The sequence below is a fragment of the Amblyraja radiata genome, chromosome 10 (genome assembly GCF_010909765.2).
Source record: "Amblyraja radiata isolate CabotCenter1 chromosome 10, sAmbRad1.1.pri, whole genome shotgun sequence".
Classification (NCBI taxonomy): domain Eukaryota; kingdom Metazoa; phylum Chordata; class Chondrichthyes; order Rajiformes; family Rajidae; genus Amblyraja; species Amblyraja radiata.
Genome location: NC_045965.1, coordinates 37,345,869 through 38,499,301, shown reverse-complemented (window position 1 = coordinate 38,499,301; position 1,153,433 = coordinate 37,345,869). Strand labels below are relative to the sequence as shown.

Genomic DNA, 1,153,433 nt, shown 5'->3' with positions numbered 1-1,153,433 from the left:
AATTATTCATGTGTGTATATATTTATGCAATGGTATATGGACACACTGATCTCTTCGGTATTCGTGCCTACTATGTTCTGGTGTGGTAAAGCAAAGCAAGAATTTCATTGTCCTATCAGGGACACATGACAATAAAACTCTCTTGAACTCTTGAACTCTCTTGTATTTATTAATATAAAACCTGCTTTGGCAGTATCACACGTAACCAAAGAACAACATAAAGAAGTAGGCTTGCAAATAATAGGTGATTGAATACTGCAGAAAAATTGTAGGGTAAAGTTGGAATTTTAAGAAATTAGCATTTCAGATGTTTGAAAAAGAGAAATATTTATCCTCTTGTTTAATCTACTTAGCACAACAGATGCAATTGGTTCATTGAATTGTGCCATTATTAAACCACCATATCTGTGAGGCGAACCATTGATGACATGGTGGAAATATCACTTTCCACATATGTACAGTTTTAGGGGGAAAAAGAATCGGAGTACAATTGTACAGTGTTTTAATAGGGTGATTTCACGAAAGGTCACTGGAGCGTAAATCCCCACTCACGTGACCGAAAATTTTAACTGGGGGACAAGCGTCACTTCCGGTACATGTTAGTGGATGGGAAAACACGCACTTTCACACCCGTTAAAAACATCGAAAACGGCCAGGTTTTGAGCTGCAATTAAGTGAGCCAGTCGGGGTGACCGTGAGGAACAGCTACCTAAATTTACAGTTAAAAAAAATGATGGAAACTAAGGTAATTACAAGAGGGAGCTGAAGGTGTAAAAACGGCGGAAGTTGATTGCCGACATTTTTCGTGGAGATTTAAAGATCCAAAATATCGGGAATTATCGCGTTTGCTCGCTGCATTTCATCAAAAGTGGCATTATTGACTTTGTTATCTTTATTCATTTGTTAGATGAAAAGTATTAAAAGTTAGAAACCCGTCAGTAAAATTGCAAAATCGCCCATGGTTCTCGGGTGGGTTTTATCATGCAAAATGAAAACGCTTCTGAAGCTCCATTTACCATTTAAATCATCGTAAGCTTGCATCTCAGTAAAATTGATTTCCAAATGCATTGAGAGTTTACGATGATTTAAATGGTAAATGGAGCTTCAGAAGCGTTTTCATTTTGCATGTTAAAACCCACCCGAGATCCATGGGCGATTTTGCAATTTTACTGACGGGTTTCTAACTTTTAATACTTTTCATCTAACAAATGAATAAAGATAACAAAGTCAATAATGCCACTTTTGATGAAATGCAGCGAGCAAACGCGATAATTCCCGATAGTTTGGATCTTTAAATCTCCACGAAAAATGTCGGCAATCAACTTCCGCCGTTTTTACACCTTCAGCTCCCTCTTGTATTTACCTTAGTTTCCATCATTTTTTTGGACTGTAAATTTAGGTAGCTGTTCCTCACGGTCACCCCGACTGGCTCACTTAATTGCAGATCAGAAACTGGCCGTTTTCGATGTTTTTAACGGGTGTGAAAGTGCGTGTTTTCCCATCCACTAACAGTGACGCTTGTCCCCCAGTTAAAATTTTCGGTCACGTGAGTGGGGATTTACGCTCCAGTGACCTTTCGTGAAATCACCCTATACTTAGTGGCATAATTTGCAACTGAGGGAGATGTCAACTCGAATTGCAGAACCGTATTAAATAAATTTACTAAATTCCCAATTTAGATCCCTGATGCTTTCAAAAATAATGTTTATCTCAAAGTATCGTTCTGTAGTTATCAAAAGTGAAGTGTTTTCCACAAGTGGTAATGTTCGTATGAATGTTCAGAAATTTTAATGCAAACGTGTGTTTACATTGTTGGGTACATTCGAGTCCTCTCCTGACGTAATATTCTATACATATACTTTTCAGCAGGTTTTTCCTGAGGTACATAGAAATGGTCATCTTCACTTTTTTTCTAACTTGCTTTTGTAGTTCCATTGGAGTGTGCTTATTGGCTGCAGTTTGTGCATAGAAAACTTCTGGAAACAGTAGTGATGTTTTCTGAGTGATTTTTGTCTGGGGAATAAACATTGGCCAGGACACTGGGGATAATTCCCCTTGTCTTATTTTTTTAATTGTGCCATGAGATCTTTTATATTTACCCAAGAGAGTTGATGTGTAATCAGACGATAGCATTAGAACAGTGTAGTGGAATTGCACTGTACTGTCTGCCTAGTCTCTGGAGTAGCACTTCATCTCACAACCTTTAAGTCAGAGAGAAAATGTTATCCACTTAATCACTGTAGGCATTCCAAGAATAAATATCCCAAAAATATATATTTAAAACAATGTTAAATGGAACTATCAAGAGTAATTGAAAAGGACTATATTGAAAATAAGCTGGAATTAATGTTTCCAACCCCAAATATTCTAAAATGGCACGTGAAGCTTGATTTTGGAGTACATATTTTAAGACCAATAAATTATATATTTTTAGTTTATTATGTGTCAAAGTTTTATCTCGATGTTTATATAAGAATGCAGGAGTAACATTCACATTATTTAAGCACAGTATTGCCTATTGGGTATAGCTTGCAGTCTGTGTGCTATTTGCACAAGGTTATCCAAGATAATTGCTCTGGACCAGCTTGCCTGTTTTTGACATCCACTTTGTACGAGAATATAACAATCTAGCTTCCTGTTTAATTGTAGGCAAACTTTTCAAAATTGCATTGATCACAGTATTTTAACCTTGCAGTAAATGTTGCAACATGTCAGTCTAGTCCTGTTGGTGTTTTGCTGTGTTTTCTGTGTCTCTAATCTTTTCACAATATAAATTAGAGTATATGACGGGTAACAACTCTCAAAACACACAAGGCACATGAGGAAATTGATCATGATAAATGATGACACAAACATTTGTAAAAGTTAAACTAGAGTTTATTTTCTAAATTAACAGTCTATATAAACTGTAATTAACCTGTTTTCATTTTAGGAATACACAGCTTTATGTCAAATTGTGTTTAATTATTTTCTCGTGATGAGCCTTGAGGTCCCTTACAATGTTAACTTAGCAAATTAAATGCAGTTTGTTCCCAAATGATACTTGCACAAAATAAACACAGTTTGTTCCCAAATGAAACTTGCACAGTAAATTTGGAACATAAATAAGTTGCTGCCAATATGTAAAAATAAACGTTGAATATAATGCACATCCCTTTTTCAATTTGTCACAGTCTTCACACTGGTGTACACCCAAATCATGAGTATAATTATATCACCTGTCAATATTTTATGGAAAAAATACTGTTTTTATATGACTGCAATAAATCTTATATAATTAGCATATTTGCCATTGTTTAGTTATGTTAGCTAGGACTTTGGTGCCTGTAGGAATCACAAATTTCTGCAGAGTCAGGGTTTAATTTATTGAATTAGCATTGCAGCCATAATTAACCATCTTGTTTATTAACCTGTAAACTTAATATGTTTGTCTTGGCTTGGCCACATAGGATTTACTTTGCCTTGTGGGTTTCATAAAGGCAATTAAAGTAAAACAAGCTATTATTTTTTAACTTTATTAGTGGCTGTCTCCAAGATAAATCACTTTGGCAACTGAAATCTAGAAACACAGAAATAAACAATTCCCCGTTCAATTACTGAACTGACATTCTCACGGCTTCATAATATCCACTAAAATATTCTATGTAAGCAATTATAAATCATTTTTGTATGTATTCTATTTGTCAGTTAGACTACCTTCAATATTACAACCATGTGTTGGAATAATGTATTGACAGTGTGGTGTCTTTATTTTAATTAATCCCATAGTATCTTAACTGTTTTGTTTAAATAATACTGATTACTGACTATCTGTTAATTAGTGCAACAAATGAAAATTGATAGCTCAACATGTATGTTACGTCTTGACTCAATGGAACTCCAAATAAATAGTTTTGTTCTATTTGTAGCCATGAGAAAGAGCACTGGGGGAAGGGAGGCATTATGTGAAAATATGATGAACAGATTGTTTAAGAGCCGAATTTCTCTGAGGTTTACAAATGTGGAAAAAAGGCTGATGATGGCTATAGGTATCAATCCACATTTGTGATGTTAATGGTGACCATTTATGGTTTTTCAGTTGCCAGTTATTTATTTAGACATTTGTTTGTTTTTTTAAATCTCCCAAATATCTACAGGATAGTGCCTTATGCATCTATTTACTGTGAATTTCCAACTGAGGGTCTTTTTTTCCTACTTTTAGAACTTCAACAAATCTAAAGAATACGGTCTGCTCCTGAGGACTTGTCCTTCAATCTCCCTTTGGCTTCAAATTTTTGTCAGTCATGAACAGGGGTGAGCTGGGCTGCATAGTTTGCTGGGACATGGAATCGAGTGTATTCATGGAGAGGAAAGAGTCACAGTTGAAGAATTCTAAGAAATGCCCTTTTGTCCCTGATAAATTCACCTCCATTCTTGGGTTTCATTGTTATGTGACCTTGAAAGTCATTGAAGAAATAGTGCATATTGTGGATATCAGAGTATGTTGTGCCCATTTCCAACTGCACCTGTTCTTTAGGTAGAGGGTTTTTTTTTTTGCTGAACCCCTGCCTCTGTAGATGTGTGCTTTATTCTTTGAGGCCTGGCGGAACTTCCAATTAAGGAATGTCTAGCATCTGTTGTTAATTAGCTCATCAAACCAGTTGGTGTTTTTAGGCAGCAAAACACCTCTACACACAGTTCTACTTGCAGACAAATTACATTGGAACTTAGGACAGTTGAGATGATGTGGGCAATGCGGCTCTTGTTAGTTGCGACTCTTGGTAGTTGCGACTTATTGTGTTATCTTTGAGGCACTGTCCTTGAGATTAACTATTTTTGCTCAGTCTTTGAGACTTCAATTTGGACTTTCTTGCAGCATTGTTTCTATTAGTTCCATTGTTTTGGAGCAAGGCCGATGGGGATTACCACAGATTAGACAGTAATTGGTCTAATCGTCATCGGTACCTCTCATGATACAGGAGGTCCTTACATCTTTCAGCATAGACAATGCCCGATTCAGGTGAGTTGCCATAAAATCTAGTAATTTCCATTGAAATGTACTATTGGTTGTAACAAAGACCATGGTCCAAGTATTTTGTCACAATTTCACAGCTTCATTTCCTTATCTGGGAAGAACAGTGAATGTTAAGGAACTTCAATGACATAATTATAAACATGGAGAACGGAGACAAATCCAACAGGGAATATCCTGCTGAATGCCATTGAAAATATATTTTTCAGGACAGTCTTTGATCACCTCCTCAAATTTAGAGGCAGAATGGATACATAGAAACATAGAAACATAGAAAATAGGTGCCGGAGTAGGCCATTCGGCCCTTCGAGCCTGCACTGCCATTCAATATGATCATGGCTGATCATCCAACTCAGTATCCTGTACCTGCCTTCTCTCCATACCCCCTGATCCCTTTAGCTACAAGGGCCACATCTAACTCCCTCTTAAATATAGCCAATCAACTGGCCTCAACTACCTTCTGTGGCAGAGAATTCCAGAGATTCACCACTCTCTGTGTGAAAAATGTTTTCCTCATCTCGGTCCTAAAAGATTTCCCCCTTATCCTTAAACTGTGACCCCTTGTTCTGGACTTCCCCAACATCGGGAACAATCTTCTTGCATTTAGCCTGTCCAACCCCTTAAGAATTTTGTACGTTTCTATAAGATCCCCCCTCAATCTTCTAAATTCTAGCGAGTACAAACCGAGTCTATCCAGTCTTTCTTCATATGAAAGTCCTGACATCCCACGAATCAGTCTGGTGAACCTTCTCTGTACTCCCTCTATGGCAAGAATGTATTTCCTCAGATTAGGAGACCAAAACTGTACGCAATACTCCAGGTGTGGTCTCACCAAGACCCTGTACAACTGCAGTAGAACCTCCCTGCTCCTATACTCAAATCCTTTTGCTATGAATGCTAACATACCATTCGCCTTCTTCACTGCCTGCTGCACCTGCATGCCTACTTTTAATGACTGGTGTACCATGACACCTAGGTCTCGTTGCATCTCCCCTTTTCCTAATTGGCCACCATTCAGATAATAGTCTACTTTCCTGTTTTTGCCACCAAAGTGGATAACCTCACATTTATCCACATTATACTGCATTTGCCCACTCACCCAGCCTATCCAAGTCACCTTGCAGCCTCCTAGCATCCTCCTCACAGCTAACACTGCCCCCCAGCTTCGTGTCATCCGCAAACTTGGAGATGTTGCATTCAATTCCCTCGTCCAAATCATTAATATATATCGTAAATAGCTGGGGTCCCAGCACTGAGCCTTGCGGTACCCCACTAGTCACTGCCTGCCATTGTGAAAAGGACCCATTTACTCCTACTCTTTGCTTCCTGTCTGCCAGCCAGTTCTCTATCCACATCAATACTGAACCCCCAATACCGTGTGCTTTAAGTTTGTATACTAATCTCTTATGCGCTACCTTGTCGAAAGCCTTCTGAAAGTCCAGATATAACACATCCACTGGTTCTCCCTTATCCGCTCTACTAGTTACATCCTCGAAAAATTCTATAAGATTCATCAGACATGATTTACCTTTCATAAATCCATGCTGACTTTGTCCAATGATTTCACCACTTTCCAAATGTGCTGCTATCCCATCTTTAATAACTGATTCTAGCAGTTTCCCCACTACTGACGTTAGACTAACTGGTCTGTAATTCCCCGTTTTCTCTCTCCCTCCCTTTTTAAAAAGTGGGGTTACATTAGCTACCCTCCAATCCTCAGGAACTACTCCAGAATCTAAAGAGTTTTGAAAAATTATCACTAATGCATCCACTATTTCTAGGGCTACTTCCTTAAGTACTCTGGGATGCAGCCTATCTGGCCCTGGGGATTTATCGGCCTTTAATCCATTCAATTTACCTAACACCACTTCCCGGCTAACCTGGATTTCACTTAGTTCCTCCATCTCATTTGACCCCCGGTCCCCTCCTATTTCTGGCAGATTATTTATGTCTTCCTTAGTGAAGACAGAACCAAAGTAATTATTCAATTGGTCTGCCATGTCCTTGTTCCCCATGATCAATTCACCTGTTTCTGACTGCAAGGGACCTACATTTGTTTTAACTAATCTTTTTCTCTTCACATATCTATAAAAGCTTTTGCAGTCAGTTTTTATGTTCCCTGCCAGTTTTCTTTCATAATCTATTTTCCCTTTCCTAATTAAGCCCTTTGTCCTCCTCTGTCCTTCATCTTCAGCTAACTCCAAAGCAAAAACAGTACAAACACCTTTTCTGACTTTTCAAAACCGTCTGACTCTCTGTGGAATATCTTTCTCATGCAGAAATTCTTCCAAACCTTATGACAGCCATACAATGAAGTGCAAGCAAGCCATAATCTTAAGTAATAGATCCACAGCAGACCAGTCTCTCTGGACACAATTGTCAATCAAGATGTATAGTTACAAAATTCTGGAGTAACTCAGTGGGTCAGGCAGCATCTCCAGTGGATGTAATAATTGGGTTAGGACCCTTCTACAATGGATGTAATAATTGGGTTAGGACCCTTCTTCAGACTGATTGTAGGTGGGGGGGTGGGGGATTTTTCCTGTTTTTTTGCTTCCAGTCCCTCCCCACCTCTGAGTGGGGAGGGACTGAGGATTAAATGTGATTGAGGATTAAATGTGACTGAGGATTAAATTTACTGCAGGATTGCTAAAATCCTGGGTAACAAAAGCAAACTAAACAACAGGAATGGATTGCTGGAGATGGTTGAATAAAAATGTTAGCAAATAACTGAATTTTGGTCCTGCAATAACATGTACAATGAGCATATGATAGCATGTTAAGTGCCACACTATCAGCAACCAAGCTGACATTTTATGCACAAATGGTCATCAACTCCAGCATACAAAATTCATCAGTCTAGTCTGCCGTCTCTGATTTTACCTGCTACAAAATTTGTATTTGTATGATGAAAGTGTTCTTCAAATAGATTTGAGAGATTTACTCATCTAAAATAAGCGAAGACTTATGCACCCCAAAGAGACAAGAAAAATAAAGAAAATAGGACATTCTTTGTGGCAGCTTGTGTATCATAAATCCTAGTTTTTTTTCTCCTCTATCCTTGGTTGTTTAATATTTATTGTTGTGGTGTTTTTACCCAAGCAATTTCTGCTGCACTGAAACTGGCACATTTAGGTTACCTGTGCATACATGTACTCCTTCGATTTTGGTTGTAATAATGAATTAACCTTGCACATTTTATACTGTTTTATATAATTTAAAACATGTACCTAATGTTTCTATAGTTTTGAATTCATGTAGTTATTTTTCATGCAGCTTGTACTAAAATTAAACTAGAATCTGGAATAAACAATAATAACCTGTATCTTTAAGATTCAGTGTGTAATTTTACTGCTGTATAATTACATCAAATGAACTTCATGTTGGCCAAATGTCATCCCAGTAAATCACTAATATGTAGCATCCTAAAATGAGACTGAACCTATGATTTATAAAAGTGAAAACAAAAATACTGAACATTTGGAGCTGTTTACATGAATGATTTTTGATCAAAGCCAGAAAACAATGTTATGACCATCTGTAAGATAGCTGCACAGCATATTGATTTATTTAATGTTGCTCTTGGTCTTTTTACAGATTACTTTAGCTGCTGCTGGACTCAGTTATCCCTGCCATCGACTAATAGTTAGTAAAAGGCCGTCACCTACACAAACCCGAGAACAGTCTGAAGAGGTAACACATCTTTTGCTTTTTCATTAACCTTAAATTTAATGTATTTTACCAGATTGCACACAGCACTCGAGATGATGTTGCAACCAAGTAGCAATGTCACAAAATTTTGAGATTTAATATATCAAGTCTGCAATTTATACCATCAGATACAGCATAAAAAGAAGTTTAATTTGACACCTAATTCACTTTCATATCTTCAGTATTAAAAAGGTTATGGCCATTTTCATACTCGGAAATTAGCATCTTGTTCCCTATTGCTTTTCCATTGACTTAACACAAAAGCTGTGATCGAGGACAGTCAAAAGCCCATAACTTTCTTAAAAATTAAGAGAACTGAAAGACATTTTCAGTTATTATAGATTGAAGCATTCTGAAACAAATATGAAACAATCTTATTTGGATGACCTGAAATTAAAGCATATAATTAGTTAGTTACCCAATTGTAGCTAATTACATAATTCAATTACTAGATATAAACATCTATCCATTTCTTAAGAATAGATTAACATTTTTAAATAGCCTAAGTGTCCAAATAACATACACACAAGAATTCACAATATAACGATTTTTAAATCTCATTGTCATGGATTTATAGGCCAAATGGAAGGAATTTAGTGTTTAATACCTGCAAATTAATGGCCATTTAAATCATCTTGCGAGTGGGTTTTTCTGGAACGCGATCATTTGGAACGTTGCGGTGAATTTAAACCCCATATCGGCAGGAAAAATACTGCCGGTTCGTATGGGGGAAAAAATCACCGTTTCGCAACGTTAAATGTGAATTCAAGGTATCTTAAGGAGCACTTTTATACATAAAATAAACGGCTTTCCTTTACCTGTCCCGTACGTGAAATTCGTCCCCGTTGTCGGCGTTGATGGCTTTAGAAGCTGATTTTTAAATTACTCCAGTGCTGAACTTGTCGGGCGATTTAAAAAGAAAAAAAAAAAAAAATCACAGAACGCCCATCGGAACAATTCTTCAGCAAAAGCTTGCACTCCGAGAAAATATAATCCAGGACAGGTAGGTGAAAACCGCATTTTAACCCCCCCCCCCCTCCTCAAAGGCGCCAAAATCACGCACACGGCCAGTGGCAGAACTGCAGCGCCGCTGAAGGTAAGTTTTGTAACATACCTAAACCAAGGCCCAAAATAATTTAAATAAAATAATCTCTCTTGTACTCACAGAAATAAAAGTGAATCTACCTTTGGCTTCCTAATTGCCTGCTTTACTTACACTTTAGCTTTCTGTGAGTCGTAAACAATGACACCCAGATAAGTTTGAATGTGAACTTTTCTGAATTGCGTACCATTTAACTAAAGATTCAGCATTTTCTTCTACCTAGATAACATCTAGTGCTGAGATGCCATCTTCTGGGTTACATTGCTTCCCAAAATCACAGATTGGAAGGAGGCCATTCAACTCATTGGTCATTGGCAATTCAGACGGTCCCACTGTCTGCCTTCTTCCCATAGCCCTGCAAATCTATACTCTTGGCCTTGCAAATTCCCTGTTCTTGCCTATTTAGCTAGCTTCCCCTTGAATACCACAATTGAACCTGTCTCCACTACACTTGGCCGGTGGATTTCACACCCTATTCACCTGTTGAATTTCCTCAGAAATTCCTTGTTTCATTTTTTCCTCAATCTTTTGCCAATCTCCATTATTCTATGTCCTATAGTTATTGACCATGACACCAGTCCTCTTAAGTTGTTCTTCACTGAAATAACTTTGGAAAAGGTGCACAAGAGATTCACCAAAGTTGCCGTATCTTTTTTGATGTGCCACCCAGAATTGGACACTGTACTCCAGTTGGGGTCACAGCAGTCTTTTATAAACATTCATCATGATTTTCTTGTACATCATGTCTTTGTTTATGTAGCCAGGAACCTGTATCCTGTTTTTAAAACCACTTTTGTAATCAATGCATATATACAAAAATGTAAGTTTTAACTTTTTTCATCATTATATTTCACCTGCCACATCCACCCTTTCTACCAGCCTGTCTGAATCTCTTTGAAGCTTATTACTGTACTGCTTATGACAGTTTGCTCTGTCAGCTACAGATTTATGCCCTGTACACTGAAGTCCAAATCATTAATATAAAGAAGAGTGTTGGCTCTACTCCTAATAAGGTGGTGCCATCGAGTGTGGCTGCCTCGCCTGCAGCTGTCTGTCCCCTCATCTTTTTGTTATTTTTAGTCTGTTTTAGTCTGTTTGTTTTTGGGAGGTCTTTAGTCTTTTTTATGTGGGGGGCGAGGAGGAAACCGTTTTTCTTAGTCACTTCCTGGTCGAGGATGCGTCTACCCTCCGAGCTGCATCTTCGCCCCCTCCTCGCGGTCTACCATATGGATTGGCGTGACCTTTCCTACCGGAGACCGGCCAGAGCGTCAGCTTCAGCTGTGGCACAGCACTGGATTCCATCGCGGAGCGAGCGATGCCTTACTGGGAATCGCCGTGTTGGAGCTCCGGAGTGCTGCAACTGCCGACTTCAACACCGTGGAGCTGTGGTCTGTGGAGCTTCCAGCCGCGGGCAGCGCTGACTTTGGCATCGCGGAGCCTGGGATCTCTCGCCGAGGTCCTCTGTCCTTTGTCCTTAATTCTGGCTATCTCTACCATAGTCAAAGTACAACCAGTCACAAGCAATCTGTATCTTTTCACCTATCTTCCATCCATGCTTCTGCGACCCCTTTTATTCCATGACTTTTGGGGTAAATGATAAATTTATTGTAGGACAAATTCCTGTTCGAAGTCCACTAATATTCCTTCAACCATATTTCCCTCTGTTATTTCATCTAAAAACTGTATAGTTGTTAAATGTGATTTACTTTGAGCAAATCCATGCTGACTCTCCAATCAACCCACCCTATCCAAGTGCTAATTCGGTCCCAGATTGTTTCTAGAATCATCCCCATTTCAGATGTTAACCTGATTGGTCTGAGGTTGCTTGGATAAGGGGCTGTCCCACCACGGCAACTTAATCTGCGAGTTTAGACGAGTTTGCCCTCGACTCTTAACTCGCAACATGGTCGACACGTGGTCCTAGGAGGCCCTATGAGGTCACTGGAACTCTCCTTCATGGCCGAGGGAAGTTCCCGAATACTCACGGGCTCAGCTAGGTTGCGAAAAAAATTTCAGCATGTTGAAAGATTTTCTGCGAGTAAAATTTGGTCGGCATGGTTCTTTTTAACTCGTAGTGCAGTGGAGTGGGGTCGCTATTTAGTTACAGGCAGTCAAGGGCAACCGTAGGCAATTTCCTTCGCTGACCGGGCATTTTGATTGGCTCATTGGAGTTTTCAGGACACAAGGAAAACCGCTCCCCCGCTTTCCCTAGCCCCCGCCTTTGCGTTGTGTTTGCGTGTGTGTGTGCGGTCGGTCGATCCAGCTCGCGTTTTGAACCCTGACGGTCGATCCAGCTCTAAGTTTTTCAGGCGAGTGCCCTCGAGCTTGAAGATCGAAGACACTCTTCTTAACTCGCGGATTAGGTCGCCGCAGTGGGACAGCCCCTTTAATCCCTATGTACTTTTTGAACAAAGGTTTAATATTTGCAATCCCTGGTCTCCACACCATCTATAGATGTTTGGAAGATTATGGCCAAGTTTTCTGCAATTTTGCCTTAACAGCAACCTAGGATGCAAACCACCTTGACCCAGTGATTTATCCATTTGAAATGCAGTTGGTCTTTACCGTACAATTTTATGATATCAATTTAATAATGAGAATCGGGTATTGACTATTTTCAAGAAACAATGCTCCAACTGACTTTCCAGCACCACGAAACCTACTACTATTATCTCCCTTGATTTTTCATTATGCAGAGGGCGAATTGAACCAGTCATGTGAATAAAGTGGCAATAAAAGTTATGCACAGGCTGGGAATGCTGCAGTAAATGGATTATCTCTTGATCCTTCAAATCCCTGTTACTATCTACAATGCAGCACATGATATGCTTACCACTTATTTGAATTGATCCCACAATCCACACACCTTGAGATGATGTCGTAAGCACATCTGACACTGATATAATGCTATATATCCATGCTCTGAAGTGTTGGTGTATTGCATTACAATCATCGTATCTGCTGCTAACGGGGTAAGAATATTATGTTGTGCCTAGCTGGCACATAAAGCCATGAATTTACCGTTAGCTTCAAACAGTTATCGGCGGAGTTCAATCTTGTGAGGTCCCACAGCAATTTGTTCGATGGAATCATTTAATGAATCCTATGCCAGTTTAACCTGCGGAATTGGGGAATTCGTTGCGGATTGTACAGCACTGAAAGGACAAAAGGAATTGTAGCCCGTTTTAAAATTTATTTCGGTTTTGGTTAATGTTTCTGGGGTAATTTTAATGTATTTTCCGTTTTTTTAAGTTTTACTTTTGTACTTCATTTAAAAATATTTTTAAATGTCACTGAATGCGAAAGATGTTCAGAAACATTTCTGATACTTGGTGATCTAATGGCCATTAACGTTGTTTGGGGGCTTTGTGGCTGTCAAAGTTGTGGTTAGTGTTTTGAGAAGGGTATCTTTACTGCTCTGTTGGAGGCCTTGCTGTTACTCAGGCCATGCTGCTGAGATCCAGAATGCTTTTGGCCGTGAAGGTAAGCTTTTTGCATCTGGTCCAGGTAGTTTTGTGTATCAGGCTTGAGGATACTCAGATTCTGTGGTGTGCTTTTGATAACTTCCCCATTAAGTCAGGTAAAAGCTGATTCTTTGCTTCTTTATGGTTCCATAATAAATTTGAATGCCTGGGAAATGGTTTCCGAGAGTCGCAATGTCTCCCGTTCTCCTGCGAGATCTAGCAAGGAGAGAAACAAAATACATAAAATATGAGAAGTAAAATTGTTTCCTGTCTAAATGTTACCATTAGTCATCTTCAATGAAATATGTGTTCCATAAAGCTTTAAAGTAATGATTGCTATTCTAGCTAATCATATTTTATAGACCAATGAGAAATGTGCAGTATTTTGTAGTATTACTTTCAGTTCACGTTTTCTAAATAAACCACTTCAGGTTTATTGCTGTGGTTGCTTATAATTAATTTGAACAGCATGATTGTAGATGACTCTATGAATAATTCATGAATAGATTTTATGTCTCCACTTCATCAGCTTGGCTAGAGTTCTGTCAGTTGTTGTTTGAATGTGAAAACTGTTCAAGTTGAAAGAAATGCTAGAATTTATATGGTGCAGGTCACAATGTTAGGACATCCAGTTTACTTTTGAAATGCAATAAATGTCATAAAATATAAAATAAACTCAACAATTCAATTTTCCTCGCACAAACTCCCACAAATGTAACTATACTAGTTAACATGTTTAAGTGATGGTAATTTTTACTCTATACTGGCAATGACACAAGGTGAATTCACCAGCATTTCTTCAAAGCATTGCTATGGAATCATTTATGTCCATCCAGAAGGGCCATTTAATTGTGGTTTAATGCACTTTTCGACAGTTTTCACCAATATAATTAAAAGTAATCATAAATGTGGGCCGCAGTGATTCAAAATTTTAAGTGGGAAATGAAACATGCTGAGATATTTGAACAACAGCACAGAAAACATTGAGTATAAAATGAGAGCTCTAATTTGGAGGATAACTTTATTACCAAAACATTGTTTGAAAACAGAAATCATGATAAAAATAAGTGGTTTGTCATCAGGTTGGCAGTTACTCATGAGTTGTCACATTATTTACGGATTACTAACAAAAGATGGAAAAGGTGCTATTGTATTGTCTATGATACAAAGTTTGGTTACAAAATGAGCTATAACAAGGAAAAAGCATATTTGCAAAAGCATATAGAAAAGTGAGTGGCCAAGAAGAATGAAAAGGGCTGTTATTTGAAAAGGTGAGAAACTCACAGATATTGGCTGTGGAGGGATCTTACTCGATGCAGCATAGATACACTAGATTGATGACTGGGATGACTGGGTTGTCCTGTGAATGGAAATTGAGTAAGATTAGCCTACACTAATTTGGATTTAGGAGAATGTGAAGTAATATGTTGAGACTGGCAAGATTCTAAAAGGAACTGAAGTTTAGATACTGTTTGAGGAGGTGCATATGAATCTCTGCCTCATGTGGAAGGGATGTTTAGTTCCATGGATAGAAAGTGGGAGAGGAGGTGCATATTGTTATTGCATCCCGTATGGTTGCAGGGGAAAGTACCTGGGGAAGGGAAGGAATGAACCAGGGAATGTGAAGAGAGTGGTCCCTGGCAAAAGTGGAAAGGAGTGGGGAAAGGAAGATCTGACTAGTGGTGGGATCAGTTGTGACACTTTCACCTACCTCCCAAACCCCCTCGTGGCTGAGCCCACACCCGCATCTCCTCTATAGCCTGCACTTCTGAAAGTGGAATATCGCTCCTTTTGCCTGTTCCCTTCCTGTCTGGGGAGCCAAACACTTCTTCCAGTTGCTGCAGTGATCTGTTGTGGACTTTCCAGTGCACCATTCAGCGCTCACAATGTGGTTGTTTCTTTATTGGGGAAATCAAATAAACATTGGTTGAAAGTTTTGTAAAATATTCCCATGATCCTAAGCTTTCAGCGTCTGTCATTTAAATCTGTTATTCTGGCCCTTCTTACATTGTTCCAATGAAACTCAATGTAACTTGAGGAAAAGCACCTCGTCCACCAGCTTGACTTTGTAGCCTTTAGGGCTCAACAATTTCAGATTATCAGCCATTCCAGGCTTGTATCTCTCATTTCCAGCATTGTTCTCGTTTGGATGTAATTTGTTCCCTATTTACAGCTGCCCCAAATATACTTAACTCCCCTCTTTACCTCCACTTATGTTGTTCAATCTCCCTGGCCTTCAATCTTCATGGACCTTCACTTTTGTTCCCTCCCCCTTCTCTACCTTTGGCTCCGTTAAAAGTTCTTTCTTTCAGTTTTGATAAAGGTAATTGGCCTGAAACACCACCTCTATTTCACTCTCCACAGATATTGCCTGGCCTTCTGAGTATTTCCTACATATTACTATTATTTCAGAATTTTAGGATCAGTAGCATTTTGCTTCAGATATTTGTTTCCAGTGTTCTTTTGAATAAAAACATTAATATGTTAAATTCATAATTTCAAATGGACAAGTCACCCTTATTACTTTTTTGCTGTAAAATTAATTTTGATTGCATTGGCCACTGGAGGAATTTATTAACTTGATCATTTTTTAATCCTTAGTGCACTGATGTTCACATGGTCAGTGACAGCGAAGGAGATGATTTTGAAGATGCGACTGAGTTTGGGGTTGATGATGGTGAACTTTTTGGCATGATTTCTTCTGGATCAAAAAAATCTCCAATGAGTAAGTTGGTATTACTGTTAATATCAAACATTTTTCATTGCTCTTCTACAATTTATTGTTGCTGTTTTAATTTGTTTAGTTACTTCAGAGAAAATAAATATGCATAATTAAAATAGATTTTGCTAATGTAATATCTCCAATAAATGAGGTTTATCATTTTTTGCTTCAAGTAGTTTTGGCATTTATTTTAGCCGATGATGCAAAACTATCAAGCAACAAGGAGAGGAATTTAAGGAAGCTGTTTATAGAGGAGGAGTGGTCTGAATTATCTTCTTTTCAGCGATCATAAAAACATGATTATTTTGACAGTGGAGATCAAATCTCAATTGCAGCCAACAAGTGTTATAAACAATTAAACAAAAGAAAAGAAAACTTGTATAAATGTGTGCACTATTTGGATATTAAGAGGAAAAGTTGAGTTTATATCAAAGTGAATGTGAAGCTAATGAGGATTTTGCTGCAGGATGGAAATCAAAGGTGAAGTAATGGGATGGATCATTTAATTGCAGCTCCAGCAATGTAGTGATATATGGACTGTTAGAAAGTCGTGTACTTTCAGCTTTTAGATGTTGAAGTACTTTTTCCAGGGATAGGTGTGGGAAGAAGTGGGTTGTGGGTGAATTGGGGTACGAAAGAAAATGAATAATTGGACAGATTGCTTTATCAGCAGATTGCAGAAGATTACAAATTTACATTGGTGGCCATTGATTACAGAAAGGGAAGATTATGCAATTTAAGCATGACCCAGAAACTGAAGAGAAGGAAGGGGTCGTGATGAAGGGCAGGGACAGGTTTCCTGAGAAATTTGAAGATGAAGCAAATTGTTGAGTGGTGGTGAAAGTTGTCCAGTGCCTTGAGGAAGCTCTGAAGGAATTGTGAGTTGATTAAGAATCTAAAAGATAGACCCTAGAATTCAGAAGTCACCCATCTAAGTATGTCGTAAAGGTCCACAAGTGGAAATACCAGCAGAGAGTGATGGAACAATGGAAGTGAATTCGAACAATTAAAATGTAACGGAAATTGTGAAGCCACCTACAGTGACAAGTAAATTCGGGCTACATGGCTCAAGAGTAAAACTATATAAACCATGCAATAAAAGGCAAGATAAAAGAGCTGATCAAGCCTACCCAGTCATGAATTAATATATGCATGTTAATAAACATCCCCTTCCCTCTATGCTATATAGCTACACAATCTCTCCAAAAAACCTAATGTATGAAACTTTGGAGAGATTTGTCTCCGTTCTCCATAAACAATCAAGCACAGCTCTACATAGCTGTCATTATCATCACTGATGCTTTTAGCTTGCCTAATTTTTGTAATATAAAAAATTAAACATCAGCTCTCAATTGCTTATACTTAACATGCAAAGGATTAACTTTTGTGCATCCTTTCAGAAATTTGCTTTCAAACCTAGGCGCCTTAAATACATAATGTGAATGCATATATTGGGAGGATATTTTGGAATACATTGCCTTTGGAAGAATGTGCTTGCTAGAATAAAACTTAAATCTGTGGTTTAATAACCTGGAGTAATGATAATTTCAACTAAACTGTACTGTTTTGCTCCCCCCCCTTTACCCAGCTGAATAACCTAACTACATGGACAAAATCTAGTTCCTTAATTTATTTTAAATACCTTAATCATATCCTCTTGAAATATGTTACTTCTCCAAAGTATAAAAGACCATATAAACTATCCCCAGAACATTTTAATGATGTTGATGTCTTCTAACATGTAAGGTTGTAAAATTTGCATAGTACTTTAGATTCAAACTAAGCCCTTGCACATACAAAGGATTTTAATTTAGATTGGCGTAGACTTAAATATAACAAAGGAATTTTGTAACATCAACTTTTTTGTGGATATTATTAAATAGCAGATTAGTTCAGTGAACAATGGTGATAAATTAATGTCACAGATAGTGATAAATTTACTGGCATTAAAACCAGATATATTTTGGGTATTTTTTATTTTAGCAGATTTGGACTAAAAGTGCACTTGTAATGGAAGAAATGTTTGCCTGCAAATGTGTATAATAAGGCTTTGTTGATTCAAGGTATTAATAACCCAAACCACAGTACCTATTTCAATGTTCTACCCCAAATTCTTCATCCTTATTGCAAAATTACAATAGACAATAGGTGCAGTAGTAGGCCATTCGGCCCTTTGAACCAGCATACACTAGGAAACAAATTATCAATGTGCTGCCACATAGAAAGACATTCAGAACTAAACATTGCATCATGAAACAACAATTTTAAACATTAAATAGATGGGAAAAAATGTTTTATTCCTCCTTCGGGCATAACTGAATGTGTGTTTTTCCTGAATATTTTTGACATGATGGTTTGTAATCATAATTAAGAATGTTTTACTTATATTTATTTGTGACCGTAATTTATTTTAAATCTTAGATCTGTTATTCCATTATTAGTTTTAATAGAAATTGTCAAATTGATATAAACTGTGTTGTAACTTTAATTACCATGTAACTAAATGCCAGTAAGTTTTGTATCAACTGATCTCTAAATGAATAAAGTCTTAGAAGTGGGCAATAGTTATTTTGTTTCTATTTGACTTGCCTACTGTACTATTGGATAAATAAAATATCAACTTGAGATGTACAATGCCGTAACTTTGCTGCATGCAATACAATTCACCATTCCACAACTCAAAATTGTGTTTCAATATATTTTTAGGTTGAAATTATTTTTTTTTACCAATTACAGAAAATTAATTTGATTCCAATTAATAAAATAAAATTTTGAGGACTCAGTGAACATTTTCAAATCTCTGTAATCCAGAAAACAGACTTTTAACTTTATACTTCTTTGCTAGTGCCTGATGATGCTGAAAATGAAGGAGATGCCTTATTACAATTTACTGCAGAATTTTCTTCAAGGTACAGTTATATTCTCATTTAAAGATGTCTTGGCTATTTAAAACACTCTTTTAAGAAAAATCTCCTCTAATGCTGGGTAATGAAGAACAATGTTCCAAGTTGTCAATCATGTCAGAAATAAGTAGAGAATAAGACATAGAGAACAAAATGATAAATTTTAATAGAATGTTTCTAAACTGAATGTTAAACTTTAAAATAATTTAATGAAATGAAAATCTATTCACTTTCATATTTTGTGAATATTAATACTATAAGGAATTTGTATTTTGTGGATATTACAAAGATTGGATTCGGCAGTCTGAACCCAGTAATTAGTCATAGCACAACACTAAATGCAGATGGTAGTGGACTTTTTATGCACGTTGAATATATTGGTGTGTCTAAGCAAGGTTAGAAAATGTCATCCCACTCTAATGTGTTTCTGGATATATTTGAATCAAAACTTTTGTCATCAGTTGTAATTTATTTTAATTTATTCCATCAAACATTTATATTTATTGTTGCATGGAAATGTTATTATCTGTGTGGATGGGGTGCAATAAGTATAGTAAATTGTGGGAATGACCTGAGACTATCTGACCACACACATATTGAAGAGTAAATTGGACTAAATTCTATAGATGGTTTCAGTAAAATAATTTATTGTGAAAATGTTATCGAGTACATAACAACCAGTTTAATCAGGCATTGGTGTTTGTGCCCTCCCTTTTCAAATGTGATTAACTGGACCACATTTTCTGGAAATTTGACTACTACCGGGTGGCGCCCGTAATGGCCGCCTCGCCAGCAGCCTGTTGTGTCCCTTCTCTGTTTTCGTTATTTAAATGTGTTTTAGTGTTTCTTGATATGTTTTATGTGGGGGGTGGGGTGGGGAATCGGGGGAAACATTTTTCAGCCACTTACCTCGACAGAGAAGCGATTTATTTTCCATGTCGCATCTCTGACCCGACCTGCGGCCTAACAACTTGTATTGGTGCGGCCTTTACTGGAGACCGGCCCGGAGCTTCAAGCCATGGGCGCGGGGCGGACTTACCATCGCAGCGCGGGCGATCTTTTGCCGAGGATTTCCAGCAAAAGCGCTCTGACCGAGGGGCCTGTGAAGCTGCAACCTCCGCTAAGAAGAGACCGACTTGGGAGCTCCATGCCACGGAGTGTTCCGATCCGTCCAGACGCCGGAGTTTCCATCATCCCAACGCGAGGGCTTCGGACATCGGACCAACGGCGACTAATAATAATAATAATAATAATGCTTTTTATTTATGGGCGCCTTTCAGAACACTCAAGGCCACCTTACAATTAAAATAAGCAAATTACAAATATATAAATATAATGAAACAAAAACAACATATCCATGAATTTGATAGAAAGTGAAGTTACGTGGGATAGGCCAGTCTGAATAGGTGAGTTTTGAGGGAGGTTTTAAAGGTGGGAAGAGGTTCTATGGTACGGATGGATAATGGGAGAGGGTTCCAGAGGCGAGGGGCAGAACGGCTGAAGGCTCTGAACCCTATCGTGGACAGGCGGGCAGATGTAGTGGAGAGCAGGGAGGAAGAAGAGGATCGGAGAGTTCGGGATGGAATGTAACGCTGGAGGAGTTCAGAGAGGTATGGAAGAGTGAGATTGTGGAGGGCTTTGAAAGTGAGGAGGAGAATCTTAAAATCAATGCGGTATTGGACAGGGAGCCAGTGCAGTTGTTTGAGGATGGGAGAGATGTGTTCGGTGGAAGGGGTTCTGGTGATAATGCGGGCAGCTGAGTTCTGGACCAATTGGAGTTTATGGATGGACTTGTGGGGTAAACCAAAGAGGAGAGAGTTACAATAATCAATACGGGAGGTGACGAGGGCATGGATGAGAGTAGCAGAGCTGTTAGGTGTGAGTGATGGTCGAAGACGGTGGATAGCAAAGATCCTATAGCGAGCAAGATAGTCCACTCGACGAAAAAGACGTAGTACGGTCATGGGCAGATTCATGGGTAATTTTCGGCCCCATTTCCGCAACCGACTTCCGTCTCCGCACCAAAGATCCCATCTCTCCCTCTCCCTCTCCCCCTTGTCCTCCCCCTCCCCCTCCATGGGGGAACAGACTCAACGGGTCTGCACTTAGTCTAGTATACTTTTAAAACTGTGTGTGTGTGTGTCTGTCATTTTGCCTTTGAAACGTATCTCCTCGAAAACCAGACGCAAAAACGCAGAGATTTTTACATATTTCGGTAGGGATATAACCCATTCCTTTGCCTCATGTATAAAGTTACATAATTTCTGGAAAGGAATTTTTGAATTCCCGCACCCGCCCCCTCCACCCGCAAACACGCGTTGGTGGAACAGACCCAACGGGTCTTCACTTGGTCTAGTTATATATAAACATCTGGAGAAATACACATTGTGTATGATTATATACATCTATATCACATTCATATATGTGTGTGTATGTGTGTTCTTTCCTACACAATCTTTTTATTTTTTTCTTTTTATTTATTAGAAGCAAATGTTCAAGAGTAGGACAAACGGCATATAAAATTATACAGTTAATGTACAGCTTCAATTTTAACTTTTAACTTTAAAATAGAGGAAAAGGAAAGAGAAAAAACAAGAGAGAGAAAAAGTGAGAGGTGGAAAGATAGGACCCCTAGACTACCAAAGTAGTGTAGCCAAAGAGTGGGTAAAAGAAAGAAAGAAAAGGAAAAAAGAAAAGAACAAAAAGAAAAAGAGAGAGAAAAGTCGTAATATACCTGCCTCACGTCACTCCCCACCCACCTCACCCAACCCATAGTTGGATTTAAATCCAAAGTTGTATTGCACCGTACTATCCTTGTAAGAATTCGGTGAAGGGTGTCCATGTCTTGGAAAAATGGTCTGGTTTTTCTGCCAAGACAAGTCTAATATTTTCAAGATGTAGTGTCTCGGACATGTTTGTAATCCACATCTTAACAGTAGGGACTGATGTGTGTTTCCAAAATTTAAATATTCGTTTTTTCGCCGTTATCAGGCCATAATTAAGGTAACGTCTTTTGTGTATGTCTAGAAGGCTTTCTTCCCATCTGTCTTTTAAAATTGTTAGGCCGAGTTCATCTTCCCACGCTATTCTAATTACTTCTGACGATGGGGTTTGTATATTTAAAAGGGTATTATAAAGTTATGATATTAACTTGTTTGAATCCTAGTTTCTATTCATACATTCGTCTAGTGTGTCTGGAACCATATATTGATAGTCTTGGGTATATGATTTCAGATAGTCTCGTATTTGAAGATATCTAAAGTATTCGCTACCTTTCAGATGATATTTCGACTGTAATTCTTGAAATGAGGGAAGGGTTCCCATCTCATAAAGATCTCCCATTTTTTAAATTCCTAATCTTTCCCAGTGTGTGAACGTCTTGACTAAGATAGATGGCTTGAACGCGGGGTTGTTGGCAATTGGTGAGAGAAGAGATAAATTTCTCAGTTTAAGGGTTGACTTCACTTGTTTTCAGATTCGTAGGGTACTATGGATAATCAGATTTTTCTCATATCCTTCAATGTGTGTAATGAGATGCTGCACATGTTTTACAACACAGTGGTTGCAAGCATTATTTCCTACGCTGCTGTCTGCTGGGGCAACAGCATTAGTGCAAAAAACAATAAGAAGCTGGTCAAACTGGTTAAACGAGCTAGCTCAGTGCTGGAGGGGAGAGTAGACTCTGGGATGGAGGTGCTTGAGAGGCGTATGAGGCACAAGGTGCAGGTCATCCTGAAAAACCCCGGGCATCCCCTCCATGTAATTCTGGAGAGTCAAAAGAGCACTCGGAACAACAACCGGCTCCTCTCCCTGCCCTGTAGGATGGAGCGGTTCAGGAGATCCTTCACCCCTGCAGCCATTAGATTTTATAATTCAGACCGCTAGGCTGTAGGGGGATGCATTTTGCAATTTTTAATTTTTAACTGTTAATTATTGGTCTTTTTAGAGAGTATTTATTGCTCTCAGGTAGTGTCCACATTGTATTCTATGTATTTTCTGTCTGCGTTCGTTTTGAATCTGTGGGTTTGTTGGTTGGGGACTTCTGGACATCTGAATTTCCCTGAGGGGATCAATAAAGTATTTATTATTATTATTATTATTATATTGTCTTTTCTTCAAATTTAATGGAGAGAGAAGAATCGCGCCTATATTAAAAGGCGAACGATCTTCTCTCTCCATTATTAACCATTGGGACATTTAGATCAGATGGATTTGGAGCCAACAAGGAGAATTTCAGTTTTGTCACTTGAGTTTGAGGAAGTTGTGAGCAAACCAGGTTTTAATTTCCACTAAGCAGTCAGACAAGGAAGAGGGAGGAAGCATGGAAGTGGGTTTGGAAGTGGATGAGGGATCAAAGGCCCTGACCACCACGGGTGAACAAAGGGGGAAGATGACTGAACTTTATTGCCTTCCATCACAGTGAGAAATATGGGTTCCACTGTGGTGGGTGTCTATATTAAATTGTGTTAAACGGTATTGTTGCTTTTCACTTAGTATGGCTATATGGTAACTCAAATTTCACTGTACCTTAATTGGTTAAGTGACAATAAACATGAACTTGAACTTGAATCCATTGCGATGCACAAAAACCTTAGAGGGGTTAATATTGGAGACATTAGAAATTGTTTTCCCTGCTGTGAATCTAGAATTAGTGATCTAAGTATATTGGATAGGGCTGAGTCGGAAGAAATTTCTTCACTCAGAGTTTTTAGTTTAGAGATGCAGTGCAAAAAGAGGCCCTTCGGCCCACTGAGTCCGCACCGACCAGCGATCCCCGTACACTAGCACTATCCTACACCCTAGGGACAATTTATCAAAGCCAATTATGCTACAAATCTGTATATCTTTGCAATATGGGAAGAAACTGTGTCAAGGGGAGAACGTACAAACAGTACCTTTACTACCACTGTGCCACCGTGCCGCCTGGCATTTGTTAACCACATTTATGACTGAGAGTGATTTTTTTGTGCTTGGACAAATGACAATCAAGAGAGAGGGGAGAAATGTGCTTTGTAAAATATATCATAATTATTTTTGAATGGTAGAATGTGCTCCAGGGGCTGGTTGACCTATTTTTGTTTCGATTTTCATATCCTTATGGGAAATATGACTATTCATTCATCGTGCTTTTTTCCCCATGAATCAAACTTAATTATCTTTGTCAAATAATAGGTATGGTGATTGTCATCCTGTATTCTTTATTGGATCACTTGAGGCTGCCTTTCAAGAAGCATTCTACGGAAAAGCCAGAGATGTAAGTGACCTTTCATGATATTAGCTCAATATCTATTAATTTTTCAGTCTCATCTTATGAACAGGTGGTGTCTTTGGACAAAATACATATAAAAATGGGCATCATTTCTTTCTTCCTTTCTCCACCTCCCCCCACCCCAACCTTTGACTAAACTGGTTCTGGCATAGTTAAGTGTTCATTTGGCTGAACAATTAGTCATTGTTAATTTCTGGTAAGATAGTTTTGGAGTGGAATACAACATATTTATCATGCAATAACAAAACGGTGAATAAAAATATAACATAGTACAATTAGCTAACTCAATTTCACAAGAGTAACACGCATGTGCTTCCAAATATAAAGTGTTTAAATTAGTTTATGTTTAAAACGTGTAATAATACCGATACTGAATAGTATAGAAAGTTTCATCAGAGGGAAAGGAAGGGGGAGATAAACAGATTTTGAAGTACTTTATCATCTGTCTAATGTTTTGATTAAAATAAAGAAATTAACCTTAAATGACCTTTCTCTCATTTTAATCCAAAAGTTGTCAAGTATTCAGTTGATTCATTTAAAATGAATTTATTATTGGCTATGTTCCACAGAAATCTTTTTAACAAACTGTAGGAAGGACTTTTGTTTAAGCTTTGGATGGTTTAATTTTTATCAACAATGAAAATGACACCTAAACCTTTACAAACATACTGTAGACCGTTTGTATAGAATGTCATTGGTCTCACACTATTTGAAACGCAGAAATGCTTTTTCTTTGCAAGTTAGATTTAAATTCTGTAATTTTTCCATTAAAAGAAAATATTTTAAAGTCAAAATCACACAAAAGGAAGGAAATGTATGGTGCTTGAATGTGTTTTAACCAAATCCACTGCCAGGTTTTTTGAACCTAAACTCATTAAATGTTTATTTGAGTGGCAGGATTACTAAGGATTTTGGAATACCATCAATTGATATATACTTAATCGCTAAGTAAAACACTACACTTGATTAAGTTTTTCTCACGATGCCGCTCACAGTTCATCTAATCAGGATGCTTTAGACTGATTATGTACAGATTAGAGTGATGGCCCAGTTGACTGCCTTTTTATCTTTTCTTTTTTCATTAGATTATCCGTTTTTTTTAAATAAAAATATCTTATATCCTTGAAACCCAACAAATACCACAAAATATAATGCTTTGATTGAATTTTTTATTGTGTTTATTAAAAAATTACAATATATAATATTCCATTGTCTCCATATGAATGCATCTAAATGTTTTATATTGCAATGAGATGCTATTTTGTAATCTAAATTTGAAATTAAATGGTTGAGGTTTCTCAGACAAGATAGTGCTTTGAACAGGTTCAAACACATATACTTATGTGAGGATACAGAAAACAGCTTTTATCTGTATCTCAAGATGAAAATTTAAATTATTTTCTTTGCCATTGTGTGGGATAACAGGATCCTTCAACATTTGACAGAGAATTCTGTACATTCATTGGCCAGGGTAAGGTACCAGAAGACTGGACGGTGGCTAATTTACCTTTAGATAAGAAGGGCTACAAGTCAGGGACTACAGACCAGTGATCCTAACATCGGTGGTGGGACTATTGCTGGAAGGTATTCTGAGGGACAAAATGTATTTATATTTGGAATGGCAAAGACTGATTATAGATAGTCAGCAAGGCTTTGTTCATTGGAGATACTGTCTCACAAATTTGATTCAGTATTTTGAGATGACCACGACGGTTAACTAAGGCATTCATTAATTGGCGAGCGTTGTCTACGTGGATTTCAACATGGTGTTTGACAAGGTTTGTCCAGAAGGTGAGAATAAGTGGCATTCAGGGTGAGATAGCAAATTGTATATAAAATTGGCTTGGTAGAAGGAAACTGAGGGTGGTAGTGGAGGTTTGCTTTTTAGATTGGAGACCTATGAATAGTGATGTGCTGCAGGGATCATTGTTGAGTTATCTTTTGCTTGTTATATATAATAACAATTTAGATGAATTTGCAGATGACCCAAAAATAGATGATACATTGGACAGTGAAGAAGGTTTATCTACGGTTGCAGCAGAATATTCATCACCTGGAAATTCGAGCAGGGGTATGTCAGATGGAATTTAAGTTTGACAAGTGGCAACTGATGCACTTTGGGAAATTGGCATGCACAGTGAATGGTAGGTCCCTGCAGAGTGTTATTGAATAGTGAGATCTTGGGTTAGAAATGCATAGTTTCCTGAAAGTGTTAACACAAGTAGACAGTGGTGAATGTATATAATTTGCCTGCTGCCTTCGCCAAGGCATTGCGGAGTTGGGATCTCATATTACCGTTGTACCAATTGTTTGTTAGGCTGCACGGGGTATTGGGTGCAGTTCTGGCCACCACACATTTAGAAGAATGTGATTAATCTAGGGAGCATTCAGAAAAGATTCAGTAGGATATTGCTGGGACTGAAGGACTTGAGACATAATGACCCATTGGATAGGCTGAGATTGTTTTCTCTCGGGAGATGCAGGCTGAGGGGATATCTCAGAGGTTTACAAAATTATGAGCCCCATAGATAGGATATATAGTCACAGTTTTTCCCCAGGGTAGGGGAATTTAAAACATGAGGCTATCCATTTATAGTGAGAGGTGAAAGTTAAAAAGGCGATGAAAAGTGAACGTTTTTCCACACGTATATTTGGAACAAACCGCTAGAGGAGGTGGTAGAGGTACAATTATAACATTTTAAACACATTTGGACAGGTACGTGGATAGAAAGGGTTTAGAAATATATGGAGCAAATGCAGAAAAATTATATTGGTGTGGAAAAACAACCTGTTCACTATAGTGATGTTGGGCTGAAGGACCTGTTCCATGCTGTAGTACCATGAGCATAAATATTTGATACAGCTAACAGTATAAGAAATTAAAACATTATTCATTGTAGATCAAGCTTGACTTTCACTTGACATTATTCATATAGATATTGGGAAACATGGCAGTGTATTTTGAGGAATGGAAAACAAATCTTTTCACATTGCCTTGAAGCATTGTCTATGATTTGGGAGATGGAAAGAATTTACTTCTTTAAGGATAATGTATTGCACAGCTATATCCCTTTTTAGTAGTGGATGTGCATGTTGAATTGACAAGCAGATTTGAAGCCCTGGAATGTTGAGATTCTAGCATGAGAGTTGTTTTATTTTTTTTTATAAGGTGAAACTTCTGGGTGTTACTAGTAATGACGTAACACCAGAGGAACAATTGATATCTATTGCTGATAATTTAGCTTGTTCTTTGATTGTTTATATTCATAATTGAGTATGTTATTGTAGATGATCAAATAATATTACCAGTGTAATCTTGGATAAGGAGTTGTGTGAACATCTTAAAAGAGGCAAAGATAAAAAAAGGAGTTTGATTGAATGTAAAAAAGTGTAAACTGGGAGAAGAACGTCATTTATGACCTTGTCACAATACTTTTATTTCCTAGTTTTTGTACATGAAAAGTATCAAATCCTACTGCTGTGGGCAAAGGGAAGTGCGGAAAATGTCACTAGCTCGGCTAGGCTTTCTGTATAAGAAAATTATTTGCAATTCTTTGTCTTTTTGACTGAGCACAATTGACTTGTCCAACTGCAAGTAAGCTTGGCATTTCGTCTAATTTTTGAGCAGTACAAGAGATAACTCAAAGACATCCTCCAGGGAATGTTCAAGTTAATCTGAGATTTGTAAAACTGCCAGTTTATAGACCATCCTTTACTATTTGTAAGACATTTATAGATAATCTGGTTTTTTTTTGCAGAGAGAGATTGGATTAGGTAATTTTTGAATAAGGATTCCTTCAGAAATTAAATCTCTCATTTTTTAAAATGTTGCATTAGATGTACATTGCCATAAGAATAAGAGCTTGATACATCACAGTGCCAAGAGAAAGTGAGAAGATAGATTCATAAATCAATTTAGAGAAGAAAATTTGAAAATAAGCCTGATAATATGTTATCTTTAGATTTCTGCTCGGGGTAGTGTTTTTATTGCTACGCTGGTAAGATTATGATTGGAGTTTTATTGCTTTTATTGCTTATAAGTGTCAAAGGACTCTTTGGTTCATATTGGTCTAATTTTAAAGGTTGGACTATTTCACAATGGTTTATTTGGTTGAAGAGTAAATGAAGCAATGGTAAGTGGGAATACAACAGAAATGGATACCTCTATTTCCATGATTTATAGGCCCAAAATGTCTTGGACAACGTAAATAATTTTATTGATTTCTCCTGTCACTATACTGAATATTTACGTTCTCCAACTCCAGAGCAGGTTGACAGCAGCGTATGACAGTTGTCCCACAAGCTTTTTTTCACTCATAGAAAAAACCATGGGATTATCACTATTTCCAGATTCTACGTCCATCAACACTTAGCATTGCTTCATTTATCCATCATCATAGTAGGATCCAAATCATGGAGAGGTTGAAGAAATGAATGGGGAAATATTCATTATATTAACAATATTGAAAATTAAAGATTTTTGATAGAACTAAAAACGACTACCTGTTATGAATCAACTCCAAAGCTTCCAAAAACCACCTACAATCGGGGCAACCAAAACTGCACACAAAACTCCAATTGCAACCAAACCAAAGTTTTATGAAGCTACAACATGACCTCCTGATTCTTGTACATAATACTCCATCAAGCGTGTCATATACCTTCTTTCCCACTCAATCAACTTATTTTGCTACTTTCAGGGAGCTATGGGCTTGGACCCTAAGATCCCTCTGAACATCAATGCTGTTAAGTGTCCTGTCTGTAACTGTAACATATAACATATAACAATTACAGCACGGAAACAGGTCATCTTGGCCCTTCTAGTCCGTGCCGAACACTTACTCTCACCTAGTCCCATCTACCTGCACTCAGATCATAAACCTCCATTCCTATCCCGTCCATATACTTATCCAATTTATTTTTAAATGATAAAATCGAACCTGCCTCCACCACTTCCACTGGAAGCTCATTCCACACAGCTACTACTCTCTGAGTAAAGAAGTTCCCCCCTCATGTTACCCCTAAACTGTCCCTTAACTCTCAAATCAACTTTACTTCATACTTTACCTTACATCTGACCTCCCAATGTGCAACACCTCATACTGCTCTGAATAAACGCCATTTGCCATATACTGTCCATATCTGTAACTGATTCTGCAATACCCTTTGACCGTCATCTTCACTCCACAAATCCAGCAATTTTTGTTTTGTCAATAAACCTGTCAACCAACCCATTTATAATTTCATCCAAGTTATATTCCTATATCACATATAACAGAGGCCCCAGCAATGATCCCTGTGGAACATCACTGGTCACAGATCCCTAGCCAGAAATACATCATTGCACCACTACCCTCTTGTCTTCCATGAGTAAACCAGTTCTGAAATCAAATTGCCATGCCACCATGTATCCTATGCATCTTAATCTTCTGGAGTAGGTTACCATGTCAAATACTTCACTTAAGTTTATGTCAAATACTTGTCAAATACTTGACTTAAGTTTATGTCACATCTTCAAAAAAATCTAGAAGTGTCCTGCCCGAGACAAAGCAATGTTGATTTGTCCCTAATTAGCCCATTCTTTACTAAATGCAAGTGATTTCTCGTCCCTAAGAATAGTCTTCAGTAGCTTCCCAACTATTGGTGTGGGGCTCACTGACCTACCATCTCTTTTTGACTAAATTTACCACCTCTGTTATATTTTGATATTCTTTTGCACCACTTGGATTTTGGACTACAATCTTGTATCATTCTACTGTTTTGATCGTGTCATATTTATTGTTGTATTTATCATTGTGTGTTGATTGTTTACTCTGAGAGCTTGACATGATCAATGAATTCCATTGCACCCTGTGAATATTACAATAAAGTAAATCTTCTAATATAACTGAACCCAGGCTACTCTATTCAAAGGAAAAAGATCTTGAACCAGATCTTTTAAGTTTATCCATAACTGGTAATAAAAATGCAATGGGATTGTCCGAAGTGTGGCATCAGTAAGCACTGTGTTTTCTCTTTCTTGAGAAGTGCTTGATGGGTGGGAAGCTGAAATGAGAATATATCTTTAAGTTGTGTGACAGTTTCACAAGACCTTTTCTAATAGCTTATGGTGAAAGGAGAAAAAGAAAACCATCCGCTTGCCACAAAGCAACGGTGCTACAAAGAACAGATTAAAGGTTTAGACGAGGTCAATGTGGGTTTTTCACTAACTAAACACTGTCTTAAAGTTTCGTATGCGGAGAATAATGAAGTCATCTAAGAGTTTTTAAAGAATTTTATTTCTTTTTCTCTGCCTGTATTTGGTTGCCTGCTCAGTGTGGCTGTTTAATCTCTCAAGGCTTTTGAATTGGCCCAATGAATGAGTGGGTAGCTGTCTCTCTAGGAGCTAGAAGCTTATTCTGAAGCCTAATCATTGAGTAAACATAGCCTTGCCCTCCTTCTCTAACAACATTCATACAATAGCAGGGATTCTAGTGGAGTAACCTGGATATTGCAGACTGGGCATTGAAATGTAGAATGGATAAAGTACAGAACAGACTGTGGCTCATCTTCTCCCCCTTTTAATTAAAGATCACAAGGCCATCAATGTGGTGGTTATATCCTAATTAGATATTGTTTCAGCAGTAAAAAAGATTCCAAATTTTTATTTCGTCAAAAGGGTTTGTATTTACACTGGAAGATTTAATGGACAAAAATTTGCATTACAGTGCCTTTCTTCACATTTATGTAGTTACTTACAAGTGGATATTTGTGTTATTGCTGACAACAACAAAAGACAGATTTGCAATATGGTTTTATACAATAAAAATTACGGTGTTTAATTTATGTTCCATTTTATATAAATTATTACTCTGTAGTAAATTCATGATTGTTCTTAACCCTGGCTCACTGGTTGTCTTGCAATCCTGGGTCAAAAGGTGTGGGTTCAACCCATATTTCAAATGTTGAGCCCTTAACACTGTCTAGCACTACATTAGAAGTGTAGAAGTAGAAACTGGAGAAGCGTTACAGTGATGAAGGTTGTCTTTTGGGTGAGACATCAATTTGAGCCTCAGTCTACCCAGAAAACATTCTTTGACACAATTTGATGAAAACCAGGAGAGATTTGATATTTTAACAACCAACTCAACTTCCTTTACGAAAATTGATTGCTGTGTGTTAACTACCTTACTCCCCCCGCCCGACCCCACCCTCCTTTACTCCCCCACACCACCATCCGCTCTCTTTCTCATCCCGCACCTGTACTCCACCTGGACGCCTACCAATTTCTCTCCCCCAACCCCCACCTGACCCCAGCTATGTTCCTCCCGCTGGCTTCTCAATCCACAACTCTTCAAACCTGTCTCACACCTATTGTTTATATACCTGGCATTTATTCCAACCATTTCTCTGTCAAGAAATCCCCCTCGCCAGTGGTAAAACCTGCCATCCTTTGTCCTGCCCTTTTCCAGCATTCTACCCCCTGCCCCCCCCCCCCCCCTTACAATCAGTCTGTAGAAAAGGTCTTGACACAAAATGTCACCTATCCATCCATGCTCTCCGGAGATACTGCCTGACCTGCTGCATTACTTCAGCACTTTGTGTCCTTTTGTGTATTAACCACTATCTGCATTTCTTTGTTTCCACATTCTTACTTTTGGATATTCCTTATAAAGATCAATTTTTCATCAGATAATGCAGAAAACTATTATAACACTTGTATTCACAATAATCATAGTCAATTGTTATTGTTAAATATAATCTTATTCAGTAAATTTTCTTGATATATTTTAAATGCATCAGAAACCCTTATTTAGAAATTGAATCACTATTTTTGTTGACATTAAACTGATCAATGATTGACTTAAACAGGTTATGATATAAAGATTTGCTAATTAGCAAAATTAGTCTGCAGTTTAAAAAAATCTTGATCCAAGTATAATCCTGGTTCAGGCATAATATTTCTCAGCAAACTAATTACACATTTCTCAATATTCCATCATAAAATTAAATATTAATATCCAATTTTCAAGAGAAAACTGAACAAATTGCTGCATAAAATAAGACAAATATCTATTTCCTACATCTCAGTTTGAGGGCTATCCTTACCTTTTAAAATTAAGGAAATTACGATGTTGCCAGCTGTATGAGGATTTCCCCATAATATATGAAATAAGATGCTGAATTTATGAACCATTTAAACTATCAGAATTAAGTGGACAAACTTTAATTTGGAAAGAAACTGCACTGGAAATGATATTACTCAAAGGTTGCTTTTGATAGTCTGTGTTGTAATTTTTTTTGTTAAACTTCATCTCTTTATATATTTTTTGAAAGATGATATACACAAACACTCTTATATAATGTATCTGGAAGCTTTATAATATTCTTTGTTACAGTTGGGATATTCTGTATCATGTCCATTAATGAAGGAGCCATAAACCGTCTGTTGTATGATGTCACAACAGATATTGCAGTGCAATGGTAAAATAGTGTGGGTGCTGGAATTGAAAAAAAGAAAAATACTAGAAAATGTCTATTTGATTTTCAAATCAGTCTTGTGAATCTTTGCTATGCTACCTTTAAGGAGACCAACAGTGTACACTATATTCCAGTTGCAGTCCTGCCAGGGCCCTTCATAATGAACTTTCGAAAAGTTGTGTACGCATGCACCTGAAACCCTTTGAACATCAATACTACCCCAATTTCTCTAATTTAAAATAAAATCCGCTATTTGTATTGTGTATCCAGAACAAGGGGTCACAGTTTAAGGATAAGGGGGAAATCTTTTAGGACCGAGATGAGGGAAACATTTTTCACACAGAGAGTGGTGAATCTCTGGAATTCTCTGCCGCAGAAGGTAGTTGAGGCCAGTTCATTGGCTATATTTAAGAGGGAGTTAGATGTGGCCCTTGTGGCTAAAGGGATCAGGGGGTATGGAGAGAAGGCAGGTACAGGATACTGAGTTGGATGATCAGCCATGATCATATCGAAGGGCCGAATGGCCTACTCCTGCACCTATTTTCTATGTTTCTATGTATCGAATGAATGAACTCACATTTTTACCTTTTATATTTCATCTGTCATGTCTTCACTCACTCGTGCAGCTCATGCATATTACTTTGAATCTCCTTGCACCCACCTCTGTAGTCACCATCCCTACGAGTTTGGAAAAGTCAGAAAAGTTGGCGATATGACATTTGGTTCCCAGATTCTTCTGATTTCTCTATTTCGTGATGTGGCAGTACCGACTATCATAAAATTGTTTCTCAAAAGTGTTCCCCTCCATCATAGTCACTGGACGCTTTGACTATTCCATTTCCTGCACACCCCTTTACTCCCCCATTTCTCTCACAGAACCAGGGTTAGATCTCCGTTATTCTTGCCTACTTTTCATTCCATTAGCTTTCACATTAGGATACTATAGATCCCACCACCTTAACACATAATCCTCCCTCTTTACTTTCACTATTAAAAGGGCTGTTAACTTTGGGATGAGATGGTGCATTTTTCTGTTAACACCAGCAGCCAAGCCATGACAATTTCTTATGCTACCAACGGAATGCGAACATCTCCTGCCACATCATCCATAGCCGCAAAGCATTTCCACATACAACAGCAACTTGCTTATATCTTTCTTTTTGGTATATTGTATTTGCTGGTCATAATGTGATCCATGTGTCCTTCTATAAGCTAGGTTTCTGTTCGATTAGCCTCTTCCGCATTGAGCATTTGACTTTGTCTAAGGAACTCACGCACTATAATGCTGGGAATTGTATTCTGTACTCAGTATATTCCCCTTTGGTCTCTCTATTGAACTTGAGTTTGAACTGAGTATCTATAAATGGTATATCTGATCTAATTGGATAGCATGCAATACAAAGCTTTCCACTGTACCTTGGTACATGTGATAATAATAAATCTAAACCTAATCTCTAAATTGCGATTATTTAATTTTAGTTTAGTTTAGAGATACAGCGTAGAAACGGACCCTTCGGCCTACCGAATCCGTGCCAATCAGCGATCGCTTATCCATTAGTTTTATCTTAGACACTGGGGACAATTTACAGCAGCCAACTAACCTATAAACCTGCATGTATTTGAGATGTGAGAGGAAACCGGAGCACCCAGAGGAATCCCAAGCGGTCATAGGGAGAACGTACAAACTCCATATAGACAGCACTTTGATTACTTTGGGAAGGATGTTCCGTCTGTTCTCAGCCCCCATAATGCTCCAGTGAAGTTCAATATAACACTGAGGAGTAGTGCCACCCACTGAACTTATAACCTTTGTTCGCTGTGTCTTTGTTCCCTTTGTTTGTGCTATTATTTGTTTTCTGCCTGCAGTTTCATCCCTTTTGCAGTTTAGAATCTCCCGCATTCCACCTCATCATGTAACTTCTTGTTCTCTTTTCCCCATCCCTGAAATTAAAACTTCTTTGAAAGTTATCAACTTGAAATGTTTACTGCTTCTCGTTCCATCAATGCTGCCTGACATGTTAAATATTTCTGCAATCTCCTGTTATTTACAGTGGAGAGTAAGTTTTCATTACAGTTATAAGATTAATAATCTATACCTTCTTTTATCAGAGAAAGCTGCTCGCCATCTACCTCCATCATGATGACAGTGTTCTTACAAACGTATTCTGTTCCCAACTACTGTGTGCTGAATCTATTGTCTCCTACCTCAGTCAAAATTTTATCACTTGGGCATGGGATGTGACACGAGAAGCTAACAGAGCAAGGTACTCAATTTTATTTTATAGTTTAATTGTTCCTCATTTGGAGTTTATTGATCTTGAATAAACAATTAGCAATAAGGCAGTGTTCACTGCTTCAAAACAAAGGTAATGATCTCAAAAGCATGACATTGAGTGTTTTCTGATATCTAAAGAACCATCGATGGGGCATTTTGAGGAAATCTGGGGATATGCAAAGACTGAGCTAAAACAAAAAAAAATAGTCTTGTGCTAACTTTAAAAATATTTAAAAATATGAATGACAGTCAAAACATACACCAACAATTAATGTAGAGAGTGAAACATTAATCAAGCATTTAATCAATTAAAAAAAATTAAGATTTATATTTTCTCTGGAATACTTATGAGGGAATTGAAATACACACATATAACAATATAATTATGTAAGTTATTGTGTTGTTTTCTCATTTGAATGCAGCTGGTAGATAATTATCCTTAAAATTATAACGATTTTTAAATCAAAATGTCTCCTTTCGGAAAGAAATAGATCAGAATATTCCATCCATATTTGACTGAATTCTCGTATTATCAGAGATTAAATGGGTAGAGCTAGTTTGCTGCTTCAAATTTAGCCATTTGACATGTAGCATGGTTTCCAAAGATTTGTTTCTTCCTAATAAGGAGCTTGAGTCGAGTGAGAGAACATTCCTACTAGGATGTTGTCTAAAACAGTGAAAACCAAAGAAACACATGTATGTTCTTGGCAAATACATTTTCTAGTTAGTTGAATAATCTCTGCTGATACCATTTCAGTCCTGAAGTTATTCTTCGAAATGAAACAACTTTAAGTATGGCATGATTGATGGAGTTACCAGAATAACATAACATTGAAACATTTTAAGTGAAGTAATTTTATATTTAAGATGTATGACGTGGAGTGTTCTTGAGGATGTTGGCAATTTCACATGCAACTGTGCACACTTCTCTCCGCAAGACAGAAATCTAGAGAAACCAACACGAATATTAACAAACACAGAAATGACGATTAACTACCAGAAAGCTGTTCATTTTCAATTTCTCAGTGGTTTCTCACGTTGGATTCTAAATGCAATGCAATGATTGGGTGTGAACCCTGCACCCTGAACAATTAGTATATATAAGAAAGATTTAACAGAATTGAATATCAGATATCAAAGATTTATTAAGCATAAATTGACCGTATTTTCACCCGAGAATTCAAACCAGCTGAAGTCTTTAGCTTAGTACACAGATTGAACAAATTCTATACGTCCCAACACCAAGTCTTCATATCTTTTATTAATTACGTACATGTGTTTCTTGTTTGCATTGCCTAGCTAAAATTGAACACATTGCCATATATCCTTGCCATTAATAAATGACATTGGCCCAAGAAATTTGCCTTGTTAACTCGCTTTCCTTGCCTCTCAGTCCCAATCCTTACAAGCCACAGGTTATAGCTTTCCTTAGTCAGGCACTTAAATAAGTAAGCCCTCCTTCCTATGAATGAACAAAGGGGGCTTCCCTGGGCGGCTGTGAAGTCTTTCTAACCCATGTCCTATGTTAAATGTAATTTTTAAACAAGAGGTTAAGATGGAAATCTTTCTCTGAACATCTCCCTTTTTAAAAGATATTGCTGTTTAAGAATTACACTACCTTTTTAAAAATCTGAATGCGTGGCACTGTTACATTAATGTCCATCAAACAAATCTTTTTAACTCTTATCTTTACACCAGAAATTAGATACAAAAAGGGGAATGGATTTTGTGGTTTATAGTACAGGGTATTGCCTGATTATATTGGTTGAACTTTCCCAGGCAAAATCCTGAACTTATCAGCATGAGTGAAAGCTGGCTTCAATTGTAGGATACCATATAGGCAATATTATGCTGCAATTATTGAATGAATATTTTTAATAGATTTGCTTTTCACATAATCCCTCAAAAATAGTTATACTTTGAAGTATTTCGTTGCTGTGAAAATTAATGTGTGAAAATGATTTGGTTGTCAGTGGGATATTACACATAAAGAACAATTGTGTTTTTACTTCATTCTGTAATTAACCTTTTCAGCTACTGGTGGATATTATTGAATGTCAAAATTTGGTCAGGTGTGAATGTCTGCTCCAACTATCTTATTTCAAGTTGATTTATATATCATAATTTACTTTTTGCATAATTAATTTCCGAGTTCAAGATTTTTTTAAAGTATTTGGATTACATTTACTATTGTAAATTGAATTTGAAATTTGTTCAATTTAATGTAGCAGTTGTATGTAAGTTTATTTATTCTATTTTGTTCACTGCTCCCTGCCTTTTTAAATAGGATGCACTTTTCTGTTTTTCACAAGAATTTGTTGATGACAGGAGAAAAGCCACTTAATTATTTGCTGAAATATGATTAACAGGCATTTAGCAAAGAGGGTCTGGAAAAAATTCACGTTATTTGTGACATTTTTTGTTATCAGTCTATTAGCATGTTATATCGCTATTTTGATGCATTGATTATCGGGTAGACATACAAAATAATATTTGTATGTTGAGATTTGCACCCCTCCAACTCCAGCATCTGCCGTTGCAAATGTTAAGTTGTCTGAGCACTTTGCAGCAGCAGGTTTTCCTCACCTGTCATTCCTAATCATCAAGTAATTAACCATATTCACAGCTGCTGACCCCTGACACAAACAAGGCTTTGAATGATGCACGCCTGGATGGAGAGCAGTTGACCGCGCTGGTCTTGTTTGACCCACTTGCAAATCCACTACAGGTGTGGGCCTCTGTGTGGGATGCAGCTTCCAGAGTTATAAGTTGTTCTGCTTCTTAGTACTGAATAGGGATTTTGCTATAGGTAGTTAAGAAACAGATGGAGTTTAATTGTTGTTCTGTGGAGAGAGATGGAGGGGCGCATGATCTGAACTGTTTTCCATAGAGTAGTCATCTAAATTTTCTCTCTGTGCATATTGTGTTTAGAAAGAGGTAGTTAAAGTATCAGCTTTATTTAAGGCTCCCCCAGTAGAGTCCTTACAAACTATTTTACAAAAGATTAAGATTCCAAAACATCTGGAGCCATTGTCTGTTTCCCACTGTTTCTTCCTGGTTTTCTAGGGCTCCTATTACTGTTGGATTATGTTGGACACTCTCATTTTCTCCTTTTCCCCGCTGCTTTTGATATCAGCTCAGCTTTAAAAGAATGTCTGGATCAATTTGCAGCATGGTTAACACCAGATCTACATTCTGCCAACAGCATTTATTCTTTTGCGATATCCTCACAAACGAGCTAGTGTATTCCTGTAACTTCAGAAGTTCTAAAGAACCATTGACAGGGCAACATCTAATGACTTTATTAGTATAAGGTTTCAGATGGGCTTATTTGTTGTTCACTGCTCCTAGAAAATTATTCATAATTACTAGGTTATATTGTGTGTAGTGTAGGTGATTTCCTGCTAACATAAATTAGGATAAAAGGTAGCATGCCACAGGATCTTACATAGGTCAGTGTTAGGGGTTGGGGGTTGACAAATATATTTCCATGATTTTTCATGTTTCATGTATATGCCTATTAAAACATTGAAAATAAATGTGTAGTCCACACATTAATAAACCATTATTTATATCTGATGGGTAATCAATACCACGTATAAAATGAAATATTATCGTAATCCTGCAACACACTTCATATTTACAACAGAAATATATATGAGATAAACTGGCTTTTGCAGTTATCTGCTACCTTTATTGATTATAATTACATAGTGGATTGTAACAGTCATGGTGGCACAGCGGTAGAGTTGCTGCCTTACAGCAAAATGCAGCGCCAGAAACCTGGGTTCTATCCCGACTACGGGTGCTGTCCGTATGGAGTTTGTACGTTCTCCCCGTGATTTGTATGGGTTTTCTCCGAGATCTTCGGTTTCCTCCCACACTCCAGAAACGTACAGGTTTGTAGGTTAATTGGCATGATTAATTGGCTTGAAAAAAATGTTAAATTGTCCAAGTTGGCGATATGCAGAGTACTACTCTGCCGACTACAAAATTCAGAAGGTTCAGAAGGTTCAGAAGGTAAATCAAGACTAATAAAGTATATATCCATAAGCTACAAATAGAGATCACATTATCCTTTTATTATAGGGGGAGGTGAGGAGTGGAGGAGGCGGGGGGTAGAGGGATAGGAGGGGGGTCAGGAGGTAGTGACTGAGGGTAGGGGAAAGGAGAGGGAGTGAGAGGTGAGGGAGGAATTGGGGGAGAGGAGGAGAAGAGGGGAAAGAAGAGGGAGGGTGAATAGGAGGGGAGAGAGTGTTGGGATGAGGGGATGCCTGCGCAGTTGGGGGCTATGGGTGAGTGGTGTAATATTGCGTTGGAGGAACGAATTGCGTTGGGGACCAGGCCTCCCCTGTGACAGGGACCCAACGGATCCCACTTAGTCTAGTATATTACTAAAATCACTGCCCTCCTCTCCCTCTATTTCCCACTCCCTACTCTCATCTTGTTTGTTTGTGATCCTGAAATTACGCCAAATGGTACAGGCTAGAGCTACGTATTTTTCACCACCTTACTCACAATTGCCATGTGGCGTGTTTTCAACAAGTTTCATTCAGATTGATGTTATATTTTACAAGTTATTAACATTTTTAGCTTTATAAAATCCAGTTTGTGAAAAATTCAGCAGGGGCAGTTAGAGCTATAACAATGGGATCTCATTTACATAACCTGCCCGTGAACAGTCTTCCAGCCCACAATGACATCACAATGGGGTCAGCAGCTTCCACCTCAAGTGGGTTAGGGAGGGAGTGAGATTTAAAAAAAAATCCGTTTTAATCAGATTCTTGGGGAGAGGTTTAATTTACAAAAAGAAATTCGAGATTTTCATTGTGGAAGTTGCGATGGGGGGAGGTGACGTCCCCCCTCTCCCCCCACGTGGGGACAATTGATTGGCTCCGTGGAATGCTGACTGAGGTTAGGGGAAAGGAGATGGAGGGCGAGGTGAGGGAGGGAGTGGGTAAGGGGAGGAGGGGCAATGTTATTTATGTAGAGAGGGAGGGAGTGACTGAGGATAGGTGAAAGGAAAGGGAGGGAAATGTGAGGGAGTGGAGGAGGAGAGGGGAGCGGGGAGAGAAGAGGGAGGATGAAGAGGAGGGGGAGGGAGTATTTGGGGATGAGGGGCAATGAGCCGCGCCTGCGCAGTTCGCGGCTATGGGTGAGTGGTGGAATATTGCGTTGGGCGAACTGGTGGGATAGAGGAGAGATTACATTTTTTTAAATTGCAATTTTCATGGGGGGGGGTGGGTTAGAGGGGAGTTTTCATTTTTTTAAATCGAGATTTTCATTGTGGGGGTGGTGGGATAGGGGGAAGGTGAGGAGTGGGGGAGCAGGGGGATAGAGGGAGAGTAGAGGAGTGAGGGAGGTAGGAGGTGGAGGATAGAGGGAGAGAAAGGCAGTGAGGGGGGAGTGGGATGGGGAGGTGAGGAGTGGGGGAGCAGGGAGATAAAGGGAGAGGGTGTGGGGTAGGGAGGGGAGAGGGGTTATGGTGGGAGGGAGGGATTGACTCAGGATTGACGTCAGGACCAATTGGACACCGACCCCCAGGCCCACTGCAAGCACGGAGATCCCAGAGACCCACAGCCAACAGCAACCCAGCCCAGCCCCACTCCAACTACAGAGGAACCTGGGTTGCGGATGACGGGGCGCAGTTCGGGGCGTCGTAGGGGCCCATCGGGGAGCGGGTTCCTGTTGGTCCTGACGTCTCCGGCCACCTGCCATCCTCCGGGAACTGTACCGCCCTTGCAGGAGAGTGGGGTTGTTTGCAGTTGCAGAGGGAGGGGGCAATTCACATAAACATCCATCACAGTGAGTCTCCTCCTCACTGTGATGGAAGGCAAAGACTTGTCTCTCCCCTGCTCTCCATTCCTCTCCCGAAGTCGAGGTCAAAGCCCCCGGCGGGCGCTAGCAAGTCCGCGGCCAATCAAAGTCACGCCGGGCGATGTAGGGCCCTGCCCCGGGTCTTGATGTTGGAGCCCCCGGCGGGCGCTAGCAAGTCCGCGGCAATTTACAGCCGCGCCGGGCGTTGTAAGGCCCCCCTCCAGGTCATTCTCAACCCCGTAATTCGGGCGGGAGAAGTCGCCGCTGCCGGTGCCCCGCAAAGCAGTCTCCCACCGGGGACCTGCGAGTTCCCGGTGTCACCATCCACCGGAGTCGGGTCGCAGCAGCTCGCCCCCGCAGCTCTCCACGCTCCGAAGCTGGCTAGCTCCATGGAGGTAGGTCCGTAGGTCCACAGCTCCACAGCTCCCACCGCCGCCCACCGACCCCCAGGCCCACTGCAAGCACGGAGATCCCAGAGACCCACAGCCAGCAGCAAATCCAGCCCAGCCCCGCTCCAACTCCAGAGGAACACGTAGGGGCAGAAGCTGATGGTGTGCAATGTACGTCTTGTTCTTGGGGTGGCGGATGAGGGGGCGCAGCTCGGGCTGTGGGCAAACTGCCACTTGTCGCCGTAGCGGCCCATCGGGGAGCGGATTCCTCTGGAGTTGGAGGGGGAGGGGGTATTGTGCTGTTTGATCGCCCCCTGCTATCCCAGGGACAGGGAGACACAGCGGCTTTTTAGACTGGTGGGCAATCACTTCCAAAGTTCTGCCCACACAGTCAGTACACCTCTCCTACACTGCATTTCATACAAACATTTATTCTGCAAGAAAAAACGACATTGAAGACTCAAACTCGCGATCGAGTAACTGCCAGGATCAAGGCGCAAACTCGCGACCTTGCGGATATGAGCCGAGCACTCTACCACTGAGCCAGCCATTAAAATCTACGCTAAAAAATTTCCATTCCGAAGACCGACAAATTCTGAATTACGAAAAGTGTCTGGTCCCAAGGCTTTCGGATAAAAGGTTGTGCACCTGTAGTTGTAATTAGCAGAGACTTAAATTAGATGTAACTTTCAAGTTGTTTCTAAACACTGAAAATACATGCTTTAACCAAATGCCAGGATAAACTGAGAAAACAATCCAAACTATTCCATAGTGAGTGGATTAGTTTGGAAATTTCTAACCTGGGATCAGGTAAAAACATTTAAATTGAATTATTTTATATTTATGTTTAGTTTAATGACTAATTATTTAATATGATATTTTAATCATGTTTTTAAATGATGAAAATTACTTTAATATATCTGTTTATCAAATACATTTAGAGACGGTTACAAAGCTTTAATAATTCTTTGAATTATTAAATTAATAGCGAGAAACAAGGCTTCATCTCAAGTCTTGCCTTCTGTCAAAAGTAGTGAGAATGTCCTGAAGCAGGAACCCAGTGGAGATTCCCTATCTCAGAGTCAATCTAGTTAAGGGCCTATCACACTTGAGCGACATTTGCGCATCATTTACATGACATCATTTACGCGTCACAACGCGCGTCGTGATGCGTGCATTACACGCGCATAGCGCGTGGTGGTGTAGGCAGTGACGCGCAGTCACGCGCGGCGCCCCAAGATTTTGTGATTCACAAAATCTTTGTGCGCCGCCTGCGTGACGCGCAAATGACACCCAATTGTAGCAATGTTACAAAATTTTGAGATTTAAAAAATCAAGTCTGCAATTTGTCCCATCAGATAAAGCATAAAAATAAGTTTAATTTGACACCTAATTCACTTTCATATTTTCAGTATTAAAAAAGTTATGGCCATTTTCATACTCTGAAATTAGCATCTTGTTCCCTATTGCTTTTCCATTGACTTAACTCAAAAGCTGTGATCGAGGACAGTCAAAAGCCCATAATTTTCTTAAAAATTAAGAGAACCGAATGAAATGTCCAGTTATTATAGATTGAAGCATTCTGAAACAAATATGAAACAATCTTACTTGGATGAACTGAAATTAAAGCATATAATTAGTTAGTTACCTAATTGTAGTTAATTACAAAATTTAATTACTAGATCTAAACATCTATCCATTTCTTAAGAAAAGGATAACATTTTTAAATAGCCTAAGTGTCCAAATGACATTCACACAAGAATTCACAATATAACATGATTTTTAAATCTCATTGTCATGAATTGATAGGCCAATTGGAAGGAATTTAGTGTTTAATTCCCGTAAATTAATGGCCATTTTAATCATCTTGCGAGTGGGTTTTTGTGGAACGTTGTCGATTGGAACGTTGCAGTTTGCGGTGAATTTAAACCCCATATCGGCAGGAAAAACACTGCCGGTTCGTATGGGGCCCAAATCACATTTTCGCAACGTGAAATTTTGATTAAAGTAATCCTAAGAAGCAAGTTTATATGTAAAATATACGACTTACCTTATGTTTTGGCCCGTACGTGAGATCCGTTCTGTTGACTGCGTTGACGGCTTTAGAAGTCGCTTTTTATTTTATTCCAGTGCTGAAATTGTCCCGCGGTTTAAAAAAAAAATTCAGAGAACGGCAGTCGGAACGAATTTTTAGTATCAGGTAGAAGCCCGAGAAAATATATCTCGGCCAGGCAGGAGAAAACGGCATTTTAATCCCGCCCTTCCCCTCAAAGGTGCCAAAGTCGTGCACACGGCCAGTGACAGAACTGCAGCGCCGCTGAAGGTAAGTTTTGTAACATACCTACCAAGTGGGACAGACCCTTTAGTTCATGTAGTCCAGATTATTAATGCAGAAGGTCAGGGATTGTAGGACTGAGTTGATCTTGATGAATCTGAAAAGAAAATGTAGTACAGGAGACTGGCGTGATGGGTGAAAGATTTGGCAAATGATATTGGAAAATATCAAATTATCCATTATCCTTCTCGCTGCCTGTCCCGCTCCAGGTTTAAGCAGAGCGCTGTCAGTTGAACGCGTGGGAATTTAAACGAAGAGCTGTCGGCTACAGCGCTATGGGTTCTAAAAATAACGCTACCAGCTGGAGCGCTATGGCCACAGCGCTATGGGGCACAGACTGTTCAGGAAAATTCTCATATAACAATGAGTCTTTGGAATTCTCTTTCTCAGTGGTAGTTGATCCTTTGATTATTTTTCAGGCATTGGTAGAATTCTGGATAAGCCTAGTGGTGAAAGGATACCAGTGGGATTGCAGTTACATTGGGATTGGCCGTTTTTACCGAACGGTGGGTGGGCTCAAGGGGGAGACATGGAGGGGTGGAGAGAGGGAGAGAGGAAGGGGTGGTGAGAGGGAGAGGATGGAGAGTGGAAGAAGGAGGGAGGGGGAGATGGAGAGGAAGGGAGGAAGGGAATAAGAGAGGGAGGGAGGGAGGAAGAGAGAGAGAGAGAGAGAGCGATGGAGGGCAAGAGGGATGGAGAAAGGGAGGGAGAGAGTAAGGAGGGAGGGAGGGAGAGGGAGGCTTCCAAAATGGCTTCTACATCATTATCTGGTGCTAAAAGCAGAAAGCAGCCATTCAAACAGCAATATACAAAGAGATGGCAATGAATGCACTGTCAAGTGAGGTGCGTAAAAGAAATGTCAATTGGTAGCAAAGTTATGCATTCTTGTACTATTACATGGGTATGACTGCACATAAAAAAACATTTTTTTTCAGCAAAATGTCACCGCGTAAAAATACTGAAAACTTGGCAGCTCTGCATACAGTGCCCTCCATAATGTTTGGGACAAAGACCCATCATTTATTTATTTGCCTCTTTTCGCCACAATGTGAGATTTGTAAAAGAAAAAAAATCACATGTGGTTAAAGTGAACATTGTTAGATTTTATTAAAGCCCATTTTTATACATTTTGGTTTCACCATGTAGAAATTACAGCTGTGTTTATACGTTGTTGTCCCCCCCCCCCCCCCCCCCCATTTCAGGGCAGCATAATGTTTGGGACACAGCAATGTCAGGTAGATGATTATAGTCATGTTTAGTATTTTGTTGCATATCCTTTGCATGCAATGACTACTTGAAGTCTGCGACTCACAGACATCACCAGTTGCTAGGTGTCTTCTCTGGTAATGCTCTGCCAGGCCTGTGTTGCAGCCATCTTTAGCTTATGCTTGTTTTGGTGGCTAACCCCCTTCAATTTTCTCTTCAGCATATAAAAGACATGCTCAATTGGGTTCAGATCGGGTGATTGACTGGCCTCTCAAGAATTTACCATTTTTTAGGTTTCAAAAACACCTTTGTTGCTTTAGCAGTATGTTTGGGATCATTGTCTTGCTGTAGAATGATTTGAGGCATTTGTTTGAACTTGAGCCGATAGAATGTGTCTATACACTTCAGAATTCATTATGCTACTACCATTAGTAGTTGTATCATCAATGAAGATAAGTGAGCCAGTACCTTCAGCAGCCATACTTGCCCAGGCCATAACACACCCACCGCCGTGTTTCACAGATAAGGTGGTATGCTTTGGATGGTGGGGAGTTCCTTCTCCCCTCCATACTTTGCTCTTGCCATCACTCTGATATAACTTCATCTTCATCTCATCTGTCCACAAGTCCTTTTTCCAGAACTGTGGTTGCTCTTTAAAGTACTTCTTGGCAAACTGTCACCTGTCCATCCTATTTATGCGGCTAACCAGTGGTTTGCATCTTGCAGTTAAGCCTCGGTATTTCTGTTCATGAAATCTTCAGTGGACAGTGGTCATTGACAAATCCACACCCGACTCCTGAAGAGTGTTTCTGATTTGTCAGACAGGTGTTTGGGGATTTTTCTTTATTATAGAGAGAATTCTTCTGTCATCAGCTGTGGAGGTCTTCCTTGGCCTGCCAGTCCCTTTGCGATTAGTAAGCTCACCAGTGCTCTCTTTCTTCTTAAAGATGTTCCAAACAGTTGATTTTGGTAAGCCTAAGGTTTGGCTGATGTCTCTAACAGTTTTATTCTTGTTTCTCAGTCTCATAGTGGCTTCTTTAACATTCATTAGCACAACTTTGGTCCTCATGTTGATAAACAGCAATAATAGTTTCCAAAGGTGATTGGAAAGACAGGAGGAAAGACTAGGTGCTGAGAGCTCTCTTGTACATGCATTAAGGAGGCAATTAAACACACCTGAGCAATTACAAATGCCTGTGAATCCAATGTGCACCACTTGTGACAATGTGCACCACATGTGTTTTTTTCTATTACAAATCTCAAATTGTGGAATACAGAGGCAAATAAATAAATGATGGGTCTTTGTCCCAAACATTATGGAGGGCACTGTAGGTTATTATAATAAGTACAATTATTTTAATAATCACAATAAATTAAATTAAATCTCTTGCACAAAATGTTGTTTTCAAAAAGATCATACTGATAATCTAACTTGGATTATTTATTTTATATCATTGTAATTACCTTAACTATGTGATTAAAATTTTCATTTTTGAAAATAATCTTTTTGATTATTTTGTAATCACCATGATAAATTGATGGTTTTAACAGAACTGTTGAATGATTAACATGATTTATTGTTTGTTTTTGAAAATATAGTGAGATACATTTTCATATGTCTCAGAGCATCAGGAACTTTAGTGAGCTTCATGCAGGAAGACTTCTGGACCTGATTTTCCTTTCTACACCAAGAACGTGTTTTACGCGTGCTTGGTTTACATTTTTTTAGAATAATGCGCTTGTCTAATTACTACCGAAGTTTAATTTATTTGCTCCTATTTTCTGAAAAACATGCTCAAATTTATGCGTGGCAAACTTGCACATCAGCTTTCATAAGTTATCTTGTAAATTCAGCTTTGCTTAACAGAAAGAAAACTCAAATGATTGATGCAGCTATTAGGTTATATGTTTAAATGTATCTGCATTTGGGATATCAGGGCTCTCACTTAACGTTTTTTCCCTGTTGCCAGCCGGGCAACCTCGGCAGCTTTTTAGGTTGCCAAATGTTTCACGTGTTCACAATTTAATTAATCCATCTTTATGGATTAAAACATATAATAACATTGGGAATTAAAACACGTTTGATTGCATTCCGTTATCAAACAAAGTCAATGTTCGCTCTGAAGGCATTTCCAGCACAATAGGGTCGGGGGGGGGGGGGGGGGGTGGTGGGAGAGGGTGAATCAGTGCGGGATGGATAGATGGCGGGGGGGGTTGAGAAGGCAATCGGTGCGGAATTGATGGATTGAGGCAGGGGAATTAGTGCGTGTTGGTTGGAGTTGATAAAATTGTGAGGGGAGAGCGCGGAGGATGTCAGTGTGTTTGAACGGGGGGATCACTAAGGGGAGGATCTGTGCAGGATGGATGGGGGGATCAGTACAGGATGAATGGAATGCATCAGTACAGGATGAATGGGATGATCAGTACAGGATGAATGGAGGTAGACAAAAATGCTGGAGAAACAGCGGGTGAGGCAGCATCTATGGTGCGAAGGAAATAGGCAACGTTCGGGTCGAGACCCTTCTTCAGACTGATCCCCCCATTCTTCTTGAATGGGGGGATCAGTACAGGATGGATGGGGGGGATCAGTACAGGATGAATGGGGGAATCATTAAAAGATGAATGGGGGGGTCAGTACAGGATGAATGAGGGGTACAGTAAAAGGTGAATGAGGAGATCATTACAGGATGGATGGGGGGGATTGGTGCAGGATAAATGGTGGGGGGTCAATACGGAATGAATGGGGGGGATCAGTACAGGATGAATGGTGAGTGGCAGGTGAATCAATGCGAGGTAGATAGGGTGAGCAGTGTAGGATGAATAGATGGGGGGGGAGGTGATGGGTATGTGAGCACAGGGGGTGTCAGTGAGGACTGAATAGAGGCAGGAATGGGGATCAGTAAGGGATGGAGAGGAGGGGTCTCAGGATAAGGGGGTGGAGGGGGACGTACAAGAGAGAGAGAGAGAGAGAGGCGGGAGGTGGGGAGGAAGGAAGGTCAGCGCTCATCGGACAGGGACGGCATCATCGCCCCGCTGCCTTGGCCGTCCCTGTCCACCGCCAAGTGCCGCCGCCAAAGGGGGAGGTAATTGGGATCTCCTCGCCACCGCCTCCCCTCCTCCGCCATCCAACAGGAAGGTGCGGGGCCGAGCGATGCAGCTGCTTCAGACGGCAGAAGGAGGCCTCCCCCTTCCCCTCCCTCCTCCCGGCCTCGGCGTACGGGAGGGTTTGTTTTGAAAGCAGCGGCTGGTATCAGGGCAGGCGGGGTGCGGTAGGAGGAGGAGCAGGTGGAGCCGCTGTCGCCGCTGTGCGGAGCCGTCATTCGCTCCGGCCCTCTGTCACAGCACACCTAATATCTTTGCCCGCACTACAGTCGTCGCCGACACGAAAAGTCACGTTCCTTCTCTCCAGAGGTGCTGCCTGACCCACTGAGTTACTCCAGTTTTTTGTATCTATTTTCGGTATAAACCAGTATCTGCAGTGGCAAGCCGGGCAAAATTAATCGGCATTTAGGTTGCCCGGCGGCACTTTGGGTGGTCAATGGCACCCGGGCAACCGCTAATTTCGAGCCCTGCAAAGTAATAATACCACAGTCAGCATTTTACCTGAACATTTACACATCCAGTTTGAAAAGATCGCATTGTCAAAATCGTAAAAAACTGAAATATTTATTTAAGGATCACTGTTGTCTAATATGGTTTATTAATAGGAATATTTATCTGAACAACTCAAAAGTATATGAACATTTTGAACAATTCACTGTCAGTCAATTTTGCAATAAGTAATGTTGCTTCAGCTACAGGTATTTCCTATTACTGGTACAAAGCATAACTGTGAGGTAACCAATTGTGACAGTTTCAAGCAAAGGCAGGAGAAGGAACTCTAGAGGCTACTTAGGAAAAATAATACTGAGAGTAACTTTAATTCATAGCAAAGTGAATTTTCAGCCTTATTTACAGGTTTAAATCACAGATTCTAAATCTTAGTATACATTACTTGGCCTAACTGTTTTTCTTCTTTCTACAGATTTTTGAGCATGTGTACAAGACATTTTGGCAGTGTTGTGGCTCAAACAATTCGAACACACAAAACTGATCAGTTTCCACTGCTTCTTATTATAATGGGAAAAAGATCATCAAATGAAGTTTTGAATGTGATTCAAGGTAATTTCTAGTGCCCAATTGATATATCGGGACATAATTGTGTTAAAAAAATAATGTTTAAAACATATATAAATAATATGTAAATATATATACACACACACACACACACACACCCACACACACACACACATATACACACACACATATACACACACACACACACATACACACACACACACACACACACACACACACACACACACATATATGTATACTAGACCAAGTGCAGAACCGTTGGGCCTGCTCCCCCAACGCAGCCATTCCCTACCCGTAGCTCCCACGGGAGATGTGGTCCTCCAACTCAAGCCGTTCAGGACTCAGTAGTGCGGCTGTTTTTAAATGGCGTCTTTGAGGCGAGATGCGGGCGCCAGCAGCCGTTATGGTCGCTGGCCAGCAGGAGGCGACAAAGTGAGTGTGGGGGGGGGGGGGGGGGAGAAGGATTTTATTAAAAATGTGTACATAAACACGACGAAATTTAATCAGGAGTGGATACTTGCAATGAAAAGTGAAATCTCTACCGAAATGGAAATATTCTGGGCGTTTGTGGGGCTGGTGTTGGCGTAGCAATGAATCAAAGGCTGGCACCCACAGGCTGGCAACCATAAGTCAGGCAGAAACACTGCCAGCCAGCAGCCAGCTAGCCAGCAGCCACAGAGTTTTAATATTATATAGATAGATAGATAGATATACCTCAGGTGCAGTTGACTGGCACGGCAAGTGGAAAAGGGATTTATTAAAGCTTAAAATGTGAATAACTCTTAAAATATGACAACAATTTAAACGTTAAAGATGATATTTATTGTCCATTCTTTCTTGTTGCGTCTCTTGTTGCATTCTGCAGACGGGGAGGGGGACGGCTTCAGGCGGGGACTGTCGGGGGCTGGTGGGGGGAACGCCTGTAGCCGGGGTAGGGGCACGGCTTTAGGCGGGGGCCGGTAGGGGAGGGGAGAAGCGTCATACAGCAGGGGGAGGGGGACGGCTTCAGGCGGGGCCTGTTGGGGACCGGTGGAAAGGGGGGAGCGCTGCCAAGGCCTACCGCCTACGCTCTCCCCCCGGCACCCGACAGCCCACTCCTGAAGCCGTTCTCCTCCCCGCTGCAGGACGCTTCCCCCCACTGGCCCCGCCTGAAGCCGTCCCAGCTGCAGGGGGTGCAGAAGAACGTCCTGCAGCCTGGGGAGGGGGACGTCTTCAGGTGGGGGCTGTCGGGGGCCGGTGGGGAGCGTCCTGCAGCTAGCCGGAGGGGGACGGCTTCAGGCGGGGACTGTCGAGGGCTGGAGGGAGGGGGGTGAGTGTACTGCAGCCGGGGGAGGGGGACGGCTTCAGGCGAGGGCTGTCGACGGCCAGTGGGGATGGGGGGGGAACGTCCTGCACTCACTCCATCCCCCCTCAACTCCCCCAAACCCCTCCCAATCCCCCCTCCCCCCCGGTCCTGCAGCCGGGGGAGGGGGATGGCTTCAGGTGGGGGCAGGTGTGTTGGGGGGAAATGTCCTACAGCTGGGGACGGCTTTAGGCAGGGACCGGCAGGAGCATCCTGTAGACGGGGACTGTCGAGGGCTGGTGTGGGTGGGAGCGTCCTACAGCCGGGGGAGGGAGACGGCTTCAGACGGGGGCCGGAGGGGGGGGGGGGGGTGAGCGTACTGCAGCCGGGGGAGGGGGGCGGCTTCAGGCGAAGGCTGTCGGGGGTCAGTGGGGATGGGGGGCGTCCTGCACTCACTCCATCCCCCCCCTCAACTCTCCCCAACCCCGGACCTGCAGCCGGAGGTGGGGTACGGCTTCAGGTGGGGGCTACCTTGGCCTATAGCTGTCGTGGCCTTCCGCTACCTATCGTTGTCGTTGCCTTCTGGTGCCGTGGACTACTGCTGGCGCTCTCCACCGGCTTCAGGCGGGGACCGGTGGGGGGCATCCTGCAGCTGGGCACGGGGACGGTTTCAGGCAGGGACTGGTGGGGGTGGGAGAGCGTCCTGAAGCTGGGGGCGGGACGGCATCTGGTGGGGGAAGGTGTGTGGGGGGGGGTGGGGGGGAGTGTGTGGGCGGGAGTGTCCTGCAGCTAGGGACGGCTTCAGGCGGGGTCCGGCAGGAGCATCCTGTTGCGGGGGGAGGGGGACGGCTTCAGGCGGGGGCCAGCGGGAGCGTTCTATAGCCGGGGGGCGGGGGCTGGGACAGTTTCAGGCAAGGGCTGGCGGGGAGCGTCCTGCAGCGGGGGCGGGGCCGGCTTTAGGCGTGGGCTTTTGGGGGCCAGTGGGGGGTCCTGCAGCCGGTGGAGGGGGGTTGTGGGGGGAGGGGGGTGTGTGAGCAGGGGGGGAAAGAGCTCGGAGAAAAGACGTGGGTTGTGGGGAGAGGGTGGTATCACGGGGAAGGGGGACCAGAGGGGAAGGGGCTAGTTGACTATGCGATGGGATCTCACAGCGGTCGATGGTCGCTGAACGTTCTCTGCCGGGATCAGATTCTCCGCTTTCCGTTTGGCTACATCCCGGGCTGGGTTGAAGCGGGCTGCTTCCAGTCCCTCCGAAAATGTTGTCTGGTTGGAAACTTCCGCCGGCCGAAAACCTCCACGGGCCAGAAACCTCCGCCAGCCAGAAACCTCCTCTGGCCATCCAGAGCCTCCCTCGGCTCCATTAAAGACACGATGGCGCAGGCGGACCATCCCGCAGAGTGACTGGAGAAAAGACCAATCCATGCGGCGCTGAACGGCAGGAGAGGAGATTGATCTGCGCACGCGTGGTTTTTAAGATTTTTAAACCTCGCTAACTTTTAAATTAGAGCACTGATCGGAACGAAACTTGGTTTTAAATAAAGTTGTTCACAAAACTCACTTTTTAAAATATAATCGCCGCTTGCCAGCTGCTGACGTCACAATGCCCACATGCCCACCAATCCAGGCCCACCTGGCCCCGCCCCTCTCCCCCCCGCCGCTGTGGATTAAAGGTGCAGAAAGATCGAGAAAGTTGAACCTTCTCATAAGTTCTGCAGAACAAAGATTCTACAGCTCCATTCCGCTATAGGATCTTTGTTCTACAGATCTCGGAGCAGCGGCGCCTTACACGCTGAACCTTCTCCTCACTGTTGGCGCAGCTCGTGAAGCCCCGCCTGCCTGCGCGCTCATTCCAGCTGTGGGTTTCCAGAGTCAGAAGCCACTTCTCTCTCTCTCCTTATTTGGCAACCCGGCTCGCCTCCACCCCCCGACTCCTCTACTCACCTCCTCCCCTCTCCTTCCTCTCTCCCCTCTCTCCCCTCTCCTTCCTCTCTCCCCTCTCCTCTACCAAAGATCGTATACCGAGGATCTTTGCTCTCTACCCGTCACAGGGGACGATCGTCTGTCCCCCCCCGGCCCGGTCTGGCTCTGTCACGCTGGCGGAAGCCACGATCGGCGTCCTCAGATCGCTCCGTGCCTCGCCGCTCCGCCCCTCTCCTCTCTCTATCCCCCCCCCCCTCTCTCTCTCTCTCTCTCCCCCAACTCTCTCTCTCCCCCAAATTTGGTTATTAATTTCCTCGCTCTTTTAGTAAAAAACATCAAAAAAGATTTCAATCAAACTGCTGCATGTCACAGTGTCATCTCACAGATGTCCAATCACCATGGATCTTATTTCCATATGATATGACATCACAATGGGACAGGGGTGGGAGATTGGAACCTTCACGTGGTCCCACTAAAATCAAACTGCCGCATGAGTCACAGTGCCATCTCATGGATGTCTAATCACAATGGATCTCATTTACATATGACATCACAATGGGACAGGTGTGGGAGATTGCAACCTTCACTTGGTCTGGCGTGCACAATCAAATAAGATCAAATAGAGCAAGTTGTCCTGCACCTCTGTCTACCCCCCTCCCTATCTACCTCTCCCTCTCTACCATACTCCCTCTCTACCATACTCCCTCTCTACCATACTCCCTCTCTACCATCCCTCCTCTCTACTATCCTCCCTCTCTTTCCGCCCCTCCCCTCCCCCCCTCTCTCCCTTCCGCCTTCCCCTTCCCCCTCTCCCTTCCCCTTCCCTCCTCCTTCCCTCCTCTCCCTCCCCCCTTTCCCCTACCCACTGTCTCTCTCTCCCCTCTCCTCACTCTCCCCCTCTCACTCTCCCTTCTCTCTCTCCCTCCCCTCTCTCCCTCGCCCTCTCTCTCTCCCCTCTCTCTCTCCCTCCCCCTCTCTCCCCCTCCCCCCTCCCCTCTCTCCCTCCCCCTCCCCTCTCTCCCCCTGCCCTCTCTCTCGCCCTGCCCTCTCTCTCGCCCTGCCCTCTCTCTCCCCCTACCCTCTTTCTCCCCCTGCCCTCTCTCTCCCCCTGCCCTCTCTCTCCCCCTGCCCTCTCTCTCCCCCTACCCTCTTTCTCCCCCTGCCCTCTCTCTCCCCCTCCCTCTTCTCCTCCTCCCCTCCCTCTTTCTCCCCCTTCTCCTCCCTCTCCCTCTTCCTCCCCCTCCCCTCTCCCTCCCCCCCCCCTCTCTCTCCCCCTCCCCTCTCTCTCCATCTCCCCTCCCCCACTACCCCCTCCCTCACCCCTCCCTCTCCTTCCCCTACCCCTCTCCCCACTCCCTCCACACTCTTCCCCCTCCACCCCTTCCCTCTCCCTCCTCCTCTCCCTCCTCCCCTCCCCCTCCCTCCTCTCCTCCCCTCTCTATCCTCCTCACCTCCCCCTCCCCACTCTCCCCCCCCCTCTCCTCTCCCCTCCCCTCTCCATTTCCCCTACATTTCCCCTTCTCCTTCCTCTCTCCCCCCTGCCCATCACCTCTCCCCTCTATTCACCCTCTCCCCACCCCCTCCCCTCTCCCTCCTCCCCTCTCCCTCCCCCCCCTCCCTCCTCCCCGCTCCCCTCTCCCTCCTCCCCTCTCCCTCCTCCCCTTCCCCTCCTCCCTTCCCCTCCTCCCTTCCCCTCCTCTCTCCCCACTCTTCCTCACTCCACCCTCCCCCTCCCTGCTCTCCTCCCCCTTCCCATCCCCCCTCTCTCCCTTCCCCCTCTCCCATCTCTTCCCCCCATCTCCCCCTCCTCTCCCTGCCTCTCCACCCCCTTTCCCCTTCCATCCCATCTCCCCCCTCCTTCCACCCCTTCTCTCTCCCCTCATCTCCCTCCTCCTTCTCTCCCCTCATGGTGGTTAGTGGTGTGTGTTTGGGGGTGGGGGTGGTTAGTGTGTGTGTGTTTTGGGGGGTGGGGTGGTTAGTGTGTGTGTTTGGGGGAAGTGGTTAGTGTGTGTGCGTGCCCCATCCCCCTCTCCCCTCCTCCCCCTCTCCTCCCTCCTGTCCATCTCCCCCTCTCCACTCCCCCTCTCCATTTCCCTCTCTCCATCTCCCCCTCTCCATCCCATCACCCCCCTCAACGTGCATTGGGGGAACAGACCCAGCGGGTCTGCACTTGCTCTAGTTATCATATAAAACTCTGATATTGGATGTTTACTTGTGGAGATGTTTGCTTGCTTGAACTTTATCTTTGATTCACATCTCCTCGAAAACCCGACGCAGTAATGGTGAAAATGTTACATATTCCAGTAGAGATTTACCTCATGATTTCAAAAATCCCCTCATCTTTAAATTTGATTCATTATTTCCCAAGTTTTTTAATCAAAATTATTCACCAACCTGACATATTTTTTAAATCTAATGTGCTGAAGCGAGCTGGATAACGTCACAATGCCTTTGCTCCTCACAGCAAGCGGCGCAGAATTTTCAACGCCTGCTAGTTTACAAAAAAGACACAAGATGCTAAAGTAACTCAGCGATTCATCTCATCTCTGGAGATGTTTCGGTGACATTTCAGGTCATGACCCTTCTTCAGACTAATCATGGTGTGGGGGGGGGGGGGGGGGGTAAGCTGTAAGAAAAGAGGGGCAGGACAAAGCATAGCAAGTGATAAATTGAAAAAGATGAATGGGGTTTTTGATAGACCGATGGTTGGACAAAGACCAGAGATGAAAAGACAGAAGGTGTGAGATAAGGATTGAAGAGTTGCAAATTGGGAAGCTGGAGAAGGAATATAGGTGGAAGGGGAAAAATAAGTGGGGCACAGGAGAGAGAGGAGAAAAAGAAAGGGAGGGAAGAAGGAGGGGGAGAGGGTTGGTTAGTTACCTAAAATTGAACTGTAGAATTCAATGTTCATACCTTTGGGTTATAAGCTAACCAAGTGGAATATGAGGAGCTGTTCCTCAAATATACATGTGATCTCACTCTGGCAATGGGAAAAACTGGGATAGTTGAAACATTGACTGGAAAATTGATTTATAACCAAGTTCTAGAAGCCTAATCATATCTCATCAAAGGACAGTAGAGCAAAGAAAGATATGGATGATGATTAATAATTATGATAAATATTACCCTCCATCTATGAATAACAGTTCATATTTTTAATAAGGAAGACACAAACAATCTCCCAGAAGTACTGGAGGACAGAAGATCTAAGGGAGTCGAGGAACTGAAAGAAATTTTCATTAGGCGAGAAATAGTATTGGGTAGGCTAATGGGACTGAAGGATGATAAATTTCCGGGGCCTGATGGTCTGCATCCTAGGGTCCTCAGGGTGGTGGCTCTAGAAATAGTGGACGCATTGGTGATCATTTTCCAATGTTCAATAGATTCAGGATCAGTTCCTGTAGATTGGAGGATAGCTAATAGAGTTATACCACTTATCAAGAAAAGAGCGAGAGAGAAAACGGGGAATTACAGACCAGTTAGCCTGACCGGTGGTGGGAAAGATGCTGGAGTCAATTATTAAAAGGTAATAATGGGGCATTTGGATAGCAGTAAAAGGATTAGTCCAAGTCAGCCTGGATTTATGAACGGAAAATCTTCTGGAATTTTTTGAGGATGTGGCAAGTAAAATGGATGAAGGGGAGCCAGTGGATGTAGTGTATCTAGACTTTCAGAAAGCCTTTGAGAAGGTCCTGCACGGGAGACTGGTGACAAAAATTAGAGCACATGGTATTGGGGGAAGGGTGTTGACGTGGATAGAAAATTGGTTGGCAGACAGGAAGCAAAGCCCTGTGGCCCAGCCCCCCCCCCCCCCCCCCCCCGGGCTCTGGATTTAAGCCGTTGAACACATGATCAAGTCGTGCTACACACTCCGCTGGGCTCCTTCAAGTTCTACAACATGGCGGCGGTGGTATTTATCGCAGCGCGGGCGCGGACAAGCGCAGTGGAAAAGTGGCCCTGGCGGCCGTCACAGTCTCCCCACCCGACTGTCTGTCACGCTGGTGGGTGGGCTTCCCCTCGTGGAAGCCACGATCGGCCGGCCCTCCACTGCTTTTCACAGTCCTCAAATCGTTCCAGGCCTCGCTCTGGTCCACGCCGGCCGCATCCTAGCTCGGGCCCAGCGCCTGATGGGGAGGCTTGTGCTCTACGGCCAGGGGCAGAGAAAGAGAGAGAGGAGGGGCGGGATGGAGAGGGGGTGGATGGAGAGGGGGGGTGGGGGGGGCCTTCCTCTCTGCCCCCCCCCTCTCTCTGCCCCCACTCTCTCTGCCCCCCCTCTCTCTGCCCCCTCCATCTCTGCCCCCTCTTCCTCTCTGCCTCCTCTTCTCTGCCCCTCCCTTCCTCTCTGGACACCCTCCCTCTCTGCCCCCCCCCTCCCTCTCTGCCCCCCCCCCTCCCTCTCTGCCCCCCCCCTCCCTCTCTGCCCCCCCCCTCTGCCCCCTTCCTCTCTGGCCTACGGGTGAGTGGTGGACTATTGCGTTCGGGAACCTGCCCTCCCCTATGACGCCGCCCCCACACCCCTCAATTTCTACCCCCCTCCCTCTCTACCCCTCTCCACCCCTCCCTCTCTAGCCGCGCCTGCGCAGTTGGGGGTTATGCGTGTGGATAGGGCGGGGGATGGGATAAAAGGAGCGAATGAATAATATTAATATAATATCAAAGTGGTCTATTCCCTTGGTCTAGTAGATAACTAAAACTCTGATCTTGTGCTCTTCTGGTTTTGCATTTTTTTCTATTTGCGCAAAAACGGTACACGATAGCGCTACGAATTTTTGCCACCTTACTCACCATCCTCTTGGACTACAAGGGCAAGACGATTTGTTCCGATCGTTGGCTTAAAAATCGTAAAAAACGCATTTGTGCAGACTAGTCTCCTCTCCTGTCAGTCGCCGCCACACTGATTGGTCTCCTCTCCTGTTAGTCACCGGGACGCCCTTCCTGCACCATCGGTCGCACTGATTGGCCGGGTCCACTATCAGTCACGGGTGGTGCCTGCCTCGCCCGGCAAGGAGAATATAAAGCTGAAGGAGCGGAGTGAGCATCACTTATGCTCCGCCGGCTGGAGCTGCGTCTGCGGGCGCCTTCGTTGTGCCGAGCCCACTTTAAGGCCTCCATGGTGCCCAGCCGCGGGCGCCGTCAGCCGCTTCGTACGACCTGGGCTTCTACCCGCGAGAACCTGGCCGGGGTTCTACGCGGCGATCCAGGAGGCATCGAGACGATGGGGCGGTGGTGGGGCCTCGCCGAATTTCAAAATCCGCGGAGAAATCTATCTCTTCCTCTTTTTTCAGAATTTTCCTGTCTTATGTCTGGTGGAGGAGTGGGGGAGTTAGGGAGTGGGGAATAGAGGGATAGGAGGGCAGTGGGGTAGGGAGGGGAGTGGAGTTATGGAGGGAGGGAGGGAAGGAGTGACTGAGGGTAGGGGAAAGGTAAGGGAGGAATTGGGGAGGGGAAGAGGAGAGGGGAAAGATCCTGCGGAGGTGAGTGGGGGGGATTGAGGGAGAGGAGGGGGTATGGATGGAGAGGGGGGAAAGGGGTGGTGAGGAAGGAGAGTGGGGAGGAGGGGGAATAGAGGGAGAGGAATGGGGGAGGTAGGGAGTGGGGAATAGAGAGGAGGGTAGTGGGGGAGGTGAGAAGTGATAGTGGGGGGGGGGGGGATAGGGGGAGGTGAGGAGTGGGGAGGTGAGGGATAGGAGTGGAGAGAATTATTGGAGGGAGGGAGGGTAGGGGAAAGGAGACGGTGGGGGAGGGATTGGGGATGGGGCGGAGCAGAGGGGAAAGAAGAGGGAGGGTTAAGAGGAGGGGAGGGAGAGTCCTGAGGGATGAGGGGAAATGAGCTGCGCCTGCGCAGTTGGGGGCTATGTGTGTGGTGGAATATTGCGTTGGGGAACGGGTTGCGTTGGGGGAACGGGTGAGGCGGAATATTGCATTGGGGAACAGACCCAAGTGGTCTGTACTTAGTCTAATATATATATATAATATATATATATATATGTATGTGTGTGTGTGTTCATTCTAATATGGATGCCATGATATTTGAATGAGGTACCTTTTTATGTACTCCAATGTCTTAAAAATTAATTGCCAGTCAAAGTGCATTATGCTATATTCATCTTCTTAAGATTTTTATTGTACTATCAAGTCTAATTCATCCAAATAGATCTTTCTTTATCTGGAAGATGCAAGTTAGTTAAAGAATATGAATTAAGAATAACTGCTGGCACTCAAAAGAAAACCTTTCAATCTAATCTTGAATTCATACCCTTTTTTAACAGTGCCACTTCTTAATGCCCTTCTAATGAAAGCTGGAATTGCTTCCCTATATTAAACATTCAGTAATCTTAATAACTTAAAGCTCAATTGTGTTCCTTTGTTGCTAGGTAACACAACAGTAGATGATTTAATGATGCGGCTGATGAATGCCATGGAGATCTTTGCAGCTCAACAACAAGAGGATATAAGGGATGAGGTAAAACTTGCTGTAATCTATAAGAATATCTTGTGAATATAACTTTCCAAAAATCAGAGAAGCATGCAAAAATAATAGCCAAGTATTTCAACAAGCATAAAAGATATGAAGAGACAAAAGCCATATTTAAATCAATTATTTATATTATAGGGATCTTTATTATTGTCAAACATTACAAGTTGCTTCACTGGAGCATTGACCAACAACATTTGAAACGGACCTGTATCACAAGATAACAGGGCAGCTGACAGTGCTGCTTGGTGAAAGTGTTGGAACTTAAACAGCTTCTTCAAGGAGAAACGGTCAAGAATTCTAGTGAGAAAATTGCAGAGTTCAGGATCCTGGCAACTGCAGCATGGCCTCCAATGTTGAAGCAATTAAATTCATCAATGAGGCCAGACCTGCAACGCAGATGTTGCAGACATATTGCAGGGAAATTACAGAAAGTTGTGGATGTAGCCGAGTCCATTGCATAGACAACCCTCCTCACCATCGTTTCCATCTCTACTTCATACTGCCTTGGGAAAGTAGCCAACATAGTCAACGACCTTTCTCACCTCAGTCATTCCCTCTTCTCCCCTCTCCTATGGGGCAGAAGAGTTATAATAGCTTAAAAGCACATACCAGGGATCCAGTTTCTTCCCTCTATTATAAGACTGCCAAACATTCTTACCATAAATTAGGGTGCAGTTCCAATCTACCTTATTGCAGACCTTGGTTTATTTTCTCTGTAACTATGACTCTATAATGCTGATTATCTTGACAGCAGGTAAGCTGAAGCATGGCAGAGTGGAGTAATGTCACAGTGGAGAAAAAAAACATTCTTATTTGAGGCACTGACATATGACCTGAAGCTGAAAATTGACACAAGGCTGTACAGAATCTGGCTAAAAATCAAAACTGCCAGAGATGAGCATGGAGTCAGTGGCAGAGAACAGACTTTGACGGGGTGACCAAAGTAAATATCTTTCCATTCTTCCCAAGAAATATCTTCCCATCCTTGTTTCATAAAAGGAACAGGATGCAGGTTCCGGTTTCAGAGCTTTTCAAAGGAGGAACTAACTGAAAATTACAACAGGTTATGGTGGAGGTTACATTTGTAAAAAGAGACAATATATGTTTAGTGTCAATTAAGGAGTTTCTGAAATATGTGAATGTGCCTTGAATGAAAGCCTAAGTAAATCAAGGAGCGTACAATTGCCTTTTAACCTTTCATGTAAAAGTTAAGTCAACAAACTGATTTATACATTATGGAATGTAACAAAGCTATTTTTAGTCTTGTCCATTTTGATTTATTGACCTAAAACGATTTACTTTTTTGCCAGTATTCAGTTTTTCTTCAATTATGATAAGGGTGGCAATATAACAACCTGGTCGTGTAAATTATGAACAGTTATGTTATGGAACACGTTGCTAAGAGAATTTGAGTTTGAAATGGAGGTTTTGTATGCAGTGCAAATGTAGCCAAATAAAAATATAGTCTCAATTTTAATCTTTAAGATTTTTTTTTTAACTTGGGTTTGTATTCCCTCAATCATGATAAACCATGTTAGTAGTCAGATCAAGTAAATGCAAATTTTTCAGACGTTTTTACATATAGGTACACTACACTAGAAAGCTTTGTTCCAAGATGTTGGCTGTTAACTTACCAGATGATTAATACCTTTTTGTTGCATGACAGACCACAAGATGTTTAAGTTAGTCATATACAAGTCTAATAAGTAGATACACAGAATAAACCACAAGTATTAGAATTTAGCACACCTGCCTTTTGCTGTCTGACTGTTGCCTGAGGATTAGGCTATTTTGTGGATTACAGTAACTCTTTCTGACAAGTTTGCTAGGTGGGGTTCATTTTAAAGACAGCAGTATTTGATAATATCTCCACAATGCATTCTTTTATTTCAGCTGTCAAAGGTTATTACTGTAAAAATAGTCACAGTTGCACAACTGACAAAACTTGTTGAAATTGCATTTCAGCACAAGTACATTGTGCAAAGCTGAACATGTTTGTATGCCAGAAATGTTAAATTACCAAGCAAATAAAAGTATGGACATTTATTTAAGCAATCCATTCATTGAAAAAACAAATCCATCAGATGGTGACATACACCACCTTTCAACCTTCAAACTATGCAGGGCTGAAAAACAGTTTTCTATTGAATTTATGAGATCAAAATTTACACGGTAAAATGGATATTTGTTGGTCAATAAAACCTTAAAGTGTAGTTGGCCATATTATTGTTTTCAGCTTAATGATAGCCCATTGAATTGTCTCAAAGCAAACCACTGATCAGCCAAACTAGCTGTGTGGAAAGGAAGTCCGACTCTTTTCCATGATTGTCAAGGTCTCGGTGACTGCGTTAGACCCCAAATATTAATTTTAGGGGTCAGATGGATGGAGAGTGACACATGCACACACTTAACCCAAGTTTACTGGAATTCTGTTAAGGAAGATTTAATTCAATTCTGATTTTTTTTTAAATTGTTAATTAATGGACAAAAATGAATTGAACAACCCCATCGAATACTGCTGATCCTAATCATAACCGTGACTCTATGGCCTTTAGAGGCATCCATTTGACTAACAGTTTAGAGGCTGAAGTGGTGAACTGCATCAGTATGTCTATTTGGTATTCACACCTCAGCTGACAAATTGAAATATAGCCAGAAGGCAAAATTGCAGCTGTCTTCACTCCCGGAATGCTTACAGTTTGATGCACTCATGTGGTCAGCCACCCAAAAAGTCAAAATTGGCTGCAAAATTTCCATAACTATGAATCTCACTTATCTCATTTTGAATTCTTCATGTTACCTTGAGTGTGTGGATATGTAACTTTTGAACTCAAAAGTCCACACATCTGCATTTAGTCAAATCTGAAATCAGTTTCAAATAGCCATGCTTCGGAGAGATATATCTTTCTCTCACACATAAAGCAATGCCTGTTGTTGGAATATTTGGCTTTGTGCGATGAACACCACCAGGATTGTACATCAGTCATGGCTGGCAGACTTTTCAATATTACCTTCAGTCACAACCTGCACAGAATTGCATTGGTGCTATCATTGTACAGCAAGCAATTCACCCAACTCTCTACAAGTGTCTAATCGCCTTTATCCTCTATCTTATCTTATATCTCCCATCGAAGATATATATATATCTTTATTTGATCTTCCAAAAAGTGTCACCTCACACTCATTCCATCTGCCTTGCTCTGACCAACTGACCACCTGATCAATATCACTCTGTGGACTGTGATTATCTCATAATAAAACATAACACCAATTTTCTTGTATCATCCCTCAATCTTCAATACTTGTTGTGATTTTTTTTAGTTACAATATCTTGCTGATGAACCTATTGAATGACCCATCCTTATGTGCAGTGTCTAGAACTAATCACAGTGCTGTTGGTGGGGTCCAATCAAATCATTCTACAGTTGAAGCATAACATTTTGTCTTTTGTCTCCTACATTGTTTGAGGAAAGGGCCAAAATTCTGTCTAATTGGTGTTATTTTTAACAGAGCGATCATGGTTTAGGGATTTGCAATTTTTAATCCGCTTCAAAGTTCCAGGCAACTATTTAGAAATTGCAAAAAAGAGGAGAAGCAATATTACATCTGCCCCCCCCAACTCCCCTCCCTCTCTCCTGCCTCACGGTTCAATATGTCCTTGGCAGATCTGCCTATACCATGACTCCTCTTCCGGGTGAGTTCTCAATTCCGCAATCTTTCAAATATGTGTCCACCACCTCCTTTAATATCTCCCAACGATCCAGCCTCAAAAACCTCCCAGATAAAATTCTAGCGACTCTCCACAAGCTATGAGAAGAAATTCCCTTGCATTTCACTGTCGCTAGGGAAAACAATGTGGAGGCTGTTGAACTAAGTGGGTGACATGCAGATATTCTGGAACATCTTTGTTTCAGGAACATTTCTGTTAGAAATATAGGTGCACAATATGATAAATCCCCAAAGCTATCTAAGGATGCTAAGGGAAGAAAGGGTGGAGATTGCTGGTACTTTGACAGATTTTTGCATCTTCATTAGGCACACATGAGGTACCAGAAGACTGAGGGATAGGTAGTGTACCTGTACCTTTTCATACCTCTAGTTTCCCTCTCCCCTGGCTCTCAGTCTGAAGAATGGTCTCAAACCAAAACATCACCTATTCCTTTTCTCCAGAGATGCTGCTTGACCCGCTGTTACTCCATTTTTGTGTCTATCTTCGTGGTAAACCAGCATCTGCAGTTCCCTCCTACACATTCGAAAATGAAATAGCATTGTTTTGTGCAGGGGAGTTTTGGCTCATAAATCTGATTGGGTTTTTTGAAAATTGGGCAAAGGGACGGAAGTTAAATGTAATTAAGACAGGTAACGTGATTGTGTGCTACAAGGATTGGTGCTGGGACCCCTGTTGTTTACAAATCCAATCCTGTTCTCACTCTGTGCCAAAACTCACACCTTGGCACAAACATTGTTATCTTAAATTTGCAAAACTAAAACAAATCATTTTAAGGCTGGCTATTTTAACATCAACAAATGATTAGAGTATAGGTAAATTCATTTGTAATTTTTTCTGTTTATGTATTTTGTGGCTCTCTATATTCTTATAGTCCTGTCCCACGGTACGAGTTCATTCCAAGAGCTCTCCCGAGTTTGATTCTAACTCGGAGATTTACAGTAATGGCCACTCGTCGGTACTCGGGTCTCTCGTGGATATTTTTCAACATGTTGAAAAATATTCACGTGTCTTCCCGTGCTTACCTGCCGTTAGCGAGTCTTCCCGAGTACCTGCCGTTAACGTTACGAGCCGCTGAGAGACGTCTCCGAGCTCCGTCGTACCCGCTACGTTCATTCTCCGTGCTTACCACGAGTTTGAGTTTTTTAAAACTCGGGAGAGCTCTTGGAATGAACTCGTACCTTGGGACAGGGCTTTAACTGGGACTATCGTTGCATAAATTTAAATTGATATAACATTTTTCAAATGTTGCAAAACCAAAAACAAAACAGTATATGCTGGAAAACTGAAGCAAAACAATACAATGCTAAAAACACTCAGTAGGTCAGACAGCATCTGGAAAGAGAAACAGTTATTTTTCTAACACCCTTCATGAATTGGGAAGGAGAGAAAAAAAGTTAGTTTTAACTTGCAGAAGGATGGTTCAGGCAAAGGGAATACCTCTAATAAGGGGAGGCTAGATTTGCTGTGACGATGAACTGTTTATGAAACTGGCTGGTTGATAGATGGAAAACAAAGAAGCGTGTAAAAGCATGTGAAAGGCAGATCAATATTGTAGGAAAGAGCAAGCAAATTAAGTAGTTTGAATGAAGAGAGCAAAACTGGGGGTGACCTACAGCAGAGCCAGCCAGTCCAGATGGAACCAAGGAAAGCAAAATAGATGCAATTGTTGAATTCACTATCGTATGGAAAGTGGCGAGGTGCCCAGATGAAAGGTACTATGCTGTTCTTTAATTTACTTTATGAATTCTCAGGTAATTGGACACCTTAAAAAATAGATCAGTTAGGCTCTCACTCTTTTACAGAAAAGATGGATTACAATTTAATTAAAGCACCCAGAACTTAATTAAAACATTAAGATAAAATTTAAAAGTTAATTAACTCTTTTTACCTTTACCGTTGGCATGTTTATTCAAATGAATGTGATTGTAAAATGTATCTGCTCCATGCTCTGATGCTGGAATTCAGCAATGGACTAGGTGGAGATGTACCAATATCTATTCTTCATCTCATCTTTGCAATTTGGAATAGCTGGCATGTAGTAGATATAATCTGGCCCATTGCTGTAGCTGAAGCATATAAGGATCCCAATATCTTCAGCATATGATGTTAAAAATGTACTTTTAACAACTTGTCAAAAACATCAGCTCCATGTTTTGGCTGGATATTGTAGACACATTACCGATGTGTCTACAACTGTGTCTCTCCTTATTTAAAGCCCCTTGTAGCTTTTGTTATATGCTAGCTTTTACAATGTTCATACATCTAGTCTTCACCTGTCATATTTATGTTTTCTTGCCTCTCTCCAGAGATCACAAAATAATATGAATAGACCACCAAGTACTTTAAACCTGCAACTCAATTAAATATGATCATGACTGTTCTCTTCTGACCTCATTTCTGACCTCAATAAGATCACCCCCCATTCCTTAACTCCAAGGAATCTAGACTCAAACTGTGTGGCCTCTCTTGATAGGACAACCCTTTTTTCCTGGTGATTGGCCTAGTGGATCTCCATCGTACTGCCTCCAATGTCACCACAACTTATTTTACGAGAAGGACCAAAACTGTATGCAATATTCCAGGTGGGCCCTCAGCATCATCCTATGTCCCTCTGTATTTCATTTACTTGCGGTCTCTCCCCATTTCGATAATGACGTTTTGATTTCTCTTACCACATATCACAAAAAGCTGTAGTAACTCAGTGTGTCAGACAGCATTACTCCAGAGATGCTGTCTGACCTGCTGACTTACTCCAGATTTTTGTGTCTATCTTCGGTTTGAACCAGCATGTACAGATCCTTCCTGCACATTTCATGACCTCACACTTTTCCCATATTAAACTCCATTTGCCAGTCTTTTGTCCGCACACTCGATCTGTTTATATCCTATTGCGTAATCACTGTATCCCTATCACCGTATGTTCTTCCACATGTTGTTTCATTGGCAAATTTGGAAATCTTACATATTGTTCCTTCCTCCAGGTCATTAATGTGAACTGTGAACATTTGGGGGCCAAGAATGGATCCTTGCAGTACTCTATTAGTTATCTGCTTCCAGTCTGAAGTGAACCCATTTATTCCAACTCTTTATTTTCTATGTGATAGCCAGTTTTCAATCTATTCTAAAACACGTCTACTAATATGAATCTTTGGATTCATAATTGTGCATGTAGCCTCTTATGTGGCAAATGGTTTTTGAAGATCTAAATACATCTACAGATTCTTCTCTATCAACTCTCTCTGTACATCATCTCCTTTCTTGGTAAATTAAACATTGTTCCTTTTCTGACATTTTACAGTTCTGATCATTAATCATCACCATGAAACATTAATTTTTTTCTCTCTCCATTGATGTTGCCTGACCTTGCGTCATATTTCCAACATTTTTTATTTTTTTATTTGTCGTCAATGTATTGTATCTTAATTTCCACTGATAATCACATACAGAGAATCATATTGAATTACTTCGTAAAGTGTATTCAGTTAACACCTATAGACATTAATTTATCCATTCTTTTAGTAACTTGTTTGTAAAAGGCCCATCTTATTAGTCAGATATGAATTTTAACCAAACTAATCCTGAACCTTTCTGATTATCATAACCTTGTCCAACCAGTCGGTGAATCTTCCTTGATGCCAAATTCCAGTAGCTTCCTCACAATTAATGTTGATTTGACAATTTTGTCATTATCCACCTTGACCTTCCACCCTTCTTAAATCATAGAGTGTCATTTTACAGTTCAATGGCATAATTCTAAAATCAAGAGCTTTGGAAGTTTATGACATGCGTCATGTGTAATTTCCTCAGCACCACTTTTCAGTTCACTGGAGCAGAAACCTTCCAGTCCTGGAGATTTGTTTACTTTAAGTCTCATTACATTTTCCATTAACTTTTTTCTATTTGTATGAAATCTATTAAGTCCCTCCCCTTGATTTTTTTCGCCTTTGCATTGCAATTACTTTGTCCTCTTTCCGTACCACAAAGGCAGATGCAAAGTTTAAATTTGACGTTTTCCATTTTATTAACATTCCTGCTTTTTATTGTCAACATACAATGTAAGATAAAATTTACAATCAAATTACCAGTTATGGATTGTGGGGGATTTTCGATAGCTTTACTTGAGGCTCACGTTTGTTTTTTGTTTTACTGTGGATAAGAATTTTTGGTAATGGAAAGAGAGAGTTAGATTTAGCTCTTACAGCTAAAGGAATCAAGGGATATGGGGATAAGCAGGAATGGGGTACTGATCATATTGAATGGCGATGCTGGCTCAAAGGGCCAAATGGCCTACTCCAACTATTTTTCTATGTTTCTAAATATAATATTTTGAATTCTCAGATAGGACATTGTTATTGTCAGGATCATAGGAAGAATGAGTAGTGTGTGTATCCATGTTTCTGCCCTTGGGTATATCTCATAAGTGAACTAAATCAAGTGAAAGTGAAAACGTTGCTAATTGTTCAAGTTAAATAAATGTTTTAAAACTGCAAATAACAATTACAAAGTATAGAACATTTGGAAAGATTATACATATCTATGAATCCACTATTGCTCTTCCTGCAATTGTCTTTTAAAGCTCTGCTAAGTTGAAACAAAACTGTCTTTCATGTAAGTCATAGTGTTAGACTTTTGTCAGTGCCTCCATTGGGATTATTAGCAATTCATCTCTAGGAAAGACATTTGACAATTGAGCTTATAACATTTTATTGAGTTTGTCGTACTGTGCAGAAGTTCCTATACTAGGAAATATGAAAACCTCATGCTGGATTGATTTTATATCATTTTGAATGGCTGTTTATTCTATTTTGTTAAAATGCAGAGTTAATCTAATGATATTTCATTTTCGCTATTCATTGAAATCAAAACAAAACAATGCAATACTGGAATAGTAGATGCCTATTCAGACATCCCACATTTCAATCCTGCCCTGCTGCTTACTACATATGGAATGTTCCTAGTTTTCCCCATCACATTAGCTAACTGTAATTGCATTCTTAACAAGAAATGTATCTAATCCAATTGTAATGATATTCATTACCCTTGCTTTAACTGTCTAAATCTGTGAAAATTACCTTTGATGTTTGTAGTTTATAATTCAAAAGTAAGATGAGAAAATAAAATTCATTGACCTTTTCTTCATTTGGGTTAAAAGTATAATTATGGCATGGTTTAAAATGAAGGTTAGCGCAGATTTTAATATTCTCATAAATAGAACTGGAGCTTTAGATGCTTGAATGACTGCCTAGTTCAATGTAATTACTGTGATTCATGGCTTGTTTATTTTGCAAGAGATGAATGGAATTGATCATGAATTGTTTCGACTTGCCACTGCACCTGATTTGAAATATCTGGGTTGCATACTGTCAGATAGGATAAGCTATCAAGATTAAATGTGTCACTTGCTCGGGTGAAACATTTTTGAAATTAATGTGTATAGTTTACACTTGACGTGCAATTTTAATCAGCCGTTTACGTATTGAAATGTTTTCATAATCACTGTTTGTAAACCTGTTATTGTTGTCTGATGTCTTCTGGGGAATAGGTTCTCATAAGGAATTTTCTCTCTTCATATAATTAACAGAAAACATTTGCGACAAATTACATTACTTTTCTCACAAAATGCACTTTTGGTTCTTTCTCTTATCAAGTCTGTAAACTAGGTGCCATTTAATCAATAAAATAAATTGTAAAATCAGATGTAAATCTCCCTAGATTTTGATTTTATGGTCATATTCCACTGATAGCTTGCAGCCCAATGGCATGAACATTGAATTCTCTAATTTTAGGTAACTAACCTGCAAAACAAGCCCCACCCCTTCTTTACCTTCTTAACCCCCTTCCCTCTTCCCTGAGCCCCACATGACTCACACCTGAAACATTTGATAGCAAACAGATTAAACTGCTCACAAATGATAGTACACAACAGGAAGACAAAAAAGCTGGTGAAACTCAGCGGGTGAGGATGCATCTATGGAGCGAAGGAATAGGTGACGTTTCAGGTCGAGACCCTTCTTCTTTCATAAACAAATAGTACACAACAGGGTCATTTTATGAAACCAATAAATGCTTTAAACTTAAATGCTTTGGGTTATCAACTTTTTAATATGTTTTTTTAATAAGGATGAACGTGAAGCAAGAGAAAGGGTGAAACGAGAACAAGATGAAGCATACAGAGTTTCTCTGGAAGCCGATCGAGCTAAGGTATAAATTAGTTGTATAATGGATATGAAGAAGGTTGTTTTATGGTTACAACAGAATAGAAATGAACAAGCAACATGGGCAAGTGAATGGTAGATTAATTTAACTAGTTAAACTGCAAAGTGATGCAGGATCTTTAAGCCAGGGCAGAACTTACACTGTGAATGGCAGGGCCCTGAGGAGTGTTGTTGACCAGAAAGACCTTGAGTGTGCAAGTACATAATTCCTTGAAAATGGGATCACAGATGGACAGAGTGGTGAGGAAGACAATGCCATTCTTACTTGCATCAACTAAGGCTCTGAGTTTGGGACATCATGTTGAAGTTGTACAAGAATTTGGTTAAACAGCACTTGAAGTATTATGTGCAGTTCTGGTCATCATATTATAGGATGGACATGATTAAGCTGGCAGTGCAGAAAGGATTTACAATCATTCACAAGTATGTTACCCGGATTGGAGTTATCAGTCAGCTAGGCTAGTTTCCCCTGGAGTGAAGGAGGCTGAGATGCACCTGTTCTTACACTAATTGTACTCCAACCTATTTTGCTTTAATCCTCCCCCCCCCCTCATCAACTCCCCACCCATAAATTCTACCTCTCATCCACATACCAGGGACAATTTACAATGGCCAATCTTAGGGATGTGGGAGGAAATCAGAACACCCAGGAGAAATCCAGGGCCAACGTTCAAACCCCACAGGGTAGTGAATGTGGAATTCTTTGCCACAGAAGGCTGTAGAGGCAGAGATAGATAGATTTTTGATTAGTACAGGTGTCAGAGGTTATGGGGAGAAGACAGGAGAATGGGGTTAGGAGGGAGAGATGGATCAGCCATGATTGAATGGCGGAGTAGACTTGATGTGCCGAATGGCCTAATCTACTCCTATCCCTTATGACCGAGAAAGCACCAGAGATTAGACTCAAACTCAGTCGCTGGGATTGTTGCAACAACTATTTCAGGTGCCTTTGGAATTTCCCCCTTGAAATTCTCTGCATCTGAACTATTCTCATCTCTGATGCTCATTAAAACACAGTTCTTTGGTTGAGCATTTCTGCATTTTTCCCTATATCTGGATTTTTGTCAACTTTAGTTCGACCTTCAACATGTGAAAAATTGTGGGATATTTTCTAACAACTTAAGCACACCAGAAATTCAAATTGTTCTTGCTGTCTCACATTAGCAGAAACTGTTTGTGATATCTGAGAAAAAAGGATGAAATTGAGAGGCACAACAGTTGGAATGTTGTGAAGAATTGCCATTAGTTTTCCAGTAATAACCAGTTAGATTCTCACATAAACCTGTGTGGAAGGTGAAGTCCTGTATTTCTTGGTAACTGTCCTCTAGCAATCTTACAACCACACGCTGCCATTAGGCACCTCATGAAATCCCGAGATGGAGTCCCACACAGTGACAAGAGTCCCAGAATTTATCACCAGATTAGGGGGTTGTTGTAGATTTAAAGCCAGAGAGTGGATATAAGGTAAGTGTTTGTATTTTGAATGTCTTAATAATTGGAGTTTATTTAAATGTTTATATGGTTATATGTTCTAGTTTTTGTTTAATATTGAGGGTTGAATTTATGTCCTGAACATGGTCTTACACTGGGGTTAGCACCAACTTCACCCAACTTGTTCATCAACTGGAATGTGAATAAAGGTAATTGGGAACTTAGCACCTAACAAAGACTCACTACTTTCCACAAAACCCAGCTTTGATCTTTTTGCATAGGAAACATTTTCATATTAAGTAGATCAACATTAAGGATTTTCTGTACTTTTTAAACTTTATATTAAATTGGGAATATAACATGTTAAGATTAAATGCTCCAACTTTTATTTTTCAAATAGTTTGAAATTACTCCTAATAAGTTTAAACTCTAAATTCATTTTATTCTTCAGAGAGAAGCACAAGAAAGAGAAATAGCAGAACAGGTGCGTCAAGAACAGATTCGAAAAGAACAAGAGGAAGAACGAGAGGTTAGAGTATATTAGCTGAACTTTTTTTTGTATATATGTTCTCAACATGTTGCACATGTAAATTTCATTTCCAAACAACAACCAGCCACTCAGTAGTAAAGCTGTGGAATCTGCTCACACCACTGTTTTAACCTGCATGCTGGTACTTCTGGTGCCAACCATGGTCGAGTGGCAGCACTTTGAGCCAAGCAGTTGAAGTTTTAAGTTTCATCCCATTGTCTTGATTACATTATCCAGTAGTGAGTTGCAACTCCATTGTATTCCATTTGACATTTCTTTGCCCACTCTCCAACCTGTAGGAGTCCTTCTGCAGACTCCCTGCTTTGTCAACACTACCTGCCCCTGCGTGTATCTTCATATCATCAGCAAACCTGGCCACAAAGCTCTAGCCCTTTGTATCTTTTGCTCAAGATTCCAGCATCTTCAGTTCCTTGTGTCTAATAAAAAGCATTTACTAGTTGCAGAACACGTTGGACAAGAATATTCTGGCAATGCACTCATTTTTCTGTGAATATCCATTCATTTACTCTTTAGCTTAAAGATCTTGACAGGAGGAAGATATACAAACTCATAAGGCAGGATTATTCTGGATCTGGCTCACTGTCTAGACTTGTAAACTGTGGTCTACCCACATTTTTTTCAAGTTACCGAAGGTTACACAAGCAAAGTCATCACATCTGGTATCCAGCGAGGCACGAAGGACTTTAAGCAGTGTGTAGGAATCACCATCAAATCTTGAGACCTCCCTCCCAATGGGAGCCTTTGTAGCATGCCAAACAATTTATTTTGATTTAGAGATACAGTGCGGAAACAGGCCCTTTGACGCACCGAGTCCGCACCGATCAACGATCCCTGCACATTAACATTATCCTACACACACTAGGGAAAATCTACTTTTATGCCAAGCCGATTAACCTACATACCCGTACACCAGGTCTCGGAGAAAACCCATGTGATCACGGGGAGAATGTACAAACTCCGTACAGACAGCACCCGTCGTCGGGATCGAACCCGGGTCTCTGGCTCTGTAAGACAGCAACTCTACCGCTGCAATTAGAAAGAAAACTTTTAAAGCAAAATAAAGCACTTCTCTGCTTTTGCTTTTACTTTTTACCAATATATTCAGGTCAGTGAGCTCACTTCCTATACCTGTACTTTTTCGTATAAAGTTGGGGTCAGATGTAAAAATCATTTTGACTTTCCTGAATTAGTCATTGCTGTCCCACGGGGCTCAAAGTTGAGATTGCAGCAGGATCTTGATTGATTGACCAGGTGGGCTGAGGAATGGTTGATGGAATTTAATACAGAGAAATGTGAGGTGTTGCATTTTGGGACGTCTAACAAGGGCAGGACCTACACAGTGAATGGTAGGCCTCTGGGGAGTGTTGCAGAGCTGAGAGATATATGAGTGCAGGTGTATGGTTCCTTGAGGTTGAGTCGCAGGTAGATAAGGTGGTTCAATGGGTTTGGCACATTATCCTTCATCAGTCAGAGTATTGAGTATAGACATTGGAAGGTCATGTTGTTTAAGACATTGGTGAGACTGCATTTAGAGTATTGTGCTCAGTTTGGGTGGAAAGATATTGTCAAGCTTGAAAGGGTTCAGAGAAGATTTATGTTGCCAGGACTAGAGGGTCTGAGCTATAGAAAGAGGATGAATAAGCTGGGTCTCTATTCGGAGCGCAGGAGGATGAGGGGTGAACATATAGTGGTGTATAAAATCATGAGAGGAATAAATTGGGTAGATGCACAGAATCTCTTGCCCAGAGTAGAGGAATCGAGGACCAGAGGACATAGGTTCAAGGTGAAAGGGAAAAGTTTTAATAGGAATCTGAGGGGTAACCTTTTCACACAAAGTGTGTATGGAACAAGCTGCCATAGGAGGTATTCAAAAGGGAACTGCAGATGCTGGAATATCGAAGGTACACAAAATTGCTGGGGAAACTCAGCGGGTGCAGCAGCATCTATGGAGCGAAGGAAATAGGCGACGTTTCGGGCCGAAACCCTTCTTCAGACTGATGGGGGGTGGGGGGGGGGAAAGAAAGAAGGAAAAGGGGAGGAGGAGGAGGAGCCCGAGGGCGGGCGGATGGGAGGGTGGGAGGAGACAGCTAGAGGGTTACGGAAGGGGAGGAGACAGCAAGGGCTAGCCAAATTGGTGGGTGTCTTCTCTGGTGATGCTCTGCCAGGCCTATTTTGCAGCCATCTTTAGCTTATGCTAGCTTTCGGGGCTAGTCCCCTTCAGTTTTCTCTTCAGCATATAAAAGGCATGCTCAATTGGGTTCAGATCGGGTGGTTGACTTGGCCACTCAAGAATTGACTATTTTTTAGCTTTGAAAAACTCCTTTGTTGCTTTCACAGTATGTTTGGGATCATTGTCTTGCTGAAGAATGAACCGCCGGCCAATGTGTTTTGAGGCATTTGTTTGAACTTGAGCAGATAGGATGTGTCAAAACACATCCAAATTCATTATGCTACTACCATCAGCAGTTGTATCATTAATGAAGGTAAGTAAGTCAGTACCTTCAGCAGCCATACATGCCCAGGTCATAACACCCCACCACCGTGTTTCACAGATGAGGTGGTATGCTTTGGATCTTTGGCAGTTCTTTCTCTCCTCCATCCTTTGCTCTTGCCATCACTCTGATATAAGTTAACCTTCATCTCATCTGTCCACAAGACCTTTTTCCAGAACTGTGGTTGCTCTTTTAAGTACATCTTGGCAAACTGTAACCTGGCCATCCTATTTTTGCGGCTAACCAGTGGTTTTCATCTTGCAGTGTAGCCTCTGTACTTCTGCTCATGAAGTCTTCAGCGGACAGTGGTCATTGACAAATCCACACCTGACTTCTGAAGAGTGTTTCTGATCTGTCGGACAGGTGTTTGTGGATTTTTCTTTATTATAGAGAGAATTCTTCTGTCATCAGCTGTTGGAGGTCTTCCTTGGCCTGCCAGTCCCTTTGTGATTAGTAAGCTCACCAGTGCTCTCTTTCTTCTTAATGATGTTCCAAACAGTTGATTTTGCTAAGCCTAATGTTTGGCCTATGTCTCGAACAGTTTTATTCTTGTTTCTCAGTCTCATAATGGTTTCTTTGACTTTCATTGGCACAACTTTGGTCCTCATTTTGATAAACAGCAATATAAATTTCCAAAGGTGATTGAAAGACTGGAGGACAGACTAGGTGCTGAAAGCTCTCTTATACTTGCATTATGGAGGCAATTAAACACACCTGAGCAATTAAAAACACCTGTGAAGCCATAAGTCCCAAACATTATAGCCCTGAAATGGGGTGACTATGTATAAACACTGCTGTAATCTCTACATGGTGTAACCAAAATGTATAAAAATGGCCTTTAATAAAATCTGACTATGTGCACTTTAACCACATGTGATTTTTTCTATTACAAATCTCAAATTGTGGAGTGCAGAAGCAAATAAATAAATTATGTGTCTTTTTCCCAAACATTATGGGGGGCCTTGTAGTTATTGCAACTGCAACTCACCAACCTTATTTATCTGAAGTTTTTCACTGATATAATGTGAAACGTGTACTAACGTGCAGCTAATAAACTCATTTTCTTGATGGGCTGAAGAAGGTTGAAGTAATTGTATTGTTTTCTAAACTTCATCTCCAATGAGATACTTACATTGAATCCTTTAGTGTGAACTTTAGGTGAAATAATTTGCATGTTCTCCCCATGTAAATTATCCATTAATAGCAATATAAAGAAATAAAGGGAGGTTGAAAAGCATGTGTGAAGAGGATGAGTTGCAAGGGCACATGGAAATATGGGAGAATGGGAATAATGAGATAGCTCCCATATTACCAAAGATCCTGACTGCTATATAAATCATTCTTTTTTTTATTAATTTTGGAATTAGAATTGTTCAACAACAAATGATCTAGCACAAGTGGTTGTGGTATGCCTCAAGAGTTCAACATGCAAAATTATATTATCCAAATATTATTGATATTAAAAAGAAGCATATTAAAGATTTATTATAAGCAGTGGGAATCAATGCACTGTTTTATTCCCAAGACTGACAACAGATTACATCATTGTGTTTAATCAATTATTTGGTTCAGGAATTACTGTAACCAGAAAGCAAATAATTTCATTACATGTGAACAAACTATCACGTGACTGATCTATTGCAGTAACCTGTTTGAACCTGTCTCAATTTCTATTAGTTACATACATCACTTCTAATAAATAGACCATATGGTGTAAGCATACCTCTGCTTTATAAACTTCATGGCGTAATGCCATTATTGTGAAGAACATTAAGAATTTAAATCCAATCCTTTGCAATAGTTCACGAGAATAGTTGGAAAACATTCCTGGAGCCGTTAATCTCTTGAAAACGACAGTACCATTGGTTTGTTTTTCTTTAAAAAAATATATATTTTTACTTTGTCAATTCTTGAATTAAATCCCAGACTATTTATTCATTTAAATTATAATTAACAAGGCCAAATATTGCTTATGTTAGAAATCTGAAATAAAAGCAAATCATGCTGGGGGTAGAGAGAGCTGAAACATTATTGGTTGTTAAATTTTAATTGGAACTGGAAAAAGTTAGCGATTTAATGGTTTTAATGCAAGTACAGAAGCAGTGAAGGGGAAAAAACAAAAACTGGTCTGCAATAGGAAGTCTTAATAAGGGCAGGACCTACACAGTAAATGGTACGGTTCTGGAGAGTGTTTAAGAGCAGAAGGATCTAGGTGTGCAGGTACATGGTTCATTGAAAGTGATGTCACAGGTAGATTGTTTAAGAAAGAACTGCAGATGCTGGATCATCAAAAAGGTTTTCGACACATTGGGCTTCATCAATCAGAGTATTGAGTATCTAAGTTGGGAGGTCAGGTTACAGTTATATAAGACAATGGTGAGGCCGCATTTAGAGTATTGTATTCAGTTTTGGTCACCATGTCGTAGGAAAGGTGTTATCAAGCTGGAAAGGGTGCAGAGTAGATTTACGAGAATGTTGCAGAACTCGAGGACCTGACCTATAGGGAGAGGTTGAGCAGGCTAGGACTTTATTCCTTGCAGCGCAGGTGAATGAGGGGTAATGTTATAAAGATGTACAAATTCATGAGAGGAATTGATTGGGCAAATTAGTCTTTTGCCCAGAGTCGGGGAAATCGAGAACCAGAGTACATGGGTTTAAGGTGAGTGGGAAAAGAATTAATAGAAACCTGAGGGGTACCATTTTTACACAAAGGATGTTGGATGCATGGAATGAGCTGCCGGAGGAGGTAGTTGAGACAGGTACTCATTTAAGAAAGATTTAGACAGGTACATGGATAGGATAGGTTTAGAGGTAACTGGGCCAATCGCATGCAGGCGGGACTAGTGTAGATGAGACATGTTGTTTGGTTAGGCAAGTTGGGCCGAAGGGCCTGTTTCCACGTTGCATGACTCTATGACTCAATAAGGTGGGAGTTAGAATCTTACAGATTTTAATAGTGTAAGATAAAAGAAGATAGAAGGGAAAATATTTAACAAAAAATGGGCTCAACAATGGTAAAAATGGGAGTGACGATTATTACTGAGTGGATGTTGAAGATATTTGAATACATCGGGTACTCTTGGGGTGGGGCGATTTCCTCGCAATGCTAAAAGAGGATATTGAAGAAATGCTTGGTGGTAGACATGCTATGGTGGAAGCTGATTTTATTTGTACGTGACTCCTGCTCTCTATAGAAGCCTCTTATTGTCCTGGATGAGAACAAATAGGTCAAGAAATGAAGTAAGACTTGGAGAAGCCCTAACTTCAGAATGCCCTGATAGTTCTTTTAAGGTCACTGCTGAAAAAAAGCCTTTTTTAATAACTACTTTTCAGGTTAGGCAGAGCTTCACTTGCACCTTCTCTAACCTCATAGTTTTATTGTATTCTTATAATGCCATTCTCTCATTACCCAGCTGTCTTCCATGTACTCAACATTTGTATTATGGAAAGACAATTTTTTTATATTATTTACATTTCGGCCTAGTTCAACAATCCCTACCAATTATTTTCTTTTGTCATATTTTGTTTTCTTTAGCATCACTTTAAATTCATTTTTGTTCACCCGTTTCATTGACCTTGTTCCCATGGTCCCTTGTGTGGTAAAACCGATTACACCTGTGTTTCAATAGCTCTCCTTACTATGTTTGAGATTTGAAGCCATTAAGCTTAATTTATTGCATTTTAGAACCAGAAAAATGTGGAAAATGTTTTATCGAGTTGTGGGAAAGCAATTTTGATTTTTTACATTGGCTCATTTCATTGCTCTATAAGACTAGCCCCCTATTCCCTATGCCACGTCTGTGTCCAAGATGAGGTGTTCCATACCAGGACATTTGAGATGTTCTCATTCATTAAGGAACGGGGGTTCCCTCTTCCATCATAGATGAGGCCCTCATACGTGCCTCCTCGGTACCCCGCAGCTCCACTCTTTCTCCCCGTCCCCTTGTCAGAACAGGGACAGAGTCCCCCTAGTCTTTACCTTTTAACCCATCAGCCGTCGCATACAACACATGATCCACTGACATTTTCGCCATCTCCAAAGGGATCCCACCACTAGTCACATATTCCCATCTCCAACCCTTTCTGCCTTCCTCAGAGTCCGTTTCCTCCGAAGCTCCCTGGTTAACTCATCCCTTTCCAGTCAAACCATCGCTCCCCAGGTACCTTCCCCTGCAACTGCAGGATATGCAACACCTGTTCCTGTACCTTCTCCCTCGACTCTGTCCAAGGACCCCGACAGTCCTTTCAGGTTAGGCAGAGCTTCACTTGCACCTTCACTTGCACTGCACATCTGCTGTATCCATTTTTCAATGTGTGGACTCTTATACAGTACATCGACGATACCAAATGTAGACTGGGCGATCATATTGCTGAACACCTTTGCTCAGTCCGGCTGGACCTACCTGATCTTCCAGTTGCCAAACACTTTAATTCCCCTTCCCATTCCCACACTGACCTTTCTGTTCTGGGCCACCTCCATTGTCAGAGTGAGGCCAAACACAAATTGGAGGAATAATGTCTTATATTTCATTTGGGCTGCTTACAACCCAGCAGTATGAATTTGATTTCTCTACCTTCAAGTAACCTTTGCATCCCCCCTTCCGACACCCAAGTTGTATTAACGTCTCATTGTAACTCATTTTCACCGTTATAATCTGAGTTTTTTGCTGAGTTACTCCAGCTTTTTTGTGTCTATTTTCGGTTTAAACCAGCATCGGCAGTTCCTTCCTACATATTCCCAATTAACTATCCCGAGTGTTTTAGCTGGAATTGCTGTTCTAATGTGGACTTTGAGCGGATATAGTGTACACTGTCAATTATAATTACACATAATTATAAACCCACAATGACTACTGCTGCTGAAAATTTATTTAAGATTTAACAATAAATTTGGCATTTCCATGTTTAACATTTAGTGTTTAATTTTGTGTTGAACACTTTATTTCCGATTGTGGCTTGCCAAAATAATCCATTGATTTTCTACATGAAAATTTAACTTGCCCATGATTTCAGACTGTCACAAAGTATTCAGAATGAAGACCAAATGACATAGGTACAGAATCCAGTCAGAAAACTGAATTTATTATAATTTAAAATTTCCCTTGGTGGCTCGGGTATATTATCCACATTGCATGATTTAGGACAAGATATTGTATTCAGTTCACAGATCCTTCAGAGTTACCTGACCTTCACACAGTAGAAACACAATTTATCTTGGTCTCTCATGTAATGAGAGCAAACAGATCATGAATCAGTTGCTGTTTCCCATTCAACTCTATACTGGCAGGTGACTTCAGAAACAATGCTGATCCCAACTGCAATGGTCCCAATTTAGGTAAGAATCTGCATCTTATGTCTTAAGTACATAGCTCTCCTGCTGGAGTTCAAATGTTGAGGGGATTTTAATTTTTACAAAAAGCTTGCTGTCAGTTTTTACAAGCCAATTGTTCTGTGGAACATCAAAGTTGACTTTATTTTGCAGCTGCTAAGAGTACAACTGCCTCTTCAGTATTGTTTGATACTGAACAACAAATATTGAAATAACATCAGTTCATCCATGATGTTACGTTCTGTGTTGATGCTTGATTACAAAATAGTAGTTAGCTTGCATTGCCTTTTGTTAGATGGATCATTGAAAACACTTTTTTTTATGAACCAATGATTTTTTAAATCAGTACATTTAAATGCAACCATGCTTAGAAGTACGATCAAAGGTTTTTTTGTAACTTGAACCCTCAGTTGTAGATATGCATGCTTTCTGTAATTAAGCATTTAGGCCAAAATTTAAATACAGCTAGATGAATTTACTTGTTTAAAAGCAAGTGCAATACGAGATGTTTACCTTCAGAAATGGACGTTAAAAGGCTTTGACTACCTGGTATCATCAATGAGTGTGCTGATTTTTTTTTTTAGATGTTTGGATCTTGCCAACAGTTTGTTGCTTCTCGTACAATAGTGTCCATTTATTCACAGCCTTTATTTAATTACTAATTTTCAGATACAGCTGGAGATGTTCTATGTAGGAATAAAGCATTTGCCTTTATTTATTTTTCTATTGGCCAAATGGATGTTTGTTCAGCTTGATATTTGTTTTACCTTAATATTATTAACATTATCAATCTAATTGTTTTGTTGAACAAAGTTGTACCCTCGTTGGGCCTTTGTTAACTTCTGTGGTACTGAGAGGCCTTAGAGAATGGTAACATTGGGAGCCAATAATATGTAACTGGAAAGAAACTGCTGATATTTTTGTTCTTCATAACCCTCTATGCTCCATATTCTGTATTATTGATCATTTTGTTGGATATTTGAGGAATTATACAAGAGATTGGAAGCTTAACTGGGGGTGAGGAGCAGCATTGGGCAGTAAGAGAAGAAGGGGAATGAAATGGACAGGCAATGCAGAAGGGTCGTGTGATGCAACGCATTATACTTAATCTAGTTTAGTTTGTTATTGTCATGTGTTCTGAGCTGCAGTAAAAAAAGCTTTTGTTTGCTTGCTACAGTCAAAGAAACATGAAATCTAGTAGTTTTGACTGCAAATATTTGGTTTTATAATTTGAGACCACGGAAACAAGGTATCAGTCATTGCAAGCTTCACAATGGACAAAGCATCTATACTTAACAACTTATACTTAACAACAAAGATAGACACAAAATGCTGAAGTAACTCAGCAGGCCAGGCAGCATCTCTGGAGAAAAGTAATAGGTGACATTTCGAGTTGAGACCCTTCTTCAGCACCAAAACATCACCTATTCCTTTTTTCCAGAGATGCTGCCTGACCCGCTGAGTTACTCGAGTGTTTTGTGTCTATTTTCAGTGTAAACCAGCATCTGCAGTTTCTTCATACACATTTATACAACAATCCAGTCAGTGGCAGATGGATCTGTCCACAGCTCAGCTCCCTTGGTACCGGTCACGACCCAGTCCAAGGTCGAAGTCCCAACCAGCGAGCCTCCCCCTAAGCTTTGTTATATCCTTGCATGCGTGTAGAGTAGCACATCGTATCTTACACTTAAATTAGACTCCTTCTTTCTTGCTCTCACCTGCACCCTTATTAGCAACAGATTACGACAGAATGTGTGCATTAATTTAGAGGAGAGGTGATGTTCTAGTTTATGTTCTCAGTATTTGCAATAGATCCAAGTCCTGGTTAAATAGTGGCTGCAAAGATTGTTAACCTTAATTTATTGTACATTTTAGTACAATATACAACACTACAGAACCTTCCAAGTTATTGACGTTTGCAGTCAAGGATGTTGATGAAGTACACAGGAGTCTGCTGAAATCTCATCTTTGTAATGTGGCCAGGACACAACAGTGTGGAAACATGGCATGACAAATGAAGCCTGTGCAACTTTTCTAAGAAACAAAAAAAGGACAAGAAAGGGAATGGATGTGAAAGGTTTGATAACACAGAACTAGTGTGACGGTACCCGGACGTGGCGTCGAAGGACGAGAAGCCGAAGCAAAGAAGTGGAAGCCAAATAACCGAATGGAAACAAAGCCAAAACGCCAAATAACCGAAAGCGTACAAAGCCAAAACACCAACTAACCGAAAGGGTCGTACACCTAAATGCAAACTAACCGACAGGGCGGGACACCTAAAAGCCAACTAATCGAAAGGCTTCTTCGCCTAAAAGCACTCACCGAATGGCTGCTCTGCCGAAACGCCAACTAACCGAAATGCTGCGTCGCCTACAAGCCAACTAACTGAATGGCCGCTCAACCGAAAAGTCAAATAACGGACATGACATCGCCAGGGAGCGGGACTTGTCAGCGATTGGTCCAGACCCCCGCCCCGCGTCCATTACATCACTGGCGTGTGAAGACGGGATGGTGGGGGCCATTTTCCCACACAAGCCATAGGTGACTGGGCACTCTGAACCCGAGCACCAAGTTGTAAGCGGCCGAAGGGGTGCGTCCCTCGGGACAGCCCCCACTCTCCCACAGCCACTGCCGCCCTCTACCTCGTTTCCCCCGTGCGGCCGCACTGTGACGGGCTGTGTGTCGGCAGCGCCGGGTGGAGCAGAGGTGTGGGACAGGTTATTTGGCGTTTCGGCTTTGTTTCCATTTGGTTATTTGGCTTCAACTTCTTTGCTTCGGCTTCTCGTCCTTCGACGCCACGTCCGCACACGAGTGTGACAGCCCAGGTTTAGGGGTTTTTTTGTTACCTGAAGCTAAGGTAGATGTCAGAAGAAAAGGGGCATGGTAGAATAAAGTATCTGTAAGTGGCCAAACTGAAATTGAGGCGGGAAAGCAGAGCTAGAGTTGAAATGTCCCTGAGCAGCAGATTAATTCTATTTGTAAACCGGTGCTGAACTTCATGTGCTTAGTAGAATTCAGGAAGTTGTCAGAAGCTGACTCTGGCAACAATTGAAAATATGGTGTGGAAAGATTGAAAGCTCTAGGAAAGTAAATAAATTATAAAATACTAATTATATATCGTATTTAATAGGAATAAACTTGGAATGGAGGAGAAACCAGGGCTCGAAATTAGCGGTTGCCCGGTTGCCAATGGCAACCCAAAAGCCATGCCATTTTGCCCGACTTGACAAGCTGAGCGGGCCCCCTCTTTATCTTTCTCTCTCTCTCTCTCTCCGTCTCCACCCGCTATCCATGTCTCGGGTCTCTGCCCGCTCCTCGTCCGCCGGCACGGCCGGCCGCCTTACACATGCGCACAACCACGGCCAGCACCAAAGATCCTATAGCGAGGATCTTTGCCCAGCACATCATCGGCCGTGGTTGTGCGCATGTGCCGCCCTGTACATGTGCACTGCCACTGCAACTGGTCAGCGTCGGCCACTTTCTCCCTCCCTTTGCATGGTGGGAGATCTGGCCACCATTGCTGTCCACTCGCCGCGACCGCTGAAAACCAACGCAGAATCACTCGTTCGAACTGGAGTAACTCCCTGGAGTAACTCTTGCTTCTTGGTTTCCAGGTCCTCCAAAAATATTCGAAATGGAATTTAAACAGAATTTAAACACCACCACCAAATTCTGAAAAATAACAGCCTATTGCATTTTATCTGTTTATTTATTGTGTATATATATATGGTTTATGGTATATAGACACAGTGAACTTTTATCTCCTGTTCTGTATTATGCTTACATATTCTGTTGTGCTGCAGCAAGCAAGAATTTCATTGTCCTATCTGGGACACATGACAATAACACTCTCTTGACTCTTGACTTGGACTTAAACAAAAAAGGGTTCTTGGGGAAAAAAAGAGCTACCTTAAATTTAATTGCTTCTGGTTGGGTACCTATAGTAGGGTGAAGACTATTCCATGCTTTAATTGTGCGGCGGAACTCCATGGAGCAGTCAACATCTCTGGATAGAAGAAATTGGGTGACGTTGCGGGTAGAGACCCTTTTTTAGATTCCCTCTAGTTTTAGTGTTTTAGTTTAATTTAAAGATGCAGCGTGGAAACACCGGGTCCACGCCGACCACCGATCACCCGTACACTAGTTCTATCCCACACATTAGCGACGTAAATCAAGAATCAAGAGTGTTTTATTCTCTCATGTCCCATTGAAATCCTTACTTGCAGCAGCACAACAGAATATGTAAACATAGTACTCTAAACAATGTTATAAACGAGAAAACAAAACAGTGTATATTTATATATGAATATATAACTATATATACACACACACACACACACAATTTCCCTCCTGGGATTAATAAAGTTCTATCATATAGTATTGTGTGTGTAGGAAAGAACTGCAGATGCTGGTTTAAACTGAAGATAGACAAAAAACTGGAGTAACTCAACAGGTCAGACAGAATAATAATAATAATAATAATAAGTTTTATTTAATGGGCGCCTTTCAGACATCTCAAGGATACCTTACATAGATTAATAGGAATAAAAACATATAATCAGAATAAAATAAGTAATAAAGACATCACAGACACAAATTAAAAACAAAATTCAATCCAAAAACAGAAAATCAAAAACACAATGTGAAGAGAGAGCAGCGGCAGCCAAAGCGCGCCAACGTCCACTCTCTCTTCACGGCAGCCATCTTGGACACATACTTACAGGATTACATTAGACAAAAAAATCATCCCCCCACAGTTGATACCACTGTGGGGGAAGGCACAATGTCCAGTCCCCACCCCAAGTTCACCCCAAAGTCAGGCCTATTGAGGCCATCGCAATTGCCTCTACGGAGGCCCGATGTTCCTGGCCGTTCTCACCGGGTGGTCTTGCCCCGGCGTCGGGAGAGTCCTCTCGGCGGCTGGGCCACCTGGAACGGCCGCTTCCTGGTTGGAGACCGCGGCTGCCGAAGTCGACAAGGCCACGCCGGTTTGAAGCTCCCAGGCTCCCGATGTTAAAGTCGGCGCCGCCTCTCCGCACTGCCGCCTCTCCGCTCCGCAGACCCGCAGCCCGGAGATGTTGCTCTCGGCGGTCCAGCTCACCAGAGCTCCAGCGCGTCGATCCAGCGCGGCGACCCAGGCAAGGCATCGCCCGCTCCGCGATAGCGCTCCAGCGCTGTGCCGCCACTGAGGCCGAGGTGCTGGGCGGTCCCCGCCAGGAAACGGCGCTCCAAGCCCGCTGGTAGGCCACGAGGACGGGTCGACGGGCAGCCCGGAGAAAAAGCTGCCACACCGACCAGGTAGGGACCTAGAAATAAAGTTCACACCTACCCTCCCACATTAAAAAGTCCATATCCCCTACAAACAAAAAACAGGACTCACTAAAAACTATAAAAAAACGAATTAAAACGGACGGCTGCTGGCTAGCAGCCGTTCACCAAGATGGCTCCTCCTTAAAAAATTGGAGTAACTCAACAGGTCAGACAGAATCTCTGGTCAAAAGGAAAATATTACATTTTGGGTTGGGTCTGAAAAAAGTTCCTGCACACAGGAACTTTGGAATGTGGAAGGAAACAAGAGCACGTGGAGAAAACCCCATGCGATCAAAGGGAAAAGGAGCAAACTCCATACAGACAGCACCCATATTCAGGATCAATTCCGGGTCTCTGGCAATTTTAGACAGCGATTTTATGGCCAATGTACTGTCCCATAGTCTTGGACTGAATTAAAACATACAGTAGCTGTAAAGGGGTACATAGCATCACTTAGAGATTTAAGACTGAAAATTGATAATTTTTTGTTTTTTTTAGTAACCAAAGTTATCAACGTATAATTTTGCCTCACACGCCAGGGATCTGTGTTCGATCCTGTCCTCGGGCACTGTCTGTGTTGAATTTGCACATTCTCCCTGCAAGCATGTAGGTTTCCTCCCACATCCCAAAGATGCATTGGCTTTGTAGGTTAACTTGTCACTGTAAAATTGCCCCTAATGTGTAGGGAATGTGAGGAAAGTGGGTTAACTGAACTTGTGTGAATGGGGAGACAAAAATGCTGGAGAAACTCAGCGGGTGAGGCAGCATCTATGGAGCGAAGGAAATAGACGACGTTTTGGGTCGAGACCTTTCTTCAAACTGATGTGAGGGTGCAGAGGGTGGGAAGAAGAAAGGAAGAGGTGGAGACAGTGGGCTGAGGGAAAGTTGGGAAGCGGAGGAGAAAGCAGGGACTACCTGAAATTGGAGGTCAATTTTCATACCGCTGGGGTGTAAACTGCCCAAGCAAACTATGCGGTGCTGCTCCTCCAATTTACGGTGGGCCTCACTCTGGCCTTGGAGGAAGCCCAGGACAGAAAAGTCGGATTCGGAATGGGAGGGGGAGTTGAAGTGCTGAGCCACCGGGATGTCAGGTTGGTTATTGCGAACCGAGGAGGTATTGGGCAAAGCGATCACCAAGCCAATGCTAGGTCTCACCGATGTAGAGCAGCTGACACGTAGAGCAGCGGATGCAATAGATGAGGTTGGAGCAGGTGCACGTGAACCTCTGCCGCACCTGGAAAGACGTCTTGGGTCTTTGAATGGAGTCAAGGGGGGAGGTAAAGCGATAAGTGTAGCATTTCTTGCGGTTGCAAGGGAAAGTGCGAGGAGAGGGGGTGGTTTGGGTGGGAAGGGACGAAATGACCAGGGAGTTTCAGAAGGAGCGGTCTCTGCGGAAAGCCGACAGGGGAGGAGATGGGAAGATGTGCCAGTGGTGGGATCCCGTTGGTAGACAAAGCTGGAGAAAATCTGCGGGTGAGGCAGCATCTATGGAGCGAAGAAATAGGCGACGTTTCAGTTCGAGACCCTTCTTCAGACTGATGTCGGGGGGGGGGGGGGGGGTCGGGGTCGGGAAAAAGAAAGGAAGAGGCGGAGATAGTAGGCTGTGGGAGAGCTGGGAATGGGAGGGGAAGGAGGGAGAAAGCAAGGACTACCTGAAATTGGAGAAGCCAATGTTCATACCGCCGGGGTGTAAACTACCAAGCAAAATATGAGGTGTTGCTGCTCCAATTTGCGGTGGGCCTCACTTTGGCCATGGAGGACGCCCAGGACAGAAAGGTCGGATTTGGAATGGGAGGGGGTTGAAGTGCTGAGCCACCGGGCGATCAGGTTGGTTATTGCAAACAGTGTAGGTGCTGTGCAAAGCGATCGCCAAGCCTGCACTAGGTCTCACTGAGGTTGATCATACGCTGAATAATCCAACCAGAATTTTGTTTGGAAGTGGAAAGAAATAATAGAAATTGCATTCATTGCAATGTGTAAAAGGAGATAAGATACTGTATTGTAATTTTGCTGCATGTCATTGTGGTATATATCATGTCTTGATTGGTGAATATGTTTAGTTTGTGACTTTATTTGAAGCAGAAATAATATGTGAATGCTTCATTGACCATAATTCTGACTGGTAACTACGCACTTCGTCCGAGCACATTATCGCACGTGTCATGCCAGCCGTCTTAAATGACCACCTAAACTGTCATTTGGCAACCTACAAAGCTGCCTAGGTTGCCCGGCTGGCAACAGGGAAAAAAAGTTAAGCGAGAGCCCTAGAAACTAATCAGCCACACAAAATGTAGTGCTAAAAAATACACCTCCACAAGTGATTATAACATTACTTTTAACAATTTTAAACATAAGACTATTTATAAACATGAACATATTTAAAACCAAAAGTTTTACACAAAAAAAGGAAGATAATGTAAGATCAGAAATTAAGGAAGGACATGAACCTCTGCATAATTTGCAGGTAGGATTTGGTAAAGAAAGATCTGTTTGAGTGACCTTTAATGGAAGGAACAAATTACATTTAGCTTAATGGATACAGAATTTGGAAGTGCTTGACAAAAAACGTTGATTAGATTTTTTGAAATATTCTGTAATCTTGTAATTTAATTCATAACCACATTATTTAATTATTATTACAAAATCTTCTTTATAAATGGAGTAAGCAAAAATAGATTGAAGCTCCCTTCAGATTTCAACTCTTTCTAGTAAAAACAATGGTGAAAATCTGAAAATTGTTACAATTCATAGTATTTTCCATATTTATTGCAAATTTGTTCTGCATATTGTTGTATTGACTACAGGTGTATTATGTCTCATAAATGAAAAGGGCAAAGGCAGGCCTCTGACCTGATAACTATTTTTCTGAAGATCGGTGGAAAACCGATCTCTGTGCTTGCATTTATTTGAGGACTTGCTCAGGTTTTTTTTTTTTAATTTGTCTAGGCTATTCGATTGTCTCTTGAGCAGTCATTACCTCCAGAGCCAAGGGAGGAGAGCTCTGAACTTGTCAGTAAGCTGCGTATCAGAACACCACGTGGGGAATTCTTTGAACGACGTTTCTTAGCAGCCAACAGACTCCAAGTTGTCTTTGATTTTGTGGCTTCCAAAGGCTTCCCAAAAGATGAATATAAACTACTAAGCACCTTCCCCAGAAGAGATGTAAGTGTATCGTATTATCTTTTCATGAGTATTCTACACTTTAACTTAATGTACATTCAGTTTGGAAAGGTTAAAACCAATGCTGCAGGAGTATGGGCAGGGCTTTGCAGAAACATTCAAGTCGTAAACTTGCTGGTCATTCTGTGCCAGTCTTTTTCTGACTGCTCAGATGTTGAACTCATCGTGCAGGAACAACAGCTTAATTCATGCAATTGGAAAATGACTGTGATGGACAAATGTATCAGGTAGATAACAATTTTCATATTAATCAAGTTTACCTGAGTTTCTTGGTATTCTTTTGAATGTATAAATGTATTAATATTTGTTTAAAATGTTTTAAAGCTTATTTGTTTGAGTTCAAGTCAAGACACTTTTGGAAACTCCAATTCAAAATGCACCTGAATGCTTTGTTAATGAGCAAAGCCCCTACCTGAGATGCGACAAATATATTTTCGGTGGCACAGTGACGCAGCTGGTAGAGCTGTTGCCTCACAGCACCAGAGACCAGGGTTTGATCCTGACCTTTTGTGCTGTCTGTGTGGAGTTTGTACATTCTCCCTGTGACTGCGTCAGTTCCGTGCTTCGGTTTTCTCCCTCATCCCAAAGACTTGCAGGTTTGTAGGTTAATTGGCCTCTGTAAATTGCCCAAAATATGTAGGGAATGGATGTGAAAGGTTTGATAACATAGAACTAGTGTGAATGGGAGAACTGTAGTCAGCGTGGATTTGCTGGGCTGACATACTTATTTCCATGCTGTGTCATATCATTAATTTTCAAAACAAAACTTGTTTTCTTTTCTGAAATTTGTAGCTGAACTATCAATGTGAAGAGAAGGATGGAGTAACACTTTTGTTGTGAATGCTCAGGTTTGATATTAATGTTTAATGGAGATGTGACCAGCCAGAACTTCGGTTGAGAAAATAGTAATGATTGATTACTGTCAAATGTATCAAGATACATTGAAAAAATGTTTTATGTGCTCCCCTGTCAAATCATACCATATATGATTACAATCAAACAATATGCAAATGTAACAGATAATGCAAACAGAAAACTAAACAGACTGCAAAATATAATGTTGCAGCTAAAGATAAAGTGAGATTTTAAAAAGTGCAAGGGCCACAATGGGAGATCAGGAACACATCCATAAGCTTTTGAAAGCACCATTCAAGAGTCTGATAACAGCGAGAAAGAAACTGTTCCTGAATCTCGTGGTATGTTCTTTCAATTTTTTGTATCTACTAACAGATGGGAGAAACGAGAAGAAAGAATGACCAGGTGTGAGTGGTCCTTGATTATGTTAGCTGCTATCCCGAGGCAGTGTGAAGTGTAGGTGCGGGAGGTGGCTAGTTTGCGCGATAGACTGGGCTACATCCGCAACTCTGCAACAATTTACCTTAGAAAGGTCCTGGATATAGCCATGTCCATCCGTGTGAGACGGGTAGATCTAGATAATTCCATAAAGCCATAAAGTGTTGGCAGCTGGCCTAGCCAACAGTCAAAGCTAAAAAACATTTTATATTATTGAATGCTTGACAAAATAATGAAAACAACATTAAAAATCAAGGAAAAATAAATATAAAACAAAAAGCATATGAACACTTAAAATGACTTAAAAGTACTAGTCAGTAGTATCCCCAGGATGAGCACTAAGAAATTAAATTTACTTTCGAAATGGAATTATTGTTCCTAACACACAGGCCAATAGAAGGCATCATCATGATGAGTATAATAGGATGGATCAGGGTAGATTTAGCTTGCCACTCGTGGTGCCTTCCTCCATGCACTTACCTGGGCTGAGAGTGAAGACCAAATGTGTTGAGCTGCTATACCCAGGATTAATGTGATGAATGTAGTGCAGCCTCAAGAACATTAACAACCGAGGCCTTGCATCTGTGACACCCTGACACCATGTGGCACGAGACAAGTTTGAGATAGAGTGTATGTCCTTCGAAGATTTGAAGCTGTTTTTTAAAATTATTTTACAAATGATATTTAGAGGCATTTAAAAGTTTGTACTAAATTTAAATGTCAAAATTATTTTTTAAATTAACTAAAAACACCAATAAATAATTAAAATGTAAATAATGTACCTCTTCATCTATAGGTATGGAATTCCCAATCATGTGCGTGGGAACTCCAATCCTACACTAAGTCTGGCTGGTTTAGGAAGAATAAGGCACATTGCCCAACATGAATCTCTTTGAGATTAGCTGTTTGTCCATCCTAAGTCAGGGAGAAGCTAAATAATTTGGCACAATAAATATTTTTTGTTTGCCAAGAGGTAACATTTCATTCTTAACTTGTTATTTAGAGAGCTTGGTCACAATTGGCTTACAGGGGATTCCTTCATAAAGGCTGTTTTTAAAAGAATGATTTTGAACTGATTTCTCAACAGCTTCTAGATTTGGAAGTGAGCAATGAAAAGAAAGGAAGCCCCATTCCGTGAAGCTAACCGATTCCCAATCACAGCAGGGCAACCTTCATGGCCATATACATTTATTCAGTGTTATTCAGTTGAACTGTTGTTGATTGTTCTTTTGAATGCAAATTATTTGTGTTTGTGGCATATGTTTTTCCTGAAATCTACAATTCAGTACATCTACAATGTAGCCTCTTTTTCATTCACTTGTTCCAATAATCATTTACTTCTACTTTACTGTTGTAAGTCATCATAAACTAGAAAAATAACTCCATGCATTCATACTCTGCCTGATCAGCATCAAATAATCATTTTCACTGATGTCTCAGTGGTTCTTTTGGTCATTCTTCCTTCTCCCCAGTCCCCTTGGGCAGAAGATACAGAAGCTTGAAAGTGCGCAACTCCATACTTGGGAACAGCTTATTTTCGGCTGCTATCAGGTTTCACCATAAGCTAGGGTACTATTTAATTCACCTTTACTTCATTGCAAACATTGGACCTTGTCTATGAAACTGGTGCACTACAATGCTGAGAATAATATCCTGCACACTGAATCTTCCCTATTGCTCTACCATCTATCATATCTATATACTTTTAAAACTCTGTGTGTGTGTGTGTGGGTGTATGTCAGATTCGATTTTCAGATTAGATTTTTAGCCTTTGATTCGGTCCGCCAAAACCACACGCAAAAACTCTGAGATTTTTTTCATTTCGCTAGCGATTTCACTTTTACATTCGCAAATCCACTCCTCATTACATTTAGACATTTTTATGTACACCTTTTTTAATAAAATCCCCCACCCCCCCCCACGCACTCAATTTTTAAGATCTAAACGGCTCTTACCAGCTGCGACGTCACAATGCCCACATGCCGACCAATCCAGGCCCACCTGCCTCCAGTATGCCTCCAAGTACGCTCGCGCCACGCCTCCCGCTGCTGGACTCCAACGCGCGCCCGACTGCCCCCCCCCACTTCACCTCTCTCCCCCATGCCCCCCCCCCCCCCCGTACTCGGGGTCTGAAGCACCGAGGATGCGAGGCCATGGAGCTGAGGCTGCTGGGCGGCCGTACCCCTCTCCTTCCCTTCTCACACCCCCCGTTCTTCTCACATCCCCCCTTCTTCCCCTTCTCCCCCCCCTTCTCTCGATCGGCCAGCCCTCTGCTGCTTTTGACCGTCCGCCCGCTCGCAGCAGCAGGGTCGCCCGCTCAAAACACGCCGCAAATCGGAAACCCCAGCTCCAAAAGGCAGCGGATACCCGGAAACCCCAGCTCCAAAAGGCAGGAAACTCCCCTGCCTCTGTCCCTCTCTGTGTGTCCCTCTCTGTGTGTGCCTCCGTGTCCCTCTCTGTGTGCCTCCGTGTCCATCTCTGCGTGCCTCCGTGTCCCTCTCTGTGTGCCTCCGTGTCCCTCTCTGTGCCTCCATGTCCTTCTCTGTGTCTCCGTGTCCTTCTCTGTGCCTGCGAATTGGGGGCTATGTGTGAGTGGATAGGGCAGGGCATGGGGTAAAAGGAGTGAATTAATAATATTCATATAATATCAATGGGGGTGGTTAGTGTGTGTGAGGGTGGCTAGTGTGTGTGTGTGAGAGGTTGGTTAGTGCGTGTGTGACGCCTCAGGCCGCCCCCTCCCCTCGCAACCGCGCGTTGGGGGAACAGACCCAACGGGTCTGCACTTGGTCTAGTATCTATTAAAACTGTGTGTGTGCGTGGGTTATTTCTCACTTAACATCACTAATTCTTAACATTAACTTTTAATTTCAAAGAGTTAAAAAAAAAAAATATTTGCTGTCTTCATTGACACCTTAGTGTGTGTGTGTGTGGGGGGGGGGGGTGAGGGGGGGTGGTGGTTAATGTGTGTGTGACGCGCAGGCTTCTCCCCTAAATTCCATAGAGCTGCCGACAGCTTTCGAGCATGAGACACACACGCTTCATTTCCAGAACATCCCCTCCCCTCCGTCCCCCTCCCTCCCCCCCCACCTCTCCCCCTCCACCCTCAGCCCCCTCTCTCCTTCTCTCTCCTCCCCTCTCTCTCTCCTCCCATCTCTCTCACCCCTCCTCCCCCTCAGCCACCCTCCCCTCCACCCCCTCTCCCTCTGTCTCTTGCCCTTCTGTCTCTTGCCCTTCTGTCTCTGCCCCTTTCTCTCTGTCTCTCCCCATTCTCTCTCTGCCCTCACTCTCTACCCCCCCCCCCCCCCTCCCTCTAGACGCGCCTGCGAGTTGGGGGCTATGCTTCAGTGGATCGGGCGGTTATGGGGTAAAAGGAGCAAATTAATAATATGAATATAATATCAAGGGGGATAGTTAGCGTGTGTGCGGGGGGGGTAGTTAGTGTGTGTGAGATGCCGCATGCAGCCCTCCCCGCAACCACACGTTGGAACAGACCCAATGGGTCTGCACTTGGTCTAGTACATAATTAAAACTCAGATCTTGTTATCTTCCGGTTTGTGCCGTCTTTCTAATTGCGCAAAAACAGTACGCGACAGCTTACTCACCGTTTCCCCTTGCTGCGAGTGCACCAATTTTCGTTTCGATCGGTGGTCTAATGTAAAAGTTAGCGAGGTTTAAAAATCTTAAAAACCGCGCGTGCGCAGATCGATCTCCTCTCCTGCCAGTCAGCGCCGCGTGGATTTTCTCCTGTCACTCCACGGAACGGTCCGCCCCTTCCTGCGCCATCGCGCCTGTTCTGGAGCTGAGGAACGCTCTGGATGGCCGGCGAACGTCTCCAACCGGACACAATTTTCAGAGGGACCAGAAGCGACCTAGCCCGGCGCTGCCCTGCGCGGAGTCGGAGATGTCGACAATATCACCAAACCGAAAGCAGAGACTCTGATCCCGGCGGAGGAGAACGTCCAGGGACCAGCGCCCGCTGTGAGTCCCCATCACACCGTCAGCTCCAGCCCCCCTTCTTCATCTATAGATATGGAATTCCCAATCATGTGCGTGGGAACTCCAAACCTCCCCCCCCACAATTCCCTGCATGACCCCACATACCCCTCCCCTCACAACCACCCCGCCCCCTCAACCCCCCCACCCCTCCCTCTCCGGCTCTACAACGTTCACTGTCCCCCTCCCCTTCCCCCCCCACACACAATCCGCCCACACACACCCCCCTCACCCATACACACCCCTCCCCTCCACACCTCCCCAGCCCACACACATCCCTTCCCCACACCCCTCCTCTCCCCCTCCCACATCCTCCCTCCCCCCACACACACACCCCCTCCCCCACACACACCCCTCCCCCACACACCTCCCTCCCCTACACACCCCCATTCACCCCTCCCACACACTCTTCCCGCCCACACACCCCTCCCACCCAACACCCCCCCCCACCATAATAATAATAATAATAATAATAAATTGTATTTAATGGGCGCCTTTCAGACATCTCAAGGACACCTTACATAGATTAATCGGAATAAAAACAGATAATCGGAATAAAATAAGTAATAAAGACATCACAGACACAAATTAAAAACAGAATTCAATCCAAAAACAGAAAATCAAAAACACAATGTGAAGAGAGAGCTGCGGCAGCGGCAGCCAAAGCGCGCCAGCGTCCACTCTCTCTTCACGGCAGCCATCTAGGACACAGACTTACAGGAATACAATTAGACAAAAAAATACTACCACCCCGCCATACACCCACCCCGCCACACACCCACCCCAACACACACCCACCCCGACACACAGCGGTAGGCCATGGCAGCGGCAGGGATAGGCCACGGCAGCGCTCCCCGCCCTCCCACCGGCCCCTGACAGGCCCCACCGTAAGCCGTCCCCGTCCCCCGGCTACAGAACGCCCCTGCCAGCCCCCGCCTGAAGCCGTCCCCAGCTGCAGGGGACGGGGACGTGCCATGCCCGTCAGCTGTGCCTGCGCAGAAATACCTGGGAATGGGAATACCTGGGAATGTCACAATGGGAACCCAATGGGCGGGAAAGGCTGCGCCACCGGAGAGCCGCTATGAGTGGAATGGGGGGGGGGGGTTAAGGGGGGATGGAGTGAGTGCGTGGGGGGGGAGGGAAAGGCGGGAGTGGGGGGGTGGTGAGGGGAGAAGGGGGGATCAGGGGCGTCACAACGGAAACCCGTTAGCCGCGCCTGTGTAGTTGGGTGCTCTGCATGAGTGGTAGGGGGGACGAGACCTGCCGTGTGACAATGGGACCCAACGGGTCCCACTTATTCTAGTTAGACTTAAGATTGACAATTGTATTTATGTGTGGTATCTGATCTGATTGGATAACATGCAAAACAAAGGTTTGCACTGTACCTCAGTATACATGACAATAATAAACCTAAACCTAACTGTCTAAGTAAATTAGCCTTACAATATTGATCCTTTTGCATCATTGTTGCTTATTTCCCAATGCACTCTTATTTAACTGTTGGCACTGAACCAATTTATTTTTACTGGCACGTTCATGTTTTTAGTTGTTAAGCTTGATCTATTTAATGTCACCTACTTAAAGCTCTAATTGGAAGCAAACATCTAAACTATCAGACTTGGAAAAATACTGGAGACACCAGAGATACTGGCAAAATAGCAAACTGCTGCTGGAAGAACTGTACACTATTGACGGCTTGATTGTAATCATGTATATTTCTGCTGACTGGTTAGCAAGCAACAAAAAAGCTTTTCATTGTACCTCGGTATACATGACACTAAACTAAACTAAACGCCAGTGGAGGCAAAGGGAAGATTGACGTTTTGGATTAAGAACCCGCACCAATGTAGGGTCTCAACACAAAACATCAACCTTGAAAAATACTGATAGTTCTGTATATTTTCTGTATATTTGACCTTGAAGCCAGTTACAAGGCTGTAACAATGTTTTTATTACTAATCTTTATTATTTTTACACATGAAGGAACTGTAAAAATGCAAGAATTCTGCATGGTAGTCAGCTTTATGATAACACTGCATTCTGCAAGGTTTTATTAGCTAAAAATAATATATTATTTATACAATAATACCTGAATCACTTTTAAAATGACACACATCTGTCTCTTCAGTATGGAGCTCAGGGTCTTATTTGGTGTTTTCAAGCAACGTCTGCTTGGATTGCTTGAAGAATCAGCAGCTGGCAGGAAGATTACCTACAGGGATAGTTAGCTAGGCACCAAACCACTTCGCTTTGGACCGGTTTCAAAAAAGTGCCTTTGGACATTAACTACAAGGCTGGCATATGGAAAAAATCCTCATACCTTTACCAAGTATTATATAGATTTATCAACAAATGATTTAATAAATATTTGCACATAAATTTCAGATGCAAACCATCTGTTTCAAAAATAGTTTTACATGCCATTTGTGACATTGTGAGGAAAATTATTCTCTGCAGTTTCTAAATCCCTTGACTTTCCATTATTCCTGTACATTTGCCACTTTGATGATGCCCTATGATCAGTCCAAAATCTGTTTTGAATTAATTTACAGGTCTACATAAGAACATAGTTTATTTTGTAGTTGTTACAGGATACTTGTTAATTGAAGAAAAACTCAACAGATTTCACAAAATGGATCAATAGGAATTTTTTTCCTGTAACAAACAAATAATACCATATATTTCAGAATGCACCATACTTGTTTGTAAACTAAATTACATTTAAATTTTGTCGTACAAAGGGAATAGAGCAAATAATTTAACTTGTATTTCATGAGGAATTTTTAATACACATGTACTAGATTTATTAATGTTCTATTTAAACCATGTAAATCTATCTTTAACACGTAAATTAAAATGTTCAAAAATATGCATTAAATTAAATTATTCTCATTTAGTTAGTTATAAGCCTCAATTATATGGATATAATTGTATATTTTTCACAATTGGTTTAGTGTGCTAATTTTGAAAAAGTATAATTTCACTGAATAATGGATTTGACTTTGGTAGTACACTAATGTAAGTTCATAAATATGTTGTGTAGGTGCTCCTAACTCTGTTCAATATTTCTTCCCAATTGAAATCTAGTCTCTTTGTAGCTCAGAAAATGGACCTGATTAGTCAGTTATTTAAAGGATTGACCACCTCAACGAGTAAATTTTTCCCATCGATGAAAAATCAGAGAGATATTAATGTTTTTTTTTTAATTGCCATTCTCTCTGCTGCCCCTGCTGGTGGGAGGAGGGAGGGACTATAAAACCCGGAAGTGGTGTGCCTCACTCAGTCTCTGCAAGATGGAGGAAGCGAGAGGTTCACGTCTCTCTGAGCTCTGAATAACACTGAACACATGTCTACTCAACTGTGAGTGCCCTTAATGAGGGTTGAAAATGAAAATAGGTTGGTTTGAAGTAAAAAGGCACTGCAGATGGTTGTTTTGGGATTGAAAAAGGCACTGCAGATGGTTGTTTGGGTTGAAGTAAAAAGGCAGTGCAAATGGTTGTGGGGGGTGTTTGGGTTGAAGTAAAAAGGCAATGCAAATGGATGTTTGGCTAAACTTGACAACTTCCTGTTTGCACTACTTTGATTTTAGATAAACCTGTATTCGGTGGCCTTGCACCCTGCTTAAAATGGATTTGAATTTGGTGGCCTTGCACTCTGCTTGAAATGGAATTTCAAGGAATAGCCGTGAGTCAACTGCCAGCCCACCAGCCGTGAGTGAGCTGCCAGCACATCAGGCTTGAGGGACTGAGCTGCCACCCCAAGAATCCATTTGGCCCACAATGTCCATACTAGCCCTCTGGAGACCAGTAGTCCCTTCAGCGCACAACACCCATACCAGCGCTCCAGAAAGCGCCCCCCCACTGGCCACCAATATTGGAATTGGTGGAGAGGTGGAATATTGCGTTGGGGGACCAGCCCTCCCGTGTGAACATGGGACCCAACGGGTCCCACTTAGTCTAGTATTATACTAAAACTCTCTTTGTGGCAATCTGGTTAGTTTTCCTATTTCCTTCCAAATGCTGAGCCTTCCCATTTTCACACATTCTACTTACATTTTTCCCGTCAAGGTGATAATCATCTTCCCGTCGCATTCCTACCAACATTTCCCAAGTTTTTAATCATTTAAAGTTTTATAAACAGCCCCAAATCTCACCCATTATCCGACCGACACTGCACTCTCCATCTGGCACATTCCAGATTTTCAAAAAACTCCAGGAGGGAGAGGCACTCCAGCGCTCAAACGACAACTTGCAAAGCAGGACGGGACACTCTGGGAGGGAGAGGCACTCAAGCACTCGAGAGGAGTGGTGGCGGCTGACGGTGCCCGAGGCCAGACGCCTGAGGTCTGGCGCCCGAGGCCCGACGCCCGGTGGGGAGGGTGGTGCTGGAGTAAGGGCAAAGCCCGCAGCTTGGGATGGGGCCATGATCGGGGCCGATAAAGAAGGCTCCACTGGAGCCAAGGACAAGTCTGGGTCCGGGGTCAGGGACGAACCCGGAGATGAAGTCAGGGCCTGGACTGGAGCCCAGGTAGCGGCCGAACTGACGGCTGGAGTCTACAGTCAGGGCCGGCCGAGTACAAGAACCAGGCTGAGTTCCAAGCCCTGGCGCTGCTCTACGACCAGGATAGGTCCCGAGACAGGGAATGGGAGTGAGGGGATGAGGATGAGGGAAATGAGGAGGAGGGAGATGGGGTGGGGAGTGGGGTGGTAGAGGGAGATGGGGGGGGTGTGGTGTGTGGAGGAGGGAGATGGGGAGGGGTGGAGGATGGAGATGCCCCCTCCATATCTACCCCCGCTCCCATCCTCTCTACCCCCCTCCCTCCTCCCTCTCCCTCCCCCGGTCTCTCCCTCCCTGCCCCCCACGCTACCATCCCTCCTCCTCCCTCTTTCTCTCTCGACCCCATCCTTCTCTGCCCCTCTCCCTCTCTACCCCCTCCCCCCCCCCCTCCCCTGTCTCTACTCCCCTTCATCTCTACCCCCTCCATCTCCCTCTCTACCCCCCTCCCTCTCCCTCTCTAACCTCCTCCCCCTCCCTCTCTGCCCCCTCCCTCTCCCTCTCTAACCTCCTCCCCCTCCCTCTCTGCCCCCCTCCCTCTCTCCTCCCCTCCCTCTCTGCCCCATCCTCTCTATCATCCCTCCCTCTCTACCCCCCCCCTCCCTCTCTAGGGATTGAAGAGGAGGAGGAGGGAGTGCTGGGGGATGGGGAGAAATGAACCGCGCCTACGCAGTTGGGGGCTATGCGTGAATGGTGCAATATTGCATTGGGGGAACGGGTGAGTGGTGGAATCTTGCGTTGGGGGAGCAGACCTAACGGGTCTGCACTTGGTCTAGTAACATTTAAAAGCCATTTGGACAGGTACATGGGCAGAAAAGGTTTAGAGGGATATGGGCCACACACGGACAGGTGGGACTAGTGTAGATGGAGAATCTTGGTTAGCATGGCGTTGGGCTGAAGGGCCTGTTTCCATGCTGTATGACTATAAACATTTTAAAACATTTATATTTACTAAACTAAATCAAAAAATGAATACAGTTCTGCTCGTCATTCTGAGATTTCAATAGGCTTGCTGGTTGTGTGCCAAGGGAAATCATGTTTTTAACTTGGGTTTGGGGAAATATATGTAATCTTCTGCCCCACTAGATATCATGGGAAGTCCATCGATGCAGTGCAGATGTATCAGAAAGAAATATTGGACTTCAGCCGGTGTTTGGGAGTCTCAAGCTTCAATCCATGTGCAAGTGAAATCTGGCAATTTGGTTATTGTGACTTAATTATAACAAAAGTTCCAATTGCAAAGGAATTGAGATTGTTTAATATATATCATATATGATTTATAATAAGCATCTAAAGTTCTCTGCATGCTCTAATTCAAGTATCTTTGGTCAAAATGTCATCTCGCTCCAAACTGTACGTGACAATGCAACAACACAAAATATTGTTTTTGATTTCAAGGAATCTTGAACAAATCATTTACTCAAATTTGATGCATTTTTCCACAAGAAATTTATGTTGGATCTTACAGTTATGGGATACAACATTTTTGGTTTTAATACATTGTAAAATTGACACAATACTGGAAGTTTGAGCAAAAAGAAAGTGCTGGAGGAAGTCAGAAGGTCAGGCAGCATTTGTGGAGGGATATGGACAATGTTTCCGGTCGGGACCCTTTAATTAGTTCCTACTATATTTTGCTTTTTGACATCTTATTTAGAGTGTTTTGAATAAAAATAAACATTGCAACATGGTTTATACAGTATCTCAAAGCTGAACGTGCAATGATGAGTCCGTTAGAGAAGAATATTACGAATTTAAATTAAAAAATGGTGCAATAATGTCATAGAGAAGAATATTATAATTTGAAAGAAAAAAAATAACTTTTTTTCCAGGTTGCTAAGTAAGTGTACCTCAGTACGAACAAGTTGTATCTGTTACATCGGTGCCTTTCAGTGTAATGGAACACTGTTATGTTTACTCTTCATTTGTTAATGTGCATTTTTTTAAATTTGTCTATTTCTTCTTCCACTGTGGATTACTGCCAAAACCCATGCTTTGCAAAATAGTTAAGCCGTATCCATTATATGTTCTTCTGGCCACACCACATTATTTACCATCTCCCTATAATTATTTTAACTTTCAAATGAAATTTTGCCTGTATATCACTGTGTTCTTCAACTTCCTTATTTAGGAATGGTATAGAAATTTAATTTACTGGAAGCCTTGAAAGTATAATAGGTCACCCATGGCCAAAAGAGCAAAATATGCTGACAAAAGGAGATTATCGAGACCTATGTAAAATAAGATCATGGAAAGTTATTTACAATAGACTAGTGCGGTGTGCTAATTAAGCACACATACAAGCCAGATGAACAGAAATGCCTTGGAGCGAAGCAAAACAACAGCTTTGTTTGTTGACAGATGCTGGAGTGTTATTGTCTGTTAATTGGATAATGGTGTAAACATTTGCAAACTCAGATGTCCTTAGTGAATTCAATGTTTGAAGGGCAACAAGAGGCATGATCTCTATGTATGACTATATTTGTGTGTTCTTATGCAAGCTTTCAGGTGAATACTTCAGGCCACCGTGATCATTTACTTGGAACAACTAAACTGAATATTAGAACATATACAGTAAAATAAATCTGATCTTGAATACAGTCTAGCTTATTTCTTAAAGTCTACTGAATACTGTCAAATAGAACAGCCTTGTGTTTATTCCATTATCAGATATAGCTGCAGCTCTTTGCAACTGGCTGCTACCATTCTTGCTCAAGTCTTCTCATTGGAGTTATCTGTAAGGATTTTAAAAGTGCCATCTCATTAGATATAAGCCTGCAAAACAAAAGCAAAGCTGCCAAGTTAAAACTGAAAATCACCTTCTTTCCGATTCGTGAATGTGCTGATATATAAATATTTGCAATATTAATTGACATGATAGATAGAAAGAAAATATAAACATGTGATTCTGTCACATTAGAATGAATGTCTTGAAATAAACATACAATCAATTAATTTAAGTTACTTAATTTAATTATCATATTCATTTAAAAATAATCAAAATTTGATAATTAAAGTTCCTTTATATTTTCATTTGTCCACAATTCAGTTTTGGCCTTTGTATTTGAATTCTCAATTTAACAGCTCGCCCTCAGCTAAATGATTCCATTAATATGAATTCAGTCACTGATCAATATTGGTTATTGATACCATTCATTTAACCACCTACTCCATTGACATGAATGCAGTGAACTATTTATAACAATAGCTTGCTAAATCTATAAGACCTTCATCTCTGGGGAAAAGTACAAGATGGTTAACTATATGCAGGAACTCTCTAGGGAAATGGGAAAAAGAGATTTAACATCCCTCCAAACTTCATCGCTGCTTGCTTGGAAAGGAATCACAATACTGTGTCGTCTACAGTATTTGTGCCAAACAGGATTCACAATAAATTCATAAAAGAAAATGAATCCTGCATAATGGGTCAGCTGTTTTAAAAACCACCAATCCAATTGAGACCACACATATGGAAACAACCTTGCCAATTGAGACCACACATATGGAAACAACCTTGCCATCAGAAGTGCTGCCTGAATGTTAAGATACCCTCTAATTTGTACATGGCTTTATGCTGGTGAAATTTATTTCATTTTTAAACTAGAAACCAAGTTGCTTGTTTAATCTCATCCGATCATGAAGAGACGATTGACAATAGATTTGTCAAAAGACAACCAACTTGGTCTGGAAATCAAGAATGAAAACAGAAATTGCTGGGAATACTTACCAAGTTAGGCAGCATGTATAGAGAGAAGCAAAATTAATGTTTCAGATTGATGACCTGTCATCAGAACTCAGGAAATTTAGAAATCAAACAATTTCCAACTTTTCCAAAGATGCATCATTGCCTCAACGATTTTTATTTCAGTCTTTCTTGGCACAATGTTACATCTCATCTCCAACAAACCTCCTGTGGGATTTGAGCTAATTATAAGAACTAATGGGAAACTATTCAACTGTGCAAGCTAAGGCAATTACACTCCAAAACCAAGTTCTCCAGTACTTTAGTAACTGAGCTGTTAAATGCAAACACCAATTTCATAAGTATATGCTCAGTGATCAAGCTCCAAGACGTCATCAGTTCATTTCCTGAAGCATGAGATTTATTATTGTCACATGCACCAGGATACAATAAAAAAAAAATTTGCGTGCTTTCCAGGGAAATCATATCAAATGTTCTTCAGATTGATGTCAGGGGAGTGGGCGGCACTGGGATAAAATGTAGTCAGAGACGGTAATACTGGTCGGAGAACTGGGAAGGGGAGGGGATGGAGAGAGAGAGAGAAAGCAAGGGCTGCTTGAAGTTAAGAATAAACCGATGGGTCTGCAATTAGCTGAAATGGAATATGTGTTTTGTAGATATTTGGGCAGCCTTTCACGTTGTCTTGCTACTGTGGTAGAACAGTTATGCACAATAAAATGTTAAATTTTGTGACTTAACCCGATGGGAATAATCTCTGGTTATAAAGGATTTCTGAAATAGAAAGTTTTTATTTCTCAAGGATGTACCTGGTATGGTGGATGGTTGGCATGCAATTGCCTCCATTGGATTAGTTTTAATGTTGTAATGCATATATTAGTTCAAGAGCAGTGCAGAATAGATTTTATTTGTGCTAATTGTTACAAAGATTCTCTTTGTGGTGAAGTGTTTGGTCAAATCTTTATTTTAAATTATATTTTATAATATGCCTGCATGTAAAATCTTATTCAAAACTTCCAAATTCCAATATAGTCAGCTGGCGTTTCTTCGTATTTGAATTATTTTGTGCATTCCTTGCTTCATGGAAGGGAACAAGGAGGAGGGAGAGTGGAGAATGGGCCCAGAATACTTTAAGAATCTTCACAGAGTTAATCAAATTGCAGAATGTCATATAACTTATTTACAAGATAATGCTCCCTTAAACAGGAAATAAAATTAATGATTTAGCACATAATTATATTTTAAGTCTCAACATCTTTTGTGAGTATTTTGACAAAATCTCTACAAAGCTGAGGCCACGCGCCAACTCTCGGACACCTCCTCCTACTTACCCTTGGACCATGACCCCACTGACGAGCACCAGGCCATCATTTCTAGCACCATCACCGACTTCATCAATTCCCACGCCCTGCCCGACCAAGCTTCCAACCTCATCGTTCCCCAGCCCCGCACGGCCCGTTTTTACCTTCTCCCCAAAATCCACAAACCCGGCTCTCCCGGCAGACCCATTGTCTCTGCGTGTTCGTGCCCCACCAAACTCATCTCCACATACCTTGACTCCATCCTATCCCCCCTGGTCAAATCCCTTCCCACCTATGTTCTAGACACCTCAGGCACTCTCCGCCGCCTCCACGCATTCCACTCTCTGGGCCCTCACCCCCTCATCTTCACCATGGATGTCCGGTCACTCTACACCTCCATCCCCCACCAGGATGGCCTCGGAGCCCTCCGGTTCTTCCTCGACCAGAGGAGCAACCTATACCCAGCCACTGACACTCTCCTCCGCTTAGCGGAGTTGGTCCTCACCCTCAACAACTTTACATTTGACTCCTCCCATTTCCTCCAAACACAAGGCGTAGCTATGGGCACACGCATGGACCCCAGCTACGCCTGCCTCTTTGTCGGGTACGTTGAACAATCCTTGTTCAATACGTACCAGGGCCCCATCCCCGACCTCTATCTCCGTTACATTGACGACTGCTTTGGGGCCACCTCCTGCACCTACACACAACTGACTGACTTCATCCACTTCACCACCAACTTCCAACCGGCACTCCAATACACCTGGACCATTTCCGACACTTCCCTACCATTCCTTGACCTCACCATCTCCATCGCAGGGGACAGACTCCTGACCGACATACATTACAAACCCACTGACTCACATGGCTATCTGGACTACACGTCTTCCCACCCTGCCCCCTGTAAAGACTCCATCCCCTACTCCCAATTCCTCCGCCTACGCCGCATCTGTTCCCAGGATGAGACATTCCATACCAGGGCATCGGAAATGTCTTCGTTCTTCAGGGAACGGGGATTCCCCTCCGCCACCATAGATGAGGCTCACACCAGGGTCTCATCCATACCCCGTAACACTGCTCTCTCTCCCCATCCCCGCACTCGCAACAAGGGCAGAGTCCCTCTGGTCCTCACCTTTCACCCCACCAGCCGGCAAATACAACACATAATCCTCCGCCATTTCCACCACCTCCAACGTGACACCACCACTCGCCACATCTTCCCATCTCCCCCCATGTCTGCCTTCCGCAAAGACCGCTCCCTCCGCAACTCCCTCGTCAATTCTTCCCTTCCCTCCCGCACCACCCCCTCCCCGGGCACTTTCCGTTGCAACCGCAAGAAATGCAACACCTGTCCCTTCACCTCCCCCCTCGACTCCATTCAAGGACCCAAGCAGTTCGTTCCAGGTGCGACAAAGGTTCACCTGTATCTCCTCCAACCTCATCTACTGCATCCGCTGCTCTAGATGTCAGCTGATTTACATCGGGGAGACTAAGCGTAGGTTGGGCGATCGTTTCGCCGAACACCTCCGCTCAGTCCGCAATAACCTACCTGAACTCCCTTGGCTCAGCACTTCAACTCCCCCTCCCATTCCCAATCCGACCTCTCTGTCCTGGGTCTCCTCCATTGCCAGAGTGAGCAACAGCGGAAATTGGAGGAACAGCACCTCATATTCCGTCTGGGGACCTTGCGTCCGGATGGCATTAACATTGAATTCTCCCAATTTTGCTAGCCCTTGCTGTCTCCTCCCCTTCCTTAACCCTCCAGCTGTCTCCTCCCACCCTCCCATCCGCCCGCCCGCGGGCGGCTCCTCCTCCTCCTCCCCTTTTCCTTCCTTCTCCCCCCCACCCCCCATCAGTCTGAAGAAGGGTTTCGGCCCGAAACGTCACCTATTTCCTTCGCTCCATAGATGCTGCTGCACCCGCTGAGTTTCTCCAGCAATTTTGTGTACCTTGTATCTTATGAAGTATGTTTTGTGATTTACTACATTTATTTGTCATATCTTGATTTTACATACTTTTAAGTTAGATTCAAGTGAAATCAAGCCATATAAGCCATTGCATATTCTAGTAATTATAAACATTGAATGTTGGCTTTTCGATATGTATATCTACCAGAAATTTACATTTTATTTGTGGTATAACATTTCAATATGATGAATGCACACAATACATGTTACAGAATTTAAAAATATTAAAATGGAAGATTAAGGAGTACAGGTGCATAGTTCCTTGAAGGTCGAGACGCAGGTAAATAAGATGGTCAAAAAGGCTTTTGGCACTTGGGCCTTCATCAGTCAGAGTATTGAGTATAGAAGTTGGGAGGTCATGTTGTAGTTGTATAAGACGTTGGTGAGACCGTATTTAGAATATTGTGTTTAGTTCTGGGCACCATGTTATAGGAAAGATATTGTCAAGCATGAAAGGGTTCAGAAAGGATTTACAAGGATGTTGCCAGGACTAGAGGGTGTGAACTATAGGGAGAGGTTGAGTAGGCTGGGTCTCTATTCCATGGAGCGCAGGAGGATGAGGGGAGATCTTATAGAGGTATACAAAATCATGAGAGGAATAGATTGGGTACATGCACAGAGTCTTTTGCCCAGTGTAGGGGAATCGATGACCAGAAGAAATAGGTTCAAGGTGAAGGGGAAAAGATTTAATAGGAATTCGAGTGGTCAATTTTTCACACAAAGTGTGGTGGGTGTATGGAACAAGCTGCCAGAGGAGGTAGTTGAGGCTGGGACTATCCCATAGTTTAAGAAACAGTTAGACAGGTACATGGATAGGACAGATTTGGAGGGATATGGACCAAGCGCAGGCAAGTGGGACTAGTGTAGCTGGAACATTGTTTTTTTTTTTTTTTTTTTTTTTTATTTAATCAAAAATATTTATTCAAATATTAAAATAGTATTTACAATACAATAAAACAAAACACCACCATAATACAAGACGAACAAATATGCTAAGCAACTGCTAAACAACTATATTGCAATCCTTGTCCACGATACATTCAACCCCCCTCGGTGCCCAGCGGTCGCGGAACTCCATTGTTGGCGGTGTGGGCGAGTTGGGCCAAAGGGCCTGTTTCCACACTGTATCACTCTATGACGCTAATTAAATCTAAGTTCAACAGATCCAGAATGTGGACATAAAAAGCTGGATTAACTCAGCGGGACAGGCCACATCTCTGGAGAGAAGGAATGGGTGACGTTTTGGGTCGAGACCCTCTTCTGAAGAAGGGTCTCGACCCGAAACGTCACCCATTCCTTCTTCTGAAGAAGGGTCTCAACCCGAAACATCACCCATTCCTTCTCTCCAGAGATGCTGCCTGTCCCGCTGGATTTCTCCAGTTTTTTTTGTCCATCTTCAGTTTAAACCAGCATCTGCAGTTCCTTCTTTTACAGATCCAGAATGTAAATGTTTCAGAAGAATTACTTACAGAAACACTTAACAATTCTACTTATCAAGCTTTCAAAATAATTCACCATGTCAGATTATTTTTCCTTGATCAATGAGTTAGATGGTTCTGCGAGCCAGCTAGAAGTTTCACACTAAACCACACGCGAGCTGCAGTATGCTCAGCATTGTGCTCCATTTCTCTGTGCGTACAGGTGCATCTGACCTCCTTCTGTATGAGCCAGGTCCATGTTCATAAAGTGAAAACCTAGATTAGAATAGATGGTTAGGTAGGTAATGTGTTATAGTTGCATTATAAGGGAAGTGGTCGACCCCATTGTGGTAAACAGTGAGCATATCTGCGGCAAACGTGGGCTACTTAAGGAACTTTAACGTAGGATAGCTGAGGCGAGTACCAAGCTCCAAACACTGCAATACATAAGGGAGGGGGAGAATTACCTGGACATGATGTGGAAGCAAAGAGCAGGTTGGTTAATACAGAAACGTGTTGGGGTAACTCAGCAGATCAGGCAGCATGTCTGGAGAACATGAATAGGTGACGTTTCGGATTGAGACCTTTCTTCAGACTGATTGTAGGGTGGAGAACTTGGAATGGGATGGGGTGGGATCCAGTGGTTTTGATCCATATAACTATTAATGAAGCTTCAGAGATAGGGCCATGAAGGAGGTTCCGCTGAGGGATTATGAGGATCTTGGGGCAAAATTGAAAAGCAGAATCACAAAGGTGATAAACTCCGGATTATTACTTGAGCTACATGCAGATTGGGAAGAGAGGATAGGATTAGAGAGGTAAACGTGCAGCTCAAAGCTTGGTATGAGTGAATGGGTTATGTTTCATGAGATGCCAGGACCAGAAGTGTGGTGTTCTATTGGGATGGGTTCCATGTGAATCATGCTGAGGTCAATGATGTGGTGAATCACATAACTAGGATTGTAAATACTGTTTTAAACTCGCCAGAAGTGGAAGGTTTAATGAATGAGGCGGAAATGAAAGAGCAGTGGTACGAAGGATGTGGTCAGAGAGAAACTGACAGTTGTAGTGTGATAAGCTATGGCGGAAGGATCAAATCCACAGTTGCAATTAAATGAAGATAAATCAAAGCTTAATGTTCTTTATGATGCCTCCAGCATTTGTTGATAGTTGATAGCGCAAATAAGTATGATGCTATAATTATTACAGGTTCGTGGTTACAATATGACCGAGAATAGGTATTCAATATTCCAGTTTAGACATTATAGTTGCCCCTCAACCCACGATGGGGTTACGTTCCGATAAACCCATCGTAAATCGAAAATATCGGAAGTCGAAAATGCATTTAATACAATGCGACCACGTGACCGGAAGTGACGTGCGGCATCGCTGTCGTTGCCGAGCATTTGCCGATCGTAAAGTCAAAATACCGTAAGTCAAAGCATCATCCAGGAAAGCATCTGTATATTAATGGAACAGGCCCAAGGGGAAAGAAGGTGCGCTGTTAATCAGGGAAGGTACAGATTCAGATTAGTTTATTGTCATAATGAAATCCCTGTTCACATGAAGCTCATAAAATAAACAGTATACATATGGCAAAGGTAAAGACAACAATAAATACAATGGCAAGTGCAAAACAGCCAAAAGGTGCGAAAATTGTAGTGCAGCCCAAAGCAGTCAAAAAATAAATACCGAAGTACAATAACAGGGTAACTGTAGAATATGTGCCAGGAAAGTAGTGATTGGTTCAGGAATGAAGAATAAGCTGTTCTTAAGTCTGGACATCTGTACTTTCAAGCTGCTAGAAGGTAAAAGAGAGAAAAAGGAATGGCCACAGTGAAAGATATCCATGATGATATTTGCAGCCTTACTGATGCAGTACAACATGAAGATGGACTGAATGTAAGGAAGTGAAAAGCCTGTGATGGATTGGGCTATGCTCACCACTCTGCAAGTTTAGCCAGTGAAGAGCAGAGAAATTACCATAGCAGGCTAGGGTGCATCCCGTCAGAATACATTCCATAGCACATCTGTAGAAGTTTGAGAGAATCTTCATTGACATCTCAGCTGGTGTGAATTGAAGCTTACTTCCTCGCGTGACCACTCCAAAGCCCTGCTGACAACATGTGATGTCAAAGGCCTTCCAACTGTTTCCAAATGTCTTTGGATATGGTTTGAACATATGATGTTCCATCTCGAACTGTATTTGGGATTCTATCATATTGTGCTCATCTCAGGGATTTTTTAACCACAAGATCCCTGGATTGTAAACTGTCTCTTAGAACAGAGCATTGGAATAAATGGGTCCTTTTCGGACTTGAAGGAGGTAACTAGAAGCATCAGTTCTGCGGGAATCAATTCTTGCTCACAATTGTTCCACTGTTTACATTAATGACCTGGGGGAAGAAACAGTGTCTAAGATTTCCAACGTTACCAATGATACAGAAATGGGTGGAAGAGCATGTAGTAATAATGTTGTAGTAGCCATTTAGCTCAGTACTTAACTCGGAACTCAATCCTTGAAACGTTCTAAAAAAACTGTAACTACAAATGTTATTGTGATTCTGCAATGGGATGTAATTAGATTGGGTGAATGGGCAAAAAACTGCAAATGGAGTTTAGTGTTGGGATGTGTGAGATCATACAGTTCGGTTAGAAAAATCAAACGACAGATTATTATTGAACAGCAAAGTGTTCCAGATGTTGCAGTGCATGAATCACCAAACGCTTGCAAATAAGTCTAACATGTAGTTAAGAAGGAAATAGCACATTGACCTTCATTGCAAAGAAAGGTTTTATTGCATTATTCAGAGTGTTAGGGAGCCCTCACCTGGAATATTGCATGGAATTTTGGTTTCTTTACCTAAGAAAAAAATGTAACTTTGGAGGCAGTATAGAGGAGCTTCACTGGGCAAATTATTGAGATGAGATGGTTGTCCTACTTAGAGAGACCTAATATTTTGAGACTGCATTCCTTGTAGCATAGAAGAATGAAGGGTAACCTTATTCAAACATATAAAATCCTATGTGGTAGGAAAGAACTGCAGATGCCTATTTAAATCGAAGGTAGACACAAAATGCTGGAGTAACTTAGCAGGACAGGCAGCATCTCTGGAGAGAAGGAATGGGTGATGTTTCAGGTCGAGACCCATCATATGGGGCCTCGACAGGATAGATGTTAGGAGCAATCATACACGGGAGAGTCTTGAACAAGAGGACATAATTACAAGAAAAGGGGCCGAGCATTTAAAACTGAGGTACAAATATATTTATTATTGCATAAGGTGGTGAATCTCTGGAATTCTCTGTCCCGAAGGGTGTGGCAAGCTGGATCATTAGAATTATTTAAATGGAGGTGGATAATTATTTGATAGATTGAGGAATAGAGGGTTATGGAAAATTAGCACAGAAGAATTGAGCCAAGCAATTGGCATGATCATGTTAAATGGTGAGGTAGGCTTGGGGGACCTGATGGCACACTCCTGTTCCTATTGTGTTTTTGTGTGTTCTCTACCCCTCTTGAGTCGCCGTTGAATATCAGGGGACTCTAGTTTTCTGAGCTGAGGAGATGGATACACGTCGTATCTGACCCCTCGGCTTTACTCCAGCTAGTGTTAGCACACCTGGATAACCAAGGTAGGGTACCTTGCTTTCTAATTTAAGTGATATTGTTTAATAATCTCTGTATAAAGTGTGTATAAAACCACAGTCCACAGACATTTGGAAAGCCTTTGACAGCACATGCTGTCAGAAGGCAATTTGAGTGGTCAGGGGAGAAGAGTGGGCTTCATTTCACACCAGATGAGGCTTCATCATCACTTGCAGCTTTCTGCAGCTTGGCTGTGGCAACAAAGCCTCTAGGACAATGGGAGACCCAGTTACGATCAGTCAGTGTCACCGCCAGATCCAGCAGGAGGCGGCTGCTAGCCTTAGACCAGGATAAAAGATCCAGCAAAATTGGTATAAAGTTTAATTTGAGCTATTGGTATATCTAAATTGGGGCTTTTATTTCTTATTAACTATTGCAGTAAAAATTGTGAACACATTAAGCTTTATTTACACTACCTAATTAAAATCTACGGTGCTAGTATTTTCATAAAGTTTGGGTGCAGCTATAGACTTTAAAGATAAGTCTTTTGAATATAGCTCAATAGCATTCCAATAATCAAACAGTTCTGTTCCAAAGAATGATGATAGTTCATTCTGTAAAGCGAATATGAATTGTTTTATCATCCCACCTGTTTGAGTGCTCAGCTACAGGAATTTTTCGTATAATAAACCAGAATGACCTTTGCACCAGGTGAGTGCACTTGTACAATAGTTTGGGCGTTATGCTCGGATTATTATGAAGCAGTGTTTAAATGTTACTTTCGTTTGTTACTTAACTCGCAATTTTTTACAACTTTGGGAAAACCTCCCTAAGTATGAATGTGAATTCAAAATGTGGCTTTTTGCCTGGCAGTTTTCATATCTACAGAAATCCCACTAAGATTTTTTAATTTTTTATTTTTACTAATCATTGTCATGTGATTTATTAGCTTTCTTTCCTATGTGTACCATTTCCTTCACTCATTTTCAGCAATTATTTCTGGAAGGAACTTTCCTCCCGTGCCTACAGTTTTTCTGATAAAACAAACATATGCAGAAGTGGATGAAATAACAGCAACTAATCTGGCAGCTCTTAAGAATTGTGTGTGCGAGTGTGTATGTTTGTATATTTGGAATAACTTACAAATAAGGGACTTGCATCATTTAATATAATTCCAGCATTTGTGACAGGTTATCCATTATTCCCCGCAGTTTATATTTTCACTTGATTGTGGGGCAATGATTTCTATAAACTTTTATGTTGGATGTCTGTACTGACAGCATTGATATTCCTGGCAGGTACAGGTATCCAAATCTCTTGTGGCTAATTGGTAAATTCCTTATCATATATACTTGTATTTCATGAAAAAGGCCAAAATGCTGCATCAGATCACCAAACATAGTTTCAATTGATTTTCCTATTTTTGAAACCGGCAGAAGTCCTGTTGCATACTGCTGCATTCTAATTCAGTACAGTGGAAAACCATAGCTCCTGTGCCCGTTTCTATCTAGATTGATAACGCCATTGATTAACATTTATCCATATGTGTAAGATATGTACAAATTTCAGGCCATTTCATGACTCACCAGTTCAGATAAAAACAGTGTGCCACAACTGAAGGTGTTACTGCTAACGGTGTAGAGTGATCATGCACTGACATCCAATACAGAGCCATTAATACCCCATTATTAAAGCTGTACAACTTTCAGCCCACTTTGTCCATGCCTACCAAGTTAGCGTATTGGGCTAGTCCCATTTGCCTGCATTTGGCCTATAGCCCTCTAAATCCTACCTGTCCACATATATATGTCAAAGTGTCTTTTAAAAGTCTTAATTGTATCAGCTTCTTTTGCTTCCTCTGGCAGCTAATTTCAGATACAGATTACCCTCTGTGTGGAAAAAGTTGCCCCAGAGGTTTCTCTTAAATACAGTGCCCTCCATAATGTCTGGGACATAGACCCATCATATATTTATTTGCCTCTGTACTCCACAATTTGAGATCTGTAATAGAAAAAAAAAATCACATGTGGTTAAAGTGCACATTGTCAGATTTTATTAAATGTTTTTTTATACATTTTGGTTTCACCATGTGGACAATGCCCATTCATACAGTTCATTTCTTTGCTTCAGATAGAGGTTGAATAAGATTCAAAGAATATCCATTGAGGGAGGAATTGATATATCGACTTCCCTGCTCTCCCCACGTGTACTGTAAAATCATTCAGGCAGGGAAGTAGGGGAACAACAAACTTGTCTTCAAGACTAGATATTGGTCTATGAGTTCTGTATTCTGACATATTTCTGTATGGCAGTGAAATACGGATTATGTACTGCTATTTAGAACGATGCTGAGCAACTTCCTGACAGAGAAAGCAAAAACTTGAATAATTATATTGCAATGGTGCAGAAAAGAGTAAGTTGTAAATAATGCTTACTTCTGTTTGGAAAATGAGACCGTTCTTGTTAATCATACAAATAAAACTGAATTAGTAAATGCCCATACCTTGTTTAAAGATATGTTTTTATGTCAGAAATAATTAACTGGTTTAACATTTTGCCTGAAAATAATATTTATTCTCTTTTTTAATAGGTATCTCAGTTTGATCCAACTGAAACATTGCTGGAGGTGAAACTCTATCCTCAGGAAACTCTCTTCCTGGAAGCAAAGGAATGAATTCATCCTTGGGACTCTGGCTTCCCAGATAGTTGATATAAGCTCAGCTTACGTCTGAAAGTTGCAAGATCCACTTTTATTTGTCCAGCTACATGCCACAACTATCTGCCTCTTTCAAAAGCTCAAAATCAACATCATCATTGTAAAACGCCTGTATGCTGCCAACCTCAGAAGAAATGTAGATGTTTACAAAGATATATAGGAGGAAAGCAATCTGTGATGAACACTGACTTACAACCTTCACACTATTCTGGCCTATGTTTATTCATCAATGCACTATTCAAAGGTGAAGTGAATTATATTAGTTAGAATTGGTTTCCCTGTACCCATTCAACCACAAAATCTGTAATACAGCCAGTTTTTGGAGCAAGTGCTTTGATTTGAAATTCTGTATTTGTTTTAATTCAATACATACTTGAGACAATGCTCATAAATGTGCACAATTCCATGTCTGGATTTCTACTTAAAGCCTAATTTATAATGTCACAGTAGGCATGGGATATTTCTTGGTCATTGAGATTTAATGCGATAATTTGGACGGTGTATGATTTTCATACAGTACGATTTTCTTATTTGGTTTACAACTTCAGTAAAATGTAAGTGGAGTATAATTTTCCATTTGTAGCCATCTTTCATATTAAACCCGTCTTTTCCTTTCAGGTGGTTACAGAAATAAATTGTTGTTGGTTTATATTACTTCCATCAGAAAAGGTCAGGAATAAACTGGTGTGGAAAAAAGACTAGTCAAAATTTTTATATGCTCAAAACATATTATGAGATCAAGTGTGTAGGATAGAACTGCAGATCAAGTCAAGTATCCTTTATTGTCATTCAGACTTTTCAGTCTGAACGAAATTTCGTGCCTTGCAGTCATAACATAGAATAAAATAACAAATCCCACAATAAACACAAATTTAACATCCATCACAGTGAGTCTACCAGGCACCTCCTCATTGTGATGGAAGGCAAAAATCTTAAAGTCCTTGTCTCTTCCCTCCTTGTTCTCCCTCTGCGTTGAGACGATCCAGGCTTCCGATGTTGTGACCCCGCCGGGTGATGGTAAGTAAGTCCCGCGGCTGAATCCGAGCTCCGCGAACGGGCCGGTTCAAACTCCGCGGCCCGGGGCGGTCGAAGCTACCGAAGTTACCACCCTCCAGTCCAGCGGACGAAGCTGTTGTTGTGGGAGCTCCAGAGAAACAGGGTTCAGTTCCAGAGAAACAGGGTTCAGCTCCAGAGAAACAGGGCCGAGTTCACTGGTACCGCGGCCGAGGCTCCGAAGTCGGGTCGCCACCGCTGCCACAGCCCCGAAGTCGGGTCGCCGCCGCCGCAACGCCACCACAGCCCCGAAGTCGGGACGCCACCGCTGCCACAACCCCGAAGTCAGGTCGCCGCCGCCGCAACGCCACCACAGCCCCGAAGTCGGGTCGCCGCCGCCGCCGCAACGCCACCACAGCCCCGAAGTCGGTCAGCCTCGCGTTGGTAAGTCCTGGCTGGCTCTGCCTCCGGAGCCTCATGGTCGGTCCCAGTTGGAGGCCGCCAGCTCCGCGATTAGGCCTCAGCGCAGACGGAGACGGGGGATACGACAAGAAAAGGTCGCATCTCCCCGAAGGAAGAGACTAAAACAAGTTACTCCCACCCCCCCCTCACACATACACAACTAAATAAACTGAAATAAACTGTAGCAACAGGACAAAAAGAAAACAAAAAAAAAAAGACAAGTGGACTGCAGGCGAGCCGCAGCTGCTGGGGCAGCGCCGCCACTTAGATGCTGGATTAAATCGAAGGTAGACACAAAATGCTGGAGAAACTCAGCGGGACAGGCAGCATCTCTGGAGAGAAGGAATGGGCAACGTTTTGGTTCAAGATCTTTCTTCAGACTGATTACGTTATCTTTTGCTAAGGACCCCATCATCATATGCCTAAAGGTGCAATGAAATGAATTTACCATGCAGCATTACAATTAAAAAAGGACATAATACACAACATAATTCAACACAGACATCCACCGCAGCATTCTTCAATACAGTTCAGACAGTCCTCCTCCTCCCTTGTTCACCCGTGGTCGGGGCCCTGACCCTCCGTTGTCGCCGCTTCGGACGGCCCGATGTCAAGCCTTCTGGTCGGGATGGTCAGAATGCCGACGTCGGCACAGGTCGACCACTTCCTTACCGGAGACCGCGGCTTCAAGATGTAGGCCGCAGGCTGGCAGTCGGAGCTCCTCCTGCGACCCCCAGCGAGGGATTGCCTGCTCCACGGTGGAAGGACTACTCCACGCCTGCCGCCAGAAGCTCCACAGACCGAGGCTCCAAGATGTAGGCCGCAGGACAGCGGTCGGAGCGCTTCTCCGGCGACCCCCGGCAAGGCTCCGTGATGTTAACGTCCCCGCTGCACCGCCGCTGAAGCTCTGGGCCTGACTCCAGGAAAGGCCACACCAAACCAGCTGTAAGGCCGCGAGGAGGGATCGAAGAAGCGACAAGGAAGAAAGTCGCATCTCCATCGAGGTAGGTGCCTGAAAAACGGTTTCCCCCTATTCCCCCCTCACCACCCCCCATACAAGACAGACAGAGAAACACTAAAACATACTTTTGGACATGCTAAAAAAACAAAAAAAGACGAAACAACGAACCTGCTGCAGGCGAGGCAGCCGACTCACAGCGCCACCGGAACGGATAGTGGCTATCCATTCGTCCCAATAGCACATTCCATTCTGAGTAGTCAAATTATTGTTGATGTAAATATAGTAGCTTTTGTTTCTTTCTACAAAGCAATTTCCTAACATGCTAATTGCATTGTAAAATGTCAATGGCTATAAGTTGCTTTAGAGCAGTGGTTCCCAACCTTTTTTAGCTCATGGCCCCCTTGGGATCTTTTAATTTTTCTGTGGCCCCCCCTGACATTATTAACAGAAAAAAAGTACTTCAATATTATAATACCTTCCATAAAAATACCAGTGTCTATTAATCGCACATATATTCTCTTTTATTCTATTCCACAAACATCAAAAATATTTCAACTACATAGATTTAAATTTATTAGAACTGAAATTTAGGAGGCAACAGGGTGGTAGTTCTGCGGCCCCCTTCATTGAACCTGTGGCCCCCTAAATCCCAAAATCTTTCTGTGGCCCCCCTGAAATTTGCCATGGCCCCAGGTTGGCAATCACTTTAGAGTATCCCAACATGGTGAAATACTTTTTCTAGTATTAGGGAAAATGCTATAAACTATTATTAAGGACACTGGGCAAAGTCAGCATGAATTTATAAAAGAAAAATCACATTTGATAAATCTGTTTGAATTATTTCAGTACAACAGGCATTAGTATATTTGTACACCCAATGATGATTAAACAAAATTAGAGCTCAGGGTATTGGGTGTAAAATACTGGTCTGGATTGCCAATTGATTCATGAGCAGAAAACATTGTATCTCAATTAATTATTTATGGGCTAGGAGATATGGCAAATTGAATGCTACAGGAATTGGCATTGAATTGATTTGAATGAAGAGATCAGATGTACCATACATGGGTTCGGTGATTCAAAACTGGATGAGATTGTAGGCTGTAGGAAGGATGCTGAAAAGCTTCAGTGATACGGGCAGCTCAATGAAATGGGCATGACAGATGAAGTATAATGTGGAAAAATATAAGGTTGTACTCTTTGATAGGAAACATTGTAAAAAGTGTTCATTTTTAAATGGGATTGAAATGGATTTCAAGGTTCTTGAAGGGCCTTGTACATGAACAATTGAAAGATCATGTAGATACAGCAAGAAATTTTGGCTTTAATTGCAAGTAAATTTGAGGGTATGAGAAGAAACGTCTTGCTCCAATTATATAGGGCCATGGTGGTACAGCATTTGGAAAATTGGTTCTGAGTGTGGCCTCTATGTGTAAGGAAGGATATATTTGCAATTGAGGAAATACAGTGAATGTTCATCAGATTGATTGCTGTGACGATGGGTTTGTCATATGTGGAAAGGGAAGCAGACTGGGCCTTTACACCAGTACCTTACATATCTCTCCCACAAGACCACTGAAGAAATCAGTATTAAAAGACGTCATCAATGCTGCAGTGCCAGGAACCTGTTTTGAATCCTTGCGCTTCCCCATTGCTGTGCTCGTAAGAGGTCAGAGCAGGAGTTGTTCACTTGGCTCTGAGTCTGCACCATCAGTCATTAAAATAATGGCTGATAACTGCATGCTGCTGGGCTGGGAATCTGTGCGCCAGAGACCTTATGATGCACCACTGCTCTCCCTGTGGCCAAAACCCAGATTGTTAACATGGAAACAGCAGCTTCCATCACATCCCCATATCTCAACACTGAGCATCCTGGCACAGCAGCAGGGATGGCAGGGCAACTGCCAACTTCCTGACATTGAGGATGCCAGCACAGAGCGACAATAGGTGCAGGAGTAGGCCATTCGGCCCTTCGAGGAAGGGCATGGAGGACAGAGACAACTCAGTTTCCCAAGTGCATAAGGAGGCCAAGGTTCAGGCTGTGGATGTCTGTCTTAAAGTGCAGCTGGGCGTGTACCTGTGTGTTCAGACGAGTGGGCCAAGAAAACTATTATGAATCAACATTCTGCATGGTCGGGCTAACCTTGTATTCTCTTGGAATCAGAAGAATGAGAGGTGAAAACTTCAAAATCCTTGCAGGACTTGACAAGGTAGATGCCTAGACTATATTTCCCATGGCTGGGTTCACAGTTTCAAAATAAGGAGTCAGCCATTCAGAACAGAAATAAGAAAAACATTCTTCACACAGGCTAGGGAATCTTTGGAATTCTTTACACAATGAGGTGGTGGAAGCTCTGTCACTGCATACATTGAAGGCAGAGAGAAAGAAATATATACAGATGTAAAAAAAACAGGGGTTGTGGGGTTAGTACAGAAAAGAGGCACTGAAATTAAAGATTAACCATGAATTTAGTGAATGGAGGGGAGGAGGGAGTAAAAACACAGTTAAATCCCTCCTGGTTCTATTTCATGTTTTCGTGAAATAAATAGAAAAAATCATGGCCACAAACTTTCAACATTGCATAGATAAATATGATATCTACTAGATATAATCTGGTGTCCTGATTTGAATGTTTGCTAATAATACGGGCAGGTAAGTGACACTTGTATACTTAGCAAATAATATGTGGTGATACATTTTGGGAACAGGATAAAATCAGGAATAAAAATCTTAATTGGTGAATTAGCAAAGGAATGCGACTATAAAATGTGTTGGGAGTGCAGATGCTGGCAAGGGTGAAATTTTATTTTATAATTCTCTAACTTTTGCCGAATGTTTGTTTGGTTAGTTTAGTTTAATCTGGAATATCATATACTATTTTTGGCATGTCACTAATAAGGATATTGCAAGATAAAATTCAACATGTAGCCGAGAAGTGTACACCAAGAGGCAAAAGGAGAACCTGTGGGATGAAGAAAATTAAAGAGGAGAGAACAGGCTCTCTTGTTAACATTATAAGAAGATTATCATAGAATAATGAAGAATACAAACAGAAATAAATGATGCCCTAAATTATACGTGTGGATTAGACACGAATATCAAATATATTCTCAATTAAACAGAAATGTTTAACCAGATGGTGATCATTTCCAAATTAATCAAAGTTTTAAAAACAGTTAATGATTGCCTAAGTAGTTTGACAGAAAACAGGAAGATGAAACTGGTAAATCAATGTCTCAGTGGCCTGCATTCAGTTCAAACAAGTACATCAGATGGCCTGTTGCTCTACCAAAATTCCAATGATTTTGAGCGATTCTCAGCAAAAGGCTCAGCAGTGTTTCATAACATGCAAAGGTTATGTCAAATTTACCCATTGGAGACAACGAATGTAGGTAACTGAAAAGCAAAAATCTGCAGGCACTGGAAATATGAAAACACTGGAAATATATAAATCAGTTCGGACAATATCATTGGAAGGAGAAATGGAGTCAAATCGATGATGTAACTCTGATGCCTGATCATGAGATTGAAACATGGCTGTTATCTAGGTCACTGGTGTATACATGAAAACAATGGAATATATTGCTACTTGAGTGAATGATTGATATGATATGTCCAAAAAAAAAGTCAGAAATGCTCACAACCCATTGCCTTCAATTTGGTTAAAAAGTTCCAATCAATCTATGAAATTATTCATTTCCGGAGAAACAATTATCTACTTTGTAGGAAGTTGTGATTTTTATTTTCGATCATTATCTTGTATTATCCCAGCGTTCTTGTGCATATTCAGTTAAACATGGCATACCTCTGAATAACGAAGGTTCATAAACCTTTAGAGACTGCCAATTAATTTTCAACAGCCATGGTATTCATCAAGGTCTTGTAATGCATATAAGCCAATCGGCGGCGGCGGCGTGACTCACCCGTTTTTTTGTCTAGCTAAATGTAGTGTTGGTGTTTTTTAATACTGGTTTTAAATGTGTATATGTGGAGGGCGGGGGAAACTGTTTAAAATCTCTTCCCTGTCCGGGAGACCCGACCTTTTCCCTGTCGGGTCTCCGTTGTCGTTGGGGCCTAACACCGTGGAGTGGCCTCCAACCTGAACGACCTGGGGGCTCGGGAGACTGCGGAGCTGCGGACTACTCACCATCTTGGGGCTGGCCGGCCTCGGAGCGTGGGGAGCGGTGGTGACTCGCTGCTGCGACTCGACTCCTGGGGCTCGGAGGCTCCAGCAACGCAGCCGCAGGTCCGGTGGACTGGGACATCGGGAGCTCGCGGGTCCGGGTGGAGAGAGAGACCGCTTCCCGGAGCTCCCGCAACGCGACTTCTCCAGCCCGTGTCGCGGGGTTGGAACGACCCGGAGCGGGGCCGTACATCGCCCGGCGCGGCTTCATGGCCATGGGACATTCCAGCGCCCGCCGGGGGCTCCAACATTGTGACTTTTAGACCGGGGGCGGGGCCGTAAATCGCCCGGCACGGCATAAAATGGCCGTGGGACTTATCATCGCCCGCCTGGGGCTTGGACATCGGGAGAGAAATGGAGAACGGGAGAGAAAAGACTTTGCCTTCCATCACAGTGGGTTCACTGTGATGGATGTTTGTGTGAATTAAATTGTGTGTATGTCTGTAGGAAATTGTCTTTGTATGGCTGTGGAAACGGAATTTCGTTTGAGCCTCACTGAGGCTCAAATGACAATAAATATTGTATTGTAAACAAAGACATGTGCATAGGCAGGTATTGGTTTATTATCTTTACACGTACCAAGATGCAGTGAAAAACTGTTTTCATGCTATCTAGTCAAATCATACTATACATGAGTACAATCAAGCCATACACAATACAACAGATAGTACAAAGAGGAAAATATCAAAATGCAGAATGTAGTCAGAGAGCCCGGAAATAAGCCTTTCGGCCTAACTTGTCCTTGCCGATCAACATGCTAGACCCATTTGCCCATGTACTTGTCCAAATATATTTCAACAGTTGTTATTGTACCTTCCTTAACTACTTCTCCAGGCAGCTTATTCTGTGTACATACCACCCTCTATGAGAAAAAGTTGCTCCTTGGGCAACTTTCCCATTTCACCTTAACCCTATGCCCTCTAGTTCTTGGTTCCCCTATCCTGGGAAAATACAATGTGCATTCACCCTAGCCTGATGATTTTATGCACCTCTATAAGATAATTCCCCATCCTCCTGCACTCCAAGGAACAAAGTTCTAGCCTATTCAACCTCTCACTGTTCTCATACCCTTGAGTCCTGGCAACATCCTTGTAAATCTTCTCTGCATATTTTCCAGCCTAATGAAATGTTTCTTAAACCAGGGTGAGCAAAACTGGATAGAATACACCAAGTGCAGCCTCACCACCATCTTGTATGACTGCAACATAACATCCCAACTTCTATGTGTAGGAAAGAACTGTAGATGTTTGTTTAAACCAAAGATAGACACAAAATGTCCGTGGGATGCTGCCTGTCCCGCTGAGTAACTCCAGCATTTTGTGATTAGCCCAACTTCTATATTCAGTTTCTTGACAGATATAGCACCAGTGTACCAAAAGCCTCTTCCCCCTGTGAAGCAACCTCCGGGGAACTATGTACTTGTACTCCTAGATCCCTCTGCTCTACAGCAATCCGCCGGGTCCTACCGTTCTCTGTGAAGGTCTTGCCCGGATTTGACTTCCCAAATGCAACACCTCACACTTGTTTGAATTAAATCCCATTAGTAATTCTTTGGCCCACTTTCCCGGCTGATCAAGATAACCATCTTTATTATGTATGATACCTATTTTAGTGTCGTGCTAATCATGTTACCTTAGTGTAAATAGTCTGGTGTTGCAGCATTACATTACATAAAGCCTCAGGGTACTTATTTCAAGGCTGTTGGTAGCTGTGTGAAGTTCATCTCATGTAAGCTTAGCATTAGCATGGGATGGGATGTAGACTGCTGTCAGGATAGCCAAAGGGACAACTTTTCACCATTTGCAGGAGCTCCCCCAAAGTGCAAGGAATATATCACAAACAGAAATGTAACCAGTCTATTCCTTGTTTAGGATCACTGGATAATTTGGGAAAACAATTATCAATCAGGGAGATATGAATCTCTGGAGTGCTTCTTTGGAAACAATTGTAACTACAGAAGTAAAGGAAAGCAGTGTTCTATTTTGTCAGACACAGATAGGAAGAAGCAATTGTTGGATTGGGACCACAGTGCAATGGAATAACGAATTAGTAAGGAGAATTGAGCAGTGGATGTCAAGGGGAGCCAATGGATGGAAAGTTAGCTTTAATGATAGCTCTGAAACAAATGAAATGATATTAAGAAATTCTACTTAAGGTATAGTAGGTAAACTGAAAAACAAAATGATGTGATGCAATCAAATCAGAAAATATCTAATCCAGGAAAAAAATTATATAAAAATGTGAAGATTTCAAGAATGAATTTAGGTAAGGCTTGTACATGCCAATAGCGATAGAAATTTGAACTTAAATTTCAAATCTGATTGTTTTTTATTAACATGGGCTGTGGGCCAAAAGCCTTTGTATGCCACAGTGTCAGATCTTTGAACATGAAAATAGGTTCATGTTCATGACCCAAAGGCCTCATGTTCTTTTGTTTCTGTATTCTTTTTACAATTTAACAATATTGTTGACCCAAAAGGTTTTCTTTTTTACCACGTGGAATATCACAAAGAAGGTAAAAATATATTTGTACTTAAGCTATCTTAATGCTTGCCATGTTGACTGGGCAAGATGTAGGGGATTGGAAATTAAATTTAAAGACATTAAATTACCTAAGTAATATAATTTATATTGCTAACACAGCTAATTCTATAGGAAATAGGTAAAAAATTATTTATTTCCAGATGATTTTACAACCTAAGCGTAAGTAAGCAATTTATTTTGAATCCATTTCTTCAATAATATGTTATTATGGAAATATTTTTGCATGTCATTGCTTACATTTTCCGGGTCAGAGGTTCAGGGTAACATAATATGGACCTGGCTGAAAATCAGAACTTCTACAAATAATTGGTATTCTGAGCAGTGGAATTGAAAACTTCCAGGATTTGATAAGGAGAATGATTTTCACCCACACTTTAAAGAGACACACATCATTAATCATCAAACTATAAGCTAACTGTCTATGGCCAGTATCCAATATTGACACATTGCCAGGTCTGCTGAGTGTTAAACTGCATTTAGTTTTTATTTCAGATTACCAAGCAGATGATTTTATTTTATTTTTATCCTCAATTGGTTTTATCTCATATTGCTCCTAACAAAAACCATTGTAAACAATCATATGCAGATATATTTCCAATATTATTGTACAATGTAAAGAAAACAGATGATAACAATTTGCATCCTTTCGCTGCTCACATTGATGCCCCTGCTGTTAGGTTAGTTAATGATGGACATACAGTTTGGATCGTAGGTTTCCTACACTTTGAAAGACATTTTAGCATCTTAAGAAACATCTGAAGGTGCCCAACATGTTTTTTACAATAAATATACTTTCATAAATTTGTCTTAAGGCTTCATCTGCCTTGTCCAAAAAATCAGGCTTATGCACTTGTGTATATTGTTTTTATTTACCCTCTACTGCCCATATTTTAGTTTTTCTCATATTTCATTGTCCATTTCTCATTTGCTTGAATATTTAAAAAAAATCAAAAGTACAATATTAAAAGAAAATGAAGTGCTTTTCTAAACAAATTACTTTTTAAAGATGGCCCTTACAAAACAATATAGTACCATTTTAGTAAACAATTTCAAATCTTTCGAGCCAAAGAAGTTGAAAGCTGATTGGGGGACATTCTCGTCAGAGGTTTTTATGTAGCCACAATTTTACCTAGTATGAAGGTGTTCTCCTTTTGAGCTTACTTACTTACTCTCTGCCTATTATGCCTCCTGGCATGTAGGGCAGCAACGAAGGTCCTCCACTCCTGTCTGTTCTGGACTAGCTTCTGGACACTATCCCAGGTCAGGTCCATTGTTTTCATTTCCTCCTCTACAGTTCGACACCAGGTGGTTTTTGCGTGTCCCTCTTTTCTTTCTCCCTTCCATGCAGGACTATTCTTGGGATGCTGTCTGGTATTCATCCTAGCATCTGTCGATAGCCCTGGATGTCCATCACACCCAGTAGTGTTGATTCCTTCAGTTGCTGTTTCCGTAACATATTTGTTTTACGAGACAGGGTTGTTAGCCCTGTGATCAACCTCCAATCTGGAGGACCAGTGGATCGCTCTTCATCTCGCCTCTACCCTTCGACCTGTCCAGCATGGGAGACCCAAACAGGAGACGAATCTCCCGCTGGCATAGCTCTAGGGGTCACTGAGACACACAAGCTCCCCGACCACGACAAGGTTGCAATCCAATGGGGAGCTTTTGAGCATTGGCATTTAAATTGATTAGTTATTTTCCTCCTCTGCACTGCACACACTCACAGCTAGTTTTTTCCACTGTAGATTTGTACTTTGCTTTGAGACATTGATCTTTCTTTTCTGGGTGCAGATACAATTAAAATTATGATATGATTCAGCAGATATGATTCTGGGTGCAAGCAAAAAATACGGAGAACCAAATTTAGAAATTGTCTGGTTCTTTCAAGAGTCAAATCAGACAGCTGTGATGGGCATCTCTGCCCATGTCAGTGACAAATAATGAAAATTTGCAATTGCAGCACCTTGTCCTGGTGATAGAATGAGATCAAATTGCTTTTTTTGGAGTTGCTGAATTTGCTGGAATGTACCACAGCTGAGCCTGAATGTTGGACCTTTGACTTTAGGTGCGTAGCCTTGTGATATTCCAACAAATAAAATATTTCTAAATTGGCACCCTGCCATTTAACGAGGCAAAATGTCTGAGAATGGTTCTGGGGTCTATCCAACTTGTCAGTGACAAATTACATTTTACGGTCACTTAGGTACAAGCAAAGGGAAAACACTTCATGTAAGCCACCCAAGATCAGTTAACCTCATGCTTCACATTTTGCTATGGTGCAAAATTGATTTGTGCTGCTAAACTGGCTCACTTAGCTAAATTTATGGTGTGGTTAGAATTGCCATTTATGTTTTTTTTTTAAATCTGTACAAAGGGACACAGGTGCACAAATAAACTGCCCATGTAGTGGTGTACGAACAACGGGTCATAAATTTTAAACTGCATGAGCAGATTGTTATTTATTGTTTAACAATGTAATTTATCTGTATTTATTTCTTCATAAGTTCACTATTATATTTTACTTTGATCAAAAACAGTTGCAAGTGTAAAATTATTTTCAGCTTTTGTAAGAAAGTTATTACTGTAGAACTAAACAGGATTGAATTAAAGTAGGCATGGCTTTTAATTTGCACAGGTGAATAATACAAAATAATTTTACTTTAAGATTTTGCTTATTGAATATTTAAGACATAAAAGGTATTGAATCCAATTAAGTATTTTTCATATGGTCCAGGAAAAAATTGTTGTGATATTTATTCCTGGGGAACATGAAGCTTTCAACCATCTCTACGTTTACGCCATCAATGTATGCTGGGGTGTGTGTACCGCTTTGCTTCCTGAAGTTGATCACTATCTCCTTTGTCTTGCCGACATTGAGGGAGAGGTTGTTGTCTTGGCACCAGGTTACGAGGTTCTCATTATCATGCATCATCTCGCTATTATTTGATATCCAGCGCACTACGGTGGTGTCGTCTGTGAATTCCTGACCAGTTAGGTGTGAAGCACTCACTGAAAATGGGCAATTGCATTGTATGATACTGGATTACCAGTCTTAAACGCCATAGACTTATCCTTTAGCAGGTTGGTGAGATTAGGGTTATTTTATATGCAATGGCCAAGAAATCACACCACCGGCTCTACTTCCTTAGAAGGCTTAGGAAGTTCCACATATCCTCATCAACCCTCACCAACTTTTATAGATGTGCCAAAGAAACCATTTATCGGAATGCATCACAGCATCGTTTATGAACAGCTCCATCCAAGGCCGCAAGAAATTGCAGAGTTGTGGACGTTGCCCAGACCATCACGCAAAGCAATCTTCCTTTCATTTAATCCACCTACACTTCACTCTGCCTTGGCACAGCCGCCAGCATAATTATCCAGACACACCCCGGTCATTCCTGCTTCTTCCCTCTCCATTCAGGCAAGAAGTACAGAACTTTAAAAAAGCATACTTCCAGATTCAGGGACAGTTTCATCCCAGCTGGGAACTGAACTATCCTCTCACCAGCTAGAGACCATCCCCTACCTCTTTGGAGACCTTCGAACTATCTTTATTGGACTTTATCTTGCATTAAATGTCATACCTCTTATTCTGTATCTGTACACTGTGAATGGTTTGATTGGAATCATTAGTTTTTAGTTTTAGGGATTCAGTGTGGAAGCAGGTCCTTCGGCCCATCGAGTCCGCACCGACCAGCGATCCCTGCACATTAACACCATTCTACACACACCAGGCACAATTTTACATTTATACCAAGCCAATTAACCTACAAACCTGTACATCTTTGGAGTGTGGAAGGAAACCGAAGATTTCGGAGAAAACCCACGCGGTCACAGGGAGAATGTACAAACTCCGTTCAGACAAGCACCCGTAGTCAGGATCGAACCCGGGTCTCTGGCGCTGTAAGGCGGCAACTCTATAGCACGCAACAACAAGCTTATCACTGTACCTTGGTGCGTGTGACAATAATAATAAACTAAATTAAAGTAAAAGGAAGGAACTCTGATGTAAATAACTCGGAGACAGCTTTAAGGAGTGTTTGGAAGCTAGAATTTGTGGTAAGAAATGGGAGTAATCTACATTAACAATTGTTAAATTAACAATTATTTCTACATTTGTATGGCTTTTCTCAGCAGATTCAACTCGTTCCTGTCCTAAAAATATATGGGGGGGGGTTTTAATTATATAATTTGTATATTTCTTCCATTCAGAAAATAATAGTAAATGAATGTTATTTTTTTTTAAATAGCATGGAGAACAAATTATAATAGCCATATATTTTATTTGCAGAAATAAATAATAAAAATATTTCTAGCAATATGCCATTCTTTGCAAAGTTGGTATTAATTATCACGACAGCAATAGGGGATCAAACACTCTTAAAAAAATGTTGGTCCCTTAACTAGACTTTTGCACATTATTGGGGACAAATCCTTCATAGGCTGTTGACGGGCCAGGCAGATAGTGGTGTATGCTGTTAGTTCTATGTTCTTTACTGAGCTGTTAATTCTCATAATAATAGCTCTTACTAAGTATTGAGTGGCAATAATTATATAGATAGAGAAATGTACTTAATTGTTAAGGAAGTCTGAAATATTTAATGGTACAAAGTACTGAATGCCCTCCTCCTGTGCTGTAGCATACTAATAAAGCCAAATGTGAAACCAGTACAAGTCAAAAGAGCATTACAATCAACAATAGTATTTCATTCAGACTTGCACTGTGATTACAACTGTGAGAATTTAGGTAGCAGTGGCATAAACAGACAGGCAACATTGAAAGGGTAATGAAGTTAGAAAATTGTGGGAGATCCTGGCCAAATCCAGATTGTCATGCACCCCTGAATTACCCTCCCCCTGCACCAGTTTACTTTGTTAATTATTCATTTCTGGGATGTGGATATTACTGGTAAGACTAACATTTATTTTCTTTTGGTGAACCACCTTCTTGAACAGCTGCATCCCAGACTTAATTAAATCAGAGGAATGTAGTAACAGGAGGAGCCTATTTTCTCCCTCATGTTTGATCCGACATTCAATGGTTGAGTTCAGACCTGACTCCACAACCCTTAATACCTTTGGCTACTAAAAATATATCAATCTCAGATTTAGAATTAACAATTACCGGTAATCTGGCATCAATCGCTGTTTGTAAAAGAGTTCCAAACTTTTATCATCCTTTACTTATGTTGGTATTTCACTCCTGAAAGACCTAGCTATAATGTTTATACTATAGCCCTTAGTCTTAGATGGCCCACCTTACGGAAGTTTGTTTTGCTTTTGATTCCTGTTAATAATCTTAAACTTAAGTTAATTCATACCTACTTTAAATTCTGGAATGTCATTCCAGGTTGTATCATCTGGTCATTTATAATAAAAGAGAATGAAAGAATGCATGACACCTAGATTTCCAGAAGACTTTTGAAAAGGGGTGCATCAAATATAATTCCAGAAGATTAAAAAAAACTTGCCATGGATAGAAGATTCAATGGCTTGCAGGAAACATGCATAAATCAAGATCTAACGTGCAGTGAGCCACAGGGATCAGTGCCACAGCATCATAAATTTACAATACCGGTATATGTAAATTATTTGGATAACAATTTGAAGGCACAGTTACTAAAATCATTGATAAAAGAAAGGTGGATAGAAAGCAATCGTGAGGAAAGTATTCACATTCTGCTAATAATTAGGAAAGCTAACAAGAGTGTTTGGCTCTGGAAAGAAAATGAAGGAGGTAATGCTTCAGTTATGTGATGTATTAATGTGACCAGATTTGGAGTACTGTGTTCAGTATTTGGTCTCTTTGTTTAATGGTTCAATTGTACTTTATTATCATATGTACCTAGATACAGTGACATTCTTTTTTTGCATTCAATTCAGTAAAATCATACTATGCAAAAGCACAATCATAAATAAGTACAAAGGTGCAATGATAAGTATAAAGGTGCAGAGATGCTGTGTGGAAACAGGCCCTTTGGCCCACCGAGTTCACACTGACCAGCGATCACTTGTACACTCGTTCTATCCTGCACACTAGGAGCAATTTTGGGAAGCCGATTAACCTACAAATCTGCATGTCTTTGGAGTGTGGGAGGAAACTGGAGCACCTGGAGAAATCCCATGCAGTCACAGGGAGAACATGTAAACTCCATAAAGACAGAATCCATAGTCCAGATCGAATCCAGGTCTCTGGCGTTGTAAGGCAGTAACCATGGTATTTACGGACTTGGATGTAGTCTGTCTTCTCATCATCAAAAGGGGATTGGACGTACAATGTTTTGGTTGGAGACCCTTCAGAAAGGTACAGACCCAAAACATCATCCTTCCATTCCCTCTACAAATGCTGCCTGACCCATTAAGCTCCTTCAGCACTTTGTTTTTTTCCTCAAGATTCCAGCATCTGAAGTCACATGTCTCCATTCTTATCAAATCTGGTTGTATGTGCAGCACATTTTATTTTTGCTTGACCTGACTAGACCCATCCTGCAAATCTGAGAGCTTGCCCATTATCTCTGTTTCCTGCCCCCTAAACCAAATTCCTAAATTGCCAGTTTGCCTTAATTTCCACAAACTTCAACTTTAACTAGCAATATCTTACAAAAAACTCTTTCAAATGCTTTTTGTTTGCAGATTAATTTTAACTAAATTTAGAATCTTTCCAGCTGTTTTGAGTTTTTCCACTGAACACTATCCCATTATGATTATCAAAGTTCATGTTGAATTATACCAGCTACCTCGTAAATGATAATGTAGCACATGGTTATCTGTGACCTGGCTCATTAAGTATATTGGCATAAAATGGAATACTTTAAAAATCCAGAAAAGGTAATTAAATCTCTGGAAAAACAAACAGATGTAACAATTTGGGTATAGATCTTTAAAGAGACAAAAGTGTTTAATTGTCAAATGCACTGGGACTAGACAATGAAATTCTTATTTCCTGCAGCTTTACAGCACATTAACCCAACACAACAGATAAATTTACAATAAATAATAATAAACTAAATTATCAGGTACGCTAGGTAACCAGACCATAATAATAGAAGAAAGACACAAAAATCAGGAATAACTCAGCGGGACAGGCAGCATCCTCTGGAGTGAAGGTAATAATAATAATAATGGATGGGATTTATATAGCGCCTTTCTAATACTCAAGGCGCTTTACATCGCATTATTCATTCACTCCTCAGTCACACTCGGTGGTGGTAAGCTACTTCTGTAGCCACAGCTGCCCTGGGGCAGACTGACGGAAGCGTGGCTGCCAATCTGCGCCTACGGCCCCTCCGACCACCACCAGTCACTCACACACATTCACACACAGGCAAAGGTGGGTGAAGTGTCTTGCCCAAGGACACAACGACAGTATGCACTCCAAGCGGGATTCGAACCGGCTACCTTCCGGTTGCCAGCCGAACACTTAGCCCATTGTGCCATCTGTCGTCCCGGGTATGGGTATGGGTGACGTTCCGGGTCAAGACCCTTCATCAGACATGGAACTTGAAATACGTAGTGCAACCTATCAGAAGTTCATTGTGCTGACGCAAGGTTGTGGTTCAAGAGCCTGATTGTTGCTGGCAAGAAGCAAGTTCCTGGAGGTCATGGTTCTTGGGCTCCTGGACCTGCTTCCTGATGGTAGTAGTGAGATGCGAGCACAGCCATTGTGGTGTGGGTTTTTGATGATATTAGCTGCCTTCCTGAGGCAGTGCTTCTCGTAGGTCCCTTTGATAGTGGAGAGGTCAATACCTGTGATGGACAGGTCACTGTCTATCACTTTCTGCAGCCTCCTTCATTTTTGGGTGTACGAGTTACTGAATTATCGATTTTTAAATCAGAATTTTGAGATGGACAACTGAAAAATCTACAGTCTTGTGTGCCAAGTTCTTTCACAAACATGGAGACAAAAGATACTGTAAATGCTGGAATCTTGAGCAAGAAACAAAGTATTGGAGGAACTCAGTGGGTCGGGCAGCATCTATGGAGGTCAGATGCTGCCTTATTCACTGAGTTCCTCTGGCAGGTTGTTTTTGTTATTTTTGCAAACAGTTTAGTGGCCTATAAAATGATATTTGAAGTATTTAAAGCATGTGATCGTATCTGAAGATGATAAGGATGAGATAGGAAAAGTAAGTTATATTATGGTGACATAGCAGAAGAAACACACACAACCAGGACTTTGCAAATAAATTGTGTTCCAACATAGCGATTTAAAAGGTGTTGGATAGTGATGTGGGAAGTGGAGAATCAATATATGTAGAATCTGCCGAAAATAGGAGAATAAGAACAGTCTAGATCAGGGAAGTTTTAAATGGGCATTTAAGAAAGAGTCAGTAAAACTAAGGAAACAAGCTCTTTGCAAGATTAGTTTAACGTTAATACCTAACCAATCTAATGTTTTGAGAACTGCTAGCCAGCTCAAATAACCCACTGATTTGGTGATAATCTAATCCTTCATTAGCCTTGGAGAATTATATTTATACATCAATTAGGGTGGTGCTGCAGTTAGAGCTGCTGCTTCTCATCTTCAGATATTCTGGTTCGACCTGGGTATTATCTGTATGAAGTTTACAAGTTCTCTCAGAGGCTGCCTGGGTTAATGCTAGGTACCATCCACATTCCAAAGATTTACTGATACATTAATTGGCAACTGTAAATATCCCTTAATGCTGGCAGGTGGCAAAAGAATCAAAGGGGAGCTGATGGGCATGAGATTGTGTCAGGAGCATGAGTATGGAGAAATGAGCCTAAGAATAGGATTAATATGATTCCCTTGCCAGGAGCCACCATAGACCTGATGTAGTCTCTGGAGCTGAGAAGCAGCAGGTCTAACTGCAGCACCACCCCATACTGATGTATAAATATAATTCTCCAAGGCTAATGAAGGGTTAGATTCTCTCCAAGCCTCTGAGTTATTTGAGCTGGCCAGCAGGCTAGAAGTAAACCAGGCCATGAATTATTTATTTTATTATGCTTCAGTCACCATGTGAGATGGTCAGAAATGAGTTCAGGCCAGACCCAATTCTTGTACAAAGGAATGAAGTATGTTAGATTTATATTTAGTTATCTGAGATATATATCCTAACATCTGATTTGCTTTTGTAATAACCTTGTAATACTTGATTCATGAAGTACAATCCACTCATCCTTGTTCCACTCAGAAAACTAAGCATAATAACCTGCATGGTGATGTCAGTGGAGGTTAAGGGACAATGACATCTGTCCATCATGCAGTGGCTGTCAGATCTGGATAATCTGCATCCATCCTTTGATTCCTTTACCATTCACTTTTGCCCTTCTCACCATTTATCATTTAATCTCGGCTTTTCCTTTTGTTCCTTCCCCTTCCCGTGCATTCTGAAAATTATAATAAATCTTTGAACTTTTCCAGTTCCCATGAAAGAACCATTGACCTAAGTGTTAACTGTTTCTTTCACTGTAAACACTGCCACATTTGCTAAGTATTTAAAGTTCTCTAGTTTTATTTTGTATTTCCAGCAGATTTAGCATTTCAGGCTTTGTAGTGATACAAGTTTGCCTGTGAATACTGCTGTCCCAGTCAAACATTACTGTATTCATATTTAAAGGTTTCTGCTAATCACAAGACCATTTCTTGATGTATTTTAAAACACCTAAAAGCCATTGTTTGCATCTAAGATCCTTGCATATGGATAAAACATTGCTTTATTCTGGCCACGATCAAAATGTCTGCACAGACACACACACACATAGAAGGACTTAGTCCAGTGTTATAAAAGGAAGGTACAGCATTACTGGTGGAATGGAAGGCAGGATTAATTAAAACCATCACAGCTACACAAAAGATGCACGTTTTCAAATATGTAAAAATATATTAAAGAATACAGCAAAATCAAAGAGATGACAACATTTTCAAAACTGATTACAAGATATTCCAGCAAACCAATGAAAGGAATGCAATTCTGTTTGCACAGTGGTCAGAAAAACCAAAAGCAAAATTCTGTGGGTCTGAACTAAAACAAAATATTATCTGATGGAAACGTTCATCAAAGTGAAACTTTTTTTGTTCGCTCCACAGTTGCCTGACCTATGGAATATTTGCAGCAGTCTCTGTTATCATTCTAAATTGTGGAGAAGCAAAATTTACTGAAATTAATGAGAATGGTTATATTGTATAACCTGGTCATTGGTGAAAGTATCTAACTTGACAAATTGGTAGAGCAGGATATGTTGGTTTAACCAGCCCACAACATTGATCATCAAATAGTGCACAGTTGTACTACCTACGAGTTTAGACCATTACCAATCAATGCTAATGCTGGGGGTGGGGGTTGACTTTGTTCTCAGATCATCAACTACCTACGGGAACACTCAGAATTAAATTTCTGGTAGAGAATTAAAACATTGGCAGGAACAAAATTCTTGGTTTCATTTATTATATGACCAGAATATAGTTATTGTGAATAACTCTGATATCTTTTAGGTAATGGTTCTGGGCCTGCAATGAAACCAACATACTGGTTTGTTCAGCAGAGAACTGGTTTGGTGAGATTCAGTATGGCCAAGTATTTGGTATGTGTTCCTGTGTATTCTTCACGTAGACGAGGATTGATCGTATTGCAGGTGGGAACTTTGTGCTGGCAAAGGGAAAGGTTTCTAAACCCCTGTATAAATGTTGTAAGCTTTGTCAAATGTTATGAAAGATGCAAATTGCCCACTACTATTATATAAAAGAGAATTGTTCCCTTTTAATACAGACATTTTGTCAGTATTATCTGGCTATGTTTTCCTGATCTACTTTGTCTTAAAGTTAAAAGTCTTGTACTTGTTTAGTACCTTAGGTGGTGTGTGGCTATTAACAGGCATTTTTAAATGTAGTCAATGTTATAATGTAGGGAATGTGTTAACCAACGTTTACAGGAAGCTCCCGTGAACAGCCACGTGATAATGATTAAATAGTTTGTTTTGTTGATCACGACTGAAGAATAAACTTTGATTATACACCAAACCTCCACTTTGAAAAATTACCAAAATATTTTACCTCCATTTGCATAAATACCTTCTGTAATGTACTTCCAATAGTACAGTGTAGTTCTCATGTGCAAGTCTAATGTCCTCATGTCACGGAACTGAGATTTCAGAGTTAGCCACAAATGACTATACTCTGGTCACACAATAAATTAACGCAATGATAATTGGTTTCTGCCATTGATTTAATTCTCAAGTAAAGTTTACTGAATGTACCCATGGACAGTTGATGATTTGAAAAGGAATCCAACCCCCAATCCCCACCAACCAATAATAGCAATATTTAGACGATCCTCCATTGGTGATCATCTAAACTTTTGGCTGATACAATTGTGTACCATTTGATGATGAATCAGTATTATGTAGTAATGTTAGGCAATTCTTATCTTTCATGGGAAGGTGGCAAATAAAGAGCTACTAAAACATAATTTTAATTTATATTACATTTTTTTGGAGATAATAAGTTTGGCATATGTCTTTTAAAGATTCTTCCTAATAGAAATTGCAATAATTATCGGCATAATGTTAATTTGATAGCAACTGGATTTTTCTGCTGATTAGATCTTGCTTTTAGACTGCTAATCTAAGGCATTTTTTTAAATCTAAAGAGGCGAGAACAATAAACTTAACCTGTGTAAAGTTTTCTAGTGATTGTGATATCTACCAACAACTTTGACATGTGGAAAGAATTCTACAAATACAGTATATCATACTTTAGCATTCATTGTTCACCCTGCCCAGTGTTGTATCTGTGGCAGGTAAGAATAAATTTTGAGTTGATAATGGTCTAAGTGGTTGTACAAGGCACTACAATTTTTTTTAAATTATTTCTTTTCTGGACATTGCAGATATAGCCAACATTTATTACCCATATTTAATTGCTCTTAATAGAGTGGGGATGAGCCTCATTCCTCAGCCCCTGCAGTCTTTCTCATGCATATTCTTCTAAGTCAGAATGGTGTGCAGCTTGGAAAGGAATTTGAGGTTGTATTAATCCCATGTACCTCCTCATTTTTCATCATTTGTAATGGAGGGCATGAAGTTTGGGAAGTGCTGCTGGGGTGACCTAATGAGTAACTGCGATGCATTTGCGGCCAATATATACCGCAGTCTCTGTGTGCCAGTGGTACCAAGAAGAGTAAGGTGACGTGCCTCAATGACTATCGACCAGTGGCACTAACGCCGGTGGTGATGAAGTGCTTTGAGAGGTTGATCATGGAGCAAATCAACTCCTACATCGACAAAAACCTGGACCCACTGCAGTTCGCATACCGCCACAACAGATCAACGGTGGATGCGATCTCGCTGGCCCTCCACTCCGCACTGGACCACTTGGACAACAAAAACTCATATGTCAGGCTGTTATTCATTGATTACAGCTCGGCATTTAACACAATCATCCCCTCCAAACTGGTTACCAAACTCGCAGAACTGGGTCTCTGCGCATCCCTCTGCAACTGGATCCTCGACTTCCTCGTCCACAGACCACAGTCTGTTCGTATTGGTGGAAATGTGTCGGCCTCAATAACAATCAGCACGGGAGCACCTCAAGGCTGCGTGCTCAGCCCCCTGCTGTACTCACTCTATACCCATGACTGCGTAGCGAACCACAGTGCGAACTCCATCATCAAGTTCGCTGATGACACCACTATTGTGGGGCGTATCACTGATGGGGATGAGTCAGAGTACAGAAGAGAGATCGAGCAACTGTCCATATGGTGCCAGCGCAATAACCTGGCCCTGAACACCAGCAAAACCAAGGAACTGATTGTGGACTTTGGAAGGAGTAGGAGGAGGACCCACAGCCCCATTTATATCAACGGGTCGATGGTTGAAAGGGTCAAGAACTTCAAATTCCTGGGGGTGCACATCTCTGAAGATCTTTCCTGGTCCGAGAACACGAACGCAATTATCAAAAAAGCTCATCAGCGCCTCTACTTCCTGAGAAGATTACGGAGAGTCGGATTGTCAAGGAAGACTCTCTCTAACTTCTACAGGTGCACAGTCGAGAGCATACTGACCGGTTGCATCGTGGCTTGGTTCTGAAATTTGAGCGCCCTGGAGAGGAAAAGATTACAAAAAGTAGTAAACACTGCCCAGTCCATCATCGGCTCTGACCTTCCTTCCATCGAGGGGATTTATCGTAGTCGCTGCCTCAAAAAGGCTGGCAGTATCATCAAAGACCCACACCATCCTGGACACACACTGATCTCCCTGCTACCTTCAGGTAGAAGGTACAGGAGCCTGAAGACTGCAACAACCAGGTTCAGGAATAGCTACTTCCCCTCAGCCATCAGGTTATTAAACCTGGCTCGGACAAAACTCTGATTATTAGCAACCACTTTCTGTTATTTGCACTACCAGTTTATTTATTCATGTGTGTATATATTTATATCATGGTATATGGACACATTTATCTGTTTTGTAGTAAATGCCTACTATTTTCTGTGTGCTTAAGCAAAGTAAGAATTTCATTGTCCTATACAGGGACACATGACAATAAACTCACTTGAACTTGAACTTGAACTTGAATGCATGTTTATGGTGGTAAATCAGATATTAAAATGGATGTTATATCCTGGATTATGTTAAGTTTCATGAGAGTTGCTGGAGCTGCATTCATCCAGGCAAGTGAAGAGAATTCCATCAACTCCTGCTTTATGTTTTATGGATGATAGATACTTTGTTGAGACACCACATGTCTATGAAAGATCAGAACTCCACGACAAATCCAATCTGTGAGGGGAAAGGCTCAAGAAATCTTGAGAATGACATATGTTGTATTTTTGGGGTTGCATGTAACAACTTAGTGCTCTCTTGAGTATTTTTATGCTGGACTGTGAGCGGTTTTACCAATGGCTATGCTGGATCACACTGTGTCCTGAGCAGCAGATTGATCAGCATAATCTACTGATGATCAAGTCCATTTCAATACATTGTTTTTTGCTGAACGTAAGTACTTCTGTTGTGCCCATTTATTTGTCACAGGGCAGTTGAAAGATTTTTGATGAGATTCGAAACAATTAAACATCAAAAAATATTTAAACCATGATGTATATGAAAACAATTGAAATCTGTTTACGTCTGAACAAAGAGGAACGTGTAGGATGTTTATCTGAATCTTCTGAAATGAGAAGTGTGCCATCTTCCCAAGACATGTGCTGTTTCTGCAGGAGTCTGGAAGTTAAAAGGGATGAGCTGAAATATTATAATATAAATTAGTTTATATTATAATTCCTCGTATGTTGAAAAACATACTTGGCAAATAAAGTACTATTCAGATTCAGATTCTGATAGTTGAGTTTCTAAAGCTATAGATAGGTAAGCGCAACGGTAAACAGAAATAAAAATGAATTGTTGAATTGTGTAGATGAATGGTGAAAGTTCTACCTCAGCATTAAAATGACTTGATCTCTGCTGAATATTTAAATACTGGATCCAAAATGGAATTCTAGTTAAAGTTGTAATCCACGTCAATATAATATAAACAATGAAAAATCTCTTTCATTTGAGAAGTGCCATGTGAAGGATATTGAAGGGTTGAATACTTTTGGTTAAAGGCCGTGAATCATTACTGATACTTGGAATTAAGATTCATTTTTGTATTGTCTTCAGGTATGCAGTTTTAATCAAAAGGTCGAAACCTATTGTTCTTTGTTTATTGTCTGCTTTACACAGCCACGATCTTTGCTCATCAAACTCTGCAACCCCTGCCATCTGCACACATGTTGTAACTAAAGGCTTGGGTATATGCTTTGATGACTGTCAGGCTTTTAACACTTTAAAGATCACAGTCTGGAATTTGGAATGGCATTGTGAACCGCACTCGTGAATTAATATTTCCAAGTGAATAAACGCAAGCAACAGATTTAACAAAAATAGTCATGGCATGGTTTTAACGAGTAGCTCCAGGCAATTTCTGGTCTGATGCTAGGTCTTTTCGGTTTAAGAAGAAATTATGGCTTTTTTCACGCACGCATGTTTTTTTTAAATCAGTAATTATGCGCTGCGCATTAAATCGCTGGTAAAGTATACGACATGAAGGAAATGAAAGCCTAATTGAGCTTCAGCTATCGCCTACAGTCACGCTCATGTCTCGCAAATAATATTAACTTGATATAACTATTTTTGTATGTTTAGGGTTAAATTAATTAATTCGTTAGGAAGGACAATTATTGACAGTGTTGCGTATTAATTTAACAAGTTCCTTTTTATAGAACGATGCTTCATAACAAATTTATACATAAATTTAATTTACTATGGTATTTATCTCTGTGCAAATGGATCTGTCTCTACGTTGCGTTAAGTTTGGTAACTCAAATTAACTCAGGTTTCATTACACGCCAGTAGGGCCTAATTGAGTTGTTCGAGGAGAAAATTGGAAATTTGTCCTACTTAGCTTTGGAAATCAAGCAGCTTGGCAATACAGTTACTTATTGAACGTGGCATCAAGCAAGGAAAGACCACGGGAGCAAATAAACATACATGCCAGAAACTATTGCGAAATTATCTACTTTTATTTTTAATTACAATATGTAACTTTTATATATCTTTATGTTCGAATATGTAACTTTAGTTGGTGTAATATTTGATTTTGTTAATAAAAATGAAATTCTATTTTGCATAAATTATAACTACGGGTAATGTTCTCATATTATTACCAAGACCTACTAAAAATATTGATCACTTTTAAATATTGTTTTAAAAGGCCTGCAAGACGAATGTGTTGGGCTGACTGAATTTTAAATCTCTTGTTAGTGTCACGGTTGATGCACTTCGTCAATTCGTTACATAATCACTCCACATTCCGCCTCTGTATTTTCGTAGATATAGTTTATATATTTGAGTAGTAAACCTTTTTTTTTAAAGTCTGCATAAATCTAGCTTTGATGGTCATATGATGAAAGCAATACGTTGTTAATTATCCAGCACGCTATTTTAAATCGACGTTAAATGGATACAATATTAATATTAGTTGAAGTTATAGAGATTAACAATTTCCATGTCGTATAGATTCTTGAATATTATTTTTCAATGAACTGACAATTTTATGAAATTAAAAGTTGTCCTCTTTAAAACAACAACACCTATGTACCCATCTACCACGTAGCAAATTGTTTCGCTGGTCTGTGCGCTCTGGACATTTTGACATTTTAATTTTCAACACAGGAAACCTTTCAGTCTTCCTGAACTAAAAGCTAGCACCTACAGTTAAACGTTTTGAAAATATTCATAACGGTTCACGAAAGGGCTGATAAACTAGAATTTACCATACCTTGGCGAATGGAAGCGAAGGGGCATTTTATTAAGTTTATATTTGCAACATGTCTGGCCTAAAGTGTGATAGTGATTGCACCTTGACGCTAATACTATAGTTAAAATAATAATATCTATACATTATTGTTCGCTTGTTTTTCTTCGGGAAACCGATTTGTCATTGTGTAAACCAGCTACGAATATCACATGCACATACAGAACGTCAGCTTGCTTATATTTGACAAGTTCTAACCAAAGTCTCAAATTATTGCAAATGAAACAATTTATTAGGACAGGAACGTTCATATTCTACAGCCTTTAACATAAACTATTTAATTGCCCCTGCTTTTCTAACGGTGGAGAAACGTTATATTTCTATTTGCAGTCTATTTTCAAATGTTAAATATTAACAGTAAAACTGTACCTCGTGTTTACCTTTGTTTGTACCTTATCTAATTAATTACCGAGAAATTGTTGGCATTTTAATTAAATACTGGACAAGTCGACACGCTAGAGTATCCGATCCCCATTTTTTCATTTTAAATTAACAATTACTAGGCTCCCCCGGAAGCCAACATCTTAATGGAGAGAAAGTTTATATTCTTATTTCTACGTTAATATTAGTAGAATTTAATACACACCGAATAAATAAAATGCACGAGCAATTATGGAGGAAAGTTGAAATACAACCATAATTGTCCAGCTCTGTGATAGAGTAAAAATACGGTAAATTGAATCTTTTAAATGGATTTATAGAATCCATATATCAATTTCAATCTTGAAATATCAAACACGTCTTGCAAACGCTCCGGCTAAATGTAGTTAATAGCATTGGGTACAAATCAGATCAAAGCGCGCAATCTTCTACCGAGTTATTAGATTGACAAACGTCTTGGGACATATACTTCTTTGAAATTCTGTGGTGATCCACACTTATGTTTTTATATGCCCTCGGTTATATGCCTAATTACCCCCCCCCCCCCCCCCAAAAAAAACCCCGCATTGTTTGAGTTAATAGCTACCTAAGTGTAATATGCTTTATTCCAGATAATGAATTTCGAGTTTGTTGTCTTATTTTGTCTTTACCATAACCTCTGACATTCCTACAGGAGCTGTAAAACTGTTAAGCTACTTGGCAACTACAACGAGACAACTAGCAGAACTACCCCCACCCTATATATGTGTATGTGTGTGTGTGTGTGTGTGTGTGTGTGTGTGTGTGTGTGTGTGTGTGTGTGTGTACACACACACATATAAATACACTCACACACGCACATATATATGTATATATATACACATACACACACACAAAATAACCTCTTTTTAAATATAGAAAGGTAGCAGGGATCGTGAATATCTGCGTTCCACAGAACGGCTTCCTTGGAAGCTCTGGCTTGCGAACTAAGTAGCATAATTATTGCTTCATAATTGTACTCTTTTTCTTTAGCTTTTATAACATTTAGAATCAGCCACGCTTGGAATCAGAATGGTTGTGACATTTAGGGCCCGCGTGATTGTGTGGAACACTTCAAGTTTAAAAAACAAGTCTAATACAACTCCGAAGGCTAAAGAATACTCCTTTGAGCGAACACATTGAGTTTTGATTTCGGACAATGGTGTTTCTCAGATTTCTTCCAAAACCTGCATCCATCTGTGATCTAAATGCAATCTTTTTTTTCCTCTTCAATTCATTTGGCAAAGACGAAGCAGATGCATGAGACGGGGCTTGAATTTTAATTACAATGAATACCTGGAGCACAAAAAAATGAAAATCGTTTTCATAAGGTCGAGAGAAAATCATTAATTTAACACGATATCATTTTAATCACCCGTTCCTAATGAGATTCGACGCGTATTGATTTTGACTACTTTAAATAATCGGATCGAGATTCTAAGAAATCTCGTTAGGATCCGTTTTGTTGCAGAGACTAACGCTATTTTAACATAGCCCTAAAATAATCTTATTTTTAGTTGCATAAAAAGACACGTGCTGGTGCTATTGGTAGTCTCCCCTTAAACCAACGCATCTCCTTTGTGAAGAGTTTTGAAGCCAGTGTGCGAGAGATGTGGTACTAGTGCGCCGTTTTAAGTGGTCAATTAGTACTTTGTAGATGTTTGTTCCTACAGTTGCCGTAGTTTCTTTCAGAATGATCAGTGGTGCAGTTATAACAACATGCAACTTTTTTTTCTCTTAAAGCCCCCTATTCACATTACCTCAAAGTGCCTTTAACCGGCGCAGAGGTGCGAAGATAAAATTGTCTGACGCTTTAATCCACGCCGGAGGGGTTGGAAAAGAAAGAGGCAGAAATGGTCCTAAAAGAACCGAAAATCCACACAATAGCTGTGGGAATCTGGTCAGAGTTACTCATTGCGGGCTCTTCCCTGGAAATCCGTCAATTAGAAATAAGAGCATTATTAAACGGAACTGGCGGATTTCTTTAAAGGTGAGGCTGTTTGCTTAAAAAGCAATTCACTTTCGAAGCTTGACTTGAAGAGCTCCGACATGCTGTCAGCAACGGTCCTTGAAGGCGATTAAACAGAATTGGACATTGACAACCTTCTGTCAGATGTCGTACTTAACCCAAGTACAATGTTGTGTGAGAAAGCGTACTTTAAGACATGTAAATAAAATAATTACAAAATTAAACTTGACAACCAATATAAGATACTAAAGCGTTGCACGTAGTATGCTCATATTCAGTTTAATGTATATTTGAGGGGTGCGGGTAAAATTCGCGTAAATCCATAACTATAGCCAGCCCTGATTTGTACGCTTGGTGTAACATTAAGAAAAATGAATAGGCACATATAACCGTACATGGGTAGAATATCGATGCATGTAGCAGCTAACAAAAAATAAACTTTAACTCATACAAGTCATTCTAGATCTATTTTAGACAGCACTTTCCCAACATGGCATCGTAGCATAAATGAGAACGAAACGGTGATCTTATATTACCATATAGAACCAACTAATTAACATTTGCGTTGTAATCCTGTTGGTTAACATAACATCGCATAAATGGAAATATAATGTTTAAATTAAACATTTCCTTCGTAGTTATGCAAGTAATGAAAGATAGAACTAAGCCCAATTCTCTATTCTGTAGTTATTTTTAGGTTTGGTGAACAGCCGTAAGGGAAAGATTGTATTTGTGAAGAGGACATTATCACATGCCCCTTGCTTCTCAAAGAGGTTAACAACCTAATGAACACTTAGTTAGGAGACGAAGCGTGCATAAGTGTTGGGTTTCCCAAAGCTTATCTGATGTTATATGTGCTACTCTAACCTTGTAGTAACCTAATTGTTTCAGCTCCCGCTCCGGGGAGCGGCTCAATGGCAGTGCGGGACTGGGCTGCCTTCAGGTGGGGCAGCAGTCGCCAGCGAGCCGTGAGAATACAGCTCTCGGGACTTAGGGTCAGCAACATGCTGCTACATATGTTGGGTCAATCTTTCCTTTGTGCTAATTTAAAAACCCGGAAAACACAATCGTCTCTAGGTTTTAAGAAAGTGTTGCTGGATTTGCTCCAGAACAGCTTGTTCAAAAATGAAAATACGGTTCAGCTACATTGACATTATAGTTCAATTTAAATCCAAACTATAATAAATGCACGTTGATCAAAAGATTAAATCACTTTTTTTCGACTTGGTTCTTTTAAAAACTAGCTAATTTAAGGGTTGGCAGTTAATACTGCCCGATTATTTACGTGGTTACATGATTCGTGTCTGCTCATCTTTTGTTTCCGCGCATACAATAAACACGCATCCTTCAACTGTTTATGTAACTCGTTTTCGCGACATATCTCCCTAATTCATGCTGAGATGAATCGTTTGTTTCCCAACTATGTATTTAAAAATAAACTGCGCTTAAACAAACTCAAGGAAGAATGCTGTATCTTTTGCGTAAATTGTTGCAATATATCTAGCCTGGGTCTTGCCTTAAAGTGAGCCTCCATACCGAAACAAAATGTAAAATTCCTAATGTTAATTTTTTTTATTTTTGTAGATTTGGCCGATGTTCTAATTCAACACGTATGAAACATTGTAATCAACACCATTGACATAAACTGCTTGGTGATATCCGGCTGTTAAAACTTAAATATTTTGTAAAGCTACTTGAGTGACGTCTGTGAAAGTGAGCTTGAAAATCGGATATCTTGAGGTAATTTTCATTCGTCTAAGATTCGTCCTGAGATAATTACTTTTAATGTCAAAAAGATTCAGTTTAATATCATCTCTATTAGACTCTTGGCTAGGTAATTAAAGGTGCAGATTAAACCAGCGGGAAACAGATGGCATTTACTTACACTGATTCATTCAGTAAACAATGAAAAAGTCAATGGAACAGCCCTGGAACAAATGAAACCTTAAAGACCACTTACATTAGCAGGTACATGAGGACTGTCATCTGTCAAAAGGAGAGAGAGAACAGATAATAAACACTTAAGGGTAGATCCAGATAAAAAGTACTCGGATAAGCAAGAATATTGGGCAAATTTGTTGCCCAATAAACAGCCTAAAGCGAGAATATTTGCTGGAATAGGAATACGTTTCAAAGGATAAGTACGTAATTTGACTAAAATCAAACAATGTACATGTGTCAGTGAGCTGTCAGTGCATTTGAAAGAGTACATTTAGTAGATGCTTTGTTGAACAGATACCAACACGCGAATTTACCGTTTATAATAGAAAGAGCAGAAAACAGGATACAATAAATACCGATAACGAAGTTTGAATGTTGTAAAGAAACCGACTTCCAACCTAACGTCTGACTCAATGTAGACGCTACTGCGCCTTTCTATGTTTCTGCTTTTTACAATTACAACTGCGGTCACCGGCACCACCAAAAGTGGTCAATACCGTTTCAGTTAAACTAGACGAACGTTAAACCTCTGAAATGAGTACACACACACACACACGTTTTATTTTTTCCGTAGCTTCCTACGGTTGGTATTGGTTTGAAAATAAGTTGTACATTTTGATGATTTTATATTTGGTTGCTTTTAGTTTTTACGAACGCGAACAACGAATTATCATATTTGAAGGAACATACAAAAAGGCATTTGTTGGAGATTTACAAATGAATCAATATTCAGCAGGTCGGGTCGCATCTGTGGGAGAGAAACAGAGTTTAACGTTTCAGGTCGACGACCCTTCAGGAGAAGGGTTACATGCTGATGAAGGGTCCTCGACCTGAAACCTTTCCAGCGCTTCCTGTGTTATTATCGTTTTTGTAAGGTTTGTCAATAAATCATTCTCTGTCTATTATATCTGTAATCAGTCTAATGCAGAACCGAAATAGATAACTACTGACAATTATATAGTTCACCGATAGCCACAGGTCGCCTAATGGTTGAAACGGATTCAATTGTATGCTTGAGATTCAGCCAATATTTGGTAACGTTGACTAGACTTCCCCGTTTGGTGAAATGATGATTACATTTTATAACAAGTACAATGTTCAGATAAATGCAGTTAAAAAATTTAACATGAAAACTTTGACAAAGCACTGCACTTACATTGTTACTGACTTCCGGTTAAAGATTATTTACATGGATACACTCGCATCTCTGAACTAATTGACTGTTTGATTTTCGCCAAAGTCAATGAGTATTGAACTGAAATGAAAGTCAAAACCGGGAGTTGTGTTACAACAATTATTTTCAACTGATCAATGAAAACCCTTTAATCGCTTCATTGTTTTAATAATTTCTTAAAACCCATTTAGTTCAATGGACGTAAGTGTTTAGTTTATGTAGTCCTGAGCCTGTTTGGTAAAGGGCTAAGTTCGGTGATAAGTTATTTGCAACCTTCCTTTTCTCTTCACAGGTGCTGACTGTCCGGTTGTGTATTTCCATAATTTTCTCTTCAATTAATATTTTAATGAATCCATTTATTCAAGCGTTACCAATTATTAAGGCCACTGTGTTTTTTTTTAAATGACGTACAGCACACAGATCATCTGTACAGTTCGAACACAAAACAGCCTTTCTGGGAACTGATATGTTTGGAATGTCACATTCTACCATAATTCAATGGAGTCCAACCATCATCAACATTATATTATTCCAGCCAAGGACTGCATGATTTCACATATCCCAATGGAAGTCAATATCTATTGAATTAAATAACAACACAAACATGTAATGCTATTCATTTTCTTAATTGAAACGGGGTATTCGTTATCAAGGCGCGAAATTTGCTCTAAATAAACCCGTCAATTCAGGCTAAACGATGCACCTTGCAGTGAATAAACGCGAACAGCGGATAAAATTACCAGTTAAATTACCCCGGCTGTTCTAACAAAGGAGGAGGTGTTTGACAGTTGATTGATTTATGTAGATTGAGGAATGGCATCCCAGCACGATCCGAATATTATCTATTTATTTTTTGATTCTTCTTCGTTTGTCCTGTAATTTAAATCTATTTCATAATTATATTAACATGAACTATGTGCCGTTGCGAACCCTAAATGTAGGTACAATTAATTAAATCAGATGGATAGCTTAGCTTGTTTGGTCAATTAATTTTAATTATCACCAATTATGGACAAAAAACACACCCGAATCTTTAATGTTAATATTCTGAGAGTAAATCTGTAGCTCTAACACTCAATGATCTGTCGAGGGATGGGGGTCGACCTTAAATATGTGGTCAAACAGAACATTTAAAACATTGTGCACAAATACAAGCTCTGCCAATTTTTTAATTTGGGCTATATTACAGATTTAGCCATTTCGAGTTTTAGGCCTTAACTAAACATGTTGACGATACCGTTCGCATAATGCATGATTTGAAGGTTCGATATCCCAGGGTCCATTTACATTTCTGTTAAGTCTTTCATTTAATTGACAAACAACAGTTTCTTTATGCTCCTCTGTGCCTTTAGATATGAAAGCAATAGTATACAATGTGGGCGGGACTGGCAAAATAGAGTTGCGCATTAATCACCATGTGATTATGTGAGAAGTTATGTATTAATGTCCGTCCGCCATTTCCGGGAACCTACTTCTGGGGCGATGTTGTTACCTCCGTTTTCAGACACACTCTGCTCTTCCAGACGGGACACTGTTGGAGCGTTTTCCACTAAAACGATTCTTTGACTTGTACTGGCAAAGGTCCAACTCTTCATTATCGTTTGGTTCATTATATTTGGTTGAAAAATGTGCTATATTAGATATAAAACAGCCAATTATGCATGGCACAACATTGTTTTTAAGTTTGATTAAAGTCATTTACAGCAGATAATATAGATCCATATATTTGATACCCAATATTGAACCTTGAATCAAGTTACCATTCGTGATTAAGGACGGTGCAGTTCGTGTTTATGGTGTGAAGCTGGTGAACTGAACATGTGATTACAAGGTCCCTTGTTTTAAACTATCATTATATAATATAGCAATATTTTTACATTTTACATAGCGCCTCTCGCGTTCACAGCCAAAGATTGACAATGGAAAAATACAAAAACGGGCTTGCCTAATACAGTGATCAAATGTTGCAAGTACATTAGTCCACCCAAATGCCGTATCTGATTATGACAGCCAACCGATTTCGACCCGTCTTGGAAAAGAGCAGAGGAAATAAAAAGTATGCTGTAACTTACCCAGAGTCCAAAGTCTGACTAACTCTGTGCATCGTGTTATTACAACGAGAGTCTGCAAAGTAAACAATTTTAATGGACATTGTGTTGTGAAAAAACTAACCCCTCCAAAAACACCAGTCACCAAAATAAGGCACAGTGGGTGTTTAGTTTAGTGAGAATAACATAGGTGCTGCTCGGATGCTGTTGTACATTCGCCTTGTTATTTTGGAGCTTTCAGGTGGACACTAGGTAACTAACCAGGGCCAATCAGAAGTGCGCTTTCAACCGCGTGCCACACGGCCAATCGCTGGAGCCACATGTTGTCAATTTCATTCTAATGAAAACGTAACGAGCAACAACAGAGAGAGCGCAGGACTGGGCTCATTCACCCCGCAACGACCAGCATTCATGCTAATGTCATACACTGATCCCACTCTTTCCCAAACCGCTCCTACACACCTTCCTTGTCCCGTCTGCGCATCAATACCTCGCAATCTCAACTATTTCCAAACGGAGCTTTCACGGGTAGTTTGAGGGTGAAATTGTCAGCCATCATTTTTCGAATTAGCAGCTTCGATCCCAGAGTAATGGAATTGCGTACGGACCTGTCCGGCGCCCAGGCCACTCAGACAACTATACCTGTGTCGGTGGCGGGGACGCTCCTCCGTGCTCCGCCTTTGCTACTGCGCGCCACCGAGAAGTACCCCAGGACTCCCAAGTGCGCCCGATGCAGGAACCATGGGGTCGTCTCAGCTTTGAAGGGCCACAAGCGTTACTGTCGCTGGAAGGATTGCATGTGTGCCAAGTGCACCCTGATCGCTGAGAGACAGAGGGTGATGGCGGCCCAGGTGGCCCTGAGGAGGCAGCAGGCACAGGAGGAGAACGAAGCTCGGGAACTGCAACTTCTGTACGGGACGGCGGAAGGATTGGCTCTGGCAGCTGCCAACGGCATGATGCCATCCCGATCTTACGACGTGTTCGGTTCTGTCTGCTCCGATGGTAACGCAGGTACAACCTTATTTCACAAATCTTTTAGAAACTTTTGATCTAAAAAAAATGACCGCAGTTACGATAATAATTCGTACGATAGTCTTCGCCAGCGATGTACGAGTTAAGTTTAAAGGCTATAAGGTAGCAGTTTAAAGTAAAAAGATCCGTGTTTGTAAAAAGTTATCCATCACAAAATCAGAGGCGTACTTATGTCAGAGTTTAACAGTAATATTTCAGAAATATTTTAGGTTTACATATCTTTAGATACTTTAATTTTTAATATAATTTATAGTATTAGTTTCTGAGGATAGACACAAAAGCTGGAATAACTCGGCGGGGTAGTTTCTGAGGATCTGATTTACAAGCCCGCAATGAAAACGTGTTAAAAACAAATTGCCGCTCGGGAAGTATTTACAAGAGAAGTTTATCGCTGGTATTGTCCAGCCTGCCTCATCTCTAATACTCAATGGAGTTACGTAGGCCTCAGATGTTATTAATTTGATGTAATAATTAATAAACAATTAATCTCTTCGGAATTTAAACTTTCAAACGAACATAATTAAAAGCGCGTTTCTCCTTCCGCCGAAAAGTGATACGACTTAAGAAAATGTATGTTTTCGGATTCCAAATGCAACTCATTCAATTCGAAGTGAGAATAAAATTATTTTGGAGATTATCACGATTATCAATGCACAAACATTGTGTAAAAGAAGATTTAAGAATATGAACTTGGTACATTCTCATATGAAAGGACCGAGACAGAAACGGCTGGTTTAATGTTTGCTTTGGTGATAGTGATAGCGACAGCCGTCCAAGTACATGAACGTAATCACATAAAGGGCAATTTAGTACTAATTTGTAATTATTTTACATAAAGTGGGAACGGATTTATTTAAAATATTTTCACTGCAATTGATACGTCTGAAGCTTCATTTTCCGCGTAACTTACATTGTTGCCATTGATCCATTTTCGCAGGTCGCCCCTGAAAAGGAAGAATTTATTTTTCACTAATGCCATTGTAGCTAATTAAAACAACAACCAAGCAACGTCGTTTCTACTGAATTATAAGCATTGCGCTTGGCAGACCCAATCTCAAATTTAAGAAGCGACTTCGAGTTTTGAAAATGAGATTATTTATTAGCGGGAATATTTAGTTTCGGGATTCTGACAAAACGGCATGTAAATGTAAAAATACATTTACCGGTGGTTAATTGTTACCTATCAAAACCACAACCTGTAAAATACATATTTTGAGCTTGGTCGCGAATGCGTTGATGGTTACTTTAGATGTAGCAAATCTTAAATAAAAAATAATCGCAGCATATAGCAACGGTTTAATACATTTCAAACTTGATTTGCAGAAACTAAACTCCAGAAGTATGAGTTATTTCAAAAAAGTTTAATGCCGAGAGCTGTTACTCCTCAACAGTCCTTGGTGAAGCCGATGGCCGGTGACAGCGAGTCAGGTACTGGCAGTGTACCCGGGACCTCGTCCCCTGATGTTCGTCACGGATCTGGGTCTGAGAACGGAGACGGAGAATCATTCCTTAATTCCCCAATCTGTAAAGTTCTGAAGGAAGGAGAAGATAGTCCAAGGACAATCACGCCGCTGGGCTCTGATTCTGGGTCAGAGGCGGACAAGGACGAGAGAGATGGGACCCCGTCCACAGCTGCCCGTCAAAGGACACCCATAGAAATTCTCACCAGGGTCTTCCCTTCACACAAAAGAAGCGTTCTAGAGCTCGTCCTCCAGGGTTGCGGAGGGGACGTTGTCCAGGCTATTGAACAGATCCTGAACAATAGAGAACAAGAAAAGATATCCGAAGAAACTTGGCAAAGAGATAGGACTCACCAGACTGTTCAAGGACCTACATCACATAGACCTCTGGTAGCTGGGACCGTGCCTCCTGCTATTGGGAATCTGGGCAACAGGTCTGCTTTCTCCCCTCTCCAGCCTAACGCGGCCCATTTTACTGCAGATCCCAGTACTTATGCCATTGGGCCACATCTAGGACTCAATCCTCTTCGCTTAGCATATTCAGCCCATAGTAGGGGACTTGCTTTCATGACGCCTTACTCTACAACGGGTCTTGTCCCAACATTGGGCTTTCGTCCACCCATGGATTACGCCTTCAGCGACCTCATGCGAGATAGGTCCAATTTACACAAAGATCAAGTGTATACTAATGGACTTTACGGATCAGTTGTAAATAATAATCCGGAAAAACAGTAAGTTGCAAAACTCAACGGCGTCTTCAAAGCGCCACAAAGCACAGGTGGAATGTTGGAAATTGTCTCATGCCTGTTTTGCTATTTTTAAAACATGTACGAGAGGAGTTAAATATTTAACAGCATTAATAAACATTGTACAATAAAGTGCTAACGTGCAATTTTGTTATAACAGTATATTTCGCTGGTATTGTAATTCATAGCCATAATCACGAAGTTCCTTTGATTATTATGTACTTAGATTCTTAAGTGTAATGTCTAAACACAATGGAATTAATCCTAAATTATTAATGTAAATGTAGAAAATACGATATTCTAATGGAGCGGCGGTCAACGTTCAAGGTGCGGAGTAAATATATTGTAGATTTAAGTCGGGGCTTATTTTGCGACTGCTTCAAGTAGAGGAAGGGAAATGTGTATATAACAAACGTACGGGAAGTTAGGTGCGTTTTAATTGTATTTAGGCAAAAGCTACAGCAAGTCAGTAGCGCAATGTTTGTACACTTGCACTGTATATAGAAGCTTGCCGCTGATCTGTGTTCGTTCTAGCTTTTTTTGTGTACGACAGTTAAAGTTATGTGTTTGAATTTGATAGAAATAAAGGTTATTTTGTAAACAAACTACTGGATACGTATCTTGAATTAACTCTCTAATCAAACAAAAACAGACACAGCACAATGGTTTATTATTGATATAAATAATTGCCTTGGAAATCTGTTCTCTCCAAGTGGTAATATCAGGAAGTGCAAATAACGCAGCCGCGGCTATCAAAACCATAGTTAATAACGAAATAAAAACAGGTTTCATTTCTGTGAATATACAAAATTGCTGAGATGTTGTAGGAAGCTCACTTTTAGTAATGAACGAAAATAAATTACAATAATTTATGAAATGCATAAATTTTGCAAGCTTTCATAAAAAAAGAACACTGGACTGACTTCATGACTATCTATATTTGATAAAGAGCGACCAAAGAGTAATAAAGAGTATTGATGAATTAAGATTGTACAACTCGCCAGACTGGTAGTTATGGCAACCTAATCCTACTAAACGGCTCTCTGGCAGAGTGATCTATTTACTTTCTTACTACTAGAACTGTGTAAACATCATGTCTAAAAGGACGGCGTTAAACCTATAAACTACTTCTGATTGCAGAAAAGGAAATATGAAATATAGTTGAATACAGCAAGGTTCATAAATTTTACCTCCGAGAACAAAAAAAGTTGAGTATTTTTTAGTTGTTGCGTTAACAGAATTATATCGGCATTGGTATCAAGTAAAGGCTAGATACCTGTGCTATTTGAAGGCCCTTGACAATAATTCCCAGTAAATCAGTCAAAACAAAACATTTTGCAAGTACTACGAACATACTAAAGTCTTCTCCTTAAATCTTCCAGACTGTGAAACACAATATGACTACAATACAACGAATTAATAAAGTGGGGCTTTAATAGTGAGCTAATTTGATTGGGTGGCCTAACACCACTTTAATTGAAAAACGGACCATGTGTTTAGGATGGCTGCAGATTGTCTACCATAAAACATGCCTAACATCTGAATAAACTTTCACAGCTGAACTAATTCGGGGTTTCTATATTTGGGATTACTACCGCGTGCATTAGCACACAGAATCGTCACAGTGGTTGTGTAAAATCACAATATTGTCTTTGATTTTGTCTCCGTCAGACCGCAGATTATTCCCATCATTACTGAAAAACGTGTCACATTTTGAACAAGAGCTTTGATAGCATTTGGATGTTTACAACATCCTGCTTTAACATTTATCATAAAAACCCCCATTACATTCTCTCGTCCTCTTTATCTAACCGGTTATAAACTAATTTTGCAACCCTAACTATACAAATTCTTTAAATATGACATCTGTTGTACATAGTGAAAAACTCACCAAATGCATATCGCCGAAACACTAATGTTTTGCAGTTATGTAGCCCTTGCTCTATTTAACCGGAATAATATTCGCTATTTCACCGTCATCTCAAAAGATTTGAAGCTTGCTTTACTCTTTGCAATAAGGAAAATAAGCTACAATAAACTAGTATATTAAAAAAATCCAAAGTGAAAACCGTAAGTTAAAAAAAAAAACAGGGATTAAATGCCGATTCCTGAAAACTTGGCAAGAAAATATTTACGTTAATTGAAGAGACTTATTCCTGCCGGTATATCTGACCTTCTGATGTTCCAAATAAGCATTCAGGAAGGCGGTTTATAAACAAAATTATAATTACAAATCAGTCGTCAAAGAAAATAAATGGAAATAATTCACTGACTATCCCGAAAACCATTTTGCAAAACTTTTAATAATCATTAAACATTGATAAGCATTTATATTTACGAAACCTGTTACAAGAAATACTTGAATTTATCACAAACAGCCGTGTTACAGAAGGAATCATTAATTTAGTAATCAGTGAGTTTGAATGAACGTGTGATTCCAACAATTACGGACCTCATTCACAAATGGTGAATTTGGGAACACAAATGGAAAGTTTCATAATTGTTGAATAGTATTAAGGATCATAGAAATTCAGTGATCATACGAACCTCACATTTAGGTTAATTGTACGCAAGCCTTGTTAGATGGACTTAGTCTGGGTTCGCACAGAAAAAAATAGAATCTGATCAGCACCGCTGGTTGGAACAAATGGAAATCACACTGCGGCTCACACGGACTCTCTTGGTAAGTAAGGGATTTGCAAAATTCAATATTGCCAATAAATGGCGTCTGGTTTAGTTAATTCATTCATATAGAGGATTGCTAAAATATATAATTCCCCATTATGCGATCATGTTTCAGGTCCCGGGCAGCAGAACTCGTGATGAAATGAGTTTCAAGTTAAGCTCCATATTCTTTATACAACGCACTTTAGAAAAACCCAGAGAAAATCACGATACGATCATATGCCCGACACCTTGGAATAATACGATTAATTTAATTGTTTAATTTCGAGGTGCATGTCTAGTATTTGATTATCTAAAATGGGCAACGTGCCACTACCGCGTAAAACAGGAAAAGGAACGCAACTAGCTCTATCTTTTGGCGCAATTCACAGTAAATTGTCAGGAGTTCAATGAAGATTTAAGTTTATGATTGTCTTAACGGCCACAAACTTATTTTACACACACATAATCTGCACCTTCCTTTTATTCATAATCTTGATATATTTCAAACTGCAAAATATCATCAAAGTTCTTCAGGTCGAGGTGAAGTCGGATCATGTGTTTTTGGTTACATTCTCAAAAAATGTTTTTTAAAAAGACCCTCGTCAAATATTTCATTGCTCGACGTGGATAAATGTGAATTATTAAACCGTGGCGTCAGGTGTGATATTTATTGCCACAAATGATAACTTGTAAAGCAAAAGTGAGCTCATGCAGCTGGTGCTGGTGTTAAATTAGCATCAAAACTGCAAATGCTGTATTGTCTTCCACCATGAAAATTGCAATCAAGTCACAGTTGGTCACTGCGGCATTTTAGTTTTAAACGTCGTCACGAATTATTGCAGAAAAGTTGTTTTGTGCCGAATGTTAAATGAAGACTTAAATCCAAGCCTCTTCCCTGTTCTTGCTCTGTGCTCCAGCGCCCTCTTACGCCGTAAGTCAGCAGTTGTTATTTCTGAAGCCAATGCAATGGAAACTTATCGCGTTTTACACATGGCAAGTCGATTTAATGCCAGACCATTAAATGGAATACTCCGACGGACCTTGGATACAACTTGAGCAAATTAGTGCAGTTATTCAGACCAACATTTATGTTAAAATATATGATGTTCAGTGCACATCAGTAGTAACATTACTTCCAAACGTTGAGCAATTGTTTCAACTATATTCAAGAAATATTCAAGGCTTACGACCCGGTGCAGAGAAAAATAAGTTGTGTTGATCTCTAATTTACAGCGGACGAATTACACGGAATTGCATGTAAAATGTGACTCTAAAAATGAAAACAGACCAGAAAGAATCTTAAGTATTCAGATAGAGCATGTACTGAAAACGAGACAGCATAAAAATAATTTAGATTAGAACTAATGAATATAAAATTAAAACTGAATATTTCTCAACTTAGAGATCGGAATTGTCTCTCAATAATTATAGTGAATCAGGGGTAGATGATGTTTTCTGATAGCATAAAATGGACTATGTGGTCTCTGTACTGTGTCCATTCTTCTAATCCTCCCTTTTAAATTTAGTGGAAAGTTGAATTTCATCAATGGGTGCTGAAGTGCCACTTGTGCACACAAGCCACTCGTTGTTAAAAGTTTATAGCAGCGTCTTTTTCTGCGCGAAGCTATACACAATGAATAATAGGTCCAAAAACATGTATAGCAATACAATTAAGGTACTCAAGCCCCATTTTAGCCAAAATGATGAATTTGAAGCTATTTTGGGGGGGGGGTTTATGATACTTTGCACTTCATTAATTATATTATCCCTTTAATATCCCTTTCTATTGTATCAATCATGTTTCTTGGTGCTTTTTCACATATCTTAAGGAAAACTGCACTGTGCAAACTTGGCACAGATTTTGGAGCCGTAATCTAAACCCAGCCAGAAAAGGGTGATCTTACGCCTTGATTTTATTATAATCAAGATTCATGCATTTTCTGCGGTAGTACAAAATAAAACATACGCGATAGCGATAATGAATACATCTATTTAGTTTAAAAGTGAGTTTCCCCATTTACTTTACAGATTAACTATTAGCCTATTCTATTTAATTGTATAGGTTTCATAGTTCAAAATGCAAAAAAAAAAATCATAATTTTATTTTTGTTGTAACATGAGGGTTATTTGGAATGTTGGCAATACCTGTGTAATTTTCACATTTTCATCTGTAGTGTTTGTAATTTTCTGCTTTCAACGTGACCTCTTATTCCAAAACTATTCTTGGAAATGTGCATCCATGACCTGTTCCCAGACCTCTGAAAAAAAAAGGTTCTTTGTTGACAGCTGGTTGGCATTCAAAATCGGCACTGTTTGTCTCATCCTCTGTTTTTGCCTTGTCCTTTGATTTTACCTTCACTTGGAAACTCCTTATGGAAGTTTAAATGTAATTGGGTTCAATTTTAATAGGGAAGACACAAAAATGACTTGTTTATTGTCAGTTTACTAAACTACCAAAATAATGCTCCACAAGTTCCTGTTGTACATTTGTTCATAAAGCACGAGTTACTGTAATATCTACGGAGATTGCTCCTGCTCTGGGTAATCAACATTTCAAACCCCCAGCCCTTAATCATTTTGTTTACATGTTATCCATTCAAATTGCAATAGACATCAGAATATTTTGTAAGAAATTGCATACATTTACTTTTAAAATGCAGTTGATTTCCACTGCATTTTGTTAACCTGTTAATAAAATTTAAGTTGTTCCTTTTGGTCATTGATTAATATTTTACACATCTTTGTCACCGATATTGAATATGTATTCAAACGATTTTAAATTTTCATCATTTTGATGAAGAAAAATAAACCATTAAGAAACTCTACACTTTAACATATACAAAACATTGTTAAGCTGTTAGTCCTTTTCATCAAACTGACAGAATAATCATATTAATAAAAGGATATCATGTATTATCAAATAATTTCAGTTTATTTATAATGGCCAGATGTTCTGGGGGAACAGAATTATAACCAATCTAATAACCAATCTGTTTGCAGATATTTTAATTAAAACCATAGTAATACAATGTGGGGCTTTGGCAATCACACTAGTGATTCCTTAAACACCTATAATGATGTCACCTGCATTGGAGGTTTTAATGATGTCAACATCTGTAAACTTCCAACTAAGTCTTTCACAAGAAGATAAACATTGATGAATTCCAACAATAATCTTCACCTCATTTATGACCCATAACAATGTGGCACATTTCATTCTGCAAGGTGGATACATGACTTGAGCCCAGGCTTTTATCTCCATTTCAGACAGCATCATATTCAGTACCTGCCCTCTGCAGTCAACACTGACCTTCTTCGATAGGCTTCAACCTCCACTACTTGGAAGTACTTCGCAGCTCAAATGGAACTTCTGAAAAACGGCACGGTACACTTTCATTGCGATGTTTATGTGGAGTGTTTGGGCTATTCATTTTAGCTCATTTCGCTTTGAGGAAATCTACAACAGTCTTTGTTTTGCATTGCTCAGTGCATCGCAAAGTTTTCATTACTACTGCATCCATTTCTTGAAGGATTTACCCAGCACCTGCCTTCAGAGGATTGTAATAATAAATTGCAGATGCTGATATACCAAAGAAAGACATGGAATTCTGGAGTAACTTAGCAGTTCAGGCAGCATCTGTGGAGAAAATGGATAGGTGACACAAAATGCTGGAGTAACTCAACAGACACAAAATGCTGGAGTAACTAAGCAGATACAAAGTTCCCATTCTCATACTAATCTTTCTGACCTGGGCATCCCCCATTGCCAGAGTGAGGCCACAAGCAAACTGGAGGACATCATATAGGTAGCTTACAACCCTATGGTATAAACATTGAATTCTCCAATTTTAGGTTACTTCTTCAAGCTCTTCCCCCTCTACAAACTCTTTCCCCTCATCTCTCTCACCCAAACCCTTCCTCCCCTTTCTTCCCTGCCCCAACTCCTCTTCCCTGAGCCCTGGCTGACTTTGCCTTAGTTTCCCCCCCACCCTCTCCATCTACATTTTTTTTCCTCCAGCTTCACAATTCCCAACTTTTCTATCATCAAGCTTCACAATGCATGATTCTTTATCCTTTTATGCCTATCAAAAATCCCCCTCACCTGTGATCACCTTTTACTGGCTCTGATTTTTCCTGTCCCTCCTCTCTTCCAGCTTTTTTTCTCACTTTTTCTCACTTTTTCTCATTTTTCTAGTAACGGACAACCTACTTTATATGGATTATGCTGGCTTTTGGCCAGGTCATTGCACAAAGGACTAGGTCACATGTTTGACCTGCTTCAATAAATAAGGCTTTCAAAAAAAATCAAAGACAAATTGGACTGACCGCTGCCTACTAGTTTAAGATCAATAATTACTGGTTAATCCAGCTGGAGATCTTCTTTACTGAGCTGTCAACAACGAAAAGTTTCTCCTCAGATAAAGTTATTTGGGAGTTAATGTTGAAGATACGGTGAAATTGTAGATGAATCAAATCAAAATTCTATACAGTCCACATTGCTGTTTAAACTTCCAAATCAACAAGAAGTAGTTAACCAGATCTTGGCAATTGGTTTACGCTGACAATATATGCTTTAGCTTTCAGGTGCAATCATTTTCCAAACTGGGAGAAAAGCTGAATGCTGATGTTTCTACCATGGTGACTCATGCCCAGTTGCATCATAACAGTGTCCAGTATTACACAAGTGCAATAAGTAGCCATTTGGAATAGTCAGAGATTGAACCATGATCCAAATCGTTTGCACTTAACATTCAGAGAACATTTGAAACAAAAAAAGCAGTTAGGTTTAATACTAGAAACAACACAAATGGCAAACTGGTAGGAAACAGTTAGAGAATAAATGCTCATAACTTTCAGTCATCCACTCTTGTTCTCTTTAGGCAGAATGTGGCCACAACATTGGTCTGGTCACATTACACAAAGCTGACATTCTGCTCAATTAAACTATGTGGCTCTTATTGGAATCCTTTTCTCATTTCCATGAACTCCTCATGCTAGTCATAATAACACCAGGTAGGGACCTGTAGAAGATTGCATCTAGAAAGTTGGTAGTTAGTGTTTGTGACAGCCCAGTCCTGCTCCTTCATTTGCACCACTTTAATTTCCCACCATTATGCTTAACATTCTGTGGTTCCATTAACCTCGCCTTTCCACCTCCAATACCAATTTCAGTAACGCCCTCATGAACAGTTTACTCAGCTTTCATTAGTCATGTTGCAACTAGGTGTTACTAAATTGTTATGCAGCCAATTGTGCATATGTGGATATAGAACATATGAGACAGTTTAGAGGATGTCTCACATCACTAACTTCAGTCCACATAAGGATGCATTGATGGAACAAGACACAATGCCATTTTGAGCTGGATCTAGGGCAATTGCCTGTGGTTCCTGCCCAACTGCATTTACCAGGCCAGAAATGGAGGGCTAATCCCTTTCCAACATGACAGTATGTTAATAACATTATCCACCATGCCATAAATAAATTATGGAGATAATTCACATTCTAACTGTTTGTATTTGGGGCAGTAATGAAGATACCTTGACCGTGATAAAATTGTAAAAGACAGAGAATTAAGAAAAGCCATGTCATTTCAGATGCTCATGTATGTAGGGTGCTGTTATCAGAAGGGATGTGACAGAAATGGAGGAACTGGTAGAATGTGATGGAATCATGACAACAGGTTATGTGGGAGGAGATATTGACAGGATAGCTGTGAGAGTCTCTGGGCTTCCAGTGGATGTTTGTTGCTAAGATGGAGGGAGAGAAATCCAGAAAGGGAAGGGTCAGAGAAGGACCAAGTGAACATAAGAGCAAGGTGGAAATTGGCAGCAAGTGTGGTGACATTTTACACTCTGTGCAAGAGCAGGAAACAACACGAGTAGTATTGGTCGACGTACGAGAGAAAGAATTGAGGCAGCAGGCCTCAGAAGTATTGAAACCGACTGTTCCACGAATCCCACTAAGAGGAAGAAGTTTCTTAGGCTGATGTGAGCTCTGATAGCTAAACATTGGACGGAGAAAGAGACTGAATTTAAAGGATAAATTGTTCAATGTAAGAATGATTTCAGGCAGGTAAATAAGGGTGAAAGTAACGGGGACTGATAAGGCCTATGTTCAAGTAAAATTAGAAGGGCCTCAGATTATCCACATGTGGGATGAAGAGATTATATGTCCACGATCAAAACGAGCTGGTCTGTATCACAATCTAATCTTAGTTGAGCCAGGATTTCAGATAAAAACAGCACAAAATCTGCATGTAAATCCTTCGGTGGACACTATTCCATTACTTCTTCCCCTGTAGGAATTTTATTCACCTAAGCCCAATATGGTTTTAAAAGTGTTGAGCATGTCAGGTATGTCTCCAGTGCAGAATTATTACAACTCTCACCTTAACAGCGATGAGCCGGGACTAGCACATCATCTTTCACAAATATAGGACATTCCAAAGTTCATCAGCCAATTATGTAAACCAGTAAAATGTGCTAATCAGTTTAAAGCAAGGAAATTAACTTTTATACAAGATATCTCATACTGCGATGAGATTAATCTGTTTTAGTAAGTTTGGTTCAGCTCGGACACAGGAAGAACTCTCCGATTCATTCTCTGTTAGTGCCATGTGATCTTTTATGTCCGTCAGGGTAATTGGATAAAGTCTTCATTTATTGCCACAGATGAAAGTTAACAGTCACTTCCCAGTATGGAACAATGAGATTACAGCAGGTAATGAGGGATTAAAAATAAAATCAATAGATAACTCACAGCAGCAACCAAATATATTTGCTTCTGTAAAGAAATTGGAAGCACAAGCTGAATTGGTGGTAAGATTCGTTTAGGCCATTGGCCTTTGTCATTACTGGGGCCACTCTTCTTAAATGGAACAAATGAACAGAGTTAGACACAAAATGCTGGAGTACCTCAGTGGGACAGGCAGCATCTCTGGAGAGAAGGAACGGGTGATGTTTTGGATCAAGATCCTCTTACAGATTGATTGGGGGGGGGGAGAAAGCTGGAAGAGAGAAGTGACAGGACAGAGTGTGGCAGGTAACAGGTGAATACAGTGTGTGATAGGCAGACGGTTGGACAAAGGACACATAGGAAAAAAACAGGTGTGAGGCAAAAGGGTTGAAGAGTTGTGAACTATAAAGCCAGAGGAAGGAATGTAAGTGGAGAAGGAGGGGGAGGGGAGAAATAGGGAGTTGAAGGGGGGGGGGGGGGGGGGAGAATTCAATTATCAAACCGCGGGGTTGTAAGCTACCCAAGCGGCCTTGGAAGAGCAAGCTGTGACTCTGCCACAGGTTGGGCAGAAGCTGTTTGATGGGACAGGGTGGGTAAGTGATGCTCCTCTTCTGGGCTTCTGTCCGACCTGTTACTGTTTTTTGTACCATATTACTACTGACAGATCTTGAGTTTAATCAACAGGGACATAAAACATAAGATTACACCTTCTAGCCCTCAGGCCACCTCAACTATTCAACTATAATCTGCTTCCTTTCTCCACTATTCCCATATTGTCAGTTCAATCAGTTGAACAATTTAATGGAAGTCTGCAGAACTCTCACGCTCAACACAACCCCCCAACACCAAGCTAATCACATGGCTGCCGTTATGGGTGGCTCTACCCATGGGACCCATTGCACAAGAGGTCTGCAAGCAGAGTGTGCTGTAAGTTGCATGCAGGCCTCAGGCAGTAGAACCCAGGCTTCATCTTCAAATACAACCCTGCCTCGTAGGCCTTAGGATTATATATTTCTAAAATTAATTTGCCGGATGTGTACATTGCTTGCATTTATGATCCATCACTCATTCCTCCAAACTGAAGCTATTAAGAGTCAACTGCATTGGTGCATCAAGTCATTCAAGCCAGAACTGAACGGAGTGGATTGCTCTACAAAGGACCAGAATTTCTTTCCATGTTTCCTTCCCTGAAGGAAGTTAATGAAACGGATGTTTTTTAATTAAGATAGTTTCAAGGTTACATTTTGAGGTTTTCATGAAATTCCAGATTTATCGAATGATTTGAATGAACATTCACCAGTGGCCCCTGCAGGGTTTTGGCTCATGTCTCCAGGATCAACAATCAACATCACCTCATTTTCTGTCTAAGCACGCTATAGCCCTCAGGGCTCAATGTTGAATTCATCATCTGCACACAACAAACCTTTCCTGTTGTTGTGAGAGATAGACACAAAATTCTGGAGTAACACAAAATGCTGGCAGCATCCCTGGAGAAAATGGACAGGTGATGCTTTGGGTTGGGACCCTGCTTTAGGCTGTTGTGAGAACTGGCCAGTTTTGAAGTCATATTAACTCAGTTTTCCTCACTCCACTGATGCTCGCTGTCTTGCTGATTACTCCCAGAACTTTGGCAGCATCTGAGGGTGACTAGTGTCTTCCTTTAGGCAGCATCAGCAGCATTTGTGATACCTGGACATGCTTGGTCCCCATCTTATCACATAGATTCCCTTTGTTTTTCAACATATTGCTCACTTGTGTTTTCACTTTGTTGATGAAAGGACATTATTGTGAAATATGTATCTTGTTTCTCTCTCACTGGATGGGGAAATGGAACTGAATGGATTGCTCTTCCGAGCTGCTGTGATTCTGTCATTCTTGGAGGCATGCAGCTCATCGCTCCAATTACTGCTCCACTTTGCCCATTTCATTATTGCCCTAGATGCAAACAGCCATTTACTCTGGGACCATTAATCTCAGGACCAATGTCACTAAAATCAGTAACATTCATAGCTGTGGTGCTGCCTCTAGGACCTGGTTGTGCTCTCAACGGCTGAGCAGAATTAACGGAGAACAACACAAAAGCGAAGGGTGTCAGGGTCAAATTGTAGACTGAGCCCACTACTCCAACCTTCCCATCCAAAGCACCAGCCTTACTCATTGTATCTCATATTGCCCTACTCTAACTCCCTCCCTCACCCACACTTCCACCCATTCTATCCCTTCCAATTCCCCTTACTCACCCCATCAGCTTTCCCATCTCCCCTTCATTCACCTCCCTTTGCCTCTCCCTTCCCTTTCCTTTGCCTCTGCTTACCTCCCCCACCTCATCCCATCCTAACTTTCCTACTCCACCTCCATCCAACACATTGGCTCTTCTCCTAAAGTAACCCTGAAAAGCACTGTTCAGGAAATCAATCTAGAATTAATAGTAGATATGAAGAACATACAATTGATCCATCTGTAGGTTTGTCACTGTTTTAGTTTTTTTTTAAATATCAGATCTCTTTCACATTGTTTCATCACCAAAATGTGGTTTTCTTGTTTTCAAATACACAGGACTAGATGTTAAAAGTCCAAAGTGCCAAATATCAATTTACTCCCGATGGTGATGGGAGCCTTCTGCACTCACCTATGGTCCTCCGATGTTGAGAAAGGCTAGGCAGACACGTCATTGGGGTTATCAAGTGGGCACCTACTTTCATCGACATTTCGCTAATTGAACCCACGACGTCTCCAGTAGGCTCAGTAGGTGCATTCTGGCGTCCCACAACCACCCCCCTCTGCATCTGTCTAGTCGGCTATTTAGGAGACCAAATGGGGTCTTTCCTCTTCAGCCAGAGCCACTGGCTACTCCGCCCTGCCACCCGTGATGTTTCTTTGATGGCCTGGCGTAGGGCTTGTCCGCTGATCCCCAGGTCCTTCATCAGTCTTAAGGTAGATGTTGCCACGGATCGTCGACATCCAACTTCTACCGGGCAGAACTTAGCTCTCCAGCCCCGCTGTTCTGCCTCCGCTGCAAGCTCTGTATATCGCAGTTTCTTTCTTTCGAAGGCTTCCTGCACAGCATCCTCCCAAGGGACTGTGAGCTCCACAAAATACACCATGCGCTGAGAGTTCGACCAGAGCACAAGATCAGGCCTCAAATCTTGAACTTATTTTTGGAAAGTTCTGCACAGATTTATTGGCAATCATTGTTGCACTTCAGTTGTGACAGTAGATGTCAAGACCTTGAGAAATCTGGAAGTAATGAGAAACACCAAGGAAAAACACCATGTCTTTCTTTTAATTAGGTGGTTTATGTACTCTTCTGTAGACATAAAATATGGTATAAATTCATTCAAACAAAGGCTTTGGCTTTTTTCATCAAAACTGGATTTTGTGTAGAGCTCCTATCTGCTTACAATTTGCAATTTTCAATTTTCGAGCAACTATACAGCTAATTGTAGTTGGAACATTGTGTGCAGTTTTGGTCTCCTAAATTGAGGAAGGACATTCTTGCTATTGAGAGAGTGCAGTTTAGTTTCACCAGGTTAATTCCTGGGATTGCGGGACTGACATATGATGAAAGAATTTAGAAGGATGAGAGGGAATCTTATAGAAACATATAAAATTCTTAAGGGATTGGAAAGGGCAGATGCAGGAAAAATGTTCCCCATGTTAGGAGAGTCCAGAATCAGGGGTCACAGTTTAAGAATACACTAATGTTCCATTGTGTAAGCCATTTAGGACTGAGATGAAGAAAAACATTTTCACCCAGAGAGTTGTAAATCTATGGAATTCTCTGCCACAGAGGGCAGTGGAGGCCAATTCACTGGATGTTTTAAAGAGAGTTGGATTTAGCTCTTAGGGCTAACGGAATCAGGGGACATGGGGGAAAAAGCAGGAATGGGATACTGATTTTGGATGATCAGCCATGATCATATTGAATGGCGGTGCTGGCTCGAAGGGCTGAATGGTCTACTCCTGCACCTATTTTCTAGGTTTCTATGTAATTGTAAAGTAACAGCCGATGTGTATAAGTATATTGGTGTATTGTAGAAGTACTGTAATGGTCAAATCCAATTGAATTATAAAATTGAATTAAATTTTGGAATGAGAGTACAATGGAATATTTGTGAATAATACAATTATTGTGGACATTACAAGGGATTGTGTTTTGTAGAACATGAGCCAAATCTGTAATTTAGAAAATTTCAGTTAAGTGGATGTTGTATCCATTTTGGATAATCCAGAAAGAATTTTCTATGAAAAAAAGATTCTGTTCAACTTTTGTCCATTTAATTTCTGATCATCATTAAATATAAGCATATTTACTTAAATTTGAGATAATTAACCTGAAACATAGTATTCTTTTTTCCCCATTCACTCTTAAATAGTATTTACTTCAAACTCTTGGACTTACTCCTGAGGGACTGCTTGACCTGTTGCTTATTTATGGCACCTTCCATTTCTGATATTCAGGATCCATAGTATTTACCTTCAGTAATTGTTGCATGCAGTTGAATCAATGCTAATACAAAGCAATAGTCTGGTCATGTGATAAAACAAGGGCCTGGTGTTTGGGTGTTAAGTTAAATCAAAATCTCACAAAGTATGAGAATTTGAATTATGTATATAAAGAAAACATAAAATTCAGAAATAAAAAAAAATAGTAATGGCAAAAGTGCGGCATTGCCTTGTTGTAAAATCAGTGGTTCACTAGTTTTTGTTTTGGGGAGGAAAACTGAAATGTGGTTACATTTTTAGAGCTTCAGGAAACATTCAGTTGCAGTGGGGCATCAATGAATATACAATTCATGCAGGGCTTTCAAGCACAAAGTTGATTATTTCTTAAGGTTCATTTGATCTATACTTTCAGAGGAAGTATGAATAAATTGAGTGCTGGTTCTTTATATTTGTGCCACTTGGTTTCAAGCAGTCCATTCTTGTGCTGTCCGTGGGGCCCTCTGTACATGCACACAAACTGCAGATTGTTCACTAAATATTACGGACACAATTAAACATATGTATTAATGTAACCACAAAGTAAATGGCTTAAATGAAGAGGGGTCTCTGTTAATTGTCAACAAAATAGAGAGAGTACAGAGGAGATTTACTAGAATGTTGCCTGGGTTTCAGCAACTAAGTTACAGAGAAAGGTTGAATAAGTTAGGTCTTTATTCTTTGGAGCGCAGAAGGTTAAGGGGGGACTTGATAGAGGTCTTTAAAATGATGAGAGGGATAGACAGAGTTGACGTGGATAAGCTTTTCCCATTAAGAGTAGGGAAGATTCAAACAAGAGGACATTACTTCAGAATTAAGGGACAGAAGTTTAGGGGTAACATGAGGGGGAACTTCTTTACTCAGAGAGTGGTAGCTGTGTGGAATGAGCTTCCAGTGGAAGTGGTGGAGGCAGGTTCGATTTTATCATTTAAAAATAAATTGGATAGGTATATGGATGGGAAAGGAATGGAGGGTTATGGTCTGAGTGCAGGTAGATGGGACTAGGGGAAAATAAGTGTTCGGCACAGACTTGTAGGGCCGAGATGGCTTGTTTCCGTGCTGTAATTGTTATATGGTTATATGGTTAAAACGAAGCACCTTCAGAATTCCGACTTGTGGCATTTACCAGATGACTTAGATTGTCACCAGTGAAGATATGAACAGATACAACATCAAGTAAAAATACAAAAAAAATGCAAGCAAATTTATGTTTAGACCATGTCATTGCTTCTTTGTGTTTGTTGGCACCTTGTCTATGAGTGAAAGAATGCTCATAAATTATTGCTCCTTCAGTTGAAAATTTGTTTAAAGTTTCTTTCCTAAGTTTCTTCCTTGAGCATTATTTATCACCTGATTAGCTTTCCATGCTGTGGAATTAAGTTTTAAAACAGTCAACTTTCTTCAAAGGTGATCAACTAGGCTAGAGTACAACTTACATGCTAGTTATCGCAACCTCTCTGTGATTTTGTTTTTGTTCCAAGGATTTTGAAAAATATGATTCAATGAACTTTGTTACACCTGAGTTAATTATGCAGTGGTGTGATGTTATATTTTTGGCACTTATCAATGCATGTCCTTCAGGCGTGCAGGTGTTTGAAAATGTCAGAACAAGTTGTGCAAGCCAAACACACATTCTTTTTGAAAGAGAAACTTAATTGCTGACGTTTCAGTTGTCACTACCATTTGAATGCAGTTTTTGATGTTCTCCTGTCAAACAAACAAAACCAAATAATATTCAAACTTTGCTACCAGTGGGAGTCTTTTGGGGCTTTTCAGGCTTGTGTTTTCTCTTTTGGATGCTATTGGACCTGCCAGCACATATGGAATTTTGTATTTTATTTTAATTAGGTGAAATAAAAAACAGTTTTTATGTGGATTATCTTCATTGTATAAAGCTCACATTTGTCAGATTAAGTGGGGTTTTGTTTGAAATAATGAAAAACAATATTTCATTTTGTGAAACATCATCACAATAGCATTCTCTTTCACAGACTGAGAGTTACGTGATGAGGCTAACCCTATCACTCAAAGAGATGTCAAGAACAATTAATCTTGTCAAAGTTAATTATGTAATTGCAATGATGGTTCAAATGGTATAAAAGTAAAAAACAACAACACTAATCCAGCAATCTCAGGATTTGACGTGCTAGACTAGTAGATTTTCCACATTACTGGATCTTATCCTATTTCTACTTCAACACACTTCCAATCTACTGTTTTCAGACATTACACAGCAACATAATACATTTTCCAGTGAACAATGTGAGTTGAAAGAAAACAAACCTCCAGAGAATTTTAAGGGAATGTGGGAGACAGCCTGGTGAGCCAGATGCCAAATCATCAGGATTTCTGAATAATCAGATATTGGATTGTTGAAGTTTTACTGTAACTGTAACGGTTCAGCTGCGGGCCAGTGGCTGCGTACGTTGGACTGGAGGGCGGCAGCTTCGACCACCCCGGGCCGCGGTGTTTGAGCCGGCCCGTTGCGGGGTTCGGTGAGCCGCGGGACTGTTTGTGCCATCGCCCGGTGGGGTATCGCCTCAGTGCAGAGGGAGAAGAGGAGGGAAGAGACTGCAGCCCTAAGATTTTTGCCTCCACCACAGTGAGGTGCTTGGAGGACTCACTGTGGTGGTGTTAATTTGTGTTTATTGTTGTTATTATTGTATGATTGTATGTATGACTGCTGGCACGAAATTTCGTTCAGACCGTAAGGTCTGAATGACAATAAAGGCATTCAATTCAATTCAATTCAACTAGAGTTGGTAGAGATCGAAAACATAAGAAAAATCAGGAAGTGCGGAAATTATCAAAGTCTGGCACACCTGTGAATGGAGAAAGTGACTAAAGATTTCAGGCAAAGGATTTTTCACTGAGCACGAATAAACTAGGATAGTGATTGATCATAAACATTGGAATTTTGTATTCACATTGTTCACTCCAAGTTTGACATTCACATGGCAATCGATCCCTCCAAGAAACTCCGACCAACCGTGGATAACCTGTCGCAGTCTCAACCAAAGATCATGGTCTCATAGACTGCGGACAGGCATGGGGAGGAGCAAATCAAACATGCTGAAGTGGGGATATACCGAAGAAGAAGCGGCAGACTGCGAGTGCGGGCGGGGCCTCCAGACTATGGAACATCTCTTGAGCTGTGACGTGCTGCATGACACATGTACTGTAAAGGACCGTGCAGAGCCTAACGACGTGCCACTAAAGTTTGCTTGCTATTGGCAAACAGTTGTGTGATGACACGAAAAAGAAGAAAACAAGTTTTAATTGCTTTGTCACTTATGACGGTCTTTAGCTGCAAAGACACAGTTTTGGAACTGCAACCCTAAACCTTGCAACCTTAGTCCCTCTCTCTCTTTCTTTAAGGCTTTCCTTAATACCCTAAACACAAAGACAGCAGATACTATAATCTGGTGCAAGCGCAGATCAGATCGTATCTGTGAAGGTAGAATGGTGGACAATTTTTGGGTCAGGGCGTGAGTGTGAGGGATTAACACTTTTTTAGTTTAGTTTAGAGATACAGTGTGTAAATAGGCCCTTCGACCCACCGAGTCCGCACAGACCGGCGATCCCCGCACATTAACAATATCCTACATACATTAGGGACAATTATACATTTATACCAACCAAATTAACCTACAAACCTGTACGTCTTTGGAGTGTGGGAGGGAACCAAAGATCTCGGAGAAAACCCACGCGGACACAGGGAGAACGTAAAACTCCATACAGACAGCACACGTAGCCGGGATCGAACCTGAGTCTTTGACGCTGTAAGCACTGTAGGGCAGCAACTCTACTGCTGCTGCCCTCTCAACAAAATACTGGCGAAGAATTTTGGAAAAATCTAATTGACAGAATGCTGTGAACATCTGCTGTGAACATCTGTCAACATCTGCCAGAAAATCTATGAATATGCACATATAATTAATAATAAGAATATACCATGATCTCTTTGCTTTTAAACAAATCTATTGAACATTCAGTTGCATTCCTCAAGAATGCAAGTCTGAAGAAGGGTCCCGACCTGAAACATTAGCGATCCATGAACTCCAGAGAAACTGCTTGATCTACTGAGTTATTCTAGCACTTTGTATTCCATGCAAGATTCCGGCATCTGCATTCCTTATAAATTGCTGGAGTTTGAGTATAGGATTACGTGCTAGTGGAGCATTTAATTGTCTTCTAATTGTATAGGTATTTGTCTCAACAGAAAGGCCCTTTATGAAAAAGTTGAATTTTGACAGCTTTTTGATGAAGTAATTTAAAGAATGTAATTATTTTTATTTTTATATGCAAACAATTTAAGACTTCTGTGTGTTAAGAATACAATGTTCCATAAATAATAAATGAAGTACTTTTTTGTGTTTGAATTTCCTGGATAACATGAAAAAACGAAAAAAAACCGGTGTGTAATGTCTCTAGATGGCAGCAGTTCCATTGGTAGGGTCTTTTGGTTGTAAATTATTTTTTCAATTGGCTCCCTAATTATTATCAACCAGCAATATTTCAAAGGCATCACAAAGATAAATAAACATTCAAATCTCAGAGAGATAACGGCTTAACTTTTAAAATGACAGAGCAGGTTCTCTGAGGAGATTTCCCCAGATCTGTCAGTGGATAAGGCCCCAACGGAGCTTTTCCCAAGTGTGAACCGATTCACAGGCCTCTGCTCGGTAATGCCAGGCCCAGATCTCCTCACAGAGTATAACAGAGCTGCATTAACATCTACAGAGTTCTCAGCTGCCAGCAAATTGCCGCCAAAAGAAAGGTGTGTAGGGCTTTTTGCTTAATTTAGTTACAATGTTTTAATTTTATTTTAGTTATTACCTCAGGATTTGCAGGCAAAATTGTTTGGTAGGTACAAATTGAAATAAAAATAAAATAAAATGTTGTTTAAAATGGGACAGAGGAGATAAGATGGGAAGGTCAATACATTCGATTAACTGCAGTGAATTGGGGAAAATAACTATGGAGCATTGGTGTTTAGGTCCCCAAACCATCATAGGAGATGAAAGGGGAAATATTTAATTACGTTTCCTGAAAAGTGCCAAAGCAATAGACCAGTAATGTCAGGTAATTTTCAACTATCAGACCATTTAATGGGAATAATTCATGTAATTTGTTTACAGAGCTCAGTAGTTAATCAGAAGTAAGACCAACAGAAGTGGGAGCTGTTCTGGATTTGGTTCCTGCTAATGACTGAATAAGAAGAATGGGATTGAGTTGGATAACACATTGGTGGTACATATTACAATTCAGGTAGATTTTACATGGAATTGTAAAAAGGACCAAAGAACAGGAACAAAACTTATCAATTTGGTTAGGTCAGTTTTACCAGGATGAGAAATAATTGAGTAAAAGCAGTCAGGAACTAAGTTCTCGAAGGAAAATCAAAGGCAGGTAAGTAGGAGAAACTAAGATGGTGGGACTCTCCAGTGTAGAATCTGGCTGGGTGTTAAGCAACACAGATTGGGATAATAGAAATAGAGCAGCTCATATAAGAGAATCCATCTTGCTGAGATCACAGAGAATGTGGCTTAAATACAAGTGAAGTTTAAACCAATGAGCTAATGAATGGTATAAAATGGGAAAGCAAAGCAGTGGGGTTTTTTCCCATTCATTTTGATGGTTCATATCAACTTTGGCCTGAAGTATTTAACTTTGGCCAGTGCGTAATGTGAGCTAGGATGCTTTATATAAGACATAGAAGAATGAAGGGGAAATAAAAGCAATCTGATCAATGGCATTATGGTATGTGATCATTCAGGAAGGTGTAGTGAAAAAGAAAGTGGCAGTGGTAAAAGACATGTAGTCAGATATTGTTCATTGCATCAATGGGTTGCAAAGACAGTTTCATGTCTGTTGCCAAGGTTCAGGACATCTCCTGGGGTGGGAGATTCCAACCTTCGCGTGGTCCACCCTGCTTTGACTAATGTAATCAACCCGACGTGCACAAAGAAATAGATGTAGTTTTTCATACAACATGATCTACAACTTTAGGCTGTTAGAAGAAGAAGGACATCTCCTTGGCTGGAGAAGGACCTGCAGTTGGTCAGGAGAATCCTGTTTCTATGGTCCAAATAGGAACTACCCTAGAAAATAATTCTCACACTCTTTCCAGCTTCTTCCCTTTTTTGTAACATAAGGCAATTAAAATTGGACTCACTGCTGCAAATACAGTTTGAATGTTTCATTAAAGATTTTGTACAATCAAGTTCAAATGTTTTTCATTTGAAATAAACCCTTGTGCTTGATTTTGATGTTTTAATCAATCTTGCCAACATTCACTTTTTATGTTTTGTGGATTTATACTATAGGATGCCTTTTAAAACCAAATTAAGATTCCTATTTATCAAGTAAAATATTCTTTGTTTTTTTCTTTCTTACCAAAATGTGATATCGACGTTGAAATTGCTCTGGCCTTAACCAGGCACTTTATTGAGATGAATCTCACAGAGCTTAGCTGCTGGTTCTATAGAGAGCCACTAGGTGGCTGCAGTGTTCACGTTGGTGAGTTTTGCGCTGGTGCATCTCAAGCCTGGAGACACTTGAAGCTAGATGTTGTCATGTGTCCAGATTTGGACCATTAAGTCCAGGGGCATCCATAACAACCTGAGGCAAGGGGTCAGATACATTTCATAATGACCCCCCCCCCTTAATGCCACGAATCTATTAAAAAGATAAATGGTTTATTTTTGCTTCAGTAGAGATGATAGATTACAACACAAAATATCGACTTCCCATTTCCCTCCATAGATGTCGCCTGACCTGCTGAGCTCCTTTAGCTTATTGCTTATTGTTTATTGCTCTAGTAGTATGCTGATTCATTAGTTTAGTGATGATTGTTTACATATTTATTAGTGTTTTATTATTTTTTATTGAACTGTTTCTAAATGTCTCTAATGATCAGGGACACAGGAAACAGTGAAGAGACTTTCTGAGCAAGAGTGGTGGTCTGGGCTTTGGCTTTCAATGTCTGAGGCCTAATTGTCTCCTTCAGTCCCATGCTAAGCAACAGAGCCTGGTAGTAAGATCTCAAGGTTAATGGAAGCCAAGTGGGAGCAGGATGGGAGCGCAGTCTCAAAGGCACCTTTGGGTATGTTGTGAGACATGTGTTGGGCTGAGTGCGATTAGTGTCATTGTCTTTTCATAGATTGCTGCATTCTCTTCACTGCTGACTATCCCCTCTCTCAACACGGCTTCCACCACTACCCCTGGCACCTGACACTGTGTGGAAAAAAAACTTGACCCGCACACCCTAACCTTAAAGCAAGCCCTCTAGTCTTTGACATTTCCACCCTGGAAAGAAGCTCTGACTGTCTACCCACTATGCCTCTCATGATTTTATATACTTTTATCAGTCTCCAATGCTCCGGAGAAAAAAAAACAAGTTTTTCCTACCTCTCGTAGCTAATATCCTCTCATCCAGGCAGCTTGCTGGTAAACTACCCATACCTTTCCAAATGTGAGTAAATACTAAATGTATCAATCCTATCCAATAATTTCCCTACCCTCGATGTGAGGCTCAATCATCTGTAATTTCCTGGATTATTCATATTTTTCTTCGTAAATAAAGGAACAATATTGGCTCAATTTTCTGAGATCTCATCAGTGGCTAAAGAGGATCTTCATTAAGGCCTCTATAATCTCTCTTCTCTTGCCATCAGGTCCTGGGGACCTATGATCCACATTTATGCTTTTTAGGAGTTCCAGCCATCTCCTTCTTGATCTCAAAATCTCAAAATGCCCCAGCATATTAGTATGATCGCAATGATTACAAAATCCTCCATTCCTTCAGCTTGGAGAATACTGATGCAAAGTACTCATTTAACACTTTGTCCACATCTGACTCAGAATAAATTCCCTGTTATCCTGTTTTCTCCCTACCCTCTTGTTCTTAATGTGTATATAAAATGCCTTGGTATTCTTTAATCTGCTTAATATGGATATTTTAAGGCACTGTCTGCCCTTCCTAATACCCTGCATGAGTTCTTTCCTGATCACTTTATTTTTCCACAAAGGCTCTGTCTGATTTCATTTTCTCAGCCTTACATATTGTTGTGAGGCAAATGAAACTTAACACTACTCGTAATTTACTTAACTTTATTTAAGCTTTAAGCAACTTATTTCTTTAATAAATAAACTCAGAAACATCTGACAAACATGGCTGATTCCGCAGGCCTTTCCCGCCCGAAATACTTCGCACATGCGCACACTCCGGAATAGTCCTACACATGCGCACACTCTAGAAGAGCCCCGCACATGCGCACATGCGCCCACTTCATTCTCCCCTCCTATTTATAAGTTGAGACGGTCAGGAGGTTTGATATGTCTTGATGACCGTCACAGCACTGGAGCATCAGGAGATAATGGTGTTTCAATAGCTGGTGGTAGATATATTGCTTGGTCATCAACTTCACTCATATTGTTATTTACATTTACAATTTTAGAATTTCTATAGAAGTTTCCATAGGGGATGATGGAAGTGTTGGAGGAAGTTCTCGATTCGTGTTATCAAGAAGTGACGGAGCTGACGGAGAAGACGGACATGATGCAAGGTCACGAAGTGAGGCAGTTGACTGACATCCATCATTTGATACTTGATAGTTGCATAAGAAGGGTTGACATCAGTCAGTTCAACTTCATCAACAAAGGGCTCATTCTTATTTAATCGGACATAACGACAAAGCAACACAGGCCCAGGACTAGTCAACCATGATGGCAAAGAAGTACCACTAGAAGAACGCCATTTGAAGTTAAAGAATCGCTCATGTGGAGTAGTATTGATAGCAGTTGACAGTAGAGATCTGATGTCGTGTAATGCATCTGGTAGCACACATTCCCACTGATGATCTGATATGCCATTTGACTTTAAAGCCAGTTTCACTGCTTTCCAAATGATTCCGTTATACCTCTCAACCTGACCATTTCCAATAGGATGATATGGTGTTGTTTTACTTGTTGCAATTCCTCTATTAGAAAGGTAGTCTTTTAAATTTTTTTGCATGAATGAGGTGCCCCTATCAGAATGTATGTAACTTGGAAATCCACAGAATGAAAACAGTTGATCTAAACATTTGATAACCATAGCAGCTGACATATTTGGACAAGGAAAGGCAACTGGAAACCTCGAATATTCATCAACTAAGGTAAGTATATAAAGATTTCGAGAAAGGATGGTAAAGGCCCTTTGAAGTCAATACTCAAACGTTCCATAGGTTGAGTAGCTTTGATCAATCTTCCTTCTTCAGGACAGAAGAACCTTGGTTTTAATTCAGCACAGATTCTACATGAAGCACACGTCATCTTCACATCTTCTGTAGAGAAAGGTAAGTTTTTGGAACGAACACAGTGTAACAAATGAGTGACTCCAGGATGACACAGCCCATTGTGAAGATCAGTGAGTGCAGAAGAATGAACTGCGGCACAAAATGCTCGAGTTAATGTATCCGGAGCAACATTATCCTTACCAGGGCGGTACTCAATTGAATAACTATATGCAGATAATTCAATCCTCCATTCATGAATTTTATTGTTTTTAATCTTCATTCGTTTCCGATTATCCAGCATAAAAGCTACTGAACGCTGTTATCTGTTATCAAAGTGAAGTGCTGGCGAGCAAGGAAATGACTCCATTTCCTCACTGCTTCAATAATTGCTGTAGCTTCCTTTTCGACGGGTGGGTAGTGCAATTCACTACCTTGGAGAGTACGAGACATGAACGCCACTGGTCGTCCTCCTTGATTTAATGTTGCTGATACTGCTAAATCAGAGGCATCACATTCAACAACAAAGGGGAGATCCTCATAGATGGCGTGTAATGTCGCAGATTCCAATTGTTTCTTTAAAGAAGTAAAGGCACCAATTGTTGTAGAGTCAAGGGGGAAGGATTTTTCAATCAAAGGTTGAATTTTGTCAGAAAAATTTGGTATCCATTCAGCATAATATGCAAACATCCCAAGAACTCTTCGTAGAGAGTTTAATGTAGCTGGAACAGGTATCTCTTTGAGTGGCTGGAATCTTTCTGGATCAGGCTTGATTATATCATTTCCATCCAAATAACCAAGAATATTAATTGATGACACTGATGTTATTGACAGCCTCATTTAATGTTAGATTTTTAGAATGCACAACATCTAGAAACCGTTATACATTTTCATCGTGTTCAGCTTGGTCTTTTCCTGCAATAGTTACATTATCAAGATAAGGGAAAGTATCTTTAAGGTTTTCTTGTTCAACAAGTTTGTCCATCTCTCTCTGAAAAACAGCCACGCCATTAGTTACACCAAAAGGAACTCTGCAGTAGTGGTATAATTTCCTATTTGCTTCAAACGCTGTGTATTTCTTCTCTGATTCCTTCAAAGGAATTTGGTAGTAAGCACTTTTTAAGTCAAAAGTAGAGAATATGTTATACTTAGCTAGTGTATTGATAATCTCTTCTATTCGAGGTAATGGATATGCATCAAGCTCCGTGAATTGGTTTATAGTTTAAGAGTAATCAATGCAGTCTCTTGCTATGTCTCTCCAAGGGGTCCTTAACCACAACAACTTGCGCCCTCCAAGGGGAAGAGCTGGGTTCTATAATACCTTCTTGTAAAAGATGAGTTATTTCTGTGTCGATAAAGTTCACCACGTCTCCCCGGGGAGAGAGAGGGGTGGAACCGGGGCTGTGTGCGTGAAGCAAGGCGACTGGAGGGACGGGAGGGCTGCCGTGATTGAACGACTCCACCTCCCCCTCTCCCCCTTCTCCATTCCCCCTCACACCCCCCTCCCTGTCTACCCCTTTCTTCCCCCTCCACCCCTCTACTCTCTCTCCGCCCCACTCTTCCCCCTCCACCCGGGGTAGATCTACCCGAGCCGAGAGTAGATTACTCCCTCTCCCCCATGGCTCTTCCCCCATCTTTTCTCCAAGCTCACTACCACCCGCCCACACAGCCCTCTCCCCCACAACTCCCTCCGCGCACACACCCTCCCCCACACACCCACTCCCACACACACCCCCCAGCCCAAACACCACCCCACTCACAACCCCCCTCCACCCACATACTCATCCCACCCACACACACACGCCCCACCGCCCACACGCCCCGCCCACCCCCCATCCCCCACAAACCCCCCTCCCCACAACCCCCCTACCCCATAAACCCCCCTCCCCACAAATCCCCCTCCCCAACAATCCCCCCCCCCCCCCCCCCCTGTTGATTGCGACAGCAGCTAGGGATGCGAGCTGATGAGTGAGTCTGGAGCCGGTGAGTGCGGTCGGGACCGGGAGCCGCTGAGCCCACACACCCCTCCCCCCTACCCCCACCCCCCCCCTACCACACACACCTCTCCCACACACCCCTCCCCCCCTCCCACACCCCCCTGCCACACTCTCCTCTCCCACATCCCACCCTCCCCCCACATGCCTCCCACCCACACACCCATCCCGTCCCCCTCCACACCACTCCTCCCACCCCCTTCCCTCACATCCCCCCACACCCACACACCCTCCCCCCACACCCCCCATCTCCACATCCCCCCACACCCCCTGCCTCCACACCACCCCCATCCACACACTCCCACCCCGCATCCCCCCAACACCCACACACCCACCACCCCTCCCCCCACACCCCCCATCCCTACATCCCCCCCACACCACCCCCATCCACACACCCCCACCCCCCACAACCCTCCCACCCCACAACCCCTGGCCACAACCCACCCATCCCACACACCCCCGCCACACACCCACACAGCAGTGGTCCACGCCAGCAGCAGCAGTAGGCCACGGCAGCGGCAGGGGTAGGCCATATTTTAAGAGTTATTCACATTTTAAGCTTTAATAGATCCCTCTTCAACTTGTCGTGCCCGTCAGCTGCGCCTGCGCAATCATACCTGCTTGTTCTACGTCACAATGGGAACCCAAGTGGCTGCACTGCTGGAGAGCCGCTAAGAGTGGTTGTGGGGGGGGGGGGGGGGGTTTGAGACGAGACGGAGTGAGTGCGTGGGGGGGAAGGGCAAGGGTCGGAGTGGGGGGTGAGGGGAGGAGGGGGGAATCGGGGTCACAACGGGAACCCGTCAGCCGTGCCTGCGCAGTTGGGGGCTATTCATGAGTGGGGGAATATAGCGTTGGGGGACCAGGCCTCTCGTGTGAGAATATGACAATAAAACACTCTTGGATCTCTTGACTCCCTTTGACGCAGCTGGAGTCAGAAAAGATAATCAAGTCCTTACCTACACATGAACCTTTAAACTGATCTGGTTCCTCCTATCTCCTGCTAAGGCTGTCAGGCCTGAAAATACAACTAGTTCATTCGCTTTACCTCCCCCCAAGACTCCATCCAAGGACCCAAGCCGTCTTTCCAGGTGTGGCAGAGTTTCACCTGCACCTTCTCCAACCTCATCTATTGCATCTGCTGTTCTAGGTGTCAACTGCTCTACATTGGTTCACCCAACACCTCCGCTCAGTTCGCAATAACCAACCTGATCTCCCGGTAGCTACGCACTTCAACTCCCCCTCCCATTCCGAATCCAACATTTCTGTCCTGGGCCTCCTCCATGGCCAGAGTGAGTCCCACCGCAGATTGGAGGAGCAACATCTCATATTTTTGCTTGGGTAGTTCACACCCCAGCGGTATGAACATTGACTTCTCCAATTTCAGGTAGTCCTTGCTTTCTCCCTCCTTCCCCTCCCCTTCCCAGCGCTCCCACAGCCTACTCTCCGCCTCTTCCTTTCTTCTTCCTGCCCCCCACCCCCACCCCCACATCAGTCTGAAGAAGGGTCTCGACACGAAACATCACCCATTCCTTTGCTCCATAGAAGCTGCCTCACCTTCTGACTTTCTCCAGCTTTTTGCCCACCTTCGATTTTTCCAGCATCTGCAGTTCTTTCTTAAACAGTTTATTCATTGAGATTGGTCAGGCAGGAATTTTGAAAGACGTGTTAACTGTGCATTATGATTAATTTTTTATTATTTTTTATAAAACTTTGTTGAACTGATTGGTTATATGCCCTTAGCATGTTTTATCTCCCAGCTCAATTTAGTTATTACGTTAGCACGCTGGAGGTTGTTTGAAGCTGTGTCATTTTGTTTTCAAATTATTAAACATGTAAAAGTTATATCGTTCTGTTTTCTGAAAGATTCTGCTATATTTTTTGTTTTAAAATGGATGGATGCAATCAGTCCAGACCTGTGGCCTTATCCTCTGCATTTGATTAGTTTATTAATACAATGAAATATTTTATTTACTCCTTTTTATTTTTAACTGCAATTACATTATTTGTAATCTCATCTTCTAATGTCATGGGTACTTGATCAATCTCTCATCCTGTTCATTCCCTAAAGGTCATATTCCTATTCCAACATTCTTAAAATCTTGCAAAATTATTAGCACTTTGGTGTAAGGTTCTTCGATAGCTTCACAGTTCATCTTTGCCTATGTAATAATTGATATTTTGATTTTCCTGTTCCCTCACCATGCCTACCCCCTACTGTCTAACTATGTCGTGCTTTATTTACCGTTGTGTTTTATCCTCTGGATATTTACTAATAACTCATATTCCACATCACATATATAATTGTCTCATTTGAATGTTTAATATGTCTCATAAATCACCACCTGTATATAATTCCACAATGGAGCAAGTGATCTTCTGATTGAAAAATTACGCTTATTTCATAGGTTAATAAGAAGCTATGTTTATTTTTTACCAGTACTAATTAATTGTTTAGCTTTAGCTTTTTTTAGAATCCGATAGCACATCAAAATGTTCAGATTTACACATAAAATTAGGATGGTTATTGTAATATTGCATACAGACTGTGATGAGCCAAGTGATCAATTAATCCTGTTTCTTTGATGATATTTGTAAAAAGGTGGCCAAGACGCAAAACAATATCCTTGCTTTTCATCAAGCAGATGTACAGAACTAAAATCTCATTATACTACCTCACTTGACACAAATAATTCTGACAAGTGAGGTGTGCTAGTTTACTAGATGAATTGAGTTGTGACCCATCTTTGAGCTCAAAAAGGCAGCCGGCATCATCAGGGACCCATACCACACTTACCACGCTCTCATTTCACTCCTGCCATCAGGAAGAAGGTATAGGAGCCTGAAAACTGTAATGTCCAGGTTCTTCCCAACAATCATCAAGCTGTTAAACAACATATCTTCCAAGTTTATGAAGATGAAATCCGAGAGTGTTTTTGAGGAATATCAAGGAAGCAGGGAATCGGAGGGGGCCAAAAGGGGCCACGAGATGTCATTGGCAAAAGATAGACACAACATGCTGGCGTAACAGCAGGACAGGCAGCATCTCTGGGGAGAAGGAATGGGTGATGTTTCGGGTCGAGACCCTTCTTCAGAATGTCATTGGCAGGCTGGATTATGAAACCCATGGCTTTTCATAAGTACATTACAAACAAGAGGATAACTAGGTAGAAAATTGGACCACTCAAGGATAAATAAGGGAATTTATCCTTTGTGTTAGAGAATGTAGATGAGATATTATGAGAGGCATAGATAGGGTGAGACAGAACCTTTTACCGGGGTGGAAATGTCAAAGATTTAGAGGTCATGGCTTTAAGGTCGGAGCGGAAAAGTTTAAAGAAGATGTGTGGGGCAAATCTTTTACACAAAGCATTGTGGGTCCCTGGAACATTTGCAGGGAGTGATGGTGGAAGCAGATACAATAGTGGCATTTAACAGACTTTTAGAAAGGCATATGGATATGTAGGGAATGGAGGGATACGGATCATGTGCAGGCAGAGAAGATTAGGTTAACTTTGTATCATATACATCATTTACCTTATTGGCTGAAGTGCCTGTTCATGTGCTGTGCTATTCTGTTTTATGAATATGTTGTTGAAAGACGATTTAAAGGAAATGACTGCTGCAATAGAAGCATTGATAAATTCAGGGATAAATTAAATTAACTTGGACTTAGTTAACATAATTAAAATAAAAACGTATTTATTGGCACAAATATCAAAAATCCATATTAATTGTAATTTACTCAATATCCACTTTTGTTCATTTTGATCTTGCTTTCAGTCCTTGATGGAGTGCGTGAAAATATCATTTAATCTATTTGTGTCACTTTCATCACCAGCAGAGATAAATACTAAGAGAAAGATACAAAATCTGACAATGGTGACAGGTAAAAGATGATTTGAAAAGCCAAGGATATAGCAGGTCTGAGTAGTTGTTCATGTGAGCAGGAAAATAAATTGAGTTTTTGCAGTGTTCTACACATAATACTAATTTACTTTTTTTTTCACTATTGGAGACCTTTTAAACGCAAGAATCTTTGTAAAATAGATTCAAATGGAAAAGACTGTGTTGGACAATGTTTCTGTTGCTGATCCGTGCTTGTAAAAGATCTTCCTCAGCCTGTAGAATTTATTCAGATTACATTCAAATTTATTACGTTATTTATTTTTGGTATTTCACAATATAGTTTTAAATGAAGAAACTATTTGTGTGATATTTCAAGCAAAATCCTAAAGCTGCCTCTAACTTTGCATTACAAAAATATCAAAAATATAAAAGAGTTAAATATACTTTCCTTACATGAAATATGTTGCTATTTTAAAGAATGCCAATGATGTAGAGAAATTATGTTCTTCATACAGTCAAAGATGAATGAAAAAATCAGATTGATGTGCTTTAATCATTAATAATAATTTCCATGTTGAGGGTCAATACATAGATGTGTGTTTGACATGGTATGGTTGTGTGCTTTTTGATTTACTCATGGAAAAAAATATCCTGAATGATTGGATCAAAATCTTGGGTATTCTTAGTAATCCTTCCTCTCCCTTGAGGTTCTAGGTGTGTAATTGGAAGAAGCTGACATATACTAAGTGGTTAAACCATAAAATAAGTTGTGTTTGCAAATAATTAATATTTTTATTCGCCAATAGAAACAATTCTATTCTGCAAAGAAAAACACTTGGACATATTTCAATCCAGCCCAAGGGTGAATGCCTGGAGATTTTTTATCGAATTTACATTTTTAATTATTTCATTTTTTTCAGTAAATCTATTAAAATAACCATATTATATTTTTTTAATGTAACTGTTCAAATAAATTAAAGATTGTTTTTATCATATTACTGTCAAGATTGTATTGTCATGATCATTTCACCATGAAACTGACAATCACTTCTGAAGTGCTTATTTGCATGTAAAAAATATGGAATAACTTGTCACCGACTCTCTGGTGCCCTACAGGGTGAGTTGTATTACAGACTTAGACAATAGACAATAGGTGCAGGAGTAGGTCATTCGGCCCTTTGAGCCAGCACTGCCATTCACTGTGATCATGGCTGATCATCCACAATCAGTTCCCCATTCCTGCCATCTCCCCATTTCCGTTGACTCTGCTATCTTTAAGAGTTCTATCTAACTCTCTCTTGAAAGCATCCAGATAATTGGCCTTCACTGCCTTCTGAGGCAGAGAATTCCACAGATTCACAGCTCTGTGAACACGTGCCCCTCCTGCTCCCCCCACCCCCGGGATTTCCGCCCCTGAGCTGTGACCCCTGGTTCTGGACTTCCCCAACATCGGGAACATCTTTCCTGCATCTACCCTGTCCAATCCTCTAAGAATTTTATATGTTTCTATAAGATCCCTCTCATCCTAAATTCCAGCAAATACAAGGCCGATCAACCCATTCTTTCATCATACGTCAGTCCCGCCATCCCGGGAATTAACCTGGTGAACCTACTCTGTACTTCCTCAATAGCAAAACTGTCCTTCACCTATAAATTCACCTGTCTCTGACTGTAAGGGACTTACATTCGTCTTCACTAAACTTTTCCTTTTTAAATACCTAAAGAAACTTTTACAGTCAGTTTTTCTATTCCCCGCAAACTTTCTTTCATGGTCTTCTTCCCCCCTCTTAATTAACCCCTTTGACTTCCTCTGTTGAGTTCTAAATTTCTCCCAGTCCTCTGGTTTGCTGCTTCTTCTGGCCAATTTATATGCCTCTTCCTTGGCTTTAACACTATCCTTGACTTCCCTCGTCAGCCACAGTTGAGCTGCCTTCCCAGTTTTATTTTTTCGCCAGACAGGGATGAGCAATTTCTGGAGTTTATCCATGCGGTCTTGTTATCTTCGCCATTGCATTTCCACTGTCAACCCTTTTAGTATAATTTGCCAGTCTATCATAGCCAATTCTCATCTCATACCTTCAAAGACTCCTTTAATCAAGTTCAGGACCCTAGTCTCTGAATTAACCGTGTCACTCTCCATCCTAATGCAGAATTCCACCATATTATGGTCACTGTTGCCCAAGGGGCCTTGCACAACTAGATCGCTAACTAATCCTTCCTCATTACACAATACCCAGTCTAGGATGGCTGCCCTCTAGTCGGTTCTGCTACATATTAGTTTAAAAACCCATCCCGTATACATTCCAGGAAATCCTCCTCCTCAGCACTGTTACCAATTTGGTTGGCCCAATCTATGTGTAGATTAAAGTCACCCATGATAACCGCTGCACCTTTGCTACATACATCCCTAATTTCCTGCTTGATGCTATCCCCAACCTCCCTACTGCTGTTTGGTGGTCTGTATACCACTCCAACAAGCGTTTTCTGCCCTTGTTATTTCGCAGTTCTACCTATACCAATTCTACAGCATCCAAGTTAGTCTCTCTTTGCTATTGCATTAATCTCCTCTTTTACCAGCAATGCCACGCCACCTCCTCTTCCTTTCTGTCTATCCTTCCTGAATATCGAATACTCCTGCATGTTTAGCTCCCAGCCTTGGTCACCCTGGAGCCATGTCTCCGTAATTCCAACTGTATCATATCCCTTAACAACTAACTATGCATTCAATTCATCCACCTTATTTCAAATGCGCCTCGCTTCAAGGCACAAAGCTTTCAGGTTAGTTTTTCTTATCTCCCTTCTACCTTTTGCTTCTGTCCTCCTTTTATGGCCCTCTGTCTCCTTGCATTGGGTCCCAATAAACAAATTTGTACCTTGCACCTTGAACCATCCCCCTATTCTGTTAGTTTAAACGTGACCTTTCCTACACTCTCTTTCCCGTTAGCTGCACGGATACGCATCCACATTGTTGACTCCACTCCCCCACTTGTTAGTTTAAACCCGTTAGAGCATTTGATGGCTCTAGGCCTGTACTTTGCTGGAGTCTAGAAGGATGAGTGGGAATCTCATTGAAACTTATTAAATAGTGAAAGGCCTGGATAGAGTGGACGTGGTTAGTTTAAACCCACTCGTGTAGCACTAGCAAACCTGCCTGCCAGAATGTCGGTCCCCTTCCAATTACGGTGCAACCCATCCCTTTTGTACAGGTCACCACTGCCCCAGAAGCGATTCCAGTGATCTAAAAATCTAAATCCTTGCCCCCTGCACTAACTCCTCAGCCACACATTCAGATCCCCTATCACCCTGTTCCTACCCTCACTAGCACGAGGTACTGGAACCAACTCAGAGATAACCACCCTAGAAGTCCTGCTTTTCAGGTTAGCGTATGATGAGCATTTGATGGCTCTAGGCTTGTACTTTGCTGGAGTCTAGCAGGATGAGTGGGGATCTCATTGAAACTTATTAAATAGTGAAAGGCCTGGATAGAGTGGACGTGGAAAAGATGCAACCACTATTGGGAGAGTCTAAGGCCAGAGGGCACAGCCTTAGAATAAAAGGACATACCTTTAGAAGAAATGAGGAGATGCGGAGGAATTTCTCTAACCAGAAGGTGGTAAATCTGTGGAATTCATTGCCACAGATGGCTGTGGTAGCCAAGTCTTTGGGTATTTTTACAGCGGACATTGACAGATTCTTGATTAGTAAGGGTGTCAAAGGTTACGGGAGAAGGCAGGAGAATTGGTTTGAGAGTGAAAGAGAGATCAGCCATGATTGAATGACGGCGTAGACTCAAAGGATCGAATCGCTTAGTTCTGCTCATGAATTAGGGACAAATTCATAAATGAGTTCATAATTTATGACTTATGAAGAACTAATTTATGTATGTGCATTATAACCCTTCAAGACTAATAATTAAAAATATTTTAGATTTAGAATTATTTTTAGATAGTTTTCAAACATTTTATCAAAGTTTCCATCTTAAATGCATGGGTGTATTCTAATATAAAAGCTAAGCTCCGAGGATGTTGAAAGTCTAAAAATGAAATTGAAAATAGAAACATAGAAACATAGAAAATAGGTGCAGGAGTAGGCCATTCGGCATGATCATGGCTGAGCATCCAACTCAGTATCCCGTACCTGCCTTCTCTCCATACCCCCTGACCCCCCTAGCCACAAGGGCCACATCTAACTCCCTCTTAAATATAGCCAATGAACTGGCCTCAACTACCCTCTGTGGCAGAGAGTTCCAGAGATTCACCACTCTCTGTGTGAAAAATGTTTTTCTCATCTCGGTCCTAAAGGATTTCCCCTCTATCCTTAAGCTGTGACCCCTTGTCCTGGACTTCCCCAACATCGGGAACAATCTTCCTGCATCTAGCCTGTCCAACCCCTTAAGAATTTTGTACGTTTCTATAAGATCCCCCCTCAATCTCCTAAATTCTAGCGAGTACAAGCCAAGTCTATCCAGTCTTTCTTCATATGAAAGTCCTGACATCCCAGGAATCAGTCTGGTGAACCTTCTCTGCCCTCCCTCTATGGTAATAATGTCCTTCCTCAGATTTGGAGACCAAAACTGTACGCAATACTCGAGGTGTGGTCTCACCAACACCCTGTACAACTGCAGTAGAACCTCCCTGCTCCTATACTCAAATCCTTTTGTTATGAATGCTAACATACCATTCGCTTTCTTCACTGCCTGCTGCACCTGCATGCTTACTTTCAATGACTGGTGTACCATGACACCCAGGTCTCGTTGCATCTCCCCTTTTCCTAATCGGCCACCATTTAGATAATAGTCTGCTTTCCTGTTTTTGCCACCAAAGTGGATAACCTCACATTTATCCACATTATACCGTGTGCTTTAAGTTTGCATCCTAATCTCTTATGTGGGACCTTGTCGAAAGCCTTCTGAAAGTCCAGATATAACACATCCACTGGTTCTCCCTTATCCACTCTACTAGTTACATCCTCAAAAAATTCTATAAGATTCGTCAGACATGATTAACCTTTCATAAATCCATGCTGACTTTGTCCAATAAATTCACCATTTTCCGAATGCTGGAATGACTTAGCAGGGCAGAGGGCATTTGTATTTTGATCTTCCAAACTATGTGTATTGGGTAGAACATTATAGGATGACATTGATCGGAGAATAGTTGGAGTGGTGATGCTGTCCAACATCTGATTAGATCTAATGGTATCTGGATCTATAGGCTGCACTTTAGAGTACTTTACAGCATTAGAAAGAAGCAGCTTTTGGCACACATGCCTATGTCAAGGCACAAATTCACAGATTTCAGCGACTTGAGTACAATGCTTTTATTTAATCTGATTCTATTTTAAAAATTGCGGTAGTTTGGCCAATGGTTATCCCTCAACAACTCTTCAATTGTAGCTTGAGCTGTAGATATTTCTGTAGAAACTGCTTCAATCGGCTTGGAAAGTATCTCTATGATAATCATGATCATTTTTCCTGGTAATAGACCAGCACAATCCACACCAATCCTTGACTATGGTTTGTTTAGATCGAGCTATTATGTTTGTGCTGAACATGATGCAAAGACCAAATCTTATCTACTTGAAGATAATCCAAATGCCCCTATTCCCTGCATATCCATATGCCCATCCACAAACGTCTTAAATGCCATTATCATATCTATCTCAATCACCACCCTCACCAGTGCGTTTTAAACATGTATCACCCTCAGTGTTAAAAAAAAATGACCCAGTACATCTCCTTTAAACTTTGCCCCTCTCATCTTAAAGCTATGTCCTTTAGTATTTGATTTTTCTATCCTTGGAAGGTTCTGACTGTCTACCCAATCTATGCCTCTCATAATTTTATAAACCTCTATCAGGTCTCCCTGCAAACGCCGATGCCCCAGATACTTCTATCAAATGTCCCCACTACTTCCGGCATATCCCAGTCATACAAACAAATAAAAAAGCTATGCTTAAGTTAGTTGTCGAAACTCCTTTATGTTTTTGCATGTTTTTGTTTCAAATATCAAATTATTGAAAATTGAGTTTTTCCTCAATTGTTGAGGTTATGGTGGGCATTTATAGATTTGGGTTGTTGATTCAGCTGTAAGTTTTGGCAATATTCAGTTATTAATTTATATGCTTTTTTAAAGTCAGAACACCAGCCAGCAGAGGGTGCAATGTGGAAATGTTCAAATTGCCAAGACTGATCCAATCTTTAGTCATTTAGCAGTTCCAAAAACAGCTCCAAAATCATTTGTGGATGCGCCAAATTATGTTTATCAAAGCTCTTTATAGTACATGAGCTTATGAAGAAAATTCCAAGGTACAAGCCCTTTGTGCTCATTTCAAGAAGTTGATTTTGTAACCTAGATTTATTATTATCCATTCATTTAATTCATCAGTTGTTGTAATAGGATTAGACTAAAAATAAGCAAGAACATGGTGAGCGTAATGGGCCTGTCCCAATTAGGCGACTGCAGGAGACTCTGTGGTTGCCACATGTTCGCAGGTGGTTGCGGGGGGGAGCGCCTTCATGATCATGAGGTGTTCCCGCATTCTGGGAACTAGTCGTGGCCTCATTGTGGTCACTGCAAATTTGTCAACATGTTGAAAAATTAGCGGCGACCAGAATGAAGCCGCCATGGACAGTAGCGAGAATTCTCGTGCCGTAGGTGGGTCGCCAGGAGGTCCTAGTGGGTTGCCAGGAGGTCGAAGGTTCTTGTAGGTTGTAGCTGGTGCTGACTGGTGAATTTCATTGGCTCATTAGGAAAAAAAAACGTAAGCAGTAGTTTTCAGAACCAAGGATAACCGACCGATAATGTTAATGTCTGCTGAGCTTCACAGCCGTGTATCTCTGGCTTCTTAAATGTTGTCTCCACTCCTTCTCCCCCCTTTCCCGCCCTCTCCCCCTTCTTTTAAAGGACTTATGTGACCCTTCCCGTACACTGTGCTTTCACCGTCTTTTAAATAAATATATTTTTATTTATTAGAAGTACAGTAAATTACAAGAGTACAATCCAGATCTTATTACATTTATTGTACCCCTTCATTTTTAAGCTTTAAGGAAAGATATAGATAAAGAAAGTAGAGAAAGTGAGAGAAAGAAAGATGTGTTTGTGTAAAAGAGTGATCAATGAGAAAAAAACCCAGAGACCCATTGGTTAGAGACAAGAATTAAGAAATAGACCCTAGAAAAGAAAGGAGGAAAAAGGAAACAAAAAAACCAAAAAACAAATCCAAAGCTCTATTATTAAAACCGCGCAAAAGAGATATACCAACTTCATATTTTTCCTCCCCCTTTACCAGATCCTGACATCATTTCTTTTTTGAAGTACTGATGCACCTTATTCTTGTAGGTAAATGCAGGCCACGTCTTTTGGAAGTGGTCTGATTTGCCTGCAAGGAGGAGTCTCATATCTTCCAGGTGTAATGTTTCAAACATATTTGAAATCCACATATTTAATGTTGGTATAGGAGCGTTCTTCCAGAATTTAAGTATAAGCTTTTTTCCCCATTATTAGCCCATAATTAAATAGATTCTGTAGATGGGTTATGCATGCAACCTATAATGTAGTTACCTCATCACCACTAACCACGCCCCATCATATTACGGATGCCGTTCGGCATCAACTCTGCCAGCGAGGTATTTCAGCGTTCTATGGAACAATTATTCGCAGGTCTGCCCTGCGCGATTATTGTGGATGACATTCTGGTCTATGGGAGGGATGTGGCCGAACATGACCACAACCTCCGGCGGATTTTGGACCGTGCTCGGCAGATTAATTTGAAGCTCAATCGGTCAAAGTGCAAGTTCCGGGTGCCTGAGGTCACATATGTCGGCCACGTTTTCACGGCCCAAGGGTTGAAGCCAGACCCGCAAAAGACCAGCGCAATCTCTGAGCTGCCCGCCCCGACAGACGCTGTCAGTCTGCAGCGCTTCCTGGGTATGGTGAATTACCTGGGGAAGTTTATCCCCGACCTCAGCGAGTTGAGCGCACCCCTGAGACAGCTCACAAAGAAGGACATTGCCTGGGCATGGTTTCCGCACCACCAGCAGGCATTTGATCTGCTAAAGACGAGGCTGGTCAGCACACCTACACTGAAGTTTTTTGATCTGCTGCGTCCGATCGTGGTCACTTGCGATGCCTCTCGATTTGGTCTGGGTGCTGCCTGCCTGCAACCCCACGCTGGTGACTCGCTGCTGCCCATCTCCTATGCCTCCAGGACCATGACGGACACAGAGCAGCGCTATGCCCAGATAGAGAAGGAGCTGCTGGCGGTGGTTTTCGCGTGTTCGAAGTTTAAGGACTTCTTATTTGGCACCAGGTTCACCGTTGAGACGGATCACCAGCCACTGGTAACGATACTTAACAAACCAATACACTGCGCTCCTGCCAGGCTACAGCGGATGATGCTGCAGCTACAGCGTTTTGACTTTAAAATCGTATATAAGAGGGGCACCGAGATGCATGTGGCTGATGCACTGTCCCGGGCCCCCCGTGCCTCCTGCGACCAGCACCCCTTCGAGCAGTCGGACTTACAGGTACTGAACGTCAACTTCGTCCCTTCTCACCAGCTGCAGTGCTTGGTTGAACACACCGCAAACGACCCCGACCTGCAGCAGCTTGCTGCTGTCATCAAGCGGGGGTGGCCCACCAAACGGAATTCGTTGCCTGCCAGCGTCCACCCCTATTTTTTGGTCCGCGATGAGTTAGTCCTCCGTGACGGTATTATTATCAAAGGACACAAAGTTGTCATCCCGGAATCGCTGCGTGGCTTGTATTTTGATGCCGCCCACATGGGTCATCCCGGGGCTGATGCCACCATCTCACATGCCCAGGAACAGTACTACTGGCCGGCCATGGCTAAATACATCCAGGCCAGGGTGGATTCCTGTCCGGACTGTCACTCGCTTGCCCCGCATCAGCAAAGACAGCCACTTTTGCAGCAGCCTGCCCCTGACATGCCCTGGTCTTCTCTGGCGGTCGATATCTTCGACTGGCGTGGGAGGCAATACCTTGTGCTAGTAGACTCTTACTCGAATTGGTTCGAGGTGGACCTCCTCCCTGCCATCACCTCCGAGATGGTGATCAGCAAGCTTCGCCGCCACTTTGCCACGTTTGGTTCCCCTGTCCGGCTGCAGACAGACAACGGTCGCCAGTTCACCAGCGCCGAGTTTCGAGCATTTGCCACAAAGTGGAACTTTAATCATTTCACTAGCAGCCCGGAGTACCCGCAGAGCAATGGTCTAGCTGAACGGGCGGTCCGCAGCGCTAAGCACCTGCTTGAACAAACCCGCCTCTCGAACGGGGATTTCTATCAGGGTCTCCTGAACCTTCGCAACATTTCCAGAGACAGTACCATGGGATCCCCTGCCCAGCGACTCATGTCCCGAGTTGTCCGCCCTCCGATGCCTATTGCCCAGCAGTCCCTGATGCCTAAAGTCCTGCAGCCTGCTGATGTCCAGAAACGTATTGCCCAGAAGCACGAGATCCAGCGACGATCGCATGATAAATCCTGCCGCCCTCTTTCTCCACTGATGCCTGGACAGGTCGTCCGTTTGCAGACGCCCACCGGCTATTCCCGACTTGCCACCGTCGTCGGGTTTGACAGCGCGCCACGGTCCTACCTCGTGGATTTCGAAGGGACTGTATACCGACGCAGCCGCCAGCACCTGCTGGCGGTTAACGAGCCCAAACCACCTCCTGCGGTTCCGTATACCCCTCCTTCGCGTGTCGAGCCTTCCTCCACTAACGTACCATCTGCTCCCTGCACGCCACGGTCGGTCCTTTTGCCTCGGATAGCCCCCCCTGCTCCTCCCGGGCTTGCTCCCCAGGCTCTGTTGTCTCCTGCAAGGTCTTCTCTCTCTCCAACTTCAGATCGTTCTACCCCTCCATTCTCACCTGGCTCTCCTGTGCCTCTCCGTTCCCCCTTCAAGCTGGGTTCCCCACCCATCTTCTCTCCCCCTCCTGTTTCTGCTCCTGTCCCTCCTCCTATTCTTTCGGGCGGGGAGGGTGAAGGTGCTGTGCGCACTCGCTCGGGTCGGATTGTAAAACCTCCGGCTCGCTACGGAGAATATGCTTAGCTTTGCAGGTACTGTATAATAAACCTGCTACTGTAGTAACTTGTTCGAATTGTAAGGGAAAGGATGTAGATGGGTTATGCATGCAACCTATAATGTAGTTACCTCATCACCACTAACCACGCCCCATCATATTAGTATAACTGTAGTATCCTCCCTTTGTTCCTCCCACTAGGTCCCAGTACGCCTGAAGGCTGGATGCAGTCAGTGCTGGGACGTGTGTGCCATGTGCTATAATAAACTACCAGTAAAGGTTACAGTGTGTCAGCAATCACTCCTTTACAGATTCTTTTGAAACACATTTAGTTCAGGGCTACCTTCCATTGTTCCAAAGATAATCCATTCAGGTTTTGGTATCAGTTTTATTTTGAATAATTTTGTAAAGATTTCAAAAATTTCAGTCCAAAATTTTTGTCTTTTTATACAAAAAACAAATCAGTACGCTATGGTAGCTTCTTGAGATCGGCATTTATCGCAAATAGGTGAAACGTTAGGAAAAGGTTTACTTATTTTGGTTTAGTATAATCCATGTAAGATTTTGAATTGTATTAGAGTGTGTCTAACGTTAATCGAGCATTTATGCACATATTGTAAATGTTTATCCCACCTCTCTTTTGAAAATTTTATAGCTAGTTTTTGTTCCCAGTCTCTTCTAATACCGTTGGTTGAAGGTATTTCTATATTTAAAATAATGTTATTTATCAAGAGCAGAGAGGCAGGGGGTGTAAAATGAGGGTAGAAGCAATAGGTAGCAAGGTGAAAAGTAAAAGTGGCAGGCAGACAAAACCAGGGCAAAAATCAAAAAGGGCCACTTTTCAACATAATTGTATAAGGGGTAAGAGCGTTGTAAAAACAAGCCTGAAGGCTTTGTGTCTCAATGCAAGGAGTATTCGTAATAAGGTGGATGAGTTGAACGTGCAGATAGCCATTAATGATTATGATATAGTTGGGATCACGGAGACATGGCTCCAGGGTGACCAAGGCTGGGAGCTAAACATCCAGGGATATTCAATATTCAGGAGGGATAGAGAGAAAGGAAAAGGAGGTGGGGTAGCGTTGCTGGTTAGAGAGGAGATTAACGCAATGGAAAGGAAGGACATTAGTTTGGAGGATGTGGAATCGGTATGGGTAGAGCTGCGAAACACTAAGGGGCAGATAACGCTGGTGGGTGTTGTGTACAGGCCACCTAACAGTAGTAGTGAAGTTGGAGATGGTATCAAACAGGAAATTAGAAATGCGTGCGACAAAGGCAAAACAGTTATAATGGGTGACTTCAATCTACATATAGATTGGGTGAATCAAATTGGCAGGGGTGCTGAGGAAGAGGATTTCTTGGAATGTATGCGGGATAGTTATCTAAATCAACATGTAGAGGAACCAACGAGAGAGCAGGCTATTTTAGACTGGGTATTGAGTAATGAGGAAGGGTTAGTTAGCAGTCTTGTTGTACGTGCCCCCTTGGGCAAGAGTGACCATAATATGGTTGAGTTCTTCATTAGGATGGAGAGTGACATTGTTAATTCAGAAACAATGGTTCTGAACTTAAAGAAAGGTAACTTTGAGGGTATGAGACGTGAATTGGCCAAGATTGACTGGCAATTAATTCTAAAAGGGTTGATGGTGGATATGCAATGGAAGACATTTAAAGACTGCATGGATGAACTACAAAAATTGTTCATCCCAGTTTGGCAAAAGAATAAATCAGGGAAGGTAGTGCATCCGTGGATAACAAGGGAAATCAGGGATAGTATCAAAGCGAAGGATGATGCGTACAAATTAGCCAGAAAAAACAGCATACCAGAGGAATGGGAGAAATTCAGAGACCAGCAGAGGAGGACAAAGGGCTTAATTAGGAAAGGAAAAATAGATTATGAAAGAAAACTGGCAGGGAACATAAAAACTGACTGCAAAAGTTTTTATAGATATGTGAAAAGAAAGAGATTAGTTAAAACAAATGTAGGTTCCTTACAGTCAGAAACAGGTGAGTTGATCATGGGGAACAAGGATATGGCGGACCAATTGAATAACTACTTTGGTTCCGTCTTCACTAAGGAAGACATAAATAATCTGCTGGAAATAGCAGGGGACCGCGGGTCAAAGGAGTTGGAGGAATTGAGTGAAATCCAGGTTAGTCGGGAAGAGGTGTTGGGTAAATTGAATGGATTAAAGGCCGATAAATCCCCAGGGCCAGATAGGCTGCATCCCAGAGTACTTAAGGAAGTAGCTCCAGAAATAGTGGATGCATTAGTAATAATCTTTCAAAACTCTTTAGATTCTGGAGTAGTTCCTGAGGATTGGCGGGTAGCAAACGTAACCCCACTTTTTAAGAAGGGAGGGAGAGAGAAAACGAGGAATTACAGACCAGTTAGTCTAACATCGGTAGTGGGGAAACTGCTAGAGTCAGCATGGAATTACGAAAGGTAAATCATGTCTGACGAATCTTATAGAATTTTTCGAGGATGTAACTAGTAGCGTGGATAGGGGAGAACCAGTGGATGTGGTGTATCTGGACTTCCAGAAGGCTTTCGACAAGGTCCCACATAAGAGATTAGTATACAAACTTAAAGCACACGGCATTGGGGGTTCAGTATTGATGTGGATAGAGAACTGGCTGGCAAACAGGAAGCAAAGAGTAGGAGTAAACGGGTCCTTTTCACAATGGCGGGCAGTGACTAGTGGGGTACCGCAAGGCTCAGTGCTGGGACACCAGCTATTTACAATATATATAAATGATCTGGATGAGGGAATTGAAGGCAATATCTCCAAGTTTGCGGATGACACTAAGCTGGGGGGCAGTGTTAGCTGTGAGGAGGATGCTAGGAGACTGCAAGGTGACTTGGATAGGCTGGGTGAGTGGGCAAATGTTTGGCAGATGCAGTATAATGTGGATAAATGTGAGGTTATCCATTTTGGTGGCAAAAACAGGAAAGCAGACTATTATCTAAATGGTGGCTGATTAGGAAAAGGGGAGATGCAGCGAGACCTGGGTGTCATGGTACACCAGTCATTGAAAGTAGGCATGCAGGTGCAGCAGGCAGTGAAGAAAGCGAATGATATGTTAGCTTTCATAGCAAAAGGATTTGAGTATAGGAGCAGGGCGGTTCTACTGCAGTTGTACAGGGTCTTGGTGAGACCACACCTGGAGTATTGCGTACAGTTTTGGTCTCCAAATCTGAGGAAGGACATTATTGCCATAGAGCGAGTGCAGAGAAGGTTCACCAGACTGATTCCTGGGATGCCAGGACTGTCTTATGAAGAAAGACTGGATAGACTTGGTTTATACTCTCTAGAATTTAGGAAATTGAGATGGGATCTTATAGAAACTTACAACATTCTTAAGGGCTTGGACAGGCTAGATGCAGGAAGATTGTTCCTGATGTTGGGGAAGTCCAGGACAAGGGGTCACAGCTTAAGGATAAGGGGGAAATCCTTTAAAACCGAGATGAGAAAAACTTTTTTCACACAGAGAGTGGTGAATCTCTGGAACTCTCTGCCACAGAGGGTAGTTGAGGCCAGTTCATTGGCTATATTTAAGAGGGAGTTAGATGTGGCCCTTGTGGCTAAGGGGATCAGAGGGTATGGAGAGAAGGCAGGTACGGGATACTGAGTTGGATGATCAGCCATGATCATATTGAATGGCGGTGCAGGCTCGAAGGGCCGAATGGCCTACTCCTGCACCTGATTTCTATGTTTCTATGTTATACAAGTATGATATTAAGTTTGCTGATTCAGCCTTTGTCTTCATTGCTTCGTCCAGTAAATCTGGTGGCATATTATGATAATCTTGTGTATATTTTTTCAGGTAGTCAGATATTTGAAGATATTTAAAGTAATGATTATTTCTCAGATTATATTTTATTTGTAATTATTGGAATGATAATAATTTTCCATTTTCGTACAAATCTCCGAGCGTTTTAATTCCTATTCTGTCCCATTGTGTAAATGATTTATCTATAATAGAGGGTTTAAACGTCGGATTATTGGCTATTGGAGATAACAGAGATAGATTTCTTAGTTTCAGGTTATGTTTTATTTGTTTCCAGGTTCTAATTGTACTATGTATAATTGGATTTTTATTGTATTTTGTGTTATTCAAGTTCATTGGTGAGAGGAGGATCGCTCCAATATTACACCGTCTTAATTACAGCGCCAACCTTCCTGTTCATCACGGTGTGTGTCTGTATCACATTGGCTTTGCACCGTGTGAATTTCACTCGGACAGCGCTCCCCCGCTTGCCCTGTCCCCGCCTGCATAACGGGCTGGTGAAGGAAGCGATGAGTGTGTTTGTGTTCCAGTCGGACAGTCACTTTTCCAGTCGCGGATTTTTAAGGGGACTACCGGCGACTTGACTGGCGCCTGAAAAATCGTCTAAGTGGGACAGGACCATAAGATTAATCGTATATCACATTTTAAAAAAAAAGGTTTTTAGTTTAGTTAAGTTTAGTTTAGAGATACAGCGCAGAAACAGGCCCATCCGCCCACCAGGTCCGCACCGACCAGCGATCCCCACACATTAACTATATCCTACACCCACTAGGGACAATTTTTACATTTACCAAGCCAATTAACTTAATATTGATTGATGTTGCCCAAACCGCAAGTATGTCAGACACATAGAGGACTTCAATTGTTTGGCATAACAACACAGCAGATAGTGCAGCTTCCCCAGACCTCCTGTGAGCAGGGTTTAATTCTGACCTCTGGATGCCGTGGAGTTTGCTCTGGATCACTGGTGTGTCTCTTGGTGTGTCTTGTGTGGAGGGTGGTAGGGAGGGGAAAAGAGGAAACCGTTTTTGGTCGCCTCCTCCACGGAGAGGCGACTTTTTCCATGTCACCTCCCTCGCAGCCTAACAGCTTGGATTGGAGCGGCCTTTCCCGGAGTCGGGCCCGGAACATCAGCAGCAGGTGCAGCGCAGACTTTTCCATCGCAGAGCCAGAGAGGAGTGCTCTGATCGCTGGCCTGGTGATTTTGACATCATGGGGCTGTGGTCTGCGTGGACTTCCATTCGGAGTCTGGGATCCCTTGCCGGGGATCGCCGGGGAAGTGCTCCGACCACCGGCCTGCGTCCTATAACATCCTGAAGCCACGGCCTCCGGTAGGAAAGTGTCGATTACGGACCTCCAAGCCGCAGAGTGCGTTTGACCGTACCGACGTCGGAGTTTTGATCATCCCGACGAGGGGGCCTGTACATCGGGCCATCCGTAGCGGCGACTGCAGAGGGTTTAATCGAATATAGGAGCAAAGAGGTCCTTCTACAGTTGTCCTGAGCCCTAGTGAGACCACAACTGGAGTATTGTGTGCAGTTTTGGTCCCCTAATTTGAGGAAGGACATTCTTGCTATTGAGGGAGTGCAGCGTAGGTTTGCAAGGTTAATTCCTGGGATGGCGGGACTGTCATATGCTGAGAGAATGGAGCAGCTGGGTTTGTACACTCTGGCGTTTAGAAGGATGAGAGGATATCTCATTGAAACATATAAGATTGTTAAGGGCTTGGACATGCTAGAGGCAGGAAACATGTTCCCGATATTAGGGGAGTCCAGAACCAGGGGCCACATTTTGAGAATAAGGAGTAAGCCATTTAGAACAGAGACGAGGAAACACTTTTTCTCACAGAGAGTGGTGAGTCTGTGGAATTCTCTGCCTCAGATGCTTTCAAGAGAGAGCTACATTGGGCTCTAAAAAATAGCGGAGTCAGGGGATATTGGGAGAAGGCAGGAACGGGGTACTGATTGGGAATGATCAGCCATGATCACATTGAATGGCTCAAAGGGCCGAATGGCCTGCTCCTGCACCTATTGTCTATTTATGGCTCCGACCACGGGTGAACAAAGGAGGAGGACTAGCTGGACTTTGTTGCCTTCCACCACAGTGAAGATTGCTGTGGTGGATGTTTGTGTTAAATTTTATTGTGTAGTGTATGTTCTTTTTAAGTGTGTTGCAGCTGGCAGATTCATTTCACTGCACCTTCGGGTGCATGTGACAAATAAAATTGACTTTGACTTTGCACGTTCTGCCTATGATTGTTTAAGTTTTCCGTGTTGATCTGTTTTCCTCCCACATCCTAAAGACATGCTAGTTGTTTGTTTATTGGTTGCTATAAATTAAGCTGAATGTAGCTGGTTGGTCGGAGAATCCAAAGGGTTTGTAACTGGGTAAATGTGAGGGAATAGGATACAGGGAAACAAGCGGGAGTATGGGATTTGGGAAAATGCTCTGTGAGTCAGCATACAGTCAATAGGCCACATGGTGTCTTATGGTCATATGGAAATATGGATTGAAATGCATATTATCCACATGGCATTTATAATCAACTAGCAGATGCTGATTTTAATTCTGTTTTTGCCTGGTCACCAAATAGGTGCTCCTGACATTTAATATGATGAATTAATTTATTTTTAAAACACAATGAAATGGGAAGTGGAGCCAGTTTAATTGTAAGCTATCCAAGATAGTAAAACTGTAAACTATCAATCAAAAGGTGCCAACACAAATCCTTAAACCTCTCATTGAAAAATCATCCAAAATGTCACATTACCCACAGCAAAGACCGTATAAAATATCATTAATAACTGATGAATTGTCTCATATAAACCTGTGCAGATTTCACTGGCTTTTTGCTAGTTATAAAATCTTAAATTTATGAATTAAGCCGTTCTTGCTAAATCCTCGAAGGGGGTCAACTCATGAAGTTTTAAACTAAGCTTTTATTAGTGGCTTATAAAACAATTTATAACATTTAAATGTTCAGGGCTAAAAATGTGAGATATAGAGATATTAATAACTCAGAATTTGTTTACAAGGAGGTATCAGATTTGAACTATATTAATTTTTCAATAACATTTACTGTAAACCACATTTAAGAAATTAAAACCAATTTGTAAAAAAAGCACATCTTTGCTTCAATTTTTAGTGAAGGTTTTGGGGGTGGGGTTAACTCAAATGAGTAGGGCTCCACTATATATACTGCCAATGTGGTTGTGAAAGTGAGGGTAGAGATGCCAAGTGTTTCCAACCTACGGCTCGTTGCATTACAGGACACTTTGGTGTAGTTTGTGTGGGGGTAGTTGATGGGTTTATGTCAACATGGGCACCTACACCACAATCTTCTGAGTGACGATAGATTGAGACAGGAGTGGGGTATTTGGGGATCGATGGCAATATCCAGGGCTTCACAGAAATTCAGGAATAAATACAAAATGTATTTTCAGTATCTTCACTGCTGGATGTCCCAGTAGAATGTATTTTAGTGTTATAGTGTTCATAGTGTTAACATAGTTCCCAGCAGAAAAAGCAAGAGAATGAAATCAATCATATGTCACATACTGATTATATCACTCACACAGGACCAGTCACTCGCCAAGCTGACTGCATCGTGCATATGAAGGGCTGCATTTGCATTTGCATTTCACAAAGCTCATTATGGCTGCCGGGGCTATTGGTGAAGCTCCGAATGAAACATATTTGTGTTTGATTATCTTACTTTAATATCAAAAATAAACCAAGGAATATTATGTTGGCAATTGGTTAATTGAAAACCAATTGCTGTAAAGTAGTAACTTTCATAGTGTAATCTTCATGTTTTTTTTAAATTTTCAACTGAATTTGTATGCTTTCTAGAACTATCATAAAAGCTCATAATGAACCTGGTATCTGGGACAAACATGCAAAACTGCACCAAAGATAGACACAAAATGCTGGAGTAACTCAGCAGCTCAGGCAGCATCTCTGGATAGAAGGAATGGTGATGTTTTGGTTTGAGACCCTTCTTCAGACTGGGTTACTTCAGTATTTTGTTTATCTTTGGTGTAAACCTGCATCTGCAGTTCCTTCCGACATAAAACTGCACCAGAATGGCTCGTGGCAAGTTGTTTTTACAGAATTTCCAGCGAAAATTGACATTCAGGGTATGTACAGTATACTGAAAGCATTGCATTTCTAATCATAAACTTGACACTTCTGTGTTATTACAGCATCACTGTCAGAGATTGGTGTCAAATGAGATAGACTCCTTTTTTCCTCTGAGATGGGCCGAGAATTGAAATTTCAGATATTGAGGGATATGCAAAGCAAGTAGATGGATACAAATAATCCTGTCCTGCTTTTACTTCTTAAATTATTTTTACTTACATTATTTTCCCATCCCTAACCAGGTGATTTTCTTGAACTATTTAAATAAATTTGGTGAAGTACTATCATTGTGTGAGGGCTTGGAGCTGCAGAATGTAGACCCAAATCTACAGAAGGAAAAGTAAAACATTTCCAGATCAAGAGAGTGCCTGACCTGGAAGGGAAATATGGGGGATGGTGTTCATGAGCACCTACTGCAGTGTGGGTGGCAAATTTAGTGGGCTGGTCCAGTATGATCAGACTTGTTCCAATGAGTTGGAAAATAATTTATATTACCGATTGCTATATACAAATTATGTGAAGAACTACTTACTTAGTGATACTGGCTGCAATGTATCTGTTGTCAGCACATTCTGAATAGTAGACACTAAAGCATGTGCACTTATTGCAGGCATACGGCTGGTAGTTTTGATTTTCGTACAGTTTTTTTATACAGTAATATTGCAGATGACATTTATAGCTAGTTGTTAATAGTCAGTTTGTTTCAACTTAAAATAGACTGTCTATTCGCAGTCATTAATTTCCTCTGCTTACAAAATCTATAACTATCTGAATTTATTTCTTGCATAGAACTGTATGCTGTGATAAATACAGAGAATTCATTACTTCTAATGTTCTCAAAACAGTAGAATATCAACAACTGGAAGCAAAGTTTAAATTATAACTTCTTATTCCTTACCCAGTAGGAAATCTGGTAACCATTTTGTGCGTTAATTGAACATTAAAGCCATTTTGCCCGTGTTTGAAATCATTTCCAAATGGATTAGCAACATTGATTAATTAGCCTAGGCATCTCCACGTCTAGTTCACCTCAGTTTGGTTAATGTTTGCTCAGTGTGAATTATAGAGTTAATGACATCATAGGTCAGGCGTGCACATGCCCACCACTGTCGATAGAAATTGGAGCTTCTGGGTATACCAGTGACCTTTGTCATTAACTCAGAAAAAAATGGAGTACATCAGACAGGGTTTGGAATTGAGACAGCAATTAAAAGGCCTGTATTGTCACATCAATTTCCTGCACAGCATCCCCCAGCTGTGTGGCCAACATGAATTATTCACTGGAACTTCCTTCAATGATTGAAGCTTTTATTGTACAGTCACTTGAGACCTGCTTGCAGAGATCAGTTGATCAGTCCACAGCTCACAGTGTGCTTTGCTGCAATGGATTCGATCGGACCAGTTCATCCTGTGAGAGTGGTTATGGCCTCAGACTCACAGAAGAGTGGTGTGTCCTCCCTCGCCTCCATGGCAGTCCATCTTCTAGTGTGCGGTGGAGAGAGTTCTTTAAGCACTGACCTCCCTATGCTCAGTGAGGCAAGGACAAAGCGGCTGCAAGCTTTGCTTATAGTCCCATTCCTATCCATGAATCTGAGTGATAAATGTAGTGTTGTTACTTCCCACACGTTTGTCCAATTTTGCAAATGCTTTTGAGAGATCGAGGTGGGTGTTAATACTATATATACATGTTTAGCATACCAAGAAAGAGAGCTACAACTTCTGGCCCTCTATTTTAATTTCCAACTAGTCCACTGAAAAAAAAAACTGAGAGCGAAATGTTAAAGATGGGATAAAGGACTGTGATCTGCCATCGTAAAAACAGAAAATATTGAAATTACACAGCAGGTCAGGCAGCATCGGACAGGAAAGAAACAGTTAATGATTCAAGCCGAAGACAGAGAACATTTCTGAAAGTGTGAGCTCAGGTCTTGTCACAGGGATAATTTGCTGAGGTATCATGTCAAAGATCTAATGAAAGTAATGAAATGAGGACAGTTAGAAGTAGACAGTTCCCCCAGCCTACTTTCCCTCCATGATGCGACTCGACATGCGGAGTTGCTCCAGCAGTTTATGCAATGCTTGCCCTGTCCAGGAGGACACGGGGTGAGAGCAGAGGTGAGAGAAATGGACGAGAAGTGGTCAAGGGCTTTGTCACGTATAAACAGAGAGGAAGCTATGGTTCAGGAAGTAGTCTGCTGTGTGTTTTGGGGTCTTCATTGACACCTTAGCTTGCTCCTGTGAGATCTCTAGCTCTATTTCCTTATCCATCTAGAACCAGCGCAGTGCCAATCCTTTAGATTAATTTTGTTAATCCAATAGGATCCTGTCATGCATAATAATAAGCCTCTCCCCCCACTAACAATGTTTGCAAATAATCAACTACTGAACTCCAATATCAATACATTTTAGAATAATTAATAATGAATACACCATCAATTATCAAAAAGTTATTTTTAGAACATGTATTTTAGTTTCCAATGTCTGGCGTTTAATACAATCTGTGTGGGAATTTTTACAGAATTAACCACCGTATGTTCCTACAGTATATTCTTGAATTTTGTTGTTAACATTTCTCGGAGGAAGACAGATTCCGATCTGTGCCATCAGCAAACGAGTGTACGTGACTCTCCCAGATTCTAAGTAATTTATGAGTGGGATTTCCAAATCACATTCTGCCAATTAGAGAAACATTTTTTTATTACCACTCTTTATCCTACCTCTCAGCCAGTTTCCTAACCAGCTTACACCAAGGTGGCTAACAAAGTAGATTGACTCAATTGTAGATCCTCTGCAGATACCAAACTAAATATAAACTGGAACTACTTGTTAAAACATAGATGTTGCAATTTTGTGTCAGTGGAGAAAACATTTATTCATCAGGACATGAGTGAGTAGATTGGGCAGATATATTTTTATAGCTGCTCTGAAGTGTTACATTATCAGAAGTCATTTCTTTTGCATGAGAAGCAAGCTTGCTCCAGTAACTACGATGGATACATTGCCTTTTTGTGTTGGACAGTAGCAATTTGTTCTCCCAGCATTTTGAGCAACCAGCATTCCAAAGCAGATTAAATACTTATTCATCTCATTTGTTTGACTGCGATATGTGGAAATTGGTTAGAAACATAGAAACATAGAAATTAGGTGCAGGAGTAGGCCATTCGGCCCTTCGAGCCTGCACCGCCATTCAATATGATCATGGCTGATCATCCAACTCAGTATCCCGTACCTGCCTTCTCGCCATACCCTCTGATCCCCTTAGCCACAAGGGCCACATCTAACTCCCTCTTAAATATAGCCAATGAACTGGCCTCGACTACCCTCTGTGGCAGAGAGTTCCAGAGATTCACCACTCTCTGTGTGAAAAAAGTTCTTCTCATCTCGGTTTTAAAGGATTTCCCCCTTATCCTTAAGCTGTGACCCCTTGTCCTGGACTTCCCCAACATCGGGAGCAATCTTCCTGCATCTAGCCTGTCCAACCCCTTAAGAATTTTGTAAGTTTCTATAAGATCCCCTCTCAATCTTCTAAATTCTAGAGAGTATAAACCAAGTCTATCCAGTCTTTCTTCATAAGACAGTCCTGACATCCCAGGAATCAGTCTGGTGAACCTTCTCTGCACTCCCTCTATGGCAATAATGTCCTTCCTCAGATTTGGAGACCAAAACTGTACGCAATACTCCAGGTGTGGTCTCACCAAGACCCTGTACAACTGCAGTAGAACCTCCCTGCTCCTATACTCAAATCCTTTTGCTATGAAAGCTAACATACCATTCGCTTTCTTCACTGTCTGCTGCACCTGCATGCCCACTTTCAATGACTGGTGTACCATGACACCCAGGTCTCGCTGCATCTCCCCTTTTCCTAGTCGGCCACCATTTAGATAATAGTCTGCTTTCCTGTTTTTGCCACCAAAATGGATAACCTCACATTTATCCACATTATACTGCATCTGCCAAACATTTGCCCACTCACCCAGCCTATCCAAGTCACCTTGCAGTCTCCTAGCATCCTCCTCACAGCTAACACTGCCCCCCAGCTTAGTGTCATCCGCAAACTTGCAGATATTGCCTTCAATTCCCTCATCCAGATCATTAATATATATTGTAAATAGCTGGGGTCCCAGCACTGAGCCTTGCGGTACCCCACTAGTCACTACCTGCCATTGTGAAAAGGACCCGTTTACTCCTACTCTTTGCTTCCTGTTTGCCAGCCAGTTCTCTATCCACATCAATACTGAACCCCCAATGCCGTGTGCTTTAAGTTTGTAAACTAATCTCTTATGTGGGACCTTGTCGAAAGCCTTCTGGAAGTCCAGATACACCACATCCACTGGTTCTCCCCTATCCACGCTACTAGTTACATCCTCGAAAAATTCTATAAGATTCGTCAGACATGATTTACCTTTTGTAAATCCATGCTGACTTTGTCCAATGATTTCACCACTTTCCAAATGTGCTGCTATCCCATCTTTAATAACTGACTCTAGCAGTTTCCCCACTACCGATGTTAGACTAACTGGTCTGTAATTCCCCGTTTTCTCTCTCCCTCCCTTCTTAAAAAGTGGGGTTACGTTTGCTACCCGCCAATCCTCAGGAACTACTCCAGAATCTAAAGAGTTTTGAAAGATTATTACTAATGCATCCACTATTTCTGGAGCTACTTCCTTAAGTACTCTGGGATGCAGCCTATCTGGCCCTGGGGATTTATCGGCCTTTAATCCATTTAATTTACCCAACACCACTTCCCGGCTAACCTGGATTTCACTCAATTCCTCCAACTCCTTTGACCCGCGGTCCCCTGCTATTTCCGGCAGATTATTTATGTCTTCCTTAGTGAAGACGGAACCAAAGTAGTTATTCAATTGGTCCGCCATATCCTTGTTCCCCATGATCAACTCACCCGTTTCTGACTGCAAGGGACCTACATTTGTTTTAACTAATCTCTTTCTTTTCACATATCTATAAAAACTTTTGCAGTCAGTTTTTATGTTCCCTGCCAGTTTTCTTTCATAATCTATTTTTCCTTTCCTAATTAAGCCCTTTGTCCTCCTCTGCTGGTCTCTGAATTTCTCCCAGTCCTCCGGTATGCTGCTTTTTCTGGCTAATTTGTACGCATCATCCTTCGCTTTGATACTATCCCTGATTTCCCTTGTTATCCACGGATGCACTACCTTCCCTGATTTATTCTTTTGCCAAACTGGGATGAACAATTTTTGTAGTTCATCCATGCAGTCTTTAAATGTCTTCCATTGCATATCCACCGTCAACCCTTTTAGAATTAATTGCCAGTCAATCTTGGCCAATTCACGTCTCATACCCTCAAAGTTACCTTTCTTTAAGTTCAGAACCATTGTTTCTGAATTAACAATGTCACTCTCCATCCTAATGAAGAACTCAACCATATTATGGTCACTCTTGCCCAAGGGGGCACGTACAACAAGACTGCTAACTAACCCTTCCTCATTACTCAATACCCAGTCTAAAATAGCCTGCTCTCTCGTTGGTTCCTCTACATGTTGATTTAGATAACTATCCCGCATACATTCCAAAAAATCCTCTTCCTCAGCACCCCTGCCAATTTGATTCACCCAATCTATATGTAGATTGAAGTCACCCATTATAACGGTTTTGCCTTTGTCGCACGCATTTCTAATTTCCTGTTTGATACCATCTCCAACTTCACTACTACTGTTAGGTGGCCTGTACACAACACCCACCAGCGTTTTCTGCCCCTTAGTGTTTCGCAGCTCTACCCATACCGATTCCACATCCTCCAAACTAATGTCCTTCCTTTCCATTGCGTTAATCTCCTCTCTAACCAGCAACGCTACCCCACCTCCTTTTCCTTTCTGTCTATCCCTCCTGAATATTGAATATCCCTGGATGTTCAGCTCCCAGCCTTGGTCACCCTGGAGCCATGTCTCCGTGATCCCAACTATATCATAGTCATTAATAGCTATCTGCACATTCAACTCATCCACCTTATTACGAATGCTCCTTGCGTTGAGACACAAAGCCTTCAGGCTTGTTTTTACAACACTCTTACCCCTTATACAATTATGTTGAAAAGTGGCCCTTTTTGATTTTTGCCCTGGTTTTGTCTGCCTGCCACTTTTACTTTTCACCTTGCTACCTATTGCTTCTACCTTCATTTTACACCCCTCTGTCTCTACGCTCACACATTTAAGAAACCCTTTCCCTTTAACTCCATCCTCCACTATCCCATTCGACACCCCACCCCCCTTATTCAGTTTAAAACCACCCGTGTAGCAGTGGCAAACCTGCCTGCCAGAATGCTGGTCCCACACCTGTTAAGATGCAATCCGTCCCTTTTGTACAGTTCCCCCTTACCCCAAAACAGATCCCAGTGATCTAAGAATCTAAATCCCTGCCCCGTGCACCAGTTCCTCAGCCACACGTTCAGGTCCCGTATCTCCCTGTTCCTGCTCTCGCCAGCACGAGGAACTGGAAGCAAACCGGAGATAACAACCCTGGACGTCCTGCTTTTCAGCATTTTTCCGAGCTCTCTAAAGTCACGTTGCAGAATATTCATCCCCTTCTTTCCGACATCGTTTGTGCCGACATGCACTACCACTTCCGGATGTTCACCTTCGCCCTTGAGGATTTTCTGCACTCTGTCCGTGACATCCTGGATCCTGGCACCAGGAAGGCAGCACACCATCCTCGCATCCCGTCTGTTGCCGCAGAAACCCCTGTCCGTACCTCTCACAATGGAGTCTCCTACTACAATGGCGTTGCCTGCCTTAGGCCTTTTTGGTTTTGGCTCAACAGCCCTATTCGCATCACAAGCCAGTCCGCCGCCCAGTGTAAACACCTCTTCTGTCCCGACAGCTTCTAAGTGGGTGAACCTGTTCACAAGAGGTACAACCCCCGGGGACGTTGGCATTCCATGCTTCCCTCCCGTTCTCACTGTCTCCCACCTTCTCTCTTCCAGTACCTTAGGTGTAACAATCGTACTGTAGGACTTGTCGAGGAACGACTCCGTTTCTCGGACGAACCGGAGGTCATCCACTTGCTTCTCCAGTTCCCCAACACGGCCCTTCAGGAGCTCTACCTGGATGCACTTTTCGCATTTGTAGCAGCCAGAGGCACCAGCGGTGTCCTTGACCTCCCACATACTGCAAGCATCACACTGAATCAGCTTGCCTGACATCTCCTTCTTTCGTCTTTCCCTCTGCAGTGTTTTGCGTAGTCTCCTCTCCTCAGCCTCCTCGCCGAAGACTCTCGTTACTATGTTTGCCCAGGAATAAAGATTATTTTTTCAGGAAAGTAGTTGCTATAAGTGATAAATGAGTCACACCTGTGTAACAGTCACTTCTCCCTTTTGAGGACTTCAATTTTCAGAAATATGTATTTGGAAAATTCCCATCGTATTTTTACAACTTGTTCTGTGCCAACATGATTAACATTGTAAAATATAGGAAAACATGCTGAACTCTCTAAACTTTGTTGCAGTCTGAGTAGTGGTGGCATGTATTTAGGCCTTCAATATTAGAGTAGTGGGAGAGGTACGTTCCTGGAAATTAAACATAGAAATTTGCAGGGAATGAGCTGTCAGGAGGCGAATAATCTGTAAACAATGTCGCCACAACTTTTGGTGCTGACAAAGTTACAAAAGTTCACCGGACATTCTTATCTACTGCCTGCCGCTGCACGTGTAACCAGGCTTCACCCTCCCCCCACCCCTGCTGGATCCCCCCTTGGTACTCGACGGCCCTCCCCCCCCCCCCCCCTCACTGTTCTCGCTCTCCGACGGCCTATCTCGGTCTGGACAGCCCTCCCCACTCTCCCATGGCCCTCCTCTCTCTCCATGGCCCTCTTCGCTCTCCGAGGGCCTTCATCACTCTCGAACGGCCTACCTAGCTCTTGATGGCCTACCTCTCCCTCCAACGGTCTCCTTGCTCTAGGCGCTTGCTTGCAGGTCTCTCCTCGAACTCGTGGTGTGGGTCTCGATGCTGGTGACCGTGGGGCCGACTTTGGAGTCGGCAGCAGGAGAGCGAGGCTTACTGGGAGGGTGTACCGGCGCCAGCGTGTGATCCACGGCCTGCTGGAGGGCTCGGCCCCACATACTAGAAACACTCCCGGCGTGCTGCTTATTAGCTGTATGAACTTGGATTGTTTTCTCTGGGGCGTTAGAGGTTGAGGGGAGATGTGGTAAAAGTATATAAAATTCTGAGATAGATAGGGTAGACAGTCGGGTGGAAATGTCGAAGACTAGAGGATGCAGCTTTACGGTCAGAGGGGACAAGTTTAAAGGAGAGGTCTCGGGCAAATCTATACACAGAGAGTGGTGGGTGCCTTGAACACATTGCCAGCAGTGGTGGTGGAAGCAGATATGACAGTGGTGTTTAAAAGGCTTTTAGATAGGCACATAGATATTTAAAAAATGGCAGAATATGGATCACATGCAGGGAGAGGAGATTAGTTTAACTTAGCATTATGTCTGCATGGACATTGTGGGCTGAAGTACTTTTCCTGAGTTGTGTTGTTCTATTTTCTATATCCAAACATCCAGTATATTGAGGCATGTTATCTCAAGGTTGTGCTGTATATGGTTATCAATGTGTTGGGCCCAGGACAGGTCATTAGAGATGTGTATGCTCAGGAACATGAAGCTACTGACTCTGTTCACTGCTGTCCCGCCAATGAAGATGGATGCATTGTCCTTCAGCTTTCCCTTCCTGAAGTCAACAATCAGCTCCTTAGTCTTGGTAATGTTGAGAGCAAGATTGTTATTCTGGTACCACTCAATCAGATAATTCATCTCCCTCCTGTACTCTGACTCATTGTTATATGTTATTCATCCAACACTGTCATGGATTGAAGGTGTGTAGAGCAAGGGACTGAGTACAGTGCTCTGGTGGCCTATAAGACCCTAAGACATAGGAGGAGAATTATGTATTTGGCACGGTACCCGGACGTGGCACCGACGGACGAGAAGCCGAAGCAAAGAAGTCGAAGCCAAAGAACCGAATGGAAACAAGGCAGAAATGCCAAAAAAACGAAAGAGTACGAAGACGAAATGCCAACTAACCGAAAGGATGGGACTCCTAAATGCAAACTAACCGAAAGGGCAGGACGCCTAAAAGCCAACTAACTGAAAAGCTGCGTCGCCTAAAAGCAAACTCACCGAATGGCTGCTCTGTCGAAACACCACCTACCCGAAAGGCGGCGTCGCCTACAAGCCAACGAACCGACTGCCACTCAACAGAAAAGTCCAATAATGGACATGACGTTGCCGGGTGGGCGGGACTTTTCAGCGATTGGTCCAGACCCCTGCGTCCATCACATCATTGTGGAGGGATGAACATTGTCCCACACCTCCGCTCCACCCAACCCGCAGCCCGCGGAGGGTGACCGTGGGAGAGTGGGGGCTGTCCCGAGGGATGCACACGTTTGGCCGCTTACAACTTGGTGCTTGGGCTCAGATTGCCCAGTCACCTGTGAAAAAATGACTCCCACGCTCCCGTCTCCCCCTTCTCTCTCCCCTCTTCTCTCTCTCCCCCTCTCTCTCCCTTCTCTCTCTCTCTCTCCCTTCTCTCTCTCTCCCCTTTCTATCTCCCCTCTCTCTCTTCTCTCTCTCTCCTCCTCTCTCCCCTCTCTCTCCTCCTCTCTCCCCTCTCTCTCCTCCTCTCTCCCCCTCCTCTCTCTCCCCCTCTCTCTCTTATCTCCCTCCCTTATCTCTCTCCCCTTCTTTCTTTCTCTCCCAACTTCTCTCGCTCCCCCTTCTCTCTCTCCCCCTTCTCTCTCTCCTCCTCCTCTCGCTCCCCCTCTCTCTCCCCCACTTATGCAGAGCGGCTATGGAAGTTGAGAAAACTGGCAGCGGTCCGTGTGAAAATACAGCACCTACCAACAATGAAGGCACAAAGCCCTTCCCACGGGATGGGGTTTTAACTCGGCATTAAAAATCAAAGCAGAGCTACATTAATTTTAAAACAAAAATGTTACATGTATAAATCGTTCTTACATTCGGGAACCTGGTTAATTAACTGGTGGCATTATTTCCCTACTTCCCGTTGGATTGCAACCTTGTCGTGGTCGGGGAACTTGTGTGTCTCAGTGACCCCTAGAGCTATGCCAGCGGGAGATTCGTCTCCTGTTAGGGTCTCCCGTGCTGGACAGGTCGAAGGGTAGAGGCGAGACGAAGAGTGATCCACTGGTCCTCCAGGTTGGAGGTTGAGCACACGGCTAACAACCCTGTCTCGTAAAACAAATATGTTATAGAAACAGCAACTGAAGGAATCTACACTACTGAGTGGAAGACCTTTGTTGCTGCCCTACAAGCCAGGAGGCATAGAAACATAGAAACATAGAAAGTAGGTGCGAGAGTAGACCACCAGGTCCGTCGAGCCCGCACCGCCATTCGCTCATGGCTGAACACTAAACAGACACACTTACCCACAAACAGTAGACACAAGACACAGAACACAAGACACTACCCTCCCCTTTATACCGCTATCACCCCTCTCCACCCCAAGAACCTCGTGATCTCCTGGGGGAGGCAAAAAACCGGATAAAAACCCAGGTCCAATTCGGGAAAAAAATCCGGGAAATTCCTCTCCGACCCCAATCCAGGCGATCGACACTTGTCCAGGAGATCACTCAGGTCTTACTATACTAACCATACCTAGGTCCATATCCCTGCCCTCTCCCCGTAGCCCCTTATCCCCTTGGCAGCTAAAAAACCATCTATTTTAGACTTAAATATATTTAACGTTTCTGCTTCCACTGCTCCCTGGGGCAGTGAATTCCATAAATTAACCACCCTCTGGGTGAAGAAGTTCTTCCTCATCTCAGTTTTAAAAGAGCCCCCCCTTATTCTGCAACTATGTCCCCGAGGCATAGAAGGCATGAAGACAAAGAAGATTATTTCCCTGTCCTAACTGCCTTTGCTTTAGCCGGTGGTCCATCCATTCCATCCCTCCCTTGCAAAGATGTGAGATTTCAATATGAGCGCACTTGGTTGAATAGATGCAAGCGGAATGTAAAGCGTCTTTTCTAGGCGCGCAATACACAAAGCCGATGAAATGAGACAACTGTCACACCAAAGATAGACACAAAATGCTGAACAGGCAGCATCTCTGGAGAGAAGGAATGGGTGGCGTTTCGGGGTCGAGACTCTTCAAACTCAGTCTTCAGATCTAAAGAATGGTCCCGACACGAAATGTCACCCACATTTGTAAGAATGATTTATACATGTAACATTTTTGTTTTAAAATCAATGTAGCACTGTTTTAATTTTTAATGCCGAGTTAAAACGTGGGAAGGGTTTGCGGCAGCTGGTTTCAGTGTGCCTTCATTGTTGGTAGGTGCTGTATTTTCACACGGACCGCTGCCAATTTTCTCAACTTCCATAGCCGCTCTGCATAAGAGGGGGAGAGAGAGAAGGGGAGAGAGAGAAGGGGAGAGAGAGAAGGGGAGAGAGAGAAGGGGGAGAGAGAAGTGGTGAGAGAAAGAGAGAAGGGAAGGGAGAGAGTGTGGGGAGAGAGAGGGAAGGAGAGGGAGAAAAAGAGAAGGGGAGAGGGAGAGAAGGGGGAGAGAGAGAGGGAAGGGGAGAGAGAGGGGGAGAGGGAGACGGGAGCGTGGGGGTCATTTTTCCACACAAGCCATAGGTGACTGGGCAATCAGAACCCTTGGGACAGCCCCCACTCTCCCACGGTCACCCTCCGCGGGCTGTGGGTCAGGTGGAGCGGAGATATGGGACAATATTCATCCCTTCACAGTGATGCAAAGGACGCAGGGGTCTGGACCAATCGCTGACAAATCCCGCCCCCCGGCAACGTCCGTTATTGGACTTTTCTGTTGAGCGGCAGTCGGTTCGTTGGCTTGTAGGCGACACCGCCTTTCGGGTAGGTGGCGTTTCGACAGAGCAGCCATTCGGTCAGTTTGCTTTTAGGTGACGTAGCTTTTCGGTTAGATGGCTTTTAGGCGTCCCGCCCTTTCGGTTAGTTTGCATTTAGGAGTCCCATCCCTTTGGTTAGTTGCCGTTTCGTCTTCGTACTCTTTCGTTTTTTTGGCGTTTCGGCCTAGTTTCCATTCGTTTCTTTGGCTTCGACTTCTTTGCATCAGCTTCTCGTCCGTCGACGCCACGTCCACACACGATTTGAGGATGTTGAGTCTACTCTGCCATTCGATCATGGCCAATCTATTTTTCCCTCTCAACCCCATTCTCCTGCCTTCCCCCTGGCTAGTTGGAAAGATCATGTGGCACGGAAATCGAGAATCAATGTGACCTTTACCTCCATGATGAGAGTAATCTAGGCACATTGACATGGCCGGAGATCTTCCTACAGAATGTCAAATGCCCAAGTGACGGCAGCATTGGAAAACCTAAGCCTGTGACCTTGTTCTTCAGCAAGCCCAAGTAGGATTTATGTACATCTGAACAGCCTGTGTGCGTAGGATCATCAGTGTTAGAAATGGGCATGCCTTGTATACTGACTTTTCCTGGAGCAGATTGATACCAGTAATGTAACCCAGGAAATTAGGTTCAGCATAGAACACAGAAACAGGTTCTTCGACTCAACCTTTCCATGCTGACCAAGATGTCTATCTGAACTAGTCCCATCTGCCAGAATTGGCCCATAATCCTTTAAACCTTTTCTATCCATGTACCCATCCAAATATCTTTAAAGTGGTCAAGGAAAGAGCGTTCACGTCGCAGCCCTGTTTTCACCAATCTTTCCAAGAAGCACAAGAAGCGCAAGACAGACACCAATGTATGCAGATGCCGAGAAATGTGTTCAGCTCTGGCTGAACAACTTCTAATCTTGTGTGTGGGCTCGATAAGAAGAAGAATATCTTTAAAGTGAACATGAACTTCGGAGGCCAAGTAATTGCAAAGTTGCCCAACTAGGTCTCCTGACAGCAGCAGGGTGCATAGAACATAAAACAGAGAGCAGTACAGAACAAGATTGGGCCCATCAGTCCATAATGTCCATGCAAAACTTGATATACTTGTATATACTTCTATCAGGGATCCCTGCAACCTCTGGCATTCCAGGGAAAATCCAATTCTGTCCAACTCTGTAGGTAACATTCTGGTAAACCTGCTCTGCACCCTTTCTAAAGCCTCCATATCCTTCCTGTAATGCGATGATCAGAACTGCACACAATTTTCCAAATGTGGCCTAACGTCCTGTAAAGCTTTATAATGATATCCCGACTCATATACTCATTGCACTGACCTGTGAAGGTCAGCATATCAAATGCTTTCTTTCCTACTGCATTGAATGGTATTTCCCCTGATTGAGTAGTCTAGAACTAGGGGTTATAATCTCAGAATAAGGGAAAGATTATTTAACACTGAGATGAGGAAGAAGTTATTTGCTGGGAAGTTGATGAACTTCGGGGCTGCAGAGAATAATCGGCATCGGTGTGGTTTTAACACTGGAGAAACACCTGGTCCAATATTGTGACAGAATCAATTTCACTATTTACATCAGAGATGTCGTCCAGTTACGGCATTTGTAGGGAGATGAGTCCCTACACTTTGATTTCAGGTCATTGTGTATAATAAATGTGCATTAATTGGTCTACACTCCAGACTCATGTACATTTCCGTGCTCTTTAATTTTTAATATTTCTGGACTACCCCATATTTTCTGCAATGAATTGCATTTGCCACAACTTAAGAACTCATTAAGATCAATAATTAAAGGGATGCAGGTGCAATGGTTGAATTGCTTATTTCACTCCGTTTATTAAATTGTTGTGTCCTCTGATCCTTTAATCCGTTAATAGGTCCTGGTAATAAGTTTGTCATGGTAGGAAATTTAACTTTCCCAATATAGACTGGGACTGCCAAAGTTTCAAGGGCTTAGATGAGCTGGGATTTGGCAAATATGTTTAGAAAAGTTTCCTTAGGCAGTATGCAGAGGGCCATAAAAGGGAGACGAGGCTTGACGTTCTCTAATGGAATTTGGCATGGCAAGTGACTGAAGTATCAGTGGGTGAGCCTTTTGGGACCAGAGACCACAGTTGGATTAGCTTTAAAATAATTATAGATAAGGACAAAGCTAGTCATGTTAAAGTTCTAAAATACGGCAAAGCTAACATTGATAGTATTGGAGAGGACCATGCAAACGTTGATTGGAGTAGGTTGTTTGTGGGCAAAGAAACACCTGGAAAGTCGGATGCTTTTAAAAGGGTCATAGTGAGAGTTCAAGGTATGCATGTTCCAGTTGGGGTGAAGGGCAAGGCAGGTAGGTGTACCAAACCCTGAATAATGAGGGAAATTGAAGCTCTGGCCATTGGTCTGTGGCTATTGGTGTGCCTCAGGGTTCATTGCTAAGCCCATTGCTGTTTGCCATCTATATCAATGAGGCAAGATTAGGACATTTGCAGATGACACTAAAATAGGTGGTATTGTAGACAATGAAGATGATTATAAACAATTACAGCGGGATCTTGATCACCTGGCTAAGTACGCTGAGGAATGGCAAATGGAGATTAATTCAGGTAAGTGTAAGGTATTGCATTGTGGGAAGTCAAACCAGGGAAGGACCTTCACAGCGAACGGCAGGGCCCTGGAGAGTGTTGTAGAGCAGAGGGATCCAGGAGTACAAGTAGATTATTCCCTTAATGTGGCATCACAGGTGGTTAGGGTGGTGAACACGGTCTTTTGGCATATTGGCTTTCATCAGTCAGGGAAGTTGTGATGTTATGTTACACTTGTACAAGAAGTTGGTGTGACTATACTTGGAGTCTAGTGTTCAATTTTGGTCACCCAGCTGTAGCAAAGATGCCATTAAGCAGGAACGATTGGAACCAGGATTTGAGGAGCCACAGGGAGAGGTTGGGCATCTAGAACTTTATACTTTGGAATGCAGCAGATTGAGGTGTGATCATATAGAAATGTGTAAAATCATGAGGGGAATCATGAGTCTTTTTCTCGGGGTAGGGAACTCAAGAACTTGATGGCATAGATATAAAGGTAAGATGGAAACAATTTAATAGGAACCTGAGTTTCCTATTAAATTGTGGGTTTATGGAACAAATCACCAGAGGAAGTAGTGGAGGCAGGTACAATAACAACATTTAAAAGACAATTTGACAAGTACATGGAGAGGAAAGATTCAGAGGGATGTGATCTAAACATGGACAAATGGAACCAGTTTAGAAGGGCTAAGTTGATCGGCATAGATGACTTTGGCTGAAGGGCCCATTTCTGTGCTATGACTTTATGACTCTATTACTTTGTTCCTGATCACTCTGTGCTGTAATGTGATGATTTTTTAATTGTTGATTTTGGTGTCCTCAGCAAGTTGCTGTTTGTATTCTCTTTCAGTAGACCTTTCGGGGGTCAAGGAAAAAGCGTTCACGTCGTGGCTCTGTTTCCACCAATCTTTCCACCACCACGCACAAGAAGCACAAGAAGCGACAAGACAGACACCATTGTATGCAGTTGCCGAGAAGTGTGTTCAGCTCTGGCTGAACAACTTCTAATCTTGTGTGTGGACTCGATAAGAAGAAGAAATAGACATTTTGATGTTTGTCTCAATTTTGATCAAATGCAACTTTTAATAAGCTTCTAACAAGCTAACCCAGTACTACCATGAAATCTCTGTAAATAAACAATGCCTAGAAATTGGACCTCTTTACATATTAGCATTAAATACAACATGCATTCAGATTGCACTAGTAAACATTTCTGCATGGGTTAGATATCATTGGGAATTTGGCCTGGGCACTTCTCTTCATCTGAGTCCACCTTGAGATTCCCAGCAGCAGCATGGTAGCCGCTTCCATGTCCTCTGATAGAAACAGCCTGTTAATGGTGCAAAACTACATACATGTATAACAAGGGCAAAACCCACATCACGTCAGCAAAGAGTCTGCATAGGGATTTTACTATTTTGCTCACAGCCTTTACTAAACATTTTTCTTCTGTGCTTTGCTTTTGTCCACAAGCATCACTGACAATTGCAGCATCTCTTTCTTATGCGTTTCAGTACAAGATTTTATGATCACTAATCCCTTGATAAATCTTTCGGCCACTGTGGCTTGGAGCCACTCACAGTGCAGGGGCTCCATGGGCCAGAACATCTGGAAATGCTCAGATGGGCAAGTTGCACTGTGCCACCTTCTCCCCACCAACCATCCCCCACTCCATGCTATGTTTTTCCCTCACTTCCAGGGCAGCCTTTTACAATATGGACACTGTGGAGAGTGTTCCCAGCACTCAAATTTGTGAGTGTTGGGAACATTCAGGTTGGGGGGGGGGGGGAGTTCACCACGGGTACCATGTAATCCCGTGCTACCTGCTCCATGGTCGGATAGTCGGCGACTAAACCGTCTCCCCCACCTGGTTTGCCAGGTGAGGTGGGGGCTGTGGACCTCCAGCAGGACCAAAAACAAGACCTGTCAAAGGGCGGATGAGCTCCTCGCGAGCCAACGACCATCCACACTTCAATAGAAGTTGCGATCACTGTCGTACATAGCATTGTAAGGCACCGTGCCCGTTGATGTTTTTAACGATGATGATAATGATGATGATGAGTACAACAATGGAAGGTAAATACCATCAGCAACCGGGTGCATAACATTTTAAAGCCTAATTCAGCATGAGAACTGCTCTAAATTATTTTTACTGGGTTTTCCTATATTTTCCCAACTTTCTTTATGGGTTACCATATTGGGCATAAATGCAATAGATCCTACCTGTCTAGTGCACCAAAAATTGCAAACACCAATCTCTGGGCATGAAATCGACAATTCAGATTTACTTGAAGGTACTTACTAATTACTTTTTTCAACACATTAATAAAAGAGGAGTTGAACTGCAATTTACTTTTTGTGTCAACTTAACTGTTTTCATAAAAAGGAATAAAAATTAATAATCGGAGTGTAGTTATTTCATCAGTTTTATTCTCATAATAATATCCATGTTCAACTCGTGGAAAGAAATAGATTAAATTTTCCACGGTTTAGGTTCCACATATCTATTAATTTCAGTTTGCCATCTGAAAAATCTCACAGATATCTACAATATATTTACATTTCCTATTGAGAATGGGCCATGGCTGATATAGCACAAAATTAAAAAATTGAGTAGCCTTGCTAAGAGGAATTACTTGCAAATGTTATTGATGATCAGCATTAATAATAACAATAATAATACTTTATTGTCATTGTAAATACATACAACAAAATTTCAGGTGCACTGCCCTTACAAGGAGTATATATTAGCCTGAATAAAGTAACTATGCAAGCATCACAAAACTGTACATATCCTGATTCTATAAAATGAATAGAATGGATTTACATAATAATATTGCGATTTCCCCATTTCATTCAATTGTAATACAATAAACATATTAGTCTTGTCCATAATTTGTTTCTATCTGATGCAGTAAAATATTGCAAACCACACCACATATCAAAGTACTGTACGTGTCTTTTCCGTGTGTACTAGCCAACACATATTTCAATCAAAACTGGAAATAATTATCTGACCATTTATCTCATTACCTGTATGTAAATTTTCTGATTTTTTTTCTCGGAATGAAAATATTGATCGCACATTTCAAGAGAATACTTAATTAGCTGCAAAGCGCTAAGTTATCCAATAAAAATGAAAGACAGTACACACATGCAAGATCTTTTTTTAAGCTTTGTGGCTTCTATTTAGGCAAGGTCACTGTAACAAGGTGATTCCAGTCTTTAATCAAATGATGTCCAACACTATATTTTAAAGCACTTGATTGGATCTTGATTCCTTTCACATTCCGGGCCAATTTAATAAATGGAGTACTGAACTCAATTATCCAATGTCTTCAGCTTGCTGTTTTCCTGATTCAACTCAATTACACTTGAGAGCCCTCTTTCATTCTTCCAGCAAATAGCAGAAGCCACCATCAAAAATAAATTATATGCACATGCAAAATAAATGTATTTCAAAATCATTTCTTCCAGGCAATACCGGCACTCATCTGACGTGTGCTCCATAAAAATAGTTATGTTCTGATAGTATTATAAACAAGCTTGCATTAAAGGCCAAACATTAGAACCATTTTATATAAAATGCTTACTATAAATAGTAATTTCCCTTTCTATATTTTGAACAACTAATTTTTGTATAAGCAAAATATGTTGCAACGGTCTGTTTTCAGATTTTTTTCACCTTTAGGCCACACAGTTACATTCATTCCATTTCTTTTTCACCATAATCCTCCCCCTCCCCCCCGTTCCTTTTCTTCACCACCCTTCCACTTCTATCTCTCCTCCACTCTCTCTTTTCTTCACCCTCCCACTTCCTATTCACTCTCCTTTCTATTCTCTCACCAAGGCAGATCCCAGATGTGCTTTGACAGATCTGCAAACAAAGCCATAATGAATATGCAATCCACATGTAGTCAGTAGACTGAATAAGAGAAAAAGAGAGATCTGCAGCCCCTCAAGCTTGCACTGCCATCCAACAAGATCATGGCTGATCGCATCTCTTCTGCCTGTTCCTCATAGATTCCTAATGATCTAAAATTCCCGTCATCCTTGTAGTCAGTAGGGAAACACAGTACTTGCTGTGCAGCTCATTAAAATAAATGCTCACAGATCAATAATGGCGCAACTTCCTTTCTTCCCACATTGATTTCTGTTAGGGTCAATTCAAGGAGAAGTCTGGCTTCCAGCAACTTGTTATTAATCTGGTTTACCAAAATATCACATTCAAAATTTTTCAAAACCAAAAGTAGGAAAGAGAAAGCAATACAAAAAAAAGATTTTGCAAAGTGGGAAATAAAGGTTGGAACATACAATGTATAGATTAAAAACTCAAACATCATAAACAAGTATAAAAAATCCAATATATTTTGCAATGCACGAAGGAACTACATTACTTTGGAATAATTACACAGAGTGAGGGTATTCTCCAAGGAGTGATTATGAGCATGGGAGCAGGAGTAGGGATGGAGTGACACGAGTGGTGCTGTAGTTTGTTGGGCTGTGAGTTACCTGCCTGCTGACAAATCCCTAACAACCCTTTGCTGAGGAAATGAGACTCAGCAGCAACACACTGGTATTTGTTCTCAAGGCTGGAGAGAAAGGGAATGTGTGGGAGAACTTGTGTAAGGGGAGAAGATACAGAGGCTGGAGAGTAATGTAGGGGGGCCCATTGCAGAGAAGAAAGAATGGGTCAAGTGACAGTATATGAGAATGAGTGAGGGAGTGAGAGTTGTAGGGAAGGTGGAAGATTAGGGGGTGAGGGGACAGTGAAAATAAACTATTCCGTTTCCTGGCAGTCGTGGGTCATTGCAAACAGGATCATGGCAGTAAGAGGACAAGGGGCAAGTGGCACGAAGACAATAGGTAGGGGCATCTGTGCCTGAGTGCACCCATGTGTGTGCAATAATGTGTAGGTGCTGGCAGGTGCCTGTGCCCCCCTGTGTGTGTGTTGGTGTCCATGCACTGAGCCTGATCTCCAGCATTTTGTAGCATATGCCACTGAATCATGATGTTGTTGTGTCAATGCAGCTCAATAGCTGCCAAATAAATGGGCAGCTCAAAGAACAAGGCAATGGGTACATCTCTTTTGGAAGAGGAGGAACAATATGAACTCTGATGTCAAGGATAAGCTAATCTGGCAACTCCCTCCATGAGCAAGTCACCCTGTGGCCCACTCTGATGCACAACTGCATGTACACCCTAATCATACTCTCTATGCATATGGATAATAGCAACTTCTATTCCAACCTTAAAAAAACGTACATGGGCTGTATCCCAGAGAGAGAATCGCTGACCTCAATACCAGTGTCAGAAGGGATATAACCCTCCAGCAAGGCATACATGGCAAAGAGGGTGTGGGAAAGCTAACTTCAACAGTCTTCCTCCTGACAACATGCTTGTTAGATGGTCTTGTCTCAACCAACATCCTTTGTTGTCTTGGGGCAAGTGATATCCCTGTTGATATTTTAAAACTTGGCAGAGTGGAACCTCAGTTATAAATTCACAGCCTCTTCACACAAGTTCACAAGTTCTAGGAGTAGAATTAGGCCATTTGGCCCATCAAGTCTACTCCGCCATTCAATCATGGCTGATCTCTACCTCCTAATCCCATTTTCCTGCCTTCGCCCATAACCCTTGACACCCGTTCTAATCAAGAATTTGTCTATCTCTGCCTTAAAAATATCCATTGACTTGGCCTCCACAGCCATCTGTGGCAATGAGTTCCACAGATTAACTACCCTCTGACTAAGAAAGTTCCTCCTCACCTCCTTTCTAAAAGAACACCCTTTAATTCTGAGGCAAAGACCTACATTGGGGAAGAGGTGAACACACCAGGGGCATGCTAGAGATACCAATCTTGACCATTCACATGAAAAGAGACCAATGCCAATTCACTGAGTAGGCTGTCATCCTCATCCTCATCCTCACCTTAATTGCCTCCTACTCACTGAATGAGTCCCTGCATCTCAAGATTGGGTCACTGCAGAACTATGTCCCCAATCCCAGTGCAGATTAATATCAAGTAAAAATTGTGTTGTTTCCCCAGAATTATTGCTGTAATACTGTACCCTTCCTCAAATACACACCCCACTAGAATGGAATAAAGCCAGAGGACAAATGGGGGATTGTTCAATTTATGTCCCCTCTATTCCAGGACCGAGTTCATATTAACTTCAGTATTGTGCACAGGCAAGACCAGCACATGAACATGCTTAAAGGTTGAACTCCTTTTCATCATTGACGTTCACTGAAGCATACAGAGAATAATATAAAAACGGGCGGCACGGTGACGCAGCAGTAGAGTTGCTGCCTTACAGCGCTTGCAGCACCAGAGACCCGGGTTCGATTCCGACTATGGATGCTGTCTATATGGAGTTTGTACGTTTTCCCCGTGACCGTGGGTTTACTCCGAGATCTTCGGTATTCTCCCACACTCCAAAGACGAACAGGCTTGTAGGTTAATTGGCTTGATATAAGTATAAATTGTCCCTAGTGCATGTAGGATAGTGTTAATTTGCGTGAATCACTAGTCAGTGCTGACTCGGTGGGCCACAGGGCGTGTTTCCACGCTATATCTCTAAATTAAATCTAAAAAAACAAAATAAGCGACACATTTAACATCTTCAAAACAAAGGTCATTGGGCAACCTGCAACACTTCTTTGATATTAACTCAGTTTTCAACTTTCCATTAACACTCTGCTCGGCATTTGCTACAAATCTGATCTTAATCTAACCTTTGTTTGTTTGTGTTCTCCCTTTGTAGCTGTCCGCATTCACGTATCAACCAGTTTACCACCATGACAATGCTGGCCAAATATGATCAGAGATATTTCCTTTGTCCTATCCATCTCCCCACCACCTCTGCAACGTCGGAGTAACTTATTTTTCTTACGCCGTTCTGGTGAAATGTATGTGACTTGAGACATGAACTATTCCTCCTTCCTGCTTATTGTTTTATACATTCTGTATTTTTTACATGTTAGAAGTAATATTGTTAATAGCCTATTACAGTTTATTTGCATTCAGCTGCTATAATTAATGAAAATAATTTGAGTGGATATTTTTATGTTGTATGTCGAATATAAAGAAAATTATCTACTTGAGAACTTTATCACAAATAAAACAAATACATTTTCTCTTCAGCATAAAATGATGAAGATACTGAGAATATTCATATCTCTTTTCCAAACCTGAAGGCTATTGCCTTTTAAAAAATAAAAACAAATCAGGCAGCCCTATCTGTGAAATAAGAAATCTGCAGTATGTAAAACTGCTGATGGGTTTCCAAATGTCACATACTGATTAGGCTATTCAGAAATTATATTTATTTTCTTTAAAAAAATCCCCTTTGTCACTGTCTATTTGTATTTTAAATTGCTTACTTGAGCTCTTATTTTCTGCAGTGTTACTGCAATGCACTTTCTTATTATCATGGTTACACTCTGATGCTCTGCATACTTCTCGAACTTTCCAAAAAATATTGCACTGCAGTCATTTTCGTTGCTGTTATGCTAATGGAATCAGGAAAATCAATTGTCCTTAAGGAACAGGGGAATGAGATATGCTGTAAATGCCATGCTATGAGTGATTGGTTGATTGCTGGATGGCAGTTCAAACGAGCTTCATCTCTACATTATCCTGATGAATTTTTATAGGCCTGCCTTTCTAATAAAGCAGTGGAGGAAGTTTATGGCTTGCAGCTTCTGGGTGATTTAATGCAGTGGTACTGTAGCTATGCAGAACAAAGATAGCTTTCTCCAGTTTTAAAATATAGGTTTACACTGTAGCCTACCTCATTTTGAATTTGTCAGAAATGAAAAATAAGATGGGTTACTTGTATGTATGAAAAAAGAGCAGATTGAATTTGACTAATTTTAATTATTTCTTTTCCATTTTTATTCATAACTAGAGTTTGTTTAGGGAGATTTACCCTACTTTATTGTTCCTGCAATTTGACCTGAACATGTTTAAGGAAAATGAGAAATTAAATTTAAAATAGTTTATTGAGAGGATTAATATCTTGAATTGCGGACACTGAACATAGTCTTTTAATTTCATGGCATTTCAGATTTGATTAAATTAGGCAAGTTATATCTGCAGAATTGTTTTTACATTTACAGCTCTACAGAACACAGAGTAACTGAAAATAGGCAGAGATTTTAAATCTTCATTGTCAGAAGAAAGATATGCAATAATGCATAGTGTGTTATGGGCTGACATATTCATCCTTTTGTTTCAACTATTTGTGCTTAAATAAACAAGACCTTCAGAAACGTCTTTGTTTTTCATTATTCTTATCTAAGGCCCTGCCTTCAGCTGTCTAGACCGTATTTTCTAAATTCCTTTCCACAACTTCTCCATCTTGCCTCATATTTAAGGTGCTGCTGAAAACTATCTCTTCAATCAACATTTGATTTCTCGCCCTAATATCTCCGCATGTGGCTAACTGTTTAAATGTCACCTATTTTTGCTTTGTTCTTTCATCATAACAAAGAATGTTATTGTTGAGGTAAAAATGAATTGATTATTTCTTAATGTCAAGTTCATGTCTGTTTGCTGTTCATACATTCATTCAAGGTATAGGGCTGCTTTTCCGTCCACATGTAGATTATTTGGTCAGCTCTTGGCTGAGATACAGTAATATAAGGTTGATGTTTGTTGAAAGTGATTTTTATGCCTTGTCCTTGATCTTCATCCTGCATAGGAGCAACATATCAAAGCCTGGGAATCTCTCTGACTTGTATCATCACCTAGTGCTCAATAATTGAAGGATCCCTTTACTTTGGTGAATGATCATGAGAAGATTCCTTTCTTTATCATCACAGCTTCACGTGGATTATTCTTTTCATTATTCACTGTCATTCCATAAATAGCTGATTCATACAATAATTTGGGTCACCTTTTGTGTTAATAAAGAAACACAAAATTGTGCTGCAACAGGACCTAGATAATTTCAGTGTAGGTGAAAGATTGGCAAATAAGATTTCATGTAGGAAAATGTGAGATTATACACTTTAGTAAAGGAATCAAAAGACAGACTTCTATCTAAATGGAGAGGGATTGCAAAGGGATCTTTAAGTTGTTTTAAATGAAACATAAAAAGTTAGCACATAGGTGCAGCAAGTAGTTTGGAAGGGGAATGACAAATTTGCCTTCATAGCAAGATGATTGGAGATTAGAAATTGAGAAGTACTGTTACTATTGGCTACATTACATAATGCAGGCTACGTTTGGAGTACTGAACACAGTTTTAATCCCCTTAGTTCAGAAAGGATATACTGTAATAGCATTGGAGGCAGTCCGGAAAATAACTACCAGGCTTATTCTTGGATGAGAGGGTTATCCTATTAATAGCAGCTAACAAGGTTGGATCTGTATTGTTTGGAGTTTAGGAGAATGAGAGGTGAAACATTAAGATCCTGAGCGGGCTTGATGGTGAAGCGTTTCCACCAGTGGATGAAGAGATCTTGTACAAGATAAGGGGATGTTCATTTGAAGATAAAGTGTGTAGAAATCTTTTTGCACAGAGGTTGGTGAATCTCTGGAATTTTCCACCACAGCGACTGGAAATTAGATCATTGGAGATGTTTTAAACGGAGGAAGATAAAATTCTGGAAGGTTAAGCTGTTTAGATATATGTGAAATCGTTGCAGGAAAGGAAATGGGCCCAGGGGCACATCAGCCATGATCGTATTGACTGGCAGGCTAAGCTTGAGTGACTAAGTGAACTACTCCAACTCTCATTTTCTTGGTTTCTTATTTACATCATAAAATGTTCCTCTGTTTTCTTTGCATTTTTGTATGTTGATTGCATTTAACAGACCATGATAAACTCCTGGGTGAAGTGCCACTTTAAGGATTACCATGACCATAAGAAACAATGTCACATGCTTGCATCATGCTTGCAGATCAGTTAAAGACCTACTGCCCCAAGTAAAAGCGCTAGGTCTAAGTGAGTAAGTGGGTTGCAGTGCTGCTTCGCTCCAGAGACTAGTTAAGAAGAATCCCTAAACCTCCTACATTTAATCTTGCTTCCAAGCTCCAGCTTTATAAATTCCTCAGTCCATAAAGTGGCCTGTTACAGTCTACTCTGGCCCATTCATAGTGAATTTTAAATTAAATAGCTCAACTTCCCCTAAAACTCACAGGTGCCATGCAAACAACTAAACATATTGTTCATTAATTTTTCCAAACCATTTTAGGTCTGAAGTTGAGTTCTAAGTATTCAGTCAATTGTGAATTTAATTATATTCATATATATATATTTATTAAAAACAAAAAATAATTAAATATTTAAACTTTGTCAGATTGTATATTCAAAGCGCTTCAAGAACACTCAGTTTTACTGCATACTGTATCATCGCAGCCATGCTGAAGAGAACCTTAGCTGAATAATAGGATACCCAAATTCTCCAGTGGGATTCTACATATGCCTCTTTATTTGTCTCAATGCTTAGAAAGTGTCTGTGTTGCAGTTCATGAACAAGAAGGGTAAAGCTTGTCTAAAGGAATTTTTTGATTCCTTGAAAGGTGGCAATATTGTCAATTTTTGAGAGCTACAATATCACCCCAGTTTTCTCATTCTAAAAATCTGCTGCAGGTAGACACTGGCTGATTTACCGTGCCTCTTTTACCAGCTCATTAACTAAAGCAACAGATCTGTTCATATTTCATTGCCCTATCTCCATATCCTTTCACATCATACTCCCTAATTCAATATTGTTCTTCACTCAAAACATTCAAGTAATCTAATGGTGTGATTTAAACAATATGAATAACAATTCTGAAAATACATTTCATAAAATATCAAAGCAAATATTCAAAAGTTTATGATCCAAGCAAGAGTTCAATATAAGCTGCTTGACACCCAGGTTACTATATTGAACAATATTTGAATTTTTGTTCATCTTTCTAATTAGGTTCAACACAATATTGACATTTCTGTTTAAAGAAAAGAGGTTCCATTGATTATTGGGATAATTGTCACTTAATTCATCTATGTTTTGCTCTCACTTTCACTGTTAGCAATAGTCTCATTAATGTCAACTATTTCCATGTCAGGAGCTCAAATGTCAGTCTTCCTGGTTATCACCAGAGTGGATTCAAAAGTCATAGTTGAAAGAGAAAACACAGGCCATCAGATATATTAGCTATTTGTGTCCAATGTACAATATTCCTCTGCTGGTGATTATGAAGTTACAGGGTTAAGAGTACTTGGCTAAGGACAAGCTTTCAGAATCCCCTTGATGGTTTTATTGATAGTGCATGAAGTACCTCAACTGAGTGCTTGCAAATGCCATGTGTAAAATTAACATTAATTTATTGCTAATATACGCAGTGCCTCGACACATCAAAGCTTTGCCTTTTAGTGTCTGCACTTCTGTTTTCATTTTTTAAAGATTTGTTTGCTTTTCCAGTGAGTTAAGAATGCTTTCTTTATTTTCTCTTTGGATTCGATGTAACAGATTACAGGGATCTTCACTGTCGACTGGTCACACCTACTAAGGAAATGATGCTTCCAAAAATATCATGCATCCTTATCATCCAATATCAAGTTCAAGCATTTGTTTAAGAAAGAACTGCAGATGTTGGAAAAATCAAATGTTTCTCCAGCATTTTTGTCTACCTTCCAGTTCAAGCATTAGTCTGATATGCAGATCAATACAATGAAGTCTATATTCCTACTAAAGACTATATTTTTGCACATACACACACAAGTACATATAATAATGAAGATAGAGGTTTAAAATGTAGATTTTCGTTGCTATAACCACAAATATTATCAGACAGTATAACAAATATGATCAAGAAAACAGACACATTCCAGAATGAAGAGCCATGCGATGAAACTAAATGCAGGAGATTTAGCAGAAAGGGCAGGAGAGAAAAAGGTAATGTAGTCAATTGTTAGACTGAGATGTTCCCAGTGTTATATTAAATAAATGAATGAAGAAAATGGGTTGAGGGGCTATTAAAAAAAATCGGTAAATACAGTATGATTAGAATCATTCATTGGTTTGGAGAGTAAATTAACCGATTGAGCAGAAATGGAATGTTTCCACGTTCAGACTTCACTGTATAAATCCTACCCTGTTTTTATGGAAGATGATTGGAAAAGCACTCCTGTGTGACAAGGTCAATTGTAAATCAACATACATTTTTAGATTAAATACATGAATAAATGGGATACAGTTTTCAAATTAGATGCACTCTACTAAAGCTTGTCCCATGTAAACACTATAAAATATGCAACTTTGGCACTTTCTAAACAGAATTCACAAACAAAATGAACTTTTTCTAGACTAGCTGACCTCAGATATTTTCCTCTTGCAGATTTTATGAATTAGTGCAGCAGCCTGGAGTCAGTCTGTCTCTGGCAGATTTAAGAGAGATTTCTCTGTGGCTCTGTATCTCAGACAGCCTCCTCTCTTCTCAGTTGAAAATGCGGTCGTCTTACTCCTCACTCACCCCTGGCTGCCAGCTCAGCATTTCCTGTTGCACAAAGCTATCATCTTGAATGAATTGAATAACAGAATCATTGGTACGGAAGTTGGTCATTCAACCCATCGAGCATAGTAGTTTGTTGCAAACACACTGAGTGTCCATCTGGGCAATTTATTTTTCAATTGAGAGGAAGCTAGTTTTTGTGCAGCAATGTGGTATTGCAAATTGTATAATGTTTTCTGCTGCACAGGCACATAGTACACTGCAGTATAGGTTACCCAAGGGGTGACAAAGCAGAATATTTTTCTAATGGTGACTAATGGTAGGTAACTTCAGGTAAGTAAATCACAAACAATGTTCAAAATGTCAAATAGGATGGGTATTTTGTTTTAAGCAGGTAGGTGTAAACAGGAGAGGTCATGCTTCATATGCAGAATCTTGCTTCAGTAATATCTGGAGCACTATGTTCAATTTTTGGTTCTGTAGCACAACGGATATTTTGCCTTGTCCAGTTTAATTAAAGTCATAATAGGCCTTGGAATTAAAATTTGAGTAGGCATTACATAAATGTGGCGTTTAGTCACTTTAGTTTATAAAGATGAAGAAATTGATGCCTTTTGAATTGTGGAATTATTACAACTCAGAAGTGATCATTCAACCCATCAACACTATACTGGCTTCATTAGGTTCATTCCCCATATTTGACATTAAATACTCACAGCTCCTGAAATCATTAAAGTATACTCAAGGCCAAATGTTTTAGGTAATAATATTGTAGAGATCTGGCTAGAATTTGGAGTTGGGACTAAGTTCAATACAGACATGATCATAGTGTGTGCAGGTCAAGATTCAAGGAATCTGGGCAAATTGGTCAATTTCATCTAAAGAAACAATTTCATTTGGTTGGGAAATTACAAAAAGGGAATATGCTCTTCCAATCTGCACTAGGATACCTTGGAATCAAATCAGTTATCAGTTGTACAAAGACTTGTGAATATCAAACATTCTCTCATCCAGATGTGTATGGTGGGTCAATTAAAATTGAAATGAGATTAATAGATGATTTTAGGTGAGGGTGCTAGCAAATGAATGGAGATAGGGAAATGGAATTGTGTAGATCAATCTTGTTAATTGATTAGCAGTAAATATCTATGGGACTGTGTGAGTTTCTCCTGTTCCTGTAAATCGTGATTTTTAGTGTTATTTTAATTGGAGTGTTGTCTTGTGATTTTAGAGTTACGTGGCCATGAGAAATGCAAGTCAGTTCCTTGTCAACAGTGATACTGAATGCGTTTGGGTACTTTCCTGTAGTTAATTGCTAATATTCTGGAGTGTAGATATGAAAATGCTGATGTGATAGAACTCAGTTCCAATAGTACCAACAGAGGCAATATTCAGAAAAGGTTGAAGAAAATCTAAGAACATTTAGTGAAAATTACACGCTATTTGCAATATTATTTCATTTAAACATTTTGGGATTTCATGATAATTTAATATTCCATCCAATTTAAAAAAGGATTCCTTGCCCTTTTTCTGTCCTCAGTTCCTGTTAGAGCTTTAATTTATTAGTGCTATGATACTGCAAACATGCATCTTTTAAGTCATCTTATTTTAATTGCCAAAGGCATTAAACCTATTTCAGATAAATAAAGTATGAAGTTAAGTAACTCAAGTAGTTGCGTATACCATATGATGACTGTTATCAGTAGGATTCCAGAGAACTGAGTACGTGATCTTTTGGTGCTTGCGGTCATAGACTCATAAAGTCATACATGGAAATAGGCCCTTCAACCCAACTCATCCATGCAACCAGGGTGTCCCATCTTACGTTACTGAGTCTCATTTGCCCACATTTGGCCCATCTCCCTCTAACTCTTTCCTATCCATTCTGAACCTCCCCCTTCCATAAATAGAGCTAAATATAGGGGGCATGATAAAGAAATGTGTAAATATATAGAAATGTGGGCATATGTCTGACAATGAGGAGGATATGTGGAATGGATGAGCAGAAAGTGGTCTCTCACAGAAACACGAGGAACAAAAGTAGGCCACCTGGCCTCTCAAACCTGAGCTGCCATTCAGTATGTAGAGTCATGGAGTCATACAGCGTGGAAACAGGCCCTTCGGCCCAATATGCCCAGACCAACCAACATGTCCCCTCTACACTAGCCCCACTTGCCTGCATTTGGCCCATACCACTCTAAAACTGTCCTATTCATGTGCCTGTCTAATTGTTTCTTAAACGTTGCAATAATCCCTGCCTCAACTACCTCATGCGACAGCACCTTCCATACACCCACCACCCTTTGCATGAAAAAGTTACCCCTCAGATTCCTATTAAATCTTTCCCCCTTACCCTTAAACCTATGTCGTCTTGTTCTCGATTCCCCTTCTCTGCGTCTACCCAATCGATTCCTCTCATGATTTTATACACTTTTATAAGATCACTTCTTAACCTCCTGCGCTCCAAGGAATAGAGTCCCAGCCTCCTCAACCTGTCTCTATAGCTCAGACCCTGAGTCCTGGCAACATCCTCATAAATCTTCTCTGTACCCTTTCGAACTTGACAACATATTTCCTATGACATGGTGTTCAGAACTGAACAAAATATTCTAAATACAGCCTCACCAATGTCTTATATAACTGCAACATGACTTCCCAACTTCTATACTCAATATGTTTAAGAAGGTACACAAAAAAGCTGGAGAAACTCAGCGGGTGCAGCAGCATCTATGGAGCGAACTGCAGATGCTGGAAAATTGAAGGTACACAAAAATGCTGGAGAAACTCAGCGGGTGCAGCAGCATCTATGGAGCGAAGGAAATAGGCAACGTTTCGGGTCGAAACCCTGAAAGCTGCTGCACCCGCTGAGTTTCTCCAGCATTTTTGTGTACCTTCTATACTCAATACTCTGACTGATGAAGGCCAATGTGCCAAAAATATTTTTGACCTCCATATTTACCTGTGACAAATTAGATCTTTAAGGAACTATGTTCCTTCACTCCTAGATTCCTCTGCTTTACAACATTCCCCAGAGCCCTACCATTCATCAATACAATTGTATAGTAGATGCTGCCTGCCCTGCTGAGTTACTCCAGCACTTTGTGTGCCTTTGAGCAGATATATGCATCGTTCTTCTCAATTTCACCATGGAGCATGTTTCTGTGCATTACAGAATACTGGCTGCTGGTTTGCTTCTCTTTTTAGTGACTGGTGCAATATTCAAAAGATCCTTGTTCTCCTGCCACCCGTTTCTGTGGATTGGATGCTGATTGATGGTGAAAACGGAGTTGTCTGTTGGCTCTGTACAGCTCTGTTCTAATACTCCTGCTGCCTTGTTCCCCTAATATTGCTGCCTCTGACTTTCTGCTGAGCTGCTGTCCGGGTTCAACAGTGACCGCCTCGCTGTCAGCTGCATTAGAACTGTTAATAATTTACGAACAAATTAAAAATAAATTATATAAATCTCACAGCTGTAGTGATGAATGCAATTCCTACATAACCCTGCTGGTAGCTAATCCCAAACAAACCCTGTCAATGGGCTATCGTGCCCTGAAATAGCTTAAAACTTAAAATATTCATTCCAGTTAATTTATCATTTTACTACGTGTTTACATCCATTTCTCGTGCCTGTAACCTTTGCAATATTTCTTTGTTGTATATCTTTTTAAACTGTTTGTGTCACTGGCATTTTGGGTCTTTCTCTGGCAGTGCCTCAGGGCTGTTACAATGCCAAACCAATTCTCTAAAGAATAACGCCAAGCAATGTCAAACAGGGCAATCATGCATAATTCATTTTTAGAGTGCTTGTAGAGCTTGGAATGCCAATTTCACATCACCGATGAACATCTTGCCATTTCGGGTGTGAACCATCGACCTTGATCCTATTTGAAAGACATACTGTAACTATTTTTACCAGTGAAAATGGGTTGTGTTTTAATGTGAAAGAACTGCCAGTAAATTATTATTAAAGGTGTGCATGAATAACAATATCATTTTGCTGTGCACATGAACAAATTCTGCATCATTTGATGCCGGATAAAATGATTACTGACAGAGCAAAGCCAATTGACCTAAGTACGCTCTCAGAAATTAAGCTTGCCTGTTTTCAAATTTATATCGTGTCAACTGTTTGAACCTGGTCAAATAAACCTAAACTTTGCCACATCATATCTTGTAGCCATTTGCTATGTTATTTTGTGATCAACAATGATCAGTAATCAACTCAGCGTTATAAACTTTGGTACATCTTTCAACAATGAAATCATCATGACCATTTGTGATATGTTTGAGATAATGATTGTTAATGCAGATTTGAAGCTGAAGATTGTCTTTGTTATCAATGGTGATCCAGGAGGTGAAATATTTGACAGTGCCGATGGAGGTCTAATTGCTATGTTCCTTGATATGCTCAAGTTTCCCCCCTTTAGGACTAATGCGGCTTTTTCACGGGGCGACTTGACGCAAGATGTAACCAGAGTGAAGTGGTCGTGGTCTAGCACGATATCACACGATATAACGGGGGGGTAGATAAAGAGTTCCCACGGTACTTGGCATTTCTGTTATTTGTGCGAGTGACTTGTCCGTCTCCCGAGCTTTCCCGTTAAATCTTGAATGAACATTGTGAAGTGTTGTTAAATCATCACGTGGCACAAATGATGTCACTTTTTTTTCACACACTATAAATATCCTCCCTTGGTTGAATTGGCTCATTTGGAGACATGTTTTACTGTGTATGTGGGAGACACAGATGGACTGAGCACAGTACCTCGGTCTTACTGTGTGTGGGAGAGGGGGAGAAAGAGACGTACACTCACAGAGGCAGAGTCTCTCAGCCTGTGTAAGAGGGAGGGAGGGAGAGAGAGAGAGAGGCACACACAAGGTGGATGTGAAATCTCACCTGCCTGTTTCAGTGACAGACACCCGCCGCCAGTAAATGAAGACACCCCCATCTGTCTCCCCCTCCTCTCCCTCGACTCCCCCACCTTTCCCTCCCAACTCCAGTCCCGTTCCGACCCCCTGGGAAACGGAATAGAGCAACAATCAACTGCTGCCTGTGCGCTGATATGACAATAAATACTGAGTTAAAGAGTTCCCACGGTAGACTGTAAAACTGGGACCCTGGTTCTGAACTCCCCCAACATCAGGAACATTCTTCCTGCATCTAGCCTGTCCAATCCCGTAGATACTGATTAGACCGGTATCTATTTATTTACTTTATTAATGATTTCAATTAAATATTGGGAACATCAGGCCGCAAACGTTATTTCTTGAGTGTTAGTGCTGGACTTTGACTCGACCTTCCTAGTTAGCCGGCGCCTGAGACTGAGCCAAGCAATGTCCAGACCTGACTTCAACTCAAAGTGATGGAGGAACTCAAAGGGTCAGGCTCGTCCAACGCTCTGTGTTTTGCTCGTGATTCCTGCGTCTGCAGTTCCTCGTGTCTTCAGACCAGAGTTGCCACTTGACTCCGAGATGACCATCACAGAGCATACGGAAGATAGACACGAAATGCTGGAGTAACACAGCGGGACGGGCAGCATCTCTGGAGAGAAGGAATGTGTGACGTTTCGGTTCGAGACCCTTCTTCAGAGTCTTGTCCCGAAACGTCACCCATTCCGAGGGTCTCAAATGAGGTAGGTAGTAGTTCAGGAATGCTCTGTGGTTGGTGTTAGGATGGTTCAGTTACATAAGTGCTCAAATGTAGGCACCGTTTTCGCAGTGGAAGCTCCGAGACTGTGCAGCGGGCGATTGTCGTGTTGGCTGGGACTCCTGTTATCCATGCAGGGGATTGACCTCAGTCTGAAGAAGGCTCTCGACCCGAAATGCCACCCGTTCCTTCTCTCCAGAGTTGCTGCCTGTCCGGCTGAGTTGCTCCAAGCAACTGGTGTCTATCTTCAAAGGACTGACCACCGGGCTGGATGTCGGGGCTGGTGTGTTGCGTTTCACACACCGAACTGTCCAATTAATGGTAACAGATGGGCACTGAGGGAAGTCCCCCCCCCCCTCCCTTCTCTGTTTATCTGCCCTTTCTTTAACTTTTGTGCCTCTATGCAAGTATCTCGCGAGCCATCCCAGACTGCCCATTTCTGCTCCCCCTCGTCTTTAATAACTACATTTCCCTAACAATTACTGTCTTTGTTAGTTATAGGAGCAAAATTAGGCCATTCGGTCCATTAAGTCCACTCCGCCATTCAATCGCGGCTGATCTATCTCTCCCTCTGAACCGCATTCTCTTGCCTTCTCCCCATAACCTCCTGACAGCCGCACTAATCAGGAATGTATCTATCTCTGCCCCTATTCTTCACCCTTTTGACAGTAGTTTTGTTTTATTGGAGACGCGGGAGACAGCGGATGCTGGAATACTGAGCAAAACACGAAATGCTGGAGGAACTCGGTGCATTTGTGTTTAAGAAGGAACTGCAGATGCTGGAAAATCGAAGGTACACAATAATGCTGGAGAAACTCAGCGGGTGCAGCAGCATCTATGGAGCGAAGGAAGTAGGCAACGTTTCGGGCCGAAACGTTGCCTATTTCCTTCGTTCCATAGATGCAGCTGCACCCGCTGAGTTTCTCCAGCATTTGTGTGTGTGGGTGGAAGTAGGGGGGAGGGGGGGGGGGGGGGAGAGAGATAAGGCAGCCTGAAAAAAGTGTCGCCTGTCCATTTCCCTCCGTAGTTGCTGCCTGGCCCGCGGAGTTCCTACAGTCTTAGAAACTGCTTTAGACAAAAAGAGACACAAACTGCTGGAGTAAAAAAACTCAGCAAGTGAGGTACCTGAACACTCAAAAATGAAAAAGAATGAAAATGTGATTATTTCACCTCCCTTCAACTATTTTGTGTTTCAGCATGAGAGGGATTATAACATTAGAGACATTCATCTTGTAGTGATGTGTTAATGAAGAATTGCAGACATCAATCTGATAGTAAAAAATATATTTATTTAACAATGAGGTAAAACAAGCACTGACAATCAAACTGCTCAGTTACTCACCGTTCGCAGGAGTTCCCACGGTACCCGCAAGAGTTATTACGGATATCGCACGGATATCGCACTGGCCACTATGTTCATACAATGTTGCAATGCTCAACCACAAGTGTACAAGTCACTCTTGGAGAAATTCAAACTTTCTTGAATTTTCTCCCGTGTGGCCAAGTTACACGATTACCTGCCGTTAGCGCTACGGTGGTCCACGGTGGTACACGAATGCCGTACTGTTATCGCACGAGGTTCCCACGATGTTAAACTCTGGTTAACTCTTGCGTCAAGTCGCCCCGTGAAAAAGCCGCTCAAAGATGGAAATTAGTCTTAGACAATAGACAATAGGTGCAGGAGTAGGCTATTCGGCCCTTCGAGCCAGCACCGCCATTCAATGTGATCATGGCTGATCATCCCCAATCAGTACCCCGTTCCTGCCTTCTCCCCATATCCCCTGACTCCGCTATTTTTAAGAGCCCTATCTAGCTCTCTCTTGAAAGCATCCAGAGAACCCGCCTCCACCGCCCTCTGAGGCAGTGAATTCCACAGACTCACCACTCTCTGTGAGAAAAAGTGTTTCCTCATCTCCGTTCTAAATGACTTACTTCATATGCTTAAACTGTGACCCCTGATTCTGGACTCCCCAAACATCGGGAACATGTTTCCTGCCTCCAGCGTGTTAATACCCTTAACAATCTTATATGTTTCAATGAGATCCCCTCTCACCCTTCTAAACTCCAGAGTGTACAAGCCCAGCTACTCCATTCTCTCAGCATATGACAGTCCCGCCATCCCAGGAATGATCCTTGTAAACCTACGCTGCACTCCCTCAATAGCAAGAATGTCCTTCCTCAAATTAGGGGACCAAAACTGTACACAATACTCCAGGTGTGGTCTCACTAGGGCTCTGTACAACTGCAGAAGGATCTCTTTGCTCCTATATTTGATTCCTCTTGTTATAAAGGCCAACATGCCATTCACTTTCTTCACTGCCTGCTGTACCTGCATGCTTCCTTTCATAGAGTGATGTACAAGGACCCCCAGATCCCGTTGTACTTCCCCTTTTCCCAACTTGACGCCATTTAGATACTAATGATGCTTGATGCTTAATGCTTGATGTATCATAGTCTTGATGCTTGATGTATCATAACTAGGCGAGCCTTTCACAAGACTAAGAATATCAATGTCCACACCAAGATGTACTTTATTAATTTAGCTGTAGCTAAGATAATGATGGAATTTTTCTTGTCTTATATGTCGTTACCAAACCCTGCATCATGATCATCTCCTGATACATTACCCGTGATATCTTCAGCTCCATTTTCTCATAGCCTCACCTGTGACATTAATATGACATTTTCATTTTTCTAATATTATGACCAATCATCTGCATCATACTAACTAACTTTCAGTTTAGTTTAGTTTAACGTTACAGCATGGAAACAGACCCTTTGGCCTACTGAGTCCACATCGACCATTGATTCCCTGTTTACACACTAATTCTATGTTATCCCACTTACACAGTTATTCCCTGCACATTTGGGGCAATTTACAGAGGCCATTTAACCTACAAACCCACATATCTTTGGGAAGAGGGAGGAAACTGGAATACCTGGAGGAAACGCATGCGCTCACAGGGAAAACATGTAAACTCCATGCAGACAGAACCCAAGGTCAGGATTGAACCAGAGTCTTGGCTGTGAGGTTGCAGCTCTATCAGCTGTGCCGTTGTGCTGCTCTTAGTAATAATGTGCTGGATTTACTGTTTTACACAAAGTGAATTGAGTGATCAAACTGAAAGTAAGCATGCAGATACTGCAGGCAGTGAAGAAAGCTAATGGCACGTTGACCTTCATAACGAGAGTATTTGAGTTTAGGAGCAAGGAGGTCCTACTGCAGTTGCACAGGGCCCTGATGAGACCACACCTGGTATTGTGTGCAGTTTTGGTCTCCTAATTTGTGGAAGGACATTCTTGCTATTGGGGGAGTGCAGCGAAGGTTCACCAGGCTAATTCCTGGGATGGTGGGATTGACATATGATGAAAGAATTGATTGACTGGGCTTATATTCACTGGAATTTATAAGGATGAGAGGGATTCTTAAAGAAACATATAAAATTCATTTGGAAACTTGTCCATCTCCTGCAGCTTCACACAGAGATGACCACTTTGGGTTTTGAATGGCGCTATTATCTTCAGGTATCATTTTTTATCTATCTATCTATCTATCTATCTATCTATCTATCTATCTATCTATCTATCTATCTATCTATCTATCTATCTATCTATCTATCTATCTATCTATCTATCTATCTATCTATCTATCTATCTATCTATCTATCTATCTATCTATCTATCTATCTATCTATCTATGCCAAAAAGGTACACGATAGCGCTAACATTTTTGCACCACCTTACTCACAATTGTCCTGTGGTGGCTTGTGTCAAGTTTCATTCAGATTGATGTTACATTTCACAAGTTATTTCACATTTTTAATTTAAAAAAATCCAAATTTGAGAAAAATATCTTCCCTCTGCAGCTATAACTTCACAATGGGATTGTAACCCTACCAGCGACAATGTTGCAATCCTGGCACATTCAGTCCTGCAATGTTGCAATCCTTTTTTTAATATTCCTGGCAGCAAGTATATTCCTGGCAGCATGGAGGGAGGATGCATTATTTTAAATTTTAAAGTCACAGTACAATGATTTTTTAAAAGTTTAAAATGAGGGAGGGTGAATAAGGTGAAATGAGCAGCCCCAGCGCAGTTGGGGCTATGGGTGAGTGGTGGAAAATTGCCTTGGGGAATGGGTTGCGTTGGGGGGGCCAGGCCTCCCATGGGGGTTATGGGTGAGTGATGGATGATTGTGTTGTGGGAACGGTTTACGTTCAGGGACCAGGCCTCCTGTGTGACAGTGACCCAACGGGTCCCACTTGGTCTAGTATATTACTAAAGCTCTCATCTTAACTGTGATAAGTTTGCGAGTTTGTTTGTGCACGTGCTTTTCATGCCCTGAATTATGCCAAAATGGTACACTATTGCGCTACAATGTTCGGACCACCTTACTCACAATTGTCTTGTGGTGTGTTTTTTTTAATCAAGTTTTGTTCAGATTGATGTTATTATATTTTAAAAGTTATTCCCGTATTAAAATTTACAAAACCCCAATTTGAGAAATTGTTCTTCCCTCTGTACTGGAACTAACAGCTATGACATCACAATGGGCTTGTAGCACTGCTCACTACAATGTTGCAATCCCAGGACATTGAGTTCTGGCAGCCGAAGCAAGTGCAATTGCATTAAAAAAAAAATTACATGAGGGAGGGTGAATAAGGGGAAATGAGCATCCGCTGCGCAGTTGGGGGCTATGGGTGAGTGGTGGAATATTGCATTGAGGGAATGGGTTGCATTGGGGAACGGGTGAGTGGTGGAATATTGCTTTGGGGAATGGGTTACGTTGGGGGACCAGGCCTCCCATGGGGGCTATGGGTGTGTAATGGAATATTGCGTTGGGGAACGGGTTGCATTGGAGGACCAGGACTTTTTGCACAAAAGTCCGCAAGCATTGCCACTTTCATTTCACTGCACATCTCGTATGTGTATGTGACAAATAAACTTGACTTGACTTGACTTGACTCCCGTGTTGGGGAACAGGTGAGTGATGGAATATTGCATTAAGGTATGGGGTTGCGTTGGGGGACCAGGCCTCCCATGGGGGCTATGGGTGAGTGGTCAAATATTGCGTTCGGGGAACGGGTTACGTTGGGGGACCAGGCGTCCCGTATGACAAGGACCCAACGGGTCCCACTTGGTCTAGTATTTATTAAATCTCTTTGGATACTCCTTAATCCTATCTGTCAGATCTATCCCCTGCTCCATTTTGTGGTCCTGATTTCCTTCTTGAGTATGCTCCTCAATCCCATTTGATCCCAGCTGCCTATACCTGATCCTTGCCTCCTTTTTCCTAACAAGAGCTTAATTTCTCTCATCATCCAGGTTTCATTACTTGCCTTGCTCTTCACTCTCACAGAAACATGCATACTTTGAACACTCATTATCACACTTTTAAGAACAACCCACTTTGGGAATTGGGAATTACCACTGTTTCTTGGTTTAGAAAAACATAACATTTTTGATTGTATGTGCAGGTTTACAGAATTAATGATCAAACTGGAAGAGCTAACATAGTGATTGTCAATCCAATTTCTTGAAGTTCATGGATTATTTTTAACAATAATCCAAAGTCTATATATTTTTCAAACAAAATCTGTGTGTAAATAAGGAGTTCAAATGATAGAATGATCTTCACATTGGCATCTTATGTAAATGAAAGTACATGGCAACGCAAGGGAAAACAAATTGCTGTCCAAACTTTGGTAATATCATTCTTTATCAACATAGCATGCAATCTCAGAACAAAGCTCTCCTTCCTATAAATCGTAAATAATCATCCCCCACACAGATGTCCCCCTGAGAGCAGATAACTTCACATCTCTGCTACTCTTATCTGCTGAATGGCACGTTTATCTCAACTGATAAATTCAGCTTATCATGTTCATTCATCATCTGCAAAGTTTCCAAGCACTTCCACATTTCATAAGACTTGACTGTAACTGTGCTTGAAATAACACAATGCATTTAGATCTTACAAACGCATAGTCTATCTCCAGGATATGATCACTCGACATGAATGCCCTTAATATGAATGAGTTCCCATTATATTACTGAGTTCAAAAGTCTGATGTAATACATATGTTTGTTTCCTATGAATAACAGAACTACCTTCTTCTCTCGCTCCTCTTTTAGTAACAGTTCTTTCTTCTTCACCTTATGTGCTTTTGAAGCCATTCATTACAATACCGTGGAGGTAAGGTTACCATGTTGAGTGCTGTTTGCGTATCTTCTGACTCATGGACAACAATTGTGTAAAAAGATGTAACCCTTTGGTTACCAAAGGACAGCCTGCTGATTATTTCATGTGTAAAAATTATGTTAAAGTGTTTTGCAGCCTCAGCACTTTGTGACATTTGATTTTTGCATACGTTGATTATATTTGCCAAGTCGGCCATCAGGACGAGGTGCTACATTTTCTTTGGAGGCATGTACATCTTGGATCCATGGTGCAGGACTGGGGTATGTGCTCCACCTGTTCCATGTACAACAACTTTGAGAGCACTATGCACCTAATGATCTGGTTCTTGCACTCCATTAAGAGGGAGCAGAGCTCAGACATTCACAATTGCTGTTTTATCTTGATTGTCTGCTCTCAACATTTTTTGTCATACAACACAAACAAGAACCCCAACATCTTCAGATAGGTAGACTTGATGGTGAATGGAACAAGGGAACAGTCTGGCCTGTTAACAATGACCTTACTCTTCCTGCAGTTGACTTTAGGCCCGGATCCCAGCCTACCCTGGTCCCAGAAGTTTAGTTTAGTTTAGTGATACAGTGCAGAAACAGGCCCTATATACCATCAAATCCTCACCAACCAGCGATCCACACACACTAGCGCTATCCTACACGCACAAGGAACCATTTACAATTTTTACCAAAGCCAATTAACCGACCAACCTGTACATCTTTGGAGTGTGGTAGGAAACCTGAGCCCCTGAAGAAAACCCTCACAGGTTATAGGGAGAACGTACAAACTCCGTTCACTCAGCACCCGTGGTCAGGATTGAACCCGGGTCTCTGGCGCTGTGTGGCAGCAACTCTACCTATAACCATATAACAATTACAGCACGGAAACAGGCCATGTCGACCCTTCTAGTCCGTGCCGAACACGTATTCTCCCCTAGTCCCATATACCTGCGCTCAGACCATAACCCTCCATTCCTTTCCCGTCCATATAACTATCCAATTTATTTTTAAATGATAAAAACGAACCTGCCTCCACCACCTTCACTGGAAGCTCATTCCACACAGCCACCACTCTTTGAGTAAAGAAGTTCCCCCTCATGTTACCCCTAAACTTCTGTCCCTTAATTCTCAAGTCATGTCCCCTTGTTTGAATCTTCCCTACTCTCAGTGGGAAAAGCTTATCCACGTCAACTCTGTCTATCCCTCTCATCATTTTAAAGACCTCTATCAAGTCCCCCCTTAACCTTCTGCGCTCCAAAGAATAAAGCCCTAACTTGTTCAACCTTTCTCTGTAACATAGTTGCTGAAACCCAAGCAACATTCTAGTAAATCTCCTCTGTACTCTCTCTATTTTGTTGACGTCCTTCCTATAATTAGGCAACCAAAATTGTACACCATACTCCAGAATTGGCCTCACCAATGCTTTGTACAATTTTAACATTACATCCCAACTTCTATACTCAATGCTCTGATTTATAAAGGCCAGCACACCAAAAGCTTTCTTTACCACCCTATCTACATGAGATTCCACTTTCAGGGAACTGTGCACAGTTATTCCCAGATCCCTCTGTTCACCTGCATTCTTCAATTCCCTACCATTTACCATGTACTTCCTATTTTGATTTGTCCTGCCAAGATGTAGCACCTCACACTTATCACCATTAAACTCCATCTGCCATCTTTCAGCCCACTCTTCCAACTGGCATAAATCTCTCTGTAGACTTTGAAAATCGATTTCATTATCCACAACCCCTCCTATCTTAGTATCATCGGCATACTTACTAATCCAATTTACCACACCATCATCCAGATCATTGATGTACATGACAAACAACAGTGGACCCAACACAGATCCCTGTGGCACCCCACTAGTCACTGGCTTCCAACCTGACAAACAACCATCCACCATTACTCTCTGGCATCTCCCATTCAGCCACTGTTGAATCCATCTTGCTACTCCACCATTAATACCCAACAATTGAACCTTCTTAACCAACCTTCCGTGAGGAACCTTGTCAAAGGCCTTACTGAAGTCCATATATACAACATCCACTGCTTTACCCTCATCAATTTCCCGAGTAACCTCTTCAAAAAATTCAAGATTAGTCAAACAAGACCTTCCAGGCACAAATCTATGTTGACTGTTCCTAATCAGACCCTGTTTATCCAGATGCTTATATATATTATCTCTAAGTATCCTTTCCATTAATTTGCCCACCACTGACGTCAAACTAACAGGTCTATAATTGCTAGGTTTACTCTTAGACCCCTTTTTAAACAATGGAACAACATGTGCAGTACGCCAATCAATCCTCCGGCACTATTCCCGTTTCTAATGACATTTGAAATATTTCTGTCATAGCCCCTGCTATTTCTACACTAACTTCCCTCAATGTCCTAGGGAATATCCTGTCCGGGCCTGGAGACTTATCCACTTTTATATTTCGCAAAAGTGTCAGTACTTCCTCTTCTTTGAATCTCATAGTTTCCATAGCTACTCTACTTGTTTCCCTTACCTCACATAATTCAATATCCTTCTCCTTGGTGAATACCGAAGAAAATAAATTGTTCAATATCTCCCCCATCTCTTTTGGCTCTGCAGATAGCTGTCCACTCTGACTCTCTAATGGACCAATTTTATCCCTCGTTATCCTTTTGCTATTAATATAGCTGTAGAAACCCTTTGGATTTACTTTCACCTTACTTGCCAAAGCAACCTCATATCTACTTTTAGCTTTTCTAATTTCTTTCTTAAGATTCTTTTTACATTCTTTATACTCCTCAAGCACCTCATTCACTCCATGCTGCCTATAATTATTGTAGATCTCTCTCTTTTTCCGAACCAAGTGTCCAATTTCCCTTGAAAACCATGGCTCTTTCCAATTTTTACTATTTCCTTTCAACCGAACAGGGACATAAAGATTCTGTACTCTTAAAATGTCACCTTTAAATGTCTTCCATTTCTCTTCCACATCTTTCGCATAAAACAAACTGTCCCAATTTACTTCTTTTATATCCTTTCGCATCTCCTCAAAGTTAGCCTTTCTCCAATCAAAAATCTCAACCCTAGGTCCAGTTCTGACCCTCTCCATAATTATATTGAAACTAATGGTATTGTGATCACTGGTCCCGAACTGTTCCCCAAAGCATACCTCTGCCACCTGACCTGTCTCATTTCCTAACAGCAGGTCCAGCACCGTCCCTTCTCAAGTAGGTACTTCTATGTATTGCTGCAAAAAACTATCCTGCACACATTTTACAAACTCCAACCCATCCAGCCCATTTACAGAATGTGTTTCCTAGTCTATGTGTGGAAAATTGAAATCTCCCACAATCACTACCTTGTGCTTACTACTAATATCTGCAATCTCCTTACAGATTTGCTCTTCCAATTCTCGCTCCCCATTTGGCGGTCTATAATACACCCCTATAAGTGTTGCTATCCCTTTCCCATTTCTCAGTTCCACCCAAATAGCCTCCCTAGACGAGCCCTCTAATCTATCCTGCCAAAGCACGGCTGTAATATCTTTCCTGATAAGCAATGCAACACCTCCACCTCTTGCCCCTCCAATTCTATCACACCTGAAGCAACGAAATCCTGGAATATTTAGTTTCCAATCACAGCCCTCCTGCAACCATGTTTCACTGATCGCCACAACAGCATACTTCCAGGTGTCAATCCAGGCTCTAAGTTCATCCACCTTTCTTACAATGCTCCTAGCATTAAAATATACACATTTAAGAAACCCACCCTCTCTTATTCTCTGTTTATTGTCTTTTTCCTCTCTCTCCCCTACATTTTGGGTCAGAGTGCTACCATTCTCTGCCTCCTGCCTCACACACTGACTGCTAGCTTTCCCAATTTGAGTCCCTCCCCCCAACCATACTAGTTTAAAGTCTCCCCAGTAGCCTTTGCAAATCTCCCCGCCAGGATATTGGTCCCCCTCGAGTTCAAGTGCAACCCATCCTTTCTGTACAGGTCGCACCTTCCCCAAAAGAGGTCCCAATGATCCAGAAACATGAATCCATACCCACTGCACCAGTCCCTCATCCACTTATTTATCCTCCACCTCGCTCCATTCCTACTCTCACTGTCGCGTGGCACAGGCAGTAATCCTGAGATTGTTACCTTTGCAGTTCTTCTCGTTAACTCTCTACCTAACTCCCTAAATTCTTCTTTCAGGACCTCTTCTCTTTTCTTACCTATGTCGTTGGTACCTATATGTACCACAACCTCAGGCTCCTCTCCCTCCCATTTCAGGATTTCTTGGACATGTTCAGACACTATGCGCCACTGTGCCACCATGCAGCACATACTGATTAATTTGCTAACTGACCCTGGATCCAAGCAGAAGATGGTGGCATCAAAAACTTACAGGGAAGCGTAGATCTGAGCAACCACACTGCCTGGCAACATCCATCCCATGTCCTTCCGGGCAGATTCAGCAGAAACTTATAGTCAACATGCAAACAAGAATGAGGAGAATGGGCAACTTTGCCTGGCTCCAGATTTGGTGAGAACCCTTATTTATTTGGACTGAAATACTGATGTTTGCGTAGAGCTCTACGTATCCAATTCTTGATTCCCTTCTCCCCCCATAACCTATGGTCTGAAACCTAAAGACACGTATTTTCAGTTATTTGAAACTGCAGGTTAGGATTGGGTGTATATATTCATTCTCATCCTTTCAAGATATAAGTTAATGGTGCTTACCTTTATATGAAATAACATTCAAGACTTTTTGCCATCCGATTTGGATGAATATATAGGTATTTCCAGATAACACAACATTTGGTGGAGTTGTGGACAATGAGGAAGGCTGTCAAAAGATAGCAGGATATAGATCAGTAGGAAATTTGGGCAGAAAATGGCAAATATATTTAATCTGGACATGTGTGAAGTAATGCTTATCGGGAGGTCAAAAGCAAGACAGTAATGGTAAGGTTCTTGGGTGCATTGACATACAAAGGAATCTCAGGGTGCAAGTCCATAACTTACAGCAAGTAGCAACACAAGTGAATAGGGTGGAAAAGAATGTGCGTGGCATGCTTGCCTTGAGTGGTTGGAGCGTTGAGTATACAATTTGGGAAGACATGTTGCAGTAGCATTAAACTTAGGACAAACCACATTTGCAGAATTGTGTGCGGTTCTGGTTGCTGCACATTTGGAAGGATGTGGAAACTTTGGAGAAGGAGCAAAATATATCTACCAATATATTGCTTGGTGTGGAGTGTATTAATGAGAGGTTGGGCAAATGTGGATTGCTTTCTTTGAAGCATTTGACACTAATATGCATTCTGATAGAAGAGTATAAAATTCTAAAAGCCATACTGTAGCTATTGTCTTTTATGGAGGGTGGAAATGTCAAATGCCAGAGCGCATACGTTTAAGGTTTAACGAAGAAAATTTAAAAGAGATTTTTAAGGCAAGTTGTGTTTTACTGAAAGAGTGGTAGATGTTTGGAAGATATTACCAGGAGAGGTAGTAGAAGCAGATACAATACCAACATTAAAAGGGGCATTTAGACTTATGAACAGGGAATTGAGGAATATGGATCATGTGCAGGTTGATGGGATTAGTTTAATTTGGCATCATGATCATTGCAGAGATGATGGGCTAAAGGGCCTGTTAGATAATGTGAATAATTACAAATCATTGCACATCTGAATTCTGTTACTACTATTTTCTAGATTTAGTGAATTGTTTATTACTAGATTTGGACAAAAGCAAATTATCATCTACATTAAAAATTAATTTGTAACTAGAATTTGCTGATAAACTGAGAGTACACTCTAAATGCAAGTAAAAATGTCCTTGAAGTTGCTGCATCTTTGATTCAGATTAATAGGCGATTAGAGTATATTTAAGAGGAATTTGATATTTGTATTGGAACAGATGGCTGACTTTCATTGCCAGTTGACAGATACTGCATTGTCAACACTTTAGGGGTTTACAAAGAGAAAACAGCAGTAGTAAACTTTAATTGGTATCCAGAGGATTTATATAATAAGATGAATCAAATAGGAAAGCAGATAGAAATAGTTGATTAGTTTAAAATGATAATATTTGGATGTCAGTGGTAGGTGAAGGGGTATTGCGAGAGCTGCATGGGATTCACATCAGAGATTATAACCTAAGAAAATATTTAAGGGAAATTTGTATGTAGTTGTAGATATTAATCTGCAAAGTCACAGATGCATTTAAAATTGCTTCAAGCAATGGTCCAGTTTTCCAAGCAAAACATAAAATACAGGAGTAACTCAGCAGGTCGGGCAGCATCTGTGGAAGAAATTGATAGGCAGACTTCTGAAAAAGAGGAAAGGTCCCAACCCAAAACATCACCCATCCATTTCAGATCGGGACCCTGTTCTTCAGGTCTGCCTATCCATTCCCTCCACAGATGCTGCCTGACCCATTGAGCTACTCCAGCACTTTGTGTTTTGCTCAATTTCAAGCATCTGCAGTTCCTTGTGCTTTCCCATTTCCAGTCCCAGCTCCACATAAGTATGTTAAGGATTCCTGCATATGCACATGTGAATGTGGAAGTTCTGAACGTCTGAGAGCTTGCTCTGCTGTGTGTTCCAGATCAGATCCACTGCTCGATTCCTCACAACAGAGTATGAAGCTGCAGTGGTTTCCCACTGTGTACAATACGTGAAGATTGTTTTAGGAGCTTGAATATTTAAAAATAGTTTTAAAATAGTTTTGAGTGTTTCCGTAAATAAGAAACATTCAAAATCAGTGTTTTGCCAGTATTGCTAGCCCACGAGAAAGGAGGCATGGTTTAATCACTTGGAATATTGCAGGTTCCCTATAGGAAGGAACGTATACAGACTAGAAGGCACACAAAAATGCTGGAGAAACTCAGTGGGTGCAGCATTTGCAGTTCCTTCTTAAAACGCTGAGTTTCTCCAGCATTTTTGTGTACCTTCGATTTTCCAGCATCTGCAGTTCCTTCTTAAACTCTTATACAGACTAGATTCTGCTGCAGAGTCGAGCCTGATCAGTGAAGGTGCACCTAAATCCATTCAGCATGCTACCCTCAAGAGATCCATACACTGTTTGGCACTGCAAGAAATAGTTGACAGGGTATGCAATCAAACTAAGTGTGAACTTATCTCATAGGAACCCTGAGCAGATTGCTATTGATCACACATTCTGGCTCAATATGTCTTCTATATCTTAAAATATTTCCACCTATTGACTGCAGAATTGAATGTTTGTATACAAATGTTATGATCAGCTGTTAGTAAGATATAATAAACCCTTCTATGCAATGAAAAATCCCCTTAAAAAAAAAGTAAACCCAGCACAATGATAAATCATGAAGCAAGCTCGCCAGCATCTCTGCTTTCTTAGAAATTTAAAGAGATTCGTCATGTTACCGAATACTCTTAACAACCTTCTATAGATGCACCATCGGAGTAACTTGATGGTTGCATCATGGCCTGGTATAGCCACTCCAACACACAGGCATGCAAGCTATTGCCGAGAATTGTCTACGCAGTCCATCATGGGCAGTCTTCCCTCCCCATCATTGAAAGGATCTGCATGAGGTGCTGCCTCTGAAAGGTGCCATCTTTTATCAAGTATCCCCACTATCCAGGCCATGCCATCTTGTCACTGCTACCATCGTGCAGGAGGTATAGAAGCTGATGTTCCACGCCACCAGGTGCTGGGAACAGCAACTTTCCTATAACCATCAGGTTTTTGAACTGACTGGTATGCACCTATTGCTGCCTTACCAACAGAATGGACCACCTCGCACTACCATTGACTTGTGTGCTTTGAACTAATGTCTTGTATTTTGCAGTCGTTTTCTTTTCACTGCTTTAGAGAATTTGTGTAATTTATGTAGAATCTATGTTTTTGTGTGCTTTGTGAGTCTGTGATGCTGCTGCATGCAACACTTTCATTGTACCTGTTCCTCATGCTAGTGCATATGACAATAAATGTGTCTTAGAGTCATAGAATGATACAGTGTGAAAACAGGCCATTCGGCCCAACTTGCCCACACTGACCAACATGTCCCACTAGTCCCACCTGCCTGTTTTCAAGAGAGTTAGATTTAGCTCTTAGGGCTAAGGGAATCAAGGGATATGGGGAAAAGGCCTGAACGGGATACTTAATATGGATGATCAGCCAGGATCATATTGAATGGCGGTGCTGGCTACTCCTGCACCAATTTTCTATGTTTCTATGCTTGGTCCATATCCCCCCAAATGTGTCCTATTCATGTATCTGTCTAACTGTTTCTTAAATGTTGGGATAGTCCCAGACTCAGCTACCTCTGGCAATTTGTTCCTTACACCCACCAGCCTTTGTGTGAAAAAGTTACCCCTCAGATTCCTATTAAATCTTTTCCCCTTCACCTTGAATCTATGTCCTCTGGTCCTCGATTCCCCAACTCTGGGCAAGAGATTCTGTGCATCTACCCTATCTATTCCTCTCATTATCTTACACACCTCTATAAGATCACCCCTCATCCTCCTGCGCTCCAAGGAATAGAGTCCCAGTCTACTCACCCATAGCTCAGACCCTTTAGTCCTGGCAACATGCTCGTAAATATTCTCTGAACCATTTCAAGCTTGACAATATCTTTCCTATAACATGGTGCGCAGAACTGAACACAATACTCTAAATATGCTCTCAGCAACGTCTTATACAACTGCAACATGATTTCCCAACTGCTATACAATACTCTGGCTGATGAAGGCCAATGGGCCAAAAGCCTTTTTGACCACCTTATTTACCTGCGACTCGACCTTCAAGGAACCATGCACCTGCACTCCTAGACCCCTCTGCTCTACAACATTACCCAGAGGCTTACCATTCATTGTGTAAGTCCTACCTTTGTTAGATATCCCAAAATACAACATCTCATATTTCTCTGTATTAAATTCCATCAACCAGTAACACTGACTGCTCTCAAGCCACTTCCATTGACTGCCCCAAGTTCCTCCGTCCTTCTGTCTTTCTCCTTGGTAAATAGAGAGGATAAATACTCATTGAGGACCTTGCCAATCTCCTGTGGCTCCACAGAGGTGACCGCTTTGATTCCTGACTTGTGTTGCATGGATATTTTCTTCTGAAACTAGTTCAGATGGTTAATTTTAGATGTGTTGTGATGAATCCTCCATTCAATTCAGCCTACAGTGGCATGCAGCTGAGATTATATTTTCCTTGTTGCAACTAACAACAAATTGTGCCCTAAATTCTACTTACAAGTTTGCAGAACACATCACTGTAGTGGGCTGTATATCGAATAATGACAAGACAGAGTACACGGTTGAGATAGAGAGCTTAGTAACAGGAAGTCAAGACAATATCTTTCTCAATATTAGCAAGACGATGGAGCTTCTGGAAATGAGGTGCATGACCCAGTCAGCATCAAAGGTGCCAAAGCGGAGATAGTTGAGAACTTCAAGAACTTACTGTAGGTGTAAATATCATTAACAATTTGTTCTGTACCAAACACATTGAATCTATGATCAAGAAAATACATTAACACCCTTACTTCCTGAGAATACTAAGGAAGTTCAGCATGTCTCCAATGAGTCTTACCAACGTCTACAGGTGCACTGTAGAAAGCATCCTACTGGGATGCATTGTGGCTTGGTTTAGCAATGGTTGCTCTCAAGACTGCAAGAATTTGCACAGATTGTGGATGTAGCCCAGTCCATCACACAAATCATTAGTAATGGAGAAGTGCTGCACATTATTTGTAAGGTGTGATTCTGTGAGAAGAACTATATCTACTACTGCTTAACTCATTTGTGAGACGGTTCTTCCAATGTATACACCAAGCCCCAAAGTTTGTGAGCAGGGCCTTGCAAGGTTGCCTGGACTAGGACTAAACATGCCCTGAATGAATTTGGTGCCCAGTTCAAATCCAGCTAGTGTATCATTTGGTTTTGTATTGATATGAATGTAATGGTGATTGTGCAACTCAGTGGTCAGCTGTGCCATTTCACTGGGCAATGAAGAGTCAACCAGATTGCATGAGACTAGAGTGACATATGTGGCAGACCAGGTAAGGATGGTGGAATTCCTCGCCTAAAGGGCATTGATGGGTTTTTATGACAAACTAGTCTTTTTTTTAATCAACTTTATGAAAGCCTGGTTGTGATTTTTAAACTATAGATTATTCCACAGCTGCTTTGGTGAGACTTCAACTCAGGTGTCAAGATTACTGAATCAGAACTTTGGGTTACTAATGAGGCAATTTACAGAAATGGATAAATAAGAGGGTGTAGCGGCACCTAGTGGTGGCCCTGGTAATGTCAAACCCTCGCTATTGGCTAGCGCGGTCACGTGAGCGGGGGAGCTTTTTCGCGGGTTTTCTGTAAAACCAATCATTCGAGCGTTGGAGTGAGCATCGTTTATTTAGGCTGACAATATCGACTCGGGGTATCACTTTATTTTCGTTTAAAAATAAAGAACTTTGTTATACCCGACTGTCTCGACTCGCCAAACTGGTGACCCGTTAGTCCGATCGGTACTTGGACTTTCATCATGCAAGCCGCCGCCATCCCCAATGCCCAGCCTCCCCAGTAAAACGCCGTGGGCCTGGAACTGCCCGTTTTCTGGGCAGAGCAGCCTCAAGTGTGGTTCGCCCACATAGAGGCCCAGTTCCATCTTCGAAATATCGTTGCGACGCCACCCGATATTTCTACGTGGTCGGGGCGCTCAGCCAAGAGACGGCCACGCTGTTGCTGCCCTACCTACAAGACCTGCCGGCCATCGGCAAGTACAAGGGCCTCAAGGCCCTACTGCTCTTTTGGGCTCAGCCGCCGAGATCGCGTCTGCTCCACATGGACGGCCTAGGCGATCGGAAACCATCCGCTTTGATGAGCGAGATGCTTGCGTTGATGGACGGCCATCGACCCCTTTGCTTTTCGAGCAGGCGTTTCTAGAGCGAATGCCCCGTGACATCTGCTTGCTGCTCGTCGGGTCGGACTTCACAGAACCTATGCAGTTCGCCAAGCGGGCCGACGAATTGTGGGTTGTGAAACAGCAGGACGGCGGGTCCATCCACCAGGTGTCCACGCCCATACGCCAGCAGCCCCGCAAAGATGCCCGACCCTCTGCTACTGTCGCCACGCCGCAGCTGCTCGCCGGAGACCGGGTTAAGCGCTAGTGGTTTCCGCCGCTGCCACCCCCCCTGCATGTTTGCGGGAAACGCCTCGGCCGATTGTCAGTAGGGGCTGTCACGATCGGCCAAAACAACTGCCTCTACGTGCGAGACCGCCATTCAGGACTTCGTTTCCTGGTCGACTCGGGGGCCATCGTCAGCATCCTCCCCCCGACTGGGTTGGACAACCGTGTTGGCAAGCGAGGCCCTGTCGACTGCCGCCAACCGTAGTACTATCCTCACCTATGGCACGCGGACCCTATCCCTCAACTTCGACTCCCGCCCATAAGACTGGACCTTTACCGTTGCAAACGTGGCCCAGCCGCTGCTGGGCTCCGACTTCCTTCGGGCTTTTTCACTCCTGGTGTACGTACGGGGCGGGTGCCTCGTTGCACCGGTGGGCCCCAGCCCTGTGACCCCGCTATCCATGGAACCCCCAGCACACAGCTGAACGTGGTGGCTCAGGTCGAGGGCTCGTATGCCTCCCTGCTCGCGGAGTTCCCAGAGCTATTCACCCCCCGTTTCCGCGCGGCGACCCTCAAGCACGGGGTAGTGCATCATATCCCCACCACGGGACCACCATTACACGCTCGGGTGCGGCGGCTCCCACCCGACAAGCTGCGCATCACCAAGGAAGAGTTCAAACTGATGGAGGACATGGGGATCGTACGGCGCTCTGGGGGTGGAGACCATGCAGGGATTATAGGTGCCCGAACGCCGTTACGACCGTGGACCGCTACCCTGTTCCTCACATCCAGGACTTCTCAGCTCATCTGGAAGGAAGTTAGGAGGTTGCAAGGTGACCTGGACAGGTTGAGTGAGTGGGCAGATGCGTGACAGATGCAGTATAATATAGATAAATGTGAGGTTATTGTATTGTATTGTATTCAAATTTATTGTCATTGTCTCAATTAGAGACAACGAAATGAATTTCCCTTTACAGTCAGTATCATAAAAATAAATAAATAATAAATAATAAAACATATTAAAAATAAAATAGAATTTAAAAAAAAGCACAAACACAGAAAGTTGGTGAGGAAGGCACCATAGTCCAGCCAGCCTCCCCTCGATCTTCCCAGATGTTCACCCGTGGTCGGGGCCTTCCGAGCACCCGCAGTCGCCACCCCGGGCGGCCCGATGCTCAGGCCCTCTCACCAGGCTGATGGAACGCCGACGCCGAACCCCGACGGTGAAAATCCTCCTCAGCGGCCCGGACCTCCCAATCAGCCGCCTCCCACCGGAGTCCGCAGCTCCCGAGTCCGCAGGCCGAGCCGGGTTATCCACATTGGCGGCAAAAACAAGGGGGCAGATTTTATCTCAATGGGGTTAGGTTAGGTAAGGGGGAGGTGCAGCGAGACCTGGGCGTCCTTGTACACCGGTCACTGAAAGTTGGCTTACAGGTACAGCAGGCAGTGAAGAAAGCTAATGGAATGTTGGCCTTCATAACAAGAGGATTTCAGTATAGGAGTAAAGAGGTTCTTCTGCAGTTGTATAGGGCTCTGGTGAGACCACTTCTGGGGTATTGTGTACAGTTTTGGTCTCCTAATTTGAGGAAGGACATCCTTGTGATTAAGGCAGTGCAGCGTAGGTTTATGAGATTGATCCCTGGGATGGCGGGACTGTCATATGAGGAAAGATTGAAAAGACTAGGCTTGTATTCACTGGAGTTTAGAAGGATGAGGGAGATTCTTATAGAAACATATATAAAACATTTTCACACAGAGTTGTGAATTTATGGAATTCCCTGCCACAGAGGGCAGTGGAGGCCAAATCACTGGATGGATTTAAGAGAGAGTTAGATAGAGCTCTAGGGGTTAATGGAGTCAAGGGATACGGGGAGAAGGCAGGCACGGGTTATTGATAGGGGACGATCAGCCATGATCACAATGAATGGCGGTGCTGGGGCCGAATGGCCTCCTCCTGCACTTATTTTCTATGTTTCTATGAGCTACCTTTTTTTTTGAAGGTGGACCTGGTCCACGGTTTTCATCAGATCCCTGTTCACCCAGACTATGTCCCAAAGACCGCCACCATCACCCCGTTTGGGCTGTTCGAGTGGCTCCATATGCCTTTCAGCTTAAAAAACGCCGTGCAGGCGTTCCAGAGACTGATGGACATGGTGGGTAGGGGATTGAACTTTGTTTTCCTCTACTTAGATGACATCCTGGTTGCGAGCCGCTCCCAACAGGAACACCTCACGCACATGCGGGCGCTGTTCCAGCTGCTCCAGGACCATGGGCCCGTGGTCAATCCCGCCAAATGCCAGTTTCGGCTTCCACATAATTTCATTCCTGGGGCATCGTGTTACCTCACAGGGCGCGACCCCATTACCCACTTAGGTAGAGGCCATCCGGCAGTTCCCCTGGCTGCTCACTGTCAAAGGGCTGCAGGAGTTTGTCGGCATGGTTAACTTCTACCATTGTTTTGTGCCGGCAGCTGCCAGGATCATGCGGCCCCTCTTTCAGTGCCTCGCTGGTAAGCCACGGGACCTTGTTTGGTCCACCGAGGCCGAGGCCGCGTTCGACGGCGTGAAAGAGGCGCTGGCCAAAGCCACCTTGCTAGTACACCCACGGGCCACAGCCTCGACTGCTCTCACGGTAGATGCCTCCGATACGTCCGCGGGTGGGGTGTTGGAGCAGCTCATTGACGGCCGCTAGCCTTTTTCAGCCATCAGCTGAGGCACCCCGGGAGCAAGTCCAGCGCGTTCGACCGGGAGCTCCTCGCCCTGTACTTGGCCATCCGTCACTTTAGATACTTCCTGGAGGGCAGACCATTCACGGCCTTTACTGACCACAAGCCCTTAACGTTCGCCTTGGCCAAGGAGTCAGACCCTTGGTCCGCTCGACAGCAACGACACCTGGCATTCGTATCAGAGTTCACGACGGACATACACCACGTGGCCGGGAAGTTCAATAGTCGCCGACGTCCTGTCCTGCCCGGCCCTCGCAGCTGTGGTGGCCGTGGACCATGGTGTTGATTACATGGAGTTTGCTAAAGCACAGCACTTGGACGAAGGGATGGATGGCTACAGGACAGCCGCTTCAGGGTTGCGGTTGGCCGACGTTCCGTTCGGTCCCACGGGAGCGTTGGTACTGTGCAATGTTTCCACCGGGCGCCCACGCCCCATTGATCCCGCGGGTTGGCGGCGCCGGATTTTCAACGCCATCCATGGTCTGGCCCACCCTTCAATTCGGGTTGCGGCTTGGGCTAGGTCCTGCATCCCCTGCCAGACATCCAAGGTTCAGCGTCATGTACGGGCCCCAGTGCAAGACTTTATGGTTCCCTTGGGCCGTTTCCAACACATCCATGTGGATTTAGTGGGTCCGTTACCCTTGGTGCCATGCATCTCCTCACGGTTGTGGATCGGTTTATGAGCTGGCCTGCGGCTATTCTGCTGTCGGACACCTCCGCCGCGTCTTGTTCCTGGGCTCTTGCCGCACACTGGATTGCTCGGTTCGGGGTTCCGGCAGACATTTCCACCGACCGGGGGGCTCAGTTTACGTCCTCATTGTGGGCTTCGCTGGTGACATTATACGGGGCGCAGCTGCACCACACCATCGCCTATCACCCCCAGGCCAACGGGCTAGTGGAACGATTGCACCGCCACCTGAAATCGGTGCTGAAGGCACGGCTCACGGGTCCGGACTGGACATTACTTATAAGGCCATCATTTATTGTGCACACACATTTGTTTCAAAGGAATATGGTGGTGAGCCTCTTTCTTCAACTGTTAAGGCAAAAACCCCTGATTACGCTATTATGGAGGAAATTGCAGGCTTTGGATCCAGCAAAGTTAACAGAACAGTGATGCTAGTCCATGTTAAGATGGTATGTAAGGATACAGGGTGGTAGTATTCCCATGTACCTGCCACCAAGGTCCTGGTCGGTGATCGAGATTGTGTGGTATAACAGTAAGGTGCTGTTGCGCATCTTTAACATTGCAGACATTGCAGTATGGTAGACACTGCAGTCACATTGTCTCAGTGGTGGAGGGTTTCAGTGTTTAAAGTGGAGGATGGGGTGCTAATCAAGTGTGCTGTTTTGTTCTAGCTGGTTGCTGTATACAATATACATTTTCTAAGACTCTCAATGTGCCTGCTGTCAGGATGACAACAATAATAAATGCTAGCACTAATACATTAATTCTCCATCCTCGCCTCTTGGCAGGTGAAGTTCTAGGTTGGTAGAAAAGCCTGTAAAATGTATTCTTGTAACATTTATTCTCCTTGTCATTCTGAACACAAGATAAATGCATCAACAAAAATGCAAATCTAATCAATTTCACATCCCAGCAACAAAATAGGACAACACAAAATGCAATGTTCTTCTCCTGAATAGCCATTGAGGATGTATATAAGTATTTGATTGTAATTAGCAAACCTACAGTTCTATTGGCATTCATGTGCCTGAGACACTCCTGCAGCTGAATCTTTAGACTATTCATACAACACCTTTATTTATGTGCACATTTAACATAAATAATGTTGTATTTTTCTCTCTGTTAAATAGTTTTGTCTTGTGTGCTGAACAGTGTTCATTGTCCCGAATCAGTTGGTGGGGAAATTGTTACGTTTTATTGCTAAAAAAATGTATTACACTTTCTAATATGTTTCCACCTTTACATATAATCTGAATTATTTACCTCATAAAATGGTGCTTAATTTATATTTATTTGAAGTAAAATAATGCTATGGTATCTGAATAAATTTAAACAATAGTACATTTCATCTGATTATTTGAAATAAATAGGCCAAATTCAAAAATAGATTAATCTTCCCTTTTAAGTGGGGAAGGGAAACGCTTGTACTACTTAAAGATGCATCCATTAAATTGTTCCAACAGTTTACTCTTACATGGGGATCTTATTTCAGTGATTTCCACCATACTCTTCTATTTTCAAAACTGCAATAGTTTTTGATTACAATGGGCAACTATGCTCACATTAGGTCCAATCTATCCTCGTTAATATCCACAACATCCCAACCACCTCCACCCCACACTTCAGCAGCTTTTCAATACATAATCTCAACTTTCCATTAAGCTTATTGTTTTTGTTCTTTTGTTCTTTTGATGAATATACTATAACTTTCTCCCATCAGTATAGAGACTTTAGCCTTTATCCTCCTGCAGCTTTCACTATCTCCTGGCAAATCTAGGTCAAAATTCTCCATGTCCATCTCATTGCACCAGCTGTACAGCTCCCATTATCTCTCTCATTTAAATAAGAATCACAACACAGTAACGTTCAGTTCATCATATCCATTTTGACCATCAAATCCTGTCTATACAAATTCCATAGACCATAACCTTGGCTTTTCATAGCAAATTGATATAGTCTGGTACCCATAGCAATTCTGGTACATGCCAGTAGCTGGCATGCACCATTCAGTGATTTAAAAAAAAGCCCAAGAGTTGTTTCATCAATAAAGAAAGTTGTTACAAATATTAGGAAAGGTTCATAGACATACCGAGAGTGTGGGAAGGAAAACCTTGCACAAATGAAAGGGCAATTAGTTAAGGAAAGGATTGATGACAAATAGCTATAGATGCTGCATTGAGAAGATAACAGGAACATTTCAGAACCTGCAAAATGAATTCAGTGTTTATAAGTTTGTGTAGAACACTGATACAAAATAATTAGAGCAGAATTTTGCAAATTAATTTTATTAATTAATTGCGATGTTAGGCCCCACTCCGAGTCATTTAAACCCCACGATTCTGGCGGGAGCAGTTGCTGTTGCGGGAGCTCCGAAAAGCGGTCTCCCACCAGGGACCTGCGAGCTCCCGATGTTCCTGTCCACCGGGCCTGCGGCCGGAGCCTCCGAAGCTCCAAAGTCGGGTTGCAGTTGCGCGCCACCACAGCTCTCCCTGCTCCGAAGTTGGCCAGCTCCGTGATGGCGAGTCCACGGGCTCCATGACTGGAGCCCTCAGGTTGGTTCCGGTTGGAGGCCGCCACCGGCTCCACAATGTTAGGCCCAATGACACCGGAGACCCGACAGGGTAAAAGTCGGGTCCCTGTACAGGAAAGAGATTAAACTGTCCCCCCCCCCCCCCCCCCAACCCCAACATATATACAGCTAAAAAATAATAAAAATTAGAACCAAAAACATACATCTAACGGGACAAAAATGAAAAAAGAACAGACAGACTGCAGTCGAGCCGCTGCCGTTAGGCACCGCCACTTCGCATCTGTCTTAATCTATCTTAAATATCTGTCTTAAATGTCAATTAAAAAGTTTATAATATATCTTCCCCTCAATGTAATGTACTAGTGGTATCAAAACAACCAAGTTTATATAGTATTTTATAGATCGTATGACCTTGATTTTTTTTTTAAACGACAAAACTGTAATTGGGATTAGTTGACTCAAAACTGATTTCATTCAATCGCAACATCAACAAAAGTAGGGATTTAGACTTAATACACTATCCTGTGTGACACTGAGCCCTTATAGAGGGCTGCTTAATGTTCGAGATAGTGCAATATCTGTCAGTAAAATTCCTTCTTGGTAGTGTAAGACCAGAGCCTTCTGTTCCTGGCAAAGTCTGAGTTTGTGATGTACAAGAAAGATGACTCACTTCCTTTAACTAAATAGCTTTATTTAGATTGTGCATTATACCATATTTACCACTATTACAAATCACTTAAAGTACTTTGAAATTACATGATCAATTGGACTTGCAGGTCTCCAACAATTGATAGCTGCTGTGTATGAATGTTCCTCAGATAGTCAGCCCGAGCCAGACATACTTGTTTGGATCAATTGACTAGATTGATTCCATCTCCAATTGTGATGGTAGTTTTCTATTCCTCTTGCTCTTCATCCTAATTATCTACAGCTGGAGTATGTGATTATCTACATCATTGATTCCTGATTGGCCACCAAAGCCCAATTCTTCTGATATTTTGATTACTGTATTTACCAACCACATTATTTATGTCTTCATTGTTAGCTTGTTACGTAGGCCTAGGTTATTAGTTGCTGTGAGAAGTTTTATCTTAGGTCAATCAGCAGTGGTATGTTTATTGGTTTTGCAGTACTTCCACAAGTTAGGATTTATTTAATGATTATTTAATGATGTAACACAAAAACATATAATTTAAGGTCCTTGCTTATTAATTGTCCACTGTTGTGCTTGTCCTATGAGAGTCTTATTTCTCCATTTAATTTAATCATCTGTGTCCAGAAGGATAATTCAACAGGGCTTTTAAATATGGATTAAAGTATTTGTAAAAGTTAAATAAGTGTCTCCTTCTTTGCCAGTGCTTTGGTATCTAGGATGACTTGCTTCCACTTGTAGTGATTGAAGATAAATTTTTGCATCAGAACATAGGCAAGATCTACATATTTTACTACAGGGGAGTAGGGTGTGTTTAAAGGCCATTGATGATAGTTTGAGTGGCTATATACCTCTACAACTGTGTTAACTGTGTATGCATAGGTTTCATGTGATCTCATTAGAAAGACTCAAAACAGTCACTTTCTGAAGGCTTATCTTTTAAAATGGTTCTGTGAAAGACATTTGTTATCTGGGTGTGCAGTATGAGACCCATACCCTTGTAGCAAAGAAATCCACAATGGTTTGGAACTTAGCCTCTAAGAACATGCACACTCTAACAAGTTTGTCCTTGGTTCTGGAGCGGAGGCAGAATCTACTAATTGTGGAAGAGTAAATCTCTGGATAAATACTTTCATATATCAAACTAAGAAGCAAAATTATGAATAAAGTTGTTCAGATGGACCAAGTGAAAGCCATTTGTTAGTCCAATTAAAATATATGAGGAAAGCAATGATAACTGGTCCAAAACATACAATGAAAAACCTTTTTGTTACAGCACCAGTGAGCAGTAAAAGTCAGAATTCTGGCTTGTGATTGTATTCTTTCGATGTTCATTTAGTGAAATCTGAAAGCTTCCATTTACTTGGGACATTTTCATATTGACAACCCCCTTAAAGTTAATACATAGATATAAATGAGCGTACATATGAATTCTTATTATTTATGATAGGAGTGAAAAATACAATGAATATACCCAGATAGAATAAGTATTTAGGGATGTTAATATGTCTGTTATTGTTTTAATGGGGAGGCAGCATTTTTAAAATTTATTGTTGGAGGTTGAAAAGGTTTGACTTTTTGTTACGTATTTTGCTAAATTTCCAAGAACAGGAATAAGCTACATTAAAATAGTGTTATTTGAGTAGGAAGTTTGTCAATGAAAAGCTTGCTCACTTTGATTATCTTGTACATCAATTTGTGATGTAGTTCGGTATCAATGGCGACCTTTAGTACCGGAAAGTAGCATTTACTATGACTGCTCTTCAATCTTTCAGCATCAAAAGTAACAGTGACAATAGTTCTGTTATATACTGCTACGAAGAAATGAACTATTAAATCTACATTACCGCCACATACTGTAAATTCAAATATACAATTTAAAATATTGTCTGGGAGAATATTTTGTGCAAGTGACCACTTTAAAATATTGAGAGTTCTTTTCATCAAGAGGCTTGGTGAGACCAATCCTCTGAGATGCTCGTTCTTTTAACCTACACGTGAATCAGCTCAACCCCATTGTTAATATTCTGTGAAAATTAGGCTTCTGTGTAATATATATATTCTAATTTAATACCGTATGTGGGCTGACATTGTTTTATAATGTTAGTCATCCCTGCGTTCTTTGTTCTGGATGCTCCCAGATGGCATTCCGTTTAAGAGTATGTCTTTTCCTTTGCCTGCCCTTTGGCAGTACAGAACACATCAAAATTTAAACCTTGCCAATTTTTCCTTTTTTGGAGAGGCATTGCATCTTTGCCAGTTCTTGCCTCTTAACAACCCAAATGAGATCATCAATTTGACATTTAGGAGAAGATTGAGTGCAATTAACAGCTGCAGCTGAGTTGTTCAAAATCTGATGCAGTGCTGTGATACTTTATACCATCTGGCCATTACTTACTTTTTTAACTTAAAACTAAAAGCTTCGTTTAAAAAAAATACATGCAAAATCCCAAATGATGCACCACATTCATTTTTATTCACTAGTTTTAAAGTATGAAATCTATTTAGAGATGACAATTAATTTTAATTAAAGATGATAGGGTGTTCAAGAAGACATTTTGGTGCACTTGCCATCAAAAACCAAAGCAATGAGATAAAAATTGGGACATCATGGTGCAGCTGTACAAAATATTGTTGTATGGATTAGAATTCTGGTTGTTCTACTGCGGGTAAGATGTGGTGTGTAGAGTGCAGTAGAGATTCATCAGGAAGGAGGGCTGTAGGTATAAAGAGAGGTTGGATAGGCTGGGTTTATTCTTATTGAATGTCGAAGGCTGGGGCATGACGTTATAGAGGATCTCGTAGAGAAGATACCATACATCTACAACCATTTTCTCGAACTTCTACAGAAAGTATTCTGTAAAAGGTATGCAGTCCTGGTTGCCGCATTTGTAGGAAGAATGCAGAGGCTTTGAAAAGGGTGCAGAGGAGATTTACCACCTGGATTAGCGGATATTTCCTACAGGAAGAGGTTGGACAGACGGAGTATTTTCTTTGGAATGTCGGAGGTTTCGGGGAGATCTGATAGAAGTATGTAGAATTATGAGAGACATGGATAGGGTAGACAGTCAGAACTTTTTCCTCCAAGATGAAAAAAATCATGTATTAGAGGGCATAGCTTTAAGATAAGAGGGGCAAAGTTTAAAAGAGCAACATTTTTACACAGAGGGAGGTGAGTGCCTGGAACGGCTGGTGGTGCAGAACTGCTGGGTGTGGTGGTTGAGGCAGAGTGCTGAGCTAACAAGCAAGTCAGTTTCAAACCCAGAGACGGAGCAGCAGCAGCAGGAAGTTTCAAATAAAGTTATTGGGGTCGTTGGGAACAAAGTGATACAGGATCACGTGATGTGCAGAGCTGCATGCTGTGGAAGCGGGTGCACCCTATTGTGGTTACTTGTGACCACATCTGCAGCAAGTGTTGGTCGCTCGATGAAGGCAGGCTCAAAGCTGATGATCTGTAATCTGAGTTTCAAACACTAAAACACATCATGTACAGGGAGAATTACCTGGACGCAGTGTTGCAGGAGATAGTCACACCTGATTCACTATGTCCAATTTGGTCTGTGGGCAGGAGTGTTTGACTGCGATTGAGGCAGGTAGGGGTATCCAAGAAGCAGTGTTGGATGAGCCTCAACCCTTGAGCTTGCCTAACAGATCTGAGATTCTTGTTCCCTGAGCAGTCGAGAGTGGGCGCCATATGATAAGCAATTTTACCATTGGCACAATAGATCAGGGAAGCATTCAAGAGGGGGGGAGAAAGAGACACATAATTGTAATTGGGGATTGTACAGAGGGGAATAGACACAAAGGATCAAGGGTCCTGAAGGCTGTGCTGAGTCCGGGACAGCCCATATGACTTAGAAACATGGAAAATAGGTGCAGTAGGCCATTCGAGCCTGCACCGCCATTCAATATGATCATCCAACTCAGTATCCTGTACCTGCCTTCTCTCCATACCCCCTGATCCCTTTAGCCACATCTAACTCCCTCTTAAATATAGCCCATGAACTGGCCTCAACTACCTTCTGTGGCAGAGAATTCCACAAATTCACCACTCTCTGTGTGAAAAATGTTTTCCTCATCTCAGTCCTAAAAGATTTCCCCCTTACCCTTAAACTGTGACCCCTTGTTCTGGACTTCCCCAACATCGGGATCAATCTTCCTGCATCTAGCCTGTCCAAATATGTTTCTATAAGATCCCCCCTCAATCTTCGAAATTCTAGCGAGTACAAGCCGAGTCTATCCAGTCTTTCTTCATATGAAAGTCCTGACATCCCAGGAATCAGTCTGGTGAACCTTCTCTGTAATCCCTCTATGGCAAGAATGTCTTTCCACAGATTAGGAGACCAAAACTGTACGCAATACTCCAGGTGTGGTCTCACCAAGACCCTGTACAACTGCAGTAGAACCTCCCTGCTCCTATACTCAAATCCTTTTGCTATGAGGAATTACAGAGGAATTTAGAGTGGGAGGGGAAAGATCCAGTTGTTGTAGCCCACGCTGAGGGAGTTTGAGCACTAAGGACTAAATTAAAAGCAGAACCAAACAGGTAATAATCTCTGGATTGCTACCTGAGCCACGAGCAAATTGGCATAAAGTCGATAAGATTAGAGAGTTAAACTCAAATATTGCTGTATGAAATTTGGGTTTGAATTTGTGGGACATTTGTGGCATCAGTGTTGGGAAAGGAGGGAGCTGTTCTGATGGGACAAACGCCACCTGAGCCCTGTTGGGACCAGGGTCCTGGCTAATCGCATACCTAGGGCTGTACATAATGCTTTAAGCTAAAAGGTGGGGGTGGGCTCAACAGACTGGAAAAGTATGAATAACATTAACGGGAAGGAAAGCACAGGAGAGGTTACTGAAGTCACTGGAATAAGATTATAGGACAGAAAGTTTAGAAATGGACAAGTCCCACGTCAGACAACATGGGGACCAATTTGAGAAGAGGGGTGGCGAATACAGAAAAAAAGGTGTTATATTTAAATGCATGCAGTATACAAAACAAGGTGGATGATCTTATAGTATGGTAGAAATTGGCCGGTACCATTTTATGGGCATCACAGAGTCGTGGCTGACAGAGGATCAGAGCTGGGAGCTGAATATCGAAGGATACACATCCTATTGGGGAGGCAAAGTGGGCAGAGGCAGTGGGGTAGCTCTATTGATAAGGAACAAAATCCAATCCTTAGCAAGAAACAACATAATAGAAGATGTACAATTGTTGTGGGTAGAGTTAAAAAAACTGCAAGGGTAAAAAGAACCTGATGGGAGTTACGGATGTAGGGCACAAATTACATCAGTAAATAGAAAAGGCATGTAAGAAAGGCAATTTTGCAATGGTCAGACACAAAATGCTGGATGTAACTCAGCAGGACAGTCTGAAGAAGGTTCTCGACCCGAAACGTCGCACATTCCTCCAGCATTTTGTGTTTATCTTTGGTTTAAACCAGCATCTACAGTTCCTTCCTACACATTACAGTGGTCATGGTGGATTTCAATGTACAGATACACTCGGAGAGTCAGGTTGGTACTGTATCCCAGGAGAAGGAATTTGTAGAATCCCAAGGAAATGGTTTTTAGAGGGTATTAGCTCTAAAGAGAAAATGTACAAACTTGGATTGTTTTCTCCTAAGCATAGGATGCTGGGGAGACCGGATAGACATCAGAGACATCGATACACCACCTGTCTGATTTACAAAGCTATATTTCCCTTATTGCATATAGGAATACATTGAACCACAGTGGGCATATCTTTAAAATGAGGGGAGCAAATTTTAAAGATGTGCAGGGCTGATATTTTATGCAGAGTGGTGGGTGCACTGATGGGTGGAGGAAATGAAGGAGTATGGATCACATGCAGGCAGAAGAGATTTGATTAACTTGGCATTGTGTTTGGATTGGACAATGAGCCTGTTCCTATGCTGTGCAGTTCTATTTTTATCTTCATTTCTTGGTATCTTATTTGGATACATTGAATGCCATACAGGAATGAACATAAATCACAAACGAAGGTAATTTAGAAAAATGTAGACTTTTTAGTTTTTTATTTGCTGACAAGTTTATAAACAATTTTAGAAAATAATTCAACGGTTAAAAAACTATAATGAAAAGCAATGGGAGAAAAGGGGCATTGTCTGTGGATTAATGACATCAATCATCAGTGAATTATTCATCTGTGGGTTAAATTTCAAGTTGAGACACTTGAGCGAAATTGTTTGGACCCTTACAACACTGAGGGAGTACTGTTGAGGATCCAGTCTCTTGTTTTAAAGAAGAGCAGTAGAGTTATTCTCCAGTGCCAATGTTTATCAATCAAGTGCACTAAAACAGATTATTCATTATTCTGTTTGCTAGAGCCCGATAAATAGAAATTGTATTACTGGTATATCATTAAACAGTATTATAGTGGGTGAAATGTACTTTTGAATAAATTGAAGCTATGAATGGTGCTTAGCATAATTCCCAAACTGTGAATGAAATCATGTTCTTTGATTAATTTAAGGCTTATTTCACTGGAAACAAATTGCTGGTTTTTAATTAAAAATGTCAGTTATTCCTGAACTAAAGTATGAGATTATATACCTAGATAACTTTTTTCTTCTGTGATGAACTGTAAATAAAAAGTCAATGCTGGAACCTCGCTGCAGATTCCAATGCTGGGAACCTCGCTACGTCCGTGAATAGGGGAATGAATCAAAATCTTAGGTTAAAAACTCATCAGAACTATGTCAATTTTTATTTCAGATTTCCAACATCTGCAGTTTTTCATTCACTTATGTGATGTGCCACTGTGCGATATAACAAATGTTGTGATTACTGTAATTCATTGTGTCAAGTATTTCTGGATATCATTGCTGCTGTAAATGTCAAATTTACTGTAGAATCATCAGTGAACAGTGTATGATCATATTAAACACTTCAATTGTTGATTTGTTCTGCAAAAAGATTTGTGTTTAATGCCAATACTGTATGCTACTGTCGTTATTAATTGGGAAAACTAAAAACAATGTTCAAATTACAGGAAAACTTTGAAAATCCATTGCCCGTAAAGCAATCCTAATGAATGGGCCTCTAGCTCACCGGGTGATGATTGCCACGTTCCCCATCGGTCTGCCAGGACTCAAGTTCCTGCACTCTTCTTCCACACACTGGTCCCTGGTACTCATCCTCCCTGTCCACTTGCCAGTGTACCAGCTTTGCAATTTGCTCCACTGTCCTGGGCCCAGGCTTCTGTGCTTCTTTTAAACTTGCAAGGTTCAATGAAATATTACTATCTAACAACGTTCATTGAAAAAAAAGTAAATGAAAATTTTAAACACAGTGGACCGCAGATGCTGAAATCCTGAGCAAACAATAAAGTGCTAAGGAACTTCAGCGGCATCTCAGGAGAGAATGGACAGGTGATGTTTTGGGTCGGAACCTGGATATCAAGAAGTCCCAGCAAAACGTCACCAGCTGCATTTCCCAGCAGAGGAGGGAGGCATGGACTGTAGCAGCTATCTGAGAAAGAAATGTTTTATTACATTCATCAATTCCCTGATTCTATCACTATCTTATTTACAGCAGTCAATCAATTTACAATTTACCTAGCACATTATTGGGTTCTGGAAGACACGAGCAGTTTGTGGAAATTCAGTCACAGGGAAAATGTGCAAATTGTACCCAGACAGCACCTTGGAACAACGAGCAGTAGCACTAAATACTGTGCCACATGGTACTTTTACAGTCTACTCAAAGTCTCCACACTTCAATCCATAATGCCCACAGTAATTAAGCCCCAGAAGTCACCTTTGCCACACCTCTGGGGCTTTGAATGAAGATGGAAGCTATCCCCTTCTCCCTTAAAACAGTAACTCTTCCACTTTTCTGATGTTTTGCTGCTAATGGAGGGTGCACTTCACAGGTATGTGCGCAGAAGCTGTGTTCAACTGAGTTTGTCCTGCTGGAAACTGCATAGATACAGTTTCACCATGTATTCCTGTTTGTCATCCATTCCAGAACTGTTTCTTTCGTCTTTTTGGAAATTTGGTGGGAGATCCTTTGGGTCTTACATTTGCACACAACTTTAACACGAAAATGGGTGGTCCAATTTCAAGACCTGTGAGTTTTTACATTTTCCATGGTGTGATTGATGGATCCTGGGTAACAATGTCAATTCTTCCTTCACTAGCTTCTCAGACCAATTTGCCGTCCTACACACGTGTTAGGAACCAGTACAATGAGAACCACACATATAACAAAACCATCATTGAAAAATACAATTAGGCTTCTGAAACACAATCCACCAGTGAAACAACTCGTAAGATCATAAAAATATAGCAATTGGAGCACGGTACTCTGCACACGTCAGTTTATTGTTTGACATTAAAAGTACAAATAATTCAACACAACAGTTTTATGAAAAAACATTTACAGCTGTATTCAGAAATAATCTAAATTAGCTATGCTAACAATAAGTCATTCATAATTTGTGAAATTTTACTGCCTGGTCCTAGAAATATTTTAATTAAACAAACACATTGTAGAGAAAATTTTACATGCCTTCCCCACTAATGCTTAGTAAATACTGCAAACTCTCCCAGCAATTCAACTCATTCACAGCAGATGGTAATATATAATCCCTGAAAACCGTTTGAGGGTTCTGTCAAAATTTTAGTTCAGCATTTTTAAAGTAATACATTATATGCTTGCACACTTGCTCTTTGTAAATCCATCTTCAATGTAAAAGTATTTCCTCTACATGCAATTAGTGGGTTTAGCATTGAAAAATGCACAAAATAAGCACATTAACCATAACAACGATACTAATAAGACAACTTTATTGAAAAGTTTATTAACAAGACAAAAGCAATAGCAAATTTAACTATCGACTATATTATGCATAGCGAGTTACTGTTCTAGTATACAGGGAAGAGCATGACCTTTTGACTCTTACAAGCACAACATACTAAAATTATCAGTGCACTGGACAAAGGAGCGGACTCCCTCAGCCATTTTGTTCCCTTAGCTCTCCGCATAATGGAAAATAAAAGCAATTTGTCCATCCCTAATATTAAGAAAAATATTCACAACCAACATGACAATATATTAAACAATATTTTGTATTTCTGCACTAGTAAATATTTAGATACTTCAGTTCACAGTATCATTTGGAACCATTTTGCCATTGTAACAAAACAATCAAATTCTTACAACTTAGAAATAAAATAAAATCAATCTTTAAGAAATAGACACAAATGTAAGAAGCATCTTTCTATTGGATAAAACAACTAACTAGCAAAATTTGGTTTGGCAATATGCATCAGATCAGCAACAAATTAAATAACCGATAAAGTGAAACAAATGCCAATGATATGCTGTTTGCCAAAATGGAATATTAAAGGCTGAAATGTAATCAAGTCATCAACAAATTCAACATAAACAATTAACATCAGTGTGAATAAAACAAGAAATGCTCGTATTTTTATTTGGAGTTAAGATATGTAATCTCATTAGCACCTAGCTACTGCTTCAAGGAAGTTTTGGCATTTATTTTAGGAAAAAAAAAAATCAGCAATTTTATGGCATTGCCTAACTGTTACTGATGACTTAAAAAAAACGTTTAGCGACTAATCTCCTTGCTTTTGGGTTTTGACTGTGGGGGAACTGTGTGCCTGGGGAGATCACTCCCTGCTATTTTGTTATGAAAGATATGAACATCATGTTTTTTTCCCCATCGTTCAGAAAAACAATCTACAGTCCAAATTTAAACATACATCTTGATCCTCAAAAGTATCAGCACAGAATGTGACAAAATTGTCCTTTTCCCCTGTATAAGTCAGTCAAAATATTCATTTTCAAATCCAGATCCTGTAAAAATCCCTTTTTTAAATATAAAAATAGATCTTTTGAAACCCATTTTCAGCAAAGAGACCAACTCTTTGGCAACATTGTTTAAATTATGTCATCAGGTATCCCCCTTTCCAACCAGGTAATATTTGATGTTTACATGATACAAAGAAAAGGGAATAACTAAAACATCTGCAAAAGCGCATCAGCAGATCCGTTTTTTTGAAATATGGGGTGGAAGGGGTGCTGTTATAGTTAATCAATTTTGATGTATTCTTTTTGAAATTTATTTTTTGTAAAAATGTCAATTTTTCTTCATCTTTTTAAATTGAGAATGGGTGACTTAAAAAGGTCCACCAAAGGCGGGAAAAGTAGCAGGCTGGGTAAAAATTCCTGCACACGTTATCTATGTATAATTTGAACAAGAGCTATGAAAGAACATTCAATGCATCAAAGTTTTCTAGCATTATAAAATCATTTCCTGCTTCATCACAGAATATTTTATGTTAATACTCAGGCAACAATGGCTTATGAAGTCCATCTTCAATATAAGCCTTTTAAAGTTCCATTTGTTCTTGAATTTAACACTAAATTGGTACTTCAAGATTTGTGGGTTTTGTTGGTTTTAAATGATACTTGCAGAACTCTATCACCCAAGCGATATCCATTCAAGCTTGCAATTGCCATGGCTGCCTCATCATAGTTTGTCATGGTGACAAACCCAAATCCCTTGCACTTGTTTGTGTTAAAATCACGAATGACCTTGACGTTGTTGACGGCTCCAAATGGTCCAAAAAGCTGCCAGAGAACACTTTCATCTGAATCAGGAGAGAGGTTGTAGACGAAGATACACCAACCTGTTCCAGTATGTCCAGGAATATTCATTCCAACGAGACTGGTCATGCCATCAATTGTGATGGGTGAGAATCTGTCAAAATTAATTGCTACTTTGAGATACAATCAACCTATAATTTGTCATATCAGATATATTTTAACAGAAAATTTGATTCAGTTATAACACATTATAGTTGACCATTAGCATAATTGCTATAATATATTTAACAACCCAATATTATATTGTTACTTTATTGTAACTAGTTAAACAGTTTATAATACAAAATTAATTTTAACATTTATTAGATATAATTTTTGAGAAAGCATTTAAAAATCAGCAATCATCATGAAAAATATTTTAGTCTGTTGAAGCTTCAAACTCAGTTTTTATGTATAAAATCATTTGATGTTTGTGGATGTCTATTTAACTTATTGTAAATATAAATAATATAATCCAAGTTTCTTTTTCATTGACCAAAGGTCGATTCATTTTGTTCTAACACCCGCTTCCCATTGTTGTATAAAAATGTTGCTTAAAAATTTAGGCCTCAATCTTGCCTTAAAACTCACAACTCTGTGTTTGAAGCTCTCGCAAACTATAATGTAATTTAATCTTGTTAACAAAATAGAGGAAACAAATTACTGGGAAGCACTGAACTGTGAAAACTCCAAATGTAGTGATAGAGGTGCATACAGCGGCCTTTATTCAACTGAAGAATTAATGAAAATTCAAAAACTTCCAATAAGTAATAATTTTTAAACAAGATGAATAAATGTTGGTAATTTTCTGCCTATTTGCACATTAACCATGAGACACAGGATCACTGTGGTTATTTTTCTCCATTAACCTCTAACCAGCAGCAGTGGCCAATCTGCTTGCGGAATAGTCTTTTTGATTCTATTTCATATGCAGCTGTTGCACCTGAATCAACTGAATCGAACAACCTGCAAATTAAAGAAGTGTGCAAACAAGAGTTATGGATCTTTTTAAAGAACCAAAAGAATTGAACTCTGAAACAAAAGTTTAACATGCTGGTGGAAAAAATAAAAATGTTAGTCAAAATAAATTAGCAACATCTGTGCCAACATGGACATCTGGCAGTCTGTGGAGTTCTAATTACCTCTTTACACCATAGGCCATATTAAGCAAATTGTCCAGCCTGAAAAGAGAAGGAGTCCTTGGGTTAATGTTTCACAGATGGCAGCTCATTCAATGGAACACCTGCTAAATGGTCCTGTTTGAGCAAGAGATCTAGAACTACTAAAACACATAATCTAGTAATCATTACTGCCCCACTTAGTTTTTCAAATCTGAGCAGTTGGATTTATTTTTAACATTTTATAAATGGCATTGGTTTAGTTTATTATTGTTATGTGTAACAAGGTACAGTGAAAAGCTTTTGTTTGCATTCTATCCAGTCAAAGAAACACATTGATTACAACCAAGCTGTCCACAGTGCGCAGATAAAAGATAGTCCAATAAAAGATAGTCTCCAATGAAGTAGATGGGAGATCAGGATTGCACCCCAGCTGTTGAAAGGATTGTTCAGTTGCCTGATAACAGCTGGGATGAAACTGAACCTGAATCTGGAGGTATGCATTTTCAACTTTCTGTACCTCGATGGGAGAGGGGAGAAGAGGGAGTGACTGGGATGAGACTGGTCCTTGGTTATGCTGGCAGCCTTGCCGAGAGAGCGTGAACTGTAGATCGAGTAAATGGAAGGAGGCTGGTTTGCGTGATGGTCTGCACTATGTCCACAATGTTCTGCCATTTCTTGTACTCTTGGATGAAGCTGTACCCAAACAAAGCCCTGAATACTAAATACATTTGGAATTCTACAATAAAAAAAATCAACAAAATTGGATTCGGTGTGTAACAGATATATGACTATCATGAAGTGGGATTGTACATTTGGTATGATTTTAATCATACCTTTACTTATAGAATTGTGAGTGGCAGGCAGACTGCTCAATTACCAAAGTAGGCTCAACATTTCATTCCTGTTGCCTGCTATTTTAACAGCTCAGCTTTTGTTTTAGGCATCTGCTAGACACGGATGATGTTCTCGTGATAACATTTAAGCACTGGTCGCACTATGTAATTAAAACCTCCAAACCATGCAACAGAAATTTCACCTTCCAATTTGAACTTAATTTTTATTATCCTTATTCTATATTATACAATGTTAATGGTTCTCTCTGGAAAGGTACAAGTACATTCCGCAAAAAAGCAACTCTGCAAATTCCCCACCCCATTTACAGCCACATGTTCCTCTTCAGATTATTAAAGCTGGTGTCATACCCAAATTCAAGTTCATTTTTCCAGCATTCACCCCCCCCCCTCCCCTTTAGTCAGTGTCATAGAGTGACAGTGTGGAAACAGGCGCTTCGGCCCAACTCGCCCACCAATGTCCCAGCTACCCTAGTCCCACTTGCCTGCGCTTGGCCCATAACCCTCCAAGCCTGTCCTGTTCATGTACCTGTCTAACTGTTTCCAAACGATGGGACAGTCCCAGCCTCTGGCAGCTTGTTCCATACACCCACCACAGTCGGTGTGAAAAAGTTACCCCTCAGATTCCTATTAAATCTTTTCCCCTTCACCTTGAACCCATGTCCTCTGGTCCTCGATTTCCCTACTCTGGGTAAAAGACTCTGTGCATCTACCCGATCTATTCCTCTCATGGTTTTGTATACCTCTATAAGATCTCCCCTAATCCTCCTACGCTCCATGGAATAGAGACCCAGCCTACTTAAGCTCACATCCTGTTGTCCTGGGAACATCCTTGGAAATCTTTTCTGAACCCTTTCGAGCTTGACAATATCTTTCCTATAACATGATGCCCAGAACTGAATACAATACTCTAAATGCAGCCTCACCAACGTCTTATACAACTGCAACATTACATCCCAACTTCTATACTCTGACTGATGAAGGTCAAAGTGCCAAAAGCCTTTTTGACCACCTTATCTACCTGCGACTCGACCTTCAAGGAACCATGCACGTACTCCTAGATCCCTCTGCTCTACAACACTATCCAGAGGCCTACCATTTACTGTGTAGGTCCATTAGTGCAGATAACCATTTGTTCTGGGAGATATTCCATGCTGCATAGCAGCTGAATGGAACTGAGCGATCGGAAAAACATCAGAAGAAAAAATGTCCTCTTTGCTGACACTCAAACGATTTTGGAACAGTGGAACCTCAGCCATTTATGTGGCATGTGATCCAAGGAATGACAATAAGGAGTTTCTGGTTAAAACAAATATTACAACGTAATACTTGTTTGGAATGAGAAGTGGGGCACAGAAGTTCGACGTAAGCAAAATAGGGAATTATTGAGAAAAGTGTTGCCTATGTTGTTGAAAAAAAGAATTAAGAATTCACGCAAGACCATTTGAAATAATTGTTGATGCTTTAGGTTATTAACAGATTTCTGCCATAAATTCCCGTTTTGGGGCAATTACTGTTCATGTTCACTGGATTGTCTGCTACGGGAAGTTCTTGCAGTTACCACCTGTGTTGTCTTGTGCAGGTTCAAAAAGAATACTACATGAAAACCTTCAGGTCATTACTGTTTTTTTCTTTCTTAACATTTGGCTACTAGCTCTCATTTTAAATAATCCTTAGCATGCTTGCACAAAACTGTTCTGTAATAAAGAATGGGCTGCTTATTTATTTATACAGTCAGGTAGTTATATTAAAATGAGGGCCTGAATCATGCTGGCAATATCATGGGTCTCTCGACCTCTCATTAACTTAAATTGCTGGAATCTTTCTTAACATTTCGCCACTTGCTCTCACTTTAAATAATCCTTGGCTTGCATAAAATTGTGCTACATAATGGGTGCTTATTTCTTATGCAGATGGGCAGACATATTAAAATGAGGGCCAGGTTCATGCTGGCAATATTGTGAATCTCTCTCCATCTGTCGTAAACTTAAAATGCTTGATGGCCAGATCTTAGGATCTAAAGTAATTGTGTAGTGTTGGTGATCCAGTACAGAGGAGTGAAAAAATAGATTAATTAGCTGACAAGTAGATCTTAAAATGAAATATTTTCTGCTAGAAGTCCCTGAATTGAAGGAAATACTTTTTTTCTATCAATATTTCTGGTGTGTTGGACATTTTATTCTATTTTCTTTTGCAAAGAGGGACCACAGTAAATCATTTTCATTGACACCTTGGAGACAGTCTTCAAATCAATATATAAATATATATTAGTTAAAATTTAAATTGTACTCTGATTTGCTGCCTCAGCACTGTCAAATCAAGAACATTTACCTCTGAAAGCAAGATGTTTGTGCAATATAAACGACACGCATTTATATATTTTCTTTTCCACAGAAAACTCCTTAAGTATAATTACGTAAAGTGACTGCCAAACGAAGCAAGGCGGGGTGAGCAAAATCTTCATCAAATGGTGTTTTTTTTAAAAGAAACAATCTAAAAGGAAGGGAGGGGGAACATTTAAAATCATGAGACCTAGAGATGTGTTAGAGCAGACACACAGATATAGAGGAACAAAAGTGGTAGCTGGTGATCGGAGGGAGAGAAAGAGGGTGGAGGGAATGGATGCAATTTTAACCACATCAAGCTGGAGAAGCTTCCCAACATGCAGACGTCTAGTCTAAAAAACAACCCTCTACCACAATCCTTTGCTTTCTACGGTTAAGCTAGTTCTGTATCCAGATAGCTAGCTCTCCCTGAATCCAATATTATCATGAAAAATATATATCCAGATTTTGTCTTTGCATCTTGCTTGTCTTGTGGTTAGATTAGTTTGATTCATCCCCTGGATGTAGACATTTGTCCATGGGGAATGATCAAGTAAGTTCAGCCTATACACACTGAGATTTTGAAGAATGATAGATGATCTCATTGAAGCATGAGCATTCTGAGAGAAACTGACTCATCCGCTTTTACTAAGGAGAAAATCATGGAAGCTAAGTAATTGAGTCATAGGAGTTGTGAAGTCTTGCATCATATATGAATGAAAAAAGAGATAGAGGTGGTTTTAAAGGGCATTACGATGGATAAATCCCCAGGGACTGACAAGGTGCATCCTTGGACCATGTCGGGACCCAAACAGGAAAATGCAGGGGCCCTTGCAGGGCCATTTTCATCATCTTTATCCACAGGTGATATTCTGGATGACTGGAGGATAGCTTATGTTGTACAGTAATTTAATAAGGATAGCAAGGATTACAGGCTGATGAGCCTGACATCATTGGTGAGAAAGTTGTTGGAGGAGATTCTCAGCAACAGGATCTATCGGCATTTGTATAGGTAAGTGCTGATTAGGGATGGTCAGCATGGATTTATGCTGAAATTGTGTCTCGCCAATCACAGAGGTTTTTGAAGAGGTCATCAAGAGGATTGATGAGGGCAGGGAAGTGGATGTTGAGTATATGGATTTTACTCTGGTAATGGGATTGGCCCAGGATGGAAAAGTCAGTATGGGAATAAGATAGGGAGTTAAAATAGTTAGCAACCGATAAAATGGTTAGCAACTGCAGCAGGGCTTAGCGTACTGAGCGCAAGTGTTCAGCGAGGCGGTTGTTGAGTCTACTCCTTGGTCTTGCCAATGTAAAGGAGGCCACTGATTTCTCCAATTTTAGGTAACAACCTACAAAAATCCCCTTCTTCCCTGTGCCCCACCTGGATGCACGCCACTTTCCATTTCCCCTTCCCCCTACATTCCTTCCCCTGGCCACATTTCATGCATCTTCTATCTCACACTTGTTGTCTTTTCATCTCTGATCTTTATCCACCCATCTGCCAATTAAAAACCTCCCACACCTGTATCCAGCTATCACTTGCCATGCTTTGTCCCGGCCCCACCTCTCTTCTGGCATTCACCCCTCTACTACTATCGGTGTGACGAAGGATGCCAACCTGAAAATTCACCTATCCATATTCTCCAGAGATGCTGCCTGACCCGTTGAGTTACTCCAGCACTTTGTGTCTTTTTTTGTAAATGTAGCATCTGCAGTTCATTTTGAACATACACCTATCCATTGTCGTGCTATGTTGTGCAGCAGGCTATCAGCACTCTTTACATCCTTGCAGGAGTATGCTGATGCTAGTGTTTCCAATTTGAAGGAAATTACCCGAAATTCGGGAAATTCTGGTTGTCCGGGTAATTTGAGGGAAATGAAATAATTTCGGGAAATTTCCGCATCTGGCCTGCGGAGGGGTGTAAAGGTAATACACACAGCACTGCCAGTTTGGCGTTCGAAGGTTTTAACAGAGCGCTGTCAGTTTAACGCGTGGGAATTTAAACGAAGAGCTGTCGGCTGCAGCGCTATGGGTTCTAAATATAGCGCTACCGGCTGCAGCGCTATGTCCACAGCGCTATGAGTCACAGACTGTTCGGGAAAATTCTTGTATAACAATGAGTCTTTGGAATTCTGTTTCTCAGGAAGTTGAGCCTTTGATTATTTTTCAGGCAGTGGTAGAATTCTGGATAAGCCTAGTGGTGAAAGGTTACCAGTGGGATTGCAGTTACATTGGGATTGGCCTTGATTTTACAGAACGGTAGGTGGGCTCAAGGGGCAGAGAGGGAGAGAGGGGTGGAGAGGGAGGGGATGGAGAGGGGAGGGTGGGAGGGAGGGAGAGAAAGTGAGGGAGGGAGGGAGGGAGAGACAGAGGGAGAGAGAGAGAGGGGAGGGAGGAAGAGAGAGAGAGGGGAGGGAGGGAGAGAGAGAGAGGGGAGGGAGGGAGAGAGAGGGAGGGAGAGGGAGCGAGAGACGAAGAGAGGGAGGCAAAGAGGGGGGAGAGAGCATAGTGAGACACATGAGAGCAGGTTGAAATAATGAAGACAACAAAAGCTGTTGGAGGCAACGAAAGCTGAATTGCATAACACTCTGCAAGTGAGTAACAGAAGCAGGCAGATACGGTGTAGTTACATAGATCTGTTTTGCCTTGTTCTTCTTTGTGTTGTTAACGTGTGCACGTGAAAAAACAACAAATAGCACGCAGGAAGCATCTTGAAAATTTCTGGAAATACCATCAAATTCCAGGAAATTTGGGATTCTATTTCAGGAAAAAAGAATTTGAGGTGTGGAAGTACTTGCTGAAGCAGTGTTCAAAGCACCTAAATCACATTTTCAGCATTCTAAGAGTTTGCTCAGCAATTTATTGAGTCATAAGAAGAGTTTGGAGTTTCCTGGCAGTTTTTTGGCTTATATCCATTTAAGTCAGCATTTTTAGCCTTTGGTTCAATACAGTCAGCACCATACACTATAATTGCCCTAGACTCCCACCCTGCTCCCTCAAATGCCAAATATGGAATAGCCCAGGGAAATATCAAAATAAAATAATCATGCTAGCCGCCTAGATATTTGGCACATACCTAGAGACATCGCCCTTTGTATGCAGATCTATGGCACATTAATAGAATGAAGTCCTTTCTAATTCATAAATGCCCTATGGAGTGCCTTTACTATTGTAATACTGCAATCTCATGGGACAATAATCAAACCAAAGCAGCTAATTCAAATGCCTTTTTGTTCTGGCTTATGTCACCTGTGGCAAAGTTGATGTTTCTTCGAGAAGACATTAGTTACTTGCCTTACACAACTGTGTGCTGACAGCTGATAAATCTTGATTTACGGTATCTTAGAATGACCTTGAATGGTACAAACGCATCACTTTGACAGCATCAGACAGAGCAGATATACAAGCTGACATCAGATTTTATTGCAGGTGTAGAGATCTGCTTCCACCTGGCATGACAGCCTTAGCCGTCTGAGATATAGCTGTTCCAGCATATTAAATAAACTGAGCCACATAGATATACTATCAATGCAAAGTAAAACCTCCCTTTAGCTGTGATTGTCTTTTCAGCCCTCACTAATTTGCAACAGCAGGTGTATCAGATGCTCTTATGGTTATTCAACCTAGCTATCCTCTGGGTCCCATGAAATTACTGCATAAGAAGAAACTGCATTTTTGTCTTAGTGAAGAACTGGTAACTGCAATAGAGAAGTAAGCTAAACGATAAGTATATGGAACAATCATGATACCACTTGGTCCAAAATAAGAAGGATAACAACTCCAGTGAAGAAAATCTTTCACGGAGTCACTCTATTGTGCAGTTGTGAGCTAGTGCTTATTGTGAAAAACACTGTCACATCCTTAGGACCCTTCCAGAACCCTCTACTCTTGCCAAGATTCAGAGCTTAAAAAGCCAATGCACCCTGGGTTAAAACTATAATTGCAGTTTTAGCTTGCCATATGGCAAGTATGGCAAGATGGCGCCTGCCTGTGACGACTTTTACGGAGCACCAGAACAGAAAAGGTTCACCTACAACTTCTATCAACTCACCCGGATCAGGGAAACGGCAGTAATCGGTGCCGTTTCGGTTAAGCTGCTTGGGCACCTGAAGGCGCTGGCAATTTCGCGATCTCCCGCAGCTGCGGGAGCCCCGGACTTTAAACGTTCCCATGCTGGCTGTAAAACTCCCGGCCCGACGGAGGAACGCAGGTACGGTACCTGGAAACTCCGGCATGACCTCCAGAGCCGAAGGGCTGGATCCTCCAGGAACAATGAAGCTGGAGCTGCCGACTTTGAAGGTACCCCCGTTCGTTACGGAGCTGGAGCTGCCGTCTGTGAAGGAATCTCCGTTCCAGCGCAGGTTTGCAGAAACAACAAGTACAGTAAACACAGTACCTGGAAACAAAGGGGAAGCCTCCATCGTGTCCGGAAACGTGGCCGACGGACAGGACTTCAGGTCAGACTGAAGCGCAGGGGACTTCGGCCCCCTCTCCCTACTATCCTACTGGCCAATGTACAGTCCCTTGAAAATAAAGTGGAGGACTTAAGGGCAACGCTGCTTTATCAAAGGGAGCTGAGGGAATGCTCTGTGTACTGTTTCACAGAGACATGGCTCATCCCCAGACTCAGCGGTCCAGCCTGAAGGGTTCTCCATCCACCGTATGGACCATACACTGGCATCTGGGAAAGGGAGAGGAGGAGGCGTCTGCCTCATGGTCAACTCTGCGTGGTGCTCGGATGTGGCAGTCCTTTCCAACTCCTGCTCTCCGCACCTGGAACATCTGGCGGTTAAGTGCCGTCCCTTCTACCTCCCAAGGGAATTCACCTCCATCATCCTGACCGCGGTCTACATCCCACCCCAGGCAGACCTCCGTCTGGCACTGGAGGAGCTGCACGCCGTGGTCAATAAACACCAGACGTCTTACCCCGAGGCATTTACCGCCATTGCTGGGGACTTCAATAAGGCAAACCTCAAGAAATCACTCCCGAACTTCCACCAACATGTCTCCTGCTGCACCAGAGGACCAAACACCCTCGACCACTGCTACATCACCATCAAGAATGCCTATCGCTCTATCCCTCGCCCTCACTTCGGTAAATCGGACCATACCGCAGTGCTGTTTCTTCCTGCCTACAGGCAGCAATTGAAAAGCGCACCCCCAGAGGTGAGGACAGTACAGAGCTGGTCGGGGGGGGGGGGGGGGTGGGGGCAGAGGAACAACTCCAGGACTGTTTGGAGTCTGTAGACTGGGCAATGTTCAAGGACTCGGCAACGGACTTGAACGAATACGCCACAGTCGTTACAGACTTCATAAGGAAATGTGTGGAGGACTGCATCCCTACAAAAACCTTCCGAGTGTTTCCCAATCAGAAACCTTGGATGAACTTTGAGATCTGCACTCTTCTGAAGACCAGACACCGGGCATTCATGTCTGATGATACAGTGGTCTACAAGAAGTCCAGATACGACCTTGGTAAGGCCATCAAAAAGGCCAAAGGGGACTTCTGCTCCAAACTGGAGGATGAGACAGATGTTCGGCAGCTGTGGCGGGGCTTGAATGCAATCACCTCCCACAAGGCAGCTCGAATGTCGGCGAAACATCACTCCCTGACGAGCTCAATGCGTTTTACGCAAGCTTTGATAGGGAGAATACTGATGTGCCTTCCCGAGCCCCCATTCGCTGTGATGGTATTTCAGTCTGTCTCAGAGGCCGACGTCAGGAAATCCTTCAGAGGGGTGAACTCTCGAAAAGCGCCTGGACCTGATGGTATACCCGGTCGTGTTCTGAAAACCTGTGCGGACCAACTGGCTGTTTTTTACGGACATTTTCAACCTCTCACTTCTGAGGTCCCCACCTGCTTTAAAAGGGCATCAATTATACTAGTGCCCAAGAAGAGCAAGGTGACGTGCATCAATGACTATCGACCAGTGGCACTAACGCCTGTGGTGATGAAATGCTTTGAGAGGTTGATCATGGCGCAAATGAACTCCTACCTCGACAAAAACCTGGACCCACTGCAGTTCGCTTACCGCCACAAAGATCAACGGTGGATGCGATCTCGCTGGCCCTCCACTCCGTTCTGGACCACTTGGACAACAAAAACTCATATGTCAGGCTGTTATTCTTTGGGTTAGGGTTAGACTTTGGGTTAGGGTTAGACTTTGGGGTGAACATGGGGTGGGGACTGGACATTGTGCCTTCCTCCACAGTGCTACCCACTGTGGGGGGATGATTTTTTTTGTCTAATTGTAGTCCTGTAGGTCTGTGTCCAAGATGGCTGCCGTGAAGAGAGAGTGGACGCTGGCGCGCTTTGGCTGCCGCTGCTCCCTCTTCACACTGTGTTTTTGATTTTCTGTTTTTGGATTGAATTCTGTTTTTAATTTGTGTCTCTGTGATGTCTTTTTTACTTGTTCTATTCCGATTATATGTTTTTATTCCGATTACTATGTAAGGTGTCCTTGAGATGTTTGAAAGGCGCCCATTAAATAAAATTTATTATTATTATTATTATTCATTGATTACAGCTCGGCATTTAACACAATCATCCCCTCCAAGCTGGTTACCAAACTCGCAGAACTGGGTTTCTGCGCATCCCTCTGCAATTGGATCCTCGACTTCCTCATCCACAGACCACAGTCTGTTCGTATTGGTGGAATGTGTCAGCCTCGATAATAATCAGCACGGGAGCACCTCAAGGCTGCGTGCTCAGCCCCCTGCTGTACTCACTCTATACTCATGACTGTGGAGCCGGTCATAGTGCGAACTCCATCATCAAGTTCGCTGATGACACCACTGTTGTGGGACGTATCACTGATGGGGATAAGTCAGAGTATAGAAGAGAGATCGAGCGACTGTCCATATGGTGCCAGCACAATAACCTGGCCCTCACCACCAGCAAAACCAAGGAACTGATTGTGGACTTTGGAAGGAGTAGGAAGGGGACCCACAGTCCCGTTTATATCATTTATATGGTTGAAAGGGTCAAGAGCTTCAAATTCTTGGGCGTGCACATCTCTGAAGATCTTTCTTGGTCCAAGAACATTGATGCTATTAAGAAAGCACATCAGCACCTCTACTTCATGAGAAGATTATGGAGAGTCGGTTTGTCAAGGAGGACTCTCTCTAACTTCTACAGGTGCACAGTAGAGAGCATGCTGACCGGTTGCATCGTGGCTTGGTTCGGCAACTTGAACGCCCTGGAGAGGAAAAGACTACAAAAAGTAGTAAACTGCCCAGTCCATCATCGGCTCTGTCCTCCCTTCCATCGAAGGGATCTATCGCAGTCGCTGCCTCAAAAAGGCTGGCAGCATCATCAAGGACCCACATCATCCTGGCCACACACTCATCTCACCACTACCTTCAGGTAGAAGGTACAGGAGCCTGAAGACTGCAACGACCAGGTTCAGGAATAGCTACTTCCCCACAGCCCTCAGGTTATTAAACTTGGCTCGGACAAAACTCTGAACATTAATAACCCATTATCTGTTATTTGCACTTATCAGTTTATTTATTCATGTGTGTATATATTTATACAATGGTATATGGACACACTGATCTGTTCTGTAGTCATGCCCACTATGTTCTGTTGTGCTGAAGCAAAGCAAGAATTTCATTGTCCTATCAGGCACAATGGGCTAAGTGTTCGGCTGGCAACCGGAAGGTAGCCGGTTCGAATCCCGCTTGGAGTGCATACTGTCGTTGTGTCCTTGGGCAAGACACTTCACCCACCTTTGCCTGTGTGTGAATGATTGGTGGTGGTCGGAGGGGCCGTAGGCGCAGATTGGCAGCCACGCTTCCGTCAGTCTGCCCCAGGGCAGCTGTGGCTACAGAAGTAGCTTACCACCACCGAGTGTGACTGAGGAGTGAATGAATAATGCGATGTAAAGCGCCTTGAGTATTAGAAAGGCGCTATATAAATCCCATCCATTATTATTATTATTAATAAACTCTCTTGAATCTTGAGCTTTTTTCAATAAGTAACGAACATATTTAAATGACCAAAACTGACTACCCTGTGGCTTTTCCCCCAATTATTGCCTGACATACTTGGTTAAATTCAAAAGTTGGCATGTTCACTGAATGTTTTTGCTGATTTAACCCTCTGCCTGGTTCAGATTTAACCTCGTGCTTTGTGCAACAATCTACTATTTCTCTTGGGGTTAAATCTTCCTCAGAGTTCATGGCATGGAAGTTGTGTGGAGGCCTGTTGGGAAAAATGCTTTAACTAAAGGATTGCAGTCTGCAGTTGAGCTTCCTGAGGAATGTGCGATTAAGTCTCTGAGAGAGAGAATTCCAAAGAGGCATTGCTTGGTTAGAAAGCAGGCTGAATGTTTAGAGGATGTTCCTGTACTGGAGGTATTTAGAGCTAAGAGGCATCATTTCAGAATAGGAGTTCGACATTTTTAGTTCTTTATCTAATTGTTAGCATGCTGTGCTCCCTGGTTCTTGACATTTCTATCAATGGAAATAGTTTATATTTATTCTATTCATGACTTTAAATATATTTATTAGATCTTCTCTCAGCTTTCTTCATTATCTATTCTCTATTATCGACCTCAGAAAGCATGGCAGAGTACATGACCCAATCAGAATCAATGTGGCAGATGTGGAAATGGTTGATAGCTTCATTTTCTTTGGTGTAAATATTGCCAATAATCTGTCATGGGACAACCACAGTACAGTGGCAGCCAAGAAGGCAAACCAATCCCCCTACTTCCTCAGGAGACTGAGGAAATCTGGCATGTCTCCAATTACTCTTACAAACTTCTACAGATGCTCCACAGAAAGCATTTGTGTCTTTTTACAATACTGGAGAGATTTTGAGGAACAAGATTATTATTCAGTTGTGTACACCAATACACTGTTCTTAACAATAATCTACACATCATGTGAAACCTTATAAATAACAGATATAAATTAGATAACTTCAAGACCGAAAGTCAAAAACTATTTTCATGACTGACAAATCTTCATTGTTTTACCACCAATTTGGACACCAAAAATGTGACATTAAAAACGCTGCCACATTTAGTCATGAATATTGAATTCATAAATAAACTTCATATGGCCCCTCATACATACACGTTTTGATAATGATCTAGGGAAATATCTTCATCAATACCAGGAGAAAACTACAGTAACATAAAAATAATACAGTACAGTAAAGATCCCGTAACGGTCGTTGTTCTTGGTGTCCATTGTCACAATGACCGTTATTGGGGGGGTCGGTACCTCCGTAAGTGAAATCACGGAGGCTCCAAATCTCTAATGCTTTTCACAAACCCAACGAGGTATCCTATGGTAGTAGCGATTTTTGAGCGAGTTAATTATTTTTTCTTATTTTCCAATTTAATATATCAAAAACATTGTGGTGTCAAAAACATGACGACTGTTTACGATATATTTTCCGACATTTTTAAATCAATAAAAAAAACTTTTTGGACATAAATTGGTCATCAAAACTAAGAAACTGAGCCAATCTTCAATTTGGCAACACACTGTCCCTTGTTTACCTTTCGTATGAACCAAGTCGCTAACTTCATTCCTTTGTGTCAACTTCCGGAAGCTCCACAACGATCGTTACGGAGACATTTTACTTACAAAAAAATCATCCCAAATCAAACGTTCTGATGAATCATTGGCCATCAATTTAGCTCAAATCCATAAGGTAATGTATTGTTTAGATCACATTGGTGAAAATGTTTGGTTTTCGCTAATAATGTAACGTTCGTTGCCGTGTCCACTCAGATGGATGCAGTATTCTACTAGATGAGCAGGTGAATGAAGTGGAAACGGTGTTTGCAATTTTATTGTTCCATGTGGTTTTCATAAACATAGAAAGGAATAAGAAATACGTGCACTTACTGTGCCAACCAGGTCACTGGTGGACACCACGCGACAACCGTTACACAAAATGTATTTGTGTATTCTGATGCCATTTTCGGAAACTTGCTATCAATATGCTATATTTTCTTATTTTTTGTTGATACTATGAACCTAATAAAGTGCTTGTCAACTTTTTTGAAGGAATTTGAAATTTGACCCCCTTTGTCACATTTTTGTGTGCAGACACATATTGTTGGGTTGTATTACAGCTTAGTTTGGGAACAGCTCTGTCCAAGACTTCAATAAATTGCAGATTTGTGGATGTAGCCCATTCCATCACACAGACCAGAATCCCCACCATTGACTCCATCTACACCACGTTCATTCCTTCTTTTCCCTGTTCTTAGGCAGAAGACACAGAAGCTTGAAACGCGCATCACTAGACTCATAGCTTCTTCCCTGTTATCAGACTTCTGAACAGTTCTTCCATGAGCTAGGGTACAGACCAATTCTCCTCTACCTCATTGAAGACTGTCTGAGCATCTTTCCCTTCGCTCTGCCTATTGTACTTGAGTTTGGTTTGATTGTATTTATGTATGGTATTATCTGATTTGATTAGATAGCATGCAAAACAAAGTTTTTCACTGTACCTCGGTATATGTGACAATAGTAAATCAAAATCTATACAGGGAAAACATTTTCATTTTTTTCAGTCAATGCACATAACTAAAGTTCCTGATCTGTGGAAATATTTTAGTAAATCTTTTCTCTATCCTCTCTGCAGTCTTTACATCTTTTCTGAATTGGGGCATCAAGAACTGCAGTGGCTGAACCAGTAATTTGTAAAGGATCATCTTCACTTCTTTCCTCTTGTTTATATTCCTATTTATAAATCCCAAGATTCTGTTTAATTTTTAAACACTTCTACAATCTGCCCTGCTATTTCAATGAACTGTGAACATATATCCTCAGAATAATCTGTTTTTGTACCCTTTTTAGAAATGTGCCTAGGTGACATTTCAGTTTTGTAGCAGGACTAGGAAAGCAATTGGTGATATTCAAACTTCAGTGTTGCAGGAAATTTTGGCATAGAATTTTACAGCAAAAGGAGACTGGAATTTACATGAACAGAACGGTTCAACGTTGTTTATTTGAGATAATGATGTTACTTTGAAGGATATTTTGAAAGGGGGTTATTTTTAGAATTGAAAGTTTAATTTTCAGAAGTTTAATGGGACAAATCTTGGGTAAAAACTAGTAGATCCAAATGACGAGGTGAACAGGGAAATACAGTGAAATCGGAAAAAAATGGATATTCATTTTAAGACATGAAACAACTGGAAATTGATTATAAAAAAAAGTCCACAAACTCTTTAAATATGCACAGCATTTTATTTCCCTGCAAACCAATTTCAATTTCTGTTTATCTTCATGCCCAATCTTTGGTCATCTATTTGTCATTTCAATTCTGCAGCCATCATTCTCTAGAGATGAGATTGGAAAATGAATGAGAGAGGTTTAAAGAGATCGGCAGTACGTACTAGAAAAAAGGTAGCTAAGTGTCATCAATGGTTTCTAAGATCATCCTGCTATATGGTCCAGCTAGATCGAGTTGCAGAAGGTTAATCCAGTTGATTTCATTTGCATTCACTGGAGTTAAGGAGGTAAAACTGGGGCCTGCAACTGGGGTTGGTTGACTAATATGAAAGAGTATTTATTATTTCTGAGGAAAAGTGGAAAAATAAGATAGATTGGAGTTGCAAAAGTATGTGGTGACAGAAAGTCAATGGTTGGGCAAGATTAAAATTAATTTGTAAGGAAATAAGCTGATTTGGATATTTAAGAATACAAGATATTGCTCTAAATAAGGTTCTCTGGTAGTTTCATGGAAATGCCATTGGATATGTTTATTTGGGAGTCTTATTAATTTACGTAGCTTTCAGGGTAGGGAACAGTACTGTTTATGTTCTCCTCAATTTGGAAAGAGTTACCACTTGAGGGCAGCAGTGCAGAAATTCTGGCATTACAGCCAGTTGAAGTGTGAAATCTATGCCTGCAATTACCACTATTTGCTGATCATGTAATTTTAGATAATCTTGATTCCCTACAAAATCCATGAGGTTTTATTGAAATTAACTGTGTGTCTTCCCACAGATGTCCATTTTTAATTCAGATGTTCATATCTGCTGGAAAGAACAATCAATACATGTACAGATTTACAATTAAGTCTTAATCAAGACTTCATCATAAATCTGAATTCTTGTCATAAAATAGGAGTCTACATTTCAAGCCTTTTGTATCCTGACCTTTATATTTCAATCACAATCTGCAGCATCCCTAATCAGCCAGACACCCAAGAAGGAATTTGATCTAAGAATTAGGAAACAGGTGAAGTTGGACTTGTTATAATAGAATCTCTTAAATACTTTCCCTTAAAACTTTGGGCCTTTTCCACTTTACTGCATGGCCCCTTCACTCCTCCTATCCGATCTGATGAAAAGGATTTTGAGGGTCACCAGCAATTTCTTTGTTTATAAACAATCATTTTTTGAGAATATTGAGGTAAGAAGGACAGAAGGGCTACCTCAATACCTGCAATGCATAGATTATACAAATTAAAATCAACAGACAGCTTGACTTCCTGGTGAAGCCAAAGGGATCCTGCAAATGATTTTGACCATTTGTCTTCAGGGTGTTACACCGAAGGAATAATGATTGGCTGAACACTGATCCTACAAAGGTCAGTCCCGTTACATGCATTGCATTTGTTCAAGTACTAAGGAAACAAATGCAATTTCTGTTAAATCTCTCCGTTTGAAAAATGAGATTATTTAGGATAATTAACACCATTGGTATTAATTTGTGATTCAGTAGATTTAATTTAAAAAAAAAAAAGTAATATAAAAACAAATTTAGGAAAATATTTGCCACATCTCCTGAAACCAAATTCATGTTCAATAGTCTGAATTTGATTCTCAAGTTTAAGCAGTGTATTATTTTCTTGATATTTTCTTTTGTTGTTTCCTATTTAAGTTAATGTGCACTTTGTCTCACACCTTTTCCCAAAGTACATATTAAATCAATTTTAACTGAAAACTGTTAAATACAACATAATCTTGCTATCAAACAGAAGTTTACACTGGAGACTAAGTTCCTAATATAAAGTACAAACTTAAATCATAAATAATTAAATTTTCTATAAAAATAAATTTCACCCAAAGGTAATGATTACAGAACAAAACTATTAATTCAGTTTCTCGATATTTTACTTTTTAAACAGCATTCACCCCAAAGTTGCTCATATTAAGGTATGTATTTTGTCATTACCTGAACCTCTGAGCTTGGTGATGAAGTGGCCCAGGATAACGTCTGCTGGGTGATTGATACAGCTGTGAAAGTAATGCTTGGCTTGTTTTCTGGCTGGGATTATTGGCAAATTTCACAGTAATTGGTTCTGTAGCACTGGAAGGTTTCTGCCCATTCAGTCCCTTGATTGCTTCCTCTGCTTCTATCCTTTTGTCAAAACGAATAAATCCAACTCCTCTTGAAACACCTGAATATAGTTCAGATGCACAGATCATTCCCAAGTTATATTTGTGAAGTAAAGCGCGGCATTCACATATTGTTTAAAATGCAAAAAAAAAAAATTATAAAGAACAACTACCGCTTCATGCTGGGTTCTTCTCATCAGAAACTAGCAACAACTGTTAATTGATTTTCGGAACTTAAAAGCCCCAGATGCCAAACTACTTCCATGTATGAACAATACAATTAAAAGAACAGGACAGGTTAAATACGGCATTCTTTTTAGAGAACATACCACAGAACAAGCCTTGAAATGTGATCCAAAATGTAAAGCTGTTAATTGGTGATTTATTACAGGCTCTTCTAATATTTCCAAACTCTAGAGTCACATCAGGCACAACCCACAGATCTAAAACTTAAACCAAGGGCATTTAGTGACATTCTATCACGTATAGGGCCCACATACATTGACAGCAATGGAACGTACTTTGTACAATGCATAAATACCTTTGATCAATGAGCACTGCAGATGGTGGAGCTTGTGGAAGAATCATGTTTGTGAAATGGTTGGTGATTTGGGAGAGAATCAGGAGAAATAATATAAAAATGCCAAAGCTGGCTTCAACCCTCCATTTTCTGTTTATTTCATACCATTTGACATCACTGAACACGATGTCTATGCACATTCACCTTATAAGAGGAGGTAAGTGAAACAAAAGGAACTGCAGATGCTGGGAAAATTGAAGGTAGACAAAAATGCTGGAGAAACTCAGCAGGTGAGGCAGCATCTATGGAGAGAAGGAATAGGCGACGTTTCGGGCCGAGACCCTTCTTCAGACTGGGGCGGGAAGAAGAAAGGAAGAGGTGGAGACAGTGGGCTATGGGAGAGTGGGAAGGGGAGGGGAAAGAAGGAGAAAGCAGGGACTACTTGAAATTGGAGAAGTCAATGTTCATACCGCTGGGGTGTAAACTACCTAAGCAAAATATGAGGTGCTGCTCCTCCAATTTACGGTGGGCCTCACTCTGGCCATGGAGGAGGTCCAGAACAGAAAGGTCGGATTTAGAATGGGAGGGGGAGTTGAAGTGCTGTGCCACTGGGAGATCAGGTTGGTTATTGCGAACCGAGCGGAGGTGTTGGGCGAAGCGATTGCGAAGCCTACGCTTGGTCTCACCGATGTAGAGCAGCTGACACCTAGAGCAGCGGGTGCAATAGATGAGGTTGGAGGAGGTGCAGGTGAACCTCTGCCGCACCTGGAAAGACTGCTTGGGTCAGATGGAGTTAATGGGGGAAGGTAAAACAACAAGTGTAGCATTTCCTGTGGTTGCAAGGGAAAGTGCCAGAAGAGTGGGTGGTCTGGGTGGGAAGGGACGACTTGACCAGGGAGTTACGGAGGGAGCGGTCTCTGCGGAAAGCCGAAAGGGGAGGAGATGGGAATATGCAGCCAGTGGTGGGATCCCGTTGGAGGTGGCGAAAATGGCAAAGGATTATTTGTTGTATGTGATGGCTGGTAGGGTGGAAGGTGTGGGGGATGGGGAGTGAGAGCCGAGTTACGGGGTATGGAAAAGACCCCGGTGAGAGCCTCATCTATATTAGAAGAGGGGAATCCCCGTTTCCTAAAGAATGAGGACATCTCCGATGCCCTGGTTTGGAACACCTCATCCTGGGTGCAGATGCGGCGTAGACGGAGGAATTGGGAGTAGGGGATGGAGTCCTTACAGGAGACAGGGTGGGAAGAAGTATAGTCCAGATAGCCATGGGAGTCAGTGGGTTTATAGTAGATGTCCGTCAGTAGTCTGCCACCTGTGATGGAGGTGGCAGACAGTTGAGTCTGTTTGCCATTCAATAAAATCATATTTTATCTAATTTTTGGCCATATCCTGCCAAATGTCTGTTCCCCTGTACTTTGCAGTGGTTTTAAAATCCATCTTTTCCACTCTTGAATATACTTAATAACTCTGCATCCACAACTCCCAGGTAGAGAGAAATTCAAAGATTTACAACTCTGAGAAAGGAAATTTCTCTAATTTTTTGTTTTAAGTTGTGATATCTGTATCTTCAGACTATGTATCTTAGTTTCAGAATCCCTGTCAGAGGAAACATATTTTCGGCATCTATTTTGTCAAGCCTCAGAATTTTATGTTTCAATGAGATTGTTCTGAGTCCAGACAACCTTTTGCTTAGTCTCTCCTGATCAGACACCTCTCACCATGAGTCAGTCTAATGAACCTTTGCTGTTCTACCTCCAAAGCAAGTACATCCTCCTTTAAATACTGTGCAGATTAGACCAGCTACCAGTACTTTAGCTGTGTCTCACCAAGCCTTAAATGGTTGTAAGAAGACTTTCTTGATCTTGTTCTCCACCCCCTCCTATAAAGACTCAGATTCTGTTTATCTTCAGAATTGTGTGCTTTACCTGCCAGCTAACTTTTTGTGTTCCTTGCTCAAGGATATCCAAATCACTCTGAACATCAATATTTAATGTTCTTACTTCATTCAGTGCTTCCCCTATGTTTTGTGCTATCTGTCAAAGTGGGTGGCAGTTATAAAAATTAGTAGAAAAGGTTTTGTTTTTTAAATCATTTTTACACTACATGGTGTTTGTTCTTTGTATCAGAAAGCATTTCCAGAATTTGATGTGTATGGAGTTCTTAGAAATACTTCATATCATTTAAAATCTCAATGGCTAAAAAAGCCAGAATCGACAATTGACTCCCATTCATTCTATCATTTCAACATCCTTGCAGTTAGAATTATCTGTAAGACTGCCTTGAGGCCATTGTAAATATACTTAAATAAAGTTATGGAATGTGATGCCTGAGGTCTATATTTTTTAAACATTGAACTAAATAAATCTATGTAAATTAATTGCAAATTACCTTCTTTCCTTGGTCAGAATTTTGAGCTAATGAATGACCAATGTTTACTATCATTTATAAATTCTTAGAAAATGTAACAACCCATGCTAGCATTCAACACGACCAGGATATAATTTAGGCTTCAATTGACTTGTGACCAGTAACATTTCACCCAAGTACCAAACTTCAACAGGAGTCTATTATTTTCATTCAACTGTGTTACCATCACCACCAACGACCCATCATCAACATTCTATGCATCACCAATGATGAGAAACCTAACTGGGCCATATACATAAATACTGTCTACATGAATATGGCAAAGAATGAATATCTTACAACAAGGGACTCACTTCCAGGTACCCAAACCTTTTCATTATCTACAAGACATCATTCAGGAGTGAGAAGGGGAACTTTCCTCTTGCTTGGATGAGTGCAAATAAAGCAGCACAAGAAGCTCAACACCATCCAGGTCATTGCAACTTTATGCATTTTCTCCCTCCACTCTCAGTGTACCATTTTTGCATCATGCCCCATTTACAAAGGGTGCTCCAATTACTTGCTGTGGCTACTCTGACACATCCCAAATCCACAACCTCGGCTGGAAAGATAAGGGCAACGGGGGACAGAACAGCAACACTTGAAGATATTCTTCTGAATTTCACACAATCTCAGGGGCTGGGTCTAAATACTGTAACTTCTTGCCATGTAGCACCATGTAAAAATCTTCACAAGGTGGTAGCAGTTCATGATGGTGCATCAGAACCACTATTCTGGCAATATATTCTGGACTTACAAATGACACCCATAATCGTGTATGTACATAAAAACAAGTCATAGAACATAAGGTAGCATTTAAAAGCCCTAGAGCAAAGTATATATGTGAGATCATTATCATGCAAGTTAGAGAAGACCCAAAGCAAATCATCTTGAAATACAGCTCAGTTATTGTAATGTGTTGTCTCCTGCAGCATTCATTCCAGCTGTAGGTTTTCTGTGAATTATTATTATTTCGATCAATAATTCCTTAAGCATATTATCATTCCATGTTCAGAAACAATAGCAATAAGCTTAATTCTCCTTGAGTACAAATCAACATCTTTCTTAACAGCTACCTCTCCCAATTGTGCTTCAGATACCAATGGAGATATAACGGTCAAAAACATATCCACTTTAATGGTGCATTATTAGTTAAGTATGAGTGTATTATTACTTGCTAATATTAAGTAAAACTACTTTTGATCATTACTGCCATACTATTTTGAGAAACAACACAATTTAATTAAAAATGGCAAATTCTTATATGTATTTTTTGTGTTATTCCAATAATTTGAACTAATATTAGTGACATTGCTTGTGGAAGAAATAATACTCATGGAATTTTATTAGGTATATCAGTTCTCACAAATCTCACCAACATGTCTGAATTATATTTCATTTTACCATTCGATTAAAAAAACTGATGTGCAAATTGGATATTCCAGAAATTTCTTAATTTTGGTTTGGTTGGAGTGGAATTCATCGCCCAGATCTTTGAGATAGGGACTGCACAATATAAACAGAAGCCTGTGCAACTTGAGGTTGATGGTTGATTTTGTTGTGTGGAAAGCTTTATGATATAATCTTGTCTCAAGACCAATTTGTTTTAATGATGTTTCTGAATGCTGCTTTCCTGAGGACTGATTGCAATTGCCTTTGGAAAGCTAGTTTTTAACAATTAAATCTATAAGAAAGCATTGAACCAAATGCTGCTGGGGCAAAAGCCATGACCGGAATCCCTTTTGTATTCAATCACAAAGTTTCCTCCCAGATCAGAGTGTGTACATTGTGTGAGGAAAACAATTCTGCAATACATTTTTGGGGATAAAAGGGGAGTGAGATCATATCTCAAATTCTTTCCCTTTCTACTCAGTGTACAATATTTCAAATCATGTTATTCCAGTAATTTCAGCCCACAAGTACCTATGATGGGTTCATCATTATTTTGGACTAAATATTGAAGTTTGGGGAAAAAGGCTTAATTTCTACTTTTACTCTTTGTCAAATACACAAAGCATTTATCTTAAGACAATGGTCTAGATTTTCAGCTTTTCCTTTTGTTGATAATTAACTAGATTTAGGATTTACAGAGGTACTGGCCCTTTGTGTGTGTCGGAATGTGACCGTACCTCACTGAAAGGCTGTCCCCCGGGTCAGATTATACTGTACCGGGTGTTCTAAGCATGAAAACATGAGTTCTAAGCACTTGAGGAATACTAAGGATTGAAGTGTAAAAGATTATCAATTTAAACATCTTATGCCAAGAAGAGCATTTCCAATACCATAATGATCCTAAGGCCAGAAGAATAGCCAGTCGGAAGCATGTCCCTTTGACGGGTACTCTTCAGGAAGTATTCCTCAATAAAGGCGGCAAGGAGGAAAGACTTAATATTAAAATTTATTGTTTTCATGACATTGAGCACACAGAATAGTCAGATGTGTTAATTAACAGGATTGACCCAAATACAGCTCTCACTGAGAAACTAAGAATGAATTCAAAGCAATCTGAAAATCAGAATGTATGATAAACTGAGCCAGTTCTAGGGAATCTTTCCAAAATACTGTAACATTTAAAGATTTATTGTTCTACTCAATGCACAGTAAATTTATAGTTGAAAAATTTTTTTTTTGAAAATGTTCTTACAGTTAATAGGATGGTGATTCTCATCTGAAAAAGTAGGATCAATGGCACCTACCAGTGACTTGGTCAACTAAAATTCTGGAAGTGATGATTCGGCCATATTGTGAAAACATCTGCTCTAATTCTTTTTGAGTCATAGATTTAGGAAGGCCACTAACATACAAATTAGCATCACGGATTGATGCAGAGCTTGGACGAGCATAAGAAACCTAGAGAAAAGATAAAAGGAAGAAATTTTGCTCAGCCATAAAAATTGGATGCAATGATCCACAAACAGTTTCTTTAGAATAATTGGTACTACTTTTGTGTTATCACATATCTATCCATTTATGAAATTAGTAAATTCATGCTGTCCATCTTATTTCCAAAGACTCCACGTATTTACTTTATAAATTAATGGATGATAATTTCACGAAGATAATTCAATTTTTGAAGGCAGAAATATTTTAGAATTGAGGTCGAGATCCACATGATGGTAAGTAAAAGAGTAAAACCGTTTGAATAGTGGCAGACATTTGTTAGGCCATAGTAAGCCCTTGAAAACATCTAGTCGAATGTGTCTAGCATATTCCCTGGTCATTGCAAATAGCCTCAGGTGTGCTTCAGCCTTTGATATATATGGCAGTACCAGTAACAATGCCACAAATTAAATGGTGAACTTTGCCCAAAGTTGGCCTCTGGTACATTTAACACGTGTAAAACAGTTATAATCATCTAGAAACTAGATTTTGCTCAATTTTGGTCCATTAAATGTTAGTTACATTTCGTCTTAACATCAATTGGGCATTATCCCAAATAAAAACGATCGTAAATTGGGACATACTTGCTTTATTCATCCAAGATGTAATAAAATCCCATCTCCGCAATTAAGCATGCAGCTGGCATGACATCCGGAAACTGACTCATGGGATATTATTCAGTGGTTTAAAGATATCTCTCCATGATAGCCATAGATGGGGGATCATGGAAAATGAAATGTAGCTGTTGCGGACATTGAGTATATAGATACACAGAACAGGACAGCACAGGATCAGGTCCTGTCAGCATGTCATCTGTGGACTTACCCAATAGCAACTGCTCCCAATGTACCCTCCATAGCTCCTACCTAATGACATTGTCATCTGCCTTGCCCCAATTAAGTACCTGCCACCAACATCCAGACCTATTCCTATTCAAAACTAGCTTAAAACTTGTGGTCACCATCTCCAAAATGCTCTTTCACCGTAACACCAGTCACCTGGAAAGGCTTGTTTTCCAATACATGGTCCAGTATGGTCTCTCCTTGAGTCGAACTATCCACAAACTGTTTAAGGAAACTTTCTTGGTTACTTAGATGGCCACTTTCCATTTGGATGATCGAGTGTCGTGCTTTGGCTGGTGACAGCTTCAGAGCCACAGATTCGGGTATTTGTGAGATTAAGGTATCAGTGAAAAGATACTTTGATTTGTGTTTTAGATTGCTGAAAATCAAATTTTAATACTTTTTCATATTTCAATAATATAAAAATGGGTCCCATTAAATCATGCACATTTCTCTATTTTCAGTCTGATGTTTTGAGTTATTGCTTCATTGAGATAAGAATGATCTGATCTAATTTTTGTTGTTAAGTAATTAATGGGCATATTAATGACAACATGTGTAAAAAAAACTATGACGTGCCAATTACACCTGCAGTAGGATGAATGACAATGGTAAATACCTGGTTTGACCTTGAATACAACAGGACAAGGGCATAAACACTTCAAAACGTGTGCAATGCATTACTTAAATCCGATAACATGGCTGAACATAAGCTTAAGTAACAGTACATTTTCCGTCTAGTTATGTTGTGATATAGCCTAATTACCTCTCCCTCCTAGCCTCATGCTTCCAGAGATATTCCTTTTGTATTATTCCTCTCTCTCCATCTCTGCAACTTAAATCTAGCTTGTTTTATCACCTTCCCAGTTCTGATGAAAGGGCTGAAATGTTAATTGGTTCTCTTTTCAGACACAGCCTAATCTTCTGAATACTTCCACTATTTTCTGTTTTTATAGGTTACCAACACATACCCACACACCACGTTCCTTGACATTCAATCTACTCCACCCCAAATAATAACAAATGCCTCCAATGAAAATCTGAATCTCCCATTCCTCAGGCTAACTGTCCACATCTTAGTTATGAACTGAAATCCCCAAAACTGACAGGCCATCATGTTCTTGTTCAATTCTATCACCCCCTTTCCTGAACACAGAATAGGCCTCACCGGGAAAAGTGAAGATAGTGGCCTATGGGTCTCGAGATGGAAATAACCTTAAATGGTGCACATTAATTCCTCAACATAAACTGAAGAAAATCACTGAACAATTTTTTTAAATTAAAAAGTGATGATTTTAATATCTAACCCGCTGTTCATTTCAAAAGATATAATTTTCACACTGGAAACTGCTCAAATCAATTGTATCCGCCAATAATGAAAACACTATCTGAGGTTAACAAAATCTGGGCAACAGCTACAAATGTATACCGCTTTCTGCAGGGGAGTTTCTGATCTTGCATAATGGCATAATGTGGGTGATATTGATTCAACTGCTTATTACACATTTCTTGCAATTTTTATTTCTACTGAGGTGTATAATGTGAACTGAATAAATATCAGCCATTTCATTTTTCAGAGCAAAGTTAAAATTACTTTGTATGATTTAAGATTTAGACAAAGCAATATTTTCATCTAATCAAACATTTGTTACACAATGTAAAAAGTAATGCTTAAAAAGAATTGCGTCTTACCTTTATGGTTTTGGTCTGAAGTCTAAGTCCATTTAAAGTATTAATTGCTTTTTCTGCATCCTTTGGATCGACATAATTCACGAAACCATATCCCAAACTTTGCCCTATTTAAGAGGAATTGTAGATGGCCAAGCTTTAGTTTCTGAAAAATGAAGTATTAAAACACTGCAACTCACCAAGAACAATTTTGGTTCCTGAAAGAAGTGAAACAATCTTTAGTTGTTTTAGTAATGTATCACCAACCACCAATCTGCACCCCACCTACCAACTTCATCTTAATATGATCAAAGGACCAACTTTATAATAAAACTAACGTAATAGACAAAGGTGCAAGAATTTATTTGTAGTTATGAATATTTCATGGATTCAAAATTAAACGTACCAAAATATTTGTTGCAATATCAACATTAAGATCATAGTATAATCAAAAAATCCCTTTTAAAGTCAAAACATAAAGCATACTTAGATTATCAATTAATATTTTGTTTCATTGATACCTTTTTAAAATTGCCATGCTTGCACCATAGGAGACAACATGAATAAAAATGGTAGGTAGACACAAAATGCTGGAGTAACTCAGCGGATGAGGCAGCATCTCTGAAGAGAAGGAATGGGCAACGTTTCCGGTTGAGACCCTTCTTCAGACAAATGTCAGGGGAGAAAGCGGGGCAAAAATAGAATGTAGGTGGAGACAGTAAGACTAGTGGGAGAATTGGGAAGGGGATAGAGAGAAAAGGCAAGGGCTATCTGAAGTTAGAGAAGTCAATGATCATACCGCTGGGGTGTAAACTACCCAAGCGAAATATGAGGTGCTGTTCCTACAATTTGCGCTGGGTCTCACTCTGAAATGAAGGAGGATCAGGACTGAAAGGTCAGATTGGGAATGGGAGGGGGAGTTGAAGTGCTGAGCCACCGGGAGATCAGGTAGGTTAAGACGGACTGAGCGGAGGTGTGCAGTGAAACGATCGCCGAGCCTGCACTTGGTCTCGCCGATGTAGAGAAGTTGACACCTGGAACAGCGGATACAGTAGATGAGGTTGGAGGAGGTGCAAGTGAACCTCTGCCTCACCTGGAAAGACTGTTTGGGTCCTTGGATGGAGTCAAGGGGGGAGGTAAAGGGACAGGTGTTGCATCTCCTGCAGTTGCAGGGGAGACTACATGGGAAGCGGGTAGTTTGGGTGGGAAGGGACGAGTTGACCAGGGAGTTTCGGAGGGAACGGTCTCTGCGGAAAACAGAAAGGGGTGGAGATGGGAAGATGTGGCCAGCGGTGGGATCCCATTGGAAGTGTCGAAAATGTCGGAGGATTATATGCTGTATGCGACGGCTGACGGGGTGGAAGGTGAGGACAAGAGAGACTCTGTCCTTGTTACGAATGGGGGGTGAGGGAGTAATAGCGGAGCTGCGGGATATCGAGGCGAGCCTCATCTATGATGGAAGAAGGGAACCCTCGTTTCCTAAAGAATGAGGACATCTCCGATGCCCTGGTATGGAACACCTCATCGCGGGGGCAGAAGCAGCGTAGTCCGTCTTAACCTATTCCCAATCTGACCTTTCTGTCCTGGGCCTCCTCCATTGTCAGAGTGAGGCCCAGCGCAAATTAGAGGAACAGCACCTCTTATTTTGCTTGGGTAGTTTACACCCCAGTGGTATGAACATTGACTTTTCTAACTTTAGATACCCCTTGCCTTCTCTATTCACTTCCTCATCCCAGTTCTCCCACTAGTCTTACTGTCTCCGCCTACATTCTATATTTGCCCCGTCCCCTCCCATGACATCAGTCTGAAGAAGGGTCTCGACCCAAAACATCGCCCATTGCTTTTCTCCAGAGATGCTGCCTCACCTGCTGAATTATTCCAGCATTTTGTGTCTACCTACGATTTAAACCATCAACTGCAGTTCTTTCTTACACATGAATAAAAATGGTAATAAATCCATTTTTAACTGGCCCTTAAATGGAAATTGGGTGGCATCAGTAGTAAAGTTCCTGAGTTTACTGCATCACTCAAATTCCTATTTGAACATCAGAAATCCAGAGCAGTATAATTTAATCCATGAATATATAGTTGCTACAGTATGAGTAGGACTAAGAGTCACCTGATTGGTGTGTTTGCTCCAATATCAGCACAAAGAACTGGCACAGCTTAATGCCTGACCTACTGTATATTGATCTGGCTTAGTGCCAGAGGGTAGTAGAATACCAAAGCATGCACCCCACTGACAATATGATGATATCTAAAAATAAAAACTCATGGTTTCATTTCATTGTTTTGCTTGCACATCTTGCAAATAAAATCATTAAATTATATTGCACAAAAGGAGACTTAGTGTCTAATCATGCCTGCAATGACTGTTATAGACCTGATCACTTGGACATGCTATTCTTCTCTTTCCCCCTGACAAGTATAAATTCAATACTTTTAAAAAATTCTACTGGATGTTCTTATACCATCTTCTTTCGGTTGAGCTTTTGAGATTACACCAACTCATTCCATTAAAAACATCTTATGTTCTTTGTTCTTGCGGTAGATACTTTAAATTGAGTTGACCTGTTATCACATTCAGCTCAGAAGTATATAATCCTGTATTTTTACGAACTGTACAGAAATCTTGTTTATCTTGTATTCGGATAAGGGGGAGAATGAGGGCCAGGGCAGTTTACTGTTCTGGATGTCAGATGTGGGGGGTCATGGAGTCTGAGTGCCCTCCAGACGTCCACATCTGCGCCAGGTGCGTCGAGATGGGGCTCCTAAGGGACCGTGTTAGGAACCTGGAGCAGCAACTCGATTACCTCTGTCTGCTCAGGGAGAGCGAGGAGGTCATAGAAAGGAGTTACAGGGAGGTGGTCACTCCAAGACCACGGGAGACAGAAAACTGGGTCAGTTAGGAAGGGCAATGGGCAGAGGCAGGGACTGGTGAGTACCCCGGTGGCTGTACACCTTGAAAATAAGTACTCATGTTTGAGGAAGGGTGGGGGAAGACAGCCTACCTGGGGGCAGCGACAGCGGCCGGGCCTCTGGCACAAAGACCGGTCCTGTTGCTCAGAAGGGTAAGGAAAAGAAGAGGAGGGCAATTGTAATAGGGGACTCTATAGTCAGGGGGTCGGATAGGCGATTCTGTGGACGCAGACAGGAGACCCGGATGGTGGTTTGCCTCCCTGGTGCCAGGGTCAGGGATGTGTCTGAACGTGTCCAAGAAATCCTGAAATGGGAGGGAGAGGAGCCTGAGGTTGTGGTACATATAGGTACCAACGACATAGGTGAAAAAAGAGAAGAGGTCCTGAAAGAGGAATTTAGGGAGTTAGGTAGAGAGTTAAGGAGAAGGACTGCAAAGGTAACAATCTCAGGATTACTGCCTGTGCCACGCGACAGTGAGAGTAGGAATGGAGCGAGGTGGAGGATAAATGAGTGGATGAGAGACTGGTGCAGTGGGTATGGATTCAAGTTTCTGGATCATTGGGACCTCTTTTGGGGAAGGTGCGACCTGTACAGAAAGGACGGGTTGCACTTGAACTCGAGGGGGACCAATATCCTGGCGGGGAGATTTGCAAAGGCTACTGGGGAGACTTTAAACTAGTATGGTTGGGGGGAGGGACTCAAATTGGGAAAGCTAGCAGTCAGTGCGTGAGCCAGGAGGCAGAGAATGGTAGCACTCTGACCCAAAATGTAGGGGAGAGAGAAGAAAAAGGCAATAAACAGAGAATAAGAGAGGGTGGGTTTCTTAAATGTGTATATTTTAATGCTAGGAGCATTGTAAGAAAGGTGGATGAACTTAGAGACTGGATTGACACCTGGAAGTATGATGTTGTGGCGATCAGTGAAACATGGTTGCAGGAGGGCTGTGATTGGAAACTAAATATTCCAGGATTTCGTTGCTTCAGGTGTGATAGAATTGGATGGGCAAGAGGTGGAGGTGTTGCATTGCTTATCAGGGAAGATATTACAGCAGTGCTTTGCCAGGATAGATTAGAGGGCTTGTCTAAGGAGGCTATTTGGGTGGAACTGAGAAATGGGAAAGGGGTAGCAACACTTATAGGGGTGTATTATAGACCGCCAAATGGGGAGCGAGAATTGGAAGAGCAAATATGTAAGGAGATTGCAGATATTAGTAGTAAGCACAAGGTAGTGATTGTGGGAGGTTTCAATTTTCCACACATAGACTGGGAAACACATTCTGTAAATGGGCTGGATGGGTTGGAGTTTGTAAAATGTGTGCAGGATAGTTTTTTGCAGCAATACATAGAAGTACCTACTAGAGAAGGGGCGGTGCTGGACCTCCTGTTAGGAAATGAGACGGGTCAGGTGGCAGAGGTATGCGTTGGGGAACAGTTCGGGACCAGTGATCACAATACCATTAGTTTCAATATAATTATGGGGAGGGTCAGAACTGGACCTAGGGTTGAGATTTTTGATTGGAGAAAGGCTAACTTTGAGGAGATGCGAAAGGATTTAAAAGGAGTAAATTGGGACAGTTTGTTTTATGGGAAAGATGTGGAAGAGAAATGGAGGACATTTAAAGGTGAAATTTTAAGAGTACAGAATCTTTATGTCCCTGTTCGGTTGAAAGGAAAGTAAAAATTGGAAAGAGCCATGGTTTTCAAGGGAAATTGGACACGGTTCGGAAAAAGAGAGAGATCTACAATAATTATAGGCAGCATGGAGTAAATGAGGTGCTTGAGGAGTATAAAGAATGTAAAAAGAATCTTAAGAAAGAAATTAGAAAAGCTAAAAGAAGATATGAGGTTGCTTTGGCAAGTACGGTGAAAGTAAATCCAAAGGGTTTCTACAGTTATATTAATAGCAAAAGGATAACGAGGGATCTAATTGGTCCATTAGAGAGTCAGAGTGGACAGCTATCTGTAGAGCCAAAAGAGATGGGGGAGATATTGAAGAATTTCTTTTCTTCAGTATTCACCGAGGAGAAGGATATTGAATTATGTGAGGTAAGGGAAACAAGTAGAGTAGCTATGGAAACTATGAGATTCAAAGAAGAGGAAGTTCTGACACTTTTGAGAAATATAAAAGTGGATAAGTCTCCGGGTCCTGACAGGATATTCCCTAGGACATTGAGGGAAGTTAGTGTAGAAATAGCAGGGGCTATGACAGAAATATTTCAAATGTCATTAGAAACGGGAATAGTGCCGGAGGATTGGCGTACTGCGCATGTTGTTCCATTGTTTAAAAAGGGGTCTAAGAGTAAACCTAGCAATTATAGACCTGTTAGTTTGATGTCAGTGGTGGGCAAATTAATGGAAAGGATACTTAGAGATAATATATATAAGCATCAGGATAAACAGGGTCTGAATAGGAACAGTCAACATGGATTTGTGCCTGGAAGGTCATGTTTGACTAATCTTCTTGAATTTTTTGAAGAGGTTACTCAGGAAATTGATGAGGGTAAAGCAGTGGATGTTGTATATATGGACTTCAGTAAGGCCTTTAACAAGGTTCCTCACGGAAGGTTGGTTAAGAAGGTTCAATTGTTGGGTATTAATGGTGGAGTAGCAAGATGGATTCAACAGTGGCTGAATGGGAGATGCCAGAGAGTAATGGTGGATGGTTGTTTGTCAGGTTGGAGGCCAGTGACTAGTGGGGTGCCACAGGGATCTGTGTTGGGTCCACTGTTGTTTGTCATGTACATCAATGATCTGGATGATGGTGTGGTAAATTGGATTAGTAAGTATGCAGATGTTACTAAGATAGGTGGGGTTGTGGATAATGAAGTAGATTTTCAAAGTCTACAGAGAGATTTATGCCAGTTGGAAGAGTGGGCTGAAAGATGGCGTTTAATGCTGATAAGTGTGAGGTGCTACATCTTGGCAGGACAAATCAAAATAGGACGTACATGGTAAATGGTAAGGAAATGAAGAATGCAGGTGAACAGAGGAATCTGGGAATAACTGTGCACAGTTCCCTGAAAGTGGAATCTCATGTAGATAGGGTGGTAAAGAAAGCTTTTGGTGTGCTGGCCTTTATAAATCAGAACATTGAGTATAGAAGTTGGGATGTAATGTTAAAATTGTACAAGGCATTGGTGAGGCCAATTCTGGAGTATGGTGTACAATTTTGGTCGCCTAATTATAGGAAGGATGTCAACAAAATAGAGAGAGTACAGAGGAGATTTACTAGAATGTTGCCTGGGTTTCAGCAACTAAGTTACAGAGAAAGGTTGAACAAGTTAGGACTTTATTCTTTGGAGCGCAGAAGGTTAAGGGGGGACTTGATAGAGGTCTTTAAAATGATGAGAGGGATAGACAGAGTTGACGTGGATAAGCTTTTCCCACTGAGAGTAGGGAAGATTCAAACAAGGGGACATGGCTTGAGAATTAAGGGACAGAAGTTTAGCGGTAACATGAGGGGGCACTTCTTTACTCAGAGAGTGGTGGCTGTGTGGAATGAGCTTCCAATGAAGGTGGTGGAGGCAGGTTCGTTTTTATCATTTAAAAATAAATTGGATAGTTATATGGACGGGAAAGGAATGGAGGGTTATGGTCTGAGCGCAGGTATATGGGACATGGGGAGATTACGTGTTCGGAACGGACTAGAAGGGTCGAGATGGCCTGTTTCCGTGCTGTAATTGTTATATGGTTATATGGTTATATCAAGCAATGCCTTGGCATTTGTTAAACCATTTTGCTTCCTATTCACAGTATAATTCAAGGGTCAACCAACTTTTAATGAGTTTTTATCGTTTTAAAGGTTCTATGGTAATATAAGCATTTGAATAACCAATTATATCATTTTCGGTGAATTATCTTGTATATCATGCTTGCAAAACAAAATTATGTATTAAAAATATTGAATAAGATATTAAAGAAATGTTTTGGATAGCTGTAAACTGGAAACTAGAAGTGAAGGTAAATTTAAAGTCTTCTAATTTGTCATCTAATATTCAATATGTAAAGTGTCATATTTTCAGTAAAATGTGTAGGAAGGAACTGTAGATGCCGGTTTATACTGAAGATAGGCACAAAATGCTGGAGTAACTCAGCGGGTCAAGCAGCATCTCTGGAGAAAAGAAATAGGTGACGTTTCAGGTCGGTGCCCCTCTTCACAGTCTGAAGAAGGGCTCCGACCTGAAACGTCATCTGTTCCTTTTCTCCAGAAATGCTGTCTGACTCACTGAGTTACTCCAGCATTCTATGTATATTTTCAGTAAAGTTTGCTATAAAATATAACAGGTTTAGCTGAGGCAGAAATCATATATAATTACTATTATTTTCAATAAAAATATTTTATGCACTTTATATTAAGGTTGTTTCACCACTTAACAGATAACTGATAAATCACCATATATGCATTGCAAGGAAATCGTGTGAAGAAACTAACCAAGCACTAGCCGTACTGTTAGATTTATTAATTCAGTACTGATTAATGAAAATAGTTGCGACACATTTCAATAAACCAATTTTACTTATTTATAATCAAATTGTTATATTACAAACATATTAATGTTTATTATAAATAGACCGTAATGCAACATATGAAATCAGTTTTTCAATTCCAACAACAGTTTAGAAATACATTTTTCTAAACCTACCAGTACTTTTTATATAAATTGTACCAATGAAACATATGGAGACAGGAAAAAGGCAGTAAAACAAGGCAGATTTATTCGTACCAACTGTCTGTATTTAAAAAAAATGATAAAATGGTATCTTATGTTGAGCCTTTTGACAATACTTTCACAATCACAATAATACTTTATTAGCCAAGTATGTTTTGCAACATACGAGGAATTTCATTTGCTAAGCCAGTCATACAAATAAAAAGCAACAGAACACACATAACACATTTTACATAAACATCCACCACATTCCTCACTGTGATGGAAGGCAAAAAAAAGGTCAATCTCTTCCCTTTGCGCTCCCGCGTTCGGGGGCCTCGAGCCCTCGTGTACGGGACGATCTTGACTCCTGTAGCCGGCGATGTTTGGGCCCTCCTCATCGGGGCGATCAGCTCCTGCATCGGGGGATGTAAGCTCCCCCGCGCCGGGGCTGGTCGAACCTTCCGCCATGTTGGAGCTTCCCGACTAGCCTCTCCCGATACTGCGAGCTCTCGATGTAAAGTCTGCAGGCCGCGGGTTGGAGCAATAGAGCAAGTGTAAGGGATCGATTCCGATGTTAAGTCTACGCCCCGCAGTGGGGCCCAAAGTCAGTCCGAGGAGGTCTCCAGCTCCATCGATGGTAGGCCGCAGAGCGACCGGAGACACGATCTGGAAAGTAATCGCATCTCCGGCAAGGTAAGAAACTGAAAAAAAAAGTTTCATCCGACCCCCACCCACTCCTCCCCACATAAAACAAACTGGAGAACATTTACACAAATTTTTAACCCACAGTAAAAATTAAAAAAAAGACGGAAAAAACAGACAGACTGTTGGCGGGGCTGCCAATCGTGCGGAGCCCCCGGTGGTATACTTTTAATGCATTAGAGAAATTCTTTCTGAATAAGTAATTTATCAAAATAATTACAGATATAAAACCCGAAGAAGGGTTTCGGCCCGAAACGTTGCCTATTTCCTTCGCTTCATAGATGTTGCTGCACCCGCTGAGTTTCTCCAGCTTTTTTGTGTACCTTCTAATTTTAACCTCTCTAATTTGAACAGCTCTCTGCTCAAGAAAAGTAAACTTGCAATTGAGGGAGCAGCAAACATTCACCTGATGGCTTTTTGGGATGGCAGCTTTATTGTACAAAGAAAAGTTAAGTGGAGGGTAGACACAAAATGCTGGAGTAACTCAGTGGGTGAGGCAGCATCTCTGGAGAGAAGGAATGGGCGACGTTTCGGGTCGAGACCCTTCTACGGTCTGATCTGGGCGACGTTTCGGGTCGAGACCCTTCTTCAGACTGACCTCAGACTTAAGTGGACCCGACCTGGCTTGAGCTTAAAAGAATCAGAGGTGATCACACAGAGATGTTCAAAATGTACATGGGGTTGACAGGGTAGATGCATGGATGAGGCTTCCATTGGCTGGAGTGTCTAGGAGGTTGTGGTCTCAACATAAAGAAAAGCCATTTAGTATTTTACATCTAAAGGAGAGTGAAACTTTATAATTTTCGATACCCAAGGGCTACAGAGGCTCCATCATGGTGTCCTTTCAAGACAGAAATCAAAGATTTTTAGATTCAAGTCATATATGGTGGAGGAAGGCGGCAATTATATTTATCATGACACAGACGGAAACCATTTTCCCCTTCAAAGCCGCTGCCAACTCCCAGTGGAGCAATCCCATTACTCCCATTTCCCCAACCTCCTTATTTCCCCGTATTCCTGTAGCATACAATACAATAGAACTGTATTTATCCCAGGAGAGAAATTGGTCTGCCAACAGTCATAAAACACAAGAAGATACCTGAAACATGAAATTAAAGTAACGAGTGGAAAGTCCAGGATTGGGGATGTGTAACAATTGGGGGTGGGGGGGGGGGGGGGGAGGCAGTCAACCCCACAACAGAAGAGGGAGGAGGAGTTGTACAGTTTGATAGCCACAGGGAAAAAATATCTCCTGAGGCGTTCTGTGCTGCATTTTGGTGGAAGGTGCTCCTCAGGTTGCTGAAGGTGCTCCTCAGGTTGACCATTGTTTCGTGGAGGGGGTGAGTTGTATTGTCCAAGATGCTCTGCAGTTTGAAGACTATTTCAAGAGTCAAGTCAATAGAGTTTAACTGTCATATGTTCCGAAATGGAACAATGAAATTCTTACTTGCAGCATGTTTGTAAACTCAGAACTCGATAACATAACAAACAAACCAAAAAAGTTCAATAAATAAAAAAAACGAATATAGTGCAAAACAAAAGCCCAAAGTCCCTAATGCAATCAGTTCATAGTTTGAAGTTTAGTTGGTGTTTAGTGTTCAATAGCCTGATGCTTGTTAGGATGGTGTTCCTGCACCAGGAGGTCACGTTTTTTAAACTTCTATACCTTCTATACCTTCTTCCCGGTGGCAGGAGTGAAATGGGAAAATGGCCAGGGTGGTGTGGGTCCTTGATAAGGCTGATTGCCTTTTTGAGGTAGCACCTTCTATAAATTGCATCAATGGTGGGGTGGTCCATATCCGTGATGGACAGGGCAGTATGCGATTAGTCGAACCAGGCCATGATGCAACCAACCAACATGTTCTCTACCATACACCTGTAGAAGTTCAAGAAAATATTTGTCGACTTACAGGATCTTCCCAATCCTCTAAAGAAGTAAGAGGCATTGATGGGCCTTCTTTATGACTGCATCAATATGCTGGGTCCTAGACAGATCTTCTGCGATATGCACGCCCAGGAATTTGAAGCTGGTGTCTCGCAGACATCCATCAATTCCCTTTTGAGTCTTTTTGTAATTACACCAATGTGCAATTTACTATAGACAAGTTCCAGTCAGTATGTCTTTGGCATGTGGGATGAGAGGGCAAGGTGGAAATAGAGCATGGGCGGGAGAAGAGGAAGATGTGGAAGAGGAGAGAGAGAAAATGTTCGAACTCCATACAAACCTCATGCCTGCAAATGAGATTCAGGATCAAACTCAATCCTGGGTCGTTAAGCGATGGTGCAGCAACACTGACTGTTGCAGAACCATACCTTCCTGTAATAGAATATCAGCCATGTTCTTATAGAATGGAGGTCAACTCCTGCTTTCATTTCTTATCTTTTTAAATGTAGCTGGAGTTGCAGTTAATTTCAGACCACTACCATGCGCCAAGTGGAAAGCATTTTCTTCTTATCTCCTCCAGTCCTACTATTTACTTTAAATCTGTGCTCACTGAATTTTGATCATTTGGCTAATTCATTTTGGTCCTTCCTGGCTAATTCATTTAGACCCCTCATTTGTCATATACCTCAATAAAGTTTCACCTCAGCTTCTTAAGTTAAAATAAAACAACTACAGCAGCAACAAACATGAGCGGCACGGTGGCGCAGCAGTAGAGTTGCTGCCTTACAGCACCGCAGACCCGGGTTCGATCCCGCCTATGGGTGCTGTCTGTACGAATTTGTACGTTCTCCCTGTGACCGCTTGAGTTTTCTCCGAGTTCTTCGGTTTCCTCCCACACTCCAAAGACGTGCAGGTTTGTAGGTAAATTGGCTTGGTAAATGTATAAATTGTCCCTAGTGTGTGTAGGATGATAGTGTTAATGTGCAGGGATCGCTGGTCGGTGCGGACTCGGTGGGGCCAAAGGGCCTGTGTCCGCGCTGTATCTTTAAACTAAACTATCCAATCTTTCTGCATGGCTGGAATGTTCCTTGTAAATCTTATGGAAATTAAGTAATTAAAATCAAAGCAGTTTCCCTAATTCTAAAGACCTCTGGGATCACAAAGTACATTTTTATTGATACCCAGATATTTGATAATTAAACTGTTATGTCTGTTTGTGTATAATATTAACATTTTATGACTATTAATGGGTTATAAAATATGTACACAAGAGACTGCAGATGCTGGAATCTTCAGCACAAATAAAATGCTGGAGGAACTCAGTGGGTCGGGCAGCATCTGTGGAGTTAATGGAAAGGTGATGGTTTGGATCCCTTATGCATAGTTATGTTCCTTGAACAATAAAGTGTCCTATTCTGCATGCAGTATGACACAAGTTACAATCAAGCTTTGGCTGATAATTGGCAGAATAACATTCATGCAACATTGCATCATTAAAATCTATTAATGAGCCCAATATCAACTAAGAATGATTTGAAAGTTATTTACATCAACCATTGGCTATATTTAAGAGGGAGTTAGATGTGGCCCTTGTGGCTAAGGGGATCAGAGGGTATGGAGAGAAGGCAGGTACGGGATACTGAGTTGGATGATCAGCCATGATCATATTGAATGGCGGTGCAGGCTCGAAGGGCCGAATGGCCTACTCCTGCACCTAATTTCTATGTTTCTATACGAATACTCCTGCAGGAAGCAGTTCAACCTGAATCCCATAACCTTCATCTCCCAGCAACTACAAAACATGCGTTAGTATGGAATTTGCCTACATGGACAATGAGGAAGGATAGCTACGTTTACAACTAGATCAAGATTGCTTGGGAATGTGGGCCAAGGAATAGCAAATGCAATTTAACTTTAAACAGTGGGAGATGTTGTACGTTAAACCAGGGCAGGACCTGCCCAGTAATTGGTAAATTCCTGACGAGCATGGTAGAACAGATAAAACTATAGTATAGATGCATATTCCCTTGAAAATAGTGATTCAGGTGGACAAAATGCCAAAAAGGGCATGTGCATACCTGTCCTCATTAGAAAAGGTATTGAGTACAAAAGTTAGGACATCGTGATGCAGATTTACAAGTTGTTAGGTAGACCACACTTGAAATACTGTGTGGAGTAGTGGAGGGTGGTAAATTGGAAAGGTTGCATAAACGATTCACCAAGATATTGTTGGGACATGTGGGCTTGAGTTATAGGGATAGGCTTGGATATTTTTTTTCCTTTGGTGTGTAGGAAGCTAAGGGATGACTTTATTGAAATCTACAAAATTGAGAGGGTCTTGGATAAAGTGAATGTACATGAAATTATTTCCAGGGTAGAAGATTCTAAAATTAGAGGTCAAAGGCTTAAAGTGAGGAGGGACCTCAGGGGCATCTATTTCAGTTAAAGAGTAATCCGAATCTGGAATGAGCTGTGGGAGAAAGCTCTAGAAGTGGATACAATTACAACTTTTAAGAGACATTTGGACAGTTATATGGATAGAAAAGATTTAGAAGGCTCTGAGCCAAATGTGACTTGCCCAAAATGCCAACTTGGTTAGCATAGACAAGTTAGGCCAAGTGCTTCCATGCTGTATAGCTTTATGACTCGGTGTAGATATAACATCCAGGATGCTCAACATGATCCGGCAGTTTATTCCTCACCTTCCCCTTATACATTCATGCTTAATAGGTAATGAGGGAGATTTTTTTCAGTGGGTCCTTATAGTCTGAAATGTTCTCTTTAGGAATGTTACAAGGTAGATTCAACTACAGGTTTCAAATGGGAACTGCACGTATAAAGTTAACATTGCAATGATATGTGGAAATAGTCAGCAGTGGGGATAATTGGATAGATCTCAAAATGCCATCATAGCCACATTGGACTGCTTGACCTCTTCTTGCTGTATGATTTTATGTTCACTAACATCCTGTGGTTGCAGTGTGTATCATCTAATAGCCACAGGATGTATTGTAGCACAATGCAAAATTTCCCCTTCAACATTCACTCACTGGAATGGAAATTTAAGGAATGGGGAATATAGTTGTATGTATTTCCATTATGCAAATATAAGCAGTACACCAGGGCAACGTATAAAATGTGTAGAAAAATATTGATCTACATACAATACTGCTAAGAAGTACACAAAAGAGAAAAAAGACACAAAGTGCAGGTGTAATTCAGTGGGTCAGGCAGCATCTCTGGAGAATATGGATATATGATGTTTTGGATTGGGACCCTTCTTCAGATTAAAATTGGAACCTGTGTTAAATGGTAGCACACATCATGATTTAAAGTAACACTTTACAAAAATTATTTAACAATTTCAGATAGCTCTATATTATGTTCTGTACTATATTCTGTGATGCAACAAAATTGTTACAATTAAAACACAACAAATTGGTGCAGATGATTGAATAAGTAAATAATAGGCAGCAATAACCTGTTTCTCATTTTTCATTTGTCATGCCAATAAATATTTTAATTTTTGTTCAATGTAATAATCGTACATCGAATGGTATTAAAAGTAAAAACAACAGGCTGTCGAACAGATACCCATTTGAATCAATTTCATTAAGCCTAGAGAATGAAATTATTAAAACAATAAACAGCGATCATCTTTAAAAAATAAATGCTCTCTTGGATCCCCTCATTTGACTTCAGTAGTCACCAATAAAAGGTAATATATCTCTTTTATTTGCTTTAATGCAATATTTTTGTTATCATTTAATTTCTTAATCACATCTAGCTAAATTTCAAATATCTGCACTGTTGAATCAGCAAACTACAAGTATTATTGTACATACAAATATGTTAAAGGTGATGCTGTGCAGTTTACCCACAAATGTTCTGGGGGCTTTATCATGGATTATACATATTTAACATCCAACTTTTAGATTTGCACATGTCGCCAAGCTCACCCACATGATGTCCTACCATGACTGGAGTTCTTAAAGTTCAGGTTTCAATTATTGTAAGAAGTAGTGGGTAGACCTGATCTGAAGGATGCTGGAACACACAGGTGCGGGCAACCTGCTTCATACGACACTGTAACGGCGGAGTTGGGAGAGGATCAGAGTAGTCAAGCCCCATCCCTGCCAAAAAAGGAGCCCAAATTCAAAATGCTGAAAAACCTGATGCCTTGTTGCATCAGGTCCAAATTCATTGTTCTTTTCTGAAATGGACAATCCAATAATGGAGCAGGGGGTTATCCTTTTAAAGGATGTTTGAATGACTGGCATTTAAAGACTGCAAGGATGAACTACAAATATTAAATCAGGGAAGGTAGTGCATCCGTGGATAACAAGGGAAATCAGGGATAGTATCAAAATAAAAGATGAAGCATACAAATTAGCCAGAAAAAGCAGCCTACCAGAGGACTGGGAGAAATTCAGAGTCCAGCAGAGGAGGACAAAGGGCTTCATTAGGAAAGGGAAAATAGATTATGAAAGAAAACTGGCAGGGAACATAAAAACTGACTGCAAAAGTTTTTATAGATATGTGAAGAGAAAAAGATTAGTTAAAACAAATGTAGGTCCCTTGCAGTCAGAAACAGGTGAATTGATCATGGGGAACAAGGACATGGCAGACCAATTGAATAATTTCTTTGGTTCTGTCTTCACTAAGGAAGACATAAATAATCTGCCGGAAATAGCAGGGAACCAGGGGTCAAATGAGATGGAGGAACTGAGTGAAATCTAGGTTAGTCGGGAAGTGGTGTTAGGTAAATTGAATGCATTAAAGGCCGATAAATCCCCAGGGCCAGATAGGCTGCATCCCAGAGTTCTTAAGGAAGTAGCCCCAGCAATAGTGGATGCATTAGTGATCATTTTTCAAAACTCTTTAGATTCTGGAGTAGTTCCTGAGGATTGGAGGGTAGCTAATGTAACCCCACTTTTTAAAAAGGGAGGGAGAGAGAAAACGGGGAATTACAGACCAGTTAGTCTAACATCGGGGAAAATGCTAGAGTCAGTTATTAAAGATGAGATAGCAGCACATTTAGAAAGTGGTGAAATCATTGGACAAAGTCAGCATGGATTTATGAAAGGTAAATCATGTCTGACGAATCTTATAGATTTTTTCGAGGATGTAACTAGTAGAGTGGATAGGGGAGAACCAGTGGAGGTGTTATATCTGGACTTTCAGAAGGCTTTCGACAAGGTCCCACATAAGAGATTAGTATGCAAACTTAAAGCACACGGTATTGGGGGTTCAGGATTGATGTGGATAGAGAACTGTGAGGTTATCCACTTTGGTGGCAAGAACAGGAAAGTAGACTATTATCTGAATGGTGACCGAGATGAGAAAAACATTTTTCACACAGAGAGTGGTGAATCTGTGGAATTCTTTGCCACATAAGGTAGTTGAGGCCAGTTCATTGGCTATATTTAAGAGGGAGTTAGATGTGGCCCTTGTGGCTAAAGGGATCAGGGGGTATGGAGAGAAGGCAGGTACAGGATACTGAGTTGGATGATCAGCCATGGTCATATTGAATGGCGGTGCAGGCTCGAAGGGCCGAATGGCCTACTCCTGCACCTATTTTCTATGTTTCTATGCTTCCTTCTGTTAAGGCAAGGTTTCTTGTTGAAGGATTGCACCCTTTCCCCATTGTGTGTCTGAGACACAGCAGCTGCAGTGACGTTAAATGTTTGTCATCTATGTGTAAATGTGTCACACGTATTTGCAGCATAAGATTCAGAATCACACTATGATCTAGTGCTGACAACATTAAATGACTGATTTCACAATTCAGTTCAATCACATTGTATGTATAAATTGCAAGACAATTGAATTTCTAGGTTGATTCTTAAAATAAAAATCTATCCAACATATTTCTTTGTCTTTCACACATTACAATTCAGACTGATGTTGCATCCTGACTGTTACACGTTGTGCTACTTATAGAAAATGGTACTGATCATCGGAGGGGTTAACATCTTTCACATGAAGCTATCTTTCATCCAAGGAGTAAAGCACATGAAAAATCCATCCAGTTGAACAATAACTGTTGGGAAATGGGCAGCGTGGCACAGCGGTAGAGTTGCTGCCATATAGTTAGTGCCAGAGACCCGGGTTTGATCCCGACTACGGGTGCTGTCTGTAAGGAGTTTGTACGTTCTCCCCGTGATCGCGTGGGTTTTCTCCGAGATCTTCGGTTTCCTCCCACGCTCCAAAGATGTACAGGTTTGTAGGTTGATTGGCTTTGAATAAAATGTAAAATTGTCTTGTGTGTGTGTGTAGGATAGTGTTAATATGCAGGGATCGCTTGTATCTCTAAAAATAAACCACTCCTACACGTGACATCTGCCTCTCACAATAATAGTTGTTGTCCAAACCATCTGATTTACCTTGAGCTCTTTTCAGAAGACCTCAAGGTAAATCAAATTGGTTACGTTTTATTGCTAAGGCTAATCGAGAGAGAGAGAAAAAAAATCAATTTCTTCAGAATTCGGGAAAAGAAAATCACTTGTTATTCTGAATATGTAACAAATCTTCAACCACTCTCAGGAACATTTATATATCCTGTTTGAGTTTCTGGCTGAACACATTGCAGATATGAATGTTTTTACACAAACCAAAATATTCTTAGAAGGCGAAAAGTGTATGGATTGTCTTTTTTTTTTTATAGTAACCAGTACAATAACACAACATAGAACAGAGACACAAGAAACTGCAGATGCTGGAATCTTGAGCAAAAAAAAAGTATTGGAGGATCGCAGTAGCATCTGTGGAGGGAATGGACATTCCCTCAATTTCCTCCATAGATACTCCCTGATCTCCTGCAGTTTTTGCACAACATAGAACAGTTTTCATGGATGAAACAGTTTTACAGTATTACAAAAGTATCATTACATATGAAGCATGACACATAACCTCATTTTGTCACAAATATGTACAGACCTTTCTCTTTTATAGCTTTAAAAATTTGTTTTAAATAAACTGTTGACACAACCCAGACCGTCACTCAAACCAACCTCCCTTCCATTGACTTAATTTACACCTTACGCAGCCTTGACAAGGCCACCAGCATAATCAAAGACGAGTCACGCCCTGGCCACTCCCTCTTCTCCCCTCTCCCATCAGGCAAGAGGTATAATCAGGCAACGTACATGTCCAGATTCAAGCAGTTTCTTCCCAGCTGTTGTCAGGCAACTGAACCAACCTACCAACAACTCTAGAAGGCCTGAGCTACTATCTATCTCATTGGAGACCCTCAGGCTACCTTTGATCGGACTTTACTGGACTTTATCTTACAATAAACATTATTCACGTTATTCCCTTTATCATGTATTTGTACAGTGTGAATGGCTCGATTATATCATGTATTGTTTTTCTGCTGACTGGTTAGGACGCAACAAAAGCTTTTCACTGTACTTCGGAACACATAACAATAAACTAACTCAACTCAAATAGGTGGATAACATAACTAAACAGAATCGGAACTTTTCAGTATTAAAATTTCAATAAGTAAGCAAGATTAGAGTTTGAAAGACCAGCGTGGCGCACATGTGGCTTAAAGGTTCAAGGCAAGTAGTTGATTTGAAATTAATGGGCACCTTTAAATTGGTATTCTAAAAGCTTTCCGCACTCTGGCAATGAGATGGTATTCAGGCCTAACCATCTGTAATTTCTCTTCGACACAGCAAATCCTTTGGAATTCAAAACTGGATTAATCTAGGCCTACTTGCTGTCAGCAGCAAGCTGGCTATGGCTTACCAGATGGTAAGTAGAAAGTTAGCATTTATAGATTTGTTGGTGTTAATTTGCTCATATGTGCCATCTTGATCCTAAATATCAAGGCTGTATATGGCAGTAGTGCCTTGTGCAAAGTGATACCAGTATGTAAGTGGTCGAGAAAAAGCAGAATAAGTCCTTCCCACACTACAGGTGGATAAAACTGACAGTGTCAACCTTATCAAGAACAATGCCCCCGAATCACTGAAAGTTGAAGTATAGATACGGTCAACAATTAGGAAAGCAAACGTACTGTTGGCCTTTATTGCAAAATGATTTAAGTAGTAAGAGTAGAAACTTCCTTTTCCAGGCACATAGGCCCTTATGTGAATGCACCAGGAATAATGGGCTCTTTACCCAAGGAAGAATATAATTGTGATAGAAGGAATGCAAAGAGACTTCACTGGATTGCTTCATGGAACAGTGGGTTTGTGATCGGAGGGGAGATAAAGCAAATTGGCCCTAGATAAAGGAATATGGTATTTGTGCAGGGAGGCGACATTAAGGTAAAAGATCAGCCACATCTCAGAGAACGGCTTCTCCTGCTTCTATTTCTTTTGTTCTATTGAAGCTAGTAATATAAATAAAGACCACATAATTCTATCTAACCTTCACCATTTTTTATGTTTCCAGTAAAATGTAATCCATTTAGGTAACCAAGCTAATCTTGACATAATTGCCAGTGCTTTGCTTACATTTTGCTTGCTTTGCACAGCATTCACTTACGACTTTGTTTTCTCTGATGCACCCATCAATTCTCCATATTCCTTTTTAAGTCTTCTGATTGTTGAAATTCGAATGGATTTTGGGTTTTAGTCAACATTATAAATGTATCAAGATACTGTCCTCTTGTTAAACTGAACTCAGAAAGCCCATTGCACGTTGACTGTGGATGCCTGAAGTGTACACTGCAGCTGCTGTTCTAATAGAGTGGTTACATTGATGGTTCCTATATTAATTATATACCTTCTGACCATTAATCTCAACCCTCTTAATGGTTTTTAACAAGTGTCTTAGTATTATCAAAATATAATGGTATAATAATTATACTCTAGTATTACATTCTAATACAGAAATTCCAGGTCTTGAAGAGTAATAAATTTAAAGTCAAAGAAACACATGTGGCTCATGACCTGAATATCATTGGTCTACATTCTCATTCCTTGTATGATTTCACACTTTTCTCCAGTAAATTGAATCTGCCACGTATTGTGATTCTTCCGACCCATTTATATTCTCATAGTGATCATCAGGAATTAATCACTATCCCATTCACGGTTTCCCACAAATCACAATTTGGTATAATCAACAAATTCTGAAACCTTACTCTGAATTCCTAATTCAATTAATCAAATAAAGCAATGACCCTTGCACTGACCATCGCTTTCCACCAAACTCTAAACTGAAAAATATTTACAGGCCATCCCTGTTTTACCACTGTTTCTGTTGTGGAAATTTGCTATTTTAGAATTCCCAAATCACTACGTAAAAATTTTAGATGTAGAATAAAACTCACTTTAATGGAGCTTGTGTGAAAAAGTAACTATATCAAAACGAAATTCATTATTTTTCAACAAGTGCTCCTTGTTGCATTTGCAGATGAAGCATTACGTAAAATTAAGATATGGCCTACTTTCTAGGGACGCAACCCTACACTCGTATATTGTGGGGATCACCTGTATTACTTTCCACAAGGAAAGTTACTTATTGGTTTTACTTTCTCACCCAAGGCTGTTTTATCCACACGTTACTCATGTTTATATTCTGCAATGTTCAGTTTTACCGAGCAGCCTTTTACTTGGAGTTTATCGCGGGCAATTATGAGACTGAGGTAATGGAGGAATATGCATCAAATCTAGGGAAAATAAATTAGTTTAAGTTGGCAACATGTTTGGCACAGACATCATGAACTGAAGGGTCTGTTCATGTGTTGAAATATTCTATGTTCATTTCAACACATGACATTTCATATACATGACATTTACTGTATTCCCTTATCAAACTTCACATATCTAATATCACAGAACTTAGTGACATGGTGTCAGGACAATAACCTCTCCCTGAATGTCCGCAAGATGCAGGAGATAGTTATTGACTTCAGGAAGCATGGTGGAGTACGACATCAATGCGACAGGCAAGGCGGCACACCAACGCCTCTACTTCCTAAGGAAATTCGACATCTCCAGGACTTTTAGGAACTTCTATAGATGCACCATAGAAAGCATACTGTCAGGTTGCATCACAGCTTAGTTGGGAATAGCGAAGACTGCAAGAATTGCTGAGAGTTGTGGTTGTACGCGAGTCCATAACACAGACCAAACTTCCCACCATAAACTCCATCTATATTTCATGCTGTCTTGGGAAAGCAGCCAACATAATCAAAGACTTGTTCCAATCTGGTCATTCCTTCTTCTTACTGCCCCCATCCGGACGAAGGTAGAGAAGCTTGAAAACGCATACCACCAGACACATGAAGGTTCCTTCCATAAGCTAGGGTTCAATTCACCTCTACCCTATTTAGGACATTGGGCTTTGTCTAAGGAACTAATGTGCTACAATACTGTGAACTGTATTCTACACACTGCCTCTTGGCTCTTTCTATTCTACTCGAGTTTGAACTGATTGTATTTATGTATGGTATATCTAAACTGGATGAAGATGATGCAAAACAAAGCATTTCATTGTACCTTGGTGCATGTGACAATAATAACCCTAAACCTCTACAGACACAAAGTTCTCCAGGTGTTTCTTATTTCTTTTTTTCCCCTTGTGGAAAGTATGTAAAGCATCCCCTTTTTAAAGATTATATTACAGTTTTACTTGCCAGTCTTTAGTTTCAATTTAACTTGATCAGATTCCCCATTAACCCATCAATGTCAGTTCTCCCCTATTTAAGAAGTCCTGCTTCAGACGAGAGTATGAATTAAAAATGCCGCAAATGTTCTGGCCAGGCAGTACGTATGGGAGAAAAAGGGTTAATGTTTAAGATCATTGTCACTTCATCAAAGGGTTTTAATGAATAATAAATTAACCTAAAACTCTGTTTTTCTTTGCACAGGCACTGCATGACCTGCTGAGTATTTTCGGCACTTTCAAGTTGCATTTCGTATTTCTAGCATTTTATATTTCTAGTATTTCTTGCTTGTCATCCTATTTTAGATTGCTTTTTTTGCCTTTCTCCATTACTAGTCTAAACATTATCATATGATGATTGTTCAAGAAGGAACTGCAGATGCTGGAAAATCGAAGGTATACAAAAATGCTGGAGAAACTCAGCGGGTGCGGCAGCATCTATGGAGCGAAGGAAATAGGCAACGTTTTGGCCCGAAACGTTGCCTATTTCCTTCGCTCCATAGTTGCTGCCGTACCTGCTGAGTTTCTCCAGCATTTTTGTCTATTATCATATGATGATTGCTGTTCTCCTGGTATTAAGTGCTGTCTAATTGAAAATAACCACTCTAATTCCATTTTTGCAATAATCTGCTTTATTGATATATTTGATTGGTATCTCTTATGAAGCCAGTCACGTCACTCTTCATACAAAATCAGCTCAAAAATTGGTTCAAGAGGATGGCTCCATCACCATCGAAGAACATTAGGATGAGCAATGAATACTGGCCTTACCAACAATACCCAGTTCCCCAGAAATCAATAAATATGTGAAAATACTTAATGGGTATTATGGCATGTACAATTTCTTACCCCCCCAGCAAATCTACTTTTCACCGTTCTGAAGTTACTGATCTGTCAGGGAATATATCGGTTTGCATGATTTCAAATGTATTTGTTTGGGTTGCATTTGATGCTCCCTAATGTCCACACTCATCCCTTTAGTCATTCCCAGTGCGGGCCAGCAATAACCTCAAAATCTTGCTTCTACAACCATTCCGTGAAGGGGTACAATGTGTACGTATCCAAGACTTTCTCGTGACGCACCCTGAAACCATGCTCACAGAACCACCCTGATTGTCTTTGACTGCTTGCATGAAAGAAAGCCCGTTTCACTGTTTTTAAAAGTCTCTTGTAAAAATGATCTAAAATCTCAAAATTACTAAAAGAAAAGAAAAACAATTGTGACCATATTAAAATCTACAATGCCATGAGAACACTACTAAGGAAACCTAGATGGTGTAGTGCTAGTAACATGTTTGTGGCTGTAGGAGTCAGTACTTTAGAAGCTATCCTAAGAAATCATATGTATAGATTCGTTGGCAGGATAAATGACTCTTAAAAATGTAATTATCGCAGCCTTGTTAACCATAGCATTACACACTACGAATCTAGATTTTAAATCATGTATTGTGTTTTTTGTATACAATTTATGATGCTTTTATAAGTGATATACTAAGATTGTATTTTATGGTGTTTTTATATGCAATGTATTTTATGTAATGTCGTCCCTTGTCTGGACCTTGAGTCCGAAATAAAGCTTAATAAAAATAAAAAATATATATAAATAAAAATAAATCAAATTTTAAAAATCCTATTAATTAAGTTTGGTAATTCCATTCTAATGAATAGGACAGCCAAAGTATATGGCCCCTCATCTCAGTAAGTTACTGCCTTGGGCTCTATGATCAATCCATGGATAGAGAACGAAACAAGATGTGTATTTTCCAGCTAACTAATAGTGGCATCCAGTCTTAGAAAGGCACCTGAACTAACTGGATAAACAATCATGTCAATAACTGGCTTTGCAGCCCTCAAACTCTTTGAACATTGCAAACTCAAATGGATAAATTTGTTGCTTCCTCCAACATAAATTGTATCTAATTACCTTAATGCATTGGATGTGAATTCTCATATAATACTGTGCTGTGAAACATTCCCCCCGCCCCCCTCCCCCATGTCATTCTCCATGGATGAGACGACTGTCATAGCAGATAAGTTAGACAGCAGTGAAAAAAGGTGCAGGGGTTAGCATGTGAGTTCCGTCTCATCCATAGGTCTGAGTAGAAGTTAGATTTTATTATTGTAACTCCAACAATGAGCACTTGCTCATTGTGCTCTTCTTTTCTTTCATAGAAACATAGAAACTAGGTGCAGGAGGAGGCCCTTCGGCCCTTCGAGCCAGCACCGCCATTCATTGTGATCATGGCTGATCGTCCCCTATTAATAACCCGTGCCTGTCTTCTCCCCATATCCCTTGACTCCACTAGCCCCTCGAGCTCTATCTAACTCTCTCTTAAATCCATCCAGTGACTTGGCCTCCACTGCCCTCTGTGGCATGGAATTCAATAAATTCACAACTCTCTGGGTGAAAACGTTTCACCCCAGTCTTAAATGACCTCCCCTTTATTCTAAGACTGTGGCCCCTGGTTCTGGACTCGCCCAACATTGGGAACATTTTTCCTGCATCTAGCTTGGCCAGTCCTTTTATAATTTTATATGTTTCTATAAGATACCCCCTCATCCTTCTAAACTCCAGTGAATACAAGACTAGTCTTTTCAATCTTTCCTCATATGACAGTCCCGCCATTCCAGGGGTCAATCTCATGAACCTACGCTGCACTGCTTCAATCACAAGGATGTCCTTCCTCAAATTAGGAGACCAAAACTGTACACAATACTCCAGATGTGGTCTCACCAGAGCCCTATACAACTGCAGAAGAACCTATACTGAAATCCTCTTGTTATGAAGGCCAACATTCCATTAGCTTTCTTCACTGCCTGCTGTACCTGTAAGCCAACTTTCAGTGACCAGTGTACAAGGACACACAGGTCTCGCTGCACCTCCCCCTTACCTAACCTAACCCAACCCCATGGAGATAATAATCTGCACCCTTGTATTTGCTGCAAAAATGGATAACCATTTTTTATCAGTTTATTTATTCATGTGTGTATATATTTATATCATGGTATATGGACACACTTATCTGTTTTGTAGTAAATGCCTACTATGTTCTGTGTGCTGAAGCAAAGCAAGAATTTCATTGTCCTATACAGGGACACATGACAATAAACTCACTTGAACTTGACCTCATATTTATCTATCTTATTATACTGCAACTGCCACGCATCTGCCCACTCACTCAGCCTGTCCAGGTCATCCTGCAACCTCCGAACATCCTCTTCACAGCTCACACTGCCACCCAGCTTTGTGTCATCCGCAAACTTGTTAGTGTTGCTCCTAATTCCCTCTTCCAAATCATTAATATAAGGTAAACAGTTGCGGCCCCAACACCGAGCCTTGCGGCACTCCACTCGCCACTGCCTGCCATTCTAAAAAGGACCCGTTCACTCCTACTCTTTGCTTCCGGTCTGCCAACCAATTTTCTATCCATGTCAACACCCTACCTCCAATACCATGTGCTCTAATTTTAGTCACCAGTCTCCCGTGCGGGACCTTAACAAAAGCTTTCTGAAATTCTAGATACACTACATCCACTGGCACCCCTTCAACCATTTTACTTGTCACATCCTCAAAAAATTCCAGAAGATTAGTCAAGCTTAATTTCCCTTTCATAAATCCATGTTGACTTGGACTAATCCTTTTACTGCTATCCAAATGCCCCATTATTACCTCTTTAATAATTGACCAGTATCTTTCCCACCACCGAAATCAGGCTAACTGGTCTGTAATTCCCCGTTTTCTCTCTCGCTCCTTTCTTGAAAGGTGGGATAATATTAGCTATCTTCCAATCCAGAGGAACTGATCCAGAATATATTGAACATTGGAAAATGATCACCAATGCGTCCACTATTTCTAGAGCCACCTCCCTGAGGACCCTGGGATGCAGACCATCAGGCCCAGGGGATTTATCATCCTTCAGTCCCATTAGCCTACCCAACACTATTTCTTGCCTAATGAAAATTTATTTCAGTTCCTCTACCCCCCTTAGATCCCCTGTCCTCCAGTACATATGGGAGATTGTTTGTGTCTTCCTTAGTGAAGACAGATCCGAAGTACCTATTCAACTCTTCTGCCATTTCCTTGTTGCCCATAAATAATTTCACCCGTGTCTGCCTTCAAGGGACCCACATTTGACTTTGCTACTCTTTTTCCCTTAACATATCTAAAGAAGCTTTTACTGTCCTTCTTTATATTCCTGGCCAGCTTCCCCTCGTACTTCATCTTTTCAGCCCGTATTGCCCGTTTTGTTTCCTTCTGGTGTCCTATGAAAGTTTCCCAATCCTCTGACTTCCAGCTACTCTTTGCTGTGTTATACATCTTTTCTTTTAGTTTTATTCTATCCCTAACTTCTCTTGTCAGCCACGGTTGCCTCCTACTCCCCTTAGAATCTTTCATCCTTTTTGGAATGAAATGATCCTGCGTCTTCCGGATTATGCCCAGAAATTCCTGCCATTGCTGTTCCACCATCATTCCTGCTAGGATCCCTTTCCAGTCTACCTTGGCCAGCTCCCCTCTCATGCCTTCATAGTCCCCTTTGTTCAACTGCATCACTGACACTTCCGATTTAACGTTATCCTTCTCAACTTGCAGGTTAAAACTAATCATATTATGATCACTATCTCCAAGCGGTTCCTTTACCTCGAGTTCTCTTATCATATCTGGTTCATTGGACAACACTAAATCCAGAATTGCCTTTTCTCTGGTCGGCTCCATTACAAGCTGCTCTAAGAATCCATCTTGGAGGCATTCTACAAACGCTCTTTCTTGGGGTCCTGAACCAACTTGATTTTTCCAGTCTACCTGCATATTGAAATGTAGATTCACATATAGAGTGACTGCCCTTAATATGAATGAGCCCTAAGAAGATTTCAGAAAACACAATACTCAGGATTTTGTTGGAAGATCAGCAAATTTTCTGGAATATTGAATGTTATGCCAATTAATTCTCCAACACATATATAACTGTTCACTTATGTTTACATTATAGAGTGGAATCATTCATTTTCCAGTGAATCTGGAAAATTTACAGAGAGAACCCGGCCCCAGTAAGTTTCGTAGCAAACGTATCCAGGTGAACTGAAAGGGATTGTGGGAACCAGGGCCCCATCGATGTTTTAGTGCATGAATCACAAAAAGTTAGCAATCAGATCAAACAAGTCGTAAAGAAGGGTAATGGCACATTTGCCTATATTGCAAAGGGGGTTGAGTTTGAGAATAGTGAGATTTCTCAGTGGTTTTATTGGTTAGACTTCACCTAGAATACTGTCTTCGCTGAGGATCGCCACCTCCTTGGAGTGGAGAAGCTTGCATGTGCCCAAGATTCTGAGAGCTAAACCATCTGGGGCTATGGTCCTGGCATGGTCACCCATGGCATGCAGGTCAAGGGGAAGTTCTCAACAAAGTGCCACTCAAGAAGACTTAAATGGTGAAAAAGGTGGATGATAGTGGCTGGCCAGCAAGTGATGCACCACAACACTGGAAGGACAGAAGAAGGCTGCATGGAGAGACTCCCAACCATCATGGAATCAATGGCATTGGACCTGGGTCTGTCAAGGACCGTGTGGTGATTGTCCATGCACCAATCTCCCCACGTTAAAAGAAGTCTCGCAGATGTCTACCAGGAGGGGCATTCCTGTTTCACACCTATGATGACCAACAAACTGTGAGGGTTACAGGATAATAATTCTCTTGCAGCTCCTAGGCATGATCTGGTTCACAGGCGGTCGGTGTTAGATTCAGTTGTTGCACTCTGGGACTAAGGCTGAAAGAGGGAAGCTGAGGGAGAAGAATGTGAGCTACAACTTCTTCTGGAAATGGAAACCTGCTGGTAAGCTCAGGATGTATGGTGTTGGGTATGCTATACACAGTAAATGGTTAAAATGCTTCCTGAATTCTCCATAGGCATCCATGAACATCTCATGATCATCTGCCTGAGGCTCAATAACAACCAGATGGGCACTGTGGTGAGTGCTTATAGCTCTACACCGGACTCACCGATCCTGCGAATCATCTGGGAAGACAGACGCACTAATCCCAGTGTACTTGAAGAGGCTAACATTGACTTTGTCACCACCACAATCAAATACCAACAGATGGATTGTCCATGTTATCAGGATGCCCGACTACCATCTCTCAAAACAAATCCTCTACTCCTAACTACTGGCAGGACAGCAGTTCCCTGGAGATCAGAGAAAGAGCTGTAAGGATAACATCGGCATCAACCTCAAAATGTGCCACATCTGCCCCACCAACTTGGAGGACATCACAGAGGACAGAGCAATGTGGAGAATCACTGTTTACAAAGCAGCTGCACTCTGTGATGGAGACGTCTAATGGCCTGCATAACGCGTGCCAGCAACAAAATGACTCGCAACCAAGGCAGCCTAACCATAGTCCACCACCAATACCAATCATCCATTCCCCCACTGCAAACAAACATGTGACTTCAGAGATGCAGCACAGAAAAATGTCCTTTGGTCCACGCTGACCAGCGATCACCTCGTACACTTACACTATCTTACAGGAATAATTTTACAACTTACCCAAAGGCACTTAACCTACAAACCAGTGTTGGAGGAAGCCAGAGAACCCGGAGAAAACCTACGCGATCATAGGGAGAACGTACAAACTCCGTACAGGCAGCACCCGTAATCAGGATCGAACCCGGGACTCAGGCTATGTGAGGCAGTAACTCTACCACTACACCACTCTGCCGCCACTGCGGCTCCAGAATTGGTCACAGAAAGCAAACAACAGGAGGATGTTCATTGTCGATGATGATGATGAGAATGCTATGTATAGTTTTCTCCCTTTACCTTAAAAGAAATGGTAACATTGAGTCAATTCACCAGGCTAATTCCTGGGATGAAAGAGTTGTTCTATCAGGAGAGGCTAGACACTTTGGGTCCCTATTCAATGGCGTTTAGAAACATACAAGATCCTAAGGTTCGAAATGTTTTCACAAGCTAGAGAGTCATGAGCAAGAGGACGTGGTAACTTAAAACCCGAGGTCATAGTCATTGAATGTGGAAAATGGCCCTTCGGCTCAACTTGCCACACCGAACAAAATGCCCCATCTACACTAGTCCCATCTGCCCGCACTTTGCCCATAACCCTCTAAACCAGGGGTAGGCAACCTTGTTCTGCATAAGGGCCAGGACGCATGTCCGTGAGCGGATGGCGGGCTACATCTATCACGTGTACTCATGGATCCCGCCCTGGATGGCAGGCATCAAATCATGTGTTCACATAGATCCCGCCCCTTCAAGGACGCCACCCGGAGTACTGGGCCCTAGTTATGGGCTCTCACGAACATGGCGTACCTACGGACCATTGCTTTGGCTCTGTCCTGAAGGCAGTGGCTCAAATACTCACACTCACTCATCCCCAGCCTATTGACAACCCCGATCCGGACAGTGAAGCCCAGACACAGAAGGTACGCGGCCATGCCGGCGGCTTTGCACAGGATGCGGTGCAGCCAGAGCTCGGCACTCCGCACTTGCGGCCACCTTGCGTCCTTGTGTCACCGTGCTTGGGCGCCGTGGTCTGTGGCCCGGGAGGTACCAGAGATGACGGAAGTCTGCAGGCTGGATAATTATGTGGGGAAAAAATACGCCTGCGGGCCGGATGATTTCGGGTTACGGGCCGCGTTTGGCCCAGGGACCGTAGGTTGCCGACCCGTTCTAAACCTATCCTATCCATGTACCTGTCCAAATGTCTCATAAACGTTATGATATTACATGCCCCAACTACCACCTCTGGCAGTTTGTTCCATATATCTACTACCCTTTGTGGGAAAAAGTTACCTCTAAAGTTCCTATTAAATATTTCCCCGTTCACCTTAAAGAATAGACATTTCTTTAATATAGATATTTATTTTTCTCGCAACAGGTAGTGAATCTCAAGGTTGGAAGAGGACAGTCCATTGGATATATTTAAGAATGGAAATAGAGAAACATTTGAAAGACTGAGGAATTAGGGAATCATAAGTGATAGGAACAGAATTAGGCCATTCAGCCCCACATGTCTACTCTGCCATTCAATCAAGGCTGATCTACCTTTCCTTCTTACCCCCATTCTACTGCCTTTTCCCCCCATAACCTTTGACACCTGTACTGATCATGAATTTATATCTGCCTTAAAAATATCCATTGACTGGGCTTCCACAGCCTGCTGTGGCAATGAATTCCACAGATTCACCACCCTCCGAGTAAAGAAATTCTCCCACATCTCCTTCCTAAAGGAATGTCCTTTAATTCTGAAGCTATGACCTCTGGTCCTAGACTCTCCCACTAGCGGAAAGATCCTCTCCACATCTACTCTATTCAGAATCTGTGGAAGTGTTACAGAAGGGGAGTTGAGAGCAGCATAGATCTATTGACTCGTGATGCAGCCATGATCTATTGACTCGTGATGCATGCTTGAGAGGCTGTACCAACTACAAAGTTCCTTTTATCTTGGTTAGCACTACTTAAGGGGGGGGTCCCAGGATACAGGGGGGGGGGGGGAAGAGAGATAGAGGGGGAGGGAGAGACAGGGGGAGGGAGAGAGACAGAGGAGTCTTACTCATGCTTGCACCAGTTCTACAAAACCGTGATTATTCACCCATAGCAGCAAATCAAACTGGTAACATTTGCTGGCACTTTCTCTGTTGCAGATTAAGGGAAGGGAGAAAGTGTATCTCAGGAACTCACTATACTGCAGGAAAGAGTGTTTAGTATAATTGCAAATCCGGTCATTCGTGCCAAGGCCACAGATAAAGCCAAGATAATTGAAGATGGCCATATGCTTATGATGAATCCTCCTGGCCACAATCCACTTCTCTCTGATTTCACAATCTCTCCTTCTGACTCACAAGAGATGTACAGTAAAAGCATAGATTTCCTACCTTCCTCAGCAAACATTCCCAACTACATTCCAAAACCAGTTTTACCATAAACAATGACCACCTAAAGTGCCGCCGGGCAACCTAAATGCCGAGTCATTTTGCCCAGCTTGGCACTGCAGATACTGGTTTCTACCGAAGATAGACACAAAAAACTGGAGTAACTCAGCGGGTCAGGCAGCATCTCTGGAGAAAAGGAACGTGACGTTTCGTGTCGACGGCGGCAACAGCTGTAGTGCGGGTCAAATATATTAGGTGCGGGGTGACGGAGAATCGGAGCGAATGACGGGCCCTGCACAGCAGCAGCGGCTCCTCCTCCTCCCGCACCTCCTGATAACGGACGTTGCTTGCCACTCTGCCAACGGCGCTTTCAAAACAAACCCTCCCGCACGCCGAGGCCGGGAGGGAGCGAGCGGGAGGCCTTGTTCCGCCATTTGAAGTGTCTGCACCGCTCGGCCCGGCACCTTCCTGGTGGCTGGCGGAGGAGAGGTGGCGGTGGTGAGGAGATCCCAACCGCCTCCCCCTTTGGCGGTGGACAGGGACGGCCAAGGCAGCGGGGCAATGATGCCGGTGTTGTCTGAGGAGCGCTGACCTTCTTTCCTCCCCACCTCGATCTCTCTCTCTCTCCCTCCCTTTCCCCGTCTGTCGCTCTCTCCCTCTCCCTCTCTCTGTCTGTCCCTCTCCCTCCCTCTGTCTGTGTCTCCCCCTCTGTGCCCCTCTGTGTCTCTCTCCCCCCCCCTTTATCCTGGGACCCCTCCTCTCAATCCCACTGATCCCCATTCCCACCTCTATTCAGTCCTCACTGTGCTCCCCTTCCCATGTACCCCCTCCCAACTATTCATCCTGCACTGATCTCCCTATCCACCTCACATTGATTCTCCTGCCACCCCCCATTCATCCTGCACTGCACCCCCCATTCATCCTGCACTGCACCCCCCATTCATCCTGCACTGCACCCCCCATTCATCCTGCACAGCACCCCCCATTCATCCTGCACTGCTCCCCCCCATTCATCCCGTACTGACCCCCCCTCCATTTATCCTGCACCGACCCCCCATCCATCCTGTAGTGAACCAACCATTCATCCTGTAGTGAACCCCGTCCCATTTATCCTGCACAGACCCTCCGATCCACACTGTACTGACACCCCCCATTCATCCTGTACTGATCCGCCGATTCAAGAAGAATGGGGATCAGTCTGAAGGATCTCGACCCGAAACGTTGCCTATTTCCTTCGCTCCATAGATGCTGCCTCACCCGCTGAGTTTCTCCAGCATTTTTGTCCACCTAATTCATCCTGTGCTGATCCCCCCCATTCACCCTGTACTGATCCCTCCCATCCACCCTGCACTGATTCCCCCCCCATCCATCCTGCACAGATCCCCCCATTCAACCCCAGACATCCCCCGCGCTCTCCCCTCACAATTTTACCTACTCCAACCAGCACGCACTAATTCCCCAGCCTCAATCCATCCATTCTGCACCGATTGCCTTCTCAAACCCCCCCCCCCCCAAAGTGTTTTAATTCCCAATGTTATTATTTGTTTTTAATCCATAAGGATGGACTAATAAAATTGTGAACACATGAAGCATTAAAACCGCAGTGTTCGATTGTCACTGCTACAGTTGACACGTTATTACAAATTCATTTTACTGGCAAATCGATGCTCTTAATATGGAGTATCAGTACAGTAGTTATTTAATGACAACATTCACAACTATACGTTGGATTTATCCAGATTTTACTTTTACAGTCGGTCATATACATTACAAATTTGGTCAGGAGCTATTTCAGTTAATATTTTATTGCAGCTATTCACAATATAACCATATAACAATTACAGCACGGAAACAGGCCATCTCGGCCCTTCTAGTCCATGCCGAACACTTACTCTCACCTAGTCCCATCTACCTGCACTCAGACCATAACCCTCCATTCCTTTCCCGTCCATATACCTATCCAATTTATTTTTAAATGATAAAATCATACCTGCCTCCACCACTTCCACTGGAAGCTCATTCCACACAGCTACCACTCTCTGAGTAAAGAAGTTCCCCCTCATGTTACCCCTAAACTTTTGTCCCTTAATTCTCAAATCATGTCCTCTTGTTTGAATCTTCCCTACTCTCAATGGAAAAAGCTTATCCACGTCAACTCTGTCTATCCCTCTCATAATTTTAAAGACCTCTTTCAAGTCCCCCCTTAACCTTCTGCACTCCAAAGAATAAAGACCTATCTTGTTCAACCTTTCTCTGTAACTTAGGTGCTGAAACCCAGGCAACATTCTAGTAAATCTCCTCTGTACTCGCTCTATTTTGTTGACATCTTTCCTATAATTTGGCGACCAGAATTGTACACCATATTCCAGAATTGACCTCACCAATGCCTTGTACAATTTTAACATTACATCCCAACTTCTATGCTCAATGCTCTGATTTATAAAGGCCAGCACACCAAAAGCTTTCTTTACCACCCTATCTACAAGAGATTCCACCTTCAGGGAACTATGCAGTTATTCCTGGATCGCTCTGTTCAACTGCATTCCTCAATTCGCTACCATTTACCATGTACGTCCTATTTTGATTTGTCCTGCCAAGATGTAGCACCTCACACTTATCAGCATTAAACTCCATCTGCCATCTTTCAGCCCACTCTTCCAAATGGCCTAAATCTCTCTGTAGACTTTGAAAATCTACTTCATTATCCACAACATCACCTATCTTAGTATCATCTGCATACTTACTAATCCAATTTACCACACCATCATCCAGATCATTGATGTAAATGACAAACAACAGTGGACCCAACACAGATCCCTGAGGCACCCCACTAGTCACCGGCCTCCAACCTGACAAACAGTTATCCACCATTACTCTCTGGTATCTCCCATTCAGCCACTGTTGAATCCATCTTGCTACTCCACTATTAATACCCAACAATTGAACCTTCTTAACCAACCTTCCATGTGGAACCTTGTCAAAGGCCTTACTGAAGTCCATATAGACAACTTCCACCGCTTTACCCTATCAATTTCCCTAGTAACCTCTTCAAAAAATTCAAGAAGATTAGTCAAACATGACCTTCCAGGCACAAATCCATGTTGACTGTTCCTAATCAGACCCTGTTTATCCAGATGATTATATATATTATCTCTAAGTATCCTTTCCATTGATTTGCCCACCACTGACGTCAAACTAACAGGTCTATAATTGCTAGGTTTACTCTTAAAACCCTTTTTAAACAATGGAACAACATGCGCAGTACGCCAATCCTCCGGCACCATTCCCGTGTCTAATGACATTTGAAATATTTCTGTCATAGCCCCTGCTATTTCTACACTAACTTCCCTCAATGTCCTAGGGAATATCCTGTCAGGACCCAGAGACTTATCCACTTTTATATTTTTCAAAAATGTCAGTACTTCCTCTTCTTTGATCCTCATAGTTTCCATAGCTACCCTACTTGTTACCCTTACCTCACATAATTCAATATCCTTCTCCTTGGTGAACACCGAAGAAAATAAATTGTTCAATATCTCCCCTATCTCTTTTGGCTCTGCAGATAGCTGTCCATTCCGACTCTCTAATGGACCAATTTTATCCCTCGTTATCCTTTTGCTATTAATATAGCTGTAGAAACCCTTTGGATTTACTTTCACCTTACTTGTCAAAGCAACCTCATATCTTCTTTTAGCTTTTCTAATTTATTTCTTAAGATTCTTTTTACATTCTTTATACTCAAGCACCTCATTTACTCCATGCTGCCTATAATTATTGTAGATCTCTCTCTTTTTCCGAACCAAGTGTCCAATTTCCATTGAAAACCATGGCTCTTTCCAATTATTACTCTTTCCTTTCAACCGAACAGGGACATAAAGATTCTATACTCTTAAAATTTCACCTTTAAATGTCCTCCATTTCTCTACTACATTCTTCCCATAAAACAAAATGTCCCAATTCACTCCTTTTAAATCCTTTCGCACCTCCTCAAAGTTAGCCTTTCTCCAATCAAAAATCTCAACCCTTGGTCCAGTTCTGACCTTCTCCATAATTATATTGAAACTAATGGCATTGTGATCACTGGACCCGAAGTACTCCCCACGTCATACCTCCGCCACCTGACCCGTCTCATTTCCTAACAGGAGGTCCAGCACTGCCCCTTCTCTAGTAGGTACCTCTATGTATTGCTGCAAAAACCTATCCTGCACACATTTTACAAATTCCAAACCATCCAGCCCTTTTACAGAATGTGTTTCCCAGTCTATGTGTGGAAAATTGAAATCTCCCACAATCACTACCTTGTGCTTACTACTAATATCTGCTATCTCCTTACATATTTGCTCTTCCAATTCTTGCTCCCCATTAGGCGGTCTATAATACACCCCTATAAGTGTTGCTACACCTTTCCCATTTCTCAGTTCCACCCAAATAGCCTCCCTAGACGAGCCCTCTAATCTATCCTGCCAAAGCACTGCTGTAATATCTTCCCTGACAAGCAATGCAACACCTCCACCTCTTGCCCCTCCAATTCTATCACACCAGAAGCAACAAAATCCTGGAATATACATCAATGATTTGGATGAAGTTTAATGTGGATAAATGTGAGGTTATCCACTTTGGTATCAAAAACAGGAAGGCAGAGTACTATCTAAATGGCGTCAAGTTGGGAAAAGAGGAAGTACAACGGGATCTGGGCATCCTTGTGCATCAGTTTATGAAAGTAAGCATGCAGGTACAGCAGGCAGTGAAGAAAGCGAATGGCATGTTGGCCTTTATAACAAGAGGAGTATAGGAGCAAAGAGGTCCCTCTGTAGTTGTACAGAGCCCTAGTGAGACCACACCTGGAGTATTGTGTGCAGTTTTGGTCCCCTAATTTGAGGAAGGACATTCTTGCTATTGAGGGAGAGCAGCGTACGTTTACAAGGTTAATTCCTGGGATGGCGGGACTGTCATATGCTCTCTTCCATGGTCCAGGATTTATTGACACAGGTTGATCATATGCTGAATAATCCAACCACATTTTTGTTTGAAAGTGGAAAGAAATAATAGAAATTGCATTAATTGCAATGTGTAAAAAGAGTTGAGATACTGTATTATAATTTTGCTGCATGTCATTGTGGTATATATATCATGTCTTGATTGGTGAATATGTTTAGTTTGTGACTTTATTTGAAGCAGAAATAATATGTGAATGCTTCATTGAGCATAATTCCGATTGGTAACTACGCACTTCGTCCGAGCACATTATCGCACGCGTCATGCAAGCCGTCTTAAATGACCACCTAAACTGTCATTTGGCAACCTAAAAAACCGGCTGGCAGCAGGGAAAAAAAGTTAAGTGAGAGCCGTGCTCTCTTCAGGCAAGATCTCCCACATGGCCAAGCAAGAAGGCATCCTGTTAGCTTTCTATCACATCCAAGATTCAAGAGAGTTTATTGTCATAATATGATCTGCTTAGACTGCTAACATACAACTTAGAAACATAGAAAATAGGCGCAACAGTTGGCCATTTAGCCCTTCGAGCCAGCACTGCCATTCAATATGATCATGACTGATCATCTAAAATCAGTACCCCGTTCCTGCTTTTTCCCCATGTCCCTTGAGTCCCTTAGCCCTAAGAGTTAAATCTAACTCTCTCTTGAAAACATCGAGTGAATTGGCCTCCACCTCCTTCTGTGGCAGAGATTTGCACAGAAACTCTCTGGGTGAAAAAGATTTCCCTCATCTCAGTCCTAAACGGCCTACCCCTTATTCTTAAACTGTGACCCCTGGTTCTGGACTCCTCCAACATCGGAAACATTTTTCCTGCATCTACCCTGTCAAATTCTCTAAGAATTTTATATGTTTTTATAAGATTCCCTCTCATCCTTCTAAATTCCAGCGAATACAAGCCCAGTCGACCCATTCGTTCATCATATGTCAGTCCCGCTATCCTGACCTGGTGAACCTATGCTGCACTCCCTCAATAGCAATAATGTCCTTCCTCAAATTAGGAGATTAAAAATTGCACACAATACACCAGGTGCGGTCTCACCAGGGCCCTGTACAACTGCAGTAGGACCTCCTTGCACCTAAACTCAAATCCTCTCGCAATGAAGACCAACATGCCATTAGCTTTCTTCACTGCCTGCTGTGGTGAAAACTGCCCAACGCATCACCGGTTCCTCACTCCCCTCCATTGAGTCTGTCCAAAGCAAGCGATGTTTGCGTAGGGCGCGCAGCATCGCCAAGGACTGCTCTCACCCCAGCCACAGACTGTTTACCCTCCTCCCACCCGGGAGGCGCTACAGGTCGCTCCGTGCCGGACCAGCAGGTTCAGGAACAGCTTCTTCCCTGCGGCTGTTATACTACTTAACTCTGCACCTTGGTAATTGCCAGTCACCTTTCCCCAGCACTACTACTACTGTATGTACGTATATATATTTATTGCTCATTATTCTATGTTCGCTCTTCTGGGTGAGATGCTAACTGCATTTCGTTGTCTCTGTACTGTACACTGCACAATGACAATAAAGATTGAATCTGAATCTACCTGCATGCTTACTTTCAGTGACTGATGTACAAGCACACCCAGGTTTTGTTGCACCTCCCCTTCTCCTAATCTGATACCATTCAGATAATAATCTGCCTTCCTGTTCTTGCCACCAGTGGATAACCTCACATTTTACTTCGGAGTCACGTGAGTGACTACATGAAGAAGCTCGCCAGGACGCATGCGTGTCATATCGCTTTCACGCTTGCGAAACGACAGGCGGGGTGGAACGTTCCCCCGCAGCGGTAAGTTTGAAACCGCGACCTACAGGTAAGTGATTTACTCTGCGGTAGTTTTTGTCCCCGCGCTGTTTTTATACAGGGGGGGAAGCTGGACAAAATAGTGTCCACAAGTGCCGCGAGTAAAGCTGGCTGGGGAGGACCGCGAAGTTGCGGGAGCCAGCAGCAGCTGAAGGCACAAGCCCCGTAAGGGATCAGCTGTGCCGACTTTTTGTCCCGCGCTGGCCAGAACACCACGGCCGGGCGGGAGACTATTCAGAATGGGGCCGTCGACTTTTGACAAGTCGAAAACGGAGGAGGCGGGGTGGAACGACGTTCCCCCGTAGCGACAATTTAAACCAGGACCTGCAGGTAAGAGCTGCGGTCTTTTTGTGTTTTCCCATGCTGATTACAGGTGGAGAAACCAACGGGCTGCGACAAAGCTGGTGAGGGAGGACCGCGGAGCAGCGGGCAGCCAGCAGCACTCGGATCACCGATAGTGGGATCAGCTGTGCCCGATGTCGCCTCCGCACCGGCCAGATCCACGCGGCCGGGCGGTAAGGTTAGACACAAAACAAACAAGGTCGTGGACTCAGAGGAGTCCGACTTTGAACAACCGCAGGCGGCCAGCGATCGAGAGCGCTGGAGCCGGATGGAGCGGTGTGTGGAGCATTTGCTCCAACGTGACAAGACTCCGGGAGATGGAGTCGGGTCACTGTGGGCCCTATGATAAACCCACAGCAGTACCTCTTGAAGGGCTGCACAGTGGTTCTACCTCATCAGAGGGGAGCACTGCGGGTCAGTTCTGGGCTGACCAGGAAGAGGGGTCCGCAGAAGGAAAGACAAGTGTGCAAGGGGTGCAGGGACTGTGCAAACCTGGGACCACAAAACCACCAATACTATTGTTTGGAGGCAACCTATCGAAGCAAGTCAAGGAGCTCGATGAGGAAGCAAAAACCCTGGGACTAATAAAAGGGACTCCAACAAAAACCCACTACAGCCAAAGACAGCACCCCTACACACCCACCAGCAGAACTGGTGAAAGCTCGAAGGCCCGGTACTCAAAACATGAGTCTTTTTAGGCCATGGCCCAGGCCGGCCTTCTTGGAAGATGCGGGGACCTCCAACGCCAACCAAACCGAAAATCCAGACACCAGCGCAACAACAGCAGCGAAGAACCTACAAAAAAGTAGTAAACCTGCCACTGGTAACTATGGAGGTAGGTGGGTCTGGTTCCCTACAAAATACAGGGAGCATGGAGGTTGGGGGAGATTACACTCTTTTCTGAATGCATGGAGCATGTTAACAACCAATACTTACATCTTAAACAGTATCCAGGGACATACAATAGAGTTTATCCACAAGTACAGCCCTCCAGTTCAACATATACCGAACCGAAAGTTCGTGCTTTCTGATAAAGAAAAAATCAAAAGCGCAAGCTGAACTGGAGCAGCTTTACGTAAAAGGTGTAATTGAGAAAACTCAACACGAACCATTAGAATTCGTGTCCAATATATTTACCAAAAACAAAAAAGATGGTGGTTGTCGCATCATCATAGATCTGACAAAATTGAATACATTTGTACAATATATTCACTTCGAAATGGAAACCTTTGTTACTGCTAAACAATTAATTTCCAAAGGTTACTTCATGGCCAGCATCGATTTAAAAGATGCTTACTATTCAGTGCCTATACGAGGTGACCACAGATGTTACTTAAAATTCAACTGGATGGGACAACTCTGACAGTATAAAGCACTGCCAAATGGTTTATCATCAGCCCCCAGGCTGTTCACAAAATTTTGAAACCAGCCCTAGCGTTTCTATGGAAATGTAAACACATGGTCATGGCATATTTAGATGACATACTCATTGTGGGCAAAACTTTGGAATTGGCCAAACAAACTGTAACAGCCACAAAACAGTTATTTGAAAAACTGGGATTTATTATCCATCCAGTTAAATCTAAACTAACGCCTTGCACTACTATGGACTATTTGGGGTTCACCATTGACTCAGTTCACATGTCGGTGACTCTGCCTAAGGGAAAGGCTAGAGATTTAATAGAGGCTTGTAATAACCTCATTGACATCAGCAAACCATCCATCAGATTGGTAGCAAAAGTAATTGGCAAAATGGTGGCTGCCTTTCCAGCCACACAATTTGGACCTCTACATTACCAAAACTTACAGAGAGCAAAAATACAAGCACTCAAAATTAATGCAGGTCACTTTGACAGACCTATGAAACTACCAATCAAAGCTAAAATGGAACTAAAATGGTGGATAGATCTGGCTTTGTTCCAATCCAATCATTGTCAGTAACCCTTCCATGGTACTATAAACTGATGCCAGTGCACTTGGGTGGGGAGCCACTAATACCATCACCAGCTGTGGAGGTAGATGGACTGCTCAGGAGGCATCATTATTACTCACACTGGGCATAAACTACCTGGAAATGTTGGGTGCATCCCATGGCCTAAAGTCATATTGTACTGGGTCATATCACCAGCATGTTAGACTACAGATAGACAATACCACCGTGGTAGCATACATTAACCACATCGGTGGAAACAAATCGACATCATGTGACAATCTGGCTAATACAATTTGGCAATGGTGTATCCAGAGAGATATTTGGATATCAGCCACTTACCTACCAGGAAGACTAAATTTAGTGGCAGATACCAGGTCACGCAAATTTAATGAAAACACCGAATGGATGTTGAATAAAAAAGTATTTGCTGATATTACAGCAAAATATGGAACACCAGATATCGATCTATTCGCATCCAGACTTAACCACCAGTTATCAAATTATGTTTCATGGGAACCAGACCCTGGGGCAGCGGCGACAGATGCATTTTCGCTGCATTGGGGGGAAATTGTTTATTTACGCATTCCCTCCTTTCTGCCTCATCAGTCGGGTATTAAGGAAAATACAACAAGACTCTGCATCTGGTATTTTGGTAGTACCCGATTGGCCTACTCAACCATGGTTCCCAGTGGTATTAAACATGGTATTAGAACCATGTATCACCATCCCACATAGACCAGATTTATTGCTACATCCCGTAACAAGGGATAGCCACCCATGCCATAAACATTTGAACTTATTAATTTGTAGAGTTTAAAAACACCTTTACTACAACTGGGACTGACGGACCGAACAGTGAACATGATCTCGGCGGCCCAAAGACAGTCAACCAAAAAACAGTATCTGGTCTATATCAGGAAGTGGGAGATGTACTGCCATAAAAACAACATCACCTACAGAGACATGAACATCCCGTCTGTTCTGGAATATCTGGCAGGCCTCCACTATGATGAGGGGCTCAGTTACAGTGCCATCAACTGCGCCAGAAGTGCCCTATCGACTTACCTATGGCAGGGGACAGAGCGTTACTCTGTTGGGACTCACCCACTGGTAACAAAACTTATGAGGGGAATTTTTAATACTAATCCCCCAAGAACCAGGTACTCCCAAATATGGGATGTAAGTATTGTCCTGAAGATGCTCAGGAATTGGTCTCCAGCAACAGCTCTGTCTCTATACAGACTGACATTAAAAACAGTCATGCTAATGGCATTGGTCACGGCACAGAGGGTACAGTCACTGCATAAACTAAGACTGGACAACATGACTTCCTCAACAGAAAATATTACGTTTCATATCTATGAGTTAGTAAAGCAGAACAGACAAGGATCAGCAGGCCTCAATATACAATTTAGGTCATACGCAACAGATGACCGTCTCTGTATAGTAAGACATCTGTCGTTATACATGGAGACAACGAAAATCCTAAGAGGCAATGAAAAGGCACTTTTGGTCAGCCACAAGCAACCACACAAAAGAGTGACGGTCCAGACCATCTCAAGATGGCTGAAACAGGTGCTAACACAGGCTGGGGTGGATACTAATATGTTTAAATCTCATTCCACCAGGGCTGCAGCTACATCGGCAGCGATACAGTTGGATGTACCAATGGACCAAATCCTCAAGGCAGCAGGATGGTCTGGGGGAAAAACATTCCAATTATTTTACAACAAACCAGTAATGAAACCTGGAACGTTTGCAGAAACAATTTTAAGTTCTGTAAATTAATTTAAACCCATAAAAAGGGGTTATAATTTTGTGTTAACAAATTTTATGATTTCAATGTCGAATTCATGTCCAAATTATGTTAACAGAATTCCTCCCAGTCATCAAGGCAGACGTGATGCATGGACTCGTTTCCACGGCATGAAATCACAGAGCTTTAAAATCTTCACGTAGTCACTCACGTGACTCCGAAGTAAAATAGTAAGATTAAACGTGAACTTACCAGTTTGAAGTTTGATCTGTATTTTATGAGGAGTTACGATGAGGGATTACGTGCCCTCCGCTCCCACCCTTGATCATATACTTAACTGGTATCTCTTCTCTAATCTTACTATGTTTAGTCATTACAGTTATCTGTGATTTCACACCGCTGCTTTGAAGAATGACACGCATGCGTCGTGGCGGGGTTCTTCACGTAATCTCTCATCGTAACTCCTCATAAAATACAGATCAAACTTCAAACTGGTAAGTTCTCGTTTAATCTTACTATTTATCCACATTATTCAGCATCTGCCACGCTTCTGCTCACTGACCCAACCTATCCAAGTCACCCTGCAGCGTCATAGCATCTACCTCGCAACTCACACTGCCACCAAGCCTTGTGTCATCCGCAACTTTAGAGATGTTGTATTAAATTCCCTCGACTATATCGTCAATATATATTGTAACCAACTGGGGTCCTTGCGGCACCCCGCTAGTCACTGCCTGCCATTCTGAAAAGGACCCTTAAATTCCTACTCTTTGCTTCCTGTCTGCCAACCAGTTCTCTATCCATGTCAATACCCTACCCCCAATACCATGTGCTCTAATTTTGCACACTAATTCGGTTGGCGGCGCGATACTGTTGCAGTCTGTCTTTAAAAATTATTTTTGTCTAGTTACATGTAGTTGTTGTGTTTTTTTATACTGTTTTTAACTGTGTTTATGTGGGGGGCGGTCGGGGGGGGGGGAAATCTCTTCCCTGCACAGGAGACCCGACCTTTTTCCTGTCGGGTCTCCGTTGTCGTTGGGGCCTAGCACCGTGGAGCGGCCTCCAGCCGGAACGACCTGGGGGCTCCAGTCACGGAGCCTACGGAGCTGCAGACCTACCATCGTGGGGCTGGCCGGCCTCGGAGCGTGGGGAGCGGTGGTGGCTCGCTACTGCGACCCGACTCCGGAGCTCGAGGCTCCAGCAACGCAACTTCTGTGGACTGGGACACCGGGAGCTCGCAGGTCCGGGTGAAGACCGCTTTCCGGAGCTCCCGCAACGCAACTTCTCCAGCCCGTGTCGCGGGGTTGGAACGACTCGGAGCGGGACCGTACATCGCCCGGCGCGGCTTTAATGGCCGCGGGACATTCCAGCGCCCGCCGGGGGTTCCAACTGTGACATTTAGACCTGGAGCGGGGCCGTACATTGCCCGGTGCAGTCTAAAATGTCCGTGGGACTTAACATCGCCCGCCTGGGGCTTCAACATCGGGAGAAAAATGGAGAGCAGGGGAGAGAAAAGACTTTGCCTTCCATCACAGTGAGGAGGAGGTTCACTGTGATGGATGTTTGTGTGAATTAAATTGGTTGTGTGTCTAGTAGGAATCGTTTTTGTTTGTATGGCTGTAAAAACAGAGTTTCGTTTGAGCCTCACTGAGGTTCAAATGACAATAAATATTGTATTGTATTGTAATCTCTTGTGTGGGACTTTGTCAAAGGGTTTTTGAAAGTCCAGATACACCACATCCACTGGCTCTTCCTTATCCATTCTACTTGTTACATCCTCAAAAAATTCCAAAAGATTAGTCAAGCATGACTTCCCCATTATAAATCCATGCTGACTTAGACCGATCCCGTCACTGCTTTCCAAATGCGCTGCTATAACATCTTTAATAATCGACTCCAGCATCTTCCCCAGTCCCGATGTAAAGGGCCTGTCCCACTTGGGCGACCTAAGCTGCAAGTTTAGAAGAGTTTGCCCTTGACTCAAACTCGCAGCATGTTCGACACGAGGGCCTAGGAGGTCGTATGAGGTGGCTGGAATTCTCCTTCATGCTCGAGGGAGGTTCCCGTCTACTCTCGGCCTCAGCTAGTTTGCGGAATCTTTTTCAGGATGTTGAAAAATTTTCCGCGAGTAAAATGTGGGTGGCAAGGATCTTTTTCACTCGTAGTGCAGTGGAGTGGGATCTCTATTTACTTACAGGCAGTCGAGGGCAGCCTTAGGCATTTTGATTGGTTCATTGGAGTTTCAGGACCAAGGAAGACCTACCGTTAGGTAAAATGGCCACTAAACTTTATTATACTTCTTAAAAGTGTCTCCACTCCTTCTGACTCCCTTCTCTCCTTCTCCCCCCTCCCCCCAACGCGCTCTCTAAAGGACTTACGGTACTCTGTGGCAGCCGTTTACCTTCATCTTCATCGCGCAGACAGCGCTCCTCCGCTTTCCCTGGCCCCCACCTTCGTGGTGTGTGTGTGTGTGCGGTCGGTAGATGCAGCTCGCGGTTCGGTCGATCCAGCTCGCGGTTTCAACGCGGCAGGTCGATCCAGCTCAAGGCTTTCCAGGAGAGTGCCCTTGAGCTTGAAGGTCGAAGGCACTCTTCTGGACTCGCAGATTAGGTCGCCCAAGTGGGACAGGCCCTTAAGGCTAACTGGTCTCTCTCCTTCCTTTCTTTAAAAGTGGAGTTACATTAGCTACCCTCCAGTTCACAGGAATCGATCCAGAGTCGAGAGAACGTTGGAAAATGGTCACCAATGCATCCACGATTTCTAAGGCCGCCTCCTTAAGTACTCTGGGATGCAGACCATCAGGCCCTGGGGATTTATCCGCCTTCAGTCCTAACAGTTTACCCAACACCATTTTCTGACTAATGTGGATTCCCTTCAGTTCTTCCCTCCCACTAGATCCTCGGTACCCATGTCTTTCAAGGAGATTGTTTGTGTCTTCCTAAATGAAGACAGAACCAAAGTACTCGTTGAACTGTTCTGCCATTTCCTTGTTTCCCATTATAAATTCACCTGTCTCTGACTGTAAGGGACCTACATTCATCTTCACTAATCATTTCCTTTTTACATACCTAAAGAAACTTTTACAGTCAGTTTTTATATTTCCCACAAGCTTACTTTCATGCACTTCCCCCCCCCCCCCTCTTAATTAACCCCTTTGTCCTCCTCTGTTGAGTTCTAAATTTCTCCCAGTCCTCTGGTTTGCCGCTTCTTCTGGCCAATTTATATGCCTCTTCCTTCGATTTAACACTATCCTTGACTTCCCTCGTCAGTCATGGTTGAGCCGCCTTCCCAGTTTTAATTTTTCGCCAGACAGGGATGAACAATTTTCAAGTAGCAACTAAGTAAATACGTGCTGCTGAAAAACCAGGACATTTCTATTTGGAATTACAGTACACAGAAAGCCATTTAATTCTCTAAAGTATTCAAATTAAACAAACAAAAAAACATTCCTTGGACCTCACACAATTGCCTGAGTCAGGTCCAAACTAACCTGTTATTTTATCTCGAACAAGTTTGCATGATTCAATTTCACCAATGCTCCCAAACAAACTTCTGAATTCTTCTTGTGTCATATTTTGTGGAAGATAGTTGACTATGAGGTTGGTTTTGCTGTCATCTGTTGGAGCCCCTGTCTGCATCGGTGATGAGCAGTTCCTACTGTTGCTTGATGGACCATTGGGAGTGTTGGATGTAGGGCCATTTGACACCTGAGGTTCCATGGTGCTGATTATCTAAAAAATAATACGAAGTACATATCTGTTAGTAAAGAATTCAAAATTTGCTTGAACTATTTTAAATATCACAATGAATAGTGAATATAAAAAGATTACTGCCACATTCTAGCATTGTATTCAATTACAGATTTTTATTCAGTCATTAGGTTCAGAAAAAATCCTTTGGATCCTTAATGCAGGACAAATGCACAGTGCCTTTAGAAATGTACTGGCTTATTAGAGAAATATGCATTTGTTAAATTAGATACATTTGATATATAACCTTGTGGCAAATACACCCTAATCCAGGCATAATTCTGATAATCTCCTGTGCACCCTTTCCAAAGCCTCCACATCTACCTGTAATGGGGCGACCAACTCTACACATAGTACTTCAAATGCAGCCTAACCAAAGTAATCTAAAACTGAATCATGACTTCCTTACTTTTAATGCCCTGACCTATGAAAGCAAGCATACTATATGCCTTTATTACTAGTGTAGGCCTGTAGTATGATTAAGTGTCAGATCATATACTTTAGGTGGAAAATGGAGCACAAAACAAGAGCTTATAGTCAACGAAAAGTCAATGAATGTGGAAATATTCAGATACGTATGCAGAGCCAGGGAATTTTCTCACGGTTTTCCCAATCAGCTATTGCAACTTTGGTGAAAATTGTATTCATGTTTACATAGGGTTTCTGTTGATATTCACTAAAGTTACAGCCATTGTACGAGAATGTTAAATTATTATAAATGATATTTCGTTGCATTAATAAACACGCACATAAAATAAATATCAACAGCAAAATTGTATATGTTGTACAAGAACATACAAATAAATGAACATTCCACAGAAAACTTTGGTTGAATCACAGATGGAATATTTTACATCATTTGGGTATACCATCATTGAAAATACATTGGGAGCATTGATTCAGTACAGATTAGATTTACCAGGATATTGTCAGAAAGGGAAATTCAAACTGATGAAGTGACTTGAGAAACAGCTGCTACTACACTGCTTGCATTGATTCAAATTAAGTGGGCATACACATCCTGAATCCTGGATGGTCTTCTTCTTGCATATGGTGTGCACAGCCTAAAGTTGTAAGACAACTTGTCTGTTTAATCTTCCATTTGTGCACGGCAGGTTGATTGCATTCGTCGAAACAGGATGGACCACGCGAAGGTTGCAATCTCCTGCAACACTGGATGGTGTTGAGCTGTTTGAGAGTTGTAGTTAGCTAAATGGCGAGCATTCCACCTCTACTGATTTGTACGTTACGTGCGATGTTCAGTCTTTAAGGGGTGAGGAGGCAGATCACATGACAAAGATGCTCAATTTCTGACCTACCCTGCTTAGATTCAGTACTTGCATGGCTGGTACAGTTGTTTCCAGTTAGTGGTTTTGATGACGAGATACTCTATGTGGTGATGCCATGAAATAGGACTAGCAAAGAACAAGTATGAATACAAAGGGCAGGTGTATTATAATTGTTGCATACCTTTAGTGATCTACAACATTTTATATATTTGCTTAGTAAATCATTGCGGATATTTTTAACATTGGGAAAAAATATGAAACGGGAAATTTAATATGCCATACACCACTGAAAGGAAAATCTGCAGGATGCACTGCAGATGATCAATCTGATATCTCAATTATAAATGACAAAGTATAAACGGCCAGTGTTGAGTTTCCTTTTGTAAATAACTTGTCAAAAATCACTGTAAAATTCAACAAACATCTCCAATGCTCAACGTTAAAATAATGAAACATGAAATTTACCCTGAACAGAATCACAGAAAGGTAATTAATAGTTCCCCGAGTCTGTGCCATCTTTAGCCATGAGCAATTCAGTTTGCCTTCTACCCTCTCCACATAACTGTGCAAAAATGTTTTAAACTCAAATACTTATCCAGTTCCCCTTTGAATGCTGCAACTGAATTTGCATAGCAGATTTTAACTACTCAGTATGCAAAAACAAGTATCCTTTGTATCACACTTGATTCTTTTGCTAATCACACTCATTCTACAATCTCTGGTATTTAACCCTTCCTCCTCAATGAGGGTATTTTCTCTTTCTGTACTGTGTCTTGACTCATTATGATCTTATATATTTTATCAGGCTCTTCTATTCTAAAAACAGCAATCTCAGCTTCTCCAGACCATTCACATCACGGAAGTCTCTCATCCTTGGAAACCATTAGGTAATCTTTTACTTTCTTATTCTTCAAGTAACTACACTTAAACATAACATTACAAATTGTCTTAAGTATCAATAACTGAACAGGAACTGTGTATTTAAATATGTATTAAATTGAGTCATGCAAAATAATGCACAATACAAATGCCAAAAATAACTTGCTACTTCAGTCCTTGATAACATGGTAAAATTTCACCAGAGTTACAAACCTCCCTTAATTATTTTTGCTTTATTATAAATTTCCATGAAACACAAGGCAGGCTGCATCAGCCATTACGCAGCAGCAGACACTGGTATCAGTAGCAAAAACAGCAAGGTTATCATTGTTTAATCACTAGCACAGCAAAAAAAAAGACATTTTTAATGTGATAACTGGAGAAACTGCATGGTTCAATGACTTGCCACATTTGTGAATCTTGCACTGAAAACTTGCATTTATACCAAAAAGTATTTAAATGTCTGAATAAAATGCATACAATCAGAGTCCAATATTGGAAATAAAATCTGCATTAGCATCTTTACTTTTTAAACTTTGCAGTATATATCCTAAAAGAACATATCCATTTCTATATACTCAATTGACTTCCTTCCTTTATCCAGTTATTTTGAGACACCATGAACACTAACACCACCACCCCTTCCCAAAAACAATAATCCAGCAATTCTTTGCCTTCAATTACATCCTTTTTAAAGGTTATTCTTTTAAAATCATGTAGTCTAAGCTACAGATACCACAAAAGTGGATTACAGTTTTTACAATTGTATTGCTGCAAATTGAGCCCTCGTTAAAGTTGCATTGCTACAAGTTGAGCCCTTTCAATTGCAAAATTGGGCACCCTTGTGCTTAATCTGTAATATTTATGTTTAACTGAAACTAAATTCCATTAGAGAAATGAATAAATCCAAATAATTTCAAGTTATGCGCAGGTGCAGCTAAGCAAAATTCCACAAAATGCAATTTACTGTTTCATAGCACCAGAAATGCAAACTTGTCAATACTTAATGATTATTAATCAAATCAGAATAATTTATTCCAAAATTATCACAATTTGCAAACTTCTTTATATTACACCACAAAGCCACTGATGTAAAGAAAAATATTATTGAAGTCTAAGAATCCAGTTGAATTCATGTGTATAAATATAATATTGTTGATAACCTGGAAATGCAGGCAGAAGGTTGATTTGAGTTGATGACAAAAGGCTATAATTGATTTAACTTTGAGATTGTGCACTGCTTATGATAAACACCTAATTATAATAACTATTTTTGCAAGACTATACTCATAATATGATTGTTAGACATACTTTTTCTGCAAGACAAATAGCAACAAGCAATTTCATCAGTTATTAATTGTAAATCATTGTAATTTCTTGGATCAATTATGGTCTGAATTAATTTCATCTAAAGAAACTTAAATTATTTCATTCAGAAAGGATTCTAGCTGCATTTTTAAATACATTAAAAAGATTTCTTTAGCTGTTACTGATTTTTTGTCATAAATGCAACAGGATTGAAATTCATGGAAGAATGTTAGAATAAAAACATAATAGGCACCTGTATAATAACTTTTCAAAAACAAAATCATTGCAAAATATTGATGTTTGCAGAATCGTTGAGATTTTCTGAATGTTCTTAATGACATTAAAAATGAATGTATTTAATACCATTTAAGTTATTTCATTTTAAAATCATTTTCATAAATTTCTCATGGAATATTTACATTAAATGAGAAAAATAACGTAATATTATAAAATTGGTTTATAGACACCAAAACTTCTAATTTAAGAATGATGTATTTTGTATCTTATCAGAAATGTATTAATATTAAAATATTTAAAGTGAAATTGATATATTTCAGATATTTCAAGAATACTTTACACAAAAAGAAACACCTAATTATATTACACAAGTAGAGAAATAAGTACCCTACAGTACACTGCATTGATATGTGACAAGCAACACGTATTTTCGTTAAACCTTTCATCTTCATGATCTGTACAATTAAAATTTGTTGTGCAATGTGTTTCTTAACTCACGGGCCTTACTAAATTCTTCGTGATCTAATATTATTTTACACTATGATATTCTCAGGTCATCAAAATAGTTTCCCAAAAATAACATGCAAATACCAAAAGGATAAACTTAACAGATTCCAGAAATATAATGCAAGGTAGCTCACATTAGGAACGCGACTACCTCAGGTTAATAGTCAGCATCTTTGTTTTCAAAACCTCAAACTGAATGCATCATTCTTATTGATATAAAGATTAATTCATTTATCTTTACTAAAACAAAACATTTTTACTGAATTGTTATAACTTTACAGCATTATGATCTATGTCATACATATTCAAATAATTGTATTGGTAGACCATACAGAATATCTGTTGGAAAATTCAAGCAATGATCGCAACCGCTACCATCAGTGTAGTCCCATCGGAGTGCAGATTCATTGGCAGTTTATATATCAAATTTTTAATTTACTCATTGGCTCATATAATTTTTACTCCTTTGACAAGTTGGTTTCTGCACTAAGACAATCCAATTAAATATATTATTTCCTTTTAAAGCACAAATGTCTAATAAAAGCCTAAACTGAGGTAGCCTCCAGTCGGGAACATAATTAACACCTTTTGAAACAATTAAAGTTGTGCCTCATTGAATGGAGAAGACAATCACAGTGCCTTTCTACTGTTTGCTTCATGTATTCCCATATGACTGCCACCTGCTCTCAGTTCAGCTTCCTTTAGCTCGTTTCCCTGGCAACCTTTCACAGGCTTTTCCTTCTAGCTATCACTTTCAGTTCAGCTGTTCAATCTAATCTTATTTATATTACACCCATCAAAACAAGTAGCTGATGAAATATGCCTACAGAACACTATGAATGGAAAACAAATGAATAATTCTATATACGTCTTAAAATTGTCATGTCGAATACATGCTTGATGTTCATAGACCTCAGAAATATGGTTAAAAAGCCAAATATCATTCCTCTATTAAGACAACGGCCCGATGTTTTCAAATATTATAATAAACAAAGAACATGTTATTGATAGCGAAGAAAACAGCACATCTTGTAAAGACCTACCATTTTTAAACCACCCCACTCCATTTTTGATTAGCAAGAGATTTCTGGTCTTCAGTTAATCAAAACCAAAAGGGCGTTACGTAGAAGCAGGCATGCCTCGCTACAACATTCATATAATCGAGTGACAACAATTCAACATATAACAGTACACAAGCCTCCTCCTCTCTGATGAGGTCACGATGGCAAACTCTTTGAAATACAATATGCAGTTGTACGGGTGCTCACATAAATCACATTCTTTAATCATTGTAACCATTGTAAGGTACTTTCGCCCACTCTCCCTCTCCCTCCCCCCCCACCCCCCACTCATGCCTGGATATTAAATAGATTTTCCGATTTTGTTGTTTTCTTACAAATAGATTTTCACTAATGCATAAATAGTAAAATATATAATACAATGAACCATTTCCAAGCAAAATAAAATTATACTAAGCCGCAGTACCTACCATAACCATTCTCACTGCAAAGGATTATATCTTTTTGAACTTGAAATCTTCAGAAGACTTTTGATATTTCAATTCCTTTGTTAAGATCCAAAAAAAACAGTGGAATTGTTTACACAAAATAAAATTATAAAGCAGTAATGAATTTAAGTTGCCGGAGACAAACCGGTCCAGAGAATTGGCTGGCTGCTTTACCCCTTTACTCCCATTTATGGGACCATCTGTCACTACTGTTCATATCCGATTGGCTAGAAAAATAAAAGGCTGTCATGACATCAGCTCCTATTGAAATTAGCCTTTACAAGATTGACGATGTTAATGATGCAGTGACCTCTATCCATAACAGAGAAAAGCTTTTGAACTGCACCATGTCCCTGGTAATTAGGCCAGAATTAAGAAACCCAACACACACACACAGATACTCAATTTTGTTTGCTATAAATTTGCAAGTCACATCAATAATTTGCAATCTGCTGAAGTCAAGATGCCATATCTCAAACATGCTTCAATGCCTGCATCTCATATCCATTGTCAGGCAAACAGAGCTTTTCAATTTCTTCCATCTTATCTACTCAGACAGTTGCTTTTCAAGATGTGCATAATTAATGTAAAATCTTCAGCCCGCACACTATTTTATGTATAAATAAGTTACACAGAGATAATGACATTTATTTAAGGAATTAGTGCCTTCAAATGCTTTTTTCCCCCTTAAACAATTATTTTGTATTATTTATTATCCAAAATGAACATGTTCTGACGTGATATTCAGAACTATTCTAATAATATGTACTGGCATTGTATAACTTGAAACAAAATGTTATACTCTGGTCTTTCAAATCCTTCTATTTCAAGTTAAGCAATACAATATTTATTCTCAATGTAAATGTAAAAATAATGTGAACCAATCAATGTTATTTTTCTAGTAACTTTTAAAATAGAAGTAAGGAACATACATATAACTTCTCCTAACACTAGCAGTGGAACCAACACAACCAAAAACACAAATTTGTTTCTGAGAAACAAGTACATTGGTATATATTTTTATAAAATCAAAGACTCTTTTCTAGCCCATTGATTAAGAAATAAAAATGTGTGGCAAATTAATGAACATGTGAGAATTTTGGTCTGCAAGCAGCAATAGGACATCATAATTCAAATAGTCAAATCAATGAAACGGTTCCAGAAGTGGAACACAAACATGCTTTGGCAACAATATAAAATAAATAAGGCACGGTTTTAGTTTGTGTCAAATGAAAACCTTGTCTTGGTACTCCACATTAGATGGCGGATCATAGCTTTTCCACTAAACGCTTTTCCTTGCTTTAAAAGAGCAATCACTTCCACCTATGATGATAGGGCCCACTTTCTGTGAAAAGTGATCAGGTAATGTTAATCTTCGAGACCTTCATGACAGTTGTCTGCAATCACCATGATCTCTCATCAGTGCCTGATTAACAAACTGTTTATCTCTACGGTTAAAGGTACCTCAGGATCAGTAGCTATCAAGCTCACAGAATCCTGATACAACCATATTCCAATCCTTTTAGTTTCATAAGCAGCAATTCTTCTGCATTTTGACATAATAAACACAATAACATTTCAGGCATTAAAATAGAACATAAATGAATCTATTGAACAACACAAATAATACATTATGTTTGACTTTTTAAACTAATTGCCAAAACGCTATAACAATTTTATTTTATTGAAAATAGTTATGCAGTCTATGTGGAAACATTTATCAAGAAAGCAGGCATACTATATCTCATTATTGAATAAAGCAGCATTTAGCGTCTTGCTAATTTCAAACATTTCACTGAATAGTTCCTTTTTACACAATCAAAATACTTCTTTTGAAGCACATTTAACCAAAACGTTTACATAAGGGACCTTGTTTTCAACATTATATACACAACAGATTGGTCATTTTTTCTTTGGTCTTAGTCTGCAGTAACCTAACAGATTTCTTCCCTTATCTAATTCGCATTAAGACGATGTTAGATGTATTGCTCATCAGACTTTGTTACTCCAACATGGCTGTTGAGCAAATATTCTCCTCCAGTTACAGTTCTCTGAATTACCACAAGGTGAGCAGTGTACACAAAGTTAAATTTTCCCCTACATCTTTTAATGCTTACATCAGTTACCTTCTTTATACTAAAAAAGCAGAAATATTACGACATAAAATTAAGTCTTCGTAACCATTATTGGTTAGAGGGAATATGAACGACTTTACGAAGAAACTTGAAAAACTAAAGATATTAAAAAGGCAAATACTGAAACTGAAAGCTTTCTGATAATTAATTGATTATCTTGATCCCAAATAATTAAATCTCATTCAATCTAGAAAACTGTGAATAGCACAGTAAGATCTGTTAATATCACAGACCACTTTATAATTTTATCTTCCATGCCCACTTCTTTGGTCTGGAGACTTCAGCACAAACTATGAACCTTTTTCTGCCTGCAGGTATTCTGATTCACTAGCCAGTGTCCCTGGCCTTTTTATGCTCTCTGGATCACTTAATTACTACCTGCCAACATGACAACAATAGCCTCAACTTATTCCACGATCCTTTACATATCCTAACTTTGTACCCCCCACCTATCTCTGAATCTGCAGCACTCCTATATTTAGAACCAACCCAACACTGTCACAAAAGCGATTGGACAAAAGCAGTTTGTTGTTTAGCAAAACGATCGCTATGGTGAAGATTTACAGTTCTCTAATATATTTTCATATCTCCATTTGTCCTAGGATCCATCACTGAACATCAGGTCACTATCTCTCAGACAGTTACTGCCCTCATTCTCGCAGGAATTCTACCCTATACTGCCTCAAACCTCATAGTTCCCCAACACTGCGCTAGATAAACAGGTGAACCCAGCTCCATTCTTTTCAAAGCTTAAACATGCTAGTTTTCCAAATTTTCCCAGGTCTGAAAGAAAGGCCATGGACCTGAAACATTAATTCTGTTTCTTGTTCCACAGATGCTGCCTGACCTAATTAGTGTTTCCAGCATTTACTGTTTTTATTCAACATTTTCTTTCTATTCCAATCTTATCTTCTTCCAGCAAAAAGAGGGCATTTAAAGTACACATTTAATTAGAATCTACAACATGGAACAAGACATATAGTGGGATTGTCACATCCAAGGTACAGGAAGAGAAAAGCTGGGTGACCATGAAGAAAGGAAATAAACACGTTGTGCAGGTGACAATTGTGGCCGGCCATTCCCATTCAAAACAGATACAGCCTCTTGGACGCTGTTGGGGGGGGGGGGGGAGATGGCAATATGAAGCAGTACCAGGCAGAGCTGTGGCACCAAGCTGGGACTGAGGCTCAGCAGGGAAGTGTTACATCAGGCAGAGCCAAAGTGGTAGGTGACACTTTAGTTAGGGGTGCAGACAGGAGATTCTGTGGCAACAGTCGATAGTGCAGAATGGTATGCTATCTCACTGGTGCCAGGTCCAGGATGTCTTGGAGCAGCTGCATGACATTCTCAAGGTGACCAGCCGGAAGTCGCTGTGCATGTTGGCTAGGACTGGCATCTTAATGTTCCAGGGTACAGGTGCTTCAGGAGCTGCAGGACTAAGGTTGTCGTGTAAGGCTTCCATTAAGGGGATTTTAACTTTCCCAATATTGACTGGGAATGTCATAGTTCAAAAGGTTTAAATGGGGCAGAATTTGTCAAATGTGTTCAGGAAAGTTTCCTCAGACAATATGTAGAGGACCCTACACGGGAGAGGCTAACCGATGATCTAATCTTCAGAAATTGGGTGGGGCAAGTGAATGGTGTTCGTGGATGAGCGTTTTGGGACCAGCACCAATGTTCTATTATGCTTAAGATAGTTATGGATGGAGACAGAGCAGGCCCACAAGTTAAAATTCTAAATTGGGGCAAGGCCAACTTTGATGGTATTAGACAGGGACTCGCTGAAGTTGATTGGAGCAGGTTGTTTGAAGGAAAAAGAACATCCAGCTACTGGAATGTTTTTAAAAGTGTGCTGACAAGGGTCCAGGACCTGCATGTTTTGGTTAGAGTGAAGGGCAAAGCAGGTGGGCGTAAGGAAGTTTGGCTGCCGAGAGAAATTAGGTCTCTGTTCAAGATTAAAAAGGATGCACGGGGAAAGCATAAGCACCCTGGAGGAGTTTCGGGAACTGAGGAGCATGCTAAAAAAGGAAATCAGGAGGGCAAAATGAAAACAGGAGATAGCTCTGGCAGATAATATTAAGGATAATTCGAAGAGAATAAATCAGGGCCCTCAGGAATCAAAGTGATTAACTCTGTGTGGAGCCACAGGAGATGAGCAAGGATGTGCAATGAGTATTTCTCCTCTGTACTTACTGTGGAGAAAGACACGAGGACTGGGGAACTTGAGGCAGTCAATGGAAGTGTTTTGAGGGCAGTCAGTATTACGGTGCTGGAAGATTGGAAGGTGGCAAATGTTGTGCCTCTATTTAAGAAGGGCTGCAGGAGAAACCATGGGAACTACAAGCCAGGGAGACTCCTGGGAGTCCAAGTGGCAGGTGGGACTAGTGTGGATGGGACATGTTGATCAGTGCGGGCAAGTTGGGCAAAAGGGCCTGTTTCCACATTTCATGCCTCTATAACTTTGTGGTCAGAAAGTTATAGAATAAATAGACTTACAAAAGAGTATTCTGAAGGATCAGACATTTAGATTGACAGGGGCTGATTAAGGATAGTCAGCATGGTCTTGTGCATTGGAGATCGTTTCTCACAAATTTAATTTGAATTTTTTGAAGATGTGACCTAAATGGTTGATGAGGGCAGAGCTGTAGACGTTGTAGCTGTACAACCTGAGTGTTGTAGAGCGGTGGGATCTAGGAGTGCAAGTGCATAGTTCCTTGAAAGTTGCGTCACAGGTAGATAAGGTGGTCAAGAAGGCTTTCAGCACATTGGCCTTCATCACTCAGAGCAGTATAGAAGTTAGGAGGTCATGGTATAGTAGTGCAAGACATTGGTGAGGCCACATTTAGAATATGTGTTCAGTTTTGGTCACGCTTTTATAGGAGATGTTGTGAAGCTGGAAAAAGTGCATAATCCATGTCCTTGTATATCAATATGCCTATCCAAAAGCCTCTAAAATGCCTATTGTTTTTGCCTCAACCACTAACTCTGGCAAAGACTTACACGCACTCACCACTCACTGTAAAAATGGTGCCCCACACATCTCGTTTAAACTTTGCCCTTCTCAACTTAAAGAGATGCCCTTTAGTATTTGTTTTTTCTATCCTGGGAAACAGGCTCTGACTGTCTACCCAACCTACAATTGTTTTTTTCTTTGCAGTCAAATATATAACTCTCAAAAGATGACTATAATAAAATCTTGATTAAGTTTCCATTTTCCTATGATGAACAAGCCACTGGTTCAGGTAATTCTCCCTTGCAAAATTCAGAAATCACTACCAAATAGTCTGAGATATGGAAGAAAAAATGTGTTCTTATGAAATTTATCTTTAAAAAAAATAAATAAACACAGCATTTATTATCTTGCATTTCCTGAGCGCTGCTTCACATTATGGGAAAGGCACAACATGAGCAGTTTTCTAGGCTCACAGGGGTAACCTGTATATTCTTTTTGCCAATATGCCTCTCGACTTATTATTCTGACTGAGTGCTGGCTCCTGGAGAAAGAGTAAAACCCTGTTCAGCACATGACCTTTCTGGGCATATGGCTCTCACCCTAAATTTCACCAGTCCCAAAGGAAATGCTGAGAGGGTTGGGGGAGGATGGGAAAAACATTGCATATCGTAAGATCATAAGTGATAGGAGTAGAATTAGGCCTTTCGACCCATCAAGTCTATGCTGCCATTCAATCATGACTGATCTATCTCTCTCTCCTAACCACATTCTCCTGCCTTCTCCCGAAAACCTCTGACACCGAACCACAGAAAAGCTTGGGACGCTGGAGTTGATCTTGGAGGTGTTTGAGATCGGAAGAAGATAGACAGCTCACATCAGGACAGCTCAGAAAATCTTCTAAAGATCTTGTGCAGGGAAGTATGCAGATCTGAAATGTGGATGCAATTTTTGTTTTTGCCCCAATTAGATGTTCACACTTTAGTGAGGAACTCTTGGCTGTTAGAGATTTGGGTCCCAAGTCACAAACTCTGCTGTCGACTCTAACTTTACCATTCTCACAATCTCACAATGGACGGTAGCTATCAGGGACTGTATTTACATTAGTCCATTTAACTAGCCCCAAAAAGAGTATCCTGACACCCGTCACAACTAAATATTATTCAAATGCCCCAGTTAAGCAGACAATGGTGGAAGGCAGGGGAGGGCTAGGAAAATTAACTTTATCACATTCAAAGCATGTGAAGATGTCCTGAGGTTACCCAGGTTGCTAGAATAGAATGCGGAAAATTTGCAGTGAAGAGCGATACTTGAGAAGGCATTGGTGCTCCTTTCACCATTCTCACAAAAATGAAATGCTAACACAAGCTGGCGCTGCATAGAATTGTAGTGGTGGAAGGGATTGATCGGGAGCATCCTGCAGGTTCAATAGATAGTGAATCTGAATCTGAAGGTTGGTAGCCGTTCGAGGTAGATGCCTCCAAACATTCAGTGAAGGAAAGGGTATACAGAAGTAACTGCTCGCAGTGATTCAGGTGATCTGTCTTCTAAGGTGATGATACTTGACCAGTTGAGTTCAAGAAAAGTAGTTCCTTTTTTGCCTTAAGTCTTTGATTTGGTCTTACAGCACAAAGGTCTTCAGACTCAAAGCCACTCAACATACCTTTGAGAAGAATGATTTTTAAATGATACGCTGTTACTTAGAACAACTAGTCAAGAAAATTTTGTTTTGCTAACTTAATGAAACATATAGGTCATTTTGTAGCATAATCAATCTTACTTTCACCCAGATCTGCAAAACAGAATTTATGTTCTGACTGGTCCACAGAGACGGAAGATCTAAGGGTTATAAATCCTTGTAATTGGGCCTTAATTTGAATCAATAGACATATAACAATTTCAACATTTCCATTTGAGGAATAAGAATAATTCGAGGAACAAAACAATTCAGTTATTAGTTAAATAATATCAATGCAGTAGATTATATATCTGTGATGTATTAAACTTATGATTGTTTTTGTATAGACAAGGCTGTTTTTAAAAATTCGGATGTGGCCTATTTTGAATTGTTCTGGAGTCGTAAAATCATAAAACATAAAACAAATACAATGAAAAATTGTAAGTCATTATAAAGTGAGAGCAAATAATAATCCCCAAAATGCTGTTTGAAATGAATTATTTTTCAGAATTCAGTCACAGCCCTTCGTTTTTGTTGGAAATGGAAACAGAAGAAAGTTAAAAACAACTTAAAATGGTGCTGTCCTAAGGCAAATTTATCCAATCAATACTGACTTATTGATGTGCCACCATCTGCCGTACTGCTTAGCAGTGCTTATTACAGTATAATAAACAGTAGCGGCTGTGTCATTTTCAGTCTATTAGCGAATCACTGGAGCTTTCATATGCAGGAGTATTATGAAATCCTTCTAAAACAGACTTTATACTGGTTTCTTGATGGCTGCATCTGTGGTTCATTTCCTATTTCATGCTCAGCAAAGCAAGCAAACATACTGTAAACTGCCCAATAATTTCAGCTTTCTTGTCCTTTAACCGTGAAACCTATTAATGCCAAGGCTTTTGTGCAAATGCAGAGCCAAAGTCCTACATTTTGAGGAATAGGTAGTATATAAAGCCAAAGCAAATACTGGAGATCCAAAAATGATCAATTGGTTATCTGTCATGTAAAAACAACCCTAAAGGCCAGGGAAGTGTGGGAGCGTGTAAATGCACCTGCCTGGGCAAGTGTGCAATTACGTGACTGATTCATTTAAGATACTGTGATATCATTCGTCCATCCTCAAGTCATTTCTGTCTCAGGATCATGGCAAAAGTATGAAAGATCATGTTTCTCCTACAAATACTTAGTTGGCAAGATGATAAGCCTCAAAATATTATTCATCATTAATATCTAAGGTGTTACCTGTTAGGGGGGATTTTATAACATACTTTTGCACATGAAAGCTGTACTAGTTTTCCAAAGTTCTGAAGGTAGCATTTAGTGTTTATTATTGCTCTTCCCCTCTCGTATTCATTGGTCAGCCCCAATTGCTCTGGCAGTTAAGAATCAATTACATTTTTATAATTTGTAGAAATTATTGCAAGTTTGCACTCCCATTTATTTATTTATTTTAATCAATGCTTAGTTCAACCTTTGATTTTACTCGTAAAAAACTGCCCCAATAGTCATGGTTATAATCTTCGTCACTTTATAAAGCTCTACATTTAATCTGAAAACTACTCTTAATTTTAAGTTATTGTAAAATGAGACAAAATCTGGTTTAAAATGTACAAATATTTCTTGATACAAACATTGGTCACCTACTAAGATGCATCTTTGCCAGTTCTACTTTTGTATCACTGTAATGGGCTTTACTTAAGTTTTAATGTTGAATTTAAGAATATTAAACGCATTGTGAAACTCTATTCACTCTTACCCAGTTAATATTTTACCTTGGTGTTAATTAAACCCGTCATAACAAGATCGAAAATAAACTGTTCATTGGCTGATCCCACTTTTTATTGTTGTAGGAAACAGTTTTTAATGCACATTATGAAATCCTCTGGGCTGCTAATTTAAACTCATTCATCACAATGTATGCCACTAATTTTGCAATCTTAAGGACCTGTCCCACCAGCATGCGATTGCATGCGTCTAGCGCGACCAAACGTGATCGCTTGAGGCGTACGGCCGCGCGGGGCTGGTCCCATTTCGAACCGCAGGGGCGTATGGAGTTGTGCGGGGCTGGTCATTTGGCCCTCAAGCCTGTTCTGCCATTTAATAACATCATGCTTGATCCTTTATCTTAATGCCTGCAGCAAACCCCATATCCCTTGATTTCCTTAACATCTATAAAATCTGTCAACATCTGTCTTAAATACACTCAGAAGTAGAGCATTCGTCACCCTCTTGGGTGGTGGATGGCAAAAAAAAAAATCACTACCCTCTGGGTGGAGAAATTTTAGTTCTGAATGGCCACATCCTTATTGTTAGGCTGTGACCCCATTCATAGTCACCCCACTTGGGGCAACATCAACTTTGCATCTACCTGTCATACAGTTTAGGAATTTTCAATTAGATTATTTCTCTTCTAATCTAGAGTATAGGCCCAGCCTACTTAATAATTCCAAACCAGGAATCAATTTGCTGAAACAAACAGAATAGTTTTAATTATTTGTTTAAAGAGGATAAATAAATGGAGTCAGCAGTAAAACCAAGTGCACAAAGTGCTTTGTTTTCTCATGCTGACTAAAACATGTGTTTTTCAGAAAACCAACCTTATGTACTGAATCCCTACATCAAGTTATGCACAGTCTCACCCCTTTACTTCACACCTGACTAATTTCAAACTTTTAAAAGTGAGGCTGCCAGTCGGAACAAACTTTCACCTTTCTTGATGCGTCACAATGTCTTCAGTTCAGGTTTTTGCTTAACAGCTCTAAGGTAAATATCATTATATGGCTGAAAGTAAAAAATAATGGAGATGCTGGAAATCTGAAATAAAAATATATAATGTTTGATTCACTTCTAATCTGGTCATGCTGAGCGTTTCCAGTTTTCATTCTATGATAGCAAAAGGTCTCACTGGTCTACACAAAATTGCACATATGCAGCTACATCATATTACTAGTTCTGCAGTCCATATTGGAATTGCTTTGTTTATTCGTTTGCGGTTTTTGTGCATTTGATATTTAATTTATCTTCTGGAAGTTAATTGATATTTTACTTTTATTGTAATCTTGTTGGAACAAATATCTTCAAACTAGCATTAAGATCATTGAATAAATAATTAAATACAACGGCCTGTTTTTTTCACAGACCTCAACAATATCTGAGGCACAAAGCATCACCTCATCTCATTGAGCATGGAATTACCATGCTGGCAACATTCAAATGGTGGCATTGGTTTGAGCTAACTCAATTTGTTCATTTTGTATGGTCTGATCCACTGCTCAATAAAAATCACCATTTATTGGACAGGACTCTTGAGGCCATTATGTTCAACGAGCAGGATCTGATATCGCCTAAATCTCAGATTTACAATATTCGATACCAGCTCAGTTATGACAAATTAACCTAAACACATTTTGAGGGAAATGTACTGAATAAAAGAAAGAAACAAAGTAAAAAACTGCAAAGATGTGCCCTTAAGGCAAAGAGATTGAGGATCTCTTTTGGACTGGATTTTCCATTTGGACTGGATTTTCCATCAAAAAGCTGGCAGTTCCATTTACCTATCTAACTGAGTGAAAACTGTGGATTCCCAAGCAATGGCAGAAATCCTGCAATTCTGCAGAACTGGTCACCACTGAGTGGACAACTGTGTATTCAGTGGGTCCAGAGGGAAAGAGAAATGTTCCTGGATTTTCAATCTGCTAGTTGTCCACTGGGCTCATTGATTTTAATGGAGAGAAAAACATAAGAGCTCTGGAGAGAAGGGTTAGTAAAATATAATTTTCATTTTCATTTGATAATTTAAATGAGTAAAATGCATTTGATTATTTTAAATCATTTCCTAATATTTTTGTGTATTATAAAATTGATAAAATAAAAGCTTTTAAAGGTGTTTTGTATTTTTAATTGTTTCTGAATTTTACTGATCATTTATCCTCAATACCACCCTTGCTATGACTTAATTCCTGACAACATTAACTTCACAATTCTCCAATGCACTTTAATTTCTGATAGCCTAAAATTATCCACTACAGTTGTTGGAATGAGAAGTGAAAAATCATTTTCTTTGCTTATCAAATCATTGTTATTTATAGCAGGATCAAAATTGCCTGTTCTACAGGTGTTAAGAAAGATTTGGATACAGGATGTAAGGATGAGCTGGTCTTAATTAGAAATAACCTTATCAAGACTGAAAAATTTAAATAGGCCCCTAATGATTAGTAGATAATAATCTACATTTACAGTTCCATATTTGATGTGCCAGCAGATTAACAAGATTTGAGTGTGGATGGATCCAATTAATTTTAGATGGACAGTAATTTTTCTGTCATCTGTTTAGGTCAATTAAAATATGTTGAATTCTAACAGCCTCACTTCCGGTGGCGAGGCGAGCAGATGGCTGCTTAATCTCGAGCTCTCGATACCAAGTTTAAAACTAGCCTCCCTTAATTCACTAATTGCCACATAATTCACAGTTTTCTGTATTGGAATGAGTGGGGGAGCGACAACTAGAAGTCAAAAGAAACGTGAGACAAGAAAGAAAGAATTCACCAGAGATGGACAAAGCTCAAACAATGACTCGGCAGAAACCGTATGCTCAATGCTTCACAATATCAGTAAGGAAATTTGGGACATCAGGGCTGAATATAAAGTGCTTACATAAACTTAAAGAAGACATGAAAGCCGAACTCAAAGATCTGAAGCAAGAAATTTACCATAAACTATCTGCTAACTCCAAACAAATCCACGCCCATGAAACCAGACTAAACAAAGCAGAGGCACGAATCGAAGAGGCTGAGACAATTAGCATGGCTTTGAAAAATGTGCTGTTTAAATCTATGAAAAAACAGAAAGTCATGCAAGAAAAACTGACTGATTTGGAAGGACGGTCTAGACGAAATAACATTCGCATCTACGGCGTACCCGAAGAGAAAGAAGGCAAGAAGAAAAATTAATGTCTGAATTTGTGGAGCAACTTTTGAAAACTGAACTCGCAATAACAACGGACACCAACGTACGGATCCAGCACGCGCACAGAGCTTTGGCTCGCAAACCGGAACATAACGCACCACCTAGGTCCATAGTGGTAAATTTTCTGGAGTTTAATACTAAAGAAATGGTATTGAAAAAGGCCTGGGGAAAGAAGATAATGATTGACAGGCGACATCTATCATTTGACCACGACTATGCAACGGAGGTTGTCCAGAAGCACAAGGCATATAAGGGAATAAAGAGGGCCCTGATGGAGAGAGGTGTCCGCTTCCAGACCCCGCTGGATAAGATGCGCATTCACTGGGACTCAGGAATATGCACATATCATAGTGCACAAGACACAGCGCAGGAGCTGAGGAGGAGAGGCTACTCCATGGAGACACCAGATTACAGCGCTGAGGAGCTGGCGGACCCAGAGATGGAGCGTCTTCTCCAGGCTATGACATGGCAGAGAGTTGGAAAGAGGAGCGAAGATGGGAGTGAGACAGCAAAAGAGCGACTACAGGAGTCTGAGCAGACCCTATCCAACTAGCTTTTATTGTGTCACGACTTCTTTTGGACTAGAAAATAAGTGCTATCGGATGACGTTGGACGATACTAGGATGCGTGAAATGGAGTGTTTCACCTCTAGTGAGGGGCCCTCTGGGAGGAGGTTTTCCCCTCTACCTGCCAACGGAGACTCAGGGTGGCAAGGAATCACCCTTACTTGGAAGTCCACTGTTTTCTCTTTTATTTAATTTTCTTTATTTGGCACATGTTGTCCAGATGTTCAGACCGGCACAGTTCCAAGTTATCTGGAGATTTATGAATGCAATACAGGATTAGGTAAATTAAATGTCACGTAATACTATTAAATTGGTGTCACTCAATGTAAATGGTTAATAATAATCTAGTTAAAAGAAACAAGGTCCTGGCCAAGAGCGGAACTCGCTATCAAAACATGGAGGGGACGGGGGACACAATTTTTTGGCGGACACACCAAAAACCCTGAAGAAGGGTTTCGGCCCGAAACGTCACCTATTTCCTTCGCTCCATAGATGCTTCTGCACCCGATGAGTTTCTCCAGCATTTTTGTGTATGCAAACATAGTACTCTGTAAACAATGTTATAAATGAGAAAACAAAACAGTGTATATTTATTATGAATATATAAATATATATATATGTGTGTGTGTGTGTATAATATATATACCCACACACACAGTTTCCCTCCTGGGATTAATAAAGTTCTATCGTATAGTATCGTGTGTGTAGGAAGGAACTGCAGATGCTGGTTTAAACGGACGAGAGACACAAAAAGCTGGAGTAACTCAACAGGTCAGACAGAATCTCTGGACAAAAGGAGAATATTACATTTTGGGTTGGGTCTGAAAAAGGGTCCTGCACACCTTTGGAATGTGCAAGGAGCACCCGGAGAAAACCCATGCAATCAAAGGAAAAAGGAGCAAACTCCAGACTGTCTGTGCTGTCTGCACCCATATTCAGGATCAATTCCGGGTCTCTGGCACTTTTAGGCAGCAACTTTATGGCCAATGTACTGTGCCATAGTCTTGAACTGAATTAAAACATAAAGTAGCTGCAAAGGTGGACATAGCGTGACTTAGAGATTTAAGACTGAAAATGGATAGTTTCTTTTTTTTTAGTAACCAAAGTTATCAACGTATAATTTTTTGTGTGGTGGAAAACAAAATATAGTGGCACAGCTAGTAGACTTGCTGCTTCACACGTCTGAGATCTGTGTTCGATCCTGTCCTCGGGCACTGTCTGTGTTGAATTTGCACATTCTCCCTGCTAGCTTGTGGGTTTCTTCCCACATCCCAAAGACGCATTGGCTTTGTAGGTTAACTCGTCTCTGTAAAATTGCCCCTAATGTGTAGGGAGTGGGCGAGGAAAGTGGGATAACAGAACTTGTGTGAATGGGTGGTAGACAAAAAAGCTGGAGAAAATAAGCGGGTGAGGCAGCATCTATGGAGCGAAGGAATAGGCGATGTTTCGGGTTGAGACCCTTCTTCAGACTGATGTCGGGGGGGGGGGGCGGGAAAAAGAAAAGAAGAGGAGGAGACAGTAGGTTGTGGGAGAGCTGGGAATGCGAGGGGAAGGAGGGAGAAAGCAAGGACTACCTGAATTTGAAGACGCCAATGTTCATACCACTGGGGTTATAAACTATCCAAGCGAAATATGAGGTGCTATTCCTCCAATTTGCGCTGGGCCTCACCCTTGTCATGGAGGACACCCAGGACAGAAAAGTCAGATTCGGAATGGGAGGGGGATTTTGAAGTGCTGAGCCACCGGGAGATCAGGTTGGTTATTGCGAACTGAATGGAGGTAAGTCACAAAGAGTGGAAGACAATCGAAAGCTCCTTGAGTCAAGACATGGGGACTTTGGCAGTATACCTACGACAGTGGCGTCTAAAGCTGAGCGAAGGCAAAACAGTGTCAACAGCATTCCATCTAAACAACAAGGAAGCAAAGCGAGAGCTAGCTGATTTTGTTAATAACAGGCGCTTGGACTGCCAACAAACACCCATTTAACTCGGCGTAAAGCTGGGCAGGTCGGTTACATTTCGTCAACACCTGGCTGGTCTCCGCGACAAGGTCACATAGCGGTCTCATCCGACGCCTGGCAGGAACAAGTTGGGGAGCCAGTCCATCACTCTTCGCATCTCTGCCTTAGCTCTTGTGTATGCCCCAGCTGACTACTGCGCACCCGTATGGAGTAGAAGTAGGCATACTAGCCTGGTAGACACGAGCCTGAGCAGCACCTTGCGAACCTTCACGGGGTGCCTTTAACCTACTCCAGTCACTATACTTGCAGGTATTTCGCCTGCAGGAATCCGAAGGCATGCAGCAACTCTGGCACTATCTCGTCGTGCCATGGACTCAGATCACCTCCTCCATCAGGTTATCAGCAGAGAGCAGAGGCCATCCCGACTGAAGTCCTGTCATCCCTTTGCTCCACATGGAAAACAACTCCTAGCATCCATCCAACCAACTGAGCCAAAAGCACACTGGATAGCCACCAAGTGGTCACAGGAGTGGAAGGCAACCTTATCTCCATTACACAGCTACATTTCTTCACCAGATAAAAGCTGTCCCCTGGATCTGACCTCCCCAGGGGAGCATGGGTGAAGCTCAACAGACTTCGTACTGGAGTTGGGAGTTTCAGTGCCAGCATGTGGAGATGGGAACTCCGCCAGAGCCCAGCCTGTGAATGTGGAGCAGAACAACAGACAGCCAACCATGTCATCTCTGGGTGCCCACTCTACCACCCACCAAATGGAGCTCAGGGACTTGCAGACATTGACGCAGAGACAACAACCTGGCTGCTCAACACCCAGCTTGAGATCTAACTATTCCTTTGGTTTATGTTTCATTCTCAAGAAGAAGAAGAAGACGACATATAAATGACTATCCATTTACTGGGTTGGTTATGTTGGGTGGGCGGCGCGACTCTCGTCAGCAGCGGCCTCTGCAGTCCGTCTGTCTTTTTATTATCTTTGTTTCGTTTCTATGTAGTTTTTATTTATTTTTTTGTCGGGGTATGTGTGTGTGGGGGGTGGGGGTGGGGGGGGAACTTTAAAATCTTTCCCCTGCACGGGAGACCCGACCTTTTCTTTGTCGGGTCTCCGTTGTCGTTGGGGCTGGGCAACGTGGAGCGGCCTCCAGCAGGAACGACCTGGGGCTCCAGTTGCGGAGCTGCGGACTACTCACCATCACGGGGCTGGCCGAGTCTGGAGCGGGTGGAGCTGTGGTGGAGCGCTGCAGCGACCTGACCCCCGGAGATTCGAAGGCTGCAACTGCGGGACTGGCGGACGGCAACACCGGAAGCCCGCGGGTCCCTGGTGGGAGACCGCTTTTCGGGGCTTCCGCAGCGGCGACTTCTCCCGCCCGAGTTGCGTGGTTGAAGAGCACCTGGAGCGGGTACTTACCATCGCCCCGCGCGGCTTGGAATGGCTGCGGGACTTTGCGAGCGCCCGCCGGGGCTCTAACACCAAGACCCGGTGCGCGACCTTGCATCACCCGGCGTGGCTTTAATGGCCGCGGGACAATCACCATCGCCCACCGGGGGCTTTGACTTTGACTCTGACATCGGGGGGCAGTGCAGGGGAGAGATACGTTTTTTTGCCTTCCATCACAGCGCTGTGATGGATGTATGTGTAAATTGTGTTGTGTCTCGGGTCTTTTTCATTTTGTATGTATGGCTGCAGAAACGACATTTCGTTTGGACCTCAACGGGGTCCAAATGACAAATAAATTGTATTGTATTGTATTGTATTAAAATTGGCACTAGTTTGTAGAGGACAAAGAAATACGAAATATCCATTAAAACATATTTCTTGGTAACCACTTTGTAAAAATGTAAGTAATGCTACTCAAATAACAACAGAAGTTAAACTCAAACAAGTTTCTCTAACCAATGGGCCTCCATTCCTCCGACCACAGTTATGCCATTGCATAAGAACACCAACATATCTGTTTCCTGGGGTGAGTTAAATATTTTTGTCTGGCTCTGTTATAACTCATATAACGGTGGTGGCGCAGCGGTAGAGTTGCTGCCTTACAGCACTTGCAGCGCCAGAAAATGCGGGAATAACTCAGTGGGACAGGCAGCATTACTGGAGAGAAGGAATGGGTGACGTTTTGGGTCGAGACCCTTCAGACCGTTGGGTTGTAGGTTACCTACGCCGAATATGACGTGTTACTCCTCCAATTTGCAATGTGGCCTTGCTCTGGCAATGAAAATAAATCCACGAAAAGCAACTGGCCCAGATGGAATTCCTGGCCATGTCCCCAGGACTTGTGCGGTTCAGCTGGCAGAGGTATTCACAGACATCTTTAATCTCTCACTACTCCATTCTGAGATCAACACCTGCTTCAAGAAGAGCAGTGCAAAAGAAAAGTAAGGTAGTATATCTTAATGACTACCATCCAGTGGCTCTGACATCCACCATAATGAATAGCTTTGGGACACTCAATGACACACATTAACCTCTCCAAATGAGCCTCCCAGCCAGTTTTGATCCATTGCAGTTTGCTTACAGGGTAGAAACATTTTCTGATCTGCTGTTTTAAGTTCCTGATTTTCTTCAAGAAACATTTGTGCATGGTTTAATACTTTCTTTGAAAGTAATATTCTGGTAGCAATAGACCTTACCACAATCTAGAAAGAAGTTTACAATCAATTAAGTTTACAATTTCCTCTCAATTAATTGATGATATTTCACACTCACAACATCAGTCCAGAATGGTATCTGTTATGCTCAAGTAGATGCCAAGTGTGCCAAATGCCATTGAGAAAAATAGAAGATATATGATTATCTTCATGTCTAACCTTTAGTGGAATTAGTCTATAATTAACTAAGTTAGACACAAAAAGCTGGAGTAACTCAGCAGGACCGGCAGCATCTCTACAGTGAAGGAATGCGTGATGTTTCGGGTAAGACGACCCTTCTTTAACTGTGATTTCAAGAAGGCAGATCACAATTCTTAAAGGTTTAGGAAGGAACTGCAGATGCTGGATTACATCGAAGATAGACACAAAATGCTGGAGTAACTCAGCGAGACATGCAGCATCTCTGGAGAAAAGGAACGGGTTACGATTCGGTTCTGAAGGGTCTCGACCCGAAGCATCGCCCGTTGCTTCTCTCCAGATATGCTGCCTGTCCCGCTGAGTTACTGCAGCAATTTGTGTCTATCTACAATTCTTAAAGGTTTTGGTCTGTTCTTTCATCATTTACTGCAAAAATTTTAATTGTGCAAACCCTATTCATTACTTTATCCCATATTATCTATCAGGAAAATATATACTTCGGTATGAACATTGAATTCTCCAATTTTAAGTAACCTCCAATTTGCCAGTAAGACACAGTGGTAATTATGAGGAGAGAGATTACAGGACAAGAGTGGGAGAGGTGAAGATCTGGCATTCCCCTCAGCATGATGAATATCTGGAGAAAAGTACTGTGTGCTTGGGGCCGGGAAACCTGATAGTACCACCACAGGAAAATCCGCAGGAGGTGGTTCATAAGTTCCTAACTGATAGGAGCAGAATTAGGCCATTTGGCCGATCAATTCTATTTCGCCATTCAATCATGGCTGATCTATCTCTCCCTCTCAACCCCATTCTCCTGCCTTTTCCCGAAAACTCCCAACACCCGTACCTCACGTTCCTCAGGTGTGAGAGTCTCCACTGATTTGACTAATACAGAAAAAAAACATTCTTACGATGTATAGAAAAGTGAGCTATGGACTCCAAAACAATGTTAGTCAGTCATCTCAGTAGATGGATCAAGAATTAATTTATTCAGGTATTGTGATAAGTGTATTTGGCCTTGCAGAGCAGAATGTGAAGGATTAATATGTGTTCTCAGCTCTCTTTACTGATCAATGGTGAAATATGTTGGTGTTAATATTTGAATTGTGGTAAAGGATCAGTTTTTCTCGGTTGGGGATTAGAATTTAGTCAATTCCAAACAAATGAAGTTCCCTCCACTAAAAAAACTCCAAGGTAATTCAGCGGGTCAGGCAGCATCGCGGGAGAGCATGGATAGGGAGCATTTCAGGTTGAAACCCTTCTTCAGACAGATTATGAGGGTGGGTGGGGGTAAGAATTAGAAGAGAGGAGGGGCAGGGGAAAGATAAAGTATGGCAAGTATTAGGTGAACACAGGTGAGGGGGGTTGTTGATAGGCAGATGGTTGAGCAAAGGTCAGAGATGAGAATAAAATGAGACAAGGTAAGAACAGTCCTTCCACAAGCCAGGGTACTCTCTTACCCCCCCCCCCCCTCTCTCGTTTCTTGATCTCTCTGTCTCCATCACAGGTGATGGTTGTATCGACTGACATCGACTACAAACCTGCCGACTACCACAGCAATCTGGTCAATACTTCCTCCCATGCCGACCCTTACTCTCAATTCCTTTATCTCTGTCGCATCTGATCCCAAGATAAGGCTTTCCTTTCTGACATTCCAGGTGTCCTCTATCTTTAGTAAATGTGGTTTTCCCCGCTATCAGAGATGGATCCCTCGCTTGCATATCCTATGACCCATAGTTCTGCTCTCGCTCCTTTTCCTCCCAGGCGGAACATGGCTAATTCCCCTGGTCCTCACCTTTCACCCCACCAGCCACAGAGTCCAACGTATCTCCCTCCAACATTTACTAACCTAGTCACCTCCAATGTGATCCAATCACCTGTCACTGGTTGCTACCATTTTCACTCCTTTTCCCATTCCGCCGCAAACCTTTTTGTCCTGGGCCTCTTCCATTACCAGAGTGAGGCCACAGGCAAACTGGAGGAACAGCACCTCATATTCCAATTTTCAAAATATTTTAATAAATTAAAATGATTCAACAATAGACAATTCTTGCCATATTGGCACTTCCAAGTGGTATCAGCACTGAGGCAACCATTGGATGAGTATCTAAACAGTTAAACCCAGGGGATAAAACCCCACTATTTTTTAAAGAACATAGAAAACATTGGAACTTTTTTCAAGCTGCGCAGGCAGATCTCCCAATGTCAACAGTGTCCTTTTAAATGACAAAATGTCACAAAATTACACTAGTTAAACTAGTTTAATTAGTTATACTGGTAACTATACTCTGAAATTAGTTGTGCTTAAGCAATGTCATGAGGTGCATCCTAAAGCTCCAATTTATGCTAATAAGGAAGGTTCCCCATTTTGCAACAACATTGGTGACATATACCTCATTGATGTCATAACACCTCATGACATATGGTTGATGCTGGAAAAATGAAAATTATTGCTATCTTGATTAAATTGTGCAAAATTCCTTTTATGCAGAGTGTGTGCACAGGTAGATCCACATTGAATACAACCAATCCTTCTGCAAGTGTGTTTCTAATCAGGATTCAGAGATTTACTTGAAAATGTAGTTCTAGGGGAGAATTGAGTAGATTCACTTCTGAAGGCCAAGTTATCAAGATCAAGTTATCAAGGCCAAGACAAGTGGGAGTGCAGTCAGATAAATTTTATAGGATTAAAATGTGGATGTGGAGAATGGGATGTTGACCATGGCCTGCAGTTTGAAGTCTTCAAAGAGTGTTTGAGAGTGCCACCAGATGAGGCAGGAGATTGGGTGGGTATCATTACAAGTGATGGAAGCAAGTAAACTGTAATCACAATTTTAACATAATATAATAAACTAAGGGTGAAATATTTGCAAGGGACGTCATGGTAATTCACAGTAATAAAGGTTACTAAAAAAAAATAAAGGAGACTGAAACCTGACATTTACAAATTTGGAAATTGTGCCATGTACACATAATCATTATACTTAGAAAAAGCGAGTTCTGTGAAACTCCACTGTACATTTCCCTCCAGTCCAAAAAACTTTTCACTTGTATGTTCCCTCTTAATTTCTGATTTACCAATTTTCTATCCATGCTTTGAAAGATTCTTTTATTCCATTAACTTCAATCTCAATGTTGAGTCTATTTTATGACTCCACATCAAATATATTTTTGAATTATTTATACATATTAACACCATTCCTTTCATCAACCCTCTTAGTTACTTCATCAAATAAATGTAATGGTTAATAAAACTATGCTCTCTCTGATCAATACACACTTATTCCAGTGACAGTTAATTCTGTTCTTGCAATTAAATGGACTAATCTGTGGTTACTGGCTTAATCCCAACAACCTATTTTGAATTTAGTGCAACATTTGCAATTTTCCAGTCATACAAACAGAATAGTACAGAAATAAAGTTCACCACATCCATGCTGATCTTTCTGCTTATCTATGTTAATTCCATTGGCATGCATTAGATCTTTATCCTTTTATGCCCTGCCTATTCAAGTGCTTGTCTAAATGACTTAAATATGTTTTACCAGACCTAGGATACTATGAAACTATCGACGTTTGGAAGATTATGGCCAGGAGCTCTGCAACTGTTTTTCCTTTACTTCCCTCAGCAACATAGATCCTTCCCATCGTGTTGTGGTTATTTAGCTATTTTATGTGGAGCTAACACAATGAATATCTTTACTATCACTTTTTAAATCTAGTCAAAATCTCAATCACCTTTTCATTTGATTCTATTTTGCTGAATAATGTAAAGTACTTAGTCATTCCTCAGCTAAGCCCTATGTCTCCACAAGTTAATTTCCCCTTTGGCCTTTGATTAGTCCCACATTTAGTCTTGGAATCCCTTTCCCGTTCACATGCTGAAAGAATATTTTTGAATTTCCTTCTATATGTTTGCTGCTAATCTTTTCTCAGGATCCATCTCAGATTTTTTTTTAATTTACTCCCTTTACTTTCTGTAACCAGCCTGTGTTAATCTGCTATCCAGAATATGTTCTTTTATTCTGCTCTGTATCACTTTCCATCTTTTTGGATATCCATGGAGCCCTGTTTTTTGGTAGCCCTACTCTTCTCCCTCATGGAAATGTACTCAAATTGTAATTGAAACATCTCCACTTTAAGGCCTCCCATTGTTATGGTTTGCCTGTCATGGCTAATAAGAGAAGGATCACATGTGGACAACTTGTGCAAAGTGGGTACTGATTAAAATGGAGTGGAGACACAAGAGACTTGTAGATGCTGGAATGATGAGTGTTTGGCTATCACAGCAAAAAAAAAATTGGTTAAAAAATTTGCAAAGAATGGAGAAACTCCAGCAAAATTACAATCACCCAGGCAGTACTAGACCAATTGTCTTAAGCTATGGGGCTGGCAAATCTTCAAGTCCTGATGGACTTCAGCTTGGGGTCTCGAATGTTATGAATTGTGAGATTGTTATCTCCTTTAGTCAAAAAGGAGGTAGAAAACAGGACACCACATAATATTTTTTTGTTGGACAAATGCTATTTATAACGGCATTTTTTAAATTCATGGTAACGAGGCAAAATCAACATGTTTTTGTGATAAAGATCAAGGGTTTTATCAATTTGTTGGAGTTCATTGAAAAGACAACATATCCTGTGGATACAGAGACACTGATGAATGTACTAAACTCAGATTTCTAGAAGGCATTTGAAAAATTGTTATAATATAGAAAGTAAAACCTCATGGTCTTGGAGGTAACCCATTGGAATTACCAGGATAATTCAGTCATGGATATATTCGTTAATTGTATAGAACATTGACAAGACTACAAGAAAACAAGATTGGTCAGGGGGGGGGGGGGGGGGGGGAGTGAAGTGGAATGATATCATAGAAGGAAAAGCAAAGCAAAGTATATAGTGGATTTAGCCATGATCTGGGGTGGAAGATTGCAACCTTCACGTGGTCTGCCCTGTTTCGACTAATGCAATCAACTCGACGTGCACAAACAGAAGATCAAATAGAACAAGTTGTCCTACAACTTTAGGCTGTGCATGCCACACTTAAGAAGAAGAAGAAGCCATGATCTTATTCAATTATGTTGTAGGCTCAATAGGACTACCTACACCCAACAATCTACATTTTATGTACCATTGAAGCAGATAGTGCACTCCAATCACAATCAATAAAGGTTGTTATGACATTGCTTAGAACTGTCTAGGGGATTTCATGGACAGTTGGACAATATTCAGTAAGAGTTTATAAAAGCAATATGGAAGTTCGAGAAGATAAAAGATCCCCAAACATTTTAGACAAAAGGGTGCCGTTTGGACAGGAGAGTTCAAAAGTGGCCTTACATTTTGTGCCTTTAAGTGAACAGTTTATAACGTCCAGCGGATAATGGCATGGCGCCAAAACGATTTAATCTTACTATTGATCCTCCCCCCTCCCCTCCATTCATAATTACGCAAAATCGTATATGAAGCAGGTAAACACAATGTTATGCAAAATAATATACAGTTTCTTGGGATTCTTCGCGTACCCACATTCAATTCCCCATTGCGACGTCTCTCACCAAGCCGAGTCCCCCCACCCCCCCACCCCACGTTTCCATGCTTTCTCCGATTTGGCGCCAGTGCCAGAATTTTGGCGGTTGTAGAGCAAAAAGCGGGCAAGGACCACTAACAAAAACGTGTTCCATTGAATGGGATCTTCATCCGTTCAGATTCATAGGCCGAAAATAGTGGTTGGAAAATCATTACACATACAATTTTAAGTTATTTGATTGATAGTTTGACATTGAATGGAAACGCTCTACTCTTGAACTTTATTAGTGATCATTTGCAAACGTTCTTCCAAAAGAAACAACCTCGCGATGTGTAAAGAATAACCAATCATCCTTGTGTTAAATGTTTTCCAGGCAGATTCATAAATAACTGATAAAAACATGACAGAACTGAGTTAAAAACTCTGCAATAAATAAAACATCGATTTTCTTACCTAGCCACACTTTTAAAAGCCAATAGTAGCTCATTTCACTTTTAAATTGCCCGTCCAATCTTGTTATTTTGACATAATATAAACAGATTCAATGTACTTTGTTAACAGGTGCAAAGAGTCGAATTGGACCCATTGAATTTTCATGTTTTCTCGTACAATAAGCATAAACGAAATAATTTGATGCTTTCGATATGACTTTGACTCCAATTAATATTTTTTCAAAGAATGTAGAAATGGTGTATCATCGAAGCTAGCAGTTCTTCAATTTAAACTTTTCAAACTTGGTTTTGGCACATCCCTCAAGCTATTTTTTGACTAAATGTGTTTCATATTGAACACTTAAACTATCTAAGTAGAAGAACGTTAATAGTTTTAATTTACCTGAGTTTTTAAACGCATCCTTCTCGCTATCTTTGCGTACCTTTCCTGTGAAGCTGTTGGGGACTGGGCGAAACGGAATGTAACAAAACCCACCGTGCAAGAGCCTCGCACATCAGGTGCCCCACCCCCGTTAATCCTTCAAACTGCAATGCTGCTTGCAACCAATGGATGCAATACAAAAAATATAACAAATAGTTACCTTTTTTGCTTTAGTATCTCTACATATTTAAAAAAAAATCCTAAGATTTTGTTTTTACACTGGAAGCATTCTACTATTTGCAGAATGCTGATTCCCAATAATTGTCAAGAACCGCTGTCTTTTTGAGTGCATCGGCGGCGTGCACTCGTGTGGCCCAGGGCGTGAGCGCGCCTCTCGCTGAGCTCAGCCCCAGGCGCGAGCTCGCGAGTGAATGTTAACGGTCGCCTGTTCGATGTGCTTTGCGCCACTTGCCAAGCTGCCGAATACTTGGAGCTTTGTTTGAGGCCCACGCACTAAGTAATTCCTCCCCGATCGCCAACCTTTGCTCACTTCTGGCTCTCTGTCTTCCTTGCTCTCAGTCAGTCACTAGGGTAACCAACTCAGCGTTGTTATGGATAAATCTGGGAATTCTGAGATTGAAATGGCGGACAGGAGAAATGATTCTGGTGTGTAAATTTGCTTATATCGACCTATTAATTAATTAATTTAATTTGTGTTCAGGTGCTTTCCCCATGAACTTTTGGAAACTGCACCCTGTCAAATAATTCAACAATTGTGTCGGATAAATTTCGTTTGACTACCGCAGTGCTTTTTAATTCGTTTGTTAGCACATCAGTTCTTACTACTGTGGTTTAATTTTGGGGTAAATATTCGAGAAAGTATTCAAATGTTACTTCTGTATGTAAAAAATATTCAAATTAAAGGAATAACAAGCAATGTAAATCCAAGAATGTGTGGAAATTCGGTTTGTTTACATGTTGGTCCAAAGATGGTCCACTAATGTGATGAAGGTATGAATGCCACTAAGAGTGAGAAGATGTTTTGCTGCATTTTTGTTGCATACCAGTACATTTCTCATGTCCGTGCACCGTCAGCCCGACAGCTGCCTCTGTTTAGCTTGTAATGTGACTGGTGGTGGTGCATATTATTTTAAAACGAATGACTGGCTGCACGATTTCTTTAAATGTTCTTCTAATTGATCGTTTCTTAGTAATACACCCATTTGTGTGCCAGTGTATATTTATATTCAATTTTGACATATAAATTTCATTCTCAGGGAACATTTAAAAAAATAATAATAGATATAATATATCTAACAACATTTTTCACTGGAAAAACCGTCATCTCGTTCTGATTGACCAAAAACATTCATTCTGTTTTTATCTTTACAGATGCTGCCTGACTCGCATTTCACACATTTTCTATTTTTATTTCAGATTTACAGCATTTTAACTTTAATACATTTATATTTTAAATAAACATTGCCTTATAATTTCTAGAACGAGTTATTAACATAAGCAACAGCAATGAAAGCATGAAAACAAAATACTGCAGCTGCTGGAAATAAGAAGTATTCAGCAGATCAGGCTGCATTAATGGAGAGAAAAGAAAGATTAATTTTTGTTCAATTTCTCTTCAGTTGAACTTATTAATGATGAACATTAGGTATATTTGTGTCATGATTTCTTCTATGAGACCTGAAATCTATAAATCACAAAGTGTTTATTTGTGCAAAAAAATTAATAAACCACTTCTGCCTTAGTTCTCCTTGGATTTTTGAGATGCTGTGGAGCACTAAAAGAAAGTTCTTCAAGTAATATTAATTGCAAGCCAACACAAAGTGAACCTCTTAAAAAGCTGATCAAGACTGGTTTTCTACAACCTTTTTATTTCTAGGTTTCAGACAATCCAATGCATTTACATGTGTGTTCAAGTGTTTATGTGATCTCGTGGCATCTGGCATAAGCAAGCTCAGAAAAAAATCTTATATTTATAGTTCTTAATTTTGCATGAGTAGGAAAGCAACAGTGTTGGCAGCTGATCTTACACAGACATGTGGTCAGGCATGGATGTTCCATTTTCCAACAGTGGTTGCTTTCAGGTATTTGTTCATAGGTATCCCATGTATCCAACAACTGTGATGGCATCAGTGAGACTTGGTCGCCAGTCAAATTGAAGAATTGTCACAGACAGCAGGAAGAAATAAGCTTATTTGTTTGCAAATATTCTGAACAATTTTGCAGAGTACTTAGTAAAGGTTAGAAAAAATGTTTAAGGTTGATGTTGAAATATTATAATCATTAAAAATTAAATCGTTTATTTTAAAATTAATTGTTTATCTGAAATAATTACATGCACAAAAATTAAAATACTTGGATGCTAAAAGTTTGTTGGATAGATATGTTTCTCCATTTAAAAACTCAATCGTCACATCACAAAGCCATTTCAGAATATTGTGCAGTGAGAAAATTTCATTAAATTAAATATTTCCTTGATTACACCAGAGAAGGCTATAAATAATTGTAGGAGCAAAGATTACTATTCATGTTCAGGTTTTGTTACATTAAACTACTCTGTAATAATCCCAAATTATTGTTCGGTAATCGCAGGTGGTTTTGCTGTTATTACAACTACAAGATGTTAAACACAATTTAGCTCTCACTTGTATAAGTAAGCGGCTTTTATGTTGTTGGGGAAGTCAACTGTATATTGGCTAAGAAGCAACTGGTGTGGGAGCTATAACAACTAAGTAACTTCCACTATTAGTTGAGAAGGAGCTGAAGCCAATATTACATTAAAAACCCCCCAACCTTTTTCCCCTTTAGATTGCTTAGAAAAATAAAGGTTTTCGTGCATAACTTTAAACCGTGGATTTAAAAATAAATAAGAAGATCTGGTTGAAAAAACGTCTCACCTTCCATTGCCAGGTCCATAGCCTTGTAGGTTACAACTCTTTAACTACACATCTAGATACTTACTAAATGTGATGAGGTTTCTGACTCCACTATCTTGAGACAATAGGCTTCAACACTCAACAGATGGGTGGAAAGAAACTCCTACCAGTTACTTTAAATCCAGCCTCCTTGCTTTTCACTGATTATTTTGAAATGTTTAACCAGGTTTTACATTATTTTATATTCCAATGACATTTCCCCCAAGCCTCCTCTGCTTTAAAGTTAAAAAAAGCCTGACTTTATCAAACCTTTTCTCATGCTTAAAATGTTCAAGCCCTGGTAGCATCCTCATAAATCTCCTTTGCACCCTCTCTAGTGTATCTTGTAAAGTGATGACCAAGACTGTACACAAGATTGTTCTAACTAACAATGCTTTTAGTTGTAGTATAACCTCCTTGCATTTTAAATTATGCAGCTGATAAAGTAAAGCAACCCCTACCGCTTTGACATTGATCTATGCTTTTCTAAATGAAGAGTTATTGATGTATCTCTGAACTGTTTGAAATAATTTACCTAATACTTTCGTTAAAATAACTGCCCTGAAATTACTTGGTTTAGCCCTCCTTCCTTTTTTAAACAAAAGTACGCCAAATCGCTGGCATAACTCCAGAGAGGATTGAAAAAAAAATGTAATCAGAGCCTCTTCTGAGTGTGCATATTCTTGAGTATTGTGCTGTTGTGATATCTGGAAGGTCTTTTCTAAAGGTACATCCTTTTATTCTGAGGCTTTAGCTTCTGGTCCTAGACTCTCCCACTAGTGAAAACATCCACTCCACATTCACCCATCCTGACCTTTTACGTTTCAATGAATAGTTCCAAGTTCCAGTTCCAAAAAATAGCCCAATATCTACAGTACCTGCATGGTTCCACTGTTAGGGGCATCTATTTCTTGCTATCTGTTTTCCTAACAGATAGCAAGGTCAACTATTGCTGAAAGTTAAATATTATTGAATTGACAGTTGAACTTCCTATTTGTAGAATAAGAAGTACTGTCAAGTAGCTGAAGGGTAAAACTCAATAATGCCACTTTCACAATCAGGATTGACTAATATTAATATTAATGTTATGATAAATTATTTGTAGGATTATTATTTGGAAGATTGAAGAAAAAGTCACCAAAACTTGGTGGAAAATACCACTATTTCATAGCCTTAATGTTGAGGAAACATCATTGTGTGCCTTAGTGCAATTTATTTTGCTATCTCCGATTGTATCTCTAAAGTAGCTTATCTTGTACTCAAAGTTGCATTGAAGGAGGCCATTTGGCCCTTCAGGAGCAAACCCATTAATTCAATTTGCTCACTCATTTTATTTGTTCTCGTTCAACATTCTCTCTCACTTACATCCATCAATTTCCCTTTGATATCTTTTGTTATTAAATTACGCACAAGGTCAGGGATGTGTGAGAAAATTAGTACCTGGAGGAAATCTATTTGGTCATGGAGACACCTGAGATCCGGATTGCAATTGGGTTACTGGAGCTGTGAGACATCAAAAACAACTGCTGGTTATTAATATGCATCAAATTATTGGCTGGTTTTCTTTAGGGTTGAGGCTAAGAATTTGAGGTGGTAGTGAAGTTTATAGTGCAGTGCATCATATAAATTGGGCTTAAATTCCTCAGCTTGTTTCCAGTTAATTTTGTTTCTCTTTATTAATACCGTTTGGAGACATTCAGTTATTTTGATTTAAGAAAAAAGATTCATGCAAAACACTAATTCTTGGTTGCTACAATAAATTGCAACACAATTGTAAATATATAAAATAATGAACCCAGCCCATCCATCACTGCCAATACTTTTACTAATTTCCCCTAAATCACTGGTAGCCCATTTTATAACAGTGCACAACAAATGTAATTGTTGAGTAGTATGTGGTTAATATATTCTTAAAACAAAATGTGTTATTGAGATTATTAAATACACTGCCAACTTTCGGTTTCATCAGTATTTAAATAAACGCTTGAATTCTTTAATTTAGATTTTGCAATTGTTTTTGTTACCAGTTAAAGGAATTAAAGAGATAAATATAATTTTATTTACTAATGTATACGAAGGGAGGAAGAATTGCTATGGATATAGCTCCCGGAGTAAATAAATGAAAGCAGTGGTGTTGTCGCTTAATTAGTTCATTTCTTTCATCAGTAGGCTTATGTAGTTAATTTTACATTCAATGTTAAACCTTTGAATTGAAGCATGTAAACTGAGTATATTCTAGAATACTTATACTAAAAGATTACTTTTGTGTAAGTTTATATAGTTCTAGGGATGTGGGACTATTCTTTTCCAAAGCCATTACTCCTTAATTATGAGTAGAGCCAGGATGTTTAAGCCCTAAAAAACTCAGAAATAGGCAGGCAAAAAGGCATAATAAAATTACAAAAAAGGCACGAAAAAGGCATTAATTGACAAAAAAGGCATAAAAAGCCATGTATTTCCACCACCAAAATATGGTTAAAAATGATAATATAAAGGTTACTACATTAAATGACCAAAGTTGCCTGGTCGCACATAATTACTAGCATTTATTTCAAATTATCTGGTGTTAAACTATGCTGTCTGTCAGAGAATATGCTTCAGTTGTGAAAAACCTCTTTCTACCTCAGCTGAGGTCACTGGTGCATACCCAAAACAAGCAACCAACTCTATATTCATGTCGATATCTTGTGCCTTACAACTACCTTTGAGAACTTTAGATATGTTTTGTATTTCTTCAAGATCTTTGTTACCTAAAATCACTCCCTCACATTTTCCTTGTTTGTCTTTACCTACATCGCCAGGAACTTTACGAATATCGTCAGTTACTTTGTTGAAAACCTGCAAGTTATTCACTAATGTTTTGCCATGTTTCTCAAGGGAAATGATAGCTTGTGGGAAGTTTGCAAAATTGGAAGCAATAAACACAAGATCGCGGTGGAGGGACCTTTTCTGCATGATTTCACTTACGATCCTGAATGCAGCAGATTCTTCTATAAAACAGTTGACAAATTATTTTATCTTTTCAAAATTTGTAGCATAGTAGAGTAAAGCAGAGAGCCATGTACCCCACCTAGTCAAAACAGGCTGAGGAGGTAGCGGAATCTCGGGTGCCATTTCCTTGAACAACTGCACACGTGAGTGCTTTGAGGAAGATTTTCTTGACATTGGAAACTAGGCGATCGACATTTGGAAACAAGCTACGAATGTGCTTAGCAACTCAATGAAGTCCTTGAGCTAAGCATGTCAAATGCAACATTTTGGGAAATAAAACATGCATGAGCAGCTTTTTTCATGTACGGAGCTGCATTAGCCTCAAACAGAAGAACATTTAGTGTTTTATACCTTCTGGACAAAGTACAGCAAGTGAAGATATAAACAACCGAGCAATAGTTGAGCTGTTTGACTTCTCCAATACTTCTGATGTCAACAAATACTCCTTTGATGGTTGGCCTGCCTCCAGTGTACCGATGACCACATTGGCAACATATCTTCCCACAGCATTGGTTGTCTCGTCTGTTGTGATCCATATTTTGTTGCAGGCAACTTAATCTAATTTTCTGCACAACAATGTTGAAGTTGCTATCAACATAATTTGTCTGTAATGATGACTCCCTTGGTATTTGTTCCTCTGTGTATTTCTCTAATTGTTTTCCAATTTCCACAGTGGAATACCAGCATCAATGAATGCCATGCACAGACCATTCGAAAATTCAGATTTGCGACTGGAGCCAGCAGTAAATGTAGTGAGAAGACAAGCTTGGGTATTTCGCTTGGGTAGTCTACGCACCAGCGGTATCAACATTGATTTCTTTAATTTTAGATAGCCCTTGTCTTCTCCCTCCACCCCCTTCCCAGCTCTCCTTCTAGTCCTACTTTCTCCACCTCTTCCTTTCTTTTTCCAATCCCCCACCCCACATCAGTCTGAAGAAGGGTCTCGACCCGAAACGTCGTCTATTCCTTCCCTCCATAGACGCTGCCTTACCCGCTGAGTTTCTTCAGCATTTTTTGTCTACCTTCGATTTTTCCAGCATTTGCAGTTCTTTCTTAAATAGATCTTGGAGAAGAGTTAACCAGCAGGCAGCGGCATGAACGAATGAACGACCGATGGCGACGCCTCCGGTTTCGCCAAGGTGGTGGAAATGTTCTTGTAAGTTATACTATGTTAACACGTTAATAACATTAATATTAACGTGTTAACATAGAAAACTTCATTGTATTCATGGTAAAACTAAAAAATAGCACAACCTTTTAGCAAAACGCCCAAAAAGGCTGATTTAGGCACTCAATCGTGAAAAAGACATTATCTTGGTGAAATCAAAAAGGCATGAAAAGGCACATGGCATTCATGGCAAAATCCTGGCTCTAATTATGAGTGTTTTGGCAAATGATTATGTTCATTAACAATTTCCTCGTCAGAACTATTCTAATATTCTGCATAGGAAACCACCACACCGTGTAGATTACAATATTTTAAGTCCCATTATTAGTTTCATTCCCACTTTTTAATATTTCTGTCCACACATTAGTTTTGAGTTTTGTTGCACAGCTGGTCTTTTTGACCTTTTCTACTACAGAAATGTGTAGTAGAATCATATAATGGTATCAGGTGAACAATATTTCTTATGCTTGCTTGGATTCTTTCAATTTACAATGCTAATATAATCTGAATAAATTAGATATTGGGAAAAGTAGATCTGAGGGACCTGGTAATCAAATCAGATGATTTTAGGAATAATTGTAAAGAAAGTACTCGGACTCTCTTTACATTTTCTAAGCAGAAATATCTGGACTATGAAAAGTTTATAAATTCTTCTACATGACACCACTAAAGCATGGAGTCAATTAGCTACTTCTGAGATGGACAATAGATAATAGGGGCAGGAGTAGGCCATTCGGCCCATCGAGCCAGCACCGCCATTTAATGTGATCATGGCTCATCAACCCCAATTGGTACCCCGTTCTTGCCTTCTCCCCATATCCCCTGACTTCGCTATCTAGCTCACTTGAAAGCACCCAGAGAAACTGCCTCCCCCGCCCTCTGCGGCAGAGAATTCCACTCTCTGTGAGAAAAAGTGTTTCCTCGTCTCCGTTCAAAATGGCTTACTCCTTATTCTTAAACTGTGGCCCCTGGTTCTGGACTCCCCCAACATCGGGAACATGTTTCCTGCCTCTAGCGTGTCCAAACCCTTAACAATCTTATATGTTTCAATGAGATATCCTCTCATCCTTCTAAATTCCAGAGTGTACAAGCCCAGCCGCTCCATTCTCTCAGCATATGACAGTCCTGCCATCCCGGGAATTAACCTTGTAAGCCTACGCTGCACTCCCTCAATAGCAAGAATGTCCTTCCGCAAATTAGGGGACCAAAACTGCACACAATACTCCAGGTGTTGTCTCACTAGGGCTCTGTACAATTGCAGTAGGACCTCTTTGCCCCTATATTCGACGACTCTTGTTATAAAGGCCAACATGCCATTCGCTTTCTTCCCTGCCTGCTGTACCTGCATGCTTACTTTCATAGATTGATGAACAAGGACCACCAGATCCCGTTGTACTTTCCCTTTTCCCAACTTGACGCCACTTAGATAGTAATCTGCCTTCCTGTTTTTGCTACCAAAGTGGATAACCTCACATTTATCCGCATTAAACTTCATCTACCATCTGCCCACTCCCCCAATCTGTCCAAGTCACCCTGCATTCTCATAGTATCCTCCTCACAGTTCACACTGCCACCCAGCTTTGTGTCATCTGCAAATTTGCTAATGTTACTTTGAATCCCTTTATCCAAATCATTGATGTATATTGTAAATAGCAGCGGTCCCAGCACCGAGCCTTGCGGTACCCCACTAATCACTGCCTGCCATTCTGAAAGGGACCCGTTAATCCCAACTCTTTGTTTCCTGTCTGCCAACCAATTTTTCTATCCATGTCAGCACTCTACCCACAATACCATGTGCCCTAATTTTGCCCACTAATCTCCTACATGGGACTTTATCAAATGATTTCTGAATATCCCTGGTTTCCCCTTCATGATTTCCCCTTTGTAAATCCATGCTGACTCGGACCGATCCTGTTACTGCTATCCAAATGTGCGTCTATTTAATCTTTTATAATTGACTCCAGCATCTTCCCCACCTCCAATGTCAGGCTAACTGGTCTATAATTCCCTGTTTTCTCTTTCCCGCCTTTCTTAAAAAGTGGGATAAGATTAGCTACCCTCCAATCCACAGGAACTGATCCTGAGTCTATAGAACATCGTAAAATTATCACCAATGCATCCACAATTTCTAGAGCCACTTTCTTAAGCACTCTGGGTTGCAGACCATCAGGCCCTGGGGATTTATCAGCCTTCAGTCCCATCAGTCTATCCAACACCATTTCTTGCCTAATGTGGATTTCCTTCAGTTCCTCCGCCACCCCAGATCCTCTGGCCACTATTATATCAGGAAGATTGTTTGTGTCCTCCTTAGTGAAGACAGATCCAAAGTACCTGTTCTACTCATCTGCCATTTCCTTGTTCCCCATAATAAATTTACCTTTTTCGGTCTTCAAGGGTCCAACTTTGGTCTTAACTATTTTTTTCCTCTTCACATACCTAAAGAAGCTTTTACTATCCTCCTTTATATTCTTGGCTAGCTTACCTTCGTACCTCATCTTTTCTCCCTCTATTGTCTTTTTAGCTATCTTCTGTTGTTCTTTAATCATTACTCAACCCTCTTGCTTCCCGCTCATCTTTGCTACATTGTACTTCTTCGCTTTAATTTCTATACTGTCTCTGACGTTCCTTGTCGGCCATGGTCGCCCCGTACTCCCCTTGGAATCTTTCTTCCTTCTAGGAATGAACTGATCCTGCACCTTCTGTATTATTCCTAGAAATACCTGTCATTTTTGTTCCACTGTCATCCCTGCTAGTGTATCTTTCCAGTCAACTTTGGCTAGCTCCTCCCTCATGCCCCATAATCCCCTTTATTCAACTGTAACACTGACACCTCCGATCTACCCTTCTCCCTCTCCAATTGTTGATTAAACCTGACCATGTTATGGTCACTACCTCCTAATGGCTCATTAACCTCGAGGTCCTTTATCAAATCCGGTTCATTACATAACATTAAATCCAGAATCTGATCCAATGCATCTACCCAAATTCTTTCTTAAGTGGTTAAATAGATAGCCATTACTTGTAATCTAAAAGGTATGGTGTCATTACAGGTAGCTATGCAGGTAGTGTTCAAATTGTACCTCAGATAATATTACATTACAGAGTGATCTGTGTAATATTATCTTAGGTGCAATATGAACGTTTCTTTATTAACTCAAATCATTCATTTATATTTATTTGCCCAAGAATTGAACCACATTGCACTGTTTTTAGGCCATGTATTTGAAATTGATTTAATCCAGAGTTGTGGTTTGACAATACTTTTTATCATGAAGCAGCTTTATGATCTCTACACAATTTCCATGTTTCCTCTTTTTGGAGCATTGCAGGAAAACTGAAACTTAATTTTCCCTCATGACACTTGCCATTGGCAATATTGGGATAACATGATCTAAAAAATCCAGGGCCAACCTGGAAGCCAGCAGAATAAGTAAAATACCTAGCCACATATTTGCTCCTCGCCTCTTTTGCCTCAGTCAGTGATCCCTGAACCCCTGATGTCCTCCAAACACGGTGATCCCTATCACCATTAGCACTAACCAGTTCTCATTATCTTGGTCTCTGTCCCCTGATTACACCTCTCTACAGATCCTCTTCCAACCTTGTTCCAGATTCTTATGGCAGAACATGCTGCCCATCTGATCTCTTTCCCATTCCCTATTGCCCGGTGAATTTTCTTTCCTCTTATTGTTCTCCCACTACTACACCACGTGCAACCCCATCCGCATTCACTTCACTAACCAACAGACTGGTTTATCCCATATCCCCTGTATGCTCCCTCCAACACAAGAAGACTGCACTTGAGTACTGCCAGTGCTGGTGTGTTAATGATCTGAAATAACAATTCTACCATCCCCATGACCCCCTTGGGAATCCAGCCTTGGGAATTGAGGATTGCATGACATATTTTTAAATATGAAATTATGCAACACCTACTCTTTTGGGATTGTAACCAAATGTTGATGCAGTGGGGAAATAGCCGAAGCAGTCAGTATTACACTGTGTATACATCATGGAAGTGGATGCAGTGGGCGCTAACACCATAGAATTTAGGATATACAGTTGCTGGTTTTCCTATGGCCCCAAATGAACATGTTTTGGTATTGACTCAACTTAAAACATTCTCATTGACAATCCACTGATTGATGTGAATGGAAGAGCCTCCCTCATTATGTATTTACCAACAGTCTGGATCTTGGAATCGGAGCCCTTTGGCCCACTGACTTTCTGCCAACTATCCTAATTCTATTAATTTTATTTTTTTAATGTTAACGTCTGATCATTGGGAGTAGTGGAATGTTGAAAGCAAGACTTTAATATTTGTAAAAGCTGTATGAGACATTCCTTTCATCTCCAGAAAAGATATCAAGCTTATGTGCAGTGATAGCGCTCTCTCCCTTGGATGTCACTCTGATCCCTATCACTGTCTGACTGATCAGGAGAGACCAATCCGCATCCCATTATTGGTAAGAGCTAAATCCACTTGAACCTTGTCAGCCTACACCCTATAAAACCCAGGCATTCAAATCAAAGGAGAGAAGGGGGCATTATTGCTATTTTAATAATGCCATTGTAAAGTGAACCAATTACTTTACTGTGCCTTAATATTCTTGATTCCCTGTGTGCATAGATATGCTTTCATCATCTATTGTTGTATTTATATGTACAATAATAGGACCAGGATTATGTGCAGACGAATTGTGGGTTTGAAGTAGTTCTTCACATTCATTTATAGAGGTAACTCTGAAATGCATATAAATGATTAAGCGACATTAATAACAATTAATTGTAATATATTTGAAAATAGCAAGTGACACTGGCACAATGCTTGGATAACTTTTAGAAGTGACTAATGTATAACTGCATTTTTTCAAGTTAATTATCAAAGTCAGAGTCAATTTTATTCGTCACATGCACCCAAAGGTGCAGTGAAATGAATTCACAACTGTCTGTGCCAATTTGACATGATGTAACCAGTCAGAAATTATTTCTGTTGATCATGTTTATTAATCTGAATTTAAAAGCACTGGTTGGCATTTAGTGGGTTGTTTAAAGACTATTAACTATCTTTTTGTTGCATATGACAAAATTACGTTAATAATGTTGAGATGCTGCAGAATTAGTTAAATATTTTTTGTATTTTAATAGAAGGATTTTTCACCTTTACAGGTAGTGAAAATGGGGGTGAAGATACAGTAGTAGGGAATGTCAGTAAATTTCTCGTCATTCCCACTGGCTACTGTGGGCTTCCTAAGAAGGGACACTTAATATTTGATGCATGTTTTGAAAGTGGTAAGTCTAAAATTATGAAAATAATTTGTCTTCAAATCTATAGTTTGTTTGTTCAATGTTGTATTTGTGTTCTAACAGTGTCTGGTTTCTGTAGGGAATATGGACCCTTGCAAAATTGTTGACATACTGATTATAAAACATGTTAATTTGAATTAAGTTAAATAAAACAAAATGTAAACACAATCTAATTTTTCAACCAAAGATAATAACTTGTTTCATCAACAAACCACTAGCAACTTAAAAAGCATGGTATAGTGTTTAGATTCCCACAAGTTTTTTTCCAGCACTATCACAGTTAAGGTTTCTGTGATCAAAGAATCAACAATGTTTATTCCACACTGTGATAATCTAATGTTGGATGGTAATTGGGATAACATTATTATGACGCTGTGACGCTGTTAGTCAGAACATAAATCTGCAAATAGTTGACGCATGTAAAAAGGGAACTGCTGTAATCATGGGGGACTTCAATTTTCATATTAATTGGGCAAACCAAACTGGGCAGGGTAGACTAGAGGAAGAGTTTATAGAATGTATTAGAGACGGGTTCCTAGAACAGTATGTCACAGAACCGACAAGGGGGGAGGCAATCTTAGATCTGGTCCTGTGTAATGAAGCAGGATTAATTAAAAATGTCATAGTTAGGGACTCGTTGGGAACAAGTGACCACAATATGGTCGAATTCCATATTCAAATAGAAGGGGAGCAGGTTGAAACTCAGGCTAGGGTGCTTAGTCTAAATAAGGGGGATTATGAAGGTATGAGGACTGAGCTGATCAAAGTTGACTGGGATAGCAGACTCAAGAATAAGACGGTACATGAGCAGTGGTGTACGTTTAAGGATCTACTGTATAACCTTCAAGAAAAATTTATTCCTATGAAGAAAAAAAGGGGTAAGGGTAAGAACAGTCAGCCATGGCTCAGTAAAACTATAAAGGATAGTATTCGGCTGAAGGCAAGGGCATATAAGGTAGCCAGAGATAGTGGGAGGGTAGAGGATTGGGAAGCATTTAAAGGTCAGCAAAAAATAACTAAGAGATTAATTAAGACGGGGAAAATAGACTATGAAAGGAATTTAGCGAACAACATAAAAACTAATAGTAAGAGTTTTTATAGCTATATAAAAAGAAAAAGGGTGGCTAAGGTGAACGTTGGTCCATTGGAGGGTGAGACTGGAGAGTTGTTGGTGGGGAACATGGAAATGGCAAAGGCATTAAACGAGTATTTTGTATCAGTCTTCACCATAGAAGACACAAAAAATATTCCAACGCTGGATAAACAGGGGGCGGTAGGAATGGAGGAGCTAAATACTATTAAGATCACCAAGGAGGTGGTATTAGGGAAATTAATGAGACTGAAGGAGGATAAATCCCCTGGGCCTGATGGATTACATCCAAGGGTCTTGAGGGAGATAGCGGTGGGGATTGTGGATGCATTGGTGATAATTTTCCAAAACTCCCTGGAGGCAGGAACGGTCCCAGTGGATTGGAAAATGGCCAATGTAACACCTATATTTAAAAAAGGAAGTAAACAGAAGGCGGGTAACTATAGACCGGTTAGTCTAACATCGGTGGTGGGTAAAATGTTAGAGACAATTATTAAAGAAACACTAACGGGGCACTTGGATAAACATGACTTCATCGGACAGAACCAGCATGGTTTTGTGAAGGGGAAGTCCTGTTTAACGAATCTGCTCGAATTCTTTGAGGAAGTAACAACCCGGGTGGATAAAGGGGAACCGGTGGATGTGGTATACTTGGACTTCCAAAAGGCTTTTGACAAGGTGCCACATAAGAGACTATTGCTAAAAATAAAAAATTATGGGATTGGGGGTAATATATTAGCATGGGTAGAGGATTGGCTAACAAATAGGAAGCAGAGAGTGGGGATAAATGGTTCATACTCGGGATGGCAACCGGTAACTAGCGGGGTTCCGCAAGGGTCGGTGCTGGGACCCCAGTTGTTCACAATTTATATAAATGATTTGGAGGAGGGAACCAAGTGTAATATATCAAAATTTGCGGACGATACAAAAATGGGAGGAAAAGTAGGGGATGAGGAGGATAGGAAGAGTCTGCAAAAGGATATAGATAAGCTTGGTGAGTGGGCAACAACTTGGCAGATGAAATTTAATACTAATAAATGTGAAGTCATTCACTTTGGGGAAAAAAAATGATAGGGCAAGTTATTTTCTAAATGAGGAGGAGCTGCGTTGTAATGCAACGCAAAGGGATCTAGGGGTATTAGTACATGAATCACTAAAAGTTAGTATGCAGGTGCAACAAGCAATCAGGAAGGCCAATGGAGTTTTGGCCTTTATTGCTAGGGGGATTGAGTATAAAAACACGGAGGTCTTGCTGCAGCTGTACACAGTATTAGTGAGACCACATTTGGAATACTGTGTACAGTTCTGGGGTCCATACTTAAGAAAGGATGTACTAGCCCTGGAGGCAGTGCAGCGAAGGTTTACAAGATTAATTCCTGCAATGAGGGGATTGACATATGAGGAAAGGTTAAGTAGGCTGGAACTCTACTCTTTGGAGTTTAGAAGAATGAGAGGCGATCTCATTGAAACATATAAGATCGTGAGGGGCCTTGATCGGGTGGATGCACCGAGGATGTTCCCAATGATCGGGGAAACTAGAACTAGGGGACATAGTTGCAGAATAAGGGGGGGCTCTTTTAAAACTGAGATGAGGAAGAACTTCTTCACCCAGAGGGTGGTTAATTTATGGAATTCACTGCCCCAGGGAGCAGTGGAAGCAGAAACGTTAAATATATTTAAGTCTAAAATAGATGGTTTTTTAGCTGCCAAGGGGATAAGGGGCTACGGGGAGAGGGCAGGGATATGGACCTAGGTATGGTTAGTATAGTAAGACCTGAGTGATCTCCTGGACAAGTGTCGATCGCCTGGATTGGGGTCGGAGAGGAATTTCCCGGATTTTTTTTCCTGAATTGGACCTGGGTTTTTATCCGGTTTTTTGCCTCCCCCAGGAGATCACGCGGTTCTTGGGGTGGAGAGGGGTGATAGCAGTATAAAGGGGAGGGTAGTGTCTTGTGTTCTGTGTCTTGTGTCTACTGTTTGTGGGTAAGTGTGTCTGTTTAGTGTTCAGCCATGAGCGAATGGCGGTGCGGGCTCGACGGACCTGGTGGTCTACTCTCGCACCTACTTTCTATGTTTCTATGTTTCTATGAGGATTCCTATCCCTGGACACTTACAGGACAACCTAGTTTTATTATTACAGCAATTAATAAGTAGATGAAACAGGTACTTAAATTGTCTCCCCTTTGCATTAAATATATCCCCAAAACACCAAATTCCTAGAGGTAACACACATCACACCTCCCCAACTCTCATCCTCTAATCTGTGTCTACTCCAACTCAACAAATCCGCTCCCACCAGCATTTCTCCGGGCATCGAATACTTCCGTCTTCCATTCTGGAAGCCTGTATGGGCTAAACCTATGTCTCCCTTGTACCCCAGTAGTGTTGTCCTGATCCCTGTCTCAGCATAGTTTCCCCACATGCTGTTGGTATGTCCCCATTCCCTGCCAAAGGCCTGACCTCCCAGGGTGACCATTGGAAGGGAGAACGGGTTGGCACATTTCTGAATGTGAAGCACTGGCAGCACATTTTTAAAGCTCGGGGCCAAGTCATAATCTGAATACCATCAGTATATCATTATAGGCTTAGATAGTCATAGATTCATATAGCATAGAAACAGGCCATACAGTATTGACCAACATGCCTCATCTAATCTAGTCCCATTTGCATGTGTTTGGCCCATATCCCTCACATTTCCTTTCCATTAATCTGTCCAAATCTCTTTTAAATGGTGTTATTGTGTCCACCTCTACAGCTACATCTAACAGTTCATTGCATATTACCTACCATCCATTGTGTAGAAAAACTTGCCACTCAGGTTCCTTTTAAAGTATCCCCAACACCATAAACCCATGCTATGTAGTCCTTGATTCCCCTACCCTGGGGAATTCACCATATCTATTCCCCTCATGATTTTATACCTCAACAAGACCACTCTCAGCGTCCTGTGCTGCAAAGAATAGCATCCAAGACTGACCATTCTCTCCTTATAGGCCAGGCCCTTGCAATATTCTTGTAAATCGTCTTTGAATTTCCATCTTAATGGCATATTTTCTATAGCAGGGTGACCACAGCTAAACATAATACTGTAAGCGGGGCCTTATCAATTCTTTGTGCCCATCAGAATTTCTAGGGAAAGCAATCCTTCAGGGAAAATACTGGTCATTGCCTGTGAAAGAAAAGGTATTTCATAACGTTCTGATTCTTTTGGTGTATGTTTTATTTGTGTTTATGTTCCCTTGTCATGCTGGTGTATTTTAACCCAAGAGTTGAGCAAGATTCCCAAAACTAGAGGCCATTTTTGTTTAATTCAACCAAATAGTCTTTCTCACTACTGGATGCTGTGGTCACTGAAATTTGAGATTCTTTCTTCTTGGCTCTGTAAACTGTAAACTTGAACCCTAAAAGATAGGTTGCATAAATAGTGGGAGATTTATAAGTATTTTCTAGAAATAGCATTCTTTGAACTGGGCTTGGCTGTTTCCCATCTGCCCTGACCTGCTTCATTTACGTGATAAACATCAGAAACTGTATAATTTGTCTTATTTTCAATGATGGTATGTCCTGAGGAAGTCTACCTATGAGTGGAATTGCAATTGGATCTTTATTCATTTATTGAGATTAAATAGTAAGAATTTTTTAATGGAGACACAAGAAACTGCAGAAGCTGGTATCTTGAGCAAAAATCAAACTACTGGAGAAGCTCAGCGGGTCAGGCTGCATCTGTGGTGGAAATGGATCGACAACGTTTCGGGTTGATGTAAGAGGAAGAAAGCTGGAATAGATAGGGAGGTGTGGGTCAAAGCTTGGCAAGTGACAGTTGGATGCAGGCGAGGGGACAGGGGAAAAGTTGATTGGCAGATGGGTATAGTAAGTGACAAAGGCTAACAGCGAAACAAAGGTAAAAGTATGCAATAAGAAAACGAGTGAAATGGTGATCCCAAGGGAGTAATACTGAAACATGTGCAGAACTTGATGATTTTATCAACTTTACCACTTCCACCCTGTCATAAAAATTAACCTGGACTATCTCTGACATCCCTCTCCCCTTTTTCGATCTGTTTGTCACCACCACAGCTCATAGACTATCGACTAATGTCTGCCACAAACCGACTGCCTTTTACAGGAACAGTGACTACACCTCCTTCCACCCTACTCTTGCAAGGATACCATCCCTCGTTCTCAATTTCTCCATCTCTGCTGCATCGCTCCTGAGATGAGGCTTTCCACTTCAGGACATCTTTTTTTCAATGCACGTGGCCTCCCCCCCCACACTGTTGGGGATTGAGCTCTCATCCGTTTTTCCTCTCTGTCATGTAATTCTACTCTCACTTCCCTTCTCGCCCGTCCCCCACACGTAACATGGATAGAGTCCCCTGGTCCTCGCCTGTTATCCTACCTCCCTCCGTATCCAACCCACCACTTTCTGTCTCCACCCCTTTCCGCATTCCGGAGAGTCCACTCTCTCCACAACTCCTTGCTTTGCTCCTCCCATCCCACCCAGCCCACCCCCTCCCCAGGCACTCTACTTTGAACTGCTGGAGATGTAATAGCTGTCCCTATACCTCCTCTCTCACTCCCACCCAGGAACCCCCTGCAGCCAGTATCCCAGATAAAGATTTGCATGCACCTATTTCAACCTCTACTCTTGTTGTTCTCTATGTGGCCCCATGTGGGCAGTGGGCAGGTGCTATAGACCTGCACGGGCAGGTAGACGCTCCCGCCCCCATGAGTCTTGGACAGATGGGGCTCGTCAGCCTGGGAAGGCAGTCTATCTAGGAGAGGGAAAACTCTGATTTAAAACCTCCACTGCCGTGGCCATATCCAGTCATGGAAAATGTTCCTGGAGTAAACCTCAAGAAAATCCAGAGTCGGAGCCCCTAAGGCAGTTTGTCGTTGTCTAGAACCTCGCTCTGGCAGCTCCTGCGACGGCGCTGGTGCCAAACTGTGACGGCCCTGCTGTTCCTTTGGTTCGATCAGCGACGTGGAGAGGGGGGATGTGCTGCATGGGCAACAGCCTGTCCTCCATATGACATCGCCCAGGCTTGCATCCGACCACACATCACTTGCAAACTAGGATGCATCACCCATGGTCAGTCATGACCGAGGGGGGCCTACTAGCTGGCCGCCTTTACATCGGCGAGACCAAGCATAAGCCAGGTAATCGTTTTGTTGAACACTTATGCTCTATCAACCAAGGTCTGCTGGTTTTCCCTTCCCATTCCCATATGGATCTTTCTGACATTGGCCTTCTCCATTTACAGAGTGAGACCACATGCAAACTGGAAGAACAGCACCTCATATTCCGCTTGAATAGGGTACAACCCAAAAATATGAATATTGAATTCTCCAATTTCAGGTAATACTCCCCTACCCCCGTCCATTTTACTTGCACCAACTCTCAACCCAGTGCGCACACTTTTCTTTCACCATCCCTGGAACCTTGTTCTTATCCGTACTTCCACTATGTGTTACTCTGCCATTCTCGCCCCATATTTCCCTTTTATCTCCCTTCTCCTCTCACTTGTCGTATTCCATAAACATCCCTCCATCTAGATTTACATTTCACACCCAATCTTCTTTTCTTATCTGACATCCCTTTATCCCCTTTTCACCTCTGGCCTTTGTTACTTCTCCATCTGCAAATCATCTCCCCTCTCTTGTATCCACCTATCACTTTCCAGGATTTGCCCCACTCTTTTCTACCTTGTTCCATCACTGAAGAAGGGTCCCAACCTGAAATGTCATCTGTTAATTTCCTCCACAGAAGCTGCCTGCTACGCTGAGTTACTCCAGTAGTTTTGTTTTGTTGAATAACTTTTTAATGTTCTTAATGCTAAGCATAGAAAACATGCGTGGCTCTCTGTTATCAGATATCTCAGATCAAAGTATTTTATGACTTGAATTACATTTGGGTAAATTCTAAATTCTGTTTTTAATCCTTAAAGAATCCTGTGAAAATATGTGTTTTGGTACAACTCTTTACCAGTGGAGAATTTTTATCTCCAATGATTACAAGTCTTGATCCAGACATGGCATTTATTGTCACACTTCACCATTTATGTTCTTATCAGGTCTATTAACTATGTCTGATTAAGATATGAAGTAATTCATTAGGTAGAATTGTCCTAGATGCTGAACCATAGTCTTCACCTGTGCGGAAAATTGCTTCTTTCCACACACACCAAATGTGTGGATCGAAATCTTGTCTGTTAAGTTCACTGGATTTTTTTCTTTGTAATTTTCTCTGAGTAGATTGTGAATTTTGCCTGATTATTCTGAGTGTCATATTTTCAGCTTATGTTCTTAGTTGTTGGGTTGTCTCTGTTGACCAGTTTTAATTCTTTTTGGAAGGAACGAGCCTAAATTCTGAAGTGTCACAATGGCAGGTTGTAGTAGCCTTTTACATCATAAGGCTGTTGAGTGACAAATGGTGTTACTTGAAATGGACGAACAAGGCATTCTTGCATTAAAATGTTACACCTGTAGCATCAATAGCAGAATAATTTATTGTAAGTAATTTCTGATTTTCAAAATTCATTTCTTAATAAGGTGCTCATCTTCTACTTTAAGACAGATGTGAAATTGAAAATGATGAAATTCTCCAATTTGAGCTGTATAAATTTGAGGGTTTATCCACCTTTTTATTGTTTTGATTGAAGAGACTTTATCTTGCTCTTATTTCCATCCTTTGTGTGTATTTCCAGGTGGGGCTTAGTGGAACAATTGAACATGTTTTTATGGGTAAACGGATGTCTTCTGGAGCATTTGGAATGTGGAGTTTTGCAACATTTTAGATGCCATTTTATTTCCCGATAAATAGTTAAGGAATCAGTCCAACCAAACATGCACATTACATCTGGGATCAATAATTCTAAATAATCATGACTGCAGAATTTACTCACATATTCGACTTGGCTGATATTGATTTTATGATGAGATCATTTATTGTTTTGTATTTTTTTAAATATTCTTTTATTATTTGCAACAAAATAAAATAAAATATTGGAGCGTGAGTATTCCTCATGGTCGGACAATGACCTGCCATTTGATCTATTGAACAGAATGCTGAACATTCTCATTAATCAGCCACCAAAACCCCTCTGTACACCTCCATTTACAAGCTTTTCACTGTTTAAAATATTTTCAATTTTTCTGTTTTACCCTTATTGTACTGTATCTGAATTTCTTTGGCCATGTGTTTGATTAGTTCATATCTCTTTGCAAATTATTTTGCATTCACATCACAGTTCATTTTCTGACTTGGCTTTATATTATCCTTAAACTTAGTTATTTTATATTTTGCTTCTTCAATAATGTTACTCTCAGAGGATTTAGATCTATTTACAGATGCACCCTATTGGTAACAACTGGTTAACTTGAAAAATTACTGTTTATTCTTATTTTCTGTTTTCATTCCTTCACACAATCTGTCATTTCTATTGTGTTTTCTCCTAATTACGAGTTTGAGTAAACATTAAAAGATTTTAATATGCAGACATATACTACATCCATTAGTTGTCCATATTCTATTTTGCGAGTTTAAACTCCAGGAACCCAACATCTAACCAATATGATTTTACATTCATAAAGCTATCTGACACTGCCTAACATACATTTTATGCTTTCCAATGTCTTGATATCACTTCCTAAATATTAGTTTCAGCATTTTGTTGATAATTGGTGACAGGGTAACAATTCTGTTGTTCCCTGTTTCATGATTCACTTCTTGAATAACTGTATTATATTAGCATCTTTTAGTTTAAGCCAGAACTGTTCCAAAATCTGGGAAATTTTTGAAGATCATTTCTAAGACATCCATCACTTCAGTTAACTTTTAGTATTCCAATATTTTTTATTAATAGACATACTTCTATAGATATATTTTAAAGCTCTCATTAAAAATAATGAATTAACCCATATACAGTGCCCTCCATAATGTTTGGGACAAAGACCCATCATTTATTTATTTGCCTCTGTACTCCACAATTTGAGATTTGTAATAGAAAAAAATCACGTATGGTTGAAGTGCACATTGTCAGATTTTAATAAAGGCCATTTTTATACATTTTGGTTTCACCATGTAGAAATTACAGCAGTGCTTATACATAGTCCCCCCATTTCTCGGCACCATATGTTTGGGACATGTGGCTTCATGGGTGTTTCTGATTGCTCAGGTGTGTTTAAATGCCTCCGCAATGCAGGTATAAGAGAGCTCTCAGTACATAGTCTTTCCTCCAGTCTTTCCATCACCTTTGGAAACATTTATTGCTGTTTATCAACATGAGGACCAAAGTTGTGGCAATGAAAGTCAAATAAGCCATTATGAGACTGAGAAACAAGAATAAACTGTTAGAGACATCAGCCTGTAGCTTACCAAAATCAACTGTTTGGAACATCATTAAGAAGAAAGAGAGCACTGGTGAGCTCACTAAACGCAAAGGGACTGGCAAGCCAAGGAAGACCTCCACAGCTGATGACAGAAGAATTCTCTCTATAATAAAGGAAAATCCACAAACACCTGTCCGACAGATCAGAAACACTCTTCAGGAGTCAGGTGTGGATTTGTCAATGACCAATGTCAATGTCCGCAGAAGACTTCATGAAGAAATATTCAGAGGCTACACTGCAAGATGCAAACCACTGGTTAGCCACAAAAATAGGATGGCCGGTTACAGTTTGCAAAGAAGTACTTAAAAGAGCAACCATAGTTCTGGAAAAAGGTCTTGTGGACAGATGGGATGAAGATTAATTTATATCCGAGTGATGGCAAGAGCAAAGTATGGAGAAGAGAAGGAACTGCTCAAGATCCAAAGCATACCACCTCATCTGTGAAACATGGTGGTGGGGGTGTTATGGCCTGGGCATGTATGGCTGCTGAAGGTACTGGCTCACTTATCTTCATTGATGATACAAATGCTGATGGTAGTAGTATAACGAATTCTGAGGTGTATAAACACATCCTATCTGCTCAAGTTCAAACAAATGCCTCAAAACTCATTGGCTGGCGGTTCATTCTACAGCAAGACAATGATCCCAAACATACTACTAAAGCAACAAAGGAGTTTTTAAAAGCTAAAAAATTGTCAATTCTTGAGTGGCCAAGTTAATCACTCGATCTGAACCCAATTGAGCATGCCTTTTATATCCTAAAAAGGCAGAAGGGGACTAGCCCCCAAAACAAGCATGCTAAAGATAGCTGCAATACAGTCGTGACAGACCATCACCAGAGAAGACACCCAGCAACTGGTGATGCCCATGAATCGCAGACTTCAAGCAGTCATTGCATTCAAAGGATATGCAACAAAATACTAAACATGACTACTTTTATTTACATGACATTGTTGTGTCCCAAACATGAGTCCAAGTCAACATGGATTTATGAAAGGGAAATCATGCTTGACTAATCTTCTGGAATTTTTTGAGGATGTGACAAGTAAAATGGATGAAGGGGTGCCAGTAGACTTTCATAAGCATTTGATAAGGTCCCGCACGGGACTGGTGACTAAAATTAGAGCACATGGTATTGGGGGTAGGGTGTTGACATGGATAGAAAATTGATTGGCAGACCAGAAGCAAAGAGTAGGAGTGAACGGGTCCTTTTCAGAATGGCAGGCAGTGGCGAGTGGAGTGCCTCAAGGCTCGGTGTTGGGGCCGCAACTGTTTACCATATATATTAATGATTTGGTAGAGGGAATTAGGAGCAACACTAGCAAGTTTGCAGATGACACAAAGCTGGGTGGCAGTGTGAACTGTGAAGAGGATGTTAGGAGGTTGCAGTGTGACCTGGACAGGTTGAGTGAGTGGGCAGATGCATGGCAGATGCAGTATAATATAGATAAATGTGAGGTAAGCCACTTTGGCGGCAAAAACAAGGGGGCCGATTATTATCTCAATGGGGTTAGGTTAGGTAAGGAGGAGGTACAGCAAGACCTGGGCGTCCTTGTACACCAATCACTGACAGTTGGCTTACAGGTACAGCAGGCAGTGAAGAAAGCTAATGGAATGTTGGCCTTCAGATTCAGATTCAGAAAACTTTATTGTATGTCGTAACAGAAAATCTTCTTTGACGTGGCTCAACATACAGCCAGGACAATGTACTGATAAGCAGTCATACAACACAGATTTCTGCGAGCACACACAGTGTGTATAGATCTTAAAAGCAAGTATAAAGATTAAAAACTGTAAATATAGACAAGATAAAAGTTGTGGATACGTGTAAAGTGACAGTGCGTCAGGGTTAATTTGTCCCTTGTTCATTTTTTATTTAAACTGTTTATGGCAATGGGTATGAATGAGTTTTTGTGGATGTTTTTCTTGGATAGGGGGACTTTATATCGGCGGCCTGATGGCAGAAGTTGGAAGGACTTGTGCAGGGGGTGGGTGGGATCCTGTGTCATGAGGTTGGCTTTCCTTTTAACTGCCTGGGTGTGGAGTACTGATAATTGATTTTGAGTTTTGCCAGTTATTTTGCTTGCTTGATTAATGATCCGGGAAAGCTTTGATTTGTCTTTGACAGAGGTGAGGGTGAACCAGGATGTGATGTTAAAGGTGAGTACAGATTCTATAAGTGATTTATAGACAGCTGTTAAAATGTCCTGTCTGACATCAAAGCTCCTGAGTTTCCTCAGCAGGAACAGGCGTTGCTGTGCCTTCTTGTACACAGAGTCTGTGTGCTGGGAGAAGGACAGGTGGGTGTCAATCTCTGTGCCCAGGTATCTAAAGGCCTCTACCTGCTCAACTGTCTGCCCATTCAGCCTCAGAGGTTCAAAGAGAGGTTGGGGGGAAGATGTTCGCCTCCCCCCACAACACAGCTCCTTGGTCTTGGAGATGTTAAGCTCCAGAGAGCTCTCTTTGATCCACAGCATCAGGGTGTTGACCTGCTGATAGTAGGCAGCCAGAGAAGTGTGATCCTTGATGTGGGCCACCAGGGCCATATCGTCTGCATACTTAAAAAGGGAAATGTCACTGTTATTGTTTGTTATGTTGTTTGTATAGATGGAAAATAAAATCGGTGATAAAACACAACCCTGGGGGACACCAGTGTTTAAAATCATGTTCTTGGATTTAAAACCATTTACCACCACATGCTGAGGCCGGTCCTGCAGGAAGTCTTTTATCCACAGGATAAGTGATGGGTTGACTTGTAGATCCAGAAGGCGGTTGCAGAGGGTGACCGTGTTGACTGTGTTAAAAGTGGAAGAAAAGTCCATAAATAAAATCCGTGTGTGGGGGTGTGGGGAGTCCAGCTGTCTGCTAACTGTGTCCAGGAGAATCAAACAGGCATCCTCCACCCCACGCCTTGCCTTAAAGGCAAACTGGAGTGGGTCAAGCCTGTGCACCACCATAGCAGTGAGGTGATCACTTACCACCCTCTCCATACACTTGGAAAGAATGGATGTGAGTGCCACTGGTCTGAAGTCCTTCATCTCTCTGGCGTTAGATTTCTTCGGCACCGGTATAAGTGTGGACTCCTTCCACATCCGTGGGACACAGCTGGAGTCAAGGAGATGCTGGAATAGCTGAGTGATGACATCACCCAGCTGAACTGAGCATTCCCTCAGCACCTTGCCCCTGAGCCTGTCCGGGCCAGAAGCTTTGTGAGGGTTGATGCGGCCCAGTATAGATGTAACCTTCCTTTTATCCACTGTGATTGATGAACTGCTGGTGAGGGTCCAGTCATTCTGGGGGTGTGTCCTGTCAAACCTGCTGTAATAGATGTTGAGTTGCTCAGCAAAGGTGGCGGGGTCAGAGCATTGGATCAGGGCCGGTTTCTGGGCTCTGCCCATCATGGTGTTAAGTCCCTGCCATGCCTCCCTTGCATTGCCAGTGGTGAATTTTTCCTCCACTTTGTTTTTGTAGTGGAGTTTGGCCAGCCTGGTCTTCCTTCTCAACTCACTATTATACTGTTTTACCCTGTGTTTGTCTCCCTGTAGGAATGCCACTTTTTTGTTGTTAAGACACTGCTTCAGGTCCTTGGTAACCCAAGGCTTGTTATTAGGGTACAGCTTGACCTGTTTTGTTGGTATAACAGCGTCCACACAGAATGACAAATAGGAGGAGATAGAGTCTGTCAGCAGATTTAGGTCTCCCTCACAACTTTGGAAAAATATTTCCCAGTCAGTGATCTCCATGCAGCCCCTTAATGCATCGACAGAGTCATCGTTCCAGACTTGAATAGTTTTTGTTTGTATATCTTCTGTTTTTAGTTTTTGTCTGTATTTTGGAAGCAGCAGAATGACATTGTGGTCGGAGCGACCGAGTGGTGGGCGGGGCTTTGAGACATAGGCTCCCGGTATATTACCGAAACACAGATCCAGCGTTCTGTCAAGTCTGGTAGGTGTGGTGACATACTGCTCCAAGTTTGGAAGCAGTGTGGTGACATCGCATCTGTTAAAATCCCCAAGCAGGAAGACAGGCTGATCGCTGCTCTGATCGACAGCTCTGTTGAAACAGTCAGCAATGCGCTCCGCTGCAAATGCGTTATCAGGTCCAGGGACATACGCTAGGATAACTGTGATCTGTGTGAATTCACGGGGAAGGTAGTAAGGCCTGAACGACACCTTACTACAAGAGAATTTCAGTATAGGAGTAAAGAGGTTCTTCTGCAGTTGTATAGGGCTCTGGTGAGACCACATCTGGAGTATTGTGTACAGTTTTGGTCTCCTAATTTGAGGAAGGACATCCTTGTGATTGAGGCAGTGCAGCGTAGGTTCACGAGATTGATCCCTGGGATGGCGGGACTGTCATATGAGGAAAGATTGAAAAGACTAGGCTTGTATTCACTTGAGTTTAGAAGGATGAGGGGGATCTTATAGAAACATATAAAATTATAAAAGGACTGGACAAGCTAGATGCAGGAAAAATGTTCCCAATGTTGGGCGAGTCCAGAACCAGGGGCCACAGTCTTAGAATAAAGGGGAGGTCATTTAAGACTGAGGTGAGAAAAAACTTTTTCACCCAGGGAGTTGTGAATTTATGGAATTCCCTGCCACAGAGGGCAGTGGAGGCCAAATCACTGGATGGATTTAAGAGAGAGTTAGATAGAGCTCTAGGGGCTAGTGGAGTCAAGGGATATGGGGAGAAGGCAGGCACGGGTTATTGATAGGGGACGATCAACCATGATCACAATGAATGGCGGAGCTGGCTCGAAGGGCCGAATGGCCTCCTCCTGCACCTATTTTCTATGTTTCTATGTTTCTATTACAAATCTCATATTGTGGAGAACAGAGGCAAATCAATAAATGATGGGTATTTGTCCCAAACATTATGGAGGGCACTGTATATGTAATGTCTAAATCTACTCTCTTTCTGAAAATGCTTTATATACCTTCAAATAATACCAATGCATTACATGAATAAAAAATGAAAATGTAATGAATAAACAACTAATATGGTCACATGCAAGTAAAAAATGAGTGCATGGTAATGCCATCATTGTAATTTTCTCTGCAACTTGGAAATATATTGCTTCATTGTTTCTTTCTCTAAATATTGGAGCCTGTGCTTAGCAGCCGTCTGTGAGGATCTTCACCACTTGGCTCCTCATCTGTAAGAAAAATTAGGGTAATCAATACAATTCCTGTATTGCCAGTGATCCCAATATCCCATGAAATTAATACGAGTAAATAAAGCCTACATCTATCTATTATTAAAAGTCTCATCTTGTATGCGTGCGGTGTGTGTGTGTGCGCCTGTTTCCGAATGTGTTTTTCTACCTTCATCAAAACGCTACGCGCTTAAATTTTGACATATTCTGACTCCCATTTTCCCCTCCACGCACTAATCAGGTTTACTTAAGATTTCATCCTATATTTCACGTTATTGACGATTCAAGTTTAAAAAAAAGGCAAAAAATGGTTCTCACAAACAGCCTTTTTCCAGGTGATGATGTCACAATGCCCACAGTGCAGCAATCACAATGGGCTCTCAAGCTGCCGAGTGCCACAATGACATCACAATGGGATGTTGCCAACGGTAACCGCAGCTTCTCCCAGACAGCCTTTTTTCCAGGAGCTTCCAGTGATGATAATCACAATGGGCTCTCACACTGCCGAGTGCCACACCCCCCCGCCCCCTCCCCCGCTGGGTTATTCACACCCCCACCCCCTCCCCCTCCCCCCTCGATTATTCACTACCCCCCCCCGTCCGTTATTCATGATTAAATTTAAAAAAACAGAAACACCTTTTAAAATACCAGCTTCCAGTGCTCCCCCCCCCCCCCCAGGTGCAATTAAACGGAATATTCCACCACCTTCCAGTGACGTCAGGCCTCATTTCAAAAACAGCTTCATCAGCTCCCCAAAGCACACCGTTGGTGGACCCAACGGGTCTGCACTTAGTCTAGTACTTGGCCACAGGTGCTGTCGCCGAGGGAGGACGGACGGAGCCGCGGCTCGAGAGACTAACAGAGACTAACAGAGGCAAAGAGGTTTGCCTCGCACTGCAAGGGAGCAGTGGACCAGACAGGAAGAGCGGACGGAATTACCACTAGACAGCCAAACCAGTAGGTAATTTACGGCTGGGGTGAGTACTTTCCCATTTATAGGAGGTAGGATTATATAAATAAGGGGTGTATCAATACAGTAGGGGATTCTTAAACAGGACCAGTTAATTACCTATATAAGATGGGCGGTCAGGAGATGTGCCAATACTGCGAGATGTGGGAATTTGTCGACACCATTGATGTAGAAGATCCCTACAGCTGCAGTAAGTGTTTGAGGCTAGAGGAACTCCAGCTCCGCATTGATGAGCTGGAGACCCAACTTCATACGCTGCGGTACATCAGGGAGGGGGAGTATTACCTGGATGTTTTGTGCCAGGGGATGGTCACACCGACCAGTTTAACTAATTCAGTAGGCAGTGAGCAAGGAAAGGAAGGTGTGGCCATAAGCGAGGCAGGTAGGGGGAACCAGGAGGAGATGCGGCAGGAGCCACAGCCCTTGTCCCTGACGAGCATGACCGAGGCTCTTACTCAATGTAAGGACGGGATCAGGGGCTGTGGGAGGGATGAGCAACCTGGCTGCAGCACCGTGGATCAGGAGGCCATTCAAGAGGGGGGAGTTAGAAGAAATGCCGTAGTGATAGGGGATAGTATTATTCGGGGGGTAGATAAGGTTCTCTGCGGCCAGCAGAACATGTCCCGAAGGCTGTGTTGCCTACCCGGTGCTAGGGTTAAGGATATCTCTGCGATGCTGGAGAGAAATTTGCAGAGGGAGGGGGAGGATCCAGTGGTCGTGGTCCATGTGGGGACCAATGACATAGGAAGGACGAGGAAGGAGGATCTGCTGAAGGAGTTTGAGCAGTTAGGGAATAAATTAAAAAGCAGAACCTCGAGGGTACTGATCTCCGGATTGCTACCTGAGCCACGGGCCAAATCGGCGAGGGTACGTAAAATTAAAAAGCTAAATGCGTGGCTCAAAGACTGGTGTGGGAATAATGGGTTTGGTTTCTTGGGCCACTGGCACCAGTACTGGGACAGGGGGGATCTGTTCTGTAAGGACGGACTTCACCTGAACGGTGCTGGGACTGGGGTCCTGGCAAATCATATAACTAGGGCAGTAGAGAGGTCTTTAAACTAAGTAGCGGGGGGGAGGTATCAAGGGGGGTAATAACGGCAGGGGTAGAGGAAATAGAGCAGGGTATCAGTGGGGAAGCGGAAATTCAAAATGTGACAGGAGACAGAATTTGTGAAGATAAAGATCTAGATGTAAAAGGGGCAAAAACGGAAAGGAAGGGTAGTAAAAATCATCTGAAAGTGCTTTATCTAAATGCACGGAGTATTCGTAATAAGATAAATGAATTAACGGTGCAATTAAGTATATATAGTTATGATATCGTGGCCATTACGGAGACATGGCTGCAAGGAGATCAGGACTGGGAGTTAAATATAGAGGGGTACTCGACAATTAGGAAAGATAGACAGGAAAGAAAGGGAGGAGGGGTGGCCCTTTTAATAAGGGAGGGAATAACGGCAATAGAGAGGAAGGATATTGCGTTGAAGGATCAGGATAGTGAAACAGCTTGGGTACAGATAGAGAATAATAAGGGGAAAAAAACACTAGTGGGTGTAATTTATAGACCTCCAAATAGCTGTGACGCTGTTAGTCAGAACATAAATCTGCAAATAGTTGACGCATGTAAAAAGGGAACTGCTGTAATCATGGGGGACTTCAATTTTCATATTAATTGGGCAAACCAAACTGGGCAGGGTAGACTAGAGGAAGAGTTTATAGAATGTATTAGAGACGGGTTCCTAGAACAGTATGTCACCGAACCGACAAGGGCGGAGGCAATCTTGGATCTGGTCCTGTGTAATGAAGCAGGATTAATTAAAAATGTCATAGTTAGGGACTCGTTGGGAACAAGTGACCACAATATGGTCGAATTCCATATTCAAATAGAAGGGGAGCAGGTTGAAACTCAGGCTAGGGTGCTTAGTCTAAATAAGGGGGATTATGAAGGTATGAGGACTGAGCTGATCAAAGTTGACTGGGATAGCAGACTCAAGAATAAGACGGTACATGAGCAGTGGTGTACGTTTAAGGGTATACTGTATAACCTTCAAGAAAAATTTATTCCTATGAAGAAAAAAAGGGGTAAGGGTAAGAACAGTCAGCCATGGCTCAGTAAAACTATAAAGGATAGTATTCGGCTGAAGGCAAGGGCATATAAGGTAGCCAGAGATAGTGGGAGGGTAGAGGATTGGGAAGCATTTAAAGGTCAGCAAAAAATAACTAAGAGATTAATTAAGACGGGGAAAATAGACTATGAAAGGAATTTAGCGAACAACATAAAAACTAATAGTAAGAGTTTTTATAGCTATATAAAAAGAAAAAGGGTGGCTAAGGTGAACGTTGGTCCATTGGAGGGTGAGACTGGAGAGTTGTTGGTGAGGAACATGGAAATGGCAAAGGCATTAAACGAGTATTTTGTATCAGTCTTCACCATAGAAGACACAAAAAATATTCCAACGCTGGATAAACAGGGGGCGGTAGGAATGGAGGAGCTAAATACTATTAAGATCACCAAGGAGGTGGTATTAGGGAAATTAATGAGACTGAAGGAGGATAAATCCCCTGGGCCTGATGGATTACATCCAAGGGTCTTGAGGGAGATAGCGGTGGGGATTGTGGATGCATTGGTGATAATTTTCCAAAACTCCCTGGAGGCAGGAACGGTCCCAGTGGATTGGAAAATGGCCAATGTAACACCTATATTTAAAAAAGGAAGTAAACAGAAGGCGGGTAACTATAGACCGGTTAGTCTAACATCGGTGGTGGGTAAAATGTTAGAGACAATTATTAAAGAAACACTAACGGGGCACTTGGATAAACATGACTTCATCGGACAGAACCAGCATGGTTTTGTGAAGGGGAAGTCCTGTTTAACGAATCTGCTCGAATTCTTTGAGGAAGTAACAACCCGGGTGGATAAAGGGGAACCGGTGGATGTGGTATACTTGGACTTCCAAAAGGCTTTTGACAAGGTGCCACATAAGAGACTATTGCTAAAAATAAAAAATTATGGGATTGGGGGTAATATATTAGCATGGGTAGAGGATTGGCTAACAAATAGGAAGCAGAGAGTGGGGATAAATGGTTCATACTCGGGATGGCAACCGGTAACTAGCGGGGTTCCGCAAGGGTCGGTGCTGGGACCCCAGTTGTTCACAATTTATATAAATGATTTGGAGGAGGGAACCAAGTGTAATATATCAAAATTTGCGGACGATACAAAAATGGGAGGAAAAGTAGGGGATGAGGAGGATAGGAAGAGTCTGCAAAAGGATATAGATAAGCTAGGTGAGTGGGCAACAACTTGGCAGATGAAATTTAATACTAATAAATGTGAAGTCATTCACTTTGGGAAAAAAAATGATAGGGCAAGTTATTTTCTAAATGAGGAGGAGCTGCGTTGTAATGCAACGCAAAGGGATCTAGGGGTATTAGTACATGAATCACTAAAAGTTAGTATGCAGGTGCAGCAAGCAATCAGGAAGGCCAATGGAGTTTTGGCCTTTATTGCTAGGGGGATTGAGTATAAAAACACGGAGGTCTTGCTGCAGCTGTACACAGTATTAGTGAGACCACATTTGGAATACTGTGTACAGTTCTGGGGTCCATACTTAAGAAAGGATGTACTAGCCCTGGAGGCAGTGCAGCGAAGGTTTACAAGATTAATTCCTGCAATGAGGGGATTGACATATGAGGAAAGGTTAAGTAGGCTGGAACTCTACTCTTTGGAGTTTAGAAGAATGAGAGGCGATCTCATTGAAACATATAAGATCGTGAGGGGCCTTGATCGGGTGGATGCACCGAGGATGTTCCCAATGATCGGGGAAACTAGAACTAGGGGACATAGTTGCAGAATAAGGGGGGGCTCTTTTAAAACTGAGATGAGGAAGAACTTCTTCACCCAGAGGGTGGTTAATTTATGGAATTCACTGCCCCAGGGAGCAGTGGAAGCAGAAACTTTAAATATATTTAAGACTAAAATAGATGTTTTTTTAGCTGCCAAGGGGATAAGGGGCTACGGGGAGAGGGCAGGGATATGGACCTAGGTATGGTTAGTATAGTAAGACCTGAGTGATCTCCTGGACAAGTGTCGATCGCCTGGATTGGGGTCGGAGAGGAATTTCCCGGATTTATTTCCCGAATTGGACCTGGGTTTTTATCCGGTTTTTTGCCTCCCCCAGGAGATCGCGAGGTTCTTGGGGTGGAGAGGGGTGATAGCGGTATAAAGGGGAGGGTAGTGTCTTGTGTTCTGTGTCTTGTGTCTACTGTTTGTGGGTAAGTGTGTCTGTTTAGTGTTCAGCCATGAGCGAATGGCGGTGCGGGCTCGACGGACCTGGTGGTCTACTCTCGCACCTACTTTCTATGTTTCTATGTTTCTATGTAGTAGTCCTGTAAAAGGCATTAACTCCACAATATAGCAAATAGAATTATTTTGAATGATCAGGAGTGAATAGAATAGACTTTATGTTCCAAAACCTAAGACACATATGTTACCTTGTACTGTTTTTATTTTAAGCACTTAAATATACAGACTATTTAATATGTTACAATTTGTTAAATTTAGCTTTCTGTGATTGCGAGGAGTTGCGTTTTGGGACATTTAACAAGGGCAGGACCTACACAGTGAATGGTTAGCCTCTGGGGAATGTTGTAGCGCAGAGGGATCTAGGAGTGCTGTTGCATGGTTCCTTGAAGGCTGAGCCGCAGGTAGATAAGGTGGTCAAAAAGGCTTTTGGCACGTTGGCCTTCATCAGTTAGAGTATTGAGTATAGAAGTTGGGAGGTCATGTTGCAGTTGTATAGGATGTTGGTGAGACCGTATTTAGAGTATTGTGTTATAGGAATACAGGTGCACAACCTTTTATCCGGATTTCCGGGAACCGAAAAGCTCCGAAAACCGGATATTTTCTCCAGGATGTCGTCTGCACACCAAAGCTCGCGTTTGGCGCCAAACTTGACCCGAAACGACCCACGGTCAACCCAGGTCTGTACTACTGTAGCGGCTGCCTACTCCCCGGAGACCGGGGAGACACTTAAACATCTGTAAATCATTGCTTAAATGTTAGTCAGTTAGTTTGGAGGGCTTTTATGTGAAGAGGGGGGGGGGGGGGTGAAGGGCAAAACTTTAATTCTTAGTCCCCTACCTGGTAGGAGAGGCGGGGAGCGGGCAATGCCTTACCGGGTCGCCGTGCAGTAAGCTCCGGAGCGCTGTGGCCGCCGACTCCCAACATCGCGGAGCTGGGGCTGCGGGCGTCCAGCCACGGGCGGCGCTGGTTGTAGCTCCGACCCCGGCAACTCTACCCCTGGCTGTGCGGCGCTCCAAATCCAGCGCGGCCCGCGGCCCGCGGCCGGACGCCCGCGGCCCGCGGCCGGACGCCCGCAGCCCCAGCTCCGCAATGTTGGGAGTCGGCGGCCACAGCGCTCCGGAGCTTACCGCACGGCGACCCGGTAAAGTGGCTTTTTCACGGGGCGACTTGACGCAAGAGTGAACCAGAGTTTAACATCGTGGGAACCTCGTGCGATAACAGTACGGCATTCGTGGACCACCGTGTCGTGTAACTTGGTCACTCGGGAGAAAATTCAAGAAAGTTTGAATTTCTCCAAGAGTGACTTGTACACTTGTGGTTGAGCATTGCAACATTGTATGAACATAGTGGCCAGTGCGATATCCGTGCGATATCCGTAATAACTCTTGCGGGTACCGTGGGAACTCCTGCGAACGGTGAGTAACTGAGCAGTTTGATTGTCAGTGCTTGTTTTACCTCATTGTTAAATAAATATATTTTTTACTATCAGATTGATGTCTGCAATTCTTCATTAACACATCACTACAAGATGAATGTCTCTAATGTTATAATCCCTCTCATGCTGAAACACAAAATAGTTGAAGGGAGGTGAAATAATCACATTTTCATTCTTTTTCATTTTTGAGTGTTCAGGTACCTCACTTGCTGAGCTATTTTACTCCAGCAGTTTGTGTCTCTTTTTGTCTAAAGCAGTTTCTAAGACTGTAGGAACTCCGTGCAGCAACTACGGAGGGAAATGGACAGGCGACCCTTTCTTCAGGCTGCCTTATCTCTCTCTCCCCCCCCCCCCTCCCCCCTACTCCCACCCACACATACAAATGCTGGAGAAACTCAGTGGGTGCAGCAGCATCTATGGAACGAAGGAAATAGGCAACGTTTCGGCCCGAAACGTTGCCTACTTCCTTCGCTCCATAGATGCTGCTGCACCCGCTGAGTTTCTCCAGCATTATTGTGTACCTTCGATTTTCCAGCATCTGCAGTTACTTCTTAAACACAAATGCACCGAGTTCCTCCAGCATTTCGTGTTTTGCTCAGTATTCCAGCATCCGCTGTCTCCCGCGTCTCCAATAAAACAAAACTACTGTCAAAAGGGTGAAGAATAGGGGCAGAGATAGATACATTCCTGATTAGTGCGGCTGTCAGGAGGTTATGGGGAGAAGGCAAGAGAATGTGGTTGAGAGGGAGAGATAGATTACCCGCGATTGAATGACGGAGTGGACTTAATGGACCGAATGGCCTAATTTTGCTCCTATAACTAACAAAGATAGTAATTGTTAGGGAAATGTAGTTATTAAAGACGAGGGGGAGCAGAAATGGGCAGTCTGGGATGGCTCGCGAGATACTTGCATAGAGGCACAAAAGTTAAAGAAAGGGCAGATAAACAGGGGGGGGGGGGGGACTTCCCTCAGTGCCCATCTGTTACCATTAATTGGACAGTTTGGTCTGTGAAACGCAACACGCCAGCCGCGACATCCAGCCCGGTGGTCAGTCCTTTGAAGATAGACACCAGTTGCTTGGAGCAACTCAGCCGGACAGGCAGAAAATCTGGAGAGAAGGAACGGGTGGCGTTTCGGGTCGAGAGCCTTCTTCAGACTGAGGTCAATCCCCTGCATGGATAACAGGAGTCCCAGCCAACACGACAATCGCCCGCTGCACAGTCTCGGAGCTTCCACTGCGAAAACGGTACCTACATTTGAGCACTTATGTAACTGAACCATCCTAACACCAACCACAGAGCATTCCTGAACTACTACCTACCTCATTCGAGACCCTCGGACTATCTTAGATCGTATACTCACTGGCTTTATCGAGTTACAGTGTAGAAACCGGCCCTTCGGCTCAACCTGCCCATACCGGCCAAAATGTCCCATCGAAACTAGTCCCATCTGCCTGCGTCTGGTCCATATCCCTCCCAACCTGTCTTATCCATGTACCTGTCTAAATGTTTCTTAAATGTAGGGATGGACCCAGCCTCAACTACCTCCTCTGGCAGCTTGTTCCATACACCCACCACCCTTTGTGCGAAAATGTTACCCCTCACTCAGATTCCTATTAGATCTTCCCCCCTCACCTTGAACCTATGCCCTCTGGTCCTCGAATCCCCTCTGTGGGCAAAGGACATATATTACCCTGGACTCTGCCTGTTCGTCTCATGGTTTTGTACACCTCTCAGCCTCTGTCCCCAGTGTGGAGTTAAGGGCTTGTTTATGGGCGCCCTGGGCTGAGAACTCTGGAGGATGGGTTTTAAACTTTATCGGGAATCGAGATAGACCCCGTAATGCAGGAGCAAAGAATCGCAGACGCTAATCTGCATTGGAAAGACACAATATGCGGGAGTAACTCAGCGCTGAAGAAGAGTCCCGACCCGAAACATCATCTATCCATGTTGTCTAGCGATGCTGCCTGACCCGCTGAGTTGCTCCAGCGCTTTGTGTCTTTCCACTAGACCTGTAATAAGTCTCGGCTGGGTGTTTACTGGGATCTCTGGTGTTTAATAGACGTCCTGATGTTGTTTTTGATCAGGTTTAATCTGACAGTATTTAATCAGATCCATATTAAATCATTTCCCCTTCACCTTAAACCTATGTAATCTGGTCCTCGATTCGCCTACTCTGGGCAAGAGACTGTGCATCTACCCGATCGATTCCTCGCATGATTTTAAACATTATCTTGCACACAGCGTTGTTCCCTTCACCATGTATACACCATTTATGGCTCGATTGTTACTATTTATTGTCTGTCTACTGACTGGTTAAACGTTTGAAAGTTTCACCTCTCAGTAGATAATAAAATAAGACAACCATCACGGTCAATGTGAGACAAAGTCTTTATTCCTATTTGACAAAATAAAAAGACGACTTCTTGCACATATTGAGAGAAGGTGCATCACACCAAACAACATTTGTCTAAAAAAAACCCTTATTATTGTTCAGCTCATTAAAGAGCTTGGGTGAAATTCTGACAAAGTTTGTGAATGCACTTTTATCCTCTTCGCACAGCACATTAAGCAGCTGATAATATTGTCCAAATTGAGGTCTCCGTTGAAAGATGGGTTTCACCCAGTGAGACTTCCTCTTAATTCTCTTTTTAATTAATCTCACCCTTCTGCCTTCACGCAAGCGTTCTCGATGCACATAGTGGGCTGCTGCATACAGCGCGTCAATGAAAATAACCACCATCCTGTACTCGAAAATACTTAGTATAGGCATGTCTCCAAATGAGCCAATTCAACCAAGGGAGGAATATAGTGTGTGAAAAAACCCAATATAGTGTGTGAAAACAAAGTAATATCATTTGTGCCACGTGATTAACAACACTACAGTTCACGATGTTCATTCAAGATTAACGGGAAAGCTCGGGAGACGGACAAGTCACTCGCACAAATAACAGAAATGCCGAGTACCGTGGGAACTCTTTATCTACCCCCGGTTATATCGTGCGAAACTCGTGCTGGACCACGACCACTTCACTCTGGTGACATCTTGCGTCAACTCGCCCCGTGAAAAAGCCCCATAATGCATTGCCCGCTCCCCGCTGGTATCCCAGTGCTGCGACGCCGCCGACTCCCAACATCGCGGAGCTGGGGCTGCGGGCGTCCGCCCGCGGGTGGCGCTGGATTTTGAGCGCCGCGCAGCCAGGGGTAGGGTTGCCGGGGTCGGAGCTCCAACCAGCGCCGGACGCCCGCAGCCCCCAGCTCCGCGATGTTGGGTGTCGGCGGCCACAGCGCTCCGGAGCTTACTGCCCGGCGACCCGGTAAGGCATTGCCCGCTCCCCGCCTCTCCGACCAGGTAGGGGACTAAGAATTAAAGTTTCCCCCTTCACCCCCCCACCACATAAAATCCCTCCAAACTAACTTCTTCTTCTTATCGAGTCCACACACAAGATTAGAAGTTGTTCAGCCAGAGCTGAACACACTTCTTGGCATCTGCCCAATGGTGTCTGTCTTGCGCTTCTTGTGCTTGTGCGTGGTGGTGGAAAGATTGGTTGAAACAGGGCCGCGACGTGAACGCTCTTTCCTTGGCCCCTCCAAACTAACTGACTAACATTTAAGCAATGATTCCCCGGTGTCCGGGGAGGAGGCAGCTGCTCCAGACTTTTCAAGCCGCCTACCTAATCTACGCTAAAAATCTTCCATTCGGAAATCCGAAAAATTCCGAAATCCGAGAAGTGTCTGGTCCCAAGGCTTTCGGATAAAAGGTTGTGCACCTGTACCATGTTATAGGAGCACCATGTTATAGGGAAAATATTGTCAAGCTTGAAAGTGTTTATAAAAGATTTACAAGGATGTTACCAGGACTAGAGGGTCTGAGTCCTAGGGAGAAGTTGAGTAAGCTGGGTCTCTATTCCTAGGAGCGCAGGAGGATGAGGGGTGATCTTTTGGAGGTGTATAAAATCATGAGAGGAATAGAACGGGTAGATACACAGAATCTCTTGGCCAGAATAGGGGGATCGAGGACCAGAGGATATATATTCAGGGTGAAGGGAAAAAGGTTTAATAGGAATCTGAGGGGGTGGGTGTATGGAACAAGCTGCACGGCTGCCAACTCTCACGCTTTGTGCGTGAGAATAACACATTTCGACAAATTCTCACGCTCTCACGCTGATCACAAATTTCTCACGCTCTGTCGTGAGAAATTCTGTGATCAATGAAAATTTCAAAACCCATATAAACTGCATGGGCCGTGGGTGTTGGAGAGCCGGGGCTGAGGGAGGGATGGAAGCAGCGGGCGGGGACAGATGCGGGGAGCTGGGGCTGGCGAGTGTTTGCGGGGCTGGCGAGTGTTTGCGGGGCTGGCGAGTGTTTGCGGGGCTGGCGAGTCGCTCGCTGCAGCTCCGGCCATGGAGCAGCCTCATTGAAAGAGTCCCGGGCTGTCAGAGGCGTCGGACGCCTTGTGCCACTGCCGTGAGAGTCTTTGTGTCAAATTCGCCCAGATGACCGGCATGGATCAGGCTGCGGCTCGGTGCATCCTGGAGGACAGCCAGTGGTTGCTGGAAGTAAGTACCAAGCACTAGGTAGAAACGGTGGAAGATAGTGGACTTCAAATGGGGGTGGTTGGAGAAAGCATCATGCTTGCCTGCGAGATTTTCACTTACTGTAACTGCAGGAAAAATGTTTCTGATGCTGGGGGAGTTCAGAACCAGGGGTCACAGTTTAAGAATAAAGGGGGAGCCAGTTAGGACTGAGATGAGGACAAACTTTCTTCACGCAGAGAGTTGTGAATCTGTGGAATTCTCTGCCACAGAAGGCAGTGCAGGCCAATTCACTGGATGTTTTCAAGAGAGAGTTACATTTAGTTCTTGGGGCAAACAAAATCAAGAGATATGTGAAAAAAAAACAGGAAAGATGTACTGATTTTAGATGAATAGCCATGATCATATTGAATGGCAGTGCTAGCTCGAAGGGCCGAATGGCATTCCTGCACCTGTTTACTATGTTTCTATGCTTGAGTATATGGCAATAAAACTCGATCACTTGATTTTGAAGCATTCATGCATGGTGGAGGTATAATGTAGTCATAGAGTGATACAGTGTGAAAACAGGCCCTTCGGTGCAACTTGCCCACACCCGCCAACATGTCCCAGCTACGCTACCTGCTTTTGGTCCATACCTCCAAACCTGTCCTATCCATGTATCAGTCTAACTGTTTCTTAAATGTTGGGATGGTCCCTGCCTCAACTACCTCCTCTGGCAGCTTGTTCCATACACCCACCACCCTTTGTGTGGAAAAGGTTACTCCTTAAAAAGTTACCTCTTAAAAATATTTCATACAAAATTCATTGAAATCATTCTTCTACAATGCACTAAAACATGTTTTTAATACATCAAAGTTCAAAAAGTCCCTACCCTGGGAGGGGGGGGACCCCACTTCCACATCCTCTCCCCACTCGGTTGCTCCACTCCCTCACCGGGCTCAGCCTCCCCACTTTCAAAAACGCTCCGCGGCCCCTGGTTCAGACGGAGAATACTGCCAGATGTGAGCGGGGAATTGAGGCCTGTTGGCCGTGATGTCTGGATCCCAATGCTTAGCGCTTCATGTTTCGAAGTTGGCTAATGTTATTGATTTGTAATTAGCCTGGTTTGTAATTAGTTGACAAAACCTTAATTTATTCATCTGGAACATCCAGGGGGATGGGATAAGTGTAATATTAAAATGACATGCAAGGTGTCAGGCTATCTGTCACAACATACAGCCCCGTTAATCCATTATTTCCTTCAGTTAAATATTGGGAAGGTAGCACTATTGTCATTTGCCACTCAACTATTATGTTTGGTTACCTCACTGATTATTTCTAAACGCCCCCCAATTCCTTTGACAGGTTGAATAGAAATGTCCCTAATCTCATTGTTTTATTAATTGAACATGTAGACGAACATCCTCAAGGCGTGTAATCAGATGGAAACTAATTCAGATGCGATATTTAAGAGCTTGTTCAAAGAAGGGGCATATTTTAAAGGAGTGACAGAGATACTTGCAGGTGAACGTGTGAGGAGATTATTATTTGTCTTTAGTTTTGGCTTGAACCAGAACATCTGTATATTCTAAGTTTAATATAGTAATTGTGCTGATACTGACCCCAACCAACCACATAATGAATATCATCCATTCCAGAGGCTTCACTTTTATGATGCCATTTAAACTTCACTTGGATTTCAATCACTCCAATGTAAAAGTAATGGAATGGGGAGCATTGGAACAAAAATTTGCCATCGGTACATATCAACTGTAATATAATAATGTATGCATGTTGGTAGGTGCATTCAAAACAAAGATCTTTTTATCATTGGTGTTATGAATACCACAGAAAATATGATGTACTCTCACATTTAATAGAATAATATTGCTTAAATATATAGTTATTGGACTTTGCATTTCGGAAAAGTCCCAGCTGAGAGGAAGACAGCAAAATACTGAAAATATTGGGGGTGAAAATGACTTCAGGACAGTTTGTTAGGAAAATGAAAGAAATGGTAACAGAATACTTATACAGCTGAGTGAGATTAATTTTATGGATGAGAAATTGTGTTCAACCAATTGATGACTTCTTTGACAAAGTAACTTGCATGTTAGATAACAAGGAAGACAATGGATGTAGCAAATTTTGTTATACATAATTTGGTCTGTGAAGTGCCCCATAAAAGATTATCGTATTAGATAAGCACCTGTGGACTTGAACGTAATAGTTTAAGTCCAGGGGGTCAGATATGGGGCTTTATGTGTGGGCCAGATATATTGTCAGTGCAGAGGGGCTAGGAGCAAGGTCAAGTGTGCATCCATAGAAACATAGAAACATAGAAAATAGGTGCAGGAGTAGGCCATTCGGCCCTTCGAGCCTGCACCGCCATTCAATATGATCATGGCTAATCATCCAACTCAGTATCCTGTACCTGCCTTCTCTCCATACCCCCTGGTCCCTTTAGCCACAAGGGCCACATCCAACTCCCTCTTAAATAAAGCCAATGAACTGGCCTCAACTACCTTCTGTGGCAGAGAATTCCAGAGATTCACCACTCTCTGTGTGAAAAATGTTTTTCTCATCTCAGTCCTAAAAGATTTCCCCTTTATCCTTAAACTGTGACCCCTTGTTCTGGACTTCCCCAACATCAGGAACAATCTTCCTGCATCTAGCCTGTCCAACCCCTTAAGAATTTTGTACGTTTCTATAAGATCCCCCCCTCTAAATTCTAGCGAGTACAAGCCGAGTCTATCCAGTCTTTCTTCATATGAAAGTCCTGACATCCCAGGAATGCATTAGAGTCAAGGTCTGGAATAGTACTAGGTGTGCAATCAAAGCTGGGACCATGTGTAATGCTGGACTCAGGGTCAGGAATGGGAGAAGGTATGTAACTGGAGTCAGGGTCAGGAGTATTGCCAGGTGTGCAGTGAGACCCAGGTAGGTCAACATGGGCCAAGTGTTTGATTATAATCTGATTTCCATACATGAATATACTAAGATCATTCATGTGCTGCACGTGTTGATCAGAGCCTGGCTCTACTGTGGAATGTAATTAGGAATGTAATTTAGTCTAATCTTATTCATAGCTAATCCAATTTAAAGCATATATATTGCATTCAAGTGTAAATTAAAAGACTTGCCACAGTATGCACCATATTGCACAATTTCAAGCTGAAAAATGCAAAAGCTTCGTACCAATGGGTGGAGGACACCCTCCTCCCACACCCTTGCTCCCCCCCCCCCTCCCCCCCCGGTCGCTATGCTCCCTCAGTCTTGGTCTCTCGCAATTTCTCACTTACAACTCTCACCCAATGTTGGCAGCCCTGAAGCTGCCAGAGGAGGTAGTTGAGGCTGGGACTATCCCAACGTTTAAGAGACAATTAGACAGGTACACGGAGAAGTCTGGAGGGATATGGACCAATCGCAGGCAGGTAGGACTAGTGTAGCTGGGACATGTTGGCCTGTGTGGACAAGTTGGGCCGAAGGGTCTGTTTCCACACTGTTTCACTCTATGACTGTATGACTCTGTAATTAGAATATGAATAGGTCTTTTTGCAGGATTACATCACAAACAAATGTGATGGCATGGTGCTGTTTTTTCTGTGTGAGTTGTGTTTGTGACTTCTTTGGGTTAAATCACACAAATAGAAAATTCACCCGTGATCCAAAACCCATTTCCATATCAATGGATATGGATGGTGTGACATTGTTCATTGTATAATGCTCTTTTTGGAGCATCAAAGGGAAACATGGAGGACATTGCCCAAGAGGATTCTGTTGTAGGGCATTCTCGGGACTGTTGTATAGCATCACTTTCACAGGACCTTTCGGGGAGACCCATCGGTCTATGAAAATTATATAAACTACATTTCCCTCTAAAATGTCTTCTCCAAATTATCCTTGATAATACACCAGCCTCCAAAATCCCTCATTGAAATGTACCTGCCTCTCTGATCTCAATATATCACCCTCAAGCAGTGCTTCAGTACTCCTCCAGGCTCTAGTTTACAGGCCTGACAGATCCTGCAACTCATCTCCTGAGTACTGAGCAGCATATTGTTGAGCACTCTGCGGCATATTTTTATGAGGTATGGCAATGACCAAAACGGTTGTTCCTCCAATATAAATAGTGTTTCATAACACTCTTTAGGATGCTTAGAAATCTGTAGGTATATATATTTTTAACATTTTAAAATGTAAGGAATATTGATAATAGATATGTGTAAGAAGGAACTGCAGATGCTGGTTTAAACAGCTGGAGTTACTCAGCGGGACAGGCAGCATCTCTGGAGAGAAGGAATGGGTGATGTTTTGGGTTGAGACCTGAAACGTCACCCATTCCTTCTCTCCAGAGTTGCTGCTTGTCCTGAGTTATTCCAGCTTTTTGTGTTTATCTTTGGTAATAGATATTGTTGTTTTAGAAGACATGTTACCTACAAGTTTGGTCCACAACATTTTCCATGATAACATTTAGTTCAACTTTATGTAGTTCATTTCGTTTTTGAAGTTTGTGTTATGGTTTGTATTCATGTTTCTGTACCACATGGAAAGAGGCCATTTGGCCCATTCAGTCAATGATAATTTTCAGTGCAATTTCATCAATCCCATTCCCCAGTTACTTCTCTGTAATGTATTCTCTCTCACATGTCTTTTAATTCCCCTTGATTCTCTGACCACTCACCTATGCTAGAGGTAATTTCTAGCAGTCAATGAACCTAACAATCTGCATGGGATGTGGGAAGAAACCAAAGTACCCAGGGAAAACCAACAATTATTCAGGGTGGCCCATTGGTGCAGCTGGTAGAGCTGCTGTCTAAATAGCCCTAGAGACCCGAGTTAGATTCTGATCTCGGGTGCTGTCTGTGTAGAGTTTCCAGCTTCTCCCTGTGATTGTGTGGGTTTCCTCGGGTTCTCCATCTTCCTCTCAACTGAGAAATGTGCGGGCTTTTAGGTTAATTTGCCTTTGTAAAACCTCCCTCAGTGTGTTGGGAGTGGATGGAAAAGCAGGATAACGTGGAACTAGTGTGAAGGGGAGGTCTATGGTTGACATGGACCCGGTGGGTCAAAGGGCCCGTTTTTATGCTGTTTACATTCTGTATCTTTAAATTAAAATAAACAAATCTTCACAGGGAGAATGTGAAAATTCCATGCAAACAGCACCTGAAGTCAAGATCAAACCTGGAGCTCTGAGGCAACACCACTGACTGTTTCACCATTTACTATTTGTACATTATAATATATTAGGATTAATATATAGAAAATTAATAACATTCAGATCAAAGCAATCTGTTTTTCCTCAGGAAACTTAGGTCGTGTGGACTACATCTCAGAATTTGAATACGATCTATTTATCAGACCAGATACTTGCAATCCTCGTTTCCGAGTTTGGTTTGACTTCACTGTAGAAAATATGAAGGAATATCAGGCAAGTACTTAATCTTTAAATAGTACAAAATCGGAGTGTCTATTTCAAGAGTGTTTATTTGTTCTAATTTATCAGAATGCTGTTTGGCTTTAGAAGGTTTCAGCTACAGGGACAGGTTAGACAGATGGTTCATTTTCTCTGAAACGTCAGAGGTTGAAATGATGATAGAAGCATTTAAAATTATGAGCGGCATAGATAGAATAGACAGTCAGAACCTTTTTTCCAGGGTGGAAATGCCCATAACTAGAGGGCATAGCTATAAGGAGATAGGGGGAAAACATAATGGAGATGTCTGGGGCAAACAGAGGGAGGTGAGGGGCTGGATCGCTTTGCCAGGGGTGGTGGTGGAGGCAGATACGATTGTAGTATTTAAGAAGGTTTTAAATAGGCACATCTATCTGTAGGGAATGGAGGGATATGTATCACCTGCAGGCAGATGAGATAAGTTCAGCTAGGCATCATGTTTGGCACAAATATTGTGGGCAGCAGGGCCCATTCGTCTACTGTTCAATGTTCTATATGCATCAGAAATGCTGTGACAATAAAACATTTATTTGTTACATCTTTACAGGCATTTCTGAGTTACTACAGCTTTTTGTGTCTATCTTCGGTTTAAACCAGCATCTGCAGTTCCTTCCTACACAATTAAGTTTTATGTTCCATTCTAGATATCAAATCTTCTACTGTATTCATGGTTTTGTTCATATTAGAAACTGGATGAATATAACTGCCTAGTGGCGGCGCGGCTCTGGCTGCAGCGGCACTCCGCAGTCTTGTTTGTTTTGTGTTTTTTGGGTTGTTTATTTTCGTTTTGGTTAGTCTAGTTTTGGTTTTTAGTTTCTGTTTTGGGGGGGGGGGGGTTGAAACGGGGCTTGCTGTCTCTCCCTGCGGGGAATGCGACTTTTTTGTCGTATTCCCCTTCTCTGCCTCCGTCTGTGCTGAGGCCTAATGGCGGAGCTGGCGACCTCGAGGCTCAGGAGGCAGAGCCCGCCAGGACTCGCACTGAGCTCGCTCCCGTGAGGACGGCCCGGCTCGGGGCCGGAACAGTGCCTTCGTGAGGGGCTGTGACGCTCCCGTGAGACGGCCCGGCTCGGGGCTGGAACAGGGCTTCCGTGAGGGGCTGTGACGCTCCCGTGAGGACGGCCGGCCCGAGGAAGGAACGGTGTCTCCCGTCGGAGTGGCCGAGCTCGGGGAGGTACGGCGTTCCCAGCCCGAGGGAGGAGCGGTGCCCAGTCGGGGCGGCCCAGCCCGAGGGGAGGCGCGAGCCCAGTCGGGGTGGCCCAGCCCGAGGGAGGAGCGGAGCCCAGTCGGGGCGGCCCAGCCCGAGGGAGGAGCGGCGCCCAGTCGGGGCGGCCCAGCCCGAGGGAGGGAGCGGCGCCCAGTTCGGGCGGCCCAGCCAGAGGGAGGAGCGGCGCCCAGTCGGGGGGCGGCCCAGCCGAGGGAGGTACGGCGCCCAGTCGGGGTGGCCCAGCCCGAGGGAGGTACGGTGCCCGGTCGGGGCGGCCCACCCGAGGGAGAAGCGGCGCCCAGTCGGGGCGGCCCAGCCCGAGGGAGGAGCGGCGCCCAGTCGGGGCGGCCTGGCACGAGGCTGAGACGGTAACGGCACTCACGTGAGGGCGATCCGGCTCGGGGCTGGGACGGTGTTCTGGCGGTGGTGGCCTGAGTCCGGGGTTCGGCCGCGGGCCAGCGGGCCAGCGGCTGCGTCAGCAGGACTGGTGGTCGGCAGCTTCGACCACCCCGGGCCGCGGTGTTTGAGCCGCGGGACAGTTGTAACATCGCCCGGGGGGTATTGCCTCAGCGCAGAGGGAGAAGAGGAGGGAAGAGACTGGAGACCTAAGACTTTTGCCTCCATCACAGTGAGGAGATGTTGGGTGGACTCACTGTGGTGGATGTTAATATGTGTTTATTGTTGTTTTTTATTGTATTGTATTGTATGTATGACTGCTTCAATTTCGTTCAGACTTCGGTCTGAATGACAATAAAGGTAATCTAATCTAATCTAATCTAATATCTTCTCCCAGATCCAAAGATATTCAAGTAAAGGAGGTATTTTAATAATAATAGCATTATATCTAAACAAAAAACTATGAACTATGAGATAGACACAAAAAGCAGGAATAACTCAGCGGGACAGGCAGAATCTCTGGAGAGAAGGAATGGGTGATGTTTTGGGCCTCCTCCTAGGACAGAAATTCTGAAGAAGGGTCTCGGCCCGAAATGTCACCCATTCCTTCTCGCCAGAGATGCTGCCTGTCCCACTGAGTTACTCCAGCTTTTTGTGTCTATCTTTGGTTTAAGCCAGCACCTGCAGTTCCTTCCTACACTGTGAACTATGAGAGAAAACAGTCCAAGTTTGACAATTTCTTTATAGTTAATTCCTAAGCCAGGCAGCATTCTGATAAATTTACTAGATAACCTATCTGCATTTATGTCCAAATTGTCTATATATTTCACAAACTATAGTGTTCATACTACAGATTTTGCAGAACAGCACTGGTCACAGACCCCAACCAGATTATCACCTTCCACCACTACCTTGTGTCCTCTATGGGTAAACCAGTTCTGAATCCAAATGACCAAGTCACCGTGGATACTATGCATCTTAATCTTCTGGATCACCCTACTATGAGGGACATTATCAAATGCCTCATTAAAATCCATGTTGATAACACTCACTGTCCTACCCTCATCAATTACCTTTGTCAACTCTCCAAAATAAGTATTTTAGATTATGATTCAGTTAAATCAAATTTAAATTAATGGGAAAACAGCTTAGCTCTTAGTAAGGCATGACCTATTGTGGACATGCTGACTATCCCTAATTATCCCATTCTCTTCCACATGTGAGTAATCCCATCCCAACGAATCCTCTCCAATAGGTTCCCGACCACTGATGTGAGGTTTACCAATCTATAATTTCCTGGATTATTTTTAATTCCATTCTGAACTCTGAAACAAATGACCAACATTAGCTACTTTCCAATCCTCTGTATCTTACCAGTGGCTATAGAGGGTATAAAGATCTTTGTCAAGGCTCCTGCAATTTTGCTCTTGCTTCTCTCAATATCCTGGGATATATTTCATCAGACCCTGGGGATTTATCTACTTTAATGCTTTTCCAGAGACCCCACACCATTCTTGATCTCAATTTGTCCTAGCATATTAGTATACCCTACACTGATCCCATTATATCCATGTCTTTCCCTTTTACATGCCCCTTTATGTCCTTCCAATTGCCTTATGGTTATCCAATGATAACAAATACAAAATAGAAAAGCAATTTTTTAATAAATATATTGAGAGACTTTGGAGCTTTGGAGTTTAGTTAGATTGGTTGTCCTGTTGCAGAAATCACTGCATGTTAATGTCTAGGTACTACAGAGAATTAGGAAGATAAATCATATATTGGTATTCTTATGTAGAGGATTCGAATATAAGAGTAAACCAATTTTGTTGCAATTATATCGGGTATTGGTGAGACTGCACCTGGAATAATGTGTATAGGTTTTACTTTCCTAATCTAAAGAAGATTGCACATGCGTTAAATAGAATATAATGATGGTTTGCCGGATTTATTACTGGGATGCTGGAAGTAGGGACAGGGGGGAGGTCGCAGAGCATTTGTCAGAGGAGAGATTTGGCAACTAGGTCTGTAATCTCTTGAATTTTGAAGAATGAGGAGATCTTACAAAATTCTGACAGGGCTTGCCAGGTAGGTGTAAAAGTAAAGCCTACCTTGGTAAGGTGCCAGGGGACAAATAATCCCCAAATAAAGAATTTTCTTCAGCCAGAGGCCAGTGCATCCTTCAAATTCATTTTCCAAGAAGGCAGTGGAAACTCCAGCTAAGTATACTCTGGAGTAGTTAGTAGATCTTGGATTAGTACAGAAAATTGATGTAGAGGTGAAAAATCAACCATAATTGTATTGAATGGTAGAGAAGCTGAATGGCCGAGTGATGTTTATAAATGTTTTCAAGACAGTTGAATAGCATTTATATATTTGATTAAAAACAACCATTATGTTGCTTTATAGATTTATTTTTCATTTACTTCATTCTATGTGCTTGACTGAATTCAATATATATCACATCAGTATTGATTATCAAAATTAATAGGCTCCACCATGTGCAGGATATGATGGAAAATATTGAATTTATAATTTATGCTACCCATTTTATTATTGTCAACATCAATGTATTTGTGACTGAAGAGTTATGGTAAGATGTTTAATTTTCCTTTAGAATAAATTTTGTAAAGGTAGGTGTAAAAGTAAAGTATTTTTACAGGAAGTTTGTGAAACCTTATAACATATATGATTTTTATAAATGTTGTGAATGTTCTCATTTTTCGAGCCTGGTGGTGTGGTAGTTAACATACTAAGCTGACATAAACAGCATTTACTTTTTTTTGAGAGGCTAACTAACTTCCGAAGCCTTCAGTATAGAGGAAGGAAGTTTTGCTTATTTCTCTATGTCAGCAGGAGCACGTAGTTGTTTAAAGTGAAGATTAATTCATTCAAATTTATATTTGGTGATTATTGTTCCCTATTTTACAATGCCTAATTCCTGAACTGCAATGTGGTGAAATAACTTGGTACATCATGATAAAAAAGCTGGCATTATGCATTACTGAAAGATATTATGGAATCCTGTATGTTAGGTGCTGGTTTGTTATTGTGAGCATTTCATCAAATTAATTTTGTCCATGTGTAATGGTGATGTGCACAGTTTTTGTTTAATAGGAACCTGAGGGGCAACTTTTTCATACAAAGAGTGGGAGCTGTTAGAGGAGGTAGTTGAGGCAAGTACTTTAACAACATTTAACAGACATTCTTATGGGGTTGGACAGCCTAGATGCAGGAAGATTGTTCCCGATGTTGGGGAAGTCCAGGACAAGGGGTCACAGCTTAAGAATAAGGGGGAAATCCTTTAGGACTGAGATGAGAAGAAACTTTTTCACACAGAGAGTGGTGAATCTCTGGAACTCTCTGCCACAGAGGGTAGTTGAGGCCAGTTCATTGGCTATATTTAAGAGGGAGTTAGATGTGGCCCTTGTGGCTAAAGGGATCAGGGGGTATGGAGAGAAGGCAGGTACGGGATACTGAGTTGGATGATCAGCCATGATCATATTGAATGGCGGTGCAGGCTCGAAGGGCCGAATGGCCTACTCCTGCACCTATTTTCTATGTATCTATGTATCTATGTATTTGTACTGGGACATGGATCGGAAAGGTTTAGAAGGATATGTGCCAAACGTGGACAGGTGAAACTAATGCAGATGCGGCATCTTGGTCAGTATGGGCAAATTGGACTGAAGGGCCTGTTTCTGTGTTGTATGGCACTGTGATTATATGATTCTATGCCCTCAGATATTTTCACTGCAGTAATGTGTGGGTCCACAGTGCCTTCTTGGATGGAAGATGATAGTTAGATTTCATAAAGAGAGACAAAAGGCTAGGAATAACAAGTGCAAGAGGGCACTAAGCACTGAAATCTACATGAGGCATCAGAGAACACATCTCCAACAGTTTTACTCAGTATCAATTGATGTTATGTTTACTTTACCAGAGATGCTGTCACCAGCTAGGGCTCACTGAATATTTGCAGCATGGAATGAGGCCATTTGATGTTTTAAGTTTATACTGGCTCCATGTGATAACAATGCAACTAATCCCACCCCTTTGCCTCTTTCTTATAGCCCTGCAATTAATTTCTTTTCAGGCACCTATCCAACCACTTTTCGAATGCCGCAATTGAAGCTGCCTCCACTATTATCTTTTGTGAGGTATTGCAGGTCTAACTACTGGTTGCATAAAGAAGCTTGTCCTCATGTTGCATTTGACTCTTTTGTTCATCATTATCAATCCATGTCCATTAGTTCTTTACCCTCTGAAAACACAACAATTTCTCCCCACAATAAAACTCCTTTAATGCAGCATGCTTGGGACTTTGATGGTGCTGGACAGGGAGAGAGTCGAGATTATTGGATATTATTCTACTCTGACTCCATCACTTAAAATCATTTTTTTTTTTAAACATGCAATGCAGTAGAATAATACATTTACATTTCTACATACTAAATTTAAAGAGAGGCCTTAAAGAGAGAAATTTTAAAAGGAGCGTGAGAAACACAGGCCTTGTAATTTTAAAAGGAGCGTGGGAGAAAGAACTAGGTAGGCTTCAAAGCAGTACAGCTAACAGAATTGGGTAAGTTTAAAAAAGGTTAACTTTTTACCCAAAGGTCCTCTAGATAAATGAAATTGGATTCCTGTAGGGGTCCAGTTAGTGATGAGCCAGATTGTTGGAAGAAACAAAACCTAGTGGGTTTAAAGGAAATTTAATGGCAATGGAGCCCACTGGGTTTGAAGGTGTCTGGGGAAACTGGATCCAGTGGTTTTAAAGGAAGTGTGGGAATCAAAACATGGTGAGCTGAAAGGTAGTGCGGTAAATGGGACACATATACGATCAACCACAATAAAAAAGTTTGTGGTCTGGTTTCTTTATGGCCTCTTCACAAGTTATGTTTTTACCTTTTTTAATGCCAGCAGTAAATGTAGTAACCAAATATTTAGTACCTTCATGGAAGTCATTTATAAAGTGGTTCTAAGTTTAAGCCCAAACCTAAGGTTGAAGCCCTAAATTATCATTCACAAAACTGAAATAAATTAATCAAATATTTTTCTTCCATAAAATCATACCTGATTACTTTGAATATTTCAAAGTGTCATGTGACAATGTTTTTAATGTTAAATTTTAAGATAACTGATTGCAGCTACCTTCTGTCTCTACCATTTTTGAAAAAATAAATCTAATGGATCTTTCAGTAAACTCGGGGAATTTAAAATAATTCAAACCAGTCCACGAATCATGAGGCAGTTCTTATAATAGCTTATCAGGAGATCTGTTAGTATCATACTGCATATGTATTGAGGCTGTACATTGGTAATTCCCCAAATCTTTGAAAGGAGATGGGAGCTTGGTGGTAACCTCTTGACCACAGACGATCACAATATCTGTGGACCAATTTCATTCTTCTCTTTGGGAGCTCTTGGAGCTTCAGACAATTTTAAATGCTTTTTCAGTTGTTGAAGGAGCATTTCTGCTCGAGGATCAGAAGAAATTAACTGCTTTGTTGTGGATACCTCACTCTAGGCGGTCTTTTAAGAAATTAGTAGCTGAATTTAAAGAATCTTACAGAAGTGGGCCAATCAGCCTAATTGTATCTGCACAGTAATGGGAGAACCAATGATGCAGTTAGAGTTGCTGATTGATCTTGACAAATCTGTGTGGACTTTCATGTTCTCCCTGTGACTGCTGATTTTCTCCCACATCCCATTAAACTAAGTAATGGGATGTTGTAGGTTGTAAGAAGGAAGGGAAGTTAAGGCATGAATAGAGTGAAGGAATAGAGCATACAAACGCAAGAGCATATATTCAACAGGAAATTGAGAAAAATAGTTATTAGTCAGTTAGATGCTATTTATCAAAATTCACACGGCACTTGTTGCAAGATAGATTGTACAAATGGAAATAAATTGTACAATCTCATAGCCATAAGAGAGATATGGTTGCATGGTGACAATGATTGATAATTACAATTTCCAGGATTCATTACTAGATGAGGTAGGCAGAATGGAAAAAAGAGGTTGACAATAAAGAAAATGGACAAAGGTAGGTATAGAGAAGAAAAGGACCAAAGTGCTGGAGTAACTCAGCAGGTTAGGCAGCATCTCTGGAGAACATGGTGACATTTCAGGTCGAGACCCTTCTGACATTTTGGAAAGAGTGATTACAATATTATAGAATATTATAGACACAAAATGCTGGAGTAATTCAGCGGGTCAGGCAGCATCTCTGAAGAAAAAGGGTAGATGATGTTTCGGGTTAGGACTCTTCTTCCCATAACCAGCAACTGCAGTTCTTTGTTTCTACAGAAACTTAGATTGACCTATTTTTGTGATCACAATAATTATGAGAGGCAAGTGACTCACCTTCACATTACCCAGTGCTTTCCTACAATCTGCATGGCATGCAACAGGAATAAAATGGAAAATATTTTACTTGCCAGAATAAATGCAGCTGTTTTAAAAATGAGACACAGAATGCTCGAGTATCTCAGGGCATAGAGGGCCAGGAGATATATTCTGGTCCTCTCACTGGCAGAGACAGGCAGCATCTCTGGATAGAAGGAATAAAAGTGAGGTTATTAAATAACATTCAGGATAAAACTATTCTGTTCCTCATTCTTAACGGTCTATGTTAATTGCCCCTAATGTATCGGGAGTGGATGTGAGTGGGATAGAACTATAGTGAATCTTCTCTCTCTCTTTCTTCACTCTCTCTTTCTTTCTTCTCTCTCTCTCTCTCTCTTTCCCTCTCTCTCTCGCTCTCTCTCTCTTTCCCTCTCCCTCTCTCCCCATCTCTCTCTCTCCCCATCTCTCTCCCTCCCCCTCTCTCTCTCTTCCTCTCTCTCCCTCTCCCTCTCTCTCTCTCCCTCTCTCTCCCTCTCCATCTTTCTCTCTCTATCCCTCTCTCCCTCTCTCCCTCTCCCCCTCTCCCCCCCCCCCCCTCGCCCTCCACTCCCCCCCCCCCCTCCCTCCCTCCCCCCCTCTCCCCCCTCTCTCCCCCCTCTCTCCCCCCTCTCTCCCCCCTCTCTCCCCCCTCTCTCCCCCCTCTCTCTCCTCCCTCTCCCCCCTCTCTCCCCTCTCTCTCTCCCCCCTCTCTCCCCCTCTCTCTCTCTCCCCCTCACTCTCTCCCACTCTCTCTTTCTCCCCTCTCTCTCTCCCCTCTATCCCCCCTCTCGCCCCCCACTCCCCCCCCGCTCTCCCTCGTCTCTCCCCCCTCTCTCCCCCGCTCTCCCCCCCTCTCTCTCCCCCTCTCTCTCTCCCCCCCCTCTCTCTCTCCCTCCCCCTTTCTCTCCCTCCCTCTCTCCCTCCCCCCCCTCTCCCCCTCTCTCCATCCCTCCCTCCCCACCCTCTCTCTCTCTCTCGCCCGCTCTGCGGAGATCGGCGGATCGGTAGCCGGCTCTCTCTGTGTGTGTGTCTGTGCCTGAGCATTATGCGTGCATGCGTGCCTGAGGAGTGATCACAGTGCATGTGTTTGTGTGAGAGGGAAAGTGAAATAGAGATAGTGATAATGTGAGAGAGCCTGTATGTGTGAGTCTGTGTGTGTGTCTATGTCTGTCTGTGTGTGTGTGAGTGCATTTGTGTGTCTGTGTGTGTATTTCAGTATGTGGGAGTCCACGTGTGCGTGTGCATTTCTATGTGTGTGTCACTGTGTGTGTGTGTGTGCATGTCACTGTGTGAGTGTGTGTCAGTGTGTGTGTCAGTCTGTGTTTGTGTCAGTGTGTCAGTGTGTGTGTCAGTGTGTGTGTGTGTGTGACATTTCCTTATTTTTTCGTACTGCCCGCAAAAATGTGCCAAATATATATATAATGTGGCCCTCATGCTGAAAATTTTGGAGGCCCCGGGTGTAACATATTAAAAAAGTGTTTTGAAATTGTGTTACAGTATTAATTAGAATATTGTTCAATAGTGGAAAAAACGTGCATGTCCACTGGCACTCAAGTCCCGAATTTGATAGATTTATGAGTTTTACTGTTTTACAAAATTTCACAGATTTTTAGAAATATTTATCAATTATCATGTCCCTGCTACAAGCCTTATATTTTCCTTTATTCTATTGTTCCAGTATGCAACTGAAAATCTGCTGTCACACATTCATTGACTCTAGAGTTTCTTGTGGTTTGCAAGCGTATAAATCAAATAGCTTGCCTAATTAATCCTGTCTGTTGACTGCAACCATATAGAAATTTCCAATATGGCTGCTCTGTCTGTATGGCTTCTGGCAATGATGTTGTTATACGAGAATTTTCCCTAACAGTCTGTGACCCATAACGTTATGTGGCTGGTAGTGCTATATTTAAACTTCATAGCGCTGCAGCCGGTAACGCTATATTTAGAACCCATAGCCTTGCAGCCGACAGCTCTTTGTTTAAATTCCCACGCGTTAAGCTGGCAGCGCTCTGTTTAAACCTTTGCACGCCAAACCGGTAACGCTGTGTATTGATTTGCACGCCAAGTCTGTGGGGCTACGTATTGTTTTACGTGCCAGTCTGCGGCTGATTGCACTTTGTTCCAAAAGGAGGGGGGGGGGGCGCCTGCTGAGATGCAGTCCCCTGCCATTGGTTATAGTTGGAATTTGGGAGCAGCACTATTGGCCAGGACTTACCTGCGGTTATTTAAACACCTGATTTCTCAGCTTTATAAAGGCAGGTGCCAGTAAGCCAGAAGCTAGTTCAAGTTTATGTACGAGAGGGGTTCATCGACGGGCTGAGTCGTGATCAGTGCCATGGACGGAGGCAGAGAGAGAGAGAGACGTGCTGCTGTAAAACGGACCCCACGCATACCAAGTCACATATTATTTTTGTTCTCTCTCTTGCCAATAAATCTGATGTGTTCCTGTACGAGACGGGTTCACCAATGGGCTGAGTCGCGATCAGCTCCGCGGACGGAGGCAGAGAGAGAGAGGTATGCTGCTGTAAAACTGGACCCAGCGCATACTGAGACAAGTATTGTTTTTGTCCTCTTTTGCCACTTTGCAACAGCCAAGTGAGCCTTTTTCTGTTCTACCAGTCAGATTCTTGAACCTGTTCCCTTGTAACATATATGAACATTGGCTGGGAGAATGGCAAGGCTGTCAACCTGAGAAATGGCAAAATGTACCTGGTGCACTCACTGAAACATTGTGGGTGAAATGGGCTGTTGATAAACTGATTTGTATCATTGTAGAGCTTGCCTGCAGGAGCATATCATGGAGATCCTATTAATTGTGGTGCTGACTCTACCATAATGATTAATGCAGAATGTATTCACTATAACATTGTAATGCTCCCTTAATGTAAGGGAGTTGTGGATTATCTTTAAATAGCACTGTCCCAAATAGTGATCTGGGTATTGCCATAAAAATTAACATTGATTGGTTGCCAATAATATTATTGAGGCAGATGAAATTGGGCCTGTTTTTCATGTATGTCAGACAACAGGAAAAGATGTGCCACTAATGACTACATAATTCATGTTCCAGCTGATTTTTTCTGCCCTAAAGCGTATTGTTACAATCAAAAGGCATGATGAAATTCTAAGGTATTTTGGCATTATTTTTGAATATTGCATGTACTAGATTCAGTTGCAGTCAGATTTCAGACTATTCTCAATTTTTTCCTCATGAACAATATTTATTATGAACAATCATTGTCATATTACACTTTTCAAATAAAAGCATTTTGTAACATTTTGACTTTAATTTCATTTATTTTTACATTTTCATTTTCCTTCTTTTGCTTGATTCTTTTTATTAATTTAATGGAATAATTTGGTACTTCCACAAGCAACTTCAACCTAGGTGGCGCTGTGGCACCATTTTAATTCCATATCCTTTGATTGGATGATTCCAAGCCTGCAAGTTGATCACAAACTGGTGCTTTTGAGTGCATCCTATAGTTTTGTTATTTTTCAGCAAATAGATTCCTGACTTACTTGATGTAGTGGCCATTTAGCTTATTTTGAGTGTCATTAATTATGGCATTTGTCTTTACATTTTAGACTGCCCGTAATTACGTGGGTGGGATTTATTACATAGTCAAAGGCGAGTTTGGTGCTGGGTTTCTTGCGCAGAAGCTTAGTTTTTTATGGGGAACGAATACCCTTTGACCCTGTGAAGTTTAACCGAGACACGAGGAGTTTTCTAACGTTTAAATCGATATGCTGGAGTTTGACGAAGATTAAAGTGTACTAGTCGGAAAAGAAGGTTGGATGTATATCTTATTGTTTTTCTTCAACAATAAAGAAACTATTAATCAAAAGACTGTGTTATGAAGATTTATTTGTGAAGAAGCTCTGAAGGTCTCACAGAGAGCTCACTTGCGTATTACGACATTCTCCTAAAGCCATGTAGTCTCTTTAGTGGCAAGAGGGAGTAATCTCTTGAATGATATAAAAATCTGCTGCTACATAAAGTCAAAGGATACCTCTGACACGAGGTGAGATCCCGTCCCAGAGAGTGGGACAGAAGACTTGGCTAGGATCTCAAAAGAGGTTTTGGCCAGAAGATCGGTTCCAGAAGAGGAACTGAAGACAATAGATCTCGGCTAGAGATGGCTTTATCGACACGACTTATCAGAAGACATTATCACAAAATCTGTTGAGTAATCGATTATTATACATTGAATTTTAAAGCTGGGAAGCTTTATGCAGAAAGCCAGTTTTGCTGGCTTGGAAGATAACCAATAAAGTGTTTTTCTACTCTGCCTGGAGAAATCCAGATGTCCGACCTTGGATTGTTTTGAAGTCAAGATAAGACACATTCCGTTTGAACTAACGCCATTATTAACTTCGTAGATGTTGAGCGATGTTGGCTGGAAATCTAATTTGTTATTGTTCTTGAGAAATTGTTATCAAAACAACACTCGATGTTTATCAACAAAATTAAAGCGGATTGAAGAGGTTTTTGTACGTTCAATGTAAAGACCTGGCAATCTGCCAAGACCTGTTTTAAAATCCATGAATGAAATAGAGACGCCAGTGGAACCACCAGGTGGCAGAGCCAGGTAAAGTATTGAGAATATGCAGGTTATACCCAGGCTGCCTACCTGAAAGAAACCGAGAAGGAGAGAAACAAATTATGGAAACAGGTTACCAAATCAATTGAGAAACAGAAGAAACTAATGGAATCGGATAAGAATGCAATCAAAGTGGAATTTAATGAGCCAATTACTTAATCTCTGCCAGGAGGTTCAAGAGAAACAAAATGCACTGACGGACTTAGAGCCATCTATCAAAAAAACGCGAAAGACACACCCAGTGGTATGAAGTATAGGCGAAGATATTCAATGGTTACATGGATGAGGCAGAGGAGTGGTTATCTGAAATTATACCACAACTTACGTGCCTAACAGCTGGAAGTGCGATGCAACAAGGTGCCGGAATGGAAGATGGAATTACACCACGCGATAGTATCTCAAATGTATCTACATGAAGATCAGGACATAAATCTGGTTCTATAGCCAGTTCGTCATCAAGGGTTTCTGCTCGAGTTGAAGCTGATCTAGCCACTCTCTCAGTAGAAGTGGATGCCTTGAAGAAGAAACGTGAGATTGAGTAACAAGAAGAACAGATGATAGAAGAGGGGATGCGACAGAAAGAAGAGATGACAGTAAGAAGAGATGATGGTAAAATGGCGGCGCCGTGCTTGGCTGCGGTTGCACTGGCTCCCGATAGTAATAGAAATTTAAAAGTAAAAAACGTACGTGGTCCGGAGTGTTTGATGGTCACTGTTCAGTGTGACTGACAGTCTGTGTTGGAACTGCGTGCATTCAGCAGTTCAGCGGTCGTGGATCCGGCTACTCTGGATACTCTATGGAGTCTCGGACTGCTGCGTTGAAGCGGCCTACGAAGCTGCGGAGTCTCCTACCAGCACTGGCTGCACTCGGAGGAGACGGTGCGATAGGAAGCAGAAATGCAGCACTCGGGGGGGGGGGGGGGGGGCTTACATGGAAAAGTGCATAGAGGATGTCTGTGTCACCAACACCAACAACAAACGGGCCAACCAGAAACCCTGGATGACCCCCGAGGTACTTGGAATGCTGAGAGCACGAAATGCCGCATTCAAATCCGGTAACTTGGTGGCACTCAGATCAGCAAGAGCCAACCTGAACCGAGTCATCAGGCTGGCAAAGCGTGCCCATGGTCAGAAAATCCAGAGCTTCTTTCTTGACCCCATGAACACCAGGCGCATGTGGCAGGGAATAAAAACCATCACGGACTATAAGACTGCTCCACCACCCTGTGAAGACAACATAAACTTCCTCAATGAACTCAATAAATATTTTGGACGGTTCGAGGCATTCAACAACACACCTGCAAGAAAAGGTATTCCTCACTATGATGAACAGGCATTCAGTCTTGATACAGTGGATGTCCGGTGGACCCAAAAAGGAGTGAACACACGGAAGGCCGCAGGCCCTGATAACATACCAGGTCGGGTGCTCAGGGAATGTGCTGATCAGCTGGCACATGTCCTTACTGACATCTTCAACACCTCACTGAACCAGGCTATTGTCCCATCGTGTTTCAAGACTGCCACCATCATACCAGTGCCAAATAAATCCTCAATAACATGTCTCAATGATTACCGCCCTGTAGCACTCACTCCCATAATGATGAAGTGCTTCGAGAGGCTGGTCAGGGACCATATTACCTCCAGACTCCCCTCCACACTTGGCCCGTCCCAGTTTGCTTACAGGCCAAACCATTCCACAGAGGACGCCATATCCTCCGTACTCCACCTGAGCCTGGCACATCTAGAGGAGAAGAACACATATGTGCGAATGCTGTTCATGGACTTTAATTCAGCGTTCAATACAATCATCCCTCAGCACTTGGTAAGCAAACTGGATCCATTGGGCCTCAGCACACACTTATGTAACTGGCTACTGGACTTCCTCACTGACAGACCCCTGTCAGTGCGGGTTGGAAACAACACCTCCAACATCATCTTTCTGAGCACCTGTTCCCCTCAGGGCTACGTCCTGAGTTCACTACTGTTTACCCTGATGACCCACGACTGTTGTGCCAGGTTTAGTACAAACCACATCATGAAGTACGCAAATGACACAACAGTGATGGGCCTTATCCGGGACGACAATGAACTGGCTTACAGGGAGGAGGTGAAACAACTGGTAGACTGGTGCAACACTAACAATTGATCCTGAATGTTGACAAAACAAAGGAGGTCATCGTCGACTTCAGGAGAAACCGGCACAGTCATACACCACTACACACTAATGACATTGATGTGGAGTTGGTCAGTGGTACTAAGTTCCTGAGGGTGCAGATCACGAACAGTCTGACCTGGTCACAAAACATCACATCACTAGTTAAGAGAGCGCAGCAGCATTTGCATTTTCTGCGCCGGATGAGAAGAGCTCACCTCCCCCATCCCGTCCTCACCACTTTCTACAGGGGCACCATAGAGAGCATTTTGACCAGCTGCATCTCTGTCTGGTTTGGGGACTGCAAAGCCTCCAACTGGAAATCCGTGGTGAGGACGGCTGAAAAAATCATCAGGACTTCTCTTCCTTCAATCCGGGACATTGCGTGCAAACGTTGCTTCTCCAAGGCCAACAGCATTATAAAAGACCCCACACATTTCCATCACGAGCAGAACGGCCAGGTTTTGCAACAGCTTCTTCCCCCGAACCATCAGACTTGAATTACACATAATGTGCCGCCACTATTAGCTATTTTATCTTTTTATCTATTTTATCCTTTTGTTATTTTATGTTGCTTGTAGGCATTGCGCAGACGACAGGCTGTTGGAGCTCTGCTTCCAACAGCTCGGACCTGAAGATGGCGCCTGCCTGCGGCGACTTTTGCGGAGCTCCGGAAAATAAAAGGCTCAACTACAACTTCCAACAACTTACCTGGATCAGAAAAACGGCAGAAATCGGTGCCGTTTCGGACAAGCTGCTTGAGCACCTCAAGGCTCTCGCAATTTCGCGAACTCCCGCAGCTGCGGGAACCGCGGACTTTAAACTTTCCCACGCTGGCTGTGGAACTCCCGACCCGACTGAGGATCCCAGGTACTGTACCTTGAAACGCCGGGATGACCCCCAGAGCCGACGGGCTGGATCTCCCAGCAACAACGGAGCTGCAGTTGCCGACTTTGAGGGAACCCCTGTTCGTTACGGAGCTGGAGCTGCCGTCTGTGAGGGAATCCCCGTTCCAGCGCAGGTCCGCAGAAACAGCAAGCACAGTACCTGGAAATAAAGGGGAAGCCTCCATTGTGTCCGGAAACGTGGCCGTCGGGCAGGACTTCAGGTCAGAATGAAGCGCAGGGGCCTTCGGCCCCCTCTCCCAACTATCCTACTGGCTAATGTACAGTCCCTTGAAAACAAAGTGGAGGACTTAAGGGCAAGACTGCTTTATCAAAGGGAGCTGAGGGAATGCTCTGTGTTCTGTTTCACAGAGACATGGCTCACCCCCAGCTCCCCAGACTCAGCGGTCCAGCCTGAAGGGTTCTCCATCCACCGCATGGACCGTACCCTGGCATCTGGGAAAGGGAGAGGTGGGGGCGTCTGCCTCATGGTCAACTCTGCGTGGTGTTCCGACGTGGCAGTCCTGTCCAACTCCTGCTCTCCACACCTCGAACATCTGGCAGTGAAGTGCCGTCCCTTCTACCTCCCGAGAGAATTCACCTCCGTTATCCTGACCGCGGTCTACATCCCACCCCAGGCAGACGTCCGTCTGGCACTGGAGGAGCTGCATGCCGTGGTCAACAAACACCAGACGTCTTACCCCGAGGCATTTACCACCATTGCTGGGGACTTCAATGAGGCGAACCTCAAGAAATCACTCCCCAACTTCCACCAACATGTCTCCTGCTGCACCAGAGGACCTAACACCCTCGACCACTGCTACACCACCATCAAGAATGCCTATCGTTCTATCCCTCGCCCTCACTTCGGTAAGTCCGACCATACCGCGGTGCTGCTTCTTCCTGCCTACAAGCAGCAATTAAAGAGCGCACCCCCACCACCCAAACTGGTGGACAAACTGGGGGACTTGGGACTTCCACACTCCACCTGCATGTGGATAAATAGCTTCCTGTCGGGTCGCAGCCAGAGAGTCAGAGTGGGCCATCACACATCCACGGCCCTCAGCCTCAGTACCGGCTCTCCACAGGGCTGCATGCTGAGCCCCCTGCTCTACACCATCTACACACATGACTGCATCCCCGCCCACCACAGCAACACCATTGTCAAATTTGCGGATGACACTACGGTGGTGGGACTCATCTCCGGGGGGGACGAGTACGCCTACCGGGATGAGGTGGAGCAGCTGACAGTGTGGTGTGGAGAAAATAACCTGCTCCTTAACACCTTAAAGACCAAGGAGATAATAATAGACTTCAGGAAGAATAAAACGGACATGGTACCATTAGTTATCAGAGGGGACTGTGTGGAGAGGGTGGCGGATTTCCGCTTCCTGGGAATCCATATTGAGGAGGACCTGACGTGGAGCGTGAACACCTCTGCGCTGCTGAAAAAGGTCCAGCAGAGACTGCACTTCCTGAGGGTGCTCAGGAAGAATAACATCACTCAGAGACTGCTGCTGCCCTTTTATCGGTGTTCCATTGAGAGCCTCCTAACATACTGTGTATGCGTATGGTACACCAGCTGCACAGCGGCTCAGAGGAAAGCGCTCCAGAGGGCCATTGACAACGCCCAGAGGATTGTCGGATGCCCTCTCCTTACCTTGGAGGACTTACACAGTTCCCGCTGCATCAAAAAATCCCAGAGTATTATAAAGGAAATTTCCCACCCCGGACACTCCCTGTTTGAACTGTTACCGTCAGGCAGACGGTACAGATCTACAAGGACAAGGACAAACAGACTTAAAAACAGTTTTTACCCCACTGCTATAAAGGCACTAAATGTAGCCGCCAAGGAACGCAGGAGCGATACATACATACATGAAATCGACAGAAGGATGTAGGGCTGGGTGTTTATGCGTGCTATTTTTATGATATTTATTTTAGTTGTTTATCTTTTTAAATATTTTACCTTGTATGTATCGTTAGCTTTTAGAAATGTTTGAATGGTGCACTGACTGGCTGACATTTTACAATTTCGTTGTACATGGTTCATGTTACAATGACAATAAAGAAACTATTCTATTCTAAGTGAGGACAGCACAGAGCTGGTGGGGGGGGGGGGGGGGGCAGAAGAACAACTCCAGGACTGTTTGGAGTCTGTAGACTGGGCAATGTTCAAGGACTCGGCAACGGACTTGAACGAATATGCCACAGTTGTTACAGACTTCATAAAGAAATGTGTGGAGGACTGCATCCCTACAAAAACCTTCCGAGTGTTTCCCAATCAGAAACCTTGGATGAACTTTGAGATCCGCACTCTCCTGAAGTCCAGACACAGGGCATTCACATCCAACGATACAGTGGCCTACATGAAGACCAGATACGACCTTGGTAAGGCCATCAAAAAGGCCAAAAGGGACTTCTGCTCCAAACTGGAGGACGAGACAGATGTTCGGCAGCTGTGGCAGGGTCTGAATGCAATCACCTCCTACAAGGCAAATCCAGGAGGCAGCTCGAATGCCGGTGTAACATCACTCCCTGACGAGCTCAATGCGTTTTACGCACGCTTTGACAGGGAGAATACTGATGTGCCTTCCCGATACCCCATTTGCTGTGATGGCATTTCAGTCTCAGTCACAGAGGCCAATGTCTGGAAATCCTTCAGAGGGGTGAACCCCCGAAAAGCACCTGGACCTGATGGTATACCCGGCCGTGTTCTAAAAACTTGTGCGGACCAACTGGCGGGAGTTTTTACGGACATTTTCAACCTCTCACTTCTGAGGTCTGAGGTCCCCACCTGCTTTAAAAGGGCATCAATTATACCGGTGCCCAAGAAGAGTAAGGTGACGTGCCTCAATGACTATCGACCAGTGGCACTAACGCCGGTGGTGATGAAGTGCTTTGAGAGGTTGATCATGGAGCAAATCAACTCCTACATCGACAAAAACCTGGACCCACTGCAGTTCGCGTACCGCCACAACAGATCAACGGTGGATGCGATCTCGCTGGCCCTCCACTCCGCACTGGACCACTTGGACAACAAAAACTCATATGTCAGGCTGTTATTCATTGATTACAGCTCAGCATTTAACACAATCATCCCCTCCAAACTGGTTACCAAACTCGCAGAACTAGGACTCTGCGCATCCCTCTGCAACTGGATCCTCGACTTCCTCGTCCACAGACCACAGTCTGTTCGTATTGGTGGAAATGTGTCAGCCTCAATAACAATCAGCACGGGAGCACCTCAAGGCTGCGTGCTCAGCCCCCTGCTGTACTCACTCTATACCCATGACTGCGTAGCGAACCACAGTGCGAACTCCATCATCAAGTTCGCTGACGACACCACTATTGTGGGGCGTATCACTGATGGGGATGAGTCAGAGTACAGAAGAGAGATCGAGCAACTGTCCATATGGTGCCAGCGCAATAACCTGGCCCTGAACACCAGCAAAACCAAGGAACTGATTGTGGACTTTGGAAGGAGTAGGAGGGGGACCCACAGCCCCATTTATATCAACGGGTCGATGGTTGAAAGGGTCAAGAACTTCAAATTCCTGGGGGTGCACATCTCTGAAGATCTTTCCTGGTCCGAGAACACGAACGCAATTATCAAAAAAGCTCATCAGCGCCTCTACTTCCTGAGAAGATTACGGAGAGTCGGATTGTCAAGGAAGACTCTCTCTAACTTCTACAGGTGCACAGTCGAGAGCATGCTGACCGGTTGCATCGTGGCTTGGTTCGGAAATTTGAGCGCCCTGGAGAGGAAAAGATTACAAAAAGTAGTAAACACTGCCCAGTCCATCATCGGCTCTGACCTTCCTTCCATCGAGGGGATTTATCGCAGTCACTGCCTCAAAAAGGCTGGCAGTATCATCAAAGACCCACACCATCCTGGCCACACACTGATCTCCCTGCTACCTTCAGGTAGAAGGTACAGGAGCCTGAAGACTGCAACAACCAGGTTCAGGAATAGCTACTTCCCCTCAGCCATCAGGTTATTAAACCTGGCTCGGACAAAACTCTGATTATTAGCAACCACTTTCTGTTATTTGCACTACCAGTTTATTTATTCATGTGTGTATATATTTATATCATGGTATATGGACACATTTATCTGTTTTGTAGTAAATGCCTACTATTTTCTGTGTGCTTAAGCAAAGCAAGAATTTCATTGTCCTATACAGGGACACATGACAATAAACTCACTTGAACTTGAACTTGAACTTGTTGCACGGTGAGCCAGATGCAATGAAATTTCGTTCAGATTTGCATTTGTTGGTGTATTTTTGAATGACAATATAGTCTTTGATTGATTGATTGATGCAACAAGAAGAAGAGATGATGCGACAAAAGGAGCAGCTGGAACTAGACACAAAGATGGCAGTGGCCAAATCAAAGAAGGAGATATTGGAAAGTGAGGGTTCAAGATGCAGCTCTAGAGCATCAAAGATGATGAACTCTGGACCAAGAGGAAAAACTGCTCCCATTCAGTCAGCAGTTGGATCAATTCCACAATCGAGATCCACCGGATTTCATGACTTTGAACACCCATTGGAACAGAGTAAGATGGGTAAAACTTAATCTCAGCAAATGGGTGCTAGATTGAAACAAACTACTTATGGAGCGTCTGTAGATGCTCGGGACAAACCAATAGCGGACTATGCTTTTCCGAGGCCTGGTGCACAGGCTTGAGCAAGCCAGTTTGAGCCAAGGCCTGTCTATCGTCTGTTGCAGCAAAGCCAAGATTTTCAGGATGGATTATTGGCATTGGCGAATAGGCGTTGAATTCATAGCTCGACAAAATACCTCTCTCACTCTACCACCAGGAGAAATTCCTACATATGATGGAGATCCTTTGCAGTATGAAGCTTTCATAAGGGCATCAGAAGAAGTATTAGAAACAAAAATTACGGATGAAAAGAAGCGCTTACGATTTCTGGTGAAGTACACAAGCGGAGATGTTCAGGTACTTTTTGAAAGTTGTCAAAATGAGCCTGACAGCCAAGGCTATAAAGAGTCAAGAAGATTACTAAAAGAACGTTTTGGTAATGAACAGAGGATTGCTAACGCATACATGGAGAAGATCCATGCTTAGAAAGATATCAAGCCAGAAGATGGGGAGGCATTGAGTGATTATGCAATATTTCTTAGATGTTGTTGCAGCTCGATGAAAAATCTCAGCCACATGGAGGAAATGAATCTTGCATGCAATACTCGAGTCATCACTAGTAAGCTGCCCAGAAGACTGAGAGAAAGTGGAGAGATAAAGCGAGTAGCCAGGCTACCAGACCTGGTGCATTTATTGGACAAGCAAGTACAGTACATGTTAGAGCCACACCATGGCACTACTGAAGATCATAAACCAATTGCAATTAACAATGGCAATCTACCTTTACCAAAACTGAAGAAAGATCAGATCCTAAGAGAAGCAGTTTTGCTACCACTGTACTACCACTGTTGAAACGACAGATGGAATGAAAAGAGATGTATCTACTATCAAGCAAATAAGATTTTGTTTGTTATGTGATGGTGGTCACACCAACAGATGGTGTCAAAGATTTGAGGAGAAAGAATATGAAGTAAAGGTGGATTTCTTGAAAGAGAAGGGAATCTGTTTTGAATGTTTGAAAAAAAGACATATGGTGTGAGACTGTAAGAGTCCTATAATTTGTTATAAGTGCAAGCAATATCATTCTGAAGCACTTCACACTGTAAAAACGCTATCAGAGCAAATGGAAGAGGAAGAACTGGAACAAATAGAAGAAGAACTACCAGAGCAAATGGAAGAGGATGAACCGGAGCAAACAGAACAGAAGGAGAAGCCAACTACTAGTGATGATGTCACCTCGCCTCAAGTAACTGCTCATATTAGGGCCGGGGTTGAAACCTGTATCTTTTCTATCTTACCAGTACAGGTGAGGAATAGCAAGAGGAATACAGTGTTGCAAACATATGCATTTTTGGATCACGGAAGTTCGAATACCTTTTGCACAGAAAACCTGACGAGAAGACTGAACATCACAAGAAAAAAGACTAAGATTCGATTACGTACCATGAATAAAGATAAAGAGAGTATGAATCATTACATTACAAGTATGGAGATATCCAGTCTGGATGAAGATAATTTTATACCAATATCTGAAGTGTTTACACATGAAACCATGCCTGTTGGACGTCAAAATATACCCTTACTTGAAGGATGTCAAAATATCTAAAATAAATTCTAGTGTTAACCTACTTATTGGAACAAATGTTTTAAAGACATTGGAACCTATACAGATTGTGAAGAGCCAAGGTGATGGACTGTATGCTGCGAAAACCCGACTTGGATGGGTTATCTATGGCTCCTTGAGAAGGAACAATTAAAACGGGAATCAGAAGAACTATCCTGCCATTGCTGTTAATCAAATATCTACTGATAAATTAGAAAAGCTGGTGATGAAGCAATACAATCATGACTTCAATGAAAGTACCAATAGGGAATCTGAAGATATGTCTAGAGAAGAGTTAAAGTTTGTGGATATTATGAACTACTCAGTAAAGATTGACGGACACTATTGTCTGGACTTATCTTTCAAACAAGAAAGTGTTAGTCTACTGAATAATCGTCGTATAGCAGAGCAACGTACCCAGACTTTAAAACGCAAGTTTGGCGAGAATACTACATTTCATGAAGTAATAATCTCTTTGAAGAATAATTTCTACATGGATGATTGCTTAAAATCCATGTCTACTGAGCAGGAAGCAATTCAAATGGTAAAACATTTGACTTCCCTTTGCAATAAGGGAGGATTCACGCTTTCCAAGTGGATCAGCAACAATTGTGAAAACATTCCACCAGATGATAGAGCCAAAGAAACCAGAGAATTGGATTTGGACTGAGACAATTTGCCAATGGAAAAAGCATTGGGAGTTACTAATGTTGCACAATTGAAATATGTTAACACAAATGAAAATCCTGTGGATGAAGTTTCTAGAGAACTGACAGCGAATTGCTTCTTAAGCGATAAGAGATGGATCAATGAACTAGAGTCTCTCTGTAAGCCAGAGAGAGAATCGCCAAAGCCTGAGCTGGGATTTGAAATTCTGCTAATGATCCGGAAATTAAATCAAACCTTATGGTGAATGTTATTGCTAAAAATCCTGTTATTCTCTTGAAGGTTTTTTTACACTTCAACATTACTGTTACAACACATCATGAGTTGATCGGACATGGAGGAAGAAGTTTCATGCTATCAAAGGACATTAATGTTTTGGACTATATACTGGGTATCATGCCTAGATTTAAGTGTTTGGTGCATACGGTACGACTTTAAACTAAAAAACAGTGTTTTAATAAGACCAGTAATCAAGTTATGCTTGCTTCTAGAAGGCAAGGTGAAGATAGTCTAGAAGGCCAGTCGAAGAAGAATTCTGATTACGGATATATAGTGTATGCTATTTTTTGCTTTTGATATATGTTAAGCCTTCATGGCTACTTTTATTAATGTTTATTAGTAATTAGATGTTTATAATTAATAATTTTATTAGATGTTCATTAATAATACTTTTATTAGATGTTTATTAATAATTGCCTCGTTATATACTCGGAACAATTACAGGCTGGTATGTAGTTGCCAATTTGGCTTATTTTGTGTGTCATTAATTATGGCATTTGTCTTTAAATTTTAGACTGCCCGTAATTATGTGGGTGGGATTTTTTACGTAGTCAAAGGCGTATTTGGTGCTGGGTTTCATGCGCAGAACCTTAGTTTTTAGTTTAGCTCGGAGCTACATGGGAAAGGAATACCCTTCGACCATGTGACGTTTAACCGAGACACGAGGAGTTTTCTACCGTTTAAAACGATATATTGGAGTTTGACGAAGTTAAAGTGTATGAGTCAGAGAAGAAGGTTGGATGTATATCTTATTGTTTTTCTTCAACAATAAAGAAACTATTAATCAAGAGTGTGTTATGAAAATGTATCTGTGAAGAAGCTCTGAAGGTCTCACGGAGAACTCACAGGCGTATTACGACATTCTCCTAAAGCCATGTAGCCTCTTTAGTGGAACGATATAAAAATCTGCCGCTACACGAGATGGCAGGAACATCAAAGGTACCCTTTAATTTCCTGATCAAATTATCTTAAGTATTCAATTCAGAAAATTAATAAATAGTTTGAGGCTGCTCCATCCTCTAATCATAAAGTATTTATTCTGGCAATATAAATCATAAATCATGATAATGAGGGATTTGGGGATCGATAATGCAAATCACAGAATTTAACACGTATAGAAGTGTTTAGCGAGGTAGTTTTTGATTATAAGCATGATTTTGGACTATGAGAATGCTGGAGTATGAGAATAAAGAAGTCTCACATCTTTATCGACATCTGGAGTAGAGTTACGTGTCGTTATCTAAAGGGAGAAATATTTTCCTTAAGAAGGATTTCTGGGATATTAACTATGCCATAAGGAGGGATTAAATAGTACATTCTTTGGAATTTGGAAGAAAAGGAGACCATCTAAATCAAACCTATGACAATAGGGCTTGACAGGTACATGCTGAGAGTTTGTTTATTGAGAGAGGGCGGATTTGCATCTTTGGAATCCCAAGGCCTAGGTCAGTGAATTCAACACTGACTAATTGTGTTATGGAAATGTTTTTCCATTTCCTGTACTTTTGTTCTCGCCCAATCTCCTCCTACCTGTACCTGATTTCCCCTTTCCTCATTTTCTATCTCGAAAGGTCTCCACAATGGCTTTTCAATAAGATGTCACCATGAGACACATCTTTCCCACTCCTTTAAGCATTCCAAAGAGCCTTCCCTCAGCACCATTCTTCCATCTCCACCAATACCTGCAACACCTGACATTTTTATCCAACTTTTCTTCCATTTGGGGACCCAAACTTTCCTCTCAATAAAAACAGTAATTTGCATGCACTCTTTCCAATTCAGTACACTGCATTTGGTACAACTGATGTGATGTGCTCTCCATAAGTTGAACTAAATGCAGACTGGGAGACCACTTTGCAAAACACCTTAATTCATTTCGCAACTTTCACTGTGAGCTTCCAGTTGTTCGTTGCTTTCATGCTCCATCTCTTCCCACTTTACTGGATTTTACTTCCTCCACCGTTCCAACAAAGCTTGAGGAACAGTATTTTATCTTCCATTTAGGGCCTCAACACTGGATGCCGCAATTTCAGACAACCAGTCCTTTCAGAACTGGCTATTTCTGATATAAAGACTCGATGCATGTTGAGTTGACCACCATCTGGTTATTTGGGGAGATGATTATTGAGCTGGGATGTTAACTCTGCTGCTGCCTTCGGTTATACCTCTTGGCCCCTTGAGTGTTACCTGGGCTTTCTGGTTTTGGTTTTGTTTCCGATTTCTAACATCTGCAGTTTTTGCTTTTTGCTCTACACCAGTTCATGTGAAACTCTGTTTATTCTCTGTTTATAAATGCTGCCCAACCTGCTGGATTTTTGCAGTATTCTCTGCTACTTCATATTTCCAGCAACTGCTGTGTTCTGTATTTCAAGTCTTGCTTAGCTTTGTATATTTCTTACTCCTCTGTTTTTCATATCGCTGCAAGACAGAATGGCATCTTTCATAGGCCTTCTTCGCCCCCTTTCTCTGCAGGTTAAATCATGTCTGTTCACTAATTTTTTGCATTTCCAGCAAAAGTTAATCAACTTGCAGTATTAACACATTTTCTCTCCACAATGCTGCTGGCTGATGTGCAACATTTTTACTGCATTTTCTGTGTTGCATCTGCAATTTTGTTTTGCTTTATGAATCAATAAACTCGGGGATAGGATGGTGTAATTTCACCCACCACCTTCAAATGCTAGAACAGGTTTCCCCTGTTTCTCTTCCATCTTCTCAATTCTCCTGGATTCATGCATGGCATATTTAGACCCCAATAGATTATTTTACTGTGTAAATATCAAATGAATTGAAGTTTTGAGTATATAGGGCACCATATGAGTAAGTAAATAATTGCCTATCCGACCCAGCGGCTCAAAAGAAGTAAATGGTTGTGTAGGAGCCATTTATGCTTAAGTTAGTTACTGTTGGTATATTATAGTATTTTGTCTTATATAGTATATAGTATATAGTATATAGATATTTCTAGTTGTATCATTTTGAACGCTTGGGGGTAGAATTTTGATACGTAGACGGTCGTGGATTTATGTAGATGGGCGTGACTTACATTGAATTAAGTGATACGACAGGGTGTGGTCTGATCAGACGAGAGCTGGCACCTGAGAGATGACACCGTTTTTACCAATTGAGATAGTAAGAATGGACTGTTGGGATAGTAAGAACGGACAGTTGAGATAGTAAGAATGGACAGTTGAGATAGTAAGAACGGACAGTTCAGATCATAAGAACGGAAAGCTTCAATTTGTATGAGGTACTTCTTTATATTTACTACAACTTCAATAAAGAATCAATTAAACTGGAAATAACGACCGGAAGATTAGTTTTTGTTATCGTACTGCGTAAATTCGATCCACTCCTCCCTGCCAGCGTAGTAATGACAATGGAAATGTTTGAAATTGCCATTACAGGTTGTGCTGAATATATTTATTGATCAACACTTGCAGGTATAATGTATAAGCCACAAACAGAACTTTGTGTTAAGAAACATGGAAAATATTAATTCATTCAATGTAGGCTTCATCTACTCGGGAAAAGAATGATTAATGCCTGAAAATAGGCACAGAGCAACAAAGTGATTGGAAATTAAATGAAAATGCTGCCAATACTCAGCAGGTCAGGGGCCACCAGTAGTTAATTTAATTAAAAAATGAAATCCTCTTGTTTCATGTTATGTTTATGTATTACAAATTATTTTTCAGCTGCAGACTCTCATTTCTCAAACTTTATTTCTTTTTTTTTCTTTTTGCTTTTTCAAGATGGTTTGGGCATTTAGTTCTTTCATGGTCTCAGTTTTATGAAGGAAAAATAAAAAAATAAAACCACATGTTTTTACCTCCCAGACTACTTTTTAACAGACGTGATTTGCTGCGTGTTTTTCAAAATATCTTCTTTTGCTTTTTTATTTACTGTTTCTTACTGTATTCATTACCACTGCAACATCTCACTTCTCTTTATTTACATCTGTTCCTTTTCTAAGTCTATTTTTAAATGGAGGTTTGATGCACAGCCATCATATGCCATTAACTGTGTACAAGAAGAGTGGTAATTATATTAAATTATGGACTGTGGGAATGATATTAAGTTATGGACTATTATCAATGTCAACTCAGTAAGTCTGCTTGGTAGAAAGCTTGACCTCACCCTTGCTATTGCAGCAGTATACTACACAGATAAAGCAAGCCCGAGTAATAAAATATTTGCTGTTACAAATTATGTGCCCTTTTTAGTGGAGAACACGTGCGGTCGAAGATCAAAGTAACACAAATAGCCATTTTTTTGCCGTAATTGGGTGCAGTAGAAGCTGGGTAGGAATCAAGTTCTCAAAATAACAGTGATTTTGTTGAAAATTCAGTACATATTTAATAACTTTAATAGAAATGATACAATAGGCTGTGTATTGTGTGTTGCTTGATTGTGACCATCATTTTTTTCTTTAAATATATTACTTCTAAATATCAATTTAAATACATATACTAATTTTACAAAATACTTTTTATACATGATGATAATAGTTAAATGCTGATGTCAAATTAAAACACAGGATTTATTTAATCAAGGGAAATAAAAGGAAGATTTTCTATTGGTTCAACTGAGGCTTTTTTTTTCTACTACGTGGTGTCAGCTTTCTGGCCAAATTTTCTTGAACAGCTCATTTTAATAATTACTAGACCAAGACCTTAGGAAAAGGAGATGCAATGAGACCTGGGTGTCATGGTACACCAGTCATTGAAAGTAGGCATGCAAGTGCAGCAGGCAGTGAAGAAAGCGAATGGTATGTTAGCATTCATAGCAAAAGGATTTGAGTATAAGAGCAGGGAGGTTCTACTGCAGTTGTACAGGGTCTTGGTGAGACCACACCTGGAGCATTGTGTACAGTTTTGATCTCCTAATCTGAGGAAAGACATTCTTGCCATAGAGGGAGTACAGAGAAGGTTCGCCAGGCTGATTCCTGGGATGGCAGGACTTTCATATGAAGAAAGACTGGATAGACTCAGCTTGTACTCACGAGAATTTAGAAGATTGAGAGGGGATCTTATCGAAAATTACAAAATTCTTAAGGGGTTGGACAGGCTAGATGCAGGAAGATTGTTCCCAATGTTGGGGAAGTTCAGAACAAGGGGTCACAGTTTAAGGATAAGGGGGAAATCTTTTAGGACCGAGATGAGAAAAACATTTTTCACACAGAGAGTGGTGAATCTCTGGCATTCTCTGCCACAGAAGGTAGTTGAGGCCAGTTCATTGGCTATATTTAAGAGGAAGTTAGATGTGGCCCTTGCGGCTAAAGGGGGTATGGAGAGAAGGCAGGTACAGGATACTGGGTTGGATGATCAGCCATGATCATATTGAATGGCGGTGCAGGCTCGAAGGGCCGAATGGCCTACTCCGACATCTATTTTCTATGTTTCTATGCTTCTAAGTAGGACCCGTTGGGTCCTGTCCCCTCAACACGCGGTTGCGGGGGGAGGGGGTGGGCTGTGGCATCACACACACACTAACTAGCGGGGGGAGGGGGGGAGTGGGGGGGGAGAGGGGGGTAAAGGGAGGAGGGGATGGTGGAGAGGGGGGAGGGGGAGAGGGGGGGGGGGGTGAGAGAGGAGGGGGAGAGAAGGTGGAGAGGGGGAGGGGGGAGAGGAAAGAGGGTAGTAATGAGGGGGGAGAGGGGCGGAGTGGAGGGGGGAGAGAGGAGGGGAGTAGAAAGGAGGGGGAGAGAGGGGGAGGGAGGAGGAGGGGGGAGAGGAGGAGGAGGAGGGGGGTGAGGAGGAGGGGGGAGAGGAGGAGGAGGCGGGAAAGGAGGAGGAAGGGGGAGAGGAGGAGGGTTTAGAGGAGTAGGGGGGTAGAGGAGGAGGGAGGAGAGTAGGAGGGGAGAGGAGGTGGGGGAAAGAGTAGGAGGGGGGTAAAGAGTAGGAGGGGGGGAAAGAGTAGGAGGGAGGGGGGGAAGAGTAGGAGGGGGAGAAGAGTAGGAAGGGGGGAAGAGTAGGAGGGGGGGAAGAGTAGGAAGGGGGGAAGAGTAGGAGGGGAAGAGTGGGGGGAAGAGTAGGAGGGGAAGAGTGGGGGAGAGAGTAGGAGGGGGGAGAGAGTAGGAGGGGGGAAAGAGTAGGAGGGGGGGAGTAGGAGGGGGAGAGGGGGGAATAGTAGGAGGGGGAAAGAGTAGGAGGGGAGGTTGGTAGGGGGGGAAAGAGTAGGAGGGGAGAGGAGTGGGAGGGGGGAATAATAGGAGGGGGAAGAGTAGGAGGAGGGGGAAGAGTAGCGGGGATAGTAGGAGGGGGGGGAAGAGTAGGAGGGGGAAAGAGTAGGAGGGGGGGAAAGAGTAGGAGGGGGAAAGAGTAGGAGGGGGGAAGAGTAGGGGGGAAAGAGTAGGAGGGGGGGAAAGTAGGGGGGAGAGAGTAGGGGGGGAGTAGGAGGGGGGGAAGCATAGGGGGGAATGAGTTGGAGGGAGGAAAGTTGGAGGGGGGGAAAAAGTAGGAGGGGGGAAGAGTAGGGGGAAATAGTAGGAGGGGGAAAGAGTAGGAGGAGGGGGGATAGTAGGGGGGAAAGAGTAGGAGGGGAGAAGAATGGGAGGGGGAAGAGTAGGGGGGGGAACAGTAGGAGGGGGAAAGAGTAGGAGGAGGGGAGATAGTAGGGGGGAGAGTAGGGGGGGAGAGTAGGAGGGGGGAAGAGTAGGAGGGGGAAGAAGAGTCGGAGGGAGTGGGGAAAGAGTAGGGGGGGTAGAGTAGGGGGGATAGAGTAGGGGGGGAAAAGAGTAGGAGGGGGGAAGAGTAGGAGTGAGGGGGTAGAGTAGGAGTGGGGGGAAATAGTAGGAGGGGGAGGGAAAGAGTAGGAGGAAGGAAAGAATCGGGGAGGGGAAGAGAAGGAGGGGGTAGAGTAGGAGTGGGGGGAGCCAGGCAGGCGAGCGGGCTGCGGGGCCCACGGCGGGCGAGCGGGCGGCGGAGACTCGAGGGAGGCCGCGGGCGGGCGGGATCTGAGGACGGTCAAAAGCAGCGGAGGGCCAGCCGATCGTGGCTTCCACGAGGAGAAGCCCACCCACCCGCGTGACAGTCGATCAGGTGGGGGAGACGGAGAGAAGGTGGTCCCCCGTGATGGCCAGAGATCTCCAGTTGGGATCGGGATCACCAGCGAGGAAAAGGCATCACGATTCCCCGAGTCCCTGCGATCGACGGAGGGATCGTAAGTCTCCATAGACGACCTCTCCCAGAGGGAGTAATGACCGCCACGGCCACCTTCCCATCGCGCTGCCCCGCACCCTCACCCGCGCGGCAACAATGACCGCCGCCGCCATGTTCTAGAACTTCAAGGAGCCCAGCTGAGCGTACAGCACGATCTGAGCAGCAGTTTAAAAACACTAAGTGACGAATTTAAAGAAGTAAAGGTTAAGAAGCCAAGGAGTACAGAAGGCAGAACTGGGGGTAACGTCACTCGCAGCGAGAGCAGAGGCAGGCAGTCAGATCCTTTGTGACATCATCAGCGAGACCATCTTGTTTATTTTCTAAGTTATTTGAGATTTGTGAACATTTTCATAATAACTCGAGAAATAATACATGAAATTTTCAGATAAGGCGAATTTTTACATCATGGTGTAAATCTCTATCGGAATATGTAAAATTTTCACCATTAGCGCGTTGTGTTTTCGAGGAGATGTGAAATGCACACGAACATCACACACACACACAAATACACACATATCCAAGATCAGAGTTTTATAAGTATAGAGATATTTGTGTGCAGCTTTAATCTTGCACAAGCAACAGAATAGATTTGTAGAGAAAACATTTTCATCTCCTGACATTTTAAGTGAGTTGCGATAATGACTAATATAGCTAGAATAAACACATAGTTGAACACTATCAAATTTGACCAAATGAGGAACCTTGGTGTACATGTCTAAGAGTCCCTGAAGGCATCGGCACAGATAGATAACATGGTTAATAAGACATGCAGGATACATGCTTTCCTTCGAGGCATGAAATATAAGAACAAGCAGATTATGGTTCAACTGTATAAAATATGTCAGACACTGTGTGCACTACTGCAAATGGGAAGAATATGACAGCCCTGGAAAGGATCCAGAGGAGATTCACTGGGATGTTGTTAGGAAGGAGTGTTTCAGTTATGATTAGATTAACTGGGTTTGTTTTCCTTTGGGAAGTAGTTTGGGGTAGGGGCAGGGGTGGGGGAAACCTGATTGAGGGGTATAAAATTCTGAGAAACATTTCCAGTTAGCAATAGTTTCTACAACTAGGGGGTGTAAGTTTAAAGTACGAGGTGATTTGAGAATTATTACTTTTTACCCAGACGTGATTAAAATCTGGACTGCATGGCTGAGGGGGTGGTAAGGCAGCCGCCTTTAAGAAGTATCTGGATGAGCTCTTGAACCATTATGACATAGATGATTATGGAGTGTATGTTAAAAAATTGAATTAATATGGGTAGGTACCAGATGGCCGGCATGACATGGTGATCCAGAAGATATATTTCCATATTGTATGACTATATTTCCATATTGTAAGATTATAAATAAATGGTTGCAATTGGGGATTTCATTGATAAAAATATTAGAGTTTAGATATTTATCACTGTAGTCCAAGGTTAAGATGGTGTGTGGGTGGGAGTTGGGGATAAATTAGGGATAGAAGTGAAATAAAGCTCAATGCTTCTTGGTATTGAGAAAGTGCAGCGTAGGTTCACCAGGTTAATTCCCGGGAAGGCGGAACTGACATATGAGGAAAGAATGGGTCGACTGGGCTTGTATTCACTGGAATTTACAGTGCATTCAGAAAGTATTCAGACACCTTCACTTTTTTCACATTTTGTTACGTTACAGCCTTATTTTAAAATGGTTTGAATTCATTTTTTTAATCACCAATCTGCACAAAATACCCCAGAATGAAGAAGCGAAAACAGGTGTTTAGAAATGTTTGCAAAGTAATTAAAAATAAATAAGTGAAATATGTAATTTACATAAGTATTCAGACCTTTGCTATGAAACTCAAAATTGAGCATAGGTTCATCCTGTTTCCATTGATTATCCTTGAGATGTTTCTGCAATTTGATTGGAGTCCACCAGTGGTAAATTAAATTGATTGGACATGACTTGGAAAGGCACACACCTGTCTATATAAGGTCTCACAGTTGACAGTGCATGTCAGAGCAAAAACCAAGCCATGAAGATGAAGGAATTGTCCGTAGACCTCCGAGACAGGATTGTGTCGAGACACAGATCTGGGGAAGGGTATAAAACAATTTAGGCAGCATTGCAGGTCCCGAAGAGCACAGTGGCCTCTGTAATTCTTAAATGGAAGAACTTTGGAATCACCAGGACTCTTCATAGAGCTGGCCGCCCGGCCAAATTGAACAATCGGGGGAGGTGACCAATTACCCGATGGTCACTCTGACAGAGCTCCAGAGTTTCTCTGGAGATGGGAGAACCTTCCAGGACAACTATATCTGCAGCAGTCCACCAATCAGGCATTTATGGTAGAGTGACCAGATGGAAGCCACTCCCCAGTAAAAGGCACATGACGGCCCGCTTGGAGTTTGCTAAAAGGCACCTAAAGGACTCTCAGACCATGAGAAACAAGATTCTCTGGTCTGATGAAACTAAGATTGAACTCTTTGGCCTGAATGCAAAGCATAATGTCTGGAGGAAACCAGGCACCGCTCATCACCTGGCCAATACCATACCTACGGTGAAGCATGGTGGTGGCAGCATCATGCTGTGGGGATGTTTTTCAGCGGCAGGAACTGTGAGACTAGTCAGGATCGAGGGAAAGATGAATGGAGCAAAGTACAGAGAAATCCTTGGTGAAAACCTGCTCCAGAGCGTTCAGGACCTCAGACTGGGGCGAAGGTTCACCTTCCAACAAGACAACGACTCTAAGCACACAGCCAAGACAATGCAGGAATGACTTCGTGACAGGTCTGTGAATGTTCTTGTGTGGCCCAGCCAGAGCCTGGACTTGATCCTGATCAAACATCTCTGGAGGGACCTGAAAATAGCTGTGCATCGATGCTCCCCATCCAACCTGATAGAGGTTGAGAGGATCTGCAGAGAAGAATGGGTGAAATTACCCAAATACAGGTACCCAATTACCCAAAAAGATTTGTTGTAATCACTGCAAAAGGTGCCACTACAAAGTACCGAGTTAAGGGTCTGAATACTAATGTAAATGTGATATTTCAGTTATTTCTTTTTAATTACTTTGCAAAGATTTCTAAACACCTGTTTTCACTTTTATTATGGGGTATTGTGCGCAGATTGATGATAAAAAAAATGAATTTAATCCATTTTAGAATAAGGCTGTAACGTAACAAAATGTGGAAAAAGTGAAGGGGTCTGAATACTTTCTGAATGCACTGTCAAATGAGGATCTTATAGAAACATAAATTTTTTAAGGGATTATAGACAATAAACAATAGGTGGAGGAGTAGGCCATTTGGCCCTTCGAGCCAGCACCACTATTCAATGTGATCATAGCTGATCATCCCCAATCAGTACCCCGTTTCTGCCTTCTCCCCATATTCCTTGACTCCGCTATCTTTCAGAGCCCTATCTGCTCTCTCTTGAAAGTATCCAGAGAACCGGCCTCCACCGCCCTCTGAGGCAGAGAATTCCACACTCACAACTCTCTGTGAGAAAAAGTGTTTCCTCGTCTCCGTTCTAAATGGCACCCCTTATACTTAAAATTGGACTGGCTAGATGCAAGAAAAATGTTCCCCATGTTGGGGGAGTCCAGAACCAGGGGCCCAGTTTAAGAATAAGAGGTAGGCCATTTAGAACCGAAATGAGAAAAACCTTTTTCACACAGAGAATTGTGAATCTGTGGAATTCTCTGTCACAGAAGGCAGTGGAGGCCAATTTACTGGATGTTTTCAAGAGTTAGATTTAGCTCTTAGGGCTGATGGAATGAAGGAATATGGGGAAAAAGCAGGAACGGGGTACTGATTTTGGATGATCAGCCATGATCATATTGAATGGCGGTGCTGGCTCGAAGGGCCGAATGGCCTACTCCTGCACCTGTTTTCTATGTTTTTGTGTCTAATAAGATGGCACAAAGATGATTATTTGGACAAGAGACTGTAGATCAACCAGATTAATCTCGGTCAATATAACCTTCAGCATATATTATGCATGATACACATTCCATCATGTAATCTAGTCCGGGATTTGAGTAAGGAATGCAGTTACTGATAACAACCCTGTTCGTCCCTGAGCTTGGCAGTCTGTAAGATGACAAGGAGGATTCATGGACTAGTGGAATCTGCCATGAATCCTCCTGCCAGAATGTGTTCTTTGTACTGTGAGATGAATTATTGAGCAGGACCCTGGCTCGGGGTGTGCTGGTGTACAATTTTGTTGAAGGTGACCAAACCCAGGTCATGGCATGCATCAATATCCAGCAGAGGGGCCACTTTCCCACGGACAATGAAAAAGTCCAGGTTGTAAACACGTGAAGCCAGATGGTATTGTAGTTCCACTCTTCCTACCGGGTGGACCTCTCCTCCCCCAAATGGGAGTAATTTGGCACTTGTTTTCCTAACAACTTTGGATTTTCGAACTCTCTTGAAATCCGATGACAAAACATTACAACGAGCCCCGGTGTCGATTTTTGCAATAACCTTGGCATTGTTGATCTGAAGCGTTGTTATGGGATCCTTGTGTTTGCATGACGGATCTGGCAAGGAATGTATGTTGAGGCTGCCAGCCTCGTGCTCAAGCAATTCTGCTCCTGCAGGTGTGGGAACGTCCTCTGGGGCCTCGTGGGAAAGTGCAGCCTGAATAAAGTGCAGAGGTTGTTTTGTTTCAACTTTGTTCCCACGAGAGCGGCAGCAATGAATAAAGTGTTTTTTTTCTTTTACAATAATGGTAACTTTTGCTGAGAGCGAGGCACTTTTCACGGATTCCTGTATGCGAGCCACCACAATTGGTGCAGTTATTAATGATCTTGGTGGTAGCTTTCCTTGGCGCAGCCGATGGCTGGTGCGGAAATCTGTAGAACGTATTGATACTGTATGCGGAGTGGGGTCCGGATCCTAGAGACTTGGTATGGGTGTCGGTTACCTCAGCAACCCGACAGGCACGCTCGGCTTTAACTAGAGTGAGCTCCTCGTCCCGGAGTAACTCATCTCTCACCTTGTCATTCAGGATGCCGTACACAATTCTGCCACGGATGAGGTTGTTTCATAGATCACCGAATTGGCATTTGCTAGCCTACTTTGGACGACAGATGGCACAATGGGCTAAGTGTTCGGCTGGCAACCGGAAGGTAGCCGGTTCGAATCCCGCTTGGAGAGCATACTGTCGTTGTGTCCTTGGGCAAGACACTTCACCCACCTTTGCCTGTGTGTGAATGTGTGTGAATGTGTGTGAGTGATTGGTGGTGGTCGGAGGGGCCGTAGGCGCAGATTGGCAGCCACGCTTCCGTCAGTCTGCCCCAGGGCAGCTGTGGCTACAGAAGTAGCTTACCACCACCGAGTGTGACTGAGGAGTGAATGAATAATGCGATGTAAAGCGCCTTGAGTATTAGAAAGGCGCTATATAAATCCCATCCATTATTATTATTATTTATTACTTTGCAGTCCCACCTCAGCCATGGTTGTTGAAAAGCTGGCACACCACTTTTTTGTCCACGGGGCTCCCGTTCATTTTCTCTCCGACAATGGCAGCCAATTCACCAGTCAGCATTTCAAGAACTTCGCTAAATGCTGGGATTTTCGCCACATCACCAGCAGCCCCGAGTACCCACAGTCCAATGGTTTGGCCGAACGTGCGGTGAGAAGTGCCAAACATGTGATGGAACGATCCCATTGGGCCTGTTCCGACGTCTATCTCAACTTACTCAATTCACGGAACATTTCTTGTGATCCGATTCTGGGTTCCTCTGCCCAGCGCTTTATGTCAAGGCAGACTCGCACAATGCCATCTATAGTGAAACAGATGTTACAAGCACAAATTTGTGCCCTGATGGTGATCCAGGCAAAACTCCAACAGCGACACGATATGCAGAAAAAATACTATGACAAGTCAAGCACACCGCTTCCGCCTCTGACCAATGGACAGGTTGTCCGCTTGCAGACACCAAAAGGCTACGACCGGCTGGATGTCATTCTTGGAGCTACTACTCCCGAGCCGCGCTCTTACCCCGGTCAGTGTTGATGATGGCACCTACAGACGTACCCGACAACACCTTCGTCCGGTCAATGAGCCTATGCCGCCTCGACACTATCCTGACTACACAGCTGTGTCTCCCCTACAGCTTCACCCTCCAAAATTATGTAATTTCCCTAAAATTACACGAAGACAACATGAATTTCCCGAATTTTGGGTAATTTCCTTCAAAGTGGAAACATTGGCCAGGGCTGATCAGTCCACCAGATTGATTGGATTATTGGTCTTAATTTCTCTTTCCCGCTTGAACACTTTAACCCTGGATTGGGACAATTGTCCAAAAATATCTTGACCTTTAAGCACTGAACAAATCAGCATTCATTGGAATGGTTTGGATTGGATTCCTTTATTGTCATTTTGTTGCCTGCAGTCATACATATAATAATAAATAACAAAACATACAATAAACACAAATTAACATCATTGCTCTCTGTAGTAGGGAATTTGAAGGTTATCACCCCTGAAAATAAATTACTCCTCATCTTAGTCTTAAATGAGTAGTCCCTTGTAGTGAGTCCATGCACTCTGTCCTCCACCCACAACCAGAAGGACATCCTCTCAGTATTCATGCTGCCAAGTCTCTTCATAATCTTATGTATCAATGAGATTACCTCTTATTCTTGAATTTAAGATAATACAAGTTCAAACGAATAATTTTTCCTCATACCATAACCCTTCATCCTAGAAATTAATCTCTGCACTGTCTCTTATGAAAGTTTCCCCCTCCCACACAAATAACAGATGTGGTCTTACAAAGCACCCCACAATTGTGACCAGGCAGTTTTAAATTTACCGTATCTCTCGTATTCAGAAATCATCATCACATTTGCTTTTCTAATTACTTACTATACAGTATCTGCATGGCAGGTCTGTCTTTCTTGCAGACACCCAGACTACTCTAAATGCCAGTATTCGATACTTTCAAGTAACGTTATGATTCTATTATTCTCTCTTCCAAAGTGGGTAACCTCACAGTTCCACCTACTGTACTTATTTACCATTGTTCTGCTACTCATTTAGTGTGCCTATGTCATTGGCAGTCTTCATATCCTCCTTAAAACTTTATTTCTCATCAGCAAACTTGGATCCAATACACATAGAAAATAGGTGCAGGATTTAGCCCTTCGAGCCTTTCATTGTGATCTTGGTTGATGGTTTATGGGGAAAAGGCAGGCAAATGAGGTTGAGAGGGAAGATAGATCAGCCATAATTTAAGTAGAATTGACAGGTCAAATGGCCTATTTCTGCTCATCACATGAATGTGAATTTCCGCTCTTGCTTCCCAATAACTTGGGATAGATCTCATCAAGCTTGGAGATTTATCCACAATGCTCTTCAAGAGCCCTAACACCACCATCTTTTTGATCTTAAACTGCTGTTGCATTTTAGTGCTCACTGTCCTCCATGTCCTTCTCCTTGGTGATACAGATGCAAAGTATTTGTTTAGTACCTCATTTACAGCCTTGACTCCAAGCATAAATCCCATCCTTTATCCTTGTGTGGGTCTACCTTCTCCCTGGTTACCCTCTTGCTTTTAATATCCTGTAATAGCCTTAGGATTTTCTTTCATCTGACTGGTCAATGTGATTTCATGCCCCCTTTTGGCCTTTTTAATTGCCTGGTAATTAACATCAATTTGAACAAAAACCTAAACCCTTATCTTGTGCAATAACCTTACAAATGTATTTTGCAAATTCAGATCCATTATATATGTTTTCTTTATTCATTCTGTTGGTTATAGTACATTCTTGAAGGACTCTAATACATTTGTCAAATGTTTATAAAACCTTGTTGTCTCTGCTTAATTGTATTGAGATTTTCTATATATGCTGTACTCTTTCCTTAACAGTAGATTCCAGCAGTTTCCCAAAAGGTCAAGATAACTGGCAAACAGTTTGTTGGTTATGTTCATCTTATTGAATATTATTTTCCAATCCCCTAATACTTTTATAGAGTTATGGGGCTTTTTCACGGGGCGAGTTGACGCAAGATGTCACCAGAGTGAAGTGGTCGTGGTCCAGCACGAGTCTCGCACGATATAACGGGGGGTAGATAAAGAGTTCCCACGGTACTCGGCATTTCTGTTATTTGTGCGAGTGACTTGTCCGTCTCCCGAGCTTTCGCGTTAAATCTTGAATGAACATCGTGAACTACACGTGACACAAATGATGTAACTTTTTTTTTCACACACTATAAATATCCTCCCTTGGTTGAATTGGCTCATTTGGAGACATGTTTTACTGTGTATGTGGGAGACACAGATGGACTGAGCACAGTACCTCGGTCTTACTGTGTGTGGGAGAGGGGGAGAAAGAGACGTACACTCACAGAGGCAGAGTCTCTCAGCCTGTGTAAGAGGGAGGGAGAGAGAGAGAGGCACACACAAGGTGGATGTGAAATCTCACCTGCCTGTTTCAGTGACAGACACCCGCCGCCAGTAAATGAAGACACCCCCATCTGTCTCCCCCTCCTCTCCCTCGACTCCCCCACCTTTCCCTCCCAACTCCAGTCCCGTCCCGACCCCCTGGGAAACTGAATAGAGCAACAATATAGATATAGAAACTGAAACAATATAGAAACTGAATAGAGCAACATGGCAAAAACATCTCTGACACGCTTTACCCCCTTTCTTTGAGATTTTCTGGGAGCCATCTCTGCAAGTGTTCCTGTTAAAAAGATTATCCAACAATGACAATTAGGTGGGACGTCCTCGAAGGACACATGTTCCCTTGTCGATATTGAGGCCACCTTTTTTACTCACCTTCTGTCCCCTCTGTCCAGCTTCCGGGTTTACCGTTCGCAGGAGTTCCCACGTGCTATATCTCTAAAATCTGAAGTTAGGTAATGTCTAAAGGAACTGCAGACGCTGGTTAATGCTGGTTAATACGCACAGAAGGACACAAAATGTTGGTGTAACTCAGCAGGTAAGTCAGATCTGGGAAGAAAAACATAAAAAGCTGGAGTAAGTCAGCAGGTCAGGCAGCATCTCTGGAGAAAAAGAATAGGTGGCGATTCGAATCGGAACCCTTCTTCAGACAGCCTAATCGGAATTGAGTCTGAAGATGTGTCTCGTCCCGAAACATCAGCTATTTTTCTCCAGAGATGCTGCTTGACTCGCTGAGTTACTCCAGCTTTTTGTGTCTGTCTTCGGTTTAAACCAGCATGTGCAGTTCACTCCTTACACGGGTCTCTGTACAACATTGATTGGTAGCGTTCCGGACCCTGCTTCGGAAAGGCATCGATCGCTAGTCGGCGAGGACTCCGACCTGTATCTCTCAAAGAAGTACATGTGAAAAATTTCTCACGGACCATGAAAATGCGTAACCTTTCAGTAAAGTCCCTTTTAAAGTCCCTTTTAAAGATTATAGTTATTTTCTTGAATCTCATTAACATAACTCATGAATAAGTTGATGTCCATATGCGGATTTTTAAAATTCAATCCCACAGAAGACAATTTTTACTCACCTTCTGTCCCCTCTGTCCAGCTTCCGGGTTCACCGTTCGTAGGAGTTCCCACGGTACCCGCAAGAGTTATTACGGATATCGCACTGGCCACTACGTCCATATAATGTTGCAATGCTCAACCACAAGTGTACAAGTCACTCTTGGAGAAATTCAAACTTTCTTGAATTTTCTCCCGAGTCACCAAGTTACACGATTACCTGCCGTTAGCGCTACGGTGGTCCACGGTGGTCCACGAATGCCGTACTGTTATCGCACGAGGTTCCCACGATGTTAAGCTCTGGTTAACTCTTGCGTCAAGTCGCCCCGTGAAAAGGCCGCTTTAGGGAGTTCGGAAGCATTACAACCGATAGCGTCAGTATCTCTGCAGCCACTTGTTTTTAGAGCTCTAAGATACAGCTCGGCTGATCTTCAGATTTATCAGCTTTTTGTCCCGTTACTTACAGGGAGTTAATAAATACAAACTCCCCGCGGCCTTAGTATTTGGTAACCAGTGCTATTGGATTAGTTACTAAATTATTAACTCAGAATAAAGGATGTATCTTCAGGACTGAGATGAGTGAGGACATTCGGAGGGTGGTGAATCTGTGAAATTAATTGCCAGAGATGGCTGTGGAGGCCAAATTAATGAGTATTATAAAACCAAGATTGATAGATTCTTAATTAATAAGGGTGTCAAAGGTTTCAGGTAGAATGCAGAAGAAAAGGGTTAAGAAAGAAAAATAGATCAGCCATGATTGAATGATGGAGTAAACTTAATGGGCTGAATGGCCTAATTCTGCTTCTATGTCTTATGTTTAAGGTTATTATTGGAATGGGTAGTAGTGTAGCTGAAATGAAAATACTATGGGAGAAATGTGCAAGAATGACATCAACTGTTATGGGTGGTATTTTTGATTCAGACTTTTATACGTGAATGGGTATGAATCTTGGTTTTTATCCACACTTTGAAAGGGAGGACAATGAACAAGAATTCCCACAGCCCTTGATGACCCTCTGTTTTCTGGTCTGCAGAAAAAAAAGTTGTGTTAGAAAAAAGATTCCGTGTAGTTTTCCCACATCAACCAGAAGCTATTGTGTTTTAAGAATATATGCGCGACTCTCACAGAGGAAGGCCGTTAATATTAACTAATCATTTCTTATATTGACACGCGTAAACAGCAGAATTGTTTAAAAAATGTCAGAGACCTGACTGCAGCACCTCTACAAATTATTGGATGGCCTAACAAGATCTGTAAGGGATAGAACATTTACCAATCTCTTACAGTGGAGTGTGGGTGTCACTGGCAAAGTCCATCCTTAATTCCCCATGAAAAGGTGCCAGTAAGCTTTTTGAACAACTGACATCCATGTGGTGAATGTACTCTCTTAGTCCTGTTAATTAGGAGCTTTTCATGATACTGGAACCAAGAGCAGGAAAGGATTTCAAAATCTTAATATGCAGAGGGTGTTTGTAAATAATCCACGACAACATACATTGTGAAAGATTAGTCTTTATTCCATAAATAATCCAGAACATTTAAACTGCCGGCCATTCATACCCAGCTCGACGTGGCTTCTGAGAGCTGGCTGACCGTGTTAGTGCAGTACCATGTAGTACTGTAATACCATGTAATGAGTGGCATGCATATATATGTAGTGGAGATTATAAATGGCATGGATTAATAAGGGTTATTCTACAGAGGGGAAACAGGAAAAGATGCTCTCCCATGTGCCTGAGAGTTTGTCTTCCTGGACAATAAAAGTCAAAAGTTCTGGAGATACTTCAGAAGAAGCTTTGTTCAGTTGCTGGCAAATATTTTCTAGATGTTACTGACAACCATGGTTTGCTTGTGGTAGAGGAACATAATATTTAAGGATGAGAATTTAAGTTTTTTTTGGGATGATGCTGAGCTTCTTAAGTTTGTTAAGCTCAGTCTGGCAGTGGTACAGGGCAGTGTAGTGGCCTATAGCACAAACAAAAGGTTTAGTTAGTGGGTGTTGGGCAGTGCTTTACCACTCTTATTGGCAGGTTTGCAGCTAAAAGTTCATGCAAATTCAGTGATTTCCCACTGACTCCATGAGCTTCATCAGAATCAATACAGCAGGGCACTGACTGATCTTAATAGCCTCTATTGTTTTCTTTGTATCACTTGTCATTCTTCCCTTATTCCTTTATGCTTTATCATTCCAATGAGAAATTAGGATACTTGCTCTTAATTCTTAAATGCTGAGAAATGAACTTTAAAATGTGGATTAATCACAGAAATAATTATCGGTATTAATTTAGATCTGTAGAAAGATATGAACAAAAACAGAGCCAGAAATATAAACTTTACTGTGAAGCACAATGCCCTCAGTTCACTTGATGTGCTGATGGGAATCAGGCTGCATTATAATCATATCTCTATACTTATAAAACTCTGATCTTGGATGTGTGTGTGTGTTTGTTTGTGTACAATCACATCTTCTCGAAAAATCTATGCGGTAGCGATACCATTTTTACATATTCCGGTAGATATTTTTTCCGTGGTCCGAAATCGCCTTATCTGAAAATTACATGCTTTATTTCTCGAGTTATTACTGAAAATGTTTAAAAATCGGACAAAACTTTGAAATAAAAACGACTGCCTTTCGCTGCTGATGTCACAATGGATCTGCATGCCTGCCACCTTGCGAGTGACGTCACCCCCCACCTCTCCATCCTCCGCCCCATTATTCAAAAGACGCTGCTGGGCCTCTCTCCCACTCCCCCGGGCCTCTCTCCCACTCCCTCAGGGCCCTCTCCAATTCCACCGGGCCTCTCTCCCATCCCCCCGGGCCTCTCTCCGATCCCCCCCTCTCTGTGCCCCTGTGTCCCTCTCTGTGCCTCTGTGCCCCGCTCTGTGCCTCTGTGTCCCTCTCTCTCTCTACCCCCCCTCCCTCTCTAGCCTCGCCTGTGAGGTGGGGGCTATCCGTGAGTGGATAGGGCGGGGGATGGGGTAAAAGGAGTGAATGAATAATATTAATATAATATCAAGTGGGGTGGTTGATGTGGGGGTGGTTAGTGTGTGCGTGACGCCGCAGGCCGCCCCCCCTCCCCCCGCAACCGCGCATTGAGGGGATGGGACCCAACGGGTCCCACTTGGTCTAGTCTATACTATTACTAAAATTCTTCGTCTTGTTTGTGGCTGTCTGTGTGCTTGTGTGTGTGCCAATTTCTATTTTCCTTTCTTCTTTCAAAAGCTAAGCCAAAGCCTTCCCATTTTCACACAGTCTACTCACATTTTCCCCTTTGAAGCGATATGCATCATCCCGGCGCATTGCCACCTATATTTCCACACTTTTTAATAATTTGAAGTTTTAAAAAGCCCTAGAAAACTCACGCATTTCTTGGAAATAATGCGAGTGACGTCACAATCGACTTGCAATGCAGCACAGGACACTCTGGGAAGGAGGGGCACTCCAACGCACCCGAGTGACATCACAATGCACTCGCAAGGCAGGACGGGACACTCTGGGTGGGAGGGACACTTGGTGGCGAGTGTGGAGCCGCGGCCCTGGCTGGAGCCGAGCCTGGTGCTCGAGCTGGAGTGAGAGCCGAGCCAGGAGCCAAAAAAAGCTGCCGCTGGAACCAAGTCAGGGCTGGGTCGAGTACAAGAACCAGGCCCTGGCGCTGCTCTACAACCTGGGTAGGTCCTGGGGCAGGGAATGGGAGTGAGGGGAGGAGGATGCGGGAAATGAGGAGGGGGTGATGGGGTGGGGTGTGGGGTGGTAGAGGGAAAGGGGGGCAGGGGGTGGAGGATATCTATCCTCACTCCCACCCTCTCTACCCCCTCCTTCTCCCTCCCTTGCCCTCTCCCTCTCTACCCTCCCTCCCACCGACTCTCTCCTCCCTCTCCACCCCCTCCCTCTCTACCCCCTCTCCCTCCATCACCCTCTTCCTCTCTACTCTCCCTCCCTCCAACTCTACCCCCTCCCTCTCCCTCTACTCCTCTCCCTCTCTCTACCCCCTCCCTCTCTCCACCCTCCCTCTCTACTCCCCTCCCTCTCCACCCTCCTCCCTCTCTAACCCAATCCCTTCCCTCTCTGCCCCCCTCTCTCTCTACCACCCCTCCCTCTCTACCACCCCTCCCTCTCTACCACCCCTCCCTCTCTACCCCCTCTCTCTCTAGGGATTGAAGAGGGAGGGTGAAGAGGAAAAGGGAGTGCAGGGGGATGATAAATGAGCCCTGCCTGCGCAGTTGGGCGCGATGCGTGAGTGGTGCAATATTGCGTTGGGGGAACGGCTTGCGTTGGGGGAATCGGTGAGTGGTGGAAGCTTACTGCACTTAACCTGCACAGTAATCACTCCATCTTCTATGTCACAACGGGAACCCATCAGCCGCGCCTGCGCAGTTGGGAGCTATAGGTGAGTGGTGGAATATTGCGTTTGGAGACCAGCCTTCCCCTGTGATGCCGCGCCGCGCACCCCCTGCCTCCCCGCGTTGGGGATGAGGTCCAATGGGTTCCACTTGGTCTAGTAACTATTAAAAGTCTGATCTTGTATGTGGATTTGTGTGTGTGTGTGTGTATAATCACATCTTCTCAAAAAAATGACGCACTAACGGTAAAATATTTACATATTCTGGTAGAGATTTTTCCCGTGGAGTCTGAAATCACCATATCTGAAAATTTCCTGCATTATTTCTCGAGTTATTACTGATAATGTTAAAAAATCTGACAAAACTTTAAATTTAAAATGGTTTTTCCTGTTAAAATAATTCCTCACAGCATCCAACACACTTTGATACAAAGTTGCAAGACAGGATCACTGACTTTTCAGCTCAATGGCATCTCACAGCAAGTGCACACTTGCAACAATGTTGCCATCATAGCTCCTGGCAGGACAGGAGCGGGAGGGTCAATTGGTATTGCAATTGGGGAGGTGCTATTGGGATTTTTTTTCCAACTCCGGTGCTGGGTGAGGCTCACGAGCTGTGATCTTTGTTGAGGAGTGCTCAAATCTTACCTTTGGCAATGGGTTGAGTTGGAGGACCACGCCTCCCGTGGGGGCTACGGGTAGGGAACGGGTGCATTGGAGCAGACCCAACCGGTCTGCACTTGGTCTAGTACTCCATAAAATTGAATGACAAGGGCAGACAGACTGCAGATGTAACAAATTAGTGAATGATAATACACATTGTTCCATTATTTGGATGAGAATTTATGCGTGTTGATGATATTCCAAAATCCCTACAAGTGCCATATGGCTTTTTATTCAGGTGCCTCTGTGTCAGAAGCTTTCAATCTATTGCATGCTTGCAAAGCAATGGCACACCTTCACAGTAGCTATGGTAACAAAAGCTCAACTTGGCCTCAGGCTGTGCAGTTCACTACTGCTCTTTTGTTTTGTGACAGAAGGTTTATTGTTGTTTTCAAATAACATTTTTTCGAGACAAAAACTGGTTTTGACATGTGTCAAAGAATTTTGGGGATACAACAGAAGGCTATATATGAAAATGCCACTGCTGTCAGGTGAAACCATTAATCTCTCAAAATTACATAATTTTCCATTTTTTAAGTTTGTAATAAAATGAAAATGTGAAAATTGGTGAAGAGGTGTGCCACATTCAAATCAAACATTTTGGATCTGATTTCATCCACTGGCATAAGTCAGGTTCAATAATTTAACACCTCCAGAAGAGTAAATGTTAGTATTATGTAACTGTGAATTGTTGGGAAGTTCAAAATACAATTGAAATCTGGAAGCATTATTTCTGGATGTTGATGAGGCAAACAATTAAGAAATGATTGAATAAGTGAGAAGGAAAGCAAAGTAATTGGGCAAATTTCATTTCCACCATTTAATTGGGAAATCTAGCATAGTAGATTGCCTGTCCCATTGTAGAACCTGTCATATTTTCATATCATTGATGTGCATATCAAGTAGTGGCGTAGCTAAAAACCATCTGATGGCTGCTCAGGCCAAGATGCTTTTAAAATGCATATATTTCTCAGTGTATATTGCAGTATACATTAAATTGAAACCACCAATTGAAATATACAGTATACATTAAATTGACACTACCAGCACAGCTACCAGATACTGTTACTAATTTTGCCAGTTACAAAAGGCATGCCAACAGCAGGTAAACATAGAAACATAGAAATTAGGTGCAGGAGTAGGCCATTCGGCCCTTCGAGCCTGCACCGCCATTCAATATGATCATGGCTGATCATCCAACTCAGTATCCCGTACCTGCCTTCTCTCCATACCCTCTGATCCCCTTAGCCACAAGGGCCACATCTAACTCCCTCTTAAATATAGCCAATGAACTGGCCTCGACTACCCTCTGTGGCAGGGAGTTCCAGAGATTCACCACTCTCTGTGTGAAAATGTGTGAGATTCACCACTCTCTGTAGGTAACCTTTCAACTGATGACACCGGGTTTGATCTTGCATTCTGCTGAGCCATTCCCCATGTATACAGGATCTCACTATCATTGGCAGGTAGGCACAACAATATTCTTAGTAATATCTTCATGATTGTGACAAAATAGATCTTGCGAGGCAATTATAGCTCAAACATTTATTCGGGCCTTCTCTCATATCTTTGCTATTTTACTGCGAAGTATACTAATTATAATCTGAAAGTACAGGATTAAATTCACAGCAGTTGAACAGAAAACATCCCTCTGTTAGTATGATCCATTCAGCATCTTTGGGTAGATTTCATTTCGCTCGAGCACCGCAGAGGAATTCCAACAAGGAAGCTTTTTTATGATATATTTGGGACTAGACTAAGTGGGACACGTTTGGTCCCCCAACGCAAATCGTTCCCCAATGCAATATTCCACCACTCACCGGTTCCCCCCAATTCAACCCGTCCACCCAACGCAATATTGCACCGCTCATGCATAGCCTCCGACTGCGCAGGCACAGCTCATTTCCCCTCATCCCTCAGCACTCCCTCCATCTCTCTTCTTTCCCCTCTCCTACCCTCCCTCAATCCCTCCCTCACCTCTCCCTCCCTCTCCTTTCCCCTACCCTCAGTCCTTCCCTTCCTCCCTCCTTCCCTCCCTCCCTAACTCCTCTCCCCTCCCTACCTCCCTCTATCCCCCACTCCTCACCTCCCCCTATCTCCCCCACCATCCCTCCTGACCTCCCCCACTGCCCTCCTCTCCCTCTGTTCCCTACTCCGTACCTCCCCCACTCCCACACTCATCTCCCTCTATTCCCCTCCTCCCCCACACTCCATACCTCTCCCACTTTCCCCCTTTCCTTACCTACCCATTCCTCTCCCTCAATTCCCCCCATACTCCCTCCTCATCTCCCTAGGATCTTTTCCCTCTCCTCCTCCTCTCCTCCAACCCCTCCCTCACCTCTGCCTCCCTCTCCTTTCCCCTACCCTCAGTCGCTCCCTCCCTCCATCCATAAAAAGCAGCATCTGCAGTTTCTTCCTGCACAGGTCATTCATTGTTAGCTGTGGTTTAGATCCCGTTGACTTGACGTTTGGACCAGTTTGCATCGTGTGTGTGCACATGTGTGAGTTACTCAAACTCCGCGCAAACTACTCGGCCACCCTGCAAACCAACTCTCCCTCCCTCCCTCTGCCCTCTCTGGCTCAGCTGCAGCTCGGCCCGTCCCCGTCCTGCCAGAACGTCCGTTGATGCCGCTCAGCCTGTCCCCGCCCTGCCTGCCCACACACCTGCTGCTGCAGCTCGGCCCGTCCCCGCCCTGCCCACCCGCCTATCTGCCTGCTCGATGTCGCCGCCAGGCCGGGCTGCGGGGCGGGGGGGGGGGGGAATGAAGTCGGTGTTCGTCATGTTGGGCACCACGAGTTTCGATGAGCTGGTGGAGAAGATCTCCTCCGAGAAGGCCTTGAGGGTGAGTTACCGCAATGGCAGAGGCGGAGGAGATGGACCCGGGGGAATGGGTAGACAGGACCACCATTATCTTAGAGGGTGTGCGGGGGAGAGGGGTGAGTGATGAGGGAGAGGGAGAGGGAGACGGGACCAGGGCTTCCACTGGGTCTCCACTGAACCCCCCCGTACGAACCACCCCTCCCCCACCGCGGCCGCCGCCGGTGGTGGGGAGATGATAGACAAGTTACTGTGAGGAGGGGAGAGAGAAGTTTGTGAGTGAGGTGGGACAGGCCGCCGCCGGTGAGGCAGGAAGGGGCATCACCATCCCGGCCGTGGCATTGACTGACAGGAGAGACCAATCTGTGTGGCGCTGACTGAAAGAATCTGAGCACGCGCGGTTTTTAAGATTTTTAAACCTCGATAACTTTTACAATGTACCATCGATCGGAACGAAACTTGTTGAACTCGCAGCACAGGAGAAGGTGAGTACCGATTTTGCGCAAATAGAAAAACGCGCAAACTTGAAGAGCACAAGATCAGAGTTTTAGTTATGTACTAGACCAAGGGGGACCCGGTGGCGTCCCGTCACCTCAACGAGCAGTTGCGGGGGTGGGGGCCTAAATCGTCACACACACACTAACCACCCCCTCCACACACACTAACCACCCACCCCACACACACACACTAACCACCCACCCCACACACACACACTAACCACCCCCTTTGATATTATATGAATATTATTCATTCACACCTTTTATCCCATCCCCCGCCCTATCCACTCACGCATAACCCCCCTCACAGGCACGGCTAGAGAGGGAGGGAGGTAGAGAGAGGGCACAGAGAGAGAGAGGGCAGAGAGAGGGGCAGAGAGTGAGAGAGAGGCAGAGAGAGAGAGAAGGGCAGAGAGAGTGAGAGAGGGGCAGAGAAAGAGGGAGGGGCAGAGCAAGAGAGGGTGGGGCAGAGAGGGAGGGAGGGGCAGAGTGAGAGAGAGGAATGGGCAGAGAGAGGGGGGGGCAGAGGGAGAGGCAGAGAGAGAGAGAGAGAAAGAGAGGGGGCAGAGAGAGAGAGTGATGGGCGGAGAGAGAGGGGCAGAGAGGGAGATAGAGGGGCATAGAGGGAGAGGTACTTTCTTCACATTCTCATCAAATTCCATGAGTTTCTTCTGGTTTTCAATTAACTTGTTAACCTGTTTCCATAACTTGTTTCATGACTTCTGGCATTTTTCCAGGAACATAACTTGGCCTTTTGACGCTGAGTTTAATGGTTGTTTTTACACATTTTCCAGAATTCGGCTCCTCTTCGCCCTCTTGTGGCTGAGCTTCAGACATACCGGTGGCTATCCCTTTAAGATGCATTTGTCGTAATAACATACTTACGCGATAACGTGTTCTTATCAAGCGGGAATTCACAACAAACTACTGTTCCTCAAAACATAATTAAATTTAAGATTCCCAAGGTCTTCTTCAAGTTTCTATGGTAAACAATCGTACTTCAGCACACCTTGTCAAGTGGAATTCAAAACACCAGCTTGGTTCAATAACATCAGCTAAGCTTGAGATTTCAATACTGAGTTTTCAATACTGCTTCTGCAGCTTTTAACTTTAAAGCTTCTCAGCCTTTCCATATACGACTTAATATAGCTGTTCTTACTCACGATTCCCTGGCTTTCGAAATTTTCAATCTTCATTCTTCAGATAGCACAGGTTTTGACCGTGTCGATTTGCCAGCGTTTGGCAGATTCTTTGTTCCAGGATTTCAAGCTCTTATCTCACTCGTAAAGATGCAGTTTTTGCTTTACTGTAACGACAATTTCTTAACTTTCCAATGTACAACTTTTAATTGCCATTACTTCTCGGAGATGTAGAAGTGATATAGCTTACTCGCTGATAGTAAAAACAAATCTTCCAGTCGTTATTTCTTGATTAATTGGTCCTTTATTAAAGTAGTACAAAACAAGAAATTATTCATATCAAGTACTCCTTATTCCAATACAAATTGTAACTTTTCGTTCTTACTAACTGTTCCATCCAGGTCGTGTCGTGTGGCGTCGTGTGGTAAAAACTGTTGTCTCTTCCATCCCCCAAGGCTAAACTGACTAGCCCACACTCTGTGGCTACACTAACCTCCTCAGATGTAGACACAGACACATATCAAATCCCATCCAGAAGCATACCAAAAAGATTCAACTAGACATCTCAATACAAAATACTTTAATATACTAACAATAACTAACTTAAGCATAAATGGCTCCTACAGAAGTGAAATGTTGTAGAAGTATCCTTCAATAGAATTGGCATCCCTCTGGTCGCACAGTAAAACATCAATGGAACGAGATAACTGTGTGAATGCATGGAATGTAACCCCAACAACCTGGATTCAGCATTGCAAAATATCAAGAAACCTCACAAGCCAAGGTGAGCAAATAGATTTTTATATGCCATACTCCACCAAATGTACCAATAGCCATACATTGCTCAATGCACTGCGCCCTGTCACCCCCCCGCAGAAGTCTAAATCAAAACTGGGGTCTTATACTCATATACCAACTCATAAATACCAGCAATAATCCATAGCAGTGACCACAGCCAAAGACATTGCACACAACTTACTAACAGATTTCCCTCACCTGCAGTGGAAGGTCGTCCAAAATATATGTTAGTAACGGCAAATTATCAGAGGCATCAATGTTGTGCAGTGTTTGTATTATATGCAAGATGCATATGGTTTTAGCAGGTTTCTCTTATTTACCCCACTTCTCTCAACATAACCATATCCTTGTATCTTTCACTTTTTAGATACTAAAGAAATCTAACATAGTCAAGCAGTGGTTGAACAGTAAAATAATATAACAAATGATATGGCATTACTTAACCTGAAACCTTCAGACATGGTCAGTTACAATTATATACAGAGTGAAAGAGATGAGGGGGAAAGGTTAGTAATACTGGTGCCATTTTCTCAAATCGCACAGTACTCAGATGACACTATAATAGGGCAGAGGGGTGATTGTTATGGGAGGAGTCAGCGTTATCTTCGGCTCCTCCCCCTAAATTTAAATCTGAAATAGAGACATCGGGGACAGATCCTCTATCTCCTATGATTGCCCCACAGGTGGAGGACAGTTGGGGAAATCAGGGAGCTAGAAGGGAGACTCCATCGACATGGGTGCCGAGATTAATTAGGGACTCCAATAGCGAGAGGATGAAATAATCCTTCTTAAAGTACCGGGATAGAACAAATAGCTTTTCAGAGGGTGAGATAGGGGGAGAATATAGATGGATTGATCCGGACATGGATAATATTATTATGTCAGAACAATTCACCACGGAAGGGGATGGCGGGACTGACATATGATGAACGAATGGATCGACTGGACTCATATTCACTGGAAGTTAGAAGGATGGGAGGGTATCTTATAGAAACATACAAAATTCTTAAGGGATTGGATAGGCTAGATGCAGGAAAAATGTTACTGATGTTGGGGGAGTCCAGAACCAGGGGTCACAGTTTAAGAATAAAGGGTAGGCCATTTAGGACTGAGACGAGGAAAATATTTTTCAGCCAGAGAATTGTGAATCTGTGCAATTCTCTACCACAGAAGGCAGTGGAGGCCAATTCACTGGATGTTTTCAAGAGAGAGTTAGACATAGCTCTTAGGGCTAACGGAATCAAGGAATATGGGGAGAAAGCAGGAACGGGGTATTGATTTTGGATGATTAGCCATGATCATATTGAATGGCGGTGCCAGGTCAAAGGGCCGAATGGCCTACTTCTGCACCTATTTTTTATGTTTCTATATTTGGACGGCATGCATAGTTGTGTGAAATACAGCAGACCACAACAAAAGACAGAAAGTGTTGGAATAATTCAGTGGGTCAGGCAGCATTCCTGGATAACATCACAGGTGATATTTCGGGTTGAGACTCTTCAGACTTCTCAACCCGAAACATCAAACATCAATGAACTCCAAGGATGCTGCCTGACCTGTTGTGTTACTCCAGCACTTGTGGGTTTTTTTTGTAAACTAATATCTGCAGTTTCTTGTTTCTACTTCTAGATTAATCCTAGAGTTGTGCGGGTTTGTAGGTTAATTGGCCTTGGTAAAATTACCCCTAGTGTGTAGGGAGTTGATATGAAGTGGGATAATATAGAGCTAGTGTGAACAGATGCTTGATGGTCGGCGTGAACTCGGTAAGTCGAAGGGCCTTACTAAACAAATACTCAAGTTTTCATCAAAATCAAACTATTATTCTGCAAACTATCTATCACCATAATGTGCAATTTATTTCTGGAGTAAACTAACGATGTTTGAAATTATTCTGGATACACGATGTTAAAAAAAATTGTAAACAATTGGTACAATTGGAGTTTGCACGTTCTTCCGATGACATATGTCGGTTTGCCCCGAGATCTTCAGTTCCCTCCCACACTCCAAAGAGGTTTGTAGGTTATTTGGCTTGGTATAAATGTAAATTGTCCCTAGTGTGTGTAGGGTAGTGTTAATGTGCGGGGATCGCTGGTTGGTGCGGACTCACTGGGCTGAAGGGCCTGTTTCCACGCTGTATCTCTAAACTAAACTAAACCACAACGAATCCTGAATCTATTTTACAACTGAATACTGCAAAGTGTGGTTCAGGCAGTAGATTCATTGATGAGGATGCCACTAATCTGCTTTATCAAATTATGGCCTTTGATATCCATGTTGATTACTGTTTACTACATAATAATAGTATAAGAGACACAAAACTGCAGATGCTTTATTCTGGAGCAAAAAACAAACTGTCGATTGAGCAGTATTATGAATGTATGAATGGCATAGTTAACATTTGGATTGAGCCCTTGCATCTGGACTGAGAGGATAGAGGGGAGATAACCAGTATAAGAGATGAGGGGGGTGGGATGAGGCAGGGGATGGCAGGAAATAGCTTGAAACAATATTTCCTTCCTTTGGTGGGAATCAGGTCTATGCACAATATTCCAGGTGTTACCTCAGTGGCCCATATATTTTCTGTAGGTCCTCATTTATAGATTATAGATATTTATTTTATTGTGTATATTGTGACTATATGACATGATAGTTGTTGGGTCATGCAACTTAAAGAAAATTGTAGATCTGGATTTTGCAATCAGTGGCAAAGCACTGATGCTTGCTCCTTTCCTTGGAGAAAGCTTACCACAACAATCTGATGAACTCCAAGGTCTTTGCTGAAGATTTCTGACATCTGATGAATGTTTTCCGTTTTCTGGTATTCTTGATGTCCAGCAATTGTGATTTCATCAAGATGGTACAGTAAAGATATAAACACATTCTCAAACACCAAATATCTTGAACAAAAAAAAGCAGCTTTTCCTTAATATTTAAATGCTCCTTTTTAAGATTAATATATGCACATAAGATTATTAAACTTGAAATATCAGAAATGAACAGAAATAAGCAAGTTGGTATTTTTAAAATTATTGTATTTTCCGATCGTTAATGTGAGGGAATTATAATCTAAATGCATCATTTTTTTAAAAACCAAAGAAATTGCTAATAATTGAATATAGTTTGGTAAATTATTAGTAACAGCATTCAACAAAGCTTAAGATTTTTCAGCAGACTTTGTAGTTGGACCAGTTCATAATATTTATTTTGATCACATTGTATTGCTACTGATGAAAGAGGGTTGAACAACAAAGAGTAATTTAAGGATTTTTATTTAACCTTGCCCGTGTGCAAATCTAACAAAGCAATCAATTCAAGGAAGCAATTGTCTTGCTAGTGTTGCAACTAAAAAATCTAAGTTTTTCAAATGTAGTGTTAACTTGATTAGCCTTTCCTAAAAATATATTTTTAAGATTCCAGTTTGTTGAATAGTTGTATTTTAAAAAGAATATTTCATGGAAAAGTATATGTTTTAATCAACATTTTTATTTAATTCCTTGTAGAGGGTAATTTTCAACATTGTCAACTTCAGCAAAACCAAGAGTCTCTACAGAGATGGAATGACTCCAGTTGTCAAATCCACCAACAGATCAAAATGGTAAAAAAACAAAATCATTCTGGCAGCAAAAATGTTGGATTTCGTTTAGCAACTGGATTGCTATAAACATGGGCCTAGGATTGATATTGCTATAATTATTTTCATTTTTTTTCTCTCAAAAATTAAATGTGAAAATCTATGACATTGAAACTGAGGGACAGATGGCGGAAAGATGTAAAACTGATATACACTACTTGCTTAGCACTGGGGGCAGCATGAGTCCAATTTGTGCAGATGTTGAAATTGCTACATTTCTCAGGGTCCAGTTCATAGGTGTCCAGCATGTCCAAGTAAAATAGATGTTAGGTTTGTAAACTAGGAGTGTAACGCTTCGTGAAAGATGTTTTGCTGAAATTGGTGTTAAGTATGGTCTGAGAAATTTGCAGCCACATTCACGGTTTCCAATATCAAGTAGATTTTTCAATTCAAGAGAAGTAAGAGTGCCCCCTGATACTGCTGAATCCTCTTGCATACCCTACTACTTCTTAATCGTATAGGAAGGTATGACTTGCAATGATAGTGCACTATTTTGTGCAGATTGATTTGGGCTGCATGGTAACGCATGCACAATCTTTGCAGAAGCAGTAATCGGACCAGATGAAAGTTCACCCGTAGGTTTTTAACCTATATTAAGCTTAGTGACAATATATTTCGGTTTTATTTAATTTAATTCAAAGTCTAAATGCCTTTTGGAAATACTGTCATGCATGTAAGAGTTGGAATGCCACATTACAAAACTTCAGTCAAGTTGCACAGAGTAACATGCAGTTCTCATCACCACACTATGGTAAGGATATACCGTAGTTAAGATAGAAAGGGTGTGGCGAAGAGTCAAAATATGTTACCTGGATTGGAGGGCTTTAGTAATCAGGAGAGATTGGATATGATAGAAAAAGACACAAAGTGCTGGTGTAACTCAACGGGTCAGGCAGCATCTTGGAAAACATGGATACGCATTATTTCAGGTTGGGACCCATCCATCCAACACATCATTCCAACATTTCTAGCACCTTCAATGTGATCGAACTAGCAGTCACATCTTCCCATTCATATCCTTTCCGTTTTGCGCAGAGACTGTTCTCTCTGGAATTACTTGCTTCATTAATCCCTTCCTACACAAACCACCTCTACCCCAGGTACTTTCCCTTGAAACCGCAGGATATGTAACACCTGTCCCCATACCACCTCCTTCATATCCATCCAACGACCCTAGCAACCCTTCCAGGTGAAACAGTGGTTCATATGTAATCTTCTCTAACCTCATCAACAACATTCAGTGCTCCTAACCAACAAACACCCCAGTCCTTTCCCCCCCTCTCTTCCCTGTGTTCCACTATGATGTACACCCATTTCTCCCTCAACCCCACTCCCATTTATAACGAGTCTGAAGAAGTATCCTGATCCAAAATTGTGCCTATCCATATTCTCCAGAGATGCTGCTAGAGTTACTCCAGCACCTTGCATCTTTTTATTCTAAACCAGCAGCTGCAGTTCCTTGTCTACATTGGATAGGATGGATCTGATTTCCCTAGAATGAAGGAGATTGAGAGGTGACATATATAAAATTATGAGAGACACAACAAAATACAGATGCTGGAATCTTGAGGGAGTCCATTGTGTTGAACTATAGTGTGATTCCAACAAGTTTTCACTTTGATTCCTATTGACCAGTTTTATGATGACTATTTAATGCTACATCAAAAACTGTCATGATTTCAAGGTCACTCAGTCTTCCATCGCCTCTGGAATTCATCTGTTGGTGTACACGTTTGGCTAATTGCTTTCTTTGTGGTCTGGAATTGTCTTCCTGACAAAATTGACAAAATGGTACTAATGGCTTCATAATAATGATTTTACTTCGGAGTCACGTGAGTGACTACGTGAAGAAGGGCCGTCCGTCTGCGTGCGCGTCATTACGTCTGAACGCAATGCGCATGACGGACTGGAGAGGCACTGTGTCATCCCAGCCGTCAGGATCGGCAGGTAAGGAAAGTTGAACTACTTACCTGCATTCTCTCGGACTTGAAGCTTTTTGTAGTTTCAGAGCCCAGATGTCGAGGAGACGGTCCGCGGGGAAGTCGGCTGCCGAAGACCGCAGCATTCCCAGTAGCGAGCGACGGTCTTGTTCCCGACATTACTGCCGGCAGAACCGGCAGGAAAGACTTGGTGCAGGAGGAGGAGCTCCGTGGTGGTCCTGCGGGACGTAAAAACCACCAGCAAGTCTGACACCCGTTGACTCAGATGAGTCCGGGGAAGAGGGATACCCTCCCTCAACGGAGAGCATCTGAGGACGACTCTCCCACATGGAGCAACTTATGGAGAAGTTGCTCCAACAATGATCTGCTCCGAAGGAGGGAGCAGTATCAGCACGGGCCTCTACAGCAGGCCGTGCCAGCAATGGGGAAAACAAAACGGGCCAGGAGTACCTAGGCAAACCCAATTGAAGGGTAGGCCAGGAGGATCCCGGATGGAGAGGATAACCTCCTTCATGGGTAACGTGTTTAAACGTTCAAAACCCACATGGAGCACCTGATGGAGAGGTGCTCCACAATGATATACTCCAAAGGAGGGAGTTATCAGCCCGGGAATTATGGAGAACCCGCAGGCAGCGGCACCTGTTTCAGGGCTGCACAAATGTCTCCTGCTCTGAGGAGAGGAGCATCTACGGTCAGTTTCAGTCTGACCCAAAGCAAGAATCTCATTTAGGTCCGCTGGAGGTGCCATGTCAGCGCAAGTATCCTCAGGGGCCTGCGGCAGCACCTGTTTTCAGGGCTGCCTACAAATCTCACTCTCAGTGCAGCGGAGTGTGAGTGATCAGTAGGTAACTGATCTCGAATTTAAAGTATGAACATACTGAAGCACATGCATACGGCCTCAAGAGCCAGCAGTTGGCAGAATATTCGCACAAATGCCGGCAAGGGAACAGCGCTATCAGGGTGACATTGGAGAAACTAGCCGCCGAATCCTCTCTTCAGGTAAGACCAGAAGAAGGAAGCAAAAGCTGTCGGACCAATCAAGGTACAACGACAAGCAAACTTCATCAGTAGGCGACAAACACACCCCACACCTCCATAGGGGATAAGCAGTTCACTGAAGCCGGTGGTAGCTTGAAAGCTGGGCACGGAAATATGATCAGAGTCGTCTTTCAAGGCAGACTCAGAATTATGGCCAGAATTGTCTTACAAGGCAAGCTCAGTATGATAAGGTTTTCAGACCAAGACCCAAGCAGAGGTCAGGAGAAACATGGAATCCACACTCCCTACCAGTCCTACTCCCAATCAAGGAGAGAAAAGGAACCCGCATCAGGGGCCTTTGGGTTTACCACAAGACCACCGGTAGCCATGGAGGTAGGTGGGTCTGGGTTTACCGAAACAAGGGATTGTGGACCAGTTACATGTTGGTAATTTTACTCTTGTGTTTTTGTTCAAAATGACAATAACATGAATTTCAGATCTGGTTTTAAAAAACAGATAACAACATGTGATTATTTTACTGCACAACATACATAGGTTCCAAGCAGACTTGGAACTCGGACCGGAGTTGTCTTCGAGGCAGGCCCAGTATTATGGGCAGGATTGCCTTCCAGGACAGGTGACAGATGGAGGATGTCACTTCATCCAGGTTTAACTCATTTGTGCAGTATAGACTTTCAGAACAGTAAAATTTTGTTATGGTCTAACAACTGTTTTTATAGGAGCTTCCTATAAAATGGTCACATGGCATGCATCAACCTCAAAGATGCATACTATTCGGTGTCTATTCACTAAGAACAGGAGATATTTGAAGTTTAACTGGATGGCATGGCTCTGCCAAATGGGTTGACAGCAGCTCCTAGACTATTGACTAAACTACGGAAACCAATTCTGGGACTACAAAGGTCTCAAAACCACATAGTAATGGCATATTTGGAGGACATTTTCAATTTGGAGTCACCAAGAATTGGCAGAAGCATGTCAAAGCAAACCAAAACCCTGTTTGAAAGAATTGGTTACCTCATCCATCCAGTCAAATCAAAATTGACACCTACAAGGGTAATTGATTACCTAGGATTTACTATTAAAAACAGTAAATATGTTGGTGACTTTGCCTAGGGGCAAACAACAAGATTAAGTAAGCCTGCTATGACCTGATAGTCAAATACTAGCCATCTATCAGGCAAACAGCGAGTGTAATTGGCAAATAGTACCTGCATTTCCAGCAGTACGTCACGGGCCTTTGCATTACCAGAATTTACAGCGAGCAAAGGAACGAACACTCAGATTACATGCAGGCCAAATTGGCAAAACTATGGATTACCAGCAGAGGCCATTGTTGATAAACTATGGTGGATAACGAAGGAGAGACAGCTCAAGGGAAATTTTGCTCGAAAGCCATCGGTGGTTCAGACCAATGCTAGCGGCTAAGGATGGGGAGCCACAAACACAGTCTAGAGCTGTGGGGGCAGATGGAATGAGCAGGAGTCTGTAATTCCCCAACACAGGGAATCAATTACCCAGAATTGTTGGGGGCACAATATGGACTCAAGGTTTTCTGTAGCGATATGCAACCTGTGCTTGTTCAAATTCAGATTGATAACACCACTGCGGTGGCATATATCAATCACAAGGGTGGTGTAAAATCTGTATCTTGCGACAGATTGTCGAACCTCATTTGGCACTGGTGTATCGAGAGGAATATTTGGGTTACAGCGGTCTATCTACGAGGTAGATATAACACGGTGACAGATGCTGGATCACAAATGTTTAATAACAACACAGAATGGATGTTGAATCGGGCAGTATTTAACGAAATAAGTACACGATTTGGCATACCAGATATTGATCTGTTTGCATCTAGTCCAAACCATCAGTTACCCAGATATGTGTCCTGCGAGCTGAATCCAGGAGCTAAGGCAGTGGATGCTTTCTCCCTCAATTAGGGAGGAATGTTTATGTATGCTTTCCGCCAATTTGTCTCACAAACCGATGCTTGACCAAAATCAAGCAAGACTAAGCCACAGGCATATTGGTAGTGCCAGATTGGCCTACTCAAGCCTGGTTCCCAAAAAATTTGGGAATTATAGTCCAGCCAGTTATGGCTGTACCCAAGAGCAGGGACCTCCTAGTGAACCCAGTTACAGGGAGCAATCATCCACTACATGAACGTATTAACTTGTTGGTCTGCAGATTTTGAGGAAGCCATGTCAAGGCATAGGACTGTCCGAACAAATACAACACAGTTCGGATAACGGATGTCTTGGAGTAGCTATCAACTCTGTACCATAACTATAAACAAAGTTATAGTGCAATCTATAGTGCCAGAGGCGCACTCTCCTCCTATCTGATGCTGGAAGCATTGCACGGGTCGATAGGAACGCACCCCTTTACAACAAAATTCATGAAGGGAATTTACAACTTAATACCTCCAAGGCCAAGCTACATGGACACATGGGATGTGAGCGTGGTACTAACCCTACTTTGACAGTGGGGACTGCCTGTAACTAACCCTGAAGGTGGTATGCTGACAAAGAGTCCAGACACTGCAAAAGTTACAGTTGGACTACATGACCACCAATATGAACAACATAACATTCCTAATCAGGAACCTGATAAAACAGAGCAGGCCAGGAATGCCAGGGATGGAGATCCAGTTCTTGGCATATCCAGAGGACCAACGGTTGTGTGTGTGGTAACGTACTAACACCACTATCTGAGAGTTACGGAGAACCTCAGAGGCTCAGAACAATCGGTCCTCATCAGCCATAAAAAAACCACACCAGAAGGTATCAACTCAAATCATCTCCAGATGGTCAAAGGAGGTAATGGCGGTAGCAGGAGTGAACATTTATATCGTTAAATCTCACTCCACCAGGGCTGCATCTACGTCGGCAGCAAGAGCTATGGATGTGCCCCTTAACGACATCCTAGTGGCTGCAGGATGGACGAATGAAATAACGGTCCACCGGTTTTTATAACAAACCCATAACCGGACTGGGGGTGTTTGCACGTACCATTTTAAGTTCTGTCCCTTAGTTTCCCCCCAAGGTTGGGAGGGGTAACTTTTTTAAAAACCTTTCTTTCATTTAAAGCATCAGTTTCTTTACTTAACTACGTAATGTCTGAATGCTTTAATGATTACACGCATCCATGGTCAATCCATTCAGTGTGTGACGCTTGGATTCGTAACCGGCGTAAAATCACAGAGCTTTGAAATCTTCACGTAGTCACTCAAGTGACTCCGAAGTAAAATAGTAAGATTAAACGAGAACTTACCAGTTTGAAGTTTGATCTTGATTTTATGAGGAGTTACGATGAGCGATTACGTGCCCACCGCTCCCACCCTCATAGTATCAAGGTCATATGGAAGTTCAAGTTTTTCACAATCTTACTATTCTCAGGTCTTCTTTTTTATCTGTGATTTAACTTTGAAGATTGACGCGCACGCAGACGGACGGCCCTTCTTCACGTAATCGCTCATCGTAACTCCTCATAAAATCAAGATCAAACTTCAAACTGGTAAGTTCTCGTTTAATCTTACTATTAATCAGAACAGTAAATTGGGTGTTACCAAATGATATACATGATATTATATTTGGCCAGGTAATAACTAGGTTTATTTGTAATCCTACAATATTTCAAAGAAAGTTATCATATAACTGAAGAAGGGTCATGACCCTAAACATCACCCATATATTCCGTTGGTTTAATTATGCCTAGTGTTAGGCTGATTATTCACTGAAATTAAAAAATTATGACGAATATGTGATGTGGTACAAAATAATTACTCTAGAAAACAGATGTATATGACCAAGGGTTAAAGTAGTTTATGGACTGTTTTCAGGAATGGAACCCTTCATACCGAGTAGTATTTCACGTTCTTAAAAATTGTGTGTAAAAGAAATGCAATAAACAATTGCAAAGGCATTGTTTAGCAACAATTGCAAAGGCATTGTTTAGCAACAATTTAAAATCCATTTTAAATTGCATTGTGAAGTTAGCAGCCACAACACAAACCTTTTTTAATTGGGATATACTACCCTTGTGCTCAACAGTTTTGTGTCAAAACCAACATAGTAATATTTATCTCACTTAAAATATAAAATGGTGATTTATGTCAATCGAGCATCAGTACCATTTTTTTCAAAAGCAATTGGATTTACATGGCACTGGCAGTGAATCTTTCAAGCAAATTGTTCCATATAGATGAAAATGTATATGAATGGTAATGGATTATGTAGCTTTATTAGTGACTCAGAGCCTAGAGGAATGAGTCCAAATCTTACCAATGCATTTAAATTCAGTTTAAAAAGCCTGAGTAATAAAATGCTATGGTCAGTAAAAGTGCCCATTAAATTGTCTGTCAAATTGCTGTTTAAAAATGTAACTGATACACAAATAGTCTTCAAGGAAGAAAACTTACAAAGCTTTGTATTTTCATTACTCCAGTCTTTACTCTCTTTTGAGGTGGCTGAGCAGGCACTTTAATTGCATTAATTTATCTAGTTCCACTGAGCGTCCAGAGCTAGATTTAGTTCAGTTCAGAGATGCAGCATGGAAACAGGCCCTTCGGCCCACTGAGTCCACCCCTACCTATTCACACTAGTTCAATGTTATCCCACTCTCTACACACTTGAGGCAATTTACAAAGGTCACTTAACTTACAAATCTGCACGACTTTAGGATATGGGAGGAAACCTGAGCACCAGGTGGAACACAAGGAGTTTGTGCAAACCTGGCACAGACAACTTCCAAGGTCAGGATCAAACTCTGTCTCTGGAGCTATGAAGCAGCAGCTCTATCAGAAGAGTCTGAAATCTTAGTTCTTAGAGTCTGAAGAAGGATCCCAGCCCAAAACGTCACCTATCCATGTTATCCAGAGATGCTGTCTGACCCACTGAATTATTCCAGCATTTCGTGTTTTTCTTTGGTAAACCAGCATCTCCAGTTCCTTGTTTCTACCAGCTGTGGAACTTGATTTTTCAAGGATGAGGAGGGAATTATGTTATTTGACTAAAAGGTGCATGAATGAAAAGTCACAATGAGAGCCGTGTTCAAACGAAGTGTAACTTGTGTTTCTCCATTTCTTGAGTTTGCTGACTATTTTATTGGTTGCACCAGCCTCATTTGTTTGAAGGTTGGTGGTTACCATGACAAGGTAGGCAGGTTTGGAAGATTAAATCACATAGGATCCAAGGCGAGCTGGCCAATTGGATCTAAAATTGGCTTGGAGGTAAGAAATACAGGGCGGAGGTAGAGATTTGTTTTCAGAATAAAGGCTTGAAATGATTGATATGCCACAGGGTTCAGTTGTATTATTTACATGAATGATTTGGATATGAATGTACATGCCATCCATAGAAAGTTTGCAGCTGACACTAAAATTGGTGATAAGCCCATCATCACCTCAACTTACTTAGAAGATTGAGGAGATTTGGTATGTCAACGAATACTCGGTTGAACTTTTACGGGTGTACTGGTTGCATCACTGCCTGGTTTGGCAACTCGAAAGCTCAGGAACAAAGAAGATGGCAAAAAGTGGTGAATACTGCCTAGTCCATCACTGGTACTGACCTCTCCACCATCAAAGGGATCTACAGGAGTTGCTGCCTCGAAAAGGCAGCCAGCATCATCAGAGAGTCGCACCACCCTGGCCACGCTCGCATCATTAATTATGGCATTTGCCTTTCAATTTTAGACTGCCACATTATGTGGGTGGGATTTATGACGTAGTCAAGGGCGTGTTTGGTGCTGAGTTTCTTGCGCAGAAGGCTAGTTTTTAGTTTAGTTTTGGATTTACATGGGGAAGCTATATCCTTCGACCATGTGAAGTGTAACTGAGACACGAGGAGTTTTGTAACTTTTAAAGTGATATGCTGGAGTTTGACGAAGATGAAAGTGTACGAGTCAGAGTATAAGGTTGGATGTATATCTTATTGTGTTTCTTCAACAATAAATAAACTATTAACCAAAAGACTGTGATGAAGCTTTATCTGTGAAGAAGCTCTGAAGGCCTCACGGAGAGCTCACATGCGTATTACGACAATCTCCTTAGTGGTTAGAGGGAGTAATCTCTTGAACGATATAAAAATCTGCTGCTACATAAAGTCCAAGGACACCTCTGACAGGAGGTGAAAGCCAGTGCCAGAGAGTGGGACAGAAGACTAGGCTAGGATCTCGAAAGAGGTTTTAGCCAGAAGACCGGCTCCAGCCGAAGAACTGAAGCCAATAGATCTCGGCTAAAGATGGCCTAGAGGTTTATCGACAGTGACACGACTTATCTGAAGATTGAAGACATTATAACGAACATGAATAGAACGACTTATTCCTTTTGAATTGTAGCTGTAAAGGGCCTGTCCCACGAGCATGCGAATGCATGCGGCAAGCGCGACCAAACCAGAAGCGGGGGCCGCGTGGAGGTCGAGTGATCCCCGTACAGGGCCGATCCCACCAGCATGCGACTGCATGCGGCGAGCGCAACCAAACCAGAAGCGGGGGCCACGCGGAGGTCGAGTGAGTGACGTGAAGTTCGAGCGAAGTCCGCGGAAAGTTCTCGCTAGGCGTATGCCATCATGACGCTGCGTACAGCGTCGAGACGGTGCATACGCCCGTCGAGGCGGTGCGTAGGGCCTCAATGCGGCTGCGGGCTGACAGGCCGTTGCCGCGCGGAATTTTTGGACAGCGTCAGTTTTTCGGAGCCCCACGCGATGTCGGGACCAGCTCCGCACAACTCCATACGGCTCCGGCTATCGAAGTGGGACCAGCCCCGCGAGGCCGTACGTCTCAAGGGACCACGTTAGGTCGCGATTCCCGCATGCAGTCGCATGCTCGTGGGACAGGCCCATAAAGCTTTAATTTTAAACGGTTTCTGTAAAGAAGAGCCAGATAAATGAATGCGAGCCACATGCTTGGAAGATAGCCAATAAAAAGTGTTTTTCCACTGCCTGGAGAAATCCAGATGTCTGACCTTGGATTGTTTTGAAGTCAAGATAAGACACATTCCTTTTGAAATAACGTCATTATTAAGTTAGTGGATGTTGAGGGATGTAGTCTGGATATCCAGTTTGTTATTGTTCCTGAGAAAGATGTTTACAATAAATTGGAGCAAAATTGAAGAAGACCTTGTTCATTCAATTTAAAGACTTGGCAATCTGCCAAGACCTGTTTAAATCCATGGAGCCGAAAGAAGAAGAGCCACACCAGAGGAACCACAAGGTGGCAGAGCCAGGCTAAAGTATCGAGAAGATGCAGATAATACCCAGGCTGCCTACCTGGAAAAAAAGATAACCCTTTCTGGCTTAAGTCCTCCCTCCACCACCTCCAGTTTAAATTCCATTTGGAATATTTTGTAGGACCAAGAAACCAAGAAACCAAGAAGGAGAGAAACAAGTTCTGGAAACAGGTTACCAGATTAATTGAGAAACAGAAGAAACGCGATCAAAGTAGAATCTAATCTGAGCCATCTATGTAACCTCTGCCAGGAGGTTCAAGATAAACATAATGCATTGATGGACTCAGAGCCATATCTGCAAGAAAGCAAAAGACACACCCAGTGGTATGAAGTACAGCTGAAGCTATTCAATGATTACATGGATGACGCGGACGAGTGGTTATCTGAAATGATACCACAACTTACGCGCTCAACAGCTGAAAGTGCGATGCTACACGGTGCCGGAATGGAAGGTGAAATTACACCACGAGATAATATCTCGAACGTATTTACACGAAGATCAGGACATAAATCAGGTTCTATAGCCAGTTCGGTATCAAGGGTTTCTGCTTGATTGAGAGTTGAAGCGGATCTAGTCACTCGCTCAATAGAAGTGGATGCCTTGAAGAAGAAACATGAGATTGAGCGACAAGAAGAACAGATGAAAGAAGAGAGGACACGACAGAAGGAGGAGATGAGGCGAAGAAAGGAAAATCTGGAACTAGACACAAAGATGGCGGTGGCCAAATCAAAGAAGGAGATATTGGAAAGTGAGGGTTCAAGATGCAGCTCTAGAGCATCAAAGACGATGAACTCTGGACAAGGAGGAAAAACTGCTCCAAGTGAGTTGGCAGTTGGATCAATTCCAATCAAGGTCCATCAGATTTCACGGCTTTGAACACCCATTGGAACAGAGGAAGATGGGTAAAACTTCAACTCAGCAAATTGGTGCTAGATCGAAACAAACTACTTATGGGGAGGCTCGGGACAAACCAATAGGGGATTACGCTTTTCTGAGGCCTGGTGCACAGGCTCGAGCAAGCCAGTTTGAGCCAAGGCCTGTCTATCGTCTGTTGGAGCCAAGGCAAGGTTATCAGGATGGATTGGCGAATAGGCGAACAGGATCAGCATTGGCGAATAGGCAAGCTGAATTCAACCAGATCATAGCTCGACAAAATACCTCTCTCACTCTACCACCAGCAGAAATTCCTACATATGATGGAGATCCTTTGTGGTATGAAGCTTTCGTAAGGGCATTAGAAAAAATATTATGAACGAAAATTACGAATGAAAAGGAGCGCTTACGATTTCTGGTGAAGTACACAAGCGGAGATGTTCAGGGACTTGTGGAAAGTTGTCTAAATGAGCCTGATGGCCAAGGCTATAAAGAGGCTAGAAGATTATTAAAGAATGTTTTGGTAATGAACAGAGGATTGCTAACGCATACATGGAGAAGGCCCATGCGTGGAAAGAAATCAAGCCAGAAGATGGGGAGGCATTGAGTAATTATGCAATATTTCTTAGAGGTTGTTGCAGCTCGATGAAAAATCCACATGGAGGAGATGAATCTTGCAAGGAAAACTAGAGTCGTCATTAGTAAGCTGCCCAGAAGACTGAGAGAAAAGTGGAGCGATAAAGCAGGCAGAATATTGGATAAGAAGAAGCGAGTAGCCAGGCTACCAGACCTGGTGAAATTCTTGGACAAGCAATTCTTGGACGGTACATGTTAGAGCCACACCACGGGACTATTGAAGATCATAAACCAATTGCAACTAACGAAGGTTCTACATTTACCAAAACTGAAGAAAGATCAGAACCTAAGAGAAGTAGTTTTGCTAACACAACAATACCTGTTGAAACGACAGATGGAATGAAAGGAGATGTATAAACTATCAAGCAAGTAGGATTTTGTGGTTTTGTAATGAAGTTGGTCACACCATAAGATGGTGTTGAAGATTCAAGGTGAAAGAATATGAAGAAAAGATGGATTTCTTGAAAAAGAAGGGAATCTGTTTTGGATGTTTGAACAAAGGACATATGGTGAGAGACTGTAAGAGTCCTATAATTTGTTATCAGTGCAAGCAATATCCTGAAGCACTTCACACTGTAAAGAAGCCCCCAGAGCATTGGGAAGGGGAAGAAACGCTACCAGAGCAAATGGAGGAGAAGGAGCCGGAGCAAACAGAACAGAAGGAGAAGCCAATTACTAGTGATGCCATGACCTTGCCTCAAGTAACTGCTCATATTGTGGCCGGGGTTGAAGCCTGCATCTTTTCTACCTTACCAGTACAGGTAAGGAATAGTAAGATTAATACAGTGTTGGATCACGGAGGTTCGGCTACCTTTTGCACAGAAAACCTAACGAGAAGGCTGAACATCGCAGAAGAGACAAAGATTTGATTGCGTACCAGGAATAAAGATAAAGAGAGCATGAGTCATTACATTACAAGTATGGAAATATCCAGTTTGGATGAAGATAATTTTATACCAATATCTGAAGTGTTTACACATGGAACCATGCCTGTTGGTCATCAACATATACCCAGACATGAAGACTTGAAACAATGGCCTTACCTGAAGGATGTCAAAATATCTGAAATCAATTCTTGTGTTGACCTACTTATCGGAACGAATGTTTTCAAGGCATTGGAACCTATACAGATTGTGAGGAGCCAAGGTGATGGACCGTATGCAGCGACTTGGATGGGTTATCTATGGCTCCTTGAGAAGGAATAACGAAAGCGGGAGGCAGAAGAACTACCCTGCCATTGCTGTTAATCAAATATCTACTGATGAATTAGAAAAGCTGGCGATGAAGCGATACAATCTAGCAATGTTACAACATTTTGAGATTTTAAAAATCAAGTCTGCAATTTATCCCATCCGATAAAGCATAAAAAGAAGTTTAATTTGACACCTAATTCACTTTCATATCTTCAGTATTAAAAAAGTTATGGTCATTTTCATACTCAGAAATTAGCATCTTGTTCCCTATTGCTTTTCCATTGATATAACTCAAAAGCTGGGACCAAGGACAGTCAAAAGCCCATAACTTTCTTAAAAATTAAGAGAACTGAATGAAATTTTCAGTTATTATAGATTGAAGCATTCTGAAACAAATATGAAACAATCTTACTTGGATGACCTGAAATTAAAGCATATAATTAGTTAGTTACCCAATTGTAGCTAATTACAAAATTCAATTACTAGATCTAAACATCTATCCATTTCTTAAGAAAAAGTTAACATTTGTAAATAGCCTAAGTGTCCAAATAACATTCACATAATAATTCCCAATATAACATGATTTTTAAATCTCATGGTCATGAATTTATAGGCCAAATGGAAGGAATTTAGTGTTTAATTCCCGTAAATTAATGGCCATTTTAATCATCTTGCGAGTGGGTTTTTGTGGACCGCGCTGGTTTGGAACGTTGCAGTTGCAGTGAATTTAAACCTCATATCGGCAGGAAAAATACTGCCGGTTCGTATATTTACATAATGACATTTTCGCAACGTGAAATTTTGATTAAAGGCATCCTTAGAAGCAAGTTTATATATAAAATAAACGGCTTTCCTTTACCTGTCCTGTACATGAAATCCGTCCGCGTTGTTGGCGTTGATGGCTTTAGAAGATTATTTTTAATTTACTATGTTCATAAAATATTCAGTGCAGTTTAAAAGAAACTTAATAAAACGGCAGTCGAAGCGATTATTCTTTAGCAGCTAAACAGCCTGACAGAAATCGATTTCATCAGGCTGGAGAAACAAGGCATTTTAAACCCGCCCCCCTCTCAAATCGCCAAAGTCGCGCACACGGGCAGCGATAGATCTGCAGCGCCGCTGAAGGTAAGTTTTGTAACATACCTATACAATCATGACATCAATGAAAGTACCAATAAGCATTCTGAAGAAATGTCTAGAGAAGAGTTAAGGTTTGTGGATATTATGACCTACACAGTAAAGATTGACGGACACTATTGTCTGGACTTACCTTTCAAACAAGAAAGTGTTAATCTGCTGAATAATCATCGTATGCCAGAGCAATGCAACCAGAATTTGAAACGTGTTTGGCGAGAATACTAAATTTCATGAAGTAATAATCTCTTTGAAGAATAATTTCTACATGGATGATTGCTTAAAATCCATGTCTACTGAGCAGGAAGCAATTCAAATGGTAAAACATCTGACTTCCCCTTGCAATAAGGGAGGATTCATACTTTCCAAGTGGATCAGCAACAATTGTGAAAGCATTCCACCAGATGATAGAATCAAAGAAACCAGAGAGTTGGATTTGGACAAAGACAATTTGCCAAAGGAAAGAGCATTGGGAGTTACTAATGTTTCACAATTGAAATATGTTAACACAAAAGAAAATCCTGTGGATTAAGTTTATAGAGAACTGACAGCGAACCGCTTCTTAAGCGATAAGAGATGGATCAATGAATTAAAGTCTCTCTGTAAGCCAGACACAGAATGGCCAAAGATTGAGCTGGGATTTTAAATCTGTGCTAATGATCCGGAAATTTATAACGGTGAACTTTATTGCTAAAAATCCTGTTATTCTCTCGAAGGATTTTCACACTTCAACATTGTTGTTACAACACATCCATGAGTTGATCGGGCATGGAGGAAGAAGTTCCATGCTATCAAATGGACTTTTATGTTTTGGACTATATACACTGGATATCATGCCTGATGTTAAGGGTTTGGTGTGCACGGTACGACTTTAAGCTAAAAACAGTGTTTTAATTAGACCAATAATCAAGTTAGTCTCCTTAGTGTCTAGAGGGAGTAATCTCTTAAACAATATAAAAATCTGCCACTACACTCCTGCCATTGGGAAGAATGTATAGGAGCCTGTAACGTCCAGGTTGAGGAGCAGCTTCTTCCCATCAACCATCCGGCTATTAAACACTACAACCTCTAAATATGCTCCGAACTTCATAGACTTAGTTTAGTTTAGAGATATAGTGCGGAAACAAGCCCTTCGGAACACCGACAAGTGATCCCCGCACACTTACACTATCCAACACACACTAGGGACAATTTACATTTATAACAAGCCTATTAGCAAACAAACCGGTACGTCTTTGGAGTGTGGGAGGAAATTGAAGATCTCGGAGAAAACCCACGCGGTCACGGGGAGAACATACAAACTCCATACAGACAGCACCCATTGTCGGGATCAAGCCCGGATCTCTGGCGCTGTAAGGCAGCAACTCTACTGCTGCCCCATCATGCCACCCATACGTGATTTTGTTTTTATATATGTACTGAACTGTTTTTGTTGTTTATAATGATGTTTACAGAATACTATGTTAACATATCTGTTGTACTACTGCAAGTAAGAATTTAATTATTCCATTTCTGAACATATGACATTAAAATAATCTTGACTTGACTGAAGAAGGTTATCTGTGATTACAATGGGATTTTGATCAACTTTGTCAGTGGGCCAAGGCATGGCAAATTCAGTTGAATATGAGCTGTTGCATTTTGGTAAGACAAGCCAGGCAGTACCTACACAGTAGAGCGCTTGAAGTGTTATAGATTAGAGAGACCTAACAGTGCAGGTATGGAGTTGCGTGAAAATGGTGACATAGTTGGAGAGGGTGGTGATGAGGGTGTTTGGCATGCTTGCCTTCAACTGCCAGCGTATTAAGTGCTAGTTAGGATGCCATGTTCACAGCTGTACAAGACGTTGGGAAGGCCACATTTAGAATACTGTGTATAGTTCTAGTCGCCTTTCTCTAGGAAGGATGTCATTAAACTGGAAAGTCTGCAAATAAAATTAACAAGGATGTTACTGGGTAACACAGTTAGCATGAATCAACTGATGAAAAGTGGAATTAATGTAGATAAGTATTTGATGATCGGGATTTACAAGGTAGGTTGACTCTTTGTACAGAATTACTTCGAATTCAGTCATCATTTGATACTCATGCCTTTACAGGAGTGTCCTTAAATTAAAATGCCAGAGACATTCTAAAAATATGTTTGCAGTTATTCTTTTGAACCTTGGAAGAACAGAAGAAACCAACACAAATGATTCAGTCTGAAGAAGGGTCTCAACCCGAAACGTCACCCATTCTTTCTATCCAGAGATGGTGCCTGAGTTTTGTCTCTTAAGTGTAATCCAGCATCTGCAGCTCCTTCCTGATTCACTGATTCCACTGAGTGTCCAGGTACACTCAACATTTGCCAGGTTAGATGGTAGGTAATGTTATTTGACCAGAAAGCACCTCAGATTGTCACATTTGCCTTGAACTGATTTGCTATAACTTAATATCAGACAAAAGTGAAATATATTATTACTTAAATTGGGAGAGACTTAATGCTTATCTAATTGTTTTTAAAGCCAAACACATAAAAAATTATCACATGCTGTCTGTAGTATCACATGCACTAAAATGTGCTGATTATAAATGTTTGACATTATGTGGGTCATATTCATCACCAGAGTTAATCAAGCAGGCAGTGCTTGGGGCATGATTGCCACTGAGCTGAAGGTGTCAGTATGAGCATTATGCCATTTCGGTGCTTGGGGCGTCAGTTGAGTTACTGGCAAGTTAATATAAAATAAGTCATAAGTTACAATCAAGCTATTACAGTCCTTCATATAATTGCACAAAGATGAACTTAGGAAGTATAGAGAGCTTTAATATTTGTTTATAGCAGTGGGAAATATTGGAAAAGCTTGTGCCAACTAAATCTGGTGAGGCATTAAGAGCACAGATATAGCTGATATTTCAAAATATGGTGAAAATAATGTTAATAAATAATTACATCAAATTTGTACAGCTGTATGGAGTATTGAGTTATCATTTGAAAACAGAAACTACTTTTGTCACTGAAAAATCAATATTAAAAATTGCAAATTATTTGAGCACAAAACGGTTATGTTTGCTATAATTTCATTACACTTTAAGCCACCCTTCGAAAAACTATTAAGATAATTACTAAAGAACCTAAAGTGAAGTAATATGATAAGTTAATTCAGTTTGCTTCACTAATTTTATCCACTTACTAACTCAATATTATTTTATAAGAGTTGCTGTTTGTAAATTTAAGACCATTTTCAAGAAATGGTATAGAAATTAAATTGCAACAAATTTTATGGAGTGCCATTATCACTTCAAGCAATTTGTGTAACATAGTACCTGTTTTTTGAATATTTATACAGATTACCATTGGCTATTTTTAAATCATTAGAGAATGTAATATTCGCTATTTTCCATTTAATATAAATTCATACTTAAAATTTATGAGTAATTCACAAATTTAACAGATGTGTATATTTTCTTTATCTTTATCTAAGATCATCATGTTATGATGAAGATCTTTATTACTAAAAAATCAGATTGATTTTCAAACTGATATTAAGTCACATAGGTTTACAAGGTTAATTCTCGGGATGGCGGGACTATCATATGCTGAGAGAATGGGGCAGCTGGGCTTGTACACTCTGGAGTTTAGAAGGATGAGAGGGTTTCTCATTGAAACATATAGGATTGTTGAGGGTTTGGACACGCTAGAGGCAGGAAACATGTTCCCGATGTTAGGGGAGTCCAGAACCAGGGGCCACAGTTTAAGAATAAGGAGTAAGCCATTTAGAACGGGGAAATACTTTTTCTCACAGAAAGTGGTGAGTCTGTGGAATTCTCTGCCTCAGAGGGCGGTTGAGGCAGGTTCTCTGGATGCTTTCAAGAGAGAGCTAGATAGGGCTCTTAAAAATAGCAGAGTCAGGGGATATGGGAGAAGGCAGGAATGGGGTACTGATTGGGGATGATCAGCCATGATCTCATTGAATGGCGGTGTTGGCTCGATGGGCCGAATGGCTTACTCCTGCACCTATTGTCTATTGTATCTTGTCTATTGTCTATTGATATCAAAGGTTGTTCTTCAACGTAACAGATTTTTTGATCATTCCTGAAGATTAATTGGCTGTACCTTTGAACAATAGGGGGGGATAAAATCACCATACACTTAAGCAGTTACTTCACATCAGCTGATGAATGAATATTCATCTCATTTCTAATGTTTTCCTGCTATCACATCAGATACAGGTACAGATACTGGAAGTGAACGGCAGTCTTTCCCAGAATTCCTGGCTTTTCTGATATAGCTCCCTATCAACAATTTAGAATTGCATTAGTAATGCCAGTAATTACTATGCTGATGTCTTTTTCTGAAAGGCATTTGACTGAACCAAGAGACAGAGAATCTATTTTTCAGGCACCAGAGAGTACAGACAGAGGCTGGATTTGTAAATGTGCCTGGAACAGAAGTTGATTAATATGTTTTATAGATAAGCTGCTTCCTGACTCGTCATAGATCTGCCAGAAACCATGCTCCCCTGTGGTTCCACCTTGATCAGAGATAATGGAAGTGGATTAAAAGTTGGAAGCCTGATGCTTCTTCTCTGACCCGCCATTACTCACAGGCCAAATGAGTTGCTGGAACACCTGCGCATGCAGTAATTAGGGTTTATAAGGGAAGGCACTTCTGTGAATTTAAAATGGCAGTAATGTTGCACTTTGTAAACTTATAGTGGCTGATTATCCAACTGACCTGATGGACTGTTTGAATATGTGTTCTGCAAAATTAATAAATTAATCAGCTGCATTTGATCCTTTTTTATGGATAAACTACACATTAAATAGATATTGTGCATATTTTAGGTCAATTAGCAAAATAAGGAGCAAACCTTAGACCAAGTTGCCAACCATGTGTGAATTAAGGAGTCCTCTCTTGGGCTTAGATGCATTGCTTTCTGATTGTATCTAGCTGTTCATTGCACAACCTGTGCAGATTATTTCTGTGTGTTAGAGTGCTTACAGGAATTTTTCACTGTCATTTATGCAGGCGCTAATAATATGGCCACTGACAATAAAGTCATGTATTCCACCCCCTTCTCCATTTTCCCACATTTCAATGGCTTATGCCAGTGGTTCCCAAAGTTTTTTACCCGTGTGCCCCTTCGTAAATTTTCGTAAGCATCTTGTACCTCTTGTTAAAAACAATCATATTTCAAAGTTTTCTATAATATATCTAGACCAAGTGCAGACCCGTTGGGTCTGTTCCCCCAACGTGCGGTTGTGGGGGGGGGGGGGGGGGGGGGGCGGCATGCAGCGTCACACACACTAACTATCCCCCCTCCCCGCACTCACGCTAATTACCCCCCTTGATATTATATTAATATTATTAATTTGCTCCTTTTACCCCATAACCACCCTATCTACTGACGCATAGCCCCCAACTTGCAGTCACATCTAGAGAGAGGGGGGGGAGGGTAGAGAGTGAGGGCAGAGAGAGAAGGGGCAGAGACACAGAGAGAGGGGCAAGAGGGAGAGGGGTTGGCGAGGAGGAGAAGAGGGAGGGTGGGTGAGAGGGGAAAGGTGTGGGTGGAGGGGAGGAGAGAGAGAGGGTGAGAGTGAGGGGGAGAGGTGAGGGGAGAGGTGAGGGGAGGGGGGGAGAGGGGAGGGGGAGAGGTGAGGGGAGGGGGAGAGGTGGGGAGCAGGGAGGGTGGAGGGAAGGGGGTAGGGGTGTGTGGAGGGGAGGGGGGTTTTAGGGGAGGGACGGTGGGGGAGGGGATGGAGGGGAGGAGTGGGAGAAAAAGAGGGGAGATAGAGAGAGGGGGGAGAGGAGAGGGGGGAGAGGAGAGGGGGGGAGAGGAGAGGGGGGGAGAGGAGAGGGGGTTGGGGAGAGGGGGGGAGGAGAGGGGGGGAAGAGAGAGGGGGAAGAGGAGAGGGGGAAGAGGAGAGGGGGAAGAGGGGAGGGGGAAGAGGGGAGGGGGGGAGGGGAGGGGGTAGAGGGGAGGGAGAGGAGAGGGGGGAGAGAGGAGAGGGGGGATTGAGGGAGTGTGCTGAGAGGAGGAGAGGTGGGGAGCAGGGAGGGGGAGGGGGGGTGGACGGAAGGGGGTAGGGGTGTGTGGAGGGGAGGGGGGTTTAGGGGAGGGATGGTGGGGGAGGGGATGAGGGGAGGAGGGGGAGAAAAAGAGGGGAGAGAGAGAGGGGGGAGTGGAGATGAGAGGAGGGGGGAGAGGAGAGGGGGGGAGAGGAGAGGGGGGGAGAGGAGGGGGGGGGGAGAGGAGAGGGGGGGAGAGGGGAGGGGGGGAGAGGGGAGGAGAGGAGAGGAGAGGAGAGGAGAGGGGAGGAGAGGAGAGGAGGGGGGAGGAGGGGAGGGGAGAGGGGGGGAGGGGGGGGGGGGGGGGGGGGGGGGGGGGGGGGGGGGGGGGGAGAGGAGAGGGGGGGAGAGAGAGTGCCTTTTTATTTCAACCCAAACCCCCCAAACAACCATTTGCAGGCAGTGCTTTTTTACTTTAACCATATTTTCATTTTCAAACCACATTAAGGGTACTTACTCACAGTTGTGTGGACACGTTTTCAGTGTTATTCACAGCTCAGAGAAACGTGACCCTCTGCCTTCCTCCAGCTTGCAGACTAATTGAGGCACACCACTTCCTGGTTTTATAGTCCATCCCCCCTGCCGCCAGCGGGGGCAGCAGAGAGAATGGGGAATTTTGTTAAATCATTAATATCGCTGTAATTTTTCATCGACTGGAAAAATCCTCGGCACACATGCAGCGGAGGGGGACTCTGAGCGAGGTGGCCAAAAATGACGGCCGTAGGTGGCGGCGTTCTCTCGGAAATCGCAGCACAGATGGCCAAAACCGGTCAAGAACAGACTTTTAGTAATATAGATAGATGTATAATTACTAGAATAAAATTAATAAAGTATCCATTAAATACATTTTTAATTAAAATAATTTATCATCAATGTGAAGGATGATATTGCTTATGTTGGGGAAATATTTAGGCAAAATTTGGCTCTGTAGTTGTTAATTTCAACCTTGGTTGCGGTTCGACATCTAATATGCAGTTCCTCTTCTTCGCCTTAATGTCCACAAGAGCCGAAAATCCAACTTCACACAGGTATGAGGTTGGAAATAGAAAAACTTTAGGGCTTTATCTGACTATTCTGGAAATTCATTTTGTGTTTGTAACCAAAATGAAGATATTTGTTTATATTTGTTTTTTAAGAATCCATCAGAAGCTAGTTCCAAAAGTTCTTCTGTTTGTCACTGATTGATTGATGTTGAATGGGCATCTTATCCACTCAATATTTATGTCCAATTCAGGGAAATACTTTTCTAGATTCATCTGTAAACCCTGTAAATGCTGTATTATAATATCATCACACAGTCTTCAATTTGTTCGCTCAAACTTGTCTGTAATTCATGAAGAGATGGAAAAGAGTCCACTTTAACCGGGAGCCTGGGATCTTTCGCTTAGATCGCCAGTGGTGGAGCTGCGTCCAGCGGGGCCTGTCGGCTTCGGAAGCCGTAGTCTCCAGTAAGGAAGCGGCCATTCCAGGCATTCCAAGCCGCTGAGAGGGTACCCCCGACGCCGGAGCACCATCATTCGGCGAGAAGGGCCTGAAACATCGGGCCCCATAGCGGCGACTGCGGAGGCCTCAATAGGCCCGACTATGGGTGGACAAGGGAATGGGGACTGGACTTTGTGCCTTCCCTCACAGTGTCAACCATTGTGGGGGGATGTTTTTATGTTTTATGTTAAATTCTTCTTTAATGGTGTGTTGTATTCTTATTAGTGTGCTGCAATGGCAACTTGAATTTCACTACACCAAAATGGTGTATGTGACAATAAATGAACCTTTGAACCTTTCTCCATTAACAGCTCGCTTTTGCCACAACTTCAATTTAGCCACTGTGGTGCTCACCTTATCTTGAATGTGAAATATAGAAATTCCCTTGCCTTGTAAGGACAAATTAAGATTATTTAAAACAGAAAATATGTCTGCCAGATATGCTAATTGACAGAGCCATGTCCAGTCTTGTAAACATTCTTTCAATTCAAAGCTTTCATTTTGAAAAACCAGTAGTTCATTCTGGAGTTCAAATAAACGAGTCAACACTTTTCCACGAGAAAGACAATGAACCTCGGTATGGAAAAGAAGTTGGGTATGATTACTACCCATTTCTTCGCACAGTTGTGAGAAAAGTCAGGCATTTAACGGACGTCCTTTAATATAATTTATGATTTTCACCGCTTCATCTAGAACTTTTGTTTAGGTCTGCAGACATCTTATGTGTAACCAATGCCTCTCTGTGTGCAACAATGTGCAACAATGTGTTGATTTTGCATCTTGTTCAAATCCTTGAAACAAGCCCTTTTTTAGATCCGACCATGGCCTTCGCTCCATCTGTGCTTATTCCAACACAACGGTTCCAATCAAGTTTGTTTTGTTGCATAAATTCATCCATAATGTTAAAGATTTCTTCTCCAGTTGTATGTTTTGGCAAAGGTTGGCAAAATAAAAGGTCGTCATGAAGTTTTTTATCTTTTTCACCTTCACCGAACACCAAAAGATTTGCAAAATTCGTAATGTCAGTGGATTAGTCCGTAGTAATGCATAATAACGATTCTGTCGGATGTCAGACAATAATATTTGTTTTATATTTTCAGCCATTTCAGTGATTCTTCGATGAACAGTATTATTTGAGAGACAAATACGAAGAAAATACATTTTTGCTTTATCTCCGATCATTACTTCTGCCATTATCTTTGCTGCAGGCTTGACCAAAGTTTCGCCAATTGTCTCCGGTGTGCCATTTTTCGCTATTAAGTGTAACGTCATATATGAAGCTAATAAGGCTTTTTTATTCTCACTTCCTGTCAGGCCCCACATTATTTTCTGAGTGTTTTCTAAATGTTTAAGTTTATTCTTGAAAAATTCCACAGGTTTGTCTTTGTATTCGATATGTTTTGATTCTAAATGGCGCTTCAATGGTGCCGGTTCATCTTCATTTCCCGTCCATGAAAATCCATATTTCAAGTAATTTACATCGTACTTATGAAGTTTCTTCGCCATCTTCTTAGATAGTCCTTTAAAGATGTCAGGTGGCACATCCTTCTCAATTTCATTACATTCATATGGTCCAGATATATCGATGGTTTCTCGTTCTACTATCTTCCTTATTGCTCTCTTTTGTGCGTTTTATACACCCAATTTTTAACCAATGATCCATAATTGAGAATTTAAGGGCTCGAAAAAAGATTTATAATGTTTATTTTAAGTACAGTTCTATGTTTCATTAAAACAACTATATCACTGAAAAGGTAATACTAACCTATTCCCCGCTATTTTAACTAGCATCACACTCGAGATATTTGTCCAGAGTCAAGTCAAGAGTGTTTTCTTGCCATATGTCCCAGATAGAACAAGGAAATTCTTACTTGCTGCAGCACAACAAAGTATGTAATCATAATAAATAATATAACAAAAATCAGAATAAAAAGAACAAACAATAACTGCAATAATAATAATAATAATAATAATAATAATAATAATAATAATAATAATAATAGTCTATTGTAGTTCATAGCATATGAGGTTGTAGTGTTTAATAGCCTGATGGCTGTAGGGAAGAGGCTGCTCCTGAACCTGGACGTTACAGTTCTCAGGCTCCTGTACCTGCTTCCCGATGGCAGTGGTGAGATGAGTGTGTGGCCAGGATGGTGTGGGTCTTTGATGATATTGGCTGTCTTTTTTGAGGCAGCGACAACGATAGATCCCTTTAAGGGTGGGGAGGTCAGACCCAGTGATGGCCTGGGCAATGTTTACATCTTTTTGCAGTCTTTTCCGCCCCTGGACGTTCAAATTGCCGAACCAGGCCACGATGCAACCAGTCAGTACGCTCTCTTTGACATACTGAATCTCCGTAATCTTCTCCGGAAGTAGAGGCGCTGATATGCTTTCATTATGATTGTATCAGTGTGCTGGGTCCAGGAAAGATCGTCGGAAATATGCACGCGCAGGAATTTGAAGTTTTTTTTATCTCTCCACCATCGTCCCATTGATGTAAACTGGATTGTGGGTCCTCAACCGTCCTCTTCCAAAGTCCACAATCAGTTCTTTGATTTTGCTGATATTGAGAGCTAGGTTGTTGTGCCAGCACCATATGGTCAGTCGATGGATCTCACTTCAATACTCTGACTCATCACCATCTGTAATTCGTCCATTACAACAGTGGTGTCGTCAGCAAACTTGAAAATGGAGTTCGCACTATGACTGGCTATACGGTCATGAGTATTGAGTGAGTAGAACAGGGGACTGAGCTTGCAGCCTTGAGGTGCTCCCATTACTGATTATCGCTGAGGATGAAGTGTTTCTGCCAATTCAAACAGACTGTGGTCTGTGGATGAGGAAGTTGAGGATCCAGAGAATTTCGTAATTTCGTAACCAGCTTTTTTTTTGGTATCAAAAAATAATTTATTTAATTTCAACACGATACAAAAACCCAAAAAACCTAAAACCATGGTGACATACCCACCACCATGTTACAAAATCATCAAACAACTATGTTACAAATATTTTAATAACTACTAAACAACCCCGGTAAAGTGGCAAGCATCTGGCTCTGGCAAAGCCCTCTTCCACCTGGCACCGTGACACGCGAATAGCCAGCTTGGCCAGGCCTAGGAGCAACCCAACCAGGACACCTTCAGCCCTACCTACTCCCTAGATCCCGTCACCAGCCCTTCGGTCACTGACAGCGGAGCCACTCCTCTCCTTGCAGACCCTAGGTGGAGTGGCGGTGCTCCTTGCCCTCCGGACCCTGGCTACAAGGGGCGCTCTACTGGTCCCTCTACCCTCAACAGGAACGACGCTGCTCTTGGTCTTGGCGTCCTTCTCCAGGTCATCAGAGAAGGACTTGAGCTGACGCCGGTCGTTTCCCTTCATCCCCTTCACCCCCTTGCCTCTCCCCCGTCTTCTGAGGATGAGGTTCAGTGAGCTGGTGAGCCCGTGTAGGTATGGCCACTGGAGGGAGGCCACTCTGGGCTGATGTTGGGCTCCTTTAGTGGCCTGGATGAACTCGTGGATTTCCTCCACTGGAATGAGTGGCGTGGCGTCGGGGGGAGCGAGAACATCCATGACTCATTGTCCGAGGAGTCCCCTTCCACCTGCTCGCTGCAGATGAAGACACCATCCCCGGACACACCCGTTGGTGCTCGATACTTCCGCCTCACCCTATGTGGCGATTGCCTCTACCCCACCCGCTGGACTCTCCTCCACCTCAGTCCCATCCCTGGGGCCAGTGGCAGAGGAGCCTTCCCCAGATGTACCCGGGTAGTCAAGACCATCGACAGTGGGGGCGACTATCCCTCCCCCAGTTGGGTCCAGAGTGAACTCTGGTGCACCAGAATTAGGGAGTCCCTCTGGAGCCAGGTATCGAGGGAGAGAAGGGCTGGTTTCCCCAACCTCCTCCCCATTTATAGTCTTTACCTCCAAAGGCGTGCTCTGCACCACATCCTGGGTGGGTTGCTCCTGGGCTTCCTCAGGTACCTGATGCAGGACTCCCTCCCCAACGGGAATCTCCCCCTGCTCTATATCACCCGGGTGGGCCCCATCACCACCCTCCCCAGAATCCCCTCCAGAATATGGGACCGGGGCCCGAACCAGAGGGCAGGAGTCTTCCTCCACCACAGTACTCCCCTCCCCTTGGAGGAATCCCGTTCGTCCCCCTTCCGCTCCTCCCTAGAGAGATTCCTCCTCTTTTTCGATGGGCACGAACTCACAGACTCTGGGATCGCCTTAGCAACCTACTTCTGTGGCTCACCCTCCTCCCTCAATTGGAATATGGGGCTTGCGGACTCCCTAATGGGAGTTCACGGGATGGATGGATCATTCTTGTCCCTGGGGGTTTTGTTCTCCAGGTACAAACAAGGCCCTCCTTCCCCACCTTTGTTCTCCAGGTACAAACAAGGCCCTCCTTCCCCAGGTGCTACACCTTCTTTGCCACCTTGCTCTCCTTCTTTTGACCCTCCCCAGCCTCACCCATGCTCTGCGTAACCCCAGGATTCCGTGACTCAACTACAGGGGAGGTGGGAGCGTGAGGGGGAGGGGGGGTTTGTGGCACTGGAGGCGGAGTCACTTCCACAGTAGTGTATCTCCTGGCATTTGTGATGATCTTCCAAATGCGTGTGACAAGATCTCTTAAGCATGAGGTGTCTCAAGTTTCTGGATCATTGGCACCTCTTTTGGGGAAGGTGTGACCTGTACAAAAAGGACGGGTTGCACTTGAACCCGAGGGGGACCAATATCCTGGCGGGGAGATTTGCAAAGGCTACTGGGGAGGCTTTAAACTAGAACGGTTGGGGGGAGGGACTCAAATAGAGAAAGCTAGTAGACAGTGTGTGAGGCAGGAGGCAGAGAAGAGAAGCACTCAGACCCAACATGTAGGGGGGAAAGAAGAAAAAGATAATAAAGAGAGAATAAGAGGTGGTGGGTTTCTTAAATGTGTGAGCAGAGAGACAGAGGGGTGTAAAATGAGGGTAGAAGCAATAGGTAGCAAGGTGAAAAGTAAAAGTGGCAGGCAGACAAATCAAGGGCAAAAATAAAAAAGGGCCACTTTTCAACATAATTGTATAAGGGGTAAGAGTGTTGTAAAAACAAGGCTGAAGGCTTTGTGTCTCAATGCAAGGAGCATTTGTAATAAGGTGAATGAGTTGAATGTGCAGATAGCTATTAATTACTATGATATAGTTGGGATCACGGAGACATGGCTCCAGGGTGACCAAGGCTGGGAGCTGAACACCCAGGGATATTCAATATTCAGGAAGGATAGACAGAAAGGAAAAGGGGGTGGGGTAGCGTTGCTGGTTAGAGAGGAGATTAACGCAATAGAAAAGAAGGACATTAGCTTGGAGGATGTGGAATCAATATAGGTAGAGCTGCGAAACACTAAGGGGCAGAAAAAGCTAATGGGAGTTGTGTGCAGGCCACCTAACAGTAGTAGTGGAGTTGGGGATGGCATGAAACAGGAAATTAGAAATGCATGCAACAAAGGTAGAACAGTTATAATGGGTGACTTCAATCTACATATAGATTGGGTGAATCAAATTGGCAGGGGTGCTGAGGAAGAGGAATTCTTGGAATGTATGCGGGATAGTTTTCTAAACCAACATGTAGAGGAACCAACGAGAGAGCAGGCTATTCTAGACTGGGTATTGAGTAATGAGGAAGGGTTAGTTAGCAGTCTTGTTGTGAGTGGCCCCTTGGGCAAGAGTGACCATAATATGGTTGAGTTCTTCTTTAGGATGGAGAGTGACATAATTAATTCAGAAACAAGGGTTCTGAACTTAAAGAAAGGTAACTTTGAGGGTATGAGACATGAATTGGCCAAGATAGACTGACCTCTCCCTGCAATAAGGGAGGATTTGTACTTTCCAAGTGGATCAGCAACAATCGTGTTTTATTGGAAAGCATTCCACCAGATGACAGAGCTGAAGAAACCTAGGAGTTGGATTTAGATAAAGCCAATTTGCCAATGGAAAGGGCACTGGGACTGCACTGGTGCGTTGAAACGGATGTGTTTAAGTTTAATTGTTGATTCAGGAGCGACCATGTACTAGAGGAGGTATCTTATCGGTGATTGGCTCTTTGTATATGACCCTTTGGGATTTCTTGCACCATTTACACTGCCAGCCACGTTAATTTTACAAAATCTTTGTAAGGAAAAACTTGGATGGGATGAGAGTATAACGCAAACATCCTCGCACCGTGGGCAGAATGGTTAACAGACCTCCATGAAATTTCAAAGTTTAAGGTGGATCAGTGCATAAAGCCTAAAAACTTTGGTAAGATCAGAAGTGCACAATTGCGTCATTTGTCGGATGCCAGTGAGAGTGGTTACAGTACTGTTTCATATTTAAGACTGCAAAATGTTAACAAAACAGTGCATGTTGAATCCTTAATGGGAAAAGCCAGAGTGGCACCACTGGAACAAATGACGATTCCCAAAATGGAACTTACTGCAGCAGTCTTAGCTGTTAAAATTGACATAATTCTGCAAAAGGAACTACAATTTCAACTGGAAGAATCTATCTTTTGGACCGATAGCACTATGGTTCTGAAATACTTAAATAATGAAAACAAACGCTTTATGACATTTGTAACAAATAGAGTCTCTTTTGTATTGGGAGCTACTAATGTTTCTCAATGGAGATATGTTAGCACAAAAGAAAATCTTGCGGACGAAGCCTCTAGAGGACGAACAGCAAATTGCTTTCTAAACAACAGGAGATGGATCAATGGGCCAAAGTTTCTTTCTGAACCAAGCAGAGAATGGCCAAAGCTTGAACTCGGATTTGAAATTTCTGTAAATGATCCAGAAATTAAACAAAACATTTCAGTTATTGCGATTGCTAAAGACTCCGTGAACAATTTAATTACCCACTTTTCATCATAGAAACATAGAAGCATAGAAATTAGGTGCAGGAGTAGGCCATTCGGCCCTTCGAGCCTGCACCGCCATTCAATATGATCATGGCTGATCATCCAACTCAGTATCCCGTACCTGCCTTCTCTCCATACCCTCTGATCCCCTTAGCCACAAGGGCCACATCTAACTCCCTCTTAAATATAGCCAATGAATTGGCCTCGACTACCCTCTGTGGCAGAGAGTTCCAGAGATTCACCACTCTCTGTGTGAAAAAAGTTCTTCTCATCTCGGTTTTAAAGGATTTCCCCCTTATCCTTAAGTTGTGACCCCTTGTCCTGGACTTCCCCAACATCGGGAGCAATCTTCCTGCATCTAGCCTGTCCAACCCCTTAAGAATTTTATAAGTTTCTATAAGATCCCCTCTCAATCTCCTAAATTCTAGAGAGTATAAACCAAGTCTATCCAGTCTTTCTTCATAAGACAGTCCTGACATCCCAGGAATCAGTCTGGTGAACCTTCTCTGCACTCCCTCTATGGCAATAATGTCCTTCCTCAGATTTGGAGACCAAAACTGTACGCAATACTCCAGGTGTGGTCTCACCAAGACCCTGTACAACTGCAGTAGAACCTCCCTGCTCCTATACTCAAATCCTTTTGCTATGAAAGCTAACATACCATTCGCTTTCTTCACTGCCTGCTGCACCTGCATGCCTACTTTCAATGACTGGTGTACCATGACACCCAGGTCTCGCTGCATCTCCCCTTTTCCTAGTCGGCCACCATTTAGATAATAGTCTGCTTTCCTGTTTTTGCCACCAAAATGGATAACCTCACATTTATCCACATTATACTGCATCTGCCAAACATTTGCCCACTCACCCAGCCTATCCAAGTCACCTTGCAGTCTCCTAGCATCCTCCTCACAGCTAACACTGCCCCCCAGCTTAGTGTCATCCGCAAACTTGGAGATATTGCCTTCAATTCCCTCATCCAGATCATTAATATATATTGTAAATAGCTGGGGTCCCAGCACTGAGCCTTGCGGTACCCCACTAGTCACTGCCTGCCATTGTGAAAAGGACCCGTTTACTCCTACTCTTTGCTTCCTGTTTGCCAGCCAGTTCTCTATCCACATCAATACTGAACCCTCAATGCCATGTGCTTTAAGTTTGTATACTAATCTCTTATGTGGGACCTTGTCGATAGCCTTCTGGAAGTCCAGATACACCACATCCACTGGTTCTCCCCTATCCACACTACTAGTTACATCCTCGAAAAATTCTATAAGATTCGTCAGACATGATTTACCTTTTGTAAATCCGTGCTGACTTTGTCCAATGATTTCACCACTTTCCAAATGTGCTGCTATCCCATCTTTAATAACTGACTAGCAGTTTCCCCACTACCGATGTTAGACTAACTGGTCTGTAATTCCCCGTTTTCTCTCTCCCTCCCTTCTTAAAAAGTGGGGTTACGTTTGCTATCCGCCAATCCTCAGGAGCTACTCCAGAATCTAAAGAGTTTGAAAGATTATTACTAATGCATCCACTATTTCTGGAGCTATATCCTTAAGTACTCTGGGATGCAGCCTATCTGGCCCTGGGGATTTATCGGCCTTTAATCCATTCAATTTACCCAACACCACTTCCCGGCTAACCTAGATTTCACTCAATTCCTCCAACTCCTTTGACCCGCGGTCCCCTGCTATTTCCGGCAGATTATTTATGTCTTCCTTAGTGAAGACGGAACCAAAGTAGTTATTCAATTGGTCCGCCATATCCTTGTTCCCCATGATCAACTCACCTGTTTCTGACTGCAAGGGGCCTACATTTGTTTTAACTAATCTCTTTCTTTTCACATATCTATAAAAACTTTTGCAGTCAGTTATTATGTTCCCTGCCAGTTTTCTTTCATAATCTATTTTTCCTTTCCTAATTAAGCCCTTTGTCCTCCTCTGCTGGTCTCTGAATTTCTCCCAGTCCTCCGGTATGCTGCTTTTTCTGGCTAATTTGTACGCATCATCCTTCGCTTTGATACGATCCCTGATTTCCCTTGTTATCCACGGATGTACTACCTTCCCTGATTTATTCTTTTGCCAAACTGGGATGAACAATTTTTGTAGTTCATCCATGCAGTCTTTAAATGTCTTCCATTGCATATCCACCGTCAATCCTTTTAGAATTAATTGCCAGTCAATCTTCGCCAATTCACGTCTCATACCCTCAAAGTTACCTTTCTTTAAGTTCAGAACCATTGTTTCTGAATTAACAATGTCACTCTCCATCCTAATGAAGAACTCAACCATATTATGGTCACTCTTGCCCAAGGGGGCACGTACAACAAGACTGCTAACTAACCCTTCCTCATTACTCAATACCCAGTCTAAAATAGCCTGCTCTCTCGTTGGTTCCTCTACATGTTGATTTAGATAACTATCCCGCATACATTCCAAGAAATCCTCTTCCTCAGCACCCCTGCCAATTTGATTCACCCAATCTATATGTAGATTGAAGTCACCCATTATAACGGTTTTGCCTTTGTCGCACGCTTTTCTAATTTCCTGTTTGATACCATCTCCAACTTCACTACTATTGTTAGGTGGCCTGTACACAGCACCCACCAGCGTTTTCTGCCCCTTAGTGTTTCGCAGCTCTACCCATACCGATTCCACATCCTCCAAACTAATGTCCTTCCTTTCCATTGCGTTAATCTCCTCTCTAACCAGAAACGCTACCCCACCTCCTTTTCCTTTCTCTCTATCCCTCCTGAATATTGAATATCCCTGGATGTTCAGCTCCCAGCCTTGGTCACCCTGGAGCCATGTCTCCGTGATCCCAACTATATCATAGTCATTAATAGCTATCTGCACATTCAACTCATCCACCTTATTACGAATGCTCCTTGCATTGAGACACAAAGCCTTCAGGCTTGTTTTTACAACACTCTTACCCCTTATACAATTATGTTGAAAAGTGGCCCTTTTTGATTTTTGCCCTGCTTTTGTCTGCCTGCCACTTTACTTTTCACTATTGCTTCTACCCTCATTTTACACCCCTCTGTCTCTACGCTCACACATTTAAGAAACCCTTTCCCTTTAACTCCATCCTCCACTATCCCATTCGACACCCCACCCCCCTTATTCAGTTTAAAACCACCCGTGTAGCAGTGGCAAACCTGCCTGCCAGAATGCTGGTCCCACACCTGTTAAGATGCAATCAGTCCCTTTTGTACAGTTCCCCCTTACCCCAAAACAGATCCCAGTGATCTAAGAATCTAAATCCCTGCCCCGTGCACCAGTTCCTCAGCCACACGTTCAGGTCTCGTATCTCCCTGTTCCTGCTCTCGCCAGCACGAGGAACTGGAAGCACACCGGAGATAACAACCCTGGAGGTCCTGCTTTTCAGCATTTTTCCGAGCTCTAAAGTCACGCTGCAGAACTGCTATAGCTTTGGGAGCAACAGCAGCAGGAGATTAGCAAGAGATACGACTGATTGGCTCTAGCCCAAGTGGGAGGAGAGAAGTGAAAACAGTTAAAGTAGAGGCCAAGGACAGGCAGACTTTACTCAGAACTGCTGTAGATTTGGGAGCAACAGCAGCAGGAGAATAGCAAGAGATACGACTGATTGGCTCTAGCCCAAGTGGGAGGAGAGCTCGACCCAGTCTGGGAGGAAGGTCTTCTGCGGATGGGTGGTCGCCTAAACAAATTGGCAATGGAATTATCATGGAATAAATTGATAACTGCGGTAGCCTGGTTTCTTAAAATAAAAACAAGATTATTGCTGGCGGCTCAGAAAAGGAGACAAATTCCAGAGAGTATCATGGAAGAGAATCCTGATAAACGGAAAGGAGAGATTGAAAGCCAGATGCAAGTTTTTGAAGCTTCATATGGCGTACAGGGTTTATGTCTTGATGATCTCCTCAAGGCGGAAAATGCGATCATCTCTTTCTGTCAAAGACAGAAATACAAAGAATAAATATTAACATTGGAAACTGGAGTACAGGGGGTAAAAAGAAACAGTCAATTGTACAAGCTCGACCCAGTCTGGGAGGAAGGTCTTCTGCGGATGGGTGGTCGCCTAAACAAATTGGCAATGCCCGAAGAAACTAAACGTCCTATCATTCTCTCAAAGGACTTTTACGTAACGACATTAATATTACGACATATTCATGAACAAGTTGGACATGGAGGAAGAAATTATATATTATCCCAACTTCGTAAAAGATATTGGGTTATCAAGGCTAATTCTGGAGCAAGAAAGATAATAAAAAATTGTATTATGTACTGGCGACTGCGTGGGAAATTTGGTATACAGAAAATGGCAGACTTGCCTTTGGAGAGGATTACTCCGGATAAATCTCCGTTCACAGATGAGGGGGTGGATTATTTTGGTCCTATGGAGGTTAAGAGAGGACGAAGCTTTGTGAAAAGGTATGGTGTGATCTTCACTTGTATGGCAAGTAAGGCAGTACATCTTGAAGTTGCATCTACGCTTGACACAGACTCCTGTATTCATGCATTCAAGAGATTTATCTGTCGACGAGGTAAAGTATTTTTGTTAAGATTGGATAACGGTTCAAATTTCGTTGAAGCGGAAAGGGGACTAAAAGAGGATTTGTATATGAGACGTAGATGGAAACTAGTACAATATATGGCAATTCTTTTTTGGAGGAGATGGATACAAGATTATTTGCCTTTGATCCAAGAACGACAACGATGGTTAAGGATTAAAAGGAATTTTGTTCCAGGTGACATTGTGTACCATGGTGGCTGACTCCACAACATCACAAGGTTCTTGGTTGATGGGGAGAATACTAGAAATCAGGCCTGACGTTCAGGGTTTGGTGCGTATGGTACCACTTAAAACAAAAAACAGTGTTTTAATAAGATCAATAACCAAGTTGTGCTTGCTTATAGCAGGCGAAGGTGAAGATGGAAGAGTCGATGAAGAATTCTGATTGCAGATATATAATGCATGCTATTTTTTCCTTGTTAGTATAGTAGTTAGTATCGCCGCCTGTTACGCGGTAGACCGGGGTTTAATTCCCTGACCTTTTGTTTTTGGTATATGTTAAGCCTTTATGGCCACTTTTATAATGTTTATTAGTAATTGCCTCGTTAGACACTTGGAACAATTAGGGGCCGTTATGTAGTGGCAATTTGGCCTGTTTTGCATGTCACTGATGATGGCATGTGCCTTTAAATTTTAGACTGCCCATTGTATGGTAGGTGGGATTTGTGACATGTTTTTGGGCGTGTTTTGTAGCTGGGATGCTTGCGCAGAAGTTTCGTTTTTAGACTAGTTTGGAGAGACGATGGAGAAGGTTAACCCTTCGACCATGCCAATGTAACGGAAACACGAGAAGTTTTCTAATGTTTAAAGTTGCAAGCTGGAATTCAATGAAGATTGCAGTAACGAGTCGGAAGAAACTTGGATGTATCTGATTGTTTTCCATCAACAATAAAGCATTTATTCATCAAAAGGCTGTGTGTTGAAGCTATATGAGTGAAGAAGCTCTGAAGGTCTCAGAGGAAGCTCGCATACGTATCGAAGATATTCCCCTTATCCATTCTTATCCATTTAGCGGCTAGAGAATTAGTTTCTCGAATGCTATAAAAAATCTGCCACTACAATACCTTCATGGACTCGACCTCTTTATTTCTGTTAGGGCCTTCAAGCATACTGAATTATCTTCTCCTTTTGATACCACTCTCTTTCCTTAATGTTTACAATGGTGCCAATAGCCACCCAACTCCAACTTTGGAATTCTGTTCTTAAACTTTTCCATCTCCCAAATATTTGTATTTGCTGTCCCTCTTTAATTTCTTGGTAAATATTTTTCTTTGTTTTATATTTTCTTTTTTCTTCAATATCCCTCCTTTTATAACACCTCTGCAATGCCAGACGATATGAAATGTTTACTGTGTTCATGTACCATAAAGACCATTGTCGTTAGCCAGATCATTGGAATGTATTATCAGAATTTATTTTATTCGCCAAGTATGTTTTGCAACATACGAGGAATTTCACTGGCCAGGTCAGTCATACAATTAATAGCATCAGACTCAAAAACACATTTTAACATGTGAAATAAAGTCTAAGTCCTTATCTTTGTTGTTCCTCGGTCGGGGGCCTCGAGCCCTCCATTGACGGGACGGTCTTAACTCCCGCAGCTGGCGACGTTCGGGCCCTCCGCGTCGAGGCGTTGAGCTCCTGCATCGGGGGGTTGTCAGCTCCTCCGCGCCAGGCGATCGAACCTTCTGTGGCATTGGAGCTCCTGACTAGCGATAAAACAAACCGAAATACATTAAAACAAACTTTTAACAAATGCTAAAAATAACAAAAAGATGAAAAAACAAACAGACTGCCGACAGGGTTGCCATCTCCCCGGCGCCCCTGGCGGTTTTATGGAATTGACTTTTTACTTTGATTATGATAATAATGAGGTATACCTGTTTTCTTACTCCAGTCCTTATATTTAAATTTGTCTGCAACAATACCTTTTAAATGCACAGGTACACAACAGAAGCAGTTGACATTAAAATTGCAATGTTGATTCTTGTTTAATTGTAAATATATTTGAATGTTCAGCTGATCATTTCAATTAATTATTTTGTTCTAACTATTATTATCATTTGCCAGGCAAAGACTTCCATCAAAGCATGTTTATTACTACCGTTGTCCAGATCATCGGAAAAACTACGTTATGTCATTTGCCTTTTGCTTTGATCGGGATAATGAGGTGTACCAATTTGCATACTGCTACCCTTATACCTACACTCATCTGCAACATTACCTAGATACCCTGGAAAGAAGGAATATGGATTACTTCAAAAGGGATTTGCTTGGTCTAAGTGTGGTAAGCATATTAAAAACATACAAACTATTTTCTGCATCAACATCAAACCAAAAACTAGCATGGTAGATTTGTTAAATACTTACAGATTGGTGGCTCCCTTTTACTTCAGCCTTAAATGTTTCTTGCAATACAACAGTGGAGATAATTAATTAGTACTAGACCAAGTGCAGACCCGTTGGGTCTGTTCCTCCGACGCGTGTTTGCGGGGGGGTGGGGGGGGGGGAGGCGGGGGGGCTTGCGGCATCACACCCACTAACCACCCCCACACACACACTAACTACCCCCCTTGATATTATATTAATATTATTAATTTGCTCCTTTTACCCCATAACCCAATCCACTGACGCATAGCCCCCAACTCACAGGCGCATCTAAGGAGGGAGGGCGGGGGGAGGGGGGTTAGAGAGTGAGGGCAGAGTGAGAATGGGGAGAGATAGAGAGAGAAGCAGAGACAGAAGGGCAAGAGACAGAGGGAGAGGAGGGGGGGGGGGGGTGGAGGGGAGGAGGAGAGGGAGGGTGGGTGAGGGGCGAGGGTGGGGGGTGGAGGGGAGAGAGAGAGATGGGAGGAGAGAGAGGGGAGGAGAGAGGGGAGCTGAGGGGGGGGGGTGGGAAGGGAGGGGGAGAGGTAGGGGGAAGGGAGGAGAAGTGGGAAAGGGGAGGGGGTGGAGGGAAGGGGGTAGGGGAGGGATGTAGGGAAGGGGGTAGGGGGGGTGAGAGGAAGGTGGAGAGAGAGAGGGAGGGGGGAGAGAGAGGGAGGGGGAAAAGAGAGAGGAGAGAGATGGGGAGAGAGTGAGGAGAGAGAGGGGGAGAGGGGGAGGGAGAGAGAGAGAGAGAGAGAGAGGAGAGGATCTTTGTTCTGCAGAACTTTCTCGATCTTTGTGCGCCTTTTGAAGAACGGGGAGGGTGGGTGGGCGAACGTACCTCGTGAAAAACTGCATGCGCGTTGACAGCAGCTGCATTAACCCACAGCGGCGGGGGGGCAGGGCCAGGAAGCAGGTGGGCCTCGATTGGTGGGCATGATGTCAGCAGCGACGATTATTTTTTTAAAAGTGAGTTTTGTGAACAACTTTATTCAAAATCGGGGGAAAGAAATGACTGAATTTAGAGTGGAGTGGATTTCTGAAATCATAAGTTAAATCCCTACCAAAATATGTAAAAATGTCCGCGTTTTTGCATCTGGTTTTCGAGGAGATATGTTTCAAGGGCAAAATGACACACACACACACACACACACACACACACACACACACACACACACACACACACACACACACACACACACACACACACACACACACAAACGCGCGCACACACTCACACACACAGAGTTTTAAATGTATATAGATAGCTGATTTGATATTACATTGTTAATCTTACATTGGTAATATTAGTTAAAAGAACAAACACTGCTAGGTACACAAGGATACTTGCATGTTATGATATAAATAATGGTTTGTAAAACATTCTTTGGAGGGAAATAAAGAGTGCCTCCCACAACTGTGATCTGTGAAAGAAAAAAAGAGTTTCAATAGAAAGTGTGTGATGAATACATAGTGGCAGAGAAGGCAGTTACAGATGAAGCATGTTCATCGGTAACTGCACTAACTTCACAATGTGTGCAGTCATGGTTTTTCTCATTTGCCTAAGGAGCAGACTTTCTATAGGCTCCAATTGGCAAAGCTGTGGTTGCACACTTCTGCATCCTTCTGAATTTGGCCACAGTGCCATGCCACAGGCAGTGAAAATACTTGCATTTTACTTCTTTAGATTATTTGCAAAATGCTAAGGGGATGGAGCAAGCTGCTCAGCAGTGAATCTTCGCAAATGCAACAGGTGTGTACTTTATATATTAACAAGGGGGAGTAAATTTATCTTTTCCCAACTGATGAAAACATCACAGCTTAAAGAACTTTGAGATTTTTACTGATAGTTTAAAATTCCACGTGTAGGATGCCATCAACAATAGTTAACACACTGGACACATGTGGACAAACTTTGCTAATTTCAAAGATGTTTATGCCATTTTCAAGTTGTGTACAATTACAGTAGTTGGTTTATACAGATATTATTTGATTCCTACTATCACACTTTCCAATTAACCTCAACTTGTACTTGTTACTGAAATATTTCAGAGAAAGGTTGCGGCCCATTAGGAACTGAAAGGCAATCTCTGCATGGGGCCAGAGAATGCTAGTTTTGCATCAATGGTTGGGAAATTATGGGAAGATATTTTGGGATGGAATTAATCTATATTTGGAACGGCAGCACAGATTTGTTCGTGGGAGATCCAGCCTGATTAATTTGCAGTTAATGTGGTAAAACCTTTGACATGGTCACACATGGAAGAAAGATTGAAAATGTGTGGGACATTTGCAAGGGCATTGCCCAAGAATCAATATTGAGAAGCGCTATAAAATCTTGTGCACACCACTGCCATCACTTAATCCAGATCCACATCAAAACACATCAATCCACTCAGAACATTGTTGGGTTGTGGGGTCAGTGCTGGAAGATTATTTTCTTCTAGATGTTAAATATGAAGGCTGTCCCCTTGTATGCTTCAGTCAAGGAGTCCACAATGACTTTGAACTCAGTTTGAATGTGTACGTGTACGAGCAGTGCTCACACACCTTAATCTAATGTCCAAGATTGAGTTGCTCTTTCCTTTGGGAGAATAGGCAACAGGGAAAAATAGAGGATTGGGACTGATGAATCGGTATTGAGCTGAAATTACCATGTTCGTGTTGTAAGGAAATAATGACAAGTTGCTTTGAGGGGTGGAGATAATGATTTTCAACTTTTCTTTCTTATGTCACATATCATCATACACAAAGTGAAAATATTATAAGGTTTTTTTGCTCTTTTACCATTCACATCTCTATTTGGTGTTCCTTACATGGTATCAATTTCAATAGCCTTATAATTTATTGTCAACAAATTTTATGAATTGCTGAAGTTTTTCAAAAAGTTGATATTTTTTCTCATGTTCTGCCTTTGGAGGCTTTTAAATTTTTTTTAGAACAAACCAGATGAAAGCTTATGCTAAAGACGCTCTTATATTAGAACATTTGTAAATTTATCAACTTAACAAGACAGTAAACTTAGAACTAGAAAGAATTACGACTAGATAGCCAGGTAAGTTTCAACCAGTACGACTATCTGAAGAAATTAGAGCTTAACTAGAGTTCAAAACAAATTATTTCGGCAGTTTATTTTTATTTATTTCAGATGAAAAGACCACATGTAATTTATTTTAAAGGATATTTAAAAAATAATTACCTCATTACCTATAGTTGAGAGTTGCAAAATATTATACATTTAAGAAAGAATATCATTTAAAAAAATATTTGAAGCTTAAAATTAATTTAATTCATTTTTATAGACATCCTTGAGTAAATTAAGCACTGCAGTATCAATGAAAGAGAGTGGACCTTTGAGAACTGTGTATACTATATGGTATGACTTTGGATGCATTTTGTTAGCTGGGTGTTGACCCTCCATTTTGTTGGTGTTTCCATGTTTGTTATTTGGGTACTGCACACTAACACAAAATGATCTAATTGGTGATGAAGATGGGATGTTGCAGCTTGAGTGAATAACACAGCATCATTTCCCTCAATGGAAGATGTCTTGAATGCTAAACAAATCCAAAGAGAGGTGTGCTGTAGCAATGGCAAACAGTTGAGGTTGTGGATATGTCAGGAAGCATTAGCAATATGAGCTGTTTTAACTATTTGTTTGGTATTCGGAAAAAGTGCATATTTTCCTGAGAGCAACTAATATCTTCAAAGTCAAGCAGAGGACATAGTAAGGAATGTGTCCATGTGCACTAAGATGGTGGTGATATTAATACACACAGAAGTACCAAAGATATATGAGGTATTGATGAGTTTACCAGTGCCACAACATGTAAATTAGCATTTTGTGGCACGGGTAAACTCATCAATATCTTAAGATCTTTTTATTTATTTATTTTATTTTAAAATTTATTAGAAGCAAGTGTATAAAACTATCACCTCGGCATATGACATAATACAGTTATTGGACAGCTTCAATTTTGACTTTTAGCTTTAGTTAAGAGAAAATAAGAGAAAAAGCAAGAGAGAGAAAAAGTGGAATGTGCAAGGATAGAACCCCTGGACTACCAAAGTGGTGTAGCCAAAGAGTGAGTAAGTAAAAGAAATAAGGAAGGCATAGAGAAATAAAAAGACAAAAACAGAAAGAAAAAAAAGTGATGACATACCTGCCTCGCATCCCTCCCCACCCATCACCCAAACCGTAATTAGATTTACAGTAACTCCAAAATTGTGTTGTACCATACTATCCTTGTAATAAATCAATGAATGGTGTCCATGTCTTCAAAAAATGCTCTGGTTTTTCTGCTAAGACAAGTCTAATATTTTCAAGATGTAGCGTCTCAGACATGTTTGTAATCCACATTTTTAAGAGTAAGGACAGATATATGTTTCCAAAATTTGAGTATTAGTTTTTTTCGCCGTTATCAGTCCATAATTGAGGAAACGTGTTTGAAATAATGTTAGCTCAAAGCAGGCTTCTGACGTACCTAGAATAATCAATTCCGTGTCGGGGTCCAATTTTGTTTTTAGTGTTTTTGAGAGAATTTTAAAAATACCTCTCCAAAAATTATGTAATTTTATGCAAAAGGCGAAGGAATGTATTATAGTTGCTTCCTGAAGGAGACATTTATCACAAGTAGGAGATACATTTGGAAAGATCTTATTCAGTTTAGACTTTGAATAGTAGAGTCTATGCAGTATTTTAAATTGAATTAACGAATGTTTAATGTTAATCGAACAATTGTGTATATATAAAAGGTTTTCTTCCCATCTGTCTTTTAGAATTTTTAGGCCTAGTTCCTCTTCCCAGGCTCTTCTAATTGCTTCTGACGATGGGATTTCTATATTTAAAAGGGTGTTATACAATATGATCTTAGAGAGAGTACAGAGGAGATTTACTAGAATGTTGCCTGGGTTTCAACAACTAAGTTACAGAGAAAGGTTGAATAAGTTAGGTCTTTATTCTCTGGAGCGCAGAAGGTTAAGGGGGGACTTGATAGAGGTCTTTAAAATGATGAGAGGGATAGACAGAGTTGATGTGGACAAGCTTTTCCCTTTGAGAATAGGGAAGATTCAAACAAGAGGACATGACTTCAGAATTAAGGGACAGAAGTTTAGGGGTAACATGAGGGGGAACTTCTTTACTCAGAGAGTGGTAGCGGTGTGGAATGAGCTTCCAGTGGAAGTGGTGGAGGCAGGTTCGTTGGTATCATTTAAAAATAAATTGGATAGGCATATGGATGAGAAGGGAATGGAGGGTTATGGTATGAGTGCAGGCAGGTGGGACTAAGGGAAAATAATTGTTCGGCACGGACTTGTAGGGCCGAGATGGCCTGTTTCCGTGCTGTAATTGTTATATGGTTATATGATGTTAACTTGTTTGACTCCGAATTTCTATTCATACATTCGTCTAGTATGTCTGGCAGCAAAGTTTGGTAGTCTTGGGTATATGTTTTCAGATAGTCTTGCATTTGAAGATATCTGAAATATTAATTACCTTTCAGGTGATATTTCGACTGTAATTCTTGAAATGAGAGAAGAGTTCCCATCTCATAAAGATCTCCTTGTTTTTGATTCCTAGTCTTTCCCAATATGTAAACGTTTTATCTATAATAGATGGCTTGAACAAAGGGTTATTGGCAATTGGTGAAAGAAGAGATACATTTCTTAGTTTAAAAGTTGATTTCACTTGTCTCCAGATTCGTAGAGTGCTGTGAATAATTGGATTCTTATCATATAATGTGTTCTTCAAATTTATAGGAGAGAGAAGAATCACGCCTATATTAAAAGGCGAACAATCCTCTCTCTCCATTATTAATCAATCTACCTGTTGGCCTGTATTGTCCAGCCAGTAGATTACATTTTTAATATTCGTTGCCCAGTAATAGTATAAGAAGTTGGGGAGAGCCAATCCACCAGTTTCTTTGGGTTTACATAGATGCCGTTTATGAATTCTATGCATTTTATAATCCCAAATAAAGTTTGTAATCAGAGAATCAAGTTTTTTGAAAAAAAAATTATGAAGATATATCGGTATTGAATGGAATAAATACAGGATTTGTGGGAGGAAGAACATCTTTATAGCATTTATTCTGCCTATTAGAGACATCGGGAGTGTTTTCCAGAATTGAATAAGAGCGTTTAATTTAGTAACTCAAGCAGGGAAGTTTGCGTTGAATAGAGAGGTATATTTTCTGGTTACCTGAACACCCAGATATTTGAATTTTTCCGTAGCAATTCTGAAAGGGAATTTTGGAAGTTGTGTCGGCTCTTGAGGTTCTATTGACATAATTTCACTTTTGTTCCAGTTTATTCTATATCCTAAAAAGGAGCCAAATTCCTCTATAAGATTTAATATATTTGGAATGCTAACTTGGGAGTTGGTGAAATATAATAATACATCATCTGCATATAATGATATTTTATTATTGGACTATTTAGAATTATAGCCGTGAATGTTCGGATGTTATACTTTCCGCTAGAGGTTCAATCGCAAGGGCAAATAACAGGGGTGATAATGCACATCCCTGTCTATTGCCCCTCGATAACTGAAATTTAGGAGAGAGTATATGGTTAGTCAGTATTCTGGCAGTCGGCTTATCATATATCCATGAGATAAAATTTTCTCCCAACTGAAATTTTTGCAATACTGTAAAAAGATATTTCCATTCTACTTGGTCAAATGCTTTTTCTGCATCTAATGAAATAATTGATGTCTTTTTTAGTTCTGTATGAGTACATTATGTTAAAAGGCGTCTCAAATTATTAAATGAATGTCTCTTGGATATAAACCCCGTTTGATCCAAGTGTATTAATTCATTAACGTATTTACTTAATCTTCTTGCCAATGTTTTCGCTAATATTTTCTGATCTGTATTTAACAGGGCAATTGCTCTGTATGATCCCGGGTCTTCCAGATCTTTATCTTTTTTGGGTATAAGTGTGATAGTTGATTCAGCTAGTGTTTGTGGTAATGTCTGTTCTTTAAATGCGTATGTATAAAGGTTGTACAAACGCGGGGAAATTACCTCATAAAATCTTTTATAAAATTTGTTACTAAACCCCTCTGGTCCTGATGTTTTGCTGTTCTTCAATGAATTGATTGTCTCTTCTATTTCTTTAATTGAAATCTGTGCTCCTAATTCCTCTTGTTCCAGCGGATTAAGTGTTGGAAGTTTACAGTTATCAAGAAAGTTTGTAATTTTTCTCCTTTCTGTTGATGTTTTGGATGTATATAAATTTTGATAAAATTGGGCAAATCTTTCATTAATGTCTTTTGGAAGTGTTAACAATTCACCTTTATCTGATTTGATTTTTTGGATAGTATGGATCTTTTCAACTTTTCTCAACTGGTGTGCTAGAAGTTTGTGTGGTTTCTCGCCAAATTCAAAAATTTCCTGTTTAGTAATTTGAAATAATCTGATAACTCTTGCAGATAGAATTTGATTTAGCTTAAAATTTAACACTGCTATCTTGTTATGTTTATCTATAGTCGGATCTATCGTGTTTTCTAAGTCAAGTTGTCTGATCTGTTCTTCTAATTGCAATTGTTCCATCCTATTCTTTTTGTTTTGATATGCTTGATATGAAATGATAGAATCTCTAATAAAGGCCTTAAAATATTCCCATAATAACGAGGGCGAAATACCTGGGGTATCATTGCTCAAAAAAGAGTTCCATCTGTTGTTTTAAATATTTACAACAATCTGGATTATTTAGTATTTGAGGGTTAAACCTCCAGAACGATTTTTTATTAAACATTCCTTCTAGTTTTAAGGAGAAGGTTTGCGGGGAGTGATCGGAAATAGTATTATTATGGTATTTGGGATTAATTGTGAAAGGTATTAATTTAGTGTCCACTAGAAAATAGTCAATACGTGTATAGGTTTTATGTACTGATGAGTAGAAGGAGTATTCTCTTCCGGATGGGTTTGCAATCCTCCATACGTCTGTTATATATGTATTTCATATATACGTATTTAAGAGTTCGCTGGATTTTGATTTTGTATTATATCTCTTTTGTTGTGAAGATTTATCCAAGTATTGATCCAAAACACAATTGAAATCTCCCCCAATTATCAGGTTTTGCTGGGTGGAGTCTGAAATTATATTCAAAATTTTATTTAAAAATTGTGGGTTGTCAAAGTTAGTAGTATAGATATTTACCATAGTGAGTGGGGTAGAGTATATCTCCCCAGAAACTATGACGTACCTACCATCTTTGTCTGCTATGGTGTTTTATGTTTAAATGGTATGCCCTTACGGATTATAATTACAGTGCCTCTAGATTTGGAGAGATAAGAGGAGTGATGTATTTGACCGATCCAGTTAGCCTTCAGCCTGGTCTGAGCGTGATCTTTAAGGTTCATTTCCTGTCAAAATATTATATCAGCATTAATTGATTTTAATTGGGCAAGAACCTTACCCCTTTTAATTGGTTCGTTAGAACCCCTAATATTCCAGCTACACAAAGTAATTCCCCCAGTTTTCTTCAGAGGGTCTTCTTGCATTGTAGCTTACATGGATTCCCGTGTTTCAGATGGTGCAACACAATAACTCAACCTTCTGGGTGTTGGGTGGGTGATCCCAATTTCAGAACTCTGATGGTATATCCCAAAGAAAAATGCCCTATGAAGAAAAAGCAAAAAAGGTGCTAAATGACATAGATGATTCAAAAAAGCAGTATTTGAGTATACTGTGTGTGACCACCCACTGGTGGGAAAATTTATGTGAGCTTCTATAGGTGTAAATCTCATTTAGCTTCACCCCTTACTAATATTATAGAAAAGAAAAAACAGGCCAGAACAGAATATTATATGCACAGAAAAGAAACCCAGAACATGTACTGTAAGTAGTTCATCTTATAGCTTGGTCTAAGTAGGTATTTACTATTTAAATACCGTATTTAAATTATTAAAAAAAAGTTATTTGCTTATTAATAATCCTGTATTAAACAGGGTCGAAGACTGTGAGTAATTTTCTCTCAGAGGATTACATTTCTTAACTAGGTCTAAGTGGGTATTTACTATTTAAATACCCAATTTTAATTAACAACATTTCATAATTATTGGTATTCGTATATTAAACACATACTCGGTTGAAAACATCTGACTTGAAGGGGTTAATTGAAATCTCCGGCCTGCCTGCCAACGAGTCTCTCTCTCTCTCTCTCTCGCTCACTCCTCCCATCTCCAAGCACCGTCGCCTCTCTCTCGCTTTGGCCTGGCAGTTACTGGAAGCTCCAACCTCCCCCCCCCCCTCCTTCGGATAGATATTATACATATTTTAGATATAAACCGATACAATGACCATTGGCTAGAGGTCGTAAATCTAGTAACTATTAAGTATTAGCTTTAAAGAGGAACAGGTTGGTATTAGGTGTTAACATTAGGTTTTAGGTTAAAGTAAACGGTTTAGTACGATTGTTAGTTTTTATGTGTTAATGATAGAGTTATTTATAAAATTTGTTAGTAGATTATTATGTTACCATCGATTTAAATTGTTTTCCATGCTACGTAATTCAAAAGTCTTGAACATTCTCTTAATAAACACGAGGGCCTTGAACAGTCTATCCGCTTACATTACAATCTATCAATGATAAGACTGTCTAGACATGAGCACGTGCGAGTTTGTCGACCATCTTATTTGCAACTTTTATATATCTTTTTATGTAAAAAACATATTCTATCAAACTACCTCTTATAAATATATATAAAAGATGTACATTAAACATGCGGTTTAGCCAACGGGTTCAGTGAGAATTCAGTAGCCCTGCTAATCAAACAGAGCCGTGGCATTCTACTTATCTTTTACGGTCTTTTTTTAAGTCCTGCGCATATTTGAATGCGGCTTCTGGGTCAATAAAGAAACGCTCCGAGCCTTCATATGTGACCCTTAGTTTGGCGGGATACATTATTCGATATCTCAGGTCTGGAATGTGTCTAAGAATCAGATGAGTCTTTGTGAAAAGGACTCGTTTCTTGACCACCTCTGCTGGATAATCTCTGAAGAATCTTATGTTTTCTCCTTCAAACATCAGTTTTTTTCCGATTGTCACTTTCTTCATGATGTCTTCAAGAACTGCTATGCTGTTTAATTTCAGGATAATCTGTCTTGGTGGAGCTCCAATCCCTGATCGGGCTCTCTGGACTCGATGTGCTACATCAACTTTAGGTCTCTCAGGCATATTAAATACCTGTTGCAGTAAGTTGGCAGTGAAAACCCGAGGGTCTTTTCCACTTTCCTTCCCTTCTTTCACTCCAACAATTCTTAAGTTTTGGCGTCTGGACCAGGCTTCAAGTTCTAGGCATTTGTCGGTCATTCTGGCCAGTTGCCCAGAAACATGGTCAAGGTCTTCCTTCATTCTTTTTGCTGAGATCTTCTTTAACCCATTTGATTTATTCTTGCAAAACAGTATTTACCTCTTCAATGCGATCATGTAGAATATCAATTTTTCCACAAATTTCCTTATTCCAGACATCCATTCTTGTTTCTAACTTTCCCAGCTGAGTAGTCAGCTGATTAGTCAGAATATCACCAAAGTCCTTTGCCATAGCTGGTCTTAAAGATTGTTCTTGTTCTTTTATATTTTCTTCCATAGTAGCAATAAGTCCTTCTCCTTCAGATTCCTCCTCAGATTCTTCAGGGGTTGTTTTCTCTAATTCTTGAACGATCAGCAGTCTGGTTCTTTGTCTTGTCTGAGGCGGAGTTGGTAAAGTCCGTTTTTTCATTTAAAAATACCGGTATCCCGTCGGTGTGTGGCGATTTCTGATTACGTCATTAACGCGACGTCGGGTATCTGCCGGTAGGTATTTTAAAATCGGTCCCGTTTTTCTCTTCAGGCGTTTTAGTACGTTTTAGCGCATTTCAGGAGCGGAGCTAAAACGGGTGCCTGCTTCCTACTCCATGGCGCCACTGAAAGTCCCAATATCTTAAGATCTTAAAGGGACATTTTAACTCAGTGTCTTTAGAGATTTACATTTTTCCTGTATGTGCAATTAGGAGTTAGAGAGTTGGTTGGTATCTATTAAAGTTTTGTTTTCACTGAGTTATGAAGTGGCTGAATCAAACTCAGAATGAGCCATTTGCCTTGTTTGTGATGTGAAGGATATTGAAGGATTCAGAATATCCCAAGCCATTACCCTATCTCCAGAAATATTAATGCCCTCTATATGCAGTGCCAAGTGCTCTAAAAGAAGCTGAAAACAGTTATGGCTGCAGTGCAACTATTGGAAATAATCCAGAAAATCAAAGAATGATTTTAATTAGGAAATGTTACTGTTGAGTTTGTGCCATTTTATAATATACTGAAAACAATGTTTAATTGTAGCTACTATAGTTGTTAACAAGTATTAGTACGTGTTATCTTTGATATTTTGTATGTTATACCATATAATTAATGTCTCTACATAGTTAAAGGAACAATTATAGGATGGGGTATGAAATTAGTAATTTATACATCTTATTTGTACAAATGATTTATGGGATTGTGAAATGCTTGGAAGTGTTATGTTTTACTTGTTGCTTTAAGATTTGAACAAGCAAATTTATGTCTAGTTAATTAAAAAATAACTGTATGTATGCCCTAGTTTGATAATTGTATATTTTTGCATATATAGTCAACTGCTGATATAATTATATGCACAGTTGATGCTTTGTAGGTTTTAAAAAAAACTTTGAATAGAAGCAATCATGTACAAATAAATTTAAATAATGTGTGTACCAGATATGACTTTTGATATGGCGTTGTAAGACTCAGCAAAGTTTGTTGACTGGCTGTGGAACTTTCCTTATTTCTGTCTTAGCGATCAGCAACTTACATAAGCCTACAGACATTACAAGTATTGTATATTATTTGTATTTAAAATATGCAGTGAATGGTCATTTTAAGAAAAAAATCCATAATTCTCTTATGTTTTAGTCATGCCACTGGATATTTCCTTTTTGCTATAGTGAAGATGCAGCATGTGCCGCAGTTGCTCTATTTGTTGTTTAATAATAAACTGATGGCATTGCAAGTTTTTTGTGTAATATTAGCCTTACAAGCATATTTTGTGCATGAAAGATTAGCCTAGTATTGTTTTGTGTCTTTGTAACTCTGGATATAAAGAACGTGGCAATCAAGAAATAATGAAACCGAGTAAAAAGTTAAAAAACATTTCATCACAAGTATTTTTTTACTCATGGACATTTTTCACGGTGTTGAAAATACTTCACGAGTTTACCGGATTTCCCGAGTGCCTACCATTACTCGTACGAGCTGCTACGAGATATCCACGAACTCCTACGGACCAGCTACGGACATTCTCCGAGTTTGAATCAGGGGAAAACTCGGGAGAACTCTTGAATTACCTCGTACAGTGGGACAGGCCCTTAACTTAGTTTTCAGTGAAGTGGATGGCCTGTCTTGATCCTCTATCAGAAATAGGTATGTTACAAAACTTTTGTCGGAGTGCAAGCTTTTGCTGAAGAATTGTTCCGACGACCGTTCTGTGAATTTTTTTCTTTTAATCGCCCGACAAGTTCATCGCTGGAGTAATTTAAAAATCAGCTTCTAAAGCCGTCAACGCCGACAACGGGGACGGATTTCATGTACGGGACAGGTAAAGGAAAGCCGTTTATTTTATGTATAAAAGTGTTTCTTAAGATGCCTTTAATCCACATTTTACGTTGCGAAACGGTGATTTAGTCCCCATACGAACCGGCAGTATTTTTCCTGCCGATATGGGGTTTAAATGCACCACAACCGCAACATTCCAATTGATCGCGTTCCACAAAAACCCACTCGCAAGATGATTTAAATGGCCAATAATTTACAGGTATTAAACATTAAATTCCTTCCATTTGGCCTATAAATCCATGACAATGAGATTTAAAAATCATGTTATATTGTGAATTCTTGTGTGAATGTTATTTGGACACTTAGGCTATTTAAAAATGTTAATATTTTCTTAAGAAATGGATAGATGTTTAGATCTAGTAATTGAATTTTGTAATTAGCTACAATTGGGTAACTAACTAATTATATGCTTTAATTTCAGGTCATCCAAGTAAGATTCTTTCATATTTGTTTCAGAATGCTTCAATCTATAATAACTGAAAATTTCTTTCAGTTCTCTTAATTTTTAAGTCATGAGCTTTTGACTGTCCTCGATCACAGCTTTTGTGTTAAGTCAATGGAAAAGCAATAGGGAACAAGATGCTAATTTCTGAGTATGAAAATAGCCATAACTTTTTTAATACTGAAGATATGAAAGTCAATTGGGTGTCAAATTAAACTTCTTTTTATGCTTTATCTGATGGCATAAATTGCAGACTTGATTTTTAAAATCTCAATATTTTGTAACATTGCTACAGAAAGGCGCCTGAAATAGGTTTTTGCACAAAAATTGTCCGAACAAATGTTTCCGATGACAACAGAGCTATTGAGCAATATATTTGTTGCATGCTTCGTGCACCTTTTCAAGATATTTAAGTGCTCTTTTTAAAAATGTATGATTCAGGTTTCAGGCCATCTTTCATGCGATGATCCACCCGAATATTGTAAAATTTACACAATTAAAACAAATCAGTTGGAATGACAATGTAATCCAGAATTGTCTTCAAATAAAATTAGAGGATTCTGTAAACATTCCACAGGTCCGGCAGCATTTGTGGACAGAGAAACAGAGTTCACGTTTCAAGTCGAAGATCATTTGTGCTGGGAAATATTAACTCTATTTCTCTTTAATTGGATGCTGAGTGGCTGATCTGTGGAGAGTTTCCAGTTTTTATTTCAGAATTTCCTACATCTGCATTTTTTGATTTTTCATTTTATCTTGAAAGATCTCTGTCAGCGGATTTACATTTCATCTATGTATACCAGCAAAATCAATCGCATTGTGTTACAAAATCAATGCAATACACTTTGAGGCATAGACTATTTATAGAAGAAGCATTTTTTACGTCTGATATGCAAATGCAGCAAATAAAATGGTCATTTAAAACTCAATATTGATCTGCTTGTGGTATTGTAAGGGCGTCTAGCAGAGAAATATGATGCATGTTAATGATTTAAGGAGAAGACAAAATTAATTGTTTCTGTCTGGCTTCATCTGTAACATAAACTGTTAAAAAATCTAAAGCTCTAGGGAATTGCCTGTTACATTTGCGAATGCCCCTTAAAGTTACAACTAGGATTGTAAAGTTTGCACGCTGATAGTCTGACAATTTTATCGACAAATCTCAGGTCAGCCAGTTCTGTCTATGCAATTGTGGTTTGAATATAAAAATAAGTGTTGGCATATTCAATGTACACAGGCGTTTTCCTTGGCATAATTCTTGACAGTATTTTATTCAAGAGTCATACTGGAAACATGAGAAGTAAAATAATTTCCTGAAGTAAAATCATCAGGAATCTTACAGATGGGAATTAGGACTCCATCTAGTGAGGAATATGACCTTTACGTTGACTCCTCAGTACTCCATTGCCAGCTATATTTGTCTGTTATGGGATAACTTTTCATATGCGAAAAAACAAATGTTTTGATGCCGGACGATAGCTGCAGAAACAGCACGGGCTTCCTTGAGTCAATGAGCTTCAACTGTTTGAACATCCACTGGAATAGAACAAACAGAGCTGAAACCAACCAAGGAGAAAGAAAGTGGAAAATAGTGGTTTCCAGATACCCTATCAATAATTATACTGTTCAAGAAAAATGGTGAGGTTCTGCAACAACTTTCTCATCGCAATCCATGAGATTAAAAGATTTTAACCGTCTTTTAAAAGCTGTTGGAGGTATAACTTACTTAACAAAAGGGTTGATGTGGTTGTTAGTATGCCTGAGCAACTTCGCGTAGCGACAGGGGTGAATTTGACCATCTAGAATGCCAAGACTGTCTCTAAACCCATGTTGATCAGGAACCAATTAGGTAAATTGCAATTATGCACAATGCTTGAAATTTCCAATTGTTGCGAGAGACAAATTATAAAAACACCTTTTGATGTGCTCTGTACTCGAGGAAATGCCATGTTGGGCTTGATATTTTGCTTTATGCTTGTCAATAAATGAAATATGGTTTTAGAGGATGGACAGGAGAAGAAATGTTATTGACTTTGAATACCAATTTGAGCAGTAGGAAATTGCTTAAAATAGGCATTAACATAATGAACATTGTAAAATGCAATATTTCATCTATTCAAACATTGTAACCAACAATGGATTTACAAAGATAAATCCATCTTCCTTCATGCTTGTCATGACTGCAGAGGTATGAATGCCCAGACTTCTATTGAGGCAAAAATTGAAACATTATATTTTGTGGCATTCAAATGAAATCTTTCTGATTAATTCTCAGTATGTCAAAGTATATCTTTGTGACAACATAATTGCTTCTTTCTGGAGATTTAAAATATGATACTGAAAGAATAACACTGTAGAAGATAATTTGTGAAAATTTAATGACTACCAAGTCCATGAACCAGAAAATCAGTGGAGCTTGAAATAAAGTTTCAAAGACTTCTTCTTCTTCTTATCGAGTCCACACACAAGATTAGAAGTTGTTCAGCCAGAGCTGAACACACTTCTCGGCATCTGCACAATGGTGTCTGTCTTGCGCTTCTTGTGCTTCTTGTGCGTGGTGGTGGAAAGATTGGTTGAAACAGGGCCGCGACGTGAACGCTCTTTCCTTGGCCCCTTCAAAGACTAATTTAGGATAAATAGATGAGAAATACATTTACAAGTGATAAACTTCTCCACCTGTCCAATTTATAGGCAGGAGTTTATCCTGATTAACCCTTTTGATTACCCTACCACTATTAATAATTGATGATATTGTTTTTGGTGATGTCGTTGTTGTTACATTTTTTAAAAGTAGATTGACCTGCAATAATTCAGATCGAGTAGGTGTCTGCTCAAAAATTAAACCAGTATGTCTGCATTTATCAATAAATTTTGACCAAATAACTTAATAAAACACCATGTTAAATTACAATTTTCATAAAACTGCCATTGCTATTAGAAATTTGAACATTATTCACATTTAAATTGTAAAGGAGGGGAATACAGCTTACTTCATGTCATTCTTATCACAGTAATTCTTGCTTTGATCTCCACAGAAATTTTATTTTAATATTCCTCAGGGTAAAATGACCAATTTACAAATCTATTCATTTTATTTAATATTAATGGTGATGGGGCCAGATTTTTCAGTACTCCTGTCAAAGAAAAATTGTATGGCACAGAAATTACTTGGATAAGTTTTGCAGTTTTCATGAAGACAATTAAAGCCCATAAAACTAAACAGTATCTTCGATTAAAACCATTGCTTGGAAATTGATTTGTGTTATAGTCAATTATATTAGTATGGTCACTGCACAATGTGCCAAAGACTGTTTTGGTCATGGGCGCCATACAGCAAAACTAATCATGTAATCCTTCATTGGCTGCAGAACCCCGAATGGAAATGTAGTATCTGGAGCCAAGGCTGCATATCAGGAGGACATAAAGTGCTAGAGTAACTCAATAGGTCAGGTAGCATCTGGTGAACATGGATAGGCCACGTTCTGGGTCGGGACCCTTTTTCTGACCGGCTCTGACCAGATATGCTGCTTGACCTGCTGAGTGCATCTGCAGTTCTTTGTGTCTGTAAATAGGGAGGTCTGGGATGTGTAAATATTAGCAGTTGAGGACCTAATCTATGTCTGGGGAAGTTGGGCATTTGAGTGCCCTGGAATTGGTGCATTGTGGTAGCAAGGAAGCATGGATATTTGAGGCATGATTGGGACACCATGAGTGGTAGTGATACGATAAATCATAACAGGAAATGTTTGGGGAATCAGGTGTGGCTTGTTCAATGGAACCCACTGAGTGATATTAAGACTTCAAAGCTGGCGTTTTGCCTGGGAGTGAAGCTTATACTTATCCTTTGGTAAATTTGGAGGATTTTGCAGAGGTAGCATTGATGGGATCATTCCAATGTCTTAAGGTGCCTGCTAAAGGTATAGATAGTCGAGATCTCAGAAGCATTCAAGTGAGTTCATGAGTTAATTTTATAAGGGGATATTTTCCCAAGCATGTGTGTTTTAAAAGAGGAAACAAAGACAGGAAACTACTCTGTTAAGAAGCTTGTCAGTAAAGGTTTTAGATACATGCTGCTCCTTCACACCATATAAGTAGTTTGTACACTTATATACTAATACTAATAATAAGCACATGTCCCACAGATAAAATTCATTGCCCAGAGTTTAAAGACAATTTGCAGAACTTTTATTTGTGACTCACAGTGGTTCTAATTTATTTTCATGAGAATGTGCAGTCTCATTATTTTGCATCAGTGTCATGATGACTAAAGTACCAAATAAAATAAAAGATTCCTTTTTCAATTTGTAGTCAGTAACAATTTACCTAGTTTCCGCTGCAATTATAGTTTAAACAATGTATTAGATTAAAAAGAACAAAAATAGTCAAAATATAAACTTCTGATATGCAGCTAGTCACTGCTTAAAATGTATGAATCTGGATGTTTCCTTTGAATAGAATATTATCTTTGCAAATGGGAGAATGTTCTTTGACCAGAATGCAGAAGTGCTGCTGTTTCTTAATAAAATCAGATCCATCTTTACAGAATTGAAGAAATACTGAGAAGAATAATAATAATCCATAAACATAGAAACATAGAAAATAGGTGCAGGAGTAGGCCATTCGGCCCTTCGAGCCTGCACCGCCATTCAATATGATCATGACTGATCATCCAACTCAGTATCCTGTACCTGCCTTCACTCCATACCCCCTGATCCCTTTAGCCACAAGGGCCACATCTAACTCCCTCTTAAATATAGCCAATGAACTGGCCTCAACTACCTTCTGTGGCAGAGAATTCCAGAGATGGATAAAGCATGTGCAATAGGAAAGATTTAAGCAAAATTTAAGTTCAGCCAGATGTGCAACTTCACCTTATTAAAAGTCAAACGGCTGGAGGAGCTCAGCCTGTCAGGCAGCATCTATGGAGGGAAATGGACAGATGCTGCCTGACCCACCAAGTTCCTCCAGCAGTGTATTTTTTTAACAAGATTCCAGCATTTGCAGTTTCTTGTGTTTCTATCTTCACTTTATTTAGCAATATTGTCAGTATGTAATTGATCTTGAATGAGTTTATCATTATAATGAGATGTACCATTATAAGGCATTAGTCAATGTCTGTGAAGTAACAAAGAGGCAATCAAGCAGACAATGGTTTTTACAGCTGTTTGCTTATAACTGCTCTTCTATGTTAAAAATCTGTCAAATTTAAGTTCTAAAAATACACCGTTTAGCTATTACTGTAATTGAAAATTAAAAAAAAACTGCTGATAGCCACAGGATCACAGAGTGTAAAATCGGGGTGGTAGATATATCTGATCACAGTGCAATCAGCTTGACAGTACACCTGAATAGTAGAAAAAGAAATACTGTTTGGAGGCTCAATGTGAGTATTTTGAATAATAAGGCAAATGTGGAACAGATAAGGGAAGAGATAAAAAGGTACATAGAAGAGAATGATAATGGGGATGTGGATCCTGTAATGCTGTGGGATGCTATGAAGGCAGTTACACGTGGAGAGCTGATCGCCCTGACATCATCACAAAAAAAAGGCCCGGCTAGCTATATATGACATAAAGTAGAAACATTTAAAGAACTGGAGAAAAAACATAAAAACACACAGGATCAGTTGGTACTAAAACAGATTAAGGAAATAAGTGGGAGATAGATGAGATCCTCAGGGGAGATATGAAAAAAAGGACAAGATTTGTAAAGCAGACCTATTATGATGCAGGTCCAAAAGCAACTAGACTCCTGGCCAGACGCTGATGATGTCATTATTTTTCTTGAACGACCAGATATATGTCTCCCAAATCTAATGAACCTACTTGAAACATATGGATACTACTCAGGGTATAAACTGACTATAATAAAAACACAATTCTTTAATTTAATTATTCTCCATCCCAACAAATCAGAGATGCATATAATCTGAAATGGAATTCTAAAACGATGCAGTATCTTGATGTAACTATAACCAAAACACTTTCCAACATGTTTGAAACTAGTTATAACAAAATTGAAGAAAACATCAAAAAGGATGTTGAAAGATGGTCTACCCTTCCTCTAGACTTCAGTGCCAGAATACAAACGGTTAAAATGAATATCCTACCTAAACTACTATATTTATTCCAATCTCTCCCAATTAATGTTCTCCGAGACAAATTCATAGCCTGGGATAAGATGATCTCTAGATTCATTTGGAATAGCAAAAAAACAAGAATAAAACTAACAACACTTCAACTGCTGAAAAGCAATGGCTTTACCAAATCTGAGGGAATATTTTTAGTTTAAATCTTTTTATTTGAATTTTGAATTTAACAGCAATTTGCATACATACAATGATAACAGACAGTGATAATCAGGACATAATTGTACAACAGTATGTAAACGACCCTCAAAACCCTTACCCACCCTCGCCACCCGGGAACAAACAACACTCACATACGCACACATCCACACAAATACGATTTTTTAAAAAAAAATTAAAAAAAAATATTTTTAAAAAATAAATAAATAAATAAATAAACAGATAAATAAATAAATAAATAAATAGATAAATAAATAGATAAATAAAAAGATGGAAAATAAATTAGAGAGAAAAAAAAGAAATTGTGGGGAGGGAGGGGGGGGGGGGGGGGGGGGGGGGGTTGAGGGGATAGCAGCTGCAATAAGACAGAGCTGCGATAGAGGGCACTCAGTCCTCTTCCGAGTCCGGAAACAAGTTAAGAGAGTTAACAAGTTCCAGGAAAGGGTTCCATGTATCTAGGAATGTCTTGGTAGAGCCTTTGAGAGAGAACCTAAGTTTTTCAAGCTTTAAGTTGTAGAGCACCTCCTTGATCCAGCGGGCGTGTGTCGGGGGACAGGTAAGTCTCCAGTTAAGCAAAATCAGTCTCCGGGCTAACAGGGTTGTAAAAGCCAGGACCCGCTTCAACGCAACAGAGAGGTTGGTGTTGGGGGGAATACCAAAAATAGCTGACAGTGGGTTTGGAGGAATAGTCTGGCCATAGGCTCTGCTTAGCACGTCGAAAGCACTCCTCCAAAAGGTTGCTAGCTTAGGGCAAGACCAAAACATATGACTATGGTTGGCAGGGGATTGATTGCATATGTTGCAGGTGTCTTTAACAGCGGGGTATATTCTAGATAATCTTGCGTTTGTGTAGTGGACTTTGTGAAGGACTTTGCATTGGATTAGGCCATGACGGGCACATATGGAAGAATGGATCAAATCCAAGGCAGAGTCCCATTGCTGGTCTGTTAGTTTCGTATTCAGCTCGCCCTCCCACGCAGCTTTTAATGAGGTATAAGGTTTCAATATTACAGATCCTAACAAGTTGTACAAAAAAGAGATGCATTTCTTCCGGTTGGGATCTAGAGCTAGGATGGAATCGGTCAGGGTTTCAGGGGGACGATTTGGGAAATGGGGGAATATCTTCTTCACAAAATTCCTAATCTGGAAAAAACGAAAAAGGTGGGAGTTTGGGAGGCTATAGTTGTACGAAAGCTCCGCAAAAGACGAGAAAATACCATCCTTGTATAGGTTTTTGATACTACTGATGCCATTACTATGCCAGGTTTTGAATACGGAGTCTGTACTTGAAGGTTTAAAGATGTGATTTTTAAGCAGTGGGGTCAAGATGGAAGGGCCTTGTAAACCAAAGTTTTTCCTAAATTGACTCCATATCTTGAGCGAGAGGGACGCAATTGGGCCTGCACCCGCAGATGTTATAGAAAGGGGGAGTTGAGAGCATAGGACAGACCGCAACGGGAGATGTGAACTCGCCTTTTCCATGTGTACCCAGGTCTTGGTAGAGCCTTTGAGAGAGAACCTAAGTTTTTCAAGCTTTAAGTTGTAGAGCACCTCCTTGATCCAGCGGGCGTGTGTCGGGGGACAGGTAAGTCTCCAGTTAAGTCTCCGGTGATCGCAATCATCATTCATCCAGTACAGATTTTTTTGCAAGTTAGCAGCCCAGTAGTATCGCCTAAAGTCAGGAAGTGCCAAACCGCCGTCACTCTTAGGAGACTGTAGTAGCGTCTTTCGAATTCTGGCCGGTTTGCTACCCCATAAAAATTTAGATATTCTCCTTTCTAATTTATCAAAAAAAGATTTAGTGATAATTGTAGGAACATGCTGGAAAAGGTACAGGAATTTGGGTAGGACAACCATCTTGACCAGATTTATCCGGGCCGCGAGGGATAACGGTAAGACTGACCAGCAGTCAAAGTCTCTTTCAGCTTTCTCAATAGGGAATATTTTCTATGCAGCTCAACTCAGGCTTGTTGGTGTAGACCTGATTCTGAGTCTCGATGGAAAGAAATGGAAAGGGAGATACAGGGTTTCCAGACCCAGATTTTGGTGGGAGACAAATATCTGAGAGGGGCTTTGAGACATGCTATGGATCCAATAGTAGCATTTACGTTAGAAATTTGGAATGTTATAGTAGAAAAATACAAATTAAAAAGAGTTCCTCCGAATGCCATTCGGAATCAACTCTGCCAGCGAGGTGTTCCAACGGACAATGGAGCAACTGTTTGCCGGTCTACCGTGTGCCATCATCGTTGACGACATCCTGGTCTACGGTAAGGATGTCGCTGAGCACGATTTCAACCTCCGCCAAGTCCTAGACTGGGCTCGGAAGATCAACTTGAAACTCAACCCCAAGAAGTGCCGATTCCGCGTCCCCGAGGTCACATATGTTGGACATGTATTCACAGCCTCGGGGCTGAAACCCGACCCACAGAAAACGGCTGCCATCTCCGAGATGTCATCACCCACTGATGTGCCCAGCCTGCAACGTTTCCTGGGCATGGTAAACTACCTGGGGAAGTTCATCCCCGACCTCAGCGTACTGAGTGCACCCCTGAGGGATTTGATAAAGAAGGACACGGCCTGGGCTTGGTTCCCTCAACACCAAAAAGCTTTCGACATCCTTAAGTCCAAGCTGATCAGTACCCCCACACTTAAATGTTTTGACCTGCAACGTCCCATTATTATCACCTGCGACGCCTCTCAGTTCGGGCTCGGTGCCGCTTGTCTACAGCTCCATGACGGCCTGCAACTGCCAGTCCCCCTGCTCAGTGGCTCATGTCTCGCACTACCAGACCTCCGGTCCCGGTGGCCCAGCGCTCACTCATCCCCTCTGTCCTCAAGCCCGCTGCTGTTCAGGAGCGCATTGCCTTTAAGTGCGATGTCCAGAAACGTTCCCATGACAAGTCCTGCCGCCCCCTGCCGCGCCTTTTCCCCGGTCAGGTTGTCCGCATGCAGACCCCCACCGGTCACTCCCGGCTCGCTACCGTAGTCGCCTCTGCTGGGTCGCCTCTGTCCTATCTCGTCGACCATGCAGGAACCATCTACCGCCGGTCCCGCCAACATCTGCGGCTCGTCAACGAGCCGCGACCACCACCCGCAGATTCTTTTGCTCCCCCGCTGCAATTTCAGCCTCCAGGCGATGCTCGGCCCATCGCTCCTCGCATGCCACGGTCTCTACCCTCCCAGCTCTATCCGTCCGATCCTCCTCCGGTTCACCCTCCCTCGCCTGCCCGCGCGCAGTCCACTGCGAGCCCCGCATCCCCTCATGCCCTTCTGCCCTTGTCTTCTCCGTCCCCTCCCAGCTCCCCTGTTCCAGTTCGGCCGTCTGCACCTGTTGCCGTACTGCCTCCACTTGTTCCTGCAGGGAGGGGAGATGGCGAGATGCGAACCCGGTCGGGACGTGTTGTCAAGCCGCCTGTCCGCTATGGCGATTTTGCTTAACCATTTCTAGCGCATGAGACGTGGTCGCCCTGTCACTACTTTGTTTGTCTTTCATTTCCAAGGGGAAGGATGTAGATGATATATGCATGTGACCCTTAATATAGTTACCTCATCACTACTAACCACTCCCCATATCACAAGTATAATTACAACCTCCCCACCCACATATCGCTCTCTAGTTTCCGTGACAGACCACGTACAGCTAGTGCTCTCTGTAATGCCACAGTATGAATAAAAGAAGTAAAGTCACAGTGTGTTGATAACATTTCTTTACAGAATCTAACTCGCTTTTTTATAACACCCAAAATAAAAAGCAGGCAACTTGCTGCACAACAAAACTGTTGGATATTGTGCGGGAGTATGGAGGCAGACCACTCTGGCGCATATTTTCTGGAACTGTGTAAAGATAAGGCCATACTGGGAAAATATTAACGCAGTTGTTAAAAATACCTTGAGTTATAAAATCCCAAATACCTGCCTTGTGATGTATCTGGGGTGCATAAAGATATTGTAAAGATGGAAGATACCTATTTGATTAAAGTTTTGATTGCAGCAAGTAAGAAGGCCATTACCAGGCAGTGGCTTAATGAAAAAAGTCCAAAACAGGAACAGTGGCTAGAAATTGTACGAGACGTCTTTACTATGGAGAAACGGACATATTTCTTGAGAGTCAAGGAGAATTCATTTGAGAAGATCTGGGAAATATGGACCATTTATTTGAGCCATGACACCAACTAGATAAATGCCGAGTTAGATATGGGAAGATTGTGTTAAGTGGAACTAGATGGTATGTTTGTGCGAATATTGAAATATCTCCAGATAACTAATCAATGTAACATTTTTATTTTTTATTTGGTAAGTGTACCACACGGTCTTATTCCAATTATTATTATTTTGTTTTTGTTTTTTTGGGGTTCTTTTCTATTTATTTATTTATTTTTTGGTTGTTGCTTTTCTTATTTTATTTTATTTATGGTGATGGTGTTGCACTGTTTTGTATATATCTCTGTGAAAAATCAATAAAAATTAAAACAGAAAATGCTGAAGATAATTACCAGGTCTGGTAGCATCTGTGAAGGAATTCTAAGAGTTAGTGCTTTTGGTCAATAACCTCTCACCAGACTGTGGGTATAACTGGAAGCATCAGCTTTTACTGCCTGTAATAATTTGGTGGAAAGGTAACTTATTGAACCACTGATGAGTCTCATAATGCCAATACCAAAATGCTCACGAGTAAGGAATTCCAATAGCCAGAAAGTTCTAATGAAGGCCATGCAAGATCATTGATTATCATCTTACAATGCTTTCCATTCTCTAGACTTAATGATCAAAAAATGAGTGCATCTTCCCTCACATGCTGATTTGGACTTGTGGCTCACTAAAGGGCATATCTTTGAGCCAACAAGGTCTTGAATTAATACTTATCTGTATTCCTCAAGAAGAAAGAGATTATAGTTGGAGATTTCAGTTTGGATTATATAATCCTAGTGCACATTAAGTTTGAAAAGGAGGAAGTATTTGATTTTTTAGCAGGATAAAGTAGCAATGTTACAAAATTTTGAGATTTAAAAAATCAAGTCTGCAATTTATCCCATCAGATAAAGCATAAAAAGAAGTTTAATTTGACACCTAATTCACTTTCATATCTCAAGTATTTAAAACGTTATGGCCATTTTCATACTCGGAAATTAGCATCTTGTTCCCTATTGATTTTCTATGGACATAACAAAAAAGCTGTGATCGTGGACAGTCAAAAGCCCATAACCTTCTTAAAAATTAAGAGAACTGAATGAAATTTTCAGTTATCATAGATTGAAGCATTCTGAAACAAATATAAAATAATCTTACTTGGATGACCTGAAATTAAAGCATATAATTAGTTAGTTATCCAATTGTAGCTAATTTCAAACTTCAATTACTAGATCTAAACATCTATCCATTTCTTAATAAATGATTAACATTTTTAAATAGCCTAAGTGTCCAAATAATATTCACAAATAATTCACAATAAAACATGATTTTTAAATCTCATTTACATTAATTTATGGGCCAAATGGAAGGAATTTAGTGTTCAATTGCTGTAAATTAAAGTCCATTTAAATCAGCTTTCCAGTGGGATCCTGTGAACGCGCTGGTTTAGAACGTTCACATTGCGGTAGATTTGTGCCCTCAAATGCCCAGAAAAATACTGCAGGATATAATGGGGCCCAAATTAGCTACTCGCAACATTAAACTTAGTATAAAGGGATCTTAAGAAGCCCTTTTTAATGTAAAAATAAACACCTGTTGTCCCCTGTATGAGATCCGGCCGTTGCCGGCGGTCGCGGGTTTAGAGGTTAATTTTTAAACTACTATAACAATTAGATAAAGCCCTTAAAAGTAATAATAGCTAAAGCGACGGAATCTTCCAGCGATTTTTCGTTAATAATTAACTAGGCTGAACATCCTCGATTTGAACAGCCTAGGGAAAATCGCGTTTTAAACCCACCCACCTCTAAACGGCGCCAGAATCGCGCACACCCGCAGCGACAGATTTTCAGCGACGCTTCAGGTACGCTTTGCAACATACCTAGATAAAGGTGGATACATTTCCAGGGCCAAATGAGATCCATCCCAGGCAAGGGAGAAAGTTGCTTGGCTGCTGGCGATGAACAATTTTATAAAGCAACTAACACATGACAGCTGACCTCCTTTGTGAACTCTGATGTATGATCTTACAAACATCCTCGTGACCTTAATCAATAAAGGATGAAGAATTATCAAGTGATGGCGCCAGATGATAGAGCTGGTGTTGAGATTAAAAACTTAATTTGGCATCAACTGATATGACATTCTAATGCTAATCCAGAACTCCATAATCAGAGAGCACATTATTTACTCATGTCACAGACTGCTTAACATAGTAGTCACAATAATATCTTCTTATTACATCAAAAGGTTAAAGCAGCCTGTTATTTGCGGCTGGATTTCTGCAGTCATGATAATTATGGTGCAGTAAATTGATTCAATCTCCATGCTTTAAAGAACAGATATCCATCCATTAAAGATGAATCCTGCATAGGCTTGCTTTTCAATAATAGGGATTGTAGCTCCAAGGCAGTGTTGGGAGGGTATGTTCAGACCTCAAGTTGGGTAGGCACAGCAGAATCTGGATCTTGCACACCAACAGATATTTGAACATATCTTGCATTTTAAAACAGTTGGCAACAGGGAGATTCAGTAGGTCTTTGTGAACTCAATGCGAGTCTGATTCAGCAACAGTCTGAACAGTCGCATAGTCTATACGATGCCACCAATGTGAAGGAGGCCTCATTAAATGCAGTAAATGAGGTCAGAAGAGGTGCGTGTAAACCACTGTCTCATCTGGAAGGGCTGCTGGGGTCCCTGGATGGATGTGGGTGTTTAGGTGTAGGGACAGGTGCTTCATCTCCTGCATTTGCAGGGGAAATAAGCTGGGGATGGGCCAGTTTGGGCAGGAACAGATGAGTGAGCCAAGCAGTTGTGGATGGAGTGGTCTCTGCAAAAAGTGGAAAAGGGTGGTGATGGGAAGTTGTGACTGGCGGTGGGATCACATTGAAGATGGCGGAAATGTCAGAGGATGAAGTGTTGAATACAGGGCTTGTTGGATGAAATGTGAGGACCAGGAGAACTATTCTTATTCCATCTGTGGAGAGGGGAATGAGAGCAGAACTGAAGGACAGAGAGGAGACATGGGTGAGGTAGACAAAAATGCTGGAGAAACTCATTGGATGAGGCAGCATCTATGAAGCGAAGGAATAGATGACGTTTCGGGTCGAGACCCTTCTTCAGACTACCTTCAGACTTTTCCTACCTTCAATTTTTCCAGCATCTGCAGTTCTTTCTTAGACATGGGTGAGGGATCAATCCACATTAGCAGGGGGTAAACTACATTTTTGGGGGAAAGAGGAGGTCTTGGATTTCCTAGAGTGGAACGCATCATCTTTGGAGCAGAGGAAACTGAGAAATTGAGAGTAGGGGGTTGCATGCTTGCAAGAGGCAGGGTGGGGGAAGGTGTAGTTTATAGCTGTGCGAGTCAGTGGGCTTGTTCATAGACGTCTGCTGATAATCTGTCCCTCTTGCTGGAGACAGAGGGATGAGGAAAGGAGAGAGAGGTGTCAGAGGTAGTGCAAATTAATTTGAGGACAGGGTGGAAAGTGGTGGTAAAGTTGATTAAATTGATGAGTTCTGCATGGCTGGAAGAGACATTCCTGATGCAGTTGTTGATGTATTAAAGAAATTGGGGGATTATGCCAGTGTACATTTGGAACAATGACTGGTCGACTAACAAAACGCAGGCATTGCTTGTGCCCATGTGAGTGCCCATGGCTGTTTCATAGTCCTTCGGTGTCACTCCGGCATGCGATGCCAAGCAAGGATCCTGGGCACATAATATATTGCTGCCAGCTGTTATTTCATTTACCAGAATCTCTATCGTGGAATCATGGAGTCAAACAGAAGAAGCAGGACCTTCGGCCTATCAAATCCTTGCTGGCCATCAATCATACAATCAATCATACATTTACACCAATTCTTCACATACCATCTTGTAGTTCACCTAGATTCTACCCCTTACCTACAAACGAGGATTAATTTATAGTGGCTAATTAACCAACCAATCTTTGAGATGTAACAGGAAAGCAGAATGTGTGGGAGAAACTAACATGAACACAGGGAGAATGTATAAACTCCACATAGACAGCAGTGAGGGTCAGGATTGAACCTGGATAGCAGGAACTGTGAGGTTTAATCCCATGACTTGTTCTACAGTTCACCTGTACTACAGTTACCTGAACATCGTTGCCACATTAACTTTGTATAACAATGAATAAATTATATTCCATTGTTGTTGAACATCAATAGTTAATATTAAAGTTAAAACAGGTTAATAAAAATTGATTTACAGATAAGAACCTGTTATATTAGAATTAAAAAATATATTAACCAGTTCTTAAATGATGATATATAATACAGAAATTTAAATTGTACAGAGTAGTTTACTTTTCAATGGGTAGAGTAAACAAGTCTGATTAATTCTAAATTTAAAGCATTCGCCTTCTGTGTAATCATCACTCAGCCAATGTCACTGCTCATTACAGAAGATTTTCATTCCATCAATTGATTAAGGATGCTTTACTCATTTGTATTTTCTTCTCCACAGAACAGGTTTCTTGCACTTAAAATTATTTGATTTTTTTTCCTTGCCTCTTCATTAAAAACATTATCAAGACAGGAACTGTAATAATTTGGACAAAAAACAACATTGAGATTGAAGAGTTATGGAGCAGCTTGACTTAATGCAAACTTGGCTATCTGATGGATGGTCTTTGACAGAATGATGGAAGAATGCCCTATGGCCTATTAGATGCCCTTGTAATTGGCCTTTATAAATATTTAATGAAATCAAGATGAAATTCAATCAGGGCTTTCAACAGTTGAATCTTCAAAAAAAGACAGCATTATTACATTTGCTTGTCTTGTACACAAGAATGCCGAAGAACGCACAAGAGGCAAAAATTCTGCAAGTTTATCTGGTGTCTAGGTCAGGTTTCCCATCTCAGGACACAATTTCCTCCAAGGGAATTAATCTTAGTCCAGAAGAAAAAAGTGCATTTTATAGTTACGTGATTCAGTGACATTTTATTAAATGAATAGCATGATTTCTTAATGACTAACAGGTTGGAAGCCATTTGAAGCTAAAGGGTGTGTAATTAATACAAGCCTGTAGCCCCAAATGGGCAAAGGGAGAATTAGCAGCCTGTTGTATATTGCACCCAATTTAATTTTCTGTTGACTTATTTCAGTATAATTTCTGATTTCCAAATGTTGCCACCTTGATCTGAAATATATTTTAATTAGTTTATTTTTACAATTATGTCGTTTGATGAGTATATTTTTGAAGTTTTACAATATTAATCTTGAGTCAATTTGCATCACCATTATATTTTGTACAAAGTCCTGGAGCAAATGAATTTCACATTTGAGGTGTAAGCTACATTCATATTGTTGATTTCAAAGTGTGAGTAAATTAGACCACTTCATATCCTTAGGTCTTACGTTTAATTAAGTGTTAGCTATATAAAATGATGATAATTTGCCTTGGTCATTAATTAACAATAAATAAATCACATTGATTATATTAAATTATTGGGCATGGCATTTGTGGGGTCATTTGAAACGATTAAGTGGTGGTGCTAACCTGTGAAAATTATTAATGGATCCAGACTTAGCTAGAGGGAAATATTAAGCTCCAGTGATTTTAAAAAAATGAAATATTTTCAATGGGTCATTGACTGGTGGCCCTATTGCTGGATAATGCTGTCTTAAGGGGTGCATTTTCACTCTTTCAATCCCTCTCATCAAGAAAATACATGCAAAATACAGCAAGGACCAACATCTGGAAAGATGAATGGAACCAGCTCAACACACGAGCCCACGACTGGATGGAGAGAGGAATCACTCCGACTGAATGCCTCGCCAGCGGGCACGACCTCCCATGGCCAACCTGGAAGACCCTCAACAGATTACGAGTGGAGCAGGGGAGGTGCAAAGCACTTATGAAAGCATGGAACTACCAGGCAGAAGACACATGCAGCTGTGGAGCAGTACAGACAATGTCCCACTTACTGGAGTGTGACGACGCCCCCCAGTGCAGCCCCCAGGACCTGGCTGAACCGACCCGACCAGCTGTGACCTGCGCCAGATACTGGCAGAACGACATCTGAGATTGCAACGGACTCGAAGAAAATGCAAGAATACATGAGTACAAGAAAATATCCCCGCAGCCTGCACCAGAAAGCTGGACACCAGCTAATTCTGAAATGGGTGAGATTGAAAGCACGGATCACAGAACATAGGAGACTGAGAAGTTATCTTATAGAAATGTATAAACTCATGAGCGGAAAAGATAGGATGAATGCACAGAATCTTTTTCCCAGTGTTGGAGAATCAAGAACTAGAGAGCATAGGTTTAAGGTGAGACGGGAAAGATTTAATAGGGACCTGAGGGGCAATTTTTTCACTCAGAGTGGTATATGTATGGAATGAACAGCCAGAGGAAGTGGTTGAAGCAAGTACAATAACAACAGTAAAGGATATTTAGACACAAATATCACTATAAACAGAAGTTTTGAAATTGTACCCTGATGTGCCAGTTTCCATAGAACATAGAACATAGAGCGCAAGAGGTGCTTCGGCCCACAATGTCTGTGTCGAACATGATGCCAAGACCAACTCTTACCTGCCTACAGGTAATCCATTCCCTGCGTATCATGTGCCAATCCAAAAGTCTTTTAAAATGCCACTGTCCTATCTACCTCCAGGCATTCACCACCTTCTGTATAACAAAAACTTGCCTCTCGCATCTCCTTTAAATTTTGTTCTTCTTACCTTAAAACTGCCCTCTAGTATTTGAAATTTCCATCTTGGGAAAAAGGTTCTGACTGCACCCTATGTATGCCTCTCATAATTTTATATTCTTCTATCAGGTGCATCTTCCAGCAGTTTAGAGAAAAATATCCAAGTCTGTCCAGCCTCCTCTTGTGGCTAATATCAGGCATCATTCTGGTACACATCTGCACCCTTTCCAAAGCCTCCACATCCTTCACGTAAGAGTGCGACTAGAACTATACACAAAATTCCAAATGCGGCCTAACCAAGGTTCAAAAAGCTGAATCATGACTCTTATACTAAATGCCCTGACCAATGAAGGCAAGCATACCTAATGACTACTTTACCACTCTATCTACTTGTGTTCCTGCTTTTAGGAAGTTATGGATTTGGGCCCCAAGATCCCTCTGTACATCAATGCTGTTAAGAGTTTTGCCATTAATTGCATATTTTCCTCTTGCATTCAGTCTCCCAATTGATCCTACATATCTGTTCCTCTGTCTTCTGCTTGCCATTGCTCTACCCGTATCACCCCAGCAGACAAACCCTCCAATATGTTCTCTCTGAGTTTCACCGTGACAGTCCTAATTAGTAGTGCAACTCCTTCACCTCTTTTCTCTCCTTTATCACACCTGAAACGTTGAAACCCCACAAAATACTGGAGTAACTCAGGCAGCAGGTCAGGCAGCATATCTGGAGAACTGGATAGGTAACGTTTTGGGTCGGGAATGAGTTACTCCAGCATTTTGTCCTTATCTTTGGTATTAACCAACAGCTGGAGTTCCTTTTTATTAAGGTTCCTCTTTATTACATTAGCTCAATGATGTTTGTTGGAATTTTTAAAAATAATGAAAACTACTTTTAATTAATCCTCTGGAATGCTGACTGCCTCAGTTTTGATATCCATATTGTAAACTTGTTATTCTATCATGCAATTGGTGAACTGTCATCATATGTTTCTGTTTCACAAAATTCTCTGATAGGTCAGATTTATATCAATTTTTTTATCAGAGACTTTACTTCATTGAAGGTACAGTTACAGATTCAACTTAGTTTATTGTCATATACACCAGGATGCAGTGACATTTCTTGTTCACATGAAATTTATAGAGGTAACAGTTTACATACAGTATATATATACAACAATAAATACGATGATGAGGACTAAACAGCAGAATGGTACAAGTGTTTAGTGCAAAAGCCAAGCAGTGCAAAAGAATATTAAAGTACAATAATGAAGTAAAGAGCAAGTGTTTGTGGCAGTAGCTCTGGGACAGTTGTGTGAAATATGTGATTTGTTCAGCTGTCGGAGAGCTGTGGGGAAAAAGCTGTTCCAAAGTTTGGTGCATGTGCCTTCCAGCTTCTGCATCTTTTCCCAGAAGTTAGAAAAGATAAAAGCAGGCAAAAGCTGGCAGGCATCCATGACAATACTTCTAGCCTTTCTGATGGTACACGCTTTGAGGGTGGACTGGGTGGGAAGAAGTAATGAGCCTGTGATGATACATGATAATGAATAATAACAAAGCTACATGTGCCAGATTGCTGAAAATATTTGTGGAAGTCTCCATATGGCAATTCATGCAATTTGTACAAATTCAGTCTTCATTGATGTAGTTCAACTTACTGTAGCAGCTGTACTGAATACGAAACTGACAAGCAAACGGAAGACAAGAAAACCCAAAACCATACTGCAGAAGAATCGATGGTGATGTAAGACTGGCTAAAGTATAGAGGCTAAATATTTTTTTAATCAAAAATATTGAGGGTGGAAGAGAAACCAGAATCCTCTACTTCTTCAAAAAATTATTATCCCTCAATTCTATTTCAATCACTTAAGCAGAGTATTTCTTTCCAATAATAATTTGAAGCATTATAAGTCTTGGCTCTGTGTAGATATATCCTGATATTAATACTGACTGGCTGAATAGATGTTATGGTAGTCTTATAGTAAATAAGTCCAGTCACATTGTATATTTCAAAAGATATTCTGATACATTTCTTATTTGATGGTCTTTAAACCTATTTTAATAAAATGTTTTAACATAATTACAAAATTAATATTGAAGTGTACATCAGCTATTGCAAACGGAACTTTCTGAGGAATCAGTCCTATCAGAAAATGTTAACCCTAGCTCCTGTCAGTCATCCTTTGTGTTCACATATCTTATCTAATTTCATTTATGATATGATTGGCAACAGAATTAAGGTGAGATGAGAACATTGAATGAGGAATTTTGGTCTTTGGCGCTGCAAGCACTGTAAGGCAGCAACTCTACCGCTGCGCCACTGCCCTTGATCTAGTTCCGTATTCTTGTGCAGGGCTATTGGGCATTGTGGAGGGAATCAATTGCCCTCATGCCTTGGGAAGCCTGTAATGTATCTGAACTGCTGTACGCATACTGCCATCTACCATCTAACTAGGTACTCCATACACAAGTGCAAACATAGTAAGGTGCTGCGAGGTGATCTGTTACGATCGTAACATAACTTTTGAAAGCAAACGGAAGGATTGGTGATGTTGACAGTTGGATCGAGTTCAATAGGGCAGAAAATAAGATGGACATGAATCTTCAGTCATATTAATGTCATTATGTTTCGTTCAATACGGTTGCCATGTCCTGTATATACAGTAGTGCTCTGTCACATTTCTCCCTACTTGCCAAATTTACCTGGTTACTAGATACCAAGTCTAACTATATTGCGAGTTACACAATTAATGATATCACCATAAGAAAAGCTAGTACTTCTGACAGATTACTGGTAATTTTCAGATTGAGTTCAATCATGAAAATTGATAAAACCATTGATATCATTGAACTAACAGAGAAGATGCCTGCTCATTGCCACACAAAAATTGGCCACATTTTATGTAAACAATTAACATGCAACCAAATAATAATACAGCATTTGTGAGAGTGTTGATTTAAAACAAAACCTGCATACCCAAAGTGCAAATAAAAAAATAACATTTAAAACAACGAACAGCAGTTTTAGTTCCAATCCATAAATCCACAGGGAAGGTTGCAGATCTCTTGATTTAGAAGTGCCCATTGTAGCAATCCCAGACATAAAATGTGGAAGTCGTCAAGAATGAATCATGATCGTGTTAGCTTTACACCTTTATAATAATGAAAAACAAAATTGTGATGCAATGATTGACCTGAGGTGAATTTATCGCCTAACATAAGTACGGTTTACGATGCAATGTGTTTTTAGCAATTTGAACATAATTTCTGAATTATATCTTGATTCCATAATATTAATTACACACAAATATGCAATTTGAATGACGGGGCAAGAACAAATTCACAGAAAGAGTAAATAATGAGGTAGGTGCATTTAAGCCTGTAAAAGCTTGTGCTGAGTTTCTACATCTGACAGATCTTCAATCAGCATCTATGATGTGCTTTCATTCTTTAATCCCATGATGTTTTTAAATTTTTTCTTTCTAACTGGCCCCAAAAACGAATTGACTGGATGATCTCTTTAACTTCATGGCAAATGGTCTTGACCTATCAACAATATTCTCTTTGTCCCGTTCATCCTTTCTCCTGCCCAACTAACCCCCCCCCCCCCCCCCCCCCACCACCACCATCTGCACAAATTAAAATGTTTACCTCTCTTTCCCAGTGATGTTGAAGGGTCCTTGACCTGGTATTTCTTTCCTGAAGTGGTCCAATAACGATATTCGGTTGTCAGTGAAAAAGCCCAAAAAAGGCAATTGATAGGTAGTTTGGATAGATAGGTTGGATTATCAAATGATGATCTGCTTGCTAAATAATGAAAAATATCCATCTTCAGAGACCATGTCACAATCTACTGGAATTAATGTGACTAAGTAATGTTTCTGACACTTAGCATTGTTGGGTAAACACCTGTAAGCAGTATGAGGACATGAATGCTGTTTAGTTTAAGCACCTATTGTTGAGCTTAGGTGAAGCAGCCAGAGTGATGCCCCTGAATCATGGTGAATCTGATAATATGAGGCTTGCATACACTTACAATGAACTCACTATAGAGTCCTGCAAATGTTTGCCAGTCCCATACATATAAAATAATGAAGACACCAGGAACTGCAGATACTGGTTTACTTAAAGAAACCCACTATGTGCTAGAGTGACTCAGTGAGGCAGGCAGTGTCTCTGGAGAACATTGATAGGTGACATCTTAGGCCAGGACCCTTCTTCAGTCTTATTGTAGTATTGGTGAGAAAGATGAAAATGAGATGGGTGCAGGCAAAGCCTGGAAAATGATAGATGGATACAGGTGAGAGTGGGTGATTGGCAGATGGGTGGACAAAGACTAGAGATGAAAATGAGAAAGAAGGGTCAGATATGGAGAGGGGAGATATGAAATGTAAAGCTACAGGGAGGCATATAAGTGGAAGGGGACAATGGGAAAGGGAGCGAGATAGTGGGTGAAATAGGTGTGCACCAGGGCGAGGTACAGGAAAGAAAGGGAAGAACGGGGGAAAAGAGGTAGGGGGGAATTCTTACCTAAAATGGAACTATTCAGTGTTCATACCATTGGGTTGTAAGTTACCCAAGTGGAATGCACGTGGCCTCACTCCAGCAATGGAGGTCCAGGTCAGCATAGGAAGGAGAGTTAAAATGGTTAGCAAACAGGAAATCTGGCAGGCTTAAGATTATTACACTGGTATTGCAAAAATATAGTCTGGTGGCATTAGAAAACATGTCATTAGTCACGATTGCACTCATTGGAATTGCAGGAGCATAGTCTCTGTTGTCACATATAACAAAAGTACTTTTAGAACATGTTACTTTTTATGATGTATGCAATCCAGGATAATTAGAAGAGCGAGGGTAGTTTATATTTATTTTTAAGAATATTTTTACTAGGAACACAAATGATCTCTTTGAAGCACAGCCAACCAAGGTACTAACAATCTGTATATCAAAGTAGATAATAGTTATACTTCCTTTCAATATTTTCAATTCAACTATTTTCATGCATGACTGCAACAAGAAATTACATATCAGTCTGTAAAAGCTATGCTATTAACATTTTTAACACAGTGCCTTGAAATCAAAATAAATGTTTTGTCGTCTGATTCAGGGACAGCAAGTTTTGATTCATTAGGGTGAAATATCTTTGCAATATATTGTGCTTTGAAAATGGAACAGGTGTCATTTTAAATTCCAGTTATATGAACTGTGAGAAAGATTTTGAGCAGATGTTCAGAACTACTTTTGAGGTGAATGCCATTTTTCTCTGGTGGTTTGGCAATCAGTTATAGTCTATTAATGACTGATTTCATTATTTTAATTAATTTAGAAGTTTTCATAACATTATACTTTACAACTAGATCCCTTTCTGCATTTTTATTGCTACCCATTTTTAATTAATAACAAAATGTTGAATTTAAATATGTGATTAAATCCATTTGCCCTTCATGTTAAGGTATTTATTTTGCTGCCACAATCTGATATAATTATCTGGAAGGTTAATATTGTAAATTAATCTCATAAGTTAACTCCAAATTGTGTGAGTAAATGTGTCACTGTTAGCTCTCACTGTTAAAAAGGCGCCTAAATCGAGGCTGGCTATTGGGACAGGTATCAGACTTTCTTGACAATCGTGCCATTTTCTTTTATAAATGAAACAGGAATACCATTTGTTAAATATCCATGTAGAAGAGAAATTGTCAGGATCCTTTTATATGAGAAATTACAAATAATGTGCTTTGTCGCTCACAGTTTTGTGACATCTTTTATTCCAAAACAGCATAGCGTTGTCACTGAGCCTGATGTTTACTCTTTAAAATATTGTCAATATGTTAAGATAGGGACAATGCTTTTAAAGATTGGATTATGAGCAAAACCACACCGCGTGGTAAATATATTCTAACAACATCTTTGTTTTCTTTTAGCAACAACGGCGCCTTGACCTTCTGACCATAACAAACCCTGGTGAGTACAAATGCTGTTTAAAATTTTCCGCATTATACAAAGCTGTCAGAGTTTGGAATTTTGTCTGACATTAAATGAAAGACATTACTGGCCTGTTAAGTTTTGCATATCATCAAGTGACAGTGAAATTGGAGATGGCTTAATGTTTTTATGGCTGCCTATCTAAACCTTCGGTTTCAGAATTGTTTGGTTGATTTTATTCTGCCCAAAGGTTTTGCCCTGGAGGAGAAGAGCTTTTGTTATAAAGACAGTTGTTTTTTAGATACTATTACTAATACGATATAAACCTACACCAATTAAGTCAATTTTGTTTGTTATATGTGTTGAAATTAAAAATTAGATACTAATTTGTCTATACACTCAGTATATTAATATATGTTTCGGCAAATTTATTTAGATTTAGGTTTATTGTTGTCATGTGTATCAAGGTACCCTGAACAGCTTTGTTTTGCGTGCTACTCATACAGATCAAATATACTTGTCATAAGTGCAATCAAGTGAACCCACGTTCAATAGATACAGCAAAGGGGAATATAGTTCACAACATTGTAGCGACCTAGAAGTGGGCTTGGATCCCAGTTGGGTCGATGACCCTGGCCTGCTTGTGCTCAGGGGGAATGGGGTGGGTGGGGGGAAGATGAGGATCGGCGGAAGCAGTGGTACTGACCCATCGGCGGCCAGGGAGCAGGTACGCACCTGCAAAACCAGTGGCCCCAGCTTGGCAGCAGCGGAGGAGTCTGTGAGGGTCGGCAGTGACATTTGTGTCAGTGGGCCTGGCCTGTGAGTGGCCGAGAATGCGGTGAAGAGTGGTCAGTGAGCATTGGTGCTGCATCTTCCAGCGGCAGTGGCGTTGCTTGCCTTGGCCTCATGGAGGTTGGGCATGTGGCGCGATTCTGCGGTGTGGCTTCTGGTCTGAAGGCGGTTGGGAACATGGCTGCATCGCGGACAGTTGGTCGAGCCCAGTCTGGAGGCGGGAATATTGAATATTGACCTCTCTTTAAGTAGCACTTGCTTTCCCTCTCTCTCCATCTCCCATCCTAGTTCTCTAATTAGTTTGACTGTCCTCCTGATTACATTTTACTTTGTATGCCTCGTTGTTAGCTTTCCCTAGCTAACTATGATCTATTCTACATTTTCCTTGACTTTGTCCCCTTTGCTCTCTCGTTTTCACACCTTACCCTTCCATAACTCTTGTTTCCCTCTCCCCTGACTCTCAGTCTGATGAAGAGTCTCGACCTGAAACGTCACTCATTTCTTCTATCCAGAGATGCTGCCTGTCCCACTGACTTACTCCAGGTTTTTGTGTCTTTCTTCGGGGCATTGGTATGCCATTTTGGCTGTCACACCAATGTGGTTAGTCCATGACAGATTGTTAGTAATATTAATGCCAAAGAACTTGAAGCTCACAACCATTTTCACTTCGACAACCTTGACAATGATTTGATCATGTACTCCACCATGCTTTCTGAGTTTGATATCTAGCTCCTTCGTCTTGCTGACATTGCGGGAGAAGTTATTGTCCAGACACCATGTTACTAAATTCTCCATCTTTTCCTGAACTCCTTATCATCATTGCTCGTGTTCCGGCCCCCCACAGCGATGTCATCTGCAAACTTGTAGATTGAGTTAGAGCTGAATTTGGCTACACGGTCATCTGTGTAGAGGGAGTACACTAGGGCAGTGCTTCTTAAACTATTTCAGTGTCATTTACCTTTGAGTCTTTATCACAAATTTCATTCACCATTGACTAAATTTTCTTATGTTTTTTGGTAATTATATAATCACCAAATTATTATATAATTTGGTAATATTATTATATAATTTGGTCACCTTATTATATAATTATATATATAATTTATTTTGTCTCATGAGCAAAAAACATAAATCAACTAATTTCATGGGTGTTTAATTTATTCAACTTTTTGAATATCCTAAAAATATGTAAAGAAAACTAGTAGTGAAAAAAAAAAGAAGTTTAATTACCGCTGGAGTTGGAAAATCATTCTATTAGAATGATAAAAAAACATTCCAACGTCTAAACACTGGGCTTCAGCCCCATCCTACCTTTTCGGGCTTTATTTACTGCAGTTTTTTTCTTCGAAAATACTTAATATATTAGTATCCAACTAATGTAACTTTCTATAACACTTCCCGATGAAAGCTCACAATACCACCAAATATCAACTTTGGTAGCTATAGTGCTTCACAAAGTAAAGTTACATTTCAACAATTTCCTACAGTGATCCTCCAGTGTTGCCATTTATAAATTTATGATCTCACTGCTCGTCTGGTCTTCCCCAATAGGTTATATTACAGTAAATTTGGGAAATATCCTGCTGCTTTGAAATTAGAAAACCATAGGGAGAGAGAAAAAAACATATCAAATTTCCTGCTCCGCTGCCATTAAAACCAATCAGAGCTTGTTAATGGTAATGGTAATGCCTTTTTTAAGTGTAGAAACAAATATATAAATATCTGAATAAATTAAGTAATTCACCCTTTATTCACCCCTCTGGTTTCATTCACCCCAAAATAATTTCATTCGCCTTTGGGTGAACCATTCACCAGTTTAAGAAGCACTGTACTAGGGGACTGTAAATGCATCTTTGCGGGGCATTGGTGTTGATAATTATCGTGGAGGATGTGTGTTACCCATACCTCACTGATTGTAGTCGGTGGATCAGAAAGTCGGGAATCCAGTGCAGAGGGTCGTGCTGACTTCAAGGTCCACGAATTTGAAGATGAGTTTGGATGGCATTATAGTTTAGAAAGTGGAGCTAAAGTTGATAAATAGGAGGCTGATGTAGGTGTTCTTGTTGCCTAGCCACTGAAACATCCTGGATACTGGCATCAGGGAGGCAACACATCCCTTTCCTGGTGCTTACCCATCTAATTAATGTCCTGCACCTGGAATGTGACCACCTCTTTACAACACCTATCAACAGAACCTTAAGTCTCCCGGACAATCTAGCTACAGCTCTAATTCCCTCATGCAATCAGTCAGGAGTGGCAGCTGATGTACCTCCCACAGGTGTAGTCCTCCAGGTCACTGGGACTTTCCTGGACTTCCCCCATCCTGCAGGAGGTATACCAGTGCCCTACACAATACACACACAATACACAATACAATTTATTAGTAAGATTAAACGAGAACTTACCAGTTTGAAGTTTGATCTGTAATTTATGAGGAGTTACGATGAGGGATTACGTGAAGAAGAAGCCCGCCAGGCGCATGCGTGTCATTCTTCAAAGCAGCGGTGTGGAATCACAGATAACTGTAATGACTAAACATAGTAAGATTAGAGAAGAGGTACCAGTTAAGTATATGATCTGGGCGGGAGCGGAGGGCACGTAATCCCTCATCGTAACTCCTCATAAAATACAGATCAAACTTCAAACTGGTAAGTTCTCGTTTAATCTTACTATTTTACTTCGGAGTCACGTGAGTGACTACGTGAAGATTTTAAAGCTCTGTGATTTCATGCCGTGGAACGAGTCCATGCATCACGTCTGCCTTGACTGTTGGGAGGATTGTGTTAACATAATTTGGACATGAATTCGACATTGAAATCATAAAATTTTTAACACAAGTTTATAACCCCTTTATATGGGTTTAAATTAATTTACAGAACTTAAATTGCTTCTGCAAATGTTCCAGGTTTCATTACTGGTTTATTACAAATAATTGGAATGTTTTTCCCCTCCAGACCATCCTGCTGCCTTGAGGATTTGGTCCATTGGTACATCCAACTGTATCGCTGCCGATGTAGCTGCAGCCCTGGTGGAAAGAGATTTTTTAAATTTTAGTATCCACCCCAGCCTGTGTTTAGCAACAGTTTCAGCCATCTTGAGATGGTCTGGACCGTCACTCTTGGTGTGGTTGCTAGTGGCTGATAAAAAATGTGCCTTTTCATTGCCTCTTAGGATATTCGTTTTCTCCATGTGTAACGACAGATGTTTTATTATACACAGACGGTTATCTGTTGGGTATGACCTAATTGTATATAGAGGCCTGCTGATCCCTTTTTCTGTTCTGCTTACTATCTCATAAATATGAAACTTAATATTTTCCGTTGAGAAAGTCATGTTGTCCAGTCTTGTTTTGCAGTGACTGTATCCTCTGTGCCGTGACCAATACCATTAGCATGACCGTTTTAATGTCAGCCTGTGTAAGGACAGAACTGTTGCTGGAGACCACTCCTGAGCATCTTCAGGATTATACTCACATCCCATATATGGGAGTATCTGGTACTCCTCATAGGCTTTGTACCAGTGGGTCAGTCCCAACAGTGTAATGGTCTGTCCCCTGCCATAGGTAAGTCGATAGGGCACTTCTGGCGCAGTTGATGGCACTGTAACTGAGCCCCTCATCGTAGTGGAGGCCTGCCAGATATTCCAGAACAGATGGGATGTTCATGTCTCCGATTCCATGTTTGATACCACTGGGAACCATGGTTGTGTAGGCCAATCTGGCACTACCAATTCCAGATGCAGAGTCTGTTGTATTTCCTTAATACCCGACTGATGAGGCAGGAAAGGAGGGACTGCGTAAATAAACAATTTCCCCTCCCCTCCAATGCAGCGAAAAATGCATCTGTCGCCGCTTCCCCAGGGTCTGGTTCCTGTGTAACATAACTTGATAACTGGGACCTGGTGTCTGCCACTGAATTTAGTCTTCCTGGTAGATAAGTGGTTGATATCCAAATATCTTTCTGGAGACACCATTGCCAATTTGTATGGCCAGATTGTCACATGATGTCGATTTGTTTCCACCCTGTGGTTAATGTATGCTACCACGGTGGTATTGGTATTGGTGGCTCCGCACCAATTGTACTGGCATCAGTTTGTAGTACCATGGAAAAGGTTACTGACAATGCTTGGATAGGAACAAGGCCAGAGTTATCTATCCACCATTTTAGTTCCATTTTAGCCTGATTGGTAGTTTCACAGATCTGTCAAAGTGACCTGCATAATTTAGAGTGCTTGTTTTTTGCTCTCTGTATGTCTTGGTAATGTAGAGGTCCAAATTGTGTGGCTGGAAAGGCAGCCATCATTATGCCAATTACTTTGGCTACCAATCTGATGGATGGTTTGCTGATGTCAGTGAGGTTTTTATAAGCCTCTATTAAATCTGTAGCCTTTCCCTTAGGCAGAGTCACCGATATGTGAACTGAGTCAATGGTGAAACCCCAGGTAGTCCATAGTAGTGGAAGACGTTAGTTTAGATTTAACTGGATGAAATGAATCCAGTTCCCCAAATAACTTTTTTGTGGCTGTTACAGTTTGTTTGGCCAATTCCAAAGTTTTTGCACATAATGAGTATGTCATCTAAATATGTTATGACTATGTGTATACGTTTCCTTAGAAACGCTTGGGCTGGTTTCAAAAAATTTTTGTGAACAGCCTGGGCTGATGATAAACCATTTGGCAGTGCTTTATACTGCTAGAGTTGTCCCATCCAGTTGAATTTAAGTAACATCTGTGGTCACCTCGTATAGGCACTGAATAGTAAGCATCTTTTAAAATGATGCTGGCCATTGAAGTAACCTTTGGGAATTAATTGTTAAGCAGTAACAAAGGTATCTATTTTGTTAGATCTATGATGATGCGATGACCATCATCTTTTTGTTTATATATTGGACACGAATTTTAATGGTTCGTGTTGAGTTTTCTCAATTACACCTTTTATGTAAAGCCGCTTCAGTTCAGCTTGCGCTTTTGATTTCTTTTATCAGAAAGCACGAACATTCGGTTCGGTATATGTTGAACTGGAGGGCTGTACTTGTGTATAAACTCTGTTGTATATCCCTGGATACTGCTTAAGATGTAGATATCGGTTGTTATCATGCTCCATGCATTCAGAAGAGAGTGTTATCTCCACCCAATCTCCGTGCCCACTGTTTGTAGGGAACCAGACCCACCTACCTCCATAGTTACCAGTGGCAGGTTTACCTTTTTGTAGGTTCTTCGCTGTTGTAGCGCTGGGGTCTGGATTTACGGTTTGGTTTGCGTTGGAGGTCCTGCATCTTCCGAGAAGGCCGGTCTGGGCCATGGCCTAAAAGACTCATGTTTTTGAGTACCGATCCTTCGAGCTTTCACCAGTTCTGCTGGTGGGTGCGTGGGGGTGCTAGGTTCCAGTAGGTTCTCTTGTTCCTGCACCCCTTGCACACTTTCTTCTGCGGACCCCTCTTCCAGGTCAGCCCAGAACTGACCCGCAGTGCTTCCCTCTGATGAGGTGGAAGCACTGTGCAGCCCTCAAAGAGGTACTGCTGTGGGTTATCATAGGGCCCACAGTGACCCGACTCCATGTCCCGGAGTCTGTCACGTTGGAGCAAAGCTCCATACACCGCTTCTTCCCGCTCCAGCGCTCTCGGGCGCTGGCCGCCGGCGGTGATTCAAAGTTGGACTCCTCTGAGTCCACGACCTTGTTTGTTTTGTGTCTAGCCTTTCCGCCCGGCCGCGTGGATCTGGCCGGTGCGGAGGCGACATCGGGCATAGCTGATCCCACTACGGGTGATCCAAGTGCCGCTGGCTGCTGCTGGCTGCCCGCTGCTCCACGGTCCTCCTTCTCCAGCTTTGTCCTTACTGTCCTTCCGTGGAGTGGATATGGCCGGTGTGGAGAACATCTGGCACAGCTGATTCCATCTAGCCACCAGCTTTGTCGCAGCCCGTTTTTTCTGCACCTGCAATCAGCATAGAAATGCAAAAAAAAAAACGTAGCTCTTACCTGCAGGTCCATTGCTACGGGTGAGCGTCATTCTAACCCGTCTGCTGCCGTTAATGACTGTCAAAGTCAACGGCCCCATTTGAATGGTCTCCCGCCCGGCCGTGGTGTTCTGGCCCGCGCGGGACCAAAAGTCGGCACTGCTCCCCTTATAAAGGGAGATAAACGTGCCTTAGGCTGCTGCTGCCGGCTGCCTGTGACTCCGCTGTCTCCCCCAGCCAGCTTCACTAGCAGCACTGTGGACACTCCTTTGTCCAGCTTCCCCTCCTGTACAGACCTAGCGCGGGGAAACATTAGTTTTGCTCCCTCTCCCGCCCGGCCCGGTGCGGGAGCGAAAGTCGGGCACAGCTATTCCCATTACGGGAGTGGACTCCGGCCGCAGATGTAGTCCCCTGTTGCGCTTACTCCACCTGGTTTAGCCACGGCAGGAGCGCAATCTCCTTTTGTCCCCTAATATTAAAAAGGGGACAGAGCACAAATACAACCCACTGTCTTTGTGGGTTGTTGGCTCCGATTTCCTCCACCCGTTTGGGGTGAAGTTTGGCACTCGCTCCCGTTATGGGAGATAGTGGTGCCGACGTCCGTTGCTGGCTGCCTGCTGCTGTTCAGCGGCAGCTCGGGAGCCTTCCTGCAATCAAGAAAAAGGTAAGGAAATCTCTTACCTGTTGTTGCTGGTTCTCAACCTGCCGTTCGGGAGGAACGTCCTTCCTCCCGCTGTGATTTCCGCAGCCCACAGACCCCTGTAGCGTCGGTCCTTGGGGCTGTTGTCCGAGTTTGTCGGACTGACGGCTCCGGAGGCTCCCTTGTCGGCGTTCTCTACCGGAGCTGAATTCGCACGGACTCCCGCTAAGGGAGACTGTCGTGCCACCGGCCGTTGCTGGCTGCCTGCTGCTTGCAGACTCCTCCCCCGCCAGCTTTCAACAGCCTTCTGTAGAAAAAAGGTAAGTATAGAACGATGTTCCCTTACCTTCTGTTGCAGGTTCGAAACCTGCCGTTCGGGAGGAACGTCCTTCCTCCCGACAATGACGAGTTGCAATGCGTGTAGCGCAATGACACGCATGCGCCTGGCGGGCTTCTTCTTCACGTAGTCACTCACGTGACTCCGAAGTAAAATTGTCACTTGAACCATATAGAGGCTCAAATGAAATGTTGTTTCTGCAGTCATACACACATGAAAAAAAAGACGCAAGACACAACACAATTTACACAGACATCCATCACAGCGAATCTCCTCCTCGCTGTGATGGAAGGCAAAAAAACTTATTTAACTGCCACCCCTACTGCACTAAGACCAAGGAAGAGTTATAAAAAAAAAACTTACATTATCTTGCCATTACCCTCTGGTCAGTTTCTTTGGCGAAGCCTCACAAGAAAAATGCCAGCATTTATTTCGCTACTTTCAGCAAAACATGCACTTATATTCCAAGGTTTTACTGTTCAACAACATTCCCCAGGGCCCTGCCCCTTATATTTCAGTCATGACCCCACATGTTACGTAAATGAGTTTTGAGCAGGTAGTGCAGGCTTAGACTCTAAAATTGAGAAGATTCGAGCAAAATGCAATTCAGCTCGCATTGCATATCTCAAGGGTTGCACCAGGTAGGAAGAAGTACAACAGAAGTGGCATAGTACTTGGGTGTCTTGCGCTAGTTTCTCTTTTTTCCCCTCTCATAAATAATTTTTCCATTGAATCATTTTTTGTTCTCTGGCAATCATGTTTATTGAATAGAAAGTTGTCTATGTGCATAATGTGAAGAACAAGAACTAAGAGTTAGAATTCAATAAACCATTTATAGATCACTGAAGAACTAACTGTCGATTGAAGGGCAAGGACAAGATATCAACTACTTCACCATACTTAAACATCACAGTGATGAATGCATCCAGCTAAGTATAGTTCACCTCCTTTTATAGCTGCATCCTCTACTGCTCCCCTTGTCTGCTCCTCATTTGCAACAATTTATTTGAACCTGCTTTCCATCTGTGTGCAATTTATCATCCACAGCACTTGAGCAAATCCAACCAAAGTATCCATCCATTCAATCTGAAGAGATTGGTTGAAAGCAAAAAATAGTGAAGTCTCATAATGACAATAGGGATCAGATGGGTGGAGGTATCTATCTAATTAAAAAAAGTGGATGAAATTAATATTGTGGTAGATAGAAGGGAGTGGAGGATTTAGAGTGGATGAAAATAGATGCTACTAAATGGGGTGACATCATAAAGTTGATGAAGGCAGCCCTGTTGTTGTTATTAATCAGAAATTTGAAATGTGAAAAGCCATTTGTGGAAGGATGAATGTAAAATAACCAAGGGTAAAAAGATGGAGAGCAGTGGTGCATGAGTATTTTTCTGATTGAAGGGAAGTATGCAGAGGAACCTCAGAAGTTAGTATTGGGATTTTGTTATATTAATGTTATGGAGTTTGTCAATATAATTGCCAAAAGAACCAGAAACTTAGGGGGGCAAAGGAGAATTTATTTGCACAGTTGGTTATTAATATTGTTGAAGAGTTTAGTGACATCGGATTCCATAGTAATTTTCATAAAGTGCTAGAATAACTCAGTGGGTCAGGCAACATCTTTGGAGAACATGGATAGGTGATGTTTTGGATCAGGACCCTTCTTTGGACTGATTATGGAGGGGAGGAGAGAGTTGGATGAGAGGCGGGGCAGGAATAAGCCCTGTTGGTAACAGGTTGAAACAAGTGAGAGGAGTTTTTGATAGGCAGATGGTGGACAAATGCCAGAGATGAAAAGAGATGAGAGATCCTCACCATGTCCACCATCTGCCTATCAATTGTTGTCTCCACTGTTGCAGGATTGGTCCTGGCAGTTTAAAAATAATAATTTTCATTTTTGTAAATGAACTTAATTATAATAATCTCTATTTCTTAAAATTATTAAAACGTTTTGTAACTAATCTGCGTATTTATGATATTAGACCATAAATTTAAGGTGACATGTAAAGTGAGTGTGATTAAATGTAACAAGGAGTGCTGCCAGGCATGTTCATGGGATGGATAAATGTCAAATGAAACTTGATGCAAAAAGCTTTAGTACAATATTTTTTGGATAAAGTCAAAATAATGGACATATAGACTTTGATTTCATTACATGCCATATTTTCAAAATGGCACATGGCATTGGCAGAAATGTGTTATCATGGTCTGGAGGCTGTTTGTTGCAGAGAAGGCGGGATTTGGAGTAGATGGGCTTTTTCAGCTTAGCAAGATGCAATTAGTGAAGTGTCCCAGGATCAGCTCTTGGCCCTCAATTATTTACTATTTATATAATGGTATTGAGGTGACATATTGAACTTTATTGCAGTTAGGCTGGAGTTGAGTAAGAGGAAAGTATTGTAACAATTCTACAAACCATTGGGGAGACCATACATGACTACCGTGTTTAAGGATTTACCGACATTGGAGGCAGTACCAAAGAAATTCACCATCACAAAATAAATTTTACATATGGTGTGGAGGTCACTTAAAATTTTGGTATGTGGAATTTTTTACGAGCAGAGGGTGGTCAATATCAGGAATTGACTACTCTGGAAAGTTAAAGAGAAAAGATCAATAGAAATGATCAAAGAAAAGGAAGTATACATTTTTGAAAGAATATACAATTGAAGGATATGGATGGCTGGCACAGGAGAGGTGTTGATGCCAAGGGCAGGCTCCACACAGTGCTCTCCCTGTCAAAGCGTACATAGAACACATTGAGCTCATCTGAGAGTGATGCTTCGCTGTTGCTTGAGCTGCTCCATTTCGCCATGTTGGAAGTGATGGTGTTCAAACCATGTCGTGGCTGCCGAACATCCGTCTTATCCTCCTGTTGAGAGCCAAAGTCCCTTTAAGGCTTTTTTGATGGCTTTATCAAAGGTCACATCTGGACTTCTCGTATGAATCTGCGTCACCAGACTTGAATGGCTGAGATCTGGTTCTAAGGAGGATGCGGACCTTCTGGTTCATCCAAGGCTTCTGGTTGGAGAACATTTGGATGATTTCATCAAAATACACTCCACACATTTCCTTATGAAGTCATATTCCCAAAGAGAGGTCAAGGGATGGGGTGATGGGCATCTCTGATGGCGGTATTGCACTGGTTGAAGGTGTTTGATCATCTGCTGCTGCAGGAGATTAGCTGGTGGTAGTTAGGGAGTGATTTCTTCAGGTTGGCTTTGTTGAAGTCCCCAGCTATGGTGGGAAAGGAGTCGGGATATGCTTTCTGTTTTCTGTTGACCACGGCGTGCAGCTCCTCCAGTGCTGAATGAACAATGGCCTGGGGTGTGACATAGACCACGGCCATGACGATGGAGGTGAATTTCCTCGAAAGGTATAATGAATGGCAATCATTTTCCTTAGTGTGATGATCATTTCTTTAAAATGTTATTGATCAAAGAGCTGTGGAAGGAGAATGGTCAAATATTTTTAACAAAGTTAACAAACAAGGGTCGTGGCAGTGAGTGAAATGTTACTGCTGATAGAAGGTAATGCAGAAGGGAGGTGACAATCAGATCAGCCAACACCTTATTAGAGCAACTTGAGGGACACTGTGATTAGCTTTTGCTCCTGGTTTGAATGCTTGTGCCTAAAAATCCAGAACAAAACGAGAGCAAGGTCTATCATTTCATCTTTCAATGACAATGACAAGTACTATTTCTTCAATGTGCATTGCACAAGAACTGAGATGATTAGAAGCAAATCATACACGCACTGCAGATCATTGGTATAAAAATGAAATGCGATGCGATTGTCTGGTCCAATATCTATTGAGACGTGATTCACACGGAACAAACTCATATTGATATTCTGTATCTTTATTCCAATTTGTAAAGCTGGAAAAGCCAAGCATGTCTTATCTAGCAGCGTGTTATACGACATTTTCATCAATACCAGTAAAGTGTGATTTTCCAGACAGTGGAACTGTGAGTGGCCAATACTTTTATTAAAATGGAAGAACAGACCCATTTTAGACTAACAATATTTCATGTGAGGGTCTGTGTAATAAATTACTTCACAGTGCACAGACAAAAAGTACCGTCACAAGATGTGCTACATACGTAGGGTTTCACAGGTGGTGGAAGCCTCACAGAATGAATGGGTTTTGTGATTTTTTTTTGTCATAAAATCATCGTGATGGTTCTTATAAAACAGCACTGTTAAATTCAATTTCTAGGGAATGTTCTTAATTTTGTTCCTCATTGATGTCTGCATATGAGTGCTTTTAATTCCCAGGAAACTGATTGACGTCTATTAATTTGATGAATAAAATTCGTAGGATTTTAGTGTTGGTGGACAGACAGTTACATATTTTTCATCCCAAATCAAATCTGAATGCAGGTTTATCACATGGAACAGGATTTTAGGCATTTTTATTGACAACGCCTTTTTAGTTTCAGAATTCTTGAACCGTTCATATTTTCAAATCTGTTGCGTGCTGGTCAGCAGAAAGACAATACAAGATTACAATCGAGCCATCCACAGTGTACGTATACATGATGAAGGGAATAACTTCAATAATGTTTAGTGCTAGATAAAGTCCAGTAAAGATAGTCCAAGAGTCTTCAATGAAGACATACTGTATGTGGGTGAAATGGATATAATAAAATAAACATTAATTGATCATTGACATACCTACATAGTATTATTTGTACATGAAAACTATATTTCACATATTATTGAGCATTTACAGAAAGATTTGTAATGATTGGGAAATTGACCACACGCTTCCAAGCATTTCATATTTTGGACCATCTGATATTTGCCTGGCATCAGATATGCATTTAACGATGTTATCTAGTGTACAATGTAATTTCTACATTAATGAAGCGGCTGGTAAAATTACAAACTCTCTTTCACACTCATAGTTAAGAAAGTAGCACCCTGTGGTTTGCTTCAGGGAGATGGGAATTAATGGAGCTCCACTACAATGCTATTTTGCTATTTTGCCCACAGCCTCTGCCAGATTCTTGTGAACACCAATTTCTAAATGTCAGCACATGGTTTGCTAAATTGAATATTTTTGTCCATTTCAGTACTCCTTATTGTGTAAAAACAGATTATGCAATACCAGAAACTTGATTTTGATTTGATACATTTGATTTGATACATTTGATTTTAAAACAGATTACTTTATTCATTGTATTATTGGTACCAAACATTAATAGAATATGTAGTTTGATAAGATGCTCAACAATCTTGATAAGATTTAGTGTTGTAATAGATAGTTTTTCCACTAAACTGAATGATACATTGCACATACTAATTTATTTCTTGTTAAGTTATCTGTCAATATACTCTTTAGCTGACTGGCTTCAGTTAGCTAACAACAGCACCTTTTTTATATTTTCCTTCCTATTGCTTATATTAATAATTGATTTATGGCTGAACTATAACTCTCTCAGCATGTAGGAGATGAACAAGCACAAGAACTCATAAAATAGCATTGACAGTTTAATATTATATTTTTGTTTATCCTTATTAGTCAGTTTAAGATTTACTGAAACATCCATCAGTCCTGTGATAGACCGGGCAGTGGCCGCCACTCTTTGTACTCTCCTGTGATCCTGGGCATTCAAATTGCTCGAACCAGGCCATAATGCAATCAGTCAATATGCTCTCTGCCGTACACCTCTAGAAGTTCAAGTACCAAATTTCCACAATCTGCTAAGGAAATAGATGCTTTGATGAGCTTTCCTTATGATTGCATAGTGTTATGCCCAGGACAGATCTGCAGAGATATACATGAAAAGGAAATTGAAGTTGTTGACTCTCTTCACCGCCAGTCCATTGATGAAGGTAGGTTTGTGGATCCTCAACTTTGCCTTCTCAAGTCAACAATCAGCTGCTTGGACTTACTGGCATCAAGAGCAAGATTGTTATTCTGGCACCATTCAATCAGATTCTCCCTCCAATGCTCTGACTCATCTTTCCCATGAATCATCCAACAATGGTGGTGTCAACAGTGAATTTACAGATGGCATTGGAACTGTGTCACAGTCATGGGTATAGAGTCTGAAGAGTGAGCGTATTCTTATTGTCCAGGTGGTGCAGTACGTAATGGAGAGCCAGCAAGATCCCATTCCCCGTTGATCTATTGTGGCAGTAGTCAAACTGCAACCTATATATTAAAGCAATCACCAAGTTAACTTGAATCCCCAAAGGGCTGGTTGCTGATTTGGAGGTGGATACTTAAACATGGAAAACGCGCATGCTTAACCTGCAGCAGAATCTGAAAGAAGTATATCTAGCTGCACTGTGGAATTTGCAGCAGGATCTACACGTTATTTCAGATGGATTTGATGACAAAGCCTTGATTGTCTGCCAGAAAAAATATCTTCCGAACTTCAGCTGTTTTCCAATTGGAATTGCCTGAGGTTGGCAAGTGTGAATGGGAACTGATGATAATCACAGAGGCAGAAATAAAATGGTCTGGAGACTTAACTGTGCCATTTGAACCCAAGGATTTTCTTGGTTTCCAACTGTAACTTTAGTTGCCAGGAGCCAAACAGCCAAACATGCTCCAATGATGAAACATAGCTGTCAGTGCTACAGTTTTGGTTCATGTACTTGCTGCATGACTCTTTGCCACACTCACTTCAAATTGAGAGTATATAGGGAACTGATAGAAACATAGAAACATAGAAAATAGGTGCAGGAGGAGGCCATTCGGCCCTTTGAGCCAGCACCGCCATTCATTGTGATCATGGCTGATCGTCCCCTATCAATAACCCGTGTCTGCCTTCTCCCCATATCCCTTGACTCCACTAGCCCCTAGAGCTCTACCTAACTCTCTCTTGAATCCATCCAATGATTTGGCCTCCACTGCCCTCTGTGGCAGGGAATTCCATAAATTCACAACTCTGGGTGAAAAACATTTTTCTCACCTCAGTCATAAATGACCTCCCCTTTATTCAAAGACTGTGACAGTCCCCTGGTTCTGGACTCGCCCAACATTGGGAACATTTTTCCTGCATCTAGTTTGTCCAGTCCTTTTATAATTTTATAAGTTTCTATAAGAACCCCCCTCATCCTTCTAAACTCCAGTGAATACAAACCTAATCTTTTCAATCTTTCCTCATATGACAATCCCGCCAACCCAGGGATCAATCTCGTGAACCTACGCTGCACTGCCTCAATCACAAGGATGTCCTTCCTCAAATTAGGAGACCAAAACTGTACACAATACTCCAGATGTGGTCTCACCAGAACCCTATACAACTGCAGAAGAACCTCTTTACTCCTATGCTGAAATCCTATTGTTATGTTATGTATATTCCATTAGCTTTCTTCACTGCCTGCTGTACTTGTAAACCAACTTTCAGTGACCGGTGTACAAGAACGCCCAGGTCTCACTGCATCTCCCCCTTACCTAACCCATTGAGATAATAATCTGCCCCCTTGTTTTTGCCGCCAAAGTGGATAACCTCACATTTATCTATATTATACTGCATCTGATGAGGTAAAAATATCATTGTTTCTGTCATCATAAACTTGAGACTGAATGTTTTAGTAAATTACCACACATTTAGGGAGTTTAAAAGTGTACTTCAAAGCTAACACCGCAAAATTGTCACGACATAGATTCATAGAACTGTATAGCTCAGAAACGGGCCCCACAGCCCGGCTGATCCATGGCACCCATGATCCCTTTCTACCCTAATCCCATTTGTCTGCATTAGGCCCGATTCCCTCTACTCTCTCAATTCCTTTAAACATAGTAAATATTTCTGCCTCAACTACCACCTTCGGCAGTTTGTTTCATACAACCACCACCCTCTGGCTGAAAAATGTACTCATCGGATCTCATTTAAATTTCCGCCTACTAAATTTCATCCTGCATGCACTTAGCCAAACAGCAGACCCAAATCATGAAGTTCTTGAACCATTCTTATCTATAGTATCTCAGAATTGCACTTTCAGGAATACACTAAAATATGTCAGCTGAAGGCAGTAGCTGCTTACACCTGGAAAATATTGCCTTTATCAATCTCGATCACGATGAACTAGAATTTTATTCAGAGGGTGTCTTTCGAATGTAATCTTGGCAAAATTAATCAGACCATTGTTCAAGAAGATCACTAAACCTGTATTCAGGATTACTGTACATTTTGTATCCTTCCAAATGGAACCAAACATTTTGATATTCTGAAATATGACAGCACCAAAAGATTTGAGGAATAAATGAAGCAACAATTTAAAAACTCAAATCCTGATAAGGAAACAACTCATTTCAACATACAAGATTGCCTTAAATTCTTATTATGTATAGCTAATATGTTTTTCCTTTTGGCAAATAAATCTTACATCAATCCATCCATTATAACTTCAAATATGATCAGTCACCATCCATCTAGATGATTGTTTGTTTGCTAATAATCTCTATTTTTGTGAAGGCTTTTGGTTCCAATAAGAGCTCATCAGGCAGAGAAAGGGATCTGCCCACAACATGGGGTGGCACAGTGGCGCAGAGGTAGAGTTGATGAGCCATAGACCCGGGTTTGATCCTGACTGTGGATACAGTCTGTACGGAGTTTGGACGTTCTCCCCGTGACTGCCTTTGTATTGTCCAGGTGCTTCAGTTTCTTCCCACACCCCAAAGATGTCATTGGCTTCGATAAAAATTGTAAAATTTCCCTAGTGTGTAGGATGGTATTGGTGTACAGGGATCGCTGGTCGGCGCAGACTTGGTGGGCCGAAAGGCCTGTTTCTGTGCTGTGTCTCTAAACTAAAATTAAGAATTGTGTGATAGGACATTCAACGAATAATGCCCAAGTTTCTTTATAAATTTTCAGATAAACCTAGTTGAGGATTTTAATATGTCACAAACAGAGTCTCAAGAATTTAAACTACGATGGGTTTTAATAAATCTATTTGCATCAGTAGGGAATGAAAGTACAAACTATTTAATTTAATATTTCTGGAAGATTCATCACGGCAACCTTGAAATTAGCTATAATTACACTACATATTCTATTATGCTAGAAATAGCATTGATGCGGTGAAACTAAGAACTCAGTTGCATAAAAAACAGGTGTTGCAAATCTTTTGGATCCTGGAATATGTCAGCTTGTAGTCTCTTGCCTGAGTGGCACCAGAGTTCAGCATGCGGGTGGATTCTTTACAGCTGAGGAGCCCAGCAGCATCAACAGATCTTGAGGGTTGGTCAGAAGCATTAGGGGACTCGGAGAGGTTAACTAGCAGCATTGGTGGGGCCCGGCAATGATAGAATGTTGGGAGAGTGGAGAATCCATGAGGAGGATTGAAGAGATGAACGTGATATTTGAATGCGGGGAGATGAGAGATGGAAGTTGGCATCAAGCCAGGGAAGGGGGCCTTTGGCAGCAAACTGGTGGTATTGTGTGGTTGTGTGCTGATCTGTATGTTTCAATGCAGTCTAACTTCTTCTGCAATTCTTCGAGTGGAAGATTGTATGGGGAATTGCACCATTCTATATGATCTTGCACAGAAGTTGGGTTGCAAAGATGCCTCAAAACAGTAAGTGCATGGTCAAGTTTTCCTGTTGTTTTTATTTGACCTGGAAATAATTACAGATACGATTTACTGCAACTTAAATCATTGTTCAATCACATGACACTAAGAAAATCGTTTAAAGTTTTCAGGCAGTTGTGCAAAAGTTCTAATGAATGTGAAACTTAAGTTCTTCAAAGGATTCAAAGGGTATTTTATTGTCACGTGTACCAATTGAGGTACAGTGATACTCCATTTACCTTTGCATTGATTTCCAGTTGAAACTGTGTAAAATTTACAGAGAAATGGCTATGTACTGTAGCTCTTTAGTCTTCACTATACTGCATTCTGCAGAATCTTCCCCTTTTCGCAGAGCAGTTTAACTGCTTAATGATGTGATGCACAGTATTATGAAAATTTGTTTCTGAGTCCTTTAATTTCCAAAGATAACTATTCCTGTTAGAATATCTATGCTTGGGAGGATGCTGGATTCTTCGTTCAATACAATCCATCAGTACCTTATTCAGCTGGCTGTTAATTGACCAAAAACAATGATGACAGGCTTTTGTCAAGAAAATACTGTATTCATAAACTTGAAAGATTTACTGCAAATGGGAGCATAAATCTGATTTTGAACTCCATATCTGAGAATTCTGAGATCAGCTAGGGCGCATATAACTGTTGTCAAACTAAAATTGGCTAATTCCACATGGAATCAGAATGAACACATGATTTTATACTGGGAGAATAACTAAAAAGAGTATTATGTTATTATATTTGTTCAGATGAATATAGACTTGAAACCGGATCACTGGCACTTGCATTTTAGATGCTAATCATGCAACATTCAATCTTCTACCTGTATCAATATAAATTGAAAGCACAATGCTCCACATTATGACTGTTGTGGACAGTTTCAGTACAACTAAGAGCACATAATGCTTTTTTGCTGTTCTTATTATTTAAATGACACCTCGTTTTCTACCTGGATAATTTACAAACCAGCGGGATGAACATTGAATTATCTAATTTCAAGTAACCTGCATCCCCTTTACACTTCTCTCTCCTCCTACACCTTTTTCCCACCCTGTCAGCAGTTTCTTTCCTCCCCTCCCCTCCCCCACACCCCCCCCCACTGGATACCCTGTCTATTGTTCACTCTAGCCCACCCTCCAAGCTTCCCAACTGCTACTATTTGTAATTTAGTTCCATTTGTCACCTTTCTTTCCTGAAGATTCCTATAGCTGAAACTCAGCCCAAATTTGCTGTGCAAACATCCAACATATCTTTGTAGGTGAAAACCTTTAAACAAAAGGGTTACATAAAGCTGATTATGTATCAATTCAGGAAACATTTCAAATTTGTAGTTGCATCTCCTTTAGGTCCATTATGTAACAATCACCTGTTTCCTCCCTCACATTTGGATTTAGTTTTTTCGGTATGGCATAACTAAGGTATACAATGTTTTCTTGATCTGTTTTCAGATGGTATTTTTAACAGCTTTACCAATTTATCATCATTGTATAGATTACCAGCAAATCATTTTTTTAGGTACTTCCAAGTTAGACACTTTGTTTCTAAATGTTTTCCTAATTTTCCCCCTTCACCTCCACGACAAATATGGGATAGTTTGATTACTTTCAAGACAACAAAGAAGGATTGTTTCAGAGATGTATAACCGCATTCTGGATCTTTGCGATCAGTCCAACACTAAAACAAGTGCTGCTTGGGTGGAAGAGCTGGGACTTCAACTTACTGAGGAGTGATGAGATAACGTTGTGGGTGGGCTATGTACTGTTACGTCTTGCACTCGTCTTGCACTCATTCAGTTTAAGGTTATACATAGGGTCCATTTTTCTAAATGAAGTCTGTCTGGGATTTATCCAGAGGTGGAGGATAAATGTGTTAGATGTTCGGGCCCACACTGTCATCTGAGCCATATGTTTTTCCTTTGTCCACGATTACATAATTTTTGGTCTGGCTACTTTAATATAATGTTTACCATAATGGGAACACCTCTATGTTTTCTTGATCTGTTTTCAGGTGGTATTTTTAACAGCTTTACCAATTTATCATCATTGTATGGATTACCAGCAAATCATTTTTTTAGGTACTTCCAAGTTAGACACTTTGTTTCTAAATGTTTTCCTAATTTTCCCCCTTCACCTCCACGACAAATATGGGATAGTTTGATTACTTTCAAGACACAACAAAGAGGGATTGTTTCAGAGATGTATAACCGCATTCTGGATACATTGATTGCCATTTTTGGGCCTCCGGATGAGTCAGGTCGATTAAAGTCTGTGCAAAAATAAATTATTAATTTTCCATCTTTAATAGCCAGACGTCGCCTACTCCTACAGTGGAAATCCCCTAACCCACCCTCTGTGTCACAGCAGCTCAAAGATGTAGTGTTTTTTCTTAAACCTGAGAAAATTAAATATACATTGAGGGGATGTACTGATAATTTTTTTCACAAATGTCAACCTTTTTTTTAATCATACTTTACAGACTTGCAGGTTCTGCCAGACTAAGGGCTGGTTTGTTAAATGTTGTTATGTGTAGGTGCACTATTCACTCTTAAATAGCCAGGGTGGGATGGGTGGAATGTGACTGATGGTATGGCTGCATTATATATAATTTGTTTTTGTTTTTTTAATAATTAAAACATTTTTTTTAAAAAAGATTTCTATTTATTTTATGTTTCTGTATATTTTTGTATTTTTCTTTTGTATATTATTTGAGTGTTTTTTATTAACATGTCTTTAAAAAAAAAAAAAGCTGATGAACATCAGATACAATGGTTCGGCCTTCCTTTCCTTGATCCTTAGATGGCTTTTTAGGCTTTTTAGGCGACTGCTGGAGACTGCAGTCGCCACATAGTCGCCACATATTCGTGGGTGGTTGCCGGGGAGTCGCCTTCATGGTCGTGAGGAGTTCCCGCATTCTGGGAACTAGTCGCGGCCTCATTATGGTCACCGTGAATTTTTCAACTTGTTCTCGTAGGTTGTAGCCGGTGCTGAACGGTGAATTTAATTGGCTCATTGGGGGGAAAAAAAGGTGAGCAGTAGTTTTCAGAACCAGGGATAACCGATCGTTAATGTTAAATGTCCGCCGAGCTTCACAGCCATGTATCTCTGGCTTCTTAAAAGTTGTCTACACTCCTTCTCCCCCCTTCTCTCCCCTCTCTCCCCCCCCTCTTTTAAAGGACTTACCGTATACTGTACTTTAGCCATCTTTTTACAGCGCCAACCTTTCTGTTCTTCGCGGTATGTGTCTGTTTCACCTTGGCTTTGCACTGTGTGAATTTTTTAGACAGCACTCCCCCCACTTGCCCTGTCCCCCACCTGCATAACGGGCTGGTGAAGGAAGCGATGTGTTTTTGTGTGTGTGTGTGTTCCACTCTGACAGTTACCATTCCAGTTGCCGGTTTTTCAGGCGACTGCCGGAAACTTGACAGTCGCCGGCTATCCGCTGAAAAATCGCCTAATGAGTAACAGGCCCATGAGTAATTTGAGTTAGTTAGCACTTTGCAGCTAAGTGTTCTGAAATACAGACAACAGTATATTCCACATTATATAAATTGTAGATTCCTCGTTAATGTGCTCGCACTCATTTGGGAGCTAGTCAACTTTGCTAATAGACCATTAGTGCAATCAATACATTTCTATATCAGTTTTGTGCTGCTTCATTTGCAACAATTATGTTTTAAAGCACAGAATGTTACTAACATGAACAATGATTGCTGCTATTTAAGAAGCCTTGTTTGAAGTTGTGATGGTAAAAAATGAACAATCATTTTAATGTCTTTGAGCCATATAGTTATTATGTTATGCAATAATATTAAATTACTTGGGGCGGCACAGTGTCGCAAGGATAGAGAAGCTGCCTTATAGTACAAATGACCAGGTTTAATCTTGACTACTTGTGCAGCCTGTATGGAATTTACATTCTCCCTGCAACGTCGTCATGACAACGGGCCTTCATGGTCAGGTTAAGAACTCGACTTGAAAATGGACTTGAAAATGGCACCAAACCTGGTGACTCTTGTATACTGTCTCAGTGTACTATTTCTATACACTTATACCATACACAAGATGTGCTTATGTATAGTAATACCTATACTAAACAGTATGCAAAAAAAATTTCACATGTGACAATAAAGCACCGTGTGGGTTTTCTCCGTGTGCTCAGGTTTCCTCCTACATTACAATGATGTGCAGGTTTGTAGGTTAATTGGCTTCAGTAAATTGTCCCTAGTGTACAGACTTATGTAAAGTCAAACATAGTCCGGATACTTTATGACCGGCCTTCTAACACGACCGGCATGTGTACTATAGAGGCCATCTCCATTCCTCTTCTCTGTGGACAGAGTTGGTGATTTCACCACCGTGGACCAATGCCTCTGGGGTCAAAGCAGGAGACTGTGGCACAGGCGAAGATGGGACAGACAGAGGAACTGTCACGCTGGTTGTGCTGGTAAGAGCATGCGAGGGTCACCAGATGCAGATTGAAATGAACTTGTACGATCCGGATAATAAGGAGGAGGGATTGGCTCCTTCACAGGCAGAAGATATTGTCTGTTTCGTCGGTAGGTGCCGTCATCGGCTCTAACAATGTATGAGCGTGGCTCCGATGGTAGGAAGCAGCGGGTCGTGATGCAAGGTTGTATATTGGACTGGACGCCTGGGACTAATGGTGTTATCAGGGATTGGTGCTAGGCAGATTGTTGTTTGCCATCCATATCAATGATTTGGATGAGAATATACAAAGCATGATTAGTAACTTTTCAGATGACACTAAAATAGGAGGTATCATAGATAGTGAAGATGGTTATCAAGAATTACAGAGGGATCTTGATCAGCTGGGCATGTGTAACAAGGTTTGGATGCCATTAGGTTGGAAAGAATGCAGAAAAGATTTATGAGGATGTTGTCAGGACTTGAAAACCTGAGCTATATGAAGAAGTTGGTCAGGCTTGGGCTTTGTTCCTTGGAACACATGAGGCTGAGGTGTGTTCTTACCATGGTGTATAAAATCATGAGATTAATAAATAGAGGCCATAGGTTTAAGATGACAAGATAAAGATTTAATAGGAACCTAAGGGGCAGCTTTTTTTTTTACACAGAGGGTGGTGGGTATATGGAACAAGTTGCCAGATGAAGTTGTTGAGTTAGGTACAATAACAATATTTAAAAGACACTTGGACAGGTACATGGATAGGAAAGGTTTAGAGGGATAGGGACCAAACGCAGGTAAATTGAACAGACAAAGATTAGGCATCTTGGTTGGCGTAGACAGGTTGGGCTGAAGGGCCTGTTTCTGACCATGTTAAAACAAACAAGTGTAGAAACAAGGTGATATAAGATTACTTTTGCAAGATCTGCTTATACAGTAACTCTCACAATATTGCTCTTTGATTTATTTTGTTTGGCTAGCTTTCTACTGTATCCTTTCCTTGTCCTTCATCTGCCGACAGTGATGTAGACTTTTAATCTCCTTGATTACTTGGGTTGTCCACTATGTATAGGAGGATTGTGTAATGTATAACAAATGCAATTTATTTTCTAAGGTGGATAAAATAGGATCCCTTTGTTCTCTTTTGATCAGAGCGAAGTAATACCTAACTTTTCCATGGTAAATATCAATTGTTGTTTGGCCAGTTCTTGGGTTCTGTCAATAAGTTAGTGTTCATCACTTCATAGAGGCAGTTATCTTAAGTGGGTAAATGAATTGAGTCTTGTGTATATTAAAAATAGGTACAAAATGCTGGAGCAACACAGGCAGCATCTCTGGAGAGAAGGAATGGGTGATGTTTCATGTCGGAACCCTTCTTCAGAATATTAACTTCAGTTTACTTGGAACAAATCAATACTTAACATGTACCTTAACTTACTATGGTTATTAGTGTCCATGCAGAAATATATATATATATATATATATATATATATATATATATATAAAATATCAGCAAATCAGCATTAAAGCAATTTGTAGTATCTGCAGATAAGGACAAATATATCCAGGATGAAGAATTGCAGTGGGCAATTAGTTTTGTGGCATTTGACTGATTGACTGGTTGTTGTGCATAATTGGCACCATTGTTGAATTAATATTAGTTTGTGCAGCATCGTGAAAAATGGTGTTGAACCCAGCAGAGTATGCCTATGCTTAATTTTACATTGAACCATAATACTTATTTGAATGCATCCCAGAGGTTAAAAAAAAATTCCAACTGCTACAGCAAGTCAGTTCAAATCTACCACTAGCTACAATGCAGACAGGGTTGATATTAGTTAGCTTTTGTAAAATAATAATAGTAGGAGTGAGTAACTACTACTACTAATTTTTGTATGGTTTCTTGTTTCCCATGCACACACACACATGCCCTATCTAACTTTTACTTGCTGTATAAGTTGATACAAATGCACTTAGTTTTTTCCCCCAATCTGAACTTCCGACCTAAAACCCCATCCAAGCTTCAGGTCACTACTTGGTTGATAAGGGTTAACATCCAATATGCCTTTGTTCAATAACCTCTTAAGGATTCTTCTGCAATCACACACCCATTCCGGAGAGGTTAATTTGTTTAGAGGCTTGTAGCCTATGTGCAAACTGCCTGCGTGTTATGATATAGTAATTTCTGTTTGGTATTAATGGTTAGCAGGCATTAACATTTGACCTGCTTTAAAAATTGTATCTGGAAGTAAACAGGTGCTCACAGTTGATAAGTGCTGAGTAAAATATATTTCTAAATTCCTAAGGCCTGATTTATAACAAAAAACACATAATTGAAGCTGGAGTTATGACAAAGTGCTCTCCATTTGCATATTAAATGCAGTTCCAGTTGCAGTCAAACTTGGCACCTTCCAGAATAAAACTACCCTATCATCCATCCTACATATATAAATTTCCTCCACTACCCCTACCACTACAAATGTTGCACCTGCTCTCAAGCAGCACATTCTATACATGCGATCTCTACCACCAAGAAAGTTGAGAGCAACTGGCACATTGAAACATTATAATCTATCTGCTCACACACCATTCTGATTTGGAGATGTATTATCACTCTTTTATTGTGGGGTCTAAATCCTGGAGTTTCTTCCCTAACAATACAGTACCAGAATGGTTCAAGAGAGAAGTTTACTCTCATATTCCTAAGGGCAGTTAGGCTTGGGCAATAAATGCTGAACTTCTCAGCAATGCCCAGACCTTCAAAAATGAAAGAAAGGAACAGAAAGAATAGAAACAAAATTTGACATGGTAAATTTTTATTGTTCCGTGAATGCTATTGCAGTATGCTAAACCTCCTCATTTTCTCAACATTTATAACAATGCGTTATAAATCATCAGTCTGAAGAAGGGTTTCGGCCCGAAACGTTACCTATCTCCTTCACTCCATAGATGCTGCTGCACCCGCTGAGTTTCTCCAGCATTTTTGTGTACCTTCGATTTTCCAGCATCTGCAGTTCCTTCTTGAACTCATAAATCTTTGCTTCCTCTCTGCTTGTCTTGATAGCAACCATCACTTGTGGAGGAGAGCTGGGAGTAAACTGACTTGCTTGTTGATACTTTACCCATTGGATGGTTGTTGGGCCATAATATTATTTGTTTACTTAGCACTTTATACAAAAGGAATTTCAACATTTTCTGTGTATGTAAAGTGCACTTTTGTATCTGATGGTTGAGGAAATCATAAAATAAAGAAGTTTGATTCCTCTTTCTTCCATGATATTTATGATAATCTCTATTATACTAAAATTCTTCCCTTTGTTCTTAACATTCTAAATGTCTGTGTGAGCCAGGGTTGTGTTGGCTTTCTTTTAATCTCCTTAATTTGTATCTTCTTCCAAACGCTTGGCCACAGCCTTCCCATTTTAACACATGCTACTCACATTTGCTACTCAGAGCTTCCGTGGATTTTGAAGAGACAGCAGCAAAGAGAAGCAGGAAAAAGCAGTGATTGGATGTAGCCCGAGTGGGAGGAGAGTTAGAAGTGAGTCAGAAGGGTAAAACAGTTTAAAACTGAGGAATTTAGTTTGTGTATTGGTAAATTAGGCAGTTTATCAGTCAATATAATCAAGACATCTCTTAGGGAGCGGCCTTGTGAGGGAAGTGCCCTGTGAGTAAAGTGTGAGTCTTTGGCTCGAGAGTCTTCGGCGAGGAGGCAGAGGAGAGGAGGCTACGCATAAAGCTCGAGAGGACGGAACACGGGGAACACATGTCGGGGCAGATGAGACGGTGTGAGGCTTGCAGAATGTGGGAGCCCAGGGACACAGATGGAGCCTCTGGCTGCTACAACTGTGGCGTGGATTTCAGTTGAGGATTTCAGTATTGGAGTAAAGAGGTTCTTCTGCAGTTGTATAGGGCTCTGGTGAGACCACATCTGGAGTATTGTGTATAGTTTTGGTCTCCTAATTTGAGGAAGGACATCCTTGTGATTGGGGCAGTGCAGCGTAGGTTCACGAGATTGATCCCTGGGATGGCGGGACTGTCATATGAGGAAAGATTGAAAAGACTAGGCTTGTATTCACTGGAGTTTAGGATGAGGGGTGTTCTTATAGAAACATATAAAATTATAAAAGGACTGGACAAGCTAGATGCAGGAAAAAAATTCCCAATTTTGGGCAAGTCCAGAACCAGGGGCCACAGTCTTAGAATAAAGGGGAGGTCATTTAAGACTGAGGTGAGGAAAAACTTTTTCACCCAGAGAGTTGTGAATTTATGGAATTCCCTGCCACAGAGGGCAGTGGAGGGCAAATCACTGGATGGATTTAAGAGAGAGTTAGATGGAGCTCTAGGGGCTAGTGGGGTCAAGGGATATGGGGAGAAGGCAGGCACGGGTTATTCATAGGGGACGATCAGCCATGATCACAATGAATGGCGGTGCTGGCTCGAAGGGCCGAATGGTCTCCTCCTGCACCTATTTTCTATGTTTCTATGTTTCTAAGTGCGTCCAGCTTCAGCTCCTAAAGGACCGTGTTGGGGCACTGGAGAAGTAGCTGGATGACCTCAGGGCCATCCGGGAAAACGAGAGTTTCCTGGACAGGACTTACAGTGAGGTAGTCACGCCGAGGATATGGGAAGCACCAAGGTGTGTGACGGAAAGAAAGGGTGGAAATTGTGGAGTGCAGAAGACCCAGGTGGTTGTGTCTAATGAAAACAGGTACGCCCTCTTGGGAACTGTCCGGGGAGATGATGTTTCCAGTCCGAGCAGCGGACACGTCGGTGGCTCCAATCCTTCTTTTTCTTGACCAGAGCTCAATATCTCCTGTCATCTAAAGTTCCTTACTCCTGGCAGTCTTACCTTTCACCTGAACAAGAATATGCTGGTCCTGAACTCATACTATCTCATGTTTAAAAGCCTCCCACTTGCCAGATAAGTGATATAGGTAACAGATTTGGAGATGATGGTCTGGTGTTCCTCTGTTTGGTCATGGGCAAGGAATAGGTATGAGGACGTAACCGAGAGCTGGTCTTCAGCATGGTGAATGCAAACATAACCTCATATTCTGCTTGGGTAGCTTACCACCCAACGGTATGAACAATGGGTTCATTTGGGTCCAATTCTACAAACAATTCCGACCCCCCCCCCCACCCCCACCGTAGTTTCCCAGTTTGCAACTATGTATCCATCTTGGGCTGATACCTGTTTCAATATCTAGCCTTTGTCCAATAATCCACTGATCACCCCTTTGCCTGACATCATCAGTTGCCAGCCCTGATTTGTCCTGCCTCTTTTTGCCTTCAGTTTACCCCCCCCCCCCCCTTCACTGCCCCCACTACATTCAGTCAGAAAAAGGGTCTCAAACCTAAATTTCTCCTATCTAGGTTCTCCAGAGATGCTGCCCAATCTGCTGAGTTACTCCAGCATTTTGTGTCTATCTTTGGTATAAACTGGCTTCTGCAGTTTCCTTTTATTACATTATTATCCTTTGATTCATGTTGATTCAAGACCGTAAAATCCTTACAAAAATGTTCTGCTTTATTGCAAGGCCAAGTCATAACAATGTATTTAACAATTTGGGTATTATGATTTGAAAGGTACGATATAACAAAAAGCTCCATGTATGATTGGTGGGCATGTGGAAACTTTCAGCCAAATCATTTTTTTACAGTTGTAGTTTATTTATTGAAATGTTGCATCATATTGTTATACCAATAAGAATAGACAAATGCTCAGATATTCGACAGAAAACTATTATTTGCATGCTGCTGGCATTGTAAAAAGATGGCTATCTTTTGTTTGCAACCAGTGACAGTTTTATATGTAGATAATAATTTAAGATTGATATCTTAGCGATTTTGCGTTATTCATTTTTCATTAAGCATGTCATTTCATTCTGCACTATCTTCTTGGAAGATGTGTGGTTATTCAATATACTAAGAAGAGAAAAATAAATTGAAAAGGATTCAATGGATTGTAACTATAAAGAATCTGAGACATTACAAATTGTGTGTCTTACATTGAGGAGAAGTTGTAATAGGCAGATTTATTTGCTTTTTTTCCAATTTCTAGTTTTTGTGGGGTATCTGTGTAGAATGTAACAAAAGGTTTAAAATGTTCACTGTTAACCTTGATCTTCAGGAAGAATTATATTTATGTGCGATTTGGCATGTTTTTGAGTATGAGTAGCCTTATAATATTTTGCAGTTATTTTATAGCTGGAAAACAATTTAATTGACAAAATCTATAAAAAAAAGATGTCTACAGAATTTGGTTCACGTATGTTGCTGTAGAAAACTGAGCTGTATATCAAATTATTTTAATGTGTTTTCCAAGCAAGAAGGCTGTAGCAAAATTGCCAAGTAGGAAACTGGAGACAGTTGCCTTGACGGTAACTACTGGTAAGTACTGGGGATGAAGGAATAACACAGATACATTGAGTGAGATCTTCTCCATTTACACTTTTTTACTACCTGCCCTATCTTCAATAAAAGTTTAGGCTAACACTTCTATCCATTGCTAAAGGAATGATGCACTAATGGAAGTGCTGTCTTTCAAAATAAATGTTTAAAAATGCCAAATGTTAAATTATTTGTAAAGTAGATGGAGAAGATCCAGCTCATTATTTCAGATAAAAATTAAAAGTCGCCTGATTGATATTTATACCTCACTGAGCATCATCAAATCAGTTTGTTCTGGAGTCAAATTTGGCCATGAACATCATCTTAGTTTTATCTTGTGTGTCTGCAGAAATGAGATATGCACTGGAGATTGTAATGCAGAACTGAGAAATGTTCTGGAGCTAGGTTGCCAGTGCATCTGATCTTCTGTTGTATAACTAGACTTGCCACTAACACAATGGTGCTTCCTGGTCGTATGGATCTGTAGGGTGGATATACTTCAAGCATGTATCCTCATGTTCACACCATCCATGTATAGCAAACAACAAACAAGCCCTTCATACTTACATTTAAAATTTCTTCAAATGACAGAAATTTATGAAATGCAGGCTAACTATACAGAACATTGGAGATACTAGAAACATTAAAACCTGCCTTTGATAAAGGTGAACAGTCAAAGGCCATCAGAATAGTTCTATGACTACTAAACATGGAACCTGGTCACCACTTGCATTCACCTCTGCCTTGCAGATGAGCAATGGAATGGAAGTTTCTAGTGCATGGGATTCTATAGGGTTGCAATAAAGTCAGTATACCTCCTGAGATCACATAGCACATAGAGGGGCAGTGGGGGTTAGCTGTGTCAGTTAAATGTGATGCAAAAACCAGATTGAGCACAATCCCGTTGATAATCTCATTGCTGCTGGGGGAATTTGTAGTGTACAATAGTTGCTTCAAAAGTATTGGCTATAAATTGCTTTTATTTATCCTGAACATCAAAAGTGCAAAATTAATACATGTCTTTCAGTTTTAAATTAAATTGAAACATTAACCTACATGAAATTCTAACAAGAAATATTTTTTATTGTTCTTCATGAAATGTTAGCTAACTATGAGGAATACTTGGAGAAATGTTCTGGGTAATTGAATAATTGAAGACTAGTATGGGACAAAATAATTAACATCCTCTTTGAAGATTCTGAAAATTAGTTGCCATAAATATGGTTAAGATTGATTCATAACTGTTATGGATATTGGGGCAAATCAATACTCAAAAGTTAAAAATTATAATGTCGTTATAATGTCATTATAAATCTGATGAGTTTTTAAATAAGATTTTGAATGTGCTTGAAGATGTGCAGTGGTCTTTAAAATACTTAAACACTTACGTATTAAAGCTGGAGATTATATAATGTGCTCTTTGTGCCATTGTGCTGTTTGGATTGCCAGCTACCTGCCATTGTAAAAAATGCTGATCTTGATATGTCATTCTCCAATGGGATATGAGCAGATCTGGAAAGAGGATGTGGTCCATATGATGAAGTACTCACTTAATATTCCCCTGTTCTATAAATTTCCACAAAGCTGTTCTATGTCAATAAGCTTCGTACCAACCAGTGCAGTTATACTAACCCTCATGATAGAGCACTGAAACAATTCAGTGAATTTTTAGATAAATGACATTCTGAGAATGCAGACAAATTCTGCTACAATCTGAATTTGTATACCAATATGTCAAATGTAATTAAATTGACTCAATGATGACAGTATAGAATATGCAAGGAAATGTATAAATGATGATGTCCTCGAGTGCCTTCAGCCATTGTTGTTTGTATTGTTCATGGCATCTAATAGACAGTGTGCACTGCAGCCACTGTATCAGTGTTGGAAGAAGATATGTTTGAGACAATAGACAATAGGTGCAGGAGTAGGCCATTCGGCCCTTCGATCCCCAATCAGTACCCCGTTCCTGCCTTCTCCCCATATCCCCTGCGCTATCTTTAAGAGCCCTATCTAGCTCTCTCTTGAAAGTATCCAGAGAATCTGCCTCCACTGCCCTCTGAGGCAGAGAATTCCACAGACTCACAAATCTCTGTGTGAAAAAGTGTTTCCTCGACTTCGTTCTAAATGGCTTACCCCTTTTTCTTAAATTGTGGCCCCTGGTTCTGGCCCCCCCCCAACATCGGGAACATGTTTCCTGCCTCTAACGTGTCCAAACCCTTAATAATCTTTTATGTTTCCACAAGATACCCTCTCATCCTTCTCAACTCCAGAGTATACAAGCGTAGCCGCACCATTCTCTCAGCATATGACAGTCCCGGGAATTAACCTTGTAAACCTACGCTGCACTCCCTCAATAGCAAGAATGTCCTTCCTCAAATTAGGGGACCAAAACTGCACACAATACTCCAGGTGTGGTCTCACTAGGGCCCTTTACAATTGCAGAAGGACCTCTTTTCTCCTATACTCGTCCTCTTGTTATAAAGGCCAACATGCCATTCGCTTTCTTCACTGCTTGCTGTACCTGCATGCTTACTTTCATTGACTAATGAACAAGGACCCCCAGATCCCGTTGTACTTCCCCTTTTTCCAACTTGACACTATTTAGATAGTAATCAGCCTTCCTGTTTTTGCTACCAAAGTGGATAACCTCACATTTATCCATATTAAACTGCATCTGCCATGCATCTGCCCACTCACTCAACCTGTCCAAGTCACCCTGCATTCTCATAGCATCCTCCTCACAGTTCACACTGCCATCCAGCTTTGTGTCATCTGCAAATTTGCTAATGTTACTTTTAAGATAATGTTTGAGATAATGAATTAGATGCCAATCACGCAATGCTTTATTCTGGATTCTGTGGAGCTTTGTCAGTCTAGAGGAGAGTATTGCTGCCCTCTCTCAGTAGGGTGTCCTGTAAATAGTGAATGATTTTAGGGGGTTGGGAGGTGAGTCACTTGCAGAAAATTCAGCCACTACTTTTGTAGTTCTTTATGTAGCTACTCCAGTGTTTTTTCTGGTCATTTATACCCTCAGTATGAAGGGCAAGATTAAGGAATGTTAATGCTCCTGATGTCAAGATTGTTGTTAAAGATTCTTCTTGCCTGGTATTCCCTGGTATTGTAAATGTCACTGAACGTTTTTTAGCTCATGTTTCTATGCACAGATTTGTTGCTGTTGAGCTTCTTCTTCTTCTTGCGTATGATGTGCACAGCCTAAAGTTGTGGGACAACATGTTCTATTTGATCTTTTGATTGTGCACGTCGGGTTGATTGCATTAGTCGAAACAGGGTGGACCACGTTAAGGTTGCAATCTCCCACCCCGCTGTTGAGCTCAAACTGCTTTATTTGAAGAGCTCTGAATTGACCTGAAGTTTGAATGATTGACAACATAAATAAAATGGTTGGGTTCAGCCATTATCCTGAGAAACCCCCTATAGCAAAGCGGCTGAGACTGGGATGACTGACACTCAACAACCAAGCAGCAGAGGAAGGAGGACCACCGCAACATCTGGCTGAAAGAGATGTGCCTGGTGAGTTAACTTCACCTGCCTTTTCTCCTGTTCCAAAACTTACACACAATACACAATACAATTTATTTGTCACTTGAACCTCATAGAGGCTCAAATGAAATGTTGTTTCTGCAGTCATACACACAAGAAAAAAAGACCCAAGACACAACACAATTAACACAGACATCCATCACAGCGCATCTCCTCCTCGCTGTGATGGAAGGCAAAAAAACGTATCATGTTGTCCCACAACTTATACACAAAACCAGTCTAAAATAATGGGCATATTTTCAATCTATTTATCTCCCTTAATCATGCATTACAATCATTCAGCCTACATTTATCACATGATAATCCAAAAGCAAACAAAAACTGTAGATGCTGTTTCTTAATTCCCTTAATTCTGTCCTAATCTTCATAGTCTTCATAGGCTGCCAAACTCCAGATCCTCTATTACCATTTCATTGAGCGCTATAATTTATGAAACTCCTTTTTCAGTTTCATTCTGTGCCCCAATCCTCGTCATTTTAGCCTTCATATTTAACTTCTGATCCACCTGCTCCATTTGAATAGGGCTATGCTTTTTGAGATTCTTTGTCCAATCCTCTCCTTTCTGTGATGTTATAATCCCTGAAGAAAGGAAGGGATAGATTAGGAGTGGTTCGTGAAAATAGTAGAAATATGCAGACTTTATTAACCATTGTGCATGTGCTGTGCTGAGATCCAGAGAATGAAGATTCGGTGATATTAAAAGCAAAACTAAGAGAAAAAGACGTAATCTGAGAAAGGTGACGAGAAGAGTTAGAGGTGTTGTCATGTGCGATGCAAAATGAGCAGCAAACTCACTGTCATCCATTTTGCACCATTCCACAATATCAAGATTTCCCCTAAAGAACTGAAACCATCCTCTTCTGGATCATTGAACATCTTTCTACTTTGAACAAAATTTTCAAGGGTAATGTTATTAACACTGACAAAATGTGCAATGCCTGTTCAGTTGGACTTGAGTCAGAATCATACAGCATGGAAGAGATCGATAGATTCTTGATTGGTACGGGTGTCAGGGTTTATGGGGCAAAGAACGGAGAATGAGGGAGAAATAGATCAGCCATGATTGAATGGCAGAGTAGACTTGGCCTAATTCTGTTGTTATGATGTCATGACCCTATAAACTGCAGATTTTCAATGCTGATAAACCCAAACATTTGCTTTGCCACTGTAAAATAAACATTTATGTACTTTGGATTTTCCCTGCTAGTTATTGCATATTGAATTTACCTGTGGTTTACATTACAATAACTTTATTTATTATTGCAGTTGCCACATTAAAGGTTTTAGGTTTTGATTTTCATATGGGAAATATCAAAATGTTACCCAAAATGTTCCTCAAAGCTGTATGATAAAAATAGAATTTAATTATTTAGCCATTTTCAACTATTAGTTTCAGTTTGGTTATTTATTTGCCTTATTATTTTGTTGAGCGCTTTGTAAACTATTTTCCAATTGTTATCCTGTGCAAATTTGATGGATTATATTGCATGCAATTCGACTGAGAATAGTTAATCTCACTCATTTTTTATAAACACTTGATAAATCATGTGCATTAAGTACTGGCAAATTACACTCACAGAAGATTCTTTACAATCATATTACTGGAAATACATTACTGGAAATTTCCTTTCAAATTGTGCTGTATTGTCACAGAAGCACTTGAGAAGAAGATTGTTCATGAGCAATTCAATATGATGTAATCCAATGTTATACTTATATCCATTTCTAAACAAGTCAAAAACTGAATTCAAATAGCAATGAATTAATCACAAATAAATATTTTGAGGTCAAAATTATTGAAGTGTTCAGTTGAATTTTTAGTTCAGTTGAATTTTGAGGTTTAATTAAGCCCTATCCCATGTATGGAATAAGATTAAGGCCAATCAGTATTTACCAATTTTACATGGGAGTTGATAATTACTGACATAGTCAGGACCCTCTTTTTATCCAAATGTTGGCATAACTGAAGTGAAATCTTTTTCACACAGGTTGTGAGTGCGTGGAATTCTCTGCTCAGAGGGCGGTGGAGCTGGTTCTCTGGATGCTTTCAAGAGTGTAGGGGTTTCGTTTCCCTTTACTCCACTTCGGGCCCAACTGCCCGAGTTATTCTCTCCCTTGTCGGAGGGTCAAACGGCCACCACTCCACTTGAGCGGTTTCCAAGAGAGAGAATACAACAAAAGGGATTCCCCTAGTTTATAGACCTCGGAATTATGGTGGGATATGATAAAAGGTTGAATTGACCAGAGTGTGCTGATGAGAGAAAACAGAAACCAAGATGGACTCAAAGCAAGTCTAAAATTTACAGGCTTTATTAAACAATGAGAAATCGAACCTCACGAACACTACATAATACGTGGCTAAACTTATGCTTTAAACTAAGACTATGGACAGAAAACTATCGGGCACGTCGTAAAACTTACTTTACACAATTTTACTTGCAAGTATACTCCCCTTTCCCTTTCTCCTCTCAACCTCTATCCTATTTCGGGAACTTCACCAGGTCACCGGGATACTTACAGCTAGGTCGATCGGTTGGGCTCACGAGGCGTCCAGCAGAGCAGAAAGAGAGCGAGTTCTGGCTTGACTCCGGCTTTTATACCTGAGTTTCCTTTGAAACCCCCAGGTGGTCCTCTGGATAAAAGGGTTCTTTTGATGATTCCCAGTTTCGATCTGGCATGAACAATAGGCTTCCGATGATAAGGGGTTTGCTGATGTCATGATCCCTCAGCCTGATCGTTATCCCATCGCCTACATGGGCTCCCATTGTCCTGATGGATGGGTCATCCACGATGGTGATTGTGCTTGCTGCTGGCCTGTTTACCACCGTCTGCTGAGGCTTGGTACCTTCCTTTGTGTTTCCAATATAATCTCGTTATCTCCGTCTCAGCCTTTCCTGCCCACACCATTGGCATAGTTGTGTGATGCCCAAGTCCACAGGCCAGACAGGTTTGAAACTTGAAACTGATTCTTTCTGTGGATTGGGGGTTTTTCCGTTGCAGCCAGCAAATCTGTCTTTTTAAAATGTCCATGTCCTTATCCGAGTTCTTTCATAATTTTAGAGGATTTGCTCCAATAACTTACATGCCCCTACGATACATCCAGGCTTGCACGGACCGTATCGATTGACAAAGTTAGTGGGCAATCCTCCAGCCTCAAGAGCTGTAAACACTCCTGGTGAGAAGGTGAAATTATGTACCCCGAAAGCCCCCTTAATTGCTAAACTAGGCCCTCGAAGCACATTAACTTACACTATACACCCTTTTACTTTACATCAATCCCACAAACCATACAGTACCCTCACGACCATTCCCTGAAAATGCAGGGATTACAACATATGTACAAAAACTATTGCACTAGAGTACAGACATTTTACAGTGATGGGTTGTCGTTACGGTGATGTCGGGCGGCTCGATTTACCAGCTGTTGTAATTTGGCCATCCTCCTCCGCATTTTAAATTTGCAATTAATGCATAGCAAATACACCACAATTATCATCTGGCAGATGATCAGAACATGGGACACGATGCGGACCCATGCTGGAACTATGATCCAGGACTCCAGGTCCCACCAACTTGGGGACTTGATCTCTTCGATCTCCCTGGCGATATCCAGAGTCTTTTGTTCCAGGGAGAAGAAGTGTTTGTGTGACAACTCGACTGCCACCAGCAACTCTTTTAATTTTTCATTCACTGGGGGAATATCATACCCAAAATGGGCAACATAGTTAAATAAATCAGTTACATTTTCTCGTACCGAGAGGTGAACCGAAGAAGGTTCCGGGATGGGTAATATTCGCTGCTGTGCCACATGGACTTCTGCCCTGGGTTTAAAGCAGAAGCTGCTGTGCGGTCTCGGGCACCACAGCTGTGATCCGTGCTGATACCGCTGGGCACTTGTGGTGACACAGTACGTCCCACTGCCTATAAACGCCACCTGTGGAGGGACATGGTCTGCCGCCATCGCCTCCATGGTGCAGTTTATAGGCTGTGCCCCAACAGCCCTGAACCCACACTGAGGCCTAGCCTCAGTGCCCATGTGCTGGGGGACACAGGATTACCTGTGCTCCCCGGCTCCGACAACCCAAAAGGTCAATGCCTGTCACAGCTTGCTCCCTCACTATGACATAGGGCGGGACCTTCCCGTAGCGAATATGCACCCCCCCAAGAACAACTCCCACGTTCTCCACTCGGTACAGAGGAGCTGGTCGTGCCGAGGTTCCCATCACCGGGATTCTTACGACCACTCCCATTATGGTGTGATTGGATTTTCCGCAATCCACCGGTACCGGGTAGGCCTCGGAGGCCACACAAAGTGCTGTTATAAGGGTGTAGCGCTGCTAGGTGCTGGTTGCTTATCCAGGAGGGGACCCGACCTTGCCTCAGGTCTTCCAGGTTGCTCCTCCCGTCCCCCAACAACCACGCACCATACAGCCCACACACCTCATTCTGTGCAGCCTGATCGGACGCATTCCGGTCCTCTTTAATCAAAGCGTTTATCGTTTTTGCATGTGTCTCCAATTGTGCTATGATTTCTTTTAGATGTAGAGTCATTGCCACCTCTTCGTGCAGTCCCGATCCTACCACCGCATTTTCCTCCCCCAGAACCTTTCGTAACTGGTCCTTCAACTGATTGATCTGCAGGGCCAGTTCTATGTTGTCCATGCTATTAATAATAGACGTCCCCGTGTTAAATGCTGTAAATCCGTCGTTAACCACCCCTCGTCTTTGCCTACCGGACCCCAAAGTAAAATCCCCTCCCCCGTGGTACATCTCTTCTATGTCTATGTCCCCAAAATCCAGGTTGTGGAATTTCTGGAACGTGTCTTTTAGCAGGGCCTGATATAATAATTCCGTCTCGCGGGGGCACTGTCAAGTCAAACTGAAATGCAAGAAACTTGCGAGCAGAGAAATGCTACAATTGAAATCACGAGACAGTGATTAAAGTGGGCGGAACCCCAGCCTGCCGAGTTCTGCCTGGGGGTCAAAAGGGCACAGAGCACCAGAAGCCAGTGAAGGAGAGACAAGAAACTTGCGAGCAGTGAATCCAGCAGTAAATCAAAAAGACTGTCCGAAAAGACTGCCGCGAGAGCCAGAAAAGGCAAGCAGGACTGATTTTTCTACAGACCCGATTGGCAGCCGGTTTTTCACCTGATAAAGACCAAAACTGATAAAAACTAATCTGCCAAAATAAAAGAAGGAGAAAATAAAAGGTGGAAAAGAAGTGTTTGGTCTGAGTGAATCCAGTTCATCATTTCGGGGTAGATAAATCAAATCCCTTTCAAGCGGGGAAACTGCAAAAACATTAGAAGACTTGACAGTGAAAAACCGCTGTGACCAGGAGATCTGGAAACAGTAGAAGACTTAACAGTGAAAAACCGGGCGGGGCCAGTAGATCTGGAAACCTGGAAAAGAGACAGTTAAGTCAAGATAAAACATGGCTGATGAAGTTGCTGGAAAGTCAGCTGAGCAGCTCAAGCTGAAGAGGACAACAGCAAAAAGGGCATTCTCTCGTCTTGTTAACAGCATCATTAGAAACCATGAAGAAATGTCTGAAGAGGAGCTCAGGAACAATTTCAACAAACTCATGCAGGTGGCCGAAAAAGTCATGGAAGCCAATGACGATGTGGAGGCTGGACTCATTGCAGAGCTGGAGGCGGAGCTGGACGCAGATGAAGAAACTGTGTTAACTGAACAGCAAAAAGCCAACCTGGCAAAGACTGCAAAGGAGTGTGAGTCGAAACTAAAAGAGGTCAAAGGGCTCATCCAGGACACTCTATGGGCAAACTTTGGAAATGTTGAATTATCCACCTCACTACAGACAGCAGATGGTGCATGTGAACTTGCTGCTGCCACCGCACCATCAAATAGCAACCAAGAAGCATACGAATTCATGCTTAACCACCTGCAGAAACTGGTACAGACTGCAAAGGAGACGTACAGTCGGTGGAAACGTTGGGTCCCTCTGGATGAGCAAGAGAGCTTCCAGAAACATCTAAGAACACTCGAGCTTCTCGTCCCCAAGCTGGTTTCCAGGAAGGCTGACTTCATACAGGCAAGAATAAAGAAGGACGCTGAAGGATTAGCACAAGCGGCGAAAGCTTTCAATTATCCTTCACCAGCCATCAGACTGAGACCCACGGCCCTTCCTAAGTTTACTGGAAACAAGCGTGACTTTTATAGATGGAGGAAGGATTGGGAAGCACTGCAAAAGCAAGGCGAACCCACTGGATCAAATGAGGTGAAGAAGGTTCAATTGCTGGACAGTCTGGAGGACAAAATTACAAGAGACCTCCGCCTCACAAGTTATAACACTGCAGATGATATCTTTCGTGTCCTAGAGAACCGGTTTGGAAATCAAACAGCTATTGCTATTGAGATAGTGGAGGAGCTTCAGGGAATCCCACCTGTCAGAGGACATCAGCCACGTAAAATAGTGGAATTAATTCAAGCTGTGGAAAAGGCGCTTAATGACTTGAGCAATCTCGGAGACACAGGCGCTATTAAAAATCCACTGATGACAAAATCAATTGAAACAAAGCTTCCAGAAACCCTTAAGAAGGAATGGCTGGTTTATGTAGCTGACAAGAGGAATGGTGTGGCACCAGAGAAACGGTTTGACAGTCTCTTGTCATTTCTCAAAGAGCAGGAGAGCATATACGAACAGCTCGAGCAACTGAGGGACGAGGAGCCGAGTAGAAAGGAAACTCGGACTGAACCAAGACATGCCAGAACCAAGTCTACCAAGTCAGAAAATGACCACACAAGTTGTGTAGTCTGTGGTGACATAAAGCATAAAAGGAAGCTGTACTTCTGCAAGCAGTTTCGAGGGCTAAAGCTGACAGAGAAAAGAGCTGCAGTAAAGAAGTTGGGAGCATGCAAAAAGTGTCTTGAAGTTCATGATGATGGTTCATACTGCAAACCTGCATATCTGTGTAAAAATCAAATCTGCAAGGATGAACAGAATCCTGAGCATCATTTTTATCTGTGCCCCAATTATGAGATGAGGAAAAGCAGTGGATCAGAGAATGAGTAAATTTGGTCCAGAGGAAGATAAAAGCAAGAAGAAATATACAGTGGACCAAGAGGAGTTTTTCAGCAAACTTCCACCAGAGTTGGCAAAACAATGCCGAGATGTGTTCTCCAACACTGCATCAAGAGCCTTCAACACTGCAAAGCATCAGCCAAGCCTCCTAAAGGAAGGTGGACTGCAAGAGCATCCAGTGATTATGATGCTTTTGGAGGTCATAGCAAATGCTGGACAAAAGGTTGGGACATTAATTGACTTGGCTTCAGATACCAACTACATAACTCACAAGGCTGCGAGTAGACTGAACCTTAGGAGTGAAGACATCACGCTTATCGTCCATGGAGTTGGGGGGATGAAGGTCCACGTAGAGACAATGCGCTACCTTCTAAAGATCCGAGTGAAGACTCCCAAGGGCACACTCAAGTCGCACCAGTTAGTTTGTTATGGGTTGGACAGCATCGCAGATGTTCACAAACATGTGACACCACAGCAGCTGCAAAAGTTCTTTCCAGACGTCCCACTTGAGGAACTTGTGAGACCAAAAGAGATACATTTGCTCATAAGCCATAGAGAAGGTCAGCTAGCGCCTCAGAGGATTAGAACTGTTGGAGATCTCATTCTGTGGGATGGACCACTGGGAAAGACTGTTGGAGGTTGTCATCCTGAGCTGTTTGAGAAGCTTACCATGTCAGCCCACATGTCCAAAACACACTTCGCAAGATCAATGAGAGCAGCTGCTTTAAAGTATGAGGAGCTCACTGCCCCAGTCCCTGAGGAACTTTCACCAAACGGACAGGTCGCCGTCAAAGTTCAGAAGTCACGCACATCAACCGCCAATCGGGACTTCTTGGATTGGTGGAAGTGGGATAGCATTGGAGCAGCATGCGAGCCAAAGTGCGGGGGTTGCCGCTGTGGAAACTGCCAGCCAGGCGGAAAAGAAATGACTCTTGCTGAAGAGAGAGAGCTCGAAGTGGTAAGGGAAGGCCTCACCTACGTAACAGGAGACCGTCACAGTAAAGACCCACATTGGCATGCTAGCTATCCTTGGTTGGAAGACCCAGCTTCTCTACCAAATAATAAAAGGACAGTGGAAGCCACATTTCTCAGGACGGAGAGGCAGCTATCCAGAGAACCTGAATGGAAAAGTGCCTACACAGCTCAGGTGCACGACATGGTGGACCGAAAGACTGCAATCAAATTGTCCGAAGACATGATTGCAAACTGGAAGGGACCAGTGTGGTATGTGAGTCACCTTATTGCTCCAAACCCCCACTCTGTCACAACCCCAGTGAGACTAGTGTGGAACAGCAGCCAAAAGTGCAATGGTGTCAGCTTAAATGATTTGCTGATGAAAGGTCCAGACGTCCTCAACCAAATTCGCGCCGTCCTCCTCAGATTCAGAGGCGGAATCTATGCTGCTCTGGGAGACATAAAGAAGATGTATAACTCAATCTGGTTAGAGGACCGTGAAGTACACTTACACAGATTCCTCTGGCGAGATTCCGAGGACGAGGAGCTGGGAGAGTATGCTATCACAAGAGTGAACATCGGAGACAAACCTGCGGGGTGCATTGCACAGTTGGCAATGCGTGAGACTGCTAATCTTCCTTCTTTTACCCACCTCAAGGATGAGCAGCAAGTACTCCAGAAAGACAGCTATGTTGACGACATCCTCACATCTCACAACAGCCTTGACCAGTTGAGAATCATCACAGCAAATGTGGAACGAATCCTAAAAGCTGGTGGGTTTGAGCTCAAGCCTTGGGTTCTGTCTGGCCAAAGTGGGAGGAAGGAGGACAGTGATGCTTTAAAGAAAAGCAAAACAAAAAGCATGATCCTACCAAACCAAATGCATGATGATGATAACAAGGCACTTGGTCTGGGCTACATTGTTGAAGAGGACATGCTCCACGTTATGGTGGGAATCAATTTCTCCAAGAGAAAGAAAAAGATGCGGCTTGGTCAAAGCCTTCTACAAGAGCAAATCAAAACTCAGACTCCAAATCCCCTAACAAGAAGAGAGCTTCTCAGCCAGGTAGCAGGGCTATATGACCCCATCGGCATAGTGGCTCCTGTTAAGCAAAAGGGAGCGATTCTAGTACGCAGAGCTTTCCAAGAAGCAAAAGAGGGAAGCTGTTCGGTCAGAGACACATGGGACATGGCACTCTCAGATGGACTCAGGGAGGATGCAATTAAGCTCTTTGAAGAGTACGTACAACTTGGAAAAGTCAAGTTCGTCAGGGCACTGACTCCCTCTTGCTCCGCAACTGAACCGTTGGGAATCACCTTTTCTGACGGAAGTGAGCACACCTACGGGGCAGTGATGTACCTGAGATGGGATTCAGACCATGGCCCAATTGTCAGACTTGTGGAATCCAAGGCCAAGTTAACTCCCTTGGACCACAGAGGAGACGCTGTTAAAGCAGAGATGTGCGGAGCAGTGTTCGCCTCACGCTTAAAGAAGTATTTTGAGCTACACAGTCAAATTCAAGTGGCGAAGTGGTATCATCTTGTGGATAGCCAAACAATCCTTGGTGCAATACAGCGAGAAAGCTACGGATTTCAGACATTCTTCGCCAATCGGATTGGAGAGATTCAAACAAGCACCAACATTCAGGACTGGCAGTGGATTCCTGGCCCACAAAACATCGCTGGTGTAATCACCAGAGGTGCCAGCCCTCAAGACCTTGATCAGTATTCGGAGTGGCAAAATGGACCGAAGTTCCTGGTATTGCCTGTGAGTGAGTGGCCAATAAAATCAGCTAAAGAACTGGCTGCCACTGCCAGAGAGAACATCAACAAGTTACAGAAGAAAGCTTTTGTTGCAGCACTATCAAGAGCCAAAGTAGAGAACCAAGAACCGGAACCCCCAAGCCCAAAGAGACCACCTGCAGGGTCAGCTATTCAGAACCTTGTTGATGTCAAGCGGTTCAGCATTCTAACTCGACTGATCAAGACAGTTGCATGGATTTGGAGAGCAGCGAAGAGGTTTCTTGGCAAGAACAAAGCTCTAAACAATCCAAAGTGGGAGGCCATCTCTTTGACAGGAGTCATTACAGTAAGAGAACGAGAAAATGCTCTAAAAGACATTTTTTGTGCTGCGCAATTGGGCACAACTTTCCCAAGCACCACAACAGATCGACTGGTAGCCTATAAAGACCAAGATTCTGGGCTGATGGTTTGTGGTGGCAGAGTGCAGAGCTTTGAAGAGGATAAAGTTGCTGTTCCCATCCTACCCGTTGATGCCTGGGTGTCCATGCTGCTAGCTCGGGAGGCTCACAGGGAGAGTCATGACGGAGTGGCTGGGACCTTGCTTAAAATGAGAAGAAAGGCTTGGGTCATAAAAGGAAGGAGAATTGCTCAAAAAGTCGTTGATCACTGCATAATCTGCAAGAAAGCAAAAGCAAAGAAATGTCAACAAGTAATGAGTGATCTGCCGCCTGAAAGAACTGAACCTGCTGCTCCTTTTGAGTTTACAACAGTAGACCTCTTTGGACCCTACCACGTACACGATGACGTCAAGAAGAGGGTAAAACTCAAAGTCTGGGGAGTTGTCTTGTGCTGTATGGCCAGCAGAGCCATCCACACAGAGTTAGTCAACACCTTATCAAGTGAAGGGTTTCTGATGGCTTATCAAAGATTCACAGCAATCCGTGGGCACCCCAAGAAGATCTGGTCAGATCCAGGCACTAATTTTATTGGCGCAAAACCAGTCTTAGAGGAACTATATAGGTTTTTGGACAACCTGGACAGAGCAGCTTTGGAGGAGAACGCAGCTAAAAATGGAACAGAGTGGATGTGGAAAATCCATCCTGCTGATTCTCCACACAGAAATGGCGCTGCGGAAGCTGCTGTGCGCGTTGTGAAGAGAGCGCTCCAAAATTTTGGAAAAGAATCGTCACTCAGTTATAGTGAGTTTCAGACAGCTCTTTACATAGCAGCCAACCTGTCAAATGAACGTCCAATCGACGCCAGGATACAAAGCCGGGAAGACTGCGTTCAGTACATCACACCAAATACTCTTCTGCTTGGCCGAGCATCTCAGTGCGGAGACATCAAGACTTTTGACTTTTCCAGCTACCCCTACAAAAGACTTAGAGCAATGCAGTCGGAGGTGAACAAGTTTGGAAGAGCTGGAGCCAACTCGCTGGTCCTAACTTGTTTATAAGGAGCAAGTGGCACACCACTCAGAGAAATGTCACTGCCGGAGACATTGTCTGGTTAAGTGACCAAAATGCACTGAGGGGGCAATTCAAGCTGGGCAGAGTCGTCAGCTCCAATCCAGACCACAAAGGCATCGTGAGAGACGTTAATGTACGGATCTTTCCAAGCTACTCCATTCCTCTGACAAAAGCTTTGAAAGGAAGGGCAAGGCATTCCACTCAGGGGAAGGAGAGGATCCAAGCCACGATAGTTCACAGGGATGTTAGGCGGCTGGTTGTCTTACTTCCAGTAGAAGAACAAGACAAAAATGCATCAGGTGACTAAGTTCAAACCCCCATTCAAAGTTTGACTTTAAAGCGTCGATCTCCCAAGTGGTTCCATTGGAAGATCGAGTGGGAGGTGTCAAGTCAAACTGAAATGCAAGAAACTTGCGAGCAGAGAAATGCTACAATTGAAATCACGAGACAGTGATTAAAGTGGGCGGAACCCCAGCCTGCCGAGTTCTGCCTGGGGGTCAAAAGGGCACAGAACACCAGAAGCCAGTGAAGGAGAGACAAGAAACTTGCGAGCAGTGAATCCAGCAGTAAATCAAAAAGACTGTCCGAAAAGACTGCCGCGAGAGCCAGAAAAGGCAAGCAGGACTGATTTTTCTACAGACCCGATTGGCAGCCGGTTTTTCACCTGATAAAGACCAAAACTGATAAAAACTAATCTGCCAAAATAAAAGAAGGAGAAAATAAAAGGTGGAAAAGAAGTGTTTGGTCTGAGTGAATCCAGTTCATCATTTCGGGGTAGATAAATCAAATCCCTTTCAAGCGGGGAAACTGCAAAAACATTAGAAGACTTGACAGGCACCATGCGGGTAACCGCACTTTCAGTCAAATCCGATGGACTCCTCCGTGACCCCGCAACGCGCCACGCACATCCGGAGGCACATCGTTGCCATCATCCATACGGCGGGGCTACTTATCTGGAAAACAAAGCAAAACACCTCCTTGCCTCCACAGAGCTATCTGCCTAATAATGGCATTTGGGGCTTTGATTTTGTCTGTTATGGTCTACTTGTCCCACAGAACATCCCTTCGATCCCGTACTGTCTGTCCCTGTACTCCCCTGTAGCTATACAAAACCCTATATCTAATTACGCTAACTACATCTACTTACACACAAACCAATGCTATATACAACGCCACCCGTCTCCGGGTGGCCAACTCATAACTGGTCCCCGTCACGCTGGGGCCATCCCTCTGTTGGGCCCTCCCGTGCAGGCCAGAACTCCTCCTGTCGAGGGGCCTGACTGCCCCTCACCTCCCTTTGCACTACGGGGTTTCGAGATACCCCTACGTTCCCTGTGGAGACTGGGCTCCCTCCAGTTGCACTCCGTAGTGCCCTGTTTCGGCCACTCTTCTTCCCGGCCCTCCTGTGGCCGGCCCTATCCCTAGGTTTAATTAGGGATGGGGACCACCTTACTGGGGGTTTAGTGACCCTGTCACTCCTACGTCTGACCGGGGGTTCCCACACCAGAGGTGATACCTCCATCTCCTCTGCTTCTGCTAGTTCTGCCTCTCTTAGGCAGTCTACGGTACCTGCCTGCGGAGGGCTGGAGTCAGCTTCCTTCTCCGCTGCTTCCAGTCCTCACCCTGGAACACAGCCGGCTACTTCAGGCTGACTACCTGTGGACTCGCCTGGCTCCCCTACGGTTTCCACATCAACCCGGGTCTGTTCCTGATCTTTACCCCCATACGGTCCATCTATCTTCTCCTGCCTGCAAATGGCTGCTGAGGCAGCCTTTAAAATGGGGTCTTGTGCCTGGACCGTGGTCAGGTCCGGGGCCAAAACCACTCCCGCACACTCCTTTTCTCGAGGCTGCTTCCTGGCTGCAGCTACCTGTCCTTCCTCATAGGGGTCCCATGCTTTCCCACTCCTGGCTCCTTCTCTGGCCCTCTGATTTCCCTCGGCCCGTGGACTATAGGGCACCCCACTAGAGAGAGGGGATGTACGGGGATTGTCCGTGTGGACAATGGTACTGGAAGCACCTGTGTCCAGCAGGTAACTCCCGACCACATCCTGGACCTCCATCTTGACCCAGGGTCTCCCACATGGGCCATACTCTAACGGGCATAGGAATGTGGGCTGTTTCACTGGCAGTCATAAAGGTGCCGGGGGTGCGGATACGGGTGCGCCCTGGCCTGTTGCCATGGCTACCTGTCCGAGCCCTCCCGCCTTTGACTACAAATAGGTCAATAGATCTCTTACATCTATTGTTACCTCCGGGGCTGGGTTGGCCGTTACCGGGGTCCTATCCCCCACTGCTCTACTTGGGTTTCTGCATTCCCTCTTGTAGTGCCCGGGCTTCCCACACCCATAGCACACCAGCCTCATCTCGGAAGAGGTCCGGCTGCCTTCCTGTTTCCACTGCCTCCTTTTGGGGGGTGCCGGTAATATTTCGTGCACCTTGCCCTTAAAGGGCTTCTCCTCACTTCTCTCCCCATTGCGGTATGCAAGGGTGAGCTTCCTGATCACCTCCGCCTCGTTAAGGTTTGGGTCAGCTGGGTCGAACCAGTGCTCGGCCCTTGCCCTAACTCGCGGGAGGCAATTCGCCACCAGAGTCTTCAGCCAGTGAGCTGTTCTCTCATCTAAATTCTGCCTATCTAAAGGCATCCCACACGCTCCCTCATAAACTGCCCACAGCCTGTCTGCGAACATGTCCGGGGACTCAGCTACCTGCTGCTTCGTCTCCCCCACCCTGGTGAAAGGACTACCCTGATTCAACCCCATGGCCTCCAGAACCGCTGTCTGTGCCGCTACCCATGTTTCAGGTCTTCCCCCTTCCCTGGAGGTCACCGCCTTGCATAGGTATGAATCTAGGGTCATCAGTAGCAGCTTTACCCGTTCTACCTCATCGCAATCGTTTATGTCGGCTGCCTGCTGCACCTCCATAAAATGCAATGACGGGTCTCCCGCCCTGGTTAACTTGGGAAAGTGAGCCACCATCCCCCTCAGCACATGTGCCCCATGGGGAATGATGATATCACTCTCTATGGGCCCCCCTATCTGCCTGCCCTACCGGGGGACCATATTTCCTTTGCCGTACCGGGCACATCTGCCCTACTCGGGGCTGTTGCCCCTTTACCCCCGGCTCTCCCACCATGATCGGTAACCGCACCACCTCGTGGTGTGCTACACATGGCGCGGAAGCCGCTAATTGAGGGTGCTCTCCCGCCCCTCCTTGGGCCTGTCCCTCCCCGGACAACCCGAACCCCACCTGCTGACCCGGACCTATCCCCGACGCCTCAGGACGCGGTCTATTCCCCTTTGCCCCTGGGGCATCATCTGCTGAGGGAAGCCCTCTGCCCCCGGGGGACCCCCCTGGTCCTACCAGGTGAACCCGTCCCCTAGTCTTGGATAGAGTCTCCTCCAGCTGCGCTATCCTCGCCTGGCAAGGCCCGTGATCACTATCCCCTAGCTCGCTACGGGCCACCCTGTATGCTGCTTGGATATCTTGGAACTTTCCCTACAGCTCCCTGCACTTCTGTGTACTCTGAGCCAGGAGTTCCTGGGCGTTCCGTTTCCTCTCCTTTGCCTCTACCACCTGGCATTGGAGGAATTCCTGGGCATTTCTGTGGGATTCCCTCGCCTGCAAGATACACTACCTGGCTTCACTGAGTTCCTCATATAGCCCTTCCCCTTCTCTAGCGCTTTCCTCAGCGCTGGCCCTAGCTTCTCTCAGTTGCTCTTCCAGACTATCTACCTGTCTCTGCATTTTTGCTACCTGCTGTGATAGGCACGCTAGCCAAACTGCCTTTTCCTGCCCTTTATTATACGCTTTGCTTTCCGTCCATTGAGCAGCAGCTGCTGCAGGCTGCTGTGCTGTCAACAATGCTATCACCCATTGTTTGGTGAGATTGATCTTTTTAAATAGATAAGAGGAGATTCTCTCCTCCATCTTGCTATGGTCTCTCACCCCCTCTGGCAAATCACATATCAAAAACCGCCGAGGTCCTGCCATGGTCGCCATTCTGTAGGGGTTTCGTTTCTCCACTTCGGGCCCAACTGCCCGAGTTAATCTCTCCCTTGTCGGAGGGTCAAACGGCCACCACTCCACTTGAGCGGTTTCCAAGAGAGAGAATACAACAAAAGTGATTCCCCTAGGTTCTAGACCTCGGAATTATGGTGGGATATGATAAAAGGTTGAATTGACCAGAGTGTGCTGATGAGAGAAAACAGAAACCAAGATGGACTCAAAGCAAGTCTAAAATTTACAGGCTTTATTAAACAATGAGAAATCGAACCTCACCAACACTACATAATACGTGGCTAAACTTATGCTTTAAACTAAGACTATGGACGGAAAACTATCGGGCACGTCGTAAAACTTACTTTACACAATTTTACTTGCAAGTATACTCCCCTTTCCCTTTCTCCTCTCAACCTCTATCCTATTTCGGGAACTTCACCAGGTCACCGGGATACTTACAGCTAGGTCGATCGGTTGGGCTCACGAGCCGTCCAGCAGAGCAGAAAGAGAGCGAGTTCTGGCTTGACTCCGGCTTTTATACCTGAGTTTCCTTTGAAACCCCCAGGTGGTCCTCTGGATAAAAGGGTTCTTTTGATGATTCCCAGTTTCGATCTGGCATGAACAATAGGCTTCCGATGATAAGGGGTTTGCTGATGTCATGATCCCTCAGCCTGATCGTTATCCCATCGCCTACATGGGCTCCCATTGTCCTGATGGATGGGTCATCCACGATGGTGATTGTGCTTGCTGCTGGCCTGTTTACCACCGTCTGCTGAGGCTTGGTACCTTCCTTTGTGTTTCCAAGATAATCTCATTATCTCCGTCTCAGCCTTTCCTGCCCACACCACTCTCATAGTTGTGTGATGCCCAAGTCCACAGGCCAGACAGGTTTGAAACTTGAAACTGATTCTTTCTGTGGATTGGGGGTTTTTCCATTGCAGCCAGCAAATCTGTCTTTTTAAAATGTCCATGTCCTTATCCGAGTTCTTTCATAATTTTGGAGGATTTGCTCCAATAACTTACAAGAGACAGTTAAAGCTCTTAGGGATAGCGGAGTTCAGGGATATGGAGAGAAGGCAGGAACTGGGTACTGATTGTGGATGATCAGCCATGATCACATTGAATGGCGGTGCTGGCTCAAAAGGCCGAATGGCCTACTCCTGCATAGCCTAAACCCACTCCTATTGTCTATTTTGGAAATAGAAATTGAAAAATTATTTGTCATTTTATTAAATTCCGTAAAGCGATCTGTTTTAGAATCATTGGGTTACCTCTGAATATCTATTACATTTGTGATAACACGAGAGATATAGTACATGTTCATTTGTACCAAACTTTCTATCTTTAGTCCTCCAGATGCACCATATGACTAAAAATTGTGTAAGCCAATATGACATTGCATTATGGTCTAGATTGGTGCAGCAGATTACAATGTAGGGGATCAGTACTAATTTTATACAGGATAAATTACTGTTAAAAAGTCTTGGCTACTTTGCACAATTGTAAACGATGTAAGCTTTTTAACCTCTGTTTATCATTCGTAAAGGTTGCCAGTTTCATTTTCACTATATGCAATTTTGCTCAACTTTGAAGCATAATATGGAAAACTATGCTTAAACTATTTGGACTTTGATTAAGATTTTAACCTTTCATATTAAGAGCTGAATTGAATTATAAGGAATGAAACCTTTTGGAACACGGTGTTCCATTTGAAGAACAATCGATTTTAAGATCAAAATCTAAGTGATATTTTGGCAGTTGGCAGGCTATAAGGAAGTGTGCTGCACATTGTACTGGAACTATGTGAAGGAGAGGTTTCAAGAACCAGCAGTTTATTAAATAAATGTTTAATGAATCTAATGTTTCGCCCAATGAAAAGTTGCATTCCTCTAATTTGCTTAAATAGTTTTATCTCTGCGAAGTGAAGCATAATATATGCCATTGAATTGTAAGAGAGCACAGTTTGTGAAGACACCATTGAAACTACAGCAAATGTACTGATCAGAAATACAATTTATGAGATTTTTATATAAAATAGTTAATTTAATTAAGAAGCTTAAGTTGTAATTGTACAAGGCTAATAATTTGTAGGGTCTGCAATGATTAAATATACCAAGGTAAGGACATTTTAACCCACCCTATCTCCTAATAGCTCATCACCTCCATGGGATTTCCTCTCTCTTCATCCTGTCAGTAACAAGGTGTGCAAGGTGGCAGAATTAGAAAAGTGTACACATCAACTCATTGCTCCTCCAATTTTGGATATGATCATTTTGCTTTGTTACTCCAGATGCAAGCATCAGCAGTCTCCTTGAGGAATAATCCTTTTCTCTGGACACATTGCAGTTTTCCAGACTTAAAATTCCTAATTTTAGATAACTTCCTTTTTCCGTTTGTGTCAGAACTAACAATTTCTAATGTAAGCACCCATCTGGGATATTGGCTTCAGGGCCGACCTTAAGGGCCTGTCACACTTTCACGACCTAATTCACGGCTTTTTTTACTCGTGGACATTTTTCATCAGGCTAGAAAAACACCCCGACCTACTTGATGCCATGAGTACCTACGACTAGCATCACGGCCTGCTACGACCTACCTACGACCTCCTACGACCTCGTGACGACCATGCTGCGAGTATGAGTCAAGGGCAAACTCGGCAGAGGTCGTGAATTAGGTCGTGAAAGTGGGACAGGCCCTTAAGGAAGTGCTAGGCCCAATTGGGAACTATTTTGGTGAGCCCCAGATTCCCAGCCAAGGTCTGTAGAATCATAGAAATATAAATAAAGTCTATTATAGACTTTATATCTCTATGGTAGAATGGAAAGTAATCAAAATGTGCGCTTAATAAGTGCCTGCGAGTTAATGGACCAAACAGATACATCTATATTACTAAAAGTAAGATCTTGACCGCTTTTGGCTCACTGTGCTTTGATTTCTGAGAGAACGCCACCACCTACGGCCGTCATTTTTGGCCACCTCGTTCAGAGCCCCCCTCCGCATGCCTGGACCGGAGGATTTTTCCCATCGATGAAAAATCAGAGAGATATTAATGTTTTAAAAAAATTGCAATTCTCTCTGCAGCCCCTGCTGGTGGGAGGGGGGATAGACTATAAAACCCGGAAGTGGTGTGCCTCACTCGGTCTCTGCAACATGTGGGAAGCCAGATGGTCACGTCTCTCTGAGCTCTGAATAACACTGAACACGTGTCTACTCAACTGTGAGTGCTCTTAATGTGGTTTGAAAATATGGTTGGTTTTAAGTAAAAAGGCACTGCATGCAAATGGTTGTTTGGGGGGTTTGGGTTGAAGTAAAAAGGCACTGCATGCAAATGGTTGTCTGGGGGGTTTGGGTTGAAGTGAAAAGGCACTGCAAAGGGTTGCTTGGAGGTTTTGGGTTGAAGTGAAAAGGCACTGCAGATGGTTGTTTGTCTAAACTTGACAACTTCCTGTTTGCACTATATTGATTTTAGATAAAGCGCTACCACTTACGGCTGTGATTTTTAGCCATCTTACTCAGTCCCCCTGCGCTCATCAGGTGCAGAGGATTCTTCCCATCAATGAAAAACAAAAGTGTTATTAGTATTTAAAAAATGTTGAGAATCTCTCTCCTGTCAATCACGCCATGAAGGCCACACCTTTTCCGGTGAGAGGGGGAGGGATTATAAAACCCGGAAGTGTGGGTGTGGCTCAATCTCTGCATGATGGTGGAGGGAGAGGTCACGACTCTGTCTGAGCTGTGAATCCAAAATGGCGGCGGCGCGGGCACATCACGACGCCCCGTGTCTCCCAAAAAATGGAGAAATAGTGACAATTCACCTACCTGTTTCAAGGCTGCTCACACGGAGCAGTCTTGTATTCCTTTCATACAGCCGACAGGAACTTCTGGACTTCGGTTCCTGCGGCTGCAACAACTTTCTGGGCGATCTCCGTCTCGCTCCTGAGCTCGTCAGAGCAACGGAGCACCGGAGCCGCGGGGCTGGAGAACCCCAGCGAAGCCGCAGGGCTGGAGAACGGTAGCGGAGTAGCGGGGCTGGTGAACGCCAGCGGAGCAGCGGGGCTGGAGACCGTCACCGGAATAGCGGGGCTGGAGACCGTCACCGGAGTAGCGGGGCTGGAGAACACCAGCAGAGCCGCGGGGCTGGAGACTGCCACCGGAGCCGCGGGGCTGGAGACTGCCACCGGAGCCGCGGGGCTGGAGAACGCCAGCGGAGCAGCGGGGCTGGAGACCGTCACCGGAATAGCGGGGCTGGAGACCGTCACCGGAGTAGCGGGGCTGGAGAACACCAGCAGAGCCGCGGGGCTGGAGACTGCCACCGGAGCCGCGGGGCTGGAGAACGCCAGCGGAGCCGCGGGGCTGGAGAACGCTAGCTGAGCCGCGGGGCTGGAGAACGTCAGCGGAGCCGCGGGGCTGGAGACCGCCACCGGAGCCACGGAGGCGCGGAGCAACGGAGCGGCAGAACACCAGCGCGCACCAAGCCAGCTAGGCCGACCGGAAGCACCAACAGACGGCGAAGTGTCCGAAAGCACCGCCGGGGACGCAGAGGTGGGTTAAAGGCCAGGTTAGAGCTAGCCCCACACAGGCTAGCGATTCCTAGCCTTTTCCTCACCAACGTGCGCTCACTGACAAACAAAATGGACGAACTCCGGCTAAGGATCACCTCCCACAACTGGACCAAAGACTGCAACATCCTGATGTTCACGGAAACTTGGCTCAACATCGACGTTCCTGATAGCGCCATCCAGCTAACGGGGCGTCATTTACTCCGAGCGGACAGGACAACAGACTCTGGTAAGACCAGAGGTGGGGGTCTGTGCATTTATGTAAATAAAGCATGGTGCATGGACTCCACCATCATCGTGCTCAGCTAACCTTGAGTTCCTCTTGGTTAGATGCAGACCGTTCTATCTGCCCAGAGAGTTTACCTCCACTGTTGTGACTGCAGCCTATATCCTTCCTGATGCTAATGCCAAGCTTGCAATGAAAGAGCTGCATACTGCCATTAGCAAACAACAGACTCACAACCCCGAGGCAGCCTTCATTGTTGCGGGTGACTTCAATCACCCCAACCTGAAGACTGTACTCCCCAAATTCCACCAACATGTCTCCTTCGTCACTAGAGTAGACAAGACACTGGACAAAGTCTACACTAACATGGCTGAAGCTTACAAAGCCGTCCCCCTCCCCCATCTTGGTCAGTCTGATCACCTCTCATTGTTCCTGCTCCCTAAGTACTCCCCACTCATCAGACGGGTTAAACCCACTGTGAGGACTGTTAAAGTCTGGTCAGAGGAAGCGGACTCCACACTTCAGCAGTGTTTTGGAAACACTGACTGGAAGGCGTTTGCAGCCCAGGCCACCCTTGACTCCCACACGGACATTGATTCCTACACATTCTCTGTTCTGGACTTTATAAACTCCACCATCAATAGTGTCACCTCCCTCAAACGGGTGACCATATTCCCGAATCAGAAGCCATGGATGAACAGCGAGGTCAGGCTACTGCTGAAAGCACGGGACACCACTTTCAGGTCAGGCGATGCTCGAGCCTACAGTCCATCCAGGGCTAACCTGAAGAGGGGCATCAAGCAGGCCAAGCACTGCCATAAGCTCAGGATTGAGGAGCACTTCAACAACAACTCCGACTCCCGACGCATGTGTCAAGGCATCCAGGCCATCACGGACTATAGACCCACCAACACCACCCCCACATCCAGCGACGCCTCCTTCCTTGAGGAGCTTAACCACTTCTATGGGCGCTTCGACAGGGACAATCTAGAGACAGCCATCAAGGCTGTGCTCCCTGCTGATCACCAACCCCTCACACTCACCCCCTACGACGTGTACGTGGCATTGAGTAGGACTAATGCACGTAAGGCTGCTGGCCCTGACGGCATCCCCGGGCGCGTCCTCAGGGCCTGTGCTGCGCAGCTGACAGACGTCTGGACTGACATCTTCAACCTGTCACTTGCCCAAGCAGTTGTCCCCACGTGCCTTAAAACCACCTCCATCGTGCCGGTGCCAAAACACTCCACTGCGGCAAGCCTCAACGACTTCCGCCCAGTTGCACTTACTCCCATCATCACCAAGTGCTTCGAGAGGCTGGTCCTGGCACACCTCAAAGGCTGCCTACCCCCCACATTGGATCCCTATCAGTTTGCCTACCGCAAGAACAGGAGTACGGAGGATGCCATCTCAACGACACTTCACTCCGCCCTCTCCCACCTCGACAACAGAGACACTTACGTAAGAATGCTGTTCATCGATTACAGCTCAGCATTCAACACCATTATACCCTCTAAACTGATCACCAAACTCAGTAACCTGGGCATCGATCCCTCCCTCTGCAACTGGATACTGGACTTTCTAACCAACAGACTCCAGTCTGTTAGGTTAGACAAGCACACCTCTCCAACTCTCACCCTGAACACCGGCGTTCCACAGGGCTGTGTGCTGAGCCCCCTCCTCTACTCCCTCTTCACCTACGACTGCACACCTGTACATGGTACTAACACCATCATCAAGTATGCAGATGATACAACGGTGATTGGCCTCATCAGCAACAATGATGAGTCGGCCTATAGGGAGGAGGTCCAGCTCCTAGCAGCATGGTGCGCTGACAACAACCTGGCCCTTAACTCCAAGAAGACCAAGGAGCTCATTGTAGACTTCAGGAAGTCTAGGGGCGGCACGCACACCCCCATCCACATCAACAGGACGGAGGTGGAACGTGTTTCCAGCTTCAGGTTCCTGGGGTCAACATCTCCGATGACCTCTCTTGTACCCACAATACCTCAACTCTGGTCAAGAAGTCTCTTCTTCCTGAGGAGACTGAAGAAGGTCCATCTGTCTCCTCAGATTCTGGTGAACTTCTACCGCTGCACCATCCAGAGCATCCGTACCAACTGTATCACAGTATGGTATGGCAACTGCTCTGTCTCCGACCGGAAAGCACTGCAGAGGGTGGTGAAAATTGCCCAACGCATCACCGGTTCCTCGCTCCCCTCCATTGAGTCTGTCCAAAGCAAGCGAAGGGCGCTCGGCATCGCCAAGGACTGCTCTCACCGCAACCATGGACTGTTTACCCTCCTACCATCCGGGAGGCGCTACAGGTCTCTCCGTTGCCGGACCAGCAGGTCGAGGAACAGCTTCTTCCCTGCGGCTGTCACACTACTCAACAATGTACCTCGGTGACTGCCAATCACCCCCCCCCGGACACTCCTCCCACAGGAAAAACACTATGACTGTATGCATGTAAATAGATTTATTTATTGAAATCATATTCTATGTCGCTCTTCCAGGGAGATGCTAACTGCATTTCGTTGTCTCTGTACTGTACACTGACAATGACAATTAAAGTTGAATCTGAATCTGAATCTGAATCTGAATCAACTGAACACACTGAATGTCTACTGAACTGTGAGTGTGGTGTTTTGCGTGGTTTTATGGTGGTTTTTATGGTGGTTTCACCCTGCTTGAAATAGTATGAAACTGCATTTGAATTTTGTGGCCTTGCACCCTCCTTGAAATGGTATGAAACTGCACTTGAATTTGGTGGGCTTGCACCCTGCTTGAAGTGGTATGAAACTGCACTTGAATTTGGTGTTCAAGAAGGAACTGCAGATGCTGGAAGATCGAAGGTACACAAAAAGAAAAAAAAATGCTGGAGAAACTCAGCGGGTGCAGCAGCATCTATGGAGCGAAGGAAATAGGCGACGTTTCGGGCCGAACCCCTTCTTCAGACTGAATTTGGTGGCCTTGCACCCTGCTCGAAGAGGTAAGAAACTGCACTTGAATTCGGTGGCCTTGCACCCTGCTTGAAATGGTATGAAAATAGTTTTAAATTTGGTGGCCTTGCACTCTGCTTGAAATGGAATTTCAAGGAATAGCTGTGAGTCAACTGCCAGCCCACCGGCCATGAGTGAGCTACAAGCACATCAGGCTTGAGGGACTGAGCTGCCACCCCAAGAATCCATTTGGGCCACAATGTCAATACTAGCCCTCTGGAGACCAGTAGTCCCTGCAGCCAACAACACCCATACCAGCACTGCAGAAAGCCCCCCCCCCCCACTGGCCACCAATATTGGAATTGGTGGAGAGGTGGAATATTGCGTCGGGGGACCAGCCCTCCCGTGTGAACATGGGACCCAACGGGTCCCACTTAGTCTAGTTTTAATATAAAATTGCATACATGTAAGCCTACAAGTAACAAACAAAATGTGTAGATCACCTATGAAAAGTACATAGTTACAATACCACTTGTTTTAGTGACTGTAAAATGCAAAAAAAAAAATGTAATTAACTAGATTCTGGAAAACCAATAACTATTGGCGGACAACCAGTTCAGGCATTAAATTTTGGGCTTCAGCCCCATCCTACCCTTTGGGCTTCTACCCCATCCTAACTTAGTTGTGTGTGTGTGTATGTGTGTTATTTGTGTGTGTGTTAGTTGTCTGTGCATGATGTGTGTGGGAGGGAGGGAGAGAAAGGAGGAAGGAGAGAAGGGAGTGAGGGAAGGAGAGAAAGAAGGGAGAGAGGGAAGGGAAAAGAGAGAGGGGTGGGAGGGAAGATGGGAAGGGAGGGAGGGAAGGGAAGGAGAGAAGGGAGGGAGAGGGCCGGTGGCGGGAGCGGATGCCGGGATCCGCGCGGACGGGTGTGAGCTGAGGCCAGGGTTTGTAAACATTGCTCCAACCCCCGGCCTGGCCCTCCCTGTATTGTTCACCACGTCTCCCCGGGGAGAGAGAGGGGTGGAGCCGGGGCTGTGTGCGTGAAGCACGGCAACTGGAGGGGCGGGAGCACTGCCCCGGGACCATGAGGGAACGATCTCCTCCCCCTCTCCTCCTTCTCCATTCACCCCTCACACCCCCCTCCCCGTCTACCTCTTTCTTCCCCCTCCACCTCTCTACTCTCTCTCCACCCATCTCTCCACCCGGGGTAGATCTAGCCGAGCCGAGAGTAGATTACACTGGCGCGGGGCCCCCATAGGCACGGCGCCCAATTGGGAGCAATTGGTCCAATTGGCTTAAGGCCGGCCCTGATTGGCTCAGTTTTCTTTTATCTCCATTAGTAAATCTGACCTGCTGGGCATGCCAAATAGCCCTGTTTTTGTCAAGGTTTATTTTTCTTTGCTTATCTTCTCAGTTTTTACTGTTTTTTAAAAAATGATTTTAGTTCATTTTTTCCCCCCACTGACTGCCATCATTATCATCAACTAGATGACCTCGGCATTTTTCTTCATGGCAATACTGATCTTACGTTAACTAAGATATTTCATTTATCTATAAAGAAGATCTGAAAAAGGGTCTCGACCCAAAACTTCACCTATTCCTTTTCTCCAGAGATGCTGCCTGACCCGCTGAGCTACTCCAGGATTTTGTGCCTCTTTTCCTTTATCCTGTTCATTTGGCCGCAATCTTTTCTGCAGTTTAAAATTAATCATTTTTTCTCTTCAACAATGATCTTTAAACTGAAATCTATCTCTGTTTCCATAGATCATACCCGAACTGTTGTGTTTCCAACTTGTTCTATTTTTTATCAGATTTCCAGTATCATTAACAATATAATTATGGGATGGCTACAGATTTAAGAGTCGAAGGGAAGTTAAGTTACATTTTCTACAAATAGTTTGCTTTAATAATGTAAATATTCATATGTAACTTTGTTATTTAACTTTAAAATTAATCATGCATACAGGTCCACCATCGATTTTCCAGTAACTGGTAGTCCGGCATCTCCTTTAATCCAGACACAATTAGGAGAGTGCACATGAAATCCTTCCCAAAGTCCCCCTGAAAAGTGGTGCATAGGCCAGGTGAGGTGGCCGATTGCAACCTCGTGGGGACATCCACGGCCAGTGGGTCGAATTTGCCCCTGTAGCTGGAGCTCTGGAATTCCGGCCTGGCCGGAACCAACGTATCTGTTCCCATAATCGACTTCCGCTGCTGATCTTCCAATTGGTGTGTCGAATTTGCCCTCTGTGGCTGAGTCCCTGAGACTCTGGCCTGGCCGAGCTGGCAGATCCGTTCCCACAGTCGACGTCCGAGGCCGACATTGTGGGCAGGTATCACAACCCCCTAGAGGCCTAGGCGGACCATTCTAGTACTGTTGGACTCCTCTTGGATGTGGCAGTTGCTGATCTAACCCTCATAGGGACATCTGAAGGCAACTAGGGCCCTGGCTGCCCATGCAAGAAATGCAACTTTTGCTGTAAAATTAATTTACATTTAACATTTATTTTAAGTTTCTAGCAGTTCATGGTGCTTTAGAGACATGGGAGGAGTATAATTAATGGGTCAGAGGTGTATTGCTGTATCGTTATTATATGACCTCTGTTGTCCGGCAAACCAAATAATATGGCAAGGCTCTGGAACCAAGCAAGAAAGCTGGAAAATCAGTGGTAGACCTGTTTAATCAGGACTGAACCCTGGTTTGCATGGAATTCATACAAACATAAAGAATACGAGCAGAAGCAGGAACTTTAACTCCTTGAGTCTGCTGTGCTGTTCATCAAGACCATGCTTTATCTTGATTAACTTCCACCTCAGCATTGATGAGGAGAGTTGTGTTCACCGCATCCTTGTGAATAAGGAAACGTAGATTCCTTTCAACATCAATATCACCCAATCGCTCATGATTAAAATAACACTCTGATTTCTGTTTTGTAGACTGAAGCAGGTAATCTAATTTTTTGCGTTATTTCCTGCCCACTGACACAGTTTGTCTATATCCGATTGAAGCCTCCTTGAAAACTAACCTCTACTTATAATCCTACCTAGTATGGTATAATCTGCACATTTACTGAAAGAGATGGTGAATCCATTTGATCCCAAATTACAATTATGACTGCACGTAAATAGACTTAAGGCAAGACTCTAGTCTGAAAAAACTGGACGCTTTCCCACCCCAACCAACACTTCACACCCACTCACAGCCTGACCCCAGTCTGCAAAGACTGTCCCCTTCTACGTCCACTCCTCGCCAATCACCACTTCATACCTACTTAAAGCAAGACTCCCAGTCTGAAAAGACTGGACCCTTTCCACCCACCCCTCTCCAATCACCATTTAACACCCAATTACAGCCTGACTGCAAACGACTGCGGCCTCGTCCATTACCCACCACCTTCATGTTGCCCAACATCAAACTGGCCACTTCTCCATCACCAACAATAGAAATTGAAGAGATGGAGAGGATGTTCAGAAGACAGAAATGCCGTAAATCTCCAGGACCGAACAATGTTTCCCCCCTCTACTCTCAAGCTCTGTGCTGAAGAACTGGCATCGGTCTACACAGACATTTTCAACCAATCCCTGCAAACCTGTACTGTTCCTGCCTGCTTCAAAGTCTCCACTATTGTCCCTGTACCCAAAAAGGCAAGGATTATTGGTCTTAATGACTACAGGCCTGTCGCACTGACCTCTGTAGTCATGAAGACCCTTGAAAGGCTTGTGTTGGTCAAGCTGAAAAATATCATGAACCCCCTGTTACACCCTCTGCAGTTTGCATATCAGGCCAATAGATCTGTGGATGACACAATCAACCTGGGCCTGCACTTCATCATCCAGCACCTAGACCGCCAGGGGACCTATGCGAGGATTTTGTCTGTTGATTTTAGCTCTGCATTCAACACCATTGTGCCAGAGCTACTACACTCCAAACTTTCTAAGTTGACTGTGCCTGAACCCCTCTGTCGGTGGATCACCAGCTTCATGTGAGGCTGGGAAAGCACATCTCGGACCCGCAACCCTCAGCATAGGAGCACCGCCAGGCTGCTTTTTCTCCCCTCTCCTCTCTCTACACCAATGATTGCACCTCCATTGACTCCTCTTTCAAGCTTCTCACGTTTGCGGACGACACAACCCTGATTGGACTGATCCAGGATGGGGAGGAATCTGCCTACAGACAGGAAGTGACACAGCTATCGTCCTGGTGCCATAGCAACAACCTGGAGCTCAATGCTCTTAAGGCAGTGGAATTGATGGTAGACTTTAGGAGAGCTGCCCCTCCCCTCACCCCACTCACCATCAACAGCACCACAGTCACATCTGTGGAGTCTTTTAAGTTCCTGGGAACCATCATCTCCAAGGACCTTAAATGGGGGGCCACCGCCGACTCCACAGACAAAAAAGACACAACTGAGGATATACTTCCTGCGGCAGCTGAGGAAGCATAATCTGCCGCATGCAATGATGGTCTAATTCTGTACGGCCATCGTAGAGTCTGTCCTCACCTTCTCCATCATGGTCTGGTTTGGCTCAGCCACCAAGCACGACATCCGGAGGCTGCAGCGAATCGTTCGATCAGCTGTGAAGGTTATTGGCTGCAACCTTCCCTCCATTGATGAATTGTACACTGCAAGGGCCAGGAAGCGAGCGGGTAAGATCATCTCTGACCCCTCTCACCCTGGCCACAAACTTTTTGAATCACTTCCCTCTGGACTGTCAAAGCTGCCACAGCCAGACATAAAAACAGCTTTTTTCCACGAGTAGTAGCTCTACTCAATAACCAAAAATATGTAGCCTCCTTTTGCTCTGGTATTTTATTTAATTCACATGTTTAATCGATAATGTTTTATGTGTCATTCCTAACTGTCACTGTATATCATGTTGTCACTTGCGGGCGGAGCACCAAGGCAAATTCCTTGTATGTGAATACTTGGCCAATAAACTTATTCATTCATTCAAATAGTACTTGGTTGGTTGCAAAAGCTTTAAGATGCATTAGAGCTCAGGAAAAATCAAATATTAATGCAGGTCTTTTCGCAGTTTCCAGTATTGTATGGAGTGATTTGTGAAGACCTAATTCATCAGATTCCTTTAGAAACTTTGTTCCTTCATCAAAACCCATACTTCCCATTGCTTGAATTAGGCTGTTCAAAACTTTCATGACATTATCTCTAAGACTGTCAATTCCTGACAGTTCACCAGCTTCTATGATGCTGAAACCTTCTGCCAGGACTATGTTACCTTCAGACTTAACAATATGCTATGGCATACTGAGCTTATTGTCTTTGTTCTAGTCTCTATAAATTTGAGGTCAAACAAAACCATGTTGCTCAGAACATAATTTGTGCTCAGAACATAAGTGGATCCTTTTACTTCCAACCTTAATGCTTGATGCCTAAAACTGACACTTAAATTTTAAATGATCTTACTGAACAAAGATGCAGATTTGAGTAGCCAGACAGTTTACTCCTGCTTCTATTTTTGTACATGTGTAATAATACCATGATTTTAAAGATTTTGCTTTCTTTCAGTTCCCCCATTCTATCTCTGATATCTCCACCAGACATATGAATCTCTAATATATTTAGACTTCTTTAATTTTATCTCTTGATTTAAACTTGCCTCAGCTACCAAGGCCCTAGACTCCAAAATAACCTTCAACAACTTTGCTACCTTTTTGCTCCTTTAAGAAGTTCAAGGTGTTCAAGAGTATTTATTTGTCATGTGTACCATATATGAACAGAAGCAATGAAAGTCTTAATCTCTGCAGCTTTACAAGCACATTGGTTGCAACAACAGCAACAACAATGCAGGTTAGGACAGGTTTGGAGGGATATAGGACAGGTTAATAATAATAATAATAATAATATATCTTTTATTGTCATTGCACGTCAGTGCAACGAGATTTAGTGTGCAGCTCCACTGATGTCCAGGAAAGGTAAATAAATACAATACATAAATAAACAAGCTGAATTGATTGACGTGACCATCTGAGGGAGACTGTCCAAAGGGGGTGGGTGGGGGGGCACTCATTAGGGCCGGTTCAGAGCCGCTATAGCTCTTGGGATGAAACTGTTCCTGCGTCTGGAGGTTCGGGCGTAGAAGGCCTTGTAACGTTTGGAGGGAAATCGTCGGAGTGGCCCAGCCCGAGGGAGGAACGGCACTCACGTGAGGGCGATCCGGCTCGGGGCTGGAACGGTGCTCCGGTGGCTGGGACGGCGTTCTGGTGGTGGTGACCTGGGTCCGGGGTTGAGCCGCGGGCCAGCGGCTGCGTCCGCTGGACTGGAGGGCGGCAGCTTCGACCACCCCGGGCCACGGTGTTTGAGCCGGCCCGTTGCGGGGTTCGGTGAGCCGCGGGACTGATTTACCATCGCCCGGTGGGGTATCGCCTCAGCGCAGAGGGAGAAGAGGAGGGAAGAGACTGCAGCCCTAAGATTTTTGCCTCCACCACAGTGAGGTGCTTGGAGGACTCACTGTGGTGGTGTTAATTTGTGTTTATTGTTGTTATTATTGTATGATTGTATGTATGACTGCAGGCACGAAATTTCGTTCAGACCGTAAGGTCTGAATGACAATAAAGGCATTCAATTCAAAAAAATAAAAATAAACCAAATGTGGGCAGGTGGGACTAGTGTAGCTGGGACATGTTGGCCGGTGTGGGCAAGTTGGACTGAAAGGCCTGTTTCCACGCTCTATGACTCTAATAAATATATGATGAATTACCAGTTATACGAAGTAAATTAGAACATGATAGTCCAAATAATGTAGTGGGTCAGTTGAGGTAGGGTTTTTGTTAAGGTTGTATTGGCTGGTTCAAGAACCCGATTCTCTGACTTCTGTACCACTTTTCCAGTAATAGTAGTGAGAGGTGAACGTGGCCAGGGTGGTGCGGGTCTTTGATATTTGCTGCCTGCTTGAGACAGAATTTGCTATAGGTCTCTGATAATGGGAAGCCGGTACCAGTGATGGATTGGGCTATGTCCATCACTTTCTGCAGCCTCTTTTGTCATTACGCATTCCAATTTCTGAATAAGGCAGTGAAGTACCCAGTCAGTTTGCTCCCCATTATACGTTTGTAGAGGTTTGCTAGAGTATTCAGTGGCATACCAAATCTCTTCTAACTTCTGAAGAAGATGCATAGTGAGCTTTCTTTATGATTGCACCAATGTGCTTGGGCCAGAAAGATCATCAGGGATTTGTGTATATCCAATAAGTTGATATTGTTGACTCTCTACACTCTCTACACTGTTCTGCCAATGAAGACGGGTGCATGGTGCAAAAAAAGGTAAAAGGCAAATGGTTGGTGTCCTGACATGAGTTATGCCCTGATATCCACATGGCTTGATATCAACTTTTTGTTTGGTAGCATATTCCAAAATACCTAGGAAGCAACATAAATGGAACTCTGTTAAGAAATATGCATTAATGGTTTCTTGTGGTTTAATAATAAAATAAATTGCATTCTGGATAGAAGATACAAGTATATTTCTCAATAAATTCCATATTGGATATCTATACTGTGAATTCTTTATAAGGTGATATAAATATAAAATCAATGACATCATTATTGTAATTGTGATAACTAATTATCAATATTTTGGAAATGGGATTATTTACAACAAGATCATTTTTTGATTGTGTTATTATTATTATGATAATTTTGATTTGTGTTTAACACAGCAACATATATTTGTACTTGATTAATAACATAGTAACAAGAAAACACCAATGCAACATTCAATTAGATATTGGCTGATTTGACCTTCAACATTTACCAGCCTTTGTGCCAGAGACCTTTGATATCCTTGCATAACAACAGTCTATTCATCTCAGTCTTGAAAATATCAGTTGATCCAATATCTACAGCTATTCAGGGTAAAAAGATCAAATTTTTTTGCTACTTATTGTGTGAAAAAATACTTTGTGATATCACTTCCAAATGAATCAGATGTAATTTTGAATATGTGGGATCTTGCTCTGGATTCCTTCAACAGAGGAAATTATGTTCTTTATCTACCATATTGAATCCTTTTGTCATTTTAAACATCTTGATCACATCATCCCACAATTTTGAAATTCAAGGAAATATAAGGCAGATTTATAAATCTGTAATGCTAAATGAATTCATAGTGTCATTCGAACCAATGTAAAATGTAATCTTTACAAGGCCAGTATATCTCTCCTGAGGTATAGTTCCCAGTGCTGAACATAATCTGCAAGATGATGTCTGACCAAGGTTCTGAACAACTGAAGCATAACCACATTATATTTCATCCCTTTTAAAAAGCCTAGAAATTTATTTACAGTTTTCATTTTAATTGTGCTGTGCTATTGACTTACATGATGAATTACAATGTGAGATCAGGGCTTTATAATGTACACAAAATGCAATGCTAAACTGGGTCTTTCCATACATATATGCATATAGAATGTCCAGTACATGGATGATTCAGTCCACATGCAATGCACTATTGATGCCATCCTTGTGAAACCGATTTACACATATGTAATTAACAGTTAATGTGAACCATGTACGGGAAAGAGTCAGAAAAGCAAGTCTTGTATTTGTACTATTTAAAAGGAAATAGAAATTCTTTGTAGGTCTATTGTGCGTTCAGTAAAGGAGTATTGAATTTGGCTGAAAACAGCTGGAAATCTTATAGCAAGTTTGAATCAATAAGCAAGTTCGGTATTCTAACTGTGCTTGCCCAGGTCATAGGTCACTCGCGATAAACATTCTCAGCTGCTGTGCCGCTGCATGTATACAGACCTGCGTTTCATCCGTAGTCAGGGTCGAACCCGGGTTTCCAGCGCTGCAACTGCTACTGGACCATTCCTATCCCCTCCCGAGTGTCCCATCCCTGTCCGGGGGTGGCTGGAGGTGTCCGGGGTGACCCTGAACTGATGGGACACCAGCCCAGAGCAGTGGTGGCCCCAGGCTTACAGCCAGGGCGGAGAAGAAGCGCTAACTCCACTGCTCCGGGCCGGTGTGCCGTCAGTTCAGGACTGTCGGTTAACCCGGCGGGACATGCAGAGTTGAGCTGGAGTTAGCGCTTCTCTCCGCACTGGTCTCTCACTCGCATCTGCCCACTCTATCTTGCTATTACACCCTGCTCTCCCGCTATCTGGCACCCCCATTCCTCAGGTTAAATATACTTTTACACATAAATCATGAATAAAGATAAGAATTTGTACACAGTTTACAGTCAGCTCTTAATTCATAATTTGACTCAGCCATGACAAATACAAGCTTGAAAAAAGACAAAAATTCTGTCCCAAACTATACTCACTGTATCTCCAACGCTTCGTTCGATTTTTCTTTATAACGTTTGACCTTTGAAAAATCCCATGATTTCTTGCATTTTTCAGCATACCGAACTCGCTTATTATTTATTTATTTCTTTAAATTTTATTTTTATTAGAAGTACGGTAAGTTACAATAATACACAACACATATGTCTTAATACATTTTTTTGTACCGCTTCATTTTTTAAGCTTTAAGAAAAAGATAGAAGTAAAGAAAGTAAGGAAAGTGCGCAAGAGTCGTGAAGGTGCAAGAGAGTGTTGAGAAAAGAAAGCCCCTTAGAAAAGAAGTTAGAGAAGGAAGTAAAGAAAGAAAGAAAGAAAGTAGACCCTAGAAAAGAAGGAAAAAGAAAGGAGAAACAATCGCTCTATTATAACATTAAACTCCGCAGAAAGGGAACTCCCAACCAAGTCTGTTTTTGTTGTTGTTTTTGTTGCCAGATCCTGGTACCATTTATTTATTTATTTTTTTAATTACTATTGCACCTCATGCTTGTAATAGTTCCAAAAACGTACACCACGTCTTTTGGAATTGGTCTGCTTTGCCTGCAAAGAGGAATCTCATCTCTTCCAGATGTAGTGTTTCAAACACATCTGATATCCACATTTTTATTGTTGGTGTGGGCGCGTTTTTCCAGAATTTAAGTATGCTTTTTTCCCATTATTAGCCCATAATTGAGTAAATTCTTCTGAAACACGTTTAGTTCAGGGTTACCTTCCGATATTCCAAAAATAATCCATTCTGGTTTTGGTACCAGTTTTATTTTAATTAATTTTGTAAAAATGTCAAATATTTCATTCCAGAATTTTTGTATTTTTGTACAAAAAACGAAAGAATGCGCAATGGTAGCTTCTTGACACAGACATTTATCACAGATGGGTGAGACATTAGGGAAGAATTTATTTATTTTAGTTTTTGAATAATATAGTCTATGTAATGTTTTGAATTGAATGAGAGTATGTCGTACGTTGATCGAACATTTATGCACCTGTAGTAAATGATTATCCCAGCTCTCTTTTGAAATTTTTATAGCTAATTCTTGTTCCCAGTCTCTTCTAATTCCATCAGTTGTGGGTATTTCTATGTTTAAGATGATGTTATATAAGTACGATATTAAATTAGCTGATTCCGCCTTTGTCTTCATTGCTTCATCCAGTAAGTCTGTAGGCATATTATGATAGTCTTTTGTGTATTTTTTCAGATAATCACGAATTTGAAGATATTTAAAATATTGATTATTTTTCAAATTATATTTCAGTTGTAGTTGTTGAAATGATAGTAATTTTCCCAATTCATACAGATCTCCGAGCATTTTGATTCCCATTCTTTCCCATTGTATAAATGATTTGTCTATAATTGATGGTTTAAACGATGGATTATTAACTATTGGTATTAAAAGAGATAGGTTTCTTAATTTTAGGTTCTGTTTTATTTGTTTCCATGTTCTAATTGTGCTATGTATAATTGGATTTTTATTATAATTTTTGTTACTCAGATGTATTGGTGAGAGGAGAGTCGCTCCTATATTACACGGAGAGCAGTCCTCTCTTTCCATTACAATCCACTCGCACTTCCCTGGCCATACTTTCATTTCACTCCTGCCATTAGGAAGAAAGTATTGGAGTCTGAAAACTGTAACGTCTAGGTTATAGGTAATAGTTGGATTAAAGTAAAATGCGACTTCTAATGCCCTCAACGCCTACAATGTGACGGATCGTAATATCGGGACAAAACAAAGGCTAAGTCATTTATTTCACATATAATCTTGCTTCTTGGGGTGGCTTTAGTCTAATTTTACGACGCGAAAATGTTATTTAGTCCCCAAACGATTCGGCCATGTCTTTCCTGCCGATATGGGGTTAAAATTCACGGCAATGGCAACGTTCCAATCGATCGCATTCCAGAAACACCCACTCGCAACATGATTTAAATCCTCTTTTATTTTGGACAATCATGTCATAAGAGCATCTACGTCTATATTTTGTGTAATTGTCTGTCCATAATCAATATGTTTATACTAAATATTCACAACAGTTTTAGTCACATTGTGCAAAAAATAATAATTTTGATTATATCGAGAGTGGATGTTTTTAGATTAATTTATGGGAATTAAACATTAAATTCCTTCCATTTGGCATATAAGTTCATGACAGTTAGATTTAAAAATCATATTATATTGTGAATTATTGTGTGAACGGGATTAATTTGTTATTTGGATACTAAAAGCTATTTAAAAAATGTAGCCTTTTCTTAAGAAATGGATAGATGTTTAGATCTAATAATTGAATTTAGATGAATTTAATTGATTAGACGAATTTAATTGATTTGATGAAACTGCTGAATATGATTTTTTTGTTGGGTATTTACCATTTGTTTTAGCGTTTAACTTTATCATTTCTACCTTTTTTCTAAAACTGCAAATAATAACTTGTTTCTGTTAATGCTGTTCAGTGTTTTTTTTCCTTTACATTTTAAACAGATGTCTCCGAAGAAGAAATGCAAAATTGTCAATCCAATTGCCCAGCAAAAGAGACTGATTTAGACAGCATTTGCAGAGATTATCCGAATTTGGACTACTCCAAATTTAATGATCTACAGGATATTCTTAATGGGAAAGTAGTGGGCAGAAAGGCTTGTCATGCGTGGTTTGAAGTGCAAAAACCCGTAGTTTACAATGCCAAAATTGAAAAGTTGAGGAAAAACAAGGTGTACAGAGTTGCTTATTGGTTACAATCTGAGGAGTATGATGATGCTACTGATTATGATATGCCAATGTACCAGCTAGCAACTGATCTTCTCCATAAAGACTTGGTCTATTGCTAGAAATTGTAATTTATTTACCTATCTGTTATGGACTTACAGCGTATAATACAATAATATTAAAGTTCTGATCTTGAGAATATCACATTTTTGAATTTTCAAGGCAGCCTGGGTGTTTATTACTATTTCTGTCACAACGGTCAATTTTGTAATTAGCTACAATTAGGTAACTAACTAATTATATGCTTTAATTTCAGGTCATCTAAGTAAGATGTTTTATATTTGTTTCAGAATGCTTCAATCTATAATTACTGAAAAATTCATTCAGTTCTCTTAATTTTTAAGAATGTTATGGGCTTTTGACTGTCCTCGATCACAGCTTTGTGTCAAGTCAATGGAAAAACAATAGGGAACAAGATGCTAATTTCTGAGTATGAAAATGGCCATAGCTTTTTTAATACTGAAGATATGAAAGTGAATTAGGTATCAAATTAAACTTCTTTTTATGCTTTATCTGATGGGATAAATTGCAGATGATTTTTTAAATCTCCAAATTTTGTAACATTGCTAGATATCTAGTTAAAAAAACTGCACTCTACTGGATGATTATGTTTTAATTAAATCTTTATTATGGGGACACATATCGGGTATCACAAGAGTCAAGAGTCAAGAGAATTTTATTATCATGTGTCCCAAATAGGACAATGAAATTCTTACTTGCTGCAGCACAACAGAATATGTAAACATAATACAAACGGAAGATAAAAGTTAGGTGTGTCTATAGACCATATATACACAATAAATAAACAGATATAGTGCAATAATAATAATAGACTGTTATTGTTCAGAGCTTATTTGATGTCGTGTTTAATGGCTATGGGGAAGAAGCTGTTCCTGAACCTGGATGTTACAGATTTCAGGCTCCTGTGCCTTCTTCCCGATGGCAACAGTGAGGTGAGTGTGTCACCAGGATGGTGTGGGTCTTTGATGATGTTGGCAGCCTTTTTGAGGCAGCAACTGCGATAGATCCCTTCGATGGTGGGGAGCCGATGATGGACTGGATAGTGGTCACAACTTTCTGCAGTCTTTTCCGCTCCTGGATGTTCAAGTTGCTGAACCAGGCCACGATGCAGCCAGTCAGTATGCTCTCTACTGTGCACCAGTAGAACTTTGAGAGAGTTCCTTGACATACCGACTCTCCATAATCTTCTCAGGAAGTAGAGGCGCTGATGTGCCTTCTTTATAATTGCATCAGTGTGCTGGGACCAGGAAAGATCTTCCGAGATATGCACGCCCAGGAATTTGAAGTTTTTGACACTTTTGATATAAACGGGATTGTGTGTCCCTATCCTACCTCTTCAAAAGTACACAATCAGTTCCTTGGTTTTACTGGTGTTGAGAGCCAGGTTATTCTGCTGGCACCATTTGGTCAATCGATTGATCTCACTTCTATACTCTGACTCATCACCATCTGTGATTCGTCTCACAATGGTGGTGTCGTCAGCGAACTTGATGATTGAGTTTGCACTATGTCCGGCTACACAGTCATGAGTATAGAGTGTGTACAGCAGGGGGCTGAGCACGCAGCCTTGAGGTGCTCCCATGCTGATTGTTATCGAGGATGACCTATTTCCACCAATACGGACGGACTGTGGTCTGTAGATGAGGAAGTCAAGGATCCAATTGCAGAGGGATGCGCAGAGTACCAGATCTGTGAGCTTGGTAACCAGCTTGGAGGGGATGATGGTACAACAGCCTGATGTACGAGTTTTTGTTGTCCAAGTGGTCCAGAGCGGAGTGGCGAGCCAGCGAAATCGCGTTGACCTGTTGTGTCGGTAAGTGAACTGCAGTGGGTCAAGGTTCTTGTCGAGGTAGTTGTTGATATGCGCCATAATCTACCACTCAAAGCACTTCATCACCACAGATGTTAGTGCCACTGGTCGATAGTCGTTGAGGCACATCACCGTGCTCTTCTTGGGCACAGGTATTATTGATGCCCTTTTAAAGCAGGTGGGAACCTCAGACCTCAGAAGTGAGAGGTTGAAAATGTCTGCAAAAACTCCAGCCTGCACAGGTCTGCACAGGTTTTGAGAACACGACCTGGTGTAACATCTGGTCCAGGCGCTTTCCGAGGGTTCACCCCTCTGAAGTTTCTTTTGACGTCGGCTTCTGTGATTGTAACTGAAATACCATCATGGCGAATGGGGGCTCGGGAAGGCACATCAGTGTTCTCCCTATCAAAGCGTGCGTAGAAAGCGTTGAGCTCATCAGGGAGTGATGCTTCGCTGTCGTTTGAGCTGCCTCCTCATTTTGCCTTGTAGGTGATGGCATTCAAGCCCCACACAGTTGCTGAACATCTCTCATCCTCCAGCTTGGAGCAGACTTCCCTTTTGGCCTTTTTGATGGCCTTACCAAGGTTGTATCTGGACTTCTTGTAGACCTCTGCATCGCCAGACCTGACCTGAATGCCCGGGATCTGGTCTTCAGAAAAATGCGGATCTCATGGCTCATCCAAGGCTTCTGGTTAGAAAACACTTGGAAGGTTTTTTGTGTTGGGACGCAGTCCTTCACACATTTCCTTATGAAGTCTGTAACGACTGTGGCGTGTTCATTCAGGTCCATTGCCGAGTCCTTGAACATTGCCCAGTCTGCAGACTCCAAGCAGTCCTGGTGTTGTTCCTCTGCCCCCCGACCAGCTCTGTGCAGTCCTCACCAATTGCTGCCTGTAGGCAGGACGAAGCAGCACCGCAGTATGGTCAGATTTACCGAAGTGAGGGCGAGGGATAGAGCGATAGGCATCTTTGATGGTCGTGTAGCAGTGGTCGAGGGTGTTTGGTCCTCTGGTGCTGCAGGAGACGTGTTGGTGGAAGTTAGGGAGAGGTTTCTTCAGGTCGGATTTGTTGAAATCCCCGGCCATGGAGGTAAATGCCTCGGGGTAGGCCATCTGGTGCTTGTTGACCACGACGTGCAGCTCCCCCAGTGCCAGACGGACATCTGCCTGGGGTGGGATGTAGTCCGTCGTCAGGATGATGGAGGTGAATTCCCTCGGTAGGTAGAAGGGGCGGCACTTCACCGCCAGATGTTCGAGGTGTGGAGAGCAGGAGTTAGATAGGACTGCCACATCTGAGCACCACGCAGAATTGACCATGAGGCAGACACCCCCACCTCTCCCTTTCCCAGATGCCTATGTACGGTCAATGCGATGGATGGAGAAACCTTCAGGCTGGACTGCTGAGCCTGGGGAGCTGGGGGTGAGCCATGTCTCTGAGAAACAGAACACAGAGCATTCCCTCAGCTTCCTCTATGTTTCTATGTTTCCTTTGCCCTTAAGTCCTCCACTTTGCTTTCAAGGGATTGTACGTTGGCCAGTAGGATGGTAGGGGGAGGGGGTCAAAGTCCTGCCTGTCGGCCACGTTTCAGGCCACAATGGAGGCCTCCCCGTTGTTTCCAGGTAATATACTTACTGTACCTGCTGTTTCTGCGAACCTGCACTGGAATGGGGATTCTCTTGCAGTCGGCAGCTCCAGCTCCGTTGCGATCAGCGGGGTTCCCTCACAGTCGACAGCTCCAGCTCCATTGCTCCAGCTGCAGCTCCATTGCTCCAGCTCCAGCTCCTGCCTGTCGGCTCCGGAGGTCTCCCTGGTGTTTCCAGGTACAGTACCTATGATCCTCGGGTTGGGTGTTCTCCAGCGATCGAGAGATCGCTTAGTCGGGGGCTCCCGCAGCTGCGGAAGATCGCGATATTGCTAGTGCCTTCAAGTACACTAGCTGCTTGTCCATTACGGCGCTGATTTCTGCCATTTCTTTGACCCAGATGAATTGTGTGAAACTATAATTGATTTTCTGCAGTTGAGCTGCTGACAAAATGTCGCCACAGGCAGTCGCCATCTTTAAGTTAGAGCAACATTTTTGAGTGAATCACATTTTTCAACAGCAGGTAATTAGCTTGAAATCACACTACCTTGTTGCCCATTAATTTTAACACTAACTTTATAACGATCATCTGCACACCCACCATAGTGCTTTTACTTCTTAAGCAGTCCTTCAGGATCCTGGATAACTTCCGACTCCAGTTTTCAGGCATCTATGGTGGACAATGTGAGAACTACAGGCTCTGACAGGTAGTAGCTGATGGGATGGGCGGTTAGGTAACCTGTGAAGTGGTTTGTAGCTGCCACTTCTGACACATGTGCTCCTAATACATGCTCTCAAGGTTCTTAGCACCATCTCCAATTTGAGTGCTTATGGGCTAGCGATTTCCAAGAGTCAGTGGGAAATATTGCATTTCAAGGAGGATTTGTATAATCATCGAGATGCATTGCATGTGTGTAGCATCATTTAGAATGCATTTATCCTAAATTGTTTAAATGTGTAAGAAGGAACTGCAGATGCTGGTTTAAACCGAAGATAGACACAAAAAGCTGGAGTAACTCAGCGGGACAGGCAGCATCTCTTGAGAGAAGCAATGGGTGACGTTTCGGGTCAAGACCCTTCTTCAGACTGGTTAGGGATAAGAGAAACGAGAAATATGGACGGCGATGTGGAGAGATAAAGAAATTCATTGAACATCATTATTTACTTCACAAGTAATGATGGTGAACATTATTGTGTCACTATTACTGTTACCATATTATCCAGGCCATTGACTACTGTTTGTACCCAAGAGGAAAGAAGAAAAACTACACTTTTGAAAAATAAATGATAGTTTATCCGATATTACTGGATTCATTTGCTTTTTGTCAACCTAATTTCCGATCTAAAGTGACCCACCTTTTAAAAACAATTATTGCTTCTTATTTAATATATTCACTGCTATGCAGGTCAATTGTCAACATTCCTATTAGATCAGCATATTTGATCCCATGTGATCAAAATGTTTATTTATGTATTTAGATCAAAATATGTTCAATCAGGATTGCAGCAGTCAACATTATGATAATAGAGCAACACGATTTCTGGAAGCAATGCTGATTAAATATTCATTGAGTTTGATTATATTGAAATTAAGACTAAATCCTTAACTTAAATCGAGTGGAATAATAGCAGTGTAAATAATGCATAGTTTCAAAATTGAAAACACCTGAATGCATAATCTTTGTGATTGCTATTTTGTCATTGGTCTTGCAGATGGTTAGATTAATATATATTCATAAGATTACCAGTTGTGGAAAATGAGAATTTAAACAAATTGTAGGGTTTATTTTTTGATATGAAACTGAAAAAGGACAAGGAAAATGAAGTTAAAAACTTCATATTCCTTCAACCATTTAAAATAATTAATAGCCAGTTGAGGGCATTTTTACAAAGCAATATTTCAAGACTCTGACAGATCAGCTTGTAACTAAAATAAACTGAAGACATATTAGATTTGATTTGTGATATTCAAAAGTATGTATTTACAGATTATGGTATTTGGCACGTAATATTTGATGAACATCCAATTTTCATGTACAGTAAAATCCATTTCAATCCTCAGTCAAATAAACCATTGGAATGGTCTGTCAATGTAATTGTATTTTCATTTAATTCATAATTGTATTATTTTCATATTATATTCCTGCATTCATATCTTTTCCCATTCACCTAGCTTCTCTGTATCCACCTCAAAGTTTAAAAACAATGAAGAATTAATCATGTTTTCCATTAACTCGAAGTTGCTTGACCAAACAGTTCTGCCATAAACAGCAAATGGCAGGTATTTTTCTTTTCTGGAATTTTCTTGAAATTGCACGATAAAATGTTTGGCTCGCATGAAGTAATTGAGCATTTAAATCTGTGAAATAATGGATAACATGATTCATTTCCGCTTGGGAAAGAGACGCTGGCTATCTACCCTATCTATGCCTCTATAATTTCATATACTTCTATTATGTCGCCCCTCAGCCTACAACACTCCAGAGAAAACAATCGAAGTTTATCCAACTGCTCTTTATAGCTAATAGTCTCTAATCCAGGCAATATTGTGGTGAACCACTTCTACACTCTCTCCATCCACATCCTTCTTGTAATGCAGTGTCCAGATAATGCTCCAAATGTGGCCTTGCCAATGTTTTACGAAGCCTTTTAACCTACTCTGCTCTCGGGACAATAGACCTATCCTTTCAATCTCATATTATAACAAAACTGCTCCATCCCAAACAACGTGCTGGAGAATCTCCTCTGCATCTTCTCCAGCACTATCACATCTTACCCGTAGTGTCCAGGACTACATGTAGTACTGCAGCTGAGATATGATCAGTGTTTTATAAAATTGGAGCACAACCTTCCTGCTCTTGTATTCAATGGCTCAACTATGAAGAACAACATCCCTTAAGCCTTCTTAACCAAGTTACTGTATCTACCTGTGCTGCCACCTTCAAAGATATTTTGACTTGCACACTAAGGTCCCTCTGTTCCTCAATACTCCCCAGAACCTTTCCGTTCACGGTATATGTACCAGCCTCATTAGTATTCCCAACATTTATCACCTTAATTTTAATAAGATTAACCTTCATCTGCCATTACTCAGCCCATTTCACCATCATATCACCCTTTAGCCTAAGACCACATTGTTAAAAACTCCACTAATCTTAGCATTATTTGTGAATATTCAGAGAATGCCACTGTACGTGACAATAAACATGAACTTGAACTTGAACATCTACATCCAAATCATACACATGTATTACAAACAGCAAGGGTCCCAACACTAATCCTGTGTAATAACACTGATCACAAAAATACAGTCCTTTACCATCACCCTCTCTTATTGCCAAGCTAAGTTTGAATCCAATTTGCCAAATTGCCTTGGATTCCATGGACCCTAATTTATAAATACTGAACTATTAAATACTAATTTATAAATACTGAAGCAGCTGGTGGGTGGAGTTCCATCAAAGCATATTGTTCCACCTGCATGGTTGAACCTTTTGTGTTATTGTTGAAGTTGTCCTCGACTGGATGAGGAAAATTTCTGACTTATGCCACATATGTTGGGGAAAGAATATGAAGCTTCAAGAAATAAATTACTCACTGAATATAATACGAAATCTACTGTTCTAGCAAATAAATTCATGTGGCTGGTCCAATTGAGTTCCTGGTCAGTAGTAACTGCCAGTATGTTGACAGTGAGGAAGTCAACAACACTAATAACTTTAAATATGAGAAAGGTGGTGAAGTGCCCTCTCATTGAGGTTGCCATTGCCTAGAACTTTCATAACACTTATTACTCTTCACATTACCCCAGCTGTGAGCAAAACATTGCTATTCATGCAAATACACGGACAGATAACTAAATATGTAGGAATAAGGATTACACTCTTTAGCACCTCTGCCTGACTTCCAGGCATTCATTTGTTTTGTTTGGGGAACGTATACTTCACATACATGTGTTTAAATGTCACTTCACTGGGAACATAATCCTATTTTCCATGGAGATCAAAGTATTTTATTTAGAGTGTAAAAGCAAAGTTAAATGAGGAAGGATATCTAAGTGTAGTTTTTAAGAAAATGATTTTTCTGAAGCTGTGACGCATGGAACAAGGTGGCTACCACAAAGGAACATGATAAAAATGTAATTGGGGAGAGAATCGTGCAATGTAATTTGGTGAGAAAGTCTCATTTTAACAAGAGCTTTAGTTGTTAGATGGTGAAAAGTACAGCAAGGTGAAGAGACTACATAGGGACAAAGTGATCTCCAGGAATCAAGTTATAATCTAAATTGATGCAGTTATCAGCAATACGAACATGGATATCACTTTTATGAGTTAACTGACATTCTGGAAGGAAATTAGGGGAAAGGTGCTGATTCCTGGTGGAGTACAAGAGGTCAATGTTGGAAAGGCTAAATGAAAGGAAAATGGTTAGAGGTGAAAAACCACAATGATACGTATTTGGTAAAGCTAGAGGGCATCATAATGACATGAATCTTAAACAACTTGTAGAGATCATGGTGAGACCATATTTTTATTTTTAGTGCAAGTACCCAAAATGGATTCTCTTAATTGGTGAACAACTTGAAGTAGATTAGTGGCACCATGAACATTGTAATTGTTCCCATTAAGAAAGCTTAAAGCCTCTTAGTTCGTCTAACATTGGCTTGTAGATCTTGGGGAATCAATCAGAGAAATTGATTTTGAGAGCTTCAGGAGATTCACTTTCTGGTTTCATTGCCTAGGTCTCAGACAGATAAAAGATTTTACTTATTTGTGTCTCTTCTGAATCTTTCCCTTCAGATTTATTATTAAAATGAAAGTTGGATTTAATTGTCATTGTCAGAACTAGAACTACACGGTTAAAGTAAAGCTTGACCAGTTTCCAAGGTTACACTGCTAAGTCTCCAAGCAGATTTTGATTGGTAGCTTGTCTGGTTTCTTCAGGCAGGCAATATTAAAATTGACACTAATGTTTTAAACACATCATGAGGATATTCTGAATCTATGACCACAACATTTTCCTAATTTGAAAACATTTTCAAAAAATGTAATGAACATTTTTCACATAATATTCCTATATATAACATCCCAAAATAATTTACAGCAATGCAGTCTTCAGCAAGTATACTTTCACATTTATCACGGGTATTGGGCATACTGTGCGAACCATTCCCATTAAAATCATTTACAAAGGTACCACTTAACACTCTAAGCAGGAAGGGTGCTTTGTGAAAATTGAGAAGCTTCTTATTACCTTGTGTTATTGTTATTTTTGTTCAACCTTTTTTTGGGTCATCTTGAATTAACAATTCTAGGGATTAGGATTGTAGTTTTCACTTATTGACCAGCAGAGAAGGGGGTGGCACTTTTGTCATTGTTGGGAATGAACAGAGTAATTGATAATAAAGGAGCACATTCAAACATGGTAGAACATGGCCATATTGAAAAAAATCTCATCATCTGTAAATGAATAAAGCTAATCCAAATGAGGGCACTGTGTTGTCTAGCTGCTGAGAATTACTGAAAATCTCAGCAGTATAAAATAACATGCCACCGAATACTTAGAGTGGGCCACATCAATCAGTATAGGTGATTGGGACTAAACTTTGAAACCAACAGCAATGCCCTCTAAATAGAAATAAGGTAAATCATGTGAAAATCTTTTTTCGATTGAGGGTCGACAGAAAATTGTGCTAAAAGTCTCTTCTCAGATCATACTGCCAAACAAAATAAAGGGGCATACATTTATCCCAGCTTGCTTGAACTAAATGCTTAATATTGTAATGCTTGTACACCTTACTTTGTTGTCAATTGAACCAAATTTATTTAAAAAATGTGATTTCAGAAGTTGAATGTGCAATGCAGCTACTAACTCATACCATGTTTAGTATTAACTCAGAGGAGTTATTTAATCCCTGCATGTTCATACTTCGAGAGTGGACACTGAATTTTTGACCTGGAACACTTAGTGTTGGGACCCTTGCTGTTTGTAATACATGTGTATGATTTGGATGTAGATGTTCAAGTTCAAGTTTGTGTTTATTGTCACTTAACCAACTAAGGTACAGTGGCAATATCTGAATATCTGAAAGCACTAAATGTACTTTATTATTAATAATTTCTGTGCAAATAGCAGCATTTCTGGGATACCTTTGGTCCTCATTATTCCATGGTTTAATATGTTAACCATTTTTATGAACGTCTAGGCTAATTTCCACAGCCAGTTCTACCAAAATTTAGTAGGGATGGAATCTTTTATTACATGTTTATCTTCAGAGTGGTGAATTTGTCATTAAAAATGTAATTGTCCAGCCTTTTTGCTACTCTTCTAAAAGAGTGGAGAAGCTGAAGCTTCTCTATAGACATCAATTACCAGTGCCCATTTCCGTCCAGGTGTAACTTTGGAATATATGACTCCAACAGATTCTAGTGCTGGATCACCTGAGTAATCTCAGCATTATGGATCCCATGCAGTTGTATCCAAGGCATATTTTTGTAATGGATTCTATCCAATCAAACCTCTAGCACTTCTTTCTCTTTCCACGTTTAAATTTAACTGTTTATGTTTACATTATAATACATTACATTTTTCGTCAATTATTGTGATACAATCATCAAATATCAGTTAAATTTCAGCAAGAAGAATGAAAACATAATGACTAATGAAGGAGTGCTTTAAATTGGAATGCATTGAAATGTAAAGATTCAGGAATACAGTAACGTTAAACAACATTTACTTTGCAAAGAAGTAACGTGTCACAGGATTTAGTTTGTTTTAGTTTTTAGTTTAGAGATACAGTGCAGAAACAGGCCCTTCCGCCCACCAAGTCCACGCCGACCAGCGATCCCCCACACTAACATTATCCTATGTGTCCACAGTCGGGACAATTTACAATTACACCAAGCCATTTAACCTACAAACCTGTATGTCTTGGAGTGTGGGATGTAACTGGATAAAACCCACAATGAATAGTAAAAAAACTGCAAACATTGCAAACTTCAAATAAAAACAAAAAATACAGAAAAGACTCCATTGTCTTTATAGCGAAGGAGAGAGAAACGGAATGAACATTTTGCATCTCCACAGATACTGACTGAAATGTTGAGTATTTTCAATGTTTTCTAACTTTGTTTCATAAATTTTTTTAGACATTGCTGGTTATTAACAATATCATTAATATTGTAGTGGGTGCGTGAGAGAGCCCGGAATGAAGGCGAGAAGCCAGGCAAATTATGTAGAGGCTTTAATGAGCACTGCACACTACTCTCCGCTTCAGTGAGAGACTGAAGACTGGTCTCGCGCCAAAAATCCCTACTCTTATCTTCGTAGCTGGAAGCCGCCCCCCCAGACCTGTCCATCAAGTGCCGAGGGGGATGAACCAGGGAGTGGCCTACTTCCCAGGAACCGCCACAGGGCAGTCCTGGAGAGCAGAAGGAACGTGCGGCCTGAACGAACCGTGGTGAGACGTTGGCACCGGTGCCCACCGTCTGCCGAAGCCGTTGCAGGGCGGCTGATGGCTCCTCCGCCTGGCCCTGTGCTGATAGGATAAACTCACCGGGCACTGTCAGCGGGTCCCCATACACCAACTCAGCTGAGGAGGTGGCCAAGTCCTCTTTGGGCGTGGTGCGGACACCCAGCAAAATCCACGGCAATGCGTCGACCCAGTCCGGGTCTGTGAGCCGAGCCTTCAGGGCAGCCTTGAGCTGGCGGTGGAAAAGCTCCACCAGGCCGTTCGCCTGCAGATGATACACCGTGGTGCGGTGCAGGTTAACCCCGAGAAGGCAAGCCATGGCTGACCACAGTTCAGATGTGAACAGAGACCCCAGGTCGGGCATAATGTCCAGTGGCACTTCGAATCTGGCAATCCAGTGTGCTGCGAAAGCACAGGCATACTTGGCCGCAACCTGTGCCACATGAAACGGGAAGCCATGAGGGCCTTCGTCACCTGAACGGATGGGTGGGCCAGCCCGTTGAGCACCTCGAACACTCTGCGCCGCCACCAATCGAGATGTCGCACAGCAGGCTCGCACCCGCCCGGGGCCACATGGAACGTCCTCCAACCGCAGGCCTGAAACTGCGGTACGATAGGCGGACATCTCATCATCCGTCAGCTGGGCAGCAGCCAGGGCTGAGTAGTCCATGCCATCGGACACCTGCAAAACGGCGTCGACAAGGTGTCGGCTACTCTGTTGTCTTTGCCCTCGATGAAACGATTGGAGGTAGTGTATTGAGAGACGAACGCCAACTGCTGCTGCTGGCGATCGGACCACAGGTCGGAAACCTTGGCGAACGCAAAGGTGAGGGATTTGTGGTCCGTGTAAGCGGTAAATGTCCGCCCCTCCAAAAAGTAACGGAAGTGGCGCACGCTGAGGTAAAGGGCGAGGAGCCCATGGGTGCATGAGCATCGTGCCCCTAGCCAGGGCCTCCTTTGCCTGGTGGAACACCGCCACCGCTTCGTCAGTCCATTCAACCTCCTTTCGTTTGCCCACCATGAGGTGAAACAGCGGGCTCATGATCCTGGCCGCGGACGGTTCAAAATGGTAGTGGAAGGCCACCATCCTGATGGATTCCTGGAGACCCCTCACGGTGGCCGGTCATCGAAACTGGCGCACAGCGTCTACCATGGCCGGGAGCGGCACCACACCCTGCGGAGTTACGTGGTGGCCCAGAAAATCAATGGACGTCACCCCGAAACATTTGGCTATATTGACGGCCAGCCCGTGATTGCTGAGACGCTGGCATAGCTGGCGTAGATAGGTACAATGCTCCTGCCGCAAGCGGCTTGCCACCAAGATGTCGTTGAGGTAAATGAACACAAAGTCCAGGCCACGGCACACGCAGTCCATAAGCCGCTGAATGGCCTGCGCAGCGTTCTTAAGCCCGAATGGCATGCGCAAGAACTCGAAAAGGCCGAATGGTGTTATGATGGCCGTCTTGGACACGTTGTCGGGGTGGACGGGAATTTGATTGTAGCCATGCACCAGGACGTCCTTGGAGAATGCCGCAGCCCCGGCCAGGTGCGCATTGATATCCTGAATGTGGGGGACCGGGTACCTGTCAGCGATGATGGCATCATTAAGCCGACGATAGTCTCCGCAAGGGCGCCAGCCACCATCTGCCTTGGGGATCATATGGAGGAGGACACTCACGAGCTGTCTGAGCGGCGTACAATACCCAGCGACTCCATAAGGTGGAACTCCTCCCAAGCTAGATGGAGTTTGTCCGGTGGAAGACGCCGCGCCCGGGCGTTCAGGGGCGGGCAAGTAGTCGGAATGTGATGCTCCACCCCGTGTTTCGGGGCGGAGGAGCGGAACTGCGGGTCAAGGATTTCAGGGAAGTCGGCCAGTACACGCGAGAATGTAGCATCCACGGACGACAGGGGCCCATCAGGCAGCACGACCGGGTCGCCCACTCGGAGGGAAACGGGCTCCAATGTTACAGAGTGCACCAGACGCTGCTGATTGACATTCACATGCCGGGAATGTGCGCGTAGGAAGTCCGCGCCCAGCAACGGCTGGGAAACGTCAGCAATGACGAATGACCATGAAAAGCGGCCATCCCCGAAGTTGAGGGAGAGCATGCGCACCCCATATGAGCGGATTGGGCTCCCATTTGCCGCTGTGAGGAGGGGGCCGCGTTTACCGGCGCGGCGTTGCCATTAGAAGGGGGCAGCACACTTATCTCTGCCCCGGTGTCGATGAGGAAACGAGCCCCAATGTGGCGATCCCACGCAAACACGCTATGAATCTGGCCGGCCGCCGAAGCAATCACGGACGGCCGGCCCATGCGTTTCCTGGGAACGTACAGGGCTGCCGACACTGACAAGCTGCAGCCCCCCAGCGGCGGTGATAGTAGCACCAGCTCCCCCTGCTGGCCTCTGAACAGGTGGAGGTGCAGGCTGATCTGACCACCAGCGACCTCTGGTAGCGTCCAAAGGATTTGACGGCAGGCCACGCTGGAACGATGTGCCAGTGCCCGAGTGCGCAATGGCGGCCGGATCCCGCCGCGCAGGGCATTTAGGCGTGATGGAGATGCGGTCAATTGAAGCACCGACTTGCTGTGTTGCCTGGCGCAGTCGGGAGGATCTCCAGCGCATCCAGGACCTGCTGACAGCCATCCAAAGTTGATTGGCGTGCTTGCCCACCAACTGCATGTCGGTGAAAGGGTCGCTGGTAAGCTGCAGGCAGATGTCCGACGGGAGCTGCTGCAGGTAGGCATGTTTAAAAAGAAAACAGGGCTCGTGGTCGCCCATAAGGGCCAGCATATTGCCCAGCAGGGCCGACAGCCGGTAGTCACCCAGGCCAGTCATCTGCAAGATTTGGGTCACCCGCTCGGCCTCGCTGAGGCCAAACTTACTTAAGAGTAGGGCCTTAAGGGCCTCATACTTATTAGCCACCGGGGGGGTGCGGAGAAAAGGCTTGACCCATCGTGCAGAGGCCTGGTCGAGGGAGCTGATAATATAATAGTATTTTGTTGCATCTGCCGTCACGCTCCGCAGTGCAAACTGCGCCTCGGCCTGCTCAAACCAGATTTTGGGCTCGTCGGTCCACAGGGTAGGCAGCTTCAGCACAACGGCGTGGAGATCGGCGGGGCCGGCAGGGCCCAAGGACGGTTGACCGGCATGGTCCAAGGGCGGTTGACCGGGTTGTGCGTCCTGTAGAACATTCGGGTCCATCGCAACTTGCGACGAAATGTCGAGTGTCACCAGCGGGTGCGTGAGAGAGCCCGGAATGAAGGCGAGGAGCCAGGCAAATTCTGTAGAGGCTTTAATGAGCACAGCACATTACTCTCCGCTTCAGTGAGAGACTGAAGACTGGTCTTGCGCCAAAAATTCCTGCTCTTATCTTCGTAGCTGGAAGCCGCCCCCAGACCTGTCCATCAAGTGCCGAGGGGGATGAACCAGGGAGTGGCCTACTCCGCAGGAACCGCCACAATATCAGCGATATTTCTGATGCTTTGAAGCTGGATTCTTGTGGTAGTTCTTTCATTCAGGCAAATTAATAATTGTAAATAGGAGGTGACCATACTACATACTTCAACTGAAAATATGTTGAAGTATGTAGTATGGTCACATTTTGAAAAGATGGTAAATTGGTTGTGGTTGTAGGTTCTAAATGAAAATAGTTTACATCCTAATTCTACCTATGATAGGTATTTCATAATGTCATCACAATTATGTGCTCCTGGTTCAATTTTCATTTGCTTATATTGCCTGTCATAAATCAGCTGAATGCTGTCTCATCTATCTGGATGTTAATTATTAACTTAGAAACATCTTTGATCCAGCAAAAATGTGCTGGAATAGACAGATGGTTGTTTAGTCAAGGTGACCAGAAAAACAAATTTCAGTCCATACCCTGCATGGTTTATCCCTTGGGGGCCATGGGTTATCTATTCTAATTAATGTTGATAAAATAGCTGATAATGCCAGAAGCTTAGTAAATGTCACCTTCCCCGAGATGGCATATTTATTTCCCCTTATTTATTTTCTCATTCCTATTACATTTCATTCAAATCACAGACTATATTAACCTCTATATTGAATAAAGAACCGTATGCCTCTGTTATAATTCAGTTCAAATCTATAGTATGAGACAGGTTCATTTTAGTACACTGGGAGCATATTATCTAGAGAGTATAAATCTCTTATTGCTAATTTTAATTAATTTGCCTGCCTAGTTCTATAAAAGGGCACTGAAGCACCTGTGATAATGTAGGGGAATAAAATCTTTCAACTGTGCAAGAGTTGTTTTGAAAGAATACATTTGGAACATCTAAATGGGTGAATAGGAAAGGTTTAATACATAAATAGCTATTTCACTGAAAAGGGTTCACAGACAGCTGTCTGCTGCCAGTTAATGTTAGGGCAGGCTATGTTTAAACCACCCATTCTAGTCCCTTCCCTTGCTCGGGTGAGCAATGCTATCTTTAAAAAGGCTGCTCAGATGCATGGGATACTGCCAAGCCTCTTGCTGCCCCTCTTCCAACTCCCATTAATAATCTGTCCATCTGTCGGTAGGCGGGGCCAAGTTAGTAATAGGGCCATAGAGTTGTACAGCACAGAAACTAATCCTTTGGCCATATAAGGCTTTTTGATCATCTACACCAATCTCATTTGCCCACATCAGGTGCACATCCTCATATACCTGACCCACTGAAATGCCTGCCAAAAATCCAAGTGCCGTCTAACTACGTTTATATTTTCTGCTCCGACCTATGAAGGTAAGCAAACCATATGTTTTCTTCACCACCCTATATATTTATTTTCAGGAAACTATGGGATCGAACATAACACCCTACCTTTTATGGTTTATATGCTATCCCATTCCAACTACCCAAGTGCATCACCTGCCACTTGTCAGAATTAAATTCTATTTGCCAATGGTTTACCCAACTTTCCATCTGACTCATATCCTCTTGGAGCTTTGGACAAACTTGCTCGTTGCTCTCAAGACCGCCAACTTTTGTGTCATACACAAACTTACTAATCATACCATGGACATTCACAATCTAGTTGTTAATATATATCACAAAAAAACAAAGAGTCCTTGCACTGGTCCCTGTGGTAACCATAGCCTTACACTTAGAAAAGCATCCTTCAACCTCCAGGACCACTATCCTCTGGCTTCTATTTGCCAGACCAATTTTGGAAAATGGCAAAAGGTCTAAAACTTAATAGAAACAGTCAGGGAGGCCTGATAACAGCAGGGCCTTGTTGAGATGGTCAGCAGTTAATGTAGTGGAAGCTATGTGATGTTCAGTTGCTTTTAGCACTTTGTGGGCAAAGGCTACTCCTCCTAGGCATAGCAAGTAAGCTTTTGACCTTTCCTATTCCTTGATCATAGCCTGAATGAGTCCTGGCACATTACCCCCTCCTACACATCTTTGTTTGTAGTTCTAAAACTTTGTTTTCTATGTTGTACTTTGTATTTGGTCAAATGTTGGATGTGAGTCTAATGTACTAAAGCTTATGATTGGCAGACAGTTGACATCTCTAGTGTAGGCATACTGTGTACTACGCTACTACGCTCCCTGTAACTACTGCCTATTCCCATTGGTATTTTAGGCATGTTTTTTGTTGTTATGAAATGGCCCCCCCATGTACTCAGAGATTTTAATGTTTATTGCCAAATGGTTTGTTTTTCTTAAATTTTTTAAGATGAGTTTACTACAGCATTTTATTGCTCCCATAAAATATTTTTAAAGCTTCATTCATTGCATAAAATAGGCCCCAAGAGAAGCTGATCATGAAGATTAGATTAGAAAAGAAATTGGTGTGTATAAGTTAACTAATGAATAAAAATGATCTTCTGTTGTTGATGTTTGGAGTAATTTGAGATTAGATGGCTTTTTTTTGGCTCTATATCTCTCTGGACATGGTAATTTTGGCTATTAATTATAGATTAAAGAAAGTTTTATTTATTAATTTTATTTAAAAATCTGTCTCGATTGTGACATTTTTAATCAAAAAATAGATTTAGAATATAAATCAGGGTACTTACTCCTTCAGCTTTTATCTAAATGGTAATTTGGTGTCCTAACTGAGCATGGGGAAATGCTTTTACTGAAGAATAAGCTGTGAATTCAAAAGTGGTATATATATATATTTAAAGTAATTCACATTTGAATGCCACACTTATATTTTTTTCAGCTATGTTTGTGTAATAAAATAGTTTCACAGTGGATAATCTATTAAAAAGTAAAATCATCCAATTCTTATCAATCAAAACTTTATCAAGATTGCAGAAGCTGCAGTGCACTTGGTAATGTGATATTGATGCTAGAGTTACAGTAACTAAAAGCTAGTGGAGACGAATTGTTGGATTCAAAGTTCAAACCTAAGTACCGTGCCACAATAAACACTGGATATGTGTGAATAAATAGATAGATTCATTGATTTGTGTCCACAGCAACGCCCTCTGTGTATTATTTGAATAACTTTTGGCATATAATTACTCCAAGATATGAATAGACAAAAATTATCTTTATGATTAATTTTCTGATAAATATTCTTTTCATATTGGCTATCAACCTCCAAGAGAATCCAGAAACACAAGTATAATTAAATGAGCAATGAAGGGAAATGGCATTATCAATCAAATTGTAAGTAGTCGTTCATTGATTTACTCCATCTTAGCTGAGAACATGTGGTCTTTTTGGAGACTGGGATAGATTAGTTATGTGTTTCTAAATATCGGCTTGCCTTTGAACTTGATTTTGGCAAATTACAATATGATAAACATGCCATCATATGAATCACTGTCTCTAAGAAATTGCATGACAGAAACTCTGCACAATCCATCATCATTGGCAGAGAGTAAAATAACAAAGATTTTTGATTTCACATCAAAGTGCTGTGGTTGTCCTGAAATTTTTCAATCCCTCTTCTGTCATTCTCTGAATTTTTATCATTTTTATAACGTTATCGAAACAGGTGCATTCCTTGGCATTTTTCCACTGTCAGTGCCAGGAGCTTTATAAAGTTATCTCAGAAATCAGTACCTTTGTATTATCTTTAGCACTTAATGACACACAATAAGTCACTGACTGAGTAAATGACATCACACACCCCTGTTGAGGAAACAAATGTCGATAACATAACTACAAAAAATGGGATTAGGTTAATTATTTATATACTATGAATGAACACAATTTTAATTAGGGACAACTTACTATAGCACAACAGACACACACAATTTAGTTCGTATGATGTTAGTGGGGTGAGATTTATATCTGGAAATCCTTGTTTGATATTAATCAACAAAAGAAATGAAAACTGGAGTAGTCCATGTGGTCTTTCAAGTCTGTTTTGGAATCCTGGCTTTTCAATCACCCAATGAATGCAACCAGAAAGTGTGGACGGAGGACAACCAATATCTCATCCTCTCTTGGGCACTTTGTGCTTGCAACCTGAGATGAATTTCTCCCCTGATATTTTATTCCCTTTTGTTTGTTGTACTAATAAAATAGAATCTTATACAGCAAATGTTAGCCAATTACCCCGTAAATACTAATGGAATTCTGCTCCAGTTTCATATTTAATATGCATTGCAGGCTCCCAGTGGAATTTTCATAAGCAAATTTAGAGCTTGCCATTACCTGTCATAAAATTCTCTGAGCTGCTGCAGCAAGATATTAAATGCCATTTAAGAAGAGGCCAGGCAGTTACAGGGGGCAGAAATGTCCTGATTAACTCCCCTTTTTAATCTGTGGCCCCAACTATCCAATTTTTGAACATTTCTATTTTTATACGTTTTAGTTAACTTTCTTTTAATTACTTGCTACAATAAAGGGCAAAAATGTCCGTCAGCAAGGCAGCGTGCACTTCCTGTCAGATGTGGCAAATCAGGGACAAGTCAGGTGTCCCTGATGACTGCATTTGCAAGAAGTGTGTCCGCTTCTGGAGGGGATAGGAGGGAGAGGATGGAGCGGCGTCCTGAAGAAAGCACTGTCTCCAGGGAGTACAATGTGAGTCTCAACAACAGCCGTGTCACCGGAATGTGTGGTGCGTGAAGAAGGGCTCGCTGGTGCACTTTGTGAATCAGGAGTGGGGTCGGAAGCCAGGGCTCTAAACGGCCGGGGAGACGGTGGGAGCCGGGGATGGATCAGCAGGTCATTCCATTCAGTTTATATTTAATATTTGTGTGATTTAAGTTTATGGCACTCCGTGGTGCTTTAGATACATGGGAGGGGTGTCATTAGTGGGCCAGGGGTGTATTTTCATTTTATTGTTAGTTAGTCGAGAAAAACGGATAATCCAGTAAGGCGCTGGGACCGAGGGTGCCGCGAAATTGGCATTCAACCTGTCTGTATTATTTGATTTATTTTTCTGCTGAAGACATTTTGAACACACTCGCACTGTCAAAATGTGTCCTCATTTTGGACAATAACAATTTTCATTCTGGAGAGATAATGGTTTTTGTTGGCAGCTGTTAGCATTGCACACTCGGCCCTGCCTCAGACATTGTTAAGGGACTGCTCCCACCAGTTTCATCAATAAGCCGCCCATTGAATGTGTATGTCAACACCTAAATGTTGAAAACATTCCATGTTAGTTTTAGCAATGTGAACTTTTGGGAATTGTTTGAGCAGCCTGAAATTGGCTCCATTGCTGACCAATCAGATCTCCCAATCTAAGCAGGGTGTCATTTAAATAGACGTAAATGAAATTATTGAGAATGAAAGTTAGTGCTGGAAGATGATGCCGAGGTAGAAGGTTAGCCATGATCTACTCATTAGTGAAGTAGGCTCAAAGAGAAAGATGGCCTACTCCGGCTCCTATTTCTCATGGCCTTGTATCTGGGTTCTTTATTGGACTTCATAATGCATTGTAGGACTATCCTTTCATCCCTGTAGTAGAGGGAAACTGTTATGATCACAGAATCCTATGCAATGCTCACCTCATCCACTGTTCTCGACCCAGTGGAAACAAACGAATACCCCGCATCTCCTTTATGCAGCAATGTGCTGAAGGTTGGAAACATGATAGGCCTAAGATCAACACAAAATGCTGGAATGCACTTCAGGCTATCCATTTTCTCCAGAGATGCTGCCTGGCCAGTTGAGTTATTGCAGCATTTTGTGTCTACCTTTGGGGTATAAACCAGCACCTATATTTCCTTTTTATTGCATCATAGCAAGATAGGATTCTTGGATTGAATGTGCAGGAATGAACTGCAGATGCTGGTTTAAATCAAAGGGACAGGCAGCATCTCTGCAACTCTCCGCAACTCCCTGGTCAACTCATCCCTTCCCACCCAAACCACCCCCTCCCCAGGTACTTTCCCCTGCAACCACAGTAGATGCAACACCTATTCCTTTACCTCCCCTCTCGACTCCATCCAAGGACCCCGACAGTCTTTTCAGGTGAGGCAGAGGTTCACTTGCAACTCCTCCAACCTCATCTACTGTATCCGCTGTTCCAGGTGTCAACTTCTATACCTCGGCGAGACCAAGCGCAGGCTCGGCGATCGTTTCGCTGAACACCTCCGTTCAGTCTGCCTTAACCTACCTGATCTCCCGTTGCTCAACACTTTAACTCCGCCTCCCATTCCCAATCTGATCTTTCTGTCCTGAGCCTTCAGCATTGTCAGAGTGAGGACCAGCGCAAATTGGAGGAACAGCACCTCATATTTCACTTGGGTAGCTTACACCCAGCGGTATGAACATTGACTTCTCTAACTTCAAATAGCCCTTGCTTTCCCTCTCCCTCCATCGCATCCCCCTTCCCAGTTCTCCCACCAGTCTTAAGAGCCTGTCCCATTTGGCGATTTTTTTTCTGTGACTTCCGGTGTCATATCAATGTCAGCAAAAGAATTTGAACATTTCAAAATCCAGCGGCGACAAAAAAAATGTTGCGACAAAAAAAACTGCGCGCCATACGTCATCACGACACGTCAACGCTGCATCACTCCTCGTCATGCCGCATCATGGAGCAAATTTTTCAATGACCTGATACGTCAATCAATGATGCCGGCAGTCGCCGAAAAACCCTATACTTTTGGATTTGCACATGGATATGCAGGGAATAGAGGGATATGGGTTGTGGGCAGGCAGATGAGTTGGTCTTGACATCATGTTTGGCATAGGCATTAGTGGCTGCAGGGCATATTGCTGTGCTGTACTGTTCTATGTGCGAAGTTCTAACCCATTTAATAGCACACTTATCATGTGTGATATACAGTGCATTCAGAAAGTATTCAGACCCCTTCACTTTTTCCACATTTTGTTACGTTACAGCCTTATTCTAAAATGGATTAAATTCTTTTTTTTAATCATCAATCTACACACAATACCCCATAATAAAAAAGCGAAAACAGGTTTAGAAATTTTTGCAAAGTAATTAAAAAGAAATAACTGAAATATCACATTTACATGTATTCAGACCGTTTACTATGACACTCAAAATTGAGCTTAGGTGCATCCTGTTTCCATTGATTATTCTTGGGATGTTTCTACACCTTGATTGGAGTCCACCAGTGGTAAATTAAATTGATTGTTCATGATTTGGAAAGGCACACACCTGTCTATAAAAGGTTCCACAGTTGACAGTGCATGTCAGAGCAAAAACCAAGCCATGAAGACGAAGCAATTGTCCGTAGACCTCCGAGACAGGATTGTGTTGAGACACAGATCTGGGGAAGGGTATAAAACAAAACTGGGGAAGGGTATAATTGCAGCATTGCAGGTTCCGAAGAGCACAGTGGCCTCCGTCATTCTTAAATGGAAGAACTTTGGAATCACCAGGACTCTTCATAGAGCTGGCCGCCCGGCCAAACTGAGCAATCAGGGGAGAAGGGCCTTGGTCAGGGAGGTGTCCAAGAATCCGATGGTCACTCTGACAGAGCTCCAGAGTTCCTCTGTGGAGATAGGAGAACCTTCCAGAAGGACAACTATATCTGCAGCACTCCACCAATCAGGCCATTATGATAGAGTGGCCAGATGTCAGCCACTCGTCAGTAAAAGGCACATGACAGCCCGCTTGGTGTCTGCCAAAAGGCATGAAAAACAAGATTCTCTGGTCTGATGAAACCAAGATTGAACTCTTTTGCCTGAATGCCAAGCGTCACATCTGGAGGAAACCAGGCACCGCTCATCACCTGGCCAATACCATACCTACTGTGAAGCATGGTGGTGGCAGCATCATGATGTGGGGATGTTTTTCAGCGGCAGGAACTGGGAGACTAATCAGGATCGAGGGAAAGATGAATGAAGCAAAGTACAAAGAGATCCTTGATGAAAACCTGCTTCAGAGCATTCAGGACCTCAGACTGGGGTGGAGGTTCACCTTCCAACAGGCCAACGACCCCAAGCACACAGCCAAGACTCCGCAGGAGTGGCTTCGTGACATGTCTGTGAATGTCCTTGAGTGGCCCAGCCAGAGCCTGGACTTGAACCCGATCGAACATCTCTGGAGGGACCTTAAAAAAAGCTGTGCATTGACACTCCCCATCCAACCTGACAGAGCTTGAGAGGATCTGCAAAGAAGAATGGGAGAAATTACCCAAATACAGGTGTGCCAAGCTTATGGCGTCATACCCGAGAAGACTTGAGGCTGTAATTGCTGCCAAAGGTGCCTCAACAAACTACTGAGTAAAGGGTCTGAATACTTATGTAAATGTGATATTTCAGTTATATCTTTTTAATTAATTTGTAAAAAATTCTAAACACCTGTTTTCACTTTTTTATCATGGGGTATTGTGTGTAGATTGATGATAAAAAAAAGAATTTAATTCATTTTAGAATGAGATTGCAACGTAACTAAATGTGGCAAAACTGAAGGGGTCTGAATACTTTCTGAATGCACAGTATTTGAGAAGGAGCCTGTGACAGCCTCTGCTGTTATACACCAAGCCTGGTCATTCTGGCCAATTTGGCAATTCAGCAGGACTGGCGACAATGCATTTACAGTGTAACGGCAATTTCTAAACTTTTGAATGTCCAGCTTTTAATTACTGTTAAGGGCCTGTCCCACGAGCATGCGACCTGCATGCGGCAAGCACGACCAAACCGGAAGCGGGGGCCGCGCAGAGGTCGAGTGATCCCTGTACAGGGCCGGTCCCACCAGCATGCGGCGAGCGCGACCAAATCGGAAGCGGGGGCTGCGCGGAGGTCGAGTGAGTGACGTGAAGTTCGAGCGAAGTCCGCGGGAAGTTCGCGCGTGACGTACGGCGTCAAGACGCTGCGTACGGTGTCAAGATGCTGCGTACGCCGTCGAGGTGGCGCGCACACCCGTCGAGGCGGTGCGTATGGCGTTGAGGCGGCAGCGGGCCGGCAGGCCGTTGCCACGCGGAACTTTTGAACGGTCATTTTTTCGGATGTCGGGACCAGCTCCGCACAACTCCATACAGCTCCAGCGATCGAAGTGGGACCAGCCCCGCGAGGCCGGGCGGCTAAGGGGCCACGTTAGGTCGCGCTTGCCGCCTGGAGTCGCATGCTCGTGGGACAGGCCCTTTACTACTCGGGGATGTGGTGGAGGTATAGTTTACGCACTCGTCGATAGCAAAAACAAATCTTCCAATCATTGTTTATTGATTAATTAGTCTTTTATTGAAGTAATACAAAATAAAGAAATAATTCATAACTTTTCGTTCTTACTAACTGTTTCTTCCGTGTGGTGTCTCGTGAACTTGAACGTGAACGTGATCGTGATTGTGATAAAAACTGTTGTCCTCACCATTCCTATAGGCAAACTAGACTCTAAATCTCTGACTCTGCGCTAGCCTCTCCAGATGTAGACACACCCCTCTACATATCAAATCCCACTTACCAGCATACTTACAGATAAGAAGTAGAAATATCTTGACATGACTATAATATACTGACTTAAGCATAAATGGCTCCTACATGCAGTATTGCTGAAGGTTAAGGTCTGCCTTGAATAATTTTGGCTTGTTCAATGAATATGTTATAATGTTACCTAATTTGCAAAATAAATTGAATCACACAAAAATGTGCACTTGCAATTTGTAATGAAACTTGCAGCAGATTGGCCCGTAGCATTGAAGATCCTACACGGTTTGCTAAACAGATCATTGGCCCGTTATATTTAGTTATTTCCAGGCATGTATATGGCAAGCCCTTAATTCTATCTTGGTTTTTGTTAAGAATTACACCACTACCTATCAATTTAAGGCACTGATCGTAACTTAATGCACAATTACTAATCTGGGTGTACAAATATTGCTCCCATGGTATTGCTCAAGATAATTAGTTATCTAGTTCATATTGTAGCTTTGCTGGTACATATATATTTTATTAAATTAAAAAAGTTCTATGACATATATTAATCATGTTGAAATTGGTATTAAAAATAGTTATATTAAAAGCACCAAATAAATATATTGTATATTTTTTGCTCAAATTAGTTACATTACCTTCTCAAAATGCTATTAAACAATTTTTAGCCAAGGTTCTTTATTTGCATAGGTTTTTTTAAATCATTCAAGAAATGTGGGCTTTACAGGCTGAGCCAGCATTTAATTTTCCATCCCTCATTGCTCTTTGAGAAGGTGACACTGAGCTGCTTCATTGAACCTTTGCACTTCCTGAGGCGTGCTTGAAACATAGAAACATAGAAAATAGGTGCAGGAAGAGGCCATTCGGCCCTTCGAGCCCGCACCGCCATTCATTGAGATCATGGCTGATCGTCCCCTATCAATAACCCGTGCCTGCCTTCTCCCAATATCCCTTGACTCCACTAGCCCCTAGAGTTCTATCTAACTCTCTCTTAAATCCATCCAGTGACTTGGCCTCCACTGCCCTCTGTGGCAGGGAATTCCATAAATTCACAACTCTCTGGGTGACAATGTTTTTTCTCACCTCAGTCTTAAATGACCTCCCCTTTATTCTAAGACTGTGGCCCCTGGTTCTGGACTCGCCCAATATTGGGAACATTTTTCCTGCATCTAGCTTGTCTCACCAGAGCCCTATACAACTGCAGAAGAACCTCTTTACTCCTATACTGAAATCCTCTTGTTATGAAGGCCAACATTCCATTAGCTTTCTTCGCTGCCTGCTGTACCTGTAAGCCAACTTTCAGTGACCGGTGTACAAGGACGCACAGGTCTCACTGCACCACCCCCTTACCTAACCTAACCCCATTGAGATAATAATCTGCCCCGTTGTTTTTGAGGCCAAAGTGGATAGCCTCACATTTATCTATATTATACACGCATCTGCCCACTCACTCAACCTGTCCAGGTCACCCTGCAACCTCCTAACATCCTCTTCACAGTTCACACTGCTTTGTGTCAACTGCAAACTTGCTAGTGTTGCTCCTAATTCCCTCTTCCAAATCATTAATATATATGGTAAATGGAGATTGAAAAGCGGCGCCTAAGAGATTGGAGTGTGGCGGCGCCTAACGGCAGCGGCTCGACTACAGTCGTCCATCTTTTTTTTAATTTTTGTCGTTAATTGTATGTGTTGAGCCTCGTTTTTATTATTTTTTTAGCTGTGTATATGTGGGGGATGGGGGGGGTGGGGGGGGGGCCAGTGGGGGAAACCGTTAGTCTCTTCCCTGTATGGGGACCCGACTTTTTCCCTGACGGGTCTCCGATGTTGTTGGGCCTAACATCGTGGAGCCGGCAGCGGCCTCCGGCCGGGACTAACCTGGGGGCTCCAGTTGCCGAGCCTGCGGACCTGCTATCGCGGAGCTGGCCGACTTCAGAGGAGCTGTGGTGGCGCTCGGCTGTGACCCAGCTTCGGAGGCTCCGGCCGCAGGCCCGGTGGACAGGACCATCGGGAGCTCCAGGTCCCTGGTGGGAGACGGCTTTTCGGAGCTCCCGCAACGGCAGCTTCTCATGCTGGAATCGTGTGGGTTTAAAGGACACGGAGCCGGAGCATAACATCTCCTGGCGTGGCTTAAATGGCCACAGGACTTACCATCATCTGCCGAGGGCTTTAACATCGGAGCCCCAGTTCGCCTCGATGCTGCAGTTGGACTGCTGGACCGCGGGAGAAGAACAAAGGGAAGAGACAAGACTTTGCCTTCCATCACAGTGAGGAGGTGTTGGAGATTCACTGTGATGGATGTTTATGTAAACTGTGTTAAGTGTGGGTCCTTGGTTTGTTTGTAATGTAAAAACTGTAGAAAATGCAATTTCGTTCAGACCAAGTTGTTTGAATAACAATAAAAGACATTCTATTCTATTCTATTCTAAACAGTTGCGCCCCCAACACCGAGCCTTGCGGCACTCCACTCGCCACTGCCTGCCATCCTGAAAATGACCCGTTCACTCCTACTCTTTGCTTCCGATCTGCCAACCAATTTTCTATCCATGTCAACACCCTACCCCTAATACCATGTGCTCTAATTTTAGTCACCAGTCTCTCGTGCGGGACCTTATCAAAGGCTTTCTGAAAGTCTAGGTACACTACATCCACTGGCACCCCTTCATCCATTTTACTTGTCACATCCTCAAAAAATTCCAGAAGATTAGTCAAGTATGATTTCCCTATTTCGCGATTACTCTCCTGAGGTAGTCCAGAAAATGAGATTGTTTACACCGGCAAGACACACTTTGAGGGAAGTCCCGGGAGTAAGATATGGAATTTTGTTTCCCGGAAAAATGAAGATAACTTATAACGGCGTTGAACGCTCATTTGCAGCTCCCGGAAAAGCTTTAAAGTATGCAGAGGATATTGTTAAGAAAACATCGGGTCAAGCTGCCGACAATGAAGAAATCTGAATTTTTTACAAAGCTCTGAACTGATTAAAATGGCCGAGCTACCCAGACAATTATAAAGCTTATCTCGTTGGAATGTGTTATTCAGAGAGCTTGGTTATATTCAACCTTGGATGCAAAGCTCAAAGTTTAACCCCTTGGCACCTGCTTGTACGGTAGTTAACCCTTTGGTACCAGCTTGTATGATGTATGGTAGTTATAGAATGGGATATTATGTAAGAATACAGGGTGGATATATATGGGAAAGTTTAGATTAGATTAAGATTGGATAAATTAGAGGGACATATATACTTATATAATCGTGTATATGTTTGTTCTATATTTGTTTTGTTTTTTTATTCCTTATGTCTCTTTTTTCTCTCGGCTGTCACTAGCATTGATTTGATAAACTCATATAAGAAAAAACACAATATGAAACGATATGTAACTTTTTATGAGGATTCGCCTAGGGGGAGGAGCTCAATGTATAACAACATCACGGAGGTCTATACATTTTTTGCCATCGTTGATGGCTATTCGTCTTTAAGGTATCCTCCTTTAGATACCTTAATAGCACCTTTTTTTTTAAAGCACAAACAAGATTTTTATCTGTTTAATTTTTTTGAAAGTAATTGTGTATCACATTCTTTTTTTCTTTTTCTAAGGCACTTTACAAGAAGGAGATGCAATATAAATCTAATAAACCGGGATGACCACCCAAGTCCTAAAGTTCTGAGGTATTTGTTTGCACCATATGATTCAGGAATATTACCCTGATTTACAATGCAAGACGATAGACAAATAAAGAATGGAGGAATTACATTTTGTAGTTGGAATATACGGGGTGCCAACGAACCAATTAAGAGGGGTAAAATTTTTGCCCAACTAAAATCGTTGAAAAGCGACATAATGTTTTTGCAGGAGACACACATGAAACAACAAACACAAATAAGATTAAAGGCGAATTGGATAGGCCAAACATACTACTCCTCATTTACTTCTAAATCTAGGGGTACAGCTATTCTTATTAGGAAAGGTATTCCTTTTAAATTAAAGAATACCATATCAGATAAAGAGGGAAGATATATTATAGTTTCGGGTGAAATTTATGCAACCCCACTAACTTTGATAAATATTTATGCTCCGAATTTTGATAACCCCCACTTTTTTGATAAAATTATTGACATAATATCAGAGTTTAATTACCAAAATGTGATAATAGGGGGGGACTTTAACTGTGTTTTAGATTCATATCTAGATAAATCAGCAAAACAAAAGAAGAGTAATTTAAAATCTAAAACTAGCGAACTTCTAAATACATATATAAAAAATACGAATATAATAGATGTATGGAGATCTGCTAATCCAGTTGGAAGGGAATACTCGTTTTACTCTTCGGTGCATAAAACTTATTCAAGAATTGATTATTTTTTAGTGGATATGAAATTAATGCCATATACAAACAACCCAACATACCACATTAGTAGTATCTCAGATCACTCCCCGTTGACATTCTCAGTAAAATTTGAGGGAATGCCGGGCAAAAATTTTTTTTGGAGGTTTAATACACATATTTTAAATGATGTGCAAGGCTATCAATATTTAAAACAACAAATGGAACTTTTTTTCGATACAAATGATATACCAGGTACTTTGCCTTCTTTACTATGGGAAACTTTTAAGGCATTTATGAGAGGAATTATAATTTCATATCAAAGTTTTCAAAATAAAAAGAATAAGACAGAACAATTGTTGTTAGAACAAGAAATCAGACAGTTAGAGATGGATAATGCCAAAGATTCCACGACAGATAAACACAATAAGATAATATTACTGAAATTTAAACTTAATCGAATTTTATCGGCAAGGGTAATAAGACTATTCCAAATGACAAAACAGGAACATTTTGAGTTTGGTGACAAACCACATAAGCTTTTAGCTCGCCAATTGAAAAAACAAGAAAAGGAAAATACTATAACCAAAATTAAATCAGAGAAAGGAGAATTACTAATACTACCTAAAGATATTAATAATAGATTTGCCCAATTTTATCAAAACTTATATACATCTAAAATTAAAAGAGAAGATAGTAAAATAAAAAAATTTCTAGATAATTGTAATCTTCCAATACTGGACCTTTTGGAACAAGAGGAATTAGGAGCTCAAATTACAATCAAAGAAATAGGTGAAACAATAAAATCGCTGAAAAATGGTAAGACACCGGGACCAGATGGTTTTAATAATGAATTTTATAAAAAATTTCAGGAGATAACAACCCCTTATTTATTTAATTTATACTCCCATGCTTTTAAAGAAAACAAACTACCTGAAACACTAACAGAATCAACTATTACACTTATTCCAAAAAAAGATAAAGATTTAGAAGATCCGGGCTCGTACAGAGCTATATCACTTTTAAATACAGATCAGAAAATTTTAGCAAAGATTTTATCAAGAAGATTAAGCAAATATATTAGTAAATTGATAAACCCTGATCAAACGGGGTTTATACCTAAAAGACACTCATTTAATAATCTGAGACGTCTGTTTAATATAATGTACTCGCATAAAGTAGAGGAAGAAGATATATCAATTATTTCTTTGGATGCAGAGAAAGCATTTGATCAGGTAGAGTGGCAATACTTATATAAAGTACTACAAAAATTTAATATGGGAGAGAATTTTATAAGATGGGTAAAATTATTATATGATAAACCGATGGCAAGAATTTTAACTAATAACATGTTATCTCAAAAATTTCAACTATCAAGGGGTAATAGGCAGGGATGTGCACTATCACCCCTGCTATTTGCCCTTATGATAGAACCCCTGGCTGAAAGTATAAGAATTCATCCGAATATTCAGGGCTATAATACCAGAGACTCAAAGAATAAAATCTCATTATATGCAGACGATATACTTTTATATATTACAAAGTCACAAACGAGCATACCAAATTTATTAAACTTAATAGAGGAATTTGGGTCTTTTTCTGGATATAGAATAAACTGGAATAAAAGTGAAATCATGACATTAAAACCTCAAGAACCTACACACTTACTGAAGTTCCCCTTTAAAATCGCAACAGAAAAATTTAAATATTTGGGTATTCAGATTACTAGAAAATATAAAGCATTATTCAATGCTAATTTCATGCCTTTATTAAATAAACTTAATACGTTGATTAAATTTTGGAAAACACTTCCCTTATCATTATTAGGTAGAATAAATGCAATAAAAATGATCTTCCTACCACAATTATTATACCTATTTCAATCTATACCGGTATATATACCAAAATACTTTTTTAAAAAATTAGACTCTAATATTACTAATTATATTTGGGACTATAGATCACATAGAATCACAAAAAAACATTTATGTAAACCAAAAGAGGTCGGGGGACTTTCACTTCCGAATTTTATGTATTATTACTGGGCAGTGCATATTAAGAATATGATTTATTGGTTGGATAGTGCTACCCAACAGACAGAATGGATAAAAATGGAGAAGGAGGATTGCCATCCTAGTAATATAGGAACGATCCTCTTCTCCCCAAAAAAACTGAATAACACAATATATAAGAAGAACCCAATTATATATGGTACAATAAGAATTTGGAAACAAATAAAATTATCTTTAAAATTAAGAAATCTATCACTGTTAATGCCAATAGCGAATAACCCTTTATTTAAACCATCTCTTATTGATAAGACATATAACCAATGGGAAAGTCTCGGAATTAGAAGGATCGGGGATATGTATGAAATGGGAAACTTACTATCATTCCAACAATTACAATTAAAATTTAAATTGAAAAACAACCAATATTTTAAATATCTTCAGATTTGCGATTTCGTGAAAAAATATATACAAGGATATCAAAAAGTAACTCCTGACTTATTGGAAGAGGCAATGAATATTGAAGCTGACTCACAAAAATTAATATCATATTTATATAATAGTATTCTAAATATAGACCTACCATCGACAGAGGTACTTAGAGAAGAGTGGGAACGGGAACTAATGATAAAAATTACGAAGGTTAAATGGGAAAAATACCTGATATATATTCACAAATGTTCAATTAATGTAAGACATAATTTAATTCAATTTAAAATTGTACATAGATTATATTACTCAAAAACAAGATTGAACAAATTTTATCCAAATATATCCGCCACTTGTGATAAATGTCTAGCCCAAAAGGCAACTATAACACACTCCTTAGTCTCCTGCATAAAACTTTATAGATTCTGGAATGATATTTTTGAAATATTTACAAAATTATTCAAGACAAGAATGGAACCTAATACTGAAATGATTATATTTGGCGTAATGGAAGATGGGAATAAATTGAACACATCTCAAAATCTATTCCTTAACTATGGTTTAATAATAGCAAAAAAATTAATTCTTAAATTTTGGAAAGGTACATCAATACCAACGCTTAAAATGTGGATTGCAAGTATGTTGGACACCGCTCATCTTGAGGAAATGCGATTCCTCCTAATGGATAAATCAGACCAATTCATAACGAGTTGGTCTCCATTCGTCGTTTTTTTGGAATCATATGGTGCAACACAATTGTAAAAAATAACTGTTTCAGGACTGGACGAGGGTTGGTCAAGACTATAAATAATGATCTCCTCTTTTTTTTTTTTTTTTTTTTTTTTTTTTTTTCTCTCTATTCTCTCTCTCAACTTTTTTCATTTACTCGTTTTCTTTTTTCACACACTATATATTTCACATCTTTCTATCCTTTACTATCTAACTTCTTTTTCTTATTCTAATCTTTTTTCAGTGTAACAAAAAAAAAAAAAAGAAGTTGTACATAAAATGTATTATGAAAATATATATTAGGCACTTTGGTGCCATATGACTGTACTTACTTCTAATAAAATAAAATATAAAAAAAAAAAAAAAAAAAAAGTATGATTTCCCTTTCATAAATCCATGTTGACTTGGACTAATCCTTTTACTGCTATCCAAATGCCTCTTTAATTATTGACTCCAGCATCTTTCCCACCACCGAAGTTAGGCTAACTGGTATGTAATTCCCCCATTTCCCTCTCGCTCCTTTCTTGAAAAGTGGGATAACAATAGCTATCCTCCACTCCACAGGAACTGATGCTGAATCTATAGAACATTGGAAAATGATCACCAATGCGTCCACTATTTCTAGAGCCACCTCCCTGAGGACCCTGGGATGCAGACCATCAGGCCCAGGGGATTTATCATCCTTCAGTCCCATTAGCCTACCCAATACTATTTCTCGCCTTATGAAAATTTATTTCAGTTCCTCTACCCCCTTAGATCCTCTGTCCTCCACTACATCTGGGAGTGTTTGTGTCTTCCTTAGTGAAGACAGATCCGAAGTACCTATTCAACTTTTCTGCCATTTCGTTGTTGCCCATAATAATTTCACCACTGTCTGCCTTCAAGGGACCCACATTAGACCCTGCTACTCTTTTCCCTTAACATATCTAAAGAAGAATTTACTGTCCTTCTTTGTAGTCCCGGCCAGCATCCTTTCGCCCTTCATCTTTTCAGCCGCCATTGCCCATTTTGTTTCCTTCCGTTGTCCTATGAAAATTTCCCAATCCTCTGGATTCCGGCTACGCTTTGCTGTGTTATACATATTTTCTTTCAGTTTTATTTTATCCCTACTCCCCTTAGAATCTCTCTTCCTTTTTCAATGAATGATCCTGCGTCTTCCGGATTATGCCCAGAAATTCCTGCCATTGCTGTTCCACCGTCATTCCTGCTAGGATCCCTTTCCAGTCTACCTTGGCCAGCTCCCCTCTCATGCCTTCATAGTCCCCTTTGTTCAACTGCATCACTGACACTTCCGATTTAACGTTCTCCTTCTCAAATTGCAGATTAAAACCAATCATATTATGATCACTACCTCCAAGTGGTTCCTTTACCTCGAGTTCTCTTATCAAATCTGGTTCATTGGACAACACTAAATCCAGAATTGCCTTTTCTCTGGTCGGCTCCATTGCAAGCTGCTCTAAGAATCCATCTCGGAGGCATTCTACAAACTCTCTTTCTTGGGGTCCTGAACCAACCTGATTTTCCCAGTCCACCTGCATATTGAAATCCCCCATCACCATAGTGGCATTACCTTCGTTACATGCCAGTTTTAACTCCTGCTGCAACTTACACCCTATATCCAGGCTACTATTTGGGGGTCTGTAAATAACACCAATTAGTGTCTTCTTGCCGTTACAATTCCTCAACTCAATCCACAGTGACTCTACCTTGTCAATCCCTATGTCTTCCCTCGCAAGGGACTGAATTCCATCCCTCACCAGCAGAGCTACCCCCCCCTCCTCTGCCCACCTGCCTGTTCTTTCTATAGGATGTATAACCCTGAATATTAAGTTCCCAGGCCCGATCCTCCTGCAGCCACATCTCAGTAATCCCCACAATGTCATATCTACCAACCTCTAACTGAGCCTCAAGCTCATCTACTTTACTTCTTATACTTCGCGCATTCATATACAATACTTTTAATTCCTTACGCATCTCACCTTTCACATGGATCTTTATTACACTTGGCCATACTCTCCTATCCCTTTGTGAGCTTCTTTTCTCATTAATTCTGGGGTCATTAACCATCCCTTTACTCACTTTCCCTTTAACTCCATCCTCGACTATCCCATTTGACACCCCACCCCCCTTATACAGTTTAAAACCACCCGTGTAGCAGTGGCAAACCTGCCTCCCAGAATGCTGGTCCCCCACCTGTTAAGATGCAATCCGTTCCTTTTGTACAGTTCTTGAGGAGCGAGTTCCAGGATTTTTGTCCAGTAACGGCAAAGAAATGGCAAACTTCCAAGTTAGGGGTATGGTGTGTGGCTTGGAGGCCAATTTCCAGGTGGAGGTGTTCCCATGTTTTTGCTGCACTTGTCCCTCTTGTTGAAATCATTGAAGGTGCTGCCAAGGGAGTCTTGGTGGTTTGCTGCAATGCATTCTGCCGATGGAACAAACTACTGCTACAGTGTGTCAGCAGTGGTATGAGCGCATGGTTATGGATAGGGTTTTATGTCCTGTATGGTGTTGAGCTGTTTAACAGTTCAATTTAGATAATTTAGATAATTAAGAATGTACTAAAGTAAAGTGTGATAATAAATAACATTAATAATCTATATAATAAATGAAGTTTTGTTTGTATACAAATCACACCATTTCCATTCAGGTGCTATGTAATTAATGCCCCTGTCCCACTTAGGAAACCTGAACGGAAACCTCTGGTGACCTTGCGCCCCACCCAACGTTTCCATGAGTCGCCAGAGGTTTTGGTCACTTGCCTGGAAAGCCTCGATTGAAGCGTGAGCTGCATTTACTGACCAAAGATCCTGTAGGATCTTTGCTACCGACTGCACACACACACACACACACACAAACACATCGCGAAGGTGGGGGCCAGGGACAGCGGAGGAGCGCTGTCTGCGCGATGAAGAGGAAGGTAAACGGCTGCCGCAGAGCACGGTAAGTCCTTTAGAGAGCGCGGGAGATAGGGAGAGAAAAGGACGGAGAAGGGGAAGAGAAGGGGGGAGAAAGGGAGAGAAGGGGGGGGAGAAGGAGTGGAGACAGTTTTAAGAAGTTTAATAAGTTAGCGGGCATTTTACCTTCCGGCGTATTTTCTAGGTCCTGAAAACCAAAGATCCTACAGAATCTTTGCTGAAAACTCCAATGAGCCAATCAAAATGGCCGGTCAGTGAAGGAGATTGCCTTCGACTGCCTGTAAGTAAATAGTGACCCCATTCCACTGGCTTTGACCAAACGGCAACCTATTTTTAGTCGAGGCCGGTTTTGTTTTTTTGGAAATAATCGCAGGAACATAGAAAAAGCCTCGACTACACTTTCCACCTTTAGGGAGAGTGACCAAAACCTCCGGGAACCTCTGGGAACCGCACGGAAACCTTGGGTGGGGCGCAAGGTCTCCAGAGGTTTCCATTCAGGTTTCCTAAGTGGGACAGGGGCATAAGTCCATTCTCCTGCTTTTCTCTGTAGCCCAAGAAAGTTTTTTGTCTATATTTATCTGATTTTGTTAAATGTTACTGTTGAATCTGTTTCCATCATCCTGTCAGATAGCACATTTTAGAAAGAATTCCCGACGTAAACAAATGTATCCTCATGTCTTTACCAGCTCATTTGTCAATCATGAACGTCGTCTGGATTGATATTTCTGCCATTGGAAATAATTTCTCCTTATTTAATCTATAAAAATCATTCATAATTTTGATTATCTCTATCAAATCTTCTGTTAAATCTTTCAGATCCAAGGAGCAATGCCAATGTCTTTGAACTCCCCACGTGAAGTATGCTCCTCATCCCTATGATTCTAATAAATCTCTACAAAATATAAAACTTTGCAGTGTCTAAAAAAATGCATTTCCTGCGAATCTGCGTATTTCAGTATATTTCTCCAGAAATCAATGATTGGGAATATATTATGAAATGTGTAGGTTTATGCCATGAAGTATATTACCGTGCACCTCGATGGTTGGTAATATTGAACCACATTATATATTTTTCGTATGTGCTATAATATCACATAATGTGCATTGTACTGTGTTGTATGCTCCTTTTAAGCCACAACATGTGATCCCAGTTTAATAAATGTGCTTAAGTCAATCAGAATTTGCTATTATTTTCCCAGTAGAGGGTTAGTGGAGGTTGGCCTTCTCAGTGAAGTTGGGATGCTGTTATTATTGATTGTGGTTATGGGTTACACAGGAGAGATTCCTTCATCCTTCCTGAGTGGGTCCAGCAAGTTGAGAGTTGGAATTACTGAGATGGGGTTCCAATCATTTATCAATTTTTTTTCTAAATTGGGGTTAGTGTTTGTGTTTGAGGAATGATTGGCATAAGATATTTGGGGTACTGTCTGATGTAGTCTCATTGGGAGATCATCAAGAATACATTGTCAGGAGATCAGGTGAGGGTTGCAAGCTTTTTAGGGCTGTTAAATTCACTACACAATGTCGTACATGGTTGTGGCCCAAAGGGGAGCTGGGTAACTAAATTACTTAAAAGGAACCTAGTTTAGTCAAGTTCCTAATGCCAGATACACATTGTAAGCTTGCCCCTGCACACGTACATATGGATCATGCAGCCAATTCATTGGCAACTGAAAATCCTGAAATTGACATTTTATCAAGCCCTGCATGTTGTCCAATTACAGGATCCTTCATACCTTTTGTGTCAGATGCATGGAAGTACCTAAAACAAAAACTGGATTTCACAGTCCATGTGAGAAGACCGAAGGAAGGATAGGAAGGAACTGCAGATGCTGGTTTAAACTAAAGATAGACACAAAATGCTGGAGTATTCATAATCATAATCATACTTTATTAACCAAGTATGTTTTGCAACATATGAGGAATTTCATTTGCCTTACAGTCACACCAATAAGAAGCAACAGAACACACAAAATACATTTTAAAATAATCATCCACCACAGTGACTCCTCCACATTCCTCACTGTGATGGAAGGCGAAAAAAAGTTCAATCTCTTCCCTTCTTGTTCTCACGCGGTCAGGGGCCTCGAGCCCTCAGTTGACGGGGTGATCTTGGCTCCCGTAGCCGGTGACGTTTTGGCCCTCGTGTCGGGGCGATCAAGCTCCTGCATCAGGGGGGAATCTCAGCTCCCCCACGCCGGGCGATCTGACCCCGGGTGGGGGCTGGACCCGGGCTCCACTGTTACTCCATTGTGTGTCTACCCAATATGATAAGACCCTGATTTTTGTTAACTTTTTGAAATGTCGATTGCTTTTGAGCATAGAATATAAAACAGTACATCCCAAGAACAGGCTCTTAGGCCCACAATGTCTCTGCCTAACATGGTGCAAACACCATCACTTATCTACCTACACATAATGCATATGCCTAAGTCTTTTAAATGCCACTAACATATCTGCTTCACCCACCACCAACGGCAGCATATTCCAGGCACTCACCTCCCTCTGTGTAAAAACTTACCCAGCACATCTCCTTTAAACTTTGCCCTCTCACCTTAAAGCTATGCCCTCTAGCATTTGATTTTGCTGGGAAAAAATATTCCAGCTGTCCACTCTATCAGTGCCTCTCATAAGTTTATATACTTCTATCAGTCCTTGCTGCAGCCTCCGCCATTCCAGAGAAAACAATCTAAGTCTGTCCAACCTCTCTCTGTCGCTAATGTCCCCTGATCAAGATATCATTCAAGTAAACCTCCTCCGCACCCTTTCCAAAGCCTCCATATCCTTCCTGTAATAGGGTGACTAGAACTACACACAATACTCCAAATGTTGCATGTAATGCTCCATATACTCCACAATACCTTATACGCAGAAACATGGTGCTATGTAATTAAATTCAGTATTTTTTATCCATGACAATACTTTTCAATCAATGCAATTTTACTACTTCATTTGCACCTACCACAATCAGTCATCTATCTCAAGCTCTTGACAAGCCTCTCAAGCTGAGGCTTTATAAGACACTGGTCAGACTGCACTTCGAGTATTGTGAGCAGTTTTGGGCCCCATATCTGAGGAAAGATGTGCTGGCGTTGGAAATGGTCCAGAAGAGGCTTACGAGAATGATCCAAGGAATGATTGGGTTAATATATGATGAGCATTTGAAGGTACTGGGCCTGTACTCATTGGAGATTAGAAGGATGAGGGGATACCTCATTGAAACATACCGAATAGTGAAATGCCTGAATAGAGTGTTTGTGGAGAAGATGTTTCCACTAGTTTAGTTTAGTTTGGTTTAGTTTAGAGATACAGGGCGGAAACAGCCCCTTCGGCCCACCAGGTCTGCAATGGCCAGTGATCTCCCCACATTAATACTATCCTACACCCACGAGCGACAATTTTTACATTTACCAAGCCAATTAACCTACAAACTTGTATGTCTTTGGAGTGTAGGAGGAAACCGAAGATCTCAGAAAAAAAACACGCAGGCCATGTGGAGAACAAACAAACTCCGTACAGACAGCGCCCGTAGTCGGGATCGAACCCGAGTCTCCGGTGCTGCATTCGCTGTAAGGCAGCAACTCTCTTGCTGCGCCACGATGACCGCCCTAACTAGTGGGAGAGTCTAGGAACAGAGGCCATAGCCTCAGAATATAAAGACGAACCTTTGGAAAGATATGGAAGTATTTCTTTAGTCAGATGGTGGCGAATCTGTAGAATTAATTGCCACCGAAGGCTGTGGATGCCAAGTTAATGGTATAATTTTAAAGCAGATATTGACAGATTCTTGATTTGTATGGGTGTCCGGGGTTTTGGGGAGAAGGCAGGAGAATGGGGTTGAGTGGTTGAATGGCGGAGTAAACTTGATGAGTCAAATGATCTAATTCTGCTCCTAGAACTTATGAACAAATGAACTTGACTCTCTAATGAGCTAATTATCTAATGAGCAGACATTTCCTCTAACTAAGTGTTGGGAAAACTGAAACTCTGTTTCTCAGCTAGTAACTCCATCATTCTCCATTCTTCTTGGCCATTGATGTTTTGATTCACACTAATTTACAACTAATAATCTACACCATGACAAATATTGTCTGTTTTATCTTCAAAATCATCAACCATCTCTCCTCTTACCTTTATCTATTTTGAGCTTTATCCATGCTTTTGTTATATTTTGACTGTTTTTTGCATTTCCAGCCAGTTTACTATGATTCATTCACTGTAAATGTGAAGTTACCCATTATTTTGATTTCCTATTTACTCCTTATACAGGCTCCAGTTAAGCAAATATGTATTTCAACATTTTTCATTCTAATTTTCAAATCACTGCATCAACTTATTTTTCTATCTATAATCACATGCAGCTCTGCACAGATACATGTGTTCTTCCAATTTGGGCCTCTTGTATCCACAATTTTATTAATTGCAGTTATTCCAACTTCCAGGGCCTAAATTCTGTAACTCCCTAAACCTACTTGCCTGATACTTCTCTATCCTCTTTTAATTTTGTTTTGACCAGTCTGTCTCTTCATATCCTTGTGTAGCATTATGTCAGATTTTGCATGTTAATGCCCCATGACATTTTACTGCAATATAGTGTTTTATTAATGCATGGTGTTGTTGTCACTGTGACAATCAAATTAGGGCTCATCTCATATTATAAAGGCTTGGAGCAGATTTACTGAGCTTCATTCTAGCTATAAGAACAGACTAGGAAGGAATGAACTGTTACGAACTGCTCTTTTTCAGCCAGAGGTAATTTTCCTTTTATCTGGCAGAATATCAGAATTGCATTCTAAGCCATCTGGGATGTAATTAATTTTGTGTGATAATAAATTGGCAGATTGTTTCATATACCAACCAATTTCCTTTCCTCAAAATTAAATTTAAAGAAGAGTAAGCACATTTAAAACAGGTTGCTAATTTTCTATTGTTCCAGTTTGTGCTACAATCCAAGCTGAATTTCATGCCTCCATGTTAAATACTTATCAGACATAACCCAGTCTGGGAATGTTACGTGTAGCTTCAGGCCGCAATATGTTAAATTCCAATCAGTTTACAGCCTACAGAAAAATATGATCCAAAGTAATAAAGGTCATTGTAACATTTGTGAAGAAAACAGGAGTTATTGAGATTTAACTGTGAAGGAGGAGGGAAGGGATAGTAATGCCCACTAAAATGAAATAACTGGACCTGGCTATATGCTTCCATATAGCATATGGAAAAATAGAGACAATATCATTATTTGAAAATCAGTGGGAGATTTCTATGCTTTTTTTGTTGAGTGACATCTAGCAGTGTCTTTACGACCTTTGCTCTGCCATGTGTACCTAAAAATTGTAAAGGTGGTATTGCAAGAAGCTTAATAACTCACTTTGAAAATTTAAGATAAACTGTGCATCACCCATTTACAATTGTCTGAAAATCCCATTAGATCATTGAGCTAATCCCCTGATTTCTAACCAATAGTCTTCAGGTCATAGCTAGGATTCTAGCATTTGAAAATCATCGGCTGCGGTAGAATTCTTATTATTTTAAATTATTCATTTATAAACAACATTTTAGCTGTGCAGTATTTGCCCTTTTATCAGCATAATTCGTTTTATTTTATCATCTGCCAAACAATATATTGCCTATGTGTAATATATATAAATGGAAAACAGTTTGTGGGAGTATCACAATACATTTAGTTCAGTTTATTATTGTTATGTGTACCGAGGTAGAGTGAAAATCTTATAGAAACTTACAAAATTCTTAAGGGGTTGGACAGGCTAGATGCAGGAAGATTGTTCCCGATGTTGGGGAAGTCCAGAACAAGGGGTCACAGTTGAAGGATAAGGGGGAAATCTTTTAGGACTGAGATGAGGAAAACATTTTTCACACAGAGAGTGGTGAATCTCTGGAATTCTCTGCCACAGAAGGTAGTTGAGGCCAGTTCATTGGCTATATTTAAGAGGGAGTTAGATGTGGCCCTTGTGGCTAAAGGGATCAGGGGGTATGGAGAGAAGGCAGGTACAGGATGCTGAGTTGGATGATCAGCCATGATCATATTGAATGGCGGTGCAGGCTCGAAGGGCCAAATGGCCTACTCCTGCACCTATTTTCTATGTCTATGTTTCTAAAAGCTTTTTAGTTGTGTACTATCCAGTCAAAGAAAAGACAATCAAACCATCCACGGTGTACAGAAAAAGGGTACAACATTTAGTGCAAGATAAAGACTGATTAAAGATAGCTTAAATGTCTCCAATGAGGTAGATGGGCGGTCAGGACTGCACTCCAGCTGATGAGAGGACAGTTCAGTTGACTGATAACAGCCAGGAAGAAACTGTCCCTGAACCTGAAGGTGTATGTTTTCAAACTTCTGTACCTTTTTACTGATGGGAGAGTGGAGAAGAGGGAGTGACCAGGGCGAGACTGGTTCTTGATTATGCTGGTGGCCTTGCCGAGGCAATGTGAAGTGTAGATGGAGTCAATGGAAGTGCGGTTGGTTTGTGTGTCCACATCTCTATGAAATTTCTTGTGGTCATGGATAGAGCTGTTCCTAAAGCATGCTGCGAAGCATCCCGATACAATGCTTTCTACAGTGATACTGTAGAGGTTGGTGAGGGTTGTTGGGGACATGCCGAACTTCCTTAGCCTTCTACGGAAGTCGAGGCAATGATGTGCTTTCTTGACATTAGCTTTGATGTGGCTGATCCAGAACACAATGCTGGTGATATTTATAGTCAATCACAATCTCCTTTGTCTTGCTGACTTTGAGAGAAAGGTTGTTGTCTCCTCCAGGCAGGAATTGAATTGAATAGTAAATTTGTAAGCACATGGGCAATTCAAGCAGAGCAGTTCTTATTCACTTCAGAGGATGAGATTCTGCTTCAGAGATGCATTTGAAATGCTACTGTGTTTAGTTTTCAGTTTAGTTTAGAGATACAGCATGGGACCAGGCCCTTCGGCCCACCGAGTCTGCGCTGACCATGGTTTCCATTACACTAGTTGCATCCTACACACCGGGGACAATTTACAGAAGCCAATTAACCTACAAACCTGCACGTCTTTGGAATGTGGGAGGATACTGGAGCACCCGGAGAAAACCCATGTGGTCACAGGGAGAACGTGCAAACTCTGTTCAGTCAGCACCCATGGTCAGGATCGAACCGGGGTCTCTGAAGCTGGAAGGTAGTAATTCTACTGTTGCACCACTGTGCTGTCCATGTCTATGGGTGCTCTGGAACATTTAGAAGAGAAACAGCAATTCTTATGCATATATTGTTGTCTAACAAGATAACCTGAAGTTAACAACAGCAATGATAATGTTAACATACGTCAAATGACAACAATATTTGTATGTGAATACGAGGCCAATAAACTAATTCATTCATTCATTCATTCATTCATTATTTGCTTAGGTAAATTATGTGTTTCTATATAATGTGCTGAAATTCGATATTTGCAGAATAACAAATGTTTCTATGAGCAAGATCTCCTTGAGAAGCTCTATTTTTATCCATTTACTTCCTGTAAATAAATACTGTATAAAATAAAAATGAATTAATGATGGAATTAATGTTTCCATTGATAACATGTGCAATGATTGGATTCAACTTTACCTGTGATTTTGTTTTGAATATTAGATTTTATTTTTTGAAAATTAAAATTAGAAATTCAATATAATTGATGAACATGAGTCACTATGGTTCTATTGGTAAGGCTTACCAGAAATTATGTCACATTGTAGTCTGAAATGTCCCTGCTGAATTAATGCGCATATCTCTTGGATCTTGGATTACAACGTACAACCTGCAAGTAGTTTCACAGTATAATCAATACGATGGAAAAACATTGTCTTTCAATTAACTGTTAGGCAACTTGAAAATAAATAAATAAGATGATGGAATGTAAAATTCAGATATGTTGATAGTAGTGTCTTGGGGCTGAATGCTAAGATTGCAACATTAAAAAAGCATAATAACTGACTTTAGTGCTCAGAAAGAGTTGAAGATCAGAGAAGTCAATATTGCAACATATTTATCTATGATGACTACATTTTCCAATCTGTCTACATTTGCTCTCTCCTATTCCCTCCCCTCCCCCAATTCCACTTCACAAGCCATTTTGGGGAAAAATATACAATTAATGGCATTACCCTTAATAGCATTGATGTACAGAGGGATCACGGGGTTCAAGTGCATAACTCCCTGAAATGGCCACACAAGTGGATAGAGTTGTAAAGTTTGCATATGGTATGCTTGCTTTCGTAGATCTTGGGCAGTGAGTATGTCATAATGCAGCTTTATAAGACTTTGATTAGGCCACATTTGAAGTATTGGGTGGAGTTCTGATTGCCCGATTACAGAAAGGACATGGAGGCTTTGGAATGGATACAGAGGAGGCTTACCAGAACGATGCCTGGATTCAGGGTTTTTTGCTGCAGAGAGAGGTTGGACAGACGGATTGTATTCCCTGAGTTTGCGGGGAGGTTGCGGGGAGACCTGATAGAAGTATATAACATTGTGAGAGGGATAGAAAGGGTAGATTTTTGCACAGAAAGGCAAGTTTTTTACACAGAAGGTTGTGAGGAATGCGCTGCCGCTGATGGTTGTTGAGCCGTATACGATAGTGGATTTTGGACAGGCATATGGATATGCAGGGAATGTAGGTATATGGATTGTGTGCAGGCAGATAACAGTTGGTATTGACATCATGTTAGGCACAGACGTTGTGGGCTGAAGAGCATGTTCTTTGAAATATTTCCTGCAGCTGCACTTATAGTTTATGGCAGTGTGGGACTTTTCAATGTCATGACTACTTTGTAAAATGGAGCAAACTGAGAGTGGGTGACTCAGACAATGGTAGCAAAGTCATGTGGCGAAGACTTTCTAACTGCTTTTATGTCCCTAGTGATCAACCTACTCAGCATCTATCGTAGCATTCCTGTGGTAACTGCTACTCAAGCTGTCCAATCACCTTCAACTGCAGTTTAATTCAGTTGACTCTTTCAAGAATTGGAAAAATTATGTCAGATGCTTTTGGTTTGGTTCAGCAAGTGCATGAGACTTCAAATGAATTGCACAATGCACCTCAAAGGGGAAAATATAATTACTAGCACCAGTATAAAATATTGGTTGTCCTGCGTAGTTCCTTTTTATTGTATCTTATAATTACTTTTGAATTTCTATCCCTATAACCGTTTTCCGACACCATCATTTTGCAATTGTCTTTGTAGTGGCCATTTGGCTTCTTTTGTGTGTCATTTTGTTATGGCATTTGTCTTTAAATTTTAGATAAACGTTATTATGTGGGTGGGATGGGATTTATTACGTATTCAAGGTGTTTGGTGTTTGGTGCTAGGTTTCTTCCGCAGAAGCTTAGTTTTTAGTTTAGTTTTGGACTGACATGGGGAAGGTATACTCTTCGACCATGTGACGTTTAACCGAGACACGAGGATTTTTCTAACGTTTAAAGCGATATGCTGGAGTTTGACGAAGATTAAAGTGTACGAGTCGGAGTATAAGGTCGGATGTTTTTCTTCAACAATAAAGAAACTATTAATCAAAAGATTGTGTTATGAAGACTTATCTGTGAAGAAGCTCTGAAGGTTTCACGGGAAGCTCACATGCATATTACGACATTCTCCTTAACCATGTAGTCTACTTTAGTGGCTAGAGGGAGTAATCTCTTGAACGATATAAAAATCTGCCGCTACATAAGAGTCGAAGGATATCTCTGACAGGAGGTGAAAGCGTCCTAGAGAGTGGGACAGAAGACTAGGCTAGGATCTCGAAAGAGGTTTTAACCAGAAGGCCGGTTCCAGCCGAGAAACTGAAGACAATAGATCTCTGCCAGAGATGGCCTAGGCGTTTATCGACAGCGACATGACTTATCTGAAGATCTGAAGACATTATCACGAATGTGAGTAGAATGACTTGTTCTTTTGAATTGAAGCTGCAAAGCTTTCATTTTAAACGGCTTCTGTAAAGAAGAGCCAGAAAGCTAGCCACAAGCTTGGAAGATAGCCAATAAAGTGTTTTTCCATTACTGGGAGAAATCCAAATGTCCGACCTTGGATTGTTTTAAAGTCAAGATAAGACACATTCCTTTTGAAATAGTGTCATTATTAACTTAGTGGATGTTGAGGGATGTTGTTTGGAATCCAGTTTGTTATTGTTCCTGAGAAAGATGTTTACACAAAATTGGAGCAAAATTGAAGAAGACTTCGTTCAATTTAAGGACTTGGCAATCTGCCAAGACCTGTTTGAATCCAGGGAGCAAGATGGTGAAGAAAGTGTCACGTCAGAGGAACCACAAGGTGGCGAAGTCAAGCTCAGTCAAGGACAAGCTGCCTACCTGAAAGAAACCAAGAAGGAAGAAAACTCGATATGGGAACAAGTTAATGAGCCAATTGAAAGCTACAGAAAAGTCATTTATCGAGAAGATACAGATCATACCCAAGCTGCCCATCTGAAAAAAACCGAGAAGGAAAGAAACAAGTTGTGGAAGAAGATATGGAGGCTATTTGATGGTTTGACGAAACTAATAGAATCAGATGACAACGTGAACAAGGTGGAAAGGAAGTTAGGCCAGATATGCGACTTCTACAAAGAGCTCGGAGAAAAGCAGAGCCAACTGTTGGAATCAGAGCCGTCTCAGGAAGAACGTGAAAGACACACCCAGAGGTGGGAGCCAAGGGTGGATGTATTCAATGGTTTGAAGGAATGGGCAGAGGAGTGGTTATCAGAAATTATACCACAACTTATGTGCATAACAGCAGGAAGTGCGATGCAACAAGGTGCCGGAATGGAAGATTAAATTACACCACGAGATAGTATCTCAAAAATATCTACATGAAGATCAGGACATAAATCTGGTTCTATAGCCAGTTCAGTATCAAGGGTTTCTGCTCGATTTGAAGTTGAAGCTGATTTAGCCGCTCTCTCAATAGAAGCAGATGCCTTGATGAGATTGAGCCTCACGAAGAACAGATGAAGGAAGAGATGACGCGATAAAAAGAAAAGATGAGGCGACAAGAAGCCAGACAAGAAGAAGAGATGACGCGTCATGAAGAAGAGATGAGGCAACAAAAGGAACTAGACACAAAGATGGCGGTGGCAAGTTATTGGAAAGTGAGGGTTCAAGATGCAGCTCTAGAGCATCGAAGACGATGAACTCTGGTCCAAGAGGAAAAACTGCTCCAAGTGAGTCAGCAGTTGGATCAATTCCACAATCAAGGTCCACCGGATTTCACGGCTTTGAAAACCCATTGGAACAGAGTAAGATGGGTAAAACTTCATTTCAGCTAATGAGTGCTGGATCAAAACAAACTACTTATGGAGCATCTGTAGATGTTCAGGGCAAACCGATAGCGGCCTGGTGCACAGGCTCGAGCAAGCCAGGTTGAGTCACAGAGGCCTGTCTATCGTCCATTATAGCCAAGCCAAGGTTATCAGGATGGATTAATTGCATGGGCGAATAGGCAAGCTGAATTCAACCAAATCATAGCTCGACAAAATACCTCTCTCACTCTAACACCAGCAGAAATTCCTACATATGATGGAGATCCTTTGCGATATGAAGCTTTCATAAGGGCATCAGAAGAAGTATTAGAAATGAAAATTACGGATGAAAAGGAGCACTTACGATTTCTGGTGAAGTACACAAGCGGAGATATTCAGGTACTTGTAGAAAATTGTCAAAATGAGCCTGACAGCCAAGGCTATAAAAATGCGAGAAGGTTACTTAAAGAATGTTTTGGTAATGAACAGAGGATTGCTAACGCATACATGGAGAAGGCCCATGGTTGGAAAGAAATCAAGCCAGAAGATGGGGAGGCATTGAGTAATTATGCAATATTTCTTGGAGGGTGTTGCAGCTCGATGAAAAATCTCAGCCACTTGGAAGAAATGAATCTTGCAAGTAATATTAGAGTCATCACTAGTAAGCTTCCCAGAAGACTGAGAGAAAGGTGGAGTGATAAAGCAGGCAGAATATTTGATAGGAAGAAGCGAGTAGCCAGGCTACCAGACCTGGTGAAATTCTTGGACAAGGAAGTATGGTACATGTTAGAGCCACACCATGGCACTACTGAAGATCATAAACCAATTGCAACTAACAAAGGTTCTACCTTTACCAAAACTGAAGAAAGATCACAACCTAAGAGAAGCAGTTTTGCTACCACTATAATACCTGTGGAAACGACAGATGGAATGAAAGGAGATGTATCTACTATCAAGCAAATAGAATTTTGTTTGTTATGTGATGAAAGTGGTCACACCATAAGATGGTGCCGAAGATTCAAGATGAAAGAATATGAAGTAAAGGTGGATTTCTTGAAAGAGAAGAGAATCTGTTTTGGATGTTTGAAAGAAAGTGAGAGACTGTAAGAGTCCTATAATTTGTTATAAGTGCAAGCAATATCATCCTGAAGTACTTCACACTGTAAAGAAGCTACCAGAGCATTGGGAAGAGGAAGAACTGGAACAAATGGAAAAGAAGGAGAAGCCAACTACTAGTGATGCTGACACCCGCCTCAAGTAACTGCTCATATTGGGGCCGGGGTGCAAGCTTGTATTTTCTCTGTCTTACCAGTACAAGTAAGGAATAGCAAGACGAATACAGTGTTGCAAACATATGCTTTTTTGGATCATGGAAGTTCGACTACCTTTTGCACAGAAAACCTGACGAGGAGATTGAACATCACAGAAGAGACTAAGCTTTGATTGCATACCATGAATAAAGATAAAGAGAGCATGAGTCATTATATTACAAGTATGGAGATATCCAGTTTGGATGAAGATAATTTTATACCAATATCTAAAGTGTTTACACATGGAACCATGCCTGTTGGTCGTCAAAATATATCCAGACATGAAGACTTGAAACAGTGGCCTTACCTGAAGAATGTCAAGATATCTGAAATAAATTCTACTGTTGACCTACTTATCGGAACAAATGTTTTGAAGGCATTGGAACCTATACAGATTGTGAGGAGCCAAGGCGATGGACCGTATGCAGCGTAAACCCGACTTGGATGGATTATCTATAGCTCCTTGAGAAGGAATAACGAAAATGGGAATCAGAAGAACTATCCTACCATTGCTGTTAATCAAATATCTACTGATAAATTAGAAAAGCTGGTGATGAAGCAATATAATCACAACTTCAATGAAAGTACCAATAAGGAATCTGAAGAAATGCCCAGAGCAGAGTTAAAGTTCGTGGATATTATGAACTACTCAGTAAAGATTGATGGACACCATTGTCTGGACTTACCTTTCAAACAAGAAAGTGTTAATCTGCCGAATAATCGTCTTATGGCAGAGCAACGTACCCAGACTTTGAAACGCAAGTTTGGCGAGAATACTAAATTTCATGAAGTAATAATCTCTTTGAAGAATAATTTCTACATGGATGATTGCTTAAAATCCGTGTGTACTGAGCAGGAAACAATTCAAATGGTAAAACATTTGACTTCCCTTTGCAATAAGGGAGGATTCTCACTTTCTAAGTGGATAAGCAAAAATTGTGCAAACATTCCACCAGATGATAGAGCCAAAGAAACCAGAGAATTGGATTTGGACTGAGACAGTTTGCCAATGGAAAGAGCATTGGGAGTTACTAATGTTGCACAATTAGAATATGTTAACACAAATGAAAATCCTGCGGATGAAGTTTCCGGAGAACTGACCGTGAACCTCTTCTTAAGTGATAAGAGATGGATCAATGAACTAGAGTCTCCCTGTAAGCCAGACAGAGAATGGCCAAAGCTTGAGCTGGGATATGAAATATCTGCTAATGATCCGGAAATTAAATCAAACCTAACGGTGAACTTTATTGCTAAAAATCCTGTTATTCTTTCGAAGTATTTTCACACTTCAACATTATTGTTACAACACATCCATGAGTTGATCGGACATGGAAGAAGAGGTTTCATGCTATCAAAGCCTTGGACTTTTATGTGTTGGACTATATACTGGGTATCAAGCCTGCTGTTAAGGGTTTGGTGCGCATGGTACGAATGGTACGACTTTAAACTAAAAACTGTTTTAATAAGATTAATAATCAAGTTATGCTTGCTTCTAGAAAGCGAAGGTGAAGATGGAAGAGTCGATGAAGAATTCTAATTGCGGATATATAGTGCATGCTATTTTTTTGCTTTGATATATGTTAAGCCTTCATGGCTACTTTTTTGATGTTTATTAATAATTGCCTCATTATATATTTGGAACAATTAGGGGCCGGTATGCAGTGGCCATTTGGCTTATTTTGTGTGTCATTAGTTATGGCATTTGTCTTTAAATTTTAGACTGCCCGTTATTATGTGGGTGGGATTTATTACCCTTCGACCATGTGACGTTTAACTGAGACATGAGGAGTTTTCTAACGTTGAAAGCGATATGCTGGAGTTTGACAAAGATTAAAGTGTTCAAGTCGGAGAAGAAGGTCGGATGTATACCTTATTTTTTTCTTCAACAATAAAGAAACTATTAATCAAAAGTGTGTTATGAAGATTAATCTGTGAGGAAGCTCTGAAGGTTTCACAGTGAGCTCACATGCGTTTTACGGCATTCTCCTTAACCATGTAGTCTACTTTAGTGGCTAGAGGGAGTAATCTCTTGAACGATATAAAAATCTGCCGCTGCAGTCTTCTATACATAGATTATTGAATTGTACTTTTTCCAATTGTACCAGTAGGTGAAAATTTCACCATAACCTGCTTTGTATTGGATTAAACAAAATTAGGTAAGAATTTGTGGTCAACAGTGAGTCACTTATTCTTTCTAAATAATCTAAACAGGGAAATGCCTCTCATTTTCTATGTTCCACTTACCTGGGATGAGTGCCCTAGTGAAAGACTATTCCTTCTTGATTTTATTGGGGGATTTGGATCCTGGGTTTGATTATATTATTTTTGAGTTAACGTGACATTAGGGTTCCAGGTAACATTCGCATTTATATCTGCACCTGTATGCTCCAGCAATATGTGGAAGCTCCCTCATCACTTGCCAGTCACCCTGTTCCTACTATGAAGGGTAGTTTTGGCAGATAGGCAACAATTATGATTTCCATTGAAAAGACCTGGATTTTGCTGGTGCATGCCAGTGATTTGAAATGAAACATGAACATTTGTTACTTAAATGGAATTTCTGAGATGAATAATAAAATAGGGAAGTCCCAAACTCACTTTTGGAAATGCAAAATGCCATTTGTAGGCCTTATAGGAATGTAGCCCAGCCAATGGACCAGAACACTGAGCGGTTCATCTACGCCGACGACATCTGTGTAACATCCCAAGAGAGTACGTTTGAAGCTGTAGAAGCGAATCTCACCTCAGCCCTAGATGAGCTACACCTCTACTACGAGCGCAACCACCTACACGCAAACCCTGCGAAGACCCAAGCCTGCTCGTTCCATCTCAGGAACCGGGAAGCAAACAGACCCCTTAACATCACATGGTCTGGAACACCTCTTGGGCACTGCACCAACCCTGTCTACCTCGGTGTAACACTGGATCGCACTCTCTCCTATAAGGAACACGTCAAAAACACCAAACTGAAAGTTAACTCCCGAAATAACATCCTCCGGAAGCTGACCAACTCCAAATGGGGAGCCACAGCTCACACATTAAGATCTACTGCTCTGGCCCTGTGCTACTCCTCTGCGGAGTATGCGTGTCCTGTTTGGGAGAGATCATCCCATGCCAAGAAATTAGACCCAGCGTTGAATAACACCTGCCGCTCAATCACTAGCTGCTTGAAGCCCACCAACATAAACAACCTGCACCTCCTCGCTGGCATTGCCCCTGCTGATGTGAGACGGGAAGTCGCCAGCCGAGTAGAGATGACCAAGGCCACCAGTGATGAACGCCACCTCCTCTATGGACGTGTACCCCCGGCCCAACGGCTGAAGTCCAGGAGAAGCTTTCTCAGCCATGTCCAGCCCCTAATAACATCACGGGAAGAAACCAGACTCCAACTATGGACAAAAAGGCTTGAGGACGAACCCCCTCCTACTGACATGGGTATCCCTCCTTCTGAAGCCCTCCCTCCGGGCTCAGAAGCACCATGGGTCCAGTGGAAGACGCTCAACCGCCTGAGAACAGGAACAGGGCGATCAAAAGCTGCCATGGCCAGATGGGGCTATGAAACTGGCCAAACCACCTGTGAATGTGGAGAAGAGGACCATACAATGCAGCACTGCCTTGTCTGCCCCCTACTACCCAACCAGTGCAGCTCAAAGGATCTTGCAGTGTTCAACAAAAACGCAAAGGACTGTGTAAAGGAATGGGAAACTGTCATATAGTCAACCAGCTTCAAAGACACGAAAAGAAGAAGATAGGAATGTAAGAGTTTCTTCTATATTCACCTTCGTGTGCAGTAAAGAACAGCAAGGTGCTACAGCCAAAATTAGTACCTGCCTCCTTCTTGATCTCCTTCCTTTCCTCATAGGACTATCATGAAAACCATTGCCCTGAGGGACAAATTACCCAATTTAATCTTACAGTCACAACCTGCCCCTGGGCCATGACAGCATGTTTGACGTTTGTTCGTAATATTGATCTGTACCTTGTAGCCTAAATTAGGTTTGGACTTCAGCTTCTGACCCTTGCAAGCAAATCATTTGTTTACTGTTCAGCAGTATCCCCCTGAAATTCTGAAAACCATATATGCACAGTTCACAAAATGCTAATGTCAATATTAAGAAAAATACAAGTTTGTTTTGTCTAAGGGGGCCAAAGTACATATTGCTGCTCATTTGTTCATTTTGTTATTCCCTGCCCTGTGTTTCTTGGGTTTTCTCTTATGAACCATATCCTGTCAGTTTGAACCATTGAGCAATAGTTCCCCATATGTAAACATGGATTCAGATAGGCATTTGCTGGTTCACTGGTGTTCAAGGTGGATTTGATTTTCTATAATTGGTAAAAAAATTGTGAATTGGTGTGTATACGCAACCTGAATAGAAGTTTAATGTAAAGGTTTTTACACAGAGGGTAGTAGGTGCCTAGAATGCATTGCCAGGGGTGGCGGCTGAGGCAGATACGATAATGGCTTTTAAATGTCTTTTAGATAGAATTGGGGATATTAAAGAATGGGGGGACATGGATCATATGCAGGCAGCATGTTTGGCAAAGATATTGTGGGCACATTCCTGTGTTTGATGTTCTGTGTTCATATCCATCTGCCTACATTTATGCCCTAATTTCCACCCCTGCCATGTATTCACCATCCTTTCTGATCTTACCTCACTTATCTCAAACATTCAGTCCTCAGGGAATGTCTCAGCTTCCATGTCCTCATCTTAATGAGCTCCAAGCCCAACATGTTATTGACCTCTCCTTCTGTTGTCCTTGGCTCCATGACTATTTCTTTGGGCAGGAGTTCTCACACTAGAGAGTGGACTCTTTCTGCGGTATTCCAGTTGCAACCAGACTTTTCTCCATGGCTTCTTATCCTCTTATGAACTAACCATTGCCAACTGATAACAGGACATTAACCATCTTGGTTTTTCTGATCCCTTCACTCGCTCAAACTTGAAATTGCACCACTCTGCACGCTAAAAAGTACCTGTGTCATTGTTACCAAAACTGCTGACAAGGGCAGCGCTAATCTTTCCTGGCGAGCTAACCTCAATCCTGCCAAACATCACCTTTCAGACACATCCTCTCCTTGGCACTATGATTCACACACTGAACATCAGGACATTGTCTCTCATGCTGTCATAGACCACATTTCCTCTGGAGATTTTCCATCCAATCACAGTGCACAATAAAGTACAATACAATTGTACAAACACCTATCATCAGCTCCTGCATAGGTTTTATGAATTAATATTATTTCAAGTCGAACTTCCTATATTTTTATTCTGACGAAAGATTCTCCCTCATTCAGTTATTTGTCGGTATAGTATCTTAAATACATTTTAATCTTAGTCAGTAGTGTTGTTTTATTTCTAGAGTTATTTAGTTGGCAGCAGTTCTGATATATGTTGTACTAGTTCTCATGTTATTTTGTAACAGTTTAATTATTTGTAACTCTAGAAATAAACACGTACTACTAATGTATTTCAAACAAATCTATGTTTAATAATTATATATGCATTTATTACTATATATTGCTTTCAAAACATATCAATTTTGTTTGATACAGAACTGGTGAGTGTTCTTGAAAAGCTGTGATTGATACAAATACATCGATAGATGCTCCTGAACACATCATCAGTGATGTAACCTAGGGTCATTGGGTGTTTCGGGTCTTTCAACATCAGACACCCTCACCCAGGCGACCCAGCCGTGGTTGATCAGACCACGACTTGTGTTCAGGTGGCATTCGCTCCTCCCCATGGACCTCCTCTCCTGATCCAGAGCCATCTTGATGCCTTCTCCGCTGCCTCTGTGGTGTTCTTGATGGCCCTTCTCCTTGCCACTCCATTGATGCCCAGTGCATTCAAGGCTTTGTGGAGCGATTGCCCTGCAAAACCTCTGCAGCCAACCTCGATGGGCATACACCTTGCCTTCCAGCCCTGCTTACGGTAGTCTATGACCAGCTCTTCATACTTGGCCATCTTCCTCTCGTGGGCCTCCTCCAGACGGTCCTCCCACGGCACTGTCAGTTCCAACAAGACGATGTTTTTGGTCGCCTCTGAGACCAGGAGGATATCTGGCCTCAGGGTGGTCGTGGCAATGTGCTGTGGAAACTTCAGCTGTTTCACCAGGTCTACGGAAAGCTGCCAGTCCTGCGCAGTCGGCAGGATTCCTGACTGATTCCTGGCTGCTGTGGTTCTTGGCAGCTGCACTCCGGCCTTCACGAAGGTGATCATTGTTAATATAATATTAACAATGTGTAGTGAAAAAAGTGATTACACCTGACATGGTGTCAGAGGTTATGGGGAGAAGGCAGGAGAATGGGATTAGGAGGGAGAAATAAATCAGCCATGATTGAATGGCGGAGTAGACTTGATGGGCCAAATGGCCTAATTCTGCTCCTATCACTTATGATCTTATGAAAAAAGCCCACTTTCGATACCAGAATTAATTTTAGGTATCTTGATAACCTTCAAGTAAGGCCATTGTTTCAAGTCTTCTTGCTTGGATATATTTAGATGAGAAACAGGCATGGTCTCATGTGTAAACACATCAGATAGTTGTATAAAAATGTCTTCATCCAGACTAGATATTTCCATACTTGTAATATGGTGACTATCGCAGCATTTCTCTTCATTCATGGTACACAAGAGAATCTTACTCTTTTCTCCTGTAATGTCCAGCCCTCTCATCAAGTTTTCTGTGCAAAAGGTAGCCAAACTTCCATGATCTAAAATGCATATGTTTCCAACACTGTATTCCCCTAGCTGCTCCTTACCTGTACTGGTAAGATGGAGAAAATACAGGCTTCTAACTCGGCTCCAATATGTGCATTTAGCTGAGGTGAGGTAACAGCATAACTCATAGTTGGCTTCTCCTTCTGTTCTAGTTGCTCCGGCTATTTCTGTTCAGTGTGATTTTGTAATGCTAACGGTAGCTATTCGGGACATCTGGTAAACTCGTGATGTTTTTTCATCCCTGCAAAAAATGTCCACAAGTAAAAAAATACTCGTGATGAAAAAAATTGTTACTTTTTACTCGTACGAGCCGCTACGAGACTTCCACGAACTGCTACGGATCCGCTACGGACATTCTCCGAGTTCGAATCAGGGGAAAACTCGGGAGGACTCTTGAATTACCTCGTACAGTGAGACAGGGGCTTTAGGAATTTCTCTTGGAGGTAAGGTAAAAGAGAGATTTTGTTGAACTAGAGGCGCAGTAATTTTATTTTGATTCCTCATCAAGCTTCAAAATTCACATTGAAATCCCTCATTGGGCACAGAGGGACAGTAAACAGGCCTCTACCAATCTTGGCTCATTCAAGCCTGTACATTAGGCCTCTGAGAAGAGTGCTGAGTTGTGTAGGTCTTATCACGAGCTTCAACAGGTCGTTGGCTAGTTGTTTGCTTCAGTCTAACAGCCTGTTGCTGATATGAAGCCTTGTCACCCTTCCACCTAATCTGTGCTGGCTTTGAATTGTGAGACCAATCTTCCCGTGGCTGTAGATTTAATTCAGCTGCTGTTTCCGGCTTAGCAGCTCCTTCTTGAACTAAGGAACTTTTCTTCCAAGATACTCTCGAGCCGCATCTTGAACCTTGACCTTCCAGTATCTCCATCTTTGTCCTGGCTACTGCCAACTTCGTGGCTAGTTCCGGTTCTTCCTTCTCTCAACTGCCTTCTTAGTTGCTCAGCCTCTCTATTCAGCTGTTCTTCTTGGTCTCAATCTCATATTTTACTTCAAGGTTACAGCTTGTTGCGAGAGAGTAGCTAAATTTGCTTCAGCTTCTATATGAGCAGAGGCCCTTGAAGAGGCACTGGCTACTGAACCAGATTTATGTCCTGATCTTCGCGATAAGACATTTGAGATACTGTCTCCGGGTTCAACTCCTGGGGTATTTTCAACACTTTGTTGTGTAGTTGTTCCCACTGTAGAGCACACAGTTTGTGGTACAGTTTCAGATAACCACATCGCCACGTTTTCTATGAAACCACTGAAAAATTCCATCTTCTCTTGAAACTACTGATTTTGCTTTTGGCTTTCCTCCTCAGACAGTGGTAAACCCAGTATTAAGTTGTGGTTTTGTCCAACCTCAAGGTTGACTAATCGAACCTGATTAGATTTTACTTCCTTCACACGCTCATAAAAATTAATGAGTTCCTCCTGTTCTTCGATTAACTTGTTAATCCGCATCCATAACTTTCTTCTTTCCTTCTGGCATTTTTCCAGGAACACTGCTTGTCCCCTTTCGGTAAGTTTAACAATTCTCTTTTCACATCTTCTCGATACCGACTCCTCTTCGCCCTCCTGTGGCTGTTCTTCATACTTACCTACTTGAAGGTCCAAATGTATCCTACATCGGAGTGTTCTTCAAATATCCGCGGGAATTCAAAACAAACTGTACTGTTTCTTCAAGATTATTGTTCAAAGATAAGCTTGAATTCGTAAACAAACTGGTCTGGTGTTATAAAACATCACTATATTCAAAATCCTGGAATGCCTCTGCCAGTATCTATAGTAAACAATCGCCGGCTTGAGCACACCGTATCTTCTAGGAATTCATAACATCATTATTTTCAAGGTCATGGCTTCAGCACTAGCAGCTTATCTTTAAGATGATGTAAACAAGCTTCCTCAGCTGTTTTCAATACTGTACTCGGTACTATTTCTGCAGGGTTTAACTTTAACTTCTCAGCCTTTTAGAAGGTTGGCTTTAAAATACGACAAAGCAGCCGATCTATTCACGATACCCGGTTAATGGTCTTCAATCTTCTTTTCTTCTGATGACCCAGGTGTAGACCGTGCAGATTAGCCTGCGACTGGCAAATTCTTTGTTCCAGGATTCAAGCTCTTATCTCATTCGCAGAGATTCAGCTTTCTTCTTCAGTTCCACCATAGAATCAGTTTTTACTTTAATGTAATAGCAATTTCTTAACTTTTCAATGTCCAACTTTTAATTGCTATTACTACTCGAGGATGTGGTGGAGATATAGTTTACGCACTCGACGATAGCAAAAACGAATCTTCTAGTCATTGTTTCTTGATTAATTAGTCTTTTATTGAAGTAATACAAAACAAAGAAATAATTCATAACTTTTCATTCTTACTAACTGTTTCTTCCATGTGGCATCTCGTGAACATAAACGTGAATGTGGTAAAAACTGTTGTCTTCACCATCTCTCAAGGCAAACTATAAACTCTAAATCTCTGAGTCTGCGCTAGCCTCTCCAGATGTAGACGCACCCCTCTATGTATCAAATCCCACTTACCGAAGTACATACAGATAAAAAATAGAAATATCTAGACATGACTATAATGTACTGACTTAAGCATAAATGGCTCCTACAGAAACTATGATATTGAGAATTATACAGAAATTATGTCCACTTTGTAATTTGTTTATTCTCTGATTCTTTTTTGGTTCCTTTTCTCCCTAGTGAATCTCAGTCCAGGAGCAGAGCAAAAGATCATTTTCATCACAGCCCGTGTTCATCCTGGGGAAACACCTGCGTCGTTTATTTGTCAGGGTAAGTCTGCTATAACATCTCTCAGTTTAGTTGCTGATTATGTGAAACAGTAAAACCTTATGGTAGTTATCTCCATGATAGATTAATTTGTGACCAAAAGTAACTGAGGAGAAGGATTCTTTGTCATTTTGTATATATTTAAATTTGAATTTCTAATTGAAGATACAACATACATGCAGCAGAGTTGCAACATAGCTTAAACTATTAAGCTTGATTTTCTACCTTTTTTATCCTTCTTCTCAGCATAACATTATGGCAAATAGAAGAAAAATATACAGTCCTTAAATGCACATATATCCAAGATCACCATCACCTGCTCCAAAGGAGTGCTACTTACTGACAGGTGGCTTGTTTCTTCGGGTAGGCAGCATGCCAAGTTTAGAATGATGTATCTGGAGAGATTATTTGAATCACAGAACGTTTTACCTAGACGAGGGATGTCCTCGTCTCAAGAACGTGTTTGAGAGAGAAATTGTTGAAAGGGTATAGGGAAAAAAGTAGGGGAATGTGATTAATGGGGGCTAGATGGATGCCATGGGCTGAATGACCTTCTGTGGCTTTATAAGAACTGTTTCAAAGGTTATGCATTTAAGTAAGTCCACTTACTGAAGTCCACATACAGTGCCCTCCATAATGTTTGGGACAAAGACCCATCATTTATTTATTTGCCTCTGTACTCCACAATTTGAGATTTGTAATAGGAAAAAAAATCACATGTTTTCTATTGATAAATGCAAAGTGCACATTGATAAAGTGCATATTGTCAGATTTTAATAAAGGCCATGTTTATACATTTTGGTATCATCAGGTAGAAATTACAGCAGTGTTTATACACAGTCCCCCCATTTCAGGGTACCATAATGTTTGGGACACAGCAATGTCATGTAAATGAAAGTAGACATATTTTGTTGCATATCCTTTGATATGAGTTATTCGTCGGCTCATCTGTCCACGACCTTTTTCCAGAACTGTGGTTGCTCTTTTAAGTACTTCTTGGCAAACTGTAAACTGGCCATCCTATTTTTGCAACTAACCGGTGGTTTGCATCTTGCAGTGTAGCCTCTGTATTTCTGTTCAAGAAGTCTTCTCCGGACAGTGGTCATTGACAAATCCACACCTGACTCCTGAAGAGTGTTTCTGATCTGTTGGCAGGTGTTTAGGGATTTTTCTTTAGAGGAGAGGGGGGAGAGGAGAGGGGGGAGGTGGGCCTCGCTCGGGTCCATGCCCACTTGCAGCCTTGCACTGCCCCACGCCCACCCGCAGCCTCGCTCGGGCCCTGCGCCTGGTGGGGAAGCTGCTGCTCTATGACCTAGGTAGGTGCTGCCTCTACCCCCTCCCTCTGTGTCCTCTTCCTTTCTGCCCCCCCTCTCTTCCCCCCCCCTCTCTTCCCCCCTCCCTCTCTTCCCCCCTCCCTCTCTGCCCCCCCTCCCTCTCTGCCCCCCTCCCTCTCTGACCCGCCCTTCCTCTCTGCCCCCCCCCCCCTCTCTGCCCCCCTCCCTCTCTGCCGCTCCCTCCCTCTCTGCCCCTTCCCTCTCTAGGGAGTGGTGAATATTGGGACCTATAGGTGAGTGGTGGGGGATTGCATTTGGGAACCAGCCCACCCCTGTGACGCGTGCCCCCCCCACCCCTCAATCTCGACCCCCTCCCTCTCTACCCCCTCCCCCTCCCTCTTCACACCCCTTCTCTAGCCACGCCCCTCGCAGTTGGGGATTATGCGTGTGGATAGGGCGGTGGATGGGGTAAAAGGAGCGAATGAATAATATTTATATAATATCAAGGGGGGGGTTAGTGTGTGTGTGTGTGTGTGGGGGGTGGTTGGTGTGTGTGTGACGCTGAAGGCCGCCCCTCCCCCCCCGCAACCGCGCATTGAGTGGATGGGACCCAACGGGTCCGACTTGGTTTAGTAACATCTTAAAAGTGCTGATTGAAAATTTGTTGAGGTATTAATACAAGTTATATCCAATAGTCTGGGAAATCTACTCATGTGGCATCATCAAAGTCCCAAGAATACCAAATTATCGTAGTTTTACTGTACCCATGCCATTGATCTTCAAAGATTATTCAAATCATTATTGAAATCTTATCTCTTGTTCAATCTTGCTTCATAAAGTCATTCTGAAACTATGTTTCTTGTTCTTTCGAACATACACAGAATTCAATATTAGCAAGATAAAATACAAGCTACCCCATTGCTGCCTTAAGGCATGCTTGATGATGAAATGTAATGTTTGTAGCTCAACATTGCCGCAGAGTAATTTAAGAAGTCTTCCTTTGCTTAGCTAGCTTTCTACAAAGCTCTTTTTCTGCAACCTGCTGCTCCGGGTTTCGTGTTCTTTTTCTAGGTCTGCACAAATCTTGACAGTCTTTAATTTACAACAGAAGTATTTAATGCTTTACTCAATGCTGGCAGCAAGACAACTCAAAATGGCTGCACACACAAATCTGACTGCCCACTCACACTGTCTACAGATAGGATAAACTATATACAAAACGTCTCCCTTTGTCCTGTGCAGCGTCACCTGCTGCACAGGAGGAGCAACGGGGCCTCCCACCCCACACAGGCCACCAAACATCACACTGGGTGAGCCATCAGAGTCACCTGCTGAGAGGAACAACCAGTGCTGACTGCTGCAGTCAAAGAGCAGCCCTTTGTGATGTGTGCCGATCCCAGCAGAGTAGCATTGCAGAAATTATTAGATTAGAGTATAAAGAGGCTACGCAGCATGCAGACAGGAATGCAAGAGAAACTACTATCTCATATTCCAGAAAATTCTGTTCAGTCACTGCTGCTAATTTGCCTTGGTAATATGAGCACAATAGGAAGGCATTTATGAGAAGGCTCTTGGAAAGTGGTCTAAAACGCTTTGAGCTTTGTTTAAGATGTCAGATTTAATGTATGAGTGGAATAGCAACATTGGAGGAGTCCATGTTGATTTTCTCTTGAGCTACAAACAGCCAGGGAAACCATATTTATGGTAATTTCCCACAGGCAATTTTTGAGGCAACTACAGGTGACTAGGCAGTCGCCGGGGTGTCGCCTCTATGGCCTCCTCAGTCGCCCAAAGAGTCATACCTTTTTTCTGGTCGCTTCTGGATTTTGAAATGTTCAAAACTTTTCGGCGACAGTCGGTGCCCATGGGCTTGACGCCAACATTCGTAGCCTGACGTAGGTGCTGTTGCCAGGATGATGTAGGTTGTCACCAGGATGACGTAGGTTGTCGCCGGTGCTGACTTCAGTGAATTCCATTGGCGACTACCTACGTCAACCTACATCAAACGGCGACAGGTACCGGCGACTGAATTGTCTTAAGTTGCCTTCAGTTGTCACCGACAGGGTCGCACCTTGTCGTAGCTTGTCGCGGGTGAACGTAGGTTGAATGAATGAATGAATGAATGAATGAATGAATGAATGAATGAATGAATGAATGAAAACTTTATTGTCATTCAGATATACACCTAGACACAATGCACCTTGAACGAAATTTCGTTGCATTTGACTCTCCAAATCAGGTAAATAGTAAAAGTAAAAGTGCTAGGTGCGTCCATAAAAATGCCTCATGTGCATGGTTCTGTAAAATAAATATATATAAAAAGTTTTTAAAAAGTGTCAATATTTTAAAAGTTCTAGCCTCGGTTTTGTTGATTGTTCAGTAATCTTATGGCCTGGGGGATGAAGCTGTTGCAGAACCTGGTTGTCCCGCTCTTCATGCTGCGGTACCTCCTCCCAGAGTTAAGCAGTATAAACAGTCCAAATTGTGGGTGTGTGGGGGCTCTGGTAATGCCCTTAGCTCTAATCAGACAGCGCTTGTACCCCATGTCCATGATGGAAGGAAGAGAAGTCCCAATGATTTTTTCCGCTGTCCTCACCACTCTCTGAAGGCACTTCCAGTCCTCAGCTGTACAGCTGCCGCACCACGTAGAGATGCAGCTGGTCATGACCGACTCAATTGTGCTTCTGTAGAAAGTGGCGAGGATGGGAGGGTGGAGGTGTAAACTTCTCAACCTGCGGAGGAAGTACAACCGCTGCTGTGCCCGTTTTGCCAGAGATGTAATGTTTGTGGACCAGTTTAAGGTGTCCGTTATATGCACCCCCAGGAACTTGATCCTTTTCACCTGCTCCACTGCTGAGTTGTTGATGCAAAGCGGAGTGTGACTGGGCTGAATTTTCCTTCTGAAATCGACGACAATCTCCTTGGTTTTGTTCACATTTAGGAGAAGGTTGTTCCTGCTGCACCAGCTCACCAGCTGTTCCACCTCCTCTCTATATGTCTGGTCGTCGTTATTGCGGATGAGGCCCACTACTGTTGTGTCATCCGCGTATTTGATGATATGGTTAGTAGTGGACCTGGCGACACAGTCATGTGTCATCAATGTAAAGAGCAGCGGACTCAGGACACAGCCCTGAGGGGAGCCGGTGCTCAGTGTGATGACCGAGGAGGTGTTCTTCCCCTCCCGCACAGACTGGGGTCTTTCAGAAAGGAAATCCAGGATCCAGTTGCATAGTATGGTATTGAAACCTAGGGGTGCCAGTTTGCTCACCAGATGCTGGGGGATTATCGTGTTAAATGCTGAGCTGAAATCAACAAACAGCATCCGCACGTGGGTGTTCCTCTCCTCCAGGTGTTGTAGGCTCAGGTGGACTGCAGAGGAAATAGCATCCTGTGGAGCGGTTCGGGCGATAAGCAAACTGGAACGGGTCAAAACTGGAGGGGAGTTTAGAGACCATGTGCTGCTTAATAAGCCTCTCAAAGCACTTCATTATTATTGGTGTGAGTGCTACGGGGCGGTAATCATTCAGGCAGGTTATTGTAGACTTTTTGGGAACTGGTATGATGGTGGCTGTCTTGAAACATGATGGAACAATGGCCTGGTTCAGGGAGATGTTAAAAATGTCTGTCAGAACCAGAGCCAGCTGGTCGGCACATCCCCTAAGCAGACGCCCCGGTATGTTATCTGGTCCGGCTGCCTTTCGCTGGTCAATACCCTCCAGGATTTTGCGGACTTCAGCAGTTTCAAAAGACAGTGTCTGTTCTCCTGGTTGTGGCTCTAATTTCCTCACTGTAGTGGTGTTCAGTGCCTCAAACCTGCCGAAATGATTATTTAGTTCATTTAGAAAATCTGTGTCATCCTTACAAGTCTGAGGGGCCTTGTAGTTTGTTATGGCCCGGATGCCTTCCCACATGTTCCTGGTGTTGGTATCATCCTGGAAGAAACCCTGGATTTTCTGTCCGTGGGCGCGCTTTGCTTTCCTAATTTCGCGGTTGAGGTTGGCTCTCGCTGTTCTCTGAGCCCCCAAATCACCAGATTTAAAAGCCGCATTTCGTGCTTACAGCATGGCACGCACCTCTGCAGTAATCCAAGGTTTGTGGTTGGCCCGGGTTGTGATGTTCCTGATGACAGTGACGTCCTCCATGCACTTCTGTATGTATCCCGACACTGACATGGCATACTCATCCACATTGATGTTTTGGTTGTGAGTGGCTGCTGTCCTGAACATGTCCCAGTCCGTGCACTCAAAGCAGTCCTGGAGTGCTTCTGTAGCTCTCTCAGACCAGACTCTAACCTGCTTCACAGTGGGTTTCTCGCTGATCAGCAGGGGCTTATAGGCTGGGATGAGCATTACAGAGAGGTGGTCAGAGGAGCCGAGGTGAGGCCGGGGTACTGCTCTGAAAGCCTGTTTGATGTTACTGTAGACCCGGTCCAGCGTATTCTCTCCACGTGTAGCAAAGTCCACATATTGATGGAAATGAGGGAGGACAGTCTTCATGTTGGCCTGGTTAAAGTCCCCAGCAACAATGACAACGCCCTCTGGATGATTTCTTTGCAGCTCACTGATGGAACGGTAGAGAATACGCAGAGCCTCCTTAGTGTTGGCTGCGGGGGGGATGTATACAGCAGTAATGCTAACCACAGTAAACTCCCGTGGCAGATAGAATGGCCTGCATTTCACAGTCAAAAACTCTATGTCCGGAGAGCAGTGGCTGGAAACAGCAGTAGCATTATTACACCAGCTGTTGTTTGTGTAGATGCACACACCCCCACCCCGGGATTTACCAGTCAAAACAGTGTCCCTGTCGAGCCGGAAAGTTGTTAGCCCCCCTAAGCTAACAGCCGCATCAGGTACAGATGGGTTTAGCCATGTCTCTGTCAAAACTATAACGCAGCAGTCTCTCACCTCCCTTTTTATTGTGAGATCCAGATGTAGATAATCCATTTTATTTTCCAGAGAGCGGACATTCGACAGTAGAACGGATGGGAGCGGTGTCCTCCACGGGTTAGCCTTTAGCCTCGCCGTTAGCCCCCCTCGACAGCCCCGCTTCTGTCTTCTGTAGCGCCGCCTCCGTGTCCTTCTGTAGCGCCGCCTCCATGTTCTTCTGTAGCGGCCAGTGTTTGTGAATGTCTCCGCAATTCTGCAGGCCGCTGGGTTCTCCCGACACAGCAGTCCGAGACAGTGCAGGCGTTCCTCGAGTTCAACGTCCACGTAGTCTCTACTGCATAACCGTTGTAATCTCAGTAATGCCCCATGATCGTACGTTAACTTGCAGCCTGCCCGCTGCAAGTTATGAAGCCGGACCTTAGAAAACTTACTGCTATCCCTAACGAGAGTCAATGCAGCCGCAGCCAACCAGGGCGCCGCCATTTTGTCACAGGTATAGCCGTAGGTAGACGTCCTAAAGGGTTTCCGGTTGTCGGTTGCTTGCCGTAGCATGACATTGACTAGGTGGTAGGTTGTTGTAGATATTGTCCTTGACTATGACAATCGCCAGCAGTCGCCGAGAAAATCGCCTAAGTGGGACAGAGGCATGTCACTCTATGCCAGCTGGTCAATGTTGACAAAACATGGCAACTGAGGATATGTTTCTGCCTGTATTGAAACAGAGTCACAGTGCTGCAGAGCTCTGTTTTTCTCCAGAGCCCAGATTATCTCTCAATGACAGCAGACAAATGTTCTGCAAGTCTTTGGTGCTGCTGCCAAGGAGCGGATAGTCATGAATTCCAGGGTCTAGGGTTAGTTGACAGTTTCTGAAGGCCGTGACAATAGTTGTGCAATCTGTCCAGCACCAGGTGTTATTTATACAACACCATGAGAGTGCAGTTGGTTGTGGATGAACTGAGACTCATGGCCTCTCAGGACGTGAGGATCACAGGGTTAGTCCCCACCACTGCATACAAGCCTACACCACCACATTGCAAATTGTATCTCGCATAGTGCAGGTAGCCTGAGAGGATACATGTATCTTGGAACCAAGAAGCAATCAGGCTTTCAGAAGCCAGGTTTTTCAGAAGCCAAAGGAAAGCTCAGGAGTGTAGTGATAGGGATTCAACCCTATCTGGAAATTAACAAACTACTAGTGGTGTATAGGTGTTAATTCACTGTTTTAGTATGTTTCAATTGTAACCAAATATATAAATGGCAATTGAAACATTCATATGGCACATTTTGAGTGACCAATTTACTAAACTGTAGATTCTACTTGTGCTTTGCTGAGGTAAGTCAGGGAAATACCTTGGAGTCCTTGTGCAACTATCACCGCAAAGCACAAAATAATTGGCCAATGTAAGTAAATGCAACTTGCACCCGATGAGATAGCTCGATTTCAGGGTCATGCTTGTCTTTTCCTTGGGTAATGGCCAGTTCTCATGGTGCGACCTGAAGCAAGATGTCACCCGAGTGAAGTGGTCGTGGTCCAGCACGAGTGCCGCACGATATAAGGGGGGGTAGATAAAGAGTTCCCACGGTACTCGTCAATTCTGTCATTTGTGCGAGTGACTTGTCCGTCTCCCGATCTTTCCCGTTAATCGTGAATGAACATCGTGGACTGTAGTGTAGTTAATCACGTGGCACAAATTATGTCACTTTTTTTCACACACTATATAAATATCCACCGTTCGTGGAATTGGCTCATTTGCAGACATGCCTATACAAAGTTGGTTCGAGTACAGGCTGGTTGTTATTTTCATTGACGTGCTGTATGCATTAGCGCAACATGTGCATCGAAAACGCTTGCGTGAAGGCAGAAGGGTGAGATTAATTAAAAAGATAATTAAGAGGAAGTCTCACTGGGTTAAGCCCATGTTTCAACGGAGACCTCAATTAGGACAATATGAGCAACTGCTTAATGTGCTGTGCGAAGAGGATAAAAGTGCATTCAAAAACTTTGGCAGAATTTCACCCGAGCTCTTTAATGAGTTAAAGAATAATTTGGGACCTCTGCTGAAGAAGACTGACACTGTAATGAGAAAGGCACTGGAACCAGGGTTGCGCATAGCAATCACCCTCCGCTACTTGGCCTCAGGCGATTCTTATAAAAGTCTATCTTACAACTTTCTTGTCGCCACCAACAGCATCTGTGGTATTGTCAGAGAAACCTGTGAGGCGATCATCCAATTTTATTCAGCTGAAGTGATGGAATGCCCCAGTACACCAGATGCGTGGAAGAAAGTTGCACTGGGGTTTGAAAACAGGTGGAACTTTGCTCACACATGTGGGGCTTTGGATGGCAAGCATGTGGCAATCCGTAAACCACCCGGAGGTGGCTCAAATTATTTCAATTACAGGAAATTCCACTCAATTGTGCTCATGGCGGTGGTTGATTATAACTACAACTTCCTGTATGTGGATGTGGGCACACCTGGAAGTGTTGGTGATGGCCGGATTTGGAAAGAAACCTGGCTTGGAAATAAAATGGAAGGTGGAACAGCAGGCATGCCTGATCCAGAACCTCTGTCAGGAGAAGACAGCCCGGACATCCCATATGCGATGGTTGCTGATGAAGCCTTTGCACTACGGCCCTGGATTATGAAGCCATATCCACAGAGGAATCTAACTAGGGAACAGAGGATCTTCAATTACAGGCTGTCAAGGGCCAGGAGGGTAGTAGAAAATTATTTTGGCATCTTGGCAAACAGATTTAGATGCTTGCTCAAGACAATGGAGCAGAGGCCCAAGAATGTGGAGAGTATAATATATGCAGCATGTGTTCTGCACAACCTGATCCGAATGAGAGGTGCAGCTGCTGGATCAGCAACATCCATCCAGGACGGTGACATAGTGGACAGTGACACAGGGGAAGTAACACTAGGTGCTTGGAGAAGTGGTGCGAACAAGTTGAAAATGGTCTCACTGCAGCGTTTGAAAGGTAACTCGGGCACATCCTGTGTGAAAGAGCAAAGAGACCATCTCTGCGCTTACTACAATTCACAATTGGGGAGTGTGCCATGGCAGGACAGCTATATTGATGGGTAGCCAACCACGGGAACACTACTGCATGTTATAAGCTGACTTCCTAGTGTTGTCCTCTGAAAAGTGCTTCCTATAAGATGTTCGTCCGCAAAACCTGCCGTTTAGAACATTGCATTGTCCCTTTAAATGCCTGAGTTAACGCTTGTAGCGGAGGTTGATGGATATAATGTGTTTTAAATAATCTGGCGTGCCTCATTTGTTGTATTTCGTGTTTGCGAGGCCCTTTTACAGACAAATGTATTGTGTGATGCATCTCCTCTCAATATGTGACAGAATTCGTCTTCTTATATTTTCAAATAGGAATAAAGACTTTGTATCACATTTACCGTGCTGATTGTCTTATTTTATTTTCTACCAAGAGGTGAAGAACACGTTTAAAAAGCTGAACATTTCAGTGTCCTGCACACTCAAAAATGTTAATGTCAAAATGTGATAATATCACCTCCATTAAGGTGATAATATCACCTCCATTAACCTCCAGCAGGTTGCGCTTTCTCTCCCTATTTCTATAATCCTCTCTGGATTTGTCATAGAGAATCTCATTGCATTGGTACCACTCCACCAGTTCCCCCTCTTGTTCCCTATTGAAGTTATATGGCCTTACCTTCTGCCATCTAACCTTTATGTTATCGTCTGCTGAGGATATTGTGGAGGCAACAGCTACTGGGGAGGCAATCTCAAATCCACCTTGATCACCCTCTCCCTGCTCCAAGGAGCCCACAGGCAGTGGTATCTCTGGCATCTCCTCTTGCCTCTCCACCTGTCTCTCTTGCTGAGTTTCCTCCTCATTTACCTGCATGGCTAAAAACTTTCTGACTTTCTTTGACCCCTTTCTTTGCGCTTTTCTGAGAGGCATCTCTGCAAGTCTTTTTACTGTGAAAAAGATTATCAAACAATGACAATTAGGTGGGACGTCCTCGATGGACACATGGTCCATTGGCGATATTGAGACCACCTTTTGTACTCACCTTATGTCCCTTCTGTCAAGCTTCCGGGTTTACCATTCGCAGGAGTTCCCACGGTACCCGCAAGTGTCATTACGGATATTGCACGGATATTGCACTGGCATCTGCGTTCATTCAATGTTGCAACGCTGCTCAAGTCACTCTTGGAGAAATTCAAAAATGTTTGAATTTTCTCCCGACCTTACCAAGTCACACGACTACCTGCCGTTAGCGCCACGGAGGTCCTCGGTGGTCCACGAATGCCGTACTGCTATCGCAGAAGGTTCCCACGATGTTAAATCTTGTTAAGTCTTGTTTCAGGTCGCACAGTGAGAAAGCCCTTTAACTTTCACACTTTCCCTCAATAAAGAAAACAGTACATCTTATTGCATAAATGAGGCGGGTGGTCTCACTGCATACCTAGTGCCACAGTATCGCAGCAGTAGAGTTGCTGTCTTACATCCCCAGACACCTGGGTTTGATCCTAACTACAGGTGCTGTCTGTATGGAGTTTATACGTTCTTCCTGTGATGTAGGGAGTTTCTTCGGGTGCTCTGGTTTCCTCCCACACTCGAAAGGCGTATAGGTTTGTAAGTTAATTGGCTTCGGTAAAATTGTTCCTAGTTTGTAGGATATTGCTCAGCGTGGAGTCGGTGGGCCACAAGGCCTGTTTCTGCACTGTATGTCTAAAGTAAAGTAAAGTAAATGCAATTTGAAATGTCGTGTCATCTGGCCAAATGGAGCTGCACAATCTACTCTGTGGAGACAGGGATCAGTGATCAATCAATACTGCTAATGACACCCTCACTGCTGTCTGACTCCCTTATGGCATAATGATTTAATGTTACCAGTAATAGCAGACTCATGCAGATAGTTCAAAGGTTTATAATGGTGACTAATATAGAGACAGTTTTCTCATTAATAATGCAGAGAGACATCATGATCAGTCTGCTACCCAAAAAGGAAAGCCAGATGCCAGTATCTGAGGTGCCTTTGAAAATATTTTGACCATGTCAAACTTAGCAATGTAGGGTCTTCAGTGCTTCACTTCTCGCTGTTTGAGAAATACCTGCAATTCACCACTCATCATTTGAAGAAGAATCTCTGAAGGATAGAGGCAGATAACGGCCTGAAGCAAATCACACACAGTTCCAAAGTCATCTTTCTTTCATAGAAACATAGAAACATAGAAAATAGGTGCAGGAGTAGGCCATTCAACCCTTCGAGCCTGCACCGCCATTCAATATGATCATGGCTGATCATCCAACTCAGTATCCTGTACCTGCCTTCTCTCCATACCCCCTGATCCCTTTAGCCACAAGGGCCATATCTAACTCCCTCTTAAATATAGCTAATGAACTGGCCTCAACTACTTTCTGTGGCAGAGAATTCGACAGATTCACCATTCTCTGTTTGAAAAATAAATTATCATCTCGGTCCTTAAAGACTTCCCCTTATCCTTAAACTGTGACCCCTTGTTCTGGACTTCCCCAACATCAGGAACAATCTTCCTGCATCTAGCCTGTCCAACCCCTTTAGATTTTTGTAAGTTTCTATAAAATCCCCCCTCAATCTTCTAAATTCTAGCGAGTACAAGCCGAGTTATCCAGTCTTTCTTCATATGAAAGACCTGCCATCGCAGGAATCAGTCTGGTGAACCTTCTCTGTACTTCCTCTATGGCAAAAATGTCTTTCCTCAGATTAGGAGACCAAAACTGTACGCAATACTCCAGGTGTGGTCTCACCAAGGCCCTGTACAACTGCAGTAGAACCTCCCTCCTCCGATACTCAAATCCTTTTGCTATGAATGCTAACATACCATTCGCTTTCTTCACTGCTGCTGCCCCTGCATGCCTACTTTCAATGACAGGTGTACTATGACACCCAGGTCTCGTTGCATCTCCCCTTTTCCTAATCGGCCACCATTCAGATAATAGTCTACTTTCCTGTTCTTGCCACCAAGGTGGATAACCTCACATTTATCCACATTATACTGCATCTGCCATGCATTTGTCCACTCACCCAACCTATCCAAGTCACCCTGCAGCCTCCTAGCATCCTCCTCACAGTAACACTGCCCCCCAGCTTCGTGTCATCCGCAAACTTGGAGATGTTGCACTCAATTCCCTCGTCCAAATCATTAATATAGAAACATAGAAACATCGAAAATAGGTGCAGGAGGAGGCCATTCGGCCCTTCGAGCCAGCACCGCCATTCATTGTGATCATGGCTGATCGTCCCCAATCAATAACCCGTGCCTGCCTTCTCCCCATATCCCTTGACTCCACTAGCCCCTAGAGCTCTATCTAACTCTCTCTCAAATCCATCCAGTGACTTTGCCTCCACTGCCCTCTGTGGCAGGGAATTCCATAAATTCACAACTCTCTGGGTGAAAAAGTTTTTTCTCACCTGAGGCTTAAATGACCTCCCCTTTATTCTAAGACTGTGGCCCCTGGTTCTGGACTCGCCCAACAATATATATTGTAAACAGCTGGGGTCCCAGCACTGAGCCTTGCGGTACCCCACTAGTCACTGCCTGCCATTCTGAAAAGGACCCGTTTACTCCTACTCTTTGCTTCCTGTCTGCCAGCCAATTCTCTATCCACATCAATACTGAACCCCCAATACCGTGTGCTTTAAGTTTGCATACTAATCTCTTATGTGGGACCTTGTCAAAGCCTTCTGAAAGTCCAGATATAACACATCCACTGGTTCTCCCTTATCCACTCTACTAGTTACATCCTCGAAAAATTCCATAAGATTTGTCAGACATGATTTACCTTTCATAAATCCATGCTGACTTTGTCCAATGATTTCACCACTTTCCAAATGTGCCGTTATCCCATCTTTAATAACTGACTCTAGCATTTTCCCCACTACCGATGTTAGACTAACTGGTCTGTAATAGAGATCTAGTGGGAACAGTAAGGTCTGTCAAATCTGTTTGATCTGCAAATGTTCAGATCAATATACCAAATGGGTTGCAATGTCACCATTGGGCCATTGAGAGTATTTCATGACCAAGTGAAATGATGAGCATTCTGTAGCAGAAGGATTCCATTGATTTAAGAGACCGTTGTTAACTGCCCTTCTGGCTTACTGAATGGTTCTGCTATTTTTATTGTTCAGGTCTTAAATAGCTATTGGGTAACTTGAATGCAGTAATTTGAAGGCATTTGGAAGGTGTTGAAAAGAGAAGAGCTGCTAGCCACGAAGCCATTAAAAAGCTATTAAGCTGGAAGAAGTACAGAAAAGATTTGCAGGATGTCTCCGGGGCTCGCGAGACAGCGTTATAGTGAGAGTGCACACAGCCTTCATTCCAGGGCATGGGAATTGAGAACTGGAGGATTTAAGATAAAGAGAACAACTTGATAGGAACCTGAGTGGCACTTTTTCCACCCAGAGAGTGGTAAGTATATAGAATGAGTGGTGGAGGAAGTGTTTGAGGCAGGTACAATAACAGGTTTGAAAGGATCTTTGGATGGGATAAGAAAGATTCAGAGAGATATGGGTCAAATGGGGGCAAAGGGCTTAAAAGGGCTTATTGGGTGGTGTGGACTCAGGCCAAAGGGTCGGTTTCTGCATTGTAATACTGTATAGCTATTGAAGAAAGAGGTTGAAGATCTCGGTGGAGACTGTGGCTAGTTGATTGGCACAGGATGTCAGAACCTGTCCAGGGACTCCATCCAGGCCAGCCAGCAATAGTTTACCCTTGTAAAAGTAGATCTTACTTCTGCCGCTGAGATGTATGGGATTGAGATGGTGGGGATGGAAGGATACTCATTGGCGGAATCTTGTTCGCCCATTCACAATGGTCATAGAAGACATTGATCTCATATGGTAGCGAAGCATCATTGCCAGAGAATTCAATAGAGATCTATCTATCTATCTATCTATCTATCTATCTGTCTGTCTGTCTGTCTGTCTGTCTGTCTGTCTGTCTGTCTGTCTGTCTGTCTATCTATCTATCTATCTATCTATCTATCTATCTATCTATCTCTAAAACTCTCATGTTGTTATCTTCTGCTTTGTGTTGTTTTTACATTTGCGCAAGATGATTTTTCGTCACCTTACTCATCGTTGTTCTGTGCTGCAAATGCACCAAATTTTGTTCCGATCGGTGGTATATTTTAAAAGTGATTAAGGTTTAAAAATCATAAAAATTGCGCATGCACAGATTAGTCTCCTCTCTTGTCAGTCATGGCTGGGACTGCAACACCCCTTTCTGCACCATCGCCGCGCTGATTGGCCACCTCCGCTGTCAGTCACCGGACGCGGCCCGCCTCCCTGCTGGCGCCCAACTTCCTGCCGGTGCGGCCCCCCTACCGGTGCGGCCCACCTGCCTGCCTGCCGGCGTGGCCTTCCTGCCGGGAATGCCGAGGCCTGGGCGCTGAGCCTGGCTCTGAGGGCGCCGATGGCTCTTGCTCCTTCAGGGCACCGCAAGAAGGGAGAGGAGCGGCAACCTCAAGATCCAGGGGAGGTGAGGGAATAGAGGGAGAGGAAGGGGGAGGGGGGGAGGTAGGGAGTGGGAAATAGAGGGAGAGGAGGGCAGTGGGGGAGGTGAGGAGTGGGGGAGAGAGGGATAGGAAGGGTGTAGCTATGGGGGGAGGGAGGGAGTGACTGAGGGTCGGGGAATGGGGAGGGAGAAGTGAGGGAGAGGTGAGGGAGGGATTAGGAGGGGAGGAGGAGAGGGTGAAGAGGAGGGGGGGAGAGTGCCGGAGATGAGGGGAAATGAGCCGTGCCTGCGCAGTTGGGGCTATGGGTGAGTGGAGGAATATTGCGTTGGGGGAACGGGTTGCGTTGGGGAACCAGGCCTTCCATGTGACAGGGACCCAACATGTCCCACTTAGTCTAGTACATAACTAAAACTCTGACCTTGTGCTCTGCCAGTTTGCGCAGATTTTCTAATTGCGCAAAAATGGTACACGATAGTGCTATGACATTTCGCCACCTTACTCACCATTCTCCTGTGCTGTAAGTGCAACAAGTTTTGTTCCGATCGATGATATATTTTAAAAGTTATTACGGTTTATAAATCTTACAAACTGCGCATGCGCAGATTGGTCTCCTCTCCTGTCAGTCAGCGCCACGGAGATTGGTCTCCTTTCATGTCAGTCAACGCCACGGCCAGGATGGCAACGGCTCTTCCTGCACTACGGCCTCTCCCACCTCACTCACAAACTCCTCTCTCCCCTCCTCACAGTAACTTGTCTACCTTCTGGATGACCTCAGGACCATCTGGGACAACAAGAGTTTCCTGGACAGGACCTACAGTGAGGTTGTCACACCAAGGATACAGGAAGAACGAAGGTGTGTGACTGAGAGAAAGGGGAGTAACCGTGGAGTGCAAGAGACCCAGGTGGCTGTGCCTAATGAAAACAGGTGCACCCTCTTGGGAGCTGTCGGGGGAGACAATGCTTCCAATCCGAGCAGCGGACAGGTCGGTGGCTCCAACCCTAGAGATAAAAATCGACCGGCGAGACCGACATCGGGCAGAGCCATAGTGGTGGGTGACTCCATTGTCAGAGGTGCAGACTGGAGATTATGTGGCGGCAGGCGAGACTCGAGGGTGGTGTGTTGCCTCCCTGGTGCCAGGGTTCAAGATATCACGAACCAAATTCAGAACATCCTCGAGAGGGAAGGTGAATAGCCTGCAGTAGTTGTGCAAGTTGGCACAAATGACATCGGGAAGAAGAGGAAGGAGGTTTTGCAACGCGTGTTTAGAGAGTTAGGAAGAAGACTGAAAAGCAGGACTTCTAGGGTAGTTATCTCTGGATTGCTTCTAGTACCTCGTGCTAGTGAGGGAAGGAACAGGGAGATAGGGGATCTGAATGTGTGGCTGAGGGGCTGGTGCAGGGAGCAAGGCTTTAGATTTATAGACCACTGGGATCTCTTCTGGGGTAGGGGTGACCTGTACAAAAGGGATGGGTTGCACCTTAACTGGAGGGGGACCGACGTTATGGCAGGAAGGGTAAATCGGAGGTGTCGGTATTACAGTTGAACAAAGGGGACTATGGAGCCATGAGGGAGGAGCTGTCAAAGTTGACTGGAAAGATACCCTAGCAGGGATGACAGTGGAACAACAATGACAGGTATTTCAGGGAATAATACAGAAGGTGCAGGATCAGTTAATTCCAAAGATGAAGGAAGATTCCAAGTGGAGTAATGGGTGACCGTGGCTGACAACGGAAGTCTGGGACAGTATAAAAATAAAAGAGAAGTACAAAGATAAGTGGGAAGTCAGAGGATTGGGTAATGTTTAAAGAGCAACAGAAGATGACTAAAATGGCAATACGGGGAGAAATGATGAGGTACGAAGGTAAGCTAGCCAAGAATATAAAGGAGGATAGTAAAAGTTTCTTTAGGTATGTGAAGAGGAAAAAATTAGTTAAGACCAAAGTTGGACCCTTGAAGACTACAAAACGTGAATTTATTATGAGGAACAACGAAATGGCGGATGATTTGAACAGGTACTTTGGAACCGTCTTCACTAAGGAGGACACAAACAATCTTCTTGATGTACTAGTGGCCGGAGGATCTGGGGTGATGGAGGAACTGAAGGAAATCCACATTAGGCAGAAAATGGTGTTGGGTAGACTGATGGGACTGAACGTTGATAAATCCCCAGGGCCTGATGGTCTGTGGCTTTAGAAATCGTGGACGCATTGGTGATCATTTTCCAATGTTCTATAGATTCAGGATCAGTTCCTGTGGATTGGAGGTTAGCTAATGTTATCCCACTTTTTAAGAAAGGCGGGAGAGGGAAAACAGGGAGTTATAGACCAGTTAGCCTGACATCGGTGGTGGGGAAGATGCTGGAGTCAATTATAAAAGATGAAATAGCCGCACATTTGGATAGCAGTAACAGGATCGGTCCGAGTCAGCATGGATCTACGAAGGGGAAATCATGCTTGACTAATCTTCTGGAATTTTTTGAAGATGTAACTAGGAAAATGGACAAGGGAGTGTAGTGTACCTGGACTTTCAGAAAGCATTTGATAAGGTCCCACATAGGAGATTAGTGGGTAAAATTAGGGCACATGGTATTGGGGATAGAGTGCTGACATGGATAGAAAATTGGTTGGCCATCAAGAAACAAAGAGCAGCGACTAGTGGGGTACCGCAAAGCTCGGTGCTGGGACCGCATTCATTTACAATATACATCAATGATTTATGTGAAGGGATTCAAAGTAACATTAGCAAATTTGCAGATGACACAAAGCTGGATGGCAGTGTGAACTGTGAGGAGGATGCTATGAGAATGCAGGGTGACTTGGACAGTTTGGATGAGTGCGCAGATGCATGGCAGATGCAATTTAATGTGGATAAATGTGAGGTTATCCACGTTGCTAGCAAAAACAGGAAGGCAAATTATTATCTAAATGGTGTCAAGTTGGGAAAAGGGGAAGTACAACGGGATCTGGGGGTCCTTGTTCATCAGTCAATGAAAGTAAGCATGCAGGTACAGCAAGCAATGAAGAAAGCGAATGGCATGTTGGCGTTCATTACAAGAGGAGTTGAGTATAGGAGCAAAGAGGTCCTTCTGCAGTTGTACAGGGCCCTAGTGAGACAACACCTAGAGTATTGTTTGCAGTTTTGGTCACCAAAATTTTAGGAAGGACATTCTTGCTATTGAGGGAGTGCATCGTAGGTTCACAACGTTAATTCCTGGGATGGTGGGACTGTCATATGCTGAGAGAATGGAGCGGCTGGGCTTGTATACTCTGGAATTTAGAAGGATGAGAGGGGATCTTATTGAAACATATAAGATTATTAAGGGTTTGGACATGCTAGAGGCAGGAAACATGTTCCCGATGTTGGGGGCGTCCAGAACCAGGGGCCACAGTTTAAGAATAAGGGGTATGCCATTTAAAACAGAGATGAGGAAACACTTTTTCACACAGAGAGTTGTGAGTCTGTGGAATTCTCTGCCTCAGAGGGCGGTGGAGGCCGGTTCTCTGGATACTTTCAAGAGAGAACTAGTTAGCGCTCTTAAAGATAGCGGAGTCAGGGGATATGAGGAGAAGACAGGAACGGGGTACTGGTCATGGATGACCAGCCATGATCACATTGAATGGTGGTGCTGGCTCGAAGGAACGAATGGACTACTCCTGGACCTATTGTCTAGGGAGAGGTGAGGGAGGGTTTGGGAGAGGGGTGGAGGAGAGGGGAAAGATCCTGGGGAGGTGAGGAGGGAGCGTGAAGTGGTTGAGGGAGAGGAGAGGAGAGGGTAGGGAGGGAGAGGGGGGTAATTGGGGGAGGTGAGGAGGGAGAGTGGGGAGGAGGTGGAATAGAGGGAGAGGTGGGAAGTGGGGGAGGTAGTGAGTGGGGAATAGAGGGAGAGGAGGGCAGTGGGGGAGGTCAGGAGGGATCGTGGGGGGATAGGGGAGGTGAGGAGTGGGGGATAGAGTGATAGGAGGGGGGTAGGGAGGGGAGAGGTTATGAAGGGAGAGAGTGACTGAGGGTAGGGGAAAGGAGAGGGAAGGAGAGGTGAGGGAGGGATTGGGAGGGGAAGAGGAGAGGGGAAATAAGAGGGAGGGTGAAGTGGTTTTGGTTTTGTTCCTGCTCTGTTTTGACCAGGATTTACAATTGCACAAGAATTTATGTCATTAGATATGGAATTGTATCATACCTGCAAATAACGAAGTGCCTGGTCAAATTTCCAGAGTGACGTGAAACAACCCACAAACGTTGTCAGGATTCTCTGCAAATAAAAACATGCAGGGAAGGGAAGTGTATTAATTACGTGCAGGCAGATAAGAGTTGGTCTTGGCATCATGTTTGGCATAGACATTGTGTGCCAAAGGTCCTGTTCTATGTTCTATATTCAAATGTTCTACCTAACGCTCAAATGTCATAACCCAAAAAGTCATCTAATCTGGATGATGGTAGTTGATGTATATATTGGACGTGTGATTTGATTGTGGACATGTGGGATCTGAATAAGAGGCAGTATTCTTTTGAATAGGTGACCCTTGGGCGTTTTATAAATAATTCATCCGTGAGATTACATAGAGAAATATAGATTTAGACAAATGTCTCCCGATCATAAGTATGTTTGAAGTGTAAAATTGCAGTAGTAATGAATATTTGGGAATCTTTATTTTATTGTACACTTTAATCTTCATGCTCAGTTCAGTAATTTAGAAAAAGTGTCCAATAATCTCAATTAATTAAAAAAAAATTTGTAAATGGAAAAACTGCCTAAGATTTAGAGAAGCGTCATGCATAAGTGATGAAACTATTTATCATCAACTACACCCCAAAAACTGAATATTTTTGTCAGAAGTTATTTTATGTACATAGAGAACGTTGGATATACTCAACAGAAATGCAGCATCTTTGGACAGAAAAATAGATTAAACATTTTTGTCTGAAGAAGAGTCTTGACCCGAAACAGCATCCATTCCTTCTATCCAGACATGTTGCCTCTCCCGCTGAGTTACTCCAGCATTTTGTGTCAGTCTTCAGTGTAAAGCGGCATCTGCAGTTCCTTCCTACATATTTTAGGTTAATGGTTTTTATGAAAATGAGGAAATACTGGAAACAAATGTGTTTAGGTTGCAGATATGGGAGGGCTGGAAATAATAAAATAAATGTCTGTGTTAGACTGGAGACCAAGAGAAACTGAATGAAACTGGTGGAGATAGTAGCGATACCAACTGAGAGAGGGTGTTGAAAGCTTATTGATCATAGCTGATCTATGTAGATGAGATGTAAATAGGAGCTAAATGACAACAGAGCAAAAAATATAAACATTGCTGGAACTGTGGAATACAAAACACTGCTTTTATTAATGCGGATTAATAAAGGAAAGACAATAAACATATAAATATAATCTACAAATTCAGTCCTAATAGGGCTAATAATGAGGAGTGACAGGCGAATGCACAGATGAAACAGAATCTTTTTTGTGCTATAATTTCCCTTCAGAACTAATTAAGCACAGTCACCATAGCTTCCTGGATTGATTTAATTTAAATTGCCCTTTAGTCTCATAAGGCAAATTGAAGGAAATTGCAATTACTTTGTGGCCTTTTCAAGGGCAGGTGTTTGTTATATCACATTAGTAATACAACAACAAGGTTAAACACTGCATCCAGATCAAAAACATGCAATGTCAGCCTTTAGTTTACATTAGACAAGTCTAAAAACTCAATTTATCTGGTGAATGCATACCGTTGTGATTGTTTGCATTAGTATGCTTTCACCCAGTACCTTTTATTTTAACTGCAGAAATTGAGATACTGCAAAATTACATTAATCTGGGTTATTCATCTTATAAAGTAGATGTTACAAATTGAATACCTGAAACAAGTATCTAGCAATTATCTGTCCCGCTGAGTTACTCCAGCTTTTAGTGTCCTTCTCCGGTTTAAACCAGCATCTGCAGTTCCTTTCTACACAAATATCTAGAGTTTATTTGAGAAGTGAAGTATGCCCCAATAATTTCACATATTGATACCTATCCACCTAAGTACCTCAATGATGACCAAATACTCATGAAGGAATAACTAGGCCAATTACTTGTGTAACACTCAGAATAAGAGTGGAAAGTGGTGAGGAAAGGGGTAGATATCCTTGACATTTGGTTTCCATTCCTTCTGTGTTTCTTAAAACCTTTGAGACAGGATTTTTGTGCTTGCAAACCACGAGTTTGCAGGTGATGATAGAAAGAGGCACAATACCCCTCTAATAATCAGCTAAAACATCACAGTCATGAAATTTAAAGTCACGTGTCACCCTATAAAATAAAGGATTTATGTGCATAGCCTTTCAATAACCAACACATTTTCTTCTCCACAGATATTGAATTGGGTATTCCCAACAACTGCAGTGGTTTGTATCCAATTGTTCAGAGGTACCTTGCTATTGGCACATTGTATGAACATGTGGTGGAAGCTAGGCCTTCAGAAAGGAAGTAGATAATTAGTTGTAGGAGTGTGAAGAAAATGTTGAGGTATGGGACAAACTGGATTGCTCTACAATAAACTACTTGGCTAAATTGACCAAATTACCACTTTTGTACTGTTCAATGGATTATATGACTCCATGATCAACTGACTTTCATAGAACACTAGACCAAGTGGGACCCATTGTGTTCCGCCCCCTCAACGCGTGGTTGCGGGGGGGAGGGGGGGGCGGCCTGCGGCATCACACACACACACTCACCACCCCCCACACACACAGGGGGGAGGGGGAGGGGAGAGGGGAGGAGCGAGAGGAGGGGGGAGAGGTGGAAAGGGGGAGAGAGAGGAGGGGGAGAGAGGGGGAACGGGGAGAAAGCAGGAAGGGGGGAGCCAGGCGAGCAGGCTGCGGGCAAGCAGTCTGCGAGCGAGCGGGCTGTGGAGCCCACGATGAGCGGGCTGCAGGGGCCCACGGCGAGTGGGCGGTGGGGACTCGAGGGAGGCCGCGGGCGGGCATGAGCTGAGGACGGTCAAAAGCAGCAGAGGGCCAGCCGATCGTGGCTTCCGCGAGGGGAAGCCCACCCACCCGCGTGACAGACGATCGGGTGGGGGAGATGGAGAAGAAGTCGTCCCCCGTGACGGCCAGAGATCGCCAGGTGGGATCGGGATCACCAGCGGGGAAAAGGCGTCACGATTCCCCGAGTCCCTGCGATCGACGGAGGAATTGCAGGTCTTCATAGACGGCCTCTCCCAGGGCCACCTTCCCAACGCGCTGCACTGCACCCTCACGCCGCCATGTTCTAGAACTTCAAGGAGCCCAGTGGAGTGCGCAGCACGACCTGAGCATCAGTTTAAAAACGCTAAAGGGCCTGTTCCATTTAGGCGACTTTTTTTGCGAGTGCAGGCAACTGTCATAGTCTTGTTGAATCGCCGAAAAGTGGATGTGTAGAAGGCATCCTACGACTATGTAGAAGACAAGCTATGACTTAATCGCTGATGCACTCGTGACATTTGATGACCCAATAGTGGGTACTGAAGACGACCACCTTCGACTTACAGAAGACTACACCCACGATCACAGAAAGCAAGCTACAACTGGCTACGACTGGCTACGACTATAGTTGTAAGATCACCTAAAAAAATGACGTTAGATTTTTCAAGCATGTTCTTTTAAATTCAATGTATTGCTTGTTATAGTGTTAGATTTATCGAAATGGATAAAAATAAAATCCTTTTAAATGCAGTGCATTTGAAGTGCTTGTGTCTGTTTTCTTCATCAAAATAAACATGAAAAGTCATACTTTAAATACAGTGCATGCCTTCTTTGCGTTTGTGTGTGTTTCAATGATCTAAATATACGAGAAATGAAATATGAGATATGTGATGACATGAGGAACTACTATGAAAAAGAATGATATTCATACATCAATTTGAGGTTAAAAAGTCAGGGATTTCCTTTATTAGTAATGAAACACACAAAAGTCTTATATAAACAAACAAATGTTGATAACACCCTGGTGGGTGGTGTTGAGGGTTGTGCCCTGCCCCTGCGCTGAAGCCTTCTCCTCGGAGCCATGTCTCACACTGTCTGATCCATTGAAGGCAAAATTGTGCAATGACCGCACACTGGAATGACAGCGCATCACGTGCTGCTGTTTACATACCTTTTTTTTGCAATGAGCCAATGAAAATGACTGGTCAGCAAAGGCAATTAACTAAGACCACCTATGACTACCTATGACTACCTACGACTACCTACGATTACTTACAACCCCACTACGACTAGACCTACGACTACAAAAGTATAGATTTTCTCCATGGGGACCAATTTGTGGTTGCAGAAAACTTTTCAACATGTTGAAACATTTTCGGCGACCATACTGTGGCCGCGACTAGTTCCCAGAATGCGGGAACTCCTCCCGACCATGAAAGAGACCACTTGCGACCATGTGGCGACCATGTGGCGATCTTGTGGCGAGCGCAGAGTCTCCTGCACTCGCCAAAGAGGTCGCTTAAGTGGGACAGGCCCTTAAGTGACAAATTTAAAGAAGTGAAAGTTAAGAAGCCAAGAAGTACAGAAGACAGAACAGGGGTGATGTCACTCGCAGCGTGAGCTGAGGCAGACAAGCAGCTCCATTGTGATGTCATCAGCGAGACCATCACCTTTATTTTCTAAGTTATTTGAGATTTGTGAACATTTTCATAAATAACTCGAGAAATAATGCATGAAATTTTCAGATAAGGCGACTTTTGACCTCATGGCGTAAATCTCTATCGGAATATGTAAACATTTCATCGTTAGCGCATCGTGTTTCGAGGAGATGTGAATCGCACACGAACATCACACAAATAAATACACATTCAAGATCAGAGTTTTATAAGTATAAAGATAGAACAATACAGCAATTAAAAAACCCTTGATGTCTGTACTGACCATGATGATAATTTAAATGAATACAAATTGCCCCCACATGATGTTTATCTCACTATCTCCTGCCCCTGTCTAAACCTCTTTTAAATTTTGATAATGCTCTTCAAATAAGGTTTTTATTGTACCTACACCTCATAACACAACAAAATGACTCTACCCTATCACGGTTAAGGAAACATATCAGGATTAAGGAAGAGTGGTATTTTCAATGTGGTGCCATTTACATTGGATCTTCATGTAATCTGGATTAATAGACCGGAGGTTCTCAAAGCCAAACTAAATGCTCCTTCGTTATTTTGTGTGGTCATGGATCAGGCATTCACACAAGTTGTTGGGGACGTTATACTTTTCCAAAGTGGCTTTAAGAACATCCTTAAATTCCTATTCTGTCAACCTGGTTCAGCATGTTGAAAATTCAGCGGCAACCAGAAAGACGCTACGACTCTTTGGAGACCTCTCAGGACCATAGGAGACCTCTCACGACTATACAGGCTGTATGGTCGTGAGAGGTCTCCTTTGGTCGTGAGAGGTCACCCACGACATGTCGCCAGGGGTCGCCTGTATGGTCGTGAGAGGTCTCCAAAGAGTAGTAGCATATTTCTGGTCGCCGCTGAATTTTCAACATGTTGAAAATTTCGGCGACCTATGACGGGTGCCGGCAGTCGCCTGTAAAGGTCGCATAAGTGGTACAGCCCTTGAGTGAACTAAGCATTCTATTCTTGGAATGTAAAGCAACTACAGATGGTGCTTCACATGCTAGATTTGGAAGGTTTTGCAGAGCATAGTGTAATCTCTCCAGTGGCATGTGGTATCTGCTATGGATGGTCAATATGTCAAATCATGCAGCATGGCAGGAATCACTGCTGCCTGGTAGATCACAAAATTTGCACTGGGTTTGAAGTCTTGATGTTGGAATACTGTTTTCCTTAGATGACCAAAGGTGTTGCTGATTAACTGAAAGTAGTGTTGAGTTTGTTGAGAGTTAGCTCAAGAAATACGGGAAGTGGCTCACATTTCCATGGGAAATCGCAAGGTAGCATTGTACAGTTGGGTCGGGTTGTAGATCTTTTTTTGTTTTTCAAACGTTAATTGTAAGATTTCAGCTTCAATGAATGACTTGTTAATTTGTTGCTCAGCCTGCAAACCAGCATATGTGCAAGCATTGTACATGTACTGAAGCTCAATGATTGAAGTGGTTGGTTCTGCAGTGGTGGCAGCATAAATTAAACAGTTTTGCCTTTGTCCTGCATATTAGTTCTCCTCCAATGGGATCTTTATTAAGGGTGAGATGCAACATTGAAGGAGAAAGATTGAGAAAAGTGTTGAAAAGACGGCACAGTCTTGCTTGATATCGTTTTGCACTATTTGGTCTAATATGGTTCCACTGGTTGATAACAGCTTACAGTATATACCATAATGTGGCGGACATAAGGAGATGACACATTTCTGCTGTCAACCTCATTTGAGTTGATTGATGCACAATCTCTTTTGACTGACGGAGTCGAAGACTCTTGTGAGTCATACAATGTTCTCTGAATTTCTTTTAGAATTGACGCATCCTCTTTTGCCTCGATTTTTTAGAAGAGTTTGTGAACGTGTGTCTGAAGTTTTGGCAAGTTTTAGAACTTTAGGCATGAGGCTTTGTTTCTCGGTTGTCAATCTTTATAACTTTTCACTATAAATAATTTTCTGAATCTTGGGATATATTTAAAAATAAATAAATGTGTGAATATTCCAGAAAATTTTATTTAATAAAAGATTCCTGCCGGCTTAATCAGAAGACACAAAATAGATTTCAAACAATTGCTTTGTTTGTTTACCATATTTTTTAATGTTTCTCTTTCTCTACTCCTGATTCCATTAAATGCCAACTGCTCCAAGTGCCAATTAGCCTTCTGTAACCTTACTGTTTGACTGGATGTATCGCAACTTATCTCATTCCATCTTTGCTCATGCTCTCTCCATCAACAATACATCTGATCATAGGTACATAGCAAGGATAGCTGGTTGCTGTAAGTAATTAGAACTCCAGATAATTCTTGTCCCCTCTAGCCATGGAGTTAACTTCCCTATTGATACTCCAAGCAAAATTTTGTGATGCAATGTGTATGAGTTAATGAACATTTGGACATTCTGAGCTTATGTTGCTGGGGGATATTTTCACGGCTGGATTCATTTTGAGGTGAAATTGCTCAGTGTATTATGGGTATAAATTTGATGCAATAACATTCATGCAACATTATTGTAATTTTGATTTTGCTGTTGAAATTCCCAGGTGTAATACAGTTTTAATACAAAACATTGATCTTTGGGGTTTTCCACATAGGTGATATATATATCTTTTTTCTTCAAAGAACAATTTCAACATTTTTTACTTTAAATATTGACAAATAGAAATGCATATATATAAGAACGTCAGAGTATTATAAACTCAAAGGCTTTCAGCACAGAAACAGTACATTCAGTTCACCACATATATGCTGATGATTATGTTGATCTACACTAATCCCATTCGCCCACACTGTTACTGTATTCTTCTATGCCTTGCCCATTGAAGTGTATGTCTAAATGCCTTTTAAATGTAGTAATTGTATATGATTACATCACCTCCCCTGGCAGCACTTTCCAGATATCAACCATTCTTTGTGTAAAAATAACACCCCTCATATCCCTTTTAAAGCTCCTTTTTTTAGTATTAAAAAAAATAAAAAAATAAAAATAAAGCTCCGTCTGACCTTAAAACTATGTTCTGCATAATGTGTTTGATATCCCTTCCATAGGGAAAATATTGTATTTCAGATTCACAAATTCACAGCTCACCAAAAATCATAGAGGATACCTTTTTCCTCAGATTTAAGCCCATGTTAGAAATACACTAAACAGTTGCTTCCATGTCATTTGCCTCTTTTCTCCATACATTTTCTCAGATACTACCAGGTTGGGGATGGAGGTGGGTTCCCAGGTAGAATGCCAGATTGTGGATACTTATTGGAAAATGAAAATTAAGGACAATTAATGCAAACATACCTCTCCAAAAACTAGTTAATATGAATGTCCTTTTATGCTCCTGCTGACAAGTATAAATTCACTACTGTGAGATTTTTTTCTTACATGCCAGAACTACTGTTGTGTGCAGCAGCTTCATTGAAATCTGAAGCAAGTGCTCTACTACAATGGAGCTAAGGCCAATTGGTGTCACCATGTACTCAGCGGGACAGACTTGTTGCTCTGTGGCAGAAAGGGAGAGATTATAGAGCAGCCTGTCAGATCATGGCAATCACAATCTATGCTATTATCTCTTCAGACTATTAGTATTTGATGGATACAATCAATCCAGCGCGAAGTGTGTGGGTGGACATATACGGTTGAATAATGATTGCTGAAGACAATTAGCATGACACTGCAATTTTTCAGGGCAGCAGAAATACTTGGCTTTCTACCTTCCCTCCAGACCACCATATCAATGGACAATGACACAAGTATGCCCCAAAATAAAGATTGAGAGATGCAGCCAGGAGGAGGCTGTTTTGATAGAAAAGCCGTTTTAATCCCGAGACTTTCAGTGGATTTTAAACTCCTTAGAATTCTAACTCTCGGCTTCTACAAGGCAGATGCATTTTAAGAGGGAAAAGAAAAAAAGACATGTATGTAAATAAAAAAAAGCTCTGCACAAAACAAAAGCGGAAAATGTCAGAAGCTCAAATGGGGTTTGGCAACATCGGTGGAAAGAGAGATTGATTTAACGTTTTGGGTTGAAGGCCTTTTGTTACTAGGTTTTGACAAAGGAGCTTTAACCTGGAATGTTAACTTTGTTTCTCTTTCCACATATGTTATGTGGCTCAAAGGGGAAAAAAGCATTTCCACTAACAAGATAATACTGATGAACATACTGATAGATGAGTGTAACATGGTGAATGTTATATAGGGCACAACAGGGTATAACTAACCATGATTCATGTATTCGAATGTATTGTAAATCTCATACCTTATCCAGACAATGCAAGCATATCTGTAAAATAACACGTAGCAATGAGCAATCTTATAGAGGCAAATGGTTTCTTACAGCATTCCAATGTTATTGTTCAAATTAGTCTTATCCTCTTATTGTGTATGAGCGATTGGTAAGGTTTATCATTCTGAAGTCCTCCATTAACACAGTCTCCACAGTCTGGAGAAGTCTGAAGAAGGGTCCCAACCCAAAACATCACCTACCACCATCAGTTTGAAGAAGGGTTTTGGCCGAAACGTTGCCTATTTCCTTTGCTCCATAGATGCTGCTGCACCCGCTGAGTTTCTCCAGCACTTTTGTCTACCTTCGATTTTCCAGCATCTGCAGTTCCTTCTTAAATACCCTTATTCTCCAGGGATACTGCCTGACCGACTGAGTTACTCCAGCACATTGTGTCTATCTTTGGTCTCTGCATTTCCTGCAAGTGTAAGTGACAAACGTACCAACTAAGTTATCAGAAGAAATGAAATAAAACAAAATGTTGGAAAAATCATGGAAAAGGCACATTCATCCTGTTCTCTTTACACTGATGCTGCCTGAACTGCTGAAAATTTCCATATAACAATTTCAGATTTCCAGAATCTATAGCTTTTGTTTTGATTTTCATTATTGGATAAAGTTATTTGCACAAAAATGTACACCATCTATTTGAGAGCACAATTGGTAGTGAATCAGCAGTCAATGTGCTAATAAAATATCCTAAAGTTCTAAAACTTGACAAAACGGCCATTTTTATAGCCTTTGAATTGCAGTGGTTTTCAGAGTACTGATAATCAAAGATCATAGAGCGGAGCATGGATCACTGGCCGTGAAAATGATAGCCTAAGGATGTGATTGTGACACTTTGCTAAGCTATGGACCTTATTGCATAACATTGAAATAGTTCACCATTATTTGCACATTGGAGCTGTGAATGTGCATTAAACTGCCTCCTTTAGCATTGCTGGTTAGTTATTGTATTCTGTAATGCACTTTGTGGTTTCACATTTTATTTTCGTCACCTAATTATTGTTACTGTTGTATTATCATATTCTCAGCATTGTCTGAATGCAATTACTTTTCTCCTTTCCATCAGATCATTGTTATTCCCTCTCTTTCCTCCCTGTTTGTCTCTGTCTATCATGCTATGTGTCTCTTTCTTCCATTCTTCCAGTCTACAGACATTTTTTTAAACATTTTTTTTCTTTGTAATAACAAATGTTACAAAACAACTTGTAAACCTAATTATTGTACATCACAACTTCAGTCATTCGCAAGGTTCTGCAAATTATATTTGACATCTAAAAACATAAAGAAAAGCAATATTCTACAGCACACATTCATGCACATCTGTCGTTAAGAAGATGGCCCAGAACCACGTATACATTTTGAAACATAACAACAGGATGCCTGTTGTTATGTTTCAGCTAGTTTAAATTTATAGGATAAAACTAATTGCTCCTAATGATAAAATTGCTATCAACTGTACAGCTTCAATAATTTTATTAACAATACTTGCAGAAATAAACATTGTAGCGAGAATTTGTTGCTTTTATATTGATATATCTAATTACGGTGGAAGTGGAATGAGGCATGCTTGAGGTAAAATAAACATAAAAGCAAATCATCCAGAAATTTCAAAAATACTGTTGCTTCATTCAGTATGCAAAGTGAAAGATTTCTGTGAACGAATAACATTTGGGCATTGGTCCATGAGTCATTTTAGATGCAAATTGTGTGACTAATAGCGTTTCTGAAGGAACAGGCCACAATATTTTGCGAAGTAGTCCACTATTGGAGTTTTGTTCTGTTATACCTGTAACTGTTGTAGACTAAGATAGACACAAAAATGCTGAAGTAACTCAGCAGAACAGGCAGCATCTCTGGAGAGAAGGACTGGGTGACGTTTCGGGTCGAGACCCTCTTCTCTTCTCGACCCGAATCATCACCCATTTCTTCTCTCCAGAGATGCTGCCTGTCCTGCTGAGTTACTCCAGATTTTGTGTCTATATTCAGTTTAAACCAGCATCTACAGTTCCTTCCGACACACTGTTGTAGACTACTTCATTATTATTGTTTTTTTATGAAGGGACAGTAATTTCATTTTCATTGTATCATGAAAAGGTGGAGGAAATTGGTCTGGGTCATTTTATTATGTTCCTTCGATTTTCAGTTTCGTACAGTACATGATGACTAGTAATCCTTCAAACACTATACTTTGATATAAGCTTTATACTATATCCAAAAACATGGGTTTTTGGAGCATGGAGCAAAGTTGATCAAATGTGTGAAAGATGAACCCAAAAGAAGCCATTTTTAACCAGTTTATACATTGAATACGTTGAATACATTAGACTGCAGGTATCACCTCAGGAAGATAAGTTGCCAACTAACCATTTGTTGCTGAATTAGCATAACATTCAAAAATATTAACTAGTTATGGGTTTTAAGGGGTGTCCCAAGCCTTCATTGAAAGTAAGATGAGAGTATAGTTACAATTAAGGGGCTTCAATCAGATTGAAGGATACGCTTGTGGCGCCACCCAGTGGTTAGGCCACTTACTGTGCGAACCCTCGGCAGTCGGGGGGCAGGTTCACGTGACTGGGTTTGTCAGGAAGGAGTCCTCACGGGGTTTAGGGGTGTGCCCTGGTATATATAATGAGCCCCGGGTTAATCTTCCCCTATTCACGTGTGTGCTGTTCTCTTTACTTGGTCAGTAAAGATCTCTTTGTTTCTTTGTAAAGGATCTCTTTGTAGCCTCAAAGAGCTACTCCTGCGTACCTTTGAGCAGCCGCTGGGACCGCGCAGCGTGGCTCATGCACATGGGTGGCCTCGGCGATCGCAAGCCATTGGTGCTCATGAGTGAGTTGTTCACCCTTATGGACGGTCATCTGCCCTGCCTGCTCTTCGAACATGCCTTCTTGGAACAGATGCCGGACGACACCTGCCTGCTTCTCGCCGATGAGGATTTTGCTGACCCCCTGTAGCTAGCGGAGCGTGCAGACGAGCTGTGGCAGACCACGCAGCAGAGTGGTGGCTCGATCGACCAGGTGGCGGCGGTGCCCTGGAGGGCCCAGTGAACAGGCCCTGCGTCCACCGGGAGTTCGGCTGCGCCGCCTGTCCCAGGCGACTCTGGTAAGGGGAAGTGATGTTACTACCATCAGCGCTGGCGTCCCGCGGGCCGTCAGTGCCGCCCGCACTGCTCGTATCCGAGAAATGCCGTGGCCGGCAGGCAATAGTCGCCGCGGCGGTCGGCCTGAAACACCGCCTCTACGCTTGGGACCGACATTCGGGATGATGGTTCCTCATCGATACGGGTGCGGAGGTCAGCGTTTTGCCCCCATCAGGGGTCGACACTCGTTCAAGCAAGCGGAGGCCATCTCTGACTGCAGTTAATGGCAGCCCTGGTTCGTACAGTCCCGCTCATCTTTGGCCCCTTCCATTTTACCTGAACTTTTACGGTGGCGGACGTCTCCCAGTCGTTGCTGGGCGCAGATTTCCTCCGGACTCAATCATTGTTGGTTGATGTGCGGGGGCAGTGTCTTGTTCGTCTGCTCTTTCGTTTTTGTGCCTCCGGTTCTGGGATGAGTCCGGTGGCGCCACTCAGTGGTTAGGCCACTTACTGTGCGAACCCTCGGCAGTCGGGGGCAGGGTCACGTGACTGGGTTTGGTGGGAAGGAGTCGTCACGTGGTTTAATGGTGTGCCCTGGTATATATAATGAACCCTGGGTTAACCTTCCCCTGTTCACGTGTGTGCTGTTCTCTACTTTGTCAATAAAGATCTCTTTATTTCATCACACATGGCTTGCTTATTCGCCCGCCATATGCTATTGAAATATTCAATATTCATTGTTCATTTCTTACCTGCTAATGGGTAAAGATTTGTTCAGAGCACTTTATTAATGAAGTCACTCTCTACACTTGAAGTGCTCTCAAGTGCTTTAGCTGCCTTTGAGCCAAAGATAAGGACTAATATTATTATAAGCAGCCAGTTGTGAGACCTATAAATGAACAGCATAGAGGGTAACTAAAGAGAGAGGAGCAGCAATGATGTCCATCTTCACTGAGAGGTGTTTCTGTGAAGTAGGACGCAGTCCACACTTTCCAAGGGCCTCATCATGAGCCATTATTGCTGCAGTGCAATTTGGGCAGGTGCAAAGAAACTAGCTTCCAATAGCACAAAAATGCATGCATTGTCTGCATACTATGAGGTTTCGATGATCTTGATTCTTGAGTATTGTCATTATAGGTTAAAATTTTCCAAGAGTTCAGATGATTAGCTCCACTCCAATAGGAAGTTTATTGGAACTGTAGTACAATATTGCAGTGAGATAGATTGAGATGTGGTGTGTCAGGCAAATTTTCCTGATATTTATATTTAGTTTAGTTTTGAGATAGAGCATGAAAACAGGCCCTTCGGCCCACTGAGTCCACGCCGACCAGCCATCACCCTACACTGGTTCTACCCTACACACTAGGGACAATTTACAGAAGCCAATTAATGTACAAAGCTGCACGTCTTTGGAATGTGGGAGAAAACCAGAGCACCTGGAGAAAACTGACATGGTCACAGGGAAAACCTAAAACTCCACACACACAGCACCGAACATTCAGGATCGAACCCGGGTCTCTGGTGCTGTAAGCCAGAAACTCTACCGCTGTGCTACTGTGCTGTTCAATGGAGAAAAGGTCATCATCAAGGTTGTTCTTAACTTCCTCCTCCCAGTATCTCGAGAGCTGCTCCCAGAATCAGCGTGTACCCTGTCCACGATGGACATGATCTTCACCATTGATCAAATTGAAAAAGAAAATGCAGGGAGCAGTATTTATACATAACCTTTCTTAGACTTTCTAAAATCTTTACATCCATCAGTCAAGAAGAATTGTGGAACATTCTCCTCAAATTCAGTCATGCATAGACATTCCTATCCATTTTACATTAATCTATAATGGCATGAAAGCTATGATGCTACCCATTGAGTGCAGAACAGAACCAATCTCAGTGAAGGCTCGGCCTGTATGATTAGCACAGTAATTTATTAACAACACTAAATATGGTCTTGATAATAATTCATACATGGTATGTTGCTGGCAAGACCAGTAATTATTGCCCATCAAAACTGTACATGAAAAGGTGGTTGAACTTTTGCAGTATTCCTGCTCAACGTATTCCAACAATGACTTTGAGTATACAGTCACAGATTTAAATTCAGTAATGATGAGGGGACAACAATACATTTCTAAGTCTGGATGTTGTGCAACCTGGAGAAGTATCCTCAGATAGTGCAATCCCATGAATATCGTTATGCTGTTTAGATCCTGTATTCTTGGCCCATGTTCCAATGGCACTGTAGGCAAGAATGGGGTGGGAGATTGCAACCTTCACGTGGCCCACCCCGTTTCGACGAATGCACTCAACCTGGCGTGCACAGAAGATCAAACAGAACAAGTTGTCTTACAACTTTAGGCTGCGCACGCCATACGCAAGAAGAAGAAGGGTAGGCAAGAATGAACACATTATAATGCCAGTTTTACAATGTTCTCAAACTCCAACTTCGATAGCCATTAATTATCGGAGATGATTTGGAGGTATGGTCTAACACACTCACGACACACATAAGATAGAAAATCTTCCAGACGTCGTTTCTTGATTAATTGTTTTTTTATTGAAGTAATACAAAACAAATAAATAACATAACTTTCCATTCTTAATCGCTGTTGGAAACATGGAAAATAGGTACAGGAGTAGGCCATTCGGCCCTTCGGTCCTTCGAGCCAACATCGCCATTGAATATGATCATGGCTAATCATCCAAAATCAGTACCCCGTTCCAGCTTTCTCCCCATATCCCTTGATTCCGTTAGCCCAAAGAGCTATATCTAACTCTCTTGAAAACATAGGAGTAGAATTAGGCTGTTTCTCATCATATAAATCACCTAAAAGCTTCTTCTTATAAAGGTATTTTGTCTCGTAACATGTGTGTGTCGTGATCATGGTAGAAAACCATTTCCCTTCATTCTCTGACACCAAACTGAAACTTCTAATCTGAGAGTCTGCGCCAGACTCCTCTAACAAAAGAACACACCCCTACTACGTATCAAATCCTACCTACAAAAGTACAGGCAGATAAAAACTAAAACTAAAACTATCAGACATGATAAAAATACTGACTTAAGCTTAATGGCTCATACATACAGGCCCCTAATTGTTCTGAGTATATAACAAGGCAATTACCAATAATCATTAAAAAGACCTTAACATATTTCAAAAATCAAAAGTAATAAGCATTATACATTAGCATTCAGACTTCTTTAGCGATTCTTCCATCTTCACTTTCGCCTTCTAGAAGCAGACATATCTTGGTTATTGGTCTTACCAAGACATTGTTCTTAGTCTGAAGTCGTACTGTATGCACCAAACTTTTAACGTCGGGCATGTTTTTCAGTATCCTTCCCATCGACCAAGAACCTCGTGGTGCAGTAGAATCAACCACCAAAACGATATCTCCTGGAATAAAATGTCTTCCTCCATGACATATGTCATAACAGCAATGTTGAAATATGAAAATCCTTCGAGAGGATGCCTTGCCTCTTCAAACATTGCTAGTCTATTCAGGTGACCACCTAGTCTAAGAAGTTCTTCCTCCAATACCGGATCAAGCTAATTGACTGTCTCTTTTGACACTATGTACTCCAGCTTCTAACGTCAATATTTCTTCTTTGTATCTTTGTCTTTGACAGAAAGAGATAATTGCGTTTTTGGCTCTGAGAAGACCCACAAGATGTAAATCCTGCCCACAATACGATGCCTTAAAAACTTGCACCTTCTTTTCAACCATTTCCTTTAGTTTCTCAGCATCTTCTTCAGAAATACTTTCAGCAATCATTTTCCTTTTCCGAGCAAATAGCAATAACTTTGTTTTAGCTTTAAGAACCTAAGCTACCACAGTCACCAACTTATTCCATGATGAAAAATGGGTAATTAAGTCATTTGTTATGTTCGATGAATCCTTAGCAATAACATTCCCTGTGATGTCTTGTGATTTCTGGATCATTAGCAGAGATTTCAAATCCCGGCTTAAGCTTTGGCCATTCTCTGTCTTGCTTACAAAGAAGCTCTGGTTCATTGATCCATCTCTTATTGCTTAAGAAGTGATCTGCTGTTAATCCTCTAGAAGCTTCATCCGCAGGATTTTCCTTTGTATTAACATATTTCCACTGTGATACATTAGTAGCCCTCCTTACATAAGAGATTCTGTTTGCTACAATTGTTAGAAAACGCTTGTTCTCATTGATAAAGTATTTAAGCACTGTAGTACTATCAGCCCAGAAGATAGATTTCTCTAGCTGAAGCTGCAGTTTCTTTTGCAGCATTATGTCAACTTTAACAGCTAAGACTGCAGCTGTAAGCTCCATTCTGGGAATCGTAATTTGCTTCAATGCTGCCTCTCTGGCCTTTCCCATTAAGAATGCAACATGTACTTCATTGTTATCATTTTCCAGTCTTAGATATGAAACAGTACTGTAGCCACTTTCACTTGCACCTGAAGAGTGTGCATATCTGATTCGACCAAAGTTTGTAGGCTTCATGCACCAGTCCATTTTGAATTCTGAGATCTTGTTGAGATCTGCAAACAATTCTGTCCATCGCTGAGAGGACGTTTTCATTAAACTCTCATCCCATCCAAGTTTTTCCTTATAAAGATCCTGCAAAATCAACTTGGCTGGCAGTGTAAATGGTGCGAGAAATCCTAAAGGGTCGTAAACAGAACCAATCACGGATAGGATACCCATTCAAGTACATGGTCACTCTTGAATCGAGATTCTGAACTGGAACACATCTGTTTCGACGCACCAGTGCAGTCCCAGTGCCCTCTCCATTGGCAGATTGTCTTTGTCCAAATCCAACTCCCTGGCCTCCTTAGCTCTGTCATCTAGTGGAATGCTCTCCAATACAACACGGCTGTTGCTGATCCATTTGGATAGCATGAATCCTCCCCTATTACAAAGAGGTCAGATGTTTCACCATTTGAATTGCTTCTTCTTCCGCAGACATGGATTTTAAACAATCATCCACGTAGACGTTGGCCTTTACTGTGTTTGTCACTTCTTCTGGAAAGTGAGCTTTATTGTCCTCAGCAGTCTTCCTTAATGCAAAGTTTGCACAACTTGGTGATGACACCGCTCCAAAGAGATGTACCTTCATCTGGTATTCAACGAGATCTTGTTGTGCATCACCATCAGGCCACCATCGGAATCGCAAGTAGTCAATGCTTTTCTGATACTTTGACTTGATGAAACATTGCTTTAATATCAGCCATCAAATATCAGCCATCAACCGGTTCTTGTCTGAATTTAATAAGAACTCCAGTGAGTTAGTAGGTCCGGATCCTGTAGTAGTTGACAGTTAGTGATGTTCCTTTGAAGACTGCAGGCACAGTCAAAGACCACCCTCAAGGTCACTTTCTTCAAGTGATACACCCTGTGGTGCAGAATATACTTGGATTCCAGCTGGTCTGTTGGTACCAATTTGGCGTAATCATTGTCAATCATGTCCTTTAGGAAAGATGTATATTCATCATGAAATTTCGTATTCTTGCCAAATTTGCATTTCAGATTCTGGGTGCGCTGCTCTGCAAAGCGACGATTATTCGGCAGGCTAACACTTTCCTGTTTGAAAGGCAAGTTTAGACAATAGTGTCCGTCTATCATCTTTACTGAGTTATTCATAATATCCAAGAACTTTAACTCTTCTCTGGACATCTCCTCTGATTCCCTACTGGTACTTTCATTGAAGTCGTGATTGTTTGGCTTGATCAATAGCTCTTCTAATTTAACAGTAGATATTCGATTGACAGCAGCAGCAGGGTGGTTATTCTGGTTCTGGTTCCTGCTTTTGTTGTTCCTTCTCAAGGAGTCATAGATAACCCATCCGAGTAGGGTTCTCACAGCAAATGGTCTCTGCCCCCTTGACTGCTGACAAACTCTTTAGGTTCCAATGCCTTCAAAGCATTTGTTCTGATAAGTAGATCGATACCAGAATTTATTTTAGATATTTTGACATCCTTCAAGTAAGGCCATTGTTTCAAAGCTTCTTGCTTGGGTATATTTAGATGAGAAACCGGCATGGCCTCATGTGTAAACACATCAGATATTTGTATAAAATTGTCTTCATCCAGACTAGATATTTCCATACCTGTAATATGATGACTATTACAACATTTCTGCTCATTCATGGTACGCAAGAAAATCTTAGTCTCCTTTCCTGTGACGTCCAGCCTTCTCATCAAAAGGTAGCCGAGCTCCCATACTGTATTCCCCTGGCTGCTCAAGTCAAGTCAAGAGAGTTTATTGTCAAAGGTCCCAGATAGGACAAATTCTTGCTTGCTGCAGCATGACACAATATTTTAGACATAAATACAGATCAGATCAGATCAGTGTGACCATATATCATAGAATATATATACACACACATAAATACACAGATAAAATGCAATAGGCTGTGTAGTTCATAGTTTGTTTGAAGTTGTGTTTAATAGTCTGATGGCTGTTCCTGAACCTGGATTTTGCAGATTTCATGCTCTTGTACCTTCTAGCAGATGGCAACGGAGAGATGAGTGTGTGGCCAGGATGGTGTGGGTCCTTGATGACGCTGCAGCCTTTTTGAGGCAGCGCCTGTGATAGATCCCCTCGATGGTAGGGAGGTCTGAGCCGATGAAGATTGAGGGGGGATCTTATAGAAACTTACAAAATTCTTAAGGGGTTGGACAGGCTAGATGCAGAAAGATTGTTCCCGATGTTGGGGAAGTCCAGAACAAGGGGTCACTGTTTAAGGATAAGGGAGAAATCTTTTAGGACCGAGTTGAGAAAAACATTTTTCACACAGAGAGTGGTGAATCTCTGGAATTCTCTGCCACAGAAGGTAGTTGAGGCCAGTTCATTGGCTATATTTAAGAGGGAGTTAGATGTGGCCCTTGTGGCTAAAGGTATCAGGGGGTATGGAGGGAAGGCAGGTATAGGATACTGAGTTGGATGATCAGCCATGATTATATTGAATGGCAGGCTCGAAGGGCCAAATGGCCTACTTCTGCACCTATTTTCTATGTTTCTATGTTTCTATGGACTGGGCAGTGTTTACAACTTTTTGCAGCCTTTTCCACTCCTGGACGCTCTGGTTGCCGTACCAAGCCATGGTGCAACCGGTCAGTATGCTCGCTGCTGTGCACCTGTAGAAGTTCGAGAGAGTCCTCCTTGACATACCGACTCTCCGTAATCTTCTCAGGAAGTGGAGGCGCTGATGTGCTTTCTTTGTGATTGCATCAGTGTTCTGGGACCAGGAGAGATCTTCGGAAATATGCACGCCTAGGAATTTAAAGTTCTTGACCATTTCCACCATTGATATAAACAGGACTGTGGGTTCCCATCCTACCCCTTCCGAAGACCACAATCATTTCCTTGGTTTTGCTGGTGTTGAGAGCTAGGTTATTATGCTGGCACCATTTGGTCAATCGGTTGATGTCACTTCTATACTCTGAATCGTCCCCATCAGTGATATGTCCCACAACAGTGGTGTCGTCGGCGAACTTGATGATGGAGTTCGCACTATGTCCAGCTATGCAGTCATGAGTATAGAGTGAGTACAAGGTATCAAAGGTATTTTATTAGTCACATTCACATACACCCAGGTGTAGTGAAGTGAAATGCTTTTTGCGATTTTGCAGCACACAAAAAAAGAATACAGACATAACACCAATGAAAAGCTTAAACACAAAGAACATCCCCCCACAGTGGCTCACACCATGAGGGAAGGCACAAAGTCCAGTCCCCAACCCCAGTTCACCCATAGTCGGGCCCATTGAGGCCTCCACAGTTGCCTCTATGGAGGCCCGATGTTCCAGGCCGTTCTCGCCGGGTGATGTTGCTCTGGCGTCGGGAGAGTCCTCCCAGCGGCCTGGGAACCCTGGAACGGCCGCTTCCGTACTGGAGGCCGCGGCTTCCGAAGCCAACAAGGCCGCGCCGGTGGAGCTCCACAACTGGCGATCTCATCTAGAGATCCCAGGCTCCTGATGTAAAGTTCAGCGCCGTCGCCCGCAGCTGGTCGCTCCACAGTCCCGCAGCTCTGCGGTGTTTTCCTCAGCGATCTTCAGCTCACCGGAGCTCCAACGCGGCGACCCAGGCAAGACATCGCCCGCTCCGCGATAGCGCTCCAGCGCTGTGCCGCCGCCGAAGCCGAGGTTCTGGGCGGTCCCCGACAGGAAACGCCGCTCCAGGCCCGCTGGTAGGCCGCGAGGACGGGTCGAAGCTGCAGCCCGGAGAAAAGCTGCCTCTCCGACCAGGTAGGGACCCTGAAAGGTAGTTTCCCCCTCCCCCCCCCACCCCCCACATAAAAAAGTCTAGACCTCCAAACAAAACACTTAACTAACTAAAATAAAAAATAAAAAGATGAAGAGACAGACAGCTGCTGGCTGGGCAGCCATGCACAGGACAGCGCCCCCATCTATACATGAGGGGGCTGAGCACGCAGCCTTGAGGTGCTCCTTTGCTGATTGTTATCGAGGATGACACATTTCCACTATTACGGACAGACTGTGGTCTATGAATGAGGAAGTCGACGATCCAATTGCAGAGGGATGCGCAGAGACCTATATCTGAGAGCTTGGTAACCAGCTTGGAGGGGATGATGGTATTAAATGCCGAGCTGTAGTTAATGAATAACAGCCTGACATATAAGTTTTTGTTGTCCAAGTGGTCCAGAGCAGGTGGAGAGCCAGTGAGATCACATCCACCGTAGATCTGTTGTGGCGGTAAGCGAACTGCAGTGTCCAGGTTTTTTCCGAGGTATGAGTTGATTTGCGCCATGATCAGCCTCTCAAAGCACTTCATCACCACAGACGTTAGTGCCACTGGTCAATAGTCATTGAAGCACGTCACCTTGCTCTTCTTGGGCACCGGTATTATGAATCCCCTTTTAAAGCAGGTGAGAACCTCAGACCTCAGAAGTGAGAGGTTGAGAATGTCCGTAAAAACTCCAGCCAGTTGGTCCACACAGGTTTTTAAAACACACCTGGGTATACCATCAGGTCCAGGCGCTTTCCGTAGGTTCACCCCTCTGAAAGATCTTCTGACATCGGCCTCTGTGACTGTGACCGAAATGCCATCATGGCTCGGAAAGGCTCCTTACTTTTACAGGTAAGATGGAGAAAATAGAGGTTTCTACCCCGGCCCCAATATGCGCATTTATCGGAGGTGAGATAACAGCATCACTCGTGGCTGGCTTCTCCTCCTGTTCTATTTGCTCCGGCTACTTCTCCATATTCCTCTGTTCAGTATGAAGTAATGTCTGCACTTATTACAAGTTATACGATTCTTGCTGTCTCTAGCCATGTGTCCTTTCTTCAAACATCCAAAGCAGATTCCCTTCTCCTTTAAGAAGTCCATCTTTTCTTTATATTCCTTCTTCTTGAATTTTCAACACCACCTTATGGTGTGACCAACCTCATCACATAACAAACCAAACCCTTTTTGCTTAATACCGGATGCATTTCCTTTCATTCCTCCTGTCGTTTCTACAGGCATTACAGCGGTAGCAAAACTGCTTTCCTTAGGTCCTGATTTCCTTTTGTTTTAGTAAAGGTAGAACATTTAACAGTTGCTAGTTTAAGATCTTGAACATTCCCATGGCATAGATTTGACATTAACCATACTTCCCTTTCCATGAAACTCACCAGATCAGAAAGCATGGCTTCTCGTTTCTCAACTTCCAGTATCAGACCTGCTCTATCCCTCCACTTTTCTCTAAGCTTATAGGGCAGTTTTAGAATGATAGTTCTCATATTACTAACAACATTAATTTCTTCCATGTGGTCGAGATTTCTCATCGAGCTACAACAACCTCTAAGAAATATCGCACACTCATGCAATGCCTTCACATCTTCTGCCTTGATAACTGTCCAAGCATAGGCCTTCTTCATGTATGCATTAGCAATCTTCTGTTCATAACCAACATTTTCTTTAAGCAATTTTCTTGCCATTTGATAGCCCTCCTTTGCAGGCAAATTTCGACAACTTATTACAAGCTGCTTTGCATATCCACTTGTGTAGTGCTCCAGAAATCGTAAGCGATCTCTTTCATTAGTAGTTTTATTTTCCACTCCTTCATGAAACGCTATTATGAAAGTTTCATATAGCAAAGGATCACCATTTGTTGAGTAGGAGTTCGCTGATTCTCCTTTGATTCCTCACCAATTCATAGGATTCACTTTGAGACCCCTGGTTGGCCACAGATGGATGATGAACAGGCCTCTGAAAAGAGTACTGGTCTGGGTAAGTTTTGTCACGAGTCTCATGACTAATTGTTTGTCCCTGGCTGGACGCAAATGGATGATGAACAGGCCTCTGGGTCGCTGGCTTATTACGAGCCTCAACAGACAGCCCAAACGTTGTTGCTTCGGTCTAGTTCCTTGTTGCTGAAATGAAGTTTTGTTGCCCATTCACCCACTCAATACTAGTTCTGAGATGCCAGATATTCTCTGGCTATAGATTTGATTTAGCTGTTGTTCCCAGCTTAGCAGCTCCTTCTTGGACTAAGGAACTCTCCTTCTGAGATATTATTGCGCCGCATCTTGTATCTTGACCTTTCAGTATCTCCTTCTTTGCCTTGGCAGCTACCAACTCCGTGGCTATTTCCAGCCGTTCTATCTCCTTCCTCAACTGCCTTTTTTGTTCCTCAGTCTCTCTCTTCAGCTGTTCTTCTTGCCTTTTCAGCTGTTCACTGTTCCTCAGCCTCTCTCTTCAGTTGTTCTTGCCTTCTGCTGTTCACTCCTTTCCTCCGCCTCCCTCTTCAGCTGTTCACTTTGTTCCTTAGCCTCTCTCTTCAGCTGTTCTTCTTACCTTTTCAGCTGTTCACTTCATTCCTCAGCCTCTCTCATCAGCTGTTCTTCTTGTTCCTCAATCTCATATTTTTTCTCCAAGGCTGCAGCTTCTAGTGAGAGAGCAGCTACTACAGCTTCGGCTTCCATTTGAGCAGAGACCCTTCTCTGGCTACAGAACCAGATTTATGTCTTGACCTTCGTGTTAAGACATTTGAAATACTATCTTGAGGTGTAATTTCTTCTCCCACTTCGACACCTTGTTGCATAGCACTTCTGACTAGTTCAATTTCAAGAAACCACTTCTTCACATACTCTACAAAACCATCGAAAAATTCCACTCTTTCTTGGAACTACTGGGTGTGCCTTTTGGGTTCTCCCTCAGGCAGTTGTAAACTCAGCAATGAGTTTTGCTTTTCTCCAACCTCGCGGCCGAGATAAGATTCGTATCGTTGGCTTGTAGGCGACGACGCCTTTCGGGTAGGTGGCGTTTCGGCAGGAGCGGCCATTCGGTGTGTTTGCTTTTAGGCGATGCAGCCTGTCGGTTAGTTGGCTTTTCGGCGTCCCGCCCTTTCGGTTAGTTTGCATTTAGGCGTCCCACCCTTTCGGTTAGTTGGCGTTTTGGCTTTGTTTCCATTCGGTTATTTGGTGTTTCGGCTTTGTTTCCATTCGGTTATTTGGCTTCCACTTCTTTGCTCGGCTTCTCGTCCGTCGGCGCCACGTCCGGGTACCTTTTTAACCATCTGATCTTTATCTGTCCCACTGCAACATGATCTGAAGGCATGCACATCCCCAGTTTTTAGTCTCCTGTCATTAATGAGCTTTTCCTTGTATTGTTGGCCCTGGTTTCCTGTCCACTCATTCAAAATCTATTTATTTTTTAATTAAAAAGGGCTGATTGATTGATTGAATGATACAGCATGGAAACAGGCCCTTTGGCCCATCGAGTCAACCAATGATCTCCCATTCATGCTAGTTCTATATTATCCCTCCGGCATATTAACTCCCTACATTCTAGAGGAAATTTACAGAAGAAAATTAACCTGCAAACCTACATGCTTTGGGGATGTGGGAGGAAACGAGAGCTCCTGGAGGAAACCCATGCAGTCACAAGGAGAAGTCGCAAATTCTACACAGATACCACCTGAAGTCAGGATTGAACCCGGGTATCTGACGCTGTGTGGCAGCAGCTCGACCAACTGCACCACAATGCGCCCATGCTGCGCCACTATGCCGTCCATAACTATGCATGATAGCATGACTATTATTTTAAGCAGCAAGTTGCTTCAATAGATGACAACCCCAAATGAATGAATACATTTAGGTTAAAATGAAAATTGAAATAGGTATTCATTGAAATGACTACACATTAAAATATCAGTTGCTAATCAGTGCACAATTCCCACCTTGAAAAGCAGATGGTCAATTATTTCAGGCAGCCAACCTTTCCAGCTTAGTGTTTCAAGTGTGCGGGTTTACACAAGTCTATGACTTTGTTCAGACACGCAGGCATCATTATAATAATCTGGCATCTTGTCCACAGTATACTTAAGTATGTACTGTAATTATCTCTTGATGAAGACCTAATGTGTTTAGTTCTTCCTGTCTTGATTTTCGAGGAATAAATAAAATACTCTTCAGATCTACTGTAATTCCTGTTAATGAGAATATGTTTGTTTTCACCTACCTGACCCGTGGCACATTCTTAAATGGCTTTTGTGTAGAGCACTTCTCATCAAATTAGTATAATTGGTAAGGCAATTAATCTTCTCAGCTGTGGAAGCGATTTACAGCTTGCAGTGAGCAGCTTTATTTCTATTAGAGGTGACACTATGGGTCTTGTTTATAAAGGCACCCAAATCTATCTATCTATCTATCTATCTATCTATCTATCTATCTATCTATCTATCTATCTATCTATCTATCTATCTATCTATCTATCTATCTATCTATCTATCTATCTATCTATCTATCTATCTATCTATCTATCTATCTATTATTATATAAAAGTCTGTGGCTGCCGCCTGCCGTCCGTCCGGCTGCCTGTCTGCCTTTTGATTCGTTTCCATCGTGTGATGTCACAATGCCCAATGCTCGCAGATGTCCAATCACAATGCCCAATGCTCGCAGATGTCCAATCGGAATGGATCCATTTACATGTACGGCTGCCGGCTGCATTTCTTCCTTTGATTCATTGCAATTCCGAAACCAGACGCAGAATCGCCGACATCTTTTCCATTTCGGTAGAGATTTCACTTTTCTTTCTAAGTATCCGCTCCTCATTACATTTCGTCGTGTTTAAGTACACGTTTTTAATCAAATCCTTCCCCCCCCCCCCCCCCCCCAATATTTCAAAAATAAACTGGCTTCTCACCCATAGAAGCAGCCCCAGCCCCAGCCCCGGTGAACGTTCCAACGTGTGATGTCACAATGCCCGATGCTCACAGATGTCCAATCGGAATGGATTCATTTATGCCTTTGCAGGACCCCAGCCCCTGGTGAACGTTCCATGGTGTGATGTCACAATGCCCAATGTTCACATATGTCCAATCGGAACTTAAGAGGGAGTTAGATGTGGCCCTTGTGGCTAAAGGGATCAGGGGATATGGAGAGAAGGCAGGTACAGGATACTGAGTTGGATGATCAGCCATGATCATATTGAATGGTGGTGCAGGCTCAAAGGACCGAATGGCCTACTCCTGCACTTAATTTCTATGTTTCTATGTTTCCCTCTCCTCACCCCTCCCCCTCTCCCACCCATCCCTCTCTCCCCCACCCCTCTTCCCTCTCTACCCCACCCACTTCCCTCTCTCCCCCCGCCACCTTCCCCTGCCCCTCTGTCCCTCTTCAACCACTCCCCCTACCCCTCCCTCCCCACTCTTCCACTTCTCTCCCCTTACCCCACCTCTCTCCCTCCCCCACCCCTCTCTCTTCCCCTCCCTTTCCCTCTCTCCCCCACCCCTTCCTCTTACCCCTCTGTTCCTCTTCCACCACTCTCCCGTCCCTCTTCCACCACTCCCGCTACCCCTCTACCCCCTCCTCCCTCCCTCCCCCCTCTTCCACTTCTCTCCCCCTTCTCACCTCCCCCTCCCTCTCCTCACCCCTCTCCCTCTCCCATCCCTCTCTCCCCCACCCCCTTCCCTCTCTCCCCCTGCCCCTTCCCCCTATCCCTCTGTCCGTCTTCCATCACTCCCCCTACCCCTCTCCTCCTCCCTCCCCACTCTACCACTTCTCTCCCCCCACCCCCTCCACTCTCCCTCCCCACTCTTTCCCCTCTCTCCCCCCACCCCTCTCCCCTCCCTCCCTCTTCCCCTCCCTCCCCATCCCCCCCTCCCCCACATCTCTCTCCCCATCCCCCTCTCTCACCCCCTACCCCGCTCTCCTTTCTCTCCCAAATCTGTCCCGTTTCCTCCTCCTCCTCCTCTCCCCTCCCTCCCCTCTTCTCACCCCCCTCCCCCCACCTGTGTGTTTGGGGGGGTGGTTAATGTGAGTGTGATGCCGCAGCCCCCCTATCTATCTATCTATCTATCTATCTATCTATCTATCTATCTATCTATCTATCTATCTATCTATCTATCTATCTATCTATCTATCTATCTATCTATCCGGCTGCCTTTCTTCCTTTTGATTCGTTCCATCGTGTGATGTCACAATGCCCAATGTTCACATATGTCCAATCGGAATGAATCCGTTTACATATGCCTTTGCAGGAGCCCCAGCCCATGGTGAACGTTCTATTGTGTGATGTCACAATGCCCAATGCTCAAAGACATTCTTGCCATAGAGGGAGTACAGAGAAGGTTCACCAGACTGATTCCTGAGATGTCAGGACTTTCATATGAAGAAAGACTGGATAGACTCGGCTTGTACTCGCTAGATTTTAGAAGATTGAGGGGGGATCTTATAGAAACCGATGTTGGGGAAGTCCAGAACAAGGGGTCACAGTTTAAGGATAAGGGGGAAATCTTCTAGGACCGAGATAAGAAAAACATTTTTCACACAGAGAGTGGTGAATCTCTGGAATTCACTGCCACAGAAGGTAGTTGAGGCCTGTTCATTGGCTATATTTAAGAGGGAGTTAGATGTGGCCCTTGTGGCTAAAGGGATCAGGGGGTGTGGAGAGAAGGCAGGTACAGGATACTGAGTTGGATGATCAGCCATGATCATATTGACTGGAGGTGCAGGCTCGAAGGGCCGAATGGCCTACTCCTGCACCTAATTTCTATGTTTCTAAGTTTCCATTTTCTCACCCCTCTCCCTCTCCCACCAATCCCTCTCTCCCCCACCCCCCTTCACTCTATACCCTATCCCCTTCCGTCTCTCCCCCCGCCCCCTTCCCCCTACCCCTCTGTCCCTCTTCCACCACTCCTCCTACCCCTCCCTCCCCACTCTTCCACTTCTCTCCCTCACCCCACCCCTTTCCCTCCCCCACCCCTCTCTCTCCCCCTCCCTTCCTGATTCCTGGGATGTCAGGACTTTCATATGAAGAAAGACTGGATAGACTCGGCTTGTACACGCTAGAATTTAGAAGATTGAGGGCGGATCTTATAGAAACGTACAAAATTCTTAAGGAGTTGGTCAGGCTAGATGCAGAAAGATTGTTCCAGATGTTGGGGAAGTCCAGAACAAGGGGTCACAGTTTAAAGATAAGGGGAAATCCTTTAGGACAGAGATGAGAAAAACATTTTTCACACAGAGAGTGGTGAATCTCTGGAATTCTCTGCAACAGAAGGTAGTTGAGGCCAGTTCATTGGCTATATTTAAGAAGGAGTTAGATGTGGCCCTTGTGGCTAAAGGGATCAGGGTGTATGGAGAGAAGGCAGGTACAGGATACTGAGTTGGATGATCAGCCATGATCATATTGAATGGTGGTGCAGGTTCGAAGGGCCGAATGGCCTACTCCTGCACTTAATTTCTATGTTTCTATGTTTCCCTCTCATCACCCCTCTCCCTCTCCCACCCATCCCTCTCTCCCCCACCCCCCTTCCCTCTCTAACCCACCCCTTCCCTCTCTCAACCCGCTCCCTTCCTCCTACCCCTCTGTCCCTCTTCCATCACTCCCCCTACCCCTCTCCTCCTCCCTCCCCACTCTTACATCTCTCCCCCTTCCCCCTCTACTCTCCCTCCCCACTCTTTCCCCTCTCTCCCCCTCCCTGCCTCCTCCCCTCACTCCCCCTCCCCCCCTCCCCCACATCTCTCTCCCCATCCCCCCTCTCACCCCCTACCCCCGCTCTCCTTTCCCTCCCAAATCTGTCCCGTTTCCCCCTCCCCCCACCGGTGTGTTTGGGGGGTGGTTAATGTGAGTGTGATGCCGCTGCCCCCCCCCCCCCCCGCAAACGCCGTTGGAGAAACAGACCCAACGGGTCTGCACTTGGTCTAGTTATATATTAAAACTGTGTGCCTGCAGCCTGCCGTCCGGCTGCCTTTCTGCCTTTTGATTCGTTCCATCATGTGATGTCACAATGACCAATACTCGCAGATGTCTAATCGGAATGGATCCATTTACATGGACGGCTGCCGGCCGCCTTTCTTCCTTTGATTCCCTGCAACTCTGAAACCAGACGCAGAATCGCCGACATCTTTTCCATTTCGGTAGAGATTTCACTTTTCTTTCTAAGTATCCGCTCCTCATTACATTTCGTCGTGTTTAAGCACACGTTTTTAATCAAATCCTTCTCCCCCCCCCCCCCCCCCCCCCCCCCCAAACCCAATATTTAAAAAAAAACTGGCTTCTCACCCATAGAAGCAGCCCCAGCCCCAGCCCCTGGTGAACGTTCCATCGTGTGATGTCACAATGCCCAATGTTCACATATGTCCAATCGGAATGGATTCATTTACATATGCCTTTGCAGGAGCCCCAGCCCATGGTGAACGTTCCATTGTGTGATGTCACAATGCCCAATGTTCACATATGTCCAATCGGAATGGATTCATTTACACATATGCCTTTGCAGGAGCCACAGCACCTGGTGAACGTTCCATTGTGTGATGTCACAATGCCCAATGCTCAAAGACATTCTTGCCATAGAGGAAGTACAGAGAAGGTTCACCAGACTGATTACTGGGATGTCAGGACTTTCATATGAAGAAAGACTGGATAGACTCGGCTTGTACTCGCTAGATTTTAGAAGATTGAGGGGGGATCTTATAGAAACTTACTAAATTCTTAAGGGGTTGGACAGGCTAGATGCAGGAAGATTGTTCCAGATGTTGGGGAAGTCCAGAACAAGGGGTCACAGTTTAAGGATAAGGGGGAAATCCTTTAGGACCGAGATGATAAAAACATTTTTCACACAGAGAGTGGTGAATCTCTGGAATTCTCTGCCACAGAAGGTAGTTGAGGCCAGTTCATTGGCTATATTTAAGAGGGAGTTATATGTGGCCCTTGTGGCTAAAGGGATCAGGGGGTATGGAGAGAAGGCAGGTACAGGATACTGAGTTGGATGATCAGCCATGATCATATTGAATGCTGGTGCAGGCTCGAAGGGCCGAATGGCCTACTCCTGCACTTAATTTCTATGTTTCTATGTTTCCCTCTCATCACCCCTCTCCCTCTCCCACCCATCCCTCTCTCCCCCACTCCCCTTTCCTCTCTACCCCACCACCTTCCCTCTCTCCCCCGCCCCCTTCCCCCTACCCCTCTGTCCCTCTTCCACCACTCCCCCTACCCCTCCCTCCCCACTCTACCACTTCTCTCCCCTTACTCCACCCCTCTCCCTCCCCCACCCCTCTCTCTTCCCCTCCCTTCCCCTCTCTCCCACACCCCTTCCCCAACCCCTCTGTCCCTCTTCCACCACTCCCCCGTCCCTCTACCACCACTCCCGCTACCCCTCTACCCCTCCCTCCCTCCCCGCTCTTCCACTTCTCTCCCCTTTCTCTCCTCCCCCTCTCCCTCGCCTCACCCCTCTCCCTCTCCCATCCCTCTCTCCCCCACCCCCCTTCCCTCTCTACCCCACCCCATTCCCTCTCTCCCCCTACCCCTCTGTCCCTCTTCCATCACTCCCCCTACCCGTCTCCTCCCTCCCCACTCTGCCACTTCTCTCCCCCTTCCCCCTCCACTCTCCCTCCCCACTCTTTCCCCTCTCTTCCCCCACCCCTCTCCCCCTCCCTCCCTCCTCCCCTCCCCCCCCATCCCCCCCTCCCCCACATCTCTCTCCCCATCCCCCTCTCTCACCCCCTACCCCGCTCTCCTTTCCTTCCCAAATCTGTCGCGTTTCCTCCTCCTTCGCTCCCCTCCCTCCCCTCTTCTCACCCCCCCTCCCCCCACCTGTGTGTTTGGGGGGTGGTTAATGTGAGTGTGATGTCGCAGCCCCCCCCCCCTCCCCGCAAACGCCGTTGGGGAAACAGACCCAACGAGTCTGCACTTGGTCTAGTATGCTATAAAACTGTTGCCTATGACTGGCCAATTAATTAAAATATAAGGACTTTTGTTTAACATAGAAAATGGATAAATGTTGAGTTGGAGAGATTTTACGTCTGGTGCCAAATAATCGAAACTTGCTGTTTTGTTCTGAAGAAATCCCATTATTGAATAAAAATTTCTTTTTTTTAATAATATTTTTATTAGAAGCATGTATACAAACAATAGTAAGCGACAATTTAATTACAGATTTCTTACATAGCTTCAGTTTTTGTTTTTAAAGAATAAAGATAAAGGGAGAAAAAGATGAGAGAAAGTAATAGAGAGAGATGAAGAAAAAAAAAAGGGAGACGCAGAAGGAAACCACCAATGACAAGATTATGGAGATAGATCCGAGAAATGTTGAGTATAACTATTCATCCAGTCCCAAACTCAGGTTTCAACCCTGATTTTGTGTTAAACCAATTTACCTTTTCAAATATTCAATAAATGGAGACCATATTCTAACAAAAATTTCTGGTTTGTCAATTAAGACAAAGTCTTATTTTTTCCAAGTGCAAGGTAGTCATTTCCGTAATCCACATTTTAATTGTGGGGGCTGCTGGTTTTTTTCGAAAATTTTAGTATTCATTTTTTCGCAATTATTAGACTAATCAAGAAATTGTCTCTGACTTATCGTAAAGTTTGTAGTATGTTCTGATAATCCTAATATTATTAATTTTGGCTCTGGGTCCAGTTGGATATTGATAACTTCATAAATAATTTTAAATATATTCACCCAAAAATTTTGAATTTTTATACAAGTTACAAAGGTATGGGTTAAATTGGCTTCTTGAAATTGACATCTATCACAGAGAGGGGAAATATTTGGAAAATCCTATTTAATTTTGCCTTCGAATAATGTAGTCTGTATAATATTTTGAATTGTATCAAGGAGTGTCTAGCATTTAGCAAACAGTGATTTGTATATTGTAAGCTTTCATCCCATGTGTCTTTTATTATGGATTGAGCCAACTCGTCTTCCCATGCTCGTCAATATGATTCTGAAGACGGAACCTCAGTATATAAGATATTATAAATTTAAGATATTAATTTATTAGTATTGGGATGTCTATTCAAACATTCATCAAGGATGTCTGGACCCGTAAGTCTTGTGTATGTAGTTTTACATAGTCTCTGACTTGCAGATATCTAAAAAAATTATTAGCGTGTAACTCGTATTTCTGCTGTAGTTCCTGAAATGAGAGAAAAATGCCATTTTGGTAAAGGTCTCCCACCGTTTTAATTCCATGGGTTTTCAATTGAACAAATCCTCTATCTAAACAGACGGTTTAAAAGAAGGGTTATTTGCAATTGGGAGAAAAAGCAATAAATTACCCAATTTTAGAGTGGGATTTAATTGTTTCCACATACGTATATCACTATGTATAATCGGATTTCCTCCGTATTTTTTTTAATTCAAATTAATCGGAGCTAGACGAATCGAGCCTATTTCAAAAGGTAAGCAGTCCTCCTTCTCCATCTTTAGCCAATCTGGTTGTTGATCAATGTCAACCAGCCAGAAGGTAATATTTTTAATATTAACTGCCCAGTATATAATAAAAAGTTTGGTAAAGCTAATCCTCCATTAACTTTGGACTTGCATAAATGTTTTTTATTTATTCTGTGGTTCTTATAGTCCCAGATGAAATTTGTAACAATTGAATCAATTTTTTTGAAGAAATTTTTTGGGAGGTATATTGATTGGAATAAATATAATAATTGTGGGAGAAAAATCATCTTTATAGCATTATTAGATTAGATTAGATTAGATTCCTTTATTGTCATTCAGACCTTTCGGTCTGAACGAAATTATGTTGCCTGCAGTCATACACAGAATCAATAATAACAAAACATACAATAAACACAAACTAAACATCCACCACAGTGAGTTCACCAAGCACATCCTCACTGTGATGGAGGCAAAGTCTTAGTCTCCGTCTCTTCCCTCCTTGTTCTCCCTCTGCGCTGAGGCGATTGATCCAGGCCGAAGATGCTGTCCTCCAGTCCAGCGGACCTCCGTGGTGATGTCGCCGCCGCCGAAAGCCGGAACGCCGTCTCCGCTCCGAGACGGCCCGCCACAGCATCAGCTGCAGGCCACCGCCCCAGCTCCGGGCCGCCGCTCCCGCTCCAGGCCGCCGCCCCAGCTCCGGGTCCCGCAGTCTCCGCTCCGGGCCGCTGCCCCAGCTCTGGGTCCCGCAGTCTCCGCTCCGGGCCGCTGCCCCAGCTCTGGATCCCGCAGTCCCCGCTCCGGGCCGCTGCCCCAGCTCTGGGTCCCGCAGTCTCTGCTCCGGGCCACCGCCCCAGCTCCGGGCACTGCAGTCTCCGCTCCGGGCCGCCACCCCCGCTCCGGGCCGCCGCCCCAGCTCTGGGTCCTGCAGTCTCCGCTCCGAGCCCCGCTGCATCAGCTCCGGGCCACTGCCGAAAGCTGGAACGCCGCATCAGCGAGTCGGGCCACCGCTGCCTCAGCCCCGAAGACGGCCAGCCTCTCATTGGTAAGTCCTGGCTGGCTCTGTCTCCGGAGCCTCGGGGTCGGTCGCAGGTTGGAGGCCGCCAGCTCCGCCATTAGGCCTCAGCGCAGGCGGAGGCAGAGAAGGGGGATACGACACGAAAAAGTCGCATTCCCCCGAAGGAAGAGACAGAGAACATGTTTCACCCCCTCTAACACAACCCAACAAACTAAAACTTAACCAAAACAAGACAAAAAAAACAACAGAAAAAAGTAAATACAGACGGACTGCAGGCGAGCCGCAGCTGTTAACAGCGCTGCCACTTCCGCTACCAACTAAAGAGATGGGAAGTGTTTTCCAATATTGGATATGTCTGTGTAATTTAGTAAGTAAAGGAAGAAAATTTGATTTGAATAAAGAAGTATATTTCTTGGTCACATAGATTCCAAGGTATTTAAACTTTTCATAGGCAATTTTAAAAGGATACTGTTGAAGTATAAGTGGGTTTTGTTCCAATATTGGCATAATTTCGCTTTTATTCCAATTAATTCTATATCCCGAGATAAAAAATTATTCTTGTAGCTTTCTTTGTTCACATGTATAGAAAACAATTTTTTCAGAGTTAATGCAATTTGAGCCATTTGTACATCAAATCAGACCAATGAAAATTTGACCACACACTTCAGTCAAGATATATGCCTGTGCCATTGATGTGTTTTTCACATTGGTTATCAATTCTTCAGCAAATATGTTTTAAACCATAACTAACTGGGCAACTGGGGAAACATAGCCCAACCAAGTAACAGCAATATTTAAGAGGCCACTCACGTTAAAAGTTCTAACCTACAATTCACTATAGCTATTGATTCATTGTCAAAACTGTTTAAAATTACCAAAGAACTCCACAGACCCCTCCATTTCTACATTTGGAAGATGAGTGTAGTGGTCCTTAATATACACAGTTCTCAGACTCCTCATAGGTGTAGTTTATTTTTAAATGTATTGGTTAAATCTAGAATTCTTCTATATGACATTCTCTTAGCTTTGTAGCTTCTAGATGTAGCCTTCAATTGAGATCATAAACAAATAGTTTTTATGGGCCGTGGACATCCACATGATTCAACGATTTTGAGGATGTGACAAGTAAAATGGATGAAGAGCCAGTGGATGTAGTGTGTATCTAGACTTTCAGAAAGCCTTTGATAAGGTCCCGCACGGGAGACTGGTAACTAAATTTAGAGCACATGGTATTGGGGGTAGGGTGTTGACATGGATAGAAAATTGGTTGGGAGACCGCAAACAAAGAGTAGGAGTGAACGGGTCATTTTCAGAATGGCAGTCAGTGGCGAGTGGAGTGCCGCAAGGCTCGGTGTTGGGGCCGCAACTGTTTACCATATATATTAATGATTTGGAAGAGGGAATTAGGAGCAACACTAGCAAGTTTGCGGATGACACAAATCTGGGTGGCAATGTGAACTGGAAGAGGATGTTAGGAGGTTGCAGGGTGACATGGACAGGTTTAGTGTGTGGGAAGATGCGTGGCAGATACAGTATAATATAGATAAATGTGAGGTTATCCACTTTGGCGGCAAAAACAAGGGGGCAGATTATTATCTCAATGGGGTTAGGTTAGGTAAGGGGGAGGTGCAGCGAGACCTGGGCGTCCTTGTACACCGGTCACTGAAAGTTGGCTTACGGGTACAGCAGGCAGTGAAGAAAGCTAATGGAATGTTGGCCTTCATAACATGAGGATTTCAGTATAGGAATAAAGAGGTTCTTCTGCAGTTGTATAGGGCTCTGGTGAGACCATATCTGGAGTATTGTGTACAGTTTTGGTCTCCTAATTTGAGGAAGGACATCCTTGTGATTGAGGCAGTACAGCGTAGGTTCACGAGATTCATCCCTGGGATGGCAGGACTGTCATATGAGGAAAGATTGAAAAGACTAGGCTTGTATTCACTAGAGTTTAGAAGGTTGAGGGGGGATCTTATAGAAACATATAAAATTATAAAAGTCTGGACAAGCTAGATGCAGGAAAAATGTTTCCAATGTTGGGCGAGTCAAGAACCAGGGGCCACAATCTTAGAATAACGGGAGGTCATTTAAGACAGGTGAGAAAAAACGTTTTCACCCAGAGAGTTGTGAATTTGTGGAATTCCCTGCCACAGAGGGCAGTGGAGACCAAGTCGCTGGATGGATTTAAGAGAGAGTTAGATAGAGGTCTAGGGGCTAGTGGATTTAGTGAATATCACCTCACAGCTTAACAATGTGAAGATAGACAAGGAATAGTAGTCTGGAAATCGCCTTGGTCATCTCAATCATTAACAGATTTTACTTTTCAATACTGTTGAGAAGCCACAACCAGGGGAATGGCATCATGAATGGCTTAGACGCAAAGGAGCACCGAACGAAGATTGAGGGAGCAATAATTAAAGGGACAGACAGGTATTTCAATGGCCGTGGACACGATTCCAGGATACTTTTTTGCCTCCAGGTCAAGATGCCACTAAACAGCTGCAGAGTATATTGAAGTGAGATGAAGAATCAGATGTTGTGGTTCACATTGGTACCGATGGCATGAGTAGAATGAGGGATGAGGTTCTGCTTGTAGAGTTTAGGAAACCAGGAAGGTTAAAAAGCAGAGATTAGGGAACCATGAAAGAGGTTAAGAAGCAGACCACAAGTATAGCAATCCAAAGATTGTTCTTGGTGCCAGGTGCAGAAATGTACAAAATTGAAAGGATGGAGCAACTGAATGTGTGGCTGGAGAATGACCACAGGCTGAATGCCTTCAGAATTCTCAGGCGTTTGGGACTGTTTATGCTGCAGGAAGGGGCCTGCAATTTGGACAGGATATACCTCAACAGAACCAGGACCAATATCCTAGCAAGAGCATTGTGCTTTGGGGGGAGGGTGTGGGGATAAAGCCGTTGAGTATGGCTGCCTCGCCTGCAGCTGTTCGTCCTTTCACCCTTTTAAAAATTTTTAGTGTGTTAAAAAGTTTTGTTTTGGAGGTCTTCTAGTCTTTGTATGTGGGGGGTGGGGGGGTGGGGGAAGGGGAAACTGTTTTTCTCAGTCCCTACCTGGTTGGAGATACGTTTTTCCTCCGAGCCGCATCTTCGCCCCCCTCTACCAACTGGACTGGAGCGGCGTTTCGTGCGCTGAAGTACCATCGCGATGCGGGCGATGCCTTACCGAGGATCGCCGTGTTGGAAGCTCCGGATTGCTGAGACTGCCGACTCCAACATCGCGGAGCTGTGGTCTGCGGAGCTTCCAGTTGCTGGCGGCGCTGAATTTAACATCGCGGAGGCCTGGGATCTCTCGCCGAGGTCGCCAGTGTTGGAGCTCCGCCCAGCTCGGCCTGTGGACTTCGGAAGCCGCGGTCTCTGGTAGAAAGTTGCCGACTTGGAATTCCAAGCCGCTGAGAGTGTTCTTCCGAAGTCGGAGCTACATCATCCAGCGAGAGGGCCTCAAACATCGGGCCTCCGCTGCGGCGACTGTGGAAGCCTCAATAGGCCCCGACCACCGGTGAACATAGAGGAAGAGGACTGAACTTTTATTGCCTTCCCTCACAGTAGAATACGTTGATTCCGCTGTGGGGGGACGTTCAAGTTAAATTCTATCGTGTGTTGTGTTTTTCTTTTTATTTGTGTGGCTGAATGGCAACCCAAATTCTTCTATGTACAACACTTTGGTTCAACGTGAGTTGTTTTTAAATGTGCCATATAATTAAATTTGATTTGATATACCTTGACAGTGGGATGGGAACCTAACAGGACACTTGGGTGATTTTTCAGCGGACTGTTGGCGACTGTCAGAGTGGAACACACACACACACACAAACACATTGCTTCCTTCACCAGCCCGTTATGCAGGAGGGGGACAGGGCAGGCAGGGGAGCGCTGTCTAAAAAATTCACACGTTGCACAGCCAAGGTGAAACAGACATAAACAGGAAGGTTGGCGTCGTAAAAAGACGGCTAAAGCCCAGTGTACGGTAAGTCCTTTAAAAGGGGGTGGGGAGAGGAGGGGAGAGGGGGAGAAGGAGTGGAGACAACTTTTAAGAAACCAGAGATACGCGGCTGTGAAGCTATTGAACATAACCGGTCGGTTATCCTTGGTTCTGAAAACTACTGCTTACCTTTTTTTTCCCAATGAGCTAATGAAATGAACCAGTCAGCACCGGCTACAACCTACGAGAACCTCCGAGAACCTTCAACCTCATGGCAACCCATTAGGGCCTCCTGGCGTCCCACCTATGGCTCGAGAATTCTCGCTACATCTTTTTGAACATGTTGAAAAATTCCCGGCGACCATAATGAGGCCGCGACTAATTCCCAGAATGTGGGAACACCTCACGACCATGAAGGCGACTCTCCTGGAACCACCCGCATGGCCGCCCGAAGGAGGGGCACGATGGGTGCGGGTCGCACACCCCTTTTTTTTCCAGAGTTTAAAAAAAATTGGTGTTTAGAGAAACGGCTTTGTAGATTTTGCACACTGGGATTTTTGAGGTGTGCCTCTACCTCGGTAGCACTGAGGTGACGGCGGAATATCGAGTGCGGTTAAGGTTTGGGTTTGGGTAGGACGTGGCCACAGCCCCGGCCACCACCACAGCTAACAGCCGGCAACAGAAAGAAGATGAAATAAGTCAGGGTGAGTGATGTGACGATGTCACGTTTACCGATTGATGGCATGTGGCTGAGCTGGAAATGTCACCTCCCCCACCGTTCCTATGAGCTCATTAGCAGCAATTTAAATAATTTATTATTGCTGCCGCTGCCTCACATCACCATGGGTTAAATTGTCTCCCATGTCCCACCCTCTCACGTCTAGTTATTGTATTAAGTAGCTTGTCAGGTCCAGAGGACTTTCACTCCAGGTCTCAATTAATTTGTTTTTACTCCTTATGTTGGTCACTTTTTGACTGATTCACCCGAGGAGCGCATTCCATGAAGAGCCGCCGAGGAGGCAGAGAGCGGAGAGCCAGCTCCAGGGCACCAGAGAGCGGGCAGGAGAGCTGCCCTTCACTGTGCGGGCACCCCTACACCAGCCTGGCCGCTCCATTCCGGCCCAACATACAGCCCCCGGCACCCAGGCACTGGACTGCCACTAAGCTGAAGGCAGAGCTCACCGTCCTGCGGGCCCATATTCCACACAGCTATAAGCAACGCCAACTATATGCGCATCTACCCGATGTATTCCTCTAATGATTTTGTACACCTCTATCAGATCTCCCCTCATCCTCCTGCGCTCCATGGAATAGAGTCCCAGCCTACTCAACCTCTCCCTATAGCTCACACCCTCTAGTCCTGGCAACATCCTCATAAATCTTCTCTGTACCCTTTCCAGTTTGACATCTTTCCTATAACATGGTGCCCAGAACTGAACACAATATTCTAAATGCGGTCTCACCCACGTCTTATACTACTGCAACATGACCTCCCAACTTCTATACTCAATACTCTGACTGCTGTAGGCCAAAGTGCCAAAACACTTTTTGACCACCTGATCTACCTGCGACTCGACCTTCAAGGAACCATGCACCTGTACTCCTAGATCCCTCTGCTCTACAACACTACCCAGAGGCCTACCATTTAAGGCTCAGAATGCACCAGAGAGCATCTAAAACCCCAGAGCTTCCAAGGCCCTTAAGCGGGCCCTGGACCCCGGCCACGAGGGACTTCGCACTTTGTGCTTGTGATGTGCACTGCGCGTACATTATTTCACATACATTTTTTATAATCCTGTCATGCCACCCCCCTTTTTGAAAAGCTTCGTACAAGCCTGACCCGTGAACATGTGGCCACCATGTGGTGACTGCATAGTCTCCTGTAGTCACCTAAGTGTGACAGACCTATTAGGATTGAAAGAAACAATGCCAGAAGTTAAAAACACAATAAACACATTAGTTAGGCAGTGGAGAAAAAGCAGACAGCAAGTAGGAACAAATGGAAAAACATTAAAAGGCCACATTTTGTCATTGTTTGCCTTTAAATGTTGCATCCACAGGAGGGTGGGAGAAATAATGTAACAATATGTTGTGCATGGATATGATCTAATTGCCAGTATAGAAATGTGGCTGCAAAGTGACCAAAAGCCGGTAGCCATATATTCCAGATAAATTGATATTCTGGAAGGACAGGACAAAAGGAAAATAAGTGTGATGGTACAGCTAATAGAGGATGATATTAGTACAGTAGGTAGGAAGGACCTAGGCTCAGAAAATCATGAACAGAATTAGAATCTGCTCAGGTGAGCTAAGAAGCAGCACATTGGGGAGAGTTATTTATAGGATTTGAGTAATGGGAAGGCCTTAGAGGGCAACATAAAACCAGGAAAGTAATGCTGATATAATAACAGTAATACAATAATCCTGGGGGATTTTAATCTATGCATAAAAAAACTGGGCAAATCAAATTTGTATTATCTGTGTAGAAAAGGAATTCCTGGAATGTATAACTTGCAAGGCTGAATGACCTATGTGATCCTCTTTAAATCCGTTCTTACGATGATTGCTCACATAATGGTCCCACATTAGACATTCAGCCAGGCGTTCTGGCATCTGGAGCAAAGCTAGGAACTTTGCGTAAGGAGGTAAAATAGTGTTCTTACTTAAATGTATTTCAAGGCTATGAACAACCCATGTGCCTTTTTCAGAGCTGTCACCACCTGGACATGTGACATTCTTTGGGCCTGGACTGTTCTATTCATTGAGGTCAAGGCTCTTATCACACTTAACTTCCTTGCCTTAGAATTTTACCAGTTGGATATAGTTGATCTTTGCTATATCTCAGTTTTTGTGCACCACAGTCCCTATTGCTCTAGTTGCAAGGAAAAACATTTCCATTAGTTTAGCTGTTGCAAAGAAGGTGAAGTCATGGAATTGCCGTTATTGTGGGCGTCCTCACAGTTCATGTATTTATGAATTGGACTCCAGTGATGCTTTGCATTCTCCTGTACTGAGGTATAATGAAAAGCATTTTTTTGCATGCTATCCAGTCAGCGCAAAGACTACATGATTACTATTAAGCTGTCCACAGTGTACAGGGACAGGATAAAAGGTTATAAAGTTTAGTGCAAGATAAAGTCCAGTGTCCTATTAAAGATAGTTTGAAGGTCTCCAACGAGGTAGATGGGAGGTCAGCACCATCCTCTAATTGGTGAGATTACAGTTCAGTTGCCTGATAAGGCATGAGTAATGAATACGTGAAGAATTTTGCCACAATTCCAGGAAGGTCACATGATTGCCCCATTCCAAGGTGGTTCACTTTGTAGGCGCTATCAGTGCCAGTGTATGAAAATAATGTTGCGTGCCAGAGGAGGGAGACATTCTCCTGACAGAGACAATTAATTTGCCTGACAGTTCTCATGAACATCACACTCCAAGTTTCTACCACAAAGCATGGTGCAAAGCATCCATGTGCACTACACTGCTTTTATTCTCAATGGCAAGGAACAAAGCAATGTCCATGTCCACTATTCTAATCACCAGATAATCCTCATACTAGCCAAAAGAAATTAAAGCTTTATTGTAAGAACTCAATATTCAAAGCCTCATTGAAGGGTGCAGTGATCAGCACAGGGTTGTCATTCATGCACTTAGCAATATTGTGTACCTGTAACCCCAAAGACATCATGAAGTATGGAAGCAGTCAAATAAGCCTCAAAAATGGTCCATGTTTCCAGTGGTTTGGTGGAAAGGCATGCGATAAAAACGAGACGACATCCACTTTATTATTATCCTACACCAGTTATGCCTATTGCACCACTTAGCAAGGAAGGAGCATTGCATCAATGAATTAAAATGCTCCCATCAAAAGTGCTCTGTCATTCCCAACAATTGTGATAAATTATCTGGCTTGGGGACACCTTCCTTGATAGATATCCATGCAGTAAATTGCCATTACAGCTTATTGCTAATGAATGGATTTGTGAGATTCTTTTCAAGTAACTGTTTGAATTAATGCCAGTTATAAACCTAAGGGTAAGTTGATTCAATTAAATATCCAGTGTCAGCATTGAATATATTTTCATATCAATCACATGGAACTGAGTTGGCGAGGAGCATTGACAATCAAATACCACCTGAACCTTTTTACTCTCCTATTGGTGTCCATTCTGTACACAAATCAGAGCTATTGAGCCTAACTCAGGATGTTCACCAGCAAAAGTAACCTTATCATTACCAGTCCTCTGTTACAGTATAAATCCCCTCTGTGCTACGGTTTGAGCATTATAGCAAGTCTGATAGATGAGACACAGTAGAGTGAAAATCTTAACAGGAGGTCATTTAACCAAATTTCAGGCATCATTGAAGGACTTTGAACACAATGGGTTTCTGGACAAGGAAACTGCATGATAGTGATTGGATCTTCCGGAGGATTAACACTTTGCTTATCAAGCTTGTTGCAAACATAATTTATGCCGATTTTCAGTTTCTCTCTGTTTCTTCAATAAATATCCATACAGTGACAGATCATCACTGAATAAATGAAATTTGACTTCATGGTGCAACCAAATTTAAAAGCCAATGTAACTTACACATAGTTCATCCATTTCGTAAATGTCATGAGCTCATCTAATCAAGAGGTGACGGTTATTCATATCCTTACTTAAATAGACAGTCATGATATATATTGCACATAATTCCTCTCAACTATCTATATCATATCATATCATCATCATATCATCATCATATATATATATATCTTTATACTTATAAAACTGATCTTGGATGTGTGTGTATTGTGCGATGTTTGTGTGCATTTCACATCTTCTCGAAAACACGACGAGGTAACGGTGAAATTTTTACATATTCCGATAGAGAGTTACGCCGTGATGTCAAAAATCGCCTTCTGAAATTTCATGCTTTATTTCTCGGGTTATTTATGAAAATGTTCAAAAATTTCAAATAACCAGGAAAATAAACGGATGGTCTCACTGATGATGTCACAATGGCTCTGCCCCTCGTGCCCCTATGTTCCACGTGCAGCGAGTGACGTCACCCCATCCCCCTCCCTCCCCCCCGGTTCGTCAAAAGATGCAGAAAGAACGAGCCTCTCTCCCCCCACCCCCCGGCCTCCCTCCCCTGGCCACTCTTTCACCACCCTCCCCCAGGGCCTCTCTCCCCCCGGCCTCTCTTTTACACACCCTCCCCCAGGACCTCTCTTCCACCCCCCGCTCTTCCCTCACCTCTCCCCCCCTCTCCCCCTTCCCAACTCCCCCCACACCCCCCACCACCCCCCCCCCTCCTCCCCCTCCCGCCCTCACCATCTCCATCTCTACCCCCCCTCCCACTCCCACTCTAGCCACGCCTGCGCAATTGGGGGCTATGCGTGAGTGTATAGGGCGGGGCATGGGAGTGAATTAATAATATTAATATAATATCAAGGGGGAGGTTAGTGTGTGTGTGTGGGGGGGGGTGGTTAGTATGTGTGTGTGTGACGCCACAGGCCATGTCCCCCCCCCCCCCATAACGGGTCCCACTTGGTCTAGTATATACTAAAACTCTGATCTTGTGCGTGTGTATGTGTGTGTGTATATGTGGGTGTCTTTAGGTCATCTCGAAAAAACTACGCGGTAACGATAGCACTTTTACATATTCCGGTTTACATTTTTCCTGTCGAGGCCGGGAGCACCTTATGTGAACATTTTATGCTTTATTTCTCGACATTACTGATTAAATTTTAAAATAATCAAAAGACTTTGAATTTAAAACAACCAGCTTCGCTGATGATGTCACAATGGTTCTGCTCTGGGTCATCTCACACACAGAATCTTCCACACGCTTCCTGTGACGTCACCCCCGATCACTCCCCCCCACCAGGTTATTCACACTCCCACCCCGGGTTATGGGGCTATTTTCCAGGCTTACGTTTCAGTGTAAATGAATGAGACCAAGCAGCGAAGCAATGTTTCTGAGAAGCTATGATGGCACAACAAACTAATAGATCACGGCTTGAGTTGCTCTCCGCACAGTCAGCGCAGAACCCCTGCTCAAAAAGGCAGCAAACACCCCCCGGGTTATTCACACTCCCCCCCACCCCCGAGTTATTCACACCCATCCCCCCCCCCCCCCCCCCCCGGCTTATTCACACACGCCCCCCCAGGTTATTCACACCCCCCCGGGTTATTCACACTCCCACCCCCCCCCGGGTTATTCACACTCTCCCCACAGCCAGGTTATATCACACTCCCCCCCCCCCCCCCGGGTTATTCGCACCCCCCCACCCACTGGGTTATTCACACCCCCCCCCCCCCCCCCGGGTTATTCACTCCTCACCCCGGGTTATTCATCCCCCCCCCCCTCGGGTTATTCACACTCATCCCCCCCCCCCCCCACCCCCGGGTTATTCACACTCACCCCCTCCCCCCGGTTTATTCACACTCCCCCACGGGTTATTCAGAACCCCCCGGGTTATTCACACTCTCCCCCCCTGGGTTATTCACATCCCCCACAGCCAACAACCCCCTCGCGCTCTACCACCTCCTCTCCCATTCTACCCCTCCCCCTCTCCTTCCTCTCTATCTCCAACCCCTCCCTCACTGCCCCTCCCTCTCTACCTGCTCCCTCTCTAACCCCCCTCCCTCTCTACCACCCCCCTCAACCGCCACCCCCTCTACCACCCTCCCCCTCCCTCTCTACTCCCCCTCCTTCTCAACCCCCCTCTCTCTGCCACCTTCCTCTCTGCCCCCCTCCCTATCTGCCCCCCCACTCTGCCCCCCTCCCTCTCTACCCCCTCTGTCTCTACCCCCCCTCCCTCTATGCCCCCCTCCCCCTCTCTACCCCCTTCCCTCTCTACCCATCTTCCTCTCCCTCTTTAGCCGCGCCTTCACAGTTGGGGGCTGTGCTTGTGTGGATAGGGCGGGGGATGGGGGGAAAGGAGCAAATATAGCAAGAGGAGTTGAGTATAGGAGCAAAGAAATCCTTCCGCAGTTGTATAGGGCCCTAGTGAGACCACACTTGGAGTATTGTGTGCAGTTTTGGTCCCCTAATTTGAGGAAGGACATTCTTGCTATTAATACAAGTTTAATTCCTGGGTTGGCGGGACTGTCATATGCTGAGAAAATGGAGCGGCTGGGCTTGTATACTCTAGAGTTTAGAAGGATGAGAGGGTATCTTATTGAAACATATAAGATTATTAAGGGTTTGGACACGCTAGAGGAAGGAAACATGTTCCCGATGTTGGGGGTGTCCAGAACCAGGGGCCACAGTTTAAGTATAAGGGGTAAGCCATTTAGAATGGAGACGAGGAAACACTTTTTCTCACTGAGAGTTGTGAGTCTGTGGAATTCTTTGCCTCAGAGGGCGGTGGAGGCCGGTTCTCTGGATACTTTCAAGAGAGAGCTAGATAGTGCTCTTAAAGATAGCAGAGTCAGGGGATATGGAGAGAAGGCAGGAATGGGGTACTGATTGTGGATGATCAGCCATGATCACATTGAATGGCGGTGCTGGCTCGTAGGGCCGAATGGCCTACTCCTGCACCTATTGTCTATTATCTATGGAATGAATAATATTAATATAATATCAAGGGGTAGTTAGTGTGTGTGTGACGCCGCAGTCCCTCCTCCCCTCCCCCCCCCCCGCAATCCTCACCCTCCTGGGTTATTCACACTACCCCCCGGTTTATTCACACTCCCCCCGGGTTATTGACACCCCCCGCACCCTCCCCCCTCTGCCTCAAAAAGGCAGCCAACTCTCCCGCTCTACCCCCTCCCCCTCTCACTCTACCTCCTCCCCCTCCCTCTCTACTCCTCTCCACCTCCCCCTCCCACTCTACCCCCACCCTCTCTGCCCCCCTCCCTCTCTGCCCACCTCCCTCTCTACCCCCCTTCCTCTCTTCCCCCTCCCTCTATCCTCCCTCCCTCTATCCCCCCTCCCTCTCTGCTCCCCTCACCCTCTCCCTCTCTACCCCCCTCCTTCTCTACCTCCTTCCCTCTCCCTCTCTAGCTGCGCCTGCGCAGTTGGGGCTAAGCGTGAGTGGATAGGATGGGGGATGGGGGAAAAGGAGCGATTGAATAATATTAATATAATATTAAGGGGGGGTTAGGTTAGCAGGGCTCGAAATTAGCGGTTGCCCGGGTGCCACTGACCACCCAAAGTGCCGCCGGGCAACCTAAATGCCGAGTCATTTTCCCCGGCTTGGCACGCAGATACTGGTTTATACCGAAGATAGACACAAAAAAACTGTAGTAATTCAGCGGGCCAGGCAGCATCTCTGGAGAAAAGGAACATGACGTTTTGTGTCGGCGACAGCTGTAATGCGTGGGGAAAGATGCTAAGTGTGGCGTGATGGAGGGTTGGAGCGAAAGACGGGCCCCACACAGCAGCAGCAGCGGTGATGGCGGCGGCGGCTCCATCTCTTCCTCCTCCCGCCCCACGCCCAGCCTGATAATGGCCACTGCCTGCCACTCCGCCAACGGCGCTTTCAAAACAAACCCTCTCGCACGCCGAGGCCAGGAAGAGGGAGGGAGGGAGCGAGGCAGGGGGAGGCCCCCTTCTGCCGTCTGAAGCATCTGCACCGCTCGGCCCCGCACCTTCCTGTTGGCTGGCGGAGGAGGGGAGGCGGTGGCGAGGAAATTCCAACTGCCTCCCCCTTTGGCGGCGGCACTTGGTGATGGACAGGGACGGCCAAGGGATGGTGCCGGTGTTGTCCGAGGAGCGCTGACTTTCCTTCCCACCTCCTCTGCCCCTTCCTCTCTCTCTCTTGTACGCCCCCCTCCACCCCCCCTTATCCTGAGACCCCTCCCCTCCATCCCGCACTGATCCCCATTCCTGCCTCTGTTCAGTTCTCACTGACATCCCGTATGCTCCCCTCCTCATCTACCCCCCCCCCCCCCCACCCCCCCCATCTATTCATCGTGCACTGATCTCCCTACCCACCTTGCATTGATTCTCCTGCCACTCCCCATCAATCCTACACTGGTCCCCCAATTCATCCTGTACTGACCCCCCTTACCATCCATCCTGCACTGCTCCACCGCTTCATCCTGCACTGCACCCCCCATCCATCCTGCACAGATTCCCCCATTCAACCCACTGTCATCCCCCGCGCTCCTCCCTCACAATTTTACCTACTCCAACCAGCACACACTAATTCCCCTGCCTCAATCTATCCATTCCGCACCGATTGCCTTCTCAACCCATTATAGCACTTTATTCAACTGTGTCCAAGGTGACTTGTATAGGGTGGACAATATTGAGAGTAATGACTCGATGGTGATTATGTCACATGAGGTGTATCATGCCATGAACATGCTGTCCAACAACAAAGCAAGTGGCTTGGATCATATCTCTGCTGAACATCTTAAGTATGCGAGTTTTAATTTTAATTATGGGTTAATAATTGGAAAGAAATTGATACTTAAATTTTGGAAAAATACAGCTATACCAACTGTTAAAATGTGGATTAGGAATATGATGGACATAGCACGCCTTGAAGAAATGAGACTCCGACTAATAGATAAATATGACCAATTCTTAAGGAGTTGGTCTCCTTTCATCGACTTTTTGGAATCATGTGATGCAGCGGTACCATAAGGATTGCTGATTTCAGTTCATGACATGGATAGATCTACATCTCCGAATATAGATTTGAAAAATTCTCTTTTAAGGGGCCTTCTCTTCTATTTCTACTTTCCACCTTTTCTTTTTTATTTTATTTTTTTATTTTAATTTTTTTATATACACACTTCACATTTTTCTATTTTTCCAATCTTTCCCCTTTCTATTGTTTTCTTTTTCTTGTCTTGCTTACTTCCTTCTCATAACATAAAACCAGAGGTTGTACATGGAATGGATTACGGTATGACATAGTTGGCACCTAAAATTAGGTGCCACTGTATTGTTTTGTATTGTATTAACTTCTAATAAAATAAACAACAAAAAAAAAAAAAAAAAAAAAAAAAAAAAAAAAAGTATGCGAGTATGAGGATAGCTCCTTCCCTAGCTATTTGTTTTACTGGCTTTATGATTCATGGCTTGTTACCAGACTCAATTTTGTCTGTCCTGTTAGTGCCAGTCATTAAGGACAAAGCTGGTAAAGTAGGCAGCCTAAATAATTACAGGCCCATAGCTTTAGCCAGCATATTGTCAAAATTCTTAGAAAGAGTTCTGCTGGATAGAATAAATGAGTTTGTTAACTCCACAGATAACCAGTTTGGCTTTAAAGCTAAACATGGCACTGACTTATGCATATATGCCCTAAAGGAGATTGTAAACAAATATAGAGGCAAAAACTCTTCAATCCTTATGTGCTTTATTGATGCTTCCAAAGCCTTTGGCCGTGTTAATCACAGAAAGCTGTTTGGTAAAATGAGTCAAAGAGGGGTGCCTGAATACATTGTTAGAATTCTGGCCTACTGGTATGCCCACCAGACTATGCAAATAAAATGGGGCAATAGGGTCTCAGCCCCATTTGGGGTTAGCAATGGTGTTAGACAAGGGGGAATTTTGTCCCCAGTCCTTTTTAATCTATATATTGATGATCTGTCTAAACAATTGAAAGCCTGTAACACTGGGTGCGTGATTGGTAATATTTTAGTGAACCATATTATGTATGCAGATGATCTTTAGTCCATCTAGCGCTGGTCTCCAGCAGCTCCTTACTATATGTTCTGTGTACGGTGTGGAACATGACATTAAATATAATGTTAGTAAGAGTGCTGTTATGATCTGTAGAACCAAAGAGGATAAATGCCTAAAATATCCTGATTTTAAATTGTCTGATAACAATCTTAGTGTCTGTAATAAGATAAAATATCTAGGGCATATTATTACAGAACAAATGACAGATGATGAGGATATTTATAGGCAACGACGCATGCTGTATGTACAGGCAAATATCCTCTTGCGTAAATTTGGTGCGTGTGCAGATGTGGTGAAGATGTTGCTATTTAGAGCATACTGCACACCACTCTACACAGCGCACCTGTGGTCGAACTATTTAAAGACAAGTATGCAGAGACTAAAGGTGGCATATAACGATGCCATGAGAACACTGCTAAGGCAACCTAGATGGTGTAGTGCCAGTAATATGTTTGTGGCTGCAGGAGTCAGTACTTTAGAAGCTATCCTAAGACACCACATGTATAGATTCATTTGCAGGATAAATGACTCTAAAAATGTGCTTATTGTGGCCTTGACATACATAAGGGTTAGCACTACAGCTGTGGAGACACTGGGATCGTTGTCTCGTTGTAGGACATTGATCATCTTTTAATCTGGATTTTTAACTTAAGTGTTGTGTTTAAAAAATATATAAATTATGATATTTTTATAAGTGATATACCAAGATTTTATATGTATTTATGATATTTGATATGCAATGCATTTTTAATGTAATGTTGCCCCTTGTCTGGACCTTGAGTCCATAATAAAGTTTATTATTATTATTATAGCCATGTCATGATAATTTTCGGTCCTTCACAGAAACCATGCTTGCGTCAATCTATAGTGTGCATGGGCAAGCATATATGTTATCATGGTCCAGGATTTATTGACACAAGTTAATCATACGGTGAATAATCCAACCACATTTTTGTTTGGAAGTGGAAAGATATAATAGAAATTACATTAATTGCAATGTGTAAAAAGAGTTGAGATACTGTATTATAATTTTGCTGCATGTCATTGTGGTATATATCATGTCTTGATTGGTGAATATGTTTAGTTTGTGACTTTATTTGAAGCAGAAATAATATGTGAATGTTTCATTGAGCATAATTCCGACTGGTAACTATGCACTTTGTCCGAGCACATTATCGCACGGGTCATGCAAGCCGTCTTAAATGACCACCTAAACTGTCATTTGGCAACCTAAAAAGCTGCGAAGGTTGCCCGGCTGGCAACAGGGAAAAAAAGTTAAGCGAGAGCCCTGGGTTAGTGTATGTGTGTGGAGGGTGGTTAGTGTGTGCGATGTCGCAGGCCAACCCCCCTCCCCATAACCGCGCGTTGAGAGGACGGTACCCAACGGGTCCGCCTTGGTCTAGTGTATTATAAAGAAAGGGAGAATCTATTAGCTGTTGTTTCTCAATTATTTCAGAGGATCCTTTTTGCTTTGTAATCTTTCATTGACCTTAAATATGTGAATGAGGGATTAGTGTAATAATGAGGAGTGTTATCAGGCGAGGCATGAGATTATCTTTCAATACTGTGCACACAAACTTCATCGCCTTGTTAAAGTGCATTTTTGGCAAGACATTGTCTAATCAAAATAATTTTAATTAACATAATTAATAGAATTAATGATGGTCAGTACAATACAGATGGATGACTTAAATTCAGGAAATCATGATATGAGAAAATAAAGATAAAAAAAACACACTTATGAGAATGCTGTGCACTAGTAACAGTAACCAGATGGTAGGATGGAGTGCAAAGGAAGAAATAATGGAAATATTTTCGGAAAAGTATGGTTATAACCATCGGGGATTTTAATATACATATAGTCTTGAGAAATCAGATAGGCAAAGGTATCCTAGATGAGGAGTGTTTTCAGCATTGTTTCTTGGAACAGAACATTTTGTGATCCTTGATAACATTGGCTGCTTTGTTAAAGCAGTGCTTCCTATTGATTCAGATTCAGATTCAGATTCAGATTCAACTTTAATTGTCATTGTCCGTGTACAGTACAGAGACAACGAAATGCATTTAGCATCTCCCTGGAAGAGCGACATAGCATATGGTTTGAATAAATATTTACATTAGCATATATACAGACATAGTGTTTTTCCTGTGGGAGGAGTGTCCGGGGGGGGGGGGGGGTGATTGGCAGTCACCGAATTACGTTGTTGAGTAGTGTGACAGCCGCAGGGAAGAAGCTGTTCCTGGACCTGCTGGTCCGGCAACGGAGAGACCTGTAGCGCCTCCCGGATGGTAGGAGGGTAAACAGTCCATGGTTGGGGTGAGAGCAGTCCTTGGCGATGCTGAGCGCTCTCCGCAGACAACGCTTGCTTTGGACAGACTCAATGGAGGGGAGCGAGGAACCGGTGATGCGTTGGGGAATTTTCACCACCCTCTGCAATGCCTTCCGGTCGGAGACAGAGCAGTTGCCATACCATACTGTGATACAGTTGGTAAGGATGCTCTCGATGGTGCAGCGGTAGAAGTTCACCAGGATCTGAGGAGACAGATGGACCTTCTTCAGTCTCCTCAGGAAGAAGAGACGCTGGTGAGCCTTCTTGATCAGAGTTGAGGTATTGTGGGTCCAAGAGAGGTCATCGGAGATGTTAACACCCAGGAACCTGAAGCTAGAAACACGTTCCACCTCCGTCCCGTTAATGTGGATGGGGGTGTGCGTGCCGCCCCTGGACTTCCTGAAGTCTACAATGAGCTCCTTGGTCTTCTTGGAGTTAAGGGCCAGGTTGTTGTCAGCGCACCATGCTGCTAAGTGCTGGACCTCCTCCCTGTAGGCCGACTCATCGTTGTTGCTGATGAGGCCAATCACCGTTGTATCATCTGCATACTTGATGATGGTGTTAGTACCATGTACAGGTGTGCAGTCATAGGTGAAGAGGGAGTAGAGGAGGGGGCTCAGCACACAGCCCTGTGGAACGCCAGTGTTCACGGTGAGGGTTGGAGAGGTGTGCTTGTCTAACCTAACAGACTGTGGTCTGTTGGTTAGAAAGTCCAGTATCCAGTTGCAGAGGGAGGGATCGATGCCCAGGTTACCGAGTTTGGTGATCAGTTTAGATGGTATAATGGTGTTGAATGCTGAGCTGTAATCGATGAACAGCATTCTTACGTAAGTGTCTCTGTTGTCGAGGTGGGAGAGGGCGGAGTGAAGTGCCGTTGAGATGGCATCCTCCGTACTCCTGTTCTTGCGGTAGGCAAACTGATAGGGATCCAGTGTGGGGGGTAGGCAGCTTTTGAGGTGTGCCAGGACCAGCCTCTCGAAGCACTAAGGTGATGATGGGGGTAAGTGCAACTGGGTTAAAGTCGTTGAGGCTTGCCGCAGTGGAGTGTTTTGGCACTGGCACGATGGAGGTGGTTTTAAGGCACGTGGGGACAACTGCTTGGGCAAGTGACAGGTTGAAGATGTCAGTCCAGACGTCTGTCAGCTGCGCAGCACAGGCCCTGAGCACGCGCCCGGGGATGCTGTCAGGGCCAGCAGCCTTACGTGCATTAGTCCTACTCAGTGCCACGTATACGTCGTAGGGGGTGAGTGTGAGGGGTTGGTGATCGGCAGGGAGCACAGCCTTGATGGCTGTCTCTAGATTGTCCCTGTCGAAGCGGCCATAGAAGTGGTTAAGCTCCTCAAGTAAGGAGGCGTCGCTGGATGTGGGGGTGGTGTTGGAGGGTCTATAGTCCGTGATGGCCTGGATGCCTTGCCACATGCGTCAGGGGTCGGAGTTGTTGTTGAAGTGCTCCTCAATCCTGAGCTTATGGCAGTGCTTGGCCTTCTTGATGCCCCTCTTCAGGTTAGCCCTGGATGAGCTGTAGGCTCGAGCATCGCCTGACCTGAAAGCGGTGTCCCGTGCTTTCAGCAGTAGCCTGACCTCGCTGTTCATCCATGGCTTCTGATTCGGGAATATGGTCACCTGTTTGAGGGAGGTGACACTATTGATGGTGGAGTTTATAAAGTCCAGAATAGAGGATGTGTAGGAATCAATGTCCATGTGGGAGTCAAGGGTGGCCTGGGCTGCAAACGCCTTCCAGTCAGTGTTTCCAAAACACTGCTGAAGTGTGAAGTCCGCTTCCTCTGACCAGACTTTAACTGTCCTCACAGTTGGTTTAACCCGTCTGATGAGTGGGGAGTACTTAGGGAGCAGGAACAATGAGACGTGATCAGACTGACCAAGGTGGGGGAGGGGGATGGCTTTGTAAGCTTCAGCCATGTTGGTGTAGACTTTGTCCAGTGTCTTGTCTACTCTAGTGGGGAAGGAGACATGTTGGTGGAATTTGGGGAGTACAGTCTTCAGGTTAGAGTGATTGAAGTCACCCGCAACAATGAAGGCTGCCTCGGGGTTGTGCGTCTGTTGATTGCTAATGGAAGTATGCAGCTCTTTCATTGCAAGCTTGGCATTAGCATCAGGAGGGATATAGGCTGCAGTCACAACAGTGGAGGTGAACTCTCTGGGCAGATAGAACGGTCTGCATCTAACCAAGAGGAACTCAAGGTTAGCTGAGCAGTGACTCTCGATGATGGTGGAGTCCGTGCACCATGCTTTATTTACATAAATGCACAGACCCCCACCTCTGGTCTTACCGGAGTCTGATGTCCTGTCCGCTCGGAGTAAATGACGCCCCGTTAGCTGGATGGCGCTGTCAGGAACGTCGGTGTTGAGCCAAGTTTCCGTGAAGATCAGGATGTTGCAGTCTTTGATCCAGTTGTGGGAGGTGATCCTTAGCCGGAGTTCGTCCATTTTGTTTGCCAGTGAGCGCACGTTGGCGAGGAAAAGGCTAGGAATTGCCACCCTGTGTGGGGCTAGCTCTAACCTGGCCTTTAACCCACCTCTGCGTCCCCGGCGGTGCTTTCGTACTTTCGTGCTTCCTATTGAACCCGTTTGATGGTGAGGAAGTTAGTACTTTCCTAGGCATTCAAGTTGCTGAACTAGGCCGTGATGTAATCAGTACGTATGCTCTCTACCATGCACCTGTAGAGGTTTGATATTATTTGTCGACATACCCACTCTCCTCAATCATCTAAGGAAGTAGAGGCGTTGATGAGCTTTATTTGTGATTGCATCGACATGCTAGACGCAGGACAGATCTTCAAAGATATGCACACCAAGCAACTTGCATCTGTTCACTCTCTCCATCACCACCATCCCATCGATGATGGCAGATATGTGAATCCTTGGCTTTCTCCTTCTAAAGTTAACATTCAGCTTCTTAGTGTTGCTACCGTTGAGAGCAAGATTGTTGTTCTGGCATAATTTCATCAAGTTTTTAATCATTCCCTCAAAGCAGTTTATCAGCATCGACACCAGTAACACTGTTGATGGTCAATGAGGCACATCAGCTTACTCTTCTTTGGCACAAGTTTTATTGATGTCCTTTTGTGCAACATTGGGGCTGGACACTTAGCAGAGATTTGCCTTCATGAGGATCTTCTAAGATTACTGTGCCGCTGGATGCTATTGGGCTCAAAAAGGTATATTGATGTTCTCCCCTTTGAAGCAAGTGTAAAAAACATTGAGCGGGGAGTCATGCCTTGCTATCACGAGTTACAACTTGGTTTTGGCTTGTAGGAGATGATACAGTAAAAGGGATACAGTACAAGTGTACAGCAGTCATACACAGCAGTAGAATGGGTCAAGGGTTATGGGGAGAAGGCATGAAAATGGGATTAGGAGGTAGAGATCAACCATGATTGAATGACGGAGTGGACTCGATGGGCCGAATGGCAGTATACAGAGTCACCAGTTTGGTGCCATTTTCAAGACCCAGCTGTTGTAAGTGCAGGGATCTTGATCTGACCATGAAGGTCTGTTGCCCTGGCGGCATTACAGGCTCAGCCTGGCCAAGCGTAGCCGCGGTGTACTCTGCCGCTACTCCACCGTTGTAGGCTGCATGCGGTCCATGTACTCAGCCACGTGGAGCAGCGCCTGGTCCATCCGTGCCACAGGCTGCTGCTGGGCCTCCAGTGGCCCACTCCACCGTCGAGGCTGTGTACTCCCTCCTGCAGCCCGTTTGCTCACCGGCCCTCCAGGTGGGTTTGCTGAGTTGGTCCGAAAAGTTTCTTTAGGGAGATAATTGAATATCTTGAAATTTATTCCATGAATTCCATGTGACTGTCAATAAATCTCACAGGAAGCAAGCAAGAAAATGGAAGCATACCTCAATGTCCAGGTCTGCCATCTGTAAATTCACATTACATTTTTTTTTGCTTACATTTTCCATGACAAACTTTTTTTTTCCGCACATAGGTTTTGTGGCTTGCTGTCTATATTTTGCTTGGCCCCTAAGAAACAAATTTTCATTTGAGAGAGAGAACAACCAATTGCCGATTAATTTATTTTAAGAGTGTTTGCCTGGCCTGCAGGGTACAAATTTAATGTGGGTGAATTTAATTGCAGAGGGTGAAATAAGAAATTCTGGTAAACCACAATTAGAAAACAAGTTCATGATTGCGTGAGAGGTGGTCCACAGGGTTCGGTTGCCAAGGTAGTATTAGGATTGTGCAAGTTTTTCACTGTAACTGTACCTCACTGTACTTGGGCATATTTGAATAAAATTGACTTGACGAAGTTGACTAAACCTGCCATACACTTCCATCTTTATCCTTGCTCAACAATAGAAAGGTTGAGTAGATTATGAAGATATTCCCAAGAGCTATCATTAAAACATATGAAACTATCAAGGGACTTAACAGAGTGGATGCTGGTAATATGGCTTCCCTGTTGACAAATTCCTTGGCCATTCAAGATTGAGATGGTTTTGAGATGCTGCCCATTCCACATTGTATAGAACAGTATAGTACAAGAACAGGCCCTTCAACTCATGATGTCTGGGACAACTATGATACCAAATTTAATCCATATCCCTCCAACCTCTATATGTTCATGTGCTTGTCTAAATGCCTACATATGGATGCTTAGTCATCGAGTATACAGAATGGTAAAATTGTGGATACAAAAGGAGCCAAGCAATTTTTTAATGTTGGGGAAGGATGGAATTGAGGTAGAAAATCAACTTGAATTTATTGAATGATAGAGAATAGATATAAAGTCCCGTTCCTGTTTCTCATGTTCTTAAAGGTACCAGTATTGATTTATGCATTTGATGACCCTGATCATTCATGGGAAATCATTGAACTATTGCAAAGCTCACTGTGAGATACTGGAGGAGAGCTGGCAAGTTAAACTAACAAAATGATTTATTAAATAACAGACCTTGCAGAAAGAGAGAGAGCATTTTGGTATCTCCTCCCAAATGGCAACATATGAGTTATTTAAAAAGAAACAATGTAACTGAAAGAGCTAATAGTCAAATCTTATAGTCAAATCTAAAATTGAGTCGTTCTTCTACAAAAGCATGATCTAGTAGAACAAAAGAATGGCTCGGTGCCAAGTCTGAATGACATTGCAAATTAAATTATAAGAGATTAGTATACAAACTTAAAGCACATGGTATTGGGGGTTCAGTGTTGATGTGGATAGAGAACTGGCTGGCAGACAGGAAGCAAAGAGTAGGAGTAAACGGGTCCTTTTCAGAATGGCAGGCAGTGACTAGTGGGGTACCGCAAGGCTCAGTGCTGGGACCCCAGCTATTTACAATATATATTAATGATCTGGATGAGGGAATTGAATGCAACATCTCCAAGTTTGCGGATGACACGAAGCTGAGGGGCAGTGTTAGCTGTGATGAGGATGCTAGGAGGCTGCAAGGTGACTTGGATAGGTTGGGTTAGTGGGCAAATGCATGGCAGATGCAGTATAATGTGGATAAATGTGAGGTTATCCACTTTGGTGGCAAAAACAGGAAAGTAGACTTTTATCTGAATGGTGGCCGATTAGGAAAAGGGGAGATGCAACGAGACCTGGGTGTCATGGTACACCAGTCATTGAAAGTAGGCATGCAGGTGCAGCAGGCAGTGAAGAAAGCAAATGGTATGTTAGCATTCATAGCAAAAGGATTTGAGTATAAGAGCAGGGAGGTTCTACTGCAGTTGTACAGGGTCTTGGTGAGACCACACCTGGAGTATTGCGTACAGTTTTGGTCTCCTAATCTGAGGAAAGACATTCTTGCCATAGAGGGAGTACAGAGAAGGTTCACCAGACTGATTCCTGGGATGGCAGGACTTTCATATGAAGAAAGACTGGATAGACTCGGCTTGTACACGCTGGAATTCAGAAGATTGAGGGGGGATCTTATAGAAACTTACAAAATTCTTAAGGGGTTGGACAGGCTTGATGCAGGAAGATTATTTTAGATGTTGGGGAAGTCCAGAACTAGGGGTCACAGTTTAAGGATAAGAGGGAAGTCTTTTAGGACCAAGATGAGAAGATCATTTTTTACACAGAGAGTGGTGAATCTGTGGAATTATCTGCCACAGAAGGTAGCTGAGGCCAGTTCATTGGCTATATTTAAGAGGGAGTTAGATGTGGCTAAAGGGATCAGGGGGTATGGAGAGAAGGCAGGGATGGGATACTGAGTTGGATGATCAGCCATGATCATATCGAATGGCGGTGCTGGCTCGAAGGGCTGAATGGCCTACTCCTGCACCTATTTTCTATGTTTCTATGTTTCTATATGGAACACAATATGGAGGACAGGTTGTCTTTTCAATAAAGACATTAAGATGGCAGCCTGCATAATAACATGTGCTTCTTTTCAAGGCCATAAAGAAGCCAAAATTGAAAAAAAAATTGCTGACACTCCAGAGATAAGTAATAACTTGTTATTGGGTGAGCTTGATTTTGATCCAGCTTTCCTATATTCTGAAAGGCTACATAATCTTTCAGTCATGCCATATTCAGACTTGGTAGGAGTGTTTTACTGATAAGAAAAAATGTATAATTATGCTAACTTTCCTTTGTTCTGTGAGTGGAGCCCGAGAAGCACTGTGCAACATTGTAGATCTTTGCCACTCCCGTCTGACGAATCAATTAAAGATTGCCATGGTTTACCTTTAACAGTTTTTGTTGCTATCTGCTTTTTAAGAAACAAACTTTGACATAACTATATACAAATAGAGAACCATTAGTAACAAGATACAATCCCATACAGAGAGACCGACTCAATGTCACCTAACATAGAGTTACATCCTCCCTCACACCAAAACCTTCTGAGCAATGGCTTTGAACAACAGAGCCTGTGTTTTAATAAGTGTTGTTATTCTTCAATGGTAATAAAGTCAGCTTCAATTGTAGTATGCCAAACAGCACCAATTCTGGCCAACATACCCTAAATTGGGCTCATTTTATGATGCGGAATAATGTAGAACACTCTGCTGAGGTGTGCAGTAACGGGCTGGTGCTTTTCTACCATCTCAGTCCCCAGGCCCATTTATGCTCCTAGGGATTCGTCTAATATGGGGAATCCTGCCACTGAATTTTTTTTTTAAAGGAGAATTGCATGTGAACCTCAATGCTGTCAGTGCAACTAGACAATACGGGGTTCTGGAGAACTAGCCAATCTTAATGACAGATTTTCAATTTAATAATGTTTTGATCAACCTGACCAGGTCCACTGCTTGGTTTGCAGGGGGAGTAAGCATTTAGAGCATCTGGCAATCCAGGGACCCATGTGAATGGTTAGCACCAATTGTGGAGTAAAGATCTGGGGATAACAAGGAGCTAAAAGAATTGGGTATGGAGCTGAGGGATTGTAAGTTTATTCCACTTTGATTGGGGTGTCTTTGGTTTAAGTGAAGCTCAACAGTTAAAGTCATGCAATACCTCATGCTGCTGTTAGAGAGGAATGCATAATTTTACTTCGGAGTCACGTGAGTGACTACGTGAAGAAGGGCCGTTCGTCTGCGTGCGCGTAATTACGTCTGAAAGCAACGCGCGCAACGGACTGGAGAGGCACTGCGTCCTCCCAGCCGTTGGGATTTTGAAAAAAGGCGGCAGGTTAGAAAAGTTGAACCACTTACCCTGTGCTTTCTGTTCGGGCTAAGGAATTATTTGTTTTTCAGAGCCCCAAAAAATGTCGAAGAGACGGTCCGCGGGGAAACTGGCTGCCGAAGACCGCAGCATTCCCGGTAGTGGACGACGAACATTTTCGCCGACATTGCCGCCGGCATCAGAACCGGCAGCAGCAGACTTGGTGCAGGAGGAAAGCACCGTGGTGGTCCCGGCGGGACGTAAAGCCACCCATAAGTCTACCAGACCCGTAGACTCGGATGAGTCCGGGGAAGAGGGATACCCTCCCTCATCGGGAAGCGTCCGAGGACGACTCTCCCACATGGAGCAGCCTGTGGAGAAGCTGCTCCACAATGATAAACTCCGGAGAAAGGAGCAATATCAGCACGAGTCCCTTCTACAGACCGTGCCAGCAGCCTCATACTCTGGGCAGCAATATGTCTTTCCCATGGAAGGGGGAAGTACATACGGGGATTACCCGGATTCAGAGTTTGGAAGCACAGGGGGGGGAACACTCCCAGGGGAGATTGGAGGAAGAAACCCTGAACAGGTACCCCCCACCATCTAACTGTGCTTCCCTCAAGGTTCAAGCGGTGAACCGTATAATTTGGGGGCAAATAAGTCCCATCATCTGGAACCAGGAACTGAAGTTCCAAAAAGTATTAAACCTGCTGGGGTCTGGAATTACTTCGTCTGCAGGAGGTGTGGAAGGAGGCCTCCTCACTGACCGGGAACAGGATACCATGGCACTGCTATGTAATGCCCGCTTCGAAATAAACTGCATTCTGAAAGAGGCAATAAAACCAGCAATAAATTCGAAGTTTGCAGCTCTTTGCAAAGCTAGCGACATCCAGCCCGCAAACTACCTGTTTGGGGAAGACCTGTCAAGACAGGTACGGGACCTGGATGACCAGGCAAAAACCGTGCGCCTCATAACAAGAGGTCAGGCCACACCCAGGGGTCCATCCACGTGATTCCACCCCTACAGCTCTCGGCGTTTTACACCTAGAGAGCCAGGCACCGGAGGAAGATTCACACCTGAGTCAAGGTCTTTTTTAGGGGCAGGCCCCAGCAGGCCGACAGCGAGGATGAGGAGAGAGCAACCACCAGCTCTGCTCCCCAAACCTCGCGGACGAAAACCATCGCCACGCCGCCAGTAACAACAGAGGTAAGTCAAACCAGTTCCTCAGGGAACATACCAGACGAACCTCACTTACAGGTGGGGGGAAGGTTAAAATACTTCTTAAAAGAATGGTGTTGGGTTACTAAGGATCCATTCATACTGCACAGTATAGAAGGATTCAAAATTGAGTTCAATTTGAATTAATCACCACCACCAACACATTCTAATATTCGCACATATGTCTTTTCCCAAAAAGAGACAATGAATATACAAAAAGAAATTGAAATGTTATCTGACAATATGTTATTGAGAGGTCATACACAAAACCTCACCAATTTATATCCAATTTATTTCCAAAAGAGAAAAAAGATGGAGGGATCCGTATTATTTTGGATCTTACGGAACTCAATACATATGTGCAATATAAACATTTTAAAATGGACAATTTTGGAACAGCAACTCAGTTGGTTTCCAAAAATGGCTATATGGCATGCATCGACCTCAAAGATGCATACTATTCGGTGTCTATTCACAAAGAGTATAGGAGATATTTGAAGTTTACCTGGATGGGTCAATATGGCAATACAAGGGTTGACATCAGCCCCTAGACTGTTTACCAAATTACTGAAACCAATTCTGGGGCTGCTAAGATCTCAAAATCACATAGTCATGGCATATTTGGATGACATTTTCATCTTTGGAGTCACCAAAGAATTGGCAGAAGCAACAGTCAAGGCAACCAAAACCCTGTTTGAAAAACTTGGGTTCCTAATCCATCCAGTTAAATCAAAATTAACTCCTACCAAGGTAATTGATTACCTAGGATTTACTATCAATACAGTAACCATGTTGGTGACTTTGCCTAAAGGCAAACAACAAGACTTGAGGCAAGCCTGCAATGATCTGATAGAAAAACACAAACCAACTATCAGACAAACAGCAAGTGTAATTGGCAAATTGGTAGCTGCCTTTCCTGCAGTACGCTACGGACCTTTGCATTACCAGCATTTACAGCGGGCATTGAAAGTGCATGCAGGTCAGTTTGGCAAATCAATGCGGTTACCAGCTGAAGCCATTATTGAACTACAATGGTGGATGGCAAACATAAGACTCAGCTCAAGAAAAATCTTACTTGAGAGCCCATCAGTGTTTCTCCAAACCGACGCAAGCGGTTTAGGATGGGGAGCCACAAACACAGTCAGGAGCTGTGGAGGCAGATGGAATGAGCAAGAGTCTACTATACTCCAACTATATGGAATCAATTACCTAGAATTGTTGGGGGCACAATATGGGCTCAAGTCTCTCTGTAACAACATGCAACATGTGCATGTTCAAATTCAGATTGATAACACTACTGCGGTAGCATATATCAATCACATGGGTGGTGTAAAATATGTATCATGTGACAGATTATCTAACCTCATTTGGCACTGGTGCATCGAGAGGGATATTTGGGTCACGGCAGTATATCTACCAGGAAGATATAACACGGTGGCAGATGCAAGGTCACGAATGTTTAATGATAATATAGAATGGATGTTGAATCGTACGGTATTCAATGAAATAACTATACGATTTGGCACTCCAGATTTGGATCTGTTTGCATCTAGATTAAACCATCAATTACCCAGATATGTGTCCTGGGAGCCGGACCCAGGAGCAGAGTCAGTGGATGCTTTTTCTCTAAACTGGGGAGGAATGTATATTTATGCTTATGATGACAGATGGCACAATGGGCTAAGTGTTCGGCTGGCAACCGGAAGGTAGCCGGTTCGAATCCCGCTTGGAGTGCATACTGTCGTTGTGTCCTTGGGCAAGACATTTCACCCACCTTTGCCTGTGTGTGAATGTGTGTGAATGTGTGTGAGTGATTGGTGGTGGTCGGAAGGGCCGTAGGCGCAGATTGGCAGCCACGCTTCCGTCAGTCTGCCCCAGGGCAGCTGTGGCTACAGAAGTAGCTTACCACCACCAAGTGTGACTGAGGAGTGAATGAATAATGCGATGTAAAGCGCCTTGAGTATTAGAAAGGCGCTATATAAATCCCATCCATTATTATTATGCTTTCCCACCATTCTGCCTCATAAACCGATGCTTGACTAAAATCAAGCAAGACAAAGCCACAGGCTTTTTAGTAGTACCAGATTGGCCTACACAAGCCTGGTTCCCGAAAATATTGGGGATCATAGTCCAGCCATTAATGGTTGTACCTAAGAGGAGAGATCTCCTAGTAAACACAGTTTCAGGGAGCAACCATCCACTTTCTGACCGGATTAATTGTTGGTTTTGCAGATTCTGAGGAGGCCATTTCAAGACATTGGACTATCCAAACGAACTGTGGATGTTCATCACAAAGGCATGGAGGGACAGTACCAAAAAACAGTACGCCACTCATATTAAGAAGTGGGAAGCTTTCTGCCATGCAAACGATATAACATACAACACAGTTCGGATAACGGATGTCTTGGAGTTCCTATCAGCCCTGTACTATGACTATAAATTAAGTTATAGCGCAATCAACAGTGCCAGATGCGCACTATCCTCCTATCTGACACTGGAGGCAGGGCACGGGCCGATAGGAACGCACCCCTTCGTAATAAAATTCATGAAGGGAATTTACAATTCGATACCCCCAAGGCCTAGGTACACGGACACATGGGATGTGAGCATGGTACTGACCTTACTTCGTTAGTGGGGACAGCCAATGGCCTTATCTTTGTCAAAACTAACATTGAAAGTGGTTATGCTGATGGCGCTAATAACAGCCCAAAGAGTCCAGACACTACAAAAACTACGACTGGACTACATGACCAGCAATACGAATAACATAACATTCGTTGTTAAGGACCTGATCAAACAGAGCAGGCCAGGAATGCCAGGGATGAAGATCCAGTTCCTGGCATATCCAGAGGACCAACGATTGTGTGTGGTAACACATTTACACCACTACCTGAGAGTCACGGAGAACCTCAGAGGCTCAGAACAATCGGTCCTCATCAGCCACAAGAAACCACACCGAAAGGTGTTAACACAAACTATCTCCAGATGGTTAAAGGAGGTAATGGTGGTAGCGGGAATAAATACTTATATCTTTAAATCTCACTCCACCAGGGCTGCATCTACGTCGGCAGCAAGAACGATGGACGTGCCCCTTGATGACATCCTAGCGGCTGCAGGATGGGTGAACGAAAGAACGTTCCAGCGGTTTTATAACAAACCCATTATCGGACCAGGGGTATTTGCTCGTGCCATCTTAAGTTCTGTTACCTAGTTTTCCCACAGGTTCGGAGGGGAAGCTAATAAAACATTTATTTTCTTTATTTTAAAGCATCAGTGTCTTTACTAACTACGTTATGTCTGAATGCTTTAATAATACTCTCATCCATGGTCAATCCATTCAGTGTGTGACGCCTGGATTCGTAACCGGCGTGAAATCACAGAGCTTTGAAACCTTCACGTAGTCACTCACGTGACTCCGAAGTAAAATAGTAAGATTAAACGAGAACTTACCAGTTTGAAGTTTGATCTTGATTTTATGAGGAGTTACGATGAGCGATTACGTGCCCACCGCTCCCACCCTCATATTATCAAGGTCATATGGAAGTTCTAGTTTTTCACAATCTTACTATTCTCAGGTCTTCTTTTTTATCTGTGATTTAACACCGCTGCTTTGAAGATTGACGCGCACGCAGACGGACGGCCCTTCTTCACGTAATCGCTCATCGTAACTCCTCATAAAATCAAGATCAAACTTCAAACTGGTAAGTTCTCGTTTAATCTTACTATTAATTTCCATTAGAAATCTTATCAGAATTCAATCCAGCACCGCTGCAAATCTTCTGGTTTGGGTGCTCTGAAATTACATTGACTTCTGAATTTATAGTCTTTTAGGTACGCTGATCAAACAGGTATATGGTTAGCTGATGTATCATGCAATTGTACTCCACTACCAATACAAAGTTAATTTATACTTCATTCAGTGCATGTAATTCTTGCGTTTCACAAAATTCCACTGTCAGTGTTAAAGCTCACACCCAAACCATTCAAAATGAGTAAAAGAGTGAATGGATTCAAGCTCCAGTTTACTGAAAGAGAATCTTTTATTATTGTCCTTGATTTTAACAAAGAACCATGTCTTCAATATTTTGGTAAAAGGTTCTGTTGGCTTATAACAATGTAGTTCTTATATTAAGCTAAGTTAGTATAAAAAGGTTACAAAGTCAGTAGTAAAATAAGTATATTAAAGCTGAATGTTCTTGTTGGTGCAGCTAGATTGTGTGATGTTTGGTGGAATGTGTGGGTTGGGGGGAACCATTGCTCCTCCCGTGCAGCAGGTGGCGCTGCACAGGACAAAGGGGGATGTTTTGTATATAGTTATCTCTGTCTGTACACAGTGTGAGTGTGCAGTCAGATGTGTGGTTGCAACCATTTTTAGTTGTCTTGCTGCCAGCATTGAGCTTTAAAATCACATGCCTTTGCCTCGGTGCGTAGTTTGGCAAGAAATTTGGTGATCGATTGCCCTTCCTGTTGCACCATCCGGTAGAAATCAAGGCGATCTGCGAGGAAATTTTGACTTTCTTCGAAATGCAGGCGCAAAGCCGTTGTGATTTCAGCATATGAAACTTCAATTATTTCTTCTGTAAGTAAATTTTGAAGTAGTGCAAAAGTTTCTGGAGACATTGATGAACACAAGAGAGCCTTCTTCTTCAGGTCAGTCGTAATTGCCATACTTTCAAAATAAAACTCAGCGCACATTAAATATGACGATTACCTTTCTAGAGACATTGATGAACACAAGAGAGCCTTCTTCGTCAGGTCAGTCGTAATTGCCATGCTTTCAAAATAAAACTCAGCGTGCATTGAATACGATGATTTGCCCCTCCCCAGGCCTGACGAAGTTCCGCCAGACGACCTCTCCGCCGATCTGCCTGTGGTCCCTCATCGATCGACACGTTGCAATCGTGGTATTCTCCCAAGGCGACTTATTCAGGAATAGAAACTGGAAAGGGGGAGTGTGATGTTTGGTGGACCGTGTGGAGTGAGAGGACTGATTGCTCCTCTCGTGCAGCAGGTGGTGCTGCACAGGACAAAGGGAGATGTTTTGTATATAGTTATCTCTGGCTGTACACAGTGTGAGTGTGCAGTCCGATCGTGTGGTTGCAGCCGTTTTTAGTTGTCTTGCTGCCAGCATTGAGTTAATGTAATAAAGAGCTCTGTTGTACCTTGAAGACTCTCAAGTTTTATACAGACATAGAACAAGAACACAAAAGATTTATTTTCTGCATTGTGTGGACTATTTAACTTTAAACTGAATATTTATAAGCATTTCAAGAATTAGATTTAAAATCATATTTCCATTAATTGCTTTGAAGTAAAAATAATCTAATGAGAAGATAGCATCATTTTCATTTTAAGACAGTTAAATACGTCAGGTTTTTGAAGTTGAAATAGAAAGATATTTTAGTTATGCTGTTCTAATCATCGGGGAAGTTGAGAACTACATACACCATCATCACTGCTGGGAACCCGCTTGGAAATACTGGCAGTTTCATGTCCAACTGCTGACATTTTTCTCCTCAGCTGCTGCCTGACCCAATAAGTTCCTCCAACAGTTTGATTTTTGCTCCAGATTCCAGCATCTGCAGCATTTGTTTGTCGATATTTATCTCCCAGGAATTAAATCTGCCCCATCAACAAGTTTCAGTGAGCTCAGGATTTCTGTGTAAATGCAAAAGTCTTGATTTTGCTGTCTGAGCTACGTCACGGTTATCTTGACTGCGCTCTGCTACCTCAACTTTTCATAGATTCCATATGCATGATACAACCAGAAAATCTCTGCATGGAGTCTAGCAAAAGAGCACACATTTGCTGGCTTCCCCAATACTTATTTAACATTGGATTCATGAGCTCATTAGTTTGAATGAACATTTTATAGATTCTGAAGAAAGCTAAGAGTAAGATAAGTTGAATTATCAAGTGTTTGTATTTGTTTTAATGATCGATCTGTGCAAGAGTGGTTTAACATTGCTTAATTTTTCATTTGAAAAACAATCTGTTGGTTAGGTGTTGAGTGAAATTTCCCATCTCTGCTGAATATTGATAGATTTTAATTTCCAGGCCAGTTACATTTTCAGTCAGCATATGTTGGCATTTCTAAAATCTAAAGTATTTTAAATCTTTTGTTACATGATTTTTTTAAACTCAAGATCCTATTACATAGATCTATTAGAAATTGAGCAACTAATAGTTCAGTCCAGGACTCATTTTAATTCTTACCTGAAAAAATGAAATGATTTTCTGGATTGTTCAATAATCTGGGAAATAAAATCTGATACCAGTAATCGTTGTGCAGTGAAAATGGCATACTGTAACAATATTTTGAAAACATCTTATTTCTTTGTCCCATCTAGGTTTTATTGATTTTCTTGTCAGTCAGCACTCTGTGGCCAAGATTTTACGGGATGTTCTAGTCTTTAAAATAGTGCCTATGCTAAATCCTGATGGAGTTTTTTTAGGTAATTACAGGTGAGTAAAAATTATCACTGGTATATATAAAAACAATATGTCTTCCTTCAGTATAGTACTGATAATCATCAGATAATCATCAGATCTGAAAGTTTAATTTTGATTCAGAACGGAAATCATTCCGCACTTGCACAAGTTCTTGCATGAAAATAAGCTATCATACCACAAAATTACACTGAGGGAACAAAAAATAATATTATTGTTTTCATGTAATGTAATTGTTTCAGATGTCACACCAAACTGTAACTGTAACTGTACTTATTTAATCATGCTAGCAATGGTGTACAGGGTTCACAACTTGATAGGCTGATTTGCAACGATGCAGCATTCCAAAAAAGACAAATTAGCATCACAGTGAAGATGAGTGTAAATTTACATTGGCACGTTTGATGCTGATATTAACAAGAGTATTGGCCCAGTTTTGGTGTGAAATGATTGAACATATTATTTTCTCAGCAGCATTCTGTATGGCTTTTCCAGAATGCTACAAAGTATTTTACCATCCAATTCATTCATAGAAACATAGAAACATAGAAATTAGGTGCAGGAGTAGGCCATTCGGCCCTTCGAGCCTGCACCGCCATTCAATATGATCATGGCTGATCATCCAACTCAGTATCCCGTACCTGCCTTCTCTCCATACCCTCTGATCCCCTTAGCCACAAGGGCCACATCTAACTCCCTCTTAAATATAGCCAATGAACTGGCCTCGACTACCCTCTGTGGCAGAGAGTTCCAGAGATTCACCACTCTCTGTGTGAAAAAAGTTCTTCTCATCTCGGTTTTAAAGGATTTCCCCCTTATCCTTAAGCTGTGACCCCTTGTCCTGGACTTCCCCAACATCGGGAGCAATCTTCCTGCATCTAGCCTGTCCAACCCCTTAAGAATTTTGTAAGTTTCTATAAGATCCCCTCTCAATCTCCTAAATTCTAGAGAGTATAAACCAGTCTTTCTTCATAAGACAGTCCTGACATTCCAGGAATCAGTCTGGTTCAAAGCATAATAATCACATACACAAAGTTATTAAAATAATATAAAATATAACATAAAACATCTGGACTGCACTGAATCTCTGCATGTCTTGACAACAATTGTTTAATATTGAGCCCAATTTGAAACATATTTCTCCCTTAAATATTGTTTTAGGATGCCAGATGAATGAGAACTGACAGGTTTAAATGTTCAATTGAATCATATTCTCATTCAAATGGATTCTTTAAAATTACAATTATGGTTGTTCTGTTTAATTATGATTTTAATCTTCTATTTGTTGTGCGTTCATTCTTCATTTCTAAACCACATATTAAAATTTACTTTCCCCATTTGAAAGTGTTTATTGAATACAGCATAAATTTTAAACATGGATTGATTTGTCACTGTTACAGTCATTCTAACCAGCAGTTGACTACTCATGAGATTAGTATGGGATGGCAGAACTGACAGTATGATATTCTTCGTTCTTTGACGTAATTGGTAGCAGAAATATTCAATTCTGTGCCCTTGTTATGAATGCTATTATCAGCCTGCCGAGTTTAAATCTGGAGGCTGTCCCACACATTGACCTTTCTCTTGGATATCTTCTACATACTGTGAGGTATGTTTGATGTCAATATAATGTTGCATTACAAAATCATTGTAGAATTGTTTGGTTCCAATAAATGTTCCTGTGTGTGGTTGTAACTTGTAGGAGTAGGTCTTTGACATTTTGGGGTCTGGCAATAATAAATACTGCCTATAATTACAGTCCAAATGGTTGGTTCATTTTTAATTTTATGCAATATGAGAAAGCAATGAATATTTGCATTCATTCTCATCATAACAATTCTTAAGAATTCATAATATTGGTTTGTGACTTCCAGAGAACAACCAGACATTGTAGACTCTAATACAGCTTTTATTTCACTAACTGAATATTTAACTTAATTATCCTATAATTGTTACAATTGGCATTTGAAAAGGTGTCCAATTTTAGAGACCATGCACTCTATCATTTATTCGTGGTGCTTAGGTCAACAGAGAACTTTAAAAGTATCATTTAATTTCCATTAATAATTTGCATTTCAAGTCTATAAGCTGTTACTCCTTAAGAGAGTCTTGAATACAATGTTTTGACATTTTGTTAAATGTGCAAATTACAGTTTTAGGGCCAATTCTTGTTTCTAACAATCCTTCTAAAGTGTCTTGTGTTTGTGGATGAATAAATTATAGAGGAGCAGCTGGCAGAACCAAATCGCAAACACAAAAAAGTTGTTTGTCAGTGCAGTAACTGCAGCCTCTGTTGTTCCATTGACATTTAAATTTAAAAAAAGTGTGAGCATAAAAGCTGAAGCGAAAGAAAAACTGGACATTTTCTTTTGAATTGTGTCTCAAACAATGTAGATTTAAATTGGCTTTAATGTTAATTTAAAATAGATTGTCCTTTAGTCGGTATCCAAATATTTTTTTAAACTCATTCTTCGTATCAAGTTGGCTGAATTTATTTTGTTTAATCCTAAATGTTTTGTGGTAACAAGTGATAAAAAACAAAAGGAGCCAAAAAGACAACCTGTCAAATGATGATATTTGATACCAGTAACAAAAAGAGACAATGAGGGTTACACTGAAGAATTAGTTTTTCTAACTCGGCAGGGGTTTTGATTTAATGTTATCTAAATTGCGAAGTTATAAAGCATCAAACAGCCAAATAATTTGCACCATTTGAAACTCACTGCGTGCATTTCTCAATTCACAAACTCCTTAAAATGCACCTTTCCAAATTAATCATGGTAAACATATGGTATGAGAAATTTTCCAGCTGCAATTTAAATTGCGCCTTTTCTATATCTTTGATATCTGAGACAAATGAACAGAATAAAAATGATCAAAATCAAGTTGGACGTAAAGTAACAAAGGAGTAACTGTTGGAATCAAGAAATAAAATAAAATAATGATGAAAATGGAAAAAAGATCAACTCCACCAGCATAACATTTAGAGAAAGGTCTGATCTATATTTAAATTGTTACTGTCTTTTTTTTTGGATAGCTACTGAAATATATTACAGTGTACAATAAGGAATTCCTTACAGATAAATTGTGAATAATAAATGCAAAGTACTTCTGCAAATAATCAATTAAAATATAATGTATTTATGAGCAGGAATGTAAAACTAAATATTATTTATATCTGTTCAAACATAGGGAGTTTAATCCTCCATTATAGACACAAGGAACTGCAGATATTTATTTATAAAAGAGACACCAAGAAACAGGCACCATACATTCTGTTTGGGTAGCTTACTACCTGGCGGTATGAACATTGAATTCTCCAATTTTAGGTAACCAACCTACAATCACCTCCCATCCTCCTACCCCCCTTTTCCCCCTTTCGTTCCTGTACCTCACCTGGAAGTGCACCCATTTCACTCTTTCCCTGCATACCTTTCCACCTATAGTCTTTCCTCTGGCTTCACATTTTCATGCCTCTTCTATCCTTACCTCATCTCACACTTTTTGTCTTTTCATCTTCATAAGTTCATAAGACATAGGAGCAGAATGATCATTGCTGATCTATTTTCCCTTTCAACCCATTCTTCTGCCTTCTCCCAGTAACCCTTAACACCCTTATTACTCAAGAATCTGTTAATCTACACTCTATCAGTGGGAATGAATTCCACAGTTTCACCACCCTCTGACTAAAGAAATTCCTCCTTATCTCTTTTCAAAATGTACATCCTTTTATTCTGAGGCTACGCCCTCTAGTTCTAGATTCTCCCACTCGTGGATACAACCACACTCCATTCTGGACCTACGTCAGACTCTTATTCATTGACTACAGCTTAGAGTTTAATATAGTTTAGAGATACAGCTTGGAAACAGGCCCTACGGTCTACTGAGTCTGCGCCGATCACCCGTACACTACTTCTATCCTACATTAGGGACAATTTACACAAACCAATTAATCTACAAACCCGCACATCTTTGGGATTTGGGAGGAAACTGGAGCACTTAGTGAAAACCCATGCAGTCACAGGGAGACCCTAACCCTAATACACATTCCGTGCAGACAACACCTATAGTCAGGATCGAACCCGGGTCTCTGGCGTTGTATGTCAGCAATACTGTTGCGCTACTGTACTACACCAGAAGCTCTGAAAGCTCGTTTCTAAACTCATGGAATTTGGAGTCAGCGCTCCCCTCTGCAACTGGATCCTTGACTTCCTGACCAACAGACCACATCAGTGAGGATAGGTAACAAATTTCAGCCTCTTCTATACTCCTTATACACTAATGACTATGCATCCAAATGCCAATCCAACTCAATTTACAAATTCTCCGATAATACCACCATAATGGGCCGGATATCAAATAATGGCGAGACGGGGTACAGAAAGGAGTTTGAGAACCACGGAAGCTGGATCCAAGACAACAACCTCTACCTCAATGTCAGTAAGACAAAGGAAATTGTGATCAACTTCAGGATGCAAAGTGGTACACACATCCTGATATACATTGAGGGATTCAAAGTAGATATAGTTGAAAGCTTCAAGTCCTTAGGAATAAATATCACCAGAAATTTGTTCAGGACTAGTCCCATTGAACCGATGGCCAAGAAAGCACACCAATGCCTCTACTTCCTTAAGAAATTTGGCATGTCCCCAAACAACTACAGATGCGCTGAAGAAAACATTTTATAGGGATGCATCACAGTATGGTTTGGGAACAGGCCCATCCAAGACCGTAAGAAATTGCAAAGTTGTGGATGTAGCCCAGACCATCACGCAAACCAACCTCCCTTCAATTGACTCCATCTACACTTCACACTGCCTCATCAATGTCACCACCATAATCACCCCGATCACTCCCTCTTCTCCACTCTCGAATCAGGCAAGAGAAAATGTATACCTCCAGAGTCTGGAACAGTTTCTTCCCAGCTGTTATCAGGCAATTGAAACATCCTATCATCAATTAAAGAGTAGTCCTAGTCCATATACCTCACTGGAGACCTTCCGAACTATCTTTAATTGATCTTTACTGGACTTTATCTTGCACTAAATGTTATTTCCTTTATCCTGTATCTGTATACTGTGGACGGCTTGATTGTAATCATGTATAATCTTTTTGTTGACTGGATAGCATGCAACATAAGGCTTTTTACTGTACCTTGGTGCAAGTGACAATTAAAAACTAAACTAAAGAATATTAGATATGGTGTTTCAAATGAAAAGCTCATGTACCTGAACGATAGGGAGCAGTGGGTGAGAAATTATAATTTATGTTTTTAACCTTTCGTGAATACAACAGAATGTTGTCCATCGGTAAAAGAATACAATTCAAAAAGCTATTAATTCCCAATTAATGATGCGTAGTTAACTTTCAACCTGTCTACATTCATTTAAAAGTATGAGGCCAGAAATGTAATGTACATGATCAGAGAGGGAAGTTAATGAACCCTCCATGGAGACATGTAGGATGGAACTGTAAATGCTGGTTTAAACCAAACATTTTGAAGTGTTAAGACCAGAAACCATGGAGGATAGACACAAATAGCTGGACTAACTCAGTGGGTTAGTCTCTGGAGAGAAGGAATGGGTGACGTTTTGGGTCGAGACCCTTCTTCAGGCTAGTTAAGGATAAGGGAAATTAGAGATTTAGACGACGATGTCGAGAGATAAAGAACAACGGACTCAGGCCGCCGCCGCCAGAACACCGTCTCAGCCACCGGAGCACCGTTCCAGCCCCGAGCCGGGTCGCCCTCACGTGAGCGTCTCAGCCCCACGCCAGGCCGCCCCCATGGGAGCACCGTTTCCCTCGGGCTTGGCCGCCCTCACGGGAGCGCCGTTACCCTCGAGCTGGGCCGCCCAGACGGGAGCGCCGTTTCCCTCGAGCTGGGCCGCCCCAATGGGAGCGCCATTTCCCTCGGGCTGGGCCGCCCCAACGGGAGCGCCATTTCCCTCGAGCTGGGCCGCCCCGACGGGAGCGCCATTTCCCTCGAGCTGGGCCGCCCCAACGGGAGCGCCGTTTCCCTCGGGCTGGGCCGCCCTCATGGGAGCGCCGTTTCCCTCGAGCTGGGCCGCCCCGACGGGAGCGCCGTTTCCCTCGGGCTGGGCCGCCCCAACGGGAGCGCCGTTTCCCTCGAGCTGGGCTGCCCCGACGGGAGCGCCGTTACCCTCGGGCTGGGCCGCCCCGACGGGAGTGCTGTTACCCTCGGGCTGGGCCGTCCTCACGGGAGCGTCTCAGCCCCGCGCCAGGCCGCCCTCACGGGAGCGTCACAGCCCCTCACGGGAGCACCGTTCCAGCCCCGAGCCGGACCGCCCTCACGGGAGCGAGCCCAGGGCGAGTCCTGACAGGCTCTGCCTCCGGAGCCTCGAGGTCGCCAGCTCCGCCATTAGGCCTCAGCGCAGACGGAGGCAGAGAAGGGGGATACGACAAAAAAGTCGCATTCCCCCGAAGGAAGAGACAGCAAGCACTGTTTCAACCCTCCACCCCCCCCCCCCCCACACACATAAACACAACCTAAAAACCAAAAACTTAACTACACAAAACGAAAAAAACAACACAAAAAAGTAAAAACAAACGGACTGCAGGCGAGCCGCAGCCATTCAACAGCGCCGCCACTTCCGGACTTTAAAATCTGTATTCCTACACTGCACTAGAAGAACCCTTGGCCATTGATGGGGAAGAGTGTTTGAAGATCAAGATCTCAAATCCATCTCAGAACTTTGGTCAAATCAGCATCAGCAACCCCAGCTTTAAAGTCCTTATTACACTCAGTCAGTTCTAATGGACATGCTGCGTTCTCAAAGCCACCTTGAAAAAAATGAAACATCTCCATCAACTCATTGCTCAAAATGAAGAAGCACATATGTATGTAAGTGAAAACTTAAAGTACCTTTGCCATGTGCATGCAAAACCCTCGTATAAAGGATGGAAAATGTGACTCATCTCTCAAAAAATCCACCCACCTGCCTCATCAAACACTTCCTGCCCCATCTGTGACAGGGTCCTCTAGTCTCACATAGGCCCTATCAACTAGCTCAGAACCCTGAGAACTAGACTGGAAGCAAACCTTGAGGGACTGCCTAAGTGCAATATCAAATGAAAATAGCAATGTAACATTAAAAACATATTTTAAATGCCTTTATTCAATGCAAGAAATATTAAAATGAATTGCATATACATAGATACAGGATTGACACGAATGACATTATAATAACATGACAGAAACATAGAAAAAGATAAAGATGTGGAAAGATAGATGAAGCTGGGGCATTTCAAAATGTTTTCTGAAGATTGATTTATTAAACTGAGTGCGAGGACAGCATGATTCATAAGGAGTAACACAACAGCTTTAAAAATGTAAAAGAAAAGATGGCAGAACCAAATTAGTGTGAGATGTAAGTAATGTATGGCAACAAAAGTTTTACAGCCAAGCAATGAGGTGGCAGAGGAATTCTAACTCGAATATAATGAAGGAACTGAATGGACCAAGGTAATGGAAGACAGGTTTTGCTACTTTATGGAGATGTAAAGTTCACAATATTCAGCCTCTGGACCAGTACCATGCCTAGGGAGGCAATACAAAATCATCAAGAACAACAGAGACAATTTTTGCTATTTTTAGATACTCTGTGCTGCCTCCCACATTTCAGGCATGGTACTGCCCCAGGGCCTGGATCCTGTGGAATGAAATGCATCCCTCCCTTCCATGGCTTCAACTGAAGTCCTCGGGCACCTGAGGAGAATGATGCTCTACCCCCTCATCTTCCCCCTCGTCTTCCTCATCATGCTGGAAGGCTTCAGGCCTGCAGCAAGCTCTCCTGCTGTTTCAATTGAACAGATTGCAAAAAAAGATAAGCAAAGTGTGAAACCCTGTCTTAAGTGGTACAAGCAGTAGAATCACATTTTGAACCTGACAGCATTGTCCACCAGACTCCGAGTGGTCCTGTGGGTTTTACATTATTAGTGCCCAGCGCCATTCCCCAGCATGGACAGTCAGAACCACTTCTGAATACAGGCTAAAAGAAAAGGAATAATACCACATATAAAAATGTGAGCAATAACAAAATTGCACGTACACAACAAAATATATGGAAAATCATGTTATTTAAAATATTGTTCAGAGTTTAATTTGAGATGTTACACAACATATGGTGCTGTTGCTTACATAAACCAATCAATTACGGTTGGTACCATAAATGTAAAATTCTCCTCTAACAAAATCCTGTATTACTATATCTTTAGATGCTCTTTAATGGGATTTGATCTAAATCGACACTGGCAGGATCCCTCTGCTTGGGCTCACCCCACACTTTATGGAGTTAAGCAGCTGATTGTACAAATGTATGATAACCCGGTGAGTAATAATAATGAAAAGTTGGTGATAGTGTCATCTCGGCAGAATAGAAAATGTAATTTGTAGTTTGAATATAACATTCTGTAAATGGTTTTCAGATAACTGCTGCAGGCTTGCAAAAAGTCACATTCGTTTATTGAGAAAAACTTTTCTGATGTTTGTTCTTATGAAGAAAGAGTCTACAGTTTAATTTCCTTTTCCATTATCAAGCCCTGGAGAGTTGGAATGGGGCATATATTGATTATTTGAATAATTGATCAATTTTGCAGATGAGTAAAATTGTGGCAGTGAATGAAGTTCTCCTATGTCCTGCAATTTAATGGAAATGGCTTTATATAAGTGTGCATTTTCCAAAACCTAGCTGAATCCTGATCTTCTCCTTACCTGAAAGTGTATTCTTATTGCAGATTTTAATACAGGTCTCACTTTTCCATGTCCTCTAATTCAGTCTTTTAACCGCACTGAAGATGTTTAAGTTATAGGTATAGGGAATGGTTAACAGTAATATAATATGATCAATATTTGATGAGATATAAACTCTCTCATAATTGTTGCCACTGTCCCTGGTTCTTTACATTTCTAGTTTGTTTGGCATCATATAGGAACTAAACTTAAATTTTATTCACTTTTTAATTGAAATAATTATATTAAAATATTTTCATAATTATTTTCACAGAACTTTTTATATTGGATCTTACATTGTTATATAACATTAAGTAAAACAGTGTGTAAAAAGGATCTGCAGATGCCGGTTTACACCAAAAAATAACACAAAATGTTGGTGTAACTCAGCGGGACAGGCAGCATCTCTGGAGAGAAAGAATGGGTAATGATTCAAGTCGAGACCCTTCTTCAGACAATTCAGAAAATTATGAAGCAGCGTTTCGACCTGAAATGTCACCCATTCGTTCTCTCCAGAGCTGCTGCCTGTCCCACTGAGGTACTCCAGCATTTAGTGTCTATCAAGCAGAATAGATTAGTGGGTTTATGACCTGTAACTATCAGAGTTCACATTCACATGTCAATCTATGTTCTTAACTGAGTTCCAAAATACTTGATTGATGTTTAATGCACATTATTTGTATAATTGTTAATGCTATTTTTTGTTCATATGTAAATTCCATTGAAAAAGTGTTGGTGATTCATTTCCTGAACCTGGTGCAGTCTGTGAGGTGAAGATACCTTCGCAACTTTAAAACGCAGGGAATTCCAGGATGTTGACACAATGATGCTGCCGAGACGGCAATATATTTCCATGTGAGACTCGCATGTAATTCCCAGAAGGATTTTCAGATGGGTTTATTCATAAGCATTTACTGGCAATGCCCTTCTAGGCAGTAGGGTTTGGGATTTACTATCAAAGTAGACTTGACTGCTTGAGTGTACTTTGTGGAAGGTGTAACTTGCAACCATGGTAGTGCGGAAAAGGTTAATGTTCTGATCAAATGACAAACAAAACTGGTTACTTTGTTCCTGATGTTGTCGTGCTTCTGAAGTATTTAGTTTAGTTTATGTTTAGTTTAGAGACACAGCGCGGAAACAGGCCCTTCGGCCCACTGAGCCCGTACCGACCACGATCTCTGCACATTAAAATTATCCTACACACACTAAGGACAATTTATATTTATACCAAGTCAATTAACCTGCAAACCTATACACCTTTTTAGTGTGTGAGGAAACCGAAGATTTCAGAGAAAACCCACGCGGTCACGGGGAGAACGCACAAACTCTACCCGTTGTAGGGATCATACTTGGGACTTTGACGCTGAAAGTGCTGTAAAGCAGCAACTCTACCGCTGCGCCACCTTGCCGCCCCCCTGTGCCACCGTGCAGCCTCATGCACCACTGTGCTGCCCCTTGTGCCACAGTGCCCACCCGTATTGTTGTGAGAATGCTTGGCTTGTGAAAATGTAATGTAGAAGGTTTTTGGGAGGTAGGAAGTGTGTCACCAGTTGGCAAAATGATATAATCTGGCATGTTGTTGCATTTATGGTTTTAATGCTGTTGTTTAGCTTCAATTACTGGTTGGTGGCAACCCTCAGGGACTATGCTTAGGTTCTCTCGTTGAACGTGTCCATTTCCTACTTCTTAACTGGTGAAAATGTTAATTGTCAGTTAACAACCTAGGCTTCGACCTTGGCTAGATTTTGCTATAAATCAGTAGTGACTATTTCACCATATATTGTTCAGTTCTAATACATTCTAAATCCAATTTGATGTTTACATGCTACTTCCAGTAATACCTTTTCTGATATTTTGTCAGGAAAGGAATGCAATGACACTTAAAATCAATCCATTCCATCTTACTGAGGCTTTCCTCAGATGTTAATGTATCTTCATGGCACATAGTATTTCATGCTCTATTGTACACTTGATCCCATGCATATTCTGCTCAGTTTAAAGCTGATCATTTCTTCTTTTCATAGAATTATAAAGCAATAGGATTTTTATTAATTTATTTGCAAAACATTGCATTGGAATATTGGACATGGTGGGTGATAGTGGTTAAGTTACAAGTTGAGCAACCCAAATGCCCAGACTCCAGTGATGTACGTTCAAACCCCATCATGACAACTGTTATTAATCCAGAATTTAAAAAAAAACTTAGTAATGATAATGACCAAATGACTAGATTGTCATAAATATTTAATTCACTAATATCTTTCAGATGAGGAAATCTGCCATCCTCATCCAGTCAGATTTACTTCTGACTCCAGGCCTACAACAATGTGGTTGTCTCTTAACCTCATTCTGAAATGGACCCACAAGCATTCAGTTGTATTTCAACAGTTAAATTAAAACAGTCTATATTCTGAAGTCCTTCCTGCAAGTCAATCTGGAGATTGGTCTAAATTGAGAACACACCCACAGACAGCTCAATCAATGGAATGAGCTAATTGTATTTACAGACACATACCTTCTCCACATGTGACAGTAACCAGAATAGGTCCTATTCTACTGTCAAGGCACACCCACCAGCAGGAACAGCACAATGGTACACAGACAAGATAGAGTAGTCCAGGGAGTCCTCAACGTTGACTCCAGACCCTTTAATGGTGGCATGTGGAAAGCGTGGACCTCATCTTGGTGAAGGTAGTTATCATTGATGATATTCACCATTAGTGCACCAGTACAGTCTTTGGTTATCTGAGGAAATTAGCTCAAACCCAAAGTAAAGTTCATGTTCCACTCGATAGCAATGATTCCTTTCCTCCTAATACTTGAAGTAGCTTGAAATATCTATAGCAGGCACCTGAAGATACCATCTGTACAAAATAATCTCATAATCCAACATTCCTGGCATTGGGACACTGCTCTCTTTTCCAAGTGGGAAGAGTTGACCAGGCAGATAGAAAAATAAAATTAAAAAGATAAAAAATGTGCTATCACGCAAAAAAATTGGGAGAATTTACCTATAAATAGAACAAGGATGTTTTTCACCCTTGTTATTGTGATTGTTCCAAACATCGGCTGCTTACAGTGATTGCAGCTGCCATGTTTTTGCTAAAAAGAATCATGATTAGTGGGTCTCAACCTTCAAGAGATCTCTCCATGGCACGAACAAGTACAGTCCTGTGAAAAGCTATTATTCTATGGTGGGGGAATATGTACGTCAAGCAGAACACATAATTTCTGGCTTCACAATCATCGATGCAGATCAATTTGTGTATCATCAATGTATCCAATCATTTGTGAGATAAGTTTATCAAATGGGAGAAATTGCAACATGATGTTTTAAATGTATAAAAAATTAAAAACTCAGGAGGCATTGGGAGCAGATTTCCCTTTGGGGGCATCCAATTCATGTCTTCTTGCTGACGTTATCAATATTTTTCCTTGTTTTACTGGCACTTAAAAACTATGGTCATAACTTTCATATCATTGGTATAATTAGAGTAAAGTTGTGATGAGCATCACATACAGTGCATTCAGAAAGTATTCAGACCCCTTCACTTTTTCCACATTTTGTTACATTTCAGCCTTATTCTAAAATGGATTAAATTCTTTTTTTTAAATCATCAATCTACACACAATACCCCAGAATATAAAAGTGAAATTACGTGTTTAGAAATGTTTGCAATTAAAAAGAAATAACATAGAAAATAGGTGCAGGTGTAGGCCATTCGACCCTTCGAGCCTGCACCGCCATTCAATATGATCATGGCTGATCATCCAACTCAGTATCCTGTACCTGCCTTCTATCCATACCCCCTGATCCCTTTAGCCACAAGGGCCACATCTAACTCCCTCTTAAATATAGCCAATGAACTGGCCTCAACTACTTTCTGTGGCAGAGAATTCCAGAGATTCACCACTCTCTGTGTGAAAAATGTTTTCCTCATCTCGGTCCTAAAAGATTTACCCCTTATCCTTAAACTGTGACCCCTTGTTCTGGACTTCCCCAACATCAGGAACAACCTTCCTGCATCTAGCCTGTCCAACCCCTTAAGAATTTTGTAAGTTTCTATAAGATCCCCCGTCAATCTTCTAAATTCTAGCGAGTACAAGCCGAGTCTATCCAGTCTTTCTTCATATAATAATAATAATAATAATAAATGTTATTTATGGGCGCCTTTCAAGAGTCTCAAGGACACCTGAAAGGCCTGAAAGACCTGAAAGACATATGAAAGTCCTGACATCCCAGGAATCAGTCTGGTCAACCTTCTCTGTACTCCCTCTATGACAAGAATGTCTTTCCTCAGATTAGGAGACCAAAACTGTACGCAATACTCCAGGTGTGGTCTCACCAAGACCCTGTACAACTACAGTAGAACCTCCCTGCTCCTATACTCAAATCCTTTAGCTATGAATGCTAACATACCATTCACTTTCTTCACTGCCTGCTGTACCTGCATGCCTACTTTCAATGACTGGTGTACCATGACACCCAGGCCTTGTTGCATCTCCCCCATTCCTAATCGGCTACCATTCAGATAATAGTCTACTTTCCTGTTTTTGCCACCAAAGTGGATAACCTCACATTTATCCACATTATACTGCATCTGCCATGCATTTTCCCACTCACCCAGCCTATCCAAGTCACCTTGCAGCCTCCTAGCATCCTCCTCACAGCTAACACTGCCCCCCAGCTTCGTGTCATCCGCAAACTTGGAGATGTTGCATTCAATTCCCTCGTCCAAATCATTAATATATATTGTAAATAGCTGGGGTCCTAGCACTGAGCCTTGCGGTACCCCACTAGTCACTGCCTGCCATTGTGAAAAGGACCCGTTTACTCCTACTCTTTGCTTCCTGTCTGCCAGCCAGTTCTCTATCCACATCAATACTGAACCCCCAATACCGTGTGCTTTAAGTTTGTATACTAATCTCTTATGTGGGACCTTGTCAAAAGCCTTCTGAAAGTCCAGATATAACACATCCACTGGTTCTCCCTTATCCACTCTACTAGTTACATCCTCGAAAAATTCTATAAGATTCGTCAGACATGATTTACCTTTCATAAATCCATGCTGACTTTGTCCAATGATTTCACCACTTTCCAAATGTGCTGCTATCCCATCTTTAATAACTGTTTCTAGCAGTTTCCCCACTACCGATGTTAGACTAACTGGTCTGTAATTCCCCGTTTTCTCTCTCCCTCCCTTTTTAAAAAGTGGGGTTACATTAGTTACCCTCCAATCTTCGGGAACTACTCCAGAATCTAAAGTGTTTTCAAAAATTATCACTAATGCATCCACTATTTCTGGGGCTACTTCCTTAAGTACTCTGGGATGCAGCCTATCTGGCCCTGGGGATTTATCGGCCTTTAATCCATTCAATTTACCAAACACCACTTCCCGGCTAACCTAGATTTCACTCAGTTCCTCCATCTCATTTGATCCCCGGTCCCCTGCTATTTCCGGCAGATTATTTATGTCTTCCTTAGTGAAGACAGAACCAAAGTAATTATTCAATTGGTCTGCCATGTCCTTGTTCCCCATGATCAATTCACCTGTTTCTGACTGCAAGGGACCTACATTTGTTTTAACTAATCTTTTTCTCTTCAATATCTATAAAAACGTTTGCAGTCAGTTTTTTATGTTCCCTGCCAGTTTTCTTTCATAATCTATTTTCCCTTTCCTAATTAAGCCCTTTGTCATCCTCTGCTGGACTCTGAATTTCTCCCAGTCCTCTGGTAGGCTGATTTTTCTGGTTAATTTGTATGCTTCATCTTTTGTTTTGATACTATCCCTGATTTCCCTTGTTATCCACAGATGCACTACCTTCCCTGATTTATTCTTTTGCCAAACTGGGATGAACAATTGTTGTAGCTCATCCATGTAGTCTTTAAATGCCTTCCATTGCATATCCACCGTCAACCCTTTAAGAATCAATTGCCAGTCTGTCTTGGCCAATTCACGTCACATACCCTCAAAGTTACCTTTCTTTAAGTTCAGGAACCTTGTTTCTGAATTAACAATGTCACTCTCCATCCTAATGAAGAACTCAACCATATTATGGTCACTCTTGCCCAAGGGGCCACGCACAACAAGACTGCTAACTAACCCTTCCTCATTACTCAATACCCAGTCTAGAATAGCCTGCTCTCTCGTTGGTTCCTCTACATGTTGGTTTAGAAAACTATCCCACATACATTTCAAGAAATCCTCTTCCTCCGGACCCTTGCCAATTTGATTCACCCAATCTATATGTAGATTGAAGTCACCCATTATAACTGTTTTACCTTTGTTGCACGCATTTCTAATTCCCTGTTTGATGCATCCCCAACTCCACTACTACTGTTAGGTGGCCTGTACACAACTCCCACTAGCGTTTTCTGCCCCTTAGTGTTTCGCAGCTCTACCCATATCGATTCCACATCCTCCAAGCTAATGTCCTTCCTTTCTATTGCGCTAATCTCCTCTCTAACCAGCAACGCTACCCCACCTCCTTTTCCTTTCTGTCTATCCCTCCTGAATATTGAATATCCCTGGATGTTCAGCTCCCAGCCTTGGTCACCCTGGAGCCATGTCTCCGTGATCCCAATTATATCATAGTTATTAATAGCTATCTGCACATTCAACTCATACACCTTATTACGAATGCTCCTTGCATTGAGACACAAAGCCATCAGGCTTGTTTTTACAACACTCTTACCCCTTATACAATTATGGTGAAAAGTGGGCCTTTTTGATTTTTGCCCTGGATTTGTCTGCCTGCCACTTTTACTTTTCACCTTGCTACTTATTGCTTCTACCCTCATTTTACACCCCTCTGTCTCTACGCTCACACATTTAAGAAACCCTTTCCCTTTAACTCCATCCTCGACTATCCCATTTGACACCCCACCCCCCTTATTCAGTTTAAAACCACCCGTGTAGCAGTGGCAAACCTGCCTGCCAGAATGCTGGTCCCCCACCTGTTAAGATGCAATCCGTCCCTTTTGTACAGATCCCCCATACTCCAAAACAGATCCCAGTGATCTAAGAATTTAAACCCCTGCCCCGTGCACCAGTTCCTCAGCCACACATTCAGGTCCCATATCTCCCTGTTCCTGCTCTCGCCAGCACGAGGAACTGGAAGCAAACCGGAGATAACAACCCTGGAGTTCCTGCTTTTCAGCATTTTTCCAAGCTCTCTGAAGTCACGCTGCAGAATATTCATCCCCTTCTTTCCGACATCGTTTGTGCCGACATGCACTACCACTTCCGACTGTTCACCTTCGCCCTTGAGGATTTTCTGCACTCTGTCCGTGACATCCTGGATCCTGGCACCAGGAAGGCAGCACACCATCCTCGAATCCCGTCTGTTGCCGCAGAAACCCCTGTCCGTACCTCTCACAATGGAGTCTCCCACTACAATGGCGTTGCCTGACGTTGGCCTCTTTGGTTTTGGCTCAATAGCCCTTTTTGTTCGCAAGCCAGTCCGCCGCTCGGTGTAATAACGTCTTCTGACCCGACAGCTTCTAAGTGGGTGAACCTGTTCACAAGAGGTACAACACCCGGGGACGTTTGCATTCCATGCTTCCCTCCCTTGTTCACCATTCTTCTCTCTTCCAGTACCTTAGGTGTAACAATCTTACTGTAGGATTTGTCGAGGAACGACTCAGTTTCTCGGACGAACCTGAGGTCATTCACTTGCTTCTCCAGTTCCCCAACACGGTCCTTAAGGAGCTGTACCTGGATGCACTTCTCACATTTGTAGCAGCCAGAGGCACCAGCAGTGTCCTTGACCTCCCACTTACTGCGTCTCTCCCTCTTCAGCCTTTTGCGTAGCCTCCTCGCCGAAGACTCTCGAGCCAAAGACTCGCACCTTTCGCACAGGGTACTTCCCTCACAAGGCCGCTTACTCACTGCCGCTCGCTAAGAGCCGTCTTGTTTATATTGACTGATAAATTGCCTAATTTACCAATTTACAAACCAAATTCCTCAGTTTTCAACTGTTTTCCCCCCTCTCACTTCTCTCCTCCCACTTGGGCTAAAGCCAATCAGTGTTTTCTCGTGCTTATCTTTGTTGCTGTTGCTTCCAAATCCACAGCAGCTCTGAGTAAAGTCTGCCTGTGCTTTGCCTCTCCTTTTCAACTGTTTTCCCCCCTCTGACTCACTTCTCTCCTCCCACTTGTGCTAGAGCCAATCAGTGTTTTCTCCTGCTTGTCTCTGTTGCTGTTCCTTCCAATTCCACAGCAGCTCTGAAATATCACATTTACATAAGTATTTAGACCCTTTACTCAGTACTTTGTTGAGGCACCTTTGGCAACGATTACATGACGTTACAAGCTTGGCACACCTGTAGACAAGAGACAATACCACCATTCGAGCCAGCACCACCATTCAATGTGGTCATGGGTGATCATCCCCAATCAGTACCCCATTCCTGCCTTCTCCCCATATCCCCTGACTCCGCTATTTTTAAGAGCCCTATCAAGCTCTCTCTTGAAAGTATCCAGAGAACTGGCCTCCACCACCCTCTGAGGCAGAGAATTCCACAGACTCACAACTCTCTGTGTGAAAAAGTGTTTCTTCATCTCCATTCTAAATGCCTTGTCATCCTTCTAAACTCCAGAGTGTACAAGCCCAGCTGCTCCATTCTCTCAGCATATGACAGTCCCGCCATCCCGGGAATTAACCTTGTAAACCTTTGTGTATTTGGGTAATTTCTCCCAGTCTTCTCTGCAGATCTACTCAAGCTTTGTCAGGTTGGATGGGGAGCGTCCCTCCAGGTCCCTCCAGAGATGTCCGATCGGGTTCAAGTCCGGGCTCTGGCTGGGCCACTCAAGGACATTCACAGACTTGTCACGAAGCCACCCCTGCGATGTCTTGGCTGTGTGCTTAGGGTCGTTGTACTGTTGGAAGGTGAACCTCCACCTCAGTCTGAGGTCCAGAACACTCTGGAGCAGCTTTTAATCAAGGATTTCTCTGTACTTTGCATAGTTAATCTTTCCCTCGATCCTGACTAGATCTCCCAGTTCCTGCCGCTGAAAGGTATCCTCAGCATGATTCTGCCTCCACCATGCTTCACCGTATAGACAATAGGTGCAGGAGTAGGCCATTCGGCCTTTCGAGCCATAACCACCATTCAATGTGATCATGGCTGATCATCCACAATCAGTACCCCACTCCTGCATTCTCCCCATATCCCCTGACTCCGCTATCTTTAAGAGCCCTATCAAGCTCTCTCTTGAAAGTATCCAGAGAACCGGCCTCCACCACCCTCTGAGGCAGAGAATTCCACAGACTCACAACTCTCTGTGTTAAAAAGTGTTTCTTCATCTCCGTTCTAAATGCCTTACCGCTTATTCTTAAACTGTGGCCCCTGGTTCTGGACTTCCCCAACATCGGGAACTTGTTTCCTGCCTCTAGCGTGTCCAAACCCTTAATAATCTTATATGTTTCAATAAGAATCCTCTCATCCTTCTAAATTCCAGAATATACAAGCCCAATTACTCCATTCTCTAAGCATATGACAGTCCCGCCATCCCGGGAATTAACCTTGTAAACCTATGGTGCACTCCCTCAATAGCAAGAATGTACTTCCTCAAATTAGGGGGACCAAAACTGCACACAATACTCCAGGTGTTGGCTCACTAGGGCCCTATACAACTGCAGAAGGACCTCTTTGCTCCTATACTCAACCTCTTGTTATGAAGGCCAACATGCCATTCGCTTTCTTCACTGCCTGCTGTAACTACATGCTTACTTTCATTGACTGATGAACAAGGACCCCCAGATCCCGTTGTACTTCCCCTTTTCCCAACGACACCATTTAGATAATAATCTGCCTTCCTGTTTTTGCTACCAAAGTGGATAACCTCACATTTATCCACATTAAACTGCATCAGTCATGCATATGCCCACTCACCCAACCTGTCCAAGTCACCCTGCATTCTCATAGCATCCTCCTCACAGTTCACACTGCCACCCAGCTTTGTGTCATCTGCAAATTTGCTAATGTTACTTTGAATCCCTTCATCTAAATCATTGATGTATACTGTGAATTGCTGTGGTCCCAGCACCGAGCCTTGTGGTACCCCACTAGTCACTGCCTGCCATTCTGAAAGGGACCCGTTAATCCCTACTCTTTGTTTCCTGTCTGCCAACCAATTTTCTACCATGTCAGCACTCTACCCCCAATACCATGTGCCCTATAATTTTCCCACTAATCTCCTATGTGGGACCTTATCAAATGCTTTCTGAAAATCCAGGTACACTACATCCACTGGGCCCCCCTTGTCCATTTTCTTAGTTACATCCTCAAAAAATTCCAGAAGATAAGTCATGCATGATTTCCCCTTCGTAAATCCATGCTGACTTGGACCGATCCTGTTACTGCTATCCAAATGTGTCACTATTTCATCTTTTATGATTGACTCCAGCATCTTCCCCACCACCGGTATGGCTAACTGGTCTATAATTCCCTGTTTTCTCTCTCCAGCCTTTCTTAAAAGTGGGATAACATTAGCTACCCTCCAATCCACAGGAACTGATCCTGAATCTATAGAACACTGGAAAATGAACACCAATGCGTCCATGATTTCTAGAGCCACTTCCTTAAGCACCCTGGGATGCAGACCATCAGGTCCTGGGGATTTATCAGCCTTCAGTCCCATCAGTCTACCCATCTGGATTTCCTGCCTAATGTGGATTTCCTTCAGTTCCTCCGCCACCGCAGATCCTCTGGCCACTAGTACACCAGGAAGATTGTTCGCGTCCTCCTTAGTGTAGACGGATCCAAAGTACCTGTTCAACGCATCTGCCTTTTCCTTGTTCCCCATAATAAATTCACCTTTTTCAGTCTTCAGGGGTCCAACTTTGGTCTTAACTATTTTTTTCTTCTTCACATACCTAAAGAAGCTTTTACTATCCTCCTTTATACTCTTGGCTAGCTTACCTTCATATCTCATCTTTTCTCCCCGTATTGCCTCTTCTGTTGCTCTTTAAACATTACCCAATCCTCTTGCTTCCTGCACATCTTTGCTATGATGTACTTCTTCTCTTTTATTTTTATACTGTCCCTAACTTCCCTTGTTAGCCACGGTCACCCCTTACTCCCCTTGAAATCTTTCTTCCTCTTTGGAATGAACTGATCCTGCAACTTCTGTATTATTCCCAGAAATACCTGCCATTGTTTTTCCACTGTCATCCCTGCTAGGATATATTTCCAGTCAACTTTGGCCAGCTCCTTCCTCATGGCTCCATAGTCCCCTTTATTCAACTGTAACACAGACACCTCCGACTATATAATTCTCCCTCTCAAACTGTAGATTAAAACTTACCATAATGGCTCCTTTACCTTGAGTTCCCTTATCAAATCACTTATCTTATGGTATTGGCCAGGTGATGAGCAGTGCCTGGTTTCCTCCAGACGTGACGCTTGGCATTCAGGCCAAGAGTTCAATCTTGGTTTCATCAGACCAGAGAATCTTGTTTCTCATGCCTTTTGGCAAACTCCAAGCGGCCTGTCATCTGCCTTTTACTGAGGAGTGGCTTCCGTCTGGCCACTCTACCATAAAGGCCTGATTGGTGGAGTGCTGCAGATATAGTTGTCCTTCTGGAAGGTTCTCCCATCTCTACAGAGGAATGCTGGAGCTCTATCAGAATGACCATCAGGTTCTTGGTCACCTCCCTGACCAAGGCCCTTCTCCCCCGATTGCTCAGTTTAGCCGGGCGGCCAGCTCGATGAAGAGTCCTGTTGGTTCCAAAGTTCTTCCATTTGAGAATGATGGAGGCCACTGTGCTCCTCGGGACCTGCAATGCTGCAGAAATTGTTTCATACCCTTCAACAGATCTGTGTCTCCACACAATCCTGTCTCGGAGGGGTACGGACAATTCCTTCGTCTTCATGGCTTGGTTTTTGTTCTGACATGCACTGTCAACTGTGGGACCTTCTATAGACAGGTGTGTGCATTTCCAAATCATGGCCAATCAATTTAGTTTACCACTGGTGCACTCCAATCAAGTTGTAGAAACATCTCAAGGATAATCAATGGAAACAGGATGAACCTAAGCTCAATTTTGAGTGTCATAGCAAAGGGTCTGAATACTTATGTAAATGTGATATTTCAGTTATTTCTTTTTAATTACTTTGCAAAAAATTCTAAACACCTGTTTTCGCTTCTTCATTCTGGGGTATTGTGTGTAGATTGGTGATAAAAAAAATAATTTAATTCATTTTAAAATAAGGCTGTAACGTAACAAAATGTGGAAAAAGTGAAGGGGTCTGAATACTTACTGAATGCACTGTACATAAATGTGTACGATGCGGGTGTTTCGTGCCCAGAAATGCCTGGTCCAATTTCAAGATTTTACAATGGGTCAATTTTGATAGCATATAGCCACCATCATATGAAAAATGCTTAAAATGGTTTTGGTTGTTTTTTGGACATACTAAACCAGATCATTTCCCATGCAAAATATTTTATTTTATTTGTATTATTTAACTAGACTAAGTGGGACCCGTTGGGTCCCAGCATCACACAGGAGGGCTGGTCACCAACGCAATATTCCACCTCTCCACCAATTCCAATACTGCTCGCCAGTGAGGGGGCTGTCTGTTGCGCTAGTATGGGTGTTGCGGGCCGAAGGTACTGGTTTCCAGAGGGCTAGTATAGACATTGTGGGCCGTATGGATGCTTGGACTGGCATCCAACTGTTGCAACAATTTTAAAAGCCAAGCCAAGGCAAACAATTGGGCTGCAGCCACCTGACAACCAAAATTCATTTTGTGAACACAAACTTGTTAGAAAAGCGAGGCAAACAATTGGGCTGCAGCCACCCGACAACCAATATTCATTTTGTGAACACAAACTTGTTAAAAAGGAGAGGCAAACAATTGGGCTGCAGCCACCCGACAACCAAAATTCATTTTGTGCACACAAACTTGTTAAAAAAGCGAGGCAAACAATTGGGCTGCAGACACCCGACAACCAAAATTCATTTTGTGAACACAAACTTGTTAAAAAGGCGAGGCAAACAATTGGGCTGCAGACACACGACAACCAAAATTCATTTTGTGAACACAAACTTGTTAAAAAGACGAGGCAAACAATTGGGCTGCAGCCACCCGACAACCAAAATTCATTTTGTGAACACAAACTTGTTAAAAAGGCGAGGGAAACAATTGGGCTGCAGCCACCTGACAACCAAAATTCATTTTGTGAACACAAACTTGTTAAAAAGGGCTGCAGCCACTTTACAGCCGCATCGAGGGGACTCACCGTGGAGTAGACGTGCGTTTAGTGTTATTCGCAGCTCAGAGAGCTGTGACCCTCTCGCTTCCTCGGTCTGGCAGAGACTGAGTGAGGCACGACACTTCCGGGTTTTATTGTCCCTCTCCCTGCCGCCAGCCCCCCGCTGGCGGCAGGGGGAGGGACTATGAAACCCGGAAGAATGGGAGAGAGAATGGGGAATTTTGTAAAAACATTAATATCTCTCTCATTTTTCATCGACGGAAAAAATCCTCCACACTCATACGGCGGAGGGGGCTCTGAGCGAGGTGGCCAAAAATGACAGCCATAGGTGGCGGCGTTCTCTCGGAAATCGCAGCACAGTCGGCCAAAAGCGGTTAAGATCAGAGATTTAGTAATATAGATAGATGCTGCGATATACAATACAATACAATATTTATTCAATGTCAGTTGAACCTCAGTTAAGCCTCAAACGAAACACTGTTTCTACAGCCATACAAACAAAACAATTCCTACAAAACACACAAACAATTCAATTCACACAAATATCCATCACAGTGAATCTACTCCTCACTGTGATGGAAGGCAAGTCTTTTCTCCCTCCTGTACACCATTTTCCCCGATGTTGAAACCCCAGGCGGACGATGGTAAGTCCCACGGCCATTAAGGCCGCGCAGGGCGATGCTCCAGGTCTAAATGTCACAAAGATGGAGCTCCCGGCGGGAGTTGGAATGTCCCGCGGCCATTAAAGCCGCGCGGGGCGATGTACGGCCCGGCTCCTGATCGTTCCAACCCCGCGACACGGGCGGGAAAAGTTGCGTTGCGGGAGCTCCAAAAAGCGGTCTCCCACCCGGACCCGCAAGCTCCCGATATCACAGTCCACAGGCCTGCAGCTGGAGCCTCCGAGCTCCGGAGTCAGGCCGCAGCAGCGAGCCACCACCGCTCCCCACACCCTGAGGCCGGCCAGCCCCACGATAGTAAGTCCGCAGCTCCGCAGGCTCCGCGACTGGAGCCCCCAGGTCGTTCCAACCGGAGGCCCCAACTAGGCCCCAACGACAATGCAGACCCAACAGGGAAGAGATTTTAAAAGTTTCCCCCTCCTCCCCCCGCCCCCCACATATACACAGTTAAAAACAGTATGAAAAAAACACGACAACTACATTTAACTAGACCAAAAAAAGACGTGAGTCGCGCCGCCAACCGGAAACCGGATATGTTCATAAGTACCGAAATTATAGGAGCAGAATTAGGCCATTCAGTCCCTCAAGTCTACTCCGCCTTTCAATCATGGCTGATCTATCTTTCTTCTCAAACCTATCCTCCTGCCTTTTCCATTCTTGCCATAGAGGGAGTACAGAGAAGGTTCACCAGACTGATTCCTGGGATGTCAGGACTCTCGTATGAAGAAAGACTGGATAGACTCGACTTGTACTCGCTAGAATTTAGAAGATTGAGGGGGGATCTAATAGAAACTTACAAAATTCTTAAGGGGTTGGACAGGCTAGATGCAGGAAGATTGTTCACGATGTTGGGGAAGTCCAGAACAAGGGGTCACAGTTTAAGGATAAGGGGGAAATCTTTTAGGACCGAGATGAGAAAAACATTTTTCACACAGAGAGTGGTGAATCTCTGGAATTCTCTGTCACAGAAGGTATTTGAGGCCTGTTCATTGGCTATATTTAAGAGGGAGTTAGATGTGGCTAAAGGGATCAGGAGGTATGGAGAGAAGGCAGGTACGATACTGAGTTGGATGATCAGCCATGATCATATTGAATGGCGGTGCAGGCTCGAAGGGCCGAATGGCCTACTCCTGCACCTATTTTCTATGTAACTATGTTTTCCCATAACCCCTGACACCCTTACTAATCAGGAATCTGTCAAAATCTACCTTAAAAATGTCCATTGTCTTGGCATCTACAGCCATATGTGACCATAATTACCATCTAACTACTTGGCATCTAAACATTGTTCAGCCAAGTCGACATTTATAAAGATATGATGCCCTTGAAATTACAGTTGTACTAATTAAAGAAAAACAGCAAAGTCCTCGGACTTTTTGGCAATAGAGCTAGGGAAATTGCTTGCAGCAAGATCCTGTCCTCATCCTCAAAGATTGTTCCATAAATTCAGGTCTATAATGCACAACACCACGACCTTTTTTAACTACCAGCAAAACAAGGAGCGCATATGAGAGCAAGACATCAAAGAGATCATAAAATTAATAAGCATTATCTTATCCCCAACACAATTGCCCCTGAAATAGCCTTTGCTATATTTATTAACATTTGAAAGAAATTCAGTTTGATCAATTCTTACCAACTAATATACATCATCAAAATATATACTTTTCTGTAGCTGACGAATCCATTTGAGATAATTTGTTGAAATGAAGGGATAACTGAGATTTTGAGTTCATTTTGAACTTATAAATGTTAAAAATGAATTTCAACAGAAACAAATGTATTTATTCTCTAGAAAAAGCTGAGTACAATTCCTTAGAGCCATTTTGTCTTTAATTTATCTGCTGCAGTTTGACATATGCAAGTCTACAGCTACAGCTTCAGATATTTTAAGAGATGGTGTTGCATATGAAATATAAATAAGCTGTAATGTGTGCAAGTTTAATTTATCCATGAACACGTTCTGAATTATTTGAACTTATGAGCCTACCTATTTTATGTCTCTGTCAATGTTGTGCTGTATTATTCTGGAGGCAGAAATTGCATTTTATATTTTATATTTGTCCTTTTTGCATCACCTGAGAAAATTTGCAGATTATAGGAGTTTTACCTCTAATAAGACTGAATCTCCTTCAAGCTGCTGATAGACTGGCCCTAACAGCAGCCGCTTTGCTTCTTTACAGGCGTCATCCATCAGCTTGACATGGCAGCCGATGGGCCAGTCATCTTGTCTATATTTCATACACAAACATCAGAGCTCTTGACAGCACTTTGCACACTAGGAAATTGCTTCTGCTGCGGACTGAATTTAAAACAGAGTTGCTTGTTCTCCACCATGTGTTCATGACCCTCAGGACTAGAAGTGCTGTCATGAATAGATAATTTTGGAATGTTCGTGTATAGTATTTGCAACCAGTTTTTGAGCTACAATTTTCAATCTATTTCGTTAAGATGTTTTGTCTTCATGCTCACAACTAAAGCAGTTTTATTTTGATAAAGAGATCTTAGACTAAAATTCTGGATTTTGTCTGTATAAAATGACAGATATTACAGAGAATTTCATTAGTTATTACTTAACGGCTCATAAAAAATATATTAAAGAGGGTGTTATGTAAAATCCTGCATTGCAGAACTGAGTAGAGTATGCAAAAAGCTCAGTGCAGCTGTTGATACAAAGAATACCTCAATCCATCTGCACTGCTTTCTAAGACAACTGTTAAAAGAATATTGGAAAAGACTACGAGGAAATCCTATTTAAGAGCAAAAAAAAGACACTTCAAAAAAGAGATTTTTTGGTGTATTTTGCATAAAATTACTTTGCTTTCATAATAAATGTTACTATTTGGCTCATTGAATAAAAGTGGGTACCTTATCCCCAGCAACATACCGCTTTGCAGGTAATTACTATTTCAACAAATTATGTCTGCAGCTGATGCACAAGTACCACATCTAGGTATTAAACATTAAGATGACTCCTATAAACTATCTATTGTAGATTCTATAATTCATCACAAGCCATAAAAGTCCAATATGAATCTAGCACACGATACCACTGAGTGCTAATATGATTATCATTGGGTGGCGCTTCGATGGCAGCCTCGCCTAGTCTGTCTGTCCTTTTCATCTTTTTTTTGTTATTTTTAGTGTGTTTAAAAAGTTTGTGTTAATGTTCTCCGGTTTGTTTTACGTGGGGGGTGGGCGGGGTGGTCAGGGGAAACTTTTTTTCGATCTCTTACCTTGCCGGAGATGCGATTGTTTTCCGGGTCGTATCTCCGTTCGCTCTGCAGCCCAATATCGTGGAGCTGGAGGCCTTGCTCGGGACTGACTTTGAGCCCCACCACGGGGCACGAACTTACCATTGGAGCAGATTCCTTGCCTGGGATCAACGCTCCAACCATGGCCTGCGGACTTTAACATCATGGAGCTCACAGTCTTGGGAGAGACCGAGTCGGGAAGCTCCAAATTCGCTCAACCTTCGACAAACCCCGACCCGAGATAGATCGCCCAGCGCGGGGGAACTGAGATTCCCCCCCCCCCCCGATGCAGGAGCTTGATCGCCCCAACAAGGAGGCCCACCGCCGTTTATGGGAGTAAGATCATCCCGTCAACGGAAGGTTAGAGGCCCCAGACCGCTGGAGAACAAAGAAGGGAAGAGATTGAACTTTTTTTCACCTTCCATCACAGTGAGGAATGTGGAGGAGTCATTGTGGTGGATGTTTATGGTAAAATGAATTTTGTGTGTTCTGTTGCTTTTTATTAGAATGAATGTATGGCAAATCAAATTCCTTGTATGTTACAAAACATACTTGGCTAATAAAGTAAGACTATGACTATGACATCAACAACAGCACTCCCTTTAAATGTATACACCATACCATTCTCAAATTTTACTGCCAACCTGTTAACACTGTTTGTTTTGATTCCTCTTTGGATTAATCTCCTGAAACCTTGACCTTTATTTATGCAGAGTGGCAAAGTTAAAGTATTTTTATGAACTGGTTTATTCATTTTCAAGTTGCATATATGCATTGACATTTATCCTCTCCAACAGAAAGCAAGCATGGAATTTTACATTGACATCCATGCTCATTCAACTATGATGAATGGATTTATGTATGGAAACATCTTTGAGGATGAGGAGAGGTTCCAGAGGCAAGCAATCTTTCCCAAGCTTCTTTGTCAAAATGCGGAGGACTTTTCATTTGTAAGAGGGTTTTCTTTAATTCGTAGAATTGTTATTCGAAGTAGATAAGATTTTTATAGATTTGTTTTCACTTCATCAGACAAAACATTTTTAATATCTATACAATATAAATGTTTCCATATTTTGGATAATATTTTATTCAACTAATTACTGTGTTGCACGATACATGATTGCTAAAGTAATTCTCTCTTAATTAATTTATAACTTTAGGAAAGAATATGTTTGGAAACCTTTTGCATTGAATGATCATTGCATTTTGTAAGGTTTGATCAAGATGTTATTTTTCAGAAATGTTTCAACGATAACAGAAAATATACTACTAATGTGGTTTATACTGGCCTGAAGTAATCCTAATGAGTTAAATGCCTCCAGTGTATCTTGTGTATTAGCATTACACAACAGTTTTTTGTTTCCAAACAATTTACAATAATGACAATTTCTGAGTCACTTAGCACCATTCTGGAAGTTTGACTGTGAACTTGGAAGTGGAGAGGATGTTTCCACTAATGGGAGTCTAGAACTAGAGGTCATAGCCATCTTCCAGTCCCGCCTCAAGACCCATCTCTTCACCTCTGCCTATCCTTAGCCCCACGTCCCCCTCCCTTTTCATCTGTGCTTGAATTGCCTCATATTGTGTTTTGAATTGAATTCTGTCTTTAATTTGTGTACTAGTCATGTCTCTACTATTTATTTCATTCCGCTTACATGTTTTTCCTCTACTTGCTAAATTTTTGTAAGGTGTCAAAAAGGTCAAAGGTCAAAGGTTATTTATTGGTCACATACACCTAGGTGTAGTGAAATGCTTCTTGCCAATGCAGCACATAAAGAAAGAATACAGACATAACATTAATAAGAGATTTAAACATAAAGAACATCCCCCCACAATGGCTCCCACCATGAGGGAAGGCATAATGTCCAGTCCCCAACCTCAGTTCACCCATAGTCGAGCCAATTGAGGCCTCCAAAGTTGCCTCTACGGAGGCCCGATGTTCCTGGCCGTTCTCGCCGGGTGATGGTGCTCCGGCGTCGGGAGAGTCCTCACAGCAGCATGGGAACCCTGGAACGGCCGCTTCCGTACTGGAGGCCGCGGCTTCCAAAGCCAACAAGGCCGCGCCGGTTGGAGCTCCACAACTGGCGATCACGTCGCGAGATCCCAGGCTCCCGGTGTACAGTTCGGCGCCGCCGCCCGCAGCTGGTCGCTCCACAGTCCCGCAGCTCCGCGATGTTGTTCCCGGCGGCCTCAGCTCACCGGAGCTCCAGCGCGGCGACCCAGGCAAGGCATCGCCCGCTCCACGATAGCGCTCCAGCGCTGTGCCGCCGCCGAAGCCGTGGTTCCGAAGCCGTGGTTCTCCAACGAAACGTTGCTCCAGGCCCGCTGGTAGGCCGCGAGGACGGGTCGAAGCTGCAGCCCGGAGAAAAGCTGCCTCTCCGACCAGGTAGGGACCCTGAAAGGTAGTTTCCCCCTTCCCCCCCCCACATAAAAAAGTCTAGACCTCCAGAAACAAAAACACTTTAACTAACTAAAAATAAAAAAAAGATTAATTGAATTGAATCCTTTATTTGTCATTCAGACCTTTCGGTCTGAACGAAATGCTGTTGCCTGCAGCCATACATGTAATAATAACAAAACACAATAAACACAAATTAACATCCACCACAGTGAGTTCACCAAACACCTCCTCACTGTGATGGAGGCAAAAGTCTTAGAGTTACTGTCTCTTCCCTCCTCTTCTCCCTCTGCGCCGAGGCGATACCCCACCGGGCGATGGTAAGTCAGTCCGCGGTTCAAGCTCCGCGGCCCGGGGGGTGGTCAAAGCTGCCCGTGCTGTTGCAACGGGTGCTCCGGAAAACAGGCACCAGCCTGTGACCTGCGAGCTCCTGACATTGTCCTCCACTGGCCCGCGGCCGAGCCCCGGATCCAGGTCGCCGCCGCCTCAGCCGCCGTAGCACCGTCTCCGCTCCGCACCCTGCCGCCCACAAGGCAGCGTCTCAGCCCTGCACCGGGCTGCCCCCACGGAAGCACCTTCCAGCCGTGAGCCGGTCCGCCCACACGGCAGCGTCTCAGCCCCGCACCAGGCTGCTCACACGGGAGCACCTTCCAGCCAGTAGCCGGTCCGCCCACAAGGCAGCGTCTCAGCCCCGCACCGGGCTGCTCACACGGGAGCGCCTTCCAGCCGGTAGCCGTGCCGGCCGCACGGGAGTGTCTCAGCTCCGCACCGTCCGCCCTCACCGGAGCGCCGAGTCGTGCCATTACCCGGACGTCGCCACAGCTCGAAGACGGCCAGCCTCGCGTTGGTGAGTCCTGGCTGGCTCTACCTCCGGACCCTCGAGGTCGGTCGCAGCTAAAAGACAGACAGCTGCTGGCTGGGCAGCCGCGCACAGGTCAGCGCCCCCTGTTGGTGTCGTTGAGACTCTTGAAAGGCGCCCATAAATAAAATGTATTATTATTATTATTATAGCCTCAGAATTAATGGACGTTAATTTAGGAAGGAGATGAGGAGGAATTTCTTTAGTCAGTGGGTGGTGAATCTGTGGAATTCTGCCACAGAAGGCTGTGGAGGTCAAGTCAGTGGATATTTTTAAGACAGTGATAGATAGATTCTTGATTGGTACAGGTGTCAGAGGATATGGGAGGAAAGGCAGGAGAATGGGGTAGGAGGGACAGATAGATAAACCATGATTGAACAGTGGAGTAGACTTGATTTGCCGAATGGCCTATTTCTATTCCTATCATTTATGATCTTATGAACTTATGAACCTTCCAGCCATAAGATATAGCGTTCTCATATGAGTATCATATCAGTAGCTCCTGAGATAATATAACTCCCTCTATTGCTCTTTTTCATACACTGCAGGAGAAATGAGACTAAGCCAGTTGACCCAATAATAGTTTCTCATAGGAGAACAGACTACGTTTTTCTTAGAGAAACCATCGTTGGGTCAACTAGGTTTATCCAGCAACCCCCTTGTCTGAAGGATTATCAATGGAGTTCCATTCTTACATTTTATTGTTATAGACCCACCTGTGCTGCACCATCCTCAACAACTGATTTTGCTACAACCCTCTCTGAACCGTTGTTCTGAGGGCCAGTCTCCAAACCCCAAAATCCAAGCTCCCAGGCCTCCTCTATCCATTATTCGCATGATCCGTCACAGCCCGCTCCAGAAACCTCAATTCCTGACTATCACATTCTATATCTATTTACCTAATCACCCCCTGAACTAAATCCCAATCTCTCTGGTTGTTACCCCAACAGCACAGGGCTCTGATTCCTATCCCATGCAACCTGCCATCCCTATTCCCAACCTCAAACACACTATAAACCTCTTGCTTCCTTTCCTCTGATCATAGTGCAGGCCTAATCACTCTATTCTCTTCAAGCTGCACCCTCCAAAATAATATATTAGGGTTAATTATACAGGATCATAGTGTAATAAGTTGTTTGCAAAATTTCTGCCTGCACCCATCATACAATGCCCTCCATAATATTTGAGACAAAGACCCATCATTTATTTATTTGCCTCTGTACTCCATAATTTGTGATTTGTAATAGAAAAAAAATCACATATGGTTAAAGTGCACATTGTCAAATTTTAATAAAGGCCATTTTTATACATTTTGATTTCACCATGTATAAATTACAGCTGTGTTTATACATAGTCCCCCCATTTCAGGGCACTATAATGTTGGGTACCCAGCAATGTCATGTAAATGAAAGTAGACATGTTTAGTATTTTGTTGCATATCCTTTGTATGCAATGACTACTTGAAGTCTGATTCATGGACATCACCAGTTGCTGGGTGTCTTCTCTGATGATGCTCTGCCAGGCCTGTATAGCTGCCATCTTTAGCTTATGCTTGTTTTGGGGCCTAGTCTTCTTCAGTTTTCTCTTCAGCATATAAAAGGCATGCCCATTTGGGTTCACATCGGGTGATTGACAGCCACACAAGAATAGACAATTTTTGTAGCTGAAAAACTCCTTTGTTGCTTTAGCAGTATGTTTGGGATCATTGTTTTGCTGTAGAATGAACCGCCGGCCAATGAGTTTTGAGGCATTTGTTTGAACTTGAGTAGATAGGATGTGTCTATACACTTCAGAATTCATTATGCTACTACCATCAGCTGTTGTATCATCAATGAAGATAAGTGAGCCAGTACCTTCAGCAGCCATACATGCCCAGGCCATAACACCCCCACCACCGTGTTTCACAGATGAGGTGGTATGCTTTGGATCTTGGGCAGTTCCTTCTCTCCTCCATACTTTACTCTTGCCATCACTCTGATATAAGTTAATCTTCGTCTCATCTGTTCACAAGACCTTGCTTCCAGAACTGTGGTTCCTCTTTTAAGTACTTCTTGGCAAACTGTGACCTGGCCATCCTATTTTTGCGGCTAACCAGTGGTTTGCATCTTGCAGTGTAGCCTCTGTATTTCTGTTCATGAAGTCTTCTGCGGACAATGGTCATTGACAAATCCACACCTGGCTGCTGAAGAGTGTTTCTGATCTGTCGGACAGGTATTTGGGGATTTTTCTTTTTTATAGAGTGAATTCTTCTGTCATCAGCTGTGGGGGTCTCCCTTGGCCTGCCAGTCCCTTTGCGATTAGTAAGCTCACCAGTGCTCTCCTCCTTCTTAATGATGTTCCAAACAGTTGATTTAGGTAAGCCTAAGATTTGGTTGATGTCTCCAACAGTTGCATTCTTGTTTCTCAGTCTCATAATGACTTCTTTGACTTTCATTGGCACAACTTTGTTCCTCATGTTGATAAACCACAATAAAAGTTTCCAAAGGTGATGAAAGCCTGGAGGTAAGACCAGATGCTGAGAGCTCTCTTATACCTGCATTAAGGAGGCAATTAAACACTCCTGAGCAATTACAAACACCCGTGAAACCATGTGTCCCAAACATTATGTCGCCCTGAAATGGAGGTACTATGTATAAACACTGCTGTAATTTCTACATGGTGAAACCAAAATGTATCAAAATGATCTTCATTAAAATCTGACAATGTGCACTTTAGCCACATGTGATTTTTTTCTATTACAAATCTCAAATTGAGAAGTACAGAGGCAAATAAATAAATGATGGGTCTTTGTCCCAAACATTATGGAGGACACTCTACTTCTACTCCTCAGGTTGTAGGAATTTCGAGGCCTCTGTTTATAATAACAATTTAATAAACCTGTCTCGATAAACATGCATTATCATTAAATGGATGACAGAATCGTCTATTCTGCTGTCTCATTCTTGTTGATTTATAAAATATTAGCCAAGTATATTTATGTCAAAGGATCCAAAATCTGCTGAGCTAGTTTCATGAATTTTTCTCTTTCCGATACCCTTGGGTTTTTAAATTTTTTTATACGAAACATAATGTCAGACATAAAATGTTTTCAATTTTAGGTCATCTGGGTAACTCCATATTCGAGCTGGCCATGAATAGAAATAAGATGTTCTCTGCCCACTCCCTTGCTTGCTGAAATCTTTATGACTTTTATATATCAATTTATAAATGGGTAATTCATAAAAATAAGAAATTACATAAATTAATATAAATTTCACTTTTGTAACATTGGGACATAAAGAATGCCACAACCTGAAATATACAATCATCATGCAGTATGTAATAGGTTCTTCTGTTTGGAATTTCACCAGAAAGGCAATTTTCTATAGCTGCCAACTCGCGCAATTAAAAATTTTGGAGCTCCTCTTGAACCTTAACAAGTTGCACATGTGCCACATCCAGAATATGGGACCAGTACACAGAAGCATTTAAAATGTGATGGACAGACCAGTGCATCTCTTGTTTGACCAGACTCCCAAGCTCATCATTGCAAAAACATTTAAAAAATAAATTGTAAAAGAAAATCATAGATTGTAGATGCTGGGAATCTGTAATCAAAACAGAAAATGCTGTGGGACACTCATGAAATGAAGATGCTGGAATCTGGAGCAAAAAGCAAACTGTTGGAAGAAAAATGAGAGGACTGAGGATGGACCAGAAGAATAGAGAGCCAGGTGTTCAAACCATTGGGTGGCGGTGTAGCTGCATAGATAGAATATGAAGTGTTAACATTGCAGATGAATGGATCTCTGTCCAATTCTAAAAGGAGGTTAATGAGCCATTAGGAGGTAGTGACCATAATATGGTCAGGTTTAATCTACAATTGGAGAGGGAGAAGTGTAGATCGGAAGTGTCAGTGTTACAGTTGAATAGAGGGGACTATGGGGCCCTGAGGGAGGAGCTGGCCAAAGTTGACTGGAAAAATACCCTAGCAGGGATGACAGTGGAACAACAATGGCAGGTATTTAGAAACATAGAAACATAGACAATAGGTGCAGGAGGAGGCCATTCGGCCCTTCGAGCCAGCACCGCCATGCATTGTGATCGTCCCCAATCAATAACCCGTGCCTGCCTTCTCTCCATATCCCTTGATTCCACTAACCCCAAGAGCTCTATCTAAATCTCTCTTAAATCCATCCAGTGATTTGGCCTCCACTGCCCTCTGTGGCAGGGAATTCCACAAATTCACAACTCTCTGGGTGAAAAAGTTTTTTCTCACCTCACTCTTAAATGGCCTCCCCTTTATTCTAAGATTGTGGCCCCTGGTTCTGGACTCACCCAACATTGGGAACATTTTTCCTGCATCTAGCTTTTCCAGTCCTTTTATAATTTAATATGTTTCTATAAGATTCCCCCTCATCCTACTAAACTCCAGTGAATACAAGCCTAGTCTTTTCAATCTTTCCTCATATGACAGTTCCGCCATCCTAGGGATCAATCTCGTGAACCTAGGCTGCACTGCCTCAATCACAAGGATGTCCTTCCTCAAATTAGGAGACCACAACTGTACACAATACTCCAGATGTGGTCTTACCAGAGCCCTATACAACTGCAGAAGAACCTCTTTACTCCTATACTGAAATCCTCTTGTTATGAAGGCCAACATTCCATTAGCTTTCTCCACTGCCTGCTGGACCTGCATGCCAACTTTCAGTGACTGGTGTACAAGGACGCCCAGGTCTCGCTGCACCTCCCCCTTACCTAACCTAACCCCATTGAGATAATAATCTGCCCCCTTGTTTTTGCCGCCAAAGTGGATAACCTCACATTTATCTATATTATACTGCATCTGCCACGCATCTGCCCACCCACTCAACATGTCCAGGCCACCCTGTAACCTCCTAACATCCTCTTCACAGTTCACACTGCCACCCAGCTTTGTGTCATCCGCAAACTTGCCAGTGTTGCTCCTAATTCCCTCTTCCAAATCATTAATATATATGGTAAACAGTTGCGGCCCCAACACCGAGCCTTGCCATTCTGAAAATATTCTGGATGTGGCACATGTGCAACTTGTTAAGGTTCAAGAGGAGCTCCAAAATTTCGCCTCTGCCTGCCATTCTGAAAAGGACCCGTTCACTCCTACTCTTTGCTTCCTGTCTGCCAACCAATTTTCCATCCACGTCAAGACCCTACCCCCAATACCATGTGCTCTAATTTTAGTCACCAGTCTCCGTGCGGGACCTTATCAAAGGCTTTCTGAAAGTCTAGATACACTACATCCACTGGCTCCCCTTCATCCATTTTACTTGTCACATCCTCAAAAAATTCCAGAAGATTAGTCAAGCATGATTTTCCTTTCATAAATCCATGCTGACTTGGATCCATCCTTTTACTGCTATCCAAATACCCCATTATTACCTCTTTAATAATTGACTCCAGCATCTTTCCCACCACTGAAGTCAGGCTAACTGGTCTGTAATTCCCCGTTTTCTCTCTCGCTCCTTTCTTGAAAAGTATGATAACATTAGCTATCCTCCAATCCACAGTAACTGATCCTGAATCTATTGAACATTGGAAAATGATCACCAATGCGTCCACTCTTTCTAGATCCACCTCCCTGAGGACCCTGGGATGCAACCATCAGGCCCAGGGGATTTATCATCCTTCAGTCCCATTAGCCTACCCAATACCATTTCTCGCCTAATGAAAATTTCTTTCAGTTCCTCTACCCCCTTAGATCCTCTGTCCTCCAGTACTTCTGGGAGATTGTTTGTGCCTTCCTTAGTGACGACAGATCCGAAGTACCTGTTCAACTCTTCTGCCATTTCCTTGGTCCCCATAATAATTTCACCTGTGTGCTTTCAAGGGACCCACATTTGACTTTGCTATTCTTTTTCCCTTAACATATCTAAATAAGCTTTTACTGTCCTTCTTTATATTCCTGGCCAGCTTCCCCTCTTACTTCATCTTTTCAGCCCGTCTTGCACGTTTTGTTTCCTTCTGTTGTCCTATGAAAGTTTCCCAATCCTCTGGCTTCCTATTTCTAGGTATTCCTATTTCTAGGAATAATACAGAATGTGCAGGACCAGTTAATTGCGAGGAGGAAGAAAGATTCCAAGGGGAGAAAGGGGCGACCGTGGCTGACAAGGGACGTCAGGGACAGTATAAAACTAAAAGAGAAGAAGTACAACGTAGGAAAGATGAGCGGGAAGCAAGAGGATTGGGTAATATTTAAAGAGCAACACAAGATAACTAAATAGACAATACGGGGAGAAAAGATGAGGTACGAAGGTAAGCTAGCCAAGAATATAAAGGAGGATAGTAAAAGCTTCTTTAGGTATGTGAAGAGGAAAAAATTAGTTAAGACCAGTGTTGGACCTTTGAAGGCCGAAAAAGGTGAATTTATTATGGGGAACAAAGAAATGGCAGATGAATTGAACAGGTATTTTGGATCCGTCTTCACGAAGGAGGACACAAACAATCTTCCTGATATAGTAGTGGGCAGAGGATCTGGGGTGACGGAGGAACTGAAGGAAATCCACATTAGGCAGGAAATGGTGTTGGGTATACTGATGGGACTGAAGGCTGATAAATCCCCAGGGCCTGATGGTCTGCATCCCAGGGTACTTAAGGAAGTGGCTCTTGAAATTATGGATGCATTGGTGATAATTTTCCAATGTTCTATAGACTCGGGATCAGTTCCTGTGAATTGGAGGGTAGCTAATGTCATCCCACTTTTTAAGAAAGGCGGGAGAGGGAAAACGGAATTATAGACCAGTTAGCCTGACATCGCTGGTGGGGAAGATGCTGGAGTCAATTATAAAAGATGAAATCGCCACACATTTGGATAGCAATAACAGGATCGGTCCGAGTCAGCATGGATTTACGAAGGGGAAATCATGCTTGACTAATCTTCTGGAATTTTTTGAGGATGTAACTAGGAAAATTGACAAGGGAGAGCCAGTGGATGTAGTGTATCTGGACTTTCAGAAAGCAATTGATAAGGTCCCACATAGGAGATTAGTGGGCAAAATTAGGGCACATGGTATTGGGGGTAGAGTGCTGACATGGATAGAAAATTGGTTGGCAGACAGGAAACAAATAGTAGGGATTAACGGGTCCCTTTCAGAATTGCAGGCAGTGACTAGTGGGGTACCGCAAGGCTCGGTACTGGGACTGCAGCTATTTACTATATACATCAATGATTTGGATGAAGGGATTCAAAGTAACATTAGCAAATTTGCAGATGACACAAATCTGGGTGGCAGTGTGAACTGTGAGGAGGATGCTATGAGAATGCAGGGTGACTTGGACAGGTTGGGGGAGTGGGCAGATGCATGGCAGATTAAGTTTAAGTGGATAAATGTGAGGATATCCACTTTGGCATAAAAAACAGGAAGGCAGATTACTATCTAAATGGCATCAAGTTGGGAAAAGGGGAGTACAACGGGATCTGGGGGCCTTTGTTCATCAGTCTATGAAAGTAAGCATGCAGGTACAGCAGGCAGTGAAGAAAGCGAATGGCATGTTGGCCTTTATAACAACAGGAGTCGAGTATAGGAGCAAAGAGGTCCTTCTGCAGTTGTACAGGGCCCTAGTGAGACCACACCTGGAGTATTGTGTGCAGTTTTGGTCCCCTAATTTGAGGAAGAACATTCTTGCTATTGAGGGAATGCAGTGTAGGTTTACAATTCCAAGGATGGCGGGACTGTCATATGCTGAGAGAATGGAGCGGCTGGGCTTGTACACTCTGGAGTTTAGAAGGATGAGAGGGGATCTTATTGAAACATATAAGATTGTTAAGGGTTTGGACACGCTAGAGGCAGGAAACATGTTCCCGATGTTGGGGGAGTCCAGAACCAGGGGCCACAGTTTAAGAATAAGGGGTAAGGCATTTAGAACGGAGACGAGGAAACACTTTTTCACACAGAGAGTTGTGAGTCTGTGGAATTCTCTGCCTCAGAGGGCGGTGGAGGCCGGTTCTCTGGATACTTTGAAGAGAGAGCTTGATAGGGCTCTTAACGATAGCAGAGTCAGGGGATATGGGGAGAAGGCAGGAACGGGGTACTGATTGGGGATGATCAGCGATGATCACATTGAATGGGGGTGCTGGCTCGAAGGGCCTAATGGCCTACTCCTGCACCTATTGTCTATTGTCTATTATCTTTATTTTTTCCACAGATGCTGGAAATCTGAAATAAAAGCTAAAAGTTATTTTTCTAATTGTATAGGCTGCATCGTTGTCATTTGTAACATATTATACAAAGGAGCTTAGTGTGCTCAAAACTGCCCCCATTAACTCACTTGGACTCAAAATTTCATAGATATTTCCTGTGACCTACATATTACTGCCTCATCTTCTAATTTTTCACACAAAGGGTGGTGGGTGTATGGAATAAGCTGCCAGATGAGCTAGTTGAGGCCGGGACTTTCTCAACATTTAAAAAACAGGCACATGGATAGGACAGGTTTGGAGGGATATGGACCAAATGCAGGCAGGTGAGACCAGTGTAGGTGGGACATGGTGTGGGCAAGTTGGGCCGAAGGACCTGTTTCCACACTGTATCGCTCTCTGACTCTATGACTCTATAACCTACCAAAAACTAACTTATTTTTTTCTCTTTTCCGAATGAACTGAAGCATTAACTGTTTCGCTTTCCACAGATGCTGCTTTACCTTGTTGAGAAACAGCATTTTCTGTTTTTATAGAGTAAATCGTGATTCATAGCAAACTAATCATTACAGACCAAAAAAAGGACATAAAATGCTTAAGTAACTCAATGGGTCAGGCAGCATCTCTGGAGAATATTGATAGGTGATGTTCTTGGTTAGGACCCTTTTTCGAACTGATTGTAGGTGGGTGGAGTGTGTGTGTGGGGGGGGGGGGGGGGGGGGGGGAGAGGTTGTTGAAAGCATGGAGAGAGGAGAGGCGGGGCAAAGCTTGGCAGGTGGATGGATAGTTGGAACAAAGACCAGAGATTAAAGCAGAAAGTGTGAGACAGACTGATTGAACAGCAGTCTCAATGTCACCATCAGGTCCATTCTGCTAGATATAGTTGTCTACAAGAGATAGCCAGGCTGCAAACAGCAGGAAATAACACCCATCCTTGTTTTGGCCTGATGCCCTCAAAAAGCTAATATCGCCAGTGATTTGAAATACTTGGAAATAAATTAAAATTTGTAAATGTATTTAAGTTACTTAAATGCTATTATTAATTGATTAGAATATAAATATATATCAAAATAAAGAAAAATAAACAAAAGTGCTTATCTATACTCACTATTTAAATGCGCCAGCCATTTTTGATGTAATGTTGAGAGGCTGGTTACAAAATATTAGGTAGTGGTAGACATTTCAGGATGATTGTGGATCTGTCAGATTATTGGGGAGAATTGTGATTGATTGGTGGGATGAAGGGCAGGCTCATGATTAATCAGAGAGGATATGAAGATTTGCACGGGTGAGCCGTTGCTTATGTATTTTAAAGGGGACCGGCCAAAGGCAGGCTACCAATGTCAGACTCAATTATATGAGATTTACTCAGCCTGGACCTCTTTAACTGCATTAAAGCAGGTCTCCCATGCAGACTATTTTGCCTAGCAGAAGGGACTGGACGGTGACACTAAGATTGCATATGTGATGTGAACTTCCAGTATTACTTCAAGTTAAATACCATTGTGCATGTCCAGGTGTCACCTTGAGCTAGCATGTCAGGAATAGCCACAGAAAAGCATTGCAGACTTCTTGCATTTTCCTCAGTTTTCTTTATCAACAATATTATTGCACAAAAAGCACATTAGAATATGCACATAATTGTTTCTCTTCATAATAAACTTTGCAAGCCAGTCTATTTTCCATGAAATGTTTTGACAGGTCCTTTGGAGATGTACCAAGACTTTCACAGGGGGTATTTATGGATATTGCTGTATTACCAGATGAATGTTTAATATGTAAATTGCAACTTGAAAATTCCCTGGGCATTAAGATTTGACTGCTAGATTGGACATATCATTGAAATGCAGCTACAGTATTTTACCTTAAGGGGAGAAAAACTATGCTAGTGGTTTATACTTGCAGCCCACTAAATCCTGTTAATACTGCACCATCTTGGCGATGGTGTCAATATATTAGAAAGTACAGCAGTCTGGAAAATAAGAAAAGTCGGCTATTGGGAAAATTAAAAAATTTATATGCAATTAAATATTCTAAAATTTGAACCAATTCATTTTCTATTATCCACTCTGAAAAGTCTAAAATGATTTCCCCTTATTTTAAACTAACCCTGATGACAATTAAATGAGTTTGGGTCAAAGGTTCAAAGTATATCCCACCTGATTTTGCCCTTCATTGATTTTAGTAGAGTCAATGGTTGGATAAACTCATGCTGACTATGTAAATTAACTCAAAGATCAATTGCCATTAATCTTTGGTCTCTGTTCTGTCCCTTGCTGACTTTGCAGGCACAAAGTCACTTCTGTGAGAGAGATAAGAGCTGTGTTTGACATAATAGTATTGTGACCTCCTGCAGCAAAGATTATTGAATCTTTTAGGTAGATTGAATAATTACAGTAGCTTCCATTAAAATTGCATAATACTTTGCAGGCATGTTACCAGTCAAAATATATCAAACCACATAATGAGATGCAGGGACAGAACTTTGTCAAAGTGCAAGGTTTTTTAGAGGAAAAATAAAAACTAGAGGTAAAAAGGCCGGGTGTTTAGGGATGGAATTCCATAACATCGCAGATTTAAGGGGCCATTGACTTTACCCCAGTACTATCCGTGCCAATCAGAAGTAGATCAAGAATGTGAAGTAGATTATAAAGACATTTTGATCATGTAATATACAAATATGTTGACCACTTGATTTGAACATTTAATAAGAACATGCTGATCTGACTGTAAACTCAACTCTGCATTATCATCAACCTGTGGTAACTGTTCAGCTCCTTGTTTATCAAGTACCTATTTACCATAACCTTAAAAATATTTTAGTACTCTGCTTCTACCACCTTTTGATCAAGATGCTACAAATTACATGCTGTACCTGTCTACTAGCCTTTTGCAAATCATGCACTAGTGCTCTCAGATCCCCCTCTGCATCTCAGAACTGCAATATCTCATCATCAGGATAATATGCGTCTTTGATACTTTTCCAGCCAAAACAATGTCATATTTCCCACATTATACTTGAGATCTATCTGCCAGATTATTCCACATTCCCTTAACTTATCTATTATCATTCATGTCCTTGTTATGACCTCTATACAATTTCCTCGCTATCTTTGTGGCATCAGGAAATTTAGCAACTATCCATCCAAGTCATTTATATAAAAGATTGATGCCCCAGCACTGAATATTTTGGCATACTACCCAGTATATTTGGCCAACCAAAAAAAATCTTTGCATGTATTTCTGCATCTTCTCTCATCAACTAATCTTCTATTCACAGAAAAATGACACTTCCTACAATGCAAGCTTACATTTTCTGCAATAATCTCTGATATGGCACCTTGTCAAATTATTCCTTTCTATTCACAGCACCTGCTACTATTTCGAAGAACACTAATAAATTTGTCATATGTGATTTCCCTTGAAGCAAGCAATATTGAATTTGACTGATAACCCTGATTACCGTTCCTCCATGCCCTGCTATAATATCTTTAATAATAACTTACCATTTTTCCTTTTAGGTTTTTAGAACCTAATTGGCTTGTAGTTTCCTGCTTTCCCTGACCACCCCTTCTCGAATTAAAGAAATACATTTCATATTCCTCATGGAGAATATAATTTTTCAGATTTAAACAGTGGCACAATGCCAATTTTTGATCTCTGCATTCTCTTACTTCACTGCATAAACTTGTACCAAACCTCACTTATGAGGAAGTAAGGAAGGCTGTGAGAAAATATACCAACACTCATCCCACCATCTTCTCTCCCTCACACACATACATTCTCTCTCTCCATATTTAAAAGCTGTAAACTGGGAAACATGAACAATTGAAATTAAAGTTGAATTCATGAATTTGGACTGATGGCAATCATACATTTTAAATCTCCCTGGTTAAAAGTTGTTGAGTAGGTACCTGTGTGCCTCAGCTCCCTGCCTATCTCTATTGGTCTCCGTTAAAAATGCTCCTTGTGTAATTCCATGAAAGTGTGGCCATTTTATTGTAAAATAGCAGTAAATAAACATGTTAAAATTGGCTTTTGCTGATAATGCTTTTCCCTGTGAATGCAATATTATTTATCTATGGTAATTAATTTGAGGACTTTCTTTTAAAAGGAATGACATATGTAATTGCATTGTCTGGTCTTAGCAACACATTAAAAACCAAAAGGGCCATTATGGAGATTGAATGAATTAATGCTACATTTACTAGCATTTGTATTTCACAAGAGTTGAATTGTCCCAGCTTAGATATTTATTGCAATTCCTTTATAATATGATTTCATTTGAATATCCTTAAAGAAACCATGATAATTATTCTCTGTATACATTTCTGTCATCTGCAATAATCTGCTTTAATTTCTATCACGTAAATATTTCTTTCATGAAGATCAGGGCTGGATTTTATCACAATCATTGATATACAGTATGTTGAAAGATGTAGTTTTCATCTTAAAATAAATTGAGAAAGTTATTCTCTGACACAAAAAGCATATCAAACTTTGCTATAATAATAAACACCATAAAATAACATTATGAAATTCATAATACCTATTTATTTTTAATTAATTTGGATGACAAATGCAGTTTACTTTATATTTTATTATTCCCTTGGGTGAAGTTGGCTGTTTGAAATCTCCTGCCTAAAACAGCAAATCTAACAGATGCGAACAGACGTCAGTGCCTGAAAGGAATTTTTTTTTTAAAGAATGCCTTATGGTATAATTTGAACAAAACTTTGGACTTCTGGAGATATAATTTTTGTAAATTTAAAAAAAATCATCAGTTATTGAGTCTAGTATATGAATAACCTTTAAATACATTATTTTCAAATTTTTGAAGGGAAGCAAATAGATTTAAAATGCTTCTACCAAAAATGTATTGGCTATAAAAGTATAATTTACATAAATTCAAAACATAAACCGAATCATCTATCTATCTATATCTATCTATATCTTTCTATTTGCACAAAAACGGTTCGCGATATGATTTTTCGCCAGTTCACTCACCGTTCTCCTGTGCTGCGATTGCGCCTAGTTTCGTTCCGATCGGTTGAATCTCGTAAAAATGATCAAGGTTTAAAGATCTTAAAAACCGCGTGTGCGCAGATTAATCTCTTCTCCTGCCAGGCGGTGCCGCGCAGATTAGTCTCTTCCCCTGTCACTCCCCGGGACGGTTCGCCCCTTCCTGCGCCATCGCTTCTTTACTGAAGCTGAGGGGGTTCGGCGGAGGTTTCCAACCAGATTTTCGGAGGGACCCAAAACAGCCCAGCCCCGCCCCCGCCCCCGCCGCAAGCAGCCCCGCCTCAAGCAGCAGTCCTGCCTGAAGCAGCAGCCGCGCCCCAAGCAGCAGCCCCGCCCCAAGCAGCAGCTCCGCCCCAAGCAGCAGTCTTGCCCCAAGCAGCAGCCCCGCCCCAAGCAGCGGCCTCACCCCAAGCAGAAGCCCCGCCCCAAGCAGCAACCCCGTCCCAAGCAGCAGCCTTGCCCCAAGCAGCAGCCCCGCCCCAAGAAGCAGCCCCGTCCCAAGCAGCAACCCTGCCCCAAGCAGCGGCCCAGCCTCAAGCAGCAGCCCAGTGTTGAAGACCCGACCCAGCCCAGCCCAGCCCAGAGTCAGAGACCCAGCCCAGCCCGGAGTCGGAGATGTCGCCGATGTTGCCAAACGGAAAGCGGAGACTCTGGTCCAAGCGGAGGAGAACGACCAGCGACTAGCGCCCGCTATGAGTCCCCATCGCACCGCCAATTCCAGCCACTACCCGTCAGGTCCCCCTCCCTGGCTCCACCCCCCCCCCTCTCCACCTCCCCCGTGATGCCCCCATGGCTCTTCCTCCGTCTTTTCTCCGAGCTCACTCTCCCCCGCCCACACACCCCTTTTGCCCACAACTCCCCCACGCGCACACACCCATCCCCCCAGAATCCCCCCTGCCCACATCCCCCGCCAACACACACAACCTTCGCCCACACACACCGACCCCTCTGCCCACACACACACCACCGCCCACACACCCCGCCGCCCACACACCCCACCGCCCACACAACCCCTCCCGCCCACACACCCTCCCCCCATGCCCCCACAAACCCCCCTCCCCCACAACCACCACTCCACAACTCCCCCTCCCCTCAATCCTCCTTCCCCCACAACCCCCCTTCCCCACAACCCCCCCATCCCCCACTACCCTCCTTCCCCCACAACCCCCTCCCCCACAACCCCCCCTCCCCAATCTGGGGGAGGGGAAATTAGCTGCACCTGCGCAGTGAGGGGCTATGGGTGAGTGGTGGAATATTGCGTTGGGGTAACGGGTTGCGTTGGGGGAACGGGTGAGTGGTGGAATATTGCATTGAGGAATGGGTTGCGTTGGGGGACCAGGCGTCCCGTGTGACTGGGTCCCAACGGGTCCCACTTAGTCTAGTACTTTCTAAAAAGCTAGGAATTAAACAAACTAAATGTTGTAAAGACTAGACTCCATGAAGGAGTTATTTAAATTAATTAAAGCTAGTTAAAAAAATGTTGAAACATTAAAAATCGAAGCAATATAGGCCTTTCAGTCCTTGAGGTTTGCTCCTCCATTCAATATGATCCTAGGTTATCTTCTATCTACATATCATATTTATGTGTCCAGAAATCTGTCAACCTTCTTAGTTTAGTTTAGTTTAGAGATACAGTGCAGAAACAGGCCCTTCGGCCCACCGAGTCAACTTTGACCAGCGATCCTCGCACACTAACAGTATCCTACACATACTAGGGACAATTTACATATTTATACCAAGCCAATTAACCTACAAACCAGTATGCCTTTGGCGTGTGGGAGGAAACCAAAGTTCTCAGAGAAAACCCACGCAGGTCATGGGGAGAACATACAAGCACCGTAGAGACAAGAAGCCCAGGTCAGGATCAAGCCAGGGTTTCTGGCATTGTAAGGCAGTAGCTCCACCGCCAAGCAACTGTGCCGTCCAACTTATTATGGCTGATACTGGTAGATAAATGTGAGGTTATCCACTTTGGCGGCAAGAACAAGGAGGCAGATTATTATCTCAAGGGTGTCAGATTAAGAAAAAGGGAAGAGCAACGCGACCTGGGTGTCCTTGTACACCAGTCACTGAAAGTAAACATGCAGGTACAGCAGGCAGTGAAGAAAGCTAATGGTATGTTGGCCTTCATAACAAGAGGATTTGAGTATAGGAGTAAAGAGGTCCTTCTGCAGTTGTACATGGCCCTGGTGAGACCACATCTGGAGTATTGTGTGCAGTTTTGATCCCGTAATTTGAGAAAGGACATCCTTGCTATTGAGGCAGTACAGCGTAGATTCACGAGATTAATCCCCGGGATGGCAAGACTGTCATATGAGGAAAAATTGGAAAGACTTGTACTCACTGGAATTTAGAAGGTTAAGAGGGGATCTTATAGAAACATATAAAATTATAAAAGGACTGGACAAGCTAGATGCAGGAAAAATGTTCCCAATGTTGGGGGAGTCCAGAACCGGGGCCACAGTCTAAGAATAAAGGGGAGGCCATTTAAAACTGAGATGAGAAAAAACGTTTTCACCCAGAGAGTTGTGAACTCTCTGCCACAGAAGGCAGTGGAGGCCAATTCACTGGATGAATTTAAAAGAGAGTTAGGGACTCTAAGGACTAGCGGAATCAAGGGATATGGGGAGAAGGCAGGCATGGGTTACTGATTGTGGATGATCAGCCGCAATGGCAGTGCTGGCTCGAAGAGCCAAATGGTCTCCTCCTGCACCTATTTTCTATGTTTCTTGGATAAGTAGATGGTTTCAAAAGAATCACATAATAATCAAAAAAAATTAATTGACCTTTATACTCCTGAGGAGTTTACATTTTTGCACAAACTATTTTAAACACAATTTAAAATGCATATAATATTTTCCAGTTTCATAGTTCAAAGAAGATACTAGAATCTGGAGGAAAAAAACGAATTGCTGTAGGAACTCATCAGGTCAGGCAGCATCTGTGGTTGCAAAGAAATGCTCGACCTTTGGGTTAAAATTGATTAAGATTGTTGCATCGTCTTAATGCTATGCCTGAACCCAAAAAATTGACAATACCCTTGCCTCCACAAATGCTGCGTTAGGAACTTCCTCCCGCAGTTTTGTCTTTTGCTCATATATCAATTATTTTGCTGTCAAACGTTTGCTGTTGCGATCTGTTCATTAGAGGTGTGACTTAATTTACATTGAGCTCATGAAAGTGTGAAAAATCAGACCATTGTTGTGCTGTGCAATGCGACAGTGATGACATTATCTTCAGTGATTTGGTCTAAAATTCTTCATGTTAATTTTTTTTTAGTCTAGTACTTGCTTTAATCGGGATGCTCTGAAGGCAGGCACAGGACGCCGTTTCCTTGGTGGTCTTCTGGATGACACCTCCTATTGCTACACGCTGGAAGTTTCCTTTTATAGTTATGTTGTAGGAGGAACTACCAGCACAGTTCCTTACACTGAAGAAGCCTGTATCCTTTTAATGAAAGGACAGAGTGAAATGTTATGCTGGATACCATTTTGAAAAATTATTGCTCCTGCTCTTTTAGAACCGCGGGATGCAGTCTATGAGATTCATCTCTTAATCTTAATTTTTTTCCAGCACTTTCCCTTTCATGATATTAGTTTTTTTTTTCCTTCTGGTAATAAATCCTTTGTTTCTCGCTATTTCTATAACACTCATTGTACATTTCACAGTGAAAACAGATTAACACCATGGCCATTTTTAATTCCCATCTATAATTTCTTCTTTGTTTACCTCTAAGGCGCATATATTTATTTAAAAGGACACAACGTGCTGGAGTAACTCAGCGGGTCAGGCAGCATCTTTGGAGAATGTGGATAGCTGACGTTTTGGGAAGTCGTTTTGAAGTTTTCTTTATTTATTTTTGCTACTCTTTTCTGTAAACAATTTTTTAATACATGTCTTGCTGCTTTACTCTTATACACTATTTTTCTCCTTATCAATGGAAGGAACCATTGGCATTCAGCTGCTTGTATGTAAATGTGTTCCAGAATTGCGCAACTGTCATTCTGCCTCACTTTCTCCAGAGATGGAGAGAAATTGTGTTAGGATTCCCTCAGCATTATTTAGGGATAATCACATCTGAGATCCTACACTTGATGCAGGATTGGAAACTTCATTTATTTATTAACTCACTGCAACTGAATTGGCTGCTGATGCATTGTTTGTATTACACTCCTTGGCCTCAAAATTCATTCTTCCAACGCTGTTTATTTCAGTGTTGTACAATTGAAACTGCACTTTTAGGTGTTTGCATTATTCTTTTATTCCTAATCTGTATTTTTGAGCAGCAGCATGGTGCACAAGGACAATTTTCCTCCTTGGCTTCAATTCCTTTCTGTGATTTATCTAGTATAGCATAGTATTTTTACATCGATTGCAGACTCACCAGGAGCCTAGTGGAGAGTGCCACTAGAATCATCTGTGATATTCCCAGCATCCCCAACAATATAGCCTGGCCTACAGTGCTTTCTGGAAATGATTAGAAACATTGTCATCATCTGTTGCATCCTTCACAACCTTGTCACTGGGAGAGCTCGATATTTGCCAAGGAAGAAATTTGGGGAGTAAGTGAAGGAACAATTAGAGCAAAAGTAAAACTGGGGAGAGTAAGGTATTGGAAGGAAGGAATGAAGGCAGGCCCAACACAGATACAATGTAATAGTGAAGCTTACTACCCGGATAGTCTCTTGAGGCTATCGTATCATGGGCTCTGCACATTGACCAAGGGGAATAACTGGAGGTGGTGAATTGTCTTCCTATTACATGGTTTTGGTACTAAAGTGGTGAAGATGCCACGTCAATAGATTACTGTGTAACTTAACTTTACTTTTCAGCTGGAGTGGATCTTGCCTAATATGCCTACTGCAAGCCTTCAACAATATCTAAGGTCAATAAAACAACCAATTTCACTGAGCTGACCATAAAGATGAACAGATCAAACTTGTCGGTAGACAAAAATGCTGGAGAAACTCAGCGGGTGTGGCAGCATCTATGGAGCGAAGGAAATAGGCAACGTTTCGGGCCGAAACTCTTCTTCAGACTGATGTCGGGGGGCGGGGAAGGGGGGGTGAGAAAAAGAAAGGAAGAGGCGGAGACAGTAGGCTTGTGGGAGAGCTGGGAAAGGGGAGGGGAAGGAGGGAGAAAGCAAGGACTATCTGAAATTAGAGAAGTCAATGTTCATACCGCTGGGGTGTAAACCACCCAAGTGAAATATGAGGTGCCGGGCCTCACTCTGGCAATGGTGAGGTCCAGGACAGAAAGGTCAGACTGGGAATGAGAGGGGGAGTTGAAGTGCTGAGCCACCGGGAGATCTTGTTGGTTAGTGCGAACTGAGCAGAGGTGTTGGGCGAAGCGATCGCCAAGCCTGCACTTGGTCTCGCCGATGTAGAGAAGTTGACACCTGGAACAGCGGATGCAGTAGATGAGGTTGGAGGAGGTGCAGGTGAACCTCTACCTCACCTGGAAAGACTGCTTGGGTCCTAGGATGGAGTCGAGGGGGGAGGTAAAGCGACAAGTGTAACATTTTCTGCGGTTGCAAGGGAAAGTATCCAGGGAGGGGGTAGTTTGGGTGGGAAGGGACGAATTGACCAGGGAGTTACGGAGGGAATGGTCTCTGCGGAAAGCAGAAAGGGGAGGAGATGGGAAGATGTGGCCAGTGGTGGGATCCCGTTGGAGGTGGCGAAAATGTCGGAGGATTATATGTTGTATGCGACAGCTGATGGGGTGGAAGATGTGGACAAGGGGGGACTCTGTCTTTGTTACGACTAGGGGGATGCAGAGTAAGAGCAGAGCTGCAGGACTCAATCAGGCACCCAATCAGGACCAAATATTCGATGGATTTGATATCTGCAGTCCATATCATGACAGATTGAAATAATGAGGAATCTGCTTAGAGTAGACAGAAAGGACCTGTTTTTCTTTGCAAAGGACAATAGCCAGAGAACATAAATGTGGTAGTCTGTTAGGAAAAATATAGCTATAAATACCAGTTTACTAAAATGCTATTCGTAATGAGCAACAGATTTTTTTTTAATAAAGTATTTGCCATCTGTTTTAAACATACAGTAAAAATAGTTCAAATAAGTCCCAACATGAGAAATAATTTTCCTAAAATATTCCTAAACAAGTGTCACTGAGGTGACCTATTCCTTCAGGGAAATTGGGAATAAATGACTGTTATGACGTTGGTTCCAATAATTTATAAATAGCCATTTAACCTGTGCCAGAGATTTAAAAAATGCAGTTTCCTTAAAAGTTATCCACAATGCTAATCTAGGACAATATTTAATTCCTCCCAATTTACTAAATTGAAATAAAATATTTTAAAAAACTGAATTGTGCAGTGGAAATGAACACAGAAAATTGTAGGACAGTAAAAAAGCAATTTGCTGTAGTAAATGTTTACTGTATAATTCCATTTTCTATTAAAAGATGTAAGGTGCTGGAGTAATGCAGCGCGTTAGGCAGCATCTCTGGAGAATATGGATAGGTGACGTTTTGGGTCGGGACCCTTCTTCAGAATGATTATACGGGATTATTGTTGAGGGCTGTGCGTTCAGAGCGGGTGAGATTGGAGTAAGTAAGAAGAGTGGAGAAGTCAAGACAATTGATGTCGCACCGGCAGTTGGAAATAGAACAGATCCAGAGAGGGTTGAATGTTGAGCTTTTTATTTCCAATTGCCATACGACCATCTTGAGTTTACCACTCTCCCTACATACTCCAATGTCACCCCTTCTGAAAACACAGACCTCCACTAGCTCAGAAACAATCCCAACACTGGTATTAAACCCAGTGAGAAGGGAGGTGCAAATGTAGTCTGGCAGGTTGATCATTTCTGCGCTGAGGCTAGGCACCAGGTCTTGGACTCCCCCAGGAGACCTTCCAGGTGAAACAATAGGTACACATGCACCTCCTCTGTCCCCATCATCCAGTGTTCCCAATGTGGTCTCCTGCATATCGGTGAGACTAATTGGAAGAATACCTCCTCATATTCCCCCTGGATAGCTTACAACCTAATCATATGAACATTGAATTCCCCAATTTTGGGCAAACTACAACCTCCCCTCTCCTTTTATTCTCCCACACTCTTTCCATTATGCCCCACCTGGGCTATGCCCCGTCTCCCCTCCACCTCCCATTCCACCTACATTCCTTCCTCTAGCTGCACAATTAACTACACTTCAATCCTTTTTTGTCACACACTCTGCCATTGAATCTCTGGCCTTTTTCTAAACATTGGCCTATCCAACTCCCTTCACCTGTATCCAGCTATCACCTGTCAACTTTGTCCTGCCCCTCCTCTCTTCTAGCTTTCTTCCCACCTCTAAATAATTCTGAAGAAGGGTCCTGTCCCAAAACATGTTTTCCAGACCCGCTGAGTTATCGCAGCAGTTTGTGTCTTCATTTGTGAACCAGCATCTGCAGTTCCTTGTTTCCTCATGTTCTACTTCTTTGCACCAGTTTTTTTCCTTTGCCCTGTGCTGCTCTGAAATTCACAACTTTTTGCTGTCTTTGTGAATATTCCTCAGAACTCTTATCTGGTTCGTTAAAAAAAACAATACATGCAAAGATAGCTTTTTGTATATTGTTAAATTCAATTGTGTGTGGTTGCTCTGAACAAAGTATTCACATTTTGATTTGTGCATATTACAGCAAAGTTATCACAATTCACGCAATAGCAATGTGGATGGAATAATGCCAGAGTTGAGCAGCTGTAAGAACAAAAAGAGTATTAAGAATGAAGAATGTTTCAATTCCATGACAATATTTTTGAGCAAAGATTCCTGGCAGTTTCATGAAACACATTATGACACAAGCGATCTGCAATTATGCACTCCTAATGAAGCAAAACCAATGACAGTTGCCAAGAGATGATGAGCTTTAACAGTCAATTTTGTCACAATACTGTATCATATGCCTCACATGGTAAGATAAGGATTTGTTTATTGATGATTAATTGTAATTCACGCTTTTCCTAAAACAAGGATAAATCCCTTTTGAATTTGAATAATTGAAAGTGTGTAATCCCAGTCATCCAATAGTTTAGCTTCCATTTGCAAAATAATTTAATTATCTCTCCTAGCTCATGTGTTTATGATGAACACAGCACAATTCACACAATGACAGTGAGTGGACGGAATAATGCTGGAGTTGAGCAGCTGGTGTAAGAACAAAAATAGTATTAAGAATGAGGAATGTTACAACTCCACGATAAAATTTATAAAACTTTCCACCACTGCGTTTTTACCTCTCCAAAAATGAATAATCTGAACAAGAACTTACAAAGTAATAATAAATGTGATAACTTTGCTGTAGTATGCACAAATCAAAATGTGAGTATTGTATTTTGTTCAAATCAACTAGGCAAAATTGAATTTAACAATATTCAAAAAGCTATCTTTGCGAGTATTGTTGAAAATGTGCCTATACACAATATTGTATGCAAATACTATTATATTTATCACAATTGTACAAGAGGACAAGGAAAGACTATCCCACTATTAGAATTAATATGATATGCGCAGATGGAAGTCATATTGTCCTAGACTGCTTCTCAACTACAGTCAGCTGCTACCTGGTAAATTAGGTCCAGTGAAAAAAAGATATGGGCTCTATAGGAAATTTAATCTGTTGTGCTCCACTAGACCCTCACAGTTTTTTTTAAGAGAGTCCCCAGCTTTATTGTAGCTGATGGTATTGATAAATATCATTGTTTCTAAGCTTTTGTTGGTAAAGATACCATTCGGAAATGTAGTTCATAAGTAATCAAGTAATTTGTCAGTGAATATCTGCTGCTTGCTTTTTTTAAACAATGAAGGAAATGACAAACATCAAGCTATTGTATTAAATATACAGATATAAAATATGCTTCCACCATTAATGTTCAATCAAATCGGTTAGACAGATCATACCATAATGGAGGTTACTTTGGGATGTAAGATATGATTTTGTGATTAGGACTGGTTCAAGTAACTGTTTAGCCATCCTGTAGGATGCTTCTTCCATTTTAGAATGTCCCCATATGTTTGTGCCATGAACTTGCCAGGAATAACTTCACAGGGATGGCCTCTCTCTTGTCATTGAGACATTAGATTTTTAAACATTGGACCATTAGGTTTAATTTTTATAAAACACTAGACCAAGTGGGACCCGTTGGGCCCCGTCCCCCAATGCAATAATCCACCACTCACCCATTCCCCCAACGCAATCCGTTTCCACCACTCACCCGTTCCCTCAACGCAATCTTCCACCACTCACACATAGCTCCCACAGGAGGCCTGGTCCCCCAACGCTACCCATCAGTGCTCCCTGGAGCCAATCAGTCTTTCTCACATGGGGGGGGGGGGGCAATCGGCGCTTTCCGGAGCCAATGAATGGACTCGACATTTGAGTCGGTGTCGGCGCTCCGTGGAGCCAATAAATCCTTCCCACGTGATTCTGTTAATGGTGATACTGCTGCTCAATGATTGGGCCACCAATGCCAGAGAGGGGCATCGCCAATATTTTGTCTCAATATTGTGTGGGGAATGGGCTGTGGGGTGTGGGCTGTGGCAAGTGGACTGTGGGGAGTGGGGCGTGGGGAGTGGGGCGTGGGCTGTGGGGAGTCGGCTTTGGGGAGTGGGCTGTGGGGAGTGGGCTGTGGGGAGTGGGCTGTGGGGAGTCAGGAGTCGGCTTTGGGGAGTGGGCTGTGGGGAGTGGGCTGTGGGGAGTGGGCTGTGGGGCGTGGGCTGTGGGGAGTCAGGAGTGGGCTGTGGGGAGTGGGCTGTGGAGAGTGCTGTGGGGAGTGGCAGCTGAGATCCCATTGTGATGTCATTTTCTGCTGGCGGAATGTTCACGGCATCGTGTGTAAATGAGATCCCATTGGGATTGGAGGACTGAGATGCCATTGTGACATCATCACTGGAAGATGCTAGAAAAATCTCACTCTCACAGTCAGTTATAATTCTCAAAGTTGGCTTTTTTAAACCTTTAAATATCAATAACTTGTGAAATTTGACATCAAACTGGACTAAGTTGGTTCCCAGTCACACGGTAGGCCTGGTCCCCCAACACAATCCATTCCCCAACGCAATATTCCACCACTCACCTGTTCGCCCCTCCCAATCCAACCCGTTCCCCCAAAGCAATATTCTACCGCTCACCCATAGCCCCTAACTGTGCAGGCGCAGCTCATTTCCACTCCCCTCCTCCCCTCATCCCCCCTTCCTCTTCATGTGTGGGAGGGGAGCCGGGTGTGCAGTGGGAGTGGAGGAGGGGAGTGGGGGCAGGAGCATGGTGGGGGGAGGGGGGTGGTGGGGGTGGGGGAGGGCGGTGTGTGGCGGGGGTTGTGGGGTGGGAGGGGAGGTGTGTATGTGTTCAGTGGTGTGTGGGGGAGGGAGAGGGGTGTGTGTGCAGGGGGGGGTGGTGGTTGTGGGGGGGGTTGTGCTCGCACTTTGCTCACCCCGTACTCTGCTCATCCCGCACCTTCAGCTTTCGGCCTCGCTTTCGGTCTCACTTTGCGGCTCCCTGTCCGGCTCCGGCTTCACTCAATGGCTCCGGGTCCCACTCTGTGGCACCGGCTCATCGTGCTGGTCGCCGCAGAAGCAGCCCGCACGCTGCTCTCTCTGCACGCTGCTCATTCCGCACGCTGAAGGTGCGGGGTGAACAGAGTGCGAGCTGCATCTGCTGCGACCACCCCCCCTTCCCACACATCCCCTCCCCCACCCGCCCACTCCCCCACACCCCCACTCCCCCACACATCCCCTCCCCACCCCGCCCCCATCCCCCACCCCCCCCCACGCCCCCCACACCCCCCCACCATCCCCTCCCCACGCTCACTCCCTCCCCCCCCCCCCCTCCACCCGCCCCCCCCCCCACTCCACTCCCCCCCCCCCCCCCTCCCCTCCCCCACCCCACCCCACTCCCCACACGACCCCCCCCCCGCCACCCCCCCCCCCCCACCCCCCCCTCCCCCCCCCCCCCTCCCCACCCCCCTCCCCCTCCCCCACCCGCCCCTCCCCACAATCCCCCCCCCCCACCAAACCCTCCCCTCCCCCCCCGCCCCCCCCCCCCCCCCGCCATCCACCCCCTCCCCCCTCGCCCGCCCCACCCCCCCTCCTCCTCCCCCTCCCCATCCCCTCCCCTCCCCACCGCCCCCCCCCCCCCAGTCCCCCCCCCCCCCTCCCCCCCACCCCCCCTCCCCCCCCCCCCCTCCCCCCCCCGCCCCCCCCCCTCCTCCCCTCCCCCCCACTTCTCCCTCCCCCCCATTCCCTCCCCCCCCCCCTCCCAGCCCCTCCCCCCCCCCAGTTGCGACCCCCTCTCCGCCCCCCCCCCGCCCCCCTCCCCCCCCCCCCCCTTCCCCTCCCCCCGCCCTCCCCCCTCCCCCCCCTCTCCCCGGTCCCTCTGCCCCCCACCTCCCCTCCCCCCCCCCTCTCCCCCCGCCCCCCCCCTCCCCAGTCCCCCCCCCCTCCCCCACCACCCCACGTCCCCCAACACTCCCCGGTCCCCCACTCCCCCCTACACCCGCATCACCCCCACCCCATCCCACACCCCCCTCCCCATCACCCTCCCTCCCCATCACCCCCCCTCCCCATCACCTCCCTCCCCATCACCCCCCCTCCACATCATCCTCCCTCCCCATCACCCTCCCTCCCCATCACTCTCCCTCCCCATCATCCCCCCTCCACATCACCCCCTCCCCATCACGCCCTCCCCATCACCCCCTCCCCATCACCCCCTCCCCATCACCCCCCTCCCCATCGCCCCCTCCCCCACACGTCCCATCCCCCACACCCCCCTCCCCTACACCCCCCCAATGATAACACTAACAACTTTTTCTTAGCCCATTTCTCCCAAACCATTATACTTCCAGTTTTTTTACTATTATCACACTACTGACCCATATATTTCACAAAACAATGGGTTGGACATTATTTTTCAAAGCCATCTGTGCATTCTTAAAACTAAATTAATGCAGACATAAATCGTGTCTCGGTGATATTTAATGCTGGCATGGTGTTTCTCTGATGAAATAAAAAACAAATTTAAATTCCAAATGGGCCTTCTGAGATGTTTCTTTGGGATGGCACTAGATGAATTGTGCCAACTTGTGACAGCAAACCCTGATACCCTGTTCATCATCGCTGGTGACTTCAATCAAGCAAATTTCAGGAACATACTTCCAAAACACTATCTGCCTACCTCCTACCCTACTCAGGGTGTTAATACTCTAAGTCCATTGCTACGATTAGCACTCCATTCATTATCCTCATTTTGGCCTGTTTGATCATTACAGTGCTGTTCTTGCTGGCTTACAGGGATTGAAGTGTGAGGCGTTAACAAAAAGAGTAAAACAGCATTGGTCCATGGACCAATGGTCCACAAGGTCTACTGTAGGACTGCCTTGAGTCCGTGGACTGGGACATGTTCAAGCCCACTTTCTTAAGCTTCTGAGAAGATTTAGCATGACCATGAGGATTCTCTTGAACCTCTACAGTGTGCTATAGAAAGTATATTGAAGGGATGCAGCTCAACCTGGTATGGCAACTGCTCTGTTCTTGATCGCCAGAATCTGCAGGGAATTGTGAACACAACCTAGTTCTTCACAAGCTCATCACTTCATTTCATCCAGTCCATCTTCATAGTGCTTTGCATTAGGAAGGCTGGAAGCATTGTCAAGGATGCCTACACCCAGTCCATTTTCTCTTTTCTATCTTCGAGGAGAAGATATAGGATGTTAAAAGCCCAGATGGCCAAACTCCAAACTTAAGAACAGCTTCTTCCCCACTGCTATCCAATCATTCCATTCATACCCCTTCCTGGAAGTGCTGCCACTACCAGAATAATTCTTATTCTGAACTCCACTTCATTTGGTTACTCCATTATTACACTTTAAGTGGCTTTTTCACGGGGCGACTTGACGCAAGAGTGAACCAGAGTTTAACATCGTGGGAACCTCGTGCGATAACAGTACGGCATTCGTGGACCACCGTGGACCACCGTGGCGCTAACGGCAGGTAATCGTGTAACTTGGTGACTCGGGAGAAAATTCAAGAAAGTTTGAATTTCTCCAAGAGTGACTTGTACACTTGTGGTTGAGCATTGCAACAATGTATGAACATAGTGGCCAGTGCGATATCCGTGCGATATCCGTAATAACTCTTGCGGGTACCGTGGGAACTCCTGTGAACGGTGAGTAACTGAGCAGTTTGATTGTCAGTGCTTGTTTTACCTCATTGTTAAATAAATATATTTTTTACTATCAGATTGATGTCTGCAATTCTTCATTAACACATCACTACAAGATGAATGTCTCTAATGTTATAATCCCTCTCATGCTGAAACACAAAATAGTTGAAGGGAGGTGAAATAATCACATTTTCATTCTTTTTCATTTTTGAGTGTTCAGGTACCTCACTTGCTGAGCTATTTTACTCCAGCAGTTTGTGTCTCTTTTAGTCTAAAGCAGTTTCTAAGACTGTAGGAACTCCGCGGGCCAGGCAGCATCTACGGAGGGAAATGGACAGGCGACCCTTTCTTCAGGCTGCCTTATCTCTCTCTCCCCCCCCCCCTCCCCCCTACTCCCACCCACACACACAAATGCTGGAGAAACTCAGTGGGTGCAGCAGCATCTATGGAACGAAGGAAATAGGCAACGTTTCGGCCCGAAATGTTGCCTACTTCCTTCGCTCCATAGATGCTGCTGCACCCGCTGAGTTTCTCCAGCATTATTGTGTACCTTCGATTTTCCAGCATCTGCAGTTCCTTCTTAAACACAAATGCACCGAGTTCCTCCAGCATTTCGTGTTTTGCTCAGTATTCCAGCATCCGCTGTCTCCCGCGTCTCCAATAAAACAAAACTACTGTCAAAAGGGTGAAGAATAGGGGCAGAGATAGATACATTCCTGATTAGTGCGGCTGTCAGGAGGTTATGGGGAGAAGGCAAGAGAATGTGGTTTAGAGGGAGAGATAGATCAGCCGCGATTGAATGACGGAGTGGACTTAATGGACCGAATGGCCTAATTTTGCTCCTATAACTAACAAAGATAGTAATTGTTAGGGAAATGTAGTTATTAAAGACAAGGGGGAGCAGAAATGGGCAGTCTGGGATGGTTCGCGAGATACTTGCATAGGCACAAACGTTAAAGAAAGGGCAGATAAACAGAGAGGGGGGGGGGGACTTCCCTCAGTGCCCATCTGTTACCATTAATTGGACAGTTCGGTCTGTGAAATGCAACACGCCAGCCCCGACATCCAGCCCGGTGGTCAGTCCTTTGAAGATAGACACCAGTTGCTTGGAGCAACTCAGCCGGACAGGCAGCAAATCTGGAGAGAAGGAACGGGTGGCGTTTCGGGTCGAGAGCCTTCTTCAGACTGAGGTCAATCCCCTGCATGGATAACAGGAGTCCCAGCCAACACGACAATCGCCCGCTGCACAGTCTCGGAGCTTCCACTGCGAAAACGGTACCTACATTTGAGCACTTATGTAACTGAACCATCCTAACACCAAACACAGAGCATTCCTGAACTACTACCTACCTCATTCGAGACCCTCGGACTATCTTAGATCGTATACTCACTGGCTTTATCGAGTTACAGTGTGGAAACCGGCCCTTCGGCTCAACTTGCCCATACCGGCCAAAGTGTCCCATCGAAACTAGTCCCATCTGCCTGCGTCTGGTCCATATCCCTCCCAACCTGTTTTATCCATGTACCTGTCTAAATGTTTCTTAAATGTAGGGATGGACCCAGCCTCAACTACCTCCTCTGGCAGCTTGTTCCATACACCCACCACCCTTTGTGCGAAAATGTTACCCCTCACTCAGATTCCTATTAGATCTTCCCCCCTCACCTTGAACCTATGCCCTCTGGTCCTCGAATCCCCTCTGTGGGCAAAGGACATATATTACCCTGGACTCTGTCTATTTCCCTGCCTGTTCGTCTCATGGTTTTGTACACCTCTCAGCCTCTGTCCCCAGTGTGGAGTTAAGGGCTTGTTTATGGGCGCACTGGGCTGAGAACTCTGGAGGATGGGTTTTAGACTTTATCGGGAATCGAGATAGACCCCGTAATGCAGGAGCAAAGAATCGCAGACGCTAATCTGCATTGGAAAGACACAATATGCGGGAGTAACTCAGCGCTGAAGAAGAGTCCCGACCCGAAACATCATCTATCCATGTTGTCTAGCGATGCTGCCTGACCCGCTGAGTTGCTCCAGCGCTTTGTGTCTTTCCACTAGACCTGTAATAAGTCTCGGCTGGGTGTTTACTGGGATCTCTGGTGTTTAATAGACGTCCTGATGTTGTTTTTGATCAGGTTTAATCTGACAGTATTTAATCAGATCCATATTAAATAATTTCCCCTTCACCTTAAACCTATGTAATCTGGTCCTCGATTCGCCTACTCTGGGCAAGAGAATGTGCATCTACCCGATCGATTCCTCGCATGATTTTAAACATTATCTTGCACACAGCGTTGTTCCCTTCACCATGTATACACCATTTATGGCTCGATTGTTACTATTTATTGTCTGTCTACTGACTGGTTAAACGTTTGAAAGTTTCACCTCTCAGTAGATAATAAAATAAGACAACCATCACGGTCAATGTGAGACAAAGTCTTTATTCCTATTTGACAAAATAAAAAGACGACTTCTTGCACATATTGAGAGAAGGTGCATCACACCAAACAACATTTATCTAAAAAAACCCAGATTATTCTTCAGCTCATTAAAGAGCTCGGGTGAAATTCTGACAAAGTTTGTGAATGCACTTTTATCCTCTTCGCTCAGCACATTAAGCAGCTGATCATATCGTCCAAATTGAGGTCTCCGTTGAAAGATGGGCTTCACCCAGTGAGACTTCCTCTTAATTCTCTTTTTAATTAATCTCACCCTTCTGCCTTCACGCAAGCGTTCTCGATGCACATAGTGGGCTGCTGCATACAGCGCGTCAATGAAAATAACCACCATCCTGTACTCGAAAATACTTTGTATAGGCATGTCTCCAAATGAGCCAATTCAACCAAGGGAGGAATATAGTGTGTGAAAAAAACCAATATAGTGTGTGAAAACAAAGTAACATCATTTGTGCCACGTGATTAACAACACTACAGTTCACGATGTTCATTCAAGATTAACGGGAAAGCTCGGGAGACGGACAAGTCACTTGCACAAATAACAGAAATGCCGAGTACCGTGGGAACTCTTTATCTACCCCCCGTTATATCGTGCGAAACTCGTGCTGGACCACGACCACTTCACTCTGGTGACATCTTGCGTCAACTCGCCCCGTGAAAAAGCCTCATTAGTATTTCTTTTGCACTACTTCAGATTGCACTACAACCTTTGCACCATTCTGCAGTTTTACATTCTTCGATATAATTATTGTCTCTATCATTGACGTATAATGTGTCCTCTATGAGCTTCATGCTAGCAAGGAATTTTGTTGCACCGTGGTTAACATGACAATAAACTAATTGATTTTTGAATTAATTAAAACAAACAAATTCAAACCTTTTTTAGCAATATCACAGCTAATTTGCAAGGAAGCTTTATATGCATGCCTATGAACATGAAAACATTATTCTTAAATCAGATGAATATTTATTTAGCTTTGATTTTAGTATACTTGTTTAATATTAGAAATAGTATAAAGAACTGTTTTTTTAAATATTTAAACCTCACTTCTATTTCATCAGAAATAAAGATGTCATATTGAACCACCTTTGATGTATTAGTTAATTTATTTATATCTTATCCAACCCTATTTTATTGATTATGCATGCTATTTTAAATTATGCATGATGTATAAATTAGTTTGATCGTATTTGTTCACAATTAGTCTCAAAGAAAATACTAGGATGAGATGTGAGAGCTTTGTATTTGTTAGTCAGCACCAAATCACATTCTTCTAAGCTGGGCGATCACCGGTATCATTCTTATCATAAGAGTACTTATTGTTTAGCATTGAGATCTAGCTTCATATAAGTAAAAGTTATGGGTCATTATAAAAAGCACACAGTAGCATATTAAAACTAAGTAGTAAAAAGTCTGATAACCTTCATGGCAAGGCTTTAAATTATGTTTGAACTGTTAATGTAAGGCAAATCTCTAAAGATGGATGTTGAGTGTGGAATTGCATTAGAATGGAACTAACACTTTAATAGCTATTATTTTCCAGCCTGAGGGATCCAAGGTTGAAAGGAGACCACCTTCATAAGTTTCTTTTTTTTAAATTAGATGGATTTTATTGAAGGTCACCAAGTAATTCCTGAGGCTATCGCTACATTTAAAATTAATGCACGATATGAGCTTTAATTTAAGCCTAAAATGTCAAAGCTTATGCAGTCAGTGTGGAAATCCTTGTAAGAAAAAATGGGAACAAGTTGGGAGACTGTTGTATGGTGTTGTGTCAGTATCAGAACATCGAAAATAGGTGCAGGAGTAGGCCATTCGGCCCTTTGAGCCAGCACCACCATTCAATATGATCATGACTAATCATCCAAAATCAGTACCCAGTGTTTTACTGCCTTCTGTGACAGAGAATTCCACAGATTCACAACTCTCTGGGAGAAAAATTATCTGAGGGCATAGGTTTCAGATATGAGATAAGAGTTGTACAGCATGGTACAACTATGGCCCACCATGTCCTTGCCGGCCACCAGCCACCTATCTATTTTAATCCCATTTCTCAGAACCTGGCTGTAGATTTCTATGCTATGCTGCTACGTTGTTTCGGATGCTCATCTAAATACTTCTTAAATGTTATGAAAATACCTGTAGTCTTCCACCACTCCCCAGGCAACGCATTCCAGATTGTAATCACTTCTAGGTAAAATAAAAATTCTTCCTCAAATGCCTTCTAATGTCTTGTCTGAAACTTATGCCTTCAGATAAAAAACATTTTTGCAGGGGGAAATATTATTCACCATCTACGCTGTCTATGTCCTTCATAATTTTATATAATTCAGTCAGGGCCCTGAAACTTCTGCATTGCAGAGAAAATAAACCCAGATTATACAATCACTAACTGTAGCTGAAATATGTCTTCTCAGGCTCCATCCGGTTGAATTTCTACTGCACCTTTTCCAGTGCAATAATTTCCTTTCCATTCTGTGGTGATCAGAAGCACACACAATACTCCAGCTGTGGCCTAACTAATGTTAAAGATAATTGTACCATAATCTCCCTGTTCATATATTCCATGCCTCTGTTAATGAAGATTACTATTCCAATGCTTTATTAACCATCTTATCTACCTGTACTGCTGTCTTTAGAGATCCTTGGACATGTACATAAAGTACTTATTTATTAATTCCTAGGATCATGCAATTCCTTATATATTTCATAGATTAATTAGACCTTCCGAAATACATCACCTCTCATTTTTTTTAGGATTAAATTCCATCTTCCATTTCTCTGTTCATTTTACAAACTTCTCAATATTATTTAAACAATTCATCCAAATTATTAAAACAGCACCTCCCCCCCCCCCCCCCCCCCTTAACAAAGCCATGCCGACTATCTCTGAGCAATACTTACCTTTCCAAGTGCCAATTAATCGTTTCCCTCAGAATTATTTCCTATAATTTCCCCACCAGCTTGTAAGTACCTGTCTTATCCCTACTGCTTTTCTTGAATGAAGGTACTATATTTACTGTCCTCTGATATTCTGGCCCCTCTTCTGTAGTCAGAAAAGATTTGAAAAATGTATCAGAATCCAAGCCAGCTCCTTCTTCTGCTCTCTCCCCACAACAGAGGGAGGGAATAATAGAGCTAGTGTTCCAGCACGTTCTTTCTAATAAGAGTTATAAATGGAAAGAGGAAAAATTACCACTCGGATTTGAAGAGCTTATATGAGTAGATTTCGGGCTTTAGTTTTTAATTGATCTATGATTAAATGATGGTGATTTCATATCATGCAGTAAAACCATGCCTGAAAAATAATTGAGGAAGTAAGCAACTGTGTAGAGTACATTATTGATATCTAGAAGACTTTATCTAAAGTTTTGAAATTGCAGAACAATTTGTTGAGCGCACTTGAGTGGTGTAGACACCTGATACCATGAAATTTATAATGTGTTTGAATAAAATGCTTTGAGGATATGGGGTAGGTGTACCACTTGGATGCAAAATTAGCACAATATTTGCAGATTTTTTTAATTGCATGATTTTTAAAATTTAGTTCTCAAGAAATCCAAATATACAAATGACAATATTTATTGGCAACAAGTTATTGACTTACCTGACCTTATCAAATAATTTCCTGTGTGGTGAGCTACCTTTTAAGGCTGTTCTGATAATGTAATAGCTTCACTATATCTCCTAAGAAGGGTGGTTATGGGTTGCCAGCTGTAGTCCACGTCTTTCTGGCTCTCACCTAAGGCAACAACATCACTATCATTGATTTTCTTTCCAAAGATGCTGCATGACCTGCTGATTGTTTCCAGCAATTTCTTTTTTCATTTTAGATTTCCAGCATCAACAGTGCCTTCTCAAAATATTCAGTCCTTCAAGTCCACCTTGGGTGTAGCAAGTTGCAGTGGGGTAATTGCAGATTCATATTAATGACCAATATTTCCACTCTCTGGCTACAAGTAGAAATCGATGAATAAAAGGGTAATTGTTACTCCTCTCTTAGATTACTTTATTTATTCCATGCACAATAATTATAATTTCAAATCCATTGTGTCCCTAAGAGTATTAGATTGGTCTGTTGAATAAAAGCTCAAACTGTAATAGACATGATAGGTGCTCTCCTTTACGCATCATCAGGCTAGCAATACTTTATAAAAGAAATGCATGCCTAGAATGTAATATGAAATTGTCACATTCGTATTTCTCCTTGGTGAAATTTATGTTGATCATTTAGCTTCACAAAGTCTAAATGATTCTAAGCTAAGCTTGCAAGAAAACAAAATAGGAAGGGTTTTTTTTCCAAGTAAACACCAAGCTAGGAATTCTGTCCAAAATGTAATGAGGTTGTTCATCAACAGTTTCAATTTTGCGGTTGATCAGTGGCCAGTAAATGACTGTGCTGTGCATTGGGTTTAACATTAATCGGGTTTTCCTGTGGGGTAAGTATCCTGGCACTAAATATTTCTTAAAATTATTGTTGGCAGCCCTAAATATAATCAAATTATTCAGCAAATTCAATCATTTAAATGGTCGTGAACATTTTACAATAATAGGCAGAAAGCAATGTTTTACAGTACAGACACTCCCTGACTTACGTAAACAACATGTTCGGGCGGCATAGTGGTAGAGTTGCTGCCTTACAGTGCCAGAGGCCCAGGTTCGATCCTGACTATGGGTGCTGTCTGTACGGAGTTTGTACGTTCTCCCTGTGACCGTGTGGGCTTTCTCTGGTTGCTTCAGTTTCCTCCCATATTCCAAAGACATGCAGGTTTGTAGGTTAATTGGCTTTTGTAAATTGTCCCTAGTGTGTAGGATAGAACTAGTGTGAATGGGTGATCATTGGTCAGTGCGGACTCGATGTATCTTGCATGCTGTATCTCTAAAAAACTAAAACTAATTCTGTACTCAGTCCCAAGTGCAATCAAGCCAGTTTGCAATTTCTATAATACTGTATGATCAGTCAAGCTTATACCGGAAATTAAGCCGGCAATGGCAGCATGCTTACCCAGAAGGCTGTATGCCGCAGAAAGTGCCCTGGATGCAGCCTGACACCACTGAGACAGTTAATACTTTCAGCGAGTTATTTCGGTCAGGGGATGGGGATGGTAATTCCAACCTATATAAAATCTGACTTTTGTAAGGGTTCATGGAATGTAACCTTTACATAAATCGGGGAATGGCTAAATTGCAAAATATTTTTGAATGTTGCCAGGTTCAATAAGTTTCTGAATGTAGGTATGTTGTCTGAATAGACAACATGCTTACATAGCTCCAACGGGATCCCACTGCTGGCCACATCTTCCCATCTCCTCCCCTTTCTGCTTTCCGCAGAGACCGTTCCCTCCATAACACCCTGGTCAATTTGTCCCTTCCCACCCAAACCACACCCTCCCCGGGTACTTTCCCTTGCAACCACAGGAAATGCAACACTTGTCCCTTTACCTCCGCTCTCGACTCCATCCAAGGACCCAATCAGTCTTTCCAGGTGAGGCGGAGGTTCACCTGCACCTCCTCCAACCTCATCTACTGCATCCGCTGTTCCAGGTAACAACTTCTCTACATTGGCGAGACCAAGAGCAAGCTAGGCGATTGCTTCGTTGAACACCTCCGCTCAGTCCATCTTAACCAACTTGATTGCACGGTTGCTCAGCACTTCAACTCCCCCTCCCATTCCCAATCTGACCTTTCTGTCCTGGGCCTCCTCCATTGCCAGAGTGAGGCCCAGCGCAAATTGGAGGAACAGCACCTCATGTTTCGCTTGGGTCGTTTTCACCCCAGCAGTATGAACATTGACTTCTCTAATTTTAGATACCCTTGCTTTCTCCTTCCTTCCCCTCCCCCTTCCCCTCCCCCTTCCCAGTTCTCCCACAAGTCCTACTGTCTTTGCCTACTTCCTTTCTTTTTCCCGCTCCCCCACCCCCCGAAATCAGTCTGAAGAAGGGTCTAGACCCGAAACGTCGGCAATTCCTTCTCTCCATAGATGCTGCCTCGCCCGCTGAGTTTCTCCAGCATTTTTTGTCTACCTTCGATTTTTCCAGCATCGCATTTCTTAAACATGTTGTCTGAGTAGTTCACCCCATTAAACCATTACTTGTTTATCTTTTCTACTGACTGATTTACAATAACACAACAAAGGATCTGAAAACTCAATGTGAATTAATCAATTATGCTGGGTAGCTATGCTTAACAACAATTGTACATTGGTTGCAGAACTAAAATAGCTTTTGCATTGTTTTACAGCCATGCAGCTTATGAAGATAGTAGAGGAAACTATTGGACAAAAGTCCAGACCTTGAATAAAGTGGACACAAAGTGCTAGAGTAACTCGAGGGTCAAGCAGCAACCATGGGGAACATAGATAGGTGACATTTCGGGTCAGGATCTTCTTCATAGTCCATGTCCTCCAAGGTTTTCCATGTTCTAACAGATCTGTTGAGTTACTACAGCACTGTAATTTTTCTTGTAAACCAGCATCAACAATTTGTACGTTCTACAGAGTTTGTACATTCTCCCTGTGACCACCTGGGTTTTCTTCAAGATCTTCGGCTTCCTCTCACACTCCAAAGACGTAGATGTATATAGTAAATTGGCTTGGTAAATGTAAAAAGTGTCCTTGGTGTGTGTAGGATAGTGTTAATATGCTGGGATCACTGGTTGGCGTGGACCCGTTGTGCCGAAGGGCCTGTTTCCGCGCTGTATCTCTAAACTAAACTAAACTAAACAATTATTTGTGTTTCTCTGGAGTAATCTGGAAAAACTTGCCATGTTTTGTTTATGTACATGTCCATGGTGAAGGTCTTGTTTTCAGGCAATAACCAGAGAAATCTGCATAATCTATATTAGAGCAACTGATATCCATGGGGAAATGTGAAGCTAACATTAATACCAATTATAGTAGGTTATAGGCTGGAAGGTCACAAAATTCAAACACCTTTGGAAACCTGCTTATTGCATCTTTTTTTTTTTTAAGAGTTGCATTATTCATTGGTTCATGTTTCTATTATAAGCTGTTTTAACGGAATCTAACAGAATTGAACGGTATTCATTAGGTAATACTTAAATGTATCAGTAACTGCAGGCCTCCTGTTTTAGAAAATGTTTTAAAAGCACAGTAATGTGATCAGTGTTATGGAGGGTAGAAATTAAATATAGCGGTATTTCTGCTGCTCCCAGAAGGCCTTTCAGACAGATATGAGTCCAGCCTGAGGTTTTGGACATTGTGCTGCAAGTTCACTGAGAGAGAGAGTATTTTATTGTCATATGTCCTAAAGCGGAATAATGACATTCTTACTTGCAGCAGCACAACATAGCACAACCTTACTAGTGAGCATTTCAGATCACATTTGTTGAATAATATTTTGCTGTCTCGATATTACAGTGAAATTCCTTTTTTGAATACAGTTCGATAAAAATCTTACTATACATCGGTTTGGACCTTGCTCAAGGCATTGGACCTACAAACAATATTTATCTGTACTTGCATCCTGCACTTTCACGCATTAGCATTGGTGCAGACATCAATCATGCATCTCATGGTTTTCAGTCTAAATATGTATAGAACACATCAACCTAATTTCTTCTTTCTTGCAAAGAAAAATTGGGCATAATCACAGGCTGGGTACAAAACTATAGCAGGATGAGGCACAACTACATCCCCATGACAAGTATATCTTTAAATGTTTTTAATTATTATTAGTGCCTTAATGTGCTTTTAATTAATTGTACATTTGTCACTGCTTAATTCTACTTGAATGTTTTTTGAATGTCTCTGACTATTATCTCTATATGATGATGTCACAATGGGTCTGCTCCATGCGCCTTTGTTCCACCCGCTGCAAGTGACGTCGCCCCCCCCCCCCCCCCCCCCCCCCCGTTATTCAAAGGACTCGGCTGGCTCGGTCGGCTCGCTCGGAACCCTTCTTCCATGCGCTGCGACTGATCTCAACATACTTTTAAATTGTCTGCATGAAATCCACAGCAAATCACAAGGAAAATGACTCCTGGGGATAATTTCAGGGCTGAAATGTCACCCCATGGTTTATGATGTTATTTGATCTTCAATAAGATTACTGCCTTGTAATCACTCCTGGGCATTCATTATTCTCTATACACAAGCAAGGCTGAGTGATTGCTCTCACAGAACAACTGCAACTGTGATAATGATTGCTGTTGCGAATATTCTTTATTAGCTTTATTGTTGTTTGGGAACTGGTAAACTATAAATAAAACTAAGATGTTTATTTTGAATTCTTGAATGAATGATTAATGGATAGCAGTACTAAGATTTGCCAAATGTTTGAACAAAGCTTAAACAGTCCTCTTATGATGATTATATATTTACCAGGAGTTTTTTATATTTCTACCTTTAAATTGGATCTGCTGGATGTTTGATGACGTCTGTTTTGCTGTGTAGGTCACTTGTATCACAGTTATCATTAATGATGCTCAATAATTGAATATTGGGAGGTATGATACAACAAGGGTAAGTTTACTATTTTGGGGCAATCAGCCACCTTGCCCTGCATATTTTCTTCTCCTGCATTTAGGTTATGTTCATATTTGAGTCTGAAACTTTTGCTTAGGTTGGTACAAAACTATATCAATGAATAATACTGTGCTTTTCTATCTCTTGACAGAGTTAAAATATTTAATCTGTGTTTGGAACTGAACGTAGTAGAGCAATGAAGCTAATGATGCTTGGTGAAATGAAATTACTTTCTCAAAGTGCCAGTGCATCTAATGCAAAATGCTGAAGTTATGCTGATTTTGCACGAGTTAAATTGCAATTTGTTCACTAATCCAAAGTAGAAATAGATATAGAAAAGTAGAAATAACTGTATAATTACAGTATACAGAATGCACGGTGTGATTGCATTGTTACAGCCCTTGATCCACCAGTAAAAATGTTGCCTGTCTGCAAAGGGAAAATTGTGGAAAGAAATATCTACACAATATTGTAGCCACAGTTTCCTGACTCTTGTACATGGCTGCTTGTTGTGTGGCTAGGGGTCATTGAAATGTGTGTACATTACAATTTGTGCCAAAGTAGTTGCCATCAAATTATTGTGATTTTGGATCAAGGTTTTATTTTGGCAGGGAACCTAAAAGTAAGTTAACTTTTTACCATGCTGGTTATTTCTCTATCTTCTAATTAACAAGACAAAATTAATAAAATGTTTTAAGCCAAGCATCCTTTATTGACAGCTAACAACACCCAACTAACAGGAGTGGTTAATATAGCAATGCATTAGAAATCATGGCACATGGTACACAAAGCTCTTAAATATATTTCCCCCATTTTGAGTAGAAAATAAAAAGGTGACCACTGTTATTATCAACATATATTTAATTATTTTATCAATTAACTATTCCAATATAGTAAAACACTATACAAATAATTGATTATCCAAACATAAAACTAATCTTTCTTAATCCTTTCAACTACAACACCACAAAATAAACAGAATTCAGTAATTCATCAGTCCATGCCTTTGTTCCCATATTCCCAATAAATAATTTCTCAATAAACTACATTTACAATATTTCTCACATCTTCTACGTATTGCTCAATATTTTAGAATCTACAGTCTCTGGTGTCTCCATTCATGCCATCTATCACATGTATTTCTCACCATCAATTGTAACTCCCAGAACTTAATAGGGACCCAATACCCAATTAATTACTAAATGAATTGCAATTATACATGGTTCCCAAATTATTCTCAAGCCTTGCATAAATAGTAGAAATTCAACAGGAGCAGTTCCTACTTATATTTTTGTTAATGTGCACATTTCTTTGTCACTATTCTCCCAAATTATGGTACAGTGTATGCCAGCACATCATTCATCATAATCACCTTGTTAGAGCAGTAGGTGTTGTTATTGATGAGACCTCTTTGCTCTCGGATTCTGTAACATAGATGGTACCCCAAGAAAACTTTTCTATGCTTCTTCCGCCTCACACCCAAGTAAATGAGGACTACCTGCCTTATTAGAGATCTTTAAGGAACTCCAATACAGGTGCAATACACCCTTTGTGGTGACAATCAAACTATGTGCTCTCTAAGGCTCAATAGCTTTGATAACCATGGCAAGTACTCTGGCATATTCCATCCAATTAAACGTACATCCTTCCTGCCTTAAACACTTTGATGGCCTCTTTTCTTTTCAAATGTACTCAGATCATTTACATGACAAAGCCTTGAAGATGGAAGTGTGTGACAGCCATAGTTTAGTAAAGCTATGGACAAGGTCCGGCAAAGTAGGCTGGTTCGGAAGGTTAAAGTACAAAGGATCCAAGGTGTGTTAATATGCTTTATCCAAAATTGGTCTTGTAATAGGAGTCAGAGTCAGTTGATTATGGTGAATCACTGTTTTTCATACTGTAAATCTGTAACGTGGTGTATTGCAGAAATTGCTGCTGAGATCTTTGTTGGTTGTAATCTATATATAAATGACTTGGATAATTATGAAGATGGTATGATTACAAGTGGAGTTATAGATAATGAGATCTCCAATTGATTCAGGAGATCTCCAATTGTAGCAGAACATCCTCTACCTTTTTTTCCTCCTCTCTTCCTTGTGCCCCACCTGAATGCACCCCAAGTTGTCCCTTTCCCGTTCTCCCCATCGCCTTCCACCTATATTCCTTCTTCCAGCTTCATATTTTGTGCATCTTCTCTCCTTATTTCCCTATCTCACATTTTTTGTCTGGCTTTTATCTAACCATCTTCCAACTAAAACCACCTTACCTACATACACTTATCACTTGCCAGATTTTTTCCCAACCCCACCTCTCTTCCAGCTTTCTAAGCCCCCCTTCACGTTACAATAATTAAAGAAGGATTCCGAAACATTGCCTTTCCATGTTCTCCAGAGATGCGGCCTGAACTGCTGAGTTACTCCAGCACTTTATACCTATTTTTGTAAACCAGCATCTGCAGTTTCATGTGTCTAAAGGACATTCTACTCTTGGGTTTCTTATTAACTACCCATGTTATTATAAGTAAATAGAAGTAGAAATTGTTCCTTTAGACATGATGCCCGTTCTACCTGCACTTCCTTTCTCCCCACAAGACAGTGAAAACCTAATGCTTCTGACAAAGGAGGTTCTTGGTCCATTAATAGCCTGAACCTACAATTTGCAGTTTGAGAGGAATAGCAAAGACAAATTTGGCAGAAAACAACATTTTGCTGGAGAAATCCCTTCCTCCAGCTGTACATGCAGCTTTTGGATTTCTAAGGTGAACAAATCTGTGTGATGAGAATGATGGGAAGATGGTGCTTCATTTTCAAATTCCTTGAATAGATTACAATTATGATCATATTTCAACATATCTGACAGTGACTGTACCAATTACTCATTGTATTGATTGCTCTTTGGTTGTCAAATCAGTCTGACTGAAATAATGATAAAAAAATTAAGGATCAATTTGCAATTAGATTACTCTGTAAGTGGTCATTAAAACTAATGATTATAATTGTGCTGCTGGGACTTCCCATCAAGAGTTTGATCAGGACTGTTGCTGTTTATAAAATAGGATTTTGTGATTATAGTGAAGGCTTGACTTAAAACCTGATTTCATTAATTGAGTAAAGCTGACAGCACCCTTTAGGAATGAAAATCAAAAACTGCAGAGTTGGAAATCTGAAATAAAAACAGAAAATGCTGGAAACAATCAACAGGACAGATAGGATTTATGGAAAGAGAATCAGAACTAGCATTTCAAGTTGAAGACTGAAATGTTATCTCCTTTTCACTTGTCACAGATGCTGCCTGGCCTGCTGAATGTTTCCAGCATTTTCTTTGTTTTATTATGGTAACTTCAGCATGTGTACTTGCACCGTAAAACGCAAAACACCCAGAAGTTACTGACATTTATAAGCATGCTTCTCTACAGGGTGCACTAATATAAAATTTATAATTGTAGTCAAAAAACAATCAGCAATCTGACATAAACTTCATCATTTCTCACACTATTCCCTGTGAAAACATTGGATATGTTAAGTCTTTGTGACAGTGCCCCCTCCCTTGAATGCTGCTCTGATTCCGAACACCAACTGGGACAGAGACAGAGAGGGGCTAAGACTGAGTCGCAAGCTTGAGACGCAAGTGCCTCTTCCTTCCCACGGACAATGAGAGACTGTCTCCACACAGAGGCAAAGACTGATTCGCCGTAATAATTCAGTCCTCTAGCGCTGCCTCTTCAAGCCCCAACGCTGAGCCACCAAGATAAGCTTGAGGCAAGGGTGAACTGTAGGGAGAAGCCTGAGATCACCATAACTCTTTTTTTGAGACTTGGACTGAGCTACCGGGTCAAGCCAAGATAGCCAGATATACGCTGACAACGAGGAACATGCAGTTCTGGACCTTCCTGTCACTGTAAATAAAACATCATGCGCAATCAACCTACTGTGAGTGTCGGTGTGGTCACTGCCGAACCCGGCATCATCTCCAACGCCACATCTTGATCAGTCAGAAGAAACTGAGCATGTCTAATTCTAATAGTTGTTTAAATATTGCTCATATAGCCATATTTGCAGCCAAAATACCTTTCTGATCTTGAAAAACTGAACTTCCAAGCGCAGTCAGAATAATGTCTTAAAACTGCAAGGCCAAGAGTCAGATTTGTGCACTAATGCTATTATACACAACAATTCTACAAAAGATGCCAAGATCAAAATTGCATCAAAATATAGGAAACACATGCACGAAAGGTGTTAAAATGTTGAAAGGTCGGCATTGTGGGTTATCCCTTCATTGCTATGAGACAAAATTCAGGCCATACTTTGTTTTGTATGTTCTCTGTATGAGGCTTCTAATACAAGTCCTACTAAATACCTGTGTTTTGGCGGCAATGAAATTTGTTTTAATTCTGTGACTACATATGCCACTTTTTTTTGAAATATATACATAGATCTTATAATGGTAAAATAATAAAATGTCATGTTAATTGATCATGATACGACAAGTTTTTAAATTTAGGAAGAAAGGACAGTTGCTTGTTACTAGGTGGATTTGTGGTTAAAATGATATTCAGTAAATTCTTCTGGAGAAATTTGACAGTACAATTGAAGTTTTAACAACCCTTCATGCAGAAATCAAGCGCGGCAGTAAAATACTCTGAGACATTTATCATGCCTTAATTTTCTTGATTATAGTTATAAAATTTGAAGATGCCAATGAAATCTGCGTGAAGATGGCAGGGTTCTTTTTCATTGTAAGCAGCTCAAATCTTAGTTGCAACACTTAGAGTTGGATATCATTTTAACAGCTTTCCTCGCCAGACTCCTAACCTTCCCTCTCCAATCTCTTGCTACTGTATAAGACCTTTGACTTCCTGCTACTCAAATCCTGCTCTGATTTAGCGTCCAGCTAATTTTAATAGCAACATCTTTACACCAACTTCGTCAAGCAGATTTGATTGAGAAATTGGCAAGCTGTGTGTCCATGAGGTTTGTATTTAAATCACCTGAGGGGCCTAATTTACCAATATGTCAGCTGTTAGCTGGACATGGAATTAAAATTCCTTTTTTGATCTCTGTTCTAGCTGTGTTAACTTTCATTACAAGATCTGAAAATTGAAAATGCTGAAAGCATTCTTTTATATTTAAATGCAGCGTAGTTCATCAGTAATGGTATAAGAACACTCTGTTATACTCTCGTGGAGCTCCAACAGAGTCTGTAAACCTTCAGCTTTCAATCTATTAAATGTAGCTTTTCATTTAAAATATTAATTAATTAATACTAGCCAAGTGAAATTTGTTTGTTTAACAAGAAATGTCAGCAGTTTCACTTTTATAAATCATTATTGACGTCTACATATTTTAGTGAAAATAAAGGAATTTGTTATTTTAGGATTTTTTTTTAAGCTGGCTAACAAATTGAGCTTCATTAGGCTTTACTAGTTTCCTTTTAATAATAGTCACACGACCTAATGGGTTTTGAGTGTCAGCCAATCGTGACAAATAGCTCACAACCTGTTCAGTGGAACAATGTGAATGGAATTTTGATAACTGCTGTTCTGCTGTTACAGAATCTTAATTCACTGCAGCATTTAGAGGATTCGTAAAACGATCCCTTGATGTTTTTGAACCAGCAGGCCAGTTCAACAGTCATTCAAGAAAACACTCAAAGCTAAGTAAAGATTCAGGGCTAATTAACATGATGGGTCAGCAATTCTGCTGATAATCCCCTAAAATTCAAATATCACATAATGTCATTTCACATGGGTATGGATTAATTCTTTATAAAGATCCGCAATGCAGTAGTTCTTCTCTTCATTCACAGCTGATTCTTTTTACATGACACTTAATGCTTGAGTGAACATTTTTAGAACAATTCTTAAATCAGATAAAAGTAAATAGTGTAACCGATCCATGGCTTAAAAAAATGTTTTACAAAGCTCTATATAATTGTTACCTTTTTAAACTCAGTTAAATATTCCATAATGGTAGATCCAAGAAACTCTTTAAATAAAATATTTTTTCCAGCTTCTTATGGTTGAACTACAACCAGGTCCAGTAATGCATTTCACAAGGCACTTTACTTTACACAGATGTGGAGGTTTAAGAATTATTATAATTATGATTGTGTCTAATGAACATACATTTGGTGTTCTGTTATATATAAAGAAACTTAAGAAAACAAGTGCACAAAAGACCTGTTAAATATACATTTCTGCCTTTTTCTCCATAAACATCATAGGTCCTATTATAAAATGTCCAATAGAACGTTTGTTTTATATAGGGCCAAATAATGAATGAATGTAGCACTGTTAATGACATCCTCACATGGTCTGCCCCAATGTGACTCCGTTGCCACTAATGTGATTGACTTTTAAATGCCCTCTAAAATGGCCTTGGGGTAATTGGGATGAGACTATAAAAGTAGACCTTGCAAGCAAAGTCCCTATCCTGTGAACAAGTAAAAACATAAGAGGAAGCAAGCAGTTAAAGTATTTATCTGCCCCTCGGTGGTTCACTGACAAATTTACTGGAATGCACCAACTCCTTTGCCAAATGAGTTTCTTGGCTCAAGATCTTGACTATCATGAAAGCTCTTTAATGCTTCACAGAGCCAAAGAGGTGTAAGAATAGCAAAGATATTGAAGCATTGGTTAAAAAGATTGAACAGTGACAGAAACATTGTCTTGAATATCAATTGAAAATGCTAAGTCTTATAACAAATGTAAAGCACTTTGGCCAACGAGAGTTGTTTTTTAAATGTGCTATATAAATAAATGTGACTTGACTTGACTAAGTTGTAGCAGTTTAAATTCACAGTTAACTTGTGCATATGCCATAGAGAAAAATATCATAGTATAGCCTGAAGAAGGGTCTCGACCCGAAATGACACCCATTCATTCTCTCCAGAGATGCTGCTTGTCAAGAAGGGTTTCAGCCCGAAACGTTGCCTATTTCCTTTGCTCCATAGTGCTGCCTCACCCGCTGGGTTTCTGCAGCATTTTTGTCTACCTTCGATTTTCCAGCATCTGCAGTTCCTTCTTAAACATAGCTTAACATCAAAGTAGGTGAGTGTGGGGGCATGACATTTGTTGTTTAAGAGTGTCGAACGCCCTCTGCTGCGGTTCATGCCAGGACCAAACAATGTCTTTGTGGGTTAGCTGCCGCAGTGGGGCCGATAGTTCACTGTAATTTGGAATTAATTTCCCTAAGTAGTTTACCATGCCAAGGAATCTCTGCCGGCTGGGCACATCTGTAGATGCTGGTAACTCATTAATTGCAATTGTCTTTGATGGATCAGGTTTGAGGTCGTCACTGGTGAACACATGACCCACGTAGTTCACCTCGCTCACTCTGAATTTGCACTTTAGGGGGTTGAACTTGAGGTTGATCTCTTTAGCGCGGTCCAGAACTTTCTTTAAGTTTGCGTCGTGTTCTTGGACTGTTTGTCCAGCAACAAGAATGTCATCAACAATGATGGAGCATGGGTAACCTGCAAATAGTTGTTCCATAGTGCGCTGAAATACTTCACTTGCCGAATTTATGCCAAATGGCATACGCAGGAATTTGTAACGTCCAAAGGGTGTTCTGAAAGTGGTTAGCTTGGAAGAGTTGTGATCCAAGGGAATCTGCCAGAATGAATTCTTGTCATCTAGAACTGAGAATACAGTTGCCTTGCCCAGTTGCGCTGCAACATCTCCCACTGTGCGCATGGGATAGTGTGGTTGTTTGATGGCAGTGTTTAAAATTTAGGATTGATGCAAATCCATATTTCTTCCTTATTCTTTTTTGTTGCTACTACCATGGTTGAGACCCAATCCGATAGGTCAACGACAGGGGCAATCACATCCAGAGTCACCATTCTGTCGAGTTTATTTTGTACGTGATCCCGTAAAGCATGGGGAATCCGGTGTGCAGGACGGACAACTGGTAGGACCTCAGGGTCAGTCATGATTGTGCACTTGATGGGAAGCTTGCCCAGCTTGTCATCAAAAAGATTTCTGTATTGTGCCAGGATCTGTTGAGTAAAGCCACATGTTGCCGAAAGTTGATGAACTGCCGTAGCGAAGGTGACAAGACCAGGTCGTTACAGACGTCAATGCCTAGCAGAGAAGTCACTTTTTCTCGGACAATAAAGAAGCTCAGATTGTGGACACATGACTCCAGACGGCACTGTAACCCAATTCTTCCAACAGGAAGCACCGCACCTCCTCCAAATGGAAGTAAAGTGGTGGCGGTCGGATTGATGATCTCGTTTTTTCAAATTAATTCTGTTGAGCTCAGATAAGGACAGAACATTGCAACGAGCTCCAGTGTTGAGTTTAGCAATAACACTTGTCCCGTTAATGAGGAGAGTGACCATGGGATCTTGGTGTTTATGAGACAAATCTGACAAGGAATGTATGTTTATACTCTGTCTCTCAATAGCAGGCAGCATGTCCTCGTTAGTCAGAGAGGTTGATGTGGGAGTTACGTGGGAAGTTTCTGGCTGTAAACTGTCTTGCTGTAGCAGGTTCACTGATGCTTTGTCTGTACTCTGTTCCCACGCGAGGGCAGCAGAGGATGAAATGGTTTTTGCGTTTACAGTAGTGGCAAAGTTTTCCAAAAGTCGGGCATTGTTCACGAATGCCTACATGCGAACTTCCACAGTTCACACAATTACTAATGAATCCGACACCGGATCTACTGGACACTTGTGAAGGCTGGCGCTGGGCCTGATAAAACGTGCCGGCAACATTTACATCATAGGCAGAGTGGGGACCTAGCCCCAGAGATTTAGTGCTGGAGTCTGTCATCTCCGCAACACAATAGCGATTTTCAGCCCTTTCCCGAGTGAGATCTGCATCACGTATAAGTTCATCACGCACCTTGTCATTGAGAATACCATAAACCAGCCTGTCACGTATAAGATTATCACATAGATTTTCAAACTCGCATCGGCTGGTGATGTGCTTTAAAGAACTGATATAGGCTTCAACAGGCTCACCTTGCCTTTGGCTCTGCGAAAAGAATCTGTGGCGCTCCATTACGAGATTAGTGCGTAGCTCACACAGCTGACTGAACTTGTTCAGCAAGCAGGCGGGGTCATCTATAGATTCTGCCAGGACTATTTGAACACCTGCAGCGTCTACATGAGCGGGGCGCAGTGGAATCTGCGAGCACGTCGAGTGGTTTCTGTACCAGCCAGATTGAGGAGAATGGAGGCACGAATGTTCAGAGCTGCAGCATGATGCGCTGCATGGATATACATGGTGAAGTCCTCTTCAAAGATGCACCAACGCTCGGCGAGGTCACCACGCTAAAGGTTCAGGCTTACGAAGTGTGCCAGCCATAGTAACATAACAAACAGAACACGAAAAAAACAACAAGAATAAACTGGAACCAACTAGGCGATTAAGGGGTCCGAGATCTCTGACACCATGTTGAAATAATCAGACTCACACATAGAGGTTAGAACTCATAGTCTTTATTGCAGTACAAACGGAGGGAACACAATGTACTTTCATCCCCATGGTCCGCATCAAATCTAAGAGTGAGAGAGTGACACACAGGCTTATAAGGACGGCCCAGGGTAGGGATGAAGGTCTGGACGGGCTACATAAGGGATGTGTAGCATGCATAATCTGTGTGGTTTTATATATATATATATATAGTAAAGACCTACTAATCTACAGTAGTAGACGTCAGTCAATAGTCTATTTCCTGTGATGGAGACTGAGATCAAGAAAGGGGAGGGAGGTATCGGAGATGGTCCAAGTAAATTTGAGTGCAGGATAAAAATTGGTGGTGAAGTTGATATATTCCATGAGTTCTGCATGGGTGCAGGAGATAGCACTGATGCAGTCATCAATGTAGGTGAGTTCAGGGATACGGCCAGTGAACGCCTGGAACAGGGATTGTTTAGTGTACACTACAAAGAGGTAGGTATAGATGGGGCCCATGCAGGTACCCATAGCTATGCCTTGGAGGAAGTGGGAGGAGTTAAAGGAGAAGTTGTTGAGGGTGAAGACCAGCTCTGCTAGGCAGAGTAGAGTGTTCGTAGAGGGAAATTGGATGGTTCTGTGGTCGAGGAAGACAGAGGGCTTTAAGACCTTCCTGGTGGGGGATGGAGGTGTAAAATGACTGAACGTCCATTGTAAAGATGAGGGAGTGGGGGCTCGGAAAGTGGAAGTCATTAAAGAGATGAAATGCATATGAGGTATCTTGGACATAGGTCAGGAGACATTGGACCGGGGGGATAGGATGGAGTTGAGGTATGTGGAAATCATTTCCGTGGTACAGGAGCAGACAGAAACAACTGCCAGGGCAGTTGTGTTTGTGGATTTTGGGGAGAAGGTAAAAATGGGCTGTGCGAGGATGGGAAACGATAAGTTTGGAGGCTGTGGAGGGCAGACCGCCAGAAGTGATGAAATCAGTAATGATTTTTGAGATTAAGGCCTGGTGCTCATCTGTGGGATCATGGTCTAATAATAAGAGGAGGAGGTGTCCAAAAGTTGTTGCTAAACAACAACAAAAATGAAAAAAAGAGTTTGGTTCTGGCCCACAATGGAACTTTGCACCAAGATAGTCAATAGAATTGAAATCTGTGTACTTCAAACTTAAATATTATTATAAACATCATTATTATGCACAGGAGTTTCATAGGTTATTGTATTGCTTTTTTGTGATGCAGAGGTCCCAGACATTGCATTATCCAGCAGTTTATTTTTTGTTTCATTTAGATTTAGATTATTATTGTAATGTATATCAAGATACAGTAAAAACCACTGATTCCTCTCGCACTTTGTACTCCAGAGATGCTGTCAGACCCACTGAGTTACGCCAGCACTTTGTGTCTATTTTTGGAAACCAGCATCTGTAGTTCATTGTTTCTTGTTCTGCATACCAATGATACTAGACCAAGAACAAGTATCTTTGGTCGGCTTAATGGGACTTCAAAAAATCAAGATCATGATATATGTTAAATTCAAACCTAAACTATGGTAGCAATGTACATTATTCATGTCTAAAACTAGCACTTCTGTATCAATATAGGTATGTATACACTACATTTTATTACACTAATATAGAATGAAAAAATATCTTTGCATGTGTTCATGGATATTTCATTCACAATATTAGGATTTCATAGAGGGAGATAGAGAGTGAAAGAAAAGGGTTGCTCAAGAAATAATTAGAGGAAATCACAAGAAAGAAACCAGAAAATATATATATATATATTTCTCTGGTTTCTTTATATATATATATGTGTGTGTGTGTGTGTGTGTGTATGTATATATATATATATATATATATATAAATATATATACTATGTTCATAGGGGAGGGCTGGTCCCCCACCGCAATATTCCACCTCTCCACCAATTCCAATATTGGTGGCCAGTGGGGGGGGCTTTCTGGAATGCTAGTATGGGTGTTGTGGGCTGAAGGGTCTGGTTTCCAAAGGGCTAGTATGGACATTGTGGGGCGAATGGATTTGTGTGCTGGCAGCTCAGTCAGGCCTGGTGGGCTGGCAGCTCAGTCACTCAGGCCTGGTGGGCTGGCAGCTCAGTCACTCAGGCCTGGTGGGCTGTCAGCTCAATCACTCAGGGCTGGTGGGCTGGCAGTTCACTCACTCACGGCTGGTGGGCTGGCAGTTGACTGACTCATGGCTGTTGGGCTGGCAGTTGTCTCACGGCTGGTGGGCTGGCAGTTGATTGACTCACTGCTGGCAGTTCACTCTCGTGTATTCCTTGAAATTCCATTTCAAGCAGAGTGCAGGCCACCAAATTCAAATGCAATGTTATACCATTTCAAGCAGAGTGCAGGCCACCAAATTCAAATGCAATGTCATACCATTTGGGCTTTATACTCCTGCCCCCCCGGAAGGGACTTTACCTTCATCATGGTGATTGACAGGCGAGAGAACCAATCAGCTTATCTCAGGATTTTTAAAACATTCCTAACGTTTTTATTTTTCATCGATTGGAAAAATCCTCGGGGCTGTCTCAGCGGTGGAAGACCGTGAGTAAGATGGCCACAAATCATAGCGATATATGGTACCGTATTTTCTAAAATCAATATACAGCGCAGACAGGAAGTGGTCAAGATGAGACTATTAGACTATGTGTGTTTTTACAATACTGGGTACAAAAAGTGTGACATCATACATAAAACTGAGGTTCACAAATAAATTACTTCAACATGATATGTATGTGTGTATTATATATATATGTGTGTGTGTATATATATATATATGTATATATATATAATGTATATATATATATGTGCGTATATATAGTGTTTATATATGTGCGTATATATATGTGTGTGTGTGCGTATATATATATGTGTGTGTGTGTGTGTGTGTATATATACGTATATATTTATAAATATTTATAAATATAATTACCTTTATTGTTATGTACATCATGAGAAATATGATAAAGATAGTTAGAGCGTCGCTTTAAATCAAAGTTGCTTCTGATCCGAGGGAACTTTGAGATCTATTATCTCTATCTAACCCCTCACACACAGACACAAACACACATTCATATATGTATATAATAAGTTATATTTGTGTATAGTGTGTGTTAGATCAATACATGGGAAACTGCAGAAAAGAGGAGGATGGGGAGGAAGGATGGGAGGGAAATGGGCAGAAACAGATAGATTAAGCAGGGAGGAAAACATCTAAAAATAAAATGGCAGAGGTTCTGCTCCGTTGCGTACTACACGTCAGTCCATTGGATTTTGCAGGAGTGGTCTATCTTAGCCTTCTACGATCTTTGCTGCATACTACCCAGTCAAATCATACACAAGTAAAAGAGTAAAATGATTGTAAGTAGATCCTTTGCTGGGACAACACGCAGAGAAGCGCCACATTCCGGATCATCTAGTCTTTTCAAGTCTCTAGACTTGGAAAAGTCTGATCTTGGCCTGAGTAGAAAATGCAATTTCTTATTTTCTCAATTTAAGGCCTGTGTCCTCACCGCACTGGATCAATGAAGTAGAGGTCACTGTGCCGTTAGCTCCTTTCCCGTCGCTCCATGCAGCTGCCGCATGCTGCGTCAGATCTGTTCGCTCATCTGGCTGCTGTAGGCATCCAGCAACTGCCTCCAACAACACGTTCCACAACCGCTGCAAATGTGCCACTTGTCACCTCCTACAGCTGCCCCTCTGCTTCCGTGTGCTTAGGTCACGATGTCCCACTTCACTGGCTGACCACACAGGGTGGAAATAGGGATCTTGATTAACCCATTTTCACATGTAAAGTGGGGCTTAAAGAATCCTATTTATGGATTCAATTCCCCAAAACATCGTAAACGTGTTCTGTGCCAATACTGGCTTAGATTATAGAGCTGTAACCTCAAACAGGTATCAAGCTCTTTGAATAGAAACCTCACACTTATTTAAATATCTACCCCTGGAAAAACCTTTGCCTTGAGTGATCAGTTGTCAGTGATCTAAATTATTATCAAGAAATACTGATCATGATATTAAATCTAAGTAAACCAAGTATGGGGGGAAGATTGTCTTCAACTGGCAAGTGTCCTTGTAAATACAATTGTTTATTAAACACTTTTTATTATTTGATATTTAATGTAAGTAATGATGGAAATCTTAAAAGGTATGGATTTTTTAAATTGCTTTTGTTTTAAGTATCTTTAGTAGTTAGTGTTCTGGCACTCGACAAAGTATATAATTCAGCCTTATAAATGAGTGTAGATGTTTGCTATATTTAGTGGCATACTGTGACTAATCAATGTAGTAGTGGATTGTAAATGTTTGAATGCAGCTCCCAGAAGAAATATACACTGCATTATCTTCCTTAAATTACCAAGCAACTGGATATATAAAGTATCGAGTTAATGTCATTCGTGTAGTGAAAGGCATAATTTGAAAATACCAGCCAACAAGCACTTTTACCACTTGCTACATAAAATACTGGTTATTACTTTGACATAGGCCCAACTTTATCTTTTTCCATGACCTTGAAGATTACCAAACAACAGTAATGTTCTCCTAAAGGTTTCCTCCACAGAAACTGCAATCAATTGCATGTCCTAATTCTCTAAGATAAGTTCAAGTACAGCCCCATCCATAGTAGGGAAAAAACCCTATTCAATGCACTTTATCAATTTATCTCCTTGCATAGGCAATCACCGTCAACATTCTGAAAATTAAAATCCCCTACTACTATAGCCCTGTTGTTTTTATGTCCTTCTGCCATCTGTCTACATTTCAGTTCTTCTACTTCGTGCTAACTATTGGGAGCCACATAGTGTAACATCGAGTGATCACCTTTTCCTTATGGAGACGCAAGGAACTGCAGATGCTGGAATCGTGGGTAAAACACGAAGTGCTGGAGTAACTCAGCAGGTCAGGCAGCATTTGCGCAAGAAATTAATAGGAGGAGCAAGATGGCGCCTGCCTGAGGAAGAGGAACAACTCCAGGACTGTTTGGAGTCTGTAGACTGGGCAATGTTCAAGGACTCGGCAACGGACTTGAACGAATATGCCACAGTCGTTACAGACTTCGTAAAGAAATGTGTGGAGGACTGCATCCCTACAAAAACCTTCCGAGTGTTTCCCAATCAGAAACCTTGGATGAACTTTGAGATCCGCACTCTTCTGCGCATCTGCGCCTTCCTCCCTCGAAACATGGACCCGTTGCAGTTCGCATACCGTCCGAACAGATCCACGGACGATGCGGTCTCCCAGGTTTTGCACACCGCTCTCTCTCATCTTGACAGCCAGAAGGGGGGCTACGTGAGGATGCTGTTCATAGACTTCAGTTTAGCCTTCAACACGATAGTCCCCACCAGACTGGTCGGGAAGCTACTGGAATTAGGGCTCAACACCCCCCTGTGTGCCTGGGCCCTGGACTTTCTCACCGCCAGGCCCCAGGTAGTCAAGATGGGAGGGAATACATCAAAGTCCCTCACCCTGAGCACAGGATCGCCCCAGGGTTGCGTCCTCAGCCCCCTATTGTACTCCCTGTACACACATGACTGTGTGGCTAGGTTCAGCTCCAACTCAATAATTAAGTTTGCTGATGACACTGTGGTGGTGGGCCTGATCTCAGACAATGATGAGAAGGCCTACCGGGAGGAGGTGGCTGATCTAGCACTCTGGTGCCAGGACAACAGCCTCCTCTTGAACATCAAAAAAAACGAAGGAGCTGATCGTGGACTTTAGGAGGGCAAATCATCCGAGGACTTACACTCCATTGAGGATAAATGGGGATACTGTAGATAGGGTGAGCTGTTTTAAATATCTGGGAGTCCACATCTCTGAGGATATGACATGGACATCACACGCCGCAACACTCGTGAGTAAGGCAAGGCAGCGCCTTTATCACCTCAGGCAATTGAGGAAATTCAGAGTGTCTCCGAGGATCCTCGAGTGCTTCTACTCAGCGGCTGTGGAAAGCATCTTGTCCGGAAATATTACCATCTGGTTTGGGAATTGCTCTGCCCAGGACAAGAAGGCTCTGCAGAGAGTAGTGCGTTCGGCCGAACGCACTATGGGAACTTCACTCGCCCCCCTGCAGGAACTATACAACAGGAGGTGCAACTCCAGAGCAAATAAAATCATGGGAGACCCCTTCCACCCATGCAACGGACTGTTCCAGCTGCTACGGTCAGGCAAACGCCTCCGTTGCCATGCAGTGAGAACGGAGAGGTTGAGAAGGAGTTTCTTCCCAGAGGCCATTTGGACTGTAAACTCCCATCTCACCAGGGACTAACTTTACTGAACGTTTTTCCTTCCAATATTTAATATGTAAAAGAATATGTGTGTGTTTATGAATGTGTTTATAGTTTGTTTGGTTGTTTGTTTGTTTGTCTTTTTGCACAAAGTCCGCGAGCATCGCCACTTTCATTTCACTGCACATCTCGTATGTGTATGTGACGAATAAACTTGACTTGACTTGATTTCTGAAGTCCAGACACAGGGCATTCACTTCCAATGATACAGTGGCCTACATGAAGTCCAGATACGACCTTGGTAAGGCCATCAAAAAGGCCAAAAGGGACTTCTACTCCAAACTGGAGGATGAGACAGATGTTCGGCAGCTGTGGCGGGGCCTGAATGCAATCACCTCCTACAAGGCGAAACCAGGAGGCAGCTCGAATGTCGGCGAAACATCACTCCCTGACGAGCTCAATGCGTTTTACGCATGCTTTGATAGGGAGAATACTGATGTGCCTTCCCGATCCCCCATTCGCTGTGATGGCATTTTAGTCTCAGTCACAGAGGCCGACGTCAGGAAATCCTTCAGAGGGGTGAACCCCCAAAAAGCACCTGGACCTGACGGTATACCCGGTCGTGTTCTAAAAACCTGTGCGGACCAACTGGCTGGAGTTTTTACGGACATTTTCAACCTCTCACTTCTGAGGTCTGAGGTCCCCACCTGCTTTAAAAGGGCATCAATTATACCAGTGCCCAAGAAGAGTAAGGTGACGTGCCTCAATGACTATCGACCAGTGGCACTAACGCTGATGGTGATGAAGTGCTTTGAGAGGTTGATCTTGGAGCAAATCAACTCCTACCTCGACAAAAACCTGGACCCACTGCAGTTTGCTTACCGCCACAACAGATCAACGGTGGATGCGATCTCGCTGGCCCTCCACTCCACTCTGGACCACTTGGACAACAAAAACTTATATGTCAGGCTGTTATTCATCGATTACAGCTCGGCCTTTAACACAATCAGCCCCTCCAAGCTGGTTACCAAACTCGCAGAACTGGGTCTCTGCGCATCCCTCTGCAAATGGATCCTCGACTTCCCCATTCACAGACCACAGTCTGTTCGTATTGGTGGAAATGTGTCAGCCTTGATAACAATCAGCACGGGAGCACCTCAAGGCTGCGTGCTCAGCCCCCTGCTGTACTCACTCTATACCCATGACTGCGTAGCCAATCACAGTGCGAACTCCATCATCAAGTTCGCTGACGACACCACTGTGTGGGGCATATCACTGATGGGGATGAGTCAGAGTATAGAAGAGAGATCGAGCAACTGTCCATATGGTGCCAGCGCAATAACCTGGCCCTCAACACCAGCAAAACCAAGGAACTGTTTGTGGACTTTGGAAGGAGTAGGATGGGGACCCACAGCCCCATTTATATCAACGGGTCTATGGCTGAAAGGGTCAAGAGCTTCAAATTCCTGGGCGTGCACATCTCTGAAGATCTTTCCTGGTCCGAGAACACGAATGCAATTATCAAGAAAGCTCATCAGCGCCTCTACTTCCTGAGAAGATTACGGATAGTCGGTTTGTCAAGGAAGACTCTCTCTAACTTCTACAGGTGCACAGTAGAGAGCATGCTGACCGGTTGCATCGTGGCTTGGTTCGGCAATTTGAGCGCCCTGGAGAGGAAAAGACTACAAAAAGTAGTAAACACTGCCCAGTCCATCATCGGCTCTGACCTTCCTTCCATCGAGGGGATTTATCGCAGTCGCTGCCTCAAAAAGGCTGGCAGTATCATCAAAGACCCACACCATCCTGGCCACACACTCATCTCCCTGCTACCTTCAGGTAGAAGGTACAGGAGCCTGAAGACTGCAACAACCAGGTTCAGGAATAGCTACTTCCCCACAGCCATCAGGCTGTTAAACCTGGCTCAGACAAAACTCTGATTATTAATAACCCATTTTCTGTTATTTGCACTTTATCAATTTATTTATTCATGTGTGTATATATTTATATCATGGTATATGGACACACTTATCTGTTTTGTAGTAAATGCCTACTATGTTCTGTGTGCTGAAGCAAAGCAAGAATTTTATTGTCCTTTACAGGGACACATGACAATAAACTCACTTGAACTTGAACTAATAGGCCATATTTTGGGTCAGAATTCTTCAGACTAAAGAAGGGTCCTGACACAAAACATAATTTATTCATTTATTTCACAAATGCTGCCTGACCCACTGAGTTTCTATAGCACTTTGTGTTTTATCCTTTTTCTTATTTCTAACTTCTACCCAAAAGGCCTCACCAGTCAATCCCTCCAGGATATCTTCCCTGACCATTAGTGCAACACCCCCCCAGATTCTATTTAATGGGAAACTTACTCTCATTAATTACCTTGTTGAAATGGCTATAAATCTTTTAGGTTTCAAAGTTCACATTCTTTGAAATTCCAACAGTTTTGGATGAACCTGATTAATCTTTAAGGTGGGGCGAGAAGAAGGAAGAAAGTCCCAACCTACTTTGGTACTTTAAAAAAAAATTGCTATTTCTCTGCAGCTGTAATGCTATAACACTGTCACACCAGATTTTACACTGGTATTTTTCTCTTTGCACTGCCTGTTGTACTTGCGTATCACACACATACACATAAATAGTATGATTTGATGGGATAGGATGCAAACAACATTTTTCACTGGATCTTGGATCACCAATACCAATAATAAAACAAAGGCTAACTCTTTCAACCCAAAAATCAATTTTGAACACCATCTCTGAACTGTCTCTAATACAATACGTCCATTCTTAAATAGGAAGACCAAATTGTATTCAATACTTTAGGTGTGGCCTCACTAAAACCATGTCAGTTGTAGAAGGATTTTATTTGTTTAATGCTCTGGCCCCTTTGTAATAAACACAAATATCTTTTTAGAGATACAGCACAGAAACAGTCTAAAGGGTCTCGGCCCAAAACGTCACCCATTTCTTCTCTCCAGAGATGCTGTCTGCCCCGCTGAGTTACTCCAGCTTTTAGTGTCTATCTTCGGTTTAAACCAGCATCTGCAGTTCCTTCCTGCACAGAAACAGCCCTTTGGCCAACCGAGTCCACACTGACCAGCAATTACCCCGTTCACTAACCTACACACACGAGGGACAATTTTATAACTAACCAAAGCCAATAACCTACAAACCTGTACGTTTTTAGAAGGTGGGAGGAAATTGAAGCACCTGGAAAAAAGCCACATGGTCACAGGGCTACAAACTCCATATAGAATGGAAGCCGCTGACTCCGGTAGGAGGGGGTCGACTCGCGTGTCCACGCCGCTGAGGACGTCCCGCAGCCCCGACGTCGGACTTACAACACCCCAGCGAGCGGGCCGCACCTGAACATCGGGCCGCCCGTAGCGGCAACTGCGGAGGGCACGGGGAACAATGGAGGAAGAGACTGACTTTGGTGCCTTCCCACACAGTGGGAAACTTTGATTCTGCTGTGTGGGGATGTTTTATGTCAAACCCTATAGTGTGTTGTGTCCCTTATTTTTTATTGTATGGCTGTATGGGAATTTCATTTCACTGTGCCATCTGGCACATGTGATGAATAAATCTATCTTGTATCTTGTAGAACTGCACCCATGGTCATGATCAAACTCGGGTCTCTGGCACTGTAAGGAAGTAACTCTACCGCTGCGCCACTGTGCCGCCCGTCTTCCTTTGTCTTATTCAAGTATAAGGATATCCAGATCCATCTGAATGCACAGCATTCTCCAATCCCTCTCCATGTAAACAATATTTTTAACATTACCAAATGTTTACACATTGATCTAAACCCCACTGCAGTCTTTGTGCTGTCCTTACAATAACAGGTGCATCATGAATGAACAGCACAGAAACTTGGAAGGTATATTGCTATGGTAGCAAATTATCAACATATTAAAGGAGTGTTATTTCTTATTTATTGATTCCAGGTTTGTGCTGGAAATTATATAGGCCATTACAAATGCAGTCCTTGGCACCTAGGTATATGGCTGAAACTCTGCTTAGCTCTATCCACGGAGTCCTAAGCTGAGTGAAAGCAGATCCTTCAGCCCATCATGTACAAGCACTTGGTCCGTTGCCTTCTATGACTTTCAATACAAGTGCTCATCCAGACATTTTAAAATGTTGTGAGAGTACATTCCTCCACCATTTTCTCTGGGAGTATGTTTCAGGTTGTAACCATCCTCTGGGTGAAAAAGTTCCCTCAGATCTTCTCCAACCTCACACGCTTCAACTTAAACCTGATTTTGTGTATTTTCTATAAATGGGAAAAGTTCCTTACTATACACCCTATCTGTATCCTCTCAGAATTTTGTTAACTTATTTTCTAGAGAAAATAAGCCCAGCTCATTGTCTCATAACTAAATCATTCCATTCCAGGAAACATCCTGGTAAACATTGTCTGTATCATCTTCTGTGCAATCGGATTCTTCTGAAAGTGTGGTGACCTGAACTGAATTCAATACTCCAGCTGTGGCTTAGCCAAAGTTTTATATAGTTGTACCATGACCTCCATTCTATGCTCCAGCTAATGAAAGCCAGCATCCCTTATACCTTCTTCATCAGCTTATCTATCTATGCTGCAACCTTTAGATATCTAGTGATTTGTACACCAAGATCCCTGTCATACTCTTATTAAACCTCCCAAAATGCATCATCGTGCACTTATCAAGATGAAATTTCATTTGCAATTACTCCTCATAACTTGCCAAATGATCATAGTTGTTCTGTACTTTAAGATCACCCCCTTGATTGGCCGAGGTGGAACTTAGAATGTGCATTGCCTGCCCAAGAAAGCCGCACTGCTAAAATTGCTGTCAGAATAGTCAATAAGCAATGAGTCAATAAGTGCTTTGCTTAGATTTTAAATCACTTTCTGCTGAGTGGAGGTTGTTAAAATTCTTGCTTCTCAAGGTTTCCTTCCAATCTTTTGCTCTGTAGTTCTTGTTTAAAATGTGAAAACAATTGAATGTCTGTACTTACATTGATCTTCAATTGGAAATAATCCAGTGCACAGTAATTACCGATAATGTATATAGATGTACTAGCTTCCATGCACCAAACAGAAAAATGTAGGGAGCTAAATTGCATTGTGATGCAGAGAAAAAGTAATTTCCCTCTCGAGTGAGAATGGTATTTGTGTCAGACAGATTGGCTGTAAATATTGCTATCCAAGGGCACAGGCTAAGTCTCAGGCAAGGGATTGATTGAAGAATGACCATGATTGAAGTAGAACATTTACAGGCCAAGGTTACTGGTGTCATTAAGCGGTTTCAGGATGATGATGCTACCCTTCATCTCGATCCAGCACAGTGCAGGCCAATAGAGCTGAAAAGTGATATTCTGGTCCCTGCGGTGTCTTTCACAGGGTGAGGGTCATAATCATTTTTCTGAAGTGAAATGTAGGTGGAGAAGGCATGCTTTTGTTAGAAATATTGAATTATCTTGCCTACTGTTCTGTCTGACATAGCAAAAACGTTACCAAAATTGCTCAAACTGCAACTGTCAATGAATACACCAATGATTTGCCGTTTTTTTTATTAAAGCCTCTAACTGATTAATAATTAATTTAAATGTATTGCTATTGAAGTGCATATTTGGTTTCCTAAATGATGGGGGTGAGATCTTAATAGACAGAAATAAAAATCTATGTCACGGAACTATATTTCATAAGTAAACAGCCTTTAATTTGAAATAAATTGCAGATGAATGGAAGATTAGACTAATCTAAGTAGATGAGTATAGATATACTTCATACCAGATTCCAACAGTTTCATGTGGGTATGAAATAGTTTTAATATTGTACTGTGAAAATGAGTTGGGCTTATTTAGGAAAGAGTACATATTTATGTGATTATCTGCATTCAGTGATATGAAACACACAGAATTATAATAACATATTATAAAGTTAACACATATTTATGATTTAACCACAAATACAGGTGCAGCCAGACATTCATATATCAGATTAACCATACACATTCCTTTTCTCCAGAGACGCTGCCTCACCCGCTGAGTTACTCCAGCATTTTGTGTCTATCACCAGATATTTGTAGGGTTAGAGATTTGTTACATACAGTAGAAAAATTGCAGATTTAAAAAAAATTATGTTAAAACCTCAAATATAAATGCAGAACAGGGACATAATATATTTTTCAGAGACTGATTTTTAAGTTTAATCAGTTAAAATGTATTGAATAGCCTTTAAAGAAAGTAATCTATTACATGGAATTTACATGCAAAAGTGAGTAATTCTGAAGCTGACATCAGGTCTGATCAATTGCTTTAAATCACTGCACCCATTGTTACTTAACTTGGCCAAGCTTTTGAACATTATTGTCAGCACAGTCATCAAGTCCAAAGCAAATATTGCATTGTGGTAATTTAAATCATAAATATTGAAGATGCAATTCATACTTTCCGTTTGACTGTTTTTATTTAAAATGTGGCTGATCTACGTTAGGTTACTTGATTTGATGAGTAATTTAAATAGAACATCATCTGATGACTACTAAACTGACAGCTGTGTTGGGCTACTCAGCAAAACTAGAAAGGAAATTGTTTATCATTCCACATAAATAAAATGGCAAAGCTATAGTAGATGATTAAACTTCAATTTCTCTGTGATCATATGCACGATGAATGTAAATTTGTCTTTAAAGTTCCTCACAAAATATCAACCTGTATGAAGCGACCCTCCCATTTTATCCTCAACAGGGCAATCAATTCTTATTAGATAAATATTTCACATCGCAGTTGCAGGAATTTACTGTCCATCTGTAGCCAAAATATAAAAGACTGGATTTTATCTCCCAGATGACAGGCTTTGGCAGATTCTAATGGTAAGGTCTCTTTGGCATATATTTTCATATTTTCAACACTCTTTATTCATGCCTTCAAAATAAAACATAGAATAGTACAGTGTAGAAAGGAACTGCTGATGCTGGTATATACTGAAGATGGACATAAAGTACTGGAGTAACTCAGCGGGTCAGGCAATATCTCTGGAGAAGGGATGGGTGATGTTTCGGGTCAAATCCTTCTTCAGACTCTTCGGGTCATCTTTTTTCTCCAGAGATACTACCTGACCCACTGAGTTGCTCCGGCACTTCGTGTCTATCTATAGAGCGGTACAGCACAGGAATGGGTCCTTCAGCCCACAATCATGTCGGACATGATGCTAAATTAAACCGATCTTATCTGCCTGTACATGATCCATATCCCTCTATTCCCTGCATGTATCTATCTAAAAACCTTAAACGTCACGAACGTATCCTCCTCTCCCACCACCACCACGAGCAATGCATTGCAGGCCCCAACTACTCTCTGTGTAAAAAACTTGCCCTGCACATCTCCATTAAACTTTCCTCCTTTCACCTTATAGCTATGCCTTGTAGTGTTGGACATTTACACTCTGGGAAAAAGGTTCTGACTGTCCATCTATGCCTCCCATAATTTTATATCTATCAAGTCTCCCCTCAACATCCAACATTCCATATAAAACAATCCAAGTCTACCAACTTCTCCCTGTAGCTGAAACCCTCTTATCTGGGCAGAATTCTGGTAAACCTCCACTGCACCCTCTCCAAAACCCACGCATCTTTCCTGTATTGGGGCGACGAGAACTCCACGTAATACTCCAAATGCGGTTGAAATCTACCAAACCTTCTGAAAACTAGTACGTAGAAGCCATTTAGCTATCTGTATGTTTATCCCATTAATGAAATGAAGCTGGCATATTTAGTTTAATTTAGTTTATTGTCATGTGTACCGAGGTTGTGAAAAGCTTTTTGTTGCATGCTGCAAAGGCTATATATGATTGCATGTTCCCAAACCATGCTGTGATTAGTCCAAATAAAATATTTTCTATGGCGCATCTGTAGAAGTTGGTGAGTTGTTGGGACACACAAAACTTCTTAAGCCCTCTAAGGAAGTAGATGCATTGTTATGCTTTCTTTAGCAATGTTACAAAATTTTGAGATTTAAAAAATCAAGTCTGTAATTTATCCCATCAGATAAAGCATAAAAATAAGTTTAATTTGATACCTAATTCACTTTAATATCTTCAGTATTACAAAAATTATGGCCATTTTCATACTCGGAAATTAGCATCTTGTTCCCTATTGCTTTTCCATTGACTTAACACAAAAGCTGTGATCGAGGACAGTCAAAAGCCCATAACTTTCTTAAAAAATTAAGAGAACTGAACAAAATTTTCAGTTATTATAGATTGAAGCATTCTGAAACAAATATGAAACATCTTACTTGGATGACCGGAAATTAAAGCATATAATTAGTTTGTTACCTAATTGTAGCTAATTATAAAATTGACCGTTGTGACTAAAATAATAATAAACACCCAGACTGCCTATTATCTAAATGGTGGCCGACTAGGAAAAGGGGAGATGCAGCGAGACCTGGGTGTCATGGTACACCAGTCATTGAAAGTGGGCATGCAGGTGCAGCAGGCAGTGAAGAAAGCGAATGGTATGTTAGCTTTCATAGCAAAAGGATTTGAGTAGTAAAGGAGCAGGGAGGTTCTACTGCAGTTGTACAGGGTCTTGGTGAGACCACACCTGGAGTATTGCGTACAGTTTTGGTCTCCAAATCTGAGGAAGGACATTATTGCCATAGAGGGAGTGCAGAGAAGGTTCACCAGACTGATTCCTGGGATGTCAGGACTGTCTTATGAAGAAAGACTGGATAGACTTGGTTTATACTCTCTAGAATTTAGGAGATTGAGAGGGGATCTTATAGAAACTTACAAAATTCTTAAGGGGTTGGACAGGCTAGATGCAGGAAGATTGCTCCCGATGTTGGGGAAGTCCAGGACAAGGGGTCACAGCTTAAGGATAAGGGGGAAATCCTTTAAAACCGAGATGAGAAGAACTTTTTTCACACAGAGAGTGGTGAATCTCTGGAACTCCCTGCCACAGAGGGTAGTCGAGGCCAGTTCATTGGCTATATTTAAGAGGGAGTTAGATGTGGCCCTTGTGGCTAAGGGGATCAGAGGGTATGGAGAGAAGGCAGGTACGGGATACTGAGTTGGATGATCAGCCATGATCATATTGAATGGCGGTGCAGGCTCGAAGGGCCGAATGGCCTACTCCTGCACCTAATTTCTATGTTTCTATGTTTCTGCCTTGAAAATTCAATAATTTGGTATTCTCAAGATCAGAATTTTAATATTATTGTATTATATGCTGTAAGTCTGTAACAGATAGGTAAATAAATTACAATTTCTAGCAATAGACCAAGTCTTTATGGAGAAGATCAGTTGCTAGCTAGTACATTGGCATATCATAATCAGTAGCATCATCATACTCCTCAGATATTAACCAATATTTAACCAGGAGTTTTTGCTCTTTAAATCATGCATGACATGCCTTTCTGCCCACTACTTTCCCATTAAGAATGTCCTGTAGATCATCACATTTGGAGTAGTCAAAATTCGGATAATCTCTGCGAATGCTGTCTAAATCAGTCTCTTTTGTTGGGCATTTGGATTGACAATTTTGCATTTCTTCTTCGGAGACATCTGTTTAAAATGTAAAGGAAAAAAAAAAAACACTAAATAGCATTAACAGAAACAAGTTATTAGTTGCAATATTAGAAAAAAGATAGAAGTGATAAAGTTAAATGCTAAAAGAAATAGTAAATACCCAACAAAAAATTCATATTCATCAGTTTTCAACAAATCAATAGATCTAAACATCTATCCATTTCTTAAGAAAAGGCTAATTTTTTTAAATAGCCTAAGTATCCAAATAACAAACTAATCCCATTCACACAAGAATTCACAATATAACATGATTTTAAATGAACATATGCCAAATGGAAGGAATTTAATGTTTAATTCCCATAAATTAATCTAGAAACATCCACTCTCAATATAATCAAAATTATTATTTTTTGCACAATACATGTGACTAAAACTGTTGTGGATATTTAGTATAAAAATATTGATTATGGATAGACAATTACACAAAATGTAGATGATTTATGACATGATTGTCCAAAAAAATGAGAATTTTAATCATCTTGCGAGTGGGTGTTTCTGGAATGCAATCGATTGGAACGTTGCCGTTGCCGTGAATTTTAACCCCATATTGGCAGGCAAAGTCTGATAAAAGTCTTATAGTTAAAAAAACAAAATCCAAGTCTAATAATCTGCTTTCCTGTTTTTGCTACCAAAGTGGATAACCTCACATTTATCCACATTAAACTGCACCTGTCATGCATCTGCCTACTCACCTAACCTGTCCAAGTCACCCTGCATTCTCATAGCATCCTCCTCACAGTTCACACTGCCACCCAGCTTTGTGTCATCTGCAAAGACAAGGCCGAACCGTTTGGGAACTAAATAACATTTTCGCGTCGTAAAATTAGACTAAAGCCACCCCAAGAAGCAAGATTATTTATGAAATAAACAACTTACCCTTTGTTTTGTCCTGATATTACGATCCACCACGTTGAAGGTGTTGAGGGCATTAGAAGTCGCCTTTTACTTTAATCCAACTATTAAAGTGTCCAGCGATTTAAAAAAAAAAAACAGGAATGGAAGTCCGATCGATTTTTCTTCATCGACTAGCAGCCCGAGGAAATCCCTCTCCGGATTTTGTAGCATCGCTACTTTTTGGCCATTGTTTCGATATAGCTAGTCCAGGACAAGTTGCTGGTGATATTTACTCCTAGGAACTTGAAGCTTTCAACCATCTTCGGCACTATTTATGTATCCTGGGGTATGTGTACCACTTTGCTGCCTGAAGTCAATCACTATCTCCTTTGTCTTGCTGACATTGATAGAACGGTTGTTTTCTTGACACCGGTTCTCAATCTCCTTCCTGCACTCTGTCTCGTCATTATTTTATATCCGGCCCACTATGGTGGTGTGACCCATGAATCTGTAAATTTTGAGTTGGATTTGTACTTGGCTGCACAGTCATGGGTGTAGAAGAAGTATAGAAGGGGGCTGAGAACACATCCTTGTGGAGCACCAGTGTTGATTAATGTTGAGGGTGTGTTGTCCCCTATCCTCACTGATCGTGGTCTGTTGTTAGTGAAGTCAAGGATCCAGTTGCAGAGATGAATGTTGGCTCCAAATTCCACGAGTTTGTAGATGAGCTTGGATGGTGTAATGATATTAAAAGCAGAGCAGTAGTCTATGAATAGAAGTCTGACTCTCTTGTCCAGGTATTCCAAGGATGAGTGTAGGGCCAGGGAGATGGCATCAGCTGTTGTATCATATATCCATCAATGTTATATTATTATTCAGTGGTGTCTAAAGTATAACCGAACAACAAAAAATATTTTAGACACTTACACAACCTTTGTTCCTCCTGCACATCTTTGTAATCACAGGAGCAATGACAAAAGAGCAGTGACGAGTGGGGTACCGCAAGGCTTGTTGCTGCGACTGCAGATATTTACAATATACATCAATGATTTAGATTAAGGGATTCAAAGGAACATTAGCAAATTTGCAGATGACACAAAGCTGGGTGGCAGTGTGAACTGTGAGGAGGATGCTATGAGAATGCAGGGTGACTTGGACAGGTTAGGTGAGTAGGCAGATGCATGACAGATGCAGTTTAATGTGGATAAATGTGAGGTTATCCACTTTGGTAGCAAAAACAGGAAAGCAGATTATTAGACTTGGATTTTGTTTTTTTAACTATAAGACATTTATCAGACTCAAAATGTATTTCTATTTTGACCAATTTAGAACTAGTAAATGATGGCAATGATTTTGTAGTTGCTTGCACTAATATTTCATTGGAATTCTACCAAAACCCATTTTATTATGAATATTTTGTATAAGCTAGGAGAAACATTTGCGTTTTGGAGTTTCCATGCTTTTGCATTTGTTTTTCTCTATATAGAAACTTAAATCCTTAACTACAATTTTACAGATATGAAACTTGGAAACAACCTTGCTCGAACCTTCATGGACTACTATAAATCAAATAATGTAACCAGTACAAAACCGTTAACATCAGTTGCTACCTTCAGGTAAGGAATGATAGTAATGCTTAAGAATTATGTTCTTATATACTTCTGACAATCATTTTGCTGATAATTTCAGTTTTCTAACTAATCTTATTAAGAATCTGTTATGAACTTGTGAGTTAGTCTGAGTTTTCAATTCAGTTCAACATTGACATAATTCTGCAGTATTTGTCATTTTACACCTGGAAAGCCTTTTACTCATCATTAGAATCTCTGACAATGTGAACCTATTTATAAGACATACTTACTGGAAATATACCTCTCATTGCTGGAGGTGGGTGGGGAGGGGGGTGGTCTTCCATTTACTACAGAATCATAGTCATAGAGTTTGACAACAAGGAAACAGGCCCTCCTACCCCAATAGTTCACACTAATCTAGTTGCCTTCTTGAGTTAGCCCCATTTGCTTGAATTTAATCCATGTACCTCTAAACCTACCCTCCATTTCTCATCCATTAAATGTCAAAATGCCTTTTAAATCTTACAATTTTACCCACCTCTATTACACAAATTGGCTTATTACACGCATATATACATACACACACACACACCATCCTGCATGTGAGAAAGTTGCCCCTCGGGTCTCCTTTAAATGTTATTTTGTCACCCAAAACATATGCCCTCTAGTTTTAGACCTAACTCAAGCTCTTCTATCCCAGAAACACCTTTGTGAATCTTTTTTTTACAACATTTAACATGATCTTATACTCAGTGCTTTGTCCAAAGAAGCCAAGCATGCCAAATGTCCTTTTTACTACCCCGTCTACCAGTGTCCACCACTTTCAGGAAGCAATGTATTTGTACCCCAAAGGCTCTCTGCTCCACAACGCTCTCTAGAGTCCTGCCATTTACTGTATAACACCTGCCCCAATTTAGCTTACCAAAATGCAACACTTTGCACTTGTCCAAGTTCAATTACATCTGCCACTCCTTGGTTTATTTTCAGAAGTCTTGATTCTGTCGTAATCTTAAATAACTGATTTCCCTTTCCACTACACCATCAATTTTAGTTTCATCCTCAAACTAACAAACAATGCCAACCATATTCTCATCCAAGTTAGACACAAAATGCTGGAGTAACTCAGTAACAGGCAGCATCTCTAGAGATAAGGAATGGGTGACGTTCTTTCCTACACATATTCTCATCCAAATCATTATTATTGATGATGAACAATAGTTGACCCCGTATAGTTCCCTGCAGAATGCTCTTGCATCATAATTATTTTACCTCAGGAACTGGGGTGGGTTAGAAAAATGGCTTCACAAAACTCTCAAGAGAACAAGAAATGAACATCAAATGCTGCCTTCTCATTATTTCCCACCATTCATACTACTAATGAAGAAACAGAAAGCCAAGTATCTTTTGTGATTTAGCTCCCATGTTGCCAGCTATTACTGATCATTTCATTATCACCTTCTGCATAAGTTATAAAAGACAAACTCAAGCAATTCAATGAGCCAAAATTGTTTATACATGTAGTCAAGAGCAGAGACACATAATCATTGAGTTATCACAATTATGTCCTTTGTCTAGTTGGCTGCCCTTGCCTGCCTTATTTTAGTTTAGTTTAAAATTAAAGATACAGCATAAGAACAGGCTCTTCAGCACACCAACCATCAACCATCGATCACCAGTTCACACTGTTCTATGTTATACCACTTTCTCGTCCTCTTCACACATTAATGGGAAATTTTACAGAGGCCAATTCACCTACAACCTCACACATCTTTGAGATGTGGGCGGAAACCAGATCACCCGGAGGAATCTCACACAGTCTCAGGGAAAACATGCAAACTCCACAGAGATAGCACCTGAGGTCAGGATCAAACCCAGGTCACTGGGGCTGTGAAACAGCAGCTCTACCATCCACTATGCTGCCCCTAAATAAAGACTCGTTCTAGACAGTGATTCATTCCCAACCCCCAACAAGCCTTGGTCATTGCAGCCGAGGATGCAGATGGCTATATGGTCTGTAAGGGTTAGATGATCCTGCTTTGCATGGCACTATCTCAATTGTAGACTTGCATACTAAGTTAGGTGGTTGGATGACAACACTGAGGTATCCATTTAATTGTGATATGAAGTCCTTCTAGAGCTGATAACATGCCAGGCTTTGGCTTCATGGGGCAAATCTACATGCTAGGAGTAATTAGACGAAAAGTACAGCTCTGATGGAAAATGAGGGATGATTTTGCAGAACAGAGAGAATCAACTGGGTAGTTATCCCTCTGGCTACAGTTTCACCAGCAGGACCAGAAAATGTTATCCTATTCTGATTGTTAATCATAGATTTTCATGCCCCATCAATTGGCACTGTCTTGAAATCCCTTTTGAGATGGATAATCTGACAGAGATAGCTCAATTAAATAACAGACTATTACTTCAAGGAGTCACAAGTCATAATTTTCAGTTTAGTCTGTGAAGGAAAAATAAAAAAGAATTTTTCAAAATAGTTCAGAACTACCTTTGTGACAGTGCTCATATTTTACACAAAAAACAATCCCTTTATATGGTTATACCTCAATGACTCACCACTGCAGCTGTTTTGAAATGAGTGAACTGAAGTAAACTCTTTATCCTTACTGAAATAATTGATTTTCAGTGTCAGTAACTCTCTACCAGGAAAAGTGAGAAGACCACATAGAAAATTACTGAGATGTAGTAAAGCATTTATAATCGTCCTCATTAAAGTAATTAAAGTGTCTTGAATTTAATTTTGTTGCCATCTGCACATTTCATTTTTATAATTAAAAGTTTTGCATAACTAGCAACGTAACTGACATCATGTTTCAAAAAAAATTCAAAGGAAATAAATAATGATTGGTTCAATTAACTGTGCTGATAGGCATAGTTTTGGCATTATACAAAATCAGCCAAATGACCAATAACAACCAATACTTCAAACTACAGCAATCAAATCACAAGGCAGCAAGTAACACAAAGCTACCTGTTGGTAGACAAAAATGCTGGAGAAACTCAGCGGGTGAGGCAGCATCTATGGAGCGAAGGAAATAGGCAACGTTATAACTATTTCCTATTGCCTATTTCCTTCGCTCCATAGATGCTGCCTCACCCGCTGAGTTTCTCCAGTATTTTTGTCTACCTAAGATTTTCCAGCATCTGCAGTTCCTTCTTAAACAAAGCTACCCGTTAGTCGCTACAAATACATCAGTTTGGTGTGTGGAGATTTACACCACTTTTAAGGACATGATCTTAGAGATCTCACCACAGAGATCTTAGAGTTCTTACCACTTACTACATTGGGTGATGTATAATTTAAATGGTGAGTATGAATGTTCTACACACAGAAGGCCTTGTGAATTGTGGCCTGACATATATAAAGAAAGAAAGAAAATTAAATTATGTGATTATCCTCTCATTATAAAAGTATTTTTTAGTTATTTTAAGAAATCCATTCACGAATGTAAACAAAGGAAAAAGAAGGAAGCAGAAAAAGGTACAAAGTGCTGGAGTAGCTTAGCGGGTCAGACAGCACCTTTGGAGAACATGGGTATGTAACATTTCGGGTTGGGACCCTTCTTCAAAATCTGATTGTGTTTTTTGAGAAGGTAGATAAGAAAACATGGACTTCAGTAAGGCTTTTGATAAGATCCAGTGTAGTAGGCTAATCTGAAGCATGTTGGAAAACTGGATCCGAATTTGATTGGCGATTGGAGTCAAGAAAATGTGATGATAGGAAAGAAGGTTATTTAAGGATAGAGTGGACATAGATCAGTTGGAATGTTAGGTAAAGTGGCGACAGATGAGTTAGAATTGAATGCAGATAGGTTTGAGCTGGTGCATTTTGGGATGTCAGTACTGGCTGGACATATAAATGGCAGGGATTTAGGGGTGTTTATTCTCACCGGAACATAGGAGGCTGAATGGTGACTTTATAGAGGTTTACAATATTATGAGGAGCATGAATAGGTTGATAGTGGCAGGGGAGTCTAGGACAAGGGAGCAAATTTAAGATGAGAGGGTAAAACGTTTAAAAGAATCTGCTGGGGCAATTTTGCACACAGATGGTGGTGGTTATTTGCAACAAGCTGCCACATAAGGCGGCAGACAGACACTGTTTATTTATTTAATTCTTTATTTCGAACAGAATAAAAGAATAAAAAGCAAGTGTGAAACAGCTTATAAAAAACAAAAAAACAAAACAAGAATATTTATAAAGTGTCATAAACAATATCTATAAATAAATTAAATCGTATGTGTCCGAAAAGGAGCAGGAAGAAGCCAAAGCTTATTAATTCCCACCCCTTATTCAACTGCTTATATTTATCTTATACAAATTTAGCAGCTATATGTACACCATATGTACACCGGCAGCTATATGTACACCAAATTATTTACATTTATACACTAATCAAATATTTACAAAGCCACACAAAAAAAGAGAGAAAAAAATAAAAATAAAATAAAAAACCCTCATATACTATACAGTATCTCTTAGTCATATATACAACCCATCACCCTATAATCACCCTTCCCAAAACAATCAGTATAACAAATATCCCACTCACAATCAACTATCCTCATCCCAATATCCTTTTAAAAAAGTGTTTTTGTACATCTTTTTAAACTGAATTGTTAAAGGATTTAAAAGCAATTTGCACAGATTCCGAGATAGAAAAGCATAGAGAAATATGGGTATAATGTACGAAATAAGATTAATGTAAATAAGTTCATAAATCATAGCGGCAGAATTAGGCCATTTGGCCTATCACATCTACTTTACCATTCATTCATGGCTTGCCTATATTTCCTCCTGTCTTCTCCCCGTAACCTTTGACACCCTTACTAATCAAGAACCTGTCAATCTCTGCTTTAAAAATACCAACTGAATTGGTCTCCACTTCCATCAGTGGCAATGAATTCCACAGATTCACCACCCTCTGACTAAAGACATTCCTCCTCATTTGCTATGTCCTTTTATTCTGAGGCTGTGCCCGTTAGCCCTAGACTCTTCCACTAGCGGAAACAACCTCTCCACATCCATAGTCAGACTATCCAGATCGTCATCATGGTCAGCTTGGATATTTATACAAGACGTTGGTGAGGCAACACTTGGAGTAATGTGTTCAGTTTTCGTCACCCTGTTATAGGAAAGATGCCATTAAACTGGAAAGGGACTTTCTGCGTATAATCAGCATTTTCTTTTTTTTCAGAAGCCTTGGAAAGATGAAATAAATTAAAGTTGGTGGTTTTAGTTTTAAGAGGTTATGGGTATATTTGAAGTTTAAGATATCCAGGAAACTGATGAGAAAAGTGCCAAAAATTTGAATGATATAACATCACATAATGGTGTACCTCACTAGCGAATTTCTATGAAAAACGAATATAATTAAAAGTGCATGGGTTCAAAATTCCTTTCTGAGTACAATGTTTTCCAGTGTCCTTTGCTTTGAAAACACTAAAGGCCTAAGGTGTACAAGTTAACTAAAGGGGCTGTCCCACTGCAGCGACCTAATCCGCGAGTTCAGAAGAGTGTCTTCGACCTTCAAGCTCGAGGGCACTCGCCTGGAAAACCTCGAGCTGGATCAACCGTCAGCGATGAAACCGCGAGCTGGATCGACCGACCGCGCGCACACACACACACATCGCAAAGGCGGGGGCCAGGGAAAGTGGGGGAGCGCTGTCTGAAATGCACACCCACGATGAAGAGGAAGCTAAAAGACAGCTGCACAGTGTAGGGTAAGTCCTTTAGAGGGGGGGGGGGAGAGAGAGATGGGGAGAGAAGTGGGGGAGAAGGAGTGGAGACACTTAAGAAGTCAGACAACGTTTAATTAAGTTTAGCGGGCATTATACCTACCGGTCGGTTTTCCTGGGTCCTGAAAACTCCAATGAGCCAATTAAAATGCCCGGTCAACGAAGGAGATTGTCTACGGCTACCCTCGACTGCCTGTAACTAAATAGCGACCCCACTCCACTGCACTACGAGTTAAAAAGAACCATGCCGACCAATTTTTACTCGCAGAACATTTTTCAACATGCTGAAAATTTTTCTGCGACCTAGCTGAGGCCGCGAGTATGCGCGAACTTCCCGCGAGCATGAAGGAGCATTCCAGTGGCCTCATAGGACCTTCTAGGGCCAACTGTCGGCCACGCTGCGAGCGTGTCGAGGGCAAACTCTTCTAAACTCGCAGATCAGGTCGCCGCAGTGGGGCAGCCCCTTAACATTGAATGATTTATTTAACACATCAAAGCATAACTGTGTGCTCATAACAAAACATCATAACGAAAATGGCCTAAATAAAGGCTCACATATCACCTAAATATGTGAGTCTTTAATCTGTACAACAAACACTGAAGGGCAGCACAGTGGCGCAGTGGTAGAGTTGCTGCCTGACAGTGCCTAAGACCCGGGTTCAAACTAGACTACAGTGCAGACAGTACACAGTTTGTACATTCTCCCTGAGAATGGTTTTTCTCTCGGTGCTCCAGTTTCTTCCCACAGTCCTAGGATTTGTAGGTTAATTGGCTTCTGTAAATTGTCCTTAGTGCTAGTGTACAGAGCGATTGCTGGACTCTGTGGGCACAAGGGCCTGTTTCCACGCTGCATCTCTAAAGTCTAAAGAAATCAGCATTCAGCACACATAAAATAGTAATTCAATCTATTGTTTTCTTTCTGAGTCCTATGTGCAGTTAATAATTTAACACACGGCATCTGACACTTAATGTATATCTAGATGTCTCTTCCAGGATTTTCAATGGTGTTTCCCATTGACTACAGACTACTCAATCCAAGAGATGACTTTCCCAATGCCTGTGAAGGCTGTTTCTATTTGCTCCATAGGGGTCACTAGTGAGCTGATCATAGGTCAATGCCAAGGATGCTGAAATGGATTCCCTTTAACAATTTATTTACTTGCTTGCTTACAATGCAGAGAACACTCATTCATTTCTGCACTGTCAAAATGAACAAAGGAAAGAAAGGCATCTCCTGCCTAAAAATCCATCAGTAGAAATTTCTGGCATTTTCTGGAATTTCCTAACCCTAATCCCAGACAAAGACTGATTGTTTACTGTGTCTTTTCAATTGCTGACCAATTTGTATAAACCTTAGACACAGGTGAGGGAATGTAAACTTTAATATTTGACTTGAGAATTAAGGGACAGAAGTTTAGGGGTAACATGAGGGGGAACTTCTTTACTCAGAGAGTGGTGGCTGTGTGGAATGAGCTTCCAGTGAAGGTGGTGGAGGCTGGTTCGTTTTTATCATTTAAAAATAAATTGGATAGTTATATGGACGGGAAAGGAATGGAGGGTTATGGTCTGAGCGCAGGTATATGGGACTAGGGGAGAATACGTGTTCGCACGGACTAGAAGGGTCGAGATGGCCTGTTTCTGTGCTGTGATTGTTATATGGTTATATGGTTATATATGGTTAATATAATGCCTTTCAGAAGTTGATACAGAATTTGGTAAAAATGTGGAACACTCTTTTATAACTGAAAATTAATCCTGGATGAGTTGTTGCTTTGAAACCTGAGATTGATGGATCTCGTAAAATATGTCAAAGCAAACAGAAATAAGCCCGGTAGATGGAGAAGTCACAGATCAGCCATTGTATCAAATGGCCGAACAAGCTCAAGGGGCTCAATAGCCTAATCCATTTTCCACAACTGTTAATTCCACAGTTCATCTATATTAGACCATACTTTGTTATAGATTCTGAGTAATATGATTCATTATTCAGCGTGGTTTTCCTGGAAACATTCTTAAATTCATTTGAATAATTGTACTGCCAATGACAAGTGAATTAATATGTGTTGACTGAATCACCATTTTATGTGAGTGAAGCATTTTGAATACCGATTTCAGAGCTTGCTGTACAATCACTTTATTTAGATCTCTCTGATGAGCTGTTATCAACATAGATATGTTTTGGTGTTATTTATTTAACAAATCATTCTGTGTTATATTGTTAGTTATCTTAGATCTACATTGTTGTTCAAGCAAAGATCACTGGAAAACCTGGAAAACTTTGCTCCTGGAAAGAAACTCAAGAATGGAATTTTGAGATTGTAATTTAATTAGCATATGAGGTTTTTGTGAATTTTCAGTTGCCTATTGATTTGAGAAGGTCATCAGGCGTGATGGAAATCAAAACAGGTATAAAGATAGTTTAAAAATATTCTGTATAGTGACTCATAAATCCAGTGCAAACTCAGGAGAAATATCTTTATTCAGAGATTAGAATGTGGAACTTACTAGGTAAAGAAAAAGTTGAGGTGAATAGCACGAATGCTTGCTTATAACAAGAATCCGGATAAACACATGGGGAAGGAAGAACTAGACGATTACTCTAGGGTTAGATAAAGACTGAGAATGAACACTGGCGTAGTCTGGTCAAGTAGCCGATTCCATGATGTTTGATAAGTTTGTAACTCTATGCCAGGAAACAAAAATTACTGATTTAAGTATTGTTGCAGCTAGTTCTTCATTAAAAAAACTAAAAAATAATATTTTCCTCTAATCTGCTTTCTCTAGATAAGACTGAAGTTGGCTCCTCAAACCACCTGGCAGTGAGAAAATGTTCTTGAATACTATATTTCATTTTAAACTACATAAGAATTACTATTCTGCTGCGGGAAGCATGAAGTCAGTCCCTAAGGACTTTATACTGAGCGATGCAACCAGGCTGACAGGCAGCTACAATTAGCAAAATTATCCACTGATGTTCAGAATTGGATGTCTCTTATGGGAGGAATGTGGCTTCTGTTTTGTGTTGGTTTTTATGAAACTTGAAACCTGGCAGAATGCAATCTGTAAGGTTTATAAAAGTGCAGTACTGATTTCATTTATATAATAAAAACAAATCGCACAACATATATCTTAGAAAATCTCCTGGAACGTTAATCTGTCTGCCTTCTCTCTATTCTCTGTAATTGTTCTGTGATATACAATTACCAAATCAGAGAGAAAAAAATTAAATGGAACAAAATTGGCAATGGTAATATAAATGTAAATGATTGGACACTTCAAAATTGCAGTTATTAGTTTTGCCCATACAACCTTTCTGCATTCATCCATCTTCAGCATTGGGAGATAACCAGTTAACATCACCAAATAATTTACTGTTGCATCCAATGACCAGATCAAAAAAGAAAGACTTGCACCAGCTTAATACATAGTTTCTCGCTCTTGCTCTTACGAAAATTATTTTAGACATATAATGTGTAAACCCAAGTAGACTTATCCAGGATATATATAGATAGCTAGTCAAGGCAAAATCTTTATATTGCGACTCAATTTATGAGATTGGTGTAACTTCCTTTTCGGTTTCCCTTTCTGGTCCACATCACATTTCAGTCTCCATACTATCTGCAACTCATTTAGTTGCCCTTTCTCTTTTGTGACTGCCCACTATTATGGGCGGTTTCAACCTTTCTACCTTTGCACAAATTATCAGCACAATGCTTTAAGCCAACAAGCATACTATACAAATGAAACAAATATAAAATTACATTTTCTCTTCAGACTAGATTGAAGTTTTATAATAGATATCCCTTTTGGTATGACACATATAATTTTGATAGTCAGCTTATGTCCTTTATATGGTTTACCCTATAATTAACTAATCTCTGCAGAGAATGGAAATAGAGTTAAAAGTTATTGAGATTGATAAAACTATATCAAAATGCATTTTTCTTTAATAGTGCATGATTTTTGCAGCAGATAAACATAACCTGGCTTCGCTCTCAAACCTTCAAAGCAAACAGCTTAGAAAGCTGCAAATAAACAATCACTGATGCTCATGAACACCAAATAAATCAAAACGATTTTTGCTCACAGGCATCAAAACCATCTTCTAAACAACTATGAAAAGGGATAGTGTGGTAAAATAAGTCCAGATATATCATCATAAGAGAGGAAATATGTATATGTTCATATGCACTTTTAGCTTAAATCATACGTGGCGATGTCCATCTTTTTTGAAGCTCAAAGATTTATGCATTGTCGATTGGAAAGTTTGTAGGTTAGAGTATTTTTTAAAAAGGAAAGGGATGTGCTTCAATGAATTTCAATTCTCACATATGCCTCTTTCTCTTCCCTGTATCTCTGGAAAGGGAAATTAAATGATAGCTAAAGCAATATTACCATCTTCCTATGTAAAAGAGAGGGAGAAGTCTTATTCTAAATTATTTCATTTAAATTGTTTCCAGAGCGAAAATCTTTAAGAATATATCAGGAAAGATTTATTCTGCTATGACGCTTTATAATGACTTGTATTTATCTGTTCTATAACATTTTATGCTGCTGTTGCTTTTGATGCAAGGGTTTTGTAAGCCATTTGAACAGTTGGTAGTTTTGAAATAAAATCTGATGATTTTCTTCTTCCTTAATCCCTTTGTGGATTATTTTTTCTGAATGACTGACAGTTCCAAGGCTCAAAATTGTGATCTTCATGTTGATAATGTTATATTCAACTGTGTAAACATATTCTCAAACTTTCATTTGTATCTTAGATTCCTCTATGCATGCCTCTATCATTTTCCTCCACATAGAACCAAAGGGAGATGCTAAACTCAGTCACAAAAGTTTGAGAATAAAATTACTTTATTATATGACAACCAGTAGTGCAGTCCCTTTGTGAACCAACAGGTTGATGTACAGGAATACATTTTACTTCGGAGTCACGTGAATGACTACGTGAAGAACCCCGTACAGCCGCACGTGCGTCATTACGTCAGACGCATTGGTGCAGGCGACCGGTTGGGGCAGCAGGATCTCCTCCAGCGCGGTAAGTTTAAACTTCAGGTAAGCTTGTTTTTCTTACCTGTTTTATTCCTTGCAGGAACCTCTTGTTCCAGAGGCTTCCTGCCGGAGGATTCGCGACGACCGACGAGGGAACCAGCTATGGGCTGTGGGGAAACCCCGGTTCTTGCCGCGGGAGCGGATAGCTGGGAATGTCGGGTACGCGAAGTCGGTCGCTGACGGGGTGGTCAGTGATTCCAGGCGCTCCGGGTGCCGGGAGGGTTCCCTACGAAAGGCACATAGACGCTGGGGTTCCCGGGGAGGGGACCTCCAGTAGGCCAGGTGCCGGGAGGGTTTTCCCTACAATATAAATATAAATGCTGGGGTTCCCGGGGAAGGGACCTCCAGTAGACCGGGTGTCGGGAGGGTTTTCCCTCCGATATAAATATAGATACCGGGTGTCGGGAGGGTTTTCCCTCTGATATAAATATAGATGCCGGGTGTCGGGAGGATTTTCCCCGATATACATATAGAGGCTGGGGTTCCCGGGTAGGGGAATCCAGTAGTTATGCTGCTTTCAGACCGCAGGGGTCCCCAGGAAAGGGGTTAAACGGACCAGAATGGTCAGCCCTGGTGCCGGTAGGGGTTTTCCCTCCGGTAATATATATGGGTGCTGGGATTCCCGGGGGAGGGGAAATCCCCCAGCAATACGGTGCGCAGACCGCAGAGGACCCCAAGATATGGGGTAAACTGATGAAAGTGGTCAGTTCTGGTGCCGGGAGGGTTCCCTTCCGGTAAAATGAAAAATGTGGAGGTTGACCAGGATGGAGCCCTATTGAGAGGAGGCTCAAGCTAGATACACCCTAACATCAGGAGTTGTGTCAGTGCGGGACTATGGGAGAGTCCGCGCCAGCAGCAGGGCTGCTTAAAGGGGAAGCTGAGTCTATGGCAGTGTTGGGCAGATGGGAGAGCCTGTGCCAGCAGCGCATTGTAACAGGGCTGCTTAATGGGGATGCCGAGTCTATGGCAGTGCCAGCCTATTGCTCTAGGTCGCACAAGCAGCGCCTTGTAATAGGGCTGCTTAAATGTATGGCAGCAGCACCTGTAGAAGGGCTGCATAATGTCTCCCTCATGGAGAAGGTGAGCTTACCGGGGCATTTTCTGACCCTGAAGGGTGGGCCTGTTGGAGAGGCCGCACCAGCAGCGTCTTGTAGTAGGGCTGCTTAATGTCTCCCTTATGGAAGAGGAGAACATGCCGGGTCAGTGTAATCTGATGCCGAGGCTGAGGGTACAGCGTGGAGCATACCTCAAGGTATGAAGGGCACATGTCAGAGGTACGATTCCTGACAGCAAGGTTGCCATCCCAACACAATGCAGTGAACACCGCTATCAGGGGACGTAAGAGCCATCCGCTGAATCTTCTATTCAGATAAGACCTATTCCACAGGCAAAACCTGAAGGACGAAGCATAAGCTGTTGGACTAATTAGGCCAATGACGAGCAAGGATTCATAGTTTAGGGGACAATGCACCCCACGGCTTCATCGGCAGGAAGCGGTTCACTGAAGCTGGTAGCAGCATGAAAGCTGACCAGAGTTACTCTACAACTAAGTGACCGCGAACAAATTGGTAAGATTTACAATTGGTTGTACAATACACAAATGATTGAGACATTGTCATCTACACAGAGGCATTTTAACCAGGTAAACTGGACATTACTAGTATTCCAAGGAGGTTGGAATTTGGCCAGAAGAGTGTTGAGCCAGGTCCAGTATTTTAGCCAGGTTTGCCTTCGAGACAGGCTCGGAGATATGTGGAATTGTCTTTCAAGGCAAGGTCAGAATTATGGCAAGAGTTGTCTTGGGACATGTGAGAATTATCGGAACCGGGCCAGAGTTGCCGTTCAGGGCAGACACGAAATGATGGCAGACGTGGCCTGTTCATTATGAAAGAAGGGTGATCAAACTGATTTCATAGGGTTTTCCAAGTACAATGATCATCAGAAATATTTGAAAGCATTGCTATGATGAGGCAATTTAACAATATGATGACAATAAATCATTCAAAGGACTACTCAGAGTTCAAAAACACTTGTGATGTATTGTCTGGATTATATTTTGGCGCTGTATTTGGCTAAAATCCACTGTTTCAGTCTCAAGCTACTTGAGAAATTGTTCTCTCCTATCCAGTTAAATTAAGTTGTTATCAAATGGATAGTTGGCCTGTGACTCCGCCCTGGGCAACAGATTGGAGTCAATAGAAACCTGGAACAGCCTTGTGGTTATAAAGCAGTTTCTATTCATTAGACTAACTGGCAATGTAATAGATGTGATGCAGCTGTGCAAGTGGGAGAACTGACAGCATGCTTAATGGCAAACTATAAAGGGCCATGAAGGTAATTGATAACACACCTTTGCTATTACCAGCTGAAGCTACTAAAGTCACTATGATGGACAAACAGTATTCAGCATTGCTCCAGTAGTTGATCAATAAATATGTCATTATATTGCAAAATGATGCTATGGCTTAAGGTGGGAAAATGTGAATGTCATCTCTAGTTGGAGGTGCAGAAGTTTTGCATAAGTTATTAACTCTTCAGTTATTGGTATCAACTATCTATAGACCCTATGTGCATTTTATAGGTTAAAGAGTGATTGAGCGAATATGCATAGGTGCATGCTCAACTTCATGTTGATACACTATGATGTGGCATATGATAAGCACGAGGGTGCAATCAAGTAAAAGATCCTGTAATAGGTACATAATCTCATTTGCCACTGGTGTATCATTAAGTACAGATCAATGACAACACAGTATGGGTGTTGGACCACACAGTATTTATGAAATTCTGATTCAATGCAACACCGAATATAGATATGTTGTTTTCATGCTAATTCAAAGGTTGCAAAAATGTGTGGCATAACAGTGGCGAAAGATACATTCTCGCTATAAGCATGAGGAATGGTCTTTTATGTCTTCCTCCATTTTGCTTTATGAGTCGGGTCTTGAAATAAAGTCATCAAGAGCCCGCTTTAGGTTCCAGCTGTGGAATTGGCCTATGCAGTTTGATTCCTGATTTGTCGGGAATAATAATAATGCAACCTTATATGGTTATTTTAAACGTAGCTTGCTGGTTCAGCCTGTGGCTCGGGAAATCAGTCGCATGATAAAATCAATTTATGTTCTACAGATCCTCAATTGACTGTTTACGGCTTGGGTTGTCACACTTATTTTTGTATGTATTCACAGTGCTTGAATGGTACCAAAAAGCAGTACTTTGCTGCTTCAGGCGATGGGAAGCGTTTGTTTAATGCTCATGTTACATTTAAAATGGTACAGATTTTGAGCAATTGCAGTTCATTTAAATGGTCTTTGACAATATTGAGTTATAGGGTCATTAACTGTGCCAAGGTGCTTTCCATCAGACTTACTGCAGCTAACGAGGTCCCCTTTGTTGGGTTCACCTCGGATATTGAGTTAATAAAGGATATCTTTTACATAAGTTTCCCAGGACAAGTACAATGCAGTATGAGAGGTTGACATTGTGTTAACACTATTACACCAGGGGGTTCCAGCTACATTCTTAGCTTTGACCGGACCTCATTAGGTAGTTATCCTCCTGGCGCTGGTTAGCGCAACAGGTCACTCGCTACATTATTGTGACAGGAGAGGTTGATTACGTCTGCAAATATATGCATAGTATTTATGCTATAATTTATTTAAGCAGAGCAGTAGGGGTGTCAGGTCTCAAAATAGTTCAATACATACCCAGGGACCTTTCGTTATGTGGGGACACACATATACAACAATACGTCAAGGTCACCAGAGCCTTCGAGACTCTGAGCTAACTATGATTGTTAGTTACAAAAAACGTTATAAGAACGTATCTGCTCAGATCTTGCCAGGTGTTAAAACGGAGTTGAGTTATGCAGGAGTCGATGCTGATCCGGGTCTCACTCCACCAGGGCTGCTATAACAGCAGCAGCAAGTGTTAATTACGTTCCGCTGGATCACATCCTAACGGCTGTAGCGTGGTCAAATGAACGAATTTTCAAACATTTTATAATAACCCGTTGCCAGACCCAGGGGTATGTCTCAACTTTATTTTATGTTCTGTTATAGGTTCCATCCGGATGAGAGATGTGACTATTGCTATTACTTATTTAACAGCATCAGCATGTTTAAATCTATGTCATGACTGTATGCATTATGAATGTTTTCCCTCATTTGTCAATGGGGCAGTTGTGGTTGTGTAGACTTGTTTCTCACAGCATGAAATCACAGAGCTTTGAAATCTTCACGTAGTCTCTCACGTGACTCCGAAGTAAAATAGTAAGATTAAACGAGAACTTACCAGTTTGAAGTTTGATCTTTATTTTATGAGGAGTTACGATGAGGGACTACGTGCCCTCCGCTCCCAGCCCTCATTAAGGTAATCTGGTAGTTCTAGTCTTCTTTCATCTTACTATCATACTTCAGTTACTATTATCTGTAATTTCACACCGCTGCTTTGAAGATTGACGCACGTGCGGCTGTACGGGGTTCTTCATGTAGTCCCTCATCGTAACTCCTCATAAAATAAAGATCAAACTTCAAACTGGTAAGTTCTCGTTTAATCTTACTAATTTAGTGCAACATTCAAAAGTGCAGAATTAAAACTTTCTTTTTTCTAAGTGTCCTCGTGGCCACCCATCTAATCCATTAGATTTGCCCAATCGACAGAATAATGAGCACTATTTGATGGTTTGGTATTTCACTTCAAAAGATTAATTCCATCAAGCAAAGCATTTTGACCATTTCAGTTGTAAGGAGAAATTGGATAGGCTGAGTTTGTTTACCTCAGAGCCATAAAAGGCTGGTATGATCTGATATTGGTATCTAAAATTATAAAGGGTATAAATAGGGATCAATAACTTTTTTCACATGGTGGGGGTATCCATGGTGAGAGTTTGGCGATTCAGAGAGAGTTTTAAAGGGATTTTTCCCCCCCACGGAGCTTAGTTGCTGTAATGCGCTGCTTTTGGAGTGGAGGTAGATATTCTTAGACTTTAAGAAGCATCAGGACAAGTTCTTGAATTGCCAAGACATTGGAGGCTATGGCGTGCACGTGGAAAATGGGATTAATGTAGATGGGTACCATGGGTAGTTTACTGTAGTTTAGCTTAGAGATACAGCACAGAAGCAGGCCCTTCGGTCCCACCAAGTCCATGCCGACCAGCACGCCCCGCATACTAACACTATCCTACTCACATTAGGGACAATTTACAATTTTACCAAGCCAAGTAATCTACAAACCTGTACATCTTTGAAGTGCGGGAGGAAACTAGAGCGCCCAGAGAAAACCCATGCAGCACCCATAATCAGGATTGAACCTGGGTCCCTGGCGATGTAAAGAAGCAAGTCCACTGTTGTGCCACCATGCTGCTCAAAGGTAGTGGACATGGTGGATTGAAGGGCCTGTTTCTGTGTGTGATTCACAAAAGTAACATTATCAGACAGTTAAAAAGCCAACACAATTGGTCATATTGAACTTCATACTTACCTCATGACTACAAGATGAATAACAATAGAAGTCAGCATCTGAGAGTGATTAATACACTGGGTGAAGTCTGTAAATTATAAAAATGTTTTAATATAATAATGCTGGAATTGTATGCAACACTCGTTAAGCCATGGAATGAGGACTGCATATAGTTGGTTATCATACTATAGGAAATATATGACTGCACTGGAGGAAATACAAAGCAGTCACCAATATGCGGTTGTGATTGGAAAATTGTACCTACAGTGCATTCAGAAAGTATTCAGACCCCTTCACTTTTTCCACATTTTGTTACGTTACAGCCTTATTCTAAAATGGATTAAATTCATTTTTTTTATCAGCAATCTACACACAATAGCCCACAATAAAAAAGTGAAAACAGGTGTTTAGAAATTTTTGCAAAATAATTAAAAATAAATAACTGAAATATCACATTTACATAAGTATTCAGACCCTTTACTCAGTACTTTATTGAGGCACCTTTGGCAGTGATTACAACCTCAAGTCTTCTTGGGTATCACGCTACAAGCTTGGCACACCTGTATTTGGGTAATTTATCCCATTCTTCTCTGCAGATCCTCTCAAGCTCTCTCAGGTTGGATGGGGAGTGTTGATGCACAGCTATTTTCAGATCCCTCCAGAGATGTTCGATCGGGTTCAAGTCCGGGCTCTGGCCGGGCCACTTATGGACATTCACAGACTTGTCACAAAGCCACTCCTGCGTTGTCTTGGACGTGAGCTTTAGGTCGTTGTCCTGTTGGAAGGTGAACGTCTGCCCCAGTCCGAGGTCCTGAACGCTCTGGAGCAGGTTTTCATCAAGGATCTCTCTATACTTTGCTCCGTTCATCTTTACCTCGATCCTGACTGGTCTCCCAGTTCCTACCGCTGAAAACATCCCTGCAGCATGATGCTGCCACCACCATGCTTCACCGTAGATATGGTATTGGCCAGGTGATGAGCGGTGCCTGTTTTCCTCCAGACGTGACACTTGGCATTCAGGCCAAAGAGTTCAATCTTGGTTGCTCAGTTTGGCCAGGCTCTATGAAGAGTCCTGGTGGTTTCAAAGTTCTATTTATGAATGACGGAGGCCACTGTGCTCTTCGGGACCTGCAATGCTCCAACAAATGTTTTATACCCTTTCCCAGATCTGTGTCTCAACACAATCCTGTCTCGGAGGTCTACAGATAATTCCTTCGTCTTCATGGCTTGTTTTTTGCTCTGACATGCACTGTCAACAGTGGGACCTTATATAGACAGGTGTGTGCCTTTCCAAATCATGTACAATCAATTTAATTTATCACTTGTAGACTCCTATCAAGTTGTAGAAACATCTCAAGGATAATCAATGGAAACACGATGCACCAAAGCTCAATTTTGAGTCACAGCAAAGAGTCTGAATACTTACATAAATGTGATATTTCAGTTATTTATTTTTAATTATTTTGCAATAATTACTAAACACCTGTATTCGCTTTTATATTATGAGGTATTGTGCGTAGATTGATGATAAAAAAAATGACTAACCAATTTTAGAATAAGGCTGCAATGTAACAAAATGTGGAAAAAGTGAAGGGGTCTGAATACTTTCTCAATGCACTGTATGAGGAAAGATTAAATAAACTCAGATTTTCTTGGAACAGAAGAGGCCGATAGGACACTTAATTGAAGTGTTTGATGATACAAATGAGTAAACAGAAGGGATTGATTTCCCTTAGCATTTGAGTCAAAACCTAAAGGGCATACATGTAAAGTAAATTATAGTAAACCATTGTTATTATGGATTCCAGTCGAAGTTCCATACTAGTGGCCATGTCCATTCTGGAACTGAACTCGAAATGTTACCTATCCATGTTCTCCTGAGATGCTGCCTGACCTGCTGAGTTACTCTAGCACTTTATGTCCTTTTGTGTATTAACCAGCAGTTCTTTGTTTCTATTAATCCAATGATACTCTAATACTCGGTAATCCCTTACTCAGTTATAGTGGACAATCGGCAATAACGGACACCATTCTCCACCCCACGCCCGTCCCCACTATGGTCCATTATAACATGGGCTTACTGCATAGCGGAGAGGATATAAGGCTTATTTTTCACATAGTGATTAAGAAATTACTGACTTTTTTGTAATCAAACAATTACAAAGTATTAAGTGAACCACAAAGCATTTATTAAAACCCATGCAGAGAGAACAATACGTACTGTTACACTCATGGCATTAACTTTCAGACTACCAAACTAAGGGACGAGCAGGCTGTTATCAGTGGCTGCAGTCCTACTCAAATCCCGGACTGGATTACATGGTGGAATGTGTATCATGCATAATATATGTGGTGAAGGCTATATTGACAGAGATTAATATGGTTGATCTACATACTTCCTCTTAAAGAAGCAAATCATAATTAAACAAGCATCATATATATGAGGGGAGTGCACTTTACTTTGTGCACTGAGAGCAGCAAGTGAGAAGACAGTTCACAGACAGTTCAAAGGTACTTTGGATTCGGCTTGCAGACGCAACCTGCGCGCATACGGTACCAACTGTTTCCTCCCTTCACCGGAGATTGAATAGGAGAAGGGAGTGATACTGCAAGTCTGACCGGTGTTGAGGGTGAGGATAGAGACCTCAGCAGCGGCCGGGGAGGCGAAGCAGTAGAGGAGACACAGCTGTGTAGTCAGGATAGTGTCGAGGCGGCACTGGCTCATTGACCAGACGAAGGTGTTGTCGGGTACGTCTGTAGGTGCCATCATCAACACTGACCAGGTAAGAGCGCGGCTCGGGAGTAGTAGTTGCTTGAATGACGCCCAACCGGTCGTAGCCTTTTGGCGTTTGCTAGCGGACAACCTGTCCCTTGGTCAGTGGCGGAAGCCGTGTGCTTGACTTGCCATAGTATCTTTTCTGAGTATCTCGTCGCTGTTGGAGTTTTGGCTGGATCACAGCCGGGGCACAAATTTGTGGTTGTAACATCTGTTTAGCTACAGGTAGCGTAGTGGGAGTCTGCCTTGACATAAGGCGCTGGGCAGGGGAACCCAGAATCGGATCACGAGAAATGTTCCGTAAATTAAGCAAGTCGAGATAGACATCGGAACTGGCCCGATGGGACCGTTCCATCACTTGTTTGGCACTTCTCACCACACGTTCGGGCAAACCATTGGACTGCTGGTGATGTGGGGAAAATGTCAGTTGCAACTGTAGACCACAGCAACTCAGGCGTGGGGCGCGAGAGAAGGGACTGTTTGGGTTGGTGTGCCGCTAGGCTGTTGCACACTGCACAGGCCTCGACTTTCCCACGCACAAAGTCGGCCATTCCAGATCAGAAGAACATACTCTTTGCCCTCAGAATGGTTGCCTCCACACTGGGATGACCCCTGTGGATGGCATTGTAATACTTGTTTTGCAGTAATGCAGGAACAACTGCCTTGTGCCGTTTCACCATGATACATAGAAACATAGAAACATAGAAATTAGGTGCAGGAGTAGGCCATTCGGCCCTTCGAGCCTGCACCGCCATTCAATATGATCATGGCTGATCATCCAACTCAGTATCCCGTACCTGCCTTCTCTCCATACCCTCTGATCCCCTTAGCCACAAGGGCCACATCTAACTCCCTCTTAAATATAGCCAATGAACTGGCCTCGACTACCCTCTGTGGCAGGGAGTTCCAGAGATTCACCACTCTCTGTGTGAAAAAAGTTCTTCTCATCTCGGTTTTAAAGGATTTCCCCCTTATCCTTAAGCTGTGACCCCTTGTCCTGGACTTCCCCAACATCGGGAGCAATCTTCCTGCATCTAGCCTGTCCAACCCCTTAAGATACCATCCTGAAGTACGAGTTCATCACGAACAGGTTAAAATGGGTGAATCAGGGGTGGTAGCCTGTATTGCTTGACTGGCCATCCTCGTCGGATGACAGAGGAGAGTGACTGTAGAGTGACATCTGCAACTGTTTGTGCTGCCAGATTGTCCAGACACGAGGATGGTAGGAGACAGTCATAACAACATCATCGTCCACCAGGTATTTCTCGCAGGTTGCGCGGAGCCCATGACAGAGTATCAGCTTAGTGCATATCCTTTCCACGTTTGTAAACCAGTCTAATGTCATACTTTTGTAATTCCATCATCATACGTTGAAGGCGTGCAGGGGCTGCGTGTATCGGCTTGTTCAGATGCTGACCAGCGGCTGGTTGTCAGTTTCAACACTGACAGAGTTCCTGAAAATAAAGTAATTGAATTTCCTGCAGGTAAAGTTCACAGCTAGCAGTTCCTTCTCGATCTGTGCGTAGCACTGTTCTGTATCAGTCATGGTGCGGGAGGCATAAGCAATGGGTCTGTGGCCTTTTGGGAGGCGTCGCAAGTTAAAGTGACAGGTAGCTTGACATCGAAGTAAGCGAGTGTTGGAATACAGGACACCTGTTGCATGAAAGTGTCAAACGCCCTCTGCTGGTGTTCGTGCCAGGATCAGTCTGTATCTTTGTGAGTCAGTTGCCTTAGTGGGGCTGAGAGTTTACTGAAGTTTGGGATGAACTTTCCCAAGTAGTTTTCCATGCCAAGAAACCGTTGTAATGCAGTTACGTCCGTGGGTACTGGCAGCTCATTAATAGCGATGGTTTTCGAGGGGTCTGGTTTGAGACCATTGCTGGTGAATATATGACCCACATAGTTCAATTCGTTGACCCAACTTGAGGTTGATTGCTTTGGTACGGTCCAGAACCAGCTTTAAGTTTGTGTCGTACTCTCAGATATTCTGTCCAGCAACTAGGATGTCATCTACAATAATGGCACATGGATATCCAGCAAATAACTGCTCCATGGTGTGTTGGAAAACTTCACTAGCCGAGTTTATTCCAAATGGCATGCATAAAAATTTGTAGTATCCGAAAGGTGTGCCGAACGTGGTCAACATGGAGGATGCATGGTCTAGTGGAATCTGCCAGAATGAGTTCTTTGCATCTAGGACTGAGAATACCGTTGGTTTTCCCAGGTGTGCCGCAACTTCTTCCACCGTGCGCATCAGGTGGTGTGGCGTTTAATGGCAGTATTTAAATCCTTTCATCTTTGTTTTTCTTGGTTTCTGCAACCTGGGTCGAGACCCAGGCAGATGGATCATTGACAGGGGCAATCACACCCAGAGTTTCCATCCTGTTAAGTTTGTTCTGAACGCGGTCTCGCATAGCATGCGGGACCCGGTGAGGGGCGTGGACAACTGGCGTGACCTTTGGGTCAGTTACAATGGTGTACTTGTGGGGAAATTTGCCAAGTTTGTTATCAAAGAGGTATTTTTTTTATTTTTTTTAAATATTTTTTATTAGAAGTAGACATATTATAAAGTATAGTTGCATATTATAGTAAAAAAACTTTTCATATTCATCAATCATACATTATTAAAATTTTCAATTATCGATTACTACTTCTAGTGGGTTTTTTTTAATATAGAAAAAGAGAGAAAGAGAGAGAAAAGTTACAAATATCAAAAAAAACAAAAAAGGTGGAATGGATTACTTATAATACGTCATTGGAGATAGGTTCGTAGATTATAAAGTATGACTTTTCATCTAATCCTGAGTTCAAGTTTCAGTTGGGTTTTCGTGCTGGGCCAATCTATCCCGTCAGATAATTAATGAATGGAGCCCATATTTTATCAAAAAGTTCTTGTTTGTCCATTAAGACAAGTCTAATTCTTTCTAGATATAGGGTCTCCGACATTTCCACAATCCACATTTTAATTGTGGGGGTCGTAGGGCCTTTCCAAAATTTTTATATTAATTTTTTCCGGGTTATTATACTGTAGTCGAGGAAATTTCTTTGGCTTGTTGTGAGTGTTAAACTTTGCTCTGATATTCCAAGTATTATTAATTTTGAGTTTGGATCCAGTTTTGTATTAATAACTTCTGAAATTATTTCAAAAATAACAGTCCAGAAATGTTTAATTTTTATACAATTTGCAAACGTATGTGTTAAATTAGCATCTAGTAGACATTTATCACAAATAGGAGAGATTTGTGGGAAGATTCTATTTAGTTTTATTTTAGAGTAGTGTAATCTATGTAAGACTTTAAATTGTATTAAAGCATGTCTGGCATTTAACGAACATTGATGTATATGTTGTAAACTTTCGTCCCACAGATCTTTCGTTATAGGATGACCTAATTCATTTCCCCATGTGTGTCTATATGGTTCCGTCGGTGGTACCTCGTTGTTTAGGAGGGTGTTATAAATATAAGCTATTAATTTTTCAGTGTTAGGATGCTTGTTCAAACATTCATCAAGGATTTCTGGTTCCCTAGTCCTGTAGACTTGTGTGTTAGATTTAACATAATCTCTAATTTGTAGATATCTGAAGAAATTATTTGAGTGCAGCCCATGATTCTGTTGTAACTCCTGAAATGAAAGAAAAGTGCCTTTCCCATAAAGATGCCCAATCTTTTTAATTCCATAATTTTTCCATTGTGTGAAACCCTTATCCAAAAAGGATGGTTTGAATAAGGGATTATTTACAATGGGAAGGCATAGTGGTATATTATTCAATTTTAAAGCTTTTTTAAATTGTTTCCAAATTCTTATTCCACTATGTATTATGGGGTTCTCCTCATAGGTTTTTTGTGCAGTTTTGTGGTAGCAAATGTGATCGGTCCAATTTCAAAAGGTAAACAGTCTTCCTTTTCCATCCTTAACCAATCTGGTTGTTAATCCAGTTCTTCCAGCCAGAAATTCATGTTTTTAATATAGACTGCCCAAAAATAAAACAAGAAATTTGGCAAAGCCAAACCTCCATTTATCTTTGACTTACATAAATGTTTTTTACTTATTCTATGATTCTTATAATCCCAGATAAAACTTGTAACAATGGAGTCGACATTTTTGAAAAATGTTTTTGGGATATATATCGGGATTAATTGAAATAGGTACAGTAGTTGCGGTAAGAAGATCATTTTTATAGCATTAATTCTACCAAGCATTGAAATGGGAAGTGTTTTCCAGTATTGAATATTCTTGAGTAGTTTATTCAGTAAGGGTGGAAAATTTAGTTTAAATAAAGAGGTATATGTCTTAGTTACATAGATTCCTAAGTATTTAAATTTATCTTTAACTATTTTAAAAGGGGATTGTTGTAATGTATGTAGATTGAGTTTTGTTATTGGCATGATTTCACTTTTATTCCAATTAATTCTATATCCTGAGAATTGACCAAATAGAGTTATTAAATTTAATAGATTTGGAATACTAGTTTTTAACTTTGTAATATATATTAGTACATCATCTGCATATAAGGAAATTTTATTCCTTGTTTCTCTAGTGTTATATCCGTATATTCCTGTATGGGTTCTAACGCTTTCTGCTAAGGGTTCGATTGCAAGAGCAAATAATAGTGGGGATAGTGAACATCCTTGTCTACAACCTCTAGAGAGGTTAAATTTAGTTGATAACATTTGGTTTGTTAATATTCTAGCTGTTGGATTAGAGTATAACAATTTAACCCATGTACAGTACTTCTCTCCCAATTGAAATTTTTCCATCACCGAAAATAAATATGGCCATTCAACCTGGTCAAATGCTTTTTCAGCATCTAACGAAATAATTGCTAGATCTGCATTAGGAATTCTATTGGAGTATATAATATTGAATAGTCTTCTCAGATTATAAAATGAATAACGTTTTGGAATAAAACCTGTTTGGTCGGGGTGTATTAATTTGTTAATCACTAAGCTCAATCTATGAGATAGAATTTTAGTTAGTATTTTCTGATCAGATAAAAGGGCTATTGCTCTATATGAACCTGGGTCTTCAAGATCCTTATCCATTTTTGGTATGAGTATGATTGTAAATTCATTTAGAGTTTCTGGGAGTTTCTGTTGAGTGTAAGCATATTTGTACAGTGTCTGTAGGCGTGGAGAAACCAGGTCATAATTTTTTTTATAAAATTCAGAACTTAGACCATCAGGACCTGCAGCCTTTCCATTTTTTAAAGATTTAATTGACTCTTCGATGTCTTTTATCGTAATTTCAGCACCTAGTGATTCTCTCTCTTTCTGATCTAAACCCACAAGCTTACATTTCTGTAGAAATGTTTCCATTCCTGCTGATTGTTCTGTCATTTTAGATGAGTACAATTTTTGATAGTATTGTAAAAATCTATCATTAATATCTTTAGGCAGTGTTAGTGTTTCTCCCTTGTCTGTTCTAATTTTGTAAATTGTTTTTTCCCCGTCCAGTTTACGAAATTGTCGCGCTAATAGTTTTTGTGGTTTATCACCAAATTTAAAATTTAATTGTTTTGTATGTTGATAGAGTTTTATAACTTGGTCTGAGTATATCTTGTTCAATTTATATTTCAGTACTGCAATTTTATTGTGTTTTATCATGGATGGTGCTGCTGCATTTTCTATGTCTAATTGCCTTATTTCCATTTCCAATTTCTGTTGTTTGGCCCTATTCTCTTTGTTAAGAAATGATTGAGAAGAGATTAGTGCTCCACGCACAAATGCTTTCCCAAAGAAGGGAGGCAGAGATTTCAGGGCTATCATTACCCTCAAAAAACATATTAATCTGTTTTACGAGGTATTCATTACATACCTTTTCTTTTAAGATTTGGGGATTGAGTCTCCATTGTGACTGTGTCTCTGCCATTCCGTTTAGTTTAATCATAAATGTTAGTGGAGCATGGTCTGAGATTATGATATTACGTCTCCAACGCGGTCTCGCATAGCATGCGGGACCCGGTGAGGGGCGTGGACAACTGGCGTGACCTCTGGGTCAGTTACAATGGTGTACTTGTGGGGAAATTTGCCAAGTTTGTTATCAAAGAGGTATTTGTACTGTGAGAGGAATTGTTGAGCAGGACTCTGGCTCGGGGTGTGCTGGTGTACAGTTTTGCTGAAGGTGACCAAACCCAGGTCATGGCATGCATCAAAGCCCAGCAGAGGGTCCACTTTCCCACGGACAATGAAAATGTCCAGGTTGTAAACATGTGAAGCCAGATGGCATTGCAGTTCCACTCTTCCTACCGGGTGGGCCTCTCCTCCCCCAAATGGGAGTAACTTGGCACTTGTTTTTCTAACAACTTCGGATTTTCGAACTCTCTGGAAATCCGATAAGGACAAAACATTACAGTGAGCCCCGGTGTCGATTTTTGCAATAACATCGGCATTGTTGATCTGAAGAGTTGTTTTGGGTCCTTTTGTTTGCATAACGGATCTGACAAAGAATGTAATTTGAGGCTGCCAGCCTGATGCTGATGCAATTCTGCTTCTCCAGGTGCAGGAACATCCTCCAGGGCCTCGTGGGAAAGTGTGGGCTGAAGAACGTGGAGAGATTGTCTTGTTTCGTCTTTGTTCCCACATGAGCGGCAGCAACGAATAAAGTGTTTTTTTCTTTTACAATAATGACAAATTTTTCTGAATGCGGGGCACATTTCACAGATCCCTGTATGCGAGCCACCACAATTGGTGCAGTTATTAATGATCTTGGTGGTAGCTTTCCCTGGCGTAGTCGATGGCTGGCGCAGAAATCTGTGGAACGCATTGATACTGTATGCGGAGTGAGGTCCGGGACCTAGAGACTTGGTATGGGTGTCGGTTAGCTCAGTAACCCGACAGGCACGCTCGGCTTTAACTAGAGTGAGCTCCTCGTCCTGGAGTAACTCATCTCTCGCCTTATCATTCAGGATGCCGTACACAAGTCTGCCACGGATGAGGTTGTCATGTAGATCACCGAATTGGCATTGCCAGCGATGTTCTTCAGGGCACTGATGTAGGATTCGACCGGTTCGTCTTCCTTCTGGTTACGTGAACAGAATCTGTGGTGCTCCATGACAAAGTTGGTTCGCAGTTGGCAGAGCTGTCAGAGCTTTCTAAGGAGACACACCAGGTCTCGGATAGATTCCGCAGGGGTCACAACTTTACCCGCACCATCAAACTCAGCTGGGGCGTAGTGGAACTCCTGTGCCCGTAGTGTGGCTTCTGTGCCCGCCACGTTGTGGAGAATGGAAGCTTATACATCAGCGGGTGCATCACAGTGAGCCACGTGGATGAACACTCCATATACTACTTCAAAGATGCGCCAACGTTCAGCGAGGTCTCCATCAAACACTAACGGGTCAGTTTTACGAAAGACACCAGCCATGGCAGGAAGACGGCACCAGGCAAATCAAATGGAGAAGTGGTCCAAATCTTCTGATATCATGTTTTGTAATCAACTAATTACAAAGTATTAGGTGAAGCACAAAGCATTTATTAAAACCCATGCAGAAAGAACAATACGTACTGTTACACTCATGGCATTAACTTTCAGACTACCAAACTATTACATGGTGGAATATGTATCATGCATAATATATGTGGTGAAGGCTATGTTGACAGAGATTAATATGGTTGATTTACACTGACTGAAATGCTGGTAAAGGCATATCCTCAATAAACAGTATTCAAATGTGTAATCGAAGAGTTGTCACCAGCTGGGCTGTGAACTAAGTGCTGAAAAGTAGGATTGAGCCAGAGAGATCTTTCTCAATCGACATAGACAATGCATTGGAGGTTTACTATGATTTTATGAATACTATACTAAATACAACAGCTTAACAAAACACAAAAACCTCAAAAAACTCAGCAATTGGAAACATGCATTAAAAATATTTCATTGTTTCAATTTTCATAGCACAGCCGTGCCTGTGATCATACCAAATTCATTTTAGTTCTTGAATATCCTCCAAAGGAATATTTTTACAGTCCCATATCAGCAGAAATTTCCAAATTCACAAGCAAGTAAGTGCCTGTCAAGTCTCAAGATAATAATTAATGTAGTACTTCCCTTCATTGCATTGCCCTCTTACACCATTGATTGTAGCGCAAACTGTCGCAGAACATGAGATGATTTATCAGCATCTTCCTTGCATTTCCAGATTGTCTACAGTGACAAAAGGTGCAGTGGCATTAAAACGTTTATCAAAACAATTCGTTTCATTTAACTATGGTATTTGCACTTACACTTTTGTCCTTGCCAGCATTTTAATGTAAATATCAGTAAATACTGGAGAATGCACCCATCTCAAGAAATACTAAAAACAGGCATTGTTTGAAAATTATTTGTTCTTTTTGTTATTTGCATGCACTCTCTATGCCCCTGACTAATGATGTTATCTAGTTAACAATATAGATAGATCAAAGTGCAGGGAATTACCAACCCCCAACTCCCCCACCCACCCTACCATTCCATTGGCCAATGTACAGTCCTTGGAGAATAAAGTTAAAGACTTAAGGGTAAAATTGCGCTACCAAAGGGGGATGAGGGAACGCTGTGTGCTCTATTCTGCAGAGACATGTTCACCCCCAGCTCCCGACTCAGCCAGAATGTTTCTCCATTCATCGTATGGACCGAACTGAGGCATCGGGGAAAGGGAGAGGTGGTGGTGTCATGGTAAACTTTTCGTAGTGATCAGATGTGGCAGTCCTATCCAACAGCTGCTCTCCGCATCTAGAATAACTGGCAGCGAAGTGCTTGGAGTTGGTTGACTGGGCAATGTCCAAGGACTTGGCATAATTTCCTCAAGGCAAAATCAAATAACAGCTGAAATGCCAGTGATGCACACTCCTGGATGAGCGCAACACATTCTATGTACACTTCGATAGGAAGAACACTGATGTTTTTGCAAGTCACCGAGGCCAACGCCAGAAGATCCTTCAGGAAGGTGAATCCTTGGAAAGTGTTTGGAACTGATGGTATACCTAGTCTCATTTTGCGAGGCCTGCATGGACCAACTGGCTGGAGTTTTTGCGGACATCTTCATCCTCTCATTAGTGAGGTTTGAGGTTCTCATCTGCTTCAAAAGGCAATCAATAATACTTGTGTCCAAGAAGTGTAAGGTGACATCAATGATTTAGATGAAGGGATTCAAAGTCACTGACAAATTTGCAGATGACACAAAGCTGGGTGGCAGTGTGAACTGTGAGCATGATGCTATGAGAATGCAGGGTGACTTGGATAGGTTGGGTGAGTAGGCAGATGCATGGCAGATGCAGTTTAATGTGGATAAATGTGAGGTTATTCACTTTGGTAGCAAAAACAGGAAGGCAGATTTTTATCTAAATGGTGTCAAGTTGGGAAAATGGGAAGTACAACGGAATCTGAGGGTCCATGTTCATCAGTCAATGAAAGTAAGCATGCAGGTACAGCAGGCAGTGAAGAAAGTGAATGGCATGTTGGCCTTCAAAACAAGAGGAGTTGAGTATAGGAGCAAAGAGGTCCTTCTGCAGTTGTATAGGGCCCCAGTGAGATCACATATGGAGTATTGTGTGCAGTTTTGGTCCCCTAATTTGAGGAAGGACATTCTTGCTATTGAAGGAGTGCAGCTTAGGTTTACAGGGTTAATTCCCGGGATGGCGGAACTGTCATATGCTGAGAGAATGGAGTGGCTGGGCTTGTATACTCTGTAATTTAGAAGGATGAGAGGATATCTTATTGAAACATATAACATTTTTAAAGGTTTGGACATGCTAGAGGCAGGAAATATGTGCCCGGTGTTGGGGGAGTCCAGAACCAGGGGCCACAGTTTAAGAATAAGGGGTAAGCCATTTAGAACAGAGACGAGGAAACACTTTTTCTCACAGGGAGTTGTGAGTCTGTGGAATTCTCTGCCTCAGAGGGCGGTGGAGACCGGTTCTCTGGATACTTTCAAGAGAGAGCTAGATAGGGCTCTTAAAGATTGCGGAGTCAGGGAATATGGGGAGAAGGCAGGAACGGGGTGCTGATTGGGGATGATCAACCATGATCACATTGAACTGGCTCGAAGGGCCGAATGGCCTAATCCTGCACCTATTGCCTATTGTCTATTGACATGCCACAATGACCACCGACTGGTGGCACTAACATCCATGGTGATGAAGTGGCTTTGAGAATAAAAACACATATGTCAGGCTGTTGTTCATGGGCTACAGCTGTGTGTTCAACACCATCATCCTTTTCAAACTTGTTACCAAGCTCAGAGAACAGGGTCTCCATGCATCCCTTTGCAACTGGATCCCCAGCTTCCTCATCAACAAAACACAATATGTATGAATCGGCAACAACACTTCCTCCTCTATAACCATCAGTACAGGGGCACCTTAAGGCTGTGTGCTCACCCCCCTGATCTATTCATTCTATACCCATGACTGTGCAGCCAGACATACTTCCAATTTCATCCTTAAATTTGCTGACGACCCCACTAATGTTGAGAACAACCTTGCTCCCGACCTCAGTAAAACCAAGGAACTGATTGTTGACTTTAGAAGAGGAAGGTGGAGGATCCACAAAACAATGGGTCAGTGGTGGAACACCGATGACTTCAAGTTCCTGGGGGTGCATGTCTCTGACCCAGCACATTGATGCAATCATAAAGAAAGCCCATCAATACCTCTACTTAGAAGATTGAGACGATTCCGTATGTCGGCAATATTTATCTGGAACTTTTACATGGCCTGGCTCGGCAATTGGAATGAAGGAGACTACAAAAAATGGTGAACACTGCCAGGTCCATCATGGGTCCTGACCTCTCCAACACCGAAAGCATCTAAAAGAGATGCCGTCTCAAAAAGGCAGCCAATATCATCAAGGACAACACACCACTCTGGCCATGCTCTCATTTCACTTTATAGATAATCTTTATTGTCATTGTACAAGACAACGAAATTCTGTTGGAGCAGTCCTCCAGCTGCACAGGAATATAAGTATAAAAATACAATTTAAAAAAAAGAACTATTAAAAAATGTAACTATAACCATAAACATACAGGAGTATTGGCGGGTGTGTGAGAGAGAGGGGGGGGATCAATGTGGGAGGGGGATAGAGTTCAGTAGTGTCACAGCTCTATGGTAGAAGCTGTTTTTCAGTCTTGTCGTGCGGGCGCTCAGTATCCTGTATCGTCTTCCTGAGGGCAGAAGGGTGAAGAGACAGTGTCCAGGGTGTGTGCTGTCTCTAAGGATGCCATTGACCCTCCGGATGCAGCGGGTCCGGTAGATGTCCTCCAGACTGGGGAGCTGGGTGCCAGTGATCCTCTCAGCAGTCTTGATGACGCGTTGGAGAGCTTTCCTGTTCTCTGCGGTACAGCCAGAGTACCATACTGTGATGCAGTATGTAAGAACTGACTCAATGGCTGACCTGTAGAAGCTCACCAGCAGCTGTTGTGGGAGACGTGCCCTCTTCAAGCACCTCAGGAAGTGAAGCCTTTGAAGTCCTTTCTTGGCCGTCGCCGTGGTGTTGACGGTCCAGGTCAGGTCGTGGCTGATGTTGACCCCGAGGTACCTGATGTTCTGCACAGCCTCCACTGTCTCGCCGTTAATGGTGATGGGCTGATGGACGAAGGTCTTCGGTCTCCTCCTGAAGTCCAGGATCATCTCCTTTGTTTTTTTTGCGTTGAGGATCAGGTTGTTCTCACGGCTCCAGCTCACCAGGTTCTCTACCTCTGTCCTGTAGGCGGCCTCGTTGTTACTCGTGATCCTGCCTACCACGATGGTGTCATCTGCAAACTTAAATATGGTGTTGGCCTCGTGGGTGGGTTTGCAGTCGAGAGTGTAGAGGGAGAAGAGGAAGGGGCTCAACACACAGCCCTGTGGTGCACCGATGTTCAAGGTGATGCTGGAGGAGACCTGCCTCCCCATGCGCACAGTCTGTGGTCGGCCGGTGAGAAAGTCCAGGACCCAGCTGCTCAGGTGTGTGTTGAGGCCCAGGTGGTCCAGCTTAGTGACTAGTTTATGGGGGTGGATGGTGTTAAAGGCGGAGCTATAATCTATGAATAGCATCCGCACATAACTGTCCCGCTGGTCAAGGTGTGTCAGGGTGGAGTGGAGGGCCAGTGACACTGCGTCCTCCGTCGACCTGTTTGCCCTATAGGCAAATTGGTGGTGGTCTAAGGAGGGGGGGATGCTGGTCTTCAAGTGTCCCAATACCAGACGTTCGAAGCACTTCATCACCACCGGTGTCAGCGCCACTGGCCGATAGTCATTGAGGGACCTGATGGCTGATTGTTTTGGCACAGGGATGATTGTGGCTGTCTTGAGGCATGTGGGGACGGAGGCCTGCAGCAGGGATGTGTTAAACAGGTCCGTGAGCACCGCAGTCAGCTCCCCTGCGCAGTGCTTCAGAACCCGCCCTGGTACTCCGTCAGGTCCGGTGGCCTTGTTGGGGTTGATGTGCTGCAGGGTCCGTCTCACGTCGTGGGGGCTCAGAGTCAGCACCGGTGGTGAGGGTCCCTGCTGTGCCCGTGTGTTGTCACTGCTGTCGGCGCAATCAAACCTGGCAAAGAAACAGTTCAGGTCGTCAGGGAGGGATGAGCTTTGTGCAAATATGTTGTGTTGTTGCTGCAAGTAAGAATTTCATTGTTCCGGTTTGGGACATACGACTATAAAACACTCATGACTATTAGAAATATGTTAACATGACTTTTCAAATATAAAGAAAGAAAAAATGGAACAGAAATGCACAGTGCTTAATTCGTAAATCTTCAATAACGTAAGAATATGATTAAAATTGTACTTTTTTCAGAAATTCTGTTTCAGCTAGGTTTTAAAAAAACATTCTCTACTTCAGAATGACTTAATTTCCCTGGACTCTAATGGAATATGGATGCAATAATGGCCATGGATGAGATTAACGTTTGTTCATCAATTTGGTCACAAAGAATAGTGTATATTTTTTCAGACTAATTAATATTGGAAAGGGATGTAATTGCCTAAATTATCTTAATAATCACTGTGGCCAATGAACAAGATATAATTCCCTTCTGGGTCTAATTATAAAGGAAGTATCTCATTAAGCAAAATGGTTTAAAGAGACTGATATACAAAAGTAAAATATTGTATTTATGACTTCTTATCTTCTGCTAAAAAAGGATAATCTATAAATCTCTATATATTTAGTCATATTTCAAAATCTCCTATAAGATAATTTTTAATGATGAACAATATTGTCGGTTAAATTGATTTCATTTTTCAAAAAAACATTTTGCTGAATATATTACTATTGGTAAGTTATTTCTACAGCCATTAAATGCACCATTTATGAGGTGTGAAAGGTAATATGTAAAAAAGCTTAGCTTTTAAAGAATTAAATTACTACCTCTTTCAATATTCTATATTTGTGATGTGATTGGACACTACTGAAGAAGGCAACATCAAATTTTATTTCACTAACTGTATTTTAGTTTCAGTATTCCTCATTTGTATTCAGAAGACAAATATTTATCTTTGGTTCAATTCCATAAAAACAGCTTGCTACTGTGCAAAGGGATTTTTCCCTCAGACTATTTTGTGTCAGTCAGAGTTTTCAAGCAACTTTTTATGAACCAAAGGAACCAATATTAGGGAAAGAATAGGGAGACAAAAGATGGGTGCAGGATAAGTTACAGAAGGTTGTACTATTTCCAAACATGTGACAAAAGAAAATCAACTCTAAGGTACAATGGGATAATTTTCCTGCTTGGATGTGGAATGAAAATATAATACATCTAATAAATGGTCTGTGGATAAGTGTGCAATAAACATACTTTATTAGTATAGTTATCTAATCACAGGTTTGCACCAATAAATTTGACCGCATATTGATGCTCATTCAGTTGCCAAAAATATAAAGAGCCTAGGGATATCTTCTGTGAAATTGTTTCAGTAGAAAATATCTTTACCCCAGAATGTTGCAGTTTTGAGTTTGTAATCTAGGCTGTATAATGATTTGGGGTTGCTGAATTGTTGGAATTGCTATATTTTGTTTAAATGTGCTGTAACATCATGTGATGTGATGTCTGCCTGTTCCAGGAGATTATTTTAATGTACATCATAAGCAAAGAAATGTGATCAGATTATTGAAGCGTGGAGTTTTCAGCACCGCAAAATAAAATTAACCAGATAGGCTTTTTTTGTGAACAAAATGATTAGCCATGTTAGTTTACATAATGACAGTTACTGAAACAAAGTTATAATGTGAAATATTTTGAGACATTTGTGAAGGATCTAATAAATCCAAGACATTCTTTCCTTTCCTATCATCCTTTACTGTGGTGTGCTTGATACTGACAATGAGCGATGTTCTCCATAAATCTGAAAATGATGCACATTTGTTTTTGATAGCAATTATTTTAAGAAACTGCTTGATTTGTCACATATTTTCAAGACAGGCAGATTTTGTTATGGATTTCACAGGGGAACAAATTTATTTTTTCGTCACCATTTATTTTCACTAATTTGCAGATTCACAGTGGGTCGTGTTTTTGATTGTTGGACTGTATCATTCATACCACCGCAGCGCTGGAAAAGAACATCCCCAACAAGAGGGGATGTATCCACTTCTTCTTCACACATGACACCATAACCCTCACCAAATCTGTAGCCATCAAAATTCAATGGGTTGCCATTGATCAGAAACCTAACTAGTCCAGCCATATAATAATGTGACAAGAGTATATCAGAAGCTATGTATCCTGTATTAAGTGACAGCTCCGGAATTCTCCCCAAAACCTTTTCACTACCTTCAAGTCACGAGTCAGGATATTCCAGAATAAATGCAGTTCCAAAACACTGAAGAAGATTGACATTGTCCAGAAAGAAACAGCTTATTTGTCGGGTACGTTGAACAATCCCTGTTCGAGACGTACCAGGGCCCCATCCCCGACCTCTACCTCCGTTACATTGACGACTGCTTTGGGGCCACCTCCTGCACCTACACACAACTGACTGACTTCATCCACTTCACCACCAACTTCCATCCGGCACTCCAATACACCTGGACGATTTCCGACACTTCCCTACCATTCCTTGACCTCACCATCTCCATCGCAGGGGACAGACTCCTGACCGACATACATTACAAACCCACTGACTCACATGGCTATCTGGACTACACGTCTTCCCACCCTGCCCCCTGTAAAGACTCCATCCCCTACTCCCAATTCCTCCGCCTATGCCGCATCTGTTCCCAGGATGAGACATTCCATACCAGGGCATCGGAAATGTCCTCGTTCTTCAGGGAACGGGGATTCCCCTCCGCCACCATAGATGAGGCTCACACCAGGGTCTCATCCATACCCCGTAACACTGCTCTCTCTCCCCATCCCCGCACTCGCAACAAGGGCAGAGTCCCTCTGGACCTCACCTTTCACCCCACCAGCCGGCAAATACAACACATAATCCTCCGCCATTTCCGCCACCTCCAACGTGACCCCACCACTCGCCACATCTTCCCATCTCCCCCCATGTCTGCCTTCCGCAAAGACCGCTCCCTCCGCAACTCACTCGTCAATTCTTCCCTTCCCTCCCGCACCACCCCCTCCCCGGGCACTTTCCGTTGCAACCGCAAGAAATGCAACACCTGTCCCTTCACCTCCCCCCTCGACTCCATTCAAGGACCCAAGCAGTCGTTCCAGGTGCGACAAAGGTTCACCTGTATCTCCTCCAACCTCAACTACTGCATCCGCTGCTCTAGATGTCAGCTGATTTACATCGGGGACACCAAGCGTAGGTTGGGCGATCGTTTCGCCGAACACCTCCGCTCAGTCCGCAATAACCTACCTGAACTCCCGGTGGCTCAGCACTTCAACTCCCCCTCCCATTCCCAATCCGACCTCTCTGTCCTGGGTCTCCTCCATTGCCAGAGTGAGCAACAGCGGAAATTGGAGGAACAGCACCTCATATTCCGTCTGGGGACCTTGCGTCCGTATGGCATTAACATTGAATTCTCCCAATTTTGCTAGCCCTTGCTGTCTCCTCCCCTTCCTTAACCCTCTAGCTGTCTCCTCCCACCCTCCCATCCGCCCGCCCTCGGGCTCCTCCTCCTCCTCCCCTTTTCCTTCTTTCTCACCCCCCCCACCCCCCATCAGTCTGAAGAAGGGTTTCGGCCCGAAACGTCGCCTATTTCCTTCGCTCCATAGTTGCTGCTGCACCCGCTGAGTTTCCCCAGCAATTTTGTGTACCTTCCAGCTTATTTTATTGTCGTCTTTACCACAATCGTCTGAAGAAGGGTCTCGACCCGAAACGTCACCTATTCCTTTTCTCCAGAGATGCTGTCTGGCCCGCTGAGTTACTCCAGCTTTTTGTGTCTATCCACAATCCTAAAAATGTCAGCATAGTAGGTATGTTGCAAAGCCTACCTGAAGCGTCGCTGAATATCTGCCGCTGAGGTTGTGCGCGATTTTGGCGCCGTTTAGAGGGGGCGGGTTTAAAACGCGATTTTCTCTAAGCTGTTCCAATCGAAAATGTTCAGCCTAGTTAATTATTAACGAAAAATCGCTGATAGACCCCGTCGCAAAAGCTATTATTAGGTTTAAAGGCCTTGAATAATAGTTATAGTAGTTTAAAAATCAATCTTTAAACCCGCGACCGTCAGCAACCGCAGGGTCTCATAAAGAAAATAGCAGAAGTTAGGTTGTATATTTTTACATTCAAAAGGGCTTCTAAAGATCCTTTTATACAAAATTTAATATTGCGAGTAGCTCAATTTGGGCCCATTATATCGCGCAGTATTTTTCTCGGCATTTGGGGCACAAATCTACCGCAATGTGAACGTTCTAAACCAGCGCGTTCCACAGGGACCCACTGGAAAGCTGATTTAAATGGGCATTTATTTACAGCAATTGAACACTGAATTCCTTCCATTTGGCCTATAAATTAATGTAAATGAGATTTAAAAATCATGTTTTATTGTGAATTATTTGTGAATATTATTTGGACATTTAGGCTATTTAAAAATGTTAATCATTTATTAAGAAATGGATAGATGTTTAGATCTAGTAATTGAAGTCTGAAATTAGCTACAATTAGGTAACTAACTAATTATATGCTTTAATTTCAGGTCATCCAAGTAAGATTATTTTATATTTGTTTCAGAATGCTTCAATCTATGATAACTGAAAATTTCATTCAGTTCTCTTAATTTTTAAGAAAGTTATGGGCTTTTGACTGTTCACGATCACAACTTTTTTGTTATGTCCATAGAAAATCAATAGGGAACAAGATGCTCATTTCCGAGTATGAAAATGGCCATAACTTTTTAAATACTTGAGATATGAAAGTGAATTAGATGTCAAATTAAACTTATTTTTATGCTTTATCTGATGGGATAAATTACAGACTTGATTTTTAAAATCTCAAAATTTTGTAACATTGCTAAGCATAGCAGCAGGATCAAACATTTAAATAATATATTTCTGTGACTTGCGAAAGTTTTAATGCCCATCAGCCTCTCCAACTTCACTTCAGCAAGTTTATCTCCAAATCTCACATCATCCTGGAAATATATCTATTGATTCCTATTATTCCAGATCAAAGATTTGGAACTCCTACTTCACAGTACCGTGCACACAGCTTCACGACAGGAACTGCATAGGTCAAAGAAGATGGTCCTCCAACATCTTTCCACTGGCACTTGGAGATGAGCAGTAAATGCTCATCTTGCTTTTGATGCCTTTGCCCTTTGAGTAAACAAAATTATAAAATGAAAATGACTGTTCTTGTCTTATTTCTGCTGCTGTCATCTCAGCTTTCATTGGCCAAAAATAATGAAAGCAAAACCAACAAAATTAACATTGCAGGCCACATTTCTGCATCAGAATGTATAAATATTTCAGAATGGCACGTGCACACGTTTAGCTCTCACTAGCTACTCTCATTGGTCTAAACAGTCTAGATAATTGAGGCCTGGTCTTAAGCGGCCTTTTCACGGGGCGACTTGACGCAAGAGTTAACCGGAGTTTAACATCGTGGGAACCTCGTGCGATAACAGTACGGCATTCGTGGACCACCGTAGCGCTAACGGCAGGTCATCGTGTAACTTGGTCACTCGGGAGAAAATTCAAGAAAGTTTGAATTTCTCCAAGATTGACTTGTACACTTGTGGTTGAGTATTGCAACATTATATGAACGTAGTGGCCAGTGCGATATCCGTAATAACTCTTGCGGGTACCGTGGGAACTCCTGCGAACGGTGAACCCGGAAGCTGGACAGAGGGGACAGAAGGTGAGTAAAAATTATCTTCTGTGGGATTGAATTTAAAAAATAAATAAAAATAAAGATTTGCATCCGCATATGGACATCAACTTATTCATGAGTTATGTTAATGAGATTCAAGAAAATAACTATAATCTTTAAAAGGGACTTTAAAAGGGACTTTACTGAAAGGTTACGCATTTTTATGGTCCGTGAGAAATTTTTCACATGTACTTCTTTGAGAGATACAGGTCGGAGTCCTCGGGTCCAGGGGTCCGGAACGCTACCAATCAATGTTGTACAGAGACCCGTGTAAGGAGTGAACTGCACATGCTGGTTTAAACCGAAGACAGACACAAAAAGCTGGAGTAACTCAGCGAGTCAAGCAGCATCTCTGGAGAAAAAAAGCTGATGTTTCGGGACGAGACACATCTTCAGACTCAATTCCGATTAGGCTGTCTGAAGAAGGGTTCCGATTCGAATCGCCACCTATTATTTTTCTCCAGAGATGCTGCCTGAGCCGCTGACTTACTCCAGCTTTTTATGTTTTTCTTCCCAGATCTGACTTACCTGCTGAGTTACACCAACATTTTGTGTCCTTCTGTGCGTATTAACCAGCATTAACCAGCGTCTGCAGTTCCTTTAGACATTACCTAACTTCAGATTTTAGAGATATAGCGCGTGGGAACTCCTGCGAACGGTAAACCCGGAAGCTGGACAGAGGGGACAGAAGGTGAGTAAAACAGGTGGTCTCAATATCGACAAGGGAACATGTGTCCTTCGAGGACGTCCTACCTAATTGTCATTGTTGGATAATCTTTTTAACAGGAACACTTGCAGAGATGGCTCCCAGAAAATCTCAAAGAAAGGGGGTAAAGCGTGTCAGAGATGTTTTTGCCATGTTGCGCTATTCAGTTTCTATATTGTTTCAGTTTCTATATCTATATTGTTGCTCTATTCAGTTTCCCAGGGGGTCGGGACGGGACTGGAGTTGGGAGGGAAAGGTGGGGGAGTCGAGGGAGAGGAGGGGGAGACAGATGGGGGTGTCTTCATTTACTGGCGGCGGGTGTCTGTCACTGAAACAGGCAGGTGAGATTTCACATCCACCTTGTGTGTGCCTCTCTCTCTCTCTCCCTCCCTCTTACACAGGCTGAGAGACTCTGCCTCTGTGAGTGTACGTCTCTTTCTCCCCCTCTCCCACACAGTTAAGACCGAGGTACTGTGCTCAGTCCATCTGTGTCTCCCACATACACAGTAAAATATGTCTCCAAATGAGCCAATTCAACCAAGGGAGGATATATATAGTGTGTGAAAAAAAAAGTTACATCATTTGTGTCACGTGTAGTTCACGATGTTCATTCAAGATTTAACGCGAAAGCTCGGGAAACGGACAAGTCACTCGCACAAATAACAGAAATGCCGAGTACCGTGGGAACTCTTTATCTACCCCCGTTATATCGTGCGAGACTCGTGCTGGACCACGACCACTTCACTCTGGTGACATCTTGCGTCAACTCGCCCCGTGAAAAGGCCCCATAACCTATCACTCATCACTGTCATCAGACTTGTCTCTCCCAAGAACCAGGTTAATGAATCTTTGCTACATTCTCACTGTAGTAAGCATATCACTTTTCAGGTTGAAAGACCAAAGATGTGCCCAATAATCCAAATTTGGCTCTATAAATTTGCACATAAAAAAACTGCAGATGCAGGAAATCTGAAATAAAAGCAGGTTGCTGGTATTACTCAGCAGATCAGCAACATTCTGGAGACAAAGAAACTAGTAGTTAATTTTTCAGTCAATGACCCATCATCAGAACTATACAATTCACTGTAACCGTAGAGTTGTGACTGCTGTCTTGACAACTTTATTTTTATACTAAAATCTTCTGGGGTGTACCTTGAGGCCAGCATATTATTTGCATTTGCACTTTAGCTTCCTATGACTTGGGTACATCAATGAATGCTTCTCAATTTCTCACTGTTGAAAAAACATTCAATATTTGTTTTTCCTACAAAAGTTTCAGAAAAGCGTATTCAGCCACAGTTCTCCACCTGCCACGTTAGTTAAGTTTATTGTCACATGTACCGAGGCACAGTGAAAAGCATTTGTTGCGAGCCTATTCACTCAGTTGATCTAGATCTTCTGAAAACCTCTGGGCTTTCATTGCCACTTAATCTTGTGTCAAAGGCAAACTTGGAAAGATTACATTTGGTCCCTTCAGCCAAATCATTAATATACTGTAGACGGTGAACAGTTGGTGGACAATATATAAAAATAACCTTTAATAAAATCTGACAATGTTCACATTAACCACATGTAATTTTTTCTATTACAAATCTCAAAAGTAAGAATACAGAGGCAAATAAATAAATGATGGATCTTTGTCCCAAACATTGTGGAGAACACTGTAGATCATTAGGTAATTGAGATTTACTAATTTTCAAGCTCTTTAAATTCTTGTTATTTTTCATTAATATTAATTTCTTTAATTTTCTCATTTGCACTGGATCCTCGGTTCACCTTCTGTCTGCTGGAAAGTTGTAAAGTATTTGTTGAATTGGTCTTAAACTTCTTTATGCCTTTGTTTAATTCTAAAACACTCCCAATCTCCATCCTTACTACATGTTCTGGCAATTGTATTAACTTTTTCTTTGATTTCATTTCACCCGTAAACCATGTTAGAACCTTTCCTGTTGTAATGTTATCTCTTATTTGCCATAAATATTTATAGAAGGGTGTTTTTTTTTCTTGGATCATTAATGTGCCTTTTCACCTCTTCACCGCCACTCAGTCCACCTAAGCCCAAGCGATCTTCCCAGTTGCCAAACAATTTTAACTCCCCCTCCCATTCCCACACTGACCTTCAAAATTCCTTCTCTCCATAGATGCTGCCTCACCTGCTGAGTTATTCCAGCATTTTGTGTCTACCTACACTGACCTTTCTGTCCTGCCCAATGCAAATTGGAGGACAGCACCTCATATTTCACTTGGGCTGCTTTCACCCCAACGGTATGAATTTGATTTATCTAACTTCAAGTAACCCTTGCATCCCACTCTCTCCATCCCTTCCCCACCATAGTTCTCTGACTATATTCACTGTCCTCCTGATTAATGTTACTGTGTGTGTGCCTCCTTGTCATTTCCCCTAACAATGAAGCAATGTTCATTTCCTGAAATCGTCTGCTTTGATTTGCCGTGTTTACACCTTACCCCTCCATATCTCTAGTCTCCCTCTCCCCTGACTGTCTGAAGAAGTATCTCGACCCACAACGTCGCCGATTGCTTCACTCCACAGACGCTGCCCGTCCCGCTGAGTAACTCTGTGATCTATGATCTTTGCTTCCGGCCAAAAGCTCCGCTCAATGATCTTTGCTTCCGGCTGTCCGCAACGGGCGTTACGGACATAGCGTCACTTCCGTCGAGTGACGCCACGCGCGAGCGGGCGCCATGACAACGGCGCAACATTGGCGTTCGATTGGCGGCCGTTTGCATCCATTGTGGGTCCGGGTCTCCGCGTCCGGAAACTGCAACTTGATAAGTTGAATACGTTTCTTAGCGGGGAGAAATGCCGAATAAAGTTCTGAAATTAACGGTGCATCTGAAAATCCAGGCGGTGAGTGCAGGCGGACGGCGAGATATTTAATTGCGCGTGGAGAGGGGGTGGGCAGCGATCCGGGGTTGCTGGTTGGTCGGCCGTTTGATTGACGTGCTGCGGACCAATCGCATGCGGAGAAAGTGACGTCGTTTGTGGGCATTGTGAGGTGTTCAACCAATGGTGAGGCGCTGGGGGCGGGGATTGGCGGCAGCTGGGCCCCAACATGAGCATATCTCGAAGACAGACACAAAATGCTGGAGTAACTCAGCGGGACAGGCAGCATCTCAGGAGAGAAGGAATGGGTGACGTTTTAGATGAAGAGTCTCGACCCGAAACGTCACCCATTCCTTCTCTCCAGAGACGCTGCCTGACTCGCTGAGTTACTCCAGCTTTTTGTGTCTATCTTCGGTTTAAACCAGCATCTGCAGTTCCTTCCTACACATGAGCATATCTCGCCTCCCCACTTGGACCATCTGGTGGTCTAGCGTTTTGTCGCTTCCCTCACTGAATTCGTGAATGAATTCTCCATTTTGTTTGGAGAAGCAGTTGATGCTGAGGAAGTAGAGAGCCTGGCGCCGGAGGGTTTTCAACGTGATCCACGGGCTGGCTCACCCATCCATCGACGGCACTTGTGGTTGCTCCGTTCATGTGGCACGGTCTACGCAAGCAGGTTGGCCAATGGGCCCGCACTTGCATTCCGTGCCAGACAGCAAAAATCCAGCGCCACGTCCGGGCGCCCCTCCAGAAGTTTGGTCTACCATGCCGGCAGTTCGACCACCTCCACGTGGACATTGTGGGGCCTCTCCCGCTGCCCCAGGGCATCACCCACCTCCTCATGGTTGTGGACCGTTTCACGCGGTGGCCAGAGGCCGTATCGTTGGCCGATACTTCGACAGCTCCGTGCGCTCGTGCATTGTCCGTGCACTGGATTGCTCGCTTTGGAGTGCCGGTGGACATCTCTTCGGACCGGGGGCCACAGTTCACCTCCGAGCTGTGGTCGCCCATGGCTCACTTGTTGGGTGTGCGGCTGCACCACACCACGGCCTATCACATTCCAAATTTCTGTTGGAAGCAAACTTGTATTCATTCTATTCTAACCTTTCAGTTAAGGTCCAGTAATGGTGAGATACAAAGCTCAGGAGTGTTTTGGACAGAGTGTTTTGACTAGCACTGGAATGGAGAAGCATGATTATGACACAAACATTTTAATGGGGGCAACCTAAATTTAGGACTAATGTAAAATTATATGTTGTGGAACTCCTTAGTATCTCAGTATTTGATTTGGATTATTAATAGCAGCACCATTAGCTGAGAATACAACCGTGTAAGATATATAGCAGACTCATACAGCACATAACTAGGCTCTTTGGCCCTAGAGGCCCATGCCGTTCAAGGTGCCCTATCCAAGCTAGCAATATTTGCCTGTGTTTGCCCATATCACTTCAAATCTTTGTAATCCATGTACCTGTCTAAATATATTTTAAATGTTGTTATTGTACATGCCTCTTCTAGCTCCACTGGCGGCTTGTTCCATATGCCAATGTATGAATTATATTCAGGTTCCTATTGAATTTATTCTTTCTCCCCTTAATCCTGTGCTTTCGAGTTCTTGATTACCTACCCTAAAAAAAGACAATGTACATTCACCCTATCTCATGCCCCTCATAATTTTATGTACCTCGAGAAGATCACCACTGAGCTTCCTGCACTCCAATTAATTAAGTCCTAGCCTACCACTATATCTAAAGCCCTCGAGTCCAGACAACATCCTTCTCTACAATCTTTCCAGCTTAATAGCATCTTTCCTATAGCAGGATAACCAAAACTGAACACTATTTTCCACCGTCTTGTACAATTGTAGTATAACATCCCAACATTTAAGGATGAGTCCCCTCGACTCTGTCCAAGGACCCCAACAGTCTTTTCAGGTAAGGCAGAGGTTCACTTGCACCTCCTCCAACGTCATCTATGGTATCCGTTGCTCCAGGTGTGAACTCCTGTATATCTGCGAGACAAAGCACAGGCTTGTCAATCGTTTCGCTGAACAGTTAGTCCGCCTAAACCTACCTGATCTCCCATTTGCTCAACACTTTAACTCCCCTTCCCATTCCCACACTGACCTTTCTGTCCTGTGCCTCCTCTGTTGTCAGAATGAGGCCCAGCGCAAATTGGAGGAACAGCACCTCATATTTCGCTTGGGTAGTTTAAACCCCAGCAGTATGAACATTGACCTCGAACTTCAATGTAGCCCTTGCTGTCCCTCTCTCTTTATCCCCTCCCCTTTCCCAGTTCTCCGACCAGTCTTACTGTCTCTGACTACATTTTATCCCTGTACCGCTCACTTCCCTGTCATCAATCTGAAGAAGGGTCTCGACCTGAAACATCACCCATTCCTTCTCTCCAGAGATACTGCCTGTCCCACTGAGTTACTCCAGCATTTTGTGTCTATCTTCGGTCCCAACATCGAAGCGCAATTCCCTGATTGAAGAAGGCCAGTGTGCTAGAGCCACTTTCACCACTCTATTTACCTGTGACTATCAAGGTCTTGTACTCTCTAGTAGTAGTAGTACTATGTAGTTGTACTCTCTATATAATCTCTCTTGTAATCTCTCTGCACTATAACACTCTCTGGTGTGCTACCAATCGCTGTGAAGGTTCTGCCCTGGTTTGACTTCCCAAAATTCAACACCTCACACTTACATTGCTCAGTCTGCTTGCCCACCTGATTAAGGTCCTCCTATGATTCTTGATAGTCTCCTTCACTGTCTACGATGTCACTTATTTAGTGTCATTTCCAAATTTACTAATCATGTTTTTAATTCAAAGTAAATTCATTACGTTTTCAAAGAACAGGTTCTGGGATAACTAGAGAAGACTTTAAATTTAGATAAGCTTTAATGAGATAAGCATTGTCCAGGCTGATTTGCCAAACTTATTAATAGGTAAAGTGACTGAAGATCAGAGGGAAACGTTAAAAACGGAATTGATTATGAAACAGAACCAATTTGCATTCCTAAGCAAGTTATTTTTGCTGTATAGTTAAAAATATATATATATGGAAGTGGTAACTCAGGTTTCGTCCCTTGGAGAGATACAAAGAACAACACATGACAAAATAGATGTAAGATTTAATAAAAGGGAGAATGAAAAGAAATATTGAAGAGATACCAATATAAATGCAACTTAAAAAAAAAATTACCAGATGGAAAGAATGGTCAAGAGAAAGTGGTAGATTTGAAAACTGATAGCAGTAATAATGTAAATATGATAAAAATATTGCAAGTGTGTTCAAAAAATTACTTTGCTTCAGTATTTACTGTAGAGGAAGAAGATAGCATGCCAGACACCACATGGAAACTAAAATTGAAACAGGGACAGGTCTGTCCAAAAGCAATATATAAGCAAAATAACATTTATGAAGAAAATAGAGTGACAAAACCCCAGGACCAGATGGTTTCCAAGAAAGTAGGTGAGAACATTGCAAATACCCTAGTTATAATTATTCAAAATCTGTTGATTTACTAATTGTTCCTTCAAATGGGAAAACGGCACATTACTGTGTATTTTAAGAGGGTTTCAGATCTGTTGTTGGGAAATTAGTGGAGGTTACAATTTACACTGAGGTGTTAGAACACCTTGAATTAATTAGAGAGTCAGATTTGTAAGATTAGTAGTGCTTAACAAAACTGATGTGGATTTTATTATAGAGGGGATTGTCAATGGTTGCTATTTATATAGATTTCCAGAGGTCAGTTGATTTGGTCCCACGCATTAGTACATTTTAAAATCATTGAATTGAAGACATATCTTTGACCCGTTTAAGGGATTGGGCTGAATAGCAAGAAAAATAATGGGGTTAACAGGCAGTTTCTTTAACTGGCTGGATATGACTTATGTCACTATATTTTAATGAATTAGATAATGTGCTGAAAAGTTGTACATCCATATTTGTTGACACAGATGAACGGTTTTGTAAATCATAGTCATGCATTGAGCCAGTATTCACGTGGGCCAGACTTCTATCCTCTAACCATTCTATCTTTCTGTGATGCAACATTTGTCCTTTTTATTGCATCCCTTCCCACTGTCCAGGAACTTTTATTCTTTCCAGGTGAAACAGTAATACATTTTTCCTTCAAAAATTGGGGGAGTGCAGAACCAAGGGCTACAGTTTAAGAATAAGGGGTAAGCCATTTAGGACGGAGATGTGGAAACACTTTTTCACAGAGAGTTGTGAGTCTGTGGAATTCCCTGCCTCAGAGGGTGGTGGAGGCCGGTTCGCTGGATACTTTCAAGAGAGAGCTAGATAGGGCTCTTGAAGATAGCGGAGTCAGGGGATATGGGGAGAAGGCAGGAACGGGGTACTGATTGTGGATGATCAGCCATGATCACATTGAATGGCGGTGCTGGCTTGAAGGGCCCAATGGCCTGCTCTTGTACCTATTGTCTATTGTTTGTCAAATTTAGTTTCTTACATTTGGAATTCATGATGTCTTCCCATTTACACTGGAAAATCTAAACACAGATTGGGTGACTACAAATATCTCTAAAATTAAAACTGAAAATGCTGAAATGATTCAGAATAATAAAGCACATGTGTGGGAAGAGAAACAGAGTTAATATTTAAGGGTGAAGCCCTTTGTCAGACCCTGCATCACAACTACCTTTGCTCAGTCTGCAAAGATGGGCATGTCTGTGACATTTCTTGCCATCACATCATAGTTCTCATTTGTGCTGGGATTTCCTATTGCTACACTGAGCTATTAGCCTCTCTCTTCATACACCTGACAGATTTGGTGTCGAGGCAGTAACCCTATTAATTTGAATGATTTAAATGAATGGCATTGGCCTTGCAGAATAAAAGGGAAAAGCTAAGTGTGGATTTTTGTTCAAGCTTCTCTCCCTTATTTTTCTTCCTTACTTAGTTTCCTTAAATCCTCTTAAATTTATTTTTAATTTTTTAACTTATAAATCAATTTTAATAATCCGGAGTTGCCACGGTGTTCCAGATATGCTATCCGAGACCACCTCACTGATAAATTCTAACTATTTTCCTGATGTATCAGCCCTCGAGTCAGTCAATAGACAATAGGTGCAGGAGTAGGCCATTCGGCCCTTTGAGCCAGCACCGCCATTCAATGTGATCATGGCTGATCATCCCCAATCAGTAGCCCGTTCCTGCCTTCTCCCCATATCCCCTGACTCCACTATCTTTAAGTGCCCTATCTAGCTTTCTCTTGAAAGTATCCAGAGAATCGGCCTCCACCGCCCTCTGAGGCAGAGAATTCCACAGACTCACAACTCTCTGTGTGAAAAAGTGTTTCCTCATCTCCGTTCTAAATGGCTTACCCCTTATTCTTAAACTGTGGGCCCTGGTTCTGGACTCCCCCAACATCGGGAACATGTTTCCTGCCTCTAACGTGTCCAAACCCTTAATAATCTTATATGTTTCAATATAATTCCCTCTCATCCTTCTAACGCCAGAGTATGCAAGCCCAGCCGCTCCATTGTCTCAGCATATGACAGTCCTGCCATCCCGGGAATTAACCTTGTAAACCTACGCTGCACTCCCTCAATAGCAAGAATGTCCTTCCTCAAATTAGGGGACCAAACCTGCAGACAATACTCCAGGTGTGGTCTCACTAGGGCCCTATACAACTGCAGAAGGACCTCTTTGCTCCTGTACTCAACTCCTCTTGTTGTGAAGGCCAACATGCCATTCGCTTTCTTCACTGCCTGCTGTACCTGCATGCTTACTTTCATTGACTGATGAACAAGGACCCCCAGATCCTGTTGTACTTTCCCTTTTCCCAACTTGACACCATTTAGATAATAATCTGCCTTCCTGCTTTTGCTACCAAAAATGGATAACCTCATATTTATCCGCATTAAACTGCATCTGCCATGCATCTGCCCACTCACCCAACCTGTCCAAGTCACCCTGCATTCTCATAGCATCCTCCTCACAGTTCACACTGCCACCCAGCTTTGTGTCATCTGAAAAATTGCTAATGTTACTTTGAGAATCCCTTCATCTAAATTATTGATGTATGTTGTAAATAGTTGCAGTCCCAGCACCGAGCCTTGCGGTACCCCACTAGTCACTGCCTGTCATTCGTAAAGGGACCCGTTAATCCCTACTCTTTGTTTCCTGTCTGCCAACCAATTTTCTATCTACCCCCAATACCATGTGCCCTAATTTTGCCCACTAATCTCCTATGTGGGACCTTATCAAATGCTTTCTGAAAGTCCAGGTACACTATATCCACTGGCTCTCCCTTGTCCATTTTTCCAGTTACATCCTCAAAAAATTCCAGAAGATTAGTCAAGCATGATTTCCCCTTTGTAAATCCATGCTGACTCGGACCGATCCTGTTACTGCTATCCAAATGTGCCGCTATTTCATCTTTTATAATTGACTCCAGCAACTTCCCCACCACCAATTTCAGGCTAACTGGTCTATAATGATTTTCAATGATGGTAACCAATTCTCTTTATTTTGACTAAAAATCCAGTTAAAAATGCTTTCTACAGTTTTACAGGCATTCTGTGTATAATATATAAGAAATGCAAAGTTTGAACTTTTATGTTTTTTTAGGGAATGGGGAAATTTACATTTGACAAGTTCAAATTTATAATATAACCATTAATCGTGATTACTGATTGCTTTAAGACATGAATATAAAGACAAAATTGCCATAAAATGTGAAAGAGATGGAACTGGTGGCAAATTAAACATCAATTGTTGAATTGTGGATAGATTATGAAGGGGCTTTAATAATTGAAACGGCAAGAATTGCTTAATTATTAAAAATGAGTCTTCTCAATTGATGTTGTTGTTATTCGATTGTATTATTCTATTATCACAATTGTAATTCTTGTTATTTGAAATTATATATTTTAGGTTTCATGTCCTGGGGTATATCTACCGGAAAAGGATGATGTCTACGTTAGTGTATGCATGTTGGGAAAGTTCCAGAAAACCAAATTTCTCCCGTCTGTCTTTCCATTGACCTTCAATCACAAAATGAAGTTTGAAAAGGTACAACACAAACTGTTCAGTCATTTTATAAAGAACGAGGCAGTTCGAAATATTGGAAATGTAAATGATGGAAATAAGTATCGAATCGGGAAGTGGAAAAGTATGGTTCAAAATGAATTATTTCCGATGAAGGGCCTTCATCTGGACTATTAAATATGTCTGCCCTTTCTGATGTGTTGGTGGGCCACTGTGTAATTCAGTTACTGCTTTTATTTGGTATTTTCTGAACACAAAGGACTTTTTCATTTGCAGTTTAGTAACATAAATTTAAATATTTGAATTTGCATACCATTTTCTATATTTCAAAGTTATTATGCTTACATGAATCCATTTTCAAAACTTAGCGGAGACACCATTTGTCTAATTTCCATGCTACTCGTGTGATACTCATACATCTTGGGATACTCTACGTCTTGGAATGTTCATACTTTAACAACCTATGACATATCAGAAACGGAATAGTGGTCCTATATAAAAGCATAGATGTCGAAGGTAATTGGGTCAAGGCACACAGGTGGAATTTATTTGTTATAAATCATAAGCTGTTCTTATTTTTATTTCTATTGCAAACTCTTTGTCCACATTTTCAATGATCTCTGATGTAGGTGATTGTGTATTAAATTTGATTCATTACAATTACATTTCTTTTGTGTACAGGCACTCCTTGACTTGTGTACGTTATACTCACAATTAGTGTAAACAATTCGCAATTAGATGGTCCCGTTTCCTAAATGATCTATGTCATTGCAATCGTGTTTGTAGAATCATTTCAGAGTGAGTTAAACAGAAAAACCACTGATTCTTTTTGAAATTTTTTCCTTTCCTCTAGTATGAATGGAAATTTTAAATTGTAACTGGATGGAGAATCGGGCGAGTTCAGTCAAGCCCAGGCTCGCATCTCTGAGGGATTTAGATGATTTGTAGTCATGAGGTTAGGTCTCAGCTGGTTTAGACAGGCGAGGCAGGTGGTCTTTGCCACGATCCGAGGGTTTAATAGAAGTGAGAAACACAAATTTAGCAAAGGGAGGATGGTGACGGCTCCCCATTACTTCATAGATATAAAAGCGATGCCCGGGCTCGGTGCTATTCTAGTTTCAGCCACAGCAGGTGTGACATTGGGAAGGCTAGCGAGAACAAGGGAGGTGGTGCAGAGCAACTCCCGGCTGAGTGTCCAACATCTTCCACAAGGTGCACCAGCGAGTGCTTCACCAGCTGCCATACCCTCCAGTTGATGCGGAGTCGCCAATACCTTCCACCTTACCTCTGGGGAATGGCCTTGTGGGCAAAGTGATGGCCAACAGGATGAAGCGCCAGCCGATGAGAGGGGAGAGAGCCCCACAGTGACCGAGCGTCTCCTGTCTGTGGCAGTGACCTGAAGAAAGTGATGTCGACCAGGGTCTAGGCCAGCAGCATTGACACCTTGTTTTAAGGTGAAAGTTTAAAGAAGGCTTATTCAGTCTGAAGAGGGATTCCACCCCAAAACGTCACCTATCCGTGTTCTCCAAAGATGATGCCTGATCTGCTGAGTTATTCCATTGTTTTGTGATGTATGAGCTCACATTGTGCTCACCTTGAGCAGGTGAGGAAAGAACTGAATAGACTCCGCCTAGGCAAAGCCAGGGGTCCCGAGGGTGTGAACCCTCGGGTACTCCAGGCTTGTGCCAGCCAGTTGTGTGGAGTACTCCAACATATCTTCAACCTGAGCCTGAGCCTGGAGAGGGTTCCTGTGATGTGGAAAACATCCTGCCTGGTTCCTGTACCAAAGAGGTACCAATGATCCACACATCATGAGGTCCCTGGAGAGGCTGGTACTCACTCACCTGCAACCCTTGGTTAAACCCTACCTGAACCCCCTGCAGTTTGCTTACCAAACAAAGGTGGGGGATGAGGACGCCACCATCCAACTGCTCCATTGTTCTTATGCTCACCTGGAAAAGCAGGGAACCACTGTGAGAGTCATGTTTTTTAACTTCTCCAATGCTTTGAACACCATCCGGCCTGACGAAGATGCGGGTGGATGCTCCATTGGTGTCCTGGATCACCAACCACCTGACTGGACGACCACAGTATGTCAGGCTACAGAACTGTGTCTCGGACATGGTAGTGAGCAACACAGGGGACGGTCCTCTCTCCCTTCCTGTTCACCATCTACACCTTGGACTTCAAATACAACTCAGACTTCTGCCACCTGCAATCTGCCGGTTTTCTGCAATCGTTGGCTGCATCATTGAGGGGAGGGAATCTTGAATACAGAGGTGTAGTCAACGACTTTGTTGAGTGGTGTGGGTCGAATCACCTGCAGCTCAACAACAACAAGACAAAGGAGTTAGTGGTGGACTTTAGGAGGAGAGGAACACCCCTGTCCCCTGTCTCCATCAATGGTGTGGATGTGCAGTTTACCAAGGAGTACAGATCGACGGTATATTTTAAAAGTTATTAAGGTTTAAAAAAAATTAAAGTAAAACAGCCGTGCGTGCGCAGTTGGGGGAGAGTTCCCGTGGCCGTCTTTACTGGCTTCGCAAGGGGGACCCGACGGGTTATCGGCCGCACCTGTGCAGTTGGGCCTTTCCAGAATTGAGATTGTGTCAGCGGCAACAGGAGAGAGGCGGTGGTAGCAGTAGCGACAGTGGCGGCAGGCGAGAGGTGGCGGAAGACGAGAGGCTGTGGCATGCGAGAGTTGGCGGCGAGAGGCGGCAGCGGCAGGTGAGAGGAGACGGTAGAGGCAGGCGAGAGGCGGCGGTAACAGCAGGCGAGAGGCGGCAGGCGAGAGGCCGTGACGAGGATTCGAGGCCTGGGCGCTGAGCCTGGCTCTGAGGCCAACGGTGGCTGCGCCTCCGGGCACGCAAGGAGGGAAAGGAGCGACACCCTCGTGATCCTGGGGATGTGAGGAGGGAGAGTGGGGGGATTGAGGGAGAGGAGAGAGTAGGGAGGGAGAGGAGGGTGGAGTGGGGGAGGTAGGGAGTGGGGAATAGAGGGAGAGGAGGGCAGTGGGGGAGGTGAGGGGCTATAGTGGGGGATAGAGGGATAGGAGTGGGGTATGGAGGGGAGAGGAGTTATGGAGGGAGGGAATGACTGAGTGTAGGGGAAAGGAGAGGGAGGGATTGGGGGAGGGGAGGAGGAGAGGGGAATGAAGAGGGAGGGTGAAGAGGAGGGGAGAGAGTGCTGCGGGGTGAGGGGAAATGAGCCACGCCTGCGCAGTTGGGGGCTATTGGTGAGTGGTGGAATATTGATGGGGGACGGGTTGGGTTGGGAGAACAGGTGAGTGGTGGAATATTGCGTTGGAGAACGGGTTGCGTTGGAGGAGCAGGTGCGTGGTGGAATATTGCGTTGGAGAACGGGTTGCGTTGGGGACCAGGCTTTCCGTGTGACAGGGACCTAACGTGTCCCACTTAGTCTAGTGGAAATATAAAACTGAAGTCACAATGTAGGACAAAACAATTGATACCAGAAAATTTACAGCTAGTTATCTCTCAATTTGAAATGCAGAATTTCCACTTCATCCTGAGCTCCACTACCTGTCCAATGATTACAAACCCTCCTTTGCTGATAAGATGTATTTTGTCCCCTCGTGTGTTCCCCTTCAAGGTATTTCTTGCCACGTGTTATTTTGCGCTCTTTTCTCATTTGACTTAACCATTTTCTTCATCATCCCATAGTTGAGTTATTGTGCTCTGGCATTATCTTCCTAAACCTAAACAATGTCTTCCCACCTTTCAAACTAGCTCAAAATATTTTTTTTAACCATTGCTAGATCTCATTGATATTGTCTGACCTCCTCTAAATCTTCCTTTTTCCTAGTCATTTGTTTGAGAATATGCTGTTTTTCCTGTTCCTATTTAGCAGATAGCACTTCATAATTGCAGCCCTTTGGAAATAATTCAGTTGGCTTTCTTTTAAATAACAGATCTACGCTATATTGCATTGCAGAATATTCTATATTCTGAAAAACTTTTGTTGTATCATCATTTGTACTATACAAATTACCCAAACAAATTCATTTGAGATCTGACTTGAAATGACTAATAGTTCAGTGCATTACACGCTACATTAATTGCAAAATGCATTGTATGAATAGAAAATTGTTGCTATTGACCATTTTAATGTTTTGTTTTAGATTAAAATGTTATATTGCTCCAGATTAGTAATTGTTTACTGAAGCCTCGCATGATTTTTTTGCAGTTAATCTTCAACTTTCTCTTTTATATAAACACAGAACTTTCCAGAAGCTATGAATCCCGGGGATGTTGCAGACTTGCTGGAAAGTAAGAATAATGCATTATACTTCTAACAGTAAATTATTATTTAATTATTACTGATGTTCACTTATGATTTTCTGATTCTCTCTTTTTCTTTCACAGTGGACACAACTAAATTTGAATTGATACAACTGACTCCACCAGGTACAATGAAAATGTGCAAAAATATCAAAATGTTCACTTGACAGTTATTGTTTGCTTAATGGAAATGCATTTTGTAAAGATTGCTATCTTCACTGGAGTGTCATTATATATATATATGGCATCTATACACACAGTAAGCCATGGTTATCTGAGATCTGAAAATGCATTACACTCTCATACATAGCTGAGAAAGCACAAATGGGAAAAAGTATTTTGTAAGGGAATGCAAACTGTCATATTTTGTAGGCTTCATATCAAGGAAATTTCTTCAAGCTTCTTAATTCTGTTATTCACTCACTTCCAGCTGGGATGTTTTTTATTTTTACTGTCTCTTCGATATTTATTCATAAGTGTTGCCCTTTTGTAGGCATGCAGGTTTAACAAACAATGCAGGACTTGATGCAGGTCCCAACCTGAAACCTCAACCATCCCTATGCCCTCACAGATGTTGCCCAATCCATTGCTCCAGCAGTTTTGTTTTGTTCCAGATGCACCATCTGCAGTCTCTTGTGTCTCTTTGACTTATTATTGCACAGGACATACTCAGGTAATTGTGACAGTCGAGTCTGGCAAGTTTTAGAATTATGATTATGTGAATAGATCTTCATCAGGATATTATGTAACTAATCAGTGGAGCAGCTCTTAGAATTTAGGTCTCACTGAAAATTGACTAGGAGATACTTCACCATGTCTGAATTTGGTGCAGTTGTTGTTCCTCTGGCTGTGGCCTCAGCTTACTCCAGAGCTCTGTCCAGGGAGCCGAGTGGTTACCATCATGCAGGCAGTGTCCACTATGCTGGTCTTCAGCTCCATCTGGCCTGTCTGTTGTTAACGGGGATCAGAGGGACATACAAGGGGGAGGAGGCATCATCACAGTACCAACAATGGAATAATGAAATTAGACAATAGACAATAGGTGCAGGAGTAGGCCATTTGGCCCTTCGAGCCAGCACCGCCATTCAATGTGACCATGGCTGATCATCCCCAATCAGTACCCCGTTCCTGCCTTCTCCCCGTATCCCCTGACTCCGCTATCTTTAAGAGCCCTATCTAGCTCTCTCTTGAAACCATCCAGAGAACCTGCCTCCACTGCCCTCTGAGGCAGAGAATTCCACAGGCTCACCACTCTCTGTGAGAAAAGTGTTTCCTCGTCTCCGTTCTAAATGGCTTACCCCTTATTCTTAAACTATGGTCCCTGGTTCTGGACTCCCCCAACATCGGGAACATGTTTCCTGCCTCTACCGTGTCCAAGCACTTAACAATCTTATATGTTTCAATGTGATGCCCTCTCATCCTAAATTCCAGAGTGTACAAGCCCAGCTGCTCCATTCTCTCAGCATATGACAGTCCCGCCATCCCGGTAATTAACCTTGTAAACCTACGCTGCACTCCCTCAATAGCAAGAATGTCCTTCCTCAAATTAGGGGACCAAAACTGCAGACAATACTCCAGGTGTGGTCTCACTAGGGCTCTGTACAACCGCAGAAGGACCTCTTTGCTCCTATATTCGATTCCTCTTGTTATAAAGGCCAGCATTCGCTTTCTTCACTGCCTGCTGTACCTGCATGCTTACTTTCATAGACTGATGTACAAGGACCCCCAGATCCCGTTGTACTTCCCCTTTTCCCAACGATGCCATTTAGATAGTAATCTGCCTTCCTGTTTTTGCTACCAAAGTGGATAACCTCACATTTATCCGCATTAAACTTAATCTGCCATGCATCTGCCCACTCCCCCAACCTGTCCAAGTCACCCTGCATTCTCATAGCATCCTCCTCACAGTTCACACTGCCACCCAGCTTTGTGTCATCTGCAAATTTGCTGATGTTACTTTGAATCCCTTCATCCAAATCATTGATGTATATTGTAAATAGTTGCGGTCCCAGCTCCGAGCCTTGCGGTACCCCACTAGTCACTGCCTGCCATTCTGAAAGGGACCCGTTAATCCCCACTCTTTGTTTCCTGCTTGCCAACCACTTCTCTATCCATGTCAGCACTACCTCCAATACCATGTGCCCTAATTTTGCCCACTAATCTCCTATGTGGGACCTTATCAAATGCTTACTGAAAGTCCAGGTACACTACATCCACTGGCTCTCCCTTGTCCATTTTCCTAGTTACATCTTCAAAAAATTCCAGAAGATTAGTCAAGCATGATTTCCCCTTCGTAAATCCATGCTGACTCGGACCGATCCAAATGATTGACTCAAGCAACTTCCCCACCACCGATGTCAGGCTAACTGGTCTATAATTCCCCGTTTTCTCTCTCCGCCTTTCTTAAAAAGTGGGATAACATTAGCTACCCTCCAATCCACAGGAACTGATCCTGAGTCCGATCTACTCTTCTCCCTCTCTAATTGTAGATTAAACCTGACCATGTTATGGTCACTGTCTCCTAATGGCTCATTAATCTTGAGGCCCTTTATCAAATCCGGTTCATTACATAACACTAAATTCAGAATTGCCTTTTCCCTGGTAGGCTTCAATACAAGCTGTTCAAAGAATCCATCACAAAGGCACGCTACAAAGTCCCTTTCTTCGGGTCCAGTACCAACCTGATTTTCCCAGTCTACCTGCATGTTGAAACTCCCATAACAACCACAGCATTACTTTTGCTACATGCCAATTTTAACTCCTGATTCAACTTGCGCCCTATGTCCAGGCTACTGTTTGGGGGCCTGTAGATTAGTCCCATTAGAGTTTTTTTTACCCTTACAATTCCTTAGTTCTATCCATACTGACTCCACATCTCCTGTTTCAATTCCTACTTGCAGCAGTATAACAGGCCTGTAAAACAATACACATCTATAATATAATACTAGACCAAGTGCAGACCCGTTGGGTCTGTTCCCCCAACGTGCGGTTGTGGGGGGGGGGGGGGGTGGGGGGTGGAGGCGGCACGCAGCGTCACACACACTAACTATCCCCCCCCTCTCCTCTCCCCCCCTCTCCTCTCCTCTCCCCCTCTCCTCTCCTCTCCCCACCTCACCCCTCCTCTCCTCACCTCACCCCTCCTCCCCCCCTCTCCTCTTCCCCCCCTCTCCTCTTCCCCCCCCTCTCCTCTTCCCCCCCCCCTCTCCTCTTCCCCCCCTCCCCTCCACCCCCCATCCCTCTTGCCCCTCTCTCTGTGTCTCTGTCTCTCTCTCTGTCTCTGCCCCTTCTCTCTCTGCCCTCACTCTCTACCCCCGCCCCTCTCTAGATGTGACTGCAAGTTGGGGGCTATGCGTCAGTAGATAGGGTGAGGGGGGGAGAGGGGGGGAGAGGAGAGGGGGGGGAGAGGAGAGGGGGGGGAGAGGAGAGGGGGGGTAGAGGAGAGGGGGGAGAGGAGAGGGGAGGGGAAGAGGAGGGGAGGAGGAGAGGGAGGAGGGGGAGAGGAAAGGAGGGGGGAGGAAAGGGGGGGGGAACCTAAAAAACATTTTAGAACCAAAAAAGACACATTCTGCAAGCATTGTAGAACCAAACGAGACACTTTTTGCAAACATTTTAGAACCAATTAACACTTTTTGCAAACATTTTAGAACCAATAGACACATTCTGCAAGCGTTTTAGAACCACTAAGGACACTTACATTTGAGTAGACATGTGTTCAGTGTTATTCACAGCTCAGAGAAACGTGACCCTCTGCCTTCCTCCAGCTTGCAGACACTGATTGAGGCACACCACTTCCTGGTTTTATAGTCCCTCCCCCCTGCCGCCAGCAGGGGCAGCAGAGAGAATGGGGAATTTTGTAAAATCATTAATATCTCTGTCATTTTTCATCGACGGGAGGGTTCTGAGCAAGGTGGCCAAAAATGACGGCCGTAGGTGGCGGCGTTCTCTCGGAAATCGCAGCACAGATGGCCAAAACCGGTCAAGAACAGACTTTTAGTAATATAGATTATGAACAAATACAATAAATTAATAACCCCAATACTAGCGCTATAAAACCCAAAGTCCTTAGTTTAACCAAAAACATTCCATAGTTCATAATTGAAATTTGTGTTGTGTAGTGTTCAAGAGTCTGATGGTTCTGATTACCTAGTGGTAATGGTTTTCAGACACCTATAGCTTATTCCCGATGGTAGAATGAGAGCATGTCCAAGGCAGTGTAGTTCTTTGATGATACTGGCTGTAGCGTCTCCTAGAGATCCCTTTGATGGTGAAGAGGTTGGTACCCGTGATTGACTGGGAAGTATCCACTTCTCTTTGGAATCTTCTTTGCTTCTGGGTATTCAAATTGCCAAAAAGGGTCATGATGCAACCAGTCAATAATCTCTACTGTACACCAGTAAAAATTCAAGTGAGTATTCATTGACATACCAAATCTCTGCTTATAATTTAGTTCGAAGGAACATGAATGATCTTGTGTTTTTTAAGGGGTGGGCTGGGAGAAGAGGAAGGACTTGATAAACGGTGTAAAAAATTATTAGGGGCATAGATTGTTGGATTTTTTTTTCCCATCACAGAAATCATAACGGATCCAAGGTGAGCTAATCTATTACAGATGCATAACCTTTTATCCGAAAGCCTTGGGACCAGACACTTCTCGGATTTCGGAATTTTTCAGATTTCGGAATGGAAGATATTTAGCGTAGCACGGGCGGCTTGAAAAGTCTGGAGCGGCTGCCTCCTCCCCGGAGACTGGGGAATCATTGTAAATCATTGCTTAAATGTTAGTCAGTTAGTTTGGAGGGATTTTATGTGGTGGGGGGGGTGGGGCTGGGGCTGTGGGCGTCCGGCTGCGGGCGGCGTCGGTTGGAGCTCCGACCCCGGCGAACTCTACCCCTGGCTGCGCGGCGCTCCAAATCCAGCGCGGCCCGCGGCCGGACGCCCGCAGCCCCAGCTCCGCGATGTTGGGAGTCGGCGGCCACAGCGCTGGGATACCAGCGGGGAGTGGGCAATGCCTTACCAGGTCGCCGTGCGGTAAGCTCCAGAGCGCTGTGGATCCCAACATCGCGGAGCTGGGGCTGCGGGCGTCCGGCCGCGGGCGGCGCTGGATTTGGAGCGCCGCGCAGCCAGGGGTAGAGTTGCCGGGGTCGGAGCTACAACCGGCGCCGCCCGCGGCCGGACGCCTGCAGCCCCAGCTCCGCGGTGTTGGGAGTCGGCGGCCACAGCACTCCGGAGCTTACCGCACGGCGACCCGGTAAGGCATTGCCCGCTCCCTGCCTCTCTGACCAGGTAGGGGACTAAGAATTAAAGTTTACCCCTTCACCCCCCCCCCCCTTCACATAAAAGCCCTCCAAACTAACTGACTAACATTTAAGCAATGATTTACAGATGTTTAAGTGTCTCCCCGGTCTCCGGGGAGGAGGCAGCCGCTACAGTAGTACAGACCTGGGTTGACCGTGGGTCGTTTCGGGTCAAGTTTGGCGCCAAACGCGAGCTTTGGTGTGCAGACGACATCCTGGAAAAAATGTCCGGTTTTCGGAGCTTTTCGGTTTCCGGAATTTCGGATAAAAGGTTGTGCACCTGTACAAACAAAATTGGTAAGGTGGTATTTAGAGGGTGGTAGAGGGTTGCTTTTCATATTGGATGATTGACTCAACGATCAATGCTGTGCCCACTGTTGTTCATTACTATAAAGGGTTTAAATGTGAACTTGGGCTGCCTGATTAGTACGTTTGCAGATGACCGAATAGAATATAGAACAGTACAGCACATGAACAGGCTCTTCAGCCCACAATGTCTGTGCCAAACATGATGCCAAGACCATCACTTACAGTGGCTTGCAAAAGTTTTCATACCCCTTGAACTTTTCCACATTTTGTCACGTTACAACCACAAACGTGAATGTATTTTATTGGGATTTTATGTGATAGACCAACACAAAGTGGTGCATAATTGTGAAGTAGAAGGAAAATGATACATGGTTTTCAAATTTTTTTACAAATAAAAAACTGAAAAGTGTGGCGTGCAAAAGTATTCAGCCCCCCTGAGTCAATACTTTGTAGAACCACCTTTCGCTGCAATTACAGCTGCAAGTCTTTTGGGGTATGTCTCTACCAGCTTTGCACATCTAGAGACCTAAATATTTGCCCATTCTTCTTTGCAAAATAGCTCTAGCTCAGTCAGATTGGATGGAGAGCGTCTGTGAACAGCAATTTTCAAGTCTTGCCAGAGATTCTCAATTGGATTTAGGTCTGGACTTTGACTGGGCCATTCTAACACATGAATATGCTTTGATCTAAACCATTCCATTGTAGCTCTGGCTGTATGTTTAGGGTCATTGTCCTGCTGGAAGGTGAACATCTGCCCCAGTCTCAAGTCTTTTGCAGACTCTAACAGGTTTTCTTCCAAGATTGCCCTGTATTTGGCGCCATCCATCCTCCCATCAACTCTGACCAACTTCCCTGTCCCTGCTGAAGAAAAGCATCCCCACAGCATGATGCTGCCACCACCATGTTTCACAGTGGGGATGGTGTGTTCAGGGTGATGTGCTGTGTTAGTTTTCCACCACACATAGCGTTTTGCATTTAGGCCAAAAACTTCAATTTTAGTCTCATCTGACCAGAGCACCTTCCTCCACATGTTTGCTGTGTCCCCCACATGGCTTGTGGCAAACTGCAAACGGGACTTCTTATGGCTTTTTTTCAACAATGGCTTTCTTCTTGCCACTCTTCCATAAAGGCCCGATTTGTGGAGTGCACGACTAATAGTTGTCCTGTGGACAGATTCTCCCACCTGAGCTGTGGATCTCTGCAACTCCTCCAGAGTTACCATGGGCCTCTTGGCTGCTTCTCTGATCAATGCTCTCCTTGCCCGGCCTGTCAGTTTAGGTGGACGGCCATGTCTTGGTAGGTTTGCAGTTGTGCCATTCTCTTTCCATTTTCGGATGATGGATTAAACAGTGCACCGTGAGATGTTCAAAGCTTGGGATATTTTTTTATAACCTAACCCTGCTTTAAACTTCCCCACAACTTTATCCCTGACCTGTCTGGTGTGTTCCTTGGGCTTCATGATGCTGTTTGTTCACTAATGTTCTCTAACAAACCTCTGAGGCCTTCACAGAACAGCTGTATTTATACTGAGATTAGATTACACACAAGTGGACTCTATTTACTAATTAGGTGACTTCTGAAGGCAATTGGTTGCACTGGATTTTATTTAGGGGTATCAGAGTAAAGGGGGCTGAATACTTTTGCACGCCACACTTTTCAGTTTTTTATTTGTAAAAAAATTTGAAAACCGTGTATCATTTTCCTTCCACTTCACAATTATGCGCCACTTTGTGTTGGTCTATCACATAAAATCCCAATAAAATACATTTACATTTGTGGTTGTAACGTGACAAAATGTGGAAAAGTTCAAGTATGAATACTTTTGCAAGCCACTGTATCTACCTACACATGACCCATATTCCTCCATTCCCTGCATATCCATTTGCCTATCCAGATGTCTTTTAAATGCCATTAATGTATCTGATTCAACCAGCACCCCCTGTATTGCGTTCCAGCCACTCACCACCCTCTGTGTAAAAAAAAATTTGCCTCGCACATCTCCTTTAAACATTGCCCCTCTCTTAAAGCTATGCCCTCCAGTATTTGCTTTCTCCGCCCTGGGAAAAAGATTCTGACTGTCTATCCTGTCTCTCATAATTTTATATACTCCCAGCAACCTTTATTTGGGTATCCATTGCCAAATGTTCCTCTCCATGTAATATGATGATATTCATACTGTCTGAATATGGTAATTTTGTACAATCAAGCATTTTACTATGCGGTGCTGAACTGCTACTGTTAAATGGGTGAAACAAGATCAGAAATGTTAAGACATCTTCAAAATATTTATTTTCAGTGGGTGAAACACTGTCCATCTATGAGCAGAATACCAGGGAGTTTCTTTATCCGGGTCGCAAGCTAACACCGAGCTATCCTGGCATGGACAGAGAGCTGTTAATGAAGAGATCAATTGATTTTCCTGTAAGTATTTCTTACACAACATGCAGTTAATGCAGTGTATGTTACACAACAACATATTTTCACATTTCTTTCGAGCAAATAATAATCTTTAAGAGATTGAAGTCAAAATTAAAGTTTATTATGTTCAGAAATGGTATGACTGCTGAAAGGGGCATTTTGCACTTTGCAACTAGTTTCAGCATCAAGTAATAACTTTAGGAATATCAAAATAGAAAAATAAAGTATTTATTTTGATAGCTGTTGCATAATGAGCAAGGTATTTTATATAAATTGGAAAACTTTTATTTGACTAATGGCCTAGATTAAACCTGGATCCTGGAGATAATAAATCTACTCTGTTAACTTATTGCACCACTCAATGTCCATCGTCCTTTTCTTCCTGCCTCACATCACAGCTGCTCCCGTTCTCTGCTTGCTGACAAGGCTAGAATTGACCTGTAAGTACTGTATGATGTCTTTACGTAGCACTGGTGATATGGCTCCAGTTACAGCAAATGCTGGGAATATGTATCATATGGAAGGAAAAGCAGAAGAGCTGCCAATTAAAGCAGGAAAATTGCAATAGAAATATATTAATCATTGCCTTTGCTTTCCATTGTTCTGGGTTGTGCATTTTAAGAAGCATCTTAAATGTAGGAGGTGAAATATTGAAAGTGATAGAAGAATTTAAATTTAGGGGGGCAATTAAAGCGCTTATGAAGCTTAGGAATTAGTGACCACATGTCGAATAAGTTAAAATTGGGATATATAAGAGACAAGAATGAAGAACTTAATTGGGATAAACCACCTGAAAACTCCGTACTAATTTGCTAAGTTTACATTTGTCAAATCTAATTTAAATTGATATTTTACAATAGCATAACACCAAACTATTATTCAGAAGCTTCTTAGCTATCCTTAAAATTTGACCCTTAATTTGAATTTAATGCAAACAAATAGTTGTACTTTATTGATAACCACAGTAGCACATTGTGCTATTTCTACAAAAGATGATTTAAATATTTAGCTTGAAATATGAAACTATCACATTGCAATCTTTACAGGCAGGTTGCATTCCCAGAAAATGGTCCGTATCGCGATTGCCCACAACGTGAACTTGTGCCAACTGTACGTGCATCAAGAAATACAAGTTGAAAATAAATAATTTTGTGATTGTTTATTTATTTTTTTCTTCATAAATTCTGTAAAAGCGAATTTTAATCTGTAACTTTTGTGTAGTGATTTGTGAATTTGGTGGATTTCCGTTACCTGAACGGCTATAATGCGGAAGCTGCTTGTATTTGAACTGAGAATGGTATATTCCTTTTTTTCTTCTTTTTGTGCATTCCTGAGTGCAGAATTCAAATTATTTTGGCTAAGGGAGAGTTGATTTCCAGAACTTGCTCTCCAGAGATATATGTTGTAAAAATTAGCAGCTGATGACTTTCAAGTGGCTGGATTCCCAGCCTAAAATTGGAACTAAGGCCAATCCAATGCCAATATGAACCGTTTTTGTTGCCTGCTGCCAAATTAGGCAGAAACTGACTGTAGCATATGATACAGTGCTTAGCTTTTGGCGTTTCCAGTGATCTAAACTGACCACTGGTAAATGCTCAAGAAGACGCTTCTTTGTTCGTCTGTCTGTCTGTCTGTCTGTCTGTCTGTCTGTCTGTCTGTCTGTCTGTCTGTCTGCATATCTATCTATTTCACTCCAACTCGGGCTTGGGTGGTGCCATCTGCTGCATGATGTCCTGCCACTCCCTTCAGTCCCCAGCCAGCATGCTAGCTCTGTCCAGAGAGTTGATGTAGTAGTATAATCAGGGGCTGAAAACATGGTGCTGTGTTGGCCATTCATCATGATGCAGTTTTACTCATAAGTACGCTGGGCGGATGAGCAGTCCTCTCCTAGCAAGAAAGAAAGAACACAACATAAACATTTTGACATAAACATCCAGCACTTCCCACTGTGATGGAAGGCACAAAATTCCAGTCAATCTTCCTCCTGTTCGCCCGTGGTTAGGGCCCTGAACCCTCCGCAGTCGCCGCTACTGACGGCCCGATGTACAGGCCCTCTTGCCGGGATGATCGAGACTCTGATGTCAATCGGCCGCTTCCGACCGGAGACCGTGGCTACATAATGCCAAGCCCACAGGCCCCTGCTGTCAGAACTCTTCTTCAGGCAGCACCGTGATGTTAAAGTCTGCACCATGCCCGCGGCTAGAAGCTGCACAGACCGAGCTCCACGGTGTTAAAGTCAGCAGGCCTCCACGGTCGGAGCTCTAACACTCGCGATGTTAATGTCCATGCTGCGCCTACTGCTGAAGCTCTGGGCTCTGGGCCGGCTCCGGTCGGAAAGGCTGCACCAATCCAGTTGTTAGGTCGCGAGGGGGGCGAAAATGCGACACGGAGAAAAGTCGCATCTCCGTCGAGGTAAGTGACTGGAAGCAGTTCCCCTATTCCCCCCCCCCCCCCCCCAGCATCCCACCACATAAAACATACCGGGTGCCTTTAAACATACATTTAGACATACTGAAAATAACAAAAAGCCAAAAGAAACACACGAGCTGCTGGCAAGGCTGCCGTGCGGCGCCATCTTGGAAGATCTTTCTTCTTACTTACCAGAAATTCCATTGTCTCCCCGGCAAACCAGAAGCTTGGGTTACCTGTGCTCACCTCCTCCGATTCACTACCCCCCTCGCCACAAAGGTTGCTTGCAGTTCGCTTGGTGATGAGCTGAGATTCTGGGGAGCTAGCTCAGAATGTTCATTCAGTATAAATTACTGGGCTCTGACAGTCACTTCAGGATCTGGAAATCTATTGCACAAACCGGTCTCAGCCTGAGCTGTTGTTTGTTTAACAAACCCATCTGAAAACTAAATTGCTGACAGTTATTTGAGATATTATTCAGTGCACATAGGAAACATATTGCTAAAGTGAGCGTAGGTTAAGTGTAGACTGTCAGTTTAAATGTGTTTGAAAATTGTTTTTGACGTTATTGCAAATTGAGCTATTAATATGGTTGTGCTTGTATCAGCAGCATCACAACAATGCTATTGATGTCTGTGGCCTATAAATAGCTCTATAAATTAAGAAGTTAATGATATTTTGAATTGTTGGTTTCCTGTTTTTTACCTTTTTGGTAGACAGTGATTTGCATTAAAGAAATGTTTCAAAGGCATGTCTGATGCAATTCTTTGCATAAATATATCAGTGATTGGAAGGCTGATGTAATTTCACAGGCAATGTTTGAGACCTGACTGGAGTTGGCAGACTTGCATGACACTAAAAGCTTCATGCTGCATTACCTTCAAAATTGTAGTTGAATTTTAAGGTTTGTAGGGACCTGAAAGCCTACTTTCAATTATTTTAGCATCAGATTGTAAAAGACATGTCATATCTCTTTTGTTTTGTCTGATATTGTAATAGTAGGTTGAGGAAAATGTTGTGTTATGTGGGCAGCATGATGGATTATATATTCATTTGTATGTAAAATGTCGTTAGAGTTTGTATTCATCAAATATTTTATAATGTAAAAATTTCTTCAGTGGAAGATACAAAACTCTTTTGTTATCATGATATATAGATGAGGTATTTAAAATAGTTTTTGAAAAAAAGTTCAATATCATTATTAAATAATTCTAATAATCAACATATTCTGTTTGTCATGATATAATTGCATGTTTGTGACTGAATTATTTATGATATTTTAAGTTATTTGAAGCTTATTTAAATACCTTTCTTCAAAAACACATCTCTTTCAAGGATTAAATACTTACAGCCTATAATGTGCATTTTCTCAAGAGTCAATAGTAATCTTGAAATTAGAGCATATTTAATACAATTAAAACAATCTCTCAAGTGTTGATGATTAAATTCAGCAAGCAAAGGGTTATTAGGCAAATTGAACTCGTCACGATTTAAGAATAGAGAATCTGAATGTAAAGGAACTTGGGTCTGCAGAATATAGGATGAGGTATGTCAGCTAGGTTGCCGTTTGAGTGGTCAAGTCTGGACATGATAGATATGGATGAGAATTCAACAGCAAATTAAAACTAGGGCAATGTTAAGGAATGGAAATAAACAAATTGGTGAAGCCACAAATATGCAATTGAAGCTCAGTGTGGGGCCAGATGTAATAAGTTTTCAACAGTATGAGGCAGTGGCCAGGAAGAGGAATATGATTAATAGCTGAGGATCGTTGGCTCGTTGAAAAGAAAGTGGTCTCACCCAAAGTGGGAGAGAGTATAGATTTGACTGCGGATAAAGGAACCAAGATAGAGATGTGGCCACAACTGAGCAAATCAATAGATGCAAATATATAAAGGGAGCGAGAGTTGAGGGAATTCGAATGTTTTGTTGAAGCGACTTGTGACTTGGGTAGTAGAAATACAGAGGTCACAGAAGGTACAGAGTAGGTGGCTATGAATAAGGGGAGTAAAGTTTACTTGGATGGCAAAGTTAAGCCAAGCTGGCAGGGCAGTGAATGCAGGCGAGATTAATAGTGATTGGGATGGAGATTGAAATCACTGAGGGCAGGAATGAGTAAAAGTCACAGCAATGTAGGATATTAGGTGATAAACTTGGCATAGATCTTCAATGTGTAGTGGTAACAAAATAGATTAAGATTTTTCCAATTGAAAATTGTATACAAAGTTGTCAGATGAGTGTCAACTTCGCTGCGGGTATTATGGGGAGAAGGCAGGAGAATGGGGTTAGGAATGAGAGATAGATCAGCCTTGATTGAATGGCGGAGTAGACTTGATGAGCCGAATGGTCTAATTCTACTCGTATCACTTATGATCTTACGATGAGTAAGTGGCAAACCAAGCTGTCTCACCGTACTAATGTTCTGTATTAAAATTGTTACCCTCATGTATCTTAACCTAAAAGTCTGGAAAGCTATAGAGAAACAGCACTACATGATTTTCAGGGATTTTCCACCAAAGTTAATAGGATGATTAGAAGAGTCCTTGCCGAATTTCATTCCTGTCATTTTCTGAGTGCAAATATTTATTCAGCCTCAATTCAGTGGCAAAGAAATTGCATTTACATATCCATATAATTACTTTCTCATGAAATCACACCTGTTTTGATCTACAAATAATTGATTTAAAAGTGAATTTGTATGACATAATGGGCAGAAATGGCAGCTAAATAAGGTCCCAAAAATTAAGATGAAATAATTAGTTGTTGTATATGTATTTAGTGGTTAGAGAGAGGAATACTGAATGATATTGAGAGAGTATTTATCTCCAGAAATAATAGTTACAGACTGAGTTACAGTCAGTACATGATTTTCTGTAATTGGAGAATTTATAAAAAGTGCATCATTGCAGAAATTATGATTACATATGTTATAACCCTTGTGATACTATGTGAGAGATGTAGATTTTAGTTTCTGATGTTATTTGGTCTTTTCCCCTGCAGGGTATAGCACCCCGACTGGAATTTTCAACAACTTCAATTATCAAAGAATGCCCTCTCAACTCGATACACATTGAATATGAGGTGAGCTTCACATTGATTAATTGTATTATGACTAAAATTAATAGTATTTGCTCAGTTTTTTAAAAAGTAGTATTTATGTGTCTGGTCGGCTATATTTCTAGTAAATGAGGACACAAGCCATGCGAGTTGTACATGTTAAAATTGGATAAGATGTACTGTGTCCTCCATAATGTTTGGGACAAAGCCCATCATTTATTTAGTTGCCTCTGTACTTCACACTATTAGATTTGTAATAGAAAAAAAATCACATGTGATTAAAGTGCACATTGTCAGATTTTAATAAAGGCTATTTTTATACATTTTGGTTTCATCATGTAGAAATTACAGCAGTGTTTATACATAGTCCCCCCATTTCAGGGCACCATAATGTTTGGGACACACAAATGTATTGCAAATGAAAGTAGTCATGTTTAGTATTTTGTTGCATATCCTCTGCATGCAATGACTGCTTGAAGTCTGCGATTCACGGACATCACCAGTTGCTGGGTGTCTTCTTTGGTGATGCGCTGCCAGGCCTGTATTGCAGCCATCTTTAGCATATGCTTGTTTTGGGGGCTAGTCACCTTCAGTTTTCACTTCAGCATATAAAAGGCATGCTCAATTGGGTTCAGATCGGGTGATTAACTATACACTTCAGAATTCATTATGCTACTACCATCAGCAATTGTATCATCAATGAAGATAAGTGAGTCATACATGCCCAGGCCATAACACCCTCGACCGTGTTTCACAGATGAAGCGGTACGTTTTGGATCTTGGGCAGTTCCTTCGATCCTCCATACTTTGCTGTTATCATAACTCTGATGTAAGTTAATCTTCATCTCATCTGTCCACAAGACCTTTTTCCAGAACTGTGGTTGCTCTTTTAAGTAGTCCTTGGCAAACTGTAACCTGGCCATCCTATTTTTGCAGCTAACCAGTGGTTTGCATCTTGTAGTGTAGCCTCTGTATTTCTGTTCATGAAGTCTTCTGCGGACAGTGGTCATTGACAAATCCACACATGACTCCTGAAGAGTGTTTCTGATCTGTTGGCAGGTGTTTAAAGGTTTTTCTTTATTATAGAGAGAATTCTTCTGACATCAACTGTGAAGGTCTTCCTTGGCCTGCCAGTCCCTTTGCGATTAGTAAGCTCACCAGTGCTCTCTTTCTTCTTAACAATGTTCCAAACAGTTGATTTTGGTAAGCCGAAGGTTTGGCTGATGTCTATAACAATTTTATTCTTGTTTCTCAGTCTCATAATGGCTTCTTTGTCTTTCATTGGCACAACTTTGGTCCTCGTGTTGATAAACAGCAATAAAAGTTTTCAAAGGTGATGGAAAGACTGGAGGAAAGATTAGGTGCTGAGAGCTCTCTATTAACTGCATTAAGGAGGCAATTGAACACACCTGAGCAATTACAAACGCCTGTGAAGCCATGTGTCCCAAACATTATGGTGCCCTGAAATGGGGGGGACTATATATAAACACAGCTGTAATTTCTTCATGGTGATACCAAAATGTATAAAAATGACCTTTAATAAAATCTGACAGTGTGCACTTCAACCACATGTGATTTTTTAATATTATACATCTCAAATTGTGGAGTACAGAGGCAAATAAATAAATGATGGGTCTTTGTCCCAAACGTTATGGTGGGCACTGTTTACATTGCTTAAAGTGTTTTGGATTACTGCTCCTGTCAGTTGTGTGTTATGTCCTTCTATTTAAAATAGTTATTTCCTTAATTCTTATTTGTTTTTTCTGTTGCACATCGCATGAATGATTTTTGAAACCAACAGAACTGGACCTTAAGATTTGGAGAGCTAGCGGAATCTATTTATTGTGCTGCCAAGCATTTAGGGGAGTTTGCAGAAAGCTCCGTAAGTGGACTGGATTTTGCAGGAAATTGAACTTACCTTGGAGTTTTATGGTAGAGCACCATGTTGCAGACCATGCTGGTCAGACATATCAAAAGGAGTTCTCCTCCAATGCTGTCGACAAAGAAGAGCCGCTATTAAAAATTAAAGGAAGCGTTGGTATAGTTTGATCAGTTCCAATTATTTGATTTTACTTTAATGTTTTTGAGGGTTTTGGTTTAATATATTTTCTTAATTTTAATTTTCAAGTCTAGCAGTTTGTTCATTAATACTTCTGGATTTGATTGTTAACAGACTCGATAGCCATCTGTCAAAGATCATCTTTCTCAGCAGTTTTGTGGTGGGGCTTGTTCTGCCTCCCAAATGACAGGATTTATATGCAAAGATCACTTTAGTCCAGCAAGTTGCCATTTGAGAGATTGACAACAAATGCAAATGGTTGACCACTGAGGGCCTTTGTACGTAGAATCTTCAACCATGCAGTGTTAACTATCTCGGCTTCCATAAACAAAACCCAAGAACAAATTTGCAACTTGATCCAAACTAAAAAACGAAATGAAAATGTAAAACGTTTACAGATTTCAAAGCTTCTCAGGAAGGACCAACTAGCTACAAATGGGTCTGATCATGAATGTTTTGCTGATTTGAGTATCATGGAAATCCTTGCTATCTTCCAGAAAGCTTTTAAAATGAATTTTGAGGATGGTGAAGAATAGGACTTTAATTCTGTAAAAAAAAAGTTAACAAGAGAAAATAGACAAGTTAATGACCAATAAGGATTTCTTGAATGTCCACACTTTCAGAGCCGAGAGTTCCACCAGAATAAGGATTGAAGCTAATTCAATGATGTTTGATCTGGTATTTTGTTGGTTCACATGCTTGATGAATGGTGTTTTATCATGAATGTTTTATTATTATTATTAATGTTTAGAGTTTTCTGAGTCATTCGTAACTGTCACTGTATGTCATGTTGTTACTTGTGGGCAGAGCACCAAGGCAAATTCCTTGTATGTGAATACTTGGCCAATAAACTTACTTACTTACTTACTTACTTATTCATACCTGGACTTTCAGAAAGTATTCGATCAGGTTCCACATAGGCAATTAGTGGGCAAAATTAGGGCACATGGTATTGGGGGTAGAGTGCTGACATGGATAAAAAATTGGCTGGCAGACAGGAAACAAAGAGCAGGGATTAACGGGTCCCTTTCAGAATGGCAGGCAGTGACTAGTGGGGTACCGCAAGGCTCGGTGCTGGGACCGCAGCTATTTACAATATATATTAGTGATTTAGATTAAGGGATTACAAGTAACATTAGCAAATTTGGAGATGACACAAAGCTGGGTGGCAGTGTGAACTGTGAGGAGGATGCTATGAGAATGCAGGAGGACTTGGACAGGTTGGGTGAGTGGGCAGATGCATGGCAGATGCAGTTTAATGTGGATAAATGTGAGGTTATCCACTTTTGTACTAAAACCAGGAAGGCAGTTTATTATCTAAATGGTATCAAGTTGGGAAAGGGGGAAAGTTCAACGGGATCTGCCGGTTCTCTGGATACTTTCAGGAGAGAGCTAGATAGGGCTCATAAAGATAGCGGAGTCATGGGATATGAGGAGAAGGCAGGAACGGGTGTTGTGTGGATGATCAGCCATGATCACATTGAATGGCGGTGCTGGCTCGACGGGCCGAATGGCCTACTCCTGCAGCTATTGTCTATTGTCAAACATTCATAATTTTCTGTCTTGTTGTTCCATTTCAATAACTAGAGTCATGGTGATACAGTGTGGAAACAGGCCCTTAGCCCAACTTGCCACACCGACCAACATGTCTTTGCTACACTAGTCCCACCTGCCTGCGTTTGGTGCATATCCCTCCAAATCTGTCCTGTCCATGTACTCTCTTAACTACTCTCGGCCTCCTCCACTGCCAGGTTGAGGCTAAATGCAATTTAGAGGAACAGCATCTCTTATTCAACTTCGGTAGTGTACAATCCAATGGCATGAATATTAAATTATTTAATTTCAGGTAACCCGTTCCTCCTCAGTCCCTCCATCCACCCAGATCTTCCCACACATACCCTTCTTTCTCACAGCACCCCATCCCCTTTCACTCAGCTTCTTCCTCATCCACTACATCTGCCCATCACTCACACAACTCTTCCCATCAAGTCTTTCCCCCTACTTACTGCTCTCATCTGCGCAAACAACCTCCGTTATTAGGTCCCGTACTCCACCTTCCTTTCCCATCAGATTCCATTATCTCTAGGCCCTGATTACTTCCACCACTACACCAATCACATCACAATCTGTTATTATCCACCCCCTTCTCCCCCCCCCCCCCCCCCCCCCACCCGACTCCATCCACCAAACCACCCCTCTTCTCCTGGATTTGCCTATCGTGTGCTAGCTTTTGCCCCACCCCTTTTTAATGCTGGCTGCCTTCCATTCACACCAGAGGAACGGTCCTGAAAGATCAATTGATCATTTCCTTCCACAGCCTAACCTAAAGGGCCTGTCCCACTTGCATGCGATTGCGTGCGTTTGGCGCGACCGGCCGGAAGTGAAGGTCGCGCATGACGTCATTTACGCATATAAAGGGGGGTTGCTGGCTGCTATTCCATGATCATCATGGAAGAGATACAGATTGCATTGCTCCAACAGCAACAGGGACTTCTGTTAGCAGCAGCCCTCATGCTTACAAATCATCTAGGCAGGAGTACAACAAGGAAGGCTATTAAGAAACCCAGGAAGAGGTCCGTGTGGACGAGGTCTTTGTTCCGGATGAGACCTACTTTGGGCCAGCATGAGATCATGATGACAGATCTGCAGCGGAAAGATGTGGCTGCCTTTAGAAACTTCACCAGGATCCCCCCTGACCTGTTTCAGGAGCTAAAGACACGAGTCTGTCCTTTTCTGCAGAAAACGGACACCTTCATGAGATGGCACTGGAACCAGGCCTGCGCATAGCCATCACCCTCCGCTACCTTGCATCAGGGGGGATTCCTACAAAAGCCTCTCCTACAACTTCCGTGTGGCTCACAACACCATCAGCAAGGTTGTCCGAGAGACCTGTGACGCCATCAACAATGCATATGAAGAAATGATTGACTGCCGTAGTACACCTGACGAGTGGAGGAGAGTGGCACATGGCTTTCAAACCAGATGGAACTTCCTGCACACATGTGTGGCAGTTGACAGGAAGCATGTGGCCATCCGGTGTCCACCTAGGGGAGGTTTTGTGAAGATCCATTCCATCGTGCTGTTAGCTGTGGTCGATGCAAACTACAACTTCCTGTTTGTGGATGTGGACACCCTGGCAGTGCCGCAGATGGAGGGATCTGGAGAGAGACCTGCCTTGGGCAAGCACTGGAAGAAGGGAGAGCACTGGAAGAAGGGAGAGCAGGCCTTCCTGATCCAGTACCTCTGCCGGGAGAAGACAGCCCTGACATCCCCTACGCACTGGTTGGTGATGATGCCTTCGCACTCAGGCCATGGATGATGAAGCCATACCCTCACAGGCTGTCCAGGGCTAGGAGGGTCATGGAAAATGCTTTTGGTATCCTTGCTAGCAGATTCAGATTCCTGCTGACTACAATGGAGCAGAAGCCCGAGAATGTGCAGACCATTGTCTACGCGGCATGTGTCCTCCACAACCTGATCCTCACCAGAGGTGCAGCAGCAGCCATGGTGGAGAGTGACACGGTGGACAAATAGACAGGAGACGTCACACCAGGTTCATGGAGAGTTGCAAGACAGACTGCACTGATGATGGCACTAGGCACATTGCAAAGAAACACCAGCAACAAAAGAGCCAAGGAGCAGAGGGACCATCTCTGTGCTTACTACAACTCCGAGCGAGGCAGTGTACCCTGGCAGAACGACATGTGCTGAAGATCAGCAAAAATCTCACACCACAAACAGAGGACCACCACTGCAGGAACTGATCAAATAAAAGGAGGATCTATGTATGTTAATGGAAGATTTTTGTATGTGAAATTAGTAACTGTGATAATAATAATACCTCACACATCGGACTTACTTTGAAATGCCATATTTTAAAAGTGGTTAAATGCCTTTGTCTGCTTTATATGACATTTCATGACACATTTTGCAATTCAATGCAGTTCAATGTCTGTGTGTGTTTTATTTATCTAATAAATCGAGGCTTTTATATGAGATGCATTCCATGATTAGACGTGGTTTCCATATGTGTGATCAATGCCATGATTAACTAACTGCTTTTTCCACTACACGAAAAGGTTACACTGAAGTTTAATAATCAAGTTGTAGGTGAAGTTATTTGCGACAAATACAAAGACCCACGACTTTATAAGAATTAATTTGTTTATTTACTGCAAGCAAACAAATAACGTATTGAAAAACAAGAAACTAATTTTTAATGTGCAACACAAGTCAACAGAATATTGTTTAATTAGTGCAAGCAAACAAATGACGTATTGAAAAACAAGAGGAAATAAAACTTTAATGTGCAACACAAGTAAACAGAATGTTGATGATTTTCAAATCGCACACGCTTTTATTGCTGACGCTATAAAGGCAGGCCGACTGATTTTGGGCGTCGCGCGGTGGCGTCATCTTTTCATGGTCTATATTCTCTTCATCATTTGCTAACGCATTATCTTTGTATCTTCAGCAAACACGCCCACACTGCACTTGGTCCTTTCTTCCATCATCTATGTTGATGTACTTTTCCAGCCAATGTACTCTTCTGCATTTACCTTTTTATGGCACCTTATCAAAAACCTTCTGGAAATTCAAATATATTACAAATATTGGTTCTCCTTTCCACCATGTCTGTTTCAAATTTGTCAAACGTAATTTCCCTCTCATAAAACCAAATTGACTTCATTTGATTGGCTTATCTAAATGGCTTCCTATTATCTCCTTATTAATAGTTTATAGCACTCTCCCAATTCTAGCATTTACCTCATTTCTTTCCAAATGCTTCTTCCTCCTTGTTTTGGTTTGTTTTCTTCTTTCCATACATTGTTGTTTCTGGATTTGTTTTTCTTATTTTATTTTCATGCTGGTTGTAATATTTTTTCTACTTTCATAAGCATTTCATAATGCATAAATGAGAGATCAGAAAACAAGAGGATTTGCACGGTTATATTAATAATGGGAAGCATATTTTTTCTGCAAGGAAGAGAACCAAAGGAAACATAAATAATGTTCCCAAACAAAGTGCGATCTTTTTGGTGTTGCCTTTTTGAATATGATTTTTATTTTTGGAAATAGTAACCATTTTTCATGAAATGTAAAGTAAAAGCATTTTTAGTTACTTTTATTTTTCTGCTAATGTAATCCTATTGTTAAATTATACAATGAATCTTTGCAAATGCAATTAACATGCTTAACGATTTGCTAAGCCAGCACTGTGAATATTATTACTGTCTCAAATTCTATTTTCCTCGTTTTTGTGAAGTCTTGATTTTGAGTGAAAGACTAAAAATACGTGACTAAAAAACACATATTTATGTGTTCACATTTCCCTCTTTTTTGAAGACCGTAAACATAGTGTTATAGGTTTGATAGACATCTACAAAGTATTGTGGTTATTTTTTATTAATTGTCACTGTGAAAAATAATCTTTTTTAGGAGGATAATATGAAGTTGGAACCAGAGACCTCTCCAGTCAGGCAATCCATGACAAAATCATCTAAGAGAAAAACGTGCCGTGCTGAATGCCCAAGAAAATTCAGCAAATATAACCGCTACAAAGAACCCACAATAGCTTCTAGGACACGATCTCCATCACCATATACTAAACGACGAATGGCAGCACTCTCAGAGGATGCGAATCAGAGACTTGCACACTTAAATCTGGGACCTTATCAATTTAAAAAGGAAACGGATAGCACACCTCCATTTGTAATAAGACACGTATGTGATCATAATTAGTTATTAACAAAATGTTATGGTAAAAGGACAAAAGGAATTGTATAATACAGAAATGGGCTCTTTGGCCCACCACATCCATTCTGATCTTTTTGCTCGGCTTTACTAATCACATTCGCCCTCATTAGCTCGTATCTTGCCTATTAAATGCCTATCTAAAGGGCCTGTCCCACTTGGACGACCTAATCTGCGAGTTCTGGCGGGTTTGCCCTCGACTCATACTCGCAGCATGGTCGACACAAGGTCGTAGGAGGTCTTTGTAAAGGGCCTGTCCCACTTAGGAGACCTCCACAGCGACCTCTGGTGACCTTGCCTGCGACACACAAAAAAATCAAGGTCGCAGGCAAGGTGACCTACGACCTCCTGCAACCTTCCACGACTATGTCTACGACTTCTTACGACTATGTTGAAGACCTCCTTCGACCTAAAATGCAACTACTGCTGTTTGCAGTAGCCCTTTTGCTTCAGCAACCTTTTAAAAAAGGCAGAAGGGGTGAAAGAGCAAGGGTTAAGAGGAAGCACAAGAAGAGGTCTCAATGGGTGAATGGAGATGATGTGATGGACTGTCCCAGTACACCAGATGATTGGAAGAGAGTGGCGCTGGGCTTTGACAAAAGATGGAACTTTAAGCACACATGTGGGGCAGTGGATGGCAGGCATGCCATTCTTGTCCCTGTCCCTGAACCCCTCATTTTCCTTATCGTACAGGATGGCATTCTGCTGGAACCATTCCTCAAGGTCCCACTCCTGCTGCCTGGTGAAGGTTTAGGGCATAACCTTCCTCCAGCCCTTCCTCACCACCAATGGGGCATCTGCCTCTGATGCTGTGTCAGACACAGGAGAAAGGGCTGCTTTGCTGCCTTCAAATGAGGCAGTGAAGGATGGGATGGTGGTGGGGACATATACTACCACCCTGGTCTCCTCCTCCAGGGGTCTCTCATGCAGGGCTACCTCTTCCTGCACTATCACCTATTGTGGCATCTCCTGCCACTCCTCCTGGGTGGGCAACACCTGCATGGCAGGTTTTTTTGAGGCTTGTGCCCTCCCCCTGCGCTGCTGCCTTTTTGGTGCCATCTCTAAAACACGTCTTCTCTCCAAAAAACTCTCCAGCTATGAATGAACATGCCCTGGAGTGACAGAGGTCACGTGCTGCTGTTTAAATCACCTTTTTTTCACCCCGGAGTTATTACCCTCGACTACCTACGACTATCATCACGACCTGCTACGACCAGCTATGACTAGACCTACGACTAAAAAAAATATAGATTTTTCCCACGGCGACCATGATGAAAAAACGGCGCGACCTAGATGAAGCCTCGACCACGCGGAGACTTCTTTCGACCATGAAGGAGAGTGACCAAAACCTCCTACGACCTCATGGCGACCTTCCCGCGATCATGGGTCGCAGGCAAGGTCGCCAGAGGTCGCTATGGAGGTCTCCTAAGTGGGTCAGGCCCTTAACTCTCTTCATGCTCGAGAGTAGACCCCGTGTACTTGAGGCCTCGGCTAGGTCGCGGCGTATTTTTCAACATGTTGAAAAATGCCCGCGAGTAAAAAAAGGTCGCCATGGAAAAAAATCGATACTTTTTTTACTCATAGGTTTAGTCGTAGTACGTCGGCATGTTAGTCATAGGTAATCGAGGGTAGCCGAAGGTAGTCGTAGATAGTCTTCATCATAGTCGAAGGGAGGTCGAAGGAGGTCGTCTTCACTCTCCACTATTCGGTGTCCAATTTTCCCGATGTTAGTCATAGCTAGTCGAAGCTAATCTTCAACATAGTCGAAGGAGGTCTTCTACATAGTCGAAGGAGGTCTTCAACATGACATTTTTTCAAACTCTCCTAAACTCTTCTAAACTCGCCAATTAGGTCGCCCAAGTGGGACAGCCCCTTAAATGTCTTTTAAGGTTTGTAATTATCTTCTAGAAGTACATTCCAGATATAAATCACTCTCTGTAAATGCAGCTTTTCCCTCAAATCCCTTTAAAATGCCTTCCTCTCACCTTAAAATCATGTCCTCTTGTTTTTGAGATCTTTGACATAGGAAAATGATTCAGAATATTTATCCTGCCCATACCTCTTAGAATTTTATGTATCTCCATGAGACCACATTTCAGCCTTCTTTGGTCCAGGGAAAACAAGAACAGCCTAATTTATCTCTTCCCATAACTAAAGTACTACAATCCAGGAAGAATCCAGGTGAATCTCCTCTGCATTCTCTCCAGCATAATGGAGATTGCTGCTTGCTGTCTGTCTTTTTAAAAATGATCTCCGAATATAAATTAAAAAGGAGACATATTTAAACATTTGGAATTAAAAGGCTAAGATTTTGGGGAGAAAACTGCTCAATGTGCTAATTTGAGAGCATCTAATTCACAACAATCTAATCACAGATTGATCAATTACAAGTGATGGACATTAACTTGAGGTTCTTGGTTTATGAATAAAACAGGAGCTTTCTAAAAAAAAATCAATATGCACTTGGAATCTGTTGAGTCCTTCAATTATGCATAGATTTTCTTTTTGTTATTGCCATCTGAATTCAGAGAAAATATTTACCAACATTTACCATGGCTAACTTCTGATTAAAATTTGAGTGAATTCAATCCAGCTTTTATAAAATGGACTCTGTACATCACAGTGTGGACACCAGTACTTGTGCAGAGCAAATAGATTATCACAAATCATTATTTGTGTCAACCAATTTTTATCTTAAATATGTCAGGCTCGCAAAATAGAGATCTGGGTTCTGCAGTCAGTATGAGGTAACAGTACTCACTGCTGATCATAATTATAAACTTGTATACTTACCTTCAGTGATCTTACTAACAAAAACCTTGACAAAATGTTCCTCAGGACTATTGTTTCACATGGTTATAAACATAACATTGTGTGACACAGTCAAGTAGCTCTAACCAAAAATTAAAAACTGGCATACCCCCAGCGTCAGCCTGAATTGTTAAGAGAGAGATAGTGGTATTTTTTTTAAACTATAAATATTTTCCTAAAAAATAATTAGCAAGCCATTAAAGTTATAAAAAGTCCAGAAAATAATGTAAAATGTCTTTAAATTAACATGCTAATTAAAATTTGTTGTTTGTGTCTTTTTGAGCCATTCTTTCCCCATTAAAACGCTTTTCTGTTGTTGGAAAGCTTTCCTCGTATCACTTTAGACAAATTTATCAACAGAGTTAAATAGTAGAAGTTTATTATGTTCAGCCTCCAAGTCGATTCTGGTGCTGATTTTACTGTTGGAGTACACTACAGTCTGCAGTGTTGCATTAAATCATTGAGGCAGCTTCAGGATTTTTTGCATTAAACCATGAACATGTGGTAATCCCAAAGTTGCTGTCAGTTTTACAGAGTAATAGGACCTAATGCCAGAAATTCTGCTTGCATTGCCTACTTAAAATCCAGAGCATTGTCTGAATGTTTTGCCTTCCTCTTGGATCATTAGAACTGGTGGCTCTGTGTTAAAAGCTAGAGATGTATGCACAAAGATTGAACACAAAATCTCGGATGATACCACAGTAAATTATTAAAATAGTGCTGCATTGTAGAAGATGTTATCTTTCCGAGAAAATGTACCTGTTTAGTTTGAATTAAAAGATACCAAACAGCAATTTGAAGAACATTTTATGCTGTTCCAGCTAACATTTATGCTTCAACCAATTCTATCAATGTAAATTAACTGGCCTTTCAACACTGAGATGCTATCTCTGTTTTCCGATACAATTGGACTGTGAGTGGATTGCCAAACTATTAATTGATAGTAATTGACAATACCTTATAGTATTCTTTGGGTAAATGGATTGGATTCGATTCTAAAAAATATATAAATAAATGTAAATTGTTAGTATATTTAATTAAATTTTTGTTTGTATTTCAGTTTGATCATAAGTTGTTGCCCACTGATGATTTGTGCATAACTACATCGCTTTCTTCTAAACCAAGTTTTCAAAAGAATTGGCCTCTGGGTTCATCATTTGGTGATGGTAGGAGCAAACCTTTATTTTAATTTTTTATTTAACATTTTGCAGGTTAATTATTATTGTATTTTGTCATACCCACGTTACTCAGTAGATAAGAATCTAGAAGATTGTAACTTAGTTAGCCAGGGACTTAAGATTTTATCTGTTGCGGGTTGGCTAATATCTTGCCTTGGTCGTACCATTGTGGTAATGTTAAACTAGCCATGGAAATTAAATCACCAGGTAACAATCCAAATTGCTCTGAGAATCCCATGAACCTAGAATCCAAAAAAGATGGCTTAATAAATTATCACAATGAGGGCACCAGCAAAGGTGCACTTATAGGTCAGAACAAAGAATAATTAATGCAACATTTTAAAATATAATATTATAGATGATTTCTAATGGATATTGCAACATGCATTAGAGTTAATTTTGATTCAGTTAATATAAAGGTAATACAGAATTGTACAGGCTCCAAAGAGATGATGCAAGCATTATTATGAATGATTAACAAACTTTCAATACAAATATACTGGCTCTGGTGAAACAGAGTTGGAGTGCCCTTGGGCAGTCAATGACCCTTGTAAATTACCTTAACCTGCTTATTTCTAAAGTTAAGCTGATATTGTCAACCTTGCTCTTTGCTGTGTCAGCGCAAACAACCCTGCCCTGGGCAGATGGTTTTAATATGTGTGTATGTGGTACTTCACCCTTTAACTTGAAAGATGCCTTATAAACCCAAAGCTTATTTTCTTGCCAATTCTACATATTACGTGACCTCGAGCAATTGGGTCAAACTTGGAAACTAAATTAGTTTGCTGTTTTTGTAAAAAATAGCACATGAAATTATTATTTTAAGCAGGGAGCAATCTCCGGAGACCCCTCATTGTTTGAGAACGTCCTGCAAAGCAAAGCTGAGCATTTACCAAATTAATTTGCTCATGGCAAAATAAGAGCCAGCAATGCAGAAGTTGATAGTTTCCTGATTTTATTGTTTTTATTCACTTTGATTTAAATGGAGATTCAAAAAGTTCAGCATAGTTGTCAGGATCAGCTGACCCTATCATTGAAGGGAGCTTCTGGGATGCAGAAAAGTGGAGTTTTATTAGCAACTACTTTAACTGATTTTTATTTTTACCTTTTTGACATACTACATAGAATTTATAAAATAGAGCATAGAACAGTCCCTTCAGCCCACAATGTTTGTGCCATACATTATAACAAGTTAAACTAATCTCCTCTGTCCGCATGTAATCCATATATCTGCATTCCTTATACATCCACATCCATCCATTCCTCGCATATTCATCTAAAAGCCTCTTAAATACTGGCTGCATATTCATCTAAAAGCCTCTTAAATACTTGTATCGGGCTCCATTAGCACTCCTAACAATGTATTCCAGACACCCACCACCCACTATATAAAAAAGAATAAAGTGCCCCGCATATCTTCTTTAAACTTCACCCTTTCTCATCTTAAAACTGTGCCCTATAGTTTTTAATATTTCCAACCTGGGAAAAGGTTTCCGACTGTCTACCCTATTTATGTCTCATCATATTTATACTTCCATCAGGTCTCCCTGCAGCCTCCAATTGCTCTCATTCATTCATTCTGCATGTCACTATTACGGAGGAAGGCTACACAACAATGGTGGGTCAGTTAGTGCCTTATTTTAGTTGGCCATTGAACCTATGACATGACAACAAATCAATCCCCATATGTCCAAATTAATAATCAACAATAAGACATCAGCATCAGAAATGCATCCCTATTGCATGACATTAGCTTATATAAATAACATTAATATCTTTGTTTGTTTACATTAATAATATATATTATTGGCCTGAACCTGTTTGGAGACAACATTGTTATTTTGACTCAAGTAACTGCAACTGCTGAAATCTTGAGCAAAACACAAGGCAGCATCTGAGGAGGGAATGGATAGGTGATGTTTCCGGTTGGGACCTTTCTTCAGACTGATTGCATTAGGGGAGAGAAAGCTACAATAGAAATGGGGGTGGACAAACCTTGGCAATGAACACAAGTTGGCAGATGAACACAAGTGAGGGAAGGTTGATTGGCAGATGGATGGACAAAGGCTGAGATGAAAAGTAGACAAAAGTGTGTCAGTTAAGGAGAGAACGGGGAGGGGGGAAGTGAGGAAGAGGGACATGATAGTGGGAGGTGGGCGTGCACAGGGGTGGGGCACAGGAAATACAGAGGGGGTAGGGGGGTTACAAAATTGGAGAATTCTTTGTTCATACTGTTGGATTGTAAGTCACCCAAATTGAATATGTAGTGTTGTTCCTGCAGTTTGAGATGGCCATGGAGTAGGCCCAGGAGAGAAAGGTCAATATGGGCATGGGAGTTAAAACTAGCAACCGGGAGATCCATCAGCATTTGGCAGAACAACCATAAGGTTTTGGCAAAATGGTTGCCTAGTCTACGCTTGGTCTCTCCAACATAAAGGAGGCCACATCGAGAGCACTGAATGCAGTAGATGAGGTTTGAAGTGTTACATATTTCACCTAGAAGGGCTGCTGGCTCGTTGAGTGGAGGTGAGGGAGGAGGTGTAGGAACAGGTTTAAAATCTCTTATGGTTGCAGAGGAAATACCTGGGAGGAGGCAGTTTGGGTGGGAAGAAATGAGTCCAGCAAGGAGATGCAGCGCAAGTGACCTCTGTGGAAAGGGATGGGGATGGGAAGATGTGCTTGATGGTGGGATCCTGTTGAAGGTGGTGGAAATGGTGGAGGACGATGTAATGAGAAAAAGGGTCCTGATCCGAAGTGTGGCCTATCCATTCCCTGCACAGATGCTTCCTGACTTGTGTTTTGTTATTTGGACTTTTCAACTGCTCATTTATATAATCCAAATTTTCTGGAATTTAGCTTCCTCTGTGGTATGTTGATGTCAGTGCTGGATTAATGACCAGTTTTACAAGGCTTAGCCTGCAGATCAACCACACGTAACTGAGCAGAAATGCTATGAATTAGATTAAGATATGGAACTAAGAGTAATGTGAGCTGTAACTTCTGAAATCAGTGTAATTAATTTATTTAAATTAAAAAATTAAATGCCTCTAAAAATAATTGTAAAAGTTAATCTGATTTCTGCACATTCTCATCACATGTGCTTTATCAGTTTTCATGCAGAACCTTGAAATGGGCAGTGTAGATAATAGTGGGCTCGCAACTAATCACTCATCAATTTTATCAACTTCACCATTAAGTTCTATCCTGCCCTCAAATTCACTAGGCCCATTTTGGACCGCACTTTCCTCTTTCTTGATCTCACTGTCACCATCTCATGAGATAAACTATCCACTGACAATTACTACAAATCCCGCTAACTCACACAGCTATCTACGATACACCTCCTCCCACTCTGCCTCTTCTATGGATGCCATAGTTTTCTCTCAGTTTCTCTGTCTCTGCCCCATTTTTACTTAAGATGACGCTCTCCATTACAGGACATCTAAGATGTCCTCCTTTGTCAGGAAATGGGAATTCCCTCTCCCCCCCACCCCCCCTCCCCCCCCCCCCTCCCCCCCCCCCTCCCCCCCCCCACCCCCCATCTGTGGTTGATGAAAATCTCACCTGCATATCTTTCATTTTCTGCATTTTTGATCTCACCCCACTTCCCCAGATAACAGAGTAGAGATCCCATTATCCATACCTTTTTGTCCCACCGATCCCCTCATCTAGCTCATCATTTTTTTTTACACTTCCGTCAGCAACAATGCGATTGCACCACAATTCACTTCCTCTAACCACCTCTATATGCTTTCTGCCGGTACACTCTCCATTATTCCCTGGTTTGCTTAACTATCCCCACCCATCCCTCCCTGTCTCAAGGTGTGTAACACCTATCCCTACGTCTCCTCGATCATTATGGTCTAAGGACCTAACCAGCCCTTCCAGGTGAGATAGAGATTCACTTGCATGTCTTCCAACCTCCTCTACATTGGTGAGACCAAATGCAGACTGGACGACTGTTTGCCGAACACCTGTGCTCTAACTGCCATGTCTATCCAGAGCTCCCTGTTGTAAGTAACTTTAATTCCCCTTCCATTACCAACACCGAGTTGTCTGGCCTTGGTTCCTCCACTGCCAAGGTGTGGTTAAATGCAATTTTGCAATTTCAGAAAAACTACTTTCCCACTGTCCCTTTCTCTATACTTTTATCTTTCCAGATCCTCTCATACACACCCAGTTTCAGCACCCTACCCTCTGCAGCTCCCATTACCTAGTTTCTTTCCCCCCCCCCTTCCCCTGACTCCCATCACCCCTAATTCTCCCATCCCCAGAGCTGACCATTTCATCTGCACCACAGCCATATACATATGTAGGACAACAAGATGTGGGATTGAGCATCCAGCAGACCATGAAGGATTCACGAGAGGGGCCCTTTAATTGCCAGGCAAGCAAGGTGTGGTTTGAATTTTTGTGATGAGGCATTCTGCCAAATGACTGTGAGTTATCTCAGGGAATTAACCCAGATAAATCACTATCTCATTCACAGTAGGACCTCCAGGATACTCTATGTGGATTGACTTGTGTTGAAGATGTTTTTGCACAGACTTTTTTTTAATATGAGGAACAGCTGATGCAGCATTTTCCAACCAACAGAAATATTCCATTGACATGAGGCTAGGCCCATCACAACACTGGGTTCAGATGGAACTCAGCATGTAGCCACTCTTGGTATTTGCGTACTCTGGCTCTATACACAGCTTGGTGTAGCCCCAAGCAAAGATGACCATCAAAATGAGGCCTAGTTAAGTTTTTCCCCCCTTTCTCTGGAGACTTGTACATCATATCTCCAGAGATGTGGATCCATTTTGGATCTCTAGATGAAATGGTAGATTTCATGGTAGGAGCCAGGTATGGGCCGCAGATTTATTGTGTACTAGACTAAGTACAGGTCCGTTGGGTCTGCTCCCCCAACAAAATATTCCACCACTCACCCGTTCCCCCAACACAACCCGTTCCCCCAACGCAATATTTCACCACTCACCCATAGCCCCCAACTGTGCAGGTGCGGTTCATTTCCCGTCATCTCCCAGCACTCCCTCCCCCTCCTCTTCACCCTTTCTCTTCTTTCACCTCTCCTCCTCCCCTCCCCAATCCCTCCCTCACCTCTCCCTTCCTCACCTCTCCCTCCCTCTCCTTTCCTCAGCCCTCAGTCACTCCCTCCCTCCATAACTCCTCTTCCCTCCCTACCCCACTCCTATCCCTCTATCTCCTCACCTCCCCCACCTGCCCTCACTATCCCTCCTCACCTTCCCCACTGCCCTCCTCTTCCTCTATTCCCCACTCCCTACCTCCCCCACTCCCTCCCTCCTCTCTACTCCCCTCCTCCCCACTTTCCCTCCTCACCCACCCCACTTTCCCCCTCTCCCTCTCTACCCCCTCCTCTCCCTCAATCACCCCCACCCTCCCTCCTCACCTCCCCAGGATCTTCCCCCTCTCCTCCCCTCCCCTAATCCCTCCAACCTGTCCCTCCCTCTCCTTCCCCTATCCTCAGTCACTCCCTCCCCCCATAACTCACCCCCTCCTATCCCTCTAATCCCCATCTCCCCCAATCATCACCTCCCCCCCCCCACTATTCCTCCTCACCTCCCCCACATCCCTCCTCCCTCTATTCCCCACTCACTACTTCGATGACACGAAGCTGGGGAGCAGTGTTAGCTGTGAGGAGGATGCTAGGAGGCTGCAAGGTGACTTGTATAGGTTGGGTGAGTGGGCAAATGCATGGCAGATGCAGTATAATGTGGATAAATGTGAGGTTATCCACTCTGGTGGCAAAAACAGGAAAGTAGACTATTATCTGAATGGTGGCCGATTAGGAAAAGGGGAGATGCAACGAGACCTGGGTGTCATGGTACACCAGTCATTGAAAGTAGGCATGCAGGTGCAGCAGGCAGTGAAGAAAACGAATGGTATGTTAGCATTCATAGCAAAAGGATTTGAATATAGGAGCAGGGAGGTTCTACTGCAGTTGTACAGGGTCTTGGTGAGACCACACCTGGAGTATTGCGTACAGTTTTGGTCTCCTAATCTGAGGAAAGACATTCTTGCCATAGAGGGAGTACAGAGAAGGTTCACCAGACTGATCCCTGGGATGTCAGGACTTTCATATGAAGAAAGACTGGATAGACTCGGCTTGTACTCGCTAGAATTTAGAAGATTGAGGGGGGATCTTATAGAAACTTACAACATTATTAAGGGGTTGGACAGGCTAGATGCAGGAAGATTGTTCCCGATGTTGGGGAAGTCCAGAACAAGGGGTCACAGTTTAAGGGTAAGGGGAAATCTTTTAGGACCGAGATGAGAAAAACATTTTTCACACAGAGAGTGGTGAATCTCTGGAATTCTCTGCCACAGAAGGTAGTTGAGGCCAGTTCATTGGCTATATTTAAGAGGGAGATAGTTATGGCCCTTGTGGCAAAAGGTATCAGGGGGTATGGAGAGAAGGCAGGTACAGGATACTGAGTTGGATGATCAGCCATGATCATATTGAATGGCTCGAAGGGCTGAATGGCCTACTCCTGCACCTATTTTCTATGTTTCTATGTTTCTATCCCCCATTCCCCCCTCCTCTCCCTCTATTCCCTTATCTCCCCCACTCTCCCTCCTCACTTCCCCCACTTTCCCCAAGGCAATATTCCACAACGTTTCCCCAAAACTACCCGTTCCCCCAACTCAATGTTCCACCACTCACCCATAGCCCCCAACTGTGCAGGGGCTGCTTGGTTCGCATTATTCAAAATTCAGTGTACTGTGCCTTTACAATATTTTTTTTAATGCACCTTCCCTCCAAAAAAAGGAATAGCAACAGCACTTTCTAGTGCTGGCATCCATGCTGCCAGAAATTTAAAAAAAGGGATAGCAACAGCACTTTCTGGTGCTTGCAGCCTGGCTGGACTGACTGTGCCGAGATGCAACAATGTAGCATTGTGAAGTCGTAGCTGAAGATATAGCTGGAGAGTGAAGATATTTTTCTCAAATATTGACATTTTAAGTTTAAAGATGTAAATGTTGTTGTGAAAGATAACATCGATGTGTACGGAAATTTATACGAATGACCACGGGTCAAAGGTGAGTAAGATGGTGCAAAAATGTATGCGCTATTGTGTACCGTTTCGGCGTAGTTCCTTGAGCTCACTTATGCAGACAGACATTCAAACAAGATGAGAATTTTAGAAAGAGAGAGAGAGAGAGAGAGAGAGAGAGAGAGAGAGAGAGAGAGTCGATTCTTCTAACAATGGGAATGACACAATATTCGGCTCATGGAGTTTGTTTGGAAGAATTGGCAGTCATTATATATTTGTTTTTCAGATCCATCACTATGCGGAAGCTACAGACCCAACAAGACTTCAGTAAATGTAATTTTTTTTTAATTTTTCCAGAAAACTGCACATAATTAGTCACGATTGATTAGTTTGTGGTACGTGAGCCTGTGTTAGTTTAATATTGAAGGTCATGAAAAACTGAAATGTCAATTAATTTTCATCTTTATATTAATTATCTCTTCAACTGTACTGAATGTGGATAAGAAACATCTGCTTCATTAGAAATGTTTATATATGGATATTTTATTTGAGGCCTCCTCCAAACAAAAAATCTGTTATGTTTGTTTCAGTTTAATTCTATTTATATTCATCGTTTCTTATGTCATTTAGCTACATTGCATGAAAATTGTCCCTTCGTCTTGTTCATGCTGACTAAGTTGACTAAGCTAGTCTCACTTGCCTTGCACCTAATCCATATCCATCCAAACCTTCCCAATCTATATACTTGCCAAAGTGTCTTTTAAATGTCTGAATTGTACCTGTCACCACCACTTCCTCTGGCAGCTCCTTTCAAGTATGCTCCACCATCCGTGTAAAAATATTGCTTCTCGCGTCCTTAAATCTATGCCATTCAGTTTTTGACTCCCTTACCTTGGGGAAAAGAACTTTATCCTCCTTGTGATTTTATATGCCACTATATGGTAATTCCTCAGCCTACAGTCCAGGGAAATAAGACCCAGCCTGCTAGTTTATTTTACAGATTAAATCCTCTAGACCTTGAAACATCCTTGCAAATCTCCTTTATACATTTTCCAAAGCATGTAGCAAAGCATGTTGTATAGTACTCCAACTGTGATCTTACCATCATTTTGTATAGTTGCAACATGATGTCCAAACTCCCGTATTCAATATCCTGACCGATTAAAGGCAAGTGCGCCAAATGCTGTCTTTGCCACCATGTCCACATTTGTCACCATCTTCATGGCTCTGTGTACTTTCATCCCTTGATCTCTCTGTTGTTCTACAATATTTCACAGGACCCTACCAGTTAATGAGCAAGTCCTGCCCTGGTTTGCCCTACCAAAATGCAGTACTTTGCATTTATCTGAATTAAATGGCAACTTGGTCCATTGGCCTAGTTGATCTAGAAACTGTTGTCATCAGATCATAGATAATCTTCTCCTAATCATAGATTGCCTTCTTCACTGGCCACCGTACCATCAATTTTAGTGTCATCGAAACTTACCAATCTTCACACCGAAATTCACATCCAAATCGTTTATATAAATTATGAACAATAATGGCGTTAGCACCAATCCCTGTGGTACAACACTTGTTACAGGCCTCAAAAACAACCCTCTACCACATTTGTTGTTCCCTTGTTCGCTTACCGCCACAACAGGTCAACGGTGGATGCAATCTCACTGGCTCTCCACTCCGCTCTGGAGCACTTGGACAACAAAAACTCATATGTCAAGTCAAGTCAAGAGAGTTTATTGTCATGTGTCCCAGATAGGACAATGAAATTCTTGCTTACTGCAGCACAACAGAGTATTGTAAGCATAAATACAGAACAGTTCAGTGTGTCTATATAGCATAGACCATATATATACACATAAATAAACAGATAAAGTGCAATAGGCTGTTATAGTTCAGAGTTTGTTTGATGGCGAGTTTAATAGCCTGATGGCGGTGGGAAAGAACCAGTTTCTGAACCTTGATGTACCAGATTTCAGGCCCCTGTACCTTCTACCTGATGGCAGCGGAGAGATGAGCGTGTGGCCACGATGGTGTGGGTCCTTTTTAAATTAAATTAAATTTCTTTATTTATATAGCACATTTTTAGTCAACTTGCATTGACCCCAAAGTGCTTCACATAATTACATTCACACACACAGGCAAAGATGGGTGAAGTGTCTTGCCCAAGGACACACACAGGCAAAGGTGGGTGAAGTGTCTTGCCCAAGGACACAACGACAGTATGCACTCCAAGCGGGATTCGAACCAGCTACCTTCCGGTTGCCAGCCGAACACTTAGCCCATTGTGCCATCTGTCGTCCCTTGATGATGTTGGCAGCCTGTATGTCAGGCTGTTGTTCATAGACTACAGCTCAGCGTTCAATATCATCATCCCCTCCAAGCTGGTTACCAGGGGTCCCTCTACGCAGGGATTCTCCCCCTCTACATTGGGGACCTGGGGTGGAGGGTATTGCACCGAGGTGTTCCCTGCAACCTGTTTCTCTCGCGGTTCACAGACTCGCCAGCCGCCTGCCACTTTTGCGGGCTGGAAGAGACTGTGTACCACGTGTACATGGAGTGCGTGAGGCTGCAGCCACTGTTTCAATACCTAAAGGGGCTGCTCCTTGCCTTCTGGCTGCATTTCTCACCCACCATCCTCATCTTTGGACACCCTGTGCGTAGGGGAGAGGGTAGGGCTGAAGATGTCCTGGTTGGGTTGCTCCTGGGCCTGGCCAAGCTGGCCATCCGTGAGTCAAGGCGCCAGACAGTGGAGGGCTCTACCCGAGCCGGCTGCCTGCCCCTTTTCCGGGGTTACGTCCGTGCCCGGGTGCGGATGGAAAGGGAGGGAGTTCCGCGACCGCTGGGCACCGAGGGGGGTTGAATGTATCCTTGACAAGGATTGTAATATAGTTGTTTAGCAGTTGCTTACATATTTGTTCATCTTGTATTATGGTGGTGTTTTGTTTTATTGTATTGTAAATACAATTTTAATATTTGAATAAATATTTTTGATTTAAAAAAAAAAAAAAAAAAGAAAAAAAAAAAGAAAAGCTGGTTACCAAGCTCATGGATCTGGGTCTCTGCACATCCCTCTGCAATTGGATCCTCGACTTCCTCATCCACAGATCACAGTCTGTCCATATTGGTTGAAATATGTAATCGTCAATAACAATCAGCACGGGAGCATCTCAAGGTTGCGTGCTCAGCCCCCTGCTGTACTCACTCTATACTCATGACTGTGTAGCCAGACATAGTGCGAACTCCATCATCAAGTTTGCCGACGACACCACTGTTGTTGGACGAATCACAGATGGTGATGAGTCAGAGTATAGAAGTGAGATCAACCGATTGACCAAATGGTGCCAGCACAATAACCTGGCTCTCATCACCAGCAAAACCAAGGAATTGATTGTGGACTTTGAAAGGGGTAGGATAGGGACCCACAATCCCATTTATATCAAATGGTAATATATGGTGGAAAAGGGTCAAAAACTTCAAATTCCTGGGCGTGCATATTTCCGAAGATCTATCCTGGTCCCAGCACACTGATGCAATTATAAAGAAGGCACATCAGCACCTCTACTTCCTGAGAAGCTTACAGAGAGTCTGTATGTCAAGGAGGCCTGGTACTGCAACTTGAACGTCCAGGAGCAGAAAAGAATGCAGAAAGTTGTGACCACTGCCCAGTCCATCACCGGCTCTGACCTCCCTACCATCAAAGGGATCTATCGCAATCGCTGCCTCAAAAAGGCTTCCCACACCATCCTGGCCACACACTCATCTCTCTGTTGCCATCGGGAAGAAGGTACAGGAGCCTGAAATCTGTACCATCCAGGTTCAGGAAAAGCTACTTTATCTCCCGTTCTGTATTATGTTTACATATTCTGTTGTGCTGCAGCAAGTAAGAATTTCATTGTCCTATCTGGGACACATGACAAGAAAACTCTCTTGACTCTTGACCACCTTCAACTTAATTTTGCATCAAATTGGCTAGTTCATCATAGATCTCATATGATCTTTCCAACTAGCCTACCATGTCAAAGGTTTTGGTAAAGTCCTTATAGACATTGTCGACAACACCGCCCTCATCAATCTACTCTTCAAAACTATTCAAAATTGGTAACACGATTTCCAACACACAAAGCCATTGTGACTATCCCTTATCAGTCATTGCCTTTATAAGTGCAGGTACAGTAGATCCTGTTGCAGAATCTCCTCCAAAATCTCCTCCAAAAACTTGCTCACCACTGATGTTAGGCTCATCGATCTGTAGTTCCCAAGCTTTCCCTTGCAGTCTTTCTTAAGGCACAACATTTGCTACCCTATAGATGTCTGGCACTTCACACATGGCAGTCGATGATATCAATATTTCTGCCAGTGGTCTTGCAGTTTCTTCAGTTTCCCTAGCTTCCCACAATGTCCCAGGATATATTTGATCTGGTCCCAGGAATTTATCTAGCTTTATGTGTTTAATACCTCCAGCATCCCCTCTTCTGAAATGTGGACTCATTTCAAGACATCACTAGCCCAAGTGTCCTAGCATCCATGTCTTTATGGTAAATACCAGCACGAAATAATAATTTAACATCTCACCCATCTTCTGTGCCCATACACAAAGATGACTGTTGATCTTCATGGGGGCAGTTTCAGACTAATAGAGTGTGTTTCAGACTAAGAGTGGGAAGAAAGCTATAAGTAAAAAAGTGATGTAATGGGGAGGAATGGATATGGGTGAAAGGGGATAGAGCAAAAGGAACAATGCAAAAGACAGGATAAAAAGAAATATAGGAATCGAGAATGGAAGATGAGTATTTGGGGGGGAGGGGGGGCAGGTGTTGGAGGGAATAAAGGAATGGACTGACTGGAGTGGTCAGAGATGGTGGGAGAAATCCACAAGCAAGTCTGCCCAGTCACTTTTTAGTGAGCAGAATGGAAACAGGTATCCAGCACTCCCTGCTCTCCCTTTCTCCATTTCCTGGCAGTTACACCACTACTTGTCATATGGACCCGAGATGAAACTGCTATCAATGATGCTGTCAACATCATGGATTCCCTTATGTCCAACTGCAGCTCCAGCTGATCGATCGATGCAGTCAGCCAGGAGCTGCAGTTAAATGCACTTCTCACAGGTTTTGTTTTGTTGTTCACCTATGGAGCATGCTATATTTGCTATGTACATAATCCCTTTATTAGAATGACCCATCTTGTGCTTTTCCAGGGGAGGTAGCTCAAGAAAATGGAAATAGAGAGTCATACGGTGTGGAAACAGGCCCTTCGCCCCAACTTGCCACACCGACCAACATATCCCATTTACGCTAGTCCTACTTGCCTGCGTTTGGCCCATATCCCTCTAAACCTGTCCTATTCATGTTCATTATTTCTGCAAGTGACTATTCTTGTCATTATGCATAGTTTGAGGTGGTCAATTTTGTGTTCTTTTGTGTACAGATGTTGCACCTGACAATGCTAAGCCTCAAATTCCAGAATCTCATTTCTCAATTGCTTGTCTCTTGACTGAAAACAATAACATGTATAAAATACATTTTTTTTGTAATACAGAAATTTAATGTCTGGCAATATTTTCTCAGTCACCATGACTTTTGAAGAATATTTCTAAATTGTTTGAAAATATTTGTATTCATTTTGTTTTATATGTCCTTACTTGTCATTTGTTATCTGTTTTTCTAGTGTTGGATTTTCATTTTTTGATCTTGTGTTGAAATGTGTTCATGATTAGGTTATTTAAGGTAATTGCATGAATGTGTGACTCCAATATTTTGCATATGTGCATGCATAATGCTTGAATTGGATTGAAAATAAGTTACATTAGATGCAAATGTTTCATTTATGTACTCACACATTTCCCATGACACCATTAACATTAAGATGGAGAATATGCTGATATATTTCAAGAGCCTTATATGGTATAATCAGCCAAGGCTAAACTGAACTAGGTCTACTACTGTTTGGGTAGCATCAATCACTAAAATGGATTCAGAATTTGAAAACTAAAATTCTGATAATATTAATCAAAAAATTGGTAATTAGTTAGTGAAATAGGACTGCTGTTTTACAGTTCTTTTGCTATTCAGATAATCATTTGAAGCTTCTGTTAAATTGAGATACAATGGCATTTCTATAGACAATTTGCCACTGTCAAAGATTCCTTTATGTATTTTGAGTGATAATAATCACAGCCATTTTATTATTTTCCAGGCCATCAAAAAGCCTCGTGAGAAAGATCAAGATGATTTTTATGGAGAAACTGATGCGCATATTATGTCACGACCAGTTGGCAGACAACCCTCTCCTGCCACAGTAATGAACTGTTTAACATCGTCCTATTTCCAGAAACAAAGCCCTGTTTTAAAGCGATTATCTCTTCGAGAGAGGTATTGTTCATTCTATCTTTTACTAATTTATACATATTTTCTATTTGTGTGAACATGAGTTTGTTTAGTATGTGAATGTAATTTCACTATTTTCAAAGTATTGAGTGCAATCTCCATATTGCATTCAGTTGGAGGATACAGTGGCATAATCATTGGATGTGGCTGGGAATATTACTTGAGAAAATGTATGTGATTTTTAAAAATAAATGAAGGTCATCTATCCAAAGGAGGAAATAAGAGAGGAAACACAAGGAACTGCAGATGCTGGATTTCTGTGTAGAACACAGTTCTGGAGTAACTCAGTGGGTCAGGCAGCATCTCAAAGACATGGATAGGTGACTATTCTGATTTAGGCAACTGTCTCAAGAAGTATCCTGACCCGAAACATTGCCTATCCATGTTCTCCAGAGATGCTCCCTGTGTGTGAATGAGGATAGGAGTGTGGGTTCCTGGTGGTCATTGGGATATTGTCTGCAAGTGCTGGCATTTTCTGCAGCCTCCCATCATTCACCGACTGTACTTGCGCCAGCTGCCCTGAAGCAGAACCAAAGGAATTATAATACAAACATCTATTGAAAGGAGTTTGCAAATATCCAGATAATGGTAGAATTCAGTGGACGTTGTGGTGATTAGGAGCGGGTTTCTAATTAAGTAATCAGCAACCAGCAGAAGTGAGATGGCACTTTAAATTGTACAACTCCAATGTACTGAAAATATGGTATGTTGGGAGTAGCCAGTGGCTGACATGATCCTCAAAGACGTGAGCAGTGACGTCAGTGGTAAGCTTCCAATGTTAAAAACGTCATTGGTGCAAATGCATTTCCTGAAGGGAGCTACCAGGTCATATTTTCAAAGTGATCTTGAGATGATTTAAGAAGTGTATTTTTGCTCCAAAATAATGTTTTTTTTATGCAAATACAATTGAGAAGAGTAAATCTGCAATCACATTTCTGGGTCAGACTTAACGTCAATCTCCAATTGCACAGATCACGCTGGGAAATTTAACAAATTGCGCACGATGAGGATTCACTAGCATGGTGCATATTATCCAGAATTAAAAGACGTAGTTTCAGATTAAGCTTTTGATATAGGCCAGAGTCGTAACCTAGTTTTAAAGATGCTCTAAACATCTTGAAAGACATAATTGTGGGTATTGACCCTTTTTATTTCATACTCAGGGCACGAGTGTTAATGACAAGGCCAAATATGATTATCTGTTCCCAGCTTGATGCAATTGAATACTTGTGGGAAGACTTCAGTGATAGCATCTTGATTTCTGTTTTTTTTTAAACTATGCAGTAAAAATTCTTCAACAGCCAAAACATAAATTGGTTAAAAGAGAATATAGTGGGTTCCGCGATTATGTTTCCTAGTGATATTTGCCAGTTTATTTTGATGAATTTAACTGAATGGGGATGGGTGTAAACTGAAGTTATTATAGCATTTAGAAGCTATTTGGATTAAGGAGAAAAATACCGTGCCATGGCAGAAATAGGTATGTGTCTTGAATATCTTCCCAAGGGAGTGGCATAAGTCCATAATTTCTTTGTTAAATCTCACCATTTCTGTCTTCAGGTTCTGTATCGTACAGTAGACAACTGTTATGCTTAGCAGTACATCGGTTGAAATTCCCTTGGACAATTTTGGCAATCACTTCTTGATAATTTTGGTCTGCTAAATACATTGCTAAAAAAGCATTGACACTTTCCAAACACATTATTATTGCAAATTACAGCTTTACTAACAATGCCGATTATATGTGAATTGATACCTGATTGATGCATTGTCTTTGCATTGAGTGTTGCAAAAACCCAGGGTGGGCAGGTCCATTCGCGTTGTTTGAATGCTCACACCGCTGATTATAACTCCGGCCTGGCATCCGGTAATATGGATGACTACAAGGCAGAGTCCTACAGACTGCGCAGGGCGGTGAAGGACGCAAAAAGGAGGTACAGGGGACAGAATGGATACGTAGCGGGTCACCAGACGCCTTTGGCAGGGGCTACGGACTATAACTAACTAACAGAGCAGCCCCCCCTCAAACGGGACCACCTTAGCTGATGACCTGAACACTTTTTACGCACGAATTGAGGCAGCAATAACACCCCTAACTCGCCGGCTAACAACGACATCGTCAGCGCGACGGCTAGCGAGGCTGGCGGGAGTTCCACTGCTGGGGATGTGCACACATTCTCGGTGTCCGAGCACGACATGAGGAGGGCTCTGACAGCAAACCTCGTCAACCATTTCCCATATTTTGGGAGCCAATTCTCAATTTAGGCAGGTATCTTTCGCCTCCCGATGCCTTTAGCTGTATGAAGATGCACTACAAAATACTCCAAATCCGCTGACTAGATGAGCCAATATCAGTGACTTCTTTCATGCAACATCCCTGGAATTGAGGTCCTAATTACAGTCAGCTGACTCTGACGGGCAGACCACATCGATTGCATGCCTGATACCTGACTTCTAAAACAGTCATTCTGCTCTAAACTTTGCCCTGGCAAGAGATAATTATGCAGACAAAAGGCATAGTTCAAAGGTGTTCCCAAAGTCTCCTTTTAAAAAAGTACAGTATTCCCACTGACAGCTGGGAATCCTTAGCCAATGACAATTCAAAATGGAGAAGGGGCATTCAAAAATTTAAATTTAGTTTAAATCAACAAATTTGTCAGCTTGGACATTGTGGTCCAAGGACCTCTTCGTGAGTTGTACTGTTCCATGTTCTAATAGTACTGATAATCCCAAATCCCTTACTCTGGAACATGCAGAAGCTCAGCGTAAAAGGTGGAAGGGGCACTGATTCCAAAATTACCCATTTTCCCATCCAGTCAAACATCACCTGCTCCAGCTTGGCCCAAATCACAGCTCCAACACTGACCTTATCAAGCATTTTAAAATCCTCCAAGCTAGAGAGGAAGGAAGTCCTCCTTGATCCTTTTGGGATTGCCTGGGGGTGTGGGGGTGGGGAGAGAGGAAATATGAGTAAATCTCAGCATGTGTTTTTCTAATAGGACTCCATTATCAATGGCAGCAATTTCAGGGATTATGAAAAAAAGGAAGAATTTAAGGGGTATGCTGTATTAATCATAATGTCTCTGACCTAAAAAAAGTGAGCTGTTTATGTGATATATCTTCATTTAAAAAAAATAACATTGTAGCGTTCTGAATTTATGGGCCACAAATGCGATTTAAAAAAAAAGAATTGATCGGCGAACTGTTTTACAGCTCCTATATTGATTACTTGATCTTATCTTTTGAAATTACATTTCTTTTGCAAGAAATTGTTATAGATTCAAACTTGTGTGGGTCAGTATGTTCAAGCTTTGGCAGAGGTTGCTCAGGTGAATCCATGGAATAATTTGATTGACCTATATTAGCAGCTTATTGCAGTAACTCCACAGTGCGAAGGCTGATAAACAATTTCAAATGCCAGTATTTGTCACTAAAGATAAATGAAATTATTGTCAAGCCAACAAAGCTTAACTGTCTGTATTTTTTTAATTTCTAAATCCTTTGCCTCCTTTATGATCTGATCAACATTGCAACAATGGCAAGCCATAATTTAGAGACAATAATTTATTTCCATGGACATTTGGCAAATTACAATGAAGCTCTTTGGTTTCCACTTGCCTTTCATTAAATCCACCTTTCTGGACTGATCCATAAAAACAGTGCATTCAGAAAGTATTCAGACCCCTTCAGCCCCCGCCACTCCTCATTCACCGCGAGCGCTGGAGTGCCCCTCCCTCCCGAAGTGTCCTATCCTGCCTTGCGATTGCATTGTGACGTTACACGGGGTTTTTTTCACGAAATCAGTGAGTTTTTGGGGCTGTTTTTTAAATTTAAAGGGTTAATAACTTGGGAAATATAGGTGGGAATGCAACGGGAAGATGTTTATCACCACAACGGGAAAAATGTGAGTAGGATATGTGAAAATGGGAAGGTTGTGGCCTGGCATTTGGAAGAAGATAGGAAAAGCAGATTGACACATCGTGGGCACACACACACAAACAAGACGGAGACTTTTGGTTATATAGAGATAGAGATAATATTAATATTATTAAAAGTATTTCTAGCATCAAAAATGTATGGAATTCTTTGCCACAGAAGGCTGTTGAGGCAAAGTCAGTGGATAAATTTAATGCAGTGACAGATAGATTCTTGATTATTATGAGTGTCAGAGGTTATTGGGGAGTAGGCAGGAGAATGGGATTAGGAGGGAGAGATACAGTGCATTCAGAAAGTATTCAGACCCCTTCACTTTTTCCACATTTTGTTACGTTAAGGCCTTATTCTAAAATGGATTAAAACATTTTTTTTATCATCAATCTACACACAATACCCCATAATAAAAAAGCGAAAACAGGTGTCAAGAAATTTTTGCAAAGTAATTAAAAAGAAATAAGTGAAATATCACATTTACATAAGTATTCAGACCCTTTGCTCCGACACGCAAAATTGAGCTTCGGTGCATCCTGTTTCCATTGATTACCCTTGAGATGTTTCTACAACTTGATTTGAGACCACCAGTGGTAAATTAAATTGATTGTACATGATTTGGAAAGGCACACACCTGTCTATATAAGGTCCCGTAGTGCATGTCCGAGCAAAAACCAAGCCATGATGACGAAGGAATTGTCCGTAGACCTCCTAGGCAGGATTGAGTCGAGCCACAGATCTGGGGAAGGGTATAAAACAATTTCTGCAGCATTGTAGGTCCAGAAGATTGCAGGCCTCCGTCATTCTTAAATGGAAGAACTTTGAAACCATTCTTAAGTGGAAGAACTTCATAGAGCTTGCCGCCCGGCCAAACTGAGCAATCGGGGGAGAATGGCCTTGGTCAGCGGGGGTGACCAAGAAACCGATGGTCACTCTGACAGAGCTCCAGAGTTCCTCTAGGGAGATGGGAGAAACTTCCAGAAGAACAACTGTATCTGCAGCATTCCACCAATCTGGCTTTTATGGTAGAGTGGCCAGACGGAAGCCACTCCTCAGTAAAAGGCCCATGACAGTCTGCTTGGTGTTTGCCAAAAGGCACCTAAACAAGAATCTTTAGTCTGATGAAACAAGATTGAACTCTTTGGCCAGAATACCAAGTGTCACGTCTGGAGGAAACCAAGCACCGCTCATCACCTGACCAATACCATATCTACGGTGAAGCATGGTGGTGGCAGCATCATGCTGTGGGAATGTTTTTCAGTGGCAGGAACTGAGAGACTAGTCAGGATCGAGGGAATGATGAAAGGAGCAAAGTACAGAGAGATCCTTGATGAAAACCTGCTCCAGAATGTTCAAGACCTCAGGCTGGGCAGAGGTTCACCTTCCAACAGGACAACGACCCTAAGCACACAGCCAAGACAATGCAGGAGTGGCTTCGTGACAAGTCTGTGAACGTCCTTGAGTGGCCCAGCCGGAGCCCGGACTTGAACCCGATCGAATATCTCTGGAGGGACCTGAAAATAGTTGTGCATCGACGCTCCCCATCCAACCTGGCAGAGGATCTGCAGAGAAGAATGGGAGAAATTACCCAAATACAGGTTTGCCAAGCTTGTAGCATCATACCCAAGAAGACGAGGCTGTACTCGCTGCCAAAGGTGCCTCAACAAAGTATTGAGTAAAGGGTCTGAATACTTATGTAAATGTGATATTTCAGTTATTTATTTTTAATTACTTTGCAAAAATTTCTAAACACCTGTTTTCGCTTTTTTATCATGGGGTATTGTGTATAAATTGATGATTAAATAAAAGAGGAATTTAATCCATTTTAGAATAAGGCTGTAACGTAACAAAATGTGGAAAAAGGGGTCTGAATGCTTTCTGAATGCACTGTATGTTCTTCGAAAGTGCTTTGTGATTGATGAGGGGCTCATCAGATGGAAGTTAGTTTTTTAGAAAATAAAGCAATGTTTTCGTTAACTTTTTATGATTAGTAAATTATAGTCAAAATAAGTATGTAATATATCCTTGATGCGTTTTCTATGTATTATTTTTGTTTTGTAATGACAAAATAAGTAGAGTTACTCAATATCATTGAAATGTAATTACTGGCAGCTTCTGAAAGTTTTTTTCTTTTCTGTATTCTTTATTTCATGCTTCAAGTCTCCAGTGCATGCATGTTGCAGTGGTAGCTCCAATACTCCCTATAGGAACATTAGATATTGAATCTTCTAGAATTTCATTTTTAGTTGAGCTTTTGGTTTAGACAGATTAAATTGACTCCAAGGTAGAAATAGTTAAAGCATTACAGCTATTGGTTTTGGATAGCATTTCTGCGACTGGCTGAGGTTATAAAATAAAAGTTATGGTTAGCTGTCAATCATCTACATTGAAGTTATATAATACTACATGTACAATGTTTGCTCCATCTAACTGTGGAATTGAGTTTAAAATGTAAGTTGTGATTCATGACATTATTGCTTTACCTCCACTGTTTTGTTTCAAGCCCTGTTACATAACTCTCTGTTATATAGGTATTTTATAGAAAAATGTGTTCTTATGCTGAAACAGGAAGGGGACATTGGAGATTCCATCTACTGCCTGATATTAATACATTTGGCAAAAGGAGCAACGGAAATTTCCATTTATATTACAGTGGTTGTTAGTTTTCAAAGAGGCTACTGTAGAGCCCATTTTTTTTTCTCATTCCATTTAATGATCTAAAATGGACAAATAATTTGGATTGCCGGATTGCCATCTGTGCATTGAAGAAAAATATTTAATTAAGAGGTTTGTTCTCCTGTTGTTTGCTTAGGGTGGTATTGAGACTTTGTTTTGTATTTAGTGACATAGTCAAATAGGGCGGCACAGTGGCGCAGCTGGTAGAGCTGCTGCCTCAGAGACCCAGGTTCGATCATGACCTCGGTTGCTGTCTGTGTGGAGTTTCTACATTATGCCTGTGACTGCAAGGTTTTCCTCTGAGTGCTCCAGTTTCCTCCCACATCCCAAAGTCCTGGGTTTGTAGATTAATTGGCCACTGTAAATTGCCCCTAGTGTGTAAGGAATCGATAAAAAAAAGTGGGATAACATAAAACTAATGTGAATGGTTGATCAATGGTTGGCATGAACTCAATGGGCCGAAGGGCCTGTTTGCATGCTGATCTATATTACTAAATCTCTGATCTTGACCGCTTTTGGCCCACTGTGCTGCGATTTCCGACAGAACGCCGCTACCTACGGCCGTCATTTTTGGCCACCTCGCTCAGAGCCCACCTCCGCCTTACGGGTGCAGAGGACCTTTCCCATCGATGACAAATCAGAGAGATATTAAAGTTTTTTTTTAAATCACCATTCTCTCTGCTGCCCCTGCTGGAGGGAAAGGGAGGGACTATAAAACCAGGAAGTGGTGTGCCTCACTCAATCTCTGCAAGATGGATGAAGTCAAGGGTCACATCTCTCTGAGCTTTGAATAACACTGAACAAATGTCTACACAACCGTGAATACCCTTAATGTGGTTTGAAAATGAAAATATGGTTTGTTTGAAGTAAAAAGGCACTGCCTGCAAATGGTTGTTTGGGTGCTTTGGCTTGAAGTTGAAAGGCACTACTTACTGCAAATGGTGGCTTGGGTGCTTTGGCTTGAAGTTGAAAGGCACTACTTACTGCAAATGGTGGTGGGTGATTTGCTTGAAGTTGAAAGGCACTATTTACTGCAAATGGTGGCTTGGGTGCTTTGGCCTGAAGTTGAAAGGCACTATTTACTGCAAATGGTGGCTTGGTTGCTTTGGCCTGAAGTTGAAAGGCATTACCTACTGTAAATGGTGGCGGGTGATTTGGCTTGAAGTTGAAAGGCACTTCTTACTGCAAATGGTGGATTGGGTGTTTGGCTTGAAGTTGAAAGGCACTACTTACTGCAATGGTGGCATGAAGTTGAAAGGCATTACTTACTGCAAATGGTGGCTTGAAGTTGAAAGGCACTTCTTACTGCAAATGGTGGCTTGGGAGCTTTGGTTTAAAGCTGAAAGGCACTACTTACTGCAAATGGTGGCTTGGGAGCTTTGGCTTGAAGTTTAAAACAAAATCACCATTCTCTCTGCTGCACCTGCTGGAGGGAGGGGGAGGGACGATAAAACCAGGAAGTGGTGTGCCTCACTCAGTCTCTGAAAGATGAAGTATAGGGTCACGTCTCTCTGAGCAACTGAACAAATGTCTACACAACTGTGAATACCCTTAATGTGGTTTGAAAATGAAAATATGGTTTGTTTGAAGTAAAAAGGCACTGCCTGCAAATGGTTGTTTGGGTGCTTTGGCTTGAAGTTGAAAGGCACTACTTACTGCAAATGGTGGCTTGGGTGCTTTGGCTTGAAGTTGAAAGGCACTACTTACTGCAAATGGTGGTGGGTGATTTGCTTGAAGTTGAAAGGCACTATTTACTGCAAATGGTGGCTTGGGTGCTTTGGCCTGAAGTTGAAAGGCACTATTTACTGCAAATGGTGGCTTGGGTGCTTTGGCCTGAAGTTGAAAGGCACTACCTACTGTAAATGGTGGCGGGTGATTTGGCTTGAAGTTGAAAGGCACTTCTTACTGCAAATGGTGGATTGGGTGTTTGGCTTGAAGTTGAAAGGCACTACTTACTGCAATGGTGGCATGTAGTTGAAAGGCATTACTTACTGCAAATGGTGGCTTGAAGTTGAAAGGCACTTCTTACTGCAAATGGTGGCTTGGGAGCTTTGGTTTAAAGCTGAAAGGCACTACTTACTGCAAATGGTGGCTTGGGAGCTTTGGCTTGAAGTTTAAAACAAAATCACCATTCTCTCTGCTGCACCTGCTGGAGGGAGGGGGAGGGACGATAAAACCAGGAAGTGGTGTGCCTCACTCAGTCTCTGAAAGATGAAGTATAGGGTCACGTCTCTCTGAGCAACTGAACAAATGTCTACACAACTGTGAGTACCCTTAATGTGGTTTGAAAATGAAAATATGGTTTGTTTGAAGTAAAAAGGCACTGCCTGCAAATGGTGGTTTGGGTGCTTTGGCTTGAAGTTGAAAGGCACTACTTACTGCAAATGGTGGCTTGGGTGCTTTGACTTGAAGTTGAAAGGCACTACTTACTGCAAGTGGTGGCTTGGGAGCTTTGGTTTAAAGTTGAAAGGCACTACTTACTGCAAATGGTGGCTTGGGAGCTTTGGCTTGAAGTTGAAAAGCACTATTTACTACAAATGGTGGCTTGGGTGTTTTGGCTTCAAGTTGAAAGGCACTACTTACTGCAAATGGTGGCTTGGGAGCTTTGGCATGAAGTTGAAAGGCACTGCTTACTGCAAATGGTGGTGGGTGATTTGGCTTGAAGTTGAAAGGCACTACATACTGCACATGGTGTCTTGGGTGCTTTGGCTTGAAGTTGAAAGGCTCTACCTACTGCAAATGGTGGCGGGTGATTTGGCTTGAAGTTGAAAGGCACTTCTTACTGCAAATGGTGGCTTGGGTGCTTTGGCTTGAAGTTGAAAGGCACTACTTACTGCAAATGGTGGCATGAAGTTGAAAGGCAATACTTACGGCAAATGGTGGCTTGGGTGCTGTGGCTTGAAGTTGAAAGGCACACTTACTGCAAATGGTGGCTTGGGTGCTTTGGCTTGAAGTTGAAAGTCACTACCTACTGCAAATGATGGCTTGGGTGCTTTGCTTGAAGTTGAAAGGCACTACCTACTGCAAATGGTGGATTGGGTGCTTTGGCTTGAGGTTGAAAGGCACTACTTACTGCAAATGGTGGCTTGGGTGCTTTGCTTGAAGTTGAAAGGCACTAACTGCAAATGATGGCTTGGGTGCTTTGGCTTGAAGTTGAAAGGCACTACTTACTGCAAATGGTGGCATGAAGTTGAAAGGCACTACTTACTGCAAATGGTGGCGGGTGCTTTGGCTTGAAGTTGAATTGCACTATTTACTGCAAATGGTGGCTTGGAAGCTTTGGTTTAATGTTGAAAGGCACTACTTACTGCAAATGGTGGCTTGGGAGCTTTGGCTTGAAGTTTTAAAAAAATCACCATTCCCTCTGCTGCATGGAGGGGGAGGGACTATAAAACCAGGAAGTGGTGTGACTCACTCAGTCTCTGCAAGATGGATTAAGCCAAGGGTCACGTCTCTGAGCTCTGAATAACACTGAACAAATGTCTACACAACTGTGAGTGCCCTTAATTTGCTTTGAAAATGAAAATATGGTTTGTTTGAAGTAAAAAGGCACTGCCTGCAAATGGTTGTTTTGATGCATTTGCTTTAAGTTGAAAGTCACTACTTACTGCAAATGGTGGCTTGAATGCTTTGGCTTGAAGTTGAAAGGCACTACTTACTGCAAATGGTGGCTTGGGTGCTTTGGCTTGAAGTTGAAAGTCACTACTTACTGCAAATGGTGGCTTGGGTGCTTTGCTTGAAGTTGAAAGGCACTACCTACTGCAAATGGTGGCTTGGGTGCTTTGGCTTGAAGTTCAAAGGCACTACTTACTGCAAATGGTGGCTTGGGTGCGTTGGCTTGAAGTTGAAAGGCATTACTTACTGCAAATGGTGGCTTGGGTGCTTTGACTTGAAGTTGAAAGGCTCTACCTACTGCACATGGTGGCTTGAGTGCGTTGGCTTGAAGTTGAAAGGCATTACTTACTGCAAATGGTGGCTTGGGTGCTTTGGCTTGAATTTGAAAGGCACTACTTTCTGCAAATGTTGGCGTGGGTGCATTGGCTTGAAGTTGAAAGACACTACTTACTGCAAATGGTGGCATGAAGTTGAAAGGCACTACTTACTGCAAATGGCGGCTTGGGTGCTTTGGCTTGAAGTTAAAAGGCAGTACTGCAAATGCACTTACTTCCTGTTTGCACTGTATATTGATTTTAGATAAAACACTACCACTTACGGCTGTGATTTTTGGCCATCTTGCTCAGTCCCCCCTCCGCTGAGCAGGTGCAGAGAATTCTTTCCATCAATGAAAAATAAAAGTGTTATTAGTGTTTAAAAAATGTTGAGAATCTCTCTCCTGTCAATCACGCCCTGAAAGCCGCACCTTTTCCGGGGGGAGGGGTTATAAAATCCAGAAGTGTGGGTGTGGCTCTGCATGATGGGTGAGGGAGAGGTCATGACTGTCTGAGCTGTGAATCAACTGAACACACTGAATGTGACTGAACTGTGAGTTTGGTGTTTTGTGTGGTTTTATGGTGGTTTCACCCTGCATGAAATGATATGAAACTGCATTTTAATTTGGTGGCCTTGGACCCTGCTTGAAGTGGAATGAAACTGCACTTGAATTTGGCGGCCTTGCATCCTGCTTGAAGTGGTATGAAACTGCACTGAATTTGGTGGCCTTGCACCCTGCTGAAAGTGGTAGGAAACTGCACTTGAATTTGGTGGCCTTGGATCCAGCTTGAAGTGGTATGAAACTGCACTTGAATTCGGTGGCCTTGCACCCTGCTTGAAGTGGTTGGAAACTGCACTTGAATTCGGTGGCCTTGCACCCTGCTTGAAATGGTAGGAACATGGATTTGAATTTGGTGGCCTTGCACCCTGCTTGAAATGGAATTTCAAGGAATAGTCATGAGTCAACTGCCAGCCCACCAGCCGTGAGTGAGCTGCCAGCAGATCAGGCTTGAGGGACTGAGCTGCCACCCCAAGAACCCATACCAGCACTCCAGAAAGCCCCCCCATTGGCCACCAATATTGGAATTGGTGGAGAGGTGGAATATTGCGTCGGGGGACCAGCCCTCCTGTGTGAACATGGGACCCAACGAGTCCCACTTAGTCTCGTTCTCTATATATTTCTATCTTATGTATTTTGTGGATTTACTTCATTTGCCATCTTATAATCTGCACTGAAAGTCTGCAACAATGCTGAACTGTCTCTTCCAGCAAATGGTATGACCTCCATGAGTAAAATAACTATTTAATGTAAAATTCTTGAGTAGTTTCTGAAATAATTTGATCTATTAATATACTAACCTTTGAAATTAGTCCGCTAAACTTTTATTAGTCATAAAGCTATACAAGGTGGAAACAGAACCTTCGGCCCAACTAATCAAGGCCGCCTTTTGGCCCAACTCATCCATGCTGATGATCTTTGCAGCGCCTGATCCATATCCCTCCAAACCTTTCCTATCTATGAATCACAATAGCTCTTGTCATCAACAGTCCCCAATTCCTACCAGCCTTGAAGTTCACTCTAATAGAAATATGCTGTCCCTGATCTCTTGCTGTCTCATGTTTAAAGGCCTGCCACTTACCAGATGTCCCCTTACCTGTAAAGAGAGTCCCCCAATGAAATTCTGAAAGTGTCTGCCCAACACCATCGAAATTGGTCTAGCCGCAAAATAGGACTTCAACTTTTGAACCAATCCCATTCTTTTCCGTAACTAATTAAAAACTAATAACAATAAGGGGTAGGCCATTTAGAACGGGGATGAGGAAAAACATTTTCACCCAGAGAATTGTGAATCTGTGAAATTCTCTGCCTCAGAAGGCAGTGGAAGCCAATAAGTGAGTTTGGTATTCTGACTGCTTCTGACTGCGCATGCCCAGGTCAAAGGTTACTATGCATAAACAGCCCTGGAGAGCAGTGAAGCAGTGGACCTTCATTTTTTCTGTTTTTTCCAGCTTTGATTCTTCTAGGTAAGAAAATATTGCTTTCAAACTATGAAATAGTTGTATTTATTGTTCCTTTGTTAAAAGCTAAGATTATTTTGTCTAAGAAGGAACTGCAGATGCTCATTATTTTGTAGTTTTTATTGCTTTATTATGCTCTGGTGAGTGAGCGAGATCGTGCTTGTTCGTGGTCGGTGTCGGGCCCGGGTCTGTTGAGTTGCTGTTGGGCCAGCCCCGTCCCCTCCAGGGTGTCTCGTCCCTTTCCGGGGACGGCCGGAGGTGTTGGGCCAGGCCGGGCTTGCAGCTGGCGCGGGGAGTAGGCCGAGTTGCTGCAGCGCTTTGTGTGTATCCCCGTTGATGGTTGGTGTCATCGGTCCGGGGCTGTCGGTTGGCCAAGAGGGAGTTGAGCTGGGGTTGGCACTTCTTCTCCGTTCTGGCTGTGACCAACGATACCAGCGGCCCCAGGCCCACAGCCAGCGCGGAGAGGAAGCACCAACTCCAGCACAACCCCGCTCCCCGACGGGCGGGTGACTGCCAGCCAACCCGCCTTGCGCTGGCGAAAGCCGAGCACCAGCCATCAACGGGGATACAAACAAAGCACTGCAGCAACTTGGCCTCCTCCCCGCGCCGGCTGCAAGCCCGGCCCGGCCCAACACCTCCGGCCGCCCCCTTACAAGGACGAGGCACCCTGCAGGGGACGGGGACGGCTCAACAGTCCCGGGTCCGACACCGACCACGGACAAGCACGATCTTGCTCACTCACCAAAGCATAATAAAGCAATAAAAACAACAAAATTATCTTAGCTCTGAACAAAAGAACAATAAATACAACTATTTCATAGTTTGAAAGCAATATTTTCGTACCTAAAAGAATCAGCTGGAAAAAACAGAAGAAATGAAGGTCCGCTGCTTCACTGCTCCACTGCTTTCCAGGGCTGTTTATGCATAGTGACCTTTGACCTGGGCATGCGCAGTCGGAATACCGAACTCGCTTATTCTCTGGATGCTTTCAAGAGAGAGTTAGATAGTGAGAGAGCTCTTAAAGATAGCGGAGTGAAGGGATATGGGGAGAAGGCAGGAACGGGGTATTGATTGTGGATGACCAGCCATGATCTCAGTGATGCTGACTCGGTGGTGCTGGCCCGAAGGGCCGAATGGCCTACTCCTGCACCTATTGTCTATTGTCTATAATTATGATCACTGCATATCCATGTGCCTATCTAAAAGGCCTCTGAAATGCCACTATTGCATCTGCCTCCAGGCCATATTGACAGCATCTCTTAAATTGTGCACAACACCTTTAAATTTTGTCCCTCTCACCTTAAAGCTACAGTATGCCCTCTAGTGTTTGACATTTTCAGACAGTCTATTTTATCTCTGCCTCCCACAATCTTACATAGCTCTATCAGGGCTCTCACTTTTTTCGCTGTTGCCATCCGGGCAACGTAGGCAGCTTTTTAGGTTGCCAAATGACAGTTTAGGTGATCATTTAAGACTGCTTCCATGACGCGTGCGATAATGTGCTCGGAAGAAGTGCGTAGTTACTTGTCGGAATTATGCTCAATGATGCATTCACATATCATTTCTTCTTCAAATAAAGTCACAAACTAAACATATTCACCAATCAAGACATGATATATACCACAATGACATGCAGCGAAATTATAATACAGTATATACAGTATCTCAACTCTTTTTACATGTTGCAATGAATGCAATTCCTAAAAATGTGGTTGGATTATTCAGCGTATGATCAACCTGTGTCAATAAATCCTGGACCATGGTAACATATATGCTTAACCATGCACACTACAGATTGATGCAAGCATATTTTCTGTGAAGGACTGACAATTATCATGACCCATAGCATGGATCTTTTCCTCTTCAATCATCAATCTCTGTTGTGCCCAGTAAGTTGATAAAGAATTGAATCGATCTGTTTGACACCTTTGAAGGTAGACACAGTAACAACATCAAGAGGGGAAAAATAGATATAATATATCCCTTCTGCTTGAGGATTTTGTAATTTAAAAGAGAATGGAAGTGTACTTTGATTTTCTTTTTCTTGTAACATACTTGTTACTGTATTATTATTATTATTATTATTATTATTATTATTATTACCTGACCAGACCTATACCATACTTTTGAATGTACATAGTACCTCTTTTACTCTGTGCCCACTAAGAAGATGAGTGATGGAAGTAGATGGAATCAATCATGGAACTTGGCAAGTGAGATTGCCCAGAAGGGCAATAAAAATGGCTGAAGTGGTTATTTATTTATTTTTTGGGGGGTAGGTATCAACTTTAAATGAACAGAAACATTATATTGGTGAGAACTTGTGCAACTTTTCTGCTTGATATTTAAACCATCTCCTGAAAAGCAAAGTAAAGACAGAGCTGTTCAAATGCATCTAAAAGCCACTTTAATTGTCATCTGAGTCGCTCTCGAGCAGAGCATCCTCCTCATCAGACTTGTCACTGTCAGGGTGAGGTCCCGAGGCAGATGCTGCAGCTGGGTCTTCTCCCGTGTCAGGCCTCCATGCCCTCATCCCTCCTGCATGCCACAAGCTGATGGCTGGCCGGGGATCAAAGTCCTTGATGTTACTGGTATGCAGCTTGATGAGTCACCTGATCATCCTGGAGGGAACTTCTGATGGTGGTCTTCAGCTGCTTCAGCCGGCTGAAGCCTCGCTCAGCATCAGCTGAACTTGCCGGTATGGTAAGGACGAGGTCAAGGAGAGTAAAGATGTTGGGTAGCTCTTCTGGTGTGGGACTTCAGGAACACCATGCTGTATCACAACAACCCTTTCAGCAACTTGGTTGTTACTTGGCACTGCACTGGAGCATTAGGGGGAGCTTCAATGCCCACATTTCGGGGTGTGTTTCTGATGAAAAAGTGGGGGAGGACTGGTAAGCGAGAGACAGATACAGAGAGAGACAGAAAGTGCGGAGACCGAGATAGACAGAGATGGAGACAGAGACAGAGAGATAGAAAGACAGGGAAAGAGACAGGTACATGGATAGGACAGGTTTGGAAGGATATGGACCAAACGCGGGCAGGTGGCTTTACAGTTTCTCTCCCCCTCCCATGGGGTGGGGGATTTAAGGGCCTGTCCTACTTGGGCGACATTTTCGGCGACAGGTCGTGACGCGCGGTGTCTCCCTGTCCCACCAGGATTTTGGAATGTTCAAAATCTAGGGGCGACATTTGGGTGTCTCATAATGTCGTGCGTCTTGTCACACGCTGAGGTATGCTGTCCTGCGAGTGATGCCCGGTTAGGGCTATGGTTGGGGTTAGGTACCACAGATGGGCTGTAAAATAATCTCACCAAAAAAAATCACAAAGTGGGACAGGCCCTTTAAGGGAACAACAGCAACAGAACAATTTGCAGCGGTATCGAGTGCCAATCCGCTGCCTGAGCCGCTGGTTCACAAACAAGCAGCAACTCCACAGGGCACGGTAGGGAACAAGGATAAGGCAGGAGCTCTCTGAGAAACGTCGGCACAGTTTGCATCAGGCCGTCTGCTGTCCACATCAACCAAGCTTTCCTTCGCTTGCCAAGCCGGGCAAAATGACACGGCTTTTAGGTTGCCCGGTGGGGCTTTAGGTGGCTAATGGCACCCGAGCAACCGTTAATTTTGAGCCCTGTCTATAAGGTCTCCTCTCAGCCTCGACGCTCCAGAGAAAACAATCAATGTTTGTCCAACCTCTTCTTATAGCTAATACTCTGTATTCTCATCACGCTCTCTACTTGTGTCGCTACCTTCAAGGAGCTATGGACTTGGACGCCAAGATCTTCTGCACATCAGTGCTGTTTAGGGTCTGGTCATTAACTGTATACTTTCCACTAATACTGGGCCTCTCAAAGTGCACCACCAAACACTTGCTCAGATTAAACTCCATCAGCCATTTCTGTAGCTGATTTATGAAACACTGTACAGTTTACTTTGACAGCCTTGTTCCTTATCCGTGACTTCCAATGTTGCTGTCATCTGCAAACTTATATCAGGAAAGGCTTTGAAGTTATTTTTGTTTTTAAAATACGTTTAAACTAATATTTTATGATTACTTTTTTGCATTTTTTTTAAATCATCAGTTTCACCTATTCTTTAGTTTTGGACTTGCCCTAAACTTGTCAATAAAATAATGCTTTCATTAATATGTTCCCAATCTTAAAACCTCCAAATAGCTGACACCAAATTTTCCATGAGTTAACAAAGAACAGTATAGCATATGAATAGTCCCATTGGCTCACAATGTCAAAGCTGAACACGATGTCAAGACAAACTCTTATCTGCTTGCACATGATCCAGATCTCTCCCTGCAAAACCATGTGTCTATACAGGTATAGGTGGACAGGTACATGGATAAGAAAGGGTTGGAGGGATATGGGCCAAACATAGGCAGTGGGACTAGTGTAGATGGGTCATCTTGGTCGGCATGGACAAGCTGAGCCGAGGGACCTGTTTCAACGATCTGTGACTCCATGACTGTATCCAAACGCCTCTTAAATGGCACTATTGTATTTGCCTCCAGCACCACCCCTGGCAGTGTGTTCCAGGCACCCACCATCCTCCGAGTAAAAAATTGTCCCGCACATCTCCTTTAAACTTTGCCTCTCTTTCATGACAGGAAGGGTTGGTGCCAAAACTTGATACCATTGCACAATAAATCCCTTACACCTAAAATTTAACCCATGTAACTCCATTTTCTCCCATGCACTCAACAACAATGCCCTGAATACACCCAGGCAGGTCAGGAGTTCAGAAAATCTGAACTGAAACTAAATTTTAACTTAATTATTCGGTTTTGTATCCTGGTAATTGTAACATTCCAAGCAGCGTAAGTGGCAGGAATAGGATGGATAATTAAAATGACAGGCAATGGGAAGCCAAGGACCACTTTTGAGGACTAAACAGAGCTGTCTCAACAAAGCTGTCATGCAATCTGTCAAGCATTTGCAGCCTATTGTGTCTCCAGTCACTCAATATGTGTTTAGTTTCTCCAGAAATCACATTGCTATTGATTGCAGCACATGGAATTGGAAGCAATATTTAGATCACTGCATCGTGAGGACAGAAGAGTTAAAATGAAGGGCTTGAATCTCCTGTGGTTGCATGAAAAGATGCCTAGAGTAATAAAATGAAGGCTGATAGAGGTAGTTGAATGACCTGGAGTTAAAGGGGAACCGTCTCTTCAGAATGTTGAAAGGGAAGAAAAGAAAAGATGTGCACAATGTCTCTGCCGAACATGATGCCAAGGCCAACTCTGAGGCATATGTGATAGTGGTATTTAAGAAACTTTTGGATAGGCACATAGATGTGCAGGGAATAGAGGGATATATAAGCACAGGCAGATAACACCACTCCCAGCAGCGCGTTATAGACACTCTACCCGCATATAAAACAGTTGGTGGCATATCTCCTTTAAACTTTGCTCCTCTCACCTTAAAGCTATGTCTTCTAGTATTTGATATTTCCATCCTGGGAAAAAGGTTCTGACTATCTTCCCTATCTATGCCTCACATAATTGTGTATACTTCTATCAGGTCTATCCACAAACGTCAACATTCCAGGCAAAACATCCAAGTCTGTCCAACCTCTGCCTGTAGCTAATACCTCCTATACTTGAATGTGGGGGCTAGTAGTGTGGAAGTTGAGGACAAAAGGAACACCCTTCTTGCTCTGAATGGGCAGAGACGGTGTGAGAGCAGAAACATGGGAAATAGTATAGACTTGGTAGAGACTCCTCTGGTCCAGTGGTGGGGAAGAAGCCATGATCAAGTAAAATTGAAGACATTTTGACTTGGAAAAATAAACCAGGAAGAATGCAATGTGTGCCTGTAGAAAGCAAGGTCGAAGAGATGCAGTTAAAATAGTCTGGGCTTCTAATAGATTTTTGTTCTTAAGAAAGAAAGATTCTAATGAGTGTAACAATTCAACGTTTCTCTTTAGCCACTGCTTACCTACTGGCTTCCAGGAATTTTTGGAGATGTTGTTTATGAATCCACTGTTCCTCTATAATTTCCAGTATCTTACAATTTATTGTGTATTTATTTAACTTGTTTAAATTACTTTTTCTCGCACTTCTCTGGATGAATTTCCATTTGCCGTATTTCTGCTGCTAAACTGAACTGAAAACAGGAAAAGTCCTGCAGGAGTTTTGAATATACACAAAAATGCTGGAAAAACTCAGCGGGTGCAGCAGCATCTATGGAGCGAAGGAAATAGGCAACGTTTCGGGCCGAAACCCTTCTTCAGGAGTTTTGAATATGTTGGGGCATGCTACACAAAAATTAATTAGGAGTAAAAGTAATTAAAAGTAAAAGCACCAGTGGGCACGATTAAGTAAAATCGCAAAGCATTTATGTGTTATAGAGTGCTTTATTAATCTTCCCATAAGTCACTCACCAGCAATTTTAGTCTGACTGGCATGAGTTACTCAGTCTATCTCTTTCCACCATGTTAAATAACTGTTCCATTTTAGCAGGATCTCAGTCTTCCAGCATCTTTGGAAAATGATGATCAGTGCATCTGCTACTTCCCTTCTTGTTTGTAGAAGGTTGGCTATATGTATTGGAGAGAAAATAGGATGTGGGGAGTCCTTGATACAAACATTTGCACGATTCAGATTCAGACAATGGACTTGACTGAGTTTACAGATGCTTTTACTTTCAATAGGAATGATTAACATTTGCCTTCAGTAAAATATTGGTTCTGTGCTTCTTAGTCTAATTAACTCTTAGGTACGGGAAGTGTTTCCGACGTTTAATCATTAATGCCTAATTTCCAGCTGGGGCTTTTTCTCAGTAATAGTTCAGATTCCATTACATTACCTTGACAATGCATCCTTTGGGACATTAAATGTGAGATGTTTACAACCAACCGAGTGCATTCAAGTAAGTGCGGGGGAAAAGAATCACTTCATTAGTATCAAAGTAAATAGCCCTTAAACAAAACTGAGGATAGGGAAGGCAAAATATTTAATATCATGCCTGGCTAAAGAACAACATAAATCTGAATTTGATTATCTAAACCATTACACTATCATAGATATTATGTGAACTGTTAAAATGTCTTGGGTAATTTTACTTTGTATACGGTTAGTATTTGTCTGTTTTGTTCCTGAAATGTAATGGGGGATTTATTGCAATGCACAATTAGCTAGAAATGTCATGGAGAATATTCTTTAACATATCTCATTTGTACATCTACAGGAACTTGGTGTATAACAAAATTTATAACATAATCTATGCCACAGTTGATAGTTTCATTGGCTATGCCTCTTGTAAAAGATAATTTATGTGTCAGTCTTTGGCAAGCTTCCTTCTTGAACCTTTGGAATCAATGCATTTCGTAAATGTTGCTAGTTAGGGTATAATGCTATATAGGTTCATCACCTAAGGTATGGTGATATTTTTCCAAGTCAGGATGGTGTCTAACTTGGAGGATACCCGCAAGTGGTGAAGTACTTGAGAAATTTTGCCCTTATCCATTTTTGTGGGATGAGGTCATGGGCCTGGGAAGTGCTGTGAAGAAGCCTTATAATTTTCTAGATAATAGCCAGTCTAGCTACAGAACATAAAACACAGAAAAATACAGCAAAGCAACAGGCCCTTTGGCCCATAATGTCTGTGTCGAACATGTTGCCAAGATAAACTAATCTCATCTGTCTGCGCATTTTGCATATCCCTCTATTCCATGCAACGGTGCACTGGTTTGGATGTTTAAAGATGGAATGACAGTCAAGAGGTGTGTATTCTGGATGATATCAGATTTCCTGAATGGTGTTGGAACTGCACACGTCCAAGCAATGTTGTAATCCTGAAATACTTTGTAGATATGGATTTCAAGAGCTGCATCATTTGCACAGAAAACACGTATTAGAGTTATACAGCACGGAAACAGGCCATCAGCCCTAATTGCCAATGATGACGAAGGTGCCCCATCAACACCAGTCCCACCTGCCACGTTTGACCCATATCCTTCTAAACCACTCCTATCTATGTGCCTGTCCAGGTTGTCAAAGGATACAACAGAATAAAGATCCGTTGTAGATATGGGCAGAAACTTGGCAAATGGAGTCTTAATCCAGACAAGTGTGAGGTGTTACGCTTTAAGAGGTCAAATCTAAAGGGAATGTACACAGAAAATGGTGGGGCCCTTAGTAGCATTTATATACAGCGGATCTTGGAGTACAAGTCCATTGCTCCTTAAAAGTGGCAACAAAAGTAGATAGGGTGATAAATAAACCATATGGCATGCATGCCTTCATCTGTCTGGGTATCGAGTATGATATTCAGGAAGTTATGTTGCAGCTTTATAAGTGTTTAAAGCTCTTTTGAAATATGTAGTTCAGGTTGGCCCATTAGAGGAAGGATGTGGAGATATTGGAGAGGGTGAGAAGAGGTTTACCAGGATTCTAAAAGGACACAAAGTGCTGTAGTAATTTAGCAGGTCTTGCAGCTTTATCGGGACACATCACACCCTGGCTTGGGAACAGCTCTATCCAATACCGCAAGAAATTGCAGAGAATTGTGGATGCAGCCCAACCCAACCTCATTTCCATTGACTCCATTTATACCTCACGCTGCCTCAGCAAGATCACCAACGTAAACAAGGACGTCACACTCTGGCCACTCCCTCTTCTCCACTATCCCCTCAGGCAAAGGTATAGAAATGTGAAAAAGCACACCTCCAGATTCTGGAAGTTTCTTCCCAGCTGTTATCAGGCACTGAACCATCGTATCACAACTAGAGAGCAGTCCTGAACTACTATCTATCTCATCGGAGACCCTCAGACTATCTTTGATCGGACTTTACTGGCTTTATCTTGCACAAAACGTTATTCATGTTATTCCCTTTAACATGTATCTGAGAAAGGTACACTGAACGGCTCGATTGTAATCATGAATTGTCTTTCCGCTGACTGGTTAGCACGCAACTAAAGCTTTTCACTGTACCTCAGTAAACGTGATAATACACTAAACTAAACTAATCTCTGGAGAAGGTACACAAAATTGCTGGAGGAACTCAGCGGGTGCAGCAGCATCTATGGAGCGAAGGAAATAGGCGACGTTTCGGGCCGAAACCCTTCTTCAGACTCAGACTGGAGAACATGGATAGGTGATGTTTCGGGTTGGGACCCTTCTGCAGACCAGCATCCTAAACCATTAACCAGCATCTGCAGTTTGTTATTTTCACCAGGATGCTGCTTAGAGTATTAGCTCTATGGAGAGGTTGGACAAACTTAGATATTTTCCCCTGAGGCTGAGGAGAGACCCCATAGAAGCTTATATAATTATTAGAAGTATAGATAGGATAAACAGTCAGAACTTTTACCTAGAGTGGATGTGCCAAATAATAGGGGGCATAGCTTTAAGATAATAGGTTGAATGTTTAAAGGAGACTTGACCAAGGGGGACCCGTTGGATCCCGCCCCTCAACGCGCTGGAGAGGGGGAGAGGGAGACTGGGGGGGGGGGGGCAGGGAGAGGGCGAGGAGAGAGGCTGGTGGGGGGGTTGGGGGGGAAAGAGAGCTTGGGGGGAAGAGAGTATGGGGGGGAAGAGAGCCTGGGGGGGGGGGGAAGAGAGCCCAAGGGGGGCTGGAAGAGAGCCCACATGGGGGGGGGGGGGGGGGAGAGAGCCTGGAGGGGGGAAGAGAGCCCGGGAATTGGAGAGGGAGCCCGGGGGGGAGAGAGATAGCCCGAGGGGGGTTAGAGAGAGAGAGCCTGGGGGACAAAGCCCAGGGAGAGGAGAGGGGGGGGGGGGGTAGAGAGAGCCCAGGGGGTCGAGAAAGCCCGGAGGGGGGATAAAACTCTACAAGAATATGTAAAAATTGTACCGTCTGAGCGTCGTTTTTTCGAGCAATATGATCACACACACACACACACACACACACACACACACACACACACACACACACACACACACACACACACACACACACACATCCAAAATCAAACTTTTAATAGTTACTAGACCAAGTGGGACCCATTGGGTCCCTATCACATGGGAGGCCTGGCCCCCAGCGCAACCCGTTCCCTAACGCAATATTCCATCACTCACCCATAGCCCCCACGGGAGGCCTGGTCCCCCCCAACGCAACCCGTTCCCCAAGGCAATATTCCACCACTCACCCATTTCACCAACACAACCCGTTCCCCCAACAAAATATTCCACCACTCACCCATACCTGACAACAATCCCATTGTGACATCACAGCTGTAAGCACAGGGAATAAGCGAAAGAGTGGTTTTTTCCAAGTTTTCATTAATAACTCGAGAAATAAAGCATGACATTTTGAGATCAGATGATTTTTGACCACTGGAAAAAGCTCTACCGGAATATGTTAAAAATTTACCGTTAGCGCGTCGTTTTTTGGAAAAGATGTAATTACACACAAACAAAGAAACAAGATCATAGTTTTAATCGTTACTAGATCAAGCGCCCCCCCACCCCTCAAACACTACCCCCCCTCTCTGCACCCCACCCCACGCCCTCTCTGCCCCCCTCACGCTCCCTCTTGCCCCCCCCCCCTCATCCCCCTCTCTCTCTGTGCCTCTGTGTCCTTCTCTGTGTCTTTGTGTCCCTCTCTGTGCCTCTGTGTCCCACTCTGTGCCTCTGTGTCCCACTCTGTGCCTCTGTGTCCCTCTCTGTGCCTCTGTGCCCCTCTCTGTGCCTGTGTCCCTCTCTGTGTCGCTCCATGTGCCCGTCAGCGCGTCGTTTCTTCGAGTAGATGTGATCACACACAAACAAATAAACACGCGCACACACACACACACACACACACACACACTCACACACTCACATCCAAGATCAGAGTTTTATAGTTATATGGATAAGATGAGATGTGTGAGGCAAGTATTTTACTGTGTTGAGTGCCTGGAATATGCTATCAGTTGTGGAGGTGGTGAAAGCACTCACGATAGTTTTGTTTAAGAGGCATTTAGTCAGGCACTAGAACATGCAGGAAATGGAGAGATATGAATCATGTGCAGACAGATGACCTAAGTTTAATTTGACGTCATGGTTGATACAGCAGTTCCAAAGTGGCACTGTTCTATGTCATGATAAAACAGAAATTGCAGCAAGGAGCAAAATATTGATAAAGTGGTGCTTGTATTTGACACCCTCCATCACTTTGGCAGGGATAAAGAGTAGACTGGTGAGGTAATAATAAGATGGATTGGGTTTGTGCTGCTTTTTTGTGTCAAGGAAATACCTGGACAATTTTCCACGGTGCCAGCCTGTGTTGCAGTTGTAACAATTTGACTAGAGGCGGACTTGTCTTCTCCTCCCTGGTCTGGCAAAGATTCTCATGACTACCTGTTAATCATAAAAGACATTGATGAGAATACATAAATATTAACTTTCAATATTTTAAGCAAATACAGTGATTTATTTATAAATTGCCATTTCATTTTAAAAATAAGTAAAAGACTATTAGATTGAGATGTGTTGGGATCTGGGCTGTTAAAAATCATGCGTTTGCAGTTTGCAATGCTACTATAACCTGTTTCCTGCCACAACATTTTTTCACTTTATACTCTGACCCGAGTATTCTCAGGGGTGGCACTGAACAGTTTAAACAGTCCAATAGAAAATTATTTCCTTTTGCAGTCTATAATTATGGCATTTTACTCTTCATTTTACTTATTTTTTGAATGGAATTGTTCCTCTTAATGTCTCCAACATCCTTCTGTCCTGTAGTCTTCAAATTCCACCAACTTCACATCCCTAATTTCCTGAAACTCATCAGATTCCATAGCACCAAGAAGCAGAGCAAAGAGGCTGTGTAAATTAGTGCCATGGCACCGGATAAATGCAATTCTTGTTATTTTATGCTGGCATATTAGGTCAGAAGAACTCACCAGATTGCAGTCATCACTCTTAGGCCTCTTGCAGGATCCTTCAGCCGCAGTATGTTAGATTGTAGAATGTTGCCAGCAGAAGGTTTAGCAATTACCTATAGGGGGAAACCGTTTTCAGGCACCTACCTCGACGGAGATGCGACTTTCTTCCTTCGCTTCTTTGCCCCCCTCCTCGCGGCCTTACAGCTGGTTTGATGCAGCCTTTCCCGGAGTCAGGTCCAGAGCTTCAGCGGCGACGCAGCGGGGACTTTAACATTGAAGACCCCCTTGCCGGGGGTCGCCGGAGAAGCGCTCCAACCGCTGGTCTGTAGCCTACGACATCTTGGAGCCTCGGTCTGTGGAGCTTCTGGCGGCAGGCGTGGAGTGGACTTTACTTACCATCGTGGAGCGGGCGATCCCTCGTCGGGGTTCGATGGAGTAGAGCACCGTCTGTCGGCCTGCGGTCTACAACATCTTGAAGCCGTGGTCTCCGGTAAGGAGATGGCCGATTTTGGAGCTCCGGGCCGCAGGGTGTGCTCAGCCTGTCCCGATGTCGGCGTTCCGACCATCCCGACCATCCCGACCTGAGGGCTTGAAGATCGGGCCGTCCGTAACGGCGACTGCGGAAGGTCAGGGCCCCGGCCACGGGTGAACAAGGGAGGAGTGCAGGCTCGAAGGGCCGAATGGCCTACTTCTGCACCTATTTTCTATGTTTCTATGTTTCTAGGAGACCCTGGTTCGATCATGAATAAGGGGGCTTGTCTGTACAGAGTTTTTACAATCTCCCTGTGACCTGCATGAGTTTTCTACGGGATCTCCGGTTTCCTCCTCCACTCCAAAGATGTACAGGTTTGTGGGCTAATTGGTTTGGTATAATGGTCCCTGGTGTGTGCAGGATATCGGCGCTGACTCGGTGGGCCAAAGGGCCTGTTTCTGCACTGTATCTCTAAACTAAACTAAACATAGAAACATAGAAACATAGAAATTAGGTGCAGGAGTAGGCCATTCGGCCCTTCGAGCCTGTACCGCCATTCAATATGATCATGGCTGATCATCCAACTCAGTATCCCGTACCTGCCTTCTCTCCATACCCTCTGATCCCCTTAGCCACAAGGGCCACATCTAACTCCCTCTTAAATATAGCCAATGAACTGGCCTCGACTACCCTCTGTGGCAGGGAGTTCCAGAGATTCACCACTCTCTGTGTGAAAAAAGTTCTTCTCATCTCGGTTTTAAAGGTTTCCCCCTTATCCTTAAGCTGTGACCCCTTGTCCTGGACTTCCCCAACATCGGGAGCAATCTTCCTGCATCTAGCCTGTCCAACCCCTAATTTTAGTGTACACTAGACCAAGGGGGTCCCGTCCCCTCAACGCGCGATTTAGGTGGGGGGTGGGCCTGCGGCGTCACACACAAACTAACCACCGCCCGCACACACACACTAACCACCACCCCCCCCCCCCCCACACACACACACACACACTAACCACCCCCCTTGACTACCTGTTAATCATAAAAGACTAGGAAGGTAAGCAAAACTAGGAAGGTAAGCAAGAATGAGGCAGGCGGTGGAGAGAAACTCCTGGTCGAGTCGCAGACAACTTCCACAAGGTGCACCAGTGAGCCCTTCATCACCAGCTGCTGCACCGTCTGGTTCATGCAGCTGTTGCTTCGGCTCACATTGTAGCCCCGGCCGACAGCGCATTCTACAGTACGCCACTACCGATAGGACGTGTCTGTGGCCTTATCCATTCCACTGACCCCCCCCCACTGCTGCTTCCTCCTCCTCCTTCCCTGCAGTCACTGACGTATTCCAAGGTGGAAGATGTCAGCAATTTCTGGAGGAGATGGATGTGGAGGCGGAGGGAGGAGCGGACAAAGCGATGACAGGACAGGAAGTAGTGGCAGCTGGTGAGATGTGAGAGAGCCCCACGATGACCGAGCTTTATCCTGTCAGTATCAGCGGTTTGAAGAAAGCATTGTTCGCCAGGAGCTACAACAGTGTAACAACAGCTGCATCAACCGGACAATGTGGCAGCTGGTGACTAATATTCTGTTGCACAGTTGTTACAGATATTTTTGTTTTATTTATTAAAAATGCATGTATAAGTTGACATTTTTTTCTGCATGTCTTTCTTTGCATTAGTAAAAATTACTTTTTGTATTGCAGAATCTTACATTTAAATTTATGTTTGCTCATTTCATTCCTTTTTCGCAACTTATGTCCTATCACTTTCTACCTTTCTAAAACTGGACCTTTTACCTTTACACTACCACTCTACACTTAAGCATTTTGATGTTTATAAATGACTGATGGCCATCCTAATCATGCCCCTCCAAAAGTATATTTTGTAAAGGTCACTCGTTACCTAAAGTATCATGTTTCTTTTTATAAATTAGATTTTATTCAGAGCCATCTACACCAACAAAAGGGGAGGACATCCATCAACGAGTAATGAATGTTTTGAAGACAAACAGTGCAAGGCAAAGGCTGACATTTGTAAGTAATGTAATCATTTGATTTGGGGTTTAAGAAAACTTGGAGACTGAGAATCTACCATAAACCCAAACCAAATGTCATGAAAAATCTTGGTGTTAGTGAATCTGAAGGGAGGAGAAACTAAACGATTGTAATGGCCCGGTCTCACGGTGCGAGTCCACCCACGAGTGATCCTGAGTTTAAAACAAATCAAACTCGTCGTAATAACGTAGAATTAACCTAGCGGGAACGTCGGAAATCGTAACGCTAACGGCAGGTACTCGGGAAACTTGTTAACTCGTGAAAATCTTTCACCCAATCCTTCTCTCCAGAGTTGCTGCCTGTCCCGCTGAGTTAAAGAGTGCCCATGGTAGACTCACGAGTCACTACGGTAAACTCACGGGCTACTACATTCTTACAACGAGTTTAAAAGTTTAAACATTTTACTTCAAGATTAAATTTGACTCGTGGAAATCTTTCATCATGTTGAAAGATTTTCACAAGTTAACATATTTCCCAAGTACCTGCCGTTAGAGTTACGAGTTCCGACGTTCCCGCTACGTTAATTCCACATGATTATCACAAGTTTGATTTGTTTTAAACACGGGATCACTCGTGGGTGGACTCGCACCGTGAGATCAAGAGATCTCATCCATTTTTACCTCATCTGCCTGGTACCATGGTTACCATCATTCATTCCAACTACTGATCATTATTCTCCTACCAATCCTCCTCTCCAAGGTTTGTTTAGTTCTCCATCCACTCATCTGGAGGCTTGATCACTTCCCAACTCTTTCCACATGATTGTAAACATGTATTGTCTTTCTGCTGACTGGTTAGCACGCAACAAAAGCTTTTCATTGTTCATCGGTACACATGATAATAAACTAAACTCAGCTAAACTCAAACTCAAATCCATTGGCAAGTTACATGATGGAACAGACTGTTGTTGCTTTGGATATGCTGTGAAAGGGATAGATGAGGAATACAAATGGCCTTTTTATTTAAAGTTGGAATAGATTCAAAAGAAATCTCAACATTTTATCATTGTGATATTTAAAGATGGCTTTAAACAATGCATGTGTGATATTGAGCAATGTCATTTTTGGATGTTGCTTCCTCACAGTTACTGGAAATTCTTTTAGAACATAAAAGCGTGCAAGCTGGTTAGAGCTCTGTTTTGAAATAGCCTGGGGGAAATGAAGTCAGCTAATTAGTTATATCTTTAGCATATATATTTAAATGTCTAAGAATGTTTACTTTATTTCTAAAACAGTGATCCTGGTTTGTTGTTAATTATCATTTCTTTTCACTGTTTTCATGCTGAAGAATTCTACTGATGACATAGATTATCATTCAGGCAGAAGATCTGTCTCGTCTATGGATTCAATGTATGATACAACAGATCATCTCAGGTACAGAAGGCTTTTACTATTCCTATCATTTGAAAGTCAATTTCTAAACACTTGAGCGTTGAAACTCTTTGGATGGTTTACAAATAGGAGGGGTTATATTTAGTGACTTTAACTAGCCATTAACACTGACTACACAAATCGGTTATTTCCTGATCATCTAAATATACCAATTACAAACCTATTTTCTTTATTACTATTATTACTAAATTATTACTATTAATTATTTAGGGACAAAGGCAATGGATAAGGAGGAAATGGCCTGTTATTTTTCTTTTAAAATATTTTACCTACTGTACAACAAGTTATGGCATTTTGGGATGTAATTTTAACTTAAAAATTGATAAATTGTGAACATTAAATATATACCAAAATCAGATAATTAATCTTTTTGTCCAAACAGTTCAGCACTCCAGCATGACACGTCTGTACATCTGGGTGATGGCGATTATTGGTCAAATCGGGCTGCTGTTTATAAAAGAAAGTCTCACAGGGCAATTTTTGAAGAAAGCCTGGAAAGGATCTATAGAAATATGTACAAGAAAGCTGCAGATAAATCATAAAAATTACATAGACCAGTATATGTAAAACTATTATTGTGTTCATAACAGATATGGTGCTTTTTCCAAAACTGTGTCTGTCCATCAGAATTGATAAATGGTGATCAATAATTACTTGTATTATTAGCATGTGTTAATACGTAGCAAGAATTAATGGTTAATAATATTTGTGATTTGTGAGTTTTTAATAACAAAAATGAAACTATCTGTGAATGCCCAATTAATTCTATATTCTACATTACAACATGTGTTAGGCATGATATAATTCAATTTAATTGATTTAACAGGATAATTAAAATTACAACAAAACCATTAATTTTGTCCCAAATGCACAGGAGATGAAAATATATTTGAAAAAATATTGTTTTTATATTGTGGCTTCCTACTTGTAAGAGTTTGAGAATGATATTTAATAACAAAGATGGTTGAAATACTCATGGCTTGATAGAGCAATACTAAGTAAATGCATGGATCAAATAAAGTATAATAGAAAAAAGTTTTAAACAAAAATAATTGCCACTCAAAGGTACAGTTCTTCACATTGATTAACTATGTTAAGTGAAAGGTGGACTTTAAAAGACAGCAGTATGCAATTATGGATATTGATTTCCAGGAAGTACAATTATAATCAAAAAATCTTATTTTGTTCCAATTACCAAATATTATGCTGTAGCGGGGACTCACAGGAGCCAAGAATTAGTCGAACACAAAGTTGTGAGAATGAAATGTATTTTATTACTACTACCATGCCACATGACCCCCCCAGAACCAGAGGCACCGAAACGGACAAGACGCCGAACGAGGCAGCCTGAGCGTGTAAACACGTCCACCCGAACAGAGTCCTTGACCAGCCCGGAAGAACATACAGGAACCCGCGACGGCGGGCGCCCGTGACGAGGAGGCTGGGTCACTTGAACCAGCTCGCTCAGGTCCAAATGGGCCGGCTTAAGGTGCTCTTACCGGCCCGCATGTCCGCTCCGGAAGGAGGCAAAACGCTAACCTCCACTCCAGTGTCCAACAGGAACCTACGCCCCGAGCGCTGGTCCCAGGAATACAAAGGATGAATTTCGCCGACCACCGCGGTGACTACCGGCGGCCGGCTCCGGAGTTTCCCAGGAACGCACACGGCTGGTAGCATTGGCGGGCCATTGCCCACCAGCATAGGTGGTAAGAGCACCACATCTTTTTCCATGGCTCCTGTGCCACTTGCCTGGTCTGCGGCTCCGTGGAGCCTCTTGTGGGCGTGGTCCTAGGATGCTGTGCCTTCCAGGGTGCTGAATTGATCCGGTCCAGGGTTTCCAGCACACCCACTTCCTGCTGGTCGGCCCGCCACAGCTCGTCGGCGCACGCCACTAGCCTCAGAGGATCTTTGATGCTCTCCCCGAAGAGCTGCCTGTGGATTTTGCGCCGCAACTGGTGTAAGTAGGTGTACTCGAACAGGAGGTAGGGCCGGTGGTCGCCCATGAGCGCGAGCATCTCGTTCATGAGGACCGAGGGTTTCCGGTCGCCGAGCCCGCCCATGTTGAGAACCTGCGCCGCTCACTCCATGCGGCTCGGCCCGAAGATCCGGAGCAGCAGCTCCTTGAGGCCTGCGTACTTCCCCGCCGCTGGGGGATTATCCATGAATGGCACGACCCGACCGGCCGTTTCCTGGTCGAGAGCGCTTACAGCGTAATGGTAACGGGTCTCGTCAACCATTATGCCGCGAACGTGGAACTGCGACTTAACCTGACGGAACCATACCCGAAGCGGGCAATCCAATTTGCCAGAAGGGCTCGAACGCACGACTGGGCGGAAGTGTCCACGAGTGGGATGGCCTCCAGCCACCATGTAAAACGATTACCACCGTCAGTAGATGCGACACACCCCGGGAAAGCGGCAGCGGTCCCACTATGTCCATGTGTATGTACGTGGTCGAACCGCCGGTGTGGCACCGAGAAATCCTGTATCCATGCCTGGATCTGCCGATGTATCTTGGATGACTGGCACGGGATGCATGCCCGTGACCAGCGACCGACCTGCTTCCGCACACCATGCCAGATGCATCTTGCCGCCACCATGGCAAACGTGGCCCAGATCGACGGGTGCGCCAGACTGTGGATCACCTCGAAAACACGACGGCTCCAGGCCGCCGGGACAACCGGCCGTGGCTATCCCGTGGAGACGTCGCATAATATAAAAGCATCCGAGGGACCCAACGGCATATCCTCCAGCACCATTCCGGTGATCGCGATGCGGTAAGCTGGTATTTCCTCGTCCGTCAGCTGCTCCGCCGCCAAGGCGGTGTAGTCTATCCTGACGGCCGGGCTGAGCACGACTGCGATCACCGGGCGGGACAAGGCATCCGCCACCAGGTTGCATTTACCGGCGATGATGTATTCGGATATGGCTGTCTGCTGGTGCTGCTTGCAAGCGGACCAAGGATCCGAGACCTTTGCAGATGCGAATGTGAGGGGCTTATGATCTGTGAAGGCCACGAAGTGCTGGCCCTCCAAGAAGTACCAGAAATGTCGCACAGCGAGATGCAAGGCGAGCAACTCCCGGTCAAAGGCACTGTAGCGACACCCCGCTGGGTTCAGCTGTCTGCTGAAGAAGGCTAGAGGCTACCATTGACCGTCGAAGCACTGCTCCAGTACCACGCTGACCGCAGAGTCCGAGGCATTCACGGTAAGAGCTGTGGGGACGTCTGTTCGCGGGTGCACCAGCATGACTGCCCAAGCCAGGGCATCATTTGCCCCTTTGAACGCTGCCACGGTGACCACGTCCCAATGGACCTCCCACCGCTTGCCAGACAGCAGTTGGAACAGCGGCCGCATGATCTTAGCCGCCGCCGGAATGAACCGATGATAGAAAGTCACCATGCCTATGAACTCCTGAAGTCCTCGCACCGTGGAAGGCTGTGGGAACTGGCGCATGGCCTCGACTCTGTCCGGCAGAGGCACTTCTCCGTGCCGGGTCTCGTGGTGCCCTAGAAAGTCAATGGCCCGGAAGCTGAACTGACACTTGCTGGGGTTGACCATGAGGCCATGCTCGCTAAGGTGCTGGCACAACAAACGAAGGTGGACGCAGTGCTCCTGCCACATGCGAATAGCCACCAGGATGTAGTCCAAGTAATTAAAGATGAAATCCAATCCCCGACCCACTGTGTCCATGAGGCGCTGGAAAGCCTGCGCGCCGTTCTTGAGGCCGAAAGGCATCCGCAGGAATTCAAACAACCCAAACGGGGTGATGACCGCAGTTTTAGGGACATCCTCCGATCGCACGGGGATTTGGTGGTACCCGTGGACTAAGTCGATCTTCGAGAAAAACTTAGTCCCGGCCAGATGGTTTGTAAAGTCCTGAATGTGGGGAATCGGATACCTGTCGGCAGTCGCATCCTCATTAAGGCAGCGATAGTCCCCACGAGGCCGCCAGCCCCCAGAAGCCTTCGGCACCATGTGAAGCGGGGAGTCCCATTTTTCCCGGATTACAATCCTGGTCGTCGGGGTCACCAGTGTAGTGGGGACTCACAGGAGTCCAGCCAAGAATTAGTCGAACACAAAGTTCTGAGAACGAAATGTATTTTATTACTACTACCGTGCTGCTCCCTACTCCAACCACGTGCACGGATGTTACACGACCTTAAATACCCAGGGCCATGGTTAGCCACCAGGTGCCGCCACAATGTATTAATATTTGTCATTTTATAATTCCCTGTAAGATATACATACTTGTTATTAGCATTTTCAATTTATGGAGTTTGTTTTGCTTTGACCCAGGTTTTAAAGTTGATGTAACATCATTGGCACCTGTAATTACCACTGTTTCACTGTGAAACTGACAACAATTTCAAATTTCCACATGTACGGTTTAATGTGGGCGTGGGTGATTTAGATTCCACCGACTTAACCAGTTTTGCATTTATTTTATAAAGTCAGTTAATTACGTTAGTGGCACTATAAAATGCTAAAAAATGTAATATTATGAGATCTAAGTTAAATGGCTGACATCATTATTAGCAATCAATAAACTTACTGGGCCTAAAATATACTAATTTTACGTATATGGATTGTAATTTCCATACCTAAATATTTAAAAATATAATGCCATAGAATTTATTTTTCATGGCGTTTGTTTGTGATATTTAATCTTATACTATAATTTTTTTTATGCGTGTAACATATTTAAAATATTTGTTTAAAATTATGTAAATTTCCAATTCATGCATGTTGTCTCCGAAAATTCTTTTGTTGGCTGCTCAGGCATCTTGATAAATTGCAGCAACTCATTGCCAGAAACCTTATTTAACTGAGACTTGATGGCAAATAAGGAAAAAGGAAAGCCTGCAATCCCAAGATTGCTGAATCTTTGTGTGTTGTGTGTGGATTTCTTTTTTGGCAACAGCAAGCTGTGTCACTTAGCTGCTGCTCACATAATTAAAGGCTTCATAATTTCATCATTATGAACATTCAAAGTACATTTTTCCCCTTCTAATAGCTGTTTTTGCAGTTTCATAAAGTCTTTAATGCTCTTCATCTTCAACATCGATGCAAGCAAGTGTGATATTATCCTCATTATTTTAAGCTGAAGTTGATTACTAAGGGCCACCGATTTATCATATCTATTAAGTAGGAAATCATGAACAAAGTTAGGGAAATGATTCTGCCCTGCACTGGTCATACCTTTTTGCTTTACCTCAGCCCAAACATCTGCAATATTTGTCACTGCATTGTAGATGTTGCATGCTTCCAAAATTCCCTTTGAAGTCTTGCCTTCAGCTGCATCAGTAAATTTAACAGCTTGCAAAAATGTCTTAAATACTTCAAAAGGTGCAATTATAGTTTAATTTAGTTTAGAGATACAGCATGGAAACAGGCACTTCGGCCCACGGATTCTGCCCCGACCAGCAATCCTCACACACTAAAGGGCCTGTCCCACTTGGCGATTTTTTCGGCGACTGTTGGCATAATTGACTGACATACCAGGTCACCGAAAAAGACGCGGCATGACGACGTATTGAAGCGCGGTGTTTCCTCAAGTGTCACAACATTTTTGTTGTCGCTGCAGGATTTTAAAATGTTTCAAATCTTTCGGCGACCTGATACGTCAGTCAATGATGCCGGCAGTCGCCGAAAAAATTGCCAAGTGGGACAGGCCCTTAACACTATCATACACACACTAGGGGAAATTTACAATTTTACCAAGACAATTAGCCTACAAACCGGAAAGTCTTTGGAGTGTTGGGGGAAACCGGTGCTCCCGGAGAAAACCCATGCTGGTCACTGGGAGAACGTACAAACTCCATACCGACAGCACCCATAGTCAGGATCAAACAAATTGAAAATGATACAAAACTGATACAATGTTTGTAAAGAATAAAACTGCTTTCAATATGGTGTTCTCAAGATGATTGGTGTTGGTAGGGGAGGCTTGAATTGTATTCCCATCAAATGTTCTTATTCTCTCAGTTGAAGTTCATAGGAACGAATGTGTGTACATACGTCAAACATTTGGGACTTGTGAAGGTGTTAAAATTAAGCTTGCATATATGTACAGAATGTTCATAAGTTGGGCAATTGTAACCCAGGGCAAACTGCACTGAGAATGGTTTTCTCATTGTACTGTTATTTATACAGAAAAATAAAATAGATTGTAGTTTTCTGTAATAATGAAAACTGCATGTAATGGAGACATATTACTTTGACTTCATACAGTCCGAGGAATTTTAAAACTTGATCATGAAGCGGTCTTTATTTTAAAAGAAAAAAGTATCAGGATAGGAAGTTATGATAAAAAAAATTTAAGTCATCAGCACTGGTTTATATTTTTCTTGAATCTGCACTACGCACTGATCCATAATGTTTATTATATTGTGTGCAGAATAACTGCCCTGTTAGACTGTTAGTTTATTCTGAGGAGAAAAGATAAATGCTTTTCCAAAACTACATAATGCAGAGAATTTACTAAATATGATATCAAGCTAAAAGTTTTATGGGCCGTAAAAAAGTGCTGAATTGCTACTCTGTGAGGTTCAACTACAATACAACTACAATTCAATTTATTTGTCATTTGGACCCCTTGAGGCCCAAACGAAATGCCGTTTCTGCAGCCATACATTACAAACAAATAGACCCAAGACACAACATAATTTACATAAACATCCATCACATCGCTGTGATGGAAGGCCAAAAAAACTTATCTCTCCACTGCACTCTCCCCCCCGATGTCAGAGTCAAAGTCAAAGCCCCCGGCGGGCGATGGCGAATTGTCCCGTGGCCATTAAAGCCACGCCGGGTGATGCAAGGTCGCACACCGGGTTCTTGATGTTAGAGCCCCCGGCGTGCGCTCGCAAACTCCCGCGGCCATTCCAAGCCGCGCGGGGCGGTGATGTAAGGCCCTGCTCCAGGAGCTCTTCAACCCCGCAACTCGGGCGGGAGAAGTCGCCGTTGCGGGAGCCCTGAAAAACGGACTCCCTCCAGGGACCCGCGGGCTCCCGGTGTCACTGTCCGCCAGACCCGCAGTTGCAGCCTCCGAATCTCCAGAGGTCGGGCCGCAGCAGCGTCCACCACAGCTCCACCCGCTCTGGACTCGGCCAGCTCCGCGACGGTGAGGTGAGTAGTCGGCACCAGAGCCCCCGGTCTTCCTGTTGGAGGCCGCTCCTCGTTGCAGCCTCAACGACAACGGAGACCCGACAAAGAAAAGGTCGGGTCTCCCGTGCAGGGAGAGATTTAAAAGTTACCCCCAACCCCCCCACACCCCCCACACCCCCCACACACATACCCTAACAAAAATAACAAAAACTACATAAAAACATAGACATAAAATAATTTAAAAAACGCAGACGGACTGCAGAGGCCGCTGCTGACGAGAGTCGCGCCGCCCACCGGTTCCTGTGCCATCTACTAATTGCTGTTTGTAAATGATTCTTGTGCATGCCGCAAACATTATGTACTGATTGTGGTTATCAACACATAAGTGCTCTTAATCATGGAGTAAGTTCAGGAGTTCCACAAACCTGAAAAGTGGGATCAGTGCTAATTGAAATCATTCAAGCAACTCTTAAAGGGAACTGACCACAATAACGTCATTACCACTTCAGGATATACTTTTTCATCTTTGGGAGCAATCACGACAGCAGTGCCATGAAGCACCATGGAATGGGCACTCCACGTTACAGACAGATTTGGAAATCTTGAGAGTGCCCATCACTTAAACAATGGTGCACGAGAAGTCATCTCAGATCTCACACGATACACCCACTTACAACTCTTCCATCAGGGTAGCTATATACACCTAATATAGCCCACATCACAATCCCCATTCCCCTCTCTTCCAGGAGCCTGTAGGAGAGAGATACTATCTCACGCACAGGTTTCATCATTAGGATGAGAGGGTTATTGTAATCACAGGTTTGGCTGCTACTGCGTCAGCAACCAATCATGGATTGGAGAACACAAGAAGGATGATATGCTCATATCCATCTTCTAGTTCACCTTTATCCTACAATCAGTTCTGCAATAGAGAATCTAACATGGAAACATTAGCTAGTTTTATGTCAACCCTTGGGACCCATTGGAGGGGCAGTATATGATGTCAGTGTTCACAGCCTCTGCTGCAGAAGAGGCCGAGAGCTGAACCTGAAGTTCTGAGTTCTGCCAGTCAAGCAGGCTCAGCTTGTTCCCATACAAGCTCAGGCTGCATCAACTTTAAAATCCACTGCTGTGGCTTTCAAGGCTGTGTTAGCATGCCGACAGGTTGCAAAGTGAGCTGAAGCGCCTCCCAAGAGGAGTCAGTAGCACCATCCTGTACATAATTCCTGTCAGCACAACAGTTGACAGCCTCTGCCCACACCTTTGCTACACTGATCGTCCTCAAAGTTGTTATCAGCCTGTTTAAGCTGAATCCCCGTCTAAGAGCTGCTTGTGGCCATGTTTATTGCTTATTGTCAACCTACAGCTCTCCAAGGGAGCAACCATTCACTAGCTCAAATGTAACCAATAGTGCACTGCATAGAACAAAAACATGCTTATAGGAAGGCTCACCATGATTGGACACATACAAATTGCAACATTGTGAACAGCTGAGCACACAGGAAGGGAAAATGTGAGCTTGGCATCTATCTTATATATGTTAACCTACACAGGTGGCAACTGGCCATACCTTTCCAGGTGTAACGAGTTGAGACCTCCTTGTAATTTCCTGAAGTTTTCATAAATTGCTGCCATCTAGTTGAAAAATTACCAATATTCCAGAACTGTAGTGTAAGGTCAGAGTGATTCGCAATGCTTTCTGTGCTAATTGAGATAGAGTGTTGATCAGTGTGTTGCAAGTGGCACAGAGGCAAGTAGAAAGTATTGTTCACTCTCCACGGCTTCCTTTATGATCTAATACATGATCTTCTAGTCAAGTAATTAAGAGTTTAGTTGAGGTAATTTTCTGAGGAATTTTCAGATGTTGCAGTTTGAAGAAAAATGTATCTATTTTCCAGGGTGGAAAATGTCATATACTAGGGGCCATAAAGATAAGATAGGCAAAGTTCAAAGGAGATGTGCAGCATGTTTTTTTACACAGGGTGGTGAATACCTGGAATTGACTGCCAAGTGTGATGGTAGAGGCAGATACGATGCTGTTGTTTAAGACGGTTTTACATGATCATATGGATTTGTCAGGAATGGAGGCATATGGATCATGTGTAGGCAGAAGAGGTTAATTTACGTAGACATTTTGTTCGGCATAGACATTGTGGGCCAAAGCACCTAATCTTGTGTTGTACATTTCTATGTTCTCTGTAATGCTGTTGCTGCTGAATGCCAAAAAAAAATAGTGGGACATGTTTATGGCATAGGTTCTTTGATTGTTACCACTCACCAGAGAATTCCAGAGACAAATGGAATTGATCGGTAGTCTTAAATGCTGGTTTTAAAAACGCAGTGCAGTATTCTGAAAGCAAAGTGCAAGTTCTGCATTGTTTTTTATTCCTGTCATAGAAGCTTTATCAGTAAAAATAAAGAACAGTATTTCCATATTGAGTTTAGGGACATGTTAATTTTCAATGATTAAAACCACAACTGCAGGCTCTACGTATAATGCAGCTTCTCACTGTTACAGAAAAGCATACGACTAACAGTATGAATTGGAGGTTGATTAGATTTGATGCTTGATTAGTTTTATACTTGATTCTTTGCCATTCTGCTGGCAGTGGCTGCTACATACTCTGGCCAGCTGCAACGTTGTCCTTACATGGAATGATTTAATATTGAGATATTGAATAGTCTTCTTTGTTTTCAGTCATCGTTAGAAATATCTGCACTCTTGTGAAAGATTGATTTCCTTAAAATTAGTATCATGACTATAGTCTGATTGTTGATGTTTTAGAGGAAACCATTCAATTGACTTGTTCAACCGCAGCTTGTAGTTTATTAACGATATTAACAATCCATGTATAAATTGCAATTATAAATTTATAATATTGCAATTTTTATGCAATTTCAAATTTGTTTAATTGAATTAAAGTAATTTGCTGTTGTGCACTTGAAACTTTTTATATGGCAACATTTAATATTTTTAAATAAAGTACAAATTTGTCAAGAAATTTAGCTTAATTGTCATAGTTTATAAATTTAAGGGACTTATTAAAATTAATTTTAATTCTTGGCCTACTTTTCTCTGATTTTAACTATTTGGTTGCATATATTAAAATACATTTTGTACAGCATACATCCACTATTATTTGATATTCAATTTCATGTTCAGTGGCATTCCCCTCCTGAGTCTTTAGTCAAAAGTATTCTGGAAAGATCTTCACCACACAGACTGAAGTGATTCAACATGGCCACCAATACCTGCTGAAAAGACGCCTGGAATGCGCAATCAATGCCAATCTCATCAATGAGACTTAACTTTAGAGTGAACTAAATTAATATTTTCAGTCTTTTGGTCCAATGAAAATAGTGTTTGTCTCCATAGTTTATTGTCATTTCTAATCCTGGCATTATCTAGATGAATTTACATCAACAATCCATATAGTGTACTATCGACGTCATAAATGGTACTTGCCGATTTTTGTTTTACCCAATGAAAACATTCTGAAAGAGATGTTTAATTTTATGTAGGAATATGTGGGTTGTTGAACATGCAGGTAGGATCAGGGATAAAAAAATTACAAAAAAAGCATTGTCTTTGTTTTCCAGACCATTTGACCTATTTGTTGATTTCTATTATTGCTCAGTGAAGGCATACTTTAAAAACAAATGAACAAGATACCACCAGGTAGATACTTTCTCAGTCAAGCATTTTCCTCAATGACAGATTAATTTCAAATTGTGTTTATAATAGTTTGTAACCATTTGCCTTTATAGATGATTCAATATGATCTGTAAGTATACCATTTTTACCCAATTGATTGTATTTTTGGACATTGAAATTTAATGATTTAATGTTGTAATAAGAATTCTTAATAAGTCCTAGGTTCTGACGTTTGCTTAGAATTAGCTTAGGAAAGCTTTACATTAAATGCTTTAAATGTAACTTGTGGAAAGTATGGCTTTTCTTTACTCTGGCAAAAATACTGTCATAATATTTTGCTCATTCCCTTGATCTGCAAGGAGTTTGGGGATATTAGAAGATATTACAAGATATTACAACAACTTTGCTGGGCATTTTTACTTTAGTTTAGTTTGGAGAGACAGCGCAGAAACAGGCCCTTCGGCCCACTGAGTCCACGGTGACCAGTGATCCCCGCATATTAACACTATTCTGCACACACTAGGAACAATTTTTACATTTACCAAGCCAATTTACCTACATACCTGTACGTCTTTGGAGTGTGTGAGGAAACTGAACATCTCAGAGAACACCCACGTGGTCACAGGGAGGACATACAAATTTTTATACAGATCGAACCCGGGTCTCTGGCGATATAAGTGCTGTAAAGGCAGCAACTTTACCGCTGCGCCACCGTGCTGACCATTACTGTGAAGAAAGATGGATGTTGGAAAATGAAGGACAGTTCCCTGGCTTTTCACCAATTTCATACAATAATCACAACATGGAAGAAAATCATTTGGTTGGTTCAGTCTATTCTAACTCTTCTCAGGTTAATCCATTCCGCTTCAGTCTCATAAAACTGAATTTCTTTTCATTAGCATAATCATCAAGCTACCTTTGTAGCCCACACTTAAATCTGTCTACTCTGCTATCCCTGGGAGTGTATTTCATGCCCAAAACAATTTTCCTATGTCAGTATTATTTATTCTGCCAGTCATCTTCATTTGATTCCACTTGGTCTTTACCTTTCTGAGAATGAGAATAATTTCTCTCTTTTATACATAATGACTTCATGAATATAAATACTTCCATCAGACCTTTATTCAAAAATCACAATCTTTGTTTCAAAAACAACCTCGCTCCAACAATCTATCCAAGCACCTAAAGTCCAAATCCCCAAAATTATTTTAGTAAATCTTTGCACTCACTCTAATTGAGTTACTCTTGCAATTAGATTATCATTGTTCTTGCAACATCTATCTGTTCTATATCTATCTATCTATATACTTATAAAATTCTTGCCTTGTTTCTATGGGTGTGTGCCTGTCTGTTATTGTCTTTTTGCCAAAAGGGTACACAATAATTTTTGCAGAATCTTACTCAGCTTTTTCCCGTCGTCCATCTAATAAGTTTCCTTCAGATTTGATGTTATATTTCACAAGGTATTGATATTTAAAGTTTAAAAAAAGCTGACTGAAAAAAAAACAACTGAAAAATAAATTGGCAAATTGGTAAATTGGCTTTGACAGCAGCTTCCAGTGATGATGTCACAATGTCATCCTCCAATCACAATGGCATCTCATTTACATAGGCTGCCAAGTCCAACAATGACATCATAATGGGACCTGCCCGTGAAGTCCAAGCTTGATTCTGCTAATTACTGGGCCAGGCAAAGGAAGGGTGGGGGGGTTCCAGAACATTCCTCACAAGCCCACACCATTCCCAACGGTAATGGCAGCCGCATCTTAATTCCGACTGCGCCACGCAAAGGGGGGGGGGGGGGATTTCTAGAACATTCCTCACATGATTCACCCCCACCCCCCAACGGTTGAGTGAAAAGAAAAGTCCAGTGTATTCATTCTTTAGATCGAGCTGCCATTTTTGCTGCTGCTGGACTTCTGCACTGGTCTTACTTTGATTCTGCTAATTACTGGGCCACGCAAGGGGGGGGGCAGGATTTCCAGAACATTCCTCACAAGCCCACACCATTGCCAACGGTAACGGCAGCCTCATCTTCAGTCCGACTACACCACGCAAAGGGGGGGGGGACAGAATTTCCAGACCATTCCTCACACGATTCACCCGAGGCTGTGGGTGAGAAGTGGAATATTCCGTTGGGCGAACAAGTTGCGTTGGGGGAATGGGTGATGGGGGTGATTGGCTCTGGGGTGAGCGCCGACACCACATTTGGGGACCAGCCCTCCCATGTGATGCCGTCTCGACGGAGTCCTACGGATCCCACTTGGTCTAAAAGTCTTGTCTTGTTTCTATGTGAGTGTGTGTCTGTCTGTTATTGTCTTTTCGCCAAAATGGTACATGATAGTCCTAACTTTTTTGCAGAATCTTACTCAGCTTTTTCTCGTCGAACATCTAATAAGTTTCCTTCAGATTTGATGTTATATTTGACAAGTTATTGATATTTCAAGTTTTAAAAAAGCCAACTTTGAAAATAATAACTGCCTTTGACAGGGAAACTCTTCCAACAGCTTCCAGTGATGATGTCACAATGCCATCTCACAGTCCACCAATCACAATGGCATCTTATTTACATAGGCTACCAAGTCCAACAATGACATCACAATGGGATCTGCCCGTGATGTCATAGCTTGATTCTGCGAATTACTGGGCCACGCAAAGGATGGGGGGGGGGGGATTTCCAGAACATTCTTCACAGGCCAAAACATCATTGCCAACAACCGTTAACATCAAGAGCCTCGTTCGCCTCGACGCAGAGTTGGACTGCTTGACCGTGGGAGAAGAAACAAAGAACAGGGAAGAGATAAGACTTTTGCCTTCCATCACAGTGAGAAGGTGTTTGGAGATTCACTGTGATGGATGTTAATTGTGTGTCTTGGTTTTTTTTTTAATGTTATGACTGCAGGAACGAAATTTTGTTTGAACCATGTCTGTTTGAATGACAATAAATGGCATTCTATTCAATTCTATTCTAAAGGCAGCCGCATCTTCAGTCTGACTGCGCCACCCAAACGTCGAGTCCATTCATTGGCTCTGGGAAGCACCGACTGCACCCCCCTCCCTCACCATGTGGGAAGGATTGATTGCGTTGGGGGAATAGGTGAGTTGTGGAAACGGGTTGCATTGGGGAAATGGGTGAGTGGTAGAATATTGCATTGGGGAAATGGGGCCCAACAAGTCAGGAGGGTAGGGAGGGGAGAAGGGCTATGGAGGGTGGGAGGGAGTGACTGAGGGTAGGGGGAAAGGAGAGGGAGGGAGGTGAAGTAGGGAGTGGAGGAGGGGAGGTGAGGGAAGAGAAGAGGTAGGATGAAGAGGGTGAGGGAGTGTTGGGGGATGAGGGGAAATGAGCTGAGCCTGCGTAGTTGGGGGCTATGGGTGAGTGGTGGAATATTGCGTTGGGCGAACCGGTTACGTTGGGGGAACGGGTGATGGGGTGATTGGCTCCGGGTGGTGCCTGTCTCCGGGGTGAGCGCCGACACCGTATTCTGGGACCAGCCCTCCTATGTGATGCCGCGCCCTCTCACGTTGGGGGATGGGGCTATGATATTTGCTGAGGAGTGCTCGAATCTTACCTTCAGCAACAGGTTGAGTTGGAGGACCACGCTTCCCGTGCGGGCTACAACTAGGGGATGGGTGCGTTGGTGGAGCAGACCCAATGGGTCTGCACTTGGTCTAATATAACTTTAAAACTGTCATCTTGTACGTGTGTAAATGTGTTTATTTTTTAATGTTCGCCAAAACGCCACGCAGTAGCGTGTACATTTTTAGATATTCTGATTCGCATTTTCCCTCTCCAGGCAGTGATCAGGTTCACTTAAGATCCTATATTTCACATATTTCACGATTAAAGCTTTAAAAATGCCAAATTTCACAAGATTTTTACTGTTAAAATCATTCCTCACAGCTTCCAACTTTGATACAGTTACAAGACAGGAATACTCTGAACTTAGTCCTTCAACAGGAGGGGGAGGGCAAATTCAACAGGAGGGGGAGCGCCATATGGTATTGCAATTGGAACTGCTGCAGCAGGCAGGGGAGGTGCAATTGGAATTTATTTTAAAATTCACTGCTGAGTGAGGCAGGGGAGTGATGGAATCTTATGTTCGGGAATCGCTTCAGTTGGGGACCACGCCCCCCGTGGTGGCTATGGGTTAGTGGTGCAATATTGCATTGGGGAACGGGTTGCGTTGGGGGACTAGGCCTTCCGTGTGACAGGGACTCAACGGGTGTCTGTCTGTCTATCTATAACTAAAACTGATCTTGTTATCTTCCGGATTGCGCGGTCTTTCTATTTGCGCAAAAACGGTACAAGATAGCCTGGAGTCAGTCCAGCCCAGCCCGGTTGAGTCAGCCCACCCGAGCCCAGAGTCAGCCCAGCCTGGCTCAGAGACAGCCAGCCCAGCCCAGCCCAGTCCGGAGTCAGCCCAGCCCAGCCCGCAGTCAGATCAGCCCAGGCCAGAGTCAGTCCAGCCCAGGCCAGAGTCAGTCCAGCCCAGCCCAGAGTCAGCCCAGCCCAGAGTCAGTCCAGCCCAGCCCAGAGTCAGCCCAGCCCAGCCTCCCGGAGTCAGCCCAGCCCAGCCTCCCGGAGTCAGCCCAGCCCAGCCCGGAGTCAGCCCAGCCCAGCCTCCCGGAGTCAGCCCAGCCCAGCCCAGAGTCAGTCCAGCCCAGCCCAGAGTCAGCCCAGCCCAGCCTCCCGGAGTCAGCCCAGCCCAGCCTCCCGGAGTCAGCCCAGCCCAGCCCGGAGTCAGCCCAGCCCAGCCCGGAGTCAGCCCAGCCCAGCCCGGAGTCAGCCCAGCCCAGCCCGGAGTCAGCCCAGCCCAGCCCGGAGTCAGCCCAGCCCAGCCCGGAGTCAGCTCAGCCCAGCCCGGAGTCAGCCCAGCCCAGAGTCAGCCTAGCCCAGCCCGGAGTCAGCCCAGCCCAGAGTCAGCCCAGCCCAGAGTCAGCCCAGCCCAGCCCAGAGTCAGCCCAGCCCAGCCCAGAGTCAGCCCAGCCCAGCCCAGAGTCAGCCCAGCCCAGCCCAGAGTCAGCCCAGCCCAGCCCAGAGTCAGCCCAGCCCAGCCCAACCCGGACTAGCCCAGCACAGAGTCAGCCCAGCCCAGAGTCAGCCCAGCCCAGCCCGGAGTCAGCCTAGCCCAGCACAGAGTCAGCCCAGCCCAGAGTCAGCCCAGCCCAGCCCAGCCCGGAGTCAGCCCAGCCCAGCCCGGAGTCAGCCCAGCCCAGCCCGGAGTCAGCCCAGCCCAGCCCGGAGTCAGCCCAGCCCAGCCCGGAGTCAGCCCAGCCCAGCCCGGAGTCAGCCCAGCCCAGCCCAGAGTCAGCCCAGCCCAGAGTCAGCCCAGCCCAGAGTCAGCCCAGCCCAGAGTCAGCCCAGCCCAGAGTCAGCCCAGCCCAGCCCGGAGTCAGCCTAGCCCAGCACAGAGTCAGCCCAGCCCAGAGTCAGCCCAGCCCAGCCCAGCGTCAGCCCAGCCCAGAGTCCGCCCAGCCCAGCGTCAGCCCAGCCCAGAGTCAGCCCAGCCCAGCCTCCCGGAGTCAGCCCAGACCAGCCCGGAGTCAGCCCAGACCAGCCCGGAGTCAGCCCAGAGTCAGCCAGCCCACCCTGGAGTCAGCCAGCCCACCCCGGAGTCAACCAGCCCACCCTGGAGTCAGCCAGCCCATCCCGGAGTCAGCCCAGCCCAGCCCGGAGTAGGAGATGTCGTCAAACGGAAAGCAGAGACACTGATTCTGGTGGAAGTGAACAACCAGCGACCAGCGCCCGCTGTGAGTCCCCACCACACCGCCAGCTCCAGCCCCTACCCCTCTTGTCCCCCTTGCTGGCTCCTGCCCCCATCCCCGTGATACCCCCCTCTCCCCCATGGCTCTTCCCCCATCTTTTCTCCAATCTCTCACAGCCCCTCCCACACCCCCCCCCCCGCCCGCACACACCGCCACCCCCACACCCCCCACCCTCACACCCTCACAACCCCCAGTTCCCCCCCCCCCCCCCATCCCACCCACACCCCCCCTCCCAAACACACACCCCTCCCACACACACCATGCTTTCCGTGTCTGGGACCCAACGGGTCCCACTTAGTCTAGTATATAACTAAAACTCTCATCTTGTTATCTTCTGGTTTGCATTTTTTAAATTTGCGCAAAAACAGTACATGATAGCGCTATGATTTTTTGCCACCTTACTCATCATTCTCCTGCAAGAGCAACAAGTTTGTTCCGATCGGTGGTATATTTAAAAAGTTATAACGATTTAAAAATCTTTTAAAATGCGCAAGCGCAGATTGGTCTCGTCTCCTCTCCTGTCAGTCATCGCCGGGACGGCGACGCCTCTTCCTGCACCATAGCAGCACTGATTGAATATTTCTCCAGCGGATGTGGCCAAAGTGCTTTATTAGGAAAAGTAAGTGTTCAGAAAAATAACAGATTGAACAGGACAAGAAATTAAAATAATACTTAAGATTAGAACATAAAATGAAAGAACGGAGAGAATGAGTGGAATTGGTATTTATTTTCTGTTCAATATGTTAACTGAGTTACTCTTGCAATGAGATTATCATTGTTCTTGCAACATTGGTGCTTATTTGATCATTATGTTACCTGTATTCTTACTTGGTAATAATACAAATGTTGTTACCAATGTAATTTTGGCAATTAACTTACGGTTACAAACAAGTGTTTCACTAGAGGTACAAAACTAGTCCAAAAGTAATCAGGGTGACAACAATTATCCAAAATATCCCCAACAGAAGACATTAACTGCCAGTAGGATTAAAGCATTAATATTGCACATATTTTTCCATAAAGGTTCTTCTTCAATGCTTGTTAAGCCTTCCTGTATGGCATAATTTTCTTCTTCTGTGAGTTCAGGTTCCTCATGTGTTGACAGGCCACAGAGCCAAAAACATGTTTTCTTCCACCAAGAAAGTGCCACTGTTTCAACAGAAGTACATAAAAATCAAATGAAGCAACAGTATCAAAGGTGAGAAACATTTTTTTGGTATCAGCGAAGGATAGGACACAGACTTCTCGTAGACAACAAGAAATGGTGGATGTGCATTTGCCTTTACTAAACAAGGCCCTCAGTGTATTCTGGATTATCTAATAAAGCCAGATAAGGCAGATAGACTCTGCCACTGGTGGGAAAGGAGGAGCTTGATGTGGTGGCCAGCAGTCACTGGAGACAAGGCTCTGGTGAACAGACACCAACATATACTTATAAGAGGACACAAGCAAAGATGCCCATCAGTTTGCATGCTCATGGGTGAGCTCAGGCATAGATGCTCTTGCTTCCTTCCCACGCCCATCTTCCAATTGACCCCACTCACACATGATCCTCATTCACCCTAATATTTCTTCTGTCTATATGCCACTCATCACTAACCTCCACCCCCTCATCCCCTCCTCAGTCATTCTCCCTCCAGCTGTCTCACATCCACCCTCCTTTATCACATCCATCCTCCAACTCTGCTGATTGGTTTCCTCCTTTCTTCTCTACACATGGCAATCCTCTCCCTTCTCTTTCATCTGGTCTTCCATTCTCCACTTTGCACACTTATATTCCATCTATCTTATGTTCGCCAAGCAGATGATTTTAATTGTGGATTAATTAACAGAGTATATATATCCCTTGTGGTCTGGATCACTGATTCACCAACAACCATCCCCATGCCCACCCCATCTACCAAACACAGTTTAATGAAGAAGACTGAGGAGAGGGTGAATAAGAGAAAGTGTGCCACAATATGTAGCAACAAATTCAAGGGCTTGTCCCACTTAGACGATTTTTTAGGTGACTAGGCTGTCGCCACATGGTCGCCAGGATGTCGCCTGTATGGTCGTGAGTAATCTCCTCAGTCGCCCAAAGAGTCGTTTCATCTTTCTGGTCGTCGCTGGATTTTCAACATGTTGAAAAATTTTCGGAGACAGTTGGCATATGAGAGTAGACTCCTCCTGACATAGGTGCTGTCGTAGTTGTCGCCAGGTTAATGTAGGTTGTAGCCAGGTGATGTAGGTTGTCGCCGGTGCTGACTTCGTTTTTTTTGTTGTTAAAGTAATGATTCTATTTCAAATTTTATGTCGAAGGGGTGTCCAGTCACCATTTTATGGCGACCTGCTACGACTTTGACAGTCACCGGCAGTCGCCTAAAAATAGCCTAAATGGGACAGGCCCTTCAATATATATATGATCTATTCAAAGGGTAAATGCTTTGTATTCTTCAGGATAATGCTGAATCCTATTCACTCAGCAATGACATTTTGTGTTTAGATTGTGGTATTGTAGGCAGTATGCATGTCAAATGAAGATGGAGCACATGCATATCCTATTATAAAGGAAAATACTGGGGATATGCAACAAATCAAACAGCATCTATGCAAAAAGAAACAAAGTTAACATTTCAGCCAATATCCTCCATCACTTCTCTACCTGTTTCTTGCAGCCCATCATCCTCTGTAATAGATAATAATTCAGCATTTCTGTCAACGGATTCAGAGATTGTCTTTGGCTGGCTCCAGTTATTGTTCAAGTGATTCTTAGGAATTTTAATGTTTCTAGTCCACCATGTTAGTCGAATCAGCTTTGAAAATATAAATAATATTTTTACTTATTTATGAACTGCAGAGATATGTAAACTATTTATGTACAATTGCCAACATTACAAAATAGCAAAAAGACAGACTTGTATGCTGTAACATCATAGACAAAGTACTGGCGAAATAGTAGTGCAGTAAAACAAAGGGGTTGTTTTGCCTCCTGATAATGGGGGAAGGAGATCAATGGGGAGAAGGGTGACACGAAAGATGCTAGAATCTGGAGCAAAAAAGGGAGAGGTGTTGGAGAAACACGGCAGGTTAGGCAGCATTTGCAGAGGAAAATGGACAGTTGACATTTTGACTCTTCATCTGGACTGATGATAGTCTCGATCTAAAATGTTGTTCCTTTGTTTAAGAAGTTAGGGAGAAGTGTAGGAAGGAACTGCAGATGCTGGTTTAACCGAAGATAGACACAAAATGCTGGAGTAACTCAGCGGGACAGGCAGCATCTCTAGATAGAAGGATTGGGTGAAGAAGGGTCTCGACCCGAAACGTCACCCATTCCGTCTATCCAGAGATGCTGCCTGTTCCACTGAGTTACTCCAGCATTTTGTGTCTTAGATAGCGAGAATCTAGGGAATTATAGGCTGTCGAACCTCACATCAGTGGTAGGAGAGCTATTGGAGTAGATACTTCAGGATATAATTTACTCCCATTTGGAAGAGAATGGGTTAATTAAGGCAGGTCAGCATAGCTTTGTACATGGCAGGTCGTGTATTACTGCCTCAATCAAGTTTGTTGTGTGTTTGTTTGGTGACAAAGGGATCGATGAGGGTAGGGCGGTGGATGTTGCCGACATGGATTTTAGTAAGGCTTTTGATAAAGTTCTTCATGGTAGGCTGATCCAGAAGATTATGATACATGGGATTAACAGTGACCTAGTCATATGGATTTAGCACTGGCTGACTGACAAAAGACAGAGGGTTGTGATGGTAGCATAATACTCAGGGTGGAGGTCTGTGCCCAGTGGCGTTCTGCAGGGTTCTGTGTTGGGACCTTTGTTATTTTTGATATTTATAAATGACTTGGATGTAAACGTAGACAAGTTGATTAGTAAGTTTGCAGATGACACCAAGATTGCTGGTGCCACTGACTGTGAGGATGGCTGTCAGAGTATACAGCGGGATATAGATCAACTACAAATGAGTGGAGAAACGGCAGATGGAGTTTAATCTAAGCAAGTGAGAGTTGTTTATCCCTTGGGACATAAAATGTAAAGCAAAAATATATAATTAATGGCATTACCCTTAACAGCATTGATTTATAGAGGGATCTTGGAATTCAAGTCCATACTTCCAGAAAGTGGCAACACAAGTAGAATAATAAGGAAGGCTTATTGTATGCTTATGCTTAATGGCATGCTTAATGGTCTGGGTATTGAACATAAGAGTCAATAAGTCATGATGCATCTTTATAGGACTTTGGTTAGGCTGCATTTGGAGAATTGCATGCAGTTCTAGTTGCCCCATTACAGAAGGATATGTAGGCTTTGGAAAGGGTATAGAGGTTTACCAGAATAATGCCTGGATTAGAGAGTATTAGCAACAGGGAGAGGTTGGACAGACATAGATTGTTTTCTATGGAATACTGGAGGTTGCAGGGAGACCTGTTAGAAGTAAATAAAATTATGAGAAACAGATAGGGTAGACAGTCAGAACCTATTTTCCAGGATGGAAATACTAGAGGGCATAGCTTTAAAGTGAGAGAAGAAATGTTTAAGGGAGATGTGCGGGAACCCCTCAGCCGCACCTGCACAGTTGGGGGCTATGGGTCAGTGGTGGAATATTGCCTTGGGGGATGGGGTCAACGGGTCCGCACCTGGTCTAGTATTATCATAAAAACAAACACATTCTAGGGAATTCCAAGCAGAACCTAAAAATACCTAAAATTAACTTTGCTTACAAGAACAAAAAAAATGCATTTTTTCCCCCAAAGATCTACTACAATACTCATGCCTATCACTTACATTTTCTTTCTGGATTGCAGGAGTCATCAGGCTGATGACAGTGATAACAATTGCACTTATTCCACATAGGATCAAAGCAAAGTAAAGGTAATGCACGTCCTTGAGGAAAGGAGGCCTCTTATCCTCTTCACCACATGATGGCGCTCCATAAACAAACTCCATGACCATTCGAACGAGACCCAGGATCAGCCCGACCATCAATCCCCAGAAAGCACCCTAAGGCACACGTAAATAGTCCCGTCATGATGGTTAACCACATGATATTCCCCAGCAAAGAAAATTCATGATCTATGTATAACATTCACAGTGTAGGAAGGAACTGCAGATGCTGGTTTACACCAAAGATAGACACAAAATGCTAGAGTAACTCAACGGTCAGGCAGCATATCTGCAGAAAAGGAGTCTGAAGAAGGGTCTTGACCCAAAACGTCACCTATTTCTTTTCTCCAGAGATGCTGCTTGACCCGCTGAGTTACTCCAGCATTTTGTGTCTATAACATTTGCAGCACTTGTCACATTCAATATAAAATTTCCATTCAGAGAGCAGGATAAAACATTATAGTACAAAAGTAACTAAAAAATATACTTGTAGAAATTCAGAAAAATGGGACAGTGTTGAACCAATAATATTTAATCATGGACAAATAATAGCCACTTACTGTAGCAGAACCACGGAAGGTTAAATGAGTTTATAGATTGGATCCTAGCCTATGGAGTGGGGACAATGCTAATTTGGAATATTTCTGATTGCAGTGTTCTGTCATTAGAAGGGTTCCAAGGGAAGAAACTTGCCCCTTCAGCAACCTAAATTACTTTGATCAATTTTTGTCAAAAACAGTTTACATTTATACATTTTGAAATGCATCATCCATAAAGATTTGATTCTAGTTTCAGCAGAATTTCAACATTAATGAGGTATTAAATGACTGTAATTTTAAGAGCTCTCACTGGTACGTTCTCACCGGCTCATTGACTCTTGTCCAGAATATTGCCATAATGAAAAGTGCGGTGATTGGTGGTGCTAAGTAGCTGGTAACAGACTGGATGTAGTCAAAAAGCTGTCCACTGTTAGCTCTCTGGATAATAGGGATCCACACTATACTGACGGCAACTAGGAAAATAATAAATACCCTGCCAAAAGAAAAAAAAACAAGAAAAAGTTAATGAGAATGCTTTATTTCTCCTGCTGGAATAAAATAACAGATAAGAATGAAGAAACAATATTAGGCCACATCTTCTGAATTGGGCTTTATAAAACATCTAGATGTTCTCAGCTATATGTCCATTCAACCACTTTTATTTTTAAAAACTTTCCCAACATTGAGAAATTCTTGTCATAAGCAACAAAATGTTTATTTAATAATTCAGTACGAGAGCTGTTCACTCCTGTAGTCGTTTTTTTTTAAAATGATTGTATTAATTGCTCAAATAATTGTCCATAAATCCCTAAATAATCAAAGTAAGCAGAGAGATTTACAACATGAACTTCTATTTATTCAGGTATTTAAAATTTTAAATCTCAAGGTGCCCCCACAGAATAAACATAAGTAAATTAGCATTGACCAAATAAAGAGATTAAGAAAATTACCAAGAGGTTTATTGATAACATTAAGAAGTTAAATTCAGTTGAAATAAGTTAATTTGGAATAAAATGCTGTTATCAGAAAGTAATCACAAGGCTATTGATTTGGTGTTAAATTCAATTGATTCATTATGTCCTATAGGAAACCAAATGTCTGTAGAGAACAGAAGCAGGTGTACCTATAAATGAAGCACCAACCTGGTCAAATTCATGCTAACCACTGGAACCAATAGCACTTATAAAACTCATTAGAAATCCAATTTTAATTGTATTTAATTTTCTTGTCATTTGAACCTTTCAACATATAGAGCAGGCCTTCCTTAAAGGTGAAAGATATTAGGTCATGTTTTTAATATCACCCAATTTTCCTCCCACCAAAATTTAGTTTAGTTTAGAGATACAGCATGGAATAGGCCCTTCTGCCCATTGAGTCTAAGCCGACCATCGAATAACCTAGTTGACACAAGTTCTATGTAATCTCACTTTCACATCTACTCCCTACATACTCAGGGCAATTTACTGAGGCCAATAACCTACAAACCCACACGTCTTCGGGACATGGGAGAAAACCGGAGCACCCGGAACAAACCCATGCAGTCACAGTTAGAACGTGCAAACTCTAAATAGACCTATGTGGTCACAGGGATAATGTGCTACCTCCATCCAGACAGCACCCGAGATTACTGTGAGGCAGTAGCTCTACCAGCTGCGCCACTATGCAGTCCTTGATGTTTTTGATGAAGAGTTCACAATTCTAAAGGTAATTCTGTAAATTTAAGGGAATCATCTTTTAGGTGGGTTTAGGATAAATATTGTTAAGGGAAAAATATTGACACAGGAAAATGCAACCAGATAAGCGGCATGCTCTTCAATAGCTTGTTCATAGTACTTTTCAACTTGTATCTTTCTTATACACCTAATGGATATTAGACCATGTTTATATCCATATTGTATCCATATCTAATGGATACGCATCACATAATACCCTTAGGAAACAGGCCAAGTTTTGGACCAGAGCTGACTATTATTGTTCTTCAACCTGTCCAAGCATTACTTTACATGGTTACGTGGCAACAGATGGTAGAATTCTCTGCTGATCTGGACGATTATAAGGTGGATTACCGCAGTCATCCCCAGATGTCCCCATCCTGACAAATGCAGCCAAGCAAGCAACCCTAATCACCTTGGAATACCTTTTCTCTTGCAATATCATGGAAAGTAAGACATTGCCAGGATTGAAAAGTTTCTTATGAAACCTCTAGTGTAATGATTCGTAAAACATTTACATATCCTTGTGACAAGATTGGGATGATTGGCCTTACTGCTGTACAAAAGAGAAGTATCAAATTCACGTTATAGGAGTAGAATTAGGCCATTTGGCCCATCGAGTCTACTCCACCATTTAATCATGGCTGATCTCTGCCTCCTAATCCCACGTTCCTGCTTTCTCTCCATAACCCTTGACACCCGGTCTGCCAAGGTGAAGTTCAATACCCTCATCTGAGATGAGGGAAATAAATGAACATAGAAGAAAACAGAGCATGACAGCCTAGTATGTATCTATTGGAAATGGAAATCTGCAGATTCTATAAAGGACAGCTGGTTTGTAATGGAGAAATTTGAAAATCTATCCATTATTTTTTAGATGCACCTTTGGAGCCTCTTCCATGTACACCATTTTGAATACGGCAATAAAGATCCTAGCTGACTTTCTCAATCATGGTGCACAACAAGTAACCCCCAAACAATGCAGTAGGTTGGTGACTTCTACTTATGTTTATCCCACTACATGTGATAGGGTGGATGGAGAACAGAAATAATCCCTTTAACTTTCGTTGGTATATGTCTTGTTAAAATACAACGGTACCTGCCAACAATCATCAATTCTTGTTCAGTGGCATTTCTGCGAACCCGGTGCCAGATATCCAAGGTGAAGAGTGTGCTGCTGCTGTTAAATATTGAGGTGAGTGAACTCATTAGAGCAGCCATCATTACTGCTATCATAAGGCCCCTCAACCCTGGTTCAAAATAAACATAGAAAATACGAGCAGTTATATAAAGGTCTCAGCAGGTGAAGGATGATGGAAAAGGAGACAATATCCACAGTTTCTGTAATTTCCCTATAATTTAAATTGATACCATTGACAATTGTTCGAGTAACATCAAATGTAAAGGATCAAATCACATGTCTAATTATATGGAGGAATTTATTCGTTGGAGTTAAATATAAGAAATCCATCTATCTCTGACACTTGATAGACACAAAATGCTGGAGACTCTGGAGAGAAGGAATGGGTAATGTTTCGGGTAGAGACCTTTCTTCGGAATAGAGTCAGGGTTAGGGGTGGCTAGGTCACATTACAGGTTGGGACCTTTCTCCAGATATGCCGCCTGGTCTGCTGAGTTACTTGAACATGTTGTGTCTCTTTGGTAAATCAGTTTCTGCAGTTCCTTGTTACTACATTTTGAATGGAGACAAGGCAGCTCCTCATTTGTCACTTGGGTTTGCAGTGAATTACATCTATGACAACTTTAGTGGTTTGCCTGGCTGATCCATGCTGGAAAATTGGCACTTAGGCAAATAACTGGCGGGTAAAATAAATTAGTGAAGAGCTGGGCTAATAATGCCTGCTGACAACAATCAGGTAGATAGACCCAGAGAGGATGACAAAAAACTTAGCAGTGGGCAAAGATTAGATGCACTGTTCATAAAATTGCAAACTAAAACCAATAGATAATAATAAATACGGTCTCACCTACAGGCATAAGTTCCACTACCAGTTTGGGGTATGCAATGTTTGAACATCCTACTCTGGCTCCACAGACAGACTCACAAACATCTGGATCCACACAGCCCACCTCATCTGGAAATGTTCAAAGTAAATTAATAACAAAGAAAATAACTTCAAGAATTCAGGTGAAAACATTCTATACATCTGTTGGGGCTGGCGTGTTAAATGCCATGGTTATCCGGCATCTGGTATTTTCACAGAAGTTGCTGTACTTGATTTTTTTTTTTTTGCCATCGTAGAACTAATGAAGGCATTGTTATTCATTATGCCATGTTTTTTTATTCATAAGGTTTAATGTACTGAGATACAGTGAAAAGCTTTGTTTTGCATGTTATCTAAATACCTCAGCTATTCTATACGTAGATAGAATCAGTTCAAACTAAAGAACAATAGAGAGAAACATAGAAAATAGGTGCAGGAGTAGGCTATTCGGCCCTTCGAGCCAGCACTGCTGGCCACCACAGCCATTCAATATGATCATGGCTGATCATCCTAAATCAGTACCCAGTTTCTGCTTTCTCCCCGTATCCCTTGATTTTGATGGCCCTATATCTAACAGCTAAGAGCTAGGTCAAAGGGGAAGATACTATATTTTGCACTCTGTTCCTTAGACAAAGTCCAATTCCTCATGGGGTAGAGGTGAATTGAATAGTACCTAGCTTATGGAAGGACCATTCAGATGCCTGATAACAGAGGGGAAGAAAATAATGTACTGACTGTATAGTTAGCACATAATTAATGTATTAAATAAATATTTAATTAATCTTCCATTGTCAAATTATCAAAGCAAGGCTTACAGACCATTTGCATAATGGGCTTGTACCAAGACCTCATGAATACAAGTTGTACACACCTGGGTACAGTGCTCTACTGATCATGCCTGGCCAGACAATGAAGAACATGGGTAACATCTTCAGATAACCTCCCAAAACCGATCCTCCCTTGGCATGAGAAAGACTTTTTGCTGAAAGGGACCTCTGTACGATTACCTAATTAAAATAAATAACTATATAAATTAAATATCAATGCATCTTAAGTCATTAGGATCTGTTATCAACAAACAATCAGCATTTCTACAGTGAGGTGATTTCTAGCGACATTCATCTGATTCTTGTTTAGATATTGGTTTGACAAACATAAGTTGAGATAGCCAGGTAAAAAGTTTATGGTGTTAGGGTAAATGTTAGTAAGTCTTAGGACATGTACATAAGATTCTGCTCTTAGATCCAGTGCTATGTTAGACTGGGTGTAGGCTTTTCTTTGAATGGAGACTGAAGGGCTGCAAGGAGGAAAGGAGAGTAACATGTATTATGTATTTGTTTGTCATTTGTATATTTTTTAATTCATTATTTAAAACTGCTTTAAAGCTTTTTAGTTGATTTCATGTCAAAACCATTGAAACAGACCAACAGGTTTGACAGATAATAAATCCAGCAGAGGCGTCTGACAAGCTGTCAATGACTTCCAAAGGAGGTTCAACTGCAGGTCTTGCACTTTCTCACTCTATCATGATTTCTGAGGTCTTTCCACCATTCAGGAGCTCAGTACTTGGCTCTTGGCCTGAAATCAATCTTCCAGAACCAGAGTTTGGGGAATGGGGAATGTACCGTAAATGGTGAGTTAGGACATTAAATCTACATTAACCAACAGCTTGAAAGTGTTTCTTTTGTAATGGTTTGCTATAACTACCTTTAGGACACTGATATGTTGACTTCCACATTATATCATAGATTCTAATAATACATGCTCTGAATAAATCAGTTTGAAATGACTCTGCTGTTCCAGGCATTAATCCAATTAATGTAAATAGCTTAGCATTTCCACTCTCAGCTAATAAAAAGAAAAAAGTCAGAGGCACCAATAATCATTTCACATCAGGGTCAGTAGGCCTGTAATTACTGTTGGCAATAATATTGGGCACATACTTAACATTTTTAATACATACTTGTTGTGATAAAAGAGAAATCTGGTACACATTAATTCACCATTTATCTGCTATTATTACTAACATTTGTTGCTAGCCTAATAACTAGTCACATACAAGTCCAAATTACTATTAATAACAACAGTGATTCAACACAATGCAGAATCTGATTTGTTTAGAACGTGTCTCTTTCGGATAAACAACACTTCAGTCTTAAAATAATCCTTAGGGTCAGAGAGGTATGGGAACTCATTGGTCTGTAATATTATGAATGGACACTTTAAGTACGTGTCCATAAAAAGAGGAAATAAAAATCTGGTTAAAATGTGAAATGGGAACAAAATTGCATAATTAACGACTATAATGATAGTTAGATATCCAACCAAATGGATGTTCAATCATTTTCATTGTTGTTACATGTTCCATGTTGATGTCCTTAGGCTATTGAGATTTACCTGATCAGTACACCAACACCATGTGGCAAGCACAGTGAGTCCAAATATGAGTCCAGGCCAAGGTATATCACCACTGACTGGATCTCGAAACACGTGGAAAGCATCAGCACGTGGAATGTGACATGAAGTGTTTTCCACAGTGATGTTGGGAATTGCTTGGAAGTACTTCTCTTCCAACCCTGAATACCAACCAACTTTGTTTAAACCTGAAATCAAAATGTGTAGATTTTACTTCCATATGTCAAGTAAACTTTTATAACTAGTTAATTCGTAAATTCCACAGGACAGTCACAACAAAGAGTATTGCTTCATAATACCTGGAATGTTTATTGCATTATGTACTATTTTGATAAATTCAATGAAAGGTTCCTATCCTTGTCTTAATGACTTTGACATAATTATACTGCCCCCCCCCCCCTTAAACCATTTCAAAACTATGAGTTTACAGAGTTTAAGAATGTAGAAGGCTACAGTATGGATTCTTTAACAGCTAGGAATAGCCTACACCAGGGAACCTCCTAATATTGGTATGTCAGTTACCTGGTCACTGTCTCAGATGCAAATGGCTGCATTAAGTGTTCTAAATGTTGGCTCATTTAGCTGATGGAACTCTCAACTGAGTCAGCAGTTTGTGGGGTCAGACATCTAATGAAACAGCCATTCTCAAACCCTTATCCATCTGGTGCATTCAACTGCTGGAGAGGAGGCAGTATTTCGCAAGCCCAAGCCGCCCTGCTTTCCAGCTTATTGCAATTGTTCATCGGATAAAGAACTGTCATAGCCAAAAATGAGGCAGTGCCAAATTACCTTGAAGTAGAATTTACCCTTTTCATTAAGAGTGAGCGATCTGATTTCTCCTGTGGTCCTTTTTTTCAAAATCTTGCAAATGGAAGATTTTTTATGTCTCCTTTTTAGTCAAAGCAAAATATAAACTGCCAGTACTTTTTCCATGCATGCCCTTTCAGCTAACTGCAGCACATTCAGTGTTAGCAGCAATGGACTGGTCGGTAAAATAGATGCTACTGGCAGCCTACCTGCATAGCAAATGAGCCTCACGGCTAGAAGGAATTGGGTTTATAATGTAACAAATGTTGCAATTGGAATCAGCAAGCCCTGCACTCCCCCACTCCCCACCATGGTCCTCTCCTGGTCGTTAGGTATTTCAAAACTCCACTCTGTTAAGCCCCTGTTCCACTGTATGAGGTAATTCAAGAGTTCTCCCGAGTTTTCCTGATTTGAACTCGGAGAATGTCCGTAGTGGGTCCGTAGGAGTTCGTGGATGTCTCGTACCGACTTGTACGAGTAACAAGTAACAATGTTTTTCATCACAAGCATTTTTTTACAGGGATGAAAAAACGTCACAAGTTTACCGGATGTCCCGAGTACCTACCGTTAGCATTACGAGCCGCCACGAGACATCCATGAACTTCTACGGACCAGCTACGGACATTCTCCGAGTTTGAATCAGGGGAAAACTCGGGAGAACTCTTGAATTACCTCGTGCAGTGGTTCAGGGGCTTTACCTGAGCAATATCACTAACACGTTAACGGATTAAGAAGCCATTAAGAAGGTATTTATTCTAGAAACATATTTCAAGGGGACTTAACTCAAGGGTCTGTTGCTAACTTAATGAAAGAAGTATCTTTAATCATTAATGATAATTTCAGTGACAATGAATGATCTGCAGATACCTTTAGGCTAGTTAGATGATATATATTAACTGGTGAATTAATAATTAAATAACATTATATTAATACCCATTCCATTTAAATATTTACTAGAGAATATCTAACTTTGCACAGTAAGTCGAGAGCCATTTTCTCTCTCCTATCTATCGATGTAATTTTCATATTGCTGCTTTTCTTTCTCTGTTTCAACTTCTTGTTCCAATCTCTGATCATTCTAATCATTCATGTTTAAGAAAGAACTACAGATGCTGGAAAAATCGAAGGTAGACAAAAATGCTGGAGAAACTCAGCGGGCGAGGCAGCATCTATTGAGAGAAGGAATAGGCTACGTTTCGGGTAGAGACCAGTTCTAACCTTTCAGATGACCCAGAGATGAATAGTGATGAAATAGGAAACATTTCTGGGTAATTGCAAGGAATGTTGGGTGTAATATGGTGGAATAGGATCTGCCAGAAAATAATGGGTCCATTCTGGGTAATGTGAGAAAAAGATCCAGGTGTCAGTATGCAGTTATTGCGAATCATAGAATGGATTTGGTCAGAGGTAGAAGGTGAAACAAGAGAAAAGATCAGATTATGAAGGAATGGGTGTTTAGAGTTAGTAGTTAGGAGGTAACAAAGATGGAGCACTGGGATAGACATGGGAGTATAATTTGAATGTTTTGGGACAGTGCCCTAGACAACTTTTGACAAGATATAGACTTTAATCCTGTAATATTTGTACAAGTCAGACAAAGGTTGACTGCTGAGGCCACATTACAACTTTATGGTAGAGATCACTTTTTACTGTTGGAGTTTGAATGAGGCAGGTGGTGGAAGATATGATGGCATGGAGAAACAATGCCATGGGGTAAGGTACCCCCACCAATAAATCATGTTGCAATCAAATTGTCCATATAATTATCATCTTTTCAAGTGCAATTAGTGATGCTGAGGGGGAATGAGTGGAGGCCAATGATTGTTGATCGGCTGGCCACATTGTTGATGGACAGTGTGAGTGGGGTGATAATGAAATTGGTGGGAATCAACATTCCCGGGCATAATGGCAGAAGGATTAGCACACAAAATGGTGGGGCAATCAGGAATACTATTGTTAGGGAAGGTAGGTTTCCTTTGTAGATTGCAATGTTTGTTAAATGAGGCAGAAGAAGTGACAGGGGGCTGATGTACTTGAGTCAACATTATATATTAGAAAGTGTAATAATAAAAATAAGAACATAAAGATCGAAAATAAATTAAATCACGTGACATTAACATGAATACTAGATTAGGTTTGCAATATAATACGGGAAAATATAGTGATTCAAAGCAATATAATTGCATTTTATGATTTATCCATCTGAACATTGTTTGAAGCTACTGAGACTGTTTATATTAAAAGCTTATTAATGTTCAGCCTAAAGCCTTCATATTACAACTAACAGATAAATAGTAAATGTACAGGCTTTAAAGTCACTAACCTGAACCCACTTCTCCATATGGACTCATTCAATTCCATCATACTTTATAATTTTTAAATTTGTTCATACCAAAGAACTCACCAATGAACATAAGGATGAGTGCTCCTACCACCATAATGACAGTCTGGAGGGCATCTGTATAAATCACAGCGGTCAAACCACCTGCCAGTGGGAAGGTAAACATATCCATTTACTGATTTTTCAAACACATAATCCCAGATTGTAAGTAATAAATCTGATATAAATGCAATCATGTGATTCCCTGACAAATTTAAATGAAGATAAATCTTTCTGAGCACACACTACGAGTCTGTGCCACATACATTCGTTTTCAACTTCTTTTAAGTTCATTTTTGTCTAGAAATTGTTCAAAGATTCTTTTAAATGGTGCCAAGCATGATCCACAAAGTCATACAGAAAGGAAGCAGGCCGTCCAGATTTTTCTCCAACCATTTATTTACATCATTCTTATACAAACCCTATGGCCATTGCCAATACTGTTGCTGAACATAACTAGATCTCCATTCTGCTCTGATAAATGTTTTACTCATTCATAAGAGGTTAATGTTCATGGCGAGGCCTGTGTTTATTGGCTGTTTCTAATAACCCTTGAAAATGTGCTCATACAAGGTAGATTGCACTATGGCTTTGACCCAATGATAATGAAAGACTAACAATAAATTTCCGTGTTAGGAAGGTATGTGACTTGTGGAAATTTGAGTTGGTGGTTTTCTCAAATATTTTTTATGTCTTTATCTTTTTATGTTATAGTGGGTTTGATAAGTAGTAGAAGATAAGCTATATGCCACTGCAGGACATTTTACACATGGTGGAGATTGCAGTCAAGGTTACTGGTAGCTAAACAGTAAATACATGTGATAATAGTTATCATATTCTTTTTTCTATGCATTTCTCAAATTGCTTGTTAGAGAATGGTCTGAGTGACTCATCTATTCATTTTTTTGCCTAGGTTTTCCCCTGATTCTAATGATGTCTATAATCCTGAAATCATCACGTGAGGAGAGCAAAGAATCAAATGCAAGTTCATCTCTGCATCACTGCATAGCCATGGTAATATATTGATCAAAACAATACCGCAATGCTGAACATAGTTGCAAAGATGGCAATATATGAATGAAATTCTACTTGCATTTAGAATCTCATTAGAAGGTCTAATTTAGTTTGTGAATTGCCAAGTATGAACCAATTTAAATTAAAAATACTCTGAGAATGAAACACAAATTTCAATGGAGTATCATTAAACACATGGCAATTCTAATGATTACAAGAAACTAACTGAATATGTTAACAGACTACTAACAGTTTTATTTATTTCCCTCTCTTTATATAGGCAATGATAATACCAATGTTCAAGTGAATGTCTCAATTTGTACAATAGTTTGGTGTCCAAATTGTGTAGGTTCAACTTAGTATTAAGTGGATCACAATTCAGAAAATGCTACAGCAAATCATCAGCACCAGTTGCAGCCCACTAGCTTTCCTTTTTTATTCCACTGAGTTCCAACAAGAACACAAAGTGCTGGAGTAACTCAGGCGAGTCAGGTGCAGCATCTCTGAAGGTCATGGATTGCTGAAGATTCGGGTGGAAATGTCACCTAATTATTCTTCAGACTGGATAGTTGAATTCAACTATCACATGCAGGCTTTGTCCTGCTCCCACCTCATTTCCAACTTCCTCTCCTCTGAAGAAGGGTCTCGATCTAAAACATCGTCTATCCATGTTCCCCAGAGATACTGCCTGATTCGCTGAGTTACTCCAGCATTTTGTGTTCTATGCAAAATTCCAGCATCTGCAGTTTCGTGTCTGAGTCTTGTGAACATCTCTTGTCTTTATTTATTCTGATTCACATATTTTTCTTCTATTTGATATTCTTGTCTTTTTTTTAATTTCAAATTAATTTCAATATTAGCCTTGATTTTCCATGATTTTGCAGTGGGTACCAGAAATCTGAAATAAAACAGAAACATTCTGTTCAGCAGGTCAGGTAATATTTGTGGGGAAAAAAGTGCTGATGTTTCAAATCAAATTCCATCCTCCCTTCAAAGATGTTGCCTCATTTATTGAGCATTAACAGATTATTCTTATTTTTAATGTTATTTAAAGTTTTCTTTCTGTTTGACTTCTTTAAACTGTTCAAAATTTAAACATCCTATTTATAGTCACCCCTAATCAAAGTTAGAATGTTATACACGAGTAATTATTGCACTATTCCCTTTGGGTTTACAAATCCATTTAAAACTTCAATCATATGTATCTATCTTTCTTCTATCTATTATACTAAAACTCTCATCTTGTTTGTTTCAATGTGTGTATGTGTGCGCGTGCGTGCCTGTCTGTGATCTCTGATTCGGTGATGTCGTCAAATTATGCCAAAACGGTACACGATAGCGCTACAATTTTTGGACCACCTTACTCACAATTGTCGTGGTGGTTTGTATCGTTTCGTTCAGATTGATGTTATATTTCACAAGTTATTCACATTTTTTAATTTACAAAACCCCAATTTGAGAAAAAAAATCTTCCCTCTGCACTGGATCTTACAGCTATGACGTCACAATGGGCTTGTAGTCCTGCTCACTACAATGTTGCTATCCCAGGACACTTAGCCCTGCCAGCCCTAGCAAGTGCAATTGAAAGCTATAATGTCAGCAAGGATTTTTAAAAAAGTTTAATGAGGATGAATAAGGGGAAATGAGCCGCCCCTGCGCAGTTGGGGGCTATAGGTGATTGCTGGAATATTGCGTTGCACACCAGGCCTCTCGTGTGATAGGGACCCAACGGGTCCCTCTTGCTCTCGTATACGTTACCCACGGGAGGGCTGGTCCCCCAACGCAATATTCCACCTCTCCACCAATTCCAATATTGGAGGCCAGTGGGGGGGGGGGGGGCAGAGCTTTCTGGAGCGCTGGTATGGGTGTTATGGGCTGAGGGGACTGGTTTCCAGAGGGCTAGTATGGACATTGTGGGCCGAATGGATTCTTGGGCTGGCGGCTCAGTCACTAAAGCCTGTTTTGCTGGCAGCTCACTCACTCATGGCTGGTGGGCTGGCAGTTGACTCACGGCTATTCCTTGAAATTCCATTTCAAGCAGGGTGCAAGCCCACCAAATTCAAGTGCAGTTTCTTACCACTTCAAACAGGGTGCAAGGCCACCAAATTCAAGTGCAGTTTCATACCATTTCAAGCAGGGGGCAAGGCCACTAAAGACAGCGAGTCGTGATCTCTCCATCTTGCAGAGACTGAGCCACGCCCACACTTCTGGGTTTTATAGTCCCTCCCACCAGAAGGGGCATGGCCTTCATGGCGTGATTGACAGGAGAGAGAATCTCAACATTTTTTAAACACTAATAACTCTTTTATTTTTCATTGCTGGGAAAAATCCTCGGCAACTGATGAGCTGAGGAGGACTGAGTAAGATGGCTAAAAATCATAGCCGTACGTGGTAGCGTTTTTTCTAAAATCAATATAAAGCGCAAACAGGAAGTGGTCAAGATTAGACTTTTAATTATATAGAAGGCAAGGCAACTTTAATTAGGCACGGCAACTTTAATTAGGCAAGACAACTTTAATTAGACAACGCAGCTTTAGCATTTCCAAACCAAAAGCAACACAGCTTTAGCATTTCCAAACCAAAGGCAACACAGCTTTAGCATTTCCAAACTATATTTTCAAACCACATTAAGGGCACAGACAGGTCAGTAAAACCACTCACAGTTTAGTAGACATGTGTTCAGTGTTATTCACAGCTCAAACTGAGAGACGTGACCCTCTTGCTCCCCCAACTTGAAGAGACTGACTGAGGCACTAACGCTTCCGGGTTTTATAGTCCCTCCGGAAGGGGCGTGGCCTTCAGGAGAGAGAATCTCAACATTTTTTAAACACTAATAACTCTTTTATTTTTCATCAATGGCAAAAATCCTCTTGTCCTGTGCAGTGGAGGGGGACTCTGAGTAAGATGGCCAAAAATCACAGCCGTAAGTGGCAGCATTTTTTCGAAAATCAATATGCAGAACAACAGGAAGTGGTCAAGACTTTTAGTAATATAGATAGTGACAGTTTTTACAATGTCTCAAGTGTTCATCTGTTATCTTGTCTGTGACTGTGTGTGTGTGTGTGTGTGTGTGTGTGTGTGTGTGTGTGTGTGTGTGTGTGTGTGTGTGTGTGTGTGCGCGCGGAACTACGCCAAAACGGTACATGATAGCGCTACAATTTTTGGACCGCCTTACTCACAATTGTCATCTGGTGGTTTGTATCATTTCGTTCTGATTGATGTTATATTTTACATGTTATTGACATTAAAAAAAAAATTAAACAGCGCCCCCACTAGCCCTTAGCAGCGTATGACATCACAATGGCATCTAATTTACATAAACTGCCCGTTCATTTACAAAATCAAATTCAAAATTTTCATTGTGGCAGGGTTGGGATGGGTGGGAGGTGAGCGCCGACGCGTCACAATGAGATCACATTTACATTAAAAAAACTCGCTGTCCCCGATAAAAGCACGCTGGACACAGAGACGGACACAGACAGGGCCCGGAGCCGCGCTCCTCCAACCCCCTCCCGCGGCTCAAGACGGCAGCCTCAAAAACTCACTGACCGACTTTCACTTATTTTTCAATGCCATGCGTGCGGAGCCGCAGGAGAGGGAGGGGGAGAACCGACCCGACCCGACTCGACTCGCAGTGTAATCAACGTTACGGGAGAACAGTTTGTGTTAATAAATTATAATTCTGAAAATGAGGAGAAGATTTATACCAAATAACTTTTATATTTACGAGGATGTTTCCGTAACCGGCTTCCGTCTCCGCACTAGTATCTTTGCTCCGCTATGGGATCTTTGGTGCGGTGACGGAAGCCGGTTACGGAAATGAGGCCGAAAATTACCCATGAATCTGCCCATGACTGTACTACGTCTTTTTCGTTGAGTGATCTATCTTCCTTGCTATAGGATCTTTGGACGGCAGTGCCGGATTTAGATGAAGAGGGAGATGAGGGAAAATGAGCCGCGCTTGCACACTTAGGGGCTAAGGGCGAGTGGTGGAATATTGCATTGGGGGAACGGGTTTCGTTGGGGGAACGGGTGCGTGGTGAAATAATGCATTGGGGAATGAGTTGCGTTGGGGGACCAGGCCTCCCGTGTGATTGGGACCCAACGGGTCCCACTTAGTCTAGTATATTACTAAAACTCTCATCTTGTCTGAGTGCTTGCATGTCTGTGATGTCCTGAATTATGCCAAAATGGTACACAATAGCACTACAATTTTGGACCACCTTACTCACAATAGTCTTGTGTTGTATTCTATCAAAGTTTCATTCAGATTGATGTTATATTTTACAAGTTATCACATTTTTAAGTTTACAAAACCCCACTTTGAGAAATAATTTTTCCAATCTGCACTGGCAGTTACCACCTATGACATCACGTTTAAGAAGGAACTGCAGATGCTGGAAAAATCGAAGGTAGACAAAAATGCTGGAGAAACTCAATGGGTGAGGCAGCATCTATGGAGCGAAGGAATAGGTGACGTTTCGGGTCAAGACCTTTCTTCAGACTGACGTGGGGGTGGGGGGGAGCTGGAAGAAGAAAGGAAGAGGCGGAGTATGGAGGAGGCACTGCTAGCTCTTGGTATGGAGGAGGCACTGCTAACTCTATCCCCTGCTCCCAATTCCTCTGTCTACGCCGCATCTGAACCTAGGATGAGATGTTCTAAACCAGGGCATCGGAGATGTCCTCATTCTTTAGGGAATGGGGGTTCCCCTCTTTGATTATAGACGAGGCTCTTACCAGGGTCTCTTCTATACCCCGTAACTCTGCTCTCACTCCCCATCCCCCCACGTAACAAGGGCAGAGTCCCCCTTGTCCTCACCTTCCATCCTACCAGCCGTCACATACAACAGATGATCCTCTGACATTTTTGCCTCCTCCAACAGGATCCCACCACTGGCCACATCTTCCCATCTCCTCCCCTTTCGGCTTTCCGCAGAGACCGCTCCCTCCGTAACTCCCTGGTCAATTCATCCCTTCCCACCCAAACTACCCGCTCCTCTGGTACTTTCTCTTGCAACCACAGGAAATGCTACACTTGTCGCTTTACCTCCCCCCTTGACTCCATCCAAGGACCTTTCCAGGTGCGGCAGAGGTTCACCTGCATCTCCTCCAACCTCATCTATTGCATCCGCTGCTCTAGGTGTCAGCTGCTCTACATCGGTGAGACCAAGCGTAGGCTTGGCGATCACTTCGTCCAACACCTCCGCTCAGTTCGCTTTAACCAACCGGATCTCCCAGTGGCTCAGCACTTCAACTCCCCCCCCCCATTTTGAAATCGACCTTTCTGTCCTGGGCCTCCTCCATGGCCAGAGTGAGTCCCATCGTAAATTGGAGGAGCAGCACCTCATATTTTGCTTGGGTAATTTACACTCCAGCGGTATGAACATTGACCTCCAATTTCAGGTAGTCCTTGCTTTTTCCCTCTTTCCCCTCCCTAGCTCTCCCACAGCCCACTGTCTCTGCCTCTTCCTTTCTTCTTCCTGCCCCCCCCCCCCACATTAGTCTGAAGGATCTCGACCCGAAATGTCACCCATTCCTTCGCTCCATAGATGCTGCCTCACCCGCTGAGTTTCTCCAGCATTTATGTCTAGCTATCTCATCACAATGAGATTGTAGCCTGCCTGCTATAATGTTGCTATCCCAGTACACCGAGTCCTTTAGCAAGTACAATTACATTTTTTTAGTTTACAATGAGGGAGGGTGAATAAGGGGAAATGAGCTGGCCTGCACAGTTGGGGGCTATGGCTGAGTGGTGGATTATTGCGTAGGGGGAATGAGTTGCATTGGGTGAATGGGTGAGTGGTGGAATATTGCGTTGGGGAACGGGTTGCGTTGGGGGACCAGGCCTCTCGTGGGGGCTATGGGCGAGTTGTCGAATATTGCGTTGGGCGAACGGGTTGCGTTGGGGGACCAGGCCTCCCATGTGACAGCGACCCAACGGATCCCACTTGGTCTAGTACTTTAATAAATCTCTTCAAAATATCTACTTTTCATGACATCACTCCATAGAGTTTTTCTTTTCTTCGCTGACAATAGAATCCAAAGGGATTTTAGTCTGACTATTGTTGGCTCGCAGTATCATTGCTGACAACACTAAAATTGGAGGAGTTGCAGACTGCAAGGAAGGCTGTCAGAAGATAGAGCAAGATATCTGCAGATAAATGTGAGGTGTTGCATTTTGCAAAGTCTAACATGGGCAGGACCTACACAGTGGGTTGTAGAGCAGAGGGATCTAGGAGTGCAGGTGCATAGATCCTTGAAGGGGGAGTCGCAGGTAGATCAAGTGGTCAAAAAGGCTTTTGGCACATTGGCCTGCATCAGCCAGAGTATTGAGTATAGAAGTTGAGTGACCATGTTGCAGTTGAATAAGACGTTGGTGAGGCTGCATTTAGAGTATTGTGTTCAGTTCAGTGCACCAGGTTATAGGAAAGATGTTGCCTAGCGGGAAATGGTACAGAGAAGATTTACGAAACTATTGCCAGGACAAGAGGATGTGAGCTATAGGGAAAGGTTGAGTAGGCTGGGACTCTATTCCTTGGAGCACAGGAGGATGTGGGGTGATCTTATAGGGGTATATAAGATCATAAGAGGAATATATCGGGTAGTCTCTTGCCCAGAGTAGGTGAATCAAGGACCAGAGGACAGAGGTTTAAGGTGAAGAGGAAAAGGAATCTAAGGGGTACCTTTTTTACACAAAGGGTGGTGGATGTATGGAACAAGCTGCCAGAGGAGGTAGTTGAGGCAGGGACTATCCCAACATTTACAGTAAGAAATAGTTGGACAGGTACATGGATAGGACAGGTTTAGAGGGATATGGACCAAATGCGGGCAGGTGGGGCTAATGTAGTTGGGATATGTTGACTGGTGTGGGCATAAGGGCCTGTATCACTCTATACAGATGAGCTACAGAAATGGGTGGCGAAATTGCAGATGGAGTTTAACCCAAGCAAGTGTGAGGTGTTGCACTTTGGGAGGTTAAATGTAAGGAGTGAGTATACCATTAATGGCAAGACTCTTAATAGCATTGATGTGCAGAGGGATCTTGGAGTCCAAGTTCATAGCTCACTGAAGGTGCTAGCATAAATAAATAGGTGGTAAAGAAAGTGTATGGTATGCTTGCCTTCATTGCCAGGAGAATTGAATATAAGAGTCAGTAAGTTATTACGAGACTCTGTTAAACTTTGGTTAGGCCACCTTTGAAGTATTGTGTGTAATTCTGGTCACCCCATTACCGGAAGGATATGGAGGCTACAGAGGAGATTTACCAGAATGCTGCCTGGATTAGAGGGTTTCAACTTCAGGGAGAGGTTGGATAGACTTGGATTTTTTTCTCTGGAAATTGAGGTTAAGGGAAGAATTGATAGAAGTGCATAACATTATGAGAGGCATGGATAGGCTAGACAGTCAGAGACTTTTTCCCCCAGAGTAGAAATGTTAACACTAAAGGACATAATGTGAGAGGGGGAAAGTTTAATGGAGATGTGTGGGGCAAGTTTTTTTTACACACAGAGTGGCGGGGCCTGGAACACACTGCCAGGGTTGGTTGGAGGCAGATACGATGGTGGCGTTTAAGAGATTTTTAGATAGGCATATGGAAGTGCAGGGAATAGATCATGTACCGGCAGATGAGATCAGTTTGGCTTGGCATCATGGTTGGCACAAATGCTGTGGGCAGAAGGGGCCTGTTCCTGTGCTGCACTGTTTTATGTTATTGGTGGTAGGCAGAAATGTAGACTTGAAATTACAATCAGCCATGATCTTATTGAACAGTGGAATAGGCTCAAGGGGCTGAGTGCCCCAACTTTGCGCTTCATATATTCATTGATATGTTCAACCATACAAGATTAAATTACGGTCTTAATGTCACATAACAGAATTTGACCAAACATTAATACAAATTTCTTAACTCCTGATTCAGTATGAGTCTAGTGAAACTCTTAAGCAGTGTCTAGATGTAAAGAGATGTCAGTTTTGCCATATGAAATCTTTCCTTGATGTGAAAATGTGCCCTTTCTGTGGAGAAAATCCTTTTGAACTAATTCCATATAAATTATATAAATTCCATATAAAGGCTAACGTGATTTCTTGTAGATGACTGAGCCTAAATGTGCTTGGTGTAAAGTCATGAGGAGCAAACATCGTCAGCACAAAGTAACAATTTCAAGGCCATGGCAAGAGAGGTAGAACAGAAGACACATTGTCGATGTTCTAACTGTTGTTTCCAATGATTTTCAAGAATACATTAGAAGTGAATTAATCCTGCATGATTAACTTTTTAAAGATATGTCCAATAAAACATCACTTGAACCATTCTCCGTGGATATATATAGAACATTACATACAGGTTGGTAAAAATAGAGCAGCAGAATTAGGATTTGATCAACTGAGTCGGTTTCACCAGTCAGTTTCCCGCATACTTTCCGCAACATTCGAGCAGTTCAAATATTCATTGACTCCCATCTTCAAAATATTCAATTACTTAATCTCCACAGCCCTCTGGGATATAGAATCCCAAAAAGTCAGGACTCAGAGAAGAAATCTTCTTCATGCCCACTTAAATGAGCGATCCTTTATTTTGAAACTATGCCTTCCAATTTTAGATAATCCGACTCGCAATGGCATTTTCTCAGCATTCACACTGTCAAACCGCTGAGAATCATTCTTCTAAATGGCAATTTGAAATGCCTCAACTTTCTCAACCTCTTCATTCCAGCTATCAACCGTGCATACCCTTCTGCAAATATTTTGCTCCAAACCTGTACACAAAGCGCCAGGTGCGCTCAGCAGTGCTCTGTAAATTTAAATCAAAACTTCTATAGTTTTATACTCCACATCCTTTACACAAAAACATTAGCTGTCCATTTTACTTGCTTTATCTGTATGCTAGCCTTTTGCATTTCATGTGCGAGGAATCCCAGGTCTACATACCAATGTTTTGTTTCTTCGTCATTCCTGCCAAAGCAGATAACCTCACATTTTGCATGCCTTCTTCATCTACGAACTTCCAGACCACTCGCTTAACCTACCTGTATCACTTTCCAGACTCCTCATATGCACCCAACTTGCTCTGTTTACCCAGCTATCTTTGTATTGTCAACAAGTCCGGTGACTGTAGACTTGGTCATTGTACAAGTCGTTCATATAGAGAGCACATAAGACTCAAACACCCATCCATGTCACCATACTAACTACTAAATATCAGTCATAAAATGACCCATTTATCCAACTCTTTCTTTACTGTAACCCATGCATAGCAATATATTACCAACAGCCCCATACATTTTTAGATCGGTTACGTGCTCTCTTGGCTATTAATAATTCCAGACTCAAAATTAGAAGCAATCCTCTCACTAAAAGTGATTGGCAGATGAGATGCGTAAAGATGTGACAGTAATACTGCATTGCTCATATTTTCAAAAGGTACATTGTGTAGTTACCAGCTATTGTGTAAATAGCAGTCACTGCCAGGAGAGTTACTGTAGAAATGTAGAGATTCCAACCCAGTGAGACCTGGATAAACAGTGCTCCTGAGAAAATGTCAGTCTGAAAGAAGGAATATAAATAACACATAAACAATAATTTATAACCTACATTACTAATCTACTTAATGGAGATAGATACACCACAAAAACATGAAAGGGATCAAGGAAACCATATACAATCAAAGAAATGGTGAAAATATTACAGGACACAAAGTGCTGGAGTAACTCATCATGCCAGCCAGCATCTCTGGATAACATGGATGGTGGGAGGAAGTGTAGTGTGGGAGTCCGTAGATTTATAATAGGTATTAGTCAATAGCATGTCCCCTGTGATGGAGACAGAGAGATAAAGAAAGGGGAGAGAGATTTCAGAGATGATCCAGATGAATTTGAGCGCAGGGTGGAAGTTAGTGGTGAAGTTAATGAAAGCCCCAAGTTTTGCACAGGTGCAAGACACAGTCCTGATGCAGTCGTCAATGTAGCAGAGAAAGAGTTGGGAGGTAGGGCCAGGGTATGCCTGTAACAAGGGTGGTTAAAACATAACCAACAAAAAAAAACAGGCATAACTGGGGCCTATGTGAATGCCCATGGCTACTCCTTTAACTTAGAGAAAATGAGAGGAGTTGTTTGTGGATTTTGAGGCAGAGATACAAGTAAGCGGTGAGGGGCTGGGAAACGATAAGGTTGTGGAGGGGGGAATTGCCAGAGGCGACGAGATCAGAAATAGTTTGCGAGATGATGGCCTGGTGTTCAACAGTGGGGTCAGGGTCAAGGTCAGGTATAAGGAGGTGCCTGAGAGCTGGTGCCTGGCCTCAACACAGGTCAGCCTGCCAGACTACAATGGCACCTCCCTTGTTGGTGGGTTTAATAACAACATAGGGATTTTTGCTAAGTGAGCGGAAGGCTGTGCTTTCAGAGGGGGCGAGATTGGAGTATCGGAGGGAAATAGAGAAGTCAAGGCGATTGATTTTTACTATTGCTTTACAATGTGTAATTTGTACAAGGTGGTTTATTTTACCAGGACGAGATTTGTGTCACCACTCAATTCTTTGATATCAATTTAAGTATTAATGATTGGCATTCTATGACATAAAAAGCTTATAGGTAAATAAGTTATAAAAGTGCTGAATTACATATGTAATGCCACCCTGTCTCCTGGAAAACAGGAACATTATTGTAGTTCTCTGCCATTTTGAGGACAATATAAGATTCAGGAACACTTGGCAGTTTTACTCCCTATAGAGCAAGATTATGAGAATGATTTGTAGAAATGTGTTCCTTTTTTAAAATCATTGTTGACTGCATCCAAAACTTAGCCTAGGATACCTTGGTAAGGGGTGCGAATTGTACTCTTGTTTTCTGGAGAAGAAGTCAGAAATTGTCAAAGTGGAAGTTTGAGGCTAACTTAATCACCCATATCTCACGGTGGATAAAGATACCACAAAAAATACAGTGTATAGAAATGATTTATATACATGTAAATTAAGTATTTAGTCTGTAACAGCTTGTATTTACTACTGAGTTCTAGTTATTTGCTCTCTGTACTATAAAGTCCATTTACATGATTCATAGATTGACCATTTCTTCCCATGAATGTGAACCATGATCTTATTCAACTGATATACAGAGGTATTTTACTCTGCTTCAGGTTTTCAAAACAATAATCACACATCAAGCAACATGTTGAAGGGTGAGCTGACCCTCGTAGATGGTGAAAATGAAAAAATGTATATATTAAATGAAGAAAACCTTTTTCCAAAGTAATGCACACTTCAACATCTCTTAACGATGTTCACTAAATTCATATTTTGATTGTTTGTACAATTGTTTAAGGCACGGATAGCAATGGGCCAAAAGCTTTCTAACACCTCTCCTACTTACCGATATTTTAGTAAATATATACAAGATCAAAGATAGTACGGACATATAGATTTGGATTCTTTGTCCTCCAAACCTTTTCTGTAAATACTCAGGCATAGTGACCACACCAGCAGCAATGTACACTGGTACAAATATCCAACCAAGGGCGACAAGAAGCCATGTAGCCTAAAAGAAAAAAAAACATATGTAATTAGAGGTCGTCGCATTACACCTCACATTCAGAAAAACTGATTTGAAAAGTTAGACTAATTCCTGGCAAGCGAATATTAAAAAATGTTATGTAAAACAATAGAATCTTGAGCTCATTTTGTTTTCGGATGTCTTCAAAAGAATCGTCATGCTTAATTGCCTGTTCTTGCTTTTCCACTATAACCCTACTAGTTTCTTATCCTTAATTACTCCTCTTTAAAATTATTTAGATCGAACTTTCATCAACTTTTTGTTGCGGACCATCCTTGCTCCTGACTGCCAACTGCGAACCGGGGTCGGGCGGTCAAGGGTGACAATGCACAAATAGGACTACATCGAGGGTACAACAACCTGTGACTGTGGCACACAAACTCAGACATTGCAACACCTACTGCAATGCCCATTGCTGGATAATCCATGTACTACTGCAGACCTTGCACTTAACACTCCAATAGCGCAATGATGTGTACAGCAGTAGCGAGCCACTATATAGCATAAGGACACGAACGAAGACCATCCCCGAATAAAAAACATCTCATGTCTAGATTTTAAATCTGACTTCTGGTCATTGATCCAATCACTCAGAGGAATTCTCCCCATTGTTTCTAATGAAATAGTTTGTCATCTTAAAAATCTTAATGAGGTCACTTCTTAACTTACTCTTTTTTCCAAAGGAGATTGACATGACTACTTCAATATATCCTTAACATAGAAGTCTCAATCCTGGTAATGTTCTGGTGAACTTTCTTTACATTTTTTGTTCTATTGAGGCACTAAGCCCAAGAACAGTGTGTCTCCCCTTACTCGGCAATCATCCTTCCTGTTGCTTCTGTAATTGGATTGAGCTTGGATAATTAAATGTAAAATGAACATGTCTAAATATTCCCTTCACTGAAAATGAATATCGTAGATAGAAGGGTTTGGTGAGCAGATTTTGAACAACGATCAATAGTACAGTGGATGACTGAATGACTGAAAAACATAACGTGCTGATTTTGAGTTGATGAGTTTCCAAATTACAATATCAAGCAAACCTACATTCCATTCAAAACCACCAACAGCAATGCCTCCCGCTGCTCCAGTGCCAGCCAGGCCGATAAATAGGCCACTCCCTACATTACTGGACATTAGAGAAGCCCCGATCTGTTAACATAACAACAACAGAAAAACAAAGTAAAGAGTTTGTACTGGTCCCAAGGTTAAACAATGTCTTTTTAGATGCATATTCCTGGAGCTTGCATCATTCTTATATCATTATTCTATTGTACAAATATAGCCTTAAGCATTTATACAAATAAAAGGAATATTTTAAACAATTACTGACATTACATTTCTTCAATATTAAAACAAGAGTCCATGTATTAGCTATTTTCTGTCACCACCACAGATTTTTGCAATATCATGAAGACTGGTCCAGTGCCAATGTCAGCATTTCTGGCCTTTATGATCATTTAATCTTGAAAATGAAAAGGGCCAAATCAACAAACGATTTGCCTAATTGATAAAGCAATATCAAACTAGTCTAGTCAAGTATTGTATCCTCATGCAAAAAAAAAAAAATTTAGACTTTGCAATGATCTGATATTTCTACCAATTTTCTTTTATTTCTCACCTTTCATGTCTTTATTCTGGAATATGGCATAAATGAAGTCAGGACATCATTGCAATGTCATGTGGGTGAAAACTGAATATACCCAGATGCAGTGGCCCACAATAATTGGAATTAATGTCACAGAAAAGCTTTGAGGTTCTGCAGTCAGATTTTCAGGAATTAGAAACTACGTTTTAAGGTAGTTATCTCAAGATTATTCCCTGTGCTGTATATAGGCTGAAGATAAATTAATTTGTTGCTGAAAGAAACGTGCCATAGGTGTGTTTCAGATAGCTGGGACAATATGACCATATCTGAGGGAATTATCAAGACAGATGGAATCCATAGCTGCACCATGCAAGGTATTATCTGCAAAAGGGTTTTAACTAATCTGCCAAGAGGATGGATATCCAAATGAAATATTAGAAGTGTAGAAGTCTCGGAAAATTTAACATCAGGAACGATTAATTCAGAAATATGAAAAACCAGACCAAAAGTCTAAAATTGGTTTGGATTGCATTGCATGATATTTCCGATCAACAAGTTGCTCAGATACAAGTATAATAATATAGCGGAGACCCACTGCCTAAAACTCAGTTTCCTATCTATTATGCAAGACACTCTTATACATTTTTCTCTTTGTCCAAGCATTTTGTTCTATCTTAAATTGGCAGTAGCATAGTAAACTAATAATCCAATAGTCTGGAATCCACGGCATTAAGTTCAAATTCCCAGAGCAGGTATAGAACATAAACCCAAATGGATGCAAAGGAGCTAGAAATGGTGATCACGAAACAGATGGTTGTCCTCACTTTCCCTAATATACTTCATTAATGCCACTCAAAAATTGCGGCCAACATGTAACTACAGATCCATTCCATGTTGTTGATTCTGAAATGGCCTTCAAGTTACTAAGTGCATGGGCAATTATGGATGAGCAATAAACAAAGGCCTTACGAGTGATGCTAAATCCAAAAAACACAATAAAAAATGTGGCTTCTTATTTGGTTTAATAATATTCCTATGACATTGAGATGATTCACTTCATTAAAGATTCAACATAAACCTACCGTAATCATGTTTGTGAAGGAGAAAAAGATGCCATTAAGAAATAGGTATCAAAAGGTGTTCAAAATGAAACCAAATAGGCTTAAGCAGGATTCATTGTGCAATAGAGAACAAAGCTGAATATAGCAAAGAGTTAGCATAAAACTGGATAACACAATATATTATCCTGCATTGAACAGTAATCAAGGAGTGATTAGGGGTAACATTTATATTGTTGAGGCAGAGTATTTATGTTGCACAAGGACTTGGCAACTGTCTTCACTAAAAAAGATGATGCTACCAAATGCAGAAGCAAGAGGTAATGGTAATATTGGATTGCTTAAAAACAAAGGAGTCATTCAAAATAATGCAATGGGCAAAAATTGAAACGATACTTGGTTGGAATGGGATGTGTAGATTGGTTTATGCATGACAACCAATCATATATAGGTTAGCATCACTAGCCCCACCTGACTGTATCATTTATATTAACACCCACTTCCTACACTACGCAGTTCAGGATGCAGTGACAACTAATAAACTACTGTACTGCTAAAGTCTGTATATGGATTAAAGATGATCGTAGATTACATATCATGTGTATCTACTATTTACATGGTGTCAGAAGTGGGATCGTATCACCTCTTGCCCCACCTGCAACAGTCGTGCACCGCACCAGCAGAGGCAGCCCCTACAACAACCTCCACCAGCCCTGGCCTGGACGTCGATGGCGGCAGACATTTTCGAATGGCGCAGTAAGCACTACCTCGTCGTCGCCGACTCGTATTCAAACTGGTTTGAACTCGACCTCCTGACCTCCATCACATCTGAGTTGGTCATCCGAAAACTAAAGAAACACTTCTCCACATTCGGCTCACCCGTCCGTTTGCAGACCGACAACGGAAGACAGTTTACCAGCCATGATTTCAAGCCTTTTGCCAACCGATGGAATTTCCACCACGTCATGAGCAGCCCTGAGTACCCACAGAGTAACGGACTCGCTGAACGAGCTGTCAGAAGCGCTAAACAACTGATGGAATGAGCGCGCCTTGCCAATTCAGATGTGTATCTTGATCTCTTGAAGCTCAGAAACATTGCCAGAGACGGGACCCTAGGTTCACCAGCCCAGCGACTGATGTCTAGAACAACAAGACATCCAATTCCGATTGCTCAGCAGAAGCTGATACCGCAGGTGCTGAAGCCTGCTTCAATCCAAAAGTGTATTCAGGAGAAACACGATATTCAGAAACGATCGCATGACAAATCAAGCAAACCACTTGAGCCTCTACCCCACCTTACTGTATCATTTATATTAACACCCACTTCCTACACTACGCAGTTCGGGTAGCAGTCAGGATGCAGTGACAACTAATAATCTACTGTACTGCTAAAGTCTGTATATGGATTAAAGATGATCTTAGATTACATGCCGTGTGTATCTCCTATTTACAGGATGCATTCTAGATAATTAAGTGAAGGGTTGAAGTTTCTCCCTGCTTAATGGAGTGAATTCAGAAGACTGCAGGATTTCAAATATTGCAACCACTGTGGAAAAAGATCAATAAATGGGAGCAAATTGGTATCTTTACCATTAATCTGGAACACGCATGATGGGCTGAATGATCTCGTTCTCTACTGAATCTTTATAAAATTCTCCTAGACCCTTGACAATATTGCACATAAAGGTTAGTCTATTTTTGCAGAGGTCTTTAAAAAAGTTACATATTTAGCAATTTCAAAATACATACCACTATCATTAACTGAACATTGTACTAATTCACAACCAGTATTAACCCACTTAAAAAAATATCTGCGTAGATAGACTTACAGGCCACCACGTCATAGATTTTCCAGCAAGGAAATATCCCCCCACTGTGTTCCGGTTGGCTCTCACAGAAGACTATTACAGAAAGATTTGTGTCAATTCTCTTAATCGAAGTCCAAAATGCAAAATAAATTATAGACCAGTTAAAAATAAACTGTGGACACAAAGGTCAGTGAAACATGGTGAAGACTTGACATTCAAAAACCAGGAACTGTTTTAAACAATGTTATTACAATATTTCTTTAGCTTATATTAAAAATAAAGAACCATCTAGTTTATATTTCATTAAATTTCCATTTAATCAAATGAACCCTAAAATTAATACTTGCACAAACTTATCAAAAATATTGTAATCCCATTTTTCATATTTACCTTAATTCCAATAAAAAGGGGGTTGGATAATGACATTTTCACAAGCTTAATTTTCACTGCATTGTTACAAAAATTAATTCTAGTTCAAACTTTTGAATATAATTAATATATAATCTCTAACAATATGGTGTTTTGAGAATGTTACACATATTTGGCAATCTGTAAATTATTTTTGTGCTTGTCATTGAAACAATTCCAGATATATAAGCAATAAAAATAAAAGCTAAACTTATCATAAAAACAATTTTAGGCAAAATTAATTTTATGTCTGGTAATTAACATAATTTAGTACAATGATAGTACAAGTTAATATTCAAAATAATCTTTAAATTTAAAAGAGGTGATAATAATTTCAAGCTGAAAGAGAAATTGCTATGTAGAAGATACACAATTAATTTTATAGATTTCTGCAAAAGAAATGTCACAGTTCAAGGGTACAACTCTGACATAGAGAACTGCTTATTCCAAAGTACTCCGAACTCACCCATATTCCAACACACATAACGAACACAAAATAAATAACAATCACAATGATGTCCGGTATCTCCAAAGCAAATATCCTCGAAACTTGGGTAGTTGCTGATTCCATTCTGTAGTCTCAGTATTGAATTTGGTAAGCTGCACACTTTTGAAACTGAACTTTGGATGCGTTTAATTATTAACATTTTAAAGTAAGGTGGTGCAAGATTTGGCAGTTAACAACTGATTTTTAATCTACTGAGCCTCTTGCTGGACAGCAATGCCAACATTGAAGTTTCTCATAAAAGACCAATTGTTTAATTGTACACAGCTGGCAGGCAAAACAATTCCTTATTATAGAGGATAAATGGGTTTTGTCTCAGCTTCAAAAGGAAATGATTCTTGATAATATTTTTTTAAGTGGGTGTTAACTGTTAGATTGATTCAACTTTTAAGAAATGTTACTTTTCAGTGATACCATCAACCTTTTAAGCCATACCTAATTCTGCTGAATCCCCACATCATCCTATTCCCCTTCTATGCCTTGATCATTTCCTTCATATCTAAAATCTATTGACTTTCACTTTAATTATACTCAATGACGGGGTATTTATAAATCGAGTAGAAAATTAAAAATGTTGTGTTTTTTTAAATGTTAATGAAACTGGCAGCCAGGAAAAATCACTACACACGGTCTCTTCTAAGTACATAATTTATCGAGAACATGGGGAAAATGTTTGACTTTTCTTAAATCTCGTTCCTTTGTTAAATCCTGCAAAGTGAGAACTCCCTAAAATGTTCAGCTGGATTTTGTAAAAGCAGTTCATAACTCCATGCAGGTAAATGGCTACTGAAATGCGCTAAGCTGCCAATGCATTTACACAAATTATTTCATAGAGCACAAAACATTAAGATGATGCATGTCTGACAGAACATGGAAATTTAATCTTACTTCTCCACAATTAGAGATTAGGCAAAAAGCTTCACATTTGAAACGGGGTTTCTTGACACAGGGATGGCTTTCTTAAAACATTTCTAATCTGGTCTGATCTGGTTCTGGACATTGAAGCAAATTTTAACTGGTAATGTTCTTTGCTTCAAGTTGTATTCTTGGTATATAAATGAACAAAATATCCATCTCCAAATTTTTAAACTTCAAGGATTAGAGTATACAATAGGAAATCTACAAATCACATTGCAGTATTTTCTTCTTTTGCAAATGTTGGACATTTCATCTAATCGAATGGGATTTCCACAGGAATAGATATTTAAGCATTTAGAGGTGTTGAGTTGATAACACAACACACATGAACATTACCTCTATGATCTTAACTGATAATTAAGCACATTTAGAATGATTCTTGTTGTACTAAAAGGCACAGAAAAACAGGCAATACACAGAAACACAGGCAAAAAAAGAAATGCGGGAAGAATTCAGTCAGTCAAGCAGCATCTGTGGAAGGAGAAACCAAGTCTGCGTTTCAGTTCGGCAACCCTTCCTCAGGTCTGAATTAATTCTGAGGAAGGCTGGCTGACCCAAAATGTCTTCTCATTCCACAGATGCTATTTGACTGGCTGAGTTCTAATAGCATTTCTGATTTTGTTTCTATCCTCATAAAATGTTCCCTGGATTTCATATTTTAAAGCAGTAACTTTAGTACCAAACTTTTATTTTTATTAAATATTGTTCTATTCCTGGGATAATTAAGTGAAATCACCTGTACTTTTTTAGTTAAATATTCCAACAACATTACAGATTTCTAACTTAATACCCAAGTCAATTTTACATGGTTAAATCTTTGTAAAAGTGAGCAAATGTATAAAAACATATGCACATCAGGTCCTTGAAATGCAAGCAGGAAGAAAAGACATAGAGAGAACAGATAGTTATTGTGAGACAATGGTTTATTGACATTCAAAACATTTTCCATAGCAGGTATCTTTAAATCTTTTAAACAAGGATTTATTCCGTAGGCATTCTTGTAAAACTTCAAACTTCACTAAATGATAAATAAAAACAATTTATTGAGACTTATAAATTATATAATGTGCACTGTCAACCTGCCATGTTCTATTGACATAAACAGCAGGCAAATCATTCACTAATAGTTTTGTCTTTCTCAGATTTTGCCATCTGAAGCTTATTTTTTCTTCCAGAATTTGCTGTAATCTTCAACCTTAAATTCATCTTCAAATCGCTCCTCATTTACTTTGACTTTCTTGGGGTCCCGTTTGCGCATTCTTGCTTTTCGCTCGGCTTCTGGTAGAAGAGAAACATCCACTGGCATCTGCAACAAATCATTTTCTTAGTATTCTAGAAAATGATGGTTAACAACTTGGTATCTTAAGGGACTCTCCCACTTGTGCGATTTTTTTGGCGACTTGCAGCATCCGTCATAGCTGGTTGCCAAAAATTTTCAACATGTTGAAAATCTAACGGCGAGCAAAAAAAGGTATGACTCTTTGGGCAACTACTCACGACCATATAGGCATCACCCAGCGACATGTCGGCAACCTGCTGCAACTATGACGGGTGCCGGCAAGTCGCCGGAAAAAATCGCTTAAGTGGGACGGGCCCTTAAGTGCACAACAATTTTCAGAATATACAAGCATATAATATTTGTTACAAAATAAGTCTACTCCTCATATCAATAGAAGCCATTATCCCTCAGAGAAATCCCATCTTCCATCCTCCTTGCACGACAATCACCCCCACCAAATTATTTCCATATAATTATTCTCTCTCATTGGTCCATCAGCTCCTCCCCACCTCTCCTAATACCCAATCTCTACCAGGGTAATTTGCACCAACAACAAGCTTAATTTTGGAGTGGGAAGTGTGCAGGCACCTGGGAGAACCACCCCACCCCACCCCCCACAAAAAAATGGAAAATGCACAAACTCTACAGGAGCTGCACATGAGGTCAGAATTGATCCAAGGTCACTGGACATGACCCGGGCTCAATTCTAGACAGAGGTTCTATTGTTGTGCCATCATACTGCCTAGTACAACTGAATCTGCCTCCACTGCCAATCCTGGTGATGTATTCTAGACTGTAACCATTTAAGTGTTTAAAAATGATTTTGGGAAGTCTAACTTGGGAAGGACCTACACGGTGAACGGTAGGGGTCTGGGGAGTGTTGTAGAGCAAAGGGATCTAGGAGTGCAGGTGCATGGTTCCTTGAAGGTGGAGTTGCAGGTAGATAGGGTGGTCAAAAAGGCTTTTAGCACAGTGGGCTTCATCAGTCAGAGTATTGAGTATTGAAGCTGGGAGGTAATGTTGCAGTTGTATAAGACATTGGTGAGGCCGCATTTAGAGTATTGCGTTGAGTTCTGGGTGCCATGTTATAGGAAAGATATTGCCAAGCTGGAAAGGGTCCAGAGAAGATTTACGAGGATGTTTCCAGGATTAGAGGGTGTGAGCTATAGGGAGACATTGAGCAGCCTGAGAATCTATTCCTTGGAGCTCAAAAGTATGAAGGGTGATTTATAGACGTGTATAAAATCATGAGAGGAATAGATCGGGTAGATGCAAAGTCTCTTGCCCAGAGGAGATGAATCGAGGACCAGAGGACATAGGTTTAAGGTGAAAGGGAAAATATATAACAGGAATCTGGGGGGTAACTTATTTTTTGTGGTAGAGGCTGCTCGAGGAGGTAGTTGAGGGAGAAACTATCCCAGCGTTTAAGAAAGTTAGACAGGTACATGGATAGGACAGGTTTGGAGGGATATGAACCAAACGCAGGCAGTTGCGACTAGCGTAGCTGGGACATGTTGGCCGGTGTGGGCAAGTTGGGTGGAAGGGTCTGTTTCCATGCTGTATCACTCTAATTGTTTATTTTATCATTAATCTTCACATGTCCCTCAATTCTTGATCTTTGATCAAGCAGTAACAGTTTTTCTCTATCCACCATCTCTATCCCCTTGTAATCTCCTCTGTTGCAGCAAAAACGTAACTGCTTCAGTCCATCTACACATCCCTCATCCTCAGGATCACTTTAGCAAATCTTCTCTGCATCCTCTAAAGATTAACATCTTTCCTAACTTATGGGACCAAGACTTGGACATAATACTCCATATGTGGTCCTGCAGTATGATTTACAAAAAGTTGATCATGACTTACCTGGTCTTGTACTCCTGTGCCTCTTTTATAAAGATGAGAATTCCATATTCTTTCTACCCAACTTCCACGACTACCCTCACATTTTAAATGACAATTACACTTGTAACCCCAGACCCTTTTGTTATTGTACCCCATTTGGAATTGTGTATAATTTATATTTCCTTTTCAGCCTTCCCAGCTACATTCCACAGCGTTTATTTCATCTTTCCATTTCACCAGCCTATTAGTATCTACAAAGCGATTGACTACCTTGCCCCTGGACCAGTCTACTGCTAGATTTTGGGATTAAGGAAGGCTGATAAAAACACAATTATAAAAAGGCAAATCTTTCTTGTACTTTCTAGTCTGCTCTAAGATCTTTGCTTTCTAGTGGCTAGCTTCAGGAACATATTATACTGAGAAAACCGAATAGTTGGTAATTTGTGGAGTGGGAAAACTATAAGATGAAAATAGGGCATTGAACTTAAAAAAAAAAGTGACCATTCAATAACAGAGAAATTATTTAAGTTAAAACCTGACAAAATGCTGTAATTGGCCTGATGAAAGTGGTATGAGCCTGTGGTATCTTATTACACTAGGGGAAACGTTTTGTAAGGGGAACATATGTACAAGTGGCTAGTCATTTAAAACTGAGGCATTTCTTCTTACAGAAAGTGGCAAATTTTGAATTCTCTACCTTGGAGTGTGGGGCAAATTGGATCATTAGAAATATTTTAAAGTGGAGTTGGATGCATTTTTGATAGATCATGGAATAGAGGGATCTTGAGAAATGACACAGAAGAGGAGACGAGGCCAGCATACGGCAGCCACGATCATAATAAAGGATAATGCAGGCTTTAAAGGTTGAAGGCCTAGTCCTGCACCTATTTTCTTGTATATTATGAAACACATCTTAAATTTTGGACTATTTACAACAACATTTCTTCAAGTTAAACATTAATTAGTAATTCCTTACAGTAATCATTTTTTTGGGCTCCTTGTATCGGATATTGATAGTAGATCCATCAGGTCGAACCAGCAGAACAGGATACAGTCTGACGTAGGCCTGCCTTCCAAAACGAACTACCGAAGATCTATTTGAATTGTTTCGTATGTGCAGTTGGTGCCATGGGCTTGTGAAAGGAAGCAATCTTTCAGAAGCATTTTGCTGTAAGGAACTATTAAGTATATAAATATTCATCAGTACATGTAGAACTATTATACACACACTTACAAACGATATTAAACCAAGCTTGTGGGAGAAATTCGTCATGGTGAAAGGTTAGATTTAAATGATCTCTTGACCTCAGTTGTCTTCAGACCAAGTGCTTGCTTAATTATAAAGAATGACTAGCTTACTAAGTAAAACCCACACCTTTCTTCAAATTAACATTCAGAACTGTTATCAACTCAAAACATGATATTGGCTGAATATCTCTTTCAAAGGGCAATACTTCAACTTTGTTATTTTGAGACACAGGGATGGTAACTCAAATGTCACTGCCTTAATTGGTGCATGTGACAATAAACTGACCTTGAACCTTGAGGTTCGCAATCACCTCGTCCAACCTCAACTAATGCATCCAGTGTTCCCGATGTGGCGAGAGCAAACATAGATATGGCGACCATTACTCCAAACATTTGTATGCTGTCTGCCAAGGCCTACTGGATCTCACAGTTGCTAACCATTTTAATTCCTCTTCCCATTCTGACCTTTCTATACTAGACCTCCTTCACTGACAGAGTGAGACCACATGTTAACTGGAGGAACAGCACTTCATAATTTGCTTGTGTACCTTACAAACCAACAGTAAGTGAATATTGAATTCTCCAATTTTAGACAATTATAATTCCCCCTGACAATGGAGGAGGCACAGGGCAGAAAGGTCAGTGTGGGAATGGGAGGGGGAGTTGCCAAAGTGTGATAAAGACGATAAAACATTCTCGACTCGGTGACCGCGATCATCTAGCAGCGGCTGAACGCGACCCGCGCCGCCCGTCACCCAGGCGGGGGCAGCGTGAGCACAGCGCGGGACTGCACGTACACGGCGCCCGTTGCCACCCACGCGGCACAAACCCGGCGCCCGCGCCGCCCGTTGCTACCTGCGCGCTCCGAATATCGTTCCCGCGCCCTCCTGTTCAAACTCGCGCCGATACTTACGTCGCCAACTGCCGCAGCCGCGCGCTCCACGGAGCCGCCATCGGCCGATTGCGGAAATGTTCGGCACAAGAACCCAGTCCCCCGCGCAACAGCGGCTCTCAACTGTGGTTCCCATCTCCACCTCCACCTCCACACTGGTAACCTGATTGATAAATTGGGGAACGCTATTTGCGATATAACTCTATTTCTGTCCGGAACCACAGAGTTTAGTTTAGAGATACAGCGTGGAAACACTGCGGCGCACCGGGTCTGCGCCGACCAGCGATTCCCACTTTCCTACACCCACTAGGGAATTAACCTACGTCTTTGTAGTGTGAAGCAAAGATTATAGAGGATTATAATCTTTGGTGTGAAGATCTCAGAGAAACCCTACGGGGAGAAAGTACAAACTCTACCGACAGCACCTGCAGTCGGGATCGAACCCGGGTCTCCGGCGCTGCATTCGCTGTAAGGCAGCAACTCTACCGTGACCACCGTTACTTTGGAAATTGACCAAACAAAAGCTGTGTCAGAAGAAAAGAGTTTAGGGAATGGAAACTGTTTCCATGTAGCCTCCCAGCAGGTGTCAGACACCTTCATCTCTGAACCAGTCTGTGGGTTTCACTGCAGACAGACAATGAAATTGACAAGTAATTGCTTCTAATTACACAAAATGCTGGAGTAACTCCGCAGGTCAGGCAACATATCTGAGGAAATTCACTAGGTGACGTTTCCGGGTCGAGACACTTCTTCAGACCTGAAACATCACTTATTCCTTTATACTGAGATGCTGCCTGACCCGCTGAATTACTCCAGCATTTTGTGTTTATCTTCATTGTAAACCACCATCTGCAGTTCCTTTCACTTGCACTTTATGTGCAATGTGACGAATAAAACTGATTGTATTGTATTCCTACACTGCTTCTATTGTCACTTGTGCAATTATACCTTATTAAACAATGTAACATGCATGAAACATACATAAACTTGGAGTTATTAAAAATACCTTAATTTTTTATAATCCTGTGGGAGAAATACCTTTGTCACTGCGAGTCTGAAACTCTTTGGCCCCATCCTCCTTTCCCCCGTTGACACAATTGTTTTTAATAACACCATTTTCTATAAAGATAGGTTTGTTAGCAATGCAACTATTAAGTTGTAGCAATAGTATCTATGGCCCATTTTTGATGTTGGTTTGATCTCTGATCTTGTTATTTTTTTTTAGATTAGATTAGATTCCTTTATTGTCATTCAGACCTTTCAGTCTGAACGAAATTATGTTGCCTGCAGTCATACACAGAACCAATAAAACAAAACATACAATAAACACAAATTAAACATCCACCACAGTGAGTTCACCAAGCACATCCTCACTGTGATGGAGGCAAAGTCTTAGTCTCCGTCTCTTCCCTCCTTGTTCTCCCTCTGCGCTGAGCGATCAATCCAGGCCGGAGATGCCGCCCTCCAGTCCAGCGGGCCTCCGTGGTGATGTCGCCGCCGCCGAAAGCCGGAACGCCGTCTCCGCTCCGAGACGGCCCGCCACAGCATCAGCTCCGGGCAGCCGCCCCAGCTCCGGGTCCCGCAGTCTCCGCTCCGGGCCGCCGCCCCAGCTCCGGGTCCCGCAGTCTCCGCTCCAGAATTGCACATTGCACATGTTTACAGCGATGAGATTTTCAAAACATGCATGAATGTAAAACATTTGTTTTGTTTTGTTTGGGAAACTGTTGTCCCCTGTAAATTAATGTAGAATACTAATATTGCTGCCAACTCTGATTTATTGTTGTAATATTTTATCTCATTTTGTTTCCAAGCAACAATTGCCCTGATTGTACTTTGCCTCGCTTCAGTTGTCTTTTCCAATGGTGACATTACTGGAAGTTTGATCACTTAGATGTTATGACATTCACAAATATATCATAATTGAGTTCTGGTAGTTGAGTATTTTTGAATTGCACCAGACAATATTTAATGAGGAGTACAATAATTAGGAGGACACCCATTTTCAATTTGTTGGTCCAACATATGTGCACTGTGTGGGTGCTATTTTGGATAGCTTGGTCTCATCCTATGAATGTTCTTTCATTTATCTTATCTTCATGTACTTGTCTGGGTGAGTACAGTTCTAACACTCAACAAGCTCAGACCATTCAGGAGAAAGCAGCACACTTAACATTTCATGCACCACTTCAAACCTCCACCTCCTCCCCAATTGGTGCATGTACAACATGTATAGCACACACACAGGGCCTCCCAAACATGTGATCTCCAGTGCTATAAAAGAGCAAGGTACCTAGAGCATGGAAATGCTACTACCTGCAGATTCCCCCTTAAAATCACAAACCATTCTGATATGGAAGTACGTTGTTGTTCTTTAATTGTCATTGGGTTAAATATTCAGTCAACAATAGTTTGGGTTTATTTTCACCAGAAAGACTGAAGCAGTTAAATAATTCAGCACATCACTAACTTCTTGTGAACAGTAAAATATCCAGTAAATATTGGTCCACTAACAATACGTAGATTTCATGGGGGAATAAAAGGAAACTTATCCAACTTTTATTTAATGTATCTAAACTAATTAATTCAACCAATTCAGTTGGAAGTGAGTGGGATTCACTTTCTCACCAATCTCTAAAGTTTTTTTTCTTGACATATTTATTAGGTTTATTATTCTTTATTATTTTATTGTTTTTTTAGTTTATAAGCTCAAGATTTCGTCTTCCCCAGGTGTAACTAGCTGCCCAGAAATTATCCTCATAAGGAACACAAAAATGCTGGAGAAACTCAGCGGGTGCAGCAGCATCTATGGAGCGAAGGAAATAGGCAACGTTTCAGGCCGAACCCCTTCTTCAGACTCATAATTATCGTCATAAAACTGTTTTTCTTTCAATGTTCGGTGATTGAAAATTGTTTTTTGTTTTGAATAAAAAATGGGAAAATGGCAATTTCTTGGCCTTTTTGTGTCACTCCACTTAATATGAGGAAATTTGGACTAATTTGCGCCAGGAGTGAATATAACTGGGAACCATGATAATTAGTTCTTCACAGTACAGCACTGCACCAGTGGCCCTATCAAGTAGGTCCCTTACCTACCTCTCATTCATTAGGCCCACTGGACTGATCCCCATCTTCCTACAATGTCTTGACCCTGTGATTCTTCCTGGAGCCATCCTTTAGTCTCCTGACACCATGATCAGTTGAGATCTTTAGTGTAAGTCTAGTGCTCTTGTTAAGATCATTAATCTGATTCATTTCTCTCCATTTCCCGACTCAAAGCCTAACCCCCCCACCCCCCCCCCCATCAGCTCAAGGAAGAAATCTACAGTCCTCATTCCATCAGATGAAAAACACATCTCCACAACTTCCGGACCTGTGGAACAAGATTCTGATCCATCTTCACCCTATCATCACAATGGAGAAGGGCTACAATGCCTCTCTGGCTCCAAACCCAGACCCTGCCTCCACCTGCTCAGCACAGGGCTCCCATTCCTCTTTCCCAAACCCGGCCACAGTCTAGGCACTATCAGTTCCATAGCCACCAATTGTGTCACCAAACATCGCCCCAAACCTCTCGCTCGTGCTTTCTCTCTCTCACTCTTCATTTTGCTCTTGCACTCTCACACTCTCTCTCTCTCTCACACTTTCCCACACTCTCTCTCTTACTGTCTCATGCTCTCTCTCACATGCTCTCTCTCCCTCATGCTCTCTTGATCGTACTCTCTTGCTCTCACTTGCGCTCTCATTCACTCACTCTCTCACTCTCCTACTCCTTCGCTCTCCATATCTCTCACTCTCTCTCGAAGAGTCTCGCTCTCTCTTGACTGCTCACTCTGTCACTCTCACCCTCTCTCACTCTCACTCTCTTTCACTCTCACTCTCTCACATGAGCTCTCTTACTCTCACTCTTACCATCACTCTCCCTTCGCTCGCTCCCTCTCGCTGTCTCTCTCACCCTCTCTCTTGTTCTCATTTGCTCACTCGCTCTCTCTATCTCTTTCTTACATACTCTCTATTGCTTGCTCTCCCTCTTGCTTCCTCTCTCTTGTTTCCTCTCTCTCTCTCTCTCTCTCTCTCTCTCTCTCTCTCCTTCTCTCTCTCAAAGGAGCAAAGAGGTCCTTCTGCAGTTGTACAGAGCCCTAATGAGACCACACCTGGAGTATTGTGTGCAGTTTTGGTCCCCTAATTTGAGGAAGGACATTTTTGCTATTGAGGGAGTGCAGCGTAGGTTTACAAGGTTAATTCCCGGGATGATGGGACTGTCATATGCTGATAGAATGGAGCAGCTGGGCTTGTACACTCTGGAGTTTAGAAGGATGAGAGGGTATCTCATTGAAACATATAAGATTGTTAAGGGTTTGGAAATGCTAGAGGCAGGAAACATGTTCCCGATGTTGGGGGTCCAAAACTAGGGGCCACAGTTTAAGAATAAGGAGTAAGCCATTTAGAACGGAGACGAGGAAACACTTTTTCTCACAGAGAGTGGTGAGTCTGTGGAATTCTCTGCCTCAGAGGGCGGTGGAGGCGGGTTCTCTGGATGCTTTCAAGAGAGAGCTAGATAGGGCTCTTAAAAATAGCAGAGTCAGGGGATATGAGGAGAAGGCAGGAACGGGGTACTGATGGGGGATGATCAGCCATGATCACATTGAATGGCGGTGCTGGCTCGAAGGGCCAAATGGCCTACTCCTGCACCTATTGTCTATTGTCTATTTCAAAACAAAATATTTAAGTTCAACACACTAACTCTTTAGGTGTTTCATTTTCTCATGAAATGTTTAATTATTGCAGGGAATAGAGGGATATGGATCATGTGTAGGCAGATGAGATCAGTTTAACTAGGCATCATATTTGGCACAAGCATTGTGGGCCAAAGGTCCCGTGCCTGTGCTGTACTGTTCTATGTTCTATAAATCTTAGTTTCATCATTTTCAAGACCTTGTTCTCAGTCATCGCGAGCACGTATTCTCATACTTGGCCTTTGTTCAATATTTTTAAGCTGTTGCCTTTCACTGTCTTAATTGTTTTCATCATCTATGAGAACAGGCATTTAATTCTCCTTTTGAACCTAATTTGGTTAACCCTGGTGGTCCAGGTGCCTTATATTTAACCTACTGCCCCATTAAAGGTAAAGGAGAATAAAATTGGTGAGGATGTAAAATGAGGAATTTTACTCATTCTTTGCATGCATGCTGGAGGAACATTGGGACTGCTTTTATTGGGGTGAGAAATCCATGAAGCTTGTGGTCTAGCTTTGTATATCTAAGTTATTTATCAGCATTAACATATAATGCGGTAGATTTTACAAAATACTATCTTTCTGTGAGACTGATCAACAATTTTGCCACACATGGTTAGAACCCAAACAATATGATCTTGAATCTTCACACATAGTCCAAAGGTACTTCCTGACATACCAATGCATCAATTTGGAATCATACCTCATATCAAAATATTGTCTGCTTTGCGGTAACTGTAGAAATGTCAAATGCCTCTATTCTGAGCATGGTTGCCTCACTCCTATTTGATTGCAGTTCGTGGCAACTGAATTTAATTTGCCACTGTGTATCATCTGTGAAAAGGACTCTCCCTGACTTTTATCTCCAGCATCTCCCAAACCAGTGACTTCCACATCAAGAAGGACAAACGTTTCAGGTGTGTGAGATCACTACCACCTGAAGGTTTCCCTCAAAGGAGCTCACTATCCTGGCTTAACAATATATCATAGTCCTTTGCATTGCTGGCTCTGTAGCCTGCAACTCTCTACCAAACATCCCCGTGGAAGTACCTGCAATGGAAAAAAACTGCAGCCCTGAAAGAAGGCAGTTCACGTAATTCCAGCTATTGGAAGAGCAGTTCGGAACGGAATAAAGAAGAAGGGTCTGAAGAAGGGTTTCGGCCCGAAACGTCGCCTATTTCCTTCGCTCCATAGATGCTGCTGCACCCGCTGAGTTTCCCCAGCAATTTTGTGTACCTTCGGAATGGAATAAATCCTGGCCTTGAAGGTGATGCCAAGTCCCTGAAAAATTAATAATTAAAAATTCATGTGAGTAGGTAGACCAGAGGTAGATCATCATACTGTTGAGTCATTTTAGCCTTCACAAATAATACCATTCACAGCATTGGTTGTGCAAACTTTGACAATGCAGGAAATAATGTAAAATGCTCTGTCCTTTAATTATTAAATATTCCTTTTAAAACATTTCTTTACGACACTGGTTGAACAAAATGTTCTACATCATAAAAAAACCCTTCTAAAAGCTAATTAATTTATTTTTGACCAAATATATTATTTTGGAAACACAGTTCCAGGTACGTAGTAAAATAAATTAAATTTTCACAGCTACCCAAAACCTCCCTGCTTTATAACAATTTTGCTCAACATGTCAACATGATTCCAGCATGGCAGAACAGATGGTGGAGGCCATTATCAATTATCAGGTACTTTCATTAATCACTGTATTAATCATTACAGTGCAGATGTGATCAAGATACAAAGATCCTTTGCAATAAGTCAACATCTGGAATCGTGCACTAATGAGTTTTGTTCCATAGATTCATTGATTCAGTTATTATCTGATGACCATTATATTTTCAGAAGGAATGCTAGGATTGCTAATAGTCAAGCAATTGGAGAAATAGATTTGCTGACATATGTCTTTCTTTTTATCTATTTGACATAGATGTTGGTAGGCTTAGGTGATTTGATATGACTACGACAGATGGCACAATGGGCTAAGTGTTCGGCTGGCGACCGGAAGGTAGCCGGTTCGAATCCCGCTTGGAGTGCATACTGTCATTGTGTCCTTGGGCAAGATACTTCACCCACCTTTGCCTGCGTGTGAATGTGTGTGAGTAATTGATGGTGGTCGGAGGGGCCGTAGGCGCAGATTAGCAGCCACGCTTCCGTCAGTCTGCCCCAGGGCAGCTGTGGCTACAGAAGTAGCTCACCACCACCGAGTGTGACTGAGGAGTGAATGAATAATGCGATGTAAAGCGCCTTGAGTATTCTAGAAAGGCGCTATATAAATCCCATCCATTATTATTATTATTACGATAAAATAATTACACTTGCGAAAAGCATTTTATTTTGCAAACAATATGTTTACTTACTAGTAACATCCTTGGCCCACCAATCCATAATTGATATTATGTACATATTATCAATCAAGATCCAAGACCAAGGTCTAAGGTCACATGAAACAAAAGAGGTGAAAGAAATTTTATTAAAGCTATAGGCAGGAGATCAAGAGAGTCAAGAGTTTTTTGTAATATGGCCAGAAATAGAACAATACAATTCTTACTTGCAGCAGCACAACAGGTATTTAAAAAAAAGTACTTAGTAGATACCATTATAAACAACAAAAAGGTTAATAAAATTAAAAAAAACAATATAGTGCAAAAGCCTAAAGTCTCTAGTGCAATTAAGACAGTTTGCAGTTCAGAGTGTAGTTGGCTCATTGTGTTCTATAAACATATGGGTTGTTTGGATGAAGGCGTTCCTGATCCTGGATGTTACAGTTTTACAATACAGTAAAAATGATCTGTGACATTTAATCTTGTGTTCACGCCACACACACTTTGGTTAAAATGCTTTTTTGTGAAACTAAATATATGTTGATAATTTAGCAATTAATTTATTGCTATTATTAGCAATTTATTGTTAATTTATGGTGTAAAGGCCACAGCACCATAATAATTGCGTCAAAATGTCCTTGATCATAAAAAAAATAAAATAAAATAAATTAGTAAGTAGTACAGCTGATGGAAAGAACATCTTGCCTGGCTTCTGAGGCCGGAGTCATAGACTGTGTCAACCTGGAAACTACTGAGAGTGTGCTGACCATCAAGCACTTATTTACCTTAATCCCATTCTATTCTATCCATATTGCCGTCAACTCTTCTCTTCCATTCCAGATACATAATAGTGGCACTTTACAGTAGCCAATTAACCTTCCAATCTCCACATTTTTGGGACGTGGGAAGACACCAAAGCACCCAGATGAAATTTACATAGTTAAAGGAGGATATGCAAGCTCCATGCAGACAGCATCAAGTCAAGATCAAACGCAGATGATGTAGCTGTAGGCAGCAAGTCCACTAGCTGAGCCGCTATGCCACCTTATTCCCATTGCAAATAAGCCCTTTGTTTGTATGGGGGGAAATTAAAAAAACCTGCTAATGCTAGACATTTTAAATAAAAACCAAACATGCTGGAAACACTCAACAGGTTAGGCAACATCTGTGGAAAAAATAATTAACGTTTTCAGGTTTGGGACCTTTGGTCGGAACAGTTTTTATGTCTCTTTGTTCAGTTTAGATATACAACATGGAAACAGGTCCTTCGGCCTACCGAGTCTGTGCTGACCAGTGATCCCCATACATTAGCATTATCCTACACACTATGGACAATTTACAATTTACAAACGTGTAGGAAACCAGAGCACCCAGAGAAAACCCATGCGGTCAAGGGGAGAACATACAAACTCCGTACAGACAACACCCGTGGTCAGGATCAAACCCAGGTCTCTGGCGCTATAAGGCAGCAACTCTACTGCTGCGTCACCGTGCCACCCTTGTGTAGATGTCTGGCTAAACTAGAATAGTAATTGACCGCTAATGGTCCACTAATGGAATATGATGTTTTTCCTTAATAATTTATGTTTGCACTGATATAATGTGTCTAGATGACGGGAGGTTCTATGCCAGTCTGGAGAAATCTTTGACCAGAAGCAAAATTATCGCATTATAAATGCCTGATTGTTATGAGGCACAGTCCCAATTCCAAAAAGAAACGCAATAAAAAACAAACTCAATGCACTAATAAAAGTTTGCAATTACCTCTAATGACACTTGAAACAATCAGATTGATTATTTTGAGCATCAAAATTTCTCCATGAAATCTAGTGTTTATTTAGTTCCTACAAGCTTGCATATTCTAAATCAGAATGTTTATAATAATACCTTTGGGGCAAAAAAAAACTTTCAGTAAAAACAAATTACAATCCCACTCAGCAACAGAGATTTAATGAAGCATTCTAATATTTGATACATTCATTTTTTAGTTAATAGCTTCCACTTGAATCCAAATTATACAGTTTAAAATGATGTTTTATGCTTAAGTAGTTTATTTCACCCATTTAGCTCTTTATTATGTCGATAAAAATTTAAAAATGCGTATCTAAAATGGCATGAACCTACTTTAATATGATACTGTTTACAGTGATGTAAAATTATGAATTTGCCCACAATGCGCAAAATCACAGCATTTAGCGTCAACAACAACTGGGCCTTCGGCATTGATTTAAAACAAAGGAAAATTTTGATGGAGAAGGTAAATGGTTGAATTGTTAACACATTCGAATTTATGGGGCCTTGGTTGCCCTTTACTTTATTACAAAATGGATGTTGGAGCAGTGGTTGGAATAGGTGAAGTATGGAGAATCTGATCGGTATCTGTAGCTTAATCCTACCTTTCCGAATGTGTATTTGAATATAGCAGGAGGGGGTGGGGGGGATGTAGTAACCACTTGAGGTGGAACATTCAGGTCTGAGTTGTGGAAGTCCAGTTTCAGTCCAGTTTTATCACTTTTTTTAACTGTCAAATCAGCAAATCTTGGGAAGGATAAGCGATGAAAGTCTTTTCCCACTGTTCATCAGGAAATCTTTGCCTATCTGTTAGATGGAAGTGATTTGCATGCCCATGCCTTGTATGTTATCGGATTGCACACTAGCACGGTGACTGGTAAAACATTGGAAAATACTGAACACTCATCATGTCGGGCAGCATCCGTGAGGTTCACAAGATTGATCCCTGGGATGGCGGGGCTGTCATATGAGGAAAGATTGAAAAGATTAGGCTTGCATTCACTGGAGTTTAGAAGGATGAGGGGCGATCTTGTAGAAACAAGTAAATTTATAAAAGGACTGGATAAGCTAGATGCAGGAAAAATGTTCCCAATGTTGGGCGAGTCCAGAACCAGGGGCCACAGTCTTAGAATAAAGGGGAGACCATTTAAGACTGAGGTGAGAAAATACTTTTTCACCCCCAGAGAGTTGTGAATTTGTGGAATTCCCTGCCCCAGAGGGCCAAATCACTGGATGGATTTAAGAGAGAGTTAGATAGAGCTCTAGGGGCTATTGGAATCAAGGGATATAGGGAGAAGGCAGGCACGGGTTATTGAATGGGAAGAATCAGCCATGGTCACAATGAATGGCGGTGCTGGCTTGAAGGGCCGAATGGCCGCCTCCTGCACCTATTTTCTATGTTTCTATATGTCATAGTTATACAGTAGGGAAACAGGCCGTTTTAGTGCAATTTGTCCATACTAACAAGTATTCAACTTGTCCATGAAACCTGAGTTTGTCTACATTTGACCCTAAACCTTTCCTATCTATGAACCTGTCCAAAAGTGTAATTGTACGCGCGTTCCCACATACTCTTGCAGCTCATTCCATACTTCAAGTACACACTTATTGTCACATGCACCAATTTGTACAATTATATTTGAGTTACCATACAGCCATACGAATAAAAAGAACACAATACACAATAGAATTTAGCATAAACATCTACCACAGTGGAATCAACATTTCTCACTGTGATGGAAAGCAATAAAGTTCAGTCAATATTCCTCCTTTTGTTCACCCGTGGTCGGGGCCTAGAATCCTCTACAGTCGCCGCTACGGGCGGCCCGATGTACAGGTCCTCTCGCCGGGATGATCGAAACCCCGACGTCGGGATGGATCGGAAAACACACTCTGCCGCTTGAAGTTTCCGAATCGGCCGCTTCTTACGGGAGAACGCGGCTTCTGAAGTCCACAGGCCCCACTGGATGGAGCACTAACACTGGTGTTCCTCGGCAAAAGATCCAAGGCTCCGCGATGTTACAGTCAGCGCCGCGCCCGCAGCTAGAAGCTCCGCAGACCACAGCTTCACGATGTTAAAGTCAGCAGGCCCCGTGATCGGAGCTACAATACTGACGATCCTCGACAAGGATCCCAGGCTCTGCGATGGTAATTCCGTGCTGTGCCTGCTTCTGAAGCACTGGACCCGTCTCCGGTCGAAAAGGCTGCGCCAATACAGTTGGTAGGCCGCGAGGGGGGCGGAGATGCGACTTGGAGAAAAGACGCATCTCCATCCAGGTAAGTGACTGAAAAACGGTTTCCCCCTATTGCCCCTCACCACTCCCAAACAAGACATACTGAGAAACATTAAAACATACATTAAGACGCACTAAAAATAACAAAAAAGGCGAAAGGACTGATGAGCTGCTGGCGAGGCAGCCATTCTGTGTGAAAAAATGATCCCTCTGAACCCCTTTAAATATTTTCCCTTTTACTCTAAACCTATGTTCTCTAGTTTTAGATTCACCTAACCTGGGAAAAATAATATGAGCATTCACCTTATCTCTGCCCGTTGTAATTTTATAACTTCTATAAGATCACTCCATCAGTCTTCATTCCAGTGTAATAGTCCTAGTCTCTCCTGCTTCCTACACCTCAAGCCCTCCAGCCCCTTCAACAGCCTTGTCAATCATTTCTGCACCCTCTAGATTTATAATGGCCTTCCTATGTATTCCACTCACTTACAGATATCGGGATCAGTTTACAAGGCATGGCAATTAATGAATGTGAAGCAAGAAGAATGGATATGATTGAAGAATGCAAAAGCACAAAGTCTTTTTTGCAACCTAGAGAATTATTACGATAATTTTGGATTGGAATTTTGTGTTTATTCAGTCAAAAATATTGAACAGAAAAATAAAATTGTCTAATAATGTGATCCGAACACATAACTATATTTGCAGCACCACCTTGTGGATATATTTGCATGTGGCATTGTTTCAACTGCTGTTCAACTCTCTTTTTTAATGAATAAAAACATTAGCACATTGGCCTGCAATTCAACAGAGGTTCTGCCAGCATCCCATGGTGAAGCAGCATGAGCATCATAAACTTGGAGAACCCTGCAGAAGTTCAAGGTTAGTGTTACAATGATTTATAAGCTGAATACATAAGTTACAATGAGACAAGCAAGTTCAAAGACAGAAATGATGTATCCTTCAAGTAACCACGATAGTTAATTAAACCAATGTGTACACACTGGTGGGGCAGTGGGAGATGAGTCCCAACCCACATCATTGCCAGGAAGCAAATTAAAATCATATGAAAATGCCTGAACGTATATTTTATGTTTTGGAAAAAAAAGGGAAATTGTAATTCCTTCTCTTACTCAAAGGTCAAGAACATATATAATACTGATATGAGCCATAGTATTACTGTCCTCAAATGAATGCATTTTTCCTTGGATTTCAACTCCGGTCAGTAAATGGAAAATGTTCTTTGATTTAGACATTAATGGTTTTCTGACAACTTGGCACATTTGGTAGCATCCAAGAGGAGGGAAACAGTTACATTTCAATGAGATGGAAAGGATAAAGAGAACAGTTACTTTAAAAGAACAGGTAGAGAAAGAAAGACAGAGACACATCTGTGAAGAGAGAAACAGAGTCTGGATTATCTATCTCTTTAAAGCCACAATAATGTACTATACCTAAATACCTAAAGTCTGCTTTATCTAAAGTTTTGTGCTTAATTAGTTATATTTGAAGGACGAAGATTAATAGTTCACTGAACAATATTTTTTCACATAAAGTCAAGGGATATTGTAGATTTGTTCAAGAATGAGACTTTGTGTTAAGACGTCAACTGAAGAGCTTGTCTGTTGGTGCACACATCCATTGTACTCGCGGATCAGCTTGAGACTCTGAAATCAGATTTGACCATGGTGTTTACCTACTCAGAGGTGATGGCTCTTGTTCAGAACCAACGCTCACTCATACTTAGACAAAATACTCAGAAAATGCATAGACAATACATAGAAACATAGAAAATAGGCGCAGGAGTAGGCCATTCGGCCCTTCGAGCCAGCACATTCAATGTGATTATGGCTGATCATCCACAATAAGTACCTCATTCCTGCCTTCTCCCCATATCCTTTGATTCCTCGAGCCCTAAGAGCTCTATCTAACTCTCTTTTGAATGCATCCAATGAATCGGCCTCCACTGTCTTCTGAGGCAGAAAATTCCACAAACTCACATCTCTGGGTGAAAAAGTTTTTCCTCATCTCAGTTCTAAATGGCCTAACCCTTATTCCTAAACTGTGGCCCCTGGTTTTGGACTCCCCCAACATCGGGAACATGTTTCCTGCACCTAGCTTGTCCAATCCCTTAATAATTTTATATGTTTCTATAAGATACCCTCTCATCCTTCTAAATTCTAGTGAATACAAGCCCAGTCGTTCCATTCTTTCATCGTATGACAGTCCCGCCTTGTGAACCTACGCTGCACTCCCTCAATAGCAAGAATGTCCTTCCTCAAATTAGGAGTCCAAAATTGCACACAATACTCCAGGTTTAGTCTCACCAGGGCCCTGTACAACTGCAGAAGGACCTCTTTGCTCCTATAATCAAATCCTCTCATTATGAAGGCCAACATGCCATTCGCTTTCTTCACTGCCTGCTGTACCTGCATGCTTACTTTCAGTGACTGATGTACAAGGACACCCAGGTCTCAAGGCACTCCCCCTTTTCATAATCTGGCACCATTCAGATAATAATCTGCCTTCTTGTTCTTGCCACCAAACTGGATAACCTCATATTTATCCACATTATACTGCATCTGCCATGCATCTTCCCACTTACCCAACCAGTCCAAGTCACCCTGCATCCTCATAGTATCCTCTTCACAGTTCACACTGCCACCCAGCTTTGTGTCATCTACAAATTTGCTAATGTTACTTTTAATTCCTTCATCTAAATCATTAATATTTATTGTAAGTAGCTGCGGTCCCAGTACCGAGCCTTGCGGCACCCCACTAGTTGCTGCCTGCGATTCTGAAAGGGACCCATTAATTCCTGCTCTTTGTTTCCTGTCTGCCAACCAATTTTCTATCCATGTCAATACCCTACCCCCAATACCATGTGCTCTAATTTTGCCCACTAATCTCCTGTGTGGGACCTTATCAAAGGCTTTCTGAAAGTCGAGATACACTACATCCACTGGCTCTCCCTTGTCCATTTTACTTGTTACATCCTCAAAAAATTCCAGAAGATGAGTCAAACACGATTTCCCCTTCATAAATCCATGCTGACATGGACCGATCCTGTTACTGCTATCCAAATGCGCCGCTATTACATCTTTAATAATCTACTCCAGCAACTTCCCCACCACCGATGTCACGCCAACTGGTCTATAATTCCCTGTTTTCTCTCTCCCTCCCTTGTTAAAAAGTGGGATAACATTAGCTATCCTCCAATCCACAGGAACTGATCCAGAACATATAGACCATTGGAAAATGTTTACCAATGCATCCATGATTTCTGGAGCCACCTCCTTGAGTACCGTGGGATGCAGACCATCAGGCCCTGGGGATTTATCATCCTTCAGTCCCATTAGCCTACCCAATACTATTTCTCGCCAAATGAAAATTTCTTTCAGTTCCACTACCCCCTTAGATCCTCTGTCCTCCAGTACTGGGAGATTGTCTGTGTCTTCCTTAGTGAAGACAGAACCAAAGTACCTGTTCAACTCATCTGCCATTTCCTTGTTCCCCACAATAAATTCACCTGTTTCTGTCTTCAAGGTACCCACATTTGTCTTAACTAATCTTTTCCTCTTCACAAAAGCTAAGAAGCTTTTACTATCATTCTTTATATTCTTCGGCTAGCTAACCTTCGTACTTCATCTTTTCTCCCCGTATTGCCTTTTTGGTTACCTTCTGTTGCTCTTTAAAAGGTTCCCAATCGTCTGGCTTCCCGCTCATCTTTGCTATGTTATACGTCTTCTCTTTTAGCTTTATACTGTCCTTGACTTCCCTTATCAGCCATGGTCGCCTCTTACTCCTCTTTGAATCTTTGTTTCTCTTTGGAATGAAATGATCCTGCATCTTCTGTATTATTCCCAGAAATTCAGGCCATTGCTGTTCCACCGTCATCCCTGCTAGGATCCCTTTCCAGTCAATTTAGGCCAGCTCCTCCCTCATGCCTCAATAGTCCCCTTTGTTCAAATGCAATACTGACACTTCTGGTTTTACCTTCTCCCTCTCAAATTGGGATTAAACCTTATCATATTATGGTCACTACCTCCAAGCGGTTTCTTTACCTTGAGTTCCCTTGCCAAATCCGGTTCATTACACAACACTAAATCTAGAATTGCCTTCTCCCTGGTAGGCTCCAGTACAAGCAGCTCTAAGAATCCATCTCGGAGGCACTCCACAAACTCCCTTTCTTGGTGTCCAGTACCAACCTGATTTTCCCAATCTACTTGCACATTGAAATCTCCCATAATCACCATAGCATTACCTTTGTTACATGCCAATTTTAACTCCTGATGCAACCTGCACCGTATATCCAGGCTACTGTTTGGGGGCCTGTAGATAACTCCTATTAGGTTTTTTTTTCCCTTACAAATTCTCAGTTCTATCCACAATAACTCTACATATTCTGATTCTATGTCACGCCTCGCAAAGGACTGAATTTAATTCCTGACCAACAGAGCTACCCCACTCCCTCTGCCCACCTGTCTGGCTTTTCGATAAGACATATAACCCTGAATATTCAGTTCCCATCCTCTTGCAGCCATGTCTCTGTAATTCCCACAACATCATGCCGACCAATCCCAACTGAGCCTCAAGCTCATCCATTTTATTTCTTATTATTCGTGCATTCATATTTAACACTTTTAATTCGGTATTCACCTCCCCTCTCACACCGGTTCCTAGTTCACCTGACCTTACCCTCTTATCCCTTCTTAAACATTCCGTCCCATTAATTCGGGTGTCTTTCGTATCTTTTCCTGTACTCTCTTTCCGTTTAACTCCATCCTTATACTTACAATTTGGCGACCCCTCCCCCCCGCTATTCAGTTTAAACCCACCCGTGTAGCACTAGCAAATCTGCCTGCTAGAATCTTGGTCCCCCTCCAGTTAAGGTGCAACCCGTCTCTTTTGTACAGGTCACCCCTACCCCAGAAGAGATCCCAGTAAGGTCACCCAGTAAGGCTGAGGTTTTCTGACCCTTTATTTTCATTCTGATAATCTATCTATATAATATTAAAACTCTGTGGCTGCTGGCTGGCTGTGTTTCTGCCTCATGTGGTTGCCAGCCTGTGGGTGCCAGCCTTTGATTCGTTGCTACGCCAACACCAGACCCACAAACGCCCAGAACTTTTCCATTTCGGTAGAGATTTCACTTTTCATTCCAAGTATCCACTCCTGATTAAATGTTGTCATGTTCATGTACACATTTTTTAATAAAATCCTTCTTCCCCCCCCCCCCCCCCGCTCACTCATCTTGTCGCTTCCTGCTGGCCAGCGACCATAACGGCTGCTGGCGCACGCATCTCGCCTCAAAGACGCCATTTAAAAACAGCCACACTGCTTAGTCCTGAACGGCTTGAGTTGAAGGACTACGTCTCCCGTGGGGGCTACGGGTAGTGAACGGCTGCGTTGGTGGAGCAGACCCAATGGGTCTGCACTTGGTCTAGTAGAGTATAAAAGTGTGTGCATATTGTAGGTACTTCCACAATATTGTTGATGAAGGAATTCCAATATTATGTCTTGGAAGTATCAATAACATATACCTAAATCAGGATGGTAAATAAAATGCAGAAGAACTTCAAAGTGATTGTACTCTCATGCACGTACAGCCTTTTCCATCTACCACACCTGTATTCCAAAGAACTGAAAAATATTTGGTATGTCTCAATCTGTACAATCTGACAAGAAATGAAATGCAAATTTTCTAGCTCATAGTCATAGGTAGAGTCATACAGCAGGGTAAATAGTCCAACGATAGACACAAAATGCTGGAGTAACTCAGCGGGACAGGCAGCATCTCTGGTGAGAAGGAATGTGTAACATTTTGGATCACGACCCTTCCTTCCTACTGGGGAAAAGGACCCTTTGGCCCAACCTGCCCATGCCGCCCAAGATACCCCCATCTACACTAGTCCCACCTGAGAGGGTACTGACATGGATAGAAAATTGGTTGGCAGACAGGAAACAAGGAGTAGGGATTAACGGGTCCCTACTCTGTGCAGAGGATGCTATGTGCGGAGGATGTTATGAGGATGCAGGGTGACTTGGACTGGTTGGGTGAGTAGGCAGATGCACGGCAGATGCAGTTTAATGTGGATAAATGGGAGGTTATCCAATTAGGTGGCAAAAACAGGTAGGCAGATTATTATCTGAATGGTGTCAAGTTGGGAAAAGGGAAACTACAACGAGATCTGGGGTTCCTTGTTCATCAGTCACTGAGAGTAAGCATGCATGTACAGCAGGCAGTGAAGAAAGCGAATGGCATGTTGGCCTTCATAACTAGAAGAGTTGAATATAGGAGCAATGAGGTCCATCTGCAGTTGTACAGGGCCCTAGTGAGACCACACCTGGAGTATTGTGTGCAGTTTTCATCTCCAAATTTGAGGAAGGGCTTTCTTGCTATTGAGGGAGTGCAGTGTAGGTTTGCGAGGTTAATTCCCGGGATGGCGAAACTCTCATATGTTGATAGAATGGAGCAGCTGAGCTTGTATACTCTGGAATTTAGGATGAGAGGGTTTCTTATTGAAACAAATAAGATTATTAAGGGTTTGGACACACTGGAAGCAAGAAACATGTTCCCGATGTTGGGGGAATTCAGAACCAGGGGCCACAGTTTAAGAATAAGGAGTAGGCCATTTAGAACTTAGATGAGGAAAAATATTTTCACACAGTTGTGAATCTGTACAAATTTTCCTCAGAAGGCAGTGGAAACCAATTTTCTGGATGCTTTCAAGAGAGAGTTAGATAGAGCTCTTAAAGATAGCGGAGTCAAGGGATATGGGGAGAAGGCAGGAACGGGGTACTGATTGTGGATGATCAGCCATATCGCAGTAAATGGCGGTGCTGGCTCGAAGGGCCGAATGGCCTACTCCTGCACCCATTGTCTATTGTCTATTGACCATGTTTGGCTCACATCCTTCTAAACTTTTCCTATCCATGTTCCTGTCCAAATGTTTTTAAAATGTTATAATAACTGCCACAACTTCCTCCTCTGTCAGTTCGCTCCATATAACCATCACCCTCTGTGGAAAATATTGCCCCTTAGGTTCCTTTCTCCTTTCTTTCTCCTCTTACCTTAAACCAATGTCCTCTGGTTCTTGATTCCCCTGTTCTAGATTTTAAAAAACTCTTTGTATTCAGATTCTAAGGGATGATCTTATGGAGGTTTAGAAGGTCATAAGAATCTCTTAATGGTCTTATATATATCTACAAGATCACTCCTTAGCCTTCTGTGGTCCAAGGAATAAAGTCCTAGCCTGCCCAACCTATGCTTATAGCTCAGGCCCTCAATTCCTGGCAACATTCTCATAACTCTTCCGTGCATTCTTTCCACATTAACAACATCCTTCCTATAGTAGAGTGATCAAAACTGATTACACTACTCCGAATGCAACCTAACCAATGTCTTATGTAACTGATAAGATCTCAACTTATGTACTCCATTCCCTGACTGATGAAGGCCAATGCACAAAAAGCCTTATTTATTTATATTTATTTATTTATTTATTTATTAGTTATTTATTTCGGACAGAATAAAAGAATAAAAAGCAAATGTGAAACAGCATACAAAAAACAAAACACAAATATTTATAAAGTGTCATAAACAATATCTATAAATAAATGAAATCATATGTGTCCGAAAAGGAGCAGGGAGAAGCCAAAGCTTATTAATTCCCACCCCTTATTCAACTGCTTGTAATTATCTCATACAAATTTAGCAGCTATATGTACACCATATGTACACCAGCCACTATATGTACACCAAATTATTTACTTGAACACTAATCAAATATTTACAAAGCCATACAAAAAAGAAAAAAAGAAAAAGAAAAGAAAAAACCCGCAAATACTATACAGTATCTTAGTCATATTTACAACCCATCACTCTATAATCACCCTTCCCAATACAATCAGTATAACAAATATCACAATCATATATCCTCATCCCAATATCCTTTTACACAAGTGTTTTTGTACATCTTTTTAAACTGAATTATGCTTGTGCTAAGTTTTATCTCCTGTTCCAGACCATTCCACAAATTCACACCACAGATTGCTATGCACATACTTTTAAGAGTTGTTCTGACATTGAGTTTTTTAAAATTATGTTCCCCTCTCAAATTATACCCACCCTGTCTTTCAATAAACAGTTTTTGTATATTTCTTGGAAGTAAATTATTTCTTGCTTTGTACATGATTTGCGCAGTCTTAAATTTAACCAGATCAGTGAACTTCAATGTATGTGACTTTAAGAATAATAAATTGGTATGTTCAAGATATCCAACGTTATTGATAATTCTTATTGCTCTTTTTTGTAATGTGCATAATGGCTGTAGGTTGGTTTTGTAGGTGTTAGCCCATATCTCCACACCCTATTGACAACCCTATTTACAATGCCATCCATAATGTTTGGGACAAAGACCCATCATTTATTTATTTGCCTCTGTACTCCACAATTTGAGATTTGTAATAGAAAAAAATCACATGCAGTTAAAGTGCACATTGTCAGATTTTATTAAAGGGTATTTTTATACATTTTGGTTTCACCATGTAGAAATTACTGTGTTTATATATAGTCCCCCCCATTTCAGGGCACCATAATGTTTGGGGCACATGGCTTCACAGGTGTTTGTAATTGCTCAGGTGTGTTTAATTATCTCCTTAATGCAGGTAGGTATAAGAGAGCTCTCAGCACCTATTCTTTCCTCCAGTCTTTCCATCACCTGTGGAAACTTTTATTGCTGTTTATCAATATGAGGACCAAAGTTGTGCCAATGAATGTCAAAGAAGCCATTATGAGACTGAGAAACAAGAATACAACTGTTAGAGACTTCAGCCAAACATTGGACTTACCAAGATCAACTGTTTGGAACATCATTAAGAAGAAAGAGAGTACTGGTGAGCTTACTAATCGCAAAGGGACTGGCAGGCCAAGGGAGACCCCCACAGCTGATGACAGAAGAATTCTCTCTAAAATAAAGAAAAATCCCCTAACGCCTGTCCGACAGATCAGAAACACTCTTCAGGAGTCATGCGTGGATTTGTCAATGACCACTGTCCGCAGAAGACTTCATGAACAGAAATACAGAGGCTACACTGCAAGATGCAAACCACTGGTTAGCTGCAAAAATTGGATGGCCAGGTTACAGTTTGCCAAGAAGTACTTAAAAGAGCAACCACAGTTCTGGAAAAAAAGTCTTGTGAACAGATGAGATGAAGATTAACTTATATCAGACTGATGGCAAGAGCAAAGTATGCAGGAGAGAAGAAACTGCCCATGAACCAAAGCACTTCATCTGTGAAACACAGTGGTGAGGGTGTTATAGCCTGGGCATGTATGACTGCTGAAGGTATGGGCTCACTTATCTTCATTGATGATACAACAGCTGATGGTAGTAGCATAATGAATTCTGAAGTGTATAGACACATCCTATCTGCTCAAGTTCAAACAAATACCTCAAAACTCATTGGCCGAAGGTTCATTCTACAGCAAGACAATGATCCTAAACATACTGTTAAAGCAACAAAGAAGCTTTTCAATGCTAAAGAATGGTCGATTCTTGAGTGGCCAAGTCAATCACTCGATCTGAACCCAATTGAGCATGCCTTTTATATGCTGAAGAGAAAGCTGAAGGGGACTATCTCCCAAAACAAGCACAAGCTAAAGACGGCTGCAATACTGGCCTGGCAGAGCATCACCAGAGAAGACACCCAGGAACTGGTGATGCCCATGAATCACAGACTTCAAGCAATAATTGTATGCAAAGGATATGCAACAAAATACTAAACATGACTACTTTCATTTACATGACATTTCTGTGTCCCAAACATTATGGTGCCTTGAAATGGGGGGACTATGTATAAACACCGCTGTAATTTTTTACATGGTGAAACCAAAATGTATAAAAATGGCCTTTAAAATCTGACAATGTGCACTTTAACTACATGTGATTTTTTCTATTACAAATCTCAAATTGTGGAGTACAGAGGCAATAAATAAATGATGGGTCTTTGTCCCAAACATTATGCAGGGCACTGTATCTGTGACACCACTTTAAAGAAAGTGAATCATAGAGGCCTCTGCTCTACAACACTGCCATTCACTGTGAAAGGTTATTTAATACCAATGTCAAAAGGCATCTTAAATGCCAATATTGTATCCAATTCTTGATGTTCTCTGAGAGTTTCATTTTGTTTAACAGGGTTATGACAAGTCCTATAATTAAAATGTGTTATCGTCATTTTGTTTATACTTTATTCAGTGAAAATGCCTGCATCAATAAATACTTGATTACTTATTGGTATGTGTAGCATGTGTCAATTCTTGCAGCGTGATACATTGGGTGAGGCAGACCACTGGGCTGTTTATTTTTCTCTTGTACTTTCCCTGGTTTTCATCCACAACTATTGAAATAATTCCAGTATATATAAAAGGGACCATTTCCCCTTAAGAGCCAAAAAATCAATATTTACATGAGTTCCCTGACAATGATGAATGCTCTTTAACAGGGACGGAGCAAAGTTTTAATCATTTCAATCCTACATGCTGCATTCTTTGGGTGGGGAGCAAGGGATAGAAAATTCAAAGTTCAAAAAGAAAAACATCAATTTAGTCCATGGGGTTGTGACTTAATTTTGAGTGATGTAGGTAACTGAGTTGGCTGTGAAAATATTTGGAACAAAGCCACTGATGACAGCGCAGAAAAGGAAAGCATTATCTATTTAGTTTACATTTCTTTACTGTTTTTAATGCAAACCATTTCCAAATGGACTGTGAAAGTACGTAAGCAGTATGTACTTTTCACACCATGGGTAGGATTTCTGTCATAAATCTAATTTAAATAGAGAGCGCTTATGAGCCAGTAACTCAAATGTACTTTGTGAGAAATTACTGTAATCCAAGTAAATTCATGCTGAAATCAAAAATTATTCATAAGGTTTTTTATTAATGCCAGTATTTTGATTATACACCCTGTAGCGCCATTAACATTAGAAAAACTTCCCAAATTACCACAAATATATAAACAGTCAAAAATTGACACTATGCTGAAAGAGGTATGAGATGAATAATTACGTTTGGTCTCACCCAAATTTTCCAGAAGAGTTAATGCAAATGTTAGAGGTGGAGAGGTAGATGGAATGTAGAAAGAAAATTCTAATGCTTGGGTCCTGAACATTTATCAACATGATCATCAATGGAGTGGCGAGTAAAGAGGTTAACATAACAACATAAGAAATAGAACCAGGAATAAGTTGTAGGTTTGAATTTGGCTGGTGTTCAATAAAATCATACCTGATCCTTTATCTTGCGTGCGACTGAAAATCCCGATGGACTGTTAGCCACTGCCATATCCAAGCAGCAGGCCTGGCTCATTCACTGCGGAATCAGAAACCCGCTTGGAGAGGAAAGCCACTAAGCCCAGGTCCTACTCCCCAAGGGCTGGAGAGGTGGAAGAAGTCTGCGGTTGTGGCGGACGCAAGGGCTGGTAAGAAGAACAGGGTGTCTTACCTCCCATGCCCACAAGGTTGGCTGTGGGTGGTGCCCCAGGGCTGAAGGCTGAAGGTTGACAGGTGAGGAGAGGGACGATGGTTCGCTGGATGATGCGGAAGGAGGCGACAGCTGCAGCTGGTACTTTGAAAATGGTGCCAAAACATGGCAACTCTTGCATTTGGACTCAGTGGACTGTTTCTATATAGACATAAAAAGCTGGAGTAACTTAGCGGAACAGGCAGCATCTCTGGAGAGAAAGAATCGGTGACGTTTTGGGTCAAGACCCTTTGGTCCCGCTCTCCAGAGACGTTGCCTGTCCCGCCGAGTTACTCCAGCTTTTTGTGTCTATCTTCGGTTTAAACCAGCATCTGCAGCTCCTTCCTACACATTAATGTCAATAAATAAGAGTCGGTGTTGGGCATCCTTGTTATCTAGATGTTCCATCGATGAGTGTAGGAGCAGGAAGATGACATCTGCAGTGGACCTGTTATGATGGTAGGCAAAGCAGTGGATCAAGGGTCAAACCTCTTGAAGCACTTCATGGTGGTGGATCTCAGAGCCACTTGACAATAGTCCTTAATTTTTATTTTAATGTTTACTTAACAGGCTCATGTTAATGGAATCCTGGTGTAGGTGGGCTGCAGGAGAATCGGGAGATGTTAATATATAAAAGAATAGGTTGCAGGAAAATAAATGGGGGATTAGATCGATGGATTGTTCTCAGAGTCAGTGAAAACTCTATGGGCCAAATGGCCTCTTATTGTCATAGGAAATAATATGTGATGTTTGAATGACAAAGGTTTGAATGACAAAAGACAGAGGTTTGAATGGCAAAAGGGCTGAGCAGGAATGGAGGTAGGATATTTATGCTGATAAATAGACTGCATGAACATATGGAAGTTTGCCTGTACTCTGAGGTACAGGGTTAAAAGCCCAATAGTTGTATAAAGCAAGCAGGCAGAGCTTTGAGAACACTAGGGCAGAGATGAAGAATTGGGTGAAGTAAAATTATTCTTTTTTTAATTTTGGATCTTCCTTTTACAAAGTTTATTTAGGATTTCTGTAAACCACGAAAAAACAGTGGAGAGCCCCAGTATTCAACAGGTGTTCTGCCAAGCTCCTACTACCTTATGTGACATTTGTGCTTATTCCATACAAATGAGTCTGCAAATCCATTGGGGTTAGAATAGCAAGGTATTGAACATGACATCTGTAATGTGGCCTTAGCTGTGTTGCAGGTAAGTATTAAATGTGCTATAATATTTTATCAATCAGCAGATGGCAGCATCATCCTTCTTAATAATATAAATGAAACCATTGGTTTAGTAGCACTATATAGAAAATTAGTTCATTTTTCAGATGCAGATTATTTGCCAGAAATCTAATTTTCCTTGCCTTGTCTCCCTTTATGTATACTGTCTGTTTCTACCATTTTCTGTTTTTATTTCCAATAATTGCATTTTCATATTTAAAACATGCCTTCTCATCCATATAGAGGCACAAGGAACTGACCATGCTAGAATCTTGAGCTGGACATAAAGTGTTGGAGGAACTAAGTGGGTAAAGCAGCATTTGTGGAGGAATGAATAGGGAATGTTTCGGGTTGGGACCCTTCTTCTGACCTGAAATGTTGCTTGCCCACATGTCGTGTAACCCACTGAGTTCCTCCAGCACTTTGAGTTTTTCTCTTCCATATAATTGTTCCATATTCAAGTCACATACAGTATTGCACCTCATTTTTATCTGGAGGATACTGGGTTTTGGAGAAACACCCACGTACTGTCCTGACCTCCAGTGCTGCCTGCATGGATGAACAAGTGCTTTCTAGCATAGTACAGGAAGGTTAACCTCTTATTCGTAAATTAAGTTTCCTAGTCTTGATGACTTGTGACTGCATGGAATTGCTCTGGATCCTCTGTTTTCCTCCCATATCCTAAAGACATGGGCTGGTAGGGTAACTGGTCACTGTATATTGCTTGTAGTGTCTGGGTGAGTAGTGGAATCTGGGAGGAGTTAATAGAAATGTGAAGATAATAAAAATGTGATTGGTATCAAAGGGTGCTTGATAGTCAGCAGACTCAGTGGGCTGAAAGGTTCGTTTCCATGATGACTCTTCATGAATCCTTAAAGGCATTTGGGGATCCTCCTGATTTATGGTGTTTACTCTGACAGTAGAACAGCAGAACTCTCAGAGATAGAGGTCCACACTGATCCTTAAAATGGCGTAAACAGGTATAGAAACTAATCAAAAGTCTAATATAATATGGTCCTTTATATCTAGACATTAAAATTTACAATGATTGAAGTTTAGTGAGATTGTCACAGCTAGAGTGTATAATTTAAAATGAGAGTGATCTCTTACTGTAGTAAAGTTAGGAAACAATTTTTAACCAAATTGTAGTAGAAGTTTGGAATCTTTCTTGCAAATGTCAATTATAAAAGATGAAATAGCGGCAAATTTGGATAGCAGTAACAGGATCGGTCCGAGTCAGCATGGATTTACGAAGCAGAAATCATGCTTTACTAATCTTCTGGTAATGTTTGAGGATGTAACTAGGAAAATGGACAAGGGAGAGCCAGTGGATGTAGTGTACCTGGACTTTCAGAAAGCCTTTGATAAGGCCCCACGTAGGAGATTAGTGGGCAAAATTAGAGCACATGGTATTGGGGGTAGGGTACTGACATGGATAGAAAATTGGTTGGCAGACAGGAAACAAAGAGTAGGGATTAATGGGTCCTTTTCAGAATGGCAGGCGGTGACTAGTGGGGTCCGCAAGGCTCGGTGCTGGGACTGCAGCTATTTACAATATACATTAATAATTTTGATGAATGGATTAAAAGTAACATTAGCACATTTGCAGATGTCACAAAGCTAGGTGGCAATGTGAACTGTGAGGAGGATGCTATGAGGATGCAGGGTGACTTGGACAGGTTGGGTGAGTGGGCAGATGCATGGCAAATGCAATTTAATGTGGATATATGTGAGGTTATCCACTTTGGTGGCAAAAACAGAAGGCAGATTATTATCTAAATGATGTCAAGTTGGGAAAAGTGGAAGTACAACGAGATCTGGGGGTCCTTGTTCATCAGTCACTGAAAGTAAGCATGCAGGTACAGCAGGTAATGACGAAAGCTACTGGCATGTTGGCCTTCATAACAAGAGGAGTTGAGGAAAGGAGCAAAGATGTCCTTCTGCAGTTGTACAAGGCCCTGGTGAGACCACACCTGGAGTATTGTGTGCAGTTTTGGTCTCCAAATTTGATGAAGGACATTCTTGCTATTGAGGGAGTGCAGCGTAGGTTCATGAGGTTAATTCCCGGGATGGCGGGACTATCAGATGTTGATAGAATGGAGCGACTGGGCTTGTATACACTGGAATTTAGAAGGATGAGAGGATATCTTATTGAAACATATAACATTATTAAGGGATTGGACATGCTAGAGGCCGGAAACATGTTCCCAATGTTGGGGGAATCCAGAACCAGGGGCCACAGTTTAAGAATAAGCGGTAGGCCATTTAGAACGGAGATGAGGAAGAACTTTTTCACCCAGAAAGTTGTGAGTCTGTGGAATTCTCTGCCTCAGAAGGTAGTGGAGGCCAATTCTCTGGATGCTTTCAAGAGAGTGTTAGATTCAGTAGAGCTCTTAAAGATATCAGAGTCAAGGGATATGGGGGGAAGGCAGGAACGGGCTACTGATTGTGGATGATCAGCCATGATCACAGTGAATGGCGGTGCTGGCTCGAAGGGCCAAATGGCCTTCTCCTGCACCTATTGTCTATTGTCTATTGTGTATTTTCTATTGCTGCTGGGTAATTATTTAAAGTTGCTGTGAATAGATTTTGTTAAAGAGAGGTATTTAGGAATATGGCTAAAGATGGATATTTGGATTTGAGTTAAAAGTTACTGGCTATTTCATTGAATGATGGACATGGCTCAAGTGGTTGAATGGACTATTGCTGATCCCATGTCTCATGCCAAGGTAATGATGACATTTCAGGAGAATCCACAGAAATCTGCAGTTAATGAAATAGATGTACCCCGTCCTTTCTAAATATTGTTAGGAAATCTAAAGGTTTATTGCTGTATTTTAATCTTTTTTTAAACTTTTAAAATAATAATAATAATAATAATAACTTTATTTATAAAGCACTTTAAACAACTACAGTTGCCACAAAGTGCTGTACATGAGAAATCATGAACAAAAAGCTATTACAAACAATTAAAAACCATTAAAAACCGTACAACGAAGGACTATAAAAAACACACTAAAAATTAAAAGACATTAAAAGCACTAAAAACAGGAGCAATGCCTCAGCCAGTGTCGAAAGCCAAAGAATAAAAATATGTTTTTAGGGAGGATTTGAAGATGGACAGTGAGGAAATCAAGGAATAAGGGTAGGATCCATTGTACATTAAGATTTCAAAATTAATAAACAGAGAATACCACCTTTAGTTGTGGAATAATTTGCAAAATCTGCTCATACCAACGATTAGTATGTGAATGTTTATTTACACGAGGCAGTCCAAAAGAAAACTTTAAGGGAGCTTTCCTATTTGGAAGTGCACTTTAAATGTTTGTGCCTGTGGCAGTTTAAATCTAATGTTTCTTTGCTGTGTACCTGAAGTACAGAAATAACACAGTGGACTTATAGAAATATGTCTTGGAGCAAGGAGAATTCCACTGTGTTCCTTAAATTTCCAAATAAAGGTGTGGACATGCAGTAATACAATTTCATAAAAGAGGTACTCTCTCTGAACTGAAACCTGCTCAGACAACATTTTCTAACGGAACTGGAATTGATTGCCATCTTTAGGACATTCAGTAGCTTCCCTGTGTGGTAGGATTCAAGGAAATGAAGGGAACATTTTAGACAGATTCTTGGTATTTCTGGGCAATTGATAAGGGGCTATTTATACAAAATGTTGGCAACACATCCATTGAATCATTGGCAGTCATCACACACAAGTAACAGGATGATACAATTTGTGTTCATGAAGCAGGTCATTTTGTCTGCAGGATGTCATAGGTAAAAGATGCCTTGAGAACCATACAAGTCCTCTCCTTCAGTGTCTGGCTGGCCATAGAGAAAATGATAAATTTATCACCATGATTATCTCCGAGATTACAGATTACAGACTAGTTTTTGTTCATATACACCAGGAGTCAAAGAAATTCCTTGTTCACATGAAGCTTACAGAGTAAGCAGTGTAATACTAATGAATTAATAGTCAGATTAAACGAGAACTTACCAGTTCGAAGTTTGATCTGTATTTTATGAGGAGTAACGTTGAGGGAATACATGAAGAACCCGCCACTTCGCACGTGTGTCATTCTTCAAAGCAGCGGAGTGAATCACAGATACGTGTAATGACTTAAGCATAGTAAGATTAGAGAAAAGATACCAGTTGTGTTTATGATCAAGGGTGGGAGCGGAGGGCATGTATTCCCTCAACGTTACTCCTCATAAAATACAGATCAAACTTCGAACTGGTAAGTTCTCGTTTAATCTTACTATTTTACTTCGGAGTCACGTGAGTGACTACATGAAGATTTCAAAGCTCTGTGATTCAAGCCGTGGAACGAGTCCATCATCACGTCTGCCTTGGTTTTGGGGAGAATAGTGATAACATATTAAACATCAATATGATATATATAAATAACCATAAAGTTAATAATAATTGATAGCCCCTATTTTTTGGGGTAAATTATGGTACAGAAACTTAACAATGTTTCTGAAAAATTCCAGTTTCCATTACTGGTTAGTTATAATCCTTAGAATGTTCTTTCCGATGGCCATCCTGCAGTCCTGAGGATTTATCCATAGGAACCTCCAATTTAAATGCTGCCGACGTTGCTGCAGCCTGGTGGAGTGAGATTTTAACCCAGTTAGTGTTTACACCAACTTATGTCAATACTATGTTAGCCATTTAGCTGGCCTGGCCTGTTATTCTTTAATGAGGCTGTCTGTCGTTGATGAGAAGTTCCTCTTCTGTGCCACTTATGGTCTGGGTTTGTTCCATGTATATTTGTAGATGTCTCACAACACAGTCAATCATCTGTAGGGTAGGCTCTAAAAAATGTTATTTTAAGGCCTGCTGACCCCTGTCTGTTTAGTTCCCTATTTCCTGAATATAGAAGTGTAAGTTGCCAGGTGAACTGGTCAAGGTATCCAGCCTTAATTTGGTAGGGACTGAGTCCTTAGTGCCGTGACCTAAGCCATCAGCATGACAGTTTTGTAAAATGTCAAAACTGTAATGACAGCGCTGTGGCTGGAGCCCAGTTCTTTAACAACGTTAAGACGATGCTGATGTCCCATATTTGGGAATACCTGGTCTTTGGGGAATTCTCATAAAAAGTGTCCCTCATAAGCTGTTGTTCCGTTCTCTTGCCATAGGTAAGTAGATGGGCCACTTCTGGCACAGTTGATGTCACTAACACTAAGCCCCTGTAGGTTAACAAAGCTTCCAAACAGGCTGGATGATGTATTATGGTTGCAACACATCTCCCATTAGTTTATGTATTTTAGACATTGTCTTTAGGTTGATTGTCTGTGGCCCGCTGTGATCATGTCCATTGCTCTGGCCGTCTGTTTTGGATGGTGCTGCATGGTTCTAATCTCATTCCCTAATACCACCTAGAACCATGGTTGGGTAGGTCAGTCGGGTACTGTTAAAAACACCAGACGCAGAGTCTCGTAGTATTTCCCTTAGTACCCCCCCCCCCCCCCCCCCCCCTGATGAGGTTGCCAAATTGTGTTGGCCAGATTGTTACATGATGTAGATTCCCTTTCACCCATGTGGTTGATATGTGCTACCACAGTAGTGTTGTTAATTTATAATCTAATAACCTGTTTAATATATTCCAGAGCAACATGACTTTAGGCCATGAAAAAACACCCAACATTTCCAGGTAGTTATGCCCAGTGTTAATAATAATGATGCTTGCTGTGTTTTCCATCTTCCTCCACAGCTGGAGGTGGAATTGGTAACACACCGTCCTAGTGCATAGTATCCATATGTAGGACCATAGACTGGTTGCTGACAATGATAGGATTGGAGCAATGCCCAATGTTATCTTTCCACCATTTAGTTCCAATATGGCTTCTGTATGGCTTCATCATTCTATTGAAATGATCACCATTAATTTTAAGAGCTCATATTTTGGCCCTCTGTAAATCTTTATAATGTAAGGGTCTGAATTATGTGGCTGGAAACCATATGTTGCCAATATTCTTGCTACCAGTCTGATGGATGGTTTATCCTCATGTCAATGATTTTGCTGTATGCCACTATTAAGGTTGTAACCTCTGTTGGCAAAGTTACTGACATGAGGAACTGAGTTAATGGTGAACCCCAAATAATCCCTTTAGTTTGAAGGCTTTAATTTTGATTTAATTGGATGGATAATGATCCTAGTTTCCAAATAATTGTTAAGTGGCTGTTACCGTTTGTTCAGCCCGTCCTAAGTTTCCACACAATTAGTATGTCATCCAAAGAAGCCATTACCATTGTGTGGCTGGTTGTCATATTTTGTAAATAACCTAGGTGCTAATGTAAACACATTAGGTAGTGCTCTATACTGCTAGAGCTGAGCCATCCAATTAGATAAAAATAACGTCCGTGGTCACTTGTTATGGGTACTGAAATTGTAAGCATCCTTTGAATCAATGCTTGCCATTTTCGTTCTTAAAACGAATATACTTATCAATAGAAAAGGTTTCTGTTCTTAAAACGAATATATCGTTTTATTTATTTTTCACTTTCCCATCTATTTATTTATTTATTTAATTTTATGATATATGGTCCCTAGATAAGGGACATATCAGACATTTAAACTGATAAGAACAGATATTATACTTGATCTTAGCCAAAAAGCCGAGATCTGATCTATGATTGATGCGTCAAGCGCCATATCCTATTTTGTTAGGAAGGGAATGCGTAGATAATAATTCTTCCCTTGCAATGCAGCTAAAACCCCATCTGTTGCTGATGTCCAGTGTCTGTATCCCTTATGACATATTTGGTAATTGGTGATTATGTCTGGATACGAGTAGATCGGCATCTGGTGTTCCATATCGTGTAGAAACATCAGCAAATACTATAGCCCAACTTGGTGTTCTCCTCCAAATTCCTCTCTCGATATATCAGCTGGACTAGAAGATTATGTGTTGTAAAATTCTATTGTGTATCCCCGGATACTGTTTAAGATATGAGTGTCAAAAAGTTATTTATTCGATGTCTTCTCGCACCAACCTCCTTGCTTCCTTCTGGTTTTACTGTTTTCTTCTGGATCCCCGAGGCCGTGTGTTGTGGGTGTACACATCTTCCAGCATAGGGGCGATACCTTTGAGGATGATGTTTGGATGTTTAGATGAGCTCCAGTTTGGGTTCATTGTCCAACTCCTTGACCTTCTAGATAGGTCACCCCCAAATAAAAAGATTTTGCTAGGAGGTTTCGGGTTTACACAGGCCCGCGTCAATCCCGGTTGGATGTAACCAGATGATTAGTTTAGTACATTCAGGGATTTACAATCCCCGGTGGCAAGTGACAGCTATGGTGTCAGCTAATGTTTGCCCCTGCAGTAGATAGAAAACATATGGTCTATGCTGGCTTCTAACCTGGTTTGTAGATCTTTCCCAGTTAGCTTTACTCACAGCTGTACTGTTGTTCCCCCTGAAACATAGACAGACATTCCCGTGTGACTTCCCAGATGGGAATGGAATTTGTCAGTAAATTTTTGGACTGCTAAATCCTTCAGTCACAACATAAGTATTCCTGTATTTCTATCAGGAAAGGACCAATAATGCACTCTATGTACTTTGTGACTTAGAAAAGGCATCGCCTCATTGTTACAGCTCTTACATCTGTTTACCTGTCCAGGGTTTGCCCTAGACTTGACCCCAGCACTCTTCTGACAGAAGAGTCTACTGGGGAGAGAGAAGCATGATTATAGCCCTATAGAAAAGGTGCTGCTTCCTTCTCCCTGAGTCTGTCTTTTCCTCAACCACTTCCCTGTAATAGTAGAAGTGAAATACAGCCCTGTATAAGGTGCTGCTATGGGACTTACCCACTGGAGGATTTCTTCTTGGACCTGCATCGCTGCAAAACGGTATGTTCTCGCAGGTGCAGGCCCCGCAGTGCCAATGCGGTGCAGTGTACACGGCCACTGTGCCGCCGGTATCCCCGTTGGCCTGCGGTGCTCCAAAGCGCGGTGCAGTGCTCACAGCACTGAGCCGCCCGTACTGCCGTTAGCCTGCGGTGCTCCAACGCGGTTCAGTCCCTCGGGGAGCTGGCCGCTCGCAAACCGCAGGTATGGCAGTTTTAACGCGGTGCAGTGCTTCCCGCACTGTGCCGCTCCTTCTCCTTGTGCCTGCGGTGCTCCAACGCGGTCCAGTCCTCTCGGGGAGCTGGCCGCTCGCAGCCGCAGGTCTGGCAGTTTTAAAAAACGCGGTGCAGTGCTTCCCGCACTGTGCCGCTCCTCCACTTGGGGCTGGGGTGCTCCAACGCGGTCCAGTCCTCTCGGGGAACTGGCCGCTCGCGACCCAGTCCCAGCGGCTCCAACGCGTACTCAGTGCTCTCGGGCACTGACCGCTTGCTGCTATTTTTAGTGCTGTGGAAAAACCCCAGCACCTTCCAGCCCCTCGGACCCATGTAGTATAGGTCCGTGGGTCTGTTGTCCGAGCCGTCGGAATGACGGCTCCAGAATGCTCCACCGCTGTCGGCGTCCTGCTGGAGCTGAGGTCGGCTCCGGCTCCCGTTTAAGGGAGATAGTGGTGCCCCCGGCCGTTGCTGGCTGCCTGCAGTTCTGCAGACTCTCCCCAGCCAGTTTTCATCAGCCTGCCTGTAAAAAAGGTAAGTCAAGAAACTAAGTTCTCCTACCTTACTTGTTGCAGGTTCAACCCTGCCGTTTGGGAGGAACGTCCTCCCCTCGTAATGACTTGTTCACAATGCGTGTAGCGATAATGACACACGTGCGAAGTGGCGGGTTCTTCATGTAGTCACTCACGTGACTCCGAAGTAAAATACAATGAAGATGCCAAAATAGCAGAAAGGTGCAAAGGTTGTTTTGCAAAAACTGAATTGCGCCAAAGAATACTAAAGTATAATAATGGAACAACCAGCGTGTTTGAGTTAAGAGTGAGAGTAGGTGGCAGCACCTCCAGAAATGGGGTGTGAATGAGATGATTGGTTCAGGAGTTGGGGGTGAAACTGTTAAGTCTAGGCATCGGTGCTTCAAGCTCCTTATCAGCCTTCAGTCCCATCAGTTTACCCAACACCATTTCCTGACTAATGTGAATTTCCTTCAGTTCTTCTCCCACAAGGAAGAAGAGAGAAAAGCAAATGGCCAGGGTTGCAGGCATCCTTGACGATACCTCCAGCCTTCCTTATGCAATACACTGTAATGATTGCCTGGATGGAAGGAAATTATTAGCCTAAGATGGACAGGGCTGTGTTTCCCACTCTCTGCAGGTTTAGGCAGTCAAGGGCAGAGCAATTGCCATACCAGGCTGAATGGCATCCCATCCGAATACTTTCTATAGCTATTCTGTAGACGTTTGAGAGAATCCTTGTGGACGTCAAAGCTTCTCATACACTGATATACTTTCTTGATCATCGTATCAGTATACAGGGACCATGTTAGGTTGAAGATGGACACAAAATGCTGGAGTAACGCAACGGGTCTGACAGCATTTCTGGAGAAAAGGAATATGTGACGTTTTCGATCAGAACCCTTCGTCAGTCTTCTTGAGCTTGAAGCAGGGTTCCAATCCAAAGCATTACCCATTTCCTTTTCTCCAGAGAGGTTGCCTGACCCGCTGAGTTACTCCAGTATTTTGTGTCGATCTTCAGTATAAACCAGCATCTGCAGTTCCTTCCTACATGGCCATGTTAGGTTGTTGGATTCTTTAAGCTGTCGACAATCTCTAGAGCAGTTCTAGTGATGAGGCCAGAGTTGTGTTCACCCCTTGCCTCCTTAGGTCAACACCAACTATTTTGTTTTGCTGACAGGTTATGTTATTGGCTTGACATCATGACACGAGATTCTCGATCTCTTTCCTGTACATTGTCTCTGGCTGACAACAGTTGGATCATCCATGAACTTAAATATCAAGTTGCCATTTTAATTGGTCACACAATCATGGGTATATAGGGAGTAATGCATGGGACCAAACACATAAAGGTGAGGGGTACCAGTATTGAGAGTCAAGATAGAGGAAACCGAGGGCTGAATGTAATGCAAAGAGATTGTAGTGCAAAGAGATTAGAAGATTGAGGGGGGATCTTATAGAAACTTACAAAATTCTTAATGGGTTGGACAGGCTAGATGCAGGAAGATTGTTCCCGATGTTGGGGAAGTCCAGAACAAGGGGTCACAGTTTAAGGATAAGGGGGAAGTCTTTTAGGACCGAGATGAGAAAATCATTTTTTACACAGAGAGTGGTGAATCTGTGGAATTCTCTGCCACAGAAGGTAGTTGAGGCCAGTTCATTGGCTATATTTAAGAGGGAGTTAGATGTGGCCCTTGTGGCTAAAGGGATCAGGGGATATGGAGAGAAGGCAGGTACAGAATAATGAGTTGGATGATCAGCCATGATCATATTGAATGGAGGTGCAGGCTCGAAGGGCCGAATGTCCTACTCCTGCATCTATTTTCTACGTTTCTATGTTTCAAATGGGATGGCACCCTTGATAAAAAATATTCTTATACGCAAATTGCAGAGGATCAAGATTGTGGGCCGTTATCAGTCTTTTAAAGCACTTCATTATGGTTGATCTTAGAGCTACTGGGTGGCAATCATTGAGACAAGCCACTTTATTTTTCTCGGGTGTTCAAGAAGGAACCGCTGATGCTGGAAAATCGAAGGTAGACAAAATTGCTGGAGAAACTCAGCGGGAGCGGCAACATCTATGGTGCGAAGGAAATAGGCAACGTTTCGGACCGAAACCCTTCTTCAGACTTAATATTTTTCTCGGGGACTGGAATGATGGATATTTCCTTGAAGTAAATAGGGACACAAGATGTGAGAGATTGAAGATGTTGATGAAGACTGTGGTCAACTGGACAATTTTAAACAGGTATTCTATAATAGTAGAGCAGAATTGAGCGAAGACAGTCATATCAGTGCACCAGAAGTATTGATCGACAGCCACTGTCTTTCCCCTTATCTGAGGATTCGGTACAGTCCATAAGATAAATGGAGAAACCTCAGGTTATACAGCAAGGTCGGGAGAGCCAGGGGTGAACCATAGTTCAGTGAAACAACACAGCAGTCCCTGATCTCCCTGCGAAATAGCAGCCTTGCTCTTACAGTAGCTCTTTAAGCTTGTTCTCGAGTGATTTAATGTTGGCTGGGGAAGGAAAAAGGGAGCGAAAGCCCTGTCATTCCAGCGACACCTAGAGTACCCCCATTAACCACTGCCTGTCATATTTCATTGTTTGTTAGTTCTCATTGTTGTGTCCGGTTTAATAAAGCTCAGTAGTTCCTAGAGATCCTATGAATTAGTAAAGATTGACTGGAGACTTTCTGCACTGGAACTAATGATATCCTAAGCACTGGAATGGATAGATAGTGAGGAGAAGTGATCATAAAGGACTGCTTAACTGATGAACATGATGTGAAATGTTACCACTCTCTGTCTGGCACCATATGCGAGTGATGGGATAGGTTGCAGGTTTTCTTCATGAAAGCCTTGAAGGAGCTGGAATCAATAAAGTGAGGTAGTTGAGTGTTGTCAAAGCTGCTAGTGATTGCAGGATGTGCCCATCACTGCTTCTCCAGAGAAAGATCTCCTCGTGCATTCTATCCCAGAGAACTGCTGAACATAGAAACATAGAAACATAGAAAATAGGTGCAGGAGTAGGCCATTCAGCCCTTCGAGCCTGCACCGCCATTCAATATGATCATGGCTGATCATCCAACTCAGTATCCGTACCTGCCTTCTCTCCATACCCCTGATCCCTTTAGCCACAAGGGCCACATCTAACTCCCTCTTAAATATAGCCACTGAACTGGCCTCAACTACCTTCTGTGGCAGAGAGTTCCGAGATTCACCACTCTCTGTGTGAAAAAAGTTTTTCTCATCTCGGTCCTAAAGGATTTCCCCTCTATCCTTAAGCTGTGACCCCATGTCCTGGGCTTCCCCAACATCGGGAACAATCTTCCTGCATCTAGCCTGTCCAACCCCTTAAGAATTTTGTAAGTTTCTATAAGATCCCCCCTCAATCTCCTAAATTCTAGCGAGTACAAGCCGAGTCTATCCAGTCTTTCTTCATATGAAAGTCCTGACATCCCAGGAATCAGTCCGGTGAACCTTCTCTGTACTCCCTCTATGGCAATAATGTCCTTCCTCAGATTTGGAGACCAAAACTGTACGCAATACTCCAGGTGTGGTCTCACCAAGACCCTGTATAACTGCAGTAGAACCTCCCTGCTCCTATACTCAAATCCTTTTGCTATGAATGCTAACATACCATTCGCTTTCTTCACTGCCTGCTGCACCTGCATGCCTACTTTTAATGACTGGTGTACCATGACACCCAGGTCTCGTTGCATCTCCCCCTTTCCTAATCGGCCACCATTCAGATAATAATCTACTTTCCTGTTTTTGCCACCAAAGTGGATAACCTCACATTTATCCACATTATACTGCATCTGCCATGCATTTGCCCACTCACCCAGCCTATCCAAGTCACCTTGCAGCCTCCTAGCATCCTCCTCACAGTTGGGTTAAGCCCAGAACCTTGGGAGACAAGGCTTCTTGGGAAGTACTAAAATGTTAAAGGTGCAATGCAAATGCTACTGGGGTTGTTTTTAAAAATTATTGAGATATTGGGATTTCTTCAAAGAACAAGATTTTTACTTTTTGTCCTTTCAATTACAGCTCTGGATTCTTTTTCATCCTCCTCATTGTGATTCGTGGCACGCCCATGAAGGGGCAAATATAATCATAAGATCATGAGATAGTAGTAGAACTAGGCCATTCTGCTCATCAAGTCTATTCCACCATTCAATCATGGCTGATCTACAGTATCTCTCCCTCCTAACCCCATTCTCCTGCCTACTCCCCAATAACCTCTGGCACCGATAATAATCAAGAATCTATCTCTGCATAAAATATATCCACTGACTTTGCCTCCTTCTGTGGCAAAGAATTCCACAAATTCTTGATGCTGGAAATACTTTTAATAATATTAATATTATTAATAATAAAACAAGATAAGATTGATTATCATTAAAATCAAGATGGATTTGATGTATGACCTTGAGGTGCTCAATCTCATTCCTTCATTTGGATTTCCATTTGGGAATATGTCATTTTCTCAAGGAGGTTTTGACCATGACCTTGGATCTTTTCTATCATGATGAGGCAGTGGAGTTAAGTGGGGGTGGTGATGTTTCCAGCAGTATGGAAACATGGTGGTGGATCGAGGTGGTTCCCACCAAAATAACAGCCAGGGAGTCAACACCAGCTGGAAAAAAAACAGCGGTCAGGACAAAATGTAGCTGTTACGTTATTATATAATTATTATATAAAATTATTGTATAATTATTATTATATATAAGTATGATCCAAAACTTAGTCATGCAATTACCTTTAAAAAAAATTAATGCCTAATTTCAAATGTGTCCATCACAACTAATTGGTCTAACTAATTATATATTTTATAAACGGATACATTTTGCCGTGAGTTAGTAGTGAAACAATGATTGAACTACATTATTGGAGTAATACAAGGAGAGGTTGAATACTTCATTTACTGTGCTAAACTTTTCCATTAATAAAAACAGGAAATATTAACTTTTTCTCTGCAATGATATTTTGTACCTAAGGAATATGACAAAGAAATCTGTCCAGACCGAGAGTAACATAACATATTTCACAATATCGTTGACACATTTTGGTCCTTTGCCTCTCCCTTGCTTCAGAATTAAATGCTCTTCCAATTCAAATTACTTTTCCATGTTAATTTACTTGTAAAACAATGATTGTGTGTTCACTTAGACCTCCTTGCTAATTTAGATCAGTTGATGCACAGCTGGAGTAATTATCTGTTTTGGAATTGTATTTATCTGAATTTAACACTACGATCAGTGATAGGTGGGTGGTGTGCTTATGTGAAGGAAAGAAGCACTAATCCCATTACATCATGTTGTTGCATGACATTCAGAATAAGTAACACATAAATAAGGCAGACATAGAAGCACTTTAAACTGTAGGAGAAACTATTATGTTTGTGAATTTTTCATCAGAATGGTTCCTTACTGCTGAGACAAAGAGCTTTTTTTCAGGCAGAAAGGACAATTGATTTCAAGAAAAGCCATTCTGGTATACGGCAGGATCACTGAAGCTGTAACGTGCAGGGATTAGAAAATCTGTGAAGCTGTTAGCTTTGGCTACAGACCAAATATTACCAACATTTGCTTGTATAAAGGGTGAAAAATTCTTTACATAATTTAGTACTGTGGCTTAAACATACTTCTAAAAACATACTTCTGAGAACACCAGGATTTTGGAGAAGATTAAAGACTGATTGTGAACCCACGATTAATTCAGCTAGTTTGTAGCCAGTGAGTGTAACCAGACATTGTTACAGCACAAACTTGAGTTAGAAGCTTAAGGGGAATAATGACTAGCTGAGAAATTGTGTCTTTACAGCTGATATTTTATGCATTGGAAGAAGCATTGACCCACGTGCTAAGTACTGTTTTATCTTTTCCAGATCTGCCAGGGTGGACTTGTTGCATGAAAACATCTTGTCCAAAATGATGTAGCTCTCCCAAGCAGGAGAATCTTGTGTGATGTAATATCAGAGCAAAATATCATCTATAAAGCTACAGAAAATAGCAACTGATGCCTCTGAATGAACTGGCATTCAAAAACATTCAAGAAAGCATGAAAAAGCAACTATAGAATTGAAAAATATTTTTGTATTTTTTGAACATGTAAATAATTAGTAGCATTTACAAAATGTAATTCTATTTTTGAATATCTGTATAGTTATATCGTTGCATTATCATAGGCATCTTGCAGCCACTCTTCTCCTCTAAATGAGTGGGTGTTGTTGGTGCACCAGTCTAGCAGGAAGATTACTTAGAGTAAATGCTAGGGAATTGCAGCAAGCTCCCGCCCCTCTCTATGAGGAGTCTAGTACGTTAAGTGCCACTGTGGAAATGTTATGAAGTGTGCATCCATATTTGCAGGAGAATCCTCAACTTGGCACGTGGAAAAGTATAGGCAATTCAGCGAGGAACAGTTGCCATTCTACATCAGTTTCTAGACTGATAAAACAGTATAATCAACTACTCAGTAGTTTCCATCGGGTGGGATATTGCAACCTTCACATGGTTCGCCCTGTTTCTACAAATGCAATCAACCTAGTGTGTACAATCAAATAAGATCAAATAGTACAAGTTGTCCTACAACTTTAGGCTGTCCACGCCATACGCAAGAAGAAGAAGAACAAGAAGTAGTTTCCATCAGTTTTTTGTGATGGTAGCTATTTTATGATCATGTGAGGAGATTCTACAGTTGAATGAAGTATGTAATGACAATCAAACTAACACTGACAGTTCGCACCTGTGATACTGCTGGGGTGAATAGTGAATCTGCAGAAATACATTTTAAGGAATGGAGATTGAAGAAACATGCCATCCTGGTTAATTTGAACTGAATGGATAAAGGTTCCATTGCTGCAACTGACCCTGAATGAGAGGGAGAAACTTGCCTTGGTCGCTTGCACTAAATGGGCACTTTCGCAGCAAATGCACATTGATTTTGAATGACTGAGGTCAATGGAATTATAGAAAAATATGCTGTTACACTGAACATTTATTACTTGCTCTGATAATAATCTCCACCCTCAATTGTTTTACATGTTATAGTATGTAAAAATGCTTTTTCACATACAACATAATTGACATTTAAAGTACTTTACTGTTTCATGTGGGTTTGACTTACTTTGGGGAAATTGCTCAGGCAAATCCAGTAAACCATTTGAAAATCTAAATCTGGAAATCTGAAATAAAACTGAAAATGCAGTAAACACTCAGTAGATCAGGCAGCATCTGTGGAAAGGCAAACAAGTATTGTTTCAGGTTAAAGACCCTTTAACACAACTGTTCAGCATTTTCTGTTTTTAAATCTGGTTCAATGTAATGCAAATTCTTGGCAATTTATGTAAATCTCCAATCATTGGAACTTTGGAATCACCAGCTCAAGTTGATGCATATCACCCATATCTTAAGTCAAGTTGATTTATTGTCATATGCACAAATACAGTGAGATATGAGTACAACAAAATACCTATAGCATATTTTCAAACAACACACCAAAACACATATGGCAATTACATGTTTTGAAATATATATATAAAGACTATAAGATGGTGAAAGAAAAAAATCAGTAAAAAAATAAACGAAAATTGGCGCAAAACGCACAATTAGTAAACAAGTCTGTGGAAGTGCAAGAGGATATCTCTTGCAGCTGGGTGTAGATAATTTCAGTGGAAAAATAAATATTTAAATCAATAAATTGTCCTTGGTGTCTTCAAGTCACTGCAAGTGCTTTACAGCTAATGAATCACATTTTGACATGTATGTACTGGCAGCGGACTTGACAGCCATATTTCATCTAATGAGGTTACACAACTAAGAGTGTGATCTGCCATGGTGAACTTAAGTTAGCGAACTAATGCTAACTAATCAATTGGGAAATTTCATGTTCTTCAAAAATAAGTTTTATGACATCTTTTACTTTCACTTCAATAAAATTGTAGAATTGATTAATGATTTATCTGAAATGTGGCACTTCTACTTTTATTAAAGCAAATGTTCCAAGTATTTTATTCCAGTTTTCACTCCATACCCCAATCAACTCCAAATGACTGTGTTCTAATGTAAAACAGCACTTGCCTCAGACCCCAGAGAGTAGTGATCTCCAGTGCTTCAGTTGTTTAGTACTATTCCATCCTGACTGCTGCTAAACTTAGAGAGTTAAGTAAACAGGTTGGTTTTAAGAGTATCAAGGATTGAAAATGGGATCAGTGGAGCACTTTGTCTGCATAAAGGACCACCTGGGTCAGCAAATTCCAACTCTTTTGAAGTGTTCAGTAAACAAATGAACATTTTGCTGACGAGTTAGAATAAGGAATTAGCAATGTGGAGTGAAATAACAGTTCCTTGCCATTTTCTCAGAAAGATTCTGAAGCACAGGCAGAAACGAATGGTGAAACTTCTCAGTTTTAATCACTAATTGTAATCTTAATATCACCAACAGCAAATTAGCACACATTTGTATTTACACACAAATCATCTTCAGGAATTACAAATTGTGCAGGAGGGCACCATCTCATGGCCTTCAGCCCAATGAGTTTGTCAGGCATCAAATACTCATTTACACTAATCCTACACTAATCCTATTTCATTTTCTCTATATTCACATCAAGTCCCCAGTCTCAGTGATTCACTAAAGGACAATTAAACTACCAGCACAGCTTCAGAAATGAAAGGAACCTGGTGCACCTAGAAGAAACATACAGATTTAAAGGGGGAGCATGCGAACCCCACACGGACAGCACAGAATTGAACCTGAGTTGACGGAGCAGCTCCTCCAGCGGTGCTAGTGTGTTACCAATGGTATTAAGATAAATATTGGGTAATAGCCACAAAATTGATATTTAGATTCATGATTATGTATATGCATAAAAATTCAGTAGTGGCATTGGTTACCTTAAATTTCAACCACACTTACCTACGAGAAGAAGGAACACTTCTTCATCAAGCACACAGAAGCACTTGAATTCACCAAGAGTATCGAGGATAAGACCGAAGATTGAATAATATTCAACACTCAACACTTACCTGGATATTGTTATCCCGCAGAGAAGATATGGAACTCTAAACTCTAAACTATTATATTTAAGAGCTGCCCAAAATCTGCAACAAGAATTGGGCAAATATCTTGCTACTGATATATAATACTTACATTTTAGTACTAATTTCTAACAACTATTAATAATCATGAATACTAATTAACACTAATTATTGCTAACTGGATCAACTAAGAATTAACTAAAAGTATGAAATATAAGTAAAGTGCGATTCAGGTATTTTATAATTAAAAATGTATAGTGGTTCTCTCTCTGATATTTTTGATTTTGATTATTCTTTGACAAATGTTTATGTTATACGAGACTAACATTTCAATTTGAGACTAATAATTATATCATTAATGGAATATAACCATTATTTCCTTCCCCCCCATAAATTGTTTGCACTGAATTTGAAACTTTTCTTTTAAGGAAAGTACAGAGCTAGTAATTTTTTTTTTTACCAAAAGCTACGGAAGTCCTTAGATGCTTAGCCACATTAGGGTGGCTATCACTAACTGCACTAATCGTAGTTGTAGTTTTTTTCTTTTTCAACCTTTTACACGTTACTAATACAATTTTTTATTACCTTTTCTACCTTATAATATATTATATTTTGTATTTGGAAAGGAATTACATATTTTATTTAGGAAGATATGTTCGGATGGAAAACAGACGAGACTTAAAATTCATCTACCTGATGTTCGAGTATAAGGTAGGGTTGAGTGTGCTGAGCCATCTGCTCTAACCACTCTAATCACAAGATGCAAGACGTGAATAGGAAAATTGGGGGTGAAGGAATTAAATTCTGTAGCTGGAATGTTAAGGGAATTAATGAACCTATCAAGAGAGGCGAAGTGTTAGCTCATTTAAAATCATTGAAAACAGATATAATATTTCTCCAGGAGACACACCTTAAAAAGGAAGCACAACATAGATTGAAAGCAAAATGGATTGCTAACGCGTACCACTCCTCATTCTCACGTAAATCTAGAGGGGTTGCAATATTAATTCGTAAAGGTATACCCTTTAAACATATATCAACGATAGAAGATATATTGTAATAATAGGGGAGTTATACTCAAAAAAGGTGACTCTCCTTAATGTGTATGGACCAAATTTTGATAGCCCCCTGTTTTTTAAGAGAATACTTAACAATATCCCGGAATGTACACAACAAAACTTATTAATCGGTGGAGACTTAAATTGTACATTGGATGCTTATTTGGATAGATCATCAACTCAAAGAAAACTAAAATCTCAATCAAGTGAATTTCTAAACTCATATATTAATACTACCAACATTAAGGATGTTTGGAGAATTAAAAACCCATCGGGTCGAGAATATTCATTTTACTCACCAGTACATAAAACTTACTCAAGGATATACTATTTTTTAGTAGACTCAAAACTTATCCCATTTACCTATAACTCACAATATCATAATATCATAATCTCAGACCATGCTCCACTAACATTTATGATTAAACTAAACGGAATGGCAGAGACACAGTCACAACGGAGACTTAATCCCCAAATCTTAAAAGAAAAGTTATGTAATGAATACCTCGTAAAACAGATTAATATGTTTTTTGAGGCTAATGATAGCCCTGAAATCTCTGCCTCCCTTCTTTGGGAAACATTTAAAGCATTTGTGCGAGGAGCATTAATCTCTTCCCAATCATTTCTTAACAAAGAGAATAGGGTCAAACAACAGAAATTGGAAATGGAAATAAGGCAATTAGACATGGAAAATGCAGCAGCACCATCCATGATAAAACACAATAAAATTGCAGTACTGAAATATAAATTGAACAAGATATACTCAGACCAAGTTATAAAACTTTATCAACATACAAAACAATTAAATTTTGAATTTGGTGATAAACCACAAAAACTATTAGCGCGACAACTTCGTAAACTGGACGGGGAAAAAACAATTTACAAAATTAGAACAGACATTGACACTGCCTAAAGATATTAATGATAGATTTTTACAATACTATCAAAAATTGTACTCATCTAAAATGACAGAACAATCAGCAGGAATGGAAACATTTCAACAGAAATGTAAGCTTGCGGGTTTAGATCAGAAAGAGAGAGAATCACTAGGTGCTGAAATTACGATAAAAGACATCGAAGAGTCAATTAAATCTTTAAAAAATGGAAAGGCTGCAGGCCCTGATGGTCTAAGTTCTGAATTTTATTAAAAAAATTATGATCTGGTTTCTCCACGCCTACAGACACTGTACAAATACGCTTACACTCAACAGAAACTCCCAGAAACTCTAAATGAATCTACAATCATACTCATACCAAAAACGGATAAGGATCTTGAAGACCCAGGTTCATATAGAGCAATAGCCCTCTTAAATACTGATCAGAAAATATTAACTAAAATTCTATCTCATAGATTGAGCTTAGTGATTAACAAATTAATACACCCCGACCAAACAGGTTTTATTCCAAAACGTTATTCATTTTATAATCTGAGAAGACTATTCAATATTATATACTCCAATAGAATTCCTAATGCAGATCTAGTAATTATTTCGTTAGATGCTGAAAAAGCATTTGATCAGGTAGAATGGCCATATTTATTTTCGGTGATGGAAAAATTCCAATTGGGAGAGAAGTACTGTACATGGGTTAAATTGTTATACTCTAATCCAACAGCTAGAATATTAACAAACCAAATGTTATCAACTAAATTTAATCTCTCTAGTGGTTGTAGACAAGGATGTTCACTATCCCCACTATTATTTGCTCTTGCAATTGAACCCTTAGCAGAAAGCGTTAGAACCCATACAGGAATATACGGATATAACACTAGAGACACAAGGAATAAAATGTCCTTATATGCAGATGATGTACTAATATATATTACAAAGTTAGAAACTAGTATTCCAAATCTATTAAATTTAATAACTCAATTTGGTCAGTTTTCAGGATATAGAATTAATTGGAATAAGTGATATCATGCCAATAACAAAACTCAATCTACATACATTACAACAATCCCCTTTTAAAATAGTTAAAGATAAATTTAAATACTTAGGAATCTATGTAACTAAGACATATACCTCTTTATTTAAACTAAATTTTCCACCCTTACTGAATAAACTACACAAGAATATTCAATACTGGAAAACACTTCCCATTTCAATGCTTGGTAGAATTAATGCTATAAAAATTATCTTCTTACCGCAACTACTGTACCTATTTCAATTAATCCCGATATATATCCCAAAAACTTTTTTCAAAAAAGTCGACTCCATTGTTACAAGTTTTATCTGGGATTATAAGAATCATAGAATAAGTAAAACACATTTATGTAAGTCAAAGATAAATGGAGGTTTGGCTTTGCCAAATTTCTTGTTTTATTTCTGGGCAGTCCATATTAAAAATATTAATTTCTGGCTGGAAGAAATGGATCAACAACCAGATTGGTTAAGGATGGAAAAGGAAGACTGTTTACCTTTTGAAATTGGTCCGATCATATTTGCTCCCACAAAACTGCACAAAAAAACCTATAAGGTAAACCCCATAATACATAGTGGAATACGAATTTGGAATCAATTAAAAAAAGTTTTAAAATTGAATAATATACCACTGCCTTCTCATTGTAAATAATCCTTTATTCAAGCCAACCTTTTTGGATAAGGGTTTCACACAATGGAGAAATTATGGAATTAAAAAGATTGGACATCTTTATGGGAAAGGCACTTTTCTTTCATTTCAAGAGTTACAACAGAATCATGGACTGCACTCAAATAATTTCTTCAGATATCTACAAATTAGAGATTATGTTAAATCTAATACACAAGTCTACAGGACTAGGGAACCAGAAATCCTTGATGAATGTTTGAACAAGCATCCTAACACTGAAAAATTAATAGCTTATATTTATAACACCCTCCTAAACAACGAGGTATCACCGACGGAACCATATAGACACACATGGGTAAATGAATTAGGTAATTCTATAACGAAAGATTTGTGGGACGAAAGTTTACAACATATACATCAATGTTCGTTAAATGCCAGACATGCTTTAATACAATTTAAAGTCTTACATAGATTACACTACTCTAAAATAAAACTAAATAGAATCTTCCCACAAATCTCTCCTATTTGTGATAAATGTCTACATCTAGAGGCTAATTTAACACATACGTTTGCAAATTGTATAAAAATTAATCATTTCTGGACTGATATTTTTGAAATAATTTCAGGTTATTAATACAAAACTGGATCCAAACTCAAAATTAATAATTAAAATGTGGATTGTGGAAATGTCGGAGACCCTATATCTAGAAAGAATTAGACTTGTCTTAATGGACAAACAAGAACTTTTTGATAAAATATGGGCTCCATTCATTAATTATCTGACGGGATAGATTGGCCCAGCACGAAAACCCAACTGAAACTTGAACTCAGGACTAGATGAAAAGTCATACTTTATAATCTACGAACCTATCTCCAATGACGTATTATAAGTAATCCATTCCACCTTTTCTGTTTTTTTGATATTTGTAACTCTTTATTCTCTCTTTCTCTCTTTTTCTATATAAAAAAAACACTAGAAGCAGAAGTAATCGACAATTGAAAATTTTAATAATGTATGACTGATGTATATGAAAAGTTTTTTTACTATAATATGTAACTATACTTTATAATATGTCTACTTCTAATAAAAATATTATTAAAAAAAAACAAAAACATTTCAGACACACTACATGACATATAGAATATCTAGTGGCATGCCCTAAGTTTCAGTCCTTGGCCCTTTATTCTCAATATTATTGTCAGCTCGAAGTCATGGAAAGCCAAAAAAAAGATCTAAAATGAATAGAATAGAGCTGAGAATCATAAGAAACTTAAAACTGGAAAAATTACTTAGAAACACTTTTAAATACCTATAACAATTAAAATATCTAAATTAAAAAGTTATTGAAGAGGATATGAGATATTTCTTGGAAAGATTTTGAAGTATACTAGACCAAGTGCAGACTCCCTCAATGCACCCATTCCCTACCCGTAGCCCCCACGGGAGGTATGGTCCTCCAACTCAAGCTGTTCCCGAACGTAAGATTCCAGCACTCCCCTTGCCTCACTCAGCAGTGCTCTTTTAAAAAAATTCCAATTGCACTTGTCCTACGTGTTGCAATAGTAATTTGCCCTCCCCCTGCTAGTTGAGCCATTGTGACGTCATCAGTTGATGCTGGTCGGTTTGAAATTCAAGGTATTTTGATTTTTTTTAACTTTAACCAGTAATGAGTCGAGAAATGAAGCATAAAATGTTCAGTGAAAGTGTGATCTCTGCCTAGAGGGAAAAAAATGTGAATCAGAATATGTAAAAAATCTTGTGAAAGGTGGCATTTTTAAAGCTTTAATCACAAATAATGTGTCAAATATAGGATGAAATCTTCAGTGAGGCTGATCACTGCTAGCCGAGCCATTGTGACATCATCAGTTGAAACTGGTGGTTTTAATTTCAAAGTCTTTTGACTTTTTAGACTTTTAATCAGTAATGAGTCGAGAATAAGTCGAGAAATAAAGCATAAAATGTTCAGTTAAGGTGCTCCTGGCCTCGAGTGGAAATATGTCAATCGTAATATGTAAAAATGTTATCGTTACCGCGTGGTGTTTTTGTGAAGATGTAAAGACAACCACGTATACACACACATATACACACTAACAAGGTCACTTTCAATAAGTATATGATATGATATTGAAATTAATAGCATATCTGAAAGTATTTTTAAATTACTATTCTCTTAAATGAAACCTTTACGCCCATTCCATTACAATCAGGATGGGAGATTACCTCTTGTGAAAATTAATGTAGGGAATTTGACCCTCAATCTATCTCCCATATGGAACGCCATTGAAATACATAAAAACACAAGCTATTACACAAGCTAACAACATTGCTGCATTTTCATAAATTGGCAAATTGCCCCTATATTTTTATGAATCTGTCCATTTCACCGTAATATTCCCACAAAATATAAATCACGAATAATACAATGCGAATCTCTGCTTTCACAATATCTAGCCAGTTTACAAGGTGTTGCTGTTAGATATTTGTCCAATGTGATAATGAGTAATATTATGTAACAGTCTGAATGCATTGTTATAAGGCTATGTTTCAGTGCATGCTTTACACCAATGTGAACTAACGATTGATGGCCACTAATGTGTAATTATTCAGAGCCTACGTTTGAAAGGTTTGACCCTGGTCAGTAATTTATATTGGCAAATGTTTACAATCAATAATTAATGAGACCTTTAAACTATTCTTTAGGAAATTTAAAAGATTATGTTTTTGAAAGGAAGTATTCGCACTAAAGGCAGCAAATCTCCAGAACTCAATGGATCACCCTTGGATTTTAAAGGAAGTAGATAAGCACTCTTTCAAAACTGCTTTGATTTTGAAAATGTCCTTTAGTGTTCAGATAATTGGAGAAGTAACTCCTTTATTTAAGGTGCTTAGACGTAGCAGTCCTGTCGAACTCCTGCTCCCCACACCTGGAACATGTAGCAGTAGAGTGCCACTCCTTTTACCTCCCATGAGAATTTACTGCTCTTGCCATGATTGCGGCCTACATCCTGCTAACACTTGAGGAGATGCACGCTGTGGTCCACAAACAACAAACGGCGTACCAGAATGCTTATCCCATTATAGCTGGGGACTTCAACGAGGCTAGTTTGCATGTCATTTCCTAACTATCAGCAATCGTGACCTGCAGCATAAGAGAATCAAGTACTCTTGACCATTGCTACTCCACCATTGAAGATGCCGATCGCTCCATCCACATGTCTATCCTCCTTCATCTTGCATATAGGCAGTGACTGAAGAGCGCAGCTCCAGCAATGAGGACTACATAGAGTTGGTCAAGGAAGGCAGAGGAACAACTCTGTGATTGCTTAGCATCACTAGATTGGGCGATGTCCAAGGGCTCGGCAACAGATCTGTAGGAATACACAATGGTTGTTCCTAACTTCATAAATAATGTGTGGAGGTATGTGTTCCCACCAAGACCATCCAAGTATTCCCTAACCAGAAGCTTTCATGAACCAGGCGATCCACAATCTGCTGAGGAGGAGATCTTGCGTATTCAAGTTTGATGATACCAAACTGACGTTGGCAACTATGTTCTTCTATGTACAATCTTTGGTTGCACTGTGGACTTTGGTGTTTTGCAATATTATGGCTACCATTTTTTAAATTATTGTAGTTTTGATTATTATATATTATCTGGGTATAATTGCATTTATGGGCCTGCTAATCAGTAGCAAATAAGAATTTCACTGTTCTGTTGTCGGAACATATGACAGTTAAACACTTGATTCTTGGACTACTTTCTTTGCAAGAAAAGTAGGATTTCTTAAATAGAGACACATTTACTGCCTTCCGAGCAATTCAGTAAGCACATTAACTTCAATGTTTACCTGTAATGAGCATATTCTGTATACGAATAAAAATGAAAGCTGGTGGATGGGATAATGACACAATTTCGTCATTATTGCAATGAAAAATGGAATAGGCTTGTGAGTTACAATGGCCAACTTATTCTGTGCACTTAAGAAAATTAATAATCTTTATACTAAAAACAAAAATGCATTATTGATTAATTATTTGATTTTGTTTTCACAAAGTAATTTATTCTATTCACATTCATTAGCTGAATATAAACACTGGTATTTGGTAGCACCCTTTGGTAGCAACATTAACTGTTTGAAACAATTAAAAACAATTAACGTAATCATGATCGTAATTTTAAAGTACGTGCCCATGTTGCACTGTTGGGGTACAAGTACATAATTCCCAGGAAATAGTGACACAGATAAACAAGGTGTGAAGAAGGTGTTTGGTGAGGTTGCCTTAATTGGTCAGGGTACTGAGTACAAGAGTCTGTTACAACTTCTAGTGAGACCACAATTGAAGTATTATGTGTGCAGTTCTGTTCACTGAGGAAAAATACTATTAAGCTGGTGAAGGTGCAGAAAAAATTCACACAGATGTTACCGAGTCTGGAAGGCTTGAGTTATATGCAGACACTGGATTGGAAAGCGATTTTTTACCCAAATTGTTAGAAGCGAAGGGAGGGGATATTTGGACAGGTACATGAGGAGAAAAGGTTTAGAGGGATATAGGTCAAATACAGGCAAATGGATTAGCTCAGGTAGGCAATTTGTTAAAATTAGGCTGAAGGGCCTGCTTCTGTGCTACTTAACTCTATGACACCCTTCTCTATAAATATATATTCAATTAACAATATTCAGAGTGTTAAATAATATAAATATATGTTAAAGCAGCCTATAAACAATTGAAGTACACCAAATACATTTAAGATACTATTGGAAAGCATGAGACGGAACTGACACAATCTCACATTAATTTAAAGTGAGTTTATTAGTTAAATAAACTGTCTCATTTAATAGTCTGAAAGATGTTCTTGACATTGTCTGGCTATCATCATGCTTTTTCTAAACACACATGAAATAAAGGGGAAAAAATCCTAAATCCTCCTGCTACCAATGCACCAGGTTTTGTATATCTTACTGTAATTCCCCATCTGGTGAAAGATATACCCTTTCGGTGAATGTCTGATTGTGAAAGGATTACAGGAGTCATTGACTGTCAATGTATCTTTACCTATTCATCACAATAATTAAGCTTCCTACTTCTGAGATGAATCAGTACATTTATGGCTTTTGGCATGTTGTTTTTATGTATGATGAGTCATTTCAGGTAGATTTGAAAGGGCTTTAATCTCTGAAAACATTTATTTCATGTAGTAAATTTGTCTCACAACTGGCAATGTGACAACATGCTTACTGCTAAAACAAACACATTCATAGATTGGTTCTATCATCAGAATTAATAAAAATGTGTAATGTTATAATGAGGTTTAGAGCAGCCAGACTATTATAGAGCATCCTGGTTCGTTATCCTGGACTATTACAGAGCATCCTGATAGCGGATGATCAGCCATGATCATAGTGAATGGTGGCGCTGGCTTGAAGGGTCGAATGGCCTACTCCTGCACCTATTATCTATTGTCTATTGTTATGTGGAAATATTTGAGTGCACACCATTGAGTTAGTCTGAGTGAACATTGCTACTGATCATAATTGTCAAAAGTCTGCCCTTCTCTCCTTTAGATGAGCTCTTTTCAAAATGTAGGAAAGCCCAACTCATGGGTATACATCCACTTAGAACTGCAGAATATCCGTCAGAGTAAAGCTTCAGTTTTGACATTGGAACGATTCTCATCTATACCATGAAATAAACATACTTTTCATTTTCAGTATTACCTTGTTCTCAAATCAGGATTCTAATGCAACTTTGGGAAAGCCTGATAGGGCAGATTTAGATCACCCTCTAATAATCAACTTGACAAAATGCTTTAATTTGTTACAAAGAGCCTGGTACAATGTTTCATCCCCTCACAAAGAGCCCACTATTCCCCAGGTTCTCCAGATCCCTCCCTTATCCTAACGACATGCTGGATGGTAATTGTAAATTAATCCTTATGTAGTTGTGTTGTGGAATCTGCGACAAGTGAATGTGAATTAGTTACAGGAAAAAATAGCAAGGGAATGAAATTGGTTTATGAATGTGCATAGATTCTCTGGGTCTAAGTTGCCTCCTTCTCTGTTGCAAGGAGATATGGGAAACTGCATACAGCTCTCTTATTGTGAACCTGTTATGACATTTAATTCTTATGGTCTCCAATAGTTCCTATTGTAATAGAGCACAAAAGTTGAGACATCATGGTGCAGCGGCAAAATTAATTGGTGAGATCACATTTTCCATCAGAGAAGTCTGTGTCTGGAATGAGCTGCCAAAGGAAGCTACAGAGGTGGATACAATTATGACTATTAAAATATATTTGAGCAGATTTATGGATAGGAAGGTTTTAGAGGGCTATGGGCCAAATGCAGGCAAATGGGACTTGCCTAATATGCCAGCTTGGTCTGAAGAGCCTGCTTCTACACTGTATAGCTCTCCTTTGAGTTATAGAGCTGACTATTGTACATTTAAGCTAAGGCAGTAGGAGTCAAATGCTTCTGTCTGGCTTTACAAGATAGAAAAGCTTATATCTAGCTTTACGAGCACCCTGAAACCTAGATGCACAGGATTCATGTTGCGTTAGGGGTATATTTTACTAAAATATTTACGTTTTGGTCAGGCCATGTCAGCTTGCTTTACCGTATGCATTCTTTGTTTTTGATCAACATTTGTTGTCCCATCCTCAAACAGCTCAGCATTGTGTTTGGGATTGTTATATTTACAGCTATATTTACATATAAGTAAGTGGGCACAGGTGGGGTTCGCATTAGCCATCATTGGATTGGGTTAGGGCCAAGTTTTTATTTTATATCCTTGGCAGAATTCTAACAGTGATACATAGACATAAAACAGGAAAGATTGATGATGCTGATATAAATGACTGAATAAACTGAGCAAGGGAGGAGTGCTTAACCTGTGTCTGATTAGTGGGGATTTAGTTCTTTTAGCATATAAGATTGTAAGGATTAATTTCTCTTGGTTCCCCATTTCATATATGCATATGTCAAAAACCATTAAGTATAATGTTTATACCTTTTCAGTTCTATTTTCATTCAGCAGGAATTATAGAGAAGTTAAAATGCTGCTGGTTTTTATTCTCATTACTGTAAGTCTAGTGATGGGAAGTTATTTTTATCTTCTTATATGGTGCAAATGTCAAATTGCAGAAACAATCAGACACAACGACAAACTAACAACAGGATCTCAATTTAATAAAATATTCTGAAGTACTTGGTGTCTGTCTTGCGCTTCTTGTGCTTCTTGTGCGTGGTGATGGAAAGATTGGTGGAAACAGGGCCGCGACGTTAACGCTCTTTCCTTGACCCCAGGGAAGATGATGAAAGATGATTTCAAAATCAAATGAAAAGAGGCAGAGATAGAGAAGAGAGGTGTGGAGACAGGAGAGATAGAGGGAAAAAAGGAGAGGAGATATATTGAGAGCCGAAGGATTGAGATGAAAGACGGACAAGGAAGGGATAGTGAGTGGAAAGGTAGAAAATAGAGAGCTGGAAAGATAGAGAGGGTAGAGAGGAGAGAGACAGAGAGAGGAGAGGGGAGAAATTGAGAGAGGCTGCGGACAGTCAAGAGCAGAGAGACTGAGAGGGCCTGATTGCCAAATGTGGAGTGATTAAAATTGGGGATGTTGAGAGGCCAGATCTGAAGCACAGATATCTCAGATGGTACCCGGACGTGGCGTTGAAGGATGAGAAGCCGAAGCAAAGAAGTGGAAGCCAAATAACCGAACGGAAACAAAGCCGAAAAGCCAATTAACAATTTTATCTCCTCCCACTCCACCCCCCCCCAAATTGTCCGTTGTCATGCACACTTGTCATCAGCCTGCCAGGGAATTTGTGTATTCCCCCCCCCCATGTTTTAAAAGCGATTTACTATGGCTGCCAGTGCCCCGAACCGTCTGTCCCCGCGGCCGGGGTGGGAGATGAATCACCCCGTGTGGGGGTTGGGGTCCGGGGGTCGGGGGGTGAATCACCCTGGTGTGGGGGTTGGGGTCCGATGGCGGTGCATCAGTGACTCCGGGTGGACGGAGGGACCAGCCTGTCCCACACCTCTGCTCCATGTGTGTGTGTGCGCTGCCGACCCACAGCTCGTTACAGTGCAGCCGCATGGGGGAGACGAGGCGGAGGGCAGCCGTGGCCGTGGGAGAGTGGGGGCTGTCCCGAGGTATGCGCTCATCTGGCCGCTTACAACTTGGTGCTCGGGTTCAGAGTGCCCAGTCACCTATGGCTTGTGTGGGGAAATGGCCTCCACCCTCCCGTCTCCACCTGCCAGTGATGTGATGGACGCTGGGGTCTGGACCAATCGCTGACAAGTCAAGCCCCCCCCCCCCCGACGATGTCATGTCCATTATTTGGCTTTTCGGCAGAGCGGCCTTTTGGTGAGTTGGCTTGTAGGCGACGCAGCCTTTCGGTGAGTTAGCGTTTCGGCATAGCGGCCTTTTGGTGAGTTTGCTTTTAGACGTCCCACCCTGTCGGTTAGTTGGCTTTTAGGCGCCCGCCGTTTCAGTTAGGGATAGGGATAGAGAGATGGTTGAGGGAGAGGCCAATGTGGAAAAACTCAAACTACAAAATTCTGCCAGCTAGTGGGATATGTGATCAGGATTTCCATTGGGTACCGTTTCAGAAAATTGATTAAATTCTGGGTTAATATGCTTAAGAGATATATAAACAACATCATTGCATTTAAAATATGTTTTATTTTACGAGAATAATATTAGAAGTTAAAAGTTATAGCCTGAGAAAAGATAAGCAAAAAATGATTTTTGTGGCAGCAATGTTAGATTCCGCATAGCACATGGAGTTTGAATGTTATCCAGGTCTTGTCATATGTAATTATTAAGTATTATGAATGGAATTGATTAGCAAGCAATGTTTGGCAAAAATCACAATTTCTAACCATACAATAGAAGGAAGTTAATTAATGTAGTAGCAAATAATGATAACTAAGGCTTAACCCTTAGGAACAATGACCTGGTGTTGAAAAGGTCCACTTCTAACAAATGTTACATTGATGTTCAGAGACACTACTTGCATCTCACTTGCAAAATTCGCTTTTCATTTCCCACATTAGAATTGGCCCATATCCTCTAAATCTTTGATATGGTTTAGAGGAATGTTGGCCAAATGGTCTGATAATAATGGGTAAAAGCTGCTACAATGCAGTCTGGTCTTGGCAAGTCCCAAACTGTACATTTCTTAACACCATTCTGTCTACCCCCCTCTCCCATCAGGCAGAACATACAAAATCTTGAAATAATGTGTAGCCAGATTCAGGAGCACTTTTTACCCATTATTGGTCTAAACTCTGTTGGAGTGGTACGTTGGGCCAAAGGGCTTGTTTCCGTGCTATATGGCTGTATGGCTATGATGCTATGATTCTTGAATGGACCTCTACATGGGATGTATCCCCAATCTTACAAACGTCCTTGTTGTAGCACGCACTATTTTATAATTTTCACTTTCTTCTGTAGCTGTAACACTACATTCCGCAGTTCATAAACTGGAAGAACTTACACTTCATTATATTGCAGCTACGGGTGATCAGGCAGGTCACGGTGGCGCAGCAGTAGAGATGCTGCCTTACAGCGAATGCGGCGCCGGAAACTGGGTTCGATCCCGACTACGGGAGCTGTCCTTCTGCAGTTGTACAGGGCCCTAGTGAGACCACACCTGGAGTATTGTGTGCAGTTTTGGTCTCCAAATTTGAGGAAGGACATTCTTGCTATTGAGGGAGTGCAGCGTAGGTTCACACGATTAATTCCCGGGATGGCGGGACTGTAATATGCTGAGAGAATGGAGCAGCTAGGCTTGTATACTCTGGAATTCAGAAGGATGAGAGGGGATTGTATTGAAACATATAAGATTATTAAGGGTTTGGACACGCTAGAAGCAGGAAACATGTTCAGATTTAGATTCAGATTCAGATTCAGATTCCCGATGTTTGGGGAGTCCAGAACCAGGGGCCACAGTTTAAGAATAAGGGGTAAGGCATTTAGAACGGAGATGAGGAAACCCTTTTTCATACAGAGAGTTGTGAGTCTGTGGAATTCTCTGCCTCAGAGGGTGGTGGAGGCCAGTTGTCTGGATACTTTCAAGAGAGAGCTAGATAGGGGTCTTGAAGATAGCGGAGTCGGGGGATATGGGGAGAAGGCAGGAACGGGGTACTGATTGTGGATGATCAGCCATGATCACATTGAATGGCGGTGCTGGCTTGAAGGGCTGAATGACCTACTCCTGCACCTATTGTCTATTATCTATTGTCTGTACGGAGATTTACGTTCTCCCCGTGACCTGCGTGGGTTTTCTCCGAGATCTTCGGTTTTTTCCCACTCTCCAAAGACGTACAGGTTTGTAGGTTAATTGGCTTGGTAAATGTAAAAAATTGTCCCCAGTGAGTGTAGGATGGTGTTAATGTGCGGGGATCGCTGGTCGGGGCGGACCTGGTGGGCCCAAAGGCCTGTTTCCACGCTGTATCTCTAAACTAAACTAAACTAAATGAAAGTCTGGCCAGACTTTTGTTCAGCTGTCATGATGAGTTCATCCTAAGGCAGGAGAAGGATTAATATTTTTTCTGCAGTATCCGGATTGGCAAATGTGACTGCCAGGAATCAAATGAAACACCTTCTAGCATGTTATATGAAGACAGGAAGGATGTACAGGTAGGTCAACTTTATAGATTGTTGAGCAGGGCACAGCTGGAGTATTGTGTACAGATCTGGTCACCACACTGTAGAAAGTGATTGTGCTTAACAAGGTAGAGAGGAGACTCACTGCAATGTTACCTGGGGTGGAGTATTTCATCTGGGAGGGGAGATTAGGTAAAGGCTGGGTTTGTTTTCCATGGAACCGAGGAGGATGGGGGACCTGATTTAGTTATACAAAATTACGAGGAGTTTCAAATTATTGTTATAAAGAGTAGGAACATTTTCCTCATTGTGCAGGCATCTAAAACAAAAGGGCATTGATTTTGGGCAAGTGGTAAGACGGCGAGAATGAAAGAGGACCTGGCAGGTGGGCGTCTGCTGTCTCGTGCGGTGACAGGCTTGGTTCACTACTGCATGAAAATATAAGTTCATAAGTTCATAAGAGATAGGGGCAAATTAGGCCATTTGGCCCATCACGTTCACTTTGCCATTCAATCATGGCTTATCTACCTTTCCCTCTTAACCCCATTCTCCTGCCTTCTCCCCATAACCCCTGACACCTGTACTAATCAATAAAAAAATAGACTGTTCAATGAACTTTTAGTAACTTTGTCGGTGCCAGAAACATGGCGATTCTTTGTGTACTGCCTAGGTGAGGTCTGCTGCATAATTTTACTGGATTGTATGCAAAAACAAAGAATTTCACCGTACCTAGGTAAATGTGACAATAAAATATAATTGAATTGAAGGCAGATACTTTCACAACTTTCTTCTGCAGTTGTATAGGGCTCTGGTGAGACCACATCTGGAGTATTGTGTACAGTTTTGGTCTAATTTGAGGAAGGACATCCTTGTGATTGAGGCAGTGCAGCGTAGGTTCACGAGATTGATCCCTGGGATGGCGGGACTGTCATATGAGGAAAGATTGAAAAGACTAGGCTTGTCTTCACTGGAGATTAGAAGGATGAGGGGGATCTTATAGAAACATATAAAATTATAAAAGAACTGGACAAGCTAGATGCAGGAAATATGTTCCCAATGTTGGGCGAGTCCAGAACCAGGGGTCACAGTCTTAGAATAAAGGGGAAGTCATTTAAGACTGAGGTGAGAAAAAACGTTTTCACCCAGAGAGTTGTGAATTTATGGAATTCCCTGCCACAGAGGGAGTGGAGGCTAAATCACTGGATGGATTTAAGAGAGAGCTAGAGCTTTAGGGGCTAGTGGAGTCAAGGGATATGGGGAGAAGGCAGGCACAGGTTATTGATAGGGGACGATCAGACATGATAACAATGAATGGCGGTGCTGGCTCGAAGGGCCAAATGTCCTCCTCCTGCACCTATTTTCTATGTTTCTATGTTACTATGTAACATATGATTAGTATGAATGGGTCTTGATGAACAGCAGAGACATGGTGGACTGAAGGGCTTGTTTCTGTGCTGCATAGCTGTATTTTTGATGAGCCCTCTTCCACAATATTAATGCCTCTACAATGCCAATGTATTAATGTATTAGATCCAGGGTCCCTTGGGAATACACCCCAGAAAAGATTTCCCTCACTATTGACGTCCCATGCTTCTTGCACAGTACTTTACAAGAAGGATTTCACTGGACGAGGCAGATTTTCACAGAACTGTCATCTGAGAGGATCTATTGCACAAAGGCAATAGAGAACCACAATATTTTAAAGGTCACCATGCTTGCAGCCAGAAAAGCAAAAGAATTGAAACGATAAACACAAATACTATGCCAACCAAATTGCCGGAGCTAGTGAAAATGGTACTATGTACACAAATGCTTCATTTCATTGTGTCCTTTCTTACTACACCTGGCCCATGCCTTATGTTTCCCCTGTACTGGAAAACTGTATTCAACTTTGTTGAGAGGTGACTCTTAACTTTTAACCAGACTGCTATTCAGATAGTTCATGTTCATAAATTCTCGAAGCAGAATTAGGCCATTCAGCCTATCAATTCTACTCCACCATTCAATCATGGCTGTTCTATCTTTCTCTCTCAGCCCCATTCTCCTTGCCTTCTCCCCATAACCCCTGACACCCTTAATAATCTATAATCTTCCAAGACACAGGTGGTGGAATTAATGACCATGTCTGCAGATTATCCGGATGGCCTTCTGGAAGTTTAGAGGCAATTAGAAACAGTGGCAAACATATAAATATATATTTTTAATTAAGCAAAGATTTAAAAGAATGGGTCCATGAGAGATGTGCTAGCTATGCCTTGTGTGAGGCGGAAAGGCCATATACAAACTGTCTCCAGCCCCTGTGTTCAGGGCTGAGACCAGGGATGGAGTAAGGCATAAGATGTACTTGTATCTGACTTTCAGTATGCTGTGGAGCTTCAAGCTGCAGGCTTAGAAGTCCATATCTGGCTGAACCATGTGCTGCAGCTAGCTGACAGTTATCAACGGCTAGTTGTCAGTGAACTCAGTCCCATTAAGCATTCATAAGGTCATAAGGAATAGTAGAATTAGGCCATTCGGCTCATCAAATCTACTCCGTCATTCAATCATGGCTGATCTATCTCTGCCTCCTAACCCCATTCTCCTGCCTTCTCCCCATAACCTATGACACCTGTACTAATCAAGAATCTATCTATCTCTGTCTTAAAAATAGCCACTGACTTTGCCTCCACAGCCTTCTGTGGGAAAGATTTCCACAGATTCACCACCCTCTGACTAAAGAAATTTATCCTCATTTCCTTCCTAAAAGAATGTCCTTTAATTCTGAGGCTGTGACCTCTCATTCTGGAATGTCCCAGCAGTGGAAACATCCTCTACACATCCACTCTATCCAAGCCTTTCACTATTCTGTATGTTTCAATGAGGTCCCCCCTCATTCTTCTAAACTCCAGTGAGTACCGGCCCAGTGCCGACAAACGCTCATCATAGGTTAAACTAGTCATTCCTGGAATCATTCTTGTAAACCTGCGCTAGACCATCTCATGAGCCAACACATCCTTCCTCAGATATGGTGCCCAATCATCAAACTTTAATATCTTTTAAAAGAAAGCAAAGAAAGAAACTCACACTAGGCATGGTCGGTGATTTCAGGTTAACATACTGAAACCATAGCTGAGGCACGATAGACTCAGAAGGAAGAAGTCAAGTGGGGTTTGGCCTATTGAATCCTACTGACAATGACCCACATTCTCTTTAAAATATTCCACATTGGCAAGTTGGGCCAAAGGGCCTGTTTTCACACCGAATGACTCGGCGTCTCTATGACTCTATAACTCCTACTTGTTGCCCTCCATCACTGCTCTCTTTTAATCCTTGTTAAGAAAGCACCAAAAGCATTCAGCTAACTTCAATTTAATGACAGCTCAAAATCCTGTGTGAAAAAGCTTGGTCAATGAATTTAATGTCAAACACGAAAACTGCCTTGAATACATCGTTCACCTGTAATCTGTCACCTTTTTTTTGAGGACTACTTCCTAAAATCTATGACTCGTACAAGGCACTCCTAGATGTTTACAGTAGAGCCGGCATTAGGCAACCTTTGCTCATAATGTGACACCCGAGATAAAATCTGGGACCTCGGGCCTGCAAGGACCCAGCTGAAAACTGCTTAGAGGCAAACTCAGCTGAGGGCCTGAGCTATAGGGAGTGTTTGAGCAGGCTAGGACTCTATTCCTTGGAGCTCAGGAGGATGAGGGATGATCATATGAAGGTGTACAAAATCATGAGAGGAATAGATCAGGTAGATGCGTAGAGTCTCTTGCTCAGAGTAGGGGAATCGAGAACCAGAGGACATAGGTTTAAGTTGAAGGGGGAGGGGGGGATAATTGATGGGAACCGGAGGGGTAACTTTTTCATACATAGGGTGGGGGGTGTATGGAACGAGCTGCTGCAGCAGGCAGTTGAAGCAGGTACTATTGCAACGTTTAAGAAACATTTAGACAGGTACATAGATAGGACAGGTTACAGGGATATGGGCCAAATGCAGGCAGGTGGGACTTGTGTAGATGGGACATGTTGGGCGGTGTGGGCAAGTTGGGCCAAAGAGCCCATTTTCATGCTGTATGACTCTATGACTATGACTCTTTGATTACTGTTAGAACAGTGTATTCCAGCTAGCTCATTGGCACAATGGTGGCTATTGGTTGAGAACATGATGGACAAGGAGAAGTGGAGAGGGTGATGTGTATCACTACTGTTACACCAGTGCTTTTCACATGGGAATGCAAAAAGGCTAGCATTTTTGCAGAAGTGAGCAACTGTTAAAAGGAGATTACAGATGTGTGGGCCTTCTGCTTGATGTGCAGATGGTGAGAAGAGGAGAGCAAATTGTAAGCAGCAAGCAGAGGTGTTGAATGAAAAGCAAGTGGCTGAGAGGGAAGTAAGGAAGGAGTCGTGAGAGGAGTTCCTTGTTCTGAAGTTTCTACCACTTGAGAACATAATGCTGTCAGTGAGTGTTGCTAAGGCAACAGACAAGAGGTGAGTGTGTGTTTGGACCAAGAGTGAGAGAAGAGATGACATTTTGATGAAACAACTGGTGCCAAGAATAAATGTTGCAGAATGTTAGATCAAGTTTAGAACCCCAGCACATTGTACTCTCTGTACTATTCATTTATTAAGACTACACAGCTTCATTTAAAATTTTCCTTTTGAATGTCTTTAGCACCCTTGGATTGAATTTCCTGCACAGGATGGTGTTTCATAGAAGTTAAAATTCTGTGGAAAAATATTTCTGGAACAGAATAGCTGGGGTTCAAAAGGAAAGGAATCTGAATTATGTAAGGTTGCTCTGACATTAAAGAACATTGACTATATGTTGATCTTTGAAATTAAAAACATTGTGTGCTTAATTTATTATGCCATTGTTTAAAACAATTATAAATTACGAATTTTGCTTCTAAATTCTAAATTTATTGTCTAAATCTATGATTGTCTGAGATTTTGTCACAATTGGCAACCATACTAATTGAAAATAACAATTTATTCAATATTTTTGTTTGATATAATATGATTTTGGAAGAAAGCTATTCATTGCGCTATTTACATTTATGACTGATCATTTATCCCATAAGACTGTGATAGATTAAGGCCACATTTAGGCTGAAATTTGGGAAATAATAACTAAGCATTTACTAAAGGAATATTTTATATTTCTTTACTGTTCTTTTATGTGTATTTACTGAACTAAAGTTTGATAGCAATACTAAAAATGTTTAAGCTAGATATAAATGTTTATTTTGTGTATTGTGCCTTGTGTGCTATTACAGCAATTATTAATTAATTGATTTGGAAAAAATGTGCTCAAAATTAACACTATTAGTTTTACATTTCTATTAAAGTAACAGGTAGAATTATGTTTACCAATAATTTTTAACTTTAGTTGGTTTGCTATGCTAACCTGGGTGGCATTTAGAAGAACAATTAGAACGGGATTTATTAATTAAATCTGTGCATTAAAACATTGTGTTTAGTGCATGAATTTAGGAGCGTTCACAGTAATGTTCTACACTGTATCACAGAGAGATGGATCATGGGCCTAGGTGTGAACACTCACATTTGACCATTGTCTCATCCCTGGTGGTAATGCTAAAAGCATTACATACAAGTGCCAGCAAATTTAATTTTGCCTCTGAAATTCACTTCCAATTGCTCTATTAAGTACCTAACCAAAAGCCATATTCGCCTCCCAATCACCCTTTCCACCATTCCTCCCCGGCATCCAACTATCACTTGCCAGGCTATGATCCACCTCCGCCTCTCTTTTCCAGCTTCCTCTCCACTACCCCATTAGTTTGATGGAGGATTCTGAGCTGAATTCTCTGTCTAATCCCCCCACAGAAGCTGTCTGACCTGTTGAGTTCCTCCAGCACCCCTATCCATCTCAGACCCATTTCTCCAATTCTCAATATAATGTTCATTCTGATGTTCCAATCCTCGAAGTAAATTCCCTTGATACCCTGACATTGATGTTATGACCTATCCTGTCCCTTGCCTTGATGTACCTGACCTTCCCAACTCAACTACCACTAAATCCACATCTAATCATTCTTACCTTCCCACTCATCCAACTTTGATTCTTCCTCAACAAAACACCATGATTTGAGGCCTATTTGATTTCCTCCACTATTCTGCAATGGCAGCAACTCGATGGGAATCCTTTGTGTGTCTTCACATATAAAGCTTTTCTGTCATGCACATTGCCTTGGGACTTGTAAACAAAACTGTCCCAGAACTTCCCCACATTACAGGTTTAACATGCCTTTATATGTGCTAAAGCCATCTATATCTATCTATCTATATTTATCTATCATCATATCATATTAAAAGTCTGATCTTGTATGTGTGTATATGTGTGTGTATATGTGGTTGTCTTAACATCTTCGTAAAAACACTATGCGATAACGATTAAATTTTTACATATTCCAATTGACATTTTTCCACTGGAGGCTGAGACCACCTTCACTGAACATTTTATGCTTTATTTCCCGACTTATTCTCGACTCAATACTGATTAAAAATCTAAAAAAGTCAAAAGACTTTGAAATTACAATGACCAGCTTCAACTGATGACGACACAATGGCTTGGCTAGCAGTGATCAGCCTCACTGAACATTTCATCCTATATTTGAACCGTTATTCATGATTAAAGCTTTAAAAATGCCACGTTTCACAAGATTTTTACATATTCTCATTCACATTATCCCCTCGTGGCCGAGATCACCCTCACTGAACATTTTATGCTTTATTTCTCAACTTATTCTCGACTCATTACTGATTACTAAGTCTAAAAAAGTCAAAAGACTGAAATTAAAATGATCAGCAACTGATGACGTCACAACGGCTCATTCAGCAGTGATCAGCCTCACTGAAGATTTCATCCTATATTTGACATGTTATTCGCAATTAAAGCCTTAAAAATGACAACTTTCACAAGATGTTTACGTATTCTGATTCCCATTTTCCACTCTAGGCAGAGATCACCCCCACTGAACATTATATGCTCTACTTCTCGGTTACTGATTAAAGTTTAAAAAAATCAAAAGACTTTGAATTTTAAATGACCAGCTTCAACTGATGATGTCACAATGTCACTGGCAGCGTTCATGAGTACCACGCCTCCAGTGGGGCTACCGTTAGGGAACGGGTGCATTGGGGGTGCACTTGGTCTAGTACTTATTAAAACTGATCTTGTTTGTGTGTAAATGTGTGTGTCTTTACATCTTCGGAAAAAAACTATGCAGTAACAATAACATTTTTACATATTCTGATTCACATTTTCCCCCTCTAGGCAGAGATCATCTTTACTGAACATTTTATGTTTTATTTCTCGACCTATTATTGATTAAAGTTTAAAAACATCAAAAGTCTGAATTTAAAACAACCAGCTTTCACTGATGACGTCATAATGACTCGGCTAGCAGTGATTAGCTTCACTGAAGATTTCATCCTATATTTCACAAGTTATTCGCATTAAACACTCTGAACTTTTCACCTCACAGGAGGGGGAGGGCAAATTGTTATTGCAACATGCTGGGAAAGTGCAATTGGTATTTTTTTTAAAGCCCAATGCTGAGGGAGGCAGGTGAGTGCTGGAATCTTACGTTCGGGAACGGCTTGAGTTGGAGGACCACACCTCCCATGGGGGCTATGGGTAGAGAGCGGGTCTGCACTTGGTCTGGTATATAACTTTAAAACTCTCATCTTGTGTGTGTGTGTCTTTATATCTTTGCCAAAATGCTATGCAGTAATGATAAAATGTTTACATATTCTGACTCACATTTCTCCCCTCTCAGCAGTGATCAGCTTCACTTAAGATTTGATGTATTATTTCACGACTTATTGGTGATTAAAATTTTTTTTAAAGGACAAAACTGCCTTTTAAGCTTCGCCTGATGACGTCACATGAGGTGGGCAGGCACGATAGCTCGGGTCGTCGCCCGTTTCACACACAGAATATTCCACGAGCTCCCAGTGACGTCAGGGGGAGGGACGCATTTAAATGAACTGACGCCCTGGCTGGGGTTTTACATGGCCACCAAGGAGGCATCGAGACCGTGGCGGTGGAGGAGACGATGGGGCCGCTGCGGCGGTGAGGCATCGCGACGGTGGGGCCTTGCGGCAGCGGCGGTGGGGTGGTGGTGGTGGTGGCGGTGGGGTCCGGGCCTGTGGGTTTGCCTGGCGGGAGTTGACCTGGAGTTGCTGCTTTTTCTCCGCGCTACCTGTGGCCCCATTCCCACAGCCAGCATGGAGAAGAAGCGGCAACCCCAGCTCAAAAAGGCAGCAAACATCCCCCCAGGTTATTCACACCCCCGTCCCCCTGGGTATTCACACTCCCCCACCACCCCGTTTTATTCACACCCCCGCACCCTACCCTCCTCCCCCCTTGCTGCCTCAAAAAGGCTGGCAACACACCACCCCCCCAGGTTATTCACACTCCCCCCACCCCTCCTGAGTTATTCACACCCCCTGCCCCCTCTCCCCCCCCCCCCCCCCCCCCCCCGCTACCTCAAAAAGGCAGCCAACATCATCAAAGACCCAAACCATCCTGGCCCCACACTCATTTCACCATTGTCCTTAGGAAGAAGATACAGGAGCCTGAAAACTGTAACGTCCAGGTTCATTAACAACTTCTTCTCTGTAGCCAAGCAAGCAAGAATGTAATTGTCCTATCTGGGACATATGACAATAAAACACTCTTAACTCTTGACCCCTGCCCCCCCAATTTGCATCCCCCCCCCGATCTCCCCTCCTGCTCCCCCAACCCCCAGCCCCCCCCCCCCTTGGGGGAGGTGGGGTGGGTGGGTGGGGGGGGGGGGGGGGGGGGGGGGGAGGGGGTGGGGCAGGGGGTGTGAATAACCCGGGGGGAGTTGGTGATGTTTTGGGTCGAGTCAGAAGAAAGGTCTCGACCCAAATCGTCACCCATTCATTCTCTCCAGAGATGGTGCCTGTCCCACTGAGTTACTCCAGCATTTTGTGTTTATATTGAAATTAATTGTTTAAACATAAATATGCATGTTGGGCCAATTGGTCGAGCTAATCCTTTCCAGCCCACCATTTTAAGATGCTTCAAAATTGTGAACAGTGCTAAAATGGAATGAGACTGACAACTGACTCATGTTGGCCTAAGATTCCATGCTTGTCATTAGTACCAAATGAGCAAGCTTTATGCACGAGGCTTGATAGTGCCGCCTTAACTTTCCAATTAAGAGCATCTGTTTCCCTGATGTTTATCCAAGGCCTGGATTGGAAAAAGGGTTAGAGTTCCAGTCCATCAGATCTCTGCCAACTTCCATGCTACCCACATTTTCCACTGTTAATTCCAATGGCCTGAAAAATGTCTGCTCCCTTTTGCATTGATGCTCACATATGTCACATTTTCTGAGAGAGAGGGGAACACTGGATTCAAGGCGATACATAAAATGGCAGGAGTAAATGTAGGTCAAATAAATTTGTAAGGTTTTCAGAAATGCCATTCCTTACAAGTTTTGTTATTTTGTTTTTGTTCTGCTATTACTGATCTTTTTTCCATTTTAGTATGTAAATGTATAAGAAAAAACAATTGATCTCTTATGCTGTTACATTACACAAGGTACTGAAGTCTTCAGCAAATGGGATTAATGGCCAGTTCTCACGGTGCGACCTGAAGCAAGATGTCACCCGAGTGAAGTGGTCGTGGTCCAGCACGAGTTCCGCACGATATAAGGGTGGGTAGATAAAGAGTTCCCACGGTACTCGGCAATTCTGTCATTTGTGCGAGTGACTTGTCCGTCTCCCGATCTTTCCCGTTAATCGTGAATGAACATCGTGGACTGTAGTGTAGTTAATCACGTGGCACAAATGATGTCACTTTTTTTCACACACTATATAAATATCCTCCGTTCGTAGAATTGGCTCATTTGCAGACATGTCTATACAAAGTTGGTTCGAGTACAGGCTGGTTGTTATTTTCATTGACGCGCTGTATGCATTAGCGCAACATGTGCATCGAAAACGCTTGCGTGAAGGCAGAAGGGTGAGATTAATTAAAAAGATAATTAAGAGGAAGTCTCACTGGGTTAAGCCCATGTTTCAACGGAGACCTCAATTAGGACAATATGAGCAACTGCTTAATGTGCTGTGCGAAGAGGATAAAAGTGCATTCAAAAACTTTGGCAGAATTTCACCCGAGCTCTTTAATGAGTTAAAGAATAATTTTGGACCTCTGCTGAAGAAGACTGACACTGTAATGAGAAAGGCACTGGAACCAGGGTTGCGCATAGCAATCACCCTCCGCTACTTGGCCCCAGGCGATTCTTATAAAAGTCTATCTTACAACTTTCTTGTCGCCACCAACAGCATCTGTGGTATTGTCAGAGAAACCTGTGAGGCGATCATCCAATTTTATTCAGCTGAAGTGATGGAATGCCCCAGTACACCAGATGCGTGGAAGAGAGTTGCACTGGGGTTTGAAAACAGGTGGAACTTTGCTCACACATGTGGGGCTTTGGATGGCAAGCATGTGGCAATCCGTATACCACCCGGAGGTGGCTCAAATTATTTCAATTACAAGAAATTCCACTCAATTGTACTCATGGCGGTGGTTGATTATAACTACAACTTCCTGTATGTGGATGTGGGCACACTTGGAAGTGTTGGTGATGGCCGGATTTGGAAAGAAACCTGGCTTGGAAATAAAATGGAAGGTGGAACAGCAGGCATGCCTGATCCAGAACCTCTGTCAGGAGAAGACAGCCCGGACATCCCATATGCGATGGTTGCTGATGAAGCCTTTGCACAACGGCCCTGGATTATGAAGTCATATCCACAGAGGAATCAAACTAGGGAACAGAGGATCTTCAATTACAGGCTGTCAAGGGCCAGGAGGGTAGTAGAAAATTATTTTGGCATCTTGGCAAACAGATTTAGATGCTTGCTCAAGACAATGGAGCAGAGGCCCAAGAATGTGGAGAGTATAATATATGCAGCATGTGTTCTGCACAACCTGATCCGAATGAGAGGTGCAGCTGCTGGATCAGCAACATCCATCCAGGATGGTGACATAGTGGACAGTGACACAGGGGAAGTAACACTAGGTGCTTGGAGAAGTGGTGCGAACAAGTTGAAAATGGTCTCACTGCAGCGTTTGAAAGGTAACTCGGGCACATCCAGTGTGAAAGAGCAAAGAGACCATCTCTGCGCTTACTACAATTCACAATTGGGGAGTGTGCCGTGGCAGGACAGCTATATTGATGGGTAGCCGACCACGGGAACACTACTGCATGTTATAAGCTGACTTCCTAGTGTTGTCCTCTGAAAAGTGCTTCCTATAAGATGTTCGTCCGCAAAACCTGCCGTTTAGAACATTGCATTGTCCCTTTAAATGCCTGAGTTAACGCTTGTAGCAGAGGTTGATGGATATAATGTGTTTTAAATAATCTGGCGTGCCTCATTTGTTGTATTTCGTGTTTGCGAGGCCCTTTTACAGACAAATGTATTGTGTGATGCATCTCCTCTCAATATGTGACAGAATTCGTCTTCTTATATTTTCAAATAGGAATAAAGACTTTGTATCACATTTACCGTGCTGATTGTCTTATTTTATTTTCTACCAAGAGGTGAAGAACACGTTTAAAAAGCTGAACATTTCAGTGTCCTGCACACTCAAAAATGTTAATGAGTCAAAATGTGATAATATCACCTCCATTAAGGTATTTTGTGTTTCAGCATGAGAGGGATTATAACATTAGAGACATTCATCTTGTAGTGATGTATTAATGATGATTTGCAGACATCAAGCTGATAGTAAAAGATACGTTTATTTTAAACAAGCAATGGCAATGACAATCAAAATGCTGAGGTAAAAGCTTTATCACACTTCAGGATATAATAAAATGTGTAGCCACCAACAAAAAAAAAATGCACAAGAGTAAAGGACACATAAATTAACATACAGACATTTACAAAGGACTACAGATGTCACACCAAATGGTGAGTGGCCAACATTGGTACCACTCCACCAGTTCCCCCTCTTGTTCCCTGTTGAAGTTATATGGCCTTTACCTTCTGCCATCTAACCTTTATGTTATCGTCTGCTGAGGATATTGTGGAGGCAACAGCTACTGGGGAGGCAATCTCAAATCCACCTTGATCACCCTCTCCCTGCTCCAAGGAGCCCACAGGCAGTTGTATCTCTGGCATCTCCTCTTGCCTCTCCACCTGTCTCTCTTGCTGAGTTTCCTCCTCATTTACCTGCATGGCTAAAAACTTTCTGACTTTCTTTGACCCCTTTCTTTGCGCTTTTCTGAGAGGCATCTCTGCAAGTCTTTTTACTGTGAAAAAGATTATCAAACAATGACAATTAGGTGGGACGTCCTCGATGGACACATGGTCCATTGGCGATATTGAGACCACCTTTTTTACTCACCTTATGTCCCTTCTGTCAAGCTTCCGGGTTTACCGTTCGCAGGAGTTCCCACGGTACCCGCAAGTGTCATTACGGATATCGCACTGGCATCTGCGTTCATACAATGTTGCAACGCTGCTCAAGTCACTCTTGGAGAAATTCAAAAATGTTTGAATTTTCTCCCGACCTTACCAAGTCACACAACTACCTGCCGTTAGCGCCACGGAGGTCCTCGGTGGTCCACGAATGCCGTACTGCTAGCGCAGAAGGTTCCTACGATGTTAAATCTTGTTAAGTCTTGCTTCAGGTCGCACAGTGAGAAAGCCCTTTAAAGAGTGCAAGATAATTTGACCAGACACATTAAAATAATTCAAGCCATATTTTAAAAGCTACCACTGGGGCCCTAGATAATGGTTTCAATCTTGTAGTATTTACTGGAGAACGTTCAGGTTCATCTAGGGTTCAATAGCAGATAAACAATCTGTCAGGACAGACACTGGAAAGATTGAGAGTTAAGTAACGGAGGAGAAGCAGAAATAGAAATCATTAATGAAGATTATTTGGTTTTGATTGGGTAATATTAAAGGAAACAAGGAAGGACAATTATACAGAGTTGGCTAATGGAGGGTGAGAGCATCGAGTGCATGAAATGTGTTCAAGCATTAATAGAATGTATAATAATAACTATGATAATATCGCATTGTGAAAAAATTCCAGAGTTTCACAAGAATGTTATTAAATAGAAAATTTGTGTGAAAACTTATCAGTGCAGATATCCAATCATTTATATATAGATATCAAATGAAACATATGGATTAGGGGCAGAAGTAGACCACTCAGTCTCTCAAGACTGTTCCACTATTTAAAAGGATCACAGCCAATCAGATTATACTCTGACAAGATTATCTTGTTAAAATCTTGTTATCAAGATTAAAAGGTTATCTTGTCTACTTGCGATAACCTTTCGCCAACTTGCTTATCATGTTTTTTTCTTTAAAAATATTCAAAGGCTGTTTCTACCACCATCTGAAGAAGAGTTCCAAAAAAATTACAATTCACTGAGATTAAAAAAATTACAACACGTCTGTCGTAAATGGGCACCACCTTATTTTTAAATAATGACACCCTATTCTGGATTCTCCCACAAGAGGAATCGCACATTTTATGTCAAGTCACCTCTCAGTCTTCTAAACTCCAGCAGATGCAAGCCTAGGCTCACCAACCTTTACCCATAAGACAAGTGGTCTGTTCCAAATACAAGAAGGGAACAAAGCAGAATAGCGGAAACTATAGGCCGGTTAGCCTGACCGGTGGTTGGTAAGATTTTAGAGTTAATTATAAAGGATGAGGTTACGCTGTACTTGGAAGTTCACAATAAAATAGGTCGAAGTCAGCATGGTTTTATGAAGGGAAGATCTTGCCTGACGAAACTGCTGGAGTTCTTTGAGGAAGTTAATAGCAGTACAGACAGAGGGGAGGCTGTAGATGTTGTTTACTTAGTTTTTCAGAAGGCCTTCGATAAGGTACCGCACATCATGCTGCTAGGGAAGATGAGAGCCCATGGTATTAAAGGGAAGATACTAGCATGGATAGCGTGTTGGCTGGATGGCAGAAGGCAAAGAGTTGCAATAAAAGGTGGTTTTTCAGGTTGGCTACTAGTGACTAGTGGAATACCGCAAGGGTCGGTGCTGGAGGCCCTTCTCTTCACGTTGTATATTAATGATTTGGATAAGGGGATTGAATGCTTTGCGGCCAAGTTTGCAGATGATGCTAAGATAGGTGGAGAGGCAGGCAGTGTAGAGGAAGCGAGGACTCTGCAGAAGGATGGACAGATTAGCAGAGTGTGCAGAGAGGTGGCAGATGAAATTCAGTATAACAAAGTGCAGAGTCATGCATTTTGGTAATAGGAATAAAGGCATAGATTTTTTCCTAAATGGAGAGAGAATCCAGAAATTGGAGGTGCAAATGGACTTGGGAGTGCTGGTGCAGGACTCCCAAAAAGTTAATTTTGCATGTTGAATTGGTAGTAAGGAAGGCAAATTCAATGCTGTTTATATCACGAGGACTGAGATTTTTTGAGGATGTGACAAGTAAACTGGATGAAGTGGAGCCAGTGGATGTAGTGTATCTAGACTTTCAGAAAGCCTTTGATAAGATCCCGCACGGGAGACTGGTGACTAAAATTAGAGCACGTGGTATTGGGGGGAGGGTGTTGACGTGGATAGAAAATTGGTTGGCAGACAGGAAGCAAAGAGTAGGATTGAACGGGTTCTTTTCAAAATGGCAAGCAGCGGCGAGTGGAGTGCCGCAAGGCTCGGGGTTGGGGCCGCAACTGTTTACCATATATATTAATGATTTGGAAGAGGGAATTAGGAGCAACACTAGCAAGTTTGTGGATGACGCAAAGCTGGGTGGCTTTGTGTGAACTGTGAAGAGGATGTTAAGAGGTTGCAGGGTGGCCTGGTCAGTGGGCAGATGCGTGGCAGATGCAGTATAATATAGATAAATGTGAGGTTATCCACTTTGGTGGCAAAAACAAGGGGGCAGATTATTATCTCAATGGGGTTAGGTTAGATAAGGGGGAGGTACAGCGAGACCTGGGTGTCTTTGTACATCGGTCATTGAAAGTTGGCATGCAGGTACAGCAGGCAGTGAAGAAAGCTAATATAATGTTGTCCTTCATAATAAGAGGATTTCAGTATAGGAGTAGAGAGGTTCTTCTGCAGTTGTATAGGGCTCTGGTAAGACAACATCTGGAGTATTGCATACAGTTTTGGTCTCCTAATTTGAGGAAGGACATCCTCGTGATTGAGGCAGTTCAGCGTAGGTTCACAAGATTGATCCCTGGGATGGCGGGACTGTCATATGAGGAAAGATTGAAAAGACTAGGCTTATATTCACTGGAGTTTAGAAGGATGAGGGGGGATCTTATAGAAGCATATAGAATTATAAAAGGACTGGACAAGCTAGATGCAGGGAAAATGTTCCCAATGTTGGACGAGTCCAGAACCAGGGGCCACAGTCTTAGAATAAAAGGGAAGCCATTTAAGACTGAGGTGAGAAAAAACTTTTTCACCCAGAGAGTTGTGAATTTGTGGAATTCTCTGCCACAGAGGGCATTGGAGGCCAAATCACTGGATGGACTTAAGAGAGAGTTAAGGGCCTGTCCCACTTATGTGTCCTTGGCACGCAAATTACGCGACCTCGTGGTCGTGTTGAGGCGCACGGGCATTGTATGGCCGCGCGGGACCGGTCCCCCTTAGAAGTGCGGAGGGGTATGTAGTTGTGCGCGACATCGCGCGGGGCTCCGACATTTTTGTAGTGAACAAAATCTTCGCCCGCCAATGGCCTGTCGCGGAACTGACGGCCAAAGTGGGACAGGCTCAAGACCCTGCCGCGACGCAACGTTTCACCTTCAACAGCAGCAAAAGCAGGCAAACGATTGCCGAACTCGGCCTGGGGCTCACGGCCGTTACGGTCCGGATCCGCCTCCACTTATACTCCCAGAGCGGGGCCACGAAAATTGAAGATAGATACAAAATGCAGGAGTAACTCAGCGGGACCGGCAGCATCTCTGGAGAGAAGCAATGGGTGATGTTTCAGGGTCAAGACCCTTCTTTTCAGACTGAAGATGAGTCTCGACACGAAATGTCACCCATTACTTCTCTCTAGAGATGCTGCCGGTCCCGCTGAGTTACTCCAGCATTGTGTCCATCTTCAAATGACGTCATGCGCTCCAGACAGCTGTGCATACGCATGAAATCGCGCCCGACTTTCGCCGGACCGTCACTCCTCAACGCGACGTCGTATAATTTGCATGCCAAGGACATGTAAGTGGGACAGGCCCTTTAGATAGAGCTCTAGGGGCTAGTGGAATCAAGGGATATGGAAGAAGGCAGGCACGTATTATTGATTAGGGGCGATCAGCCATGATCGCAATGAATGGCGGTGCTGGCTTGAAGGACCGATTGACCTCCTCCTGCACCTATTTTCTATGTTACTATGTTTCTATGACTGGAATACAACAACAGATATGTAATGCTGAGGCTCTATTAGGCGCTGGTCAGGTCGCATTTGGAGTACTGTGAGCAAATTTGGGCCCCATATCTGAGGAAGGATGTGCTGGCTCTGGAGAGGGTCCAGAGGAGGTTTACAATAATGATTCCAGGTATGAGTGGTTAGCATATTTTGAGCATTTGACAGCACGGGGCATCCGATCGCTGGAATTTAGAAGGTTGAGGGGGGGACCTAATTGAAACTTACAGAATAATGAAAAGCATAGATAGAGTGGATGTGGAAAGGATGTTTCCACTGGTTGGGGAGTCTAGGACCAGAGGTCATCGCCTCAGAATTAAAGGGAGCTCTTTTAGAAAGGAGGTGAGGAGGAACTTCTTTGGGTAGTTAATCTGTGGAACTCATCGCCACAGAGGGCTGTGGAGGCCAAGTCAGTGAATATTTTTAAGGTAGAGATAGACAAATTCTTGATTAGAATGGGTGTCAAGGATTATGGGGAGAATGCAGGAAAATGGGATTAAGAGGCAGAGATCAGCCACGATTGAATGGCGGAGTAGAGTCGATGGTCCGAATGGCCTAATTCTACTCCGATAACTTGTGAACTTGTGAACTAACCTGATAAATGTTTGCACTTTAGCATCCTTCCTTAAATACAGAAGTTTAGATGAAATTTCACCAGTGCCTTATATAACTAGTTCATAACTTTCCTATTGTTATATTCTGTTCCCCTCACAATAAAGAATAATATTATGTTAGCTTCCCTATTAACTTGTTGTGGCTGCAGAGTAGTCTTTTGGAAATTAAGCAACAGAACTCCTAGATTACTCTGCATTGAGCTTTGCAGTTTTTCTTAAATGTTCCTGTCATAATGGACAATTTCATATTTGCTCATATAATAGTCCCTTTTCCATATGGTTGCGCACCCATTTAGCCCATCTGGATCCATTGTAGCCACCGTGTGCCCTCTTTACAACTTAATTTTCCACCTACCTTTAATCTCCAGATGTGGCAATCATACCATCTGCTCCTTCATGCAGCCATCTACATAAATCTTAAAAGTTGAGACCACATTGTTGATCCTTGATCCTTGACATGCCATTCATTACATATTTCCAATCAGAAAATGTCCCATTTAAGCCGATTCTCTGCTAGTCATCCTTCTCTCTGGGCCTAGATGTTTCCACCATCACCTTGTGTCTTTATTATGCGATGTTGAAGAATAGAGCTTGGTCAAAGTAGGGTGCATCTTGAAGGAGGTAAACAGGGGGAGAGAGTTATAGGATAGGGCCTTGGAACCTGAAGGTTTGGACACAAATGGTGGGGTGAATAAATTTGCGGATGTTCAAGATATATGAAGGCGCGGATATCATGGAAGGATGTGGAAACTTGAGAGTGAATTGTGAAATGGAACATTAAAAAAGATAAAAATCAAGAAATGATAGAGAGCTTTCAATTAACCACTCCTTTACACTAATTCTACATTAATTCCATATTCTCATCAATAGCACTCTCCCCCCCTCCTCCCCACCCCTCCCCAAAGATTCTACCACTCACCAAAACACTTGGGGCAATTTATAGTGGCCAATTAATCTCTGAAATGTGCATAAACATTCAGGGGTGTGGGAGTAGACCATAGCACATGGAGGAAACCCACTCCATGTACAAGGAAAACGTGCAAACTCCACAGAGTGCACCTGAGTTCAGGATTGAATCGGTGTCTCTGGCACTATGAGGATGTGGCCCTACTTGCTGCATCACTATGCTGCCCCAAAGCACATTTCCACCCACAGAAGGTTGTTTTCATTCTGTGGGTGGAAATTACTTGGCAGTACAGCATACAGGGAAAGGAAAGGAAGTTTGGATAAAAGCCAATAATTAGCAAAAACAGTGTACTCAAAGTTAGGATTTCTGGAAAGGGGTGTGATAATGGCATTCATAATATTTGTTATTTGCACTTGGACAACACCTTGCAAAATATATACTTAGATTGTATACAAAGTTATAAAATAGTTTTGGTGATTTTATGGAGGTCCCATTTCTCGTGTAATCTGAGTCCTCATCTCGAACATACTAATCCGACTAATGCATTGGCATTTACCTACTGAACAGGTCAGTGTGGCTACTGGGACTGGATCTGCAAAATGCTACTTCTGTAGTGATTCAAAAGTTCTGTTATAAAGTTGTTTACCTCACCTATCCAACATGTTGAGCTACTTCCTGTTTTGAAAGATCTTAAGTAAACAGAAATGCAGTGCCTGAACATTTCTCTTGGTTTTGAGAAGTTTCCAGCTTTGTTAACTGTTATTCCTTAATTTACTAAAATATCACGAGGGTGCAATTTGAACACTAAATGTATTTAGAATGAACTTACCATATCTAAGTTTGTACATACTGTAATTCATTTTATGTGGACACTGAAGGATGCAAAAAAACCCTCTAAACTACATTAATAACCATTATGACATTATGATAAACCTCTGAATTGATGTTTATTAATGTTAATCAATGAGGGAAAATATATACATTAATACATTGCACAGTAAAGTTTGGGCAGATTTGGGAACGTATTTTGGGTGGAGTTTTTTTCATTTTGGATTGGAAATAGCAAAGATTAGCTTAGATATACTAATAGGCACAATATTTTCCTAGTTTGCTATAATAAGGACATGCCAGAGTATGTCGTGTCACCAACCACAAGCCTTTTTATCCATTATAAAAAGCACATGTTCAGATTTCATCTCTCTTAATTTTATAATTTGTGATTATTTCTACATTTTCCACAGCACATAATGTTAGTGCTGGAAACTGCTACAGTTCCCTATTCCAGCTATCCAGCCTGTGCCAAGTACAACTTTAGGAAAGGGCAAGAAAGTACTCTGCCCCTATCATGTACATTAACCGTATCTCCAAACAGCACCCCTTATACTGCATGTGTGCTTTTGCCTATTTTTCACATCAGCTATCCTAATGACCACTATAAATAAGACTACCATTTCTGTATTAATAGGTAATGCTATGTACCATCATGCTGGACTAAGAATAACCAGCATGTTTACTGCGAAAGATGGAACATAATATTTAATGTAAATTACCACACTACTAGAATCCATTCATGCAGTGTGTTCTTTGAATGCAAGCCAGTGTCTAAGGGAAAATGACTTATTCTTATGTTAGTTTTCTAATATATCATACACTGTATTATTCCATTTCATCCTGACTAGCTGCTTCCAGTACAAATAAAACCCATGTTAACATAATACCTACTAAAAACCATGTTGACCAAAAAAATTCTCAAGTTTAGCTTATAGTTATTTTTAAAGTGGCAAAGTATCTGCCAACAAGATGAAAGGTGATTTTCCGAGAAAGAAAATACATTTCCATTTCAGACATTGAATATCAGCTTTAATCATTCCCAAGTCAGGCAACTTCATGCTGAGGAATTGAAAACAATGCCATAAAATCATCAGTTTATATTTATTGGATACTCATTTAAGTAGATGTGACACTCAGTGTTGTGCCCCTTCAATTTATGACAAATCGGAGCACTATCCATTTCCAGCGCTGTCTGGCTCACTTGCATTGTAAGTCTGATCCACCTCAGCCTTTGATTTCACAGAGCTCTACACCAAATCTGTTGGAAAGTCTGATGCATTGCAGCAGCAGGATTACCTTTGTGTAGGTTTTCACTGAATGTTGGTAAAGAGCAATCGAGGAAGGGAGAGGCAGTAAAGGCAGCTGAAAGTTAGTCCTGCAGCAGAATGCTGCCTTGCAAAATTTCTACACAGATTTTATACATTTATAAAATCGTTTTGATGTTTTTTATAGAGATCCCATTTTTGGCACAAACTGGGTCCACATCTAGAACATATTAAGCCAAACAAAGCATTGACGTCAACTTACCACTATCTCCAGAGAAGCTCACGGCATGCTTGAGACTTACATGTTTCTCCCATGAGTATCTGAAAAGACACAAAGTGGTGAACTAACTCAGTAGGTCAGGTTGCATCTCTGGAGAACATGGACAACTGACATTTCGGATCGGTTGAGATCTGGCTTCAGACTGATTTCACAATCTTCATTCTTCACGATCAGTCTGAAGAGCGGACCCGAACTGAAATGTCACCTACCCATGTTCTCCAGAAATGCTGCTTGACCCGATGAGTTAGTCCTGCAGCATGTGCCTTTTTTTTGTAAACTGGCATCTGCAGTTCCTTGTATCTGCATGTCAATGCTACCTCCCTTTCAACAAGCCTTTGTAAACCTACAGAAGTCTCAATTCAAAATGACGAATGCAATCCAGAGGACACATAAGATAAAAATGAGGTTTTGGAATTAAAGTTAATTGAGTTAAACAGTCTTACATTTGTAAAAACCTTAAAATCCACTGCCGGTTAATATCCCATCTCTTGCTTCTGTTTCTTAAGCTGCATCAGTTCATGTGCTCAACGCTCTTGTGAAACAAGATGATGGGTTCAAAACTAATTATGATCAAGAGGATTGCAGTCTTTTGAAAATACAAAATAACTTCTGGTGGAAATAAAATGCATTTGTAAAATCTAATCATCAACATTTGATCTGCCAGTCAGGAGTTCAGGGAAATGTCAGCACTTGCTGATTCTGATTAACACGCAGTCCTTTTCTGCTTCCACAATCTTGCATCTTTTGAGACCATGTTGTAAGACATTCCCCACCTATCTTAAGTACAAAACAATTACTTAAAAGACACAAATCAAAACACGAGGTAGTCAAGAGTCAAGAGAGTTTAGTTGTCAAGGATAACGGGATAATCAATTTCTTCCTTCAGCAGTTCAATGGGCAGGCAAATGCAATACACACAGAGATAATATATAACAATCAAAAAAGGTGAGTAAATTAATATTTTTAATACGTACAAAAAAAAATAAAGTCCATAGTGCAAAGAAAGATAGTCCATTAAACTTCATAGTTGCAGAGGTTAGTGTTGTTTAGTATTCATGAGCCTAATGGTGGTTGGGAAGAAGCTGTTCTTGAACCTGGTGATCACGTTTTTCAGGCTTTTGTACCTTCTTCCCAATGGTAGGAGCGAAATGAGAGCATAGACAGGACGATGTGTGTCTGCTGCCATTTTGAGGCAGTGCCTCCCAGGGATCCCTTTGATGGTGGGGTGGTCAGTACCATGATGGACTATAACTCTCTGTAATCTACTTCGTTCCTCAGTGTTTAAGTTGTCCGACAAGGTTATGATGCAACCAGTCAGCATGCTTTCTACAGTACACGTGTAGAAATTCAATAAAGTAGTCTCAGCAGATCAGGCAGCTTTTGTGGAGAAAGAAAACCCCAGTTAATCAGCAGGATACTTTAAAATGACTGTTACAAATGGGGCTTCATAGGGAGCCACTGGCTAGTCGCTAAGTGCTTGGTAACACTTTCAGAACTTCTGTACCTGTACTTTCCAGCTTGGCACTGAGTCTAGCAGTAGTTCCTGATCGCATGGAGTTGAAGGATTAGATTTGCTTTACATCTGGCTTTTCAACTTTATGCTTGACATAACTGGCAATTAAGTGGTGTTACAAACTTTCTTTAAAACTTAAACTAAGCAAAGCAGTTTGGTTGTTTGCTTTTATAAATTAATGATTTTTCCAGTTAACTTACAACATTAAAAAAAATGATAACAGTTTTTAAATAATTATTTACTTTAAACAGACTGTACCAGTTTCTGATTTAGACATTTTGAGGGATGGAAAGGCCTGCTGTCCTAGAATGATATTATGTCTGTCTGGTTGTGCAGTCTGTGGGATTATCATCTGGGGCATTCTTACTGCTCATGGGCTATTCTTAAGGCCTAGACACCTTTGGTGCAGCAATGAGACCTGGCGAGAGCACCACGTTCATATCTCCATAAGTTCATACGTTCTAGGAGGAGAATAAAGCCATTCGGCCCATAAAGTCTTCTCTGCCATTCAATCATAGCTGACCTATCTCTCCCCCATCTCCTACCCTATGGTCATCCTAAACCCATTCTCCTGCCTTTGCACCGTAACCCCTGACACCCGTACAAATTAAGAATGTGTCAATCTCCACCTTAACCATTTCCATTGACTTAGCCTCCAGAGCCATCTGTGGCAATGAATTCCACAGATTCACCATTCTCTGACATGGGAAATTTCTTCTCATTTCCTTTCTAAAGGTACGTGCTTTTATTCTGAGGCTATTGCCTCTGGCCCTCATCTCTCCCACTAGTGGAAACATCCTCCCCACATTCACTCTATCCAGACCTTTCACTATTTGATAAGTTTCAATGAGGTCTCCGTCATCCTTCCCAACTCCAGCGAGTACAGGCCCAATGCCCAATGTCTTCAAATGCTCATCATGTGTTAACTAAATCATTCCCGGGTTCATTCTTGTTCAACTCCTCTGTACCCTCTCCAATGCCAGCACATCCTTCCTCAGATATTGGGCCCAAAATGGCTCACAATAATCCAAATGTGGTCTGTCCAGTGCCTTATAAATCCTCAGCATCACATCCCAGTTTTGTATTGTAGCCCTCTCGAAATAAACACTGGCATTGCATTTGCCTTGTTGGTTGTAGGGTTGAATGAGGGATTACAGCAAAGGGTAAAGCAATGCTGGGACATGAAAGCACAGATTGGAATTTTCAAATCAAAGTGTGCTCGGAACTGAAATCAAGAGAGTTGTGTGAGAACTGCGGTGATGGGTGGCCAGGGGATGGTGTGAGTTTGGATACATGCAGCAGAAAAAAATCAACAGAATGTTTAAATGTGATGTGCCATCTAAACATTGATGTTCAATAGCTAAAAATATATCCTTTTCTTTTACTTTGTTGGATGTTTCTCAGAGAATTTCTCTGAGATTAATTATTTTCTTGCGGCGTTATAACAACATGAAGGCAGTGGTACTATGCTAAATCCAGATGTGGTGATAAGCGAGGGGTTGATTGCTCATCATTTCCCTTTGTGGTGGTGTCTGCACCAGTTCCTGGAGACTATGGGATGTTATGTCTCTTTGTGGTTTCAGCACATTTGCAGGAATGGAAAAAAGTATGGTGAGAATAATGATGTGGGAAAATGAAAAGGAAACTGCATTTGAGGCATAATTACCGTATATGAACATTGAGGACGAATCTTCAATAGAAAATTCTTTCACATTTATGACACCATATTTGTCAATTAATTTTATTAATAATTGACATAGTTGAGATATAAATACCTTCTAACAGTATAATTTAGGACATTCATGATTTGAATGTGTAGTTAATACACTGTCTCTTAATTGCAATCTGATCTGGATATATGATGAAGAAGACTTTATCCCATCCATTCTTATTCTCCCTTGTTAGCATTAACTGAACATGCAGACAAGACATGTTTACAGCCTATTATCTGAAGATCATCAATTTGTCATTGCAACACTTAGTACAATTTTAGAATTTAGCCTGGATTATAAAACTTAGTCAGCCTGAAATCTGTTCAATAAAAATAAAATACAAATTGATATCCTTGAGGCACAAGGAACTGCAGATGCTGATTTACAAAAAAAACCCAAACTGCTAGAGCAACACAACTGATCAGGCAGCATTTCTGGTGAAAATGGATAGGCAATGTTTTGTATGGGACCCTTCTTCAGACTAATTATAGTCAAAGTAGACAAAAGGTTGTCAGATATGGTGATATGTCTGAAATAAAAAGCCAAAGGGTGCAATATAGGTGGAAGGGGACAGAGGGGAAAAGAAAATGGAGTGGGATAATGGGAGAAATGGGTGTGCACAAAGGTGAAGTACAGGAAAATGAGGGAGGGGGGTGGAGAGGGTTGCTTACCTAAAATTGGAGTATTTAATGTTCTTACCATTGGGTTGCAAGCTACCAATGTGGAATATAATGTGTTGTTCCTCAATTTTGCACGTGGTCACACCCTGGCAATGGAAGAAGCCTAGGACAGAAAGGTTGATATGGGAATGGGAGGGAGAATTTTGATTGTTAGCAACTGGGAGATCCAGTAGGCTTAGACAGACGAAGCACAAATGTTTGGGGAAATGATCGTTGCCTTGTCTACGCTTGATGTAAAGGAGGCCACGTCTTAGTAGATGTAGTAGATGAGATTAGAGGAGGTGTATGTGAATTTCTCACCTGGAAGGGCTGCTGTGGTCTCTGGATGGATATGAGGGAGGAGGTGTAGGGACAGCTGTTACATTTCCTGCCATTGCAGGAGAAAGTTTCTTTAGTATCCGTTTCCACTACATCTGCTCCAAAGACGAGCATTTCCACTCTAGGACCTCAAATTTATTTCCAGTCATATATTTGTTCATCTTCCCTTTCACTGGAGATTAAAAATAAGTTACATTAAGAATTTTAGTAGGGATTTTGCATACCAGTAGATTTAATAAAGCATTTCTATGTTACCCACCAAAGTGTATAATAATTTAAATCAGATTTTAAACTTAGATAATGAGCTTTACAAAGGTTTCTCAAAAAATAACAAATCTAACGAGTTAATTTTTCTTACTATATAATTACTGGTCAATTCAAAATCACTTTTTGTGCCATAGTTATAAATGTTCTCTTTTTTTTTGCTTGGTTAGCTAAATGAACAGAAATTCATTCTCCTCAGAATTTTAAGATATTCCAAACTGATAAATAAATAATTCCACACATGTGTTTTTAACATCTTGATGTGTGGCACAAATCTCCATATTGGTTCAAAATTCCTTAAATTAAATCTTGAGAAATTACGGACAGGCTATTAAATGGAAAAGGGCCCTGAAAGGAATGTGTAGGTGTAAAAAGGAAGTTCACCTCCGAATCTGACTCCTACCACCATGAGGTGGAAAAGACTGACTTCATTTGATGGAAACTAATCAACTGGATAACACACATTGAGGCTTATTTTTCATTCTCTCTATCTGTCATCAATTTATACATGCAGGTAAGGTTTATAAAATGATGATAATATTGACAACATTGTAAAAGTGCCGTACCAACATCCCATTATATGTATTTCTCCTGCTCTGAGTTTATAAGGTACTTACATGATCAGCTCAGGCTAGACAAAAACTCTATTCAATCTCTCCGAAGATTAACGGTGACTATTTTAAGATTTATTTCCTAGATCCTGATAACCTTTGACCTTGAATTTGTAATAATGTCAGTCATATCATCCATGCTGTGAACCTAGGGAGACATAAAAAGATTTATATTTGTGATAAAGCTTCTGTAAGTGCAATAATGGTAAATTTTTGAACCTCAATTCATGGTTGGCAACAAGTTTGTAATCTGATAAATAACAGAAGACCTGGCTTCATGACATTTATCGCATTTGTTTCTGACTCCTTTGAGTCTGCAAATTCTTAACACCGTCTGCCAACAATTAATATCCTGTCAGCTGAAGAAAAATAGGATTGACAAAATTAAAAAAAAACACATGTGGGTAGTTTTTTTGAGTCAAAATCTGTTCAGTATCATTCTGAAAGCTATTACCTATTTGGTTTGCTTGTCTGGGGAAATATGTGAAAGGAAGCATCAGACACAGTGGAACCATCAACCACACTCATTTCATGGAGCGAGTTCCCTTGATCTGTTGACTGATACAGTACCAGCAGGGCCAAGTCACTGAGAATATTAGACGTTCGGCAGGTTTTTCTGATAAGAACTGGGAGTAAAAAGAAAATCGAAATTCAGTTTGATGGTAGACCGATAGAGATTGAATAGAGAAACTGTTCCATTGTTTGCACAATAGCGTGCTAATATATAAAACCATTGTCTTAGTCCAGATTCTTATTGTTGCACAACATCCTATTCATAAGCGTGTCTGTCTTTGATTTTGCCTTGAGGTGGTCCAACCTCAACATTGCTTGAAAATGGATTGCATTTGTTGCTTTATTTTTGAATGTCTACATTTCATTGCACATTTCATAATGAACGTGATACAATGCAGAAGAATATGGATTATAAAGAAGGCTGGTGGAGTGAGCAGAACACTGATCTTTAATTTGCTAGTGAAGCAGCAAAATAGATTTTAGTACATTAGCTGCCTGTTAAATACCCCAACCCAATTTTACTTTACATTGTGGAGATGGCAATCAGGCAGTTGTTGCTGGTAGCACTGCTGCCTCACAGCACCTAGATCCTGGTTTGATCCTGACCTCGGGTGCTGTCTGTGTGGAGTTTGCATGTTCTCCTTGTGACTGCATGGGTTTCCTCTGGGTGCTCCGGTTTCTCCTCACATCCCAATGACATGTGGGTTTGTAGCTTAATTTGCTTCTGTAAACTGCCCCTCGTATGTAGGGAGTGTCTTTGTGAAAGTGGGACAACACAAAAAACTAGTGTGAATAGGTGATTGATGGTCAGTGTGGATTCGATGGGCTGAAGGGCCTGTTTCCATGTTTTATCTTTCAATCAACCAATCAGAGCTGCACTGAAGGAGTGAGTATTTGATTTAAAAAATTGGAAGGTACTCAAGAAATGCATTAAAAGAAAGAAAAACGAAGGAAAGAATGGATGATATTAGAGACCCGATATAAGGAGTGATATAAGAGAAATGAGTTGGTCTAAATGAATGTTTTGTATTAGCCTATGTGGAAGAGGGAGTGCACATATTGACATGAAGGAGAAATAATGTGAACTTTGGGAATTATGTTTGTAGAGAATGGCCTGGCGTTTTTAAAAGTGGATAAATCAATTGCCCCAGGTAAAGCATAGAATATGCTTGTTGAAGATGCATGGATGGAAATAGAGCAGGTCCTGACCATCTTCAGCTGCAGGAGTGGTACTATGGAGCAGAAAGTCTGTGGATATTGTACCATTGATGGCCACCCATTCTAACAACAGTGGAGGGTAAATTACCTAGGGCATCACAGTGGTGCAGCAGTAGAGTTGCTGCCTTACAGCGACAGAGACCCGGGTTGGATCCTGACTACTGATGCTTGTCTGTATGGAGTTTGTACATTCTCCCCATGACCTGTGTGGGTTTTCTACAGGAGCTCCGGTTTCCTTCCACACTTCAAAGACGTACAGGCTTGTAGGTTACTTGGCTTGGTATAATTGTAAATTTTCCCTAGTGTGTGTAGGATAGTGTTAGTGTGCAGGGATCACTGGTCGGTGTGGACGTGGAGGACCGAACAGCCAGTTTCTGCTAAACTAAATTAAACTAAACTTTGACAAGCAGAGTAAAGAGACAAAGGTCAATTAAGGATTGACTACATGGATTTCTCAAGTCTAAGAATCTTTTTCAGGAGGTAACAATGAGGTATACCACATTAATGTCAGCTAGATAGACACAAAATGCTGGAATAACTCAGCGGGTCAAGCAGCATCTCTGGAGAGAAGGAATGGGTGACGTTTCAGGTCGAGACCCTTCTTCAGACTGATGTCAGAGACAGTAAGACTAAAGGGAGAACTGGGAAGGGGAGGGATAGAAAGGGAATGCAAGGGCTATCTGAAGTTAGAGAAGTCAATGTTCATACTGCTGGGGTGTAAGCTACCCTAGCGAAATATGAGGTGCTATTCCTCCAATTCACTCTGACAATGGAGGAGGCCCAGGACAGAAAGGTCAGATTGGGAATGGGAGGGGGAGTTGAAGTGCTGAGCCACCGGGAGATCAGGAAGGTTAAGACAGACTGAGCGGAGGTGTTCAGGGAAACGATCGATGAGCCTGCGCTTGGTCTCGCCGATGTAGAGAAGTTGACACCTGGAACAGCGGATACAGAGGTTGGATGAGGGGCAAGTGAACCTCTGCCTCACCTGGAATGACTGTTTGGGTCCTTGGATGGAGTCGAGGGGGGAGGTAAAGGGACAGGTGTTGCATCCCCTGCGGTTCCAGGGGAAAGTACCTGGGGAGGGGGTGGTCTTGGGTGGGAAAGGGCGAGTTGACCAGGGAGTTTCAGAGGGAACAGTCTCTGCAGAAAGCAGAAAGGGGTGGAAATGGGAAGATGTGGCCAGTAGTGGGATCCCGTTGGAGGTGGCGAAAATGTTGGAAGATTATATGCTGTATGCGACGGCTGATGGGGTGGAAGGTGAGGACAAGGGGGATTCTGTCCTTGTTACAAATAGGGGAAGGGGGAGCAAGAGCTGAGCTGCAGGATATCGAGGAGACCCTGGTGAGAGCCTCACCTATAATGGAAGAGGGGAACCCCCGTTTCCTAAAGAATGAGGACATCTCCGATGCCCTGGTATGGAACACCTCATCTTGGGCGCAGATGTGGTAGAGACGGAGGAATTGGGAGTAGGAGATACAGTCTTTACTGGAAGCAGGGTGGGAAGAAGTGAAGTGAAGATAGCTATGGGAGTCAGTAGTTTTGTAGTAGATGTCAGTCAATAGTTTGTTTCCTGTGATAGAGATGTTGAGATCTAGAAACGGTAGGGAGATGTCGGAGTTGGTCCAAGTGAATTTGAATGCAGGATGGAATATAGTAGTGAAGTTGATGAAGTCAGCGAGTTCTGCATGTGTGCCGGAGGTAGCACCAATGGAGTTGTCAATGTAGCGGAGGTAGAATTTGGGGATAGGGCCAGTGTATGCCTGGAACAGGGATTGTTTGATGTACCCTGCAAAGAGGCAGGCATAGCTAGGGCCCATGCGAGTGCCCATAGCTACGCCTTGGATTTGGAGGAAGTGGGAGGAGTCAAAGGAGAAGTTGTTAAGCGTAAGGACCAGCGGTGGAGAGTATTGGTAGTTGGAAATTGTCTCGTTCTGTGGTCGTAATGGAAATTGGCTGGTCAGCTATATGGGTTTCTAGCAGGACATCTGAGAAGTCCTACGTGACAAATTGTTCAGGAAGAAAAAGAACATGGGTTCCAATATTCAATGGCAAACTAGAGTAAAATTAGTCCATTGGGAAAAGGGAAAGTGTGTCAGTCAATGGGAAGTTTAGTGATAGGAGGAATGTGTGTAGCGTAATTCTGCAAGGCTTAACCTTGGGTCTCTTGCCTTTTACAATATATGTAAACTTATATATGAAGACTTAGATGTAAACTTTGGGACATAATTAAGAAGTTTGTCGATGATACTAAAACTGGCAGTATGGCTGATTGGGAGGAAGAAAGTATTTTGCTGAGAAATTGGATTTTGCCCTTTTTTATTGTGCTAAACATGTGCTATCTATGCACTATCAATCAATTAGATCTCCATAACCCCCCCCCCCCTAAAAAATTGCCAAAAATACATTTGAAACGGTGCTACAGAGGTCACATCCAGAATCTGCTGAGACCTGATTGCTGGGCACAATAAACTGACTACACTCAGGTTAGTGCAGCTGGAAACATTCTGCTGCAGTTAGTGGCAGGGTAGTGTCAGCTCTTAAAGTGGGCAGAAACCGCAAATACACTCCACAGTTGCCATGGAGGAGAAAACAGCTGCAAGGGACGAAGAGAGATAAAAAGCTCAACGTTCACTCAATGAGGCGTAAAAGCCCTGGTTCTGGGAGAGAGATTCGGTGTGTGAGTGGTGCTAAGACACCCATTCTGATTTCCAGTAGAAGTACTTCAATAGAGGTGACTACAGTAACATTGTCCAAGAATAACAATCCACACAGCATGGACTAAGGCTGAAAGAAAGTTAATAATTTCATCAAAGAGAGCAGTATACTAATATAATCGCTGGTCTTTCATTCATTTAGATACACACACACACATACACACAGAAACAGATACACATACCTTAACACAGCCCAACATAAACCATGCTAGTCCCTGCTACTGACATTCTAACCCCACAAGACGTTTAATCCAGCTAAATTATATATTAAAATATACCTCAATGTCTTTATCTCCTCCAATATCGTGAGGAATAGGAGGGAGGTCACCCATAAGGGTGGGAAGCCCTTATGTGCAGTACCTGACTCACAATGGGAAGACCATGCTGCACCTGAAGGGCAGAAGGAATGCAAGAATACACAAAAAAATAGGAACAGGAGTAGGCCACCTGGCCCTTTGAGCTGCATGTCATCTATACAACCCTGGCCAATTTACCCCACACTTCAACTCTAATGGTGCCAGAGCACTGATTTCACTACTTCATAAATTTATCTATCTTCACTTTAAATACTTTGAAGATCTAGCCTCTACAATTCTATGAGGTAGGAAATTCCAGAGATTCACCACCCTTTATAAGAAGAGATCTTTATGCACGTCCAGATTAAAAGACCAGTCCCTTATGTGGAAACTATATTCCTTCGTTCGAGACTCTTTCACATAAACATAGTAACCATCTCTGTAGCACATGCCATCCATAATCTCCAAAGTATGTCGACAATGTTCCATTGGAATTACTACATCTGACCGAAAGACCAGCAATTACATTAGCCTGCAGCTTTCTTTGATGTATTGTCAACATAGGATATGTTTTTTGAATCATCATTACGTTATTTGAATTGACACCAGACTCCTGAAGCAGACCACCTACCATAGGTTCCATAACAGGAAGAGGTTATCAAGTGAAACAAAGAAAAGATTCAATGGTATTAACAAAGTCTCCCTTGCAAAAGTGCAACATATATAAGAAAGGATGTTCACAGGAACCTGGACGTGGCATCGAAGGACGAGAAGCCGAAGCAAAGAAGTGGAAGCCAAATAACCGAATGGAAACAAAGCCGAAATGCCAAATAACCGAAAGCGTACGAAGCCGAAAGGGCGGGACGCCTAAAAGCCACCTAACCATAATCGTGGGATGCCTAAAAGCAAACTCACTGAAAGGCTGCTCTGCCGAAACGCCAACTCACCGAAAGGCTGCGTCGCCTACAAGCCAACTAACCAAATAGCGGCTCTGCCGAAAAGTAAATTAAAGGACAATGATGTCGCCGGGTCACGGGTCAATGACGTTGCCAATGTCAGCTATTGGTCCAGACCCCCGCGTCCATCACATCACTGGCCGATGGACAGGAGGGCGGGGGTCATTTTCCCCACACAAGCCATAGGTGACTGGGCACTCTGAACCCGAGCACCAAGTTGTAAGCGGCCGAAGGAGCGCATCCCTCGGGACAGCCCCCACTCTCCCACGGCCATGGCTGCCTTCCGCCTCATCTCCCCCGTGCAGCTGCACTGTAACGGGCTGTGTGTCGGTCAGATGATGGCTACGGTCGACTGATTGCTGCCGGCGGCCTGGATTAATGCGCCGGATCGGCTGCTTAGCCAGGGTTGCCCTCGAAACACCTCCAGCAATGAGCTGGATATTCCCGCTGTCAAAGAGCGGCGGCGGCGGCGGCGGCAGTCACCTGCTGCGTCTGACAAACTTGCAGCAGCAAAGCCAGCGGCAGATCAAGTCGGTGAAGAGTTTGCACAGTGGGTGAGTGTGGCGCTCCGCTGCTGGGCGTCATCGCCCCTGCTATTCCCCCCTCCCACGGGTGGCATCGCCATCGCAACCCCTGCTATTGCCCCCTATCCCCCCCTGGGTGGCATCGTCCCCCACTATCCCCCCCCCTCCACTCCTGGGCCCAGCGATGCCACCCAGCGGGGGTGGCGGTGGCGATACTGCCCGAGGGAGGGGTGATAGCGGGGTCGATGCCGCCCAGCCACTGTGCGAACTCTTCACTGACTCTTCATCCGACCGACAAACAGAGCAGCTTTTGACGGTCGGAAACTTTTTCCCACATTGGAAATGTACAACACTAAAAGGCATAGCTGTAAGGTAAGTGGCGAACGTTTAATGAAGATGTGCAGAGCAGGTTTTTTTACACAGAGCGTAGGTTGTTTAGACTACATTCAAAGCAAAATCGAACATAATAAAATAGAATATATCACCCACCAGTCTTCACATCCAACACATCATTCGCTAACATTTCTGGAAACCTTCAACGTGACCCCACCACCAATCACATCTTCTCATCCCTTTCCGCCTTCTGCTGGGACCTCTCCCTCTTCAACTCCTTGGTTCACTCAACCCTTCCCTCCAAACCATCACCTCTCCAGGCACTTTCCCCTGCAACCATAGGTAACACCTGTCCTTATACCTGCTCCCTCACATCCATCCAGAGACCCCAGCGGTCCTTTCAAGGGAGACAGTGGTTCACGCGCAGCTCCTCTAACCTCTTCTACTGTGTTCGGTTTTCCAGAAGTGGCCTCCTTTACTTCCCATTCTAATGCTAACCATTTTAACCCCACTTCCCATTCCCATTCCGGCCTTTCTGCCCTAGGCCTCCTCAATTACAAGAGCGAATGCCAAATGCAAACCCAAACAACACCTCATATTCCACTAGGGGGCTTATAACCTAATGGTATGAACATTCAATTCTCCAATTATATGTAACTAACCTTCAAACATCCCCCACACATGCCCCTCCCCCCACTCCCCACCTCCTTCCTCTGGCTTCCTTGAATTTCTTCTATTTTTATCTCCTTGTCCCAAACATTTTGTCTTTTCATCTCTGGCCTTTGTCCAACTGCCTGCAAATCAAAACCCCATGCACTTAATCTACCTATTACTTGCCAGGCTTTGTCCTGCCCCCACTTTGCTTCCAGCTTTCTCACCAACCCCCCGCCATGTTCAGTCTGAAGAAGGGTCCCGACCCGAATCATCAATTATTCATCCTCTCCAGAGATGCTGCCTGTCCCGTTGAGTTACTCCAGCTCTTTGTGTCTTCTAAAAACAAAAATTAGAATGTACTTTTCTGGAAATAAAGATAAAAATTAAAAACATATTTTTGTTTGGATGAATATTAAACTACAGTCAAATCCTTAATAATCTGCTATTTTAAAATCAAAGGACTTGTTAAACTTAGTCTTTACAAACATTGGAGAACATCCCACAAGTTATTAGCCATCTGCACTATTTTGCTTATGGAAAATTGGACAAAGTGTTGCTGGCATCTACTTGAATAACCATGCTGAGGGCAGTAGGCTCCACGGAAGCAAAATGAATCCGTTACAAATTATTGCAACAGAACACTGTAGAAATGTTTTATTAATTATTTTGTTATGGTCTCACTGAGCACAAAACAACTATTTTTTCCTACGACTAATCAGATACTTTCTACCAACATTTTTTTTAAAATTAAGCAAAACACAAAGTGCTTGAGAAATTCAATGGATCAGACAGTATCTGTGGAATGGGCAGATGATGTTTTGAGTTTTCAGACTCTGTGGAACGGTCCTGATTCAAAATGTCATCTGTCAATTCTCTCCACAGATGCTGCCTGATCTGCTGAGTTCTTCTAGCACTATGTGTTTTGCTCAAGATTCCAGCATCGGCAGTTTATTGTGTCTCAACTTATTCTGATTGTAGTTTGTTTTTTTTTAGTTACGGGACAATGAAAATACGGCTGTTAAGATTTAGTGTCGGTTTACGCACAGCATTTATGTTTGAATTTTTATTCAATGTATATTCAAAATGAGTATACACAATCACGTTATTTACAGAAAATGTTTTTATTTCCATTTAGCCTATAGTGATTTCTTGAAGTATTTTGTTCTTGAGAAATCATTGACAGAAATTCTTGGTATTGAGACCAGGCAATCAAGGTGAGTGAAACAAAGGCTGCCCCCAGAGTTGGTACAGAATTGATCATCAGTTGGTCAAAAGACATCTCGCTGGTGAGATTTCTGAATCTGTTGGGAAAGGATAGATTAGAGTAATCCATTCTTGTGCCTCCCTGTGGAAAATAAAAGCTTTTTAAGGAGCGGAAATTAATCCCACCACTTGTCAAACCTTTCCCTCCCTACTCCTTCCTGCTTTCAACAAAAATCATTATTTCCATGACACCTTGGTTCACTCAATCCACACTCATTCCTCCCTCTCCTTCTCCCTGCAACCTCAATTGGTGCAACTCCTGTCCCTATACCTCCTCCTCACCTTCATTTTGGGACCACCACAGCCATTCTAGGTTAAGCAGACCCACATGCACTTCCTCTGACATCATCTGTTGGATTTGATGCTCTCAATGTGAACTTCTTTATATTGGTGAGACCAAGCATAGACAATGCAATCCGCTTCACCTAACACTTGCGCTTTGTCCACTAGGGCCTACTAGGTTTCCTGGTTGCTAAACATTTTAATTCCCCTTCCCATTCTCATACTGGCCTGTCTGACCTCGGCCTGCTCCGTGGCCAGGGTGAGACCACACACAAACTGGAAGGACAGCACCTCATATTCCGCTAATGTAGCCTGCAATCCAACAGCATGAACACTGAACTCTCCAATTTCTGGTAAATCCACCCCACCCCATTCCACCTTATCATTTACTCAATTGCCACACCCCCGTGCACAGCTCGCTTTCCCGCCTCCCCACACCTATCACCCAGTTTCATCCCCCTCCTCCACTTCCTCCACCTGTTCATCACCCACATTCCAACTCCATGTCACCCATTTTTCTTCCTCTCCTCCCTGTTCCCTTGCACCCATCATCCCTTGCTCTTGTTCTTCATTTCATTCCCCACCTTCCTTTCTTAACAGATTGCACCATTTTCAAATTTTTTCTTCTCATCGTCACCTCCATCCTTGGTTACTTATCTCCATCCTTTTCACCCCCATCTGAACCCTCTGCCAATCTACCCTTGCTAATCTGGTTCCACCGATCACTGGCCAGCTCTTGTCCCATCTCTTCTCCTCACCTCTTTCTATCGGCTATCTCCCCTATCTGTCCAAAGAAAAGTCCCGAACCGAAACATCATCTATCCAATTCCCTCCACAGATGATGCCTGATCTGTTAAATTCCTCGGGCAATTGTTTTTAGCTAAAAATTCATGTTCAACTGACTTGTCCCTATTTGACAGATGAACTGTACCTGTCCAGTATTTTATTTTTACATATCCCACAATCATTGTCTTGCTCAGACACATCGGTATGTTGCATAAATCTATATATATTAGCCATGTCCACTTCTAAACTGGAACTCGTGAATTCTGCACGACCTGCACACCAGCCCCCTCCATCTGTCTGGAACTTCAAGGTTCACTCAAAGGACTCTGAGTTTGTTATTATTACAGATTTGGAATGAAAGCAATTACCAATCCCATGGGCAATACATTTTTAAAAGGAAAATTAAGGATGGCATTTTGCTTCAGCAAAGCGGATCTGTGCAGGCTCATGTACTGTAAATGAACTGACAATGCCTGTTTTTGCCTATAGTTGGATGGTGTTCCACATCATTAACAGTATACTTTCTCCAACTTTCACAATTTTTTTACTCTGCTTTCGGGTTTAAGAAATGGTGGTTTCTTCTGAGGTATAGACATGGTTTATGATGTGTGCATTTGAAATGTAAGACTTGAAATATGATTTATGAACATCTAGCTTTAGAGTAAGGAGGTAATGTCTGCATCGTGCTTTTGCATGTAGAATTTTGTGAAATGCAGATAAAGTTGGATGCTGAACATTATATAAGTGCCTTGCTGTGCTCTGCAATGATTTCTTCACAATTGTCATATTCCTACAGTTATGTTTAATATTTCTAAATGGTGATTCTCATAAAACACAGTGTCAGGCAAGAGTTTATGAAACTTGGTGGGTTGGGTTAAATATGTTTTCTTTTCCCTTAAATGTGATATTTTATGATAACATTTGCTTCAATATATAAAAGCAAATCAGACTTGTTTTTTTTAACCTTAATTATCTCCTGCATTACCTGTTAAAATTCATCAGAGGTCAGTTATACTTTATGTTGCCCTGAAGTTGCTTTAGCTGTGCACTAATTTAAATTGTGTATTGACAATTGTACATTGCCATTCCACCAAGTTATATTTAAAAACTACAACTTTAATGTTAAAGTATTCAAAAATGATATTGGTGATATTGTTTGGGAGCAGGTGAACAAATTCCTGCATATGCTTTAGCAGGTCATCATGCAATGCAAGGTATCATGTTCTTTTTGCCAAATTTATGGAGTGTGAAAGCAAAGGAAATCAAAATGAGTTCTGTGTTACATGAACTAATCTCACATGGTACTAGGTTATAAAGCCAGTAATTTTCCCTTTGTGACCCTTATGTTAGTTGACATTTGTTTGGTTCCTGTCTGCCCACTGACATTTAAATATCCCTTTCACTTAAATGGGATTGGTGGCATTGGGGAAGTTTTTTTTTCTGTATTTCACTTCATATTTATGTTTTTAATTAATTTTCAGCAGCATAGTGTATTTTCTTTTTTTTTAAAAAATATATTTTAGTCCTAAATGCTTTGAATTATTTTTTATTTTTTATATCTAGCACTATTTTAACAATGAAAATTCTCTGAGGAGCATGAATCTGAGACCAGGTCAATACAAGTGGCTCACTCTGTCTCACAGAGAGACAGCAGAGTGAAGGCCTCTCATGGGTAAGAAGAATGGTAGGATTAATGTGGGGACTCAGTGTGGCCTTTGGGCCCAACTGTACACAATCCACACTTCCAAACTTAAAAGCACCACTCACCTGTAGCCTCCATTTTCTCTCCAGTGTCCTTAAATGTGTTATCCTTCCAAATTTATTTTCATCGTTCAAGGAACTCTCTGACTGAGAGTCAGTTATTAAAGATGGGATAGCAGCACATTTGGAAAGTGGTGAAATCATTGGACAAAGTCAGCATGGATTTACGAAAGGTAAATCATGTCTGACGAATCTTATAGAATTTTTCGAGGATGTAACTAGTAGCGTGGATAGGGGAGAACCAGTGGATGTGGTGTATCTAGACTTCCAGAAGGCTTTCGACAAGGTCCCACATAAGAGATTAGTATACAAACTTAAAGCACATGGCGACAGATGGCACAATGGGCTAAGTGTTCGGCTGGCAACCGGAAGGTAGCCGGTTCGAATCCCGCTTGGAGTGCATACTGTCGTTGTGTCCTTGGGCAAGACACTTCACCCACCTTTGCCTGTGTGTGAATGTGTGTGAATGTGTGTGAGTGGTGGTCGGAGGGGCCGTAGGCGCAGATTGGCAGCCACGCTTCCGTCAGTCTGCCCCAGGGCAGCTGTGGCTACAGAAGTAGCTTACCACCACCGAGTGTGACTGAGGAGTGAATGAATAATGCGATGTAAAGCGCCTTGAGTATTAGAAAGGCGCTATATAAATCCCATCCATTATTATTATTATTATTGGGGGTTCAGTATTGATGTGGATAGAGAACTGTCTGGCAAACAGGAAGCAAAGAGTAGGAGTAAACGGGTCCTTTTCACAATGGCGAGCAGTGACTAGTGGGGTACCGCAAGGCTCAGTGCTGGGACCCCAGCTATTTACAATATATATTAATGATCTGGATGAGGGAATTGAAGGCAATATCTCCAAGTTTGCGGATGACACTAAGCTGGGCAGTGTTAGCTGTGAGGAGGATGCTAGGAGACTGCAAGGTGACTTGGATAGGCTGGGTGAGTGGGCAAATGTTTGGCAGATGCAGTATAATGTGGATAAATGTGAGGTTATCCATTTTGGTGGCAAAAACAGGAAAGCAGACTATTATCTAAATGGTGGCCGATTAGGAAAAGGGGAGATGCAGCAAGACCTGGGTGTCATGGTACACCAGTCATTGAAAGTAGGCATGCAGGTGCAGCAGGCAGTGAAGAAAGCGAATGGTATGTTAGCTTTCATAGCAAAAGGATTTGAGTATAGGAGCAGGGAGGTTCTACTGCAGTTGTACAGGGTCTTGGTGAGACCACACCTGGAGTATTGCGTACAGTTTTGGTCTCCAAATCTGAGGAAGGACATTATTGCCATAGAGGGAGTGCAGAGAAGGTTCACCAGACTGATTCCTGGGATGTCAGGACTGTCTTATGAAGAAAGACTGGATAGACTTGGTTTATACTCTCTAGAATTTAGGAGATTGAGAGGGGATCTTATAGAAACTTACAAAATTCTTAAGGGGTTGGACAGGCTAGATGCAGGAAGATTGTTCCCGATGTTGGGGAAGTCCAGGACAAGGGGTCACAGCTTAAGGATAAGGGGGAAATCCTTTAAAACCGAGATGAGAAAAACTTTTTTCACACAGAGAGTGGTGAATCTGTGGAACTCTCTGCCACAGAGGGTAGTTGAGGCCAGTTCATTGGTTATATTTACGAGGGAGTTAGATGTGGCCCTTGTGGCTAAGGGGATCAGAGGGTATGGAGAGAAGGCAGGTACGGGATACTGAGTTGGATGATCAGCCATGATCATATTGAATGGCGGTGCAGGCTCGAAGGGCCGAATGGCCTACTCCTGCACCTAATTTCTATGTTTCTATGTTTCTATGAAACCCTTGAATAGGCCTGTCCTATACTAGTAAAACACCTTTCTTCCAAATTACTAATTGCATTTTAAGTGATTGTGACAACAATTATACCATTGATCTTATTCAGTTGTCAACATTAAATGCAGCTACAACTTTCAATGTCTTTCCATCACATTCTATCTTTGACCATCTATTACTGATCCCACTCTTTCCTTTCATCCTTTCCACAGTTGCCCCATTTTTAATATAATCTAAACACATAGTGGGCATACTGATGTGTATGCTGACGACACCTAGCTCCACCTCATTCCCACCCTCATGACCTAAACATTGCTCCTTTGATGCTATCGTGTGTGCCTGACATCAATTTCTAAATGGCAGAAATTTCCAGTCACTCAATATTGGGAAGACTAATATTTTTGGCTTCAGTCTCCAATACGAATACTGTTCCATAGCCATAGCTCAATCCCCGCCCTGGCATCTGTCGCAAACTGCTAACAAACTTGCTGTAAAAATGTGACTCAGAAATGCATTTCCGATGACTCTCATAACGAAGACCAACTTAGAAAGACACAAAAAGCTGGAGTAACTCAGTGGATCAGACAACATTTCTGGTGAAAAGGAATAGGTAATGTTTTGGGTCAAGACACTTCTTCAGAAGAAGGGCCCCAACCTGAAACATCTCCTATTTCTTTTCTCCAGAGATGCTATCTGACCCGTTGAGTTACTCAAGCTTTTTGTGTCTATCTTCGGTTTAAATCAGCATCTGCAGTTCCTTCCTAAACTAAGCCCACCTACTTCCATCTCCACAACATTGCTTGACTCCAGGTCTGCAGCTCATCTACAATTAAAGCCCTTATCTCTGCCAATGTTACCTCTAGAGCTAATTTGCATTAAGTTATGTTTGTGAATGGATTTAACAATGGATTTATCCTCTGTTAAGCAATAACTTGGTTTTTAAAATGTTACCCCAGTTTTTGTATAAATTCATGGCCACTGTCCTCCCTACATATTGTCCTGCACCTTTGATTAATCTGGTTCTTCCAATTCAGGCCACTCCATCAATAGCCAAGACTCTTGGGCTGAGATTCCCTCTCAAAGCTCCTTTAACTCATCCTCCTCATTTAATATAAGCAAACTCAATGCTCGCTTTTATTTCAAGAGGGCTTGTATACAAAAACAGGGATGTAATGTTGAGGCTCTATAAGGCGCTGGTAAAGCCGCATTCGGAATTTTGTGAGCAATTTTGGGCACCATATCTGAGGAAGAATGTGCTGGCTCTGGAGAGGGTCCAGAGGAGGTTTACAAGAATGATCCCAGGATGAGTAAGTTAACCTATGATGAGCATTTGTCAGCACTGGGCCTGCACTCGCTAGAGTTTAGAAGAATAAGGGGACCTTATTGAAACATACAGAATAGTTAAAGGCTTGGTTAGAGTGGATGTGGAGAGGATGTTTCCACTCGAGGTCATAGCTTCAGAATTAAAGGATGTTCTTTTAGGAAGGAGATGAGGAGACATTTCTTTAGTCAGAGGGTAGTGAATCTATGTAATTCTTTGCCACAGAAGGTTGTGTTGGGCGTCAGTGGATATTGGCAGAGATAAATCGATTTTTGATTAGTACAGGTGTCAGAGGTTATGGGGAGAAGGCAGGAGAATTGGGTTGGGGGGGAAAGATAGATCAACCATGATTGAATGGCGGAGTAGACTTGATGGGCCGAATGGCCTAATTCTACTCCTACTCATTATGACCTTAATTCAGACTTTAAAACATACCTAAGGATGTCAATAAGCTGGAAAGAGAGCAGAAGGGATTCACAATAGACAATAGACAATAGACAATAAGTGCAGGAGTAGGCCATTCGGCCCTTTGAGCCAGCACCGCCATTCACTGTGATCATGGCTGATGTTACTGAGACTGGTGTGCATCAGTTGTAAAGAGATGCTGAATAGGTTTGGATATTTTTATCTGGAGCATAGACTGCTGAGGAGTGGCATTATAAAGGTATATAAAATCACGAAGGGCATAAATAAGGATAATGAGTGGTCACAGTCCTTTTTCCAGGGTCTAAAACATTTAAGGTGAGAGAGAAATTATTTAAGAGGGATATGATGGGCAACCTCTTCACATAGAGGGTAGCGGTCATATGAAATAAGCTGCCAGATGAAAGTCTAGAGGTGGATGCAATTACAATGGTTAAAATACATTTGGACATTGATGGAAAAGGCATGGAGAGATATGGAACAAATGCAAGCAAATTGAACTAGTTTGGATAAACATCTTGGTCGGCATGGATGAGTTGGTCTGAAGGACGTGCTTCTGACTATCTGATCAGGATTTCGGTCATTTGTCATGGTATCTCTATGTTGCTCTGCATTAAATTTTATTTGATATTAAAATTGAAATTCAAAATAAAATGGAAAAATGGTCATCTTGAGGTATTTTGCTAAATTAAACAATACGCTAAAATATAACTTGCTGACACAAATTTGAACTCAAATTTGACTTTAAACCTATAACAAGTTTGTCAATGCTAAGTATGGAGAAAGACATTGGTGCACAAAGCAGTGTTTACAACGTGGCAGGAATCATCTTAATAAAAGACCATTCAAGACAGACGAACTACAGAAATTAGATGGATAAATTGTGAAATTAAAATATACTACATGGCACAGTGGCATACTAGTAGAGTTGCTGGCTTACTACACCAGAGACCCAAGTTTCATCCTGGCAACATATGCTGTCTGTATGAAGTTGTACATTCTCCCTGTGACTGCCTGAGTTTTCTCCGGGTGCTCTGGTTTCCTCCCACATTCCAAAGATTTGTTGGTTAATTAACTTCTGTAAATTGTCCCTAGTGTGTAGGATAGAACTAGTAAACAAGTGATTGTTTGTTGGCGCAGACTCGGTGGCCGAAGGACCTGCTTTCATGCTGTATCTCTAAATTAAACTAAACTAAACAAGCAAGAATGTAAATCTATCACTGAGTTAAAGTACATAGAAACTTTAAAACAATAAATCTTCAATATTGGATAAATGTTGGCGTGAGTTGGAGAGTAGTAGATCAGTATTTAAAATATAAAAGAAAGCATACATCAAACAAGTTGTGCTTTAGGCAGAAACTAAAACAATTGAGGCTTCTGTGCTGGCTGCACCTATCATTTTGATTAGTACTTTCCAAGAACAATCATATACCATGAATGCTAGAAGCCTCGAAGAAGCACATTTTTATCTTAACTTACAACATAAGCCTTGGACTTTTTTGAAAAGTGCCTCCAAATAAATGACTGAAACACTGAGCTAATGCATACACTGGTTTCCTTTGCCAGTGGCCTTTGGAAGAGCTGCCGCAGGTCATCCACTTTGTCAATACTTTTTCCTGAAGCCACCTGGAGTAGGTATGCTTCTCTTCATCTGCTTGCTCCACAAAATTCTTCCAGTGCATGCCTAAATTTTCCATCTCTTCCCCAACCTCACATTCTCAGATTGCCTCATGATCACTTCCAGGCCATCTCTGGATTGAGTCACTGGATTTCCCAATATTTCTCTTTCCCAATCAGCGAGCTTCCTGTTAGCACTTCAACATGGTCGGTCTGACAATCATTTAGGTTATTGACCCACAATGTCAAATCACCCATTGTTCTCTGCTGATGGACAACAATTTCAAATCCAGTCCAAGTAACCAAAAGTGCAAATTCCAACAATTAATATATTACTTACTCCTGTATACACTATTTTGCTGATAGGTTGTAACTTTATTTTCTATATCCAAGCCAAGAAAAAAAAATTATATCTGAAACATATGCATTTAATGATGCTTAACAATATAACAATACATGTGTATGTATGCTTGCACACATCCATATGCACATTTAATTGAGATGAATAGCCAAATGTGTTGCCTATACAGTTGAGGTTTTTAACTGAAGTATGAAAACGTCTTCTAAATTAAGTCCTTTTTGATTCTAACTCACTCTGATTTGGATGGAAAGAATGCCGTATAAAGACACCAGCCCATTTATGGTTGGTTCTTAAGCACACGGCGATGAATGCTTTGCCTGTGCCAACATTTAAAGAAGCCTAGGCAAGATTATATTGGTCTCACGATAGTCTGGCTCTCAACCGATTTGTTGGCTGCAAAAAATTTGGCATTCAAACAAAACAGTTTATTTGCATGCTGAAGCAAAGAGTTTAAAAAAAAAATCTTTATTTCACTTGTGATTTTTACATTAAATAACCACCAAAAATCTTAAAAACAACTCTTTTTGTTATTTCAATTATCTTATTAATTACATAACAAACATCAATGGATCAGTGTAGCATGCTCCCTGTGGAAGCAAAGAGGAACTATTCCCTTTACAGTTAGAAGTCATAGTTTGTCATATATAACCAGTTCATTGGGTCTGAAATGTTGGTATTTTACAGTGGATTAAAAAAAAAAACAGGTAGTAAAGGAACTTTGCTGTATATTCTATATGTCTGCTGGGGACAGTGTCATATGTATAAGATAATGTTGAGTCTAATCCTCAGACAGTATATTGAATTCTGAAATCAGAGTGCAAACTGAGAAATCAGAAGGGATATGGACACGTGTACAACATTTTTCATAAACAACATTCATTTTTATAATGCCATGGAACAATCTATCACAGGCCCTTCAGCCCTTCATGTACACGCTGACCATCAAACAACATTTATTTTCTTCTTCAGGAATATGGTCTTGCACGAAATCGACTGAGAATCCTGCAAAGATATCCCTGGTACAAATCTGTTGGAACCATTTATAAAGCATAAATCATCACACAGGAATATTGGCCTAGATTTTGTGTTCAGCACTGAAGGAATGGGTTCCACTACTGGCATTAGAAAAAGATATCCCTGCTGCACAGGATTAATTGCAATCTAGTTTTCCACTTGGCCCCTACAGGAGGACGTGCTGTCCAAATAAGTCAAGTCATTGAGCCACTGATCAGGCAATCAGATTGTAGAACTCTCAATTGAAGTAAAAAAAATAGTAGCTCAATTAATTAGTTTTTTTCATTTCACGAAAAGCAATATAAATATTGAACATTCTCAAGAAATTAATGAAAACGCTGAAATTTCATTAACTTTAACCAAACCAAATGAAAAAATAGTTTTTAATGTTTACAAAACAATGATGGGACCCCTAATCATGGAGTTGAAGGAAAGATGCTTTATGGGCAGAAAAATATTCAGCCATAATCATGACTTCCAACCATGTTAAAGAATCAGTAATGTCTCATCCACCGCTGCTCCCGTGTTATTTTATGGTAATGTAAGATAACGCGGGTGCATTGTACATAAAGAGCCAATAATGCATAAAGAGCTCCCATTAAATGATCATCTGTGGAACTCCCTGCAATGCAGCCTGTGGAGATGCAGGGTAATACTGAGAGTAACCTCCAGATTCCTGCTTTAACTACATGTGTGCAGCTTCCAGAAGTTGCTGTTATGTACAAGGTAAACATGAACATTTTTTTCTGGCACTGGAACTCCAAATTATGGACCTCGATGTCCATTTCATTCATCCAGATGAGGTGAGTGTGGGTGGGCAGGTACCTGGGCAGCACCTCTGCAAGTCTGAAGAATGGTCTTGACCTGAAACATCACCCATTCCTTCTCTCCAGAGATGCTGCCTGTCCCACTGAATTACTCCAGCTTTTTGTGTCTATCCTCTGCAAGACAAGTCTGGTCCAGTGACATCTGGCCAATACTCAACAATGTGCTTACATTTGAAATGCCTGCCAGCATTCCAGTTGCCAACTGAGAGAGAAAATGAATGACCACTGTTGGGAGATACAACTGTTGGAATCTCACTGGCTAGTTTTAGAAAGGAAATAGTCATAAAGTTGTAGAGTACAGTACAGAAACAACTCATCCATGTCAACCAAGTTGCCAAATCAAGCTAATCCCATTAGCCCGACTCTGACACATGTTCCTCCAAATCTGTCCTATCTATGCATCTGTCCAGATGCCTTTTAAATTTTGCCAGTGTACCTAACTTTACCTCTTCCTCTGGCAGTTCATTTCATATTTATATCATCATCTGAGTGACAAGGTTGCCCCTCAGGTCACTTTTAAATATTTCCCCTTAACTTGAACCTGTGTCCTCTAGTTTTAGACTCCCTACCCTAGAGAAAATACTGTGGTTATTCACCTTATCAACGCCCCTCAAGATTTTACGTATCTTCATAGGTTCACTCCTTAGCTTCCTACGCTCTAGAGAACAAAGACCCAGCCTATTCTCCCTCTCCTTATAACTCAAACCCTCCAGACTCGGTTACATCCTCATAAATCTTTTTTTTCGCCCTTTTGAATTTAATGATAATCTTCCTCTAGCTGGGCAACCAGAACTGTACACAGTACTCCAAATTATTTTGGATGACTGCAAGTTAATTTAATTTTTATTTTTGCAAGGAAACCATTAGGAAACTAAAATGTTCTACATAGCAAAATAAATAGCATATAAAATGACAATGCAAAGCAAAACTGAACAATGGGTTAAACTTACATTCTAAATTTAATAGATCAAAAAGGAAGATGGGAATTCAGAGATTGAATTTCACTGACATTTTGGTGTAAAGCCATCTAGTGACCTGAATGTGTAAATACAGCGTGATTATACATACAGAAGCAAAGCCCAGAGATACATATTTTACAACGAGAACAATTCCGCTGGAAGAACTGTTGTCAGGTTGAGAATATTGTCATGTGCACATGCATGATATAATAATAATAATTATAATAATAAACTTTATTTCGGACTCAAGGTCCAGACAAGGGACAACATTACATAAAAATACATTGCATATAAAAACATCATAAAATACATATAAAATCTTAGTATATCACTTATAAAAGCATCATAAATCATATATTCAAGAAAAAACACCATACATGAATTAAAATCCAGAATAAAATAGAATGATCAATGTCCTACAATGAGACAACGATACCAGTGTCTACACAACTGGAATTTGTAGTGTGTAGTGCTAAACCTTATGTTTGACAAGGCCACAATAATTACATTTTTGGAGTCATTTATCCTGCAAATGAAATTATACATATGATTTCTTAGGATAGCTTCTAAAATATAGTACAGGTACAATGAAAATCTTGCTTGCAACAGCATCCATGAGGACAAGAAATAAAAAATGCATGATGAACAGGTGTGAAGATTTAGGATTTTAAATTGGCATCACATTGCATTTGCCAAACAATTGCTTATACTTTAAAATTTTAATAGAAAAGGAAAGAAATACTCTGCAGATCAGACAGCATTTGTAATGAGGACCAATTTAAAGTTTCAAGATTTTAAAAAACCCACAAACCATTGATGGAATCCAGTGCATCAGGTTATATCTGTGGAAGGAAATGGACAGACAACGTTTTGGGATGCTTCTAAAAGTTGTCTGTCCATTTCCTTCCACAAATGCTACCTGACACACCAAGTTTAACCAGCAGTCTGTTTTTGTCAACATTTCAGCATCTGTGGTCTCTTGTGTCTATGAATTTTCAGGCTGATGATGCTCATTGGGTCTTTCTAAAATGTGACACAATCATTTTTGGTTAAGTGCCTGTCCCACTGTATGAGGTAATTCAAGAGTTCTCCCGAGTTTCCCCTGATTCGAACTTGGAGAATTACAGTAATAGCCGCGCGTAGGTACTCAGGGCTCTTGTGGACATTTTTCAACATGTTGAAAAATCTTCACGAGCTTACCGCGTTTCCCGAGTACTTGCCGTTAGCGTTATGAGCAGCTAAGAGACGTCTAGAGCTCCAACGTACCCGCTACGTACATTCTATGTACTTACCAGCAGTTTGACATTTTTTAAACTCGGGAGAGCTCTTGAATTACCTCATACAGTGGGACATGCCCTTTATATTGCCATAGATGTCCTGTTGGTTGCTAGCGGAAGAAAATTAAAAAAAACTGCATATGCTGGAGATCTACAGTGATGAGGCCTTCAACTCTGGTGCCTCTGAACTGACCTACCTCTTCCTGAAATGCGAATTCCTCTTTTCTATAGTGGATGGAACTCTCAAACACATTTCTTCTATTTCTTGCCCTTTTGCTCTAACCCCTTCTGTGCGAGGAAAAAACAAAGATAGAGTTTCCCTGGTACATACCTTCCATCCCACTGTTCCATCATATTCAATGCATTAATTCTCCATTTCCATCAATATCCCACCACCAGTCATACTTTCCCCTCTCCCACTACATTTTGCAGGAATATTGTGACAATCTGGTCCACTCCTAGGTCTCCACCCACCACTCCAATGGCACCTCTTTATGCATTGAGAGAAGTTGCAACACCTGTTTGTGTACTTCTTCTCTTGCAACTCTCTAGGGCCCCAAACAAACACTCTTTGTGAAACAAGAATTCACGTGCATTTTATCCAATCTTATGTACCACATTTTGCGTTTGCAATGTAGTCTGATCTGCATTGAAGAAACCAAACGCAGATTGCGTGATCGCTTTGGAGAGCACCTGTACTTAGTCCGCGGGCTTGATCTTGAGCTTCTTGTTGCATGCTTGAAGCTTTCACTTTCAATCCCACTCCCATTCGGGTCATCTGCCTATATCCTTCTCCACTGCTATAGTGAAGACCAATCTTAACTAGAACAATGTCTTATCTTCCATCTAGGCACTTTGTATCACTCTGAAATGAACACTGCATTATCCGACTTTGGCTAAACTGCTCTCTCACCATTTCCCTTTACCACGCATATGTCCTTTTCTTGTCCCATTCTTTAAAATGCCTCACTAATGATCTATACTCATGCTTATCCACTGACTTGTCTTAGCCCATCTCCATACAGTATTTTGTCTCACATCTCAGTCAACCCTCCAGATTTGCTGGTGGAAAACTGCAACCCTTTCACTCTCCTCCAGTTCCAAGGAAGAGTCCCTGTCCTGAAACATTAACTGATTTCTTGTTCTACATATGCTGCTTCACTGGCTGTTAGTTCTTCCAGCCTTTCAGGTTTTATATCAGATTCTAACTTCTGCAGTTTCTAGTGTTGGCATTATTTTAGCTCCATTTTTCTGAGAAGAAACTTAAGCCCCTGTCCCACTTAGGAAACCTGAACGGAAACCTCTGGAGACTTTGCGCCCCACCCAAGGTTTCCGTGCGGTTCCCAGAGGTTTTTGTCAGTCTCCCTACCTGCTTCCACTACCTGCAACCTCCGGCAACCACCTGCAACCTCCGGGAACTGCACGGAAACCTTGATTGGGGCGCAAAGTCTCCAGAGGTTTCCGTTCAGGTTTCCTAAGTGGGACAGGAGCATTAATGTGCTGTTAACTGCCCAATTGATCTCACATAATCAGAGATATTTCCTTCCCCACTGCCTCTGCTACTAACAACCAACTCGTTTTTCTTTCTTTCCCAGTTCTGGCGAAGGGTCTTCAATCTGAAATATTAACTGCTTCTCTTTCCAAAAATGCTGACTATTTTGCTGTGAATTATAACTGATAATTATCACTTTATTTTATATATATATTTCTTATTTCCAGCATCTTGGGTCTTTTGTCTTTTGTATTAAGACTGTGGAAGAGTGATTGAGATTTGACAAGTTTTGTGTTGATTGTATTAGCTCAGCATATTCAGCAAACCAGAGAAGCCCCAATGGTATATATTTTAACCAACTTCTTATTACCCCAAATCCACATTAGATTTTTGTGGCTTTTAATTACATTTGAAATAACATTAAAATGTATTTGAATGTCTAAGTAAACAACATTGAAGGGAAGCCCACTAGCTACGTTAGGAAAACCTCAGATAAAACAAATCATTAACTTTGGATCAAAATCAGCTTTCTTTCAGGTTTCTCCCAGGACCCCAATGCTAAATCTGCAATTATATATAATATGCTGCCTACTGCTGCTGCAGAACAGTTATTCCATAAAAACCATAAATAACTAGTTGTGGATTACATTTATTGATATAAATCTTAATTGGGTAGTTTTGGAATTAGTGTGGTTTGGCAGTTAGTTTGTCCAAATGTTTGTGCACCAAATACAGAGCTTTTTTCTTTCAACTGCTAACTTTACGTGACAAGGATGAGAAACATCTGATAGATTCCATAAAATTGATTTTGGTACTGATTTAGGATGATCAGCCATGATCATATTGAATGGCTCAAAGGGCTGAAAGGCCTACCCCTGCACCTATGTTCTATGTTTCTATGTAATTCTAATAGCTCACCTTTAGTTGGTACAGTTTTACTTCCCGGGATTATTACCAGGTTAGACTGTCAATGCAGATCATCTCTTTGTGGTCAGCTGATGTGGGTTTTGAAAGCATTCACTGCTTATACAGTGGGTATTATTTGATCATACCCACTATTATTTGATTATACTCATTGACTTGCTTCTTGAGCCAAATGAAAGTTAAGAACTCCAAGAGTAAACTCTCTTTTGTTCTTTTCTGGAAAATGTATCGGTAAAATTGCAGAGATATCAGGAAAATTGCACTGCCCTTGCCCCAAAGGAAATACTATCGATACTCTTTCTATTGCAGCACCATCAGAAGCCTAACCACTCTTTCAGTGGAACAAAGCTGGAAAATGTGTCCAGTTTTTCTGTGTTCTGAAATTATGATTGCATATCCTGGGATTCTCAGGTTGCACTTTGCGTTGACCCAAGGGGTGAATATTTCACTCTGAATCCATGTGTGCATTTCAAGTGACATATAAATATAAGCTAGACTAACATATCAGCGCAGAGCTGAGGTATTGCTGTCTTGCTATATTTTAGATGAGCAATTAAGTAGAGGACATGCCTGCTCTCTCTAGTGGATGAATTTCTGAGACCTATGACAATTTCATAAGGTATTGGAAAGATATCTATCCTCAAATAGTTATCAATAAATGTCAGCACTAAATAAGACACTAGTTACATCCAGTATGAGTAGTGCTTACAGTTCTAGTCATGACAAAAAATATGATTACACCATAGAGGATACACAGGAAATGTTTGAGGTTGTTAATAAAATCAGAAAATTGTGGAACTGCTCAGCAGATCAGGTAGCATCTGTGGAAAGAAAAGCAGAGTTAACAATTCAGGTTGATAAACTTTCCATAGACATTGTCTCGCGTGTTGAGTACTTCTAATAACTTTTGATTTGATGACCGTGCCAAATTAATTTCAATGCATGCTTCAATGTGCTTTTGGGCATATAAGTTGCAATCCTCTGCTATTTGGCTGTGATTTGAAAAAATGCTGCAATTTCGACATTAACCCTGTGAGAAGAACATATTTGGTTTTCTCAGGGGATACCAGAGATACTGTATATGGAAAGAAGCGAGATACTGTATATGGCAAGAAGCAAAAGCAACAAGGTTGCTGTGGTGGTTAGCCATAACTTCCTTAATTTTAACTGTGATATCCTCAGTGCAAAAGGCTTAGATGGGGCAGAATTTTAATACGTGTATCGCAGAAGGTTTCTTGAAGTGTTATGTAGGTAGTCCAACTAAAGGATTGACCAGATTGGTTCTTGTATTGGGAGTTAAACATGGCCAAGTGACTGGCATTTCAACGGGAGAGCATTTGCATTAGGGTTAGGGTTAGGGTTCACAGCTCCTTAAGGTCTAGTATAGTTATGAATAAGGATAATTTGGACCTTGGGAGAAAGTACTAAATCAGGATAGGGCAAATTATAACGTTATTAGGCAGGAGCTAGGGAGTGTAAATTGGGAGCAGGTGTTATTGGGTAAGTTCATCTCTGACAAGTGGGAGCCATTGAAAGAGCAGCTGATCAGAGTTCAGGACTGGCATGTTCCAGTGAGGAGGAGGGACAAACATGAAAAGATAAGGGATCATTGGATGACGAGAGAGGTTGTAAATTTTATTAAAAAGGAAAAGAGACCCTGTGGACATTTAAGAAGATAAAATCAGACAGGTCCTTTGGGGAATATTAAGAAAGCAGGAAATAAGTTAAGCAGGGAATTAGAAAGGCTAGAATGAACCATGAAATGTCATTTGCAAATCAGATGAAAGAGAATCCCATGGCTTTTTATACATACATTCAAAACAAGAAAGTATCTAGGGAGAAGGTAGGACCTCTCAAGGATAAAGGAGGGAATTTATGCTTGGAGTTGGAGGATAAAGGCGAGGCACTAAATATATACTCAGCATGGAGAAGGAAATAGAGGATTGTGAGTTCAGTGTGAGGTATACTAATATACATTTTGAGGTCCTGCAGGAGGTCATATTTGGTCATTTGATGAACATTAAGGTGGTTGCTGGGGCCTTGATGAAGATCTTTGTATATGGGTACTGTCTGTGTGGAGTTTGTACAGTACTTTCTCTCCATGACCGGCGTAGGTTGTCTCCAGGAGTTTCTTCCCACACTCCAAAGACATACTGGTAAATTTGTAAATAATCCCTAGTGTTAGTGTGCAGGGATTTCTGGTCGGCGCGGATTTGGTGGGACGAAGGGCCTGTTTCCGCGCTGTATCTCTAAACTAAAACTAAACTAAATATGCACATAAATAGGTTGAGTATAGAGAGATATGGATAACATGCAGGCTGAAGGGAGTAGTTCACTTTGGCATTATGTTCGACACAGATATCGTATTTAAAGAACAGACCACGCTGTACTGGGAATTGTACAATGAGATTGTACAAAGGAACACTTAGCAGTCTTGTTATATGTGGTTATTCTATAAAATAATCAAATTCATCATTAAGATGGGGAATTAATCAGGGAATCAGCTTAATACATCCAAACAAGGAAACTGAAGATATGAGGCACTAACTGATTATGATAAATTTAGAAATGTATTAAGTGGGTTGATGGTGAATAATATCTATAGAAAGTATATGTGAATCTCAACAATTAATCATTCCTATTTAGCATAAACATAAATCAGAAAAGAGCGTTCAACCATAGCTTGCAAAGTCAAGATTGTGGTGTTCCAGTGAGGAGCCGTGTAAAATTACCAATAGAAGGACTGGGAGGAGTTCAGATGTCACCAAATGAAGATAAAAATATTGATTCAGTGGGTATGAGAGTAATTTTACAGGAAACCATAACAAATCTTCCATCAATATGTGAAGAGAAAATGGTGAGAGGAGGTAAATGTAGGTTGCCCACAGAAAGAAACATAGAAACATAGAAATTAGGTGCAGGAGTAGGCCATTCGGCCCTTCGAGCCTGCACCGCCATTTAATATGATCATGGCTGATCATCCAACTCAGTATCCCGTACCTGCCTTCTCTCCATACCCTCTGATCCCCTTAGCCACAAGGGCCACATCTAATTCCCTCTTAAATATAGCCAATGAACTGGCCTCAACTACCCTCTGTGGCAGAGAGTTCCAGAGATTCACCACTCTCTGTGTGAAAAAAGTTTTTCTCATCTCGGTTTTAAGGGATTTCTCCCTTATCCTTAAGCTGTGACCCCTTGTCCTGGACTTCCCCAACATCGGGAACAATCTTCCTGCATCTAGCCTGTCCAACCCCTTAAGAATTTTGTAAGTTTCTATAAGATCCCCTCTCAATCTCCTAAATTCTAGAGAGTATAAACCAAGTCTATCCAGTCTTTCTTCATAAGACAGTCCTGACATCCCAGGAATCAGTCTGGTGAACCTTCTCTGCACTCCCTCTATGGCAATAATGTCCTTCCTCAGATTTGGAGACCAAAACTGTACGCAATGCTCCAGGTGTGGTCTCACCAAGACCCTGTACAACTGCAGTAGAACCTCCCTGCTCCTATACTCAAATCCTTTTGCTATGAAAGCTAACATACCATTCGCTTTCTTCACTGCCTGCTGCACCTGCATGCCTACTTTCAATGACTGGTGTACCATGACACCCAGGTCTCGCTGCATCTCCCCTTTTCCTAATCGGCCACCATTTGGATAATAGTCTGCTTTCCTGTTTTTGCCACCAAAATGGATAACCTCACATTTATCCACATTATACTGCATCTGCCAAACATTTGCCCACTCACCCAGCCTATCCAAGTCACCTTGCAGTCTCCTAGCATCCTCCTCACAGCTAACACTGCCCCCCAGCTTAGTGTCATCCGCAAACTTGGAGATATTGCCTTCAATTCCCTCATCCAGATCATTAATATATATTGTAAATAGCTGGAGTCCCAGCACTGAGCCTTGCGGTACCCCACTAGTCACTGCTCGCCATTGTGAAAAGGACCCGTTTACTCCTACTCTTTGCTTCCTGTTTGCCAGCCAGTTCTCTATCCACATCAATACTGAACCCCCAATGCCATGTGCTTTAAGTTTGTATACTAATCTCTTATGTGGGACCTTGTCGAAAGCCTTCTGGAAGTCTAGATACACCACATCCACTGGTTCTCCCCTATCCACGCTACTAGTTACATCCTCGAAAAATTCTATAAGATTCGTCAGGCATGATTTACCTTTTGTAAATCCATGCTGACTTTGTCCAATGATTTCACCACTTTCCAAATGTGCTGCTATCCCATCTTTAATAACTGACTCTAGCAGTTTCCCCACTACCGATGTTAGACTAACTGGTCTGTAATTCCCCGTTTTCTCTCTCCCTCCCTTCTTAAAAAGTGGGGTTACGTTTGCTACCCGCCAATCCTCAGGAACTACTCCAGAATCTAAAGAGTTTTGAAAGATTATTACTAATGCATCCACTATTTCTGGAGCTACTTCCTTAAGCACTCTGGGATGCAGCCTATCTGGCCCTGGGGAGTTATCAGAGAGAATTTATAAAGAGAATTATAATTGGAATTATGAAAAGACAGAACAGTTAAACACACAATTTGGTTCTGTCTTTACAAAGGAAGACACAATCTCCCAGATAGGTTTAGGAATCAATGCTCGAGAGAGTGGGAGAAAACAGACTGATATGGATATTAACGGGGCCAAAGACAAACAAATCCCCGAGGCAGAACATTTGCACCCCACCGTGCTTAAGGAAGATGCTCTGCAAATAATCAATGCAGTGGTGTCCAACTTTCTTTGGACTTGAGGAAAACCTACTAATTGAAGAATAGTAAAAATCATCCGACTATTTAAAAGGAATAGTAAAAATCACGGAGTTACAGCTGGAGCAAGGTACTGAAATAATCACAATGATCAGCCATGATCATATTGAATAGTGAGCAGGTCTGATGGAACTAGTAGCATCCTCCTGCTCCTATTTTCTAGGTTTCTGTGCCCATTGACAATAGACAATAGACAATAGGTGCAGGAGTAGGCCATTCGGCCCTTCGAACCAGCACCGCCATTCAATGTGATCATGGCTGATCATCCCCAATCAGTACCCCGTTCCTGGCTTCTCCCCATATCCCCTGACTCCGCTATCTTTAAGAGCCCTATCAAGCTCTCTCTTGAAAGTATCCAGAGAACTGGCCTCCACTGGCCTCCACCTGAGGCAGAGGTTTCCACAGACTCACAACTCTCTGTGTGAAAAAGTGTTTCCTCATCTTCGTTCTAAAAGGCTTACCCCATATTCTTAAACTGTTGCCCCTGGTTTTGGACTCCCCCAACTTCAGGAACATGTTTCCTGCCTCTAGCGTGTCCAAACCCTTAATAATCTTATATGTTTCAATAAGACACCCTCTCATCCTTCTAAATTCCAGAGTATACAAGACCAGCCGCTCCATTCTCTCAGCATATGAGAGTCCCGCCATCCCGGGAATTAACCTTGTGAACCTACGCTGCACTTGGCATTTGGCATTTTTGCGGGGACGGCTGCTTCTGCGGTTCCTTCCTGTTGGAGGGTGGGGGGAACCCTGGCCCGTGGCGGCTCCTGGTCCGTTCCCTCTGCGGGTGCCGCCTGGCACTGGATTAGGAGTTGTTATGGGCCAGGGTTCTTCTTCAATAGGAAGCAACTGCAGATCAAAGATACTAGAGCAGATTCTAGTATCTTTGACGCAGATCAGGCATGATATTCTTCCGATTTAAATTGTAATTCCGATTTTATTGTTTTCCTATTTTTTGTGCCCGGTTATTTGGCGGCCAATCAACCGCTGTCTCTAAGAGGGTTGCGTCCAATCACCGACCAACTTCCCTTAAAATTCCCGTTCAATCAATAAATCGGTCTCCTCCCGTCCAATCAGCCGCTGTCTCCAAGGGCATTGTATCCAATCACATGATGAACTGGTCACTCGGCGACCAATCAGACACAGTCTCCTAGGGGCCGTTTGATCAATCACCGACCTGCTTCCCTCACCGATGCAGACGATGGCTGCAGCCAACACAGACACAGGTAGAGAGAGAGAGAGAGAGAGAGAGAGAGAGAGAGAGAGGCAAGAAAGCAGCTATGACATATAATACACAATAAACAATATTATAAATACACAATAAACAAGTGATGCATTCTTGTACTCTTACATGGCTATGATCGCACATTAAAAAATCCCCCCCCCCTTCCTCCCCAACCTCAGCCTGACGGACCATAGAGTACTCCTAGTTCCTAAAACCCTTTTCCTTCACTGGTCAAAAGTAAAATTCTGTGGATGGATACAGGAAACCAGAAATGAAAGCAGCAAATGCTGAAAAAACTCAGCTCATCAGAAAGTTTGGGTTGTGGGAGAAGTGCTATTAGCATCTTGGACAAATGACTTTCATCACAGCCTGTTGACAAGAAACATTAGGCCTGTTTCCTGTTGCATGATCTCTGGTTTGTGTCAGATTATGTAATAATTTGCAAGGTATCTCAGTGGTGGGTTGTAACCATCATCTGTCACACGCATTTATTCGGATGCTACCCAGGGATGAGGAGAAGGCAATCATCAAAAGAAATTTGAGAAGATGGCCATTTTCACAAGAGTTTAGAAGAATAGCCTGAGAGAATAAGAGGTATTCGGACAAATTGTCTTTTCCACCTGGGAAAGTTTTAAAATTTGGTTAAGAATGTAATTTGTGAGGAAAAATCCAGAGTCTACCATTGGAGGTAAACAGTGGAAAAGAAAGCAACACTTAAAATACAATATAGTAAAATGTGAGGTTATGCACCTTGACAAGTAGAAAAGGATAATACCCTCCACATACAGAGAAGCTATCAAATATTGGAAAAATCTTGCTGTGCTGGTTTATGAGAAGAATAAAGCAATTAAAAAGACAAATGGCATTTATCATAAGTGGGTTGGAGTGAGGATGTCCTTCAGATTCAGATTCAGATTCAACTTTAATTGTCATTGTCCATGTACAATACAGAGACAACGAAATGCATTTAGCATCTCCCTGGAAGAGCGACATAGCATATGATTTGAATAAATATTTACATTAGCCTATATACAGACATAGTGTTTTTCCTGTGGGAGGAGTGTCCTGGGGGGGGGGGGGGGGGGGGGGTGATTGGCAGTCACTGAGGTACGTTGTTGAGTAGAGTGACAGCTGCCGGGATGCTGTGCAGAGCTTTGGTGAGATCTAATTTGGAATAATGTGTGCAGATTTAGTCTCCGTAACAAATAAATGATATACGTGCCCTGGGGTAGATGTAGAATAAATTTACATGACTGTTTCTTAGAATGGGGGGGGGGGGGGGGGCTATCCTTTGAGGAGAGTTTGCGCAAAAAGTTTTGCTGGAGTTCAATCTATTAGAAGAGAGTTCATGAGGGGTTGAATCAGTACGAATTGAGAGGGTATTTTGTCAAGCTAGACAGTTCACAACCAAATCTCAAGATGTGGGGTTGGAAGGGATATGGACCTGAGGCTCAGATCAGCCAGAATCAGGTTGAATGGCAGAGGTTGAACCTTCAGCACAAGCTTCATTAAAACCTGGGAATCCACTTCCACAATTTGAGTTCAAAAGCTATTGCAAAAAAGTTGATTGCAAAAAAGTAGTGCCTGCATGTATTTTTGTTTAACTATGTCTAGATTTTAGACTTTTAGACATTAGAGACACAGCGCGGAAACAGGCCCACCAAGGCCGGACTGACCAATCTACCCTATATACGACCACTATCCTATACATTAGGGACAATTTTACAACTTAGCAAAACCAATTAACCGACAAATCTGTACATCTTTGGAATGTGGGAGGAAACTGGAACACCCAGAGAAAATACACGTGGTCACAGCGAGAACGAATCAAACCCGGGTCTCTGGCACTGAAAGGCAGCAACTCTACTGTTGCGCCTCTGTGCCGCCCACTAGATTTAACCCATATTCCAATCCATAACCTGAAACTCCCACCATCCCCACACCCTCTACCCAACCACCGGCCCCATCCTCTCTAGTCATACTTGTCTGGTTTGTAACTCAAAATGACATGGCGCCTTCAGTTTCAAAATAAACATCTTTTCCTCCAAGGCAAAGAGATGTGCAAAGGAAGCAACGTTATATCAACTTACTCTGTAAACCTCTGTTAAATATGTGATTGAAGTCGTAAGGAAAATTAATGACATAAATGTATAAAATGCATTTTGGATTACAGTGGTTCCTCAGGGATCGTGGAAATATCATATGTGGAATGCAACCAGTTAGGACTGAATAGTATGAGTTGTAATGTTAGATCGATATCTTGCAATTTTGTTACGCAACTTTAGCGATTTGGAGAGAACTTTCACATTATCTTCAAAGGTTTACCCCCAGTTAATAATCTCCTTTGGGCATACCTCTTTTACAGAAAATAGAGTTTTTATTTGCAGAGTAATTTCAAACTTTTGATAACCTTATGATTTTAAGCTTATGGTAACATCTGGCTGAGTTCAAGTACTTCACTGGATTACAATAAAAGCTTCTTATGGATGATTTGTCTGCGTTAGACAACCTATTAAGATTTGCTTTGGAATTAATCAAATTATAGATTCCTTAACAGCGGGAGACTTTTTTTATGGATGGTTCCATAATCAGCAGAAACAGATGTTGATATAAACTTTATATTACAGTGTAAAGCACATATTATTGGATCATCTACCTATCATCTAAAAGTTAGATACATCTCATCCATCTTTTTCTTTCACTGCTTCCAATTAAGCAAGGTGCACAAGAGGCAATGTATTTAGTATCATCACTTTTTTTTGACAATATTGCAGATAGTGCAATTACCTCAATGCTTCTAGCTGTATGACCTGCTCAGTATTTCCAGCATTTTTGGTTTATCCCTCAAATTTTCAGCATCTGCAGTTCCTTTTTATTGTCATTAAAATTACTCCCTTGGTTTAGTTTAGTTTAGTTTAGAGATACAGCATGGTAAACAGGCCCTTCGGCCTACCGAGTCCACACCGACCAGTGATCCCCGCACATTAACACTACTCTACCCACACTAGGGACAATTTTACATTTATACCAAGCCAAATACCCTACAAACCTGTATGTCTTTGGAGTGTGGGAGGAAACCAAAGATCTCAGAGAAAACAGCATCCGTAGTCAGGATAGAACCCGGGTCTCTGACGCTGTAAGGAGGCAGCTCCACCACGACACCACCTCCGTATTGTATTTTTTTCTTCTTCTGAGGAAGTATGGTCAGTTTGATGACTATATGAAGAAAGTTAACAATTTTATATTTTGAAAAGCGAAAAGCAAAATTGCAGATGTCGAAAATCCAAAGTAAAAACAGAAAATGCTACAAACACTCAGTGGGTCTCAATGGGCAGCATTGGTGGAAAGACAAACTATGTTAACATTCAGGTGGATGACTGATTGTTAGAAATGGAAAAACTTTGAAATGAGGATAGGTAGAGAGAAAATATAAGCAAAGAAGTGCAAATTATGAAACTCCACCTGCCTTTCTTGTTTAGAACGGGTGTCAGGGTTTATTGGGGAGAAGGCAGGAGAATGGGGTTAGGAGGGAGAGATAGATCAGCCATGATTGAATGGTGGAGTTGACTTGATGGGCCAAACGGCCTGACTCTGCTCCTATCACTTATGACCTTATGAAACCATTACTACTTACACCATCGCAATTTAAAAGTCTAATTTTTGATACCTCGAGTGCCAGCATCACAGAAAGAAAGAGGCTGCGGCGTCTGCGTCATGATAAACATGTTGTGGTACTCAGACTGGTGGGTTTTGTCTTGTGCCTGCTCCCCCGACCAGGAACAAGTGCCAACCATTCTCCCTTCCGAGGGAGATCTCCACTGTCAACCTGACTGAAGTCTACATCCCTCCTCCGGTAGACATCGTTAGTGCTTGATGAATTGTGCACCATGAGCAACAGAGATGAAACGGCATATCCCAATACCTCCTACATCCAGGCTAGCTTGAAGAATTATTTACTGAACTACCACCACCACATCACCATCAACACCCATACATCCAGCCCTCTGAATCATTGCAATACCACCATCAGGAACCCCTATCGCTTCATCCCTCGTATGTACTTTGGAAACTCTGACCACCTAGCCGTGCTTCTTCACCCTGCCCACAGACAGAGACTGAGAATGTGGTACCAGCAAAGAGGACTACAAAGTGCTGGTCAGAGGAGGCAGAGGGGCGGTTATGGGATTGCTTCGAGTTGGAGGATTGGGCCATATTCAAGGATTCATTGACCTGAATGAATATGCCCAGTCATCGGCGACTTCATGAAGAAATATGTGGATGTGTATACTTACAAAAATATTCCAAAACTTCCCCAATCAGAAGCCCTGGATAAGCAAAGCTGGTGTCCAGACAAATTCTCGAGAGCATAGGCAAGGCTTACACGCCAACACCTACAAGGCAAAACCGGATAGCAAAAAAAAGAGGCAATGATGCATCCCTTCCTGATAAGCAGTACACCTTCTTTACACACTATGAAAGGGAGGACAATGATACACCTCCACGAGCCTCCACAGCCTTTGACAACCTTGTGATCTCAGTCTCTGAGGCCGTTGTCAGTGCATTCTTCAAGACAGTGAATCTACCAAAAGCACCAGGTGGTGTATCTGGCTGAGTGCTAAAGATCTGTGCAGACCAACTGACTGAAATATCCAAAAATGTCTTTAGCCGCTGGCTTCTGTGGACTGAGGTTCTCAACTGTTTCAAAAGAGCATTGAACCTACCGGTGCCGAAGAAGAGCCTGGTGATCTGCCACGGTCATTCGGCAGCACTTACATCCATCGTAATGAAGTGCTTTGAGAGGTTAGCTGTGGCACAAAATGACATCTGCCTCAGAAATGGCATTTCATTTTGCTTGTCACCACAACAGCAGATACTATCACATTGACTCTCCATTCTGCCCTGGACCATCTGGAGAACAGGGAGACATACATCACATCAGGCTGCTGTTCATCAACTATACAGCTCAGCGTTTATCACTACCATCCCCTCCAAATTTGTCATCAAGCTCCAATACCTGGGGTGCTGTACCTCCCTTTGAAACTGGAACCTTGACTTCCTCAACGGTAGATGTCAATCAGTGAGATTGGTAACATCATCTCCACCTTATTGATCATCAACACAGCTGCATCTCAAGGCAGTTTGCTTAGTACCATGCTCTACTCTTTTTACACCCATGACTATGACATAGCACAGCTCAAATGCCATCTCTAACTTTGCCGACAAATTTATAGATGGTTGGCTGAATCACTAGTGGTAATAAATCAGCATACAGAAGAGAGATGGAACACTTGGTTGAGTGGTGCTGAAACAACAACCTCTTGCTTAATGTCAATAGGGCCAAGGAACTGATCATTGACTTCAGAGAGAGGAAGTTGGGAGACCATATGACATTTTTAAATGGTGGATTTAGAGAGATGCCAAATCAAAATCCTGGGCATTAACACCTTGGATGACTAGTCCTGGATCAGCACATAGATGCATTCATGAAGAAGGCTGCCAGTGCCTCTATTTTTTTAGAAGTTTAAAGAGATTTGCCATGTCTCCAAATACTCCAACAAAGTGTCCTGATTGGTCGCATCATGCCTGGTAAGGCAATTCCACGCCCAGGAAAGCAAGAGGCTGCAAAGAGTGGGAAACTCAGCCCAGTCAATCAGAGGCACATCGTTCCCCTCCATCTAAAGCATCATTACTAGACACTGCCTCAGGAAGGTAGCATCTACCATCAATGATCCCCATCATAATTTCTTCGCAGAACCCACCAGTCTCATACCACCAGGTTCAGGAACAGCTCTTTCTTACAACTATCATGTTATTAAACTAACCTACAGAGCCCTAGCTCTACCTCAGCCACAGAACTCTATGGCCCACTCCTGCACTACAATGGACTGGTTTTCAAGAGACAAGAGACAAGAGACATTTATTTGTCACATGTACCAATTGGTACAGTGAAATGTATGGTCACCATACAGCCATACGAATAAAAAAGTGCACAGAACATGACAGTCTTTAACATAGACATCCCCACACAGCAGAATCAAAGTTTCCCACTGTGAGGGAAGGCAGCAAATTCAGTCATCCTCCTCTGTTGTCCTCTGTTGTTCACCCGTGGTTGGGGGTCTCCCGAACCCCTCGCTGTCGCCGCTAAGGGCAGCCCGATGTTCAGGCCCACTCGCCGGATGATGGAACTCCGACGTCGGAATGGGAGAACATTCTCAGCGGCTTGGACTTCCGAATTGGCCACTTCCTACCGGAGACCGCGGCTCCTGAAGTCCACAGGCCAAGCTGGGTGGAGATTCAACGCTGGTGGTCCTCGGCAAAGGGATCCCAGGACTCCGCGATGTTGAAGTCAGTGCCGCCCACGCTGGAAGCTCTGCAAACCACAGCTCCGGGATGTTGAAGCAGCAGGCCCAACACTCCGGAGCTTCAAACGGCGATCCAGGTAAGGCATTGCCCGCTCCGTGGTGAATCCAGCGCTGCGCCGCTGCTGAAGCCTTGCACCGGTCCTCAGCAGGAAAGGCCGCGCCAATCCAGTTGGTAGGTCGCGAGCGGGGGGCGGGGGGGGGGCGAAGATGCGACTTGGAGAATAATCGCATCCTCGCCAGGAAGTGACTGAGAAACGGTTTCCCCCTTACCCTACTCCCCTCCCCCACATAGAAATACCAAAAAAATCCTCCTAAATGTACTTTTAAACAAACTAAAAATTAAAAAAGATAGAAAAACAGACAGACTGTAGGCAGAGTCTGCCATGAATGCGGCACCCCTAGTGGCAAATCTGATTATGTTTTTGCACCACCCTCTTGTTGTTTTTTGCACAGTCCTCTTTCTTTAAGAATTATATCTGTGTGTAATTTATGTATAATTAGTTTTGGGGTGTTTGAGTCTATGTGCCTTTGATAGTGTAGCAAGAAAGATATTTCATTGTACTTGCATCTCACCGTATTCATGCATTTGTCAGTGAACCTGAACTTGAACCTGAAGTGCTGCAAATATTCGTTTGATCTCGAAAGGCTCTGACTGTTCATTTTGACTGTTTTGATCCCTAATTAATGACATATACTCTCTATCAAGCATGATGTAAACAACAGTTGCCTTCTTTGTTGCTGCCACTGAGATACTGTGCACACTTAGAAATCTATAGTGTCTGAAAGAGGAAGTACACCATTTTCTTAATGGGGAAATGCAACATTGCACAATGAGATTAAATAATGCAACAACAAAACAACAGTATGTCCATCCCTGTGTTATTAAAACTTTCGGATTTTCCTCGACTTGAAATCTCCCTGTAAGTCTTCTATCACTGTTATGGTCTTTTAGATATGATGGGGATTTCTGCTCACGTGATGGATAAATCTTAGTGATTTCCAGATGTGTGGTCAATGGTTATTGCAACATCTGGAGTTGCTCATTTTCTTCATCAGTCTTGCGATTACCCATTTGGGATTCAATAATGAATGATGCTTTGAGTGATTGGAAGAACGATGGTGTTTTATGTAAACTGAGTGATCTGTGATCATGGATCCTTTTGTGCGGTCCCTTTGAATGTTTAAAGGAGTTGATTGCTTGTCTCTATGTTTATTGTCTTTTACAAGAACTACATTCCCAGGCTGTAATTGCGTATATCTGAATTTCATTTGTATTCATGCTGTTTAACTTGGCTGTTTGCACTGGCTTAGATGTAGATCAAAAACCTCACAGGGTATCTTCGGAAGACATGTACGTACAGGCAGTGTAGCTGACAGCAGTCCCATTGTTGCACATTGTGCAGTTTTTTTTAAACTGGTAAAGTTCTTGTTTCCTTGACTTTAGCCTAAGTAAAATGGATGAGATCTTCAATATTTTCATGAATCTTGCCACCTCACCAATGCCATACAGCCAGTGAGATGTAATTTTTCAATCTCTGAAAATTAAGTCAATCACACACTCTATTGAACAGAGGTCAATTCTTATTCTTCCTCACATTTGTGAAACACCAAAGAAAGCAAAGATATGGCTGGAATCGAACATAGGTTTTTGGTGCTGTAAAGCAGCTAGTCTGCCAGCAGTGCCACTCTAATGCCCAGTTGTAAACATAAATTAAAAGGAAAATAATATCACAAATGTCAGAGGTTTACTGCAACTGCAAAGCACAATCTTGGCATTTCCTCATTATGTTAGAATAAGGGAGCAATGAAAAGTGTAGCAGGTTCATTCACCCAGCTATCATACTGAACAGTATTTTGATTTGTGTGTTCACTTCTATTCATGGCTGTGTTTACTGTTGATCGTAGTGAAAAACAAATGCATACTCAGGGTCATCAGAATATTTTTTTTACAATTTTTAACATTTACTACATGCTTGGATGTGCCCTGACACATTGGGTTTGCTGACAAACTGTCATGAAATGGAGAGTTCCCACACAACTTGCACTGTTTTCCATTAGCAGCACATTCCAGTTTGTGGAGCTGCCGGCACGACAATAGCAGCACTGAGCTTTGTTGTCTCACGGAGGCTATGATTGTTAATTGACAATTTTGAGGAAAAATAAACTCCTAGTTTATTTCCTCCTTTGATTCTATGCATATCATTTCTTGGTCTCTTCACATCAACTAGATTTAGCAATGGGGTTGCAGATCCATGAGGTCTCCACATCTTGATGTCTTTTTCAGGTTGTTTCCTTCGATGTCACTTTATATTCGCACTAAAATGATCTGCATTCTGAGTTCTTCCTCAAAATCAGAACATCTGTGGAAAATTGCCTCAACCACATACAATGTTGATACATTAGTCTATATTACTCCTTACCATGTCCAATATTGCCTGTTGTCTAATTTATCCAATTCTGTTTTGGAGTAAAATAAGATGTCAATGCAGTTTTTGCTTCACGCAGTCAACTTTCCAACTGCTTTGTCCAACTGCTCTTCCCTAAAGAATTGTACCCTGTAATTCTTCATCACCATTGGTAACAGGAATAATTTCTTCTCTAATCTCTAATTTCTTCTATAATCTCTAATTCCATATTTGGCCATTGTCCCTTGAAATAGGCAAAACCCATTTATCCCAATGGATAAGTTCAAGGGGTGGCCTGGGATGCTGGTGAAATGGCATAATATTAGGATGCCTCTTGATGGGATGTTGTTCCATGTCTTTTTATTTAATTCCTAAATTATTGGTAAACCCCTCCCCCTCTCCTTTCTTCCCCACACCCCTTTTTACCATTCCCTTCCCAGTGCTCCACCTAGACTCACACTTATTTCTCCTCTCATCCCTCCATCTACATTCCTTCCTCTGTAGCGTTGTTACAAAACCTACCATCAGTGGGAGTACAAATCTTCCACTGCCGGTGCGTGCGATTCCGGAGGCTTTGGGGGGGATGGGGGGAGGGGGGGGGCGCGATTAAAATGCAGGTTTGCATTGGTTGTTGGAGAGGGATTTCCTCGGGCTGCTAGCTGAAGAAGAAAAATTGTTTGCGCTTCCGTTCGCGGTTTTAAAAAAAATTGCTGTACCATTCTGGATTCAACTTAACCAACGCTGGATTCAACTTAAACGCGACTAAAAAAGCCTTCACCGCCTTCAACATCACGGATAGCTATATCAGGACAAAACAAAAGGTATGTCGTTTATTTAACATATTATTTTCCTTTTTGGTGTGACTTTATTTTAATCTTATGATGCGAAAATGTTATTTAGGCCCCATACGAATCGGCCATGAAGAGCATGCCGATATGGGCTTAAAATTTATGGAAACGGCAACGTTCCAATCGATCACATTCCAGAAATATCCACTCTCAAGATGATCAAAATCTTTTTTTTTGGACAATCATGTCATAAGAGCATCTAAATCAGCTATATTTTATGATATTGTCTATCCATGATCAATATTTTCACACCAAATATCCACAGTCAAATATATTGTGCAAAAAATAATGATTTTATCTTGAGAGTGGACATTTCTGGATTAATTTATGGAAATTAAACATTAAATTCCTCCATTTGGCATATAAATTCATGACAAAGTGAGATTTAAAAATCATGTTATATTGTCAACACGTGTGAATGGGATCAGTTTGTTATTTGTTATTTGGATATTTAGGCTATTTAAAAAAATTAGCCTTTTCTTAAGAAATGGATAGATGTTTAGATCTAGTAATTGAATTTAGATGAATTTAATTGATTAGATGAATTTAATTGAGTTGATGAAACTGATGAATATGAATTTTTTATTGGGTATTTACTATTTATTTTAGCGTTTAACGTTATCATTTCCACTTTTTTTTAATCAAGCTGCAAATAATAACTTGTTTCTGTTAATGATGTTCACTGTCTTTTTTCTTTACATTTTAAACAGAAGTCTCCGAAGAAGAAATGCAAATTTGTCAATCCAAATGCCCAGCAAAAGAGACTGATTAAGAGCATGATGTTCACTGTCTTTTTTCTTTACATTTTAAACAGAAGTCTCCGAAGAAGAAATGCAAATTTGTCAATCCAAATGCCCAGCAAAAGAGACTGATTAAGAGCATTCGCAGCGATTATCTGAATCTGGTCTACTCCAAATGTGATGTTCTACAGGACATCCTTAATGGGAAAGTAGTGGGCAGAAAGGCATGTCATGTGTGGTTTGAAGAGCAAAAACTTGTAGTTTATAATGCCAAAATTGAAAAGTTGAGGAAAAACAAGGTGTACAGAGTTGCTTATTGGTTACAATCTGAGGAGTATGATGATGCTGCTGATTATGATATGCCAATGTACCAGCTAGCAACTGATCTTCTTCATAAAGACTTGGTCTATTGCTAGAAATTGTAATTTATTTACCAAGCTGTTACGGACTTACAGCGTATAATACAATAATATTAAAGTTCTGATCTTGAGAATATCACATTTTTTTAATTTTCAAGGCAGTCTCGGTGTTTATTACTATTTCCGTCACAACGGTCAGTTTTAAAATTAGCTACAATTAGGTAACTAACTAATTATATGCTTTAATTTCAGGTCATCCAAGTAAGATTTTTCATATTTGTTACAGAATACTTCAATCTATAATAACTGAAATTTTCATTCAGTTCTCTTAATTTTTAAGAAAGTTACGGGATTTTGACAGTCCTCGATCACAGCTTTTATGCTGTCAATGGAAAAGCAGTAGGGAACGAGATGCTAATTTCCAAGTATGAAAATGGTCATAACTTTTTTAACACTGAAGATATGAAAGTGAATAGGTATCAAAATAAAGTTCTTTTTATGTTTTATCTGATGGGATAAGTTACAGGCTTGATTTTTTTAATCTCAAAATGTTGTAACATTCCTATCTTCTGGCTTCACAATTTGCAACTCTTCAAACCTTTCACCTCACACCTCATCTCTGGCCTTTGTCCAACCAGCTGCCTATCAGTCCCCCCCCCCCCCCCCCCCCCCCCCCACCCCACCCACCCACCCACCCACTTGCACAGGTTCACCTATTATCTGCCAATGCTTTGTCCTGCCCCTCTTCTCTTTTAGCTATCTTTTCTCCCTCTACACTTAGTCTGAATAAGCGTCCTGACCGGAAACATCACCTATCCATGATCTCCAGGATGGTGCCTGTACTGCTGAGGTACTCCAACATTTTGTGCCTTTTTTAATACCAGCCTCTGCAGTTCCTTGTTTTTACATTCTGTTTATTTATGAGGCAGGCTTAGTTTAAGCTGATGTAACATTGACACCTACTCCTGGGAACCACTAGCCCAAGACCATTTGGAATGGAGAAGGAATGGTTGTTATGGCAATCTCTTGATTGGGAGACCACAGGAGCACAGAGTTTGTGATGGAAAGAACTGAAATGCCTTCCAAATTCCACATATCCTGGCCCATCTGTGGCAGAGACTGTGAGTCCAACATTGTCCTCGTCATCCATTTCAGAACTCACAGAACTGGAGGGGAAGCAAGTGCTTAAGAAAAACAGTTGATGATGCTGTGATAAATCCCACATACACTTTTCAAAAATGTACAGCAGGACTTCACTTTGGACATGCACATGCACACAAATGCTGAAAATGACAGGAATTGTTCGCTCAGTTGCTTTATCCTTTTCACCAGAGGAACAATAATTGTTTTTAAAATGTATATTTGTGACTAATTGTACAATCACTACTGAGCACGGTGTAAGCATGGACTGCTTTCATTATCATACCCCTAATATCCAGTGCCCTCCATAATGCTTGGGACAAAAACAAATCATTGAATTATTTGCCTCTGTACTCCACAATTTGAGATTTTTAATAGAAAAAATCACATGTGGTTAAAGTGCACATTGTCAGATTTTAATAAAGGCCATTTTAAAACAGTTTGGTTTCACCATGTAGAAATTACAATAGTGTTTATACATAGTCTCCCCATTTCAGGGCACCATAATGTTTGGGACACAGCAATGTCATATAAATGAAAGTTGTCATGTTTAGTATTTTGTTGCATATCCTTGGCAAGCAATGACTGCTTGAAGTCTGCAATTCATGGACATCACCAGTTGCTGGGTGTCTTCTCTGGTGATGCTCTGCCAGGCCTGTCTTGTAGCCATCTTTAGCTTATGTTTGTTTTGGGAGCTAGTCCCCTTCAGTTTTCTCCAGCATATAAAAGGCATGCTCAATTGGGTTCAGATTGGGTGATTGACTTGGCCATTCAAGAATTTACCACTATTTAGCTTTGGAAAACTCCTTTGTTGCTTTAGCAGTATGTTTGGGATTATTGTCTTGCTGTTGAACTGCCGGCCAATGAGTTTTGAGGTATTTGTTTGAAATTGAGCAGATAAGATGTGTTTATACACTTCAAAATTCATTATGCTACTAACGTCAGCAATTGTATCATCAATGAAGAGAAGTGAGCCAGTACCTTCAGCAGCCATACATGCCCAGGCCATAATTACCCCACCACCGTGTTTCACAGATGAGGTGGTATCCTTTGGATCTTGGGCAGTTCCCTCTCTCCTCCATACTTTGCTCTTGCCATCACTCTGATATGTTAATCTTCGTCTCATCTGCCCACAAGGCTTTTTCCAGAACTGTGGTTGCTCTTTTAAGTACTTCTTGGCAAACTATAACCTGGCCATCCTATTTTTGCGGCTAACCAACGGTTTGCATCTTGCAGTGTAGCCTCTGTATTTCTGTTCATAAAGTCTTCTGCGGACTGTGGTCATTGACAAGTCCACACCGGATTCCTGAAGAGTGTTTCTGATCTGTTAGACAGGTGTTTGTGGATTTTTCTTTATTATACAGAGAATTCTTCCGTCATCAGCTGTGGAGCTCATCATTGGCCTGCCAATCTCTTTGCGATTAGTAAGCTCACCATTGCTCTCTTTCTTCTTAATGATGTTCCAAATAGTTGATTTTGGTAAGCCTAAGGTTTGGCTGATGTCTCTAACAGTTTTATTCCTGTTTCAGTCTCATGAATGAATGAATGAATTGTCCTGTGGTGTGTTTTCAACAAGTTTCGTTCAGAATGATGTTATAATTTAAGTTATCACATTTTTAAGTTTACAAAACCCCACTTTGAGAAAGAGTTTTTCCAATCTGCACTGGCATTTACCAGTTATGACGCTGCAATGGGATTGTAGCCCTGTCCGCTACAATGTTGCTATCCCAGTACACTGAGTCCTTTAGCAAGTGCAATTGCATTTTTTTTAAAGTTTACAATGAGGGAGGGTGAATAAGGAGAAATGAGCCGGCCTGCACAGTTGGGGGCTATGGCTGAGTGGTGGAATATTGTGTTGGAGGTTGGTGGGGGTGCTGCGAGCTGGCAGCCCTGCCAGCAGCGTGTTAATCATTTTCTCCTCTTTTGTTATTTTTAGTATGTCCCAATATGTGTTTTTAGTGTTTCTCGGTGTGTCTTGTGTGTGGGGTGTGTGGTCGCCTCCTCCATGGAGAGGCGACTTTTTCCATGTCGCCTCCCTCATGGCCTAAAACAAAGGATCAGTACAGCCTTTCCCAGAGATGGGCCTGGAGCTTCAGCAGTGGGTGCAGCGTGGACTTTTTCAACGTGGAGTGGGCGAGCCCTCGCTGGGAGTTGCCAGAAGGGAGTGCTCCGATCGCTGGCCCGGGGCAGCCTGAAACCATGGTCTGCGAAGCTTCAAGCTGGAGCGGGTCTGGAGCCTGGGATCCCTCGTTGGCGACCCCGGAGGAGAAGAGATTCGACTGCCGGACTGCGGCCTACCCCAGCCTGAAGCCGCGGCCTGCGGTGCTTCTAGCCGCGGGCGCGACGTCTGGAGCCTGGGATTCCTCGTTGGGGACCCCGGAGGAGAAGAGCTCCGACCGCCGGCCCACGGCCTACAACTTCTTGAAGCCGCGGTCTGCAGTGCTTCTAACCGCAGACGCGGCGGGGACTTACGTCCGGAGCTGGATCCCTCGCCGGGGATCCCTGGAGAAGAGCTCCGATCATCGGTCTGCGGCCTACAACATATTTTGATGCCGCGGTCTGTGGTGCTTCTAACTGCGGTGCGGCAGGGACTTAAATCTTCGACACTACACCATCTTGAAGCTGCTGTCTCCGGTAGGGAAGCGCCGATTCGGGACTTACCCTGTCTGCACATCTGGCCGACTGCAGAGGCGACTGTGGAGGTATGTGGTCCCGACCACGGGAGAAAATGGAGGACTGACTAAACTTTGTGCCTTCCACCCAACGGGTCCCACTTGGTCTAGTATCATATATCTATTAAAACTGTGTGTGTGTGTGTGTGTGTGTGTGTGTGTGTGTGTGTGTGTGTGTGTGTGTGTGTGTGTGTGTGTGTGTGTGTGTGTGTGTGTGTGTGTGTGTGTGTGTGTGTGTGTGTGTGTGTGCATGTATGCCATTTTGCCTTTGAAACGTATTTCCTCGAAAACCAGATGGAAAAACGCGGAGAATTTTACATATTTCGGTAGGGATTTAACATGTTTGCAGAAATCCACTCCTCTCTAGATTTGGTCAATTATTTCCCCAGATTTTAAATAAAATTGTTCACAAAACTTTAAAATCTAACTGCTGCATGAGTCACAGTGCCACCTCACAGATGTCCAATCACAATGGATCTCATTTACATATGACGTGACATCACAATGGGACAGGTGTGGGAGATTGGAACCTTCACATGTTCCGACTAAAATCAAACTGCTGCATGAGTCAAAGTGCCATCTCACAGATGTACAATCACAATGGATCTCATTTACATATGATATCACAATGGGACAGGGGTGGGAGATCTCTCCCCCTCCCTCCCTCCCTTCCACTCCCGTGCCTTCCCTCAATCTCCCCTTCTCTCTCTGCCCTTTCCTCTCTCTCCCCTTTCTCTCTCTCTCCCCCTCCTCTCTCTCTCCCCCTCCTCTCTCTCCCCCTCCTCTCTCTCCCCCTCCACTCTCTCTCCACCTCTCCCCTCCCCCTCTTCGCCCTCCCCTCTCCTCTCCCCTCCCCCTCTCCCCCACTCCTCTCCTCTCACCTCCCCCTCTACCCCTCTCACCTCCCCCTCTCTCCTCTCCCCTTCCCCCACCCCTCTCTACCCCCCTCACCCACCCTTCCCCCCCTCCCCCCTCTACCACCCCCCTTCCCTCTACTCCTGTCTCCCCTTCACCTTCCCCTACTCCTGTCTCCCCCTTCACCCTCCCCCTCTCTCTCCCTTCCCCCTTCCCCTCTCCTCCCCCTCCCCACTCTCTCCCCATCTCCCTCCCCACTATCTCCCCCTCCACCTTCCCACTCTCTCCCCATCTCCCTCCTCCCCCACCTCCCCCCCTCACCCACCCATCCTCTCCTCCTCCCCTCCACCCCCTCTGTCTCTTGCCATTCTGTCTCTGCCCCTCTCTCTCTGCCTCACTCTCTACCCCCCCCCTCTCTAGACGCGTCTGCGAGTTGAGGGCTATGCGTCAATGGATAGGGCGGTTATGGGGTAAAGGAGCAAATTAATAATATTAATATAATATCAAGGGGGGTAGTTAGTGTGTGTGACGCCACATGCCGCCCCCCACCCCCCCCCCGTCCCTCCCGCAACCGCACGTTGGGGGAATAGACCCAACGGATCTGCACTTGGTCTAGTATATTACTAAAACTCTCATCTTGTTTGTTATTATATCTGTGATTCTGTCCATGTGTCCCTGGAACTACGCCAAAAATGACACATGATAGCGTTACAATTTTTGGCAGACCTTACTCACTATTGTCCTCTGGTGTGTTTTTATCAAGTTTTGTCAGTTATTTTGTATTTTACAAGTTATTCACATTTTAAACTTTACAAAATCGAGTTAGACAAAAATCACTTGAACTTGCACTGGCAGTTAGCAGGGTATGACGTCAGAATGGGATCTCATTTACATAAACTGCCCATCAGCAATGTTCCACCCCATAATTACATCACAATGGGATCTCATTTACATTATAAAAGCTCTGTTTTCAAAAACACAGCATCGTTTAATTCACATTGATGTTATATTTTACTTCGGAGTCACGTGAGTGACTACGTGAAGAACCCGCTCAGTGCGCAGGCGCGGCATTACGCCAGCAGTGCAACAGCGGCTTGCAACGGGAGCTAGGCTGTCCCGTTACAGGATGAACCGGACCGTCAGGTGAGTACCCTGAGGTCGGGTTTTCTTTTACAGGTGAGCCTTTTTCTGCTTGTGTTTTTACAGGCAGAGAAAAAGGCTCTGGAACAAAACTGTCCCCCGTTTTCCCGTTGGGGAGGGGGGCAGCAACAGGCGGTAGGAGCGACCCGGTGTTCCGTAATTCCCCGACACCGTGCCGAGGCCAGCCCGCTAGTACCTGAAGCAGCGGGCTGGACGCATAGCCACTCGAGAGGTATCCGGCAGGTGTTCCTGATGTCGGACGGGACGTCTCTCCACCCGCACGGGGGGAGAGAGAGCAGCCTGAGCCGCTGGAGCGGCTCACGGAGCAAGTGCCTGCGAGACGCGCTGCTCGAGGGGCGCTCTCGCTACTACAAGGCAAAAGCTCCAGAAGAACCTGTCCCCCGCTCGACTCCAGCGGAGGAGCGTTCCATTGCAAGGGGGGGCAGCAACAGGCGGTAGGAACAAATACCGGTCGCCCCGCTATCTCCATCACCGCGCCGAGCCCAGTCCCGCTAGTGCCTGAACTGCGGGCTGGATGTCTAGTCATCCGAACACGCATCCGGCCGGTGGCGTCCGATTCGTCGGACGGGGACATGTCTCCACCTAAATGGAGGAGATACAGCCACCTGAGCTGCATCCAACAGCAATTGGAGCAGCTCCAGCGAGATGCGCAGAAAGAGCGCTCTCGCGGAGGGAGGTCAGGCACCCCCTCCACAGTGCCTCATGCACTGCCCTTTGCTCCCTCATTACTGGAGGCTAGCATTGGTGACCAGGGCTGGGCTGGTCTGGTCTGGAACAGGGGCAGGCGGACGAATTCGGGAGTATGCCAGGGGTGCAGGAACATGAAGAGCTGTTGGGTGTGATGGACCGCTTGTAGCAACCCCACGGGCTGCAGCACCGCTGGAACCAAGAATGGCGGCCAGCATCAACCATTACTGGAAAAGGTGCTCGCTGAGGTGCTGAAACAACACAGCACCAGAAAACGGTGAGGCCCTCAAAGTAAAAAGTGTCAACAGCCAAATCTGAGGGCATGTGGGTCACACATCCAGACCCAAGAACTCAAGCTACAGCGGATCCTAAGGCTCCTGACGTCAGCCATCACAGCCTTTGCTCGTTCCGTGGAGAGCACGGAGATGGATACCTGCCAGCAGGATGTGCTGGCATTAATGTGTACCACACAATTTGAGATCAACAATCTCCGGAGGGAAACATAAGACCTGCCCTCAATCCCAAATTTGCTGGCTTGTGTAAAGCCCCAGCTGCGGAGACGGACGCGCTGCCATTTGGGAAAGATTTCAATAAAAACTGAAGGAGATGCAGGAAGCATCAAAAACCTTCGGCCTAATGAGGGCAGGCCCCGGGACGAGCAAACCAAGACCTCCGATACCCAAGTGGCAGCACCCCACGGCATCCACCAGTCGACGTCCGCAATATAGGACTGGTGAACGCTTGGGGTCCGCACATTATCCCCAAAGATCTTTCAGATCAGGGCCCGCAGCGGACCCTCTGGAAAATGCGCCTCCCCCCAACGTCGCCAGCACGTCAGAACAAAATCTTCAGGAAAATGAAGAAACAGAATCGCCAATAACCATGGAGGTAGGTGGGTCTGGTCCCTACCAGCATATAGAGAATAAGGGTGCTTTATTAACAGGGGGGAGATTACACTTGTTTAAAGAAGCATGGGGTATGGTCACGAGTGACAAGTATATACTCAACAACATTACAGGATATAAAATACAATTCATGTCAGAAAAAACGCCGCCAGTTCAACAATGGCCCCAAAGGGTATTTCTCCCTCCGTCAAAGAGAAACGTGAGGGACAAGCTGAACTGGTGAGACTTATCACAAAGGGGGTCATCGAAAAGACCAAACATGAACCTTTGGAAATTGTATCGAATATATTCACTAAAACCAAAAAAGATGGTGTCTGTCGCATCATCATTGACTTAACATCACTAAACAAATTTGTTAAGTATATACATTTCAAAATGGAGACATATGTTACTGCCAAACAACTGAATTCCAAAGTACACTTCATGGCAAGCATTTATCTTAAAGATGCTTACTATCTAGTACCCATATACAAGGATCATCGCAGATACCTAAAATTTATCTGGATGGTACAAAGCATTGCCCTATGGGCGAACTTCAGCCCAAGATTATTCACCAAAATATTGAACCCAGCCATGGCAATACTAAGAAAACAAAAACATATTGTCATGGCATATCTGGAGGATATTCTCATAGTAGGGAAAACGATGGAATTGGCTGTGGCAGCAGTATCAGCTACAAAACAGCTCCTCGAAACTCAGGGGTTCGTCCTACATCCAGATAAATCTAAGTTGAAGCCATCCACTATCATGGACTACCTGGGCTTCACAATTAACTCAGTCCATATGACTGTTACCTTGCCAAAGGCAAAAATGGTTGAATTAGCACAATCATGCAACAAATTAATGGTCAACGAGCGACCAACTATTCGACAAGTAGCAAGAGTAATTGGGGAAATGGTAGCAGCATTTCCGGCTACACAATTCGGACCTTTGCACTATCAAAAAAATTTACAGAGAGCAAAGGTACGGGCAATAAAACGACATACAGGTCACTATGATCGTGTCATGAACTTACCCACTGAAGCAATATCAGAGCTACAGTGGTGGGCAGAAAACGTTTGGCATAGTTTCAGCCCTATCTTTATCACTAACCCTACTTTAGTTATTCAAACAGATGCCAGTGCTCAAGGCTGGGGAGCGACTAACTCCATATCCAGCACAAATGGTAGATGGACTAAACTAGAGTCATCATTACTACTTACACTGGGCATTAACTATCTAGAGATGTTGGGCGCCTTTTATGGTTTAAAAGCATATGTATCTAATATGCAGCACTTGCATGTTCGGTTACAAATTGATAAATACTACGGTGATGGCTTATATTAACCATATGGGTGGCATAAAATCATTATCATGCGACAAATTGGTCAACATGATTTGGCAATGGTATGTCGAAAGACATATTTTGCTATCAGCTACTTATCTACCAGGTAAGCTAAACACCCATGCCATGAGAAAATTAAACGCCAGGGTTGCAAGTTTGAACAGACCTTACCTGGAACTGGGATTGTCCAAACAAACCATCACCACCATGTCGGCATCCCTTCGAACATCCACCAAGAGGCAGTACTTAACCAGCATCAAAAAAGGGAGAAGTACTGCCAGGAAACATGGACAACATACGCAACAGCTACAGCCACCAACATACTGGAGTTCCTGGCCATCTACACCACGATGTAGGGATCAGCTACAGTGCCATCAACACAGCGCAGAGTGCTCTTTCTGCTTATCTCAAACCAGCGGCAGGACAACAGGCGATGGGATCCCATCCACTGGTGGTAAAACTGATGAAGGGCATTTACAATATCAAGCCCTAAGCCCAGGTATACCCATATTTGGGATATCAGTGTGGTCCTGACATATCTCGGGGAATGGCCACCAGCCAGATCCCCCGGCCTCGAGCAAGCTACACTAAAGACGCTTAGGTTGATGGCACTTGTATCCGCTCAGAGGGTCCAGTCACTACACCTATTGCGACTGGACAACATGATCACAGCTCCAGACCAGATCTGTCGTTATCCAGCGACTGGTCAAACAGAGCAGACCAGGAACACCTAATCCAGTCGTGGCTTACCCACCAGAACCACGGTTATGTGCCATGCCCTACCTACTATCCTACATAGACACAACCAGAATATTCGAGGGAGATGAAAAGCCTTGTGGGTCAGTCACAAAAACCTTATGGTGGGGTACGAGCCAAACCATTGCGAGATGGCTCAAGCAGGTGCTAGAAACTGCTGGGATAAACACTAACATGTACAAATTTTATTCCACCAGGGCAGCATCCATGTCGACGGCTAAAGAATGGACATGCCTATACACCACATCCTGGCTACAGCAGGATGGTGGGAAGGGAAAAGACCGTTCAGAAATTTTATAATAAGCCGTTGGCAAAACCTGGTTTATTTGCAGTAAAGATTTACGAACTGCAAATATTTAATTTAAGCCCAGGGGAGCAACTTAATTCTTTGTTGTTATTGTTTAAAAAATACCATTGTGTTTTTCTACAAATAGACTCATTGGTTCATTACGATAACACTTCCTCCCTCAAGAACTTCGGCAGTGAGTGAAATGAAACTGTTACACGGTTTGAAATCACAGAGCTTTGAAATCTTCACGTAGTCACTCACGTGACTCCGAAGTAAAATAGTAAGATTAAACGAGAACTTACCAGTTTGAAGTTTGATCTGTATTTTATGAGGAGTTACGATGAGGGATTACGTGCCCTCCGCTCCCACCCTCATTATATGGATCAAACTAATAAATTGATGTCTCCTTATCTTTACTATGTTTACTTCAAAATAACTGTGTCTATCTGTGATTCCACACCGCTGCTTGGAAGTATGCCGCGCCTGCGCACTGAGCGGGTTCTTCACGTAATCCCTCATCGTAACTCCTCATAAAATACAGATCAAACTTCAAACTGGTAAGTTCTCGTTTAATCTTACTATTTTACGTTATTCATATTTTAACTTTAAAAAATCAAACTTTTCACAATAAAAAAAAATCAAACTTTCAACTTTAAAACTTGCCCTGTCTATTACAATATTTCCAATGTTGCATTGTTGTAAGGAGAGGGAGTGGGGGCGGGGAGGAGGAGAAATATTATTTAAACATTGTGTTTAGGGGGGAGTGGGATGGGGGAGAGGTGAGGAGTGGGGGAGCAGGGAGAGAGGGAGAGGAGGGGGTGGAGAGGGGTTATGGTGGGAGGGAGTGAGTGACTGAGTGTATGGGAAAAGAGAGGGAGAGCTGAGCGAGGGAGGGGAGGGGAGCAGAGGAGAGAGGAAAGAAGATTTTCCCTACGTCCAGTTGCCTATGGAACTACACTGGCCACAGATCTCCAGCCACAATAACACCTTCCACCACAGCGCTTTGTAAGCCAGTTCTGAATCCAAACAACCAAGCCCCTATGGATCCCATCATCTTAATCTACTGGATCAGCCTACCATGAGGGACTTTATCAAATGCTTTGCTCAAATCAACGATAGACGACTATAGACCACATCCACCAAAGCCAAGGATTTTGATTCTTCCTAAAGGTACTCAGACTTTTTAATGTGATATTGGCTCGTGTTCCACTTAACATTGTGTTCTATATTTTTATTATGATATTTTTACAGATTTGGAAATAAATCTGAAAAGTATTTGAGCTCAGTAGAATTTTGATTTGTCTAATTTCTGAGATTACAGGACAGGATGGGATGATCAATTATTCTAAGCAGGTAATCAATTAAGGCTAATATAATTTGTTAATTGAAGGAGACGGTGGTTACTAAATACAGGCATTGTCTCATGTCATGAGACTTAACATTCACATGGTAACCTAGCGTGGCCTTGGAAAAGCATTACATTTGATCAAATGTTACCATGATTTTATGCTTGTTAAGTTGAATTTGCATTTTTCCACACATGAGAACCAAAATATCTACATTAATATTGAATTTGCCAGATATTATTTGTTAAATTTTTAAGTAGCCTTCAATTTTAATAGTTACTAGACCAAGTGCAGACCCGTTGGGTCTGTTCCCCCAACGTGCGGTTGTGGGGAGGGGCGGCAGCATGCGGCGTCACACACAATAACTCCCCCCCCCCCCCGCACACACGCTAACTACCCCCTTGATATTATATTAATATGATTCATTTGCTCCTTTTACCCCATATAGGCCCTATCTACTGACGCATAGCCCCCAACTCGCAGGCGCTTCTAGAGAGGGAGGGGGGGGCGTGGTAGGGGGGAAGGGGGGGAAGGGGTGAAAAGGGGGGAGGGGAAGTGAGGGGGGAGGGGAAGTGAGGGGGGAGGGGGTGAGAGGGGGGGAGGGGGTGAGAGGGGGGAGGTGACCGGCTGTAACCTGCTGTGACCTCAGGTGACCTCCGAACTGCAGAGCATTTTGAGAATGGGGGGGGGGGGGGTGTGAGCGGGCAGGCGGGCGGACGGGCGGGTGGGCGTGGGAGTCCAGCTGCGGGAGGCGCGGCGCAAACGTACTTGGACTGGGCGCGGGGCTTTAGTCCACAGCGGCGGGGGGGGGGGGCCTGGAGGCAGGTGTGCCTCGATTGGTGGGAATGTGGGCATTGTGACGTCAGCAGCTCAAGCAGCGATTATATATTTTAAAAAGTGAGTTTTGTGATCAATTTTATTCAAAATCTGGGGAAATAGTTGACCAAGGGTGGATTTCTGAACTCATGATAAATCTCTACCGAGATTGTAAAAATCTCCGTGTTTTTGCGTCTGGTTTTCGAGGAAATACGTTGCAAAGGCAAAATGCCGTACACACACACACACACACACACACACACACACACACACACACACACACACACACACACACACACACACACACACACACACACACACACACACACACACACACACACACAGAGTTTTAAAAGTATACTAGACCAAGTGCAGACCCGTTTGGTCTGTTTCCCCAACGGCGTTTGCGGGGGGGGGGGGGGGGGGGGGGGAGAAGAGGGGGGGGGGGGGAGAGGAGGAGGAGGAAACGGGATAGATCTGGGAGGGAAAGGAGAGCGGGGTAGGGGATGAGAGATGGGGAGAGAGATGTGGGGGAGGGGGGATGGGGAAGATGGGGAGGAGGGAGGGAGGGGGAGAGGGGTGGGGGAGAGAGGGGAAAGAGTGGGGATGGAGAGTGGAGGGGGAAGGGGGAGAGGTGGAAGAGTGGTGAGGGAGGTGGAGAGGGGTAGGGGAAGTGATGGAAGAGGGACAGAGGGGTAGGAGGAAGGGGGCGTGTTGAGAGAGGGAAGGGGGTGGCGTAGAGAGGGAAGGGGGGTGGGGGAGAGAGGGATGGGTTGGAGAGGGAGAGGGGTGATGAGAGGGAAACATAGAACCATTGAAATTAAGTGCAGGAGTAGGCCATTCGGCCCTTCGAGCCTGCACCACCATTCAATATGATCGTGGCTGATCATCCAACTCAGTATCCTGTACCTGCCTTCTCTCCATACCCCCTGATCCCTTTAGCCACAAGGGCCACATGTAACGCCCTCTTAAATTCAGCCAATGAACAGGCCTCAACTACCTTCTGTGCCAGTGAATTCCAGAGATTCACCACTCTCTGTGTGAAAAATGTTTTTCTCATCTCGGTCCTAAAAGATTTACCCCTTATCCTTAAACTGTGACCCCTTGTTCAGGACTTCCCCAACATCTGGTACAATCTTCCTGCATCTAGCCTGTCCAACCCCTTAAGAATTTTGTACGTTTCTATAAGATACCCCCTCAATCTTTTAAATTCTAGCATGTACAAGCCGAGTCTAACCAGTCTTTTGTCATATGAAAGTCCTGACATCCCAGGAATCAATCTGGTGAACCTTCTCTGTACTCCCTCTATGGCAACAATGTATTTGAACATTGGGCATTGTGACATCACACATTGGAACGTTCACCAAGTGCTTGGGCTCCTGCAAAGGCATATGTAAATGAATCCATTCCGATTGGACATATGTGAGCATTGGGCATTGTGACATCACACGATGGAACGTTCACCAGGGGCTGGTGCTGATTCTATGGGTGAGAAGCCAGTTTATTTGTGAAATATTTTGGGACGGGGTGGGGAGAAGGATTTGTTTAAAAACGTTCACTTAAACACGACGAAATGTAATGAGGAGCGGATACTTAGAAAGATAAGTGAAATCTCTACCAAAATGGAAAAGATGTCGGCTATTCAGCTTTCTCCCTTATCCTTAAACTTTGACCCCTTGTTCTGGTCTTCCCCAACATCCGGAACAATCTTTCTGCATCTAGCCCGTCCAACCCCTTAAGAATTTTATACGTTTCTATAAGATACCCCCTTAATCTTCTAAAATCTAGCGAGTACAAACCGAGTCTATCCAGTCTTTCTTCATATGAAAATCCTGACATCTCAGGAATCAGTCTGGTGAACCTTCTCTGTACTGTCACTATGGCAACGATGTCTTTGAGCATTGGGCATTGTGACATCACACAATGGAACGTTCACCATTGGTTGGGGCTCCTGCATAGGCATATGTAAATGGATCCATTCCGATTGGACATATGTGAACATCGGGCATTGTGACACCACACGATGGAACGTTCAGCAGGGGCTGGTGCTGTTGCTGATTTTACTTCGGAGTCACGTGAGTGACTACGTGAAGAACCCGCTTCCAACGCATGCGTGTCATATCGCTACACGCATTGCACGAGTCAACAGAAGGGTGGAGGACGTCCCCCAGTAACGGGAGAAGGAAAAAAGGACCAGCAAAAGGCAGGTAAGGACTCTGCATTTTTATTCACAGCAAAATGGACAGAGTAAAAAGGAAGCGGTCTGCTAAAAAGCTGCCCGAGAAACGCGTTGTAAACGTGGATGAACGGCAGAGACAGCAGCCGTCGGCTCTAGATGCCTCGGTAGAGGAATCAGCTGTGCCAGAAATCATTCTGGCACCGACGAAACTTACTCACCGGCCGGGAGGCAAAGTTCAAACGAAAACGCACCATCTAGAAAAGCCCGACTTGGAGCAGCAGCGGGCGACCAGCCCGTATCAATATCGGACCAGGGCTGAACGGGTGCGGCAGACGGAACAAACCCGCTATGACTGGCTGCATACGGAGCAGCCAGGAGAAACAGCTGACCGGGAACAAACGTGGACCGACAGTCAGGACCGGTGTGGCCAGCGGCGGGACGAGGAAAGCCCGCAAACCAGCACCCGTGAGTACCGGGGACGGGAACAGCGGGGATACAGAGAAGAGCAGCACACTGCTGAAAGGCTGCAGGAATGGGAGCAGCCAAAAATAGCAAGTGCAGCTCAACGTAGAGACCGTCTAAAGGAGCTGCTGGAGGAGCTCCTTCACAGTGGCAGTCCCATGAATGTGGAGACTAGCCACAGTGGGCAGGCAAGCCCCTTATGGGTACCCCGTGAGGGACCCCCTGAAATCTCGACCTCTTCGGAGGAGAGTGGGCAGGACCCTGATGGGCCAGACCCTGATCACACAGCTTCCCACGATCCTGAATCTGCAGAAAAACATACACTGCTGGACATGGTGGCTATTACTTCTGGTAACTGTGATGCATTACAAATCCCCAGTGTCAACCAATGCATTAGGAAGCATTTGGGGAGGGACATCAGGAACCATGATCTCAAAATCCAGAAAGCCTTAAAGGGGCTTACGGCAGGGATCACAGCTTACATCCGCACCCTGGACAAAACAGAGCAAACTAAAGGCCACCAAGACGCACTAGCCCTGTTCTGTAATGTACAATATGAGCTAAATAGCATGCGGAGCGCTGCTATTCAGCCAGCACTGGATCCTAAATATGCAACAATTTGCAAACAAAGAGCCGTTAAAACCCCAACCCTTTTGTTTGGGAAGCCAAGACACTGGGGCTCATCAAAACCAGCGCAAAGGCTTAGTTTGGATCACGGTACCAGCCACATGGAAGACCGAAAAGTGTGGCTTATATCAGTGGCAGTGCCAGAACCCAATATAACCCGCAGCAGCTTTCTTTTAGGGTATGGCCAGGGACGGCCACCCTGGAAGATGCGGAAGCCTCAACCTCCAGTACAACCACGAACACGAATAAAAACAAAACCCCCTTTTTTCAAAAAACAAAGAAAATAATACAACCACCAGTAACCATGGAGGTAGGTGGGTGTGGTTCTTTTGTAAAAAAGGGACCCACGACGGTGGGAGGGAGGTTGCAATACTACAGTGACGAATGGTGTAAAATCACTACAGACTCTTATATTCTAAGCAGTGTTCAGGGTTATCTGATAGAATTTACTCATTCCAATAACCCCCCAGTACAACATACACCAGAAAGGCATTTCGTCCTTACAAAAACCGAACAATCTAAAGCCCACATGGAGCTACAACGATTGTATACAAAAGGTGTGATTGAGCATACTACTCATGAACAATTAAAATTTGTATCAAACATATTTATTAAAAATAAAAAAGATGGGGGTTGCAGGATTATCATTGACCTTTCAACCCTAAACACATTCGTTCAATATGTTCATTTTAAGATGGATACCTTTATCACTGCTAAAGAATTAGTATCAGCTGGTTTCTATATGACAAGCATTGACTTAAAAGATGCATACTATACAGTACCCATCAAAGGGGAACACAGACGGTAGTTAAGTGTAAATTGATACCAGAAACGAATATGGATTATCTAGGATTCACCATTAACACGGTCAATATGTTAGTAACTTTACCAATAAATAAAGCCGCAGCCCTACAGGAGGATTGCAGCGAGCTTCTTAACACCAACAGACCCTCCATTAGACGGGTAGGCCGGATAATTGGTAAGATTGTGGCTACATTCCCGGCCACACATTTTGGGCCATTACATTATCAAAATTTGCAAAGAGCAAAAATTAGAGCACTCAAATTTAACAAAGGTCATTTTGATAGACCTATGGAGCTGCCTACGGAAGCTATAATTGAACTACAGTGGTGGGAACATAGCATTAGGTATTGCTCCAACCCCATCATTATTGACAACTCGTCTATGGTATTACAAAATGGTGTATCCAAAGAAACATTTGGATATCGGCAACATACCTACCAGGTAAGCTAAATTCAGTGGCAGACACCAGGTCACGAAAATTTAATGAAAACACGGAATGGATGTTAAATAAAAATGTATTTGCTGAAATTACAGCAAAATATGGTAGACCAGATATTGATATTTTTGCGTCCAGGTTGAATCACCAATTACCAAGGTATGTGTCCTGGGAACCAGACCCTGGGGCAGAAGCTACAGATGCTTTCTCACTGCATTGGGGGAAATGGCGTTTTTTATGCTTTTCCCCCATTCTGCCTCATCAATCGGGTACAAAGGAAAATTCAACAATATTCGGCATCTGGGATTCTCATAGTACCCGATTGGCCTACTCAACCGTGGTATTCGGTCATACAGGGGATGGTGTTAGAACCATGTTCCATTATTGGACATAGCCCGAATTTATTAATTCATCCAGTAACTGGGGGGGGGGGGGGGCAGTCACCCATGCCATAAGACTATGGATTTGTTGATTTGTAGAGTCTGAAAGACCCACTACACGGCATGGGGCTGTCAGACAGGACGATGAATCTCATCACATCCGCACAAAGACTATCAACACGGAAGCAGTACCTCGGACACATCAAGAAATGGAGCATATACTGCTTTGACAACAACCTCGACCAAAGGGCCAAGAACATTCCGGCCGTATTGGAATTCTTAACAAACCTCCATTATGATAAACGATTGGGCTACAGTGCCATCAATAGTGCCAGAAGTGCACTCTCCAATTACCTATCACAAGGAACGGAGCGGCACACGGTGGGAACGCACCCCCTGGTAACAAAACTTATGAGGGGCATATTCAATGCAAATCCCCCTAAAACCAGGTACTCCAAAATCTGGGATGTGGGTGTCGTTTTGAACATGCTGAGGAGCTGGTCACCCATAACAACATTATCACTGCAGAAACTGACCATGAAGATGGTTATGCTCATGGAGTTAGTTACTGCACAATGAGTCCAGTCATTAAGCAAACTGAGCCTGGACTCCTTGATCATCTCACCAGAGAAACTGGTGTTTGTCATACATGAGTTAATAAAACAAACAGACCAGGTTCATCGGGTCAAGTGATTGAATTTATGGCATATCCATATGACGAACGTCTGTGTATAGCAAGACATATCCAATTATACATGGAATATACTAAGAGCATTCGAGGTCAGAAAATGGCTTTGTTAATTTCTTACAAGAAACCGCACAAAAGGGTCACGACCCAAACTATCTCAAGGTGGCTCAAATGTGTCCTAAAGATGGCAGGAATAGACACTAATGGTTTAAAATCTCATTCCACCAGGGCTGCAGCAACATCCGCAGCAAAAATTCTGGAGGTACCCACGGACCAAATCCTCAGAATAGCAGGATGGTCATCCGAAAGGACTTTCCAAAGGTTTTATAATAAACCAGTTTTGGAGCCAACATCATTTTCGGAAAGCATTTTACGTTCAATATTATAATTTGCCCGAAGGGTTACAGGGCTATGATTTCAATTAATAAATTTATTTTTCTCGTTATATCACACAAGTCTTTGTATAAGTGTGTCTAAAATTGCTAATGATACTCTCTCCCAATACCCAAGGCAGTTGTGAAGCATGGACTCGTTCCACGGCATGAGGTCACAGAGCTTTGAAATCTTCACGTAGTCACTCACGTGACTCCGAAGTAAAATAGTAAGATTAAACGAGAACTTACCAGTTTGAAGTTTTATCTGTATTTTATGAGGAGGAACGTTGAGGGAATACGTGCCCTCCGCTCCCACCCTCCTATGATCATATCAAAACTGGTATCTCTTTGATAATCTTACTATGTTAGGTCATTATAGTTTCTGTGACCTCACACCGCTGCTTTGAAGAATGACACGCATGCATTGGAAGCGGGTTCTTCACGTATTCCCTCAACGTTCCTCCTCATAAAATACAGATCAAACTTCAAACTGGTAAGTTCTCGTTTAATCTTACTATTCTATGGGTGAGAAGCCAGTTTATTTTTGAAATATTGGTGGGGGGGGGGGGGGGGGAAAGGATTTGATTAAAAACGTGTACTTTAACACAACGAAATGTAATGAGGAGCGGATACTTAGAAAGAAAAGTGAAATCTCTACCGAAATGGAAAAGATGTCGGCGATTCTGCGTCCGGTTTCGGAGTTGCAGGGAATCAATGGAAGAAATGCGGTCGGAAGCCGTACATGTAAATGGATCCATTCCGATTGGACGTCTGCGAGCGTCGGGCATCGCGATTGGACGTCTGCGAGCATCGGGCATTGTGACATCGCACGGCGGGAACGAATCGAAAGGCAGAAAGGCAGCCGGACGGATGTCGGACGGATGGGGTGAGAGTTTTATAGAATAACTAGACCAAGTGCAGACCCGTTGGGTCTGCTCCCCCAATGGTGTGATCCCCCAACCCAATATTCCACCATGCACCCGTCTCCTCCAATGGAACTGAAGCCGTTCCCAAATGTAAGATGCCAGCACTCCCCTGCCTCCCTCAGCAGTGGATTAAAAAAAAAATCCAATTGCACCTCCCCTGCCTGCTGCAGCAGTGAAAGGTTCAGAGTGTTCCTGTCTTGCAAGTTTGTTTCGAAGTGTGTTGGAAGCTGATAGGAAGGAGCAGCCGTCAACAAATCAAAAGGCAGAAAGTCAACGAATCAAAAGGCAGACAGGCAGCCGGACGGCAGCCGGTCGGATGGCACGAGAGTTTTAATAGTATACTAGACCAAGTGCAGACCCGTTGGGTCTGCTCCCCCAATGGTGTGATACCCAAACCCAATATTCCACCATGCACCTGTCTCCTCCAATGGAACTGAAGCCGTTCCCAAATGTAAGATTCCAGCACTCCCCTGCCTCCCTCAGCAGTGGATTAAAAAAAAAATCAAATTGCACCTCCCCTGCCTGCTGCAGCAGTGAAAGGTTCAGAGTGTTCCTGTCTTGCAAGTTTGTTTCGAAGTGTGTTGGAAGCTGTTTCGAAGAGTGTTGGAAGCTGATAGGAAGGAGCAGCCGTCAACAAATCAAAAGGCAGAAAGTCAACGAATCAAAAGGCAGACAGACAGCCGGACGGACGGATGTCGGACGGATGGGGCGAGAGTTTTATAGAATAATAGATAGATAGATAGATAGATAGATAGAAATAGATAGATTATGTAGTTTTACGATTTTGCAGGCACATGATTTTAAATAAATCTAAGTGTAAACAATTTTTTTTCAGTCTGGCCTAATCCGTTCAATTCAAACATTTCATTCAATTGTACTCCAAGATTGCATGATTAAAGAGTGATTCAAGTGTGGCATGCATCTCGCACTTCCTCAGAGAGATTACGATTCATTTGGCCTTAATTTGATAAACAGTTTGAAACATAGTTAAAAGTTTAAATTATATGCCATTTAACAAAATATTCAAATCTGTGTGAAATTGTGGCTGTAGGACAGGATAAAGATAGTCCTGCCAAATGAAATATTCAAATTATCTTTTATCTATACAGTTTTAATCAGAGGATTAAATTATTTGAAACGAAAGATATCTGCAAACTCAGAAATAAATGTTTTAAGTGCCCTTTTGTTCCTAAGCAATATTAGCAACTGCTATTCATGAAAATAATATTTTTTGCACTTTCTATAACAGCTGTTATTATGACTTTTCTGCAAAAGATTAACAGTCAAAGCCTAAATCACAGGTAGTCTGTACCATAGCCATTATGAATAGAGACAAGAATTTCCTGGTCCATTCTCAGTGAAACCTTTTGATTTGAGTCATGATCAACAGAAGACAAAGCACTGAAGAAGGGTTTCGGCCCGAAACGTCACCTATTTCCTTCGCTCCATAGATGCTGCTGCACCCGCTGAGTTTCTCCAACATTTTTGTTTACCTTCGATTTTCCAGCATCTGCAGTTCCTTCTTGAACACAGAAGACAAAGCACCTTTCTTTTTGCTGACTTGAACAGGATTCATGTGTTTTTCCCAGAAATAAACTGGTGCTAATCATCTCAATAATGTTGTGTCCTTTCTGAGACATCAACGAAGTTATAAACTGCATGTATTCATGATTGTGGCTTCAACTGGCTACTAGCGATTGAAGAGATTATAGGTTGACGATAAGGATTCATGTGCTTTTAAAATATAAGGCAATTATCATAAGTAAAGGCACTTTATGTCACTTCTAAATTCTAAATGATCTAACTATTCACCTATGTTATTTGTTCATTAATTTTGTATGAGAATGTACAAGGCATAATTAATAAGTTTGCAGTTGACACTAAAATAGTTATTAAAAATCACAATGGGATCTTGACCAGCTGGGCATAAAGACCAAGGATTAAGGATCTTGTAAATGTATGTGTTTACTTTTTTTAAGGAAATTAATTGTTTATATTATCAGTTTCTCTGTTCATGATAATGATACTATTCTCTCGATCACTCAGGCTAATACTACATCCAGCTCCACAGTCCTAATTGGCAAAGGAATGTCTACACTTAGCAACAAAGCTGAGGTAATAGAAAGCAAAGGTATATATGCTGGGATGCATAACAGATATCCCTTGCTTTATATTAATATTACAAATCTAATTTCTGTACATAGAAAATAGGTGCAGGAGGAAGCCATTCGGCCCTTCGAGCCAGCACCACCATTCATTGTGATCATGGCTGATCGTCCCCGTGCCTGCCTTCTCCCCATAACCCTTGACTCCACTAGCCCCAAGAGCTCTATCTACAGTAACTCTCTCTTAAATCCACCCAGTGACTTGGCTTCCACTGCCCTCTGTGGCAGGGAATTCCATAAATTCACAACTCTCTGGGTGAAATCGTTTTTTCTCAAACGTCTTAAATGACCTCCCCTTTATTCTAAGGCTGTGGCCCCTGGTTCTGGACTCGCCCAACATTGGGAAATTTTTTCCTGCATCTAGCTTGTCCAGTCCTTTTATAATTTTATATGTGTCTATAAGATAGCCCCTCATCCTTCTAAATTCCAGTGAATATAAGCCTAGTCTTTTCAATCTTTCCTCATATGACAGTCCCGTCATCCCAGGGATCAATCTCGTGAACCTACGCTGCACTGCCTCAATCACAAGGATGTCCTTCCTCAAATTAGGAGACCAAAACTGTACACAATACTCCATATGTGGTCTCACCAGAGCCCTATACAACTGCAGAAGAAACTTTACACAATTAGAACAGATGAAGAAATGAAACATTTAAAAGCTAAAGAGAAAAGTTGGAATTCAATTGATCAACATTATTGTTTTGGAGCACTTTGTGCAGACTCTAAAAAAATGATTCCATCAGTTTTCAATAGATCCGAGCGTTAATCAGGATGTATTTCCTTAATGTTCAGTTGGGAGGAAAAGTCACATATTTTTCAACGATTAAATATCTTGCCTAGATCACCTGCCAGGAAATGGAAATTAAAGACTGGAAAATGAATCACTTGGACAATATTGTACTTATTTTATCCTGCTGCATGTATAGTTTTTTACTTTGATATATCTTCCCCAAAAAATAACTGGTCGCAGTTTAATTTGGTCTCTCTCTTGTTTTTTGTCAAAACTTTCAAAAACATTCATAACTGAGTATTTTTACATCACAGCTAATAGCATTGTAAGTAGGTTATGTGGTATCCAATTTACTGTATATTGGGACCCCACTCACAAACAGTCTATAAGTAATGGCTGGCCTGTCACCTTTTCTGAATCACCAGATTTATTCTCCTGCAAACTAAATCTCAAGAGGATATTTTAGTACAAGTTTTCGAAGTGAATGGCATTTCCTACATTTTATTTATCCGTCAAGCATTTGGACGGAGAAGAAAGGCTAAATTACTAATTGTAAAAGCAGAAAGAATATTGTTGTTATATTCTTTATAGTTAGCTCCAAACAGATTTCTTATATACTTTGAAACTAAAATATAAGTTTTTAAAAGTTTCAAATTATGCCTCATTGAATTGCTAATAGCTTTAATCTGTTCCATTTCACCAGATATTTACGATTATAGAGATTGTAATAGAGACTGACTTCCCTTCCCCTCCCCCCCTCCCCAATCTTTGCACATCTCAAATTCTGGACTTTCCATTCGTCACTTTAATTTCATGTTTCATGTATCTTGTTGTATTTTATGACTGTTGGCAGACGAATTTCACTCCTGGGATAAAGTTCTATCGTATTGTATCATATCATATCGTATCTCAACTGAAATCAAGATTGAACCGGATTCACTAGAGCCAAGATGGAGCAGCACTACCAAGCACCACTGTGACCCTCCATTTAATTTTTCACTTTCAGAAGAACAATTCTGTTATGCAAGCACAGGAAAGCTGAATATGAACTAGAGACCTTGTGCTTTCTCTTTGTCCAGTAATTAAATCCACCTAGAAGTTTATCCTCAGTCTGCAGTAACAGTAAATAAAAGTGACTGCATCAAATTCCACTTCTGAAAATTGATTCCTTTGACTCTGATGGAAGTGAATTCATTGGTATGCTACCACTATGTACCTGCAACATAGTCTACTCTACATTAGTTGGGGATATTCTTGATTTAGCCATTTTGGGGTCAAAGACATTTTCTTAAAGTCATACAACAGAGTAACATGTCTTATCACCCATCAAGTCCAAACTGATCATCAAGCACCCATTCACCCAGTTCTCTTGGTGCATAGAATCATCGAGTAATAGTTTATGAAAACAGGTATTTTAGACCATAGAGGACACATAGTGGTAGCATACCAACGAATTCACTACCAAACTCTCATTGATATTAATCCATTCATTATTAATTAGTTTACTTTTTCTCATCATGATATTATATGTAGGGCCGAGATGGCCTGTTTCGTGCTGTAATTGTTATATGGTTATGTGGTTATATGATCTCATCAACTTCTCCAGTTTCTACCACACACCACACACGGAGCAATTTGCAGTAGCCAATGATCCTACTATCCAACTTGTATTTAGGATGTTGGAAGAACACAATGCACCTGGGAGATGTCAGTGGGAGAACGTACAAAATCCACAAAAACAGTTAAAGAGGTCAGGACTAAAGCCAAGTCACTGAAGTTGGCTCCCTAGGACCCTAGGACATTGAGGGAAATTAGTGTAGGAATAGCAGGGGCTATGACAGAAATATATCAAATGTCATTAGAAACGGGAATGGGGCCGGAGGAATGGCATACTGCGCATGTTGTTCCATTGTTTAAAAAGGGTTCTAAGAGTAAACCCAGCAATTATGGACCTGTTAGTTTGATGTCAGTGGTGGGCAAATTATTGGAAAAGAAGCTTAGAGATAATATATATAATCATCTGGATAAACAGGGTCTGATTAGGAACAGTCAACATGGATTTGTGCCTGGAAGGTCATGTTTGACTAATCTTCTTGAATTTTTTGAAGAGGTTACTAGGGAAATTGATGAGGGCAATACGTGAAGAACCCGCTTCCAACGCATGCGTGTCATTCTTCAAAGCAGCGGTGTGAGGTCACAGAAACTATAATAACCTAACATAGTAAGATTATCAAAGAGATACCAGTTTTGATATGATCATAGGAGGGTGGGAGCGGAGGGCACGTATTCCCTCAACGTTCCTCCTCATAAAATACAGATCAAACTTCAAACTGGTAAGTTCTCGTTTAATCTTACTATTTTACTTCGGAGTCACGTGAGTGACTACGTGAAGATTTCAAAGCTCTGTGACCTCATGCCGTGGAACGAGTCCATGCTTCACAACTGCCTTGGGTATCGGGAGAGAGTATCATTAGCAATTTTAGACACACTTATACAAAGACTTGTGTGATATAACGAGAAAATACATTTATTAATTGAAATCATAGCCCTGTAACCCTTCGGGCAAATTATAATATTGAACGTAAAATGCTTTCCGAAAATGATGATGGCTCCAAAAACTGGTTTATTATAAAACCTTTGGAAAGTCCTTTCGGATGACCATCCTGCTATTCTGAGGATTTGGTCCGTGGGTACCTCAGAATTTTTGCTGCGGATTTTGCTGCAGCCCTGGTGGAATGAGATTTAAAACCATTAGTGTTTATTCCTGCCATCTTTAGGACACATTTGAGCCACCTTGAGATAGTTTGGGTCGTGACCCTTTTGTGCGGTTTCTTGTAAGAAATTAACAAAGCCATTTCCTGACCTCGAATGCTCTTAGTATATTCCATGTATAATTGGATATGTCTTGCTATACACAGACGTTCGTCATATGGATATGCCATAAATTCAATCACTTGACCCGATGAACCTGGTCTGTTTGTTTTATTAACTCATGTATGACAAACACCAGTTTCTCTCGTGAGATGATCAAGGAGTCCAGGCTCAGTTTGCTTAATGACTGGACTCGTTGTGCAGTAACTAACGCCATGAGCATAACCATCTTCATGGTCAGTTTCTGCAGTGATAATGCTGTTTATGGGCGACCAGCTCCTCAGCATGTTTAAAACGACACCCACATCCCAGATTTTGGAGTACCTGGTTTTAGGGGGATTTGCATTGAATATGCCCCTCATAAGTTTTGTTACCAGGGGGTGCGTTCCCACCGTGTGCCGCTCCGTTCCTTGTGATAGGTAATTGGAGAGTGCACTTCTGGCACTATTGATGGCACTGTAGCCCAATCGTTTATCATAATGGAGGTTTGTTAAGAATTCCAATACGGCCGGAATGTTCTTGGCCCTTTGGTCTAGGTTGTTGTCAAAGCAGTATATATGCCCCATTTCTTGATGTGTCCGAGGTACTGCTTCCGTGTTGACAGTCTTTGTGCGGATGTGATGAGATTCATCGTCCTGTCTGACAGCCCCATGCCGTGTAGTGGGTCTTTCAGACTCTACAAATCAACAAATCCATAGTCTTATGGCATGGGTGACTGCCCCCCTCCAGTTACTGGATGAATTAATAAATTCGGGCTATGTCCAATAATGGAACATGGTTCTAACACCATCCCCTGTATGACCGAATACCACGGTTGAGTAGGCCAATCGGGTACTATGAGAATCCCAGATGCCGAATATTGTTGAATTTTCCTTTGTACCCGATTGATGAGGCAGAATGGGGGAAAAGCATAAAAATCGCCATTTCCCCCAATGCAGTGAGAAAGCATCTGTAGCTTCTGCCCCAGGGTCTGGTTCCCAGGACACATACCTTGGTAATTGGTGATTCAACCTGGACGCAAAAATATCAATATCTGGTCTACCATATTTTGCTGTAATTTCAGCAAATACATTTTATTTAACATCCATTCCGTGTTTTCATTAAATTTGCGTGACCTGGTGTCTGCCACTGAATTTAGCTTACCTTTATGTTGCCGATATTACACCATTTTGTAATACCATAGACGAGTTGTCAATAATGATGGGGTTGGAGCAATACCTAATGCTATGTTCCCACCACTGTAGTTCAATTATAGCTTCCGTAGGCAGCTCCATAGGTCTATCAAAATGACCTTTGTTAAATTTGAGTGCTCTAATTTTTGCTCTTTGCAAATTTTGATAATGTAATGGCCCAAAATGTGTGGCCGGGAATGTAGCCACAATCTTCCCAATTATCCGGCCTACCCGTCTAATGGAGGGTCTGTTGGTGTTAAGAAGCTCGCTGCAATCCTCCTGTAGGGCTGCGGCTTTATTTATTGGTAAAGTTACTAACATATTGACCGTGTTAATGGTGAATCCTAGATAATCCATATTCGTTTCTGGTATCAATTTACACTTAACTACCGTCTGTGTTCCCCTTTGATGGGTACTGTATAGTATGCACCTTTTAAGTCAATGCTTGTCATATAGAAACCAGCTGATACTAATTCTTTAGCAGTGATAAAGGTATCCATCTTAAAATGAACATATTGAACGAATGTGTTTAGGGTTGAAAGGTCAATGATAATCCTGCAACCCCCATCTTTTTTATTTTTAATAAATATGTTTGATACAAATTTTAATTGTTCATGAGTAGTATGCTCAATCACACCTTTTGTATACAATCGTTGTAGCTCCATGTGGGCTTTAGATTGTTCGGTTTTTTAAGGACGAAATGCCTTTCTGGTGTATGTTGTACTGGGGGGTTATTGGGATGAGTAAATTCTATCAGATAACCCTGAATACTGCTTAGAACATACGAGTCTGTAGTGATTTTACACCATTCGTCACTGTAGTATTGCAACCTCCCTCCCACCGTCGTGGGTCCCTTTTTTAACAAAAGAACCACACCCACCTACCTCCATGGTTACTGGTGGTTGTATTATTTTCTTTGTTTTTTGAAAAAAGGGGGTTTTGTTTTTATTCGTGTTCGTGGTTGTACTGGATGTTTAGGCTTCCGCATCTTCCAGGGTGGCCGTCCCTGGCCATACCCTAAAAGAAGGCGGCTGCGGGTTATATTGGGTTCTGGCACTGCCACTGATATAAGCCACACTTTTCGGTCTTCCATGTAGCTGGTACCGTGATCCAAAATAAGCCTTTGCGCTGGTTTTGATGAGCCCCAGTGTCTCGGCTTCCCCAAACAAAAGGGTTGGGGTTTTAACGGCTCTTTGTTTGCAAATTGTTGCATATTTAGGATCCAGTGCTGGCTGAATAGCCGCCCTCCGCATGCTATTCAGCTCATATTGTACATTACAGAACAGGGCTAGTGCGTCTTGGTGGCCTTTAGTTTGCTCTGTTTTGTCCAGGGTGCGGATGTAAGCTGTGATCCCTGCCGTAAGCCCCTTTAAGGCTTTCTGGATTTTGAGATCATGGTTCCTGATGTCCTTCCCCATATGCTTCCAAATGCATTGGTTGACACTGGGGATTTGTAATGCATCACAGTTACCAGGTGGCAGATGTCTGGCCAGTGTCTCTGTGAATATTTGTTGTTGGAGTTGATGGCCAGACATGTAGTTAATACTGGCTGCCATCCTGGAATCCAAGTCTGCCCCTGTTTGACTTGGTTTGAAGTAATCAGCCACCATGTCCAGCAGTGTATGTTTTTCTGCAGATTCAGGATCATGGGAAGTTGTGTGATCAGGGTCTGGCCCATCAGGGTCCTGCCCACTCTCCTCCGAAGAGGTCGAGATTTCAGGGGTCCCTCACGGGGTACCCATATGGGGCTTGTCTGCCCACTGTGGCTAGTCTCCACATTCATGGGACTGCCACTGTGAAGGAGCTCCTCCAGCAGCTCCTTTAGACGGTGAGCTGCACTTGCTATTTTTGGCTGCTCCCATTTTTGCAGCCTTTCAGTAGTGTGCTGCTCTTCTCTGTATCCCAGCTGTTACCGTCCCCGGTACTCACGGGTGCTGGTTTGCGGGCTTTCCTCGTCCCGCCGCTGGCCACACCGGTCCTGACTGTCGGTCCACGTCTGTTCCCGGTCAGCTGTTTCTCCTGGCTGCTCCGTATGCAGCCACTCATAGCGGGTTTGTTCCGTCTGCCGCACCCGTTCAGCCCTGGTCCGATATTGATACGGGCTGGTCGCCCGCTGCTGCTCCAAGTCGGGCTCTGCTAGATGGTGCGTTTTAGTTTGAACTTTGCCTCCCGGCCGGTGAGTAAGTTTCGTCGGTGCCAGAATGATTTCTGGCACAGCTGATTCCTCTACCGAGGCCTCTAGAGCCGATGGCTGCTGTCTCTGCCGTTCATCCACGTTTACAACGCGTTTCTCGGGCAGCTTTTTTGCAGACCGCTTCCTTTTCACTCTGTCCATTTTTCTGTGAATAAAAATGCAGAGTCCTTACCTGCCTTTTGCTGGTCCTTTTTTCCTTCTCCCGTTACTGGGGGACGTCCTCCACCCTTCTGTTGACTCGTGCAATGCGCTGTAGCGATATGACACGCATGCGTTGGAAGCGGGTT

General features: G+C 42.1%; 8 protein-coding genes, 2 long non-coding RNA genes and 1 pseudogene across 16 annotated transcripts in view; 5 read left to right on the top strand and 6 right to left on the bottom strand.

The window, feature by feature from the left end:
- faf1 (Fas associated factor 1) overlaps nucleotides 1–111,942 on the top strand; it is a 278,615-nt gene extending 166,673 nt beyond the window's left edge. Inside the window, exons 9-19 of the mRNA XM_033028571.1 lie at nucleotides 8,609–8,704; nucleotides 15,890–16,013; nucleotides 18,856–18,919; nucleotides 24,086–24,167; nucleotides 34,752–34,906; nucleotides 48,689–48,825; nucleotides 58,375–58,463; nucleotides 68,329–68,409; nucleotides 70,306–70,383; nucleotides 86,482–86,697; nucleotides 111,121–111,942. Of these exons, the coding sequence (XP_032884462.1) occupies nucleotides 8,609–8,704; nucleotides 15,890–16,013; nucleotides 18,856–18,919; nucleotides 24,086–24,167; nucleotides 34,752–34,906; nucleotides 48,689–48,825; nucleotides 58,375–58,463; nucleotides 68,329–68,409; nucleotides 70,306–70,383; nucleotides 86,482–86,697; nucleotides 111,121–111,204 (1,206 nt within the window). The 3' untranslated portion in view covers nucleotides 111,205–111,942. The remainder of the gene's footprint in view (nucleotides 1–8,608; nucleotides 8,705–15,889; nucleotides 16,014–18,855; nucleotides 18,920–24,085; nucleotides 24,168–34,751; nucleotides 34,907–48,688; nucleotides 48,826–58,374; nucleotides 58,464–68,328; nucleotides 68,410–70,305; nucleotides 70,384–86,481; nucleotides 86,698–111,120) is intronic.
- A 31,401-nt stretch (nucleotides 111,943–143,343) lies between these two features.
- LOC116977802 lies at nucleotides 143,344–144,465 on the bottom strand. Its single transcript, XR_004413307.1, has 2 exons — nucleotides 144,264–144,465; nucleotides 143,344–143,822 (listed from the first exon to the last, which is right to left on the bottom strand). It is a non-coding gene; the product is annotated as an uncharacterized LOC116977802 (long non-coding RNA).
- A 37-nt stretch (nucleotides 144,466–144,502) lies between these two features.
- On the top strand, nucleotides 144,503–148,210 carry dmrta2 (DMRT like family A2). The gene is made up of 2 exons (XM_033028570.1): nucleotides 144,503–145,250; nucleotides 146,595–148,210. The coding sequence occupies exons 1-2, from the start codon at nucleotides 144,830–144,832 to the stop codon at nucleotides 147,464–147,466; spliced, it is 1,293 nt and encodes a 430-aa protein (XP_032884461.1). The 5' UTR covers nucleotides 144,503–144,829; the 3' UTR covers nucleotides 147,467–148,210.
- A 111,028-nt stretch (nucleotides 148,211–259,238) lies between these two features.
- Nucleotides 259,239–361,229, bottom strand: elavl4 (ELAV like RNA binding protein 4). 5 transcript variants are annotated; one of them, XM_033028565.1, is made up of 7 exons: nucleotides 360,875–361,229; nucleotides 331,464–331,704; nucleotides 287,507–287,610; nucleotides 284,789–284,942; nucleotides 279,000–279,225; nucleotides 262,687–262,725; nucleotides 259,239–261,659 (listed from the first exon to the last, which is right to left on the bottom strand). In XM_033028565.1, the coding sequence occupies exons 1-7, from the start codon at nucleotides 360,890–360,892 to the stop codon at nucleotides 261,332–261,334; spliced, it is 1,110 nt and encodes a 369-aa protein (XP_032884456.1). In that variant the 5' UTR covers nucleotides 360,893–361,229; the 3' UTR covers nucleotides 259,239–261,331. The 5 variants fall into 5 exon arrangements, with proteins under 5 accessions (XP_032884456.1, XP_032884457.1, XP_032884455.1 ...); XM_033028566.1 differs by lacking the exon at nucleotides 360,875–361,229 and adding an exon at nucleotides 337,432–337,655; XM_033028564.1 differs by lacking the exon at nucleotides 360,875–361,229 and adding an exon at nucleotides 336,986–337,141.
- A 6,650-nt stretch (nucleotides 361,230–367,879) lies between these two features.
- Nucleotides 367,880–839,979, top strand: agbl4 (AGBL carboxypeptidase 4). Its single transcript, XM_033027816.1, has 14 exons — nucleotides 367,880–367,933; nucleotides 368,463–368,584; nucleotides 373,119–373,237; nucleotides 404,420–404,544; nucleotides 457,718–457,812; nucleotides 492,889–493,105; nucleotides 529,289–529,328; nucleotides 651,999–652,088; nucleotides 735,382–735,496; nucleotides 743,717–743,828; nucleotides 762,184–762,336; nucleotides 781,100–781,262; nucleotides 829,528–829,627; nucleotides 838,124–839,979. The coding sequence occupies exons 1-14, from the start codon at nucleotides 367,880–367,882 to the stop codon at nucleotides 838,125–838,127; spliced, it is 1,509 nt and encodes a 502-aa protein (XP_032883707.1). The 3' UTR covers nucleotides 838,128–839,979.
- On the bottom strand, nucleotides 629,192–630,196 carry LOC116977799. The gene is made up of 2 exons (XR_004413306.1): nucleotides 630,158–630,196; nucleotides 629,192–629,590 (listed from the first exon to the last, which is right to left on the bottom strand). It is a non-coding gene; the product is annotated as an uncharacterized LOC116977799 (long non-coding RNA).
- Nucleotides 839,980–870,237: 30,258 nt separating the features above from the next.
- spata6 (spermatogenesis associated 6) lies at nucleotides 870,238–953,691 on the top strand. 3 transcript variants are annotated; one of them, XM_033028561.1, is made up of 13 exons: nucleotides 870,238–870,423; nucleotides 877,310–877,447; nucleotides 881,661–881,709; nucleotides 881,806–881,847; nucleotides 889,621–889,745; nucleotides 895,152–895,232; nucleotides 902,707–902,991; nucleotides 906,893–906,998; nucleotides 914,319–914,365; nucleotides 920,228–920,403; nucleotides 947,203–947,302; nucleotides 948,611–948,696; nucleotides 949,097–953,691. In XM_033028561.1, exons 1-13 carry the CDS (start codon nucleotides 870,376–870,378, stop codon nucleotides 949,254–949,256), a joined length of 1,443 nt encoding a protein of 480 aa, XP_032884452.1. In that variant the 5' UTR covers nucleotides 870,238–870,375; the 3' UTR covers nucleotides 949,257–953,691. The 3 variants fall into 3 exon arrangements, with proteins under 3 accessions (XP_032884452.1, XP_032884453.1, XP_032884454.1); XM_033028562.1 differs by having other exon boundaries at nucleotides 914,319–914,359; nucleotides 949,097–950,676; XM_033028563.1 differs by lacking the exon at nucleotides 870,238–870,423 and having other exon boundaries at nucleotides 877,339–877,447; nucleotides 881,627–881,709; nucleotides 949,097–950,676.
- A 12,260-nt stretch (nucleotides 953,692–965,951) lies between these two features.
- slc5a9 (solute carrier family 5 member 9) lies at nucleotides 965,952–999,170 on the bottom strand. The gene is made up of 14 exons (XM_033028557.1): nucleotides 997,864–999,170; nucleotides 997,011–997,082; nucleotides 993,583–993,687; nucleotides 992,356–992,520; nucleotides 990,430–990,535; nucleotides 980,003–980,083; nucleotides 976,774–976,979; nucleotides 975,248–975,383; nucleotides 974,359–974,466; nucleotides 973,470–973,620; nucleotides 970,983–971,151; nucleotides 970,021–970,236; nucleotides 967,888–968,038; nucleotides 965,952–966,392 (listed from the first exon to the last, which is right to left on the bottom strand). Exons 1-14 carry the CDS (start codon nucleotides 997,966–997,968, stop codon nucleotides 966,187–966,189), a joined length of 1,977 nt encoding a protein of 658 aa, XP_032884448.1. The 5' UTR covers nucleotides 997,969–999,170; the 3' UTR covers nucleotides 965,952–966,186.
- LOC116977796 (uncharacterized protein K02A2.6-like) lies at nucleotides 978,030–996,465 on the top strand. Its single transcript, XM_033028558.1, has 3 exons — nucleotides 978,030–978,344; nucleotides 980,892–980,992; nucleotides 995,808–996,465. The coding sequence occupies exons 2-3, from the start codon at nucleotides 980,909–980,911 to the stop codon at nucleotides 996,222–996,224; spliced, it is 501 nt and encodes a 166-aa protein (XP_032884449.1). The 5' UTR covers nucleotides 978,030–978,344; nucleotides 980,892–980,908; the 3' UTR covers nucleotides 996,225–996,465.
- A 554-nt stretch (nucleotides 999,171–999,724) lies between the features above and the next one.
- On the bottom strand, nucleotides 999,725–1,004,216 carry mrpl55 (mitochondrial ribosomal protein L55). The gene is made up of 3 exons (XM_033028560.1): nucleotides 1,004,103–1,004,216; nucleotides 1,002,918–1,003,119; nucleotides 999,725–1,000,126 (listed from the first exon to the last, which is right to left on the bottom strand). Exons 1-3 carry the CDS (start codon nucleotides 1,004,141–1,004,143, stop codon nucleotides 999,980–999,982), a joined length of 390 nt encoding a protein of 129 aa, XP_032884451.1. The 5' UTR covers nucleotides 1,004,144–1,004,216; the 3' UTR covers nucleotides 999,725–999,979.
- A 30,232-nt stretch (nucleotides 1,004,217–1,034,448) lies between these two features.
- On the bottom strand, nucleotides 1,034,449–1,034,557 carry LOC116978173 (annotated as a pseudogene).
- Nucleotides 1,034,558–1,153,433: the final 118,876 nt, after the last annotated feature.

Excerpts from the sequence above, each read along its gene's own strand:
- dmrta2 (XM_033028570.1), top strand. The coding sequence starts at position 144,830 with ATGGAATTGCGTACGGACCTGTCCGGCGCCCAGGCCACTCAGACAACT. Across the intron at positions 145,251-146,594 it reads CTGCTCCGATGGTAACGCAG|AAACTAAACTCCAGAAGTAT; the intron begins GTACAACCTTAT and ends CTTGATTTGCAG.
- elavl4 (XM_033028564.1), bottom strand. The coding sequence starts at position 337,009 with ATGGAGTGGGGTGGTTTAAAAATG. Across the intron at positions 279,226-284,788 it reads TTTAGTTGACCAAGTCACTG|GTGTTTCAAGAGGAGTTGGA; the intron begins GTAGGTGCCATT and ends AACTATATTCAG. Across the intron at positions 261,660-262,686 it reads ATGGCCTATGGTGTAAAGAG|ATTCTCACCCATCACAATTG; the intron begins GTAATTAGAACT and ends TAATTTTGACAG.
- agbl4 (XM_033027816.1), top strand. The coding sequence starts at position 367,880 with ATGAACGACCGATGGCGACGCCTCCGGTTTCGCCAAGGTGGTGGAAAT. Across the intron at positions 404,545-457,717 it reads AAAATATGAAGGAATATCAG|AGGGTAATTTTCAACATTGT; the intron begins GCAAGTACTTAA and ends AATTCCTTGTAG. Across the intron at positions 743,829-762,183 it reads TACAAATGTATGATAACCCG|AAAGCAAGCATGGAATTTTA; the intron begins GTGAGTAATAAT and ends CCTCTCCAACAG.
- spata6 (XM_033028561.1), top strand. The coding sequence starts at position 870,376 with ATGCCGAATAAAGTTCTGAAATTAACGGTGCATCTGAAAATCCAGGCG. Across the intron at positions 895,233-902,706 it reads CGATACACATTGAATATGAG|GAGGATAATATGAAGTTGGA; the intron begins GTGAGCTTCACA and ends AATCTTTTTTAG. Across the intron at positions 948,697-949,096 it reads GATACAACAGATCATCTCAG|TTCAGCACTCCAGCATGACA; the intron begins GTACAGAAGGCT and ends TTGTCCAAACAG.
- LOC116977796 (XM_033028558.1), top strand. The coding sequence starts at position 980,909 with ATGATGTCTATAATCCTGAAATCATCACGTGAGGAGAGCAAAGAATCA. Across the intron at positions 980,993-995,807 it reads TGCATCACTGCATAGCCATG|AAGTGGGATCGTATCACCTC; the intron begins GTAATATATTGA and ends ACATGGTGTCAG.
- slc5a9 (XM_033028557.1), bottom strand. The coding sequence starts at position 997,968 with ATGGAATCAGCAACTACCCAAGTTTCGAGGATATTTGCTTTGGAGATA. Across the intron at positions 976,980-980,002 it reads ACTCATCCTTATGTTCATTG|GTTTAAACAAAGTTGGTTGG; the intron begins GTGAGTTCTTTG and ends TTTTGATTTCAG. Across the intron at positions 970,237-970,982 it reads GGACAAGAGTCAATGAGCCG|GGTGCTTTCTGGGGATTGAT; the intron begins GTGAGAACGTAC and ends CGTGTGCCTTAG.
- mrpl55 (XM_033028560.1), bottom strand. The coding sequence starts at position 1,004,143 with ATGGCGGCTCCGTGGAGCGCGCGGCTGCGGCAGTTGGCGAC. Across the intron at positions 1,003,120-1,004,102 it reads CGGCTGCGGCAGTTGGCGAC|TTCCTTACAGCAAAATGCTT; the intron begins GTAAGTATCGGC and ends TATACTTAATAG. Across the intron at positions 1,000,127-1,002,917 it reads AGCCCAAAAAAATGATTACT|ATGCCAGTGGATGTTTCTCT; the intron begins GTAAGGAATTAC and ends GATTTGTTGCAG.